At 37.6% G+C, this 1153433-nt stretch overlaps 49 protein-coding genes, 12 long non-coding RNA genes, 2 other non-coding genes and 1 pseudogene across 91 annotated transcripts; 29 read left to right on the forward strand and 35 right to left on the reverse strand.

The window, feature by feature from the left end:
- Positions 1 to 1877: 1877 nt before the first annotated feature.
- LOC123873698 (Golgi-specific brefeldin A-resistance guanine nucleotide exchange factor 1) lies at positions 1878 to 33055 on the reverse strand. 2 transcript variants are annotated; one of them, XM_045918683.1, is made up of 30 exons: positions 32514 to 33055; positions 31920 to 32038; positions 31545 to 31653; positions 31126 to 31293; positions 27035 to 27143; positions 26352 to 26572; positions 25581 to 25749; positions 24876 to 25044; positions 23219 to 23860; positions 22427 to 22577; positions 21479 to 21672; positions 21044 to 21252; positions 20548 to 20716; positions 19912 to 20143; positions 19294 to 19442; positions 18475 to 18598; positions 18083 to 18207; positions 17401 to 17528; positions 16874 to 17096; positions 16223 to 16364; positions 11370 to 11479; positions 10828 to 11032; positions 10273 to 10388; positions 9639 to 9720; positions 9183 to 9271; positions 4614 to 4799; positions 4141 to 4308; positions 3717 to 3816; positions 2870 to 3459; positions 1878 to 2373 (listed from the first exon to the last, which is right to left on the reverse strand). In XM_045918683.1, exons 1-30 carry the CDS (start codon positions 32812 to 32814, stop codon positions 1921 to 1923), a joined length of 5952 nt encoding a protein of 1983 aa, XP_045774639.1. In that variant the 5' UTR covers positions 32815 to 33055; the 3' UTR covers positions 1878 to 1920. The 2 variants fall into 2 exon arrangements, with proteins under 2 accessions (XP_045774639.1, XP_045774638.1); XM_045918682.1 differs by having other exon boundaries at positions 25581 to 25761.
- Positions 12170 to 15866, forward strand: LOC123873735 (collagenase-like). Its single transcript, XM_045918756.1, has 5 exons — positions 12170 to 12364; positions 12980 to 13247; positions 14294 to 14383; positions 14785 to 14981; positions 15731 to 15866. The coding sequence occupies exons 1-5, from the start codon at positions 12170 to 12172 to the stop codon at positions 15833 to 15835; spliced, it is 855 nt and encodes a 284-aa protein (XP_045774712.1). The 3' UTR covers positions 15836 to 15866.
- On the reverse strand, positions 27821 to 27953 carry LOC123874136. Its single transcript, XR_006797840.1, has one exon. It is a non-coding gene; the product is annotated as a U11 spliceosomal RNA (small nuclear RNA).
- Positions 33056 to 33221: 166 nt separating the features above from the next.
- On the forward strand, positions 33222 to 48054 carry LOC123873706 (ubiquitin carboxyl-terminal hydrolase 16). Of its 4 annotated transcripts, none has more exons than XM_045918698.1 (7): positions 33222 to 33364; positions 33525 to 34399; positions 42209 to 42332; positions 43289 to 43454; positions 44056 to 44203; positions 45122 to 45223; positions 45798 to 48054. In XM_045918698.1, exons 2-7 carry the CDS (start codon positions 33553 to 33555, stop codon positions 47423 to 47425), a joined length of 3015 nt encoding a protein of 1004 aa, XP_045774654.1. In that variant the 5' UTR covers positions 33222 to 33364; positions 33525 to 33552; the 3' UTR covers positions 47426 to 48054. The 4 variants fall into 4 exon arrangements, with proteins under 4 accessions (XP_045774654.1, XP_045774656.1, XP_045774657.1 ...); XM_045918699.1 differs by having other exon boundaries at positions 33223 to 33364; positions 43304 to 43454; XM_045918700.1 differs by lacking the exon at positions 45122 to 45223.
- Positions 48055 to 48430: 376 nt separating this feature from the next.
- LOC123873747 lies at positions 48431 to 52854 on the reverse strand. Its single transcript, XR_006797737.1, has 2 exons — positions 48960 to 52854; positions 48431 to 48929 (listed from the first exon to the last, which is right to left on the reverse strand). It is a non-coding gene; the product is annotated as an uncharacterized LOC123873747 (long non-coding RNA).
- Positions 52855 to 55810: 2956 nt separating this feature from the next.
- On the reverse strand, positions 55811 to 61038 carry LOC123873717 (recQ-mediated genome instability protein 1-like). The gene is made up of 7 exons (XM_045918723.1): positions 60821 to 61038; positions 60079 to 60272; positions 59552 to 59648; positions 59171 to 59283; positions 57954 to 58091; positions 56340 to 57196; positions 55811 to 56029 (listed from the first exon to the last, which is right to left on the reverse strand). The coding sequence occupies exons 1-7, from the start codon at positions 60910 to 60912 to the stop codon at positions 55880 to 55882; spliced, it is 1641 nt and encodes a 546-aa protein (XP_045774679.1). The 5' UTR covers positions 60913 to 61038; the 3' UTR covers positions 55811 to 55879.
- Positions 61039 to 61626: 588 nt separating this feature from the next.
- On the forward strand, positions 61627 to 89376 carry LOC123873709 (macoilin). Of its 3 annotated transcripts, XM_045918707.1 has the most exons (16): positions 61627 to 61904; positions 64168 to 64309; positions 65020 to 65146; positions 65446 to 65606; positions 66000 to 66110; positions 66305 to 66460; positions 66750 to 66936; positions 76410 to 76538; positions 77265 to 77428; positions 78632 to 78804; positions 79704 to 79826; positions 80238 to 80376; positions 80767 to 80965; positions 81497 to 83563; positions 83624 to 87404; positions 87448 to 89376. In XM_045918707.1, the coding sequence occupies exons 1-14, from the start codon at positions 61825 to 61827 to the stop codon at positions 81676 to 81678; spliced, it is 2073 nt and encodes a 690-aa protein (XP_045774663.1). In that variant the 5' UTR covers positions 61627 to 61824; the 3' UTR covers positions 81679 to 83563; positions 83624 to 87404; positions 87448 to 89376. The 3 variants fall into 3 exon arrangements, with proteins under 3 accessions (XP_045774663.1, XP_045774661.1, XP_045774664.1); XM_045918705.1 differs by having other exon boundaries at positions 83624 to 89376; XM_045918708.1 differs by having other exon boundaries at positions 79722 to 79826; positions 83624 to 89376.
- Positions 72586 to 74498, reverse strand: LOC123873739 (annotated as a pseudogene).
- A 741-nt stretch (positions 89377 to 90117) lies between the features above and the next one.
- Positions 90118 to 91691, reverse strand: LOC123873744. The gene is made up of 2 exons (XM_045918767.1): positions 91128 to 91691; positions 90118 to 90687 (listed from the first exon to the last, which is right to left on the reverse strand). Exons 1-2 carry the CDS (start codon positions 91458 to 91460, stop codon positions 90298 to 90300), a joined length of 723 nt encoding a protein of 240 aa, XP_045774723.1. The 5' UTR covers positions 91461 to 91691; the 3' UTR covers positions 90118 to 90297.
- Positions 91692 to 92610: 919 nt separating this feature from the next.
- Positions 92611 to 93991, reverse strand: LOC123873738. Its single transcript, XM_045918759.1, has 2 exons — positions 93563 to 93991; positions 92611 to 93119 (listed from the first exon to the last, which is right to left on the reverse strand). The coding sequence occupies exons 1-2, from the start codon at positions 93896 to 93898 to the stop codon at positions 92715 to 92717; spliced, it is 741 nt and encodes a 246-aa protein (XP_045774715.1). The 5' UTR covers positions 93899 to 93991; the 3' UTR covers positions 92611 to 92714.
- A 71016-nt stretch (positions 93992 to 165007) lies between these two features.
- Positions 165008 to 309459, forward strand: LOC123873701 (Ig-like and fibronectin type-III domain-containing protein 2). 2 transcript variants are annotated; one of them, XM_045918685.1, is made up of 30 exons: positions 165008 to 165217; positions 175475 to 175500; positions 215923 to 215953; positions 252997 to 253061; positions 265643 to 265709; positions 288080 to 288322; positions 288975 to 289121; positions 289408 to 289633; positions 290530 to 290702; positions 291155 to 291488; positions 291904 to 292057; positions 294066 to 294232; positions 295085 to 295298; positions 295554 to 295679; positions 296007 to 296187; positions 296789 to 296923; positions 297104 to 297282; positions 297947 to 298082; positions 298603 to 298738; positions 299338 to 299539; positions 300181 to 300286; positions 300441 to 300581; positions 301291 to 301469; positions 302361 to 302528; positions 304205 to 304328; positions 305480 to 305681; positions 306641 to 306813; positions 306980 to 307152; positions 307291 to 307374; positions 307474 to 309459. In XM_045918685.1, exons 5-30 carry the CDS (start codon positions 265643 to 265645, stop codon positions 307669 to 307671), a joined length of 4368 nt encoding a protein of 1455 aa, XP_045774641.1. In that variant the 5' UTR covers positions 165008 to 165217; positions 175475 to 175500; positions 215923 to 215953; positions 252997 to 253061; the 3' UTR covers positions 307672 to 309459. The 2 variants fall into 2 exon arrangements, with proteins under 2 accessions (XP_045774641.1, XP_045774642.1); XM_045918686.1 differs by having other exon boundaries at positions 294072 to 294232.
- LOC123873751 lies at positions 180340 to 189975 on the reverse strand. Its single transcript, XR_006797741.1, has 3 exons — positions 189966 to 189975; positions 183817 to 183820; positions 180340 to 180494 (listed from the first exon to the last, which is right to left on the reverse strand). It is a non-coding gene; the product is annotated as an uncharacterized LOC123873751 (long non-coding RNA).
- LOC123873755 lies at positions 216373 to 232614 on the reverse strand. The gene is made up of 3 exons (XR_006797745.1): positions 232605 to 232614; positions 228285 to 228290; positions 216373 to 216427 (listed from the first exon to the last, which is right to left on the reverse strand). It is a non-coding gene; the product is annotated as an uncharacterized LOC123873755 (long non-coding RNA).
- On the forward strand, positions 309153 to 317234 carry LOC123874054. Its single transcript, XM_045919213.1, has 5 exons — positions 309153 to 309163; positions 311316 to 311347; positions 315581 to 315776; positions 316227 to 316444; positions 316525 to 317234. The coding sequence occupies exons 1-5, from the start codon at positions 309153 to 309155 to the stop codon at positions 317232 to 317234; spliced, it is 1167 nt and encodes a 388-aa protein (XP_045775169.1).
- Positions 317235 to 318081: 847 nt separating this feature from the next.
- LOC123873756 lies at positions 318082 to 328882 on the reverse strand. The gene is made up of 3 exons (XR_006797746.1): positions 328872 to 328882; positions 324270 to 324272; positions 318082 to 318240 (listed from the first exon to the last, which is right to left on the reverse strand). It is a non-coding gene; the product is annotated as an uncharacterized LOC123873756 (long non-coding RNA).
- LOC123873729 lies at positions 326665 to 328201 on the forward strand. Its single transcript, XM_045918747.1, has 3 exons — positions 326665 to 326677; positions 327150 to 327367; positions 327495 to 328201. The coding sequence occupies exons 1-3, from the start codon at positions 326667 to 326669 to the stop codon at positions 328199 to 328201; spliced, it is 936 nt and encodes a 311-aa protein (XP_045774703.1). The 5' UTR covers positions 326665 to 326666.
- A 6629-nt stretch (positions 328883 to 335511) lies between the features above and the next one.
- Positions 335512 to 337492, forward strand: LOC123874055. The gene is made up of 3 exons (XM_045919214.1): positions 335512 to 335539; positions 335933 to 336150; positions 336780 to 337492. The coding sequence occupies exons 1-3, from the start codon at positions 335526 to 335528 to the stop codon at positions 337490 to 337492; spliced, it is 945 nt and encodes a 314-aa protein (XP_045775170.1). The 5' UTR covers positions 335512 to 335525.
- A 1932-nt stretch (positions 337493 to 339424) lies between these two features.
- On the forward strand, positions 339425 to 341938 carry LOC123874056 (odorant receptor 67a-like). The gene is made up of 3 exons (XM_045919215.1): positions 339425 to 339441; positions 340579 to 340796; positions 341232 to 341938. The coding sequence occupies exons 1-3, from the start codon at positions 339425 to 339427 to the stop codon at positions 341936 to 341938; spliced, it is 942 nt and encodes a 313-aa protein (XP_045775171.1).
- A 423-nt stretch (positions 341939 to 342361) lies between these two features.
- LOC123874057 lies at positions 342362 to 348381 on the forward strand. Its single transcript, XM_045919216.1, has 5 exons — positions 342362 to 342482; positions 346221 to 346416; positions 347364 to 347581; positions 347675 to 347950; positions 348347 to 348381. The coding sequence occupies exons 1-5, from the start codon at positions 342362 to 342364 to the stop codon at positions 348379 to 348381; spliced, it is 846 nt and encodes a 281-aa protein (XP_045775172.1).
- A 5032-nt stretch (positions 348382 to 353413) lies between these two features.
- Positions 353414 to 357744, forward strand: LOC123874058. Its single transcript, XM_045919217.1, has 5 exons — positions 353414 to 353483; positions 353786 to 353951; positions 355769 to 355964; positions 356465 to 356682; positions 357038 to 357744. Exons 2-5 carry the CDS (start codon positions 353816 to 353818, stop codon positions 357742 to 357744), a joined length of 1257 nt encoding a protein of 418 aa, XP_045775173.1. The 5' UTR covers positions 353414 to 353483; positions 353786 to 353815.
- A 1604-nt stretch (positions 357745 to 359348) lies between these two features.
- On the reverse strand, positions 359349 to 363030 carry LOC123873724. Its single transcript, XM_045918735.1, has 4 exons — positions 362914 to 363030; positions 361644 to 361836; positions 360970 to 361187; positions 359349 to 360055 (listed from the first exon to the last, which is right to left on the reverse strand). Exons 1-4 carry the CDS (start codon positions 363026 to 363028, stop codon positions 359349 to 359351), a joined length of 1233 nt encoding a protein of 410 aa, XP_045774691.1. The 5' UTR covers positions 363029 to 363030.
- Positions 363031 to 365853: 2823 nt separating this feature from the next.
- LOC123873737 (F-box/LRR-repeat protein 15) lies at positions 365854 to 368146 on the forward strand. The gene is made up of 3 exons (XM_045918758.1): positions 365854 to 366123; positions 366652 to 367118; positions 367704 to 368146. The coding sequence occupies exons 1-3, from the start codon at positions 365920 to 365922 to the stop codon at positions 367852 to 367854; spliced, it is 822 nt and encodes a 273-aa protein (XP_045774714.1). The 5' UTR covers positions 365854 to 365919; the 3' UTR covers positions 367855 to 368146.
- A 5720-nt stretch (positions 368147 to 373866) lies between these two features.
- LOC123873697 (histone acetyltransferase KAT6B) lies at positions 373867 to 398286 on the reverse strand. 3 transcript variants are annotated; one of them, XM_045918679.1, is made up of 12 exons: positions 397095 to 398286; positions 394921 to 395085; positions 389645 to 389805; positions 388123 to 389279; positions 386398 to 386608; positions 385501 to 385898; positions 381377 to 385400; positions 381007 to 381119; positions 380066 to 380256; positions 379081 to 379204; positions 376986 to 378530; positions 373867 to 376470 (listed from the first exon to the last, which is right to left on the reverse strand). In XM_045918679.1, exons 1-11 carry the CDS (start codon positions 397638 to 397640, stop codon positions 378250 to 378252), a joined length of 7371 nt encoding a protein of 2456 aa, XP_045774635.1. In that variant the 5' UTR covers positions 397641 to 398286; the 3' UTR covers positions 373867 to 376470; positions 376986 to 378249. The 3 variants fall into 3 exon arrangements, with proteins under 3 accessions (XP_045774635.1, XP_045774636.1, XP_045774637.1); XM_045918680.1 differs by having other exon boundaries at positions 379081 to 379189; positions 397095 to 398285; XM_045918681.1 differs by having other exon boundaries at positions 389197 to 389279; positions 397095 to 398283.
- A 240-nt stretch (positions 398287 to 398526) lies between these two features.
- On the forward strand, positions 398527 to 402417 carry LOC123873749. The gene is made up of 2 exons (XR_006797739.1): positions 398527 to 398740; positions 400483 to 402417. It is a non-coding gene; the product is annotated as an uncharacterized LOC123873749 (long non-coding RNA).
- A 2357-nt stretch (positions 402418 to 404774) lies between these two features.
- LOC123873727 (adenosine kinase) lies at positions 404775 to 414500 on the reverse strand. The gene is made up of 6 exons (XM_045918742.1): positions 414268 to 414500; positions 413508 to 413669; positions 412347 to 412490; positions 409129 to 409318; positions 405739 to 405909; positions 404775 to 405175 (listed from the first exon to the last, which is right to left on the reverse strand). Exons 1-6 carry the CDS (start codon positions 414279 to 414281, stop codon positions 404807 to 404809), a joined length of 1050 nt encoding a protein of 349 aa, XP_045774698.1. The 5' UTR covers positions 414282 to 414500; the 3' UTR covers positions 404775 to 404806.
- An 885-nt stretch (positions 414501 to 415385) lies between these two features.
- Positions 415386 to 417490, forward strand: LOC123873712 (heat shock protein 60A-like). Its single transcript, XM_045918711.1, has one exon. It carries the CDS (start codon positions 415542 to 415544, stop codon positions 417258 to 417260), a length of 1719 nt encoding a protein of 572 aa, XP_045774667.1. The 5' UTR covers positions 415386 to 415541; the 3' UTR covers positions 417261 to 417490.
- A 283-nt stretch (positions 417491 to 417773) lies between these two features.
- LOC123873700 lies at positions 417774 to 423573 on the reverse strand. The gene is made up of 2 exons (XM_045918684.1): positions 423171 to 423573; positions 417774 to 423036 (listed from the first exon to the last, which is right to left on the reverse strand). Exon 2 carries the CDS (start codon positions 422932 to 422934, stop codon positions 418006 to 418008), a length of 4929 nt encoding a protein of 1642 aa, XP_045774640.1. The 5' UTR covers positions 422935 to 423036; positions 423171 to 423573; the 3' UTR covers positions 417774 to 418005.
- Positions 423574 to 426633: 3060 nt separating this feature from the next.
- LOC123873704 (tyrosine-protein phosphatase non-receptor type 13-like) lies at positions 426634 to 431440 on the reverse strand. 2 transcript variants are annotated; one of them, XM_045918694.1, is made up of 2 exons: positions 431231 to 431440; positions 426634 to 429926 (listed from the first exon to the last, which is right to left on the reverse strand). In XM_045918694.1, exon 2 carries the CDS (start codon positions 429920 to 429922, stop codon positions 426755 to 426757), a length of 3168 nt encoding a protein of 1055 aa, XP_045774650.1. In that variant the 5' UTR covers positions 429923 to 429926; positions 431231 to 431440; the 3' UTR covers positions 426634 to 426754. The 2 variants fall into 2 exon arrangements, with proteins under 2 accessions (XP_045774650.1, XP_045774651.1); XM_045918695.1 differs by lacking the exon at positions 431231 to 431440 and adding an exon at positions 431139 to 431157.
- A 317-nt stretch (positions 431441 to 431757) lies between these two features.
- On the forward strand, positions 431758 to 436965 carry LOC123873741 (vesicle transport through interaction with t-SNAREs homolog 1A). Its single transcript, XM_045918762.1, has 6 exons — positions 431758 to 432027; positions 432459 to 432517; positions 432797 to 432917; positions 433809 to 434014; positions 434797 to 434970; positions 435454 to 436965. The coding sequence occupies exons 1-5, from the start codon at positions 431934 to 431936 to the stop codon at positions 434944 to 434946; spliced, it is 630 nt and encodes a 209-aa protein (XP_045774718.1). The 5' UTR covers positions 431758 to 431933; the 3' UTR covers positions 434947 to 434970; positions 435454 to 436965.
- A 2170-nt stretch (positions 436966 to 439135) lies between these two features.
- Positions 439136 to 455453, forward strand: LOC123873723. 3 transcript variants are annotated; one of them, XR_006797735.1, is made up of 2 exons: positions 439136 to 439238; positions 444443 to 444629. XR_006797735.1 is itself a non-coding variant. In XM_045918734.1 (2 exons), the coding sequence occupies exon 2, from the start codon at positions 439588 to 439590 to the stop codon at positions 440704 to 440706; it is 1119 nt and encodes a 372-aa protein (XP_045774690.1). In that variant the 5' UTR covers positions 439136 to 439238; positions 439544 to 439587; the 3' UTR covers positions 440707 to 440971. The 3 variants fall into 3 exon arrangements, 1 of the variants encoding a protein (XP_045774690.1); XM_045918734.1 differs by lacking the exon at positions 444443 to 444629 and adding an exon at positions 439544 to 440971; XR_006797734.1 differs by lacking the exons at positions 439136 to 439238; positions 444443 to 444629 and adding exons at positions 439353 to 441339; positions 455442 to 455453.
- LOC123873753 lies at positions 441056 to 443333 on the reverse strand. Its single transcript, XR_006797743.1, has 2 exons — positions 442177 to 443333; positions 441056 to 441797 (listed from the first exon to the last, which is right to left on the reverse strand). It is a non-coding gene; the product is annotated as an uncharacterized LOC123873753 (long non-coding RNA).
- LOC123873707 (general vesicular transport factor p115) lies at positions 444639 to 452215 on the reverse strand. 2 transcript variants are annotated; one of them, XM_045918703.1, is made up of 9 exons: positions 451654 to 451965; positions 451379 to 451513; positions 449994 to 450940; positions 449148 to 449469; positions 448448 to 448592; positions 447842 to 448090; positions 447137 to 447306; positions 445754 to 446110; positions 444639 to 445232 (listed from the first exon to the last, which is right to left on the reverse strand). In XM_045918703.1, exons 1-9 carry the CDS (start codon positions 451693 to 451695, stop codon positions 445140 to 445142), a joined length of 2460 nt encoding a protein of 819 aa, XP_045774659.1. In that variant the 5' UTR covers positions 451696 to 451965; the 3' UTR covers positions 444639 to 445139. The 2 variants fall into 2 exon arrangements, with proteins under 2 accessions (XP_045774659.1, XP_045774658.1); XM_045918702.1 differs by lacking the exon at positions 451654 to 451965 and adding an exon at positions 452007 to 452215 and having other exon boundaries at positions 444640 to 445232.
- Positions 452617 to 472064, forward strand: LOC123873733 (40-kDa huntingtin-associated protein). Of its 3 annotated transcripts, XM_045918754.1 has the most exons (8): positions 452617 to 452805; positions 452955 to 453204; positions 453572 to 453785; positions 454005 to 454083; positions 454301 to 454413; positions 454752 to 454941; positions 465382 to 465385; positions 472054 to 472064. In XM_045918754.1, the coding sequence occupies exons 1-6, from the start codon at positions 452741 to 452743 to the stop codon at positions 454919 to 454921; spliced, it is 891 nt and encodes a 296-aa protein (XP_045774710.1). In that variant the 5' UTR covers positions 452617 to 452740; the 3' UTR covers positions 454922 to 454941; positions 465382 to 465385; positions 472054 to 472064. The 3 variants fall into 3 exon arrangements, with proteins under 3 accessions (XP_045774710.1, XP_045774708.1, XP_045774707.1); XM_045918752.1 differs by lacking the exons at positions 465382 to 465385; positions 472054 to 472064 and adding an exon at positions 455245 to 455415 and having other exon boundaries at positions 454752 to 454959; XM_045918751.1 differs by lacking the exons at positions 465382 to 465385; positions 472054 to 472064 and having other exon boundaries at positions 454752 to 455382.
- On the reverse strand, positions 455491 to 458052 carry LOC123873710 (serine/threonine-protein kinase RIO3). The gene is made up of 2 exons (XM_045918709.1): positions 456584 to 458052; positions 455491 to 456110 (listed from the first exon to the last, which is right to left on the reverse strand). The coding sequence occupies exons 1-2, from the start codon at positions 457916 to 457918 to the stop codon at positions 455619 to 455621; spliced, it is 1827 nt and encodes a 608-aa protein (XP_045774665.1). The 5' UTR covers positions 457919 to 458052; the 3' UTR covers positions 455491 to 455618.
- LOC123873745 (60S ribosomal protein L34-like) lies at positions 458506 to 459981 on the reverse strand. Its single transcript, XM_045918769.1, has 3 exons — positions 459853 to 459981; positions 459654 to 459726; positions 458506 to 458836 (listed from the first exon to the last, which is right to left on the reverse strand). Exons 2-3 carry the CDS (start codon positions 459716 to 459718, stop codon positions 458539 to 458541), a joined length of 363 nt encoding a protein of 120 aa, XP_045774725.1. The 5' UTR covers positions 459719 to 459726; positions 459853 to 459981; the 3' UTR covers positions 458506 to 458538.
- Positions 460128 to 628711, forward strand: LOC123873720 (bone morphogenetic protein receptor type-1B). 3 transcript variants are annotated; one of them, XM_045918729.1, is made up of 3 exons: positions 460128 to 460253; positions 624459 to 624646; positions 625204 to 628711. In XM_045918729.1, exons 1-3 carry the CDS (start codon positions 460250 to 460252, stop codon positions 626458 to 626460), a joined length of 1449 nt encoding a protein of 482 aa, XP_045774685.1. In that variant the 5' UTR covers positions 460128 to 460249; the 3' UTR covers positions 626461 to 628711. The 3 variants fall into 3 exon arrangements, with proteins under 3 accessions (XP_045774685.1, XP_045774684.1, XP_045774686.1); XM_045918728.1 differs by lacking the exon at positions 460128 to 460253 and adding an exon at positions 615116 to 615342; XM_045918730.1 differs by lacking the exon at positions 460128 to 460253 and adding an exon at positions 615391 to 615575.
- LOC123873752 lies at positions 490572 to 513010 on the reverse strand. Its single transcript, XR_006797742.1, has 3 exons — positions 512998 to 513010; positions 511360 to 511361; positions 490572 to 490671 (listed from the first exon to the last, which is right to left on the reverse strand). It is a non-coding gene; the product is annotated as an uncharacterized LOC123873752 (long non-coding RNA).
- LOC123873754 lies at positions 600807 to 608100 on the reverse strand. The gene is made up of 3 exons (XR_006797744.1): positions 607911 to 608100; positions 603540 to 603544; positions 600807 to 600817 (listed from the first exon to the last, which is right to left on the reverse strand). It is a non-coding gene; the product is annotated as an uncharacterized LOC123873754 (long non-coding RNA).
- A 3171-nt stretch (positions 628712 to 631882) lies between the features above and the next one.
- On the reverse strand, positions 631883 to 637804 carry LOC123873728 (RNA-binding protein lark). 3 transcript variants are annotated; one of them, XM_045918744.1, is made up of 5 exons: positions 637655 to 637804; positions 636877 to 637550; positions 636405 to 636670; positions 635544 to 635585; positions 631883 to 633166 (listed from the first exon to the last, which is right to left on the reverse strand). In XM_045918744.1, exons 2-5 carry the CDS (start codon positions 637537 to 637539, stop codon positions 633118 to 633120), a joined length of 1020 nt encoding a protein of 339 aa, XP_045774700.1. In that variant the 5' UTR covers positions 637540 to 637550; positions 637655 to 637804; the 3' UTR covers positions 631883 to 633117. The 3 variants fall into 3 exon arrangements, with proteins under 3 accessions (XP_045774700.1, XP_045774702.1, XP_045774699.1); XM_045918746.1 differs by having other exon boundaries at positions 636465 to 636670; positions 636877 to 637547; positions 637654 to 637804; XM_045918743.1 differs by having other exon boundaries at positions 636877 to 637547; positions 637654 to 637802.
- A 498-nt stretch (positions 637805 to 638302) lies between these two features.
- Positions 638303 to 745447, forward strand: LOC123873725 (stress-activated protein kinase JNK). Of its 3 annotated transcripts, none has more exons than XM_045918737.1 (12): positions 638303 to 638439; positions 663477 to 663500; positions 683980 to 684009; positions 716308 to 716373; positions 736504 to 736630; positions 737065 to 737226; positions 741566 to 741695; positions 742235 to 742432; positions 742864 to 742998; positions 743502 to 743631; positions 743905 to 744350; positions 745001 to 745447. In XM_045918737.1, exons 6-11 carry the CDS (start codon positions 737078 to 737080, stop codon positions 744348 to 744350), a joined length of 1188 nt encoding a protein of 395 aa, XP_045774693.1. In that variant the 5' UTR covers positions 638303 to 638439; positions 663477 to 663500; positions 683980 to 684009; positions 716308 to 716373; positions 736504 to 736630; positions 737065 to 737077; the 3' UTR covers positions 745001 to 745447. The 3 variants fall into 3 exon arrangements, with proteins under 3 accessions (XP_045774693.1, XP_045774694.1, XP_045774695.1); XM_045918738.1 differs by lacking the exon at positions 638303 to 638439 and adding an exon at positions 657073 to 657214; XM_045918739.1 differs by lacking the exons at positions 638303 to 638439; positions 663477 to 663500; positions 683980 to 684009; positions 716308 to 716373; positions 736504 to 736630 and adding an exon at positions 738914 to 739047 and having other exon boundaries at positions 737111 to 737226.
- Positions 716603 to 727990, reverse strand: LOC123873750. The gene is made up of 4 exons (XR_006797740.1): positions 727977 to 727990; positions 724991 to 724993; positions 724130 to 724141; positions 716603 to 716637 (listed from the first exon to the last, which is right to left on the reverse strand). It is a non-coding gene; the product is annotated as an uncharacterized LOC123873750 (long non-coding RNA).
- A 9006-nt stretch (positions 745448 to 754453) lies between the features above and the next one.
- On the forward strand, positions 754454 to 756655 carry LOC123873740 (transcription initiation factor TFIID subunit 9). Its single transcript, XM_045918761.1, has 3 exons — positions 754454 to 754980; positions 755660 to 755876; positions 756457 to 756655. The coding sequence occupies exons 1-3, from the start codon at positions 754613 to 754615 to the stop codon at positions 756571 to 756573; spliced, it is 702 nt and encodes a 233-aa protein (XP_045774717.1). The 5' UTR covers positions 754454 to 754612; the 3' UTR covers positions 756574 to 756655.
- Positions 756656 to 757374: 719 nt separating this feature from the next.
- LOC123873730 (hydroxyacyl-coenzyme A dehydrogenase, mitochondrial-like) lies at positions 757375 to 760745 on the reverse strand. The gene is made up of 5 exons (XM_045918748.1): positions 760397 to 760745; positions 759868 to 760143; positions 759327 to 759412; positions 758832 to 759046; positions 757375 to 757930 (listed from the first exon to the last, which is right to left on the reverse strand). Exons 1-5 carry the CDS (start codon positions 760508 to 760510, stop codon positions 757689 to 757691), a joined length of 933 nt encoding a protein of 310 aa, XP_045774704.1. The 5' UTR covers positions 760511 to 760745; the 3' UTR covers positions 757375 to 757688.
- A 501-nt stretch (positions 760746 to 761246) lies between these two features.
- LOC123873721 (inositol polyphosphate multikinase) lies at positions 761247 to 776424 on the forward strand. 3 transcript variants are annotated; one of them, XM_045918731.1, is made up of 7 exons: positions 761247 to 761402; positions 769783 to 769860; positions 770225 to 770360; positions 770738 to 770983; positions 771694 to 771882; positions 772012 to 772204; positions 772817 to 776424. In XM_045918731.1, exons 2-7 carry the CDS (start codon positions 769795 to 769797, stop codon positions 773298 to 773300), a joined length of 1314 nt encoding a protein of 437 aa, XP_045774687.1. In that variant the 5' UTR covers positions 761247 to 761402; positions 769783 to 769794; the 3' UTR covers positions 773301 to 776424. The 3 variants fall into 3 exon arrangements, with proteins under 3 accessions (XP_045774687.1, XP_045774688.1, XP_045774689.1); XM_045918732.1 differs by lacking the exon at positions 761247 to 761402 and adding an exon at positions 768521 to 768803; XM_045918733.1 differs by lacking the exon at positions 761247 to 761402 and adding an exon at positions 769006 to 769128.
- Positions 761416 to 765941, forward strand: LOC123873731 (probable 3-hydroxyacyl-CoA dehydrogenase B0272.3). The gene is made up of 5 exons (XM_045918749.1): positions 761416 to 761715; positions 762911 to 763183; positions 763518 to 763603; positions 764379 to 764593; positions 765522 to 765941. Exons 1-5 carry the CDS (start codon positions 761605 to 761607, stop codon positions 765755 to 765757), a joined length of 921 nt encoding a protein of 306 aa, XP_045774705.1. The 5' UTR covers positions 761416 to 761604; the 3' UTR covers positions 765758 to 765941.
- LOC123873713 lies at positions 775099 to 789436 on the reverse strand. Its single transcript, XM_045918712.1, has 9 exons — positions 788951 to 789436; positions 784777 to 784975; positions 784067 to 784209; positions 783108 to 783254; positions 782693 to 782951; positions 782178 to 782350; positions 781201 to 781393; positions 780701 to 780982; positions 775099 to 780461 (listed from the first exon to the last, which is right to left on the reverse strand). Exons 1-9 carry the CDS (start codon positions 789129 to 789131, stop codon positions 780326 to 780328), a joined length of 1713 nt encoding a protein of 570 aa, XP_045774668.1. The 5' UTR covers positions 789132 to 789436; the 3' UTR covers positions 775099 to 780325.
- Positions 789437 to 789616: 180 nt separating this feature from the next.
- LOC123873746 (40S ribosomal protein S26) lies at positions 789617 to 790951 on the forward strand. Its single transcript, XM_045918770.1, has 3 exons — positions 789617 to 789772; positions 789979 to 790156; positions 790753 to 790951. The coding sequence occupies exons 1-3, from the start codon at positions 789770 to 789772 to the stop codon at positions 790917 to 790919; spliced, it is 348 nt and encodes a 115-aa protein (XP_045774726.1). The 5' UTR covers positions 789617 to 789769; the 3' UTR covers positions 790920 to 790951.
- A 1166-nt stretch (positions 790952 to 792117) lies between these two features.
- Positions 792118 to 795071, reverse strand: LOC123873742 (PEST proteolytic signal-containing nuclear protein-like). Of its 2 annotated transcripts, none has more exons than XM_045918764.1 (4): positions 794898 to 795071; positions 794564 to 794737; positions 793597 to 793846; positions 792118 to 793094 (listed from the first exon to the last, which is right to left on the reverse strand). In XM_045918764.1, exons 1-4 carry the CDS (start codon positions 794923 to 794925, stop codon positions 792932 to 792934), a joined length of 615 nt encoding a protein of 204 aa, XP_045774720.1. In that variant the 5' UTR covers positions 794926 to 795071; the 3' UTR covers positions 792118 to 792931. The 2 variants fall into 2 exon arrangements, with proteins under 2 accessions (XP_045774720.1, XP_045774719.1); XM_045918763.1 differs by having other exon boundaries at positions 794552 to 794737.
- A 228-nt stretch (positions 795072 to 795299) lies between these two features.
- On the forward strand, positions 795300 to 800725 carry LOC123873711 (CDK5RAP1-like protein). Its single transcript, XM_045918710.1, has 7 exons — positions 795300 to 795960; positions 796554 to 796704; positions 797169 to 797383; positions 797781 to 797911; positions 799135 to 799291; positions 799755 to 799882; positions 800172 to 800725. The coding sequence occupies exons 1-7, from the start codon at positions 795426 to 795428 to the stop codon at positions 800574 to 800576; spliced, it is 1722 nt and encodes a 573-aa protein (XP_045774666.1). The 5' UTR covers positions 795300 to 795425; the 3' UTR covers positions 800577 to 800725.
- Positions 800726 to 803251: 2526 nt separating this feature from the next.
- On the reverse strand, positions 803252 to 858263 carry LOC123873705. The gene is made up of 5 exons (XM_045918696.1): positions 858078 to 858263; positions 821399 to 821512; positions 807244 to 807345; positions 806806 to 807000; positions 803252 to 806078 (listed from the first exon to the last, which is right to left on the reverse strand). Exons 2-5 carry the CDS (start codon positions 821495 to 821497, stop codon positions 803409 to 803411), a joined length of 3066 nt encoding a protein of 1021 aa, XP_045774652.1. The 5' UTR covers positions 821498 to 821512; positions 858078 to 858263; the 3' UTR covers positions 803252 to 803408.
- Positions 808896 to 827049, forward strand: LOC123873748. The gene is made up of 3 exons (XR_006797738.1): positions 808896 to 809055; positions 820314 to 820317; positions 827039 to 827049. It is a non-coding gene; the product is annotated as an uncharacterized LOC123873748 (long non-coding RNA).
- Positions 844241 to 862166, forward strand: LOC123873703. Of its 2 annotated transcripts, XM_045918691.1 has the most exons (4): positions 844241 to 848456; positions 849280 to 849284; positions 849560 to 849563; positions 862144 to 862166. In XM_045918691.1, the coding sequence occupies exon 1, from the start codon at positions 844917 to 844919 to the stop codon at positions 848451 to 848453; it is 3537 nt and encodes a 1178-aa protein (XP_045774647.1). In that variant the 5' UTR covers positions 844241 to 844916; the 3' UTR covers positions 848454 to 848456; positions 849280 to 849284; positions 849560 to 849563; positions 862144 to 862166. The 2 variants fall into 2 exon arrangements, with proteins under 2 accessions (XP_045774647.1, XP_045774649.1); XM_045918693.1 differs by lacking the exons at positions 849280 to 849284; positions 849560 to 849563; positions 862144 to 862166 and having other exon boundaries at positions 844241 to 846651; positions 848060 to 848373.
- Positions 861772 to 861843, forward strand: Trnaq-uug. The gene has a single exon. It is a non-coding gene; the product is annotated as a tRNA-Gln (tRNA).
- A 40811-nt stretch (positions 862167 to 902977) lies between the features above and the next one.
- Positions 902978 to 917031, reverse strand: LOC123874097 (nucleolar pre-ribosomal-associated protein 1). Its single transcript, XM_045919278.1, has 3 exons — positions 916716 to 917031; positions 911628 to 916296; positions 902978 to 904096 (listed from the first exon to the last, which is right to left on the reverse strand). Exons 1-3 carry the CDS (start codon positions 916930 to 916932, stop codon positions 903073 to 903075), a joined length of 5910 nt encoding a protein of 1969 aa, XP_045775234.1. The 5' UTR covers positions 916933 to 917031; the 3' UTR covers positions 902978 to 903072.
- Positions 917032 to 918285: 1254 nt separating this feature from the next.
- On the reverse strand, positions 918286 to 920530 carry LOC123874059 (putative nuclease HARBI1). The gene is made up of 2 exons (XM_045919219.1): positions 919947 to 920530; positions 918286 to 919059 (listed from the first exon to the last, which is right to left on the reverse strand). The coding sequence occupies exons 1-2, from the start codon at positions 920394 to 920396 to the stop codon at positions 918286 to 918288; spliced, it is 1224 nt and encodes a 407-aa protein (XP_045775175.1). The 5' UTR covers positions 920397 to 920530.
- A 1352-nt stretch (positions 920531 to 921882) lies between these two features.
- LOC123874099 (stimulator of interferon genes protein) lies at positions 921883 to 931010 on the reverse strand. 3 transcript variants are annotated; one of them, XM_045919282.1, is made up of 9 exons: positions 930824 to 931010; positions 929824 to 929894; positions 927246 to 927296; positions 926444 to 926676; positions 925028 to 925141; positions 924589 to 924750; positions 923950 to 924118; positions 923480 to 923593; positions 921883 to 923060 (listed from the first exon to the last, which is right to left on the reverse strand). In XM_045919282.1, exons 2-9 carry the CDS (start codon positions 929891 to 929893, stop codon positions 922966 to 922968), a joined length of 1008 nt encoding a protein of 335 aa, XP_045775238.1. In that variant the 5' UTR covers position 929894; positions 930824 to 931010; the 3' UTR covers positions 921883 to 922965. The 3 variants fall into 3 exon arrangements, with proteins under 3 accessions (XP_045775238.1, XP_045775236.1, XP_045775237.1); XM_045919280.1 differs by lacking the exons at positions 929824 to 929894; positions 930824 to 931010 and having other exon boundaries at positions 927246 to 927590; XM_045919281.1 differs by lacking the exons at positions 929824 to 929894; positions 930824 to 931010 and having other exon boundaries at positions 924601 to 924750; positions 927246 to 927587.
- Positions 931011 to 931539: 529 nt separating this feature from the next.
- LOC123874102 (zinc finger CCCH domain-containing protein 16-like) lies at positions 931540 to 933726 on the forward strand. 2 transcript variants are annotated; one of them, XR_006797831.1, is made up of 3 exons: positions 931540 to 931719; positions 932040 to 933105; positions 933170 to 933726. XR_006797831.1 is itself a non-coding variant. In XM_045919285.1 (2 exons), the coding sequence occupies exons 1-2, from the start codon at positions 931626 to 931628 to the stop codon at positions 932774 to 932776; spliced, it is 831 nt and encodes a 276-aa protein (XP_045775241.1). In that variant the 5' UTR covers positions 931540 to 931625; the 3' UTR covers positions 932777 to 933726. The 2 variants fall into 2 exon arrangements, 1 of the variants encoding a protein (XP_045775241.1); XM_045919285.1 differs by having other exon boundaries at positions 932040 to 933726.
- Positions 933727 to 934147: 421 nt separating this feature from the next.
- Positions 934148 to 937434, reverse strand: LOC123874098 (U5 small nuclear ribonucleoprotein 40 kDa protein). The gene is made up of 6 exons (XM_045919279.1): positions 937216 to 937434; positions 936809 to 936935; positions 936418 to 936621; positions 935777 to 936019; positions 934866 to 935044; positions 934148 to 934334 (listed from the first exon to the last, which is right to left on the reverse strand). The coding sequence occupies exons 1-6, from the start codon at positions 937330 to 937332 to the stop codon at positions 934155 to 934157; spliced, it is 1050 nt and encodes a 349-aa protein (XP_045775235.1). The 5' UTR covers positions 937333 to 937434; the 3' UTR covers positions 934148 to 934154.
- Positions 937435 to 937581: 147 nt separating this feature from the next.
- LOC123874103 (nucleoside diphosphate kinase 6-like) lies at positions 937582 to 940035 on the forward strand. Its single transcript, XM_045919286.1, has 4 exons — positions 937582 to 937911; positions 938403 to 938563; positions 938984 to 939133; positions 939795 to 940035. Exons 1-3 carry the CDS (start codon positions 937703 to 937705, stop codon positions 939127 to 939129), a joined length of 516 nt encoding a protein of 171 aa, XP_045775242.1. The 5' UTR covers positions 937582 to 937702; the 3' UTR covers positions 939130 to 939133; positions 939795 to 940035.
- A 278-nt stretch (positions 940036 to 940313) lies between these two features.
- On the reverse strand, positions 940314 to 948370 carry LOC123874101. Its single transcript, XM_045919284.1, has 4 exons — positions 948023 to 948370; positions 947193 to 947810; positions 946575 to 946733; positions 940314 to 940904 (listed from the first exon to the last, which is right to left on the reverse strand). Exons 1-4 carry the CDS (start codon positions 948054 to 948056, stop codon positions 940744 to 940746), a joined length of 972 nt encoding a protein of 323 aa, XP_045775240.1. The 5' UTR covers positions 948057 to 948370; the 3' UTR covers positions 940314 to 940743.
- A 394-nt stretch (positions 948371 to 948764) lies between these two features.
- Positions 948765 to 961218, forward strand: LOC123874100. The gene is made up of 8 exons (XM_045919283.1): positions 948765 to 948958; positions 949578 to 949742; positions 950192 to 950425; positions 950799 to 950874; positions 951673 to 951762; positions 952336 to 952475; positions 952916 to 953011; positions 960910 to 961218. Exons 1-8 carry the CDS (start codon positions 948858 to 948860, stop codon positions 960980 to 960982), a joined length of 975 nt encoding a protein of 324 aa, XP_045775239.1. The 5' UTR covers positions 948765 to 948857; the 3' UTR covers positions 960983 to 961218.
- Positions 961219 to 1014011: 52793 nt separating this feature from the next.
- Positions 1014012 to 1016337, reverse strand: LOC123873784 (cytochrome P450 6B5-like). The gene is made up of 3 exons (XM_045918814.1): positions 1015041 to 1016337; positions 1014551 to 1014804; positions 1014012 to 1014184 (listed from the first exon to the last, which is right to left on the reverse strand). The coding sequence occupies exons 1-3, from the start codon at positions 1016144 to 1016146 to the stop codon at positions 1014012 to 1014014; spliced, it is 1533 nt and encodes a 510-aa protein (XP_045774770.1). The 5' UTR covers positions 1016147 to 1016337.
- A 437-nt stretch (positions 1016338 to 1016774) lies between these two features.
- LOC123873785 lies at positions 1016775 to 1023827 on the reverse strand. The gene is made up of 2 exons (XR_006797754.1): positions 1023783 to 1023827; positions 1016775 to 1016877 (listed from the first exon to the last, which is right to left on the reverse strand). It is a non-coding gene; the product is annotated as an uncharacterized LOC123873785 (long non-coding RNA).
- Positions 1023828 to 1034632: 10805 nt separating this feature from the next.
- Positions 1034633 to 1042832, reverse strand: LOC123873828. Its single transcript, XR_006797780.1, has 3 exons — positions 1042821 to 1042832; positions 1039079 to 1039081; positions 1034633 to 1034694 (listed from the first exon to the last, which is right to left on the reverse strand). It is a non-coding gene; the product is annotated as an uncharacterized LOC123873828 (long non-coding RNA).
- Positions 1042833 to 1153433: the final 110601 nt, after the last annotated feature.

Below are 1153433 nucleotides of genomic sequence, written 5' to 3' on the forward strand. Positions count from 1 at the left end.
GCCCCGCCTACGATATGGCATTGACTTCGAATGACCTATTTACGGAACATTCGTTGACCTCTAGCGTCAGTCAGATGTTTTTTTGCAATATATTGTGAACTTTTAGAAAATACAGGATTTTTATTTTTTTTCGTGGTTTTTTATGATATCTTATCAGTAATCATCAGTACTATCACCTGTCTTCGTTTTTGCTAGCGTTTTGGTTACACAATGTATACATTCATTTGTTGTCAGCTGTAACTTCCAAACTACTTATCAGATAGTATATAAAAATAATGGTCATGACACAGTATATGCTAAAATGAGGCCAATTCTACTATATTTATCAACAAAAACAAAACAAAGATATAGTTACGGAATTTTAATGTAACGAACACATACATATACACACAGAGACTAAATAAACAGTCTGCTGTTTCATAATAACCCATACATAGTCGAATAATAAGTTTATTTTAATAGTTGCGAGCGATAGGGAACTTAACTACTATAGTATAGTACAGTAATTACAATACAAGAAAATTTATTGACCTACGATATTTTGCCTATACTTTATCCACGGAAAGAAGTTAGTATAACGCTCTCTCTACTACGTAATCCCTTACAAATGAAAGAGGCAAAATATGAGTGGGCAGGTGGGCAGCCGTTAAGCAGTTTGAGTCATCAACCAATCAAAAACATTCAAAATTCAATTCGAAAATGATTTAAAAAAAAAACTCGTTCGTGATTGGTTGGGGTCTCAAAATGGTGAACACCCACTGAGATTTTTTGCTCTGTCACTACCCTTCCGTGGATAGGATATAAGTACAAATAAAACGCAAACAACGTGGAATGTGAAAGCAAGGACAAAAATAAAGACAAACAGATATACAAAAAAATTACATGTACAAAAATAAGAATTCTTATTATATTTAGGTCGAATCTTTGCGACTTTTGCGTCCCCGTTCCTAATCTACATATACTGTAATATTATAAAGAAGAAAGATTTGTTTCTTTGTTGCGCATAACTTCCGAAAAACCAAATTGGATATTTTTTTGTGTTTTTTTATTATCAGGACAAGGTTTGTATGTCAGTTTTTTTTTTTTTTTTGGAAAATCCACGGAAAAAGACAGTTCTCGCGGGACGTGGACGAAGTCGGGATCAACAGCTAGTAATATAATAGTTACTAAAAATAATTAATACAACAATGCACTAAATCATTGAACTGATAATTTTATATTGATAATGTATAGATAGTGTTTGTAATTCCGGGCAGTCAAAATTATTTGATTTATTAATTGATAAGGTCTTCTAATATGTAATGCTTGTTTGACGTCGATCAGGTATTTTACAATCATTATGAGGTCATAAAACCATTAGAAGTTTATTATATAAATAAACGTAGTTTGGTTCCCATTTGTATATTAACCAATCAATCAATCCAATAGAATAGAATATATTTTTATTCAAGGAAACTTTTGGAAAGTTCCGTATTTCAAAAGGAAAAACGGAACCCTTATAGGATCACTTTGTTATATGTCTGTCTGTCTGTCTGTCCGTCGTGTCTGTCAAGAAACCTACAGGGTACTTCCCGTTGTCCTAGAATCATGAAATTTGGCAGGTAGGTAGGTCTTATAGCAGAAATACAGGAATAAATCTGAAAACCGCGAATTTGTGGTAACATCATTTGAAAAAAAATTAAAAAGTGTTTCAATTTTCAAAGTAAGATAACTATACCAAGTGGGGTATCATATGAAAGGGCTTAACCTGTACATTCCAAAACAGATTCTTATTTATTTTTATGCATAATACTTCTTGATTTATCGTGCAAAATGTTGGAAAAAATACCCGAGTACGGAACCTTCAGTGCACGAGTCTGACTCGCACTTGGCCGGTCTTTTAAATTACAACCAAGTGCCTTTATAAATTTCAAAGTCTAGCTATCCTTCTTGCGTCGACATTAAGGCGTCGAAAACATCGGACCCTGGCGCCACTTTCTCATTTGACCCAAAGTAACTGGAAAAGTTGAAAATACCCTCTTGCCTAACATTATCTGTCGAACCGAATTGAGCTTTATTCTTAGTATGCATAGGGGTTACATTCGCGCTAAAGGATTTCTGGTTTAGTAATCTATCTTGTACAGTTTGGTCGTTTGCTGGGACGTATCGGTTTTCCTCGGGATCGTATAAAGTTGCTTCTTTGGAAGACAGTTCTGTTACCTCGTTGTATGGATTTGTTATGTACTCGGAGTATATCTCGTCTTTGATGCTGACCGGTGTGGACTCTATGTCGATGAGGTTAGGTTCGTTTTCGCTTGGCGGTTGGGTTTGACTAGCTGTAGGTTGGAGGACCGGTTGAGACTGGATTGATATTCCGATAGGTGTTGAAATCATCTGGAATATTAAAAAAGAATTAGTTGGAATGCTGATATACCACTGAGGGATTCGGGAAAAAGGTAAGGTAAAGTATGGTAATGTATAATATACTAATTTCAATAGCTCAATGATTAAGATGGATGAATAGACCTCAGAAAGGTAGTAGGTACAAATCCTCCAGCAAATACAAGCACAGGTCTCCTCTCAAAATAAAAAGGCCATACTCCGTACACTAGCGAACTGTGGATTGGCAGGCTTCACACGCCTAAACATGGAGAGTTCTCAGGCATGCAGGTTTCCTCACGATGTTTTCCTTCCCCCTAATAGCAAGTGATATTTTGACGATCGAAAACCCCTTGTATTCTATTTTATTCTATTCTATTAATTGCTTAAAACACACATTTTAATCAAAAGGAATACAATGGTACCCAATTTGAATGAATGATTTGACTTTGACTTTAAAAGGCGAATTCATAATCACTAGCCTAACACTACTCTCTTATACTACACTTACCTCATTCAAAGGCTGCAAGAGTACTGAAGAAGTCAACCCAGTCTGATCATATAACGGGTTCCGTATTGGCACCATCCCACTAACCGGTGTCGCATTCACTCCCGTACCAGGCTTGCCTATTGGCGATATCAAGCTTGGCCCGATTGACTTGATTCCCGGCTGAATTGGCATTGGCGTAATTACTCCAGCTGGTACGCCAATAGTTTGCCCAGACATTGGCGGTATCAGAGGATATGCTATTGAATTTTGTATTGATGTAATTGGCCCAGGCATTGGTGTATTTGCCACGGACATTGGGGTAACTACACCAGTAGATATATGTGCTGGAACTCCCGGTACAGGAGATATTAAGGGGGGGCCGGGTATTGAAGGGGATTGGGGTAGATTGATGGGTGAATGTGCGACTGTAGCTAGCAATATGTTGGGTGATTGGGCGTTGGATCTTTGTGGTTGGCTGTTGGTGTCGATTGGCGGGGAGGTAGAAGGGTTGGGCGTATTGTTGGCGGCGACGGGAAGAATGGCTGGGATGGGGGGGATGGATGGCTGCATGTGGCTCGGCACGTTTTGAAGTGGCTTCGCGTTGTCGTTTGCTGAAATGTTTAGGTTAACGTTAATTTTGCAGCTGGCTTAGTATTTTTTTCTGTTTTATAGAAAAAATTCAATAAGAATAATTTTGAAGTAAAGAAGTACTTGTGAAGAAAATCTCTTGAGTAAAATATAAGTGGTGAAAAACATTAGTATCACACTTGTTATAAACTAAGGGACAAGTAACAACCTCAGCTTCTGGGACCTTCGATAAATTTTGGGATGATGATAATAATTATTATCATAATAAAAACTATCATACCGTCAGGAAAGAGCTCCTCCTTCAAAGTGGGTAAAAATTCTGCTATGATATCCCATGTGATGTACCAGAGGTCATTGTAGCCTTCCGCGTTACTGAAAATCTGAAATGGAAGAATATTAATGGGCAACCTTTCTAGTGTCTACCAACTCTGTGTAGGCGGTCAAAAATAATCATCTATATTAAGATATGAAAGTAGATAAACTAGTACAACTATACTAATAGTAATATAACTATAACAACATTCTCTCACGTACAGTCAAACGCCGTAAGTCGTTTAGCGCCTTGATAATCATATTCGCGTGGCACGGTTATGTATATGCGTTAGGTGTGTGTGGCGTGTTTATAGGAAAAGGTCATAAGTGCAACAGATTTTTGATGCGATAGTTTCGCGGATATGCTAATCGAATTCTGAGGCCAACCGTACCTTGACGGAGTGCATAACGAGCAGCATGTTCTTCAGCGACTCGAGCGCCGCCTCACGCAGCGGCTCTGCGGGCGACGCCAGCAGCGCGCGCTGCACGCGCACGATGCGCGCCCACAGCGACGCGAACGACGCGCGCCCCACCAGCGCCGGCAGGTGTTGCAGGAACACCTGACGAACACCAACAGTGTTAACATTTTACATTTAGTAAATAACTGTCTGAAATAAAGCGATAGATAGTTGAAGTAAATTGTGACGGACGAGGCGAAGCGAAGTACCTACTTCCGAAGTGATTTAAAAACTATACAAGGGCGATAATTGTTATTTCAGCTGAGTAAAGTAAAGCGGCGACACATACTTTTCTCTTTTGCCAGGAAACATCAAACAAATGATTTAAAACATGCTCGCAGAAGGCTTTCGCAGAAGCGCCGCCTAGCGCGGGGACTAGCAGCGCCCATTGGACGTAAGATACTTACTTTGCACATAACAGTGTCAGCCCTCGCGGCGGCGTCGGGCCTGCGCGGCGGGTTGTTGAGGAGCGGCAGCAGTACGTGCTCGAAGCAGGCCTCCCAGCCCGCGCCGCCCAGCGCAGACAGGGCGGGGGCCAGCAGCGCCCGTTGGAGATAAGCTATCGCGGAGTACGATATAGCGCTGCTCGATCCCTGAAACAAACATATCAAATAAGTTTTTTGAAGAAAAACTTCCGTAAGCGCGACTTGAGAGGACCTTCAGATTTATTTAAAATGGCCGCCAAACATAACAGCTGTTTTGAGACTGTCATCTTTTAAATAAATATTTTCTAATCTCAATTTTTGTAGGCCGACTTCATACTCTTATGATAGATTCTTTGACTTTATTTTCAAAAAACAGATGCAGATGGTAAAGTCTGGATTTAAAAAGCAAATTTTACTGAGAGGACGTACGAAATGGTAGGAAACCCATCTCACTCAAACCCTTACTCAAAAGTGAGGCTCAATGAGGTTACGAAGAAGTGAGCCTTCGCCTTGAGCGAGTGTAACAAAGGCTTTCAAGTAGAACTAGTTTTAACAAAGGATTCTCGTCAGAACTAGTTCTTACTAGGTAAAGCGGGTTTAAACTGAAAACAGATTTTTGCTGTAATGTAACATAGGCACGTGTAAAACTATGAATAATGTTAAAAATTAACATGAAAGAGAAGGAATAATGCCCAGATATTATGTTGTCAGTACAGCGGAATTACATTTATAGTAATTGAGATAATTGTTATTAGCAATGCCACACTGACTGAGCCCGAACAAAAACAAATTTAGTTTTCAGAATAACTGCTGATAAAATCAAACAGATAAACTGCTCTTGAGTGACGTTCTATGACTTTTTATAAGCGATTTTATCTGGGAGTTAGTAAATTGGAAATAGACAAATCTATTAAAATAGTGTAATTTTGTAATTGGCTTATTTAGACTTGACTGTAATCTCACCTGGTGGTAAGTGATGATGGAAGCGGGTTAACCTGGATGGGGGGTTTTTATTAAACCAATATCCCTTTGAGTTCTACACGCCATTGTACCGGAACGCTAAATCGTTTAGCGGCACGGCTTCGCCGGTAGGGTGGTAACTAGCCACCGCAGTCTGTCTGTCAGTGGGCTGTATCTCCTGAACCTTAATAGGTAGAGAGTTTTCACAGAATTTGTATTTCTATTGGCGCTATAACAACAAATAATAGAAATTTCATAATGATCGCCATGAAAAAAAAAAGTATTATTTCTTGTAGAACGCGTACGGAACCCTTCTTTTCCAAGTAAGACTCGCACTTGACCGATTTTTATTTAATTAAAACTTACTGGAGCGTGCCAAAGCCGGCTGTTGGCTTTAATATCAGGTTGACGGTTGAACCTTGCCTGTGTTACACAAAATGGTGTCTAACTGGACGTATATTATAGCTAATTCTATGACTATCATACTCGTATTATGGACGTTTCTAATTATTCAAGAATGTGAAACAAAAAAGGTACGTTTTATTGCATTTATTTTTCTTGCAACTTTTTTCAAGGTTCCGTACCTCAAAAGGAAAAAAGGAACCCTTATAGAATCACTTCGTTTTCTTTCTGTCTGTCCATCAAGAAACCTAAAGCGTACTTCCAGTTGACCTAGAATCATAAAATTTAGCAGGTAGGTAGATCTTATAGCTCAAGCAAAGGGAAAAATGCGAAAACCGTGATTTTTTTTCTTTCTTTCTACATACTAAAATATTCAGACCCCTTTGAAGCTGACCAGTGCCTGTTTGTTTCGCAGGTGTCGTATCTCAATATAGAGCGGCCATACCTAGAGTACTACGACCCGGCATACGTCGCCAACGTCTCCGTAACATCGAGGCGATACAACCGAACTGACACCCATCACTACTTTACTTTGGAGTTCAACCTATTGAAGTTTGACAAACGTTGCGTTGTAAGTCAATTCTTTTAGGAATCCAGGAATCCAGAGAAAAAAATGAACCTTTATAGGATCAATTCTTTATCTGTCTTTCATCCAAACAGGCGGGTCACCCGATGTTAAGTGATTACCGCCGCCCATCAACATTTGCAGCACCAGAGGAACGCCAATGCGTTGCCAGCTTTTCAGGAATTGTTGATCTGCCGCCCAAGGAAGAATAGAAAAGTTCTATTAAAGATTTTTTATTTCATGTAGTCCGTTTGTCTGTGTGTATGAGTGTTCACATACACATTGTTTTAGTGTGTATAGGCTGAGCGAAAGTCATGAAACAGAACAACTTTACCTTACATTTAATTATTGTCATGATGGTTTTAAAAAAACCACGTCCGCTATTTGCTAATCATTTTAAGTACGTCGAACGTTTATCATTTCTGTGTAATTTGTACAAGCTCCCTTACTAAGCAAGCGTTTTGACGTTTGATAAAAAGTCGCTCATCTCTATTCTGTTTCAGCACACTTACTCCTTCTACGAGTTACTGTCAGCAACGAACAAGCGCCGCATAGTGGAGTTACAGTACGACTTTTGCGACTGGGCGGAGAACGACCACTTCTTCGGCGAGGTGTTCAGGGAGGCTTTCCTAAAGATGCCGCCGGCAGAGCGGCCTATGCCCGAGTTTAAATGCCCCTTGATGCCTGTAAGTCTCGAATCTGTGTTGTTGCTTGTAATTGGCACAAAAGTGTGCGCAAATATAAGTGAATTTTCTAAAAATATCAGTCATGTTACTAATGACTTAATGAGTAATGACTAATATTCCCCTTTCCTCTCCAACTAAGCGTAAAGCTTGTGCTAGGAGTGGGTACGACAATAGTGTAACGGATGGGGTTTGAACCGCCGACTTTTCGAATTTCAGTCTGTTCCTTAACTGCTGAACTATTAAAGTAATTAAATGATTCTTTGCGCAAAAATTTCAATCTTCTCGTGATACACTAAGGTGTCTACCTAAGATGTCTATCTATAGAGCGCACTTTGACTTTGCTTAGACTTAAGTTTCAGTAAAAACGAGACAGATTTATGCCAGCGGTATAACGCTGTCTCGTTTTAACAGTGCTTAAGTGTGAGTAAAGTCAAAGTGCCCTATATAGATCTCAGCCTAAGATTTAAATTAGTATACCTACGGGAAGCAGTGTGTGCGTGCGTGGTGCATGCATGTGTGTGTTAATTCATCGTTTCTCTCGTAGTTGCCAGACTACTCCATAGAGTAAGGATAGTATTGGGTTTTGATAAGTTGTTTTCTTCGGCTTATCCATACTAATATTATAAATGCGAAAGTGTGTCTGTCTGTCTGTCTGTCTGTCTGTCTGCTACCTTTTAATGGCCCAACAGTTTAACCTATTCTGACGAAATTTGGTCAGCTTATATCCCGGAGCCAGACATAGGCTACTTTTTATCCCCGAAAATCAAAGAGTTCCCACGGGATCTTTAAAAACCTAAATCCACGCGGACGAAGTCGCGGGCATCCTCTAGTAATATATTAAATCCCAAATATCATAAACTATATGACGTCATGACAAATTTAATAAGGCGGTAGTGACAAACAAAAATATGACAAGAAATAATAACCTGGATGTTATCTTCTTATCTCTATATCTTGTTTAATTTCAGGGGCGATATAGTTACAAAAATATAGTGATACCAACGTTCAGGATGCCGGTGATATTCCCTTTCCAAGACGGCCGCATTTACTACACTTTACTCTGCAAGAACAAACCTATCGGAAAAGCGCGGGTGGATTTCCAGATTATGGAGAAAAATGTGAAGAATGTTCAATAATGTATTTATTACCCTCTTGTAACATTACACATCTTGAGAAAGTTGACAGAACCTTGACAATAAAGTTTGAGTGAAATGAGTCTTATGATGATTATTATAAAGTTGTTTATCCATACTAATATTATAAATGCACATCTTGTAACACACATTATGCAAATAAAGGATTATTAATGCGAAAGTGTGTCTGTCTGTCTGCTACGTTTTCACGGCTCAACCTCTAAACCTATTTTAATGAAATTTAGTACAGACTTGGGGTATATCCCGGGGAAGGACATAGGCTACTTTTTATCCCGGAAAATCAAAGAGTTCCTACAGGATTTCAAAAAACCGAAATCCACGCGGGCGAAGCCGCGGGCATCCTCTAGTTTAATGTAATCAGTCTTATAGTTTTAGTTCAGACATAGTATAAAACAAAATAAGTCACATTATTAAACAAAAATAGGTAGATATGTAGTAAGTAGTATTGCTATCCTTTTCATAATTCTCCCTGTAGAAATGTATAGTAATAGATTTAGTGCTGTCAATGGATTTTTGTTTTCAAAAATCCCGCGAGAACTTTTTGATTTTTCACGATAAAAAGTCGCCTATGTAACTAACTCTCCAGATTTTTATTAACTCAATCCATGCAAAAAAATCACGTCGATCCGTTGCTCACTTGCAACGTGATTGAAGAACAAAACAAACAAACTTTCAAATTCATAATATGGGTAGTGATTCTGAATTTTGAAAGTGTGAAACTGAGTGTTAACTGTAGTATAGAAGCAGGCATTATTTTTGGTACCTTGTATGAGTGTAAACTCACCTTTTTGCCTCGGTTGTCAGAACAGAACTCGGCAATCCCTTGCAAGAGAGGTTTCCACGCCACTTCCCACAGATCGTAGTCTTCAGCACCTAGAAAGATTAATTTTTATTTTGATAACAAATCAATATTCATATAAACTTCGAATGTTCAAAAATCAGGGATTATTAAAAAAAAAAATTATACAAACTAATGGCCGACATTCGTTGAAATATGTCTCACGCGCCACCTATTTAAGTTTAAAAAAAAAAAAGAATATTAGCCATGTTTTTTTTTGATGTTGATACATTAGTAAGTAAGTAAGTAAATAAGTTTTGTATTGTTTTTCTGTGTATAGACATATATTTCTTAAAAAAAAAAACAAGTTAAAGTAGGTTAAGCTGAATGAAAGGTCGACGAAGGGAGTCATCTGGAGAAGCCCATTTTTTTTTAATTTTTGGAAAGGCAGTACACACTAACCTTGGCCCTGGTCGGCCTCGTCGCGCCACCACTTGAATATCTGCGCCGTGCGACTGTGTAGAGTGTGCATCAGGTCTAGTAGCTGCAATACAAGATAAAAGGCATAAAATCAAATCTTTTAAAAGAGCAACCGCCGAGTTTCTTACTGGTTCTTCTCGGTAGCAAAGGCATTCCGAACCAGTGAAATGCTCTTGACGATTCAAAAGTACTTGGTAAAAGTCTAATTGAATAAAATGTTTTGAATTTGAATAAAAAAGTCACTCTAGTACCTACCGTCCTAGAATCTGATTGCCATAGTCATAAAAGGGAGCAATAACAGTGTGTTTTAATTTATCTAAAGCTAGATAAAGCTAAAATAAAGGAGATATGTATAGGAAAGCCTTTTTGGGGTTCCGTTCCCGAACAGTGCCAAAGGGATTACTAAGCCTAAGCTATCTGTCTGTCTGTCAGCGGACCTTATGAACCGTAATAGGTAAAAAGTTGAAACATTCATAGAATATGCGTTTCAATTGCTATAATAACAACAAATAGTTAAAAACCAAGATGGCGAAATGGCCGCCATGCAAATTAATAAAAAAATTAAAAGTAAAACTTATATTGTATTTTAGAATATATTTTTATATTATAATCGTACCTTAATACTGACGACGTGGTAGTGGTCCTGTGTATCGATCTCTTCGTCGCTGGAGTCGCCGCGCGCTCGGCGCCGCGACCCGCCGCGCCGGTCGTCTTTTCTCACCGCGTTCCTACCTACAAACGAACAATTTTTCAGAGGTTCCTTGGAATGTATGAATGCAATGCGTATACGCAACGTACGAACAAGTATGGCAAATTTCAATCTACTTTTGTTTCTCTTTCTTAGGTCTGTTATAATTTAACACTTTTAATGTATATTTTGTGATACCCTAACAGGTTCTCCTATATAATATATACGTACCTCATGTTATTCTTTTAAATAGATACATGTGAAACGCAAAATAATTAAGAATAAAGACAAATTCTATAAAAGAAAATGATATTTAGTGTTTAGTGCGCACAAACGTACTGTATAACGTCATAGCAGTGTTTTGCAATTATTTTTTACTCCACATACCGAGCAAGTGCCGTGCTCCAGACTGGCCTTAGAGAAACTTGCTCGAACTCCAACCCTACGGGGTCTCTATACGTTCTAATGCTTGTCAATACTCACCAGACTGCAGTGTAGCTTTCGCCATCAGTCTGACGCAGCGCACAGCCGCACGACAGTTATGTGGTGTCACGTGCGCCACGTCTCTGATCACCAGAGCAAGCGCCTCCACACACCGAGCAAGCGCCGTGCTCCGATGTGGCCTTAACGAAACTTGCTCCAACTCCAATTCTACGGTTTCCGTTGCGCTGGCTGTCTCGTTTTTCACCTGAAAAGTAACTTTTTTATACATATGACTTAATATATGCCATCAGAGTTTCAATGTTTCAATCAATCAATCATATATTTGCTGTAAATGCAGGTTGACAAAGATGATACAATTATTTATTGTGCTATAAGAGCTACTTACCTATATAATTCTAGGTCAACAGGAAGTACCCTATAGGTTTTCCTGACAGACACGACAGACGGACAGACAGACAGGCAGATAGACAGATAACAAAGTGATCCTATAAGGGTTCCGTTTTTTCCTTTGAGGTACGAAACTCTAAAAACAAATATAACCAAGTCAATCCAATAAAACGCTTTAAATTATAAGACCTCACCAATATCCATCCCTGTGTTTGAGGGGAGTGCGAGAGTTCGCTTTCAGAGGACACGCTGGTCGGCTGCCTCTCGCTGTCGTCTTCAGACCCTTCCGACCGACTGGATCCTGCTGCAAGTGAAATTATTCCCTTAAACCTTTACCTTTTAAACAGGTAACTAGTGAGTTTTTTGTTGTTCTTCTTAGTAGAATATGCTTTCCAAACAGGTAGTAGGGTCTTGACATGCATTAAGAGCGCAAAATGAAGGGTTCCAAAGGGATTTCCAGACGTGAATTCGCTTGGAAAGACTATTATTATATATTGATTGTGACGGTTGCCACAGTTGCAAGAAGAGGGTGCTTCTCGCTCATACCAAGAGATCGATCAACTGACCTAAGCCAGTCGCCACTCACGACGCTTTCACTAGATGGCAGCACGAGTACCTCACGGCAGCCTCAAGTAGAACAGGCAAATGTGAATCGCACTTATAACATTAGTATGGAAGTATGGATTAGAGAGAGATACATCAACACCATTACTATTTTTACCATGTTTTTTTGGGATTTTAGTCCGATCCGGAGACGCAACACCATTATCGTTAATCAACTGAAGATAGGCTAAGAATTTGGGAACAATTTCTCAGCAGATAACTGTGTATTTGGTAATTGTTAAAACTAACATAAAGAAAAATTTACGTAGCGTCGATAACTAGTATTAACAATAATCCTAAATAAGTAGCAGCGATAAGATATTCGACGGTATTAATAAAGATAGTATAACTAACTCTTACAGTAAGCATTTCAGTTACTATCGTTACTAACATGAGATTGCTACTGGTGATTTTTGGTGTATCCTTGGTTTTAGCTGAAGAGTATTCGCCTATAACCCGGAACTACCATGAAGAGATCGGCATACCCGAGGCAAGGCGGATCAAACTCGCTGAGAAGTCCATGGACTTTGATGGAGCAAGGATTACAGGTGGTCAGAACTCCTTGTTAGGAAATCAGCCACACGTGGTAAGACATGTTGAATGTTGCGTTTTGGAGGAGATACGGTTAAAATTGTGGCATTCGTAATGCTGGCCCAGTTAAAATTGGCAGACTTCACACACCTTTGTGAACACTACAGAGATCTCTAAGGCATACAACTTTCCTCACGATGTGTTTCCTTTACCATTAAAGCGAATGATATTTAATTGCTTAAAACGCACTCTAACTAACTTCGAAAAGTTAGAGGTGTGTGTCCGGGATCGAACCTCAGACCTCCCGTATATTGGACGGACGGATTGTCAAATCAAACGTTTAAATAAAACATACTGGTCAACGCAAATAACTAATAAGCAGTTTATTCTCTTTAAAATATTGTTATAGATACCGTGCAACTGTTTTTCAACAAGAAGTATTTCAAAAGTATCTCTGTAGGATTTCAAATTACATATATAGATAGCAAGGGCCGCAAAGTTTTAATCTACGTAGTAGTCATCTATTACTGGGCATAGGTCTCTTGTAAGGATTTCCTCACTCCACTGACTTGTATATTGATATGACTTGTGTACTGATATTTCGATGCGTAGGTAAATATTTAACTTGCATGGGACGTATTTTTGCATTAACGATTCAAACACTATTCAGGGTGGCCTCCTTATCGACTTGACGGTCAACATGCAGTCAGTGTGCGGGTCCTCCCTTATCTCGAGAACGCGGCTGGTGACAGCCGCTCACTGCTGGCGACACGGCAACTTCCACGGCAGACAACTTACTGTGGTACTAGGCTCCGTGCGCCTCTTCTCAGGCGGTATCAGACAAGTGACGGAGAGAGTGACAATGCATCCTAACTACAGGGAACAGCATCTTCATAACGACTTGGCTGTTATTGCCATTAACCAGATTGCTTTAAACAGTGAGTATTACTTCTTTTCTACATTAAACTATACAAGGGTGTCAATTCACTGTGGTTTTTGGCTCAGTAGTGCGCCTATTCTCAGGCGGTATCAGACAACTGACAGAGAGAGTGACAATGCATCCTAATTACAGGGAACAGCATTTTCATAACGACTTGGCAGTTATTGCTATCAACCAAGTTGCTTTCAACAGTGAGTATTACTCCTTCGTAAACTCGGTACAGGGGCGTCAACTCACTATGACACTTGGCTCAGTGCGCCTATTCATAGGCGGTATAGACAACTGACTGATAGAGTGCACAATGCACCCTAACAGAAGAGAACAGCATCTCCACAATGGCTTGGCTGTTATTGCTATTAACCAGGTTGCTTTGAACAGTAAGTATAACTTTTCAAAGGTTTTTATTATCTTCGATAGCTAGATCAATGTGCCAGTGTTGGCAAAACCTCCTTGCAAATAGGATTGTTTTATTATTCCTAGATAATGAGCTTGATAGGGTGCTAAGAATCACCGGGGCTCTGTGTGGGACGACCTCTAGCCCGCTGGACCGATGACCTGAAGGTGGCGGGGAGCGGGTGGATGAGGAAGGCGGAGGGCCGTGTTTGGTGGCGCGCTCTTGGAAAGGCCTATGTCCAGCGGTGGACGCATATATAGGCTGATGGAATTAGCTAAACCACCATTAATGAACATACTCCAAAATTACAAGACATACAGGTTTCCTCATAGGTTTTCTCACCTTAAAATGTATTTATAGTTATTATTTCAATTAATTATAAACATTGTATGGGAAGGCACTGGCCCCTATAATACGGGCTGTCCTAGTTTAGGGGCCAGGACTCCATGAAATGCGTGTATCTAAATTTGTGAAATAAATTTTCATTTTCATTTCATTTTCAGTGTAAAAGTACTTAGTTAAATCAAATCTTGTGATTCGATTTTAACTACTACTTTTGTCTTGCTCTTTAAAATTAGATTTCGACCAAGAAGTTAGAAATATTAGGTTTTTAATACGTCTTTCTCTTCATAATTTTAATACATTTTCAGATGCCGTGACTCCTATCAGAATTCCCAGTGGGAACAACAACTACGCTGGAGCATGGGCCACTGCGGCTGGATTTGGCAGAACCGAGGAAGGTAACTGAAATCCACCAAGCAATCTTTATACTAATGATGATAATAATAATTAATCTTTTTATCGCGCTTATCAAATTGGCTTATAATAAGCCATTAAGTGTTTTTATGAGTATCTACAGATAAATTTATCCTCATGCCGTTAATCCAATACGAAGTAAGGAATGTTACAAATAATTTTTTGACGTGACAACGTCTTATAATTCGATAGAGCCGGCTGCACGCACGAAAAAAGATGACTCATGCGGCGTTACCTCGCTCTGAGGCGTTCCATGTAAGGCTTGAAGTGCAAGCGAGAGCGCGGAACGAGCGACAAAGAAGCACAATCGGCCTTTGTTGTCACGTTCAACTATCGTCAGTAAACCGACTTTACAGACAACCAATTTTTTTTTATTTTATTTCAGGCGGCATGATTTCCCTGACGCAAGTGCTGAGCCATGTGAATTTGCAAGTGATTACCAATCAAGCGTGCGCACGAGTGTTTGGAAATGATGCTATAATCGCATCCACTCTCTGCACGGCCACGGCCAATGGGCAAAGCACGTGCGGCGGCGACTCTGGGGGTCCCCTCGCTATCGGCACGGGCGCTAACCGCGACCTGGTCAGTTTCATTTATCATCATCATCATCCGCCTGTGGACTTCCACTGTTGGACATAGGCCTTCCATAAAGAGCGCCACCACACCCGGTCCTCAGCCTTCCTCATCCAGCCACCTCCCGCCAGCCGCTTTATATCGTCGGTCCATCGTGCTGGAGGGCGTCCCACACTATGCTTGCTTAAACGCGGTTTCCACACAAGGACTTTCCGTCTCCAACGGCTATTGCCTCTACGATTATTTATACTAGATGAAAATTAACTCACAAAAAGTAAAACGAAGGAACGAACACGCCCAAACGCATCTCGTTGCATCGTTTCTATCTATACGGGGTTTCACAACGGCAAACTATCGTTTTAGACGTCGTTTACACTATTTTAACTGACGAAACCTATTTGATTGCTTCGTGCGTGGTATTTTAACATTTCGAAAACTAAGGCCACAGTTCGCGTCGCGTAACGCAACGTGTCTTGCGGTTGTTGACGTTAAAAATGAGACCTCATCATATTTAGTTTAGACATTGTATACAATAGAATTAGCCACAATGCCCCACATTTCTTGGTGTCCTTTTATCTCACGAAGCCCGTTTGGTTATATTTGTTGTTTACGCCACCCGTCATAGTCACCTAGATTTATAACACTTATAAATGTAGCTTATACGTATAATTCACTACCATGGAGCAAAATAAGCAGTAATACTGGCCCAGTAAACACAGTTATACCCTGTATATAACTTCCTGTTGTTTGTTGTACAGATCGGTGTCATATCGTTCAACCACGTGGAGGGATGCACGCGCGGCCACCCGGCCGGCTTCGCACGGATCACTTCATTTGCCGCATGGATCCGTTCACATTTATAATTGTTTTATATATACCTATCGTATAGTAAAATTTATTATTTTTAAAAATAAATAAGTTTTATTACTTTTCCGCGACAAAATTACATGTATTTAGAATTTTAAAATCGTTAGGTAGTCCAATCGTCAATTTTAAAGGCAATGATGCCTCGTTCAAGGGGTTCGGCTTGCCATACCACAAAATATTCTAAATATGTAACTTTTAATATGAGTATTGAGTACCTTCAAGTCGAGAGTGAATAGGCAACTTCTAGGCAAATACGCTCCATACTAGGCTACATCATCACTTTCTATCAACACGAGCAGGTCTGATTGCAGCCAAGCGTTAGTCTATAAATTAAAAAAAAACTTCGGTACGATCGACTACCTAGTTATTACGTAATGACTTACCAGTATAAGCGGTAGCTGGCGCACCTCGGGGCCAGGCGCCGGCTCCCGCTGCAGCCAGCAGCGCGAGCAGAACCCCCCACTCGCTCGCGCTGTGCACGTTCTGAGCGGACGTCTTCACTAGTTCATATAGACCGGATGAGATCTGACCATGAAAAAAAAAATAGTTTAAGACTAGTCTAGTCACAAAATGCGAAGCGAATAGGTATTTTCAAAAATGCTATCTGTTTCAATCCGCTTCGCTACCTTCTCCGAATCGTGCGATAGAGAGAGTCGCAAGTCCAGTAGGCATTTGCCTACATTTTAGTCTTGAAATATTGTTTCAGGTGATAATGTTTTGGTCTGATTAGATTTGGTACATCTTAATCTAGGCTCGTATGTTTTATTTTTTTAGCATTTCAGTTTAGTTAAAAAAATTAAAATACTCAAAAAAGTGTTTAGGTCAAAAATGTGGAAATATCCACATTTTCGTACAAGAAATCTAAAACCAGTATGATAAAAATTTACGAGTTAATGGCGGCAGCGCTATCGTGACGTGATTTAGTAAACTACTTTATTATTTTGGGATCACAAATCTTTTGATACGACAGACAGACAAACAATAGTGATTTCTTTTAAGGGTTTTGAGGTAGGGAACCCTAAAAATACACTCACCACATCAGCTTGTTGATAGAACAGCTTGTAAGGCAGTCGATACAGCAGCGTCAAGTACCGCAGCAACAACGGCGCGCATTGCTCGCAGCGCATGAGCCGAGCGCTCGTACGCAGCAGTGCGGTCAGCACGCGCGTCAGTGCGTGCGAGTTGCAGCTGCCCGCCCAGAACACTATCCGCTCTATGTGTGGACCCACGTCTGGCCATACGGTTTCCACGCGATCTCTAAGAAAATATAAACATTACATAGTTTTTGAAGTAAAATTTCTTTAGTCCAACTTGAGAGAAATTCAAACCTATACTTTATCCACGGAGAGAAGTTAATATAGGACTCTTTCTGTTACGTAAATCCATACAAATGATAAAGAAAAAACCAGAAGGCGTTGAGCATTTTGAGTGACCAACCAATCACAAATGAGCCCATGTAATCCGTACTATACTCGCCACGGAAACAAGTTAGCCCACCATTGTATACTTATAGCAATAATATTCTCATAATTTTATTAATAATGGTAAAATATAGACGCACCTGTTTTGTATAAGAGTTTGTCCCAGAAGTTCCAAAAAGAATATAGTGATGTCTTCCAACTGAGGATTCAGTTGTATGCTGTCAGTGTCCGGTGGAATGCCCACAGCTACCATTGCTCGGATTAATTCCTATAGAAAAAACATTTCAGGATCATCTGGGCAAAGAAATAGTCAACCTATAATACATAAAAGAACTAAAAAAATTACATAAATTAAAACACTAACTGTCATATCAACATATAATCAAAAATCATTGGATCTCTGGGTTTTGAAACTTAAGATTTTGCATCTGTAATTCTCTATAAGGTAGATCCCACGGTCAAAGAATTATAATAAGTTTCTTTATTAGGGTAAAAACCAAAAAAAAAAAAAATACAAAAATAAAATAATATAATATAATATTATATAAATTATTTAAATTAAACATCAAAATAGCACACTGAAGGTGTGCAATTTTGAGCCTTTGAAAGAATTGCCCTCGAAAAAAAGGATTTTGAGAAATTCCGAGACAGATCAGTTAGTCTTTAATAAGCTAAAGGTGTGTAAAGATAACAGTACAGTAATACTACTTGTCTTTGGTTGCTTCTATTTGAAATGAAATGAACACGTTTTCAAAGATTTTCAAAGCCACTTATACAAGAAAGGCAGTTAAGAAGTTAAAGTCAAACCAAACTTGTTATTACCTGTAAGCTTTCAAGCTGCAAAAACTTAGTTTCAGTGATGAGGAGTCCGGGGAAGTTGCATTTGGCGACGCATTCAATTGCTGTGTCTATCAAGCTCTTTTCGTGTGGAGTTGGTGCTCTTATACCTGCAATAAAATTGTTTATTCTAGAATCACTACCAAGAAATATTTCATCCAAGAGTTAATAAATCTGGAGCATATACGAGTTTTGTAATCTAGTTTGCACATCTCGGCTATGTTCAAAGATGTAGAGTATAAAAACACTAAAACGTTAAAGAGAGTGAGCGAGAGAGTCATTGAGTGTGAGTGAGCGAACGAGTGGGTCACACCCACTCATTCGCACGTGAGTGAGTGAGAGAATGAGTGGGTAAGAGAGAAAGAGGTTATACTTACCACTTTCCCCAAGAGCGATGTAGGAATATATGCTAGAGAGCAGGCCGCTATCGCCGCGCGTCGCTTCGCGTATGAGCGACACCTTTCCTTCGGGAGAAAGGTAGTCTTCCGCCTCCACTAGAACCTGCAAAGAACCACAGGGGCATACTAAGTGGTACGGTGAAAGGGATATTATGAGTTTTATTTTTTACGTCCCGCGTGCGTTCAGAATGACAAACTGACTGAGAAAAACCGCCACCTTGCCGGAGGTACAATCTAGTAAATTGCTTCTGCTTGCCTAAACACATACAAATTAAGGATGCAATTTAGGGTCAAAATTTTATTTTAACAAACAAACAATTAAAAATATATAAAAAATACGGGCACCAGTAAAGTAGCTGCTAAACAAGTAAATGAATAATTATATAAACTAAAAGATTTCTACAAACGTCTCAAATATGTAGGTACTGAAAGAAGATATTTTTGTATAGACTACCTCGGTATCTACCACTGGTTCCGAACCAGTGGTCGATACTCTTGACGATTCAAATATACTTGTAAAAGTCTAATTGAATAAAAATACTTTGGAGTTTGAATTTGAATTAGGATATGTAGAAATTCCTAGATTGTGCTTGTGGCACGTGTATGAATAGCCTGCTTTAAATCGACCGGCGCACGTTAGTACGCAACACATTTTACAATCGGGTAAAGGAAACCGAAGTGTCTATATACAACTATATCTTTTTTTTTTGCAAAAAAAGTGACCTAGAAACAAGGATCATGCAATTAGTGATTTTTAAAATTAAGTCGGGCATTTGTGCCTGGTCAGTGGTGTTATACCTTGGGCAGCAGTCGGCCTATATACAGCGTGTTTAGTATCTCGAGCAGGTGCCGCCAACTGTCCCGCACGCAGTCCGCGTGGCGCGCCGCAACTGCGCATGCACGACGCAGTGACACCTGCGCTTTACTCGACTGCCCCAGCGACACTCCTAGAACAAGCATTATACAATCTGCTAGTGCATCACAGCATAAGTACAAGTACAACACGCCCGATACTCCATACAAACGAACTATTTGATTACCTATTTTATTAAAACAAGTACACCAGCATACCCGCACACGATTTATGTGTTTGATTGTATATGTGTGTGTCTGCGCGTGTGGGTGACTGTGTGTGGGTGTGTGTGTAATTATTGTAAAGCTGGTAGAACTGAGCATGGCAGAGGTTTGAGCGAAGCCAATTGAGCGGGACAAGGACAGCGCTAAACATAAGCAACATCAATGCTTCTCGCTTGGGTGACAGCAAGTGAGAACCTTGTGACGCAGCTGCATGTAAACTAGCGCAGCGTAACGCACGAGCCCTTTCAATGCTATGAGGGCGGCGCAGACGCGCAGATTCAGATATCTTCAGGGGCTAACGCAGACGAGCGTTCAAATGACGCCGATCTGTTCACTTACCTATAGCGATGTAAGAAGCGTGTTGCGGCGTCAATAGCCCAGTGAACTTGCACAGCGTCAGCAGAAGTGTGTCCAGCGTCAGAGTGTCGGACGACAGTCGCGCGACTAACGCGGCGCAACGCTCGAGCCCGTTCAGCGCTATGAGGGCGGCACAGTCGCGAAGATTATTCGATTCTATGTCTTCAGGGGTCGGTGCAGACGAGCGTTCGAATGACGCTGATAGAGCAGTTACCTGATGGAATATATTTTTTTAAACTTATAATACATGACTGTAAAAAAGGCAAGGAACAGTAAACAATACAAAACTAGCCAACTGTGTGTTTTAACCAAGTATTATTTCTTAAAGAGTAGATTTTTTTCTAAAAACTGACTAAGGGGCCTCATAATAATTTTAAAATGCCTATTTTACAAGGTATCACTCGAAGAGGTCTTCGTTTTTTTATTTTTCAATTCCCCTTCCTTTGTTTGTATGCCTATGTGCAGCGGTAATAGGTTTTTATAACTACTAAATTTCAACCTTACAGATCTTAGTTTCATTTTTAAATGGCTGTAACAGACAGACCGACAGATAGACGGATTAGATGTAACTATTCCTTGTTGGACGAAAAGGTTTCTTGTTAAAAGTTTCATACTCACAGCGGGCGGGCAGGCGACGGGCAACAACCGTGCGTGTAACGCGTGCGGTGGCGGCGGCGCCAATCGGTACTTAGCGGATGCCGTGCGCCCGCGCCGCTGCAAAACACGCCATAAGTATGCATCTCGGAGAGGTCCCACGCGCTCCGCTGGCATCACCATCTCTTTCTCTCTGCAGATGGAGGCCAAAGGGTTAGAAGAGTTACTATGCATACAATCCAAGAATAGACTCTCTATATTTAACACTATACAAATTCCTGAAAGGCGATTCCTCTGGTGTTGCAAATATTCATGGACGGCGGTAATCACTTAACATCAGGTAACCCGCCTGCTCATTATTTTTATTTAAAAAAAATATGTGCTCTCTGTGTCAATTGTCATGTCAAAAGTACGGTTTACTATGGGTTTACTTTTGACATGATAGTTTTTTCGCGTGGTGGTTGTGTTGGTCCACATTCAGCAATGCATACGCTAGACGGACCACTATAAACAAACTCACTTGATAGAATGGAATATAGCTTCCAGCATTGCCTGTTCGAAGTCCTCAGCACCGTTGCAGCCGCGTAGATTGCGCACAAAGTCCTCCACCGTCATCGGCACGTTCAGTTTCTTCGCGTTGTGGTTGTGTTGGTCCACGTTTAGCATTATCACTGCATACGCTAGGCGGAACGCAGCGTCTGTGTTCGCGAATGGTTCTCCGTTCGTTGACTGAAAAAAGTGATCAATTTCGATGTCAATAGTTCGTTAAAGTATGTTAAGGTAGTTGAAAAAAACAGGAGGACATGACTCAATTATCATCATACACACATATACTGCTTCGAACAGCTTCATCCATATCCTAGCGGTTCGAATTAGAAAGGTGGGAACTACCCAAGAACACACTTATTGAATGATACACTTGCAGAATATTCTAGAAAACTACAAGACAACTCACGTGCCAACGCTCAGCAAATTTTTCCATGACCAGAGAGATAAGAGGAGCTTCTCCAGGCAAACGGAAGGTTTCTAGGTAGAGTCGCAGCGCCTGGTCTATCCGCAAGCCCGCGTAGTCGAAGCTGTCCGCAAAAGCCCCCAGAATACTGGGCCCGCCGTCCTCTTCGCGAGATGATCGCTTGCAGATGTATTCACCTGAACATAGTGAAAAATATATCGCATTGAAATATAGGCCTTTGAAAGTAGTTTCGATAACTGCAACGGGTCGCTACTAGATGGCATTATCAGTTGCTTGAATAGGTACTGAATAAAAATACATATTTGAATCTTCAGCTCTGGGCAGTCAGTGGCCTAATGGCCAAAGATGCTCCGAGCGCGAAACCCCGCGAGATGCAGTTTTGATTCCTGCCAGTTTCCAAATTTAGATATGTATTTAAAAATAATGTGGCTAATGCTCTTGTACACTGAGCTTTAGGTCTGTCTCTAAGCTGACAGACCTAAATCTAATGCTATCCTTTTCCACAGGGATCATTATGAAAGAGATAACAATTTATTTCGACCTGTTATTTTAGTTAAGAGATTGTTGTGTGTACAATCGATTCAACCACAATTTCTGGTAATATGCAGTCAGTCTTAATCAACCAACTTACAACCAACGCCAACAAACTGCGACGCAGTTTGGCGAGATATATTGCATAAGGCTTTTTTTGTATTTCTTCAAATAAATAAATTAAAAAAAAAAACAAAATCTTGTATGCCATATAGTTCTTGAAATCTACATAACTATTAATAGTCCATATGATGGACTGCCAATTAAAATCGGCTGGCGGGAAGTGGCTGGATGAGGAAGGCCGAGGACTGGGTATGATGGTGCTCTTTAGGGAAGGCCATTGTCCAACAGTGGACGTCCACAGGCTAATAATCATTATGATGATGATGAATAACATACCAATCATTTTCTTGTCCAGGTCTGGGTTTTCTCTCAAAAACAAGGCAACTTTATGTGGATCTAATGGCGTAGACAATATCCCATGCTCCTGTAAAAACTCTATGCCCCTTTCAGGCTTCTGATTGAATAGATCCGTGCCTTGTGTTACCCACTAAAAATGAAAAATCGTATTGTGAATACAATTAATAAAACAAAGAGGTAAAATTTTAAGTTTGTACATAATCTGAAATTGCTGTTGATCCGTTGCTCCATTGCGGCGTGATTGAAGGACAAACTAACAAACAAACACACGTTTGAATTTATAATATTAGTAGAGAAGTGGGATAGAATAAATAATCAACTTAAATTTTTTTAAATCCCGAGGGATTTCGTTGTTCTTTCGTGATAAAAAGTAGCATAAGTAACTCTCCAGGTTTTTATCAATAACCATGCAAAATACCACGTCAACCCGTTGCACCGCTACGATGTGATTGATGAACAAACTAACGAACCAATAAACCACCAACCAACACACTTTTTCGAATTTATAATATGGGTGAAATATTATTGGTGCTCACATAATTAATAGTTAGGTCATTATTCATACTGTGTATTAGGTGTTTATCTTGTGTACATAGACTTTATTTATAATAGCTAAGCATGCTTTGAACCCTGGTCATGTTGTGCAACCATCTAGAGTTACAATAAGACCAAAATGTGGTGATTTAAGGATTAGGTTAGAATTATAAAATATTGTAATCTGTTTTGGTTGCCTTATAAATAAATAAATAGTGATTAGTATAATAGAAATACCTTTTTCATATTCCTAACATTATCCAATTCAGCTTCAGTAGGCAAATCCAACGGTGCCTTGTGCCTTCCCACCCTTCCACAACTGAAGTACTGGCTTATGTCGTGAGTGACATGGTCGCTCACCACTGAGACATCATCCATTCCGCCCAATTCCAAAGAAACATGGCCGCCGCGACAACTATCTCTTTCTTTCTCTTTCTCTTTTCTCTCCTCTTCTTCGACATTTGACGTCTCTATCTCAACTTTCTGCATCGTACCCATTTCTATCGCTTCTATAATCGTCATGAGAGCTTCTAACGACATCGTATGAATATTATACGCAGTCGAAGATACAACATTTTTGGATAACAATTTCGCTAATTCCTCAAATACATTAGTACAGTATACATCACAGTCAAAGTTTAAATACAACTCGGTACATAATCCGGGTATTCGAAACATTTGAGCCAGATTTTCTAAAGCTATATGGTGGATTTCTTTCAACTCGTATATGGATTTGGTTGTGTCTGCGGATACGATTTCTATGATCTTCTTAAAGAATGCTTCCATTTGATACTTTAGGTGCAACCTGAGCGCTTCGAATAATAAAAACCATATTTGTAAGTCTAGAGCGAATATTGTTATTTTCTCTGTGTCTAGTAACTGTAAAGAAAATGTTTAATATTTATTGTAGTTTTTTTAGCTTTAGCTTTTTAGCACACTAACACAATTCTGCCGTCCTAACGAAGAGAGCAATAACTAGGTTTCGACTACTTTCGAGATATTCGCGGTTATGATTAGCTACTTACAAATCGTAATATTACATATTGCAGTTTTGATAACCAACAGAACCGAAACTACTGAAGATACAGAAACGACGTCTAAGGCGAAAATATAGAGCTCATTTTCCTGATTACGGATATGGTCTTAAGTCAATTTGCCCAAAAACTCGACTTATTGCACTCTTTGTTAGGACGGCAGAATTGCATGCTGTAGCAAAATGATTAACGCTCTCATGTGTGTAGCTTAAAAGCATGCCGTGCACCTCATACCGCGTGCGCATGCGTTGGTGTGCTAAAGGCGTTAAATACGTAACCCGTAGTAAAAAACCAAAGACTTAAGTTTTTCATAAAAGCAAAATCCATTTAAATAAAGAGTGCTAGAAGGACAATCAAATCCTTAAAAAATTAAGACGAAATTAAATATTTCTATGAAATATTGAAAACTCTTGGAAAGTTTCATCTAAAGATTACTTTGTGTTGGTACAACAACTCAAGGATAGACGTTAATATTTATTTTTAGCTACTACAATATTATTAAATAAAAATGTAACATGATTACAATCCTCAAAATGATTAATTAATTATTTTGTTATCCTAGTAAAATACTAGGATATTATGCAATTGATGAATTCCTTAATGACCAAGTTCCGTCGAGGTAACCGGTTGAGCTTTCATGCGTCGAAGTAACTTCATGTTCAGAGCTTCATGGTTTCATATTGTTACATATTGACATATTGTAACTTATGATTCGAAAAGAGCAACTGCTGAGTTTCTTGACAGCTCTTCTCAGTAGAATCTTCATTCCGAACTGGTGGTAGAGTCACAGATGAAACATAACAGACACTAGAACTGTTCCACGTGAAATGAATAAATTTTGATTTTTAATAAGCACTTACGCTTAACAAATTCCTGCACAGTGGATCCTGTACGAGGTAGAGAAGGGAGGGGTATTTGGCTATCTGGTCTGCGCCCACTTCTAGTGCTGTACCCACTAGGCTCAGGCCTAGGTGTACCATTGCTGATGTGTTCTGTGCGTCCAGCGGATTGCAGAGGGATATTAGAAATCTGTAAAAGAGAAAAAAATTATGAAAAAAAGGGTGCGTTATCTATTTTGTGTACACAGCAATGTGAAATTTTTCAAAAATGTAAATCCACCATCTTGGATTTGAAAATGGAAGTCATGTTCGTAATCGTGCTTCAGAAATAACACTCATAGCCATTTAAAAAACTATCGTCGCTATATTAAATTGACAATAAATACCAGTATTGTTTTAGTTTGACAACACAAACCACACAATACATATTCCTCTACCTTAATTCCTTCGCCTCCGAGTTTCCTCCCTTACTACTGCCCGGGTGGATGTAGAATACTTTACTAGATGATGTCCGCGACTTCGTCTGCGTGGATTTGGGTTGTTTTTAAATCCCGTAGAAACTCTTTGATTTTCCGGGATAAAACGTAGCCTCTGCCTTTCCCTGGGATGTAAGCTAACTCTGTACTGAATTTCATCAAAATCGGTTAAACTGTTGGGCTGTGAAAAGCTAGCAGATAAACAGACAGACACATTTTCGCATTTATATTAGTATGGATGGTGACTAACCTAAACAGCTCCCTGACGCAGGCGAGTCCGTAGGGCTGCAACTGTAAAGTTTCGTCCTGCGGTGTGAACCGTATGCCTCTATGGTTGACATACTCCTCTAATTTTTCCCCTTCGCTTTGAGCTTCCTCCTTCACTACTGTCGGGGTGGATTCCGTTGGTTGTTCTGGTTCTGAGGACAAAACTATAACAACCTTCAGCCAATAATATCATATTAAAAGTTAACGTAACGATTCAAAAATAACGATTAGTCCATGTGTTAATGAGTAACACTTGGACAAATCGTTATTTTTGAAGTGAAAACTTCTTTAGGTGGGTTTCAGTAGGTAAAAACTTCAAGGTCGTATCAGCAACATACTAATGACTAGGTATCTTCAATTTCATGTCAGCCCTAGCCTAATATTTGACAGATGTCGATTCCAAGTAAACTGAGTTTGCTCACTCTAGTTCACTCTGGTATTTCCACCCTCACGAGTCGAAAACCTTATATTCATTTTTCATCGTCAGTATTGTATGTCAACTATCAAATAATATTTATTACACAACTGCCCAAAAAAGTTATGTTTTCAGGGTTAATGTATGCGAGTTTCTTTATTCCACCAAAACTTCCAAAACTGTGAAACACTATAAAACTGGGGCTATAAATTTTTTGAAAATTAAAAATCAACATGGCGGCTGTCAAATGTGAAATTTTTTAAGCAGGATTATTTTTTGGTAGGACTGCCATGTTTTAAAAAAAAATTAAGACTTGATTAGTCTTCTTTTTCAACCTACCTTCAACAATTTCCGTATTTTCCTCCTGCGTTTTGTTCTCGTCTGGTGCGTCGTGAGTATCAACATTGCTGACACATTTCTCCAGCAGTTGTGTGATGGATTTATTTTCGTTGGCCGCCAAGTCCATGGAGGAATGCCGGCCATGCTTCTTGGTAGGGCTTTTCACTTCCTCCACAGGTTCTATAGTTATTTCCGCTTCATTTAGTAGATTCTTGTCTTGACTGAAATTAAAGAAGTCTATGTGAGAATACGCCCAATAAAGGCAAACTTAGCTTAGACCAGCTTTAAGCTGCGACTTCATCCGTGTGGATTTAGGATTTTTGAAATCCTGTGGGAAATCTTTGATTTTCCAGGATAAAAAGTAGCCTATGTGCTAATCCAGGATATTATCTATCACCATTCCAAATTTCAGCTAAATCCATCTGGTAGTTTTTGCGTGAAGGAGTTACAAACATACACACGAACTTTCGCCTTTATAATATTAGTGTAATAGTGTGAAGTGTGATATTTTCCATACCGCGTCGCGCAGCGCAGCTCCAGTGCGTTGGGACCTTTAGTCATGCGTAGAGGAACGATGGCGCAAAACGTTTCGTGCATGAAGGTGAAATTTCGACGACAGCTGGATGGAAGGATGCGTATGTAACGGCCCAATTATTATAATTATTTATCTATCTATGACTTACTTGTGAGTTTGTATAACGCTCTGCGGTTTGGTGTCGGAGTCCGCTTCACTATCAACAGTGGCCAGCGCCTGTTCCGTTATCGAGGACTTTCTGTCTAAGGAATTTGTACCTACAACCAAAAAAAAGTCAAAACTAGATGATGCCCGCGACTTTGCGTAGTAAGTTTTAAATATCCCGTGGAAACTCTTCGATTATCCGCGATAAAACTAGCCTATGTCAGTCTCTGGCATGCATGCTTCTCTTCTCAGTTTGAGTTATTTTTTGTATGGATATTATTATTTAAATAAAATAAAATAAAAATATTATTTATTTCAATTTACTTTTGAATCTGAATGGCTTTTTTACCGAGATTTCCTAAAGAACTGAAATATGACACAGACTAATTAATCCCCTCAAAATAAAGAGTTGACCACTGAATTTTTATAAACTGGGAATCAGCTAATTATTATCTGTCACTACCTGACACCCGCGACTTCGTCCGCGTGGATTTAGGTTTTTCGAAATCCCGTGGGCACTCTTTGATTTACCGGGATAAAAAGTAGCCCATGTCCTAATCTAAGATATTATCCATCTACATTCCAAATTTTAGCCAAATCTGTCAAGTAGTTTTTGCGTGAAAGAGTAAGAAACATACACACACACATACATATTACATACTCGTACATACACACAAACTTTCGACTTTATAATATTAGTGTGATAATAGTGACTGTTCAGTGTGATTACAGAATCAAGATATTTTAGATTATAGATTATGTGATGTAAAGTGTGATTATAGTGTCTTATGGAGGCGCCGGTACATAAAGGGGTAGCCAACAGCCTCTCTGAAACAAAAATTATGTGTTGGGTATGTCTTGATAGCCATACCCCGCGCGCCGTTGCCGGCACGCGTACCATCGAAGCGGTAAACACCCTTTTGACATTTACTTTACATATCTACCACTTTGTACTTGGAGTTCTATAAAATTATAGCGCAATGTGAAAACTGACAACGCCATCTAGTGTCACATAAAGAAACTAGTGTGTTGTAGTTTGTTTTAATCCACGGCCTGTATGTCTGTGTGTCACAAGTATTTTTAACCAACTTCCAAAAAAGGAGGAGGTTCTCAATTCGTCGGAATCTTTTTTTTTTCTTTTTTTTTAATTTTATTATTGTGTTGTTATAAGAACTTATTGTCACTACACAGGTGCATTATTGCTGTGCATGAAAATTCCTCTATGTGGAAACTCACAAGTATTCAGGATACTATGAAACATAATTTTTTTGAATAACTTTGCTTTATTTTTCGATCAAAATCACATAGCTAAAAGGGTGAACACACGCTAAGGAATGGGTTTTTGCATGTATTCATTTATCAAAAACATTACAAGGTTTCTGAAGTTCTTAAAAAACTACTAAGTATTAGAAATAATGAAAACAAAAGTTTTTAGCAACTTGCATGTCTACATATCCATGTTATGCATCTTTTGACACACACTTGACCAGTTTTTATTCCTAAATAGACATATTATAATGTAGCTTAGCTTAAAGTTGGATGGAGAAGCCTGATAGTTTCAATGTTTAAATCTATGAAAATTAAACAATCCTTATTGGATTGGAATAAGGATACCTTTCCATTTAGAAAAGGTATCCTTATCGGCGCAATAATGAGACACGTAATTCATAGATCGAATGACGAGTAGAATCCTCAATGACGCATCGTACGTCGTCGACGTTTCCGAACCCCACCGCCACGATAGTATTTAAAAGCGAAGCGGTCCAGCGGAGCGGCATTCTATTATCGACAGTCGAAGTGATAACACGTTGAATTTGTCTACCTTTTTAATTTATTCGGTTTAGTTTGACAGTTAATTGTAACTTTGGTTTAAATGTTGAGTTTCTTAACTTCTTTCAAATTTGTTCGTTTAAAGTTTGACGGTTAAATGTAATTTCGGTTAAAATATTGTAAATCGAATCTTATTGTAAATCAAATCTTTGAAAAGAGCAACCGCTGAGTTTCTTGCTGGTTCTTCTCGGCAGGAAAGGCGTTCCGAACCAGTGGTAGATTCATTTGATGATTCAAAAGTATTTGTAAAGGTTTATTTGGATAAAAGTAATATTAAAGATGGTTAAAAGTTTGATAATAAACTGTGATGAATAATAACAATGGCGCGAGTTTTATTGGAGCTAGTTCTCCTACTCTTACATCAGAAGTGGTCTACTAGGTAGTGGTATCATAGTACTAGTTGTGGTAGCTAGGCTAGATGGTCGGTTTGGGACCGGTATAGGGGTGGAAGAGCCGGTCTAGGTAGAGTTGGGGTTTTGTATTTATCAAACAATGAAACAAAAAAAAAAAAAAAAACAATGGGATAGTAATGATAAAAAAAAAAGAGGATAAATATTTAAAAAAAAAGGGTAATACCGCAAAAAAAAAAAAAAAAACAAACAAAAAGAAAAAAAAAAAAAAAAACAAACAAAAAGATAAACAATGCAAAAAAAAAAAAAAAGAAAAAAAAACTGATAATAATATTGTATAAAATGTTAACATAAAAGATGAAGTAAGAATATCCTCTGAATATGAATATTACTGAACAATAGACGTGAACTTCATCGAAGTAAACCAATGGGACCAGAAGAAAAGTTTGCCACGATTAACGAACGTTTGGAAAGCGTACCAAAATTTGAAGTACAAAGTAATGTGGCCGTATCGGTTATGAGTAAACGTAATAGTACGGCAAAGTGAGGATTTGACGCGCAGACTGACGTGCTTTTATAAGTTAAGTACTTTTCCATTATTTAAGTGTAAACGGCAAGGCCAATATGAGCGCTGAGGCTCTGAGGCTGAACCAATATTAGCGCTGAGGCTTGAGGTTCCGCCGTCATCACTTTTTACTATCTCTCCGAAGGTGTAAACGTCAAGGCCAAAATGAGCGCTGAGGCTCTGAGGCTGAACCAAAATTAACGCTGAGGTTATGAGGTTCTGGCGTCATCACTTGGGGTTTCAATTATCCTTAGAGTCCATTTGATGTGTGAACCAAAATTAGCGCTGAGGCTATGAGGTTGTAACGTCATTTGTGCTTTAAGATAATTGAAATGTGAAAAAAAAAAAAAAAAAATGCAAAAAATGGTTACTGAACCGAAATTAGCGCTGAGGCTATGAGGTTCTGATGATCACTTATGTGTTTTCAATTGTCTTGTAATTCATGTGTCAACGTCAAGGCTAAAATGAGCGCCGAGGCTCTGAGGCTGAACCAAAATTAGCGCTGAGGCTATGAGGTTCTGACGTTATCACTTATGTGTTCCAAGATAATTGAAATGTGTTTACGTGAAGGCTATGAGTTAACGTGAAAGCTAATATGGGTGTCGAGGCCCTGAGGCTATGAGATTCTTAACGTGATAAGAGTGTTGAGGAACCATTTTTGATTTCGAAATTATAAGGGTTTATGTGTGTGTGATGTTGGTTTACTAATTTATGCACTTTATTGCAGAGAAAAAGGACGAGAGTAGGCGCAGGGACGCGCCTATGATCAGTATGGCCGTATCGGCGCAATAATGAGACACGTAATTCATAGATCGAATGACGAGTAGAATCCTCAATGACGCATCGTACGTCGTCGACGTTTCCGAACCCCACCGCCACGATAGTATTTAAAAGCGAAGCGGTCCAGCGGAGCGGCATTCTATTATCGACAGTCGAAGTGATAACACGTTGAATTTGTCTACCTTTTTAATTTATTCGGTTTAGTTTGACAGTTAATTGTAACTTTGGTTTAAATGTTGAGTTTCTTAACTTCTTTCAAATTTGTTCGTTTAAAGTTTGACGGTTAAATGTAATTTCGGTTAAAATATTGTAAATCAAATCTTATTGTAAATCAAATCTTTGAAAAGAGCAACCGCTGAGTTTCTTGCTGGTTCTTCTCGGCAGGAAAGGCGTTCCGAACCAGTGGTAGATTCATTTGATGATTCAAAAGTATTTGTAAAGGTTTATTTGGATAAAAGTAATATTAAAGATGGTTAAAAGTTTGATAATAAACTGTGATGAATAATAACAATGGCGCGAGTTTTATTGGAGCTAGTTCTCCTACTCTTACATCCTTAAAGTATGACTTACTATGGGTGGCGGTGATTTTCTTCTTTGTTGATTTATCTCTCCTTTTAAGTGAGAATCCGAACGTGGAGAATGTACTAGCAGAGTCCTCTGTAGGGAACTGTGGGAGTCTCATGAAAATCAATTGGGTCATGTCTCTTAGACACTGTTCTGCGTTACGACGTAGGAGTTCTGTGGACAAAAAAAAATAACAATATCTATTAAGCTTTTTTCATGAATACTTTTTATCTTTGTTGTGCCTATTCTACTCCATTTGTAACCTCTCACACTGCCAATGGTCACTGGTAGAGATCTCTTATAGAGATAAGTGCTTCCCTGTCCACTTTTTCTTTTTTTTCTCTTAGTATTTACCCTTTATCTCGTTTGTCACTTAGATAAAATATGTATAACATCAAAAGTTTTTTATGAGAATTTATACAAACCAGTCAATCTAGTTTCGAAACATGTTCTGAAACAGCTGAGCATAATTTCACACACACTCTCATCAGTCAACATGGCACCTTCAGGGCTGAGCATGAGTGTTCTGAGCACCTGGAAATATAAGACAATGGGCTATATGTATTATCTTTTTTACAGGGAACATATTGGTGCTAATTCTGTACACGATATCTAAACTATATTAAATGACAGGTTTAATTGTAGTGCTGTCCTTTTCTGTGGGGAGCACTGTGAATGGGATAGCAATGCATTTAGGCCGGTCATTATAGTTAAGAGATTGGGTACAACAGAGTTAGCATCTGTACTTAAATTAGAAACAATGTGACACCAAAACGGTTTCATTCGATTAATCAACTTACTTGCAATATCTTCAACAGTACAACACCATCAGAGGAGTGGTCGGTGCCAACAAAGCGTGCATGTGTGACAGCATCTGCTATGTCCTCTACAGTGGCTGGCACACTCGGGTGGGTGGGGTCTGAAAACATTATATCTTAAGAACATCACTACCCATATTATATTAAATGCTAAAGTTTGTTTGTTTGTTGGTTTGTCCTTAATCATGTCGCAACAGAGCTTGTCAATAGTATAAAAACAAGCCTTATTATATTATTTTTATGCCACTGGTAGTTTAGTAGGTAGTATTGTTCATCTATAGCTTCCCTAATGTCTTTTTTGCCTTTCCTCTGTCTGAATATAGAATTAATTTTCTTTGTAACATATTAATAATTAATGTTAAGAGCAGTCTCAAGTCTGTGCAAAACGTCAGGAAAAAATCGAATCTAATTATGTCTAAAGCATATAATGTTTAAAGGGCTCTATTTAATAAGTGGAGATGTTTGGATTTAGTGAGGATATATAAAAAAATCTAAGCAGTAAGTTTGAGGGGCTGGTGGAATCTTATAGTTGGTGAATAGTAATATGTGATACTAAAAATTCTTCACATTACTTACCTATCAGTCCATATGAAAGAAACTTATGTATAGATGAAAGGGCAAGGCTTGTGACTGGTCCTGTGGTCTCCTTGCTTCTAATGACCTCTAGGAATGGGCTCAAGTAAGTGGACGGGTCTAACAGACGTAAATCATCCACTTGGTTCAAGATGGTCTTAAGATCTTGAAACGTTCTCATGAGCACGTCGTATTCGTCGTTTGGGAACGAGTGGGACCCCCACCGGGTGCTCCGGCGCATGGCGGTGACCAGCATGGCCATCTCTCCCTGGACCACGAAAATCCCATTGCCCGGCAAAGACATTATAGCGGATTTTCCACAAAAATGTATCACTATCACAACGTTCAACACTTTTTGTTTTTTAAACACTACAAAGAGACTACATGTTTTTAAATAGCTGAGTGATAATTTAACTGATATCTTCTAACAAGTTAAGCCTGACTTTCCAAGTAAAACGATGATATTATAGCAATTTTTAATCAAATTTTATCACGAAACACGAATCTCATGTTGACAATGACATGTTGACGTTTCAAAAATTTAGTTTTGCTACTCGCCAACAGGGGCCACTGTTGCCCACAGACAATGTTTTTTTTAATTTACCTTTTACAAATGACATGTCTACTTACAAGACAGAACAATCGATTCTAGAGTCATCGGTTCGATTAACTCGAATCGCGATTATCTTTTAAATTGAATAAAGATAACTAATTTATTTTAATTTTATGGCAACATTGCAAAAATGTCGGTCGACTGTGGTTTACTACTTTTCTGACAAAATTTTCTGAATAGAAATTAATTTATTGTATTCGTGACGTTCTTAGAATTAATTTTCTTTGCGTCGTATGTAACTGTAAGTTTATGATAAAGTTATTTCAAATTAAAGCGTATAAATAAATTATTTATGTGAATGTGCGTTGTCACGCGTGCAATGGCTATCGACACAGATTTGTCAATTTGTTCTTTTTGTGTCCATGCAGTTATTCTTAAAAGTGTATCTGATTACGTTGCAGGCATCTCCTAACCTAGTTTAAAGCGACAATGGTTAAGAAAAAGAGACAGAGTGATCCCAGCGAGAATGGAGACGAATCGACGGAGTCTTGCGATGAGACAACGAAGTCTGCATGTCCTCATGTAGCTAGAGCAGTGGAGCTTGCCAAGCTGAAACGAGCCTTAAAAACAAATGGCTTCGAGAAAGAATGCGTTGAGTGCAAGAAAAGTACTAAAACTGAGGTGACCGACTCAGATTTTGAGGAAGACCTAACTCTTTGGATGTGCTTACGTTGTGGCTCCCAGCTATGTGGTCGTATGCGAAACAAGCACGCTCTGAACCACTTCAACACCCCACACTCAGACCTACATGCAATAACAGCTAACACAACGACTTGGGAGGTTTATTGCTACACTTGCAACAATGAAATTGCCGCTACCAGCTCTAAGAAACTTCACGAATGCATCGAATATCTGAAGAAACAGTCCAATTGTAACCCAAAACTACCACCAATAGAACTACCCCTTGAAACGCCGGGTCCAAAAATTTTAGAACTGACAATGCCGTTAGAGACTGTTCTTAGAAATGATAAGGGTAAAGATAAAGCTATAGCATTGAACTTGCCTCGTGTACGAGGTTTAACGAATCTAGGAAATACATGCTTCTTTAACTCTGTCATGCAGTGTTTAGTTCAAACACCATATTTGTTGAATGTTTTGCAAGAAATGGCAAACCCAGGCGAGAGGTTCACTTTGCCTGGTGGCAAATTGAAACTTAAAGGGGAGCAGAGTGGGGACGAGGGTAAGGAAATGGATCTTCCCCCCATTACGGGGAAGCTGGCTGAATGGGGACCACTGACAAGAACTTTGTCTGAAACATTGGCTGAGTTACAGGCAGGTTAGTGTTTAAAATTCAAATTTTAATATCCCATTCTAAATAATACCTGCGACTTTGACCAAATGGGTCTAAATTTTTTAAAATCCAATGGGAACTTGAAGCAGAATAAAAAGCAGCATGTCAGTCTCCAGGTCTTTGACTATATCCATTGAAAAAATCATATTGATCAGTTGCCATATGATTCAAGATTATCCTTGAATTAACTAGTTAGAATTAACACTCACATTCTATAATAAAATAAAGGTTTTAAGGGTTTGTTTGAAAGTAATCTAATCTGGTGCAGTCTAAGATGTAAGTAGGTTTCCCTCAGAGTGGTATTTTAAAGACTTGTGTTAGTTTCTTCTTCATCACACATAAATCCTTTTGGCTTGATAATTATTGTGGAAAGGTTTATACAGAGATTTTTTACTTTGTTCATTGTGTTCCAATCTTTTGTTTTGTTTTTAAACAAAGACAAAGCTTTTTAGAGACAGGATAATAGAGGCTTTTATAATCTAATATGTTAGCATTACTTGTTAAGTTTTATATTGTTACTAGCCGATGCCCGCGACTTCGCCCGCGTGGATTTAGGTTTTTTGAAATCCCGTGGGAACTCTTTGATTTTCCGGGATTAAAAGTAGCCTATGTGCTAATCCAGGATATTATCTATCTCCATTCTAATTTTTGCGTGAAGGAGTAACAAACACACACACACACGCACACACAGACACACACACACACACACATACAAACTTTCGCCTTTATAATATTAGTGTGTATTATGTTCAAATAATACGATAGTAAGGTTAAACACGTTTATTGAGCTTGGTAGCACATGACACATAATAATTATATCAGATGTTTTTTATCTACCCACTTGTATTGATCTTTTTTACAAAAAGGTAAACAAATGGTTTAGATTCCATATATGACATACCTTCCCCCTAAGTAAGTAATACAAATTAATTAAAGTTTAACAGTTCAAATTGATAACTAAGTACACATCTAAACAGTTTACAATAATCCGATCCATCATTCAAAATTCAAACCAATACAATCAATATTTTCATTAGAACCACTTGGCCTAGAATATGGAACCTTATTATGGTAATTTCGTTTAGTTTTAATTTTCCCTCCCGGTATGTCTATTTCTGCTGATTTAGGTATTCCTAATATCTCTTCCCATCTCTCAGAGCTGGGTATCTCAATGACAGGATCATTTTCTATCTCTCCTTCCAATCTCTCAGAGCTTGGCATTTCAATGATAGGATCATTTCCTGTCTCTCCTTCTAAACTATTATCTTTTTCTTCATCAGTTCTATCATGAGTTTCCGTTGTTTCCTCTTTATTTCTTATTTTAATGATTTGATCCATATGACGCCTTAAAACTGCACCATCTTCGGCTTGCACTCTGTAGCTGGAAGGGCCGCCTTTCTCAACAATTTGACCTGGTAACCATCTCGGTCCGTTTGTGTAATTTCTGTACATGACTCTTTGTCCCACATTAGTCTCTCTGTTTTTCTGTTGAGCGTTACTTATGATTTGAGCTTCTACTTTCTTATGTTGTATATTATCAGGATGTAGCGTATCCATGAGTGTGCGAAGGCGTCTATTCATCAAAAGTTCGGAAGGACTTTTCTTTGTTGTGGAGCATGGAGTAGCCCGTAGGCCTAACAACATGTTCGGGATTTTTATTTCCCATGGTCCATCCATCTTCCGTAACTTTTCCTTTACTGTCTGTACCATGCGTTCTGCCAAACCGTTAGTGGCTGGATGGTATGGTGCGGACGTCACATGTTTTATTTTGTTGGATTCCAAAAACGACTTCATTTCACTGGATACAAAAGAAGTGCCGTTGTCAGATACCAAGGTTTCGCATATGCCATGAGTAGCAAATAAATTCCTTAAATGGTGAATCACTGTTGTGGAATTTGTGTTGTTTACCGTTAAAACTTCTGGCCATCTGGAAAAAGCATCGACGACTATAAAAAAGATTTTATTCATAAATGGTCCTGCAAAGTCTATATGAATTCTAGACCATGGCCTTGAAGGTATGACCCACTCGTGTGAAGATTTTGGAGGCATATGTCTATTTTCTAAACACCTAGTGCAATTGCTGACTAATTCATTTATGTCATCATTCAATTGTGGCCACCACACATAACTCCTGGCCAGTGCCTTTGTGTGAACAATTCCACTATGAGTGGTGTGCAGCATGCGTAGGATGCTTTGTCGAAGAGGCTGTGGTATGACGACACGACATCCTAGTAGTACACAGCCATCTTGTAAAGACAATTCTGTTCTATGTAGCCAATAGGTTCTTAGATTTCTATCTGTAACTTTGTTGGGCCATCCACACTGTAGAAAGTGAACAACTCGTGAGAGTGTTTGGTCCTTTTTAGTTTCAGATGCTATCTCATGAGCAGAGCAAGGAAAATCTTCTAGTTTTTCTGCCATTAGAAGTACTTCATAAAGAGGTTCTTCCTCTTGCTCAGGCACTGGTAGAGGCCATCGACTTAAGCTGTCTGCATTACCGATTTCAGTTCCTGGTCGATAAGCGATATTATAATCGTGTGCCGTTAATGCTATAGCGATTCTTGTCAAACGGGGCGATAAAATAGATGGCATCGGTCTTTTTGGATCGAAAATTCCAAGCAACGGTTTGTGGTCAGTTATTACCGTAAAAAGCCTCCCAGCCAAATAGTTGTGGAACTTTTTAATGCCGAACATAATTGCAGTAGCTTCTTTGTCCAATTGTGAATACCGACGTTCATGTATATTCAACGTCCTAGAGCTCATTGCGATCGGACGTTCCTGTCCGTCGTCCATCACATGTGATAACACTGCCCCTACGCCAAATTCTGAACTATCACATGTGAGTATTAGCGGTTTATCCAAATCATAATGAACTAGGGTATTGTCAAATGTAAGCATTTGTTTGGCTTTATTAAAAGCTTCTTGTTCACGTCTAGTCCACTGCCATGGTTGAGATTTATCAAGAAGTCTGTGCAACGGCTCAAGTAAAGTTGCTTTGTGAGGTATAAACCTTTCATAGAAATTATATAATCCTAAAAACGCTTGTAATTCTTGTACACTTTTAGGTTCTGGTGTTTTCAAGACGGCTTCCACTTTGCTCGGAGCAGGATGTATACCTTCTCCATTGATCACAAAACCTAAAAATTCAACTTTCTCCTGAGCGAATTTACATTTGGCCTTGTTGAGGCGAAATCCAGCCTTCTGTATACGATTTAGAACCGCTTCGAGTCGTTGTTGCATATCAAGCATTGTCTGACCACTCACAATAATGTCATCAATTAAAACCGCGACTCCTTGAATTCCTGCTAGCAGTGCTGTCATTAATCTCTGGAAAATTCCAGGGCAAGCTTTGACTCCAAAAGGTAACCGATGGACTGAGTAAAGACCCTTGCAAGTGTTTAAAGTTAATATTTTTGATGTGCTGTCACTAACTTTTACTTGAGTGTATGCTCGATCAAGATCTAAGGTTGTAAAAAACTTTGCTCCTGCAACTGTAGCAAATATCTCATTTGCTGTTGGCATAGGGTAAGTGTCTGATTCTGTAGCTTGGTTGACAGTACTGCGATAATCTCCACACAATCGGACATCTCCTGACTTCTTCAATATAGGCACAACAGGTGTCGCCCACTCGGAAAAGGACAATGGCTGTAGTACACCTTCTGCCACCAGGCGGTCAATCTCCTTTTCAACTTTAGCTTTGATAGCGTACGGTACAGGACGAGCTTTTAAAAATCTAGGTGTAGCACCAGGTTTTAGATGTATAGTAATAGGATCTCCAGTAAATGTGCCAAGTCCATCTCTGAAGATGTCACTGTATTTAGAAATTGTCTTGTCAATGTTCATAAGATCACTATTTGACATAAAATTAATGTTTAGTGCAATATTCAACGGAGTCAACCAGTCCCGTCCCAGCAGATTGGGACCGCACCCTTTTGCTACAATCACATTTAAGGTACATTTGATGTCTTTGTATTGAACTTGTAACCTAGTTTGGCCGAGTAACATGACAGGCGTATCTGTCCATGTGCGTAAAGTAAGTGATACTGGTTGAAGAATGATGTGTCGGTTTTGATGTTCAATCTTCTTCCAAGTGTGTTCATTCACTATTGAGAAACTTGCACCTGTGTCCACCTGAAGTATTACAGGTATGCCTTCCAATATAACTTCAATCACAAATGGTGCTACTTTTGTTTCCCATTGCATACTGTAGATACCATTCAAGTGTGTAGGTATTTCCTCATCCGTGAAATTAATGTTCTTCTTAGACTTCTTTTTTAGTAAGCAAATCTTCTCAATGTGACCAATTTTCTTGCAGAATCGGCAAGTGGCGTTAATAAATCTGCATTCACCACCATGACGATCCCCACACCGATAACATAGTCGTACATTTGTCTTGGTCTGTACTGCATTAATATCCATGGGTTCCACTGAAGGACCTTGATTTGTACTTGTTGCAGTGTTTGAACTTATGCTGCTGCTGTCTGTATTTGTAGAGGACTGGATCATGTGACAGTCTTTTCCCGCCGTTTCAGCAGCTAGCATGGCATCAACAACGTCTTGATAACGAAGGTTATCTTTTTTTAAAAGTTCATACTGTAGACGACGATCTTTCATGCCACACACAAGTCGGTCGCGTAACATCCGTTCTAATTCCATAAAATTGCATTTAGAGCTAATCTTACGCAACTGTGCAATATATTCTGATGCATTCTCATTTGTATTCTGGTTCCGTGTATAGAATTTGTATGACATTGAAATTTCATTTGGTTTTGGGCTGTAATGTTTTGTTAAAATAGCTTCAATTTCCACAAATGACACATCACTGGCTTTTCTTGGTGTAATCAAAGCTAAAAATGTTTCAAAAACTTCAGCTCCACACACAGTAAAGAAATTCGCTCGTTTTGCGCCATCCAACACGATGCCGTTAGCCTCAAAACAAAACTTCAATCGATCAATGTAATTGTCCCATATATCAATTTTCGGGTTAAATTCACCAAATTTCACTGCTTTATGATCCATTTTAATCGAATTTTTGCTTCGTCGCCACTATTATGTTCAAATAATACGATAGTAAGGTTAAACACGTTTATTGAGCTTGGTAGCACATGACACATAATAATTATATCAGATGTTTTTTATCTACCCACTTGTATTGATCTTTTTTACAAAAAGGTAAACAAATGGTTTAGATTCCATATATGACAGTGTGATAAGTACCTTATCAATATTAAGGGTTTATTTATTATAATGTCCTGTGATTTGTAGAATTACAAATTCTATTCTGTTCTAAACTTCACAGAAAAACTTTTTTCTGTTTGCTTGTATTTGTATTTTAAAAATTACCAGGAATACTTTGAAACAGTGAAAGGTCAAATAATTCGCTTGAGAAATGTATATATAAAAGTATTATTATGCATCGGCAATGAACTGATTGTAGAGAGATTAGACACACAATGTCATTATACATACAATACAAATATTCATGTAAATATAACATTATATGAATGCATTTTTGTCAATGATAATTATTTTGAAGTTTAAATATTTAATTAGAGACATAAATATTTATTCAGTATACTCTATTACTGTGAAACAATATAAAATACTGGCTTATTTCTGCGACTTTGCGTATTATTATTTATAGCCTATATCACTTGGAGATAATGTTGCTCTCTGTCAGTGAAAGAATTTTCACAATTGGTTAAACATACAAACTCACAATTTTAACCTCTATAATGGTACTGATTCTGTTGGCAACTAAATTTTAGAGTATTCGTATCCTCTGCTTACTATTCAATATGAAAAGGACGGACATAGTTTGACAGATTTAAATTTAATTTAGAGCTGTCAAACCTCGTGACTTTAGCTGCCATTTGCAAGCCTATTGTTTAAATTTGTAGCATGCATTCTCCGTCCTTTTTTAACAATATTAAAAAGAGCAGGATGCAGATACTCTAATTTTAGTATAGAGAAATACTATAGAATCCGTACCATTATCCATGTAAGAAATATAATGATATCCTGTACCAACTTCCTTCACAAAATAAAAAAATTATTTCAAGCAAAGAAAAACAAACAGCTCATAAGTAACTAAGTTCATTTTCTATGTAACAAGGCTAATTGGATAAAAATAAGTTTTCAATATCTTAGACATGCAAGGTTATCCAGTTATTTGAACAGCAAAGTTAGTATTTTTCAAACATTATAATAATACTATAGTGAGGCGACTAGCCCACCTACATTAAGGATAAAATTAGACTTCAGTTGTGACCCATTTCCAAATGCCACTAATACATTTTGTATGCTAATGTAACATAACATAAAAGATAAACAACTAGGATTTTGTACTTCTAGGTCAAAACTGTTTCAACTCAAAAAATGGTTTTCAGAAATTAAGAAATACTGAATCAAATAAGCAAATGTTAAGATTATAAAAAATATTTTTGACTACAGTTTTCCCATACAGTTAATGAAGTTGGTAGTAAGGCAAGGTTTAAGTTGAAACAGTTTTGATCTAGGGGTGCAATATACTAATTGTATAGTTTCTTGCAATATTTTCATCCACCCCTCGTCGGCTCACTACTGAGTATACCACACTCCATTGCCATGGCGATAGTCCACCACACTGGCCAAGTGCTTATTGGCAGACTCTCACATCTTTGGAGAACTTGCACACATCCAAGTTTCCTCACGATGTTTTCATTCACTGTTCAAATTCAAAATATTTTTACCTGACTGCGGCAAAGCCAAAAGGAAGGGTTATGATTTTAGCAGTCTATGTATGTATGTATCCAGGTTCTATATGTTCCACCGTAGCGCCTAAACTACTGGGCCGATTTTGATGAATGAGGTGTCAATCGATTCGTCGTAAAGGTTCGTCCGAGTGACATAGGCTACATTTTATACGAAAAAAAATGACCTAACGGATGTTACATGAAAAAAAGTGTGGGTCTCCAAAAAAATTTTTTTCTATTGTATCGAGTGGGATGTCAAATGAAAGAAGAGAAAATTCTGAGCTCATGAATATAAATTTACAAAACAATTTTACTATAATATTTCAGCATTTATTAAGACTATAACAGTCGGGTTTTAGTTTTCAACTTTATTATGTTTGTTGTTTTCAACTTTATTATTATATTGTTATTCAATTAGACTTTTACAAGTACTTTTGAATTGTCAAAAGTATCTACCACTGGTTCGGAATGCCTTTCCTACCAAGAAGAACCAGCAAGAAACTCGGCGGTTGCTTTATTCAAAGATTTGATATACAATATTAAGCCATGTATCAAAGTAATTGAAGTCCCGCGCGTTGCTGGAGCGAGCTTCAGGTCAATTCCACGCTCTTTTATCATTTACATAATCTTCAATTTATTAGATTTCATATTATACATGCTTTTCTCACCTGTTCAAACCGGAACCATATGATAGATGCGAAGTACTAAGCACTAGGCTATCACTACTTTAAAAACCACTGAATTTTTACAAGGTCATATGAAAGGAATTAATTTGCATCTTCTAAAAATACATTTCTATTCATTTAGCCACATAGTTTTTACTTATCATCACTATGTCCTAAAATAACATTCTCAATTACTATACAGGTAATTACTTTAATTTTAACTTACTACTAAGTAATTAATACTAGTTTTTGCCTTCAGCTTTATTTAAATCAAATTCCGAATCGCACTTGGCTGAATTTTTGTATGTTTAGGAAGATTGCTACTATCATGTGGCATTGGGTGAGGCATTGAAAGTGTCCCATTATCATTTTTCAGCAAATCAGTTTGTTCACAGGTGATGGTGGTGTGTACACGCCAAGAAAGTTGCTGTCGGCACTGGTTACCAAATTACCACAATTTGGTGGCGGAGACCAGCACGACGCGCACGAGCTGTTGCGGCACTTGCTTGAAGCTGTCAGGTATTTTTGGTTTTCCTTCATGCTAAATATAAGCTATTACTAAGTACGACTACTCACGTGATAAGTCAAAGAATCAAACTCAAAATCATTTATTCAAAGTAGATCACATCTTTTGGTGGTCAGAATTATTAGATCTGTAAGATATAGTGGTGATTTAATTACGTAAACTCAAAACTAAAGCTAAACGAGGGTTCCAAACGCACCCAAGTCTGAGAAGGGCCCACAACAACCCAGTATTCTTTTTTTTTATTATCACCACTTTACAAAATCACATATACTCATTAGAACTTATCAAAGCTGTTTGGCTACTCATTCCCAAGCTTTCTTATCATTTAAATAATCCTTTACATTGTTTAAAGATTTTTCAATCAGATTACGTTTTATGAAAACTTCGAACTTGTTGAGAGACATCTCCAATGTCTTCTGGAAGCTTATTATAAAAATGCACATTTCCGATTAGTTTCGGCTGTGTGCCTCAGTCTCAGTTAATTAGTCATTTTTAGGGTTCCGTCCGTCCGTCTGTCCGTCCATCCGTCCGTCAGTCCGTCCATCCGTCCGTCAGTCCGTCCGTCCGTCCGTCGTGTCTGTCAAGAAACCTATAGGGTATTTCCCGTTGACCTAGAATCATGAAATTTGATAGGTAGGTAGCTCTTATAGCACACATACAGGAATAAAACGGAAAACCGCGAATTTGTGTTTACATAATTAAAAAAAAATTAAAATGTGTTTCAATTTTCAAAATAAGATAACTATACCAAGTGGGGTATCATATGAAGACATCCTAAACAGATTTTTATTTATTTTTATTAAAATAGTTTTTGATTTATTGTCCAAAATGTTGGAAAAAATACCCGAGTACGGAACCCTCAGTGCGCGAGTCTGACTCGCACGTGGCCGGTTTTTGGTATTGTTTTATAAGTGTAGAAGATACATATTTTGTATGTTGGGCTGGAAAGTGTTTTCCAATTCAGATCGGAGGACCTGCGTCGTTACCAGTCGGTGATCCTGAGCAGCCTGGGCATGAACTCCAAGGTGGACCCGGCCACGGTGGCCGGGGAGGTGCGCCAGAAAGTCAAGTTCTATGGACAACAGGCTTCTGACACCATGCTTAGGCCTGAACAGGTGAGTTTTATCTTTATTGCTAACCATAATGTTACAAAAGGAAATATTATTATTATTGTAAACTAGAGGATGCCCGCGGCTTCGTCCGCGTGGATTTAGGTTTTTAAAGATCCCGTGGGAACTGTTTGGTTTTCCGGGATAAAAATTTGTCTATATCAATAACATGGACACAAGCTACCTTGGTACCTAATTTCATACAAATCGGTTGAGCGGACGGGTCTTTAGGAATCCCGTCGGAACTCTTTGATTTTCCGGGATAAAAAGTAGCCTATGTCCGTCCCCGGAATATAAGCTAACTCTACCAAACGTCAGAATTGTTTAAACTGTTGGGCCGTAAAAAGGTAGCAGACAGACTAACTGACATACTTTCACATTTATAATATTATTAGTATTAGTATATTAGTATGGTGTGAACACTTGAAAAGAGCAACCGCCGAGTTTCTTGCTGGTTTTTCTCGAATATAACGGCATTCCGAACCAAATTATTTTCACGATTCAAAAGCGCTTGTAAAAGTTCACTTGAATAAAAATATATTCCATTCTATGCTATAAGGCCCATAGCGTCAAATACTAAAAGTTGACGTCTTTGCTCCCATTGTAGGTGTTCCGTGGTTTCCTGGTGTCAACACTGGAGTGCCAGGAGTGCTTCCACCAGTCAGACCGCGCGGAGTACTTCCTCGACCTCTCGCTACCGGTCGCGACCTCCCGCCCTCAGCCGCCCGCGCTCGTGAGGAGGAAAACGCCTAACGGTAAGCATCGTGGAGTTATTTAACAAGGGGTTGACCAACAAATTCCTGAAAGGCCGACAACACATTGGCGGTTCCTCTGGTACTGCCAATGTTCATGAGCGGTGGTAATCACCTAACATCAGGTGAACCGTCTGCTCGTTTGCTCGCTATTTATATTTAAAAAAACGTATTATATTCTGACTTCCATGAAAAATTCCGTGTCGTTTTGTTATGGCGTTGTGGATGTTTTAAAAATAAAAATATTTCATTACTATTACTGTTCAGGCCGAAAATAAAGCAATTTACGGCTGAGTAATATTGATATGAGGCATAGCAGAGTACTTCTGAACTAAACGAGGCTGTTAAATGCTATTTCGGCTGAGATTTGTATAATACTGAAAAGTATTGCCTCTCATTTGTGAGGAAACAATAAATTCAAATTCATTAAATTTAAAAAACAATAAAGATTTTTTTTAAATATCTCATCACTTTCGCTCATCAGGTCTCCATGATATCCCTTTTTGTACATATTAGACTAATTAAAGCTTCTGGGACTTTACTGAAATTAGGTATATCGTTTAGTGCGAAATCGCGACCTTTAGATATTTTACCACAGTTTCAGGCTGTTTGGCTTGGAAATAAGTTTAGAATTTATTCATTTATTTAGAATTCTTTATTGTAACACACAAACATATATACATATACAGAAAACACTGAAGAAACATGACATGAGGCATGAGATTTAGATTTTTATTCAGTGGACCAAAACATCCAAGTTAAAGAAAAAAGTAATTTTATTTGAGTGTAATTCCACTGTTTTTTCCAGCTCGTCAACTAATCCCAAAGTTCTAATAAAATTAAATTGTTTTCCAAACTACCTTAGTTAACACTAAATGAACCTTATGGAATACGTAATAAGGTTCAAAACTAATCTTTCAGACGATAACCTTTACAATACGCAAGAAGACAACAAGCCGTCAAAGCATCAGTTGAAAAAGGAAAAAAGAATGGCTGCCAAAAAATTCGGGAGGAAGAACAAAGGTGGTTTTTTTGTACTAATTTTATCCCTGATTGTTGTCAATAACATACTTAACTCTAATAACTTCTGTACTCTTATTTTGTCATCATCAACTCATTGCCGGCTCACTACTGAACACGGCTCTTCTCTCAGAATGAGAAGAGTTTGACCATAGTCCACCACGCTGGCCAAGTGCAGATTGTTGTTTTAACAGTTGAAAAGAGCAACCGCCGAGTTCCTGACTGGTTCTTCTCGGTAGGAACGGCATTCCGAACCAGTGGTAAATTGTTTTGACGATTCAAAAGAACTTGTAAAAATCTATTCTATTGGCAGACTTCACACACCTTTGAGAACATTATGGAGAACTCGCAGGCATGTAGGTTACCTCACGATGTTTTCCTTCACTGTTAAAGCAAGTAATATTTAACTTCTTAAAATGAACATAACTTAGAGAGGTGCATGTCCGGGTTGATCATGGTGATGATCTGTTAATGAGTTACTTAGCAACGTTATTTGTCAAAAAAGACGCGTACTCTATCCTTGCGTCGTATTCCTCATTATTGAGGGTTTAAACCTTTTCTGTTGTCATTTTCCCAGGTAACTCAACCTCAAACGACAAAGGTGACGCCAACGGTGCTAAGGAAGACGGGAAATCCTCCTCCGAGCAATCCGATGCGGATGTCGAAGATAACCTCGAAGACTTACCACGAGCGTCCAACACACATACGTCCGCAGCAACACAAGCTGTGACACATACAGCGTCTAACTTTGCTGCATACCTAATGGAGTCCGGTTACAACTCCGAAAAAGTAATCAGCTCCGACTCAATCCGTACCAGCCCGGTCGATATGGACAAAGAGAAAACGGATAACACCCCAGAATCCACGGATAAGGATAAAGACTTTTCCCAAGCGTCAACGAATACAATCACATTAGAAAATAAACCTTTAATACCTTTAGACAATTTTAATTCCAATCCGGACTCAGGTGTAGCCAGTCCAGAAGCAACAAAACATAATTCAACAGAAACGGTTGATAATGTTGAACTATCACCGATCAACGGAAAGGAATTAGGCAGTCATAGCTCTTTGTCCAGCGAAATTAATCTAGATTTATCAAGTCCTCAACACAATAAAATATCCCCAGTTAAAAGTGATTTCGAACGACCAGTTTCGAGAATATCATTCGCTCCTGAATATTCAAACGAAGTTGTCTCTAGAGGTATCAGTGTACAGGCTAGTCGAGATTTGTTCGAACATAACTGGGAGTACAATAATACTAGAAACGAAGATAATATGTTGTTCCAAGAATCGAATAGAGAGGTAACGAACAAGCTAGAAGAATTGAAACTCGATATGGATTCGGAAGATAAGTCGAAACCAACTTGCCCTTCTCCTGTGTTGACGGAAAGTGTTCTAGATCCTCCGCCAACTGTTCCCAGACGTTACTTCAGTCCAAGCTCTTCAGTACGACTCAAACCGGAAGAAAAGAGTATAGAAACCGATATTTCGAGCAGCTACCGTTATAATAACTCATCCCCAAGATATATCTGTGATGAGGACGAATGTTCCATACAATCATGTTTAAGCCAATTCACAGCATTAGAACTACTTACTGGCAATAATAAAGTTGGTTGCGAAACATGCACTGAAAGAATCAATGGAAAAGATGGGAAAACTGTTTATACGAACGCAACTAAACGATTTTTAGTATCAAGTCCACCGGCTATTCTTATCCTGCATCTGAAAAGGTTCCAGATTGGGCCGAGATGTATGTTCCGGAAGATGTCGAAACATGTGGATTTCCCTACAATTTTGGATTTAGCTCCGTTCTGTGCAATGGATAAGCTTAAAAAGCTCCCCAATGTAGCTCGGGGACAGAATGAGCTACTTTATTCTTTGTATGGAATCGTGGAGCACTCAGGGGGAATGCACGGAGGACACTATGTAGCTTACGTCAAAGTACGTCAGCCGGTCAAACCTGGTGATCCGAGATGGTGGTTCCTCCCAAAAAGTGCTAACATCCCCGCTCCGGGAAGTGGAGACGCTGATGGGGACTCGGAGTCAGATCTTTCGGGGTACGAGTCAGGAGAAGGTGCAGCCCCGAGCATGGAACCACCCCCTGGAAAATGGTACTATGTTTCTGACAGTTTGGTGTCTGAAGTGAGCGAGGATAAGGTTTTGCGTGCGCAGGCCTATCTACTGTTCTACGAGAGGATTTTATAAATCCTAAAAGTAGGTCACAAACTTTTCGATCGGTCGACAGTTCAGTCATCTTAGGCTAAGTCATCAAGACCTTAACATCTTTGTTCTACGACTCAAGTGTAACCATTAAGCATAAACTAGTATGCCAATAGAAAACTTAGTAAAATAAAAATCATTAATACTGAATTTGTGAAAGTTAACTCAAAACACGATAACGTGTTTCGATCTCGAAATAGATCAACGTTGACGATCGATGTCAAACTAAATCTAAGACCGCGTATACACGTACAGACTGTATCGAGCAGTAATCCTAGTACAAGTTTTTATAGTTTTAGAAAACAAAAAACATTATCAAGTTCCTTATACATCTACAGCTAGCGCGCCTGTCAAAAACTTTTAAATAAAAAAATCGCTAGTCTGGCTGTTGTATTGAATTGTTTGTTTATAATATAATCTGTCTATTTACCAATTTGAATCTTGCAACTATCGGCCGATCGTTTAGACTAACTTGCGAAGTTCTTGAACTGACGGCCTAGAAAGTGGAGTGGTATTTACGAAGACTGACGCTCGGAATCGAGTATAGTGAAGTGCGAGACTATATAGCTTTCTTTTCATTGGCTTTCTTTGATTTTACAAGCGAGTTACAGTAAAACGTGTAGTGTGCAAAGTAACTTATAGGGAAGTGACCGCGAATACTGTTCGTGAAATTAGACACATCGTATCCTTAGTAGGAGGTTCCAGATCGCGAAATATTTGATAATTTTCGTGAATTTCCGAATCTCGAGTTCACTTGACCTCACATTTTACAAGTAAACAACTCGGTCGACAAATGGCCGAAAGAAAGTCGACTTTAAAACAATGTCATTTCAATCCATATTAGTCTGACGTTATTATAATATAAAAACTTAAAAAGCCATTAATTTTCAATACCTGCAAAGTATTGGTGCTGATAATAATATAATTAATTGTATTCCTAGTACAAGTTATTTTGGTTTTCGAATACCAAACACGTTTTTCGAATACTGAACTAAAAATCGGTAATACATAGGCACTGTCGTTGAAACTCACGAAAACTATCGGTGTTCGATATGTGCAAACTCGTACTAGGTTTACTGATAATAAATCAATTAGTACCATGTTATGATGCTATGATAAGTCTATTGTCTATGTTCTGTATAATTAACGGGTAAAGTGACAAGTTCCTAGCACCGAACTTTGATAATTACAATGTGATTGTCGCAATCACTTCCGATTAGCTACTATTTCATCGTTGGTTACTACACATTTGTAGCAAGATAACTTCAGCCAATCACGACAATTATTGGAATGATGACTATGTCAAAAATAAATTATTTCTTAGGGATTATTAAATAGAGGGCCTCCAAAATTCGTATTCGTCCGCTGTTAGTTTTGAGTTTGCTGACCATTTTTAACTATCGTTGTTTTTGACGTTCGATAAAAAGTCACTAATTTGACTAGTAGTTATCATCCCTATTGCCATTATCAAAATCCTTTCATGCTATACCTGTAAAATTTACCGTTAAACGATAGATACCTGTAAAATTTACCGTTAAACGATAGACGTCAACTGCTGGATATCCACAGTCCGAATCCAGTGGCTCCTTGTGACTCGTCTGATGTCGTCTGTCCACCTAGTGGGAGGCTTCCGATGTTGTTTTTTGACGCGAGGTCGCCATTCTAGCAGCTTATAACCCTAATATTATCTATCTGTCGAGCGATGTGTCCTCATTGCCATTTTAGTTTCGCAACCCGTTGAGGATGTCGGTTCCTCTGGTTCTCCTCATTTCTGATTTAATTGCGATGATCACAATGTTATAATGATAAGTTCGGTGCTAAGGGGGCTACAATGATTGTCATGGGTTTGTTGTTCCTGTACTCATTTAGATGCAACCCTCGGATTTCACGAGCAGATGTCGCGTAAGGCCCTCGTGTCTTATCATAAACTATTATAATAATATTTATACGTACACAAATTCCCCGCAGACTAAAGTCTTGATGTTATTCTAAAAACTAAGTTAAGCATATTTTATACATGTACACTTAAGGCCCCCGCAGACTAAAGAAACGGCCGAAAGTTAACCGTACTTGTCACGAAAGTTGAAAAAAGAAGGCGGTGTTCTGTCTCGTTTTAACTGTAACTTGAGTCTAAGCAAAGTCAAAGTGCGCTCTATAGATTTCAACCTGCATGACAGATTTAAGCATAGTTGACGCTTAAACATCAGATCCTAAGATGATACTCTACGATTTCATTTACCAGGAGTTCCAATATTCGTAACAGAAATTGGACCGTTGCCGTCTGCTGTAGTCGTCTGCGGAGGCTTTTACATAATACCAGGAAGGACTACATGGTTCATGGTCATTAAATACCATGATACATTTGTGATACCCGTCAATAGTTTAGTTGATGTGTAAAAATTTTGACCAGCAAGTATCACAACATTTATTGCGTCTAATGTGCATAATCATAAAAGCGATTTTAGAGTATTTTTTTTTTATAAAGGTGCTCCCACACTCAATTGAATAGAAACTTAGTTTACCAATATATTATGAAGGTTGTAGATACCATAAAATATACTTAATACATTTGATATTTCCAGTATTAAAATATTCCAAGATTTAGTTGATTAGTCCCAATTGTGTTCAATTATAATAAATTTAATTTTCTTGAAGTCTACTTTTGTTTTTAATTAAAAATTGTTTTTTTTTAAATATAAGGCACTCCACAGTTCATTTTACAGTGTATTTATTACTTATCTTATTCAAAGTGTTTTCATATAGTTCACGATGCCAAAAGTTCTTTTGATTTATAATGCCAATTTTTGGTGAAAACTAATTTAATATTAATTAACCTTTTAGACATACTTTAAGACAAATACCAAAAACAAGCAAAACGACTGTATTTAATTTATTGAAAAATATTTTTTTTATTAAAAATGTAACGTCAAAAAATGTTCCATAAATAGGGCACTGTGTTCTAATTGAAATAAAGTGTCGGTGCACCTTTATTTTATTTATTATTTATATGTAATTAAAAACTAACACCACGTAAGTAATTTTTTGTCGGTTTTTATATTTCGGAGCCATTCGCTACGGAATGAGCTGAAATCCGAAAGGTTGGCGGTTCAAACCCCACCCGTTGCACTATTTTCGTTACTACTCTTAGCACAAGTTTTACGCTTAGTTGGAGGGGAAAGGAGGATATTACTTATGATTAAAATGGCTAATATTCTTTTAAAAAAAAAGGAAGACGCTAATGTTGACTTACGTAGTGTTAGAACTAACGACGGTTTGTGAATTGATGATTTTAAGTTTATTTCGTGGTTTAACGATGAGTTAAGTTTAATAGATTGTAGATAACGGGTATGTGGTGCCGTTATCCACAATGTAAGATTTGGGAATTATTATAATCAGCGCTGCAAAATGATTTGACAAGATTTAAATGTATAATTTGAAGGTACATATTTAATGTATTTTAAAATGTACAATTTAATCTAATAATGCTGTTCGAATATCTTTATAATAATAAAGATTCATAACAATAAGGCATCACTTGTGATAGGGTACGAATAATGTTGTCGATCGGCATTATTAAATTACGTTATTTATCTACGTTATTTATTTTTTCGAATTATGTTATTTCAATGGTAGTCTTCCATTGAAGTGTCAACATTGTAACGTAATTTTTAGTTTTGGCATAAGTGTATTATTGACCGCTGATTATATATCTGTCTAGATTACTGTCCTGTAAAAAGGACGTACCAACGGCACAGATAAAAAATATTGGCAACAGTATATTGCCCATATTGATTAACAACATTCAATGGTTTGAAGCTAACAAGTCGATTATACAAGATAATGTCCGTAACATCCCGGCAAGCTATAACAACTGCAAACAGCAGATTGTGGAAATAAACTCGTAAAAACAACTTCTTTAAACTCGAACTGAGGACTGTTTGAACTTTCGTCAAGTAGCAGAGACAAGGAAAAAATCTATGGCACTAACTGTTTGGTACTACATATTTCATTTTGTCAAAAAATCAAAAACGCTGTAAAAACGATACCCAATTTATTCCATCTAGACAAGTATATATTCAATGAGGATAAGGAATATCGATGTATGCCTTATCTTATTTATTATACTGTGACGTCTCATCCTAATACATATACAACATAATATTATGTGAACGAAAATGGTCTCATGGAATTTGCCAACGGTTTTGATGTTTTGGCGGCGGACGGTTATTTCGTCTGCGAACTTTTACCGATTTAGTTTTTCTGTTAGTTAATTATAGGTTAATAATAATAATTAATCATGTAATGAGCTTTATGTTTATTGTGCCCTTATAAGTAGGTATATTTTATCCCCAATTGTTTCCAAACTCGCGCCAAATCAAAATTCGATCAGTTCGTATGAATGTTTATCTGTTCGTAGCCTATTCTCGCATGGGAAGTTTTTAACGCCAAATTGGTCCGAAATGTAATTTTCTAAAACGAAATTCGATGTCGAGTTACTCCAAACATCTACGGCTAGCGGTGTTTAATCGGTAGGTAAATTAACATGGCATGTAGACTTTACGAATTACTAAATTCGTGAAAACCATATAAGTTTTCGAGAAATGCATAAACTCATGCTAGGTGAATCTTACGAAATTCGTGAAAACCATCAAAGTTTCCGAAATGCGCAAACTAATGCTAGGCGAATCTACTGATTGCGTCGTTTAAAATTACTTTTCTAAAACTTGCCTATCTATCGTCCTTGGTTGTATCGAAGATAAAACAGTTTTTGCCCATGTGAGAATAAGACTTACAAAAATAATTATGCTTTCTTGCTCGCACATTATGCTGTAAATTCAATGTGCGAGCGAGAGAACTGAGTGGACAGATACTCTAAATTAATATTTGCATACTCGTATTTTATAAATAGACATCTCATTTTGTGTAATGTAATAGTATGTATTGTATCCATTCGTTGAGTGCTCAATTTAATAAGTCCGTTCCTGTGTTTGGTTTTTATTAAGTTTGGAAGAAGCTTATAGTGAAAAATTAATGAATCATCATGATCAACCAATCGCCGGCCCACTACTGAACACGGGTCTCCTTTCAGAATGAGAAGGGGTTTAGGCCGTAGTCTGCCACGCTGGCCCAGTCTGGATTGGCAGACAATAATAAATGAATAAAGTTAATAATTTCCACAAATCATTTGTTTCGATAAAAATCGCGCGAAGATTCACAAAGCGGGCTTAGGCTATTATTTCTTGCCCGACTGAAATCTATTTTCGTACAGTGCGCAATCATACGTCTCGTATTCAGATGGACTACTTGTTTTGGCTATAAGATGTCTGAATGCGATAGTATACTCAAGTTAAAGCAACGCATAACTGAGTAGGCTCCTACGGTAATGGAGCGGTGCGGGAGAGGTGCGATGACGTGACGCGAGCAGTGACGGATTAACCCTTAATCAAATTAAGCAATTGCCTAGGGCATCACGTCTGAGGGGGCACCAGAAGAAGCACAAAAAAAATCCGTCCTAAGGATTCGAATGCCCCCGAAAGCCGCAAGGCGCATTTCAATAAATAAATAAATTATGCTTTTTAGGCTTCCGTAGCCAAATGGCAAAAAACGGAACCCTTATAGATTCGTCATGTCTGTCTGTCTTTCCGTCCGTATGTCACAGCCACTTTTTTTCGAATCTATAAGACTTATACTGTTGTAAGTAGATGTATTCTGTGAACCGCATTAAGACTTTTACACAAAATTAGAAAAAAAAAAAACAATAAATTTTGGGGGTCCCCATATTTAGAACTGAAACTCAAAATATTTTTTTTTCATCAAACGCATACGTGTGCTGTATCTATGAATAGGTCTTCAAAAATGATATTAAGGTTTCTAACATCATTTTTTCTAAATTGAATAGTTTGCGCGGGAAACTCTTCCAAAGTGGTAAAATGTGTGTCGTCCCCCCCTTAACTTCTAAAATAAGAGAATGATAAAACTAAAAAAAATATATGATGTACATTAACCATGCAAACTTCCACCAAAAATTGGTTTGAACGAGATCTAGTGAGTAGTTTTTTTTTAATACGTCATAAAAACTTAAAATATGTTTAAATTTTCAAAGTAAGATAACTATACCAAGCGGGGTATCATATGTAAGGGCTTTACTTGTATATTCTAAAACAGATTTTTATTTATTTTTATGCATAATAGTTTTTGATTTATCGAGCAAAATGTCAAAAAAATACCCGAGTACGGAACCCTCGGTGCGCGAGTCCAACTCGCACTTGGCCGGTTTTTTATTGTTGTCGCACCTAACTACTCTACTTCTAAAGTACGTTACATCTCATCATCTTATTTTACAAAAAACTAATGTTTTTAGGCGGTAAAGGTTTAAAGACCGATTCTAGTTGACATGCGGATAGGGGGCCCACAGGCATGGATTGCTTAGGGCACCAAGTAGTCTTAATCCGTCACTGGACGCGAGAGCTCTGTGATTCGTCAACTTGCACCGCTCCACCGCAGGAGCCTCCTCAGTTATGCATTAAGAGGGGTCTCTCCGTCACTCGCTCCATACAAACGTAGTTCGTCTCTCATTGGAATACTAACCAATCATACTCAATGTAATAATGTAGTAACGTTCCGGGAACTAATATCTATGTCTGTGGTTTTCCAGATTTCCGTAAAATATTCGGTTTCAAAGTTATGCGATCTTAAAAATTCACATACAAATCTTTGAGCCCCTGTAATTTTGAAACTACATATTTTTAGAAAAATCTAAAACACCACAGGCACAGATATTAGTTTCTAGGATATTGGATAGAATCAGGCGTTACTTTGCGGAAGTTCATGTTTAGCAAGAAACAGTTAAAAATTATTTTGCTATAATCCGCCAACAGAAAAAATCTGTATGGTCAAACATGCAGTTACAAGCTAAGCACCGCTTACCTCCCCAACCAAGCAATAAAGCCAAGTTCCCAAGCAAGCACTGCCACCACCACTCACATGCACCACCACACAAGACTTTTCCACTACTCTCAACTGTTGGCGGATTATAGCAAAATAATTTTTAACTGTTTCTTTCTAGGATATGTCTGCAAAATTTCATGGTTGCTTAATATTCATATGAAATTGGGACTACGATTGTATGGAGTAAGTGACGGAGAGAGCCCTGTTAAACCTATATAATTGCTAAATACACGTAACTCTAGCAAAGATATTCAAAAGCATTTTGGATTTTTTTTCAGTTAAAAGCTTAGCCTCAATTTCACTAAACAATTCTAAACAAGGCATTAGCTAGTGTCTTAGCTTTAGTAGTTACGTAGTTGAAATTCCTCGGACACATTACAAAGCGATTTGCTTCCTCGTTTCTAATCCGAACCGGTAGGATATGGAACGCCCTTCCGGCATCAGTTTTCCCTTCTACTTTTAATATGGGTACCTTCAAGTCAAGAGTGAATAGGCGACTTCTAGGCAAGGTAAATTGTCATTCAAAACGATAGACGTTCTCTAGTGATTTTTCACTGTAAGCTTCCTGTACAGTTATAGGTTGTTCGTTTTAACTGTTTAGCATCGCCAGGTGTGGTATGGATTGTGCCGTTTATTGATTTGTGTTGATTGATTATGTAATAATTATTATGTATTTGATAATTTTGTATATTGAAACAGCGTATAATATTGTGTTATGAACATGTGTATTAAATTAAAAATAATATAGTTTTAAACCTCTGTTGTTGTTTTTTTTAAAGCATGTGGAAGTTTGAAAGAAGGCAGTGCTTTTTTGGGGTACTGTACCTCAAAAGGAAAAACTGAACTCTTATAGGATCACTTTGTTGTCTGTCTGTCTGTCGCGTCTGTCAAGAATACCTAAAGGGTACTTCCCTTTGACCTAGAATCATGATTTGGTAGATCATGAAGTTTGAAAAGAGCAACCGCCGAGTTTCTTGCTGGTTCTTCTCGGTAGGAAAGGCATTCCGAATCAGTGGTAGATGCTTTTGAGGATTCAAAAGAACTTTTAAAAGTCTAATTGAATAAAAATATTTTGAAGATAGGTAGGTCTTATACCACAAGGGAAAACCCCGAAAATCGTGAATTTGTGGTTACATCACAAAAAAATTAAAATGTGGTCACTGGTCATAAACAAAATTAACCAGTTTTTTAAAGTAAGATACCAAGTGGGGTATCATATTATGAAAGTGCTTTACCTGTACATTCTAAAACAAATTTTTATATATTTTTGTGTATAGGTTTTGATTTATCGTGCAAAATGTTGAAAAAATACTTGCGTCTGACTCGCACTTGGCCGGTTTTTTTTATTGGTAAACTTCGGAGTACCGACTATGAGTAGTAAAGTTCGGAGAGTTAGTATTTTAATATAAAATCAAAAATCAGTTTAACGATTGTCTTATAAACTTTAATAATATGTTATTTACACTTTACACAGTATGTATGTATGCTATGCTATAATCCACTGGCCTGCAGTCTGGTATTCAACGCGTCAGCATGAAAGTCTTCAAACGGTGTAAGCTTGGTTATTTTGGGCGTCTCCAACATAGTTAACTCTATTATACAATATAGGACTTCTAGTTTGATCTTAGCTTGCTGTAGAGCCTGAAAAATAATACTTACTTCAAACAAAATTCAATTAATATGAGGAAGTAGATCTAATATCTAGAATCTAAATGGCCACAAGCGGTCGTTTGATATAAAAAAAAATTGCCACAATTTTTTTATTAGCTTTTTTAAAATAATTTGTTCCTTAGCATCTCACGACGAATAATCAAGGTGGGCTTGACATCAAAATTGTTCCTTAATACAAACAAATAAGGTTCAATTTTTGATGGAATTACTGAATTGTAGCGAATTTTTTTTTTAATCTAACAAACTTGTGGCTGTCTTGACACTTCCTAAAAACACTTACCGATTCAACCTTCCTCTTAATCTCCGGCTTGCTACCAATCTGTTTCCTCAACTGGATCATCTCTTGTGGAGTATAACCGACCAATTTGGATAGCACATCACTTGTGAAGTCCACGTCTAGACTCCCCGTACCATCTACAATAGTACACCTTAACGTCCAACCCTCTTTAGTGACCGACAACTTTGAGAGTAACTTCAGAATCTGCCCTTTAACTTTGAAAACCCTTCCAACTTTACTAGAATCACTTAAATTTTCAATCTGTTTTATATAAATAAACGGTTCCGATGACACTGGAATTTGAACTTTAGTGGTATTAGAATTTAGTACATTTTCTTTTGCATCTAATTTAGCTTCTATTTCCCTCAAATAGTCTTCGTCTTCGAAGCACATGTCTGCATCATCCGGATAGTCATCATCCGTATTTACACCTGTAAGTGTAGGGTTTTTTTTTACATGATTTTCAGTCCTATTTGTACACGGCGTAGGGTTCATTTTAAAATAATCTTGAATATTGTTGCTTCTTGTAGAGTTGGTTTCGATTGAAGGATTTTGAACTCTATTTGTACTTAAAGTAGGGTTCATTTTTAATTTCTTTTCTGGGTTGTGTATATCCGTTTCTGACGGTCGTTTCACACGATTATCGCAGTACTGTGCTTCAATAGCATTGAGCTCGTCAAAATCAATGTCGTCGTCTGCAAAGTTTGAGACCTGTATACCTGTCACTCTGGCGACTGGTCTGGAGGTTTGATCAAACGTTGGCTCCAATAATGGCTCACTGATTGGCGGAGGCATTTGATTGTGTGGACTTGGTATATTTGTGTTTCTTGGGTGGTTTGATGTTGAATCTAAGTTTGTTTCTGAAATAAAATGATTTGCTGAATAACTCATAATTTTTAGAGCCTCAAAAGGAAAAAAGAAACCCTTATACTTATAGGATCACTTCGTTGTGTGCCTGTCTGTCTGTCTGTCCGTGTATGCGTCTGTAGTATCTGTCAAGAAAACCTAAAGGGTACTACATGTTGACCTAGAATCATGATATTCAGCAGGTAGGTAGGTAGTCTTCTAGCACAAAATAAAGGAAAAATCCGAAAATCGTGAATTTGTGGTTACATCACAAAAAAAAGTATTTTCTCCTCTCCCCACTAGATGGACAGATGACATCAAACAAGCAGAGAGCCGCTAGATGGCGGCGGCGCAAGACCGTAGCGTGTGGAAGTCCCTACAAAGCACCTAAGTCCAGCAGTGAACGTCTATCGGTTTTTTTAAATACAAGTTAGCCCTTGGCTGCAATTTCACTTGGTGGTAAGTGATGATGCAGTCTAAGATGGAAGCAGGCTAACCTGGAAGAAGTATGGCAGTTTTTATTAAACCCATACTCCTTTGGTTTCTACACGGCATCGCCCCGAACGTTAAATCGCTTGGCGGCACGACTTTGCCGGTAGGGGGGTACCTAGCCACTGCCGAAGCCTCCCACCAGACCAGAATAGAAATTTAGAAATTATAAAATTCCAAAGTCCTGCCGGGAATCGAACCCGGGACCTCCTACTAATAAGACAGCGCTTATCGACTGCGCCAAGGAGGTTGATAATGATGATGATAAATATTTTGAATTACCTTGCGTCATGGGTAATCCTAACTTGGCAGCCAAGAGACACGCCTGTGTGTTATCACTCAGGTCGCTCGCTTCACCTCCGAGCAATTCAATAGAACTTTCTGTTAACAGGAGCATGCCGCGACGACATTCCACTGGACCTAGTAATTTAAACTATCTTTTAGCAGAGCGTAGACATGTATGTAGACGCCCTCGATGAAATGCGTGGAAATGGATTTTTAATAATCCCATGGGACCTCTGATTTTCCAGGATAAAATGTAGCTTATGGGCCTTTTCAGTGCGACGCGGATGGCCTGCGCGGACGTCCGCGGCGCAGTGGAGTGTATGAAACCTCAACAGCGCGTTCAGAGCGACGCGGAGCTGTCCGCGTCGCGGAGTTGTTGAGGTTTCATACATTTTGCCGTCCGTCGCGGGCGTCCGCGTGGTTCGTCCGCGTCGCACTGTAAAGGCCCTATGTCTTTCTTTGGGATGCAAGCTATTTATTCAACTTCATACATGCGGATTTAGACTTTTTTGACAGACATGACAGATAGACAACAAAATGATCCTATAAAGTTGATTTCAAACTAGAATAGAATAAAATCTAAGTGTGAACAGTGACATTTAAAAGTAGGGTGAGCGATATTTATATATTATATTATATTTCCGTAGTTTGAAGGCAACTTGAGGGTTCCTTTTTAGGGTTCCGTACCTCAAAAGGAAAAACGGAACCCTTATAGGATCACTTTGTTGTCTGTTTGTCTGTCTGTCCGTCGTGTCTGTCAAGAAACCTATAGGGTACTTCCTGTTGACCTAGAATCTTGAAATTTGGTAGGTAGGTAGGTCTTATAGCACAAGTACAGGAATAAATCTGAAAACCGCGAATTTGTGGTTACATCATTTAAAAAAAATTAAAATGTGTTTCAATTTTCAAAATAAGATAACTATACCAAGTGGGGTATCATATGAAAGGGCTTTACCTGTACATTCTAAAACAGGTTTTTATTTATTTTTATGTATAATATAATAGTTTTTGATTTATCGTGCAAAATATTGGAAAAAATACCTGAGTACGATCCTTAGTGTGCAAGTTTGACTCGCACTTGGCCGGTTTTCAAGTTTCTTGACAGACAATGAAGTGATCCTATAAGGGTTCCTGTTTTCGTTTTGAGGTATGGAACCTTAAAAAACAGTACATGATAGATCTCAGGCTTCATGTGAGTGGCTGATACAACATACCTTTTATTAAAACTTTGCACCCCGGCGTAATGTCGAGGCTCAAGTTCCTCATAGGCTTGTACTCGATGCCTGCTACCTCCTGCTTACCATCTGTCATGCACAACTTTATCATCCTGAAAACACAAAGCAAAATTGAACCCACACTTACTAATATTAAAAATGCAAAAGTGTGTCTGTCTGTTTGTTAGCTTAGTACAAAAAAAATTAAAATGTGTTCACTGTGTGTGTGTCTGTGTGAAATTTCATAATTCTAGGTCACATAAAGTATCCTAAAAGTTTCTTGACAGACATGACAGAGAGACAGACCGACAACAAAGTGATCCTATAAGGGTTCTTTTTTCCGTTTTAGGTATGTAATGCTAAAAGTATTCTTTTGATTACCTATGACTTGGAATTTTATCATCAAACTTGGTAGTGGCATCAATATTTTCTGTATTAACTTTCTGAAGTTTCAAATACTGCTGGTAGGCAGGAGTACCTGAAAATAAATACGATAGAAATCAAAGGACTTTTATTGAAGTGAAAACTTCTTTAGGCATGTTGGGCGATTTTAGAATATTATTAAATTTATGATATTCCAGCTGCAACATTTTAGCCAATAGTAAGAGTGTCAGAGGTGATTCTGATTGTCTTTGATTGGCTGATTAAAAAACTTGCATGGAAGCAACTTCTTCCAGTTTCCCACAAAATAGTGTAGTAAATTGTTGCATTGATAATATTATAACTTATTATGATTTGAAAAGAGTAAAGCTGCTGAGTTTCTTGCTAGATTTTCTCACTAGAATCTGCTTTCAAAACCAGTGGTAGACTCCGAGATATACCATGAGGGACTCTAGTTCAACTACATGAAATAAATAAATTATGATTTGATTTCAAAGTAACACCTTTTTTTCTACTGTTGTACTAACCAATATCAGAGACAGCATTGATTTGCAACACAAATCGGCCATTCAAACAAGTCTTGTGTGTGGAGCTTAGGTTGGCAGGCAGCGATCCAGGACATATGTCTGTCAAATTGTTCAGTAACCACTGTTCCTTCGCCTGGCTCTGTATCTCTTTTATGTCTGTGCAGCCACTCTCTTCCATGAAATAGTTTACACATCTGTAATTTATAAGTACATACTTCTTTTATACAGTTTTATTTTGCTTCAATTTATACATGTTAATCATACACATAAATTTAATCATACGATTTCTGTATGAGTGGATCATAAAAAAATGAAATACTTTTTTAGCATGTAATTGTTCAGTAAATTAATAGTTTGTATCTCCTGTAAAGAAGCGTAAAATGCTGATACCATTATGGTTTAAAGCCTGTGATATAAAAGCATAAATAGGTTGACAATACAGTGGTTTAACTCAAGATTTTACATGTAGGTTTCTGTTATAACATAGACCTTCACTAAGAAACTCACTTGAGTGAAGCTGGGGATGGCATACACAGTTCAATTCATTGATATTCAAAAAAATTACAATATTATAACCTGCCTTGAATTATATTTTAAACATTTTAACCACAGATTTTAACTTTTTAAATACAGAAACTAACAGACGAGACATGCTGTAGAGATTTCACTTTATAAAATGACCAGATATCGTTAAGGGTCACTCAATTTAAAGTTGTAATAAATAAGTTTTTCCAGCACTCACCCTGATATCCAATCTTCATCAGCTAGCATATGATGTGAAACCAAAAAATTCCTCACAGAATTCAGTATGGCGCTTGTAGACATTGTGGTCATACTTTTATTAAAGAATTAATTGAGTAGAATGTGATAATGATATATTGTTTAACATTTTCTCACAAAAACAACCCGCTTATTTTGGCGGCCACACACGAATTCGAAACTATTCACTATTGGTCTAAAAAATCAAAATGACATCTCTTTACAACACAACACTGTCAGTGTCAAGCGTTGTCAAGTGTCACTTTTTTTTTCTCTCGTCTGGCTTTACACAGATTAGCCAATGTCAAGTTTGTAGTTATTTGTCAAGTTAGTGAAACTATATAAGTATGGCCTTCGTCTGTGCCAGTGCTCCGACACACGCGCGGCATCCCTTAAGAGCGCTTCCCAGTCAGTTCCACCACCAGAAAACACCAGCAAAAAACAAACACCAGCCACTCCTAACAAAAAAAAAACACTCCAAAAAGTCACTGCACGCGCGCCAGCAAACGCCAACACAGACGAAGTCCCAAAATGTCACTGTTGGTCACTTGTATGCCATAGATCCTCATAGATCAAAAGAATCGCAATCGAGATATTTTCCAATCGAGTCAACGATTCTCTGGCTCTCCCACAAACAATCGAAATGTTTTGCGATTGTGTCGAGTCGATAGACTCGCCGCTTGCATTGAACTCGATGCGTCGCTCGTCTATCCTGGTGTCTGGTTACATCACTTTTTTGTAAAAAAAAGTAAACGTAGTAATTAGGTACATACTCTTTGAAAGTTTTACTCTATGCAATTTGGAGTGAACGTGACGCAAAAAGAGCTTGCCGATTTCAATTTTCATCCATCTCCCTCGTAAATCGACAATAGGCCGATTGACAACAAAACCCACTATCCTGGGAAGCATTATTTTCATAAATGCTTCCCAAATAAGTGTTGTGAACCGAGAGCCTGTATTCGTGACTAATACAGTGGAGGAAAAAATATGAAGAGGCGAAATGCCGAATCTGGCAAGATGCGGCGCCCTTTAAAGCGCACAAAAATCACCGAAGGAATGTATGGAAAGTGAGTTAAACTTAAAACACTGGTACTTAGTAAAGGACAGTATAAGAACGTTAAAATTTATGGAGCGATTAAGAATTCAGTAATCCAAATTAGAATAAGAATATGCAGGGGGTATAAGAATGTGCAGGTTGGGAGCACCGTCTGGCGTTTCTTTAGTTCACATCTGCTAATGAAAAATAATAATCCAAATAAACAGCTAACATGTGTTTATACTTACCTACATTTTTATAGTACCTGAGTCATAATGTAAATATAAGTATTACAATTAATATCTTTGCTTGTATTAAGTTCTTATATTAATTTTAAAATGGCAATTTAAATGATTGTTTATACACCTGACACAACACAATTTTCTCAAATTGTTTATTCACCTAAGTTAACAGACTAATATGCCATAATTTCTTATGTTCCTTATTTAATTAATCCTATTCTTGTTTGAACTATTTAATAAATATCCTGTTCAAATGCTTTCATGTTGCTGTTTCCATCTGTTTTACAAAAACATGTACAAAACTAAAACTTTAAAGTACTTAGCACTAAAAAAATATAGGCTGTTCAAATGATTGTTTACGGGCATGTTGCCCAGTACAATGGCAATACTGCCTTGCTGGATGGCTAGGCTAAGTTGTTAAGCTAAATAATGCAAGCTCTAGGGGTCACCTAATGTATAGATCAGCTTTTAGGATGCAACATAAAAAGCCCTTGGAACTATTTCATAAATTAAATGCCAATATTACTTAATAAATAATAAATGCTCATACATTGTGAAAGTAAAGTGATTAGGGGTGAGGTCTATATAGTGCACTCTGACTTTGCTTAGACTTGAGACAGAGTTAAAACAAGACATATGTATATCTCTCATATAAATCTGTCAAGTTTTAACACAATTTTAAGTCTGAACAAAGTTAAAGTGTGCTCTTACCCTAAGTTTTCTTGTCATGTTCTATTATAAAGAAGGTATTCAACTTGCATTCAAACTCTGGTGTACCATTAATAATTTACAATATCAATCCAAGCTGAGCCAAGCCTCAGTTATGTTAATGCTTAACAGAATTTTTAATTTGCATATATAGAAAAAAGGTCATAATTTTTTATTTATAAACAACTGTGGTAAAGGGCTGCCATTTTTTGAAGCATGCTCACAAGTATTGGTTTATCTAAAGGTGCACTAACACCACATTAGTATCACTTTAACGCTCATAGGTGGTAAAACTACCAGTATGAATTTTTTTTTTAAAGATAGCATTTTGCTATAAAAGCATGCAAACAATTGAGGCAAACAAAATAAGCTGCCTAGTTAGAAATAATAAAATCAGAACATACATTGTGCAAATTGTCAATCTTTTCTATACATACACAAGTACTACTGAACTAAACTAAGAAATAGTTTTCACAAAAATCTTTTTTAATTACAACTTGATGACATTAATAATTAATTTATTATTATTTCTTAAGTGGCAGTTCTCATTGTTATCAGTCTCAGTATAATCTTCATTGTACTGTAATTATCCTGTTATAGGAAATGTAATTTACTTCTATGGCGGTCTGCAGTAGGTAAACTGTAAACAATTGATCATTTAACTTACAAGTTAGGTATAATTTTATCTTAAGATTTATATAGAATACATAGAATTACATAGATATACATAGAATTGCTATATATAGATATACATATGTGAATTTTTAAGACTGTGTAACACTGAAACCAAATATTTTAACCGAAAACCACAGGCATAGATAGATAGATAGAAACACTTTATTGCACACAAAAACACATGTAAAGGATCACAACACAGAAAGAAGAAAATAGAAAAACAATTGTGTGCAAAGGCGGCCTTATTGCTTGGAGCAATCTCTACCAGGCAACCTTTATATTAGGCATAGATATTAGTTTCTAGAATATGTCTACAAAATTTCATGAATTTTGGTTGCTTAATATTCAAATGAAATTGGAACTACGTTTGTATGGAGCGAGTGACGGAGAGACCCCTCTTAATTCGTTTGTATTTGTAGTTTCATATTGTACCAGACATCAGTTTCTATGCTGTACCTAAAATTCTTATTTTTTCTTATAATTTTTTGTAGTTACCTGTAGTTCACAATTTTCTATCAGTTTTCATGATGCTCCTGATTTTTTTTGAAGTTTTATGTAGTGCTCAACAGAATTTCATAGTTTTTCTTTGGACCTTTTGTTGTAGGTACCTGAAATTCTTATTTATTTTGTAGTTCTGTGTTGTACCTGAAATTCATAATTTTTTTGCAGTTCTATGCTGTACCTGAAATTTGTAATGCTGTGGGTGACGGTCGTACTAGCAGACTACATGTTGGAGTTCAGATTTGAATTCCTGTGGCCATTTTGGATGATGTTGAGATCAATTTATGATTCATTTAAATATCATGGAATTGTAAGTATTTGCAACTGAATTGACACCATTATGAAATACCAAAACATGCCCTACAGTTGTCCACATGGTTGAAAAATCTGGAAAACTCTTGGATTTCCTGAGATAAAAAGTAGCCTATGTCACTCTCCAGGTCTTTAACTACATCCATGTAAAAAATCTGTTGCTCTGTTGTTGTGATGAGATTGAAGGACAAACTAATAAAAAACACACTAACACATTTTGTGTATTCCTTGGTTTTTTTAAAAATAATAATATGGTCATTTGTGTTTGTTTAGTAACATAGGTAGGTTTAAATAAATATTATAGATAAAAAAGGTGTATGGATAGAATTAACGAAAATATAGAAGTAAGGTATTAAATAGAAAATATAGTAGTTATGTATATAAAATTAATAGCGCCATCTCGCCAACAAACTGGCCCACCAGTTTGGCGAGCTAAAAATGTAAGACTATTTTTTTAAAATAAATAAATAAAAACAATAAATTATAATATTGCTAGCTGATCGTCCGAGTAGATTTAGCTTTTTAAAATCCCGTAAGAAGATTTTCCAGGATAAAAAGTGGCCTAGTGCAAAAAATCACGTCGATTCGTAGCTCTGTTGCGGCTTGATTGAAGGACAAACCAACATAACAGATATTTGCATTTATAATATTAGTATGATTTTTGCATTTTCTGTGGAATTCTACCCACTATGTAATATGTTGTTACAGGCATTCTCAGTATTCTTCATATGCATAGCGCTGACGTCCAACCTAATATGTTTCTTCTTCATACCACTGCAGTACATATTCTTCGCAGCCAGTACCTATGTGTGGGTGCAGTATGTGTGGTACACATGTGAGTATTACTTGGTTTACATAGATATTGTTGCTACATTCTATGTACTAGTAATAATAATCTAGTATTCAGTAATAATATTACCGTAGCATGGGATACTCTCTGGGCTCCGGTTCGATGGATTGACGATATAAAGAGGGTGACGGATGGTGGCTGGATGAGGATTCCAAAATCCTTGGATTATCTTTTTATAATACTGAATTGAAAATAAGGGCTGGGATCGAATTTTCCACGTGCACTGAAGGTGTAGAGCCCTAGTAAGTATTTACACTGTTTGAAATGGGGTACACTGTCTGCAGTCGCGGATAAGGGCGTGTGTCTACCGACGGTGGCGATATGCTGCCTGGTGGTATACGTGGAGGGTGCGCTGCGGGCGCGTACTGGCCCGCTGGAGCTGTGGCGGCCGCTCGCCGCGCACTGCCTCGGCTACCCGGCGCTGTCGCTCGGCTTCGGCGTTAAGGTACGCATCTCCACCATCATCTCAATCTGTCTCACTAATTGAGCGTCAAGCGCAAGCCTGTTTCGCAATAAAGAAAGGATCATCAATTCCTATATGTAACGTCGCGTACACGATATGACCGCCAAAATGGCAGCGTTTAATTAAACCGTTTGAATTGGATCATTTAAAATAATTTTATTTTATTTATTTAGTAATAGACTTAATTTAAAGAGAAACATTTTTCACCATGACATTCATCACATTTTGAGACCAAAGCACTAGATAAAAAACAGACTGGTGTTTGGAATTTTGCAGCCCAAATAGACCGTAGTCTGTGCTAGGGCACACTGTTACTACTGTTTATGTAGTATATTATAGTGTATTGCAAAAGTGAAAAGTAATATTTGGTCACAGGCGTACGTGGGTCAGCGGCTAAGGCTACGGCGCCAGAGGCAGGTGCGCGCCGAGAACGAGTTCTACTTCCAGCTGCTGAGGGACGCGCTGCCCGAGCCCGCGCCGGACCAGGTCAGCCCCAGTCTACTGCCTTACAGACTTACTAACTTAGTGGTTTTAAAAGGACGAGGCGAAGCAACTTTATGTAATTCCAAGAAGGATTTCTGTCCAAAATTGCAGATTTCTAGCTCCAAGAGTTTGGACTGGGCAATGAGTCAGTGAGTGAGTCAGCTGATTACTTTTCTATTTATTGTATTAATTTGCAGAACGGTACGAGCAGTAAAGAGGAGTGCAAACCGACGGAGAACGGGGAGTACAGTCCCGCGACAAGCGAGGCGCGGCACATGAACGGGTCCGTGCGGCGCCGGTGTGCGCGCGACCACAACGGCGTGTGCGTGGCCGAGCACCCCATACATGTTAAGGTGAATAGGGTGTTTTACACCAAGCAAGAAAAAAATCTAAATTGTATAAACAAGATAGTGTTATCAATGCTGTAGCCGCCTGTAAATGTAAATATATATAGACAATAAAGGAAAATAAATAAATCTGCAACCGAAAAATGATAATTTCAGTTTATAATAATGAATTTTATCGTTTGCAGATCGTTGTATCTTCGAACATAAATTTTGTTAGTGCAATCTAATATTATAATAAAAGAAAAAAAATACTCCGAGTTAGTATTGAATTAAATTATTATGTTTTCTCTTGCAGTTAGAAAAGTTAGAGAAGCACTTAGCGCAACAGACGGCTGCTCGCGAAAAATCGCAAGCAAACGCGAGCTCGCAGGCGAGCGCGAACGCGAACGCGAGCACGAACACGCACACGCACGCACACACAAACGGCACGGCCGGCGGGCCCGGCGCGCCGGTGGACGATGACAGACATGAACACAGTAAAGGTAAGCCAACTAGTTATTGATTAAAGGTCTTCGCACATTATACAGGCCGGACGTCGACTCCACTCAGACTCGACTCACAGTAAAGCATAGAAATGTGATATTTGTATCGTGAACACGTCTGCTCGCGAAAAATCAGCAAGCACTCGCGAGTACAAAGGCGAGCATAAATTGACGCACACAAACGACGCGGCCGGCGTGGGTCTGCGTCGAGTGCCGAGTATAATGTGCGAAAACCTTAAGCCTACTGCCATACTTTGGAATTTACTGAGCTTGACTCAACTATAACTTGTGATTGAATGATTAGTCATTCTTCCGATTGAAAAATGTATCTTACAAAATTTTTGAATGTAATTTTGTATTTGAATTATAAATGAGGTTGTCTAGGTTGTGGCGCTTTTGCCTAGAAGATGCCTATTTACTCTTGCTTTGGAGGTATTTAGGTTATATGTGGCAGGAAACACAAAACATCTCAAAAATCAACTCATGTTACACAGGGCTTAGTAAAAAACTTTTGCGTCAGACAATCAGACTTAAAGAGTTATTAGGGTCACGTTTTGCGTTTCTTCTTTTATTTTGCGCAGTGGCTATTAATTTTGCCTTTTAATGTTACCTATATTAAAAGGCGTAGCTCGACAAATAAGAAAATATTGAAAACATGAACATTTATTTAAAGTGGATTAAACCCGGATCGTTAGACTGAGATCTGTAGAGCATACTTGACTTCGCTCAGACTTAAGACACAGTTAAAATGAGACAGAGTTATGTCTCTAACATAAATCTGACTCATTTTAATTCTAAGTGAAGCCTGAGCAAACTTAAAGCACGCTCAACAGATCTCAGCATGTAAGAAGTCTATTCTGAGTGTGCTTCATACAAATGAAGTTTGATACTGATTTTTAAATACTAAGACTAAACTTTTGGATAAATGGTATCGTAAAAATCAACAGTAGATTGCCTTGGGTTCTTGCTGACTTGTAACTCTTCTCCGATGTACAAGTATTGTTTGGACTCTCTGTTGTACGGAGGCCATGTTACACCGAGCGATTCATCAGGCGTTGGATTCCTAAAAAAATAATAATAAAATCATTACGTGATCGTACTTCGATAATTTTTGCTGTGCACAATTTTTTTTCACGTAAGAAGACCGCTGCGTGTACCTGCGCACAAGGCGATTTATCAATCTATTTGATGGTACTAAGTAATGGCGTCAGCGGGGGTGTCTACTCGGCCGCGCATTGGTTCACCCATTAACCTTTCGGTTTGCGAGTTGTAGGCAAGAGCAACACGTATTTATTTTGTGTCCTTTGTTAATAAAAGTTTACATTTCTGTGTGATGATTTAGGGCCGGCGCACATATGGCGGAGCGCAGCGCAGAGCATTTTTCACAGTCAAAGTATTATCGACATTGTCCTCATTGAAATAATATCTAAAACCAATTGTGCATCCGTGCAGATACTCGCGCATCCGCGCGCAGTCCCGCGCGTGCTCGCGCATTCTCTGGTAGAAATTCGCGTAATGTGTCACGCGATTAGAAAACTTCGCGGGCATGCTCTGCGCTGCGCTCCGCTGCGCTCCGCCATATGTGCGCCGGCCCTTAGGCATAGTAGTAGTAAAAGTGATCGGAGATGATTATAGTATATTACGAGTACCTATAAAAATTCGTACTGTGCTATTTTGTAGAGAATACTCCTTGCTCAGTGCTCAGGACAAAATGGAAATGCGCTAACATGGAAAGGGTATGACGGTTTTTTAAGCCGACACGATGTTTCGATATATGCGGCATCATGCGTGGGAGGCAAGTAACCCCAGCGGTACCATGTCCGAACTATATTTACCCATGTATCATGAAGTTCGTCACTATGGTGCACCACATTCGTATCATTTCATAGGAAGGAGCAGTCTTATCCACCGATGAATGGTATAGATATGATTGAAAGATGTACTGAAGGTCATCAAAATGTGACATTCCGGTCAGTCCATACTTGTTGGCTAATTCGCGATATTGATTCCGTTCAGATATCAAAGCATTTTCGTAAAAATATATTGTATTGTTAGGGCTGTACTCTGACAAAATATTGGCGTATCTAGTAATTGGATAGATAAAACTATCCGTAATACCCTGTACGAATAGCGGAATCGTGTTCAAGGACTGCGTCTTCGACCCAGTGTAGTGCTTTTTGATAGAATCTGCTGTTTCTAAATTTCTCTGGGGTGTGCTGTGGCGTGAAACGCTTAGTGGTACTAAAGCTTCAGGGTATCTGTCATAGTATTCTAGGGTAGGAGTCGTTTCAATCGCTGGAATAAAGAACACACCCTCTTCTGAGGTGAATCCCATTAAAATATCTACGTCGCTCAGGCCTTTCTGGAGCGAGACTTCATAGGGTTCTGTTAAAAATCTTTCTTGACCATAATCTTTCTCTATAACGGGCACGCTGTATAAAAATTTGAAAGTCGCATATTGTTCGACCGCTAGAACAGTGTTCGCACTGGGGTTGTGGATCAAATCTGTTGCGGGCACACTTTGGAGAAATTCTAAGACTTCTGTAGTATTGGCAGACTCGAAGCCCAGACTTTTAGCGAGTACGAAGGGACGTCGCTGTGGCTCAAATGCATTCGAGTAATCATTCAATGCCTCTCCACTCATCGCTATAATTCTCTGGAAGAGTCCTCGTGACATCGGTGACAGTGCGTGGTACATGCAGGACATAGCGCCCGCGCTTTGCCCGAATATCGTCACTTTGTTCGGGTCACCACCAAACCTTTGTATATTTCTTCGCACCCATCTTAACGCAGCTACTTGATCTTTCATTCCTGCGTTCCCGGGTACGTCTGCTGTATCTAAGCATAAAAACCCGAGATTGTCGAGTCTGTAATTAAATGTAACTATGACTATGTCCTTTTCATTCAATAGCCAATCGGCTCCGTAAATATCGTCGTTGCCAGAACCCCACTTAAATCCACCACCGTGAATAACAAAGAGGACCGGTAAAAGAGAAACTCGATCTGAAGGAGTGTAAACATTTAAAAATAGGCAATCCTCGCTGCCAGGTATGAGCCTACTACTGAGATCATCAAATTGAGGACACGTGTTTCCAAATTCAGTAGCGTTTCGGATTTTTTCCCAAGCCGGCGCAGGTTGGGGAGCCTAGAAATAATTTGTAATTTAATTTTTATTGAAAGTTCCGCTGTGTATATTAATTTTAAGATTTTAACAATCGTTACCTTAAATCTCAACTCCCCGACTGGTGAAGCTGCGTATGGAATACCTTTAAAACTGTAGAATGATTTGTCACCCGTAATCGTCCATTTATGTTGTCCTCTCAGTTCGCCTTGCTCTATGCGAACAACTACTGCTGCTACAAGCTGCTGAAATGTGAAATGTAAAGGCGGGGCGAGTCAACTAATCTACATAAAAGGAAGACTGACTGACAAATAGACGTGCAACTCAAATCGGGGCCCAGAAACTTGAATTTTTTTATAGGTCGGGTCCCCTCTAAGAAAGGATTCATGTTAGACTTTCACTAAAAAGGATTTAGAGAAATTACAAACAGATAGTGTAAAATGAAAATTCCACCTACCAATATTATTCCGAGTGTGAACAAAACGACAGTAAAAAAATACATTTTTTGTCTCTTTGACTGCAATATTTTACAAAGGATTCTTTTTATACTTAAAAATCTGCATAATTTAATTACTGGGAATTAGTTAAACCCTTCAGTTCTTTATGTGGTGTCTAAAAGACCCCAAAAATCTCGATTTTACTATGCTTCAAAATAATATTATAGTTTGTTTTTTTAGTCAGATTTATTAAAATCTTTTTATTAGGTTGACTTGTTTGTATGTTGTCATTCCATCGATTTTGGTAACTGATTTTTCAGTTACTTTCAATGAGGGTTTTCAGAAATTGCCGACACTAAGTGGCATCACTGAGACATCGCGTCATGTGTAACTAGACACAGGTCACAAAAATTGTGGCTCGACAGCCACAATTTTTTTTAGAATGTGTAAGTCCATACTTATTTAGATCTTATAATCTAATTAAGATAACATCGTCAAAGGGTTAAACCACGTCAGCCTCGTAACAAAATGTTTCCTTTTGTATTAAGTTAATTCATGTACACAAATGTGTTAAATACTGATATCTTAATCTATTAAGCCTATGGTTTTATCCTATGCAATTTAAAATTACATAATTCACTTTTTATACAGTGACGTAGATTCTGATGATTTTTTTCATCATTGCATGCATGCATGCATGCATTAGTTTAGTGCTTCTGAAATGACCGATTTAAAATTTGCGATTTTTTTATTCGACAGACTGATAATCAGACTCAGGAGCAGTGTTGGAAAAAAACAGTCATTTAAAAAAGTCAAAACATTTTTGGTTGAAAAAATAAGTTTATAAATTTTTCTAAATAAAAAACATGTTTAAAATATTTGGGACAGTACCAGGCTAGTTTAAATTGGTAGATGATATGATAGATCTATTAATACTATGCTCCTGAGAAAAGCATATTAAACAATCGAAGATTATGTAAATGATAAAAGAGCGTGGATTTGACCTGCAGCTCGGTCCAGCAATGCGCGGGACTTCAATTACTTTTATATATGGCATAATATTGTATATCAAACCATTGAAAAGCGTAACCGCCGAGTTTCTTGCTGGTTCTTCTCGGTAGGTTTGAAAGTTATCAGCTCTTTTCTAGTTACTGTAACCTTCACTTGCCAGGGGTGTTATAAATTTTTAATTTACACTTGTGTAACACGAAGTTAATTACCTACTTACATTCGAATATCTTAGATATTTAAGAGGAATGTGCAACATCCACATAAACTCTAAAGAGTTTGAGGATGTCAAGTGGATTTATGTACAACTATTCTTTGGTTCAAATAAAGAATTAAAAAAAAGTGACAGACTTGAGAAGTATATTATTAGTGCTCTTCCATACTAACGAACTGTGAGGTATTTTAAAACTAAACTTTTGGATAAATAGTGTCATAAAAATCAACAGTGGACTGTCTTGGGTTCTTGCAGACTTGTAATTCCTCTCCGATGTACAAGTATTGTTTGGACTCTCTGTTGTACGGAGGCCATGTTACACCGAGTGATTCATCAGGCGTTGGATTTCTGAAAAAATAGTAATAAAATCATAACATCGATCGTACTTCGATAATTTTGCTGTGCACAATTTCGTTTCACGTTAAAAGACCGCTGCGTGTACCTGCGCACAAGGCGATTTATCAATCTATTTGATGGTACTAAGCAATGGCGTCAGTTGGGGTGTGTACTCGGCCGCGCATTGGTTTACTCATCAACCGTTCGATTCGCGAGTTGTAGGCAAGAGCAAAACAGCACGCATTTATTTTGTCACCTATGTTAATAAAAGTTTACATTTCTGTGTGATGATTTAGACATAGTAGTAGTAAAAGTGATCATAGATAATTTATCGTATTTACCTATAAAAATACCTATGAAATTGTACTGTGCTATTGTAGAGAATACTCATTGCTCAGTGCTCAGACAAAAATAGAAAAATGCTAACATGGAAAGGTCCCACCCAGCCTCCTATCAGACAAGAAGAGAGACATTTTAGAAGTCATAAACTCTCAAATTCTAAAAATTTCTAGAAGCTAGATCCGCTGGACTGAAATAATAATTACTTTAATAATGTGAACCAACTATATTTACCCATGTATCATGAAGTTCGTCACCATGGTGCACCATAATCGTATCATTTCATAGGAAGGAGCAGTCTTATCCACCGACGAATGGTAAAGATATGACTGAAAGATATACTGAAGGTCATCAAAATGTGACATTCCGGTAAATCCGTACTTGTTGGCTAATTCGCGATATTGATTCCGTTCAGACATCAACGCATTTTCGTAGAAATATATTGTATTGTTAGGGCTGTACTCGGATAAAATGTTGGCGTATCTCATCACTGGATAGACAAAACTATCGGTAATAAGGCGCACGAATAGCGGAATCGTGTTCAAGGACTGCGTCTTCGATCCAGTGTAGTGTTCTTTGATAGAATCTGCTATTTCTAAATTTCTCTGGGGTGTGCTGTGGCGTGAAACGCTTAGTGGTACTAAAGCTTCAGGGTATCTTTCATGGTATTCTAGGGTAGGAGTCGTTTCAATCGCTGGTATAAAGAACACACCCTCTTCTGAGGTGAATCCCATTAAAATATCTACGTCGCTCCGGCCTTTCTGGAGCGAGACTTCGTAGGGTTCTGTTAAAAATCTTTCTTGACCGTAATCTTTCTCTACGACGGGTACGCTGTATAAAAATTTGAAAGTTGCATATTGTTCGACCGCTAGAACAGTGTTCGCATTGGGGTTGTGGATCAAATCTGTTGCGGGCACACTTTGGAGAAATTCTAAAACTGCTGTAGTATTACCAGATTCGAAGCCCAGACTTTTAGCGAGTACGAAGGGACGACGCTGTGGGATGTCTCTCCACTCATCGCTATAATTCTCTGGAAGAGTCCTCGTGACATCGGTGACAGTGCGTGGTACATGCAGGACATAGCGCCCGCGCTTTCCCCGAATATCGTCACCTTGTTCGGGTCACCACCAAACTTTTGTATATTTCGTCGCACCCATCTTAACGCAGCTACTTGATCTTTCATAGCTGCGTTCCCGGGTACGTCTGTTGTATCCATACATAAGAACCCGAGATTGTCCAGTCTGTAATTAATTGTGACTACGACTAAATCCTTTTCATTCATTAGGAAATCTGGTCCATAGATGTCGTCGTTGCCAGAACCCCATACAAACGCACCGCCGGGAATAACAAATAGGACTGGTAAACGAGATTTCTTATCCAAAGAAGGAGTGTAGATATTTAGAAAGAGGCAATTTTCGCTTCCAGGTACTAATTGATTTCTGAGCAAGTCAAATTGAGGACACACATTTCCATGTTCTAAAGCATTTCGTATTCCTTTCCAAGCTGGTGCAGGTTGGGGAGCCTAAAAAATTTAATTTATACTTGAATTATTTATTCCTATTGAATGCCACATTAGCAGCGTGGTATTGGCCTGTAGTAATAAAATGATGTGATGAATTCATTATTAAAGAATAAAATAAATATATAAAAATTTAGATTTTTCGAAATTTTTAATATAACTAATTTTTAACGTCACGTAAAAATATTTTCCCGCAAAAATTTCGAAAAATCTAAATTTTTATTAAAATTATTTTCTTTAATAATGAATTCTAAATTGTATGAAGTACAAGTGTAAATTAAAAATTTTTAAACACCCCTGACAAGTGAAGGTTACAGTAATAACTAGAAAAGAGCTGATAATTTCAAACGGCTGAACCAATTTTCTTGGATTTATAGCTCACACTCTATAGTAAGAACACTCTCGATCAAGCTACCTTTCAAACAAAAAAAAACTAAATAAAAATCGGTTCATTAGTTTAGGAGCTACGATGCCACAGACAGATACACACGTTAAACCTATAACATACCCCTCTTATTGGGTTGGGGGTTAAAAATACTTCACTTGTCGGGGGTGTTATAAATTTTTAATTTACACTTGTTGGTAATAATTAAGTTCCGTTTGATAGCAAACTTAAAACACCTGTCAACGTGTGTGCCAAATTAATACAAGTTCAAGGGCGTTGTACGTAGTGCTAATACGTATGTATGTCGATTAACAGGGCTCTCTCCGTCACTCGTTTCATACAATCGTAGTTCCAATTTCATTTGAATATTAAGCAACCAAAGTCCATGAGATTTTGCAGACATATTCTAGAAACTGATATCTATGTCTGTGGTTTTCCAGATTTCTGTTAAAATATTCGGTTTCAAAGTTACGCGGTCTTAAAACTTTTCATAGAAATCTTTGAGCCCCTGTAATTTTAAAACTACATATTTTTAGAAAATTCTAAAATTACGATTATAAATTGGAACTACGATTGTATGAAACGAGTGACGGAGAGAGTCCTGTTAAGAAATGGATTTAGAGCCAGCGCGTGCCAAACCTTCGTTATTTAATAACAGCTGAAAGTTTCCCAGCGTATTGTTCCTAACACAGGGAAGAACGATCAGTGACTAAAGTTTGGATCATGGTGGCTTTGGGAGGTAACAAGGTGCAGACATACCTACACACAAACTTTCGCTTTTATAATATTAGTGTGATTAATTGTAATTACCTTAAATCTTAAGTCGCCGACGGGTGCAGCTGCGTACGGAATTCCTTTGAAACTATACATTGATTTATCTCCAGTGATTGTCCATCTTCTTTCTCCTCTCAATTTTCCTTGCTCTACTCGAACAACTGCTGCAGTTACAATTTGCTGAAATATTTTTATAATTAAAAAAAAAACAGAATAACGAATAACCATGACCATCGCCGGTTCACTACTAAGCACGGGTCTCCTCTCGGAATGAGAATGGTTTGGCCATAATTGGATTGGCAGACTTCTTCTTCGACACAAATCTTTGAGAATATTATTAAGAATTCTTAGGTATGCAGGTTTCTACACAATGTTTTCCTTCCCCGTAAAGCAAGTGATATTTTATTTCTTAAAACGCACGTAACTTCGAATAATTAGAGGTGCGTGTCCGAGATTGAAGCCCCGACCTCCGGATAGGAGGCCGACGTCTTAACTACTAGGCTATCACGGCTTAAAATGATGAATACAGTAAATATGATGATGATGATAGAGGAAATATTGTGAACTTTAGAAAGAGATTTCGGTTTCGTAGAGCGTTGTCTCTGTCACTCATATCTAGGTGACGCTTGAGAAGTCACTACATACCTCTTTATGCAGTATATACTTACCAAACATGCTGTATATACTTACCGAACATGCTGTATATACTTACCAAAACATATTCCAGGGTAGATATAGCTAATTTGGTGCTATACACACAAATTGATCAAAAAAAAATACTTACAATCAGCCCGTAGACCAGAAGGATATTATATATTAAATCCATTTCTGATGCTTTAAGTCCTGGTACAAATCTTGGTCTGTCACTGCTAAAAAAATTGCATTTCCTGAACCTTTTATACTATTTATGCAAACATTCTTTTTACATGTATTCAACTGTATAATTATTTATTTAATCTGCGCTCATATCTTAATATTCTGTGAATAAATTGAAAAAGAGTGACTTAAATTTTATTCACGTAACTGTTTTATTAAGCCGCTCTTCCAGACGTGTCGGTCTCGGGATAAACATGGACAAAACAAAGATAATGTTCAATCAGCACGTTGTCCCGACACCCGGTTTGCGTCGAAAATGTTGGCATCGAAATTGTTTCACAATACAACTACTATACAACTACAGATTAAAGACTGATTTAACTGTTTGGTTATTATCATCATCATCATTATTATCATGATCAACACATCGCCGACCCAATACTGAGAACGGGTCTCCTCTCTTAAAGAGAAGGAATTGTTGATTTTTCAACTTAGTATTAAAAGAAATTGTTCTCTCTTCACAGGTAGTGGGAAGTCTGCCAAGTGTGAGAAGAAAGAGGCTAGTACAGTAAGAGAAGAGAGGAAAAAGCATAAGAATAGAGATAAAGATAAGGATAAGGAGAGCAGTGATAGCCATAAGAGCACAGAACAAAGTGAGTAGCCACAAGTCTAGAACATAAAATACAGGGTGTTAGATAAAACGTTTTAATCCCGCTGAGAGTCATTGTAGGCAGGGAATATGCATTATTTTTTAATGTAATTTTTAAATAAATAAGTCCGTGTTATTCTGAAAATCCCAAAACGACCAATAACTCAACAACAGACTGTTTTTGCTCATAAGTATTTAGGGATCATTTGATAGCATTTGACTTCCCCTATAACTTATTAACGGGATCGTGACGCTTTACCGAATATCCTGTGTATTTAAATGTACTGTTCTAATCGCTGGCTCTAGAGACTAGAAATGCAAGTAAATTCTCTTTAACATAGACTCACACTTAGAAAGAACTTTGAAAATTCCTAACGGCATCTTTAAAACGCGTGAAGGCGAGAAAAAACTAATCCTTAATTTTTTGAACCTTTTCATCTGCGAATATGTATTCATATATTTTTTTTAAAGAATATTAGCCATGCTAATCATGACTAATACTCCCCTTTCGCCTCCAATTAAGCGTAGAGCTTGTGCCAGGAGTGAGCACGACAATAGTGCAACGAGTGGGGTTTGAACCGCCGACCTTTCGGAATTCAGTCCGCTCCTCAACCGTCGAGCTATCGAGGCTCTCGAATAGTGTGAAAAGATTTGCAAAATATCATTTTGTATATATGCATCACTAGTATGTAGCTATCAATAATTAAAATTTTGCATTCTCTCTTTTCAGCAAAAGAAATATTAGTTAAAGAAAAAGAAGTAGAAAGTACAAAAGAAACTGTCAAAAGTAACAAAGATAGTAATAATAGTCAAAAAGACAGAGACAAGGAGAAAGAGAAGAGAGAAGACAAGGAGAGAGAAACGAGAGAGCGGGAGCAGAAAGAAAGAGAATTGGTGAGTTTGTGTCAATAACTACTTATACTATCTTAGACTTATAGTCTTAGTGAATCCGAAATTCAAGATGACCCGAATTCTGCGCGTGCGATGCCACATGCAAAAGAAATTAATGAATCCATACTTAATATTATAAATGCGGAAGTGTGTCTGTCTGTCTTTCTGTTACCTTTCACGGCCCAACAGTGTAACCGATTCTTTTTTTTTTATTATTATTATTATTACACCGACAACTTCCATACAAATAAGACAAAAAAAAATTACAAAATCACTTCAGTATGGTTGTCAATTACAGGTGTATACTTTAAAATAAAACTAATCTAACACTAACCTAAAGTACAAATTCTTAATATATTTATTCTGACGAAATTTGGCTCTTTTGGTCAGCTTATATCCCGGGGACGGACATAGGCTACTTTTTATCCCAGAAAATCAAAGAGTTCCCGCAGGATTCCTAAAGACCCATCCACTTAACCGATTTGTATGAAACTTGGTACCTACCAAAGTAGCTTGCGTCCCTGTAATCGAAATAGGCAACTTTTTATCCCGGAAAAATCAAAGAGTTCCCACGGGATCTATAAAAATCTAAATCCACGCGGATAAAGTCGCGGGCATCCCCTAGTAAAAAATAAACCACACACTTTCGCATTTATAATATGGGTAGTTCTAGCGATATAAAATTATTTCTACACATACCTCTTCTTTCTTTCTTCAATAAACCGTATGGTCCGCCAGGTGGCGCAGTAATGTTAACATTAATCATGTACAATTTTGTATCGAAAAAATATAATACTATTAACTATTCAAAAAAATGTGTGCAAATCATTGATATTATCATAAATCGACAGTGTGAGTATTATCCGCGGAAATTAATGAGTGTAATCATCACTCTTTTATTTCCGCTTACAAAATATCAACAAATAAAGTTGAAAACTAAAACCCGACTGAAAATAGTAAATGCTAAAATATTATTAGTTTTTAGGGTTCAGTTTAAAAAGACTAGCGGCGATTATCAAAAACACTCAATTTCTACAGTTACAACAAAATATATAGGTAGGCACTGAATCTTACAGTAGTATTAAAATAAAAATCCAAAAAAATACTGCTTACTGTTCTCCAATTCCAAAGATTGCTATGTTCGGATGAGAGGGTTGATGAGGGCTGGCGATGGGATGACGATGTCGATGTTTGGTTCCCGGTCAGCGCTCTGTGCGCGAGCTGAGCGAGGAGCTAAAGCGCGTGCGCGCGGAGCTGGGCGCGGCGCTGCGTGGCGAGGCGGAGGCGCGGCGCGCGCTGGCCGCCGCCGCCGCCACCGAGCGCGCGCGCCGCGCCGACCACCTGCAGCTACGCCAGGCGCACGCGCAGCTGCAGCACAAGTGAGTGGCCTGACTTCTTTACAACTGTTAACAACCTTTGATTTATTTATTTTTTATTTGTACCAGAACGTTGTAACAATAAAGAGAAAAAGAAAGAAAAAGTAAAGAAGTTTATTAAGTCTTAAAATAAATTAATCTTTTAAGGCCAACGATTTTATCTGCCTTAGCACAGGCTACGGTCTGTTTGGGCTGCAAATTGCAAACACTTGTCTCAGTTTTTATCTAGTATTTTGGCCTACAAAGTTTGGTGTAAAATGTTGACTTTTCATTAATTAGTCTGTAATTAAATAAATAAAATAAAACTTAAAACTAAAAATACAGGCGTGACTTGAGAGTAAAGGCACAGAATACAAACTATTACGACGTAAAGAAGCGATACTTACCTTTTTTGACGACCACCCATATGAATTTGAAAAAAAAGCAATTGTTATGAAAACAGATGCCATTTTTGTCCTCAGCACCCCAAGAAACTCAAAAAATAATAACTTATGTAAAGACATGTCTAAACATTTTTGAAAGTTGTATTCCTATTTATATCTCTAATTTATTGGTCGTGTAGAGTGCATGAATTTATATTATACGTATGGATATATCACTCCTAATAACTACTTAAAGCAAATACCTACTTATCGCTGTCCCAGCGAGAGACTTCTCGCTCTAACTTAGTAGTCGAAGTGAGATTGCAATAAATAGGTATTTGTTTCAAGTAGGTATTGGAAGTAAAACCAGATTACTTCTACTTCGCGGTAGAATGTAAATCACCGATTTTTAAAATTGAATGTTTTGTCTAACAAAAATTATGAGTTTACGATTAGCATAGACATATAACATGTGCCGAAGCGATATTTCGTAGTGCCGTTAATAGCGCACGGTGCATGTGATGTGTGTATGGTGGTCAGAGTGTCCACGTGGCGCAGCGGCGAGCGCGTGGCGCTGGAGCGGCGTCTGAGCGAGGAGCGGCGCGCGCGCACCAACGCCGAGCACCAGCTGCTCCGCGCCAGGCACGCGAACCGGACTCCCAAGTGAGTTCATAACTGATGGACCTCATTTAAACTAGATGACTTTCCTATAACACCAGTGTGCTAAGTTTGACATTTTACATCCCTCCAGCACTGACACAATTCGGGACTCATAACTCAATAACGCCAGTGTGAAATAGACCAAATGTGCTTGATTCAAATATTCAATATTGCCAATTTTAATTTCGCAACGATTTCGTTCGGAAAGCTAGTTAAAGATGTATGAACAAACTTGAACTTTAAAACAAGGCAGTTAAAGTCCATTTTACGTTAAACCACACAGTATTTTTATTAGCATTTGAGTGCGGATGTAGTGCGCAAGTTGTTCAAACAAATTACAAAATAAAAATACGAGGAATTACCCCGCGTTAGCTAGATATAGCATAATGTAACATGAAAATTGTGTGATTATAGTGGCGAGTGTGAAAATGAGTGGTGCCGGTCGCGACGGAGCGCGCAGGACGCGGACTCCGCGGCGATGCGCAGGGAGCTGCAGAAGGCGCGGGACAGAGCTGCACAGCTACAGAAAGACCTCGCGCAGGCCACAGATCAGGTGAACACTCGTGAATTATGTTTAAAAAAAATGCCGACTCACTTTAAAAACCGGCCAAGTGCGAATCAAACTCACGCACTGAGAGTTCCGTACCTACTCGGGTATTTTTTCCGACATTTGGCACGATAAATCAAACACTACAAAGTACTACACGTTGTACAGGCAAAGCCCTTTCATGTGATACCCTACTTTGTATAGTTATCTTACTTCGAAAATTAAAAATACCATTATTTGTTCATGAATACATTTTAATTTATTTTTTGTGTTTTCGGATTTTTTTCCCTTTTGAGGTACGAAATGCTTAAAATAAATGTCCCGTGCATGTTTCGTTTTACTTGAATCGCACATAAAGTTTACACGCAGTTTTTTATCAATCGCGTGCGGTTACAGGTGCGGTCGCTGGAAGTGCGGGCTGAAGAAGCGGTCGCAGCGGGCGGCGCGGCGTGCGGCCCGCGGCTTGCGGGTGCATGCGCGGCGCTGCAGGAGCGTGCGGCGCATCTCGAGCGCTCGCTGTCCGCCGAGACGCGCGTCAAGCTCGACCTGCTGTCCGCGCTGGGCGACGCCAAGCGACACCTGCACATTCAGGAGGGTGAGTTGCGCCTGGTCGCCTCTAATTTGCTTTCATAGAAGTTTCAACTCTATTGGTCTAGGAATAAGGATGGTATTTGATTATCCTTAGGAAACGTCGAGCATTACATAATATATACAGCCGGAGATAAGTTGAAAGAGACCTGCCTTATGGCCGAAATTAATAAGTCAATCTATCTAAAATATATCTAAGTATAAGTTACTTAGCCACATTGTTAATTGTCAAATAAGTAACTTATCGACAGATTACGACAGGCTTGCTAAGCGGTAGAGTTAACAAGCCAGGCTCACTTGGTCACGTACATACCTAACGTTGTTATTTGTTAAATAAGAACATAATATTATCATGTTTAACTTATCGACAGATTAGAGATAGGATTGAAGTTAACTGATAGACCGATTATTATTATTATCGAATATCACTATAATATCATCTTGCAAATCTAGCAATTCTGTCTATCAAAAGTTGTACAATAGTACCTACTTTGAATTAATGATTTTGATTTGAGTTTAATACGGTTTCTTCTCACAGGTTTAATATCGAGACAGGAGAAAGAAATCGAGGAACTGAAAGCTCAAATGCTGGCTGTCATGCCAACCGAGTTGGTGGCGCCGGGAGGTGGCGTCGTGTCCAAACTGCGGCGCTCGGACGCCTCGCCGCTCGACCCCAACGCGACCGTATATACGCCCAAGCAGCTCTGCGGAGACGCCTGAGCGCTCAGCCCTGAGCATTAGGCCTGAGCGTCTCTAAGCGTTCGAGGTATTACGCGTGCCAATAAAGAAACGAATCGAAAAGAAGAATCGTTAATCATTCGATCTCACTTACTCTGTATATCTGTGTGAGTGAGACGAAATAATTAGCGCGGCTTCGTTTCGTTTGTTTATTCGCCCGCGGCATCCTAGGTATAGGTTAGGAGGCGGTGGACGATTTGTGCCAAATGCTTTATACTGTGCAAAAAATTCATTCACCGTTCGTATACTATAAAATAGAAAGCGAATTTTATGTCATTTTCTGAAATTTTAACATGTTTCTTTAATAAACTTTTACTCAAAACAAAACCTGTACGTCATACAAAGAATGAATGTTACATAAAAACAAATCGCACAGAACTGAAACCTCCTCTTGTTGAAAGTTGCTTGAAAAGATCAGTATAAGCACTTGGTATAATAGTTCACCTGCTCCTACCCTATACGAGCAAGAGCTTGACAACAAAACCGCCTTCTTTACCGATCTTTGTATGCGTTTCACTGATCTCAATCGTTTAGTAATTTTTTGTTCTCTATTCGAACTAAATATTTAGGAATAACTTTAATCTTATTTTGTTACTTAAGTTACTGATTATACATGGTGTTTAATTTCTTTCGGACAGTCTGGAAAATCTCAAAAGGAGATATAGTGTGAACGTTTTGATGTGTCAACTGTCATGTCAAAAATACGATTTTAATGTTTAATTTAAGTGTGGACTGTACTTGACATGATAATTGACACATATAAAAATGGCGAGTGAGTTTTCAAAATGTATGCATTTTACATAAATCTGTCTTTTTTGAGTTTTATTCTATTCCCATAATGTCCAAGAAAAGTGAAACACCTGTAGAACACCCATACAAACATCGGTACGCCCGGACCCCTGAGATAACGTGTGTTAGTTTTGTAAACTGTACGTACTATAGATATCAGAGCGTTTATTTTTTCATCATTGAAATATTTGGATATAACCTGATCGCACATTGGTTACTGTCGCCTGAGCGAACGCTTTTTAGTAGCCGACCGTCGGCACGCTTCTAATAAGACGCTGTACTAATGATTTGTATAGCTTTTCATCCCACTCATATTATAAATGCGAAAGTGTGTTGGTTTATTAGTTTGTCCTTCAGTAACACTGCAACGGAGCAACGGATAACAAATTGATGGCCAGACCTATTTTATAACTGATGTAGGGAAGCTTAAACTCTAATATGCTATGGTTGCTAAAGAGTAGACGCTTAAGCGATAGTAACAAATGTGCGCACAGCCTAAATACCTTATGTACCTACTCGAACTAGCCCGAGAGACTGTGGAAAATTTATAGGATGTGCTTGATAAAAAACTGGCAGATATTATTTTAGAGTTTAAACTGTCGAATACAAATAATTATTATGATAAATAAGGGGCTAGACTCCTGTGATATATTGGTCATTATATACTGGACTCATAAGGCGATGTATAGGCCACATTTACGTCAAACTTGCGAAGGCTGAGCATAGCGTACTTCGATTTTATTCAGACTTTAGACATTTGAGATAAATGTCTCATTTTAACTGAAACTTAAATCTGAGCAAAGTCAAAGTATACTATAGATAAAGCCTTTAGGTCTATGGCTCATAACTAGGCAGATATACTCCAACCAAAGCTACACGTGACAAAAACCGTTCATTCATAGTTTATAAAAATATATACCTTTCCCAAACTAGCAAATTAGTCCATAACGTTTCCCATACTTTAATAAAGCAGAAAAACCATTATACAAGGTAAGATTTTACCAAGCACCTACTCAAAATTCCCCACCGTCTCTCCTACTACCTACTTTTATTAAGCGGTGGTTGATAAAATTACTAGGTTTTAGATTTTTTCTGTTGGCGGATTATAGCAAAATAATTTTTAACTGTTTCTTACTAGCTTTTACTCGCAAGTTTGAATTTACCTATGTATTTTTAATTTTTCGTGGTACATTTTAAAGTAGTAGACAAAACGTGGACTATGCCTGTCTCGAGAATGCAAGCTATGTCTGCCAAATTCGACAAAGGTTTAATCTTATGTACGTTTTCAATATTCGATCTAACCACAATCTTACTAAATTACTTATCAATCATGTTATTTGTCGAAAAGAACCATACAATTTCAGGCAAATAACAATATTGCTGAGTAACTTATCTACATCTTACAGATAGATTGAATATAGAGAACGGACGCCAGTGATTCAGCACAAATATAACAAACGGACAGACACTTTTGCATTTATATTACATTATTATTGTTACATTCAATAAGTCCAACAAAACTTTTTTACTACACTTAACTCTCAATAGTCCAAACTTTTAAGTTTAAGCGAGAGTGTTGCCAACATAATATTTTTAGATTTAGATTTTACTTTTATACATCTTTTTACATCTTAAGTAATTCTGTTGTACTCAAAGCTTTAACTAAAATATGATTACAATAGAAATAATCCATTTTTTTATCAGTGATTTTATCAATCTGCGCACACGGACTATCCTTCCATTAACATACGATCGTCGTTTTTAATGCAAAAAGTTATATCAGTTCTTGTTAAGCTCGCTACGTTTCAATATAGTTTGTGTATATTTAAAATATTCATGTAGCAATAGTCCAAATAATTAATTATTTATCAAAGCTTAAAATCGAATATAGTATTACATTCAAAAACTCGAATCCAGTAAGGGGAAAAACTGGAAATAGTCCAAAAATAATGTTGTAGCAATAGTCCAATAAACAAAAGGAAACCATTACAAATAAAAAATAAAATCATTAGTTTTATTTGGTTAGTTTTATCTTGTGACTTCTTTTTATGATTACAGAATAGGTTTGCATTTGACGGCAATCATGCTTAAAAAAGCAATGAAGAGGTCTAGGTTAGAACGTAATTGCCTAGAATATGCCTATTCACTCTTGCTTTGAAGGTAATACTTGGACTATTCTGCATTTTTTAACGTTTTTGCATTAAGAACGAAACAAACCGCTGCTGCATCCAATCAGAGACGTGTTCTTTTTAAATTTATGTGATATATTGTACAAAAATGAGATTGGATTTGAGTCTTCTCCTTGTATTAAATTGTAGCTTTATTGAAGTTTTAGTCTAATTGTCTCGTTTCAAGCGTAGCGTCCGTCATTGGTTACCTTAAGGATGGAAACATACTTATGATACGCACCGTGGGAGACCCAATAAAACGCGGGTTAAGTCGGCTTATGGCCTAATACAGTGACGTCTGTGTGTATAACACAAAGGGCTCGGCACAGCCCGGCTGTAGAATCTTATAGTCTTTATAGAGAACAGTATAGTCTTCACTAATATAATGTCACTACCCAACTTGTATTTATTATTTATATTCGTATTTTATTACAATAACCATAAGAATAATTAATTATTCAAATTTATTCTTAGAATAGGAAACATTTATTTATCAAACACAATGAAAAATAATATAATAATATAAAATGCCAATAATGAGTTCGCCTGCGGGTGTAGCGACACTATGTTTTCTGAAATATCTCTTACCCCAGTCGAGTTTTTTGTTTTTTCTTATGTAAATTATTCTCTCTGTGAAAACTTGTTTATTAGCTTTAATTTTCTTCTGCTCTTATCTTTTTACTTTATCCTCTAAGCTGTAACTTTTCCTTGTTAACAAAATAAAACAGACTTTATATATTACATAGGAAACAAAAATTCGGCTATGCCTGCTCGCACAAACACATACGATTAGTCGTACAGAAGTGACAGCGGTCGGTTTTCTTGTTCAATAAGAATTGCCCAAAGAATGTGCCGACCCGATTATGTGTATAGCAACCTTCAAAGCTTAAGAGCGTCTTTTAAGGCTGGTTTCAGATTTGCGGGTTCCGTATCCGGAGGGTGTCAACGGGGCCCTATTACTAAGACTCCGCTGTCTGTCCGTCCGTCTGTCCGTATTCCGTCAATCATATTAGGTAGAAACGTGAAATTTTCACAGAATGCGTATTTCTATTGCCGCTATAACAATAAATACAAAAAATTGCCACCATGAAATACTAAAAAAATTTAAGAAAGTGTTATTTCTTTTACGGAACCTTCGTGTGCTAGTCTGACTCACACTTGACCGATTTTTCAAATCTAAAACTACACTGAGTGTCTAATTTTTGGCATTTGGTTCCTACAGTTTGTAAAAACAGTGACATATCAGTCTTGGGACGCTCTTTCAGTATTCTGCCACTATGGGTGTTTTAAGTATGTTTTCTAATATTCGTTGTCGTATTTCGAGATTAATATTATATTTTCAGGTAATTTTAAATAATATAGGGCGTTTTATCTATATTTTAAGTACTAATTCTATGTCTATCTATACTTTACAAATCGTTTTAGTACTATGTTTAATACAAGGTGTATAAGAAAGTTAATTGTTGAAACTGACTTATTAAAGCCTGGGTCAAATCGCAGCAGCTACCACAAGTTGTGGCTACTTTGTGTTTGACCAAGGCTTAAAAATTATCGCTGAAGCGTGTGATTTTAATTTCTTATATCGTTCATAGAAAAATTTATTAACGTTTTAAAAGTATTAATCGATCGAGCTTAGTTAAAAAATTGATTGGTAAAATGACGGGACGCTACGCTAATTTGTTGAAGATAAAAAAATAAAAATGGCGGACATGCAACTTTGACAGTTGTCAAACCATAACAAGTAGAGTTATGTTTATTGTGACTTGAACGACTTCAGTACAGAGATAGCGGAGTGAACGAGGGCTATGTTAAATGTGTGTGACTTTTTGGTTAATTTACCATACCTATGATTATGAATTAACTATAGCGCTCTTTCTGTTACGTAGTCCCATACAAATGATAGAGCCAAAAATCTCAGTGGGCGTTAACCATCTTGAGACACCGACCAATCACAAACATGTATTCAAAATACATTCGAAAGTTAATTCGAAAATGTTTTCAGAACATTCGAAAATCGAAACTCAATTAGAAAATATAGTCTCGTTTGTGATTGGTTGGTGATTCATAATGATTAGCAACCACTTGAGATTTTTGGCTCTATCATTTGGATATGGTTACTTAACAGAGAGAGTGCTATATGTACTTAATTCAACGGATAGGGTTTCAACGGAAAGTTTACATTAATCGGACCGAAACACGCCATGTCTATACAATCACAAATTAATTAATTAAAACATTCTTAAATTAAAAAAAAAAATGAAGGTGAATAGTCCACATTTTTATGGTAATTTCGATATATTTTATGAATGACGCATGTTTTATTTGTAATGTGAACTGAAATCACATATCTTCCTCTGTTAATCTCTTGTCTTCGCTTTTTAACATTTACAAACAGTCCTGTTGCATTTATATTATAGTACAAGTACAATTGTTAATTTAAAAACCAGGAAATAACTACATAAGTTTGTAAGGGTGAGGTGAATATCTACGTTCAAAGATGGATGGACTATTTTGAATCATTGAAATAATTTAAGTTTACAATCAAATTGACGAAAAACATTAGTCATTATTTTTCTTATTAAATAAACAGCAAAGTTTATAAAATTATCTAGGAATAATTTTGTTGTCAAATTGATTTAATTGTAGGATTTAAAGATGATTATTATCGTTTTAGGCTTTGAATAGTTCATCCATTCTTATACTTGCTGGTTGCACATTACATAGCCCACTATTTTCAGTACTGAAATAAATGTTATTCATGCTTACTCTCTCACGACTACTCAAAGTCAGTCAGTAGAAAACTCAGTTGATGTCTTCACTCTTTTGTGCGAGCTGTTGAGTTGATGATTTTTTACTTACAGAGCAAAGTTGCTGAACGAAACTCAGCTTTAATTACTTTGTCATAAGAATGAAATTCAATATAAACAAAATACAAAGGAGAATTCTTGATTGGAGATGTCTTCCTTGTGTTTTCAATCCAATGTTAATTGTATGTTAAAGTAGATAAAGTTGAATTTCAGTTGTAAGTTAGGTAATTTTAGTTCTGAAAAAGGTGTTACTTGTAATGTGCGATCGGAGGCCGTAGTGTAAGTTTTCAAGTTAAACTTACGTGACATGTACGTTTAGTAAAATTATATCAATTAGCGAAAATATCTTGAATTTGATATATATAATTGACTTCTCCATATAGTTTTGGTGGATGTACTAACTCAGATGTTACGTTTTTTGACTTTAAAACTTACACTGAGCTCAGCATGGCAATTTTTTTGTGTACTTGAGTTTTATTTGTTTACAAAGTCACGCATACATCACAGGATGGTAATTATAAAATAACGCACACTGGGTATCAGTTATATCGGAATTGTAACCGTTGTATTAAAACATGAGATTGTGTTACTACTCTAGTCTTTTAAAGGCCGGTTTACACGCGTCTACCGTGCCAGAAGCTCGTGCCATTGCTTGGGTTTATTAAGTCGTACTGTTGCGGTGTAAACGGGCCTTAAAATTTTGTATCCTAAGTTTTTTTAGATGTTAATTTTTTATTTCATCCAAATGCGCACAGCATTCGAAGTCGGGCGAATTTTAAAAATGTCGATCGTCTATTTTCGTAACTGGCACTGGTTCTAGCAAGAGTTCATGGCCACAATCATTGGTCAATGCCTTAAATTTCATGATTTCTCTTTCTCAACTTCCCCATAAAATATTTCTTGGTGGTTATGTAGGTATCCAAGTTCAAATACGGAAATAGCCAACCGGTATTTCTAAGGGAGATCGCCCACTGCGAAATTTTGCAGCAACAAAGTCGCGTTTAAGAATCGCGTTCAAGATACGCGCGACTGTATGGCTACAAAAAGCCTCTGAATGTTATTGGTTGTATTTTATTTTATTGTAAAAACCCCACAAGGTTTGCGGACTTAAAGTACTTAATCTAGCATTACGTTTGGATGTCATTTATCGTACGGCTCCGATCATTAAAGAACAAGACATGCAGTCCCATACATAATCGAAAAAGCACTTTTGAGTTTATACGAATTATTGTAGTTGTTTGTTTATAGAAGAACCAAAAGAAAAAAGCAATAATACGTTTTCTGTCTTTCTTTCAACCTACACTTGTGTTTGTATTTTTATAGCTTTGCAAGGCACCCTGCCGTATTGAGATTACATGGGCTTTCTTACTACAGATGACTCATGAACCGCTTGACTGAGACGGTTCCTGGGGTATGGTGTGGGTTGCGGGAGGTTGACAGCGACGTTGAATTACTTGATTATTACCTAAACTGACTCTCGCAACCCTCGCCCTGCCTTATGATCCGTTTCAGGGAAATGCAATTTTATAGCGAACCATCGAAAATTAGTTCCGGATCGTGTGCACTCAATTTTTAACAGATATTTTTTGACAGCATATCATATACTTTAATACTTACATATACTTTAATCATTAAAGTAGATACAAGATATGCTGTCAAAAAGTGATCGATTCAAAGTATATCTTGTACTTTAATGATTGAAGAATTTAGTTTTGTTTTTCTATACAAGAGATCGAATCAGCAGCGTAGGCTTCGATGTATATTTTTTCATGAACAATTTCTCCTGAACATGAGGGACGAGATGTAACGAAATGGTACAAGCGGATCGATCTGAATTTTCACTAGTGAAACGTAAGCGATAATATTTGTTTGTATTATAAACGGATGCTGTAACAGCAATAAAAAATCAGACTTGACTTTTATTTTATTTTTCTTCCAAATATCCATCCATCTTCATCAACCCATTGCCGGCTCACTACTGAGCCTGAATCTCCTTTCAAAGTGAAAGGTTTAGGTCATAGTCTGCCATGCTGGTCCAGTATGGATTGGCAGACTTCACATACCTTTAAGAACATGGACATTAGGGTGCCTCTCCACCAGAGATGTGCTATGCAGCTATGCTTACGAAGATGTGAAATCTACGCTACGAAAATATCTGACCGTTTCCACAAATACTAAGCTATGTAGCTGTGTGAGGAGGATGCGCTATGAAGATGCGCCGCCGCAAAGTAGCTGCGCGAGAAAGATGCGCAGCTCGAGCTATGCGATGTATCGATAGTAGGGAAGCGGTGAGAAGAGAGGTGCTCACGCGTCCTGCCGTGCCTGCACATAGCTACGGCTCGCGACGGCCCATAACAGGCATCCATAGCATGCATCATTCCATATAAAAAACTTATCTTAGTTGAATCCGTTTCCACCAGTGCTAAGCTACGTGCACCAATGAATATGATTGGTGGATGTCAAACGCATGTATCATCTCTGGTGAAAAAGCAGCCTAATTTTCAGGCATGCAGGTTTCCTCACGTTTTCCTTCACTGTTAAAGCAAGTGATATTTAATAATTTCTTAAAGCACACATAGCTCCCAAAAACTAAGATGTGCGTGTTGCACTTGGTATTTATAGAAATGTTTGGTGTTTGAATAAATGAGAAACTTTTATTGTACTTTCAATTTTATTTAAAAAAAACATTTTACCTCATTTAGGAGAAACTTAGACAAAGATTATGGAGTTCTAGCGAGTCCTAGCACAAGAATCATGCATGGAGAGACATTAGTCATGTTTGAATTCAAATGAATTTAAATAAAATCATACTAAATAATACCTCAAGGGATATTTACTTAACTAGAATTACGTTCATTCAAATCAGCTAGCCTAGCTCCGCTGACTAGACTTTGTATTTCTATCTGTAAAGTTAGTGCACGTTCTATATCCATACTTCTCAACTGTGAAGCTATGTATTTGCCATAAATGTCAAACTCATCGTCTTTCATTAAATTTCCAGTGTTCAAGTATTCTGTGGTCACATCTGACATTTCTGTACTAGTACTGTGTTCTAAAGTATTTCTGGTTCTTTTGTATGCATTTTTTTCATCTTGTTTTGACTTGGGTTCCGGTTTGATGAGCATGACAAAATCATTGCTCTGGTTTGACTCAAATGGGTCAACTGAGTTGTCATCTTCTACAGGGAGCCATGTTTTTTGATTTTCCTCATCAGTTGTGTTTGATTCCTGAAATAAAATTGTGTTATCAAGTTTTTTTAGGTCTAGTTAGTTGGGGTTTGTTATCTTTGGATCAGTTAAGGTTTAGGAAAATAACTCTACTGAGCAGAGCCAACAAGAAACTCAGCCATTGCACTGTTTAAAAAGAAATATGTAGATATAAAATACATATGCAATGTAACAATGACACTACATTATATGGCTGCTGAATGCAAAGCACACTGTTTCATGAGCAGTATAATAAGCTTTTTATAGCTTGCTTTTATACTGTGGACCTCTGGAATCTGGATCCTACAGGAAACAGTCAAACAAATCAGTTGATATGGTCATGGCCACATCTCAGATTTGTCTTATCTAGAATGAAGTAGTGCATCTGTCAACAGGCAGAGATGGGATGTCTGCTCTACCCTTAACTAAGAAATACTTAAAACCAAAGAAGGAATTCTTACATCCAAACTAGCAGCAACTTTTTTAGCCTGGATGTACTTATCCCAAACTGCGAACCATTTCATTGCAGGCTTGTACGTATGCTCTGCACTGGACCTTCGCCTTATTTTATCCAATTCCTGTGAATATGTCGACTTTAGATTCTTTATTTTCACTCTCAGTTCAGTGAGCGTGAGTTGTATCCCAGTGGACTTCTTAAACTCTTCAATTACAGCTTTGTATGCAATCAATCTTCTCTCATTCGATTTGTACGCCAAATGTTTAGTATTCCATAAACCTTCTTGGCTAAAATATGCTTTCACAAATTGATAAGTTTCCCTCTCACTAAACTTCATTTTCAAAAATTATCTACAGAACTACTGCTTCGGTATTTTTTAATTAATAATTTTAGAAATTTCCAAAATCTCCAAAATAAACAGAGGCCATTGAACAAACCAATAAACAGAGCAAAGAAGCAATAGAATACCATAAAGAATATTAATTTACAAAGTACACTCTGTGATATTGATATAAAAAAAGTAAAACCAAAGAGAATTCAAATTATAGTGATGCGATTGGCGAGATGGTTAATCGATTGTTCAAAATCTTTCGATGGATTTGAGTACCATCGAGATTTAAAAAGATGCATTCGAGCATCGATTGACCGACGCGAGCGACGTAAGGAGCTCGATTACGGTTACAGTGTAACGATCGCAATCACCTCTGACTGGTCGATGCTCGCTCACTATTGGCTACAATGCATTGTTGTAACAAGAATACCATAAATTCAGCCAATAACAATTGCAATTCTAATAAAATGATTGACGCAAGTTTTAATTTGGTTTGTAATTTTAATTTAATTTAATTTTGCTTTATTATTTTTCATTTTATTGTTTTTAAACAAATGTACATTGTATTTATATTTAGATTTATGTTGCAAATGGGTTCAAATTGCCTATTTGAACCCACTTGCCAAAAATGACTATTTATGGAATCGAGTTTAATGCTCGATTATATTCATTACATTAAAATGAGAGCTACAATCATAACTATCTGATTGGTTGACGCTTGTTAAAATTTTATATTGTTTTACTTTTTCAACTGTAAAGTAAACCTTCTCTAATAGATAGTAGGTAATAGGCGCAGTATACGCTATAGCGAGTGTAATGAAAGACTGTATGTTAGTACATAATTTTAATTCAATGTGCATATACTTGTTTTTATTATTATGCTTTAATTGGAAACCCTTTTTTTAATTATTGATATTTTTTAAATATCAACTAGGTATTTTTATGTGCATAATATTTGAATTGTCAAAATTTTCAAAAATAATTACCTTTTATTAAGGGCCAATATTTTAGCCCTAAATAACTTTTTTAAGGAATTTTATGCCTCATATAAAAGTTTTTTTGAAATTGAAAAATCAGCCCTAAGTAAATTATAATTTAACAGAGTTTTACCCTGGATAGATTTTGATAGGTGATAAAAATGACACAATCCGCATCTTGTTTTTATACTTTCTTTATAACTTTTCAAGATTTTGGGAAAATACAGCTAGCTGAGCATTAGAATACATAAATAATATCATAATATCTTAAAATAACAACAATCTAATCACTACTAATATCTGATATCCTGGCTTCACTAACTAAACTCTGTATCTCCAACTGAAGCCTCAAAGCTTTCTGTAAATTCATTTTTCTTAGTTGTGAAGCAATGTATTTGCCGTAAATATCAAATTCATCCTCTTGTATTCTTTCAAACTGAGAATCTTCTGTAATTTGTATTGCATGACTTCTGTGTTTTAATTTTTTCTTTTTTATTTTCTTGGTAGGAAGTGGAGACGCTGTCCTTTCTATTTTAATTTGTGTTGATGACTCTGTTTTTAAAGAGTCATACTCGTTGTCTGAATTTGCTACAAGCGGGTCAGGATGGAAGTCTTCCTCTGGATTGTCCTGAGCTTCTTGATTTACCCATATATGACTTGAGGAATCTACTTCTGGTGTTTCTTGAGTCTGGAAGAACAAAAGTAAACTGAATAAATAATTTTCTTTCTTATTTGATTTATTGCTCTGGTTAGTGAATTAAAAATTAGTTCTGAATATAATAGTTATTTTCATTCAAATAGAAAGTCCTATTGAATTGTCAAGTTAATATTCCACAGGGTCAGAATGTTCACACTACCAAGAACAGGAAAAAACTTGGTGAATGCTCTTTTAAAAAATTCAATTAATTCTAAGCAAAAATTTTTAATCATGTAATATAATTAAAAATAATGAAATTAATATGGAAAATCAGCAGATCATATAATTTAAGACAGAATATCACCAGATTATTGTTAAGTTTAAAAATAGCATAAATGATTCTAATAAGAATTTCTAAGGTTATTTATAAGAGGCGCAAATTAAACCATGGAAAGCATCTCTTAATAGAAGAGCTTAGTAAAAATTTTACTAACATTATAAGAAGATAAATGCCGGTTAGTAGGAATATGTTTCAAACATCGATCCATCTCATTGAACCATACTAAAGACGGCTCGTAAATACAGTCGGGGCTAGATTTCTGCAATATTTTGTGCACTTGCTGAATGTACGTGGTTCTTAGATTCTTAATTTTCATTTTCACTTCTGGTATGGTAAGGGCTTTTATAGATTTGAACTCTGAACATATTTCTAAGTATGCTGAATCCCTTCGGTGTTTTAACTTGTAGCCCGGGTTGTTAGGATCCCACAAGCATTCGTGTTTTAAGTATAATCTTACGAACTCAAGCGTAGCCGATTCGTTCCAACGCATTATTAAAATTTATAATATCTAAAATAAATTGAATATTTTTTGAAAAACATCGACAAAAACTATTAAAAAAACAATAAACATTGGTGGTTTTCTGTTGTCAACTGTCTGACTGACTTTTGACAAGCTTTTGAAGTTTTGGGTTTGACATTAATAAACCAAAGACAATATGTTTTTTGTAGAAATCTCTTAAGCCGGTTGTAGACATGAAACGTAAGCGAGAGTGTAAAAGGGCATATTTAATCGAGTAAAAATCGTTTCACTCGAGTCAAATTTTATCAAGTGAAAATTATAGCTTGCTTATATTTTTTTTTTGTAAACTATATACCTACCTTCCGGCTTCTACATTCTAAAAATGAAAATCTTTACGCGACTTTAAAACATGACTTTTAGGAGTAATTTACAGAAATATGGCGCAGGTGAGCGCTGTGGTCTTATAAGTGGTAGGTCCCGGGTTCGATTTCCTAAAGGGGCAGTTTGGAAATTTATGTTTTTGTAAATGGTATCTGGTGTAGTCTGTTGGGAGGCTACGGCCGTGGCTAGTTACCAATCTACCGGCAAAGCTCTGCCGCCAAGCGATTTAGCGCTGGGGTATGGCTTTAATGAAACTGCCATAGTCCTTCTAATCTGCTGATTCGCTAAGTCAGTGTCTTACATTGAATAATAACCACCGAGTTCAGTTGGCATTAATTTTTAAAATCCAATAAAGGTTTTATACAAAAAAATATTTTAATGTCACTCAGTGAAGCGGCAATGTACGGACCAACCAATGTCTGATAATGATTTAGTGTTAGACTGCATCATCACTTACCACTAGGTGAGATCACAGACTTAACTTGTATAGGAATAAAAAATATAGGTACCTACCTTATACCTACTGGTGTCAATTCCGAGGCCACTGTCTACCTTCGACGGCGAGAGACTGAGTGGACTGTATTGGATGTTAATTTCGAATTTGGAAGGTGTCCACGCGGGTCAAAGGGCACATGAAGGATACAAGGACTCGTGCACTAACCTCGATAGTCTGAAGGCAGGAACAGGCACGCACAAGCACTCGCAGCCCCTCGCACAGGCACAATTCACTTCACGGGACACTCCAGGGGCGTATCTCAGACGAACAGCGGCGATCGCATATCCACCATCTTGGGTTGAATGAACACGAGGACGCGACTCAATTGTCGTACGTGCGTCTCGCGGAGCGTGCATGACATACTGGCGTCATAAAGACGCGAACATCGTGGCGTTGCAGTTAACACCACGAAGATAGGCGAAAGTGCACGAAGGGAGAATGGAGGGTAGTTAGGAAATAAATGTGAAACACCTTATCACATTACGTTAACCAATAAATAGCCAATAGGTGGCGCCACCACCTACAATGTAAATAAAATTTATTAGCTAAAACTGAAAAGTCTAGATGCGAGGCTGTATCAGGTCAACCATGGCGCGCAAAGTTTTATTTTGTTTGGGAAAACCGCACACCGCAAAGAGACGGGACGGGTCGACGATAGGATATGGTGCGGTTTTGGCCGAGATATGTTTTGGTTGAAATGGGATTTCAAAGTAACTATGTACCTACCCACTGTAATGTAAATAAAGAAAACATCGCGGGAAAATTGCATGCATGAAAATTCTTCATAATGGTCTCAAAGGTGTGTGAAGTTTGCCAATCCGCACTTAACCGTACAAAGCGCGGTGCAACGTCACTATATTGCGAGTGTTCTTTAACACGTAGTTAAACATAAGTACCTACCTATCTAATTACAAGTACATTAGAATATTTACTTAATTTCAACTTCAGTTTCGATTTGTTTAACAATTTGTATAAATATATTTAAGGAATGTGCAACATCCATATAAACTCAAGAGAGTTTCAGGGTGTCAAGTGGAAACAATATGTAAAACTATACTTTGGTTTAAATAAATAAATAAAAAAAAAAAAAGTAGAGTACGGTCTACAAGATGTAGGTATAGTACGCGACAGGTCGAGATGGCAATAAGGAAAGAAAGAAGAAAGGAAAAACTGTTTATTTATATTTATTGCAATAGGGGTATGAGGTGAGGAGACGCCCCGCACGCCTGCACGTCACCTGTGCTATCCCGCACTGAGTTAGCGCGGGGCTGTGCGGATGTGCGGCGCGTCCCCGACCCGATTGCCATCTCGACCTGTCGCGTACTATACCTACTTATACATCTAAGTAAGTATATTCTTATTGAAAACTAGCTGACGCCCGCGACTTCGTCCGCGTGGATTTAGGTTTTTCGAAATCCCGTGGGAACTCTTTGATTTTCCGAGATAAAAAGTAGCCTATGTGCTAATCCAGGATATTATCTATCTACATTCTGAATTTCGGCCAAATCCGTCCAGTAGTTTTTGCGTGAAGGAGTAACAAACATACACACACACACACACACACACATACAAACTTTCGCCTTTATAATATTAGTGTGATATTCCGGACTTGCAGTAGGTACCTACTGTACGATTGGTTTCCTCTACTCGCTATTTTATCTCCTATTTCATGAATTTTGCAGCAGTTAGTATTGTTTCGATGTTTTTAGTTCGCAGTTTGTTTCAAATTAGTTATCGATTGAACAGTTTTCAGCTTGCTTGCACATTTTGTAGCTGAAACTGTGTTGAAACTTTAAATAAAACATAGTCCACTTTACAAAGCTACATTTTTGTTTTATTACTAGTACCCTTACCTCTTAAACTTTAATGTCTTGGGGGTTGCCACGATACTAATGGTGAGATCTATAGAATGCACTCTGTTTTTGAAGACAGTAGGTACCTATATCTCTCACATAAATCTGTCTCTTTTAACTCAATCTTAAGTATGAGCAAAGTCAAAGTGCGCTCTTATGAATCTCATCCTTAAGTGTCTGGCAATGCATGACGGGATTTTTAATACTATTCCGAAGAAAATATGAAAAAATTAGACTTTATTCTATGACGAAACATTTTATAAGTCTTTGTTACCTGTTATCTGCCAAAACCACGAACTTCAAAGCCGCTGGACTTTCCTCCCTGTGTTAGGACAATGCGCAGAGAAACTTTTAGTTTTTATAAAATAACGAACGTCTGGCCCTCACAGGCTCTCTCTCCATGACATAAAAGATCCATGAGTTACAAATTCATGCCTATTCACTTATTTTTACAACTTTTGCATCACAGATTACCTACTGATACTCATTAAAAATATCCAATGCCTACCTATCTTGATAGCAAACACAATAATATATCAAAAACCAAACCCTAATGCCTAAACACAACGACTGCCAAAGTTGTAGTAAGTATTAAGTACGTGTTAAAGTGGAAAACACTTTAGCAGCTGCTAGATAAGTAAACTCGAATAAAACCATTGCAAATAGAACGTTGCAGTCTCCAGTCTACATCGGTGTTTGTCTCACTTTACAGCTATTCACGAAATAGTGTCTCTGAATCGCCCAAAAGTGTTTCTATTTACCGTCGGAAGAGGCGTCCTCCTTCACAAGGGATTCTCACACCTTCACAAGTTCACAGATCACAAACATTTCGCTTTCACATCGAATGTTTACAGCGATGTGGCTCTGCGAAAATTCACGTGCATTTTACGATCATTTGCATACTGTGTGGCGTGTGTGTGGTGCGTGGGGCGTGTATGGTGCGTGTGTAAGGTACGTGTGGAGCGTGTGTGGGAGCGTGTGGAGCGCGTAAGTCGCTTGTGTGAAGTGTGTGTGGTGCGTGTGTGCATCATGTGTAGTGCGTGTGTGATGCATGTGTAGTGCGCGAGTGCATGTGTGTGTTGTGCGTACGTATACATTATATTGGCTGCGTGATGTGCGGTCCACGTGTGTAGCGTGTGTATCGCGTGTATGGTTCCTTATTTGCTTGGGGGTGCTTAGGGTGTCCAAATCTTTAAAATACATCCCTGCATGTAGGAGGGTATGTATGCATCTTTTCTCCGTGTTCACTCGAGGCGTGGCGTGGGCGTAATACATTTTCCCGCCACAATGTAGTGTTTATTCAAGCACGTGCTTTATCTCGGAGCTTACAAATAAAATTTGTTTCCATGAATTTGGAATGAGCCGGCGTCAATGAAACGGCTCCACTCCTTTGAGAGTGAGTGCGGTTTGTATTCAAATTCAGTTTTGTTCATAATCTTGTAACTAAGAGTTAGTTTATCTATGACGAATAAAACGTGTAGAGTGCTTAATAGTATAAGTAGTAGTATTAGTGTATATCTATGTATTAGCATTTGCTTAACTTCTTTGTGGACATTTAGTTACATTTTTATTAGGTAGTGAGGAAGTTTTATGTACAGTACAACCAAATTAATAATGCGTATAGAAATCTTCGTCACTGTTCGGCAACGGTCGTATGATACACATGATATTGACTCCTATTTGTTTATAACAAGGTGCAAAATGCAAGTGCATTGTTTAGGGCTCTTACGATTCAATGATTCGGAATACGACAATTAGCGAAGATCTGCATGCGCATTATTAATTTGGTTGTACTGTATGTTCTAGCGCAGCGGTATTTGTATTTTATTTTACTACATGTGCGCACTCAGGTTTTTGTGTGTTTTTTCTTAATATATCATCTTTTAAATTAATTGTGATATAATATAAGAAATTGTGATAGGTATTAGGTACCTATATAAACAAAACATGCGTTTATAGTAATAACAAAAACAAGATTTACGATTCAATTCATCATTTTACCCTAAGACCACGCCCCTGTAAGTTTTTATGCAAACCAGCCGACGATTTATAGATGTGCCATAGCCCATAAACAAGCAGTGCGACAACCGAAGACAGATGGAAAATACCAAATTCTGTGAGAAATGGTAGAGGGTTGTATGCAAAAGGGTTGAGATAATTTAGATCAAAGACAGATTAAATAGAAAAAAGAAAGAAAGAAAATAGTTTTATTTATTCTGTAACATGAGCATACATTATGTACGGGCAACTAGTTGACCGTGGGTAATAGGTCTAAATCTTACAACTAAATGGGATAACATTTCAGATCTTGATACCGACATCACTTAAGCTACTTTTACAGGACTGGGGGCTCTCCCTGCCTCAAAAATTTATGTAAAAAATCTTGACGGCTCCACTTTTTAAATGGTTCCCTGGGTCCTGAATCCTAGGCATCAATCCTAGCGAAGGAAATACCTTGATAAGAAAATGCTGTATCACTTTTTGTGTACTGATGGGACTAAAGGTTCAGCTATGAGAGCAAATTCACGGTTTTTAATGTTAGACATACAGACACACATGTAGACCTACTGACGATCCCTGATAAACTACTCATCTATTCGCGGATAACGCAATGTCTACTCGTTGACCACACGACGATCACTGAGTGACACGCAGCATCCAACCGTGGACGACCATTTGACAACCAGTGGACACGAGCAACGAGGTGACTGGTCGGGTGCCGGGCGTGTCTAATGAGCTATGACCTTTAGTCTTCTAATTAGTGGTGTAAGGTGGGTGTTCGATTTTCCTTATCGTAAGCGGAAAGGGCAACAGCAATTTCCATAAAAACAAACTGTTAGCGCCTCACCGACAGATGCGACCGTTTCAATGCCATTTACGGAAATTTTCGCTCCAATCTTGTCGAAATGACCAACATTTGGGAAGACGACATCTTGGATCTAATATTTGGACAAAAGATATTTTTTAATGGTTCAGCAAAGGATGCTAAATTGCTCGTAAGTATAAAGTAGGTACTTGCTTTCATCATCATGATCATTAATCCATCGCCGGCCCACTACTGAGCATGGGTCTCCTCTCAAAATGAGTCGGGCGTAGGCCATAGCCTGCCGCACTGGCCCAGTGTGGATTGACAGACTTCAAATACCTTTGAGAACATTATGTAAAACTCATAGACGTGTAGATTTCCTTACGATGTTTTCCTGCACTGTTACAGCAAGTGATAGTTAATTGCTTAAAGTACTTGTCTGTATGTCCGTAATTACTCTCAGGTTTCACGGATAGTGTAATAATTATAAAAAGTACAGTGTTATAACGTGTACAATGGTTCAGAACCATTCGTGAGCGAGTCCATCTCGCACTTGACCGGTTTTTTCAGTGCGCGCCTGAAAAAATTTACTTCACAAGAGTAAATTAAAAATTTATAACAGCCCTGACAAGTGAATGTTACAGTAATTAGAAAAGAGCTGATAACTTTCAAACGGCTGAACCGATTTTCTTATATTATAGCTAAGAACACTCTCGATCAAGCCACCTTTTAAACAAAAAAACTAAATTAAAATCGGTTCATTAGTTTAGGAGCTACGATGCCACAAACAGATATACAGATCCACAGATACGCAGATACATACGTCAAACTTATAACACCCCTCTTTTTGGGTGGGGGGTTTAAAAGACTGATATTTATCCGACAACAGCCAATACCGGTTATCTCCGATAGCGATAACCGATATTATATCAATGGTCCGTCAAAACGGCGCCTTTGTTATGAAAACGTTTAAAATGATTTGCACAGAAATTGTTCCAACGCCTTTTCAAGCTTCGCCGAGCCCCTTATCTGCATATAAATTATTATGGATTTAAATAATACTGTTAAGGTTACTTTTATCCATAACTAGATGGTCTTGTTTTTAAACCAAATAGCTTCAAGCATATTTTTCGCTGAGGCAGACGTATTCTGGAGTGGAGACCGCATATCAGCAAGCGCAGTGAGGGACGTCCTCCGACCCGCTGGACTGACGACCTTAGAAGGTAGTGGGAAGTGGGTGGATGACGAAGGCGGAGGTGCGCTCTTGGGAAGGTCTATGTCCAGCACTGGACGCAGACAGACTGATTGATTGATTGATTTAATATTTTCGCTTTAACTTTAACTTCATACAATGGAATTAAGTGGATGTAGGTAGGTATACACTCATACCGGCTTCCCACGGTGCGTGATATTGCGGATGGACGTGGACCAGCCCACACCGTCGCGCGTTGCACCATGGGAAGAGTGTCGTCCATGGTAGCGCAACCGAAAAGCACAGGAATACTTTGAACGAACGCTTTTGACGAAAAACAACATAGGCCAAACCAGCAAACAAACTTTCCCTTATACTCGTATGGGTGTATACTGTATGGGTATATTTAAATGTGAACTTTTTGCGTCCACGGCGAAAAATAAATCCATCCTCACTTGCACGCAATCTGAAAGAGGAAAGGCATAGCAAAGGAGAAGTTTTTACTGACTTGAGAGGTTTTGACGTCATTGCACTAAACGAAACGCCTATCTGATGCTGTTTGAGCGAGTTCACAACTAATTTCCCGAGTTGATTTCAGAAATTTTTCTCTTTACATAAATCTTTGCAGCAGTTTTTTCTTCAAGAATGTCTCAAGTTTTTCCTTCAATAAGTTAAGATTATGTTTTTTCCTCCGTTAAACTGACACACACTTTTGGGTTTAACTTTAGATCAATCGAAAGGTTTAAGTCACACAAAAGCAAGCAGAATAAATGAGGGCCTCATTCTAAAAACAATAAAGTGGGCCCGCGCATTGACGTGAGGTGAATATATTCCCTTGGGGTCAATAAGCCACTATTTCAACATCCTAACAGCCGCGACAGGCGGCGTAGTGGGGAAATTGGATGTGTCCAAACCTTTATTTATGGACTCCAAGAAATTGAATGGTTATCCCAATGTCTAGGCAGAAAAAAATTTTCTTCATCCTAATCAAATCAAATCAAATCAAAACCATTTTATTTGCTTAAATGCAGGTTAAATATAATAATAATATTATTGTTTTAATAAAATCTGATTCTGTCCAGTAACCATTTTTTTTTTTTTACTAGTATCGCGTGGTGTAGCTGTGCGTAGAGTAGTGTAACCTTCCGTAGCGTATCGTAGCGTTACGTAGCGATGCATGGAGTTACGTAGCATTTCGTAGCAATGCGTAGCGTTAAATGTAGTGATACGTGGCGATACGTAGTGTTACGTAGCAGTGTTTGTTGTAGCGTAGTGAAATGTAGCCTACTTTGTACGTTACACTAATGTTAAATTAAATAATAATATGACGTAGCGCAGCGTTGGTTGTATATAGGCTGATTAAAAAAACTATTAAAACCATCATAAGAGTAACAGTAGAGAGAATAAGAGTATTGTATTTTAATTAGGTATAGACTACTAGCTGATACCCGCGACTTTGTTCGCGTGGATATAGGTTTTTCATAAATCTTTTCCGGAATAAAAAGTAGCCTGTGTGTTAATCCAGGGTATAATCTACCCCCATTCCAAATTTCAGACAAATACGTTCAGTACTTTTTGCGTGAAAGAGTAACAAACATACACACGAACTTTCACCATTATAATATGCATTATATTATTAGTGTGATTGAAAAAGCACACGGCTTTGAAAGGACGGCTTTGTTTTACGAACATAATACAGTTAAAGTAATTGTATACTTTGCCAGGGGCACTCAAAAGTTTTTAACATAATCCAATTTTTTAATCCTCCGCTAACGACAAATTATATTAAGCAAAAATTTCAAAATTAATTAAAAAGTACTGCCCCGACAACGTCTACGCAATTCGTTTAATGCAGGCCGACGTTGAAAGATCCTTCAAACTAAAGGTAAACGCACATCGTTTTGTTAGCAACGTATGCGCTTCTTATGGGTAATATTCAAACTCAAACTCGGATCATTTATTCAAAACAGGCACCTACTATTGTAGGTAGGTAAGATAATATAGTAGTAATAATTATGTAAACTTAAAACTAAAGCTACGAGGGTTCCAAACGTGCCCAGGTCTGCGAAGAGCCCACAACAAATTCAGCCGGGTATTAAATCACATGTGCTTATTAAAACTATCAAAGCTGTTAAGCAACTCATTTAAATAATCCTTTACATTGTAATATGATTTTTCAATAGCCGTATAGACAGACAGAGAAACCTTAGTTTTTATACATTAAACAACAAACATAATTAATTTTTAATATTTTGCGTGCGTTCGGTGCGTCCTAATGTGTGATCATATTAAAGTAAGTAAAAAAAGATACTTCAAATTAAGGGGCCGCTAGACGTGCAAGTTTTTCATTCTGTTTATTTGTGAATTTTGTGCGAACCGTTTTGTGTCCCTTCATTTGACACGGAGCAACCTTTTCTTTTCCCCGAGTCGCGTCTGCCGAGGCATATTTAGGTTTGTTATGAGCTCAAACGTAGATAAGAGACAAATTATGTCTAAATTAATTAAAGGTTTTTTGAGAACTTTTTCTATCAGCCGATAGATGGCGTTAGTTGAATATTACTTCACGCTAAAATGTAAGCCCATAGGAGCCATATATTGAGATAATCATATTTTTGTTTCGAGCAACAAGAGGAGCAGTAAAGTAGCAGCAATACAAGAGTAGTGAAATAGTGTATTAATGAGCAATAAAGGTGTAAATCAAAAGTGCAGTGATGTTTAAATTGTGTGCCCTATAGAATAACAACAGTGAGTAACAAATGCATTAAACAATGTTTAAAATTATTCGTATTTTTGGATCTTTAAAGAAATAAGTAAGCCGCGATAACTTTAAAATAAGTCTTACATTTTTTTAAAGCAAAGAATTCCTTAAAAAGTAAGCGGAAGGATGTATGTACTGAAAATTAAAGAAAAATAATAATAAAAACCAGTCAAGTGCGAGTCGGGCCTCGCTTTTTTAGAGTTCCGCATGTATGAACATCATATTTTAGGTGTATGAAATATTATTTCTTTTCCGAGCTAGAACATTCCGATAAACCGTGAAAGAAAAACTATTTGGTTTTGGGTCAACGTTCTATAGTCTACACCAAATACCAAAAGTTCAGATTTGTAACTCATTTAGTCTACGAGCTAAAGATCTGTGGCATGCTTTCGGACAGACAGACGGAGACGGACGGACGGACAGACAGACAGACAGCAGAGTGACATTAATAGGGCTCCGTTTTACCCTTTGGTTACGGAACCCTAAAAAGCATAATCTTTATGTACCGCACACTCATGTGGGTATACACGAAATAAAGTAGTATAAAATTGATGATATTAAATTAGTAAATAGTGTGATTAATTTAATTAGTGATAAAATAATAAATAAAAAAAAACGCACATAACTTCGAAAAGTTAGAGGTACGCGTGCCTGGATACGTCTTAACCACTAGACTTATACCGCTCCATCATTCATACATAGTTAAATATTATTTTGATTCCGTGTGACGGGGCTTTTATAAAATTTTATTGAGTTTGTTAAACTTTGAGCTTAAGCAGAGGCGGATATTTTTTCAGACAAGAAAGTTATATTAACATACGTAAATGTTTATTTTGCTTTGAGTTTTGTATTTCTTTCACTTGTGTGCTTGAGCTTACGTTCCGGTTTCGGATTGTGAAAAGATTTCCAATGTTTGTTTTATGAGAAGGATTTTGAGTGGATGTGTACGTTAGGTAGGAAGGATATTTAAGAGTTAAACTTATAATTATTTGATCACTAATTTATAGTTTAGGCACCTATAGTAAATACTTTCAGTTCATGAAGATTAAAGAAATTCTACCAACATTCTCATCAATAAAATCTAGACCTCGCAATCCGCATATAAGCGGATTTACACGCCGAATTTAGTATGCGCCGTGACAAGTTCCGCCTCCGCAGTACGCTGTCGTATGTAACGTGCTGCATACGCAGCTGGTGTGAATCGGCCTTAAGAAAGGATTTCAGAAATTCTTTCCGTGCGAAGCCGGGGCGGGTCAACTACTTACTCAATACATATATTGCTTTTATACTTGACTAGCTGATGCCCGCGACTTCATTCGCGTGGATATAGGTTTTAAAAATCCCGAGGGAACTCTTTGATTTTCCGGGATAAAAAGTAGCCTATGTGCTAATCCAGGGTATAATCTATCTCCATTCTAAATTTCAGCCCAATCCGTCCGGTGTTTGTATATGTATTTTGTATTTGTATACACACAATTTTTCGCCTTTATAATATTAGTGTGATTCTATAGCATTACTGATTATTTATTGATCCATTATATTATAAATGCGAAAGTGTATGTCAATCTGTCCATTTAACCAATTCAGACAAAGATAGTTTGCAACACTAAGATGGATATAGGCGACTTTATATCTCGGACAAGTGTAAATTAAAAATTTATAACACCCCCGACAAGTGAAGGTTACAGCAAGGGTTACAGTAACTAGAAAAGACCGAAAAGAGCTGATAACTTTCAAACGGCTGAACCGATTTTCTTGGACTATTCCGCGCCTACGATCCAAAGTATCTGAGTTTTCCAAAACATCATTTTCAAATAAATAATTATATATCTAGGCAACGTCCATCTTGACAGCTTGACATTTGTCAATTGCCATAATATTATGAACCTAACGGTTATCTAACCTTCTTTTCTACAAGAAAACTAGAAAAGAGCTGATAACTCTTAAATGGCTGAACCAATTTTTTTGGATTATAGCTAAGAACACTCTCGATCAAGCCACCTTTCAAACAAAAAAAAGTACATTAAAATCGGTTCATTCGTTTAGGCGCTACGATGCCACAGACAGATACACAGATACACAGACACACAGATACACAGATACACAGATACACAGACACACAGATACACAGATTCACACCTCAAACTTATAACACCCCTCTTTTTGGGTCGGCGGGGGTTAAAAATCAAACAGTTCATGCTATTTTAAAAATCCTTAGTCCGTGCGGATGAAATCGCGAGCATTATCTAGTAATTAATATAATACTGCACATATAAAACTCTAATTAAAACTAAATTAAAATCGGTTCATTCGTTTAGGCGCTACGATGCCACAGACAGATACACAGATACACAGACACACAGATACACAGATACACACATCAAACTTATAACACCCCTCTTTTTGGGTCGGGGGTTAAAAACAGAGTTTATGGAAGATAATAAAAATTATCTTTCACAAGCTCTTTTGAATTAAAGTTCTGGTTGGTAATTTTTCTACGACGGGAGAGTTTTGCTTTTGGATCTTCAATCCTGAGTGAAATCGGTGGCAAACTTGTCTTAAACTCGGTTTAATCATCAATCAAAATTTACTTTTATGATGATAAATTACTCAACTTTTCCCCGATTCTAGTAATTTGTTTCATTAGCAAACTTTAGCCCTTCTTGTCTTGTTTTAACTTTGGGTCATTTTTCTTCTATTTTTTTTATTTTTGTTTACTCGTGTCGTATTAAAAACTAATTAAATCGAATCTTCATTAACATAAAACCCAACCCATGATTAATTTAAATTTTAATCTAGTCATTTTAACGTAATTATATTTGGGCACCTAAATATACCTATTATTGCTTTATCATTTTTTTTTTAATTCGTCGTATCAGCGATGGAATGTACACAGCCAGACCTGTGGTTACAGGTATATATAGGTAGATACAGGTTTCTTGTAGGGGTTTTAAATCCCACGGTCTTGTGTGGCATCTGTCCGGTGGCACTTTGTATTTCTTTTGATGTAATCTTTCCACCTATTTCAGAATTTCTAAATTGATTCGCCTTTTCGCCTTCCCCGTAAATAGTTAATGTACAAAACATAGACAACTACTGCAGGACATACGAGTAGGTCTCTTGTAGAGTTTTCTACATGTCTTACTCTTGCATCGCCAAGTCTTGCAAGTTGCAGTCGTTTGATGTAATCTATTCACTTAGCCGTTTTGCATAAAAGTGATGTCATTTGTCTATCTGTTTGTCAGTAAATTAAATCGTTTCTTGGTCATCAATCGAAGTACCGAATACAGACAAACATTGCTGGAAATAGGTCTTTTGTAGGGACATCCACCGGCCACGGTCTTTTGCCGCTTGAATCTAGCGTCTCCCTGCGCCTCGTTTGATGTCGTCCATCCACCTATTCTGCAAAACAATTAAAAAATATATAATAATGCCCAATACACGTCGTGTCATCTCAAACGATAGAAGCCCATTGCTGAAAGAAGGCCTTATGCAAGGATCTTCTGTCCTGGAAAGAGTTATAGATATGTATGTTCCAAATCAAATATTTAAATCTCTAGTTAGCAGTGCGGTGAGATCGGCTTCCATTCAGAATGATGGTGCAAAGTTTTGTCAGGAGCAGCTTGTAAACACCGATTCAAATGCAAATATGCGAACAGCGGAGCTTTCTCTACCTACCTATATCTATTTGCTCATCGTTTTGACTAAATCAGTCAGATTTGAACAGTTTTTATAATAATCTAGCTGATACGCAGGTATCGTCTGGTAGCATATATTTGGGAATGAATTCTGTAAGATTTTATATATTATATTTATATTGATAATATTGACCGGCACTTGTCGAAAACATTGAACTAATAAATAGGTCGGAATCGGAGTTACGTAGGTCTACGTAGCGTAACTTAACGTAGCGTACTTTAAATTGAGCCAATAATACTATTAAATATGTCCTGAAGTTACGCACGTAGCTCTACGTAGCGAAGCGTAGCAAAGTTTAACGTAGCGTACTTTAATTTTGCGTAGCCTAGCGTAATTTTTTTTTACGTATTTTACTCAATCTACAAGTCTATAATTAGTCTACTACTATTTTAATCTAGTAGTCTTTAACCTATTTAATCGTAGGCACACTGTGGCTTTGAGAAAAGGTTTCCATTTCTAAAACTAATAAATAATAACCAAGAATCGAACCCGAAACATTTTACTTGCGAGGTGAGTATTCGAGCTGAAATAATAAATTGTTTGTTTCACAGAATTAGAAAGATAAATCCATTCCAGTTTCCTTATGAAATATGTTTCCTAGAAGATAAATTTACATATTACTGGACTGAAACATATGTAATTTAAATATATTTATAAAAGATTCAATCCAGATTGAATCTTAGTCCACGGTGTTAAAATTGGTATTCGTGTAACATCCCTCAATAATGCATGACTACATTTACTTTATGAATATATGAGCTACACGTAGTAAGTATAAGACTTCCATTAGACTATGGGTTTTAACGCAATCGGAGTCTTTTGCACTATCAATATCACAAGATACCTGATATTGCGATCCGGTCGATCCAAGGTATATAAAGGAAATATTGATGAAGATTGATGGAATTGATTGATGGTAATGTATCCGTATATATGTATGTATGTTCTTGAAATCCTATGATACAAGAATCATAATGGTATTGTTAGTGCATCACCCCCCAGCCCGGTTTTGGTGAATGTATGTTTATCTATTGTATTTATGTAAGTTTATCTATTGTATTTATGTAAGTTTATCTATTGTACACGTGTGCTATCTTCTCCCCTTACCTACCCAATCGTCTAAATAGGTGCAGCTTATCTGTTCAGGTGGGCAAAGTTCGAACTAGAGCCGCAACAGCCGCCATTTCGAAATACACGCGGACGAGGTCGCGGACATCAGCTAGTATTGCAATATAAAAAGCAGCAAACAAATCACGTAGGTTTATTTGCTGCTTTCTACAGGATAGTTTGATCTTATTTCAAATTAGTATTCAAAAACGATAATAACCTTTATTTTCAAGTGTTAAGTTTTATAATAAAAAACTGAAGATATAGATGTGTATAAGTGTTCAAACCTGGCCACTTCAGCGATGTCATTTTGCTCGTGCCTTTTCATCTACCTAGTAATTATCCATCAATAATTCACATGAAATTCGAATTATTATTTCCTAAATCCATGATAATTCATCAGTCACGATTGACGGAATTGATTGATCAGAACCTATCGTTTAACGAACGCCTATACTTAGCTGGACGTGTGCAAATAGCCGCTTGGTTCCACTTCTTGGTTCCAGTTCATCTGTTGTGTTGATATGGATCGTTTCATTCATTTTCAGCTATTGATAGACCTAAATTGCTAAATATTAAGAGGAAAACCTATGCGAATGACATTGACGATTTCCCCTTCAAACTAGCAATTTTGACATGTCATGACCCTCTATTGACAATTAATTAAGCAGACATTTCAATCTGCGAAATTTACGCGGACTTTTAGTATTTTGACGTAGGAGGGTAAAAGATCCAGTAAATGAACGAATAAGGACTACCCTGACTTTGACCTAAAATTAAGATTTATGAGAATCGTTCTATATATAATTTTTATATTTTTTTTTATCTGTGTCTATACACAGTAGGTATACACTCTTAAATTATTTAAATATCAAAAACGCAAAAAAATGCGTGGTATTAATTATTATAAATTATTTTATTTAACAAAAGGATAAATTGCCAGTAAATGAACTGGGAATTTCAGTGAATGAACGAACTCTATCTAGTGCATAAACTCTCGATTCCTATTAATAAATTCTTAAGTATATTTTCGGCTTGGAATTTTAAAAAAAAATGTCAGATTTTCAGTTTTTGACTTATTGTATATTTTTTTCTACATTTTGCGCGATAAATCAAAAACTATTTTACATAATAATAATAAATAAAACCTGTTTTAGAATGTATAATACAGCCCTTTCATATGATATTATCCCCTTTGGTATAGTTATCTTAGTTTGAAAGTCACCTAAATTTTCTGGAAAACAGTCCAAATGACTACAGAGAAAATGAAACTTAACGCCCTTGTTGCATCCAAGTCGCTGGAAGTGCAACATCAGCTACTGAATGTGTTAAGAGTAGAATGGTAGATTAGAGGTACTGGGTTGGGGCTGAGGTACAGATTTATCACCAGAAGTCAGAATCGTTCAAATTGCAGACTGCAAGTTACAATAGAGCCGCTTGGAACAATTTTTTTTGCTGTTTCTTCTGGTAATATTCACAACGCAGAAATAATAATCATCATGGTGTTTAGATGGTTTGCGCCAAATTATAAATTTTTTTTAGTAGTTAACTATTCTTATTTGCTCATAAACGCAACGAGGAAATACAGCTTCCACATATAAAAATTGGAGTCCAGGCCTTGCTGTTAGCTGCTAATGGGTTCTCAAAGTAGCCCGAGTATGCTTGTTTTACTGGGCACAAAAGGAAAGAATGAAAGGAGCTTACCCAGTACATCTTAAAAGATCCGTTATAGATACATGCATCCTGCCATGCCTTACCTATGCCAGCCAAACATGGGTCCAGACAAAGAATATAAAAAGAAATAGTGACTTGCTAAAGGGCGATGGCAAGGTGCATAAATTAAGCAAAAAATATTCAAAGTGAGAATTGAAGACATAAGAAAAAAGACAAAGCCTACAGACACCTTGAGACATGCCCTAAAACTGAAATGCAAATGGTCATATTGTATCGATTTTTACAGATGAAAGAAGGACAGGTAGGTAGACCGAAGACGCGTTGGTCTAATGCTATTGTGCAAATCGCGAGAGAAAATTAGCTTGATAGTACCAAAGACAGAGAGAAATGGGGATACCCAAGAGGGATCCATATACAAGAAAGAAGAATACCAGAATAAATATAAAAAAAATTCAAAAGAAAAATAAAACCGACTTCAAAATCACAAACACTAAAAAGTAAAAAATAATTTAAGTTATTGTGGTTTTTGAAGTCGGTTTTATTTTTATTTTGAAAATTTTTTATTTCAAAATTTTTAGTGGCCCCACTGTACTATAATAATATGCCATGCCCAGCTAAAACCCTACTGTTTACTAAGCAATTACACTGATCGCGAGCAATTTGCTCTTATCCATTGAGGAGTTCTGTTCTCCATCTCAGAAGATATTCATCAGAACTTCATCAAATTTATATGGGACCACCTGCAAAGTATACCTAGCTTTTCAAAAAAAAAAAAATATTCCAAATCGGTCCAGGCGTCTTTGAGCAATCGGTGAACATACATTAAAAAAAAATTGAATTTGCTCTTATCCATTGAGGAGTTCTGTTCTCCATCTTCAAAGATATTCATCAGATCTTTACCAAATTTATATGGGACCACTTGCAAAGTATACCCTATCAAACAAAAAAAAAATCCAAATCGGTTCAGGCGTCTTTGAGTAATCGGGGAACATAGATAAAAAAAAAGATACCAACGAATTCAGAACCTCTTCCTTTTTTTAAAGTCGGTTAAAAATATACTAAGATTTACTAACATGGTGTTATACCATAGAGTAGCAAACAGAGGCAAAGCTTCTAAGAAGCGAGCAAAATTTATAACTATTTTGGTAGGGCTGGCACTGGAGGATACAATTTAATTAACAATAGTTATTTGTTCAACAAGATGGTAAAGTTTGTTTTTGTTGTGATTGCCTAGTTTAAATATCGATCTTTAAATATCGATCGATAGATCTAAATATCGATTTTGAACGAAATCAGTCAATTTAGAAAGAATTATAAATGGTGCCAACTTTTTTAAATTTTGGTTACAGGTTCCTATTTTGTGATCCCAGGGAGCTCTAAATATCGATTTTGAACAAAATCGGTCAATTAACAAAGAATTTCAAAATGGCGTCAACTTTTTTAAATTTTGGTAACAGTTTCTTATTTTGTGATCCCAGGGAGCTCTAAATATCGATTTTGAACGAAATCGGTCAATTAACAAAGAATTTCAAAATGGCGTTGACTTTTTAAATTTTGGTTACAGGTTCCTATTTTGTGATCCCAGGGAGCTCTAAATATCGATTTTGAACAAAATCGGTCAATTAACAAAGAATTTCAAAATGGCGTCAACTTTTTAAATTTTGGTAACAGTTTCTTATTTTGTGATCCCAGGGAGCTCTAAATATCGATTTTGAACGAAATCGGTCAATTAACAAAGAATTTCAAAATGGCGTCGACTTTTTTAAATTTTGGTAACAGTTTCTTATTTTGTGATCGCAGGGAGCTCTAAATATCAATTTTGAACGAAATCGGTCAATTAACAAAGAATTTCAAAATGGCGTCGACTTTTTAAAATTTTGGTAACAGTTTCTTATTTTGTGATCGCAGGGAGCTCTAAATATCGATTTTGAACGAAATCGGTCAATTAACAAAGAATTTCAAAATGGCGTCGACTTTTTAAAATTTTGGTAACAGTTTCTTATTTTGTGATCGCAGGGAGCTCTAAATATCGATTTTGAACGAAATCGGTCAATTAACAAAGAATTTCAAAATGGCGTCGACTTTTTTAAATTTTGGTAACAGTTTCTTATTTTGTGATCGCAGGGAGCTCTAAATATCGATTTTGAACGAAATCGGTCAATTAACAAAGAATTTCAAAATGGCGTCGACTTTTTTAAATTTTGGTAACAGTTTCTTATTTTGTGATCCCAGGGAGCTCTAAATATCGATTTTGAACGAAATCGGTCCATTAACAAAGAATTTCAAAATGGCGTTGACTTTTTTAAATTTTGGTAACAGTTTCTTATTTCGTGATCCCAGGGAGCTCTAAATATCGATTTTGAACGAAATCGGTCAATTTACAAAGAATTTCAAAATGGCGTCGACTTTTTTAAATTTTGGTAACAGTTTCTTATTTCGTGATCCCAGGGAGCTCTAAATATCGATTTTGAACGAAATCGGTCAATTAACAAAGAATTTCAAAATGGCGTCGATTTTTTTAAATTTGGTAACAATATCCTGTTTTGTGATCCTAGGGATCCTCAAATATTGATTTTGAACAAAATCTATGACAGTTCAAGAAAATAGATTTTAAACACTATTTAAATTATTATCATTAACATTAAATTAAATGAAAACACGACGCGCGACGTGTACTGCAGCCCCTGAGCTTGAGCACAGGCCGAGCCGGTATAAACCGATTTCTCTCCGTACGCGACGTAGCGCCTGTGCTCACGCACACACGCGCCTCAAGCTTGTAGTAGTGTACCTATCGTAGCGCGCTTGTATGAAGCTTTGACTCTGTTCGCTACTCATGTGGTTATACAACGCAATACCACACTAACAAACACTCGTACAAACATACAGACAAGTATATACTCACACACACTCACACACACACATGGACGCACGCACACGCACTTTTGAACGGTTTGAACGGAACACGGTTTTGAAATTGAAATTGAAAAAAGTGTAAGAATTTGTAAGAAAATATTTAAAAAAGGTATATCAGCCGGTTTTTTATTCCAGCTCTTAATACATGTAAAAACGTCCAATCTGTTCATTTACTTGAGCCTTTACCCTAGTACCTAATTATATCGACCGCCCCATATCAAAACAAAGTAAATGTCATTTTTCCGAAAATCGTTTTATGTCATAAGCCTAACTTTCATAGTATGTCCCGTTGTATTGTAAGGACACCCACATTAAAGTAAAATTAAAAGCTAGTAAGTCGCTTTGACCATTTTAAAACATAGTAAGTCTATGAACTGGCTAGGTTTTTTATAGATTAATGCGCCTTACTAAGTTTTTCAAAGGAATTAGATTAAATAAAATAAATATCACCCATTATCTAAATACCATGTCAAAACAGTAAATACTTAATGATGCATTAAAACTTAAAAGTAAGATAGGAAAAGTCAATGACCTCTACATGTCAACTGTTAAATATGGCTTGCAAGGGAAATACTTTGCATACTTACATAATGTTTTTAGGGTTCCATATCTCAAAAGGAAACACGGGACCCTTATAGGATCACTTTGTTGTCTGTCTTTCTGTCCGTCTGTCCGTCTGTCGTGTCTGTCAAGAAAACCGATAGGGTATTTCCCGTTAACCTAGAATTATGGGCAGGTAGATAGGTCTCAACTCTCATAGCCCAAGTAAAGGAATAAATCCGAGAACAAATTTCGTGATTCTAGATCAACGGGAAGTACTGTATAGGTTTTCTTGACGGACGGACGGACAAATGGACAGACAACAAAGTGATCCTTTAAGAGCTCCGTTTTTCATTTTGAGGTACGGAACCCTAAAAAAGAAAGTGATGCACATCTAATGAATAAATGTGTAGGCCAGTCTTCACACTAAAATATTTAAACCCCTTTAATTTAAAAACTGTCATAGCCTAGTGGTTAGAACGTCCGCCTCCTAATCGAAAGTCGGGGGTTCGATCCTGGAATCACGCACTACTAACTTTTCAGTTATGTGCGTTTTAAGCAATTTAATATTGTACATCAAATCTTTGAAAAGAGCAACCGCCGAGTTTCTTGTTGAAGACTACGGCCTAAACTTCTCTTGAATTTAAACCACTTACTAGGTTTTGATCTGAGAAAGAAATTTGACATTAATTGACAAAATTGAGAGACCTAAGCTTGTATAAGAACACAGAAGTGTCATAATTCGTGTTCACTTTGCCTAACGTCTCTCAGAGAGAGATTTAAACTGTTTCTTATAATCACTGGCCATATTTCAAATGCGAAAGTGTGTTTGTTGGTTTAATATTCAATCACGCTGCAACGGAGCAACCAGTCGACGTGGTTTTTTGCATGGATACATTTAAAGACCTTGAGAGTGACATCTCTCTCCGCATCGTATTCTTTATTGCTGAGGGTTGTGACCTCTTTCCATTATTCCTACATCTAATGGTAGGTTTTCTTGGGATAATAATGCGGTGGGTTCAAAGAGCCTACGGAACTCGACTAGAAAAACGAGATTTTGACTCTTAGTTTTAACGGTTATGAATTAGTTATTATTATCAGTGATAAAATTGATTAGGGCTGCCAGGTAAAATTACATTTATCTCGGAAAATCAAAGAGTTTCCACGAGATTTTTTCCAAGTTTGCGCTACTAAGTACATATATTATGAAGAGGAAAGGTTTGTTTGTTTGTTATCGATAAACTCTGAAACTACTGAACTACTTGCACTAAAGACATAATCATCAACATCAACCGACAGACGTCCACAGTGAACATAGGTCTTTAATAGGGTCTTCCACATGCTACGGGTTTGCGCCGCCTGAATCTTTGCGCTTGCGCTTGACGACAATCATGCTTTAAAGAAAGCAATGATGAGGTCCAAGTTGGAGCACGCTTACCTGGAAGATGCCTATTCACTCTTGGCTTGCAGGTATCTATGGTATATATGGCAGGAAACACGGCCGCCGAAATGGCGTTCCAACCTTTAGGCTCTCCCCATTGCCCGCAGCATGAATCTGAGCTTCCTTATGATGGTTATATTATGTACATATAATATCTCATAAGAAATCTCTAACACACAATCCAGCTAAGTAGGTCCAATTTCAAAAAAAGCTAGCTAGCCGACAAATCTAACTCAGTTAGGCAGCCTTCGGGAACCTTCGAGATGTCTCTCGTCCAAAATTCCTCAATGCTTGAAGACCAGTCTTTGAATAGTGCATGATGTCAGTGATGAAAAATGGATCCGAAATATAGGTCTTTTTTTGTACACAGGAAATGCCTGACGCATACCCCTCCGTCATGTGGGGCTTGCACCAAACTTGCACTACTACGAAATCCATTTCGGAACACGGCGCCCGAAACGAGGCGCGCTATCTCCTAAAAAACATAGGTATAATACCTATTTAGAACACTTACTATCTGTCATCATAATCTATGACAACCTCCGAGTATTTACCTGGTAAAACCGTAACTTTCGAATAAATTTTAGTATATAAGCAGGCTTCATTTAGAAATGAAAAAATCCCTATTTTATTTTTCAACGATTATAAACACAACTTTCATTCAAAAATAATAAGCTTAAATTCATTTTAAATAATATTTTGCGACGAAATGACGCGCACAGTCCTTCCGCCATGACAGTCCAGTGGACACTGAATTCCATAGAGCGCCTGCAAGAAAATAAATAGCACAGGAAGTTTTTTGGTTAGTTTTAGATTATTTAAGAAATGAAAAACATTTAGTATAAAACTAACAGTTCAAATTGATTGCTAAACCTAAACATATCATTTTCTGGAGGTTGGCTTCAAAGTATCAAGATGTTAAAGAAAACTTTTACAGAACAAGTTGCGAACAGCAATGTTTTCAACTTGTTTTTTTTTATTATTGGGATAATGTATACTAAATTAAAAAAGGCCCTTATAATCTTCACAAACTGAAGTTTTTAATTGCATGTATTTAATAGATGTTAATGCTTTAGAAAAATAAACAATTTACTTCAAAGTACAGCATTTTTGCGATTTGTCAAATAGCAATTACCTTAATAGCCATAGACATGAGTAGAGTTGTTTTCTTTTTGTAACCTGTCATTTGATTTGTGGTGCAATAAAGTATACACATACATGTTAAATAGTGGTGATAGTCAGTGGTTAAGGTTTTGGTCCCTTACTTGGGGGTCCGGGGTTCAATCCCAGGTACGGGTACGCACTTCTATCTTTTCGGTGTTTGCGTTTTAAGCAATTACAAAAAGGAAAACATCGCACTGGGGTAGCGTGGCGAACTACGACGTAAACCTTTCTAATTCTGAGAGGAGTCCCGTGCTCAGTAGTGCGCCGGGCGATGGGTTGATCATGATGATTATTATTAGCACTTGGGCTTCCTATTCGGGTGGAATACATAGGAAGCTGAAGTCTTATCATGATATGGATATCATGATAAGGGCGTACTTTGAATTTGCTTAGCCTTTTTCAGTAAAAACGAGACAGATTTATGTCAGAAAAATACTTAAGAGGGCTCTCTCCGTCTCTCGTTTCATACAATTGTAGTTCCAATTTCATTTGAATATTAAGCAACCAAAGTACATGAAATTTTGCAGACATATTCTAGAAACTAATATTTATGTTTGTGGTTTTGTAGATTTCTGTTTAAATATTCGGTTTCAAAGTTACGCGGTCTTAAAAAATTTCATACAAATCTTTGAGCCCCTGTAATTTTAAAACTACATATTTTTTGGAAAAATCTAAAACATCACAGACACAGATATTAGTTTCTAGAATATGTCTGCAAAATTTCATGGACTGGATGGAGAACACTGTCTCGTTTTAACAGTATCTTAAGTCCAATCAAAATCTTAGTTTGCTCTATAGATCTCATCAGAGTCACTAAGATATCACCGCTTACTACAGAAATCCCTAAGACCTTTAATTTATTTGACAGTGAAAGTCCCAATAAGGTTTCAATATTTTCTTAGGCTCGCTGACGTGAAGGGTGATCAACCCCGACCAGTCCCGCCTTTACCCTGTACTGAGCCTTTATATTTACATCTTCCCCCTTTTACTTAAAATAATATGACCGTAATGTAACTATTGATCTTTTTTGCCTAGAAGTCTCATCATCATGTCAGCCAACGGGGCATGCAGATATCGCGTTAATCTGCATTCACTGGCTATTATAATATATGTTTGATTTATAAATTTTTAATCCACAAAAAGTGGGAAGTAGACAATTTTTCAGGTTCTGTATCTCAAAACCAAAAAAAACCGACTTCAATTTCCACAAACACTAAAAAGTAAAAAATAATTTAATTTATTACCGAGTATATTATACATGCAAGAGTTAATGTACTTCTGTATTATAATAACATTTTTTGGAATCGGTGCCAATGTGGAGTCACAAACAATATGAAGAGTGAACGGTTCGTGCGGCTAATTGACACCGAAAATAAAGCGCGAAGACAAAAAGAGGGAGGTTGTCAATTTTTCAAGACGCGAGGCTTATCGAAATTTATCTTCGGCTGTCCCACAATACTCGTTTTTTGCAACGATAAATAACGGCGACGGATTTTGGGGACGTGATCTTGGGGTGAGATGATCTATTGTTTGGTTATTTCCGATACTATTGTTTTGTGAACATCTATAGTGCGGCTGTGTGCGCTGCGCCTTATGAATGGGATGTCTTGGGTTCGATTCCCGTCTAGGTCAATTTAGGTGTGTCTAAATCTTTTGTTCTGCGAGGCTGCGCTGCCAGGGTTATCACTTATCAAACTATCGTCAAAGCCTCACTCACACACATTATGAGACGTACATTCAAGTATGATTCTGTTGAAAAACGATTGGGGGGAATAACAACATAATTACTTTAATTTGATAAAGAATACGTATTTAAAAGCCGACATTATAATGAAACAATAATGTTGATTAGCCCAAGGTCTGAAAAAGTTTGTCTCCATAATTATGTTTGTCCCACCGCACCTTATCTTGGCCTTGGAAATTCAAATTAAAAGCTTTTAATTACTTTCTTAATGATTCTTTTTGAACCTGTCGTAAACGGAGGGATGTTATTAAGTTTGCCTCGCTGTTTTTCTGTCACCACGTCCATACCAGAGGAATGAGAGACTAAATTACAGAAAAAATACTTAAGTAACTTATTTAGGCTTTTTCAGCCAGCTTTCGGACGTAACAAGTGGTTCTTAAGCTATCTCTGTCATAGCCTAAGAACCACTTGTTCGACTTACTTACTACTATACTTTGACGTAGGACAGTTACAAATGTAAATTAAAAATTTATAACACCACCGACAAGTGAAGGTTACAGTAACTAGAAAAGAGCTGATAACTTTCAAACGGCTGAACCAATTTTCTTGGATTATAGCTAAGAACACTCTCGATCAAGCCCCCTTTCAAACAAAAAAAAAACAAAATTAAAATTTAGGGGCTACGATGCCACAGACAGATACACAGATACACACATCAAACTTATAACAACCCTCTTTTTGAGTTGAGGGTTAAAAAGGAGACTGATTTAACTCACAGTGAGACACATAAACCATAGTCTCTTAATATAAGCATAAACTTGTGTCGTTTTAACTGTGCTTCAAGTCTGAGCACCTACTAATAACAATGAGCACATATGCGTTCTATAGATCTCCGCCTCAGTGTAAGGGCCTTTTTTGCATGACAACATTTTTACGGGCAGTTCATGCACCATGTCTTGCGCCGCCTGAATTCAGCGGCTCCCTGCGCCTCGTTTGGTGTGCTCTGCCCATTAGGAAGTCTTTCAACATTGCTCTTTCCGGAGCAAGGTCGCCATTCTAACACCTTGGACCCCAAATTTTCAAACTACAACTTAAGTTCCTATTTCTTGGAACTTAAGGTAAGCACTGCTTTATCATCATCATGATCAACCCATTGTCAGCTCATTATTTTACTTTATTTTATTTTTATTTTACTGAGCAGCCCCTCTCGCAATGACAAAGGTTTAGCCACAGTCTGCCAAGCTGACCAAGTGCTTAACCTTGTTGAAATAGCTCAATGTTGATTTTTTATTAAGACTTGCCAGTAATCAGGTCAATGACCTACGCTGGCTACATACGATAGTTACCTACTTACCTACCTATCTACCTAACATTGTAAGTAAGTCCAGGGTAGGTCCAGGGTAACTACCTAGGTACTATAAGTCCAGTATAAGTACCTAGCTACCTAACTACCTAGGTACCCTGGCTCCAAACACTGTGCACGCCACTGACACCATTGAGCAGTAAAGATCGCCATAAAAAGTAAATACGCAAAGAAATATTCATTTTTCCCTTGAAACAATAGCTGAAGAAATAAACTTAAGGGCTTAACAGTTGACATTTACAGGCAAAATGGCGGCAACTGCGTGACATGAAAATCGCAATAAATGCTTACGATGCCGTCGTAACACCAATAAATGTGGTTTAACACGTCTGGGTTATTGTTCCTTGGGGAATTTATGTCAAAATTCACGAAATCCATGAAAATACTTATTTATGTGGCGAACGAATAATTGGCAATTAAAAATAAGTAATAATTTCTTGTTACCCGACTCTCTCTCTGCGTGGTTATGTTATTCCTTTTATAGAGACCTCTTTGATTTTCCGAGATAAAAAGTAGCCTAATCATAGCCTAATGTAACATTCTAAATCTTTGACTTGATTTCTAGACTTGATCGATATTATTTCAAGTTGTAGCATATCATTATGCTGTGAACTACGAAATTTTCCGCAAATGATCCGACGTATTTTTTTTTTTGTTTAGGAGGTAAATCGGGACAATGATTGTTGTCATTAACAAGTGTAAATTAAAAATTTATAACACCCCCGACAAGTGAAAGTTACAGTAACTAGAAAAAAGCTGATAACTTTCGAACGGCTGAACCGAGTTTCTTAGATTATAGCTAAGAACACTCTCGATCAAGCCACCTTTCAAACAAGCAAAACTAAATTAAAATCGTTTCATTAGTTTAGGAGCTACGATGCCACAGACAGATACACGGATACATACATACACGTCAACTTTATAATACCGCTCTTTTTGGGTCGGGGGTTAAAAAAGAACACTTCAAATTGCAAGGCTTTCTTTTATCAAAAAAAAAAAAATTAAAAAAGAACAGTTATTAAAATTACAAGGCCTTCTTTTATCGAAGAACCCTCGTAGCTTTAGTTTTAAGTTTACGTAATTAATTATCACCTTTCAAATCTAAAAAATTTTTTTTATCACCTTTTATTATCATCTTTCAAATCTAAAAAATCGGACAAACAAAAAGTGTTACCTATTTGTACCTATTTTGAATAAATGATTTTGACTTTTGAACATTTAAAAAAGAACACATATAAATTACAAGGCCTCTGTTTATCTAAAGTATTTAAAAAAATAACACTTTAAATTATAGGCCTTCGCTTTTCAAAAAATATTAAAAAAGAACACTTGAAATTAAAAGGCCTTCGTTTATCAAAAATATTTTAAAAAAGAACATTTAAAATAATTACAAGGCCTTCTTTTATCAAAAAACGTTTTCATTTAAGCGCGCTGTTAAATATTTCCCTAAATAAATTAAGAAGCATTAAAACTTCGTAACAAGGGCCGTCCCCACACTTAGTGCAACTTTGTCTAATATAAAACACGAATGAGATGAAAAGAAAAACTAATTGCCGCAAAACAAAGGGAAACTCGTTAAAAACTTGCATAAATTTAATTTTCTCCTAGATGTATCGCGCAATATCTTTTCCTTTATGTTCAAAAGTGTTAGATTTAATTGATGAGGACATGAAAACGTATTTTTACTCGACTTTTTATGTTTGCATACAGCACTAATTCCAAAATCTCAGATATTATAATCTGAACCCAAAATCTAAATATATAAAAAGAAAAATCCTGAGTCCTGACTCACTCACATCAACGTCTTGCCTGCAAACTTATAAATGGAATAATATGGACCTTAGAAAGCTTCGCTTTATATCATAAACAGGAAATAACGGCCGACGGTCGTAAATATTGGTAAATACCGATTTTGTTAATGACTATTGTCTTTTCATTGGGCAGTAAAGAAAAAAATGGTTATTTACTAAAAAGTTTCGATCGTTTTAAGTAAAACAGCATAAATTATTTATCAATTAGATAGCTGTTTTGTTCTTTACAAAACTTCATCGATAGCGTATTGCTTTTACTAAGTAACAAGAAATATCGATTTGCTGCGCTGTAACTGTTTTTCTTCGTAGATAATACAAATGCTTACATATATATTATATCTAGTCTTCTTCTTCTTTTTTGCTTTAAATGGCTTTTAGTAATGCTACACCACTGGTGAAGTGCACACACAATGCACTTCGCCAGTGCCACGTAGAATTTATCTATGTCGTACAAAAATTAAACTCAGTCCGTAGCCAGCTGATATCCGTAGCTTTCTTGGGGCCTGGTGGTGGTATTTTAAAAGACTTGTTGAGTTCTAGTTTATGAACTTTATCTTGTGAAAATCATCTTAATAAGTTCGGGACTCCTTCAACTTTGTAGACCAGAGTATACTTTTGTTTACTTTGAAACACGTCAACTGTTTAAAGTTTAAACAGTTCGTGGCATGTTTCCGAAGCGAAGATTAACCACGTTAAACTATGATAATAGTCGACGGAGAGCCGCGAGAGTTTGAGCTGTAGCGGTAATATTGGAAAAGTTTCTTGGAAAAGACACGAACAATGGGAACTACAGAAGACTTTACGAACTGAAAAATCAATCGAAATATCTATAGCTCTCTATACCTAGTTTGAGCACCGAGTGAAATTTTTTCTACTATTTACTCTTTTTATTTATTTATATTAGAGCCTCAATAGCTCAACCGGTAAAGGAATGGACTGAAAACCGAAAGGTTGACGGTTCAAACCCGGCCCGTTGCACTATTGTCGTACCTACTCCTAGCACAAGCCTGACGCTTAGTTGGAGAGGAAAGGGGGATATTAGTCATTTAACATGGCTAATATTCTTTTTAGAAAAAAAAAAAAAACAAAAAAAAAACCGAGCTAGATTTCCTAGAAGTTTGAATAAATGGAGTTTTAGGTTATAAGTTGATAACTTAAAAACAATGGTCGGGTATTAAGAACTAAGAAAGCTGTTTAAAGTTCACACAGCAAGTGCTGTGTAAAAAGCACAAAGCATTAGGTAGTTTGAGCCGCTGCGCTGGTAAGAAAGCGGATCGCCAGACTTCACACACCTTTGAGAACATTTTGGACGACTCCCAGATTTGCAGGTAATACCCTCACGATGTTTTCCTTCACCGTTAAAGCAAGTGGTACGAGTACTTATCTATTTAAAACTCCAAAAAGTTAGTAATGCGTGTGCAGGATTGAACCACGTTCTCACAGTCCACGGCTTACTTACCTAGGGTTTTAAATTGATGACTTAAAAACAATGTTCGGATATTAGGAAGCCAGTTTAAAGTGTAAAGCACACAGCATTAGTCTGAGCCGCTCGTAAGCGAGACAATTAGACGCTTAAACTGAGCTCAAGCCAAATAAGTGCTTTAAAACATTTCACGTAATGCATTTATCTCCTCACCGTCTATGCTGCAATGGAAACTATGAACTGAGTAGAGTAACTATGAATACTGAAAAGCTTTAATTCCTGAAAGGCCGGCAACGCATCGGTGATTCCTCTGGTGCTACAAATGTTCAAGGGCGGCGGTAAACACTTAACATCAGGTGACCCACCTGCTCGTTTGCCCACTATTTTTTTTTAATTTAAAAAATGAGTTAAAAAAAACTTTACTGAAATGAGCCCATAACTGTTGCCAACTCACTATAGGGGATGAGTCTTCTCTCAGTATGAGAAGGGTTGGGCCATAGTCCACTACGCTCGCCAAGTGCGGATTGGCAGACTTCACACACCTTTGAGGCCATTATGGAGGACTCTTAAGTATGCAGGTTTCCTCACGACGTTTTCCTTTACCGTTAAAGCAAGTGATTTTAAATGCTCAAAACGCACATAGCTCCAAAAAGGTAAAGGTGCCTGGAATCGAACCTACTCACGAAAAGAAGGCGGATAACCACTAGGCTATCACCGCTTCACCGCTTCCGACTAAAGGTATAGCGTTTATTAAAAAATAAAAGCAAAAACTCATGCAAGTGGTTATGCTAACAGTAGATACTTAACATACACGCTTGAGCCTTGATGGTAATGCTTAGAAACTCAAAATTACCTTTTTGCCCTAAAAAAAGTTCCCCTTTTAATATATTAATTAGGTACGTCCTCAAAGGCCTCTTGCAAACAGCATTGACGAACTCGGCTAGGAGACGACATTGTGAGTGATCCTGTTATACACAAACTAACTAAATTGACAAATCCAAGTTTAGTGCTATTCCTTTTCGAAGGGAGTATTAAGAAAGCGATAGCAATACAATTAGTTCTGTTAATTTAGTTACAGTTTAGAGATTGTGCAGAATTGTATAACCCACATTATCATAACGACTAAAGGCTGAACTTAATAAATAATTTTAAATCTATTTGTAATATTCTGTCGATAAATTATTCACTTATTATATGGTATTTTTTGACCAAATTGACCATGCTAAATAACTTATTAACAGATCGCAGATTAAACACTATTATTCATTTTGGCCATAAAAATTATACACAGGCGTTGAATTCTGTGACCAAATACGTACGAGTCATAAAATACGATGTACCTACGTACAGACGTACTGTGAATACCTTTGGGCTTTTGGACACAAACTATCCTTCCCGAGCGAGTCCAAAACATCTACAACGATAAACGCTATGCTATTAATCCTACCCGTACATAGCCTCAGTGCTGATATTTTCATATTTTTATTTGACTAGATGGTCCAGTACTTTGACAGAACGACAACGTACCTTCTCCCTCTTTGTAGGAGGGATCTCGTAGCTTTTTATGAAACATAAAAGGGAACAAACGAGCACTGTTTACCTCCCCGTAATGAGAGCTTCTCAAAGAGCGGTTTTAGGGTTCAATTGCAAATAGAACCTCTCCACTATGCTGCATGTTTTATTCATTTTGCATTCGTGGAAACTGAAACTTCATTTTCACTTTGGCTTCCTTTTTGGTAGCTCTGTGTTTTGTAATAAGGCACTACCAGAACAATAGACCTGTAGCTTTTAGCTATAGGTACTACCTCTCAGACCAAGGCATGTCTGGACCCTCGTAACTTTAGTTTTAAGCTTACGTAGGTAAGTACCTAATTAATTAATTATTATCACCATTACCTAATTTTTTTGTTAATAAAAGCAAAACATTTACAGCATAATATGCGCGCACGATGCACGCGTAATGCTTGCGCGACACAGGCACAATACACGCGTGACACACGCGCGACACACACGCGCCATACACAACCTTATTAAAATTATCAAGTCAAAAAGCTATGAAAGTCTCGACGCCCCTCACAATCTGCCGCCCCGGGGGCCATTGGTCCCAATTGCCCTTAAATTGTAGGGTAAATACACCCTTGCGTGAGGTCCAGGGACTAGGGTGGACCGCTGCCTCACTCTCTCTCTTATTCGTGCCCTAGACAGAACCCAAAATTGCTGACAATAATAAGTAATCCTATTTTCTTTACCCTTTGAGAAATACATATCAGCGGTCATTTGTAAGGATCGGAAGGCAATTTACGTACTCTACAATCGCTCGATAGCATCTCTCTGTGGTAGGACAATTTGTTTGACAATGGACGATGTAGAGCCGCTCACAGATCACAATAGTCACAGTTTAGATAACAGATCCCGTGGAAAACAAACTTTTCTAAAGGGAAATGCCCAGTCAAAACGAAACTTTGCTTTCGAATGTTTTTTTTAAACATTTTTGAGTTGAATTTCAAATGTTTTTTTGAAATTGTTTGCATGTTTGTGATTAGTTAGTAATCAAAAAGTAGTCAAATCAGAGACTTTTTATCCAACGTTAAAACGCTCGACACCCTTAAACTTTTTTTTTTTGTATTCAGATAGGTACAAGTTAGCCTTTGACTGCAATCTCACCTGGCGGTAAGTGATGATGCAGTCTAAGATGGTAGCGGGGTAACCTGTGGAAGGGATATGGCGGTTTTTATTAAACCCATACCCCTTTGTTTTTTACATGGTATCGTACCGGAACGCTAAATCGCTTGACGGGACGGCTTTGTCGGTAGGGTGGTAACTAGCCATGGCTGTAGCCTCCCACGAGACCAGATCAGAGATTTAGAAATTGTAAAATTCCAAACCCATGCTGGGAATCGAACACGGGACCACCCACTCATTAGACCACAGCGCTTACTACTGCGTCAGAGAGGTTAAAACAAAGACAACACAACAGAGACTGTGTCTCAGACTCGGGCGCGTTAAGAACCCTCGTAGCTCAAATTTTAAGTTTACGTAATTAATTATCACCACTATAATTATCATATTACAAATCTAACTACTTTGAATAAATGTTTAGTTTGATTTTGAGTATACATACACACAAACTGGTTTACGCGGATAGAGTGTAGACTAGTGTTTTGGATAGCAACATCGCTGGCACGTGTCGTGTCATCAATGAGCTGGGCACAGATCAAACGAAAGCGTGCTATTTACGCAGTTCAGCCGCCGAATAGCTCATTTCCCACCACAGCGCTGAGCGCTCGCCGACGAGCATAAAATATTTTGATGTGCTTCCTTCCTTATTCCTCGATGTATTTCCTTAGTACTTGTAGTGAAATTTTTACCGCTTGTATCCAGCTGCTTTTTAACCCCCGACCCAACAGAGGGGTGTTATGAGTTTGACGTGTGTATTTGTGTATCTGTCTGTGGTATCGTAGCTCCTAAATAATTTTTTTTTGTTTGAAAGGTGGCTTGATCGAGAGTGTTCTTAGCTATAATCCAAAAAAATCGGTTCAGCCGTTTGAAAGTTATCAGCTCTTTTCTAGTTACTGTAACCTTCACTTCTCGGGGGTTTATAAATTTTTAATTTACACTTGTTTTACACTGACTAAAAAAAGGAGTGTGAAGGCTATAAATTTTCTGAAAAAAAAAAATCCAATATCCCCGGCTGTATGCCACCCATTTTCAAATGTGGAAAACTTTACTTTTTATTTCGTTTTTGGTAGTACAGTTGTGTTTTATTAATTACTTCACTTATTTATTTTTATAGACGACGGGTAAAGTAATCGGGCTATGTATAGGAATAGAAAATCTGACCACTACATAGGGGGAACTCTGATTATCTAAAAATAACCTGCGATTAGGAGACGAACGTCCCTAACCTATCACCAGCCTATCCCAGACTATCACAGCTTCTGCACGGACTAGGTATATAACCTCGTAGTTTAAAAAAAATAGAATTTCTTGGATATGAATATGGATATGTTGGATGATATATTGGATATGATAAGAATGTCCATACAGTTTTCTGGCTCCTCGGTGTACACATAGGTCATAATGGGCGTACAACGGGCTATCAGCCGGCGCTGTGCGATCGATCGAAGCCTTTCAGGTGATTGGGTGCCATTTGTCATCATCGCATTGCAAGGGTTCTTTGTTTATAGATTGCATGCTATATATTAGTAGTATGTATATGGATTAAAATTTGTGCCAAATTAAAAAAACCGGCCAAGTGCGAGTCAGACTCCTGCACCGAGTGTTCGTACAGAGACAGACAGACAAACACCAAAGTGATCCTATAAGGGTTTCGTTTTTCCTTTTGAGGTACGGAACCCTAAAAATGCTGACGAAATCGTGGGAGAAGGGTAATCTGTGATATCTTGATTTTGAAGTATAATATCAATATGACACGATTATTGGCTGTCGGAATTTCATAAGGCGGCCTTTTACCTCATTTCAGCGGATGATCCGCGAGTTTTTTCATACTCGCTGTGATTTTGGAGGGCTTCTGCTCATGATTAAAGTCGAGAGGTACGGATTTTTTCCATTTTGAAATATATTTATTGTATACTAGCTGATGCCCGCGGCTTCGTTCCCGTGGATGTAGGTTTTTAATAATGCCGTGGGAACTCATTGATTTTCCGGAATAAAAAGTACCTTTGTATTAATCCAGGGTATAATCTATCTCCATTCCAAATTTCAGTCTTTGTCCAGTAGTTTTTGCGTGGAAGAGTAGTAACAAACATCCATCCATATGGACAAACTTTCGCGTTAATAATATTAAGTAGGATAAAAGGAAAGGTGAGTGATTAATTGACTGAGTGACTGGCTGATCTATTAACGTACAGCTCAAACTACAGGATGGATCGAGCTTGGCAAGCAGATAGCTATTAATAATACGTAATCATCGGCAAAGAAAGGATTTTTGAAAATTCAAACCCTAAGGGAGTTAAAACAGGGGTTTGAAATTGGTGTAGTCCATCCAAATGTGTAGTTCATTCAATAGTTTTGTTACATCCAGCTCGGTTAAGCTAGTTCGGTTAAATATTAATCAAATAAATTTTATTTATACCTACTTCATATTTTCAGTAAAAGTATAGTAAGTAAAAAGAAAAGCCTTAGAAAAAAGCTACTAACAGTTGCTTTGACATGAAAAGTGTTATGAAAAAATTCAATACAGTCTGCGAATGTTGATTGACATTCTGTAACCAGTTAGGCGTACGAAGGTCCAAGTTGCAAGCGACAGCGGGCACTGGTACTTTTTGGTTTTCACTAAAATTAAAACTATTCGACGACTTCTTTGGCAAATTATTTGTTCATTCGATCCCCTGAGGTCAGTTTGTAAAATGATTTTGAGTATTCTGACTTGTTTTAACTCGATCTTGTTTTCGATTTTGTCGAAAGTGTCTTGTGAAAAATAGTGAAGGGGGCTTCACCATTTTACCACCGAACCGCAAGATGTTGGGCGAGTTTCCATCCTTATGTCGTCGACATTCCATCTACACGCACCAAACTTTTTGCGTGATCATTCCTCATACGCATTGTCAAAGGTTTGGAATACTCTTCCGCGATCTGTATTTCCTACCAAATACAATCCGGGTATCTTTAAAACAAGATTGAATAGGCATCTTATAGGTAAACGCGTCTTCCTTCAAGTATGATTGTGGTTAAACGTTTGCCTATAATGAATTAAAAAAACTCTAATTAAAGCTGAGTAAACTCAAAGTATGCTCTATACATATCAGTTTTAGACTCCATAAAAATTTTCAAAATCTCCATATCCTATTCAACGTAACCGCAGCCATACTCGTTAGTATCCAAAGCATGTTAACTCAAAGCATAGCGCGCGTGACAACTGAAGCGTGCTAGCTCATAGCTCGATAGTTCAACCCGTGCCTACGACAAATACAACATGTATTTATTAATGCACAAAGGGAATAGAAAAGCCAGCCTTATTTTGTAAAGTGAAGCTCATTATCGCAAGTTATACGCTCGAATGCTGGGGAATAAAATGAGAAAAGAATCATCACCGCGTCATCGTCACCATGTTATATACGGCACAGGAGAAATTCATATTCATTTCATTCATTCCATTCGCTCACATTCTTATTTCCTTCGTTTTTCTCTTCTAGAGAGTTATAGTATATAATATAAATAGAATAGAATAGATTTTTATTCAAATAAACTTTTACAAGTACTTTTGAATCGACAAAATATTTTACCCCTAGTTCGGAATGCCTATTATCTCAATAAGAGACTAATATCGTTGTTAGAGTAGGTACGTCCTAACTGCCCCCGTTGGATTATATTTGGCGCAGTCGCAATGTAGTTAGTATGTACTCTTGGGTAGTATAATACTAGATGATGCCTGCGATTTTGCATGGATTTACGGTTTCACTTCCCGTGAACTCTTTGATTTTGTGAGATAAAAAGTAGCATAATCGCACATGGAAAACAAAAATCCCCTAATCCGAGATATCGATTTTTCAATAGGGTCATTTAAAGCTCTGAGTTCATCAGCAGTAATTGAGCTTAAAACGACAAAAGTACAAAGGACCTCGTAGTACAGCTCATATAGTTGTAACTCAGAATTGCTAAGTTTTGAATACCATTTATTGATAAATCTATGCCATTTACGTTTTTACTGTACGGTAAGTCAGTCTTCGGGATGCAAGCTATCTCTACCTACTCGTTTTGCTAACGTCAGCAAAATTGACAAAACAACTGCTTTTTAACCCTCGACCCAAAAAGAGGGGTGTTATAAGTTTGGACGTGTGTATCTGTGTATTTTTTTTTTTTTTTTTATTCACTATAGGCAAGCGCTTGACCACAATCACACCTGATGGAAAGTGATGATGTGGTCTAAGATGGGACGCGCTTACCTAGAAGGTGCCTATTCACTCTTGTTTTAAAGATACCCGGATTGTAATTGGTAGGAAACACAGATCGCTATCCGTCTGTGGCAGACTAGCTCCTAAACTAATGAACCGATTTTAATTTTGTTTTTTTTTTTTGTTTGAAAGGTGGCTTGATCGAGAGTGTTCTTAGCTATAATCCAAAAAAATCTGTTCAGCCGTTTGAAAGTTATCAGCTCTTTTCTAGTTACATATGTGTTATAAATTTTTACTTTACACTTGTATATCGGTAGGTTTTTATCAATCGGTTTTGTTATGTCGTAACATTCACAATTTTTTTTAAATTACAAACAGGAATTATTGATTTCACAAAGTAGCCATACTCCTCCGACTTGAGCAATACTAATCAACTAATGGTGGGCAATCATCATTATCATCATCATCATCATCAGCCTGTGGACTTCCACTGCTGGACATAGGCCTTCCCTAAAGAGCGCCACCACACCCGGTCCTCAGCCTTCCTCATCCAGCCACTTCCCGCCAGCCGTTTAATATCATCGGTCCATCGTGCTGGAGGGCATCCCACACTACGTTTGCTTAAACGCAGTCTCGACTCAAGGACTTTCCGGCTCCAACGGACATCGCCTCTACGACAAGCATGGCCTGCTCACTGCCACTTCAGCTTGCTAATAGTTTGGGCTATGTCAGTGACCTTGGTGCTCCTGCGGATCTCCTCATTTCGGATCTTATCCCTCAAGGAAACTCCTAACATAGCCCTCTCCATAGCTCGCTGAGCAACTTTGAATTTGTGGACAAGGCCGTTTGTCTGTGTCCAAGTTTCAGCACCATAGGTGAGGACGGGAAGGACACACTGGTTAAAGACTCACCAGACAGACAGAAGGTGGGCAATCACCTTTCGTCAAAATAATACAAGCCGTGAAAATGTAGAAGAAACGGGCGTGCAGACATACAGTTTTGCATTCTTAATATTAGCATGGATTTTGTCTCGTCAAATAAACGATGGCTCTGAATAGTCATCGTTATATCAGTCATAATCAATTAGCATTAAGGACTGAATGGGAGCATTTCTGTGCCGCTATTAATTTCAAAGCAGTGCCGGCGGCGCGTTGAAATGAACCTTTACGAGGCATTCACAGAGTAATATCGACGGCTGCATTCAGCCGTGTTTGATTGCAGCGTGACAGATTTATTCTCCTATTCACAGGAGAGGTACGATGCAACGATTTTTAACGGAAGCATCCGAAACTATGAAACATCAGCCAACCTGCACGACCAAAGCAACTATGAAGCAGGAATGAAGCCATTTTATTGAATTTTTTCACAAAAAAATTCAATATGGCAATGTTTAGGACACTTTTTAGTTAGAGGGGTGTTGTAAGTTTGACGTGTATATCAGCTGTGTATCTGTCTGTGGCATCGTAGCTCCTAAACTAATGAACCGATTTTAATTTAGTTTTTTTTGTTTGAAAGGTAGCTTGAACGAGAGTGTTCTTAGCTTTACTCCAAGAAAATCAGTTTAGCTGTTTGAAAGTTATCAGCTCTTTTCTAGTTACTGTAACTTTCACTGGTCGGGGGTGTTGTAAATTAATTTACAATTGTCTAGTTACTGTAACCTTCACTTGTCGGGGGTGTTATAAATTTTTAATATACACTTGTTAATTTATCACTTGTTTTGAGTTGTTACCGAAAATACAGTCTATTCCAATAAATTGACATTTACCTATCTCTCTAATTTAACTAATTTTCTGTGGTATTCATTAAATTACAGGTTGGTATGCAGTGGGTACCTATATCTAAATTCTACCCGAGCTTAAGTCGACAAATCCCGCGTGAAATGCGGGATTAGGACCGCATTAAATTTACGGGATTAGAACGATATGAACGATATTTATATTTATACCTCGCTAAGCTGGGAACATTTCGAATGGTAATTTGTGGCGTATCGCCCTGCATGTGATGTAAATAATAATATAATAAGTACAATCCAAAAACATGGATTGTATAATTAATTTTCAAAGGCCGTAGGACCATATCTCAACTTATGCAGTCTCCATTTTACTGTCAGACCTTGAGGAGTCCCAAAGGTCTGCATCTCTACAATTTTTAAACTCCACGGACTTGTACAAAGCGATTCACTTCCTCGTTTCTAATACGCGCAGCCAGCTATAATATTCGTACTTTCAAAAAATAAGTGAGTAAAGAGTGAATAGGCACCTTCTAGATAGGCGCGCTCTACAGGCTCTATCATCACAAGCGCATGCCTGTATAGTTAAAAAACCTAGCCTATATAACTCTCACATATTATAGCACTAAAAAAAACCGGCCAAGTGCGAGTCAGACTCGCGCACTGAGGGTTCCGTACTCGGGTATTTTCCAATATTTTGCACGATAAATCAAAAACTATTATACATAAAAATAAATAAAAATCTGTTTTAGAATATACCGGTAAAGCCCTTTCACATGATACCCCACTTGATATAGTTATCTTATTTTGAAAATTTAAACACATTTTAATTTTTTTTTAAATGATGTAACCACAGGTTTTCAGATTTATTCCTGTACTTGTGCAATAAGACCTACCTTTCATGATTCTAGGTCAATGGGAAGTATCCTATAGGTTTCTTGACAGACACGAGGGACAGACGGACAGACAGACAACAAAGTGATCCTATAAGGGTTCCGGTTTTCCTTTTGAGGCAAGGAACCAATCAAGGAACCCTAAAAACCTAGCCTATAACTCTCACATATTATAGCACTAAAAAATCTTAATTTTTTACAAAAAATAACCAAAAAAGGTAACCATCACCTGACATAATGCCGTGTTAAGAAGTTTCATCTCTCGCCACGGGTCGGTCGTAACAGTAAAAATTTCCAACGACATCCTAACCTCGCGCCAGCTTTGTTACGACGCGCTGTGAATTTTTACGACGCCCCAAAAACTGTGATTCAGGTGTCCTAACACCGATTTTAATCCTAATGTACCTGACCTATTTTCTTTATTTTTGTCCCGACTAGGGAAGGATGGTTTATGCAGTCATTTTCTAGTTCGCACGTGCAAATTACAACTATAAACTCTGTTATGCTTTTGTGTTTCTGTTTTTTATACAGATTTATATGGTGATACCCGGAGTGTGCTACTACGCTAAAAAAATAAACTCTATAGGTAACTATTATTGCCATTCTGATGAAACATTTGCAGCACCAGAGGTACCGCCGATGCGTTGCCGACCTTTGAGGAACTTGTTGATCCGCCCCTTGAATAACCCCATGTTGTAATCTAGTGGTAACACCGCCGATGGGAGTTGATTACACAGTTTGCACGCGCGTGGAAAAAAGGATCTGAAAAAAGGCACCAGGCATCCAGGTGGAGAGGGTGACATTGCTTGCGGTGGCGTGCGGTGCGGTTGTAGAAAAAGGAGGGTGGAATGAGATCAAGCACCTCTATTGTGTAGTATTTAGTATGTAGTGGTAGTCATTAGTCGTAGTAATTAGCACGCATGGCCGGAGACGATGTTCAGAACAGCCCAATTCCACGGTTCGTCGCGTCAGACCAACATTGACGGGGCGCTGTTTGACCGGTAATAGCGTTTACAATAACATTGGATACCTACTGGCTATTGTGGAAGATTAATTAATTGTTATTGTATATTGATTAGGAACAAATATTAATTGGCTTGCCTTAGTAAAATGTAAATCTCTCTTAAAAAGCACAACGTGTAAATAATGTAACTTACAAATACGATAGGAAATAATTAAGACCTACGAGTATATGAAGTAAATAATTAGCCCTCAGAGGGATACTAGATACCATTACCTAAGTATTCTCTATTTTTACATGACTGGTTACTTTTTCAGAAAATATTATGCATGAAACTTATAATGCGGACCCTGCTATTTAGATACGGTTTTATGTTGCTTACGTCGGCTTTCCCACTTGCACAAAATACAGCGTGTTCTGTTTTTATCCTAATACAAAAGATTACGAACAGAATTGGTTATACTTGACTATCTATCTGTTTATTTATTACTTCTCACATACTCTGCAGATCACACTAATATTATAAAGCAGAAAGTTTGTATGTGTGTGTGTGTGTGTGTGTATGTTTGTTACTCCTTCACGCAAAAACTACTGGACGGATTGGGTTGAAATTTAAAATGGAGATAGATTATACCCTGGATTAGCACATAGGCTACTTTTTATCCCGGAAAATCAAAGAGCTCCCACGGGAATTTTTAAAAACCTACATCCACACGAACGAAGTCGCGGGCATCAGCTAGTTTCCAATAATTCACAATATTATAACTACTAACTTACTACCTATGTTATAAGGTTAAGAAGGTTATTTTTTTTGTTGGTTCGTCCTTCATTCCCGTCACTACGAAGCAACAGATCGACGTGATTCTTTACTTGGGTATAGTTAACGACCTGTGAAGTGACATAGAGCGCTTTTTATTCCAGAAAATCACAGCCATTTTTAAATAACTCCACGCAGACGAAGTTGCGGCGTCAATTAGTTTGTAATATATTTAAGGTAGGTATCATGGCTGGCAAACAACTTGGCCGTGAAGCACCGTAGTGGGAGAAAGTTGGCTAATTCAGGAAGCGAAAGTCGACGTATCAACCAATCGCGTGCACTTGCACCGACTGATCTACCAATCTCGTGCACCCATTATTCGCCAGCCAATCGCGTCAATGCTCAAGTTATATTTGGCGGTCACTATAGATTTTCGTGAGTCTTGGTCGAAATGATTGACGTGGGCTACATACAATAGGCATTTTTATAGCAGTAGTACGTAGTCAGATTTTAGCTTAAACTTTTACATTCTAAGAGGAAACACTCTGTATAAAGTAACTGGAACAATTGAGTTTAACTCTATTTGTTGAGGACAGGTTTTCGACTGCCCATAAAGGCATTTAATATGCTTATAATATTGGCTCCTATGAGTATGTGTGTGTGTAGGTACGGAGTGGAAAACTTATCTATAACCACAGAACCCTAAATAAGTTAAGTAATAGATAGATAGATAGATAGAACATTTTTGAATGCGATCGTCTTCATAAACGCTGAAATTGTTTTTGTCACTTTGTATATTTTAATGTTGTTGTACGGTCGACGTCGAAAGTCACTTTATACTCATAAACTCAGAATTTCCCCCTCTTTCATTTGACACCCCACTCGATACAATAGCAAAAAAACTTTGACACGCCCACTTTTGATGACTTAACATCCGTAAGGTCAATTTTTTTCTTATAAAATGGAGCCGCTGTCACCCGGGCGTTTACAACGAATCAATTGACACCTCATTCATCAAAATTGGCCCAGTAGTTTAGGCGCTACGGTGGAACACACAAAATCTGGATACAAACATACATACATACATAGACTGCTATAATCATAACCCTTCCTTTTGGCTTTGCCGCAGTCGGGTAAAAATTCAATGGGCGTCAAAAAACATTTGCAAAGGAACCGCTATTGGGTTACCGGTTTTGAACCGATTCTTTTATGTTTTTGTTTGGTTAAACGAGATGGGAAATCCTTTGCGGACGCATAGCGTGCCGTGGTGCAAACAAATCAGTTTTAATCGAGCCCTTTACCGCTCCAGCCAAACAAATTGCGAGCTATCAAACAACCACTCTACAAGCTCTTTGTGCGTACGCCAAACAACCAGTATCACCTAGCTTGAGTTTAAACTACGCTAATAACGTATATAACTGTCCACTTTTTAGGCTTCCGTACCCAAAGGGTAAGAACGGAGCCCTATTGTCACCCTGTTGTCTGTCTGTCTGTGGCAGACGAAATAAGTTACAAACCTGAAATTTTGGAATTTGGTGTAAGACGTTGACCCAAACCCAAATATTGAATTAGAAGTTCAATTAAATTACTTTTCAGGTGGGCTCCGATACATGAAAAAGGAGCTCAAACAAATATTTTTTCGTACCCTAGCATGTGGAGTATCATATTTTGTTCTTTCTTTTTCTCTTTATTGTTAAAACTTTCTGGTGCAAAAAAATAGATAGGTAACTTGATGACATTACCGTTACTATTTTTCCAAATAAAAATAACGAGCAACGAACAGGCGGGCCACCTGATGTTAAGGATTACCGTCCATGAACATTTGGAGCACCAAAGGAACCGCCAATGCTTTGCCGGCCTTTCAGGAATTTGTTGGCCCGCCCCTTGAACAACCCCATGTTGTAATTTACTTGGTGACGACACGTATAACAAATCAAAAACTTTCGTGGTATTTATGAGGAAATAAATTGGTTGGATCTTTCTAATCTAAACCAATAAACAGGATAATGTACACAAAATCAGTTTAATAGATCGGTTATGGTTTTGACGAGACAGTCAAACGTATTACGAGGAATCAATGTCAAAACAAATGTTCAAATCACTAACAGGGCTCTCTCCGTCACTTGTTTCATACAATCGTAGTTCCAATTTCATTTGAATATTAAGCAACCAAAGTCCATGAAATTTTGCAGACATATTCTAGAAACTAATATCTGTGTCTGTGGTGTTTTAGATTTTTCAAAAAATATGTAGTTTTAAAATTACAGGGGCTCAAAGATTTGTATGAAATTTTTTAAGACCGCGTAACTTTGAAACCGAATATTTTAACAGAAATCTGGAAAACCACTGACATAGATATTAGTTTCTAGAATATGTCTGCAAAATTTCATGGACTTTGGATGCTTAATATTCAAATGAAATTGGAACTACGATTGTATGAAACGAGTGACGGAGAGAGCCCTCCTAAGGCCCAGTTGCAGACAGGTGATTAAAGATACGCTACCACCTAAAAAAATAAAGCAAGTTATACAAACAAATGCTGATTTATGCATCTCATTTTGCTTTTTTACTGTTTAAAATATCGTGAGAGAATTCCATTATAAATCTATAAGTATCCGGCTTTACTCAAATGTTTAGTCCTTCCTTCCTTTTTCATAGTGACTCAGCTCGCAAACGCATCGCAGTTGAAACTCACCGCGACGCGGCGCGTTCGCGAGCTGAGTCCCTATGAAAGAGGACTTCGGATGGGTTCAAAACTAGTCGGGCTTACGTCGATTAACACGTGAATAAAGCCGGACTCTGATAATATATTCATTTCGCTTTTATTGGACGTCAAAATTTAACGGTGACTGAAATGTTATTTTAATCGTCTATCATGCAACTGGACCTGAGCTTTGAATATTTCGGCCGTAATTGCGGTGGCGAAAGGGTTGATATTACAGCCGCAGGGGCTATTTGCTTTAATTTCAAGCAAAACTAAATTCAGCTCCGATAGGTATTCGGATAGGCATTTGATATTGCAGTTCCCAATTTCAATCCGAGGTGAATTTAGTTTTGCCTGAAACTGCTAACCTATCACTAGCCATCGCTACCCATATTATAATAAATGCGTTTGTCGGTTTATTGGTTTATTTGTTTGTTAGTTTGCCCTTCCATCGCGTCGCAACAGAGCAACGGCCAACGGATCAACATAATTTTTTGCTTGGCATAGTTAAAGACCTGAGAGTGACATAGGTTACTTTTTATCCCGGAAAACCAAAGAGTTCCTACGGAATTTTATGAAGTCTCGAGCATCATCCAATAACGAACCCATAGGTAATATTTTAATATTGTAAATGCAAAAGTGTGTCCGTCTGTCTGTCTGCCAGCTTTTCACGGCCCAACAGTTTAACCGATTTTAATGTTTGATATAGAATTAGCTTACATGCCGGGGTATGTCTATGATAAAAAGTAGGATATAGTATGTCAATCCTATGTCCTACTTTTTGTCTCGGAAAATCAAAGAGTTCTTACGGGATATTTAAAACCCAAATCCACGCGGACAATGTTGCGGGTATCTATACTAATAAATAAAATTGGAGTGTCTGTCTGTAATTTCGAAATAACTACCACATATTAAGGTCATATGGTTATTTGAACGATACTATAACTGAATCACACGTTTTTAAAATTTTTGTCTGTCTGTCTGTCTGTCTGTCTGTCTGTCTGTTTGAAAAGGCTAATCTTGGGAACGGCTGAACCGATTTTGACGGGATTTTCACAGACAAGTAGAGAATTGACCAGGGAGTAACATAGGCTACTTTTTAACCGACTTTCAAAAAGGGAGTTGCGTTTTTCTACCTATGTACACCGAAATCTCCGAGATTTCTGAACCGATTTGCGTCATTTCTTTTTTAACCGATAGAGGAACTTTGCGACATTGTTTCATAAAAAATTTGGAGTCCAACTCCTCAATCCTCATGCTGCAGGGGATCTGACCAACCCACGCGGGCGAAGTTGCGGGCATCAGCTAGTCATCTAATAAATAGAATAATCGGCCTAATTGTATAGAGGGTCGCGTAAGCAGTGGAACCTTAATTCAATATTTGAGCAGCGAAAGCATAACGTGTTGTTGAAATTACTCTTGTTCAAACTTGCATTGCGCGCCATCTTGCGAGACAAATCTGACTTCGGGCCGGAACAAACACGAGCAGCGCGCCGCGCGGTCGTTAGCGTCATACTAATGATATTTATTCCCAGTTACAACTTTGCTTTTGTACGTGAACTTTATTTGGACTGAAAGTGGCTTGGTCGTGTAAGATTTGTTTCTTCGTTTCCATGGCATGACCGTAGGCAAGGGTTTGAGCGATCCAATGGGAGCGAATCCCCCCCCCCCCCCCAAATCCTGGTCATAAATTGTTTTTTTTAAATGTATCTAAGTACGCTGTTCTTAAATGTCCCATAGTTTTTACAGTGGAATTATCAATAGATACCAACGCTCGCTTCGCTGCTTTTTTATTTAGTGTTCAATTTGATTATAATAGCTATTCCCTCATTTTAGACGTACTTTAAAATCACAAAATTATGCAACGGCTATAATTATGTTCGTTTCATTTTTGCGGATTTTCATGCTCACTGCGCTCGCGCTCTGGTATTAATTCATCTTCATTTTTATATGCACTGCAGATAGGGCTGCATGCTCTTCCAGTTTCTTCCCAGCTGTCTTTTTAAAAAGTTAATAAAAATAAAATTTTACCAGTAAAATGCAGTAGAGTGCATTTTTCATGTAGTTCATCTAGTATTCGTAGATCCGTGTGATAATTTACAATGTAGGTGCCACCATTGCACTATAAATTCATAAACTGCTCTATAAAGTTATATTTTCTTTACAAGCAGCACAATCAGTGCGACAACTCTTTCTCGCGGAACGCTTTGTTGTAAAAGCGTTATTACAGAAGGGCTGGCTCATTTTTTGCGCAACGGATCAGCCTGGCTGTCCAACGTGGAAATGCAGCCAGTATTCTTGGTACCATTCCACGCGGGCATGTTTTGTATAGTAATAATTAGATAAGGCTAGCTTTAAGTTTTATTGTAATATTTTCTTTAATTAAAAAAAAAGCCGTGAGTAAGTCGTCAGAAAATTTTCTCGCACTGATTGTGTTTGGACTACTGGTATGACTAGAAATATTATATACGCGAAAGTGCATTTATTTATTGGTTTTTCCTATAATCACGTCCGAACCAACGGATCGACACGTGACGTGAATTTTGCTCGTATTTTTTAGAATCTCTATTTAGATTTAGACCTGAAGATTGACACTTTTTACCTCAGAAAATCAAAGTGTTCCCAGTGATTTTACTTAATTATTTTACTTTTATTTTGCTTTACTAGGTAGTTTAACATTGCTTGGATATCCCTTCAATTAACCCTCCCCTTTTGCATGAAATTAAACGTGAAAGAGTGACGAGTGGTTCGGAAAATTGTGTTTGGAGCCAAACTCACTGGCTCGTTGTTGGGATCAAACATTCTTACGACACAGCTTTGCATATATGGCACCTTTTTATGGGAGAAATTGGAGCATAGAAAAACGGAATCCTTATAGGATCTCTTCGTTGTCTGTCTGTCAAGAAAACCTATAGGGTACTTCCCGTTGTCCTAGAATCATGAATTTTGGCAGGTAGATAGATCTTACAGCACAAGTAAAGGAAAAAATCCGAAATCTGAAAATCCGAAAAATTTAAGCTTATAAATGCATAATAGTTTTTGATTTATCGTGCAAAAAGTTGGAAAAAATACCCGAGTACGAACCCTCTGACCCGCACTTGGCCGGTTTTTTATTTCATTATGGCCCCTTAATCCAGCCCTTCAAAATAGTATATTTCATTACAAGTGCGGAAAGGCTGTCATTGCAAAGAGTTCCGACAAATGTCTACCCGAGCCGAGGCGTAGCTGAAGGCGAGGGTTGACAGTCGGAACGAGTTGCAATGACGGTTCCGCACGTGTACTGAACGACTATTTTTAATACAGTTGCGAAAAAATGAAGCAATTTAATAAAATAATAAAAACACAATAAACTCAATTAACTTAATTTAATTTAATTTAAAACAACTTTATTGTTAATAGATATAAAAAACTAGGGTCGAAATTACTCATTTTAGGCAACTAACAACTAAACTCGCAAAGAAAATTTCTGAAAAATGGCGCCAACCGTAGAATATAAGCAGAGTTTTTTTTTTCTTCACCCATTCTGGTAGGCAAAGGGAACTATGCCCATACAGCCAAGTCTTCAGTAGAAGTTTTTTATTGATATGAAATGAAAATGAAATTTAATGAGATGAAATGAAATGAAACCTAACCAAACTCATTCAATCAAATCATTAAATCTGATATTGAAACAAATTAGTAGCTTCTTATTAGAAATACGTATTTGCATGAATCATAAAAACTTCTATGAATTTTTTTAGTAAAAACTTCATGGTTGGTTTTTTTTTTTAATATTTTGACAGTTGGGAAAGAAAAAGCACGAGTGCGGGAAAGGTAAAGAAAAAGCACGAGTATGTAATAGCCCACATCCCGAACGCTATACGTCCCTGCAATACGCCACTTTTTGAGCAACTGTATTAAAAAGTCTGTGTCAGTGCAAACACTATTTGCAATATAGTCAGAGATTTAGAAAGAAAGAAAGAAAGGAAACTTTTTTTATTTGAGAAAACTTTTTTTTGATTTGAGAAATAGATAGATAGCTATATCATTCATCTAGAGGCGTTCATTTCATAAAGTAAACATTGACACAGGCTTTTTGTAACGGTATTTTTGCGGCTCAAATATCTTTCTCTACTTGAACATGAAAATACGAAAAATATGTGGCATTTTTTTTTAGGGTTCTGTGCCCGAAACGTGCCAAGTGCCAACCTTAACCACATTACTAAGCCTCCGCTGTCCGTCTGTCTGTCTGTCAGCGGGCTGCCTCTCTCATGACCAACATAATAAGTAATCATCATGATGTAATAAGTATTGATCACAGATTGTGTATTGTTTCTATTGCTGCTATAATTACAATAGGTAAATAATAAAAAATCAGGATGACGGATTTCAAAAGGGCCGATGACGAATTTCAAAATGGCTGCCATGGATTTTTTAAATACATAGTTATAGGCATATCTTGTGCGATGTTAGGTAGTTACAGAACCCTTCGTGTGGGAGTCAGACTCGCACTTTACCTGTTTTGTTATTAGAGGCTTGCGCTTGACGACTTGCGTAGCTAGCAAACATAGAATAGAATAGAATCGATTTTTATTCAAATAGACTTTTACAAGTGCTTTTGAATCGTCAAATAATTTACCACTGGTTCGGAATGCTGTTCCTACTGAGAAGAACCAGCAAGAAACTCGGCGGTTGCTCTTTTCAATTCTAATTCTAATCATAAATTCAATAAACATTCTTATGAGATGTGAAGGTAATAATGCTACAGCACCCAAACACCTGAAAGGCTTCGATCGATGAAATACAAAGGGGCAAATAGGTAGTAGGTTATCAGGCCATTACAGCCAATATTCAGTAGGCCATAGAGTGCGAAAATATGTGGATATTCGATGCAATAGATAACTGTCGTTTTACTGTAATTATACTTTTTTGACTAAAATCAAGAAATTTTGATTCAATTTCAATTTGGATGAATAATTCATCCAAGATCCTAAGTAATATCAGAGATAATTCATTACTAAATTATCTCTGGTCAGTATGTACTAATTTTCAACCGACTTCAAAAAAGGATGAGGTTTTCTATTCGACTTTGTTTTTTTTTGTATGTTTGTTACGCCATTAGGTAGATACTGCGCCAAATATGAAGCGATTTTGTTTTTTTTTGTTAGGTGATTCTTCCGACGTAGTCCCATTTTAGTTTGGTGAAGATTTGATGAATATCTTCGGAGATAGAGAACAGAACTCCTCAATGGATAAGAGTAAATTGCTCGCGACCGGTATAATAGCTTAGTAAACAGAAGGCTTTTATATGTCTAAATTTTCAAAGCTGTTTAAAGTACCAACCCCAATTGTTTCTATGCTCTACGAGGGAGCGTGAGAACTACGTGTGAACCCCGTCGGAAACGAGCTGTCCTGAGGCGGGATCTGCCTAATTTGGAGGCTCTGATGCTTGTTTGATCTGTGCCACTGATAGTCGTAGGTATTGGGCACAATACACCAATCAATGGTCCACTCTGTTATTGGGTGCTGTTGCGAAAATTGAAAGCTTATATTTACCTGCTGTGTATACAATCATCCACCTATTAAGATATTTTTAGTGAGAATATTTTTTAGGGTTCCGTACCTCAAAAGGAAAAACGGAACCCTTATAGGATCACTTTGTTGTCTGTCCGTCCGTCCATCCGTCCGTCCGTCCGTCTGTCTGTCTGTCTGCAGGTAGGTAGGTCTTATAGCACAAGTAAAGGAATAAATACAAAAACCGTCAATTTGTGGTTACATAATTTAAACTATACTTACATAATATAATAATCTGTTTCAATTATAATTATAATTCAATAAGAAAGGGCTTTACCTGTATATTCTAAAACAGATTTTTATTTATTTAATATATATAATATTATAGTTTTTAATTTATCGTGCAAAATGTTGGAAAAATACCTGAGTGCGGAACCCTCAGTGCGCGAGTCTGACTCGCACATGGCCGGTTTTTTTAATGTAAATCCAACTAGGTGATACCCGCGACTTCGTCCGCAAGGTTATAGGCTTTCTAATCCCGCGGGAACTATTTAGTTTTGTGGGTAACCATTCCAACCATTAATTTTTTTTGCAGTGAGATCACCATTCCAACACCTTAGATTTTTGAAACTATAACGGTCTCAGATATTTTTAAACAATAGTTTTCAACAATACACCACACAAACCTTTCTCTATCCCAGTTCAAGATTCTATCAACCGATAGTGAAATACGCAAATTGCCGCCCGATCCTTACAAATGACCGTTCACTAACGTTACACACGTTTTATCACGCCTCAAATAAATAAACGGGATTTAGTTCTGATACTATGTACAGAAGTAGTAGTCTCAGAACGACAAAGCAGAGAAACCGCGTTTTCTAACAACTGTCATTCGAAAATAGGGGCCACAAACTCGCGTGTGTTAAATGCGTGAAAACCAATTGAATTAGCATAAATCGCAATGATTGATTTGTACTGAGTGTGATGCTACACCGCTGCCATGATTGGTCGATTCAAAGTGATAGCTACCTAGGGAATTACTATCGACTTAAGACGCGTGAGGTAGAGTATACAATTATATGAGTATGCACCACCCATCGTAGTACAGATTTCGTTACACTACTATAATGGAGCGTACCGAATAGGTAGATACTTCTATGCTTTGTCGTCCACTGTCTAAAACGAGGTTTTCTTCTTGGGCTCTATGATTCGTTGCTGAATCTTGGTCTATAGCCTAAATCTTTCTTTTTCTAAGAGGTGACTCGTATTGAATAGTGATGATATTATGATGCTGGTGGCTTGCAACTAAGCATCTAATATCTAATTCCCCGCGACTTCATCCGCGTGGATTTAGGTTTTAAAAAATCCTGTGGAAACTCTTTTATTTTCCGGGATAAAAAGTTGTTTATGTTACTTTCCGGAATGCAAGTTTAATCTGTACCCATTTAAATTGGTTAAATGGATGGGCCTTTAAGAATCCCGTGGGAACTCTTTGATTTTCCGGGATAAAAAGTTGCCTATGTTAGTTTCCGGAATGTAAGCTAACTCTCTACCAAATTCCATCAAAATCTAGCAAAGAATCTAGCGTGAAAAGCTAGCAGACAGACAGACAGATAGACACACATTCGCATTTATAATACTAGTATGGAAGTATGGATGGATAGGCAGGTACTTATACTGTAAGATGCCTAATATACACATGTATTGACAAAGTTGTGTATTAACGCCCGGAACACTTCCGTCCCTTCCGGTTTATCCGGGAGCATCCCGACACATCCCGGGGCGCGGTGGCCGATAAAAAACAACACATTAAACCTGTAATGCGACTATCATGCGCCCGCCGTGGAAAGCGCAACGCACACCGCGAGAATGTAGTCTGTGCTAGGTTTGCAGTTTGCACCCGCTATCCAGTGTAATCGACTATGGACGGATGCAAACCTAGTTTTGTCGCTGACCCTACCTACTACTTGCTATGAGTCTCAAGGTGCTAGAATGGCGACCTCGAAGCTTAAAGCACAACGCTGGAAGGACATCCCCCCCCCCCCCCCCCCCCCCGCCCCACTAAGTAGACAGGAGACATCATTATGAGTTGCAGGAAGCCACTGGACTCAGGCAGCATGGCGTGTGAAAATCTCTACAAGAGATCTATGCCCACCGTGGACGCCTTTCACTTACCTATAGGTTAATGATCAATTTCTGTGAGAAATCGGGGCCTCTAGTCTAAGTTTTCAAGAAAAACGGATCACGGTAATCACGCTGATCAAGTGAATGGAACACGCATTAATATAAATAGATTCTATAGTCATAATAGTTGCAAGACACTTTTACGGTTATGATTTTGTAAATGGTAGTTATATTTTTCAAAAAATTTGATATATTTGCAAATAAAGATGCATTATTATTTTAGATGATTTTTATTAAACGTTCGGGTGAAAATGCAATAACTACATTTTTTGATCCGATCAGAATACCATTTATTCTCATGCCTAAAATCCATAATTATACGGGCTTCTTTCTAATAGAAAAATAGTAACGTGGCGGTATGCGTTGTTCTTTACCTAGTTCGGTTCCGTACGGTGTAGTTTAAAAGATTTATTGTTCCTGTGATATTACTCTGGAGATATAAATAAGGAAAAGCCGTGTACATAATTTTCAATAGAGAGTATTAGAGGTCTTACTTTTCAGTTTTCACCACTATTCTACTTTTGTACGAAATAAGAAACTATTGTCTTATTTCATTGAATGTCTTACTTTAAGTATTAGAAAATAATTTTATATTATGCATATTGAATTTGCCTGTAAGTGAGTACCTACCTGAGCAATGATAACATTAAACAAGTGTAAATTAAAAATTTATAACACCCCCGACAAGTGAAGGTTACAGTAATTAGAAAAGAGCTGATAACTTTCAAACGGATGAACCGATTTTCTTGGAAAAGAACACTCTCGATCAAGCCACCTTTCAAAAAAAAAACTAAATTAAAATCGGTTCATTCGTTTAGGAGCTACGATGCCACAGACAGATGCACTGATACACACGTCAAACTTATAACACCCCTCTTTTTGGGTCGGGTGTTAAATACTTAATTAATTTCTTGTACCCATACCTACCGCCGGATATGTGCTAATTCACACTTGTCGAGCCTGGTGGACCAAACCCATTCTCGTTCTAAGCAAAAATCGACTTGATTTTTGGCATAGAGGTAGTTGAAAGAACGGAGAGTAACAAAGGCTACTTTTTATCCCGGAAAATCAATGAGTTCCCGTGGGATTTAAAAAAAAGCCGGCCAAGTGCGAGTCAGACTCGCGCACCGAGGGTTCCGCACTCGGGTATTTTTTCCAACATTTTGCACGATAAATCAAAAACTATTATTCATAAAAATAAATAAAAAACTGTTTAAGAATAGTGGTTAGTACAACTTGTTATAGTTATCTTACCTTAAAAATAGAAACACATTTTTTTTAAATGATGCAACCACAAATGCACGCTTTTCGGATTTATTCCTTTACTTGTGCTATAAGACCTACTTGCCAATTTTCATGATTCTAGGTCAACGGGATGTACCCGATACCTTTTCTTGATAGACGACGGACAGATAGACAGACAGACAACAAAGTGATCCTATAAGGGTTCCGTTTCTCCATTTGAGGTACGGAACCTTAAAAATCTAAATCCACGCGAACGAAGTCGCGGGCATCAGCTAGGTAAGTTATTACTACGGTATAACAACTAGACTCATGGATCTTGATAGTGATCGCATGCAAATGAAGCGTGCCTGCGAGCCTCCGCCGAGGATTGATGTAATCTCGCTACTTCCAATATGTACCACATGCAGATAGAGTTGTATAATTTATAGCCTAGGAATTACTCTGACACTAACTCCAAGCGCTAACCTAGTTTAAACGTTTCAAATAGCGTTACAACTAACATTGATAATATTTTTATTAACCAACAAAAAACCCAAAAAGAGAGGTGTTATAAGTTTGACGTGTGTATCTGTGTATCTGTCTGTGGCATCGTTGCTCCCAAACTAATGAATCGATTGTAATTTAGTTTTTTTTTTGTTTGAAAGATGGCTTGATCGGGAGTGTTCTTAGCTATAATCCAAGAAAATCGGTTCAGCCGTTTGAAAGTTATCAGCTATTTTCTAGTTACTGTAGCCTTCACTTGTCGGGGGTGTTATACATTTTTAATTTACACTTGTTAGCATTTAAGCATGCGACAGGAAACTCATAGAAGAGAAAAACTGCGCGTTTTACAAAAACATTTTAGACGTAGGACAGACCGGAATGTCTGGAATCTAGTGTTATAAATTTTTAATTTACACTTGTTATAATCATCGTTTCATAACAATGAAATAATATAGTAAAAATTTTAAAGTAATAGAATAATTTAGTGTACCTAAACGCCTGGCGAAAATATAATCACAGATATTATTTTTGCAATATTAGCTTTATGCGCCTAGTAGGGACCTTAGGGACTGAATTTTCAAAGATCCTTATTTTAGCGGATGTCTTAGTCTCACCCACATCCACAGATATAACTGGCATGAACTCCGGGGAAGAAATTCATGTATGGGGCCTTTGGGGCACGAAAAATTAAAAGGTTTTTAGAAACCTCAAAGTCGCAGGCGTCATCTAGTACGTAAATTATAAAAAAATTGTTAAGATTTTAGAAATTAATTAATAAATTTATAATGTACTAATATTATGCGATCGGTCATGTATATTACATTGTTTTACCTGCATGAGTTGTGTGTGCCCGTAAGTGGTGTGTCACACTGAATAAGACTATACTATTGTATTTTTAAGTGTTTTGTGAACATGCTGTGGGCGTACCTTAAAATAATAAATAAAAATAAATAAATAATTAATGTAAGATAATTTTTAAACGAAGAACTAGGTTATACTTAGGTACATACTTACTAGTTGATAAGCCATAATCACTCGTGCGATCTAGATCTTTTTAGGGTTCCGTACCTCAAAAGGAAAAACGGAACCCTTATAGGATCACTTTGTTGTCTGTCTGTCTGTCCGTCTGTCCGTCGTGTCTGTTAAGAAACCTATAGGGTACTTCCCGTTGACCTAGAATCATGAAATTTGGTAGGTAGAAAGGTCTTATAGCACAAGTACAGGAATAAATCTGAAAACCGCGAATTTGTGGTTACATCAATTAAAAAAAAATGTGTTTCAATTTTCAAAATAAGATAACTATACTAAGTGGTACTAACCACTATTCTTAAACAGTTTTTTATTTATTTTTATGAATAATAGTTTTTGATTTATCGTGCAAAATGTTGGAAAAAATACCCGAGTACGGAACCCTCGGTGCGCGAGTCTGACTCGCACTTGGCCGGCTTTTTTAAATCCCACGGGAACTCATTGATTTTTCGGGATAAAAAGTAGCCTTTGTTACTCTCCGTTCTAAGAAGATAAGATAACTATACTAAGTGGGGTACCTATCATATGAAAGGGCTTCACCTGTACATCCTAAAACAGATTTTTATTTATTTTTATGTATAATAGTTTTTGATTTATCGTGCAAAATGTGAACCCTCAGTGCGCGAGTCTGACTCGCACTTGGCCGGTTTTTTTAATACAACGAACGTCTGAGCACGTGATCGCATGTATCAGATCTGGAGTGAGTTTCTCTGACCCGGCCCTGTACTGGCATCACGATCCTTTAGAGTTAACAAGTTAAGTTAGTTAACATGGTGAACTGGGTCTATTGTTTGTTTTTAATGAAGTTGATCTAGTTTTGGAATTGGGTACTTAAGAACTTTGGATTCGAAACCTGTAACTTGACGATTCGTTTTATAGGATAAAAAAACTAGCAGTAATAATTGTCCATGACGTTTTCCGCGTACAATTTCTAATTTTCCATCAGATTATCCTGCCTGTAAAAGGCCACAATTACTTCTCACCATGAAAGTTTTACAAAATGATAGGTACGGAACCCAGAAATACCTCGGGGCTCGGTCAGCATTAGTATGGCCATTCAACGAGGTAATGCTGCCAGCGTTCTGGGCACCTTTCTTGCCTCGTTTCAAAACCTCGTTACAGATTTGAATAATATTTTTGATTTTTAATTAATATTTATTGTATTTGTAAATAAAAATTCTATAAAATTACAACTAACGAAAAAAAGGAAGAATAGAATATTACTTACTATGTAGTTGTCTAGATAGTAGTTAAGAGGGCTCTCTCCGTCACTCGTTTCATACAATCGTAGTTCCAATTTCATTTGAATATTAAGCAACCAAAGTCCATAAAATTTTGCAGACATATTCTAGAAACTAATATCTATGTCTGTGGTTTTCCAGATTTCTGTTAAAATATTCGGTTTCAAAGTTACGCGGTCTTAAAAAAATTCATACAAATCTTTGAGCCCCTGTAATTTTAAAACTACATATTTTTAGAAAAATCTAAAACACCACAGGCACATATATTAGTTTCTAGAATATGTCTGCAAAATTTCATGGACTTTGGTTGCTTAATATTCAAATGAAATTGGAACTACGATTGTATGAAACGAGTGACTGAGAGAGCCCTGTTAAGTACCTACTTTAGATCGTTTTTATTATTATTATCTACTACTGCTACTACTTTGTTGTATCAGTCAATCAGTAATAAATATTGAGATGTTCCCAACAAAACATAAACAATAGTTACCTAACGTAATAATTATCGTGCATCAATTGTATTATACAATTATGATACTTTAAACTTAATTATACACACGGTTTTAAAGCCTCTTAAGATCTGTATTGGACTGTACAGTGCACTCGAATATGAACTTTGTGCCAGTAAACGTAAAGTTGCAAGTTGTTTGATGTGGTTTCGCATATTAAATAGTCGTGATTGTGCTGCATTGCTTGAACCGACCTTCAGACCTTCAGGCTCTCACGCGCGTACAGTCGCGATCCAAAAATGAACTTAACTTGGTTTTTTTTAATAACTTTATTGAAAATATTACAACGAAACTTAAAGTTATCCTTATCTAATTACTGCACAAATCATGCCCGCGTGCCAAGTACGAATGGTGCCAAGAATATTGATTCTTAATTTATTTAAAAAAAAAGATAAAAAAAAAATTTCTGTACCACCGAATACAACATTGAAACACACAATAAATTGCAACAAAGAAAAGAGAACAATATTGTAACATCAAAGGTTGTAAACCTTTGCTGTTACAATATTGTTCTCTTTTCTGAGAGACTGAAACTTATTTACTGTACATACCACTTGGCTGAGATTTATTAAAATAATTATTTATGTGAAACAAATCAAACAAACAGAGCAAAAGAAACAGAAAACAATTATTTTTTGTGTCTTTTAAAGTAAAATAAGTACAATAAATAAATTAGGGTCTCTATTGTTGGCAAGAAGTCAACAGTAGACGAAACTTACACACTAGGCAAGTATGTACAATGAAATGGATATTCCACATTACCTTTTAATTTAACCCAACTGAACATCGAATTTAAAAAAGAGTTAAATGAAAATTTGTTAGTGAAGTTATTATTCATTTGAGAAGGTATTATGAAAAACATTATTTAATTAGAGTCTTATGTTTGTGACTGTACTCGTTCATCAAGTAAGTTTAGAAGTCAAGTACAGGCGCTGGTTTATATAACTTAGATGACGAAGTGCACTGATCCAATATGCAATCAAATCATCCTTATTACGCCAAGTTAAAGTTTAAATTCCCTTGCATTACCAGCTAAATTATCAATAGTACAGCAGCAATTATAAAAATAAAACGGATCTACAAGTGAATTTCAATTTTATTGCTATCACATTTAGAGTTGAAATTGCGTTGTTGTGTTCGAAGAGATTTTTTTATAGAAAACAATAAAAACGTGACGTTCTAAACGGTTCTTGTTACGTAAGTCGTAAGGTTGGTAATGATCTTTGCATTGTTGGCCGACTTGAGGAAAATGACGTCATATTTATAGTTTTTTCTATGGTGTGCCGGTCTGTGCCATCGCAAAGCAAAACGCAATAATTATATTGATCATAAAATATTTCCATTATTTATTTCTAATGTGAGCGAAAATTATTCGAAAACATCTACAATACAAATGACATGAGTACTTACGTAGTACGTTAGTACCTACTACTATATAGGGTTAAATAAAAAATATCAGAAAACTCTCGGTAAGTAGGTAAAGATATCATTAACAGGGCTCTCTCCGTCACTCTTTTCATACAATCGTAGTTCCAATTTCATTTGAATATTAAGCAACCAAAGTCCATGAAATTTTGCAGACATATTCTATATAGCCCTCTTAACACTAACAACTTTTGTTGATTGATTGTTACCAGTAGATGATGCCTGTAGCTTTGCCCATGTGGATTTAAATTTTTAAGCCCGTGGGATTTCTATCCTTTTACGAGACCAAAAGTAGCCTATAGGAATAGAAACTATCTCTGTACTTACCAACGTTAAAAACGATATAATACAGCCGCCATCGCTTCATACAAACGTAGTTCCAATTTCATTTGAATATTAAGCAACCAAAGTCCATGAAATTTTGCAGACATATTCTAGAAACTAATATCTATGTCTGTGGTTCTCCAGATTTCTGTTAAAATATTCGGTTTCAAAGTTACGCGGTCTTAAAAATTTACATACTAATCTTTGAGCCCCTGTAATTTAAATACTACATATTTTTATATTTTTAGAAAAATCTAAAACACCACAGACACAGATATTAGTTTTTAGAATATGTCTGCAAAATTTCATGGACTTTGGTTGCTTAATATTCAAATGAAATTGGAACTACGATTGTATGAAGCGAGTGACGGAGAGAGCCCTGTTAACTAATATCCCGTATATTCAAATCTGTTCAGGCATTTAGAAGTATGGTGGAATAAAGAAACTGACATAAGCATATCTATAGGTTGGTACTAATATCATAAAGTGGTACCTACCCTAAGTTTTTAAGTTTGTTTGTAGAATGTATCTCTGGAACTACTTGTTTCCATTTTGAAAATTCTTTCACCACTAGAAAGCTACATTACTCCTGAATCCAGAGTGACATAATATTCTATATTTTATTTTCCAAAAAAAAAAAATAGAGATCCTTACGAAAATTGTAATAAGCTACCCGTGCGGATCCGGGGCGGGTCGCTAGTATTACGTGAACCCTGAAACACTACACTCTTTTTTTTGGGTAGTCGTATTAAGATATAAGATACTAGAGGATGCCCGCGACTTCTTCCGCGTGGATTTAGGTTTTTAAAGATCCCGTGGGAACTGTTTAATTTTCCGGGATAAAAAGTTGCCTATGTAAATTACAGGGACGCAAGCTACCTCGGTACCAAATTTCATACGAATCGATCAAGCGGATGAGTATTTAGGAATCCCGGGGGAACTGTTTGTTTTTCCGGGATAAAAAGTAGCCTATGTCCTTCCCCGGAATGTATCCTAAGTCTGTACAAAATTTCATTAAAATCGGTTCAGCGGTTGAGCCGTGAAAGCGTAGCAGACAGACAGACAGACATACTTTCGCATTTATAATATTAGTATGGATGGATGTATGGATTACTAGCCGATGCCCGCGGCTTCGCCCGCGTGGATTTAGGTTTTTCGAAATCCCGTGGAAACTCTTTGATTTTCCGGGATAAAAAGTAGCCTATGTGCTAATCCAGGATATTATTTATCTCCATTCCAAATTTCAGCCAAATCCGTGTGGTAGTTTTTGCGTGAAGGAGTAACAAACATACACACACACACACACACACACACACACACACACACACACACACACACACACACAAACACACACACACACATACACACACACACACATACAAACTTTCGGCTTTATAATATTAGTGTGATATCAAGTCGTCCTCCCATATTACAATATACAGGTTCTACTCTTCCTTAATGGGCCATTGAATTATTATGTACGGAATAATTCCTCAAAGCAAATGAGCAAAGCAATTTTCATTCTTGCATGAGCTAGTCATATATTTCCGCAAAACAACACCTGTTGTTATATTAATTAATACATAATCATATGTTAATTTGGTTAGCTAATTACATTATTTACAACATAATAGATGCCTCGAATAATACTTTGCCATTTAAGAACGCTTCCTTCAAACTATTGGCTTTAAGAAACTGACGGTGACGTCACAAGATTACGGCAGACAGACAGACAATGAAGTGAACATAATATAAGTGTTCCTTTTTTACGAAATACGGAACCCTAACAAGGGCAAATAGACCCTAATCTTGTGACGTCATCCTCAAGTTGGAAGGCTCCAAGATAAGAGCGCATCGGTAGTTTTTCATAAGTTTTCACTCTTTACAGTTTAATCGTGGTGCCGTAAATATTTAATGCGAGACATACAGTATATTTTTCTAGCCCTTAATCTGGTACACATCTGGATCACATGGTAGGTGATGACTTGATGAGGCAGTTTAATATGTGAGGCAGTCTAAGATGGAAGCGGGCTATCCTTCAAAAGAGTATGGGAGCTAATTCCCCTGTTGGTTTCAACGCAGCTTCGTACTTAAAAATACTATTCAGTTGACTTAGGTATAATGCTAAGCTAACGATTTTTTTCCAAAAAAAAAAGTGTTTCTCTTTGTTATTATTAGGATCTATTTGTAAAAGTTTTCGAACCAATATGACCTTTAAGCACAAGTTCAAAAAGGACGATATTTGCCTCTAATGATTGATTGTGATAATAATAGTGGATCCAAGTATCATCGATGGACCAATGTTGATGATCTCCCGAAGGCCAGTAGGTTTTTTGTGACCCGTAATGATATAGCCGGGTTGATTGAACAACTTCATGTCATCACTAGACGCTTACTACATTTGAAACCTAATTTAAGACTATATCTATGTATTCTCTCCTAATAACCGCGTGCATTGAGGAACCTCCTTCGTTTTTGGATGTCGGTTAAAAATACATCAAATAAAAAAGGTATTTATCAAAAATACGAAACGTATCAAAAAATGCTTTTAGCTCCGATTTTTCAAGCATACACGGCTGAAATTTGATTTACCTGTTAAAAGCGTTTTTGGATAACCCAATTGTTGGCAACAACTCGTTCTCACGTTCGGTGTTGCTTGGTGTTGGTGGTTATGCTGTGGTCGTGACGTCAGAGCCCCCTCCATCGAGACGAAAAAGATGGCGCTAGGGCGAGGACGTGGCGTGCAACGACAAGCTTGAGTTGCTGTTTGCGTTCCAACCGATTCACATTGCATTATACGGGTTGATTTTACTATCTGAGACTTTAATTGTTTACATCAGAAGTGTGTAGTAACTTACGCTTTGAGGAAAAATCGGTCGAAACGCAAACGTACTTTTCTACCTAGAGGTCTTCAAGTGCCAGGACACCGTCGGCCGCGATGGAAACGTAATAAGGTATCTCGTAAAGATACCGAAACTGTGAGTACTTTGAATAATTATTAAAGATTAAGTGAATATGGTTTAAATTACTAAATCGTATTCTCAAACTTTTGTATAGTCAGGTGAGATAATTCGTTACTAAACTAAGTTGAAGGTATCAGCTAAAAGTCTGACACGATTTAATATTGCGTACAGTCTATAAGTGATCCTCGTGGGAATAGTGATCGGTAAACGCAATTGTCTTTTAGTTCCAAATTCAAAGGAATATGTTTTAAAATGGTTAATTTTTAGTTTGTTCGAATTTTATTTTGGAACTAAATGTTAAATTCACGTTTATCTCAACTTTTTTTTTCGAACAAAATATTATTTAAATTATAGTGGGTCAATTATTATAGTAGAATCAGTAATATACGTCCTTAGAAGATAATAATTTAAAAACGTGTGACTATTGAGCTTGTTATTTACATAGAAGTTTTTATAATAAAAATATTAAACATGTGGGTAGTATACGTGACGAACAAGTTAAAATGTTATCGAAGAATGTCTTAGGTTAGTCAAACTTCACAAGCGAAATGTTAGCTCAGATATAAATCATGATAACCAATCCCGAACTCGTATACTGAAATGAAATGAAATTTATTTATTTGCTGAATATCAGTTGTTGAGTTAAAAATTATAACTAAGCAGCGACCTTCATATTCTACTTCATAAGCATGCAAATATTTAATACTCATCAGGAATAATCCGTACAAATAATCCTGATGAGACCAAAAAGTGAATTAATTTCTATGGTAACATGTCTCTTAATTAAATGTCAATATTAATATTATAATAATAAGTTATTATATTAATTGTAAGTAAATGTTACATAATATATGGGGTTAAAAAGTGTATATTTTTGATACATGTCACGAGGCGTTTAGAGATACCGGAAGTAGTTGTCCGCGCATATCAAAATCGTCAGTAAAGGGATTTCAGTTTAAAAACATTTATTTATCAATAAAGAGCATAACAGTCCTTTTAAATATCAGGAATTACAGCTATTTACATTTACAATGGTAGGTACTTACGCACATGATATCAAGTATCCATTTTAGTACTTCATATTATCTACATTGAATAATTGTGTGGGTAAGTAATAACATCCATACGTTTACAATACTAGTTTTTAGGGAAGTTTTCGTAATTGTTCTTCTTTTAAAGCATAATTGGGAGTGTATATATCCTGTTATTATTTTCCTGATAGGAATACAAGTTTGAAGCGCGTACGAGTGACTTATATTTAGAATTTTCGTATCTTTATAGAGGTAATTCTTTATTCTTTCTTTATTTGCATTCATGTCTTACATCATAAATAAAAAAATATCATAATATTACAACATGAAACCCCGTTGGGGCGTTGCAAAGTAAAACATATGTAAATAATCAAAGGTAATATTACAATTCTTATGAAATATGAAATATGAATAGCAAAAATTATGAATTAATTATATGGTCATTAAATAAAAATAAAATAAAAAGGTCACATATAAATAAAGACTATGGGAGTTTTCAAATTATGTCCTATTATAATTAATCAGACTTTAAAAAAAAAAGTACTTACAAATAAAAAGTGGTTAACAAAGTTATTACAATCTTTTTATATCGTATTATCGTATAATTGAGGTATATTCATTCAATAGTTCATGCACACTGTAGTAACATTTTTGGATTAGCCATTTTTTAGTTTTGTTTAAATATTGTTTCTTTTGTTTCATCTATTATTATTGCTATACAGGTTATTTAAATCAGTAAATATTTAAAAAAAGAGCCTTTGTTGCAGTTTTAAATAAGTACTGTACAGGTTTACCTTAGTGCTACCTAAGTAAATAATTAATTAGATAGATAATAACTTTAAATTATTACAGTAAAGATTATTTACATATGAAGTTTTAGTTTTATTTTTTTATATTCTGCGTGATCATCGACATAAGCATCCCCTTTTCGATATAATATTCAATATACAATAGAATAGAATAGAATAGACTAGACTAGAATAGAATATGATATAATATAAAAGAATAGAATATAATATAATAATTCAAGTAAACTTTTACAAATGCTTTTGAATCGTCAAAATAATTTACCATGCATTACAATATGATGTTTGACTAGAGCGTTATAATATTAGGGCGTACTTTTGGCATACAAGATGAATAATTTTACGTAAGGTTTCTATTTAAAGATAAAGCTGATTTTTTTTGTTGATACAAGGGTTTTTAGCAAAATTACAAAAAGGTAATAAAAAAAAAATGTGTTAACATTCCTTTTGATTCAATTGCGTTAAGCGAATTTATTTTTAGGTTATAGGTATGTACCTATTGGGTACTAGGGAGTAATAACTTGCTTGGACGGAATGTAACAGAGTGATCCGATTTGGTTTATCCCCGAGAAAAGTAATGTAATAGTAGTAGACTCGTATACACATTGACCTCTGAAAGCATTTTAGCTATTTTTTGTACATCCAAACAGAGAAACGTTTTGTATACATGTACAAGTCAATTAGATTGAACTAGAACGAAGGTAAAAGGATTGTACATTATATTTTAATAAAATAGACACAGACAGACTAGTAACGATGAAAGTAATATTTCTCTTCAGAGTTAGAACTAGTGCCTGTAGTTAGTCTGTTCAATTCAAAAGTTTTGTTGCATTTGTTGGGTACCTGCTTCAAAAACAAATAATAATTACGGATTGTGGTGTGTATAATATGATAATGAAGCTTTATTTAGTTTGTAAAGTTATAGTATATCATTAATAATGCAAATTAGAATAATATTAAAAAAAAATAACTATGATTTATGTTGGTAGTTAATACCTAATATTACAAATTTGGGTAAAAGCTTCACATTTGCGTTGAACAAAGAAATATTCTTGTCCGGATAGCTAAGTGGGTATTATTAACTTGAGAAATTTTCATTAAAAAGATTACAATAAGAGGGTAGACAAATGCAACATTTTTATGCTCTCAGCTGCAATTCTGTGCTATAATCAGGACGGGCCGAAAATAATAAAGAGTGACAGTAAGAGTATATTGTGCGAATAGAAATATTAAATAGCATACAGTGGCAGTAGATGAATTCCCTGCGCGAATGGACAGATGAATGAGTTAAAAAGAAAGTCTTGGTTTTGGCAGTGGCATGCATCGGTGTCGCTCATAATCCATGACTCTCTGTTTATCATTTTTAATTAGCCTAATAATTATTTGAGATAGCGTAATTTAATATTTGCATATATGGAATATGAAATACCAATTATTATTATTGTTTGATACTAGAGTAATTCATGAATTAAAATAGTTTGTGGGTTATAAGATTATATTTGGTGACCAACCCTTGTAATTAATAATGCAGTGAACTAGTGAAATCATTAATATAACTGCAGTTAAGATATTGATTAGTTTAAAAAGTGATAGTTTTAGTATGATAATAATTATTTAAAGTTAACTTTGATAGCACCAGCTTTACAATCAAATGATCCGTTTATAATAATAAAGCATTGATAGTTAAAATAAAATGGATGAGATCAAATATGATTCTTATGAGATCAAATCACTTGTATTATGGTGAACTAGGCACCGGTGATCCCTTGCGTGGATGCGCGGTAGATAAAGATAGTGTGGTGATTGCATACGTGGATGAATAGTGTCGGAGCACTGTGTGGGTGCACGATGCTATGGCATTGAGTATGTGTTCAGAATTTAGTAAAGAATTTTGAGATTTAGTAAAGAGGTATGATCTGATTTTAATCGTGAGTGCTAATGCATTGCTTCTTTAAAGAATATTCATGGAGTATTAAAAACCGTGTTGGCAAGGCTACCCTGTGTATTATGTTGAGTAATCTATTTAAAATTAAGTATGTATAGCAACATAATTGATACAGCGAGCCGTGATAAAATTTTGGAAGATTAATTAGTTGGAATATTGTACCATGAATATAAAATATCACATTGGAATACGATGCTTAAACTTGAAGGCGAACTTGGTACGCTTAAGTGAGTGAAATGCTCTTTAAGTGCAAGTGGTCTTCAAGCGATCTTCTACGATGCTTGACCTTGATGGCGAACTTGGTACGCTTAAGTGAGTGAAATGCTCTTTAAGTGCAAGTGGTCTTCAAGTGGTCTTTTATAATGCTTGGAACTTGAAGGTGAACTTGGTACGCTTAAGTGAGCGAAATGCTCTTTAAGTGCAAGTGGTCTTCTAGTGGTCTTCTATAATGTTTGGAACTTGAAGGTGAACTTGGTACACTTAAGTGAGTGAAATGTTCTTTAAGTGCAAGTGGTCTTCAAGTGGTCTTCACCAACTTGGTACGCTTAAGTGAGCGAAATATTCTTTAAGTGCAAGTGGTCTTGACCAACTTGCTGCATTTAAGTGAGCGAAACGCTCTTTAAGTGCAGTTGGTTTTCAACTACGACAAATCTGGTCCCCTAAGTGTGGCAAAGTCCCTTTAGATGCGGTTGTTTTGTTCTTTAAATTGAAAGCTGTTGTTGTGATGAGTGATAACGAATGGACAATATTCCCGGATCTTACGAGTACATAGTGGAGGTCTCTTGTTAAGTTGCGAGCTGTCGTATGATTGTTAAGTGATAAGTGACAATGAATGGGCAATATTCCTTAGGAAGTTAGGAAGGATCCTTACAAGTAGGTAATGTGAATCAGGTGTTAACGGTTGTTTATTTTGCAGTAATTTTATCCCGACTCGTGGGGTGCCCGGGGCGGGCACCATGCAGCATGGCCGTGTTGGCAACAACTCGTTCTCACGTTCGGTGTTGCTTGGTGTTGGTGGTTATGCTGTGGTCGTGACGTCAGAGCCCCCTCCATCGAGACGAAAAAGATGGCGCTAGGGCGAGGACGTGGCGTGCAACGACAAGCTTGAGTTGCTGTTTGCGTTCCAACCGATTCACATTGCATTATACGGGTTGATTTTACTATCTGAGACTTTAATTGTTTACACAATCGAGTTAAGTTTGAAACACACAGCACGCGTGGCGGTAAACAACGCGACTCTGAAGTTGTAATAAAGGGAATCGTTTGAAGGAAAGTGACCGATGAATGCCGTAAATCTACGCCAATGGATCGCAAAACTACGCTAATGGCATACACACTTCATATCACTCCAGTTCTATACCAATGCATCACACTAATATTATAAAGGCGCAAGTTTGTATGTGCGTGTGTATGTTTGAAACTTTTTCACGCAAAAACTATTGGATAGGCTACTTTTTATCCCTTTAAAATACACTGTCAATCAATCAAGTACAGTCTCGCGAGATTTTAAAACATATATCCACGCGGACGAAGTCGCGGGCATCATTTACTATTATAATTAAGCTTTTTGCGCTTTTATGGAGCTGCCCTGGTTATGTAGCGCATGGTGTGGACGCGGACCAGCGCCAACAGAGTCCTGCGCAGGTTAGCCAGCAAGCTCGGCTGCTACTAGGTTTCATCCATTGTAGAAACCATGCAATACTAGTTCACATAAATAAATAAATAAAATAAAAAATAAAAAAGCCTTTTATTTCTTCTCTTATCTTACAATATGGCATTATTATAGGTATAACGTAAAATAAAACATTAAAGTATTCTATATAACTTAAACTAGTTCACATAAGCTTAGTTTTTTTTTATTCGAGTTACTAATGGATTTGTCGCTCTGAGCTCTGGCAAGACATGCATGTATGCATGTTTTTTTTACTCCACCTTGCAGTTGTGCGTCGTATTTGTCGCAGCCTTAAAATTTCACGCTTTTCCGACACAGCCAATCGAATAATAGGCACACAAAAATATGAAAACAATACTGCCCAAACCGAGTTCATACCTCGTGAACCATGAAGCACTTTTGATTTGGAATGAAGAGTTGTTTATTTATAGTGAGTGTTTACCTGGTTAGACGTTTGCGGATGATGAGTCTTAGGTTCAATTCCGGGGTCGGACCAAAAAAATTATTGCACTCTTATAAATAGGTATAGGTTGTTAAGGCTATACTCACGTATTTAGTCGATTTGTCGCCGTGAAATGGCATAAGCCGGTAGTTAGCTAACTCTCTTAGTGATGTGACTAATGCCCGGGAGATGCTACACGCGATGTTATGCCCGTAACAACCTATACTTATAATAGAAATCACTCATGATAGTTTACACTCTAGTAATGCTCTAACCATATTTTTTTAAACATACCCTCGTTATGAACTTATTTCAATAACCACGTCTTCATTAAAACCGTCGTGTAAAATTCACAGACAGACCTTACATTTCAGCGATTTTCCTACCTCAATTTTCTTTACATATCTTTTTCAAATTGCACACGTCCGTAATCAACGCCACACAGCCAGCGCCGTGCGGGCAACCTCTCATTAAAATGGGAGCCTTTGTTGAAGCCAGACATACGTTTCTAAACGTGTAATACTCTATGTTAGGTACTTGATGTGGTTGAACATTTCACATTTTGTTAAAATAATTTTTATTTTTATGTTATGGCTTCCCAGATTTACTTCTATCTATCTATCTATGTATGTATCTATCTGTCTATAGTGCGTTTCATTGAATAGTATTTTATTTATTTTCATTTGATTTTCCTGAATGAATGAAAGGAAAATCAAATGAAAATAAACAAAACCTGCGTCTTCTCATGCCAATATGGTGCCAATGACCACCCAACAGACAGGGAAGCCAACATAACGCCATAGGTACTATTCGATGAAACGCACTATATCTATGTATCTATCTATCTATCTATCTATCTTCAGTAAGCGGGGTTTGTTTAAACAAAAAGTTATAGACGATGCTCGTTTACGTCAGTGCGGAAGAAAAACGCTATTACGTACTTCAACCTAATACCCAAACGACTAGACGTTGTCAAATCTGCTGCATACAAATCAGGTTGTACCAGCATAACGGTAACAATCGAAAGTTAACGCGTGAGTTTATAATATACGTGTATTTTGCATTTAATTCGCAGTTTTGACACGTAATTTATGTCATAGAGTGACATAATGTATCCATACTTCCATACTAATATTATTATGCGAAAGGTGCCTGCCTGTGTCTGCCTGTCTGTCTGATAGCTTTTTAGGTCTATCCCTCTAACCAATTTTTCAATGGGTTTGTAGCTTCTCGGGGAAGGACATAGGCTTTTGGCTTGACTTTTTTCGCGGAAAACCAAAAAGTTCATACAGGATTTTTGCGAACCCAAATCCATCCTGAAGAAGACGCAGGCATTATGTATTTCTGAACTTCTCACTCAGGGCAGTAGTTCATGTAGTCGTTTTTTACACCCTACCAGCATCTAGTATTTTCCCTCCACTTTTAATATAGGTATTTATTTTAAGCTAATTTCATGGTTTAACGACATATTTTAATATATACAACGGGTATATTACCACGATTAATTACTTATCCTACAATAATAGGATAATCAAGTGTGAATAGGCATCTTCTAAGCGCGCTCAATCTTAGACTGCATCATCACTTGCCAGCGAAGCGCTAGTCTATAAATTAAAAAAATATTGATAAGCCATTTATAAAATCTGTTAACAATACGTGCGAAAGACCTTCATTCGCTTCCTCATAACTCTGAATTCAAGTATTTACTTGGGCAAAATTACAATTTGTCGGTAATATGGTAATATAGAGGTCACGATTGTTTGATGTCCAAATAGTATATTATAACGGGGACCTACTCGTATGGTAGAGGTCATAAAGTGTTAATTAATAAGTTACAAGTTGTAGGTTCTTCCAAGTTTAAAAGAGAGGAAGTTAGAATTTTCATACAATTGATTTTAGTTTATAGTTTCTTGTTTTGTCTTGGTTTTTTTCTTGTTTCGTGTGCAATAAGTGCCTCTATCTATCTACTCTTGAGTGTCGCCCTTCATAGTCGGTTAAAGTCGAAGGTAGTAAAAACAGTCAGTGAACTGTGACGATAGATGTGTCGAGTCGACTGTTCAACGCCGTGACGGGCGATTTCACTTCGAGCCGATTTCATTGCCACACGAAGGGCGACCAGTTGTGATACTTCGACATCGATACTTTGATGTTTGTTGGGACTATGTGTACAGAATACTAACTATGTGACCAGATAAAATTCAATACTAACAAGTGTAAATTAAAAATTTATAACACCCCCGACAAGTGAAGGTTACAGTAACTAGAAAAGAGCTAATAACTTTCAAACGGCTGAACCGATTTTCTTGGATTATAGCTAAGAACACTCTCGATCAAGCCACCTTTCAAAGAAAAACAAACTAAACTAAAATCAGATCATTTGTTTAGGAGCTACGATGACAGAGACAGACACACGTCAAACTTATAACACCCCTCTTTTTGGGTCCAGGGTTAAAAACCAAAATCCGAATAAATACAGGAGAAATACAGTAAAAATGTTTTTCTATCGCTTATTAATTTTAAATAATATTATATTAAGTACATTTATATTTTACTAGCTTATTCCCGCGATTTCGTCGGCCAATAGTTTGAGCTGACCTTTGATAGATCAGATAGGTTTTCCTTTCATTTACATATTTAGATTAAAAAAAATGATAATGCACAATTTAACATAAGTAACAAAAATTTGACTTAAGAGGGGTCTCTCCGTCACGCGCTCCATACAAACGTAGTTCGTCTCTCATTGGAATACTAACCAATCATACTCAATGAAATTTTTAGAAACGTTCCGGGAACTAATATCTATGCCTGTGGTTTTCCAGATTTCCGTTAAAATATTCGGTTTCAAAGTTACGCGGTCTTAAAAATTCACATACAAATCTTTGAGCCCCTGTAATTTTAAAACTACATATTTTTAGAAAAATCTAAAACACTCCAGGCACAAATATTAGTTTCTAGAATATATCTGCAAAATTTCATGGACTTTGGTTGCTTAATATTCAATTGAAATTGGGGCTACGATTGTATGGAGTAAGTGACAGAGAGAGCCCTGTTAACCCACATTTACATCACAATTATGACGATGTCTGCGGGTCTGTTCTTTGAATGCATCATTAGGTAGTACCCGTAGTACCCAAATAAGATTGCGGCGCGGTCGAGCGAAAAACTCACACAAAAAAATTGGTAAAAGATTTGTGTTACCTAAATTCACTTACTAACTTTTTTGTATTTTAGAAAAACCTTTTCTTATCAAACTTTAAGACCAAGAGAACATTTCCTGGTGCAATCGACTTATTGAATAAAACTCTACCTACTTTCAATTGTTATGTAAATTTTCGTGAGTTTGTTGTTAGATATTTGAAAAAGCGGCCAAGTGCGAGTCAGACTCGCGCACTCCGTATGCGGGTATTTTATGTCATTTTGCACGATAAATCAAAAACTATTATGCATAAAAATAAATAAATAAAGAATACGCGGTTTTCAGATTTATTCCTGTACTTGTGCTATAATACTTACCTACCTTCCAAATTTCATGATTCTAGGTCAACGGGAAGTACCCTATAAGTTTCTTGACAGACACGACGGATGGACGGACAGACAGACAGACAGACCACAAAGTGATCCTAAAGGGTTCGTTTTTCTTTTTGAGGTACGGAACTTTAACAAAGTATTTGTCAGTCGTAGGAGTATAAAGTTCGGAAAATCTAAAACGGATTTTCGCTGAATAAAAGCAAAAAATATTTGGTGAAAAAAGCCCGTTATTAACTTTATAAAACCAGATATAACGAACTTTGCTGTTTGAAAACGTGAAAAACGTTTCATCCGCCATTTAGGTAAAATTGAAAAATCCATACGGTTTATTTTTAGAAAATATCGATTAGGTACCAATTTATTCAATACTAGATAACACCTGTGACTTCGTCCGTGTGGATATAGTTTTTTAAATCCTGTGGGAACTCTTTGATTTTCTGGAATGAAAAGTAGGTACCTGAGTAGCCTATGTATTACTTCATTGTATTTAAGCTGTCTCCATTCCAAATTTTGAAAGAGTAACAAACATACACACACATACAAACTTTCCCCTTTATAATATTAGTGTGATTAGTTTGAAATGTTTCCTTACCTATAGCACAAGGCTATTGTGGAATCCCTAACTATGGTAAATCCTAGATTTTGCAGTAAAATCTAATAAGACTTAGTAAGAAAACCCCGAACTGTTCTGTGTTAATTTCAGACTTACCATTCAGTTGGAAAATCCTAGGTTTCTAATATTCTCTAATACTTTATTCTGAATGTAGAGTCGTCTCTATTGTACTCTGTATAGACTAATATTCTATACAGAGTGCAATAGAGCCGATGCCCGCGACTTCGCCCACGTGGATTTAGATTTTTCAAATCCCGTGGGAACTCTTTGATTTTCCGGGATAAAAAGTAGCTAAGTATGTGCTAATCCAGGATATTATCTACCTCCATTCCAAATTTCAGTCAAATCCGTCTAGTAGTTTTAGCGTGAAGGAGTAACAAACATACACACACACACATACAAACTTTCACTTTTATAATATTAGTGTGAAGTGTGATAACTCTAGTCTATATGTAGAGTCTACTCTATTGTACTCTATACATAGAGTGTAGGTACTCCGTGGATAGCGTCTTTTGTGCAAAGCTTATACCAGAGTGAACTAGAATGAGGGAACTCTCAGTTTGATCCCGAATCGACGATATGTCAAATATTAGGCTATGGTGATGTTAATTTGAAGCCTCAATAGCTCAACGGTTTTAGGAGTGGACTGAATTTCGAAAGATCGGCGGTTCAAACCCCAGTCATTGCACTAGTCGTACCCACTCCTAGCACAAGCTTTACGCTTAGTTGGAGGGGAAAGGGGAATGTTAGTCATGATTAAAATGGCTAGTTTTCTTTAAAAAAAAAAGAAAGAAAAACAGGGCTACTTTAGGGCTACCTGCATCAAATATACTTACATTTAACGCCTGCCAGTAACGTCAAAGCCTCGACGTTTTGTAAGAAGTTCCCTAACTGGCGTGAAATCTGCTTATACTGGTGTGGAGAGTAACTACTCTAAGTAGTTCATACTTCATGTAATTCACATACATAGAGACATAAAAAAACGTTAGGTAACTATGCGCATAACATGACATAACGTCGTTAAATTGCAGTTTCAATTTATTTTTACCTTACTTGTTTCACACCTCGCCGACCTTGTCATTGAGCTGGTGCTCATACAGGCGCGTCATAATCAAATTTTATCATAGTTGGTGCCCAGTGGAACATTTTCCGAGTTGAAAATGTTTTTTGAAAAATATATTTGTTATTCTCTTGGATCAAAACATTTTCCCTACGAAGTCTTTGTTCTTTTTCAAAAGCAAGCTATGACTCTGCCTTTCATCAAAATTCATTCAGCAATAGAATAGTGAAAAGGTATCAGACAGACGCACTTGCATCTAAAAAATTTATTTGGTTTATAGGTCGGGGAAAAAGTTTTTTCGTATTTTATAAGTAGAAAATTTAGGTAAAATCTCTTTGGTTGTTACTTTTGGTATCTAGCTGGTTTTAATACCATTAAATAGATGACATTTCGAAAATTGATCAATATTTTATTCTTCAAATCTTTTGTTACTCTTGTGGAACTATGGTATTTTCCCGTAGAACTGAGGATTTTTCAGCTGTAAAAGAAGTACTTTTATATACATATTTATGCTTTTATAGCTATCTGTGTTAAATTTTAACAATATTTCACCGATAGACCCATGAAAAGCTAACTAAGATATTTTTCTTTTAGCCTTTCGGCACTGCTGTGGAACTAAGGAATTTCCCGGTGAAACTAGGGAAATTTTCCCGTGGAACTACGAATTTTCCAAATATAAAAGATATTCATAAAGATATTCATTTATCCTGAAAAAGTTATCTTTGTGCATCAAAGCCGGTTTATTGGTATAATTGTGAAAATTAATAAACGGACAGAATACCTTGTTTGGATGTGTAGGGTCATTTCAAACGTGACTTTCTGCGCAGTCACGTTACAATTTTCATCTCCGACGCTTCAAAATAGAGATAATGGGGTTGTTAATGACCGGAAAATATATTTTAGTATCAAATATAGAAGTATAAACACGATTCATTGTTTTCTGATTCCACAGTGAACCTGCGAGCGAGCTGCCTTTAGTCGTCTTGCGTCGGCCCGGCGGCGCGGACTGTACAAACGACGGTTCTTGACTGCTCGAATTTGGAATAGAACGTCGCGAGTGCACGTAATCTGTGTTTTTATTTTTTTTAATAATTATCCTATCTGACTCTACTTATTTTGTGATCTGTGCCAGGATTTTTAAGGATCCAAAGAGGTTTGTTAATTTTTTTTTATTATGTACATTTTTGTATAGGGAAATGGAAATGTCGCGTGTGTTTTCCACTATCGATGCTTATTTTTTTAATTAATATTTATTTTGTATCGGTCTAATTTTGTGCTTGGATTTTATTTGTAATCAAGGAGGTCCGTTTCTTTTTTTTAAGCTAGCCTGTTTTTCTTTGTCTATGGAAAATGTCGTAAGTATGTACTTAATTAGGTTTTATTTATGTATAAATTTTTCGAATGAAGTGAATTTGATGTTATGAGTTTGATGAAATATGTAGATATTTTGTAACCCTACCTCAGCTACCTAACGCTGTGAATTACCTACTTATATGTATTGTTCTTACATATTATTGTAAAAGTGCACGAAGAAGTGGTTTGTTATTAGATAATCGCAGTTTTTCCATTGTTACAAGGTTTTTTCTCGATTCGGTCAACTGACTCCACTTAAACTTTCCGTTTCGTGCAACTGATTGTTTAGTGGAAAAAATATATTTTGCATTAAGTATAATATGAAGCTTAGTTACATATTTTATTTTAATGTATTAGATTTATTGTCTGGCCTCTACATTTAAAAAAAAATTACATAAATAAATAAATCTTTTTCATTATATTTTTTTTTAAATTTTTTTTTGTAATTTTTTTTGTAAAATAATGGTTTTTTTTGTAATAATTTCTACTTTTAAAATAATGTTCTTAATACTGAATAATAAGTATTTTGAAACTATTAAAAATGACTAAGTAATTTAGTTTACTTAAAAAAAGCACAAAATGGATTTTCGAAAATCATACACTCTTATTTTTTTAAAGTAGAGTCCAAGGTTTGTTAGTAAACAATTACCTACCAACCATAGACAATATTTTTTTTCACACAAGGCTACATGCAAATCGTAAAACCAGTTTTTTAAATTAACTCACGGATACATAACGCAAAGGAAACAAACAAAGGAGCTAATTTCAGTCAGATGAATAATAAATAAATAATTGATATAGAGTTAGTAATAAAAGAACCGTTGATATTAACAGGCGTACCATTACGGAAACAATTATGACATGCAACAAAATGTAATAAATGAAATTGATTTAGCTTTTCTCTTCCTTAATATCGCGGATTTACTACATATCCATAAATAAATACCATTCGGTGCCTACTTAATGTTATTTACAAATTCAAATCTTTGCTAACAATCCTAATAATATGTTAAGTACAAAAATTTGTCCGTTATAGACTTTGAAATCATTCAACCGATGAGCCCCAAACCAGTTACATTAGAATAACAATAAATACGAAGATGGTTTTAGAGTTTTTTAAAGTTTTTTAAGCGTAGGTACTACCACGCCAGGTAAGTACTACCTATCTTATAGTCATTTACTTAGGTAACATTGTAGGTACTATATACTCAACTAGGTACTAAGTATTTACTATTTTTAGAATATTTGGCTAGACTTCACACACCTTTGAGAACATTATAGAGAACTCTCAGGCATGCAGGTTTCCTCACGATGTTTTTCTTCACCGTTAAAGCAAGTGACATTCAACTGCTTAAAACGCACACGCATTAGGGCCTAGGCTATAACCGTTTCTTGTAAGTCGGTTATGAAATATTTAATAGATCTTAGACTAGGTAATCCCCCAGGCTCTTGAACATTGTTACCTAATTAGTGATAAGTACATGTATTCTCAGGTGGACGCGAGATTATCTGATATTTCAATTTAAGTAAATATGTAGTTAAATAGTAGGCTAAATGGCAAACATTTTAATGCTTATGAACCATCATCACAGATAACCAGAAACCATGGTCGTCATATTTTCAGAGTTTTGTTAATACAACATATAGGTAGCTGGCTATTTAAAAAAAAAAAAAGAATATTAGCCATGTTAAATGACTAATATTCCTCTTTCCTCTCCAACTAAGCGTCAGGCTTGTGCTAGGAGTAGTTACGACAATAGTGCAACGGGCGGGGTTTGAACCGTCGACGTTTCGGTTTTCAGTCCACTCCTTTACCGGTTGAGCTATTGAGGCTGTACACGATCCGGTGCGGGCGAGCACAAGCGCTGTGCAGGTGTGCGGGGCGTCCCCCCTGCCTCATACCCCGATTGCCATTTCGACTTGTCGCGAACTATACAGTACGGATAGCTGTTATGTCATGGATATCCACTAAGATTTTTGAAAATTCAACCCCTAAGGGGGTAAAGTTTGAAATTTGTGTAGTACACGCCGACGAAGTCGCGGGCATCATCTAGTTTCAGTATAGGTATCTACCTAGGTAACATAATAGCCTCTTACAACCGCGAGAGCATGAGATATGGTCATAAATCCGTCTCTCTCTCACGGTGTCATTGTACACTACAATACTAGAAACCTAATACGATGAAAGTTCTATAATAAATAACATTTCTTCTATAAGTATCTACTTAGCACTTACCTACTTATTTATAGAATTATTCTTAATTCTAATCGACTATTATTATAAACTAGCCGATGCCCGCGACTTCGTCCGCGTGGATTTAGGTTTTTCGAAATCCCGTGGGAACTCTTGATTTTCCAGGACAAAAGTAGCCTATCCGTAATAGTCCCGTCCCCGTCCCCGGGATGCAAGGTACCTCTGTATTGTTCAGCCGTTCCGAAGATAAGCCCGTGCAAACAGACCTAAACAAATCATCAGGATCACTTTGTTGTCTATCTATCTGTCTGTGTGTCCGTCCGTCCGGTCCGTCGTGTCTGTCCAGAAAACCTATAGGGTATTTCCCGTTGACCTAGAATCATGAAATTTGGCAGGTAGGTAGGTCTCATAGCACAAGTACAGGAATAAATCTGAAAACCGCGAATTTGTTGTTACATCATTAAAAAAAAATTAAAATGTGTTTCAATTTTCAAAGTAAGATAACTATATCAAGTGGGGTATCATATGAAAGAACTTTATTTGTTCATTCTAAAACAGATTTTTATTTATTTTTATGTATAATAGTTTTTGATTTATCGTGCAAAATTTTGGAAAAAATACCCGAGTACGGAACCCTCAGTGCGCGAGTCAACTCGCACTTGGCCGGTTTTTATTGATTGCGTAAGTATGTAGCACCTACCTATTCCTTGGTATACCAAGTGTTCTCACTCAATTTTCATGTTCAGGAGGTAGGTATCCTGAAAGGTTTTTTTGCAGTTTGCATGTGCGTGGAAAAAGGTTTCGATAATATTGTCATAACTTGTCTTATGATCCTACTGATGTCGGAGGAGCCACCTGTGTATGAACTAAGCGACTGAATCACAGAAAAATCTGGTAATCGTCACTTTTTGTCCGCCTCAACCTTCGTAACACGCAAAAAGGTGAGTTTTTCACTCAGAGTCGCAGGCACTCGGGCGTTATGGCATTGAGTGTTCTTGGTTTACTGGCGAATTAGGGTACTGTCACACTAAGCGTTTGTTTGGGTGTAACCCTCAATATTGTATAGTCAAGACTCAAGGGCAAGGACGATCTTATTAATTCGTTGTCTACACACAAATTTTTTTATTGACATCACTACTTAATCTTATAAATGCGAAAGTGTGTTTGTTTGTTGGTTTGTCAGTTTGTCCTTCAATAACGATTGACGTGATTTTTTGCATGGGTATCTGTCCGTCTGTCTGTTTTGTCTGACAAGAAACCTATATTGTACCTACTTTCCATTGACCTAAAATCATGTTTGGCAGGTAGCACAAGTTAAGGGAAAAATCCGAAAATCGTGAATTTGTGAAATCGTGCTATACTCACAAAAAATTGTTATTTTTTGTACAATGGTCCGGAACCCTTCGTGTGCGAATCCGACTCACACTTGACCGGTTTTTTAATCCCCGACCCAGAAAGAAGGGTGTTATAAGTTTGACGTGTGTATCTGTGTATCTGTCTGTGGCATCGTAGCTCCTAAACGAATGAACCGATTTTGATTTAATTTTTTTTTGTTTGAAAGGTGGCTTGATCGAGAGTGTTCTAAGCTAATACTTATCCAAGAAAATCGGTTCAGCCGTTTGAAAGTTATCAGCTCTTTTCTAGTTACTGTAACCTTCACTTGTCGGGGATGTTATAAATTTTTAATTTACACCATAAAAAGTAGTACCTAAGTATGCCCTGCATCTGTACCTTTGTACCATGGTGTAGACTGTGGGCATTTGAAAACCTGTGGATACTATTTATTTTATGCATTTATGGGATAAAACACAGCTTATGTCCGTCACCTGGATCCGTACAAGACTAAACCGAAATCTCATTAAAAATCTGGTTCCAACTTTACGATTCAACAATACTGCGGTAGTACTGCTAACATAAACTTAATTATTCATTTTTAATTATTATGATCAAAATATTTAAATTTACTTTGTATCTTCAAATGTGGCTAAACCTTAAAATATTAATTAAAATCTTCATTGTATAATCACAAAACATTACGGTGACGCGCATTACTGTAGTAGGCTTAGTATAGATTTACGTCTCACCAAGAACGTCGATCGAATTCGAGCATCGAACACTTTTGACATTTTTGACTTAAAAACAACGTCTTTAAGTCCATTTTACTTTGATGTAATTGTGTTTCGACGCTCAAATTCTATCCGTTGGCAAGATGTAGTCTCGTACTAACCAGCAGTGGTATCTTTTTTGTAACATCTTCAAGGTTGAGAGTCACATGACGCCAGCGCATGTCGCTTCCGTTGAGAACAACCTTATTATCTTAATAATTGAGATAAAGCTAACTATCCTACTCGTTAACTATGAGTTATGGGTAAAATATGCGCTTAGACCATACCTCTGTAATTGTTTTGACTTGTAAATTATTAAACAAACGATTTCCTCAAGTAGGTGCAAAGTTTAGACTCAAAAGAAAAATACACCACTAATTTTTAGTTAAGACTATAAAAAATCCGCTTAGTAACAATTCGGTAGGTACATATCACGTCTTTGTGACCTACAGTCGTCACGAGTAAACGTATACAATATTGTGAGTCGAAGGCTCAATGGTAATAATGGCATCACACTTCACACTATCACACTTCACACTAATATCATAAAGGCGAAAGTTTGTGTGTATGTGTGTGTGTGTGTGTGTGTATGTATGTTTGTTCCTCCTTCACGCAAAACCACTGGACGGATTTGCCTGAAATTCAGAATGAAATGAAATTTCACGCGGACGAAGTCGCGGGCGTCAGCTAGTAATTATAAAACGAATCAATCGCCCACAAAAACAAATTAAAAAAAAAAAGATTTAAGCATTCTTTGTGGTAAAGAAATAAAAACATTACGAACATTAGTTTTATTAATGTGTAAAAACATTTTTAAGTGTGAGATTTTTGTCTAGATGGTGTGTTTTACTTTTTCTTAAGATTAGATATTCATTTGAAAATATATCTTTTTTTTTATTCCTTCATAATAAAATTTTTATAAACCACTTTTATATTTACCACTTTTTGGGGTTTAAAGAAATAAGCACTTTATTCTAAACCATTGTTCTTTGTTCGACAGAAAAAAGCTAAGGAAAATCACGGAAAAATTACACATTTAGATAAAATTCTTATAATGCGTCAGGTTATTATGATTATGGAATTTTTGAAGATCCATTATAACGAATAAAATAATACTTATATTTTATACGAAAAATTTACAGTTATTATTTTTTTTTCAAAATTATGGGGAAAAACCTTACCATATAAAATGCCTAATTCACAAAGTTACCCAAAATTCTATGGTATCTTTTTAAAGTCTCATAAAACAGTTTTAATAGGTACTTATATTTTGTCAATAATAAATTCATTCAAGTCATACATAGATAAACTTGTGAGTAACAGCTATTATACAGTGATAATGCTAGTTGTTTACTGTAGTGTGCAATTTATAGAAAAGTTTGGGTTTTATGGCTTGGAAATTTGGGTTATATCTGTTTATGGCGGCTGAGTACAGTGTTATTTAAAACTTTATGCAATAAAAGTTGATGAAACAAAAGTATGGAACTACTGTTTCGTACATTGAGTTAAACAAGCCACGAGAAGCAAACCTCATACATCAGTAGGCGTTTTCCTTATCTTAGTGGTCATGTTATTTACTTTACTTTACTCGTAATTCTCCACTATAGAAAGTGTGGAAAATGGAACAGGGACTCTAGTAGTATGGCAACTCCCTGGTTCTGTATATGTAAATGGATCAACACTATCTCTCATATTTACACTGTTTTATAAGGATTTTTGGCTTCTGCGGGTATTTAATTATTTATCATCTCATGTGAAGGTGAATAATGACTCATTCTGTTGAAGTGACGTGCCAATCTGAAAGAGGCAAATGTTATTTACAACAAAATCCATTAAGGCACCTCCTTGTTATCTCATTGTATATATTGGAACTACTCGTATGTTCCCAAAGCCACAGTATGATATTTAGGCTATCATGATAATCATTTATTTATTTATTTATTTATTTATTTTATTTTACATCTAATTGAACGGCAGTGCCACTTACACGAACTAGATGATTTTTATACAAATACAAAAAGAGAAAAATAAAATAAAAGGTAAAGGTAAAGCTAGAACAAAATATGAATAATAGAATATCATTCTATTTAACCTTCACCGGCTCACTAAGTCACTAGTCACTTAGCACGGGGCTCTTCTCAGAATCAGAAAAGTTTCTGCCACAAGCCCACCACGCTGGCCTAATGCAGATTGGCGGACTTCACACGCCTTCGAAAACATTAGGAAAAACTCTCAGGCATGCAGGTTTCCACACGATATTTTCCTTCACCGCTAAGCAATTGACATATTTTTTTTTAAAAGAATATTAGCCAAGCTAATATTGACTAATACTCCCCTTTCCCCTCCAATTAAGCGTAAAGCTAGTGCTAGGAGTGGGTACGACAATAGTGCTCCTCAACCGTTGAGCTATCGAGGCTTTTGTTATAACTATTGATATTAAAACTATTAATATAATGATATTAAAACTATTGATATTATAACTATTTATATAATTATTGATATTAAAACGCACATAGCTCTGAAAAGTTAGAGATGCGTACCCGGGGTCAAAAACAGATCGAATAGAGGCTGACATCATAACCACTAAGCTACCAGCGCTATACCTACTCTTTTACACCAATCGTAGTTTCTATAGCTTTCATAAGACAGTGAAAAAACAATAAGTGCAAAAAGTATCGTTTTTGTTTGGGCCGCCGCAATTTTTTTGTCTCACCGAACTTGTTTCACTAAGCTAAGTGACTGATATTGAGTAATCGATGCAATGCACCCTACATCGTAGGTACAGAACACCGGAACACCCAATTGAACAGTTTCGTTGATATGAATCACCGATTGCTAACTCCTTAGACGGGACGGCGCGGCAAGGTCTTGTCGCTCTAAATACTTAATACCTAAATGAAATATGTATCCACGCCACGTACCTATTACTGATACAATAAATAAATTCATATCTATTCTATATTTATATTCATAATCCATATTATATTCTGAAACTAATGTAAAAAACGAGCTGTCTGTCCGTTGCTTTTTGCCTTTTCACGATTCAATGGTACAGAGATAACGTGTATCATGGATATTTTTCATCCCAGAGTATCAAAGAGTTCCCACGGGATTTAAAAGGCCTATTTGTTTAACCGAAAGACAATCCAAACAATACGTTTCTGTAAAATTTCAACTCAATCGGACAATAGCTGGAAAATCATTTTACGAATTTAACCGGAGTGACAATATGCGAACCAGTCAGTCTAATAAAACATAGACAGGTGAAATCTTTATTGCACAGAATAACATAAAAAGAAACACAACACAAAAGGAAGAAAAGAGAAAAAAACAATTGTGTGCATAGGCGGCCTTATTGCTTAGAGCAATCTCTACCAGGCAACCTTTGCTGAAAGGACATACGAGTAAGTAGGATAATATTTAAAATAAAATAAAACAAAAAAGTCTTTATTATCAGCTAATACGTTACAACTTACAGATAATAGTTATGTAAGATAATGTATTTATTTTTATTTATTTATTTAATAATAGACTTTTTTCTTTAAATTTAAAGAGAAACATTTTTCACCAGTTGTTATAGACCAAAGCACTAGATAACAAGTGTAAATTAAAAATTTATAACACCCCCGACGATCCAAAGTATTTGAGTTTTCCAAAACATCATTTTCAAATAAATAATTATGTATTTAGGCAACGTCCATCTTGACAGCTTGACATTTGTCTATTGACATAATATTATGAACCTAACGGTTATCTAACCTTCTTTTATACAAGAAAACTAGAAAAGAGCTGATAACTCTTAAACCGCTGAACCGATTTTTTTAGATTATAGCTAAGAACACTCTCGTTCAAGCCACCTTTCAAACAAAAAAAGTAAATTAAAATCGGTTCATTCGTTTAGGCGCTACGATGCCACAGATAGATACACAGATAAACAGATACACAGATACACAGATACACAGATACACACGTCAAACTTATAACACCCCTCTTTTTGGGTCGGGGGTTAAAAAACAGACTGGTGTTTGGAATTTTGCAGCCCAAATAGACCGTAGTCTGTGCTAGGGCTGACAAAAAAGAAAAAAAAGATTAATTTAGAATATTTAGAATAATGAAGAGGTGCCTAATTTATTTGCTGCGTAGGTATTTACCTATCTATATATTTTTGATATTATTATTACTGAGTTTAGTACCAAATAATTAATATTCAACTTATATCTAAATTACCGCTTGAATTTAATATCAATTAATAAAACCGTTATCATCCGAAATCATCATTAATTTAATGGCCCTAACTAATTTGTATGCTCAAATTAGACCTGCTATGTCAGTGTGTAACCGCAAATTCTGATATACCTATATTATTAATTATTTAATAGCGTAATAATAGCTGTTTGTTTATCAATTCAGGCTAACGGTTAAGCTTTGAATCTATCAAACAGTAGTTAGGTAGGTACGTGTACCTTTTTAATTCTAATGGACCAATTACTCATTAGTAATCTTTGATTTCACGTCACCCCTAGCCTAATATTTGACAGATTTCGATTCAGTATCAAAACTGAGAGTTTCCACACTCTAGTTCACTCTGCTAAAGGTAACATACAAGGTGTAACCCCAATGCTAGCAAAAATTTAGGTATAGTTATACTATCTAAACACAATCCAATGCCACTAACCATTTGCCCTATTTTGTAGTTTTAGTGATTTAGTGTTTTTAAAACCCGCAATGTATAGCGTGCAATACTCGGGTCAATGCCCCACCTAAGACGCGGCATTGACCTCGAGTGACTTATTTACGTAACGTTCGTTGACCTCTAGTGTCAGTCAGATGTTTTATTATTGTGAACTTTAAAAAATACATTTAGGGTTTTTAAAAAAACGCGTTTCTTTTTGTGATACCTTATCAGTGATCATCAGTACTATCGCCTGTCTTCGTTTTTGCTAGCGTTCTGTTCACACCTTGTACAAATCTTATGTCTATCACAAATATTGGAATTTGGAAACCTAATTTCTTCGCTTGAAACGCGGTTGACCTTTAAATCGACCGCATTTACCGTCGACCGTGGGAGGTCACGGTTAACGATTAGTCAACACAATAGCTATAATTTCGATGGCCTTTTTGATAATTTGAACAACAAAGAAATGTATAGAAAGAGAAATGTGAGAAAGTACTTTTGAATTACGACTTCTGTAAACTAGTACCTAATTGGTTGCCATGTTTTATTTTCGATGTCGTTTTACCCAAAGATACGTAAGCACCGCGCCATTTTTACCCCCGACCCAAAAAGAGGGGTGTTATAAGTTTGACGTGTGTCTGTGTATCTGTGTATTGTCTGTGGCATCGTAGCTCCTAAACTAATGAACCGATTTTATTTAATTTTTTTTTTGTTTGAAAGGTGGCTTGATCGAGAGTGTTCTTATCTAAAATCGATAAAAATCGGTTCAGCCGTTTGAAAGTTATCAGCTCTTTTCTAGTTACTGTAACCTTCACTTGTCGGGGGTGTTATAAATTTTTAATTTACACTTGTTCATCAATTAAGATTTAAAACTTCAAATAACTGTTTATAATAAAGAATAATATATACAGTTGCGTAGCTATATACCCATATAATAAATGGCCAACAGTTATCAATTTTCTGTACGAATAAGTTATACCTAAGTTGTCTGTATTTGCTATGAGCTAGGTAATTTTTCTCAATTATGTGCACATGACTTTATAACTGTTAAAACCAATTTTAAATTTCTCTTACCTTTTTCAGGAAATCAGCATCAAAACGCATAAGAGGTATGTACTGACTGTAAAAATCTGAATAAATCATAGCTACATACAATAAAATTGTCGTCAAGTTTATTTCAGGAAAAAGCGGAAAAGTTAGGTATACCTTCCAGCTTTAGATACATCATGCCAAAATCGGCAACTTGTTAATTAGTAGCGTTTATATACGCGTTAATTGAAGTAGGCACCTGTGTTATTAACCCATAGAAACTTTTATCGTGAAATACTATGTACTAAAGAATGGTGACAAGTGTAAATTAAAAATTTATAACACCCCCGACGATCCAAAGTATTTGAGTTTTCCAAAACATCATTTTCAAATAAATAATTATGTATTTAGGCAACGTCAATCTTGACAGCTTGACATTTGTCTATTGACATAATATTATGAATCTAACGGTTATCTAACCTTCTTTTCTACAAGAAAACTAGAAAAGAGCTGATAACTCTTAAACGGCTGAACCAATTTTTTTAGATTATAGCTAAGAACACTCTCGATCAAGCCACCTTTCAAACAAAAAAAACTAAATTAAAATCGGTTCATTCGTTTAGGCGCTACGATGCCACAGACAGATACACAGATACACAGATACACAGATACACAGATACACAGATACACAGATACACAGATACACAGACACACAGACACACAGATACACACGTCAAACTTATAACACCCCTCTTTTTGGGTCGGGGGTTAAAAACAGCACTCATTGTGAAGTTTAGAATTTAGTTCTCTACAGACAAACCTAATGCTATTGATAATCTAACTTAATTTAAATTTACTTTAAATAGATAGTTACTTAACTCTTAATATAGCTACATGTGTAATTAATTAATTCCTAACTTAAGTAAATTCCTTAAAATAACGTATACAAATGTGTGGCATTATAAACTCGCCCAGTGAGCAACTTAATAGGCTAACTTGCAAATATTATTTTAATTAAATAATTTTATAAGCGAATAGGAAGAAAAACGAGCCTTTGTTTTATACTAAGTACATAACTATTTGGAGATTATTCGAGAGACTGCATCATCGCTAATAATTTTATTTGCCTCCATCGGGCCAAGCCCAAACCAGTCTTTAAAATAGAAAAAATAAGTACTCGTGTATAAAAACAATAAAACTTCTTAGAGGATCGTGTCTTGGTTAGTTTATTGTTTATTTGATTCATAAATAAAATATTCAATTAACATTATGTTGTCATACTAGTAGATACCTACCTACTGTGCGGCATTCGTGATTTTAACCGGTTATTATTACCGGTAAATATAATTCGATTATTACAATCAAGGCCTTCTTAATAGGTTGATCCTATAGGGGTCCGTTTTTCCTTTTGAGGTACGGAACCCTAAAAGACGTCCACCACCTGCTAATCGGGAGGTCGGAGGTTCGACCCGGGCACGTATCTCTATCTTTTCGGAGTTATGTGTAGGTACGTTTCAAGCAATTAAATATCACTTGCTTTAACGGTGACGGAAAACATCTTGAGGAAACTTGCATACCTGAGAATAATTCTCCACAAATTTTCTGAAAGGAGTGTGAAGGCTCTCATTTCGCACTTGCGTGGCGGACTGGGTCCTAGAGCCTTCTCATTCTTAGAGGAGACCCGTGCTAAGTAGCTGATTATTTTGAAAATTAAGCCTCGATAGCTCAACGGTTGAGGAGGTGGCTGAATTCCGAAAGGTCGGCGGTTCAAACCCCACCCGTTGCACTGTTGTCGTACCCACTCCTGGCATCAAGCTTTACGCCTTATTGGAGGGGAAAGGGGAGTATAAGTCATGATTAGCATGGCTAATATTATTAAAAAAAATTGAACTTTAGGTACCTATTACCTTATAACACTCAAACTTGATGTCAGATCACAAAGTTGCTTGTAAGTTACGACTCACGGCAACTTGGCTGTGTCAGACCGCGAGCAAGTTTGATTGATAACTTGCAATTTTCATTGTCAGTTAATTTCCATGTTCAAGTACATCCTGTAAGTACCTATAGGTACTCCAGAAGGCTATATTTGGCGGTATTGCGCCACCTTAGCAATCACTCAACGTGTAATCGCGGTATTATACTGTGCGTGGAACTACAAAGGGAATCACTTAGGCGTCGAGCGTTTATTAAGATATAAATAGAATTGCTAGTAGGATGGGCATGAAGGAAGTTTAGGTAAAGAACTTAGGTCTTAGGTCTTAGAGATTACCTACAATCTACTACAATGATGCCCGCGTCTTCGTCCGCATAAATATAGGTAGCTTTCTTAAAAATTCCGTGGAAACTCTTTGACTTTCCGAGATAAAACGTGTTCACTAATTACCATATTGTAGATGCGAAAATGTGTTTGTTTGTTGGTTATTGGTTTGTCCTTCAATCACGTCGCAACAGAGCAACGGATCGACGTGATTTTTTGCATGGATATAGGTATGTACTTAAAGACCTAGAGAGTGACGAGCTGCTTTTTATCCCGGGAAATCAAAAAGTTCCCATGGGATGTTTAAAAAACCACCAACCTGTGGGTTTCAGTCAGAGAAATATAAGTAATACCTACTTAGTTAGCTCCATTCCAAACTGCCATTATTAATTTTGAAGACGGGTCTTTTGAAATAAGTTAAATAAACTGACTTAAAACCTTTTATACGAAACTCTTTCTATTCAAACTATAATATAAAATTTTTGCGAAAGTAATTTATCATTATGGGACTTTTTTCCTCATCTAGAACTTCGCGAGGTCTAAAATGTCGTAAATGAATGAAAAAATATTTATTTCGCGAAGTAGGTATGTCTCCCGGCCTCCAGGTGGTTGTATAATAAATCAAGCCTAAACACTCAAAACGAGTCAAATCTACCGCGGGACAAATTATAATGAATACATTTTTCCTGGCATTTTTTGTTTGGCCTAAGTAATAATCGGATGCGAAGCGATTAAAATCTTAACTTTACCACCGATTAATTCTCTAATGACAAAGTTACGTGGAAGCAATCTGCTTTTAGTTGCCCACGAGAGTAGTGGGGCTAAAATAAAATTGTAACTTTTTATAATTTGAAAAGGAATTTCTTGCCGGTTCTTCTCAATAACATCTAGTTTCCGAAGCTGAGGTAGAGCACCAGATGAAACATAAGAGAACGCTATCATCATCATCATCATCATCATCAGCCTGTGGATGTCCACTGTTGGACATAGGCCTTCCCTAAAGAGCGCTACCACACCCGGTCCTCAGCCTTCCTCATCCAGCCACCTCCCGCCAGCCACTTTATATCGTCGGTCCATCGTGCTGGAGGGCGTCCCACAATACGCTTGCTTAAACGCGGTCTCCATTCAAGAACTTTCCGGCTCCAACGGCCATCGCCTCTACGACAGGCATGGCCTGTCCACTGCCACTTCAGCTTGCTAACAGTTTGGGCTATGTCAGTGACCTTGGTTCTCCTGCGGATCTCCTCATTTCGGATCTAGAACACTATATAGAGAACACTGTATAGTTGTCATTTTCGGTCACACACTCCACTTTCAGTACGGCCTTTGTCATCCATCTGCTTCAACATTTTTTTCTCACAGAACTTGGTCTATGGTTCTATGTATAGACTGAGCTTAATTAAGTGATCTAAAGTAACTCGTGCCGTAAGCTTATAATGTAAGCTTATAAGGTTGAGGGCGAAACGGAAACTGATTGATCTTCCATTACATTACTCTTCGTACCCCAATTTTGTGAAATTGAAAGCTTGAGATTAGTTTACATTTTATAACTCCCTTCATATTAACATGATCAAACTGGAAACCAAAATATAAATTCACATGTGTTTGACTGCGTCCTTGGCGCAGTGGTTAGTGCTGTGGTAGGTCCCGGGTTCGATTCCTGGCAGGGTTTGGAATTTTATCATTTCTAAATTTCTGGTCTGGTCTGGTGAGACTTGTCTGGTCTGGTCTGGTGAGGTGGCTTCAGCCGTGGCCACCAGAACGGCAAAGCCGTGCCGCCAAGCGATTTAGCGTTCCGGTACGATGCCGTGTAGAACCCAAAGGAGTATGGGCTTAATGAAAACTACCATACACCTTTCAGGTAAGCTCTCTTCCATGTTAGACTTTATCATCACTTACCACCAGGTGAGATTGCAGTCAAGGGCTAACTTGTATCTAAATGAAAAACCCTTTCCCAGAATAGAATCTAGGATCTCTCACTTGTGGCTACAATGAACCGCTGTGCCGGGAGGTAGTCAAAAGGTCAATATAAGAAACCTGTCCGTCGCATTGTTTATTTAGCATCTATTGATTGCATGCCAAGTTCCGACTACGCGTCGCCTCATCGTATTGTGCATTGTCTGTGCATCTCGGTATTTATAATAACATAAAGGCCATTCAGATTGATAGGTACCTACTACATCAGGGTTGCTTATCACACAGTTATGACCATTAGGTACCAAAGGTATTACCATTAGGGACCATTACTTTGACTTAAGTTTGCTTAAACTTTGTTTTCTACATATGAAACCTAGCTTCTTTGACCTTCGTTAAGTGGTCCCATGTAAGCCGATTGCCAGCGTACAACCAAATTACCTCTATAAAAGGAAACGTTAAAATAAGCCCGGGTGTAAAAGTGGGAATCAGTTTTGGGTGCAATTTTATGTATCACTTAAAACTTTATGACCACTCGAGTACGAGAAATGAATGAATAAACTTCACTAGTTATTGCTGACAATTTCCTTTGTTTTATTAGGATTTTGGTTTCATCATGACCTCATAACCATGCCATCGTCAACTCACTATAATAGAGCACGGGTCTATTCTCAGAGTGAGAAGGGCCTTTGGTCTTAGTCCACCACGCTGGTCAAGTGCGGATTGGCAGACTTTATATACCTTTTTTTTTAAAGAATATTAGCCATGCTAATACTCACCTTTCCCCTCCAATGAAGCGTAAGGCTTGTGCCGGGAGTGGGTACGACAATAGTGCAACGGGTGGGGTTTGATCCGCCGACCTTTCGGAATTCAGTCCGCTCCTCAACCGTTGAGCTATCGAGGCTTTGACAACATTATGGAGAACTCTCAGGCATGCAAGTTTCCTTACGATGCTTTCCTTCACCGTTAAAGCTAGTACTATTTAACTACTTAAAACGCACGTAACTCCGAAAAGTTAGAGGTGCGTGCCCGGGATAGAATCCCCGACCTTCGATTAGGAGGCGGACGTCTTACCACTAGGCTATTCAAATTGCTCTTGCTGGGAATCGAACCCTGGACCTTCCACTTTTAAGACCACGGCGCATGAGAAGTCATCAAAATTAAAAAGTTATGTAGATATAATGCACTTTTTAGTATCGAATCTTGTTGCCAACGTCTGAAAGTAGATCTTTGATCTGTTACAATTACTATTATGTAAGCTTAGTTCTTATACTCATGATACTTGTAGTTTGTACATTGTTTGTACGGTGAACTGTTCATTCATTCGTCTTGGTCGATATTAGTGCCATGGCCAGGGCCTGCTAAATATATTCTGTTCATTATATGAACTGTAGCTGTGTAATTAGTATATCATACTGTACATGTTTACCTCTCGTATATTCATTTGTCATTGAATTCTTTCGTACAGGGTTTGGAGAAAAGTAGGTATTATATACAAAGTTCCGTTTACGCTTGTTTTACGACAGCCAAATAAGCTTGGGGCTGTGTGTGCTGGAGTGGAGCGTATCTATCGCAGTATAGTACGACCTTTAACACGCTGGAGCGGCTGGATCGTGTAGTGTCAGTGTAATCTTAAAACTTGGACATAATAGTTATAATACTTGAATGATGTCACAATTTTCTGACAGACTAGCTGATGCCCACAACTTCGTTCGCGTGGATGTAAGTTTTTTAAAAATTCCGTGGGAACTCTTAGATTTTCCGGGATAAAAAGTAGCCTACGTGCTAATCCAGAGTATAATCTATCTCCATTCTAAATTTCAGCCCAATCCGTCCAGTAGTTTTTGCGTGAAGAAGTAACAAACATACACACACACACACACACATACAAACTTTCGCCTTTATAATATTAGTGTGATAGTGTGATATAATTGGCTAGTTAAAAGTTTTACAACGACTGTTCTATGTATGGAAAAGTAATTGTATGATATGAGATTGCAGACAAAAATCGTAACTTTGGCTTAATTGCCCTGCACCACTATCTAGTCTATTTATTCTATTTATTGGCTATCTGTCTTCCTGTGCCGTGTAATAGAAAAATCCGCAGTGATATATTCGGCAAATCGTCGTAATATCAGCAATGTTTCCCGCTTTATGGCTCCGTTTCGATGTTTGTTTTCAATCAGCGTGGTAGCATTGCATTTTGTGTTTTTTATGATTTTTTATACCGGGTTTTATCGCGGAAAAATGTTTGGATATGCGGTTTTATGGGCAGAGAGATGTTATAGGTACTAGAGCGCACAAAGTCCAGCTCAATATTTAGACATGGGGCAAACTGAAAACCAACTTTGGGCATTTTTGTCCAATGCTTGTTAGTTGCTCTTCTATCAATTCAATATTATAGTCTACTAGCTGATATCCGCGACTTCGTTCGCGTGGATGTAGGTTTTTAAAATTCCCGTGGGAACTCTTTGATTTTCCGGGATAAAAAGTAGCCTATGTGCTAATCCAGGGTATAATCTATCTCCATTCTAAATTTCAGCCCAATCCGTCCAGTAGTTTTTGCGTGAAGGAGTAACAAACATACACACACACACACACGCACACACACACACACACACATACAAACTTTCTCCTTTATAATATTAGTGTGATACGATTATCCACTAAAATTGTTAAAAGAAAAACGGGTGATTATAATTTAGTGAAATGTATAAAACCATGTTTCCATTACGCAAGTGACTTGCAAGCAAGTTGCATGCAGCTTGAATAGTGGAAACGTAAACCTGCATGTCAGTAGCAGCTTATGTAAGTAAATCTATAGTATCATTTTTTGACGTCGGCTCTATGAGATTTGATGCTCTATGATCGAACTCAATGATTTTTCGTTTTATCGCGGAAAAATGTTTGGCTATATGCGGGTTCAGAGGTATTCGCGGTATCTCATCTCAGCTATGTCAGATATTATTTTGTAATGGATTGAAAAAATGATAATAAAATATTGATATTTATTTACTTGGCTTTATTCCATGTAGAGCTCAATCCAAAAGCAAAAGCAGGGCTGTGTGTTTGTTTAACCTCTGCACTGTTTGTATGTCCATTCCTAGTTCCTATGTCCGGTCATAACTACTCAACGGTTCAACAGATTTTGATAAATGATACCTACGTTATTAACTCATAATGATGAATGAGTCTTGAACCTTGATGCCGCAATGCCACTAGATACATAAAATTCTCAAAAAATCAAAATAGTGGATGTTGTGTGGTCTGAAAAAGATGAAGTGCAAACCGCGGTTTATCAGATTTTTTAAAAACATGTTCATTTGTGAGAGAAACATATTTGTCATTTTCGTTTTCAACGAGTTTTAGAGAGCACGGTCGTCGATCTTGGTTCTAATTAGTAGCATGTGATAATAAAGTCGTTATATTACAGCGATAATAACCGAGTGGTTTTTCCATCACCGTTAAAGCAATCGATATTTGATTGCTTAAGAGGGGTCTCTCCGTCGCTCGCTCCATACAAACGTAGTTCGTCTCTCATTGGAATACTAACCAATCATACTCAATGGAATTTTGTAGAAACGTTTCGGGAACTAATATCTATGCCTGGGGTTTTCCAGATTTCCGTTAAAATATTCGGTTTCAAAGTTACGCGGTCTTAAAATTCACACACAAAGCTTGGAGCCCCTGTAATTTAAAACTGCATATTATTAGAAAAATCTAAAACACCACAGGCACAGATATTAGTTTCTAGAATATGTCTGCAAAATTTCATAGACTTTGGTTGCTTAATATTCAAATGAAATTGAGACTACGATTGTATGGAGTAAGTGACGGAGAGAGTCCTGTTAAAACACACATAACTCCGATAAGTCAGGTGCATGCCCGGGAACGAACTCCAAACCTCCCGACTAGAAAGCCGCCATCTTGAGAGAGATAGTAAAACGTAGTAAATTGGTTCATAATGTGTATATGTAAATAAGATGCAAATTGCTAACCATATAACGTAATTAGGCAAGGAGTATTTAAACATGCGTAAACCCTTCTGAATCGGGTCCGACAATTGAATGACGGAGCTGGGTCGTTCCTTAATTCAACCAGAATACAAAGTGCCTACATGAAGATGCCGAATATATATATGTATGTCACCGTGAAATTGTAAATACCGTTAAATTATAATCAGAATCAATCTCGTGAGATTGTAAACTGTCGAAAGATTGTTAACCTCTCTATTTGTGAGATCTATATGTTGCAGCGAAATGGCATAAACTGGGAGTTGGCCAATGGCTAACTCCCGGGAGATGTTAAAACGATAACTCAATTAGACCATTTCACTAAACAAATCTAGTGATATCATAAAATACATACAGAATAGATAGCATCGTTTATGAAATGTAACGCCAGACTGAACAAACCGACTGTCTTCTTCACGAAAGAAGGAGGGCGGCAAAATCTAAAGTTTGATTAGGTTAGATTTGAACAGAAACAACCATGTGCACTTAGGCTTAATTAAGTAACATTATCAGGTGTTTCACTATTCATGATATTACTAGATTTGTTAGGTAAAATGGTCTAATTGAGTTATCGTTTAACATCTCTCGGCTTATGCCATTACGCTGCGACATATACCTACGAGTAGATCTCACAATAGAGAGGTTCACAATCTTTCGACAGTTTACAATTTCACGGGATTGATTCTGTTAGATTGTAATTTAACGGTATTTACAATTTCACGGTGGCATATATTACATTGGGATTAAACATCGAGAGATTAAAGATAAGTATGTTCTGACTTATAAGTGGGAAGTCCCGGGTTCGATTGCCGGTAGGGGAAACTTGGAAATTAAAAAAACTCTATTGTAGTTTCCACGCGAAGAATTCAAGTCTGACACAAGTGTAAATTAAAAATTTTCAACACCCCCGACAAATCATTTTCAAATAAATAATTATGTATATCTAGGCAACGTCCATCTTGACAGCTTGACATTTGTCAATTGGCACTTGAATATTATGAACCTAAGGGTTATCTAACCTTCTTTTCTACAAGTAAAACTAGAAAATAGCTGATAACTTTTAAACGGCTGAACCATTTTTTTTGGATTATAGCTAAGAACACTCTCGATCAAGCCACCTTTCAAAACAAAAAAAAAGTAAATAAAAATCGGTTCATTCGTTTAGGCGCTACGATGCCACAGACAGATACACAGATACACAGATACACACGTCAAACTTATAACACCCCTCTTTTTGGGTCGGGGGTTAAAAAGAATACTAATCGAATGGAACCTAGGTATATCTAATACTCTTACGCAAGATGATTTTGTGAAATGCGGATTGCGGTCATCTCGCTTAATTCCACAACAAAGGGCTGGTGCGAAAGGGACGACAATAGGACTTGTATCCTAATATGTAGAACATCGTGAGTAATAAAGGAGCAAATATCTGTGGCAATGGACGCATCCTGTGGGACGTTACATGAGTGTTCCAATCTACCGTCTTGTGATTGGTTTGGTCCAAGATCAAGGATACAGCGGGGCAAAGACATTTGTACCACTTGGATTTCTGATGAGTAATTCAACCACCCATAAAACCAGTTGATCGATTAAGAAATAGAAAGTTCTTTTGCTTAATCAAGAGAATCTACTGCTGGTTCAGAATGCCCTTCCTACCGAGAAAAGCTAGCAAGAAACTCGGTGGTTGCTCTTTTTCAAACAAAACTGTATCAATCATTGTTGAAGTTATGGTATTTTTACTGGATCAATGCATTTTAGTTTTAGCCAATAGCGAGATACGATAGATAATAAATGAGTTTTCATTTAAAAAAAAATATGTCTGTTGCAAAGAAACTTGTGCCTTGTGCCACCCTAGGCCCCTCTTTCGCAGTTTACGGTTTGTTCAATCTAAAACTTAAAAGCCTGTAAACATCAGTGTGTTTTCTCATAAATAAATCTCCATTTTGTCGCTTATCAAATTTTTCACCGTCAAAGTGTTCGTCAACAAAAATTGTACCGACGAGCGACAGGATTAAGCTGGGGATACACGAAGAGGCCAAACTCAAGGCCGAGTTTGGTCTTATCGGGCATACTTGTACATGATGCAACAGTCTCATCAGTTCATTTTGTACGTTAAATGGCCAAGTCATCCATCCTTATTTTTACCAAGAGGGTTTGTAGAATCAGAGATTGTAAGTAGATTTTTTTTGTTATTTATTGTTATAAATGTGATACAGTCAAGAGTGCTTAGGAGCTATTTACATTGGACTTGGGATAGGTCCCATGGGCAGCACAAATCGAAGCTCAGCTAGGGGCTTGGCTCTACTAGAGACCTCGTAACTTTCTGACAGTGAAAGCATTACGAACTTGTGAGTCTTCTCAATCGAATTTACATAAAATGTTTTGAAATGTTTTTGGTGGGTTTCATTTTGCGGATCTACAATATCGTCGGTCCGTTTGGCGCGTCAGTCTTTAGGCCGATTCAAATGGCAGGTTCGATTCCCGCCAAGTATTGGAAAATTGGTTGGGAATTTATATTTTCTAAATTGTCTCTGGTCTGGTCGGTAAGAGGCTTCGGCCGTGGTAAGTTACCACCCTACCGACAAACCGTGCTGCCAAGCGATTTAGCGTTTAGGTACGACGCCGCATAGAAAGCGATCAGAGATACCTATGGGTTTAATAAAACTGTCATACTCCTTTCAGATTACTCCGCTTCTATCTTAGATTGCATCACCACTTACTGCCAAGTGAGATCGCAGCTAAGAGCTAACTTGTATCAGAATAAACTTAAAAAATTAAGACCTGGAAAGTAGCATTTAGGTAACTTTTTATCCCGGAAAATTAAAGAATTCCCACGGAATTTTTCAAAACCAAATCCACGCAGACCAAGTCTCGGGCTTTAACTAGTGCAAAATATTACTGTCCGTGTATGTCAGGCTTTAGACCGACCTTGGCGACGCTTCAGTAATTTTAAATGCGCTTATAAAAGCTTTCATGTCTAACCTCCTTTGATACATACTTTACCTTTTAAAATTAGAGCTAAGCGTATAGGTAAGATATAAAACTTAGAGCAAGAGCTGTACTTTGACAGCCTTAGAGTTGCTAGCTGGTAACTAGCCACGGCCGAAGCCTCCCATCACACTGACCAGACCAGAGAAAATTTAGATATTACAAATTGCCCCGACCGGGAATCGAACCCGGGGCCTCCCACTTATAAGACCATACCGCTCACCACTACGCCATATGCTCCATCTAGATTTTCCAAGTCTATGTGTACTTTTTTCTACAACTTCGAAGTACGAGAAAAAGTAAAAGGGTTTAGTCTTCTTCATGACTGCAATTATTACTCTAGTTCCTTATTAGGGTTCCGTACCCGAAGGGTGCCAATGGGACCCTATTACTAAGCCTCCGTTGTCCATCCATCTGCCCGTCTGTCTGCCTGTCTTATAACACCCCTCTTTTTGGGTCGGGGGTTAATAAAAAAATCAAAATGTAAATTAAAAAGTACATAATGTTGTACGATTACACGGAACCCTTTGTGTTCGAGTCCGTTTCGCACTTAACCGGTTTCGCGATATCATGAAAATTCTTCTTTCATTAAATGTGTATTTACCTTGTATTTATCAAAGAAGCTTTCAGTGAAAAATTACATTTTTCACAACCAGTTTATTTGCAAAACTCTCTATTTATCCTGTAGGAGAAAGGACACTTTAGATGTAATGCTTAGTACACACAGTGAAAAGAAATATTAATTTGTTTTCAAAATTATTGACACTAATATTATAAAATAAATACGAAAGTGTGTCTGTCTCTTACACCTTTTCTCTCGCGCACAAAAGGGTGTTACCTGTACATTCTGACACAGATTTTTATTTATTTTTATGCATAATAGTTTTTGATTTATCGTGCAAAATGTCGAAGAGAATACTCGAGTACGGGACCCTCGGTGCACCAGTCTGACTTGGCCGGTTCAAATCAAAGCGAAAGGGGATTATTAAAAATCCTAAATCCATGCGAATGAAGTCGCGGGCAGCATCTAGTACTATATAAATTGTGATTGAAATAGCATGCTTTTAATATTGACTAAACGACCATGGAGAACACTCTTAAGTTGATCATTATTATTAGACAAGAATAACTAACTTATGGTCACGATTTTGGCGCGGTACCTATTTCGTGAAGGGTACCATATTTCCAAGTCTTAAAAAAAAAGATAGAAAGAAAGCTGATACATGAGAATATAAAAGTTAGCTCCACACGATCGAAGTTAAAGTGAGTTAAGATAAATTGACTGCCTCTCTACCGTATCTCCCCGTTAATGTGCACTTAGCTTAATGCCTCGACCGATTCAAGATTCTTTTCCGTAATTAAAAAAACCGGTCAAGTGCGGTTCTGGCGTCACTGTTTTAGGGTTCCGTACATAATTTATGAACGTCATATTTGTGGTGTATGAAATATTTCTTTTCCGAGCTAGAGCATCGCAATGAACCGTGAAAGAAAACCCCAAAAAAATGTTCGTTTGTTTTGGTCACAGCTCACAAATTATTTTATAAATCGTTGTTTTCAGTATTTGTTGTTTAAATACAGTATAATATGGTACATAATATCATATCCCTAACTAGTTTAGTTTTTGAGATAGCCCTCGTCACAAGCATGGTCTAAAACTGTCAATTTGACGATCCCCCAATTTGTTATTTTGAATATAAAAAACAAAATAAAAAATATATTCGTACTCTAATTAATGAGTTGTAATCTATCACACATACTAGGGTAATAAAAAAATTAGTCGGCTCGTTTTTCATTAATGGGAGCCCCCCTGACAAATAATTTAGTTGAATTTCTAATTCAATACTTTGTTTGTTACTCATTTAGTCTACGAGATAGAGACCTGCGACACGCAGACAGACAGACAGACAGCAGAGTTACATTAATAGGCCGTTTTTACCCTTTGAGGTACGGAACCCCAAAAATACTTCACGGAATTTAATTTCATAGACGACGTGCTAATGAACAATTCCACCCCTTTTAAAATTATTGAATTCTTTTTCTGTATTCGTTTTGTTGTGATAATGTTATGGAAGAAATGGTTTTTACTTCTTTACACTCGGGATATTATTATCTTAGTTACCGTTTATTAATACTAAGTGCGACGGATTTTAGGGTTCCGTAGTCAACAAGGAACCCTTATAGTTTCATCCAGTTCGTCTGTCCATCTGTCTGTCTATCACAGCCATTTTAATAATAAACTAAACAAATGCAAGCAACACTGGAAAATATAATATTGAAACTATAACTGCTACACAGAGGCATATATTTTATGAAAAAAAAGTTAGGGTAGGTAGTTAGGTACATTCTGAAAATGAAAAAGTGCGAGTTAAAAAAAAATTTACTTCCCTCTCGAATGATAGCACCTTGTTAAAAGGGCATTTTAAAGTCATTATGAAGTTTCTTGAACAGTTTTTAGAAAAAAACGCAAATTGCCTAGTCACTCTAACAGTCAAACTGCAATATAGCAAAGCGCTATGCAAAAAACAAAAAGATTTTTTTCGCCTAGATATGTATTTATTTATTATTACAATTTATATTTTGTGTTATTAGATATCGGTTCTACAAAATTATGTAAGATGTAATTTTGTCGAAATTTTTGACATTTCCAAAATTAGCACCAGTGTCGCCATATCATATTACAGTTAACGGTGACTAAACAAACCACAGAATGGTTTACTTTTAGCCACAAATTGAGATAAACGGCTAAACCTCAGTTAAAATTATAACTATTATGCGGTAGACAACTAGGTGTTAGCCAAGGTTATCAAACCTTTACCACTTTACTACGAATAATATGTAACTATATATGCATGGACGTGGGATAAAATACCTATAGGATGCAAGCTAGCTCTGAATAATACAAATTTTGGCTAAGAAGATGGGCCCTGAAAAGGACTTTGGCTAATATTAATAAAGATTATTGTAAATAAATCAAAAAAATTGCGCTCGATTCGCTCGCGCTTTTATTGTACGTCAGTTGATACCCGAAACTTTGCCGGCATGGGTTGACGTTTTTGAAAATTCCCTGCGAACTCTATGTTTTTCCGGGATAAGATACATGAGAAAAGTAGAGTGAGGTGTTTTTAACACAAAATTTTGTTATGGCTGAGCTCGTTTAACTTTCGCTTTTTTATGTGTAAAAAGAAAATTGCGCTCGCGCTCCTATTTCTTATTGTATTCTGTCTTGCTGTCAAATTGAAATGTAAAATTCCACTAATGTTAAGTCGAGTAAAAGTTTTTTCGGTTTTTGAAAGACTCGGTTAAAACCCGGATATATCCGGGTATGTGTCCCATTTTTGCAAGTCCTTATAATATTATGCACATAATAATGCACAGTTATGATTATTATTGACTGAGTTGCCATGGCCCATGCGCAGTCAATGGTTAGCGGTGTCAATGTAAGCGGTACAAGATCAACAAGTTGTCAAACCAGTCGGGCGACTTATTGTGCAATCACTTCTTATCTTCCATAACAACCAGTTGGTCTAATCGGATGGTTACTTACGCTGGCTATACACGATCAAGTTAAATCCGTCAACTTTGCAGGGGACTTGAAGCGGGCAGTTCTTGCTCGTAGGTTGAAATCTATAGAGCGCACTTTGACTTCGCTTAAACTTAAGAGGGGTCTCTCCGTCACTCGCTTCATAAAAACGTAGTTCCAATTTCATTTGAATATTAAGCAACCAAAGTCCATGAAATTTTGCAGACATATTCTAGAAACTAAGATATTAGTTTCTAGAATCTTAACTATCAATTCCGATGTAAGTATCATTTCATGTCACCCCAAGCCTAATATTTGATAGTCATCGCTTCAGAATCAAAACCGAGTTTCCCTACTCTATTTCACTCTGGTATGGCTATCAATTGCCTGGACGCCGCTTCAAGTCTGCTGCAAAATTGACGGTAAACTTGATCGTGTATAGCCAGCTTTAAATTTTTAAAATCTTTTTAGTGTGAATTGCTCGTATGGTGTCATTCTGTTGAAATTAGTATCCACCCACTAGTTCAATATTATAAAGACCTAGTGCATTGTTGTACTGTACTAAATTGAGGAAGTGCCATATATAGTGAGACTACTTGGATTGAAGCAACAAACATTGTATTGTATTTGTATTTTCGTACAACTCATAATTAAGTATATAGGACGCCCACGAATACCTATTGAATTTGAACACCTGCGTCTCACAGTAATAGAAAATCCACGGCTATTATACTTTTAATGAGGCTTAGTACATAATTTAATTTACTAGTAGACTGAATCCTAAGCTAATTATTTGTTTGTTGTATTACATAAACAACGAAAAGTTTATTTTTCCACAAATAAAGATACTGTATCTAAGTATTTCTTATTTCTTTTGGTTTTTAGAATTTTTGTACAGTCCCTTCCGTCTTGCTTGATTATTTTTTTAATGAAAAAGAGATTAGATCCGTACTAATACAAGACGTGCCCACTTGAAGATATTAGAAATAAGGTAGGTACTGCTATTGAAAATAATTACTATTGGTATTTGGTATACCTACATAGTAAATGAATGAATTGTTGTTCTTAAGAAATATTGGGAGAAAAATATTGCTTCCCGAATAGCACCTACCTAATTATTTATTTTGACTAAGCCGATACCTTATTTATATTACCTGTATTTTATGAATTAAAGAATAAACTTTTATTGTACGTACACCGCTAAACAAAAATGATGCCTAAAAATAAATCTATAGAGTTTAGTAGAGAGTTAAAATTTGGAAGTAGGTACTAGGACTAGGATGACGCACATGGCTTCACTCGCGTCAAATTAGTTTTTAAAAAATGTCCTGCGTCTCTTTAATTTTCCAGAATAAAAAAGTAGGCTACAAGATGCAAGCTATCTTTGCTCTTTTTGTCGAAACCGGTTAAATGGTTAAACTGAGATGCAACCTACCTTCGTGCCTTTCATCTAAAACAGTTAAATGGATGGTTTGTGAAAATGTCGGAACACATTTCTAGATTTTAGCTTTATAAAGCCTAACTAGATATTTTGAGTTTGTCTGGCGGATGGCGGTAATGGACACCGCATTAAAGCCAGTAAAAGCTGTTTCGGAGTCTAAATTTCAAATGATTGGAAGGAGCGACCATTCCAAACAGCAAACAAATCCATTAGGCGAACTATCGGTGCGTGAAAATGAAATTAGGAACAGGCAAGTCTGATCAAAGCCTAAAATTTTGAATTTGTGCTCTGTTTGTTCCAAAGAAAATACGCGTTATGTGGGAATCGCTTGCACGTCTAAAAATAGTTTCAATAATCTGTTAAATAAGTTTAAACTTTGTCAATAAAAAGTGTAAAATAATACGATGTCTTAGTCACAGAAATCTCATATTTTGTTGTTTTTATTGGATGGAGAAAAAAAATTAGATCAACAAATGTTCTCAAAGGTGTGTGAAGTTTGCCATCTGCACTGGGTGGGCGCGGCGTGGCAGTTTTTTTTTTTTGACGTGTCAACGTCTTATAATTCGATAGAGCCGGCTGCACGCACGAAAATACATGACTCATGCGGCGTTACCTCGCTCTGAGGCGTTCCATGTAAGGCTTGAAGTGCAAGCAAGAGCGCGGAACGAGCGACAAAGAAGCACAATCGGCCTTTGTTGTCACGTTCAACTATCGTCAGTAAACCGACTTTACAGACAACCAATTTTTTTTGAAAAACTAAGGCTTGACTGCTATCACGCCATAGGTGATGACTGATGATGCAGCTAAAAGTGGAGCGCGCTTGCCTTGCATTGAAGATGTCTAGTCACTCTTCTTTTTGAGACCCTTGCTCCATGATGGTCCATTTTACAGATTTTATACGACATACCTAGGTACATATTGTAATTGTTATGTATTTTATGGACTGGTCTGAAATTACAATAATCAATGTACTAATTAAAATATTTTATTGTTGCAGGTAAATACACTCATTCTGATAATGGCGACCGACGAAAATAATATATTCTGTGGTAATAATACATTTCGCAAAACACTTGGAAACAATTCAACAGTTTATTTTTTAAATTCGTTCACCTGGATTTACGAGTTTAAAATGACATGCCCTGATTGCTCTGTCGAGGTTTTAAATGGAAATACATTTTTTTTTATTTGCTATAACTGTGTATCCTGAGCAGCGATTTGATTATCTACAAGATTTATATTAAGTGCTTCAAATGAGGACTGAAAAATCCTTATTTCAAATCAGTCAAATAAAAATTATTGCTTCGGTGTTTCGGTCGCGTCTATAGGCGTACAGTTTGTATTAGGTATATACTTAAGTATAAAGCTCGCGAGTTATTCGCTAGGAGTGATTAATTATTATTATTTTCAGCATTATTGTAAGCCCATCAAGTCAATAAAACCAAATTCTGCCCACTAATCGGTCCACTAGATTCATAGCAAATTGCCTGTGACAAATGATCATCGGACATGAAAAATTTTACGAATGCCGTGTTAAAAAAATTGGCCTGGGACCCAAGAAGGTTTTTCATCATACCTATTCGAAAAACTAAAATTGGCATAGCGAGAACAAAATTCTAATTTCTCCTCTACTCACTACGTTCTGAATTCAAAATAACGCACTCGAGGAACAAAATATTACTTTGGCCCTTTGGAAAACAAATAACTATTGTTGGGTACGACTCTGGGCTTATTGTCATCGCTCATTAATATATTATTATATATCACGAATATATAGGTACCTAGTGATAGTAATATGGGTGGTAATAAAAGCGAAAGTGTATCTGTCTGTCTGTTTTGACAGCTATATTTTTTGTCCCGAAAAATCAAAGAGTTAAAAAAAACCTAAATCGACGTGAACGAAGACGCAGGCATGATTTAGAAACTAGAATAGCAGAGAATAGTCGTAGCAAGAATAAAGAAAGATTACAGAGTCTGTCTCTACATTGTAGCTATTAATATAAAGCGATGTAAGTCCCCATCGTACATAATGGAGGCAGAAAAAGCAATTTGCCCCGGAATCTCATTCGCACAATCAAAGAGATAAACCCACTAACACTAACCGAGTCGTAAAATATTAATAGGAGAGTATCAAAAGGCTGTACATTCCGTATTGGTCCCTCAGGTGGTATAGATTCGCGGATGTTCCAATGTTTTCGAAAAGTAGGTAGGTATCTAATGCTATTTCATTATATTAGTTCTCTCCACTAAACATTTGCCTATTGTTACTATCATAGGGTTAGGTACCCTACAAAAAAACGTAAGTAGTTTCTAGTATTAAATACTAGCTGACGCCCGCGACTTCGTCCGCGTGGGTTTAGATATTTCAAAATCCCGTGGGAACTCTTTGATTTACCGGGATAAAAAGTAGCCTATATGCTAATCCAGGGTATAATCTATCCCCGTTCTAAATTTCAGCTCAATCCGTCCAGTAGTTTTTCGTGAAGGAGTAACAAACATACACACACACACACACACACATACAAACTTTCGCCTTTATAATATTAGTGTGATTGTACACAGGTTCTGAAAAGTAATACCTGCGTCTGTAGTTTTCCAGATATCTGTAAAAAATTTGTAGTTTTAAAGTAACACTGGCTTAAATATTTGTAAGTTAATGTTTGAGCCCATGAAACTTTGAAACTACTAGATTGTTACGGAAATTTGTTAAACTACAGGCATAGATATTTTTTTCTGGAACGTGTCCTAGTATTATTGAGTTTGATTGGGAACTAACCTACGTTTGTATGAAAATAGTTGGAAAGCGCGCTAGCGTTCTTTCTCTTACTAGAATTTAGAAAGGACCAAAATGGGAATTAGACGAGAGATACATCGTTTAACAGGGAGTGGGTAGGTACAGTCCAGGGAGTAGGTAGGTACATCTTTTAATTTGTTTATTAAAGTGCAAATTAATCTTTTAAATTGCTCCTTAAAGTAATTATCTCACTCGGCCCCATTAACGCCGCTTCCCCTACTTAGGGGCTGTAGCGTTTCATTTTTCGGTTATACGGCCCAGGCCTGCCAACTGCAAAAAAGTAATTTCCGGGATTTTGTAGTTCGATATCCGGGGCGGGACAGATTGTAATTCATATAGGAAGGTAGGCACTTCATTTTTATTACTTTGAGTTGTTTTTAGGGTTCCGTACCTCAAAAGGAAAAACGGAACCCTTATAGGATCACTTTGTTGTCTGTATGTCAGTCCGTCCGTCGGTCCGTTTGTCTGTCGGTCGGTTCGTCCGTCCGTTAGTCCGTCGTGTCTGTCAAGAAACCTATAGGGTACTTCCCGTTGACCTAGAATCATGAAATTTGGCATGTAGGTAGGTCTTATAGCACAAGTACATGAATAAATCTAAAAACCGCGAATTTGTGGTCACATCATTTAAAAAAAAATTAAAATATGTTTTAAATTTTCAAAATAAGATAACTATGCCAAGTGGGGTATCATATGAAAGGGCTTTACTTTCCAAAATCGGAACCACTCAAAAAAATCCAAGATGTTTTCCATTCCCAAATGTGGATTCCTTTTATTATTAAAAAAATGGAGGATGATGGAGCATAATATTTGAAAGTTTCCGTAATGCGACGTTTCCACGCTGTTTAATGGCGAGTATTCTTCAGAAAGCCTCTGATATAAACAAATTGTTCGCGAGACGTAAATACCCTGTCACGCTGCAGAAATGTTGGATGACTACCTTTTTCTTCGCGCTGATCAAAGAATTTAAAGCTTTTGTTTCTTTAGAATTATAAAAACGTTATCTTGGAAATATCTCATTTAGAAGAAAAAATTGAGGATATCTCAAATTGGAAATGGAACATAAATGTTAAGTAGTTTATTTAATATTATTTTAAACCAAAGTGTGGAAAAAAATTTGTCGTAAGAAGCAGTCTCAATAAATCAATGGTCAAAGGTCGGAATTAAACCTGAAACATAGACGACTCATACTTACCTGCCTAGTTGCCTACCACTATTCTATCATTCGTCATGATAACATGGTTCATATTCTTTTAAAAAACCAGCCAAGTGCGAGTCAGACTCACACACCGAGGGTTCCGTACTCGGTTAATTTTTCCGACACTTTGCACGATAAATCGAAAGCATAAAAATAAATAACAATCTGTTTTAGAATATACAGGTAAAGCCCATTCATATGATACGCCACTTGGTATAGTTATCTTACTTTGAAAATTGAAACATATTTTTTTTTTAAATGATGTGTGATCACAAATTCGCGGTTTTCAGATTTACTCCTGTACTTGTGTTATAAGACCTATCTACCTGCCAAATTTCATGATTCTAGGTCAACGGGAAGTGGCCTATAGGTTTCTTGACAGACTCGACGGACGGATGGACGGACAGACAGACAGACAACAAAGTGATCCTATAAGGGTTCCGTTTTTCCTTTTGAAGTACGGAACCCTTAAAGTAATTAAGAGCTTGAGTTTTGACATATAACTAAAAACGGCAATCCATACTAATACTTATCATTAAAAATTAAGATTTACTGTTTGTCTATTGCCTTTCACCCGTTAAAAGTACAGAGCTAGCTTGCATCCTCGAGAAAGACATATTATGCTACTTTTTGTTCCGGAAAATAAAAAAGCTTCCACGAGTACTTTAACCGAACACCGAAAAATCGAAATTCATGTGGATAAAAAAAATAGAACCAAGATACTTAAGGTTCGTAATTTAATTCACTTCCCTTTCCGAATTGTTAACACATTTTCAACTTTATGCATGACACACATTAAAAATCAAGTTAACCGTGTCAGTAGGAACGGCAATATAACTCGTAAAGATTTACGAGTACAAGTGACGGACGGCCGGTAAACACAGAATATGAAATGTAACGCGCAGTGCTGCGTTTGCGCAACGTCGCGTGAGGCGGCCGTGCGTTACCCGCATTTGTTAACGATTTACTTAGACACTTGCTGTGGCGCAAGGGACAAACATTCGGATAACCAGGATAAACTTAAACTGACTTACACTACAAGGGTAAACTATATTAATCTAAAAAAAAATGGACGCATACAGGCTTAATAACTTTAGAGTTTGTGTTTAGGGTTCCGTACCAAAATAGTAAAAATAGTAATGTGATTTTCTCCGTCCGTCCACCCGGCCGTCCGCCTGTCATAGTCGATTATTTCAGTGAAATTTGGAATAGTTGTATATTATAGTCGTCCAATATCATTGGTAATCATCAAAAATCGAAAATAATTTTTGTTTTAATTAAAAAAGGGCGGAAAATCCGGAGTTTGAAATTTCAAAGTAAGATAAAATTATACCAAACGGCATATCAAATGAAAAACTTTATCTGTACATTCTAAAACAGAGTTTTATTTATTTCTATGCATAATAGTTTTTGATTTAGCGTGCAAAATGACGAAAAAAAACCCCCTATCTCTCCAACGTTTAAAACTATAAAAGTTTTTTACTACACCATTGGTTTGATTCTGAGTGCAATTTGGAGTAGGTATTTGCAACTTTTTCTTAGCAATGTAATAAGAAATCGACAGAGAAACCTAATTTGATTGAGATCTATAAAAACTTCGTGACTTTAGGTGTCAGTTGTTAGCCTATTGTTTTGATATGTAGAGTGCACTAAAATTTCGAGTATTCGTCTTTTTCTAGCATTATTTAAAAAAAAGATGCAGAATGAGATACTCTAAATTTAGTTAAGAGAAAGACGTCCGATTTGACGCCACTTGCCTGTGGCTTGAACCATTTGCCAAAGAAAGTGTTTCACTCGGTCCGGCAGCGTGCGTGTCGCCGACTGTTTCCGACTCGCGAACGCAGCCTGGTGCAGTTGCATCACTTGTGTCCTATATCTATACTTACCTAAACATACAGTATTTATCGCACTAATATTATAAAGGCGAAAGTATATATCTGTTTGTGTGTGTGTGTGTGTGTGTGTGTATGATTGTAGGGTAAAAACGGAACGGACAGAAAGTGATCCTCACTTTGTTGACTATCTATTAGTCTATCTGTCTGTCTGTCAGTCTATCTGTCTGTCTGTCCGTCTGTCGGGTCTTGAAACCTTTAGGGTACTTCCCGTTGACGTAAAATCATGAAAGGTAGGTAGGTAGGTCTTATAGCACGTTGTTAATGTTGATGATGATGATTATCAACACCAACGTCATCATGATCAAACCATCGTCGGCCCACTACTGAACCCGCGTCTCCTCTCACAATGAAGACGAAGTCGCGCGCGAATCATCTACTTAGTTTGTAATATTATGCTCTCTTGGATACAGGCTTGGATGTTATCCGCAGGGTTCGGTTATAAATTGAACTAGTAATTATTACAGGGTTTAGTAATTACTGTGCCGTAATAATGATCATGTTGCTATCTACACGCATCTTTAGTTAGAGGGTAATACCCCGGAGTGAAATCCGAAATGTCAAAGGTTCAATGAGTATTTATTCGTCCAAGGGTTCAATCTGCACTTTCGGATTTATGGGTGTTTTCAGTAGTTAAATATCACTTGCTTTATCGGTGAAGGAAAACATCGTGAGGAAACCTGCATACCTGAGAGTTCTCCGTAATCTTCTCAAAGGTGTGTGAAGTCTGCCAATCCGCACATGGCCAGCGTGGTAGACTATGGCCTAAACTAAACACTTCTCAATCCGAGAGGAGACCCATTCTCTGTAGTAAGTCTGTGCGATGGGTTGATCACATCATGATTTCAGTGATGATGATATTATGATGAAAAACTGCCATACCGCTTCCAGGTTAGCCCGCTTCCATCTTAGACTGCATCATCACTTACCACCATGTGAGATTGCAGTCAAGAGCTAACTTATATCTGAAAAAAAAAATTTAAAAAGAATATATTGATAAGTATTGATGATATAAATGCAACAACAATTTGGTGATTAAATTTCGAACCGGACCACTGCAATCATTTATTGAAACTGTACCTACAGAATATTGGTCTGGAATAGTTTCGATTTCGGAACACTGCAACTGCATCGAATTTCGGAATAACTACGATTTTCTGTGGATTTGGATTTCCGACGCCGCGCCAGTCTGGTGGTTAGAGCTTTTGCGTTCATACATTTAATATTATTGGATGTTGCGTCGATATTACTTTTGAATAATAAATAAATTTGTGTCATTTTATAGCATAATACACCATGAAATGGCTTTACCATGAATGTTATGAAATTAGTTTAGAACAGTATTGTATTGTTATCTATACTAATTTCCTAAAAAACCGGCCAAGTGCGAGTCAGACTCGCGAACTGAGTGTTCCGTACTCGGGTATTTTTTCCAAAATCTAAAAACATCTTGCGTTCATAATCACCTTTTATGCCATAACTTGGGATTGCAATCTCTGACCTTGACATTACAGATAACAAACAACAAACAAAGACAAACAATCAAACATCCATTTAACCGGAAGCGGTCGCACGCGAACAATGGCGCATTAAATATGGCGGGACATATTTATTTGCACGCGTTTGACAGACACACAATCTTTTATTTGTTTTATGCTTAAGGCTAACTACACGGGTCTGCCCGCGAAATTCAAAAATTTGGTTTTTCGCAATTTATAAACTAACTAGCCGATCCCCGCGACTTCGCCCGCGTTGATTTAGGTTTTTCGAAATCCCGTGGGAACTCTTTGATTTTCCGGGATAAAAAGTAGCCTAGGTGCTAATCCAGGATATTATCTATCTTCATTCCAAATTTCAGCCAAATCTGTCCAGTAGTTTTTGCGTGAAGGAGTAACAAACATACACACGCACACACACACACACACACATACAAACTTTCGCCTTTATAATATTAGTGTGATACGACAAAGTAGTCTTATGACACCAATTGCGCCAATGGCCGTATCATCTTCACAGGTTTATATGAAAACTAGCTGATACCCGCGACTTCGTTCCCGTGAATATAGGTTTTTAAAATTCCCGTAGGAACTCTTTGATTTTCCGGGATAAAAAGTAGCCTATGTGCTAATCCAGGGTATAATCTATCTCCATTCTCAATTTCAGCCCAATCCGTCCAGTAGTTTTTGCGTGAAAGAGTAACAAACATACACACACACACACACACACACACACACACATACAAACTTTCTCCTTTATAATATTAGTGTGATCTTCACTTGAAAGTGTTCAGTTTAAGAAATTAGTCAAAATGATGAGTTTGACATGACAAATTAGTCGATTTCTCAAGTCTCAAAGCGGCTATCAAACCATAAAAATATATATGTCCTATGTGAACTTTTTACTATGTTTTGGAAAATAATTATATTATAAAATGTCTACAATTTAACTCTATAATGTTAAGAAATACTTATCTATTGTATAAAATAAAAGCTAAGTGCCTTAGTAGCAAAGTTATGGCTATTCAACGTTACTAAAATACAACTCGTTTAAACATTTTACGCTAAAATACACTATTCATACTAAAACATTATTTTCCTTAGCACGGAAAATGCTAGTTTATCATCAGTACATTAAACTTAAATAAAATTAAAGCGTTTCATATTATTAAGCACGTTTTCGTGAAAAATACTTTTCACAAAACTGGCTTTTATTTACGTCAGAAAAATGTTGAACGATAAAAAGCTAAGGCAAAAGGTTTCCGGTCTTGCGATACTACAAAATATGTATTCAACCTCTGCTGCATAAAGTCGGTCGCAGACGACCTATTATAGTCGGTACAACGAAAGTTGGCGAAAACAGACCATTAAACGGAAATAAATATAAGATAGAGGTAATTTTACATTTATATTAACATTAGCAGATGCCCGCGACTTCGTTCCGGTGGATATAGGTTTTTAAATAAATCCCGTGGGAACTCATTGATATTCCGACATACAAAGTAGCTTATGTGTTAATCCAGGGCATAATTTATATCCATTCCAAATTTCAGTAACATCCATCATAACATCCATCCATACACACAAACTTTCGTATTTATAATATTATACTAGGATTAGGGCAAAGTCAAACAAAAAAGGGCTTTTACAAAAATTGAATTAAGTAATATGAGTAAGGTTTTAGATTTTCCGCGATAAAAAGCAATCTATATGCCATCCTATGTATGTATATATTATCTAAGCCTATAATAATAATATGCTTATATCTAAGCCCATAATAATAATATGTCCATTTGACATTCTAGGATTTCGATAATTTTATTTAGGCTAAAAATAATTCTTGCCTTAACTACTCGATCCGATTTTTTGACGAAGATTTCTTTAAGATAATACGTGCTATGCAACAGGAGACAGTTTACACGAAATTGGACACCGCTTTTCACCGCCTAGTAATTTGTCAGTTAAACATCACTCTCTGACAAAAACCGATTTGTCTGCGTTAGGTCTTAACCTTTTTGAATATAAACTTATACTATGTAACCGTATGGAAACTCTGACCCTGGGCGGGAAATATGAAAATACTTTATTACCTAACCGAAAGACCTAACCTTACTTTTACGAGCAAACTTCTGATATAATATTTTCATACCCCCACGCGTTGTGCCATAATATGTTTTCACTAAAACATGCCTAGAAAACAACATATTTTCGGTAAGTAATAGTTGACCAAGCAAAGAGCGATTTTTGAAATTCTTTTCTCGTAATAATATGGTGGTGAGTAACAAACAAATTGGCATATTGATAAAAGTGTGTTTTGAAAAACTACTTGATTAAGCTTGTAAAAACAGGTTTCCTCACGATGTTTTCCGTCTAGTGATAATTATTAATTACCTACATAAAACGTACTCCGAAAAGTTAGTGGTGCGTGCCCAGGATCGAACCGCCGACCTCCCTAATAGAAGGCAGACATCTTAAAAACTAGGTTTTGACGGTTTTTTTTTTCTCTCGTCTGGCTTTACAAAGATAAGCCAATGTCAAGTTTGTAGTTATTTACAAGTTAGGGAAACTATATAAGTATGGACTTCGTCTGTGCCGGCGCTCGCCGACATACGCGTGGCGCCCCTTTAGAGCGCTTCCCAGTCAGTTCCAGCACCAAAAAACACCAGTGAAACACAAAAACCGACCACTCTTAACCAAAAAAACACTCCAAAAAGGCACAACACGCGCGCCAGCAAACGCTAACATAGACGAAGTCCGGTTTTGACGGTTACATATGTACATATATAATGGATATATTGTAAAGAATATATTTTCATTAGTTATCTGTAAAAGTGTAAGTTTTCTTTTCCTAAACTATGTTTTTAAAAACACAATCAGCTTAAGTTAAATCTCGATCCAACAAAGCGGAACGTTGTGAAAATATTATTGTAATGTGCAGAATCTTTATTGATAACATTCTTCGCTTGTATAAACGATCTGAATCATGAAATTTCACATCAATAGAAGTTCAAGTTTCATAAAAATAGAGTAGGTAAAAGTAAAATAAAAAAAAACCGGCCAAGTGCGAGTCAGGCCATTGGGACCGAGCGAGTTCCGTACCGTAAACGGTTCCGTAAAGTAAAACGGTAAGAATCACTTTTGTTGACGAACCGTTTGTAGAGGTTTATTGTTAAGAAGGGTCTCTCTGTCACTTGCTCCATACAAACGTAGTTCGTCTCTCATTGGAATACTAACCAATCATACTCAATGGAATTTTGTAGAAACGTTCCGGGAACTAATATCTATGCCTGTGGTTTTCCAGATTTCCGTTAAAATATTCGGTTTCAAAGTTACGCGGTCTTAAAATTCACAAACAAATCTTTGAGCCCCTGTATTTTAAAACTACATATTTTTAGAAAAATCTAAAACACCTCAGGCACAGATATCAGTTTCAAGAATATATCTGCTTTCATGGACTTTGGTAGCTTAATATTCAAATGAAATTGGGACTACGTTTGTATGGAGTAAGTGACGGAGAAAGCCCTGTTAATATCCAAAAAAAACTATGCTAGCTAGAGCGTTGGTTTTATTTTTCCTGTAATATATATAAATTTCTATTTACTGTAATTATTTCAGATTTTTCGATTGATAATTGATAATAATTATTATTTACAGAATAATAAAACAAGGTACCTTGTCGGTGTCGAGCTAAATGAGACGACAATTTTCCCCAAACGCGTCAAATAGAGCACTCATTTCGACAAGCGCTACAAATGGGGTACAAATGACAACTATTACAGAGACGCGGTAACAATTACAGCTGTAATTTCATTCGTGAAACGTGTCATATTAATCTTCGAGCAAATAATTTCATTCTTCAATATTGTGCTAATCACTACCCATAGATATTCTGACTCAACATCAATACATATTATACATGAAAAAAAATGTGTTCTTCAATTTTTTGTTATAATTATGTCGTAACGGAGCAACGAATCGACGACATTTTTTGCAGGATATAGTTAAAACCCTGGAAGGTGGCATAGGCTACTTTTTATCTCGGAAAATCAAAGAGTTTCCAACCTCAATCTACGCGGACGAAGTCGCGGGCATCAGCTAGGTTTTCATCTATACTATATACTTGAATAATATTATAATTGCGAAAGTGTTTTTGTTTGTTTGTCCGTCCTTCACGCCCTAACCAAGCAAACAATAGACTTGATTTTTCACGTAGAGATAGTAGAAAGGACGGAGAGTACCTTAGGCTACTTTTTATCCCGGAAAATTAATGAGTTCCCGCGGGATTTTCAAAAACCTAAATCCACACGAACGAAGAGGTGGGCATCAGCTAGTAATTCATAAGAGGAATATAGACTTTTCTGAAAACTTGTATTCTCGTAATCTGAACGTAGTACTTACCATTCCGATTTTAAACTTCTTCGAGGCTCCCGATATTTGGATTTTAACAAAATTAATCAATTAAATTCATCAATACAAATTCCTCAGTGACAAGATCCGGGATAAGATCAGTAATTCAATATTCCTTGAGATTATTTCCTCGACGTGTCAGATAGCGTCTAAATTACACAGCTCGCGAGCGTACTTACAGCTGTAATTCGAACCGCGTCTTTGTAAAGCTGGAGACTGACTTGTACATTTTGGTGTATCGTATCGATGATGTAATGTATCATCACTTACCATGACGTGAGATTGCAGTCAAGGGATAACTCGTGTCTGGATAAAAAAAATCGAGTTTTGGAACATAAACCAAAAACTGACTTGTACCGTTAATTTGTACTTAATGTATAAATTCGCGATGAACGCCACGTTCTCTACTCGACTTTCCCTTTTGTTCCCTTTACTCGAATTCCCTTTGTGTTACATTTACATTACAAGTCAGTGCAGCTCGCGTCATACATTACAAGTCATCGCGTCATTTCCATTAAAAATAGAGCTCACTTGAGCCAAAAGCACGAATGGTACATTACAATCAAACGGTACAAGTCAGTCTCCAGCTAAGGACTGACTTTTAACGTTAGTTTGTAAAAGTGGGTGCTGACCGACGTTACACAGTCAGCACGGTAAAACAACGCTATTACGCTTGTTTTCCCATACTGACTGCAGAATACTCGCTGTGTAACACGTTACATTCGCCCTGTAACCCACTTTTATGTTGAAAATTGTAATGTATTCGTGGCGAGCGCCACATGCTCCACTCGACTGTCGAGGTTTTCGCGAATTCCCTTTGAGTGTTACATTACAAGTCAGTGCAGGTCGCGGTCATTTTGAGTAAAAATTAACAGGTGTAGAGCTTGCATACGCTTGACCTAAGAGTACGAATTACATTACAAACACACGCTGCAAATCACTCTGTGTCGCTGTATTTGTAACAAGATCGCTTTGAATTGTGCATTACAAACAAACGGTACAAGTCAGTCTCCAGCTTAATAGTTGTCATTTTGTAGTATTCGCCTTAATGAGAACCATTTGTTTGATGTCGTTAGCTATTTGAGTCAAATTGGAGTTTCTCACTTAATTTCGTTTCTAATCTCCCTACCTTCTTGTGTCACGTAAATCTCATAAAACGATTTTAGGAAGCGCGTTGCATAATTCATGGAATTATTTGGGACAACTATAGAAAAAACCGGCCAAGTGCGAGTCAGACTCGTGCACTGAGGGTTCCGTACGCGGGTAATTTTTCTGACATTTTGCATGATAAATAAAAAACTATTATGCATAAAGATAAATAAAAATCTGTTTTAGAATATGCAGGTAAAGCCCTTTAATATTATGATACCTCACTTGGTATAAATATCTTACTTTGAAAATTGATACACATTTTAATTTTTTTAAAATGATGTAACCCCAAATTCACGGTTTTCGGATTTATTCCTTTACTTTTGCTAGAAGACCTACCTACCTACCTGCTGAATTTCATGATTCTAGGTCAACGGGAAGTACCCTATAAATTTTCTGACAGACATGACGAACGGACTTAAAGGTTATAATGGTTCCGTTTTCCCTATTGAGATACGGAACACTAAAAACCGGTGAAATGCGAGTCGGAGTCTCACACGAAGGGTTCTGTGCCATCGTACCATATAATAATAATACTATGGACTTATTTCAATATTACATGCAATTGGCATGCAATATTGAAAGAGGCGATAACTGTTAAAGTTTTCGAGTGTAAACACATGCTAGGGGCGCTGGACTACGATTAAAATCAACCGGACGCACCGACCAGAAGGTAGCATGCTAGAATTGATTTTCCTCGTCCACCACACCCCACTCGCCTCCCCACAAATAAATAATTAATCGATCCAGCCATGAACTCCACAGTCAATAAACTCGAACACAAAGACGTTTAGCTCCGTCCACCCCAGTTCCTACTTCCTTGATTCCCTCGGCTTTGTCTTCGATAATGACTATATTGGACACTTGCCAAACACGACGCGTTGACATTTCCCTCTACCATAGACATGTCATGTTCCTACTCCGTTCATAATATTACATAGCTTATAATACATTATAATTCGTGTCCTGTGGAGAATAAGACAGAAGATGCAGAACGCATCAGAGCAGAAGAGATAGCTATTTACAGAAATAATACAAACAAAATATGATGTCGTAGTTTAAGTCTTCATATAAGAATATAATATAAATTATAAAGTATATAGGTACCTTTTCTTATTATTATTATTTACTAGCTGATGCCCGCAGCTTCGCCCGCGTGGATTGGTCAGATCCTCTGCAGCATCAGGATTGAGGAGTTGGACTCCAAATTTTTTATGAAACAATGTCGCAAAGTTCTCTATCGATTAAAAAAGAAATGACGCAAATCGGTTCAGAAATCTCGGAGATTTCGGTGTACATAGGTAGAAAAACACAACTCCCTTTTTGAAAGTCGGTTAAAAAAGTAGCCTATTTTACGCCCTGGTCAATCCTCTACTTGCCTGTGAAAGTCCCGTCAAAATCGGTTCAGCCGTTCCAAAGATTAGCCTTTTCAAACAGACAGACAGACAGACAGACAGACAGACAGACAGACAGACAGACAGACAGACAGACAGACAGACAGACAAAAATTTTAAAAACGTGTGATTCAGTTATGGTATCGTTCAAATAACCATATGAGCTTAATATGAGGTAGTTATTTCGAAATTACAGACAGACACTCCAATTTTATTTATTAGTATAGATTACATTAGAAGCTAAATGAAGTTAAAATCCTAAATCCACGCGACTTCATCCGCGTGGATTTAGGTTTACCTATTAAAAATATTGTGAGAAATATTGTATTTTCTGGAAGAAAAAGTGGACTATGTCCATCCTCGGGGTGCAATCTATCTTTGTACCCGTCACAATTGGTTCAACAGATGGGCCGTAAAAATATAACAAATAGACAAACAGATACACTTTTATATAATAGTATTTGCCTAGTAGTTGATTCTTTTGTTTGTGCATTTGATCTTGATATTAATTGCACTGATAAACAGGCCAAATTACCTTGTTTGGAAAAACGAGATGATTTATGAAATCAGGGAAACATGCATATGTTATAAATTGTCTTACATCTGTGCCTTTTGTAACTCTGATAATAATAGACCGCCATTTTTGAAGCACGCTTATAGGTGTCAAAAAGGGCGAAAATCCTACGCCAATATTTATGTATAGTAGGTACACGACAGGTTGAGATGTCAATCGGGGTATGAGGCGGAGGGACGCCCCGCACACCCGCGCTCACCCGCAGCGGTTTAGCGCGGGGGATGTGCGGGTATTCGGTGCGTCCCCACCCCAGTTGCCATCTCAACCTGTCGCGAACTATATCTGTGTCACCACGCGTACTATGTGTCACGCACACAAAGGTACGAATTCATCTTGACTTTTTATAATACAAGTGTAAATTAAAAATGTATAACACCCCCGACAAGTGAAGGTTACAGTAACTAGAAAAGAGCTGATAACTTTCAAACGGCTGAACCGATTTTCTTGGATTATAGCTAAGAACACTCTCGATCAAGCCAACTTTTAAACAAAAAAAAAACTAAATTAAAATCGGTTAATTAGTTTAGGAGCTACGATGCCACAGACAGATACGCAGTTACACACGTCAAACTTATAACACCCCTCTTTTTGGGTCGGGGGTTAAAAATACAAACTGTATAAGCTTTGCATATCTGGAGTCTTTAAATATCTTTGGCCTTTTGTTCCAGAATTTGAACTATCTTTAGGGCACTAAGTCATTTCCCTATTCCTTCTTGGAATGCAATATGAGTGACAACCGATGACATGTTGAAAGACATTTCGACAAAATTATCTAGTTGCGTACGAGTTTATGATAATTTAATTATTAATTAAGTTTTGTTTTGAGTTATTAGCATACCTACTATCCTACTAATATTTTAACGCGTAAGTTTGTATGTATGGATGTTTGTTACTATTTCACGCCAAAACTACTAGATGGATTTTGGCTGAAATTTGGAATGGAGATAGATTATACCCTGGATTATCACATTTCATCCCGGAAAATCAATGAAATCCCAGAGGATTTTTAATATCCTATATCCACGGGTTCATAAGTCGCGGGCATCAGTTAGCAGAGGAACCCTTCTCATTTTGAGAGAAGGCCCCGTACATTAGTAGTGGACCAGCGAACATTTGAGAAGACGATAATATTTATGACTAGATGATGCCCGCAGCTTCGCCCGCGTGAATTGGTCAGATCTCCCGCAGCATCAGGATTGAGGAGTTGGAATCCAAATTTTTTACGGAACAATGTCGCAAAGTTCCTTTATCGATTAAAAAAAATTACGCAAATCCGTTCAGAAATCTCGGAGATATCAGTGTACATAGGTAGAAAAACACAACATTTTTCAAAGTCGGTTAAAAAGTAGCCTATGTTACTCCTTAGGTAATACTCCACTTGTCTGTGAAAGTCCCGTCAAAATAGGTTGAGCCATTCCGAAGATTAGGCCGTTCAAACAGACACGACACTTCAATTTTATTTATTAAGTATAGATTTTGAATTAAAATTGTGTTATTGTATAAGTTCAAATTGTATGTATTGTTAGCTATACATACAATTTGAACTTATAGTTGCAGTATGTACAAAAAAGCGTAATGTTTATTACAAGTACCTAAGTACTTAACTATTATAGTTATTTTCTGTGACGAAAAAACAAGAATCGATACGAATAACAAAATACAATTTATGGGGCACCTATATTGGGATGACAACAATACTATCCCAGTTACTTGAAACTAATATAAGACGGTCAAATTCCACTTGCAGCGGTCAATCAAAGTTTAACAGGGCTCTCGCCGTCACGCGTTTCATACAATCGTAGTTCCAATTTCATTTCAATATTAAGCAACCAAAGTCCATGAAATTTTGCAGACATATTCTAGAAACTAATATCTGTGTCTGTGGTGTTTTAGATTTTTCTAAAAATAGGTAGTTTTAAAATTACAGGGGCTCAAAGATTTGTATGAAAATTTTAAGACCGCGTAACTTTGAAACCGAATATTTTAACAGAAATCTGAAAAACCACAGACATAGATATTAGTTTCTAGAATATGTCTGCAAAATTTCATGGACTTTGGTTGCTTAGTATTCAAATGAAATTGGAACTACGTTTGTATGAAACGAGTGACGGAGAGAGCCCTCTTAATTGTACGTAGGAATGATGTCCCGAACTGCACAAGAACCAATCAAGACGTCTACCGCATGTTGGCTGCATCCAATGCGAATTAATCGATAACCAATAACTAATCTCGCTTCGATCAGCAACGTTGAACGAGAACAAAAGTTCCAATAACTTCGGAAATCCATGCTTAATATTATAAATACGGAAGTGTGTCTGTCTGTCTATCTATCTGTCTGTTTGCTAGCCTACAGTTAAACCGATTTTGATGAAATTTGGTACAGAGTTCTCTCACATCTTGGAGGCGGACATAGGCTACTTTTATCGCAGAAAAATCGAAGAATTCCCACGGGATTCTTAAAAGCCGTTCATCCGTTATACCGATTTATATGAGATACAGAGGTATCTTACGTCCTGGAAATTGCATAGACAACTTTTTACCCCGGAAAATTAAAGATTACACGGTATTTTTGAAAACCCAAATCCACGTGGACGAAGTTGCGGGCATCATCTAGTATTTTATAATATAGATTTAGGGCCTGCGCAGCCAACCGACTTTAATCCGCGGAGGACAAAATTAGCTTGTCTGCGCAAGCCCTAACGGATTCTAGAAAGACCGAAATCCACGTGGACGATGTCGCAAACATCATCTTTTAACTTTTTGGCACGGAGATAACTTACATCCTGCAGACGGGCAGCTGCTTTTGATTGACAAAATTAAAAAGTTTATTTAATGATGCATGCCTTTTGACTTTTAAAATCTTTCATTTTTCGGGATAAAAAAGACCTATGTCACTCTCCAGGTCTTTAACTATGCACATGCAAAAAATCACGTCGATCCATTGTTCCGCTCCAACGTGATTGAAGGACAAACCAATAAACCAAGAAATAAACTCACTTTCGCATTTATAAGGGTAGTGGTATCTACTTAGGTATTCGGCTCGTAAGTCATATCATAGCACACAACAAAGGTCCGTACTCCGTATCCTACACCTGATACCCTCATTCGAGAAGCATTACAAGCGCAGCTGTGTCACTCCTAAGCCGGTTAGCTTTAGCCTGTTTGTAACTAACATTCAGTTCAAAGGCCTTTAGGCTTCCTTTAGGTTAAAACTTGTAGGCCCACTGTACACAAGTCTACAGTTATCTTGTTCATCTTCTTGCTGAATATTTTCTAATGCATCGTTCCGTCTAAGATCGAAGATTTGGTACGTGCCAATTTGGCAGTTAGGTAAGTCTTATAGCACAATAATATAAAGGACAAGTGTAAATTAAAAATTTATAACATACCCGACAAGTGAAGGTTACAGTAACTAGAAAAGAGCTGATAACTTTTAAAATGCTGAACCGATTTTCTTGGGTTATAGCTAAGAACACTCTCGATCAAGCCACCTTTCAAACAAAAAAAACTAAATTAAAATCGGTTTATTAGTTTAGGAGCTACGATGCCACAGACAGATACACACGTCAAACTTATAACACCCCCCTTTTTGGGTCGGGGATTAAAAAGGGGAAAGGAAGGGGGGAATTTGGACCCCCGACACACTCCCTGGGCTACGACCATGACAATACATACATAGTACAATGTGACGCGCGCGTGGGCATAAACTAATAAATAATAATAAATAGATTTAGGGTAAATATTTACAATAACACTAATAATATGCTGGTAAGTCATTAAATAAATAAAACACCTTCGTGCACAGGAAAATAAAGTAGGCAGCTGTTAGGTCACGTGCATGATTGTGCGCAGTACCATCTAGGCTTTGACCCTTTGCGCGCGCACGCGATCATTTCCATACTAAGCGCAATCATTGAACACGTATAGATAAATATTGATTGCTTGCATGCCAATGTGGTGCTCATTACCGACATACTACGTCGATAGCACAGTACTTGTTTATAGACATGGTAGCTTATTTAAAATAGACTAATTCTTAGACCTTCTGCAGTATTCAATAGTATGGCGCGGCTAAATTAAACTGACGCTGCTACGGGGAGCTTTGCGATCGAAATTGTAGAAGAGTATGTACCTATAACTGGGACCACAGAACACCGGGGCTGGGACACACAATCCAGCTAGGTACCTCCTTAGTCCAGTTTCGAGGAAGAGGCCGGCAACGCATCGGCGGTACCTCTGGGCTCTGATATATCGATGCTCTGGTGCTGGAAACGTTCATGGGCGGCGGTAATCACTTAACATCAGGTGACCGACCTGCTCGTTTGCTTACTATTTTATTACTAAAAAAGAGGCTAACCGTCGAATTTATTTTGAATGGCTTCGAGAAGTTTCGAGATGCTTTCAAAATTCCTCAGTGACCAAGACCAAAGTCTTCGAACAGTGTATACGTGTACACTTTGCGAGTGGTCCCATATTTTGGTGAAGATCTGATGAATATTTTCGGAGATGGAGAACAGAACTCCGTGCTGGATAAGAGTAAATTGCTTAGTAAACATTAGGTTTTTAGCTAGGCATAGTATATTTTAGCACCGTGGTGCCACTAAAAATTGTGAAATGAAAATTTTTCGAAAAAAAAAAAAATAAACCGTAGCAGTATAGAATCTTTGCAAGTTGAGCCATTGAAATCGCCGTTAAGACTGAATGCTATCACATAAAAGGCCAGCTTGTGACACGGGCATTTGGTCAGGGTCGCGACACACTTTTAGCGCCTTATACTTTAACCTTCGTCAAATTATGCGACATCAAAATATTCTACATTTCGGTCAAATACTGAGTATTTATGGACATATTTTTAATGTTTTTAGTTACTTATTTGACCTAAAGTTTTATTTCTATAATATCGCAAATACAAAATTTGAAGTTTTACATCTAAGTCTAGGAGAGAAAGAGCCTGTGAGGGCTAGACTTTCGATATTTTATAAAAGCTTGAAAAATTTACTGCACATTGTCCCCAACACAGAGACGAACGACCAGTAACTATGAAGTTTGGATCGTCGTGGCTTTGGCACATAACAGGTAATAGAGGTGTATAAAATCTTTCGTCAAAATATAAAGTGCAATTTTTTTTTCTGAATATTTAGTATTAGAAATCGCGTCATGCAAACACTTAGTATCGTGGCAACCCCTTAGTACCCCGCCAGACACCCTTAAACAATTAAAGTTTAAAACCTATGGCTCGAATCCGGAACCTCATTTTCTGCACCCTAATAAGCTAGCCGCTAGACATGTTAAAGCCACAATATCAACATATCACGTATTGCAGAGGTCAATATTGCGAATATCCTTGCGATATGGATTACTCAATGAGGATATCCCGCAGATATCGAACGTGACGTATGGTAGGAAGACGTTTATGCTTCACTTCATCGAAATATTGAACCTCCAGCGTCTATATTATTCCATCTGTATAGTAAAATACTCAGAATAAGGGGTGGCTCTCTTCTGTAATCAAGGGTAAAACATTATCATATCAAACCGTTACCGGTACACTACTGAGACGTTCTAATATCTGAATAAGAGGGGCTTAGGCTAGACCACAACGCTGGTTTTAAGTGCAAATTGGTAGACTTCACACCCCTTTGAGAACATTATGGAGTACTCGCCGGTATGCAGGTTTCCTGACGATGTTTTTCTTCAACGTTATTGTATTGTGATCAACCCATTTCCGCTCCACTACTGAGTACGGGTCTCCTCTCAAAATGAGAAGGGCCATAGTCTGCCACGCTAGCCCAATGCGGATTGGCAGACTTCACACACCTTTGAGAACATGGAGAACTCGCAGGCATGCGGGTTTCACAATGTTTTCCTTCACCGTTAAAGCAAGTGATATTTAATTGCTTAAAACGCACATAACTGAAAAATTTGTGGTGCGTGCCCGGGATCGAACCCCCGACCTCCGACTATTATGAGGAGGACATTCTAACCACTGGGCTATCACAGCTTCGCATATATTTTTTTAAACCAATGACTTTTTGGGTCAATCCTGCACTCTAGGATCTCACCCGAACAAGCTAGTCACTAGACCAATGAGACAGTTGAAGCCACAATATCAACATATCGCGTATTGCAGAGGTCAATATTGCGAATATCCTTGCCATATGGAATACTCAATGAGGATATCCGGCAGATATGGAACGAGACGGATAGTAGGAAAACATTTATGCTTCACTGCTTCGAAATATTGAATCTCCAGCATCTTTATATAATCCGTTCCAATTGATTCGGACGGTGATCCGTAAATTATATGATGGAGGAACTTGTCAGCGTGGATTTAGATTTTTTTAAATGTTGTGGTCAAAATTAATTAAATTTATTTAATGCAAGAACATTAATGTCTCTTATGCTGTCTGTGACTCTACAACCGGTTCGGAATTCGAGTTCTACTGAGAAGAGCCGGCAAGAAACTCAGCAGTTGCTCTTTTCAAATCGTAAAGAGTTACAATAGGTAAGAAAACAACAATGCTTATGCTTGTGTGGGCAAATGAAAGCTCAGCTGGTTGCTTCCGGCCAACTATGTCACTAAGGATTATGGATTATCTCACGTTGTACATACATTTATATCTATCAACAGATCTCAAGAGCTGTGTAAGATTGTATATTGCAAATTTAAAAAATGGGTTTCGTTTGGTAGGTATGTGAACACGTCCGCAAAAACATCTCTAGGGATTCCCATCGCACTGTTTGCCTTTTTTCAGCCTCCATCAAATCAAGTTATTTATTTTTCAAATAGATAGGTACATATTATTATGGTACTTAACTAACATTTGACTATAAGTGTATAAAGAGAAACCTCGACAGTCTTTAAAAATCCTGAATAGTTTTTGGAGATAAATGGAAAGATTTATACTTAGGAGTATTTCGATAAATTACAAATACTATAAAATCTTTTTTTTCCAATACTATTCCGAAGAAAATGTTAAAAAAATTGACTTTATTCTTTAAAGACAGATTGTATAGTCTTTGTTACCTGTTTATCTGCCAAAGCTACCATGATCCAAACTTCATAGTCGCTGATCGTCCTGCTTGTGTTGGAGGCAAAGCGCAAAAAAACTTTCAGCTTTTATAGAATAACAAAGGTCTGGCTTACTATTAATACTTAAAACGACCCGTGCGAATAAGGTCAATATTATGCAGGATGTTATGTACGCTTTACCTACTTTACTTATTTGTTAAATTATGCATTGAATTTGTATTATATCTAAGTATAAAGGCACGATTATTGTTTAGGTACATTATGTCTAGATTTATTTGTTACTTGTTTATGTTATGCGTAATGCTAGGTGAACAGGTAAATCTAGGCGTATCCGGGTTTTTAGTATCATCAGACACTTTTGGGTAAAATCCGAATATTAGCTATATTAAGTTCTCTTCTGTATTTAAACGTGTATACCGAGTAGAGGTAAACCCAAATGTGAACGCTACTAGGTAAAGTTACATGTTGTTTCATTTTTTAGCATTTTAGTATAGGACAGAAAACTCATAGAAGAGATTCTGGCTGCGCGTTTTACAAGAACATTTTAGGCGTGGGACAGACCGGACTGTCTGGGGTCGAGATGATCAGATTTCGTTCGGGGCTATTTAGTTATTTGGGTTATAATTTTACTAATTAATGTAACCAGCGAGCGTTGGGTAAACCTAAGGTGTACACGGGTAAAGACCGAATTCAATATTGCTGAACCTGTGTTTTAATTATTATTTCGATTTATCTAAAGAATGTTCAAATCAGAAATGACGAGATCCATAGGGGAACCAGATTAACCGACATAGCTCAACGGATTGCGAAGCTGAACTGGCAATGGGCAGGGCACATACTTAGTTCGAAAAACCAATAAACGTTGATGACCCATGATTCTAGAATGGCGGCTTCTTTTTCCGGCAGCGCTAGCCTACCCTACTAGCAGATTGGCGTGCAGTTCATAGAGGTATAGAAGTACTGCCTGCCCTAGTTGTACTAAATCAACACTTATTTTCCATTATGACCTGCCAGAAAATAAGTTCATACTTTAGTGCTTACCCTGGCTTTAAACCTGTGCACGCCACTGCTTACTAGGTGGGTAAAGATATCAAACGAGTCGTAAGGAGCCGCTGGATTCAAGCGGCGCAAGACCTTAGTGTGTGTAAGTCTCTACAAGAAGTCTATGTCCAGCTGTGGATCTCCATCGGTTGATAATAATGACGATGATGATCCAAAGGGTTGTGTTAATGATAAAGAAACCCGGTTAAATCTAGATTTACCCTTTATTCTAGCATTACCCGTAACATATTATACTAAACAAGTAAAACACGTGTACTGTGACGTAATCTTATAACTATTCAGTGCCCACCACACTGGTTGGTTCTCCTTTTACGCGCGATCCTCATTAGTATGTGTGTACGTTTTTTTGTTACGGAATTCCGTCGGTTACGTGTAAAGTCGGTAAAATGTGGTTGAAATTACTAGGTGGGTGTATTTTACATACGATTATAATATGTTCGTCGGTTCATTGGTTCCCTAATATATGCACAATCATATAGCTAACCCGCCCCGGCTTTGCTCACGTATTTTTTTTTAAATCAGCAAGGGGTAGGATTTTCAAAAATCCTAAAACACGTACTTCTTAATTTTAAACCGAAATCCCAAATTGTTTATTATGTTTTATTTATACCTATTTTTTTATTTTTAACCGCCAGCCTAGGAATTTCCAAAATCCTTTTTTTTTAAATTCAGATACAAGTTAGCCCTTGAATGGTATCTCACCTGGTGGTAAGTGATGATGCAGTCTAAGATAGAAGCGGGCTAACCTTACAAAAGGAACCTTCTTTCATTTCGCCTCAAAATTTCAAACTAACCCCAGCGGTTTGGGCTGTATGTTGAAGATCAGTCAGTCAGGATAAATCCTTTGTGTATCCTTTGTGTGTATAAATCCTTTATATAAATGCGAAAGTGTATAATAATGTATGTCTGTCTTTCTGTTTTCCCGACTGTCTGTCTTTTATTTTTCACGGTCCATCAGTCCTACGAAACTTTATATGTATAAGACCATAGAATAATACGCCGCCGCTGCCCAACTTTTCTGTTGGTAGAATTTAGTAAGTTCTTTGCCTTGTTGTTTTTATCCATATTGTTCTTCATATAGAAGATTGAGTTCTCCTAATAAAAATAACTTTCAAACAAAGCTCAGTAAAGTGCCGACTCCAGACTCCAGCGTGAAGTTTCTGTAGCCGCTCGAACCACAAATACACTAGACAAACTTTTTATATGAAGTAAAACTACCATCTTCATAATAACTTATTGTGTAGACTACGATCTCATCAAACTTTACAAAAGTTTTCTTTATCTAACCTTTTAAAAATAGATGATAATTGTTGTTGATTTAATTATTATATTTTATCAATGTTTTAATTAATTATTTCTTGTTCTTGTTTCAGATATACGTTTTCCAACAATTTTTTCGTTGCCGTAAGTATCTGCGAATTTCTCACAAAAATACTATTTAATACTCATCAGGATAGTACCTAGTGCCGGCTTCTTACTGACTAAAACCCCTATTGTCTCCTTCCTAAAACGCCCTAAGCGACCCCGACAGTCAAATCATGACCGACAACGCACCCTATCTTGTAGCGCAAAACAGAAATTCAACTTCATTACAACGTCTTAGCTGGCGAAAACAAGGTCCACAATTTCTAACGTCACCAACCATGCCATGCGTGCGGAGTAACCATGTCAGACCTGTCAGACCAATCCACCTATCCCAACGTCATACTAAGCCGTGGTCCAAGCCTCACAGAAGGCTTCATTAAGGACGTTGCCCCCCATCTTTTCAATTATTTCTTTGAGCCCTAAGGTTCACCCCTAGGCGGAGCTCTACGCTCGCCGCACCACTCGGTGACGCTGTAGCGGCCTTAGGGCCTACGCAGCATACTCAATCCAAAACTATACTTAATATAAATAACGTTACAAAGGTGACAATTTGGATCTTTCTTGCCTTGTCTTCGTTTTTAACCCCTGACCCAAAAAGAGGCATGTTATAAGTTTGACGTGTGTATCTGTGTATCTGTCTGTGGCATCGTAGCTCCTAAACTAATGAACCGATTTTAATTTAGTTTTTTTAGTTTGAAAGGTGGCTTGATGGAGAGTGTTCTTAGCTATATTCCAAGAAAATCGGTTCAGCCGTTTGAAAGTTATCAGCTCTTTTCTAGTTACTGTAACCTTCACTTGTCGGGGGTGTTATAAAATTTTATTTTACACTCTGAAAGTCTGTATCTCAAAAGCTAGCGCAAGTCGATACGTATAACTGGAGTATTCGTAGTTTATAGGCAGGTATTGCTCTACAATTAGATGTATAGCATAAACAAGTATTAGCAAACATAAATACAGCCTTTACAGCAGCCGTGTATGGACGTCATTAGTAATTAGACATGTCCGGACGACCTTGGGCCGCCATTGTCAATCTGTCACAATCATGTCATTGTTCGCGCTAATATCTTCAATGGCACAGATTAAATATGCCATCTGTGTTTACTGTTTATGTATTCAAAGTTGCAATACGTTTAACATCTTTGAAACATTATAAGATAGATTGTCACGGTTACGGTTATACTCACGTACCTATTTAGTCAACGTAAGCCCGACCATTTCGCTGGTTCTTCCCTATAAAAAAGGACCCCGGATGGGTCCAAAACTAGTCTGGATTACGTTGACTAAATACGTGAGTAAGGCCGTAACTATCTATACTTATAAAGGAATTCACTCACGATTGTTTAAACTTATTTGAAACATGTTGGTTACCGGTTGTGAAGAGATCGATATACAACGAAAAAGGCTGCCAACTTGTACCTATACTTCAGTGTCTTGTGCTTAGACTATACTGTAGTTTTCCTTAATTTACTTCAAAGATAAACAAATCGATAAAAGATAGACAAAACGTAGAAACCTATTCAGAGAGATACCTTACTTCCTGGAGTTACGTTTTTTCACTCTTATCATGATTTCATTTTCAGTTCGCGGTAAAAATGTCGTATGGGTCGTTTATCTTTAGATAGATAGATAGATAGAAGTCTTTATTGCACACAAAAACACATGTAAAGGAACACAACACAGAAAGAAGAAAACAGAAAAAACAATTGTGTGCAAAGGCGGCCTTATTGCTTAGAGCAATCTCTACCAAATAACCTTTTCTGAAAGGAGAAGCTAGCTGAAGGTACTACTTTGATTATAATGGGCCTGACATGTAGGTACATAGCCATAAAATCCCCTAATTAAGTAAAGAAAAAAACCACAGCTCTTCTTGATCAGAGATTAGAGTGTATAAAGCGAACCACACTTTATCTCCGCGAAAGAAACTTCTTCCGTCTTAATAGTTAAAACGTTCTCGTTAATTTTCACTGTGGCTTTAAAATTGCTTTTGGGAGTAGAATGAAATATCTCTAGAACTATCGTTTTTGAGCACAAAGCGGAAAATAGTACCTAATAGTGCTTTCGATAACCCTTTTCGAAAAGTTTCTCAAGTCTCATGGTCCAATGTCCAAGAAATGCAACGTTAGAGAATGAACAGCTGGGGACCTTGCCAAAAAAAAAACTAGGTTTAAGTAAAGTTAAAGTTAGACTAGAATTTTAATCTTAACTGTCGTTAAGGACATTGCAATGTTAAGGACGTATTTGCACACTTGTATAGATTTTCGGTACGCTTTGTGGCTAAAATATACTAAGTAAATTGGAACTACAGATTGCTAAAAATAGATTGGTCCTTTATCTCCAGAGATCGAGTAATTTTTTGATAAAATCATTAATTTTGATACTATAAGAACGATTTTCCTTCACCTCTTCCACGCAGAATTAACGATTTAGGGTCAAGTTTAGGTACATTTTTCTCAGTTAACGTACGGATTTTATTCTTCTAATAAATATTTTCCGTTAGCACATAATGTGCACCTCAAAAAATAGGATTATTATATTAATAATAGTATAAAAATAAATAAAAAAATCGTGTATAAATTTTTCACGTATTTTGCTTCAACCGCAAACCTTAATACAGTGCACTAAGGGTTATTTTGATATTGGGCAGGCAATGGTATGATTTCAAAATTATATCAGTCAGCGGCCAGCCGCCTTCGTGGGTGGTCTCTGCGTCGGTTGCTATAATTTTTTGATGTGGAAAAGATCGCTGTACGAACACAAAATAGTTCGACAAAACCCTAACTGATATTTATAGGTACTTATTCCGTGATTGTGCTGATATTTTGGCAAGGTAAGATAATAATGATAATATTATGTACCTATTATCACATTTTATCGTTAGCTGGATTTATTTCTTGAGCATGATAGTGATCTGATAGTGAACTTCGAAGGCTGCGACAGGAACTTGAAGACTAGAAGAACTAGATGTGTCCAGTTTGGGCTCGTTTTCTTAGTCATGACGAGATCTTACCTCCGGATTTGTGGAGTGACCTGATGGTATACCTCGAAAGTCACTATTGGAACTCGGAGACGAATAGAGCTAGGTGTTTCGAGTTTGGGCTCATTTTCTTAGTCATGATGAGATCTTACCTCCGGATTTGTGGAGTGACCTGATGGTATACCTCGGAAGTCACTATTGGAACTCGGAGACGAATAGAGCTAGGTGTTTCGAGTTTGGGCTCATTTTCTTAGACATGATGAGATCTTACCTCCGGATTTGTGGAGTGACCTGATGGTATACCTCGGAAGTCACTATTGGAACTCGGAGACGAATAGAGCTAGGTGTTTCGAGTTTGGGCTCATTTTCTTAGTCATGATGAGATCTTACCTCCGGATTTGTGGAGTGACCTGATGGTATACCTCGGAAGTCACTATTGGAACTCGGAGACGAATAGAGCTAGGTGTTTCGAGTTTGGGCTCATTTTCTTAGTAATGATGAGATCTTACCTCCGGATTTGTGGAGTGACCTGATGGTATACCTCGGAAGTCACTATTGGAACTCGGAGACGAATAGAGCTAGGTGTTTCGAGTTTGGGCTCATTTTCTTAGTCATGATGAGATCTTACCTCCGGATTTGTGGAGTGACCTGATGGTATACCTCGGAAGTCACTATTGGAACTCGGAGACGAATAGAGCTAGGTGTTTCGAGTTTGGGCTCATTTTCTTAGTCATGATGAGATCTTACCTCCGGATTTGTGGAGTGACCTGATGGTATACCTCGGAAGTCACTATTGGAACTCGGAGACGAATAGAGCTAGGTGTTTCGAGTTTGGGCTCATTTTCTTAGTCATGATGAGATCTTACCTCCGGATTTGTGGAGTGACCTGATGGTATACCTCGGAAGTCACTATTGGAACTCGGAGACGAATAGAGCTAGGTGTTTCGAGTTTGGGCTCATTTTCATAGTCATGATGAGATCTTACCTCCGGATTTGTGGAGTGACCTGATGGTATACCTCGGAAGTCACTATTGGAACTCGAAGACGAATAGAGCTAGGTGTTTCGAGTTTGGGCTCATTTTCTTAGACATAATGAGATCTTACCTCCGGATTTGTGGAGTGACCTGATGGTATACCTCGGAAGTCACTATTGGAACTCGGAGACGAATAGAGCTAGGTGTTTCGAGTTTGGGCTCATTTTCTTAGTCATGATGAGATCTTACCTCCGGATTTGTGGAGTGACCTGATGGTATACCTCGGAAGTCACTATTGGAACTCGGAGACGAATAGAGCTAGGTGTTTCGAGTTTGGGCTCATTTTCTTAGTAATGATGAGATCTTACCTCCGGATTTGTGGAGTGACCTGATGGTATACCTCGGAAGTCACTATTGGAACTCGGAGACGAATAGAGCTAGGTGTTTCGAGTTTGGGCTCATTTTCTTAGTAATGATGAGATCTTACCTCCGGATTTGTGGAGTGACCTGATGGTATACCTCGGAAGTCACTATTGGAACTCGGAGACGAATAGAGCTAGGTGTTTCGAGTTGGGGCTCATTTTCTTAGTCATGATGAGATCTTACCTCCGGATTTGTGGAGTGACCTGATGGTATACCTCGGAAGTCACTATTGGAACTCGGAGACGAATAGAGCTAGGTGTTTCGAGTTTGGGCTCATTTTCTTAGTCATGATGAGATCTTACCTCCGGATTTGTGGAGTGACCTGATGGTATACCTCGGAAGTCACTATTGGAACTCGGAGACGAATAGAGCTAGGTGTTTCGAGTTTGGGCTCATTTTCTTAGTCATGATGAGATCTTACCTCCGGATTTGTGGAGTGACCTGATGGTATACCTCGGAAGTCACTATTGGAACTCGGAGACGAATAGAGCTAGGTGTTTCGAGTTTGGGCTCATTTTCTTAGTCATGATGAGATCTTACCTCCGGATTTGTGGAGTGACCTGATGGTATACCTCGGAAGTCACTATTGGAACTCGGAGACGAATAGAGCTAGGTGTTTCGAGTTTGGGCTCATTTTCTTAGTCATGATGAGATCTTACCTCCGGATTTGTGGAGTGACCTGATGGTATACCTCGGAAGTCACTATTGGAACTCGGAGACGAATAGAGCTAGGTGTTTCGAGTTTGGGCTCATTTTCTTAGTAATGATGAGATCTTACCTCCGGATTTGTGGAGTGACCTGATGGTATACCTCGGAAGTCACTATTGGAACTCGGAGACGAATAGAGCTAGGTGTTTCGAGTTTGGGCTCATTTTCTTAGTAATGATGAGATCTTACCTCCGGATTTGTGGAGTGACCTGATGGTATACCTCGGAAGTCACTATTGGAACTCGGAGACGAATAGAGCTAGGTGTTTCGAGTTGGGGCTCATTTTCTTAGTCATGATGAGATCTTACCTCCGGATTTGTGGAGTGACCTGATGGTATACCTCGGAAGTCACTATTGGAACTCGGAGACGAATAGAGCTAGGTGTTTCGAGTTTGGGCTCATTTTCTTAGTAATGATGAGATCTTACCTCCGGATTTGTGGAGTGACCTGATGGTATACCTCGGAAGTCACTATTGGAACTCGGAGACGAATAGAGCTAGGTGTTTCGAGTTTGGGCTCATTTTCTTAGTCATGATAAGATCTTACCTCCGGATTTGTGGAGTGACATGATGGTATACCTCGGAAGTCACTATTGGAACTCGGAGACGAATAGAGCTAGCTGTTTCAAGTTCGGGCTCATTTTGTTAGTCATGATGAGATATTACCTCCGGATTTGTGGAGTGACCTGATGGTACACCTCGGAAGTCACTATTGGAACTCGGAGACGAATAGAGCTAGGTGTTTCGAGTTTGGGCTCATTTTCTTAGTAATGATGAGATCTTACCTCCGGATTTGTGGAGTGACCTGATGGTATACCTTGGAAGTCACTATTGGAACTCGGAGACGAATAGAGCTAGGGGTTTCGAGTTTGGGCTCATTTTCTTAGTCATGATGAGATCTTACCTCCGGATTTGTGGAGTGACCTGATGGTATACCTCGGAAGTCACTATTGGAACTCGGAGACGAATAGAGCTAGGTGTTTCGAGTTTGGGCTCATTTTCTTAGTCATGATGAGATCTTACCTCCGGATTTGTGGAGTGACCTGATGGTATACCTCGGAAGTCACTATTGGAACTCGGAGACGAATAGAGCTAGCTGTTTCGAGTTCGGGCTCATTTTGTTAGTCATGATGAGATATTACCTCCGTATTTGTGGAGTGACCTGATGGTACACCTCGGAAGTCACTATTGGAACTCGGAGACGAATAGAGCTAGGTGTTTCGAGTTTGGGCTCATTTTCTTAGTCATGATGAGATCTTACCTCCGGATTTGTGGAGTGACCTGATGGTATACCTCGGAAGTCACTATTGGAACTCGGAGACGAATAGAGCTAGGTGTTTCGAGTTTGGGCTCATTTTCTTAGTCATGATGAGATGTTACCTCCGGATTTGTGAAGTGACCTGATGGTATACCTCGGAAGTCACTATTGGAACTCGGAGACGAATAGAGCTAGCTGTTTCGAGTTTGGGCTCATTTTCTTAGTCATGATGAGATGTTACCTCCGGATTCGTGAAGTGACCTGATGGTATACCTCGGATGTCACTATTGGAACTCGGAGACGAATAGAGCTAGCTGTTTCGAGTTTGGGCTCATTTTCTTAGTCATGATGAGATGTTACCTCCGGATTCGTGAAGTGACCTGATGGTATACCTCGGATGTCACTATTGGAACTCGGAGACGAATAAAGCTAGCTGTTTCGAGTACGGGCTCATTTTCTTAGTCATGATGAGATCTTACCTCCGGATTTGTGGAGTGACCTGATGGTATACCTCGGAAGTCACTATTGGAACTTACAAAACGAGCTCAAACTCATAACATCTAACTCTACTCGACTCGAAAGTCCAATAGTGGCTTTTGAAGTATACCTTCAGAGCACTCCAACAAGTTTCAAGGTGTAATCTCGTCATAACTAACAAAACGAGCCCAAACTCGAAACACCTAGCTCTATTCGTCTCCGAGTTCCAATAGTGACTTCCAAGGTAGGTATACCATCAGGTCACTCCACAAATCCGGAGGTAAGATCTCATCATTACTAAGAAAATGAGCTCAAACTCGAAAAACCTAGCTCTATTCGTCTCCGAGTTCCAATAGTGGCTTCCGAGGTATACCATCAGGTCACTCCACAAATTCGGAGGTAAGATCTCATCATGACTAAGAAAATGAGCCCAAACTCGAAACACCTAGCTCTATTCGTCTCCGAGTTCCAATAGTGACTTCCGAGGTATACCATCAGGTCACTCCACAAATCCGGAGGTAAGATCTCATCATGACTAAGAAAATGAGCCCAAACTCGAAACACCTAGCTCTATTCGTCTCCGAGTTCTAATAGTGACTTCCGATGATATCATCAGGTCACTCCACAAATCCGGAGGTAAGATCTCATCATGACTAAGAAAATGAGTCCAAACTCGAAACACCTAGCTCTATTCGTCTTCGAGTTCCAATAGTGACTTCCAAAGTATACCATCAGGTCACTCCACAAATCCGGAGGTAAGATCTCATCATGACTAAGAAAATGAGCCCAAACTCGAAACACCTAGCTCTATTCGTCTCCGAGTTCCAATTGTGACTTCCGAGGTATACCATCAGGTCACTTCACAAATCCGGAGGTAACATCTCATCATGACTAAGAAAATGAGCCCAAACTCGAAACACCTAGCTCTATTCGTCTCGGAGTTCCAATAGTGACTTCCGAGGTATACCATCAGGTCACTCCATAAATCCGGAGGTAAGATCTCATCATGACTAAGAAAATGAGCCCAAACTCGAAACACCTAGCTCTATTCGTCTCCGAGTTCCAATAGTGACTTCCGAGGTGTACCATCAGGTCACTCCACAAATCCGGAGGTAATATCTCATCATGACTAACAAAATGAGCCCGAACTCGAAACAGCTAGCTCTATTCGTCTCCGAGTTCCAATAGTGACTTCCGAGGTATACCATCAGGTCACTCCACAAATCCGGAGATAAGATCTCATCATGACTAAGAAAATGAGCCCAAACTCGAAACACCTAGCTCTATTCGTCTCCGAGTTCCAATAGTGACTTCCGAGGTATACCATCAGGTCACTCCACAAATCCGGAGGTAAGATCTCATCATGACTAAGAAAATGAGCCCAAACTCGAAACACCTAGCTCTATTCGTCTCCGAGTTCCAATAGTGACTTCCAAGGTATACCATCAGGTCACTCCACAAATCCGGAGGTAAGATCTCATCATTACTAAGAAAATGAGCCCAAACTCGAAACACCTAGCTCTATTCGTCTCCGAGTTCCAATAGTGACTTCCGAGGTGTACCATCAGGTCACTCCACAAATCCGGAGGTAATATCTCATCATGACTAACAAAATGAGCCCGAACTCGAAACAGCTAGCTCTATTCGTCTCCGAGTTCCAATAGTGACTTCCGAGGTATACCATCAGGTCACTCCACAAATCCGGAGGTAAGATCTTATCATGACTAAGAAAATGAGCCCAAACTCGAAACACCTAGCTCTATTCGTCTCCGAGTTCCAATAGTGACTTCCGAGGTATACCATCAGGTCACTCCACAAATCCGGAGGTAAGATCTCATCATGACTAAGAAAATGAGCCCAAACTCGAAACACCTAGCTCTATTCGTCTCCGAGTTCCAATAGTGACTTCCGAGGTATACCATCAGGTCACTCCACAAATCCGGAGGTAAGATCTCATCATTACTAAGAAAATGAGCCCAAACTCGAAACACCTAGCTCTATTCGTCTCCGAGTTCCAATAGTGACTTCCGAGGTGTACCATCAGGTCACTCCACAAATCCGGAGGTAAGATCTCATCATGACTAAGAAAATGAGCCCCAACTTGAAACACCTAGCTCTATTCGTCTCCGAGTTCCAATAGTGACTTCCGAGGTATACCATCAGGTCACTCCACAAATCCGGAGGTAAGATCTCATCATTACTAAGAAAATGAGCCCAAACTCGAAACACCTAGCTCTATTCGTCTCCGAGTTCCAATAGTGACTTCCGAGGTATACCATCAGGTCACTCCACAAATCCGAAGGTAAGATCTCATCATGACTAAGTAAATGAGCCCAAACTCGAAACACCTAGCTCTATTCGTCTCCGAGTTCCAATAGTGACTTCCGAGGTATACCATCAGGTCACTCCACAAATCCGGAGGTAAGATCTCATCATGACTAAGAAAATGAGCCCAAACTCGAAACACCTAGCTCTATTCGTCTCCGAGTTCCAATAGTAACTTCCGAGGTATACCATCAGGTCACTCCACAAATCCGGAGGTAAGATCTCATCATGACTAAGAAAATGAGCCCAAACTCGAAACACCTAGCTCTATTCGTCTCCGAGTTCCAATAGTGACTTCCGAGGTATACCATCAGGTCACTCCACAAATCCGGAGGTAAGATCTCATCATGACTAAGAAAATGAGCCCAAACTCGAAACACCTAGCTCTATTCGTCTCTGAGTTCCAGTAGTAGGTTCCAAAGTATGCAATTTCATCAAGTCGGGAGGTAATGTAATGCTATCCTTCTCAGATTATTTTAGTCATAGTAGGAGCTCATAATTTCATAAACATGGAAATGTTGTTCATTGCCAAGAAGTCATGGTGAAATATTTCATCATCAGACCCTTAGTCTGTAGGCACTGTTCTACTTACTGTATTATTGTCAAGATACATATTTAAAAAAAAAACTGTTAAAAAAAAATAGATGACCAAATATAAAATAAAATAAAAATATCAAAGTATCAAAATCAAGTCGATTCACTCATTTTGACGCAGCTGTGTGCGTGTGGGCAGTGTACTTATGTAGTAGTGCAATTTTGATACCTATTCATTTTGCAAAGACGTCCTTAATAGCAACAGGTAAAATGTTGAATTAAAAAAAAACTGGCTAAGTGCGAGTCAGACTCGCGCACCGAGGGTTCCGTACTCGGGTATTTTTTCGTCATTTTGCATAAATCAAAACTAAGTATTATGTATAAAAATAAATCAAAACCTGTTTTAGAATACACAAGTAAAACCCTTTTATATGATATCCCACTTGGTATAGTATCTTACTTTGAAAATAGAAACACAGTTAATTTTTTTTAATGCTGTAACCGCAAATTCCCAGTTTTCAGATTTATTCCTTTACTTGTGCTATAAGACCTACCTACTTGCCAAATTTCATGATTCTAGGTCAACGGGAAGTACCCAATAGGTTTTCTGGACAGACACGACGGACGGACGGACAGACAGACAGACAACAAAGTGATCCTATAAGGGTTCCGTTTTTCCTTTTGAAGTACGGAACCCTAAAACGTTTTCCTTCAGCGCTAAAAGAAGTAGTATCTAACACTGAACTGATTTCATCGCTCAATTAAAACGCACATAACTCCGAAATGTAATATAGACAGGTACATGAATGGATACTACAAAATATATAATGCGATAATCCTGTTATGAAATATATTACGTAGGTATGCACATTAAATATGCCTAATGGTTATTTATAATACATAATCAATAAAATATGAGTATGTACATACCTATTATTAGATATTGTACGTTGTGATTCTACATACATTATAATATTATTAAATTGACACGCAATATCAGTATTTATGTAGATGTTTGAGATTTTCTCAAAGCGTAACTATGCATTAAAAATACCTGCTGTACTTTATTGTTAAATACTATAGAAAATCGCTTTTTTAATGATAATTCAGTTACACAGGCCAAGCCCTGTGGAACTCTGAAAAACTTGGTGGTTTTTTTACCAGAGATAGTCCTTTAAATACTTGTCACAAATCCCACTTTTGAGTTTTTAAGGAGAATAAAAAATAAAAACGAAAATTTGAAAAAAAAAAATTATAAAGTAGGTATCCAGGAGTGATTTTCCGAAAATAAAAAGTAGAAAACACACGCCTTAAGATATTTCATCAGCCTATTATTATCTGAAACAAATATCTTGGACAGTTAAGTTCAGGATTTTTTTTAAATTTTTTTTCATGAACAGGTCTCAAAAAAAAATATTTGAAATTGAAACCTGGGTGGTCTACTCGTTAATTTAAAATGCATCCCTTTAACGATTAATATTGTAAACATGAGAGGTTTTTTTTTGTCAAATGAAACACTGCTCTGTTCGTAGTTTATTTTTCTCCTTTATTTAACGTCTTTTATACATGTGTACATGTAAGCCCTATTATAATCTAAATATAAAAAAAAAACAAAATTCTAACAAAAATAAACAATAACAGAAACAGAAAAAATATAAAAATTAATAGAAAGAAAAGACAGTCATTCCTTAAGAAATAAGACTTATGGATGTTGTTTGTGTTAGTAGCTCCTTAATAACAACAATGAAAACAAAAACACACAATCAATTTAAAACAAGTGTAAATTAAAAATTTATAACACCCCCGACAAGTGAAGGTTACAGTAATAACTTGAAAAGAGCTGATAACTTTCAAACGGCTGAACCGATTTTCTTGGATTATGGCTAAGAACACTCTCGATCAAGCCACCTTTCAAACAAAAAAAAAACTAAATTAAAATCGGTTCATTAGTTTAGGAGCTACGATGCCACAGACAGATACACAGATACACACGTCAAACTTATAACACCCCTCTTTTTGGGTCGGGGGTTAAAAAGCGCCCATGACCTTAATGCATCAGATCCTGAAGATCCCCGTGAATTATTTGCAGCCGGACGGAAACAAATGGAATCACGAGTGGAAAATTATTCACAAACAGAACTTTGATCAAAGAAATAGACGATGAGCTGTTGGAAATTTTTAAGAGGCTTTACATAAGCTTTAAGTATTGAATGTCGTCTTAGCATAGATGAATAAAACGATGCGAAAAATTAAAAAAAAATTATTTTCAAATGTGATTTTTTTAACTTTTTGGTTAGTTTTTTGGCAGGGCAGCCATGTTTTTTTTTTATTACAACTTTTTCATCAAGCATCTCTTTTTTCCACTACGTCTTCACCTAGAAATGGAATGAGATACAAAAGTTCGGAGAAAAATATAGGGTTGCGTAATCGAAAAAGTCTGGATCAAGTGAGGTTTACTTTGTTAATTGGGTGGGCTTTATATTTTGCAGAAACATCATTTTAACTTTTGGGTTATCATGTTTTTATTTTTATTTTGACGGCTGTTTTTGTACATAATACCAAATACCTGTACTTTGAAGTTTCGAATTCATTTCTTACTCGAGTTTCTAAATGGAGCAATTGGGCCTTTTTAATGAAATAAACTTTTGTATTTGTTCAATACTTACAATTAAGCTGAACTTTAAAATAAAAAATAAACAAAAAACTACAAATCAAACATACCTACCAATTCTAAAGTCTAAACCGTTGTAACGAGGCAAAATGCCCAGAAATGCTGGCTGAGTTACCTCGTTGAAGCCAGACTAATACGCTGATCAAGGACTGCCAGATCATGCCCACGGCTTTTCAATCCTTTCGGATGTAAGAATAGATTTTAGAAACGATAGATATTCATCCATTTCCTCCATTGACTCATTTAATTGCTTGTATAGTATAGTATGGCATATTATTGTAAATTGAACACTTGAAAAGAGCAATCGGCGGGTTTCTTGCTGGTTCTTCTCGGGCATTCCGAACCAGTGGTAGATTATTTTGACGATTCAAAAGCACTTGTAAAAGTTTAGTTGAATAAAAATCTATTCTATTCTTCTATATATTTATATTCAAATAATATGATTTGCAAAAACAACTTATCAATCTCAATTAATAAACCGGTCGAGATTCAACAAAATCTAGATTTTCCCATGTATCACTAGAACACACGTTTTATAAATCACGTGTTTTAACATCGGTGAATATTAATAATTTATAAAATATTACTATACTAAAGTATAATATATGTAATTATTATATTATTATGTATTCAATTACGACTCTAGCGTATCTAATAGGTATGAGATATGTCTACCTACACATGTTTTTAGGGTTCCGTACCTCAAAAGGAAAAACGAAACTCTTATAGGATCACTTTGTTGTCTGTCTGTCTGTCAAGAAACCTATAGGGTACTGCCCGTTGACCTAGAATCATGAAATTTGGCAGGTAGGTAGGTCTTATAGCACAAGTACATGAATAAATCTGAAAACCCCGAATTTGTGGTCGCAACATTAAAAAAAAATTAAAATGTGTTTTAATTTTAAAAGTAAGATATCGAGTAAGTACCGAGTGGGGTATCATATGAAAGGGCTTTACCTGTACATTCTAAAACAGATTTTTATTATTTTATGCATAATAGTTTTTGATTTATCTTGAAAAATGTTGGAAAAAATACCCGAGTACGGGAAGGTTCGAAGTGCGCGAGTCTGACTCGCACTTGGCCGGTTTTATTTTGTCTGTAGAATAACATCGCGATTACTTATTAATTTTAAACCATAAAGATGTAAATACGTAATTAAATTACTTCTACTTATCTACATTTTTAATTCAGAAAATTGTAAGGGATATTGTAAGGGAAATTGTAAGGGATTGGGATTATAAGGGACACTAATTATACTTTTCTAGTTACTGTAACCTTCACTTGCCGGGGGTGTTATAAATTTTTAATTTACACTTGTTAAGCATGATTGTCATCAAGCACAAGCCTATCACGCAATAAATACTTTTCACTTGCTCTTATCAAATCCCAATTCAACAAATTAATAACTCTACTTATCGGTGGATCAATAAATAATAATGAATGAAACACCTCGATAAGTAAACCAGAAGTGCAACAAAAAATAACGCTTAAAAGTCAGTAATACTTCCGCTTAAACACTAACAATAGGCTTAACAATTAACATTAACAAGTTAACGTAGTTCAATGGCGCGGAACGCACGTTGAAGATGACCGCGCACGAGTTTGTAATTAAAAATATCTATTGATTTTTTTAACAACTTTTTTGACGATGTGATGGAACGAAACGTCATGAGCGCTAGGATTTTACAAGTGTAAATTAAAAATCTATAACACCCCCGACAAGTGAAGCTTACAGTAACTAGTAAAGAGCTGATAACTTTCAAACGGCTGAACCAATTTTCTTGGATTATAGCTAAGAACACTCTCGATCAAGCCACCTTTCAAGCAAAAAAAACTAAATTAAAATCGGTTCATTAGTTTAGGCGCTACGGTGCCACAGACAGATAGATACACAGATACACAGACACACAGACACACAGACACTTAGATACACATATACACATGTCAAACTTATAACACCCCTCTTTTTGGGTCGGGGGTTAAAAATATACGTAAGAGTGGTTACGCACTCATCTATCATTCAGAATAGAGATAGATTATATATACCCTGGATTAGCACATAGGCTACTTTTTATCCCGGAAAATCAAAGAGATCGCGAACGAAGGCGCGGGCATTCTTTAAAAAAATATAGGCGTCTCACGTCGCCACAAAGGCCTCATAATTGGCCGCTTAAATCAAGCCAACTTAATGAAAAACTTTCAAAAATTATTTTTTCATGCAGACTGTACTCGAAAACATCAATTCATTAAACAAGGATTCTGCTAAGTGTTTATTTTTTTCCCATCGCTACCACTCAGCCATCGCCGTTAATCGACATTCGCTGCCTTTTTCTACAATTTAAATAAAAATCCATCGCGTAACATGATCTGAAAAGAGCTCAACAATTAAAAAAAAAAGCGCTCGAAACGCTAAGAATCTAAGGCTTCCCTACAGTTCTCCATAACCAACCGTACACCTTTTTAATAGAGTTGAATTCCCCTTGGATAGTAATTTCAATAGTTAAAAGGTATTTTATAATCCGTGAAAAGCCTTGACGAATGCACTTTTACCACCCTAGGTTTAATTAAAACGTTCGTGGAAAAGAAAATTGGAAAACTCAGTGACCTGTGGCTGCGGTGCATGTCATTATGTTCGAAAGGTTACATTCATTTATTTTAATCACTTACTTTACAAAGTTTAAACGAGAGCAGTCAGTGAGGCGAAAATTGAAACTATTAGAGATAGGGAAATTATTTTGGTCGAATGGCGTCGAATTTAAAGAAAATAAACCTTCATTTGAAGATATATTTTTTTATTAATAAATAGATATAGTGCTAATGTTATTGACCAACGGTAGTAAAGTTGTTAGGCATTTAACTTTTTTTAATCAAGTAAATATTGAACTTTTTTGATAAAGATTTCATTGTACTTATAAAAGTTTTTTTTTTTTCAAATTGTGTCATCTTCTGGTTAAATATTTTTTCGTGATATTTTTTGTGGGTCTGATTCTTTCCTAAATGAATCGATCACACATCCTCCATAAAAAAAATTTAGACACCCTGGGAAGGCTTTAATACAAACATGCTAGGTCAAACAAAAACAATCTTTCAAACATATTATATACAAAAAGTTAAACAAAAAAGGTCAAGTGCATACTAAGGCAACACAGTTTAGCAATCAACAGTTGGGCAACACTTTTGATCACAACTGCAACAGCCTTCCCTATGTTTTTTTTTATTTTCACCTGAATCTTATCCGAGCAGATTTAGACGAATAGTATACATAGCTGTAAATTAAGCAAGTTTACTAACTAAAGTTGCTTAGTTAAAAAAAAAATGGCGAACTTCAAAACCAATTCTTGTTGAAATTTTTTTGCGTTCACAGGTGAATATAATGCAAAGAGTACGATTCCTGAACTGTTTTCAAAGTTTACTATTAAAGTCAGTCAGGAATTTGAGATCTTACAGTACGAAGCTTCAGAAGCTCAGAGAACAACTGAATGATTGTCAAACTGTGGTATTTGACGCGACATTATGAGGTCTTGGCCGTGACCTTAAGGCCTCAAAAGTAGGTGTTTGCTGCATTCGTGCTGCAGTTTAAATTGACACGAGGCAAATTCGTATCAAACCACGAAATCTGATATTTTATAACCTTTTGGGTGACTTTGACTGAAACTAATAGAAAGTGCGACGACAGCAACGTGTAAAGGTAACATTCTTATGCTCGGGTCATATTAGGAACTAGCTGATGCCCGCAGCTTCGCCCGCGTGGATTGGTCAGATCCCCTGCAGCATCAGGGTTGAAGAGTTGGACTCCAATTTTTTTATGAAACAATGTCGCAAAGTTCCTCTATCGATTAAAAAAGAAATGACGCAAATCGGTTCAGAAATCTCGGAGATTTCGGTTTACGTAGGTAGAAAAACACAACTCCCTTTTTGAAAGTCGGTTAAAAAAGTAGCCTATGTTACGCCCTGGTCAATCCTCTATTTGTCTGTGAAAATCCCGTCAAAATCGGTTCAGCCGTTCCGAAGATTAGCCTTTTCAAACAGACAGACAGACAGACAGACAGACAGAGAGACAAAAATTTTAAAATTCAGTTATGGTATCGTTCAAATAACCATATGAGCTTAATATGAGGTAGTTATTTCGAAATTACAGACAGACACTCCAATTTTATTTATTAGTATAGATAACGTCAATGCCCAACAACGCCATAATTATCGCGATAATCAACGCGTTAAAGTGAGTTGCCACACTTGAACGGTTAACGTCTAACGCCATTGAATAAGGTTTAAAATCGTCTAACGCCAAACGGCAATCGGAATGCCGTTCATGAAATTATCACATTGATCGTGGCTACACCTACGTTTATCGAGAAATGCCGTTGAAAAACCGCGGCATTAGAAGTTATGAGAGACGTGTTGCCTATTTGTGATAGCTCATATTAATCGATTGCGATTATTAAGCATCGTTAACCAAAGTCGACAAATGGATAGGTGACCGACTTTGAAGGTCCAGAGTTTCGTTTCATCCGTGGCATTGACGGTTATTATCAATAACATCTGAAAATAACTCTAAAATCCTATGAATTGCAATCTCGTTCTCTGTCGAGTTGAATAGTGTGTGGACGAACCTGGGAACGCACCGCAATTTTATCCCAAAAAAACTCCCACCATTATGCAATTAATGGAAAGGGGTCACAACCCTTAGCATTGAGGAATACGAAACACAGATAGGCAACATTTAAAATTTCCCGATAGATATTTTATTTATTTAAATAAAGATATAATTTAACAAGTGTAAATTAAAAATTTATAACACCCTCGACAAGTGAAGGTCACAGTAATTAGAAAAGAACTGATAACTTTCAAACGGCTGAACCGATTTTCTTGGATTATAGCTAAGAACACTCTCGATCAAGCCACCTTTCAAACAAAAAAAAAACTAAATTAAAATCGGTTCATTAGTTTAGGAGCTACGATGCCACAGACAGATACACACGTCAAACTTATAACACCCCTCTTTTTGGGTCGGGTTAAAAAGAACATTTTACACCAATTGTTGTAAACCAAAGCACTAGATAAAAACTGAGACTGGTGTTTGAAATTTTGCAGCCCACATAGACCGTAGTCTGTGCTAGGGCTGAACAAAAAATAAAGATTAATTTATTTTAAGATTAAAAAGATAAAAATCGAGAGTGATAAAAAGGCCTATTTTTACATTTTTCAAAAATATATATATTTTTTTTACTTTTAGTTTTTAGTTAAAGATAGTGCATCAGTGTTAAATATCTATACTAATATTATAAAGAGGAAACCTTTGTATTTTTGTATGTTTGTATTGAATAGGCTCAAAAACTACTGGACCGATTTCAAAATTTCTTTTACCATTACTTAGAGAGATTCTTCCGAATCCGTATAGGCTATATTTTATCCCGGAAAATAGAAAAATAAATGTCCCCCCGTGCGAAGCCGGAGCGGGTCGCTAGTATAATATATAATAATATTTCAAAACATATATATAACCCACACAGAGAGGACCCATAGTCACCCATAGTCCATACCCATAGTTTAGTATTCTTATAGGCAAAATTTACATATTATGATTTAGCCATTCCAATTAATGAACTGGGAGCCTTGCCCGAAGCTAAAACTAGTTCCCGAAAGGTCAACCTGATTGTTTACTCGATTTAAGATGTCTTCCCGGTCGTTGACCCTCGGGGAGTCACATTGACTTGAGTGCTAATGATGCGATATGATAATAAACGTTTGATTGCTTTTTAATTTATTTTTGGTTTGGATTTTTTAGGGTTCCGTACCTCAAAAGGAAAAACGGAACCGTTATACGATGACTTCGTTGTCTGTCTGTCTGTCTGGCTGTCAAGAAACCTATAGGGTACTTCGTGTTGACCTAGAATCATGAAATTTGGCAGGTAGGTAGGTCTTATAGCACAAATACAGGAATAAATCTGAAAACCGCTCATATAAAAAAAATTAATATGTCTTTTAATTTTTAAACTAAGATAACTATACCAAGTGGGATATCATATGAAAGGGCTTTACCTGTACATTATAAAGCAGATTTTTATTTATTTTTATGTATAATAGTTTTTGATTTATTGTGCAAAATGTTGGAAAAATACCCTCCCCTTAGTGCGCGAGTCTGACTCGCACTTGGCCGGTTTTTTTTTAAATATTGTTGGTACACGACCAACGTTTAGTATTCCCTGAGTTAGTTGTAACTATTTATTTATTGATAAAAGCATGGGTTCCATTCGCAGCTCGCAATAGTAATGCGCGAACCGTAACTACTTTTATATATCTATTAAGTACATAAAATTGTAAAGAATCTTTGAAAAGAGCGACCGCAATTGATATTTAACTATTATTATTATTTAAGATGCACATATCTCCGAAAAGTTAGAGGTGCGTGTCCGGAATCAAACCACCGACCTTCCGAATAGGAGGCGGATGTTTTAACCACTAGACTATGACGGCTTATATGCCATGAATTATCGAGAATTTAGAAAAAACATATTTCTTGGTCCTACGTAGTTTTCATACTACGTTGTGTAAACTCACTGTAGATAGATAGGTATATATTATTTTAAGTCTAAAGGCAATAAACTCCGATCAATAAACTGTAACGGCATTTTTTATATTAATTGTTAAAATATACAAAATCGCCGTTATATAGTATAATATTATGTATAATATACTATTCATAATATTATGTATATTATACTATTTATAGTTAAAGGAATTTTAACAAGGCTTAAGCGGCTTGACCACAATATTTTTTAGTTGAATGTTAATATTGGAAAAGTGTATCTCTGTTTTTCTTGACCAAATTGTTCAGCTCTTAGAATCTGTTTTTCGATTTCGTTAAAGTTACCGTTATACTTAACTTTACAAAAGAATTCACCTACCTACCTAACATTATATCATTTGGTAGTAAATCGTTTACCTACCTATATAATATTTGAGTTACGTACTTATATATAATGTAGAGTTTGTAACTTGTACATTGTAAAGTTTGTTACAGTATAGCTGGTTTTGGCAGGTCTGCTTTGTGAGGACCTGTTTCGCTTCGACTTACCTGACGACTCAATAAATTCAGCTTGTATTTTCCACAATTTACTACAGATTAGAAATTATGACAGCATTCACAGATTCCAAAATTTACTACAGATTAGAAGTGAGACAGTTCGGACGTCGGCCTTTTTTTCTGGAGGTCGGGGGTACGCATCTCTAACTTTTCGGAGATATGTGCGTTTTAAACAATTAAATATCACTTGTTTTAACGGTGAAGGAAAACATCGTGAGGAAACCTGCGTGCCTGTGAGGTGTTCATAATGTTCAAAGGTGTGTGAAGTCTGCCAATCTACTAATGGCCAGTGTGGTGGACTATAATTCATAGTCCATTTATTGCAAAAAATACACGTGAAATGGTGTTACAATATTTTTGGCAGCTGTGTATTACTAAGTATGGCACGCAGTATTAATTAAGTAATATGTAATTTGAAATGGACGGACTAACCCTCGTTTTTGCCAATCTTGCACATAGTATTTTGTAGCGTAGCACTAAAATTTAGAGAATTTAATTTAAAAAATAATTTTCCATCCTTTTTTAGCAACACTTAAAGGAAAAAGATGCAGATGCTCTAAAAGTTTACTGAAAAGATCAAAATCGACCAATTGGTTTAGGTTTTATTAAAACCGAGGATGATTTTGGATATGATGTAATAATAAGGAGAGAACAGGATAAACAACGCAATCAAAGGCATCGTAAAGCGACTAATGACCTGTGATCGCCAGCGAATTAATTTCGGGCGAACGGACTTTTTTTTACAGGTTTTGAGACGGGAGACCTGACTAATATTAATAATATTACCTATTACCTATGAGATGAGAACTCACAATTTTTCTTTCAAAAAACAGCTATTAATTTCAAATACTTAGTTTATGTCTCACTAGCTGATGTCTGCGACTTCGTTCCCGTGGATATAGGTTTTTAAAAATCCCGTGGGAACGCATTGATTTTCGGGGATTGAAAGTAGCCTTTGTGTTAATCCAAAGTATAATCTATCCCCATTCCAAATTTCAGCATAATCCGTCCAGTAGTTTTTTTTTTTTCGTGGGATGTGGTAATCACTTAACATCAGGTGACCCGCCTGTTCGTTTTCTCGCTTTTTTTTTATATACTTATTAAAAAAAACTAGGACTACATATTTATACATTCAACTTGTACCCAAACATAGAGATCCGTGCCAACTTTGTCATACAGGCATCTTCTCGTCCTTAACACAAAACCAATCGTTATATCGAAACAAAGGACTAACGATAAAATGTTAATTACTAACGCTAGGATCACGTGCAATGCAGTCGACCTTCGCGTGGCCGGTTAAAGGGTCTACAGATGTGCCAACTATGAACAATTACTCAACAATGATTACCCAACCTAGTTTATAATAAACTAATTAAACCTACTCACTCAACCGTGCAGTGAATACGAAGTGGCCGGCCTAAAATATGGTTTAGTTTATATACATTCATTAGCTGATGCCCGGGACATAGTCCGCGTGGAATTAGGTTTTTAAAAATCCCGTGGGAACTTTTTGATTTTCCGGGATAGGAAGTAACCTATATGTCACTCCCCGGATGTCGGATGTTTAACTACAGTAGTATAGTTACTACAGTAGTACTAGTAGTATAGTAAAATGGCGAGGGGGGAACTGATTCAAATAGTTCTTTACCGTACTTGCTGCTTGAAGTTGGGAGTTGGCAGGTGTGTAGATGGTTTCAGATGAGGATAATTCGTGCCCTTTTACAGCAAGGACTCGCAATGCGACACTGCACGGTTTAGCAAGGAGCCCCATTGTGTCCCAAAATGGTATCGATGGAGATTCGTTTGTTCGCTGGCTGTTTGTATTTGTGGGAGTCTAGTGTATATGTTTCTCAAATAAGAAGTCCTTATCGGCATCGGTCATCGGCAATCATCAGCATGATCACCCATCACCCACTACTGAGCACTGGTCTTGTTAAAGAATAAAAAGCTGTTTAGTATTTTATAGGACAATTACATAAGGATTGTCTATGAGTGTAATTAAAATTATTAAATTTTATTTCATTTTGTTTGATTTGTAATATAACATGTAGGTATTATGTAAAATTCATTATCATCATGATCCGGCGGCTCACTACTGAGCACGGGTCTTGTCTCAGAATGAGAAGGGTTCGGCCATACTCGTAGTTCACCATACTGGCCATGTGCGGATTGGCAGACTTCACACACCTTTGAGAACATCACACTAATCACACTAATATTATAAAGCCGAAAGTTTGTATGTGTGTGTGTGTGTATGTTTGTGACTCCTTCACGCAAAAACCACTGGACGGATTTGGCTGAAATTCGGAATGGAGATAGATAATATCCTGGATTAGCACATAGGCTACTTTTTATCCCGGAAAACCAAAGAGTTCCCACGGGATTTCGTAAAACCTAAATCCACGCGGACGAAGTCGCGGGCGTTAGCTAGTTATAGATAATTCTCAAGTATTGTAAAAGTATGTGGTTAGAATAAAAATATTCGGAACATTATGGAGAACTCTCAAGCATGCAGGATTACTCACGATGTTTTCCTTGATATTTAATTACTTAAAACGCGCATAACTCCGAAAAGTTAAAGTGCGTGCTCGGGATCGAACCCTCGGCCTCCTAAATAAGAGGCGTACATGTTAACAACTAGGCTATCATGGCTCTTTATATTTATAAACGAGCAGGCGGGTCACTTAATGTTAAGTGATTACCGCCGCCCATGAACATTTGCAGCACCAGAGGAACCGCTGATGCGTTGTCGGTTTTTCAGGAATTTGTCTTTATGTTTACTCATATCCAAGTAGTATGCGAGTTACGAAATGATATTGTTATTTGTTGTTTATGGCCTTCTCATTTGGAAAGCATAGTATTGACACTGCTGGCTCGCTTTCGCCTACGGCTTCACTAGCGAGAAGTTTAAATAAAACTGAATCTTGGGTTCTAGCGAACTGATCGAGATATCGTGTGATATTATTGTCGATGGTCTTCTCATTTGGAAAGGATAGTATTGACACTGCTGACTCGCTTTCGCCCACGGCTTTACAAGTGAGAAGTTCGAATCATGCTGAAACTCGGGCTCTAGTGAACAGATTTTAATCAAAGTTGGCGCTGTATTTGTGACTCTCTGTAATAATAATTATGCTTTGAACTAGTTTCAAAGTATTAATCAGTTTCGTGGGTTCCCCATGATGCATGATTTACTTGTATCAAAGTATAATCTTGCAATAAACTCTAATCGCAGTGAGACATAGGACGTCTTTTCGGGAGGTCGGATCAGGTCGGTCGAGGGCACACGTTCGCACATAAGTTTTTAAGTTCCGTACCTCAAAAGGTAAAAAGAAACCCTTATAGGATCACTAATTCGTTGTCTGTCTGTCTGTCTGTCAAGAAAAGGGAATCAAAATCTATAGGGCATTTCCCTTTGACCTAGAATCATGAAATTTGGCAGTTGGTAGCGACTAGCAATGTCTTATAGCACAATTAAAGTCAAAAATCCGAAAATCGGGAATTTTTGGTTAAGTACATTTAAAAAATAGAATAAAACGTTTTCACGAATCATTTACTAAATCACACAGATGGCGCTGTTCAACATTAGCTTGCACGAGGTCACTAGTGCACGGTGGGCTAAATGTAGGATCATAACGTGTTATTTCTTGTACGGACGGTACGGAACCCTTCGTCTGCGAGTCCGTCTCGCACTTGGCCGGTTTTTTGCAATAACACTAGCTAGTTGTTTGAGCATCAATAACAATGATTGCATAGCGACATATTGCGCGACTGACTCACATTCATGTTAGTCTTGACCCGGTCGGATTGAGTACAGCAAATAATGTTAATACAATACCGCGGGCCCTGACTTGGGGACATAACGCTTCTCACTAAATTATATAATAACTATCGGATCTTTCCTTATCAAAAAAGTAAAAAAAAGAAAGAAGAATTTGTCACTAATTGTTTGATACCTACTTAAGTAGGTACTTTTATCCCAGAGCTCTCGCGGGATTTTTGAAAATCCTAAATATACGCGGATTTACTATAATTGGTACTGTTTTTGAGTGAGCAGTAAAGTTCTTAGGTACAAAATATATTGTACTAGCTGATACCCGCGACTTCGTTCGCGTGGATGTAGGTTTTTTAAAATTCCCGTGGGAACTCTTTGATTTTCCGGGATAAAAAGTAGCCTATGTGCTAATCCAGGGTATAATCTATCTCCGTTCTAAATTTAAGCCCAATCCGTCCAGTAGTTTTTGCGTGAAGGCGTAACAAACATACACACACACACACACACACACACACACAAACTTTCTCCTTTATAATAGTGTGATGTATTCAATCCTACCTACAATGTTTCGCACAAGTTCACTATTGTTCTGACTACTGATATAATGCTCAGCGGGCTGTGAATTCGGGGATGAAACGTTCTAGGTCACTGATTACACTTGTTAAATATTAACACAAACTACGCCGTGTCTTATGGTCATATGTAACTACTAGCTTGTGTTTACGACTTTGTTCACGTGGACTACATAAACAAACCCCTATTTTTACCCTGGTGAATTTTCAAAAATCCTTTCTTAGCAGATGTCTACGTCACAATAGCTATCTGCACGCCAAAGTTCAGCCCGACCCGTCCAGTAGTTTGAGCTGTGTGTTGATAGATCAGTCTCAGATTCAGTCCCCTTTTTTCCTTTTATATAATATTTAGACAACATGCTGACCCGTCCCTGTTTCGCTCCTGTGGAATCTTGAAAATATCTTTGGGGTAGAATTTTCGAAAATCCTGAATTACGTACATAATAAACCCATACCCCTTTTGTTTTTACACGGTATCGTACCGGAACGCTAAATAGTTAGGTGGCACGGCCGAAGCCTCCCACCGGACCAGAGCAGTTTAGAAATTATAAAATTCCGAACCCCTGCCAGGACTCGAATCCGGGACCACCCACTAATAAGACTGCAGCGCTTACCACTGCGCCAGGGAGATCGGGGAAAATTCGTCGTTATTTGGAAAAGAACATTTTAGTTATTTATAGAAATTGTGGGAAGTCTATACTTACTTAGTATCTATAGATTCACTCGTCCGTGATAAGATATAGAACTGTTTGTTGGTGACGAGGGTCGTGCTGGCAAACAACAGCTCAAACTTTACGGTGAATGCCCAGATATGACAGGTACTGTTCAACTCAGTGTAACCACGTTGTTTGAAGTCGCTTATGCCTTATCAAGTTATCACTTAAATGTGGTTCGCTCCAAACCATAGATATCCCATCTTAATCTACTGTAACTTAATGTTATAGTGACTGATGAGGGTATGAGACATATTCTGTCAACACGAGGACAATTTGACACAAAGTGTCAATTTTAATTCCCCATACGCTACTTTGGGCTCCAATAGTGGTGCAAAACCTCTTGAGGATCGTTTTCTGGTAATAAAGGCCGATTCACACCAATCACGTACACGTGACACGTGCGTAGTGGTATGCGTAAACCCCTAACACACTGGGTTACGCATACGTCCACGCTTTACGCAAGCGGTGTGCCGTGTTTCATACAGTTTCACATTACATCGCAATGATACGCGCTACGTCTACGCTTACGCAGCCTGTGTGAACGAGCTATAAGATCACTTTACGTACTTATTTGGTTTGATCATGATGTCGCCGTTTGATGTGATGGCATTCAAGAAAGTTGAATGAATTCGGTTACCAAGTTAAAGTCCACAGTGTATATTTCAATACCGACCAGCGGCCATTATCGCTGACCCATAAATGCTGTTTAATCCGTCCCGACCGCGCCTGCGCATTACTGGGGAATAAAAACACTTGACCAAATATATTTTAAGGAAAGACGTTGCCCGCGGCGATTTAGGTTTATTTTAAATCTCGTGGGACCTTATTGATTTTCCGAGACCAAAAGGAGCCTATTTCCGTCCCCGGGATACAAGTTATCCGTGTAACAAATTTTGTCAAAATTGGTTAAGCAGATGGGCCGTGAAAAGTTACCTGACAAACAGATTATACCTACACTTATATTTATAATATTAAGTAAGTACCTAAGTGTTGATAGATTGATCCACTAAAAATAAATTATATGTATACTTTAATTCAGGTTTTTTAATATACGATTTACGAGAACCGTTTTTCAAATGCAAATATAAAATATTATTAAGAATAAAAAATAATAACGGATATAATAATGAATCAGCTGCGAGCGTAATAGAAACAGTTCGAAATTTAAAATTCCAATCAGCATAGACAACAGGAACTAAACCGATGGCGGGCGGAAAATAGAACAAGATGGCCGCCATTCAAATGTAAAAACAAAAGAAAATCCTGAATGCTCGCGGCTATAAAAAGGATCACAATGGCGGATGAAAGCGAACTGGGTAATCAGGGCTGTGGAGGCACAATAAGATGCTCAGCTATTGATATCAGGAGGATATTTATAGCCTGTTTCGTTTACTGACTGTAAGTGCAGCAACGACTTTTATAGACTGGTAACGTGTTGTCATGTTTTGAAGCAGGCTCTTGGGCTTGGATATTATACATATAAACGATAAATGAAATAAAACTGACGCTTTAATAACTCTATTTCACTTTATCACACTGTATTTTATTATTATACACTGCTTAAAGTACAAATTTTCGCGTCTAGTTACGCCGTCTACCGACCGATCGCCATTTTCTTTTTCTTCCTCTTTTCACATTCGAAATTCAAACCACTCTTCTTTCAATCCTACCAGCAGCCTTTTTCCGATATTTTGCGGATATACATATATGCATGCATGCATGCTTTTGTTTAAATAATTCGTATTACAACTCTGGATTCTAGCATAGCTTTGCCACTATTAAGTCTTCTTTTATTAATGGTATAAGGTAGGTAGAGACTAGAGTCATGTACCTACTATTCAATTTACTTGGACGTAAATAATTATGTATCTTTCGAAACACATTTCAGTAAGTACAGTTTTGAAACGTGCAAAAGCGTTTGCTTTGACGAGGGTCGCGTGCGGATAGCGGACTGAAACTTTATGTCTAATCCCTAGATTGGCCTTATCACTCTAGCTCCACTAAGCGTAATTGAATATTGCTTTATTTAAGTTAAACTGAGCAGTTATAAGATAATAATATAAAGAACCATAATATCAAGTAGGTACCTATAAGCTCCAATCAACGCTACCGCCTACCTTTTTTTTCTCCGTCTATTCACATTCGAAATTCAAAAAGATCCTTCAGCAGCACAAAATATATAATACCTTTTACCTACGTTTATTTTCCAAATAAATATGTTTTCAAAGTAACTAGACTGAAAGTAACGAACCGTACCAAATGTATTGTTACCCCATTTTATTTTAAGCTGCAAATTGTATCATTAGAAACCCTATAAAATGGCGGAGCGCCAACTGCATTTGTCTTGTTTCGTGAAATATAATACTCAACATGTTCCGACTCGATTGTTTTAGCGGTATATTCTCCATTTCCACTTACTTTTCCACCATTTCCTTTTATTATTTTTATCTCTATACAGCGAAGAGACCATGGTCAGTATATCCAGCCAAGTTCTAATAAGACAAATTGCGTGTGTGTGTGTGTGTGAGAGTGTGCCCCCCCCCCCCCCCCCCCACACACAACTCAGAAACTAGAAACTTACACATTTACAATTTCACGTATCTGTAAAGACTCCTTTGAACGCTTTAAATCTTTTTCATGAAAGAAACTGTTACAGGTTGTTCTTGAGTTATTAGGGTCTGAATAGGGCCATTATTAACCCTCTACAATTCTAGATTTGTAAATAAGCTAGGCTTTGCCCGCGACTTTGTTAACGTCATGGGCTATAAATTCGCGACCCGCGAATTTATAGCCCATGACGTTACAAAAGTTATCATACGAAATCCGACTCGAACTTATTTTTAATTTATTTCACTGCATCAACTTTTTATACTTAGACATCTTTTTTGGTATAATTTATAAATATTCAAAAGTTCCGGCGCTGCAGGTGCTATGGCTTAAATCTGAAACATTTTTAATTATTTTCGCCAAAGTTAATGAATATTGCCAGCTGTCTAAGGTCTCCTCTCGGAATGAGAAGGGTTAATAGTCCACTAAACTGACCAAGTGCGGATTAGCAGACTTCAACTTTGAGAGCATCATGACTTTACCGGTAGGGTGTAACTAACCACGGCCGAAGCCTTCCATTAGACCAGACCAGAGACAATTTATTAGAAAAATATAACTTTACAAATTCCCCGTCAGGAATCGAACCCGGGTCCTCCCACTTATAAAACTACAGTTCGTACCACTGAGGAAGAGAGGTCGTTATAAACCCGACTCTAAAAAGTTAGAAACAACAAATAACCAGTAATATATACCAGAAGAGCCAGTGCTCTGCGTTGGCTGTTCTAAGAAGAGAAAAATATCACACAAAGTTTGGTTTTTATAGGTAAAAAAGTTAGATATCCAATCATAAAAAGAACACGATAAAGGTTAACAAAGTTCGCCACCTCAGATAAATGAGGAAAACCTTGGGGGAAAAAGTAAAAAGTAAAAACACGGAGTAATAAAACTGTACCTACTAGAAACATCCGAACAAGTTTGAACACATTGGCGATGTCCTTTGAAGCGCGCACTGATCTTGGATACCACTTTAATAAATCCACCGAAGAGTTCTTATGTACAACAAATTGAATCTAGTATCAATGAGTAGAATCATAGAATTCAAGATACTTACAGAAGTGGTATGCTACCACTTTTATAAGCCTCATAAGAAAAATTCATATGCACAAAAAAATGTAACCTGCCGCCGCCTAAAAGCGAATATATTTGAATATAAAGCGAAATTGTAAATTGAATGTGTACTTGAAAAGAGCAACCGCCGAGTTTCTTGCTGGTTCTTCTCGGTAAGAACGGCATTCCGAACCAGTGGTAGATTTTTTTTGACGATTCAAAAGCACTTGTAAAAGTTTAATTGAATAAAAACATTTTCAATTTGAATTTGAATGTACACCTATGAAATACATACCTTATTGCTTGACGTTAAGATTTTAAATACAAGAACAACAGAGACCGTACTAACTCGCTCATAAATAATTCGCGCGTACAAAACATGACACATAAGCAACAACCAATAGCGAACGGACGCGGGCTGTGATTGACTGAGTATTTTCGCGCCATTCGAAAATAAGATTTCTGCGCAGGTACATCGGCGTAACTTATGAAAGTGGTAGAACTGTAAAGGAGATGAGCTGATCGTAATGCACATGGTCGTAGGTAAAAGGGATTAGGGGGTTCAAACCGGACGAACGAAATATACGCACAGCAAACAAATGATTGATTGGTCCTAGACATGACGTAATATAATAATTATTAAAATGTGTAATCGTTCTTGGATTTCGCAATTATTTACTGTATTTAAATTAAACTGTGAATATGTGTCTGTATGTCTGCTACATTTTTTAGCCAATTTTGGCGAAATCTGGTACTTTTGGCCCGGAAAATCAGAGAGTTCCAATAGAACTTTTAAAAACCTAAATCCACGGCACAGCATGGCAAAGATTCCTGCATCCAGGAGATTGACATAAGATACTTTTTATCCCGGGCAGTAAAATACTTCCTACGGAGATATAAAAACATCAAATCCACACTAAAAAAAACTCGTAGTCATGATCTTGTAACCCAATATAACCGAATAGGCTGAAACCACCTTACCACTACGTTATCACCACTTCTATGACCATGTTTAAAATTCTGCGATTACCTCTACATTTTCCGCCTCTGCCCAAACTTTACACCCACAGAACTTCACAATTTTAAAAGAAAATTCTCTCACGTCAATAAACAAGGAAAGCATCAAGAAAACAAAAATGAGCCGAAAATGTTGAACAAGTTTGAGCCCTTCATCTATTTCGGTCCACGCTGAGACCTTTCACGGCGCGGAGATTGGAGACCACTTAAATAAATCCACTAAAGAATCCTTTGTGTGACAAACTGAACTCCGAGATTATTAACCTTTTATTACATAGGCCGGCCGTGAAAGGTCTCAGCGTGTGGGCCGAAATAGATGAAGGGCTCAAACTTGTTCAACATTTTTCGGCACATTTCTGTTTTCTTTAGCCTTTTCTTGTTTATTGACGTGAGAATGTGTAGTTTTATGTTCATTATTGTCATCTTCATAATCAACCCATTGCCCGCGCCGCCTCACTATTTGACCACGGGTCGCCTCTCTGAATGAGAAGGACGCTGGCCAATTACGGATTGGCAGAATTCACACACCTTTGAGAACATTATGGGGAACTCTCAGGTATGCAGGTTTTCTCACGATTTTTTTTCTTCACCGTTAAAGCAGTGATATTTAATTACTTAAAACGCACATAACTCCGAAAAGTTAGAGGTGCGTGCCCGGGATCGAACTTCCGATCTTCCAAATAGGAGACAGACGTCTTAACCACAAGGCTGTCACAGCTACTGCATTGAGCTTACGGCACTGAGTTTAGAGAGTATAGACCACTTAAATTAATCCACCGAAGAAGCTTTTATCAACTTTTATGTGGCAAATTGAGTTCTGAGATTAGAACCGTTTTATTGCGACTGTCGTGGTTCCGTACAACTCCGCTGAAAGTTATGACGTCGTAAATCTATGCTGAAGTATAACTTGAATGACCACGAAGTAAAATTTTAATAACCTTGGATTCGTACAGTTACTATTTTGTTAAAATTCATTGCATATTTTTTTACTTTATTACTTCGCAAAGTCCAAAAGGAGGGTTATGTTTTTGATCTGTATGTAGATATGTATGTCCGTTTCTATCTTCGCTCGTAAGTCGTAACTATTCAATGGCTCAACCTATTTTGATAAAAATGATGCGCCATTAGATTCGTGTTGAAGGTGCGCGTGCCGCTGGGTTCTTACATGAATTCTTAAAAAAACAAAATGGCGGCGCTGAAAAAGATGCGGATATTTTTTTAACTTTTTAAATTACTTGTTTACTGAACATATTATTAGGATGGACTATCTAACGGACTTCTCAAGGTTTGGAGGTCTCCTAGGGCCCCCCACTAGTACCTCACTGCCGGTAGGTAGGTACCTATCAGAACTTGCCAAACAAATTGTATTCCCTATTCATTCAGAACTCATGAGACAAAACCTCACAAACCTGGTGAAACTTGTTCGTACAACTTAGCCTTTCAAGTTTGACTTCATGTCTATTGATGTAATATTCAGCGAAGTGTGAATTTGGGTTAGAGATAACCTTTCCGCATCAAGGTTCTTAGGTTGACCTTTCTTCAAAGGTTTAGGTTAACCTTCGTGCATAATTTTTCATCAAATATCACATAATATTATGTTTGTCCTTTTGTCAGAAAGGGAAAGAACATTATTGTTAAAACTAGCTTTTGCCTGCGGGTCCGCCCGCGTTATTTTTTGTTTTTCACAAATCCCGCGGGAACCGCGGATCTTTCCGTGATAAAAAGTAAGTTATGTGATAATTCAGGGTATACTACATCCGGTATATATCATCATCAGGCTGTCTACATTCCAAATTTCAGCCTAGATTTACTAGTTTTTGCGTGAAAGAGCAACAAACACACACACAAGCAAACTATTGCCCGCGACTTCGTCCGCGTCCTGCGGGAACTGTCTTTTCATGTGGATTTTAAAAAACATTCTTGTATACAAACTATGAAGAAAATTGACCAATTTGGTGCAATCGTTCGGAAGGTACACTTCGACGATTCATTTTGATTTATGTATGAACCTAGATACTGTGATAAGAGAAAGCCAGCGCGTGCCACACCTTTCTTTTTTTTATAAAAGCTGAAAGTTTCTCTGCGTATTGTCCTCGGAAAAGAAATATTTCATACACCCAAAATATGTACGGAACCCTAAAAGCGCGAGGCCCGACTCCCACTTGACAGGTTTTTTCATACTATATTTAGATGTATCCTGGATACCTTTATGAAAAAAGGACGTATCAAGCTACAACCACAATTTATGTACATAAACATGAATTTTGGAATTTCCATTTCCCGAAAAATTCCCGTCAAAACTGGAAATAGCGGAGATTCAAATTCGGCGGTGCACTGACTTCGTTATAATTATAACGTTTGCATCCACTTTAAATTGTAAATTCATTGCATTTGCCCTATTAAAATAGTGAGATATCCTGCAATCCTTTTACGTTATATTTTTGTCACCTACGTGACAATGGAAAATATGTAAGTACTAGCTTTTAAAATGGATATAGAATATGTTGTACTATACTTTATCTACGGAGAGAAGTTAGTAGAGGGCTCTCTCTATTACGTAATCTCTTACAAATGACAAAGACAAAACTCAGTGGAACATTTTGAGTCACCATACGAAGGTATGTTTTTTGAAAACGTTTTCGGTAGAGAACCTATTCTCTACCGAAAACGTATAGGTTCGTTGATTGGTTGGTCAATCAAAATAGTTAACGCCCACTGAGTTTTTTGTCTTTGTCCTTCGTATGGGAGTACGTAACAGAGAGAGCCCAACATTTCTCTCCGTGGATAGAGTATAGATATGGTGTTTCATAGTAACAACATGTTCCAACGAAAATCTGTTCCAAGCGTAGCTGTACATTTTATCAAAATCGGTTAAACAGTTGGGCCGTAAAAAACTAGCAGACAGACATACATACTTTCGCATTTCTATTACATTATATAGATTTTGTGGTAAGTATTATTTTACGGGCATTAGCTCGGCCCCAGTCATTGACATTTTGTGAATGAAAGTAATTTCCTTCGGATTATTGCTTTTAAAAGAGAATTCACCCAAAAGAGAGAAGGCGTTTTTGGCGCAATGGTGAGCGCAGTAGCCTTATTTTGGAAGGCAATTCGGGAATTTTTAATTTCCAAATTGTGGCATGTGTGGGAGTAAATATGTGGATAGCGCCATGAATAGGGACATGAAATAAAATAAGTTTAATAAAAACAAGGCTATACATACATTCTCACACAAAAATACAACTTTAGTACATAAAAGAATAAATTTTGTTACCCTCATAAAAAGTTCCACAACACGGTCGCATTCGAGGGTTAGATAAGTTTATGGTCCTCCACAATTTCAGTAGCAATTTAACCCTTTCAACTTTCAATTACCCTCACCCCAAATTTACGTTTAGCTTGACTTTATAGTGCTACGATACTGCCCTGGGGTCGAAGTGACCATAAGGATATGAAATCATCACAGAGATATGATATCATAGGCATATAATACTTTTTATTTATTTTCTTTTCTTGTAATTTAAAAAAAAACGTTTTTTTTTTAAATAAGAACAATAGGTACATGGAAAAATTAACAAAATAACACTAAAAAAACATATACAGGTAACTAATAAATCCACGGATTTTTCAACCGAAATGTCTTTTCAATGTTTGCTTTTCAGTTTTTGATACGAAATATAAATAAAATAAATAAATAAATAACTCTACAATGGAACACAAAATCCATATTAATATTAAAATTGTGAAATTGTCTGTCTGTTACCATTTTATGGCCTATGTCCAACCTCTTTTTATCCCGGAAAATTAACGGAGTTTTCACGGCATTTATTTAAAAACCTAAAAGAAATAAGTCCACATGGTTGAAGTCGCGAGCATCATCTCGTAGCTAAACGGATGAGCCATCAAAAGGTAAAAAGACAGACACATTTTCGCATTTAAAAATATTAGTATGGATTATGGATTTCTTATCATAAAGTTTTTCAATTAATAAATAACACTGTCAGTTTAAGGAAAAAACTCAATTTCTCCAAAAGCATCCAAAAACTCCAAACAATCCCCCAAAAACAATAACCATCGACAATCATACGAGTAGAATAAAGCCATGGCTCGCACGTTTCCATAAAACCAGAAACAATAGAGCGATCCGCTCAACCCCCGAATCTAATTCTGAATCATTTATTCAAATCGCGCTCATAAAAGTTTACGTCTCGAATTTCTATTCGTTTGGCAAGTGTGCTGTTTTCGAACGAAAATGTACAGAGTTATGTGTGCATTCATGAATAAAAACAATAAACGAACGGTCTTTCTTTTAACTCTGTTTGAGATCAGGGGTTGGTTGCGTAATGCACTTGCACTCGACTTGTACTTTAGCCGAGGAATTGAAAGTTTTTGAATCTTATGGGTCTTTTTGGCTGGTCTAATCTGTTTGCAGGGTTACAGGAACACTAACTATGAATTTTACAAGATTCAAAATTCAAAATATTTTTATTCAATTAGACTTTTACAAGTTCTTTTGAATCGTCAAAAGCATCTACCACGCAAAGCATCTATCAAGATATTATTTTAGTATAGACAAAACATTATTATTGTTGAATTGTTTAGTCACAAAGTTGCATGGAAGCAACAGTTCATTCATACAAGATGGTGCAACATAGCGTTTAGTTACATATTGTAAATAGATAAATAATATTTTATTTCAGACCATTTTATACAAAACAGTCCATACAGAAAGTTAGTGTGTTAGTAACAATAATTCCTTCATTTTCCTTCCTTTTTCTTTCCTTGTAAAAATTCTTTGATTTTGCAAAACATAAAGTAATCTATATCCGTCCTCGGGATATAAACTGTCTCTGTACCTTTCATCAAAATGAATAATTAATCAGGCAAGTGGATGAGCCGTGAAAATGTAACAAACAGACAGACAAACAGACAGATTATGATGTAAATGATTTTGAATTATTGATATTTCGACCCAGTTGCATATTCGTACTGCGAGAGATGAAATTCGAGCTGTCGAGTAGTATAAAGCTATCCGCTTTCTTGTTCTTTTCGCTGGAACTTCAGGAGATATACCCAGCAAAATACACTCACAACGTCACTATCAGCTTTGAATGTCGAACACTGTCTTAGTTTGCGTAATTCTACCATTGGATAACTATATAGTGCGTTTCATCGAATAGTACCTATGGCGTTATGTTGGCTCCCCTGTCTGTCCAAGTCATTGGCACCATATTTGCATAAGAAGACGCAAATTTTGTTTATTTTCATTTGATTTTCCTGAATAAATGAAATGAAAATCAAATGAAAATAAACAAAATCTGCGTCTTCTCATGCCAATATGTTGCCAATGACCACCCAACAGACAGGGGAGCCAACATAACGCCATAGGTACTATTCGATGAAACGCACTATAGCTTAGACCCGTTATTTATATTATTATGGATAGACACACTTTCGTATTTGCATTAGGTAGTAGGAATATAGGAAAGACTAACAAGATTTGTAGGATTAAATCCCAGACGGTTCGTACTTCCGTATGATAGAAAAAGTTTACCTATAAAATGGCGGTAGCAAAGTATCTATTTGATTTGGTAACAGAAAAGGTATCTTCGGGGAACTAGTTGGAAACAAAGCCGCACGTTCGCGAAACTTTTGTATTGGTGTGTCTATGGATGTAATGTAATGCTTAGTGGAGTGTGAATGAGAGGTATTTGCTCTGAAATAACTACCTGCCTTTCATGATTCTAGGTCAACGGGAAGTACCCTATAGGTTTTCTTGACAGACACGACAGATGGACAGATGGACAGACAGACAGACATACAGACAGACGACAAAGTGATGCTATAAGGGTTCCGTTTTTCTTTTTGAGGTACTTAATACTTAGTTTCTCTACTTCTTTGTGAAATTTCCGTCAAAATAGGTTCAGCCATTCCAAAGATTAGCCCGTTCAAACAAACAGACAGACAAAAATTTTAAAAACGTGTGATTTCGTTACGGTACAGTTAAAATAACCATATGAGCAGGTAGTTATTTCGAAATTACAAGCAGACACTTCAATTTTATTCATTAGTTAGTATAGATTAGAGTTTAGTTTTAGAAGGGATTGGAGTTGTTCAAGAAATTGAAAGATTTCTTAGAATTACTGACATGAAATAACTCGACCTTGGGAGACTTGTAGTAAGTGTCTTACTTTAGTGAGAGTTCTCGGGTTTGGTTCCCGGCTGAATCAATTTGGAAATCCATGGTATTTTTTAAACTTTCTCAAGTCTGGTCTGCTGGGAGGCTTTGGCCGTGGCTAATTTAGGCATGTTACGTAATAAAGTATATTCGTTCCATTTACAGCATTACGGGAACTAGCAAAAGATTTCTTACTTCAATTTGCTACCATTTGACATATTAGGAAAATAAATGGATAAGTACCGAAATCAGACCACAGGAGAATTCTATCGTACAGTATATTAGCGGTACCGAATGTGGGGTTATTGATTGTTGAAAGGGTAAAATGGCCACTACAGTAATAAAGCGATAGAAATAAATAGGCATCGAAACCCCAGCGTGACCGCGGGCCGATGCCGTCGCGATAACAAACGTTAGGGGGAAGGAAAATTGATTAGGGTAAAATTGACGCTGAAATTGTAAAGTTATAATTTAACTGTAAAAAATAAAATCAAACCCATCGCCGGCCAACTACTGAGCACGGGTCTCCTTTCAGAATAAGGTTTTAGGGCATATTAGTAGGTTCTTAACTAAGTATATCACCCCGTGTGCGGATTGATAAACCTCAACAGGATCTACCGGGAAAATAAAACCAACGCTATTAAATTATTAGCTTCACTATCATCATCATAATCAACCCATCGCCGGCTCACTACTGAGAACGGGCCGCTTCTCAGAATTAGAAGGGTTTAGGCCATAGTAGGTAGGTACATCACGCTGCCTTAGTGCGGATTGCCAGACTTCACAAACCTTCACAAAAACACAAGTGTTCACACGACAGCGCTTTTTTAACGCGTACAACGTTAATATTCGCCAAAGCTGGGTTTTAACACAACGCTTTTATAACGCTCGTGTGAATTAGGGCTAAGTATAATGTATAAAAGTGTCAAGAAGTAGGTAAGTAGGTACTCTTCGGGCGGTTTCCGTTTTTCTTTAGATTTCAATTCTTGGAGGAGCTCTCATACGAGTACGAAGTAAACAAACACATTCTTCCGCAAACATACTATCGGTGAAATGCTTCCAACGAAATTGCATTGGAGCATTACGTATTTTATGTGTATGGGCGTCGGTTTGAACAGATCTCGTAATTTGCTGAAACGTGCAAACGATGTACAGCCCCTTGAGCCTTGAATATAGTGTATAACCACGGAATAACAATAGAAAGAGTGTAAGAAACATACAAATTAGTAAACACTAGATGATGTCCGCGACTTCGTCCACGTGGATTCAGGCTTTTTAAAAATCCAGTGGGAACTCTTTGATTTTCTAGCATAAAAACTTGTCTATATATCAAATTTCCGGGACGCGAGCTGTCTCTGAACCAAATTTTATATAAACCGGTCAAACGGATGGAGCTTTACGAATCCCGTGGGAACTCTTTGATTTTCCGGGATAAAAAGTAGCCTATGTCCATCCCCGGGAAGTTAAGTCTTCATCAAAATCGGTAACTCTGTTGGACCTTGAAAAGCTAGCAGACGGACAGACAGACAGACCGACATACTTTTGCATTTATAATATGAAAAAAAGTAGGTATGGATAACGAGTAATTAAAAAGTATTATTGTCTAATGGTAGGCAGGTTTCCTAGAATAATAATGCGATGTGTTCTCAGAGACTTCCGCATTTGATTTTCGTATGATGCAAGTAAATAAATAAGAGTAGATGCTGAGAGCAAGTTATTAATAATACATTTCCTTGTTCCAGGTCTCGCATGCTCGCAGGACGTAAGGCGCTGGCAACGGAGCGGGTGTAAGCCCCTAACACCAAAGGTAATATCCTGGGCTATAAATTACCTACGTGGTCGTGGGTTATCAGTATTAATCTAACTTATATTATGACACCATGGCAAACTTTAAAACTTATAGAGTTAACGGTGAAAAATTAACCTGAAGGCAGTGATCATAAAGGTAAAAGTTGTGTTTAGGTATGTATGCGTGTGTGTGTGTGTGTGTGTGTGTGTGTGTGTGTGTGTGTGTATGTTTGTTTCTCTATCACGTAAAAAATTCTAGATGGATTCAGCTGTTTGGAATGGAGATAGATTTATACCCTGGATTAACACAAAGGCTGCTTTTTATCCCGGAAAATCAAAGAGTTCCCACGGGATTTTAAAAACCTAAACGTATATCAAGTCGCGGGCATCAGCTGCCGATGCAGGCTTGCCATTTCAGCACGTCGAGACCCAACGTCTATCGGTTATTCGAACCATGTGTCCTGCCCATTTCAATTTATCTCTGTTACTTTGGCTCTCGTACAGATCTTCTCATTTCAGATTTGATCACGAAGAGATACTCCAAGCATAGCTCTCTACATCACCCGTTGAGAGACTTTAAGCTTCCTAACAGGCGCATACTTAGCGACCATGTCTCGGATCCAATTTTTGTTTCAGGAAGTGGGGAATCCATCCAAAACCGAAAAAAATAACTTATTTATACGGCTCAGATTGGGAGCAAAGAAAAACCATTATCCCGCAGTACCGTACATAATAAGGAAAAACAATCCGACCAAATAAATCCGTCTCGACCAAACGCTCGCCTTAAAAACTACGCGACCCCAGTAATTTCGTTTATTTACCCTTAGACCGCGTCCATATGGATTATGGGTCCTTTGATACACAGCTGTGTACTGTTTCAATAGGTCAAAGGGAAAAATGTAACATCATAATGTTATCCTATGAAAAGGCAGATATGAGATAGGTACCGGCCTACTACTGAGAACAGGTCTCCACAATACGCCATAGTTCATCACGCTGGCCAAGTGTGGATTGGCAGACTTCACACACCTTTGAGACCATTATGTCTCTCTCAGGGGTGCAGGTTTCCTCACGATGATTTTCTTCAACGTTAAAACAAGAAAAACTACTACGTTTATTTGCTCTTCGACCGCGTCCATATGGATTATGAGCTCTTTGATATATACAGCTGTGTGTGGTTTCAATAGGTCAAAGGGAAAAGTGTAAGATCACATCCTATAAAAAGGTACGCCTATCAGATTCAAGAAAATTCGAAGTGACTCGTTTGATGTCGCCTGTCCTAGGGCGGGCCTGCTAACTCGACACTTTTCTATCTCGCCATTCTAGCATCGTGGGAGTGGTGGGACCCAATCATTATGAATCACTTATCTATATTAATCTATACTAATAAATAAAATTGGAGTGTCTGTCTGTAATTTTGAAATAACTACCGCATATTAAGGTCATATGGTTATTTGATCGATACTATAACTGAATCACACGTTTTTAAAATTTTTGTCTGTCTGTCTGTCTGTCTGTCTGTCTGTCTGTCTGTCTGTTTGAAAAGGCTAATCTTGGCAAGTAGAGAATTGACCAGGGAGTAACATAGGCTACTTTTTTAATCGACTTTCAAAAAGGGAGTTGTGTTTTTCTACCTATGTACACCCAAATCTCCGAGATTTCTGAACCGATTTGCGTCATTTCTTTTTTAATCGATAGAGGAACTTTGCGACATTGTTTCATAAAAAATTTGGAGTCCAACTCCTCAATCCTGATGCTGCAGAGGATCTGACCAATCCACGCGGGCGAAGCTGCGGGCATCAGCTAGTCTACCAATAAATGTAAAAGTTATTAAACTTTGTTACGTCGTAAATATATAACAATTGCTGAAAGATCGGCAACGCATCGGCGGTTCCTCGGGTGCTGCAAATGTTCATGGGCGGCGGTAATCACTTAACATCAGGTGACCCACCTGGCTCGCTTGCTCGCTATTTTTATTTAAAAAAAAATCACTTCGAACGAAGGTGAATCAAGTTAGAGATTTTTTTTAATAGAATCTTTTTCATTCATTTTTTTTTTTTCAAATTTCTACTAGAAATGATGATAGCTCCAGCCCATGCAAAAAACCACGTCGATCCGTTGCTCCGTTGCTGCGTGATTCAAGGACAAACCAGCATACAAACAAACACACTTGCGCATCACACTAATATTATAAAGGAGAAAGTTTGTATGTGTGTGTGTGTGTGTGTATGTTTGTTACTCCTTCACGCAAAAACTACTGGACGGATTGGGCTGAAACTTAGAATGGAGATAGATTATACCCTGGATTAGCACATAGGCTACTTTTTATCCCGGAAAATCAAAGAGTTTCCACGTGAATTTTAAAAATCTACATCCACGCGAATGAAGTCGCGGGCATCAGCTAGTTTATAATATGGGTAGTGATTAACCGATGTGCACATGAGGTTAGCTTAGGAACATATTTCACTGTGACTTTCCCACATACACTGAATTATTTATACAATCTCGATGGCAATAAATTCGTTTCGTTATCTCGCTAAACGCGCGGTCATCATACACGAACAAAGTTATTTCATCAACGAACCTCAACATCTCTAATATTGTTACTAAAATATATTAGTTTACCGACTATATTTACTTCTTCCCTTTTATTGAATAAACTTTTAATATTTTACTGAGATTCATATTTATTTTTAGAGTTCCGTACCTCAAAAGGAAACAAGGAATCCTTATAGGATCACTTCGTTGTCTGTCCGTCTGTCCATCTGTCTTGTTCGTCAAGCAAACCTTTAGGGTACCTACTTGTACTTCCCTAGAATCATGAAATTTGGCAGGTAGGTAGGTCTTCTAGCACAAGTCCGAAAAAAATCCGAAAATTGTGAATTTGTGGTTAGATCACAAAAAAAATTATTAAAATATGTTCATAAACAAATAATAATAAATTAATTAGTATTTTCAATTTTCAAAGTAACATAACTATACCAAGTGGGATATCATATGAAAGGGCTTTACCTGTACATTCTAAAACAGATTTTCATTTTTTTTTTTTTAATATTATTTTGATTTATTTTGCAAAATGTCGAAAAAATACCTGAGTACGGAACCCTAGGTGCGCGAGTCCAACTCGCACTTGGCTGGTTTTTTTAACTGATTTCAAAGAAGAGCACGTTGTCAAACGAGTCATCATTTGACTCATTAGTCTTTATGTGACCAATGTTATTTCATCAATGAACCTCACAATCTAGTTGTACATGTATAAATATAGTAAAAGCCTGATGAAGATTTAACTCAAAAAATTGTGCCCTATTTCTCTAAAGGCTTTTGAATATAACAAAAAACTGGATGAACAAGGAAAATGGCTCTTGCGGCGGCTCAGTTAAACAATAATTAAAACGCTCCCGATACAACCTCCGGGTACAGCCTCAACTCAGACACTTTCCGGTGATGTAAATAATTTACTAGCGAACTTAGGCCGCGATACCACCTGTAAGTTTTACTCTCGTAAGTAACTTACGTAATTGACAACTTTACTAAGGTAAATGTAAGTATGTGTTTAAATTTGTAAGTTTGTCATTAGTTAATCATAGATTTTACATAACTGTGGTTACTGTTGTTTAGGAATATTGAGTAGAAGGTGTTAATAGTTAGCTATTTTTTAGTTTGTTTGGGACCGGTGTAGGGGGAGCCAGTCTATGTAGGGGTTAGGTTAGATTAGCCATGCCCAGTTACTTTTTATTATACTAATAGTTTAACTGATTGGTGCTACATATTATATCTAGTGATAGAATCTCTAGCATTGATCTTAATCTAAATCTCTATGAGTTTGTAGTACAAGTATATATACTATTATAAGGAGTAACTCAAAAAATTGCAAGATCTTTCACTACTTATTCTACCATCCCGAAAGAGCTTTTTAATATAAGGGAAAGACGAGGAAAATGGGTCTTGCAACTTTGTGGCCGCTCAGTTAAACAATAATTAAAACTCTACCGATACACCCTCTCCGGTACAGCCTCCGCTTAGACACTTTCCGGTGATGTGAATAATTTACTAGCGTACTCTTAGATAAAGTATACTATGTTTAAATAACAAGATACGTAGTAGCCTTGTAGTCAGTCACATATAAACAAAATTAGAGTTAAGACAAGTTAAATATTCAACAAAGAGCTTTATCAGGCTTTTAGAACAAATAAATTAGGTGTAACTCAAAAAATTGCATGCTTTTTCGGTATTTATCTAACCACCTCCATATTCCATAACATCATTCTAAAACAGATTTTTATATATTTTTATGCATAATAGTTTTTGATTTATCATGGAATATGTCGCAAAAATAACCAAGTACGGAACCCTCAGTGCGCGAGTCTGACTCTCGCTTGACCGGTTTTTTTTTTTATTTATCAAATTAATTGTACTTATCAAAAATTAAATTCTCATAATTTTTAAATGAAACCATTAACATCTTATTAACATTGATTTAGTTTTTGAATTTTCCACCCATTCCAAAATCACAAAACACGCCTAAAGAGGTTTCACTTCAAAGACATTATATTAACAACCCTGGCATTCAACCCAGTTCTTTTATTCACAAACGTTGGCAGCTAATAAAAGGGACTTATTAAAAAAATATCTTTACTTGTGTACCAATTTGCGGCCGCACACAGAACAGCAATTAAAAACACTTCCCATTGAAAGTACATCCAGCCTTCCCTCGAATACTTTCCGGTGGCGTGAATAATTTAACACAAAAGCCAGAATGACGTGCGCCGAACAAAGAACGGGCGAAATAACTGAAAAACGTATCGAGTAAATATTATCCCACCAAAAACATTTCATGTAAAATGTTGCCAAGACTCACAAGTTCATAATGCTTTCACTGTTAAAAAGTTATGAGATCTCTAGTAGAGCCAAGCCCCTAGCTGAGCTTAGAATTGTGCTGGCCATGGGACCTATCCCAAGTCCAAAGTATATAGCTCCTAAATGCTCTTGAGTATATCTCATTTATAACAATAAAGAACAAATAACTCTACTTACAAGCTCTGATTTTACAAACCCTAAATCTTGGTTAAAAAAGTACGGCTTGGCCGTTTAATGTTCGTGGTACTTTTATCTGATATGACATTTAAGCCCGGAATAGCTTGTGCGACAATCATGAAGTATAATAAAAATTAGTAATTGTCGAACAAACTATTCCTTATGACCTTAATATAATATGTTATGTCATGTAATAGTTTCACGAACATTAAACGGCCAAGCCGTACTTTTTTAACCAAGATTTAGGGTTTGTAAAATCAGAGCTTGTAAGTAGAGTTATTTGTTCTTTATTGTTATAAATGAGATATACTCAAGAGCATTTAGGAGCTATATACTTTGGACTTGGGATAGGTCCCATGGCCAGCACAATTCTAAGCTCAGCTAGGGGCTTGGCTCTACTAGAGATCTCATAACTTTTTAACAGTGAAAGCATTATGAACTTGTGAGTCTTGGCAACATTTTACATGAAATGTTTTTGGTGGGATTTCATTTCTTTTTGGCAGGTGCCCTAGATATTTTTTTTGGATCTATTTTTTGTAGGTACCTACATCATTTTCATGGCCCCCTCTCTATTGTTACCTCTTTTTTTAAAAGCTTTTATTCCACTTGCAATGTATGTAACTATGTTTTTTTGGGTGGAATCTTGCAACTCAATTTTAAAGCAGATACATATATCAGATTTCAGTCTTTTAGGACTTCAGGAAACACATTTTTTAAATGTACAGACTGGGAAAAGTTTATTTTCCTGTTGTTTGAATGAAATCCCTAGCCTACATACCAAATTTCAGTCTTCTAGGACTTAGGGAAGTACTTTAGAACTTTTGACTAGAGGGGTTTTGAATGGCAATAAATCTGAAACCATAACAGGTAGACAATTGATACTTGGTACGTTTGATAAGTCTGTCAAGGACATATTATTCTGAAAATATCAGCATTCTAGCGATAGACTTTACAAATAATTTGCTTCCCCCATACGTGGGAGTGGAGGGGGAAAATTTCGAATTTCTTAATTTTCCTGTAGTTTGTATGCAATTTCTAGTGTACACACCAAATTTCAGTCTTTTAGGACTTCGGGAAGTACCCTAGAATTACAGACTAGAAGTTTTGACTGTCAATAAATCTGAAACTATAAAGGCTAGACAATTGATACTCAATGCGTTTAATAAATCTGCCCAGGACATCTTATCCTGAAAATATCAGCATTCTAGCGACAGAATTTACTGATTTGCTTCACCCATAAGAGGCGTAGAGGGGGGGCATTTCCAATTTCTTAATTTTCCTGTAGTTTGTAGTCAATTTCTAGTCTACATACCAAATTTCAGTCTTCTAGGACTTCGGGAAGTACCTTAGAGGTTTTGAGTAGAGGTTTTGATGATCATCAGTGAGGGACGAAATCGGCGTATTTTAGGTATCAATAAATCTGTAACCATAAAAGCTAGATATTTGATACTTGGTATATTTGGTAAATTTGCTGAGGACACCTTATACTGAAAATTTCAGCTTTCTAGCGTCTTCCAGACCGAAGTTATGACGGGTCGAAAATACGGCGAAACACTTCGAGAAAAAGGTACGTAGCGCCCCGGCCGCCGTTTGGCTCGTCTTGGCGGGGGCACTGCCGTGCCCCCTGATATTATGTTGGTTTTTAAAAATATTTTTCATTCGTTAAAAAAACGAGCATTTGACACAGGCTCTAGTTTTTAAATAACATGGAGTGTACCTACAGCCGTACAGCCTATTATTTTTGTCGTATTTGTGGAAACTGCTTTGTTTATACACAAAGCTTAATATTACAAATTACTCTTATATCTCTCTATTTATATATACTTTAAACTTTAATTATTTTAAAATTATTTCATCATAATGCCGGCCTGGCCCCAAATATCCCTAGACAGAGACAGGTGGATGGAAAAAAGGAAGGCCTTTGCCCAGCATTGGGACAGCACGGGCTAGCAATAATAATAATAATATTTCATCATCATCGTCATCAACAACCGACAGACTGCTGGAAATAGGTCTCTTTTAAGGACTTTCAAACGCCACGGTCTAACACCGCTTGAATGCAGCGCCTAAATTCACGGCCCAACAGTTTAACCGATTTTGATGTTTGATACTAAGTAGGTAAGCTTGCATCCGGGAATATTGGCTACTTTTTATCCTGGAAAATCAAAGGGTTCCCACGGGATTCTTAATAGCCCATTCGTTTAACCGATTTATATGAAAGTTAGAGAGGTAGCTTGCATCCCGGAAACTGACATAGACAACTTTTTATCCCGCAAAATCAAAGAGTTCCTACGGGATTTAAAAAACCTAAATCCACGCGGATAAAGTCGCGGGCATCATCTAGTCTTAAATAATTTGGCGACTTAGGCGATGTAATGAGTTGTTAAATAAATTTTCATCTTACAAAGTTATGGATGAAGGTTTGCTACATACACTTCGTCCATAACGTCATAAGACAATACAAGTGTAAATTAAAAATTTATAACACCCCCGACAAGTGAAGGTTACAGTAACTAGAAAAGAGCTGATAACTTTCAAACGGCTGAACCGATTTTCTTGGATTATAGCTAAGAACGCTCTCGATCAAGCTACCTTTCAAACAAAAAACTGAATTAAAATCGGTTCATTAGTTTAGGAGCTACGATGCTACAGACAGATACACAGATACGCGCGTCAAACTTATAACACCTCTCTTTTTGGGTCGGGGGTTAAAAATAAACAGTTTTTCAGGACTTTAGTCGGATTTTTCAGAGCCTCTTATAATATTTAGTACGTATTTCAATACATCAATGTAAAAGTAAGCGGTCACAGTGCCACCGCAGCACTACAAGCTGTGGTTTGTACAATTAATATCCACGAATCAAGCTATTTGAAATGCTGCACCGAATATACTTTAATGGTGGCCGCAACTCGCAATCGTTAATCATAATCAATTCATGTGTTGCATTTATTCAAGTGTTACTTCGTATTTCAGTTTTACTCTTATAAAATTGTTGATTGATAGTCTGATTGCAGCCAAGCGCTAAGTAGTCTATAAATAAAAATTAAATGAGAACAAGCAAATAAACTAACAACTAACAATCAGAGAGACAACCATCAACAAAGCAAGTTAATATTGCATTGTTATACACTTTCAACCATTTATTTATTAAAATATCAATATCTAATTTATTAAAACAATGATCTTAAAACTAAAAACCTTAAAAAATACAATATAATAACTAAAATAAATTATTAAAAGAAGTCCCTTTAGGCAAGGTTCCGAAGATACTGGCAGCGTGCCCCCTTTGAATGGCTAGATTAATTTATTATTTGTCCGAGGTAGGTTCTGTGATGTCGCTTTTTGCTATTTACCTAAAAAGCCTTATAGCGCTAGGACCCCACGGACCAAGGGTCTCGACACCGAATGGGACAAAAACATATGTATTCTGCGCTTAGACCCCTGTATTTGCAATCTTTAGCTTTTGCAGCCGCTTCACAAGCCGCACCAGCTCTGTTGTAAGTGCGGCTTGCACTTTTTGGCATGAAAGTCCGTGATGTCCTAGCTTGTCGACATCACTGCCACAGGGACATTTATGAGGAACACAGACCGGAGCCTCAAGCCGTAGACAGGTTGCGATTCGAAGCGTGTCAGGCTCAAGAAACGTTCAACCTATGTTAAAAATTTCATCGCGTGCAATTTACTCTTATCCATTGAGGAGTTCTGTCACAGGAGTAGCGAAGTGGTTCTGTTCTCTATCTCCGAAGATAGTCATCAGATCTTCACCAAACAAAAATCGGGCTACCTGACAAACAAAAAAAATATCAAAATCGGTTCCTTTTTTTGAAGTTGGTTAACAAGTGTAAATTAAAAATTTTCAACACCCCCGACAAATCATTTTCAAATAAATAATTATGTATATCTAGGCAACGTCCATCTTGACAGCTTGACATTTGTCAATTGACATAATATTATGAACCTAACGGTTATCTAACCTTCTTTTCTACAAGAAAACTAGAAAAGAGCTGATAACTCTTAAACGGCTGAACCAATTTTTTTGGATTATAGCTAAGAACACTCTCGATCAAGCCACCTTTCAAACAAAAAAAAGTAAATTAAAATCGGTTCATTCGTTTAGGCGCTACGATGCCACAGACAGATACACAGATACACAGATACACAGATACACAGACACACAGATACACAGATACACACGTCAAACTTATAACACCCCTCTTTTTGGGTCGGGGGTTAAAAATAAGGAATGTCTGGCGACATTGGGATCTTGCTATACGAGTATATCAATGTAGGTGGTAATAGTAAGCGGTGGCAGTGGCACCGCAGTAGTATGTGATCGCTACAAGCTGTGGTTTGTACAATTAATATCCACGAATCACGCTATTTGGAATGCTGCAACGAATATTTAATGGTGGCCGCAACTCGCAATAAATTCAAGTGTTGCATTAATTCGGGTGTTACTTTTTGTTTCAGTTTTACTTGCAGTTGTATTATACAACTTGAGCAATGAAATATTTAATTTGCTATTTTTTTTTTTTATGAAAATCACACTAATATTATAAAGGAGAAAGTTTGTATGTGTGTGTGTGTGTGTGTGTGTGTGTGTGTGTGTGTGTGTGTGTGTGTGTGTGTGTGTGTGTGTGTGTGTGTGTGTGTGTGTATGTTTGTTACTCCTTCACGCAAAAACTACTGGACGGATTGGGCTGTAATTTAGAATGGAGATAGATTATACCCTGGATTAGCACATAGGCTACTTTTTATCCCGGAAAATCAAAGAGTTCCCACGGGAATTTTAAAAAACCTACATCCACGCGAACGAAGTCGCGGGTATCAGCTAGTATTACAATAAAACTTAAAGAAGGGCTGGCTCATTTTTTGCGCAACGGATCACAGCCTGGCTGTCCAACGCGGAAATGCCAGTATTCTTGGCACCATTGCACGCGGGCATGATTTTTATAGTAATTAGATTTACTTAAACATAATATTATGGTTATAATCCTCGATCACAGAGAGACACCTGAGGTTATAATATTATATTAGTGTAACCATCAGGGTGAAGACGTTGATCTCCTATTCGGAAGGTTGGCGTTCGATTCCGGACACGCACTTCTAACCTTTCGGAGTTATGGGGATTTAAAGTAATTAAATAATATCACTGAATGTAGGAAATATGACAAGGAAACCTGCATGCCTGAGAGTTATCCATAATATTTTCAAAGATGTGCCAATCTGCACTGGGCCAGCAAGGCAGACTTATATCCTAAACCAAGATTGACGTTGGTTGGTCATGACGACGATGATGATAACATGTCGCATCGCAAAAGTATATATACAGATATCCAGGATATCTGTATAAATACAAGAAAAAGCTGACTGACTGACTCACTGACTGGTCTATCAACGTACAGCTCCCACAGCTCAAACTACCCGGCGATCGGGCTGAAAGGTATAGGTACAGATAACTATTACGACGAGACAACCGCTATAAAAGGATTTTTGGAAATTCAACCCCTTAGGGGATAAAATTGGGGTTTGAAATTTGTGCAGTCAACGCGGACGAATTCGCGGGCGTTAGCTAGTAGTCATAATTAGATAAGATTCAGGATATGTATCTCATTTTTGACTTGTTTGTGGGTTCTAACATTTTAGAAAATAAAACCAATTGTCTTCCAAAGACAATAAATGTAGTCAACCGTGTGGGCTGACCCTAAGAGCTCGTTTACACAGGCTGCGTAAGCGTAGACGTAGCGCGTACCATTGTGTTGTAATGTATGGAACTGTATGAGACATGGCATACCGCTTGCGTGGCGTGAACGTTCACGTAGACGTAATGCGTGTAGTTAAGTCTACGGTTTCACGCGTGTCACGTGTACCTGCTGTATACGTAATTGGTGTGAATCGGCCTTAAACGTTATTAGCAATTTTCTTTTCTAAGTATGATAAAGTCGAAGAAAGATAGGTATCCATCGGCCGTGAAATTCCTAAGACACGTTTCAATCATTGTAATTGGATGAATTGGGCGAAGTTTTGGGTCTTAATGTAACGACGTCAATTGGGAATGAAGACAATCTAATATCTGTATCAATTAGAAAGTTTAATTGTTTTCAGTTTCGACGCCTCCAGTGGGCGGCGTATTATTTTATTAGGTATCTTTCCTTCGTCAAAGGCTGTAGTTAATTTTGTTCAGTTTATGAAAAGGCGTATTTCCTAAATTAGTTTATCAGCTGTTAGGCTTCAGCCTTGGCTATAGCTCAACGGTTGGGGAGCGGGCTGAATTCTGAAAGGTCGGCGGTTCAAACCACACCCGTTGCACTATAATTGTTGTGTTAGAGGGGAAAGGGGGAATATTAGTCATGATTAATATGGCTAATGTTTTTTTTAAAGAAAAAATGAACAGTGAACATCTTTGATATACCTATCTACGTCATATTTTAATCCGAGGCACATCCGAGATATTCTCACGGATGATGGGAGAACTCGGATGTCGGAAATCGGACCTAGTGCGTAAGCTACCATACGAATAGTTCTATGACTACTTCGGAACATATTTTCACGGATTCAGATCGAATCATGATCGAATGCAGTGCGTAATCGCCCTTACACATAACCCATTTCTCTCAAGTTCAAAAATAGTAAAACTATTAAACCTCCTTACAAACGTAAAGATGGCGGATGTAATTATGTGCCTGTGACGTCATCTACGTGAATTAAATACTCGAGAATGCCGTCAAAAAAAAGTTCCTTTCTTTACCTCTTAAACTTAGCTTAGTGCTTAGCTGGTTTAGATTTTTATGACCTAAGTTGGGACCTTTTTCTATGTAGTTCAAATGTCGACCCGCTTAGGTTACACCTACCTTACAGACTTAAGGGTAAGGCATAGATTTTTTATGATGTCGGTTACCAAATATGGTAATGCGGAACTCTCAGACAGCAGGCAAAATTATTTTAAAAGTGTTTACAGCTACCTGTAAGGAGTGTAATATTTTCAGGTATGTAGGTATGTGATTTTCTTCATTGCACCCCAACTTCTAATAGCAGATTTGGAAATTGGATTGGTTGGATGGGTATCGTTAGAATCCTTACATCATCCCGAGTGACAAGGTGCCAGAATCGTGACCTCCATTGTGACCTCAAACCGGAAAACGTAGCGTTGGCAGACCCCTTACCTATACCTATAAGGTCGACAATCAGCGATGCGCAGGGAACCGCTGGCTTCAGGGGGCATAAAAGACCGTGGCTTGTGGAAATCCTTACAAGAGACCTATGTCGTAAAACCGTGCCTCTGCTAAGATTTTTTTTCGGAACTTAGATTAGGTCTTAGGCTGAGAGCTAGAGCGCACTTTAACTTTGCTCAAACTTAAGACACTGTTAAAATGAGACATCGCTATATAATACCACTGGCATAAATCTTTCTCGTTTTAACTGAAACTTAGAAACTAAGTCTAAGCAAAGTGCGCTCTATAGATTTCGACCTTAATCTTTTAGACCTAATTGACCTTAGAGACTTTATTGATCCTTTGTTTTTCTTGAGTGGTAGAACCTACATATTTTGTTGTTTTTTGTTTCAGATGAGAGCGTTGCCGCTATGCTTAACACTGGTGTCGCTGATTGCTGCCACATTCGCTGCCACCGAAGGTTAGTCCTACCTACCTATTATATTATTACGTAGTAATGTTTCATGATCAGCATCCATAGAAGGCTTTCTATGAAACAGTATTTGAATATCACTCAGCGAAGCAGCAACGTGGGACCAACCAATGTCAATTGAGTTTGATGATCGGGATCAAACAACAGACCTCCCAAGTAGAAGGCGGACGTCATGAACACTACGCTAGGCTAGGCTAAGAGCCGTGAAATATATATTATCAGCAAAGTAAAAGATATTAGTTATGTTCGTGGGAAACCACATTAAAAGCTTATACATCGATGCTTGCATCTAATAAATAAACTAATGAAACAAATCTCTAAAATCGAATAACTCTTAATTGCTTTTACACGGCGCGGGTATTGCACATGAGTTAAACTTATCTACAAAAAATACTACACTAGCACGTGGAATTAGTACCTAGTAGTACCTACATAGTCTGAGAGTCCGTAGGAAATCAAGAGGAGGGAAGCGATAATAACTGCAATAATCAAATTAACTAAAAAACTGGTCAAGTGCAAGTTGATATCAATATAATTACATAAAATTAATGTCCATAATCACTTAACTGAAGTGGACATTTGGGATTCCGGACCACGTTACTGAGTAAAATCATGATAGGTAATACTTTATCCAACATAGTAACATTTTATTTTCATTCAAAGTTCAAATGAAATCTATTCCAATTAAACATAATATGAATAACGGATTTTCGGCCATTATTTTTTGCGTGGTTAAAGGTGCCCACGCACTTGAACTGAACGCGTACCGCGTAGCGCGTCGCTGGCGCGCGTCGCGGCTGGAGAGAATATCGTACGGGGCGCTGCCGCGACGCGCAGTTCAGTTCGAGTGCGTGGGCACCTTTAGGGTACAGACCTGGAAAGTGACATAGACTACTTTTTATTCCGGAAAATCAAAGAGCTTCCAGAGGATTTTTAAAAAACTAAATTTACGCGAACGAAATTGTGGGTTAACCTCAACTCGTTTTGTTATCATTTAAAGTTTAAATTATTGTAATTTCTCTCCGAAGCACAGGTGGAAATACTGCTAACCCTTAGCTATGCTGAGAATTTCTTGACAGAAAAACCTTGAGACTATTTTTGGCACGACCCGGGAATCGAACCCATGACCTCGTCAGCTTCAGTCAAACATGCTAACCACTACGCGGTTAGAGAAACCTTCCAATTTTTTTTTTTTTTTTTTTTTTTTTTTTTTTTTTATTCACTATAGGTAAGCGCTTGACCACAATCACACCTGATGGAAAGTGATGATGTGGTCTAAGATGGGACGCGTTTACCTAGAAGGTGCCTATTCACTCTTGTTTTAAAGATACCCGGATTGTAATTGGTAGGAAACACAGATCGCGGAAGAGTATTCCAAACCTTAGCCATGCGTATGAGGAATGAAGACGCAAAACGTTTTGTGCGTGTAGATGGAATGTCGACGACATAAGGATGGAAACTCGCCCGACGTCTTGCGGTTCGGTGGTAAAATGGTGAAGGGGGGACAAGATCGAAAAGTTCCTGTGCACACTCTCCGAAATATATCCTATAAAATACCGATAAGCCGGCGACCTTACGGCGGTGATCGAGACTTTGAAGTTTCGCCAACAAAGGAGAGTCTTCGCCTATAAGTCTCCTAGCTCGACGGTCAACGGCATCCAGAGCCGCTAGTTGGTACTTTGCGGAGCCATCATAGAGGTGACTGCAGTACTCCATGCACGACCTGACTTGTGCTTGATACAAAGTAATCAGTTGGCGCGGCGTGAAGTACTGCTTGACCTTGTTAAGAATGCCTAGTTTTTTTGCGGCGGTCTTGGCTTTGGCTTCGATGGATCTGCCGAAGTTGATGTTAGCCGAGACGTCGAGACCTAGGAGATCTATGTGATCAGTGATGTTAATAGATATATTCCGGAAAGTGGGAGTCAAGATAAAAGGACTCCGTTTTGCTGTAAGTAGACACGCCTGCGTTTTGGTAGCGTTAAACTCTACCAAATTGGCATCACCCCAATCTGAAACGTATTTCAGGGTAGAGTTTAACCGCAGTACCATTGCCTCCCTGAGTTCATATTGAACAATTAAAACAATATTGAGTACTTTTAAGGCTGGAAATATGAATTTTAAACTCGGTGATTAATGAAGACTTGCCGCTAAATATAATAAAGCTATTAGACTATAATTAATTAACCTTTGATCCCTGGAAACGTCTAGTCTTACTTACTTTGAAACTTGAAAAGTACTTATAATGAAAGTCTTCACTTTAATTTGTGAATGAAAGCTTTTGGCTAAACATAGAAATCCTTAAAGGTAAGTCCTTCTGAAATAGTCTTTAGAAGGAAATGATTAAAGTCCTTCTTCGATGTTGGGATGTGGGATCTGACAGATAGACGTATGGACGAACAGACGGACAGCGGAGGCTTAGCTATAGGATCCCGATGGTACCTTTCAGTTCCGGAACCCTAAAAACGGTGATTCTGAAGGGCCTCTCCTTATAAATTAGGTTCTCCTTAAAAGGCTCAATCTTTTCATTGAATAGAGAAAAATCAATCTCTCCAACTGAGGCTATAGTGGCTTTTCTTCTTACAAGTAATAGAAATAAAGCATCTTCCAAACCCGCGCGACCAAAGCGACTACGAAGTCGGAACGCGACGGTTGTCTCCCACGATATTACCACTGGAATTCATAGTCAAGATACGGGGTTCTTTAGAGGACGATTCAAACGACATGTGTCATATTCAATCTTTATGTAATGCATAAGGTTGTGTATGACATAATATGTTTTTTTATATATTTTTTAAAGGATATTAGCCATGCTAATCATGACTAATGCCCCCTTTCCCCTCCATTTAAGCGTAAAGCTTGTGCCAGGAGTGGGTACGACAATAGTGCAACGGGTGGGGTTTGAACCGCCGATCTTTCGGAATTCAGTCCGTTCCTCAACCGTTGAGCTATTGAGGCTCTAAATCTTGTCAGAATCGTCCTCTATAGAAGCCTCTATCTTGACTATGAATTTCAGTGTTAACGACGCCATGCCATGCACACCTACGCGGCTACTACACTTGCATACGTGGGCGTCCTATATTCCGCATTCATGATGCGCAGGTGTGGCTGTAGCTTAGCAGTTACTAAGATCGTTTCGAAGCTTTATCTGTCCTAATTGCCATGAGATACTACATTGGATACTACATTGGATTTACCGTCATTGCGATATTACTTATTGGAATAGAAAATAGATTTTCGATTATTTTTTTTGGAATATTTAGACGCAGCTCATAGATACTAAAATTTATAATGTTTTATTTTAGTAAGGACCTATTTTTCTTGGTTTTTGGTAAATAATTTTTAAATATTTTACCCGAGAAAAACATCAACTTAGCGATTCAAAACTCAGCCCTTAGACATGAATTAGGTTTGGTTATAATTGCAAGTTAATGCTGATAACCTACTTTTGAATCCATTAAAGTTAAGATATCTAGGAAATGATATCACTGGGTACATTTGAAACCAAAAAGTTTAAACTTATCTGATTAACTTATTTTTGTCTTGGGTACCTACCTACCTACTAAGTATACACAATTTTTCCTACTTTATACGTACGTACTTTTCGTTTATTTAGACGGAAAAGGATTAATGATAGGAAAGGATTTATCGGTCTTTAGCCCCCAATAAAAAATTAAGATGAATAAAATCAAACAGTCTTATCACTAAATCTGGACCTTTGTAAATCGCAGCGATTAACAATTTCGTCTGTAAATCGCTTTAGAAAGTCCATAATCACCGTTAGTAATTATATAGTCTTAAGCCCCCCTCATTAATGACACCTAAATTTGACCCCGAATAATTGTGAAATGGCCCGGCCCGGGACTATGGACCATTATCTCTAATGGCAGACATTGGAGTAGGTACCAAAGACGAGTTTCTGTAATACTGGCTATGATTATTATCCCTAAAATGAAGAAAAGTATTAAAAGTTATTCGATATTCTAAACGTGATGCTTAACGTTTGGGATTTAATTTTTAGAGTTTTGAGAGGAGATCCGTGCTCAGTAGTGAGCCAGCGATGCGTTCATTATGACGAGGAACCTGAACCATGGTCAATATGTACAATAAAAGTATATTCATTCATTCATGGATCAGGATTTAGTAGAAATCTAATTAATTAAATGAAGGGCAGAAGAGCTTTTCTAATTGTGTCCGAAATAATAGAACCCATAATGAAAGCCATCGATAGACACATTTGTCTAGGGGTCTATTGTAATGGGGATATTATAGTGACTGCCTTTGTTCCCTATCAGTTTTATTTGATTAGGCTCATTGTTGGTTAGCAGTTTAATCTAGAGAATCTTCTTATTGCGATTAATTCGCTTACAAGTGCCAAAGAATACAAATATTCAATTTAGTTTTTACCCGACTACGGCAAAGCCGAAAGGAAGGGTTATGATTTTAGCAGTCTATGTATGTATATATCATCCATCCATCAGCCTGTATGCGTCCACTGCTGGACATAGGCCTTTCCAAGAGCGCGCCACCAAACACGGTCCTCCGCCTTCCTCATCCACCCGCTCCCCGCCACCTTCTTTAGGTCATCGGTCCAGCGGGCAGGAGGTCGTCCTACACTGCGCTTACCGGTACGCGGTCTCCACTCCAGAACACGTCTGCCCCATCAGCCGTCGGTTCTGCGACAGACATGACCTGCCCATTGCCACTTCAGCTTGCTAATCCTTTGAGTATATAATAATGTATATTTGTATATATGTAAATATGTATGTATGTTTGTATCCAGATTCTGTGTGTTCCACCGTAGCGCATAAACTACTGGGCCGATTTTGATGAATGAGGTGTCAATCGATTCTTTGTAATTATCTGTATGAATATAAAAAGAAAGGCTAACTAACTGACTGACTGACTGATCTATCGACGTACAGCTCGAACTACTGGACAGATCGGGCTGAAATGGGGCATGCAGATAGCTATTATGACGTAGACATTCGGTAAGACAGAATTTTTGATAATTCAACACCTAAGGGAGTAAAATAAGGGTTGAAATTTGTGCAGTCCACGCGGATGAAGTCGCGGGCATTAGCTAGTTTTATCACTAAGATTCAAGGCCCTTATCATTCTGAGAAGAGACCCGTGCTCAGTAGTGGGCCAGCGAGTTGACGATGCTGATAATAAAAGTATGCATTTATCATTTGCTCTAAAGACAAGTTCTAAATTCAAATTCAAATTCAAATTATTTTTATTCAATTAAACTTTTACAAGTGCTTTTGAATCGTCAAAATAATCTACCACTGGTTCGGATTGCTGTTCCTACCGAGAAGAACCAGCAAGAAACTCGGCGGTTGCTCTTTTCAAATGTACAATTTACAATATATGCCATACTGTATACAAGCAATTGCAGCGCCGTGTATTGCTGGAGCGAATCAAATCCAAGCTTTTTTGTCATTTACATAATTTTCGACTGTATAATAAGCTTTTTTCAGGAGCATACTTTTAATAGATTTTTTAAACTTGTGGCTTTTTTAAAGGCTAATAAGTTCTAACCATTGAATTACAATTGTTTAGACCATGAATCTTGATAAATGATAACAAACCTCCAGGGAATCCTAGCGATGTTACTCGTATAATCAAATTATCTTACAAGAGTCACTCGGTGGAACTACAAATGTACGGACCCTCTAGACTAGATGAAACTTGGGAACAATACATCATCCAAGCCTACGCCCCTACAGTCTCTTTAGTCTATAGTTCTCAATAAATGTCTATAGTTCTATAGTTATCTATAGTTGTGGAAATGTCCGCAAATATACTTAATGGATCTATTCTTCAAAGGGGTTGTTACATACAGACTGCAAGAACTTGTAATACCTTTTTTCTGTTCGCTTATCCTTACTAATCCATACTTTCATACTTACTAATCTACATCTACACTATTATATAAAGAGGTAAAGTAAGTTTGTTTGTAGGGGGTAATCTCTGGAACTTCTAAACCGATTTTGAAAATTCTTACACCAATAGAAAGCTGCAGTATTCCTGAGTAGTATTATTAGTTCCTTAATTAATTATTAATTATTATTATATTCTTAGTGGTGTAAATCACGGGATTGAAATTTATATAGTCGAACATAAGCTAGTAATATTATAAATGCGAAAGTCTGTCTATCTGTCTGCCTGCTAGCTTTTCACGGCCCATCCGTTTAACCGCTTTGACGAAACTTTGTATAACGATAAATTGTAACCTGGGAAAGGTTAAAGGCTGCTTTTTGTCCCAGAAAACCAAAGACTTCACACAGACCACAGGATTTTTAAGAACCTAATTAAAGCTGGACGAGGTCGCGGGCCAATGCCCCTAAAGTTTATTTCGTACAGAAGATTGCTTGCATCCAGTTGTGAGGACATAGGCTACTTTTTATCTCGGAAAATTGAAGAGCTCCTTTTTAAAAACGTTAAAAACTTAATTTCTGGTGGACAAAGTCACAGACATCATCTAGTTCGCAATAATATTAATTAATGCAATAAATTCTAGAGTGCCGTGTGTACATACGAGGGAACGTAAAAGACGTCTCTATGAATGAAATCCTTCATTCCTTATCACTGGCGACCGCTCCCAAATACTAAGTCAGAGACACATGTATCGAAATACGGCCTTTAAGAATACTGAGCCTCGGGAGATTTGATGTGAAAAATTTTTGAAGATGAGAAATTGCGTGTTTGGCGACTTTGGGATGGGTGAACACTTTAAGGTTGCGTCACCGACATGCTATTGATAGTGCTCGGAGTGTACCGGTAAATGTAAAAACTAAACTAATGTGAATGGTTAATTTACAAACTAAGCAATTTACAACAATTAGCATGAAAATTAAAAAAAAACACTGTTTTTCATAGTTTTAAGCTTTCACTTCTGTCGGCATTATTTTTATCTTTCCATTCAAACCTAAAGTAATATTAAATCATTTTAATTTTTATTTACAAACTAGAAGATGCCCGCGGCTTCGCCCGCGTGGATTTTGGTTTTTTAATATTCCCGTGGGAACTCTTTGATTTTCCGGGATAAAAAGTAGCCTATGTGCTAATCTAGGATATTATCTGTCTCCATTCTAAATTTTAGCCCAATCCGTCCAGTAGTTTTTGCATGAAGGAGTAACAAACATACACACACACACACACACACATACACACACACACACACACACACACACACACACACACACACACATACACACACACACACACACTCACACACACACACACACACATACAAACTTTCTCCTTTATAATATTAGTGTGAAGTGATGTGATTAGTTTGATTAATTATTAAGCCCAACTAGTTTCAAACCCTTCCGTAGTCCTTTTCACTGTGATTTAGCTCGCTACGCGTTACGGTTAAAACCGCGAGCCGCATGCGCCGTGGCCCGCACGGACCGCTGTTAGAGTCCCTATGAAAAAGAACCCCGGATGAGGTTGAAACTAGTCGGGCTTACGTCGACTAAATACATAAGTATAGCCATAACAATCTACACTTATAATGGAAATCACTTACGAGAGTTTAAATACTAAAGTTTATTATTTATACTTTTTAACCCCCGACCCAAAAAGAGGGGTGTTATAAGTTTGACGTGTGTATCTGTGTATCTGTGTGTCTGTGTATCTGTGTATCTGTGTATCTGTGTATCTGTCTGTGGCATCGTAGCGCCTAAACGAATGAACCGATTTTAATTTAGTTTTTTTTTTGAAAGGTGGCTTGATCGAGAGTGTTCTTAGCTATAATCTAAAAAAATTGGTTCAGCCGTTTAAGAGTTATCAGCTCTTTTCTAGTTTTCTTGTAGAAAAGAAGGTTAGATAACCATTAGGTTCATAATATTATGTCAATAGACAAATGTCAAGCTGTCAAGATGGACGTTGCCTAAATACATAATTATTTATTTGAAAATGATGTTTTGGAAAATTCAAATACTTTGGATCGTCGGGGGTGTTATAAATTTTTAATTTACACTTGTAATAATACTGCTGTTGGTATGTTTAATATTATGCTGTTGTTTCTCCTTGGCCGTGTGTAGCATAAATACATTAGAAGTTGGAAGCTGTCTCGAATGAGAGAAATCTTTCATTTCTTATCAGTGAGGTGGCCACGCGAATATCAAATATATCAAATGCGGATGTCATATTATTATGTGACTTATGTATTCAGTGAAACCCTAGTCGTTAACAGGGCTCTCTCCGTCACTCGTTTCCACTCGTTTCATACAATCGTAGTTCCAATTTCATTTGAATATTAAGCAACCAAAGTCCATGAAATTTTGCTGACATATTCTAGAAACTAATATCTGTGTCTGTGGTGTTTTAGATTTTTCTAAAAATATGTAGTTTTAAAATTACAGGAGCTCAAAGATTTGTATGTAAATTTTAAAGACCGCGTAACTTTGAAACCGAATATTTTAACAGAAATCTGGAAAACCACAGACATAGATATTAGTTTCTAGAATATGTCTGCAAAATTTCATGGACTTTGGTTGCTTAATATTCAAATGAAATTGGAACAACGATTGTATGAAACGAGTGACGGAGAGAGCCCTCTTAAGACATCGGCCTCCTCTCGGGAATAATGAGAAAGATTTAGGACCATAGTCTACCACACTGACCAAGTGTGAATCAGCAGACTTCACGCGCCTTTGAGAACATTAATGTGAACTCTTAGGCATCCAGATTTCCTCACGGTGTTTTCGCAAGTGATATATTTTAATTGCTTAATTTAGAATATATGACCTCCTTTATAATGTACCTCATACCCACGACTTCGTTCACGTGACTATACAAATTTCAACCCCTATTTTACTCCCTTAGGGGTAAAATTTTCAAAATTCCTTTCTTAGCGGATGTCTAAGTTATAATGGCTGCATGCCAAATTTCAGTCATTGTCATCCGTCCAGTAGTTTGAGCTGTGCGTTGATAGACATTTAGTCAGTCAGTCAGTCAGTCAGTCAATCACCTTTTACCCTTAAGTAAATATTTAGATTGTAATATAATAATTATTGGCGTCACTCAGAAAAGCAGGTATTATTTAAATATTTTTATCGAATTATTGGAATGTCCTCTCAAAACCAACACAAAAAACACCGGTTCAATGTGTAGAGGTTATCCGAGATAATATTCATATTTTTATCTGAGGTCAGCTCACCCGTGCACCAACTAATACGAAATATCTACCTTTACTCTTATTTACTTTATAACAGCCTTCGAAAGCAGCAATTAAACCCATTTAAAACTCTGCGGAGCATTTTCCCTGCAATGTTTACTTAATACTTCAGAAAGCTGGATCTAACTCAATTTGCGGGAATTATGAATCGCGTCAAATGCCTAGGAAGTACGAACTACTGAAATGCAACCGTCTCCTTTTGCAGTCTCGACTCTCGCTGTGAAATTTTATAAGCGCTTAAAACTTCTATAGGATAGAGTCTGACTACTAGCTATTAAAAAAAAATTAAAATATATCTAACATTTTAATCCTTTTTTTTTAATTTTTGTTTGATGCGTTATTTACAAAACTTTTTCCACGTGGATTTAGGTTTTTAAAAATCGCGTGGGAATTTTCCGGGATAAAAGCAGTCTATGTCCTTCCCCGCAATGCAAGGTATCTCTGCATCAAATTTCATTAAAATCGGTCGAACGGATGGCATTGATATTGGCACTTACAATAAAATATGTGTATTAGAATAAGGATCTGCCACTGTGTAGTTTATAATATCGTTAATAAATGGTCGAAATATTTAATACCGGTATCCCGGTATTGGACCGGTTCAATACCGGTATTGAAAAAAGTCCGGGATCCCGGTATTGGAAGCCCTAGCCGTGAATAGCTAGCAGACAGATAGACAGACACTTTTAATTCATCTTCTTTATTCATGCTTTCTTGTTCTTTTCGCTGGGACATCCGGCAAAATACGCTCACAACGTCATTATTAACTTTGGATGTCGTACAATGATGTACTGGTTAGCATGATTCTACCCTTGGATTTCGAAAATGTTAGCCACTAGACCAACGAAGCAATTAATCAGGCTAGACAGGAATATTGTATAGCGTAGGTATTATGAGCATATTATTAATAGCACAGCTCGCAGTAAGACCTCAGCCCAACGCTGAGCGAAGCTGCGGGGAGTTTTATTAAAGCATTTAATGAAACCGGGGCCCGCAATTTACATGCGGTAGACGTCTAACTGTGGATTAATGGATCGCTGCCTGGCGCGGGGTTACACGATACTAAATACATAATCTTCTGACTAATAGATACGAACAGGGGGTGCGACGGGGTAAGCTTTCGTGCTAGGGTTAGGTGTAGAAAAATTATTATGTTACATCACACTATCACACTAATATTAGTAAATGACTATAATAACTATACTTAGGTATTGTTTTTGACACTAATATTATAAAGGCGAAAGTTTGTGTGTATGTGTGTGTGTGTGTAGGTATATTTGTTACTCCTTCACGCAAAAACTACCAGACGGATTTGGCTGTTTGGAATGGAGATAGATAATATCCTGGATTAGCACATAGGTTACTTTTTATCCCGGAAAATCAAAGAGTTCCCACGGGATTTCGAAAAACCTAAATCCACGCGGGCGAAGTCGCGGGCATCGGCTAGTTGATTATATTTCCAGATAAAGAAATGATGACTAGCTGACCTGCCCAGGTTTCACTCGAATTTTTTTTGAAAATCGGTGTAGGAGTAGAATTTTTAAATACATAATTATGGAGTTTTGAATCTTGAATATGTATTACCTACGAAACTAAATGATTGCCTACAGAGCCTAGACTTTAACCGACCGCACCAGAAGGAGGGTAATGTTTTCCGGGCATATGTATTGTATACTCTGATTGCCATCTCAACCTGTCATAAGGTTGAGATGGCAATCGGAGTATGTGACTGGGGGACGTCCCGCATACCTGCACGTCACCTGCTGTACGGGTGTGCGGGGTGTCCCCACCCCGATTGCCATGTCAACCTGTCGTGTGCTATTAATGCTCACGTAATTACATAGTATATCAAAAATTGTTTAGCATCAATTGCAGTTAAACTGTTGCTATTCCGTCTTAGTTGTGGGAGAAAATAATATTGCGGATGCTAGCAACCGAAATTACCACCAACTTTTATAAGGACAAGCTAACAAGCTACTGCGTTAGAATATTCCAATAGTTATAATTAATCCCCACAGAGTCAAAATGAAACTATCACTAGCAATTTAAATCAACTCAGCAACTAACAATGTTGACACCGCGTGTATATTACAGTAGGAGCTACACAGTAATTTACTGAATGTTATTAAACTTGAAGCGTTGAACACGGAGTATCGCATACTTGTTACGCTGTACAACCTCCCATGCATTGTAGTGTAGGAGCTAGTGACTTTAAATTATTTTTTAGGGTTCCGTACCTCAAAAAGAAAAACGGAACCCTTATAGGATCACTTTGTTGTCTGTCTGTCCGTCCGTCCGTCGTATCTGTCAAGAAAACCTATAGGGTACTTTCCGTTGATCTAGAATCATGAAATTTGGCAGGTAGGTAGGTCTTATAGCAGCAGTAAAGGAATAAATCTGAAAACCATGAATTTTTGGTTACATCACAGAAAAAAAAATTAAAATGTGTTTCAATTTTCAGAGTAAGATAACTATACCAAGCGGGGTATCATATTATGAAAGGGCTTTATTTGTCAAATTTAAAACAGATTTTCTCTCGATCAAGCCTCCTTTCAAACAAAAAAAAAACTAAATTAAAATCGATTCATTAGTTTAGGAGCTACGATGCCACAGACCGATACACAGATACACACGTCAAACTTATAACACCCCTCTTTTTGGGTCGGGGGTTAAAAATAGTCAGGTGGATTTAGTGAACGAGTTATAGATAATAATTTACTACTGACTAGGGCTACCTCGTCGGCCAGACAATAGCACATTACTCGTATATTAGCTTCAAAATCTTTAGAAATACCTACTAATTTTAATGGAAAATTTAAAGTACAAAGTTAACTTATCTTACACAGCTGCCGAGTTAACTCCCGACATTGGTGACACGCGGAAGGAACGAAAATTTATATCACTTCCCCCTTTTAAAGGAAATTGGAAAGTTCAGCAGCGTCTCATACTACTGAGTATTTAACGATTAAAATACTTATTTTTTGCATTATTAGGGTTCCATACCTCAAAAAGAAAAACGGAACCATGCATCTACCACTGGTTTGGACCTGTGCCTACCGAGAGTACCTAAGGAAGCATAAATATCTGTCTCCAGGTGCAAACTATAGATATAAAATCTGTACTTGTCAAAATCGGTTAAACGGACGGGCCGTGAAAAGGTAACAGACAGACAGACATACAGACATACATGAATACAGACAGATAGATAGACAGATAGAGAAACACACTTTCTCATTAATGAAATTAGTACCTATGGATTCATGAATTTAAACTAAGCACGGGTTAAAAGAGTAAAAAGTGGAGTATTGAAGTTGGGGGCAATGCTGTCTTTATCTTGGGTGCCCCTAAACCCCATGCTTCAATCAGGATTCAAGATGCAAGAGCCTCGCTACGCTCGGGAGTTACTCTGAAATCCGTTGTTATGCTTGGGATTTATCTCGGCGCCCGTGACGTAAGACAGATCACCCTCATGTTGAATAATCACACTAATATTATAAAGGCGAAAGTTTGTATGTGTGTGTGTGTGTGTGTATGTTTGTTACTCCTTCACGCTAAAACTACTGGACGGATTGGGCTGAAATTTAAAATGGAGATAGATTATACTCTGGATTAGCACATAGGCTACTTTTTATCCCGGAAAATCTAAGAGTTCCCACTGGATTTTTAAAAAACTACATCCACGCGAACGAAGTCGCGGGCATCAGCTAGTCTACTATAATTATCTAAGTTTTCGCAAAACCTGCATGCAAGAGGTGAGCTCTCACACTATCCAGAGTTAGTTATGTCACAGATTAATTTATGTTAGAAGTGCTATACTCAAAGTGTGTACGCTGTAGTGCAAATACTGCACGCTCTGGAACGTCGTGGATGTTTTATTGGATGTTAGTAAATTCTAAGCAAACTTACCTACATTACTCTTACATCACTACCTCACCTTAATTACATACTAGCTATGAATTTCACGATAGCTTAATAGCTTTATCGGTTTGCTGTTTGCTGTTTGCTACACGGCATCGTAGCGGAACGCTAGACCCCTGGGCAGCATGTTTTTGCCAGTAGGGTGGTAACTAGCCATGGATTAGCCACCCGACTATACCAGAGACAATTTAAAAATTATAAATTTCTAGACTAGAATAGACTAGACTTCGTCTGTGTTGGTGTTAGCTGGCGGGTGTGCTCTGCCTTGTTGGAGTGGTTTTTTTTTTGTTAAAACTGACTGGAAAGCGCTCTAAGGGGGTGCCGTGCGTATGTCGGCGAGCGCCGGCACAGACGGGGTCCATACTTGTATAGTTTAACTAACTTGTTACAAATAACTACAAACTTGACAATGGCTAATCTTTGTAAAGCCAGACGAGAGAGAAAAAAAAGAATAGACTAGAACTAGAATAGAATAAACCACAGCGTTCACCTCTCCGCCAAGAATCTTAACCATCTTTTATCTATCTTTATGACCACCTCGGTCATAAAGATAGGTAAAAGATGGTTAAGATTTTGCAGCCGTACCCTCAAAGTATTTTCAAAATTATAACGTAACACTGCCACGTACTTGAGGAAGTTTGTTAAATAAAATCTTTTGAGTCCCTGAATAACGTTCGTATAATAAAAGATGAGATTCCCTCCCGCCTACGTTCCTTTTATACAAATGTTTTTCAATGTTGCTTTTCCCAAAAATTGTTAGAGAGAATTTTTCATAATCTTATTCTAATGTGCCTGCATACATAAGGGATAAAACTTTTTTATACAATACCCGACGGCGACGACCCAAAAATAGGGTTATGTGTTTGGCCTGTATGTAGTTTTTATACTTACAATCTCTATTTACTCGACTGCGACGACCCAAAAAGAGGGTTAGGTGTTTGACCTGTATGTAGAAATAGATGTATGTCCGTTTCTATGTCCGCTCGTAACTACTCAACGGCTCAATCGATTTTGGTAAAATATGATACCTAAGTCATTAGATTCGTCTTGATGTCGCTTTTAAATTACTTGTTTATTTTAAACTTTTTAAATTACTTGTTTATTCCATGAAAAATTTATGCTCGATTGCGGATTGGCAGGTTTCACACATCTTTGAGGACATAATGGAGATTTCTCAAGCATGCAGGTTTCTTCACGATGTTTTCCTTTACTGGTAAAGCAAGTGATATTTAATTGCTTAAACACACTTAACTCTGTAAAGATAGTGGTGCGTGCCCGGGATCGAACCTTGGACCCCCAAACTAAAGAGGCCATGGATTGCGATGGGCTGGTTATGTTGATAATGGGTACCGAATCTATTACACTTTTTACTACTATTTTTTCCGAATACCTCATTACTTATTCAAGAATGTGGTATATTACATGGCTTACCAAGCATAACTTTATTACATTAAGTATAATTATTATGCTATTTTTATATTTTCGCAGTAGGTAGGTAGTTTTTCAGCAAGAACGTACGTCCTAACCTTGGATTTTCCAAGACAGAATGCAAAAACTTGCAAACTTTTAGGTGTAGCGTTAATAAAAACAGCGATAAAGATTTAACTTTTTTCGCATAAAATGCATTCGTATCTATACTCTATGGATATTTTTTATAAAAGAATCTTTATGGTATGTATTAGGATTAATTTGATTTGCTCGTTTTACAAATTCAAAAACCCAACTAGGGTTTTCCAAAAAAAATAGGTATTAAAATATTTGAGTTTTTTTTATTAAGAAAATAACTTTGCCAAGTCCATGTTATGTAAGCGAAAATGAATACATACTTCATCACATTCAATCATTACTTTCTTTTTAACCCCCGACCCAAAAAGAGGGGTGTTATAAGTTTAACGTGTGTATCTGTGTACCTGTCTGTAGCATCGTAGCTCCTAAACTAATGAACTGATTTTAATTTGGTTTTTTTTTTTTGTTTAAAAGGTGGCTTGATCAAGAGTGTTCTTAGCTATATTCCAAGAAAATCGTTTAAGCCGTTTGAAAGTTATTAGAGGTTTTTTGGCGGGGGTTATTAATTTCAATTGAAAATATGTTATTGTGAAACAACTTTGCTTTTTCATAATTTAGACAGAATAAATACCATTTTTGAACAATTAGCTTTAACTGAGTCTTGAGATGCAATTTAAACCCATACTTTATACAGAAAAAAAGAGGCAGAAAAAGTGTAATAATTCAAACTCCAAGCGATCGAGGTCTCGTCTTACACAGGCAGCTCTGAATAATCCAAAGCATTGTGTTTCCTCATCAGGCTGAAATGGAGCAGCCTGTATTGTGACTCCGAGCCGACATACTTTCTTAGGCGCTTTCTTAATAAATGCACCGTGTTGATCTTGCATATTCTTTTGTCCTTTTCACATCACCAAAAACTGTTGGTACAGACTACAGACCTTCGAATTTAATTTCGGAGAAACAGCATCGTAATAATTTTTATGGATAATAATCTTGATAAACAGGAAACAGATGGACAGACAGACAACGAAGCCTTCGAAACCTTGAAAATGTCGAAATCTTGCGATGTCAAGTCTTACCACAAGGTATCACATTTTAATGACCTACTAAATACTAATTTTAACCCCCGACCCAAAAGGAGGGGTGTTATAAGTTTGACGTGTGTATCTGTGTATCTATGTATCTGTCTGTGGCATCGTAGCTCCTAAACTAATGAACCGATTTTAATTTAGTTTTTTTTTTTGTTTGAAAGGTGCCTTGATCGACAGTGTTCTTAGCTGTAATGCAAGAAAATTGGTTCAACCTTTTGAAAGTTATCAGCTCTTTTCTAGTTACTGTAACTTTCACTTGTCGGGGGTGTTATAAATTTGTAATTTACATTTGTATAAATGAGAAAGTGTGTTTATTAGTTTGTCCTTCAATCACGCCTAAACTGACCAACGGATCACCGTGATTTTTTTACATGATTAAAGTGCCTACCTAGTTAAAGACCTAAATAGTACCTAGCCTAGTTAAAGGCCTGGAGAGTGACATAAGTTACCAACCTACTTTTTAACTCCGAAAATCAACCCGTACCTACCTACTACATTTAGTAGGTAGTATTGTTTTAAAATGTGCAGAGTTTTACGGATTCCTTTTAACTCTGGTTGTTACAGCGTACTTTTTTCCGTCTTCTAAGTAAAAAGACATTTTCATTTTATTAAGGAAAGAGACACTATCAAGGTGGGAAAAATCATGCTGAGAACATTTTAAAGAATATTTTGTAAGAGATGACGGATTGCTCTTTCGCAGAGATGTGTTTGAAATGAGGTGCCCGTGGTTTATAGGGCTGCCACTACCAGGTTTTAAGGCCGGACACAAATGTTTTAACAGCCAACATTTTCAAACTACGAGTATACGTTCTTAAATCTGGACGGAACTGTTTTATACTTAAAAAAATCGGTTATCTATTTTAATCGTTTAGCAGGAAATAAAACACAGTTTTGTTACAAAATTATTTACAAAGTTATTTGTTAAAAAATTAAAGTTGTAATAATTAAATCAATATAATATTAATAATTATAAATTTATAAAAAAAAACAATAAGTTTCTAATACATTTATAGATGTTTATGTTGCTTACACAGTAAAAACTGCGTGCACAAAAGTTGGTCAAATTAGCTTGACAAAATCTGGAGACGACCGTAAAAATTCAAACATATCCGTTAATGCCGAACGTCTGGCAGCCCTATATGTGAAATACAGATAAAATGCTGTGCGACAAATTATAATACTACACTGAGAGAAATTTCCTCACGTCCCTTCTGAATTTTACCTTCCTTTTTCTTCCCTATCCCGTGGGAATTTCAAAAATCAGCCTTATTACAAAGGGAACCTCTATGCGATTTCATAAAAAGTATCGTACCTACCTAAGTTTAAAAGTCTTAATTCAGTGTAAAAAGAAGCTTAGTATATCCGTCAACGGTATACAAGCTAACTCTGCGCCAAACGTCATAATCGGTTAAACGTCATAAAATAGTAACCGACAGACAGACTTCGCATTTATAATATTACTAACTGATGCCCGCGACTTCGTTCCAGTGGATATAGGTTTTTATAAATCATTTATTTGAACCGGGATTAAAAGTAGCCTACGTGTTGATTCAGGATATAATCTATCTTCATTCCCAGGCAAATCCGTCCAGCAGTTTTTGCGTGAAAGAGTAACAAATCTCCATCCATCCATACATAGTAAACTTTCGCGTTTATAATATTAGTACGATGTTAGTACGGAAAGTTCGAAACGACCGTGTGTACGAAGAATAGTGGAGAAAATATTTTTCGTATGGTCTTTCAAGTTGGTCTCGACTTTCTTTGTACTCGTATGATACTGATCCCAAGTTCCATTGCCAGGCCATTATAACACCTACTTCTGAACGGTAAGATTCAAAATCCTATGCATGAATGAAGCGGTTTCAATGTGCAATTTTACCCAGGATCGTATCTCAAATCCCCTTAGGGATATTAACTTTAAAACTAGGAACGGCTAATATTTACCGCCTTGACTTATTTACGCGTTGGATTTTATTTCACATTTTACTATGTTAAATAAATAATAATGTCCTCCCGACCGTATTTCGGCCATGGCAGCCAGTCTCTATTCCCTCACTCTCGTAGTTGGATGGGACGGAAATCCACCACGATCGGAGAAAGACCAGGCGCAGGACCAACAGCTTCACGTGCTCTCCAGCGCACGGGTACATTAGTAAAGATTGACTCTGTGGCACAGGGGTGATTTCCATCCGTCTGTTACTCAGAGCTAGGTATCTAAGTACCTACTGAGAATTTCTTAACAGACAAATTCAATACTTACCTTTTTTTGACCCGAACTGGGAATCAAACCTAGGATCTTGTCATCCGCAGTCGAACATGCTAACCACTTTACCTGACAAGCTGAAACCACCTATCTCTACATATAAAGCGCTATCAAATGAATAAGTTATGGATTACATGTTATGACAGTTGATTAAAAATGGCGCGTGAGAAGTCATTTTGTACGGAGAATAGAAAGATTGATATAATTTACCAATAACGACTTATAACAAATATGTAGAAATAAGTAAATTCAGTCATTATTTTTAGGTAATATTTGTTAATATTATCTTATTTTTGTTTTATTATCCTTCGGAGCTATATAACTTTTCCAAATTTATTATGTACTAATATTATGCGATCGGTCATGTATATTACATTGTGTTACCTGCATGAGTTGTGTGTGCCCCTAAGTGGTGTGTCACACTGAATAAGACTATACTATTGCATTTTTAAGTGTTTTGTGAACATGCTGTGGGCGTACCGTAAAATAATAACGGTAACGGCTCAGAGAGAGTACTCCTGCCGTCATACAAAAATCCATCAGTTTAACCCATCAGCTGTCTACGAATGAAATGATGAAATAAATCAATTTCACACACTCCGCATACGAATATGCGAATATTGAATCGGGGAACAATATCGGTCCATTTGAGGGAATCATAAAAAGCCTGTGTGGATTCCCGCTCAATTTGCGATGATTCCTTTATCCTACGCTGTCGAGAGAGGCTCCATGCTGAATCCAAATTAAGGCTCTAGGTGTGGCCACAAGGAAAGCGATCATAAACTTATGAAACGCTGGGTATGGCCACCTTGCGAGCGATTTTAAAACACCGAAGTCACTGGGTATGGTCGTAGTTTTAGCGATCTTAAGAAAGCTTTAAATACTGCGTGTGGATTAATAATAGAAGCGATAGCAAAAAATAAAAAAGAGCGTTATAAGAGCTGGCAGATTTTTGGCCAAATAATTAATTAGTTTGCCCAAACAAAGGTTCATTGACGTCAGCATCTTGGGTACTACGCCTCACAGCGGTAAAATCAGTTAGAGGTTTTTAATTTACCTAATTTACCCAGATTTGTAACATAGTTTTTAATAGAATGTAGAAACTGTTATTAATAACAAAATATGAAAAATATATCAACAAGTGTAAATTAAAAATTTATGACACCCCCGACAAGTGAAGGTTACAGTAACTAGAAAAAAGCTGATAACTTTCAAACGGCTGAACCGATTTTCTTGGATGATAGCTAAGAACACTCTCGATCAAGTCACCTTTCAAACAAAAAAAAACTAAATTAAAATCGGTTCATTCGTTTAGGCGCTACGATGCCACAGACAGATACACAGATACACACGTCAAACTTATAACACCCCTCTTTTTGGGTCGGGGGTTAAAAACCAAAAACAACAAATCATACCAACACTGAAGTTTTCATGTAACAAATGCGTATCAAATCCAAATCACTCATTCAACCGAAAACTCAATATTGAATTTAGGCATTCGAGTTAGTGTAAATAAATTGTCACTTTTGTGATACAGATTGATTTGCTGAAGTTCAATTGTATGCGGGTTTTTGCTCAATATGCGACGTTTCCTATATACGCCTATTGAAAGCAAATGTATGCAAACCTCGTTCGCGTGGTTATAGGTTTTTTTTAAATCCCGTTGAAACTCTTTAATTTTCCGGTAAGTATAGTAAGTAATGGATTAACACAGCAGTGTTAATCCACTAATCCATCCTGCATGGATTTCAGCCAAATCCATGCAGTAATTTTTGCGTGTTTGAGTAACAAACATACACACACACATACATACTTTCACCTTTACAATTCCGCAATATTAGATGATATTAGTGTGATATTGTGGTAGGTGTGTCTATAACTGGATTCTGAATAAGTACCAACGTATCTTCTTTTAAAAAACCTGGTAAAGATTTTTCCGCGATCCAGGTCCCCATCCCAACACCCATTAAGAGGGGTATCTCCGTCACTCACATATTTAAAAAAAAACTAAAACACCACAGGCACAGATATTAGTTTCTAGAATATGTCTGCAAATCATGGACTTTGGTTGCTTACTATTCAAATGAAATTGGAACTACGTTTGTATGGTGCGAGTGACGGAGAGACCTCTCTTAGAAGTTTCACTTCAAAATAAAGCATTTCCCGCCTCCACTATGGCCACTCAGTTACGTCTTCGCATTTATATTCGCGGGGCGACCACTAAAGTTACAGCTGACCTTTTTATCAGAGGTGCGCCTTAAGTCAGAATAGCTTTTTAAGTCTCAAGAGATAATATAGGCATGCTTATAATAATATAATATAGGCATGTTTTCTGATACGTAAAATATGTAACTTTAAAGGTGGCTTTTAAATGTTTATTCTATCCTTTTCTTTTAATTTATAGACTAGTGCTTGGCTGCATTGCAGAAAATGATTTTTGTACTAGATGAAGCTCACGTAATTCGTTCACGTGGATATAGGTTTTTCTTGTGGGAACTGTTTGATGTGTGGGATAAAAAATAGTCTATGTCCGTCTCCAGGCTGTAACCTATCTACGTCCCATGTAGATGATGACCAGTGCCCACAACTTCATCCATGCGAATTAAGGTTTTCTAAAAATTCTGTAGCAATCCTTTGATTTTCCGGGACTAAGAGTAGCCTAATGTTCTGCCCCTATCTCTGCACCACACAGAAAACTGACTGACTGAAAGACAAACTATAAAAATACTTCATCAAAGTGCCTCAAACGGCAATTAAAGTACAATACTTACAATATGAATTTCAATCAAATTATAATGATAAACGATAAAATCGACAAGACTTCGCTTGCGTCTGCCGTGTGACGTCACTCCAGCGTCGCTCGAGGGAAATCACACATTAAGAGCACGAGTGGAAAATTGAGGCTTACCTGCGCGTCGCATTGCCTGCCGATAATTTAAAACTACGCTTCTACTTTATATACTCTGAGAGTTGGTAAATATCTGTCAATACAAAAATCTTCGGGAAAATTTCCAGTAGTTCTTTCTGTCCAAGAGTGTGCTTTTCATAGAATTAAAAAAAAACGAGTAGTTCTGTCAACAGAAAAGACGGTCTCCCTGGTGCTGTGGTAAGCGCTGTGGTCTTATTAGTGGGAGGTCCCGAGTTCGATTCACAAACACGACTGGGGTTTGGAGTTTGATAATAATTTCTAAATTTCTGGTCTATCCTGGTGACAGGTTTCGGCCGTGGCTAGTTACCACCCTGCCGGCAAAGCCGTGCCGCTAAGCGATTTAGCGGACCGGTACGATGCCATACCTCTTCCAGGTTAGCCCGCTTCCATCTTAGACTGCATCATCACTTATCACCAGGTGAGATTGCAGTCAAGGGCTAAATTATATCTGAATAAAAAAACAGAACTTCTAAATAAAGGGTCATTTAAATCGATCACTACAGGACAAGAACAGGTACAGGGACTACTAGGTTTTTAGCGTAGATGGTTCGTCTACTTAGTGGTGGGTCTCCCAGAGTCCCGTGTCCCGATTCCAGCATCCAACCTTACGTATATCGGTCCTTCTATCTATGTGACCTGCACATTACCAAGTACAATTACAATCAAATAAATGAAAAACAACTGGTTAAAACTCCCCACATAACAATCAAATAAGTCATTAGCTCTTACAACGATATTGGAAGCCACGGAAAATTCCATCCTGCAGCAACAATTATTCATTATGGATTTAATCAGCGGTTCTCGCATATTGAAACAATCACAATGACCATGTCCATATTAATGAAACATGTGTACATACTTACTACCTTACGTTATATAGAGAACCTACATACCTACTTACAAAACGCCAAGTTTCGAAATCCATCTACGCTGTAGGTACGTTAATATGGCAGTCAGCTTCAGTGTGTGCCCGAGACTAATATATATTTATTAGGAAAAAAGATAAGAGTCTTTATTATACAAGGTTTTGGCAAATTTAACTACCTACTACCAATGGCTTATAATATATATTATAATGGATTATAATAAGCCTGACATGTATACTTTTAAATGTATAAAAGCTCTTAAATATATAAAGAAAAAGAAAAAAAAACTACCTACTACCAATGTGAAACCTCTATACATCTAGTCGGTCAGGAATGTTGACGTTTGAGAGGTACGACTTTTCGGGTACCTACACTAGTAATCACGGCTAATGCCTCCTATCAGATCAGACCTCAGCCAAATTTCCCCCTCCTGGGAATTTAACCAATCATACCTCGAAAAGTTATTTAAACACAAGAAATTTTATTGTTTCCAATGCTTATCTCAATCACAGGGATGCAATCCTTATCAAGTACAGACTAGACGATATACATTGAGAAAAAACTAAAAATGCTAATAGTAAATTTTCTTTCGCAGAATCTAAAAAAGCAAGCAGTACAGGCAGCAAACCAGATGACGAAGAGCCTAAAGAAGCCTGGATGCGAGCACCGGCAGGCGGAGTAGCGGTCAAGAGCGGTGAAGACGCCTTGCTCACCTGTGTAGTGCTGGGAGCCAGGAACAAACCGGTGCTGTGGAAGCGAGCCAGAGACTTGAAGGTGTTGACTGCTGGTGGTGTTAGAGTCACTAGAGATGAGAGGGTACAGGTGCTACATGATGATTGTGAGTATCATTCAATGTTTTGTTTACGGTGTAGCAGTCAAGAGCGGTGATAGTCTTAAAGCTGTGTAGTGCTGGGAGCCAAGGGGCAAATCGATGCGGTGCTGTGGAAGCGAGCCAGATATCTGAAGGTGTTGACTGCTTTTAGAGTCCTGGAGAGTTGGAGCAGAGTGAACTAGAGTGAGGGAACTCTCGGTTTGATCCTGATTCGACGATGTGTCAAATATTAGGCTATGAGTGATGTGAAATCAAATAAAAATACCTACCTACTACCTAGCGTCAAAATATGTAGGAATATTTGACGCCTGCCAGTGATGTCGAAGCCTGGACGTTTTGTTAGAAGTTCCCTTTTACTGTCGTGAACTGTACTAGGGATAATTGTATTATTAAAATGCTCTCAATCAATCAAATTAGTCATGTGGTACAAATTTGATGTCACACTTGACCATCATCTCATCTTGATCTTGATGATGGTAATGTATGATGAATGGGTAGCTGTTGGGTGGTGATGGGATGTTATATAGCATCATACCTATACTTAACAATTCCAGGTTTATTAGAATTATTGCCATGCCATTCTTACTCAAAAAACCTATGTTACAAACGAATAATATTTTATTCGCAGGTTGATTTATAATTTAAAATTTTCTAATAGCAGACGAACCCCTCCAAGGGCCGGGAATCAAGAAGGGTGGCGACGTGTGGGCTCTGGTGATCAAGTCAGTCAAGCCTTCTGATGGCGGGCTCTACATGTGCGAACTTAACACTGAACCCCCTGTCCGGAGCTTCCACAAACTTACAGGTAAAAACCGTAACATTGCCTATAAGGGCCGGCGCACATATCATGGCGGAGCGCAGCGCAGAGCATTTTTCACAGTCAAAATATTATCGACATTGTCCTCATTGAAATAATATCTAAAATCAATTACTGGATCCATGCGGATAACTCTTCCACAAGTATATCAGAGAGTTCAGGACCTTTTACTAAAGTTTGGATCGTTTGGACTTAAGAGCAAAACTTCAATCGTACTTGAAATAATTTATTATTTTAATAGAGACAGAAAAACTAAAACCATTTTCATTTCCAGTAATATCCCGAGGACTGACACCACCAGACAGCCAAAACGCAACGGACAGTTACTCTGCCAACGCCCCAACATTGTCCTCAACGGCACTCGCCCATAACTACACGGACTGCTGCGTGTCCTCAAACGTAACGAGAGGCTGTTTGGGCTACTGCAGCATACAGACTATACTGGACGGACCTGGACAGGACCCAGAAGCTTGTCAGACTGACTTCCCAGCAATTGTTAGGTAAGTTTTTCATTTTGACTAGCTAAAATCCTGCCATGTCTGCTTTATCACACTATAAAGGCGAAAGTTTGTATGTGTGTGTGTGTGTGTGTGTATGTTTGTTACTCCTTCACGCAAAAACTACTGGACGGATTGGGCTGAAATTTAGAATGGAGATAGATTATACTCTGGATTAGCACATGGGCTACTTTTTATCCCGGAAAATCAAAGAGTTCCCACGGGATTTTTAAAAAACTACATCCACGTGAACGAAGTCGCGGGCATCAGCTAGCTTAATGATATTTAGACCCTCACTAGTGAAAAAAAAAATTATGTCTACTGTTACTTTACAGTAGACTGAAGTACTGTTACTTTACTTTTTCTGGTACTTTACACGCATTGTAAATTTTATTGTAAGGGGACACGGACAGTGCGAACATAGAGTAGCAAGATACTAGGTTCAAAGATATAAAATGCTGGCTAGGTTTAAAGATGTTAGATGCTAAATTAAGGTTTCAAAACTTGGAACAAATGTGATGAGATTCAAAAACTTGCAGCAAATCTGGCGAGTTAAATATCCAAAGTTAGGAAAACTTTGGTTATTATAGAACTAGGAATTTCATACTCGTAAGATGAATATTTAGATGCTTTCTTCCACAATATAAAATGGAATAATTTTATTGTCAATTATTTATACATTTTCATTTCATCGAAATAAACCCCGAAACCAATAGCTTGAAATGGGTGGATGAGAAGGGAAGACCATGCATGCATTTGTGCTCTTAAAAAAACCAGCTGCATCCAGTAGTGGTAAATTCACTCAATCATTCAAAAGCCTTTCACAAAAGTTTACTTGAATAAGAAACTTCAACAGTGGATACAGACCGATGATTACTTAATTACTCTTCCTTCTTCAGGTGTATGGCGGATGGTCGCAACCACGTCCCATGCTGCATCCAAGAGCACATACCCGACATCTGCCAGGATGTCTGCAGAGGAGAATATTCACCTGTAACAGACAACATCAAAACACATTACTCATGCGCAGCGTCGATGGAGAAAACTTTAGCTTGCATTGTTGAAGGCATTGGTAAGAAAAAGCCTACGGACAGAGGTCTTTCTAGAAACTTTCGTTTTTTGTTAGCGCCCGATTGAGAGTGTAGGAATTGAATTGCATAAAATTATTATTGTGTCGTTCACGCAGATTCTTTCAATTAATGGTATTTCCTATATCTATGTTATTTCCACAGAATTCAATCTTGAGATAAACTATACAAGTCGAAATTGTCAACATTTGCAAAAAAATATTATTATGGTATCTCAAACGAAAAATAATATACTTAGTGTTAGTTCAATTAGTACCAGTAGGAAAGATTGCACATCGAACTTACAAAGAGATTTCGGCTTCGTAAAACGTTTTCTCTTCCACTCATACATTGTGACGTTTTTGTTGGTCTCAACGACTGGGACAACGTTCTTCGAAACCGTAATCTCTTTCTTAAGTTCGATGTGTGTATAATTTATGGAAACATTTATTTCCAGAACTCCTTCCAAGTCCACCAGAAGACGTCGAAGTGGAACCACTCAACGAAAAGCAGCTAAACGTAACATGGAACCCACCAACAGAGAACACAGAATCAGTCACACAATACGTAGTAAACGTGACAGCATTACGATCTTTTGATGCCCACTTGATAGATCCCTCAGAGAGTTCCATGAGGAATGATACGACAAAGATGAGCCAACCTATCACATTCAGAGTTCCCGCAAACAAAACGTACTTGGTCCTCAACGATTTGCTCCCATTCACAATGTATGAGGTCACAGTGACTTCATACAATATTCACGGTTCCAGTTTACCGAGCTACGCGATCAGGTAATTATTCGGAACGAGATGGCCTTTAAATACTAAATGTGTTGTTGAATCTAAGGATTACTTTGAATGGAAAGCTAACGCTTTGTTGGATTTGTTATAAGAGTGAATCTGTAATTTTAAATTTGTAAAGGTTGAAACAAACCGGACAATATTGCCAAAGAATATTATAACTATTATAGTTAAACGCGCTTTTAAAGGTGGTGAAATGTCTGGTAATTTTTTTTTGGCACTAAGACTCCATTGGCCCCAGGGTCCCCACGGCAAACGGAACAAGAATGCAATTCTCAATAAGAGAGGCATACTTGCGCCGCTTGCCGTTTTCAGCCATTATAGTTGTATTTTTTAATTACGACTTGTTAAATGTAGATATGGATCTCAGTTCCTATTTAAATCGTACAATATGTTTATACCAAAGGTCGTTGACCTTAACACCTGGGAAGATGAGGAGTACAGAAGTGGCGGCGGCTCCGCAACTGCCCGACGTGAGAGGATGCTGCGTCGCCGGTGGAGTCAACCACTACGGCTGTGTGTCCAAGCTCTGCGATCCTACCAAGACCTCCGAGATTGTCGTGAGTACAAGTGTAAATTAAAAATTTTCAACACCCCCGACAAATCATTTTCAAATCTTTTTCAAATAAATAATTATGTATATCTAGGCAACGTCCATCTTGACAGCTTGACATTTGTCTATTGACACTTGAATATTATGAACCTAAGGGTTATCTTACCTTCTTTTCTACAAGAAAACTAGAAAATAGCTGATAACTTTTAAACGGCTGAACCAATTTTTTTGTATTATAGCTAAGAACACTCTCGATCAAGCCACCTTTCAAACAAAAAAAAGTAAATTAAAATCGGTTCATTCGTTTAGGCGCTACGATGCCACAGACAGATACACAGATACACAGATACACAGACACACAGACACACAGATACACACGTCAAACTTATAACACCCCTCTTTTTGGGTCGGGGGTTAAAAACAACCAACACTGTGATTTGACATCTCACCAACGTTGATAGAATAGGGATGATGCCTACTAGTCAAATCAGCAACTTTTTATCAAGTTTTCAAGTATTTATTTGCTCAAAAACATGATACTCTTATTTGTGAACAATGTTTTACCTCCACTTGCTCGTAAACTGTCACTTTACCAAAGGAATGATTCTATTATAGATGACTGCAAGCGTATCTTTACTGGCCGCACGCCAACAATTTCCAAGAGGACTGTAATGGAAATTGCTGGAGAGTTTCATACTGATGACGAGGTTCTTTAAGTGTAGCTTTAGGTTGTTTTAGGTAGGTAGGTTTACGATTTTATAAAATATATTCTGACTTATTACTTACCTACTACTTTTTTTACACAACTTAGAATGTTTGTTTTTTTTTTAATTAAGTATATTAATTTCTTTTTAACTTTTTTTTTGCTTTATTGTTGTATACATTTTTTTAATTATTTTTTATTAAGTATTATTTTTCAAATTTGTTTTTTAGTAAACTTGATTTAGATTTTGTGTTAAATTAATTTTTGACATAGGCATCATGCCAATTCGAGCGTTGAAACACATCAGTGTGAAAACGCAAAGTAAAATAAACCTTAATGGTCTTGCTTTAAAGCTCGTATTCATTCATATATTTACAGTCAGCACTCCAAGCGAAAACCTTATGAAATAAAAATGGGGTGGTAAATTGACTTTAAAATCAAGAATTTAAAGTTCTTTTATTGTTTCAACGCTCGTAAACATTTACAACGTTTTGGTGAGATGTAAAATCTCATACTAAAGACTAAACACACAGGTCGTAGATATAATAAATCATCATTATAATAAATATGGTGGGACAAAATCTAAGATATTATTGGATTTGTGGTTTATGTTTTTCATTCATGAATTATTGGGTTTGTGGTTTACGTTCTTCATTTTGTGGTTTATGTTTTTCATTCATGAAAACTAAGTTAAAGAGTTTTACAAAAATTTAAATTTACGAATCTTAAGCTGTATATATACATTGTACAAGGAGTGAATAGTTTGATTTCAAAAACATATCCATAATCTCAAAAATTATAACAAATTTTAAAATAATCGAAAAGAGAAAAGTAATTGTTATTCATCTAAATTTTTTATCAACAACAATGCCGTGAATTATGAAAAAATATTCTGGTTCACACACTTTGTTGATTTGGAACTTTTGGATATTTTTCACCATTTATATGTTATGTTGTGAAAAAAATCAACTGTGATCCCATAGTAATAAGTTGTTTATAACCACCCCGTTTTGGGTTTAGAAACTTCTTTCCGAAGGACCTTATAATATAAAGAAGTTTGTTTACTTCACAAGTAAATTCGCAAGTCATACAATCGTTTTGTGTACTAGCACAATTATACCCCACCTCACTATATGTTCCACCCATAGGTTCCACCCATGTCTGCATAGCAATGTTATCTGTACACCCATAACGTTGTACACCCATTTCTCCACGTGTATGTGTTTACCCTTTGTACCCTCAGTCATTATCATAGCAACTACCATTGTAACTAACGCACCAATCATCCAGACAGCCGTGTTCTAATCATCAGTTACAGGTCACAGACCTGATGATTTGCGCGCCCTGGGCCGGGGTGACCTTTGGTTGTCTTGCAAATGGTCTGGACCATACTCCGTGCTGCCAATCAAGGGGACTCCCAGATTCCTGCTTGCCGTTGTGCAGTGGAAACATCACGACTTTGGACTTCAACCATTTCAAGTAAGCCCTGCAACATTTTTCCCTGATTCGTTCCTTGGGGCCGGGGTGACCTTTGGTTACCTTTCGAATGGTCAGAATTTTGATTAAGAACCTCATGAATGGATTTTTATATTTAATATCTATTTAATATTTCAATAATAACAGCATTAGCATTAGTTTCATAAATTATTATTATAAGCTGTCAAAATCGCCATTAGTTTGTATTTCAATTAGCTATTTCGAACTAATAGCGTTAATAGTTTTTGTTAGCTTATCGGCAGGTCCATTAGCACTAAATTAGCCTTCATTAATGTGATGTTATAATCATCGCAAATTAAAGGATTATCACGTTTAGTCGAATGCGTTTTGAGTTGAAATGACCTTTATTCTTAACTAGCATAGTGCATACACGCAACTTCGTACGCGTGGACTACAAAGATTTTAACCCCCTATTTTACCCTCTTAGCGATTGAATTTTCAAAAACCCTTTCTTAGATAATGTCTACGTCATAATAGCTGCATGCCTTTCAGCCCGATTCGTTCAGTAGTTAGAGCTGTGCGTTAATAGATCAGTCAGAAAGCCAGCACCTTTTCCTTTCATATATTTAACTAGCTGACGCCCGCGACTTCGTCCGCGTGGATTTAGGTTTTTCGAAATCCCGTGGGAACTCTTTGATTTTCCGGGATAAAACGTAGCCTATGTGCTAATCCAGGATATTATCTATCTCCCTTCCGAATTTCAGCCAAATCCGTCCAGTAGTTTTTGCGTGCAGGAGTAACAAACATACACACACCTACACACACATACAAACTTTCGCCTTTATAATATTAGTGTGATAATATTAGTGTGATAGTGTGATTTATCTCCACCAGATGCCTCCGCTACATGACTGCATACACCAACTGTCTGCTACAAGGCTACGGGGTTCTCCCAGGCCCTCCCTCAAGGTTGCACCTCACTAACATCGATACAGACTACGCTGTGGTACACTGGGCACCCCCAGCAGCCCTTGCAGATACTGTCCAGTATTACAATTTGCACTTCAAGTCCTTGTCGTCTGAAGAGGACTATCGTACCCTGGATAAGGTGAAAAGTAGAAAAGATTATCTTTCATTGTAATATTTCAATATACCTACCTGGGTAACTACTTTGCTAGTTCACATAATATTTTTAAATTCGCTTTGTTAATTCATTCGGCACAAAGAAACAGAATTTAAGTTATGGAAAAATTGAGGTGACGTAAAATATTTCTCGTTTTGTCAGGGTTATGCTTAGGCTCCTAAGGCAACTAACCAAATAAAGCTCAAATCAACAATATACTTACGGGGTTTTTTTTTACAGTTACAATCTCCATACATCCTGGAAGATCTAGAATCAAACACAGACTACGAGATCTACGTGGAAGCTGTCAACGAGCATGGAGTTGGTGAAGCCTCACCTAGACTTATATTTAGAACACAGAGTCAGGTATTATTTGCTCTATTCGATGAAATAGTTTTTAGAAATCCATAAGAGGTTCCTTAAACAGTTTTTTAGAAAAAAACTACCGTTATAAAAAAATATTTTCCAAGCTACACATTTCTGTAAAAAGTGACTATTGCTAAGATATTCATAAAATATCGTTTCTTCACCTCTAACCCCGTTTAAAATTTTTAGCGGAACTTAGATCAATGGGACTTGACATTTTGTGTGGAATAATAACAATGTTTAGGTTTATACCAAAAAAATCCAGCTTTATGGGAGTATTTCCAAAGCACAATCTGGGCTAATAAATAGTCAAAACTTGTCATTTAGATAATAGAAGAAGAGGAAGAGAACGCAAACGCGTACAACATAACGGCGTGCTGTGAGCGAGTGCAGCTATCGAGCGTGTGTCTACCGCTATGCTCCTATGACGCCAAGATGACTGATCTGAGGAAGCTGGCGCCTCTGTGTGAACAGGAGTTCAATAAGCTGGTCCGATGTGGAGCAGGAGGTAAGATACACATCATGTCTAAAAGGAAATATCGGAATCTTTCATTTGAATGATTAGGCAGATTATAACTCTAAAAAGCGCGCTTCGCAAGAAATGAAGACTGTGTTGACGTTTGCTGGCGCGCGTGCGGTGCCTTTTTGGAGTATTTTTTTTTTTTGTTAAAAGTGGCCGGTTTTTGTGTTTCACTGGTGTTTTTTGGTGGTAGAACTGACTGGGAAGCGCTCTAAGGGGACGCCGCGCGTGTGTCGGCGAGCGCCGGCACAGACGAAGTCCATACTTTTATAGTTTCCCTAACTTGTAAATAACTACAAACTTGGCTAATCTGTGTAAAGCCAGACGTTACAGAAAATGTAATGGTTATTAATATAACTATTAATCCATCTAGAGGAAACCATAGTGTACCTTGAGGAGGCTACACTAATTCCAGTCAGTAAAGTACTGCTGTACTTGGCGGCTGCTTGTGTAGACGAGCAAAAGGTACGATGGATGATCACAAAAAATTGGCAACGGTCGGCGTGATGGTATCTAAAGATTTGCATGGCATCACCCAAAAGCTGAAAAACAAGTTTTTAATCTGTGATTGTCTTAATTGTTCTCTAAGGTCGTAACCACGAGACATGCTGCGCGCGTCGCGGTGTCCCTGCAGCCTGCCGTGGTGCATGCGGCGGCGCGTACAGCGGCCTCTTCTACACTTGCATCGCCTACGTCGGCAACATCGTGCAGTGCTTTGAAGAAGGTGAGAAGCGACCATCAGCTCATACCAGTATCTGGTTAAATATAGCCTTAGTAAAAACTTTCACCTTCGAAAAAATACCTACATTTTCAGCCAACCTCTTTAGTTTGAGTAAGCGGTCTTAGATATATCATTCCAAACATCGTAAAGGGAAAAACCACCTCATAGTTTTTTGTTCTATAGGAACTGGTCAACTCCCCGGTCCGCCACGTGAGGTCCATGCAGTGGTAAACCAAGACAAGCTGTTCCTGGACTGGACAGCGCCCACCGATGGCGCCAACGCTACGTCATACACCGTGCATTGGCAGAAGATCGGCAACAATACGCTGCCGTACTACTACAACAATCTTCAACTAGACAATGTAAGCTACTTTTACCAATAACGAGATCATGATCAACCCGATGCCAACCCACTACTGAGAATGGGTCTCTTCTCTGAGTGAGAAGGCTTTAGGCCATAGTCTGCCACGCTGGTCCAATGCGAATTGGCAGACTTCACACACCTTTGAGCACATGGAGAACTCTTAGGCATGCAGGTTTCCTCACGATGTTTTCCTTCACTGTTAAAGCAAGTGATATTTAATTGCTTAAAAATGCACATAACTGAAAAATTAGAGGAGCCCGGGATCGAACCCCCCACTTAGGAGCCGGACGTTCTAACCACTAAGCTATCACAGCTTCGCAATAACGAGATGCCTCCGTGAAAAGGTGCCAAGAATATTAGCTGCATTTTCGCGCTGGACAGCCAATAGAGCCTCGATAGCTCAACGGTTGAGGAGCGGACTGAATTCCAAAAGGTCGACGGTTCAAACTCCACTCGTTGCACTATTGTCGTACCCACTACTGGCACAAGCTTTACGCTTAAAGGGGAAAGGGGAATATTAGTTCTGATTAGCATGGCTAATATTCTTTTATTAAAAAAAATACCACTACCAATTAGGAAAGTCATCATACTTTGTTTCTTCTAGGTCTTAATATGTCTTGAGAACCTTAATTTTAGTGACTTACATTACTATGTTGCTTTAGCAAATGACCGTTACTGAAACGATGGCTCGCATCGAGGGCTTGGAAGTCAACAGCACCTACCACCTGTTTGTGGTGGCAGCCAACGAGCACGGCACCTCCCTGCCCTCTAGCATGCTACTGCTCAACATTACTGAGGGTAAGATAAAAAGAGAAGCTTTCTGGATCACGAAAGACAATTAAAAAGTGGACTTTATCGATAATCTCTATCTACAAGTAAAATCGTACTACGAGTATATACATAGGTCATTCCGAATAAAAATGTTTGTGGGCTGCAACTCGTTTCTAGTTACAACTTGATATCCAGTATCATACCAATCTTGACAGTTTCTTAGAACACGATTTTTGTTGGAAATTGTCCAAAAAATTAGCCCTTCTATAGTAAGGTACTAATTTCATCATCATCATCATCATCATCGAAGCGTTCATTCATTCATTTCAGCGCCATCGAAGATAATTTTATGGATTGCAGAGTTATTTTTATAGAATTTCATAGAAAATGTGTTTTGTTGATGTGTTTCATCTTAATGCAAAATCGCCAATGTATTGCTGGCCTTGGTAAATGACCACATAAGTATATATAGTTGTTGACACAGGAGCTTTCCCTGGAAGCTGATTTCACAACATGCAGAATTTTCAATAAAATCCATGTATTGCAGACAAAGAACATAAAGAAGTGTCCGGTATACCATCGCCGCCTCATTCGTTATCGGTGTCCTCGCACTCCGCCACGTGGCTTGCGCTCAGCTGGCAGCCGCCACAGTTCTCGCTTCCTGATGAGAAAATCTCATACACGTAAGCATCGTAATTAAAAAAAAACTCTCAGAACTGCTGATCATGGTGAGCAATGTGGTTCATTGCTCACCATGATCAGCACACAACAAAAAATCAACAGCTCTTTATTGAGTCTTAGGCTGAGCTCTACAGAGCGCACTTTGTCTTTGCTCAGACTTAAGACACTCTTAAAACGAGACAGCACTATACCGCTGGTATAAATCTGTCTCTGTTTTAACTGAAACTTAGCTCTAAGCAAAGTCAAAGTATACTTTTATGAACTCTTTGCATAAGAATGATCTCCCTTCGATTTGATTAAAGAAACCCTGCAATAATATCCACGACTTCGTCGGTATGATAGGATTAGCCGTTGCTACTTTTTTAACATTTTCATTTATACCGCGTACCGGTAAGCGCAGTGTGGGAAGACCTGCCTGCTGGACCGATGACTTTTAAAAGGTGGTGCAAGCGGTGGTAGAAGCGAGTGAATGAAAGAGGCGATGGATTGTGTGAGATGATTTGTATGGCGCGCTCTCCAAAAGTCCTATGTAACAGTGGGAGCAGACAAGCTGATGAATGATGAGGATAATATTTCATTCACTGTATTTTCTTTTTACCAGGTTATACTACAAGATGCCAAGCCAAACCGGTCAGGGTAATGTGACGACGATCAACACCACAGTACCAGGACATACGCTGGAGAAACTAACGCCGAATACGCAATACGTAGCGTGGGTCAAGGCTCATACTGATGCTGGGGACTCCTTACCTTCGGAGACGCTGCTGGCTTGGACTGATCCTGCTTATCCTGCTTTTGTAGAGGTACGTATAGGATAATATAGAATGCCTTCATCACTTATATTATTATAATTGCCCCTTTGGTTTAGTGGTTAACTTATTCAACTGCAATCTTGGGACCCGGCCATGGCCTAATAAAATATGCTGGAAAACATTCCCAGTACTAACCCGGACTTGGAAAGTTGGCGATGTTTACCCTAATGCCTCTCTAACTCTCTCTCTCTCTCTTTATCTCTATCTCTTTCTCTCTTTCTCTATCTCTTATTCTTTCTATCTCTCTATTTCTCCCCCTCTTCCTCTCTCTCTCTCTCTACCCACATTTCTCGATAAGCACATAAAACTGTTGGTCCTAAGTCTCATCTCTCTCCAGTTATGTCGGAAACTGTCCTGTCCGTCCGAGAGTGACGAGATAGAGCGTCAATGAGAAAATAGAGCGTCAAATAGAGAGGAAATGAGAAAATAGTCCGTAACGACTCGTTATGAATTTAAAATAACTATTTACCTACACACTAATACTGCCTTTTCGAAATTCGGATTAGCAACTTCTCCTGATTTCAAGTTATCCGGATGTAAATTCGACCTCGTCATCAACATCATAACACTGTTTTAGATGATAAAATGATAGAGAAGCTTACAGTATTATTTTATTTGTTTTATTTTAACAGCCACCCACCATCAATCCAGTAAACCTGGTGGTAGAAGGATCCAGTATGACCATCTTATGTATTGCGATGGGAACTCCGACGCCTACGATTTCTCTATATATTTCTGGTAAGTTCTACATAATATTAGAATTTTTTTCTAACAATAAACAGAACTCTTTAAAGTTATCACGATGGATCCTATAATTGAAATTCAAAGAGCCAGACCTTACAAAATTTTCATTATCATGTCACATCTGAACTGTTATGCTGGTAATCATCAGGTCGGCTGGTACGCCAGGAGGTCACGCGGCACATGGTGACAGTGGTCCACAACGTCACGCGGGACATGGACCTCGTCTCCTGCTACGCGGACAACGGGTATGGTACACCCATGCAGGCGACTAGGAAGATTAACATATCACGTAAGAATCACTCGTTTAACATGCATTGTTATTCTTTGGGTGCTTTTTATTTAGTATCAAGATGCAGAATCAGGTATATTATTGACAATTCTATAAAATTAATTTAAATCTAAATTAAAACTTAAAAAAAAAAATTAAAAATTAAATAAATTAAATTAAACCTAAAACCTTATCGAGACCACCGCAGCGAGGCATTGTACCCAAGATGCTGGTAGCATTATCCCTTTGGATGGCCAAACTAATTTTATTTGCCCAAGGTAGCTGCCAGCTCTCGGGTCCCCGGTTGACTCGATAACCCTTTATTTTTATTTAGTATCAAGATGCAGAATCAGGTATATTTTTGACAATTCTATAAAATTAATTTAAATCTAAATTAAAACTTAAAAAAAAAAAAATTAAAAATTAAATTAATTAAATTAAACCTAAAACCTCATCGAGACCACCGCAGCGAGGCATTGTACCCAAGATGCTGGTAGCATTATCCCTTTGGATGCCCAAACTAATTTTATTTTCCTAAGGTGATTACTAGGTGATAAGTTATTAAAAAAGTATACTTGCACTGCTTATAATATGTGCAACTGTTACAGAATTTCAAAAAAATAATCGTGCAATTTTTATTCGCTGTGCGGGGTAAAAATGCATTTTTCCAAGACCTTCGAATGAGATATCAAAGGGCTGGCTATAATATACTTATTCTTCCTCCCACCAGACATACCAACAATCCAAGCATCTGGGATAACAATGGCAGCTGCTGGTGACTCCGTAATCCTCGAGTGCAGAGTGGAGGCCCTGCCCAAGCCCACCGTGGCGTTCTGGAGAGACCCGAACGGAAGAATATCAGTTATAGACGGACCTAACTATACTATACAGCTCGTTGCTGATCCAGAGGTGAGTGTCCTATTCCTAGAGATATAAATAAATAGTAAATAAATAAATGTTTATTTATTATAAAAAAAACATAGGTAGGTATACTTTGGACCCCTTACTCCCAAAAAAGTAAAAACTGTGTTATGGGAGTAAGTGTACCCTGTTAGGTAACTCGTTTTTTAAATTTTACCTTAGAGGTACCTACGGAACCCTGACAAGACCCAAGACCTTGAAAATGTGTATTATTAGACTGTTTTGTGGCTTCTCAAGACAATAGAATGTCAATTGTTCCTGAGCCTCTTCACAAAAGTCTCGACGACTCGAAGAGTTAAGCCGACTCATCCATTTCTGTTCAAATTAGCGCTCGCCCATCACAAAGCTAAGTGCTCTTTTAAATGTGACCTTCAGACATCTCATTGTTCAGAAGCCTAGGTTATCTTTTGTTTAGATATGAACTGCACCAGTCTACAAAATATTAAAAAGTAGGTATTTTTGTGTTTAAACTCCCGATAGAGAAAATAATATTAGTAAGTAGGTATAAATTAAAATTCGAATAAAAAAATATAAAATATCATATTTTCAATCATAACTGTAAATATTTAGTACCTATCGTAAAATTAATGAATATAATCAGCAATTAAATCCTAAGCTAACGTGCAACTTTTTAAATAAATTAATAAAACAATTATAATGAAAATATTACAATAAAACTTAAAGTTAGCCTTATCTAATTACTATACAAATCATGCCCGCGTGGAATGGTGCCAAGAATACTGGCTGCATTTCCGCGTTGGACAGCCAGGCTGATCCGTTGCGCAAAAAATGAGCCAGCCCTTCTGTCACCCGATGAGGCTATTAAACGCGGTAATAATAAATTATAATTAAGTAAGTACAATGTTCTCTTTCCCACAGGAACCAACAAAATACACAATGCGGCTGATCATCAAGAAGATCTCGGAGGCGGACGAGGGCGACTACTTCTGCCACGCAGAAAACGCTTTCGGCAAAACTCTACGACCGGTCTCCGTGCGCCTGCGCAACAACGCGCCTCACCACAACGTCACCGAGTGCTGCAAACAGGTACATTTTTTTACTTAAGTATATTATCATCAAAAGAAATGTTGCATTATGACACAGCGAAAACCACGAAGGTTTTGCTCGTTTCCATTAGTTCAACTGATTAGTTCAACCGTTGAACTAGTGAGACATTTTTTCCCCACTAGTTGAACTGCGTCTAAATTCTTTTAAGAGTTGAACTAGTGGGAATAAATAGTTGAACTCAGATAGTGATGGGAATTTAAGCAAACTGATTAAACTGAAAAATATGTAAGCCATGGATGTAAGTATATTTATTTTGTGTGTCAATTGTCATTCCGTCTACTTCTCAATAATAATATTATACACGGTATATTGTATACGAAGCGAAAACTTAGCGCTATTATCATACTACCTAAATACAATCCAATGCCAAAAACCCTTTGCCTTACACTTGTAGTTTAGTGATTTAGTATTTTTCAAACCCGCAATGTAAAGAGTGCAAAACTTCGGATCAATGCCCCGCCTACGATGTGGCATTGACCCTGCGGCACCTATTTATGTTACGTTATCGTGAGTCAGATGTTTTATTTGCAATACATTGCGAAGTTTTAACAAATACAGGAAATTTTTTTTGCGTTTTTTCTGGTATCTTATCAGAATCATCAGTAGCTACTATCACCTGTCTTCAGTTTTGTTGGCGTTCTAATAACAAGCAGTTAAAGCACTGTAGAATATTTAGCTTTAATTTTTTTATTACTAAATAACTGATGCCTGGGACTTCATTCGTGCTGAATGAATTTCGTTTCAGTACTTAAGCGACTGTCAGGTTAGCTTCATTTAATTAAATTATTATTGATCAGTTTTAGCACTCGAATACTAAAAACTTCGGTCAGTCATTGAAATTAGTCTATACAATTTCATAAAAAATAATTTACCATTCCAACATGCCGCTTGACTCCCTAAAGTGCTATAAATATTCATACGGGATATTAAATTTATCACACCTGCCTGAGCGCTTTAGGTAATTATCCAATAAATAAGGTAAAGTAAGTAAATGTATTATGTATTGGATATAAAGGGACATATTCTGAAGTTGCGAACTTCTCAACATTGTCATTCCCTGCCAGTTTCGAGCCAGATTAGAAGTTTATTTTAGGCGGAATCCGTTATAAGACTGAATACAGCAGATATAATTGTTGGGGGAATTGAATCGGAGCCAGCCAGGCATTTGTACTGATAATAATTTAAATTGTTGTGAGTGTGTTATTTATAATGGTTTAATCACATACATAATCATAATCTTTATGATATTTTGATAGGTTACATATAAAAAATACGTAATTTCTGATGCCGAACAGACAACCAAACAGACCGACAAGAAAGGGTGTGTTAAAGAAGAAAACTAGTGTATCGCCTGAATAGGTTTATTATGATAGAGTGCTAATATAATAATTTCATCATCAACCTAATCATCTCAACCCAACGCTGGCCCACTACTGAGCATAGGTCTCCTTTCAGAATGAATTTGGGGAGATAATAATAATTTATTAATGACTTAGCAGATACAATATAGCGTGTATGACTTGTGAGCAGTTATTTGTAAGTAGACTGAAAAGAAATGTAGTTTTAAGATTGCTTATACCTATTCTTATTAAGTACAAAGATTATATTCATTTTGACATTCATTTATATTGATTTTGGCTTGGTCTTTGTTACAGATGAACGTATCGTCCACGTGTATCGACGCGTGCAGCTTCCACCTCGATATGGACAACATCATGGACAGGCCTGAGTGCATGGATGACTTCGACAAGCTCATGAAGTGCGCGGCCGACGGATCAGGTACAAACTGTCATCACAATCATCATTAAACCATTGCCGGCCCACTACTGGGTATGTGTTTCCTCTCCGAACGAGAAAGTTCGAGATATACCTACGTAACGTGCATAGGACAGAATGGGAGGATTTCTTGAACTACTATTGGATGACTAGAACGTCCCGTCCCATCCCTTTTCGAATTATCTAACAGTAGTTCCAGCCCGCTGGACCGATGCCCTGAAGAAGGTGGCGGGGAGCGGGTAGATGAGGAAGGCAGAGGACCGTGTTTGGTGGCGCGCTCTTGGAAAGGCCTATGTCCAACAGTGGACTCACACAGGCTGATGGGATAGAAGTTCAAGGAATCTCTCCGTCCCGTCCCGTACACGTTTGCCTGTCTGCAGGCTGCTAGCCTTTCACGGCCCATCAGTTTCACTGATTTCGACAATACAGAGATGACTGGTATCCCAGGGACGATAATATCTACTTTTTATGTCAGGAAATATAAAACTTGTCCCGGAAAATAAAAACTCCACGTGGACGAAGTCGCGAGCATCATCTACTTATTCTAGTTTTAAAATAATCTAAACAAAATTTTCATATCGAGTTTATATACGCATATAAAAGGCATAAATAAACTAATTCCCTTGCACTAAAATGCTGAAGTTTATTGACCTTGGGCCTTGGTGTCATCTTCAAAGAAGCCCTAACGTCAGCATTTAAAATCATAAATTTATTGCAAGCATTTGTTCATTGTAATTAGGAACCAACATTGGGTTACCCTTATAAATTCATGACGTTATTTGGTTTTCAATTTAACCCTAACATTAGACGCAATACTGATAAGATTATAATTATTTATTATACCTACTACATTTTAACAACATATTCTCGCCCGACTTCATACATACCAGGTACATACCTACATAAAATATTAGAAACATTTTTTTTAACTTTTTGGAAGAAGTGTATAGATAGCTTAAATTACAAAATATATAATATGCGCCCAACTATTGAGATTATTTTCACGGGCACTTTTTGACCGGTTGAATTGAAGCTCGTCCTGTAATTATTCATCAAGTATATAGGTACTGCTAATACAAGCTTTGCTAAACGTGCTAAAATATCTTTAAAAAATTTGGACTCTGGAAGTTTTTCATGCCTCCAATTGTTTTCAGACCATCGCAGCTGTTGCGCGTCGTGGGGCGTCCCTCGTAACTGCCTGGAGCTCTGCCGCGGAGGCACCGTCGCCAGGAGTTGCGCTCTCCAGCACGCGAGGCGAGCCCTGGCCTGCTTCAGAGACTCTGGCGCCAAGCTGCCTGGCCCGCCGAGGAGCTTGAAGGCACATGCTGCCCCTACGCCCAACTCTGTCCTACTAAGGTATACCTATCCAATTGTCTTTAGATTAGGAAGTGTAATAGAAAGAAAGAAAGACATTTAATTTCGCTTACATTACAATAAAACTAGCTTTACCTAATTACTATACAAATCATGCCCGCGTGGAATGGTACCAATAGTTTCCGCGCCGGACAACCGGGCTGATCCGTTGCGCCAAAAATGAGCCAGTCTTTCTGTCACCCGATGAGGCTAAATGTCTCGTAATTTAATTTGTAAATTGAACACATCACATGTTATACCTAAGAGTTGGTTATCCTAGAGCATCCTCCACTTGAGCATTAAAGCCAAAATGCCTAAAACAGAAGAAGCGCCGGAATAAACTGTGTCTTGGCACAACCCGAAAAAAAGATTCTAGGTCAGCAGCTGTATGCCTTGTACATATAAAAGAGCCTAGCGCTGATTTTCAACCGGGACCCTGAACCGACTAAAAGCGATTTTTTGCGGCTTTGTCCGCCCGGAATTCCTGATATCCATAGAACTTGAATCGGAAAAGAAAAACTGATGAGTTTCTGGTTCCTCTCAGTAGAGAATCTGCTTCTGCTAGACGTATCAAAGAACTAGGTTAGCCTACATCAAATAAATATTCTTCATTGAATTTCTAGTTGGTCATTAAAGTCATTGATTTCGTACCAAAAAAAATTCGAACAATTTTTCTTTACGATGGATTATCATCCCTACAGTGACAATAAAACATGCTTATACTTAGCGCCGAAACTCATAATATTTTCTCAAACTTTGCCAATTCACTGGAGTGCCATCAAGATTATATTTTGGAACATTAATTTTACGCAAAATTTTTGACTGATGTCTTAGCTGAGGGCTTTCTATTTTTAACCCTCGACCCAAAAAGATGGGTGTTATATATTATGGTATGAAGGTGTGTGTCTGTCTGTGGCATCGTAGCTCCAATCGTAATCAATAAATCTTTCGATCTTCCACAGTTGGGAACCGCCTCTAAAGAACCCGCAAACGGTATACCTGTACCGAGTGTTTTGGAGGGCGTATGGTGCAAAGGTTCCTGAGAAACTGGACACAAGTGAGACCAGCGTGGTGCTCACTGGACTGAAAGACGACGTGCGATATGAGTGTGTTGTGAAAGCAGCAAACGATGTTGGTAAGTGTGTCCAAGCTTAATCTTTTGTTATTCAGCAATCCTCGTCTCTGTGTTGCTCGGTCATTACTGAGGATTTGGGCTTAAGGATTTTATCGTTTGATACCTTGTTATTAACGGCATCAAAAATCTTCTTTGTTATTATATATTAATATCTTCTCATGTCCAGGTACATCATCGCTCAGCCAGCCCATCATGTTCACGACTGCAGGCCAGGAGACTGGAGCGGCGGCCGCGCCGGTGGAAGGCTCCGGCACTGCGTCAGCGGTGGGCGTCGCGATGGCTTGCATCCTCGTGGCTGCTATCCTGCTCGCTGCGGGACTCTATTATAGACATAGGAAGGTAAATATTCAAGTTTTTCTACTCCCACATGATTTTAAGAATAGATGGTAGATTTTCTGATTCCAAGTAACAAAATATCAATTAGATTGAGAATTTCTAAAGTCAGGGAAAATATTAACCATTTCTTTTACTTTCCAGAACTTAAGACTAAAGGCCCAAGGAGGTGTTGCGTTTGAAAATCCGAGCTACCTCAGGGAACCTAATCCAGACAACATTGTCAACGTAAGTTTTCTTTTCTTTGAAGTAGACCCCATCAATATTTTTCTTTGTCATCCCTTTAATAAATAATCCCCGTAATAAAATAAAATATTGTGTTTACAGGGAACAATGCCAAATGGCAACATTGTCGCGAATGGAGAGAACGGAATTGCAAATGGCGTCTCAAACAGCAACGCGTGGAGACAAGAAACACAGAACCCCGGAACGACAATCCCCCCAGCGAGAGAAGTCGATCCTTCTCTGTATGAGGAACTGAAGCTCGGTCACGATGGCGCGGGCTTCAAAAGACTGAAGCCATAGCCCGAGGTTCGCCGCTCACCGCTCCGCTCGCCGCGGCTGTCGTCGCCGCGGGTGGCGCCCAAATACTGAGCGGCGAAAACCCCGCGCGCGGCTTTTACACCCCTCGTGCCGTCACTGCACTGGTGCTCTCTCGCTCACACTGCAGCTCAGATAAACTGGTTTTTTATCACGCGTGGTGTGTGTACGCCACCAGTTCGTGTGAGTCCCATGTGTTGCCGTGAACTCTCTAAGTACTAAGTAGTGACCACAAAATTATTATTATAGGATTTTCATATTGCGGGTCAGTCCGGGACAGAAGCAATATTACATCAATGTAGACAATGAGACCAAGCCGCGATATGAGCGGAGTGTAGATAAATACAAATATATTTTCAGTACCATACTTAATGTGATTTAAACCAAAAAAAAATGTAACGTAACATTTCATGTAAATATCGATTTCATTATCGATCGTCGTAACTATTAAATCGATTTTAATCTTTATCGCTGTTTCATGCACTTTTACAAAAAAAAAATCTTAGCAGTTGCATTCAAAACTTTGCAATCGCATTCTCTGCAAAGGGCAAAGAAAATTGGTGTGAAATAGCGAAAAGGGTGATTTCTGTAATTTTATAGTTGTTACTGCGGTCGTTAGTGAAATAACTTAGTTTAAAAATAGTGTCAGAGTTTAAAATCCGTAATAATTAGGTCATTCTATAAAAAAATGTGCCTTCGAACAATTTATGAAGTAGGTTTATTATAGTGTTAGTTACCTTTTGGCCCGTTTTTATGTAACTAATGTAAATAAAAACACACATTCCATAAGTACCTAATTTGAAACTACAAGTTTTTGTAAAAGTATAAAATGCAATTTTAACAAAACGCCGCATTTGTTATTATTTTTGTTTTCAAACAAACTGATTTTATTAGAGGTCAGTGTATTTATTTAATCTTATAAGCAAAAGTCAATTCTTTGCAATTATCTACATTCTTTGGAAATACATTCATATTTTTGTTATTTGACTGGCTGTGGTTTGTTAAAATTGCAAAACTAGAAATTAAAATACTTTGGAAAAAATATTGTCATAATCACACTATGTACAATCACTTGGTCTTGATGATCTGATTGTCATATTTTAATCCTAATTTGAATGATCTCAACAAAAATTACCTAGGAAAGTAGGTGAAACCAAAGTTATGACTCTCGTTTTTGTGTTGCTGGATTTCCGGTCTATGCTACTCTATACTTTGCCCAAATATAAAGATATTAAACTCCAGATAAGCAAAGCTCATACATTCGTATTTAAAAAAAGTGAAGACAAAATCGTACGCTTGTGTGTTGACACTCACACAGACACGTCAAGACGAAATACTAGTACTGCATAGTAATTAATTATATTTTAATGCTAATTAATTAATTAATAATAGCCTTACTGCATAACGTAAAGATTATAAACACAGAAACTCGTACTATCTCGCTCCTAATTCAGCGCGTACACAACATGGCGCGTAGGTAACAACCAATAGTAGACGGACGCGCGCTGAGACGCGAGTGGCTGAGATATTTTCGCGCCATTCAAAAATATGATTTCTGCGCAGGTACATCGGCTTATGTAAGTCTTACCAGTCTATAAAAGTCAAGTTACCACCAACGTACATACTTACATAGTGTGATTATGATGAAACATTGCTCAGCGGAGGATGTGATGATAGTTTTTATTAGGGACTTCTTTTTCCTATACTAATAAAATAATTTTAGATAAAAGACGGATGTGATTAGATTTGTAAATAATATTAATAAAAAAATATAAAGTAAGAAGTGTTTGTGTTTTTATCCATCTTAAAACTTAATAGATTTCAAACCCTCTAGACTTGAGTTTGTGACTTGGGTTGAGAACTCTAGAGTTCAAGTCACAAACTCAATCCCTAATCCTTTTGTAGTCCAAAATAGACTACAAAAGCAAGCAACTAAGCATATGCATCTGTAGAGGCACTAGCGAGTAATCATTTTAGAGCTACGCCGTGCGAGGCGTAGCGAAATTCGTCAGTTGCCTGTAGCTCGCGGTATTGCATTGTAGTCTCTAAAAATTGTAACTTTAAATTGTGAATAATAATATATATTTTTTAGTGTTCATTTCTTTTGTTTTTCTTACTACCCTGGTAGAGAACACGGCGCTATATATCCAGCAACATCCGTCGTACATTAAATATCTGTACATTGTTTTTTTATTTTTTTGAGACTACAATGCAATACCGCGAGCTACAGGCAACTGACGAATTTCGCTACGCCTCGCACGGTGTAGCTCTAAAATGATTACTCGCTAGTGCCTCTACAGCATGCAACACCACACAAACCTTGTATACTCGTACAACTCTTGTATCTGTGGTGTTGCATGGTGATGGTGGTCATTCATGCTTGGTTGCTTGCTTTTCCTGATCGTTTAGTAGTGGGAGAGTGGATGGTGCATATTATGGCATGCTACATGTTGTACCATACAGATTTGTTCGTTTTGTTGAATTATAGCGAATTAAGGTTATTAGTTCTTAAGTAAAATAAAATTTTAATAAAAATAAATAAATAAAATAAAAAATCAGTAAGTTGAGCCTTGTCATCCAGGAATTGGGCACTTTCGAGTTCCGTATCCGAAGAGTCCTATTACTAGATCACCGCTGTCCGTCCGTCCATCTATCTGTCCATCTGTAAGCGGGCTGCAACTCTTGAACCGTATACCTAATAGGTAGATTCGAAATTTCAGAAGATCACAGAGCCTGTATTTCTATAGCCGCTAAAACAACAAATAATAAAAACCAAGATGGCGAATTTCAAAATGACCACTATGCAAATTAAAAAAGAACCGGCCGGTTTTCAGATTTATTCCTGTTCTTGTACTATAAGACCTGCCAAATTTCATGATTCTAGGTCAACGGGAAGTACCCTATAGGTTTCTTGACAGACACGACAGACAGACAGACAGACAGACAGACAACAAAGTGATCCTATAAGGGTTCCGTTTTTCCTTTTGAGGAACGGAACCCTAAAAAGAAAATAATATTAGGAATCCTTTGTACGCCAGTCCGACTCGCACTTGACCATTTTTTGAAACTTTTCTTGGCGTTATTAAATATTGGCAATTTGTAGACAAAGGAATCGCTCTTACACCAACGGCGAAACTTTTAATATTTTAAACAATTCCCTACTCATTTTAGCGGCTATGAACCTTAATTATGAAAGTTCCAAGTTTGAAAGTTTTCATAAGCGAGCTGAAGGAATTAGATACGCAAAATTGTTTGAGATCAAACACTGAGGCTTATCCTGTAAAGTTTGTTTTACGCGAATAAAACAAAACTTATATACCTATAACACTTATTATAAAAACCGGCCAAATGCGAGTCTGACTCGCCCACGAAGGGTTCCGTTCCATCGTACAACATTATGTACTTTTTATTTATTTTTGACTTATGTGGCGGCCATATAAAGAAAGAGCTGGCCCGAAATGGGACCAAATAGCACAGGACCGAGAAAAATGGACATCTTTGGAGGAGGCCTTTACCCAACCTGGGGGTTCTTGCATAATAATAATAATTATTACTTAACAATACTAACAACTAAACAACTAAATTATAAATTCAACTAACCAACTAACAAAACATTAGTAAACATTCAGCACCTATTGTAAATATGGAAGAAATAAAAGGCTTTTTTTTTATTTTTATTTTATTTATTTTATATGGCGGCCATTTCTTGTAATAACGGCAATAGAAATACGTACTCTGCCGGTTCGCACTTGGCCGGTTTTTTAAATATCTACTTACTTTATCAGGTAGGTAGGTAATCTGATTTCCGTAAGCTTTTATAAAATAAGTCCAATCAGCGTGCCAACTCTGTACAAATAAATCCTGATTAAGCTTGCGGTCGGAACCAATTTGCAGTTGGAACCAACCAATTTTCATTTAAGCCATTTATAATCGACGCTGGCCATATTTTCTTTCTTTTATTGAATCTCTCCGAGATGGTATATTATTAGAGTGTGCAATTTTCCGCAAAAAAGCCTCAATGTGACTCCCCTCCTAATCCTTGGTTCGGGGTTCGATCCCGAGCGGGCACCTTAACTTTATGGAGGTATGTGTGTTAAATATATTATTTGTTTTAACGTTAAAGGAAAACATCGTGAGAAAATCTGCATGTCTGAGAGTTCTCCATAATATGTCCTCAAAAGTGTATGAAGTCTGCTAGTCCGCATTCGGCTAACTGGGTAGACTATGGTCCAAACCCTTCTCATTCTGTGAGGAGACCCTTGCTCTATGTGAGCCAGCGATAGATTGATGATGATTTTCTGACCTACATCTTATAATAACTTACAGACATCTACTTCATCAGAAAATCTGAATGTCACAAACATTTTTTTTTTTTGACACCTGATTTGCAGGTGTCAAAAAAAAAAGAAGTCTTATGCTTTATCGGTATTCATCTCAACTGAATTTCTGTTGACACGGGCAATTGAGCAGTTTATTGAATTTATTGTTGGGGACACCTATTTAACTTTGGCTTCAAAATGAATCAAAGAATTGTAAAGGTATTTACTTATTAAATTGCCTTTATTTCGCGGTATATTCTTTATATTAACTTCGTGAAGTTAAAGAAAACCGTTGTGAATATTTCGATGAATTCATACCTACCGAGCTGCTTTGAATTATATGCATTTGAATATTTTCTATTCAAATCATAGGAGATTAAATAAACCACCTTATACAAGGCACAAGTTTCGATTTTTTATCAAGGTGATAATGATATCTTTACCAGACTGCGGCGAAGCCCAACAAGGAGTGTTTGACTTGTGCGTATGTATGTATATATGCGTGTACGTTCCTATGTCCTCTCGTCACAACTCAACAGCTCAACCAATTTTTAACCCCCGACCCAAAAAGAGGGGTGTTACAAGTTTGACGTGTGTATCTGTGTATCTGTCTGTGGCTGCTGTATCTCGTGAACCGTAATAAGTAGATAGAGAATTGAAATTTTCACAGAATGTGTATTTCTACTGTCGCTAAATTAAAAAATGGCCACCATGTACCTAAATTTTAAAAAAATTGTTTTAAAAAAATATGGTACAACCCTTCCCTGTGCAAGTCTGACTCGCTTTTCATTTTATTTATTTTTATTTTCAAGGCAGCCATTTAAATTTAAGTATTATCTGTTAAATACTCACTTTGTGAAAATTCAACTCTTTATCTATTACGTTTCATGAGATACAGTTCGCTGACAGACAGACGGACGGACAGCGAAGGCTTAGTAATAGGGTCCCGTTGGCACTCTTCGGGTACGGAACCAAGGTTTATTTAGCCTTACCATGATGGCCAAAGCAACACATTCTACAATTTACGTATCTCGTATCTCGACGGGGTGGGGATGTGTGACAAACAGCGACAAATCAGAATTTGGCGTGGCTCCAAGCCTGGACAAAGCTGTGATTATGCCACATCACAGGCGCCTCAGCATAACTTGAGTTACAAGCTGCCAAAACCACTTGGCTTTGTTCCAAAACCTGTTTGGATACACGGATTTAGAATCCTGAATCTTAACCTTTTTTTTTGTTGACGGAACCCTTCGTGTGCAAGTCCGACTCGTACTCGACCGATTTTTACTACATTTTGATTACCTACCAACTCTTTATGCACGTTGCTAATACCTACTCAATAGGTGTATTTTGCACTCTACAAATCTAATTATGTTATTAATTTAATTTAACACAACTGCAGTGAAATTATTTTAATAGCTGCAAAATAATTAAGAGAAATTTGCCAATTAATTTCATATTAAATAGTATATAAATATTAAATATTAAATAGTCTATTTAATTCTACACTGGCACCTGACTTTTATTGACATTTTAATTTTGGTATCAATCTGTCCCCCTAAGAAAGCAGCGGGGGGACAGACTGGAAATAATAATTAGTTCGATCTGTCCTCTCGTCGCGTGTAGGGGGACAGATTGAACTATTTATTCCTATCTGTCCTCCTGAGGGGACAGATCAGGGGGACAGATAGGAAGAATTCTTCAAAATCAGGTCAGCGATCACTAATCTCACGCATCTATTAATAAATAATATTGGTATGGAATGAAACTCTCTGGCTTCGTGTTATAGACGTCCTCGCCAAGGCTCGGCCGTCTAACTCACACTCGACCAGAAAACGCTTACTTCCCGGTATCGTGCAGTAATGTACTATTAGTTTACGGTGAAGGAAAAATCTTTAGGAAACCTGCTTGTCTGAGAGTTCTCCATAATGTTCTCAAAGGCATGTGAAGTCTACCAATCCACTCTGGGCCAGCATGGCGAACTATGACCTAAACCGAGAATAATAGGGATCCGTCCAATTCAGCCATTCTATACTTAATTTTGTTCCTCCATTTCCTACATTGCCTTGGAGGTCAACTTAATGAATCGTCTAGGTATTATACCTGACCTAGGTAGGTAGAGACTGCCTGTGGCTTCAGTTTCATGGGCGCAAAATCCGGCCTTATCCCTCACCTAATTAAAACGGCAAAATTTAAGTTTTCTAGGGCCGAGAATTTGCGCTAGGCTTTGGTAAGCGAGTGAGTCAGGTCTTTTATTATATTATGAGAATATTATTTGTAATGAGAATGTGGAAAATTACGGAATAGTTACAGTATTAATAAGTTACAGTGTAATTAAGAAGTAACGTGGATCGATTAAACAATTGATTATATTATACTCAAAAGGACTTCATTGTTCTTTAACGAACCACTAACTATGGAAGAAAAATATTAAGTAAGTAAAATTAAATGAAATTGTTCATTTTTCTGTTCCAAATTGACCTAACGTCTATGAAAAAATTGTTAGGCTTCTATGCCCTTTTCCGAAACTTATAATTATTTATTATTATACAACGTTCCTTTAATTTAATCAAAATTAATTAATTAATTAATAATACATATAATATGTTACTACAATATATATGTACCCATATAATATGTTACTAGCTCTTGATTTTTAAAAATTCCGTTCCGAAAAATCTTTGACATTCCGGGGTAAAAAGTAGCCTTATTACACTCCAGGGTCTTTAACTAGACCCAATACCCATGCAAACAATCACGTCGATCCGTTGCGTCGCTGCGACGTGATTGAAGGACAAACCAACAAATCGACTAACTAATAAACTAATAATCGCATATAAACACACATATCGCTAAATATTCGCATATTTTCTTCCTAATATGGGTATGTAATAAGCGTGCAGCATGCAAGATCTAATGATCTAAATACTTAGTGGTAGTCATTAGGAGTACGTACACGAGCGAGTGTGTGTGTATGTGTGTGTGTGTGTGTGTGTGTGTGTTTAATCTTTAATATAAACTAGTTAAATAAAATTAAAATGTTTTATTTGACTACTAAGTATTAAGAATTTGTTGTTCTCTCCATGTGAATGAGATTTGGAACAAATTGATTTACAGGAGTAAGTTGTTAGAGGGAAGATATTCAGCAAATAATATGAAGCTTTCTCTTGGTAAGTTCTCTCTGGATCACTGTGATCTGCCAACGATGCTGGATAACGTTGCTGTGTTACTACGAATGGTGACGATTAACATCGACAAAAATTACACTAAATGTAAGTTTATTGTATTAGAACTCTAGCAAAAGCACAGGTGATAGTACTGATAATAATAATAATTACTGATAAGATACCAGAAAAAAATGCAACCTGTTTTTTTTTTAAAGTTCACAATGTATTCCAAATAAAACATCTGTCTGACGCTAGAGGTCAAAGAACGTTGCGCAGATAGGTGCTGCGGCGTCAATGCCGCGTGCCGCGTCCTGGGTAGAGATTTAAATGTTCGATAATAATTTCTGTAGGTATATGATGCTGCTAACTAATAGTACGCTAAATATTCAAGGAATTTCTTTATTTCAGCCATTCCTTTGATCTATTACTTCATAGTTTTTATCGCTGCAGCTGGTTATATCTACGTTTACATATTCTCGATGTTTTGGTTTGTATTCATCCGATGTAGAGAGACCGGGGACTTCATAGCTGCATCTGTTGTTTTCTCTCTAGGCACAAATAGTGAAACTTGGGCCACCAAGTTTTTGTTCATGATAATTAACAAGTATGTATAATTTTATACTCATTGATTGATACAGATTGGTCATATCGCAGCATAAATTGCGGTTTACTTTAAAAATAGAATCTGATCTATAATATAATTTACACTTCCGTGGTATTCTGACGTTACCTAATGTTACCCAGCGATAAAAAGTTTCCACAACGAAAGATATCAAATTCAAAGAAAACATATAAAAGCTATGTAAGATATTTAAGATGTCAAAGGATTAATTTTACAAAGTTCTTAGGTACTAATTTCAAGTTCAAAAATAACTTAGTTATAATATTTCTATTCAATATCTATTTGGTGTTGCGCAAGGCACAATTGATGATCCTTAATTCTTTCTTATATATTATTTTAATCATAATTACCTATTTCATATAAATTACTTAAATAGCATCTTAAATTTAGTTCTTGTTACTCATAACAAAGTAAATACAAAAACTTTTATAGAAATACGGTGCAAGGGATAGTACAGAGATATTTAGAATGTGACTCTAAAGTAGTACCAGGTTCACGATTTTCCAAGAATTTGCGTAAAAAATTACGCGACATAAAGAAGAGAGTCACTTTTGTATGGTCTAGTCTCATAATGATAGGTGTGGCGTACGTTTTCCGGCCATTCGTGTTACCTGGACGACATTTTACACAAGATTTGTACGTAGTGTACGGTAAGACCACATTGCATACTTATTTATTATTTATTAGTTTAAAAATTGTCTTTTTCTAATTCATTATTAATGGGTTACAGGTCTAGAACCAATGACAGAAACTCCAAACTACGAAATAGCATCAACATTTATGACGATAACCATATGCATCGGTATTTATACTTTGGCCGGAATCACTGCATTCATTTTAGTTATCATCGGCTACATCGAAGCTCAAATATTAGCACTCAGCGATGAAATGCTAGTTCTTTGGGAAGATGCTGAAACACATTATGGAAACTACATTGAAACAAATAATATCATTCGCTCAAATAATCGTGATTACCATAAAATGCAAATTATGAATAAATACATTAACAACCAACTTAAAGAAATAACAACTTTTCACATAGCAGATATAAATCTATTAAACGATTTTGAAGGAGCATTTAGAGGAACAATGGCTATTGAATTTGGTCTTATAGTTATAGGTATCGTATCGGAACTACTGGGGGGTATAGAAAACACTTATATAGAACTACCATATACATTTCTACAAATATGTATGGACTGTTTCATAGGACAGAAGTTAGTTGATGCCAATAATATATTTGAAAAAGCAGTTTACAATTGTAATTGGGAAAATTTTGACAAATCAAACATGAAAATTATCCTAACCATGCTGCAAAGTTCACAGAAATCACTGAAGCTAACAGCAGGTGGATTAGCAGTACTAGATTATGTTTGTCTAATGTCAGTGATCAAATCTACCTACTCGTTTTATACTACTCTACAATCTACTATTAATTAAATATTAAAGAAAATATTTTTACATTCTTAATAGCACATTTTAATTACTTATTGACTGTACAATAAAAGGTAGTATCACTTTTCTCTGCACAATACAAAGTAGCACAAAACAGTTATAAAAGTATATTGCGTTAAATATTTGAATCAGATAAGTTCATATTCTAACAAAAAGGTCATAGAAAATCGATTACGTAAACAAAGGTCTTCAAAGAATCAACAATATATCTATGTACTGTTGATTTGTGACGAACTTTGTGGATCTCTACAGAATAAATAAATAATTAGTACGAGTATGTTAGTCGCAGTGGTCGTTTAGTGAATCCGGTGAGTTCGAACATAATAAACAATTATTTTCATCATTTGTCATTATATTATGCATCACTACTTTTAACCCCCGACCCAAAAAGAGGGGTGTTATAAGTTTGACGTGTGTATCTGTGTATCTGTCTGGGGCATCGTAGCTCGTAAGCTAAGGAACCGATTTTAATTTAGTTTTTTTTGTTTGAAAGATGGCTTGATCGAGAGTGTTCTTGGCTATAATCCACGAAAATCGGTTCAGCCGTTTGAAAGTTATCAGCTCTTTTCTAGTTATTATTTGTTTTGCCTTCACTTGTCGGGGGTGTTATAAATTTTTAATTTACACTTGTATATATTTAACTTTAACTTTTTACAGGATGTCAACAAGGTCACTTTTAAACATGAAACTTCAGGGCATGTGGGCAACTCTTCGAACATTCAGTTTGGCAGAAGATAGATTTCCGATGATAATAGAAAACGTCGCTTTCTTGTTGAGAACGATGACAATAAATATATACAAAAATGATGATAAAAGTTAGACTTGTAATAGAGAGAGTCAGAGCGTGCCAGACCTTCGTTATTTTATAAAAGCTCGAAATTTCTCTGCGTATCATCCCCAACACAGGGAGGAATGATTAGCAACTATGAAGTTTGGATCATGGTGGCTTTGGAAGATAACAGGTTTAAAAGGTGTAAAAAGTCTTACGTCACTAAACAAAGGTCTGGCAAGCTCTGGCTCTTAGGCCATAATATTGGTAAATTAAGAACCTTTATTTACCCAATATCTTATTTGCAGAGGACTCTCCGTCACTCGCTTCATACAAACGTATTTTGGTTCTCATTCAAATCAAACTCGAAGTAATTTTGTAGACACGTCCTCTGTCAGCGGTTTGCCAAGTTTTCGTAAAAATAACTAGTTTTAAAAAAATACGCGTTAAAGATTGTAATGTAATTTCTTGAGCCCGTGTCACTTTGAAACTGAATATTTTAACGTAAATCTGGCAACCATGGACACCGATATAAGTTTTTAGAATGAATCTACAAAAGATTGAGTTTGATTGGTTGGTCTTCAAATAAAAGCTAAACTACGTTTGTTTTGACGCCGCTACGACCAAACCACTCTTAATTTAACATCAAATTCCTATAACAACAAAACCTTTTTATTATTTCCTTCATTTCAAGATTCAATATTTAATTATTTATTTAATTTCACAATGTATCATTTTCACAGGTATATCCTGGTTCTACTACTTCACATCAATCGTCGGTGTTTTCTGCTATTGCTACGTTTTTATCTTCTCTATGTTTTGGTTAGTATTCTTCCGCTATTCGATGACTGAGAACTTCATTGAGATGTCTGTGGCCGTATCACTCACCACTTGCAGCGTCACATCTGTTACAAAAATTCTTTTCATGAAGTTTAATGTGTAAGTATTCTTAAGTATTCACATATTAATTAAACCAGCTCTGCATGTAAAGTGGAGTACAAATATTAATTTAAACTTTTTACTATCACAGAAGCCACATGCAAGAAATTGTTGAAAGATTTATAACATTCGATGCACAAATTGTGCAAGGAACTAGATTTACAACAAACTTACGAAAATATCTACGGTTGGTCAAGAAACGAGCTCTTTTTATATGGATTTTTCTATTAGGAAATTGTGCAATATACATGGTGATTCCCTTTTTAAGGCCTGGCCGACATTTTACACAGGATTTATACATTATCTATGGTAAGAAAGATATTTGTTAAAGAGTTAGTTAACATTATAAAAAATACACTTTTTAAAATAGCTACTTGTCTCCAATAAATAAAAGCTCCTTTTCGCTAATTTGCATATACTTACCTAACTTCTCCAACAGCGATATGAGTATTTCTGTATTAATGTTCATCAAAATTAATAGCCTAGTGTGAACGTCTACTACACAAAGATAGTATTTCCTAATGAATACGACCACACTCAAACAACCTATTTCATCCAGCCACTTTCCGTCACCTCAAGTGCAAATATTTAATAAATATGTTTGCTAAACAGGTTTAGAACCTATGGTGGAATCGCCGAAATATGAAATAGCACATACCTTGACAATAATAGGTATAACATATGGAGCATGCGTAATGGTAAATGTGGCCGCATACGTTATAGTTATCGTCGGTTACAATGAAGCGCAACTATACGCAATTAGTGAAGAGTTAAAAAACCTTTGGGATGATAGTCAAAATTACTACAATAAAATAAAGCACCAGATTCACAATAAAATACACGCCATACACATAAGAGAAAAAATTGTAAACGAATACATACGAATTCGTCTAAAAACCATAGTGTATTATCACGTTACAAATATTAATCTTTTCAAAGAAATGAATAACCAATTAATTGATATACTAGCTATTGAATACAGTATAATGGTTATTGCTATAATAGCTGAACTGCTCGGAGGATTAGAAAATACATATCTACAAGTGCCATATACTCTCGTGCAAATATCTATGGACTGCCTTTCTGGACAACGGTTAATAGACGCTTGCCATGAACTTGAAAATGCTTTGTACAGTTGTGAATGGGAAAATTTCAATGAGTCCAATCAAAAAACGATTTTATTGATGCTCTTAATTTCGCAAAAGACTCTTATGCTGTCTGCTGGTGGTATGAAGAATTTGAATTTTAATTGCTTAATGATAATATTGAAATCTTCGTATTCAGCTTACACGGCTTTTAAATCTAGTATAGAGAATTAATAAAACGCTAAAGAATAATATGTTCTATTTTTTCTTTTCTTTTAACAAACAATCATCATCAAATTTTACTTGCTTGATGACAATATTGAAATCGTCATATTCAACTTACACGACTTTAGAATCTACTGTTAAGTATTATAATACTTAAGAATATTTCACTTCAAAGAGTTTTCAACCCCTTGCCGGCTCACTACTCTGAGTACAGGTCTCATCTAGTAATGGGAAGAGTTGGTTATAGTCTACTACACTGGCCTAGTTTGGATTGGCAGACTTCACACACCTTTGAGAACATTATAGAGAACTCTTGCCTAAGGAAATCTGCATGCCTATATGCAGATTTCCTCACGATGTTTTGCTTCACCCTTAAAGCAAGTGATGTTTACATGATGTTTACATGTCATTATTATGACATAAAAATTAATATGTTACCTAAGCACAAATTAATAATGTTTGCATTAACTAATTATGTTTAATTTACCCAGTTTACCTAGATATGTGTCATCTCTGAATTCTCACGGGAATTCAGGAATAACATCAATCATATCGAAAGACGCCCAGGGTAGCTCGGTCATTCCCAGGTACTAGTGTGATTACTAACTACATAGATGGCGCTAGTATAATTGTAAGTAGACAATTAAAGGCTATGGCAAGTTGGCTAGTATTATTGTGCCATAGTGGGATTTTTATAGAAAAATAAACTATACACGCTGAAATTTGAGTGGTTGTCTTCCCACGGCAGAACGATTTGCTCTCAGTAGTACTATTGAAACATAGAGTTAAACGTAGTAAATAGAAATACTAGCTGACGCCCGCGACTTCGTCCGCGTGGATTTAGTTTTTTCGAAATCCCGTGGGAACTCTTTGGTTGTCCGGGATGAAAAGTAGCCTATGTGCTAATTCCAGGATATTATCTATCTCCATTCTGAATTTCAGCCAAATCCGTCCAGTAGATTTTGCGTGAAGGAGTAACAAACATACACACACGTCACACATCACACATTAGTGTGATGTGATTTTTGTCTTGAAACAATTAAAAAAAAGATCATCAATTCGAACGCATGAGAAACAATAGTAATTCACGTTAATAGTAGGTATGTTAATTCACTCGAACCACTTTGCCGATAAAGTGACAATGTTTGGAGCGAAATAAGCTCTTGCTCGTAATGGTACGGCAAAACCTGGCGCACGCATGTGCTTTGACTATTGGTTCGAGATCTCTTTCGAGTTTTGTTTTTCTCGATTGTGAATTTGCCATTTATGATTCTGATAATTTTTGTACTCATAAATCGATGTTAATACTATGACAAAATCATTTCCCTTCGGTAAAACCACTGATTTTAGAGCTACCCCTATTCTGAGGGTAAAACAACCACTAAAATTTCAGTGTATTATTAAAATGGACCACATAAGTCAAATTTTGTTCAAAATGATAATTTACCTCCACTAAACCGCTACTTTACATTAGAAATGATTCCATTATAGAGGTCTGTAATCGGGCCTTTACTGGCCGCACGCCAGCAATTTCCAAGAGGACTGTAATGGAAATTGCTGGACAGTTTTTTTAATTTTAATTTTTATTTATTTATTAATTTGTTTTAACTTTTTTTTATCTTTTTTTCATTATTTTTTAAGTATTTTTTTTGTTGTTATGAATTAGTGTATTTCAGACTGTATGGTTTAGGAAATGGAGGTAAGATACTTTACAAGTCTAGTCTAGCAATTACGGACCTCGTATAGTTTAAAAGTATCAGGGGGCACGGCAGTGCCCCCGCCAAGACGAGCCAAACGGCGGCCGGGGCGCTACGTAGTACCTTTTTCTCGAAGTGTTTCGCCGTATTTTCGACCCGTCATAACTTCGGTCTGGATGACGCTAGAAAGCTGAAATTTTCAGTATAAGGTGTCCTCAGCAAATTTACCAAATATACTAAGTATCAAATATCTAGCTTTTATGGTTATAGATTTATTGATACCTAAAATAGGCCGTATTCGTCCCTCACTGATGATCATCACAATTCATAGTCTGTAATTCTAGGGTACTTCCAGAAGTCCTAGAAGGCTGAAATTTGGTATGTAGACTAGAAATTGCATACAAACTACAGGAAAATTAAGAAATTGGCAATGCCCCCCCTCTACGCCTCTTATGAGTAAAGCAAATCTGTAAATTCTGTCGCTAGAATTCTGATATTTTCAGGATAAGATGTCCTTGGCAAATTGATTAAACTCATTGAGTATCAATTGTCTAGCTTTTATAGTTTCAGATTTATTGACAGTCAAAACTTCTAGTCTGTAATTCTAGGGTACTTCCCGAAGTCCTAGAAGGCTGAAATTTGGTATGTAGACTAGAAATTGCATACAAACTACAGGAAAATTAAGAAATTGGCAATGCCCCCCCTCTACGACTCTTATGAGTAAAGCAAATCTGTAAATTCTGTCGCTAGAATGCTGATATTTTCAGGATAAGATGTCCTTGGCAAATTGATTAAACTCATTGAGTATCAATTGTCTAGCTTTTATAGTTTCAGATTTATTGACAGTCAAAACTTCTAGTCTGTAATTCTAGGGTACTTCCCGAAGTCCTAGAAGGCTGAAATTTGGTATGTAGACTAGAAATTGCATACAAACTACAGGAAAATTAAGAAATTGGCAATGCCCCCCCTCTACTACTCTTATGGGAAAAGCAAATCTGTAAATTCTGTCGGTAGAATGCTGATATTTTCAGGATAAGATGTCCTTGGCAAATTGATTAAACACATTGAGTATCAATTGTGTAGCTTTTATAGTTTCAGATTTATTGACAGTCAAAACTTCTAGTCTGTAATTCTAGGGTACTTCCCGAAGTCCTAGAAGGCTGAAATTTGGTGTGTAGACTAGAAATTGCATACAAACTACAGGAAAATTAAGAAATTGGCAATGCCCCCCCTCTACGCCTCTTATGAGTAAAGCAAATCTGTAAATTCTGTCGCTAGAATGCTGATATTTTCAGGAGAAGATGTCTTTGGCAGATTGATTAAACGCATTGAGTATCAATTGTCTAGCTTTTATAGTTTCAGATTTATTGACAGTCAAAACTTCTAGTCTGTAATTCTAGGGTAATTCCCGAAGTCCTAGAAGGCTGAAATTTGGTGTGTAGACTAGAAATTGCATACAAACTACAGAAAAATTGAGAAATTGGAATTTTACCCCCTCTACGCCTCTTATGAGAAAAGCAAATCTGTAAATTCTGTCGCTAGAATGCTGATATTTTCAGGATAAGATGTCCTTGGCAAATTGATTAAACGCATTGAGTATCAATTGTCTAACTTTTATAGTTTCAGATTTATTGACAGTCAAAACTTCTAGTCTGTAATTCTAGGGTACTTCCCGAAGTCCTAGAAGACTGAAATTTGGCATTAAGTACAAATTTCAAGAATTATGAACAACAGATAAATTAAGAAATCGGGTCCCCCTTCATCCCCTCGTATATGAGATGCATATCTGTAAAATCTGTTGCTCGAATACTAAAGTTTACATGACAAGATGTCCGTGGCAGATTTATCAAACGTACCAAGTATCTGTGTTTCCTGAAGTCCTAAAAGACTGAAATTTGGTATATCTGCTTCAAAATTGAGTTGCAAGATTCCACCCGAACAAATATACTTACATACGAGTACATTGCAAGTTGAATAAAAGCTTTTAAAAAAAGAGGTAACGATAGAGAGTGGGCCATGAAAATGATGTACCTACAAGAAATAGATCCAAAAAAAATTTAGGGCACCTGCCAAAAAGAAATGAAATCCCATCAAAAACATTTCATGTAAAAAGTTAGCCAAGACTCACAAGTTCATAATGTTTTCACTGTTAAAAAGTTATGAGATCTCTAGTAGAGCCAAGCCCCTAGCTGATCTTAGATTTGTGCTGGCCATGGGACCTATCCCAAGTCCAAAGTAATATAGCTCTTAAATGTTCTTGACTATATCACATTTATAACAATAAATAACAAATCACTCTACTTACAAGCTCTGATTCTACAAACCCTATATCTTGGTAAAAAAAGTACGGCTTGGCCGTTTAATGTTCGTAAAACTATTACATGACATAACATATTAAACGTTAAAAGTTATTAAACGGCCAAACCGTACTTTTTTTACCAAGATATAGGGTTTGTAGAATCAGAGCTTGTAAGTAGAGTGATTTGTTATTTATTGTTATAAATGTGATATAGTCAAGAACATTTAAGAGCTATATTACTTTGGACTTGGGATAGGTCCCATGGCCAGCACAAATCTAAGATCAGCTAGGGGCTTGGCTCTACTAGAGATCTCATAACTTTTTAACAGTGAAAACATTATGAACTTGTGAGTCTTGGCTAACTTTTTACATGAAATGTTTTTGGTGGGATCAAAATTACTTGAGAAGTCGTCGGCTTTCCCTCGGCCTTCCAATATGACTCGGCCAGTAATTGCTGTATTTCTTATGTATTTATTTCAGGCCTGGACTGTTATGTTATTATATGTCTATCATTTAATGAATAAATTATTTGAATAAATAATGTTGAGCAATTTCAACTAATGTTTCAGACAAAGTCGATGAGGATAAATACCAGATACTAGGTGAAAGTGATCCCATCTCCAGCAGTGATCTGCCAATGGTGGGCGGGACAAACGTGATGACCACATTCACTACTGCGATTAAAATACGGTTGTTAATAATTATATTACTAAATATTTTTATTCAATTAAACTTTTACAAGTGCTTTTGAACCGTCAAAATAAACTACCACTGGTGCGGAATGCTGCTCCTACCAAGAAGAACCAGCAAGAAACTCGGCGGTTACTCTTTTCAAGTATTCAATTTACAATTTACAATAATATGCCATACAAGCAATTGCAGCCCCGCGTATTGCTGATGTTTTTTTGTCATTTACATAATCTTTGATTGCATAAGATTATGCTTTTTTCTGGAGCATACTTTTAATAGATTTTTTAAACTTGTGTAAAGGCAAGTCTAAAATTGACTGTGGAATTTTTATAAAATATTACACTCCCACAAATGACTTCCCCACTTTCCTGAGGCGGAGCGTAGGATTTCCGAGGCTGTTACGGTTTCTAGTTTGCCTGTCGCGGAAAACACCGATTTTTTTGGAACTGGAAAAAATACGAAAACTGTGAATTTGTGGATACATCACCAAAAAAATTAACATGTGTTCATGAACAAATAACATAATTAGTACCTATTTTCAATTTCTTTAATTTCAATAATTTATATCAAGTGGGGTATCATGTGAAAGGGATTTACCTGTACCTTCTAAAGCAGAGTTTTATTTATTTTTATGCATAATAGTTTTTGATTTATCGTGCAAAATGTCGAAAAAATTCCCGAGTACGGAACCCTCGGTGCGCGAGTCTGACTCGCAATTGACTGGTTGTTTCGATGCATAAGATGAGATGAAGGTCTCGCAGTCCTGTGTCTGACTTGGGTAAGAGAGGACACCGCGCCGTCTTTGCTGATTTCGCTCATCTTACGGCATATCTTGTAAATATACGGCATTTTGAATACCTACAGAAGGTACTTAAAATGCCGTACATTTCGATTAAATCCTCCAGTTCTGCATTCTAATTGAGACTCACTCTTTCTATAACAATCCTAGAGAGAGTTGTACAGAGTAACGATAAGGCACGACGTTCACACCAAGACCTTCCCGACTATCTTTTATTACTTCCCACATTAAACACACAAACAACTAACTTTAGAAGGAAACTTAAAAACATAAAAGAACACTCACAAAAGAAGCTAAATATTTAAATGTCTTTGAATCTTCTGAATAAGACTAGAACAAAATAATATTACTACATATTTTGTCGAGTAACCAACAGAATCAAAACATAAATCTCATTTTTTCCCTTAGATTCTTACATTTTAGCTCAATCGAACATGAAAATTAAAGAGATGTGGGCAACTCTTCAAACGTTTGGTTTGGATGGCGATAATTTTGCAACAATTATAGAAAACATAGCTCTTTTGTTACGAACAATGACTATAAATATCTACAAAAATGAAAGTAAGACCAATTTTATTTGTTCATATACGAATAATAATAATAATAATAATTAATTTTTTACTTATTTTATCAAACTAGGATTACTCTTGGAAATAGACAGCTGCTTTTTTAATAGGCAAGATTAAAATCTTAGTTATGTGTCTCAAAGGTTTATAATGTTTATCAAAGGTACGCCTTGGCTCTACTGGATTATAACAATTGTCGCTGGACTATGCTACTTCTACGTTTACATCTTCTCTTTGGTGTGGTTAGTCTTCGTCCGCTATTCAGTAACTGAGAACTTCGTGGCAATTACTGTTGCTATATCACTCGCTGCTGGCAGCCACACTTGCATTACAAAACTTCTATTTATGATGCTACACGTGTAAGTATATTTAAGTATTTTTAAAGTCCGTATCTCTAGAGAAAAAAGGAACCCTCATAGGATCACTTCGTTGTCTGCCTGTCTGTCTGTCTATCTGTCAAGATCCGTCAAGGTAATATAAACCTACATATAAGTAATTCACTATCTATAGGATACTTCCCGTCGACCTAGAATCATGAAATTCGGTAGATAGCAATGTCTCATAGACTATACAAGTAAAGCAAAAAAACCAAAAATCGTAAATTTGTGGTTACATTACACATACCTACATACAAAAAATTTAAAAGTGTTCTTTCCTGTAAGATGATACGGAATCCCTCGTGTGCGACTTGCACTAGACCGGTTTTTTTTAAGTCAACCTACATCAACCCGAAAGGGTTGACTACTAACGATGATACTAATTTACTACTTAATTAGATGATATTAATTTATTTATTTTTTGATACTAATTTAATACTTTCTATTATAACAGAGACCATATACAAGAACTTGTGCAAAAATTTTTGACATTCGATGCTCAGATTATGCCAGAAACAAGATTTGTAATTAATTTACGAAAAAACCTACGCGCTGTCAAGAAACGAGCTCTTGTGATTTGGATATGTCTTATTGCAAATTGTGTAATATACATGTTGATTCCTTTATTGAGCCCTGGCCGTCATTTGCCTGCAGATTTATATATTCTCTATGGTAAGAGGGATACGAGATCTAATTTGAATAAGTATAAATATTTTTTGAGAGACACAATTTAACTGTGCTGTTTCTACTTATTTTAAATTTTTCTTAGCTTTCTAACAAATGTCTTTATGTTCTGCAGGTTTGGAACCTATGCTGGAGTCGCCTAACTATGAAGTACAATACGTTGTGTTCACCTTTAGCGCAGGCTTTTGTGTATACGTCATGGTAAATGTACTCGTATACGTTATAGTAATCGTCGGTTACATTGAAGCTCAACTTCATACGTTAAGTGAAGAGTTAAATATCCTTTGGGATGACAGTCAAAACTTCTATAATGAAGTCAAACACAAAATACATAATAAAATACACGCAATACATCAGAAAGAAAATATTGAAAATGATTACATACGAAAACGTCTCAATTCCATCGTACATTATCACGCTACGAACATTCAGCTTTTCCGAGAATTTAATAACGAAATTAGACAAACTTTAATCGTTGAATACAGCATAATGGTTTTCGCTATAATAACAATTCTGCTCGGAGGATTAGAAAATACATATCTACAGCTGCCGTTTGTCTTTGTACAAATATTTATAAACTGCCTTTCTGGACAACGACTGATAGATGCGTGTGACGAGTTTGAAAATGCCATATACAGTTGTGAGTGGGAAAATTTTAATGCGTCCAATCAAAAAACTGTTCTACTGATGCTCTTAAATTCGCAGAAGACTTTGATGCTGTCAGCTGGTGGTGTGGCGGACTTAAATTTTATTTGCTTGATGACAATATTGAAATCGTCGTATTCAACTTACACGACTTTAGAATCTACTGTTAAGTATTAATACTTAAGAATATTTCACTTCAAAGAGTTTTCAACCCATTGCCGGCTCACAACTGAGCACAGGTCTCATCTAGAAATGGGAAGAGTTGGGTATAGTCCATCACGCTGGCCTAGTGCGCATTGGCAGACTTCACACACCTTCGAGAACATTATAGAGAACTGTAAGGCCTGCACATGTCCTCACGATGTTTTCCTTTAGCACATAGTTAACTACGAAAAGTTAGAGGTGCGCGCCAGGAATCGAACCACCAACTCACTGAACGTTTAGGACGACGTCTTTACCACTAGGCTATCACCGCTTGAAAATCAAAACTTAACAAAATAGGCATAAACATTAATTGCGTGTGTCATATCTAAAATTCCCGCAGTAATCACAAAATTAGGCCATAATGGCTATTGAATTTTATTATTTACTATAAATATACATATAGAATACTATATATAGGCAAAAACGAGATGATCCATACGATAATTGAAACGAATAAACTGTCATCGTACTTCTGATGTAGTCACTTCTAATGATTGATCTAACCACTAGTAAACCTAGTAAAATAACGATAGGACCTTTAGGCGAAAACTCAAACAATGGCTCACACAAAATTGTTTTTATGACATAAATGAACTATCTCGTAACTAATACTTACATATATGACCTCAATTCCACGATAAACTATGTACCTATGTTCTTGAATCTGTAAACTTAGTTTTAATTTGACATACGATATCTACATACATATACTTACTAAGACATACCTACTTAAAATCGTAACTATTAATAATGACAAACGTAATATTATGAATTTTATTAACAAAACTTAATTTTACTAGAAACACTTCAATCTTCACTTAGATGTATATCAACAAATCGATTGAAAAAGATAATACTAGTAATAAAAAAGAATGAAATTGACAATATTGCTATTTAATAATAATAATTTAACATTAATTGAATCTTAATTTCCAATAATAGTCGTAGATAATAATTTAATGATTATGGTATAATAAAAATGTAATATATTGTGAATTGCGATGCCCTGGCAGGGCGTCATGTACCTATATTTAGCTTTAAGTTGACTAAAATATACATGACAGCAATGAAATAAATAAAAACTAGTATGATTACTAACTACATAGATGACGCTAGTAGAAACCCGAATCGCATTTGTCTTTCATAACTTTAGAAAGCGTAAATACATAGTTATCATTTATTCTAATTTGCAGGAACATTTTACGTTATTATTAGCATAGATGAAGGACAAAGACATATTGATTTAAAACTTTGCTAGCAGGTGAGTGCATTAACATTGTCCAATGTCATGTATGTTCACCAACTTTCCTAGCATTTAATTACTGTATCCAAATCAGACTTAAGAGTGACCATAAAGCTATTATTATGGGAGGGACTTTTTAATTTATGGCCTTAGAGCTTAGCCCGGCCATCTACCGATTTAAAGAAGGTAAAATTACTTTAGGTGGCGTGTGGTGGGTTTGTAGAAGTGTTTTGCGGAGTTATTTTACCTTAGGTATTCTACCCTCCATGGGTAGAATACCTAAGGTAAAATAACTCCACTTTCCGTTATAAAAGCGATAGAACACTTAAATAAAACTGACGTCATTGCAGTAGCTTGCATATGCTGTAGATATATTTTAATGGTTTGTTTAAACTAAATGTATGTTTAAATGTGAAAACTAACAAATCCTCACCAATGGAGCAGTCTGTTTGTGGAACTTATACATAACGACGCATGTGAGCCGTGTTGCCAGTGATGGCATGTGGATCCGAGACATAATCGCTAACTATGGGCCTCATAAGAAAGCTCAGAGTCACTCAACCAGCGATGAAGAGAGTTATATGCTTGTGTTAGCTTTTCAAAAAAAACTATTTTAAATAAAATAATAAAACAGATATTTGACTCATTCGACGTCACACGATCTCTTCCGAGCAGCCATTTTGAATCGATTTGTATAAATACGGCTGCTCGATCATTTTTAAGCCAGTCTCGTTCCGACTCGAGACTCAACGACTATTAAATACTTTTGTGTTTAGGTCGCTATTTTGATTGAGTGGTTGCAATAGCAATTGCGCCCCGATCAAATTAATATTGCAGTTAGGTTATTTGAAGATTAAAAACTCTTGATAAGCCTCTACGCGTTGCGGCTTATGTCCTCGCGCAAGCTTAATATGAAAGAACATTTAATAACTGATAAAAATAGTTAAATTATAACGCCCATTTTGGATTAAGCTTACAGTTCAGAAGTGGGATAGAATTAACGCAAAAATCCACTTAAGCATACAAAATATAGTTCACAAATGAATATAGTTCGAAGTTAAGGGACAACCCTGGTCCTAGAATAAAATGTGTTGGGACAACCCTGGTCCACTCATCCCTTTAAGGGACAACCCTGGTCCTAGAATAAAATGTGTTGGGACAACCCTGGTCCACTCATTCAACACCCTTTAAGGGACAACCCTGGTCCTAGAATAAAATGTGTCAGGACAACCCTGGTCCCGTAGTATTACGAACAACCGTGCCCCTATTAGTATTCTGGACAACCTGGCCTAATATTTATTTTCGTCGCTCGAGGTCGAACGACCCAATTTAGATGGCCGACTGTTAGCTTTTCAAAAAAAACTATTTTAAATAAAATAATAAAACAGATATTTGACTCATTCGACGTCACACGATCTCTTCCGAGCAGCCATTTTGAATCGATTTGTATAAATACGGCTGCTCGATCATTTTTAAGCCAGTGCTGGCGTCCCACCTGCATCTCCGTACGAGGCTGTGCGTCTACAAGACGTACGTCCGCACGCGACTCACTTACGCGGCCCCAGCTTGGTACGCGCTACTAAGCGAAACGGACCGCAAGTCGCTGCGGGCGCAGCAGTCGCTAGCGCTCCGCACCATCGCCGGAGCTCCACGCTTCGTACGGAACGCGGTCATCTCCAGGGACCTGCGCATGGAGAGCCTCGACGACCACGTTCGCCGCCTGAGCACCTCGATGTTCGCGCGCGCTGATGGAGCGCAAGCCCAGCACCTGCGGGGCATCGCGCCATACCATCGGCGTCCGCCGGACAAGTTAGGTCTGCCACGTGACCTGACCACCTGAATAGTCACCACTGCTTCCCCGCCGCTGGCTGACGGGCGCTCGCCGGAACATCGCCGGCGGGCTCGACCTCGCCGAGCCGCGGGCGTTAGCCTCAAGGACATCCCACGCCGCCGCAGTAGCCGATCGCTCGCGAACATCCGCGGGCTCGATCGCACTGCCGTGCGGCCACTACCGGACATGACAATCCGGAATTGACACCCAGACCAGTGGTCCAACCCCGTGCCCCGCCCGCAGTCGCAGGCGGCGTAGCCACCACTGAAGAGGGCCATCGCCCTGACCAGTCACCCCGGGACCCGAAAGGGTCCGCGTGGACGACCTCGAGATGAGATTTTAAGCCAGTCTCGTTCCGACTCGAGACTCAACGACTATTAAATACTTTTGTGTTTAGGTCGCTATTTTGATTGAGTGGTTGCAATAGCAATTGCGCCCCGATCAAATTAATATTGCAGTTAGGTTATTTGAAGATTAAAAACTCTTGATAAGCCTCTACGCGTTGCGGCTTATGTCCTCGCGCAAGCTTAATATGAAAGAACATTTAATAACTGATAAAAATAGTTAAATTATAACGCCCATTTTGGATTAAGCTTACACTTGGATTTTCTCTTCGCGATGAAATCAGAAATGAGGAGACCCATAGGAGGACCAGACTAACTGACACAGCTAAACGGGTTACGAAGCTGAAGTGCCAATGGGTAGGGCATATAATTCGAAAACAAATGATGTTGGGGTCCTTCGAAGAAAGCGCAGCGATGGGAGACCCTCTACTAGGTAGACAGACGACATTAAACGAGTGTCAGGAGCCACTGGATTCAGGTGGCGTAAGCCCGTGGTGCGTGGAAATCTCCACAAGAGACCTACGTCCAGCAGTGGACGTCTATCGGTGGACACTGATGATGTAGGTCGACGCAGCACCCAAAAAGATACCTATTAAGATCTGAATATCTCATGGAACAAAAATCTGAAATGAGTTCGGAAAACAGTTCGGATTTTCTATAAAAGTTTTAAGGTCTGATAACAGTGGTTGATATTGTTATTTATTTTTATTGTATTTTATTTTATTTTTTACTGTCAACACTTACATCTATAAAAGCATTTACCTACGACAAAGTACTGTCCTTTGTCTAGTACAAAATGTGGTCACCGAATGCCTTAACTGTGTTTTCCTGGTCAGAGTCAGACGTGTGCTTAGATAGTCACAACTCTGCAGGCGTTTTTGAGGAGAAGGCAGTAATGGCCTTCACATACCTTAGAAGTATTGTACATTAGCAAGGCGTTTGCCTGAGGAGATGCTAAAGCCAAAATGGACATCTTTATTGAGTATAGTAAGTATACAATTAAAAACTATGGATCGATCCAACTATCCCGTGGGTTTGGCATTTGTATTGAATTATGTAAGTTATTAATTTGAAACTGCCAGAACTTGCAGAACTGCAATAGACCTAAATAAACAAGCATATCTAACACATCATAAGACGTATCTTACTCAAAACGATGATAGCACTAAGCACCTATCTTGTTTCATTCTTTTTAGTTTATTTTACTTGTATACCAAGTAGAGTTCAAGTTGTTTCATTTTTCCGTAGTCGGGTCATAGTTTTTTCAACTTTGGTTTTATTTGACACGTTATTAACTAAACTCAGCGGTTGCTCTTTTCAAAGATTCGATTTACAATATTATTATGCATTATGCCATGAATACAAGTGGGTACTAACTTCTAACTGTCCTCCGCGTTGCTAGAGCGAGGTAATTTTATTAAATAGCTATTTTTACCTTACTTAGAAATGAAGAAATCCACATAGTATCTTTTACTAATATAAGGTTTATACCTGTTTCATAAGCTTATTTTAATCTATGGAATGGTCAAATAAAACATTAACATCCTTTCTTAAATGAATTTATTCTCAATAAACTATCTTTTCTTCTTCTAATGTAGGTATGTACATTAACGTACATACATACATACATAGACCTACATAGTCGGGTAAACAACATCAAAATCGGAACTGTTTCTGTGGACTTCCGAAGAAAAGGCTTCATTGACTCCACTATAATAATGTTGAGCAAATTGAACGTTATGCCTGCCTGCGTATAATGTGGCGCTTAACAGTGAAATTAATTTTTCAACTAATGTTTCAGACTAAGTGGATTACGATAAATACCAGTCTGTAAGTGAGAGTGATCTCTCCAGCAGTGAATCTGTGTGAGACTCAGTGGGCGTGGGAAACATGATGAACACACACTCACTACTGCGATTAAAATACGGTTGTTACTTTGCCGTACCTACTACTCCGTACTACACCATTTTGTAACTTAGTATTTTCGATAATCCTTGGTCAAGAATCAAGGTGGATCACTTCATTGTCTATCTGTTCGTCTAATGTCTACCTGTCGTGTCTGTCAAGAACTGGTAAGAAAATCGAAACATACAGGGTACTTCCCGTTGACCTAGAATCATGTTTGGCAGGCAGGTAGGTCTTATAGCACAGGTAAAGGAAAAAATCCGAAAACCCTGTTGTGTTTTGTGGTTACATCACAAAACAGAAAATTGATTGCAAGACGTGCTTCGCCATGTATTTTTAATTATTTCTTTTACACGTCATTTTTAGGGTTCCGTAGCTCGTTACCGAAAAAAGGGACCCTTATAGGATCACACACCGTTGTCTCTCTGTCCTTCTGTCGTGTCTGTCAATAAACCTACCTACCTTTACCCTACCTACTTCCCGTTGACCTAGAACCATGAAATTTGGCAGGTAGGTAGGTCTTATAGCACAAATAAAGGGAAAAATCTGAAAACCGTGAATTTGTGGTTACATCGTAAAAAAAGTTAAAATGTGTTCATGAATAAATAATAATTAGTATTTTCAATTTTCAAAGTAAGATAACTATACCAAGTGGGATACCATATGAAAGGCATTTACCTGTACATTCTAAAACAGATTTTTTTTTGATTACATTAATTGTTATGCATAATAGTTTTTGATTTATCGTGCAAAATGTCGAAAAAAATACCCGAGCACAGAACCCTCGGTACGCGAATCTGACTCGCACTTGACTGGTTTTTATTTCGATGCATAAGCTGAAGGTCTCGCAGTCCTGTGTCTGACTTGGGTAAGAGAGGACGGCGTCTTTGCTTTCGCTCATCTTCTCGTAAACGTCAGTAGGTACTCAAAATGCTGTACATTTCGATTAAATCCTCCAGTTTGTTCAAAACGACATCCCTCTCTCACCTTTATTCCCCTTAAATTTAATTGCATTCTAATTGAGACTCACTCTTTCTATAACAATCCTAGGCAGAGTTTTACAGAGTAACGATAAGACACGACGTTCACACCATGACTATCTTTTATTACTCCCACACACACACACACAAACAACTAACTTTAGAAGGAAACGTAAAAAAAATTGGTTGTCTGTAAAGTCGGTTTACTGAAGAAGAGTTGAACGTGACAACAAAGGCCGATTGTGCTTCTTTGTCGCTCGTTCCGCGCTCTCGCTTGCACTTCAAGCCTTACATGGAACGCCTCAGAGCGAGGTAACGCCGCATGAGTCATGTTTTTTCGTGCGTGCAGCCGGCTCTATCGAATTATAAGACGTTGTCACGTCAAAATACAAAAGAACACTGACGAAAGAAGATAAATATTTAAATATTTCCGAATGAAACTAGAACTAAGTGGCAGCATATAAATATTACTATTTTGTCGAGTAACCAACAGAATAAAACGTAAATCTAATTTTAGCTGAATCGAACATGAAAACTAAAGAGATGTGGGCAACTCTTCGAACATTTAGTTTGGATGGCGATAATTTTGCAACAATTATAGAATACATTGCTCTTTTGTTACGAACAATGACTATAAATATCTACAAAAATAAAAGTAAGACCAATTTTATTTGTTCATCTAAGAATATTCACTAATTTTTTACTTATTTTATCAAACTAGGATTACTCTTGAAAAGTAGACAGCTGCTTTTTTAATAGGCAAGATTAAAATGTTAGTTTTGTGTCTCAAAGGTTTATAATGTTTATCAAAGGTACGCCTTGGCTCTACTGGATTATAACAATTGTCGCTGGACTATGCTACTTCTACGTTTTCATCTTCTCTCTGGTGTGGTTAGTCTTCGTCCGCTATTCAGTAACTGAGAACTTCATAGCGATTACTGTTGCTATATCACTCGCCGCTGGCACCCACACTTGCATTACAAAACTTCTATTTATGATGTTACACGTGTAAGTATATTCAAGTTCCATATCTCCAGAGAAAAAGGGAACCCTTATAGGATAACTTCGTTGTCTGTCTGTCTGTTTGTCTGTCAAGACCCGTCAAACTAATCTAAACCTAACGGTAATTCACTCTGCTATAGGGTAATTCCCGTTGACCTAGAATCATGTTTGGCAGATGTAATGTCTTGTAGACTATTACAAGTAGGTAAAGGGAAAAATCCGAAAATCATGAATTTACAAGATTGCATATAAAAAAATTGTACCTACAGAGTTATTTCTTGTACGATGATACGGAATATTATGCGAGTCCAACTTGCACTATACCGGTTTCTTTAAGTCAACCTACAACAACCTACTAACGATGTAAAAAAACTAATTTAATACTTTCTATTATCACAGAGACCATATACAAGAAATTGTGCAAAAATTTTTAACATTCGATGCTCAGATTATGCCAGAAACAAGATTTGCAATTAATTTACGAAAAAACCTACGCGTTGTCAAGAAACGAGCTCTTGTTATTTGGATATGTCTTATTGCAAATTGTGTAATATACATGTTGATTCCTTTATTGAGCCCTGGCCGTCATTTGCCTGAAGATTTATACATTCTCTATGGTAAGAGGGATACGAGATTTAATTTGAATATGGTATAAACATTTTTTGATCGAAAAAACTGTAGTGACCTGGGGACCCTAATAAAGCGCTGGGAAGCCGTTTCCACACAAACGTAGTTTGAAAAACTCAATGAGGTTCTAGCAACAAAATATCTGTGTCTGTGTTTTCCAGATTTCTGTAATTTCAAAGCTACATATCCGCACAAGATTTATGTAAATGTTTGACCTCGTGTAACTTTAAAACTATACGTATATTTGTACAGAAATCTGGAAAACTACAAAATTTTGCTAATTAACATTGCAAACTACTTTTGGAAGGAAACAACTGGTGAGCGCGCTAGGGTTTCCTCTCCAATACATTTTTATATTTGAGAAAAGATTAAAACAAGTTAACTAAGTATGCTATTTCCAATTTTTTTTTAAAGAATACTAGTCATACTAATCATTACTAATACTTCCCTTTCCCCTCCAATTAAGCGTATAGCTTGTGCCAGGAGTGGGTACGACAATAGTGCAACGGGTGAGGTTTGAACCGCCGACCTATCGGAATTCAGTCCGCTCTTCAACCGTTAAGCTATCGAATTTGAAGTTGATGAAGACATTTTTAACAAATGTCTTTATGTTCTGCAGGTTTGGAACCTATGCTGGAGTCGCCTAACTATGAAATACAATACGTTGTGTTCATCATTAGCTCAGGATTTTGTATATACGTCATGGTAAATGTAGCCGTGTATGTTATAGTAATCGTCGGTTACATTGAAGCTCATCTTCATACGTTAAGTGAAGAGTTAAAAATCCTTTGGGATGACAGTCAAAACTTCTATAATGAAGTCAAACACAAAATACATAATAAAATACACGCAATACATCAGAAAGAAAATATTGAAAATGATTACATACGAAAACGTCTCAATTCCATCGTACATTATCACGCTACGAACATTCAGCTTCTCCGAGAATTTAATAACGAAATTAGTCAAACTTTAATCGTTGAATACAGCATAATGGTTTTCGCTATAATAACAATTCTGCTCGGAGGATTAGAAAATACATATCGACAGCTGCCGTTTGTCGTTGTACAAATATTTATAAACTGCCTTTCTGGACAACGACTGATAGATGCGTGTGACGAGTTTGAAAATGCCGTATACAGTTGTGAGTGGGAAAATTTTAATGCGTCTAACCAAAAAATCGTGCTATTGATGCTCTTAATTTCGCAAAAGACTTTGATGCTGTCAGCTGGCGGTGTGGCGGATTTAAATTTTATTTGCTTGATGACAATATTGAAATCGTCATATTCAACTTACACGACTTTAGAATCTACTGTTAAGAATAATACTTAAGAATATTTCACTTCAGAGGGTTTTCTTTTCTGTTTAATTTTGTTTTCTTGTAATTTCTTAACCTAAAGATGGGCGTTAACAACTGTAACACAATTTATCACGAATTGCAGTTTGTTATCGTTCCTTAATTTTAAGGCATCAATGTACCAAACTAAGATTAAAGTAAAGCCTTACCTGCTTTTTATTCTTTTCTTTCTAGATAAAAAATGTTAACAACTGTAACACAATTTTTAACTAATGCAGTTTGTTACCATTCCTTAGTTTGAAGTCATCAATGTTAGAGAACAATAAAAACTTTTTCATTCTTTTTACCCGACTACGGCAAAGCCGAAAGGAAGGGTTATGATTTTAGCGTAGTTTAGTTTAGTTCCACCGTAGCACCTAAACTACTGGGCCGATTTTGATGAATGAGGTGTCAATCGATTCGTTATACAGGCCCGGGTGACATAGGCTACATTTTATACGAAAAAAATCGGCCAGACAGATGTTACATCAAAAAAAAGTGAGGGTCTTAAAATTTTTTTAATTGCTATTGTGTCGAGTGAGATTTCTAATGAAAGAGGAGAAAATATTGAGTTCATAAATATAAATATAGTTATTATTAAAATATACCAAGCGAATATATAAATATTTCAATATTAGAGTAAAATTATTCTTCTGTCGCTTGATATATTTTAATGTTGTTGTACATTTATATTCATGAGCTCAGAATTTTCCTCTCTTTCATTTGACATCCCACTCGATACAATAGCAAAAACAATTTTTTAGAGACCTCCATTTTTTTTTATATTGTACCTACCTAACATCCGTTAGGTCAATTTTTTTAAGGGTAGAAGGGGGAACTCCGTCTTAGGCTGTGTCACCATTTGCCACCAGGTCTGATTGCATCCAAGCGTTATAAATAAATAAAAAAATAAAGAAAAAAAAAATTGAACCAAAAATATTTAAGGAGGTGAAACCCACTTGGTAGCTCCTGTACAAAAGGCTGACGATTTGGGCGCGCCCAAAAGTCATGGCCGATTTTCGCAACTTTGTGACTCCCATTTTCTTATGTCATGTTTAAATTGTCAGATCATATCGAAATGCCCACTTTTCTGCATGTAATTAGCTTACCTTGCCTTAATCTGACGCGCTCGAGTAAATCCCAAAATCCCAGCTTGGGCTCCCCTACTATTGGTGTCATGGTTACGGAGATTATGGATTATTCCTTAAGAAAGGTGTCAAAAGGGGTCTTAATAAGTTGTAGGTACCTGTCTCCTAATTTTAAGATGAATATTAAAATTAAGTTGCATGGATTAAGTTTTTTCATCGTTCAAAATAACATAGTGGATTTTTTTATTCAGTGTGTCTGAAACCTAGCACTGAAGTTCTCTGTGTAACACCAACTTGTACTGAAACTACATGTAATGGACCTATAAATACATTGTAGCGTTTACTGTTTATTTCAATTAATTTCATATCTCTTACAGTGAACGAACGTACCTATTTGTTTTTATATTCACCACTCTCCCACACAAAATCATAAGTATAAATAACTAATTATTAATGTAAGAAAATATCACTAAATGTAGTGATATTTTCTTATTTTTAACCCCCGACCCAAAAAGAGGGGTGTTATAAGTTTGACGTGTGTATCTGTGTATCTGGGTGTCTGTGTATCTGTGTATCTGTCTGTGGCACCGTAGCACTTAAACTAATGAACCGATTTTAATTTAGTTTTTTTTGTTTGAAAGGTGGCTTGATCGAGAGTGTTCTTAGCTATAATCCAAGAAAATCGGTTCAGCCGTTTGAAAAATATCAGCTCTTTTCTAGTTACTGTGTTACCTTCACTTGTCGGGGGTGTTATAAATTTTTAATTTACACTTGTATTTATTATATTATAATAATTACATTTGACAGCTCTATAATTTCACAGGTTAACATTTTACCACCATGAAACTTAAGAACATGTGGGCAACGCTTCAAAAATTTAGCTTGGCTGAAGATAGTTTTCCAATGATAATAGAAAACGTCGCTTTTTTGTTGAGAGCACTGACAATGAATATCTACAAAAATGATAATAAAAGTTAGAAAAATATTGTTAGCTAGATAATGTCCACGACTTCGTCCGCGTGGCTTTAAGTTTTTATAAATCCCATGTGAAATCCTTGCGGGATCAAAAGTAGCATATTATGTCCTTCGCCAGGATCTCTGTACCTTTGTACAAAGTTAACTAACACAGGCAGATACACTTTCGCATTTATAACATTAGTATGACTAATTAAGAATCCTTACCAATATTTTACTAATTTTTTGACACGTTTTAACTCACTTTCTTGTCAATCTGTTTGTTTGCTTGTCTGTTCGGAACAAACTTCCCGAAGAGCTACTGGCTTGAAACATAGGTTGGAACTGGATGACAATGCAACAATAACTTGCTTTTTTTTTGTAGTTTAAGTATTTGTTCAGTGAATGTTTAAATTCACAATATTTATCAATTTCATACCATACCATATTCCAGCAAATAAACACTTCTTACTCTTATTCTTATTCATAGGTTCACCATGGTTCTACTACGTTATATCAATCGTCGGTTGCACCTGCTACTTCTATTTTTACGTCTTCAGCATGCTATGGTTAGTGTTTGTCCGCTATTCGATAGCTGACGACTTCATTGCGATGGCTGTGGCCATATCTCTTACCACTTGCAGTCTCACATCAGTATCGAAAATTTTATTTATGAAGTTACATGAGTAAGTATATTTACTTAAATAGTTTAAGATCTGCGTATCGAGCTATCCAAATACATTAATCACACTAATATTATAAAGGCGAAAGTTTGTATGTGTGTGTGTGTGTGTGTGTGTGTGTGTGTGTGTGTGTGTGTGTGTGTGTGTGTGTGTGTATGTTTGTTACTCCTTCACGCAAAAACTACTGGGCGAATTTGGCTGAAATTTGGAATGGAGATAGATAATATCCTGGATTAGCACATAGGCTACTTTTTATCCCGGAAAATCAAAGAGTTCCCACGGGATTTCGAAAAACCTAAATCCACGCGGGCGAAGTCGCGGGCATCGGCTAGTTAATTCTAATTTCTTTCAACACAGAAGCGTCATACGAGAAATTGTTGAAAAATTTTTGACATTTGATGCACAGTTTGCAACTGGAACTAGATTTGCAAAAAACTTACGAAAACACCTTCGGGTAGTTAAGAAACGAGCTCTTATGATATGGATATTTCTCGCGGCGAATGCTGCAATATATTGCATTATTCCTTTTTTAAGGCCTGGCCGACATTTTACGACGGATTTATACATCGTCTATGGTAAGAAATATTGAACTTCGATCTTTCGATATGAAAGTTGAATCTCACTATCTCTCATCGTTCTACCCTGGATTTCTTTTCCTAGGTTCACTTATGTAACCAACTTTATATTGATGGTCAAAGTTTAATGATAACTAACGTAACTTTTGTCACCAGTCAATAGTTATGCTACTGGATCGTAGACTGACTGACTAACCAACCAACCAATCAGCTTAAACCAATGGATTTGGAAAGCATTTATGTCTCTTCATAACGTAGAGCTCCATTAATATAGGATTTAAAGAAATACTACCAATACCTTTGTTTTTAAAAATCTTCAAACCAGATGAAGTCTTGAGACCTAGTTGTTTATACGAAACGTTTTATGAAATTCGTAAAATTAAATTCCATATGATTAAATTTCTATTCAAAGTTGTACGATTGATTTTTTGTCAGGTTTAGAACCTATGCGGGAATCTCCGAACTATGAAATAGCACAAATAGTGAACAACATAAGCGTAGCGTATGGTGTGTACACAACGGTTAATGTTGCCGTTTATGTGATGGTAATGGTGGGTTACAATGAAGCGCAACTATACACAATCAGTGAAGAATTAAAAAACCTTTGGTATGACAGTCAAAATTTCTACAATGAAATGAAACACCAGATACGAAATAAAATAAATGGAACATACTTAAAAGAAAAAATTGTAAACAAGTTCATACAAACTCGTCTAAAAATTATTGTTCATAATCACGTTACAAATATTAATCTTTTCAATGAATTAAACAAACAATTAAGTGATACTACCTTCGTTGAATACAGCTTAATGTGCGTTGCTATAATATCTGAACTGCTCGGAGGATTAGAAAATACATTTCTCCAAGTACCGTATACTATCGTCCAAATATATATGGATTGTCTTTCTGGACAACGGTTAATAGACGCTTGCAATGAACTTGAAAATGCCATATACAGTTGTGAATGGGAAAATTTCGATGTGTCCAATCAAAAAACGATTTTACTGATGCTCATAGTTTCCCAAAAGACTCTCATGCTGTCAGCTGGTGGAATGGCAGATTTGAATTTCAGTTTTTTAATGGTTATTTTCAAGTCGTCTTATTCAGCGTACACGACTTTGAAATCTAGTATTCAGGAATAATAAATACTTATGAATGTTTTCTTTTGTTTTTTATTTTTCCGTACATAAAATATACAATTTGACATCTCAAGGATACTGTTAGATATAGGTCTGCCAATCCGCTTTTGATCAGCGTGGTAGATATGGCCAACCCCTTCTCATTCTGAGAGGAGAACCGTACTCAGAAGTTAGCCGGCGATGGGGTGTTTATGGTGATGATCAGTATCAGACAAAAATTTCACGCTTGTGTGTCAAATCAAACAGAGGGGTTTTAAAAAAATAGCGAGCAAACGAGCATGCGTGTCACTTGGTGTTAAGTGATTACCGCTGCCCATGAACATTTGCAGCACCAGAGGTACCGCCGATACGTTGCCGGCCTTTCACGAATGGTCTGATGTTGTCTATTGGTCTGCCCCTTGAATAACCGCATGTAATCTAGTATAGATGGGAGTTGATTCCACAGTTTGCATGTGCGTGGCAAAAAGGGTCTGGCACAACGGGAGGTCGATGTGCACCAGGCACCCAGGTGGTAAGAGTGGAAATGCTTGCGATGGCGTGCGGTGCGGTAAGTATTTTGTGTGACCAGAAAGACACTACCAGCAAACGGTATGCCTAATGCCGCTACATGAGCTTTTAGTTGCTTTATTTGATAAAATTTTGGTCAATAAACTTCAGGCTGTAATTTCTCAGATGCAGTAGCTCGATTCCGTAAAACCAGCATCAATCATCATTACTCAAATTGTTGTGATTGGCTGAATTTATGGTATTCTTGTTGCAACAATGCATTGTAACCAATAGTGAGCGAGCATCTACCAATCAAAGGTGTAGCTGTCATTTTACCGCAATCAACCTACAAGGGCCTTACCGCGGTAATTTGACAGCTACAGTGTGGCGATCGAAATCACTTCTGATTGGCTGACACTCTCTCACTATTGGCTGAAAGTCACTGTTGCAGCAAGAATACCATAACGCGACCAATCACAACAATAATTGTGACTGTAGCAATGAGTTATGCAATTTTTAGGGTTCCGTACCTCAAAAGAACCAAAGGAACCCTTATTCACTGTGTTAACTGTAGCAGTCTTATTACAATTTTTAAGTCATTTTTGTTTATAATACCTACTTTCCTACACAGTTTTTACTCAAAAATAAAAATATTAAAAACCTAATTACCTGCCTACTATTCTTTTATTATTCTGATGGCATTTAATATGAACCTACCTGATTGACACGAAAATTGCTTAAAGAGTTTTAATTATTATACGAAGTCGAATGATTCTTCAACTATTAATTATTATTCTATGAAATGAAAATCGTTCAAGCAGCTATTTTTATATCCAGCTCTCTGTCTATGCTTATAATAAAACTATAACTGGACGATTTCTGTGAAATGCTCTGGGACCATCCCACTGTTGGGATTTAGCAAAATGATTCGTGATAATATCTCGCATGGCCGGCGGCAATCCGTCCCCAATAGTTTCCAAGAAAACCGACCTAAAACTGTGCTAAAGTTGAATCCAAAAGTTCGTGATTTCAATCAAACAATTACAATAAAGTTTCAACAGTATTTATTGAGTTTTTTCGCCTTTTTAACCCCCGACCCAAAAAGAGGGGTGTTATAAGTTTCACTTGTGTATCTGTGTATCTGTCTGTGTATCTGTCTGTGGCATCGTAGCTCCTAAACTAATGAACCGATTCTAATTTAGTTTTTTTTGTTTGAAAGGTGGCTTGATCGAGAGTGTTCTTAGCTATGAACCAAGAAAATCGGTTCAGCCGTTTAAAAGTTATCAGCTCTTTTCTTGTTACTGTAACCTTGTCCCCGTGTTATAAATTTTTTATTTACACTTGTGTAAAGTTTTATTTCGTAAAATCTTACACGTAAACTTTTACAAGTACTTTTGAATCGTCATATAATATGCATGTAATTGTAGTACGTGCTTCGCGATAATTTTTATTGATAATTTTTTTCCGCGTCATTGATGCTAGTCCTCTTTCAGGCTCGGTTAAGAGAAGACGATGTCTGTGCCTCTAGCACTAGTTACTAGAAGCGCCTGGCGCCACAGTCTGTAGTTTTCCGGATTTCTGTAAAAATGTTTAGTAACATGGCACCAAAGAGTTACATACAAGTCTTTGAGCCGTGTGAAATCTGGCAAACCACAGGAACACGTATTTGTTTTTAGTGGGTATGTGTCTCCAAAATTTCATTTAGTTTGATTGGTTGATATTAGAATGAGAACCAAACTACGTTTCTACGGAGCGCACTACGAAAAACTCCTCTCAAACACACTCACGGGTTACGAACTTGTAAAAGTAGAAAGAAACATAATATAAGTATAAGTAAAAGAACACTCACAATAGAAGTCAAATAAATGATTTTCGGAAAAGACTGGAACTAGTAAGTAGCAGTCGATCAATATTACTATTTGGTCGAACAAAACAAAAGTTCATTAACCCCCGACCCAAAAAGAGGGGTGTTATAAGTTTGACGTGTGTATCTGTGTGTCTGTGTATCTGTGTATCTGTGTATCTGTGTATCTGTCTGTGGCATCGTAGCGCCTAAACGAATGAACCGATTTTAATTTAGTTTTTTTTGGTTGAAAGGTGGCTTGATCGAGAGTGTTCTTAGCTATAATCTAAAAAAATTGGTTCAGCCGTTTAAGAGTTATCAGCTCTTTTCTAGTTTTCTTGTAGAAAAGAAGGTTAGATAACCGTTAGGTTCATAATATTATGTCAATAGACAAATTTCAAGCTGTCAAGATGGACGTTGCCTAAATACATAATTATTTATTTGAAAATGATGTTTTGGAAAACTCAGATAATTTGGATCGTCGGGGGTGTTATAAATTTTTAATTTACACTTGTTTTCTTTCTGACATTTTAGCTGAACCGAACATGGCAATAAAAGATGTGTGGGCAACTCTTCGAACATTTAGTTTGGATAATGATAGCTTTCCGGCTATAATAGAAAACGTTGCTCTTTTGTTGCGAACAATGACTATAAATATCTATAAGAACGAAAGTAAGACCAATAATTATTCTTTTTGATTTATTTTTAGGAATATTCACTGAGTAATTTCTTTAAACTTTTTTCTAAAAAAAATAATGACGCATTTCGCGGCGATTAAGGTGGAAGCGACGGGCCTGCCCTGCTAAGAAATTAGCTGTAGTATCCACTAATTCTGACACATTAGTCGATATTAGAGCTAATTTCTTAAACTGGACCCTTTCAAGTAAAGATTTTTATATAAACCTGTGAAGATGATACTGCCATGGTCGCAATTGAAAATGCCATAGGTAAGCCTACGTTGTCGTATTAGTTTAAAAAATGCGAAAAACCAAATTAAATTTGAATTTCGCGGGCAGGCCCTTATGCCCCTTAATAGCTATCTCGTGACTGTGACAGAAGGGCTGGCTCATTTTTTTTAACCGACTTCAAAAAAGGAGGAGGTTCTCAATTCGTCGGAATCTTTTTTTTTATGTATGTTCCCCGATTACTCAAAGACGCCTAGACCGATTTGGATTTTTTTTTTGTTTAAAAGGGTATACTTCGCAGGTGGTCCCATATAAATTTGATGAAGATCTGATGAATATCTTCGGAGATGGACAACAGAACTCCTCAATGGATAAGAGTAAATTGCTCACGATCAGTGTAAAGCTTAGTAAACAGTAGGATTTTAACTGTGCATACCATGTTATAGTACAGTGGGGCCACTAAAGATTGTAAAATAAAAAAAATTCAAAAGAAAAATAAAACCGACTTCAAAAACCACAACACTAAAAAGTAAAAATAATTTTTGTTTCTACATGTATAATGTACTCGTATGTATGAAGTCGGGCGAGCTTCACACTTGGATTTCTAGTTTCTTTTTTTATGCTCGCTTGACTTCATACATACATTACACTTGTAGAAACAAAAATTATTTTTTACTTTTTAGTGTTGTGGTTTTTGAAGTCGGTTTTATTTTTCTTTTGAATTTTTTTTTGGGCAAATTCATCCTTTGTCTTAAAATGAGCCAGCCTTTGCTGGCTGTTCAGCGTGGAAATGCAACCAGTATTCTTGACACCATTCCATGCGGCCATGATTTGTCCAGTAATTAGATAAGGCTTAGGTTTAAGTTGAGAGCTGATTTTGCCCTAAACATTTTCCCTTTATCGGCAGCGTGGTCAATTCAAGTAGTCGAAGCTATGTCAGGAATTACTATTGCTTCTTGCGCTTTTAAGTTGATGAATACTTTTTTAATTATTTCAAAACAAAAACATTTCTAATTTTATGGTGTATCATAATTTATAATATTTATCGAAGGTACATCTTGGATCTACTGGCTTATAACAATTGTCACTGGAGCGTGCTACTTATACGTTTACGTATTTTCTGTGATGTGGTTGGTGTTCGTCCGCTATTCGGTAGCTGAGGACTTCGTTGCGATTGCTGTTGCCATATCACTTGGCACTGGCAGCTTCACTTGCATTATAAAACTTCTCTTCATGAAGCTACATATGTAAGTAGTAAGTACATTCAAGTATTTTTAAGTCAGCCTTTTTTTCGTGGAGAAATCCCCACGGATAACCCCGCCTCTGGAGATGCATGCAAGTTATGTCGGACTCTTACTGACTAAACACCCAGGCCATGGTGTTCCACGCATCGCCTGGTGGTTGGGGTACGGAACCAAACGGGGCCAGCGCGGCGATGTCTACTAAAGTAGATCCGTCTCTGGGACCAGTAAAATTTTCCTGCACAACATCTGAGGCGCATCAGGAACACAATGGTGCGCCTTCTGACTCGAGGATGACCTATCGGGCAAAGAATCCCGTGTATGTAGCCTGGAAGCCATCGCAAGGGGGCAGGTGGCGATCATGGGCCACACGCCTGCACGACTCGAGCCTCTCCCTTTTTTTTAAGTCAACCTACATAAAATTAGTATTCAAATAATTTAAAGTTGACTCCTACTTGAAATTATTTGAATACTGTAAGTTGATTAACAAACTTATAAAGGGACTAGGGTTCCAAATGACACACGGAGAGACCGAATACACAAAATTAGAACACAAAATGTACGTTGTAAAGTGAAATCAGTACGTTGGCCCGTCCAGAGTTAATTTAGCCATCGATAGTAGCTGACAGGCATAGACCTGTCAGAGCGAGAGCGGTGAGGTGACGCGACTACGTTCCAGTTTACGTTACTAATTTTATACTTTTTAACCCCCGACCCAAAAAGAGGGGTGTTATAAGTTTGACGTGTGTATCTGTGTATCTGTCTATGGAATCGTAGCTCCTAAACTAATGAACCGATTTTAATTTAGTTTTTTGTTTGAAAGGTGGCTTGATCGAGAGTGTTCTTAGCTATAATCCAAGAAAATCGGTTCAGCCGTTTGAAAGTTATCAGCTCTATTCTAATTACTGTCGGGGGTGTTATAAATTTTTAATTTACACTTGTTGTCAACACAGAAGCCACATACGTGAAACTATTCAAAAAATTTTAACATTTGATGCACGGATTGAACCAGGAACAAGATTTGCAATTAATTTACGAAAAAACCTACGTGTTATTAAGAAACGAGCTCTTGCTGTTTGGATATTTCTAATAACAGATTGTGTATTGTATATCTTTACGCCTTGTTTGCGGACTGGTCGTCATATGCCTGAGGATTTAATTATCCTATATGGTAAGAGGGATACGAGATTTCTATACAGTTACAGTTTACAGTATTGTTTTGTACATATTTTAATATTTAATATATGATGTTTTAATTCAACAGGCTTAGAACCTATGCTGGAGTCGCCTAACTATGAAATAGCACTAATCGTGAATATCATGTGTGTAGGCTTTCTTGTTTACGTAATGGTAAATGTAGCCGTATACCTTATAGTAATCGTCGGTTACAATGAAGCGCAACTATACACGATAAGTGAAGAATTAAAATTCCTTTGGGACGATAGTCAAAACTTTTACAATGAAATCAAGCACAGAATAAATAATAAAATACACGCAATCGATCTAAAACGAAAAATTGAAAATGACTATACACAAAAACGTCTAAACACTCTCGTGGATTATCACATTACAAACATTCATCTTTTCCGAGAAATAAATAACGAATTTAGTGAAACTTTGGCTACTGAATGCATCTGTCTAACTATTGCTATAATTGCCGATTTTCTCGGAGGATTAGAAAATAGATATCTTCAAGTGCCGTATGTCGTTGTTCAAATATTCATAAACTGCTTTTCTGGACAACGATTAATAGATGCTTGTCATGAATTTGAAAATGCCATATACAGTTGTGAATGGGAAAATTTTAATGCCTCCAATCAAAAAACTATTCTGCTCATGCTCCTAACTTCGCAAAAGACTTTGATACTGTCAGCTGGTGGTGTGGCGAATTTAAATTTTACTTGCTTAATGATGATAATGAAATCGTCTTATTCAGCGTACACGGCTTTGCAATCTAGTGTTCAGCATTAATTACGCTTTTGAAATCAAATATAATTACTCATTTCACATTACCTTTTAATATATGCTTGTATGTATGCTTAATTAAATATAAAGCAAAAAATTACTTTTTATTTTCTCAAACTTTCTCACACATTTCAACTACACTACACACACTAATAAGAATTCCCAGTAGTCGGCACAATGTGGGCAGTAAAAGTGTAATTTGCTCAGATAAATATTTGAATCAGATACTGAAAAGCAGTCATGAAAAATCGATCATGTAAATAAAGGTCTTCAAAGAATCAACAGTAAGTAGATCCACAGAATAAATATAATGAAACACGTTCGTAGCAGCTGTCGTTTATCTGGTAATTTCGAACACAATAAACAATTATTATCACAAGAAATTATTATTGTATTGTAAAATAACAGATCCCTTTTATTATAGAATAACCTTAATTATTATTAACACCGTATAATCATTAAACATGAAACTTCAAGATATGTTGGCGACTCTTAGAACATTTAGTTTGACTGAAGATAGTTTTCCGATGATCATAGAAAACGTCGCTCTTTTACTGAGAACACTGACAATAAGCATCTACAAAGATGATGAAAAAAGTGAGTCTAATATGGTTAAGAATCAATAATGATGTAGCATTATTCTCGCTTTGTAGTTTTACTCGTTGTTTAGTGAATGTTTAAGTTATTTCACAATGTTAATGAACTTCATAGGTTCACCCTGGTTCTACTATGTCATATCAATCGTCGGTGGCATCTGTTATTTCTACTCTCACGTCTTTAGTATGGTATGGTTGGTGTTTGTCCGCTATTCGATAACTGAGAACTTCATTGCGATGGCTGTGGCCATATCCCTTACATGTTGCAGCTTCACATCTGTACTGAAATTTTTCTTCATGAAGCTACATGAGTAAGTATACTTTATCAGTTTAACCTAAGTAACTCTTCAATTTAATGATAATATGAAAAAACATTAATGAATTCTGTTACACAGAAACCACATACGAGAGTTTACTGATTTTTTTTTAAAATTTGATGTACAGCTTGTAACTGGAACTAGATTTACAATAAACTTACGAAAGAATCTACGGACAGTTAAGAAACGAGCTCTTATTATATGGATATTTCTCGTAACAAATGCTGCAATATATTGCATTATCCCGTTTTTAAGACCTGGCCGACATTTTACGGAGGATTTATACATTGTGTATGGTAAGAAATATTCAATTTGACTAGATACCACTCAATTTTCTTAAGAATTCAACATGAACTTACTTACCTTTTAAAAAACTGTACCACTATTTTCATTTTAAGCAGATTAAACGAGTATTAATTTTGTTTGTCAGGTTTGGAACCCATGCAGGAATCTCCCAACTATGAAATAGCACATATCGTGAACATCTTGAGTATAGGCTATAGTGTCTATACAATGGTTAATGTAGCCGCATATGTTATAGTAATCGTTGGTTACAACGAAGCGCAAATATATTCAATTAGTGTAGAAATAAGAAATCTTTGGGATGATGGTCAAAACTTCTACAGTAAAATAAAGCACCAGATACATAACAAAATATACGGAATATACTTAAAAGAAAAAATTGTAAACGAGTACATTAGAATTCGTCTTAAAACTATTGTCTATTATCACGTTACAAATGTAAATCTTTTCAAAGAATTAAATAACCAGTTTAGTGCTATAATGGCAATTCAATACAGCGTAATGGTTATTGCTATAATAGCTGAACTACTCGGAGGATTAGAAAATACATATCTACAAGTACCGTATACCATCGTTCAAATATCTATAGACTGTCTTTCTGGACAACGGTTAATAGACGCTTGCCATGAACTTGAAAATGCCTTGTACAGTTGTGAATGGGAAAATTTCAATGTGTCTAATCAAAAAACGATTTTATTGATGCTAGTGATTTCGCAAAAAACTCTTATGCTGTCAGCTGGTGGTATGACGAATTTGAATTTCAATTGCTTGATGATAATATTGAAGTCATCTTATTCAGCGTACACGACTTTGAAATCTAGTATTCAAAATTAATAAAACACTTCAAAATAATTTTTTTTGTTTTTATTTTTTCATTAGATATGCCTGCGATATATAAGTAGCATAATATGCTTCTTAAATAAATGAGAATGCTTTATTCTGTTGCTGCGAGATTTAACAGGGCTCTCTCCGTCACTCGTTTCGTACCATTTCATACAATCGTAGATCCAATTTCATTTGAATATCAAGCAACCAAAGTCCATGAAATTTTGCAGACATATTCTAGAAACTAATATCTGTGTCTGTGGTGTTTTAGATTTTTCTAAAAATATGTAGTTTTAAAATTGCAGGGGCTCAAAGATTTGTATGAAAATTTTAAGACCGCGTAACTTTGAAACCGAATATTTTAACAGAAATCTGGAAAACCACAGACATAGATATTAGTTTCTAGAATATGTTTGCAAAATTTCATGGACTTTGGTTGCTTAGTATTCAAATGAAATTGGAACTACGATTGTATGAAATGGTACGAAACGAGTGACGGAGAGAGCCCTCTTAAGAACAAAGACGTGAAAAATCTCATGTCATCCCATAGGAGTCATTTGTTTTGCTGGGGCTCAATTGCGTTAGAATGACAGCTTCAATGTCACGATCTCAATCACCTCTGATTGACGCTCGCTCACTATTGGCTACAATGCATTGCTGCAACAAGAATATCATAAATTCAGCCAATCACGGACACTGCCAAGTGCCAACAAATACCTATAATGCGACGCCATCAAACGGCACCCCAGTAGTAGTGCCGCAAATGTGTTTCTACCATTATTATTTTATATTCCACTACGTTTCTGTCTTCTATCCTGATCGCATTAAAAATTTCACATTAAAACTTCTTGAGTGACGCGAAAATTGCTTTAAGCGCCTTAATTATAGGAGAGCTTCGTCATTTTTTTTTTTGTTATTATAAAGAGACAGAAAATTATTTCTATAGCTTTGGATTAGTTATAAAAAGGATAAAGCATAGGATAAAGTAAGTTCAACATTACGGTTTTGCACTTTACATTATAGAAAAAATCTCTCTTATTACCCGACTGCGGACTGCGGCAAAGCCAAAAGGAAGGAAGGGTTAGGATTTTTACATTATACGGCTCGTGGTCCGCGTGGTCTAACTGATTTCAAATCTTTAGCAGATGTCTACGTCATAATAGCTATCTGCATGCCGAATTTCGGCTCGGTCCTTACAGCTCCAGTAGTTTAAGAGGGGTCTCTCCGTCACTCGCTTCATACAAAAGTAGTTCCAATTTCATTTGAATATTAAGCAACCAAAGTCTATGAAATTTTGCAGACATATTCTAGAAACTAATATCTATGTCTGTGGTTTTCCAGATTTCTGTTAAAATATTCGGTTTCAAAGTTACGCGGTCTTAAAAATTTACATACAAATCTTTGAGCCCCTGTAATTTTAAAACTACATATTTTTAGAAAAATCTAAAACACCACAGACACAGGTATTAGTTTTTAGAATATGTCTGCAAAATTTCATGGACTTTGGTTGCTTAATATTCAAATGAAATTGGAACTACGATTGTATGAAGCGAGTGACGGAGAGAGCCCTGTTAAGCTGTGGGTTGATAGATCAGTCAGTTAGTCAGTCTTTGTAGTAATTTTGACATAAAAAACGTCAATGTAAATACGATTATTAGGACGATAAAACAGTGTTTGAATCAGATAACATCAACTACCGACAACGTAAAATCGATCGCATTTAAATGAAAGAGCTGAAAAATCAACAAGTTTTTGTCAGTAAGTAAACCTACGTAATGCGGCTCAGTAGAGAATACGTCCATCGTCTAAAAATAAAATAAACTATCTATCCCGCTCCGCCGGCGTCGGTAGGTAAGTAGGCTTAATCTCTACAAATCCTTTCTAGTGTCGGCTATGTAAAAAGTACTCTGTGCAGGGCTTTCTCCGTCACTTAAGTACTTCATACAATCGTAGTTCCAATTTCATTTGAATATTAAGCAACCAAAGTCCATGAAGTTTTGCAGACATATTCTAGAAACTAATATCTGTGTCTGTGGTGTTTTAGATTTTTCTAAATCTATGTAGTTTTAAAATTACAGGAGCTCAAAGATTTGTTTGTGAATTTTTAAGACTGCGTAACTTTGAAACCGAATATTGTAACAGAAATCTGGAAAACCACAGGCATAGATATTAGTTTCTAGAATATGTCTGCAAAATTTCATGGACTTTGGTTGCTTAATATTCAAATGAAATTGGAACTACGTTCGTATGGAGCGAGTGACGGAGAGACCCCTCTTAAGGGCGATTACGCACTGCATCTGATCCGAATCCGTGAAAATACGTTCCGAAGTAGTTACATAGAACTATTTGTATGGTAACTTACGCACTAGCTCCGACTTCGGTCGTCTGTGAGAATATTTCGGATCTGACCCAGATTCAAATCGGATGAATGACGTAAATATGTCAAAGATGTGCACTGAATAGCTTGGAATTGGATCAGAGATCGGATTAGTGCGTAAGCAATGTCCGAATTCCGTCCCCGTTTTTTATATCCGTATTTTCACGGACTCGGATCGGATGGGTGCGTAGTTTAGCCGTCATAGCTTAGTGGTTAAGACGTCCGCCTTTTATTCAGGAGATCGGCGCAGGTGGTTCGATCCCAGGCATGCCCCTCTAACTTTTCGGGAGTTATGTTTCAATAAATTAAATATCACTTGCTTTAACGGTGAAGGAAAACATCGTGAGGAAACTTGCATGCTTGAGAGTTCTCCAGAATGTTCTTAAAGGTGTGTGAAGTCTGCCTATCAGTAGTGCCCCGGCGATTATCAAGATGACCAATTTTGTTTAAAGGTTTCCAACAAATTCAAATTTCTAGACTATTTGATCTGTCCATTGATATAGCTACCTGTCAGTCAAATTTGCGTTTTATATAGACATCACATACCTACCTACCTAGAACGTACCTATAAGCACAACTCACGATGAAACTAAATCGATGTATTTTTCGTGGAAGCAATTTTCATAAAAATATAAAGAGCCATGCGAGAACTTCTAAGCAGTAGTCGATTACGGAACAGCCTTAAATCATGTGAGTTCTTACAAAATAAGCCAAAGGTACCGATTCTGATACTGACTAAGCTATTCGCATCTTTTTCTAATCAATACAATAAGAAAAAGACAGACCAACTTGTTTTCGGTTTCAAATGCAGGTCTTGGGCATTTTTGAATTTGTAGAGTAGCACTAAAACTTTGAGTTGTTCATTTAAAAATCATTTTTCATCCTTTTTTAGCAATATTTATTTAAAAAAAATCAGATCAGTATCGATGCCAATATCAATAATAATACCTAAAGCTAAACTTACAAAAATTACATCGTTAACTTTTTTACAGATACTGAGTATTAATGTATCTCAATTAAACATGAAACTTATACAAGAACTCTGGGTAACTCTTCGATCATTTGGTTTGGATCATGATGACTTTACAACAATGATAGAAAACGTTGCTCTTTTGCTGCGAACAATGACAATTGATATCTACAAAGACGGTGTTAAACGTAAGTAAACATCCATACATGTCGCCAAGGCGACATGTATGGATGGATTGGTGACGGATTAGACCGGCCCGTCACCACTACCGGTTTCCCGTGTAGCAGAGACTTCCAGTAGAGTAGAGTAGAAATAAGTTTGTATTCTCATCCAATTCTTACTGAGTGCATTTGAATTTGAACCTATCTTGTGACGAGCCTACCCGCGAACTGCCGATAGATAGCGATAGATATTGTAAAATTGTTTTTCTGTCGCTCGGTGTATTTTAACATTGTACTAGTCTATATCTATATTTATGAAATCGGAATTTTTTCTCTTTCATTTGATTTCCCACTCAAAAAAAATTTTTGAAGACCCCCACTTTTTGGACGTAACATCCGTCAGGTCAATTTTTTTCGTATAAAATGTAGCCATGTCACCTGAGCCATAATAAAGCTTTGTTGCACACAAAACATGAAATTACCAAGAGAAACAAAGAAACTAAAAACAATTGTGTTAGCTTTTCAAAAAAACTATTTAAAATTTAAAATAATAAAACAGATATTTGACTCATTCGACGTCACACGATCTCTTCCGAGCAGCCATTTTGAATCGATTTGTATAAATACGGCTGCTCGACGGGTTTTAAGCCAGTCTCGTTCCGACTCGAGACTCAACGACTATTAAATACTTTTGTGTTTAGGTCGCTATTTTGATTGAGTGGTTGCAATAGCAATTGCGCCTCGATCAAATTAATATTGCAGTTAGGTTATTTAAAGATTGAAACTCTTGATAAGTCTCTGAGCTTTGTGGCTTATGTCCTCGCGAAGGCTTAGTATGAAAGAACATTTTAATAACTTATAAAAATAGTTAAATTATAACGGCCCTTTTGGCCTAAGCTTACAGTTCAGAAAGTGGGATGGAATTAACGCAAAAATCCACTTAAGCATACAAAAGATAGTTCACAAATGAATATAGTTGGAAATTAAGGGACAACCCTGGTCCTAGAATAAAATGTGTTGGGACAACCCTGGTTCATTCATTCAATACCCTTTGAGGGACAACCCTGGTCCTGGAATAAAATGTGTTGGGACAACCCTGGTCATGTAGTATGGACAACCCTGGTCTATTCATTCGACACCCTTTAAGGGACAACCCTGGTCCTAGAATAAAATGTGTCGGGACAACCCTGGTCCCGTAGTATTACGAACAACCGTGCCCCTATTAGTATTCTGGACAACCTGGCCTAATATTTATTTTCGTCGCTCGAGGTCGAACGACCCAATTTGGATGGCCGACTGTTAGCTTTTCAAAAAAACTATTTAAAATTTAAAATAATAAAACAGATATTTGACTCATTCGACGTCACACGATCTCTTCCGAGCAGCCATTTTGAATCGATTTGTATAAATACGGCTGCTCGACGGGTTTTAAGCCAGTCTCGTTCCGACTCGAGACTCAACGACTATTAAATACTTTTGTGTTTAGGTCGCTATTTTGATTGAGTGGTTGCAATAGCAATTGCGCCTCGATCAAATTAATATTGCAGTTAGGTTATTTAAAGATTGAAACTCTTGATAAGTCTCTGAGCTTTGTGGCTTATGTCCTCGCGAAGGCTTAGTATGAAAGAACATTTTAATAACTTATAAAAATAGTTAAATTATAACGGCCCTTTTGGCCTAAGCTTACAATTGTATGCAAAGGCAGCCTTATTGCTCAGAGCAATCTCCACCAGGCAACCTTTGGTGAAAGGAAAAACTATAGTTGGGTTGCATAGCACTAACACGCAATAACACTGTAGGTAATGGTGATTTCTTTAATTTCACAATCATTATCATGTTCGAAGGTGTGACCTGGCTCTACTATATCGTGACCATCGTCGCTGGGGCGTGCTACTTCTACGTATTCATTTTGTCCAGCTTCTGGCTGGTGTTCTTCCGCTATCGGAAAAGTAAGAACTACACTGGCATGGCTGTAGCCATGTCACTTACCTGCTGCAATGTCACTTGTATTACAAAACTTGCCTTTATGATCCTAAATGTGTGAGTATATTCTACCTTCTGCACATGGTGAGTCTTTCATAGACAAAATATGGGTAGGAATGTGCTATACCCATTAGAGTCTATAATGAATTAATGTTCTGAATACAATGAAATTCGTATTCGTTTCCGTATCCGTCCGACAGACAGACAAAAATTTCAAAAAAATAGTTTTGGAGTCTACATCGATAGCAATTTTTTCTCTGATTAAAATTTCCAAAACATATTTAATGTACAGAAATCGTCCAGTTAGAGTTTTATTGTAAGTATAGATTACTCTTTTTTTTTACGAGTAACTTCACCAACAACTTCTTTATTTTATTAGGGTTCAACGGATTCAAAATTTTATCAACTGAGACGCCCACAACTGGGCATAAGTCTCTTGTAGGTAATTCGATACGACATGGTCTTGCGCCACCTGAACCCAGCGGCTCCCTGCGACTCGTTTGATGTCGTCTGTCCGCCAAGTGGAGGTCTTCCAACTCTTTGCTCTCTTTTAACAGAAAGCCCATACGAGAAATTGTAGATAAATATTTAAAATGCGACGCACAGATTGAACCTGGAACAAGATTTGCAATAAACTTACGAAAAAACCTACGCGTTGTCAAGAAACGAGCTCTTGTTATTTGGAACTTTCTAGTATGGAATTGTGTGGTATACGTCTTGATCCCCATGCTGAGGCCTGGACGTCATGTGACTGAGGATATATACATCCTCTTTGGTAAGATGGATTGCAAATTTTATTTTTTTTGATTATGAGTGAAATGCATGTGAAATGTGAATTTGGATGAGGGTGTTTTTTTTTTTTTTTGAAGATATTCCTGATGCAATTTATACTTATAATTTTTTAGTGTTGTTGAAAAATTCAATATAATTTATAGCTAGCCTAATCTAATTACTGTACATGCCGGCATGGAATAGCAAGAATACTGGCAGCATATCCAAAAAATGAGCCAGAACTTTTAATACCATTATTTTTTTTAAATACCACTGAAAAATGGAACTCTCAGTGAGAGAGATAGGCATGTAGGTATAAGGTATAAGCATATTTATAAAATCATTACTTTATTTAACAGCTTTGGACCCTATGCTAGAATCGCCTCACTATGAAATTTATCATATCTTGAACACCATAAGTGTGGGCTTCTGCGCATATATAATGGTGAATGTCGCCGTATTCGTCATTGTAATCGTTGGATACAATGAAGCGCATTTATATACCATGAGTGTGGAATTGAGGAATCTCTGGAAAGACAGCCAAAACTTCTACAGCAAAGTGAAGCAAGACTTACGTAATAAAATATTCGCTATAAACATGAAAGACAAAATTATCAATGAATATATACGACTTCGTCTAACTTCTATGGTGCAGTATCACGTTACAAATATTCACCTTTTTCGTGGCCTAAATGGTGAATTCCAAAATATTTTGGCCCTTGAATATGGCTTACTTTCTGTTGCTATAATAGGTGAACTGCTCGGAGGATTAGAAAACACATATCTACAAGTACCATATACTACTGTTCAATTATATATGGACTGCCTTTCTGGGCAAAGATTAATAGACGCTTGCCTCGACTTTGAGAAAGCCCTATACGACTGTGAATGGGAAAATTTCAGTGCGTCCAATCAAAAAACGATATACTTGATGCTGTTAATGTCCCAAAAGACTCTGATGCTGTCAGCTGGTGGGTTGGCGAATTTGAACTATATGTGCTTAATGGCTATATTGAAGTCAGCTTATTCAGCGTACACGGCTTTGAAATCTAGTCTCCAACATTAAAACAAAGAATACAAACTTACCTGTTTCTTTTTTTAATAAATTTTTAAGTACACCTACTATGTTTTGTTCTTTTATTTCTATTCCTTCCTGCTATAGCTAAGCCCTTGGTCTGACCCAAAACTTGGAAGAACCTTCTGGATTCAGAAGTCTTCACCCATTTGTTAATGCTATACTCGAATCTAAAATGCAGTTTTGAGTATTCGGATCTGATCAAGTAAATTAATTATATCAATCAATCTGCTGCGAGGAAAAATGAAAAATCGGTGTATAAAGGAGAACCTAGCAAAGTACAGCTTTTAAACGAGGGTTAAGTAAGGAAGTTGAGATTTTGCATCTAAGTTTTCTCTATATAATGTGGACCTCTACTACGAAAGGAGTTTCAGACATCCTACTCAAACAAAGTGCACACACACACACACACACACACACACACACACACACACACACACACACACACACACACACACACACGCACACACACACACACACACACACTAGTAAGATTTCCCATATAGATATTCGTATATTTTACTTTTGTCTACTACGAATAATATTTTCTAAAACAAGTTAATTTTATTACGTTATTTTTGAGTTCTCTTTAACTGTTATCAAGAATACTAGAAATAAAGCTAATATAAAATGTATAGTTTACTTTTAGAATTGAATGGTCAAGGAATTTGATATAATTTATTTAGCTTGAACTTTTCTCGTAATCGCTTAGTCCACGTACATATTTAATCTTACATTGCTGAATGTTATACCGCGTGTATATAAACAAAATGCAAAAGCATTTAAATCCGTTTGTTTTAAAATATTAGAATGGTCCGTGAAAAGAAAGTGTGAATTGAAAGGTAAGCATATAACGAGCATAAAGATAAAAATTAAAAATTAAAAGATTCGTAAGCCAAAACTGTGTTTCTCGAAAAACTCCATGTTATGGGCGCTATAATGGATGAAAATTTAGGGATATCCCTTTTTATGTTTTTGTAGGTTTGGAGCCAATGCTCGAATTGCCGAATGACGAAATAGTGCAGATCCTAATCAATGTCGCAGTTTTCAGATTTGTTCCTGTACTTGTGCTATAAGACCTACCTACCTGCCAAATTTCATGATTCTAGGTCAACGGGAAGTACCTTATAGGTTTCTTGACAGACACGACGGACGGACAGACAGATAGACAGGCAACAAAGTGATCCGGACCCTTATAGGGTTCCGTTTTTCCTTTTGAGGTACGGAACCCTAAAAAGTGTCAGTAATATCTTTGATTATAGGTAAGTAGTAAAATATTATATGCTTTAAAAAAATATACGTCGTTTCATTAACCTTATATGTAAAAATCCTTTCAGAGAATTTCTCGCATATCCTGATTGGATTTTGTGTATGGTTAAGTTAACAAAAACATTAATACTCCATGAAATAAGAAACCAGTTATAAAGTTGAAATAAGTTTTACTACCTAAATTACTTTTGAAGATTGTTCCCTTTTTATTTATACTACGCAAATAATATGGTGCATTGTAACAAAAAAAGTAAAATTAAAAATAGATCAGATTGTTTTTTTTTTTCAAAATAGAAGAATTAAGTTTCTGTTGTGAATCTGTTTCATCATTTTTCATCTACCGTCGACTGCATCGTTGTATATGCCGAATACGTCGTCTTCATCACCTGCATTAAGCAAGCGTAGCTCAGAACCGCCATTCCACCTGCTGATAGTGTTAGAGTCTTTTGAGAACACTGCAGCATAAAAAGCACCGTCTTCCTATTGTCAATATTGAAATTTTCCCATTTGCATTCGTACAGTGAGTTCTCGAAAACATTACTGGCATCGATCAACCTCTGACCGATGAGACACTCCATGTAAAGCTGAACGAAAGTGTACGGCAGTTCTAGATAAGTGTTTTCTAATCCACCCAAGAGTTCTGCAACCGTGCCGAGAAATCTTAAAATGAATTCTACTACAAAAATATAACGCAGATCCTTCTCTACGCTGTTCCTAAGATTTATGATCAATACATGAAATCGAATCACGTCTTGCAAACGATATTTAATAAATAAATTCCTTATTGTATTCTCCAAATCATTTTCATTTACAACTTCTATCTCCGTTCTGTATTTGTCATAGAACTTTTTACTGTCATCCCAAACGTTCAATAATTCTTCGCTTAGAGCCTGCATCTGAGCTTCTAGATAACCAACTACCGTTAGGATAAACATCGTTGTGTTTGATAGAGTACAGACAGCAAAACAGACGCCCAATATCAAAAACGCCATCGCTATTTCATAGTTAGGAGATTCAAACATTGGCTCCAGACCTGGAAAATAATAGATATTAAGTTGGTTTTTCTTTAGAAGCAGAAATAAAATCACCCACAAATTGGAGTGCCTTAGTGCCAAAATTCTTACATCTTCCTGATTTCATCTTTACCTTTACCGTTATTTCATCTTTATCTTCTTTTTACCAAACTCAATGTTATTCTACACAATTTTAGCAACTTCAATGAAACTGATCTGTGTGAACCAGTTTATAGTTGCTGACGTTATTCGCTCAGAGATCCATCACACTAATATTATAAATACGAAACTGTGTCTGTCTGTCTGTCTATCTCGTACCTTTTCATGGTCAATCCACTTAACCAATTTTGACATGAATCCCGAAGACGAATATATGCTATTTTTTATCCCCGAAAATCAAATATAAGAGTCGTAGAATGAAGTTGCTCGCATCATCTTTTTCTTCTTCTTAGTGCCATCCCCTATCGGAAGTTAGAAACTATGTATTAAGGCTAACTGGATTTGTTCACCGTTGCCAACAGTGACTTTCTGCTCATATTGGACCACTGGTCTAGGTTCAGGCTAGGGTTTTCATCTACGACCAGGCCTACGTTTTTTTTGCCTTGTATAAGAAGATGCATTATCTAGTCCTACACAGGGCTATAATCGTGTTTGTGAATATTGCTGATGCGACAAGTTACTAGTGGGACCCACCCCGGCTTCGCACGGGTACCTTAATACACTTTTCGTAAGGATCTCTAATTTTTTAGAAATTAAATATAGCGTATCTTACTCAAGAATAATGTAGCTTTCTAATAGTGAAAAATTTTTTAAAATTGACTCAGTAGTTCCGGAGATTACCCCCTACAAACAAACTTACAAACTTTACCTCTTTATATAATAGTGTAGAGTGTAGATTAGTACAGATATCATGTGTGTACTGTATTTATCTAACCGTAAACAACGAACAGATCCTCAGTCAAATGTCGACCAGGTGTAACAAAGGGTAGCAAAATGTATATGATCCCATTCATGACGAGTGACGTCCAGATGATGGTTGCTCTCATCTTCACAACCCTCAAGTACTTAAGCAAATTCGAGGCGTATCGTGTATGCGGTATGATCAGGGAATCACATCTTAAATACTCGTCTACCAGATTTTTTACTGTATCTCTGTAACAATGACATAAAAGATAAAGAACTTTTGCTTGCTGCTCTGCACAAAAAATGGATTTGAACTTTGGGAGACTTTGATACTGGTGTGGATTTAGAGGCAGGATGGTTTTATATTTAGTAGCAATAATGGACATGTAAATTGTAAATCAATAGTGTCAGACTGATTACTGAATTTAGTGATATGAATTTGGCCTTTCCTCCATACTCTGTACCTTGGAGAGCCCCTGTTATCATCACTAATATTTGATTAAAAACCATTTAACCATATAAAATAGGTTGAGCAGGCATTAACACTTGTCATTAGAGGCAAAAAATTATAAGCAATCGGAAGTTGTTTCCCGAAACTAAGTATAATGTCAATTGGTGATGCTTATTGTTTGCCTTTTCTGTAGATGTCTCTTGTAACAGCGCGAATGTGAGCTATATCATGAGAAGGTAGTACCATACACTTACGAGTAGAGCTGCATATAAATAAACTTAGAGGCGCAACCGCTGCATGCGCCGATAGAGAACTCCACGGCTGCAGCCGCATAGTCTCCAGTCTCTCGGCATCGCACGAACGTGAACCAGATCGCGGAGAAGATGTACGCGTAGATGTGGCATCCACAGCATATTACGTTCAGTAGGTAGAAGATCCATGGGATCCCTGGAATGAATAGTGTCTACTAATAATACTTACTAATACTATATATGAAAAAGCTGTGATAGCCTAGTGGTTAGAACGTCCGCCTCCTAATCGGAGGTCGGGGGTTCGATCCCGGGCACGCACCCCTAACTTTTCAGTTATGTGCGTTTTAAGCAATTAAATATCACTTGCTTTAACGGTGAAGGAAAACATCGTGAGGAAACCTGCATGCCTGAGAGTTCTCCATGTTCTCAAAGGTGTGTGAAGTCTGCCAATCCGCATTGGGCCAGCGTGGCAGACTATGGCCTAAATCCTTCTCATTCTGAGAGGAGACCCGTACTCAGTAGTGGGGCGGAAATGGGTTGATCATGATGAATACTATATATTATATTATTATTATAGTAATACCTACTAATTTCTTTCTTATTCTTCAAATATAATGTATAGTACGCGTAGGTCGAGATGGCAATAGGGGTATGAGGCAGGGGGGACACCCCACACACCCGCACATCACCCGCGCTATGCCGCACGGTAATAGCGCGGGGGCTGCCCGGGTGTGTGAGGCAATCCGTGTTTTGCCATCTCGACCTGTCGCGTACTATACATTATATTCGCATTCGCAGAATAAGAAAGAAATTAGTACCTACAGCGCTCTCTCTCAAAAATCTCATTGAGCGCTAATCATTTTGAATCGCCAACCAATCTGCAATTGTTCAATTTGCCGAAGTCAAACTTGCGTAGAAAGTCTTGTGTGGCGCGTATAGCTTTCTTTTCGCTTGCCTTGTGCTCCGGTTAGACAAGGCATGCTGCATGTTGCATACTTCATACACTGCCCAGGGAATTATAGTGTAGCAAAATAAGCTTGTTCAACTGACGGCCGATGTTGCAGATGTATTCTGGAGTGAGCACCGCGTGTGCCGTGTAGGATGACCTTACAAGCTGCATGACCAATGACCTAATAAAGAAGATGGCGAGAAGCGGGTGGATCAGGAAGGCGATAGAACGTGTCTTGCGCTCTAGCGTGTGATGTGGTGGTGGCGCACTCAAACATGCTAATGGATTGCATTAGAGTTGCATATTTTGAATTTAGGTACTTACGCTTATATTTTCTATCAATGTTAATACAATTAACTCTCAACAGGACAGCTACGTTCCACAGCATTGTGGGCAGGTCGCAGTGTTTTAAACCAAATTTACGGAAATATTTCCTCATATTGCTTAAACAGAGGATATTATAAGTGAATTTAAACCAGCGATATTGTGCTGAGCGTCAACATCGCTCATAAGGGGGAAAAGGAACCAAGGATCACTTCTTTGTCTGCCTGTCCGTCAAGACCGGTCAAGGAATCAAAACCTACAGGTATTCCAGTCGTCCGAAAACCGTGAATTTGTGTAACATCAAAAACAATGTGTTTTTTCTTGGACGATGGTACGGAACCCTTCGTGTGCGACTTCAACTCGCACTTAATGTTTTTTTTTTTAATATGACTTGTAGGAAATCCTCCAACCATAACATAGCTAATATAGACTATGTTTGGAACATTTCTCTCGTTCTACCCACAATTTTCAACACGTGACATTGCGCATATTAACAAAAACAGAAATACAGTTCACTTTCGCTTGGTAGATGCTTTTGACGATTCAACAGAACTTGTAAAAGTCTAATTGAATAAAAACATTTTGAATTTTTGAATCTTGCGCCGGATGTTTTTATTTTAATGTGTAGGTACGTAGGCACACTTTCTGACTTTTATTTGCAACTGAATTGAAATGTCAGCCATATCTACTATCTAATCTGAGGATCTATTTACTATGCCAACCCATTAGGAGGGCGTTAGGTGCTTTTCCAAACACCATTAAGCAAACAGAACAGCGAATGCAACATTATGGAGCAAATCTACCGCAGACTAACCTTGAATTCATAGACCTACGACGTCCAAGCGACCAAGGACCAAGGACTCTTAAGACAAAATAATTAATTTATATCAACGTTTGCGTGAATTGTTCATGAAGTTGTTATATTGTATTTTATGTAATGCGCGACCGATTATTTCTTTGCGGCGGAAGACGCCAAAGATTTGCAGATTTTTTAGGGTCTGGAAACGTTCCGACGGACTTTAATACTAAGCGTCCGCTGTACTCGATAATTTCTGCAGCTTTTTCATCAACAAAGCGTTGCTCTCTCTGACGCTACCTATTTATTGGCAATAAATGTTTTGATAATAATTTAAGTGTTTTTAAAGTTATCGTGGTCAAAATTTAGTTGATTGAACCACAGACACAGAATTATTAATTTATAAAACGTTGTCTACATAATTTCATTGAGCCAAAACTACGTTTGTATGGAAACTGGATAGAGTGACGGAGAAGCCGCCGTTAAGTTCAAACCATTACCTGAGACCATCGTTCTAAGACAATGAAATTATACAATTAGACTAAACAAGACCGGCCAAGTGCGAGTCAGACTCGCGCACTGATGGTTCTGTACTCGGGTATGTTTTCCTACATTTTGCACGATAAATCAAAAACTATTATACTTACATAAAAATAAATAAAAATCTGTTTCAGAATGTACAGCTAAAGCCCTTTCATATGATTTCCCCCTTTGTATAATTATCTTTCTTTGAAAATTGAAACGCATTTTTTTATACAAGATTAACCACAAATTCGCGCTTTTCCGATTTATTCCTATATTTATACTATAAGACCTACCTACCTGCCTTTCATGATTCTAGGTCAACGGGAAGTACCCTATAGGTTTCTTGACAGACACGACGGACAGACAGACAGACAACAAAGTGATCCTATAAGGGTTTCGTTTTTCCTTTTTAGGTACGGAACCCTAAAAATTAACCCTATAATATAATATGATACCTTACAAATTGTGGCCGCATTATTGCCTATGACAAAAACTTTCTTGTGACAAAATTACTAATAATTTCAATTTACCGCCTAACGCTTTAAAGAATACAAAAAAAGACACTATTCTTTTATTCTTTCGGCATTTTATAGGAACACAATGACAAGAAAATTGTATATAACTAGCGCCCTAATTATACGAGCGAGTATAGTGCTCTGCTCTTTAGGTACCTAGATATTAAATATGAAGGGAGAATAATTGTTCAAGCAATTATGGCAATTATTTCCTATCGAGCGAGACTATCCCTAGTAGATACATATTTTATATAAAAAAACGATAAGTGCAAGTCCAACTCGCACACGAAAGGTTCCGTAGATCCTACAAAAAATCTCAAACCAGTATTTAATTTTATTAAGGTGGATCCGACGGGTCTGCCCGCGAAATTCAAATTTAAATTGGTTTTTCGCAATTTGTAAACTAATATGACAAAGTAGGCTTATGGCACTTTAATTGCGCCAATGGCAATATCATGCTCACAGCTGTTTATATAAAAACCTTTACTTGAAAGGGTCCAGTTTAAGAAATTGGCTCTAGTATTGACTATTTAGTCGACCTGTGAGGATGATGCTGCCATTGGCGCAATTAAAATGCCATAAGCCTACTTTGTCGTATTAGTTTACAAATTGCGAAAAACCAAATTAAATTTGAATTTCGCGGGCAGACCCGTCTCATGCCCCTTAAATGGATCGCTCCAACAGCTGTACAACACCGCAAGTTAATGACGGACAGCATCGTCTTGATGCAATTTAGTAATCATATTTTTGTCGTGAACACTAATTTTATATTATTTTTTGTGCTGAAACCACAAATTCACGGTTTTCGGATTTTTTTTCCTTAACTTGTGCTGCATATTACAACCTGACGGCAACGAAGTGATCCTTTTGAAGTACGGAATTCTAAAAATTTACGTGTAATCATTTTTTACAGCCCACTTCCCACGTTTCTGAGCCCACTGTGTTCGTTTTGAATCGATTAAATTAGATTCGATTAGATTAGAGGAATCGTACGTGAACGCGACTTTAACTTGAACAACATAACTTGAACAACAAAAATGTCAATGTCAAATAAAAATTCAAGCTGCAAATGTCAAAGGTCAGTTGTCAACTTTTTAGTTTTTTGTCGGTGATTGTCAATAAAAATAAATAAACATTGGTTCAAAAATTTGTTTTAATTGCATAAAAATCATGAATACCAAAAGAAACACGCACATTTTTGACTTGTACTGGGAAGATATTTTAGTGTCGAAAATCTTGCCGTATCTTACTATAAGAGAATGCTTCCAATTTCGCTGTGTTTCCAAAACATGTCTCCAAATTGTAAATATGTATTTTGCGAAGCTGAAATCATTGAAACTGATGAACAAAGGGTTTTCGCCACACACTTTTGAAGTAAGACCACCTTTCTACTATTATAAAATTATGATTGCTTGTCTGTTTAATTGTTTTTGCGTGAATCACAAGTACACCAATGGATGGTACTTTTACAGTTTGAAAAGACTTGTTGACTGATTTAAGTTTGACCATAATAATTTTTTAAAGGGCCCGACTCGGATTTTATGCAGGCTAGCTCCATTTAATAAATCAATAAATAGAAGTTTATCTCACTGAGCAGCAGATTCAGAACTAGATATTATAAAAAACTAAACTGTGAATCACTTCTACAAGATTTCTACATCACCTGAAACCTTGCAGCAGCAGTTTACATAACAAATGCCTGCTAGCTATCATACTCACAACTGTTGCTGGCCTGCACCACAGCACTGCACCTTTTCCACATGACTGCAAAGAAGCAGGCTATTCTGGTGTCAGCAAACATTCCCGATGCACTATAAAAGTGGGGCAGCTCCATCAAACATTACACCAAAAGCATTAAACTTCAAAAGTAAAAGTAAAAGTATTTAACTTTTTCTTTCTTAGGTCTTTGCAGCAACATGTACAAAGCTAAGAGTTCTCAACTTAAGCAGATGCAAAAATATCACAGACGCAGACTTAATACCCATCCTGCGGCAAAATCGTGGACTAACCAGCTTGAATTTGAGCTTCTGCTATAACCTGACTGCTAAATGTTTGCAACCCGCCATACTGTATTGTAACCAGTTGAAAATATTGAAGCTGGGAAAGTGTGCATGGTTAACCACAGGTGCTATGGAGGCATTAGCATTACACCAGAGCAAGCTAGAAGACGTAGATTTGGGATACTGCATCAACATCTCGGAGGGATGTGTACTGGTCTTTATTAAGAAATTTAGACAAATAAAAACTTTAAACTTAGAAGGCAATAAGCAGATTACTGATAAATGTCTGTACACTATGTCCAAGTACAGCAGTGAATTGAAGTTACTTAATTTGGGTGCATGCAGTGAAATTACTGATAAAGGAGTCCTGTACGTACATTTTTCACAAACATTGTATTTTTAGTCATGTATTCTATCCTAACTTCTTACTGAGTCATCACACTAATATTATAAAGGCGAAAGTTTGTGTGTGTGTGTGTGTGTGTGTGTGTGTGTATATATGTTTGTTACTCCTTCACGCAAAAACCACTGGACGGATTTGGCTGAAATTCAGAATGGAGATAGATAATATTCTGGATTAGCACATAGGCTACTTTTTATCCCGGAAAATCAAAGAGTTCCCACGGGATTTCGAAAAACCTAAATCCACGCGGACGAAGTCGCGGGCGTCAGCTAGTTACTTAATCAACCCATTGTTGGCCCACTACTAAGCACAGGTCTCTTCTCAGAATGAGAGGATTGAGGCCATAGTCTGCCACGGTGGCCAAGTGTGGATTGGCAGACTTCACACAGTTTTGAGAACATTACATAGAACTCCCAGCCATGCAGGTTTCCGTATGATGTTTTCGGCAGATTTTTTCCTCAAATGCTAACTTGACAAAATTAGAGGTGCCCTAAGCTCTTTAAAAATAAAATTTTGTATCAATGCTTATTTTTTTACATTTTGTTTTTCAGGGCTTTAGCATTACACTGCAATAATCTAGAGGGCCTACTGGTCAGAGGATGCCTCAAAGTGACAGAGACAAGTCTGCGGCTCTTGAGGAAAAACCGGGTTCACCTTGACAGAAGGCCGGCTGAATATCCTTTACCTATTTATCCAATATAAGAAAAATGTTTGGTTGTCGCTGCATTTCTAAGGCGCATTCATGATATCATTCCAACTATGATTTTAAATTGAATACAAGTTTAGTACATTCTAACCGTACTGCATATATTTACATATACATATAATTGCTGTGCATGCAAAAATCCGCTATGTATTTTTTGAATTTACATTTGGTATGTCGTTTTGTTGGTTTTAAAAGGTGTGCATTTAGCAACACATTCTTTGGTGTGTGTGCTAGTTTGAGAGATAACCTTTTTAGTTACGTGTTTTTGATCTAAAAGTAAAGCAAATTTTTTTCAAAAATTTTAAGTTTAAAAGAGTCTACTGAAAACTTTAGATTTTCTACATAGCGGAATTTTCATGCTTAGCGATGATATTCGACATTTAGCCCTAATTCACACGAGCGTTATAACAGCGTGGCGTTAAAACCCGGCGTTGGCGGGTATTAACGTTGTACGCGTTAAAAAAGCGTTGTCGTGTTGGGAATGCATTTGTTCTATTTCAACGCTTTTTTAACGGACGTTAAAAACCTCACGTATGAATGAGGCCTCAAGCGGGTACCATGTCAAACGCCTGTAATACGTGCAGCAAAACGCTAATCTGAAATTGTAATTGGCTAAATTTATGGGACTGATTCTGCGATTTGCGACAGTACATTTTAGCCAATAACGAAAGAGTGTCAGCCAATCAAGAGTTTGCTATCATAGTTTGTCGTACATGCGGTTGAAAGAGGTTGTGCCATATTATAAGATAATTTATGCTTGTGCTCATTTGGTTGTTTAAATTTTTAAACTTTAAAAGATTAGTTACGAAACAAAATGTTTACAATTTTTCCAAAATAACAGCCCCAAAGCAGAGCGAAAAAAACTTTTCTAACCAAGGACCTATGTAGACCTAGACTACACTTAGACGCCTCATTGTGGGCTGCACTGCAACTCGTTTTCGCTTACAACTTGATGTCATAGAACACAATTTTTTAACCCCCGACCCAAAAAGAGGGGTGTTATAAGTTTGACGTGTGTATCTGTCTGTGGCATGACGTGTTAGCGCCTAAACGAATAAACGGATTTTAATTTACTTTTTTTTGTTTGAAAGGTGGCTTGATCGAGAGTGTTCTTAGCTATAATCCAAAAAAATTGGTTCAGCCGTTTAAGAGTTTAAGAAGGTTAGATAACCGTTAGGTTCATAATAATATGTCAATTCACAAATGTCAAGCTGTCAAGATGAACGTTGCCTGAATACATAATTATTCATTTGAAAATGATGTTTTGGAAAACTCAGATACTTTAGATCGTAGGCGCGGAATAGTCCAAGAAAATCAGTTCAGCCGTTTGAAAGTTATCAGGTCTTTTCTAGTTACTGTAACCTTCACTTGTCGGGGGTGTTATAAATTTTTAATTTACACTTGTATTTGAAACACTAATTCAGTTCAATATTTTTGACTCGTCACGACACTCATTTTCTATAAATAAATCACATCAACAACAATTGTACAAAGTTTCAACTCATTCGGATGTGCGAACGCATTGACGTCACGTGATTTGTTTCCACCTTGACAACCAAGTTAGCACGATGTACAGAAATTTCTAAATACTAATTTCAAATAGGTACTTACATATCAAAATTGCGGAACCGTCTGATTACGAACCTGCAAACGGCGCCTTAGCCCACTAGGCCATGGTTTACTTAAAATCCTGCGGGTTCCACTATTTTAGGGTTTCGTACCTCAAAAAGAAAAACCGGACCCTTATAGAATCACTTTGTTGTCTGTCTGTCTGTCCGTCCGTCCGTCCGTCCGTCCGTCTGTCCGTCCGTCCGTCCGTCGTGTCTGTCAGGAAACGTAAAGGGTACTTCCAATTGACCTAGAATAATGAAATTTGGCAGGTAGGTAGGTCTTATAGCACAATGACAGGAATAAATCTGAAAACCGCGAATTTATGGTTACATCATTTAAAAAAAATTTAAAATGTGTTTCAATTTTCAAAGTAAGATAACTATACCAAGTGGGGGGTATCCTATGAAAGGGATTTATCTGTACATTCTAAAACAGATTTTTATTTATTTTTATATAATATAATAGTTTTTGATTTATAGTGCAAAATGTTGGAAAAAATACCTGAGGACGGAACCCTCAGTGCGCGAGTCTGACTTGGGCGGGTTTTTGATATATAGTATGTAGGTATAGTACGCGATAGGTTGAGATGGCAATCGGGGTATGGGGGGGGGGAATACACCCCCAACCCCCCTTATACCCGGACACCACTAACCCAGCTCACCCGCAGTGACGTGTGGATGTGGAGTGGTGTGGGCGTCCCGACTCCGGTTGCCATCTCAACCTGTCGCACACTATACTTAGCTATTTAAAATTATTTAGAAATTTCCTTGAAGTAAAACACTAGCATATAATAAGTCATAAATGTACAGAAAACTTAAACTGAACTTTAAATTATTGACAGAAATAAAAGTTAGCCTATTATAAAACCGTTTTAATAAATTAATAATAATTGTCAATAATTTAGATACCTATAGCTACAAATTTTGTGTACAACTGATGTTAGCTTTTAAGTATTGTGATTTGTGTGTTGTAATTGTTATAAATGTTATTAATTAAGAATTACCTACTTATTATTATTATTTTGTTAATGTAACACGTACATTTATTTGTGAGGCATCCTATTACGTATTGCTAATATTTATTTAAGTAACTATAGCTCCTATATTTTTATACTTTTGTAGGTATAATTTAATTATGTGGTAGCTGATCTCACAGAGCTTGTAAGAGTATACCTACTATATGTAAGCCACGAAAGCCGAGACAGTGTGCAATAGGCGAGTTTTATATGGTGTAATAAGAATGCAAGCAAAAACTATAAGGTTATTATTATACTACCATACACAATCCAATGCTAATAACCATTTTTCTTAGCTTGTAGTTTTCTGATTTAGTATTTTTCAAACCTGCAATGTATAGCGTGCCAAACTCGGGTCAATGCCCCACCTGTGACGTGGCATTGACTCCGAGTGGCCTATTTACCTAACGTTCGTTGACCTCTAGCGTCAGTCAGATGTTTTATTTGCAATATTGAACTTTTAATATAATATACAGAAAGCTTTTTTTGTCTCACCTTATCAGTACTCAGTACAGTAGAGCCTCAATAGCTCAACGGTCATAGGAGTGGACTGAATTCCGAAAGGTCGGCGGTTCAAACCCCAGTCGTTGCACTATTATCGTACCCACTCCTAGCACAAGCTTTACGCTTAGTTGAAGGGGAAAGGGGAATGTTAGTCATGATCAAAAATGGCTAATCATCAGTACTATCGCCTGTCTTCATTTTTGCTAGCGTTCTGGTTACACCTTGTATTATTGATATAAGTAACATAACCACCGAAATTAATATATTATGTAGAGGCGTATTACTGCGCATCACACTAATATTATAAAGGCGAAAGTTTGTATGTGTGTGTGTGTGTGTGTGTGTGTGTGTATGTTTGTTACTCCTTCACGCAAAAACTACTGGACGGATTTGGCTGAAATTTGGAATGAAGATAGATAATATCCTGGATTAGCACATAGGCTACTTTTTATCCCGGAAAATCAAAGAGTTCCCACGGGATTTCGAAAAACCTAAATCCACGCGGACGAAGTCGCGGGCGTCAGCTAGTAATCTCATAATCTGAAGTCGTATAACAGATTCGACGATCCTCAAAATGTCCCGAGCATTTAGTCCAAAGCTAAACGTTCGGGGGCCAGTCCAGTAGTAGTCCAAGGCCGAACCTTAATTTTTCAATTCGGTTTTTGACTTTGAATTTTGTATTTGAATGTGTTAGAATAAAACAATATTTTTTGTATTGTTTGTGTTAAGTATTTATAAATTTGGGAAATAAATGTTTATCTAGATGTAAAGAAAGTTTAAGATTAAAAAATTATGACTGTTGGTTAATATATAATTACCTAGATACTAAGAATCTAATCATAATATGCTTAAAGTCCATCAAAAAATCAAGTGCGAGTTGGATTCGCACATGAAGGGTTCTGTACCATTGTACAAGAAATAACTCTTTAATTTTCAAAGCGGCAATTTAGAAATTTTTATTAATTATTGTTATAGCTGCAATAGAAATACAAAACATGTGAAAATTTCAATTTACTGTCTATTACGGTTTACGAGATACAGCCCGCTGACAGACAGACGGACGGACAGCTGCGGAGGCTTAGTAATGGGGTCCCGTTGGCACTCTTCGGGTACGGTACTCTAAAAACAGATCTCAGCAGCTGGGCTTGTGTATGACCTGCGCAAACCACCACGTTGCAACTTCAGACTGGACTACTTGTTTTGTTCCTACAGTCCGACAAGGCTCTTTTGGCACTTGAGTGAGGGCGCTGTTGTAGCTTTATGCTGACACAGCGAAGGCGAACTATCAAGATAACGGCTTTACTTCCGATTTTGGCCACGCGCCAAAAGAGCCTTGTCGGACTGTACGATGCGCTTTAATTTGAAGGTAGTCGAAAATCCAAAGCGATATGAAAGAGCTATTTTATTTTTTCAAAAAGGCCAAACAATAACATTTAAATTGTGTGTATTTTCGCCTGTTTTTCTAGTCTCATTGTATAGGTATTCATAGTTAAGTACCATAAATGTAAATATTATCTACAGCAGTGATTTAAAAAACAATTGTGTGCCAAAAATAAAGAAGTTACCTACGAGAACCTTATGAATGTTTTTAATTTCATCTTATCCGGTCCACTATGAGCTCGGATCTCTTCTCAGAATGAGGTTTTAGGCCATTTATGCCACCATACTGACTGAATGAAGATTGGCAGGCTTCACACACCTTTGCGAACATCATAGAGGTTTCCTCACAATGTTTTCCTTCACCGCTAAAGCAAGCAAGTAATCCCCATACATGCCTATAGTACGCGACAGGTTGAGATGGCAACCGGTCATACCCCGATTGTCATTTCTGAACCTGTCTCGTGGGTACTATGACCATTCTACTGGTTCATTTCTCGGTTTCTACCATAGACTAACGAATTTTTCGCTAACCTATGGTTTCTACCGAGTTATATGTAAATTCTGGCGAGTGACGCGCTTTGTTGCGAGGCTTCATCTGGAAGAAAATTCGTCCTCGCCGAATTTAAAAATCTATTTGTCATAATTTTCGGGGTGCTTTTGTCCGTCAAAATAGATCGCATCGAATATGCACACGAGAGACTAAAATACATCCCGTACAAAAGTCCCCCGAACAGCCGAGGACATCAACAAGCCGGACCGCAAAAATATAGAACTAATGGCACAGTTCACAATAGTTAGGGACTTCGAACAAAACTTCGAGGCTTCGACGTCACTGGGCGGCGTCAAATGTTAGTAACATTAATTGACGCAGGTAGCGATTAGGGCTATCATCATCATCATCAACCCATCGCTAGCTCACTACGAGCACGGGTCTCCCATCAGAATGAAATGGGTTTGGCTATGAGAGTATACTCTACCACTCTAGCTAAATGCAGATTGGCAGATTTTACACATACCTAGAGATGTTTTCCTTCAACGTGATGGGTAGCTCTATTTTTCTTTGATTTTACGTCACCATAGCCTAATTGACATCGTGGATTCAGGATCAAACCGAGAGTTCCCTCACTCTAGTTCTCTCTGTTAACATTCCAAGGTGCGTCAGTGCACACAGCGGACTTTCGTCCGGGCGATCCGAAATACAGGGAAGGCAGAGTATTCTCTTTGGAAACGTTTTTTTCTTCTTAAACTTCAAGTAAAATACATCACAACACAACGTAATCTCAGACTAATTATTATTATTTGCTTCAATAGCGTGCGCTTCACTAAACTTTGACGAACAAAAATTAATGATCGCAAGTTGTGTGTGTGGAGCGCGTGGCAAGTTTTTCGGCGGGCATTTTATCTAAACTTCAGGGATTTTTGTGCTCCACGTACAAATGTGCCTAGTCTGTGCGGGCCCTTAATAAAAGGAGTGTAAAAATAAATCAAAGGCATTACAAATTTTTTCACAAAATTATATTTTGTGTGATAACACCTGCTACAAGTCTTAAAGTATATTAATATTTACAATATTTTATATTCTACACATTAGTAACAAATAACATTCATAACCTTACAGGAGCAGATCTTACAAATAATTTACTGATCCAAGTCGCGCCCCCACGGCCCCAACAACGTAACCACGAGCGAGACAACTGAACAATACCTACCTACTAACTATCCTGCAACTAAGTGTTAATAACATTTGGCAATAAATTAACGAGGATAACACGATAATAATCCTTAAATCAAAGCGCATAGAAAAGAAACTATCATCAAAGTTTATACTACATGTTACTACAAAAAAAAAATACAAAATATAAAAGTCAACCGTCTTTTAGGCCAGTAATTGAGAGTCCAGCCACAAAATAGAGATGTAGCAGAAGGTCCGAGCAATGCAACATGCGATAGCAGGCGCACTCACACATACTTGGCTGAGAAGTCAGCCAGACTTGGGCTGGGCAAAGAAAAGAATAAAAGAATTAAAGAAGAATTAATAGCAGCTGACCATGCCGAAGTCAGCCAGACCTCAGCTGGGTCAAAGAATACTTCATAGTACCTTCCATAGAACATCCCGCAAAAAACCTTTAAATAAATAGCGGCTCTTATTACGACACAATAGAGTACAATTTAACTCGCAATAAAGGATAATAAAAAGAAAAGAATACCCAATTGAGTTTGAGAGAAAGAACACTCTGTCCCCCCCCCCCCCCCCCTCTAGCAGTCGAAAGCGCGCCACCGTAGAATATACTTGTCATGTCACGGGACCAAGTTAGCCCAGCAAGACCAAATGCCGGCTGACTTAGGCTGAGATGTTTATGTGTGAGTGTACCTGTTGTCATTATTGCATTGAGTGGACCATTTGTTATCACTCTTTGCTATCCGACGGAACCTCCTACGCCTCTAATACTATCACATCGAAAAAATGAAAACATTAATTTACTTTTATAATACAAATATACTAAAAGTACGAATTCTATGTATACAGCCTTCAGTTAAGTAAAAGCGGTACATCAATAATTACAATATCTTACACAGAAATTAAGCATACAACGGGACGAGAAAGAGGCACTTCCGAGAACAGATTAAATACAAAACTTATCCAAAATTATAATTACACGCCGACTGTACAGACTAAGTAAAATTACAAAACAAAACAGCAATACGCGATATACATATACGAGCTTTCCGAAAAAACAATTACATCCAACTTTTGTGTTGTAAATAAATTGCACTCTAATTCTGATACGCACGAACACTTAAATAGGTTGTTTCTTTGGGAAAATAAAATAATTAATTAATATAATTTATGATGGTTTAAGCACGCGCCTTCCACTTCACTGTTGAAAACATTTATCACAGTTCTTGCGCCGAGTGACCCCGGGAGTAGATATCGCAATGCACTATACATTCCCTTCAGATACTCTCTTAAATATAATTAGAACGAGATAGATTTACGTCTCTCACATTAACAAATTTCTAAAAAAAAAAAACGGAGGTTTTCCGACTAAGCACATTTTTAAAATGTGTTAATTCAGAGCAGCAAGTTTTGGAAAGCAGCCTTCCAAAGGTAGGAAATGACCAAGTGAATTTTAAGACATTTTTGTAAAACTAAGCCAAAGGACTCATAATATCTTCATTTCTAACGCCACAAAAGTAATTTTGAAAAAGTTATGAAAATATTGATGTATGTATTTTCAAAATTGCTTTCATGGTGTCAAGATGATGCCCCCCACTTTAATATTTGTGTATACCTTTAAATGTTATTTGAAAATCCCATGGGAAGTTTAATTTTCAGGGACAAAAAGTAGTTTGTATGTCTCCAGCATGCAAGCTTTCTCTCTGTACCAGACTGTTAATAGGCAGACAGACACACTTCCAGATTTTATAATATTAGTGTAGATATTTTAATGTCACATTTCAACGCAACTGGAAGATCATTTGCAAGAAACACCACTTTATTGTGATGCAATAATGACAATGCATTGCGTAATTAACTCCCGGTTACAAAAAAAAACGCTGGACAGTGTAAAAAGAAATAACTGTCAAATTCAACTAAGCAGACATGGTGAAGAATTTGGATGGCTTTTTTGGTACTTAAGTTTTTAAAAAATCAGGTAGAGCTTAGTTTTGTTTAAAATATGAGTAAGCAAAAAAACTAGGAAGTCAAGTTAGATAGTACATCTCAGTTAGCCGCATCTACGTCGCCACCGAGTATAAATGTAACTGTTGAAAGCACTCAATCTATTGCTATCCTTTTCGGCAGGAAGCATTATGAAAGGAATAGCAATATATTTAGTCCTGATTTACAGATTGTGTCTGTCAAGAATCAGCCACAATGGTGGTTTAAAATAATACCTACTATGTATTTTTTTTTGACAAATTGGGATGTTGCCTATGTCAAAAATAAATTATTTTTTAGTAATTACTAAAATATAGAGGGTATTCAAGAATACGTTAAATACACAGCCTCTTTTAGTTTTAAGTTTAATACCCATTTTAAATTATAGAATTAACTAAAAAAGCACATCAAATGTTTATGTTTCAGATTTGACTAGTAGACCTATATTGGATAGAATCAGGCGTTACTTTGCGGAAGTTCATGTTTAGCAAGAAACAGTTAAAAATTATTTTGCTATAATCCGCCAACAGAAAAAATCTGTATGGTCAAACATGCAGTTACAAGCTAAGCACCGCTTACCTCCCCAACCAAGCAATAAAGCCAAGTTCCCAAGCAAGCACTGCCACCACCATTCACATGCACCACCACACAAGACTTTTCCACTACTCTCGACGCACGTTTCGCCCCGACACCGGAGCATCCTCAGGAGATTTTGACTTTACAATGCTGTATTGTCTGACAATACAGCATTGTAAAGTCTGCGTCGAGAGTAGTGGAAAAGTCTTGTGTGGTGTTGCATGTGAATGGTGGTGGCAGTGCTTGCTTGGGAACTTGGCTTTATTGCTTGGTTGGGGAGGTAAGCGGTGCTTAGCTTGTAACTGCATGTTTGACCATACAGATTTTTTCTGTTGGCGGATTATAGCAAAATAATTTTTAACTGTTTCTTGCTAGTAGACCTATTACAATGTGAAATTTAACATCTGAAGTGGTATTGCCAGTTGAATTCTTCACCATGACTGCTTGGTAGAAATGTTGAATTATTAAAAAAAAATTGTGCAACACTCCAACTACGCTTATTGCACTATTCATTATTATGCTACATTTTCCCTGACACAGCGGCCACTATTATACACAATAACAGTTCCTCTAAATACATTTTTATCAGCAATTTTGTACTTTATTCAGCTTCAATACCGGATACTGTGTATTCTCCAATGAGAAATGAATATCTACATCACAGGCATGAGGAAAAAGACAAGCTCGCGGTACCCACACACAGTGCACTGCGGAACTCCCCGCGTCTCCGTTAACGAGGCCTTAGACTTTACACTGACTATTTTTTTACATTAGATTGAAGGCTTGGCGCCCACTTGGCGACTAATAGCTTGTTCCCACAGGCTGCGTAAGCGTAGACGTAGCGCGTACCATTGCGTTATAATGTATGGAGCTGTATGGAACATGGCACACCACTTGCTTAAAGCGTGGACGTATGCGTAACCCGGTGTGTTAAAGGTTTACGCTCATCACTACGCACATGTCACGTGTACGCAATTTGTGTGAATCGGCCATTAAGCGCAGGCCACACTGGGAGCAAAGCGAAACGAAACTAAGTTCATTTCGCTATCGCGTCTTCACGTCTTTCATACTTCGGTTCACACCGGGAGCTACAGAGCTAAACTAAGCCGTGATTTGTAAGCAAGTGAAACAAACTTAGTTTTGTTTCGCTTTGCTCCCAATGTGGCCTGTGCTGACCACTATGATCCATCTGTTTCCTCAAATCTGTGTCTACAATGTACAAAACTAAACAGCTGCCATGTCATGACAAGTACAAGTATAACAGAACGCAGGCTCAAAGAGCTAGAATCCAGAGCCAGTGAAAAAAAATAACAGAAAGTGAGGTTTCGTCCACTAGTTCTGAGGGTAAGGCAACTGAAGTGGTGTTAATCGTCAAATTACATCAACTATATACAGAATCAAATGAAGCCATATCATTAATTATTATTTTTATTTATTTGTACTATGCCTTATAAGTATTATTCATTTATTTTACTGTACAATCCTTTTTGGTCAGGGTTTTTCGATACTTTTAAACCGTTAACTTTTCGAATAAGTTTCTTTTGTTTTGGTTTATGCCGAAAGTGATGCACTGTTGCGTCCGACACTGTCACTGTTGTCACTTAGCACTGATCACTGTTTCCGGCACTGTGTTTTTGGTCGAGGCTACCGACGCATAGTAGAGTTTAGAGTTTGCATGGTTAGAGGTGGCGGAGCATTAATGTACCCGTACGCGTACACATTAGGTTGCTGAGCCCTGGGGTCAGGGCTAGGGTACTGGACCCCCGGCTGTACGTTCATCATTTGAACGGGTAGGTTGTTAAACTGCTGCTGAGGGGTCACTCGGTAGCCATTCAGTCCGTACTGGCTGATGATGTGAGTATTCAGATTTGGGGACATCCGTGACCCCGGACCCATTTGGACATGTTGCATGGGACTTAGGTTACCTGGAAAAGTATAATAAATATATTTATTTATTTTAATGACACACCTAGACAGACAGATATTATGTCCTAAGTTGTTTTTGATTAGATAGATATAAAACTTTATTGCACACACATGAAATAACCAAGACAAAACAAAGAAACAAAAAACAATTTTATGCAAAGATGGCCTTATTGCTCAGAGCAATAAGGCCTGCCTGGGATTTGCCTAGGAGTTTGTCTGCATGGATTTAAGTTTTTAAAAATCCTGTTACTTCTCTTCAATTTTCTGGGACAAAAATAGCCTATATCCATATCCCTAGAATGCAAGCTCTGTACAAAATTCAAATCTCAAATCTCTGATCTGATGAAATCTTGATTCTGTCAAAATCACTTAAACAGTATCCCAAATGAACTATGATATTATAGAACAGAGAGTAGCCTATGTTCGTCCCGGGATGCAAGCTATCTTTACAAGAAATTTTGTCAACATTGGCTAAACGGATGGGCCATGAAAAAGTGACAGACAGACTTTTGCATTTATATAATGAATTAGTATGGATACTGTACTCACTGGTAGTATTTCTGGTGTTGCGAGGCGACTCGAGTTGGTTGTGCGCAGGCGCGTAGTATTTTGGCGCGTGGTAGTGGCCCGCAGGCGGCGTGCCGGATTGTTGGCCATACTGGAAATCGAAAAACTTTACATTAAATTTTGTAGTAATCATAATTCAAGCACCAAAAGTATACTGTATTACCACAAAAACGTTGGGCTCTGTTTAAATAGACGTGAAACACGTGCGTTGCATGGGATCAATGTTTGCGTCTGTCTAAACCTCGCCCGAAGTTTCCGTTATAAGACAGTTTATCCCTTACCACAAAAACTTTATGTGCACTTTAAACAAACGTTTAACCGTTTATCCCATACAACGCAGGTGTTTAACGTCAGTTTAAACCGCGCCTAAAGTTTTTGTGGTAAGACCCAGTCTTACTTTGTTACTTCTAAGTAAACAAAAATGCTCCTCAAAAGTTCTGATCCTCCACTGTCCGTCCATCTATCAGTCTATCGGCAAGCTGTATCTCATCAACCGTAATAGGAATTTTGAGTTTCAAAATGGCCGCCATGAAATTAAAATATACATATTACATAGTGTCTTATGCTTTTATGATGGTATGGAACCCTTTTTTATTCAGATATACAAGTTAGCCCTTGACTGCAATCTCACCTGGTGGTAAGTGATGATGGTCCTGTTCCTGGTGGCAATCAGTATTGGACGAGAACTATAAAATTGTGGCGATCACAATTGATCGGCAACAGTCAAAGTGATATAGTGTCTGAAAAGTCCTGTATGCCGCCAAATCAGCATGAAGAAGAAAGTGATTATGCAGTCTAAGATGGAAGCAGGCTAACCTGAAAGAGGTCTTTTTTTTAATTATATAGACTAGCGCTTGGCTGCAATCAGACATGCTAGCAAGTGATGATGCAGCCTAAGATGGAGCGCGCTTGCCTAGAAGTATGGCAGTTTCCTTCCGTTTGCAAGTCCGGTTTTTGTTGTTCATACCTGTGGAGGTGCGGGCGGGGTGTGCGGCGGGTGCTGCGGCGCGTCGGCCATCTGCTGCAGCTTGGCGAGCGAGCACGAGGGCGCCCAGCCCGTGTGGTACTGTTGCTGCTGCTGAAAGGACAGGTAGCCGCCCTGGTAGCCCGCGCCGCCGCCGCCCGCGCTTCCCGGCCCGCCTTGCATCACGCCCCCACCTGGAATGGGTAAAAAATTACTTCAGTTATTTTTTTTAAGAATTAACTTTTAAATTAATTAGCTATGCTATAATCATGACTAATACTCCCCTTTCCCCTCCAATTAAGCGTAAAGTTTGTACCAGGAGTGGATACGACAATAGTGCAACGGGCGGGGTTTGAACCGCCGACCTTTCGGAATTCAGTCCGCTCCTCAACCGTTGAGCTAGCCAGGCTCAGTTTGTTAGGACGGCATGTAAGAAAAATGCCCCACTCAATAGTCTAGTCTAGCGAATGGTTAGTAAACTAAAAACTTTTGAACGCAATTGATAACTGCTTCCTCTTGTCAAAAGTCTTCGTCATTATACTTTAGTATTTTGATTCTTTCTGTTTGTCATTATACGCCAGTGGCGTCGATTCTAACAATTCTCACTTAACTAAAATTAAAGTATATATGCATCTTTTTCTTTTCAATATTGCTATAAAAGGACAGAAAATCAATTCCAAATTTAAACTCTGCACTCTACAAAAAAAAGTAAGCCCTCGACCAAAGTAATTGAAGTCCCGCGCATTACTGGAGCGAGCTGCAGGTCAAATCCACGCTCTTTTATCATTTACATAATCGTCGATTGTATAATATGCTTTTCTCAGGAGCATAATTTTAATAGATTTTTAAACATGTATAAAGGCAGTCCAAAATTGATTGGGGAATTTTAAAAGGATAAATGTCTTTAAAAAGTAAAGATTATGAAAAAACTGTGTGTATGTTACCGTGCGGCGTGGCGGAGTGCGGCGGCGTGGCGCGGTGGCGCGCGGGCGGCGTGGCGGTGCCGCGCACGCCCGCCTTGTTGTCCGCGCCGCTGTTGGTTGTGCTGTTGCTGTTCCTGGAAACCACAACCACGATTCACTTACACAGCACCATTACACCAAATAATAAGACTCCCCTAAAACTAGAGAACTGATTTCTGACTGAAGTCGTATAATAACACTAAAAGGCTTCCAATACGGTCAAACGGCTTGATGGCAAGCACATTAGTTATGTGATTCGAATAAGCGATAATAATCTTTTGTTTATTAAAATTCTTAATTGCCTTCAATAAATTTCCTATTTATAAATCAAAATTTGGAATAATAGACTTACCTATTCCTATTATTGATCTTCTGCTGTTTCGGCGGCTGATTGGGCTGACTCATGATGGAAGGTATGTGTATTGACGAGTGCGGATACTGCGGGCTTGGCGCGGGATGCATATTGTAACATGGGCTCGCTAAATCCGACCCTATACTGGTAGGCGATTCTAGACTTATTTGACTCATATCCAGCTCACAGGCTGGGTATTGCACTGAATGTACTGAATTACTCGTCGAATCAGGGGTATAGACCCCCATAGACTGCAACGCGGGGCTGACAGCTTCACACATCTCTTCTTTACTTGTATCTTTCGGGGACTCATCCTTTTTGGAATGTTGCCGAGATTTCTTCTCGATCTCAACCTTTTCTTGACCACACGGCCCGTTTTGGTTAAATGATTTGCAACCAGGGGATGTTAAGATTTGAGGGCTTTGTCTATAATCTGCGCAACTGGTTACAACTTCTTGCTGTTGCTTGACTTGACGTTGCATCATTTGCTTCATCTGTGCTTCAGTAGTGTTGTGGGATTGAGATTTCTTATTTTCACACTGAGTTTGACACGCGGTGGTTGTCTTTGATTGCTTAGTTGGCTTGCAATCGTTCTTCTGTGAACAATCAGATGCTTTTGATGTTGGTGCTTTAGTTTCTTTGAAATGCGGGAGACCAGTAGTCGCATATATACCACTGGACAATGCCCCATAAGCAATATTATGAAAGTCCTTTTGATCGTATTTTGGGTGCAATTTTTGGGGAGACTTCTGCATTTGATCCAATGGTGGTAAGTTGAAACCTTGGAATTTATCTAGATAGGTTTTATCGTTGTTTTTCATATCTAGAAAGCGATTATGGTCCCAAGTACGCGTAGGATCCCACGGCGGCCACTGCGGGTATTGCGCGTGTGATGTGGGGTAAGTAGGTATTTGGTTCATAGTGTAATCCGCTTTCGGCATCAACTCATTATCATACTTCAATTTCGGCAGCATTTTGTTCAAATCATTCTGCTCTGCTGCCTTCAACTGGGCGGAACAACTCTTGTCATGTTTTACTGACTGAGTTTTAGAATCGCATTTATTGGCATTTGATTTCTCCTTCTTAAAAAAATCTTGTTTCTTTGGCGCCTCGGTTGCTTTCGTCTCCACTTTACTCGTGACTGCCGCGGTGTTGATCACATTTGTTGGGACTGATGTTTCTGGCTTCCTCGTCGGCGCATTTTGTTCAGGAAAAAACATCTTGGGTTCCGGCGTGCTTCTCGGGGTTTCGTTTTTTGCCCCTTTCTTTTCAGTTTTCTCCATTTTGCTGTGAGCTGAATTGACTCTTACGTCCCGAAGCTTGCTTTTCTCTCTAGGCTTTTGGTTTGGGTCAATTTTATCTTGGGAAGAGGTTGGAATTATACTCATGGATCCACCTAAAGAATTCATAGCGTTATTGACAAAATTAGTTTCTAAATCTGTTCTTTCCACGCCCAAGTTTACAGCTGCGTTAGCGCTCTGGCATCTCGGTAAAAAATTTATATCTTGTACATTTGGTATTTTGGGGATAACTGTGCTGTTGGATGATACTACGGGGGATGTTATTGGATGTGGAACTTCCAATTTCGTGGTGCTTTTACTTATAACTGGAGAGCTTTCTGACATATTATTCATGTTAACTCTGCTGGAATCACTGGTTTTAATCAGCACCTTATCAGTTTGGACGGCTTGAGATTCTTTGCTCACACTGGGCCTATGATTTAAGTATGAATGTTGTAATTGTACTGAGTTATTAATCGGTTGTATAGTCATTGAACTGCTAAGAGAATTCTGATAATTTTGTATAGTATTTTCGATTATACTTCGCGAAACTACGATTTCATCTTTTCTTGTGTACAGCATGTCGGGACGAAAGGGATTGTCACTGTCTTTACTTGTGATGGGCATTTGTAGTTTTCGAACGTCAATTTCGTTGTAAGAATCCATTTTCGGCGGGTCAAGCTTTTTTAGACTATTAGCGAGGTCTCTATGAGGATCCAAGTTCTGTATGATTGACTCTATTTTGTTTGGTGATTTCTTTTCTGCCGCTTTAATTTCATCAAGAGCCTGATGTTGGATGACTGTTTCTTTCCTCATTTCGCACTTTTTCTGCTCGCACGTCTCTGTAGACATTTTCTCAGGCGATTTCTGTTTCGGAGACTCACTTATGACTGTTTTGTCATGCTTCTTTGGAGATATCCCAGTTTGTGGGGAGTTGGCATTATCAGATTCCCCCTCTACGACGATGGTTTCAATCTGATTTAAACGCGGTACAATAAGATCTACAGGGGGCCTGATTTGATTTTCAGATGGGCCTTTCGCATCCAGAACAATGTGAGAATTTTCTGTCGAAACTAACGGTATGACTTTCGAAGGACTATCAGTCTCCATCATATCTTTTTCTTTGACCTCATCGGGTATCACTGGTGCTATATCACTGGGTTTGGGAGATGGTAAAGGGCAGCTCTGACTGTTATTGTCATCAGACTCTGATATGACGATGGTGTCTTTATCATCAAGTGCTGGTTTATTTGGAGACGTTATTTCGCCGTTTCTTGTTTCTGACGCTTTTAGATCACCAGTCTCGTCAGGTGTCCTTGTGTCTGTATTGTCAGATGGTGAGGTCATATCAGGACCGTTTTCGATAACTGTATGTTCTTCAGGTTTGTCTTTACCCGCTTCATCTATAACTTGATCTTTTTCAGCTATGGATTTGGGTGAGTCCATGTGTATGCTGTCTAGTTCCATATCGCTAGTATGATGGTCTGTACTGTTTTCTTCTATTTGTCGTGGTGTTGCAGGCTTGCTCGAGACGCTTGTTTTCTCTTCGCCCTCTTCGACATCCATCTCGTCATCGGCTTCTCCAGACGAATCTTCAGAACTTGCATCAGAATTCTTATCCTTTTCCACTGCCTTTTTCTCACTTTGTGTATTTGTAGCGTTACTTTGAATGTCCACAGCGGCTGTTTCAGTAGACTGTTCAACAAAGTCATCAGTTTTATAAACATTGACTTCCTCTTTTTGTTCCACAACTTTGGCCTTTTTAGCAGATGGGGAACTACTTCTCGTCGCAATTTTAACCTTTTGCCTTTTCCGTCCTTTCCATGCAATCTTTTTCTTAGTTTTCGTCTTGACTTCATTAACTGTCGGTGTAGGAACTTCAATTCGAGTATCCATACTCTCTTGACTCTCCTGACTATCTGAGGCATAAACTGGTTCAGGCACATTTTTCCTCCTGCTTCTTGGAGTAATTTCTTCAATAACCTCTTCTTGGACTTTAGATTTCCGAGCGACGCTTTTGCTCCTTTGTCTTCTGGGTGTTGCTTCTGGTTCTTTCTTATCATCCTCCACGCTTTCTGAAATCTTTCTACTGGCCTCGCGTTTCCTTTTCCGACTACCATCACCACCTAATGTTGGTGTCGTTTGATAAGTACTTTCACTGTATTTCAGTGGCCGCGTTCTTCTTCTACCAGATGAAGTGACTTCAACCGGTGCTTCAGTTTCTTTTGTAGCATGTTTAGTACTCGTTTCAGGTTTAGCCGGTATACTTTCTGGCTCAGTTTCAGTATTCTCACTCTCAGTTTTTAATTCATTCTCCTCCTTATCATCGTTTTCAGTATCTTGGTCCCCAGAACCCTCTTCAGGTGATCTGAATGGATTTATGGTAGGTGCTAACAGAGGTGTCCACCTTAGGCACTCAGGATCAATTTCCAGCCTTGGTCCACTCCTTAGCTTTTTCATATGACTCTCAACCCTGTTCCAGTCAACACAGATGCCTACTTTCACAAATTCATTACTGGGAACATGTCTCACGAAGCCTAGTAGCTGAAACGTAACGGCAATATCATTCATATGCATCCCAGTTGTGAGAGCAATTTCTTCAAACGTAAATGGTTTGTCTTTGTGGTCATAAAGGAATTCTAGGATAACGGATTTCCAATACGCGTGATATGAGACTCTGCCTAGATCTGATAGAGGTTTTTCAGGAGTACCCGCTTGTCCTTCTTCTCTTGATAATAAATAACCTGGAAAAGATGTATCACGATTAATATATGAGTTACGCTTCAAAAATTACTTTTTCAAATTATAGCACAGAATATATGAAAAAATAATTCCACCACTCACTAAAATGGATGAGGAACCTCCCGTATCCCTGCCTCTGGTACTGTGGCATCGTCATTATGCAGGATACATTGTATTTCTGCTGACAGTGCTTTTCTTTAGAGAAGTATCCGACAAGATGGCATCCTTTGCTGTCATTCTTGGTCAGTACGTAAAAGAGGAATGGTTCAACGTCGTAATACAGCGTCTTGTGGTCTAAGAACAGTTTGGCGAGCAGGCAGAGGTTCTGACAGTAGATCTTGTTGGCGTTGCCGTCCACTTCGAACACGGAGATGTCTCCACAGCGGTAGATTTCCGTGGCGGGCGGATGGCGCCACAGACACTTGTCAAGATGCCTCATTAAAACGGCTCGACTCTTCGCGTATTTCAAACAGAACTCGCAGAGGAATAACTTTGGCAACCTGAAATTTAAGTAAAATTAAATTTAATAAAAAAGAAAAAAATCATACTTAGGAAATAAATGGGGGACACAATGACTACCAGTGGCATGCTTAGAAACAGACAAGTTACAACAGCAAGACGCTTCTAATCATATACTATAATGTAGTATATTATGTATCCTTATTTTTAGCTTACCATGAGCTCATTTGTGAAAAGTTATTGAACATTTATATGTTTATTAAAAAAATCAGCAATACCAGAGAGCAATGGTTGTTCTTGAATTTTACTAAACAAACAAAAATGTAGCCATCTAACTGGCATCTTCTTCTTTTCTTATCTATGACTCTCACTGTCATCTTATTTTTTTTTTTTTAAATTTCAAATGCAGCTATTTTGGAATTTTTATTTTTGTTGTAGCAGTAATAATAATGCTATTTGTGAAAATTTCAACTCTGTACCTATTATGGTTAACGAGATACAAGCCACTGACAGACAGACAAATGGATTACATCAATGTACCTGGCATACTCCTGCGGGAAAGGGCTGGAATACCAGGTCTCGATCTCCCACTGGCCAAACTCGATAGCAGAGGGAGATCGCGAGGGCGCAGGAGCCGCCGCGCCCGGCGCCGGCGCGGGCCCGGCCTCGCCCTCCGCGCCCGAGGCCGTGCGCGCTTGTGAAAACAGCTCCGCGTCCGCCTCCGTCACCCCCGGGGGAAGTCTTTTACCCTCTGGAAAATTTGTTTGTCTATACTTAATTGTATTTGGCTCACAGCAAAAATGCAAAAGACTGCTGTTGTGTTGAAAGAATATTTCAACTTTTAGGTTGTGTTGTCTAACAATCTTTAAATATTTTTTTTAATTATATAACGAGATTTAACCCAAGAATATCCCTGTCTGTATAAGGCCTGGGTGCAGCTGTAAGTTTTACTCACATAAGTTGCTTATATAATTAATTAACTTGCGACAACTTTACTAATGTAAACCTGTTGTGTGCATGTAATTTACATGCACTTATAAAACGTTATACTTATACATACATTTGCTGTCAATTAATTACGTAGGCTACTTACGTAAGTAAAACCTTAGTTCTCTTTACTTGTGCTATAGCTAGTCATTGCTTCTTGGCAAATAATATGACCCTTGGTCAACAGGAAGTACCCTATAGTTTTGAATCCCTTGCCTGTGTCAAAATATTTACAGACAGACAACAAAGTATACCTTTAAGGTTTCTTTTGCGGTAGAGAACCCTAAAAATAAGCAGGTCTCATAGGCCAAACTTTCTGATCAATAGGCGAGTAAACTTAAGAATACAGCTGGCATTTCTTTTGTTTTATAAGCTTTACGATAATCTCTTGCTGATGCAATGCAATATAACCTTTAAACCAATAGTGCTTAAGTTCATTCGCCTACGGATCAAGGGCTTTAGGCCAGGAACGCACTGCGATTTTTTCCGACGCAAAATAGATCGCGCAACCGCTTGAAGACAACGCACCGCGATTCTTTTCCGCGTCATCGTAACCGAGATGAATGTTACGAACAAATCCCTATATTTTAAATGGTTAACATTAGGAAACATTCTCTTTTCCAATTGCATTGAAGGTAGGATGAGAAAAGGTAATGTTTGTTTGATTTTGTAAAACAAAAGTACAATGGTATGCAGCACTAACATTTTTTTTGGACCTCAAGAAAATCACCTACTAAAAATTTATTAATAAACATTTTGTAAATCTCAAACTTAATGTGGCATGTGCAAATGTGCCGTCTCTTAACTAAGTAGCTGTGAATTGCAAAAAATATTTTTTGAGTTTTTTTTAAATTTTCTAAAACTAATGTTTTTTAAAAGGTCTATACTGAAACTAAAATATAGAATCGGACTGAAAACCTTAGTCCTATGCGTTATTTTTTTGAAACATTAGTTTTTGACCATTTTCTCGTTTTTTGGATATCACCAAAAAAGCTTTTTAGTTAAAAGAGAACTCTTGAGGTGGTAGTTTACTCAGAAGTCCTTATAATCATTGTACAACTAAGCTTCCATTTAACACTGCATAACAAGTATTTAATTAACCACTCAAAATTTACATAGCAAAAAATACAATAACTTATGAAATATGAAAATTCGACGACGTCCGTTTACAAAAAAAAACGCCGCGGAAAACAATCGCAAGTGCGTTCGCTACAAGACAATATCTATTTAGAGCGGAACAACGCGCGGTCGAGGTTGGCAGTGCGTTCGAGGCCTTACCCGTGTGATGCGAGGCGGGGGCTGCGAGCGCGAGCTTGTGCGCCTGCGCGTCGCCGCACGCGCCGCGCCGCGCGCCCTCCGCCGCCAGCACCACCAGCGCCGACGCGCTTAGCCGCACGCCCTCCGCACTCCGCACGCCGGGCACCTCCGCGATCCGCACGGGGCTCCGCAACTGGCGCTTCACCGGCTCCCGCGACACGCTCCGCTCCCGTCCCCTACTCCGCAATCTGCTCCGGCTCGGACTCCGCAAGCTCGTCCGGCTCGGACTCCGCAACCTCGTCCGGCTCGGACTCCGAACATTCCTACTCCGACTCCGAGCATTCCTGCTCTGACTCCGCGCACTCTCCCGCCGGTACTCGCGCGTCCGAGAGCGACTCCGCTCTCTACTCCGCCCGTCTCGCTGCAGCGTAGCCTGGTACCGTTTAAACGTACTTCTAGTCTCTTTCAGCACTTGTCTATCCTCGCTCTCCTGTTTGAGCCGAGGCCGGGACTGGGAACGCGACGCCGTCCGGACCGAATAAAATTCCGATAGGCCGTCGAACAACGTGGTAAGTAATCTGTCGCCGCATCTGCTACGTCTTCTGTGTCTGTCGATTGGTTGGGCGGGTTTGCGTACGGGGGAGAGGGAGAGCTTGCGCGCGATGGGGCTTTGCGGTTCGATGAGCTGTTGCTTTCTCGCTTCGGCGGCAAAGCCCCAGGAGCCGTCAGGGGCCGTATCGGTGGCGAGGCGCTCGAATATCGTGGGGGTGCGTCGGTCGGGGGGTGATCGCGGCGACGACGACGCAGGGGGGAGGGCCCGGCGCGGCGGGGAGCTGTCGGAGGAGGAGCGGTCGGAGGGCGAGCGGTGCCGCTCGAGGCGCAGCTCGACCCTCTGCACGCGCGTGACGCGCATGCCGCCCCAGCGGGAGCCCCAGCCCTCCCAGTCGCTGGAGGAGTCCCGGCAGCGGCGCCGCTTGACGAGGTTGAAGGCGGAGAAGCGGAAGAACTTCTGCTTCTCCTTGGACATAGTCTGTTCGGCGGGGCGCGCGGGGTGCGGCGCGCGGGCGGGGCGCGCGCTGTACGGCGAGCTATTACCGTCGGAGGGCTCGTCGTCAGAGTCGATGCGCCGCGCCGGCGTCTTCGGCTTCCTCTTCTTCGGCGTTCCACCCATCGTCAGTCTAGAGTAAAACATCGTTGTAAGTAAAATGAATTCGAAAAAAATATATGTGAAAAAATATTTGTGAAGTACTTTTTCATCCCAGTGGTAATCTTAAATGTAAGTGAAGTGAAAATTTTTGGGAAAGATACGCAGGGTTCAGGTTGTTCTTGTTGTCAGTTGTCATTGTTCTTAGGCTCGTCATTTTGCAGAATTCATTGTTAGGATAGGGATTTGAGTATGGCTGATCCACTAAACTAATGGTGAGTAATGAAATGGCCCAATTATTAATTTCTCGAATTAGTTTTAGAAAGGAGCGGAACGGACGGAGGAAGGAAAAAGGAACATGTCTAATAAGTACAGTGATAAGGTGTGGTCTCCACTGACCTCGGCGTGTGCGGCTTGTCGACGCAGTGTTCGCAGCGCCAAGGCGGCAGGCGGCAGCGCGCGTGCGCCGTGCGCGGACAGGCGCTGCAGCGCGACGCCCACTCGCCGCTCAGGCCGCACGTCACGCAGCGCGCGCACTCGCCGCAACACCAGCGCACGCTCTGCAACAACGTGCCACTGTGCAACTTGCTGGCTTGACCTGCCATCTATTTGCTGGTTATTGCCAGGAAAAAGACGCCAGGAATTGAACATCTATATCCACGACTTAGTAGTGTGCAGCTGTCACACAAAACTTGAATACTCATGAACACCTGCAGCTGGACCATGCTGACAGCTAAAAATTTCGATTTTTAAAGTGAAACTTTGATTGGTCCATCGAGTTTGTATGGCTGAACAATACAATTAATTATCGTATTTTTCTTGTACAATATTATATAATGATTGTGTAGTATATTATAATAAATAAAACATCAGTAGTTTTGATTATAAATTTATTTAATGTGACTAGGTCATCCTCCAAATCTTCTGATGAATAAAAACATTTTCTACACAAATGTTAGTCGGGCGAGCATAAGTAGAAAAAAATTAAATATAGATATGTGACGCTGACTTCAAAATACGTGTAGAAACAAAAAAAAATTACTTTATGGTGTCTTTGGAAGACAGTTTTTTTTTAAATTTTTATAATGCAAAGTAGCTGATTTCAAAGTAGAAACAAAATTTTTTTAATTTGTAGTGGCTTTGGAAGTAATTTTTTTTTAATTTTTTTTTTCAACCCAACCCAAAGTAGCAATCTTAAATCGCGAATAATAATAATCTTAATAAAGGCAAAAGTTTGTGTGTATGTGTGTGTGTGTGTATGTTTGTTAGTCCTTCACGCAAAAACTACTAGACGGCTTTGGCTGAAATTTGAAATGGAGATAGATAATATCCTGGATTAGCACATAGGCTACTTTTTATCCCGGAAAATCAAAGAGTTCCCACGGGGTTTCGAAAAAACTAAATCCACGCGGGCATCTGCTAGTTTTCAGAATATGTCTCTAGGTAATAAAATTTCCGAAATTATTATTCATTATTCTAAGAGCATATACGCACGATCGATATAGTTACTAGGCAACTAGTCGACAGTGCATAATGGGTCTAAGGCTGAGATCTATAGAGAGCACTTTGACTTTGCTCAGACTTTAGACATTGTTAAAACGAGACAGCGCTATACCACTGGCATAAATCTGTCTCGTTTTAACTGAAACTTAAGTCTAAGCAAAGTCAAAGTGCGCTCTATAGATTTCAGCCTAAGAGTCACGACAGCTAGTCAACCGAGCGACTTAGTGGACGGCGACCGTGCAGAAAAGGTACATTTAAGTGACTTTTCTTTATAACAAACTTGCATAGAAACTTATAAACCCACCGCGGAAACATAAAAGGTTGTATTTACATGAATAAATAAATAATTGCTGATTGAACGGGCGAGGTAAACAGTATAATTATCGCGCGGAGCAAATTGGCTCCCCAGCTGTAAGTCAATAAAGGACAATGCAAATAACCTCATTAAGTGTTTATACAATATAAAATCAATCAGAAGTACGCAATATCTCCTACTCAGACATCTATCTACACTAATATTATAAAGAGGTAAAGTTTGTAAGTTTGTTTGTAGGGTGTAATCTCTGGAACGAGAATCTGAATCAATTTCGAAAATTCTTTCACCGGCAGAAAGCTACATTATTCCTGAGTGATGTAGGCTATATTTTATAATCGAAAAAATTAGATCCCGACGAAAATTTTAACAAGCTACCCGTGCGAAGCCAAGCCAGGAGGCTAGTAAAATATGTAAAAAGATCTGTCGTGATGAGACTGATCTATCAACGTGCAGCCTAAACCACTCAAAATCAAAATCATTTATTCAAAGTAGGTACTAGTTCCTTGTTTGTTGTGGCCTATTATTGTAAATTGAATACTTGAAAAGAGCAACCGACGAGTTCCTTGCTGGTTCTTCGCGGTAGTAACGGCATTCCGAACCTGTGGTAGATTATTTTGACGATTCAAAAGCACTTGCAAAAGATTAATTGAATAAAAATATTTTGAATTTGATTTTGTTGTTACTTTATGATGTAACGTAAGCAAGTAACGTAAGACTATTGAGAGATAACAACGTATAGGACGCGACAGGTCAAGATGGCAATCGGAGTACAAGGCGGGGGGACGCCCCGCACATCCTCACGTCACCCGCGTTATCCCGCACCGGGTTAGCACGGAGACTGTGCGGGTGTGCGAGGCGTCCCCGCCCCGATTGCTATCTCGGCCTGTCGCGTACTATAGGTTCGCTTGAATATTCGATAACACAAACACTAAAAAAAAACTATTCTACCAGATCACACTACAATCACCCTCTATCACGTCGCGATTACAAAGTATGTAGGTGCAATTTGACGACCGCTATTTCGCATGTAGGTTTTTAAAAATCCTTCTTAATTAACCATTCTTTGATTTTCCGGGATAAAAAGTATCCTACGCCCGTCCTATGGATGCAAGTTATCAAGATACCCAAAAGAGTCTTGTAAAAGTTTATTTGAATAAAAATATTTCTGTCCTTGTTATACTATCTTGTTGACGAATTTTGTTGAAATTAACAATGTCTATCGGTTTTTCTATGTCCCTTGCCTATTACCACTTCAACTCTGCAACCCGTTGAACTATGTTGATTACACTGATTCTCCCTACAGATCTTCTCATTTCTGATGTGATCATATAGAGAAACTCCAAGCATAGCACTCTCCATGTGACTGACTGAGCTTTCTTAAGCTTATGGTTAGTTGTGTATGTTTTATGTATTGCCTGTAGGCTGTAAGTGGTGTAAGTTTGTAATTTCTTTTTTAATTCAGATACAAGTAAGCCCTTGACTGCAGTCTCATCTGGTGGTAAGTGATGATGCAGTCTAAGATGGAAGTGGGCTAACCTGGAAGAGGTATGGCAGTTTTCATTAAACCCATACCCCTTTGGTTTCTACACGGCATCGTACCGGAAAGCATAATCGCTTGGCGGCTCGGCTTTGCCAGTAGGATGGTACTTTTAGCCACTGTCAAAGGCAGTACCAGATATGTATTTAGAAATTATAAAATTCCAAACCACTGCCGGGAATCGAACCCAGACCCTCCCACTAATAAGACCACAGCTGTAATGGCCTTTGCACACCACGTTTTTTAAACGCACCATTGACGCGCGTTTGTAGTGATACAGTCGCGATACGCACGCGAGTCTGACGCAGCCTTTAGACCTTTGCACACCTATATAAATTCTAACACGCGTTTGAACCGATACAGACGCGCGTGTAGCGATACAGATGCGATGCAAACGCGCGTATGTATCGATACAAACGCGCTGGCATATTGCGTTTTTAAGCAGAACCTCGTCAACAATAGTAAGATGGCGTCAGTCGAGAAAGCATTGATTACATGCGCTTTGTTTTGCGTCTCTGCGTCGAAAGGCTCCATTTTTTTTTTGTTTCAAAGACGTGCGGTGCACCAAATTGCTCGATTGCAACTAGCGTAGATTCACACCTCCCTAGTTGCGAGGGAAACCCCCGCCCGTAGGGAAGGCGCGCGCGCTAGTGACGCGCGTTTGAATCCATACTAACGCTATGCTAACGCGCGTGTGTATCGATAGAGACGCGCTGGTGTCGCGCGTTTGAATCGATACAAAATACAACAAACTGCTCTGTAGAATAAAAGCGCGCCGTCGACGCACGTTTCTAAAACGCGCGTCGTCGTCGTCGCGCGTTTAAAAAACGTGGTGTGCAAAGGCCCTTACCACTGCACCAGGGAGATTGTCAAAGGAATGTTGGCATTGTCACCTATTTACTTATTCACAATGATTTTATTAGCAGAGACAAAGCTCACTTCACTTTATTGTACTTAGCACACATAATTTAGTTTGCGGCAGAATATACTTTAATCTCCATTGCTTTTAAGGAATTAACTATTTTGATATCTGTTAGTCATATCTGTTATGAATGATATCTGATGGTACCCATGGGAAATGATAACCCCAAACAAATCTAGATTATTTGGGTCATCATTATTAATTTAATTTTACAATTATACTTTTTGATATACTTTGTCATGGGCTGATGACGCATATTATCAGATTTAATTAGACACTAGCTGACGCCCGCGACTTCGTCCGCGTGGATTTAGGTTTTTCGAAATCCCGTGGGAACTCTTTGGTTTTCCGGGATAAAAAGTAGCCTATGTGCTAATCCAAGATATTATCTATCTTCATTCTGAATTTCAGCCAAATCCGTCCAGTAGTTTTTGCGTGAAGGAGTAACAAACATACACACACGCACGCACGCACGCACGCACGCACGCACGCACGCACGCACGCACGCACACACACACACACACACACACACACACACACACACATACAAACTTTCGCCTTTATAATATTAGTGTGATTATTCACTAATGGAACAGCTCCACTGACAGGATTTGGCAAATAATTCGAGTTCCGCTGAATACTAGTTCAGCATTCGGCAAATCACCTGTATCTACACTATTATCAACACTATTCGAGAATTAGTATACAGCAAATATTTTGTATTTGGTGAATTTTTATATAAGTTTAGCAAATCAGCTAGCCAGCAGATGCAGCATTCATTGTATGCAGCATTCTGTAATGGCGGACAGTTCCCGCTGAATTTTTAAAAACCTATATCCACCAATGGTACAGTAAGTCACGGGCAGTGGCGTGACTTTCATAGTTGCATAAAAGCACTGCATACCCTAAAAATATTTTGTTGCCAGTTGGATACAACTCTGCAAGTTAATGCCAGACAGCATCATCTATATGTGATTTAGTAAACTTATTATTATTTGTTTGTGAATACATTTTAATTTTTTTTGTGATGTATCCACAAATTCACAGTTTTCAGATCTTTTCCTTTACTTCACACTAATATTATAAAGGCGAAAGTTTGTATGTGTGTGTGTGTGTGTGTGTGTGTGTGTATGTTTGTTACTCCTTCACGCAAAAACTACTGGACGGATTTGGCTGAAATTCGGAATAGAGATAGATAATATCCTGGATTAGCACATATACTACTTTTTATCCCGGAAAACCAAAGAGTTCCCACGGGATTTCGAAAAACCTAAATCCACGCGGGCGAAGTCGCGGGCGTCAGCTAGTGTGCTATAAGACCTTCCTGTCTGGTTCTCATGATTCTAGGTCAAGACAAACAGAGAGAGTGACAACAAACTGTTAAGACAAAGACTCACCTTCAAAACAGTCAAGCTGATGTATTCCAGCAAGTTGAGGCAGGTGGGGTGCGCGTAGCACTTGCACTGGCTACACACGAGGAGGCTCTCCGCTGCGCCCAGCCGATTGCGCGCCTCCGTGCCCAGGCACTCCGCGCACACTGGCACCCCCGCTGGACTTGAGTTCTGGAACACAGAACAACAAATGAGGAACTGTTGGTTAGGAGGTGTTACATTTCAGAATTCCATGACATACAGAGACATTTGCGGTGCCCGTAACACAGGTTTTCCTAGTACGGGTGCCAAAGCACTCACAAAAAATCTTTATTTTACTTTGTGCTTTACTTTGTTTTGTATTCTCCGTTTTGGAAGCCCTGTTTTCCAAGACACAGTTTTTACTAGTTCAGGAAACAGGTGCACATGCAGTAATGTTTATTATTATAACTAATTGTGTTTTGTTACGTTTATGTTACATTTGTTTCTGAGCCAAATAAATTTATCTTATCTTTATCTAACTAAAAAGTTGATTTGCTAGAAACCACCACAACTGACACATCTGTATGGTACAACGTCAGAGTGATCTAGAGTGAGGAAACTCTTGGCTTGATCCTGAATCAACAACCTATCAAATGTAAGACTATGAGGGGTTTTTTTTTCTTATCATAAAGCTGCATTATACCATGGTAGCTTTATTGCTACTACCATCTAGCCTATGTGCTAATCTATACTAATAAATAAAATTGGAGTGTCTGTCTGTAATTTCGAAATAACTACCTCATATTAAGCTCATATGGTTATTTGAACGATACCATAACTGAATCACACGTTTTTAAAATTTTTGTCTGTCTGTCTGTCTGTCTGTCTGTCTGTCTGTCTGTCTGTTTGAAAAGGCTAATCTTTGGAACGGCTGAACCGATTTTGACGGGACTTTCACAGGCAAGTAGAGGATTGACCAGGGCGTAAAATAGGCTACTTTTTTAACCGACTTTCAAAAAGGGAGTTGTGTTTTTCTACCTATGTACACCGAAATCTCCGAGATTTCTGAACCAATTTGCGTCATTTCTTTTTTAATCGATAGAGGAACTTTGCGACATTGTTTCATAAAAAATTTGGAGTCCAACTCCTCAATCCTGATGCTGCAGGGGATCTGACCAATCCACGCGGGCGAAGCTGCGGGCATCAGCTAGTAAGTAATATTATTCTAGCTTAAACGTCTTCTTATGATTAATTTCTAAATCTAATTTACAGTCCATTAACTGTCCTTAGTTTATTCTAATATGCTTACAGTTGTATTACTTATGCTTGAACTATGTTATTGTGAACTAGATGAAGACTATGGGTGATGTGAAACCAAAGATACCTATTCATATACCTACATATAAAGATTCATAGCCTGCATAGCGTCAAATGTAGGTAACATTTGACATGCCAGTGTAGGTGAAGCCTGAGCTATAATAGTAGTCATAGAAAATTTACACATCTCATTAAAATATTTTTTTAACAGGACAAAATTATGAACTCATTTCCAAGAAAAATGGCCTGAAATTGTGCTAAGTCCAAAGTTCTTGATTTCAATCACTAAATACAAATCTGAATTCAATATGAAGCATTAGAGCCTATAACATTGAGCTAAAATTAATCCAAAGTTTGTGATTTCAATTGAAATGGAACAACTAATGGTTTATCATAATATGGGAACGTCTTTCAACAATTTCAAAGTTTTTATAAAACACAACCTTATTAAAAAATCTTATTACAATGTAAAGGATCATTTATATGATACAAAACTTTAAAATGAGTTGCTTTAATTAGCCATTAAAGAATTCATTCCCAAGCTTTAGCTTATATTAAATTTTTATGTCCTCTAGAATTTACATAAATATAGAGTAAATGCAATATATTTCACTTCATTCAAAGCAGAAATGAATGAACACACTACAAGTTGTAGTAACTGCATTTTGTTTACGTTTTACTCTACTGATAAGAACAACTATGAATGAACACAAGTTACATATGTATCATTTTCAAACATTTTTTTGTAATATTATGCAATATGTATGAATCATGATATAGAAATTAAACAATGTTTAAAATGTATAATGAATTCCTATTGGATATAAATCTAATGAGACCATGTTATGAGCAAAAAAAGTTTGTTATGTTATGAATATTTTGTAAACAACTTGGCAACTTACACTCTCTGAGGTTTCTGGCAGTCGCTTCTGCTTTTGGATGCGATCTGTGGCCGTGAGGGGCCGATCAGTCGCCTTGTAGTTCCCCGCGTGGTTCAGCAGCAGCCCCCGGGCCACGGCTCGCTTGGCGGCCGCCCGCAACACGTTCCGCACGTCAACGTTCTCCTCCACAGTCACTTGGTATGCTTGCCGCAAATGTTTCTCGATAGTCTTTAAGCTAGAACCGTCCCGCTCGCCCAACTCGCGCACCGCCTTGGCCACAGCCCTCGACACGTCCACGTCGGCCGCCAGCCGCAGCACCTTGCTCTGCAGCCCGCAGGGGTCCTTGTACGTGCTCTGCCCCTTGTTGTACACCTTCAGCACGACGCCTTCGCGCACCGCGCGCTCCAGGCGCTCCGACACGACGTCCTCATGATAGTTGTGGTGCTGCCTGATCGCATGACATATCCGCTCCACGCTCGGCCGTTGTTTCTGCGACCGTATCTTATGTATCGCCTCGAGAATCCATCGCTTCCACACTTCTTTTCCTACGTCGGCTGGCTCGCTCATTTTTATCGACGATTATTTGGTGCGGCCGTCGAAGTAACGGTACGGTATCGCAGCGAGAGATGTGTCAACACCCATCGTATTTTGGCGCCTCGAGCGAAATTCCATTTTACACAATGGAACTTCGCCGGAAGCGACCGGTGATATCGGCCGCGCAGCGAGACGCCAGTTTACAGCGTATCCGAAACACCTCCAGCGGATGACACATCGGGGCTCGCGAGCGGGTTTTGGCGGAGCGGGCATTCGATGGCGGCCATCTTGTGGCGATCTCGATTTACGTAGCGAACAAATACACGCGACGTAAATAATGTTATCTCAATGAAACTGTCCACTTTGATCGTCAAACAAAAACTTCCACTTGCACAATTTATCTCCTCAACTTCACAATTAATACTAAAACAGATCTGAAATACAGTAAGGTCCGTTCCGGTTCTTTTTTCACAATGCGCCTTCACTAAACAAACAACACTGCAACGTAATGTCTTTTTATGAGATATCCATATTAAAGATCCATTAGATTAATGCTTATTTGCTGTCTTATTGTCCAATATTAGCAAAATTTAGATGAAAACATTCACAAAACACTAACAAAAGGCTCTTCAAAATGGCTATCAATCAGTTTCCTTGCTATAATAAAAAAATAATTTTGATATCCTGTCCGTCAGATTTGTATTGCCATTTTTATATAATTAACGAAAATAATGGTTGGTTGTCTATGATAACATTTTTTATGCAACTTGTTGGCTCACAGACCAACTTATCACATTGATACCAACTTAACAACAGCACTCATCGATTTTACATTTTAATTTCACTCCTTTCACTTCACTCAAACACATCACTATTTATCATTCGTTCACGAAGTCTATTGGTCTATTGTCTATGGGAATATGGCTCAATGGCAAATGACAAGTTTTATTTTGTTTTGTCAGCGAATTTAGCGGGCTTTTTACAAAAGTTTTATTATGTTAATTTGTTTGTTATACAAAGATGGTAATCGAAGTTTAAAATGATAAGGATTCAAACAAGAATTCAAGGTCCTTACAAAAGTACCTTGCGAGTGTAGATTTTTTTTAGTTTACCTTCAAGATTGAAAGGATGGAGTAAGTACAATGAAAGTTAAATTAGGTACTTATTAATTAGGTAATCTTGGAAAAAGGAACATTAGCCTAAGACACATCTAGGTTTAAATACTTTTTACTCACCATGGTTTCGCACCTAAACTGTAAAGAACTAGCAGCAAAGAAGTCTGTTAAAAATAATATATTGTGTTCCAATGTTTGTTGGTTTGTACTTCAATCACGTCGCAACGGATCGACTTCTCCACTGAATTGACATTGGTGGAATGATTGCGGACTACAATGCCGCAGTACAAATAGCCAAGGAGAAGAAAAGAAGAAGAATCGGTACCTATACAGAAAGACCTGAGACAGGCTACTTTTAATCTCAGAAAATCAACCAATTTCCAGGGTATTTTTGAGATCTAAATCCATGCGGACGTAGTCGCGGGCATCGTCTAGTATAAAATGACACTAATTTGTTCATATTTAGTGTAGTAATAACTTCCTAAAGTGATTAAGTTCCTTTATAAAGTTAAACTTATTGAAAATGCAATTATTGTACCTAGGTAGGTACAATATGTAAATATCATTACAAGTTTGAATTAAATATAAGACTGCATAAAATAAAAATTAGATTATGAAATGAGATTTCTAAAAATATCACCAAATAATATGTCTTATTCTATTTTAAATAAAACCAGAATTTCAGTAGAAAACATTTTATTCACATCAAAATAATATCAAACATAAGTACAACTTTGTTACCTATATATTTTTATAATCAACTTTGTAACAATTTAAGTTTTATTTAACTGCAGTTTCAAGAATGTGGCAAGGATTTTGTTGTGCTCAGGACTGTACCTAGGGAATGCAATCCATTATACCAAAATCCCACAAGAATTTTGATTCATTAATCCAGCTCATAAAATGAACAGGATCCTGGCCATGTTACTTGCCGCGCGGTAGCAACAATTTGCCAACAATTCTTTAGGTATAGGTCCTACCTATTTCGTAAAAAAAAATGCTGGCCTCTCTGTCCGACGTTATCAGTGCAGACACATCTCTATCTCTCTCTCAGCGTTCCTTTATGAGACGGGAGCTTTACTATATGTTGTACCCACCAGCTTGGAATGTCAATTTTTTGTTTGTGTCAATAACAAGAAAAAAAATTTCATCATTATTTTTCATTCCATGAAGTTTAAATTGTAAATTATTTGATTTTTCCAAATTATTATCAATCTCGCGGGATTGCGACATTTGCGGGATCCCATTAAGAATCCTGTTCAGTAAGTAATGGGATTGAAATTTGATTACAGAATAGAATAGAATAGAATAGAATAGAATAGAATAGAATAGATTTTTATTCAAATAAACTTTTACAAGTGCTTTTGAATCGTCAAATAATTTACCACTGGTTCGGAATGCTGTTCCTACCGAGAAGAACCAGCAAGAAACTCGGCGGTTGCTCTTTTCAATTGTGCAATTTACAATAATATTCTATACTATACAAGCAATTGCAGACCCGCGCATTGCTGGAGCGAGTCAAATCCATGCTTTTTTATCATTTACATAATCTTCGATTGTGTAATATGCTTTTGCCAGGAGCATACTTTTAATGGATTTTTTAAACTTTGGTAAAGGCAAGTCTAATATTGACTGTGGAATGCATTCCCCAGCTGTACTTGCTGTATAAAACATGCTCAACAATATTTTTGACTTAACCACTTCTGTTCCTGCATGGCTGTATAAACAGGAGCTTCATACAGATTTCTGATTTGCTGCAGGAAAAACAGAAATACAACTGATAAAGACATGACATTGAAAAAAAGCTACGATGAGTTATTAAATTTATTCTACCAACTTACTCCAGAACTCCGCTCCCAGAGAGTAACTCGGAGTGTAAGAAAGCTAATGAACTATTGGAATAACTTTATCATAGTTGAGGATTACCGGTGTATGCCTCTCCTAGGCGATGAAGAAGAGGTGCCTAACTGGGAGGTTCATATTGTTAAATATTCTGTAGTTTTTATATAGGAATAAGAAATTGGTGCCTATTTTGGTTGTATACAATAACTGAATTGAGATAATTTTATATACATATCAAATATTTCAGAACCGGCAGGATTCGAATCTGAAGCTTAGTAGGATATTTTTCCTTGAAGTATAGGTGAAACACTATCATGAAAATTATAAATAGTATGTACAATCGTTTAAAAGCGCTGATTTGAAGTATGGGCCTTTGGAAGTAGTTTCGATAACTGTAACGTGTCGCTACTAGATGGCATTAACAGTAGCTTAGTAGTTAGTACCTACTGAATAAAAATACAATATCTGAAGTTTCGGCACTGGCACAGTTTACTACAGTTATGGAACTTCTAACAAAACGTCGAAGCTTCGACATCACTGGCAGCCGTGAAATGTTAGTATATTTGACGCAGGTAGCCCTAAAATAGCCCTATTTTTCTTTGATTTTACGTCACCAAAACCTAAAATTGGATATGTCGATTGAGGATCAAACCGAGAGTTCCCTCACTCTGTCACGGACGGCAAGTGAACCGTGGCCTGGTCAAAAGTGCTTCGGGCGTATTGCCCAATTGCAAGACGCAGGTTCCAATCCTGCCGGTTCTGCAATTTTTGATACGCATTTCAAATTATTTAGAAATTTCCTTGAAAAATTATAAATAAATTGAAATGTCACTTCAGCACAGTAAAACAGTCCTAAACAGCCTTGCTTTAAAGCTCACATTTGTCCATTCATCTATAGCCAGCGCTTCAAGCGGAAATGCTGCAAAATTAAAACCGGTACTGAATTTTCAGTTTTAAATCAAGGACATTTAGGTCCATTTTACACTGGCATTATTTTGTTTTGAGGCTCGAATTCTATCAACGTTGCCATACGCGCCGGTAGTAGGGCACCTCTGTCGTCGACAAAGTGCCGCTCGTTTGCAAGCACACTAATGGAGAAGTTTCCATTTTTTTTTTTTCACTGAATAATTAAATATATTTTAAGAAAAGTATGCTGAAGATATGAAAGAATCATTAAAATATCTCAACAAAAAAAAAACATTGCGGAACTTTTAAACTTTCGCTTGTAGGAATAGTTTCGTTTCACGCGGCGTGATGTCACACTACTGACTGACTGACGCGGCTCGTATTCGCTTCTATTCGGCTAGGTAAAATGACGTCACACTTGAAAGACCGCAATCCTTGTGCGCTAAAATACTTAACTTAAATAATTTCTCAGTCGTTTCTTTGATGGAATTCATTTTTTTCACGGATTTATTAGATTTGATCTATAATTTAATTCCATTGCATAAAATATAATATTAAGAACATCATGAAACTTCTCCATCGGTATACCTGCCATTTATTAATTATAAGAATACTCATAAGTATAAAAAAGTACAAATCGGTTTGTTTACATCTCGTTATTACTACTATGCACTTGATATTACTATAATGTAGTTCCTAAACATTCCAAGGTACAACCTTTGTAATTAAATAGAGAAGCTAATATGTTTTCACTCTCAAGTCCATAGGTAAAGTCAGGGTACTTTTTTGTAGCTTTAATACAATTGCACAAAACTACTGTTTAAGAAATGACTGATAGTTATTAATTTCGGCAATATGAATATGTGGTAGGTCAGAACTAGAATGATGAAGTTAAAATTTTTTCATTCTGAGTTTTGACATAACTAAGTATATCTTAACATTGTTAAGTTTTGTATTGAAGTTTATGTTTTATATTTATTTAGTTTTGTACACTTAGTATGTACATTGTGAGTTTTGTTTATTGTTTACTTGAAATAAGTTAAGCACTGTAGGTACAGATCACGAGTTAGAGAACTTCTAACAAGATGTTGAGGCTTTTACGTCACTGACAGGCGTCAAATGTTTGTACGTTTGACGTAGGTTGCCTTAAAGTAGCTCAATTTTTCTTTGACTCTACGTCCCCATAGCTTAATATTTGACATATCGTCAATTCAAGACCAAATCGAGAGTTCCCTCACTCTAGTTCACTCTGCCGTAGGTTAACAACCTAAAACGTTTTGTCTTACTAAAGCTAGGGTTTCCTAGAAAAGCGGTGTCGCTTTTTTTGTTTTTGTTTTTTTTTTTTAATTTATAGCTTGGCTGCAATGAGACCTGCTGGCAAGTGATGATGCAGCCTATTACTAAGCCTCCACTGTCCGTTCGTCCGTCTGTCTGTCAGCGGGCTGTATCTCGTGAACCGTAATAGGTAGAGAGTTGACATTTTCACAGAATGTGTATTTCTATTGCCGCTATAACAACAAATAATAAAAAAATCCAAATGGCGGACAAAAAAATAAATAGCGTTATTTCTTGTACCACGGTACGGAACCCTTCAGGTACGAATCCAACTCGCACTTGAATAATTTTTTTCTAGACTATTTTTCAGTATTACGCTAGAAAAGCTTAGATTTAGGTAATAAGTAGCCACAACTGAATAAAAATATCAAAAGAAAAAATATACTTTTATATATTTTATATATATGTATAATATTTTGATATTTAACAATAGGTATCTTACCTAAAAAAGCTTTCTACTATAGGTAGTGTACGAAAAAATGTATGGTTTTCAATTAACCTTCTATTAAAAATAACATACAAAATATCATTTCATTTTTTATTACCTCATTCATCATTCGATTTCCTGTGATTATAGTGTTATAAATGGTATAGACTATAAAAATATTATGTTCTACATGGTTATTTCATACTATATTTTGTAAACCCGTTTAAATTTTTATTATCATAGTGTTTGTTAACTTATATTACGAAAATTTCACGTAGGCATTCCGTCAACACGCAAGCTTCCCTGCTTTAACAGGGATTTTAGATTTTTCTAAAAATATGTAGTTTTAAAATTACAGGGGCTCAAAGATTTGTATGAAAATTTTTAAGACCGCGTAACTTTGAAACCGAATATTTTAATAGAAATCTGGAAAACCCCAGACATAGATATTAGTTTGTAGAATATGTCTGCAAAATTTCATGGACTTTGGTTACTTAATATTCAAATGAAATTGGAACTACGATTGTATGAAACGAGTGACGGAGAGAGCCCTCTTAAGGTGCTTACATGGGCAATTTTTTCAAGCAGTTATTGATCGGCGGCACATCAATCTGGAGCAATTATTTCGAATAATGTTGCAGTAAATTACTTCATGTGGGCGTGATATCATAACTGACTAAATTGCCTAGAATTGCGAAATTTCAATTGCCCGTTTAAGCATACCTTCAGGCTGAGATCTATCTGAGAGAGTGAAATTTGACTAGAGCGAAGTTCGACTTTGCTCAGACTTAAGACTGCTAAAACGAGACAGCGTTATATTATATGACACAAATCTGTCTCGTTTTAACTGAAGCTTAAGTATGAAGAAGGTCAAAGTACGCCCTAAAAATCTCAGCCCTAGGCTGATTTATGTCAGCCATATAAAGCTGTCTCGTTTTAACAGTGTCTTCAACTCTGAGCAAAGTAAAGTTCGCTCTATAGATCTCAACCTTATATCACAGCGTAAATACATACAGAGAGACGATGCCCATAATGTTTGCGTACGATCCGCAAGGTCCCTATCTACATTCTCTAACGATTTATCCAATACTTAAGCAAAATAAAAGTTTATTCTTCTACCAGTCAGCATAAGGTCAAATAAGGCTGCCTTTGCACACAATTGTTTTTTCTGTTTTTTTCTTTCTGTGTTGTGTTCCTTTACATGTGTTTTTGTGTGCAATAAAGTGTTCTATCTATCTATCATAATCTCCCCCCACTTCCCCCCGCCCCCTCACCGTAATGACCCTGCTGGATGGCTTTGTCTAGAGGTCCACATCCACTGACTGTATCTCTAAGCTGTGAAATGAACATTTCATTTTATGGAAGTATGACGGGGTCTTATCCCTGTGTGATAACAAGTACCCTGTCAAGTTTGGGCAAAAAACTACTGTTTAAGAAATAATGACCGCCAAAACTTTCAGCAGCTAACAGCTCTACAGAACCCTACCTTATTACGTGTTATACTTGACCAGCTATTGATATTATTTACAGTTAAAACTAGTGTGTCCAAAATAAAATTGTCCCTTAAAAAAACGTTAATCCTCTTTGAAATCGCTTATACCACTAAAAGTGCACCCAGAATGCTGGATAACATGTGTAGCAGTATATATGCCGCATTTGACGCATACATCCCAGGGCTTCAACAAGACCATTTGACTGAGGAATCCCCCGGTAAACGCATCCCCCGCACCATTAGTGTCCACAATTTGATCCCTAGATAACACAGTGACGGGTATCAAAGTTATTTTGGACCCCTCCACGAGTATGACAGGGTCTTTTCCCTGCGTGATGACAACCACTCGTTCCCTGGAACTGTTAAGTTTGGGCAGTGCCGCTATTTTTAACGCAATCTTTTGTAGACCTGTCTCTGCTATGTTGAACGCTTTGGCGAAGGCCTCCGCTTCCTGGAAATCAAAATAAAAAAATCAAATTTAATTATTTCATGTAGGACTAGCCGATGCCCGCGACTTAGGTTTTTCGAAATCCCGTGGGAACTCTTTGATTTTCCGGGATAAACAGTAGCTTATGTGCTAATCCAGGATATTATCTATGTCCATTCCAAATTTCAGCCAAATCCGTCCAGTAGTTTTTGCGTGAAGGAGTAACAAACATACACACGCACACACACACACACACACATACAAACTTTCGCCTTTATAATATTAGTGTGATAAATGCCGAGGGTAGAACCAAAGTGAACCAAGTAACATAGCCACACTGTCCTGGCAGGTGCGGATTGGTAGACTTCACACACTGTTGAGAACATTATGGAGATCTCTTAGGCATGCAGGTTTCCTCGCAATGATCCTGGAGCGAGCAGCGAGTGATTTTGTGAGAGAGATTATATACAACTGATTTAACCACATTATTTGAAACAACCCCTAACTGAATTACCTACGTAAATAAACGTTAAATCTGTGTGGGACTCTTGGAAAACCCTACACGTTCTACAAATAAAAGTACTTACCGATTCGTTGCCAAACAGCACGTCAACGTATGGCAGCAACTTCTGCAGTGGCTCCTTGAAGAATTGCGACACGAACGGCGCACTGAGGTTCATTATGAACGAGTGGCCGCCGGTGTGCGCACGCTCTGCTAGCAACATTATCGACTCAGGCGATACAGCTACGAAGAAACCCTGCAAATCGTAAGATAAGACTTGTCGATTTTTTTTAAGGAATACTAGCCATGCTAATCATGACTAATACTCTCCTTTCCCCTCCAATTAAGCGTAAAGCTTGTGCCAGGAGTGGGTACGACAATAGTGCAATAGGTGGGGTTTGAAGCGCCGACCTTTCGGAATTCAGTCCGTTCCTCAACCGTTGAGCTATCGAGGCTATAAAAAGTGCAAACCCCCAAATGGATCAGAAACGGAAAGGTTTTTATTCGAATAAACTAGTGCTAAAATTAAATTAAAATAATTTAGTGCTAGTATAATGGTCAAATGAAACTACCATTGGTTTAGAATGCCCTTTCTCCTGAGTAAGAAACTCAGCGGTTGCTCTTTTCAAAAATTCAATTTACAATAAGATGTCAAGTATAAGTAATTGAAATCCCACACATTGTTGGAGTGAGCTGAGAGTTCCATACACTTTCATCATTCACATTATTAGGTATACCCCACTAGGTGGACAAATGACATCAGACGAGTCGCAGAGGGCCGCTAGATTCAAGACGTGTGGAAGTCTCTACAAGGGGCATATGTCCAGCAATGGACGTCTATTGGTTGATATATCGATGTCGATATTGGCGAACGAGGAGCACGTGCATCGATGAAACAACGATGCACGGGCGTGGCAGAACAACGAAAGCGCTTCATGAAGTGAGGTTGGGATCCCCAACCTCACTTCATGAAGCCCTCTGCAACCTGGGCGGTCTACTCGGCTTCTGGAGCGAGCTTGGATGGCTGGAGTGAAGACTTCGGCGGGGAGGGGCAACGCACGCACAACAGACGGAAACGTTTAAGAGCGGAAACCAGCCCAGAGAGAAGAAAGAAAGATTGGCGATCGAACTGTTGTAATCGCAATGCATTACACATTCCAATTTCACTTGTACCTACTTTTTATAACGTCTCGACCACACTGAGGCCAACTCTTGACGTCTTTTCCTGACGCCTTTGCCAGATGACCGAGTGAACTCAAACAATCGCGTGCCAAAATTTCACAGCAATAGTTATAAACCATATGAAGCTTATCATTTACATTGTTTTTATTATGTAACAGATAAGTATAGTACGCGACAGGTTGAAATGGAGATCGGGGAGCGAACGCGTGTGTGAGGCGAAAAAATTATTGATTTCGATTTTTCAAAGTGGTTATTCGGGATAAAAATTGGGCTAGTCCGGGATGCAAGCTACATATATCTGTAACAAATAGATGATACCCGCGATTTCGTCCACATAGATTCAAATTTTATTAAAATTTTCGTAAGAACTCTCAACCCACTGTAATACAGTGTTTACTAGCACAGGGGTTGTCAAACCTATTCGTATGTTCTTACCAACTTTTTAACATTGTATACCTACTGTTTATAAGGCACATCTACTAACAAATACTTAGTACATAGCAAAATATTATAAAATAATATTTAGAATAACTATTTGTGCTTTGAAATAGTTTAAGAACTAAGAATGAATAAATGATGAATAATGAAAATGATGATGAAAATTTTCCGGGACAAAGTGTAACCTACGACTGTCCCCGGGGTACAGGCTATCTCTGAACTAAACGTCAAAATCGGTTAAACGGATGGACCTTTAAATATCCCGTGAGAATTTTTTATTTCCCAGAACGAAAAGAAGCCTACGTCAAAATCCATGGAAAGCAAGAAAACAGATAGACACACTTCCGAATTTATAATACCTACTATCTCGCGATTTCGCCTGCGTGGATTTAGGTTTTTACAACCCCGTGGGAACTCTTTGATTATCCGGGATAAAAAGTAGCCTATGTCACTATCCAGGTTTTTAACTATATCCATGCAAAAAATCATACCAATCCGTGGCTCCGTTACGGCGTGATTGAAGGACAAACAAACACACTTTCGCATTTATAATATTAGTGTGATTAGTATGGATTCCGTTATCGTGTTAAAAGTTCTATTTATCTCGAATAGTAATCGACTTTGCGTTCAAGAGTAGAGATACCTAGTAGGTAGGTATGTCAAGAATAATTTCAAGAGTATTTTTAGTCTAATCACTAAGTAGGCAGATGTTTGCGAGATAAATAATAATCTTTGGAATTTTCCATTCAACGCAGTGTAAAAATAATCCGAATTTATTATGATCCCCTCGTTAAATTAACGTTAATAAGATTATAATTAAACAATACCGAATGGTTATCTACTATTTACGAACTCTATACGCTAGCGTTAATTGGTAGCTACCTATAGACTAGCTTGCGACGGTAAGCAAATAACAATGGACCTATTTTAGAACTGCAGTTTATCGTACGCAACAAATAATACTCATTTATTCCACTACCCAAGAATAATTGCAATTTGAATGGTTTAAAATAGCCTTAATAGGTGACGTTTGCTTGAGACTCGATAGGTCTGGGAATTTTTAAAATCTACTAAAGGCCGCATTACAGCGCGGCACAAAGCGTCAAAATATGTATTACAATCATTTCGTATGGTGCATGTCGTACTAGAGCGGCGCTGCACTGCGCGTCGCAGCATACGGACTGTTCACTATAACGGCCTGCCTCGGTACTGTAGCGCGTCCGGTACGTTTGCGGAGAACTGTGTAGACGGTTTCTTAGCAATAATGCGGAAAAGGATCGCCTCAATTAAAAGCAGGCTGGAGAGAAGTCCCAACATTATCCTGAAGGTGATAGCAGACAGACAGGACAGCGCTCTCAAAGCGCACTGGATGTCTGCATTAGTTAATAAGTATATTAATTATATTAACTAACATAGAATAAGTTTCTTACTAACATACATTATATTATAATTTAGTTACTAACATAGGTTAAGATAGTACTAACATAATATTGTGTACCTTTGTTGCTTGAGAAAATAAAGATATTATTATTATAACTGGTCCTGCCGTCATGTTGGTGCCATTGCTTTGATTGCCTTGTTTGCTTTACTCCCTAGAACTTACGGTTTATTATTGTGTGATTTGCAATGGTGCCAACATAACGTCATAGGACAAGTTAGCTACAGTGAACTGTCTGTTGAGAATACATTTCAGAGATTTGGCTGAAATTCGGAATAGAGATAGATTATACCCTGGATTAACACATAAGCTACTTTTTGTCTCAGAAAATCAAAGAGTTCCTACAGGATTTAGAAAAACCTAAATCCACGCGGGCGAAGTCGCGGGCGTCAGCTAATAATAACCAAATTTACTTACGGAAGCATAGAAGAATTTCGCATTTTCAATGCTCGCCTTACATTCCGGCTTGTTGAGGTGATCAGGGGTGAACTTTTGCGCGGCGGCGAGATTCGCGCACAAGGAGCGGTGCGTGCCCGTGACGAGCACGGCGCACGTGCCCGTCGGAGCATCCCTTGTCACTTGGTAGTGGACTGTTACACCTTCCGACCTGATGATAGATACCAGATACAAGGCTCTAGGAATATTATGTGGTCTGCTCCAACTTATTATACAAGAAATAGAAATCGTCGCTTAAGAGCCCGCTTCATCGAAGCCATAACTCGTTGGCGGGCGGAACCTAAAATACTTAGTGCTGTTTCCACAGATGACGGAAACAACGTAATTTGGCGCACGCACCTTCCGACCTGGTGATAGATACCAGTTACAAAGACTTTAGGAATTAATTGGATTTTGGATTACTGGACCACTAAAAATAGAAGATATTCGCTTAGAACAAGTAGTTATAACAGAGAGAAAGGCCTTGACTGTCAATTCTATTAATTATTATTATTATCTACCGCCGATGCAGATGTAGTGTACCTATCTAATTGAAGTTGTTAATGAAAACGATCACATACAATATTATGTCGGTAGCAAAGTAAGTGCATATTGTATCACACTATCACACTAATATTATAAAGGCGAAAGTTTGTATGTGTGTGTGTGTGTATGTTTGTTACTCCTTCACGCAAAAACTACTGGGCGGATCTGGCTGAAATTTGGAATGGAGATAGATAATATCCTGGATTAGCACATAGGCTACTTTTTATCCCGGAAAACCAAAGAGTTCCCACGCGGACGAAGTCGCGGGCGTCAGCTAGTTGTTCATACTTGTTAGTTGTTAATGCGCTCTCATATCTCACATTGATAAATGATAATGTGTAGAATGTAGTATAATGAACCTACGAGTACCTATCTACGGTGACTGTAGATTATGCCTACTATTCTATGCATGGAGAGAAGTTAATAAAGGGCTCTCTCTGTCACGTAATCACATACAAATGACGAAGACAAAAAGTCACTGGAGGTTAACCATTTTGAGTGACTAATCAATCACAAGCGAGCCTATGTTTTCCGTACGTCTCTGTCCACGCAATAAACTTAGTAAGTATATATAATCTGAGACTAATTATGAATTAAGGCATATGCTTAGAGATCGATTAATTAATCGATCGATTTTGCAGCCTCAATAGCTCAACCGGTAAAGGAGTGGACTGAAAACCGAAAGATCGACGGTCAAACCCCGCCCGTTGCACTATTGTCATACCTACTCCCAGTGACGGATTAACCCTTAATCAAATTAAGCAATTGCCTAGGGCATCACGTCTGAGGGGGCACCAGAAGGAGCACAAAAAAATCCGTCCTTAGGGCATCACGTCTCACTCTCACGTCACCAAAAACCACACCAAAAAAAGTTTCTAGGAATATTTTGAAAATTCGCGCGTTTTAGGTTGAAATAGAGATTAGAGTCCGACCTAGAGTCATAACCCCACTCCCGCTAGCCCACTCGTTGCCCGCTTATGCATTCGACAATTCGAATGCCCCCAAAAGCCGCAAGGCGCATTTCAATAAATAAATAAATTATGCTTTGGTTTTTATTGTTGTCGCACCTACTCCACTTCTAAAGTACGTTACATCTCAGCTTCTTATTTTACAAAAAACCAATGTTTTTAGGCGGTAAAGGTTTATAGACCGATTCTACTTGACATACGGATAGGGGGGCCCACAGGCATGGATTGCTTAGGGCATCAAGTAGTCTTAATCCGTCACTGCCTACTCCTAGCACAAGCCTGACGCTTAGTTGGATAGGAAAGGGGAATATTAGTCATTTAACATGGCTAATATTCTTTAAAAAAAAAAACTCATACAGAATACATTATTAATTATTATACGTTTTAATGCAATTATTATTACTATCATAATTTACTAAATAGGTGTGTCCCTTTGTTTTCGCTGTGACTGAATAGATCATGACGTAACTATTTATATTTACGATTTATTATGTTACATGATTTATTTATTATTTCTTATTTATACAACTTAAGTATATTATAGCGTATAAACGTGTACTATGTAAAACATGGTGAGGCAACCTGCAAGCCTGAGAGTTCGCCATAATGTTCTCAATAGTGTATGAAGTCTGCCTCCGCTCTTGCCAGCATGATGGACTAGGGCCTAACCCCTTTTTACCCGACTGCGGCAAAGCCAAGACGAAGGGTTATCATTTTAGCAGTCTATGTAGGTATGTATGTATGTATGTACATGTGTATGTTTGTATCCAGATTCTGTGTGTTATTATATTCTGAGAGGAGATCCGTGGTCAGTAGTGAGCTGGAAATGGGTTAAGATGATAATGAATAGGATAATAATGTGGTGGGTTCCCAAATCTTTGTCGGTCACTTTATCTTAATGCATTTTCTTGGCAGTTTGGTCAAACTATGGTTAACTATGGTCTATGGATATTTATAGACCTTCATTACACAGTTTACATAATTCGACTCTTCAAACAAAGCTGACGTAATATTAGGCACGAGCAAACCAACACAGATAAGATAGTGGGGCATAAGTTATCAAACTATCCACATATCCTCTCACTTATCATGGCAACAAGGTATAATTTTACCAAGTTATAATGAAAACTAGTATTTTTGATAAGTTTTAAACCAAAGAGATATTATTTCTGGACCCTCTGAAACACCTTTAAAGCGTAGTGTGACTTAAATCCGCTAAGTAATGTTTGTTTGTGACTTAAATAGCCCATTTTTATGCCGTAAAGTCCATACTTAATATTACAAATGCGAAAGTGTGTCTGTCTGCTAGCTTCTCACGGCCTTACAGTTCAACTGATTTTGATGAAATTTGGTATAGATTTAGCTTACATCCTAAGAATGGCTATAGGGTGCTTTTTATACCAGACAACCAAAATATTTCCCATTGGATTTTTTAAAAACCTAGTGTTTTTTTCAAAAACAAAGTCGCGGACGTCATCTAGTAGGCTAATTATTATCTTATTTTATCAAGTATCAAATAATCTAGTAATCACCCTCCTACATTTGTACGAAGACAGCACTGGCTTGTGTCACCTTAAGTCATGGACATGCATTAGTTATGTCACGGATTCGTTAATTAAGTCACAGATAAGTTTTACTTTAATTCAATATAAAATACTAGCTACAAAAACATAAACCAATACTTACGTGGCTTTGTCTCTTAATATCCTGGCATAACGATCGTTACCAACACAACCAAAGTATGTGCAAACGTTAGGTGTCTTTAAGATCCATTGCGCCACTCTTAAAGTGTTCTGTACACTGCCTCCAGCTATGAATTCAGCTTTGTAACTAAAACATTGATTAATAGTGGTTATTTCATGAAGCGGTGATAGCCTAATAACTAAGATTTTTGCTTACGCCTATAACTTTTCAGAGTTTCAATGTGCTTTATAAGCAACTAGCTGACGTCCGCGACTTCGTCCGCGTGGATTTAGGTTTTTCGAAATCCCGTGGGAACTCTTTGATTTTCCGGGATAAAAAGTAGCCTATGTGCTAATCCAGGATACTATCTATCTCCATTCCGAATTTCAGCCAAATCCGTCCAGTGGTTTTTGCGTGAAGGAGTAACAAACATACACACACACACACACACACATACAAACTTTCGCTTTTATAATATTATAGTGTGATTTAATATTACTTGCTTTAATGGTGAATGAAAACATTGTGAGGAAACCTGCATGCCTGCGGGTTTTCCATTATGTTCTTGGCTGTATATGAAGTCTGCCCATCCACACTTGGCCAGCACATTTCTGAGAGATCACTGGTGTAGGTTAGTAATGGGCCAGCAATGGGTCAAGATAATATTTCAGTTTAACGTGTGTATCTGTCTGTGGTATTCTAGCTCCTAAACTAATGAACAGATTTTAATTTAGTTTTTTTTGTTTGAAAGGTGGCTTGATCGAGAGTGTTTGTAGCTATAATCCAAGAAAATCGGTTCAGCCGTTTAAATGTTATCAGCTCTTTTCTAGTTACTGTAACCTTCACTTGTTGGGGTTGTTATAAATTTTTAATCAATTCAACTTAAGACAATCCACTTAGTCAAAGCTCTAAAACCACTAAAATTTCACCATGTATAGTGTATACTGTATCCTTCTAATAAATATTGTATGGATGGATGTATGGATGTTTGATACCCTTTCACACAAAAACTACTGGACGGATTTGGCTGAAATTTGGAATGGAGATAGATTATACACTGGATTAACACATGGGCTAAGTTCTATCCCAGCAAATCAATGAGTTCCCATAGGATTTTTAAAACCGATATCCATGGGAATGAAGCATCAGCTAGTAGATACATACTTTTCAACAAGCTCCCTATAGAGAGGCATGTGTTTCTCCTCAGCCATAATCGCGTCGTCTGGATGGAGATCATATTTCACCAGCAAGTCGTTATCAACACAAGCCGATATGTCCAGCAGTGGGTTTCCAATACCCACAAGCAAATCTTTACCACAAGGGCAACTGAAAAAAAATCTAATTAGACTTGTTTGTGTACATATTTTGAGGCATAAAATATTTTTGGACCCCTAGTTAAGACATTGGCCTCCTGTTCAGGGAGTGCAACTCTATTTGTTTCAGGATTTTTGAAAATTCCACCCCCTCACAGATTTTCAAAAGTAAGTGAGGCTAGGGCGAGGCAGCTAGTACTCTTTAAAACAATTATAGAATAGAAATAGATTTATTTAGTAAGTTTAGTATCTCTAACCCCAAGGAGGTACAGCTTCTAAATCTAGTCATTCACTTTTATTACTTTAAACTTTGGGTTTTAAGCTTTGGGAGCAACATTATAAAATATCTAAGTTATTGTTGGTCAAACGTGAAAGAACAACCGCTATGTATTATAGAAATGCTGTATATTTACCAATAGTAATCATAGTAATATAGAAAATTAAAATACCTATTTACTAAGAAAATTATATAGCATTATTGCATTGTTCAACATTTAGATAGAACAATATTCAGATAGAAGTGGGGTTAATTCACGGCGCGCTATCCATGCCAATAAATTAACCAGAAAGGAAGTGTAATAACACTAATAATATGCAAAAAATTTGCTCACCAAGAATCCACCATTATGTAATGTTAATCAAACAACCAAAACTAAGAGTACCCTTAGGGATATCATATAAAATATAAGTTTATTTATGAAGTTAATTAAATAAAATTTATACTGTCGCGCAAGAGATCACCACATGGTTTTCTTTACAAGCGAAAAACGTGCTTCCGCCGCTGTATGAATACGAATACAAAAAAATATTTGAATTTCGACGCGACGTTTCCCATCACTACTGTCAAGCTTTGCTGTCACGTGTCAAGGTGTTAACTGTCAAAATGCCAATTAACTGTAATGGAGATGCTTGAGATGGGCCAGAGCATAGAGTCGTTCGTTCATTCACTCATTCATTAGATCGCTTGTACACTGTTTCCGTTCCGTTCGGAACTGTTTTCAGAAACTGATAAACTAATAGACAACCTGAGAATGTGGGCTGTCTATGCGTAGTCTATGATTATTGTCAATTCTCTGTGGTCAGCAGTGTTGCCATCATAGCGAAGATTTAACTTAGATTTAGGGTAAAACTGAATAAGCGAGATAATTTAAAGAATAAGAATTTAATCAGGTAGTTAGAATAATTTATCAAGTATATTTTTGGGATAAAATTAAAAAATATCTAGATAAAAATACTAAAAATATATCCTTCAGGATCATTATCACATTTTGTTTAGATTATTTGTTCAAGGCCATAACACTATGTGTGTGAAGTCTACCAATCAGGCTTAGCAGACCACACACGGATTGGTAGATTAAGGGTAAAAACCTTCCTCGCTCAAACTCACGCCCTCAATTTATGAGAAATACAAGAAAAAAAAAATTAAATAAAAGCGAAGAAGAGTTAAGAGAAAGCTTACGAGATTTGTACCTACTGAAATCATTAGTTCAAAACAGCGCCATTTGGCTAATGATGATTTTTTTCTTTTCCAAACGCGGCTATTTTACCTAACGTACACGGCTGCCTAAAAATTTGCATTGGTAATGATGTCCAGCAGTAAAGTTAGTCAATAATTTGTAACCACGTTTGGAACCAACAAAAATAAGGCTTTTTTTCAATGAAGATTTAATCTAGCAAGTATAGGTAAAGTGTTAACCGTAAAATGGAAATTGGAATTAATACATGGCAACATTAGTAGACAGTGACCACAGACAGTGACATAACCTATAACCGGCCCTAATCACGTTTCATTGCCGATTTCAAGGAGAATCTTCGAGAAGTGCAAGTTTTCAGAGTAATCTGAATTCTCTTGAACTCTGTTATATCATTCCACTTGAGTGAAAAAATGTTGCGCCTGCCTCGTGTCGTTCGTCAAACCGTATCCTTGAACAAAACCCACCAGTTTTCAAGATTCTATGCCAAAGATGTAAGGTTCGGTGCTGATGTAAGAGCGCTGATGCTGCAGGGCGTAGATGTCCTCGCCGATGCCGTCGCAGTCACAATGGGTCCAAAAGGTAGAAATGTAATTTTAGAGCAATCTTGGGGTTCGCCGAAAATAACAAAAGATGGTGTGACAGTAGCCAAAGGAGTAGAACTCAAAGACAAATTTCAGAATATCGGTGCCAAACTTGTCCAAAACGTAGCAAATAATACGAACGAAGAAGCCGGCGATGGAACTACAACTGCTACGGTGCTCGCGAGAGCTATCGCGAAAGAGGGTTTCGAGAAAATTTCTAAGGGAGCGAATCCGATTGAAATTCGCCGAGGGGTTATGTTGGCCGTGGAAACTGTTAAAGAAAAGTTGAAGAACATGTCAAAGCCGGTCACGACGCCTGAAGAAATCGCGCAGGTCGCGACTATCTCTGCGAATGGTGACGTTGCGATCGGCAAACTCATCGCCGATGCTATGAAGAAGGTCGGCAGGGACGGAGTCATCACTGTCAAAGACGGCAAGACGCTCACCGACGAACTCGAAATTATCGAAGGTATGAAATTCGACAGAGGTTATATTTCACCATATTTCATCAACTCCTCCAAGGGGGCGAAGGTCGAGTTCCAAGATGCCTTAGTTCTATTTTCCGAGAAGAAAATTAGTAACGTACAGACAATCATTCCTGCTTTAGAGTTAGCCAACCAGCAGAGGAAACCGTTAGTCATCATTGCTGAGGATGTTGATGGAGAGGCGTTATCGACCTTGGTTGTGAACAGGTTGAAGATTGGGTTGCAGGTTGCCGCTGTGAAAGCTCCTGGTTTTGGCGACAACAGAAAGGCTACATTGAGTGATATGGCCATTGCGACTGGTGGTGTTGTATTTGGTGATGAAGCCAACCTCATCAAGTTGGAAGACGTCCAATTATCCGACCTTGGTCATATTGGAGAGGTGATTATCACCAAAGACGACACTCTCCTGCTCAAAGGGAAAGGCAAGAAAGCTGATATCGAAAGAAGAGCTGAACAGATCCGTGACCAGATCCAAGAAACAACTTCTGAATATGAGAAGGAGAAGTTACAAGAGCGACTTGCGAGACTTGCGTCTGGTGTAGCAGTTTTACATGTCGGGGGATCCAGTGAAGTAGAAGTAAATGAGAAGAAGGATCGTGTCAATGATGCTTTAAATGCAACCAGAGCTGCCGTTGAAGAAGGAATCGTCCCTGGAGGTGGCTCAGCTCTTCTCAGATGTATTCCTGAACTGGACTCCATCAAAACAACAAACAGCGACCAGGCTACTGGCATTGAAATCATTAAGAAAGCATTAAGGATGCCCTGTATGCAAATTGCTCGCAATGCTGGTATTGATGGATCAGTTGTAGTTGCCAAAGTTGAGGATATGGGCCCCGAATTTGGATATGATGCTTTGAACAATGAATACGTTAACATGATTGAAAAGGGCATTATTGATCCAACGAAAGTTGTAAGAACAGCGTTAACGGATGCCAGTGGAGTTGCATCGTTATTAACAACTGCTGAAGCTGTAATCTGCGATATTCCTCAAGAGAAGGAACCTAACCCGATGGCTGGCATGGGTGGAATGGGAGGAATGGGGGGAATGGGTGGGATGATGTAATCTTCCAAAGACATTTATAAGTTTTATACCGCATTTAAAGTGTAAAGACTATAATTATTTCACAAGTTAAGGGTATTGCAATGACTGGTAATGTGCAGTGAATGGTTTATGTTTAATGATGTCCGATTGATTGTGTTAGATTAGAAAGACAGCTGTCTTAGAATTATTTAGTTTAAAATGTTTGCTTCAGTGGAGCAGGAGTTATTTTTAAAAATAAATAATGTTGTTCATTTTCTTTGTTTCATTTACTAAAACATCAATACTTACATGCAAACTACAATGGACTTTTTATTCAATAGAAATAATTATACATTTTGTAACTTGGTTACATCATAGTCAAGGAACATTTATATCATAGTTCTTTTATTACTCAAAGTACTAAACTCTTATGAACAAAGATATAATAAATCATTGTTTTAATCCCCAGCTGTAGGTAATTATTACTTATATAACAATTCTTCATCAAAGTATGTATTCCTCATAATAAAAGCTGCCTTTAGTTATGTATTTTAAATGTGTTTAGTGATGTGTTGCACTGCACTTTGAATTGGACTGTATTTATAACACTTGATGGTTGTATAAATGTTTTAATAATAAAATCGTAATAAACTGTATAACAATATAAGCGCTGGTAATTTGGAGGCGGTCGCGCCGCGAATGCATTGTGCCGCGCGCCGGCGCCGCACCGCGAGGCTCCCCGCTCCCGCAGCCCGCCGCCGCGCACGCCTTGTGCAGTGCTATAGCACTAAACATCCTGCCCGCGCGAGTTGGAAATCGGAAGGGGGCAAATGTTGTTAAAGGCCCGCGTGATGACTCCCTTCTTTGTTTTGATCTCTGCCACGCGAGCCACTCCGTCCTGTCCTGGATGCACCTTCTCCACTCTTCCAAGCAGCCATAAAAGTGGTGGCTGCGCTCTGTCTTTCACGAGCACCAGGCTACCTAGCTGGAGACTTGTGATTGAGCCCCTCTGCCATTTCATGCGCTGTTGTAGCAGAGAGACGTATTCAGCCGAGAATCTCCGCCAGAAGTGCTGCTTGAGCGCCTCGATGCGTTGGTAGCGATCCATGGCGGCGATGTTTGTATCGCTGACCATTGGGCGAGGAACCGACAAGAGTGAGCGTCCTATGAGGAAATGAGCGGGAGTGAGGCAAGTAAGGTCGGAAGGATCGGAAGAAAGAGGTGTGAGTGGTCTGGAATTTAGGATGGCTTCAATCTGAACCAGACACGTGGTCATCTCTTCGTACGTTAAATGTGTTAAATTTAAGATGCGTTTAAGGTGAAATTTGACTGATTTGACAGCAGACTCCCATAAACCCCCGAAGTGAGGTGTGTACTGGGGTATACGGCGGAATTCAATATCCCTATTGCTAAGATCTGACTTGATGTCGTCTGAGTATTTTGAGAAAAAAGATGCGATTTCATTACTGGCTCCAATAAAGGTCGTCGAGTTATCGGACGTTACAGACATTGGCTTACCGCGACGTGATATAAATTTTAGAAATGCTGATATGAAGGCCTCCTTTGTCAAATCCGTGACGAGCTCCAGGTGCAAAGCTTTAACTGCGAAGCAGACAAATATGCAAATGTAAGACTTTTCCAGTTTCGCACCCCTGCCCTTACGGCTTGCTATCATTATTGGACCAGCGTAGTCAATTCCAGTGTGCAAAAATGGGAATTCTAAACGTGTTCTATCCGCGGGTAAGTCACTCATCATAGGCTGTATTGGTTTCGGTTTAAACCTGCAGCAACGAACACAACGATGCACGACGCGTCTAGCGAGGTTCCTCCCCCCCAGTGGCCAATATTTTTGTCTAATAAAAGACAAAAGGAGTTGAGGTCCCGCATGCATTAATGAAATGTGTTCTTTTTGAAAAAGGATTTGTGTGAGATGATGCTTGCCACATAAGAGTATTGGGTGTTTGATGTCGAAAGGATAGTGTGAGTTTTTAAGTCTTCCTCCAACTCTTATGAGCTCATCTGAATGAATGAAAGGTGCTAATGAACTCAACCTATTTTTGTATGGAAGAGGCTTTCCGGACTTTAATAAAATATATTCATCTTTGAACATTTGTTGTTGCACGAGTTTTAGTATATAAGTTTCTGAATTTTTTAATTCTGTTGTAGATAATGTTTGTGTTAATTTATTCTTAGGATATTTGCAATTGTGTATAAATCTTTGTACAAAAGCAAAAGATCTAATTAAATGTGTGTAACTTGACGTTTTATTAATTAATTCATGAATTATGTGTGTGACTGTGTCTTTACTTTGTGTCGTTGTGTGTAAAACTATTTCTGTTTTTTCCTGTCTTTGTGTGCTTGTAGAATCTGATTGTGTGTTTGGTATGATCGGAAACTGTATGTTTTTTGTTTTAAGAAAATCTGGACCAGACCACCACAGTGCGCATGAGCCAATACTGTTCGTTGCAATTCCGCGTGAGACTAAATCGGCGGGATTTTCCTTCGATGGAACGTAGCTCCACCTGTGACCAGCTGTGCTGTCTTGAATCTCACCTACTCGAGTCCGAACAAACGTTTTTAATTGATTTGATTGCGTTTTTAGCCATGCTAACACGATTGTGGAATCAGTCCAAAAAAAGGAATCGTGTACCTTAAGGGTGATTGATGACATCACTTTGGCGTGAAGTCTAGACGCCAGGAGCGCACCACAAAGCTCGAGTCTGGGGATTGTGGTAGGCTTCAAAGGCGCTACTTTATTTCTGGAAGCTAGAAGGCGAACTTGTACCGTGCCATTTGCGTCGACCGCCCTCACGAAGATACATGCACCGTAAGCACGTTCCGATGCGTCTGAAAACGTATGAAGTTCCAAACGAATAACATTATCAAAACTAACCCAACGAGGAATACGAAGTGATTTAAGAGAAATAAGAGAATCTATGAAGTTCAAAAAGGTGTTCTGGGTATCTTTTGACACTTCCTCATCCCAACCGCATTTATCTATCCAAAGGTTTTGCATTACCTTTTTTGCTTGAACAGTGCAAGGCCCTAGAATCCCAAGCGGATCAAAGATTTGACTAATAAGAGATAGAATTTTACGTTTAGTAATTTTCTTGGCTTTAGGATCTAGGTCAATTGTGAATAATAAATGATCTAAGTTACAATCCCATTGAAGACCAAGAGTTTTGCAGGGTAATGATTCATCTAGATTTAAAGTTTTATTTTTATTGATTTGTTCAAGTGCATTGTCGTTAGTTAATGATTTCAAGACTTCGGAGCTATTTGATTGCCATTTACGCAGCTTGAATTGTGCTGACAGTAACGTTTTATCTACACTTTTGCACAGGTCAATGACAGATTCTATGGAATCACCACCACTAATAAAATCGTCAACATAAAAGTCCCTAGAAATGGCAATTTTTGTGTTAGGATCTGAACATTGTTCTGCCAACGAAACCAAGCATTTAGTGGCTAGGTACGGTGCAGATGCTGTACCGTAAGTAACCGTATTCAACGTAAACGGTCTTATGTGTTCACTCGGATCAAATCGAAATAAAATTTGTTGAAGTGAACGTTGTGTGGGTTCGACTAAAATGGCTCGATACATTTTCTCAATGTCTCCCGAAACAACATATTTGTGCTGACGGAAGCGCAGTAAAATTGAAAGTAAGTCATCCTGGACGACAGGACCGACCATTTGAATGCTGTTAAATGTTTTGCCCTTATTTAATGCTGAGGCATTGAATACGACGCGACATTTTGTCGTAGTAGAATTTTCCCGAATAATCGGAAAATGGGGCAAATAATACCGGTTTTGAGAATCAGGTTCAGTAGGTTTTGAAATAACTGTGTCGCTCATGTGACCTAAGTCTCTATATTCAGTCATAAAATCGTAGTATCTCTTTTTTAAAACTGAATCGCGTTGAAATCTACGCTCAAGTGCTAGCAAGCGATTTTTGGCCGAGTGATAATTATCGCCGAGAACCTCGGGTGACTCTTTTAAGGGTATAGTTACAATAAATCGACCATCAGTGTCACGTCGAGTGTTCTCTGCGAAACTTTTTTCACAGGCTTGCTCTTCTAGCGTTAAGTTATATTTAGAAGAAACCGACTCTAATTCCCAAAATCGTGTTAGCAAGGCATCATCGCGCTGAGTGAAAAAGCAAGACGATTGATGTGCTTTATTTTTATGTGATTGTGTATATGCCTTGATTGTGCCAGAAACCAGCCAACCAAGTTTTGTTTTTTGCAATTTTGGGCATTGCTTACCGAGATCGATGAAATCTGAACATATGACGTCCCAGAAGACATCTGCTCCTACCAATATGTCGATAGGTGAAGAAATATGGAAAGATGGATCAGCTAATCGAATATGAGGCGGTAATTTTAAAGACCTGATATCGATGTTGCATGAAGGTAATGTGTTGGTAATCTGAGGTAATACGTGACACTCAAGATTGACCTTGAAATCCCCCGAATATGACTCGAGAGGTAAGGTGCAAGACTCTGCTACGTATGATAACTGGTTGTTAATACCTGTCACAGAGGAGCTTACGCTTCGACGCAGCAAACCCAGCTTCTCACACAGGTGCTGTGTGACATAATGCCCCGTGGAGGCATTGTCTAGAAGAGCGCGAGCAGGATGTAGTTTCCCGTCGGCGCCGACCACATTCACCAATGCTGTGGAAAGCAATGTAAGAGGTTTGTTACTAGTCTGAATATTGGCAGATAAGGCAACTGTGGTGTGCTGTTCAGTATCTTTATGTAAAAGTGTGCTGTGCTTTAAAGAACAGTATTTACAGTGAGTTAAGCGGCACTGACTGTCTTTGTGACCAGGCCGTAAACAATTTTTACACACACTGAAATTCTTCATTTTTTCTAAGCGTTCATCTACGCTTAATTTTCTAAATTCAGAACAGCTAAATAAAAAATGATTTTGTGTACATAAAGGACATGCAGTGGTTTTAAGTGTAATTTTTTCTTTATTTAAACTTGTATTTTTTGATAGTGTATTGTGCTTATTCTGTGTAAATTGTGTATTTTGATTTGTTTGTGAAGTTGACTGTCTTTGTGTTTCTTCAAGTTGTATAGTATCTAATAAGTCAGCTCTGCCTATTAGAAAATCTATAAATTGTTTTAATGTAGGAGAAGTAGTTATTGAGTTACGATGTTCCTCCCACTCACGAAAGGTAACACTGTCTAACTTACGACTCATTAAATGAATAACCAAGGTATCCCAGTGATCAGTGGGTTGACCTAGGGTATTTAATGCACATAAATTACGATTAATTGTATCGACTAAATTTCTTAAAGATTTTCCAGACTCTTTCGTCATTGTTGAGAAATTTAGTAACGAGTTGACATGTATATTTACAAGCAATCGTTCATTGTCGTACCTACTTGATAGCAATTGCCATGCTACTTCATAATTTTTGGAAGTGAATTCAAGATTTTTTATTACTGTTAAGGCACTGCCTTTAAGAGCTGCTCTCAAATAATGAAATTTATTAATATTCCCTAAATTATTATTAGAGTGAATTAAAGAAAGATACGTATCTCTGAATTCCAACCATTGAGTCATCTTCTCTCCGTCAAAGGAAGGAAGTGAAATTTTTGGAAGACGAACAAAGTCGTGAAAGCCACCGTCTCTGCTTTCGCTCCCTTCACTCGCCTCAGACACTGACATCCGACGCTGGAGGTGCCGTTTGCTTCTATTCATAATTGTACGTGCTTCAGCCACTAATGAAAAATATTTCGTATCGAATTCTTCACGTTCGAGAAGCAGTTGACTAGTATCGTCCGACAAAATCTCGAGCTCGGTCTGAAATTTATCGAAATCATTCTGTAGACTATCAATTTTACTCAGCCGACATTCAAGTTCGTTGTATTGAGTTTCGCTAATGTGGTCGCATTTATCTAAACTATTTAAGAAATTTTGAAATATAGTTAGCTTACCTTTAATGCTACCACGAAGTTTTATTAATTCTTTGCTACGTGGGTCACTCATTTTTAACGAATAAAGTCAAGCAAAATAAAGCAAAGAACGTAATTTGAAAAGTTGAAGTTAAAATAATAAGTAATGTGAAAGAAAAATGCAAAATAGTTCACGCGTTATAAAGTTATAACACGCGTAATGCCTAAAGTTTTAAATGCAGTCATAAGTAGGTACGAAATGCATTCAAATCGATGCGCGTAAGCCACTAGCAAGCGATAAGGAACCGGTTTTGAACTCGGCGTAGTCGCTCGTCGCCCGCTTCTAAGAGTAAAAATGTTGTACTGTAGGTACCGACAAGATGATTTAATTGAATTTTAGCGAAGATGTCTGATCCAGAAAGAATGCTAGAAGACGGAAACTAGAAGGAATAAGAAGGATATGGAACAAACTCACTCAGTCATGTCCCTGCCTTTTTTGGTTTCCGCGATGCAATGTTCCTTCGGGAAGTCTTCGCTGGTTTGTATGTATGGCGATTCGCGGCGTGGCTCCTTTTCGTTGACGGGTGAAGGACCAAAATGTTTAGTGATGTGTTGCACTGCACTTTGAATTGGACTGTATTTATAACACTTGATGGTTGTATAAATGTTTTAATAATAAAATCGTAATAAACTGTATAACAATATAAGCGCTGGTAATTTGGAGGCGGTCGCGCCGCGAATGCATTGTGCCGCGCGCCGGCGCCGCACCGCGAGGCTCCCCGCTCCCGCAGCCCGCCGCCGCGCACGCCTTGTGCAGTGCTATAGCACTAAACAAAATGAAAGAGAAAGCAATTGGCATGGAGAATCATTACTACAAAGTCTTGGAATCTTATTCATGAATAGGTCAATGACCCTAGATAACCTATCCGTAATTAGTTTAGTGACAACTTATGTACCTACAGTTGGTAGGTACTTATTGGTGGGACTTATTGAAATTGTAAAACTTGTTTTACAGACATTTAGACTTGACACCGTTAATACTATGTAAGTAGGTAAAACATTACGGTGGGTATATAACCTTTGTTTCGAAAGAGATTTTCAGGGTTCCGTACCTCAAAAAGAAAAACGGAGCCCTCATAGGATCACTTGTTGTCTGTCTGTCTCTCTGTCTGTCCGTCCGTCCGTCCGTCGTGTCTGTCAAGAAAACCTATAGGGTACTTCCCGTTGACCTAGAATCATGAAATTTGGCAGGAAGGTAGGTCTTTATAGCACAAGTAAAGGAATAAATCCGAAACGGCGAAAACCGTGAATTTGTGATTAGATCATTAAAAAAAATTAAAATGTGTTTCAATTTTCAAAATAAGATAACTATACAAAGTGGGGTATCATGTAAAAGGGCTTTACTGTAGGTATATACTATATTCTAAAACAGATTTTTTATTTTTATGCATAATAGTTTTTGACTTATCGTGCAAATCGTCGGAAAAATTACCCCAGTACGGAACCCTCGGTGCGCGAGTCTGACTCGCACTTGGCCGGTTTTTTATGGATTTTATTTCAGCCATAGCCCATATCGGTCAAGGCCCACTCCCTGGTATTCAACTCAACTTGTCAAACGGACAGCGGAGGCTTAGTTGTAGGGTTCCGTTGGCACCCTTCTCGTACGGAACGCTAAAAATAAGAACTACTTCCGCATGCTCTTGTCAGGGAAAACGACTGGTTCCGAACTCTCAGAAGAACATGCAAGAAACTAAGTTGTGTTGTTGGTTGGGTGAACAGGGACCATGACTTTTACATCATCAAATTCAAATTATTTTTATTCAAGTAAACTTTTACAAGTGCTTTCGAATCGTCAAAATAATTTACCACTGGTTCGGAATGCCGTTCCTACCGAGAAGAACCAGCAAGAAACTCGGCGGTTGCTCTTTTCAAGTATTCAATTTACAATAATATGCCATCTTCATCGACCCGCCCGGCTCACTACTGAACACGAGTCTCCTCTCAAAAAGAGAAGGGATTTAGCCATAGTCCACCACGCTGGCCGAGCGCAGATTGGCAGACTTCACGCACCTTTGAGAATATTAAGAACTCTCAGACTTGCAGGTTTCGTCACGATGTTTCCTTTACCATTAAAGAAATTAATAGGTACTTAATCCGAAAAGTTAGAGGTGCGTGCCCGGAATCGAATCCCCGATTAGGAGGTCGGCATCTCAACCACTAACTAGAGTCTAGACTATCACGGCTTACATGTGTAGGTATAGCTACATAAATACTGTTACTTATGTTATAACTAGAGGATGCCCGCGGCTTCGCCCGCCTGGATTTCGGTTTTTTAAATCCCGCAGGAACTCTTTGATTTTCCGGGATAAAAAGTAGCCTATGTCGTTCCCCGGGATGTAGCCCATGTCTGTACCAAATTTCATCAAAATCGGTTCAGTGATTGGGCTGTGAAAACGTAGCAGACAGACAGACAGACAGACACACTTTCGCATTTATAATATTAGTATGGATTTTGCAGTCGCGCGCAATGCGTAATACGTAGTAACCTACTTGGGTATCAATATTATGCATCATTTAGTATGCACAGTGGGACACCAGCTTGTAGGTACCTACTCTGTAACAAACTACGATCTAAAGTGTTATGTATCTACTAAATTAACACATTTGAGTAGCATGCCAGATTTTATCATCTTTTGCTTATTTGGAATACATATATATACTTACCTACTATAAAGATTGGGTGTAGGCTTTTATGAACGCACCGTTACAACTGATAAGACGAAGTTGTACTTATCATTTAAGTTATGTACCCACTTATATGATTAAGATCTACTAAAATTAAGTTAAGTATAGGTATTTTTATCACAATGATGAATAACTTAATTCAATTTTCAACCCATTCCAGTTTATTACTATCTGGAAAGCTCTTTCTCAGTTGCGTTATCCTATACAAAATATGATAGCCAAAAAAATAAAAAAACTCAGTGGGCATTAACCATTTTGAGTCACCAACCAATCATAAACATATTTTTAAAACATATTCGGAATTCGATTCGAAAACGTTAACTAGTAGGTAACATTCGAAATTCACTTAAAAACATAGTTTCGTTTGGGATTGGTTGGCGACTCAAATGGTTATTGCCCGCTGAGATTTTGGGCTATTTGTATGGGATTACGTAACAGAGTAGGTACCTAAGCGTTATTCTAACTTCTTTCCACGGATAGGGTATAGAAGGGAAGGGTAGGGTTTTAGGATTTGCTAACTTCACATCCTTTTGAGAACATTACAGAGAACTCTCAGGCATGCAGGTTCCTTGCGATGATTTCCTTCACCGTTTATGGAAGTCATATTTATTTAATTAAAACACGCATATCTCGACGAAGTTAGATGTGCGTGCCCAGGATTGAATCCCCGACCTCCCGAATAGGAGGTAGACATATAACCGTTTATCGTTGGCGTAACGTTTTATCGGGATGAAAAAAAGCCGTAGTTTATAAATGGTATGATATTTATTTTAAAATATTGGTCAACTGTACAATAAACATAAAATTATATAATTTCTTACACGTAACAGTACATATGCATAAAGTATCTTAAAATATCTTCTATCTACTTAAATAGTTATTTATAAAAAAATTTGCTCTTCATCTGAATCACCCGTACCATACACAAAATGTCTTCTTATAACATTGCTATCAACGATTGCACTTTCGGTATTGTTAGTGTTTTTGCAAGGGGTAACAGGGTATTTTACAGGTCCTAACCATCTTCTACTAAGTCCGAAATTTCTTGGTAGCGCGACATTTTTGGACGAATTACTTTTACTATCCAAACTATTCAATGAAGACTGAATGGATTTAAGTGAAGTTTTTTTCATAAAACTATTATCATTCAAATAATCATCGGGAACATTGACGTCTGTTGGTATACTCAAACTTAAAGGTCGGCGTTTCGGTCTATTTACTAGTTGTTCACGCCATGTATTGAATTTCTGGGAATTTCTTTTTTGCGGCGTATTTTCCTGTGACGAATAATTACCTATATCAGACTCTTCGTAAACTTTATTTTCTGAATAGCATTTCTGTAAGTTTGATCTGTTTGGAGTAGTTTGTCGACTTGATTTGTCTTTCATTCGACTTATAACTTTGTCCTTAGTTAACTTTATAAGGGCATAAATAGTTTTCAATGCTTCTTCATTCAGAAGTTCATCGTCCATTATCTCGACATCTAGAGCACTGGCTATACTTTGTCTTAAGCTATTCTGTAAAACTTGACTACCATGAAGTTCTTGCGAAATCGATGCCTTTTCGTGGTCTGAAAAGGCATTTTTTGTAGTATTCTGTAATACAATAAGTTCCACTTTCTGTGGTGCTGACTGCAGCATGTTTAAAGCTTTGTCGTATTTTAAATTTAATAAAGTCTGCCCATTCACTGATATGATTTGATCGCCAGGCAACAGTTTTCCACACAAATCTGCCGCACTGCTAGGCGTTATCGACTTTATGTACACATTACCATCCGATCCTTCTGCTACTTGTAGTCCTAGAGCATTTGTCTTGTCCCTTTCTAGTACAGCTGTGACGAATACCCTTTCACCTTGCACACATTCCATGTTGTCTAATCTATCAAATATGGACGTATTTACACAAGATTCATTTCCTGTGTCATAATTGAAGACATCTGAGTATACTTTTGGAGATTCTAAAACATATGCTGTTGGCGCCGCCATATTTTGGCTGTAAGAGCGCTCTGGTAACAGTTGCATACTATTTACATTGCACTGTCTTTGCTCTGAACTCAGATCATCCGAGTCACTTTGCGTCATAGCCAGATCACCATCAGACTTCACTGATAGAAGTTTGTTAGGTGATCTAGCATATTTTTCATTGAACATTCTAGTTCCCATTTTGACACCATGCCTTCTCGGCAAACTACTTTCGGAGGAAGATAAGCCTTCATTGGAAGAGCTTCTTTGACCAATTTTGTTTGGAGAGTTTAACATACTCTCTTCACTTGGTAGGGGTGACAAAATCTGCCTTAATAATTCCTCAGTATTAGGCCTTTCGTTTTCTTTATTCTGAGATTTCTTATCACTAAATAAATCTACTCTAAACCGTCTCCTGATTGGTCTTCGAATTCTAGCTGGATTTCTAACAGCCAAGTTGTAGCTATCTTGATAGTTGCTACATTCCACTTTATTAGGACTGTTATTCTCAGCCATTGGGCAGTTTAACTCACTTGATAAATAATTTATAAAATCCTCTTTAGCATACAGTTTTACGTACAATCTATGGTGTAGTGACGCCAACCAGAATGCAAAGTAGCTTTTATTCTCTGGCATTTTAAGTTTATATTTGATCCCAATCTTTGATAAGCCAGAGTATGAATTAGGCATTATGTAAAGGCTTTTCTTGTTGTAATAGAATGTGTGTATATGATGCCAAGGCAAGCTTTGAAGTACTATGCGATTTGCACTATTGGTTTCTTCTGAAACGTTATGTGTCCTTGAATAAAGGGTTACGCCTCTTGGACCTATCGAAAGCCACACATCTCTGCAAAATCCATCCCTTGTTGCCCAAACTGCTGAGTAAAAATGTGCTCCATAATCTCTAAAAGTTTGCGCTAAAGTAATATAATTTATAATTGCTTTGCTCCTATCTAACCCACGTCGAGTTTCGTGGGCACGTTTCATACGAAATTTAACATCTGCCATATCATTTGTTATTAGAAATTCTGGTAAATAGTGTTCTAGTAAAAAATAATCTGCTGTGCCATGTTCTCTATACGAAAACTCGCCAAATTCGATATGCAATGCATACCCGGCTAACAAAATGAGATTCTGTATTGTTGAGATCATCTGTCCTTCAACTGTCGCCCTTCTAAGCTGCAAATACACTCTATGCGTCCATTCACCTCCTTGAATATTGTTAGCCACATTCATTGGTAGGAAAAACTTGATTCTCAAAAAAAGAGTAACAGAAATATCCTCATCATTAGCTTTGTTTTTATTTTTGTGCCACTTTTCAGGTGCAACCTTTTTGATTTTGTAATCATCTGGTAAAAAAACAAAGTCACCACCTATTAATATGGCTATGCCGAGCATAAAGTTGTGTTCATACTTTTCACTGGACACTAAAGCTTCGAAAATCTGCCCAGCTGTTACTGTATTAGGGTCGCACATAACTTCTACTCTCTGACCATTCAGAAGTACAACAGTTATAACTCTCTTATCACAAATAGCTGAAACTGTTAAATCTATATGTTTCACAGGTTGTGAGGCTCTGACGATGAACTCGGGTCCTATGCAGCCTTCTTTGCCTTTACAATTTTCTGCTTTGTAAAGTCTAGAAGCTGCCCTTTGGACTGGTTTACCTCTTCTAAAGTGTGCATTTGTAGATTGTTTATTAACTTTGACATCTGAATTTATTGCTGATGTAGATATAGCATGTCCTTGCATAGATTTTTCGATTTGAGTACTGCAAGCTATGTCAAGGGTTGAATGAGCGTTACTTAAGCCACCTAATCGGGAATTGTCAAATAGACTAAATACAGGATTTCTATGTTTTCTAGGAAGCCTGCAACTAGGGAAGGGATCTTTTTCGTCTGGAGATTTTATTATACTAGCAAAGTTTCTAGGCTGGGTGCTAACTTTGAGATCTACGTTTTGAATGAATTGCTCTTTTGATTTTAAGTTGGCTGGTTCAAATTTGTGCATTTCCATGATGGGACTGAAATTGATGGATGCGGCCGAACAGGAACTGCGTCCAGAGTCTTCATCACAGTTGCGTGGCATTTTACTGAAATAAATAAAGTTTATATAAATTATGTTATAATAAACTTATTTTAATCACTACCCATGTTATTATAATTATTATAAAAATGTGTTGGTTTGTCTTTCAATGCCACAACAGAACAACAAATTGATGTTATTTTTTAATGGCTAAGGACCTGGACAATGACATAGGCTGCTTTTTATTTACGAAAATCAAAGAGTTCTCATGGGATTTTTAAAAATTTAAATCTATTTAGAAAAAAATTGTGGGCATAGACTCATCACTACCATCACTACCCATATTATGTGAAATTGTGTTGGTTTATTGGTTAGGCCTTCAATCATGTTGAAGCAAGGGATTGACATGATTTTTTGCATGGGGATAGTTAGATTTGCAGGCTATTTTTTATCCCCAGAAATCAATGAGTCCCCCACGGGACTTTTAAATCTTAATCCACGCAAATAAAGTTGCACATATCAGCTAGCAAAATTTTACTTTTTTAAAAGGATAATACAGGTCTACAACTTGTAATTTACTTTTTTTTTTAAATCAAAAAAAAAAAACAAAAAGGAAATTAATAATAATATCATTAGTAAATAATCATTGTCAATTAAACATGAACTTGTGTTGCGCTGTAGTTTTGTACCTACATACTTTAATAGTGCATGCCGAGTCCACATCGAGAAGACGCAATTGCGCGCATGTTTCTTTGTCCATTTATCTTCTTGTATTTTTTCTTACCAATTGTAGTCGGTTTTGTGGACTGAAAAAAAAAAAAAAAAAAAAAAAAAAAAAACTTTAGTAAAAGTGATTTTAGTAAAAGTAAAAGTAACTAAAGGATTCTCTCAGAAATTCACAAGTTTTTCAGTTACTGTTTCAACAAACTTTTAAATGGATATTATGTCTGAGATTGACATAAGATGTAAATCTTTTGTTATTCAACAAACCGGTTCTAGAGGCCATTGTTTAGGAGAAAATTGGAATACAAGATGTATTTAAATAACTTACATGATGTGTCTTCACACTAACAAGTGTACAGAACAGTTAAGTGTACAGATCAGTTAAAACCTTTATTTACGAAATTAGACATTTAGGAATAACAAAACATATTGATAAGGGATGCAAGTAAACTTGGCGAACTAAGTTTAATAAAGGTATATCTATATCATTATAAAAGGAGTTGCCTTATGAAGTTGTTTGCCTTGATCGCTTATGGTATTGACAACGCTTACCTACCTATTTACTGTGTAGGAATTTAAGCAAACTTTTGTTAAACTTTACAATCGTTTTTGAAAGTTAGGAAAACGTTATTTAATACTTTAACTCACGATTTGAAAGTTCTCAATTTAGTCCTAATAATTTATCACTACACTTGCGTTGTAATTATTCACTCATATTTACATAAAATTGAAAGTAACATTTTAATTTAAACAGTTCAAAGAATCCACTTGTTTCCTTCATTTTCACTTGCCCCAACTTGTCCAATGTGCATTCCATTTTTTTAACGCTTTTACCTGCTTTTACCCGTTGTTGTCAAAGTCAAACCTTATCAACAACCTTTTTGTAAATAATTGTCTATGCTTGTTAAAGTATTTCTACACTTGTTTTTATTCGTCGTTCATTCATTCACTTTCTAGTGAATTCACACCAACCCTATATGCACCAACCATAAAAGCTTTAAACCATAAACAATATTGCCAACATAGCCACGTTTGACGAATGTTTGACGCTTTATCTATGCCATAGATCAACAAAGACAATCACAGACCACTAATCCGCCATAGATCATAGAGAAAAGCACAGATAATGAAAACAGTTTAGTTTGACGCGCGTCCATTCGTGGTCTGTGCGCGCGTCTATTTTTTGGCATTTTTCGATACAAAATCGAAATTATAAGTATCTTCATTCTTAGCATAGATGAAATGTTTAGATTAAATTGTTATTAGTAATACCTTATTCATTCTAATTGTAAACATCTTAATTTGTGGTGGATTGTGCATCATGAAGACACTTAGTGCATAAACAGTGAAAATGTCTACATTAATCCAATCGTATGAACAGCAGTATTCAGTGCTCACAGCTGATATTACTTCCAAAATAGGACGTTTAAAATCTTCTAATGAAGGTAAATCTTTAAATTTTAGGTGTAATACAAACCTTTGGGCCTAATACTACTTTAATATTTATCGCGTTACTTCTGCTGGGTCGTCTAATTATAGTCATATGGTCTCAAGGTAAATTGCAATGATGTAGCTACATATTACATGTTAATCCTTGGCTGCATTATTCGGAGCATAGGTACTATGTACCTAATCTTCTGTTCGGAAATTATGCAAGTACTTGTACTTATATGATAGGCTGAGCTTAAAGTTCATTTTATACATTATTAAGCTAGATGAATCCTTAAATCCATAATTATTAAGGAAATCGATCGTATAAAGGCAGAACGAATTCACATGGTTGTAAATTAGACCTACTGTTCAGTAGTTATAATGTGTAAACAGAATCATAACCTAATAAAATAATTTATATTAAGCATAACATCTAAATTTTTAGATGATCGAGAACAGTTGTCAAGACAAATCCAGGCCAACTTTGAAGAAGCGAATGATTTGGTAAGTTTTTATGGATGGGTGGATGGATGCGTGGATTTAAGTTTTCAAAATCCCATAGGATTTCTTTGATTTTCCGGGATAAAAAGTAGCCTATGTGTTAATCCAAAGTATAATCAATCTCCATTCTGAATTTCAGCCAAATCCATTCTGTAGATTTAGCGTGAAAGACTAACAAACAAACACACATACATACACACAAATTTTTGCCTTTATAGTATTAAGTGTGATATCATGAAGTTAAGAGCAAAAGCTAGTTGTGTATACTTTTGTACTGTTAAGCTGGAACAGCTGGAGTTGGAGTACCGCGGCTCAGGGTCTGGGTCCCGGGTCGCGGCGTACCGCGCGGAGCTGCAGAGGGTGCGGGAGGAGTACCGCTCTGTTGCCAGCAACAATGCTACATGTAAGTTGAAGTTTCAGCTCAGATATTGACTGCTAAGACAAAATTTAAAACTTGAAAAGGTAAATATGGCTGCTTGCCTATGCCCATTCCTGCAATGCAAACTATCTCTGTAATTGAAACAAATAATGTCTCTGACTACCACATCGGAGGAAGCTGTCACCTCTAAAAAAAGGCATTGAAAAAAAAAACTACCTCTGTACTGAATAGATGATGCAGCAACTACGTCTAGGTGGATTTAGGTTCATCAAACATCCAGGAGAAACTTTGATTCTCTGGGACAAAAGTAGCCTATACCATCCCCAGGATGCAAGCTATGTATGTATCAAATTTTGTGACAGTTAGTTAAATGGATGGGCCGTGAAAAGCTAGCAGACTGACAGACAGATCACACTCTTTTGAATTTATAATAAGAGTATGGGTTATTGTCATTAGGGCTCCGAACAACCATAAACTTTTTAGACAAAATTGCACATTTATTATAAAAATCTATTTTGAAAAGAACAACCACCAAGTGTCTTGCTGGTTCGTGATAGGAAAGCTATTTCAAACCATTAGTATATGCACTTGACTCACATGTATTTGTTTATTTGAATAAATTTTGTTTAAAAGTAATAAAAATAACCTCAACTCATAATAACTGACTTTATTCCATAGCTATACAATGCATGATAAGCTTTAACTTTAATTCTAAATACTAACTTCTTGAAAACATATTAATAAATTCCAATCTTTTCTGCTTCAAATCAATAACAACCACTTTTCTTGCGGCCCTTTTCCCTATCTCCCTCCAATTGTCCTTTCTTTTTTTTAAATTCAACTAGGCAAAGGTTATGTCGCTAACAAAAGTATACTTGAATTTTTTATTTCATTTCATTTCAATCCATTTTCCAGACAACATAGACCCAGATGAGTATGAAGACTGGTCAATGGTGAACGAACAGAGACAGAGGCTTCTAGATAACACTGAGACGCTGGAGCGGACGGGCAAGACTCTGACGGAGGGATACAGGGTCGTGTTGGAGACAGAGCAGATCGGAGCTGCTGTGCTAAATGACCTAAGCTCACAGAGGGAGACCATTCAGAGATCCAGGGGACGGGTGAGTTGTTCCTTTGTTGTGCAAGAGTGACCTGGAGTGAGGAAGCTCTTGGTTTAATCCTGAGGTCTGAATTGAATCTGTCAAATTTTAGGTATTTGAGAACTAGGAGAACTTTTAAAATATTATAATATATTTAAAACTCTGGCAATACACAACGTGGCGTGTTGTTACAACGGCCCATCTCACTCACCTAGTTATTTCATAGCCAACAGGTGAAGCCTCGAAGTTTTATTACAAGTTTCATTACTATCGTGAACTGTGTTTGCGGAAAAGGATAGCATTTTGTAGGTTGTAGACCTGTCAGTTTAGAGATTTTTTTTTAAATCCTTTTTTTTCTTTTTCCTCTTTCGTCTGGCTTTACAAAGATTAGACAATGTCAAGTTTGTAGTTATTTGTAACAAATTAGTTAAACTATACAAGTATGGAGACCCCGTCTGTGCCGGCACTCGCCGACATACGCACAACACCCCTTTAGAGCGCTTTCCCGTCAGTTTTAACAAAAAAAAACACTCCAAAAAGGCAGAGCACGCCTGTCAGCTAACACCAAAACAGACGAAGTCCTTTAAATCCTTCATTTTAGGATTTTTTTCCTTTGGGAACATGTCACTCCGTGAGCCATCTACATTTACTTAATTACCTACTTTCGTAAGGCAACCGTAACAGCCGCCAATCTAGCGAAGCATGGGAGATCGTGTAACTACCTCGCATCTCACCGCCTCGTTGCGATGGGAGGTAATATCGATGGTAGTTTAGAGATTATCTCTCCTCTCTTTGGCCTTCAGTTACGTGAGACGGACGAGCAACTGAACAGATCGTCCCGTCTCATGAACAACATGGTGATGAGAGCTCTGCAAGAGAGGTTTATCCTGGGGGCCGTGGCGCTCGCGCTGGCGGTGCTCACTGCCGTAGCGGTGTACTTCTACGTCACCTAGCGCCTCACTGGCGACAGCGGACAGGTGTGTATAATACTACTGCTTTATGCAACCCTGGTAGCAGAGAGCCGAGTGGTTTTTTTGACGTGACAACGTCTTATAATCCGATAGAGCCGGCTGCACGCACGAGAAAACATGACTCATGCGGCGTTACCTCGCTCTGAGGTAACGCCGCATGAGTCGTTCCATGTAAGGCTTGAAGTGCAAGCGAGAGCGCGGAACGAGCGACAAAGAAGCACAATCGGCCTTTGTTGTCACGTTCAACTATCGTCAGTAAACCGACTTTACAGACAACCAATTTTTTTTTTTTAAATCACACCAACAATTTCCATACTCCTTTTACTACTTTCTGCAAATTACGCTTGCGTTTTAATTAAATGCTCCTTGTATATGGACTTCCGCAAAGTAACACCTGCTTCTATACTATACGCCTCCCTATATTCTATAGGGAGGTCGTCAAAACCCTTGATGTGAAGCTTTACTAGAAATATTTTTTGTAATTTTCAGGGTTTTCGCTCATTGGATGGCCATGTATTGAAATTCGAGCTCCTTCCTTTGATTATGTCGGCGCCAGAGACTGCAGTGTGATACATAATTATGCTATATCGCCGATACCGCTAGTATAAATATACCAGTATATATCACATGTATAAAAAATTCATTTGATGTCTGCTAAAATTATATTCCAATGATTTTTACATGTCACTTCCTTGTCAGAAACAAAATCTGACAGAAAAAATATCCCTTCGATTTTATTCTATTTTTTACAACAGAACATTGAAAATAAAGTAGATATGTAAGTGGATAAACATTGCATTGTAAAACTTATCTTATGTAAATAATTTTTAAATACATATCAAAAATTGCGAAACTGGCAGGAATCGAATCTGCGTCGTCTGGGTACTTTAAATTTATCTACATAAGGTAATTTTATAATTTATAAGATAGTGTTTTTACCTACATTTCAAGGAAATTTCTAAATAGTTTTAAATACATATCAAAAAAGTGATCCTTTAAGGGTTCCGTTTTTCCTTTTGAGGCACGGAACCCTAAAGATGCGGAACCCGCAGGAATTAAAAATCATTTAGAAATTTCCTTGAAGTGAAGGTAAAAACACCAACATAAGGATTATAAAAACCGAAATGAAGATATTGTGTATAAATCGCTGTGTATTTTTTATGTATTTAATTAATCTTTGACGTGAGACTGTTATGTAATCTTTGGTTAAGTAGATAGGAGAATCATTAAGCCGGCCCCAGACTCAAAAAATTCAAAATGTTTTTATTTAATTAAACTTTTGCAAGTGCTTTTGAATCGTCAAAAAAATCTACCACTGGTTCGGAATTCCGTTCCTACCGAGAAGAAACAGCGAGAAACTCGGCGGTTGCTCTTTTCAAGTACATATTCAGTATACAATAATATTCATACAGTTATGGAATGCTGCATGCAATGCTGCTGAGAACAGCAGAAAAAAGACGAGATATTTTCGCCTTTCCTCGGTTCAGAGGCGGATTATACAAGGTGTAACCAGAACACTATCAAAAACTTAGCGTACTTAATTATTGTACTACCTTAATACAATGCCCATAACCATTTGCCTTATCTTGTAGTTTAGTGATTTAGTATTTTTCAAACCAGCATTGAGTGCAAATCTCGGGTCAATGCGCCATCTACGAAACGGTATTGACTTCAAATGACCTATTTACGAAACGTTCGTTGAGCTCTAGTGTCAGTCAGATGTTTTATTTGCAATATATTGTGAACTGTTAAAAATTACAGGATTTTTTTGTAGTTTTTTTTTTTATGGTATCTTATCAGTAATCATCAATACCTGTCTTCGTTTTTAGTAGCGTTGGTTACACCCTGTATTATTATGTCCAAGACTGAATTTGGGAAAGAAGTGGGATGATCTTCGGCGTTAGTCTGGAGCTGCCTTTACAATAGATAGGATGCAGTTGTTTTATTTTTAAGCTTAATTTATTGAACCTACCTGATTAATAAAGTCATGCATTAAGTATACCTTTGTTTTAATTTACCTGAGACTCAATAATCATACTTCAAAGGAATAAAAATTCCCACTAGTTCAACGGTTGAACTAATCAGTTGAACTAGTGGGAACGACCCCAAAACCTTATATTGGAAGAATAAACTTATTGGTAAGTTTAGATTCAAATACAGTGGACCCCCCGGTAATCCAACAAATGTTTTGCAGGGCAGTGTCGGACTATCGAATTTGTCGGATTATAAAGTACTGCGTAAGAACCCCTATAGTCCGGCGATTTTTGCAAAAGAGTACCTTGTAATCCGACAAATTAAAGATCCAACGATAAGATTCTATATGTTATACATACCTACTCTGAAATACAAGTCATAGGTACTTCACTATGTATGTCAAAAGTAAATCACATCACATCACACTGATACTATAAAGGGGAAAGTTTGTGTGTATGTGTATATGTATGTATGTTGGTTACTCCTTCACGCCAAAAACTACTAAACGGATTGGGCTGAAATTTAGATTGGAGATATTAGCCCTGGATTAGGCAATAGGCTACTTTTTATCCTGAAAAATTAAAGTGTTCCCACGGGATTTTTATAAAACTTACATCCACGCGAACAAAGTCTCATCAGCTAGTTCAATAATAAAATAGACTTGTCGGATTACAGGGGGTGCCGGATTAGACAGCGGCCGGATTACCGGGGATCCACTGTACATAGTTCAATTTTTGAGGTCTAGGGATCATAGATAATATACTAACTAGGGATGGACTAAACCATAGGTACAGCCCATGATTGAGTAGGCTTCTGCGATAGTGGAGCGGTGCGGGAGGGCGACAGTGTTACAAGTGTTACAAGTAGACGAATCACTGAGCTCCGCGTCATTGCATCACAGCCTTACCTCACCTGCACGGTAAAAGAATAAACATTGAAATATGGTAACCACAAATTCCCGGTTTTCGAAATTTCCTTCACTTGTGCTATAAGACCTACCTACCTGCCAAACATGATTCTAGGTCAACGGGATGTACCCTATAGGTTTTCTTGACAGACACGACAACAAAGTATCCTATAAGGGTTCAGTTTTTTTTTTTTGAGGTACGGAACCCTAAGAAGCATATTTTTAGAATGGTTAATAAAACACAAGTTCTCAACACATTCGAGTCATCTTTTATTAACAGTTTTGACGATTCATTTCAAAAATAATAATGTTACAATTCTTAACGACTAGAAGCAAAACTAACACGGTACAAAATAAACATCTTGGAAATAATTATTTAATAACCATTTAAATCACGATAAAAATATTTTTACATATTGGAATTATTCTGTGGTGTTATGGTGAAATGCGTATAAAAAATCGATTCATTACTTAATCGATAATTATATCGATAAAGGTAGCGTAAATCGATATTCTAGTTGGTAAAAAAGAACGAATTCATAAAAATATGAAGCAACCTATCCATACATAAATAAAAAACAATAGGTACCTACTAGTATAAAAGTATAGACAGCGAATAGATTCGGTCGATAAGTGTCAATACTACCTACTCATTTTACTCTGATTCTTTACAGTCAATGTGATCAACAAATGAAATTTTTTTTTTCTCTCTCGTCTGGCTTTTACAATGATTAGCCAATGTCAAGATTGTAGTTATTTGTAACAAGTTAGCTAAACTATACAAGTATGGACCCCGTCTGTGCCGGCGCTCGACGACATACGCACGGCACCCCCTTAGAGCGCTTTCCAGTCAGTTTTAACAAAAAAAACACTACAAAAAGTCACAACACGCGCGCCAGCAAACGCCACCTCAGACGAAGTCCACAAATGAAATTAGGAAGTAATAATTCTTATTACAGCAACAGTTAGCTGGCAAGAAATATTGCATTTCGACCTTTAGAAATTTCGGCTTCGTAGAGCGTTGTCTCTGTCACTAGTATATTATGTGATGTTTACGACAGAGACAACGTTCTAAGAAACCGCTGTCTCTTTCTAAAGGTTGATGTACAATATTTCCTGCCGGGTACTTTACTAGTACTTATTCGTTTTATTTCTATGGGTCAATATAAGAGTCGTGTATTCTTATTATCAGTCTAGCTTTAATCAGTCAGGCAAAGATATTATAAAACTCCAGACAGGCAAAGCCTATATACCTATCCGTTAATTAAAAAACGAAAACAGATTCATACACTTGTGTGTGCACTTTGCTGGCGTTTGTGTTGTTGAAAACACGTGTTAGTGAGGTTTTGCATAATTTTAACTGTTGTGTCAATTTATTAGTTGGTGTCTGGACGTGAGTATTTAGATTAAGTGTTGGTGAAGGGAGAAACCCGAGTATGGAGGTCGATCCTCCGCCTGAACCTCCTGATCCGGGTGAAAATGTAACCGTCATGTCCATATCTATGGACTCAGAATCAACCCATCGTGGTACTAAACGAGCAATCCCGATAATTGATAACGATCAAGTTCCATCGTCCACTAAAAAAACTGTAATAGGGCCAAGCTCGACAGCCCCTTCAATGCAATCCGTTTACCTCCATCCTTCACTCTCAGACTCCCCAAAAAAATATACAAAAGATGATAAAGGTCCTTTCGTAGTGTACGTATCCCGTGAAGTGTCCGACCCTTCAGCCGGCGCTTCTATGAGAGCGATCAAATTCGGCCAGTTCCTTCACAAAAACAAAATAAGGTCAGTTCTTAACGACGGCGTGAAGAATGTTGGTAGAAACAAAGTTTCAGTTGAATTTGCAAATGGTCAAGCGGCTAATGAATTCTTAGAAAACCCTATACTTACCATATCCAAGCACATTGCATATATACCCACATTTAACATCACTCGCATGGGATTAGTCCGAGGTGTACCTGTAGACTGGCATCTGGACGAGTTTATTGACTCTGTGGAGCTCCCTGTAGGCTGCGGGGAGATCCTTAAAGCCCGACGCTTAAATCGCAAGAACATAATAGACAATGTTATGACCTGGGTTCCAACCCAATCCATTGTTTTAACATTTAGAGGACAAACTCTCCCTCCTAGAATTTTCTCCTATCATACATCTCTTCCCGTGGAAACCTACCGTCTCCCCACCATCCAATGTATAAATTGCTGCCGGTTTGGTCACATAAAAACTCAATGCAGATCAAAACCTCGTTGCTTTAAATGCTCCCAGCCTCATTCAGGTGAAACTTGTGAAGTACTTATTGAGAATGCAACTTGCTTACTCTGCGGTGGTAAACACATGGCTACAAATAAGAGCTGCCCTGAACACTCTCGGCAGCAATCTATAAAACTTGTCATGTCCGATGAAAATTTGTCCTATCAAGATGCCTCCTCCCGCTTCCCTCCCGTTCGCCGCTCATATGCCGATATGGCTAAAGAAATGTTTACCGCTCCTGCATACTCTCCCATTTTTAATCCTGTCAGACCTCGTCCTACACAAGCCCCGTCCAAATCTTACAAACAAACTGTCACCCGCTCCCCTCGCCCCAGACCCCAACCTGCAAAGGGGTACGATAGGCAAGCCCATCAGGACATCATCCACAACTTTCCTTCTTCCACACCTAATGGTTGCGCTCTGAATGCAGAACGTGATCACTCTTATGCTCAACCACCCAATGATAATAATATATCTCTCACCAAATCCCTCACCAATATTCTTGATAAGATAAACCAAAACCCTCCACCGTCCAACGTTGCTGAAATTATCATCAAAATCGCTTCTGTATTAAATAATGGCCTCCCTGGAGATACTCCAATGGAATAGCCAAAGTATACGACGGAAAAAACATGAACTCGTTCATCTCCTTAATAAACATAAGCCCGCTGTCGCTGCCATCTCTGAGACATGGCTCCTGCCGGACTCTCGTTTCAGGGTGTCAGGCTTTGCCTGCCTGAGGGATGACAGGGATGACGGATATGCAGGTAGTGCTATTCTTGTTAGGCGCTCCCTTGCATACACTTCTATTTCCCTCCCGCCTCACTCTCATCAGCTCAATGCTGTTGCTGTGAGAGCCCTTGATGTCTCCTTTCTTTCACTCTATATTCCACATCCTCATTCCTCTCTTATCCCTGAATTAAAATCTATTCTCTCCTCTCTTCCCCCCCCGGTACTAGTGATGGGTGATTTTAACTCCCATCACACGTCCTGGGGTTCCCATTCCTGTGACGGATTTTCCACTCTCTTGCTGGATGTTTTTGATGAATTAAATATTTGCATTCTTAACGATGGCTCTCCAACAAGAAGAGTGTATCCTTATCAAAATCCTAAAACTGCTGTCGATCTATCTCTTTGCTCTCCCTCTTTGGCTTCTCTTACCTCCTGGAAAACCCTCCCAAGTACCCACGGTAGTGACCACTTCCCTATTTTACTCAACATAGCACAAAAATCCATTCCACAGTATAATCCTAATCCCCTTCTTAAACACAAACTTAACAAGGCCAACTGGTCTGCTTTTGCGGAATCAGTTGACCTTCTTATTGATAACTTATCAGATGAAGACAGTACAGTCCTTTACTACGATAACTTTGTCAAAATTTTGAAATATTCAGCCGACCTCCATATACCACTCAAAACTACTAAACGTGATTTTATGGCATCTCCTCCCTGGTGGGATGAGGAATGCACCAACCTAATAAAAAAACGTAAAGATGCAGAAACTTCCTACACGATGTTAATGTCCCGTGAAAACTTTTTGGAATACCAGCGCACCGATGCCAAAGTCAAGAGATTGGTATCAAAAAAGAAAAAGCGAGGTTGGATTACTTTCTGCGAGTCTCTGGATCCCCGATCCCCATCTACCTTGGTATGGGATAGAATGAAAAGATACCGGCAATCTGTCTCCTCTAGTGACCCAACTTCCAATAACGCATCTGTTTGGTTAGATGCTTTTGCTGACAAACTTGCTCCACCATTTGTTCCATGCGAATATTCCTGTCCTCATCTAACTCCACTTACTTCCTCAGACACTATGGATGCCCCATTCAGTTTCTTGGAGTTGCAGTGTGTTCTCTCGGACCTTAAAGACTCAACTCCAGGGGAAGATGGTATCCCATATTCCTTTATTGTAAAACTTAACAATAAAGCGAAACACTGCTTTCTTAACATGATAAACAGGTTTCTAGAATCAGGAATCATCCCGGGACCTTGGAAAACGCAAGTAATAATCCCCATTAGGAAACCTGGTAAAGATCCTTCTGACCCAAATGCTTACCGCCCGATTGCCCTATCTTCAACTTTGGCCAAAATTATGGAGCACTTGATTAAAAACCGCTTGGAATGGATAATAGAAAGCAGAGGCTTAATTGCCAAGTCTCAATTTGGCTTTAGAAAGGGCCTTGGTACAATGGACAGCCTTGGAGTTCTTTCAACAGACATTCGAATAGCCCTAGCTAAAGGAGAGTACCTTGTGGGTGTATTCCTAGATATTGCAGCAGCATATGATAACGTTCTTCTCCCGGTACTCAGGCAGAAATGGCAACAGCTGAGCATCCCACCGAGATTAACTCAAATAATATGCAATCTTCTCTCATCTAGAACCATTCTGGTGAGAACTAAATCCCTAAATCTTCCCCCCAGAATGGTCTGGAAAGGTCTCCCTCAAGGTTCTGTTCTGAGCCCACTGCTCTACAATATTTACACCTATGATCTTGAAATGTCTGTTGAAAGTTTTTGTAACATCCTGCAATATGCAGATGACATAGCTCTGTACGCCAGCTCCAACTCCATGGACGAAATTTCTACCTGTTTGAACTCTGCTTTGTATTATCTAGGCCAGTGGTTGTCAGATCATGGGCTTACACTGTCAATCGATAAGTGCAAGGCAGTCATCTTCACAAGAAGAAGACAAATTCCAATACCCAATGTTATGTTTGAGGATCAACACATTTCTCTCGCATGCAAAACCAAATTTCTTGGCGTGGTTCTAGACTCCAGGCTGAACGGTGTAGCTCACTCCGACTATGTTACCCGTAAATGTGAAAGCAATATTAATATCCTGCGAGCCTTGTCAGGGGTATGGTGGGGTGCCCACCCTTACACCCAAAAGTTATTATATAACGCCATAATCCGTAGTCATATGGACTATGGATTATTTATTTTAGACCCTATAAATAAGTCGGCTTCAGAAAAATTAAATAAAATTCAATATAAATGCCTAAGGCTCATTCTTGGGGCCATGAAATCTTCTCCCACCAATGTATTGCAAGTTGAATGTGTTGACCCTCCTAGACTTCTACGGGCTCAATATCTCAGTGATCGCTTTATCTGTAAAGTATTACAACTCTCTTCCCATCCTTTATTGGACAAGCTTCATAAGCTTTCCTCCGTCTTAAGGCCAAACCATACCCGTCCATGCCTTTTAAAAAGTTTTGTCAAATATACTCAACTCCCACATCCACTCTACTCTTCTCCCAAACTCCCCTTGTTCTCCTCCTCATTTGCAGGGTTAACATATAACCCACCGATTGCCAGTCTAGGTCTTCATAAAGACACAAGTGAGGCAAATGCAAAATTTAATGAAATACTTCAAAACAACTGGTCCGATTCCTTAGCAATATATACAGATGCCTCCAAGTTATCCAACAATGGTTGTGTTGGTGCTGCCTGCTGGATTCCAAAATACAAGATAGTCCTTCAATACAAATGCCCCCCTGAAACATCGGTATTTACAGGAGAGTCTATTGCTATATTAGAAGCTACCCTTTTTATAGAGTCCCATAACGTACAACAATCAATTATACTGACAGACTCTTTAAGTTGCCTGCAAGCACTTAAAGGAAATCCCTTCCGTAGTAAAGCTCTGATCTCCATCATCTTTAAAATCAAAGATACTCTATACTCCTGTCATCAAAAAGGTCTCTCTGTTACATTGGCATGGATCCCAGGTCACTCTGGTATAAAAGGTAATGAGAGTGCAGACTCCTATGCAAAGCTCGCCACTGAATCAGGTTCTCTAACATATTTTAAAAATCACTCCCAGGATCTGTGTGCTCTTGCAAAAACTGACCTTATTAATTCTTGGAACACATTGTGGATTGAATCAAAATCGGTTAAAGGTAAATATTATGCTTCTTTGCAATCTGAAATTCCTCGAAGACCGTGGTTCTTTTTTCATCAAAATATGGTTCGTTGGGTTGCTTCAACTATCACCCGGTTACGTATTGGGCACTCTTGCACTCCAGTCCATTTGGCCAAACTGAGAATTAGAGATCACTCTTTGTGCGAATGCGGTTTGGATGAAGGGTCACCCTCCCATATCCTCTTTTCCTGTCCAAGACTTGTATATAAACTTTATGATGTTCTCCCTCCTAAGATCCCTCGTCCCCTAAGTGTTGAATGTCTCTTAATGTTTGTGTTTAGTCCCTATGTAAAATTTTTGTGTAAATATATTAAGTCTAACAAAATAAAATTGTAAATTAATCTATTAAGTTTAAAATATTCTGTATATATTATTGTTTATGTAAGTACATGTACATAATATTTTTTATTTGTGTTGTTGTAGGTTATTTACTAACATCATAACCCATCTAGTCCAGTTACCTACCACAAATCGGACTGGGATTGTCCAGAAAAGACTTGGATGTAAATAAACCGTTCAACCTCCTTTGTGTTTTCTCCAAACAACGCGTCTTTGGCGAAGTGAATTGTGCTGTGTGGCACAACAAAAAGCCACTAAAATAAATAAACAACAACACTTGTGTGTGTGACACCAGTGTATAGCGGCACAGACTATTTTTATACTGGCGCTGTATAAAACGCTACATATGAGCATGCTTTAAAATAACTACGTGTTTTGTTTTACTAATAAGTTGACTGATTAGTAAAATTCTTTATCGGGACAATTCTTTTTTAGGAAATTATACAGACATATTTTATAGACAATGGTACTGATTCTGAGCGTAACTAAAATGTAGAGTATTCGCATCTCTATCTTTTAACTTTAAAATTCATGTTCCGTCCTTTTTTAGCAATATTAAAAAGAAAAAGATGCAGATACTCTAGTTCAAAGAACGACATCTGAATCGAAGCCATTATTAAACGCGAATCTAATGTTACCCACATTGACTGTACGCCATTGCTTGAATTTGTATTGAAATAATTATCTTCGTATTCTATCACAAGTGGTACAGTGTAGCAAAAATGTCTAATTTCCTATATAAATATATTTATTTAAATAATAACAACTCTACATGGCAGCACTACGTCAAGTTCTCTTCTTCCGTCGGCTCGTCGTCTTCCACCGTCTCGCCCAGTTGCAGCAGGCGCATTTTGTATTCGTTTGTTTTTGAATCCTGAAAAAAATAATTTGTTGTAAAAAAAAAACTGAAAATTTATAACACCCTCGACAAGGTTACAGTAACTAGAAAAGAGCTGATAACTCTCAAACGGCTGAACCCGATTTTCTTGGATTATAGCTACGAACACTCTCGATCAAGCCACCTTTCAAACAAAAAAAACTAAATTAAAATCGGTTCATTAGTTTAGGAGCTACGATGCCACAGACAGATACACAGATACACACGTCAAACTTATAACACCCCTCTTCTTGGGTCGGGTAACCCCCGACGCGGACGAAGTCACGGGCATCAGCTAGTTTATAAATATAGTACAATACTAAAATGCACCAAGCGACAGAAAATCAATTTTTCTATATCTATCGCTATCTATCGGCAATTCGCGGGTAGTAGTCGGGTTTTAGTGCTGTTTAACTATTTCCTTGTAACTTCAACTAAAGTATGAGCAAAGTGAAAGTACACTCTATAGACCTCAGCCAAAGAAACTAAACTAATGTTAACAAGGATTGAGTACTCACATAATTGGCAAGTAAATACAACAGATCATCTTGATCCTTCTGCAATTTCTCCAACTCTTCAGTTGCATTCTTCTCCGCATCTTTCGCCGTTTTCACTTCTCCGTTCAACCTCTCCACTTCTCCGTTTAACCTCGTCACCTCTCCATTTAACCTTACAACTTCTCCATTCAACTTTGTCACTTCTCCATTTAGCTGTTGTATTCTTTCTTCATATTCTCCAAGTTTCGGGTCTGGTTGTGGTGGAGAAGGAAGGGTGGATTGTGGCATTGGTATGGAATTGGCTGATACTTGAGCTTTTAGTAAAGTATTTTCGTCTTTGAGTAGAGAATTAGCTGCTAGGGAGTCGTTCAGGGCACTCTGAAAGTTTGAAACATGTGTTTATGATTGTGTTCTATAGTTTTATTTTTAAACTACCTGATGCCCGCAGCTTCGCCCGCGTGGATTGGTCAGATCCTCTGCAGCATCAGGATTGAGGAGTTGGAATCCAAATTTTGTATGTAACAATGTCGCAAAGTTCCTCTATCGATTAAAAAAGAAATGACGCAAATCGGTTCAGAAATCTCGGAGATTTCGGTGTACATAGGTAGAAAAACACAACTCCCTTCTTGAAAGTCGGTTAAAAAAGTAGCCTATGTTACACCCTGGTCAATCCTCTACTTGTATGTGAAAATCCCGTTAAAATCGGTTCAGCCGTTCCGAAAATTAGCCTTTTCAAACAGACAGACAGACAGACAAAAATTTTAAAAATGTGTGATTCAGTCATGGTATCGTTCAAATAACCATATGACCTTAATATGTGGTACTTATTTCGAAATTACAGACAGACACTCCAATTTTATTTATTATAATATTAAATAGATATTTAATATCACGGCTTTACGAATAGATCGTAAATCTGTGTTAATATAGGAAATAATAGTAGGGAAAGTATTCTGAACCAGTGGTAAATGCTTTTGATGATTCAAAACTACTTGTAAAAGTTTCATTTTAGTTTAATAATAATAATAATTTTTCTTTATTTAGGGTAAAAACCCAAAAAAGTATACAAAAATGAAAAGTTTAGTTTATTTTTTTAAAATTTATATGTACTTGCAAAAATTCTTGCGCGCCACTTAGGGCAGAAACCTTTACATAAGTGTCAAAACAACAACAATACAAAAGCTTCAGCTCAATTTGGATGCATGATATGTGAAGGCATAAAATACACTACACTACACATTGTATAAGAACACACACAAACCTTATTTTTTTTATATACTTAATATGAGATGAATTTTGGTTAATCAGTCTTTTTAGGGTTTTGCTTCGTTCCTACAATTTTGGTCAAATATAAGTACTAAAAGCACGAACGAAGTGAGCCCGAAATGTTTTCCCCTCTCTCACCTGCAGTCCCCGCGCCTGCTGGGCGAGCGCGTCCAGCTGGTGCACCAGTTCGTGCAGCCTCGCGTCCTGCTGCCGGATCAGAGCCTTGTACTGCTCCAGGTCCTCCGAGCCTGACCGCTCCGGCTCCGTGCCGTTCTCGTGCCGGTCCGACAGGCTCTCCGACAGCACGCCTGAGACCACAGACAAGCTACATTTAAAAAATTAAACTATAGAGAATAACTATAGTAGGTCTCTTACACACAAACACGCACACTCGCGCATACGCTCACACATACACTGCGTAGGGTTCACACATTCTTTAGGAATAACTAAGCATTTAAAATATTAACTGTTATCGAAATTGTTTTTTCTTTTGTTTTTAGGGTTCCGAGCCATAGAGAAGAAAAGAAGTAAAAGGGTTCCGTACCTCAGAAAGGAAAAACGGAACCTTTATAGGATCACTTTGTAGTCTGTTTCGTCTGTTATGTCTGTCCAGGAAACCTATAGGGTACTTCCCATTGACCTGGAATCATGAAAGTTCAAAAAATCATGGAATGATGAATTGGCAGGAAAACCGTGAATTTGTGGTCACAGGCACAAAAAAAAATTATAATGTGTTCACAAAAAAAATTATTTACATAGTGTTAGGTATACTTCGTACGATGATACGAAACCCTTCGTATGCGAGTCCAACTCGCACTTGGCCGGTTTTTTTAAACCACTTACTTTCCAAGCTCTTAAACAGCCTGCAGAACTCGTAGTCAATGAGAACATCGGCGGGAGAGGTGCCCCTCAGTTGCGGATGCTTGGCGGCCTTGTTGTACAGCTCGTGCTTGGACACCTCGCTGAGCTTGGCTGTGAACACCTCCATGCCTATCCGCTTCACTAGCAGCTGTTTGAGGGAGTCTTTGGAGTAGTTCTGGACTGAGTCATCATTGAAGTGGATGCAGATGGCCAGGAGGAAGGCTGACAGACCTGGAAAATGTTATACCTGTTATTCCATTACAAGTTAGCCCATTATCTGAACACAGTGGTACTGATTTTGTTGGCAACTAAATTTTAGAATATTCGTATCCTCTTCTTATAAATGAAATATGAACAGGACAGGCATAGTTTGGCAGTTTAAAATTGAATTTAGAGCTGTCGAACCTCGTGACTAACTGCCAGTCACAAGCCTTTTGTTTAAATTTGTAGCATGCACTAAAATTTAGAGTCTTTTCAATCAAGAAATTTATGTTCTGTCCCTTTTTAACAATATTAAAAGACAAAGGATGCAGAAACTTCATTTTTCTTCTTTTAATATTGCTCTCTAAACTTAGTTTAAATACTCACCTTGCAGAAGATACTCGTTATCGTCGTGCTCGTTGGAGCAAGTCTGGTTGACGAGGTAGCCCACGCCTCCCGGCACCTGCAGGAAGGCGCTGACTGCCGCCGGACAGTTGCTCATCCATTGTGACAGCAGCATTAGTAGTGCCACCTGAATACATTGCCATATTTCATCAAAAACTGGTGAAAAAAGCGAAGTGAAGCCATGATAGCTAAGGGGTTGATGCAGGTTAAGCAACTCTAACTTTTCGCAGCTATGTGCGTTTTAAGCAATTAAATATCACACGCTTTAACAGTGGATGAAAACATCATGAGGAAACCTGCATGCCCGAGGATACTCCATAATGTACTCAGAGGTGTGCAACGTCAGCCAATCTGCACTAAGCCAGCGTGGCAGACTATAGCCTAAACCCTTCTCATTCTGACAGCAGACCCATGCCCAGTACTAGTAGTGGGCTGGTGATGTGTTGGTCATGATGATGAGGATGGTGATGATTGCAGCATTAGTAGCATAATCATAATCGTTTATTTTGCTAGAATATGAGTACATGAGTAGTACTCACCTTGTACTGCAGCTTGTTGGCTTGCTGCAGCAGCAACGCATACTGATGCAGCAGCAACATTAGAGGCTCAGCACTTGTAATAACTGCGACTTCTGCTGCGTATTATCGATCAGCGCATAGCTAAGCGCCGCGGCAGTACTCACTTTAGACTGCAGCTTGGTGGTCTGCTGCAGCAGCAACGTGCACTGATGCAGCAGCGACACGGGGTTGCCGCCCACATTGGTGGCCAGCAGCACTCGCAACAACTGCTCCTTCTGCTGCGTATTATCGATCAGGGCATGGCTAAGCGCCACTGCAGCACACCAGTTGGACAGCACGTCAGATGAGAACAGGCCTCCACACAGGATCTGACCACTGGTGAGGCTTGACACGTCGGTTGAGGAGGGTAATAGGGTTTGCACTAGGTTGGCTTGGCTGATCTCGTTGTGGTATAGGTAGCATTGGAAGCAGTAGAGCACTGCACATCTGGAAAGATGAAAATTTGTAGTTATCAACACCACATACAAATATAATTTTAATTACATAGGTATGTTTGTTTTATTTTATATCCAAATACAATAATCATATCAATTTATTTATTTTTAATTTCAAAATTATTTATTATTTTATAAAGCAATTTTAATTCAATCAAATGAAATATCATCTATAACTATATGTTAAATTTATGCAAAGGAAACAAATGAAAAATTTTTCCCAGTGACAGGATTTTTTTTTTTTTTTTCTAATAAGTCCATCTGCGATCGGCCCTCCGGCCATAATTAGATTTGGGCAGTTATGAAGGTTTGTTCGTTAGTTCAGGGGGCATTCCAATAAATGTCCTTCCCTTTCGTGCTGTAAATTATGGAGCATCATCTCTCGTCCAATTCCAATATGTGCCATCTTTTAAGGCGTTTAATGTTGGGGTTTACAAGCAATTTCTGAGGCACTAAATATCTGTACACATTTTACTAAAGATATGAGATATATTGGTATTTTGAAGCAATGCTTACCTTAACGGAAACGGCTGTTTCTCGTTAACCATAGACATCAGAAGCACAATGATCGCTGGCCGCGGCGGATACGAAGGCGCAATCACATTCCCGATAAACTCCTGGTTAGCTGTCTCCCCTCTCACCACTTCGCCCACAGAATTTATTGTCTCCGTCAAAATATCTGCTGGGACCCCGCTTGCCATCAAAATATTACACATAGCTTCCAAAAGTCCACTGTTTTTCATTATTTTCTGACAATTTGATATAATTTGTGCAGAATTGCTTGGGGACACCAAGGTTCGAACTAACTGTAGCATACAATGCACGTTTGAAACTTTTTGGGGTGACCAACCAACCTCTTCTGTATCCTCTGGTATGTTAAACATTGGCAACATCTTTTGTATGTAACTTCCCTCTTTAAAAAAATTTATATTACTGCTGTTATTTTTAAGCAAATTCAACATAAGTAATAAACAGTCTTCGACAATAATTCCTCCATCTGAATAACCCTCACTAGATACAATTTCGAAAAGTCTATCGAATGCATTTTCGAATGCTACAATTTTTTGTATATTCGCATTACCTTTCGTTAGCTTTATTAAAAGAAGTAATGCCTCATTTCGTATAACTTCTCTAGTGTCGCCTAAAAGGTCCATCATTTTGGAGACACCCATTGGTTTATCAAGTATGATTTCCTGGATATCTTTAGTTCTATTGGTTAGTAATGATATTAGTAGTTGTACAGTGGATAGCCGAACTCTAAAGTCATACTCATCAAGTAAATCTAAAACTAATTGAATGTTATGTGGATCTTTGATGAACATTTCTGTGAACTGGTCTCCGATATTCATGGGTATATGAGGCTTGTCTTCTTCCTCCTCAAATTGTGATGGTGATACAATATTGTTGAGAGTATCTAATGCATAGTTTATTGTTTCATTGTCTGCTCTGTCAAGTTCCAGAATCTAGAAAAAAATGTTAATTTGTTTGACTTCTTTATGGTTTTCTTATGATTTATTTATGGTTTTTAAGTGAACCAAAACACTTCTGGATCTCTCTAAATGAGAAACAATAACTCTAGAATTTACTCAGTTTAGCTAATAAAAGCTAAAAGATGTGATATAATAATATTAAGTGGGCAATTTTTTGGACTCTGGGCTTGTACTTCTGAAGGCTTAACAATATCTTAAATATTGTAGTATATTATTAATCAAACACTTTTTGGTTAAGTATGTTAAGATAACACATTTCAGAATAAAATTTAATTTTTCCACAAAATGTGACTAATATAATATCCCTTCCTTCTCTAAGTTCCAAAGCTTATTCTAAGAGTAGATATGAAAATAGTGCATTGATGAGGTTTGGCCTGTGAAGAGGCCAATAAACTTATTCATAGAACTAACCTGTCTAAGAGTATCTAGGCCCTGAGCACCAACTTCAAGGCGGTACTTCCTTGACAGAGCTTTTAAGGCTCTGCAAGCATCGCGCCTATCTTCCAGCAGTGTTGAATTACTTGCACGCTCCACTAGACGCTCCACCTGATAATTAACAATTAATTTAATAGCTTAGCTTGATCTATACTAGGTACTTACTTAATAATATTATAAAGAGGAAAGATTTGTTTCTTTAAACCAATAAATAGCAACATATAGGGTGAGCTTATAATAATATGTAATACCTCAGTATGCGGAGATGTCACTTTCTGGGTTGTAGGATCCATTATGATGAGACTTTTGCATCAATTATTTTATTTATTTTAGAGACAAATACACTAAATAAACCATATAAACTAGCAGGAGAGATGTTAGTAGTGCAATGCACTTTTAAAATACATAAATTGAGATTTAAAGCCGCAGCAAAGATAGAAATACTCCGATAGAAAGGCTGGATAATCTTCCTATAGATAACAGGCCAGCTATGTCACGCATATTTATTACTCACACCCACATGAAGGAATGCACAAATCCGTGCCGCCACAACTTATAAATAGGCCAATTAAGTCTTATTACTGAAAATATACAAGAATGTCACCGTTTCAGCTACTGAAGGCTGCTGGCCTGGCTCCGGCGCTCCCAGCACAGTTTTTATGCCACTTTTCAGGAAATTCATTTTGTATTACACTGTTCTTCTTTCAACCTGGGTCTAGGATTTCTTTTAATATAAAAACAGCGATTTTTTGGAAAAATCACAGCAAAAAATAATGTAAACGACACGTCAGCCGTCAGTTACAATTTTGTCATTTTTTGACTAATTGTGACAGGTTGTCAAAGTATGGTTTGACAGTTGCGTTTACGAATAAGAATCTGTTTTTTGAGACTACCTACAGGAAAACATCAAGGAAAATTGTGTGGAAAATTATATTAAAGATGATTTAATGCTTTTTTTGTAGATTCTGTTATGAAATAAATTTGGTTTATGAAAAAAAAAAAGCTTATGGTGAAGTGAATTTAAAGAATTAATGAACGCTTACGACTACGTCACTATGTCAGTGCCTGTGTGACACTGGCTTGGGATATCTCTATGGCAACCTGGTATATACCTAGTGATCTGTGATGGCAACCACCCTATAATCACAGACTATAACATAATATAACTATAACCACCCTATATGTTATTGGTCTGTGACTATAACAAGTAACAACAACAACAACGTCCATGGTAGGAGTTTTTAATTTTCGTAATTCATTGAGAATGAGAACTGAGAAGTTGTTTGAATCACTTGCATAATTTAATCTTTATCGAATAACAAATAGAAAATCTTAAAAATGGCAACAGACTTAAGTGCTAGTTTTAACGAGCAATATATCAGCATCAACACAAAACTAAAGAAGTAAGTTCTTTTAACAACTTATGGTTTTTGCTGTTTAGGGTCATTTTACTTCGCTGTAGGTAGACTAATCTTGCTTATAACTTTGAGGTAAAGCTTGTCCCTCTTCACCCAGTAAAAATCTTTAAAATAAACTTTGGGTGCTTTTGCAGAAGGTTTTTGCGCAAACCGAATATTTCAGAAGCAACAAACGAGTTCATAGCTCTAGCGATACAATGCGAGCATTCAGAGCAGCCTTCGTTTGCCGGTCAGACGTATATAGGTGCTGCTAAATGCGAGGCCTCTGCTGGGAACTTTTTAGGCGAGGCAGAACAACATTTGGCGGCAGCTCGACAGTTTATGAAAGCAGAAAAGAAACTTGCTGCATTGAAGTTTGATAGCCCTGATAGAGAGAACCTAGAAGTATGTAAAATTTAAGTTAAATCTAAATGAACTAATTTCTGTATGAACAATTGTAAAATTACACTAATATTATAAAGGAGAAAGTTTGTATGTGTGTGTGTGTGTGTGTATGTTTGTTACTCCTTCACGCAAAAACTACTGGACGGATTGGGCTGAAATTTTGAATGGAGATAGATTATACTCTGCATTAGCACATAGGCTACTTTTTATCGGGGAAAATCAAAGAGTTCCCACAGGAATTTTATGAAACCTACATCCACGCGAACAAAGTCGCGGGTATTAGCTAGTTCTTCCATAAGATTACTAAGAAAAGCTCATAACATTCATAGAAACTTAAGCTGTAAAGCCATTAAAAAAAATGTTGCAGGCTGCAATAGGCTGCTACATGTGGGCCCTAGTCAAGTACCCTGAAAAGTCACCTCTCCGCACATCCATACTACTGGAACTAGCTGAAGGCCTGGTGGATCTGAACTATAAGAACGAGGCATTAGTTTACTATGAGGAAGCAGTTGAGTCAATCGAAGATAAGACAATGAAGTTGATGTGCTTGAGGAATATGTTCAACTTATTGTTGGATTGTGGTAAGTTGGTTTTTGCACTTCTATTTATTTGTCCATCTACAGGTCTTATATTATGTATGTGAGTCTGTCTGTGTGTTACTTTTTCTGTTGTTCTTTTTTTTTAAAAAAAAAACTGCCTGCTGCCAGAGATAGCTGTCCTGCAAGATGAACATAAGCTAATATTATTCTGGAAAATCAATCAATAATTCCGATAATATTAAATTGTTGGTATTTTTCCAGATAAATATGAACAAGCTTTGGATACAGCGAATCAAATCTGTGATTCCAATTTTCATATACCAGAGGGAATACTGACAGAGTAAGTTTAACAAACAGTTTACTCTATATGTTACTATATCTAAAATAAAAAATCAATGAACTGAATGAGTTCAAACAATTGGGTGTAGAAAGTGGAGATTTTGCATGTATCTGCACTTTCAGTAACATATTTGGTAAGAAGTGCTGGTAGGATCTAGAATATAATATGATAAAATCTAAACTTTGCATCAAATAATAATTATTTACTTTTTTTGCAGAATACAAGTGTGCAGAATATTGTTGGTTCTCCTAGTCAGCCCAGATGAGGACACAAAGTCAGAATCTCTGAAACAACTGCTTGAGCACTTACTCAATGATGAAGAAAGTGATTGTAAGTTATTACTCTTTATTACACAATATTATTACTTATTCTTTTTTTACAATACTTTTTACTTGATAAGACAAAGCTACCTGCTTTGTAAATCAAAGAAAAGCTCTCTTTTAGGGTTTTAAGCTTCCAAAAGTCTTGTGTTGCACGAAATACGAATCCAGCAGCTCCCTGCAACTCTGTTGATGGCTTCAAATTTGTTCTAAAAACTTTAGAACAGTTAACTATCAAAATATAAATAAGTAGTTAAACAACTTTTTTAATGCTGACAGGAAATGTCCTGTAATTTTGAGTTTGTAGATATAAATTGGTGTTGACTATGAATTATTTCACTATTCCAGCAATACCCTTCAACACAGACCTGCGCCTCAAGCTGCAATCCATCATAATATCCAGCAGTGCACGCGACCAACCAGCCCTCATTAGTGTAGCGGCAGACACCAAGCAACATCTCACTTTGCGGCAGAAGGATCTGCTCCAAACACTTGTTTTACAGAACAAACCCGAGTGATTTTTTTCCAACTGGTTTGGGTTCTAACCCTTTTTAGCCTGATCAGCAGGGGCGGATCTACTTAAAGGCTTTTTGGGCTGCAGCCCAGGGCCCTGCGAATACAGAGGGCCCCCAACCAAACCGAAACCAACCGAACCAATATTTTTGTCAATAAAAAAATCCAATCACAAGGTTGGCAACACTATGATCAATCAACCCGTGTTTCAAACAGAAAACAGTTTCTTGTCAAAATGGCAATTAGTTCTATGCAATTAGTTGAGTAATTAGGTAGGGCCCCTAAGCAGTATTAGCCCAGGGCCCCACAAATTCAAGATCCGTCCCTGCTGATCAGAGTGAAACAATTGTCTCAAACCTACCTTCATATATGGCACTGTCACTTTTATAAGTAACACCATGTACCTGCGCAGAAATCGTATTTTTGAATGGCGCGAAAATATCCAAGTTCTTGGTTTTTAACAGACTTCCAAGGAAGAGGTTCTTAATTTGGCCTGTTGTTTTATTTTTGTCCTGTTATTAATAGTGTATATTATAAATTTATTCTAAGATATAAGAAATAAAACAATAACAACTATCCTTTCTCTTTTATTCTCCATAAACATGATAAATATCTATTTTTTCTAGGTTGCTTTTAGTACCAACCAACTTTTTCTCTTGTGAGTTTCACGTTTTAATAATAAACTTTTTTTTTTTCAATTTTTCAATATACAAATATATATGATCTCTTTAAGACTTTATCAATACTACTACCACCTATATCCACATCATTTTTAGTCAGTGCAACATCAATTACGTTGCCGAAATTGACGTTGGTGTCAACAATTATATCACTGTTGACATCAAAGTCTACATTGGTCTTGAAAGTTTCAACCTCATTGCCAAAGTTTGCTGATGCATCAATAATTTGGTTTGGTTTGGCATGCTTCCACATTTCATCAAAGTCATCATCATCGTCCTCACCACTGTTGTTGCTTTTCCCCTTCTTAGTTTCATTGGATTTGTTCCAGCAATATTCAAATGGATAGCTGACATTGCGATTGTCGTCAGGGGCTATCTCGAAGCGAGATGACAACGAGTTGTAAACAGTGTGAACACCTTCTAGCAAGTTGACATCCACTTCTTCAAAGCCTGTAATTGATTTGAACAGGTCTTCAGCAGTTGTGATGTCTGGCACATCTTTCTTTTCAAAGAACTGTAAAGAAATATACATTTGATTTTAGAGTAGTTTAAAATTCTTTTTAACTAGATGCACACAACTTTGTCAGAATGGATTTAGGATTTTTAATAATCCTGTGGGAATATTCCTGGATAAAAACAGCCTATGTCACTCTCCAGCCCTATAACTATATTCCTGCAAACAATCATTTTGATCTGATGCTCCATTGTTGGATGATTGATGAACACTTTCACATTGATATTAATTGGATGGAAATTGTTGAATATGCAGTATTGAGTTTGCATCTTAAATTAACTAAGTACATATAGCACTATGATGAAATTTAATAGGACATATAAAAAGTTATCATAATGTACCATAGGCACATTCTTAAAATATTATAAAATAATTATATTTCACAACCAAAGAAAAATGATGTAAAATACAGAATATAAAATATTTAGTATTGGTTTTTCGAACAAATAAACCAAAGTGTAAAATAAGCTTACATTGATGATATTACGGCAGTCCCTCAACAAGAACTCCAATCCACTGGGATGATCCGGCTGCACCGACTGAGAGACATCAATGAACCAGCACTTGTTCTCCCACCATAGAATATTGTACTCTGACAAATCAGCGTGAACTAGATGGCCAACATTGTACAACTTGTGCATCGCCTCTACTATCTCATTGTACACACTCTGCCATTTCTCTGGCTTCAGAATAACATCTCGTAGTTTGGGAGCTGGTTTGTTATCCTTCCCAATGAATGACATAACAAGAATGTGCTTCTTCAAACAAACCATCTCAGGACAGTTCAATCCGATCTTTTGCATCCGCATCATGTTATGCATTTCCTTCTCCGCCCACATATGTACAATCTTCCGAGGGTTCTGCTTAGAAAACCGACTTTTAAACCGATAATCAGCTTCAATATACTTATCGCGAGTTTTGAACTCATTTAGTGTAGTTTTAAAAACTTTGATCGCACACTCCTTTGGTAATACAGCTTCTGTGTATGATGGATCACTGTTAGCATGTAAAACAACAGATTCTTTACCAGTTGATATAACTCCATTGATATCTTCTAAGAGACCATTGTTTATGAGTTTAAAGAGTATAAGTCTAGTGGGTTCATCGAGACCCATTTCAGCAGTGGCGTGACTCTCTTTCCTATCTAACATCTTGTGTTTGCGGGCCTGATTCCACCTTGTATGTTCCTTTAATTGGTTGAACACAGAATTGGATAATTTCATGTCGAATCCTGCACCATCACCTGTGCATACTTCAGGGGGGAACGCCATGACTTTGCAAGCATTCCTCCTTCCATTTATAGTGCTGTCATGTTTCGTGACCATTTCACCCTCTTTCATTATAAATCCACGTTTAGGAAGACTCGCGAACTCTTTCTCGTTAGTTTCGAAACGATCCCAGTCCTTTTTGTACGCTAACTCGATGTCTTCGTCATCAGATTCGGAATCGTACACGAGATGTTCGGGGACGTTGCGGTAGTTATCAAAGGATATAGATACCTTAGCGTCTCCGTTCATCTTCTTAGCTACTCTCTTTATTTCATCATCATGTTCTCTATCGAACTGACATTGCAACACTTTCGCAATAATGGAGTCCGAATCACAGTACTCTTTCACGTTAGATTCGTCAATTTTCTTGAGGATTTCAGGCGAGACATCACTAGACTCAGGCATTACAGTGTCCGATATCTCCTCGGCGAACCTCAGGTCTTCTTTTACCTGAAGGCCTTTCGCATATTCTTCAGACATGATGTCCGATAAGTTTCGCACATCGGCCTCAGCTGATACTTTCTTCCACGGATTCGACATGTTTCTGAATAAGTTATAACTATATCACAGTTTTTAAAATTGTTAGTAAAATAAATATTCTTTATTGATTATACAGTAAAAATTACGCTATTTCACAATAATATTGTGAATCTGAATATTTCTTCAAGATTTTTTGACCACAGATCACTATATACAGTCTAAAGTTTTTGACCAATGAGTAATGACCATAGACAAAATAATAACCTATAAAAATGTGACGTTTGACGTTGACTTTTTAATGACTACGCATTTACGGCTCTGAATTCGATTCTTTTGGGCCTGAATGAGTCCATTTGTTTCGAAAACCCCTCGGATGATTAATGAATTCTAGTTTTAATTCTTGTCCAAATTGGCCCTAATACAGAATCTAACCTTACAGATCTATAAAATTGGACTCGGCTTTTCACAACCAGTCATCAATAATTATGATGAAAGGTAGTGTTATATTATATCCCAGGTACAGACTGGCCACTTTTTGTTCCAGAAAATTAGTTCCCATAGGATTTTTATAACCCTAAATCTATACGGAAAAATCACAGGCATAATCTAGTGTAAAGTAATAAACAAATACAAAATAAACACAAATATGATTTTTGAATTATTTATTTACACCCTAATGTTCATTTTGCAGCCTTGACCTTGCCAGTCTTGGCAGTAGCTTGCTGTGCCTTGAGGACCTTCACGATCTTCTGTTCCTCGATGAGGAAAGCTCTGACAATGCGCTGTTTAACACACTTGTGGCATAGGACTCCTCCATACACACGTTTCACTGTCTTTTTTCTGTAGCACAGTCTGGAACGTTCAGCGGGCCTGGCGGGCTGGATGCCTCTGAGTTTGCTTTTGCACTGGCCACACCTTGGGATCTTCTTGGGCTTCTTGACATATTGATATACCAGGCGTCCACCAGGAGTTCTTACTCTGAAAGTGATAAAAATTGTGTTAGACAGTTGTCAAGTCCACAATATTATGAGGAGAATGGGAAAAGTACAATCTATTTTCAAATCTGATTTTAGGTTTAATTAAGGGATGGATAAAATTGAGGCAGTAAAATCTATAAATATTACCTTAAAGGATTTTCAATTTAAGCTCAAGTGAACAATGTTTTCCTTTGAAATTTATAATTTTATAAAATTGTCCTATAACTAGTCCCAAGTTCTCTATAAAAAATCGATACTAGTACTAAAATTGCAAAAGTGTGGCTGTTAGTTGCTTAAGGTGCAGTGAAAAACTGCACTGCACTACACCGACTGACGAAATTTAGTAGAGATAGCTTGCATCCCGTAGACAACTATTTATCTCAAAAATTCTGAATTTTCGGAATAAAGTTCTCATGAGATCTTCAAACCCGTAAATCTACAAAGACGAAGTTGCGGGCGTAACCTAGGTAATACACAGTATAGGTAATAGGTAGTTTACAAGTGAAACTTTTATCTTTAATAAATAATACAAATACTAAGTAATTGAACTTAATAACCTAGTAATCAAATCATATAATTGTAAAAAATTCTGAGTTCTTGCATTGAGAGAGAAAGGCGTTCTTGTTGAATCAAACTTAAGTATAAAAGTAACTCTAAATTTAATGTCAAAGGACTTAGGTTAGGGCCCAATGTTAGGTTATGTTTTCATTTGAAGGATAATATAATAAATACAAGAAATTGTTGGTGCGATATTAAAATTATATCAAGTTAACACTTGCAAGTAAACATAAATTGTAATCATTAGGAATAAAACTCACATTCTCCTCTGGTTTGACTTGGTGTTGTACGACAGCCGTCGCCTAAATGTAAGACGCTGTACCATTTTTACAGCTGAAATATAAAACAAATTATGTGTAAAAAGCACTTAACTATTTAAATCACCAAAAACCGCACAATATTTTCATTAATTTAAACACGATTTAATCCGATTTTCTTAAAATTGCACTTTATCCGTACCTTTTTGACAGCTCTTGACAAGAAAAGAAAAACATTACTTTTTAGTTTTTATCTAGCAACATTTTTTCAGTCCATTCTCAATTACGAATTTCTGTTTAATATAGAAAACAACATAGCTTAAATCAAGATGAAATCAATGGTAAAAATACAAAATAATGAGTCATTTAATTTATTTGCCACATAAATAGCCCTATTTTACTGCTTTGTGACGACATTGTAAAACTTTTTTTCCAATTACACAATTACAGTGTATATGAAATAGAAAACACACTATTAAGTTTTTTAATGTGGCAGCATCAGTTACAAGGTTAGTAAAATGGCCGCCGTTGTGTGATGATTTTGGTGTTTGTGTTTAAAATTGGGATAAATCGTGTTTTTCAGTGAGATTCTACATAAAATGGGTAAGTAATAAACTAGCTTTGTGCTTTTATTACAACTTACAATTTCGGAACGATTTATTATTAGTCTAATTAGTCATTGACATTCCAGAGTAGAGATAACAGATGATTCGATTTGTCTTTTCAATCAAAACATGGAACCAATTAATTCAATAATTACCCTGTTTAATCAAGTCTACATGGAAAAATACCTAACAAGTACTTAGATGCGTTGTCGTTAAGAATATTTCTACTTCTTTCCGTGAAGTAAAACGAAGGTTTGTTGTTTTATTTCCTACATCTATTCTACAATACCGTAATTATAATTTTTCAATGTTTATTTACAGACATAAGAAGCCTGCTTTTCACTGAATCTCACTGAATACAATAAATAATAATTACATGAATTCTGAAGAGTTTATTCAGTGTAGTTTTGTAAATTGTAGATTTGTTGTAGCTCTGGTTAGTTTTAGTTTGTATTTTTGTACATAGATGTCTCTATTGTTAACATTAATAGGATCTTGATACATTAGACCTACTGCTTATATTCTTCTTATATTCCTATTAGGTACATACTAGAAACTATAGAAATAATAAAATAAAATATAATTGTAGTTCCTTTAGTTCTTTAGTTATAATTATCTTAAAGTATAATACTATTAGAAAGAGTCTTCCAGTATAGTTTCTTTAGCTTGATGAAATGAAGATTGTCTGAGAGTTACACTTATAAACTCTGGAATTGATGCAGTTATTACTTTGCGGAAGTCCATGATATACAAGGGATCATGTTTAATTTGCTAAAATATGGGGTTATAGCAAATGAAGCTTATCACACCTTGTTCAAACGCAGGACTCGACAAAAGGAGAGAAATAGGTACCTAGTCACTCGTAGTTACCCACTTTAGTTAGTTACTATAAAAATACTAAAAAAATCTTGTAGCTGCCTTAACTACTATATATGATTTTTTAGACTCAGAAATTCCTTTTTTTAATAAGTATTTAGTAAACTTTAAGCCAGCTGTATAATATCAGTCTGTTTTCTTGTCGTCTTAAAACTTTCTGTCGTCTTGTTCACTTTGCAAACATCTGAAGAGTCATCCAGTCTAGGAATATTCGAACAGTTTGAGAGGTCTAGTAGAAGATGTAGGAGCATAATGCCTTCTAACATTTATTTGAATTTTTTCAGGTGGAAAATTTCTGATAATATATAGCCAGTTTTATAGTTAGTATCAGTAGTTTACAGTAGTTATTTTGAAAAGAGTAATTGTAACTTGCCTCAGTAGAATTTTCTTTTTGAGCTGGTGGTATAGTGTCCTCTTGAGCATCATATTATGTTGGTCTGCATAAATAGGTACTTAAGTTAGGTCTGTATATCTTTTTAATTAATTGACAACTTAGCCCTCCACTGCTATCACAGAGTTATGTGCATTTTAAGCAATTAAGTATCACTTGCTTTAACAGTGAAGGAAAACATCTTAAGGAAACCTGCAATTGCATGTCTGAGAATTCTTCATAATGTTCTCAAAGGTGTGTGAAATTTGCCAATTTGCACTTGGCTAGGGTGGTAGACCAAATAAAAAGGTTGAGGCCATAGCCATGCTCTTCTCATTCTGAGAAGAGACCATGTTCAGTAGCAAGCCAGCGATGGATTGTTGATGATGATGATGATGATGAAATCCTTATCATCTCTATGATCAACTTTGCTTTGTTGTTATTTGTGATAAGAATGGAAACCAGACAAATCCTAAATTGGCATGTATAAAAATAGAGCTCCATTTCACAATGTTCTCTGCTAAAAAGAACAGCAAACTTTTAAATTCAGATTTGTAATTGTAGTTTCATTAGATTGTAGAACTAAATTAGCACTATTGGCCACCTACAATGTGGCTAGTTGTACAAAATCTCTATACCAAACTAAATGAACAGGTCTAAGTCTAGTGCTATTTTTTCCACGGGATCATTGTGAAAGGGAAAACAACTAGCAATACATTTAGCCCTGTCATTTTATTTTAGTTTAAAGATTGTGTACAACAGGATTAGCCACAATAAAATCCCATGTTTTAGTTATTTCCTTATCTATACTATATACTAATAAATAAAATTGAAGTGTCTGCCTGTTTGAACGGGCTAATCTTCGGAATGGCTGAACCTATTTTGACGGGACTTTCACAGACAAGTAGAGGATTAACCAAGGAGTAACATAGGCTACTTTTTAATCGACTTAAAAAAATGGAAGAGTCATGTTTTCTACCTATGCACACTGATATCTCCGAGATTTCTGAACCGATTTGCGTATTTTTTTTTAATCGATAGAGGAACTTTGCGGCATTGTTTCATCTTTTATTTTATTCCAACTCCTCAATCCTGATGCTGCAGGGGATCTGACCAATCCACGCGGGCGAAGCTGCGGGCATCATCTTGTAATTAACTATAGTACGCGACATGTCGAGATGGCAATCGGGGTATGAGGCGGGGGACGTCACCCGCGCTATCCCGCACCAGGCTAGCGCGCGGGCTGTGCGGGTGTGCGGGGTGTCCCCGCCCCGATTGCCATCTCGATTGCCATACTATACTTAGTTATGAAACATTAAATTTCAAGAAGTAACCTTTAATAGGCCTACACTCCTACCTTAATCCTCTCACATATAATATAAATTGTCAGAACTAATTTGGAATTTAACTTTGAAGGAGCTTTTATTGCCCCTACAACGATGCGCATACGCAATCGTTAACCGCCATGTTTCATCCAAGGTGTCAGAAATAAGCCTTTATAAAATGTTCAAAGGCGCTTAGGCTATATATTATAGTGTGGGGTGACCATATTTCACAGTCAATGGAAAAGTCCGGATCTGAAAATAGGTACGATTTCCTTGTTTGACTAAAATCCATACGTCAAATGACTAATAGGGATGTGGGAATGCACCAGAGCGCCAGATAGGGAAAAGAGATTCAGAAGATCGACAACCTTGTCGGAAATCTATACATTATTAAAATGCTTATCCTGACTGACTGACATACAGCCTAAATCGCTGGGATAAGAAACTTGATGACAGTAAGTTCCTTTTATGACATAGGCCCTTTTAAACTAAGAAAGGATTTCTGGAAATTTCACCCCTAAGAAAGTTAGATAGGGGATGACTTTTGGTTATGGAGAAATACGTGTTCCGGATTTTTTAGAATTAATACTATTAATTATAATTTAGAAGTATTAATTAATTAAGGGCCGATTTTTCAATAGTCAAACAACTTTTACCTGAGGAACAAAGAGGGTTTACAACTTTTGTATATTCCACAGATAAAAGGTATTTGACGATTGAAAAATCGGCCCTCAATAGATTTTTCCAGAAAAAAAAATACTTTTCCTAGTTTATTCATTTAGTTGGTCAGCTTACGTTAAGGCGAGTGAGGACTTGGTTCGGGGAATCGTTCGACATTGAGATGGGTCATTTTGTAATAACAATAGCGGGGTGGAACAATAGGGTTGCTACATGAGTGATCATATAATTTTATTATATTTATTGAGCAGGAAAACATTTTTAAAAATAATACATAACCAACTACCTACTTATTTGTAAATGGCTAGAGAATCGCAACACATGATGCAAATCACAAGTATTAATACTACGGGCTGTAAATACATTTTAATGATAGATTGCAAACATCAGAATCAGAAACAGATCGGCGGTTCGATTGCGGTAGAATGACAGCAACAATGTCACGATCGCAATCATCTCTGATTGGTTAATGCTCGCTTATTATTAGCTACAATGAATTGTTGCAACAAGAATACCATAAATCCAGCCAATCACAACGATTGCGATTGTAATAATGATCGATGCATTTTTCCGCAATAAAGCAGCGGGTGCTCAATTGCGGTGAAATAACAGCTACGATGTCACGATCGCAATCACTTCTGATTGATTAACGCTCGCTCACTATTAGCTACGCGTACAACGCATTGTTGCAACAAGAATACCTTAAATTCAGCCAATCACAGCAATTGCGATTGTCATAATTGATGCAGATTTTCCGCAATCGACCAGCAGTACTACACGGGTAAACATGTAAACTAATTTTATTATTCACCTTATGCCACGCGACACCTAATTAGATCGCACCAACGCGTAATTGAATATTATGTTCCATTTGAATCACGTCACGAACGTTTCCATTGAGCTTACGTTACCAATTGAGATATTCCAACTCCAATTCCAACAAAACGGATATATTTTACTGGAATATGCCCAATGAATCATTGGGTAGTTTGTACTTTGTATCGCACTGAAATAGACTTGTGAATAAATACGCGTTGCCGTTTTAACTGAATTAATTTAACGACTATTTATAACTGTCCTCTAAAATATTATTACTAACATTTTGTTATTTTTTATTTGCTGTTGTAGCTACATTTTTTTTGACATTGTTCTAAGGTAGATAGAGCGAAGATAGGGGTTTGCTCTTTAGTAAGTAACAATCCAATGTTTTAGCAGAGCCGTATTTCCAAGTGACTTAGCATCTAGATCTATTTGTACCTACTTACAGTATTTTTCCAGCTTCAATAGACTGCATCATTACTCAATGTCTGTCGAATTTCTAGTTGTACATGCGTTACTAGCACTGAATTTCATTCAACACTGATCACTTGTGCTGAATCGAATTGATTGATCTACAATATCATCCAGTTTCTGATACTGTACAATTTCTGATCTGAACTGACAATAATCATTAATAGATATATCTAAAATTGGCGGCGCAAACCTTTTCACAAATGTTCCCTGCGGAAATTAACGCCACTTCTTGGTACCACAATTATTTTTTGCGCTTTGTCTTATTTCTATGCGAATTTAATGAGGGTTGTGAATATAATAAATGGATGGGTGCGATCTTATTCAAAAGGAATCATGGACAAAAATAAAAACGAAACAAGGAAAGGTCAAAAGTTCTTCATTGTCAACCCTGAACGGTTGTTCGCTTTCTTTTCGTTTTTGGTGTCGAGCGCAGGCCGACACCTCGCGACAATACGCAGATGCCCTTCGGCTCTGACTTGATCTTACTATTGTTCGACTCCCATACATTTATAGGTTCTGCTGCCTATCTAAAGAACAGAATGCATAAAGCAAAGTTCAAAAGTTCTTCATTGTCAACCCTAAAGGGCTGTTCGCTTTCTTTTCGTTTTTCAGATGCCCTTGGGCTATGACTTGATCTTACTATTATTCAACTCCTATACATGTCCAATGTGCATGATCCATTGCCTATGTATAGGAACATGTGAATATACAGTGGCCCCCCATCCGACAATTAAATTTTGACATGCATAGTGAAGTATGATTTGTACTTCAGAGTATGTATAACATATAGGGCCTTTTCAGTGCGACGCGGATGGCCTGCGCGGTGGATCTTGTTACAAAAACTAATAATGTAAATATGTACCTACTTAACTACGATTAACGATATTTTCACAGACTTAAATTTTCCATAACAGCTACAAAAGCATAATTTTGCAATTGTTTCGTACCACATTCAAATAACACCCACAGTATAGTCTATGCTGCCTTTATAGTTTGTACAGAGTACAGTACGGCGTAGGATGTCAATATATTATCCAGTCATCTCATCCTACGCCCTGAAAAGCAACTAATGAGCTGTTTGGTAACTCTTTCTCATCATATTGCGCCTTTATCATTTCCACGATCATCAGATGTAATCTTAGACCAATAATGATAACTAGATGATGCCCGCGACTTCGTCCGCGTAGATTTAGGTTTTTTTAAAATTCCGTGGGAACTCTTTGCTTTTCCGACTAAAAAGTTGCCTATGTCAATTTCCGGGACGCAAACTATCTCTGTACCAAATTCCATAAAAATCAGATAAACGGATGAGCCTTTAAGAATCCCGTGGGAACTTTTTGATTTTCCGGGATAAAAAGTCCTATGTCCGTCCCCGGGATTTAAGCTAATCCTGTACCACCCTGTACCAAATTTCGTCGGAATTGGTCACACTGTTGGGCCGTGAAAAGGTAGCAGACAGACCGACCGACAGACAGACAGACACACAGACAGACAGATACACTTTCGCATTTATAATATTAGTATGGATAACGAAGAAGATTCAATCTGTGCGTCATTGCGACGTCGCCGTCGTTACATTTGTTTAGTGAAATTGAGTTGTCGTTTTTAACCCCCGACCCAAAAAGAGGGGTGTTATAAGTTTGACGTGTGTATCTGTGTATCTGTGTGTCTGTGTATCTGTGTATCTGTGTATCTGTCTGTGGCATCGTAGCGCCTAAACGAATGAACCGATTTTAATTTAGTTTTTTTTGTTTGAAAGGTGGCTTGATCGAGAGTGTTCTTAGCTATAATCTAAAAAAAATGGTTCAGCCGTTTAAGAGTTATCAGCTCTTTTCTAGTTTTCTTGTAGAAAAGAAGGTTAGATAACCGTTAGGTTCATAATATTATGTCAATAGACAAATGTCAAGCTGTCAAGATGGACGTTGCCTAAATACATAATTATTTATTTGAAAATGATGTTTTGGAAAACTCAAATACTTTGGATCGTCGGGGGTGTTATAAATTTTTAATTTACACTTGTATCATCTAATCCCCAAGGGGCATGGCTAACTCCCGGCGTATATGCCATTTCGCTGCGACATTATATCGAGAACACCAAATTCACAGACGCAATGACTAATGGCCATAAAATAATTTTTAGTAACCAAAAAATTCCAAAGCGTTTATAAAGATTATTATTACTGACCCTTCAATTTCTTACGCATGCGTAATGTAACTTTTTTCTTTAAAAAAATCGTACAAAATGACCGCAAGGCAAGCCAACACGCAATTAGGATCGGGGTAATATAAACCATTATCAATGGTCATTACTTTTGCCGAGACGAATCGGAAACTGTCCGTAATGTTGCTCATGTGATCACATTTCCTCAGTTCAGTTTCTTTGCCGACGTAGTTAGATGTTGCCCTTTTTTATGGTTCCTTACCTCAAAAGGCCAACAAGAAGCGCGTTCCATCTTAGGCTGCATCATCACTTACCTGATTGCAGCCTAAGGCTAGTCTCCGTAGTTCCGTACCTCAAAAGGAAAAACGGAACCCTTAGAGGATCACTTTGTTGTCTGTCTGTCTGTCTGTCAAGAAACCTATAGGGTACATCCCGTTGACCTAGAATCATGAAATTTGGCAGGTAGCTAAGTCTAATAGCACAAGTATAGGAATAAATCTGAAAACCCCGAATTTGTGGTTACATCATTAAAAAAAAAATTAAATGTGTTTTAATTTTCAAAGAAAGATAACTATACCAAGTGGGGTATCATATGAAAGGGCTTTACCTGTGCATTCTAAAACAGATTTTTATTTATTTTTGTGTATAATCGTGCAAAATGTTGGAAAAAATGCCCCAGTACGGAACCCTTAGTGCGCGAGTCTGACTCGCACCTGGCCGGTTTTTTTTAGTCTCAACTATGCAATCTTTTTGAGGTAATTTTGCATCTGTGTTTTTTTCTTACACATAATAATTTCTACACATAGGTTACGTGTTCGCAAATTTTTAAAGTTTACACCTACTGAAATACCTAACTCAAAAATTCAGCTCATTTCTGAATCATGTTTGTCACATATCCAAAATAGAAATTCTGTAGTATTTTTGGAACTGGCAACAGTTAATTCCGACTGTTATGCTTGTTATACGACTTTTTATTGCTATCATAAAAAATAATTACACATTCGTTTACAAATTACACAAAAAATTTGTGGCTTAGCTTTTAAACAAAGTACACGTAGATTTGCTATCATTTATTAAAAAATGGATTTACTTTTTTAAAATCCCGTGAAAATTCTTTGATTTTCCGCGATAAATGTAGCCTATGTCACTCTCCAGGTCCTTAATGCAAAAAATCACGCCGATCCGTTGCTCTGTTGCGGCATGAATGAGGGTGTTCTTAGCTATAATCCAAGAAAATCGGTTCAGCCGTTTGAAAGTTATCAGCTCTTTTCTAGTTACTGTTACCTTCACTTGTCGGGGGTGTTATAAATTTTTAATTTACACTTGTTTGCAGCATGGACCCATACCTTTACCTCGCATCACGTTAACTTAGAACGTTACAGTTACGTTAGTTATGTAACCGAAAATTGTTTCAATTTTTAAAAGATTTGTATAAACACTAGACATTATACATTAGATAAGTAAATAATATATACTCTAGTGTATTGTGAGCAGTTCTGATGCAAAAAAAATACACTGAATAACAAGTGTAAATTAAAAAATTTCAACACCCCCGACAAATCATTTTCAAATAAATAATTATGTATATCTAGGCAACGTCCATCTTAACAGCTTGACATTTGTCAGTTGACACTTGAATATTATGAACCTAAGGGTTATCTAACCTTCCTTTCTACAAGAAAACTAGAAAATAGCTGATAACTTTTAAACGGCTGAACCAATTTTTTTGGATTATAGCTAAGAACGAACACTCTCGATCAAGCCCACCTTTCAAACAAAAAAAAGTAAATTAAAATCGGTTCATTCGTTTAGGCGCTACGATGCCACAGACAGATACACAGATACACAGACACACAGATACACAGATACACACGTCAAACTTATAACACCCCTCTTTTTGGGTCGGGGGTTAAAAATAAACTCATGAAATCTAAGCAGTTTGAAATTACGATTATGGATTTTACATTTGAGCGCAAGGCTGATCGTAAAAATAGCCGAATTATTGGAATGTCCACACCGATGCGTTTACGTCACAAATTGTTACGACTCGGTAGTAACGTAAGTAACAAACGTACGAACTCACGTCTGTTTACGTGTCGATGACCCTTACAGAAAATACTAAGAACGCATTGTTTTAAGTGTAACAAAGTTTACAATCTAGGGCGTTACCCCGCTAAAATGAGGTATTTCGAACAACAAAGCGTTGGTCAGATTTATAAACATGGTATCGCATTCCGTCGATTTCCTTGCGAATTTTGTGCAAACCGTTTAGTCACTCATGTTTTCATGTTGTGCTTTGTACAAGTGTAAATTAAAAATTTATAACACCCCCGACAAGTGAAGGTTACAGTAACTAGAAAAGAGCTGATAACTTTCAAACGGCTGAACCGATTTTCTTGGATCATAGCTAAGAAAACACTCGATCCAGCCACCTTTCAAACAAAAAAAACTAAATTAAAATCGATTCATTACTTTAGGAGCTACGATACCACAGACAGATACACAGATACACTCGTCAAACTTATAACACCCCTCTTTTTGTGTCGGGGGTTAAAAATAGGTACGATTACCAAACTTATGCGCCAAGGATGTGTTAACTTTATAGACGAAAGTTAGTTCGCTTTGCTAAAGTACTAGCATCAGTTTCCCTCTCCAATTTTAATATGGATATCTTCAAGTCTAAGAATGAATAGGCATCTTCTAGGCAAGCGCGCTCCATCTTAGGCTGCATCATCACTTGCCAGCAGGTCTGGTTTATTATTACATTCTGTCAGGCTCAATATACATTCAAAGGGAATCGAAGCGAACTTCTAAAATATCACATAATATATTGACTTATCTCCATCACTTAAAACCAATTAAATACTAAATCACATCACACTATCACACTAATATTATAAAGGCGAAAGTGTGTGTGTGTGTGTGTGTATGTTTGTTACTCTTTCACGCAATAAGTACTGAATGGATTTGGCTGAAATTTGGAATGGAGATAGATAATATCCTGGATTAGCACATAGGCTACTTTTTATCCCGGAAAATCAAAGAGTTCCTACGGGATTTTAAAAAACCGAAATCCACGCGGGCGAAGCCGCGGGCATTTTCTAGTGAAAGTTTAAAGTTTGAGCGGTAATAGCTACAAAAACCTAAAGAGATAGGAGAGGAAACTTTCATAATAAAGTCGGGCTTTTCGAAAGTGTTGGATATGCAATCTAAGATAGAATATTATGCTTATCTCGGAGATAATATTTTTATTTATGTGTTGAAAATTAGATATCATGATTGTCAAGTTCTTTTGGTTATGTTTTTCTTGTAAAACGTGAAATTCTGAGGCGGTATTATAACACCAATAAAGGTGTTAAATTACAACATATTAAAGATATTTCTTGACTCCGTACGGAACTGATATTATCGTACATGGTTTAATTAATGTACTAGTGTTCAAGAGCCGTGATAGGCTAGTGGTTAGGCCGTTCTTCTCCTATTAGGGAGGCTGGGGGTTCGATCCCGGGGACGCACCTGTAACTAATCGGAGTTACTTATGTGCGTTTCAAGCAATTAAATATCACTTGCTTTGAAAGAAAACATCCTGAGGAAACCTGCATGTCTGAGAATTCTCCATAATGTTCTGAAGGGTGTGTGAAGTCTGCCAATCCGCATTTTGCTCAAAGTGGCGGACCACGGCCTAAACCCTTCTTATTCTGAGCGATATGCTCTGTAGTGCGCCAGCGATGAGTTGATTATGATGATGATGAGTGATTAAACCAGTTTAAACTTTAAATACTTACAGGTATGGAAAGATGGCCTGTGATCAACCTTTATCTTTTTATGCGCCATCATTATGTGACTGTACGTTTTACGAGCATTGAGATTTACTTGAAAATATAAAAATGAGGCTGGTTTCTTGATATGTGATGAAGATATGAAGTCTTACCTTAACTTAACTGCCTCGGTGGTTCAGTGGTTCGCATGTTCGACTACAGATGTCGAGGTCCTGGGTTCGATTTCCGGATCGGATCGAAAATAGGTATTGGATTTTTCAGTTAAGAAATTTTCAGTACCTACCTACTAGCCCGGAAGTTGGCGGTGCTACACCCTCGTGCTTCGGAGAGCCCGTCGGCCTTGTTAGACCTCTCCAGTCGTGTTAGATTCCCGTCCAGGGCTATGAGAGTGAGGGAATAGAGAGTGCACCTGTGTTTGCGCACACAGTCGTGCACTCTCCCGGGCCGCGCAGTTGGCTAATCTCTATCGGAGATTGGCCTCCGTGGCCGAAAATCGGTCAGGAACACATTATTATTATTAAAGTCTTACACTTTTACGCCATCGTCGAATAATAGGTAAGCTTTTATTGTAGAGATTAATGTCAAATGTATCTCCTATCTTGTTTTAGCGTTTAAACTATCGTGAGTGATTTCCTTTATAAGTATAGATTGTTAAGGCGATAGTCACGTGTTTAGTCGACGTAAGCCCGACTAGTTTTGAAACCATCCGGGGTACTTTTTCCATACATATCTATGACTTTTTCACAGGGACTCAGCTCGCTACGCGTCGTGGTTGACTTACAAGTGTACATTAAAAATTTATAACACCCCCGACAAGTAAAGGTTACAGTAACTAGAAAAGAGCTGATAACTTTCAAATCGCTGAACCGATTTTCTTGGATTATACTTAGCTAAGAACACTCTCGATCAAGCCACCTTTCAAACAAAAAAAAAAAAAAACTAAACTAAAATCGGTTCATTAGTTTAAGACCTACGATGCCACAGACAGATACACAGATACACACGTCAAACTTATAACACCCCTCTTTTTGGGTCGGGGGTTAAAAAATAATCTATACTTATAATGTCTCCATCTTGTATGCTCGGGATCAAGGAGATGGTACGATAATCCTTGTATTTATTCGTCCTCTCGGCGCACCTAATTAGACCGGCTCAAGCCAACCCAACCTTCACTAATACCAACACATTTAGTTCTATTTATTTAAGGATCTCCCATGAATACTTGCGATGTCAAGAGGAGTCTCTGGGTCACTCGCTCCATACAAACGCAGTTTTGGCTCTCACCTGAATACTCTATCTTTAATGAAACTTTGTAGATTCGTTCTAGGAACAAATGTATTACATCAATGAATTTGGTTTCCCAGATTTCTGATAAAATATTCAGTTTCAAAGTTAATACAGTCTCAAGAATCGTGTCGCCAAGTGATTTAACGTTCCAGTACGATGCTGTAGAGAAACCAAAGGGGTATGGGTTTAATAAAAACTGCCATATCTCTTCCAGGTTAGCCCGCTTCCACCTTAGACTGTACCAACACTTACCACAAGGTGAGATTGCAGTCAAGGGCTAACTCGTATCTAAATAAAACAAGAGTAAATTAAAAATTTATAACACCCCCGATAAGTGAAGGTTACAGTAACTAGAAAAGAGCTGATAACTTTCAAATGGCTGAACCGATTTTCTTGGATTATAGCTAAGAACACTCTCGATCAAGCCACCTTTTAAACAAAAAAAAACTAAATTAAAATCGGTTCATTCGTTTAGGCGCTACGATGCCACAGACAGATACACAGACACACAGATACACACGTCAAACTTATAACACCCCTCTTTTTGGGTCGAGGGTTAAACATACATAAGTAAAAAAGCTAAAACTAGTTATTTTTACAGAAATTTAGCAAACCATAGATGTAAATATAAGATTCTAGAACATGTCTACTAAATGACATCGAGTTTGATTGGTTAATATTCAAATGAGAACCAAACTACGTTTGTGTGTAGCGAGAGACCGCCGCTAAGCCATGCTTAATGGGTTCTTTCCGTCGCTGGGCGTTTGAAGAGTTACAGCCCTGCAACATCCAGTCTATAAATTGTTCTGTTTACGTTTCTCTGATCCTTTTCATCATTTTCGTCTAATAGCCTGTAAATATGTAACCAAGTACTTAGGTTATTTGGAATAGTCTTGACTAGAGATGGACTATTTCACAGATAACATGTGAAAAATCACGTGAAAAGCATTTTCATAATATAATACTTGCTATTTTGCCTAAAGTAGCCTGTGAGAAACCGCGAAGCAAAATATTACAAAGTTTGAAAATAATACAATTGTTTAAGTTTTGCGCGCGCATGGTCATCTACCAGAGCTAAAAAGCGCGTGAGCGAGAACACTCGGATAGCTGCATATTAGAAAGAGAATAAAAACATGTAGTTCACTTAATGTAGCAAACAATCGTTCTACGTTCCCGTTTACAATCGTAAGTGCGAAAATTCACTTTCCGTGAAAACTAACCCTAGTTAAATTAACGATTAATTAGCAAACGATTGTAAGTTCGAAAATTGAAAAATCACTGTGAAGAAAAATAATTCACATAAAAGAAAATTCACATTCACAGCCCATCACTAGTTTTGACGAATACTTTTATGTGTGCATTAAACGCTCGCAGTTTAGAATTACCTATTGCATGGAGTTTATCTCGAACTGACACGTGGCTTCAAACGATTTTATATTGGTAACGTGCGTGCAACGAATGTTAAGCAGTTTTTGCGGTCGAGTGCTGAATGGCTTGCCTATTGCCTGCAATTTGTCCGTACGTGCGAAGAGGGATTGCCTCTCCTAATTGTAGCCTGCGCACGCCTCGCCGACAGTTCTGTTTATATCGAATAATTTTCATTTCTTACCACGAACGTACTTCTCGGAAGTGTATATATTGGCACAGTGCAAAGGGAGACAGTAGTCCGACGCCTTTGATCTCGTGGTAAATTACGACCACGATGGCCCGTCAACAAAGGGCCCTAACTACCTAGGCCAGTTCGAATCGCTCCGTCGCGCGTCGTCCCGCACTTACCACAAAGAGAGACAGCAGTTCGACGCTGTTGGTCTAGTCATCAAGTGGTAAATGACCACGACGACGGTCCGTCAACAATTGGCCCTAACTTTCTAGGCCAGTTCGAGTCGCTCCTTCATTCCACACTTACCACAAAGGCAGACAGCAGTCCGACGCTGTTGGTCTCGTGGTAAATGACGACCACGACGACCCGTCGACAAAGGGCCCTAACTACCTAGGCCAGTTAGAATCGCTACTTCGTCCCGCACTTATCGCACGGTTGATCTATCTTCGTCGAACCTCTGTATTTAATATCATATCCTTACTCTGTGGTATTGGCTTGGTAATCATACTTTGGTGTGTTTGATTGTATGCAATCGGAGACTGCTCAGTGTTCATCAGACATGGCATTCTGTTAATGTTTGAACAGCTGGGCGGCTGGTTTGCTAAGAACCTATTTAAGATTTTATTGAATCTTGATAATTCGATTTCCCAATATGGAAGTAAGTGCTCGTAGGAGTTAAACGGGCTTATAAGGCACAAAAATAGTCGCCGACGTCGCGGATTGACTCTGAATGGTGAATGCCGAGGCGTGCTCGGCTTTGGTTAACTCGATGGGGTACACGCAATGACTTTCTAAGCAAGGACATCGCACTGGCGCGCATAACAAGGGACCAAGTAAGTGTGCTTATACTCGGTGTAAGCACACTTTCTTCATTAGTCGCATGTTGACTGCAAAGCTGTCAAGACGCCTAAATGCGCGATCAAAAAGTGCCAAAATAATACGTTAACGACGCAGAAAAGAGATGGTGTGACTTACCACCGGTAAGTTAATTTTATTTACGTAAGATAACATGCGAAAAAGTGTAAAATATTTAGTAAAACCATTGAAAACACTAGAAATATCTAAAATTATTTACAATGTTCCCATTCCTTTCTCTCACGCACATCGGAAAGAGACAGATGGAAGGGCGCGTCACGAATGTCGGAAAAACAAAACTGTGGAGTAGCTTTTTTTTGTTCAATGTAAAATCTATTGGCCATTATTGTATCTCATTTATTTTATTACTAGCTGTGCCCGCGACTTCGTTCGCGTGGAATAGCTCTCAGCGCGCTTTATATAGCCACGGACGCTCAGGCGCGAGGCGTGTATCTGTACGTTAAAAATGTTCGCCGTGATTCTTTAAATTGACATAACTTTTTTATTTATGAACCGATTAACATGAAATAAACACTAAATGTTAAGTGAAGCTTACTACAATATATTAGTGACAACCGTATCTAAATCGAATAAGCCGTTTCTGATATTAGCGTGCACAAACACACAGACAAACAGACAAAAAAAAATTAATTACAATTTCGGGTTCGGCATCGATAAAAAAAAAGTAGCAGGGGTTGTTAATAATAACAACCCCTGCTACTTTTTTTATATATTTCCATTGTACAGACACCACTTTTCTACAATTTTATTATATGTATAGATAGATCTTTTGACGACCTCCAGTGCGCAGTGGTAACGCGGTGGATTTGTATGACGAGGGTCCCGGGTTCGATTGCTGGCTGGGCCGATTGAGATTTTCTTAATTGGTTTAGGTCGGCTGGTGGGAGGCCTTTGGCCATCTTGATTCAAGGCCCATCTTGAATCCACCATTTTGGTTTTATTTTTCAGCTCCCTGTCAATTGGATGAAGTTCTGAGTGACATTTGTTCGAGCACCCCCCACCTATCTTCAATACCCTGGCCGTGCTCCTCACCGAAATCCTCAATCATCAGCTCTATCCATATTTTTCCTCCGAATCATTTTTTGTCCTCTATACGAAACCATCGGTAAAAAAAAAACATACAAAATTTTACAGAAGAGGTGATCAAATGAGTCAGTCAGTCAGTCAGTCAGTGAATCAGCACGAGCAGAATAGTATATAGTATAGATATAGTATAATAGTTTCATATTTACAAAAACGAAAAATCTCTCAAAGAAATAACAAAAATTAATAGTGTTACACTACTCCATTCCATTTTTTGTTCAAGTTTGCTTCTAAAATCACCTTATTCAGCTTCGAGTGCAATAATCGATTTACATTGCGGCTTAATCACTGAGGTTAGTTTACAGGACTTGAATGTTAGCGGGAATGTATAAATGGAGCAGTTGAAGCTACATAGGGTGAATTTAGAAACGTGTGCCATGTTTGGGCTCTTGTGTTGTATGCCACGATGTGTCCATGCTTAGAAAGTCATTGGGTACACGTCGTTTTTTGTTGGTCGGGCGTTGCAAACGAAATTATGCCTCGTCCGGCGCCGCGCGGCCGTATCCACTCCTCTTTTTACATCGTCCGCGTCGAATTTTATTATTTTTATTTAACACCTGCGCCCAGTAATCTGTATTCGGAGATCTCCCGAACGCTTAACTCTTTTTGGTCCCGTTTTTGTGTCGGGGCCGACCAATTTATTGCGGCGGAGGTTTGTCCACCAAAAAGTGTCGTTTAATTTTTCCCTGCTGCTTCGTTGACAATCGATTATGTTCGCCTTTGATTAAATTCCTGTTTGGGCTGACGAAAAATTCTTTGAGTTTTGTTTTTGGTGAGATTTTTTTGAATCATCGAACGAAAGAAGAGGAAGAAGACGAGACGTACAATGTACCTTTTGCAGAAAAAAGAAACAGCATAGGCATTAGATAGGTAACCTATTGTGGCCAATTCTGTTACTCAAAATCTCGAGACTAAACTTAAATGATAGGGTCTAAATATATTACTATCACTATCTTAATGCTTCCTGTACACTAGATTTGGACTTGTCAATTTAGTTTAGAGCCCATGGTTAATTTTGACGATTAGGAAACTCGTTTCTAAAAGTATTAAAATTACTAGATTCTCATACTTCTCATTCTGGGATCTAGATGTATGATGCCCGTGTCATATCATTCATTAATCGATATTTACATAATTAAATTGATCATTAATAGCAATGATTACTCGTTTATTATAGCGCTGCGCGTGGAGTTGATTGTGAAGTTAATTATTGTCGTCAACTTTGGACAGGGGCAGCGCTGGCGCCGTCTGACCTTGCGAGTCGCTCTAGATCTGTCTCGTGGCCATTGACTGATACCTACTGCGAAAAAGATCTCATTCAATATTGGGACCTTGAAAAGAAGAGTGAATAGGCATTTTCTAGCTGCATCTTACGCTACAACATGATTTACTATTTGATGTGATTGCAGTCATTACACGCTTGTATAGTTAAGTCCAAAAATGTTAACAGTAAGTTGGTACATAGGTACCTACTGAATGATTAATAAGTAAGTATGATTAAAGTTCTAAGAATTATCCTAACTCAATTCTTTATCACATATTAATTACGGCTTTTCTAACGTGACCTCAAGTGTTATCAGGCGCCAATTTTAATTATATACCTATTTATTGTTTTCGTTTTAATAATTCTAAGAATTTGGTGAATAATTATAAGAAGAGGGAATGCAGGTATGTGCGATTAAGTATTAAATATGATGTATCTACTACTCATCATCGTTCGTATGTCCTCTTCGAAACGAAACTTCTCGGTCATCACGGGAAAACTTTTCTATCTACAAATGTAAATTAACAATTTATAACACCCCCGACAAGTGAAGAGTACGGTAACTAGAAAAAAGCTGATAACTTTCAAACAGTTGAACCGATTTTCTTGAATTATAGCTAAGAAACCTCTTGATCAAGCCACCTTTCAAACAAAAACAAACTAAATTAAAATCGTTCCATTAGTTTAGGAGCTACGATGCCACAGACAGATACACAGATACACACGTCAAAATTAATATAACACCCCTCTATCACAGTAATATAACATTACCGTGCCTCTATCGTCCAAAAATTCTTGTCGCGATTTCTTTTCCCTCAAGTAGAACAAAATACCAAATTGAAGGTAAAACCCACAGATTAGATTGCCAATACCATTGAAGACCTGACACAATGGCGTCGATTCTGATGTATTTCTCTAAACTAATTACATCTTTTTCTTTTTAATATTGCTAAAAAAGGACAGAACATGAATTTTACATTTAGGGACTCTTTTTAGTGCGCTCTAATATACCTAGGCTCACAACTGGCACCTAAAGTCACAAAATTTGACAGTTTTTTATTAAAAAACCAGTCTGTCTGTGTCTGTTCTTTTCGTAATGCATTAGTAAGTAAAGGATGCGGATACTCAATAATTAAGTTGTGAAGTATTTAGCTAGAAAAACTAAATCTATTTTGAATAAAAATTATTTGAGTTTGATCTCTCGATCACGGGGACTCCAAAGACCCGTTACAAACAAAAAAAAAACAGCGACAGATCTAAATGCGGCTATTCAGATAAACGGAGAGCTACTGTTAAATTACAAAATTGCTCCGTCCGCCCGTCCCCGGATGACTTACCAAATCGCTCTAATGCGCAGGTATGAGACAGCAATACGACCAATTTGATTCATAGAATACTAGCTGATGCCCGCGACTTCGTTCGCGTGGATTTAGGTTTTTGAAATCCCGCGGAAACTCTGATTTTCCGGAATAAAAAGTACCTAACTCTTCAGGTATTTAACTATATTAATGCTAAAAATCACGTCGATCCGTAGTGGCGTGAATGAAAGACAAACCAACACACTTTCGCATTTATAATACTAAGTATGGTGTGTGTAGTAATTATGTCAGACACTCAGTTTCTTCTTTTAATACATTATGTAATATGTACATAATACATATAGATGCATCACACTAATATTATAAAGGCGAAAGTTTGTATGTGTGTGTGTGTGTGTGTATGTTTGTTACTCCTTCACGCAAAAACTACTGGACGGATTTGACTGAAATTCGGAATGGAGATAGATAATATCCTGGATTAGCACATAGGCTACTTTTTATCCCGGAAAACCAAAGAGTTCCCACGGGATTTCGAAAACCTAAATCCACGCGGACGAAGTCGCGGGCGTCAGCTAATAAATAATTATAGGTCTTACTACCTTGAAACAGCTTATTTCAAAGATAAGTTCTCTCTCTCGACTAAAGTTGTCTTAATATAAAAAGCTTTATAAATCGCCTTCTTTTTGCTGATAAAACCGCGTTAAAAAGGCAACAAAGATACATCACGGACACTTCTTAATCAAATTCTGTAAGTTATCGACTTGTTAGTGCTACTGGTGATACTCGCAGAAAGGAGAATGACCAGCACTCTATGGAGTTTGGGCCACTTACAAATATTTTTGTGTCTCAATAAAAGTTTACATATAATAAAGTTTGATATCCCTACTTTCATGTAAAAAAAGAATTTTTTAATTAATCCTCCCAGTTTCTGAGAAAAACAGTTATATGTAAAAGGTTAGGTTAGGTTTGGTAAGTAGGTTTTATTAGGTAAAGTAAAGTAGGTAGTAGTTTCCACATATCACCAGGGCGATTTTAGTGCTGCCTATATGGTGCAAGTACATAGTTATTCCCAATGAGTCACTACTTGAAGATGTACAAGGTGCCATTGCATTTACCTATACCTATTTTTAAATAATGACTCGAGTAAAGTAGGTATTACATTAACCTTGCTAATAGACAACATTTGTAACTACTAGAAGCCTACCAGCTATTCCGAATAGTGTACTTATTAGGTTCCTAGCTCTGGAATATACTTCATTAATACTGAGACATTAGTTACTAGGTTAAGGAAGTAACTATTATTATTTAAACTGTGCTATTGATTGTGCTGTTGGGCTATTGATAGCAAAAACTGCAATAGTAGAGTATTAATACAACGAAACTAGCAAAACATTATTTTACGTTACTTTCCATTAGCATTTCATGCGCATTATGATAATCCTTTACATCTTATCATCATGATCAACACATTATCCTCAGGTCTCCTTTCACTGCACAACGCGAACAAGTTTTAGCATATACGGAGCTTAATACGGAGGAAATATAGATAACAACTCGACGTACAAGACAACGCGCAACGGTCAACGATATGGGATTAAAATATCTAAATTCGAACCACCATATCAGTTGAAAACTGCAATTATCGAAATTGACAGAAAGCAAAAACCATAGACCTGCAACTAGCACTTATCGAGTTGATTCGATTCGATCAAGATGGTTTGCAAAAAAATATCGATTTTTTAAATATTACTATGAAAGTAATAGACTTTAATCGATTATAAGTCGACCACCACCGATTTTGATCATCGATTTCGTAAAATAACATCACTAAGGTATGTCTACAGATAAAAATGGAGACCGGATTTCTCTATAGTAACATTTGAAGTACTTTTAAAATGAGGAAAAAATCTCGGGATAGTCAGCACTTTATTTTTTATGCCAAACTAAATTATAAAATAAAATATAAATTATGAAAATAATTATCTTCTGACACAAGCGTGGCCCGTGTATGATCATTCTCCTTTTAGATCTCCGATTTATTTAGAAGGATCAAACAAGAAATAACAACTCATAGCGACGGGAAAAGTAAACGGACGGACAGACAGACAACAAAGTGATCCTATAAGGGTTCCGTTTTTCCTTTTGAGGTACGGAACCCTAAAAAACGAAAGAAAACATCGTAAGGAAACCCATAATGCTCTCAAAGATGTGTGATATTTGACCTTAATCCTTCTCATTCTGAGTGGAGATCCGTGATCAGTAGTGGGACGGCGATGGATTGTGATGGTGATAACCGAACTATGACTTTTCAGAACTTTGAGTTCTTGACTAACACTTCACGAGAGAAATGTAATATGGTTAATCTGACGAAGTCGGATAGTATTGACTATAAGATTTAGAACTATGTAGTAATATTACTATTGATCCATTCAAATAGGGAATATAAAAATATTTTGTGTCAGAGGCAACTGTTTAAATCTCGTGATTTAATACAGCTTCTGCGAATTTCCAATATCTAATTATAGGTCATAACTAATTTACGGCACTAGCTTCATAAAAATGCCTATAAACCGACAGACATAGTAAGTTTTATTGCCTATTAAATATATCACATTTTAAAATTCGAATCTACCTGTTGTATTCAAAAGCCGAGAGACTCAATAATCGGTATCCCGACCCCATATCGAATTATAAAATGAAATAAATCACTTAGTGAAAAAACTCGAATTGTGGCGCCTATGGTTGGCCGTTCTTAGGGTAACCATGCGATTAGGTTTCTCTAGATTTCTTTCATTAATCATCACTAGCGATCGCCCGCGGCTTCACTTCCGTGGTAATTTCGACAAATCCAGCCTTTTTCGTTATCTCGATTATGTAAGCTTTTGCCTATAAACGGAAATCTTTAAAATCATATAAATTGACTGATGTTGATTAATTAATTATACGTTAATTTAAAAATGCGAGGTTAGGTACTAAACGCGCCCTAGTAGAGTTAAATTAGGTAGGTACTTTATTTTATTTTTATTAAGTTTACCAACAGCTTGTTACATTTAGGTACATCAATAACAGTTCAGTTTTACAAAATATTTAAGCTAAATGTTAAGTATACGTAAACACAACATGCAAATAGAGTGGCATTATAATTATTTACACTAGTAATACTTAATTTATGCTTAAAAATAATCATACGTTATTGTATTCGTAGATTAAACGTTTAAAAATATTACAAGTTCCCGACAGTCGACTAATCTCATAGCAACCCTACTCCCTACAAAGTTATTTTCTGCAGCAACAACAGTCCTTATTACCGCTTCATAAAGTCGATTTTAAAGTTTTCATCTTACTGGATTATTGGTGGGCATAAATCAAATGTTCAGTCTATTTCTATAAACGTGTGTGTTTTTACACAAATGTACATCATCAACGGGCGATATAAATATAGTGTTTTACTAAAAACAGCTGACAGCTAGCCGTGCCGCTCGAGTTTATGAAGAAAATTCATAAAGAGCCAGCGCTTGATATATTTTCGTCATTTTATAAAGGCTGAAAGTTTCTCTATGCGTTGTCCCCAACACAGGGAGGAACGATCAGCGACTATGAAGTTTGGATCAGGGTGGCTATGGGAGATAACAGGTAATAAAGGTGTCAAAAATCTTACGTCAAAGTATAAAGTCTAATTATACATATTATATATATTTTCTAAGGAATAGTATTAGAAATCTCATTATGCATTGCCAGACACTTAGTGTCATGCTCCCCCGTTATACTTTGATATAAGATTTTTACACCTTTATTACCTGTTATCTCCCAAAGCCACCATGATCCAAACTTCATAGCCGCTGGTCGTTCCGCCCTGTGTTGGGGACAATACACAGAGAAACTTTCAGCTTAAAATAATGAAGGTTTGGCACGCGCTGGCTCTTAGTCCATCATTTTGAGTCAGTAATAAACTGAGCTAACTAACAGTTATTATGGTATTAGGACCGAATTACGGTTTTACGAGTAGAATTTCAGTTGTAAGCTTTATTTATGCTACATCATACCGATTCCTCCTACATCAATGGCCATAGTATACTTATAGCCAAGGCTTAAGTTTAACTAAAGGCATTACATTGTGGAATCCTTTGAGATAATAATATAGAAAACAAGCTTAACTTTGGAATAGAATCGATTTTTGTTCAAATAAACTTACAAGTGCTTTTCCATCGTCGAATAACTTTTATCTCAGAAATAAATTTGAAGTTTTGACGGTTTTTGTTTAGGAAATCTGTCAAAATATCAAATTATTCCTTAGATAATGACGATTCAAAAATCTGCCCTTAGAGAAGCTAGAGAGTAGCTCTCTCTATTCTTTGTTTAAAAATATATTTAAATAAAGAATACAAGTATTAAATCCTTTGTCCTTGACTGGTTGGTTATGGTCTTACGTACGATATGGAGAAATTTCACTCATGAATTTATAAGTACTTTATAACAACAATGAACCATTACCTCGCTAACTAATTTATTGTACAACATTCATTAGTAAGTAGTGCCAAGAGCGTCGAAGCGGCCGTAATGTGGGAAGCGATACTTTTGGCAGAACTTCCCGCATAAAAACTGCAATTTCCTGCGTCGTCGTAGCAAATAACAGTGAACTGTTAAAAATAACTGACTTTCATTACCAGTGACCATTTCAAGTCCGTTATTTATAACATTAACTAAGTATATTTTATTTCTCTTTCTGGGGTAATTTAACATGATGGACTGAATAGATGGTGACGGAAGTGGCTGGATGAGGAAGTCTGTGAAGGAAGGAAGACCCGGTTAAGTGGCGTTCATTAGGAAATATCTTAGTCATAATGGTGCTAATTATTAAGTATACATAGATCTCTATGAAAGTAGACATATCTGAAAGGAATTCTATCCTTTTCCTCAGGGGACATTGTGATAAGAACAGCAATACATCGACTTAAATATACATAATATTACCATAACGGCAACGAGATGATAATAATAATTATTATCTGAAGGTCTGTTGGAGATTGATGTTAGCAAAAATATAATATGATTATTTAAACTCACTCTACTTATAGGCTTCTTTGTAGAAAAATTTAATAAACGGTTAAGTTATTCTATAAATCATAACTTTTACGCATAATATATTATTATATTTACCAACTGCAACTTAAATCAACACCACAACTTTTTATAACTTCTAAACCAGTGGAGTTAACATTACTCTTACGATGTATGGTAATTTATTTAATAAACAACATAAACGCACGTTTTACCGCGCATAAAGATAAATTATGACAGCTTTGGAAACTAAATTAGTACCTACTGTGAGCATAGACAAATTTTAGTTTTTATGTTCTGCACGCTAACACAAATTAGTATCATTGGTTCAATCATAAATATTTTGCCTCTAATACCTACCCGAGTCGGCCCTGTCGGCATCGACAAACGGTGTTTTTTGACTTCTATTACATGGAACTGCCGTTTTTGTATCGCACCATCAATTATGCAAAACGTTACGACGCTGTAATTAAACAAGCGATTTAGAGCTAACCAAATTGTTTCACTAATAAGTGCTACTGTCATTTTAACGACACTCATATATCCATAGACAATAGAATCCAGCTTACATGTTTACAGTAAAGTGTAGTCCTAGTCAATTCTAATCTTTTCCAGTAACTACTATCATGGACGAGCTAATCTGCCTAAAATTGTTAGGTACATCTTACTTTAAACAGTGCTCATTGCCAGAGCTGATGGCCATCATCATCATAAGAAAAATCAGAGCCACACAGTGGGCGATGGAGAGAGCTATGCTTGAAGTTACTCTACGTGATCCAATCAGTAATGTGGAGATCCGTAGGAGAACCAGAGGAACCGGGTTGCGTAGCTGAAGTGGCAATGGACAGGGCACATAGTTTGAAAAAGCGATAGACATTGGGAATTGGGATCCCAAAGTGCTAGAATGGTGACCTCACACCGGAAAGCACAGCGTTGGAAGACCTGCCACTAGAAGACAGTATCAAACGAGTCGCTGGAACCCGCCGGATTCAGGCGGCGCATAACCGTAGCAGTGGAAATCCCTACAAGAGACCTATATCTAGCCTTGGATGTTGGAAGTCTTTGGTTGATAAGGACGGTGATGAAATGTACAAAAAGGCCAGTCTCTAATGTTCTTGATAATATATTTTTCCTGCTTTGTGAAATACACTCGTGTCATGAATAAGATTCCAATGAACTAACGAAAATTTTGAATGAAAAAGTGGTCAAACTACACCATCTATCTATAAAATGTACAATCATGCCACGCCGCGCTATGCAAATCAGCCACCAACCAAAACAGTTATTGATAGAGTTAACTCGGAAATCGGAATGTTTGGCTACATAACTTTAGTTAATGGAGACGGGGCACGCTTTTTCTTTATCGAGTCCGGAAATATAAACGTTGATCTGAATTTCACTGTCAATCTAACTCGACAAATAATTTTATTAAATACTTAGTGGTATTATATCTGTAAAAATATTTTGCATTAGATTTTTTAAACAGAGACGACTTGAAACAAAACAATTTAGAAACTTAGAAATTATAAACAGAAAGTTGTATAGGACTTATTATCTCTATAACACTCTTTGTTAACCAAATTAATTTACACAGACTAGACTTATTTGTGACTAGCTGATACCCGCGACTTCGTTCGCGTGGATGTAAGTTTTTTAAATTCCCGTGGGAACTCTTTGATTTTCCGGGATAAAAAGTAACCTATGTGCTAATCCAGGGTATAATCTATCTCCATTCTAAATTTCAGCCCAATCAGTCCAGTAGTTTTTGCGTGAAGGAGTAACAAACATACACACACACACACACACACACACACACACACACACACACACACACACACACACACACACACACACACACCCACACCCACACCCACACCCACACCCACACACACCCACACCCACACCCACACCCACACCCACACCCACACCCACACCCACACACACACACACACACACACACACACACACACACACACACACACACACACACACACACACACACACACACACACACACACACACACACACACACACACACACAAACACACACACACAAACAAACTTTCTCCTTTAAATAATATTAGTGTGATTTAATTCTATTAGTTTTAAGCGATTCATAAAACTAGGTGGATGGAACATGTGAAGCGAGTCGCAAGGAGCTGTTGGATTCAAGCGGTGCAAGGCCGTGGCATGTGGAAGTCCCTACAAGAGACCTAAGTATGTTCAGTTGTGGATGAATGTTAGTGATGATGATTATGAATTCACTAGCCGATGCCCGCGGCTTCGCCCACGTGGATTTAGGTTTTTCGGAATCCCGTGGAAACTCTTTGATTTTCCGGGATAAAAAGTAGCCTATGTGCTAATCCAGGATATTATCTATCTCCATTCCAAATTTCAGCCATATCCGTCTGGTAGTTTTTGCGTGAAGGAGTAACAAATATACACACACACACGCACACACACACACACACATACAAACTTTCGGCTTTATAATATTAGTGTGATAAAATTGCTAAAACAAGCAATGAAATAGCAGGTAATGTGAAATTGAAAGAGGAAAGGAAAAAGAAAGCTAATAGGTTACAAAAACGTACAAATGACTTGGTGATACTAATGGTACCTAAACGAGGGAACTAACAAAAGTAGAAATGGTTCATTGTCCATGATGAATGCATAAGTTTGATTGACGTCCCAGCTGCTTCGTTAGATCTCTTCAAAAGGCTACGTGGGTTGCTCTTAATGCTTTACAATTCGACCTGCGTCTCGATGTATCGAATGTTACCTATCGAGATCGTTTTATATCGATATGCCAGTGAACATTTGAGACCATTAAAATTGTCGGCCTAATGGACTCTGATGTCTTTTAGATTTTTGATATTATTTTTATCGCAGTTTAATTAAGTTATACGATTTTGTTTTGTTTTAAATTTAAATAATTTTATTTATGAGGTTGACAGGTAAATACTATAAGTATCGGTGGGTCGGTATAATAGTATGTATATAATTATTTTTTTTAATTTCAACATTTTTTACCTGTTGCTATAGTATGTGTAATATTTAGAATTATGTATGTATTTTTTTTTTGTAATTTTGGATATTAAAAAAAAAAGTATAGTAAAATGCTTATAGCTTAGTGAGGTTCAATACCGGGCATTTTTATACGTCATTAGCTTTCACACTTGTAATTTTTAAAATAAAATTAATCAAAACCTTATTAACTTATTTAAATTGCATTAATCAAGTCCAAAATTGGAAGCTTTTTCGAGTTCCACGGCGGATGTTACGAAGGTGTTTGGAAATGAGCCCCCCTGTCAAAATGATTGACAACAGGCGCCAGACCTCCGAGTTTACGATATACTTTAGGTCGGCCCACGTTTTAAATAGGTATCGTCCAGTTGGAACTTAAACAATATATCGGACTGAAGTACATGCTAGCTCATGCCCGCGACTTCGTCGGCGTGGATGTAGGTTTTTTAAAAATCCCGTGGGAACTCATTGATTTTCCGGGATAAAAAGTAGCCTATGTGTTAAACCAGGATATTATCTATCTCCATTGCCATATTATCCATCCATCTCCAAAACTTGCCCAGGATAGGAGCCCAAAGTTTTACCACTAAGACCTATAGTGACTAGACTATCACCGCTTACATTTTATTTAAGAGCACACAAATCTTTACTTTGTCTACACTCAACCACTACAAAATGACCCACGCAGCATACGATGCGATACTAGATATATTAGAAAATGTAAATGTCCATTCGTTACGCCTAAAAAATGATTTCCCGTCTCGGCCGCGGGGGCGTCTCACAAAGGGCCTCATTAACCAAACCCAACCGCACCTAATCCTTTAGTTAGACCTCCATTGTGGAGTCCGAGATGCTCTCGCAGGCTCCGATGTTGAAAAAGTGCTGTTATTTATAATCACAATGCTTCATTTGTGGAGAGACGCGAGATGTATGATTCTGATTCCACGAACAGTGGTTCGAAGCTTTTTTATTGAAATCGATGTTTATAGCTTAGCTGTTTTTTTCCTAGCTGCTCATGTTCCATGCAAATATCTGATCGGTTATATTATATATCAGATCAGATCATAGGTCATCTAGTAATTAGATATTACAGACAGATCAACCTTAATTCGTCCTTCAATTCTAATGAATTGCGATCATCAAACCTTCTGTTGTGGTAATCTTCAAAAGACAAAGGTTACCACTAAACGATGTAGGTTAGACCTATACCTAAAGTTCAACTTTAGATGTAGGTTTGCACTTGACTGTAATAACACTAAATAGCAGGTGATGACTGATGATGCAGCCTAAGGTTGAATGCGCCTGCCAAAGAGTCACTATTCTTTTGACGGTACGAAAGTTATAACTATGAATATATAAGTTATGAAGATAGCTAGCGGGGAAACGGAAGCTGGAAGGAATTTCTGTGTCCTAGCAAATGCATACTGAAAACAAGGAAGCGAATCGCATCGTACAAGTGTACGTATTTTATATTTTAACAGTCTTATTCATAAAAATTTGTAGAAGCTTTATCAGCTTGTTATAAGCAAAGTTCTCAAAAACATTATTCATAAACGTTCAATAGTGCTAAAAGTGTTCAATAGCGGCTCCATAACTTATAATAGGCTGAACCCTACTATACACCCTTATTAACGAACAAGATGGCCGCCGTCTTGTCTTAACAGCTGATAATTTGTTTGATATACGAGATTGAAGTGAGGTTATTTTGTTTTGGTTGATTGTAGTGTCATTGCATTGTAATTATTATTTAAGTACGTTATTTATTCTGGATTCGAGAGGCTGTGGTAATTGACCAGAGTTGCAAGTTTTAACTGCCATAAGATGCTAGGGACGTCGTAAAGTAGGTACCTAAAAGTTCCTACTTAATTTCGAAGTTTCTTTTCATGTAATCATTCCTTTACATAGGTATGTGATTTCTTCTAACGTAAGAAATATGGCGGTGATGCAGCTCAGAACCTAACTACATAAACCGAGAAGGATTTGGGTAAAAACAGGGCTGGCTCATTTTTTGCGCAACGGATCAGCCTGGCTGTCCAGCGTGGAAATGCAGCCAGTATTCTTGGCACCATTCCACACGGGCATGATTTTTATAGTAAGATAAGGCTAGCTTTAAGTTTTACTGTAATATTTTCAATTAAAAAAATGGATTTTATTCCATGCATGTCCAGGTACTGTATCTAATACATACTTTTACCTAATACATGTTTTTTTTAAATAGTATAATAAAATCTGACGCTAATTTCTAAATTCCTTTCTGTTTCTTTTTTAATAAAATAAATCGGAACAAAACTCCGAACGATAATACCTAACTATCCTCCAGAACTCAGACAATTGACCGAAAACAAATGTCACACCTGCGTCGCTTCTCTGTGTAGAGCCCAGTTTTTTTGCAATTTTGTCTATGAATTCATCAGAACGACAACATAACAATGCGAAACTAGCCTATAGCGAGAATTTAGTTGTGAGCGGTTTATTGAACCTTTATGAATAAAGAAGGTTATGAAACGTTTAATAGGCCTAATGAGCATTTTAGCTAATGAACGTTTTAAACCTATAATAAGGGATTTTTATGAATAAGACTGTGTGTCTTACTATAAACGAGCTATGGTTTGATATGTGGAACCCTATCTAATAAAATATATCGTAATATGGAGATATTGTGCAATGAAGTGAAACCTATGTTTGTTCTAACTTCTAACCATTATAAAATTGGCAAAACATAATTCTGACAAATCTAAACTGAATAGAAACAGACTCATTTAATCTAGCATACGCGCATCGGGTTGGGAAATCTGATACGCTGTCAGGCAATACAAGTTTGCAAATCGCGAATCACCAAGTGAGACAATAGGCACAATTGATACGAATGCTGGCTCTAATCAAAGCATGACACACATTGCTGGCCAAATATTTGCTTTACGACCGTCAGCGATTGATACCGATGATCTCATTGGTGTTGGGTGTTCTTTTGTGTTGTTGTACAATGTACGCGTTTCCTGCACGGCTTGCGTCTGATTTACTATTGCATTTTCTTTTTGATCTACTTGTTTGACCGATCGTGTTTTATGCCTTTTGCTGTAGTTCCTTCCTGGAACAATGTTTTAGTTAGCTTAGGGCCTTGTTTATGTATATTAGTTGTTCTATTGCATGGATACCGCTAAGCCTCGGTTATAGTAACGAGACTTAAGTTTCTGTTAAAACGAAACAGCTTTATGCTAGTGAAATAGCATAAATCTATCTAATAAATCACACACACAACGCACAACACACGCTTAATTGGAGGGGAAAGGGGAGTATTAGTCATGATTAGCATGACTAATATTCTTTTTTTTTAATATTTTAAATGTGATGACGTATGGAGCAGAAACGTGGACACTGACAGTTGGCCTCGTCCACAAACTAAAGGTCGCTCAGCACGCTATGGAGCGAGCTATGTTGGGTATCACTCTCAGGGACAAAATCCGGAACGAGGAAATTCGCAGAAGAACAAAAGCGACCGACATAGCTCAAAGGATTACCAAACTGAAGTGGCAATGGGCAGGTCATGTCTGTCGCAGAACCGACGGCCGATGGGGCAGACGTGTTCTGGAGTGGAGACCGCGTACCGGTAAGCGCAGTGTGGGACGACCTCCTGCCCGCTGGCCCGATGACCTGAAGAAGGTGGCGGGGAGCGGGTGGATGAGGAAGGCGGAGGACCGTGTTTGGTGGCGCGCTCTTGGAAAGGCCTATGTCCAGCAGTGGACGCATACAGGCTGATGGAATGGAATGGAGTATTTAAAAAATTAAAATTCGGCAGAGTAAACTGCAACTGGGGCTAATAAATTTTTTCATTCAGCGGAAAGTTGTAAAAAGTGAATGAATACGCCAAGTGGGACAGCTTCGTTTATCATTTTACTTTATACTCAAAAATGTCGCTTGAAGCAATCCATTAACGATTCTTAAAAAGCAATTCAAGTTTTTAAAATCTCATTGCATACTTTCTATCCAGTTTACTCGAGTAATTTATTAAAGTCGCCCTAATCTAAAACGGGCAATTAAAACCATTGCTCCCAAATTCTTTATTTGATCTGATTACTTAGTGATCTTTTTGGGAACGTTCAATAAATTTGATCTTGCCTTAACAGGGGACTCTCCGTCACTCGCCCCATACAAACGTAGTATCATTTGAATAACAACTAATTAGACCCAATGTGATTTTGTAGGCTTGTTCTAAAAACTAATATCTATCTATGTAGGTAATTAATTATTATCATTATCGTCATTACATCATTATTTTACAAATTCAACGATTGACAGTCAAAAGTGCACAATGGTATAATAAATAGTCCGTAGTTACAAAATGACTTCTCACGCGCCATTTTAAATCTGTGGGTCAACTGTCACGTTAAAAGTAGAGTTCACCTTTAAAATAAGGACTATACTAGCGAAAAATCGTAGGTCTATGGACTATATACCATAGAATCGTACTTTTGACGACATTTGACACATAAAGTTAAAATGGCGCGTGAGAAGTCATTTTTTACGCATTATACCCCATTTGAATAACTGATTTGACTTTCACTTCTATGTCTGTGGTTTGCCAGATTTCAGTAGTTTTACGTGAGGGGTATTACATTACATTATCCACATTTGAGTTTGACTGGTTAGTATTCAAATGAGAGCCAAAACTACGTTAGTATGGAGCGAATGACGGGGACACCCCTCTTAATGTGATATCGTAAGCGGCGAGTTCAAAGCCGGTTTATCTTTCGTTGACACTCAACAAAATCCTTTTAATTAGTTGGCTGCCTCGGACACGAGGTGGGGTTTGACCAGATATTCGAGGTATGTAGGACTGTTCCTATCGTAATTGTGCTCTACCGAATAGAATTTTTTCTTGGTATTTATTAGTAAATTAAATAGCTTGAGAGATTTATTAGTAAATAAAATAGCTGTTAACTGTTGACGAATTCCGTTTTATCTTAAAAATTTAGAATTGTTCTGCTATTAACAATGAACTGTGCATATCCAGTTATTACTATATCTATTCTCATGGTCTTCGGATTAGCAAGCAAGGGTAACAAATTATACATTTAAAAATTAACATACAACAACATAGACATAATGTACTTTATTGTATTAGTGGTAAGTGTACAATGGATGATTAAATTACAAGGGCCCCTGAAAGCCTCAATAGCTACAAAATCCGTTCTCATTGATGAGTAAGACAGAACATACAAAACGTACGAGAGTAGAAGGGATATCTATCTAAGTATCTGCGAATGACGCCTATGGAACGTATATTTAGACGCTTATGGAACTTTTAATAATACATAGTATAATTTCCTATTCCTTACTAAAAAGGTCATTATACGCTTAGTTGGAGGAATATTTATCACATTTAGACATGGCTAACATTCATTTAAAATATGTTACTGAATAACTGACTACTGTTATAGTTATATTAAAAAGTCCTAAAACGATTAATATAATAGCAAGCTTTTGGTATCCTACCTACATTGCGTCGTGCGACGTCCCACGCCAATAAAACTAGCTCCTTTACATCGCCTCTTATCTCGATGACCGTTTTGTTATCGAAGGTACCACTTAATTTAATCATTGTGCAAAAATTGCCACCTTTTATTGCATTGTTTTTGCTCTGTAACTTATTTAGTTATTATATTATTGATGCATTTCTTATTAAAAAAGTTGCATGGAACTTGAAAGCAATTGGCATCGGCTTTGCATTCAACATGATGGTTAGGTAAATTATAGCAACATAATATATATTACTGCAATTTGGGTTTTGAAAAGAGTAATTGCTGATTTTCTTGCCAAGGCTCTTCTCGATAGTATTTGCTTTTTCAACTGGTTAACTTTATTCATAGATAACAAATAAGGTAGAATAGTAATACTTTATGGTTAAAACAGTTTTTACCACGTTTCCAAAGAAGTTAAGTTGATGGGAACTTCTAATGCATGAGTAAAAATAACTCGCGTTTCTCCCTAGGCTAATAGAAATTCTATGAAGATAGATATCCTTCAGATCAGATTCTTAGAAGGCTTTATTAGTACTGTTTGCGTATTAAAATATGATGTTAGTTCTGAGTTTTGTCTGATTCCAAGTAGATGTTAAAATATCAATCTGAATACAATGTATTTTGCTTTGCCTTGGGGATTCTTCGCCAGTCTAGCAAGACCTCCCCCACATCTTTTATGCAACTTCTTATGATTTCAATAGGAACGTTTGCAGAGCCTCTCGAAGATCTAGCATGCTGGTTTCAGTTATAGTTCGCTGAATGAGCGTAATCGGTGAACTCGTAAGGACGCCCTTTAGGGCTTGTGCTCCGGAATTCCAGTTTTAGTGTAACTCCGGAGTTTCGTACGGTTACAGGTTCGATTGTAAAACAGGATTTGTCGTGAGCATGACTGATGAGTACATTAACCGAAGTTTCGATTTTCAAATTTTTAGACGAAAGTTGAGTTTTTCAGCGGTAACATTTACAGTAACTAGGTACGCAGTCTTCTTACATTTTATATGTAAAATATGGTAGAATAGAATAGATTTTTATTCAAATAGACTTTTACAAGTGCTTTTGAATTGTCAAAACATTATATTAAATAAATAATTATTATAATAAATAAATAGAACATTGCTATGCTCGCTATTTAAAAAAGTAAAGATTTTTATATAAAGCTGTGAAGATGATATTGCCATTGTCGCAAATAAAATAACCATAAGCCTACGTTGTCGTATTAGTTTACAAATTGCGAAAAACCAAATTAAATTTGAATTTCGCGGGCAGGCCGGTCTCATGACCCTTAAACGAATTGTTTGATCACATAATTTTTTTTCAATGAAGCTTCTGAACTCCGGAACTACGGACTCGGAACGCTGACCAACTCCGGAGTTGAAAAATAGTCGATTTTCAAGCCCTAGGCCTTATCGGCTGCTCCCGTCGTAAAAGTCGGCATAAACTTTATGCTGTGCGTATGAAAACGTTGGGTTATTTATATATTTGTGGATTTACTACCGAGGAAGCCTATGGGCATCCGTTCGGACCGAAATACCCAGTCGCCCGCAAGATTCCGCGACGTCTCGCTGGGTCGACGAACTTCTAATGTAATACGAATTTCATTGATACTACTTACTAAAGATTTTTAGGTCGCCTTGACTGATCGTCAATGCACAGCTCTATGATAGCGCGTAGGCAGCAGGCTTATTTCTTTGATTGATTAACAAAGAAATAGATACAGCTGGAGAATCATTAAATCAGTTGATAGACGTGTCTTTCGTTGTTTAAATTATAATCTTTCTTCTAAACCGTTTTAATTTATCCGAGCGTGATTTAAAAACCATGACAGCCGAGTGGTTAAGAATTCGCTTATTCGGTAGGTCGGAAGTTCGGTCCCAGGCACCTCTAGTGCCTCCCTCCTCCTCCGATTTTTCGGAGTTACGTGCGTTTAAAAAATGTAAACTTTCTTTAACGGAGATCGTAAGGAAACCTACATGCCTAAAAGTTCTCCGTAATGTTGTCAAAGGTGTGTGTGAAGTTCTCATATCTGCAACTATGGCTTAAGAGGGCTCTCTCCGTCACTCGTTTCATACAATCGTAGTTCCAATTTCATTTGAATATCAAGCACCCAAAGTCCATGAAATTTTGCAGACATATTCTAGAAACTAATACCTATGTCTGTGGTTTTCCAGATTTCTGTTAAAATATTCGGTTTCAAAGTTACGCGGTCTTAAAAATTTTCATACAAATCTTTGAGCCGCTGTAATTTTAAAACTACATATTTTTAGAAAAATCTAAAACACCACAGACACAGATATAAGTTTCTAGAATATGTCTTCAAAATTTCATGGACTTTGGTTGCTTAATATTCAAATGAAATTGGGGCTACGATTGTATGGAGTAAGTGACGGAGAGAGCCCTGTTAAAGCTAAAATCTTCACATTCTGAGAAAAGACCTGTGCTAAATTGACCGGCGATGGGTCGACAATGATGATGATAAGCGTGATTTACGTAATCAACAAAAGATACAAGTACAACGGTAGATTGAATCGTTTCGATTAAACCTAACGAGTATAGTCCACGAATTCCATTCCTGTATCATATATTACCTTCATTTGAATTCGAATCGTCAAAGCTCTGTATTCATTTTATTGTGATACAGTGATACTCATTTTCGTTTCTCGCCCTCTCTGTTGCCCTTATCAGATTTTTTGGGAGCACGAGCGAGATGGGATGGGAGTAAGGGTGTGTTCCCACTCTGTCGTGAGTCGTGACGACAGTTCGTCGTGCTGTTTGAAGCACCATGGCTTGTATATTTGAACTGGCTTATACAGACGATTTCGTCCGCGTGGTCTACACAAATTTCGAACCCTTATTTTACCCCCTTAGGGGTTGAATTTTGAAAAAATCCTTTTTTAACCCCCGACCCAAAAAGAGGGGTGTTATAAGTTTGACGTGTGTATCTGCGTATCTGTCTGTGGCATCGTAGCGCCTAAACGAATGAACCGATTTTAATTTACTTTTTTTTGTTTGAAAGGTGGCTTGATCGAGAGTGTTCTTAGCTATAATCCAAAAAAATTGGTTCAGCCGTTTAAAAGTTATCAGCTATTTTCTAGTTTTCTTGTAGAAAAGAAGGTTAGATAACCCTTAGGTTCATAATATTCAAGTGTCAATTGACAAATGTCAAGCTGTCAAGATGGACGTTGCCTACATATACATAATTATTTATTTGAAAATGATTTGTCGGGGGTGTTGAAAATTTTTAATTTACACTTTTTAGCGAATGTCTACGTCATAATAGCTATTTGCGTACCTACCAAATATCAGCCCGATCCGTCCAGTAGTTTGAGCTGTGCATTGATAGATCTTTCAGCGAGTCAGTCAGTCAGCTTTAACTTTTATATATTTAGGCTGATGCCCGCGACTTCGTTCGCGTGGATATAAGTTTATAAAAAAATCTCATAGGAACTCTTTAATTTTCCGGGACAAAAAGTAATGTGTTAATCCAGTGTATAACCTACTTATCTCTATTCTAAACTTCAGCCAAATCTGTCCAGTAGTTTTTGCGTGCAAGAATAACAAACATACACACACACAAATTTTCACCTTTATAATATTAGTGTGATGAAGGTGTCCACATATAGGACGGCACGACTAATTGTCTTCCGTGACTTTTTTTGTTTGTGAAACAGATTGTCGTGATAATAGGGACGGGCAGCGACGACAGTCTCCCAACGATAAAACGGTTGCGAGTTGCGACATAGTGGGAACGCGCCCTAAGTGTTAGTAGAAATGGTTGCGAGGATGGTGTGAAGTCCTGTGGCGTCCAATTATTCTGACGGCGGTGGTCGTCGGGCAGGCGCCGCGCCCCCTATCGCGGCTCGCCATCGATAATGGAAACCGGTTCGCTTTTCGTTTATGGACCGGACCATCTCGACATACTTGAGGCTTCACCATAATAAAATCAAAAAATTTCTTCAAACGATTCAAAAGCAGCCGAGAAAAAGTTTGTTAGTAAAAACCGGGCAAGTGCGAGTCGGACGCGCATACGATGGGTTCGGTACAAGAAATAACACTTTAATTTTTATGCAGGTTTTGTTGTTATAGCAGCAATAGAAATACACATTCTGTGACAATGGGATGCATCCGTAAGCCGCGGCTGATTGTGCTCAGTCATATGGAACTGCAAGAACGTCCGACAGGCTTAGTTAGTAACAAGGTCCCGTTGGCTCCCTTCGGGTATAACGGAGCCCTGAAAAGTCGCCAGTGCCACTACCTTGTATGACGATTTCAATTGCTGCGATTCAAGTCTGTTTTTACCATTGAGACGTTTATCTAAGCACCCAATAAGAGTATGTAACTTTGTAAAAGCCATTAATATTTATTATTTGAGTTCCAAATAAGGCGCTTGTCTTTTCATAGTGCATATTAAAATCATTTCAAGTTGATAATTATGGGAGTCCACGTCCGTTCAAGCTATTTATCAAACATGTGGAGATATAATTGGCGACTGAAATCAATTCCAACGCCTAATGACCGATTTTTAGGGTTCCATATCCAAAGGCAAACGAGGCCCTAGTACTAAATCTTCGCTGTACGTCCATCTGTCTGTCCGCGGGCTATATCTCATGAACTGTGTTGTATAAAGTCACCATTATTATCATGTAAAGTCACTTAAGCAAAATGTTGTATATTGTCTATTGTCTGTGTCACTATTGTCTGTGGTCTCTCTCTTGAAATAAAAGCATCATACAACATGGTGTCAGAATTATAAAAATTAAAATTAAAATGAATAGTCAAACTGCTAAAAAGTACCAAGATTTTGTGGAAAATTAGTAAGTCAGTCGTAAAAGTTAAATAAATAACTTACAGTTTAAAACAATTTAGACACAAAATGCCGAACACAGAAAAAACTCCTCAAGTCATGTCGGCAAACGACACGTGTTCGACATCAAACATTTTTAATAATGTTCCCAAACTTGTCGTCTCGAAGGCTGATAGCCAGAGCAATGCAGTGGAGTGGAAGAAGTGGTGGCAGAGTTTCCAAATGTTCCTTCTCGCCACGAACCTGGAAGCTGCGTCCGAAAAACGTAAAATAGCCATATTGCTACACACTGTCGGTGAAAAAGGCGTGGAGATTTACAATTCTTTTAACTTGGATTTAGAGAAGATAACATTATCGGAAGTAAAAAACAAATTTGACAATCACTTTGAGCCACAAAAAAGCTTAACGATGACACGTCATTCATTTTTCACGAGGGTCCAAAAAGATGAGGAAACTATTGATTGTTTCATCACTGACTTGCAGAACAAAGCAAATAAATGTGAGTTTGGAGAGCTAAAAGACTCATTAATCAGAGACATCTTTATAGCGAACATGAGTTCCAAATTGATTAATGTGAAGCAAAGATTACTGCAAGAAAACAACCCTACTCTTGAAAGAACACTTACACTAGCAAAAACCGTCATCATGGCGCAAGAAAATGCTCAAAAAATTGAGAGTACACAATGTCCAGACACAGTCATGCACATACAAAGGCAAAGACCAAGGTCAAGGTCCAGAGGTTCTTCAAATAAACAAAGTATGTCACATAGTCAAGTCAAGTCAAGGCAACGCAGTCAGAGTCCATTTAGTCAGCGCAGTGCCAATAACAAAACCTGTGGACGGTGTGGTCAATTTCATCGCTTCAAATGCCCAGCTCAAGGAGTTAAGTGCAATTCGTGTAATCGTCTCAATCATTTTTCAAAATTTTGCTACTTTAACAAAAATAACATTAGAAATTTACAGTCAACAGTCAATTCTACAGAACAGATGTCTAACAGTGAACAATTTTTTATAGGAATGGTGAAAAATTGCAGTGATTCTTCAAATTCTAATAAGTCTTGGTATCTTAGCATGTTTATAAACAATGTACAAGTCAAATGTATATTAGATTCTGGTGCTGATATAAATATCATGTCATATAATACATTTAAAACATTAAAATTGTCACAGTCAATAATTAAAAAGTCTCAAGCCAATGTAAAAGGTTTTGATGGGTCGTCAATAGAAGTTTTAGGTCAATGTGATTTAATTTGCAATTTTAATGGTTGTCAACAAAGAATATCATTTTATATAGCTAACATTAGTTGTTCTACAGTCTTAGGTCTACCTACATGTGTTGATATAGGTGTCTTAAAAAGAGTCTTTGCGATCAACAATAACAAAATGTCTCAAAGTCAAATATTAACAGAATTTAATGATGTATTTCAGGGTCTTGGATGTCTACCTCCTGTTTGTCGCTTGAAGCTTCAGGACAATGCAGTACCATGCGTTGATCCTCCTAGAAAAGTTCCATTTGGATTATATAGCAAATTAAAAGAAGAATTGGATCGCATGTCGGAAATGAACGTCATAGAAAAAGTCACACATCCTACTGAATGGGTAAATTCTGTTGTAGTCACTGTCAAAAAGTCAGGTCAGTTAAGAATTTGTCTTGATCCTAGGAATTTAAATAAATACATTATCAGAGAACACTATCCTCTTAAAAGTATAGATGAAATTAGGTCAATATTAAAAGGTGCTTCTTATTTTTCACATCTTGATGCTTTTTCTGGCTTTTGGATGCTGAAACTAGATAGTGCGAGCTCAGATCTTTGCACATTTCAAACACCTTTTGGTCGTTATCGTTATTTAAGATTACCTTATGGTATTAATGCTGCGTCAGAAATTTTTCATCGAGTAATGACAGAAATTTTTGCTGATCTCGAAGGAGTCTTAGTTTTTGTCGATGATATTCTAGTATATGGGGAAACAGAAGAAATTCATAACAAAAGATTATATAAAGTCATGCAGAGAGCAAGAGAAGTCAATTTAAAATTAAATAAAGATAAATGCAAATTTTCAGTCAAAGAAGTATGTTTTTTAGGCTATGTCTTTAGTAAAGAAGGTGCTAAGGTCGATCAGGAAAAAGTCAAGGCTATTGTCAACATGCCTACCCCAACTAATGTCAAAGAACTACAAAGAGTCTTAGGTATGATAAATTATTTAGGTCCTTTCATTCAAAACATGTCGGAAAAAACTCAAGTTTTAAGAAATCTTCTAAAAAAAGACTCAGTCTGGGTCTGGGATGAAAATTGTGAAAAAAGTTTCCAATCTTTAAAAAATGCAATCACAAATGCACCTGTCTTAGCTCATTACAACCCAAATATACCTATAGTCTTGTCAGTCGATTCATCAAAGAAAGCATTAGGAGCAGTGCTCATGCAAAATAAACAGCCTATAGCCTACAGTTCTAAAACTCTAACTACAACTCAAGAAAGATACGCTCAAATAGAAAAAGAATTATTCGCTATTCAATTTGGTTGTGAAAAATTTCACCAATTTGTCTATGGCAATAGGGTCACTGTACATACAGATCACAAACCCTTAGTCTATTTATTTAAAAAACCTTTGCACGATGTACCAGCACGTCTACAAAGAATGATGCTTGCCTTACAGGCTTATGATTTAAATGTAATTCATGTGCCTGGTAAAGAAATGTACATATCAGATACATTGTCTAGGGCAGCTTTAAAAGAAAACTATATTCCAAATTATGAGTCAGATTTGTCATGTCATGTAAATGCAGTATATTCTAACTTGGCTATAAGTGAAGAATACAAAAATAAAATTTTACAAGCTACTAAATTAGATAGTCAATTGCAAATGTTAAAAAAGTACTGTCAGGATGGATGGCCTACTAGTAAAAATCAAGTAGATCCCTTATTGAAGTCATACTGGAATATTCAGGCGGAAATTCATGTCATTAATGATTTATTATTTAAAAATGATAGATTAATTATTCCAAAGTCAATGCAAAATGAAATGTTAACGAAAGTCCATGAAGGTCATCAAGGCATTAATAAGTGTCTAAGTCTTGCTAGAAATATTATTTTTTGGCCAAACATGAGTGCAGATATAAAAAATTTAGTTGATCAATGTTCTATTTGTGCTAAATTTAAGCCTAATAATCAGTCAGAGCCATTGCAAAGCTATAATATAAGCAAATTTCCATGGCAGCAAGTAGGTATTGATTTAATGCATTTTAATAACAAAACTTATTTAGTTGTCACTGATTATTATTCAAAATTCATTGAATTAGCAATGCTGAACAGTAAATATACAGCTTCTAACATAATAATACAGTTAAAATCTATTTTTGCACGCCACGGGATACCAGTCTCCCTGGTTTCCGATGGTGGTCCACCTTATAATTCAGCAGAGTTTAAATCATTTCTATATAATTGGGATATTGAACATAAACTTACAAGTCCATACCACCCAAAGTCTAACGGTCAAGCTGAAAGTTCTGTCAAAATTATGAAAAATTTATTAAAAAAATGTTTGGAGTCTAATAAAGATCCATACATGGCTTTATTACAGTATAGAAATACACCTAAAGCAAATTTTCCATCTCCAGCTCAGTTATTAATGTCCAGAAATCTAAGAATGCATATACCAGTCACTAATAAAAAGCTTAAACCTAAAGTAGTCACCTTCAGTGATTATAAAAAAAGTTTTGATAAAGGCCGAGCACAAAGTAGAAGTTATTACAATAGAAATAAAAAACCATTACCACTTTTACAACCTGGTGATCATGTCACTTTTAAAAAGAATCCTAATTCAGACTGGCTTCCTGCTATTGTTAAAGAAAGGTTAAAGTGTCAGAGGTCATACATAATAGAAGACAGTAAAGGTAATAGGTACAGGAGAAATAGAGTACAGATAAGGTTCACGTCCAATGAAAGTTGTCACAAGTTCGATTCCGAGGTGCCATCCAATGCTTCTGAAACCCAAATAAGTCAAAGGGAAGAGGAACCAAGCGAGAGACAGGTGGAAGCAGACCATGATTCATTTACAGATTCATTCATGGATTCAGTTCATAAACCTAAGGAATTTTACAAGTATGTGACTAGATCTGGTAGAGAAATTAAATTACCTATGAAATATGATTTGTAACTTTTTAACTAAATGTAACTTTAAATGTAATTTAAAACTTATACTTTTATATGTAAAACTTAAACTATTATAATATGTACCTATGTAAAAAATTGTCTCTTTGTAATTAACTAATTAGCAATTTACTCAATAATGTCATGTCATGTCATAGTGTTCAACTTCTTAAAATGTCTACTAAAAAATTGTAATAATTTATTTATTTAAAAAGGGAGATGTTGTATAAAGTCACCATTATTATCATGTAAAGTCACTTAAGCAAAATGTTGTATATTGTCTATTGTCTGTGTCACTATTGTCTGTGGTCTCTCTCTTGAAATAAAAGCATCATACAACAAACTGTAATAGCTAGAGTTGAAAATATTCAAACTGTGTGTGTGTATTTCTATTGCAGCTATAGCAACAAACAAATAAAAGACCAAGATGGCGAACTTCAAAATGGTTGCCATGGAAGTTATAATAACACTTTTTCATATTTTTTTGTGATGTAACCACTAATTCACGCTTTTCGAATTTTTTCCTTTACTTATGCTATAAAGACATTGTTGCATGTCCTACATGATTCTTGGACCTAGGTTGACGGGAAGCACCTACCCTAAGGGTTTTGATCACCTTGATAGGTCTTGACAGACACGATAGACAGATAGACAACGAAGTGTAAGTATAAGGGTTCGTTGTTTCCTTTTGAGGTACGAAACCTTAAAAAATTTAAAAGTACACAGTGTTATATCTTGTACGATGGCACGGAACCTTTCGTGTACGAGTCCTACTTGCACTTGACCGGTTTTTTATGCACCTTTGCCCATTGGCAACTATGTATGACTGAATTTTATTCCCTTTGTATCATGCAATAAGAATGATAATATTTACTTCTCATACATAGCCACGTTGCCAACTTTCCGGAATTTAATATTTCTATTCAACAAAGTTCTTTCATACGCAGGATTACTCATGGCTTGTTTGAACAATAATTACCTTCTATTAATGAGTAATTGATACGAAGCATTGTGGATATAAATTGTTCGCTAATCATTGTGCCCCATTCCGAATGAGTTTATGCCGTAATCTTGCAGCTTCCTTGGACACGCATATTTGTAATGCTTGTAAACGACAGGCCTTGTTCAGGAAGACATGGGCGTTGCGCGGCGCGTCTTGCGGTTGTTCCGCTTATGCAACGCGCGGGTGGCGATGCTCACAACGATACGCTTGGCGGTGCCTGCAGCGGCACACGAGCAACCCCAGACCGCACGCATTTTTTTTTTTACCCAACTACGGCAAAGCCGAAAGGAAGGTTTATGATTTTAGCAGTCTATGTATGTATGTATGTATGTATGTATGTGTGTATATGAGTATGTGGGTATGTGTGTATGTTTGTATCCAGATTCTGTGTGTTCCACCATAGCGCCTAAACTACTGGGCCGATTTTGATGAATCGATTCTTTGTAATGGCCCGGGTGACATAGGCTATACTTTATACGAAAAAAATTGGCGTGACGGATGTTACATCAAAAAAGTGAGGGTCTCAAATTTTTTTTGTAGGAAAATTCATCATAGATACCGCGACCGGGGACGCCTGGAAGTCATGTCAGACTCTTACCGACTACCTATGGTGTCCTACCTATCGCGTGGTGGGTGGACTGCGGGACCAAACTCATTAGCGCAGCCCTTTGGCTTGAAAAAAACTTACTTTTGTACTAATTTTAACCCTTGTTTAATAAACTGGTGGAACTTCCAATAATCGTGAAGCAGTAAGTCGTATTTCTTCATTTTTATCCAAAAGGAACGTACCCTTTTGTCAAAATTTAAAGTTTCTAACAATAGCGGGTTAGACTGCGTTGTTAGATCAGTCAGTCATTCTTTTTATATGTAAGTATAGAGAGATAAGTTTCATTCAGCCGCGCCACGCTACGCTCAACGCACCGCGTAACTCTCCGCGTATCCCTGAACAAGGCCCAAGGTGCGCCCGTTTGTACGTCTAATATATCTTTACATAAATAGCATAATTGCGACATGGTTACGTTATCTTTATAATACCCGTTAACCAGTTTTTACAGCCGCGACGGTGTATGGAATTTCTGTTTCACCGATAAACTTAGTTGGTTTAAGTTGGAGCAGTTTTTAAGTCTTAAATCTAAGTTTATAATATATGAAGAACACACAGAGTAACAGACGAATTACTAAATAACACCCCTCTTTTTGGGTCGGGGGTTAAAAATTATAATATGTGATACTAGCCCGTACCCTTGAGTCTTGTCTTCTTCCACCTAGATTTGGGTTTTTAATAAATTCTTTGGGAATTCTTTTACCCAAAGACATTAATATAACCCTTTTCCCCTAGAAATCATGTGATTGATGGAAAAAATAACAAATAAGGGAAGGATGTGTGATCATGTGTACCTACATACGCGCAGGCACGTCGCTCTAGTCGTGTTTTTCCTCCGTGCCGCTAAAAAGTTTATCATCTACATCGCACACGAGCGGAATGGATTCCGTGACTTTACCTGGAAATTATTTATTTTAGAAGTGGTCGTTAAGCGCAGAAGCGATTTCGTTCCCACATGACCCCGTTTGGCGGCCGTGAGATAATCGCGCACGCTGGTATCCAAGCACGTAGCAAGCGCAGAGCAGCTAAACTTCACATTAGTAGTACAACTGCCTCGATAGTCTAGTGGCCTAGCTCTGCAGATCACGACTGACCAGGAAGGGTTCGAGTCCCGGGTTAGAAAATGTTATTTGATTTTTCTGTCGATAAATTCTCCTCAGTAACATCGCTAAAATTGTAAAAAAGTATTGCGGTTGATTTCTCTCTGATCATGTCGGATAAACATCACATCGGACTGAGGAAGTTTTGCACCTGACCTTTCTTCAATCGTGTCAGATTACCGTCCTAGTCGTAAGAGTGAGGAAATAAACAGTGCACCTGAATTTGCACACACGCTACACCTCCTGCTTAGTTTAGGTTATAACTAATATTATCTTCTAAATGAGCAAACCGCATACGTTAGGGTTCAAAAGGTTGCTTTTACCTGGATATTAATAATTCTAGAAGGGGTCGTTAAGCACAGAAGCAATTTCGTTCCCACATGACCCCGTTCCGGCCGTGAGATAATCTCGGACGGCAGTGTCCACGCACGTAGGTACCAGCTAGGCAACCAGCTCCTTATTAGTCGCGCTACATTTTTTCTACCTTCGTCCACCGAGACTTGAGACGATGCATCGGATCGGGCACGTATATGCACAGAGTTGTTAACACTAGAGGACCAGACTTCTTACAATAGCCGTCAAAAACACGTCCCGTCTGACGAAAAAATATTTTTAAGTATTTCTTTAGAAAATAATAAGTTGAGACGTCTGCCTTCTATTCGGGAGGTTGGAGTTCAATCCCGGGCACGCACATGTGATTTCATGATGTTCTGAGGGTGTGTGTAGTTGTAGAGGCAAGCAACCTCTACTCGCTGTTCATGTTAGCTGGCTAGTAGACGGCTGCCAGTTGAAAAGAAAGAACAATGAAATCGAATTGAATAAGACGCCGGGCGAGTTTCCCATCCCTATGTCGTCGACATTCCATCTACACGCACGAAACGTTTTGCTTCGTCATTCCTCATACTTACGCATGACGAAGGTTTGGAATACTCTTCCGTGATCTGTGTTTCCTACCGATTACAATCCGGGTAAAACAAGAGTGAATAGGCACCTTCTAGGTAAACGCGTCCCATCTTAGACCACATCATCACTTTCCATCAGGTGTGATTGTGGTCAAATGGTTGCCTATGATGAATAAAAAATAAAAAAAAGAATTCCAATCAGCCATAGTCAACGACGAGTAGAGGTTGCATGCCTCTACATCGTCACGCCAGCAGCGTGATGAACTATGGCATTTACCCTTCTCATTCCGAGAAGAGACTTGTGTTCAATAATAGTGGGCCGGGCGGCGATGAATTGATAATGATTTATGTGGTTTAATCATCCACATAATTAATACAATTTAACTAACTAATACTAACTTAAAACATATTTAACTCTTTTTATCTTCTTAGGTATGATAAATCTGCCTTATTTGGATAGCGATTGTATTAAAACACGGAGCATAAACAGGTTAATGTCAAAAAGCTCGACAGTCAGGTAGAGACGGTTTTGTGAGACATCACTCCCTCTAGGAAATGGTAGCTCTCAGCGCATATGCATCATTGGAAATGTTTACTGAGAACTGTGTGCAAACCTCTTTGAATTTGTTTAAGTTTTCCGCTCAGTATGGAGTCACGTAGCTATATCTTTTTTTCTTTACTCTCAAGACCTCTGTTGGATACATCCTCGTGCAAGAAAAAAAGGTTGGTTTATAAACCTCGGTAGTAGGTACATCATACTGAGTACAATGACACCATTTCTCGCTTGTATAAAATTATTATAACAACTTTGAATAAACGAAGACTACTTCTCTTGTCTGAGATCTTTCTACTATCTATTTTACATTTACTTAGCTAACTGCTTGTACATGGACATGTATTTTAGGATGGGCATGACGTAGAGTTCTTCATTTCACATGTATTAGTAGTAGTAAAAAGAGACATCTCAATTTTAGTGATTATATTTTTGTATATCATAGAAATACCAATTTATTTGAAACTAACAGGATACGGCAGTATTCACTTCTTATAATGACACCTTTAAGTAGCGTTACCACCCTCTGGGTGGACAGACGACATCAAACGATTCTCAGGGAGCCGCTGGATTCAGGCGACGCAAGACCGTGCGTGTGGAAGTCCTTACAATGTTCAACAGTGGACGTCTATCGATTGACAAGGATGAAAGTTTAATAAAAGTGAAAATAATTTTGTCCCTATAGCACCTAGGCGTCAAAAGGGTTCGTCTGGTGGGAGGCTTCGGCCGTGGCTAGTTACCACCCTCCCGGCAAAGCCGTGCCGCCAAACAATTAAAGCTCATTTCAGACTATGGAATCTATGGACTAGTCTGAAATGAGCTTTAGCGTTTCGGTACGATGTCGCGTAGAAACCAAAGGTGTGTGGGTTTAATAAAACCCTAAAAACTGCCATAGCCCTTTCAAGTTAACCTAGAAGATGGAAGAGCCATCTTAGACTGCGTCATCAGTTACCACCCTCTACGGCGACTGTAGAGGTTGCATGCCTCTACACAGTCAAGGGCTAACTTGTATCTGAATAAAAAAAAATACGCTCAGATTGTACTTAATTTAAAGTGCTTTTAAATTATTACAGACATTTTTTTAATTCTCGGTATATGAAAGTATGACCATTTACGTATCAAACCAGAGTATCTACCTTATATCAAAGCACAAATCCGTGTGCATTATCTCATTTCGATCTCTCTATCCTCTTTTTGGGATGATTTGAATTTAAATTACTCGAAACTCGCATCCACTTATACAAGAACCTGTCTCGCCGTACTCTTGCGCCATAAACGTCAAGCGTGAGCGTTACTGAGAGTTATATTTGTGTTTACGTCTCGCAAAGGGACGAACAAAACCTAAGGTTCCGGCGCCAGTGAGCTGCCAAAGGACCTTTAAACAGGCTCAGTTTTTTACCATAACCGGGTCAATATGCTCTAAACAAATGGTCAATTTGTTATTTCGCACGTAAAGTATTAGTGTTCTGTTTAATAGCGTCTAGATTTTTAACAGATTCTACAAAAAGTGGACGAAGTTCACGTGGACGAGCAGGCTTCATCTATGTTGCCTATAAAGAAACTGAAGGCAGCTTCGAAAAAAAACATGTTGACTTTGCAAAGCTGATTTTGCAAACATTTGCACATTGAAATAGGAAGTAGGTATTAGTTTGCATTTGCAATAATTCTAGTAACGAGTTGTTAGAACCTTACGCATAAATCATTTCGATCGTTACTTTAACTTATGATCTTTGTGGAAATAACAATAATCCTACATAGTTTTGCAGTTAGTGGAATTTCATAGAACCAACCGCTTTAGGCTCTATCCATACACGAGTCACGATTGCATTATGCCACGGAGGCTAGTGTACGGAGATAACAATAGTAAATAAATCGTTTGGGGGCATTTTATATGACTGCTCTTATACATAAGGATTGCAATGCTGGATTTGCAATCCAGCTGGATCCAGCGCGTTTCTGGTGCTTGCTGGATCCAACTTCTGACGCAGGATCCAGCGATGCGGATCCGCAGTCAGCTAAAAACAAGTACTTAACTAACTTTTTTTCGCGCGTAACCATTGAGATCTCTTTGAGAAAAGTAAAAAAAACAACCGGTACGTAATTAATCGGCTTTTCAAGTCTGAAATTATATTATAATTTCTACTTCTATTAATTTTTATAAGTGGGAATTGGGATAGACTACGTTTTTTTTTTTTTCGAAAATTAGTGTGACTGAGAGACTGAGGGCTTCATTACTTCAACGTATAAACATAGGGATCATGGCTTTGCCATGTCCATGACGGTTATGTGGGGAATCATTTCTTAAGAATGAAGTCTGCTATCGAAGACTGAGATTATCAGTCTTTGATAGTAGCGATAGGTCTGTTTGCACTTTGGCCGCTGAAGCGCGAAATGAATGAAGCTTCGTTCTTCTGCCAAGACGTTCTTCTCTTCCAGATGGTCTTATGTCGGTTTTTATTCCCTTGAATTATTTTCTGAAAGAGGTCGTATTTTGTGTTCTCATGATATGCCTTAAGTACCTACTCCAGCTTCCGTACCTTTGTGGTCAGATGTCTGCTTCAAAAAGTAATCTTATAGTTTCAGCAACAGACCTGCAGTCACTCAGAGAAGAATGTATCTATTTATATCTATGTATACTTAAAACCATATTATGTTCGAAGCCATTGTCTATAAGTAACTTTTATGGGACACTTATAGAATAAAAACAATGTACACTTTCCATGTCTCGTGGTACAATAAGTTACTCAATGTCATTGTCGATCGGGTAACATATTACCGTCACTCGCTACGCACTACGCGGATAATTTTTTAAATTCCGCCACACGTCAATGATAAACGACTTTAAATTAAAGCGATAAATTATAAAGCGGCCGTTTTAGGTGTGCTATAAAGGCTGATATGGAAGCCCGGAAGCGTGGTACTCTCGCAAATCGGTCCGGTGCTAGGCCGGTGCCCATAGTGCTCCTTATGAATTATCCAAGTGCTGTGTCGTCGCCGTCCGCGCGGCGCCTGCGCAGCTCTAGCGAATGCAACTGTAAACACGGCCAGAGATAATGCGTGTTTGCTTACTCTCTCTAGTGCCTCTCATCTGTCATTTAGCTACGCAACGAGCTTATCAGGCAGATTTATCCACATCTGTGGCTTTTTTTGAAAGACTTGGAAGCTCAAAGGACAAATTTGTGCACGGGCTCTGTCACATAATACCTTCTGGAGCTTTATATTTAGAAGTGGATATCTAAGAGTTCACGAAAAAAGGTAACTTTTATAAAATTAGTACTTACGACAATAATTGAGCCTCAGAGCACACTACTCGTGTGCTCAGAGCCTCAATAGCTCATCGGTTAAGGAGCGGTCTGAAAGCCAAAAGTTCAGCGGTTCAACCCCCACTCGTTGCACTATTGTTGTACCCTAGCACATGCTTTACGGTTAGTTGGAGGGAAAAGGAGAAGATTAGTCATGATAAACATGGCTAATATTCTTTTCTTAAATCAAAATAATACGATCTTATCTTATGATTTCGACGGTTATGCGTCCGAAGTGTTGGCTGATTCTTCAAAACTTCTGGACCGATTCGCGTCATTATTTCTACCAATATTCGGTAGAATCTAGGGGATGCTTTTGAAATAGTCCTGCAAAAGGTAGATTTAAAATAAATTGTGTTTTATATTCATTTAAATGATTAAAACGTTCACTACGTTTGATTTATTCATAATTTAGGTATAATTCTGTACGCATTTAATTTGCTAGATTATCTAGATTGATGGTTGGTCTAATAAATTAGGGCTAAACGCTAAAGTGGGCACGAAGTAGGTAGTTAAAATTCTATTCGCATAAATCCATTTGCGAGTTAATTACTACCAGTTAAGGTATGCCTGGGTATGTGCTGGTCTATTTAGCTTACATACATATTATTATTTATGCGACATTTTTAGTCTTTCTGGAGGCAAGTATAAAAAGAGAGTATGAAAAAAAATTTTCACAAGAAAAATAAAACCACACAACAAAAATTATTTTCTACTTTTTAGTGTTTTTGGTTTTTGAAGTCGGTTTTATTTTTCTTTTGAAAATTTTTATTTCACAATTTTTAGTGGCCCCACTGTACTATAATATGCTATGCCCAGTTAAAACCCTACTGTTTACTAAGCTATTACAGTGATCGCGAGCAATTTGCTCTTATCCATTGAGGAGTTCTGTTCTCCATCTCCGAAGATATTCATCAGATCTTCACCAAATTTATATGGGACCACCTGCACAGTATACCCTTTCAAACAAAAAAAAAATTTTCCAAATCGGTCCAGGGGTCTTTGAGTAATCGGGGAACATACATAAAAAATAAAAAAAATAAAAAAAAAAAAAGATCCCGACGAATTGAGAACCTCCTCCTTTTTTGGAAGTCGGTTAAAAACTCGTCAAAAAAATTGAATCGTCGTAGACTCGATAGCGTCGTTAGTGGATCATATTTTACACGAGAAAGTCTAGTATTTAGCCTGAGTCAGAGTAAACAATGTATGGGGCAGTAGTCAATTTTACTCTGAACAGTTTACCCTTTTCAACTGTTTCAACTTGGGTAACTCGTTGGATTGGAACAGCAATGGACAACTGAGCAGACCATTGGGTTTTCTCGAGCTCAAACTCTGTCTTCGACCAAATTTTTGGTGCCGAACCCCTGTATAATTTCTTTTATTCGTGTGTATGTGTGTATGTTTGTCACTCTTTCACGAAAAAACTACCGGACAGATTTGGCTGAAATTTAGAATAGAGATAGATTATACCCTGGATTAACACATAGGCTACTTTTTATCTCGGAAAATTAATGAGGTCCTACGGGATTTTTAAATAACCTATAACCACGCGAACGAAGTCGCGGGCATTAGCAATTAATATCGTCATGTATTTCTTCTTATAAAGAGACAGTGAAGGGCAAATGAAACGTTAACTTATTAACTAATTGTTCAATCACCGTAAAACATCGTCTGGAGACGTCGAGAGAAAAACTATTATGTAAACCAGTCTTTGTTCACGTCTCATTGGGTACTACCCTGGAGGTACTACGCGGATCACTGAACATATTGACGTTGTAGTATTTTGAATCTTATGTATGTGGAATAAAGATGAAACTTCATCATCATCGGGTGCCATCTTCAATTTCAAGTTTGGCGGTCAGTGTGTGAAAAGAAAACTGTGGATAGGCATCTTCTTGGCAAGCGCGCTCTATCTTAGGCTGCATCATCACTTTCCACTAGACCTGAACTCTGAATGCAGCCAAGCTTTAGTCTATAAATTAAAAAAAAAAAAAGGTTTTTGTATCAATCTTGTGCCATCTTCTTCATAATCATCATAATGCCTATTCCCCATCCCTGGCTCACTACTGAGCAAGGGTCTTCTCTCGAGAAGGGTTTAAGATCAGAGTCTGCCACCCTGGCTCAGTGTAGATTGGTAGACTTCGCACGCCTTTGAGAACATTATGGAGAACTCTCAGGCATGCAGGTTTCCTCACATGTTTTCCTTCACCGTTAAAGCAAGTGATATGAATTGCTTCATTTAACGCACATTACTCGGAAATGTAAGAACTGTGTGCCCGGGATCAAACCCCCGACCTCCCAAATAGAAAGAAAGAAAAAAAAAGTTTATTTCTTAAATTATTATATAAGGAGGTCGTCTTAACCATTAGGCTTATCACCGCTTTAAAGCTTATTTGGTAAGATTTTCGTCATAACAACAACAAAGCATATCAAGGCTCTCATCTTGCTGTCCGCACAGAAGCAATGTTACCGTAAACGGCTTGTACAGCGTGCAGGCCGGTTCTGCGGTAATTGTTCCTTGTATAACAATGTCGCTTACGATCATTACGTGACGCCCAGCTGCCGAGTCGTCAGGTGGACCATGAGACAATAATTATTATAGTATTACCTTGGACTTCGACCGGGTTGGATAGTTATTTTTAACATTTGTACAATGTACAGTTTCTCAAAACTGTACAAGCAACTGTAAAATTTAATCAGTCTAAAATGCCCTTATTACCTGAGCCCTCAAAACCTGGTGAGTGCCTGGTACACTACACTTGACACTGGACCGCCCGTTGTGCCAGATCTTTTTTCACCGCACATGCAAACTGTGGAAGTAACTCCCTTCGGCGGCGTTCCTACTAGATTTCAACATGGGGTTATTCAAGGGCGGATCAACAAATTTCTGAAAAGCCGGCAATGCATTGGCAGCTCTTCTGGTGCTGCAAATGATGAAGGCGACCGAAATGACTTTACATCAGGTGACCCACCAGGGTAATTTCTTGAAATCGAATGGAGTTCACTAGAAGACTCTGTTTTTCCTTCTTTATTTTGGCGAATTAAATTTACATAATCAGTCAGTTGGGTGTTCTTCAAAACTATTTCAGACCCTTCCTCATTTTAGCGAAATATAAAACCTCCATCCCTGAAAGCAGAAAAAAATCCTTTCAGTAGTTACTCACAGAAAAAAAAACATCTAATGGATGGCATTGCTTTGCGCTATGTAATTGTGTTTATACTATATTTTATGTAACAAAGCCTGTTGTTGGACTGGACGTCCTTATATGGATTTCGAACAAGCAAGGGCATAAGCATAAATGCATCGCATTTTTATGAACTGGTTATGGTTCTGTGACGAGTTTAAATAAGAGTACTTACATAGAAAAATGTATGATAGCATGGAGAAGAAACTTGTTTTTACTCAAGTATGTAAGCTTGAATTCGTTCTAAAAGCACAGAATTATTGAATCATTTAGGAGTTAAAACCTTCTTCGCGAGCTTCTGGGTTCGCGCTTCACCAAAACACTAGGGGTAGAAGACAGACAAGATTGTATTGAGTCGTAGACTGGGGTGCTGATATTCCGTTTTGGTTTAGTTATCATTCATTTCGGACTTTTGAGTCGAGAATTGAGATTTACTGAGTGAATGATTGCGACGGTACGAAATTAACGATTGCCACAGAACAGTTCGGACTTTTTCCAAAGACTTGGTTTTACTGCATAATCCTAGAATTTACCGTAGTCCGAGCTTTTACAGTAAAATATACATCCACCGAGAATGCTTCATGAATTTTAAATTTAAAACGGAATATCAAAAACGACTTTTATGAGTATTGTAGGATAACTAGTTCAACGTTTAAGAGGGGAAGTTTGGCCTTTTGGAGTAATCGGATCAATAAGCTATTAATAAAGCATATTCAATTCATATTCGTAGATTCGACTCATAGATTACTGTTATCCTCAACAATTTAGGTTGGGTTATCATGAATTATTTATTGACTGGCTCATTGACTGTTTACTTGTTAGATCAAATGTCATATTTACTTGTTATTCATGTTTTCTCGATCATTTATTTTGTGTTTTTGTATCTATGTCTGATTTTATTGATTAAATGTTAATATAAAATGGTCACTGGCATAGGGATCAATTAGTAGTGTAACTTTCAAGTTATAATGAGAATTTACTAACTTGACAGGCTGTCTCACGATCGATGGCCAATCCACATTGGACCAGCACAAACTGTGGTCTATGGTTTTTTGAAAATTAAATATAGCCTATGTTACATACTCGCTGATAATAATGTAGCATTCTATTGGTGAAAGACTTTCTAAAATCGGTTCTGTAACATATCTATGGTACTGTAGTTTTTAAGCCTATCCATTACAAAATAAAACAAAACTCTCCTCTTTATAATATTAGTATAGATAGTATAGATATTAGTGTGATTAGGATTACCTACCGTACCCGTTGTAAAATCGCCTAAATAGATGACTTATCTTATAGCACAGGAATTCACAGGATGGTGTATTTCCCATAAAATGTGATTTGCTCGAAGCGACAGCATAACGACAGCGACGAAAGTTTTACAGCGAAACACCATGTAATGTCCCGAACTCTGTCTATACAAGATATTTGTCTCTCTCGATGGCGAATACGAGCGTGTTCACGAAATAAATAGCGTTTTAACGCGTTTTTCGCTCGTATATATTTTAATACCGCCCAGATTCCGATTTAGTTGCTCGTAAAAAGGTCTATTTTTCAGCCTCGCCCTCATTTTTATTCCTCGTCCAGACTTTATTGCAGTCCTAATGGTGATCTCTCTGAATTTATTACATAACTGTGTCATATTTTAATTGGAATTCTTGAAAAATAACGATGATTCCAAGACACGTTTCACGCGTGACGCAAGTCATATTATTCACTAACATATAGCGATATTTTTCACTAACAATCCTCTGAGCTCTGTTAAAGCAGGTCTAAAACCAAAATATATAGATGAAGAACGGCTGGTGCTTTCTATACTGACAAGCAATTTGGGGTCATTTTTTGCGGGACATAATATTAGGCAATAGATTTACTACGTTAGAAAAGACATTCTATAATGTTTAGGTTTCACACTCTAGGACGAGTAGTATGTTTTTTGAACTGCCATCGGATTATAATCTGCTTCGCGAACGCTGAGATTTTAAGACTTTACAATAGCACTAATCACTACCCATATTATAAATGCGAACATGTGTTTGTTTGTCGGTTTGTCCTTCGATCACGTCGAAATGGAACAATGGTTTGACGTGTTTTTTTTTTCATGGATTTAGTTACACCTGGAGAGTGATATAAGCTACTTTTTATCTCGAAAAATTAAAGAGTTTTCACGGGATTTTAAATCTACGAAAACGACGTCACGCATTATCTAGTAAGTGATTTATACAGGGTGTTTGGTAATTAGTATATAATGACGACACGTACACATGCTACTTTGATCTATTAAATACAATGCTGAAGTATAGTGACGAAATAAAATTATAAAAATTTCCATGCAAAATTTAAATTTTTTTTATGTCAAAGTTTTCATGACCCTAACGTGCCCTAACTCACTGAGATCGTTGGCCATCTTTAAATAGGTGGAGCCAACAACCCTGTATAGTTTTTCAAAAATCTATGACTTACGCGTCGAATGCATAACTGAAATGTATAGTGTATAAATTTTTATTAGTAACAGCAAATAGACGTTGACATGTTTAAAGAAACATGAACTTTCATCTTGTGAAGAAACCCGTCCCTTTGATGTGCCGCCCTGTAGTCCACAGTGTACGCGGAAACGGCGCTAACGCTTTGTTTGCGCTATTGTCTGTCTGTTTATAGCCTTTATTATGACTTTCGTTACATAACCGACTTCAATGATTGTGCAACTTGCTGCGTGTTTTATCTGTGCACGTTGTTCTCTTTTAGGGTTCCGTACCCAAAGAGTGCTAACAGGACCCTTTTACTAAGACTCCGTTGTCCGTCCGTCCGTCCGCCCGTTCGTTTGTCAGCGGGTTGTATCTCGTGAACCATGGAACCATGGGACAACGTTGTCTGGAAGAGATCGCTCGTTAATGATAAGACCGTCCTTTTGTACCTACATTTTAAGTTTTCTTTTTGGTAACCTGCCATTTGTGTTTTGTGGTGCAATAAAGTATATACATACATAATAGATAGAGATCTGAAATTTTCACAGAAGTATAAGTATTTCTTTTGCCGCAGATTTTTTCCCACAGGAATTTTAAATCTCAAGTTCGCGTATCTTCATATCATTGCAAGTGTTTACAGAATTGCGTAAAAAAAAAACACGGGCTAGCTTAGAGGTTTTCTTTCCTGCTTACTTCTGATACCTAATTATGAAAATTCTAAAATGTTATTGTTTGTTTCAGGTATGTATCTACTCGCATCTTCTGATCTGATGATGATCTTCGCTGAGAAAATGCAACAGGTTTGACTGTATTTAAGTCCACAGCTCTGTGTTTCCAGTCCTTCTGTTCACTGCTTTCTTTGCACTGTTTTCTATGCGTTATAGATGAACGCGACGGTCAAGAAAGTAACAAAATAGTTGACGTCTGTGTACGTCAAAGAGACAGAACTCATGGGTTTGTTAGCAAGTCGTGCCATTCGCAACTCGTCCCACGTTCGTAACTCGTCCCATTCGCAGTCCGTCTCATTCTCAGCTCGTCCCATTGCATGTCCACCATCATGCGAAGCAAGCTCGCTTTCTTTGGACATTTACAGATAGGAGCCCAATTCTTATTCGCAGGATTGGTGTTGAAAGGGAAAATTGAAGACAAAAGGGCCTGGTTGCCAAAGACGCAAATGGTTGAACGACGTGAGAGGGCGTTACCCAAAGCTAAAAGAATTTTCATAAAGAATTTCGTTTCGAAGAAGGCACGCGATGATGATATATGTGATGGCGTTGGCTGTAGGATCGATGGGTTTAAGTAGGTAACTTGAAGAGTTTTGACAAAACTACTCAAAAAATGAATGCCTTATTACGTCGTTGATGTAATTAGAAAGTCTCTCCAGGCGTGTAATAGCCCCAACTTATTTGAAGACTAATTAAAAGTACATCTAATTGAACGGTGTGGGCGTATTTGATTGCTGGAATTGCCTCTTGCCGTTCCTTAAAGCCATGGTCAGATACAACGCGCTGATGCAGCGATTTATCACGGCATCAGCACAACTTATACTAAAAATGTAACTACAACAACGTGGCAGCTATTATACAAAGAACTGTTTAAATCTGCTGCTAACATGCTGCAGCAGACATGGCAGCACGTCACTCAACGCTTGGTGCGCTGCTGTTGCACAGTAACTTAAAACGAAGACATCGTGAGGAAACCTGCATGCCTGAGAGTTTTCCATAATGATCTCAAATATGGTTAAAGAACTTTATTCTCACTAAGAATTTTACAATTCACTTACATGAGAAAGAAACAAATTGATAAGTAACTTATTCATTTAACGTTGCGATTATATAAAACAAAGTGGGTAGAAATGTATTATAAAGTAAACGAGTCGGTGGAGTGCGCCGATTGCGTGGACAAAACATGGATCATTAGAGACTAGATACGGCTTGGCACTTCAGGGTAAGTACAGTTAGTATTTTATGTACCTATGTGTATGGCATGTAAAAGGTAAGTATAGGGGTTATAGTATGTAAATGTACACATATATGTATGTTTATATATGTTAATTTAAATCTATTTCATTTTCATTTTTATAGTCGTGCATGTGAATTTAGTATTAATAGTAATAATAATATTATATGTATAGATTATAATTATTTAATTATAAATTATAAATATATAATGCGGCAAATTTTTTATTTTTATTTTTTAATGTACTAAAGTTATTTTCGTTAGTGTAATAATTATGTGTGAAGTCTGCCAATCTGCACTTGAAAAGCGTGGTGGACTATGACTAAACCTTTCTCATTCTGAGAGGAGAACTGTGCTCAGTAGTGAGCCGGTGATGGGTTGATGATGACGATGACTATAATATGTTCACATATACACACAAAAACGTCAACTTTAGAAAACACTCGAAAAGTTACATTAGAGCTTCTGTGGCGCTAATGTTATGACGCTTTGCTACAGCAACGCGGTGCGTTTGACCAGGGCTCATTTTACGTATGCAGCGATTACATATTGTAATGATACTCAGATAAAATATTTTTTAATTGGCAGAGGACACATTTGAATTTGAAATCACTTGTTTAATTGCGCGGCGATTGTTAATTAATTTATTTTATGCTTATTTTATTGTTGTAATTAATTAGATTTAGCTGCCGGTTGGCTTCGAGCCGTGTTATCGTGAGACTGGCATTTACAAGTATTCTATGACTTGTGTACTTGTATCAGGGTCAGGGTTATGTTAGTGTACTGCGTTCTAAGAGAATACTAACCCGTCGATGATTTGACGACCTCCGCAGGGGTGAGTGCTGTGGTCTTATAAGTGAAAGGTCCCGGGTTTGATTCTGGGGAGGGACCGTTTGGGAATTTATGTTTTTTTATACTCCTTATTTAAATTTTCTAAAAATTATCTCTGGCCTATTCCGGTGGGGAGGCTATGCCGTGGCTATCACCCTACCGACATAGCCTTGCCGCCAAGCGATTTAGCGTTCCGGCGCGATGCCGTGTAGAAACCAAAGGAATATCCAGGGTTTATTGAAAACTGCCATACTCTTTCCAGGTTAGTCCGCTTTCTATCTTAGACCGCATCATTACTTACCACCAAGCGAGATTGCAGTCAAGGGCTAACTTATTTCTGAATAAAATACAGTAAAAATACCTATTGTAGTAAGCTCATAGTATCACACGGTCTGTCGAAAAGTAGGCTGGCGGGATAGCTAATTAGCGGGGTTCACGTAGATTACTGAAACCAGGCCGCGTGCAACTGATAATAATTGTCCTGGAAATGTTTGAGCCTGTGTAACTATAAAGCTTCACATTTTTACAGAAACCTAGAAAACATAGCACTAGATCGCTAAGCAAACAGTATCACACGGTCGGAAAGTGTGTAGGATAGCTAATTAGCGGGGTGCACGTAGATTACGGAAACCAGGTCGCGTACAACTGATAATTGTCCGTGATGTCTCCCACGGCGCGCGGTGGGCCGCTACGCGCTAGCCGGCGGAATAACAAGTGCGCTACCGTACTGCGCCATTGTGCTTTGCCACCTTGTGCTTTGTTGAACCGTTATTCACGAGAACTATGGGGTGTTCTTAGGAACCATGACCTTGTTTCTTCACCAATCTACCGCAGAACACCGAGAAACCGTGCACGTTGGCATCTTTCCATCGGCGGTGTTCCCACTAGATTACAACATGGGGTTATTCAATTCCAACAAATTCCTGAAAGGCCGGCAATGCATCTGCGGTACCTCTGGTGCTGCAAATGTTCACGGGCGGCGGTTATAACTTGATATCAGGTGACCCGCCTGCTCGTTCACTCGCTATTTTTTATTTAAAAATAATCCAAATGCGATTGACATCCATGATCCAATCCACTTGCAAGGAACGTTTTTGCTCAACGTTAACCTAACCCTCATCGGTGCTCTTGACTAGGCATTCGTCAAGCACAAGTCTCAAGCTTCAATCTTGCAATAATAAAAACTGATGTTACAACGCTTGATGCTCAACTGCTAAATCAGTGGAACCATGGGTGTTCCGGTTAAGTTTACTATAAACAAATTGTGCTAAAATTGTTATTTTCAATCTAGCACGCGCTAGTATCATCATTTAGAATCTTTGGGTGCAGTCAGCGATTGTGGACAAAGTTCAAAGACGATGGTTCATATTTAGCGTGTCCCTTGTCACAAGCTATTTGCATTTCCCAATATAGGCATAAACCAAAGAAATGACGATTCGGCGAGCTTAAAGGTATTATTTTGAATACCAACTATTGGTGTTGTGAGTCAACAAAGGTCAATCCATTCTTTTTTATTTATTCATAGACTAGCGCCTGGCTGCAATCAGACCTGCTAGCAAGTGATGATGCAGCCTAAGATGGAGCGCGCTTGCCTAGAAGTAGCCTATTCACTATTTATATTATATATACTCCCCTTTCCCCCCAATTAGGCGTAAAGCTTGTGCTACGAGTATGTAGGGTACGACAATAATGCAACGGGTGGGTATGAAACCACCGACCTTTCGGAATTCAGTCCGCTCCTCAACCGATGAGCTATCGAGGCTGTTTGTCTGTTTGATGCAAGTTTTGCAATGAGCTAAAGACTTAAGAGGGCTCTCTCCGTCACTCGTTTCATACAATCGTAGTTCCAATTTCATTTGAATATTAAGCAACCAAAGTCCATGAAATTTTGCAGACATATTCTAGAAACTAATATCTGTGTCTGTGGTTTTCCAGATTTCAGTTAAAATATTTGTTTTCAAAGTTACGCGGTCTTAAAAATTTTCATACAAATCTTTGAGGCCCTGTAATTTTAAAACTACATATTTTTAGAAAAATCTAAAACACCACAGACACAGATATTAGTTTCTAGAATATGTCTGCAAAATTTCATGAACTTTGGTTGCTTAATATTCAAATGAAATTGGAACTACGATAGTATGAAACGAGTGACGGAGAGAACCCTGTTAAAATTTAAAACATAGGTTGGGACTAGATGACAGTCTAACATTAACTTACTTTCTTGTCTGTTTGTTTCTTAGTTTTTCTTGTCGGATTATTTGTCAAAAAAAAATAATTGCAATCTTTAAAAAAAAAAACTAAATTCCCGTTATTTCTATGTAAGTTAATAGCACAAACAGGGTTTTTTAATTTATCTACTCGAAATGTTGGCATAATAACAGATCAGTAATCACCTAATATCCCGACTCAAGTAATGTTTGCATACGCCTGATAAATTAATAAACTTCTGTTTTATGGTAATGGAAAACTGGCATTAATCTTCGTGATAAATCGTTCTTGTGCTAACAAGTTTGGGGATCTCACTCCCATCTCCTAAAGATTTTCGGTAATGTAATAAAGGATCAACCCCCTAAATTACAGAGATGAGTGATGATTTGCGAATTGTGGTTGGTATTAGAGAATATTTTTATAGATTTAAGAGTCCTGCCGAGATGAAAGATTTAGTCGGGCTAGCAAGGTATCTACTAATATTTAATTAATTATGAAATTGCGACAGTTGGAATTGTAGTTATTAGGATTCCGTACCTCAAAAGGAAAAACGGAACCCTTATAGGATCACTTTGTTGTCTGTCTATCTGTCTTTATGTCTGTCTGATACGTGTGAAAAACTATAGAAAGTCTAAAGCGCCGGGCTAATCAGGCAAAAAAAAATTATTGACACAATTGGTAGATCTTTAATAAAACGGACTCTATATTCATTCTGCAATTGTGACTTTTACCAATAGTGAGAGAGTGTCAGTCTATCTATCAGACGCGATTGTGATCGTCACATACGAGTAGGTATCACGGAACTAAAGCGTTTAGTTATGTCTATCGTTCGCAATATAAATATTCCGACGTCAGCAGTTAGTGGGCGCTTCGTCACACTTAATCTGTCGGTAGTTAGCAAATTGCATCTCTTGTCTCTTAGACACATTCTTGATTGTGATATATACCTACGTCTCAGCTGTTAAAGTAATTTGTCACCAGTTATTTTTTGATATAGTAGACTTAAGCCCGCGACTTCATTCGCGTGGATTTAGATTTTCAAAAATCCCGTGGCAACTCTTTGATTTTCTCCGCGATAAAAATTGCCTATGTCAGTTTCCAGGTCTTCAACTGTATCCATGTAAAAAATCAAGTCAATCCGTTGCTCCACTGCGAAAGAAAAACCAAAAACTAACCAACCAACAAATAAACACACTTTCGCATTTATAATATGGGCAGTGATATAACAAGTGTAAATTAAAAATTTATAACACCCCCGACAAGTGAAGGTTACAGTAACTAGAAAAGCGCTGATAACTTTCAAACGGCTGAACCGATTTTCTTAGATTATAGCTAAGAATACTCTCGATTAAGCCACATTTCGAACAAAAAAAAACTAAATTAAAATCGGTTCATTCGTTTAGGCGCTACTATGCCACAGACAGATACACAGATACACACGTCAAACTTATAACACCCCTCTTTTTGGGTCGGGGGTTAAAAATAATATAATGTGTGTTTATATCTGTTTAATAGACTATATTGACGGTCAAATATACCTAACTTAAACGCTACGATTAATTACGATTGATGTAATTTTATCCTCCACTTTCAAATATCAGTTCACTCGTTCTTTGTAGAACAACTACTGCACTTTACGTATTCCGTAGGTAATGCATACGCAATTTATGTTAATCAAGTAACGCGCACACCCTTCTAAAGCGCGCTTATCCATACAATCTATCGGAACGGAATTATGCTAAAACCTACAAAGTAGCTGCAATATCGCCAATATCTTGCACCTGGTCCGTTTCGTATTATATGACCGCATTAATATTAATTTTGCATTAAAACAGATCCTGTTATCTGCAATTCCCACCCACAAATCATGTATTCTATGGCATTTTATGTGCACTTTAACGTTGTAAAAATATTCAATTTGTAAAAGGTTAGGCATTAGTATTTATTAAACGTTAAAGAATTTTCTGTCTTTTAAAACCTACGCTACTGGATCAACATATCAACTTGCAGATGCCCGCGACTTCGTTCGCGTGGTTTTTTTTTTAATCTGTGGGAAATCTGGTTATTTGGGACCAAAAGTAGTTTGTGTGTTATTCTAGGTTATAATCTATCTCCATTCCAATTTCAGCCAAATCTATCTTGTAGTTTTTGCGTGAAAGAGTATCAAACAAACGCACACTCAAATTGGTAGACTAAATAATTTTACATACATATCCGAAATTGCGGAACCGGCTGGATTCGAGCTTGTAGTCTTAATTTTTACCCGACTGCAGCGAAATCCAAAGGAAGAGGCGGAGCTTTGTGACTAAGCACGGGTCTCCTCTACAATCCTTCCTAATGCAAATCAGTGATGATGTTTTGGTCTAAAGGCGCTTGATAAGACTAGAAAGATGCGATTCTAGTTCGAAAAGTTAAAAGCAACCGTGAGAATTTAAAATCAAAGGCAAAGCGAGTTGATAAATAGTAGATAGATACTCATCATCACAAAAATATTATAATCCTGTGATTTAGGAAACCATAATTTATCCATAACTTTTCCAATCACACTAATTTTGCATAGAAACCACAGAGAAACCGCCAAAACTGTCGTGAAATGATATAAATTGACGATGATATATGATTTCCTGATGCTATTATATGCGTTTAGTTGAACATTTCCTTCTTGATTCGACGTGTGATGGCCGCCCGTGGGAACTGTCGAAATGAGTATGAATAAGATGCTCATTCGCAGATTATAACTGTCCAGTGTCGGTTTGACAGCCCCGGGTCAGACTCAGGGGCTTAGGGTTGCCACCGCATCTATACAAGGTCAATTCGTTTGTGCTTAATCTCTTAACTAAATTGACAGATCAATCTGGTGCTATCCTTTTTCGCATGGAGCATTATAAAAGAGATAGATAGACATTTAATCATAATCTTCAACCGACAGACGTCCACTACTGGACATAGGTCTCTTCTGAACGCCACGGTTTGCGCTGCCTGAATCCAGCGGCTCTCTTGGACCACTAATTTGATGTCGTCTACCCCACTAGTGGGAGGTCTTGCGACGCTTTCCGGTGCAAAGTCTCTTTTCTAGCACCTTGGAACCTTATCGGTTTTCGAACTACGCGCCCTGCCTATTACTACTTCAGCTTCGCAACCTGCTGAATTTGTATCTTTTCCCGTGCAAAAAATTACGTCGACCCGTTGTTACGCTGCGACGTGATTGAAGGACAAACTTTCGCATTTATAATATGGGTATTGGGTAGTGATAATATAATCATGATGTACACTGTTATATTGCAAAAAAACTTTGCAAAACAGCTGGCAACCCTAGCCGCGATGCTAACAAGTGTATCGGTGGCAAGTGTCGGTTAATTAGAGAGGTCCATCTGATGTTTACGAGTTCCGCGCTTCCGGTGCCGGAGCTGGTTTCGAGCGAATGGAGAAGACTGCGTGAGATTTTCGTCATTGTGAGATCTGTAAGCTAATTCAACCTGCACCATTCATTGCAAAAATGGTAATTAATAAGAAGTTTAAGTTAAAATGTTAGGTACTAGAAGATGCCCGCGACTTCGTTCGCGTGGATATAGGTTTTTTAAACATCCAGTAAGAACTCTTTCATTTTCCGGGATAAAAAGAAGCCTATGTATACTTGCTTTGACGGTGACTCTTAACGTGAGGTTCTTTATTCCGCCATAATTTCTAAATAACTAAACAGATTTGGATGTATGGAGTATCGTTAGAATCCCCATACAATCCCGAGTGACACTGGCTATGAATTTTTAGAAAGAAATCAACATGGCGGCCATGGCGGCTGTATGGCGCCATTTTCAAACGTGAAAGTCTTTTTGTGTTTTTTTTTTTTTTGCCAGGTCAGTCGTGGTTTTTTTTACAAAAAGCAAACAAGTAGGCGGATCATCTGATGTTAAGTGATTACCGCCGCCCATGAACATTTGCAGCACTAGAGGAACCGGCGATGCGTAGCCGGCCTTTCAGGAATTTGTTTATTGTTACGACTTGTGACCTTCAGCAATGACTCTTACTCTATCAGTATAGTACCCTGATAGAGTAGGTAAGAGTACCCTAATATCAGCCAGTAACAAATCCGTCCATACCTACAACATTTTAAGTTTCGCCTACATCAAAGTGCCCATTAATTAATTTGATTACACGTGAGCGATTAAAACGTATCAAATAACACGTATCGTTCACATTAACCAATTTACATCGCGTCAGTTACGAGCGGAGTGGGCACCTCCGACCGCAGCATTCCACCGTGAATAGCAATATTAGCCTTAATGATTGCCCGGTGTGATTAATATTGGAGAATCACGAAACGTATATGGTGTCTAATGATACAACTTTTTTATTTATTTATAAACTAGCGCTCGGCTGCAATCAGACTTGTTGGCAAGTGATGATGCAGCCTAAGATGAAGCGCGCTTGCCTACAGAATGCCTATTTACTTTTGACCTGAAGGTGCCCATATACGGGAGCTGTGTCTGTGTGCTCGACCGTAGCAATAGGGAAATTTCCCAAAGTCGTCGAAGCTTCGATGTTTTGTCACAAGGTTCCTAACTGGTGTGAACTGTGGCATAACTGAGTAGGTTCCTGCTAAGGTTCCTGCAGAAGTTGAGGTATGGGAGGGGTGTGATGACGGATGACGTGACGCGTCAGTGATTCGTCATTTTGTGACAGCTGTCTCCCTTGTCGCACCGCTCCACTACCACAGGAGCCTAGGTACTCAGTTATGCGCTATAGGTACCTATACCTAGCTGGAGAGTGCTAGAAAAATACCTCATAAAGAGATCCAAATCGCACTTAGGTCCAGGAGGTCAAGTTTCTTCGGAAGATTTATCTCCAACAACAAAAAAGTAATCCGTACAGGTACAAGTACATTGTCGAGCAAAAACTAGCCGCTACAATGTTTATTTAATCCGATACGGTCCGCCGATGAGTAAGAGGACAGGTTTGACATGATTAGGCATTACCACGGGTATCGCGTGGCGAAAGACCGACCGCAAGTTTATCCTTAGTCTGGGTCCCCACACGTCAGGGTTTTTATGGACTTGAACTAAGAAAATCCCAAGCAAGTATTAACTTATCTATCGTCCTCTTTGTCAAAGAAACCTCAACCTGTTAAGCACAGTGACTGCGACAACGCAACACTTCTTCGGCCCCTTTGCGACGCCTTGTCTAGTCGCGAGAAAACGTTTTCGTGCTGATTGTGTTTGGGCTGCTAGATTGGTCATTAATGTCAGCCATTAAACCTCTTATCAAGTAAATCTCCTGGGCGCTGCGTCGCGTGCAGATGCTATGGTCTTATGATTTTATTCCTATTGGGGGTTACTCTGTGAAGAAAATCCAACAACATAGCGATTGGATCCTTTGGGTTAGGATTCCAATCAAGAGCTGTCGAGGCTGACGAAAATAAACTAGGCGGCGTAGTTCTGGCACAGGCCGCGAGGATGGGGATGAATGAAGTCCAGAATGTAGCTTCGCGCCCTCTAAATTGTCAGTAAACCTACTTTAAATGGCTTTTGCTCCTCCGCCGGTGGGAAATGGACTAAAACATGTACCTGTAAAAGTTGGTAGCCAAGTTACTTGCTTTGTGAGTGTTACCAATTACTTACCGGCTTTGATTTCATCACGCTAGCTATATATAGTTACCAGGATCAATAGTAACTGATCGTCGCAAGAAATCGCGTAAACTTTATGCGATTTCTTTTATGCCATAAAGTAAGAAAGAAAAAGTTGAAGTGTTCCTACTTTCTAGTCTAAAATTTGTCTTTATAATATGGTAACCCTATTTAGCGCAGATGACTGCAAGGCTGGAGAAAGACTTATTTCTTCATTAGATGCGATTATGTCTTCGTAAATCCCGCTGACAATCTGATGTATCGCTAATCGCTACCGATAACTTTCCATCTGCATTCGGTGGGCATGCATAGTGTGTGAGGCAACTCTCGGTTTGGTTTCGTTTTTCCCGACTTTTGTTCGTTCTCGGGAAACGGTACGTAATAAAATTTTTGCTTTCCCGGGAAATTGTACATAGCCGAAATTCTAAGGACTCGTACTCCTTTTTTCTAATACGCACTGATATATTGCATAAAATATGGAATGCCCTTCCGGCTTCCGTTTTCCCTGCCAGCTACAGTACGGGTACCTTCAAAAGAAGAGTGTTGAAAAGGCATCTTATAGGCAAGCACGTTCCATCTTAGGCTGCATTACCACTTACTATTTGGTGTGATTGCAGTCAAGTGAATGCCTACCTATATAGTTTGAAAAAACTGATTTTCAGCAACACAACCCGGGAGGTCGTCAATATGATGATACGAATTCTCTCTAGAGATCACACTAATATTATAAAGGCGAAAGTTTGTATGTGTGTGTGTGTGTGTGTGTGTGTGTATGTTTGTTACTCCTTCACGCAAAATCTACTGGACGGATTTGGCTGACATTTGGAATGGAGATAGATAAAATCCTGGATTAGCACATAGGCTACTTTTTATCCCGGAAAATCAAAGAGTTCCCACGGGATTTCAAAAAACCTAAATCCACGCGGGCGAAGTCGCGAGCATCGGCTAGTAACAAATAATGTTACCACGGGTATAGTCTGTCGAAGTGTCGTGTGGCATAGCAGCGAGCCTAGATTGTTATCGGCCGGACCGCGTACGTGTTAAACGACTGGGATCAAATTGACACTCGCATTTCGTTTTATCAGCACTAGCGAGTAGAACTGATTGAGGGGTTAGGTTGCTTTGTGAGAAACGTGTGTCTCAGTTACACTGAAGTATATGATCACCATGCATATTCCGTAACTTAACTTACGCCTGCGACTCGTCTGTGTGTATTACACAAATTTGAAAAGAGCAACCGCCGAGTTTCTTGCTGGTTCTTCTCGGTAGGAAAGGCATTCCGAACCAGTGGCTTTTGACGATTCAAAAGAACTTGTAAAAGTCTAATTGAATAAAAATATTTTGAATTTGAATTTCAAACCTCTATTTGACCCCCATAGGGGTTGAATTTTCAGAAACCCTTTCTCTAATGTAGGATTTCTACATCATTATAGCTATCTTCATGAAATGAAATGAGATTTATTCGCTGAATATGACTTGTCGAGTTCAAAATAATATTATAGGTAAGTTTATGCCAAACTCCATCCCGATCCGTCCAGTAGTTTGAGCTATGCGTTGATAGATCAGTCAGTCAGTCACCCTTTCCTTTTATTATATTTAGGTACATAACACCATGTCAAACTATTGGTATAGGTAGTTTTGCGATAGTTAATAGTTAATTGCGATTGGCTGCCGATGTCGTGGCCGAAGTTCTTTTGTCATCATCATCATCCCATCGTCCGCTCAATACTGAGCATGGGTCTCAGAACGAGAAGGGTTTAGGTCATTGTCGACTACGCTGGCCAAGGCCTGCATTTGGCAGACTTCACACATCTTTTAGAGAATTATGGAATTTTAAACCGGGTGTGAGTTTAATAATATTCCTATATCCCTTCCAAGTTAGCTTGCTTCCATCTAAGTCATAGTGCATACATTTCGAGAACGTACTTGCTATTTTGGCTCTATGTCTTGTCATGTAGTCACTTTAGTCCTAAGGGTAAACCATGGATGTACGAAATAACATTTTCTCCTTGTAGATAGTTCCTAATTCCATGGGGTAAACCATACTTATGACAAGATCATATTGACCAAAAACTTTCATCATATTGTTTCGACGTGCTGAATGGTAGAGTTTCATGTTTATCAATTCCGTTTGATCACACCCACATTTTTGTAGTGAATAAGATTATTATGTAAAACATACTGTGGTCTTTTGCCGTTTAACATCTGACTTGAATGCCTCAGCCCATTGAGTTGTACAGCTTGTGGATCATAGAGATGTAGACCTCATTCATCCGAGTCAAAAACGCGCCACAACTTAATCGTACAAAGATGAAAATGGAACTTATACATATTTTAAAGTAAACATAACATATTTATCTCCTTTATTTATTATACATTTTAAGAATAGCGTCATGAAACTTTTAGGCCAACCGCCAACACAATATAAGTTATTCTTTGAGGAGATGTTGCACCAAAATTATCATTTTTATACCGGTAGCTCATTTTAAAATGTTTATAAATTATATACCTACCTTGATAGATAATCCCTCTTTCTATTGGTGAAAGCGGTCTGAAATCTGTAGATACAATACTTTCTAAGCTTAGCCCGTACAAACACAAACTCAGCGTGGCGGGAGACTTATAATTTATAATAATAATAGTGATTTTATTGTAGATATACTAAGTCGGAATCAAAGTAGGTCTAGCGGCAATTTGCTGAAAGCGCGACTGGTTCTTGTCTTGAGATATTTTTGCAGAACATTACTACCTCTAGTAGGTAGGTATATGGCATCTCTCTGGCGCCATCGATACGGATCGAAATTGTAAATGAGAGGCGAAACTTGCCCATTACCCGAATTCCACGATTATTGAATGCGGTTTTATCGCTAAGGCCTCAGCCGTTTAGTGGGCGTGTCTCGAATGTGACCAAGTACCTATTCAGAGAAATTAATTGTGTAGAATTCTATTATGTATCCAATTGTAAATGAATTTTGGATATTTTTGGATGGAATTAGCCGTGAGGATTTTTTATTCAAATAAACTTTTAGTACTTTTGAATCGTCTAGTGAATCTTACATTCGTTTGGAATACCTTTTCTAACGAGACGAATCAGTAAGAAAATCGACGGTTGCCCTTTAAATATAAAAAGATTTTTATTCAAATGAGCTTTTTACAAGAGATTTTAAATCGTCACTGAATCGATTTACCACCGGTTCTTACCTTCCAATCGAAAATAATCATCACCAAGAAACTCGACAGTTGCTCTTTTCAAATATTAATATGGGCACGAGGATTTTATTCAATTATTAATGTATGTAAACAAGATAGAACAACGAAGGGATGCTTTGTCTCTGTTTAATCAAAATAATTTGATGGACTGGGGAAAGAATGACCATTCGTTCGTTTGCTCTAAACTAAACCCACCTGTAAGATATAATTAGCGTAATTGACAAACAGGGATTACAAATTGGCCAGCACTTGGCAAATACGTTGGGCCATTCTGTCTTGGACCCTTTAATTACTAGTTTCTGGCAAGCGACCATCCGCTGGCAGTTTGGCAGCATTTACGCGCTCGCTACGGGGCCAAATCGCAGGGACATTAAATTTTAATTATCAGTTGCCATTACTGTAAATCGCGGGTTGGAACATTGCGAGTTACAAGGTTGCAGTCGTAAATCTTGCCCGAGGAATGGGGTCGATATTTGGAACGAGAATTGTTAAACGGTTTTAGGACATTTTGCTTATACAGGGTGCGACCAGAACGCTAGCAAAAACTTAGTACCCTAACACAATCCAATGCCAATAACCATTTTCCTAATCTTCTAGTTTTAGTAATTTAGTATTTTTCAAATCCCGTATTGTATAGCGTGCAATATTTGGGTCAATGCCCCACCTACGACACGGCATTAACTTTGAATGACCTATTTACGGAACGTTCGTTGACCTCTAGCGTCAGTCAGATGTTTTATTTTCAATATCATGTATTGTGAACTTTTAAAAAATGCAGAATTTTTTTTTATTTTACTTTTGCGTGATTTTTTTGTGGTGTCTTATCAGTAATCATGAGTGCTATCACCTGTCTTCGGTTTTGCTAGCGTTTTGGTTGTTGGTACCCTGTAAGTAATACGGTTGTGGCTGGCACGCTCGTGCAACTTTTTGAAGCTATGTGCGTTTTAAGCAATTAAATATCATCATTTGCTTCAACGGTCTAGGAAAACATCGTGAGGAAACCTGCATGCTTGAGACTTTTCCAAAAAGTTCTCAAAGGTATATAAAGTCTGATTATCCGTACTTGGACAGCGTCAGTATGGCGTAAACCTTTAGAATTCTGTCGCCACCCGTCCTTAGTAGTGGGCCGGCGATATGTTGATCATGATGGTGCCCTATATTAAACAGTGGATGGGAAACCGTTTCAGTACAAATTTTCATAAAAATACGAAAGTTACAGTGCACAAAGATGTGTATGAAAATCTTTGAGTCTATATTATGTAAAGAATAACATATTTCATACCTAATCTAATAACTGCCGTACTCAATTCTGGAATTTTTGGAATAAGTTGTTCATAAACAAGTTTTCTTCTCGATAAAAATCATAAAACAAAATTTAATTTGTTTAATTAAAGAATGTCTGCAGCCTACTCTATAATTCATAACATAATAATGATATTCTAATTTAATTCAGCAATGTTACGCCTACATAGTTTTCTTAAACCACTGAATACATTAAAATAAATAAGTATAATAAATATGTACTAGCTTTTGTCTATGACACCGCGCGTCCGCGTAGATTTAGATGTTTTTTGTTAATAAACGGATAAAAATAAATAAATAAAATATTTTTTATTCAATTACAATCCTTCCTTTTCCGGGATAAAAGTATCTAAAGCGTGCAAACCGTGGAACCAATTCCCATCGGCGATGTTCTTATTAAATTTCAACGTGGGGTTATTCAAGGGGCGGATCAACAAATGCCTGATAAGCCGGCAACGCATTGGCGGTTCTTCTGGTGCTGAAAATGTTCATGGGCGACGGTAATCACCTGTGGTAATCACTTAACATATGGTGATCCGCCTGCCCTTTGTTTGCTATTTATGTAAAAAAATATAGGTTTATCCGACTTTAGAATGCAGGCTATTTCAGAGCCAAACGTTGAGAAGTAATATGTGAGTAAGTAAACAGACACACAGACACATTTTCTGATTATGATATTAATAAAAAAAACTAAATGACTAAAAACTAAGAAGACGTAGACAAATGTCCGCTTTTTGTCTTCTCCGTGGAATGCTCAATTAAAGTAATCCTTCAAGACAAATGACTGCTGCATTCATCAATCTTAATTTAGTTACGGCTGCCTAAAAATAAATTGTATTTCGTAACATTATAGAATTACATGGAACTAAGAAAAAAAGACATTTTTAGAGTGTCTGAAACATGAAAAATGTTGAAGGGGGGTATCCCCTTGAGCCTGCCTTCATTAAATAGCTATTGCAAAACGATTGGATGTCTGAAATTTTTCTAAATGCCTGAACAGATTATAATAATTCATATGGGATACTTATCGTAGAATCCTTACTTAAGTACATCAACCCGAGTGACTATAAAATTTTTGGATAAAAAAAACAATTTTCTAATGTGAAAAAGTCTTTTAAGTTAGATTTTTTGACAAGCAGGGCAGTCGTTTTTTTAACCCCCGACCCAAAAAGAGGGATGTTATAAGTTTGACATGTGTATCTGTGTATCTGTGTGTCTGTGTATCTGTGTATCTGTGTATCTGTCTGTGGCATCGTAGCGCCTAAACGAATGAACCGATTTTAATTTCGTTTTTTTTGTTTGAAAGGTGGCTTGATCGAGAGTGTTCTTAGCTATAATCTAAAAAAATTGGTTCAGCCATTTAAGAGTTATCAGCTCTTTTCTAGTTTTCTTGTAGAAAAGAAGGTTAGATAACCGTTAGGTTCATAATATTATGTCAATTGACAAATGTCAAGCTGTCAAGATGGACGTTGCCTAAATACATAATTATTTATTTGAAAATGATGTTTTGGAAAACTCAAATACTTTGGATCGTCGGGGGTGTTATAAATTTTTAATATACACTTGTTAATTTTTTAATTACGATTTGATTGATAAAGAAGCTAACTGCACAAATTGATAACTGTTTCTACATTTAGTTCATTCACGATATCTTTTTGTTTACTAGCATAACACGGAACCCTACTTTATTCGATTTCTGAAACACTGATACGAAGTCAACCAGTAATTTTGCTTGCCTTTGGCATTCCTACAATCCACACCCCACACATCTCTCCCAGGAAACAGCGTAACAGTATAATACTTACTGCACATTAAAACTGATAGCCATATTATGTGAATACGCATTGATTTGCTCTGGTAACCATCACTTGCGCGGGTAATTTCGCAATGACAGCCTGCGATACGTCATCAATCATCATTACCCACACCTGGGGAAACTGGAAACGAGGCAGATACATTTTTAGGGTCCCGTCGTGAAATAAGGAACCTTTACAGTTTCGTCAAAACCTTGTCTGTCTATGTCACAGCTATTTTCGAAATAAACTCTAAGAGCTGTAGGTATGATCCAAAAGTTCTTGTAAAAGTTTATTTGAATAGAAATGTTTCTATTCTATTTTATTGAAAAGTAGGTACAGTTTTAAAAATCTATTACTGCTACACAGTGGCAAAATTTTGAAAAAAAAATTTTTTTTGCATACCTACTAAGTATTATGAAAAGCATGAGTCGTAAAAAAAAATTGTTTTATCCCCTCAAGTGATGCCTTTGTTATGTAAGTACCTTTTTCAAAATCGTTATGAGGTTTGTGAGACAGCTTTTAAAGCACAACTATCGCTGAAGAAAAAAATTGGCAGGCAGTGGGCAAAGTTTTTAGCAACTAACATGGCTACGGAACATTGCCTTATGCGTATCGACTCGCACTTGACCAGTTTTTACTGTAGGTACATAAATAATTATGCAGTAAGGTAAGGCTTCGTAATTTCGTGCGCGGAGAAATTGACGTGAAGGAACGTGACGTTAGTGTCATACATTGGACGTGTAATAGCAGTCATCATGGTTGGGAGCTGGCCACAAGCTGTCTACTACTGCACGAGCAATGGAGAGAGCTAGCTTTGAGTTTCTCTGCGTGATCAAATCAGAAATGAGGAGATCTGTAGGAGAACCTGTGTTACCGACATAGTTCAAAGGGTTGCGAAATTGAAGTGGCTATGAGCAGGGCACTTAGTTCGAAAAACTCAATACAAAGCTATTCGTAACTACAATGCAAATAATGCAAGATTAAATACACTTGACAAAAATTATATCTACTAAACAAGTGTAAATTAAAAATTTTCAACACCCCCGACCAGTGAAGGTTACAGTAACTAGAAAAGAGCTGATAACTTTCAAACGGCTGAACCACTTTTCTTGGATTATTCCGCGCTTACGATCCAAAGTATCTGAGTTTTCCAAAACATCATTTTCAAATAAATAATTATGTATATCTAGGCAACGTCCATCTTGACAGCTTGACATTTGTCAATTGACACTTGAATATTATGAACCTAAGGGTTATCTAACCTTCTTTTCTACAAGAAAACTAGAAAAGAGCTGATAACTTTTAAACGGCTGAACCAATTTTTTTGGATTATAGCTAAGAACACTCGATCAAGCCACCTTTCAAAAAAAAAACTAAATTAAAATCGGTTCATTCGTTTAGGCGCTACGATGCCACAGACAGATACACAGATACACAGATACACAGACACACAGATACACAGATACACACGTCAAACTTATAACACCCCTCTTTTTGGGTCGGGGGTTAAAAAGCGTAGAGGTCTAGAGAGGAGCACGCTTGCCTAGAAGTTGCCTATTCGCTCTTTCGTTGGTGCCTGCCACGTAACCACAAGTAACTGTATTGGGCCTCGCATTCCACAAGAAGTAACCAATTTGAAGACGACCGAAAACCTGCGTGCCTGAGAGTTCACCCGCGCTTTAAATCACGTAGGAACTCTTTAATTTTCTTTTAAAAAGCGTCCTTTGTCACTCTTCAGACCTTTAACTATATACCCATGCAAAAAATCACGTCAATCCGTTGCTCCGTGATTGAAGGACAAACAAACACACTTTCGCATTTATAATACGGCTACTGATTCATCACATAATGCAAGATGGAAATTTATTCAGGGAACAGCCACATTGGTACACATCGTCAAGCAATCAGATCAATTGGAGCCCATAATCTCGGCTCGTCCACTTATTGGAGCCCGCATTCGACAAGCGGTAAACAATTGGAAGATGGCCGGAAACCAATTTAGGACCCTCGGGGTGACTGCATCCGTCATCACCACGGGGACAAACTCAATTGATGGTAAATTGGTAACGTGATAACGTCTCATTGGTAATTGAATTGAATTGAATTGGGGAAATCTAGAGTTTTCGACGACCTCTCTGGCGCAGTGGTGAGCGCTGTGGTCTTATATATGTGCGGTCTGCGGGTCTGATTCCCGGCAGGGGCAATTTAGGAATTTGTAATTTCTAAATTGCCCCTGGTCTGGTCTGCTGGAAGGCTACGGCCGTGGCTAGTTACCACTCATCGGCAAAGCCGTGCCGCCAAGTGTTTTAGCGTCTTGGTGCGATGCCGTGTAGAAAGCGATAAGGGGTGTCCATGGTGTAATAAAAATGCTACGGAACGCTAAATCACTTGCCGATAGGGTGGTTGCCGATAGGCGAGATTTAATAAAATTTATTGTCTCATAGATATAAATACTTGGCAATGTCAATAACTTGTATTTCTTAAAATATAGTTTACAACTACCTATCTGTAGTGCTTAACTTAAATATTGCTCTTAAGCATTTATTTTGCGCTTTAAAAGCTGTTTCTTTGTCTGTGTGGAATATAGAAACTATTAAGCGAAATTAGTGGCACGAAATTAGTTTCACGACATTAATTTCATCATGAATTGCACATGTAAACGTCTAATCTCGTAATGCTTGTATTACGAAATTAGATACATCATCGCTAATTATGGAAATTCAGCTTCAAATTCCAAACCCCTGCCGGCAATCGAACCTGGGACCTCCCACGACCACAGCGCGTATCGTTGCCCCAGGGAGGCCGTCATGTAGGCTATGAGACGACTAGGTATGTGACATGGGCCGTTGCGCATAGCGAACTACTGCCACTAGAGGAATTTGCCGCGTTCTAAGCAGCGATGATCTAACTTTAAAAGTTCACAAAGACAAATTTTGTTAGTTTTAAAATAAACTAATTATTTTTAATACTAATTATTACTACTAATACTAATTATTTTTATTTCGAATCTAACAAACATCCATGCTAACAAAATAATATGTAGATGAAAAACCGGCCAAGTGCGAGTCAGACTCGCGCATTGAGGGTTCCGTACTCGGGTATTTTTTCCGACATTTTGCACCATAAATCAAAAACTTATTATGCATAAAAATAAATAAAAACAAGTTTTCTTGACAGAAGCGACGGACAGAGGGACAGTCGGACAGACAGACAGACACACAACGAAGTGAAGTACGGAACCCTAAAAAAGATATTAATATAATCGAATTATCTCGAAGAACGGATCGTCTGTTTACAGCCGTATCGAACTTAACCAATAACCATGGAAACACAATTACGGATTCGTACCGGATTAGCACTTGTGATATTTGCGCAAGAGAGAGGAAAAAATCAATTTACTATGCGCTCAACGCTGTTCCGAGAAGAATCAATGTAAGGATAAGTACCTATAATCTCATTAGTTATACGACCTAGACTCATTAGCTAGACGCATTAGGACATAGAAGTCACATAACTAACTACTGAGGAAACGGATTATACAGCTGCCTGTAGATCAGATCTTTTGAAATAAAACATCCTTATTATTTACCGTTTATGCGCTTACCGCGACTTCGTTCACGTGGATATAAGTTTTAAAAATTCCCATGGGCACTCTTTGATTCTCCGAAATAAAAAGTAACCTATGAGTGACAGGCTACTTTTTTCCAGGTCTTTAACTCTATCCATGTAAAAATTCACTTCGATCCATTGCTCTATTGCGACGTGATTGTAGGACAAATCAACAAACCAACAAACAAACACATTTTCGTATTTACGACTGAGCTTTCTTATGAAGCCCATAGTTAGAAACCATGTATCGAATCTATATCTCAAGTATATTAGCTTCCATTTATGGGGTTTCATTGTAAAGTGCAGTACAATTTATAACACTAGGTAGGTATAAGTTAGGTATACTAACAATCAGTCAGACATTACAACTCGAGGCACGTTCCGCTCCGTAACTGGAGCATCGTCAGGATGCAGACGAAATGTTCGAGATGTTATCAATGAAACTCAACGATAGGTATATCTGTACCTACTCTTTGCAATCTATTTGTTTTGTTTCCAATAGAAGCAAAAACAAGGATACGTAACAACAATAGAGAGAGAGAACTAGCGTGTGCCAGACCTTCGTTATTTTACAAAAGCTGAACGTCGTTCTGTAGTTTTCATAACGAAAACATAAACAGGTAGTCCAGCCATTTGGTAGTTTTACCTGGATTGTTGTCCGAGAGCTTTGGAAATTTTAGATTTTATAGATTTCGACGTGCTTTTTTAAATTTTTACTTTGCCTTTATTGCTGCTCGTGCCGCCATATTGGAAAAAAGAAGCTCCAAACAATTTTTGGACCAAATCTTCTTTCAACTCATTTTACAATGAAAATATGTAGTTATGTAAATTATGTAGTAACCCTTTTTTTTTGTAAAATGAATAGTTTTAACGTACGCATAATGTTTATAAAGAAGACAAACGAAATAATTTTCACGTAAAAAACTCTTGAATTGTTCATTTTGTTTAACAAAATGTTTATCACGCCAAAACGCAGTAACCTGGTCGATGACCCAAAAACGTGATGCGGCTGTGGCGTAGTGCTGTACAAAATCGTAATATATCTCAGCAGATCGCTGCGGTGGTGTTTCCGCCTCTTTAATAGTCTCCATGCACGCCACGGTTGCCGCGAAAGCTCCTGTACTAGATTTCCTTTCAAACATGTTTACTAGTTAAATTGCTCCTGTACTACATGGTACTTTTGAGAGCCGATAAATCTATTAACGTTTTTATTGCAAAAAATTCAAAAAATAACAACCGTTTTTCCATTACAATATTGAAAATACTGATTATTATATGTCCATGAACACATTTTTTTTTTGTGCTTGCATTTAATTGTGCTATAAGACCTATCTACCTGCCAAATTTCATGATTCTAGGTCAACCGGAAGTACCCTATAGGTTTTCTAGACAGACACGACAGACGGACAGACAGACAGACAACGAAGTGATCCTATGAGGGGTTCCTTTTTCCTTTTTAGGTACGGTTGAGATGCATGCTTGGCATCGAACCCCGACCTCCTGAAAAGAAGGCTGACCTCTTCAATAGTTGAAACTGTTTCGCTATGAGAAAATTTTGTTTTAATAAAAGTACACAAAGTCAACCAACAAGTTTTGCAATATTTTTTTTGTGCAGATTATAAATATTATGACTTTAGATATCGGAACAAACTCAAACACACATCATACAAAGTATTTTTTTCTTTTTAGCACCAAGGCTGTGAAAATTCACACCATACCTACATACAAATACTACAGAAATGATTTAGACACATAAAAAAACACTCGCGACCATGGACTTAAAATTGGGTAGAGTTAGGTGAGATGAGATACGATCCAATAAAAAGCTTCTAAAAGACCCCAAAATGACTCTGACAATAAAATTTGGAATCATATAATCCGATTTGAATGATCCTTCTAAATAAAATATCACCGTCATCCCGCGATTTGGTTATTGTAGTCTTTAGAATTCTATTCGATTTATGACGAGGCCCATTCCCGATAAAATAAAAATATACAAAATGCCTTGCTTGGAGTGTTGGGTTCAGTCCAGGGCATACTTCAATAAATCATGTTATAGGCATGTTACCATAATGTTCATGTTGGTATCGATATTATTCGTATTCGATTATTCTGATTAGGGGATTATTTGAATATTTAAGATACTTTTAAAGCAAGAGTGAATAGTCATTTTCTAGACAAGCGCGCTGCAATCGCATCTCTATTTTTATTAGCATAGTTGTCGTCAAGCGCAAGCCTATCTCACAATAATAAAAAACTATCATTTCATATTAAAATAAGTCAATAGGCCACAACAGTGGCGTGCAGCTCATAGAGGTATAAAAGTACTGCCTGCCCGGTTGTAATAAATCAACACTTATTTTCTATTGTGACCTGCGAGAAAATAAGTTCATACCTTAATGCTTACCCTGGTTTTAAACCTTGTGCACGCCACTGGGCCACAATAAATCTTTTAATTTTGAAATATAGAAAATACTGAAGGAAGTTTGAAAAAGATGAAAAGGAAAACCAAAAACCTGTGGGTTCGCTGTGGTTCAAAGTCTTCTGATTTTTATCTTGTCTTTTTCAGAGTGTGTATTGCACTTTATCGCAGAGAACTCTAGCTAGTGTTTCTTAGATGATGATAATAACAAGTAGAGATAGTGTAAACAGGTGAAGATTAGATCAAGCGGTGTCAATCTTCGATATAAAACTCTCTTTATACTCTCATTGTTACACTGTCACATAGAATTTGCAGTAGAGACACTATCACAAACCACATTTGAGCAAAAAATAAGCAAAGCCAAGCATATATTACTATATCATAAATAGTGAAAACAGAACTTCGAAGTCAAAATATTCCAGGCTTCGCTTTCGGATCAACACCTATACCTGTGAGGTATAAATCATTTGAATTTCTATCGATATATCGCGTTTGACAAAACATCACTAGACGTCGAATAAATCAGAAACACCTCTCCTCATAAGGTCGTAGTTTCTTTCACCTCGAACTTGCTTGCCGTTGGGGAAATAGCTATGCACCCTCCATGTTGATAAATTGAAGTGTGACTTGTACCTAATGCCCGCTTGCGCTTGATTGACTGTTTATTTATACTATTGATCGTTGATATAGGAAACCAAGATATATACAAGTACCTGCAGTAGACTAGGTACTTGAACTGTTGGTGTTCAAAAAGTGTAACTAATTGTACCTATCTATTTTGAAATAAATTCTAATCAATATATAAAAATAAATAATTGTAACTTGAAATTGTCTGTAAAACTCAAGCCATGAGAATTAAGAAACAAAGTATTATTGCGAAGGTTCGGGAATAAGCTAGATGGTTTGATTTATGTGATGCGTACATTATTCATACTAATATTATAAATGCGAAAGTGTGTCTGTCTGTCATCTGTCTGTCTGCTAGCTTTTCACGGCCCATTTATTTAACTGATTTGGACAAAATTTGGTTCAAAGATAGCTCGCATTCTGCAGATGGATATAGGCTACTTTGTATCCCGGAAAATCAAAAGAGTTCCCACGATATTTTCAAAAAAGCTAGAATAACAAGTTATATTCAATAAATAACTTGGCACACTCGGTTTAAATTTCCAAGGAGCCTGAGTATCTTGGTTTCTCTTTATATATCGATGTTAAAGCAGGAGTTGTTTGCTTAAAAAACGTATACGCATCTTGGTTTTACCATTTTGGGTAGCGCTGTAACTACTGTTACCATCTTTGGCAGTACAAGTTGTAGTTTCTTTTAGCTTTCTTCAGTTTTTAATAGGTGTACGTTATACGTTTATTAAATTCAATGGAATTATACAAGTTATATTATGTAGACAACGTCTTTGATTAGGAAATAGAAATAAAAACAGAAACGTTTCTATTCTAACAAACTATCGTCCTACCATAGGTACTAAGTCTGTTTTGGCGCGTGAATTTAGCTTTAGGTTCATTATACATTATTATCATAGACTTCTGCAAAATAACGCCTCCTTTCAACTTCCATCATTGCAGGAGACCTTAGTTTCATCCAACTGCGGGCATCTATTTCGGGACGAGAGAAAAATTGTCTTAGCAAACCTTAGCTCTTTTTATCTGCGAAGGCATTTTTTTGACTTTACCTTAAAGCCTCAAAGTGACTGGACTAGACCAAGCCGGAATTATGTTCAAAATCCATATAAGCTTCCCACGATACAGTTATCGTATCATGGCAGGTCCTTATACGTTTTTAGTTAAAGACCACTTTAAGCCATGAGCTGCGTGAGATAAACCCATTTCTGGCTCACAATGGAACTAATTTTGTCCACCTGCATTCGATTTCATAACAGTGACTCAAAGACTAAAGGAATTAGTAGATAGGGACCAGTCACCAAAAATAGCACGAAAGTAATACCTTCGCTGGCTTGGTTACTCTGAAAATTATATTAAAAAATCTTTCATGTAGGCCAACTTTTGGCTCTTATGACAAGTCAAGACTCTAGTTAAGTTTGGAAGGAAGATTCTACTAGCAAGAGCCGTCAAGAAACTCAAAATATGTCGAATAGACTACTACATTTACATTGTAGATACAAGTATAACTGTGTACCTAATTCAAATTTAAACCGGTCTTTTAGATAGATTCAGATGCGGTTTTGTACGATTTTCATGTTTTCGTTTTTGAAAAACAGTAACAAAGTCACACTATCTCACATAGTACCTAAAGTCTGGCCCCAAATAAATACATATACAGTCTCAATTGTTCGTTGGTAAAAAGAGGCCACTTTCGCAACCATTACTCTCAAAGATTGTACCTACTTTTCAAAAATCAAAATACATTTCCTACATCTTGTAACAATACAATTATACCCAATTACAAAAAATTATAAAACTATAGCTAACAAGGTTTATACCTCGTACAAATCTGGCTTCAATTTTACGAACCAGTTGATAGGCACCCGCTCCATCATATTCAGGATTTTCCATTAGTCAATGTGCATTGACCATTTAAGCGTTGTTAAACGGCATCTATCGGAGTCTGTGTGTAAATCGGTTGTGATTTATAATTGCTTTTGATACAGGAATGTGGAAGTGTGTTGAAATGGCGCCGTAAATTGAACAATTCTAGATATAGGTGTAATTGTTGTGGCATAATTGGTTTGTGTGTCTATATCTAGGAAATAACTGAAATGTTATCACATCGTTCAAGTCTAAAAAGACTTGGCGCCTTGTGACGCACGGGTATGAGAACCTATTAAAAGCTTAGTACTTAAAATAGTTATATTTTTTTTTTTACTTGATAGCTTATTGTTTAAACTAACTGTAGCTCGTCCGCGTGGATAACATAAACTTCAACCCCCTATTCTACCCCTTTAGGGTTTCAATTTTGAAGAAACCTTTCATAAAATAGCTATCTGTACGCCAAATTTCTGCTCGAATTTGTTCTTTAACGCCGCAACGGATCGACGATCGACACTATAACAACAAATAATAAAAATTTCAAAGTGGCCGCTGTGAAAATTAAAAAAAAAGTGTTATTTCTTGTACGGAACCCTTCGTGTGTGAGCCCGACTCGCACTTGATCGATTTTTCTATCATAACTTATGTCCAACTTGATTGATTAAAGATACTTAGCAGTAAACTTTTTATCTTGCACATTGTAACAGTTTTTTAACGCAACAAAAAATTTAATAAACTGAGTGTCGTGCGCTAGTACAGACAAACTATGTTACGTTCTATATTAGGCACTAATGGGCCAATAAGTAGTGGACACCAACGTAAATAATCAACCTAAATTTAGCCACGAGTAGAGAGATCCACCTAAACCACAGACCGGCTATTGGGACAAAATGCGTTGATTGTAAACCGTTTCAATACTATTTTTAACCATCACAATTTTCTTAGCGGCAATGTGATAATCACAACTTTTCATCCTAAGGGGGCAGATCGTTTATATGAGGTTCATGGAGGTTTTCCCATTCATGTGTGCAAGGAACATTTTTATTTAATTGTAGCGGTGAACATTCTTCTGATATGTCTTGATAACTTACAACATAGAGCATGATTCATGAGTCATGACTGACCGAAGCGCGAAGCTGCTGGTCGATTACGAAAGCTGAATCAATCATCACTTTTTTTTTTTAATTTGTAGACTAGCGCTAGGCTGCAGTCAGACTTGCTAGTAAGTTATAATGCAGGCTAAGATGGAGCGTGCTTGACTTAAAGGTACCCATTATTAAAAGTTTCTGACATGTCTTGACAACTTACAACATAGAGCATGATTCATGAGTCATGACTGACCGAAGCGCGAAGCTGCTGGTCGATTACGAATGCTGAATCAATCATCACTTTTTTTTTTAATTTGTTAGACTAGCGCTAGGCTGCAGTCAGACTTGCTAGTAAGTTATAATGCAGGCTAAGATGGAGCGTGCTTGACTTAAAGGTACCCATTATTAAAAGTGGAAGGGCGTTCCATATTCTGGCGGTTAGGATAAGAAACGAGGAAGCAAATCGCTTTGTACGTGTCCGAAGAATTTCAACTACGTACGGATGCTTAGCGATTTATAACCTTGTTGCAACAATGCATTTCATCCAATAGTGAATAGTAATTGGCCAGTTAGAGGTGATTGCAACCGTCACACTGTAGCAGTCATACTACGGCGGCAGGCCTTATCAATTAATCTTGACGCAGGATATTAGTCGCTTTGTCCTGTCTGTCACAAATATAACGTTTAGATATCGTAGAGTCCGTGTAATTGCGTTGACCATTATAGAGGAGCTAGAGGGGACAATCGTGTCGCGCTCGTTTTGTATGGAAATGCGGTAAAGCGAGCACTTAATAAGGACGTGTCCGACTCGCCGCCCGCGCGGTGTGCCCAACATTCCGACACGGGTTTGCTCTCCGACTAGGGTTGCTAACACTTTAAATAGCTCGCTAACTACAACCCCCTGTAGGCATAAACCATGCATAAACCAGTTTCCATAAGCATTAACGTGAGTGAAACAAGTAATAATTTCAAAAAAACATGGCCTGCCGTGCTATATTGATTTTTTCCAAAAGTTATAGATATAGCCATTTTCACTCGGGATGTTAGTATACTAACGATACCTCATACATCCAAATCTGTTTAGTATTTAGAAGTTATGGCGAAATAAAGAACCTCACAGACATATGGACTGAAAAATTTACCATTGTGATTAGTTGGTTCATCCATACTTAATATTATAAATGCGAAAGTGTGTCTGTCTGTCTGTCGGTCTGCTACCTTTTCACGGCCCAACTTTTTAACCGATTCTGACGAAATTTAGTACAGGGTTAGCTTGTATCCCGGGGACGGACGTTGGCAACTTTTTATCCCGGAAAATCAAAGAGATCCCACGGGATTCCTAAAAATCCATCCGCTTAATCGATTGGTATGAAAGGTACCGAGGTAGCTTGCGTCCCTGTTATTGACATAGGCAACTTTTTATCCCGGAAAAACAAACAGTTCCGACGGGATCTTTAAAAACCTAAATCCACGCGGACGGACGAAGTCGCGGGCATCCGGTACTTAATAAGTACCTCAATTTTTACTTGATTGTGGGTTGGTTAGAAAACTGAACCTGTTGTGAAACGTTTGGACAACTTATCAACGCTGTCTTTCACTCGCACTTTTAGTTCTATAAGAACATCACAAAGGTACTCCTGTGAAGCCTCTTCCAGGACGATTGACAACCCTATACTTGGCCGGCATTTTTGTGTGTTCTCCCCTTTTTCTCGAGCCGACATTTCCCACCTCGAGACTTGGGGAATTTAAACGAGCACTGATTTTCATCGGTTCTGCCGCGTCGCGTCTGTGCGAGAAATATTTCGGCGCGCGAACAATTCCAGAAAACGACGAACGCCTCCTAAAATCGCTGCGATGCGTCTGCGACGCTTCTTGTGTCGCATTTCTGATCAGCAAAGTGGCAATAATGTAACAGGGTTTAACTATGTCTGTAGTATTAGCTTAGGTAGAGCCCTTTGTACATGACTGCAAAAAAGTGTCAAATGTTTTCAGGGTTTATGTATGTAGGTAAGTTTCTTTATTCCATTATAACTTCGGAATACCTAAACAGATTTGGATGTATAAGATACCTCTAGAATCCTGACATCATCCCGAGTAACAAAAAATCAATATGGCGGCTGTTTGGCGCCATTTTTTGAAGGTGATTTGTTTTAGACATACTTAGTAGTCGTGTTTTTTTAATTGAAGTCGTGTCTACAAGTTGATGAAGAGTGCGAATTTACGTTTTGAGTGTGTAAGAAATGGAAAAAATTCAAACGTTTAAGACGTCCACAAAAAAGATGGTTCTTTTCACCGAGAATAATTTGTTCGAATCATATCCTTCATATTTTGATGATTTTAGAGATCCTGTAGGTAGGAGCGAGACTCAACGACTATTAAATACTTTTGTGTTTAGGTCGCCAATTTGATTGAGTGGTTGCAATAGCAATTGCGCCCCGGTCAAATTAATATTGCAGTTAGGTTATTTAAAGATTAAAACTCTTGATAAGCCTCTACGCGTTGTGGCTTATGTCCTCGCGCAAGCTTAATATGAAGGAACATTTAATAACTTATAAAAATAGTTAAATTATAACGCCCCTTTTGGTCTAAGCTTACAGTTCAGATGTTCCCCGACTCACAGAGTCACTTCCCCCCGCCTATGTCAGCCCCTTTTGGGAGAGATGGCATGCCGGATGGCATTCCCCCTATCACAGAGGAGGAGCTGGACCTAGGACTCGACCGCTTACGGGCTAGAAAGACGGCACCGGGACCCGATGGTATTCCGGGCAAAGTTATTCATATTGCCCTGGAATGCCTGCGGGAGAAATTCAGGGAGCTCTTCGACAAATGCCTACGTGCTGGACAGTTCCCGAAATCTTGGAAAGAAGGAAAGCTATGCCTGCTGCGCAAAGAGGGCCGCCCACTGGATTCCCCTTCAGCATATAGACCAATAGTTCTGCTTAGTGAGACGGGCAAGCTCTTTGAAAAGATTCTTGCCACTCGCCTCATAAAGCACCTTGAGACAGTAGGCCCGAATCTATCTGAGGCACAGTATGGATTCAGGGTAGGTCGCTCGACCCTGGATGCCCTGGATGCCTTGAAGAGTCTGACCATGGAAGCGATCAATAGAGGGGAAGTGGTTCTTGCAGTCTCGCTTGACGTTGCAAATGCCTTCAATAGTCTCCCATTTGAGACTTTATTGGAAGCACTTTGCTATCACAGAGTACCACTATACCTCCAGCGACTGCTGGAGTCATACTTGCAGGACAGGCAAATCTTGTGGGAGGGCAGTAATGGGCAAATATTCCGGCGCCGTGTCTGCAGCGGGGTTCCGCAGGGATCGGTCCTTGGGCCGGTGCTTTGGAACATTGGTTTCGATTGGCTCTTGCGGGCCCCGCTGCTTCCACGGATGAGACTCCTCTGCTACGCGGATGATACCCTCGTCACGGCCCGTGGAAGGACATATGAGGAGGCGGCTCGTTTGGCGGAAATTGGCACGTCACTGGTTGTGGATAGGATTCGGTTGCTGGGTTTGAGAGTCTCTATCTCGAAAACCGAGGCCCTCCTTTTTCATGGTCCTCGCAGAGGTCCGCCACGGGGTGCACAAATCACTGTGCAAGGCACAACAGTAGCGGTAAAGGCCAACATGAAATATTTGGGCCTCGTGTTGGATGGACGATGGCGTTTTCAAAAGCACTTCGAGCTTTTGGGCACTAGGCTCGTTAATGCCGCCGCTGCTTTGGGAAGACTGCTGCCTAACATTGGGGGGCCAGAATCCAACTGCAGGCGACTATATGCGGGGATAGTTAGAAGCATGGCACTGTATGGGGCGCCAATATGGATACATGCCCTGACACCACATAACAAGATGCTTTTGCGGAGACCGCAAAGAATCATCGCAGTTCGAGCGATCCGGGGATACCGCACGGTCTCCTGGACAGCTGCAACCCTTCTAGCGGGCGACCCACCGTGGGAACTCCAGGCTGAGGTGCTCTCCGAGGTGTACCGCTACCGTGCAGAAATGAGAGCCCGTGGAGAGCAACCGGAGGCAGAGGAGATCCGCTCAAGAAGAGCTCTGGCTGAGGCAGCGCTGATCCGTAGATGGGAGGAGGATCTGGAGACGCCTGTCGCCGGTATTTGGTCAGTTGAAGCGATCCGGCCACACCTTGAGCGTTGGCTCAAGAGAAAGCACGGAGTACTGACGTACCGATTGGTGCAGGTACTTACAGGGCATGGCTGCTTTGGCAAGTACCTACATCAGATCGCGAGACGGGAGGAGACTCCAGCTTGCCAGGAGTGTGGTGCGCCAGAAGATACGGCATATCACACTCTGGTGGAATGCGCTGCATGGGGGCCTCAGCGCCACATCGTGTCGTCTAGGCTTGGAGGAAACTTCTCGCTGTCGAGCATAATAGACGGCATGATTAGCAGTAAGACGAGCTGGAGTGTGATGGCCTCCTTCTGTGAAACTGTCATAACACTGAAGGAGGCCGCGGAGCGGGTGCGAGAGCTGTCCGCTGACGCTCACCCACGCCGCAGAAGAAGACAGGGGAGAAGAAGGAGACATTACGCTCATCTTCTCCCTCACTAAAACTGTGCCGGTTTAACGCTGAGACGTCTCAGTCGCATACGACACCCGGGATCCTGAGACGCCTCTAACCTGACGTGGACGGCACCGCTGGGTTTTTTAGTGGGTATGCTATATGAATGCAGCACAAATGCATTGCCAGTGAGCCCCACATACCCGCTTTTGAGCGGCATGCGTAATTGCATTTTTACCAGCGGAAAAAAAAAAAAAAAAAAAAAAAAAAAAAGGTAGGGATACCTTGAGTTCGGTAAAAATTAAACAATTGTATACTTGAGGTGCTCGGCCAACATACGAAATGTAAAACGAAGAGCGATTTATTATAACCGCAGTCGCCGATGCCATTGTATCGGGACCGGTATCATAAATGTGTCCTTGCGTTTTTGTGCCGATCCGGCGGGTAGTTCGATTGTTCTTTTTGGACCGAAGAGTAACCCAGTCTGTCTATCAAGTGGGAGACGATATTCACAACTTTCCTCTCTGCCAAAGTACCCGCTCACTTGAACCTAAAAATTTAATAGGTGCGTGAAATCTATATGTAGCACATTTATTTTGAAACGTATTTTATTTATATGTAAAATTTCATTTATTAAAACAATGAACCTAAAACTAAAAACCTTAAAAATATAATATAATAACGTAAACGTATTTTATATTATTCGTATGTGAATTTTTCCAAAGATAAACAAATTTGCGGGCTTGATTTGAGTGCTATTGAAATGTTTTTACTGTAATGTTTTAGTGACTGGTTGGAGATGGTTTCAAATCCGTTAAAAGCCAAACCGCACGCCCTAGCATATTATTTCATTTATTTAAAATCACAAATTCCTACACATAGCGGGTTCAGCTCTATCTATATGTCAGGAGTTTCTCCTTTTATAATAATAAGTTTTTTATTTCAGACATAATCCATAGATGGTGTTAGTTACACTATTTTACTTAAACCTATATTGGTACCTAAATCTAGTTCAAAGTGTTAGTAACGATCATAACTTAAAAACTATGTTAGTACTTATTTCTAACTAAAAACTACCTTGTAGGCGCCCTCGTGCCTACATGTGCAGCATTCCAGATCCTCCAGAGAGGGAGGAGAGAGGAGAGAGAGAGAGAAAGGAGGAGAGCAATTTTAAAATGTATAGAACATACAATTGCAATGTCTTCTTACACCTGCAGCGCGATCTCTTTGCCTGCAGCACATGAATATTTTCTAATTTTACTAAAGCTTTATGTTTGGAGCCTAGAACACGCGCCGTTTTATTTCGGAAGGGAGCTCAATGTCCTCTCGTAAGCTGTGTAGCTCGACGTAGTGGAGTGTTTGTGTGACCGCGAGCCGCGATGGACATCGGATTAAACAAGGGCGTCGGCGCCAGGCGGGGCGCGGGCGCCGGAATAGCAAATGACGCTTTGTGTGCGGCCCCTATCTGATGCTGCGGGGCTGCGCGTGCGCCGCGCCGTGTATTGACGCTGGACATATGCCACACGATCAGAAATGCATAATATCGCCAGTATTTTGTTGACAAAAACATATAATTTTTTCAGTCTTTTTCCTAAATTTTTTGTTTCGAAAAGTAGGTGGTACAATCTTGAAATTTCTAGACCTAGCGAATTTTACCTATTATCTAGTACTATTTGTATGTTAAGAACTATGAAGCCGTGCCATTTTATTTCAGAAGGGAGTCTCCTAAGCAATGTAGCTCAATGTATGGTATGATGATTCCACACTAGATTCATAACACACACATCACATCACACAGACATGCATAACATTGACAGTGTTTTGTTAAGAGCAACAAATAATTTTAACGTCTTTCTAAAAAAAATGTTGCTCTGAAACATTTTTCTTACTAATTATGTAGGTATCGTATCTGAAGGGTGCCGACTGCCAATTGGCTAAAGATGAAAGGTGTGGTACAAACCTAATCCCCAATTGAGATTACGATCGACAGTATAAGTACCTCATAGATATGACATAATTTATAACCAGTACCTACGCGTTAATTCGCAGGGCAGGTTAAAGCTGTCACCGCGAGCTGTTAGTTACCTTTTTAGTACCTAATTATTTCTCGGTAAGGCGCAGTAACCCTTTAGACGCCATACAGGGCCTGTAAAACATGCGCCTTGTCTGGTCGTCGTTTATCATCCGGTGTATATGGAGTTGGGCGGCTTCCATGTGTGGCGCGAAATTGGTTACAGCGTGTACAGCTTACTGATGCTGTCTCGGTCCCGTGTTTTTGACCCAGCTCCCCCTATTCGTGATGATTTTTAACATAGTAGCTGATGCTCGCAATTTCGTGTGGATTTAGGTCTTTAAAAACCTCGTGCGAACTCTTTATTTTGCGGGCTTAAAAGTAGCCTATGTCATTCTCCAGGTCTTTAATCAATATCCATGTAAAAAGTCCCTTCGATCCGTTGCGACCTTGGATCCCAGAAAATTGGCATTGTCACCATTGATCGACTCGTCGCATAGAGTCGACGTTGGCGCAGTGATTTGGATGCATTTTAGGTAGGCGGCTTGAAGACACATAAAATTGAGTTGTGGAGAAGACCAAGGGAGGAAGGCATATTTGCTCTGTCGTGACACCATATCAGTTGAATCAGCTGCTCGATTACGGGGAAACTGCATCAATCACTAAGTATTACAATTGCAATTTATGGTATTCTTGTCATCTTGTAGCAACAATACATTGTAGCCAACAGTAAAGCCGCATTTTCACTAGGGGACATTTGTTGTGCGACTCTGTCGCTCGACACGAAATTCACGTGTCCCGCGCGATATCGCCCGACGTCGTCCGACGTCGCTTGGGACATTTACGTGTCGCGCAACTTGTCGCTAGTCGATGGTCTGCGAGCGTCGACGCGCGCGACCTTCGTGTCCCTCGACAATCGCCGGACAGGCTTTGAGTGGTGAGAACGTGTGTCGCTTTGTCTTCCACTGCACTGAACAATACTACTTCCTCGGGCGACATACTGATCACGACTGGCCAATGAGAACGAGTTATATGTCGTGGGACATTGTCCCACAACTTTTACAGAGACAACTACGTGAATGTCGAGCGACAAGTATCTGCGACATGTCGCCTAATGAAAATGCGCCTTGTGAGAATCAACCAATCAGAGATGATTGCAATTGTGACATTGTAGCTGTTCAATTCTACTGCAATCGAGCCGCTGATAAATTAAATAATTTCAACTTTCAATAGGGCAAAATAGAGAAAAGAGCTTCACAAATCTTACTTCTTACTAATATTATAAAGGCGAACGTTTGTGTGTGTGTGTGTGTGTGTGTGTGTGTGTTTGTTACTCTTTCACGCAAAAACTACTAGACGGATTTAGCTGAAATTTGGAATGGAGATAGATAGTATCCTGGGGATTAGGACATAGACTACTTTTTATCCCGGAAAACCAAAGAGTTCGAACGGGATTTCGAAAAACCTAAATCCACGCGGGCGAAGTCGCGGGCATCGGCTAGTATTTATTAAATAGAGACTTTTTAGAGTAAATTAAGACTTTTTTTACAAAAAAAAAACAATGAGAGAAAGCCATCTAGCTAGCGTAAACCCCTAATACCACAAACCTGCTAATTGACACACGCGGGGCGTTGTGCCTTCAAATTGTGGTCAAATATTGGCGCAGCGACGCGAAGCGTACAGCAAACACGTCCGTCTGTTTACGCAGCCCAATGAGCTGAGCTGTTTGTCTGCCTTATCTACGTGATCTCCGTAACCAGCGCTCCTCAAACTTTTCCAGAGTAACCGGACATAGCTTAGCGGCTTGCTAAGCTGAAGTGCCATATCACTACCCATATTATAAGTGCGAAAGTGTGTTTGATGGTTGGCTTATCCTTTAATCACGCTGCAACGTAGCAACGATTTTTTCGATAAGTAGGTAAGAAGTAAAGTGGTTTTCGCAATGCGTGCTGACTGAATTGTTTCTAGAATTGATAGTAAATTAAAAAAAATCCTATCAGTAATTTAATAAACCGATGGCCGTTGGGTTTTCTCTGAACTGTAGACGTATAGTTTAAGAAGCACTGGTCCAGTCTTAGTTTGCTCTAGCATTTCTTTGTCCACCTTTTAAGGCCGGGACAGGTTGACACGTCTTCCACTTTTAGAGGTTGTATAAGACTGCTTTTTATCATAGATTTATAGACATAAGGGCCTTACCACACTATCCGATCTGATAACTGATCTATACAGGATGTCCAATCTAAGATTAATCAGGGAAGAAATGACCTATTAGGGAAGAATTACGTAAGGAGTATATTTTGTATGAAAGTTTATTAAGTAGGTACTAGATGGTACCGCTTGGATTTAAATCCCGTGGGAACTCTCGGGATAAAAAGTAACCTATGTCCATGTCCGGGATGCAGGTTTTCTCTGTACCTTTAGTCAAAATCGGTGAAACGGATGGGCCATAAAAATGAACAGACAGACAGACACACTTTCGCTTTTTATAACATTAGAATGGAATCGGTCGGAACCGTACCTACTAAGGACCTACAAGAAGCACCAACACAGATAACGTTAGTGCTTCTTGTAGGTACGTGGTCTAAGGCTTGAGATGTATAGAGCGTACCTACTTTGACTTTGCTCAGACTTAAGAAACACTTTTACAACGAGACTGTCTCACACATATTCGTAATTCTGTCTCGTATAAGTAAATAATGAACAAAGCCAAAGTGCACTCTTATAGATTTCAGCATCGACGCGAGTAATCCGATAGGATCTCGGATACCGATGTCGGATCGTGTAATGTAAAAGTCAATAAGGCTCGGGGCGTTTAATAAGAAAGGGTTAGGTATGTTATAAGATAGTTGATTCATAGCTGTGGGAAAACTCTGAATAGGAGTAACATATTTTATTGCTAGACATTTATGTAGAGATCTTATTGGGTGTTTCTGTTTTATTAATGCCATATTAAGAGCGCACGTAATGAAGGTGGGATAGAAGAAAATGGTATAATTTGTTTTGACAAATAATAAACTTATTTCAAGCTAAGTTGGCCATAACGACATAATTAATAAAAATTAATTTGGTTTGCTTATTCTATTTTGTAATCTTGATATACAATCAGTAAAGACTGTTGGATACAACGATTAACATACTTATTAGATACTTATTATATTATGAAATAGTCAATTTAAGGGTTTTTTTTTATGTTTTCTAATTATGTTTTTATTGTTTCAGGTATGTATCACGTCCAGCTAAAATAAAGTTTACGTATCGGCGGAATGAAAATAACTCAGGTGATCATATTATTTATTCACTAGGTACTACTTACTATATATTCTTAGTTATTCAACTGCTGACCTGCCTCGTTCGAGTGGATTTTCCGAAATCCTGATACACGTGCCTAAGTACTTTTGCCCGAAAGGCCCAAATAGATATTACTTGGAAAAAGTAGAGACTTTTGCACACAGTTTCATCCCCTATTTAACCGCATTGGGGGCATAAATTCAAAAAACCTGAAACAGATATTTCTTGATCTTTAGCCCAATTACTAATTTTCATACATGATGATGGACTTTCATAAAACATTCATACCCTATGTAACCCTATTCATATTTACTAGAAATTAAAACTACAAGGAATATTACGAAAACACCAATACAATCATACTTAACGCATTTTTCGTAAGTACAAAACGATACTGATTTCATTTTACGTTTTGAATTCGTAAAAAAGTACGATACTATCGCATCGCATTGCCAATACAGGTCGCGCGGAGCTCGCCGACTCGGCTTTATACTTATTGTGATAATTTTTGAGATTGTCTTGAATTATGGCACTCGAATCCTCGATCCCACTGTATAAAGATAGACTGTGTTCAGTACAGTACCTAAGCTTTTTTTTTTTCTTTAAATCTGGCTTTAATCTGATTAGCCAATGTCAAGTTTGTAGAGTTTTATTTTCAAGTTATTGAATCTATACAAGTATGGACTCCGTCTGCGCCGGCGCCCGCCGACATACGCGCGGCGCCCCTTTAGAGCGCTTCCCAGTCAGTTCCACCACCAAAAAACACCAACTAACACAAAAACCAGCCACTCTCAACAAAACACTCCAAACAAGCACAGCACGCCCGCCAGCAAACGCCATCACAGACGAAGTCCGTACCTAAGCTTCTACTTATAAAACGTTTAAATTCTCAGGCTCGTGCTTTATGCCGAGTGTAAGCGAACTAAAACTGCCTTTTATACTCTTGGGCATAAAAGTTTCAAGTATGAAAATTCTTATAGTCGACCAGAGTTTAATTGGATTGTAGATGTGCGAAGAGCTTTGCTTTGATAATTCCACAGTTCTGTTGAGTTATAGGACCTGATCTAGAATCTGTTTAATTCGACTTCTATACAAGCCTTGTGTTGTTATTCCAGTTTCTATAATTACGCGTGTGCGTGTCGCCGAAGCCTCTAGAACCCTAGATGGTGTTGCGATAGGAGAAATCTTTCAACGCGATGTTGGAATAAACATGGTTAACTAAGAGCTTATTTTCTTTAGGTAGATATTCTTATTTCATGGAAACGAAAATCCATCCAATCCAGTGCGTAGATTCAGTTGTCGACGATTCAAAAGTATTTGTAAAAGTTTATAAATAAAAATTCTTAATATTTCTAAATATTTCTTAATATTTCTCAGGCTTGCATTTTACCTCACGATGTTTTCCTTCACTGTTAAAACAAGTGATATTTATTAATCTTAAAGGAAAAGCTGTCTGACTGATCTATCAACGCACGGATCAAACTACTGGCGTTAGCAACCGCTAAGAAAGGATTTTTGACAATTCAACCCCTGAGGGGGTGAAATAGGGGTTTGAAATTTGTGTAGTCCACTCGGATGAAGTCGCGGACATAAACTAGTCATTATGTAAAACGCACAAACTAACTCCAAAAAGGTAGAGGTGCATGCGCGAACCCTGGACCTTTCTAATGCGAAGCCAAAGTCCTAACCACTAGGCTATAACCGCTTGTCTAACGCACATAAAGATTGCAAATGTAATACATAATACATAGGTACTACATAATATAATTCAAGCAATGAAGCAAACAATTTTTTCAGTCGATCAACTCTCGGAATGGATTCCTATTGTGTAGAATAGAATAGCAAATAGCAGTAGGCCATTTGAATACGCATCCCATATAAGTAGAGCAAAAACTGCAAGCTCAGTGGGCCGTGTAGTTTACGTACTTAGGAGTGATCATTGGTAATAAGCTTGTTTATAGTTGTTGTTTTATAGTTGCTTTTAATTATATTCTTGGAAACGTTACATACAACTTACCGTCAGTAAAGTGCGTACCTAGGTCAAAAAAGTCTACTTTACAGGAGAGTAATAAAACTGTATAAAATATTCGTTAGCAACCCTTGATGATGTATAAGTTATTGAAAAAATTAAAGACAAAAGATTCTGATTGTTTGAATGAAAGCATTTGAAATATCTTCATCGAATGGTTAGAACTCACCAAAAACTGACGTTATTGCTAGAAATGCAAACTTACAAACTAGACATGAGCTAAATCGACTAATCTATCAATGCTAATAATCCACCCGTATAACCGTTCAGCCGCCGACATAGCTTGCATCCCAGTAAAGTGCATAATATGGCTACTTTTTATAAATCCACGCGGACAAAGTCACAGGAATCATCAAGTCTTATACTTATAAAAGGAGAAACAATATATCAATGTCCAGTTCAACTGGGTCCAGAAAAATGAGATTTTGCATGGAGATCTATGGAAATTTTCAAAAATTCCACCCGAGGAAAACGAGGGCGGTTTCGATAGATTAACAGGGCTCTCTCCGTCACTCGTTTCCACTCGTTTCATACTATCGTAGTTCCAATTTCATTTGAATATTAAGCAACCAAAGTCCATGAAATTTTGCAGACATATTCTAGAAACTAATATCTGTGTCTGTGGTGTTTTAGATTTTTCTAAAAATATGTAGTTTTAAAATTACAGGGGCTCCAAGATTTGTATGAAAATTTTAAGACCGCGTAACTTTGAAACCGAATATTTTAACAGAAATCTGGAAAACCACAGACATAGATATTAGTTTCTAGAATATGTCTGCAAAATTTCATGGACTTAGGTTGCTTAATATTCAAATGAAATTGGAACTACGATTGTATGAAACGAGTGGAAACGAGTGACGGCGAGAGCCCTCTTAATATAAATAGCTTCTGAGTTTGAGCGACTCGCGTTAGGCGCCATACATTTTCATAGTGTTTAGCAAATTATTACTAAACACCAATGACTTCTATGTATACTTTAGTATGCATAGAAGTTAGTAATAATTAATTACATTGGTGTTTAGTAATAATTTGTGACGTGACGTTAGCCGCGACGCGTCAGTCGCTTCGACCGCCAGTCGCGACCCACGGAAGTCTACCCTTAAAGACATGGACTCAGTCATTGGCAGCCATGGAGCACCGTATATCAGGCGATAATGCGTGACGAGACCAACGACCCGTCCACTTGTCCGCTTCGCTGGACACGCCGGAACCGACTAGCTCTATTAAGCTCTATTTGATCACATCGCATCGTCAAAAACAATAAAGCTGTTGTCGTGTGAAACGTCAAACCTCCGTAGCGTGTTTGATGTTTGCGATCGGGCAGGTTTTGCGCTTGCGGCTTGAACGCGATCTCACTTGGTTCCTGATTCTCTTTGACGCATTTGGTTCACAATAATCTGAATCCAGCTAGGCAAGTCCAGTTTCGAAAAAGTGGTTAGAACTCGAATCCAACTCGGTTGGGCAGTGTACGGGAAGCTTTAAGATGTTTAGCTTCTTGGGCAAAATTCCGCAATGGTTGAAGACCAGTTTTTGAACAGTGCGTGTTGCCAGCGATAACATAATATGTACTAACTAGCCGATGCCCGCGACTTCGCCCGCGTGGATTTAGGTTTTTCGAAATACCGTGGGAACTCTTTGATTTTCCGGGATAAAAAGTAGCCTATGTGCTAATCCAGGATATTATCTATCTCCATTCTAAATTTCAGCCAAATCCGTCCAGTAGTTTTTGCGTGAAGAAGTAACAAACATACACACACACACACACACACACACACACATATACACACACACATACAAACTTTCGCCTTTATAATATTAGTGTGATATAGTTTGATTCTCATTTGAATGCTAATTTATCAAACTCAATACATATTTGTAGACACGTTGTAGAAACAAATATCTGTGTCTGTAATTTTCTAGATTTCTGTAAAAGTCTGTAATTTTAAAGTTAAGTTAAAGATTTTCATTTTCTTTAAGCCGGTGTAACTTTGAAACTGCAGATTTTTCGGAAATTTAACAAATCACAGACTCAAATGTTTGTTTTTAGAACGCGTCTAAAAATTTTCATTCAGTTTGATTGAGTGATGCTCAAAAGAAAAGCAAACTACGTTGGTATGGAAAGCGGTAGCTAGGGTTACTTCTCATCACTTTTTGTGCTTTTATATTATATCCTTACCGACTATCGAAAAAAAGAATGATGTTCTTTATGGTTCCCTGCACAGTCGTGAAAAGGACTAGCTATAAAAAATAAAACGTGAAACCACAGATCGCTGTTAAACTCGAGTACAAGAATAGATCGACTTTGAATGGAACCGTTCCAACAATTAAAAGGCATTAGAATCTAGATATGTTCGTTTTTACACCGAATCGTGTCACGACCTGATAGTGTAAGAGCCCAAGGTGCACATTTATTTGGGTAGGTATTATAAGTTTTTGAGCTTGAGTTTCCTTCGAAATTGGTAACTGATTGTCGCCACTTCCGCATTTCGGATTAATCCGAAAAACAGATAGGTACATGTAGTTTGAATGAATAATAGATGATTATCTTGCCATTAGGTCTGATGGAGTTTGGAGCTGGACTCTGGAAATTAATTCCTTTACAATATAACCCAGCTGTGAAAAAGATTGTGGTATGAAATCTGAACATCCATTTTTTGAATTTATCACTTGTCAGTAGAGATAGTATTTTTAGGGTTCCGTACCTCAAAAGGAAAAACGGACCCCGTATAGGATCATTTTGTTGTCTGTCTGTCTGTCTGTCCGTCCATTCGTCCGTCCGTTCGTCGTATCAAACGGATTTTGATTTATTTTATGCATAATAGTTTTTGATTTATCGTGCAAAATGTTGGCAAAAATACCCGAGTACGGAACTCTCAGTGCGCGAGTCTGACTCGCACTTGGCCGGTTTTTTTTATCAAGTACCCGACTTTTCCCATGGGCTCTCACACTATAAACATTCCACGGCTGACGGTTTCCAGCGCTCGTGCGATCGTCCAGTCCAGTTGTTTTTTGTCTCGCGGTCTTTCCGAGAAGTTGTCGTCTAAAAACCCCCAAACACAACCGTCCTCTGCAGAGGTGTGAATATAATTAATGGAGTATCAAAGGACCCGCCTACATATCTCCTTGTTCGTTGTAACCGATTTGGACATGGAATCGTTAACTTTGACTCCCGAATTTCTGATTGCGGCTTTGTGAGAGCGAATTTGAGATCAGTTTGTAGTTTTATTTACAGCATATTATTCTTGCTGTTCTTGTTCTGGCACAGGACTTATACTCGTTCTCAGATGACTTTTCAGATATCTAAGGATTGTGGTAATCACACTTAATATTATAAAGGCGAAAGTTTGTATGTGTGTGTGTGTGTGTGTGTGTGTGTGTGTGTGTGTGTGTGTGTGTGTGTGTGTGTGTGTGTGTGTTTGTTACTCCTTCACGCTAAAACTACTGGATGGATTGGGCTGAAATTTAGAATGGAGATAGATTATACTCTGGATTAGCACATAGGCTACTTTTTTTGTTCCCACGGGATTTTTAAAAAACTACATCCACGCGAACGAAGTCGCGGGCATCAGCTAGTTTCGTATAATTTTAATTTAAATACCAATGAGTGGAACATCTTTCCGAGAAGTTGTCGCCTAAAAAACCCCCAAGCAAACCCGTCGTCTGCAAGGGTGTGAATACACATAATTAATAGAGTATCAAAGATCCCGTCTACATTATCTCCTTGTTCCTAGCAACTTTGGACATGGAATCGTTAACTTTGACTCCCGAATTTCTGATTGTAAGTATGTGCTTTGTGAGAGGGAATTTTGAAACAGCTTGTGATTTTATTTACAGTAGTTACATTATTCTTGGTGTTCTTATTAGTCTGGCAGACTTCAAATACTCGTTCTCAGATGAGTTTTCCAATTGAATTATCCAATGAGGCCGCCATATAAATTAAAGCACATGTTATATCTTGTACAATGGTACGGAACTCGTCGTTTACGAGTGTGGCTCGCATTTGCCTGGTTTGAAAGTCATAGTTTTAGGTGTCATTTGTCCAGATCCTCATCAGGCTTAGATCAAAGTGTCAGTAAGACAGTAACCGCAGAGTAATTAACATTTGCCACACGTTTATTAGAGACGTAATAAATCTCTGTAGGCAAGTGGGTTCTAATTCAGTCGGCGTTAGTTAGCAGTAACTCGTTAGCGACACCTCGGTACAGGTTGCATAACTTTTGTATGCCGTCATGTAATGCCTAGTGGAGACGACCGCTTTTTAGGTTTCCATATCCGAATGGTGCCAATGGGACTCTTAATAAACCTTGGCTATCCGTCCGTCTTTCCGTCCGTCTGTCTATCAGAGGTTTGTATCTCCTGAACTGTAATAGTTAGGTAGAGAGTTGAATCCGCTTTTTGTTCGAGCCCGATTTACAAACATGATCATCATCATCATGATCTACCTATCACCGGCTCACTACAGAGCACGGGTCAGTGTTCAGAATGAGAAGGATTTTGGCCATAGTCAGTGTTCTAATCGAACTGGATCGCACCTCTGACTTTTCAAAGTCTTGTGCGTTTTAAGCAATTAAATATTACAGGTTTTAAACGGTAAAGGAATACATCGTGAGGAAACCTACATGCCTCCGTATCATTCAAACGGTTGGGATTTGTTTTGCGAAATACTCGAGATTTTCAAAATTGTCACACGATAAAACTAGTATTTGATGCTTTGGTTCGTGCCAAGCTAGAAACCAGCGCCTGTATCTGGAATCCATACGAAAGCACTTACATCTTGCTTCTTGAAAAGGTCCAAAAAGCCTTTTTAAGGTATTTATATAAGAGATTGTACGGGTATTACCCATTTATGTACCCCACAAAATTTCTCCAAGGGCACTTGGGTTTCAACTCGCTTAAAACCCGACGAGAGTGCGATCAAATTGGTACAATTTGCAAAATTCTTAGGGGTGTGATTGACTGCTCTGAGCTGCACAACAAGCTCTGCTCCGTTTACGCACCCACTGATTATAGCTACCTCCGCCGCCGCCGCAAGTTTTTCGTGAGTCCGTTTAGTCGCACGGTAGCGCGCGCCAGGTCTCCCATACCGCGCACTTTGGCAGCGCTGAACGCGCTGCTGAAGGAGTCCCCTCGCTGTGACATATTTGCTGACAAATGGGCTGACCTCATAGGTCAGATCCTGCACTTTTGTGAAAATTTGTAGTTGACATATTTGATTATTATTGACTTTATTGTGTAACTTACAAATTCTAATTACTTTGACAAATTTATTTTTATTGTGTAACTTAATTTAATTAGTGTAACTGGACTTAAAAGGTCCGTTCTAATTAAATAATTAAATAAATAAATAAATAAAAAAAAAATAAAAAAATACCTGAGAGTTCACCATAATGTTCTCAAAGGTGTGTGAAGCCTGCCTATCCGTAATTGGCCAGCATGGTGGACTATGGCCAAATCCTTTCTTATTCTGATAAGAGTGGTGGTAGCAGTAGTGGGCTGGCGATGGGTTGATAATAATGATTCCATTACCGCCGATATTTGTCGGAGCGTTATTTATCGGTCGTTTGTGGCAGGCATAAGACGTATGACCAGACAGCTAGACAGTTATTTCTGTAACGGCTGTCGTCGAATCTGTCTGTTAAAATATCTATTAATACAATAAGCTTCCATTTGTCATGTCCGCCCGCAAATGCACTTTTAAAAAATAATATTTGGCTTCTTAATTTTTTTTTGCTACACTTTCCAAATCTTTTTTTCTGTTTTCTCCATCCATAAGCATCATTTCTTTTCAAAAGGGTGACCTTTTTCTTAACCGATTACCTACTGAATCGGAAAAGGAAAAGTTTTCCCTTCGGTGAAAGGTGAAAATCGAAAAGAGTGTACGGAAATTTCTCTCAGTGTAAAGTTTAATGAACAAAACACCAATGATATTATGATTGGTAGGTATTGATTTTAAAAGAAGAAAAACACGGTACAATATTCAGTTATTTTAACCTTTCTGAGTAACTAATTTTAAAAGTTAACATCTTTTGATGGTGGAAATTGCTAAGACAATTATTGTGTTAATGTTAAAATTACAGCATAATTTAACACCTTTCGGGGGCAGAAGTGAAGATGTTAAAATTACTGCAAAACAATTTGCAGGGCTGTTAGCACTTTCCACGTAATATTAATCATACATATTGTTGAACATATGGAGTTATAAGTTAAGTAACATAAGTTGTAGTACGGAGAAATCCGCGGGTCAACGGTTCGCTGACGTCCAGGGTCTCTAATTACGGGCCTCATTATGAGATACCGAGCATGGGAAATATGGGCTACGGTGTCGCCTCACGTACTTGCTGCAATTGGAGTCGTTTTAAATGCTAAGCTCCATTAGCAAGTACACTGAGGCTGAGAACTATAAAAGTTCTTTGACTTCGCTCAAACTTAAGTTTAAACAAGTGTAAATTAAAAAATATAACACCCCCGACAAGTGAAGGTTACATTAACTAGAAAAGAGCTGATAACTTTCAAACGGCTCAACCGATTTTCTTGGATTATAGCTAAGAACACTCTCGATCAAGCCACCTTTCAAACAAAAAAAAACTAAATTAAAATCGGTTCATTCGTTTAGGCGCTACGATGCCACAGACAGATACACAGATACACACGTCAAACTTATAACACCCCTCTTTTTGGGTCGGGGATTGAGTAAAACAAGACTTTATGCCAGCGATATGACGTCTCGTTTTAACAGTGTCTTCAGTCTGAGCAAGCACAGATATCTACTCAGTATGCCCTATAGATCTCAACTTTAATACGGAGTGAACTAGAGTGAGGGAACTCTCAGCTTAATCCTAAATCGATATGTCAAATATCAGGCTATGGTGCCGTAAAATCAAAGAAAAATAGGGCCACTTTGGGTCTTTACACTTGACGCAGGTAGCCCTGAAATGTAAGTGATAACAATTTTCTTAAGGATCTCTAATTTTTAGAAAATATAGTCTATGTCACTCAGGAACTATGTATCTTTTTACCGGCGAAAGAATTTTTAAAATCGGTTTAGTAGTTCCAGAGATTACTTCCTACGAACAAACTTACAAACTTTACCTCTTTATAATATTAGTATAGTTGAGGCTACACGAAGTTAGCAGTATATATAAAACCTCCCACATACACGTTGCAAGAAAAGCATTAGGTACACATACCTACTATAAAGAAAATATTGAATACATTGACCATTGTAATTGAGCTATCAAAGTGTCATGAATACTGCACTATCCATTATAATCACAACACTTTACAAAACAATCAGAGTTAATTCAATATTTTCTTAACCCTCGTGTATCTACAGAACACAGCATCAACTCGCGACCTCGAGTTTAAATTAAATAATGTGTGTGTGTAAATAGACCAAGAGTGTCAACAGTACCAGCAAATATAGAATCGAAAGAGATGTAGGATGTTCTATTCGATTGTTCGAAAATCTCAATGATTCTCGATTACTTTTCATAATAATCAATGGTTGATAGAGAGACATCAAAAGTTAAGGGGCCAATCAAGTCAAATTATGAGGTAGAGTGGTGCCTACTGTGTTAGTACCTATCGTCTTGTGCACCATTTAAATATTTTCTCTTTCTAGCGGTTTGAACTAGAAGTTCACTGATACCTCCGAATTGTAGTAGGTATCTTTAACTTAACGATATTCTAGTCCCAACTTTGAGACGACAACTTACAATTATTTTCAAACTATTAGTTTAAATTTGAAGTATGTATACGTAGTACGTACCATGCAATAAAAAAGTAATCAGTTTAAAATGCTACCTAAGTCATAAATATAAGTAACTTAGGATAGTAATTGTCTATGAATCTACGATCATAACTAAACTAGTAGAATGAATGACAGTCAAATGAAAAAAACGAGCAACAGGAAGCAGTAATTTATTTTAAGTAATCCTAAAGCCTATTTTGAATTCAACTAAGTATATACCTCGAGGAAATAATCCATAAATCATTTGGGAGAATCGAACGCTATTCGATACGTGTGTTCGACACTCCACACTAGTGTTCCCTCGTAAGTCGTAAAGCGATGGAGGTATCGGCCAGGTACTGCTTTGTGTTGAATCCAGGAATATTCGTATTTTGAACAACAATTCCACAAAAATCCATTGTAGTGGCAACGACGCGCGACGACACCAAGTCTGCCAGATGCGAGCTGCTATTGTGTTTTTATTTTGTAAGACTGCTCGTACACGGACCGCTTGTGAAAGGCACAAATTGCCACAAGTTTTTGTACTTAACGCAGTAGAGTGGACTTTTTTGCTAATTTGTTAAACCGTACTGATAGAAAAACAAGTAAATTACTTTTTGACGTGACAACGTCTTATAATTCGATAGAGCCGGCTGCACGCACGAAACAACATGACTCATGCGGCGTTACCTCGCTCTGAGGCGTTCCATGTAAGGCTTGAAGTGCAAGCGAGAGCGCGGAACGAGCGACAAAGAAGCACAATCGGCCTTTGTTGTCACGTTCAACTATCGTCAGTAAACCGACTTTACAGACAACCAATTTTTATCCGGAAACACTACCTACAGTTGCTTATATTATAATTTGTCAGTTACTTGACCATTTGAGATGAGAGAAGAACAGTATTTGACCAAACTGCTCCAAGATTTGGGACAGATAGGCCAATATTAATTAAAATCAGTTTAGGCACACGAGATTTACCTAAAACCGAATTTTTAAATTCGGTTTAAGGTATTTTTAAAATCATTTGAATGCATTATAAGTTTCTCATTAGTGTAGTAGTACAGTTCTTGTTAGTTACAGTTTCTTATTACTTAGTTATTTTTGCATTATCAGTTTGAGACACTGAGTAAAAAAAAAAGCACATATAGGAACAGTCATTTCAGATTCTATGAAGAAGTAGATAGTATGTAGTTCGCAAGTTGTTCGCCAATTTTGCTTACAACGACTGGCCCGTGTTCGAGTAGCCTTACTGTTGGAGATTATGTGAACCAGCTTTCCAAGAATCCTACCGATTTGTGATGCACATGTGCATTTGAAATAGATTTTATACCTGTGCCTTTGGCTCGTAAAAACGTTTCTCTTTTGTTAGATCTAAGGTTTGTTTGAAGCTTGGAGCTGGTTTTGGGACTTTTTGAGATTGTTAAATTGATGCGTTTTCCTTTTACACGTTTTTGTTAACAACATGTGTTCAGGAATTTGTAAAGGACTAAAGGAGTAACATTAACGTGGGGTTTAATCTTAATTATTTGCTTTGAAATTGGAACTCTTTTCAGGTCAGCTCAGCATTCACTTTACTAAACCTTTGGTGCACCGCAGTTCCAATACCCAGTTTGGTTAAACCATGGTTAAAGTTAGCATTATTCTTCTACCATATTACACACTCCTTGAATTGTGCTGTTAAAGCCTCTAGTACCAAGAAGAAACAAAAAGTCTTACTAGTTAGCTGTTGAAATACCAAAAAAATCGCATTTGCTATGTTCAATTCAACTTATCTTCAATTTTGTATCAGTCAATTTCGATTTTCAAAATGTAAAGTCGAAGAAAGGCGTTTAAAATTAAACTAAACCAGTCAGTATGTCTTCGTACACTTCGCACAGTGCTCTTACTAATTATTTTTGATATCAAACCAGCGATGCCAAGTCTGTCGTGTTATTTGTGCGCCTCGTCGCGCCGCCATGTCTGTCTGTCGTGTCGTGTCGGTCGCTAATTGTCGACTCTACAGTCTACCCTGACAGTGACTCAATTATAATCGAAATAAGATGACTTTCTTCTTAATCATCACAGCGGTACAGCCCTGGGTGGGACCTGGTTTAGTCAAACAATTCTCCATTGGAGGAGGGCGAATGCAGCTTCTTTCCAGCTCCGAACCCCCACAACCCTCCTTACCTTCTTCACGCCGTCAATCCACTGATCTCTATAGTTCTTTCTTTGGCCCTCTGGTTTGCTGTCCAACAACTCTTCGTTCACGCACAATCCTGTTCAAAAATAATTACGAGCGCTAAGTGAGTATGCATGGTCCAGAGTTTGTCATGTTCGCTACGTCCATATCATCAGCATATCCCAGGGCTTGAACAGACTAGAATATGGTGCCAACTTTCTCTATGTTTGAGTACACATTTTGTTCAGCACAATATTGAAAAGCAGGCAAAGAATTAATTTCTAAAAAACACTGTATTGAGTTAGCTTTCCATGGCTTGTCTGTGTGCACAGCGATCTTCTCCATTTGATACATATCTTCTTCATATGCAGAACATGCATGTTTCATTTAGCTAATTAAATCTAGGCATAGATAAAACATGTACAATCGATTGTCTCGTTTACCCGCCACTAGTCGGTCGTCGTATTTTAAGCCTGTCTGCGGAATATGGGGCAGTTGTGAAAGATTTGTCGACTTTTATTTCAGTTAGTGAGAAAGTTACGGAGAGAAGTTTGGTGGACGCTATTTGCGGGCCGTCTGTCTGGTCGGGTTCATTGTGATAGATTTTTTTTTAACGTTTGGCTTGCGCTTGACTGCAATCTCACCAAGTAGTAGTTAGTGGATGATGCAGTCTAAGGTGGAGCGCTCCTGCCTAGAATGAGGAATATTGAAATAAAATATATGCGATACATTTGTGCACTACAATTCTCCTGCATAGTCTGCTAATCTCCGTTGAGATTGACTTCGTTACAAAACGACTAGTAAGTATAAAATTAAAAATGTTTCGAATCTTCATTTCTTCAACAGTTTCAAAACTTTATTTAATGAAGGTAAGATAGCCTGAGAAAGGGCATGAAGAATACTTAAACAAGAGTGAATAGGCACCTTCTAGGTAAACGCGTCCCATCTTAGACCACATCACTTTCCATCAGGTGTGATTGTAGTCAAGCGCTTGCCTATAGTGAATTAAAAAAAAAATTGCGCAAGACAGCAAGTTTGTTTCTAACCGTTGAGCAGATGGCAATTTGCACCGAATGATGATTTTTAAAAGAACAACAATTTTTTACAACTTTAAAACAAAGAAAAACTTTAAATAAAGAAAAAACTGTAAATCGTACATGCTTCTATCTGGTAGGTAGATCGAGAAAATTGAAACATACACCCATTTCAAAGTTGAAAGAAAGCTCCGAAAAGAAAAGCTGTTAGATTCTATTTGCGGAGCGTCTGGTCGGAAGTGTGCGATACAGGCTGGTTAGCTTTCGAGTTTCCACTGGCGACTGACGATCACAATGTAGTTAGTCTCTGAACAGCGATTATTTGTCCCTATTAAATACTAGCTGACGCCCGCGACTTCGTTCGCGTGGTTGTATGTTCTTTAAAAATCCCGTGGGAACTCGTTGACTTTCCAGCATAATAACCTATTTGTTAAACCAGGGTATAATCTATCTCTATTTCAAATTTCACCCAAATCCGTCCAGTAGTTTTTACGTGAAGGAGTAACAAACATATTAAGTACACATACGATTATGAAATCACGTAATTGAATTCAGAAATCGTAAGTATTTTAGCCGAACCGAATTCCGTTTCGACTAAAATTCTGTATAACGTCGGTGCGCATAAAAATTCCGCGATGTGGAAAATCACAAATTTTCAGGAAGTTTTCACTCTTTTAAACTTCATTTTTTTGAAAAAATAGGCTTTATAGATATCCTTGATCTTGGAAAATTAAAAATACTTTGCCAAAGAACGTATCAAGTAATATCTTTGCAAAGAGTGCGTGCATTAAAAATAAGAGCTGTACAAATTTAGAAGGAATGTCTAATCTAATTTGGCAATAGCCAGAATAGCGATGGCAGAAGGCAAGCACTCGAGCACCGCCAACGTCCACCAACGTTATTATTAGCTCACGACTAACTAACTACTAGATATGCAATTTAAGAATGTAAATACTTTAGAAATCTGTTACATTAAAATTCACATAGGTAAGTAGGAAGAAAATAATGCCCAGCTCTGATTTCGAGTAGTAATAGAAATAGAAAGATTATTTCAAAAAAATTTTTTGAATCGTCAAATAAATCTCCACTTGTTCGCAATGTTTAGTCCAAGTTTGCTCTAACACCCGTATTCACAAACGTTACTATGAGGTCTCATAGTGCGCTCGAACGCACAGTGTAGGTTCCACCAATCAGATGACTGTATTACGTCAATTTACAATGATCTGATTGGTGGAACCTACACTATACGTTCGAGTCTACTGTGAGGCCTCATAGTAATGATCACACTATCACACTTCACACTAATATTATAAAGCCGAAAGTTTGTATGTGTGTGTGTGTGTGTGTGTGTGTGTGTGTGTGTGTGTGTGTGTGTGTGTGTGTGTGTGTGTGTGTGTGTGTGTGTATGTTTGTTACTCCTTCACGCAAAAACTACCAGACGGATTTGGCTGAAATTTGGAATGGAGGTAGATAATATCCTGGATTAGCACATAGGCTACTTTTTATCCCGGAAAATTAAAGAGTTTCCACGGGATTTCGAAAAACCTAAATCCACGCGGGCGAAGTCGCGGGCATCGGCTAGTTGTGAATATGGCCGTAAGTATATCTAATACTGATCACTCAAAATGGACTTAATTTTCATGGACAATATGACGACGAACGGCACATCGTGTTATTTAACGATCGAAGCTTCACGAACTTGTAATGGCAGAGATGACGCAACGCCGCGAAATGATCGACAGCCGTGTAGTAAACATACGTACGATCATTCACCGACCGGAAGCTCTGCGTGTGTGTGTACATACAGCTACACGCTGTCGATGTGTGCGGGAGAAATTATGAAGTCATTCCCATACTGATGATGTCCAGGTTTAACACGCTTTATCTTATGTCTTCCACGTGCTGCTATGGATTTATTGTCTCTATCGCATCACACGAATATTATAAATGCATTATGTTTGTATGAGAACTGTTGGACCAATTTGGCTGAAATTTATGAATACTATTGGACCAATTTGGCCGAAAGGAATGATAGATAGATTATACCCTGGATTAACACATAGACTAGGTGCTTTTTATCCCGGAAAATCAAGAGTTCCAACCGGATTATTTAAAAACCAAAATCCACGCGAAAAAAGTCGTGGGCTAGTCTCTCATATAATACAATATCCATATCCATACTAATATTTTAAATGTGAAAAAGTCTGTCTCTTTTGGCAGACAGCAAAGTGATCCTTTAAGGGTTTCTTTTTTTCTTTTTGAGGTACGGAACCCTAAAAGCAATGTAGAGTCGTGAAACTCGAATCCCGCACCGGATTAGCGTGGGGGCTGTACGGGAATGCGGGGCGTTCCCACTCCGATTGCCATCTCAACCTGTCGCGACCTATAAGTTGAGCATTTTATGGTTTTTCTGTACTATGGTCTATGATCTAGTTTCGCGTCATTCACAGACCGGAAACTCTGCGTGTGTATGTGTCTGTGTGTGTGTGTGTGACACCTACACTTGTGTCGGTGTCGATATGTGCGGGAGAAATGATGTCGTCATTCCCATACTGTTGATGTCCAGGCTAAACACGCTTTGTGGAACGCGTGTGTTATGTCGTCCACGTGCTGATATGGATTTATAGTCTTCATGATGGGTATGGCACGCGTAATGTTGAAATTATGGTGATTGTGATCACAGTTTTACGTAGGTAATAATATTATGGTGTGTAACTAGTCAGGGAAACGCTGCAAAACGGCCTTAGCCTGATTTGATCAAATAAGAGATGAGGAGATCCGTAAAATGACCATAGTAACCGACGTAGCTCAATCAGATTCAGAATTTCACGCGGGGCAGACTTAGGGCAAAATCTAGTGCCGATTTTCGTTCATCACTATTTACTACCCATATTATAAATGCGAGTGTGTTTAGTGTGTGTTAGTTTACTGGTTTGTTGATTTGTTATTGGTTTATTGGTTTGTCATTCAATCGCGCCGCAACGGAGCAAGCCTCAATAGCTCAACGGTTATAGGAGCGGACTGAAATCCGAAAAGTCGCCGGTTCAAACCCCACCCGTTGCACTATTGTCGTACCCACTCCTAGCACAAGCTTAACGCTGAGTTGGAGGGGAAAGGGGAAATTTATTCATGATTAAAAATGGCTAATATTAACAAAAAAAATGGATCGATGTGATTTTTGCATGGGTATAGTTAAAGACCTGGGAGTGACATAGGCTCTTTTTATACCGGAAAATCAGAGCTACCACGGGCATCAGCTATAATAATTAATAAACTAAACTCTCCTATGCCTAATTCAGGCACCGATTTAGAATCTAGTTTTTCATTTCTTCATCGAAGGCAACGCAAAAACATCCATCTGACACATTGACAAATGAATATTTATTAGATTTTATCGCGTAGGAATAAATTAGATTGGTTTCTATCTCGTTTCTATTTATCTGCGATCTCGTACGACTGGCAGTCCGCTGACAAGTGGACTGATTCCGAAGACTCAATAAGGAATTACTGGAAATGTTCCAAAAGATACATGGATAGACGCAACGCGTAGCGGAAGGCCATCAGTCTTTTTTAGGGTTCCGTACCTCAAAAGGAAAAACGAAACTCTTATAGGATCACTTTGTTGTCTGTCTATCTGTCTGTCCGTCCGTCGTGTCTGTCAAGAAAACCTATAGGGTACTTCCCGTTGACCTAGAATCATGTTTGGCAGGTAGGTAGGTCTTATAGCACAAGTAAAGGAATAAATTCAAAAACCGTGAACCGTCCACCAAAAAAAATAATTAAAATGTGTTTCAATTAAAGTAAGTTAACTATATGAATAAGTATCATATGAAAGAACTTTACCTACCTGTATATTCTAAAACAGATTTTTCTTAATTTTTATGCATAATAGTTTTTGATTTATCGTGCAAAATGTCGGAAAAAATACCCGAGTACGGAACCCTCAGTGCGCGAGTCTGACTTGCACTTGGCCGGTTTTTTTTAATTTCTCTGATTACCTACGACTTGTTTGTGATGCGCTGCTGTGTCTGTCAACGCTTTGCGACTGTCCACGCCATAAGCCGTCTGTACTCCGCAGACAATCTATCGTGTACAATTACTCTGATCGGATTAATGCCCACTTGATACTTTGTAGACTTCAACGGCTAATACCATTAATTGGACATGATTTACAAATTAACGGTCCAATGAATAAAGCTTGTTGAACTTCGGATTAGACTTAGCTTTAGACTTTCAAAATCGTTAACGATATTCAGATTCTAAATTAATTGTAAATTATTTAACGACAAGTGTAAATTAAAAATTACAACACCCCCGACAAGTGAAGGTTACAGCAAGAACTAGAAAAGAGCTGATAACTTTCAAACGGCTGAACCGATTTTCTTGGATTATAGCTAAGAACACTCTCGATCAAGCCACCTTTCAAACAAAAAAAAAACTAAATTAAAATCGGTTCATTAGTTTAGGAGCTACGATGCCACAGACAGATACACAGATACACACGTCAAACTTATAACACCCCTCTTTTTGGGTCGGGGGTTAAAAATAACCTATTACGATTAGAGTATCAGTGTAAAAGGTATAGGATTTACATTTATTTCGGCGTTATAAGTCCACCACGCTGGCCAAGTGCGGATTGGTAGACTTCGCATACCTTTGAGAACTCTCTCAGGCAGGCAATTATAGCAAGTGATATTTGATTCCCTACCGCCTCAACCTTCCGGGTATGCCGCGGTAGGCTATCACGGCTCTATCATACGGGTATAAACGGTACTTAACAGTACGAAGCTGTGATCTTAAAATTGATTACATTTTTTTCACGGTGTGCTGATACAAAAAAATGAAAAAAATACGTTATTTCTTATTACAAAAAAAAAAAAAAAAATGGTTGTCTGTAAAGTCGGTTTACTGACGATAGTTGAACGTGACAACAAAGGCCGATTGTGCTTCTTTGTCGCTCGCTTGCATTTCAAGCCTTACATGGAACGCCTCAGAGCGAGGTAACGCCGCATGAGTCATGTTTTTTCGTGCGTGCAGCCGGCTCTATCTAATTATAAGACGTTGTCACGTCAAAAACTTAGTAAGTAAGTATATTTTTGTTATTCCTATACATCGTGCGTGAAACATCCGCCGTTTTTTCCGCGCTCACTCATCGCGTAGACATAAAACATTGAATCATCTCAACAAACATTACATATCCGATCGGTCCGTGTATTGAGGTCTCAAGAACACGCCTACCAAGTGGTTTGAGTTAATGAATGAAGATAGCTGAGCTGCGGCAATTTATGCAAACGATCGGGTTCCATTGACGGCCGGCGAGTAACGGTTCATCGGACTTGTGTGGCTGCACGAGCTACTCGGCCTCGGTTTGGCAATTTCTGATAACGAGTTACTTTTTTTTGCTATTGAATATAATATATTATTAAATTAAAATAGACAAACGCAGACGAAAATTCAAAAAAAAAAATTGTTTTGGAGTCTATATCGATAACTTTCTTTCTTCTGGTTAAAGTTTTTAAAATATGTATAACTAGCTGTGCCCGCGACTTCGTTCGCGTGGAATCAGCGCGCTTTATATAGCCACGGACGCTCAGGCGCGAGGCGTGTAGTACGTACTCTCTACGTTAAAAATGTTCGCCGTGATTCTTTAAATTGACATAACTTTTTTATTTATTAACCGATTGACATGAAATAAACACTAAATGTTAAGTGAAGCTTACTACAATATATTAGTGAAAACCGTATCTAAATCGAGAATAAGCCGTTTCTGAAATTAGCGTGCACGAACACACAGACAAACAGACAAAAAAATATTACAATTTCGGATTCGGCATCGATATAATAACAACCCCTGCTACTTTTTTTTATATATTTCCATTGTACAGACACCACTTTTCTACAATTTTATTATATGTATAGATGTATATCTTTTTAATGTACAGAAATCGTCCACTTGCAGTTTTACTATAAATATAGTACTATTTATTTCTCCCAACTTTGGACTTTCAGATTTCGATCATCATCATCATCATCATCAGCCTGTGGACGTCCACTGCTGGACATAGGCCTTCCCTATAGAGCGCCACCACACCCGGTCCTCAGCCTTCCTCATCCAGCCACTTCCCGCCAGCCGCTTTATCAGATTTCGATGTATCTAGGAAATGTTATTCAATCATGCTTTTAGGTATGAGAGTCTTAAAATATTTCTTAAACTACGCAGATCTGTTTTGTATTTCGCATTTCATATTTCTAATAATATTTTTTAAATAATTCGCTAAAAAAAATTCACATTTAGATTTTCTATCTCGTCTAAAAAGATACGAAGTGTTAAAATAAAAGGTCACAGCTTACAAGTTTTGCGTAGGTACTAACACGCGTAAGGCCTCGGTCGGGAAGACGCGGGCGCGAGACGCTGCGAATTGCGTCTGTGCCTGCGTGGTGTGTAGCGCGGCGCTGCCAAATGAAACTTATCATAATACATACTAGCTGATGCCCGCAACTTTGACCGGTTGGAGTTAGGTTTTTAAAAATCCCGTGGCAACTTTTTGATTTTCCGGGATAAAAAGTTACTTATTTCACTCTCCAAGTATATTTATTTAAATATTCTTCTTCTTCTTGAAGTGCCGTCTCCTACCGGAGGTTGGCAAGCATTAAGTCTATCTGCTCCTTGGACGTTGTTGCGCGGAAAAGAGATCGGGTACTCTTCCCGTACCATTGGCGTAAATTCTTAAGTCACGATTTTTTTAATTAATTAAATTAAAGTATTTAAATATACCCATGCAAGCACCACCTCGACACGTTTCTCGATTGCGACATGAATGAAGGACAAACCAACATACACACTTCCGTATATTTTATAATATGTGTTCAGTGTACATAATATAACTTATAATACCCATATTATAAAATATGCGAATGTGGTTAAGTGGTGGAAAAGTGTGTCGGTTAAGGCAAACGTGTGTTTCTGTATAAATGCTTTCATATCACTACCCATAGATAGCGCATGGAAGCGTTCATGTAGAAACGCATGTTTGGCTTAGCCTGCCAGCTTTGCCGTGTGTGAATCCGTACAGGATTTACCCACGGCAGAGCGCGCCGCAGCTTATCCAGGTTCCAGCCGCGGCGTGTGCGAGGTGCGTGCGTGTGGGTGGTTGTCGCTGTGGGTATCGCTGAATGCCCGCAAGACGCGCCGCTCAACGCCCGCGTCTCCCTGAACGAGACCTTAGTCAACTGACAATAATTTTTAATATCTACATCATCCGGCAGAGCTTTGGATTATTAATAATAGTATCATTTAATATACTTATTCTAGAGACTAATGGTATACTCTTTCCTGAAGTTAATTTCTTATAAATCATTGCAATTTTCTCACGATAGACTTCCTCTACAAAATTAGTCTCACCATCTCCGTTATATGATGATCTGAGATCTAGGTATATAAATTTATATATTGAATTTTTTTTGGTCTGTTGTTTAGCGGCAATAGAAATACATAATCTGTAAAATTTTCAACTCTCTACCTATATACTACGGTTCATGAGATACAGCCCGCTGACAGACAGCATACCTCCATGAATACAAACATTCATTATTTACCGAATTGAAGATTGGTCGCTATACTAGCAGTATATAATCTGGAGTAGGTATAACCTGTGTTGTGTCTGTGTCTACGTTGAAAAATGTTTATTAAAATAGCTACATACCAAAATGATTTTTGGCCGAGACCAATCTGCTTTAACGAGATTTTAGACTGTAGGAGTCTACTCAAATAAATAGCTTGTAAAATGTCTTAATGAGCGTGAGTCGGTTTTGACGGAAACGCCACGCTCCGTGGCAGTATTCATGACACGGAACCGGTTCTCACAATATCACGAATTTTCTTATTTCGCGATATATTTTAGCTTTTTTAGGGTTCTGTGACGATTAATGTAAAATTACATAAATGAATGGCATTGCCGCGGACGCGAGGGCGAGAGTTAAGGGGGACGGCCGATGGTCAAGCGACCACGGCAATGCTGAAATAGCTGTTGTTTAATTTGACACACATATCTATGGACACACAAGTGTAAATTAAAAATTTATAACACCCCCGACAAGTGAAGGTTACAGTAACTAGAAAAGAGCTTAAAAAGAGCTGCTAACTTTCAAACGGCTGAACTGATTTTCTAGGATTATAGCTATCCAAAGTATCTGAGTTTTCCAAAACATCATTTTCTAATAAATAATTATGTATCTAGGCAACGTCCATCTCCACAGCTTGACATTTGTCAATTGACATAATATTATGAACCTAACGGTTAGTTAAGCTTCTTTTCTACAAGAAAACTAGAAAAGAGCTGATAACTTTTAAACGGCTGAACCAATTTTTTTGGATTATAGCTCAGAACACTTTCGATCAAGCCACCTTTCAAACAAAAAAAACTAAATTAAAATCGGTTCATTCGTTTAGGCGCTACGATGCCACAGACAGATACACAGATACACACGTCAAACTTATAACACCCCTCTTTTTGGGTCGGGGGTTAAAAATACTTACCCCTGTGACAAAAGGGGTTACAGGTCCCTTAGTTGGTATGATAGCCTAGTGGTTAAAACTTCGTCCTCTTATCATCGTCGTCATCAATCGACAGGCGTCCGCTGCTAGACATATTATGGTCTCTTGTTTGAATTTCCACACGCCACGGCCTTGCGCCATTTGAATCCTGGCGGCTCTCGGTAACTCGTTTCATTTCGTCTGTCTCCTAGATCCTGGGGCACCTCTTAACTTTACTTAGTCATGTGTATTTTAAGCAATTAAGCTCACTTACTTTTACGATGAAGGAAAACATCAACGAGGAAACCTGCATGCTGAGAGTTCTCCATAATGTACTCAAAGGTGTGTGAAGCCTGCCAATCCGCATTTGGTCAGCGTGGCGGACTATGGCTTAAATCCTCCTCATTTTGAGAGGAGGCCTGTTTATGAGAGATCATTAACTATCCACGGTACGGAACCCTCTAAGCCGCCAGTGTTACTCGTTCTTGACTAGCATATTACTTTTTAATAATATTTTACGTCTTGGCAGGTGTGCGGTGACTTGATCGTATTGACCTTTAAAATTAACACGTTCATTCAAGTTTTTTTTTGGATTTCATTTCGCTCGCTTTTTAGCACTGGAGTTTGCTAGATACAATGGTGAAATACCAGTACTACATCACTACATACCTATATCTATACTAATATTATAAAGAGGAAACCTTTGTATTTTTGTATGTTTGTATTGAATAGGCTCAAAAACTACTGGACCGATTTCAAAATTTCTTTTACCATTACTTAGAGGGATTCTTCCGAATCCGTATAGGCTTTATTTTATCCCGGAAAATAGAAAAAATAAATGTCCACCCGTGCGAAGCCGGGGCGGGTCGCTAGTAACTAATATAAGACCAGTGGCTATCATTTTGCCTTGAACACTAAGCAAGGCATTATTGATTATTTATTACCACTACATCATTGTTTGACAGTCAGAAAGTATATACATGTACCCAATTTGAATAAATGACTTTGACTTTGACTATTAATTCTGTTAAGAAGAAGCGGTGGCAAGTGGCTAGTCTCTATTTATACATAAGAATTCAATTACACGAGATCGCCACATTTAAATACTTATCAAAACTGAATCTAACCTATAGATGTCATAACTTGTAACTCTAATGGGGAGTTTCGTCATACCGAAATTAAAATGATCTCAGAGCAACTTTACATTATCCGATTCGATGTCGGGGCATTTAAAATGAATATAACATTGATCTTGTATCCGAGGAGACCCCGAGTGAATGCAAAAAGTTTTGGCAGTAAATGACTGTTTTCTGGCATAAACGAGTACCTACGTCTCTAGAAAAGTAGTCTATGTTTGTCCCCGGGTTGTAAGCTAACTCCGTACCAAACAACAAAATCGGTTACACTGTATGGCCGTGAAAAGCTAGCAGACAGACACACTTTCGCATTTATAATATTAGTATGGATGGAATGATATAGTATGGGTAGGCGCTACCGGTACCGAATCGTATAGTATGAAAACTCTCTCATCAGGAATGTGGAATCGGATAGGAATACATCGTCTAATATCGTATACATCGTCGAATATATCGTCTAATGTTGATTGTGTCGCCCACCTATGACCCGGCACGCGTCTCCATACAGTTATCTCTCGAAATTTCCACAAAACCGTGCCTTTCTAAATTGTCTAATCGTTCCGCCCAAAATGGCTTTGCTTTGTTACGAAATGTCGTTTGTCGTGACCCGAGACAAAAACGTCGATTATTTTATTTTACGTAGGAAACCGTGATAGCTAGTTCCGTTATAATAAAGTGGCATATGACATTTTAACGACAACTTGAAAAATAACAGTTATAAAGTTTAAATTTAATTTCAATTTTAGTCAGACACAAGTTAGCCCTTGACTGCAATCTCTGTCACCTGGTGGTAAGTGATGATGCAGTCTAAGATGGAAGCGGGCTAAGTTTTCATTAAACCCATATTCCTTTCGTTTCTACAGGGCATCGTACCGGAACGCCAAATTGCTTGGCGGCACGACTTTGCCGGTAGGGTGGTAACAATCCACGGCCGAAGCCTCCCAACAGACCAGAAATTTTGAAATTATAAAATTCCAAACCCCTGCCGGGAATCGAACCCTGGACTAATAACTACAGTGCTTTATACTGCGCCTGGCTGGGAGGGAGGAAGGAGAACTTGTCGGTGTGTGGCTATCGCAAGACCCAAGAAGTGCGTATGAAATAATTCATGCGCGTGAAAAATGCCCTAACAGCATGCAAACGCCGCCGCCCCCGGCTGCCTCGCTAATAGCCGCGTGCACTCCTCCGCATCTCTCGCAATAATCATCCATTACAGTAATTGCACCGATTGCAGCTCAAGTCACGAAGTGCAGTAAAAAGTTCTCATTATTATAAGCCCTTTTTTCATTACACGTGAACATGATCAATCGATAGATGTCCACTGCTGGACATAGGTCTCTTGTAGAGACTTCCACACGGTTTTGCGCCGCCTGGATCCAGCGGCTCCCTGCGACTCGTTTGATGTCGTCGGTCCACCAGCTTGGACCCCAATGTCAATCGAGTTTTCGAACGTGAAGTAATGTAGCGTGAGATTCGCACTCTTGAAAAACAGGTCCCACTACCTCTACATATCGACTGAAATCCATAAGGTTGTCCAACCAGTAAATTGCTTTTAGACTAGGAAAGGGGTATTTATTATGCTAAAAATCCAATGATTTTTTTATGCTAAAAACAAAATTAAACATTTTAAGGCAAATCGGTGATTTGAAAGCAGGTATTTTTCCAAATTCCTTATAATCAGCCGTTAAATCGATTTAAAAGTATTTATGTTAATCGACGGCGGCGCCAACGCGACGATAGGAGTCGTTAAACGATTGTTTTGTCAACATAGATATAGTTCCAAAGGAATTATATTAAATATTGATCGCTAATATTTATTGTATGGTATTAACCTAGAAACAGAAATGAAAACAAAACATTTTTATACCATTCTAATTTCTATTGGCAAACTAAATAACCCTAGGACAAATGTTTTCTTCTTCTTCATTGCTTCCTGAACTTCCATTATTTTTCCATTCTGTTCCATTCCAATTTCCATTACTAAAGTTTTTCATGTGTTTCCATTCCTTGAGGTAAATAGTTAATTTTTTTATTTTTTATTTTTCGTGTAGCAAAATTGTAGTTATAAGCAGTTAATTTTCTAAATTTTTCGGCCTAAGCGGGAAAAAAATTAAACTGTTTTTATTCCATTTTACGTCTTTTGTTTTAGGACAAGTTGTATTTAGATATAAGGATGGTACATCATTATTTGTGACTGTAAATATTTCTAGACCTTTAATTTTAACCATATTAATTGAGATAGTTGGCTAAACCCGACGGTGGACAGACAACATCAAATAAATCGTAGTGGAAGTCCGCACAAGAAACCTATGTCCAGGAGTTAACGAAGAAATGGGATATGTACAACTGTTTCTCGAAATATTCGTAGTATGTCACGTCATTCAGTATAATGGCAGTCAAACACAAATCAATCATCAATAAAAACATGGAGTCCATTTCGGAATCAACGGAAGCGTGGCGATCTTAGCTTAGGTAAGAGGTGCGTGGGCGCCTGACCTCTTGCACGCGTGGGCAGCCTCTCTCAGGCAATCCTCAGTAATGTACAGCCAGTGAGGTTTCCTCACTAGCTTTTTTGCGTTGGCGGAGATTATACGAATGAAAACGTATATTTCTCGCGTCGAAAGCTGTTAAACTGTTCGGGCCGGTCGTAAAACGTCTTGAATTTCAAAATTTTAACGTCCGGCATTAATTTTGCTGTCGCATCTGTCTGTAAGGTGGTATATTCCGACAATAGTTCTATTTTACAATCGTAAGATACTAGACAATAATTGTGACTTTAATTTACATCCAACTGTTCAGCACTCTGACTCTAGAATCTTGGTCTCCTTATGTCATTATCATCATTATTAACCCATGACCAGCCCAACACTGTGCACGGGTCTTATCTCTGAATGAGAAGGGCTTAAGCCACAGTCCGCCAAGCTGGTCAGCGTTTACATACCTTTGAAAACATTACGGAGTACGCTCAGGCATGCTGGTTTCTTGGTGATGTTTTCGCTTTACCGTGAAAGCAAGTAATATTTATTTCTTAGAACCGATTATTTCTTAGAAAAGAATAGGTGCATATCTGGGATTGAACACCCGACCTGCGATTAAGAAATCGATGTCTTAACCACTAGTATCACCACTTTTCAACAGTATTCGTTAAAATGACATTACAGACGATCGAAATCATCTCTGATATGTGTGAGTGATCAAATAAAAAAGTTCTCTTTCTTTTTAGATAGGCCAAAACTCGCTCACTATTGGCTGAAATGCATTGTTGCAACAAGAATATCATAAATTCAGTCAATCGCAACGATTGCTATTATAATAATGATTGTTGCAAGTTTTCCGGAATCGACCTACAATATCAAAATCATTTTACCATGTTATATTATTATTAAAAAATCTTCACCCTCCGTCGCATGATTTGCTTAACGTTAGTCAGGATGTTTTATTAGTTTGTATACAGGTGTTTTAAAGTATGTATGCGTATTGGTAATCCTCTAAATCCGTAACATGATATAAGGTAACCGAAAAGCGCATTCGATCCGGCTCGAAGGCTAAAAAAACATGGCCGCCACGTTGACACTTGTGTTTCCTTTACAAATTCTTAACTTTTTTGTATAGTGAAACAAAATCCTTTTAATTAACAGCTGTGATGCGACCGAGCTGGGGCAAACTTATCGGGTGACTAAAACGAAAAGAAAATAATTTAAAAGTGGAAAAAGAGCAAGCGATTTTACTTAAAAATATGTTATACCTACTTAATAATTTAATAATTAATACTAATAATTTACCTCGGTTACCTAACAATAATTTATGTTGGTTTATTAAATTGTTGTAAGTATATTTATAGACTTCTATAGACTAGCTTGACTGCAATCAGACCTGCTGTCATTCCATAATTTCCTTAACCTTTATAAAAAAAAAAAAACAATCAGTATCTCTGTAGGAGTAGGCCATTTTATACATATAATGTATACAAATGAATAAATTAACGGAGTAATAAGGAGGTTCCAGTTAAATGCCGGAAGAAGTTCATCGAATAAACCTAAAGTCACGTAAAATATGGTTATGCGACGCAATCTTCATTAAAATAATTATTAAAATGAAATAGTGCTTCATCTAAAACTTTATGCGACCCAATAAATTTTATGTCATCGCCCATTAGATGGGTAATAAGCGTTTTGGGATATATTATTAAACTTTATAATGATTAACCACTTCTTCGTAGAAATGAATCTGTATCATTAACATTAAGGTTATTTATTATTAATTTATCACTACCTGACCTACTTATCCTGGCTTCGCACGAGTGCAGTTTTCGAAAATCGGCGAAGGGGTGGAATTTCCAAAAATCCTGAAACACGTATATATTTCTATATTTTTACCGAACCCAAATACCAGTTATCAAGGATATATTTGAAAACTTTCTGGAACTAACTAAACTAGACTTTCATACAGGCTTTTATCCACCGTTGTCTACTATACTGAGCATGAATCTCCTCTCAGAACGAGGATTTAGATAATCCACCACGCTGGTTAAGTGTGGATTTGTTGACTTCACGCACCTTTGAGAACATCATAGAGGACTCTCAGGCATGTAGTTTTCTCACGACGACGTTTACCTTAACCGTTAATAGCTCGTTCATACAGGCTGCGTAAGCATAGACGTAGGTCGTACTATTGCGTTGTAATGTATGGAACTGTATGAAACATGACACACCGCTTGTGTAAAGCGTGGACGTATGCGTAACCCAGTGTGTTAGGGGATTATGCGCGTCACTACGCATGTGTCACGTGTACGCAATTGGTATGAAGCGGCCTTTAAGTACTTCCACACGCCACGGTCTTGCGCCGCCGCCATGCGAGATCACCATCGGCCATTGCAGAACCTTGAAACCATCCATCTGTCGGTCTTTCGAACTATGTGCTCTGCCCATTGCCACTAGCTTCGCACCCCCTTGAGCTATGTCGGTTACTCAGGTCCTCCTATAGATCTCCACATTTCTGATTTGATCATGTTAAGAAACTCAAAGAATAGCTCTCTCCATCGCCTGCTGAATGATTCTGAGCTTTCTTATAAGGCTCACAGCTAGCGACCATGTCTCGAATCCATATATCATCACTGGCAACACGCATTGTTCGTAAGATTTAGTCTTAAAAGCTTAATTTGCTATAATCCGCTAAACCAAACAAATCTGTAGCAGCACCACACAAATCCCAAAACCACTCGACGCACGTTTCGCCCCGACACCGGAGCATCCTCAGGAAATGTAAGTTGCAATTAGGCATTGTAAGGTCAATCAAATCAATTGTAATTGTATCAATGCGGGCTCAGTTTCAAGAATTGCAAATAGTAGTAAGTACTTTTTAAGTATAAACATTATAATTTATAATATAACGATAAGTCAGTGTTTTCTCTGTTGGGGGGGCGTCAAGTGCTGGCCACTAATGACACGGAAGACGCCCACGACGCAGTAAAAACTAAAAAGTTTCTTCCAAAACGGTGAAACGCTCTCTCGGAGTGATTTGGCCACATTTCCCTTTATGGCACTTATGAGTGTATTCAATGTAGATCGCGCGTGGTAACCTTTTCGAGATCATTTTAATGATTATTAAATTTTAATTGGATATCCGCTCCGAATTTATGTACCCTTTTGTGATTTAAATTATGAATATTCTAAATAGTTTCTTGCTACTTTCCTTTACCTTTGATTTTAATCTCCTTTCCGCAATATTATTAGTATCGCCTATTTTTGATAGCTACCCCATTTGTGTGCTTTGCTGAATTTATAATCCTGTAGTTAATGGACTAAGAGTCAGCGAGTGCCAGACTTTAGTTATTTTATGAAACCTGAAAGTTTCTGTGCGTATTGTCCCAAACACAGGAAGGAACGATCAGCGACTATGAAGTTTGGATCAATACTAACTCTGTCTCTAAAACCTATTGTTATATTTATTGGTTTTCTTACCTTAAAATTAAATTTCGTTATCCATGTCTCTTCTGTTTCGCTTATAATTTTTGTTTTGTTTGGTATTTTGTTATTAAAAGTTGTTTTTATTAAAAGAACTCTGTTTTCTTGGCGATCTTTATTACGTTGAACTGTCTAAATTATTACAAAATTCTTTTAGAAAGTCATTCTCTGCATTGTTTTATTTTTGGACATAAGGAATTTAGCAAGCTTGCCAGAAATTAAACGACACATTTTGTAGAATAACTCTGCGATCAAGTTTTCCACGTCCGGTCAAAAGTTCATCGTCCATATCATCCTCCCACGCGTAGACTTCGTAATTCTGTACTGTGCGATGTCTCTAATAAACTGAACTGCATTAAGCAGTAGGTTTAGTATAAGATAAAATATTGTAGGTACAGTCAAAGTCCGTAAGTCGTGTAGCACCTTAATAATCATATTCGCGTGGCACGGTTATGCGTTCTCTGTGTGAGCGCTGTTTCAACGCACAAAATGTGTGTGGTGTGTTTGTAGAAAAAGGTCATAAGAGCTACTGGTTTTTGATGCAATAGTTACGCGGAATTGCTACTCGAATTCTGAGGCCGACCATATTCGATCATCGAAGCACTTCAGCGTTAAAGTAAGATTTGCCAGTTTGTCCATAATATCTACAGCTAGACTGCGTACCAGCAAACGCAGTGTGGCACGACCTCTAACCCGCTGGATTGACAACTTTAAGAAGGTAGTGGGAAGTGGGTGGATGAGGAAGGCGGAGGACCGTGGTGTTGTGTCATTCTGATTGATTGATTGATATATAGCCTGCGCTTGCTGCCTGTTGTGAAATTAAATTCGGTGGTACTGAATTTTTTACTTTCATTCAAAAAAAAATTAGGTCCATTTTAATTTGGCGGTATTTTGTTTCGACGTTCGAATTCTATCAACGTTGTCGAGATATAAAAACTCATACTAAGCAGTAAGTGGTTGTAACTTACAACCATTCGGTTCACAGTTTTATTTGATGTCGTGACTACTTTTCTATTTACATATAATAAAGATTCCGGCCCACTGCATCCGAAGACATCTATGGCATCTGCCTACTCTATTATTTTGACATCCACGACAGAGACACTTATTATATGTGTATATATCTACATAATGATCTTAGATTTCAATGGATTGCAGAAGTGCAGAGTTAACTTTCTAGCTACAGTCATATCGTAATGCTACGATCTGAGACAGCAGTAGCTAAGCACCACCACACTGTTTAAACCACCCAGATAAACGCAGGTTTATCTGGGTGGTTTATCAGGTGTATCAGGTCAAAATTTTTATTAAGGGTAGGGGATAGGTATGGTAGTTCCGTTAAACCCATATCCCTGATCATACAGTTTTAAAAATATCGGTACTTTGATTGATCAATGGGGATCGACGGCTAACTTTGTGATCGAACAAAAAGAATCTAAAGGATTTGTGTCGAATTCAAACTCAAACTGAAATCATTTATTCAAAGTAAGTACTATTGTATTCCTTATGATGGTCAGTATTGTGAGATTTTTAAGATGATATAGTGGTGATAATTAATTAAAACTAAAGCTACGAGACATCAAACGCGCGCAGGCCTGAAAAGAGTCCACAACAAACTCTGCAAGAAAATCTATAAAATAAAAATGTCATAGGATAGATTGATTGATTTTGTGAACATATCCACGCAGTAAATATATCTGACACATTGAGAGCTAATGATAGATATTTGCAGGGATGATAAAAAACTTATAATACTTGAAGGTTGAATACTTCGAGTTTATTACCTCCTATTTGATAGGTTTTTTCGCTGTCAGCGTGGTGGGCCTATGAATTATTCCTTCGACACTGCATATTTATAATAATTTTTTGTGCGTGGTGTGTGACAAATCGTTTAACAGGTGGTTTTTTAAAACTTTATCATTGTCTGTTTGAATTTTAGATTTGAGTAATTTTTGAATAGGCTAACAGAGGTGCCTACCTTCTACAAAATTTCTACTATAAGAAGGGTTAGGCGTAGGTTCGCTATTTAAAATTATTCAGAATAGTGCAGTTATTCGCTGTATTAAAACTTAAAATAGTCAAGACTCAAGACACCATGCAAAAAAGGATTCGAAAAGTTGCTTTATCGAGATTTATAATCATTTTTTATCGACTCATCGTCATTAAAGATTTTTCCTCAAAGCCACCTGTCAATTTTTAGTTTTATTGCTAAGACTTGTCTCAACTCTTAATTTATAACTGACAGGCCACTGAATAAAAAGTAAAGACTACATTTACTTTACAAAGCAGCACCACTTTTATCTACGTTCATTCATCGTATATTTTATTATTTTATTGAAATGTTTTTTGCTTTCTTATCATAAAACTACGCATATTATAGGTTAAAATCAGTATTTTTAGTTTTATTTTCAAATGAATTACATGTAACCACATTATTTATTTAGATATTTGTTTATTCGTGGTGCGCTCCGATCAAACGTAGTTTGCTCTTATTTGATCATTAACCAATTAAACTCAATGAAATTTTGTAAACAAGTTCTAGGGACTAATATCTGTGTCTGTGGTATCCCAGATTTCTGTTAAAATAAATTGTTTTAAAGTTGCATGGGTTCAAATATACATACAAATATTTTTAAACCTTAAAACTAGACATTAGTTTCTAAAACGAGTTTAATTCAAGAAACTACGTTTGTATGGTGATGGTGATGGAGAGTCGTCTGTTAAGATCACGACCCGTGGAATGTTATTATAGGTGAACCTATCATACCAATGAAAATTAATCTCCATAACACGTCACCTTTCACGCCTGAGGCCCCATAACATAATATTGAGTACCGTCGTATGTATATGAAGCATGAACGTTAATTTCGTCACGCAACATTTTAATTTAATATTTCTTGTTATTTGTATTAGATTATATTATTCAAGCCATTAACCGTTGACCCCACACTGATCAAGCTATCGACACACTGATATACAAAATCAAAGATACGAGCTAGTCGTACCAAGCTTACCACAAAATTAAAGGGAGACTTTCCTAAAAAGGGCTAACTTAAATGTAACAGATCTAGAAAAACTGCTTTGCAATAAAAAGAGCCGATTTCCCTATCACTTGAATACTACAAGATTTTGTGAATGACACAACAAACTTCAATTTTAAGCAGCAATCCAAAAATATGGAAATTAAATGGATAGATGATAAATATTTCATTTCTTGCAGGCCAACTATTGGCGTTTATGAAAATTTAAGACTACTACAAATTCGGAAAGCAGATTTAAATAAGAGCCGGCAGGAAACATAGCAGCTACATATATCTTTGTGCGTTTTAAGCAAGGTGAAGAAATACATCGCAAACAAACCTGCATGCCTGAGAGTTCTACATAGTGTACCAATCCGCACTGAGCCAGCGTGGTGGACTCCTTATTCGGAAAGGAGACGCGTGCTCAGTCGTTAGCCGGCGATTTGTTTACGAAGATGACGATATTGATAATATCCAAGAAAATTAGGAAACTGACAGTTAATATCCGGGGATTGGTATAATCTTTGATTTTTGGATATCATTGTATCTACCGCTTCAGGCTGTGCAGCTCTCGAAGCGATGGCGACTTTCACGCTCGTGGGCGTCACCTGTCGTGCTATACTGCTTTTACAAACATACATTTACAATCAAACAAGCAAAATCCAACCTTATCTGGTGATCATAAGGTGTAAGCGGTCGCAAGTCAGAGTATGCTGTACGTCGCCTACGAACTGTTATATGCTAAATCTGGTCTAGCAATAGTGTATGGCATCGGGGTCGATGGAATAAGCTCATCGGTAAAATAACAATAGCTTAGAGTTATTATATTAATTCGTAAGACCCGCTGGCTATAGGATATTAATTAGAGATCGGAACTGTGTGGGACCTTACTTAATTGATGATAATTGACAACTAAATTGATTTAACGCCGCTTAATTGCTTTTAATTGAAAAGGATTAGAAAAAGTTCGACAAAGTCTTGTTGCAAGTTCTCGGAATCTATGAAGTAAATGCGAGTAGAAATATTATGTTTACAATACAATTGATTTAACGTCCTGCATCCTGACTCTATGAACCCTTCCAGATCAGTTCGCTAAGCACTAGTCAAGGACTAGTGTCATCGAATATAACCTGATTCGCACATTTTTAACCCCCGACCCAAAAAGAGGGGTGTTATAAGTTTGACGTGTGTATCTGTGTATCTGTCTGTGGCATCGTAGCTCCTAAACTAATGAACCGATTTCAATTTTGTTTTTTTTTTTTTTTGTTTGAAAGGTGGCTTGATCGAGAGTGTTAGCTATAATCCAAGAAAATCGGTTCAGCCGTTTAAAAGTTATCAGCGCTTTTCTAGTTCCTTCACTTCTCGGGGGTGTTATAAATTTTTAATTTACACTTGTTAAAAATAAAAATAGATCAAAAATATTTTTTATTCAACTTTTACAACTTTTACTTTTACCATATGACTATATTTGCCAAACAGTTTTCTTCTTCACTCAATATAGATATTAGATACCTTCATGTCAAGAGTGAATGCATCTTTTAGCAGGCGCGCTCTATCTTAGGCTGCATCATCACTTGTCTCGGGTCTGATTGCAGCTAAAAGTTACACCCGTATTCACAAACGTTACTATGAGGTCTCATAGTGCGCTCGAACGCACAGTGTAGGTTCCACCAATCAGATGACTGTATCACGTCAATTTACAATGATCTGATTGGTGGAACCTACACTATGCGTTCAAGCGCATTGTGAGACTTCATAGTAACGATTGTGAATACGGCCGTATGTCTATAAAAAATTGGTTCACTTTTCTCGCGTCTCGTCCGTAGAAAACGTCTAGGATGTTTTTTTTAGATGTATTCAAAATCTCTATCGCCTACATAGCCGTGACGTTTTTGTCGTCTCATTTGAAAGCATTTGTCCATTGTCAGTCAGCAGTTGAATATTCCGACGCGGATCAGTTTGAGTGGCAGCCCGGTATTATCGCCCACTATACACATTGTATCTGCGAGATTAATCTGTGCGTTCACCAGCTTAATGGTACAGCTCCACTGTCCGGCAATCACACTATCACACTTCACACTCCACACTAATATTATAACTAGACGGATTTGGCAGAAAATTGGGAATGGAAATAGATAATATCGTGGATTAGCACATAGGCTACTTTTTTATCCCGGAAAATCAAAGTCGCAGGCATCGGCTAGTTTTGAAATAATTTTGGCAAATCAGCCGGCCGAAAGACTGCCGATATTCCTTGACAGCGAATGGTCCTCCCTGTGGTGGAGGACATGTTATATCCCGGAAATACAAAGGGGATCAAAAATCAAGTGGGATTTTTGAAAAACCTTTATTCGCACCAATCGGACCATTCGATACCAATCTGGTTAGCGCGAATGTGCGGAACGATACGACGATTGTCACCGGCCACACGATACCAAGAATCATTTACCGAATCTCGATAGTGGAGTCGAACCATAAGCTCAATCAGGCGACAAGAAAATTAAGTTACTAGATTTTTCGGTCAAGAAATTCTCGGTAACTGCCTGGTTGTCAGTTTGGCAAGTTACATCCCAGTGCTTTGGAAAGCACGTAAAACCTTTGGTCATGGGCCTGGTCTATCTCCGGTCGTGTCGGACTGCTGTCCCGTGGAACTACGAAGAGCGAAGGAATAAGAATGGCTGCTGCTTTAATCACACTAATATTATAAAGGTGAAAGTTTGTATTTGTGTGTGTGTGTGTGTGTGTGTGTGTGTGGGTGCGTGCGTGCGTGCGTGCGTGCGTGCGTGCGTGCGTGCGTGCGTGCGTGCGTGCGTGCGTGCGTGCGTGCGTGCGTGCGTGCGTGCGTGCGTGCGTGCGTGCGTGCGTGCGTGCGTGCGTGCGTGCGTGCGTGCGTGCGTGCGTGCGTTGGATGAGGAAGGCTGATGACAGGTTATTTTAGCACTTATTATGGGAGGCCTATGTTCAACAGTCTACATCGATAAGGTCGATTGAATCTTTGAAAAGAGCAATTGCTGAGTTTCTTACTCGTTTTTAGGGTTCCGTACTTCAAAAGAAGAAAAGTAACCCTTATAGGATCACTTTGTTGTCTGTCTGTCTGGCGTGGTTATCAAGAAAACCTATAGTGATCCTAGGTCAACGGGAAGTACCTTATAGGTTTTGTTGACAGACACGACAGACGGACAGATAACAAAGTGATCCTATAAGAGTTCCGTTTTTCCTATAGATACGGAACCCTAAAATTGTTCTATTTCTATTTAATGTGATGATGATGATGATCATCAGTCGCGGTGATCGCAATAACAACAAGTTTTGTGATACAGTTAGGCATCTTATCAGTACGATCAAGATAATAGCCGGTAACCTTGTTTGGTTGCCAAATTTCGCGTTCAGTACATTAGTCATATTATCGCCGTCGATGCTTGCAGATTTTTCATCTGTTACAAGATTTTATCTTCTACATAAAGTACCAACGCTTGAATAAATAAATAAGCTTTTACAAAAACGATAGACAACTATTTCGAAATATCAAAAAATACATATTTTCAATTTTTTTAAGTTATTTTAAGAAGTTTTTGATGACCTCCCGCTCAATGGTGAGCCTTATTAGTCAGAGGTCTCGGATTCGATTCTCAGCAGGGGAAATTTGGAATGTTATAATTTTTAAATTGTCTATGGTCTGAGCTGGTTGGAATAAGAATAAGAATAAGAATAAGAAGTGTTTATTTGCTAGAATATGGTATAATATACAAGTACATTGGTCTTAAACATTATGTGGAACCGCATATTCTGCCAAGCATGGCGTGCAAAATTTATTGAATTTATTTAATGTAACAAATGTCAACTTATTATTATATTAACATGTCAAATTATTATTAATTATTGCATTCACTATTTAAAATTTGTCATTCAAAAATTCATTAACATCATAATAACCTTTGTTTAATAAAAATTTAAATAAATAACATCTAAAAGAAGTAAGGCTCATTGCATAACTGTGTGACGGTAGATGGTTATGGATACGTATTGCCGCACAGTACACATTCTTCGTATATAAAGCCAATCGTTGTGCTGGTATACAAATTTTATTTTTATGTCTACTGCTCGGTTTTATTTCTGTCTTTAGTTTAAAGTATTGGGGATATTTACGGACAAATATGCAAACTTCATAAATATATAAACATGGGAGAGGCAATATTTTAAGTTTTTTGAATAAAGGCTTACAACTGTCAGTAAAATCAGCATTACAAATAGACCTAATACAGCGTTTTTGCGCCTTAAAAGCTTCTAGTGCATTGGTGGAATTTCCCCAAAGTATTATTCCATATCTTAACAAAGATGAGGCATATCCATGGTAGGCCAACAGTGATGCCTCAACTGAAACTATTTGTCGAATACGACCCAAAGCATAGACATACTTATGTAATTTTGTGCATAAATTCTGAATATGTGCCTTCCAATTACAATACTTATCTATAGTAATTCCCAAAAAAACAATGTCATCTACTTCTTCAATTCTCACATCATTAAATTTAATATCAAGGTTTTGTGTTTTAGTTTTATATGTTTGAAATTGCATTATATTAGTCTTAGATATATTTACTTTTAAATTATTTATATTAAGCCAGCCTACCACATCCATTAGTGCGCCTTGTACTTCACTCTTTATATTTTGACGTTGTTTAGATTTAATTAATAGGGTAGTATCGTCAGCGAAAAGTATGCATTCGTGTTTTATAATGTCAGGGAGATCGTTTATATAAAGAAGGAAAAGAATTGTGTGATTGTGGAAACTTCAGCCATGGCTAGTTACCACCCTACCGACAAAGCTGTGTCGCTAAGCGATTTAGCGTTCTCGTACAATGCCCTGTAGAAACCAATGGTACGGGCTTAATGAAACTTCCAATACCCCTAACAGGTTAGCCCGCTACCATTTTCGAGTGCATCATCACTTGCCACCAGGTGAGATTGCAGTCAAGGGATAACTTGTATCTACATTACTATTTGATATTATATACTCGTATGATATTTATATACATAAAACGCACGTAACTACAATAAGTTTAAGGCCCGACCCGGGATAAAACCCCCGATTTCCCGAATAGGAGGACGTGTTAACTCTTAACCATTAGGATATCACGGCACAAGGCAATTAAGTGCTTGTATTTTGTATTGTACTCACCAAATCACTATCAATGCGCGTGACATGTTGAACAAGCTGTTATCATCACATTCGGGGCACCTGATAGGTTTGTATCGGGCGTGATAGCGGCCGCGCCCCTGTAATTAGGATTATCTGGACATTTGGCCGAACAACTGCGCATCGCTTTTGTTTGGCCTTCGATGGAATTTTTCGGAGGAATCTTATCAGTCGAATATGCGACTTATGTTTTAGGCTTCTCATCAATTTCATATACGAGGCTTAAGTTTTTTTTTTTCTTTAAATCTGGCTTTACTCTGATTAGCCAATGTCAAGTTTGTGATATTTTCAAGTTATTGAATTTATACAAGTATGGATTCCGTCTGCGCCGGCGCCCGCCAACACACGCGTGGCGCCCCTTTAGAGCGCTTCCCAGTCAGTTCCACCACCAAAAAACACCAACTAACACATAAACCAGCCACTCTTAACAAAAAAAAACACTCCAAACAATCACAGCACGCGCGCCAGCAAACGCCATCACAGACGAAGTCCGCGGCTTAAGTTGTACTTTATACAGGGCTGCACATCGGTTTATTTTTGGCCTATGATTAAATATGGACTTCAAAAGAAGAGTGAACAGTAAACTTCTAGGCAGGTGCACTCCACCTTAGTCTGCATCATCTCCTGCTGTTTTGTGTGATTACAGTCAAGCGCAAGACTATATTGTTAAAAAGAAAAGCTTTCAGACTCCTCATCAATTTCATATTGAAGGCTGATGTTTACTTTGCGCATCGCTTTTGTTTGGCCTATCTATGACTCGAATGACTCGAATATCGAATTAAAAGAAGAGTGAATAGTGACCTTTTAACAGGGCTCTCTCTGTCACTCGTTTCATACAATCGTAGTTCCAATTTCATTTGAATATTAAGCAACCAAAATCCATGAAATTTTGCAGGCATATTCTAGAAACTAATATCTGTGTCTGTGGTGTTTTAGATTTTTCTAAAAATATGTAGTTTTAAAATTACAGGGGCTCAAAGATTTGTATGAAAATTTTTAAGACCGCGTAACTTTGAAACCGAATATTTTAACAGAAATCTGGAAAACCACAGACATAGATATTAGTTTCTAGAATATGTCTGCAAAATTTCATGGACTTTGGTTGCTTAATATTCAAATGAAATTGGAACTACGATTGTATGAAACGAGTGACGGAGAGAGCCCTCTTAAACAGGCGCGCTCCACCTTAGGCTGCATCCATCTCCTGTCGTTTAAGTAACGCATAAATAATATTATGTATACCTATGTTCTAATCCAAGTAAAAGTTTATACAAATTTTAGAACAAAACTGTAATCATGTTTTTTTTATGATTAAATGGCCTAGTTTTTATCATATTTTTCCACAGTCTAGCATGATGAAGTAGAGTAGATAGGTTAATCTTGTTATAATTTATTAAGTTTGACGTTATCTTCCGGTAAAATTGTTTTGGTTTATGGAATATTTTATAACAATTGTTTACCCTAGCCATAATTCTGACTTCGTGCGTTCTTGCCAAATTACAGCCCGATTGAGCTGTGCGTCGATGATCTATCGCAAACAGCAAACTCCCACACTAGCACCGTTTCCTTTTTAACCCCCGACCCAAAAAGAGGGGTATTATAAGTTTGACGTGTGTATCTGTGTATCTGTCTGTGGCACCGTAGCGCCTAAACTAATGAACCGATTTTAATTTAGTTTGTTTTTGTTTGAAAGGTGGCTTGATCGAGAGTGTTCTTAGCTATAATCCAAGAAAATCGGTTCAGCCGTTTGAAAGTTATCAGCTCTTTTCTAGTTACTGTAACCTTCACTTGTCGGGGGTGTTATAAATTTTTAATTTACACTTGTATATATTTAGACTGATGGTTATTTCTTTGTTGTTGTCATTCGTTATCAAGTCTACTCAAGATAACTCTTTCACATCTGTTTACCATAAATCATAAACAAGACAAGTTGCAGTGTTCTGGGAAACTCGTCGTCGGCGCAGGACGGAAACGTCCAGTGACGCAACTGATATCTTAGCATAATGCGTAAATGTGTTCCGTTCGAGAGTTACCATTTCGCGTTTAAACTACCGTGAGTGATAGATATCACTACCCATACCATAATATTATAAATGCGAAAGTGTGTTTGTTAGTTGGTTTGTCGTTCAATCAAGTCGCAACGGTGCAACGAACTTATCGACGTAATTTTTTGCATAATGTAGATATTAACCCGAAGACGGACATAGGATACTTTTATCCCAGAGTAAAAGCTAAATCATTTATTCAAATTGGATTGGCCAGAAAATCAGAGTTCCCGCAAGAATTTAAAGAACCTAAGTCCAAATTCCATTGACCAGAGTTCCCACAAGAATTTAAAGAAGTCCAAAGATGTGCTATACATTTATTTTTCCAAGATAACCAGCGGGTTGATTTCAGTAAAACTAGATCAATCATTTATTACAGTCTCAAATTGTTGTGATTGGTTGGATTTATGGTAAATATTCTTTTTGCAACAATACATTGTAGCCAATAGTGAGCGAGCATCGACCAATCAGAGGTGATTGCGGTCGTGACATTGTAGCTGTCATTCTACCGCAACCGAGCTACAGTATTAGTACGGGAATTCGTCTGTGTTGGTGTTAGCTGGCGGGCGTGCTCTGCCTTTTTGGAGAGTTTTTTTTTTGTTAAAACTGACTGGAAAGCGTTCTAAGGGGGTGCCGTGCGTATGTCGGCGAGCGCCGACACAGACGGGGTCCACACTTGTATAGTTTAACTAACTTGTTTACTATAGTTTAACTAACTACAAATAACTACAAACTTGACATTGGCTAATCTTTGTAATGCCAGACGAGAGAGAAAATAAAAAGTATTAGTACGGATCGCCTATACGACATCGTATCGGATCATATAGAGAATGTTGTTATTACTTATACCTACTTATTGTAGCTGCGAATAGTGAATGACGAGTCGCATTGTTATCGCCTCTTTTGTAATCGATTGCACTCGGCCATTCATTACTGATAGTGCTAAGGCTGCAACCACACTATTGTTTTAACTTATCGATCACATTTCGCGCTTGGCTGTAATCTTAACAAATCAGAGATGGACATCATTGCTACTTTGAAATCATTTTCATTGGCTAATGATTTTCTTTCACGGCGATTTCACAGGCTATTTTTCACAGAGAATGATTAACAATCGTTGGCTACATTAATTCAACTAATAATAATGAAGATGAAAACCGATTTAAAGGTTATTTAGATGTTATAAATTTTTTATAAGCAACTAGCGACGCGCCCTGATTTCGCGGGGGTAGTTTAGTACAATTTACATAGGGATCTGTAATTTTTTTGAAAATAAAATATAGCCTTTGTCATTCAGGAATAATGTAAATTTCCACTGGTGAAAGAATTTTCTAAATCGGTTCAGTAATTCCAGAGATTACACCTTACCAACAAACTTACAAACATTACCTCTTTATAATATTACTAGGTGTACTTAGATAGGTGCACAGCACAGAGAAACGCGGCTCGCAAACGAGCACATGATTACTATTATTGTTTTATTGATAGGTATATTTAAACCTTATCTACTGTAATAGAGTTACAATTTTAAACTTAAGTGTCTATTTGGGGTATACAAATAAATCAGTAATCTTTAGGTTCAACATACATATAAGTGCCACAATTTATCGACTGTACAGTTGGGACACAGTCGTACATTTCAGGCCACCATTGCACTAATCTAATCAAAGATACAAACACATTAGGGCCGTGTTCTGTTGCGTAGTGACGCGAGAACTGGCAATAAAAGTCGCATTTCTAGTTTTAAATAAGTACCAAAAATTGCAAAACCGGCAGTATTCGAATTTTGAACCTGCGGCTCATTAAAAATAAAATAAAATAAAAATAAATAGAATCGTTTTATTGCAGGTCAGGGACCCATATAAACAGTAAAAATGCAAATACAGTATAAAATTAAAAATAATTTAAAATGAAATAATCATTTTACGTTAGGGATCTGATGTACCCGTAGCCAGTCATTAAGTATCACGGTATTGATAACTGTAACGTGTTGGATGCGATGGCATCAACAGTCGCTTAGTATTTTTAGTAAAATAAGACTCTCCAGGTACGATAGTCATAGTCATTTACTATTCATAATATACATTATTTTATATCAATTACTAATTAAAATTCATTTTTTAATAGTCCATGTTACAATAATTTTTGTTCAAATCTAATAAAAAATTATTTAAAAAAAAACTACTAATTACTCAAACTATTTATTTTACCCAAGAAAGACGCGCAGGATCGAATTCTGGTTTTGATTGGTCCGCAATTTTTGATGTGAATTTAATACCTATTAAGTATTTAGCGTTAAGAGGGCTCTCTCCGTCACTCGTTTCATACAATCGTAGTTCCAATTTCATTTGAATATTAAGCAACCAAAGTCCATGAAATTTTGCAGACATATTCTAGGATATGGATAGGATATCTATGTCTGTGGTTTTCCAGATTTCTGTTAAAATATTCGGTTTCAAAGTTACGCGGTCTTAAAATTTTCATACAAATCTTTGAGCCCCTGTAATTTTAAAACTACATATTTTTAGAGAAATCTAAAACACCACAGACACAGATATTAGTTTCTAGAATATGTCTGCAAAATTTCATGGACTTTGGTTGCTTAATATTCAAAAGAAATTGTAACTACGATTGTATGAAACGAGTGACGGAGAGAGCCCTGTTAAAGCATAAATCAGTGTAGCAAAAAGTGGAATATCCAAAAACTGACGGGATCTAAGGCCACTGCAGTGAAAATGCCAGTAACTCAATTTCTAAGCTCATGGCTCTGAAATCCGAACTGTATGTTTGCTAGTCTGTGGTACTCGGTGTTATCATATCAATGCAAGTATTTGTCTCGGCACATGTATTTGTTTACACATACATATGTGTATGTACTTATTTAATATTTATGACACTTAGAAAATGTTTATTCAACGTGTTCAACATTTCTAAATAGTTATACAACATGTTAGTTACAAGCAATAACATTAATCAACCTTTTAGATAACTTGAGTAAAGTACCAACAGTCATTTATGTTAAGTACTTACTTATTACTAGCGACAATTTGATTTTAGGTAGATATTTTACAGAAATCGTCGCGAATTTTTTATGGGACTAACATACCAACGCAGCTTTAGGGCTTGTTTCATAATACATAGTTAATAGTTATATTATGTAGGACATACTATTGGTTCTAACGATATCCATGGCTGTCTCTTTTTTTGCGCTAACTGTTTTTTCAGCACTGAAATGCAGCCAGTATTCCTGGCTCCATTCCACGAGGTAACGAAAATTTGTATAGTATAGATAGAAAACTAGTTAGTGTTTTTTTTGTTAAAATAATTAGGTGTATAATAGAAACTTTTGAAAAACTTTGTAAAAATAAATAAACGAAATTGTACAATAATTGATCTCGCCGCCTAAATAGCGGCTTACCCCAAAAAATGACAAACTAAATATTTTACGTAGTGAAACAGTGGGTTTAAATAAAAAGAGCAAATCAGTATAATCGCACTAATTTATTTTATCACTTCACTCAACACACTAATAATTACTCTCATATATTTGTTACTACTACACTTATTTACTTATTACACATTTATTACACACTTATTACACTTATTTACAGAGACCGGCAGTATTTCAGCTTATAATGCGTACGATACAATAATAATCCTAAAAATGAGCTCGCATGGCTTTATATGGCGTTATCCCCACCGAAGGCATTCGGCAGTTGTTGCTGAGTGGCGTTCGGCTGTCAATGGCGCTGGCGTTGGCGTTCAATGGCCGCTAGGCTATGATTGGCCGGCGTTTGGCTCGGCTTGACTCGGATAGTCTGGTTGGCGTTGGCGCGTTGCGATTGGCTGAGGCGGTGTGGCGTTACATTCGGCCGTCCTGAAACAATGAATTGCTCCCGCAATGGGAAAATGCTTGGTTAGCTTTCTGGTAGGCAATAGCTCAATAAGGTCTTCGGTTTCAAGTTAATTATCGGAACAGTTAGCACTGTTGGTTATAAGAACCGTAGGTGCTGTGATATGGCTTTAAAGAGTCTGCTCAGGCATGTACAAGCTTTGTAGCCTCGAAATCCCTTAACACTGCGGGTTCTCTTAATGCCTACCAGCTTGGTTACGAAAATGAACCTGAGTAAATGCTATCAGTGTTTAGTTTTGTCGCAATGCTTGTGAGAACTTGCCACTAAATAACTAAATTCCTTTGTTATAATTAAATGAAATATTAATTTTGTCAGTTACATTATCTAGTTAGCTTTATCCTATCGCTTGCTATCCTTTACCGAGCATTTGCCTTGTTACGCATAACCTCCCCGAGTTTACTAATTTAAATTAATAGCAACATCGCATCGTGACCTAGGTAAATACCAAATTATGGATAGCACATTCTTTGAGAGTATTGTCAGTAGTCCAAATAATATCAAGTAAGCAGTTTGTCCAATCATTTTATTCGCAGTCTCGCTAGGGCCTGTGGCACAACGCGTTTAACATGGTCTGGCTAGTGCTTGGCTTGGCTTGACTAGGCACTTGGCTCGTGGTAGTATCATGGAGGTCAAAACATACCTAACTATTAATCAGTCGACACTCGAAAACTCTAAAATGTCTACTAGTAAAAGCATTGTTATAGTCACTTTATAAGTTTGCTAGGATGTTCAAATAAGCCAAATTATGTATAATATTCTACGAAATTGATCGTTTTCGGCTAGTAACCAATTTTGCAAAAGCATCTGTAATAATCAAATTGTACCTATACTACTGATGAGCGATATCCTTTCGCTGTCTTACAAAATGGTTTTACAAAATGTGGTCAGTATGAATTCTACAAAATTCTAATCCAATGCTATTGGTCTGTGATCTAAACTGCAATCTTATCCACTTTAAAACCAAGACGAAACAAAAGAACATTATTTAATTTATAAATTATTATCGTTTTTCAGTTGTACTATTTTTCCACGTTTTACTTTAGAGACATTTTTGAAAGAAAAACCGTCAACAGACTGGCTTGTAGAAAGGAAGTGAATAGCTTCTCGTGAAGCTGTGAATGCTATTACTCTGGCTTGAAAAGGAATCTCACTTAAATCCTTGCAGGGAGATCTCTCAACGAGCAACGAGATGAAAGTACTCCTATCGAAAGTAAAACTTGGCTTTCGAAAGTAAAAATTGGCTACCGAAAGTAAAACTTGGCTACCGAAAGTAAAACTTGGCTACCGAAAGTAAAACTTGGCTACCGAAAGTAAAACTTGGCTACCGAAAGTAAAACTTGGCTACCGAAAGTAAAACTTGGCTTACGAAAGTAAAACTTGGCTACCGAAAGTAAAACTTGGCTACCGAAAGTAAAACTTGGCTGCCGAAAGTAAAACCTGGCTGCAGAAAGTAAGACCTGGCTGTAGAAAGTAAGACCTCACTACAGAAATTAAGACCTGGCTGCATGAAGTAAGACTTGGCTGCAGAAAGTAAGACCTGGCTGCAGAAAGTAAGACTTGGCGGCAGAAAGTAAGACTTGGCGGCAGAAAGTACCTAAGACTTGGCGGCAGAAAGTAAGACTTGGCGGCAGAAAGTAAGACTTGGCGGCAGAAAGTAAGACTTGGCGGCAGAAAGTAAGACTTGGCGGCAGAAAGTAAGACTTGGCGGCAGAAAGTAAGACTTGGCTACTGTCTTCACTTCGGCATCTATGTAATTCCGAAAACAGTTCACGATTGAATTTAGGTAATACAGGATCATCAGTTAAATAACAGTTTTCTATTCCATTCCTATTCCCTACTATGTAAGCTACATAACCAGGCAGGCATACTAACACCAACTGAACTCAAGATATTATGTAAAATGTCAGTCTAGTCGGCTTAGTGAAAATTCTTACGGTACGTCCGGTCCACCTGACTAACAATGAACGGCACAAAGCTAAATCATGGCTATAATTAAAAGTGCCACTTGAACTTTCTACTTACATTATGATTGGACCGACAATCTAAAGGTAGAATGATAAAATTGACTCGATTGAAAGCTTGTTGGCAAAAGTACGTAACGTACATGCTGCCTACAAGCACTACTTTTTTTTCTAAAATGACAAAAGCATTATCAAAATCATAAGGATGTCTAACTGGTAATAATTATTATTACGTTTCCTCCAAGTGCCCGATTCTGCCTACATTACACTACCTATTTGTATTTACTCATACGCTGTGCCACTGGCTTGTATATTATACGAGACAGTCCCAAAGCCGTGAGTAAGATCTACTTACTATGCTCTCAATCATTCAAAGAATGTGATTTAAACTACAAGTTACAATACGTACAGACTTCATAAACACTAACTTTTAGTAAAAATAAAAGAACAGTCATACCATACAGCATAAACGCTTAACAGCGCTTATGTGACCCCAAATAGGCGACAATGTGGCGGCTTATAGATACCCATTGGCTGCAACCCTGCATCGTTAGCGCGCCACGATGAGGTGCCTCGCAGTGACGCGCTCGGCATCAGGCACACAGCGCACAGCAAAGCATCAGTGGTGACCATCGTAGGCGATGACGTTTGCACTTCACGAACTCACCAAAAATTCCGAGAAAAGAAAGATAAGCACAATATTATTGTTTGACTACAAGTAGCTCCCAGTCGATTCATAAAGTACGTCTGCCCCAATTATGAAGATCTATATTCATATTACATAACAATCATATAACCACATGAAAATCAATTTCACAAGAAACTCAAAAGTGAATATCATAAAATAATTCGATTTTACATTCAAATTGCGATCGCCATGCTATATGCAAAACTGAGTTTGAGCACACTGAAAGTGTTCATCAACCGATTCTGACGTAAATGATATTATTGTACCCTTAAAAATAATTTATAGGTACCCCACACGTACCCAGTGTTGTCTGTATGACTGCAGCGGGAATATCACTGACGACGCGAAAAAAATAACCTTAAAGGTTTATAGAACCTTATACTATGACTGAGCCTTGTGCAAATAAAAACACTAATAGCGTCAAAGCTTGTTTCTTAAAAACTTCTGGTTGAAATTTGCGGGTAGTCTGAGAACTATTGTTACCATCCGATATACTAGATTTTTTTTTATTAATTGCTGCAAAAGTAGGGATTAGGCGTTTAATCAGTATGTATTTGTGTCAGTTCATAACCTCTCAACAATTTTAACCGATTTTGATAAATGATACGTCATTCGTCTTGATGGCGTGTGTGTCAATGGATACATAAAATTCTTTAAACAATCAATGTGGTGGATTTTATACGATTTAATGTAAGAGCCGAAAAATATGCAGCGCAAACAGCAGTCGGGAGTTTTTATTTTTTACTATTTAACTTATTGAATTACTTGTTAACTTTTTCGTACCGGTAGCACTCTAGAATTAAACTGCGAATTCAAATTGCGGGTATCTCGGCGAGATGCAACGTGAAAAGTGGATGGTTGAGCGGGTTTTTACCTAATTCGATAAAAAGTTGACTAAATAAATTGGTTGAAATTTTAGCATTAGTATTTACCGCCTTTATTTCATCAGTTATATACATACAGCACGTGTATTTTTGTTAGGAAAACTGTAAATAAAACAATACACACGAATATCACATTCACAAAAATTAATCGTCGAGTTAGCTATCTTGCCTTACCCAAAACTAGAACAATTTATGGCAGAAAAACCCTTACCTATGAAGGAGCTAAACTGTACAACAAAATACCTGCACACATAAAAAAAATGTACACTCATCCAATCCATTTAAAACTGAATAATTAGCTGCTCACATTATGAGTAATGCGAATTACTTCAGCAAATGCGCTGAATGAGTACTTCATTAAATGGCGAATATTGTAAACTTTATTTTCTCATGTAAATGACCTTTTTTTTATGAGAATACGTCTTTAAACCTAAACCTTTATTTGACGGTCAGATATGCCACAAATTATAGTTATATTTTTAGCTTCAGCTATCACTCAAACCATTCACTCTATCCGCGAGCGTATAATGACCACCTATCATAACCCGCGTGCCCTAATACTAATTTCATAACCTCAAACAGGGTGTTAGCAATATTAACCTTTCACGGTCATCTCATCAGTAGAGGTTACAAACACGATCAACCTCATTACACTATGCATCAATATCATTAAAAACGGGATTAAAATTTGAAATGGAATAATGAATGGATCATACCTCAGTTATTACGCGTAGAAGTTGAGGGTAGGTTGCCATCGGGCGTAGAAACCATGCACGCTGCAGATGAATGTACCTCCGGTTCAAAACTCTTCTAAGGACCTTCCGGGCCCCAGAAGTGGACGATCTTCATTGTCGCTTGATTTTTACACGGTGATTCGTTTCCCTCTTGCGGAGGAACAAAGTAGCCGGCATGTATTTGCCGAATTAATTGGCGCGATTATGCATCATAACTTTCTTTATTAATCCCACTTCTGAGATGAAACAGTGGGTTTAAATAAAAAGAGCAAATCAGTATAATCGCACTAATTTATTTTATCACTTCACTCAACACACTAATAATTACTCTCATATATTTGTTACTACTACACTTATTTACTTATTACACATTTATTACACACTTATTACACTTATTTACAGAGACCGGCAGTATTTCAGCTTATAATGCGTACGATACAATAATAATCCTAAAAATGAGCTCGCATGGCTTTATATGGCGTTATCCCCACCGAAGGCATTCGGCAGTTGTTGCTGAGTGGCGTTCGGCTGTCAATGGCGCTGGCGTTGGCGTTCAATGGCCGCTAGGCTATGATTGGCCGGCGTTTGGCTCGGCTTGACTCGGATAGTCTGGTTGGCGTTGGCGCGTTGCGATTGGCTGAGGCGGTGTGGCGTTACAGTAGCATATTTTTTTAGAAACATCAGTTTTTAAAAATAATTGTTATTTTAGCGATAACTGGGGTTAGCTGCTTTTAAGCAATAGGCCGGCAGAACCAGTGCCATTTACTTTATAGTCTTACACGAAACTTTGCAAACTTGCGAACAAGCAAAATGCATTAGCTCGTACAATGGCCTGCAGCAAGCTTAATTTGGACCTCCATTTTAATTATAATGGAAAGTAAACATTGGGAAACCAATAATTTTAAAAGCCTTAATGAATACAAAATACGTGATTTGGAAATCATTTTAAAAAGATGATTATTTTATGTATTCAGTGCAATTACTTTGAGCTATCGTTTTTTTTTTTATTCTTTTTCCGGCAAGATGATTCCCGCGACTCTTTCCGTAAAATCCTGCGGAACTCGGAAATTTTGACTCTTTGACTTTCCGAGATGAAAAGTAGCATGTGTCCGTCTCCGAAATGCAAGCTATTTAACTTCAAAATCAGTTAAACAGAAACGGCGTGAAGACAGATAGACAAACAGACAGACACACTTTCACTCTTATAATATGGATAATGTGGATTTATGTTTTTTTTTTTTATTTTATCAAAAAAATGTGCTTTATGATGGCATCTCGAAGTTTTATTAGGATTATTACAGAAGATTTTTATACCAAAGCTAAACCTGTCATCAATAAAAACTCGTAGGCCGTTGGTAGGCGCATAAAATACCACAGCTACGCCGAAGTCAGAGAGCTATTCTAATACGCTCAAAGCAATAAAATAGCTCGATGGGAAGGCACGTGCCACGGACTATAATCTATAGTCCATAGTCCATAGCAGGATTTGGATTATAGCTCGAATTAAATACCCGTATGCTGTTGACAACTAATACATTATTCAATGACTCATCCCGATGCTAAACGGCATACGAATTTACCTTAACTACACTCGGCGTGAATAAAATTATCACACAAATGTTCTTTGATGAAGGCTTTTAATATCGGAGAATTTTCTCGTTGGAAGAATTTTGACATTTGACACTTACTTAACTGTAGTTTACCATTGGTAGCAATAATAATAATAATTTTATTACTGATGAAACATGGGTTTATGTCTTTTATGATTCATAAAATGAATATACAAAAAACTCAGTGTCGCAAACTGAAGTCAAAAATTGAAAAAAATAAAGTTAGTTTTGGATTTGCCGTCCCATAGCTTACTCCCGCGATTTCGTACACGTGGACTTACACAAATTTCAAATCCCTATTTTAGCCCTTTACGGGTTGAATTTCAAAAATCCTTTCTTATCTAATGTTTACGTCAGATAAACTACAGCCCGATCCGTCCAGTAGTTTGAGCTGTGCGTTGATAGATCAATCAGTCAGGTTTTCCTTTTTTTTTTTTTTTTTAATTCATAACCTTTTTTATTGAAAATATTACAATAAAACTTAAAGCTAGCCTTTTTCTTTATTATATATTTAGACTAAATTAACTCCGAATTAACTTGATTGAATTATTTATAGGGTCTTCTAGTCTTGTTACATAGATCTCTTTAGAGACTCTTTCCTGAATCCAGCGGCTCCCTAGTTCCTTCAAGTCGTCTGCCTGATGTTCACCTTAGGGCTCGTTTTTCAAACTATGTGCCCTGCCCATTGCCACTTCTACTTCGCAGCCCGCTATATCGGTTACTCTGGTTCTCCTACGGGTCCTTATTTCTGATTTGTAACGTAGAGAAACTTCGCAACTAAGTACGTTCCATAAATCTCAATCCAAAACTTATCTACTCGTGCAACATTGGCAAAGTTCATTGAATCCGGTGCAAATAACCGACGCTATCACAATATTTACAAAATTCGCGTCCGACTGGACGGTTATCTCCATACCTGCCTGTTAATAAATAATATCAATATATCCATTTATTTTTATATCTCTAAATATTTGTACGTACTTGTACTAGATTTCAATGTTGTTTATTATTGTAGTATACAGGACGATTTATTTATTTACGATTGTATTTAATTATTATAAGTTCTTAAACCGTGCCTTATTTTCATTTATCATAAAATTTAACAACAATTAAATATGGGTTTTAATATGGTTAGTGGATTACATCAGTGATAGATTTACGGCCGAAATTAATAATTAAATCAATATGTCTGTAAGTGTGTCGATAAGTTACTTTAATCGGCGTTGTTATTTGTCAAAAATTGTATGTTTTTAGGATTCCGTAACTCAAAAGAAAAAACGGAACCCTTATAGGATCACTTTCTTGTCTGTGTGTCTGTCTGTCCGTCCGTCGTGTCTGTCAAGAAACCTATAGGGTACTTCCCGTTGACCTAGATTAGAATCATGAAATTTGGCGGGTACGTAGGCTTATAGCTCAAGTACAGGAATAAATTTGAAAACCGCGAATTTGTGGTTCCATCAGTAAAAAAAAATGTGTTTCAATTTTCAAAGTAAGATAACTGTGATACAAAGTGAGGTATCATATATTATGAAAGGGCTTTCCTGTACATTCTAAAACAGATTTTTATTTATTTTTATGTACAATAGTTTTTGATTTATCGTATAAAATGTTGGACAAAAATTCCCGAGTACGGAACCCTCAGTGCGCGAGTCTGACTCGCACTTGACCGGTTTTTCGACTTATGTGGGCTGTTCATTGCTACTTCAGCTTCGGAAGTCGGAACCCGTTGAGCTATCATAATTCATAACCTTTTCGTTTAGTTGGCGTCAATGGTCCATCTTAATTTCTTATTTTGTTTTGTGTATTATATTATTGGGATAGATTGGATTGGCAGCAAAATACGTTATTATTATTACAGGTATGTTCGTATTCTGTACCTCTACAAAATCTACAAACTGTGTCAGGTTTATAAACCGCTTTTCCTATCATTTATTGACGGATTGATAACTATTAATAAACAAGTAATAAACTAATTTTATTTATAACTTGAGATACGCTTAATTTATCTTGGGATTAAGTTGGAAATTATCGGCTACCGTTTCTGTGATAACTTGATAGTAATATTTTTTTTAAATACATAAATATTTTTGTTGGTAGAGTCTTATAGTCTCTTACAACGTTGATGGTTGTACCTACTATGTCAATGTACTATGTAATTCAACCCCTACTGGGGTTTGAGGTGCTTGAAATTGGTTAAGTCCACGCGGACGAAGTCTTGGGCATAAAGAAGCGTAAAAAGAAATAGTAGACAAAAATTAATCCAACCTTCGTCTTTAGATCCTAGATTGCGCGTTAAACTTTTAATCACAGATTAACTAACACGGTCGATATCAGTGGCCCCTCGTGGTGGGTCTCACGTACTACGTTGTGATGTTATTGTCTAAATATAGACTAGATACCCTATTTGGCATCGATTATAATGGAAAGATAAGATACAGAACAAAAATTATCACTAGTTTAGTACTATCAATACTAATCCTATACTAATGTTAGAAATGCTAAAGCGACTGTCTGTCTGTTACTTTGTTACTCTTTCTTCCTTTCAGCGTATTCTTTAAAAATTATTTAAAGATTACGCTACCAAATTCGCCGTTATGAACCGCTGTGCCAGATCCTTTCTTCCACCCACATGTATGAACTGTGGAATCAACCCCCATCGGCGGTGTTCCCACTAGATTACAACGTGGGGTTATTCAAGGGATGGACCTACAAGTTCCTTAAAGGCCGGCAACGCATCGTCCGTGCCTCTGGTGCTGCAAATGTTCATGGACGGCGGTAATCACTTAACATCAGGTGACCCGCCTGCTCGTTTGCTCGCTATTTTATTATATAAAAAAAATTGTTGCTTTGATATAAGACATAATAACGCAAATCACAATGCTTTTTAGTGTACCTATCTTTCAAGTATAGAAGCTACGAATAACAATGTCTATGATAAATCGTAACACATATTATAGAAGGAAGGAAGTTCGATAAGAAATAATTTGAAAATCGTTAAATCGACGTTATTTCAAAATGTAGCAACTCCCTTGTCGCCTGTCGCGGTGTCAGGGAACGATAACGACTGACTGACTGATAATAGTGATAAAACTGATAAAGCAGAATTGAGCCGCGAGCGAGGCGCTACACTCTCTCTAGGCTAAACCACTGCCTGTTAGAACAAGCGATATAGAAGTAAATAAGCAATGTTCCTTTTTGAACTATCGTGAGTGATATCCGTTATAATGGATATCAGTCATGATATTCAGCCAATATCACTACCCATATTATAAATGCGAAAGTGTGTTTGTTTGTTTTTTGTCCTTCCATCACGTCGCAACGGAGCAATGGATTTTTTTCATGAGTAAGGTATAGTTAAAGACCTGGAGAGCGACATGGGCTATTTTTTATCCCGGAAAATCAAAGCCGCTAGATTAAGGCGGCGCAAGACCGTGGCGTGGAGAAGTCCCTACAAGAGAGGTAGTATGTACTTAGTGAGTAGGGGATAATCTTCGAAATTGATGATCCCCATATACATTATCCCCAACTGCTTTATGCTATGTAGTATGTAGGTCGTGCGAACGAAGTCGCGGGCAAAAGCTAATAGGCAATTATCTTATCAGTTTAATGATGATGGAATGGAATAAGAAATTGGGGTTATAATGTTGTCCAACCTAACCTGAATTAAACTAGATTAAAGTATTAAAAAAACCGTCCAAGTGCGAGTCAGACTCTCACACAAATGGTTCCGTACCATCGTACTAAAAATAACACTTAATATTTTTTGTGATGTAACCACAAATTTGTAAGTACTAAATACCTGCCAAATGTTATGATCCTAGGTCAAAGGGATGTATTTCCTTGCCTTGACAGACACGATAGACAGACAGACAGACACAACAACAAACAAAGACTTTTTTTTCTGGAGTTATGGATCCCTAAAAACTCGAGTTAAACTAGATTAATACAGAAAGATGTGTGACCGGAAATTTACCCAACCTAGAATCTAACTCTTCTGATGGCTTGCTTTCATATCTTTACGTTAGAGAGATTAAATGAGCTACAAATAATAACCATATAATTTTAGATAGCTAGAAAACTAATCTAAATTTTTTTTCTTTCATCTTTGCTCCTTATTATCAAAATCACTACCCATATAATCACTAGCCATATTATAAATACGAAAGTGTGTTTGTTTGTTGGTTTATAGGTTTGTTGTTTTGTCCTTCAATCATATCTCAACGAACGGATCGACGTACTTTTTTGCAGGAGTATAGTGAAAGACCTGGAGAGAGATTTAGGTTACTTTTTATCCCGGATACCTAAAGAATTCCTACGGGATTCCTTTTGCGTGCTATACACTTTCGACTCAAACAACTGAAAATCTATTCTTAAATGTTTAGACCCAGCAGTTTGAGCTGTATGTGTCAGTCAGTCAGTTTCTACTTTTCTATATTTATATATATAAAAAATCGTGATATAAAACCACATAACATAAACACCAGGGAGGCAATGTCGTAGCTAAGCGTGATTGAGGGTGTGTAAAATCTATTATGTAAGCTGCGTTTAACCTGATATGGCCTAATCCCTGCCACAAAAAACACTCGGATCCAGTTTGGAACCGGGACGGGGCGGACGAGGAACGCGCCACTCTGCCGCCGAATAAATTATGATCTTCGACCCTAAGCTAGGGTTGGCGACCCTTTCCAAAACTAAACAACAATTTACCAAACCTGTTGAATAACAACACCTCTCCAATATTAATCGTCGTTATTTTCGGCAATGGAACTGATTCTAACGGCAAATAAATCGTCAATGGAATCATTTTTAATCGTCAATGGAACTGATTTTTATGGCAACTTAGACTATTCGCAACATTTTCTGCCACTATAATAAGAAAGACAGACAAACCTAATTTAATTTAAAATTAAATTATCAAACCTCATTACAAATCAAATCAAATTAGCTGCCAGATTTGAGCTTAGTGTTTAAATTTGTAGAGCAGCACTTAAATTTAGTCTTTACTAAAATAAATAAAATAAAAAAGATAAGGAAAAGAAATTTAAAATTCATTTTCTGTCTTTTTTTTTTTGCAAACTTTAAGAAAAAGATTCTCTTTTAGTTTAGAGTACACCAACAGAATCGACGCGATCGAGAATAAAGTGTCCTTATTTATATCAGAGCCTCACGCAAACCCCTTTTTGCTGTGAAAGTTGCTGAGTGCTCTTAAGTATCTTAATACTGAGAAGAACCAGCAAGAAACTCGATAGTTGACGTTTTCAAAAGTTCAGTTATTAATATTAAACCATATACTTGGCGGATGACAACCCTTACTTTTCCCCCTCCGGCCCTACTCCACCGATCCACTTCTTATCGATCGAGTGAGATAATCCGAGAGGTCGCTAGATGGTCGAATGTCGACCGCATGCGACTCAGCTGTGACCCCGAACTCGAGCATGATCGAAATGAAATGCCATTTGCGACAGTCACGACTTATCCTCTACATATTAGACCAACTTTAAACCCCAACTATTAGAGTAAGAACTGGATAATGTACTCAATATTTTTTTGATAATTTCATACAAGTCTTGTATGAAAATGTCAAAACAATATTTAAACATTACTACTTTAAGCGATGGTAGCCCCTGGCGTCCACTGCTCTACGATGCAGGGGAGACCAATCCTTAACCTAAGCTCCAACTTTTTGACCCAACGCAGTTATCTTTTTGACGAGCGAGCAAGGCCACAGAAGACCTTTCAGGTACAAAAAGCTCACTCCACAAATACGTACACATAAATTGTGCCTTTTTTATGCCTCAATAAAGTGTAATTCTGCTTGCACAACGCTGCAGCCTAAAACTAAACAAACGCCTTTCGCTCTAGTCTGGTCTGGTGGGAGGTTACGGCCGTGGCTATAGTTACCATCCTACAGAGTACCGACCAAGCCAAGTGGCGCCAAGCGATCTAACATTCCGGTACAGTGCCGTCCTAAATTGTAATGGAATAAAAATCTCTTGCTCTTTCTTAAAAGAATTACGCAAGTGCCTATTGCTATTGTGCCTAAGTGCTATTTTTCGGGTCACACGGCCAAGTTAATTTGCCTGGCTTAAGGTCCAGTTGTTCCGATTCTACCTTCAGTGGAAGTTGGACCCGTATGTAGCCCACATTCACCGTTCTCGAGATAAAGTCCGTGACACGCCGTGCCCCGTTTAATTACTATCTATATCCTTTGTTGTAGGAACTTCAATTGTACTTTAACGTTGCAAATAGTTCACGAACCTATTATTACTATGCTAATTAAAAGTTAGACTCAAGTTACGGAGTTCGTACGGATAAGGTAACATTGGTAACTGGCAAGATTGGAGGAAAGAGACCCAGCGGACGCAACCCGAGACGTTGATCCGACCAGATCAGAGAAGCTGTCAACACATCCTTCTGCAATGCCTTCCGCACGGCCTCTAACAGGGAAAAATGGCGTAACATCGTGAAGAAGTTGACATCTCACGGAGCCATGATCCTCAAAATTGAGGGACCGACGCAGGAGAAAGAAGAAGAAAGTAACATCACCGATCCGAGACTCTGCCCCTATCTATGGGACTCATGAAGAATGAAGAAGAATGCTTAGTATCACTCAGCGGGCTATAAGTATAAGAGATTATGCTTGGAGTTTCTCTTCGTGATCAAATCAGAAATGAGAAGATCCGCAGAGTAACTGATATAGCTCAGCGGATTGCCAAGCTGAAGTGGCAATCGACAGGGCACATTGCAGGGCACAAGTTTATTCTTATAAAAGACGGAAGTCACTTACATGAGAACTTAATTTAAAATAATTAAGTTATTAACAAACTTTGCCATTTAGGTACATTTAACATACTCATTCAGTAAATTGGTTTCATTAAATACTCATTCAAATGAGAATTAAAAAGTATAAAATCAAGTTTCTAGAGTTTCTAATCTTATCTTAAACGTATTGTGCCCCTACAAAATATATCACAGGAAATAGTAATTTACGTAAGAATTTGGTCTAAATCCAAAACGTTTGCTCTATTTATTCAGTACCAATGCAACTAATTCAGTCAATACGGACCCGTTCCGACTGGCTACTTCATATTTAAAGACCTGGTCACACAACACGCGACGGCATAATAACATCTCGTTACGGCTGCGACTACAAAGCGGCTCCTACAAGTTGTAATATCAGCAACTGAATAAAGGTGTTCACATTGCCGTGTCGTGCTGCTGACATCGAACGCCGCTGCTGTCGCGTTTCCTAGTGTGATGTCCTCATCGATATAGGATCTAGTTTCTATATCGATGGATGAGTTTCACATTTTTTAAATAGGTTATGACCTTGCTATGACCACAAGTAATATGAAATAAAAAAATAAGTTTAATTCCAAGAGAATTTATTTACCATAAATTAAAATCGGTTCAGTCGTTTAGGCGCTACGATGCCACAGACAGATACACAGATACACAGATACACAGATACACAGACACACAGATACACACGTCAAACTTATAACACCCCTCTTTTTGGGTCGGGGGTTAAAAAAGATCAAGTTGTTGTCTTTTGTGCAGTTGCTTTTGTTACCATTCTGTAGGAACTCGTGTCGTGAAGTCTCGCGTCGCTGCAGTCACGCTTTCAGTGTGATAATCCTTGCGTGCTATTCCGTCACGCGTCGTGTCTGACCAGGCCTCAATCTGACAGAGTGAGCTGCAATACATCACCACAATCGCGATGGAACGCTCCACCACCCGTATCTATATTACAAATCGATTTATCGGTAGCCCACGGCGGTTCGTCCGTTCACGTTCATTTAATCGATATAGGTATCGAATAATTGTGTTGCTCACTAAATTAAACCTGAGCTTGCGTATGCTTTCATAATCACAATAATTTAGGCGCTGGCGAAAAGAACTGTGTTATTGCACAAGGTAACATTTTAAAAACTGATTTCTTTTTCATACCATAAATTCTAACCCTGTGCTGATTATTATACAATTGATGAATTCTTAAATGACAATGCTGCATGGAAACGATTGGCTATGCATTACATCCCACAAGTAGTTTAATAGTTACATAAATAAAATAAAAAAACAAAATGTTTTTATTCAATTTAAATTTTACAAGTACTTTTGAATCGTCAAAAGTGTCTACCACTGGTTCGGAATGCCTTCATTATGTACTTATTGAATATTAATGTTTCGTTTAAAAAAAAGAGCAACTGCTGAGTTTCCTGCCGGCTCTTCTCAGTAGAAATATCTTTCCGATCCGGTGCTAGAGTCTTGTTTTGACCTATATGAAAGCTGTAGAAACTTTATTGTAATTAGGTATACGGTTTTGATCGAATTCACGAACTTTGGACTCAATTTTAACACAGTTTTAGGCAATTTGGTTTGGAAATGAGTTCAAGTTTGTATTTAGTGATTGAAAATACGAACTTTGGACTCAATTTTCCCAGTTTTAGGCAGTTTTGTTCGGAAATGAGTTCAAGTTTGTATTTAGTGATCGAAATTACGAGCTATGGACTCAATTTCAGTGCAGTTTTAGAGTGTTTTGTTTCGAAATTAGTTCAGAATTGTATTCAGTGGGCTAAAAACTTTCGGATTAAAGAAAAAAAGTATTTTGATCAGAAAAGTACGAGTAATTACACCGTTTTCTCCGCCAACTCCTTAATTATTTTCATTCAAGGATTTCTCTTTTGATTTTAAAATTTGGCCATGGGTAATTTGAAAATTCTACCAATATTAAGCTGGCATTAACATATTTTACTTTCAACTTTTACTGCTACATTGTAAATGTTTCGAATTACGTACTTGCGACTTGCGATAGGTATTTTGTGATAACATTTTATAAATGTTTATTGTTTTCTTTTATGAGACCTGCTATTATAAATGCATTAACATTTAAGTACATACATAATTTTGTGTGTCATTTAAAGATTTTAAAAACACCTTCTGTATTTGTGTATTATTATCATAGAACGGCATTTGGAATCAGTGGTAAATTATTCTGATGATCCAGAAAAGGTATGTTTGAGAAAAACTTGACTTATGCGGTTTTTGAAATGACCGTTCTTTGCCTTATCAAATCACTAGCCGATGCCCGTGACTTCGTCCGCGCGGATTTAGGTTTAAAAATCCCGTGGGAACTCTTTGATTTTCTGGGATAATAAGTGGCCTATGTGACTTTCCAGGCCTTTAACTATACCCACACAAAACATCACGTCGATCTGTTGCTCCGTTGCGACGTGATTGAGGGACATACCAACAACAAACACACTTTCAGATTGTAAAAGCTAATTTTCAGGTAAAAGTAAGCGTGTATTTGATAAGAATCAGATTTCGATTCTGAGAAATCAGGTGATACTAATTATATTATTATAGAGAAAGTACTTTAATCAGATAAGCAGCGCAGTTAACAGAGCTCTCTCCGTCACTTACTCCATACAATCGTAGTTCCCATTTCATTTGAATATTAAGCATTCAAAGTCCATGAAATTTTGCAGACATAGTCTAGAAACTAATATCTGTGTCTGTGGTGTTTTAGATTTTTCTAAAAATATGTAGTTTTAAAATTACAGGGGCTCAAAGATTTGTATTTTTCTTTAAAAAAAGGCCCAACTTTGTGCTCGTTTTTCTAGACAACGAAGCAATTTAATGAAATTTGGAAAAACCACAGACCTAGAAAATTTAATGAATATTATGTAGTAAAAAAATTATCGTTATATATTTTATATTGTTATAATTATGTGGGAACTACGAAAACCAGAAATTACACCCAGAAATCTTGAAAATTTCGTGCTGTCTCGATTTGTGCAAGCGGGGTGGTGAAGTGCGGGGGACGACACGTGAAACTGACAGAAACGGACAGTCTAAACACACGGGCCACATTTAGACTGCACCCGACTCCAAACTTGTCGATAAGTCTAACTAAATACATTTCAACTTGCGTTAGACGTATGCGTTACCTACTCAGACGTTGCCTGTAGATAAAAATATGTCTCATGTTTGCTGGCAATAGCGTATGCATCAAACCCTGCAAGTTGCAACTCTCTTGCAACCTATTCCTCACGCAATACGCACAGCTTTAATATTATAATTTTTGACAATGTATACTATATGTAATGCCATATCACAGGTCACTCTCTGATTTATTGCTAACAATTTACTTCCAAATGCAAAGAAATCTAAGTGTGTTGAATTCACACTGCCCAATACCAGGACCTTAAATGACATAAATTCATTGATAAATAATCATATGTTGAAAATAAAGGAGAACCCCGTGTTTCTCGGTATAATGTTAGATGCAAAGCTTCTATGGAACACCCACATATCAACACTTGATGGTAAACTCAGCTCTGCTGCTTACACTGTTAGAAAAATTCGACAGGTACTGACGTGGAAACTGCAAAAATCTACGACTGCGCCTGGGAAGCCGTCAAAAACCTAAGCCTAAAATAATACTTACACTATTTCTTGCATTTGCTTACCAATTTTTTTTTGGAAATATATCAAACATTTCGCGCTCACTTCACTCGCGCTTTGAATTTGTATTACTTGGTGTAAGCCCCGCAATTTCGTTTGCATGAATTTAGAGTTTTAAAAATTCCGTGGGGGATTTTCCGGGCTAAAAAGTTTATGTCTGGGATGCAAGTTACCTCTGAATAGTAAGTACCAAAATTTTGGTAAAGAAGATGGGCCGTGAAAGGGTAACAAATAGATAGGCAAATAGATATACTGTCGTATTTGTAATATTAGTATGGATAGGGAGCTTTAAAAATAAAATCTTGCTATGGCTAAACTCGTTTCCCTTTCACTTTAATTCTTTCTGTAATTGAACCAAAAACACTTACGCTCACTGCGCTCGCGCTTTTTTATTGTTGTATTTTATCTCACTGTCAAATTGAAAGGTGAAATTCCACTAACCAGGTAATTAGCCCATAAAGTTGAGCGAATGTTATTTTCCTCATGACAGGATTCAGTTCCGGCCCTGATAAAACCTCTCCCGAAATCGATTCCTGGCTACGGCCATAGTATTGATACTGTGAAGGTGGAATTACAAGTTAAATGTAAATTTAAGTTAAAATGCAAAGATTGTATGCATGAAATGTATAACATTTTGCTTTACAAAACTAGAGTTTTTAAAAGCTATTTAAATAAATAAATCTTTTATTTAAAATCACATTGCAAACACAGTTCACCAATCAAGACACGGCAACATACAGAGAAAAAATACAAAACTTACAAATAAACTGAAATATCTAAATAGGCTTTCCATGCATTTCAGAGAGAACCACCGCCTATTTCTTCAAATACTTCAAATTTTTAAATTTCTTCAAATCTAAACCCCGTATTTTTGATGGTGGTAGCCTGTAAATCAAAAAGAGGCAGGTGGCAACCCTACTTGCCACATGACATTACAGAATGAAAAATTGTTTTCATTACTCGGTAAGCCTACTGCCATAGTTTCACAGAAAGTGTGACGGTAGTTGTGACCTCTGATTGGTCGACTCTCTTTCACTATTTGCTAAAATTGATGATTGCAACAACAATTTTTTCTTTTTTGTAATCAAAAACAGAACACGGACGTCATACAGGTTGACTAATTGCAATCATTTCTGACCGGCTAACATTGTTCCGCTAGTGGCTCAAACTCACTGTCGCAGCAAGAACATGGTAAATTCAGCCAATCACAGCAATTAGAATTGGTTATCACAAATGCACCGATCTAGGAACCGAGAATACACGAACCAGGGCAGATAGAGATGAGAACAATAATATCATACGTAGGAAATCGACGGGGGATCGTTGACAATGATCCTCTTAATTCTCACTTCATTTTATCGTTAATCTAAACCTATCTCAAGTTTTACATCTATTAATACTTTAATTTGGATTGTTTGAATGCTAGGCCGAATTTGTTACCCGACTGCGGCAAAGCCAAAAGGAATGGTTATGATTTTAGCAGTCTATGTATGTAAGTATGTATGTAAGTATGTATGTATGGATGTATGTTTATATCCGTTTATAAACTACTATAATATTAATATACACCGTAGTGCCTAAACTACTGGGCCGATTTTGATGACTGAGGTGTCAATTGATTCGTTGTAAAGGTCCGGGTGACATAGGCTATATTTTATACGAAAACAATTGACCTAACGGATGTTACATCAAAAAAAGTGAGTCTCCAAAAATTTTTTTTGCTATTGCAGCAAGTGGGATATCAAATAAAAGAGGAGAAAATTCTGAGCTCATGTATGTATATTTATGTACAATAACATTAAAATATACCAAGCGACAGAAAAACAATTTTACTCTAATATATTAGCGTTTATTAAGACGATCGCAGTCGGGTTTTAGTTTTCAACTTTATCTTGCTTTTATGTATGTAGTTGCATAATGGTATACCTACTAACTACTTTAATTTGGAGTGTTTGAATGCTAGGCAGAATTATTTTTTTATGTGGTTGAATAATGGTAATAGCCTAGCCATAGGCGTCTGTCGGACTCCTGTTCGCGGGTCGTGGGCTGGATCTTATTTTTTTATCTTTTCGGAAATATGTGCGTTTTTTGAGCAAGCAAATATCACTTGCACAAGGAAAGCAACGTGAAGGAATCTATTTCCTCTACACGTGTTTTCCTTATACACTAGGTAAAATTTTATAATACCGGTCAGTATAATGCATGCTCTTTTCTTATCACACTAAACTTTGATAAGGCAAATAGTCTCTCAGACGCTGTAACCAGATCAAAGTGGCTGCGGAATTGGCTCAGCAATCAATATGACCAACAATCGGTTGATACGGCGAATTTCATGCGCATCCTTGAGATGCATTAATGCCAATGATTTGGTATTACTGTCAAGTCGCACTTGCGACAAGACGCGCGACAAAATGTTGTTATACTCAGCTATGTGTGGGACAAGTTGGAAGCGAGCCCGTCACTTCGTTCGCGTGGATTTAGGTTTTTAAAAAAAATCGTGAGGAACTCTTTGATTTTCCTGGATAAGAAGTAGCCTATGACACTCTCCAGGTCTTTAACTCTCCAAATCATTTTCCAGGTCCGATAATAAGTCTTTAATTAACTATGTTTCTAATTATCCGTGCAAAAATCATGTCGGTTGACGACAAACCAACAAACATACACAGACGGCCGGCTTGCACGGTATAACTAACGAGTGTCCGAAATCTGAATGCGTTTCACGAGCGCTATGTGTATTGTCAAGTAATAAGTCGCAAGTGTGTACTCAAGCTAACCGTTACTCATTGTAGCAATTGGCCGGCGGCGGAGTGACGTCACACGCACGTGAGCCGTACGTTGCAGGCCCGGCTTGCACGAGATAACGAGTGTCCGAATCTCTTGCCTCGATACCCGATGCAGTTCGGGGGCGCTATGCCAATTCTAAATTCCAAAAAAAATAATCATGTATGTCATGTATCTCTTATGCCTCGCCACGTCTATCTGTGACTCTACAACCGCGGTGACAATTCTACCGAGAAGAGCCGGCAAGAAACTCAGCGGTTGCTCTTTTCAAACCATAAAAAGTTACAAAATGTAACAATACCCTATCGAAAAGAGCAGTATTAGAAAACCTCATTTTTTGTAGAAAGGATCAACCTGGCTTTCCAGCGCGAAAATGCAGCCAGTATTCTTGGCACCATTCCACGCGAGCTCGATTTGACATTAATTTAACAAGGCTAGCCTCTTAGATTAAGGTTTGCTCTCCTCGGAGAACAATCCTTAATCAAAGACTAGCCTTAAGTTTTACAAGTGATATTTTCAAAAATAATAATAGGAAGTCGGTAGGTAGATACCGCCGGAGCCAAAAGCCCAAAAGCAAGGAAAAAGCAATAAAACTAAACGACCAGCCAGTCGTAAAAGAATCTCTTTAATAGCTTCTTGATCAGCTCAGCGCCATAATATTTATTGGATGATATATTATCGTTTAATGTGTTTTCTCCTACGGCCTACAGGATGAATAAACTTGGTAGAATAACCGGTCAAGCGCGTGGCGCGCCGCGCTCAGTGAAGGGTTCCGTAGTTGCCCTTCACAATATATTAGCTACTAGCTAATTCCCGCGTCTTCGTCCGCGCGGACTACACAATTTTAAAACCTTTATTTTATCCCCTTAGGAGTTGAATTTTCAAAAATCCTTATCGGATATCTACGTCATAATAGCTATCTGCATGCCAAATCAGCCCGACTCGTCCAGTAGTTTGAGCTGTGCGTTGATAAATCAGTCAGTCAGATAGCTTTTACTTTTATATGTATGCCTATATAGCTTTTACACAACTAAGTAACAATTTCATCTAAGTGATTTTCAATGAAAATATATCTCCAATTAGATACATTTTATAAGTTAGTCGCTTATTAATCGTTAACTTGTAAAGCCTGCTTAGCTCTGATAGTTTTCCCTTTAACTTCACTATAATAATTATATCAACTGCTATAAATCCAAAAACAACTATTTGGCTTGCAGAAACCACTTAGTTAGCAGGGCGACACTTGGCTCTAAAAAAATTTGCATTTTAAAGCACTTTAGTTCAAATGGTGAAAGCGAAGCTATAAGGGTTCCTTGTTTTCTAGGGATCCCTAAAAACGATAAAAACACGAGAATTTAACAGATGTACAGCGATAAACTGGTCGCTAAAATTAGACAAAATTCGCCTTGTGTATTATAATTTTTATCAAGAAACGACATATTATCTACTGTGAAATGGCAACCGGTATTATCTCAATTTTAACAACTTTACAGGACGAAGGAAAAACTTCCTTCCTCGTGTCGTGCCGTGCCGTGCCTCGGTAGTGGTTAGCATGTTCGACTGCGGATTACGAGGTCCCGGGTTCGATACTAGGTTTTTCTGTTAAGAAATTCGCAGTACTAGCCCAGAGTATAAATTGATTTTGTTAAGTGGTGATGGAAAAAAAAGAATACCAGGCTGAGTTTGCTGTGGACTCTTCTTAGACCTAGGTGCGTTTGGAACCTTCGTAGCTTTAGTTTTAAGTTATCATTGTTTCACAATCAGAAAGTGTACAACAGTACCCAATTTGAGTAAATGACTTTGACTTTGAATTAAGAAGTTGGCGATGTGTATGTAACTCCCGTGCCTCGGAGAGCACGTAAAGCTATCGTCCTGCGCCTGATCTTTTTCCGGTCGTGTCAAATTTCCGTCCCATCCGCCTATGAAAGAGGGACTATTGAGTGAACCTGTGTTTGCGGACACACTTGTGCTCTATAAGCCAATATCTGCCGCGCAGTTGGCTAAACTCTATGGAGATTCGGCCGTGGCCGATATTCGGTCGGGAAAACATTATTAGCATATTGGTTGGAGGACAAATTGGCGGTTGATTGGAGGCAACTGAACCAGCGAGAAAACTCGCATGTGTCTCAGCTAAATATTTGCTTTCTCTTTAGTCGACGGATCGCCTGCGGCATGTCATGTCAACGTATGGCCAGGCGATTTGGATGGTTAGCAAGTCTTGTTTTGTAGTTGCAACTATAGCGTTTAATTTCTTCCTTTACTGTGTTGATATTTTCAGCTAAATGAAGCCCCGCTACTAAGCGCAAACCTACCAACTATATAAAATTATGCTAGTTTATGTCTGCGTCTTCGTCCAAGTGTCTACACATATCTGAAGTCCCTAATTTACCCCTTTAGGGGTTGAATTTTCAAAAATCCTTTCTTAGTGGATGCCTATGTAATGTAGTAATTATAGCTCTGCATGCCAATTTCAGCCGGATCCGTCCAGTAGTTTGAGCTTTGCGTTAATAGATTAGTCAGTCAGTTAGTCAGCCTTTTATATATTCAAGAAGACTAAAGACTAATACTTATCTGTTGTGAACTGTTACACTGCGGAGAACGAAATAGTAAAAAGTGTAATCGTTTTGAGATAAAAATGTTGCCGGTTCTCAATTATCTTTTCTTGGTTTGTGAACAGACGTTTGCTTGTGGCTATCAAAGTGCAAAGTTACTTGAACTCCCCATATTTGGGGCCTTGGGGAGATAACGACAACGTCTCAGTTATTCCGCGCTGAGCTCGTGCCTTTTGATTATTTATTATTTGGCCGAATGCCGATCCTAATGTTTACGCGTCGTACAACGGGTGGCATTATCGCGGGCGGCGTCAATGAATCGCGCTCGGCTCGCGTGCCCCGCATCGCTCCGTGCTGACATCGTTCGCGGCTGGCCCTTATCTTCCACCATGTGGCCTGTGCTGTGGAGGCTGCATCGGTGCATAGTGCACGCAGAGAAGTGGAGGGGCCGCGGACCGAGGGGGAAGCCTCGCACCGCACCGCGACCGCTCATTCGCACCGCGAGCGTCGCTGGTGACGCACGCGTAAACAGTCCCGCTCCACGCAGCTCGTCTTCCGTGAGACGGCGTGCGTTGTCGCCATCCGCGCATAACATCGCCGGTATAAAAATAAAGCCGGCGACAGACGGTTGTGTCTCGGGTTAAATTTAAATGATATCGCGGACGCCGTTCCGGGCTCGCCTCGGACTCTCGCCGACATGAGAATAAGTATGCGACACCTTTGCTTCAATACTTTATTTAATTACGTAGCGTCAAAGTTCGTCATCGCCCTCAGTGTTTACAATCTCGCTCGCGGTCTCCGGGAAGTAAATGTGTTTATGAAAATGTGTCACTTCTGATCTTCCAGCTCCTTTGATGGTTTTGTGATCTTCGAGTGGTTTGAGTTTCCGTTTTCTATCGTTTCGTTTTGTGTGGTATCCTGTTTGGTAACATAGGACGTTGTAAGTAGATCTAAAACATTTGAAGGGTAATTTTCTTGGAATCGTTGTATTGTTCAGCGCAATGACTATGTAAGAATACTTAATTCTGTCGATCCGCCGTTTTTATCGTTGTAACCTTACGCTGTATCTCAGATGACACGTTCACAGGTGTTGATTCTCTTTGCATTTCAAGTTTTTTTATTGTTTTTTCGTTCGTAGTTGGTTTTTTGTTACCAAGTTTCAAATATCATGGAATAATCCGAGGATCTTATAAAGTGGCCTCGTCGGTTAGTGCGCTTTCGAAATAGTGTAGTTACAGGAGTTTATCGAACCCGCCCGCGTGATTTACTATACCCGAGATATCGTTATATTTATGCTTATTCTCTGTATGAATGAACTGTAGGTACTTGTTACTCGGCTTATATAGTTACATAACTTTACTGTCGAAATTCAGTATACATATTTACTTATTAGTACCGAATTTTACGGACCGACTTTGTCTAAAAGGACAAATTCTGATAAAAATAATAAAAAAGTGCAGGAAATAAACTACTTAAATTAAGAAATTAAAATAATTTGTTGAAGAAAGTGTAAAAAGTAAAAGAAAGTATAATGTAATCCAAATTGATGAATTAAAACAGTCAAATCTGTTTATAGATGAAAAATATATAGTAGAGAATAGAGACAGGAGTGTAACAAGGAAACACTAAAAGAAAGTTTTAAACCAAAATGTTGGATCAAAATTTCTAAATGAAATTGAAGGACAGAATTTCTAAAGTATAAAAGGAAGCTTATTTTTAGAATTTAAATAAGCTCTATTTGATACGTTTAACTTAGACCGAATTCTTATTGCTACAGCATACCTACTTATCACAGTTAAAGAAAATTTGATAATTATTGATTAACACAGAGCCTATAGGTTGGACAATAATTTTATCCATGGTGGAAATGGTTTTTTGTTTTATCATAAAAAGATTAATTATGTTATTAAGAAAAACTAATTAAGTTTGAGATAGTTGTACATACATTATGTCTTACTTTATATCAAAATCGTCTCCTGCAGTTGAAATAAAACATGGATTAAACTTAATTTTCTTATTACATTATCCTTGTAAATATTGCATGCTTGTAGGCGGAATTTGGTTGTATCTTTTTTGTTACATCTTACGTCTGCACTGTTCACCTAGAATTCAAGAGTTTAATTTCACTAACGACGGCCGCAACAAAAACTTGTACAAGTTATATGTTGAAATTAATCTCTATTATCATTATAATTCTCAGGCACCGGAGCTTTACCTGCTCCTGCTCTATTGTTCAGACCTTTTATTGTTTATTCCGAACCTAAAGCGGGTTCAAGGGCTGTCAGGTACCTACCTGTTGGACGAAAAAACCGAAACTTTAATTCTATTCTCATATATGTATTCTAAAGTTGTGAAGTGTGCCTTCGCGGACGATTTCTTTGGAAATAAAAACTTTGTTAAAAGTCTTTGTGTCCAGAGTACAAATAGAAATAGAAATAGCTTCCTTGATAAAAGCCTTGAAACTATAAAATACCGCATTGTTTAGAGTTAAGTGCTTGAGACTAGAATGTATATAGAATAGATTTTCTTACTTTAGTTCAGAAGAAACTAAGTTTTTAATATCCTCTATATAAAAGATTCATATTAATGTGCCTACGTATTATTGTAACAAAAGTAAGGAAAGTTCAAATAAACACTAGATATTTTAAATTACTAGATGAATTAAACAAGAATAAACCTTTATTTATTTATTTGGAAATCTTTATTTTGCACACATAAACATAATATAAACCTACAGAAAATATAGAAGAGACTCTACTAGATGGTGCAAATTCAGCCTTATTGCTATAGCAATCTCTATAAGCAACCTTTATTGAAAACGGAATAAGAAAGTAAAAGAAAATCAAGTAATTATCTCAAAATAAGAATTAAAAAAGGGCAATTGCAAAAACAACGCATACAAAAATTAGCATGCAGTTAGTCTTTAGAAAAATAAGCTAATTTTACTTCATGAGCCGTAAACATAAGTCTCACTAGAAAGGATGCAGGATGTCGGAAATCCTGTGGATCAATCCACAAATGGATCACAGCTGTGGAAACTGGAAAATGGAACGGATTATTGTCGTCCTCTGTTGAAACAAGGTTGCAATCGCAGTGACATTCATATTTCTTGTTATATCGATGTAATCTACGAGATCATATCGACAATTACGGAGTTAATGCTATTTCCTTTAATTGATTGTAATGGTTATTCATACAAGTACAAGGAAATCTGTTATTAATAGGTATAAATTCATTATAAACAGTATATAGGTAATAGATTTTTATAAAAACTGACTTCTAAGCTAACACTTCAAAGTCTTACTGTTTACCGTTTACTGTTTCTAAATTTTCATTTAACAATAAAAATTAAATTAATCAGTTCAGAAATTCTGATTTCCATTTCTGAAGAGCTTTACCAAAATTAATACCGACCAAACTATTGAATACCCTTTCTTATAAAAAACACACACGTATTTATCAGATTTTATAACAAAAAAAAAAACGAATTTGTCAAAACAAAAAACATCAGGTTCAGCTTTTTCTACAGAATATAGTACATCAATTTTAGATTATATCTAACATAAACAAGACATAAACATGATTAAAGATGTAAGCCATGTCGCTAGTTGTAAAAAAAATCTTTCGGATAAAGCTTTAGGTGAAATCCAAACATAATTTTATGAAAAGGGAGAAAGATAAAAACTTACAACAAACTAAATAAATTGGTGACGAAAAAGATCTCCCACTTAACATCATGCTACAGCAATTTTAGCGCTGGTTTTCAGAGGGAGCCTTAAATGAGCTAGTTGAACAACTTCATTAATCATTTCATTACTTTTTTGAGTTAATATTATGCGCGTGGCGAAATCTGTACAAAGTTGCAAGTATTTAACTCAACCTAAAAGGCATTGAAAGGAATGGATAAATATTATGATAAGCAATTCTGGAAACTCTGTTAAAAATGTAGGTATACCTACGTTAAGGAAATATATAGATATTTCTATACCTATGTATACCACCCACCTATAGAAATATCAAACATTTGAATTTCGAATACATTTTTTTAGAATTTAATTTGATATTATCTGAATCTGATCTATATTCAGTCATATTTGGTCCATCGTTGTTTTGAGAGTTACGGCTATTCCTTGCGTATTTTTTTATACTTAAGAACCATTGATAATTTTCATACCGACTAATTGAGAACTGTCTTCTTCGTAATGTTTTGTTTTCTGGATCTTTCATACAAAAATTTTGTATTAATAGCCACAGCAAGTAGGTCTTGTTTAAAAATGAACGAACTTATGTATTCTTCCTTCTTTGTGAGTGAATTTTTGTAGTCAATAATATGTAATCTTTGCAATATAAAATAATATATCATGTATGTATGTAATAATACGTTGTTATAATACCAATTTAGGTATCGATAAATAAGTTGATTGAAGTCGTAAACTGCGCCCACAGCGATCGGTTCAGATGCAATTGATTTAAATGTAAAATCGACAGGGTGATATTATGAATGATGTCTACAGTCTAGACGACCTAACTACGGTGGTTTCGTTTATTAACCCCTGAGGCACAGCTCAGTATGTTCCTCTCGACTGAACCTAATTTCGACCACTGCGGCCTCATGGGAGGCCTTCAAAAGGAGAGTGAATAGGTATTTTCTAGACAAGCGCGGCCTATTTTAGTCTGCACCTACGAGTCCTATGGCTACTTTACTCTGCATTCGTCTTTTTCTCTCGAAGTTTAGTTTTTTGAAGGTTTCATTTCTGAACTGTGAACATACATCATCTGTGAACTGATGTTTTTATTGACTCGCTTTCTTGTCGGTCTGTTTGTTTGTCTGCCCGACAGCAATCGATCTTAAGTTGGAATAAAAAAGTCTCAAAAGTAGTTTTTGTCATTTGCTGTATTATGTTTTATTTGGTGTTATATATAAAAAACTGGTCAAGTGCGAGTCGGACTCGCATACGAAGGGTTCGGTACCATCATACAAGATATTTTAATATTTTTATGTGTAATACAGCAAGTTAATGACAACTGCGCCATCTATATGTGATTCAGTAAATTAATTATTTCGTGAACACGTTTTGAATTTTTTTTATTGTGACGTGACCACAAATTTTCTGTTTTCGGATTTATTCCTTTACTTATACTATAGGTTTTCTTGACAGACACGACGGATGGACAAATTCAAATTCAAATTCAAATTCAAAATATTTTTATTCAATTAGACTTTTACAAGTTCTTTTGAATCGTCAAAAGCATCTACCACTGGTTCGGAATGCCTTTCCTACCGAGAAGAACCAGCAAGAAACTCGAAGACAGACAGACAGACAACAAAGTGATCCTATAAGGGTTCCGTTTTTCCTTTTGAGGTACGAAACCCTAAAAATGACACAATGTATGAGACGCTCTACATTTCTTTTATCGACTGTGTGTATGATAATACTGATGTAAGTATGTAATGTACTCCTGCAGTTGATAAATTACAGGCAATGACGTCCTGAGAAATCAGACAAATTATGACAAGACCAACCACGTCATCGGCTCCGTTGTAAAGTTATTATTGTTATTAATATTACATTGTAATGAATGTCAATGGATAAGGATAAATGCATGAAAAAGTTGACAGGAATAAAAAAGAGTTGTGCTGAACCATTGTTGAACACATGAATTGTGTAACATAAAAGACCCTGATGAACTACTAGGATATGAGTTTCAGATCTTGGATATGTTTGAGCAATGAGTTATAGCAATTAAACTTAACGGTAAAGGAAAATACCATAAGGAAACCTGCTTTCCTATGAGTTCTCCATAATGTGTGTGTCATAACGGTAGTTTACCAATCTGCACTTGGATTATGGCTTTAATCCTCATTCTGACAGAAGATCCGTGCTCAGTAGTGAGCCGGCGATTGATGAAAACAATGATGATGAAATTGATTTTAGGATATTGAAAAAAGTCGTGAGGCGAAGATGAGATTTATAAGATTACCTTGATTTGAAATTATTTGGATAGTCGAGGCTTAAAGAAGCGACAAACATATACATGCTGAATGATTTTAGTACGGACTTAACTGAACCTAATGATATCATGGATATGTTACGTTCATGTACGAGGTGTGTTCAAAAAGTACCCGGAATTTTCGTTTTTTTCAAAAAAATATTTATTTATTCGTCTACATCAATATGGTCCCCTTCAAATTAGTCCCCCTCAGATATAATACACTTATGCCAGCGTTTTTTCCAATCTTCGAAGCACTCTTGATATTCACTTTTTGGTATGTCCTTGATCACTCTCAGCGATTCGGCCTTTATTTCTTCAATCGAGGAAAAACGCCGTTCTTTCATGGGTCTCTTCAACTTTGGGAACAGGAAAAATTCACACGGAGCCATATCTGGTGAATATGGAGGTTGTTTTTGGCCAAAAAATTACGAACATGCAACGACGAGTGAGAACGACGAGTGAGTTTTGGAATGAATTTTGCTGCCACTCGTTTCATGCCCAAAATATTTGAAAAAAATGTTATGATATGAGCCAATTGATATTCCAACTTCATCAGCAACTTCTCTAATTGTGATTCGGCGTTCATTCATAACCATTTTTTTCCACTTTTTTTCACATTTTCATCGATTTTATTGACGTGCTGGGTCGACCGGAGCGTTCGTCATCTTCAACGTCTTCGCAGTAATCTTGGAAACGCTTATACCACTCGTAAACACTTGTTTTTTTCATAGCAGACTCACCATAGGCTTTTTGTAACAGTTCACACACTTTGTTACACTTCATTTCATTTTATACGCAAAATTTAATACAAATTCTTCGACTCTTCCATTGTTTAAACAAGCAAAAATCGCCGAGCTCATGAAAACACGTCGGACCTTAGCGACTACCACAGACAAAGTAAACAGTTAATATAGCTGAAAATTTTATCATACTTTAGGGGCATGAACAACAACACAATACAAAAATAATTTTGACAATCGGTCTCTCCAGACCCGCGAAATTTAAAAATTCCGGGTACTTTTTGAACACACCTCGTATATAGCCTATAAATTTCGTTCTCGTTGATGAGTAAGAAGCTACAAAACGCACGAGAGTACAAAAGATAGCTAGAAAATATCCACGAAACTGACCCAAATGTGTTAGTTTTAATAAGTCTTCAATTTAGACGCGTATATAACGTATCTACTTCTTTTTAAATAGAATATCATTGATTAGATATTACTTTTGTATTGATGATGAAGCTACATATAAAGAAACTCAAAAATGATGTCAGTAACACAATTGAACTCAATTATACATTTACATTGATCGCTGAACGCGTTAATTTGACATTATTTTAGAACAATAGACCAATAATAATTTCTGTTGAATGAAATTAACTATTAATTTAAACATGTGAACAATTTGAGATGAGATTTTTAAACTGTAACTTGTTTCTTCTATGTTGTCTTGATCTGGCACTTCAATATATTATTCTGTATAAAAATATCAAACTAGTTTTAGTTAATAACTTAATAACGGAATATAAGAACGATTATATAATCTTAGAATATGGATTACAAGTCCTTCGACGTGGATTAAAAACAAACAGCAAGTCATTGAAAATATGTTCTTCCATAATATCGCAATTAACGACCTGTTAGTTAATATTTATATCTGTGTTCTTGCAGTAACTGCGAAAACACAGACCAGTTCAAATTAAAACTATAACTGATCTAAGTACTTTTAATTTTACCTGGTCTTGAGTAATAAATAAATTCATCCAATGATGTTTTTCGCCTTAAATTAGCACTATAGCTATTAATCTAATACAATTATTTTGTATTTCTATTTAATAGGTATCTTGGTTTTTGCTTTTTTGAATAAAATATCTTATGAAAAAAATATAAAAAAGAAAAAAAAATCGATGGATGAATAAAATTGAGATTTTATTCATCCATCGATGATTTTTTTCCTTATACTTACCTACTTGCCAATTAATATCTTGTATAAGGTTAATATATTACTTAATCTATCATTAAAAATATAATTTGTATTTTTTGAATTCTTTTTCATATATTTACTAACTGCTCTGTTTATTCGATGAAAAGGTTTGAATTCTAAATGTGATCAGCCATATCTGATATCGTCGTGATTTCCGAAGGACATCTTTAATGGAGGAGTTTGCAATGAAGCTATTTGCATTTATAATGTTACTTGAATCAGGAATATGTAGGTGCTTCTTAGGCTTCGTGTTGCATCTTATAACTGGTCTACGTCGTGCGCTTAGTATGCAGTCCGTGCAAAAATACCAAACTAGTTTTATATGTTTGCATACACCGTGCAACGTTGGAGTTGCATGCAGTGACGGATTAACCCTTAATCAAATTAAGCAAGCCTAGGGCATCACGTCTGAGGGGGCACCAGAAAGAGCCCAAAAAAATCCGTCCTTAGGGCATCACGCAAAACCATACCAAAAAAGTTTCTAGGACTAATTTGTAAATTCGCGCGTTTTAGGTTGACATAGAGATTAGAGTCCGACCTAGAGTCATAACCCCACTCCCGCTAGCCCACTCGTTGCCCGCTTATGCATTCGACAATTCGAATGCACCCAAAAGCCGCAAGGCGCACTTCAATAAATAAATAAATTATGCTTTGGTTTTTATTGTTGTCGCACCTACTCCACTTCTAAAGTACGTTACATCTCAGCTTCTTATTTTACAAAAAACTAATGTTTTTAGGCGGTAAAGGTTTATAGACCGATTCTAGTTGACATACGGATAGGGGGGCCCACAGGCATGGATTGCTTAGTGCATCAAGTAGTCTTAATCCGTCACTGGTTGCATGCAAGTTGCTATTTTATTACTATTTCATAATGATCCTCTGACATGTGGCTGCATTTCCGCAGCTATGGCATTCGGCCAAGTTTGCCTGGGTCAAGTTACCCCACATTGTTACCTACGTTTCGCTTCCCACGGATCAAAATCTACGCACTATTCTATTTAAATTGTTGTCTCTGTTAAGTAGTCAAGGTTAAGAAAATGTATGTAAGATATCGATTATCTCGAGTCCATCGGTAAGATAACCTATAATATAGGTATAATTGACCTGTTTTCTTTTCACTTTAACGGATTAAAACTGTAGGCAAGAGCTCAAGACGAATGATTTGTAAGGATAAAATGTTTTATACAAAAAGATTTATAGCTAGGCTTTTAATTGTTGTGGCTTTCTTTTACTAGTTTTTATTTTTATTTTCTGTGAATTTAAACTTTCATTTTTATTCAAAATATTTAGAACTTTATAAATGTTATGTCTTGTTATATGTGCTAATTGTAGCTACAACACTGATATGCCTAACATATATTTTTGATTTATATTCATGGAATCAAATTAAAACTTTGGAAATTTTCTGCTTGTAAGCAAGTTATCTTCAATTTTTCCTTTGATTTTTTTTAAAGAAAATGTTCTTATGTCTGGGCAAGTCTTTGAATAAATAAAATAGCTAATGGCTGAAACCGGTAAGCGGCGCAATTATGCCTCTCTTATCGAGAGTTACATTTTTGTTCTGTTTGCCCTGATGCCCTGGAGTCTTGGTGCAAACCATTTTTTACGAGACATTTAACTGCGGTTTGTAGTCTCATCGGATGACAGAAGGACTGGCTCATTTTTCGCGCAAGGGATCAGCCTGGCTGTCCAGCGCGGAAATGTAGCCCTTATTTTTAGCACCATTTCACGCGAGTATAATTTGTATAGTAATAAGATTTAGGTTTTAAGTTTTGTTCTAAGTTTTTGAAAAAAAAGGTATTTTTCGATATTTATTTGCTAAAACATATAATCTGTTGTATTCCAGGTCGGGGCATAGTGTGCGAGTGCTCGGGCGTGAGCGCGTGCCCCGACGGCTCCGCCAACAGCACGTGCACCACGCAGCCGGGCGGCTACTGCTTCGTCACCGTCGAGGAGGTGCTCGACGACAATGGGCTGGTCGTCCTCGAGCGCACCGCCGGCTGCTTGCCGCCGGACGAGTCGGGGTTCATGCAGGTTCGTATCGTCACTAACAGAATGCTGATTGATCATGAGTCCTTACCGCTGTCTGAAGGCTACTTCGTCGTCACCGCCGAAGAAGTGCTTGACGACAATAGCCTGGTCATCCTCAAGATCATACTGGCTGCCTGCCGCCAGACGAATTGTGATTTAAATACAAGTTCGTTCTATCCTTTTTTTCTCTCAAATCATTATTCGCGAATTTGAAATATCACTTTTCTATAGAACTACAAAACATTGTTGAGGTCTGCATCCCGACGTGGTCGACATTCCATGGGCGGGACGATATGCAATGCTCTAGCTGTCGGGATTTCTAGGAAACTGCAATACCAAATCCATAAAACTGTTTACGGTTGGACTAAATTGCAATTCGCAGTCAGGCAGTAAAACTTCCACCAGTCGTAAATTTAAAGTTTTCCTTAGTAAAACCACAGTTCACAAATTAAAAAACAAAGCAAACCAAAAAACTAAATCAGAAAATTAGGACAGTTCTCAAAATCTTTTTGTTTTACTTAATTTTTAATACTGGTAACTTTTCTCTTTTCTTTTTCCAGTGCAAGAGCTCACAAGTGCCCCATCAGCATCCGAAAGTGATAGAATGCTGCGAGAAGGATTACTGCAACCGCCGCCTTCGGCCGCAGCTGCCCGAACCTCCGCCCGACGTCACCGAAACTCCCGGCCTCAGACCAACAGCCACCGTCCCACACACCGCCTTGGTCGCCGCGGCATTATGTGTGGCCTTACTAGCATTCCTCGGAGCGTTCTGGCTGCTCTTCAGAATGCGCAGAAAGGGCTGCAAGCGACCGCCTTCCCCGCCCGCCCCCGCACATCACGCTGAGATCTCCTCGGGATCAGGATCAGGCCTTCCCTTGTTAGTACAAAGAACGGTGGCGAAACAAATACAAATGGTCGAATCAATTGGCAAAGGACGCTACGGAGAAGTGTGGCTCGCACGTTGGCGCGGCGAGAAGGTCGCCGTCAAAGTCTTCTTCACGACAGAAGAAGCTTCCTGGTTCCGTGAGACAGAGATATACCAAACTGTTCTCATGCGACACGAGAACATCCTCGGCTTTATCGCAGCTGACATAAAGGGAACAGGATCGTGGACTCAGATGCTGTTAATCACAGATTACCACGAGAACGGATCGCTGCATGATTACTTACAAACGGTTGTACTAGATACGCACGGCTTGATGACCATGGCTTATTCCATTGTGAGTGGATTGGCTCATCTTCACATGGATATATTCGGGACTAAAGGCAAACCGGCGATCGCTCACAGAGATATAAAGAGCAAGAATATCCTCGTCAAAAGAAATGGCCAATGCGCGATTGCAGACTTTGGTCTCGCAGTCAGATATGTTGCAGAACGTAACGAAGTAGATATCGCTCCGAATACCCGCGTGGGAACGAGACGGTATATGGCCCCTGAGGTTTTAGACGAGAAACTGGACGTGACAAATTTCGAAGCTTTCAAAATGGCTGATATGTATTCCCTCGGTTTGGTTCTGTGGGAGATGTGTAGGCGATGCACTACCGGGGATAAAGCTCAGTACGTTGAAGCGTATGCGCTGCCGTATCACGAATACGTGCCATCGGATCCGTCGTTCGACGATATGCATACAGTAGTCGTCGGGAAGGGAATAAGACCACCGCAACCGGCGCGATGGAAGTCGTCCGCGACCCTTCAAGCGCTGGCAGCGCTGATGGCCGAGTGCTGGCACCACAACCCTCCCGTAAGACTCACAGCTCTACGCGTCAAGAAGACGCTAGCGAAATTCCGCGCCGAAAGCGCTGTAAAGCTCGTGTGACGCGCGCGAGACTGTTCCTGTAAATACTTCGTGAGGCGCCGCCTCGAGTTCCTCCTATTTATTGCGTTGCAAGTGGCGACGCTACTTGACCCATCAGTGCCCCCATCGACACAATTCCGACCACCGCCGTTTTATAAAATCTCAGTATTGTTAAGTTTATATCCTGCCAGTGATTTCGTATGAAAAATTTTAGTTTAAAGCACGCCCACGAAATCTTTCGTTTGAGAGTCTTAAATAGAGTTCGTCTGTCCTTTTCTTGGACATTGGGAAGCAAAAGATGCGAAATTATACTAAAATTTATTTGCTATCGATTCAGTACCAAGATCACAAGCTATCATCATAGCAGTCTCTTTTTAGCAAATGACCTCAGCGCTTCTGTGCAAGTGAGACAGAAGCAAAAACGTGTGAACAAGGAAAACCGGCCAAGTGCGAGTCGGACTCGCACAAGAAGGGCTCCGTACCATTGCACTAGATACCTATAACATTATGTACTTTAAGTTTTTTAATAACCTATTACAGTTCATGAGTTACAGCACGCTGACAGACAGACGGACGGATAGACACCGAAAGCTTAGTAAAAAGGTCCCTTGGCAACCTTGGGGTACAAACCCCTACAAATGAAGAGTTATTTTCACGACCAAAGTGTATACTTTTCGTGGGCGTGCTTTCGTGCGCCGGAATCTCCTCAACTTTGGATTATTTAAAATTTCCGTCTTAATTTTTTTTTTTGTAATATTGTTTATTATATGTATTACGTAGATTTAAGGATGGTTTTTGTAATAGATGAAATTTGTCTTCCGTTTCGATAAGTGACTCGCTCGATGGCAGCTCGCGGGATCCACCGTGGACATGATGAATGAAACATCGGATAATACAGCTCCATACCACTACGTCAAATTCAAATCAGATCAGTCTAGACATGCGTACGACAATACGACTTGCCGCAAGTGTGTACAAGGCCTTCTGTAGCTTTAGGTCATGAAATTTTGCTATTGTTGTGTTTTGGTTTATATACTCTCTATGTTGTGTTTAAAATCTTAGCGTCGTCATTGGTGTGTAGGTACCTACATTCCGTTTTACACAGTGTTGGGTTGCACTTTTCTGTCTAAACCTCGATGAAAATCAATAGTTTATGATAATTTTAAGATTGCTGCTCTATTAATGCTCTACTAATAATATTTTTTATACGTCGAGAAAAGAGATTGCATTAGTTATGTTTAATTCTTTGTACAGAGGTGGTTACATGTATGGAGCTGTATACAATCTGAAAAATGAAATACGCGAATTGAATTGTGATATTTCGACAATAACAGAAGTTTTGATTTTTATTACAAATTCGAAATAATCACGTACTAACTGGCTAAACCGATGGCTTGCTATCAACAAATAAACTACTGGAATAAATAATGTAATTGTCATCCATTCCAATCTTAATATTATTGGAGCCAGCGACAACAGTTGATACTTAGCCATAGGTCACCTTTTGAATATGTATAAATAAGTGTCTATCCCTGTCCCTTTCTTGTCAACCCTGGAATAAAGTTGACAAAAAGTGACAGAATTACATTTAACTAAACCAGATTAAGGGCCTATGCAGACGAGAGAATGTTGTCCGCGGAGGACAAAAGTCCCTCATCTTTTACAACGGTGTTTTGCCGTACTGTTAGTCCATAGCATCGTGTGCGTTGTGCGATGCAATTCTTAAGTGATTCATTTTTGTCCTCCGCGGACAATAATCTTAAACTAAGCCGTTTGGTGCAAGTGGGCCTTACTGAAGTCAAAAATAATTTTGTTTTGTGAAATCGCGTATCTGTTCGGTTGTACTTAAAAGGTGAAAAAGACTATAATGTGAAAGTATTAGCGATAGATGAAGATGGTCAAGCGCAGTGTCTTATGAGATGCCTTCGATTAGTATTAACATGTTTTTTGAATGACGCTTTTGCCTTGAAATTTGATTACCGCAGGACTATTAACCTCGAAATAAGTGATTTGCCCACAAAAAGTGTATCCCATAACGGTTCAGTTATGAAAAAGAAGATTTAAATAAAGACATTAAATTGGTCCTTCGAACCGGATTAAAAGTTTTTTATTGTATGGAAAATAAGTAGAAGGTATCAAATTTCAAAGCGAGGGTCTGCTAGCATTTAGTGTGCGTGCGCGCGCCGTGTACAGAGTTGTGTATATATAGTGATAGAGTAGAGCCTAATACATGTTGCTAAGTAAGTTACAAATAAAATATTAATGGACATTCTATCAGCTTTTTATTTATTTCCTCCCTAGACGAGCGACATTTACGCTGCGCAGTGATTGGACCTCACAGCCCATTTGATAGCCCAAGATATCTACAATAACAATCCTATCTGCACAGAAAAAATTATGCTTCTTTTTTGACAAATAACAATGTTGTATAGAAGTAGGCGTTACTTTGTGGAAGTCTATGATATACAAGGAACCAAAAGCTTAATTTGCTATAATCCGCTAAACCAGACAAATGCAGCATGCACCGCCCGCCCTCCCACTGCTAAATATGCAAGAAAAGCAAGCAATACGCAGCATCAAACAAATACCAAAACCACTCGACGCACGTTTTGTCCCGACACCGGAGCATCCTCAAGAGATGTAGTTTAGAACTGTTGTAGACCTTACAAAAATTTGCCCAGTTGCAAAGAAACGTGCGTCGAGTGGTTTTGGGATTTGTGTGGTGGTGTGCGTATTGCATGCTTGGTGGCTGGCTTTTCCTGCATGTTCAGAAGTGGGAGGGCGGGTGGTGTATATCGTATGCTGCATGTTGCACCATACAGATTTATCTGGTTTAGCGGATTATAGCAAATTAAGCTTTTGGTTCCTGGTATAAATATCAACGTCGCTAATGGCCAAAACTAATCAATCTATCCGTAATTTGGCGGATATCAATCTTGTTATTTGGCAAAAATTGGCGCCGATTCTGTAGTATATGTTCTCTAAACTAAAACGAGTATCCGCATCCTCCTCTTTTTAATATTGCTAAAAAAGGACGGAACATGAATTTTAGATTTAGAGACTGGCCCTTAGGATAGTTTTTCCCGAGAAATAATAAGTTGCTTTCGGGATTAGGGACCGATTCGTTCTTTAAGCGCACATAACTCTGAAAGTTAGATTTGCGTGCCTGCGATCGAAGCCTTTCTATCTTTAGATTCTCGGTTGAGGCCTGAAGGGAAAATTACTATACCACCCAGGCCGATTATTTATTGATAGATAGAATCGTCTTGGTACCACCTTACTGGCAAAACGCTATCCCCAAGCCAGAGGACTTGTGTTTACAAAAGGAGTAGGTTCCTGCGGTAATGCAGCGGTGCGGGAAGGGTGATGACATGATGCGAGAGCTCAGAAATTCATCAACTTGTGAAAACTGTCACCCTCCCGCACCGCTCCACTATTGCAGTTTTCTTAGTTCTGTTTTACGCTTTACCTACAGTACAAGTGTAAATTAAAAGTTTATAACACCCCCGACGAGTGAAGGTTACATTAACTAGAAAAGAGCTGATAACTTTCAAACGGCTGAACCGATTTTCTTGAATTATAGCTAAGAACACTCGATCAAGCCACCTTTCAAACAAAAAAAAAAACTAAATTAAAATCGGTTCATTAGTTTACGAGCTACGATGCCACAGACAGATTCACATGTCAAACTTAAAACACCCCTCTTTTTGGGTCGGGGGTTAAAAATGAGATCTGTAGAGTAAGCGACATAGCTCAACAAATTGCGATGCTGAAGTTACAATGGGCACAGGTCAATAAACAGGACCCCAAGGTGTTGGTAAGGCGATCTTGCACTCAAAAGCGCAGCAATGGCAGGCCTCCTCTAGAACATCAGTCAGAGAGCCACTGGATCCTATGCGGCGCTAGGCTGGATGTGGAAGTCCCTACATGAGACCAATGTTGAGCAGTAGACGTCTAGCGTTTATGTAGCGCTTCCATCCAATCTGCATCAATGTCAATTGGGATTGCAGTCAAAAACTTGTAATCAAATAGGTTCCCACTTTCATGGAATTAGGAAGTGCCTACTTCTAATCCTTCAAATTTCTTTGACACTTAGTGGCGTGCAGGTTTAAAAGGCATAAAAGCACTGCATACTCTAGGAACTAGTTGGGAGTAGCACAATGCTGACTGCTAACATGTGCACGCCACTGCTCTTAGTGCCTACGCAGACGACGGACTATTGTCCGCGGAGGACAAAAATGGATCACTTAAGAACTGCATCGCATAACGCACACGATGGACGAATGCGAAATGCCGTAGTAATGAGTGACTTCAGTCCTCCGTGGACAAAACCCCTCCCTCCCTCGTCCGCGCAGGCCCTTAAATCAAATAAATAAAACAATATGTAAGTACTTAAAAATGAGATTTTATTATTAACCTATGTACACTCCATCCACTTCCATACACAACAACCTCAGTCATACAAAACTCTACCTAGAATGTGCAAATCAGTCATTTGCAGTCACATACTATAAAGTCCACCATAAGTACGGTCACAGTTTAGCAAACATACAGTTCAAGAGCTGTGGGTTACAGATTATCAGCACCAGACATCTTACAATTGAGCTTTAATAATACTAATCTATTGATTTTCGACAAAAATCCAGGAAGTGCTTATACAATATAATAAAATCTATACTAATAAATAAAATTGGAGTGTCTGTCTGTAATTTCGAAATAACTACCGCATATTAAGGTCATATGGTTATTTGAACGATACTATAACTGAATCACACGTTTTTAAATTTTTTGTCTGTCTGTCTGTCTGTTTGAAAAGGCTAATCTTGGGAACGGCTGAACCGATTTTGACGGGATTTTCACAGACAAGTAGAGAATTGACCAGGGAGTAACATAGGCTACTTTTTTAACCGACTTTCAAAAAGGGAGTTGTGTTTTTCTACCTATGTACACCGAAATCTCCGAGATTTCTGAACCGATTTGCGTCATTTCTTTTTTAATCGATAGAGAAACTTTGCGACATTGTTTCATAAAAAATTTGGAGTCCAACTCTTCAATCCTGATGCTGCAGGGGATCTGACCAATCCACACGGGCGAAGCTGCGGGCATCAGCTAGTGTTAAAATAAAAAGTAAAAGAAAAAGTGTCCTAATGGAAAAACAGCAATTATTACATATTATTTAGATTAATAAATAAACAGGTGGGATTTGAACTTATGACTTCAGATTTTAAGTCTGCCTGTAAATATTTTTATTTTATGATTGACACAATTCCGAACGCAGATTAAAAAGGAATAAAAAATGGCGGAAAAACAGAAGAAAAATTGTCTATGAGGTCTAAAGCTTAATAAAAACATACCTATCTAATTTCTTTGTAGATAATTGTTATAAAAGTTTTAAAAATAAGAATATTATAATTTAAAACCATCAGTTATTAAAGGAATCAGTGTCTAACGCTGAATTAAACTTTGTTCCGGAAAAGTGGCGTGAAAAATACTTGAAAGCCTTTGAATTATTTAACGATTGGAAATTTGTTAAAAAGTGTGAAGATCTACTCAGAAACTGGTTTTATCATATAAACATGTAATATACATGAATATAAAAATATCTTAGTGTTTCAATAAATAATTATTTTCTTAGATCTTGCGTTTTCGCTATCGAGGTGAAAAGTTGTATGTATCACACGATAACAAAATTTTTATTTCTTGTGCCTTTGAACCCCTCGCTACACTCAGGATTCTAACTTAGAATCACTCGCTACGCTCGTGATTCTATTATAAGGTCCTTCGCCCGCTCGGGGTTCAAACTAGGCACTCGCAACAAAATTGAATTTTGCTATCTTTTTGAACAAATAACTATTGCCACATGCTCGGAAATGGCTTCAGGCTTCAGTACCAAAAAACAAGACAGTAATCAGATCTTTACTCACGCCAGCAATTTACAACAGGACAATAATAGAAATTGCTGGACAGTTTCATACTGCTGACAAGGTGCTTTAAATGTACACTAACAAAATTAAGTTTTTTGGCACACAATTTTATTAATATTCTGACTTATAAGTCCCTTTTTAATTTTTTAAAGTTTTTTAATATTTCCTCGCAAATGGGAGAAAAGTAGTACTATACAAGTCACGGCCAAAATGCAACTAGCGACCTCGTTTAGTTTAAAAAAAGATTCTGACGAATTGAGAACCTCCTCCTATTTTCGAAGTCGGTTAAAAAGGACAAGGTGCCATCACTTGGGATGTCCTCGCTCGGTTCCACCTCGCCCATCCAATCTTACTTGACCCGCAATCACTTTATTTCCATCCTGGACTCTAATGTACTATTTCACTTATTTTTTAAACACCTATACTTGTAGGATTTGAACAACATTTAATATGTTCCCATTTCCATTAATGTGTAACCATATCTATTGCGACTGACAAAACAAAAAAGTATTTAGAACATTTAGACAGTTACCAAAGTGTATTTAAAAATCCTAAAATCCTGAGATTTGTATATCTGCCTATTGAAAAGCCATATTCGTTGTTTTGAGTTAAAAAATTGAGCTTTCAAATCATGATGATCATCATGAGCATATGTATTGAGATGGTATTACCAACTGTATGGTTGCTAGGCGGTGGTACAGTGGGTTTAGTCAAAGTAACGCTCCACACCAGTCAAGATATAAATTATTCACTATTAGTAAGGCGCGTATCTCCTAGACGGCGAGGGTCCACGCATCCCCGGCCTGGAAGTAAGAAAACAATCATATTAATTACCTTTAAATTTGAACTCGAGTAAATAAATTTAAACAAAAATTTATAAACAGGGGTTGAGCTTAACAATTTCCATTTCTTTATTCCATTGCAAGTTAGCCCTTGATCTCCTTACTCAGTGTTCAACAATCTGATAGCCTTTGAGCTCATTTGGCATTTATTTTTAATCCAATGAAGATTTTCTACAAAAATCATTTCAATATCACTCAGTGAAGCAGCAATGTAGTACGAACCATTGTCAAATAAGCTTGGTGGCTATCATTCTTCGTTGAACATTGAGTTAATCAATCAGCATGCTGGTGGTAAGTAATAATGCAGTCTAAGATGGGCGGACTAATTTGAAAGGGATATGCCAGTTTTTATTAAACCCGTACTCCTTATCAGTTTCTACACATTCTACCCAAATGCTTAATCAATTGGGGACACTGCCTTGCAGGTTGGGTGGTAACTAGCCACAGCCATAGCCCGCCACCAGACTCACTGGACTGGCTTTTTCAAAAAAATATTTTTAGATGCAAGTTATAACATGTAGCCTTTGCTTTATAACCTGACTGCCAGTATCTGGTTTGACAGCTTTTGGACCACTTTTTGTTCGAATAGCTGACATACATTTAATTTGATGGCAAAAACAATAAAAATAAAATGATTTATCATCATCATCATCCCATCGCTGGTTCACTACTGAGCATGTGCGGGTGTGCGAGGCGTCTCCCCGCCTCATACTCTGTTTGCCATCTCAATCTGTCGCAGATTATACCTGATAACTTACTTAAAAACTAGGTAGGCATTTTGATTTTTGAATGGTTAATGTCCACATATCAAGAGTGCACTCTAGACTCTATGCACAGAATCATCTAGGTACCCATCGCCGGCCCACTACTGAGTACAGATCGCCTCTCAGAGTCAGAAGGGTTTGCGCATAGTCCACCATGCTGCTAGTGCAGATTGGCAGACTTCACACACCTTTGAGAAAGTTATAAAGAACTCTAAGGCATGCAGGTTTCCACACACAGTTTTCCTTCACCATTAAAGCAAGTACATGGACCCCCGGTAATCCGACAAACATTTTGCAGGGCAGTGTCGGACTATCAAATTTGTCAGATTATAGAGTACTGCCTAAGATCCCCTATAGTCCGGAAATATTTACATAAGAGTACCTTGTAATCCGACAAATTACAGAACCAATGATAAGATTCTACATGTTATATGTTTATATTTACTCTGAAGTACAAATCATACTTCATTATGTATGACAAATTTTAAACAATATTAACGTCATTAATGCTATAGAACTTACAAAAAATAATAACTTTACACTAGGCAATAATTATGTACAAACAAATGTACATATTAAAATAAGAAGATTGTCAAAAATATCTATACTATACTAATAAATAAAATTGGAGTGTCTGTCTGTAATTTCGAAATAACTACCGCATATTAAGGTCATATGGTTATTTGAACGATACTATAACTGAATCACACGTTTTTAAAATTTTTGTCTGTCTGTCTGTCTGTTTGAAAAGGCTAATCTTGGGAACGGCTGAACCGATTTTGACGGGATTTTCACAGACAAATAGAGAATTGACCAGGGAGTAACATAGGCTACTTTTTTAACCGACTTTCAAAAAGGGAGTTGTGTTTTTCTACCTATGTACACCGAAATCTCCGAGATTTCTGAACCGATATGCGTCATTTCTTTTTTAATCGATAGAGGAACTTTGCGACATTGTTTCATAAAAAATTTGGAGTCCAACTCCTCAATCCTGATGCTGCAGGGGATCTGACCAATCCACGCGGGCGAAGCTGCGGGCATCAGCTAGTTGAATAATAATACATGTCGCAATGTAATAGACATGTCGGATTACCGGGGGTGCCGGATTAGACGGGGGCCGGATTACCGGGGGTCCACTGTATATTTAAACTGTTTAAAATGCATAGCTCTGAAAAGCGAATCTCCAACTCTTTGAATAGGGACTGACATCTTAACAACTAGGCTATCACCAGCTCCAGTTATGTTTGTATACTCCACAAGTATGTTTTTAACCCCAGACCCATAAAGAGGGGTGTTATAAGTTTGACGTGTGTATCTGTATCTGTTTGTAGCATCATAGCTCCTAATCTAATGAACTGATTTTAATTCGTTTTTTTTTGTTTAAAAGGTGGTTTGATTGAGAGTGTTCTTAACTATAATCCAAGAAAATTGGTTCAGCTGTTTGAAAGTTATCAGTTCTTTTCTAGATACTGTAACCTTCACTTGTCGAGGGTGTTATAAATTTTTAAATTTCACTTGTCTTCTGGTAAGTATCTAATGGTAGATCTGTCACAATAGAGAATTGAATCACTTACCTTCTGTCATCAAAGGTGTCTCGGCTGAAGTCTTCATACATCCTGAAATAAGAATAACAAAAAATCAATATTTATTTCATATCAGTATGTTATTGAAAATAAAGAAAACTCAGTAATATTTGTTTGGCCTAGCAATTATGTGTAGATCTTTATTCAAGAAGTCTATTAAAGTTTAGGGCAGGCACTTTAGCAGACTTTGCTGTGGGCTTCTCAGACCAAAGTGAGTTACGCCGAGGTCTATAGAGCAAAATCGGATTTTGCTCAGACTAAAGAGTTAAGTGATGTTAAAACGAGACAGTTGTACACCGCTGACATAAGTCTGTCTCGCTTTAACTGAAACTTAAGTAGAGTCAAAGTATGCTCTATAAATCTCAGCATTCAAGATTTTCATTGCTTTAGTTTAAGTTGATGAAAATAAGAATTATCAGCACAATTTCACAACGATGAAAAAAAAAAGAATAATTCAAAATAAGTTTAGTCAGTCTAAAACTTTAAGCACAAAGTAACTTTACACTTTACATTGTTACTGTTATGTTACTACTAAGTTATATTCAACATCTGTTAATAATAACTTCTACAATACGTTAATTAGGCATTAAAAGAGTCAATACAATGAATGATCTACTAAACTGAATTTTGCTAGCACAATGAGTTAATTTTTGGTGAAAGTAAAATTAATTATCTTCTTCAAATTAAGATGGGAATATAAATAAGTTAAGTTTTGCTTAGGGATGATGTGGCTGGGGTTCTTTTTTTATAGAGAAAAGCCCCAAATAAATTTAGAATTAAGAAAACAAAGTACAAATCTCAAGCTTTGCTAAATACTACTCTACCACACAGACAAGAAAATCAAGTGCCTACCCTCGGGACATCTGCGGTCCACGTGGGGGGCTTCGTCTACTATACATATCATACGAGGACCTCATAGACCCCATGCTGCTTCGCATCGGGGGCAGGTTGGGCATCGGCGGCATCGGTTCCCGGCGCAGCGGCGGCGACGCGAAGTCTCCCCGCGCGCGCGACGCTCCCATCTCTAGCCCCCGGGAAGCGCCCACTGGGTAGCGCCGCTCGAACAAATCCCTCGGCGAGTCAAACCGCGCGCGGTCATAGTAGCCATCGTAAGGGTCCTGTTGAATTAACTTGTTAAAGCACACAGTTTATGGAGAAAAATTAAAAGTAAATTCATTTTAGTATGTAGTATTTGTCCGGATAGATGTACTGTGGTTCGGCAGGTAGTGATCGGCCTAGCTAGCGGATGTGTGAGTGGCGTTGTCGGCCCGCAGCGAGTGTTTGCACGCGAGTGACCGGCGGCGGTAAGTAAGAGAGCGCGTACCCCGAATCCTCCCATCATGCGGTCGCGGAGGAAGGGCGGCGGCGGCGGCGGGGGGTAGGGGTCGCGGCCGAAGCGCTCGCGGAAGCCGTTGCGCTCGGGCCCCAGCGCCTTGGGGCACTCCTTGGACCAGTGGCCGCCGCGCCCGCAGCGGTAGCACTGCTCGGGGTCGCCCATGCCCGGGCGCTGGCGCACGCGGCTGGTGCTGAGCTGCACCTTCATGGGCTGGCCGTCCACGTTCATGCCGTTGAGCTCCTTGATGGCCTCGTTGACGTCGCCCGTCGCGTCCAGGTGCACGAAGCCGTAGTTCCGAACGATATCGCACTCCACGACCGTGCCGAACTTCTGAAACAGCTCGCGGACCTCGGGCGCGCGCGTCTTGTCCGTGAGGTTACCGACGAAGATTTTAGTGGTCGGCGTCGACGGCGCCTTGCGGCTCTTGGCCGCTTCTATTTTGATCGCTTGCCCGTTCACGATCTCGCCGTTGAGGTTCTGAACGGCCTCGCGCCCGACTTGCTCGTTTTCCATGTGCACGAAACCGTAATTTCTGATGATATCGCATTCTACGACCGTACCGTACTTTTCGAACAGCGGTCTCAGATCGGCGTCCGTAGTTTTATCGGATAGGTTCCCGACGAAGATTTTGAAAGTACCGGCGCCCGGCATTTTAGGTTCTGAAACGCATACACAATTTGTCGAAATGAGTCAGCAGCGTTCATGGCAAAGTTTGTACTACCGACGGGATATTGGCGTGAAATATAATTTTATATACGTACTTACCTGTTACACTATTAAAGGAACACTACGTTACACACAATATATCTTAAAATTACTGCTAATATCACAAAAACTCTTCTGCGATGCAATCACGTTATAATCAAGCACAAAATGGCGTCTTGAAAACTTTTATTGTCAATTTTGCAAACCTTCCAACAAGCGGATATGACGTATCAATAAACCATAGCGAAAACACTTTTCTTTTTATATGAAAGCGGATGTGTGAATGAACAAAATTGAAGGAGCGGGTAAGATTAGTGTTTTCGATGACACAGTTACAGCAGTCACGGGTAACATTGTACACTTTTGTAAACGTTGCACTCTGCTTTGATTGTCGGAAGCGTCTGGCGGCACCATCGTAATGCTTAAGTAATATCGAGCAACCATTCCAACCAAACCTAGTAATATAATAGATACCAAACCATTGCTGTTTGGTGGGAAGCAGGAAGAAATCTCTGTTTAGAGATAATTTGCTGTTTAGTGTTTGCCCGTTGTCACAGAATAATATATTACTTATATTAGTAGGTACTATACAAGTGTGAAGCGCCGGCAATTATAGGTCCACTTCCAAATCGTTAATCGATTCATATGCTTTTGTACTTTCTAGCCAACGGCAACCCCTGTCAATTAACGTCAAAAGCAAAAGCAAAAATCAAAATCTGACATTTCATATTTTGTCGACAAAAATATTTTACTCAAAATAAAATAGTGTTTTGTTACGTTGTGTGTTCGTAATATATTGTTGCTTAGTGTAATTTTCAAATCCGCGGACATTTCTTGCAGATACCGGTGAGCAATTTTTATATTTTTGCCACAATACACCCACTAAACGCCGAAATGGATCAAATTTCGTATAAATTCTAGCCTATTATCTTTTGAACAGCATTTAGTTTTACTTATTGATCCGTAGAATGTGTGCCCTTTTGTATACGCATATATCTTAAATTCGCTAAAGGTAAATCGGTTCCGACTGACCGAACTTTCTGGGGCGAAAATGTTTTTCATGCTCTCCTGTGTAGATTGATTTATTGACTAGGTGATACATAACCACTTTCACCGTTATTTTATTGTTTATGTGTCATAATTTGCAGTACTTATTATATTCAACTTAATCACCTTTAATAAAGGCACTTAAATCACCTTAATTAGAGATAATAGTGTAGAATATAAACAAGTATGTAACTTACGTATGTATAGTATGTAAACAAGTATGTATAGAATATAAACAAGTACTTACTACAAAAATATATTTATAGGTACTTAGTTTCTTCATAAATTCACGTGTTGCAGAACTGCCTTAACCCTGTACCTGTATTGTAAAGAACTGCACCAGAAATAGCCATTGCTATTGAAGGTCTAACTAGTCTAATATCTCATGAGAATTTTAATGAACTTCTTAAAACGGGAGGACATTCTCAACTTAATGCCTATTGAATAAGTTTTAAGTGTCTTGGCATCTTTACACATCTTACTCTACTATAAAGGTTTGTTTAGGTTACTAGAGAGTCACTTTATAGAAAACATTGCCTTATAACTAAATCCCATTGCATTGACGGAAGGCAGAGAACAAGGCACATATTGGAAATTGTTTTGTTTTGGAATAAAAATATTTCAATAAATTTCAGTAATCTTTTCATAATTTTCCAAAATTTACCTACAGGTGTGAAATTTTGTCCCACACCAATTGTCTATTTTGAAATCTATCAATGCAGTAAGATAAGGGAGTCTACTTGTAACATATCCATTTTATTCTGACCTTATAGCTCCTATTTGATCTACCTGTCATCCTTATTCTTTATATCTTAGCTCAGACTCGCTTAAAATATATTAATTACTATTACAGGCAAGAATTCATTAAAGAATTTCACTGCTAAGAAGGAAGTTCATTATTTTTGAAAAATAGAAGAAAGAACATTACATCCTCTTGTGTAACCTATCCAGATCCTATCCTGTGTCATGAAGATTTTCCAAGATGTTGTCTTCTGTTGATTATTGTGACGATGAATGTATGGAAAAAGTGGATAGTCCTAATATATACTTGAAGAAAATACCCTTGATTTGTGATATAAACTGCTTAGGGGTGGAGTGCCTTTCCAGGGTCTGTTACCTGCCAAGTATAAAATATCTTCAAAGCAAAAGTGAATGGGCATCCTCTAGGCAAGCGCGCTCCAACCTATCCCTCATCATTGCTTTTTATTAGCATGATTGTTGTCAAGTGCAAGCCTATCACACAACTAGAAAGAAAATGCATTTATTTGTTGTTGGTGTCACAGATAAAAACAAAGCATACAAATGTACATTTTCATCTGTGACACCACTCCAAATGGGTGTACAGCTCAACATGTCTTGCGTCACATGCGTTAACACTCACAAAATGCAGGATGCTGACTTTCAGCTGTTACCCGGAATTAAAAAAACTGGTCAAGTGTGTATCTGTACCAGCTATACTCACATATTTAATCGATGTAAGATGAGAGTCAACTGCGCCGTGCAGTGAGCCAAGTGAGCCTATGAAATCGCAACCTGGATGGGTTCGAAACTAGTTGGGCTTATGAAATATGTGAGTACAGCTGGTACAGTGTAGTGTATCTATACTAATATTATAAAGAGGAAACCTTTGTATTTTTGTATGTTTGTATTCAATAGGCTCAAAAACTACTGGACCGATTTCAAAATTTCTTTTACCATTACTAAAAGGGATTCTTCCGAATCCGTATAGGCTATATTTTATCCCGGAAAATAGAAAAAATAAATGTCCACCCGTGCGAAGCCGGGGCGGGTCGCTAGTACTAAATATAGAAATAACTCTATAGTTTAAACATAAAAATGTTACCAGTATTGGTCCTTACTAGAGGTCCTGAGGTAAAAAACCCTAAAAATCTAGATTTATATATGCAAAAAATCATGCTGACTCATTGCTCTGTTCTAGAGTGAATGAAGGTCAAACCAATAAATCAACAAACAAACACACTTTCGCATTTATAATATGGTTAATGATGGGTAGTGACAGTGACTATAGAAATAAAAAGATTCTTATATAAACTTTTCAAGTATATAGATTATAGATACATGGTGTGGTGCTTCTAGGATGAGTTTTTGACAGCATAATAGTTTAAAGTTCTAGAATTAGCCACATTTTGTATAATATGCGGGCGGCCAAGTTCGCAACTTACTCTATGCCGATAGATAACATATTTCCTGGACGTCACTTACTCCGCCCCGCGGTTCCGGTGCCTTCCCATTGTTAACTTTACATTGCCGCTTCTCCACGAAGCATAGGCTACGTTGTGACGTCAATACACAATACATTTTCTCGTGTAACATACCGTGTCGAAAATTATTTAATACTAGATGATGCCTGCAGCTTCAACTGCGTGAATTGGTCAGGTCCCCTGCAGCATCAAGTCTGAAGAGTTGGAATCCAAATTTTTTATGGAAGAATGTCGCAAAGTACCTCTATCGATTAAAAAAAAATTACGCAAATCGGTTTAGCAATCTCGGAGATATCAGTGCATAGTTAGGTAGAAAAACTCAACTTCTCCATTTTTAAAGTCGGTTTAAAAAAGTAGCCTATGTTCCTCCTTGGTTAATCCTCTATTTATCTGTGAAAGTCCTGTCAAAATAGGTTCAGCCATTCCGAAGATTAGCCCGTTCAAACAGACAGTCACTTCAATTTTATTTATTATATATTAGTATAGTAGTAGTATAGACTATAGATTAATTTCAACTAATTTATTTTTCTTTTGTTTCATTATTAAAAATATCGGTCAAGTGCGAGACGGACTCGCACAGAACGGTTCCGTACCATCGTACAAGAAATAACTTATTTTTTGTAAATTTTCAGTGGGTATTTTGAACTTTTTATTATTTTTTGTTATAGCGGCAATAGAAATAATATTCTGTGAAAGTTTTAACTCTTTACCTATTACGGTTAACGAGATACAGCCCGATGAAAGACAGATGGATGAAAGGAGAGCAGAGGCTTATTAATATGGCACTTTCAGGTACGGAACCCATGAAGCATTCGACATGCATCACCCGCCGTCCCACTGCTAAGCATGCAGGAAAACGCCTGCGTCTATACTATACAAAGATTATGTTTTAAAATGACCGCTTTACCTTAAGCGGAAATCTATACTAATAAATAAAATTGGAGTGTCTGTCTGTAATTTCGAAATAACTACCTCATATTAAGCTCATATGGTTATTTGAACGATACCAACACTGAATCACACGTTTTTAAAATTTTTGTCTGTCTGTCTGTCTGTCTGTTTGAAAAGGCTAATCTTCGGAACGGCTGAACCGATTTTGACGGGATTTTCACAGACAAGTAGAGAATTGACCAGGGAGTAACATAGGCTACTTTTTTAACCGACTTTCAAAAAGGAAGTTGTGTTTTTCTACCTATGTACACCGAAATCTCCGAGATTTCTGAACCGATTTGCGTCATTTCTTTTTTAATCGATAGAGGAACTTTGCGACATTGTTTCATAAAAAATTTGGATTCCAACTCCTCAATCCTGATGCTGCAGGGGATCTGACCAATCCACGCGGGCGAAGCTGCGGGCATCAGCTAGTTACATTATAAAATTGGCACGACATTAATTTCTCTATCAGTTATTGCATGTGTTTTTTGTCGCTCGACAAAAAGTGGCTAGTGTGACTTTAGTTTAGTTAGCTATTCTACGTTTCACGTAGGCCGGTCAGCGATGAATAGGGAATTCTGAAAAGACGTGTACATGCCGGTGAGAGAGGGACGGAGTGACGTGAGAGCGAGACGAAGTTGGCTCGATACGCCCGCGGCCCACGGAGGGGTCCCCTGCCTAGAGTTTATATAATTTACAATAGAATCACCCGCAAAATGTAATTGGCTCTTGTACTAAAGTCGAGTATGTTACACTTGTACTTACTTGACATTGAATACCTCATCCGCACATAAATGCGTGTTTATCTGTCTGTCTGCTAGCGGTTCATGGCCCATCTGTTTAACCGTTTTTGACGGAACTAGGTACAAAGCTAGCTTGCATCCCGGAAACGGATATAGGCTACCTTTTATCCTGGAAAATCAAAGAGTTCCCACGGAACCGCAAAACTAAATCCACTCGGATGAAGTCGTGGGCATCATCTAATACCAAATATTCTGTAGTATTCAAAATTTAAATCTATACAAATCTATACTTCTTTATTAATATTATAAAGGAAAGTTTGTAAGTTTGTTTGTAGGGGGTAATCTGTGGAACTACTGAACCGATTTTAAAAATTCTTTTACCAGTAGAAAGCTACAATCATTCTGAGTAACATAGTCTATGTTTTATTTAAAAAAAAAATAGATTTAGAAATAGAAAAAGATAGAGCAGCTTACTCGGGTCGCTAGTACTAGTACTTGCTCGGATGATATTTCGAAAAATCTTTTTTTTAGTGGGGGTCTCTATATCATAGAAAAAACTTTCTTGCTCAATTTAAAGTTTCGAGACCCAGAGATTAATATGTGAGTCAGTGACTTTCTCCTTCAAACGTATTCTGCGATTATTTTTTTGTTAGTAACAGTATGTCGTAACAGTTTGTCCTCAATGTTTTTGTTTTGCCTTGGAGCTCTGAATCATCACATATTGTCTATCCGTTGGCACAGTTAATCATCATCACCATCATCATCAAACCATCGCTGGCTCTTTACTGCAAGGGTCTCCCTCAGAAAAAGAAGGGTTTGGTCTACCACCGGATTGGCAGATTTCACACGATTTCATTAGATTTCAGAGTAGTGTGAAAGATGAGAGATATATCTCGGAAAATCAGAGTTCCCACGAGATTTTATAAATGTGAAAGTGTGGATGTTTGGATGTTTGTTACTCAATCACGCAAAAACTACTGGACGGACTTGGCTGAAATTTAGAATCGAGATACATTATACCCTGGATTAACAGATAGGCTACTTTTTATCCCGGAAAATCAAAGAGTTCCCGCGGGATTTTCAAAAACGTAAATTCACGCGGACGATGTCGCGGGCATCAGCTAGTAAATTCATTCTTAATTAATACTTAAAAGGAATTAATGATATTAGTTATTACTAAACAATACAATGTGTAACTGTGTAGGTACTTTCCCTTCCTCGTTTCTAATGAATTACGAGTATATGTGCATTTTAAGCAATCAAATATCACTCACTAGTTTTTTACGCTGAAGGAAAACACCGTGAAGAACCTGCATGTCTAACAGATCTATATACCTATAATGCATATGTTTTGAGAATTCTTGCTCGCCATAATTGCTCTATGTGTCAACTTTCATGTCAAAAGTAGGGTTTACCCAAAAAAAACTGGCCAAGTGCGAGTCAGACTCGCGCACTAAGGATTCCGTACACGGGTATTTTTTCCGACATTTTGTACGATAAATCAAAAACCATTATGCATAAAAATAAATAAAAATCTGTTTTAGAATGCACAGGTAAAGCCCTTTCATATGATACCCCACTTGGTATAGTTATCTTACTTTGAAAATTGAAAACACTAATTAATTATTATTATTTGTTCATGAACCTCTTTTTTTGTGATGTAACCACAAATTCACGGTTTTCAGATTTTTTTCTTGTGCTAAGACCTACCTATCTGCTAAATTTCATGATGTCTAGGTCAATGGAAGAACCCTCTAGGTTTCTTGACAGCCACGACAGACGGACAGACAGACAGACAACAAAGTGATCTTATAAGGGTTCCGTTTTTCCTTTTAAGGCACGGAACCCTAAAAAGACCTTGGATGGGTTACAAACTAGTCGGGCTTAGGTACGTACCTACTTCGACTCTAGTCGGTTACTAGTTTTTTTTTTTTAAAGAATATTAGCCATGCTAATCATGACTAACACTCCTCTTTCTCCTCCAATTAAGCGTAAAGCTTGTGCTAGGAGTAGGTACGACAGTGGTGCAACGGGTGGGGTTTGAACCGCCGACCTTTCGGAATTCAGTCCGCCCTTCAACCGTTCAGCTATCGAGGCTCTTAAGTTATACTTATAGTACTACTAGCTGATACCCGCGACTTCGTTCGCGTGGATGTAGGTTTTTAAAATTCCCGTGGGAACTCTTTGATTTTCCGGTATAAAAAGTAGCCTATGTGCTAATCCAGGGTATAATCTATCTCCATTGTTTTCAGCCCAATCCGTCTAGTAGTTTTTGGGTGAAGAAGTAACAAACACACACACACACACACACACACACACACACACACACACACACACACACACACATACACACATACAAACTTTCTCCTTTATAATATTAGTGTGATAAAGTCCATGTCAGTGTTTCGAAGACATTAATTTGTCTTGATTTAACTTGAAATTACCACTTCCTTAAAAAATTACCAAATAGATATTTCTGCTATCCTGTGGGTACCTCTTAAATCTTTACTTAGCAAACTGACACCAATAAGCTTTAGCGGAATAAATTCCCGTCCTATTCCGCGTTGCGAACACATTCCTTGCCGTCTTCGGCTTTTCCACTGTGTAGCGAACGTACAGTTCGGAAATAAGTTGAATTAATGAATTAACGAATGATTTATTCAATAAAACGTAGGTACAATACGTTGAAATAATGTCTGAGAGCCTTATTACCACTGTTACTGGTCTTTAAATTTTACCTTCGTACCTAGTCTAATACGCTGGCCAAGTGTGGATTGGCAGATTTCAAACTCCTTTGAGAACATTATGGGGAACTCTCAGGCATTTACGTTTCCTCAGAATGATGACCGTTAAAGCATGATATTTAGTTGCTTAAAAATGCTTATCAATATCACGCTTTGACGGCGGAGCGCGTTCCCGGATTCGAATTCCGACGAGTGCTGACCAGGACAGACGAAGTTACTTCTACCGCGGACGGTCAGACGGACAGACAGATATATAGACGGAGTATAGAACGTTATTATACAGAACTGTATAATTGCTACGCCGTGCTGTACCCTCGCCATTGTGCAGAGGGGTGCGAGGGAGGCGAGGTGCCGACGTCAGTCCATTGATCGTCTGACGTCACTGCAGGAAGCGTGCCCTCAGCCGCGGCCAGGGACTTCGCCTTCGGGTGACTGTGACATTATAGCTACCTTGCTTAGTACCTACCGTTTAAGTGAAAATCTATCGGAAAAATCGACAAAACAATTGTCGACCTCACAGGCGCAGTCGTAAGCGGTGTAGTCTTACAGGTGGGAGGTCCCGGGTTTGATTACCTGCAGTGAAAATTTTGGCCATTTATAATGTCTGAACTGTCTCTGGTCTGGTCTGGTGGGAGACTTCGGCCGTGGCTCGTTACCACCGTGCCACCCAGCAATTTAGAGGTCCAAGTCTGAATTCCTCACACCTGATGATGCAGGGCAAAGAGTTTTATCTGAACATTCTAAAACAGATTTTTAGATATTTTTATGCATAATAAAACAAGAGTGAATAGGCACCTTCTAGGTAAACGCGTCCCATCTTAGACCACATCATCACTTTCCATCAGGTGTGATTGTGGTCAAGCGCTTACCTATAGTGAATAAAAAAAAAATAGGTTTTGATTTATGGTGCACAAAGTCTGAAAAAATACCCGAGTACAGAACTCTCGGTGCGCGAGTCTGACTCGCACTTGGCCGGATTTTTATGTACAGCTGTTAACGTTAACTTGAAAAGTCACTAGAGCGCATGAAAACGTTTATACTGTTTATAGCTTCTGGACTTATTATAAACTAGCTGTGCCCGCGACTTCGTTCGCGTGGAATAGTGACTTTTCGCGCTTTATATAGCCACGGACGCTCAGGCGCGAGGCGCCGTGATTCTTTAAATTGACATAACTTTTTTATTTATGAACCGATTGACATGAAATAAACACTAAATCCTAAGTGAAGCTTACTACAATATATTAGTGAAAACCGTATCTAAATCGAATAAGCCGTTTCTGAGATTAGCGTGCACAAACACACAGACAAACAGACAAAAAAAAAATTAATTACAATTTCGGGTTCGGCATCGATATAATAACAACCCCTGCTACTTTTTTTTTATATATTTCCATTGTACAGACACCACTTTTCTACAATTTTATTATATGTATATAGATAATATTTACTATAAAGACGCCATTACTTCAAGAGTATCCAAAATGCGACAGTGTACAGATATACTGAATTGTGTCACGGTAGATATTGTCAGACGACCCTTTCTAAATTTATATGCGCCTTCCATTTTATGCTACCAGGCACCGGCTACGTAAGGGCTAGTATATACCTACGAGCACTGTTCTCGCTTAAATACACGTTTTTAACCCCCGACCCAAAAAGAGGGGTGTTATAAGTTTGACGTGTCTGTGGCATCGTAGTTTCTAAACTAATGAACCGATTTCAATTGAAACTGTAATAAACTGCGAATTTGGAAAATTCAGTACTTAATAGATTAGCAACTGCACAATTTTGACCAAGCTACGTGACATTGGCGATGTAAATTGTGCTGTGTTGGAACAACTAAACGCCACTCCAACCAAACAACAAGGAAGGTACTCGTAACTTGAGATCATTTTCTACCGTTATGAAAAACAATAAACTCGGCTTTAAAAACTTTACATTGTAAAATTCTCAAAGATGAGTACTTAAAATGCTTACCAAGAATGGAAACGTAACGTAACGTGGTTTTTGAATAATGCTAGTAAGAAGTTACTTTATTTCTACAACACGTACAAAAATTAGAATTTGAGAAGATATGAAAAAGAAGCCAAATTCAAAAGAACTAAGAAGTCTTGAAAAAGCTCCAACTAAAAAATTGTATAAAGTAATCCTACTCAGTTATTAGCAAACTTATAAAAAAAAAATATGTCAAAATACCTTTTGCTGCCTTTTATATTTTTGTATACCTATTGGTTTCAAATCTATCGTTATTCTTGTAATGCCATTTCATAATCATATCAGATAGAAATTAGAACGATTTGTTTTTACAATATCAGTGAGAAAAAGTTACTACCAAAATTACTTATTAATTTTATAATTTGCTGTAGTAAATGTTTAAAAGGAATGTACAACGTCCACTTAAACTCATGAGAGTTAAGAGCGTGAAGCTGAAAAATGTAAAACCTACTTTTCAGTCTAAATAAAGATTAAATAAATATTGGATAGAATCAGGCGTTACTTTGCGGAAGTTCATGTTTAGCAAGAAACAGTTAAAAATTATTTTGCTATAATCCGCCAACAGAAAAAATCTGTATGGTCAAACATGCAGTTACAAGCTAAGCACCGCTTACCTCCCCAACCAAGCAATAAAGTCAAGTTCCCAAGCAAGCACTGCCACCACAACTCCCAATTATAGCAAAATAATTTTTAACTGTTTCTTGCTAAAGATTAAATAAATAATAATCGCAGCGGTTATTTTCCACAGTGTAGCCCCGCCTTACCCCGATCACTGATTACAGGACGCGCAAGGATAACTCGATAAAAACGTCGCTTTCCACCCCGACAGCTTTAATCCGATATTGAGAACCTGGAATTTTTAATAGCTTTTCACTTTATATCGCTGTAATTTTACTAGATTACGTATAAAACGAGTTCAAAGTTGCCAGCGAAGGCCGCGACTTCTTAGTTCTTTCGCGTGGATCACAATTTTGCCCGCGACTTCGCCCGCGTGGATTGAGGTTTTTCGAAATCCCGTGGGAACTTTTTAATTTTCCGGGATAAAAAGTAGCCTATGTGCTAATCCAGGATATAAATTTCAGCCAAATCCGTCCAGTAGTTTTTGCGTCAAAGAGTGACAAACATACACACACACACACATATACACACAAACTTTCGCCTTTACAATATTAGTGTGAAGTGTGATGCGAAAGTGTGTTGTTTTGTCCTTCAATCCCGTCCTAGTTAAACATAAGTCTATTTTTATTTTATTTATAATAGAACTATAGTATATTTTCAATCCTAGTTAACTTCGTAAAGATCCAATATTACAAGCAGATCAAAAGTGTAATCCATAAATAATAAAAGCAACATCAAAGCGTCACAGCTAGGCGTCCGTTACATTTATTTATGAACTGAAATATGACCTAGCCCCCGGCTAGGAACTCTAATGGTTCCATAAATGGCACATGTCGACTTAGGGGCTTACCTGTCTAAGTTTTTGTTTTGACAAACAAGTATTTTTTACTCGGCGACAGAAGGGACCCTTCCTCTAGTTTTACCACAGAAGTCGTTGTTAGAAAGACCTTCGATCGGATTTGGCATAGGCCACTTCTATGTATTATATTCTCTTTGGATTATTCGAATGAATCCGTTTTACTTAAAAACAGGACAGCTTATGAATAATAATTAAAAAACCGGCCAAGTGCGAGTCAGATTCGCGCACTGAGGGTTCCGTACTCGGGTATTTTTCCAACATTTTGCACGATAAATCAAAATCTATCATACATAAAAATAAATAAAAATCTGTTTTAGAATGTACAGGTAAAGCCCTTTCGTATGATACCCCACTTAGTATAGTTATTTTACTTTGAAAATTGAAACACAATTTTTTTTTAATGATGTAACCACAAATTCGCGGTTTTCAGATTTATTCCTGTACCTATGCTATAAGACCTACCTACCTGCCAAATTTCATAATTCTAGGTCAACGGGAAGTACCCTATAGGTTTCTTGATAACACGACGGACGGACGGATGGACACAGACATACAGACAGACAACAAAGAGATCCTATAAGGGTTCCTTTTTTCTTTTTGAGATACGGAACCCTAAAAACATCAAAGCTCGTTCCATTTTTATTTATGAACTGCAATATGATCAGGCCTGACCCCGCTTTGGTACTCCCTAATGGTTCCATAAATGGCACGTGTCGACTTAGGGGCTTACCTGTCTACATTCCACTTTGTTTTTGTTTTGACCAGCACTTTATACTGTAGGGTTTTCAGGTTGAGCCTAACGTATTTTTGTATGTGTACTCGTGTGTATGTGAGTTTATTTATTCCAACATAACTTCTAAATGCTTGAACAGATTTGGATTATTGAACCTCTTAATCATGAATACTTTCTAGATTTGTTGTACCTATTCTATTCCCTTTATAACCTCTCGTACTGCCACTGGTAGAGATCTCTTATAGAGATAAGTGCTTCCCTGTCCACTTTTCCTTTCTTTTTCTCTTGTTACAACTTTCTGGTACAAATAAAAAAAATTAAGTATATTTTGACGAAATAAATGTAAACCCTACTTTCTAAAAGCAAATAAAAATACACGTGCAAAACGCAAGGAAATGAGAAAAGGTGTTTTCATTCATTTGTTAAGAGCCGAGAGAAAAGCTTGTCGACACTTGACGGTATAAAAATAGCGCATACTTATTTGGTTTCGAGGTTTCATAAACATTATTTTTTAATGACCAACAGCCAAGGTTTTGTAAGGTGGCTTTTAGAAACAACCATTGTTTTACGGGCTGAAAGAACGTTTTCCTTCTAGTAAAGTTAATTGGAGTGAAATACTGCGTAGGTGGGCATACTGAGTTTATTTTGAGTTTATGATAAATTGCCACCAAAGTTTCAGCCTTTTTTCACGTTTTTTTTGTCCCCCTTTTCAATCTTGTGCTATCAAGAGCAGGGAAAGGGAAAGTAATTAATTTGCCCATTTTTAGTAATAACAAACTGAAAGAGTAGGTATATTTTCTATTTTGAAATTAATTTTATCAAGCCGGCAAAGCATATTAGTTCTCGATAATAATTTAGGGGGTTACGATATATCCTATTCATATGCGAAAGGAACTGGGAACCCAAAGCGTTACTATCCCAAGAAAATCTTTAGTGCCGTAGAAGAAGATACATGTGCAATATTATATTCGAATCCACTGTACGTTATATTAGTGTAGTTGCGTAGCTCCGTCGTAGCATATGCTACGTTTTTTCTACATTCATAAAAAACTCATAATGGATATCCTTTAGTTATCTTTAAAAAAATTTTTGAGTGAAGGCATTTGCATTGAAAACTGCAAGATGTATCATTTCACTAGCCGATGCCCGCGACTTCGCCGGCGTGGATTTAGGTTTATTGAAATCCCGTGGGATTTCAATATCCCCTCTTTGATTTTCCGGGATACAAAGTAGCCTATGTGCTAATCCAGAATATTATCTATCTCCATTCCAAATTTCAGCCAAATCCGTCCAGTAGTTTTTGCGTGAAGAAGTAACAAACATACACACACACACACACATACAAACTTTCGCCTTTATAATATTAGTGTGATATCACTAGATTAGATCCACGGAGAACCTTGAATCATAAGAAAAACCCGGTCAAGTGCGAGTCTGACTTGCACACGAGGGGTTTCGTACTATCGTACAATATACGTAAGTACCTATAATACTATACAATGTATTTTTTTTAAATTGAATTTTTAATAAATACATAGTATTTTTTAAAAATTCAATTTTGAAATTCTCTATCTTGGGTTTATATTATTGATGATTAAACGAACTTACCTGAAGTGAAGTTCTATCCCAATTATACGAGTTGCTTCGTCCGAAGAGATTAGGTATACATTGTAGTAATACGTCAAAGTATTGCCTTTCTACCACTTGTTTGAAAGCAGAAAATCTGCACTTCTATTTTTTGTATTTTTTGTTGGTACCACTGGAGCGTTCCCATCTCATTTAGTTGAAAGCCTGCCTGGAACATTAATATTTCACTTATCAGGGGTCCTAGGGCTGGGAGGGACCTAATCTCTTCGGACGAAGCAACTCGTATAATTGGGATAGAACTTCACTTCAGGTAAGTTCGTTTAATCATCAATTATACCTCATTGCTTCGTCCTTTGAGATTAGGTATACATTGTAGATTTTGAAAGATAGTGAAATATTAAAACACTTCTAGGTTTAATAATATTGTATTTATATTATCAATTTTGACAAGCAAAATAAAGCCAAAAATAAATAAAAGATATTATCATAATTACGGTTACTTCATCCGTATTTAAGTAGATACTTAGTGATTTTTATAATCACTGTATTATAAGTAAAAATAAAATACTTTTAAAGCTGCTGATTCAAATTTATTTTACTTAAAATAAATTTTAATCAGCTGCTCAGTGTTCCAGATTGATTTATGAATAATAAATAATAATAAATAATAGGAGTGATAGAGCAATCTGATTAGATTGATCACATTGAATACCTCTACGATAAACTCTGGCACACAGCATAGAGTTGCCCACGCTAAGGCCGCTGTATTTCGTATTAGGTATATCAATATTGATACCTTTACTGTGAGCTGCGGAGGTAGCTGCATGCCTGACGGAATAAGCGAAAAAAAATAATATAGAAGTATTATATTTTTATCCACTGACTGATACTGTTCGTAGATACCGATTTATGCGGACTCTTAAATCTTACTATTGTAATGGGGCATTTTTTTTTTTTTTTTTTTCGTAGGGGTTACATTCTATCGATGTATTCTAACAATGTTTCTGCTGGATAAAGTTATCTTCGGTGAATGTTTATTAGAAAGGAACATTTAGGCAAGGTTGAGCTGAATCTGGGTATGACGATCTTGTTAGGTCATGTATTTCGACTGATGTTTGTTAAATTAATATTATTATTAACAATTACACTACGTATCTAAATTAATTTTCAAAATATGGTTTGCACCTTATGTGTAATTATACCAGCATGAGTAATGTGACGTTAATCAAATATTCTAAATTCAAATTGTTATTTGGATTCCAATTAACAAAAATTCTAAAACTATGGACAGATCTCATGGTATAACAACATCAAATCTTGAGACTGGAGGACGATGAAAAAACAGACGTTACTCTCGAACCTAGGATCAACGATAGAGCTGAGCCATGGCTGTGTTTTATGAACCCATCAAGCTTATAGCCTGACCGGCTAATTCAGATAGACATTTTCATCGGAGTTGACGCTTCATAATATACAATATACCTTTATTTCAGGACACAGAGTTCGTTCTGTCGTGTGCACCTATTTTTTTTTTTTTTTTTACCAAAAAACTAACCCAACACCATCTTGCGAAGTTGATCATAATATATACAAAGATGACGGTGCTACGCTCCTCTCTACCTAGTAGTACCGTCTTGATAACTTCCATGCAACCAACATAATATGCAATCAACAGGGTGGCTGAAACAGATAATGCATTATCATTATGTCTAAATTGAATTTAGAACCGAACAGAGAAGGCTCTGAAATGGTGGAAACCAGGGTTTTTTTTTTTTTTTTTGCCAAAACCAACATGTGGTTGCCCTAAGGCTGGTACTATTTATTTAAATACATGTTCTTCTAGTTCCCGTTTCCCTTGATAAGATCTTCGTGACTCCGCATTTCGTTGTTTTTTAAACTAATGTATGAAGCGAACACAAATCTCCTGTGAGCTTCACAGCATAATTATAGATTTTGATATTCTCGTAAGAAGTGGACATCTAACTCCATCTATATAGTTAAATAGGAAAGAGAGCACTTTATTGTCGTACGCAATAAAATGCCTTTTTTTTTTTTTTTATAGATTCCATTTTCTGAAAACCTGAAAGTCCAAAAAAAACAGTCAGTAATTTTAGCTACTTCATATGTTTGACAGATTCAAAACTAAACTCAGAATCCACTGGCCATCGGTGGTCTTCTCACAACGTGTCGCCCCTACCCTATATCGTTAGCATCCGAAAAAAAAATAATAATTCTAGACAGTCTATTTTGTCAAATAGGATTGACTGTCACTTCGATAGATTTTTACCATTATGTAAATAATCCTGCAAAGACTGCTGAATGCTGATGTGTCAATGCTGAGCTATCTTAGTGATTTGCATTACACAACAAGATATTTAAAACATCTTTCTGTCCGTTTTTGTAGGTGTACCGTATCTACTTACTAAATCGCGGGTAAGTCGCAGTAAGTCATTAACAACGAGTTTTGTATGTAAATTTAGCTCTTGATTGATTAAATATCATTTTTCTTCAGACGGGTCAACGTATTTTTTTTTTTTTTTTTTAATCAGGTAATTGCAATATTTGCGCACAGTAGGTACTCGGGCTGTACAGCTCTTTTTTACATTGATGATAAATCTTAAGAACTCTAAAGTATTTATTGTTTGTAAAATAATTTTAGATAACCCTGATAACTTTTAAAAATCAACTATATCTTGTAAATATATGTTATGTATATACCTAGTTGACAAGTAACCCAAAAATCTGAGTAAATACATAAATCACCGGCTTTAGTACTCGTAGTTTTGTAAAGACGAGAGGCGGAAAGTATATTCAGACCAAAATAGTAAACCATTAAATTGGAATAATTCTCGTTCATTTTAAATCGTAGATACTTTCTATAGATAGGTAGTAAAATCTTTTATAACTCCTAAGAAATAAATCTAACGTGGCCATCCAACTATTCATTGATGTAGTTGTAATTGATCTTAATGTTGTTATGTAAGCACCCACTTTAAGAATTTTTCGTTTAAGAATTTTTGACTTATTATAAGTCTGTTATTTCCATTGGATTTATAATAAAAAATGAAAAGAAGGAAACGATCCTTCACACAAATCACATTGTGATAAGTATAACTTCACTAAACATAAAGTCTATGATATTATATTCAGATGATAGGAGACATGCTGGGTCGTGAGATTAAGATACTGGTTTTAGAAATGGAATCCCGTATCCTCTTACCCACAATAGTATGACTGGGTCATTAATTAATTGCCATTAGTCCTAAAAGTAGAATGAACGTTCCTGCGGAACGTACCGGGTGCAGCGACGAGGGTCCCCGGTGACACTGCCAGAGCCAGCGGCGCGGCGACTGTCACAGCTGCCGTGAGCGCGGTGACTTCGTGGGTTCGTACTTCGTATATAATCGTTGCTCCCGCTTGTTGTATTGCCGGGAGCGGATGCTCCTGGTTTAAAGTCTGGATAGGAGCCGGTGTCGGCTTCTGCGTTGCAGGAGGTTTTCTTGCGGGTGGGATTATTCATATCTTGGCACCGGATCATAATATTACAAGCCCGAATGTATCGGCTAGCTTCACGCTGTATAAGACACAGTCTATTTCTGTATGAGCTGATCTTTAATATTTTTCTTTATTAAAAAAGAATATGAAGTTTTTTCTTGTCATAGATTCGTTGTGCTGGGTATCGCACATCAGTCTGGCTGGATCTTTAATAATAATTAATTTACGGACTGATCACTTTATTCTAAAGAGAAAAAATGAGTGAGAGCTTCCTCATGAGCATATCCGATAAAGCGAAGCGAAGACTAGTTTTTTCTTGACGATGGCTTAATTTTATGGTTGACGTGCTTGGCTGCGTTTCGACAACAATCATTGGCACTAACTCAGGTTCGAGTTGTAATCCGTCTGTACAATGGTATTTTAAACCATCTACCCTTAACTTTTCTATCAGTAGCGAAAGGGTACATCCTTATTAGAAGACCGCAACATAAATGTATAAACTATATGAAGGTATGAAGAAGGTATTTAATATGTGTAAATCTCAAATGATCTCATTTTTACTCGATAATAGCACTTGATATCTCATGATTCATGTAGACACATTTCATTCACAAATAATAATCAAAGTAAAGGTAATAATATTCCTTTTTAAATGTATTCCATCACGATAATATTTTCAAAGCTTTCGGAATTCCAAATGATGTGAAGGTAACATCCCCATGAGATGTACACAACACCGATTGGAAATTGATATCATTCCATTAGTCTGATACGGAAATAGTCCTAATAACTATTCACAATATCATTAGTAATAGGTAATGTTTTACTGTAAATACCTTCATGGTCTGGGCTTCCAAATGACGTGAAGGTTACATCCCCATGAGATGTACACAGCACTATTGGAAAGTGATGTCATATCATCACCAGTGTGATACGGAAATAGTTCTAGCAACTATTCACAATATCAGCATTTCACTGTTAAATACCTTCATGTTCCGGGATTCCAATTAACGTGAAGGTCACATCCCCACAAGATGTACACAACACAATAGGAAAGTGATGTCATATTCTCAGTGTGATACGGAAATAGTCCTTGCAACTATTCACAATATCCTAAGAAATAAATAACATTTCACTGTAAACACCTTCATGTTCCGGGATTCTAATTGATGTGAAGGTCACATCCCCACAAGATGTACACAACACAATAGGAAAGTAATGTCGTATTTTATTAGTGTGATATGGAAATAATCCTAGCAAATTTTTCACAATATCCTTAGAAGTAGGCAACATTTCACTGTAAATACCTTTTTATTTCGGGATTCCAAGTGACGTATCATATATATCATATCACTAGTTTGATTCGTAAACAGTCCCAGAAGCTATTCATAATATGTTTAGAATTAGGTAACACGTCTTCACTGAAATACCTTATGGTCCGGAATTCCAAATCACGTGAAAGTAACATCGCCATGTTGTCATATGTCAAGGTAACATCGCAATGCACAAAACATTAATTGCATAGTGATATCATATCACCAGACACTATTATAATAAAACCTTATAACATAAAAATATGTAACAAATAAATAAATAAATAAATAAATAAATCACTATCGTTTTGGTGACTACGCTTTTGTAACGTTTTTTAAAACTTGAATAACGTGGTGATCGGCGAGGCACTAAAACGCGAATGAGATGGGAACGCTCCAGTGGTACCAACAAAAAATACAAAAAATAGAAGTGCAGATTTTCTGCTTTCAAACAAGTGGTAGAAAGGCAATACTTTGACGTATTACTACAATGTATACCTAATCTCAAAGGACGAAGCAATGAGGTATAATTGTTATACATATTACTCAGCGGCAATAGAAATACACACTCTGAGATTATGTACTATGTATTTTGTTAGTGTGTAGTACTCTCAAATTGTTATTTGTAGTTTGGGATTTAAATCATAGTTAACATGGCTCTCTCCGTCACTTACTCCATACAATCGTAGTCCTAATTTCATTTGAATATTAAGCAACCAAAGTCCATGAAATTTTGCGGACATATTCTAGAAACTAATATCTGTGCCTGTGGTGTTTTAGATTTATCTAAAAATATGTAGTTTTAAATTACAGGGGTTCAAAGATTTGTATGTGAATTTTTAAGACCGCGTAACTTTGAAACCGAATATTTTAACGGCAATCTGGAAAACCACAGGCATAGATATTAGTTCCCGGAACGTTTCTACAAAATTCCATTGAGTATGATTGGTTAGTATTCCAATGAGAGACGAACTACGTTTGTATGAAGCGAGTGACGGAGAGACCCCTCTTAACCCCGTCGGCACCCGTCAGGTGCGGAACCCTGAAAAGTAAGCGTTTTTTCCTCGAAAGCGACCCTTATTTATATAATTCTGTCAGCAACATATCTGAGCCCAGTTTATTCTTTGCCGAGGGTCGGAACGGGGTTAGTTTTCCGCGCAGTCCTCCGCGCAGGCCCCGCGCTAGTCCGCGCGCGCCTCCCGCCCCAACCACACGTAACCTGCCTTCTATTCTCATCTATAAAAAAAATCGGACTCAAACCGTGTTTTATAGTGACAATAAGTAATAGAAAGTGTTTATTTGTGGCTGTGTACATCCAATTTCTATACACCGGTGAGTTGGCGGTCCTATTATGGAATGTAGTGTTTTAAGTTGTCACTAGATGGCGCTGTTCCGCCGCGTCCGTAATGCAGTCGTAATGGTTATGTGGGTTTTTTTGTAGGAAATAACTTTATTACGTAAGGTACTCTTTAAAATCACTTAAGTTACTATGGGTTTTGCGTCTTTTAGTATTTCTGTATATTACTTTCAATTTTTAAGGTATTGATTTCATTTTGTATGAAAGTGATGTATAATTTTATGTATTAACATTGAATTACATGGTCGCTCAAACAATTAGATTAGAGGAGATCGATTTAATATGTAGTAGGTATAGTCGTGTATAATTAATTGTAGGGTCATGTAAATAAGTGATGGCGGTTAGCGCTGGTACACGCGTTTTCTTAAATAATTTAGCTCTACGTAGGGTTGTCGCCTGCTAATACACTTGTAAAGGAAATATATCGTACTTTTCATTGCAAAAGGTATTTTTTTACCTATTCGAAGTTACCTTGCCTTCGATCTCACCTGGTGGTGACGGCAGTCTTATGAAAGCGGGTCAACTTGAAAGAGTTAAGTCATAGTTAAGCATGGTATTTTTTTTTAACTCATACCTCTAATCGGTTTCATGCGGCTTTGTATCAGTGAGCTGAATTGCATGGCGATTAGATAAATCGTATTTGAATGTAAATAAATCTGTTAGTTCAAATTTAACCCTTGTCGTATAATACTTTTTTAATTAAGTATGTTAGTAGTAGTATTAGTAGTAGTACTATTAAGTATCTTCTCGGTGAGAAAGGCATTCCGAACCAGTTATAGATGCTCTTGACGATTCAAAAGTACCTACTTGTAAAAGTCTAATTGAATAAAAATATTTTGAATTTTGAATTTTTATGAATAATTAAGTATGAAAATTAGTGCGGTCTACATATACAATACAAGCTTTATAAAGACCTCAATACCTAATATTTTCTATTATTGTTAATTATGCCAACTATAGTTGGTAACCCTGGTTTCATGAAAAAAAAATTGTCCAGAGGCGTAAAAGAAATCAGAAAGTGAAAATTGTGGACCAAATCCTCAACGAAATTTAAATTTGTAATGACATATGTTAGAGATTAGGAACAAGTAATTTATCTTATGGTGATAAGATCGCGGATTTATTAGCAAAGTATTGTTATCCGACCCAAACAACGCTCCCCTTTTCAAAATGGGCACATTAACCTCTTTTGTGTCGCTCGAGCTATAAAACCTAGTTAAACGTTTGTTCTTTCACCGGTAAACTTGGTGGGGTGTTTTACTTGCCTAAGAACGCTTAATAGGGCCAGTAAAAGAGTCTTAAAAAGAAATTAAAGACTTGCTTTTATCTTTAGCTTTCATCATCTCGTTTCATCACCGGCTCACAACTTATTCCTGGCTTTCATCGTTCTACCACAGAACTGCGAGAAACCGTGAACGTTTCCTAAGAGCGGACACGCACTCATCCGATCAGAGTCCGGTAAAATGCGGAAATAAAAAACTCAGACCAAACTCGGATATTGCTTACGCACTCTGATCCAAATCTAAGCTATTCAGTGGACATCGTCATTATGCCCGATTTGAATCCGAGGCACATCCGAGATATTTTCACGGATGTCGGAGAGAACTCGGATGACGGAAGTCGGAGCTATTGCGTAAGCTACCATACAAATAGTTCTATGACTACTTTGGAACGTATTTTCACGGATTCGGATCGTATGCAGTGCGTAATAGCCCTTATGTGGTTGACATCTAGTCCACTCGCACGAAACGTTTTTGCAGTCGTTTTGGACTCTCAGTTGCCCGGTCCGTCCAGAAGTTTCAGCTGTGCGTTTGTTTCGTCCGCAGTTCGCGGAGCTCCCCATTAACCCCAAAATTCCTAATCAATCGGTGTATAGTGAGTAGGGCATGCAGGTACCTCGTGCAGTGCTCTTCGTTGCCGGCGAATATCGGGCCAGATTCTTCTTCTTCTTGCTTGATGCACTTTAGTGTGTTTAGTGGGTGTGGTGGAATGTGGTATTGAACGATAACCGAAATTAAATTAACAATTATATGGCGAAAAAGGGCGGCGAGTCGCGGCCGCTCCAACCGAAAAACCAGGTGAATGAATTTGACAGTGACACTGTCACCTGTCAGACGACAAACGACAGCTGGAGTTGCCGCTTAAATAATAATTACCAAACAGCGTTGATAAATCAGTCAGAAGCCAGTCAGCTTTTTCGTTTATAATATATTTAGATTAGATAAAAAAGCCTTGAAAATTATTAGATAACAGGGGTATAAGCCAGTCTAGATACAGGCAATAGCAGAGTTGCAAAAGCAATTTCCTGGCGTAGGCGTATATAGCGTTATATTTTATGCCTAACAACGAGGTCTGTCTTATTATTATTGACATTTTATCCATCACTACCCAAATTATAAATGCGAAGTGTGTTTGTTTATTGGTTTGTCCTTAAATCACGCGGCAACAGAGCAACGGATAATGTGATTTTGATTACTAAAAATCTCGTGAGAAATTTTCAATTTTCTGGGACAAAAAGTAGCCTACGTCACTCTTTAAGTCTTTAACCTATACCCATACAAAAATATCGTCGATCCGTTGGTTCATTGTGACGTTTTTGAAGGACAAACCAACAAACAAACACACTTTCGCATTTATAATATGGGTAGTGATATCAGTTAACCCGCCCGGCTTCGCACGCTGCACTGGTGCGGGTGATCGTAGAAGCTCGCGAGGTAGAAGACTCGCGTTTTGGTGGTCTTACTTTTTTTTTTTAATTTTAATTATTTATAAAATAAGAATAAATCAAAATTTACGGCGCTGGATATCACTCCTTTAAGACCTTTCTAAAAATGGTGGTTTATTTTAGCGGTGCTATCCCGCGGAGGTGTATATACCTACGGTCCAGGGTCCGCGATGAATGACGTCATTTCTTACGTACTTCGGGAGTTCCTACAATCAGGCGCAGGCACTTGTTCTGTTGAACCTGTAGCCGGCGCTTATGGTAAGCCGTATAGAGTGCATACCAATTACCACGCGGGCCGCGTACGTCAGGCGCGAACGGGCATAGACTCTGTAGACTCGGAGCTTGGCTTTCGGTAGTAATTTTGTGAAATAGTGAAGACAAGTAAAAAGGAAAGAAGCTGGCGCACGAGAGGCTTTGCAAGCATACCATTGCAGATCGTTCATTATAACTTGTCCCCTAATGTTATGTTGGCACCATTGCAAATCACACAATAGTAAACCCTAATTTCTAAGGAATAAGGCAAACAGCAATGTTGCCAACATGACCGCAGGGGACAAGTTATAGTGAACGCTCTGTAGCTAGTAGACAATATAAATCGTTCAACAGATAATATGAGAGTGAGCGCATATGCAAACTCAATTACACTTGAGTGGTTGTAGCAATTTCCTGCCGTAGCCGTGTTTGCCCAAACTTGGGGACTAGAATATACAATGCGCTTTTATACCCTCATATTGAGTTATTAGTCTGAGCTAGGTTGAAAGTTTACCGACCTTAACTGAAATATGCGATTTTGAGTAGCGTCCATATTGCTCATGCTGTCATGAAAGGTTTTGCCTCATGAGACATTTAAGGAATCTAAAATGACGGCTGAAAAACAGATATTAAATCTTGGATGATGCAGGCATTACTTTGCAGAAGTTCATGGTATACAACCATAGGTTTAATTTGCTTGAATGTATAGTACAACGTGCAGTATGCGATGTGGCCCCCCCACTACGAAAGACTTTCCTACTTCTTGCATAGACCCATAAAATTTTAAAACAATAAAAGTTAATCCAAATAAGAACATATAAAAATATACTCATAAAACATTAAAAAAGCTTTATTCTTTTCTTTTATTGTATTGTACCCTATAACGAGGAGCTTTACCGAGTCTTGATAGCTTTTATTACGAGCGGCATTTCCTTTCATTCTTTACTTAGTTGCTAAGTAAACTATACAAGCTTTTACCTGGTAACTTAAAATTCAAGTTGTTAAAGTATGTTGATGTATCCGCCGTCGAACTACCAAAAAATTAATTTCAATCAATTTTAATTTGGGTTCGTTACGAATCGATCTTTTCATAGAAAATACGTATAACCAAAATAGAAAAAACTTTTCTAGTCAGTCTATTTTTGAATGTACTAAAAACGATTGAAACCTACTAATGAAAATAAAATATATAACGATTATCCTGCCATATGCCATTTGGCAGTTCCAGTGCCCACCTTCCATCTCCATTAGCAGGCTCTTGTCATCGCATTTTTGAAGAGTACCTATTCATGACAATAAAGCATATGATATCAAAGAGTTAAAATGTCCACTTCCCACCTCTATCATAAGAGAAGCTCAATGGCACCATAATTTAGTCTCATTAAACCACACACGTTTGCAATATTTCTATTCAATCGGACAGTTAGAACTTAGAAGAAGCCGAAAAATCAGTTACCAATTGCGAAAATATAACTAACTAATTTAGCAAAGTTAATTGTAAAGCTGAAAAATTAATTCTTGCAGAATATTGCATGGTTGATGTTTAAAACCAGCTTTTCGGATTTCAGTCTGCTCTTACACCGTGAAGCAATTCTCGCTTATCATTATGCCTTAATCTCGGATTAAATCCTGAGATCCTCAGCTTTAATTGTGAGCACAGCCGTTTGTTTGATGCTTATCGTTGATTAATATTAGGCTTACCTCGTTAACCTCTGGTGAAAATGTACTTGAGTTGAACATTTAGCCTATTTTAGATGATTATGAAGATTTTAAATAGATACGTTTTATCTAATTATATAAAGGAAAAGGTAACTGACTGAATGACTGACTTCCTGACTGATGACTGACTGCCTGCCTGATCTCAACGCACAGCTCAAACAACTTGACATTGAACTTTTAAAACCACTTTAGAGGGCTCTCTCCGTCACTCGTTTCATACAATCGTAGTTCCAATTTCATTTGAATATTAAGCCCATAAAGTTTTGCAGACATATTCTAGAAACGAATATGTCTGTGGTTTTCCAGATTTCTGTTAAAATATTCGGTTTCAAAGTTACGCGGTCTTTAAAATTTACATACAAATCTTTGAGCCCCTGTAATTTTAAAACTACTTATTTTTAGAAAAATCTAAAACACCACAGACACAGATATTAGTTTCTAGAATATGTCTGCAAAATTTCATGGACTTTGGTTGCTTAATATTCAAATGAAATTGGAACTACGATTGTATGAAACGAGTGGAAACGAGTGACGGAGAGAGCCCTGTTAAAGATCATCAATGGTTTCTGATGATGATAAAGTTGAATGAATGAATATACTTTTATAGTACAGAAAAGATATAGGTACAAAGCAAAACAAAAATAAGTACAATTTGGTGGCTTTATCGCTACATAGCGATCTCATCCAGGCAAGCGGTGTAAAGGACCGTAACTTTAGAATATTACAGGTTAGAGGTTACAGGAGAAGTTATTTAGGGCGTGAAAAAAAGATGAACAGAAGGAATAGAACTTGTTTTTGAGTTTTTCCATCTAATAATTGACGTCTAACCTCCAAATTACGTAATAAATAGTTCCGGAAATGGGTCAGTGAAGCTCCACGTTCGGGTTTATTGTATACACATAAGGCTCATGTACCTACTGCTGTAATGACGCGTCCTGATCGACGATCCATTGTGTGGCTTATCGGGAACGGCGGCGTGAAAGCCTTTTAAATCTGTGCTTTGCTTTGTGCGATTCTTATTGAACAAAATATATCTACATCGAAAGCCTCATTTCATTCTATAGGATTAATTCCCGTAATTTTGCTCAGCTTTATGTAAATAACTAGCTGATGCCCGCGAGTTCGTCCGCGTGGATTCAAGTTTTTTAAATCCTGTGGGAACTCTTTAATTTTTCTTAAGTAGTAACACCCGTTATAAGCTATTAAACATCACTTGATTTAACGATGAAGAAAAAACCTCGTGAGGAAACCTGCGTGTCTGAACATTATAAGAGTTCTCTATGGTGAATAGAGAACTCTATGGTGTGTGAAGTCTACCAATCCGTACTTGGCCAGCGTGGTGGACTATAACCGCATAAGCGTAACCGCTTTCTCATTCTGAGAGAAGACTCTTGCTCAATAGTGAACCGGCCATGGGTTGATGTGACATTTTCCAAAATTTGTTTCCATTTCGTAGCAGTTGTCTACGGCGTAGACGCTCTACGTAATATTGGAAATGTTACAAAAATGTAAAAATTAATCACATATTTAATATTTTTCAGGTGCGAAGCTGATTTCGCTAGTCGGTAAGTATTTTGCTGTGTTTCCGTATTAACATATATATAAATTATAAAATCACTAACATAGTTTGTCAGTCTGTTTGTTACCTTTTTACGGAACAAGCGCTGAACAGATATTCTCGAAATGTGGCACAGAGATACCTACCACTGCACGGATTTATCATTAAAAATGCTAAATCCGTGCGTTTGACGTATGTGTACTGTCTGTGTCATCGTAACTCCTAAACTAATGAACCGTTTTTAATTTAGTTTTTTTTTGTTTGGAAGTTGGCTTGATCGAGAGTGTTCTTAGCTATAATCCAAGAAAATCGGTTCAGCCGTTTAAAAGTTATCAGCTCTTTTCTAGTTACTGTAACTTTCACTTGTCGGGGGTGTTATAAATTTTTGATTTACACTTGTAGTTTTTTGGCCTTGTCAGTCTCATGAACTCTCATGGTATGACAACATGAATTAGTCTCCCAGTAACTAACTACATATTTCTAAAACTTACTCTCTAAATTACATTTATTAAACTTAAAACTTTCAAGAGTCAAAGTTTTAAGAACGTTTTCTTAGCTCATGAAGTTTTCTTAAGAACTTGACTTTTGTTATTTAATTTGCTGGTTCCTTTTCAGCTATTTTACTTTTGGATTAAGTAAAGCTTCTTTGAATTAAGTTTTAGTTACACTTTGCAGATTAAATGATGATTAGTTAACTTAGTCATTATTAACGTGAGTAGATATATTTCATTCTGGTTCTAGTACGCGACATATCGAGATGGCAATCGGGGTATGAGGCGGGGGGCCCAGCACACATAATTCCTACATACTTCATTGTTGAATTGTATAACTAGATAATACGCGCGACTTCTGCGTGGATTCAGATTTAAAAATCCCGTCGGAAACTCATTGATTTTCCGGAATAAAAGTAGCCGATATCACTCCAGGTTTTTAACTATATTTACGCAAAAAATGTTGTTCGGTGTGATTGATGGAAACAAACATACTTTCGCATTTATAATATTAGTAGTTATTCTTCTCACTTCTGCCATTTTAGTATTAAAGACACCCTGGGGAAATCAGTATTTATAGAATTTATCACTAAATTATTTATTAAGAGCAAAATTTCAAGAGCGAAAGTTTAGGAGTTCGCGTAAAGTGAAGTTTCCACGTGGATAATGGGGCTCTTAGCTTTTATTTTTTATTCAATTTGTTCCTCCTTTACCTTTGTAGCAATTTCGCAAATCCTTTGAAGAAAACGTTATTATTAAGTATAATTCAGTTCGTGCTTCTGTAAATAATGTCAAGTTATATACTTCAAGTGGTGATAGGGTGGTGGACTGGTGGTTAAGACGTTGGCATCTTAGTCGGGGGGTCCAAGGTTCCTGGATCCCGGATACCTGTAACTTTTCGAAGTCATGTGCTTTTTTAAGCAATAAATATCACTTGCTTTAACGGTGAAGAAAAATATCGTGAGGAAACCTACATGCTTGAAAGTTCTTCATAATGTTCTCGGTGGTGTGGGCCGTGAAAAGGTAGCAGACAGATAGACGGACAGACAGATACACTTTCTCATTTATAATATTAAATATGGATAGTAAAGATATTAAAAATTACAGCAGAAGCTTCACAATAAACAAGGTTTTATGTCGATTTATTATTTCCTTTTCCATTTAACAAAGGAACAAAACTCTTTGTAAGTTAGCAACAAACTAAATCAACAATACTTACACTATAGAGACAGAACTTTGCTACGATTCACTGTTTCTAAGTTATGTTTTTTTATTTCTTTGAACTCAGCGCAGTTCCCCGCTGGCAGCGGGTAAAAGCTTGCGTCCCCGGAACTTGAAACAACTTAAATTAATTACGAGTAACCTGCGCACCTAAGTTTTGTTATTCTACGCTTGCGTTTAATCTTAAGGTATTCTTAGTTTAAATAACAAAGAAAATGAGAACTAACTGACACTATTATTTAAAAAAAACTAAATTAAAATCGGTTCATTTGTTTAGCCGCTACGATGCCACAGACAGATACACAGGTACACACGTCAAACTTATAACACCCCTCTTTTTGGGTCGGGGGTTAAAAAGGCAAGTATTTAAAAGCGGTGATAGCCTAATGGTTAAAACGCGTCCTGATCGGGGGGTCCGAGGTTCAATACCCGACACGCACCTCTAACTTTCCAAAGTTAAGTGCGTTTTAAGCAACTGCTTGCTTAAACGGTGTAGCAAAACATGTGAGGAAACCTATACTTACCTAAAAGTTTTCATAATATTCTCTGTGGTATGTGAAGTCTGCTAATCAGTACTGGGTCAGCATGGCAGACTATGGCCTTTTCATTCTGAGAGGAGACCCGTGGCCAGTGAGCCAACGATGGGTTGGATCATGATTACTATATTTAGAAGTAATAATGACGTTTAATAAAAAGAAAAGCTGACTGAGTGATCTATCCATCCATGATCTACCCACGGTTCAAACTACTGGACGGTTCGGGCTAAAAGGCATGCAGATAGCTATTATGACGTAGACGCCAGTTTTTTTGAAAATTCAACCCCTAAGGGGTTAAAATAGGATTTTGAAATTTGTGTAGTCCACGCGGACGAAGTTGCGGGGATAAACTACTCATATACATTTATTTGACACTGTTGGTCGTGCTGGTATGTATATCACGAATACCTACGCAATTGTTCCCTGCACACGCACAGACGTACGCACGTACCGTCAACGCCCGCAGGCTTTTGCGCTCAGCTCACCAGCCCGCGTAATGATGTCATCGACTATTTCACATGTCTATATATGCCTTGTTGTACTATATATCTTCTACGTTCGTCGCGTCGTGTGTACGCATAATATGAAAGGATGTAGGAGGCATGTGGTGAAAGGGGTGGGAATTATTACTTCATGTTATACTAACCGATGCCCGCGACTTCATTCCCATGGATATAGGTTTTTTAAAATCCCGTGGAAACTCTTGTTTTTGATAAAAACTCTTTTGATAAAAAGTAGCCTATGTGTTAATCCAGGGTATAATATATCTCTATTACAAAGAGCCAAATCCACCCTGTAGTTTTTGCGGGAAAGAGTAACAAACATACACACATACACATAAACGGTCGCCTTTATAATATTTTATGTGATCATTTGCTAGCAGGTCTAATTGCAACCAAGGGCTAATCTATAAAAAATAATTTCTACAGATTCAAACCGCAAGTCGCAAATTCAATAGCAAGAATTTGAAATTCCACGGACACGTACGAAGCGATTTGCATCCTCGTTTCTAATCCGAATCGTTAGGATATGGACCTTCCGGCATAAGTTTTCCCCCTATTTTTAATATGGGTACCTTTAAGTCAAGAGTGAAAAGGCATCTTTTAGGCAAGCACGCGTCATCTTAGGCGGCATCATCACTTGCTAGCAGGTCTGACCGCAGCGAAGCGCTAGTCTATAAAAAAAAAAGAAAAAAGATATCTAAGATTTGGCAAAAAATTAATGTTTCACATTTATCTGGCGCCAGATGTCTAGCCATTAGCGATCACCTTGAGGGTTGACTTGTTAACGAAGATAGAGGGTGGAATTTTTCTATTCACAATATTTTATCAAGCGTTGGTCTGGAAATTCGTCCCTGGGGAATCCTTCACAAGTTTTCTTTAAAAAAAAAATATCGAAATGATTTGAAGAAATATTATTTCTTTTCATATTAAAATGTGATTGTGGATTAACAACACAATGCCAGTTGCAATCGAAATCAGTACAGTTGTATGCGGAAGAATCTGAATATAAAGAATCATCACTTTCAACTGAAAGACGTCCACAACTGGACATATCTCTTGTAGGGAATAACAAATCTCATAGTACAAAATAATTCGACGTCTACAAATCCTGTAAAATTTCCAGTTCGTGAATTGCATCAAAGCGCAGTCTACAGGTACCCAACTAAGAAAATCGGATTTTACATTAACAAGACACCTGTCTGCGACATGTCCTTGTTACAGGCAATTGGCGCATATTGGCCTCGGGATACGTTGTATTTCACCTGGTATCCTACACGTACACCGTCTAGACCGAAATTGATTAAACTGAGTGAATCGCTTTGCTTTAATATGATTATATTATCATTTATTCATACATTGCATTCATGAACCTTCTAAATAATGATAATATTATGCAGTTACATGACACGAAACCCCGTTAGGGCATTGCTTTACACTTTTACTCCTCTTTAGATTCCATGTAAATCTCATAGTACAAAATAATTCGTCGTCTACTAATCCTATAAAATTTCCAGTTCGCGAATTGCATCAAAGCGCAGTTTACAGGTAGGTACCCAACTAAGAAAATCGGATTTTACATTAACAAGACACCTGTCTGCGACATGTCCTTGTTTTACGCAATTGGCGCATATTGGCCTCGGGACACGTTGTCGGTGTATTTCACCCTGGCATCCTACACGTACAACGTCTAGACCGAAATTTATCAAATAGAGTGAATCGCTTTGCTATATTTGAATTTTAGCATAGAAATAGCTACAGACCCAAACTCAAAAGCTTGTATGACGTCATTCGCACAACGTCGTAGAAATATATAGTTCTGGAAATACTGTGCTAACAGTTGGCGTCATTAAAATTATTTCGATGTGTAAGATGCCGTGGTTGCAGACAAACACTGGTAGAATCTTTAATCATCATCATCATGATCAAACCATTACCGGCCCACTACTGAGTATGGGTCTTAGAGTGAGAAGGGTTTAGACTTTAGACCATAGTCCGCCACACTGGCTAAGTGCGGCACACACCATGGAGAACTCTCAAGCCTGCAGCGTTAAAGCATTGAAACGCACAAAGTCCGAAAAGTTAAAGGTGCGTGTCCTCCTGAAGCTTTTGGACCTAGAAAGCTGAAATTTTGCACCTTGTTTCTCTTGATTCCCTTTATGATGTAGACAAGAAATAAGATTTTCCGAAATTCTCACGGGTGCCAAACCGTGGGCAATCGCTAGTTGGCACAGAATATTTTAAGAAAGTACGTAGTCATAATTCCACGGACCCGAATGATATAATCGTTCTAATACGAATTTCTAGTACCTAATTCTAATACGATATAGAACGCCCTTCCGGCATCAGTTTCCCCCTTAAATTTAATATGGACGTACCTTCAAGTAAAGAGTAAATAAGCATTTTCTTGACAAGCACACTCCATGTTAGGCTGCATCATCACTTGCTAGCAGGTCTGATTGCAGCTAGTTTATAAGTTAACAAGTGTAAATTAAAAATTTATAACACCCCCGACAAGTGAAGGTTACAGTAACTAGAAAAGAGCTGATAAATTTCAAACGGCTGAACCGATTTTCTTGGATTATAGCTAAGAACACTCTCGATCAAGCCACCTTTTAAACAAAATAAACTAAATTAAAATTGGTTCATTAGTTTAGGTGCTACGATGCCACAGACAGATACACAGATACACACTTCGAACTTATAACACCCAAGAGAGGTGTTATAAGTGTTTGGGTCGGGGGTAAAGAAAGTTGCATTTTACTCCTGTCTGCGACACGTCCGTCTAACTGGCAATACATGCAATCTGTATTTGCCTCGGGACACGTTTCTGATGTATATCAGCGCAGTATCCGAGACGTCTGCCGTCTAGACCGAACTTTTTAAAGCAGAGTGAATCGGTTTGCTATTTTTCATTTTAGCGGTTGAGAATACACAGTATGAATTTCAAAGTGCTCTTTGGGGATTTGCCAGAAGAAATAACCCTGATACAAATATATTAAGTTAAAGTTTTTTTGGCCCTAAACTAAAGTTCAGACTTTATTTTTATTCACAGACTAGCCGATGCCTGTGACTTCGCCCGCGTGGATTTAGGTTTTTCGAAATCCCGGCGAAACTCTTTGATTTTCCGGGATAAAAAGTAGCCTATGTGCTAATCTAGGATATTATCTATCTCTTTTCCAAATTTCAGCCAAATCCGTCTAGTAGTTTTTGCGTGAAGGAGTAGGTCACAAACATGCATACACACACACATACACACAAACTTTCGCCTTTATAATATTAGTGTATACTGTTTGGATATCTAGAAAGAAATACCTATCTTTGTAAAATAAAAACACAATTTATGTAGGTAAGAGCCACCTTTGAATTCCAGTCCGACCCTCAAATTATTAGGCTATAGAGGTTTGAAATAGCTCTAAACGTAAACAACCCCGACAAACAATAGAGCTTATCGTATATTCATAGAAAAATGGTGAATTCAGTTTTTATGACCGTTTTTAGTGTTCCGTAGCCAAATGCCAAAAAACAGAACCCTTATCGATTCGTCATGTCTGTCTGTCTGCCGTATGTCACAGCCACTTTTTCCGAAACTATAAGAACCATTCTGATGAAACTTGGTAAGTAGATGTATTCTGTGAACCGCATTAAGATTTTCACTGAAAAATAGAAAAAAAACAATAAATTTTGGGGGTTCCTCATACTTAGAACTGAAATGTCGGAAAATTACCCGAGTACGGAACCCTCAGTGCGCGAGTCTGACTCGCACTTGGCCGGTTTTTCAAATATAAAACGGTGGGTCTCTCTAGAGATTCTCCCCAGACCGGTGCTAATCAGCAATATATCACACGGCTGTCAGTTTCTCTTCGCGGCCCTAAACCGGTGAAACACGGCGATCCCAAATTGAGCTTGCAGACCGGAATGACTAATATGGGGAAGTGAGTTATGATTTTGGAGAAAAGTCTATGAGAAGCTTTCATGCGTGGAACGTGCAATGGATTGTAAAATTATTCAACTATTTTTCCAAGTGCTACGAGGCTCGCTACGAGAAATTTTATTTCTAATCTTTTTGTTTTAATGAAAATCTTGGCAAGACGACTGACTCGACAGAGATGATTTTTAAACAGACTAAAAATAAGTTAAAAATCATTTAATGTGCAAGCAATTTAGCACCTACCCTATCGTCAGGCTCTTTTTAGAAATCAAGACATCTTTTTAGGAAACAACTCATAACAAGTGTAAATTAAAAATTTATAACACCCCCGACAAGTGAAGATTACAGTAACTAGAAAAAAGATGATAACTTTCAAACGGCTGAACCGATTTTCTTGGATGATAGCTAAGAACACTCTCGATCAAGCCACCTTTCAAACAAAAAAAACTAAATTAAAATCGGTTCATTCGTTTAGGCGCTACGATGCCACAGACAGATACACAGATACACAGATACAACGATACACATGTCAAACTTATAACACCCCTCTTTTGGGTCGGGGGTTAAAAACACATCAAATGAGTCACGAATGCATCAAATCACGATTATTATCACTCTATTAGGCCACCACCCGAGAGGTCCAATGTTCGCACCTCTATTGATTTTGATGAAATTTTGGACAGAGATAGCTTGTGTCCCGGAAATGGACAAAGGCTACTTTGTATCCTGTAAAATCAAAAGCTTCTACGTCATTTTTAGTAAACCTATAGTGCGCGACAGGTTGGGACTTCAATCGGGGTGGGGACGCCCCGCACAGTGCTCGCGCTAATACTCGCTGCGGGTGAGCGGGTGACGTGTGGGTGTACGGGGCTTCCCCCCGCCTCATTCCCCGATTGCCATCTCAACCTGTCGCGTACTATACTTAAATCGCGGGTATCATCTAGTTATATTTTAATGTCTGAGCTAGTTGACTAGTATTTCTCCCCACTCCGCCCGCCCTCTAAATAAACACAGCCTCTATCGCTCTATGTTCCCTATTGTTTACATGTCCGCGGTCGCTCCCTTTTAACTATATTATTACCCAAAGTATTGATGTCGTTGGCATGTTTCGTCGGGTGGGATGCTTCTTCTGTGGCTATTATATACCCCTTCCGAGTTAACTCGCTTCCATCTTAGACTGCATCAACACTTACCACCAGGTGAGATCGCAGTCAAGGGCTAACTTGTATGGGCATAAAAAAATGTCGTAAAATTCAGATCTCATGTCCTATTTACATTGATGCTGATGCACGATCAAATTACAAGGTAAATTGGCAGTGATTCTTTAGCACGATGCGATCAAATTACAAGATATTGGCTTTATATGTACTCTGCAAATACATTTCTCATTTGAACCGAATACTTGTATCAATTCTTTTCAGTTTTTGTCATGTCTGAAAACCGCTAAAGGTGCCGGCGATCGAATTCTAATATTTACACCTTGTGTTTGACTTTCATTGCGAACACATGACTTTGGAGGTGTCTAGAGGTTAGGTCAGAAACTACAACACCATGAACTCACCTTGGCAATCAGCTAGAAATTACTCCACTGAGTAGTTCTATTAATTTTTAGATGCCCTTGCTCAATCAAAAGCTGTGATCCTCAGATGGCGCTACGAAGATTCACGAATTCAGCTTACCTTTTATCTACTAACATTATACGATGGCCAGCCTCAAATCTTCAATATACAGACAGAATAAACACAAATAGTAATTAAAAAAATTAAATAAGAAAAAATCGGTCAAGCATGAGTCGGACTGGCACACGAAGGGTTCCGTACCATCGTACAGGAAATAACACTATACCCACACCATAGAAAATAGGGGGTGGTCTGTGACCCACACTTAGCTTACCGTGCACTTGTGACCTCAGGGACCGCGGGGCATAAATAGGTTTAATGACGGACAGCGACATCTATGATGTGAGTTAGTGAACATATTGCTTCGTCGTAGCACTTTTTAATTTTTTTGTGATGTAACCGCAAATTCACGGTTTTCGGAATTTACCCTTTAATTATATTATATTAACAATTAAAAAATAATATATTGCTACCTGCCTTTTTTCATGATTCTAGGTTAACGGGAACTACCCTATAGATTTTAATTCCCCCGAATTGATAGACACGATTGACATACAGATATCAGATAACTAAGTGATCCTATAAGGGTTCCTTTTTCCAATTTGAGGTACACAACCCTTAAAAGAAGGAAAGGAAAGGACTAGTTTAAAAGAGTCCTTTTGATCTTTCTGCTGTATCTGTGGCCAAGTAATTACCTAGTAGGTACCGTTTTATCTCATCGACAGTAGCTTCTAAAACTGTATGGTAATCAGCCGTGACACATTTCGGCCTGGCTGTTGCTATTCAGTGATTCAACCGCCCATTAATTACTTGCGCTCTACTTTCCTTTGAATGTACCCTCTTTGGTAATGCGGCACGGTTTGAAAACCACCCGGTTTTTATGACTTTTTAAAAGCCAAACAACATCTCACATTTGTCAGAGTTATGTTGAACAAACGTCGTATTTAATTAAAAATTCAAACGGTTTTGTACACAAGTGTAATAATCAAAACCCGGTCAAGTGCGGCAAGTCAACAAGTGGGTTCCGTACCAATTACCATCATACAAACACTACAAGTACACTGTACTCTTTGTAAAATGTATATATAGCTATTTTGAAATTTTATTATTTGTTGTTATAGCGGCAATAGAAATACAGACTGAAACTTTAGACTCTTGATCTATTATGGTTCATGAGATACAGCCCGCTGACAGAAAGACGAACAGACGGATAGATATGCAGACGGTCAGCGAAGGCTTAGTAATAGAGTCACGTTCGTCGTTGACACCTCCTCCCATCGCTGCCACCATATTGTAATAAAACCTAGTAATAGAGCCTGACACAACTGTCTTTATTTTACGAATACCTTCTTAAGTATAATATAATCACGCTACAAACCCTAAAAAAGAAAATCACATAGTGCAGAATAGAAACAGCGCTTTTACTTATTTCCTCGTTATTTTAAAACAATTTCCTAGTACTTGTGCCGCCAAGTTCCAAGTTAAGACTTGAAGCGTGTACTCCCACACTTGTGCCGATTCTGTATCGCCGCCTACGTCACAAGCGCTAAGTGAATGTCTAAAACTTTAAAAAGCTTAACTTTAGACTTAATTCTCATGTAAAATATGTTTTATTTATTCCTTTTTCGAGTTCCATACCTAGAATTGAATACACATTCTGTGAAAATTTCAACTCTACCCATTACGGTTCACGAGATAGGTACAGCCCGCTGACAAACAGATGGATGGATGAACGGACAGCGGAGGCTTAGTAGCTTAATAGTTAGAGGTCCGTGTGCATCCTTCGGGTACGCAACCCTAAAAACTCCTTTTAGGTTATTATTGTTTTTCCTTTTTTAACCCCCGACCCAAAAAGAGGGGTGTTATAAGTTTGACGTGTGTATCTGTGTATCTGTGTGTCTGTGTATCTGTGTATCTGTGTATCTGTGTATCTGTGTATCTGTCTGTGGCATCGTAGCGCCTAAACGAATGAACCGATTTTAATTTAGTTTTTTTTGTTTGAAAGGTGGCTTGATCGAGAGTGTTCTTAGCTATAATCTAAAAAAATTGGTTCAGCCGTTTAAGAGTTATCAGCTCTTTTCTAGTTTTCTTGTAGAAAAGAAGGTTAGATAACCGTTAGGTTCATAATATTATGTCAATAGACAAATGTCAAGCTGTCAAGATGGACGTTGCCTAAATACATAATTATTTATTTGAAAATGATGTTTTGGAAAACTCAAATACTTTGGATCGTCGGGGGTGTTATAAATTTTTAATTTACACTTGTTGCAAGAGAAATTGATATAGGGATGCCATTTACAGAATCTAAAATTAGAACATGCCGTTTCAATTAACAACATCTCTTTTCTCTACCCGTTTCGTTCTTGCAGTACGCCGGGTTTAAGATTTAAAAAGCAATTTTAATACCACTAATTGGAAAGCGTGGACGTCGACTGTAAAACCGAAAAAACAAAGATTTTTGACTACGTTCTGCGAATTTAACCCCTTCAATTATGTCTGCTTTGAGTCGTATTCAAATTAAGGGTGAATGAACTGAGTGGAAGGTTTTTGTGTAAAGGTAAAATTTTTGATTTATCTGTCTAGTGTCTGGATTTTTCAGGCATTAATAGTAGGTAAGTACCTAGTTAGCCATAGACTACGAAATAGGGGGAGATCAAAGCTATTTATTATTTGAGACCTGACGGATTCATTTTAGCCAGCGACTTCGTCTGTTTGGATTTAGTATTTTCAAAAATACCGTGGGAAATCTTTGATTTTCCAGGATAAAATGCCTATGCCCGTCTCCGGGATGCAATCCATCTCCGTACCAAATAGATGATGCCCGCAATTTCTTCGTCTTTTTTTAAATCCCGTCGGATCTCGTAGATTTTCGGGGACAAAAAGTAGCCATCATGCAAGTACCGTTGTCGTTAAAACAGCCCCAACACAAGTACATCGTAATAAATCTTACCCCAATGTGTTATGTGCCAACAAAAATAATGAAACGGCCACGGAACCCGCAGATGTGAAAACGAAGCCAATTAGAAGGTTCTCGAAATAGCAGTGTAGGCCCTCGCGTGAAGAGAAATAGGGTTGGGAAATTGTATTGTTTTTACGAGGCTGGTGTACGAAGTAGCCACAATGAATAGTGTTTTTGTATGTTCTGATGTAGGTCATGTCGTATTCCATACGCAGTGTACGAACAAAGGGGCTTATTTTAGGTAAATACATACATTCATCGTCAAAATCAACCAATAGACGTCCACTGCTTGACATAGGTTTCTTTTAGGTACTTCTATGTTTGATGTTTGTTTGATTAGGGGGCCTTTCTACCATGCGCTTTCTGGTGCGAGGTCCGCCATTCTAGCATTTTGGGAACCTAAAGATTATTGTTTTTTCGAACTGCCCATTGCCACATCACGTTCGCAACCCGTTGGGCTATGTCGGTTACTCTGGTTCTCCTACGGGTCTCCTTATTTATGGTTCTATTCTGAGTGACTCTGAGCTTTCTTATGAGGATTTCTTTGATTATCATTTTTTTCCAGGCAACATGACCCATTTAATATAATTTCTTATACTCGTAATTCACTACGAATAAGAATTAATTTAATAGCGTTTTCTAACATCAGGTTTTACCAACGATTATTGTATTTGACAGGGATAGAACCTTCGCAAGCTGTCCCTCCTTAATTGTAGTCATAAATTGTTGAAGTCCGTGCCGATCCCGCCCTTTGGCCTTAAACCAGTCAGACAGGATAATGTAGATTGTTCCATAATTACAAAAGGTAGTTTACGTTTAATTTTAATGAATATTATCATCATCATCATCATTATCAACGGATAGACGTCCACTGCCACACACGGTCTTGTCCTGCCTGAATCCAGCGGCTCCCTGCTACTTGTTTGATGTTGTCTGTCTACCTAATGTTGCAGCTACAATAAGGTTATTGTCAATGCCTAACAACACCGGTTTTCGGATTTTTTCCGTTACTTTTGCTATAAGACTTACGTATCTGCCAAATTACATGATTCTCGGTCAACGGGAAGTAGGTAACCTATATGTTTCTTGACAGATACGACAGACAGACAGACAGAGAGATAGATAGACAACGAAATGATCCTATAAGGGTTTCTGTTTTCCTTTTGAAGTACGCAACCCTAAAAATGTAATTCAGTCGTTACACGTGTATCGAAGTCCCCCTGTTTCTCGTACAAGGACGTTCCGATTCAGGCGTTGCGGAAAATGTCGAGCCTTATTCATAACATACCCACTCGTGGACCACGTAAGCTACCTTAACAACTTTTTAAGGCTTTTGTACTCGAAAGATGCCAACGGGATCTAATTACATAAAGTCGTAACTCATTAAGGAGCAAGCGACGGATCTGCCCGCAAAATTCAAATTTTATTTGGTTTTTCGCAATTTGTAAACTAATACGACAAAGTAGGCTTATAGCATTCTAGTTGCGACAATGGCAGTATCATTTCCACGTGTATATATAAAAATCTTTTCTTGATAAGGTCCAGTTTGAGAATTTAGCTCTAGTATTGACTAATTTGTGAGTTACAGTCGATACTAGAGCTGATTTCTTAAACTGGACCCTTTCATTATTTTACCGCGCGGGAGCTGTGTCGTGCAAGTGAGAGCCTCTGCTTTCCGTCCGTCTGTCTGTTAGTGGGCTATATCTCATGAACCAAACGCTTCTGTTCTGACAATACGTCCACAAGAAACTTAGCCGGGGATTATTTTTATAATCACAATCTTAAATAGGCTATTTTTATAAATAATATGTTTAAAAGAGAATTGGATTGAACCCCTCCTGATTCAATTTTGAAATCTATAATTATATAAAAGAAAAAGCTGACTGACTGACTGACTGACTGATCTATCGAAGCACAGCTCAAACTACTGGATAGATCAGACTGAAATAGCCTATCGGCATGCAGATATTATGACGTAGACATCCGCTAAGAAAGGAATTTTGAAAATTCAACCTCTAAGGGCGTAAAATAAGGATTTGTAGTCCACGCGGGCGAACTCGCGGGAATAAGCTAGTATGCAATATGTTTAATGTTTATTTATCCTCATTTTCCCTTGTTCAAAATAAATACTTAAACTTGCTTGCTTGTTAACTTTTATACAGGGCAAAGCTGTACCGACGAATTACTTAACTAACAAAAACTAAAACAAAAGCTCAAACAAAACAAAAAATATCTACTTAACATTAAGAAAACTTATTGTTATGATCCCGTTAATTTGTGAAGCAACTCCAACTCTTTTCAACGCAGGAAACAAACACCGGGCAAAGAAAACGAAAAGCAAGAATGAAGGAAAAGTCCATTCCATATTTTCCGAGTACTTAAATCCACAATTTCTCTTAATTAAAAATGCAAATCACACGGTTCCGTACAGGTGAAACTGAGGGAGATGGCACGATTTTATAGTTTTATCTCTGTCTCGCCGGAGGGTGAAAGGGGTGAGTATAAATATTCAGAACAATAATGATGCGCCTTACCCGCGCAGTTAGGGTTACCATTCGTCCGAATTTCTAAACATTTGTCCTAGATTATCCGATAGATAGATGTCCGGGGAGCGTCCGTGCAGCGCCGTCCGTGCAATATTTGTGTGCCACTACGGCTAATGTGTTGAACTTTGTAATCATATATATTAGCTTTTGTAACACACATTATGCAAATAAATAATTTCTATTCTGTTCTATTCTAACGTTCTGAATACTGTCCGGATTTTAAATTTTAGTCATTGGAGAAGGTTTAATTTTTAAATGAAATTGTTACCAACGCTTAAAATATCTAAATACATAAAAGGGATAGCTGACTGACTGACTGACTGATTTATCAACGCACAGCTCAAACTACTGGATGGAACGGGGTGAGAGAAAGTGACTTAGATATCCGCTAAGAAAGGATTTTTGAAAATTCAACCCCTAAGGGGGTAAAATAAGGGAAATTTGTGTAGTCCATAAACTATTTGTTTTATAAACAAATAAATAAATAAGAGCAATTCTCATTTATTCAGGTAATTATTACTGGTAGATTAAACAACAACAACCGATAGATATTACGTTCAAAAATAGAACACAATGTTCGAGGCTCCCCTGGTGCGGCAAATGTTCATGGACGGCGGTAATCACTTTACATTAGGTGACACGCCTGTGCGTTTGTTCGTTATTTTTTATTTAAAAAAACCGGACTTTTCTAGCATCTTGTCCTAGTTTATTGACTTTAAGATGGCAACCCTGGCCGCGCTCCCTGATGCGCCATGATAAGTGCCTATCTGCCTATCTCAGCTCCCACAGGAAAAATGTACAGGCATAGGCAATGAACTGAACGTTTATTTGAAGCGTGAAATGGAAAATCTGTACGAGTCATATGCTGTTATTTCCATTCTAACCATATAATATACCAGAATAATTTTCTGTTTTTGAAAGAAGGAAAGAAAGAAAACTAATTTGTTCATCTTTTGCATAAAATTAGCGATTAGTAATAAAGTACTTAATAATTACTTTAAATAACCTATATAATTTGTCCGATATTTGTCCCGTTTGAACAATGTCTTAACAATATGAAACTAAATTCAAAGAAGATTATACCGAGTGTCGACGTATCAAGCAGCAACAACATAAAGTCGCTAGTGTGTGCTCTCACTAAATAAATACACAGTAGATACTTGGGAGCTTCATGCAACCGTGCCGTTGAATAATTCTCGGCAACGCCATCGTCGCGTACATAACGTGTTTTATAAAATAAAGCGGCTGCATGACGCTGTAGTCTCCTACTATAACTTAGTCTATTATTTTTTCAGATACAAGTTAGCCTTTGACTGCGATCTCACCTGGTGGTAAGTGGTGATGCAGACTAAGATGGTAGCGGGTTAACCTGATAGGAGTATGGGTTTTTTACCCATACTCCTTTGGTTTCTACACGGCATCGTACTGGAACGCTAAATTGCTAGGCGGTACGACTTTGCCAGTAGGGTGGTAACTAGCCACGGCCGAAGCCCGAACTGTATTTAATAGTATGAGAGTACTGTCAACTCATTTTTAACCTTTTTCTAAACAACCGGTCAAGGGTAGAAGGGTTCCTTTTTTTTTCTTTTTGAGATAATTATGGAACCTTAAAATTAAACTTTTTTGATTGATTTTAGGCTCGCTTGGTGTAAAATACTCTATGGTATTAAAACGCAAATCAGCACAGTGAAGACTTACAAAACACGGTGTAAGTAACCGCACGTCGTCGATCAATCAGGGTGTAACGTTATCCGCGAAACAAATCGCTTAGGCTTCCTGGAAGGCCTCGTTATCGCAAATGGTTTACTTTCCGTGTATATTCTAACTCTCTAACCACACTAACTAACTTCTAGCACTCAGGATAGGCATAGAACCATCCCAAATACCTTCCTTTCCCGGTTGAGCCTCAATAGCTCAACCGGTAAAGGAGTGGACTGAAAACCGAAAGGTCAAACCCCGCCCGTTGCACTATTGTCGTACCTACTCCTAGCACAAGCCTGACGCTTAGTTGGAGAGGAAAGGGGAATATTAGTCATTTAACATGGCTAATATTTTTTATTTTTTAAAGCAAAAAAAAAAAAAGTGTCTGCAGTAGGTATTCCATGCCAGACCGATCCAGCCTAAACTTTTTTAAATTCTGATACAAGTTATTTTTTGTTTTCATCTACTAAAATTGTAGTTGCAAAGTAATAATAAATTAAGTTACACTGGAGATGCTTATTTCTAAAGAGATTTCTTCCAGCAAGTAAGCTCTTGACTGCGATCTCACCTGATGGTAAGTGATGATGCAGTCTAAGATGGAAACGGGCTAACTTGAAAGGGGTTTAATGAAACTACCATATAGTTTCATTAAACCCATACCCTGGTCGGTTTCTACACGGCATCGTACCGGAACGCTAAATCGCTTGTCGTCACAGCTTTACCTGTAGGGTGGTAACAGTAGGGTGGTAGCCACGGTTGAAGGCTTCCACCATACTAAACCAGAACTAGGCCTAACCTAACCTATACCTTTACGAATATCATGCACTTTTCTTTGTGTTTAAATATCACACTAATATTATAACGGCAAAAGTTTGTATGTGTGCGTGTCTGTATGGTAAAATATATACATAGTTTGTCCTCAGTAATATAGAGACTATAAAATATTTACTCGCCCTTCTAGCTACATCGGTGAAGGATACGAAAAATGCTTTCCAATACTGTTGAATTAATCATAGCGCACCCTACAACTTTTATTATTTATTGTGGAAGATTTTACTTTCGGTCTCACGTCACAGAGGAAAACCTCACGTCTTGATAGATTTTGACAACCTCCCTGGTTGCGTTTTAGGTACGATGCCGTGTAGAAACCAAAGGGGTATGGGTTTAATAAAAACTGCCAAACCCATTCCAGGTTAGCCCGCTTCCACCTAAGAATGCGTTATCACTTATCACTTAACTTGTAACTTTTTTAATGATAGAGACCCTCAAAAATTGCTATGCAGCCTTGTATGCAGCATAGTTAATAAATCTTGGAACATGACAAATGAGGTATCTATATTGAGTCAAATAGTTAGGACCATAGATTCTTTCGTTGTCTCTGCTACTTACCAAGCGGTCAAACGGTCCTTCGAGTTCACAGTTTTTTACGAGTTCATTTCTGTAATCAGCTGTTTGTAGGGTTGTCACCTTATACTTAAAAAAATCATTTAAACACTCATATCTCCCACGGGTATCATACTACGAAGCTCATAATTTTTTTTGGTGCATCTACGCATTGGCCCTAACCTCATCTTGGCGGGATGTTACGGACATTATTTAACACCTAGTATGCAAGAATTTTCTTTGTATTCACTCATAAGAGTAGTTTGAATCAATGGTATGTTTTCGAGTGAAGCTCGTCGCGAATAGATTCTATAGATCGAACATTTTCATCAACTCTCACTAGTTGAAATTCTAGCAATTTCAACTAATGAGAGTTGATGAAAATGTTTGTACATAATCGATACTTTTGAAGCAGACGTAATGAATCTAGTGAAGTGGATTACTGCGGATATATCTAGTCCAGATACAGTTATTGAAGATTTAGGTTGTAGAGTTTTTTTTCTAAGAATACCTCAGTCATCACTACCCATATTAGAAAACGTGAAAGTGTTTGTTTGTTGGTTTATTCGTTTGTTCATCTATCACGTAGCAACGAAGCAACGGGTTGACGTGATTTTTTGTTTAGATATAGTTAAATACTTTAGATACTCGTCGATCTAAGGTTAAATATAAATTGAGAAAAACTTCCTGTTTTCTATTCTACTTAAGTATAGGGATTTGTGGAAAGGACAGAGTAGGAGATACTGAAGTTAAGAAGGAATTACAGTAAACTTGGAACTGTTGCATATTTTGCCTAGTTCAATGAGTTAATAGGTTTCTGCGAGGCATCAATTCATTTGAAAACGTTTAAATTAAGTTTTAGTATTCTGTGATCCTAAGTGCGTTCAAACTTTACAGCCTAATGGAATTCCCTAAATCAGCTTGATTGATTAAACAGGCAACCTAATCTCTCCATATCAACTGTTTACTCTGTGTCTGGTTGATATCGCCAATCCCGTGTTTTGGCCTACCCTCCGTAGATCTGAATATGTATGAGGTTATTATGTGGCATGTAAATCTACCTTTGATGTGGTTATGATGGAAGCTGACGGTACCTACTGGTCGCTATGTGCTCTAAATAATAATTGATAAGCAGGCCTATAGCTGTTTATAGGTTTGACAAGTTAGTTTGATTTACCGTTCAACTTTTAGGGTTTTTTTTTTTTTTTTACCCGAAGGGTGCCAACGGGACCCTAGCACTAAGCTTTTACTGTCCGCGTCTGTCAGCGGGCTGCATCTCGTCAACTGTAATAGGAAGAGAGTTGAAATCAGAGTGTGGATTTCTATTGCCGCTATAATAATCCATACTATAATATAAATGCTACTATAATATATATATTATAAATGCGAAAGAGTGTCTGTCTATCTGTCTGTTTGCTACGCTTTCACGGCTCAGCCGCTAAACAGATTTTAATAAAATTTTGTATAGACTTAGGATACATTTCGGGGAAGGACATAGGCTACTTTTTATCCCGGAAAAACTAACAGTTCCCGCGGGATTCCTAAATACTCATCCGCTTGATCGATTCGTATGAAATTCGGTACCGAGGTAGCTTGCGTCCCTGTGATTGGCATAGGCAACTTTTCATCCCGGAAAATCAAACAGTTCCCACGGGATCTTTAAAAACCTAAATCCACGCGGACGAAGTCGCGGGCATCCTCTAGTAACAAATAATAAAAAAACCAAGATGGCGTATTTCAAAATGCAAATAAAAAAAATTAAATGTATACAGTGTTAAGCTATGTACGATGGTACGGAACCCTTCGTGTGTGAGTCCGACTCGCACTTGACGACTAGGACAATAAATAAAAATGAATGATTTTTGTAGTCTACCATTGTATTTGCCGTCAAGTGCGCTACACTTAAATCACATAGCCTGATCCAATTAGTGGAATGGAGCCGTAGTCCGATACGTACTATTTGCCTTTCCCTTTGTGACTCTCCGTATAATAATAGATCCGTAAAATCGATTACGGATCTCGATTCTTTTGCATTCCTCTCTAATATATAAAAAATTCTAAATCGGTCCAGAAACCACCACCTTTTTTAAGTCGGTTAGAAAGGAGAAGTAGTGTTTAGTGAAAGCTTAGTGGTTGAAAACTTCGGCTTCGTATTCGGGGTTCGATCCCAGGCACGCACCCTAACTTTCACGGAGTCGCGTACGATTTAAACAATTATCACTTGATTTAATGGTGCAGGAAAACATCGCGAGAATGTTTGAGAGACAAACTGAAAAGTCTGAGAGTTCATTATGATGTTTTCAAAGATGTGTGAAACCTAAACCCTTCTTTTTCCTTCACCATTAAAGCAAATGGTATTTAATTGCTTAAAACGCACATAACTTCTAAAAGATAAAGATGCTTGCCCGGGATCGAACCCCAGGCCCCCTAGAATTGGACGCCAAAGTCTTAGCCACTAGAATATCACGGCTTCTCTACATAACCGGATCCAATTAGTCGGATGAGCCAGTACTCTGGAACTATTTGCCTTTCCCTTTGTGACTCGGTATAAATTAATCGAGATGATGGATTCGCCGAGTGCAATCGATTCGGGATATCGATGCTTTTGATCGCTTTTGCATTCATTCGTGGGATGAAAGCACCGCATTTGCTTTTACCTACAATTGAATTTAATAAATTGAATACCAAAACAACCAATGACTCTTGAGTGTAGTGTTATTGAAAACAATAGCCGTATACGATATAACTGCAGTAAGCATACCGTATATCTATTTGTCGAAGAGATTATATTAATACTCCAGTCTCCAGATAAATATAGCTCACACTTTCTTGAAATCAATTAAAAATTCATGACATTGAATCTTCAAAACTTTTCTTATATCAATGTTGACCTAATCTAGAAATATTATATTTTGTAAAGAAAACAACCGAAATAAACCATTCACGTCTCAGAATTTCTTTCCGCCTAGCGAAATCAATAAAAAGTCCGTTTGAGCCAAACACTTCAAAGTTTTCAGAGGAGTCGTCATGTTTAAGAGCCAAAGAAACTTTTTCTTTTAAAATCCTCGTCAGGCTTGCTACGGTATATAGGTACAATAGATGGGTATATATTTACTTCGTAATATCCTTAACAGAGCTCTCTCCGTCACTCGTTTCATACAATCGTAGTTCCAATTTCATTTGAATATTAAGCAACCAAAGTCCATGAAATTTTGCAGACATAATTCTAGAAACTAATATCTGTGTCTGTGGTGTTTTAGATTTTTCTAAAAATATGTAGTTTTAAAATTACAGGAGCTCAAAGATTTGTATGAAAATTTTTAAGACCGCGTAACCATGAAACCGAATATTTTAACAGAAATCTGGAAAACCACAGACATAGATATTAGTTCTAGAATATGTCTGCAAAATTTCATGGACTTTGGTTGCTTAATATTCAAATGAAATTGGAACTACGATTGTATGAAACGAGTGACGGAGAGAGCCCTCTTAAAGATTGTACTATAACAACCAATTGCTGCTAAACGACTAGGTCTCTTTGATTTCACGTCACGCCTTAAATATCGTAATCTAACAGATAATGTTTTCTTTTGTTTCAGATACAATTTACTTCACAGGAAGTTAATTTGGTAAGTTTTTATACCATTTTTATATATTTTTACGCAATCATTTTCAGGCTATGTGTATATGAGTTTATTTATTGCACTATCACACTTCACACTATAATATTATAAAGGCGAAAGTTTGTATGTGTGTGTGTGTGTATGTTTGTTACCACAAAAACCAAAAACCACTGGACGGATTTGGCTGAAATTCAGAATGGAGATAGATAATATCCTAGAATAGCACATAGGCTACTTTTTATCCCGGAAAATCAAAGAGTTCCCACGGGATTTCAACAAACCTAAATTCACGCGGGTGAAGTCGCGGGCATCGGCTAGTAACTTCTAAATGCCTGAACAGATTTGGTGTATACTGGCTATATCCAAAAAAAAAAAAAATGGCGGCTCTATACCGTCATTTTCAAATGGGATTTTTTTACTTTTTAATACGTTTTTGGTAGAATGGTTGTGTTTTTTATTATTTTTATTAGGACTTGTCCATACTGTGATTGACTCAATATTACTACTTAAAGTTTTCTCGCACAGTGAATCAACTTAAAAAATAAGTATACCTAATCTAAGTAATCCTCGGAACAACAGAGATTACCAGCTAACCGATTTCCCCGGTATAATATCCGTAATTCAATGATACGAATCTCGCGGGCTGTTTTCCGAAATTACGGTCAACGACCTTTGATCGCAGTTACCGAAACAGACGGAAACTCATATTAATAAACATTTCCTGTGCCTGCAAAATACACACATGTTACTTAGGTATTAGAGTTCAAAGTGCTGTGCAAAATTCGAGCTAAGTTCGCAAAGTATAATTGAAGTTTCCGCATCACTGGTAGTGGTGTAGGGTTTCCATAAAATGAAAAAATGGGCAAGTCCTGACAAAAACTTCTCTATAACTAGTTGACCCAATCCAGTTTCACAAGAGTGGAATTTCTGTTAATCATTTCTTGCTTTCTATCTTTTTTAAAGAGATTCTCAAATTTTAAACCCAGCGCCTTTAACTATACAAAAAACACACATGATACACAGGTATTAGAGTTTAAAGTGCTGTATTTGAGCTAATTTCGTTGAAGTTTTTGCGTCACTAGCATTCGTGTAGGTTTTCCATATTATTTTGTAAAAAAACATAGACAAGTCCTGACAAAAAGCTTATCTATACATATAATAAAATTGTAGAAAAGTGGTGTCTCTACAATGGAAATATATATAAAAAAAGTAGCAGGGGTTGTTATTATATCGATGCCGAACCCGAAATTGTAATTAATTTTTTTTTATCTGTTTGTCTGTATGTTTGTGCACGCTAATATCAGAAACGGCTTATTCGATTTAGATACGGTTTTCACTAATATATTGTAGTAAGCTTCACTTAACATTTAGTGTTTATTTCATGTCAATCGGTTCATAAATAAAAAAGTTATGTCAATTTAAAGAATCACGGCGAACATTTTTAACATGCAGAGTACGTACTACACGCCTCGCGCCTGAGCGTCCGTGGCTATATAAAGCGCGCTGAGACCCATTCCACGCGAACGAAGTCGCGGGCACAGCTAGTAGATTACTAAAGCTGACCCAATCCGTTTTCGGTAGAGTGGAATTTCTACGAATTTTTTCTTTCTTTCCGCGGTCTATGTCAAAGAGATACAAACACAAATTTATAGACCTAGCGATTTAAACTGTTAATAAACATTTTCTCTGCCCATCTAATACACACACGTAACTTAGTTATTAGAGTTCAAAGTGCTGTACAGAATTGTAGCTAACTTTGCAAAACATAATTTAAGTTTTCGCGTCACTAGCATTTGTGTAGGGTTTCCATAATGTCATGTAAAAAAATAGACAGAAGCTCTGACAAAAAGCTTATCTACATGTCAGGACTAATCTTGACGTGTGGTCACCCTAGTCGGGGATGGTATTGCTCGTATGGAATCGAATGTGGGACTTCATTAAAGTTATCTCGGAATGAGTGGATTTGGTTCGTAAAACTGAGCAATAAGAGTTTGTGAGGGCTCAAATTGAAAATTGTTATTGGATACCTACTTCTGTCTGACTGTTATTGATACTTGGAACTAATGTAACTGACTTCAAGTGTTAGCCGTTTTGGATTGTATTTTAAAGAGAACACTTTCCATTCGAGTTTTACGATTAGTGCCAGAGTTTGATTTTTAGAATGCCATTATCGAAAACCTATTTTGAAACAAAGTATTATTTAATTTAAACATCTTTATTGCTAACCATAATATTACAAAAAATAAAAGTACAGGAGAGACTTATAAACAAAGGGTGACCTTATCCACCATACAGTGATCTCTTCCAGGTAACCCATACTGAAGAACTTATAGAACTATTATATAAGACGGAGAATTGCAATGCAAGTATAAAATAATACATAGGTTTATATTAATAATAATGTGTATAATTTAGTTAATTTAATTTTAGCTTATTATTGCTTTACCTAAATACCAGTTTCAGTCTATAAAAAAGCCTGTAGATGATGCTTTCTAGAAATTTTCTTTCAATTTCGGAAATGAAACCTCCAGCAATCAATCTGCCAGCACTCGAGCCAAGTAAAGGTTAAAAGGTACAATTATGCGAAGTTATTGGGTTTTTAATGGTGTGTATAGATAGACTCGCCTTCGAACCTATTTAAACTTAAATGATTCAATATTGTAAGTTGTAAGAGCCTAATATAGGCTCTTACAACATCTCATAAGTTTTGGGGGCGGACTGGTATTCTTAGGGCCGTCGTATCTGCTCGTAGCAAGCAAAGGACCAGCTGTGGGATAATTCGGTAACTCAGTGATCAACATACTTTATCCGCGGAATAGGTTTAAAGAGTTTTTTATTTCTCAGAAGAACAATGTTCACTTATATAAGAATAATTCTAAATATAAATATAGATAAAACATAATTTTTAAAGGTACGGTGACTTTATACAATAATAATATTTCAAAACATGCTATATCCTAAGTTAACAAACTAAAATATATATCTATCTATCTATCAATCTATTGTCTGACAGTACTTTTTTAACTCGGTTTTAAATTTTGGAAAAGATTTTTCCTCCAATATGTGTTTTGGCAAGTCATTATATAGTAGCGCTCCCTCAAACTGTATAGTTTTGGTACCATAATTAGTCCTAGCTTTAGTTAATTGTAGCTTGTGCTTGTTACGTGTACCATATTTATGAGATTTTGTTTTAAAAGTGATTTGTGTATGTACGGAGTCCAAAAGTATTTTTCTAACTAGTAAACATATTTTGTATTTGTATAATTGATTGGAATGAAGATATTATAGCGCTCTCTGTTACGTCATCTCATACAAATGATAGAGACAAAAATCTCAGTGGGCGTTAATCATTTTCAGTCACCAACCAATCACAAACGAATTAATGTTTCCTAAATGAATTTCGAGTGTTGTCGAAAACATTTTCGAACTGAACTTCAAATGATTTTTGAAAATATGTTTGTTATTGGTTGAGGACACAAAATAGTTAAAGACCGTAAGAGATTTTTGTCTCTGTCAGTATCAGAGAGAGCGTTATATTAACTTTTTGGCGCGGATAGAGTATAAATGATAATGATGATAACAATAGTCAAACTCATTTGACTATTGTTGGTTCTACATTGCTGCTTCACTGAGTGATATTAAAATAATTTTCCGTAAAAATCTTTAATGAATTAAAAATAAATGTAAAATCACGCTTGGCCGGATTTTTACCTTATATTAATAGTTTTCAATGTCCATAGATAACAGATCGCCAAATTCAAATTCTTGTTTAGGTCATCGGTTTCATTATTCACTGTGGCAATTTCAATTTGGCCAGTGGTTGCGTTGTAAACACTGTTCTGTTCTCGATTAAACTACAGTCAGGGATTTAAATGTTTCACTAGATGGGGCGCTTCTTAAGTTCATAGTAACAACATGTGTACTCCTTTCAATCGTAATCCGCTTTAGGGCTGGTTTTTCAATCGCCAAATATTTTTTAACTGAGGAATAAAATTGCCATTTTGACAGTTTTTGTACTGGAAATCTGCCAAAATGTCTATTCATCAAATAAAGTGTTTAATTTAGCTATTGAAAAATCAGCCCTTAGACGCAGTCTGTTTGTAAAAATTTTGTGCAATAACGCCAAACTATTATTCATAATTTTAAACTTAAGTATTTCTTTTTTATTCGTTATAGGCAAGCGCTTGACCACAATCATACCCGATGGAAAGTGATGACGTGGACTAAGATGCGACGCGTTTACTTAGAAGATGCCTATTCACTCTTGTTTTAGATACCCGGATTGTAATTGGTCTGTTCTGTAACTTTTTTATGTTCATAGAAGCGGACTATTCAGCATATCGCAATCGACAGGAGTGCAACCACCGATGTTCGTTGCAACTATGAATTAGCTATTGTTACTATGAAGCGCCCCATCCAGTGAAACGTTTATTTCACTGCCGACAGTGCAGTCGGAATTAGGCCAACAGCGCGGTAAATGCAATATGTGACACGACACCACACCGATATTGACCGCGGAACGTGGGGTCACACTGATAGAGAGAATTTATACGTGAAATTAATTCACGAAATAAATTAACAAGTACGACTAACTCACATGATTAGCCAAATTATGCCCAATTAGTTTCGAACCTGTCCGGAGTCCTTTTTCAAAGAGCCGCCAATGAAAGATAGTGATGGAAACAGCGAAAAACCCAAAAAAATCACAATAACTGCAATAATTGTAGCAATTTTATTTGTAATCATAACTTTCATGTTAAGAGAGCTTATCAGGTTCTATGCGACAACGCAGAACACACCAAAAGACAAAGCTAATGAAAACTATGAACTTTTTGTAATTTCACTGCCGTGTTCATTTCAACGCAATTCGCCCGCTCATCCTAACACTCCACACTGTCGACCGATTCGACCAATTTTCCCGAAGCCAATATAAAATTTGAGCGGTGATAGCCTAGTAGTTAGGACGTCGGCTTTCTTTCGAGAGGTCGGGGGTTCGATCCCGGGTACGCACTTATAACTTTTCGGAGTTATGTGAAGGAAAACATCGTAAGGAAACAAGCATGCTTGAGAGTTCGCCATAAGGTGTGTGAAGTCTGCCCAATTCGCACTTGGCCAGCGTGGTAGTAGTAGTAGTAAATGCTTTTCATTCTGAGGACCCATGCTCAGTATTGGTGCCATGGGTTGATCATGATGATGTTTATTTCAACGTGATTCGCTCGCTCGTACTAACACTCCACTGCACTGTCGACCAATGCGACCAATTTTCCCGAAGCTTATATAAAATTTATACAAAAGTAACCAACCGTAGTATCTATACGGTCCGCATGCGGCATTCCCGAAAAGGTTAAAGCGTTTTTGCCGTCAGTAGTAGTAGTATTATTATTTGATAAAAGCCTTATATTGCTTTAGTGATGGGCAAAGAGCTTTCTACTCTCGTAATAAAATGGATAAGGACTAAAGAATGTTCACATCTATCGGAGGTTGGCTATTATTAAGGCTAACTGGATTTTGTTCTACGACAAACAGTAACCTTGTACTCATGCTGAACCACTGGCGAAGGTTCTTAAGCCAGGATGTTCGTCTACGGCCAGGTCTACGTTTGCTTTTTATCTTGCCCTGTATTATAAGCTGTAGCAGGTCATAAAATAGAATACATCAAATAAAATATGACAAGATGGCCGCCTCAAAACATCTGTTCTGCTTAGCGGCCATACGACTTCGTCGTCCCCACCGTCTATCGGTTTGCCCTCGGCCATGCCCTGTAACGGGTACTTTTTGCGACCACTGTTCAACAAATCATACTTGCGGCAGTAGCCATCAGCCTTTAGAGGTCGTCATGAAGTGAAAATTGCTCGAAATCGCAGAAGGCGCTTAATTGTGCAAGCCGCTTTTAACCTTCGTTCCGAAGGTCAAATCTTAAGCACTGACAGTCTGATTGCTAAAAGGTTTTGGCCGGGTTCTGAAAATATACTTAGGTAAGTCTATTCTCGAATTTTCGCTAAGCCAATGAATAAATGAGTTCATTTTTAATCCCCGACCCAAAAAAGGGGTGTTATAAGTTTGATGTGCGTATCTGTCTGTGGCATCGTAGCTCCTAAACTAATGATCCGATTTTAATTTAGTTTTTTTTTGTGTTGGAAAGGTGGCTTGATCGAGTGTTCTTAGTTATAATCCAAGAAAATCGGTTCAGCCGTTTGAAAGTTATCAGTTCTTTTCTAGTTACTGTAACCTTTACTTGTCGGGGGTGTTATAAATTTTTAATTTACACTTGTTTATTTTTTTATTAGAGCCTGTTCAAAGGGTTAGCTTAAATGATAAGCGTTAATTTTATTTATTTATTTAATGTCTGCTAAAGTGTATAAGTTAAACACGCATTTTCAAAGTTTTCGTTATTAAATTTTTTAGTAAGCTTGTTGTATGCTGTGTATGCGGTGTATTCATGTAACATGCATAGCTGTATGCAAAGTTCGTCCGCCAGCCGCGGTCGCCGGACACGCCCCCGCAGACGGAATATTTTACCACAATTCACAAGTTACGATCGCGCCACCGACTATGACATGACTTTGGCGGCCCAAATTATACGCCAACAAAGAAATTTTAATTTAAAAAACTCCTAGATTGGGAGTATTATTTGTACCGCGAAATGGTAGCAAAAATGATAGATCAAAAACTGAGTTGTTATTTTTGACAAACATTTACTTCAATCTTTTCAAGTCCATCACACTAATCACACTTCACACTATCACACTAATATTATAAAGGCGAAAGTTTGTGTGTATGTGTGTGTGTGTGTATGTTTGTTACTCCTTCACGCAAAAACTACTGGACGGATTGGGCTGCAATTTAGAATGGAGATTGATTATACCCCGGATTAGCACATAGGCTACCTTTTATCCCGGAAAATCAAAGAGTTCCCACGGGATTTTTTAAAAATCTACATCCACGCGAATGAAGTCGCGGGCATCAGCTAGTATACTATTATATATGCGAATGTGTCTTGTCTGCTTAGTTTTTCACGGCCCATCTGTTTAACCGAGTTTAATGTAATTTGGTACTTAGGGAGATTTTAGTACTGAGATAGCTTTCATCGCAAGGAAAGACATAATAATAATAATAATAATAATAAAGCCCTTTATTACTGAACAACAGAATGAAGTTTTACAGAAGTTTTGCATACAACTATAGTACCTAGGTGTAATCTAACTAGTACATTTTTTAATTTTATTATTTTAACATAAATTTTATTATTTTAACATTAATGTAGGCACTTATTTTCTTAATTACTTATTATTATATTTTTCTATATATACATTTTTATTTTTGTTTTGTTTATTTTATCTTCAGTTTTTCTAATTTTAGTATAAGTACCTACTTTCCTTTATAACATTCCAGAGTTTGGCCTAGCTTACTGTTTCAAACAAAGTTTTATCTCAAAATATGATAATAGGTAGGTGCTAAAACTCTAAGTTATTTTTCTTTCTTTTTGATTGAAATATTCTTTTTATATTTTACAATGAGTAGATATACAAATTGCAAGTTAAGTTATAAGTAATATTCATTCTTATGTACTTGTCTACTAAACGGAAAGCAACACAAACAATTTGTTTTTATTTTTTTATTACATTGATTACACCTAGAAAAATCTGTTAAACAAATTATTCGGTTTACTTACTTATATTATTTTTGATATGTAATCCAAGAAAGTACTTTTAACAATAAAACTGTATGTTAAGTAGTTGTATTATTTTTATCCTAATGTATAATATTGTAAGCTTTTTAGTAACATACTGCAAGTATAATATTATATAAAATTATTTTTTAATTGGAAATTCCTACTATAATCTCTAATCAGTGAACAAATTACTTAAATGCTAATTAATTTCCAGTAGATACCTAGTTAACTGTCTAGCTGTTCAGTACACCCTTAAGGTGTGAGGCCTCCTTCAGATGTTTGCTGTGTTCATTTAACAGACGGTAGTCAAGTGACCTATGAACTTGTTATTTGCACTGAAGGGTAGTGGTCTAACCTCTCACGGGGACCAGCCGGATTGAGAGGTGGAGAGGGTCTATACAATGGTTTTCTAGCAAGTTTTATTATTCTAGGTTAGTGCATCTGTATAATATCAAGAATATTTAATTCTTGGTCTTATTTTTGTGTGTTTTCCTATTTTTATTGTTGTTTTTGAAATTATGGTTGCTTACTACCTCTTGGGAAAACAAGGGAAAATTCATCTTATTGTTGGTGATTTTTGTTTCCATTCCAGTTTTAATTTGGTCTAATATTATAATTTTATCATAAATTAATTTTGCGTTTTTTCCATTTTTTCTTTCTTCAGTAAGTTTTTCTCTAAGTTGTTTTCTCTTATTAAGAATCTCTTTTGGAAAATCTTCCATAATATAGTAGTTTGAACTGTCAAGCATTTTCTTCTTTTTTAACAAGTTGATTTTCATTCCTACTGTTTTTAAGGTTACAATTACAGGTCTAAAAGTGCCTGTCTTTTTACCAAGTCTTCCCACATACTCCAGACTATCATTGCTGTAGTTCATTTTCATGTTGTTGTTTATTATATTTAGTACATATTTTTCTAAATCATGGTAGCCATTTTCTTTTTCTTCTACTCCAAAAAATATTAAATTTTTTCTCCTTATGAATTTTTCGAAATAGTTAATGGATTGTTGCTGTTTTTCTAATTTTTCTTCCAGCATTTTAGTTTTAAGTTCCATGTTTTGAAATTTCTCATTGATGTTATCATTTATGCCATTTATGTTTTGTTGTATATTATGTAATTCTTGTTTTTGTGTGTTCATTTGAACTTGTAATATATTGTAGGAAAGACATAGTCTACTTTTATCCCTAGGTTTTAACCCTATGCGCGCGAGACGCGGCACGCTATCTCGGAAAATGAAAAAGTTCCTCTCGGATTTTTATAAAACCTAAATCCGCGATCAAAAGCTATTTAGTGTAAATATATAAAAGTAAAGGTTACTGACTGAATGATCTATCAATGCACAGCTCAAACTACTGCACGGATCGAGCTGAAGTGTGGTTTTCAGATAACTATTATGACGAAAGGAATTTTGGAAATTCAACCCCTAAGGGGGTATAGTTGTATGAAATCATAGTAGGTATAGTCCACGGAGACGAAGGCGCGGGCGTCAGTTAGTTAAAAATATTTTGCTCAGGAATTTGACTATACTATAGGCAGGAAGAACAAATCTTTTCGCTTTACACAATAATGCATCCTTGATATTGAGCAGTAGGAAACTGGGACGGGTGCTCTCTAGTGAGAAGCGACATTTTCTTTATTCCTTAGCCTAGTTCCGCGCCAGTTCATGCTTTAAGCATTCGCGTTACAAGTTCGGCCTTTTATCTTTACAATTGTCATATTTTTTAGGGTTCCTTCAAAGGGAAACCGGTCAAGTGCGAGTCAAACTCGCACACATTGGATTCCATACAAAAATAACATATTATTTTTTTGTGATGTACCCACAAATTCACGGTTTTCAGATTTTTCCCTTTACTTATGTCATAAACCATTGCTAGGAATAAGAGATATGAATCTATTCCACAAATGATAATCACACTAATATTATAAAGGCGAAAGTTTGTATGTGTGTGTGTATGTTTGTTACTCATTCACGCAAAAACCATTGGACGGATTTGGCTAAAATTTGGAATGGCGGTAGATATTATCCTGGATTAGCACATAGGCTACTTTTTAACCCGGAAAATCAAAGAGTTCCCACGGGATTTTGGAACACTTAAATCCACGCGGACGAAGTTGCGGGCATCAGCTAGTCAAAAATATTTCGCTTAGCAAGTTTTACTATAGACGAAGAAGAAACCTTTTCTCTTTACACACAGTAGGTAATGCATCGTTATGATACTGAGCAGTAGGAAACTGGGACGGGTGCTCTCTCCAGTGAGAAGCGACATTTCCTTTATTCCTTAGCCTAGTTCCGCGCCAGTTCACGCTTGGAGCATCTGCAAGTTCATTATTCGCAGCTCGCACGCCGCCTGCTCAGATTGCCGGCCTTTTATCTTTACGATTGTCATATTTTTTTTATCTTCCTACTCCTTTTCTTGCGACTCGACACTTCCATGAAAAGTTTCATGTCTCGAGGATAATGTGCCTGCTGCTCACTCGCGCGCGAATCGTAACGCGAAACCCGTGAAAACATAACACTAGAATTGCTTGGACTATACCTACTCTATCCGCAGTAAGAAATTAGTATAGCGCTCTCTCTGTTACATAATCCCATACAAATGATAGGGACGAAAATCTCAGTGGGCTTTAACCATTTTTAACCCCCGACCCAAAAAGGGGTGTTATAAGTTTGACGTGTGTATCTGTGTATCTGTGTATCTGTCTGTGGCATCGTAGCGCCTAAACGAATGAACCGATTTTAATTTAGTTTTTGTTAACATGTTTTCAAAACCTACTCGAAATTCAATTCGAAAACATAGCTTCGTTTGTGGCTTGTTGGTGTCTCAAAATGGTTAGCGCCAACTAAAATTTTTGTCTCTATCATTCGTATGGCATTACGTATTACGTAACAGAGAGAGAACGCTGTTCTAACTTATTTCCGCGGATAAAGCATAAGGTTGGAATTCTACCGCTACTATATTGAGATATGATTGAGATACATCGTCACTAGAAATGGCACTAGATAAGTCGTCAAAAGTCAGTCATCGTCAAATAACACAGAAAAAACAGTCACAGCGCAAAAGTTCTTATTCCTCCATGTATTGTCTGAATAAACTTTATGTAACTTCGCTCTATGGTTGGAATTCTAGTGCTACTATAGAAAACAGCAGCACTAGATAAGTCGTCAAAAGTCAATCATCGTCAAGTAACAGAAATAACAATCACAACGCGTAAGTTCCTCCTATTCCTCTGTGTATTGCCTGAGTAAGTCTTTATGTCCTATTTCAGTATGACTGTAATGTCTAGGTATTTTGAGCATATTCAATGTACATTTAAACAATCTAGTAAATCCTGTACAGTTTAAATATTTGCACGCCATTACATGGCAAGTGTAGTGATACTAAAATTAATTGTAAAATCTATGCTAACCTGAATTTAAGCAAATAAATAAATGATTGATTGATTGATATGTAACGCTAGAAATACTAACTAAAGCTGAAATTCTAGTGTTACTGTAACACGAAACGGCAGCACTAGATAAGTCGTCAAAAGTCAATCATCGTCAAGTAACAGAAATAACAATCACAACGCGTGAATTCCTCCTATTCCTCTGTGTATTACCTCAGTAAGTCTTTATGTAACTCTAGAAATACTTGCGCTAAAGCTGAAATTCTAGTGCTACTGTAACACGAAACAGCAGCACTAGATAAGTCGTCAAATGTCAATCATTGTCAAATAACAGAAATAACAATCACAACGCGTGAATTCCTCCTATTCCTCTGTATATTACCTGAGTAAGTCTTTATGTAACTCTAGAAATACTTGCGCTAAAGCTGAAATTCTAGTGCTACTGTAACGCGAAACAGCAGCACTAGATAAGTCGTCAAATGTCAATCATTGTCAAATAACAGAAATAACAATCACAACGCGTGAATTCCTCCTATTCCTCTGTATATTACCTGAGTAAGTATTTATGTAACTCTAGAAATACTTGCGCTAAAGCTGAAATTCTAGTGCTACTGTAACACGAAACAGCAGCACTAGATAAGTCGTCAAAAGTCAATCATCGTCAAGTAACACAGAAATAACAATCGCTACGCGAGAGTTCCTCTTATTCGTCCGTGTATTGCCTGAATAAGACTTTACATAACGCTGCCTGCTGTCAGAATTACGCAACGCGATGCAGCTGGGCCCCTGGGCTTTAGAAATCATATTGTGACGTCACCACACATGCCTGCGCTGGCGTGAAATGGTAAATCTCTGTACTGTTATATAAAGAAGTGTTGTAGTACCCTACCGAATTTCGATGTCAGGGGTCAGCGCCGAAGGTTTCATAACCCTGAGTTTAGTGGTTTTTAAGTTTATGATGACTGTTGTCTTGTTGAATTTGTCATAAATAATAACACTTTGGAATAATGTCAATAAAAACATTTGTTTACTTAATAATAATTTAACAATCGCAATCAGTCTGAACTATTGTTAAACTAGACTAAGAAACCGCTTGCGCTATCGCCCACCTTGGCCGAAGCCAATGGTTTGACCTAAAGTGATTTTTTTTTGGCTGAAGGTAACCGAAGCCGAAGGTTCGATCGGACACTAACACACTCTTTATCATAGTATGAAAACCGTAAAATATCCCGAGAGGGATTTTTCGGTAACTAACCTGCTGATCTTTGTGCTCAGTCTATTTCGTTTATTCAGAAGTAGGTATAAATGCCGGATTTTGTCGCTAACTTTGTTGTTGAAAATCAAATTTTCTCACGATACCACTAGATTACTCGTCAATAAGTAATAATAACACCCACAATGCGATATCTCTGCCTATTTGCCTGAATGAGGCATTATGTAACACTGCCTGGTCTATGCAGTCGAGTTGCGCAACGGGCATCTGGGCCTCTGAGCTTGACAAATGATATTGTGACGTCACTATACATGCTTGTTATTAGCACCAAATCCCAGCGCTACTCTATCAGGAACATCTTTGCTAAGAACATTTTGTGACAGATCGTCACTGATGATGACCAGGAATGTTACGGAGGTTCGCATTAATTCAGACATCTTCATCCGCATCTATTAATGCGGAACTTTTGCAACAACAATGGCAACAAGTGACGATTGTTTCAATTCAATTCAAAAAAATAACCTATTTTTAATTTAATTATGAACAAAGTTTTTTCTCTATACAGGGTGGTCAAAAAGTCGTGGATCAAACGCAATAGGGAGATAGAGGAGGACATTTCCAGCAAAAAATATTTCTACAGCATGGCCTTATTTAAATTGCCCTAAGAGTTATGAATATTTTTGAGATTTTTAACAAAATACCAGATTCTCTTACAATTAGACTAATTTAAAAAAAATGAGATAAAAAATAATAAAACAAACGATGCTGTGTCATTACTAGATAATGTATCAGCACTACAAACCTTCTATTGAGGCTCTGGGTGCCAAATTACAAGAGCAATTAATTTTTTTCCAAAACTTTTAAAGCGTTACCAAAAATTTAATGTCACTTTAAAAGCGCACTGTGAAAAAAAAATGTACTACGGAAAAGTGACCCTGTATCAGAAAAACTTGCTGATTTAATGCCAATTTAAATGAGGTATAACACATTACTCTTTGTTTCGTAATTCTGGTATTATAATCGTTTTTTCATATCAAGGTGCAAATTTCAGTAGATTAGTTTAATTCAAAATAATTTTGAAGATTATCATGCTGCTAGTTAAACTGCTAGTTTTTTGTACGTTGGAATGCTAGAAACATCACTGTGCTTGTCACACTTAAAATTTGTGAAAAGAACAGAAACTGTTCACTACCACCACGTGCCAGAACTACGGCATGGTAGTTCTGGCACGTGGTGGTAGTGAAGAGTTTCTATTCTTTTCACAAATTTTAAGTGTGACAAGCACAGTGATGTTTCTAGCATTCCAACATACAAAAAACTAGCAGTTTAACTAGCAGCATGATAATCTTCAAAATTATTTTGAATTAAACTAATCTACTGAAATTTGCACCTTGATATGAAAAAACAATTATAATACCAGAATTACGAAACAAAGAGTAATGTGTTATACCTCATTTAAATTGGCATTAAATCAGCAAGTTTTTCTGATACAGGGTCACTTTTCCGTAGTACATTTTTTTTTCACAGTGCGCTTTTAAAGTGACATTAAATTTTTGGTAACGCTTTAAAAGTTTTGGAAAAAAATTAATTGCTCTTGTAATTTGGCACCCAGAGCCTCAATAGAAGGTTTGTAGTGCTGATACATTATCTAGTAATGACACAGCATCGTTTGTTTTATTATCTTTTATCTCATTTTTTTTAAATTAGTCTAATTGTAAGAGAATCTGGTATTTTGTTAAAAATCTCAAAAATATTCATAACTCTTAGGGCAATTTAAATAAGGCCATGCTGTAGAAATATTTTTTGCTGGAAATGACCTCCTCTATCTCCCTATTTCGTTTGATCCACGACTTTTTGACCACCCTGTATTTATTATTTGCTTGTCAAAATTTGATTAAATAAGATATATTAGAATTAAAACGATTTACATTTATTTTTGTCCTTAAAATGGAAATACAATCTTAAAATCCTAAAATTCGCATCGGCGTATGTGATCTTCTAATAATCCGCATCCTCATCCACGGATGCGAACTTCTAATAATAATTCCGCACTCTTGTAGCACTAGTGTATAAAAACGTTATCACTAATCACTCTATTGTACAGTGAGCAATAAAGCTATAGGATTGCACCCGCCAGTGTAAGTGACTACGGGCGGGTGCAAGCCTAGCTTTGTTGCTGACTGTACCTCGTACGCCTACACTTTGACATATGCACGGTACGCAGCCAATAAAAACTCGAGGACTCTCAAGCTAGCCTACTCTTTACCGTAGCGCTCTCGTGTGATCCTTGAGATCCTTTGAAGACGTTCGCAAATCAGCTCTTATCTTAGCGATTACGTCGCCCCATTCAGTGATTCAGGTTAATGTGGCATGCGGGCTAGACAATAGAGGGTTTTAGGGTTCCGTCTCCGAAGGGTGCCAACGATACCCTATTAAGGTGGTAGCTCACTTACACGGCACAGATTCCGCACGGTAAAAGAAGAATTACATTCAAATAGGAGTAAAGTAAACTTAAAGCCGTACTCTGTACGTACATTTTACTGTGACAATATACAATTGTCTCGTAAATGAGCTACGACCTTTAGCGTCCGCTGTTTGTCCGACTGGCAGCCAGCGGGCTATGTCTCGTGAACCGTAAAAGGTAGAGAGGTGAAATTTTCACAGAATTTGTATTTCATAATTATTGTCCCGTTGCTGGCCTTCGCGAACGGAACCCTAAAAATACAACCATAATCAAAAAAAAAATCCTTTCAGGAATTCTAACCATAACGGTTTTTCTTCATCGAAAAGAACGTGATGTATTGCCAATTATTACCCGACTGCGGCAAAGCCAAAAGGAAGGGTTATTATTTTAGCAGTCTATGTAATATGTATGTATGTATGTTTGTGGATATGTATGTGGGTATGTATATTTGTATCTTTTTAGTTTAGGGTTTTAGTTTTCAACTTTTTTTACTATAAATAGTTCACGACAGGTCAAGATGGCGATCGAGTCATGAGGCGGGAGACGCGTACAGTGCCCGCGCTCGCTTGCACCGGGTTAGCGCGAGGACTTTGCGGGGCGTCCCCACCCCGATTGCCATCTAAACCTGTCGCGTACTATAGTTACTACATATACCTGTGCAAAAGAAGTTAAGGGCCATGCAACGACTGTCAAGGGCTGGATAAGTGGACTGGGGTTCAGTATATCGAATTGAGAGTTCTCCAATGCGCATTCGTTTGTTGATATCTATTTAAATACAATTTCGACCTTTATTACATGTTTACCATAAGAGTTAATTTTCCGTGCACATGCGTGTTAGTCGTTATTAATATACTGTTATGAGGACATAAGTTGAGTATTCGAAGTGCCCCTCATAGAGTAAGAATACGAGAATTAGGGGAGGTATTTGATAAAAATAAAAGTATCTCTGGAGCTCTACAATGCACTTTTACCCTAGACATCTTAGGAAATAAAATTATTTTCATAAAATATAAAACGCACATAATCTTTGTTTTCAAGTTCCGTATGTTAGTGGACTGTATCTTGAGAACAATAGGTAGATATTTCACCTACCAGCCTACGAATGCGGTGAGCGCCATACAACTCCATACTACACAAAATGCTGCAAACTGCATCTCTTGCTGGTTCTTCTTGTAGGAAAAGCGTTCCGAACCAGTGGTAGATGCTTTAATTTTGACGATTCAAAAGTTTTTGTAAAAGATTAATCAAATTATGAATTTTTTGAAAAATATTTGCGCTTATTGATTCCGCGTGTTTGTCACATCACAGATCTATTCCCCGCGCGAATTTTGAATTGCAATGCAGAAAAAATCGCGTGATTTGTATTCGCTGTACGGGCTAGCTCTAACTCCATTAGTGCACCGCAGCGGGTGTAGAAATGCCCCGCTTGGCTCGATAAACGGTAGGTACAGGCACTCGCTGCACTTTGCACTCGTGACCTTATTACGAGGTCGTTGCACTGTACGGCTCGCGCTTGGCAGTTGTGTATTTCTTAAACGATTTCCCAAAAAAAAGTGTAATGTTTTCAGTGTGTGTGTTTGTGAGTTTCTTTGTTCCACTACTAGAGGATGCCCGCGACTTCGTCCGCGTGGATTTAGGTTTTTAAAGATCCCGTGGGAACTGTTTGATTTTAATAATAGATAATGGATAAAAAGTTGCCTATCTCAATTACATGGACGCGAACTACATCGGCACGAAATTCAATACAAATCGGTTAAGCGGATGGGTCTTTCGGAATCCCGTGCTCTTTCATTTTCAGTGATAAAAAGTAGCCTATGTCCGTCCGCGGGATATAAGCTAACCATGTACCAAATTTCGTCTGAATCGGATAAACTGTTGGGCCGTGAAAAGGTAGCAGACAAACAGACACACTTTCGCATTTATAATATTAGTATGAATAACTTGTAAATGCCAGTACAGATTGCGTACAATACGGGATATCGTTGGAATCTTTACATCATCGCGGGTGACACTGGCTATAAAATTCTTTATAGCAGCTTTGTGGCGCTATTTTCAAATGTAATTTTAGTTAGTTTTTGCATAGAACATAGGGGTGGCTCCGACATCAATGGTGTTTTTTTGTCAGGGTAGTCCTGTTTTTAACCCCAGACCCAAAAAGAGGAGTGTTCTAAGTTTGACGTGTTTATCTGTGTATCTATGAATCTGTCTGTGGCATCGTAGCTCCTAAACTAATGAACCGATTTTAATTTAGTGTTTTTTTGTTTAAAAGGTGGCTTGATCGAGAGTGTTCTTACCTATAATTCAAGAAAATCGGTTCAGCCGTTTGAAAGTTATCAGCTCTTTTCTAGTTACTGTAACCTTCACTTGTCGGGGGTGTTATAAATTTTTAATTTACACTTGTTAATTTTTGCTTATTAGTCGCTTTTATTGCATCGTTGAGAATTAAATGCATTCATAAATCGAAACTGCTACAAATAAACTTGTTTAAAACCCATTGTTTAATAATGACAATAAAAAGTGTTAAATCTTTTCCCATAATAGCGCAATAATAGTCCCAGAAATCAACTGTAATGAACCGTCAAGCGTTGTAGCGCTTGCTGAAAAGCGTTTAAATTTTCGAGCGAACGTTGGCCCGAGCGAAACAATCGCGGTCTCGATGAGTCTCCACCGCTGTTATCGCTGAAAAGGTGTGATTGCAGTGCCTTTCATTCACTTCTCTAGGCTTTTCAGTCGGCTGTTATGGTCAGAAATTTTAAAATTCGAATGCCCCTTCAAATAATAGTTGAAAGCAATATAGCGTCAAGTAGTATGTCAAAATGTTCCGATTCTGTTGATCTTTAATCGTATATATCTATACTAATCTATACTAATAAATAAAATTGGAGTGTCTGTCTGTAATATCGAAATAACTGCCGCATATTAAGGTCATATGGTTATTTGAACGATACTATAACTGAATCACACGTTTTTAAAATTTTTGTCTGTCCGTCTGTCTGTCTGTCTGTCTGTCTGTCTGTCTGTCTGTTTGAAAAGGCTAATCTTCGGAACGGCTGAACCGATTTTGACGGGATTTTCACAGACAAGTAGAAAATTGACCAGGGAGTAACATAGGCTACTTTTTTAACCGACTTTCAAAAAGGGAGTTGTGTTTTTCTACCTATGTACACCGAAATCTCCGAGATTTCTGAACCGATTTGCGTCATTTCTTTTTTAATCGATAGAGGAACTTGGCGACATTGTTTCATAAAAAATTTGGATTCCAACTCCTCAATCCTGATGCTGCAGGGGATCTGACCAATCCACGCGGGCGGAGCTGCGGGCATCAGCTAGTGCATAATATATTAAGTACTAATGTGTATCTCTTATGATACGTCTGCGACTATACCACCTGTTCGGAAAGCAGATTCTACAGAGAAGAGCCGGCAAGTAACTCAGCAGTTGCTATTTTTCTGAAATTCGGCATGCAGATAGCTATTATGACCGCTAGTAGACATCCGCTAAAAAAAAGATTTTTGAAAATTCAACCCCTAAGGGGGTAAAATAGGGGTTTGTAATTTGTGTAGTCTACACGGACAAAGTCGTGGGAATAACCTATAGTTTGTATCGAAAATCCACGCGAAATCGCGAGAATCATTTGTTAAGACATATCCATTTGAAACCTCCGTCCGGTCATCGACCCCACAAAGGAAAGTAGTTTTCCTGAAACTCCATTAGAGCGCTGCATTACAGCACGATTGCACTCGCATTGCTGCCTTTACGTGCCGGCACGCATCTACAACCCGTTGCTGCAAATTGTACCTACCTGAGTGAGTGATGATGCTTTCTAAGATGGAAGCGGGCTAACCTGGAAAGGGCATGCCGGGGTTTATTCAGGCCATACCTATAATACTTATAACCTAGTGGGTAAGTCCTGGTGGACTCCTAAATAGGAGTTCCGGAGGTCCGTGGTTTGATTGCGGACACGTACTTCTAGCTTTCGGAGGTATAGGAACTGTCTACGAAAACAAAAATAAATATCTACACAGAATTCGCGTTGACTTTAACACGACCTCTTTTAAAGTCGGTTAAAATTCTTGTATAAGCACTTAAAATACCCATGTGCAAACTGTAACATTTTCTGCCTTTCTAAGTATTTTGGACTACGAAATACTTAGGAATAGTTTTAAACATTTCGTAGCTTTAGACCTCTACGTGGATTTCGTAGCACCGTAGCACATGTCTACGGAATGTGTGGTTGAACTAAATATGCAATCTTAATAATCGTGTACTGAGTTTCCAAGTCACTGAGGCGTGATATGTTTAAAGCTTCGACAGTGAAGTAATTTACAGAGACAGTTTATGCCAGGGCCACACCTGTGGTGAACACGCGACGTCTACGATCATAGTCGTGTCGTAAACTTCTTCGTTACCATAAAGAATCGGCGTAGACTTTAATTTCTTACCGTTCAATATGAAACACTGATCGCCTTCGCGCCCGGGCCTTTTTTGATAGGAGTCGAATCAAATGTTTTATATGTTCGAATATCTTGGTTTATTAAAAGAGAACTAAAAGAAAAAAACATAATTATTACAAACTTGAAGATGCCCGCGACTTTGTCGCGTAGATGTTTTTAAAATCCCGTGGAAACTCTTTGTTTTTCCGGGTTAAAAAGTAGCACATGTCACTCTCCAGATCTTTCACTATTTTCATGTAATATGCCAGGTCAATTCCGTTACGGCGTGATTGAAGGACAGACCTATAAACAAACACACTTTCAACTAATTTATTATATTTCAACTAATGAATAAATAAACTATGTCTATAAACTTTCGTTTTTATAATATGGGTAGTGACAGTGATAACAATATGAGTAGTGGTTATAATATCAGGGGGCACGGCAGTGCCCCCGCCAAGACGAGCCAAACGGCGGCCGGGGCGCTACGTACCTTTTTCTCGAAGTGTTTCGCCGTATTTTCGACCCGTCATAACTTCGGTCTGGATGACGCTAGAAAGCTGAAATTTTCAGTATAAGGTGTCCTCAGCAAATTTACCAAATATACCAAGTATCAAATATCTAGCTTTTATGGTTACAGATTTATTGATACCTAAAATACGCCGATTTCGTCCCTCACTGATGATCATCAAAACCTCTACTCAAAACCTCTAAGGTACTTCCCGAAGTCCTAGAAGACTGAAATTTGGTATGTAGACTAGAAATTGACTACAAACTACAGGAAAATTATGAAATTGGAAATGCCCCCCCTCTACGCCTCTTATGGGTGAAGCAAATCTGTAAATTCTGTCGCTAGAATGCTGATATTTTCAGGATAAGATGTCCTGGGCAGATTTATTAAACGCATTGAGTATATTGATACTCAATTATATTGATAGACAATTGTGTCTAGCTTTTATAGTTTCAGATTTATTGACAGTCAAAACTTCTAGTCTGTAATTCTAGGGTACTTCCCGAAGTCCTAGAAGGCTGAAATTTGGTGTGTACACTAGAAATTGCATACAAACTACAGGAAAATTAAGAAATTCAAAATTTTCCCCCTCCACTCTCACGTATGGGGGAAGCAAATTATTTGTAAAGTCTATCGCTAGAATGCTGATATTTTCAGGATAATATGTCCTTGACAGACTTATCAAACGTACCAAGTATCAATTGTCTACCTGTTATGGTTTCAGATTTATTGCCATTCAAAACCCCTCTAGTCAAAAATTCTAAAGTACTTCCCTAAGTCCTAGAAGACTGAAATTTGGTATGTAGGCTAGGAATTTCATTCAAACAACAGGAAAATAAACTTTTCCCAGTCTGTACATTTAAAAAATGTGTTTCCTGAAGTCTTAAAAGACTCTTAAGACTAAGAAGAGATCTGCTTTAAAATTGAGTTCCAAGATTCCACCCAAACAAACATAGTTACATACATTGCAAGTGGAATAAAAGTTTTTAAAAAAAGAGGTAACGATAGAGAGCGGGCCATGAAAATGATGTAGGTACCTACAAAAAATAGATCCAAAAAAAAATCTAGGGCACCTGCCAAAAAGAAATGAAATCCCACCAAAAACATTTCATGTAAAATGTGGCCAAGACTCACAAGTTCATAACGCTTTCACTGTTAAAAAGTTATGAGATCTCTAGTAGAGCCAAGCCCCTAGCTGAGCTTAGAATTGCGCTGCCCATGGGACCTATCCCAAGTCCAAAGTATATAGCTCTTAAATGCTCTTGAGTATATCACATTTATAACAATAAAGAACAAATAACTCTACTTACAAGCTCTGATTTTACAAACCCTAAATCTTGGTTAAAAAAGTACGGCTTGGCCGTTTAATGTTCGTGAAACTATTACATGACATAACATATTATATTAATTAAGGTCATAAGGAATAGTTTGTTCGACAATTACTAATTTTTATTATACTTCATGATTGTCGCACAAGCTATTCCGGGCTTAAATGTCATATCAGATAAAAGTACCACGAACATTAAACCGCCAAGCCGTCCTTTTTTAACCAAGATTTAGGGTTTGTAAAATCAGAGCTTGTAAGTAGAGTTATTTGTTCTTTATTGTTATAAATGTGATATACTCAAGAGCATTTAAGAGCTATATACTTTGGACTTGGGATAGGTCCCATGGGCAGCGCAATTCTAAGCTCAGCTAGGGGCTTGGCTCTACTAGAGATCTCATAACTTTTTAACAGTGAAAGCGTTATGAACTTGTGAGTCTTGGCCACATTTTACATGAAATGTTTTTGGTGGGATAGGTACTTACTCGTACGTAGTGATATTTGCTGGATTTTTATCTGAAAAAAAATGATTATGTATTATTATTAAAACAAGAAAAAAAATTGTTTTTTTTTTTTTCATTATGTTTTCATCGTTAAAATTGGGACTAATTTCTCTTAGTTCTCATCCAATCTCATATTATGTGTGGTTTAACACTCAACCGTATTTAGATTAGTGATCGATGTGAATACATCTTTACGCAGCCGCTCTATACGCGAACACTTAACGTAAATAGGTGGAGATGAAACAAAATGGCGGATGATCCCAGAGGGAGGTTTAACCTCATCCGCCTCGGAGCGAGATTATACTTTGTTACATTCACTATTTTTCCTCTCCATTTCGGTGGTGTGAATTAAGGCATTTCTTTTATCTTTACGATGATTTGCCATGATTAACTTGCAGAATTCACTACCCATATTATAAATGCGAAAGTTTGTTGGTCTATTAGGGTTTCGTACCTCAAAAGGAACAAGTAACCCTTATAGGATCACTTCGTTGCATGTCTGTCTGTCTGTCTAAAACTACATATTATGCATAAAAATAAACAAAATCTGTTTTAAAATGTACAGCTAAAGCCCTTCCACATGAGACCCCACTTGGTATAGTTATCTTGCTTTGAAAATTGAAAATACTAAATTATTATTATTTATTCATGAACACATTTCAATATTTTTTTAAAATGATGTAATCTCAAATTCACTGTTTTCGGATTTTTTCCTTACTCGTGCTTTAAGCTGCCAAATGATTTTAGGTCAATGGGAAGTAGCCTATAGATTTTCTTGACAGACACGACAGATATACAGGGGTTCCGTTTTATCATTTGAGGTACGGGACCCTAAAAAGATTATATTAACATTAGGACATAGTATAACAATAAAACTCAACTTTAATTACGCATACTTTGGTCGTCATAAATTATATTTGACGAGAAACTCACACCAAAGCTCGGCTCATTAGCGCGTACAGCGAAATGCACTCAAGTCCACAATACGAGTAGGTACTCTGCGATACAGTGCAAGAGCTACGACAGTTACGACTTACGCAAGAACAACAATACAATGCAAGAACGGGGCGCTGTAGACTGCTAATAGTCTGAGAACTGGTGTACATCCGGCAGGAAATATACATCGACTTTTAAAAAGAGATTTCGGCTTCGTAGAGCGTTGTCTCTGTCACCTATGTGACGTTTTGTCGGTGTCAACGATAGAGACAACATTCTACGAAACCGCTGTCTCTTTCTAAAGGTCGATGTAGTTATAATATTTCCTGTCGGGTACTATACGACTGTATGTGATATTTTGATCGTGCGAAGGTGTCGTTTTACTCAAACGTGCGTAAACATCGCGTACATCATGTATGTAATTTAAACTGTCTGGCTTCTAAGAAAACATGTTCTGATAGGTTCCCAAGTAACATACTCGTATATAAAATTCAGCTTTTAGGTATACCATGACATAGGTATAGTTACATTTTATTAAATTTTAAGGGTCTCTGGCAGGAGGTTTCTTCTATAAATTCATTCTAATGACTTTGACTTTGCCTTTGCTTTGTCTTTGCTTAGACTTAAGTTTCAGTTAAAATGAGACAGATTAATGCCGGCGGTATAACGCTGTCTCATTTTAACAGGCACAATTTAAGTTTGAACAAAGTCTAAGTGCGTTCTAGATCTCAGCCCAAGTGTCTGGCAGTGCGTAACGTGATTTCTATTACTATTCAGAAGAAAATATATAATGAAGTGTATTTTTTTTTACTTGACGAAAGTGTTGAGTAATTTTATATACCTTTGTTACCTGCTATCTCCCAAAGCCACCATGATCCAAACTTCACAGTCGCTGATCGTTCCTTCCTGTGTTGGGAGCAATATGCAGAAACTTTCAGCTTTTCTAAAATAACGAAGTTCTGGCATGCGCTGGCTATTCAGATTCTCGCGATTTTTTAAATAGCTTCAATTCAAATGATGTTAATAGTTGTTGAACCGTTAGAGTAGTTAACGTGATTTCTATTACTATTCAGAAGAAAATATATAATGAAGTGTATTTTTTTTTACTTGACGAAAGTGTTGAGTAATTTTATATACCTTTGTTACCTGCTATCTCCCAAAGCCACCATGATCCAAACTTCACAGTCGCTGATCGTTCCTTCCTGTGTTGGGAGCAATATGCAGAAACTTTCAGCTTTTCTAAAATAACGAAGTTCTGGCATGCGCTGGCTATTCAGATTCTCGCGATTTTTTAAATAGCTTCAATTCAAATGATGTTAATAGTTGTTGAACCGTTAGAGTAGTTTATGTAACAGCTCTTAGCCTACGATATGGATCATCGAGATTGAAATATCGGGTCCCTACTGGATTCCAGCGTTTCCAACTTATATTTTTCGAGATGGGAATAAAAATCTCGAGTAACAAATGTGCCCGAATTTATATCGCTGCATGAAATTGCTCTATTCTAGAGTTTTGGTACGAACGAACATCAGTAGGAAATCGTTGTTATAAACGTTTTATATAAGCAGGCAGGTTCAGTTTATATTTCGAAGAAACTTACTCTTGTTTTATAATGTACCTACTTCTGTTTATTTGTGGCGAATCATTATTATTATAGCGAGCAAACGAGCAGGCGGGTCACCTGATGTTAGTGATTGAAAACCACAGATATAGATCCTATAGAACGGATTCACGCTACTAGAGAGCCAAACTAAGTTTGTTTTAAGTGATCTACGACACTAACACAGATATCCAAGAAATAATCATAAAAGAATTTTCCTCCACCAAAGTATTTCACAAATGTAATATTAAGATTTTATTCCCTTTGGCGAAGAAATCTGGCAGCGCCGCACGTGTACAATTCGCAATACGCATTCCCGCAGCGTACTCTGCGGTCATCAAATTGTAAGCCTTTACACAGTAAGGATGCGTTTCCACCGAACCGGAGCGGAGTAGAGATGTGTTTTTAAATTCATATACAAGTTCGCCCTTGACTGCAATCTTACCTGGTGGTAAGTGATGATGCAGTCTAAGATAGAAGCGGGCTAACCTGGAAGGGGTATGGATGGCAGTTTTTAGGATTTCGTACTTCAAAAGGAAAAACGGAACCCTTATAGGATCACTTTGTTGTCTGTCTGTCTGCCCGTCCGTCCGTCCGTCCGTCCGTCCGTCCGTCCGTCCGTCCGTCCGTCTGTCGTGTCTGTCAAGAAAAACTATACTCAACGCGCTTTATTTTAGACTCGCCCTTTATTTTATTAAACCTATACCTATCCCTTTGGTTTCTTCACGGCATCGTATCAAAACGCTAAATCCCTTGGCAATATGGCTTTGCCGGTAGGGTGGTAACTAGCCACGGCGGAAGCCTGGTGTAATTTTATACTTTGGCGTAAAAAAAACTACACCTTTTTACCTGTTATCTCCCAAAGCCACCATGATCCAAACTTCATAGTCGCTGATCGTTCTTCCCTTTGTTGGGGTCAAACGCAGAGAAACTTTCAGCTTTTATAAAATAACGAAGGTCCGGCCCTCGTTGGCTCTTAGTTTAATAGATTGCTACTTTTCACCTCCCGCAAAATCCCTGGCGCTGTTTTATGTTAAGTGAAAAATATACCGCTACTATATCTCTTTCGACGTTTTGGCCGCCATTGTAGCGAAGTGTTGCCATTATTTATATCGCAGAAATTCGGCTTGATGTTTAATTCCGCTGAGTGATTTCGTAATCGTTGTTTATTGCCGAGTAAAATTGGATAACACCTCGAAATTATCCATTTCTTTTTCATTTCGTGTTATATGCCGAGCCAAAAATTTTTTTTTCGCTGTACATTTTTTTGTCGATGACTTTGTTAAGGATATTTGGGAGAAAAAACAGTTCGGAATATTATCACATCACTAGCCAATACTGAGTACGGGTCCCCTCTGAGAATAAATAAAATACCTAACCTTTTAGTCCACTAAGCTGGCCAAGTGCAGATTATCAGAGTCTACAATTCACACACCTTAAAATCAAAGTCAAAGTCAAATTTCATTTATTCAAATTGGGTACATTTGTACACTTTCTGATTGTCAATTGCTGAATTTTCAATACAATGATGTTGTGGGGATAATAATAATTAGTTACGTTATCTTAAAACTAAAGCTCCGAGGGTTCCAAACGCGTCCCGTTCTGAGAAGAGCCCACAACAAACTCAGCCGGGAATTAAAGAAGATTGTTGTGAAATCCCCAGCATGAGGATTTTTTCTAAAATTGTCTAAAATTGACTGAGAAATCTTTATTTTTAGCAGGTATTTAGGTATGTACGGAGTACAGCCGCCCATGTACGGACTATACAAACCCACATATACTTAGTAATTATTTTAGTGGTTTTTTTTTCGGGACTCTACTACTTCTTACTGTCGCTATTTCTTTTAATATTTCGGCCATCTTCGTTGCACGTTTGTGTAAGACCGGTATAAAACACAACAATATGTCTTAATCTTAATATTTTTTTCAAAATTAACCTTATCGTACCTATTTTATTTTTCATGCACCAAAATTGCAGTTACAAAGTAATAATAAATTAAGTTACATTATTAGCATAAAGCCTACCTATTTATTAGCGTAAAGCTGGCATAAAGTCACAACAACCGCTAATAAGATGTATAATTTTTTACGGACATAATGTTCTTTGGCCTTATTCCCTTGTTGTTAAGATCGTTACGGATATCATTTGTATAATGCTGATATTTACCGAGAACAATTGCCTGAATGATGATCATAAAAAAACCGGCCAAGTGCGAGTCAGACTCGCGCACCGAGGGTTCTGTACTCGGGTATTTTTTCGATATTTTGCACGATAAATCAAAAACTATTTTATCTGTTTTAGAAATGTACATGTAAAGCCCTTTCATATAATACCCCACTTGGTATAGTTATCTTACTTTGAAAATTGAAAATACTGATTATTTGTTCATGAACACATTTTCAATTTTTTTTTGTGATGTAACCACAAATTTACGGTTTTCGGATTTTTTTCCTTTACTTGTCCTATAAGATACTTACCAAATTTCATGATCAATCATCAATTTAGATCAATGTATATGTAATGATAATATAGGCTATGTCCGTTTTCTTGACGGACAGACACACAGCGAAGTAATCCTATAAGAGTTCCTTTTTTATTTTTGAGGTACGGAACCCTTAAAAAATGCGTTACGTTCATCTCTGACGGTTATTGCGCCTCGTGGGGATAGGTAGCCTTATGGATAGAACTCTCATCTTTAAAACCTTTGACTGACCATCGCAATCAGTTTTTCGTTTTATCCAAGCCTCAAGAATAAACTTAAATTTTTCTCTCTACTACAAACACTCGAATTTGAATAATGCTTGCATTTATTTGAAACGAGCTTTTTCATGGGGCTTTGTACGTGCATGTAAATCAGTAAAAGTTAATTTTATGCATGGGTTTGAGCTATAATACCTTTTATTCCCTAAGGGGCAGTATTTTGAAATGCTCCACATAAGGTATGCATAATATAAACACCTATCCTACTGAAATTCTAGTATTTTACTTCTGTACTCTAAATATCTATCACTACCCATAATATTGTAAATGCAAAAGTGTTTTTGTTTGTTGGTTTGTCCTTCAATAACGTCGCAACGGAGCCACGGTTTGACGTGATTTTTGCATAGGTATAGTTATAGATCTGGAGACTGATATAGGCTACTTTATATCCTGGAAAATCAAGGACTTCCTACGAGATTTATAAAAATCTAAGACCACACGGACGAAGTCGCGGGAATCTAGCTAGTGACCTCATAAGATCAATAAATTTTTATCGACTTATGTAACCGACCTATTTTAGGTTACATTTAAGAGTTTTCCTAACACTATTCAAACAATTCTGAACTCTATGTTACTATGATACGATATCAATTCGTTAGCTACGTTTTTTGTTCTCGTAGTTATTATAAGGACATTATAGGCAGCCCTTGGCAAGCCTATGCCGATAAATCCGAGTAGGCGAATGGAACGGCGCTGGTGTCGCCGATTAGATCGCAATCGGCGTAAATAATGCTCGATAGTCACGCCAGCCGCCAGCCACCGAGCCTTTCATAACAATGTCGGACAAAGCTTTTAAGAGGGGTCTCTTCGTCACTTGCTCCATACAAACGTAGTTCGTCTCTCATTGGAATACTAACCAATCTTACTCAATAGAATTTTGTAGAAACGTTCCGGGAACTAATATCTATATGCCTGTGGTTTTCCAGATTTCCGTTAAAATAGATAGTCACAGAAAGTTTTCCAGAAGACGTGTCGCTTGAATTTTATTTTCGTTTTTCGTTAGCTCATTTTAGGGCTTTGTTTGTTTGTTTTACTGTCTGTTTTACCCCTTTAGGAATAAAATTTTCAAAAATCATTACTTAATCATGTCTACATCATAATAGCTACCTCCAAGCCATTTTTCAGCCCGATCAGTCTAGTAGTTTGAGCTGTGCGTTGATGGATTTAAGTCAGTCAGTCAGTTTTTTAACCGACTTCCAAAAAAGGAGGAGGTTCTCAATTCGTCGGAATCTTTTTTTTTTCTTTTGTAAAATATGCAGATTTCCATTGTGGCCTTTATTTGACCCGTCCATCTATATAACGTTGGGTTTGAGATAATCCATCGTCTAGTCATCAAAGGTCTGATGGTAGTGACTGTGTGTGAAACCCTCTCCAGTGTGTCCCTCTCAACAAAACTTTTTGTAGTCTAACTTATAAGTACAAACTAGATGCCACGAAGGTGATTAAACTCGCCTTACATTATGTACTTTCATATATAAATAGTGAAACTTAACACTAACATGTTCAGTTTCCACTCGCGTACGTGAATTTTCTTCGGCCTTGCCCGGGTATCGATCCCACGGCCACTCTTCAGGCACGACGCATTATGCCTTCGCACGCACGCACTGTTCCATATCAATAATCTACATCTAGACTTCTACACTGTTATATAAAGAGGTAAAGTTTGTTTGTTGAGGGTAATCTTAAAAGTACTGAACCGATTTTGAAAATTCTTTCACCAATATAACGCTACATTATTCCTGAGTAACATGGACTATATTTAATATTAAAAAAAATTAGAGATCCCTGCGAAAATTTTTAAATAAGCTACCGGTGCGAACCTGGGGCGGGTTGCTTTTTTCTTAAAATGCACATAACTCTGAAACTCTGACACTCGTAACTCTGAAAAGTTAGAGGTCAGCGTGCCAGGGATCGAACCCCCGACCTCTTGATTAGAAGACGGACGTAGTGTATGAAGTCGACCAATTCGTACTTGGCCAACGTGGCAGACTTTGACCTAAGCCCTTTTCGATATTCAAGAATTCTTACGATATCTCATATATCCAAATCTGTTCAGGCATTTAGAAGTTGTGGTGGAATCAAGAAACTCACATATATAGGCACATGAATCCTGAAAACATTATACCCCTTTTTTGAGCAGTCGAGTCGTGTAAAAATGTACTTCAAACTCAATTTTAGACCCTCCTATTTTAACTCGTGAAAAAAAATCCAATTTTAACAAAAGATAGAAAGCTGTTATATAAACAAAAGTTGGCCCACTCGTACCAGTTTCGGTTGTTCGCGAAATAAAACAAAAATATAAAAGTCAGTGAGGCGGAAACCGGGTATTTCCAGCCCTCGAATAAATTAGCATTCCGGGATGAAGGGAGTTTCACGAGTGGCTACTCGTCTTGTAAGTTTTGAGCGGACACTCTCAACAAGAGCAACCGCTGAGTTTCTTGCTGCTTCTTCTCAGTACGAAAGTCTACCAGTGGAAGGTGCATTTTGATGATTCAAAAGTATGTACTTGTAAAAGTCTAATGCAAAATAGTATTATTTATTTATTGAATGTGATCGAATATTTTATTTTACTCGATAACTGTGGAACCAACTCCCTTCAGCGATGTTCCCCGCTAGATTTTTACATGGGGTTATTCAAGGGGCGGATCAACAAATTCCTGAAAGGCCGGCAACGCATTGGCGGATCCTCTGGTGCTGCAAATGTTCAAGGGCGGCGGTAATCACTTAACATCGGGTGATCGTTTGGTCGCTTTGTTGTATAAAAAAACCTTGAAAGTCAGTTCAGTTGAAATTCAGTAATTCTATGAGGATATAGTTGTAGTTGCTAGTACATAAAGATAATAAAAAGCTTAGCAAAATAAATATTAGCAAAATATTGGTTCATCCTTTTCCTGGTAACAAAGACGTAATCCCATAAAGTAGGGCGGTTTACTTCAAAGACTTGGTTCAGCTCATTGAATCTGCATGTTGAAGCTTACGCCGGTGCATGCTTCACTTGGAATTTTGTTTACATTTTAACGATCACGTAGATACATGTAAAACGTCCTGGATTTCAAAGGTTTTTGGCAGGGCATTCGTGTTTTTAAGTAAAAACTACTTAAAAAATAAATAAATAAAATGAAAATCGTTTATTTTGACCATAGAGATCATGTTTTATTTGTAAAGGCACTCATCTAAGGTATGATTTAGAATTTAGATGTAATCACAGTGCGGGTGTGCGGGGCGCCCCATCTCGATTGCCTTGTCGCGTACTGTACCATTAATAGAAACAAGCTGTTCAAGCGCAATCAATTTTCTATTTCATCGATTGTGCTTTTTTGAAAGAAAGCGGCAAATTCTGCCCTATGATTGGTTGAATTCGGTGTTTACATTTTTTAACAGCCAATCAAAGGGTAGAATTTGTAAGGAAAACGTTTTTCTTACACAATCGGGGTTGGTTCGAAAGAAATCGTTCGCAGGCCGGCCATCATCGACCCGCGTCTATAAAATCAATCATCTAAAAGCCGGTACCAATAAGGAGCCCTGAACCCTTCGGTATCGGATTCAATACACTGATGCTAATCCAACCGGAATAATTTCCGGATTACGGATGAGCCGTTTTAGTTTTTGGACCCCGCGCTGCGAGTAAATTGTATGAAAAAGTGAAGGTTACAGTAACTAGAAAAGAGCTGATAACTTTCAAACGGCTGAACCGATTTTCTTGGATTATAGCTTAGAACACTCTTGATCAAGCCACCTTTCAAACAAAAAAAAAACTACTTAAATTAAAATAAGTTCATTAGTTTACGAGCTACGATGCCACAGACAGATACACAGATACACACGTCAAACTTATAACACCCCTCTTTTTGGGTCGGGGGTTAAAAAGGTAAACGGGTAATTCGGCTGCACAGAAAGTTTAATCTAACAGGACTAACAATCATTATAACATACTTTTTCATAGCGATAACATGGAAATAAGCCACTTATTTAGTACTACCTTATGCCCACGACTTCGTCCGCGTGGACTACACATAATTCAAAACCTCTATTTTAAATCCTTAGGGCTTAAATTTTCAAAAATACTTTCTTAGCTGATGTCTACTTTATAAAAGCTATCTGCATGCCTTTCAGCCTAATCCGTCCAGTAGTTTGAGCTGTGCGTTGATAGATCAGTCAGTCAATTAGTCAGTCAGTCAGCTTTTCCTTTTATATAAGATTCATTTGTTCTGTAGGGACACAATTTTAACAAACTCTTTATTTTGCGGTATAACAAGAAGCCTATGTCACTCTTTAGATCTTTAACCATATCCGTACAATAAATCACGTCGATCCGTTAGGTTGTCGCGTGATTGAAGAACAAACTATCAAAGAAACACTTTCGCAGCTCACTCAGCGCACTATAATAATATGGGTAGTTATATCAACGATCTGACGAGTGCCCCATGCTACGTTTAGTCTTATATGCTACAAAAAATATATTTGTATCCGAAAATCCAATAAAAAGTATAAGATTTGGCAATGAACCAATACGTCGCGTAGGTAGGTTCGAATATAAGGTTATCGTGACGTTTTATACCATGCAGATAAATAATATGTACATTTTTATTAGGTTTCAGTTCTGTATCGCCTACTTTGGCAGCCATAAACGGGAGATAAAGGAAATCTTTTACAGATCGTCTCCACGTCTCTGCTTGATTTTTTTGGCACTGAAACCTGTTGGACTAAGAGCCAGTGCGTGCCAAACCTTCGTTATTTTATAAAAGCTGAAAGTTTACTTTACACTTTGACGTAACAATTTTTACTACTTCATTACCTGTTACTTCCCAAAGCCACCATGATCCAAACTTCATAGTCACTGATCGTTCCTCCCTGTGCTGGGGACAATACGCAGAAAATCTTTCAGCTTTTATACAATAACGAAGGTCTGGCACGCGCTGGCTCTTAGTCCGTGTAGCGTTGCCAGAATTAGTATTTTTAACAAAGTGAAAACAAAACTTATTGCTTTATATGTGACCATGACATTGGTATGTTTTAGAAACTAGTGTTTAATTCATCCAAGGGTTCAAATCAAAGGGTAATCACAATGTAATGTGAAGCAGCAATGTAGAACCAACCAATGTCAAATAAGTTTAGTGGCTTTCATTCAGTTATGATCAATCAGTTGGCGAACTGCTAGTTGTATAAGAAAAACGTATTCATTGTAATCGTAATTGACAGCAAATTCTGCGCCTTGTTTGGTTGAATTCGCTGTTCACATGTTTTTACCGATAAATACTCTATCCAAGGAAAGAAGTTAGATCGTAATCCCATACATTGAATGGTTAACACCCACTAAGATTTTTGTCTCTGTCATTTGTATGGGATAACGTAACAAAGAAAGCCCTATACTAACTTCTTTCTATGAATTGAGTATGAGAGCAGAATTTGCTACCAATGGTCAGTACAAACTCTCATTAACTTCTAAAATCATAACTTTCTCTTTTCTCGTAGAGGGTAAACATATCGATATTATTGTTACAGATGGTGCGAGGCCGGGCGCGGGGCGAACGAGGGGTTTTGTCACAAAATGGATGCGCGTAACTTATGGTGAGTACGTACACCCACTAAGGCCAAGAGTCCACTAGCAATATAACTTGCAGAATCAGCTCTGGCAAGTCACTTGCACTCATCAAACAAGCTAACAGCAAGTTCTGCAATTTTTTACACGACTGCCCAGAAAAAGGAGTGTGATGTTGTCGGGTTCTAAATACCTGGACAGATTTGGATGAATGAAATATCGTTAAAATCCTAGATCATCCCGAGTGACACTGGCTATAAATCAATATGGCAGGGCAGTCGTTTTAATTTCTACTTGTGCAATGAAAATCAGCTTTATAAGTAAAGGTTGTTACGGCTATACTTTTTGTATTTTTCGATCAAAAAATGCCCAACTTGCACCATTTGCAGCACCAGAGAAACCGCCATTGCGTTGCCAGCTTTTTAAAAATGTGTTGATCCGTCCCTTGAACAACAATGTTTTCGCATAAAATCTCCTAAAAGCAATCTTATAAAGAAAACGTGACTGAAAATACAATTATAAAACCATTTATTATTCTAGCAGGACCCATTCATAATGTCACGTTATTTTTGGTCCCGTCCTGTCCAACCCGGAGGCAAAGGACGAAAATTGTCCTTAATTTGCAGCGGGATGTTTTCTGCGCAAGAATTATCTACGAGACACTTGTTTGCGAAAAGGTCAAAGTAATTTTTAATGACACTGGTGTAAATAAAGAAGCAAAATTTTAATTGCAGAGCCAAAATGAGTGGAGATATAATTTACTCACACGTTATGCTCGTAGGGTGTCTTAATGTATTATGCGAAACTAGCTTTTTTGGTCGAGTTCGCTCGAGTAATTCGAAAATCCTGTTGGAATTTGTCAATTTTTTTCAATTCAATTAAAAAAAATTAAATCCAAGTTACCGACCAAGAAAACCAAAATATGAAGTTTCTAGACAGCAGGTTCATAGGCACATTGATACGTTCACATGGTTGACGATTGATAGTTTATTAAATGTTTGAGCTTTGAACAATCACGCCGCATCTGGTAGAAAACCATATTGATGGTAATCATGGGGTCTAAGCTTCAACGCGCTTGCCTGTAAAGTGCCGATTCACTCTTGCCTTGAAGGTACTTAAAACACGAACCTCGAAATGGCGTTCCACATATCAGGGTCTGGTGACATAGCTATATCAAAAAGAAAGGATTTTAATAATCAGTAAATTCGCGAGCTATAAAATCTGAGCAAAAGAAAATGGCTGCTCTAAAAATAAACCACTTTCTTCGTAAGTTATCCTTGAATTTTCCTTCATATCTTTCACAGTGGCAAAAACATCAAGATAAGCTCGGACGACAGGAACGGTCGACCGATTTATCAATCTCCGTTTATTTACATCGTTTATCTACAAAATGTTAAGTGATATTAACTCGATGATGGATAGAAACTAATAAACTATTACTGGCGATATGGAAACCCATATCCCTAATAAAATTAAAATTGATTACATATCTCCTTCAGGTCAGCCCGCTTCCATCTTAGGTTGTAATCTATAGACCGCACTTTGATTTTGCTTAGTTCTTTCTTGAGTGAGAAAAAAGTCAATAGCAAGTCGCTTTCTCGTCGGCGGTGAGATAAATAAATGTGGAATCTGTTTTACAAGTGTAAATTAAAAATTTATAACACCCCCGACAAGTGAAGGTTACAGTAATTAGAAAAGAGCTGATAACTTTCAAACGGCTGAACCGATTTTCTTGGATTATAGCTAAGAACACTCTCGATCAAGCCCACCTTTCAAACAAAAAAAAAACTAAATTAAAATCGGTTCATTAGTTTAGGAGCTACGATACACAGATACACACGTCAAACTTATAACACCCCTCTATTTGGGTCGGGAGTTAAAAAATAGAAACGAGACTATCTTGCTAACTTTTTCGTGAGTTTTCCTTCATATTACGCTACATAGTGACAATCATCAAGATAAGTTCGGACAGTAGGAAGCGGTCGACCGATTTATCAAGCGGTCCTTCGCTCCACTGCCTTGGATCACTGTTTATTTTATATCATTTATCAAGCCTAAAGCGATGATAGCCTAATAGTTGAGACGTCTAATAGGAATTGTTGTGAGTTCGATTCCGCGCTCTCGAGTTTTTCAGAGTTATGTCCTTTTAAGCATTGAAATATGATAATGCTTTAATGGTGAAGGAAGACATCGTGAGGAAACCTGGATGACTGAGAGTTCTCCATAATGTTCTCAAATGTGTAGAGTCTGCCAACCCACTCTGGTCAGCGCGGTGGACTATGGTCAAACCCTTCTCATTCTGAGAGGGGACCTGTCCTCAGTAGTGGGCCGGCGATCGTGAAGATGGTGACTTTTTCTTGAATTTTCCTTCATATTGCGCTACCCAGTGACAATCATCAAGATAAGTTCAGACGGTTGGTCGGGGCGGTCGACCGATTTATCAAGCGGTCCTTCGCTCCGCTGCCTTGGGTCACTGTTTATTTATATCATTTATCAGGATGAAGCACTGAAGCGCTATCTTGTACTTACGTGCCTAGTTCCTTAGTAAATAATGAAGTTATAAATAGAACTTAGAAAGAGGAAAGTAAATAAATGACTGTATAATTAAAAACTAAGATAAAGTATCTACTTAAAAGGTTCTAACTGTAAGGTTATTTTTAAAAAGTTGATTTGAGTTGTCAAAAATAATATAAAATTATTAATTTAGCTGAAGGTAGTTTGGTAAAATCGATATTTGGCTCATTCGATGTCATACAATCTGTTACTAGGAGGCCAACAAGATTGAACTTGCATAAATACGGGTGTTTTGAAGGTTTTAGTTCAGTCTCCTTCTGAGATTCGGAGCGATATCGCATATTTTCGGTATTTGGGTTGTGAACTGGATAATTAGATGTTGTGATAGCAATCACGCTCTAATTAAATTATTTATTTTGGCATTAGTTTGTTTAGATTAAAACTCTCGGATAACCTTGCACATTAAACTTGTGTTTTTTTGTGTTGGTTTTGGAGAGGACATTCCAATAATTCGATAAAAATATTTAAATAATACCTGCTTTTCTGAGTGACGCCTATATAACTTTAGTAGATATTTACAGTAGTTTTCCATAATATTTACTCTATTAGAGAACCTAGGATTTCAAAAATAAAATTCAGAAACATTTACCTATTTAGTTATCAAACGGAAATCTCGTATAATCTCATTGCATTTACAAGATCTTGGAAAAAACCTTTCATCTGGGCCCTAGGGTACTATTTTTCATACTCGAATTTTCGATTTTGAACGCCAAGTACCTAGAAGAAGATCGCTATTATAGCGATAAGGCCGCATATTGTAAAAACATCTATTTTTAGCCCCCGACCCAAAAGGAGGGGTGCGTCTATCTGTGTATCTGTCTACGATGCCACCATCGTAGCTCCTAAACTAATGAACCGATTTTAATTTAGTTTTTTTTTGTTTGAAAAGTGGCCTGATCAAGAGTGTTTTTAGCTATAATCCAAAAAAATCGGTTCAGCCGTTTGAAAGTTATCAACCTCTTTTCTAGGTAACCTTCACTTGTCGAGGATGTTATAATTTTTTAATTTACACTTGTGTTATAATTATATTTCTTTACGTAAATTTTGTGTACAATAGAAAATATTTTACTTTTACCTATCACGTTTTTTCGTAGCAGGCATGCAATTCTTCGCGCTACAAAGTAGCCCGGTAAAAATCGAATTCAACAAAAATCTTGTGGTTAAATCTTGTGTAAAAAGTTCGGCGCACCGCATCGCACCCCAACCATTTACCATCCCTCAATGTTTGCCGGGCTCAGCCTAAGCCCAGCGCTAGTTGCACCATTGTCGGCTCCCCCTGTGGCTTACAAATTGATGGACTACCCTACCCCATACCCCAGCTATAGGCATTGCCTACCTACGTGTGAAACGTTCAACGTTCTAATTAACTTTCCTAAACAAAATAAACGGGCTCTCTTGCCAAATTAGCGCTAGTAGGCTATATTTAGGTATTGCTCTCTTATCGTCTCTAGGTCTTTTGTAGGGACTTCCACACACTTGATGTCGTCTAGCCACCTAATGGGAGCCCGGTCTTCCAACGCGCTTTCCGGTGTCTAGCACCTTGGAATTTATCAGTTTATCAGTTTTTCGAATTATGTGCCCTGCCCATTGCCACTTACTTAGGTATAATTACTCTGGTTCTCCCACGAATCTACTTAATCATTTCTAATTTGATCACGTAGAAAAATGCCAAGCAAAGCATAAAAAACCGGCCAAGTGCGAGTCAGACTCGCGCGCCGCGGGAATTCCGTACTCGGGTATTTTTCCGACATTTTGCACGATAAATCAAAAACTATTATCCATAAAAATAAATAAAAACCCGTTTTAGAATGTACAGGTAAAGCCCTTTCATATGATATCTCACTTGGTATAGTTATCATACTTTGGAAAATTGAAACACATTTTAATTTTTTTAATGATGTAGCCACAAATTCACGGTTTTCGGATTTATTCCTTTACTTGTGCTATTCTTCTCCCTACTTGCCAAATTTCATGATTCTAGGTCAACGGGAAGTCCCCTATAGGTTTCTTGACAGATACGACGGACGGACGGACGGACAGACAGACAGAGACAACAAAGTGATCCTATAAGGGTTCCGTTTTTCCTTTTGAGGTACAGAACTATAAAAATACCAACGGGATCTTTAAAAACCTAAATTACACGACGAAGTATCGAGAACAAGCTAGTTATTAGTAGAAGGAGAAACATTGTAAGTGGTATTCAGTGGGGATAATTAACCGTATTGTAGCGCCACGTGACCGCATCGATCGCTCCCATTCAGCTGAAGCCTCCGCCGGCCGGCAGAGCCCGGGCAAAGTTGCCGTATACAGATGTATATATAACGATATATTATTTGCTATGAGTTCAATAATAGATGTCTATAGAGATGAAGCCTAATGGTTAAGACATCCGCCTCCTACTCCGAGGTCGGGGCACGCACCTCTTTTCGGAGCTATGTGCGTTTCTTAATTAAATATCACTTGCTTTAACGGTGAAGGAAAACATCGTGAGCAAACCTGCATGGTAGGAGTTCTCCATCTCAAAGTTGTGTGAAGTCTACCAATCTGCACTTAGCCAGCGTGGTAGACTGACTGACTAGCCTGATAGAAAACCAAAACCCTTCTCACTCTGAGAGGAGACCCGTACTCTGTAGTGAGCCAGCGATGGGTTGATAATTATGATGGGAATAATGGTTGTCTATAGAGACGGACCGGAGATAGCATTTGAAAGCCTTTCATATGTTGCACTTGCTACTTTAATTAAAGTAGCCTTTGACCTGATTTTTTACATAGATATAGTTGAAGACCTGGAAAGCAAAGGAAGGAATCTTTGATTTTCAGAGATAAAATAATAGCTTTTATCACTCTCCAGGTGTTAAACTGTGTCCATGAAAAAAATCGGCCCAATCTGTTGCTCTATTATAGCGTGATTGAAAGACAAAACAACAAACAAACAAACTTTCACATTTATAATATAGCATGAATTATGATATAATTATGAAGATATCTCACTTATCTCCAAGATATACGATATTATGTACATATATCAAACAGGCATCTAGTTTTATAAGCCGAGCAGGGAGGCTGAGGCGCCGGTATCGATTTCCAAATTAGCATTCACGCAATGTCCCGGCGTTACGCGCGATGATAGCCGGGGGAGGCTATAAGTGATTACCCGGCTTCGTCTAGATGTAGGTCTACTGAGGATAACAGTGTGTGTGAAATGTATACTAATTATATTCATATATCGGTCGTATATAGGTCTGCATCTTGTTAAAATTTCTCGGACATGTACGAAGGGATTTGCTTCCTCGTTTCTATTCCGAACCGCTAAGATATGAAACGCCTATCCGGCATCAGTTGTCTCTTCCACTTTTAATATGGGTACCTTCAAGTCAAGAGTGAATAAGCAATTTCTAGGCAAGCGTGCTCCATCTTAGGACATCATCACTTGCTAGCAGGTCTGATTGCAGCCAAGCGCTAGTCTGTAAATTAAAAAATCAATCAATCAGCCTGTTTGCGTCCACTGCTGGACATAGGCCTTTCTGAGAGTGCGCCGCCATACACAGTCCTCCGCCTTTCTCATCCACCCCCTTCCACTCTGACATTCTTAAGGTCGTGGGTTCAGCGGCCATCGGTTCTGCGACAGACATGACCTGCCCACTGCCACTTCAGCTGACTAATTCGTTGAGCTATGTCGGTCACTTTGGTTGTCCTACGTATTTTGTCTTCAGTACATATTTCGGTTCCTCAAAGAGACGCTTAACATAGTCCAAACCCTAAAAAAGGCAATAAACTCTTATCATCCCAAAATTCAGTGTAACTTGAACTGCACATTTGTTACGCCTACAGCCAGCTATAACAGATAAGTATAAAATTTCGGTTAACAAACTGTGTTTGGTAACAAAACACTCTTCCTTTTGGGGGTTAGAATAGAATTTCCGCCATTTAGACAACAAAGAGCGACTAACTGACAAAGATTAAGTTTACCTCCTTCCTGTCTCCTCCTTTTTATTACCCCGCGGACTTGGAATAGCAGACGCGGCATTTTCATTTAGCGATGGGCATGATTGCTAATTTTAAATTATTTTCATTTAGTGAAATCATTATTTTTCTTCACAGCAATTTTTTTAATGTTTGCACTTACAATCGTTTGCTACGTTAATTTAACTGGGAATTAAAGTAAATTTTACGTGCTTATTGTGAGTGCGAAAATTCACCTCATTAAATTGCTGTTTTCCCTCTCTAACATTGTTAGCTCGGGTCGATACCCTGCGCGTGCAAAAAGAATAGTAAAAGGAGATTAAAAATAATAATGGTCAAACTTTATGAGGTTTTGCTTCGTGAATTTTCATATGATTTTTCACAGGCTACTTTAAGTAAGATAGCAAGTGTTACATATAAAATACCTTTTTTCACGTGATTTTCACATGCTATCTATGAAATGGTCCATCTCTAATGAAAAATCTACCATGTCCTCCCCCTCCCCCTCTCTGGTGCATTGCCGTGTGCAATGTTCAAATATAACTTTTATTTTCACGTTCAAAAGCCATTTTCCGTGTTTCTAGACCGTTTCTCACGTTTACCTTTTAGACTTGAGAAAATAAAAGTATTTTCAGATAAACAGGTATTGTTCTTTGTATTTTTATTTGTTTAGTTTGACTATTATGCAGACATGGAATACGGCAGGATTTTTCGAAATGCTCACGAGATATGAAATAAAAAGGATTTATTGTAAAATTTGTGAAAACATTACCAGCCCATTGAAATTATCTAGGCTAAGGTTAAAATTATGTAAACTGTACAGCTGTTTGTTTTTCAAATAAAAAAAATAACGCACAGCTCAAACTACTGGACTGACCGGGTTCAAATTTGCCATGCAGGTAGCTATTATGACGTACACATCCGCTAAGAAAGGTTTTTTGAAAAATCAGCCCCTAAGGGGATAACAGGGGGTTGAAATTTGTGCAGTCTACGCGGATAAGTAGCGAGCATGGGCTAGTTATATAATTATATTTTCTAATAACCTGTCCCACAAAGTCAGTCAAACAGCAGTGAGGATGGTACGCTTATTCAAACATACAAATCCCGATCGTGATTGGATCCAATAATTCATCGGCGACATTTATTCCAGCGACGATTCAAATCCCGGGAAATGTTATTTTTTGTGGAATGGTGGAACATTTTCGTCTATTAAGGTAGAATTCTTGTTTACCAATCGCGATCGAGTACGATTATTTCTTGCTTTTTAAGAGTTTCTTGCTAATCGAGTTGGTTGGAAAAAAAAAGTTATTTTTCCTGTTAATAAATGCATCCGATCCAAAGCAGTAAATCTATTAAATACCATAATAGTGCTCGGCGATTATAAACTCGCTCAAACTCAGACAGCAGACTCAATTTTTCAGCTGAAATCTGAAGAATCGTCTTTTTTTTTTTTTAAATAAAATATTAGCCATTTTAAATGACTAATATTCCCCTTTCCTCTCCAACTAAGCGTCAGGCTTGTGCTAGGAGTAGGTACGACAATAGTGCAACGGGCGGGGTTTGAACCGTCAACCTTTCGGTTTTCAGTCCGCTCCTTGACCGGTTGAGCTATTGAGGCTCTGTTCAGACTTCTCTTAAAACATAATTAAAATTAGACAGATTAAGTAAAGTCTGCGCTAGTTCAAAGTACGCTATATATCGCTATATGTATGTATTTATGTTTTACTTGAATGAAGTGGGTAAATGAGTTCATTACGACTTCGAAATCTACGTACTACGAAATCTAACGTAAAAACCAGCACTGATTTTCATTTGAAAAACCTCGAAACCCCGTAACTCTATGTCCAATAGAAACCGAGCCCGATAGCGATTGTCGATTCACAATTACTGGCGAAAATGAAAATGGGATTTTTAGAATTTAGCTGAGTCAACGTCGTGTCGTTTATTTATGGCTCAGCCGCATTTGCCCGCGGTTTTTTGGGCTAAAAGGGCTTTGAAAGCCTCATGTGAATCGTCCTGGGTAACAATGTAGGTATGTTGATTTTTTACGAATGTGCGGACTATTTTTATGTGACTTACGTTGGTACCTGCACATGAATATATGAATACTTACTAAATTTATTTTGCGGCAGTAGGTATATGAATCATCATCATGATCATGATACACATCGCTGGCCCACTACTGAGCATAGGGCTCCTCTTAGAATGAAAAGGATTTTAGGCCATAGTCCACCTCGCCTGAGTTTGGTGTGGAGTCTTCTTAGACCTGTGCGCGTTTGGAACCGTCGTAGCTTTAGTTTTAAGTTTACGTAATTAATTATCTCCATCTATGTCACCTTACAAATCTAACTATTCTGACTATCAAAAGGTTTATTATTTTAGACTATCAGACTATCTACCTATACCTACGAACCCAATACGTACTAATAAATGATTTTGAGTTTTGAGTTTTTTGAGTTTCGCTGGCCAAGTGTGGATGGACAGACTTCACCTTCACCTTTGAGAACATTATGGCGAACTCTCAGGTATTAAGGTTTTCCCACGATGTTTTTCTTCACCGTTAAAGTGAGTGCTTAAAACGTACATATCTCCTAAAAGTTACAGGTGCGTTTTTTTATATTCAGTTACAAGTTAACTCTTGTAGCTGTGTAATCTCACCTGGTGGTAAGTGATGATGCAGTCTAAGATAGAAGCGAGCTAACCTGGAAGGGGTATGGTAGTTTTTAATTAAACCCACACCCCTTTGGTTTCTTCACGGCATCATACCGGAACGCTGAACCGTAACGTAGGGTGCGAAAGTAGCCACGGCCGAAGTCTCCCACCAGATTAGACCAGTGATTTAGAAATTATTAAACTCCAAACCATGCCGGGAATCGAACCCGGGACCTCCCGCTAATAAGACCACAGAGCCAGGGAGGTCAAAGTGCATGTCCGGGATCTAAACCCCAGACCTCCAGTATTGGAGGCGGACGTCTTAACCACTAAGCTGTCAGAGCTTTGCTTTAGGTGTACTTAATTATTATTTATTAACATTTAACTGCTGTAACTTTACAACTAAGTAACCCACATCAAGTTAAAGTTAGTATTTATGCACATTTAGTATTCATTTCCCAGGGAAGATACTCTAGATTTTAGAATACACTACTACAGTTCTACATACAAGTTACAACTACTGAAGACAATGTACTAACTGGTTGTGAACATTTTATCTCAGCTTTCTTTTGGACATAATTTTAATAGAAAAGTAGTAAAGTAAAAATCAATTTCCAATAGTATACCTACTACTTACGAGTAAGTATTTCAAATCAAAGTTTCTTTAAAAAACAACTTAATAGAAGTTACAAATCCAAATACGGCATATTATTATGGGAAACTCAAAAGTTATTATTTTACTTGTCCAAGGCCACACTTAACTTAACAAAAATGATAACAAGAGAAACATTAAAGTCTAAAACTATTTCTGTTTTAATAAACTAAAAACTACAGCAAATAACGGTGTTAATTCAAGTCGAAATCTTTTCATATTTTGCTCGGCGAAACGTCACGTATTTGAGACGATATTGGCTCGGCCGCCATTTCCACTGATTCGAAAAACACTCATTGACACTACTTTGCTGCAAATTGTTTCACTTTGCAGAAATAGAAACACTTTTACAAACACTAATGTTGAATCTTAATCGCTTTATGATCGAAATAGCTTTGAGTTCCCGCGAATTTGTTGAAATAATTCAAAATTCTTTCTAAAATGGGGTTCTACGTATTAGAGACCTTTATGCAAAATCTAAAGTTGCTAAAATCAGCAGTTTGAGTTAATCGGCCAGTCAGTTTCTCTTATAAACTTTAAAGCAACAATAGTCACAGCAAGTCTAATCCAAATTGAATTTGTTCAGCGTAATGTCACGTAATTGAGACAACATTCGCTCGGTGGCCATTTCCACTAACTCGAGAAATACTCGTGTTCAGACACTTCGCCGCAAATTGTTTCACTTAGAAAGAAACACTTTTACAAACACTCATTTTCAATCGTAATTGCTGTATGATCGAAACAGCTTTAATTTCCCTTGATTTCGTAGAAACATTTCAATTATCTTAGAGTAAATAATATTATATAATAGGGTTCTACGTAGGTACATCTCCATTTGCAAGAATGAACAGTTTGAGTTGTACTAACGTTAATAATATGTCGGTTGCTCAGTTTATCCTATAAACTTAAAGCTGCAACAAGCCACAGCAAGTCTTATCCAAATTGAAATCTTCCCATTTTGTTCGGCGCAATGTCAGTAGCTGGCTCGGCGGCCATTTCCACTAATTCGAGAAACACTTGGAGGCACTTCGCCGCAAATTGTTTCTGTTAAAGTGACTCCACTTTGCAGAAATAGAAACACTTTTAGAAACTCCCATAGTTTTCAGTCTTAACTCAATCGCTTTTTGATTGAACTACCTGTAGCTAAACCCGCTCCGGCCTTCGTCGATGGATATTTTGGAAATCCTTTCTTTTTTGAGATCTACGTTTTAAGGAGACTTATAGAAACTTAAGATTTTGAATATCGGTGTAGATTACATTAACAATCTCCAATCTCCTCTCCGTAGCGCGTTATTTCTTGGAAATTCCTGGACATTGATTTCTGGGACAAAAAGCAGCCATGTTACTCCAAAAAACACTTGGGGCCGTTGCTTTGCTGTGGCTTGCGGTTGCTGCGGTTGAAGACAACAAACAAACACACTTTAGCATTTATATTAGTAGGATTCTCGTAGCTTGTTACACTGTAGGCAAAGGACAATAGAATAATCTGTCTTAGGTCAACTCATTTTGCTTTAATTGATGGTCAAAGAAGAAGATGATTGGTAACCGTAACGTCTTTCACCGTCTTTCACGCAACTGGGCCTTAGTTCAATGAACATTTTGCAGACGTCGTCGGATAGACGGGGAACGGCCCGGGTAGTCTGAAAACTAATAAACTGCACAACAGCTGCGCAGACTAGCTATTATAAAAGACTTTAAAGAAAATCGTTTACTGTCAGATTTACTTTTAGTTTGTGAAATCTATATTTTGATGCTCATGGTATATTAGGTTTTACTCGCAACTGTGTAGACTAATGGTAATAATTATCGAATTAGTAAATGGCCTAGTTTTCTCTAGAAAAAGCATATTATTTAATACAGACAGACAGACAGACAAAAATTTTAAAAACGTGTGATTCAGTTATGGTATCGTTCAAATAACCATATGACCTTAATATGTGGTAGTTATTTCGAAATTACAGACAGACACTCCAATTTTATTTATTAGTATAGATAGTATAGAAATTAGTATAGATATATAGATTCCTAAGGAAAATAAAGGGAGTAGTCAACTACCTAGTCTTTATATTTGCTTGGTATTTTTCCGAACCTTTTGACTATTCAATAGAATCTATAAGGCCAATTATGAATCATGATTGGGCTTAAAAAGTGCAATAAATAGATAAAATATTCATCCCTCGCATAACCATGTATGTATGTATTTCTAATTTCTTATTGATTTACAATTATGTATTAAGTAAATATTGCAAATTCGTTTCATCCAATTGTGAATCTTATTCCGAGTACGTAAAGTTCATAATCAAATAACACCACATTTCCAGGTCCTCTCCCTCGAAATCCAGCAAATAACCCTTGACACCGATGCAAGCACTCCAAGCGATGAGCTATCTAGAAAAGCTGCAATATTCTTATTTATTTCTCTCTTCTCTTTGAAAAATTTTCTATTTAAATTGTAAATGAATGAAAATGTTTTTGCATCTAAAATTTATAGAGATGGTATGATTGTAAACCCGTCAAGTGGCTACTTTATTATAATCCTGAAACGCGTTTTAGAGGCAGACCTATTTCGTTGGCACAACCACCCGATTAAGCCAAGGTTATGATTATATTGTATGGTTAATTAATCTGGAAGCCAAAGCGTGTTTCCTACCAAGTTCATGACAAGAGTGAATAGGTATCTTCTAAGAAAACGCACTCCAACCTAGACATCATCGTTGCTGTTTCTCAGGCATGATTGTCGTCAAGTGTGAGGCTATCTCATAATAAAAAACCTGCCAAGGGCGAGTCAGACTCGCGTACCGACGGTTCTGTACTCGGGTTTTTTTTCTGACATTTTGCACGATAAATCAAAAACGACTATGCATAAAAATCTGTTTTAGAATGAACAGGTAAAGGTCCTTTCATATAAAACCCCATTTGGCATAGTTATCTTACTTTGAAAATTGAAAATAGTAATTATTATTTGTTTTTGAACACATTTTAATTTTTTTTGTGATGTAACCACAAATTCACGGTTTTCGATTTTTTTCCTTTAATTGTTCTATAAGGCCTACCTACCTGCTAAATTACATGAGTCTTGGTCAACGGGAAGTAATATATGTTTCTTGATAGACACGACAGACGGACAGACAGACAGACAGAAAAAGACAGAGAACAAAGTATACTATAAAGGTTCCGTTTTTCCTTTTGAGGTATGAAACCCTAAAGTTTAAAATCAATCAAGCTAAAGCCCATATTATAGAGAAAAAAATAAGGATGGCCGCATACAGATTGCTCTCTAGTTACATAAACTATGGGCCCAGGAATATAATATTCTTGGCGGGGTGACCTTTTAACAAACAAGAAGACTTTAATTTGAGACCATTTTAGCCTCCCGCAAAAAGCAGTGAAGCATAAGCCTACGTGAATACCTCATCACATTTTAATCCTTCATTTCAAAATCAGCGGATGTGTGCTCTAAGCTCGACCTTTCGTTTTATGAATCTTTATACAAAATATATTTTGAATCGGATGAATACATGAATAAAATAAATGACGTCTATACACAAACGTAATAGTGTGTGAAACTATTTACACAAAGAATACTGTATCAAAGGAAATAATTTCGCTGTATTTCATAAAATAAAAAGAGTGTAAAGTTCTCATGTTTGATGAAAACTACTTCTTATTTCACAGGAGGTTTTAATAGACAAGTGTAAATTAAAAATTTGTAACACCCCCGACAAGTGAGGTTACAGTAACTAGAAAAGAGCTGATAACTTTCAAACGGTTGAACCGATTTTCTTGGATTATAATATAGCTAAGAACACTCTCGATCAAGCCACCTTTCAAACAAAAACAAACTAAATTAAAATCGGTTCATTAGTTCAGGAGCTACGATGCCACAGACAGATACACACGTCAAACTTATAACACCCCTCTTTTTGGGTCGGGGGTTAAAAAAAGCTTATAACGAACGTTGTCCCAAATCTTCGTAAGTACCATTTTTCTACAAAGCTTATTCCAGATCTGTACAAATGGTACGAATCCTCATCCGTCCCAAGTTCCATAGACAATGAATATAAAGGATATCATTGTTCGAACTTACATAACGACCGAAGAAAAATCGCCTCTGTTCACGGAAACTTGTTATTACCATTGTATTTGTAAGAACAAGACATTCGTTCCGACTCCCACGCTGGCAAAGGGTAAAAAAAAAAACTAGTAAAAGTTCCTTTGAAATATAATATTATTGCAGTAATAAATTCATTGGATTTCCTAAGAAATTTTCAGTAACTATGTCTAAATATAACCTGACAGATAACTTTGAAATAATAATTAAAGTAATTATCATTTTAGATATGAAGGAAAACTCGACAAATACATAGTTTTTATTTTTTAATTTTTTATTCACTATAGGCAAGCGCTTGACCTCAATCACACCTGATGGAAAGTGATGATGTGGTCTAAGATGGGACGCGTTTACCTAGAAGGTGCCTATTCACTCTTGTTTTAAAGATACCCGGTTCTTATTAATGTAAACAAACGTCTCAAATCAAGTCATTTATTTTCGAAATATCATAACTTTGAATGTACACTGTTTAAAAGTCAAATAGGTGAATTAATATAGGCGAAACTCTACATAATATGCTGTTTTTTTGCGAAACTTTCATCGATATTCCGTTTATAAAGTACACGTTTTAGTCCAATTTACAAGCTCCCTTCCCACGACAACTTTTCATCAAATGCAATTCTCTCGACTGTTTATTGTGCATGCAAATCGCTGAGACACTATACCGGCTTATGCTAATGCCATGCAACGACCGAGCGCCGAGCGGAGAAACCTCCAAACTGCTGCTGAAGGCTATAAACTGTACATATGACTTCAATAAACCCTGCATATACTGTCTGATGCTACTATTTTTGCATTAATATAACCATATTCCTCGCTTGATATTGTAATTAATCATTAGTTAATGAAGTATATTTTTTATCGTACATTTTTCGAGCTATATGAATTTTAACCGATTTAATTAATTTATTAAACTTTATTATATTAATATATAATAAAAATATATAAAAGAAAAAGCTGACTAACTGATCTATCAACGCACAGCTCAAATAAGTGTACGGATCGGGCTGAAAGGCATGCAGATAGCTATTAATATGACGTAGGCATCCGCTAAGGAAGGATTTTTGAAAATTCAACCCCTAAAAGGGTAAAATAGGGGTTTAAAATTTGTGTAGTCCACGCGTACGAAGTCGCGGTCATACGCTAGTATAGGAAAAAGGGCCCCGGATGAGTTTGAACATATTCCGATAAACTTTAGCTGTCATACATTCATATTTACAGTGAAAGATAAAATAAAATTTTTAAAAAACCCCCGACACAAAAACTTCTATAAGAAAACTAGAAAAGAGCTGATAACTTTCAAACGGCTGTGCCGATTTTCTTCGATTATAGCTAAGAACACTCTCGATCAAGCCACCTTTCAAACAAAAAACTAAATTAAAATCGGTTCATTCATTTAGGAACTACGATGCCACAGACAGATACACACGTCAAACTTATAACACCCCTCTTTTTGGGTCGGGGGTTAAAAACATCGTGAAAATACCTTTATGGCTGGGAGTTCTCCATAATGTTCTTGGCCAGCGTGAGGAATTATGGTTATCCTTTTCATGCTCAGAGGAAACTCATGCTCAGATGTAGGTCGGTTACTATGGGTCCCATATGTTTCGTATATTTATACGATAAAAACGTAACCTCAATATTAAACGGCGTAGTTCATTGCTACGTGATATTATGTAGACATACTACGCCTACGTGCTACGTGGTTATGCTACGCGATTACATACGCTACGAGATATGCTACGCTATGATATGTACAATGTACATTATACTCGTATATCATTGGCTAGTAACCACAGTAACTATGCAGCTTATTACTAAGCAATTGGTTACTATCAATGCATTAATGCAATCAAAGCTGTTCCAGTTGCCATAATAGAGCAAGATCCCGAAATCGCCAGACCTTTATTATTTTCTGAGAAACAAAATGTGTGGGATAGAGTTAGATATCTGCTAATTACTAAATATCAAATAAAAAGGAAAAATTCTGAGTTCATAAATATAAATGTAGTACTTATATACACCGAGCGCCAGAAAAACAATTTAATTATATCTTTCGGAAGTTTGCGGGTAGTAGTAGGATCTTAGTGCTGTTTATGTTTGTGATTAGTTGGTGACTCAAAATGGTTAACGCCACTTGAGATTTTTGTCTGTATAATTACTTGTATGAAATTACGTAACAGTTATACTAACTATTTTCCGTGGCTATCACGGCAGTCAAGTTAACCTGTATAATTTTTTTTTGATAAAATAATTATACATATTTTATCTTAAGGTCTAATATAGAATCATTATAGACTACAGGCCCATGTTTAAAAATGGGTGGGTCATATGAACCACCAGGTGACGTATACAGGACGATATAAGAGCATAAAATAATAAGTTTCAGCACTATGCCGTCACTTGTAAGCTGTCCAACAGAGTGCTGGTGAGAATTGAAAAGTGCAGGTAGAGTGAGTACATTTTGGTCATATATTTTTGTACGGCATTTTTACCATCGATAGATCCATGAAAAATAATAAGAAAGCGCGCAGTGCCGTAAAAAAATGGTGCGCCACAAAGTCAGTAAATGTTTTGATTTTCTGACAATTTCCGGGGTAAATTTGGTCATTTAATTCTGTACGGCACTAGTTTCATACTGTTTCAATACAGCCTCTAATCCATTATTCCGCAACGCCGTACAAAAATCATGCGACAAGGGGAAAAAATTGAGGGTAGCAACCCCCTCTCTTTCCGTGGTCCGGGGGGTGATTTGAAACAACATAAAATTAATTTATTTTGAAAGTGTTTTATGCATAGATAATATTTTTTTACATGCCGTACATTTTCGTTGGTCCAAAGGTTTGTAGGGGATGTGGATATTATATACACACCCGTTCACTTCAGTTAGACGGCATAGTGATTTTATCATATTATCAATTGTTCTCTTCAAAAATATGTTAATGCCGTACAGTATCAGATGGCCATAAAGTACTACCCTTAAAATGGTAGCGTCATTTTCATCAGCCTAAAAGATATGGTCTGCATTAAAATGTACGGCATAATTTTTTCCTAATTTATTTATCTTAATACTATTTAAAACAAGGGAAAAGCGTAGAAAATTGCTATATTTTATTAATCTATGAATATTTAAACTTTTGCAATAATTTGAAAAATTTCAGTTTTTGTATTTATCTATAATTTTTTTTAGAACAGTTTCTTTTGAACGGCAATACTATATAACAATAGTATTTTACACTATCATGTTAAAAAAAAAGTTGCCGTACAGAGTCAAATGATTTTACAGCTTTAAAAATTAAGTATACCATGAAATTAAGATAATTATTGATACACATTCAAATGAACACTAATTTTTTACGGCATTATTTTTAATAGTACTTTTGAGTGCTAGATAATGTTTTGGAACCAAAGCCGTACTTTCTCAAATCACCCCCCGGACCACGGAAAGAGAGGGGGTTGCTACCCTCAATTTTTTCCCCTTGTCGCATGATTTTTGTACGGCGTTGCGGAATAATGGATTAGAGGCGGTATTGAAACAGTATGAAACTAGTGCCGTACAGAATTAAATGACCAAATTTACCCCGGAAATTGTCAGAAAATCAAAACATTTACTGACTTTGTGGCGCACCATTTTTTTACGGCACTGCGCGCTTTCTTATTATTTTTCATGGATCTATCGATGGTAAAAATGCCGTACAAAAATATATGACCAAAATGTACTCACTCTACCTGCACTTTTCAATTCTCACCAGCACTCTGTTGGACAGCTTACAAGTGACGGCATAGTGCTGAAACTTATTATTTTATGCTCTTATATCGTCCTGTCTACGTCACCTGGTGGTTCATATGACCCACCCATTTTTAAACATGGGCCTGTAGTCTATTACCTTAACCGTCGCAAGCCCGGAGGCTTCAAATTGCCACTTGAAGATGCAAATTAGCAATTACGCTCAGACCGAAATGTGCCTGCAAATTCTTCTATTAAATAATATTCTAAAGGTCATTTTTAGGGTTCCCTCTGCCCGAAGGGTTCCAACAGGACCTTATTACTAAGCCTCCACTGTCCGTCCGTCCGTCCGTCTGTCTATTAGCGGGCTGTATCTCGTGAACTGTAATAGGTAGAGAGTTGAAATTTGCTCAGAATATGTATTTCTATTGCTGCTATAACAACAAATAAAAACAAATATAAAATGACCACCATAAAAATTTGAAAAAATTAAAGTATTATTTATTGTACGCTGTTACGGAACCCTTAGTGTGTGAGTCCAACTAGCACTTGGCCTGTTTTTTTATCATCTGATGGTCACCTTTGGGATCCCAAGCATAAACTTCATTCAACATAAAATTCAATTAATTTTGCAATGAATTTTTATCTAGAGTTTTAATCCAGGATAAGTTTTATCGGGTTTAGTTTAGGGCCTTGTCTTTTGTCTCAGTTTTTGCCACTCATTTCGTTGGACTAAAATTTTGTATGATTAGTATATTGAGGTGAAGCGGAGTGGAGAACGGAGTGGCCGACTTGTACATCTCCGCTCCGCCGCGCTTCAATTGACAGGCACCCTTAGACCGAAACTTGGTAAGACGGTAACAATGCGACAGCGATTCCGCTAAAACAATCCCGTATATACCTATCTTCAGGAAGCAAGCTATCTCTACGCCAAATAGGACATGTTCGCGACTTTGTCCACGTGGATTTAAGTTTTTTTAATTCCGTAGGATCTCTGATTTTTCAAGAGATAAAGTAGCCTATGTCCTTTCCTGGAATGCTAGCTACGAGCATCTCCATACCCAATTGCGTCTAGAACGGTTAAACAGATGGGAACATAGACACACTTTCGCATTGATAATATTAAGTATGGATGTCAGAATAACGTAGGGGCGTCTCGCGTGGTATCTACGTATAATTAATTAATAACAAACTTCCACTCGTAAGATATTTTTCTCCATAATTGACTTACAGAACATTGTTTAAATGGGAACATTTCTGAGTGAAACCTTGGAATGAAAGTGGAATAGCGATCAAAGGACGATGTCGTTAGGCTCTTGATAGCATTTTGTGTGTTGCGAGTAAATTGCGTTTTGTAAGCAATTTAGTTGTTACTTTTGTATTTAAGGGCCTAAGGAATATAATTAAAGATATTAACCACAATTATGTACATGTATTACCTATGTCATACAAAAATTAAGAAAATTGTTCTTGTCTCAAACACAAATCATTTATTCAAATTGGACCATTGGACCTTCTTCACCCCCCACGGCGAAGCCCATAATCATAATAATCATAATCATAATTTATTCATTGTGAATATACGTTCTACAATAGGTGGTACAAAAGTTTGAACCACCTATTGAAGTTTGAAATTTGGTTGGAAAGTTTGAGGTTATGTGTTTGACCTGTATGTACTCAACGGCTCAACCGATTTATATAAATAATACGTCATTAGATTCGTCTTGATGGCGCGAGTGTCACTGGGTAAACAAACTCAAAATGGTTGATTTTATGCGCTTTAATATGCAGGCTGAAAAAGGTGCATTTCAAACCGCAGTCGGAGTTTATTTGAATTTTTTTAAATGACTTATTGACCGTCAATTATTCAATGAAATTCATAACATAATGATGTAATGGTGCTAATTAATTACGTAAACTTAAAACGCAGGCTACGAGCGTTCCAAACGCGCCCTGGTCTGAGAAGAAGCCCACAACAAACTCTACAGTAGAGCATACCCACTCAGAACGACATTTTTCCATCCCTTTCCCGCCCATACAAGCACAGATTCCCGCATAGTTAACGTAGATTTTAAAAGTTTGTCTAAAACCTTTGAAAAATAATATATACGCGATCAAATTGTTCATACGTTCAATCAAGAATTCTAGTCAAGACTGTAGTCAAACGCAAACTGTTCCACTCTTTAGGCTTCGAGGACTCTTATGTTGATGTTTTTAACCCCCGACCCAAAAAGAGGGGTGTTATAAGTTTGACGTGTGTATCTGTGTATCTGTCTGTGGCATCGTAAGCTCCTAAACTAATGAAGCGATTTTAATTTAGTTTTTTTTTTTGTTTGAAAGGTGGCTTGATCGAGAGTGTTCTTAGCTATAATGGAAGAAAATCGGTTCAGCCGTTTGACAGTTATCAGCTCTTTTCTAGTTACTGTAACCTTCACTTGTCGGGGGTATTATAAATTTTCAATTTACACTGTTATTTCCAGACGTAACAATCGCATCAACAGCTAGTCTTCCACCGCTAAGACTGTCCGAGTGAACCAGCCACAGACAATAAACAGCGACTGCGCTTTATGGACCCCGGCGCTCCTTCTCCACGGACGTTTTTCTAAAGTAAGTCAAAAATATATATTTTTTATTATGATTAAAGTAATTTAAATTCAAATTCAAATTTTTCTTTCAATTACACTTTAGACATTACATTTTTCAATTAGACTTTTACAAGTACAGTCGATGTAAGCCCGACTAGTTTCGAAGTTTCTAGTTAGTTAGATCTGGGGTCCTTTTTCATAGGGACTCAGCTCGCAAACGCGCGATGAGACTGCGTGCCGGACGGACCGCTGTGGGTAATATGACTTAAGAAGTTGAGAATATTGGGATGTAGGCCTCACGTGCAATTCGGAATGTCTAACAAAGTTACAAGGCAACGTCTTATACCTTCCCTAAAAACATTAGCGCACTTTATTATGCAGCTAACGCCATCTGTTGGTATTTGTTGGTAAATAATGGTATACTTAGTTGTAACAAAACTTCTTTGTCATCCCCAGCTAGGGGTGGTCCATGCCCCACGCGGCGCCCGCTACCGCCATGTCGGCCCCGCCGCGCCACCCCCACTTCTACACGGTCGAGGTCGGCGACACGCGCTTCACCATCCTCAAGCGCTACCAGAACCTCAAGCCAATCGGCTCCGGCGCGCAGGGAATCGTGTGGTAAGTGCTTCCTTCCTTCTCTGACATCCTAGGCTAGGTGTGGTCCAAACCCCCTCATATCTTCGTCTATTGATATGCGATTCTTGGAAGACGGCAATTTTGCCATAGTACAAACTGCCGTATGCTCAACCAAGGTGCATGAGGTAAAAGAATAATTTTCACCAGAGAAATAATACGTTGAGTCTGACACTGACTCTGTAAAGGGTGATACAATGGTGGTATTCGTTTCTCTATGCTCGCAACACATTTGGCCGACTTTTTGCCATTGTGATCGCATCTTCTGGATTTTTGGTAACCACATTAGAGCACACTCTACGAGACAGTGGAAGATGCGCCAAGGATTTCGTTGTCATAATAATAGAAAGGTATATTATCCACACCCCAGACCTCTAAATCGTTAGATAAGGTCACAAGGCTTTGTTATTATGGTATGGTAACTAGCACCAGCTGAAGATGTCCACCGAAGCAGACCAATTTAGAAGATAGTCAAAATATTTAAAATATTGAGGTGTTCCTAAACAGCTTTGGAAACTCTATTAATATTGGTGTTTGTGATGTATTATTAATTCGATTAAATCCTTAAATATATTTTGTAGATTGCTGTAATTTGTTTCTGTTATTTAATTGTATAATTTGTGTTAATTTTAATTATTGCATTTCACAAAAACTATTTTCTTTCAGCTTAGTATAATGAAATTCAAAACTGTACTGACGCTTGTATCGTAGTTTCTTTGTCGAAATACATTCACGATATTCTGCACGCAATTCATTTCTGGCATGCACTGTATTTGCACAGCTCTCCTAGATAGTTTCATATCAATGCCAGTCTGTATCAATCGCTTATAATCCTGTCCGATGAATGATTTGAAACTTTGAACTTGGTTGCATATTGCGTGATATGTTCCTAATATTGGTTTGCTATCTCCAAATCTAATTTTGAACTTCATATCAATTTAATGTATTCATAATCGACAGACTCTATTACTTCAAAATTCACCTTTATCAAATCATATTCGAAATTAATTGGCCACTTTACCTCAAAATCGATAACCCTTTAACTCTGTTCATAAATGGGTCATTACGCTTTAATACTTTCTTTATCCACGTCATTGATGTTACCTTTATCGTGTACTTCAAATGTATGGATAGCATGAAAATCTGCTCAATATATCCAATTAACATGATCAACACCGGAAAAGCTCAATGCAACGAGACCATGTATAAAATGGTGTCTCTTCTTACAATTTTATTAAATCACTCCTCAGCCGAACGGGCTTTACCAATGAAATATAATTTCTCTTTGTTATCATTAAGCTGATCACACATTTATATGTACTGAACGTATCGAACGTAACGAATTTTATAAAGCGTCGCACATTTATCAGTACTGCAATAAATGAATTCAGTGATCGAAATCCGAATGATGGTATTGGTAAATCATTTTGATCACTGAAACGTAGTCGGACGAGTGTTCTGTCCCTGTCTATCGCTGTCCGCCGTCGCTAAACTTAAAACATCATCACGATATCAAAGTCAACTTCCAACGTACGTAATATGATGCGGATAGATGTGCGAGGCACAGGATTTCGTAAAATTTCGACAGTAATTCAAAAACAATTCGTTGCAAGCGGCGCTAGGTGCTCGTTCGGCATGTACAAGTGTGTGATCGGCTTTATTCTCTTTATAGCTGATCCAGTTATTACGTTAGCCGGTAGACATGATTCAGTTTTACTCGGTCACACTCGGTGACACAGTGTTCACGATTCCGACGCGGTACACTGAGCTAGTGCGGCGCGGCGCCGGCGCGCAAGGCATGGTGTGGTAAGAACGACGGACATCGCACGCGCTTGTGATACTCATACCGCTTTGGTTGACTAATCTCTCATTTGGGGCGTTTGAGGTTCCGAATGGTGCTGCTCATAAAATTAATAAAATATAACGACTTCATAACATTGATATAACTGAAAAGTTTAGGATTAAAGCTAGCAAAATTAATCCAGATTTCGAAGTCTCTTGGATTGTGTGAGAACAAATCTTTACTATTTAAAAGTCATCTACCTGACTAGCTCATAACATCAAAGTAGAATCTTATGTTAGAACGCAATTATTGCCCAATAAACATGGTGTCCCTGAGGTAGTACTCTAGGTCCAATATTTTTTCTACTCTATATAAATGACGTCTGTTTACGTTTTCAACAAGAGACAATCTTTTTTTTGCTGATCTTCTCCATGACGTTAAGGATTCAATATGTCAAAATACCACTACGTCCATGTTTGTATTTTCAATGAGGGACAAACTTTTCTATGGTGATATTCCCCATAACGTCAAGGATCGATTATGTCAAGATAGCATTACGTCTTAATTACCCATTACGCATGAGATCTTTCAAAGCAGTCCTCTTGGTCCAAGATTAATTCTAATATAAATAAATAGCTTATATCTTCATTTGCAGCAAGGGATAATATCTTCTTATCCAGGGGATACAAGTCCTCCTACATACCTTATTTGATTCGATCGCCATGCTTAAATATAACCTAAAAACGGATTAACCCCAATTTACTAAAATATTAATATTCAATATAACTTAATCCACTTGAATGTAATCCTCATACTGCTTTGATTGACTAATCCCTATCTCATTTGGAGCACATGACAATAATAACTTCATAACATTGGTATAAATTGTGACAGTAAAGATTTAGGTTAACTCTACTAGTCTCTTGGAATAAGTGGGAACCAACGTTCACTGCGTAAATTGAATTGACTGTCCAACAGGTCAACACCATAACAAATGACAATCGGATACTTTACACATGGTGTGTTTCAGGGTAGTCTTCTTGGCTTGAAGTTATTTCTAGTCTATAAAATAGCTCATGTGTTCATTCTCGACAAGCGACAACATTTTCCAATTCAGACGATAGAACTCTCGTGTTTCTTCAAACACTTGATCTGATATGTTTGAAATGGCCTGAAAATAAATAAAAATTAAGAAAAACTGCAACTCACATTGCTTTGGTTATTATGACTAATCTCTCATTTGGACAATTCTTTACGATTTCGAATGATATATATTGCTCATGATTACATGTGATATTAATAAATAATAATCTCAGTAACTTTGGCAGAATATACTGAGGCGTTTACACACTGCCCATACATATAATTTAACAATCTCGACATTATTATTATATTTTAATTATTATAAACATAGTAATCTAAGAAAATTAGTAAATATGGGTTTTGGTTGTTTTGGGTTCTTGGTAAGTTTTAAAGGTGTGTGTTTATGATATTAAAAATTTAAATCGAGGTTTATGCCGGAGATGTAAATTTTTTCCACAGATACTTACTGATTACTGATTACTATCATTCAAATGATAAGATCGATCTGATAAGATAATGAGAATATAGATCCAAAGCTAAAAAGGAGCAAAATATAAGAAAAATACGACGAAAATAAAAATGGGCCAACGCCAAAATTGAAGACTTTAATCACGACAATTAACCCAGAAACAGTATTGAACGAGTAGGTGTAATGATTTAATTAGGAGGCATTAATTCTTTCAGTGGAGAAAAATCTGCCTACTTAAATCTCATCCTACACATTAATTATATTATAGCGAAACCCACGTAAATTCAGACATTTTATCAATTTACTTGTCTAAATTTTCTTTTTCTACTAGGAAAATAAATGACTATATTTATTTCGCCTCCACAGTGGAGTTGGTAATTAAATCTAGAATTCCTAAATAAACTTCTAGTTAATAGGTAAGTAGTAAACGATTGTTACAGCATAGGTACTATACTTAATATCGTTATCTAATTAATGATTATTATTGTTATTTATCTCTAAAGCAATAAATTTAGCTTAAATATTAATCCACTTATTACATAAAAACAATATATTATATGTGTGATTTGCATGGCTTCTATATTAATGCCTCATTTTTTTTTTGTTTTTATTATAGGGTGAAATATTTAACAGTTACTACTCGGTATCGAAACAAAAGACTTTGAACCGTTGAGCCTCGATAGCTCAACGGTTGAGGAGCGGACTGAATTCCGAAAGGTCGGCGGTTCAAACCCCATCCTTTGCACTATTGTCGTACCCTCCTGGCACAAGCTTTACACTTAATTGGAGGAGAAAGGGGAGTATTTGTCATGATTAGGATGGCTAATACTTATTAAAAAAAAAGTATCGAGTACTTAGGTATTCGTATTTACTTGTATCGGATCTTGTATTGTATCTTGCCCTGCAGCTCAAACCATCATACGTTTATTACTCAGCAGTTAACCTCCTAATGTATGAGTGACGCGTATTATATCGAGTGGTGTTCTCAGCGCGGCGTACGACACGGTGACGCAGCAGAACGTAGCCATCAAGAAGCTGTCGCGGCCCTTCCAGAACGTGACGCACGCCAAGCGCGCCTACCGCGAGTTCAAACTCATGAAGCTGGTCAACCATAAAAATGTGAGTAAACTGCTAACTGACATGTCAAAGAGCAAACCGGGGCTCGACCGCGAAATGAGCGAGGTCATTAATGAGTTGTCCGTTTAACTCGCAACGATAATTTCCATAGTTGAGGCTCGACCGCGAAAGAGTCTAGCGGAGCGGGCTGAAAGAGCGTAAATAGGTGGAAGCGGCCACGCTGTCATCCCGTCGGTTGCGAGTTTCGAGCGGAGCGAGGCGTCAGTGCTCTTTTATGATACCAGGCCTTTAAAATCTTTTTTTTTTTTTGCATAATTTATGCTGTTCACAGTTCACGACAGCTGAACTTTAAAAAAAAAGGTTAAACTTTTAAAAAAACGTCGAGGCATCGACGTCATTGACAGGCGTCAAATGTTCCTACATAGGCTAAACGCACGTATTTAGTCGACGTGAGCCCAACTAGTTTCGAACCTATCCGGCGTCCTTTTTCATAGGGACTCAGCTCGCAGCGCGTCGCGGTTGAGTCTCAGCTGAGTCCCTATGAAAAAGGACCCCGGTTCTAATGATTTGGACCTTTCCAGATAATCGGTCTGCTAAACGCGTTCACGCCACAGAAGAGCCTGGAAGAGTTCCAGGACGTGTACCTGGTGATGGAGCTGATGGATGCCAACCTGTGCCAAGTGATCCAGATGGACCTGGACCACGAGCGCATGAGCTACCTGCTGTACCAGATGCTGTGCGGCATCAAGCATCTCCATCTTGCTGGAATTATACACCGGGTATGGCCATAATATGGGGTACACTTTTTTTCTTATGTTGAGCAGAGTACTGGTCTTCCATAGAGCCACAATTTAAGTTCGAATGTGGCATATTAAGGTCACTTATAAAAGGCCCATAGAAAAAAAGTTTGAACGTACACGTATTAGTAAACTCCACGTTCTCTGGATAATGCACCGCTGCATTTCACCCGATCGCTTAAAGATGTTTTCATGAATAGAAAGAAAGAAAGAAATGCATTTATTTTTTTGTCGGTGTCACAGATAAAAACGAAGCATATAAATGTAACATATTCATCTCTCAAACCACTCAAGCTGTATGCTTCAATTAAAATCAAAAGCAAGACAATTAAAGACAAAAGTTGTCCTGATCCAATTTTGTAACTAATTTACACCATTATGGTGCATATTATTTATATATTCTTTACCTCCAGGACCTAAAGCCGTCCAATATCGTGGTGAAAAGCGATTGCACGCTGAAGATCCTGGACTTCGGGCTGGCGCGCACGGCGGGCACGACCTTCATGATGACTCCCTACGTCGTCACCAGATACTACAGGGCTCCTGAGGTATATCACCACATCTTACACCTTTTTTTTATAGAAGAGTACCTATAGATTTGCACATAAATAATGTTATCCAATTAGAAGTGGGCGAAACTGCACCTTTAGATGAGACCAATCTGATGATACATCGAAGTTGGCATCATGAAAAAAAAAGAAAAAAAAATGGGAGGTTTATCAATTTATTTGGTGGTACAAAGTAGAGATGGACCATTTTACAAGTAGCATGTGGAAAGGCTTTTCATAATTACTTAAAAAATTGATTCTTCTTTGAGGCTATGCAGGTTCTTGTATGCCCTGTATCACTTCGACCGTCTCCTATCCACTGTGATCGCCTTTATACTACACATTGCCTCGTCAAAACCTGTGAAAACAATAGATACTTGACTTAAAGTCTCTTCCGCCCCCCCCCCCTCTCTTTCTCTCTCTTTTTCTCTATCTCTCTCTCTCTCTCCGGTTGTTCCTTCATTTTAATGTTTTGTCAGCTAAAAAAAATTTAATTTCTTCAGGTGATACTAGGGATGGGCTACACGGAAAACGTGGACATCTGGTCCGTGGGCTGCATCATGGGCGAGATGATCCGCGGCGGCGTGCTGTTCCCCGGCACGGACCACATCGACCAGTGGAACAAAATTATTGGTTTGTACACACACTTTTATTAAACACATACGGCCTTACAAAAGAGTTTTACTTAAAAACACTTGAACGAGTCTTTTATTTGTTTCATGCAAAACTGACTTAATTTGGTATATAAAAATTTAAATATTTAAAAGGTGGTTTGGTCTAATCCACGCAGATCAAGTTTCGGGCATAAGCTGATGTTATAATAAAACTTGAAACTTCATCTTTACTACACAATGTTGTTGCCCGTGTGCGAGTTGACCGTGCGACGTGTGTGGGTATGGTCCGCAGAGCAACTGGGCACGCCGTCGGCCGCGTTCATGGCGCGCCTGCAGCCCACGGTGCGCAACTACGTGGAGAACCGGCCGCGCTACGCCGGCTACAGCTTCGAGCGCCTGTTCCCCGACATCCTGTTCCCGTCCGACTCCAGCGAGCACAACCGCCTCAAGGCGTCGCAGGCGCGCGACCTGCTGTCGCGCATGCTGGTGGTGGACCCCGAGCGCCGCATCAGCGTGGACGAGGCGCTGCTGCACCCCTACATCAACGTGTGGTACGACGAGGGCGAGGTCAACGCGCCCGCGCCCGCCTCCTACGACCACTCGGTGGACGAGCGCGAGCACACCGTGGACCAGTGGAAGCAGCTCATCTACCAGGAGGTGGTGGAGTACGCCGCGCCGCCGCCCGCCGCGCACCCCGCGCCGCCGCCCGACCACGCGCAGCCCGCGCTCACCACATAGGTACTATGTCTCTCCTAACAACACCCATACCTCCAATGGCTGTTCTCCATACCTCCGTACGTCACTTACGACATAGGCATGCCACAACTGGTTTACAAAATGCATTCGACATAGTGCCGTTGCGCCGCGCCGCGCACTATATTACGTCCAGTTCTCGCTCACCAGAAGTACTGCTTCCATGAATGCTGCCGGCTTTCAGCACTTAAGCTGATATATTTAAAGCATACTTTGACTTAACTTAAGATACAGCATTATGATAGGGCAGTATACAGGGCAAGTAGAACGCTAGCAAAAATGATGACAAGTGATATGATACCACAAAAAAAAACATCTTGTATTTTCTAAAATTTTCCAATATATTGCAAATAAAACATCTGATTGACACTAGAGGTCAACGAACATTGCGTACATAAGTGCCGCGGGGCCAATGCTGCCTCGTAGGTGGAGTATTATCCCAGAGTTCTGCACGCTAGACTTCACGGGTTTTGAAAAATACTAAAGCACTACTAATTAATTATTAATTTTATACACTGTGTTTAGACCTTTCATTTTAGTTTAGCTTAAAAGTTGTGCTGTACAGAATTAGCTGCATTATTTTCACAACTACCAAGCAATGGTACGATACTAACTTCAAACATTTTCATTTGCAGGTTTCAGCCTCGCTGACCGCCGAGATATAATCTACACAGAGAATAGTGCAAAGACTATATTGAAAGCGCCAACGCGCTGGGCTGCGCTGGCCACCGGCGGTAAGGAGCCAACGCTCCGACCCAACGTTATACAATAAACTGATGTATATATTTATTGCGGTTTTATGTGCAATACGCGCCACGATGAGTGCAAATGACTCGTTCATTCTACTGTATAGTCTTAGAAGTAACCTTTTGCGTTAAAGCTCTACACTGGAGCTGTCGAGAAATGTCAAATGCTATGGGAAATTAAAATGCGTCCTCTAATATTTAATTTATTCGCTATAAAAATTAGCAGATTGATTACGATTCGGGTTTCTGTCCATTTCTGACGCATAACTCTGCGTAAAATTTAGTATGGACGGGAAAGGGACAAAATTTTTATGGATGGGAAAGGGATAGAAAACATTCCGTCCCTTTAACGGCCATATTATGTACATGTCATTTAGTAGGGAGGGGAAAGGGACAGAAAACTTTCCCGTCCATTGTGATACTGACAGATTTTCGCACATTTCATTCAGTATGTAATTCAGTAAAGGGACAGAAAACTTTTCCATGCCGTTTGCGTCCATTTTTAATGACAGATTTATGCACATGTCAATTACTGTAGTCGGGAAAAAAACGTCGAGGTTTGACATCTCCGTATTTAATGACAGATTTGCGTAAATCAGTTAACGTTAACTTAAAAAGTTGCACATAAGGCTTGACTTGGTTGTTTTGGTTAATTTATGGAAATAATCCGTCAGTAAAACTATCATTCTCTAGTTCGTTCAACTAGTGTTCTGATAGGTACCAATAAGGTAAAATTTTATTACCATCTGTCTCTAATTTTAGTATCGATCTATCGCTCTCCAGTTTGCTGCTAGTTTTCTGATACTGTACGAATATTTGCCATTTCTCTGCAACTTTAGTGTCGAATTTTCACGTAAAACGTTTCACTCTTGGCTCAGAGCGAATGAACGTGTACAAATAACGTAAGGCAGTGTAACACAGTAGAATGTTAGATGACGTGATTTCACTCGGAACCTGTTACAGATGTTCAATTTCACGAGGACCGTTTGCTGTTTGGCTATGTTTGTGTGAGTGCACACGCACACATTGTTATAGTGTGGGTGTGTGACCGCGTCACGGATTAAGTTACGCACACAAATGCATTAACGCTTATCGGTACACTCACTACTACAACCAAGGTGGGCGGTCATCGTGAACTACATCTATATCTTGTCTATTAATTGTAGTTTTCTTCCTGTTTCTAACTATATGTAGGATAAGTTACAAGTTACGTTTGCGTTCGAGACACGTTCCTTTATGGTTTGAGCTCAACAGTGTATATTATTTGTGCGAATTTATTTTTAATGGAATATTTTTATTTACGCTAGAAGATTAAAAATCAAATAGTAATTAATGTTAGAAGTTAGAACTTGGTGTCGATTCTGTTTTATCTAAACTTTTAGGTTATCTGCATCTTTTTCTTTTTACTAAACAAAGATATTATAAAACTTCAAACAGGCTAAGCCCATGCCATTGTATTTTAAAAGATTGAAGACTAAGTATGCTTGTGTGTGTGACGCATAAACGTACCGACAAAGACTACATAGATAAATGGTAGCAATTATTTTGACACCTTCGAATGTGCTTCAAAAATGGTGGTCCGTCACCAGGGTTGTTAATAAATTATAATCTCGAAAAAGAAAATAAAAAATATTAGATCAACAACTTAAAATATTAGTTCCACCCTATTTTAATTAAATAATATGCTCAAGACTGGTACCTACCTACAGTTATAAATGAACAGTTCTAAACTAAAATAAGATTGTCTGTCCTTTTCTTTTTACATTGGTTAGGAAAAGATGCGAATACTCTAAAATAGACTGGCCGAATCGGCACAATATCATTGGTTAAAATAAAATGACAGTTGATTGAAAGAGCCAATGACAAATGTGTATTTATCCCTGCTCTTCTAGCGACACCTAGCGCACTTTGCTAAACATTTACCCCACGTTGATTTGCATAGAGGAGTGCCTTTCGCGATTTGCTAATATAATTAAAAAAAATATTGGCGGTTATACACAAATGCGGACTGAATTTGATACGTTTGGATATTTTTGTAAAATATTGCATTTGATCGAGTGTCGGTGGCGTTTCCCTTTTTGCAATTTTTTTTTTATGTTAAAGCTATTGTTTCCTAGGGTAGCGTTATCCTAGGAAACCATTGCTGAAGTGCCTTTTCACACGGCGACTCTTATACGTACTTCTTTTGTCTACGCATATTTAATTTGTGGAAGCAACTCCCTTCGGCAGTGTTCCCACTAGATTTCAATATAGGGTCATTCAAAAGCCGAATTAATAAATTCCTGAAAAGCCGGTAACATTTTGGTGGTTCCTATGGTTTGGTGACGGTTCACGGGCGGCGTCCGGCGACAGTCAAACTTTCTCGTTATTTCTATTAAAAAAAATACTGTTATCGGTCGTTCACAAAATATTAATATTATCTTTTTCGCAAGAAAAATTATGAAAGTGATAGATAGCACTTCTATTGGACCTGTCAATTAAGTTTATAATTAGCAATTTGAGGGCAACGTGTTTGGTGGCGCGCTCTTGGAAAGGCCTATGCCCAGCAGTGGACGCATACAGGCTGATGGAATGGAATTAGAAGTTTTCTGACCCTTTGTAACTTCCACTACTTACTCTGTATATCTTCAAATTCGAATACAAACTATTTAAATTTGTTGCATCTGGCGAGCTTTAACCGCGCGTGAAAAAGTCCTCGTGTGAAAAGGCGTCAAAAGATGATGAAGTTGAGCTTACAATTGTTGTATTATTTTAAAATGTGCAATCACTTTTTTATAGTTTAATAGAATTATGGAATATATTGCAATATTGCTCGTGAAAATCTATTTTCTGATCCCGTTTTGCCAATACATAATGAATTAGCAATTGATGACCCTGTGCCAGTCCATTCTGCGACTTTACCATAGTACTTGTGTACTCGATTTTTGGTTTGTGAGATTTTGCAACTGATAAAAATGCATATGGATACTTTTCCCTGGCGATACAGTCGCTCTTGCTCCCGACAACTCAATAAGGAAAAGAATTGACCAATAAGATTTTTATGAAATAATTAATTGGCATAAAAATACTTGTTAGGTAGATATCTCAAATCAAATTCTACATGAGGCAAAATTAAAACTTGACGGTATTGATTCTGTATTGATGACCATGCAAAGGTATGTCTGTAGGTATATAAATGAGTGAATGAGTAAGTGTGGCTAATTCTTCTGTTGTACAAAATCAAAATCAAATGGTTTATTCAAATAGGGTATCATTGTACACTTTTGACTGTCAAATTGTGAAATTTAATAGATAATAATGTAGGTATTTGTAGTACACACTTTCTAAACTAAACTAAAATGACACGTCTAAATAGATTCCTATTTCTTTCATAATGCTACCTGTGGAAAAGGATAGCATTAGATTTAGATCTATCATTGTAGTTTGAACGAGTGATTACATCAATGAAAACGAGTGACTGTATTGATGAAAATGAGTGATTATATTGATGAAAACGAGTGACTATATTGATGAAAACGAGTGAGTTTTCCGTGGAAAAGTATACATATGCGTTACCATGTAAGTAAGTGCGCGTTCTACCCAAGTTAAAATACAACACGATTTGTTTTTATTCACAGATTTTGTCAGTTAGTCGGGATTTTTGTGAAGTTCATAGTTTTTCATAAGTAGCCCCTAGTTGCGTTGTTGACGATATTGTATTTGACTGTACGCGTAGATCGATAAGTACATTTTTACCTAAGTAGTATCTTAATAGACCCACCTCACACGTTGGCGTTTTGGCTGCAACTTAAATACGTAAAAGCTGTGACTATTAAATAGATGAATCGAGGCGATAGTACGGCAGATTTAATTTGAAAGTGCTCGTTGGTTATCTTTGTACAATTTCATTTTTCGCGTGATTAAAGCATTGAAACTCTAAGAGCCATACATGGGCACCATGAATTGATTGTTGAAAGGAGAAGTGATTTTGGAGTAGGAAAAAAATATCTATGTAAAACACTGCTTCCCGGAAAAAATCTAATACCCGTATTTTTGATGCTAATAACCCGTAAATCAACAGCGACAAGTGGCAACCCTATTTCGGAGAGTTGTGATTGGACAATCCGCCTCCTGTTAAGGAGGTCAAAGAGTATGTAATCACTCGTGAAGGAGGTAGGGGAATAAGCCGTGCTAGCCACTAGGCTACCACAGCTCTTGAGAGGTATTTAATGAATTCAAAATACGAAGATAACCATCTGGCAGTAATGAATTCTATAAATAGTAGTACGTATATCGAACAGTCATTTTGTACGATAGTCAAAATATTTTAAGTTATTATGTTAATATTGTACAGTTTTTATTATTAACACCCCTAGCGTCTTATTAGTTAGTTAGTTAGTTATTGAATTATGGTGACGCATAGCAATGTGGTCGTTGTTTCTATAGTCTATACAATAGTCAATAACTAAACTAAAATGACAGTCTTAACATATTGCTATCCTCTTCTTAATGTTCTCTGTGGAAAAGGATAGCACTAGATTTGAACCTGTCAATTTATTTTATTTAGAGATTTTGTGCAAGAAAATTATCCACATTCTTTAAAAAAAAAATTAACGGGAATATTTTTTTTATTATTTTCCTAACAAAATAGTGCTTTAATCTAAATTTTTTCGTAATAATCTATCTAAGACACATTTAATACATTAGACACATTTTGAATTCATACAAATAAGATTTTAAGATAATATGGGCGTAGATAAAAGCATTTTTAAATATAGAGAATCGTTATATTTTTTCAAAAATAAATGAATTGCGATTTGTTGATAGCGAGCATCGCGTCGATCAAAAAACCCAAATAATTTGTTCGGAATGACCCTTTAGGGCGCAGTACCACAGAACGCTTAATAACCTTACAGGTAGGTATAGTACACTCACTCCGCAAAGACGTTTAAATAAATAGCGACCCTTGCGTCAAAGCAATAAGGTACAATTCAGCTCGCACAGCACTGCGATAAAAAAAATTAACTGACGTCTCTGTATTGTGCTTATTGTGGTGTGAGCTGAATTGCACTTTATTGCGTCGTCACAAGAGTCGCTATTCATTTAATCATCTTTACGGGTGAACCTTATGTACCAGTAAGGAACTATTGAGTTACTGTGCTGGTAGTAAATGGAGGTTCTTGATGCTAGGGGTGCGGTCGTGAAGCTCAACGTGTGAGGTACCTAATATCGTAGGTTATTTGTTTGAAACCTCACTAGGTGATATAATAATGATAAGTGTAACAGAGGATGTTGATAGACTACAGCGTTTCATGTTATCCGATCCGATATCGATCCGACATGACAAGAAAACGTATGAAAAATCTATAGTGCTAATATGAGTTGTTCTTTATTTGAATATCGTGTGCGTAAATTTCTGATTTGACAAGTTTTATGTGTATCTAAATGAAGTATATTTTTCTTTAGCTGAGATAAACGGTAAACAAACCGGTTAGCACAGAAACGCGTAAGCGACGCGCTTAAAACGCGAATTAAACGCGATGAAATTATTGTTATACAAGTTTTTAAACATCTTAGCAGCCTCTTTACCGTTTGTTTATTATTAATTCAGAAGAAATAAAATAAAATATTTTGCAGTTCCAGTTTTAAGCTAACGCTCCTATCCTGTCTGTAACTTAATAAGTTGTCCGATTATTGTGGGAATAAAGTCAGATGCACACAGATATCGGTTGAAGTCGGATCCGAAATTGGATCGGTTAGTGTGTAAGCGCTTTAATTGGGTGGTTTCAGTAAATAGCACAATTTATTAGCTATAGACGAAAGCTAGTCGGTAACGATTGTGAAATTAAGTCACCATTTACTAAACTATATGTATTACTACTATGCTATAACACTACAAAGACAAAGCTCCTTTTTTATCTAAAAAAAGACATTCGTACAGAGTACGTAGATATCGGTGTGGTGTTTATGCACCTTTGTGGTTGTGACCTTTACGTCAATATGGCGGCCCATTACAAGTCTATAGAAATCTTTTTTTTTTTTTTTATTATATAGACTAGCGCTTGGCTGCAATCAGACCTGCTAGCAAGTGATGATGCAGCCTAAGATGGAGCGCGCTTGCCTAGAAGTTGCCTATTCACTCTTGACTTGAAGGTACCCATATTATAGGTGGAAGGGAAAACTGATGTCGGAAGGGCGTTCCATATCCTAGCGGTTCGAATTAGGAAAGAGGAAGCAAATCGTTTCGTACGTGTTCGAGGAATTTCGACTACGTACGGATGCAGACCTTGACGATGCCTGGCAGTACGATGGTAGAAAGGTGAAGGAGGAACCAGGTCAAAGAGTTCTTGTGCACACTCTCCGAAATATATCCTGTAGAATACCGATAGACTGGCAACTTTACGCCGATGTTCTAAACTTTGGAGTTTAGTTTTCATCAGTGCTTCGTCACCAATGAGTCTTCTAGCTCGGCGATCCACCGAATCCAATGCTTCGAGCTGGTACTTGGCAGAGCCATCCCAATTGTACAATAAACCCATCATTGGGTTTATTGTACAATTATTATAAAATCATTAAATTAATATAACTTCAGAGGCATTTACTCCAACTTATGGTGGAGTGGGTATACATAATTTAATTGCGTTTTTTAAATTAACGTTCACACAACTGTTACTTGGGAAATGAACGTTGATAGCAAAAATGTTTAACATTAAAATTATGCATCACCCTAACGATTGTACACTTTTCCAGCTTTTCACAAACAAAAAAAAATTGTGTGATGTGCCACTTTTTGTTCTGAATATCTTTTAAAGGAATCAGTCTTCTCTTGAATTAAAGAAAAGTAATGTATACTTAGCTGAATTTATATCACGACGCTTCTTCGATCATATAGTTTAGTGTATGGTGATTTTAAAAGCATCAGTTTGTAATTGACTATAAATGATTATACGAAAGCAATAAATACACTTCTATATTTCCCTCCCAGAGCAAGTTGCCATCTTAAGCCACCTAGAGACGTGCCAAAAAAGCCGGCTTCGAGTTGGAACTTAGCAAGTTGGCATGTCTGTAGACGCTATTAACTTTATTTTGCAAATCAAACATATCAAAGAAGTTTCGATAGATCTAGGTTAATTTTCTAAAACAAAAACTCGCTCGAAAATCTGCCGCTGTTTTTTTTAGAAAATGTTACTTTACTTTTGTTCCATAATATCGTAGGAAACAGCTTGCTATTTTAAGAGTTGTACGAGCCAAAGTAATCATGCTAATTTTTAATTGACACTGCGAATCCTTGTATAGATTGAATGATTGGCGATAGGCGTCCTGAAAATCCCCAATCGATTACCCTAGCTGTAGACAAATTGCAAGACAAAAATTTGCATGTATGCTTTGGCTTTAGGTAAGTTTTAAAAGTTTCAGAATTGACTGAAAAAATATTTTACTGGCGAGTCCTGATATCAAAATATATTTTCATAAAACCCCATTCAAATGATAATAGGATATATTGACGATATAATTTGTGTGTGGTGTACGGCATCATCCTATTATTTATTTGGGAGGAGGTAATACACTATTTCCTTTGGTCTCAGATAGCTGATAAAGATGGCCATAGATTTATTCTTCAGCGATACTTAACCGTGTATTTACGTATTCGTCAGCGCGTCCCGAATTGCTACTCGCCGATGAAGTCTTTGATAATAATATTATAAAGGGCATAAACTCGGCACTCAGCGATTGCGAAACGAGATAGGAAACAATCTCTCTCGTCACGTCCTCTTGTGAATGTGTAAATGCACCTTAAAATAATAAATCTATGGCGTGCTTTGCAAGAAGGAAATGTATAAAGTAAGAATAAAATATGTAGGATAATAAATTAATATATTGTGTTTTCTATGTCATCTTTATCTGCTAAATGACTCAAAGGATTTGTGAATGAAATCTTGAATGAAATATACAAAATAAGTACAGGCTGATGTTAAAAATACCTGTATACTTTTAGCAATGAATTTATATAATTTTTATATTCAATTAATTTGAGTTTTCAAGAAACCTAAGAAGCTTCTGGTGTTTTTTAGTGTAAAAATTATTATTGATCTTATTGATGGATACTGATGGAGAAAGAAATCAACCAACCATAATAATGATCGGTCTATTTTTATTATTATTGCTCCAGCTGTAGCAAATACAGAATTTGAGTCTGATATCTTCATGTGAAGCTTACATATTTTCTATTGAACTAATAACATGAAAAAACATAATATTATTCTGTAAATTCACTGCTCAGAGCTTATCAGGACTTTTAAAAGCCCTGTATATTTGATACTTGCAAAAATGAAATAATATATAAAGATCAAAATATACAATTAATAAAAAATATCGTAATGTAAGTAGGGATTTGTAAATATTAAAATAATATAATCTAAATGGAACGAAAGTGAAGCAAACATGCGCTATTCTAGGATCATCTGTTTATCGCTATAGTTCACAGACAAAAGGAAAAAGATAGACGGAATCCTCGCGAATAAACGTTGAATTTTATGAACTGTCAAGTGTGGCATCAGTCTTTGAGGAGACATCCATTATCGACAAACTTGTAATTATTACATGGAGTTAATCATACTTATTAGCTGAATTAGCGGTAGGTTCGCTAAAACTATCTAAATCAGTAGTGAAAAAGTGTTAGCCTATCAAAAGAAACGATTATGTAATTTTTTCGTGTTTTCGTCTATCTTTTACGCTGAGTCTGTGTAGTAAATAAAGAATTCACAACTGTACGTCCAAATTGTCCATTTATATGTTAATGTACCTAATGCAAATTACAATAATGTAATCTTTAGAATGTATTTTAGTACTTGGTAAAACAAGGTTTAAGGTAGTAGCAATGTTGAAAGGCCGAGCGGCTGTTAGTGGTAACATTTGGGTTTAAACACTTCGATGATTATCTAAAAACAACTTATTTTTACTGTACACGTAAGTTATTTCATATTTTAACTGAATAAATCGAAATGGTTATTATATATAGTGTTTTTATTCAATACAACATCACCCTGTATATATTATTTTGTAGGAAATTAGATTTGAACTCTCCACACGCGGTGATTCACCAAGCCCTCTAGAATCTAGATTGTTGATTGGTGCTCATAAAAAATTATCCGACTAGTCGAGCAACATCCGATTTCGAATTCGATAATGTGCGTTCAGCTTTTTCTTAATTATAAATTATTTATAGCTAGAACGCAGAACTGTACACATGACTAGTGATCATAGAGATCCAAGCTAGTGATACCTACCTATTATCTATGACTGCATGTAACGTTGACATTCGACTTGACAGCTTGACATTGACATTCTGACATTTGAGTTAAGACTTGTTGTCATAGACTTGTATGTTGTCAGTTGTGGCATTTGAATAAAATTTAGAAAAAACAGAAAACAATTTATTATGAACATTGTTTTAAAACATAAATTAATGTTCGCTTAGATATTACCTTAAGTGCTAATTTCCACAGCATCATACAAACAAAAATGTCCGAAAAAGACAAAGGAAAAGCCAACACGCAAATCAAACATGTTCCAAAAGATGCACAAGTTATCATGTCGATTATGAAGGAGGTGGGCATTACTGACTACGAGCCTAGAGTCGTAAACCAGCTGCTAGAGTTCACGTACCGATATGTGACCTCAATACTGGACGACGCGCGAGTCTTTGCTAACCATTCGAAGAAGAAAGCTATTGATTTAGACGATGTAAGATTAGCAGTTCAAGTCCAAGTAGATAAGTCATTTACCAATCCACCGCCTAGAGAAGTGCTTCTAGAGGTAGCTAGAGTGAAAAATGTTACCCCGTTGCCTTTGATCAAGCCACACTGCGGCTTAAGGCTGCCACCAGACCGGTAAGTTATTTTATAAGAAAAATAAGTTTGCTATCATCTTTTATGAATAAACCAAAAAATTGTATGATAATTTAGTCCAAATTGGAAGTTTTCTGTGATTTTTATTTTTAGAAGGCAAAGAAAATAGGTGTTATTTATTATTACTAATAGCAGACTTGATTTACCTACTTATTCTAAATCCCCATAGATTTCAGCATTCTTACTAATATTATAAATGTGCAAGTTTGTATGTATGTATGTATGGATGTTTGTTACTCTTTCACTCAAAAACTACTGGATGGATTTGGCTGAAATTCGGAATGGAAATAAATAATACTCTGGATTAACATAGACTACTTTTTATACTGGAAAATCAATGAGTTCCCATGGGATTTTTAAAACTAATGGGACCGAAGTCGCGGGCATTAGCTATTCCTTTTATAAAAGTCTGTAGCTTATAAAATTGTCCAGACCACTAACCTATAAAATAGGTAGGATTTTAACTCGAGAACAGGTTTTTAATAACCTGTAGGAACTCTTTGATTTTCTGGGATAAAAAAACCTGTGTCTGTCTATAGAATGCAACCTATCTCTGTACACACACAGTCACCAGTATGGATTATAAATGCAAAAGTGTATCTGGCTGTAATTATGCATACTGTATGAAAAATATGGGTAAAATTGTGTCCTTTCATTTCAGTTACTGTTTGTCATCGTGCAACTACCGTTTGAAGCCGGCCACAAAGAAAGTGGCGCCAAAAGCTATCCCCGCCACTCCCACAGTTAAAACTGTCACCTCCAAACCACCGGTCAACCAGAATGTGGTGGTAAAGAGACCTCCAGGGGCCATCGTCAATGTGACAGCCAAGCCCAATGTTGTCCCCAAACCTGTGCTCAAATTCACATCTAGTACTAAGGTAAGGCAGTTTCATGATCATCATCTCAAGTCATTGCCAGCCCACTACTAAGCATGGTACTCCTCTCAGAATGAGAAGGGTTTAGACCATAATCCATCACGCTGCTCAAGTGTATATTAGTGGGCTTCACACACATTTGAGAACATTATAAATAACTCAGAAATACAAGTTTCCTAGCGATGTTTTTCTTTCTTCACCATTAAACAAAACATAATTCTAAAAAGTTAGAGGCACACATGTCTGTTTGACCCTTGACCTCCTGAGGCAGAATATTTGCCATCACATTTTATATACAATTTACAGTTTAAACTGCACCTGAAGTTTTTGTAATATTATTATAACAAGGTGTAACTTATCTAAATGTATGGTTTGACAGTTTTTGTATTAGTTCAACCCCACTATCGCAATGGGGCAAATGTGGCCATCAACTTATTCCATGTGCTAATTCGAATATAGTTTGGTGTTGAGTCTGCAGTTGAGGAGCTGTACCATATGAGAAATCTTATCAAGTTCCACTCTTTATGTCTTTATGGTCTTTTAAGTTTTTCCTTAAATAATTTGCGAAATATTTTTGTAACAGGTGGTTGCCAAACCTGCGGTGAGGGTAACAGCCGGTCCCTCCGCTCTGCCTGTCAAGATGGAGGTTGATGAAGTGTCACAGAAGAGAAAACGCGAGGATGATGATTACGACATGTAGATTTTAACTTGGTATTATTTAAGTGTAAATTGTGTTTTTATGGGCTTTTATTTTATTGAATTAAATATTATTTGTATTTTTATCTCTTGTCTATTATTTTCTTGTATCTATATCTCTTGTATATCTTCTCTCTCTTGTCTATTATTATTATCTTCCCTAGTCTAGGCACATAATGATAATTTGCTCTGAATATGAATCTAATTCTATTCTACTCAAATATTAACGTGGTGAATACTGGATACCCACTACCCAGATCCTTCTGCATACAGTTCCACTAAGGGAAAGAAATGTTGACTTCAAGGATTAACAGTCAGTGATAACAAGTCTGACACAATGGCTTAACATGCTCAAGGCAAGGAGGAATCGAAAACGCCAAAAAATAATATTATTAAGTAGGTATCTTAAATTATATTAAAAACTGTCTCTGAAGCATTAGCTCAATAGTGAGTCAGAGATGGATTAAAACGATGAATCAAGTAAAAACCTACTAATAGTACATAGGTTGAGACGGCAATCGGGGTATGAAGCGGGGGGCGGGGGACACCCCACACCCGCAGCGGGTTACTGCGGGTGTGGCGTCCCCACCCCGGTTGCCACCTCAACCTCTCAAGCACTAATCCTTGAAAATTTTAAAATACAGTATCTCTAATTAAAAATAACAGATAGGTATCTGGAATTAACAGGCCGTGAAGTAATAAACAATGGGTAGACGTTTCTGCCATCATTTTATAATTAATAGCTTTGTTTACAAGGCCAACTTTAAGCGTAAAATAAATTTAAATAAAAGGAAAAAACAACCAATTAAAAATATAAATACTTTAATATGAGTATAAGAAAATAGATTTAAACTTATACAATACAAATACCAATAATTTCTAACAGCAACCAGTATAAATTCCATAATTCACAAATAATATCTTATGAATAATAGTATAATCAAAACAATTTCATCAGTCATAAAGTTGGGCAATAAGCGGGATGTATCATGTATCCCACAATTTTGCTAAATGTCTACAGTTTCTTTTAAAAATTCAAAGATGGCGGTGGCAATCACCCACAAATCACAATGAAAAGTTTCCAACTATATGACTGAAACCATGTGATTAAAAGCAGCCTTATTTCTTCTCATATTTGTAAAATCCTTCACCAGTCTTGACTCCCAGTTTTCCTTCGGCTACCAATTTATCAACCATGGGAATAGGCTTGAAAAGTGTTTCCTGTGGAAATTTCTTATGCCATCCATCTAGGATGAATTTTGTGGTGTCCAAACCAACATAGTCAGCCAGTTCCAAAGGACCCATGGGGTATCCAGCTCCCAATTTCATTGCAATATCGATGTCACGGGCAGACGCATCGCCTAGAAAGAAATATTACTTTAATCTTTCCACCTCTCTGGTGCAGTCGTGAGAGCTGTGGTTTTAGTGAGAGGTTCTAACTGGTTAGATTTCCGGCAGGAGTAATTTGGGAATTTATAATTTCTAAATTGCCTCTCGTTTGGTCTGGTGGTTGTGGCTAGTTACTACTCTATCGGCGAAAACGTGCCACCAAGCGATTTAGCGTTCTAATACGATGCCGCGTAGATACTGGTAAGGTGCACTGGGTTTAACAATACAACCTGCCATATTCCTGCCAAGTACCACAGCCCGCTTCTATCTTAGATTGCATCATAACTTACCACCAGGTGGGATCGCAGTCAAATTCTAATTTGTAATGGAATAAAATAAATAATTAATAAAAATTAGATCAGCATTTTTCAGTGACACACACAGTGACAGTGAAAATCTTGGCCAATATTACTTAATTAGCATCTTACTAAACAACATAGTCAGGAATATCATTGTTATTACCTAACTACTAAACTATAATTTGCTGCTAACTAAATTTATGAGCTGCAATGTTTTTTCAAATTTACTTGTGATCTCAAACTAAACCATGGATGAAAAAGTAATTTAGGGCAAAAAAAATATTATCTTTAACAATTTCGAAACATCAATATCATCACATATTATATGGATCCTTCTCTTGCTAACATTCCTGCCTCAGTTCATAATGACTGCTTTTATTGTATACCATATAGAACAATGTACAAAACAAAAACATACTAAGCTTAACAAAGTATACAATTTAGCGACTTTATCGCTACCTAGCGATCTCTTATAGGCAACCAATGATGTAAAGATTTTGTATGTTAATGTCAGTCTAATCCACAATTTTTCCCTTGTGATAACTTAACGAAAATAGATTTCTTTGATACTAACCTCTCTCAAACAGTCTCACAGCCTCAGCAATGTATGGTACAAGTAGTCTATTGACCACAAAGCCAGGCGTGTCCTTGCAAGTGATGCAAGTCTTGCCCACACTCTTGCCCCACTCCATCATGGTTTTATATGTAGCGTCGGATGTTTCAGCACCACGGACAACTTCTAAAAGACGCATCACTGGTACTGGGTTGAAGAAGTGCAGGCCACCAAACCTTAGTTAAAAAGAAAACTTTATAGATGGTGGCAGTTTTTGGTGGATCATTTGAATAAGTCTTTATGACAAAAAAGGTTGGTGTATTGAAATACCCAATTTATGCTATGAATTTGAGATATAAAAAGTATTTAACACCTTAATCAATCAATGCAAAAAATGTTGCATTTTAAAGATTTTCTAGTTGTCGACCTCACACTTTTATTTTTAAGTCATATTAGTCATAATAGATGGAATACCATTTAGTAATTAAACATAAATTCAATTAAAAATAAACTTACTTGTCCTTCCTCTTCACCACTGAAGCAATGTCATTTATGGAAAGAGATGAAGTGTTTGATGCCAATATAGTATGAGCTGGGGCAGCCTGAAAAATGATTAACAAGCACAAAAACCTGAGTGTTAGTACAGAAATTAGAAATCCAGGAATTCCCTATAAGAAATTTGGATTGTAACTCTTCTTCACTTCATCATAGACTTGCATGTCAATTCCACTCTTGCTCCATCCTATCATGGAGTTGTTTGTGAATCCCGCCTCTTGCTTCAGCTCATCACAGAATTGCTTGTAGTTCCCACACACTTGCTCTACCCAATTATGGAATTTCTATATGGATCCCACTCTTTTGCCCCATTGGATTTGTGTTGTATGTAGATCCCACACACATTTTGCCCACACTCTTGGCTTAGTATATTTAGTCTCCCATTATTTTAAAAGAAATGTAGATAGATAAATAAGAATATCATTACCTCATCAACTCTTTGGAATCAAGTCAACTGGTATGACTGAAAGGAATGTTGGTAAAGTAGTAAAAATATAGTTACCTCATCAAGTTTCTGGAACAGTTGGTGTTTGACACCTATGTTCTCCACAATAGCTTCCACCACTAGGTCAGCAGCAGCAGCCGCTTTGACAGGGTCGGTGGCAGTCTTAATCCTCGCCATGGATTCTGACACAAACTTCTCTCCCTCCGCAGGCTTGTCCTTGTACACCTTCTTAGCCACTCGGCTTAGGTTGTTGCCGATTGACTTCTGGGCTTTAGCCAGGACTTCTGAACTGACATCAACTAGTGTCACATTTTGACCTGCTTGTGCTGCTACCTGCAGATATAAATTTTTCTCTACAAGGAAACTGAAAATGTGCAAATTGGTTCAAAGTAAAACTAGCATACTAATATTCCTTCCAAGTTTTTAGTTATTGTAGCATATAGCTAATTTAATAGTTTATACTAAGCATAAAGTTATGAACTTTTCTATAACTCTGCTTTTTATTATCAGCTACATAATTTTGCTTATCGGCTTAGCTGGAATTTAACATGCATAATCATAACTTATATCACTGAGTTTTAAATACCTGAGCAATCCCTGATCCCATCAAACCTCCTCCAATGACTGTAACATTCTTCACTGTGTTTTGTAAGGCTGATGAACTTGAAAAGTTCCTTGCTAAAATTCTAAATTGATTCATTGTTACGTTAATTACTTATAGTTAGTAAATTTCAGACTCTGTTAAAAAGTACCGGTAGTGCTAAGTTATTGATAAAAAATTGAAAAAGGAATTCCAAAGTTCAATTTGTATTTTTGTAAAATGAGAGATATAAATTCATAGACAAATAGTTATGCTACCAGCGTGCTGCGTGGCTACCAGACCAGCACAACATCGGACAACCAGCGCGCGGTTGCTTGAGCCTTGAAATGGAACTGAATTATAAGTTGTTTTCACGATCATATCATAGCACGCTACTGGATATTTTATTCGAATGATTGTAGAAAAATTATTAATTTCGTTTTACTAACTTTGGCTTCTTGGTGTGTATTGGTTACTTATTTAATTTAAGATCTATCCTATATGTTTTAAATGGTCTGTGATCATAGACAATGCTGTGATGCTGATGCCGTGATGTGATTGGTCCATTGTCATATCAGTTTTGTCACAAAGTTGTTGTCAACAGTCAAACTGACATTGTCAATTGGTCAATGAACCATGACCTTGAGGTCACTGCACAAGAAAATCCTTTCAACGCATGTTACAATGATTATGAATTGCAAAACTTGAGCTTAAAACACATATTTTGTTGCTTGGCTTTAAAGTTTTAAATTTAATGTATTTGTATAATTATAAAAATAAAATGCATGTAATAAAAAAATATTATTATGAAATCGACATTTCTTTGCCTACTCATAAACTAAATAGCGTCAAAAGAAACGTGCAAATTATAACAAAGTAAATAAATATGCTCAGGATAAAAAAATTCTAAAATCTAAATAATTTTTGTGTTTTGTGAATTATTTATCTCACAATCGCTGCTGATAAAAATGTGTTTTTCACGTTGCCGTATCGCTGTATTTCCAAATGGCAGGTAAGTGGTACCTACCTACCTAAAGTTAATTTTACATCGCGTTTATCTTTTCCACATGAGCGGTTTTCGAAGTTTAGTAATTTTTATATGCCTTGAACTTCGCACAAGTTATCAATTTTATGGAAGGTTGTCGAAGTGAAACGTAGCCGGTTTTTTGCATTGAAAATTATAGCGACGAGCAAAGTGCAATATATAGGGAAAAATGAATAAACTACTTGGTTTATCGAGGAATTTCTCCAATTCTTCGTCGTTCAATGCCATCAAAACGGTCACAGTGGTCGGCGGTGGGCTCATGGGATCCGGAATAGCCCAGGTAAGCTTGAATTGTTGTACCTATTATATTTTTTCATATAAAAAGTAAATTAAAAGTTTAGTTTTCAAACTAAGTACATATAAGAATGTGCTAGCTAATATTGAATATCAAGCCTATATACTTACACTCTTACAAGAATCAACATACCTAATAATAATTATTATATGTCTATGTACCTAATCAAAATCAACTTGTTAAAGAGCAGTAGACTACTCTTGCCTTGCAAATGCATTATTTTTATTGGATAAATAAACGGTAACTAAAATATAAGGGTCCCTTTTTTCATAAGGGTTCCTTCTTTCCTTTTGAGGTACAGATAACAGAACCCTAAAAATATGTTACAAATAAAAGTATAGCAAATTTATGTGCTTACACATTGATGATAATTCATTTCAGTTTTTGTTATCTTAATGGATGTTCAATGTAGCTTAAGAGATAAGAAGTTTTGGATGTATTTTTTCGTATTTATCTGTAAAGTTGCTACCAAGTAGTTGTTATCAATCATGATATTTCAATCATCTCTAACATTTTTTTTCAAATTATCTCAAATGTTGCTGCAATTATTTGTTGTAAACAGAATAAAAGAACCATTTTTTTCATCATTTCTTTCATCTCATAAATTTTGTGTAATTAAAAAATAATATGTTAGTATACTAGCTTATGCCCAGCATGCATTGAAATTTCTTTATTGTATACTGATGATAATAATTTAGAAACCTACACCCAAGTGCTAACAACAACTGTACAAAGTTTCAACTCAGATGAATTATGAGTGAACACATCCATAGTGAATGAAAGAATGAACAAACACACACATTAAATTTTATAGAATGTATGAATTTTATATTTATTATTATGTATTTTTTGTAAGAAGTGATAGCACAGTGGTTAAAACTTCACCATTCTATGCGGGGCTCTGTGGTTCAATCCCAAACCTCAACTTTTCAGAGTAATGTGCACTTTAACCAATTAAATAGTACTTAACTTGCTCTAACAGTGAAGGAAAACATTGTGAGGAAACTTGCATGCCTGAGAGTTCTAAAATTGTTACCAAAGGTGTGTGAAGTCTGGCAATCAACACTTGGCCAGCATGGAGGACTATAATCTAAATTATTCTCAGTCTGAGAAACTCGTGCTCAGTAGTGGGCCAGCGATGGTTTGAGGAGATGATGAAAATATATAGTTACCTACTTAGGTTGCAGCACAAGCCGGCCAAAACGTGAACCTAATAGACCTTAAACCTGAGTTACTGGAGAAGGCTCAAAAGTCAATACAGAACAATCTGCATAGAGTAGCACGGAAGATACACAAAGATGCTCCGGCAAAGATTGAGGTTTACGTCAAAGATGCAAGCGAGAGAATCAAGGTGTCAACCAATTTGGAGGATGGTGTCAATGCTGACCTGATTGTGGAAGCCATTGTTGAGAAGCTGGACGTGAAACAAGAGCTATTTAATAAACTTGATCAGGTATGATTTTTTTATTAATGGAAGGACTAGGCTATTTTGCATTATGAAAAGAGTACTTGCCGAGTTTCTTCCTGACTCTGCTCAGTACAATCTGCTTGCCGAACTGTTGATAGAGTTTTGACATATCAAAATAGTCATAAGTTGAAACTTCAATTACATAACTTACATTACAATTATCTATAACATAAATTCTAATCATGTCTCATTTACTATATTATAGTCACTGTATACTGAATCTGATATTAAAATGATAATAAAGCACTAAAAGTAGGTACTGCTTATATGATAACATTTATACGAGTATATTCGTAATATTCATAATAATAAATTTCAGTTGTGTCCAGAACATACAATCCTTGCTAGTAACACATCATCCATTTCTATTAATGAAATCGGAGCTGGAATCAAAAGAAAAAACAAGTAAGTTTCCTACTACAGTACAGTTCAATAAAAAGAACTCTGACTGAGAGAAAAGTAGCCTGTGTCAATTTCGGCGACGCAAGCTATCTTTACACCCATATCAATCGTTTAAACAGATGTGCCTTAAGAATCCCATGGGAACTCTGTGATTTACCGGGATAAAAGTAGCCTGTGTTCATCCCAAGGATGTAAGCCAACGCTGTACCATAACATTGATTAAATTGTTGGGCCGTGAAAAGCTAGCAAACAGACAGACACACTTTCGCATCTATACTAATAAATAAAATTGGAGTGTCTGTCTGTAATATCGAAATAACTACCGCATATTAAGGTCATATGGTTATTTGAACGATACTATAACTGAATCACACGTTTTTAAAATTTTTGTCTGTCTGTCTGTCTGTCTGTCTGTCTGTTTGAAAAGGCTAATCTTGGGAACGACTGAACCGATTTTGACGGGATTTTCAGAGACAAGTAGAGAATTGACCAGGGTGTAACATAGGCTACTTTTTTAACCGACTTTCAAAAAGGGAGTTGTGTTTTTCTACCTATGTACACCGAAATCTCCGAGATTTCTGAACCGATTTGCGTCATTTCTTTTTTAATCGATAGAGGAACTTTGCGATATTGTTTCCTAAAAAATTTGGAGTCGCACTCCTCAATCCTGATGCTGCAGGGGATCTGACCAATCCACGCGGGCGAAGCTGCGGGCAGCAGCTAGTTTATAATATTAATAGTACGGATGGATTTAGATGTATGAATTATTTCATTTTAGATTTGGTGGTCTGCACTTCTTCAACCCAGTGCCCGTGATGCGTTTGCTGGAAGTCATCAAGAGCGAGCAGATGTCTGAGGAGACTTACCAGGCTATGATGGAGTGGGGCAAGTCGGTGGGCAAGACTTGTATCACGTGTAAAGATACCCCAGGGTTTGTGGTCAACAGGCTCCTTGGACCCTACAGTGCCGAAGCTTTGAGGATGTATGAGAGAGGTATATAAATATTGTGATGTCTCTTTTTAAATTAGAATACCTGCATCTTTTGCTTTATAATATTGCTAAAAGAGGACGGAAAATGAATTTTAAACTCGCAATTTGAAATTTTAGTACTACTCTACAAAAAACACAATGCTCAAGACTGGCACCTAAAGTTAAAAGGTTTGACAGTTCTAAATTAAATTTAGTTTGTGTGTCCTTTTCTTATTACATTGGTGAGAAAAAGAAGCGAATACTCTAAAATTTAGTTGCCATTTCTGAATCATTGTAAGTTTTGAAAAAGTTAGGAATGTGAGTTTTGTGAGAATTCTTAGAATGCATAGATTGTTATTTTCGGTGCAAAATTAGGCAATTTCATTTCCTTCTTTAAGACTCTCATAACTTCGCTTCTTTGAATGTTTAATTACTACACATCAATTATTATCTATCCCTAAAATACTCCATGCCGTGATAGCTTAAAGCCTGTTTTGGTTAAGACGCCCGCATTCTATTCGAGAGCTTGTGGATTCAATCTCGTTTACACACCTCTAAACTTCGGAGTTATGTGCGATATCACTTGCTTCAATGGTGAAGGAAAACATCGTGAAGAAACCTGCATGCCTGAGATTTCTCCATAATGTTCTCAAAGGTGTGTGAAGTCTGCCAATCTGCAATTGGCTAGCGTGGCGGACTATGACCTAAACACTTCTCTTGAGAGGAGACCCGTGCTCAGTAGTGGGCCGGCGATGGGTTAATCATGATGACTGATGACTAGAAACACTTGACGGTTTGTTGTTTTTACTTAAAACTTTCTGTGTAGCAATTTGCTTTTTATCCTTATAAGTAGTTTCTATCTCGCACTGCTGACATGCTTAATATCTACTTATTGGAATATAAATCCTGCGCCTACTAAGTATCTTCATTAAATCTATGGTTACTCTTTCAGGAGACGCTTCAAAGGAAGACATAGATATAGGCATGAAGTTAGGCGCAAGCTACCCAATGGGTCCCCTAGAACTCGCGGACTATACTGGTTTGGACACCAACAAGTTTGTACTGAGCGTTCTTTATGAGAAAACTGGTGATCCCGTCTTCAGACCCATACCGCTTTTGGATAAGATGGTAGCGGAAGGCAAACTTGGCATTAAGACTGGAGAGGGTTTCTATAAGTACAAGAAGTAACATGTTTGTCTGATTTATTTAGGGTTCCGTATCCCCAGAGATATATAAAAGAACCATCAAGACCCGTTAAGGGTATCAAAATATAAATAGGGTACTTTCCGTTGACCTAGAATCATGAGCGTAGCAATGTCTTATAGCACAAAGTAAACGGGAAAATCCGAAAACCGTGAATTTAAGAAAAAAGTTTTATATTTTGCACAGTATACGGAACCCTTCGTCTGCGAGTCCGACTCGCACTTGACTGTTTTTGTTAATATGGTGGCAGGAATGATATAGCCTGTTTGTGTGAATATTTTTTTTTTAATTTTTGGAGGGCCTTGTATGTGGAAACAAAGTAAATTAGTGTAATCAAGAATTAAATTAATAATGTTATGTGGATAAGAATAGTTTAAGAATTTTCAGTCAAGGCCCCTTTTGATTGGGGGCCCGAATATGTCTGCGGTAATGGGACAAGGGTGGTATATTTTTGTTATATAAATAATAATGACTGAAATATATAACGTATTTCATTTTAATTTTATAATGCATTTTATTTCGAATACTAAAAAATATTGTAAAAATATTTATTATATTTTATTACTTTATAATTAAGTAAATGAAAATAAAAATATTTTTCCCATAGCTGGGGTTTTTATTTAACTGTCCTGATAACAAAACTAGACAAATAGATACCTATTAGATAAGGCTTATTTACAATTTAATTTTTCTTTCATCTAATACACAATAAGGCCCGGTATCCACCAAAGCGTAGTAAAGCGCAGTATCATCAACCACATCATCTTGATAAATATCAATTTATCAAGGTGATGTGGTTATTTATTTCACGTTATACAATTGGTCTGCTAATCAGATCTCCGCCCCTCTTCACTTAAATGGATACTGGGCCTAATAGTACCTAAAAACAGTAAAAACAAAACGAATAGGTAGGTTAATTATAAGTTATTATCCTTGGCCTTATAGCCAATTAATTTAGATTATTCGCGCCTTATCAATGACGTTATAAATGGTTTGCTTATTAAAAACAGTTATTTTTATAGCTACATAATATATGTGAGATAATCGTTGTGTTGTTCTTGGTTGTTCTAGATAAGACTGCAAGGGAAGTACCTTTATCTTCAAATAATGTTTTATCTTTTTAGGGATCCGTACCCGAAGGGTGCTACCGGAATTCTATTACTAAGCCTCCACTGACCGTCCGTTCGTCTGTCTGTCAGCGGGCTGTATCTCATGAACCATAATAGGTAGAGAGATGAAATTTTCACCGAATGTATATTTCTATTGTCGCTAGAACAACAAATAATAAAAATTTCAAAATGGCTGCCATGTAAATTAAAAATAAATATACAGTAAATACATAATCCTGTATAATGGTACGCAGCTAAAAAAATAGTGGTTTTATAACCAACTCGTTATATTTTCTTTCAGGAGATGCCTCAAGCTAGGGACATAGATATAGCCATGAAGTTAGGCGCAGGCTATCCTATGGGTCCCCTAGAACTAGCCGACTTCACTGGCTTGGATCTTAAGCAGGCAATACTAGCTGTCATGTTGGATAAGACTGGAGATCCTGTGTTCAGACCAATACCACTGTTAGACAAGTTGGTCAGTGAAGGGAAGTTAGGAAGGAAAAGCGGGGAAGGAATTTTTAAATACTAGACCTAGATAGATAAAAAATTTTTTATCATCAAAACAAGAAAAAAGAAAGAGAAACTATAAACTAAAAACAATTGTATGCAAAGGCGGCCTTATTGCTTAAAGCTTTGAGAGTGATTGTAGGTGCTATAGATATAAAATATACTCAGTGGTTTAAAATGGAATTTCTAAAAGCATCCTCACTTTCTTGTACATAGCAAATTCTACTATGCAAACTAATATTACTATGAATCAATTTTCTAACCACTATGAACTGTAAATTTTTATGATTAATAAAATATTGGAAATTGTCTTTTTTTTTAATAAATCCCTTACATACCTATCTATCCGATTAATAATATAGAAAAAGCATATATCGGTAGGTAGTACCTAAGTAATTCATAAATCAAGAACATAAACGCGAGAGAAGCGAGCGCGTAAAATTTTTCTTTTATAGAGACGGTCATACCGCAACTACTTATTTATATCTTTCTATATTTAATTTATTTTCATGGAGCCTCTATCTTTTCTACTCTATTTCGCTGTATTTACTGAACACATTTAGGTTTGGAGGCCTCCTAGATAAGAGGCCCAGGGTGAATCACTCCCTCCGCTTGTTAGATAGAAGAAGGCTATATTTTGCGGAAGTCCGTCAAGTCAAGGTACAACAAGGATTAGGTATAGCCAACTAGAAGATGCCCGCGACTTCGTCCGCGTGGATTTAGGTTTTTAAAAATCCCAAAGGAATTCTTCAATTTTTGGATATAAATTATAGTACCTAGTAGCATAAAACCATATACGTGATGCAAAATACCTCTGTTCTCTAAATCGGTTAAACGAATGGCCTATGAAAAGCTAGCAGACAGACAGACACATTTAACAGTTTCGCATTTATAATATTAGAATGGATTGAGTTTGTTGTTCCTTGAGTAAATCTTTGAAAAGAGCAACCGCCGAGTTTCTTGCTGGTTCTTCTTGGTAGGAAAGGCATTCCGAACCAGTGGTAGATGCTTTTGACGATTCAAAAGAACTTGTAAAAGTCTAATTGAATAAAAATATTTTGAAATTGAAAAAGCTATTAACAGGTATTCCTGGCTCTTCTGCCGGAAGTTTTAACTTATTCAAAACAATCCATATCACTATCAGTCGTTATCATTACCTATCGGAAATTTTCTTTTTATTGATATGCGAATGCGGGTAGGTACCTATGTACTTACCTACTTATTGTAAAAGCGATAACCAGACGTCAAAGTTGATTTATTTGACGATTAGATAAAAATATATATCATTCCGTCTCAACAATTCACTCAGTTTTAAAGCAACCAGATTTTTTAAAGATATTACTTAATTAATAAATTAGGCATTAATAATTTTGTTTTTACCTCGTTTTGTGGTTTTATAGTGTACATTGTAGGTAAATATTTTATTAAGTTCAGTTATTTAACTACCTATTTTCCTGATGATCGGTTAAGTCCATTGTGATTCATAAAATATTATGCATGTTTTATTAGTGTTTGTTTTATGAGTGATTAATATTATTTTAGAAACCGTGGCGTGGCACAGGCTACGTACTTTTGATATTCATACGTAGGTAGGTACGTGGCCAATACCATTGTCAAGTAATTGTTAGGTACCTATTATATCTATTCCATTTATAATAGCAGATCTCAGTCAGTTGTTTGTGAAATTAGTAAAGGCCAGAAGGGTGCTTAGTAGATTTAAAAAAGTAACGAACTAAGGTAAAATTTAATTTGAAGTAAGTAGGTAAGTTTGAATGTATTCATGTGCGTACCAATTGTATTATACTTATTTGAAAAGGATTTTTATTTATTACCTAAATACCTACCCATCAGAGAACTCTGAAGGTAAGCATAGGTACCTACGAGGTAGAATCCGAGGAGAGATATTTTTTATTTTTCAAAAATACTTACTGACCGATTTTGATGCAGTTTTTTGCATTACGTAGGCATATTGTGATTATGACTGAGATTTCTTATGAGGTCCATAATTATTTAACGCTCATATTATTTCGTCACTGGAAACACGCACTGTTCGAATACTTTGGTCTTCAGGCACAGGAATTCGCTCTTCTTTTTAGGGTACCAATATTATTGCTAGCAGAGAAACCGGAAACTAGAAGCGCTACTAGAAGTGAATTCCATATTCTAGCAGTGCGTATTAGAAATGAGTCCCTTAGAATTCGACTATTGTAAGGGTGCAGATCTTGGCTATGCCTCGCTGTTGGATATTAAAATGGCGAGGGAAGAACTAACTAGGTCGAATAGTTCTTTAGCACACTCTGAAATAAATATATCCTGTAGAATCAGCCAGGCTGTTTGCTAGAGCCAGTACTTGCAGCATTGACTTAGAGGATCTTTCTGATGTTGTTGCAGGAGTGATACTAAATGAGTGATGTGGCGGACAGACCCAAGGAACGCAAGGCACTGCGACGGCAGAGGTCTATATACCAGGTGAGATTTACTTTTAGAAGTGGAAAGGTGCGCTCTAAACCTGTGTCTGGTGTTTATGCAGTTTAAGGTGCATGACACGGGTCTGCTCGCGAAATTCAAAAATTTGGTTTTTCTAATTTGTAAACTATTACAACAAAGTAGGCTTATTATGGCATTTTAATTGCGCCAATGGCAGTATCATCCTTCATCATCATTAACTGGTGGCGGTAATCACTTAACATCAGGTGGTCCGCCTGCTCGTTTGCTCGCTGTTTTATTGTTAAAAAAAAAAGATTTCTTATTTTATTTAGAGCATGTCCAGTCGTGGGCATTTATAGGCTGAAATGATGAAGGTTTGTATGACAAGTGTACACGCGCTCCACAGGTGCACTACAACCTCCGCAGGCAGGAAGAGGTGATGGCCAAGCCCCTGGCGATGCCGTCCGCGCCGCTCGAGGTGCACGCCTACGAGATGCAGGTGGCGGGCCACAGGAACGACAAGTCCGACAAAAAGTTTCTAGGTACCTACAATCCGACAAGGCTCACTTGGCGCATGGCCAAAATTGAACGCCACCATCTTGTTAAGTAAAAAAATCTAAACACTGTTTTTTTTTTAATATTAGAGTCATTCCATATGTAACTTCGCGACATAATATTCTGATAATTAATTAATACAGCTTAAATGTGTCTGCATCTTATTTAGGACTAGGTAGGTAAATATGTATAGTACCTATATTAGGCCGATCAATCCCTGAAAATTGTTTGGAACCTTCGCTTTAGTTTTAAGTTAACGTAATTATTTATAACCATTAGGTACATCATTATTTTACAAATCCAACAAGTGACCATCAAAAAGTGTACATGAATAAATGATTTGACTTTGAGTTCCATCTTTCAGGGTTGCTCCAATGCAGCAACGGCAGAGTCCTAAAACCCATCCTGAAAGAGTCCCAGAAACGTGAAGTGGACTTCTACAACCGACTGTCAACATCCACCAACGCTGACCTGGTGGAGCTGAGGAAGTACGTGCCCAAGTACTACGGCTGTAGGAAGTTCACGTACAATGGGTTTGAGCAGGAGTACATCATGCTGGAAGACCTTTCTGAGAGGATGCTGGACCCTTGTATAATGGATGTTAAAATTGGTGAGTTTCAGTTGACAGGACGTTGGTTTATACATTTTCAGGGTTCCGTAATCCGTAGGTACCTCAAAAGAAAAAATGGGAACCCTTATAGGATCATTAGTTCATTGTCTGTCTGTCAAGAAAAACCTATGAAGCAAGTACTTTCCGTTGATATAGAATAATGAAATTTGGCAAGTAGGTACGTCTTATAGCACAAGTAAAGCACGAAATCTGAAAACCGTGATTTGTGATTACATCACAAAAAAAATATTGAAATGTGTTCACGTAAAAAATAATCTACTAAATCACATGTAGATGGCGTAGTCCAACATTAACTTGCAGTGTTCTTCATAAAAGTGTTTATCTATCTTGTACGATGGTACGGAACCCTTGTGTCCGACTCGCACTTGACCGGTTTTTTGATGATTATGTTTGGTGGAGTGTTCTGTTTAAGAATTTAGTCAAAATAATGAGTTTGATGTGATTTACTCACAATTTAGTCGATACTCTGACTAATTTCTTAAACTGGACACTTTCAAGTAAAGATTTTTATATAAACCGGATAATAAAGTGGAGATGATACTGCCATTGGCGCATTTAGAATGCCATAAGCCTACTTTGTCGTATTAGCTTAATTGTGAACACCAAATTAAATTTGAATTTCGCGGGCAGATCCGTGCCAGGACCTTAAGTTTGTCAGTGAGACAACAGCTATTGTCTTACTTTTTCAGGCAAAAGAACGTGGGACCCCCACGCCTCGCTGGACAAGATGAGGCGGGAGGAGAGCAAATACGCGCAGTGCAAAGAGGAGTTCAGCTTCTGCATCCCCGGCTACCAGGTGTACAAACTAGCGACCGGCAAGCTGCAGAAGTACAACAAGGAGTACGGCAAGAAGTTGCATGGCCCCATGGTTAGAGCTGGTGAGTTATTACCCGACAAACGAGGCTTCCGGGTATAGGCATAGGGTGCCGTTGGAAGTCCCAAAAACCTATCCAATCATATATAGTTCTATCCATGCTACGGTGAATCAATCTTGTACCTTTTTTCAGCAATTAAGAACTTCCTCAACGGGCTGGGTTCGAGCCTGTGCCGAGCTCTCATCCTACAGTTCCTGTCGTCACTATGGAGCGTGCAGAAGTGGGCGGCGCGACAAACCGCCGTCACTCTTTACTCCACTTCTTTACTGCTGGTGTATGACGCCGCGAGGCTGAGGGACTGCTGCGGGCAGAACGATGTCCTCACGTGAGTACGAGCTTCGCCATTCTACCACCTTGGGACCCCAACCATCTATACTTAGTTCTTTCTTTCTGAGCTGGTTCCGCACTTAACGTTTTCGTCTGTTGTGAGTGCGTTGCCCTCCCCGCCGAAGTCTTCACTCCAGCCATCCAAGCTCGCTCCAGAAGCCGAGTAGACCGCCGAGGTTGTCGAGGACTTCATGAAGTGAGATTGGGGATCCCAAATGGCGTTCTCGTTGTTCTGCCGCGCCCGTGCACTCCAGGAGCACGTGCGTCGGTGTTTCATCGACCTCCGTCCTCCATGCAGGCCCTGCATTGAGGACTGTCGGTAACACCTATAACGAAAAGGTGTTTGTTTAGTGGGCTACGCCCTGTTATGAGCCCCACCACTTTCCTAAGTTTACCTTTGTCCAGGCGGAGTAGTTTGTTGGTTTGTCAGTTGCGTTTGCCCATAATTGGGAATGCTATATTTAGTTGTTGCGAACTATGTGCCCTGTCTATTGCCATTTTAGCTTCTCAACCGGTAGATCTGTCGGTTACTTTGTTTCTCCTATGGACTTCCTCATCCTCATTTATGATTTCATAACGGATTACTTGAATTTTTTACCATTTCTTCCAGGTCTGGATTCAAATGCCGCCCGCCAGCAGTACCTAGAAGAAAATCCATCCACTCCCTCCATAATCCGGCTACCGGCTCCAATTTTAGCGGACAAATTTCTTCCAAGGGACCCGTCTACAGAAAAGTTAACTCCGTACCCATTTCTTCCATGACCCTCGCCCAAAAAACCTTCTCCCCTCCTCCAGTTACTAAATCCCCTTGGAGTGAGGCCTTAGAAAGATTCAACCATAACCACTCCTTCGAACACAACTACGAAGATAAGCTCTCAAAAATTAAGATGAATTACCGGGCTACTTTGGATCAGTTAGCGAGTGATACCCCCTCTCCCAACCCGTGGGGGACGGTCAAAATAATAGACTTTGCGCACGCGTTCTTTAATGAAGAGGACAATATCCGAGTGGATACAAATTTTAGAGAAGGGATTGATAATGTTGTGGCTATGTTTGAGTCGCTGCTGAGAGAAACTGATGATCAGGTTTTCTGATCTTTTGGACTGTTTTGATTTAACCCTCCATGCGATTTGTTAAGGGTGTAATCACATTTATTAGCATCGATTCGCATTTTATTTATTGAAAATGACTATTTTGTATGAAGATATAGGCAACAATAATTATTCTCCTTTCCGAAAATGCGTATATGCGCCGGCATAGACGAGGGACAATAGTCCGTTATCTTTTACCTCAGCTTTCGCGGTACTATTAGTCCTATGCAGTTCTTAGGTGATCAATTTTTGTCTTCCGCGGACAATCAATCAACCTGGTCATTTCGTACTAAAATGCCAACTGTGACGTGGCACTTAAAAATATATTCTTTAGCGACTTTTATGTACTTAATAAATTAACACCCGTATTCACAAACGTTACTATGAGGTCACATATTACGCTCGAACGCACAGTGTCGGTTCCACCAATCAGATCACTGTATCACGTCAATTTACAATGATCTGATTGGTGGAACCTGCACTATGCGTTCGAGCGCACTGTGAGGCCTCATAGTAATGATTGTGAATACGGCCACCACGAATCATAAATAGCATCTCATTCAACCTGAAAGCATACTACAGCTAACTATTGCAACCGACTCACGTTACGTATAAATGTCAAACTACCCACTAGATGCTAATTGGTTCTGACAAATGTGATTACTGGCTAACTTTCATCATCAGCTGGTGGTTAATTTAACTGTTTAGAGTTTCCTTGATGCATATTAACGCATCACTATACCAATTTACTATGACATTAGTTTTGCGTTTGCGCAGCTAAATAATACGACAATGTATTTCAAACCAGAAAACCAACATGTGCCAAATCTCAAGATAATTGTCAAAAACAGATTTTGTATCTATTGTTATTTCATTTAACATTATAATAAAAAAAAAATTGTTACCAATAGACCGTAGGGTCGCAGCAAGGTAGATGTTTTTGAGGGGGTTCAACCCCACCTTTAGAATTGAAGCAGACTCATAAAGCCAAAAAATATACATACCAAGATAAGTTTACTTGTAAGTAGATTATTTGTATTTAATGTATTCCATCCATCTTACTTTTTAAGATTAAAAAAATTGTATAAAAGTACAGAATTCAGACTCACTACCTCTTTCGGGTAGTTCTTAATTATAGTTATTTTATTGGATGACTTTACGTGAAGTAAGTTTTCATGAAGTTTTATAAAATTAATAATATGAAATAAAATGAGTTGTATAAAGTTAAATATATCAATCAGTACTTAATAATGTAACTAATTAAGCTATTATTAATAAATTGTTTTAATAAAAGATGTGATATTTCGCTTTCGCATTATAAATATTTATTTTCAAAATCAGCCAAAAACTATTTCCCAAATAAACGTATCTATAAACATATATAAATATACTGCCTACTGAGAAATCTATTCTCGCGCTTTCCTATGCTCAAAGTAATGTAAAAAAAAAAACATTATTTTTATTTTACATACAATATAGCTACTATGTATTAATATTTGAAAATTCCCATTTTTGTAGCAATTTTTTAGCATTTTAATATTATCCGATAAAGAATACCTAACGGTACATTGATCAAAATTAGTTTTGAAACAATAACAATTAGTAAGAATTAAAAAAAAATTGTACCAAATCAGAGAGATCGAACACAGGGTCGTAACAAGGGACTGAATGTGGGGGGATTAGTTTAAAAAGATTTCTTAATCAGTTTATCATAATTTTCGAAATTACCCAAAGTTTTCTGTAATAAGGCTTTGGTGGCACATTATTATTTTTAAAAACAGTAGAAAAAAATGACCAACTCGTATTGTATTTTTATTTAATTTTTTTAATGGGATTACAATTTTATTCGTTAGTCGGTGAGATAGGAACTTCGGAGTTACTTCATTAGGACAGAAAGCCTCGTTTACATTGAGACAGTTCCTCCCGAGAAGTCTCAAGTCGCTTCGGACTTTGAAATGAGGAACTATCGTAATGTAAACAGGGCTTAAAAAGCTTGAAAAATGATACACTTTGTTGAGGCTATTGGTTTATGTTTCAAAACTTTTGTATATAAATTATTATTACCTATTAATCTTCAATAACAGGCAACCGTAAACATGGGAACATTTTTTTCAGTGTTGATAGTATTTTTTTCGTGATAAAGATTATGTATCCTATTCTCAAATAAGTGCGAAATTTCGGCCGAAATATCGTTCGATACTACAATTTCTTTCGTCCACAAATTCTGTCAATTTTTTAGTAAAAAATCGCATACGACATCGTAAAAAATGTACTAAGATATCGCAATCAAACTATCACTGCGAAAGTTTCGGTCGGAATTTCGCGCCTATGTAAACAGTACAACTTTTAGCCAAAGACTTCAATCAAGCTACCTCCATTTTATACAAAAATAATTCCACTATTATTTAGGCGAAGCAAAAAAAGATAAGTTTATAAATATACAATACAATGTACAAATATTTCTAGTAAAACATAAACCATGCGACAAATATATTTGAAAACCCTAGAAAATATGGACACTACTAATCAGACTGCAAGGTTAATTGGGCAACACACTCGATTACGAACCTTTGAAACGGTCAATGCGATAATCACAATCCCTCTTAATTAGGGTGAGATCTATAGAGCGCACTTTGACTTTGCTCAGACTTAAGCTTCTTAAAACGAGACAGATATATGTCAGCGCTATAACGCTGTCTCGTTTTAACAGTATCTTAAGTCTGACCAAAGTCGAAGTGCACTATATAGATCTCCTTGCACAAAAACTGCAAATATGACGGAATACAAGTTTGCACATCTCAACATCGTTGATAGATTTCGAGCATATATCATCAAATTCATGTATCGAAATGTCAAAATAAATATGACCTCAAACTCCTTTGCAATAAATTTAGTCATAAATGTACCCGGAAAAACAGGAAAGATGAAACATCGGACCAGACAGAGATAAGCGACCGCTTCGGTTTCGTAAAGCATTGTCTCTGTCGTTGAGACAGACATGTCACCAACATAACGTCATATAAACATAGCTATGAATGACAAAGACGACGCAATGTGAAGTCGAAACTGCCGATGATCTTTTTCTTAAGTCCAATGTGTAATCTTCCTGCCGGTACTGCAAAATTATAAAGTAAACTAAATCGAGTGTCTTGCTCAATCAAATCAAACCCCTAGTATATAGGTAAAACGTCACCAAAATAATTAAATATATTCAATAGGGGTTTAACACGTCAACTTCTATGACCAGAAACACACGAAACACAGAATTGCGACGAATTGGGCCACGAGCTATAAGTATGATTCCACCTTAAAGGCACGTTCTTTCGTTTATACGCACCAAGGAATATGCATATCGCCATAGAAAATGACGTATTAGACATAAACGATTATTGAGGCAACAATTTGAAATAAAACAAAATGTGTGATAGTACAATGCACAATGATCAGGCACTAAATAAATATAGATTCCGACAATCGCTACATCGTATAGCGGGCGAACAAAAAATTATTACAACTGGCGCCAAACTTGATGATCGCTCTTTAAAAAGCACTTTATCCCATAGATATCAAAGACCATGGACTGCTTAAAACGTTCGCAACTGCTTGAAACTAGTGAAACTGCCAGTGAAATATTTTAGTTTGCTTTGCAATCACAGTGTAAAATGGTCAGTCATGATTGCTTCAAGCAAGAGAATAGACTGAAATAGAGTGTACTTTCACTTTGCTCATACTTACGAGATAAAACGAGACAGATTTATTTCAGAGACAACTCTGTCTCGTTTTAATTCCAATGCTGAGACCTATAGAACATACTTTGACTTTTTAAACAGAATTATCTTTACATAAATCTCACTCTATAGATTTCAGACTTAAGACAGAGCTATCTGTTTTAACTCAGTCTTAATATATAGATTACAGCCTAAGTAAAGTCTGAGCAAAGCCAAATTAAGTATGCCTTATAGATCTCCTCCTTAGGGTTAAAACGAGACATTTATGCCTCTGATATAAACTTGTTTTGTTCTAACTTCAAGGCTGATCAAAGTCAAAGTGAGCTCGATAGAATATAGACCTCAGCCAACTTTGGAGCGGTCATCAAGTCTGGCGCGACCTATGCAAGCAATTAATCTAACATTACACGTAATATACAACGAACATAAGAAACCAGTGAAATAGCACGAACAAAGCACCTCTGCGATTAACTAAGGGCGAATACAGAGTATTATTATAATAATTCCCTAAAAACCCGACTAATAAATTAGGCGAGTTTGATAAAGTACTAAAAACTTGTACTTTTCACCTACGCAAAGACTATGGACCACATATAGTTGGCTTAGTTCACAATTGCACTAACTACACAATAATTGTTGATTTTACAGAAGAGCTGTTTAAGTTCAGATTTGATGAGTACAAAAATAGTACAGTTTAGGATTTGATCACAACTCTACCAGATAGTAAACGTAGCATTGAAATTGTTCACTATTTTTGTGCTAGTCATAATCTAAACTTAAAAGAGGTTTTCTGCAAAACCCACAATTATTGTGTAGTTAGTGCAAATTGTGAAGTAAGCCATCGATATGCGGTCCATAGACTTTGTCCTCAATAGACCAGGAGGCAAGGAATACTTTTTTAAAGTAAAAGTACAATCTTAATTTTGGTCCTTAACCATAAAACTCTCCTAATTTACTTTTCGGAGATTTAGAACAATAACATTTATTATCTATTTATTATTATTACAATATATATAATTTTTTTTTGATAATTTTTTCCATCAATTAATTATTATTTTCATTACGAAAAAACACACATGCATGGCAGATGATTCTCAACATTTTAATCTTAATTTAGGTCAATTTATATCACAATTCGTTCACCTCAACGGACTCGCTAGAATTTTATTATTCGTTAAAACTGAGCGAGTGTCCGCCCCAAGACAACAAAGTTATGGTCTAAGAGCTGGTGCATTATTTTTACAAAGTGTTCTATAGGGCCATTTTTATTTAATTTAAAAACTACCAACGAACGGATCAAACATATTGTATACCTAATATATCGGCTTATTTTCCAATATACACGTACACACACAATATTCACACTCTTTTGTATAGTATATTTATATTTACCCAAATAGTAATGACATGGAACTACTATTGGTATTAATTCAGATTAATATACATACAATTCTTCTTTTTCTTAACTTGGAAATAGTGAAGTTTTTAATGACTGTTTTGTTGTATATTAATGTAGGTATAAAATCACACAAGAAAGCTATAAACACTAGCAGAGTAGCATACCTGGAAATATTTCTTTATTACCTGAAAGTAAAACGATTGAATAGTCCCTATCAAAAACCGAAAATATGATACCACAAATGAGAAGTTAATATGAAAAAATCTGCATCAAGACTGTGTGTAAAACTAAAAACTTTAAGAGTAACTATGTCTCTAACAGGTTGTTAACTGTGTACATTAGTATTTTAATACAAAATTCAGCTATTATAAAATATGTTGAATAAATAATGCACCAGCTCCCGATCTATTAATGCAGACATACTGAAGTGACATTCGACGGGACATCTAAAAAGTGCGTTAAATCTAATTAAATTTATCTTTCCGTCCCAAAAAACAAAATGACATTAATATATACAATAATATAATACGTAGTATACATTAGTTGCACAGTTCATTCTTATAATAATTTTATAGTCAAGATTGAAAGTTCTAAATTTTGTAAAGGTTCTTAGCTCAAAAAATTCATTACCTCTTGCTGGCTCTTCTCAGTTGAATCTGCCTTCCAAATCAAAGTAAGTTGACTTATATCTGTCAACTATCAACAAAGTACAGTTCCTTCAATGGGGCGCTAGTCAAAATTGCAAGTACCCATGGCCCCTATTGCCCCTAAGGCAAATACACCCCTGGTTATATAGCTGGTGAAAGGGTGAATAGTTACACACATTTTTTTTATTGGCACGCATCATTTGAACAAAATATGGAACTTTGAATATTTCTATCTAGCTGTGAAAATTGAAATAATGACTATTTTTTGCAGAAAAACCGTGCAACATTTATCTAATAATAACAAACCAGTAAAGTTATAAATGGAAATGACGAAACGAAAGCAAATCATAAGCGCGAGTAAGACACTTCACGTTAATATCATTATATCCATCAACTATCAACAATGTGCCGCCCCGTTCCGGCAACAGGGCGCGTCAGAATTGCAAGTAGCCATTCTATTATACAAACAACTTTTTTTTTACTACTACTCTTTTTGGACATAAAATGGTGTTAGTGAAAGTGCAATATTTCATGTAGGTATAATATTTTTAGTGCTAATCACAATTTTTGGACATTTTTTTTGGATGCAATTTAAATTTCAGCATGGTTGATCAATTTCCTACGAATTTTCTTCCACTATGCTGTTTTTTGCTCAAGTTATTTGTGGATACTAAGGCTGTGTTCACACCAAAATTGCCAACCTCCAACTGTGACTCATTGTAAGCTCCAGTATGAAAATGTAATGTATAGTATTTTTTATTCAGTACTAGGTGTTACTTTTTTTTTAAATTTATAGACTAGTGCTTGGTTGCAATTAGATTAGACCTGCTGGCATTTTGTAGCAACAAGTTAAACACTATCATAAAAAGTTGGGAACTATATATGGGACAATGGTAAACTATAATGCTCATAGCAAGCAGCTCACAATAGGTACAAACATAGTCATAGTGCTAGTGGCATGAAATGTCAGTTTGTTAAAAGATTTAGCAAAGATTTTTCGAACTTTCACCAGAGAGGAGGGGCTGGATCTCACAGGTATAACACATAACTGAGTAGTCGGCGGTGCGGGAGAGTGACAGTTGTCACAAGTTGAGGAATCACTGAGCTGTCGCATAACATCATCACACCCTTCCCACACCACTCCACTACCGCAAAAAACTACTTATGCCTGTAGCTTACAGAAAATTTAACACACGGACCACATAACATTTTCACTAACACCAGCACACAACACTTGCAACTCGGGCGCACAGTCTATATCTTGGGCAGCTTGGGTGCGCTGACCAGCGGGTTGGCCTGCTGCAGGTAGTGGTGTGCGTGGGCCTTATAGTCGTATGCACAGCCGTGGACCTCGGCGTAGCGGTGCGGCGCGCAGAACTCGGCCCCACATCTGGAGGTAGAAAAAGATTCATAAGTATATGAAATAAAATAAATAAACCGCACTGTGATACTTCTTGCAAAGCCCACAGCCAGTTCTGGCAATGTTCTTCTCAGGCTTCTGTTCGACAGGGTCTGGCAACATCGGTCTTGGCAATGTTGGGGGTGTGTCGCTCGCTCCGCACCTCGTGGCGGTGTAGAGTAGGTGAAGCTGAATGAAGGGAGTCTTGTTAGCCCATATAGAGTACATACCGGCACTTGTGCACGGTGGCGATGCTGAGTCTCTTCTTGCAGAGCCCGCAGCGTATTCTGGCGATCTTCTTCTCGGGCTTCTGCTCGACGGGCTCCGGCTTGGGCTCGTCGAAGGCCAGGAGCCGGGCGGCGTCGGTCTCGGCGATGTTGGAGATGCGCCGCTGGCGTCGCTCGCTGCCCACCTCGCGGCTGCGCGGCGGAGAGTGGCGAGACAGGTCCAAGCCTTCGTCGCTCAGGTGCAAGTGTTCTCGGTTGCGATGGCGACTCAGCGCTGGCAAGATCCTGGAGGACAAACATTGGGTTTAACCAGTTAAATCCTAATTGCTACTGAAGTTCTACTTGACCTGATCGTTGGACTGGATCACATTGAGTCTGTCCAGACAGATTTATGCTGGTGATATAACACTGACTCATTTCAACAGTGTCTTATGTCTAAGCAAAGTTAGAACGCACTCCATAGATCTCAACCTGAGTCCCTAGGTTGAAAAGTTAGTACATACCGGTTCCTTTTCAGCTTCTCCAGGTCGGAGGTGGAGGAGGAGAACAGCGCGTCGGAGAGCGGCGGCGCGCGCGGCGCGTGCCGGGCGGCGCGCACGGGCAGCGCGGAGGCAGAGCGCGGCGCGCTGCCGAGCTGCGTGCTGGAGCCGAAACCGCGCGCGCGCCAGCCGCCCGCCTCCCCGCCCACTAGCGGACCTAACAACGAAGACAACAATCAATAAACTGTGGAACCAACCCCCTTCGGCGGTATTCCCACTAGGTTACAACATGGGGCAGATCAACAAATTCCTGAAAGGCCGACAACGCATTGACAGTTCTTCTGGTGTTGCAAATGGGCAACGGTAATCACTTAACATCAGGTGATTTACCTGCTCGTTTGCTCGCTATTATTAATTAGGAGTGGAGTTAAGAAAGCTCAGTCAATCAGCGGACGACGAGCTATGCTTTGAGTTTCTCTGTGATCAAATTAGAAATGAGGAGATCCATAGGAGAACTAGGGTAATCTAGAGTAGAGCAACATAGCTCAACAAATTGTGAAGCTCAAGTAGCCTGGCAGATGGGCACACATTCAGATTGATCACCTAGCAGTGCCCCAGCTATTGTCACTTCTTCACATTTTCTTCACCTTCACTAATATTATAAAGGCGAAAGTTTGTGCGTGTGTGTGTATGTTTGTAACTCCTTCATGCAAAAACTACTGGACGGATTTGGCTGAAATTCGGAATGGAGATATAGATAATATCCTACATTAGTCATAGTCATTTATTCTTCATAATATACATTATACCTCAATCACAATAGTTCATTAGCACATAGGCTACTTTTTATCCCGGAAAATGAAAGAGTTCAGAAAAGAAGAAACAAGATTAATTAAAAAATTAACGATAAAGAAACGGGATTTCGAAAAACCTAAATCCACATTCACACAGAGAAGTCGCGGGCATCAGCTAGTATTAGCAATAATCTCAAATCAACTCACCATACTCGGCGGTGGGTATCGGCGCTAGATTCTTGGCGGTGAGCGGTGGTGAGTCCTGCCGCAGACACTCCTCGCTGTCCAGACACTCCTCCAAGATGGCCGCCTCCTCACCACCCTCGCGAGCCTTCACCAGAATTGACCCAGCTAGAGCTGAGACGTCTGAGAGCTTCAACCTATCAAATTAATAAATTACCCTATTAATCATAAAAAGTTTCATGGATTAAGATTTTTGTGATTTCATTGTAACCAAGTTAATGAATTTAAAAACCAACAATCTCGTAGGTATGTCATAGGCATATTGTGCAAATGAGTGAATTCTCTCACTCACGCACAAGTAACCTTGTTAGTGTATGACTGAGATAGAATGATTAGTTAGCAGCTTTGTTTCAATTCGTCGAGGGGGAGAGAGCAATGGCAAGGGGGTGAGAGGGAGAGGGGGCTGAGATAGAGACGGAGACGGGAGAGAGGGGGTGAAAGAGTGACGGAGAGGGGAGAAGAAAGAAATGGCCACCTACCTCTCATCATGTACAGCGTCTTGTATAGACTGATCTGAGTCAGTCCTCGTGCCAATGGGAGGCAGCAGAGTGTACCGGTCGGGGAAGGAGCAGTCGTAGCCATATCTGGTGTAGTTGCCATCGTAGAGTGGCGCAAACATGTCCTCTGCCTCACTGTACGGGTTGTATGTCCGGGTCGCAAAGTCCGGCCCGTCGTCGAGCAGACTGGGGACGGATAGGGTTTCTTCGGAACGTGTTTTCTGTATGTCGTGCTTTTCACCTAGAAATAAAAAGTAAGTGCTGTTAAAGTTAACTAGGCCTCTTTAGAGATATGCCCATTATATCGGTAACTGTAGAGTCTGGAACTTCCATAAGCCATTCATCTTTGACTAAACCCCTAAAAAATAGAGAGAGGAGAAAAAAGTAGATGGCTCACCAGGCCTCAGCGCGCGACGTTGTACGGACAGACTCTCCATGCGGCGCCGCAAGTCCAACATCTTGCCCATCGTGACGGCGTTCTCGTGCAGCGCGCCCGCCGCCTCGTCCGCCTCCGCCTCCACCAGGTGACTGAGGGACGACGAGTCTGCGGAACATTCCAAATCTAAATATTTTACCTACACTTCAAGGTTCCCACTTAATTTTTAAATACACATAAAAAATTGCAGAACCCACAGGATTCAAACCTGCGTCTTCTAGGTTCGCGCCCGACGCGACGCTCTGACCGCTAAGCCACGGTTCGCTTACTGCCAGTGACGAAATTTGTGACATGTATGTTCACTGAGTACTAAAGTGACTGTTAATGCCATCTAAATATTTCAAAAAAAAATCGGCCTAAAGCGAGCCGGACTCGCACACCGAGGGTTCTGTAGACCCTTTATTTGAAATCGCGTTCAAGATACGCGCGGCTGTATCGCAACAAAAAGTCGCCGCGGGCAATGTTCTTTCATTCTTTTTATTCCTGGGTTGCCGTCCGTTGTACGTCAAATCTGGTTGAGGGAGATTAACTGTAAAAGATTGTATACAGCCTCAACAGGAAGGGTGATCAATCGACATTGAGCCATGTTGCTTTATGCTGTGCTCAGCTAAGCTGACTTTCTGGTGCTATGTTTTTTCTACTAACATCATTGAAGCGCGAGGTGTGTTGTGTGACTGCGACAATGCAACCTACACATTGTCAAGTGAAAGAGAGATCGACAAGACTGAGCGATATGCGTGACGAGCGAGCCAGCACGTAATTTAAAACATAGCAAGGATTATGTCCTTGCTAAGTTTTAAACACAACATAGCTGTATAAAGCCCAGTGCAGGAGAGTTTGTTTGTATCATCTGAGAAGAGCGATAGAGGATAGCATAGCTTAGTGTTGATTGGTCACCTAAAGCTTACAAAAATACTTACATTTAGCGTGATCCAGCGGCGAGTATGTGCCGTCCTTGTTCTCCCGCACGCGCACCAGGTTAACTCTTTCCCCCTCGCGGAACACCAGCACCGTGGCCTTACAACCACTGCCTGACCCGGAACCAAACCACTCGCTCTCTTCTCTGCAGACAACACAAATTTTAACTGTAGCAACTTCCTAAAAAACTCTTCCTACTAGCGATAGGCATGGTTGCTAACATTTAAATCACTTTCATTTAGTGAACTTTTTTTTTCTTCAATCACCAAGGACAACTTTTCCCAGAAAGTGATTTTTCCATATCGACGGCTTAGAGTGAAAACCTTGTAAGTGTAAAAGAAGTAACTTTTCAGGAGGAAGAAAACACTGCGTGCTGTAAAATTTTCGTATGGCACTACTTGTTTATACCTTGTTTCGAAAAACAAGATTATTTTATTTCATGTAGAACAATTACAATTCCTTATGCTGCCTCTGTAACTCTACATCAGTTTGGAATGAAGATTCTAATGAAAAGAGCCGGCAAGAAACTCAGTAGTTGTTCTTTCCAAATGCCATTCATTCAATATGATTACATCTCAATGCTTATTTTGCATGGCAGATGCGTTCTAGATTGAAAATAGTGTAGGCAGCCGGCGCTGAGTGGAATATTCTTTAGTATGATGGATCTACGATCTAAATTCTAACAAGTTGCAATGCTAACAAGAGTACTCACCTGTTGTGTGAGTGCAGTAGGCGCTCGATGTCCCGCCACGGCTCGGGCGGCGGCAGGCGGCGCGTGGCCACGGGCCCGCCTCGCAGCCCCAGCACGAGGCGCAGTCTCGCGCCGTCACCTATGGCGTGGTCCTTTAGCGACAACGCGTCATCCAGCTCACGCAGGTTGTATAGAAGGTGCTGCTGCGATACTGGGATACCTGGAAACATGGACAGAAAGTTGCAGTTTTATTCTTAGTAAGTACTTGATTACTTAACAAGTGTAAATTAAAAATTTATAACACCCCCGACAAGTGAATGTTACAGTAACTAGAAAAGACCTGATAACTTTCAAACGGCTGAACTGATTTTCTTGGACTATTCCGCGCCTACGATCTAAAGTATCTGAGTTTTCCAAAACATAATTTTCAAATAAATAATTATGTATTTAGGCAACGTCCATCTTGACAGCTTGACATTTTTAAATTGACATAATATTATGAACCTAACGGTTATCTAACCTTCTTTTCTACAAGAAAACTAGAAAAGAGCTGATAACTTTTAAACGGCTGAACCAATTTTTTTGGCTAAGAACACTCTCGATCAAGCCACCTTTCAAACAAAAAAAACTAAATTAAAATCGGTTCATTCGTTTAGGCGCTACGATGCCACAGACAGATACACAGATACACAGACACACAGATACACAGATACACAGATACACACGTCAAACTTATAACACCCCTCTTTTTGGGTCGGGGGTTAAAAATTAAAATAAAATAAATTCATACATACAAGAAGTTTACATCCTAGAGGTAGAGACAACATAGGATACTTTTACCTAAGGCAAATAGCTCACGGAATTTGTAAAAAAAAACAAAATCCACACAGATGATATCATAACAACAGTTAGTTAAAGTTACCTTAAAAATAATTTCCCAAATACATAGTGGGTTTTAACAGCTCTTATTACTACTGTATATCGAACTTAATTATGGTTAGACCCATTCACAATTTACTTCTGCAGACAGTATGCGTTTAGCTTAAAACTACTATGCGAGGTGCTTAGTTCAAAAACAAAAAGCTACAATATAATTTAAATTTCCGAAATTAGATCCTCTCATACAAATATTGGATCACAATACAGTAGACCCCCGGTAATCCGGCCCCTGTCTAATCCGGCACCCCCTGTAATCCGACATGTCCTATTACATTACGACATGTCCTATTACATTACGACATGTCCTATTACATTACGACATGTCCTATTACATTACGACATGTCCTATTACATTACGACATGTATTATTATCGAATATTTTTGGCAATCTTCTTATTTTAATATGTACATTTGTTTGTAGATAGTTATTTCCTAATGTAAAGTTATTATTTTTTGTAAGTTCTATAGCATTAATGACGTTAATATAGTTTAAGTTACTAAATTTGACATACATAATGAAGTATGATTTGTACTTCAGAGTAAATATATACATATTTACATATTTAAGATATAGAATCTTATCATTGGATCTGTAATTTGTCGGATTACAAGGTACTCTTTTGTAACATTTCCGGACTATAGGGGGTCTTAGGCAGTACTCTATAATCCGAGAAATTCGATAGTCCGACACAGTCCTGCAAAATGTTTGTCGGATTACCGGGGGTCTACTGTATAGAAAAACATCAGTCCCAGAGTTAGCAATCAAGAAAATGATGTAAGAACTAGATCAATGTATGATCTCATACAAAGGTAACACTAGGTGATGTAGGTATAAATAAAGATAATTTATTGGTCTATTTGATGCAGTCACACAAGATTTCTGCTGATGTTCAATTTAAATTGGATATTTGGAGTCAAGCCAATAAGAAAACACCTTACTCTCACTTAAGTGAATTTTTAAATCTCTCTTTTTGACTGAATTAAAAATATATATATTTCCACACTAAAAATCTCTCATCGGCCAATATGAAACACCTTCCTATTTCTTATGAAGTATCTATATCTTAAATACATAAAAAGAAAAATCCTGACTCACTGACTGAGTCATCCAAAATCTGGATCTAGAAAGCTGAAATTTTGCACAAAGGTTCCCTTTATAAAGTAAACAAGCAAATTGCCATGGTTCTCATACCAAATACAGAGGACTTATATTTTCGGGCGGTAATTAGATAACCTAATTTTAAGAATTTTCTCTTTTTAGTATGAAATTACATGTAAAAGAATTTTGATTTTATTTTTGACATTTAAAAAATATGTGAATCATTCATACAAATGAAATGTACTAAATATTTACTTGGGCATTATGTTATGTTGTTATAAACAAGACAAGTCATTTGTACATGGGAAAATAACTAATGGAATGAGTAGTATGTGGAATGTAGTCATTGTTTTACATTCCATTTAGAGTTTACTCAAGTATAGTCCATACAAAAGCAAATTTTAATTTCAAAATTTAATTTAAGCCTCAATAGCTCAACGGTTATAGGAGCAGACTGAAATCCGACAGGACGCCGGTTCAAACCCCACCCGTTGCATTACTGTCGTACCCACTCCTAGGACAAGCTTAACGCTTAGTTGGAGAGGAAAGGGGAATGTTAGTCATGATTAAAAATGGCTAATATTCTTTTAAAAAAAAAAAATTGAGAACTCATGCGCCGGTTTTAACTTTATGTGATCCTATAAGGGTTCCTTTTGAGGTATGGAACCCTAAAAACTAACAACACAGCTGTATCCATTACACAATCAAGCATCTGGACTTCCAGATGTTTGGATTGTGTAATCCAACTTGTACTTGCTACTTAGCAAGTTTTTCCGCTCTCTTTCAAAGTTTCTAATTTTGACTTACATGGTGTTAGGTTAGGTTAGCAACGATAAGCCAATTTGGTTATTCAGCAAGGTAAAATTAGTTTCCACAAAGTTGTACAACTGAAGACAGCTGTCTTGGCAGACACTCAAGCTGGCAGTGATTTACTGAACACATTGACCTTAGCGTAAAACTAAAAACAGTGCACGACTGAAAAAACTGCTGGCATTTATTTCCTATCAATATTTTTGGCACACCTGTTTCTAAAAAGTTTGCTAAATAGGACCAACCTAGAAACTGTCAATAGCAGTTTAATCTGTTCATTAGTCTGTGACTATTTGAATTAGTCTATACAGGTTTTTTGGTCTTTGATTCTCTGCAAAAAGTGTCATGGCATCTCTGGTTGAAATAATTGTAACTCTGATAAAAATAAAATGAGCAGTTGTAGATTCAAGAAATATTTTTTAATGATTTCTGATGATTCAACTAATTACTTCAAATAACTAAAAACTTGGGTCCCACTTTGCATAGTTTTCTAGGACCACCAATTTTTCAAAATTCCCACATTTCTTTGGTGATAATACAAAAAGTAGTTTTTGAGGTTAGCCATATTTTAGCAAATACGTCAGAATTATAGTCCAATGTAGATCTTGTTCAGTGTATGTGTTCCAGAGAAGACTATGGCTTAAGCAGTTCTGATTCTGAGAGAAGACCCATAAGGGAAGATAAAGATGAAGATGGACAGTGATGAATGTGTTTTGAACACAGTTATGGCTTTTCAAATGATGGCCTCGGACAAAACACAAATTCTTTTAGTTACCAAATTTCTCAGTCACCTTAAACTAGTTCTTATAGATCTATTCAGTAGCTATTGATTATTTCTCATGTCTAGATAGTATTTAAGTGATGTTTAGATTATGATAAAATGAATAAATTAAAATAATAATTACATATTTTAAGAGGATTATTTCTATTACTTGTAAGTTCCAACAAACTTTCTAAACTATAAAGATCTATAAGGATATGCAAGAAACATTCAATTAAAGCAATTAGTTATTATTTATTTTAAATCCAAATGAACAAAAATATATGTTAATTATGAAAATGTGATATGAGTAAACAAATATCTTTCAATAAAAACCGACTGTTTGAATGGACTCAATGTGATTTATGTGAATGTAGTGGACATGAAACTGATAACAGAGTCTAAATTAATAGTATTAAGAGTATATCAATGATCATTAATTGAAATTGATGCCATTAATATTGTAATTTACGCAGCGCAGTGTATCCTTTGTCAAGTGACGCACAATAACACGTCGCGAACACGTCTAGCCACTTCCACGAATTAAGGTTGTGTAATAATCAAAATGTTAAAACTCTAGGACCCACCTTCTACCCTGAATATCTTAGACTTGATCGCGAATATGGTGTCCGAAGGCGACACGGTCATTTCGAAAGCCGTGCCCGTGAGGGTCTCCACCAGCACTTCCATCGTGGGCTGGCTCGCACCATCCTCCTGGAACCCCTTCGATCTATTCGAAAGTCTTTCTGGACATCCATGTTGTGACATTTCACACGCGTTTATCACCCACTACCTACGCCACATCGCAATTCAAACAATTTAATATCACTTGGATTGTGATAAAATGGGTAGACTCGAGACAGTCACTCAGTGACGACACCGAAAAGTTTTTGCACAACTCTCTAATCTGACATTGAACATTAGTTCTACTACTATTAAAAACGTGCGAAAAAAGCTAAACAAATAGAATTTGTACAAATCTAACACTATTTAGCAACAAAAATAATATTACATACGACCATTGAATGAGAGAATTTTTTTTACTGAATCACAGAATAAAACAAAAGTGTCATTAAAAAAAAATATAAATTACAGAGCTAAAATAAAACAAAGTAATACCATAGATAGTATAGAAAAATGAATGAACGGAAAAATATTATAATAGAAATAATTTATTTCCCAAAAATTTGATCAAAATTGTGTGGATTCTGAAATTCCTTGTTATAATGGTTATATTAGCCGTAAAAAAATATTGTTTCGTTGTAGCTTACAAAATATTTAAAAGTGGTTTACAAAAATAGAAACATTTTGTCTATCAGCGGAACTATCTCTTCATTCATTCACAATTGTCTCTGTCAAAAGTTTCTTTTCCGTCGTTCTTCGTAAATCGTATCGGAGGTTAGAAAATGGTGCGTACAGTTTTATTTCAATTTATAGCGTTTTCCCTATAAAATATGTATATTACAGTGCATAATATCACCTGAAAACATTTATTCCATGTGTTTCTGTGTAAAAATTTGGAACAACTAAGTTAATTGTCGAAGCATGCATGTTGGTTGTCAAAGTGTAGAACATGTGGCTGAAACGGTGAAATGTGAATTATTTTTATTTCCAGACTCGCAAACGCCGTAACGGAGGACGAGCCAAGCACGGCCGTGGTCACGTGAAGGCCGTGAGATGCACAAATTGCGCGCGTTGCGTACCAAAAGACAAGGCAATTAAAAAATTCGTGATCAGGAACATTGTTGAGGCTGCCGCTGTGAGAGATATCAACGAAGCCTCCGTATATGCCTGTGAGTAAATAAACTTATCAACCCAATACTATTTATACGGTATATACCGTAAGACCTTTGTCTTGGTTGTATAATTTATAATTTAAGTCCACGCTCAGTTTGAAACCCATCTACGCTGTTTTCGTACCCTATCGTAATGTTTTAACTCGCAAATTGTTGTAAGGCTAGTTCATCATCCTCTATACATTCTTGTACTTAGCCTCAGAAACGTAAAATACATTGTATTCATACCTGGTTTGAAGGGAAGGCAAAAATATTTAAATCAACCTAATATCCCTGAATCTTCTCTATGAAGTATGTGTGCTAAATAAGTTGTCCAATCAGAACACGAGGCATATGACTGCATTGTACAAAAACATACTATCTCAGCCAGGCTACGAAGGTCATAGACTAAGCATTAATTACTCTGCAATGCTGCCACTTCAGATGGGACTACTTGTTTTGCAATCCCTAATTTGCCTTGAGAAGTGTAAAATTGGTTAAGTTATATCATTTTTCTGAGACACTCAAATTTTACTTGACTAAGACAAACATATTCTTGTATTTAGCTCTTGTGTACCCATATCATCAATTAAAGCAATTTTGTTCTATTTCAGCATTCCAGCTCCCTAAACTCTACGCTAAGTTGCACTACTGTGTGTCATGCGCAATCCACAGTAAAGTGGTGCGCAACAGGTCTAAGAAGGATAGGCGTATCCGCACACCGCCCAAGAGCACCTTCGCCCGGGATATGCAGCGTCCTCAGAATGTGCAGCGGAAGTAATTTTAATGAATAAAATTATGTAAAAAACCAAATTCTGTTGTGTGATTGATATACCTTTACAAATGGCACCAATTTTGATACAACATACCAGTAGAGCCAACACTGGTGCCACATTTGGGAGCTAAAACTAAGCCATCATTATTGATATTCATTCTCTTTGATAAAGTTATAAGAGAATTGTTTTCTTTCTTTGTGGTGGGTAGTTAGGTAGGGCTAGGTGGTAGGTAGGTAGGTAGGTTCTGAACTCCTAGTTCAGAATCAGTTTATTACTAGTAGGTCTAGGTACCATTGAATTATGTACTAACACAATATTTCCTGAGTGTAGTATGTAGGTACATGCCTTCAGTAACTTGTAAATCATTGGTACTACAATATTTTAATATATCTTGCTGTTTTACTAAATAGTGGAACTTGAAGTACTAGTCAATCGATTCTAAAATGATTGCAATTTTATCCATTATAAAGGCGGTCTGAATAATAATTTTGCTAATTCAAGTCTCATGGATATCTGTTTAGTGATTGTTGTAGGAAATTGTTCTTCTACCTATAAGTTTCCTACTATAACTTTTTTTTACTATATAATCTAAATATTTTATAATATTCGTAAATATTCTGTAGTGGGCGCAAAACAAGTTATCTGAATATGAAGTGTAGGATGGCATGTTTTATAAAAACAGATTTCAGCCAGGTTTCTATGACCTGTGCAGACAGCCATGTTGCAACTTCAGATCGGACTACTTGTTTTGCGATCACTATATAAAAGGGACATAAACAATGAAATGCAAAGTAGATAGAGCAGTAATATAATTCAAATTTCAAATACAGGCTAACATTTTCTACAATATTATAATAGAGAAAAGTGAAATCACATTTTTTATTATTATGATGATTAGGTTTATTAAGCCTATAATATTAAAAAACAGTACCTAGATGTTTATCTAAAGAAAAAACTGTGTTTGCCGTTTTGAATTACAACATATTAGCCACAAAATACACTACAAAAAGTTGCACTTTTTCCAACAAAACATTCAGAACTATCAAAGTTATTTCAAATTCTAAGTTTTCCTAAAAGATAAAAGTTCGCGAGTCTGTGTCAATATATTAAAAAAAGTAAAAAATCCTAAACATATGGTGCTGATAGATATAGTAAAAAAAAAGAAAACAAACATTTTTTTTAAAAGTTAGAACTTTTCATTCATTAAATTAATGATACCATTATTACTGTAATACATTTACATAAAAGGCTACAGTAACATCACAAAAGTTGAAATCCATTTCAATTCATACAACATAATTTTAACTTTTATGTCACATTACTATTCATTATATATTACAGACAGACACTCCAATTTTATTTATTAGTTTAGATAGTGGCCTCAGGTAAAAGTAACATTGGGCAACATTGCCATCCTAATTTATATCTAAAGAGTCGTTACTGCAAAACATACCAAATGGAGGTTATCGTCAAAAAAAAATTATGAATTTTCTAAAAAAGAATGCTAATGGACTATGAAGGAGAAAGATTATTTCTTAAAATTTTTTTTTTAAGAAATATCGGTTTTTCTAAATTCCTATAATTTTTGGTGATAATTCTTTGAAGCAGCTTTTTAAATATAGGACAGTAGAACAGCATTGGGGATTCCTGTGCATGGGTAGTAGCATAGTCTGCCATTCTACTTATAAAAAGCAAGTTAACTGCAAAAGTAGTTTTTGAGTTATCGCCAAAAAACGGGAATTTACGAAAATTGATGTTTCTAAATGTTTCCTACATAGACAACAAAACTAACTAACTAAACTGACACATACATCATTCTTTTTTATAAAGATCAGATTTTGAAATTTGCCATAAGTTTTGGGCAATAATGCAAAAACTACTTTTGCAGCTAACCTCTTTTTGGAATCGGTCTCACTTAAGCCTTACTTTATTCTGAGATAAATTACCCACTGCACAGGTTCAATGTCAGATTTCTTTTTCCTGAAGCCACTACAACTTAGTAAGCATTGTATGCTTATCATGGGCCTTTAATCTTATAGATAGTTTGCGGAAACTTGGTAGCAGGTTTCTCTGCAGTCTCCAGAGCTTCTTTGAGGTTTTTCTCAAACACTTTCTTGGCATCACAAAAGCCTTGCTTTGTTTTGCCGAATGAATTTGGGCCTGCCGATGTTGGGGTTTCTCTGGAAATTAAATAATATTCAAATAACACCATTTAAAATAAAACTTTGCTATTGTTAAATATAAAAGCAATAGCAATAAAAAACATAACTTTTAATTCATTTATTTTTGCTTTAGTTTTATTAGAAGTTACAACACATTGAAATTTGGTAGTTGTAATATGTAATTATGAAAAGAACAGAAAAACTTAATTTAAAACGGTCAAATCTCTTAACTTAGTGCCAGTTTTGATCATACAGTTTAAATTGGTAGAGGCATTAAAATTTAGTCTTTATTTTAAAATTCACTTTGATCTTTTTTAGCAATATTAAAAAGAGATGCAGATACCCTTAATTTAGTTAAGAGAAAAACATCAAAATCATTTATGTGCTCATATCACCAGTTTAAACTGATTTCTTATAATATTATTAAGGAGTTCAAGACAAAAACACGAGATAGTTTTTACCTAGACTATATAATATGTATTATCTTAAGTGGGGCATGACACAAACGAGGTAAACTCACCTTCCTATATTTCGCATCCTCATCTTAGCTTCTGCAGGCATTTCTTCTGGTTCATCATCATCATCACGGTTGAACACCGATGCTACAGTTGGTTTGGGTTTTGCTGACTTGGAACTTGCACCCAGGGTCATTTTGATTGGTGTTTTAGGTTTTGTGAAGCCCATGGTTATTTTGCTGATGCGAGGCGGGGGTGGAGGCGCTGGCACCTCTTCATCTGAACCCTCCCATTCTGGGGCATGTCTTATTTCATCTAAAAGAATTACATATTTTGTGAATAACTAACTAAATGCTCCTATGAGCCTGAGCATGCCCTGAGCATGAGTCTGAGCCTATGCTCAGACTTCATCTGCATGGATTTAGGGGTATAAAAATTTACAAGATAAAAAAAAAATAACTCCTGGGATGCAAGCTATCTCTGCATCTTTAGTCAAAATTGGTTAAGCAAATGGGTTATGAAATGTAGCATACAGACACACTTTTGCATTTATAATTTGGCATGGATGTAACATCCCAGTAAATTAAAATTTAGTTGTAATACTTTGCAGGAGGTATATTTCAATGAGGTCTTGTTAGTTGAATAATCAACATCACAGTTATGTATGACATAATATTAAATGTCTTGGCATAAAATATGAAGCACGCCAATAGTGTTGGCACCCATTTTAAAGGTTTTTTAAGGTCTGACAAGACAGTTGTTAGCCTAACTTCCATATTGTTGGCAGATCTTATAAATATTTTCATAAATTCTTTCTATATTTTAATTTTCATGGTAGTAGTAGTTGTTTCTTGCTCAGTGGCTTTTGGTCGTGCCACCACAGCACATGGCAGTATATTTCAAAGATGCCATTTTAGCTGCAATGTCTTATAAGTGTAGATGTCTTGATTTGACTGCTAACAGGCAGAGTTAAAATCAAAAGCTAAAATCAACAAAACTAGAAGTCCATTAAAAACTTACCTCTCTGCTTACCTTGAACCTCTAAGTCCCTATCCCGACTCCTGGTGGGTTCCTCTCGAGCATGTTTGTGTACAGGTGGTGAAGGCCGCTTCCGCCTCGGAGACCGCGATCGTGTCCTGGTCCGCCCTTCGCGCTCCCGGTGGCTTTTGTCCTTCCTATAATCATCACGCGACGATCGAGACGACCCTGCCAATGCGAAAACACTGGCAAAGATAAATAAAATATAAATTTGAGTAGATTTTATACTAGTTTTTTAAATGCCAGAGTCGCAGTGATGGTGAAGGATTATTGGACAAATGGTTAAAATTGAAAAGAAATTTTAAAATAGTGTGCTATATTCGAATACCTTTGTGTTCTCTGTAGCGATCGCTCATTCTTGTGTAACTTTATATTATATTTCAATATTCAATACTAATAAAATTAAATTTTCCAATTTCCATGCAAATTTTCGTTGCAGCACAAAGAAAAGTCATTCGGCCATTCGGCCATTTTAGTTTTTTTTTTTAGTTTCACCTGCGTTTAATTTGGTATTAGTTCCGAATTAGAAGTTATAAAATTAATTAATATACTGGACTTAAAATAATACAAGTTGTTAAAATAGCTAAGTTTTGATATTTGCCATAATCTTTTATGCCGATGATTAGTAGATTTTCATGCGTTGTCTTTCCATAATAGTCCACGCCAGAAGTTGTCTAAATCAGCAGAATCAAAACGCAAATCATAGACCTAAAGAAGTTCTCTAATGTCATTATGTCATGTCAAAGTTTTGTAAAATATGTCAATTTTATTTTGAGGTTATGTTTATCAAAATATCGTATTTTTAATGATAACCGAAATAAAGAAGTTTTTCTCCATACCTAGTTAAGTTGAAAAAATGTTTTTACAAAATGCCAAGCGACTAATAAAATACATCAACTATATTCCACGACAATGTCGCTGTAAATCTGGGGCCGTACTTGGTTCTATAAAAAACCGTATCAAACAAGGTCCTGGCTTGAAAGATTTTATTGTAGAATCTACAGGAACATCTGAAGTTATCACTCACCCACCTCATATACCATATTTACCGGAAAAGTATGAGGATACTTCAAAAAGGAAAGTTTATTTCGATGTGTACGGTTGTCAGATGAATCTAAGTGATACAGAGATAGTGTGGTCTATTTTGAAAAAAGAGGGCTTTGAGAAGACTTTGAAAGAGGAGGAAGCCGATATATTCCTAGTCATGACTTGTGCTATCAGGGAAGGGGCGGAGAACAAGATTTGGAATCGTTTGGATCACTTGAGAGGGTACAAGAAACGACGTTCGTTTTCAAAGAATCGCCACAAGCCGATAAAGATTGGTATTCTGGGTTGCATGGCTGAACGACTAAAAGAGAAGTTGATTGAAAAGGAAAAGGCTGTTGATGTTGGTATGGGCTACATATTTTTAAACCAACCTCTTCTCACCTACCTCAGTCCTCGACAGAAAATGATCAATCCAACATAAAATCTAATTTATTCAATGCCCCATTTGTTTTCTTGTCCTGGCCAGAATGCAAGCTATCTCTGTACCAAATTTTGTTAAATGTAGATAAAGGACGGGCCAATTGAAGCTAACTAAGAAACAAGCACACAGACTCTCACATTTATAAGTATGCTAAGTATGCTATGAGTAAGGCTATTGCAACAATCAATCTATTATTCTATATTCATTTATTAGTTATGTTGTTAGGTTAATCATCAGCCTGCTCACTACTGAGCATGGGTCTCCTCTCTGAATGAGATGGGTTTAGACCATAGTCTGCTACACTGATTAAGTTAGCAGATTTCACACACCTTTTGAGAATATTATGGAGAACTCTCTGGTGCACAGGTTTGCTCACAATGTTTTCTTTCACTTCGCCTAAAACTTTTTATAGGAAGCGGGCGTCTTAATCAGTAGGCTAGCATAGCTCTCATTACAGGTTATGTTCTATTGTTATATTAGTTACTCGTTTTCCTAAATAACCAAATTTGTTTCCAGTGGCTGGCCCGGACAGTTACAGAGACCTGCCTCGCCTCCTGGCTCTGACAGAGAGTGGTCAGACGGCTGTCAATGTGCTACTGTCGCTGGATGAGACCTACGCAGACGTTGTACCTGTCCGGCTGAACCAGGACAGTGTGTCAGCTTTTATGTAAGTCTAGTAAAAAAATAACCTTTTTTAAAACTCTTTGTCTACATGATAAAAAGAACAGAAAACCGAAATTTTGCACACAAAATTTCAGCATTCTAGGTCTGCAGTTTTAAGCTGGGCATTGATGAGTCAGGCAGTGAAGGATTTTCTTTTAATTTTTTCTTAAATATATGAAACATAAAAAAAATTTCTACTTATTCAGGGGGGTCCGGGGTTCCAGGTATGAACCAACTTTTCAGAGCGATGTGCATTTTAAGCAGTTAAATATCACTTGCTTTAACGGCGAAAGAAAACTTCATATTTCTTTATAGTCCTGAAAGGTGTGTCAAATCTGCCAAATTTCATTTGGCCAGTGTGATAAAGCCAGACTTTATCTTAACCCTCTAATTCTGAGAGGAGACCTGTGCTCAGTAGTGAGCAGGCGATGGCTTAATGATGATGACAATGATGATTTATGTGATCAGATCAATAATGCGCGGTTGTGACAACATGTGCACATATTGCATCGTGCCGTTCACGCGCGGTCGTGAACGCTCGCGCCCCGTGGCCTCCATAGTGGACGAAGTGAAACATCTAGCGGACAGCGGCGTGAAGGAAGTCACTCTGTTGGGACAGAATGTCAATAGTTACAGAGATGTTTCAGAACGGACAGAGAAATATGACACACAGTTGGCTCAAGGTAAGGAATAGGATATATGCATGTACTAGTAACTAGATTTGATTGGGACTTTGAAATTTCGATTGAAAAACTCTATGGGCACTCTTTTTATGACCGTCTCCAGGATACAAGCTATCTCTTTACCAAGTAAATGATGCTTGCAACATCATTCATGTGCATTTACGTTTTTTTTATTCATATGGTAACTTATTTTCTAGGATCAAAAATAGCCTAAATCCTTCCCTGGGTTGTGAGCCGTCTATGTATGTATCAAACATCCAAATCAGATAAATGATGGATCAAAAAAAGCTAGCAAACTCTCAGACACACTTTCATATTTATAATATTAGTATGGATTAAGTATAGATCATGAAAGCAATAGAATTACAACCACAAAACTTTTCTTTTGGCTGTCTAGGTTTTAAAACAGTATACAAATCCAAAAAAGGTGGTCTCCGGTTTGCGGATCTGCTGGACAAAGTGTCTCTGGTAGACCCTGAAATGAGGATACGGTTCACCGCCTCACATCCCAAGGATTTCCCTGATGAGGTAATTCCATTTTATTTATGACTAGCTGATGCCCGCGACTTCGTTCGCATGGATGTAGTTTTTAAAATTCCCGTGGGAACTCTTTGATTTTCCGGGATAAAAAGTAGCCTATGTGCTAATCCAGAGTATAATCTATCTCCATTCTAAATTTCAGCCTAATCCGTCCAGTAGTTTTTGCGTGAAGGAGTAACAAACACACACACACACACACACACACACACACACACACACACACACACACACACACACACACACACACACACACACACACACACACACACACACACACACACACATACAAACTTTCGCCTTTATAATATTAGTGTGACTAGATGATGCCCACGACTCTTTGGTTTTCAAGGATAAAAGTATTCTATGTCTGTTTGCAAACCTGGAAGCTATCTCTATTTAATTTTTGTTTTGTTCAAATAGTTGGCTCAGCTGTGAAAAGGAATCAGACAGACATACATTTTCCTATTTTGGATTTGATTGCGTGGCCAAACCCTTCTCATTCTGAAAGGAGATCGGTGCAACTTCGTCGGGGAGGGGCAACACACGCACAACAGACGTAAACGTTTAAGTGCGGAAACCAGCCCAGAGAGGAGATCGGTGCTTAGGAGCCGGCGATGGGTTGATCATAATGATAATGATTATCGTATAGCGTTTGACCGCGACTTTGTGTGGATTTGGAGTTTTGGATGGTTTTTAAAAATCTCGTAGGATTCCTTTGTTCTCTCGCGTGGATCACTCATTCCATAGTCGACCTTATAAATTCTACATAACATAACGCTTGACTGAGTAGGTCCCTGCAGTAGTGGAGCGGTGCGGGAGGGGTGTGATGACGTGACGCGAGAGCTCAGTGATTCCTCAACTCTGTCACCCTCCCGCACCGCTTCGCTACCGCTGGATCCTCTTCACTTATCTACTATAGCACATATCCTCGTCCTATAGTTATAATTAAAAAAAAAAAATTGGTTGCCTGTAAAGTCGGTTTACTGACGATAGTTGAACGTGACAACAAAGGCCGATTGTGCTTCTTTGTCGCTCGTTCCGCGCTCTCGCTTGCACTTCAAGCCTTACATGGAACGCCTCAGAGCGAGGTAACGCCGCATGAGTCATGTTTTTTCGTGCGTGCAGCCGGCTCTATCGAATTATAAGACGTTGTCACGTCAAAAATGGCAGTCGATAGGGGCATTTGCATAGATTTTTGTAAATGTTTACAGGTGTTGCAAGTGATATCAGAAAGGCCTAACATCTGCAAGATGCTGCATCTACCAGCGCAGTCCGGCTCGACTGCGGTGCTGGAGCGAATGCGGCGCGGCTATACGCGAGAGGCGTACCTGCAACTTGTGGAACACATCAGGCATATTATACCGGGAGGTAAGTGATTTGTGCAATTTCCTGTATACGTATTTAAAACAACGAGCGACCCCGGTAATAGGCCCTTTTTGAAGCACGCTTGTAGGTGCCAAAATGTTTATAATCCCTGCGCCCATATCTATGTATTTTGTGTCACTATGCGTATGTGTTATATACACAAGCGTAAGTATTTATCTTCATTTTTAGCAATCCATACCTCAAAAGGAAAAAGGAACCCTTATAGAATCTCTTTGTTCTCTGTCTGTCTGTTGTGTCTGTCAAGAAAAGGGAATCAAAACCTATAGCGTACTTCCCGTTGACCTAGAATCGTGAAATTTGGCAGGTAGCAATGTCTTATAGCACAAGTAAAAGAAATAATCCGAAAACCGTGAATTTGTTACAATACGTTACATTGGGAAAAAATAAAGATTTGAAACTAGAATTTTACAACAGAATAAACTAGAGTGTTGTCTTTCACAAACAGTGGGTCTATCGACGGACATGATCTGCGGTTTCTGCGGTGAAACGGACGAAGAGTTTGAGGAAACCATGACTTTGATGGACATCGTCGACTACAACGTGGCCTTCCTCTTCCCTTATAGCATGAGAGAGGTGAGTTCCCCATTTTCTCTTTTAGTTCACGTTTTTCTTAGAGATATTTAGTGTAAAGTGATATTAATATACCTATAGTACGCGACAGGTTGAGAAATCGTGAATTTGTGGTTACATGAAAAAAAATTAAAATTCACGAACAAGTAATTAGTTTACTAAATCACATCATAGATGGCGCTGTCCGTAATTAACTTGCAGTGTTGCACATACAAGTGTTATATCTAGTATGATGGTACGGAACCCTTCGTGTGCGAGTCCGACTTACACTTGACTGGTTTTTTTTTTACAGAAAACGACCGCGTACCGCCGCTACAAAGACGACGTACCAGAGGAAGTAAAAAAGGAAAGGCATTCACGAATGATAGAAATATACCGCAGGAAATGCCAGAAACTACACGAATTAGAAATTGGGAACATTCATTTAGTCCTTGTTGAAGGAATTATCCCTAAAACCGGACAAGTTCTGGGTAGAAACGAATTGTACATAAAAGTGGTTTTTGATAATGTGGAAATACCTTGTGGGGACGGTAAAAGGCGGGTGAAGCCGGGGGATTATGTTGGTGTTAGGATCGTTTCGGCCAAGTCCTCAGTTTTGAGTGGAGTTCCGTTGTACCATAGTAGTATTAGAGAGTTTTATATGGAGCATGGTTGGGCTGAACGAAATTTATTAAGGTCTCAAACAGTTTCTAGTTAGATCAATTTATGAAAAATAGATTTTCAAAAAGTAAGCTGTATTTTGAGTTAGGTAAATTTTTTGGTTGTAAGTAGATTTTATGTAGATAAACATGTTAATATGTAGCTATTGTAAATAATGTAGGATTTAATTAAACAAATCTGAAGTAAGCGCGATGTTTGATTTTTTTTGAAGGAAAACTTCTTTAGGCTTGACTTGATTTATACTTCTTTTCTCTGTGGGAACTCTTTGATTTTCCAGGACAGAAAGTAGCCTATTTTCTTCCCTCGGATGCAATCTGTCTTTGTACCAGTCATAAATAAACAGATGGGCCTTGAAAAGCTAGCAGACAGATTCATGCACTTGATAATATTAGTATGGAATGGATTTCACATATCTAAAGGTTGCTAAAGGTTTTCAGCAACCTTTAGTAATCGCCTTGAAAAGGTCTTTCAGTAAAACAAAATATTTTTAGTTCACACTTCAAGTGCATTTATTAAAATCAAATCAGTACAAACAAACCATACATACAGTATTACAAATAAATATAAGTATATTACAAACACAGCTTACATTCGAGATAAGTACATTTAATATTACAAAAATATGGGACTGATTGTACCCAGTATGAAATATATTACATTTTTCGCAATTAAGCAAGTAATAATTAAAATCCTTAGTGGTTCAGTCCCTAAAATATCTTTAATTATATTATTTTTAACTTAAATTATTTGTGATACATGGCATCGATTAATTTCTAAATCAAATTTGTACTTTTAGTTAAACAATTTGTAGTTTTAGAGGTGTTTTTTCGATCAGTTGTAAGGTTATTTTTAAAAATTGATTTGAGTTGTCAAAAATAATATAAAATTATTAATTTATCTAATGCAGGTAGTTTGATAAAATCGATATTTCGCTCATTCGATGTCATACAATCTGTTACTAGGAGGCCGACAAGATTGAACTTGCATAAATACGGGTGTTTTGAAGGTTTTAGTTGAGTCTCCTTCTGAGATTCGGAGCGATATCGCATATTTTCGGTATTTGGGTTGTGAACTGGATAATTAGATGTTGTGATAGCAATCACGCTCTAATTAAATTATTTATTTTGGCATTAGTTTGTTTAGATTAAAACTCTCGGATAACCTCTACACATTGAACCTGGTGTTTTTTGTGTTGGTAATGAGAGGACATTCCAATAATTCGATAAAATTATTTAAATAATACCTGCTTTTCTGAGTGACGCCAATAATTCAGAAGCGGGACGTGTCTCACGTTGTCTTAATTTCGCTTTGGTATCTTTTTGTAAACAACCCACATTTGATTAAAATTTTTATTAAGTTTGATTTGGTGATTAAAATTTTTAGTTTTTTTTTTAATAATTTAGTCTTTTGTGAATTGGAAAGTAATTTGCAATGAGTGGTTCAGATTTTGTATACATCGAATGAGAAGTTAGTCGTTTGGATTTATTGTTGACTTGATATTAAAACTGAGAGTTCGGCAGTTCAGGGGTAGGTTTTAATGATTTGACGGAGGGCAGGATAGCCCATGATTTGGATTTGACTTAGGGCAAGGAAGCCCGCGACTGACATGACAAGATTATTTAGAAACACGAGGGCGTGTTAAATTCAGGACGGCCGAACTGTAAGGTTATTTTTAAAAATTGATTTGAGTTGTCAAAAATAATATAAAATTATTAATTTATCTAATGCAGGTAGTTTGATAAAATCGATATTTCGCTCATTCGATGTCATACAATCTGTTACTAGGAGGCCGACAAGATTGAACTTGCATAAATACGGGTGTTTTGAAGGTTTTAGTTGAGTCTCCTTCTGAGATTCGGAGCGATATCGCATATTTTCGGTATTTGGGTTGTGAACTTGATAATTAGATGTTGTGATAGCAATCACGCTCTAATTAAATTATTTATTTTGGCATTAGTTTGTTTAGATTAAAACTCTCGGATAACCTCTACACATTGAACCTGGTGTTTTTTGTGTTGGTAATGAGAGGACATTCCAATAATTCGATAAAATTATTTAAATAATACCTGCTTTTCTGAGTGACGCCAATACAGTGCACTTACCAAGCAGTACCAAGAAGTGCGTCAATATATTGTTATTATAAGAATTTATCCTGAAGATTTATTTTTCAATCTTATCAGGCTAGTAGACAATATATGTCACAAAAGAAGAAATACATCATTTCCAGTTAAAAATTTCATTGGCGAAATTATTCGTATCGTCGTAGGGCACTCCAAACAAAAATAATTTGGATAAATCAAACACCATAAAATGTTGTAGACTCGTTTTCGAAATTAATATCTATTGACTATTATCTATATCTGTAGTTTTCCAGATTTCCATAAAAATGTGTAATATTCCACACGGGCTCAAAGTTTTACCTACATATAAATCTTTGAGCTGTTGTAACTTTGAAGCTACACATTTTAACGTACCTAAGTATATTTGTTTTTAGAACGTGTCTACAAAATTTCATTGAGTTTAATGAGATTCAAACTACGTTTGTATGGTGTGATGTTTGTATGAGGAAAGTTCTCATAATTATTAAAAAAATCATTTTTGTTCATACTACCGTCGAAGAATCGTCGAAGTTTTTTTTTTATAACATCTTTAGAAATTATAAGAATAAATTATTACGGCTTTACTCACGTATTAAGTCGAAACTAGTCGGGCTTACACCGACTAAATAGTTACGTGAGTATAGTCGTAACAATCTATACTTAGGTACTTATAAGTTATAATGGAAAAAATCACTCATGATAGTTTAAACGCTAAAATAACCTCTTTAGAAAATTTATATCAAAGTATTTCAAATGAAAGATTACTCATGCTACACTAAGCTCGATGCTCCCATTTGTCCACTAGCTTCTTTATTGTTGGGCAGAATACTGACCATTTGGCCTGACAAGTTATCATCCACATGACCAGACAGACTTGGCGACGGCCCTTGGGAACTACCATAAACCTTTGTACTGTATCCTGAATCATTATGAGACTCCCTGTCCGTTTGACTCTGAGTTTCAGTCAAATGGGTGTTTATAGCTAAAGATTGGAGTCTACTGTGTAGCAAACTATGATCAGGTGTCGGTTTTCTTATGGCATGTGGATTTGGTCTAAAATTCGGGTACATTGGTGGACGGTTATCGTAGTAACTACCGCGAAAGTGATCGTTCTGGTTTGCAATTTCAACTTCAGTATTCTGATCCAAGTGGTCGCTGTAACAATGGGGTATCCTTTCTATTTCTCTTATCATGTGATCTTGCATCATTGCGCTGAAAACCCCCGTTTGATGGTGGTGTATAGGATTTCTGTTACGGGCCTGAACTTGATTTTGGGGGAGACCGGACTCATTGTAATCTAATTGATTCTGACAAGGGTGGTGAGGGTATGGCAGACCGTTTTCCTGTCTATACGGCATCTGATGATGCATCTGTCTGTTAGGTATATCGTGGAAGTATGCGTCTTTTGGAATCATTCTAATATCGTGGGGATAATTTTGTGTTTGCACTTGAGGCGCTGGTGATTGGGACTTCATTGAAATGGACTCGTAGTTGGGCAGAGGTAGAGTTTGCAGTAAATTGGTGTTCCTCATTGGTCCTGGTTGATTTGTACTTCTTATAGGATTGTCTTCTTCGTCGCTACTCTCTGAATTGTTACCATTTTCCTTTGGCGGAGTATGAAAAGCTTTTCTCGTTGGAAACGGTATGAGGTTGTGTAAGCTAAACCTTTTAGTTTTAGGAGGTTTTTCTTTCAATATTGGTGCAGGTCTCAAAGGCTGTTGAGGCATTTTTAGGACAGGATTCGGTTGTATAGGCAACGGTGTCTCTTTCTCAATTACTGCTCTCGGTAAAGGAATTCTTTCTGGTGAGATATGCCTTTGTTGGTGCTCTACCTGAGCTACCAATTCTTGAACTGATCTCCGAGGTTCTCTCTCTATATTACACTCTTCTCTGTAATCTGGTTGTTTAGAAAATTTTATATATCCATCTTGAGAGATGTCCATAGATTTTGTATTCCTTGGCAATGCGTCAGACATTTCTTTTTCAAGCATCACCCTTTTTCGAATATCGTCAGCCGTTCTTTGCAACACTTGACTTTTCCACATATGTTCATTTTGTTGTTCTAATTGGCTATTTATCATAGTACGCTCTTCTGGGCACTTAAAATCTGATTGTCGATTACTACTACTAGAGGATATGGCTGTAGAGTTTCTACATGGAGATATGTATCTTTCACTATGAACAGGAACATCTGATACCGGGGATTGTGATACAGAAACCTTATTAGCTTTAACGTGAATTTCAGCTGTGACGTTAGGAGAGGTACCTTGACTGCAATTTGTATGATGTATTGTATGAGGAGATCTTGAACACCGACTAGGCCCGACATCTAGCTGATCGCTACTTCTCGAATTTTTAAGCATATGTTTCCGTCTTGGACTTCTAGGTGATCTATTGTCCAAATTCTCAGTGCTTTGGGACGTGGCTTTACCACTATACTCCAGGTCTTTGGCTATGCTTTCACACTGCTCCACGTTTTCGTTGAAGCTCCTTATAATTCTGTTCACATTGTTCCATTCTTCGTTACCTCCATCCAAAATTTCGAGACTTCTCGTTCTTTTTATCGGTGGTATATCTAGTGATCCTTTTGGACTGAAGTCTAGTTTCTTCACTCTTTCTGACGCTCTGAACATCATGCCTCTCGTCAACCATTGCTCTAAATGTTTATGCCTCTCCTTACAGAGAGCCCTTTCAGCCGCAACAAATCTTGTTAATTCCGATATTTGACCTTGAGTTTTCATTTCTAAATCTGTGACTTTCTGATCTAATTTTTCATGGGCTCTATCGATATGGCGTTTTAGATCTTTCTTGTCCTCATTGAGTTTCTCTTCCATGTGTTTGAAGAATGGGGCACAGTAGCACGTATATCCTGCTCCGATGGGGCCCTTTTTTATATTTCCCGCTAAATCCAAATAGTACTGCTCGCCTTTTTTCAAGGGTTCGGTGGGAAGCGAGTTTAGCTTGGGTTTAGGGAAGTATTTTGGGTCTGGATAATAGTGACACCCGTATGGTGACCACTGAACTGGAGGCGCGGCGGGGGTTTCGAAATGTACATTCTTTTTCTTTTTGTCTTTGCTTTTGTCTCTTTTCTTTGCGTCGTCCGGTTCATCGATAGTCCTTTCTTTGCTTTTGTCTCGATGTTTGTCTTTCTTTTTGGACTGTTTGGCGACTGGCGTGTTGAGGATGCTGATTATTTCTTCCAAGCCCTTTCTGGTGGCGATGTCTCTTGCTGTTTCTCCCTGGTGGTTCTTGAGTGACTTGTCGCAGCCGGCTTCGAGGAGTATTCTCGTCAGTTTTCGGCGGCCCATGGCGGCCGCTATGTGGAGTGCGGTGTCGCCGTTCTTGTTCTGCTCGGAGACGCGGCATTGCGCTGAGATGAGGATACGAGTGACGCCCGCGTGGCCATAGCGCGCTGCAGTATGCAGGGATGTATCGCCATACTGAAATAGACAAGTCATTATTGAGTGCTCTTTTTCTTCTTTCAAAATACCTTCCAGATTTTGTTATCTCTGTCGTCTTCAATGTAAGTAAATAAATGCCTTCAAGTGTCATTGCAGTCAAGCAAGTTGGTCTTTAAAATGGCTATTAAGGAACATTTATTATGTTCTAAAATCTCATAATATGATCAAATTATTTTTATCTTAACGTTTATGACAGAGGTTAGAATGCTTGTTTATAGCTATAATACATATCTATGGCATAATAAACAAGCTTTACGATTTATTTAATAACTACTTAAGTAGGTACTTCATCTTCATTTAATCGAAATCGATTATTGGCCAAGACTCATACCTACGTAATTTTTTGTAAGAAATTTAGGGTCGCGTAGCTCGACGAACCCTTGGCTGGTTTTTAAAATACCTAAACTTTTTCTCTTTTCTTCTGTACAAGTTGTAGTGTAAAATCTGGTGGAAATGGAATGTGAAAATGTATCAAACAGACACTTTCGCATTTAGTAGGTAGATAGAATTCAAAATATTTCTATTCAATTAAACTTTTACAACTGCTTTTGAATCATCAAGTGCATCCGATTCAGAATGCCTTTCCTACCAAGAAGAACCAGCAAGAAACTCGGCGGTTGCTCTTTTCAAAGATTTGATATATAATATAATAGATTTGGTACTACGTATTGAAGTACCTATCCAAGTTGATTGTAAGCTAACTTACGTTGTTCTGCAAGTCGGGCGGCGCGCCAGCGAGGAGTATCTCCCTGGCGGACTGGTTGTGTCCGTTCTGCGTCGCCAGGTGGAGCGGCGCGAAACCGGCAGCGTTGCGCGCGCGCAGGTCGCAGCTCCGCGCCAGTGTGGCCACGGTGCGCGAGTAGCCCTTCCACGCTGCTTCGTGCGCTGCTGTGTTGCCGTGCTGGAATACCAAAAAATGAATTGTTTTTAGATTTTTTTTATAAAAAATAGCGAGCATACGAGCGAGGTGGGTCATCTGGTGTTAAGTGATTACCGCTGCACATGAACATTTGCAGCACCAGAGATGCCACCCAGAATTATGCCAGCGATACAATATACCTATACTGTCTCGTTTTAACCGTATCTTAAGTTTGAGCAAATTTAGTAGATCTCAACCTAATTAGAGGGTAAACGTTGTACGTACCACGAGGTCCTGCTTGTTGGGGTCTGCGCCCTGCTCCAGCAGCACGCGGACCACGTCCACGTGCCCGTCGGCCGCCGCGCGCTGCAAGGCGCTGCAGCCATTCTGCAATAACAACATCAAAAGTTAAAGTCAGGTATTCAAATTGGGTTCCATTAGGCAATTTTTGATGGTCAGTTCTAAAACCAAAGCTACCAGGGTTCCATACGCGCCCAGGTCTGAGAAGAGGCCAAAAAAACTCAACAGGGTAATTAATATTAATAAAGGCCATCATTACTTATTTAATCAATTAAAATAATACCTAAATAACTCCTAAAACAGAATTTGGGTTGATTTTGTGAGGGAGAAACTGTTGTGAAAACTTTCTTGTGTGTGTTTCACACATTTATTTATTCTTTTACATGCCGTCATGTGTGGATGCACTCGGCAGAGGTTCATAGGGATTTGTGTTTTAGTTTAGGCAATACTCAGGCATTATGGTTTGAAGCAAGTGATAATCGAATCTTAGTTCTCCGCGAGCTTTTTAGATAGGTACCTACCTACCCACTACGTAAGAGCATTTTGTAAAAAATTGACATCAAACCAAACCTTGCGACTTATAAAAGCTTTCAACGAAAGCAGGAATGTACTTTCTAAAATGTGTAAAAAAAACTTCCCGTCCACTGTTTCATCAAAATTAGATAGATGTACGTATATGGCGAATAAATCTATACTAATATTATAAAGAGGAAGCCTTTGTATTTTTGTATGTTTGTATTGAATAGGCTCAAAAACTACTGGACCGATTTCAAAATTTCTTTTACCATTACTTAGAGGGATTCTTCCGAATCCGTATAGGCTATATTTTATCCCGGAAAATAGATAGGATTTTTCGTGGTAGTGAAAATTGTGGAGTAAGGCGTCGAAAAAACTGCCGTACGTTAACGATTCTCGCGAACGCTGCCTAAATGGTTAGAGATGTATAGTTGACTTCTATAGAAAAGTTGTAGAACTCAATAATGCCTACAAAAAAGTCCGCGATAGTATAAACCAAACATTTATATTTTAGCCATTATAACCACTTTTCCATAGAATAAAAGTAAATGTCCACCCGTGCGAAGCCGGGGCGGGTCGCTAGTAACTAAATAATAGGATATGAAATGAAATTTTTCTGGTCATTAGCTTTTTATGGTCTCGATATAACTGGAAACGCTTGTCAATACATACAATTATGTAAGCAGCAGACATCTATAACCACCTTGCGTAATTACCACATAGCTTAGGAAACGTTACGAAATGTCACAGTTATAATATGGTTGTAACTTGTAACATAGTAAAAGGTATCTGTTTAGATAAGTTTTATTATACCTACACAATTTTTTTATTATGTTTACATGTTTTTATCACCATGACAACAAGACGATAAACAAGCAATTTTACTACTTTCCTATCTAATTATCTACTGTAAAGTTTTCCGGTTGGTTTTGATAAAAGCGGTGTCGTTCGAGTGAACCGTTAGATAGAGAGTTGAAATTATTTTCACAGAGTGTGTATTCCTATTGTCGCTACCTGCTACAACAAATAATAATAGGCAAGTAATAAAAAAGTTGATAATGGCCGCCGCGAAAATTTAATAGAAATTAAAAAGTAAGTACAGTATCTACTAACAATTATAAGTTTCGCCGATGTACCTGCGCAGAAATCTTATTTTTGAATAACGCGTAAATATCTCAGCCAATCATAGAGCGCGTCCGACCGCTATTGGTTGTTGCCTAAGCGCCATGCTTTGTACGCGGGAATTATGAGCGAGATAGCACGAGTCTCTATTGTTCTTGTGTTTAAAATCTTAACGCCAGGCAATAAGGTCTTTATTTCAATGGATTTTAGTTGGCGTTAAATTGCACTTTGATTTTTGCGCTTCAATTTTGCCGATGTTACTTATAAAAATGGTAGTACCTACTACCTACTGTAGATACATAATTATATACAATGGTACGGAACCTTTCATGTGCGACTCCGACTCGCACTTGACCGATTTTGTTTATTAAATGGTTAGGAATGGAATGCCTCCCAACTTCACCGTAGGTATTTCCTGCTTCATTTTATTCATTCATTCATGGTTTTATCTCATGCTAATGAATATGGTAGCGGCCGGCGCTTTGGTTTATTTTAATGAGCTCTGGTTAGAAATCTATAACCCTCGGAGTAACATAGCTAAAGAGATAAACTTTATACCGCAGCTATGGAATGATATAAAGTTGATAGGAAAATTGAAAACTATTTTCAGACTACGAGAGGGTTAACCTTGTTGAGATAACCGTGTTTGTTCATTTGTGTTTGGCAGTTCGTAAATTCCTTTAAATTATGTAGGTACTATAATACATCGCTGGTAAGGCACCTGCCTAATTTCATGATTCTAGGTCAACGGGAAGTAGGTACCCTATAGGTTCTGAGTCCTTTGACGTATCTTGACACGACACGACAGAAAGACAACGAAGTCATCGTTTAAGGGTTCTTTTTCTCTGGAGATAAGGAACCCTAAAAATTATGTCTAATCTACATTAAAGTCAATTAAACTCGTAATTGCGGTTCGCGTCATTTTTTAACGCACGAAAACATGGCTCTGACATAATCGCATGGTGATTAAAAAATCAGAAAAAAAAACATGGCTCATGAGAGCGCATCGTGTTAATTAAGGGTGCGAATAAAAAATATGGAATGTCACTTATAATGTCTTCCAACGAGCTTATTACGCAGAGTCATTAGGCTGGTCGCACAATGTCAGAAATTGTCTGACAGAAAACTTTCTAACACGCACGTTGGACCACTGAACGACAAAGGATGGAAATATTCCGTATGCTCCATTGTAGCGTAACGAAATCTCTACCGTGATGTTCAGTGCATTTTATAATATTTAATAGGTAGGTACCCTACCGCCCGCGTCTAAGGGCGAGATCTATAGAGCGCACTCTGACTTTGCTTAGACCTAAGTTTTAGTTAAACCGAGACAGATTTATGCCAGCGGTATAACGCTGTCTCGTTTTAAAAGTGTCTAAAGTCTAAGCAAAGTCAAAGTGCGCTCTATAGATTTCAGCCTGAGTTCGGTTGTAACTTGTAACGCCAATCACGGTAGCGGCCAGTGTCGCATGACACACAGTATCTACAAACTACGTAATAAATATTTTTCTTTCTTTCTTTTTTGAGAAAATTGTCTAATCGTACCTACTAATATTTACGAAACCTCGCAGACTTATCAGAATTTTGCCGGATCGGACGTACCTACGCTTCTGTCTGGTGCTCGTAGAGTGAATGCGACAGAAAGTTTTCTGACAGATAATTTCTGTTGATATGCGGCCGGTTTAGTAGACCTTCAATTCAAATTAGTTGTGAGCACCTTGAGAACCTGTAATGTGATTATTTTTATCGTAAAAACATGTGAATGCGATTACTGCAGGGGTTTGTTTTTATACTTTCGTAGCGAACAGGTCACTTTTTGTTGTGCCTAGTGCGCATAAATAAACACTACAGAAGAATGTAGGGAAGAAAACATAAGAATAATTTAAATATAATATACTAAGGTAGGCTATTCCTAGCTCAGGTTCATCATCATCCAACATGATGCATTGCCGGCGCTCTACTGAGGACGGGTCCCCTTTCACAATGAATGAATGAATGAATATACTTTTATTGTACAAAATTAATACAGAAAAAACACATACGTACAAAGCAAAAGAAAGGTATAAGCAAGTACAATTTGGCGGCCATATCGCTACGTAGCGATTTTCCAGGCAACCAAAATGTTGCAAAGGACTTTTAGCTCTATTAGATATTAGAGGAGAGCAGAATGAGACGGGTTTACGCCATAGTCTGCCACGCTGAGCCAGTTTAGCCACGGATTGGTAAACTTCACACCCTTTTGTGAACAAGTGATATTAAAACGCGCCACAGACCACTTGCCTAAAAACGCGCACAACTCCGAAATGTAAGAGGTGCGTGCCACGGATCGAACCCATGACCTCCTGAAGAGGAGACCGACCTCTTCAAACCTTTAGGCTAGCACCACTTTTTACAAGATAGGTAAATAGATACTCGTAGATGATAACAACTTTATTGCACACAAAACATGAAATAATCAACACAAAAGGAAGAAACAGATAAACCTGAAAACAATTGTATGCAAAGGCGGCCTTATTGATTAGAGCAATCACCACCAGGCAACCTTTGGTGAATGGAGAAACTAGGTGTGTTGGATAGTACTTACTAACACGCAAGATAGGTACCTATTTATGAAATATTTAAATAACACGATAATATACATAATTTGTGTTAGCTCCCAAGCGCGAAATGTACAGATTAACTAATAAACAAGCTGGTGCTAAGTTTGACATCATAAAAGCTCACAAATTGGATTTTCATCAATGACCTCTATAACACTACGCGCTAGACGGGTATTTACGAACAAAAATTTTGCGGGCTGCAACTTGCTTTTGGCAACTTGACCAGTATGGCTAATTCTTTTGTACTTAATCTCTAAACTAAACGAAAAGAAGTCTAAATCTTAGTAGTGCTATCCTTTTCCGCAGGGCGCATTATGAAAGGTAGAGCGATACATTTAAGCCTGTTAAAGTCAAAGTCAAAATCATTTATTCAAAGTAGGTACAATTATTGTACTCTTTTTGATGGTCGAAATTGTTAAACTTGTACGATATAGTGGTGATATTAATTAAACTTAAAACTAAAGCTACGAGAGTTCTAAACGCGCCCATTATTTTAGATAGTGTGTAAAACAGAATTAGCCAGTCATACCTACTAATTTTGGCAGCTTCATAGAAGACCTTTTTCGTTCAGAATGTCCCATCTAGTGTAGTGTATACATGTCGTTGATTTTCATTGGAAAAAAAAGAAAAATTTATTAAGAGCGAGAATGTAACATCGCATGAAGTTAATTAACTTTAATTGACGTTTGAAGTCTATATTTTAGAATTTTATTAAGACGTCTATAGAAGGGACTATGTTTTTGTTGAGGCATACAGCATGTTGCAAATTGCAATAGATAAGATCCATGAACAATAGATACAGTTTTTTGTATTTTAATTAATACTTTACATGGTTTTTGCTAGTCGGACATCAGTACCCAGTATCAGTCTTCCAAGCTTTTTTTTCAGAAATGTGTCTACATTAGGTATGTAACGGCGAAATCTATGCTGAAGTGAAGGCGGAAGTGCGATTGGTTTGTCAGTTACGTAACTCTTTTTTCGCGGGCAATATTTAAAAGAAAATCTGTAAGCGTATCAAATACTTGTATCTACCTACTTAAATGTGAAAGTATAATATTTGTATGCCTGTTACATTTTCACGGTTGTTTAACCGTAGTAGGTACCAACTCTCTATAAAACTAATCAAGTAATCACTGATCTATCGGATACTAATCTTCTAATCTAACCAAAACCTAAAAGTAGTCAAACAATTTTTTACGTGTTAACAAGCTACAAATCACCGAAACCTCATTACTTTAACGGTCGGAACACATTCACATGGTTATTATCCGAATTGAAACAAACCAATGCAATGTCTCGGATTTACGTCAGATTAGTAATTAAGCGGGCGTGGTTATAATATTTATGGGTTAATTTAAAAGTTGGTTTTATTAGTGAGGCTGAGACCAAATCAATTACGATAGCAAACAATATTACTGTTACAATTTATATGTACCCACGCACTACGTAATAAGTAGGTACCATAGAAAAGCTAGGTTTATTACATCCGCCAGTGTGCGACTATGGGGTATGGACGTATGCAACCTATCTTTGTCACTGACCCTACAAGTAGGTACTCCGTAGTCCGTACTTTACAATGATATGTACAGACTACAGAGGGCTCAGTGCTCACTACGCAAAGGTGTTTAAATAAAAAGCGAATCTTGGTTCTATACCAAAAAAAAAATTGCGAGTATAGAATTCGCATTTTTTGGTCTCTGTTAAAGAAGTAACTTAAATGCAATAAATGACAGGAGGTTAAAGTTAAGTAGATGACTTAATTTAAATGACGGGGCACTTGGCAGTTAAAGTTAAATCAATGACAGGCGATTAAAGTTAAGTAGACAACTAGGATGACTCTTTTCTTCTTGCTCGTCTCGGTAGGAAAGGCATTCCGAACTAGTGCAGCTGTGGTAGATTAATTTGACGATTCAAAAGTACCTACTAGTAAAAGTGCATTTGAATAAAAAATGTTTCTAATTGTATTTCCATAGACGCTCCTATACCTATTTTGATTGCATAGTTTCACATCAATTTCATTTTTGAGACGAGTTTATTTAACCCCAATTTTTTTAATTTTTTTATGAGAGACAGGCTTGCGCTTGACGACAATCATGTATGAGAAATAGTAATGACGAGGTCTAGCTTGAAGCGTCCAGAAGATGCTTATTTACTCTTGTCCCGAAGGTATTCAATTGTATTGAAGGTAGGTCAGATTAAATCCGCTCCTGGTTGCATTAACCAACATTTTATCCCTCACTCTAGGTGCATTTCTCAACTTCGATCTATAATTTATTCGATACCCTTATCCATCTGTCATCTAGGCGCAACCAACACCATATCGAGAGAACCGGGATCATTAAAAAAACTAGTTCGGATACTTCGACCGGTTTCTGTGTTACGTTTTTTTTCACGTATTGGACATTGGCTCTGCGTTATTGCCGACACGGGGTTTAAGAACCACAGACAACATTATTGTTTTTGAATTGTCAATTCACTCTTCTATTTCTTCCTCTTCAGAAGAGTGTGTAGTAGTGCACATAGTGCATACATTTTGAGAACTCATTCGCCGTTTTTGTATGATTTAAGGGTATACCGAGCAATCTCCTTTTTGTTTTTTCCAAGCTACGCGATAGTGCCGAAGTGAAATTATGCTGTGTTGTATACAGCATAATTTGTATACATGTGTGTGGCACAACAAAAGCCACACAAAAAATAACAAAAACAACAATTGTACTTTTGACATGACAGTTCACACATAGAGCAAAAATGGCGAGTGAATTCTCTAAATTTATGCATTGTAGACCAGTTTTATCAGAGGTAAAAAGTAACCAATGTCACAGGTCAGGTTCGTATTTTTAGTTTTTCCTGTAAAACAAGGAATCTTTTAGTCCGTCCAGTTCCTCTGTCGAAGCCATTTCAAAAATAATCTCTAAGAGCTGTAAATTAGAATTTAGGGCCCAAAGTTCAACCTTGCCAAAAATGTCGCATAATTACTTAAGTTAATATAGAGCTCTCTCTCTCTCTCTCTATTACGTAGTCCCATGCATATTATGATAAATACGAAAATGTAGTGGGTGTTAACCATTTTGAGTCACCAATCACACACATGTTTTCAAAAAACATTCGAAATACAATTCGAAAATGTTTTCAAAAACTTGTGAAATTCAATTCGAAAACATAGGTAATTTCGTTTGTGTTTGGTTAGTGACTAAGTATAATGGTTAACGCTCACTGAGATTTTTGTCTCTATCGTTTATATGGGATTACGTAAAAGAGAGAGGCCTTACTATACTAGTGTTTAAGTACTAACATAGTAAGTAATTAAGTTTTAATTCTTACCAACACTAAAATAGATCTTGTTGTCCGATAAATAAACGAATTGAATTGAATTGAATATACTAATTTCTTTCCGCTAATAGAGTATTACGACTATTATTTAGGTATTACGACTTACGAGTTAAAAATATTCACTCGGGCTTTCACTTTATATGCCTATAACAAAACACAGTCGTTAGCCAGCTATGAGTTACGACTATTCAAATAAAGCAGATCACTGATTAGCATGCAGACACATATTATACTCATTAGACGGCTATACTTATCGATTTATGATAGACACTAAAATTTGGATTATTTCCGGCTTATTTACGCAACTGTTTATTTAAGAGAAATCGGAACAACTATCTCTACATACTTAGTATAAAATAAAGTCGCTTCCCGGTGTTCGTCCTTCTGTACGCTTAAATCTGTTAAACTACGCAACGGATTTTAATGCGGTTTTCATCATTAAAGAGTGATTCAAGAGGAAGGTTTATATGTAGGTATTGAATTGTTGAAATATCACGATAATTTTATTGTTCAAGATGTCGGAAGAAACCAAGCCGACCAAGAGCTTCCATCGAAAATGCTGCCTTTTGAAATATTATCAGTGTGACAAAATAACCACACTGACACCATATTAGTATCTACATTTGCACCCGTGCGAAGTCGGGCGGGTCTAGTATATAAATATTATTTTACCGGTTCTGTATGAAGTCATAAATTCATCTTTGGCTAATATATTTGGCTAAGTGGTCTCTTAATTAACATTCACCGAAAGTAGATAGCAATCGTTCGTATATTTGAGGCCAGACACAGTTAGATTAAAAATTGAAATATTGACCTTAAGACCCACTACCTACTAAGTTCAATATTTTAATTTTTTCCACCTCTAAATAAAGTCTGTAAAGTCCAAATTGGCTAGCGTGGTAGACTATGGCCATACTCTTCTTATCCTGAGAGGAGAGCCGTACCTACTTAGTAGTGAACCGGCGCGCGATGAGATGATCATATTATAGGTGCAAGTTTGTTATACCTAGTCTAGCACAATATATATTTTTTTATATATTTAGGTAGGAAAAAGTTTGTTCAAAATTTTACCATCAAAAATTAATAGAAATCGTGCCGTTTCGGCCACTTTCTTAAAAAGATTAATTTCAAATCTCGTTACGGACGGATGTAGGTTGTTATTATGAGTAGGTAATGTGTAAAAATTAACTTGTAAGTTGTATCGACGCACGTGTGTCCATTTGACATTAATTACCTTTTTCCACTTCATTAAAGTTTTGTTGAGACGTTCGACGAGTTACCACCTAGGTACCTTCACTTTTACTGTACCTATTGATATATTTTGATTGGTGAAAAGTTGTGATCAAAATTGGAAGTTATCCATAAGATTTAGATAAGAACAATTAATATGTCGCAGATTAAAGCAAATAATTACTTCCGATTTGAACAAATTCTTAGAAGCTTGATCCCGCCAGTATTTCCAGCGCTGTCAAAAATCTTGGAAGGCCCCAAATGGGTTCGAAACTAGTCTGGCTTGTACGTCCACTAAACACGTGAGTATAGGCCTGCGGAATAATTGATATGTACTTAGAATCTTGTGTGAGTTTTGTGAACCGATTCGTAATTCTTCAAATAACCTAACTATTAGAAATAATGTTACAACTCAAATTACCTGCCATCTAATCAAACGTAAGTACTAAGTAGGTATATTATCTATTTACAAGTGTAAATTAAAAACTTATAACACCCCCGACGAGTGAAGTTTACAGTAACTAGAAAAGACCGAAAAGACCTGATAACTTTCAAACGGCTGAACTGATTTTCTTGGACTATTCCGCGCCTACTATCTGAGTTTCTGAGTTTTCCTAAACATCATTTTGAAATAAATAATTATGTATTTAGGCAACGTCCATCTTGACAACTTGACATTTGTCAATTGACATCATATTATGAACCTAACGGTTATCTAACCTTCTTTTCTAGAAGAAAACTAGATAAGAGCTGATAACTCTTAAACGGCTGAACCAATTTTTTTGGATTATAGCTAAGAACACTCTCGATCAAGCCACCTTTCAAACAAAAAAAACTAAATTAAAATCGGTTCATTCGTTTAGGCGCTACGATGCCACAGACAGATACACAGATACACAGACACACAGATACACAGATACACACGTCAAACTTATAACGCCCCTCTTTTAGGGTCGGGGGTTAAAAAATAAAAAATAAATAAAAAAGGCCTTTAAAATTAGGATTAGAATCATACTTTTGACCTTGGCTTTTGACATGATATTTGACACATAAAGTTAAAATGGCGCCTGCGAACTAATTTTTTACGCATTTATACATCTACGAGCAAGTTCGTTAGCTGTATGGATTACAAGATGCCATCAATGATTAGCTCAGTCAAGCTTTTAACTATTGATACATATAAATAGCACAAGTTAATTGCATACTAATCGTTGTATCGATAATAACTAATAGCTACGGTGACATGGCAGTCATTTTCTCAAGCGACCAACACTCATCAATCATCCCTGCGCGTCAACGCTCGCGCTGCGTCGATGTTGTACAGAGATAGATCGTTTATATTCATAATGTATTCTGAGTAGTATAAATTAAAATCAGCTTGCCTCGTCTGTATGTTAAGTGTAGAGAGTTCAAGAGACCTGGGGTCATCCATAAGTCATGGACGACTCTCAAACAGTGTCTAAAGCAGTCCTAAAGTTTTATTATTGAGGAGATTATGAAGTATATTTCGGTTTGGTTTGGGGATTTAATGACATCTGCACATGGCTGCTTTCTAAATCAAATTATGGATAGTGAGAAAGACTTATTTTGTTAGATTAAGAATTTTGTTGTATTTAATTAGATTATAATAGGGCTGGCATGTACTTTTAAATGTATCAAAGCCCTTAAATAAATAAAGAAAAAAAAAAACAGTCCAGATTTAAGTGTGACATGTAGATAAATCAGTATTGTAATGTATGCAAAAAAGATCGTAGAGATGTAGACGTATCGCAATATACTCCGCATAAATGCTGGAAGTTGTCCGAATACAGAAAAACACTGAGTTAGTCAGAACCACCAAGCAGAGTAAGATCTCGTACCTTGGCCATATTTTGCGACACGACAGGAACTCCCTGGTGCAGATAATAATGATGGATAAAACCGCTGGAAAAAAGGGGTTGGAAGAAGAGACGACACATAAGCGACTGGACTGGAATAAAAACAGTCGGAGGACTATTTCGCCTATAGCCATGGACAAGGAGAAGTTTAGAAAACTGACTGCTGATCTTTGTACAGCTACGTATCTCTAAACAGATGATGTTCACGACTTTTTTGTTGTGGATTCAGGTTTTTATAAATCCTATGGGAGCTCTTTAATTTTCCGCGATCAAAAATAGCTTATGCTCTTCCTTGGGTTGGAAGTCGTACCAAATTTTGTCAAAATCAGTTAGTCAGGATGCTCCCGATTGCGGTAGAATGACATCTACTATGTCACGATCGCAATCACCTCTGATTGGTTGGCGCTCGCTCACTATTGGCTACAATGCATTGTTGCAACAAGAATACCGTAAATTCAGCCAATCACATCAATTGCGATTGTAATAATGATTGATGCAGGTTTTCGGGAATCGACCTACACAATATTTATGGGCCGTGAAAAGATAACAGACACACACTTTTGCATTTGGAATATGTATAGTGGTGTGGATATAGATAATGATTTGATAAATCATTTTGCTTTCAACTCTTATTTATTTTCAAGTTCAGCCCCTTTGATAGATCGTATGCGTAAGTCCACGGCTTGAGGACTACATTGATGTATCGGCTTTCCGATTCCATCCGAGATGTAACTAATATCTTATATCGTTTTATTATTCATCGATTTATCTTATGGTTCTAGGGCTCTCGGCGAAGGGAATCGATATGTACTTATTTAGCATGCTACATTACGGCATGTATCAATTTGAATAGTCGATAGACTCTTAAAGAAAAGTAGGCAGGTAGGTATCTACAAAATTTACTTGACTGCTCTAGGTATGTTTTAAATAAAGAAGGAATAAAAGTGTTATTGTGTAATTTTTTTCAAGCCCATAAATATAACATATTCATTGTACACTAGTTAAGAAAATCTTGTCAAAAAATTCATGCTACCTACCTTTACCAAGCTAGGGCTACCTCTGTACAAATAGATGATGTACGCAAATTCGTCCACGTGTTTTTTTTGGGTACCGTACTCAAAAGGAAAACGGAACCCTTATAGGATCACTTTGTTGTCTGTCTGTCCGTCTGTTGTGTCTGTCAAGAAAACCTATAGGATACTTCTCGTTGACCTAGAATTATGAAATTTGGCAGGTAGGTAGATAGGTCTTATAGCACAAGCAAAGGAAAAAATCCGAAAACCGTGAATTAGTGGTTACTGATGTAACCACTAATTCACGGTTTTCGGATTTGTGATCAAAAAAAAAAAATTAAAATGTGTTTCAATTTTCTAAATAAGATAACTATACCAAGTGGGGTATCATATGAAAGGGTTTTACATGTACATTCTTAAACAGATTTTTGTTTATTTTTATGCATAATAGAAAAAATCCCGTGTACTGAACCCTCGGTGCGCGAGTCTGACTCCCACTTTACCAGGAAGGCAAATCGGATGTTTGGATCAATGTTATCTGCATTCTCCATTAACTTCTTTAAAGTTTAATAATATTATGACTAAGTACAATTCGAATGTACGAACGAACGTAATAATATTACAAACGAATAAGATTTACGACAAGGCAAGGATATCGAATGCTTTCGCCACGGGGCGCCTGTACTTCTAATATGGATAGTGCTACCATATAATTGGTTTCGAGAGACCTGACAAAGCGGAATTTAATGTAATATCTACTGTACTATGATATAATAACATTATAGATAGGTATGATGCTTTATTGTGGGAAAATGCATGGAGTGTTATGAATGTAATGAGAATCTTACTTATTGTAAGTATCCCTCTTCAATCAAAGTGATCCTATAACTATTTTTTTTCTGATTCATAATCATCGTCATCATCAACACCCCAACGCCGGCCCTGTGCCATTACTAAGCAAGGGCTGTACTATTATGTATTCTGAGGCAAGGGTCTCCTCTCAGAATGCTCTCAAGGAGGATTTAGGCCCCCACACTGGCTAAATGCGGAATGGCAGACTGAAACTTTGGGAACATTTTGGAGGACTTTCAGGCATGTTGGTTTCCTTACGATATTTTGCTTCACCGTTAAAACAAGTGATATTGAATTGCTAAATTTAAAAAGCACATAGATTCGATAAGTTGGAGATGCTATGCTCAGAATCGAACCCTGGAGGCCCCGAATAGGAGACCGATGTCTTAGCCACTAAGCTATATCACCTTCACCACTTTTACCGCCGGCTATACCTAGGTATATGGATGACACGTCGGCCTCCTAGTCGTGGAGTCCGGGGTTCGATTCTAGGCACGCACCTCAAACTTCCGGAGTTATGTGCGTTTTAAGCAATTAGGTCTCACTTGCTTGCAAGGAAAATATCGTGAGGAAGTGAGCATATCTAGGAGTTCTCCATAATATTCTCAAAGGTGAGTGAAGTCTGCCAATCCGCACTAAGCCAGACTATGGCCAAACCCTTCCATTCTGAGAGCAGACCCGTCAACGATGGGTTGATCATCATGATGATGGAACCTATTAGGATAGTAATTTGTTGAGCAAACAAAAATCAATTATTTACAATCATAAAATAATGTCGTACCTATGTGCATTTAATAGCTTTACGACAGTTTGCTAAATGGACGCCCATTTAAGCCTGTATCGACTTAAATCATCTATCAGAGTTTTAATACGTTTCCAATAAAAGTCATGTTAAATTATTCATGACAATAAAAAGCTTATGGGGACAATTAATAAAGTTGGACATACACGTACGGACAGGGTACTGGGATAATGTTTAGACTAGGTAGAATGATCTTGCTACATAACTTTTTTTTTGAAAATCATCAGCTATTACTACCTTGTTCAAAGATGGCAAAAATCAATTATAAAATGTATGCCGAAGAAACAATCAGACAGACAAGACTGCGAGTTAATATTGTATTGGTATCCAGTTCTGATCTGTTTAAAAAGCCTCTAGCTCACCGGGAAGTTGTATTGAAAAGACATAACGAACAATCAAAGAGACGACAAAAAGTAACGTACGATGAAAGGGTGCGCCTCCACTCGTATTACGTGATGTTTAATTATATGTATGTAGGTTTTGCATGTGTGCTACTAAGTATCATATAGGACCTATAACTTGATCCTGGTCTGGTCCTTTGTGCGTCCCTCCAGGGTCCCTCCAGGATCACCGCTGGTACCGCCCCAGCTACGGGCTACGGCACTGATGAAGAGATGAGGTGTGGTCCTCGGCAACCTGGGCGGTCTACTTGGCTTCTGGAGCGAGCTTGGATGGCTGGAGTGAAGACTTCGGCGGGGAGGGGCAACACACGCACAACAGACGGAAACGTTTAAGTGCGGAAACCAGCCCAGAGAGAGAAGAAGAAGAAGAAGAAGAGATGAGGAGTGAAGCAGTTACCTCGTCAGTAGCATCGACGGGCGCTCCAGCTCGGATCAAGCTAGCCACGCGGCCTGCGTCACCCCGCGCCGCCGCCTCCAGCAGTGCGCCGCCACCCATGCGCTCACACCATCACTGCAACAAACACACACATACTGAGACTCGCATGATGTAGCACATCCCTAGGACGCCGGGATGACGGGAACAACAGGTGACGACCACTCCGAGACAATAACTGCTCAGGCCTTCAACTTCTAGGAGCTCGTCAATTTGTGGAGCCTTTTTTATTCCGATATCAATACAAGTTAGCCCTTGACTGCGATCGAGATCTCACCTGGTGGTAAGTGTAAGATATGGAAACGATCTTACATAAGGGGTATATATCAGTTTAATTAAATCTTAGGTTAAGAATTTTGTTGTATTGTTGTATTTAATTAGATTATAATAGGGCTGACATGTACTTTTAAATGTATCAAAGCCCTTAAATAAATAAAGAAAAAAAAAATTAAATCTATACCCCTGATTGGTTTCTACGCAGCATCGAACCAGAACGCTTCAGCTTTCATATTGTGCTTTAATAAAATCTATTTTTTTTAATGTGAAGTTTATTATTTCTATGCTATTACATAGGAACAGAATTATAGGATAAGAAGGGTTGATAAGCCTTGTACAGTATAGTGACCATAATAAATTACAGCCAGCCAAGTTTCCATTCACTTCAAAACATTTAAGACAAGCTTTCCTAACAAATGAATATCAAATGCGAAACGCTTTCACGTACGACTTTACGATGGTACATTATAAAAGGGTCATGCAGACTTCAGACATCTACAAACTCATATCGTTTGTCTTTGATGAATACTTAAAGCTCATAGCTCATAGCTCATTAGAGATTAGAGCCACCCGGCACTCGACCTGCAGGGTGATTCGCTTACTCAGTGTCTAATACTGAATGATAGCCACCGAGCTCATATTTTAATCCATTGAAGGTTTTCTACGAAAAAATATTTTCATGACACCCAATGAAGCAGCAATGTAAACTAACCAAACTCGGTGGCTGTTGTTCAGTGTTAGACACTGATTTAGCGAATCACCTAGCAGCACTGCTTCGCTTCGTGTGGTTAGTATTCTTTATATGGACCGCTGATATTACAAAGTTGATGTAGTGTGTGTGTGTGTGGTGTGTGTCCGTCGAAGTCCATAATATATGGACTAACACACCGTAACAGGCTTGCTCCGCCTCAGGAAGGTCCAAAAGTAATTAATTATGAGAATGGGTATAACCTTTTGTAACAAAATTCCGCAATCAATTTTGGACTTGCCTTTACACAAGTTAAAAAAAAAACTATTAAAACTATGCTTCTGAGAAAAGCAAATTATACAATCGATTAGATTATGTAAATGATAAAAGAGCGTGGATTTGACCTGCAGCTCGCTCCAGCAATGCGCGGGGACTTCAATTACTTATACATGGCATATTGTATACCAAAATCTTTGAAAAGAGCAACCGCCGAGTTTCTTGCTGGTTCTTCTCGGTAGGAAAGGCATTCCGAACCAATGGTCGGTAGCTTTTAAGATCCAAAGTACATGTAAAAGTTTAATTGAATAAAAATATTTTGATTTTTGGATAATCTTATGAGAACAGAGAAGAACCAGCTAAAATCTGGGGGTTGTATTCCGACTGTCTAGTCGTGGGCCTGCGTGCATACTATCTGCTTACATATTGTGAGATGGTAGAACCTTTTTATTTACAGTGTAGAGCAAACACGATACACGCACGAGTTGTTTGCACGCCGAACTAGCGACCGCCCGCGACTTCGTCTAAACCCATCGTGTTTGATACGTTTAATGTTTTGACACATGTTTTGTCTATGTACCTGTATCTTTTTATTGATCTAAGTTATCTTTTGTGTGTATAAATTTATAATTTAACTAGATGATAACCGTGACTTCGTCGACGTGAAAAATCCCATCGGAACCTAGGGATAGAATTAAGTAATACCTACTTATTCATTTGTATTTTTCACGATAAGTAGGTAAGAAGTAAAGCGCAGACATATTACTCGTGCTACCTAATATTAATTTTTTTTCTGTATGTTGAAAAAAAATTAAAAAAAAAAATCTGATTTTCCGGGGTATAAAGTAGCCTATATCTGTCTCCAAGATACAAGCTATATTTGTACAAAATAGAAGATGCTTGCGAATTCGTTTACGTAGAGAATGTTATAACCCGTGGAAACTTTTTGATTTTCCACCACAAGAATAAAGTCTACGTCCGTTTCTGGTATATCTACAAGCTCTACCTCTACCAAATATCAAATGCACAGGCCATCACTACGTAGCAGATATACAGACAGACAGACACACTTTCGCATTTATAATATTATAAGTATAGGCGAAAACAATAAGGACGTAATCTTATCTCTGAAAGTAACTTTTCAAGTTGTTGTTAAATGCTCATGCTTACCTATAATATCTAGGTAAATACATAATATTATTTGCTTACTAGTTTATCAAACATAATATGAGTTTTTTGGTTTTAAACCAACTCCATTTTCTCGAACTTTGGGCCATTTATTAAGTTTTAATCTTTTTGGTGCTTATAACAATACCTATAAGATAAACTTAGTAGTGATTTAGGTACCTAGGTTTCTTGGTAAGATTCTAGGTAAGATTCTCTTGGCTGGATGCAAAGGTTTCACAGAAAACTAAATATAGATAGCTACTGTCTATAGCTACAGCTAGGTATGAAAACTGAAAGGAGTACTAAACGAAAAAAATAAAGTTTGGTGTACCAATAGGTAAGTAGGTACTCGTATTGAAATATTTCATAACGTTCTCACCGCGCTATTCAAGCCGTGGTAAATAAATTATATGTATAAACGCATCAATCAAAACGTTATATTTTATGAATAACATAAATCTTCTCGATCTAAATGGAACGTAGCAAATTGACTCTGCATTCATTTTCTGCGCGTTGAATAGAGTTCCTTTTTATTTTCTTAATGATGTTACCTGCATTCAAGTTACTTTCAAGTAACAAAAGAGCAAAATGACATAAATATGTATTGAAATAGTAGAGTATAAAATATTGAAATTGCATGATTATTTTGCAATACTAACTAGTGAACATAGTAATTATCTAAAAATTATATCGTAAAAGTTTCTATGAATAGAACTTACTTGGAGAGTGATATAATCCAGCGTGGTTTTTAATGAAATTATACATTTGATAGCAGCTGTAGTCAAGTATTTATCAGAAATGGGCTGTATGGTATTTGGTCTTTGCGGTCCTTGATAATTATCCATACAGATTGAAGCACAAGAAATGTCTTTGGTGAACTTTTCTAAGACTTTTCCGAATTTCCTTTTTTCTTGGAATCTAACTTGCTTTACAGTTCTGAACTCCAGTTTTTCAGCCTGCGATGTAAATTGCTTTCAGCTTTTTAGACTTTAGCGGTATTTGCCAAAACAAATAAAGTGTAATAAGTGTACTTATCGCCTTTCAATTTTATTTTTCTCGTGTTTTATCGGCAATTTTTTTGTAATATTTTCTCGTTTCTTTCCATATTTTTCTAGTTGTTTCGCATATCTTTAGGTAAATGAAAAGAAAAACTGTAGTTTATGGCACAAAAGAACGTGAAACACTCGAAGACCGTAATCGCGCGCGCATCTCGATCGAGACTGCCATTGTTTCGATTCGAATAACGTACTTATCAATTGTCTTTCTGTACCATTAGGTTGCGGTTTGTTTTAGGAGATGTAGCGGTATTGCCTATTGAAACCCGTTGTTTACTTATAATTACCTACATTATGGTCCCAGAGTTAATGAATGCCTGTTGATAACAACTGTGGGTATTGATTTGACATAATCAGTCAACATAGCTCAACGAATTAGCTAACGTGGCAGTGAGCAGCTGGTCATGTCTGTCGCAGAACCGATGGCCGCTGGGGCCGACGTGTTCTGGAGTGAAGACCGCATATCAGCAAACGCAGTGTAGGGCGACCTCTAACCCACTGGACCGACATTCATCATTTTTAACCCCCGACCCAAAAAAAGGGGTGTTATACGTTTGACGTGTGTATATCTGTGTATCTGTCTGTGGCATCGTAGCTCCTAAACTAATGAACCGATTTCAATTTAGTTTTTTTTTTTGTTTGAAAGGTGGCTAGCTATAATTCAAGAAAATCGGTTCAGCCGTTTGAAAGTTATCAGCTCTTTTCTAGTTACTGTAACCTTCACTTGTCGGGGGTGTTATAAATTTTTAATTTACACTTGTAAATTAGGTATCGATTTAATTAAAAAAGTAGGTATGTGATATTATGTCATATATGTTTATGACGTACCTAACATCTGTGAATTTCATACAAGCGAGTGTTTTGACGTTTGTTAAAAAGCCACTGATTTGACTAGTAGTCATCCCTATTGTATGAGCTTTGCTTATGTGGAGTTTTATTACGCCTTCGCTTCAAAAAAATCATTGCCTTTAACTTAACTTCCCACCATAGTCCATGGTGAAGCACGGTGGTCCCTAACAATAATACACGCTTGAATAGAGACCATAAAGACTGCCAAGCCCTTCCGACGTTAGTATCCGCGACATAAACTACGCAAGATTATCACACGTTGAGATTTAGTACAAAGCTATTTAGCGTTCCGGTACGATGCTACGTACAGGGTACATGTATCTTTTTATTTATAGGGCAGCGGTAGCCTAGTAGTCACAATGCTTATTAGATCATCACCAAGAGGTCATGGCCTGCGAAAATCGCGGTTGTTGTAAAGGGTTCTGCTTTTTACACGACCGCAACTGTCCAAAAAAAATCGGCCAAGTGCGAGTCAGACTCGCGCACTGAGGGTTCCGAACTCGGATATTTTTTCCAACATTTTGCACGATAAATCAAACACATGCATAAAAATACATAAAACTCTGTTTTAGAATGTACAGATAAATCCCTTTCATACCCCACTTGGTATAGTTATCTTACTTTGAAAATTGAAACATATTTTTTTTTAAAATGATGTGACCACAAATTCGCGGTTTTCAGATTTATTCCTGTACTTGTGCTATAAAACCCACCTACCTGCCACATGATTCTAGATCAACGGGAAGTACCCTATAGGTTTCTTGACAGACACGACAGACAGACAGACAAACATAATAAGGGTTCCGTTTTTCCTTTTGAGGTACGGAATCCTAAAAAGGACCTAATGTTTTCAGGGTTCATCTAAGTAAGTTTCTTCTTTCCACTAGGCACCATAACTTCTAGGTAAATGCCTGAACAGATTTGGATGCATGGGTCTATATTATAGTAGTTAATTTATGGTATGAGGTATCGTTAGAATACTTATACAACATTTCATTAATACTGGGTATAATTTTTTGGAAAAATCCATGCCATTTTCAAATGTAGAAAAAATCACACTGTAGGTATATCTATTAAACTTTGATACTAGGCATAGCGCATACGCGGAGGCATTGAGCACAACTCTTATTATGACGAATCAGATTTATTTTTTTATTTTTGATAAATTCTCAAAGTCTTATTAGAGTCAAAGATCGACAAACCAGTTCCACGATACCACGGAATCTAGACAAGTCTAACAAGATTATGTAAATGCACATAAAACGGCATAGTTATGTCTAGGTCTAGACATAGATAAAGATAAGCTATCCGTATTTAATATCTTATAGATAATACTAAAATGACAGTTCATTAGAAAACCATTTTCAACGTATTTATACGTGCACCTATACTGTTAGGTATACTTATTTAATAATTACATTTTAATAATAGTTCGATAGTTGAATTTTATTATACCTGTGTATCTGTAGTACCAATTAGTATCTCTATTATCGTGTTTACCGTTATTTATACCTTGCTTGCCTTAATTATTATTATAGGGTCTGCTTATGATCAAGATCTAAGGCTTTCGTGGTTTAAAGACATTAATTCATCTCGGAACTTAACTTGGCGCACTCCGATGCACGCTTTGATAATGTTAAGTTAGAAACTTTAAAAATAAAATTAAAAATAAAGTTTATTAAGTGATTAATACCGCTCATGAACATTTGCAGCACCAAAGGCACCGCCAATGCGTTGCCGGCTTTTCAAAAATTTGACTAATGATACAGCATCGGTGGTCTCCAGGTTAAATGACCCAATGACCACAGGAATTACACCATTCAAGGAGTTGGGAGGGGGTGGAACTGGCTCTCCAGCTCGCAACCGGAACGCAATGGATGCTTTGCGGCTGGTTTTTTTTTAATTTACAGACTAGCGTTTAGCGCTTGGCTGCAATCAGACCTGCTAGCAAGTGACGACGACGCTTGCCACCGCAAGCAATTTCACCCTCACCACCTGGGTGCTTGGGTGCACTTCGACCGCACGTTTTGGTCAGATCCTTTTTTTAAAGTAAGACTAGCGCTTGGCTGCAATCAGACCTGCTAGCAAGTAATGATGCAGCCTAAGATGGAGCGCGCTTGCCTAGAAGTTGCCTATTCACTCTTGACTTGAAGGTACCCATATTAAAACTTGAAGGAAAACTGCCGGAAGGGCGTTCCATATCCTAGCGGTTACGACTGGAGTAAAACTCAAATAACCTAGGTACTAGGTAGGTATATTCAGAGTTAATGATACGCAAATGTGACATATCTAGATCGACAATATAAAATCATCAAGCTGACTATAAAAACCCCATTCCGATGTGATCGTGTGTGCGGTAAAAAACCTCATTTAGATTCCGTTGGCTCGGCACGCGGAAGGCTTTAGCTTTGAAGACAGTTGATAGTGTGAAACAATGCGACCGAATCACGAGTGATCGCACAAGAATACTAATGTTTTGTTTTTGATGACCGACGGCTCACTTACTATAAGTCAAGTTATAATGTAGGTACTAGAGGATGCCCGCGACTACGTCCTCGTAGATTTAGGTTTTTAAAGATCCCGTGGGAACTGTTTGATTTTCCGGGATAAAAAGTTTCCTATATGTCAATTACAGGGACGTAAGCTACCTAGGTACCAAATTTCATACAAATCGGTTAAGCGGATGGGTTTTTAAGGAATCCCGTGCGAACTCTTTGATTTTCCGGGATAAAAAGTAGCCTATGTCCGTCCCCGGGATATAAGCTGGCCCTGTACCAAATTTCGTCAGAATCGGTTAATCTCTTGGGCCGTGAAAAGGTAGCAGACAGACAGACGGACAGACACACTTTCGCATTTATAATGTTATGTTATAAGTAAGTATGGATCTAAGGACGAAGAAATGATTTTATTGTAAGCACAAGAAAGAATATATTCATAAATTAGAAGAGTTCAGTTAGGCAACACTGGCCAAGTGCGAATTGGAATTTTAGGATTACATAACAATAATTAATGTATTCTCGCATTACATTAATATGTCGGGCATAATACATGACGCCATAACGACTGGCAGCTGTGTGTGGCTTTGTGAGTGAAATGCAGTGGCCGTAACGGCTATTTTGGGCCTATAAAGGCTGGTTGCACAGTTTACGATTAAAGGCTGTTCATCAGTGTTAACCTTCACTTGCGTAAAGTACCTACATATTGCTAATTTGGTTGTATTGTACGGAAGGTCCTAATTCTTATTCTGTGGTTGTCTAAAGTAAAGAGAAAGTTGTGTATATTACACTTATCATGAAAATCTTTTTTTTTTATCTATATATTTTTGGTCCTATGAATACAGACCTGAATTCATTTCCAAGCAAAATTACCTTTGTGATGATAAATTAGAGTCCAAAGTTCGTGATACCTATCAGAACGATAATATTAATAATAGTAGATATTTCAACAGGTTGCATTTAGGGATTTGCTCCTCCAATGAAACTAATTAATTTCGTTCAGTGTCGTAATTATACCCCGCTTAGCTCTGATATAATTTCTGAAAATCCTTTGTAGACCTACGTGTATGTAAATTATCAAGTTTCTAGACTTAGAAGTTGAAGTTGTATGTTGGTATGTCAGTCAGTCAGTTTATCATCATCATCATTACCGACCCATATCGCCGCGCTGGCTCACTACTGAGTACGAGTCTCTTATCAGAATGAGAAGGGGGACATCTAGATATTGCTAAAGATATCATAAAACTTAATTAAGAGATTTAAATGCTCATGAATGTAAAATTAGTAACTAATCACGTCATTGTAAGGAAAACGATAGGTAGCTAATTTGCCTTAATAAGCACTTTGGATGTTTATGCTAAATGCTAATAATAGCCTACCGTTAAAATATGTTTTAATTAAGGTGGATAGGTATGATTATAGGAATCCAGAATATATTACGTAGTTGTCTACTTGTTTGTGTTTTAAACAAAAAAAAAGATTGATGACGAATTGAGAACCTCCTCCTTTTTTGGAAGTCGGTTAAAAAATATGTTTATTTATGTGAAAATTTTGTTTTTATAAAATACGTAACATATAGAAGTATACAAAGAGCGATTTATCCGATCTGAAGTCGTGAAAATACGGATATGAAAAACTCGGACCGAACTTGGATATTGCTTACGCACTAATCCGATCTCTGATCCAAATCCAAGCTATTCTGTGGACATTTATGACATATTATGTACGGCATACATCCGATTTGAATCCGAGGCCCATCCGAGATATTGTCACGGATGACGGAGAGATATTTCCACGGACTCGGATCGGATGAGTGCGTATCGCTACTAAAGGATACCTACCCAATAAATACTTAGGTACTTAACTCCTTACAGAAAATATTTTTTTAATTTTTTATCTATCTTGTATGTTTATAAACTTCATGCATCTCTATAAGGAAGACTATCAGCAAGGTAGTTACTTCATAAATCACAAACTTGTCTGGGTAGGCGAGTGCTGAGTGCTCTGTCAATGGCCTTCTCAATAATTGAAACTCATAGTACTATTGAATAGAACCTAAGTCGTCTTACTTGCGAATGAGTAAGTAGGTACTTCACACGAAAAAGATACAACATATAAATTAATACAAACAATATGTCGTCATATAAAGACGTAACCGAAAAGTTACGAGTTCATAATTGGCTTAAGTTATTATTATAGCATATTCAGCGGAATAGACAAATAAAAAGTGGTCATAAAAAAGATAAGGTCTTAATTTGGTCGATAAGATTATGTAATATGGATTTATGTCCAGTTGCACGACAGGTAGTTAAACTAGAGTTACGATAAGTGTTAAACTGACCATTAATAAAAGCAAAATGGTAACCAAAAACGTTATTAACGTAGTTATTACGTTTAGGTAACGGTAGTTTAAACGCGAAAAAAGCGAAATAGATTGCAAAAATCAGAATTTGTTAACTTTGGCACATAACAATTTGTGCAACCTACTTTGTGTTTTATTGTACCTAACTTTATTTACAGCGTAACTTTTACTTTCATTTTTCATTTTCTTAACGAAGGAATACTGATAAACAACTTCGCATCGTATGTTGTAGGAAATCGGTGATGATCATTTACCAGCGGAAAAAAAGTGGTTAAGATTTCGACCTGTTCGGAGGGTTTTTCTGCCTAGAAGGTTCCTATTGACACTTCTTTTGAGTACCAATATAATCCTATTGTACTATTGGCATATATTAGGTATATAACAATCCTCTGATATATATATGGGTATCTAAGCAGATATCAGTAGCGACTGCTGAGGTCGTACTTAATGGCATAAACCGCTAAAGAGTAACAAAAGATAATCTCTGAGTAAAAGTACTCTGGTTAGATTTAAATATGAGCTCTGTCTCGTATCACATCTCATATCTGCGAGCTAATGAGGATCGCTATCTGATGGTAGGTGTAAGTATGTTTCTTGCGAAATAGCGACGCTAAATGCCGCAATGTTTCATATTAAAAACCCGGTGAAAAACTGAATTAAAACGCTAAAATGGTTTTTTTAGAGTTCCGTACCTCAAAAGGAAAAACGGAACACTTATAGGATCAGTTTGTTGTCTGTCTATCTGTCTGTTTGTCAGTCCGTCTGTCGTGTCTGTCAAGAAAACCTATAAAGTACTTCCCGTTGACCTAGAATCATGAAATTTGGTAGGTAGGGAGGACTTATAACACAAGTAAATGGAAAAATCCGAAGTTTTTGATTTAACGTGCAATAGGTAAGTATATCGGAAAAATACCTGAGTGGTTTTGTTTTTTATCCAACGTTTTAGACCCAACTGTTTCGTGTAGATTTCCGTAAAAAAAATATAGACTAGTTGTTAGTCGTCTATATTTTTTAATAATAATATACCTAGACGAGTAACAGTTACGAGTACCTTTCAAATACTCTTTTGAGCTATGTAGATTTCTAGTTTCTATAAAAAAAAATCTTTTTAGTAATCTGAATTTCTAAGAACTTTTTACCCTCTTGTTTTTTTTACTCTGAGAATCAACATGTAGAAATTAATGAAGAGAGATGCATTTGGAAATCGGAACCACATTTATCACCCCATGACGTTTCGTTAACAAGATAAAACCAATTTAATTACGATCCCACCATAAATATCCCACGAGCCATCGCTATAACATGGGTTCACCATACCCAGGAGTCCTAGAGTGGATCGTATAAGTTATATGGTTAGCGACGCCTGTAAAAGGTTTCTTTTAGCTTCAAAGAACTCAGAACTTGTTATTGATGTGACTAGAATAACTTAACGCTTGAATGCTTCTCGGATTTCCTATACTTGTTAACTTATAATGTACTTTTTTAAGGTTCCGTAGGGCCCGAAGGGTGCCAATGGGACCCTTTTACTAAGCCTCCGCTGTCCGTCCATCCACCTCTCTATCAGCGGGATGTAATCCGTGTAGTCCCGTTGGCCCCATCAGCCGTGTCCCCATTAACGGGGCCAGCGGGATTAGAATAAAATTATTAAAAATCAGTCCCGTTGTACCCATTCTCTATTCCTGTTCAACGGACACTGCGGTATATCCCATGAACCGTAATAGGTAGAGAGTTGAAATTTTCACAGAATGTGTATTTCTATCCTCGCTATAACAACAAATAATAAAATTTCGAAATTGCCACCATGAAAATGAACCTTTCACGTGCGACTCCGACTCGCACTTGTCCGGTTTTTTTTTCAATCATTCGGAGACCGACTGAGTATTGACTAGCTGACCCGCCCCATCTCTGTTCGAGAGTAATTTGTGATCGAAAACTTTAGTAATATTACGTTAATATTTTGAAAACTACTTAATCAATATTTTCAAACCAACATATTTTAGCCGTTAGTTTTCGAATTTTGTTGTAATACATTATGATCTAGATTCTAGACGTTGTCGGTATACCCCCAGAGCGTTCTACAGCTGTGCTTCCATTATTGCATATTTTTTGCCTCCTAAACCATTGATGTATTGAGATTTCAAATTTATAAGAATTACTTGATTTTGCTCATTTTACTTTATGGCTAATATACCAGTTATGTCTAACAACCGATCTTTAAATAAATCTCTGCAAGTGAATATTTCAAAATGGCCGTCAAGAATTGAAATTATCACGGGAAATAATTCCTATTGTATGGATTTTATCGTAGAGAAAGACTGCAATTATAAAGAACGGGGCGATTACGACGGATTTTAGAGGTGTATAATTACGACTTTGGCTGAAGAGGTTTCGACGTTACTAAACGAATCTTTTGACTATTATATTTGAATAATTGAGAAAGATCTTTAAATAATGATGGACAAGAAAATCTAAGTGCTAACCTACTAACTATATCAATCAAGCAATCGTATCTTTAATGATGACCAAGAAACATTAATTGGTCAATTTGATACCTACCTAATATACCTACCCATCAATCAATCAAAAAGTAATTTTACAGCTGTTTGTGGCATAGGTATTGATCAAGATTAAGCTTAGGTACTATTTGAAATGTCTATGGTTCTATCCCGGGCACGCACCTCTAACTTTTCGGAGTTCGGAGCAAATAAAGCTGTTTAAATAAATAAATAAATAAATATTGACATCTGGTGCCTGAGGATTCACCATAATTTTCTCAAAATGTTTAAGATCTGCCAATCCACACTTGATCAGCATGGTGGATTAGGGCCTAAAGCCTGTTCATTCTGAAAGGAGACCCGTGCTTAGTAGAGGGCTGGTGATGGGTTGAAATGAAGATAATGATATATTTCACACTTTGTCACCTTAAATGCTCCACCAGATTTTATAAGCTATCAGAACCAAATTGGTATGTACCTACCTACTTAATTTAGAGGAGGCGATTGAATCAAATTCGAAAATCTAACTTGTCTCGCTTGAAAACGCCAGGAAATTCCTTTTCTTATTTTGTTATGTTCGTTTACCTTGACCAAGTTTAGAGCACTATAAATGTGGTTATACGTTACACAAATACCTGATGACCTTGGATCATAATCATCCTAAAATTTAAGTAGGTAAGTGTAGCGTAGTAGTGTATTATTGTACCTATCAACTGACCTTAACTACACAATGTTAACTTTTCACTAGGGTTACCACATTATATGTTTTTCAGAAGTTAGGCTTATTAAGTCTATTAAAAAAAATCTATAATTAAAATCTTACACAAGACTAAATTGAAAAATAAATAAATTAAATGAATAATCAGAACTTAGAATGTCAATTAAAAAATCGTAGAAACCATACTAATAAAAAAAAAATTATAAATACGAAAATGGATTATATTTTTTTGGAAACTTTTGAAATGATTTATTTTATTTGTAGTTTGTGCACGCTTTTATTATACCTAATCTACGTATCGCACGTAGATTAGGTATAAGCCGTCTCTTTCACTTGCAGAGAAAGTGAAAGAGACGGCCGACTTGATTTTTGCCTTTTTGACTTAGTTATAAAAGCTCATAAAAGTAGAGTGACATATAAATGTCCCAGAAGCGTCCCAATCCTGGTCACCGCAGTCCACGCACCCAACCAAGTGATCTTTAAGTTTCTTCGCCGTATTTGGACAACACGCAATGTTTCAAGGATACCAGTATTTATCATCTCTTTCACTTGCAAAGAAAGTGAAAGAGACGGCCTGTGTCTGCCGATCAAACCCGTTTGAGAATTTAAGTAGGTAAGTACCGGCCAGTACGTATCTCGATGAAAGATTTCCACTTTTAAATGTACATTTGTTTCTGATAAAACTCATGAAATTAATCGTTCTTGACTTAAATTAAGCCCGGTTATCCAAAGAAGAAATGTTGTCACCCTTATAATTAAAAGAGAGCGTCCGTCCGTGAGTTTTAATTACTTAGGTACCTACATAATATTAGAGTCATCGCTGATACGGTGAAGAAGTAAAACATTTTTGAATTTGAAATAGCTTAGCCCCGAGTACCTATACGATATACCTTACTTCTTAAGTTATTACTTAAATTAAGTAAGTTAATAATTGTATTATATAGGTCTGCCAAAGTAATACGAAAATATCCGCAGATGTTGTAAAAACCGCACCGCACGCCACCGCAAGCAATTTCACCCTCACCACCGGGGTGCTTGGATGCACTTCGACCGCATTGATCAGATCCTTTTTTTAAATTTATAGACTAGCGCTTGGCTGCAATCAGACCTACTGGCAAGTGATGATGCAGCCTAAGATGGAGCGCGCTTGCCTAGAAGTTGCTATTCACTCTTGACTTGAAGGTAAGTACCTACCCATATTAAAATCCTTTTTTCCACGCTCATGCAAACTGTGGAATCAACTCCCTTCTGCCGTATTCTCATTAGATTACAACATGGGGTTATTCAAGAGGCGGACCAACAAATTCCTGTAAGGCCGGCAACGCATTGGCAGTTCCTCTGGTACTGCAAATTTTCATAGGCGGCAGTGATCACTAGGTAGGTAGGGTAGGTAGTGGTAGGTGGCAGGCGGGTCATCTGATAACATCAGATGACCCGCCTGCTCATTTGCTCGCTATTTTTATTTAAAAAAAAATTTAATAACAAGAAGATTCCTAACATTTTCCTCCGTGATTTTAGTGCCATAAAATAAAATTAATGAGATTATGTTGACTTGGTTCTCGACTGCTCAGTAATTCAGTAATATAAACACGGGGGCTAAGCCTCATTTGCGGCTGTAAAATTATCACTTTAATGCCAAAGCGGCATGAGGTTAGCATAAAGTACAAGTAATTCAAGTATTTAAGTGGCAAGAAATTGCCACTCCGTTTATGTTTGCGAAATGAATTGCTTTAAGTGGCATTCCTTATTGGAGTTTTATTTTATTTGATTGTAATCGAAACAGGATTGGGCCTACTTACCTAGCATTTTTTGCAGTTCTCATGGCTACCGCTTTTATTTGATGTTTGGTAATTTATAATGCAGTTTATGGTTTCTTCGGGATGATGGGACTTTAGTACATAGGCTGCACTAAAAGTATCGGGAATGGAATATTTTCACTGTCCCTGTCATATTAAAATCTTTTTAATTGAAAACTCCTTGGTTTTGAAAATCGAATACCATTTATTTATTTAAAAAAAGACTCTCGGTCTTTTCACAACGTCTTGTCAAACTTGTTTAGTCGTTGAGAAAATGGAATTGACTCGAGAAAATTCTAGAGCGATGATTTATTATGACTTTCGAAGTGGTTTAACACAAAAATAGTGTGTTGACCGGATGATTTCTGCATTTGGTGATGAAGCCCCATCCAAAACCACAATTTATCGCTGGTTTGCTGAATTTCAACGTGGACGTGTCAAGCTCAGTGATGATCCCCGTCAAGGTCGTCCAAAAACTGCAGTCACCCAAGAATACGTTGATGCTGTGCGTAAGCTGATTGAGGAAGATTGACATGTGACATACCGCGAAATTCAGGCAACTTTAGACATTGGCATGAGTCAAATACAAATATTCTTGCATGAACAATTAGGTGTAAAAAAGTTGTTTTCCCGATGGATACCGCATTTGCTCTGTGAAGAGCAAAAAGCGGCTCGCGTTACTTGGTGCGTCAGAACTCTCGAAAGATTCCACGCAGGATCCTCAAATGCTGTATACAACATCGTATCAGGTGACGAATCCTTGATATATGCGTACGAATCCGAAACAAAAAACCTTTCACGAGTTTGGGTGTTCGAAAATGAGTTAAAGCCAACAAAAATTGTTCGTTCACGAAGTGTTGCAAAAAAAATGGTGGCCACGTTTGTCTCCAAAACCGGCCATGTTGCGACTATTCCTCTTGAGGGACAAAGAACGGTTAATGCAGAATGGTATGCTAGCATTTGTTTGCCACAGGTCGTTTCTGAACTCCGTAAAGAGAACTGCAACCGCCGCATCATCCTCCATCACGACAATGCGAGTTCTCACACCGCGCACAGAACTAAAGAGTTTTTAGAGCAAGAAAACATAGAATTATTAGACCATCCGCCGTACAGCCCCGACCTAAGCCCTAATGATTTCTGTACTATCCCTAAAATAAAGAATACATTGCGTGGTCAGAGATTTTCATCACCTGAAGAAGCTGTGGATGCCTACAAAACGGCCATTTTGAAGACCCCAACTTCCGAATGGAATGGTTGCTTCAATAATTGGTTCCATCGTATGCAAAAATGTGTCAAATTTCGCGGAGAATACTTCGAAAAGCAATAAATACATTTTTAAATAGTAATGTTGTGTCACTTCCTTGATTCCCGAAACTTTCAGTGCCGCCCTCGTATTAAGGATAGAAAGACAACAGAGTGATCCTAAAAGGGTTCCTTTTTTCTTTTGTGATATGGGACCCTAAAATACTATTTATGTTAAAAAGTGATGATTGAAATGTCAACTAAAACGGGCTCGATTACGGTAAAATGACGACTACAGTGTGACGATCGCAACCACCTCTGATTGGCCGATACTCGCTCACTATTGGATAAATAGCATTGTTGCGTCAAGACTACCATAAATTCAGCCAATCACAACAATTGGGATTGTAATATCTAATCATTGATACAAGTTTTCCGGACTCGATCTACCGAACTCAGCTAAATGTTGTGGATACAAAATGTAACCAAACGCTGTTCTGTAATTTGCTATTTCCACTCATGGAGCATTTCCATCTATCTACGATACCACAATAATATACCCATAAACATGTCACTCGTAAAAGGAACTCCCACGTTTATGGGCGTCAAAACAATACGTTTCCATAACAATACCATGTTTTATGAGCCACAATGTGAAGCCCACACGATCTGTGTTTATGGCCAGAAAGCCTTTAATAGCTCAGTAAAAGGGGAGGTGAAGGTCTCTAGGTCTCGCACAAGCTTAAAAGCTTATTTAAAGGGGATTAATATGTTTCTTCATTGCGCCGCGCGCGCCGGCCCATTATTGAGCACGGATCTTTAGAATGAGAAGGGGTTTTGCCATAGTCCAGCAAGATAGCCAAGTGCGAATTGGCAGACGTCGCACACCTTTGAGAGCATTATGGAGAACTCTCAGGCGTGCAGGTTTCCTCACGATGGTTTATTAAACCGTTAAAGCAAACGATGTTTAATTCTTAAAACGCACATATTAAATCTGAAAAGTTAGAGATGTGTGCCCGGGATCGAATCCCCGACCTCCGTTCACGGCTCTTAGGAGGTCAAACTTACTCGTATTATTTATAGTAAAATATAGTATGTTGAACTATTTTTTTCCAATTTTTGATAAAAATTGTAAAACTACAGTTCCAAGTTATTTTTTAACCCCCGACCCAAAAAGAGGGGTGTTATAAGTTTGACGTGTGTATCTGTGTGTCTGTGTATCTGTGTGTCTGTGTATCTGTGTATCTGTGTATCTGTGTATCTGTGTATCTGTGTATCTGTCTGTGGCATCGTAGCGCCTAAACGAATGAACCGATTTTAATTTAGTTTTTTTTGTTTGAAAGGTGGCTTGATCGAGAGTGTTCGTGGGCGGTCCCAGAATGAATTGGCCTGATATAGTTCTAAGCAACATATCGATACATATTATATTATATCGGACAGTACGTTTATCGTGTTACTTTATATACTAACATGCATCGACATGTAAAGCGTAGTCTCAGCTCAGCAGTGGTTTGAACATCAAGAGTCGCGTGTTTTTTGAAAAGGTCGCAAACAGAATACCGAAGCGTCACAAAGTTTCTGTTTAAAGAAGGCTTATCTCCCGTCCATATAAAAGATCGATTAGGTGGTGTGTACAAGGAGTCTTTCCCCTCGTACAGCACAGTAAGAAACTTGGTGAAAGAGTTTCGCCTCGGGAGAGAAACCGTCGAAGACATCGGCCATGACGATCGACTGGTGGAAGTGCTTTCTCCGGAAACTATTGCTCTAATCGGAGAGGAGGTTTAAAGTGGCCGCCGTTTGAAGATTAGAGTAGTTGCAGCTAGATTTAGGCTCTCTAAAAGTACTATCCATCGTGCAATCCATGACCATCTTCATATGAAAAAAGTTAGTGCAAGATGAGTTCCGAAACTTCTTTCAGCTGTGCAAAGACAGGAGCGAATGCGCTGTGCACCGAGTTTTTAGATTTTTGTGGAGAAAACGTTCACGAAGCTGAAACATTCTCCGTATAGTCCAAGCCTGGCCCCGTTGGACTATTATTTGTACCCAAATTTAAAGCGGGGCTTAGGGGGAAGGAAATTTTCAAACGACGAAGAGTTGCAGGCGGCCTTCTTTAGTCATTTTGAAGACAAAGATTGCAGTCACTTTTATGAAGGTTTAGAGATGTTAGTTCGCAGGTTTTAAAAGTTTGTTTATATTAGTGGAGATTATATAGAAAAATAAAATTGGTTTCATCTCATTTTCTTAACTATTTCATAGTTAGGCCAATTCATTCTGGGACCGCCTAGGTATAATCCAAAAAAATTGGTGCAGCCGTTTAAGAGTTATCAGCTCTTTTCTAGTTTTCTTGTAGAAAAGAAGGTTACATAACCGTTAGGTTCATAATATTATGTCAATTGACAAATGTCAAGCTGTCAAGATGGACGTTGCCTTGATACATAATTATTTATTTGAAAATGATGTTTTGGAAAACTCTGATACTTTGGATCGTAGGCGCGGAATAGTCCAAGAAAATCGGTTCAGCCGTTTGAAAGTTATCAGGTATTTTCGGTCTTTTCTAGTTACTGTAACCTTCACTTGTCGGGGGTGTTATAAATTTTTAATTTACACTTGTTAATATGTAGGTATCAAGAAAACATACGATTAAAAAACTATTATATTACGTCAAAGTCATAAAGATTATTAGATAGATTATTATGTATTGCTCTAGAATTGCACGGAAGTGCATTTTTTTCCAAAAAAGAAACTGCTGTTCCAAGCAAATGTTAAGTAAACATTTACTATACTTAAAGGAAAAACCGGCCAAGTGCGAGTCGGGCTCGCGCACGAAGTGTTCTGTACCACCGTATAAGAAATAACACAATTTTTTGATAAAAGTAGTAACAAAAACTACGGTTGCAAATTAAAGAAAAAAATCAAGGAACCAAAAGCTTAATTTGCTATAATCCACCAAACCAAAGAAATCTGTATGGTGCAGCATGCGGCATGCGACATGCACCGCCCGCCCTCCCACTGATAAACATGCAGGAAAATTTTCCTGTTTATCAGTGGGAGGGCGGGCGGTGCATGTCGCATGCTGATTTCTTTGGTTTGGCGGATTATAGGTAATTAAGCTTTTGGTTCCTTGTGTGTCATGGACTTCCGCAAAATAATGCCTGCTTCTTTACTACACTTAAAGAAAACTTGCTTTTTGCAGCTTATGTAGATATTACGAAGCGCAGTAGAGATTCAAGGAGTGCAAATAGCTATCCGGAAATACATCATCGCACAAGTGGAATAAAATTGCCCAGCAATTTATTGCCACCCGCCAGTGGACGCAATCTGCATAATATTCCCACTTCCTAGAGGTTACCTAACTACTTACTATTTTATTGCATTCACGTTTTATTGCTAGGGGTTTAACTTCCTGTAAAAATATTTAGTTACGTGGGTAGTAGGCAAGTTATGTAGGTACGAGTACCTATAGATGGCAACCGGGGCATCCGCGTTCCCCCGCCTCATGCCCGATTGCCATCTCAAGCAGTCGCGTATTATACCAATCATCCAGAAATAAGAAATGGAAAGTTTTCTTTATTCTAATAAACTTACAGTAGTGGGCCGGCGCGGCGATGGGCTATGATGATGATGATGATTGATGGTTGAGCCTTAGGAATTAGGCTGAGATCTATAGAGCGCACTTTGATATTGCTCAGACTTAAGACACTGTTAAAACGAGACAGCTTTATACCGCTGGCATCAATCTTTCTCTGTTTAACTGAGCTGAAACTTAAGTCTAAGCAAAGACAAAGTGAGCTCAATAGATTACAGAATTAAGACTTAGACTTATGTACCTACCTCGTCTAAGTATCGCAACTAGAACCGAACTCTAGACTTCTTCAGTAGTAAGAAGATCAAATCGTACCTAGTTTAAAAGTTAAAAACACGACTGCTCTGCCATATAGATTTTTTTTTTTTCAAAAAAAAATATAGCCAGTGTCATTCGAGATGATGTAATAATTTTAATGATTCTAAAATCCATTATTACACCTTTATTAGACTCCATTTTTTGGACAGTCGTGAAAAAAGACGGATTTGAAACTCAATACTTTTTATGTGACTCGATGAATATATTATGTACAAAAAATATATCCGATTAGAATATCTATTAATGTCACACTATATTTATTTCTTCATCGTAGTTCAAGTTTTACGATGTTTGTACATTTTTATGTTACAAATCTCCTATAAAACAGGCATCTACTTGGTATTGATATGTCACAAAATGACAGAAATAGCTTGAGGATTGAAAAGGATTGAAAAGATTTAGAGTCTGTTTTCTATTTATGTTAATTTATGTCCAACATTCATAAATATGTCATGTATTTTAATTAACTTAAATATATGCGGCGCTAATAAAATTAATATTTCAAACAATCTCTCTAAAATTATACATACTTATAGGTATAGCAGCAGAGAAATTCGAAATGTTTGCTTTATTTAAATTTCATGTCGCGTTTATACACGTTTTATAATATTTATAAAAGGAATTCAATTCAAAATTCAAAATATTTTTATTCAATTAGACTTTTACAAGTACTTTTGAATCGTCAAAAGCATCTACCACTGGTTCGGAATGCCTTTCCTACCGAGGGAAACCAGCATGAAACTCGGCTGTTGCTCTTTTCAAAGATTTCAAATTCAAATTCAAAATATTTTTATTCAATTAGACTTCTACAAGTTCTTTTGAATCGTCAAAAGCATCTACCACTGGTTCGGAATGCCTTTCCTACCGAGAAGAACCAGCATGAAACTCGGCGGTTGCTCTATTCAAAGATTTGATAATCAATATTATGCCATGTATAATTGCAATTGCAGTCCCGCGCATTGCTGGAGCGAGCTGCAGGTCAAATGCACGCTCTTTTATCATTTGCATAATCTTCGATTGCATAATATGCTTTTTTCAGGAGCATACTTTTAATAGATGTTTTATAGGTTTCCATAATCTTATTTCTTTTAGGTTAGCACGTAATAATATTATCAAGCATCTTAGAATGCATCACCACATACCATTAGGTAATGTTATCGTAGTCAAACTCAAACCGGTCACAGGTAAAAAACTTGCCAAGTGCGAGTCAGACTCGCGCACCGAAGGGTTCTGTACTTAAGTGTTTTTTCCCTAATTTTGCACGATAAATCAAAAACTGTTATGCAAAAAATAAATAAAAATCTGTTTTAGAATGTACAGTTAAACACCTTTTATATGAGACCCCACTTTGAAAGTATGATACTTTGAAAATTGAAAATACTAATTATTATTTGTTCATGTAACCTAAGGATGTAACCACAAATTCACGGTTTCGGATGTTTTCTTTACTTGTGCTATAAGACCTACCTAGTACCAACCTGCCAAATTAATTCATGTAAGTATCTAGGTAAACGGGAAGTATAGGTTTTCTTGACGCGTCAGACGACACAGACAGACAGCAAAGTGATCCTATAAGGGTTCCGTTTTTCCTATTGAGGTAGAGAACCCTAATAACTACCTATTCTGTTGGAAGCCAGTACGCATCATCTGACAACGATAAGTTATTATTAAGGGCCAGCCGGTATGTAATTAATAGGTCAGGATAGCTACGTTAATGTGAGGATGATGGAGCAACTTCCAACATGACTTTTGAATATTTCTTTGGGTATCATTTAAATTACGTCTATGGATGCTGGTATTAGGTATACGACAAGAGATTTTGATCATGCATTCTAAGTAAATGGGCCGATGACCTGAAGAAGGTGGCGGCGAGCGGGCGGATGAGGAAGGCGGAGGACCGAGTTTGGTGGCGCGCTCTTTTAAAGGCCTGTGCCCAGCTGTGGACAGTGACGGATTAACCCTTAATCAAATTAAGCAATTGCCTAGGGCATCACGTCTGAGGGGGCACCAGAAGAAGCACAAAAAAAAAATCCGTCCTTAGGGCATCACGTCTCATTCTCACGTCACCAAAAACCACACCAAAAAAAGTTTCTAGGACTAATTTGAAAATTCGCGCGTTTTAAGTTGACATAGAGTCCGACCTAGAGTCATAACCCAACTCCAGCTTACCGACTCGCTGCCCGCTTGTGCATTCGAAATTCGAATGCCTCCGAAAGCCGCAAGGCGTATTTCAATAAATAAATAAATTATGCTTTGGTTTTTATTGTTGTCGCACCTACTCCACTTTTAAAGTACGTTACATCTCATCATCTTATTTTACAAAAAACTAATGTTTTTAGGAGACCGATTCTAGTTGACATACGGATAGGGGGGCCCACAGGCATGGATTGCTTAGGGCATCATGTAGTCTTAATCCGTCACTGGCTGTGGACGTATGCAGGCTGATGGATTGGATTGGATTGGTATATGTTCGCGCCGCTAGGATGTGTGTATACCTAGATATATGTGTCGAGTGACGTGACGCGTATAAAGTGTTAAAATGAGAACCCCGACATTCGAAATGCGGTCAGATAGACAGCTACGCGCGGCCTGTGCGTCCACCATGTTACCTATTCTCAATTCTGTACAGTAGTTATAATAAAGTGCTTTAAACAACATTAGTTGTTATTCGAGCTTGTTCGACACCTATCCTGAACAAGAAATGGCGACCGTGACAGGACCTGCAATTTCGGACAACGAAGTTTCGGCGAAGAAATCCACTCGTATCTAAAGTGCCACGCCACGCCTCATAACGGGACTACGATCTTCGAGCCGACTTCGATCGAAGACTTGGATCTTGTGTTGTGTCCACCTATTCAGCCGACGAGGTCTACAGCAGTTTGGAAGATCGAGAACCGGCAAGGATCATCAAGCAATGGACGTGGCCTGTTAAATCGAGTGAGCCAGTTCCTTTTCTTCGTCCCTAATTTGTCCCCTTCAGTCTGTGCAGGCAATGAATTTAGACCCTAAAGGCATAAAATATTTTCTATTATGTGCATAAATCAATGTAATAGTGAATATTAAGCCTACATCTAGTCTAATTGCATAGAAAATCATTAAGATTACCCATCTATTTTATGGCTGTGCACAATCTATAGGTATTTAATTACCTACTTAGTGCTTTTCGTAAGTGCCTTTACCTAAATAAACATTTATTTTAGGACTTCTTTGCTTACGAAGCTAATAAGCACTGTCTTTCAAACTTAATTGCCTTAAAATAACAATTAAGTTAATCCAAACTGTGAACTGTGGGTAATCTGTACTTACCAACCTAGTGCTTTCGTAAGTGCCTTTACCTAAATAAACATTTATTTTAGGACTTCTTTGCTTACGAAGCTAATAAGCACTGTCTTTAAAACTTATTTGCCTTAAAATAACAATTAAGTTAATCCAAACTGTAGGTAATCTATAATTACCTACTTAGTGCTTTTCGTGAGTGCCTATACCTAAATAAACATTTATTTTAGGACTTCTTTGCTTACGAAGCTAATAAGCACTGCCTTTGAAACTTATTTTCCTAATAATAACAATTAAGTTCCAACTGTGAACACTGAACATCTATAATTACCTACCTAGTGCCTTTCGTAAGCGCCTTCATACCTAAATAATAATTTATTTATGGTCTTCTTTGCTTACGAACCTAATAAGCACCTATCTTTAAATTTTATTTGGTTTAAAACAACAGTTAAATGCCAAACTTGTTAAAATATACCTAAGTAACTACTTACTTATTTTGTTTTACGCCTCATTTGCAAGGCTTAGATCCATTTTACTCATTCTTTATTTAAATTGCTATTTACATGCAAACATTAACGCAATTATAAGTAAATTAAACCTAAAACTCAATTCTATCTACCTACTTATTTTATTGTTTACGAGTTACGACTACAGTGTTGCGTCATATCAATTTCAGCGATTCAGCGCTTCCTTTCGAACAACGTCTACGCGTACGGTGCATCTACAAGCGCGCTTGCAGCGGCTGAATTTGCATCGTGCGACCTTGATCGTAGCCGCGAGCCTGCCTCTCACCGGCCGGCTCGAGTCAACGCATCGAAGTATAGGAGCGTATCGTACCTACCATTTTTATATTTTATTAATAACACAGTAACACTACTTAATTAAAATGTCGCTAAGCGAACAGAGTCTTGATACTAACCTAAGAGAATTAACAGCGAAACGTAGCTCATTTAAAGGCCGACTCACTAAGTTTAAAAATAACTTAGACGTTTTGTCTAGTTGCAAGTCGATTTCGCCAGTCGAAGTCAGCAAATTATCAATTAAATTAAGTCGATTTGAAACATTGTTTACGGATTTCGATGAGCTACAAACGCAAATAGAGGTTCTTAATGTAGAAAACCTAGACGCGGAATTAAATATTCGCGAAACTATTGAGCAAGACTTTTGCTATTGCATCGCGACTGCCCAGCAATTAATTGATACGAATTCTACTCCAAAGAAACAAAATAATTCATCGCATTCTTGTCATGATCACGACGAATGCGACGGGTTGTTGGGTTTTAAGTTACCAACTATTAAAATTTCAAACTTTGATGGTTCTTATTACAAATGGCTGGAATTTAAGGACACCTTTGTGTCTCTAGTCCATGATAATACTAGAATAAAAGATATACACAAGTTTTATTATTTGAATTCATACCTAGAAGGAGAGGCCGCCCGCGTGATAAGTAATTTGGAAGTAAGTGATAAAAATTATAGTAAGGCATGGCAGCTTCTCTGCGAGCGTTATGATAATAAGCGCCAATTGATAAATAATCACTTAAAGGCTTTGCTCAGTGTAGATACGGTTCGCGAAACCGAAAAATCTTTTCGTTTTATTATAGACCATGTCACTAAAAACTTGCGTGCCCTTCACACATTAGGGTTGCCTACTGAAAGTTGGGACATGCTTATAATTTTTCTTATTTCCCAAAAGCTAGACCCCACCACAAGTTTGAAGTGGGAAGAAAGCAGAAGCTCATTGAAGGACATCCCTACACTAGATGATTTCTTCCAATTTCTAAAAAATAGGGCAGATGTATTTGAAACAATTAAAAGTAAACGTCGCAGTTCCATAGAACCCTCACCAAAGGGTAAAAGGGAGTTTACTAAATCCTTCTCAGCGACCAGTTCACCTTCTAAATCTAAAGTTAATTTTGTCTGTCCAGTTTGTAAAGGTAAACATCGTATTTACGAGTGCTTGACCTTCAAGAATAAATCTCCAGAAGATAGATCTGCACTCGTATCTTCTCTAAATCTTTGCCGGAATTGCCTCCGCAAGGATCACACCGTGGACCAGTGCCGCCTGCCTGGTGGTGGCTGTAAGACCTGTAACCAACGGCACAATTCCCTGATCCACGTTAACGTCTCCGAAAGTGAAGAAGAACCAGCACTAGAGACTGTTACCATGTCATCCACGTCGGTGACTGAAGTTCTACTATGCACCGCACTAGTTGATTTGTTTAATCCGACCACTAATGAAAAGGTCACAGTGCGTGCTCTTCTTGACAGCGGAAGCCAGTCCTCATTCTTGACCACAGCTGTCAAACAAAGTCTTGGCTTACCTTCTCAAAAAATCGGTACCAAGATCATTGGTATCGGTGACACCAAACTAAATGTTTTATCAGAACGATGTTTAGTCCACATTAAATCAAAACATTCCTCTTTCAATACGACTATATCTTGTTTAGTTTTACCTAAGCTTACAGGTCAACTGCCTAAGATTACCTTCGATATTACAAGATTGAATATTTCCAATTTTCAGCTGGCGGATCCAACATTTAACATTCCCTCTGACATTGATGTTATTCTGGGCGCAGAGCTGTTCTGGTGTATCATTGGCACTGAACAGCATTCTCTTGGTGAGCCCTACCCTATTTTGCGTAGCTCCAAGTTAGGATGGCTAATAGCTGGTCCTATAGGCCCTAGTATAAAGGCACATAAATCTAATCCTGCTCAAGAAACTTCTTGCAACTTTGTTAGTTGCGACTCAGATTTATCTAACGAAATTACAAATTATTGGGAACTTGAGAAAGTGCCCACTAAGACCATCTATAAAGAAGAGGAGCATCTTTGCGAACAGCATTTTCTCCAAAACACTTACCGCTGTGATGATGGCCATTTTTGCGTAAAAATCCCGCTTCGTTGTGACAAGGATTGTTTAGGGAATTCTTATGCATTGGCAGGAAGAAGTATTTTTAACCTTGAAGGGCGCTTCAGTAAACAGCCTTTACTCAAGCAATCATATGTAGAATTCATGAGGGAGTATGCAGACCTTAAGCATTTATCTGTATACGACAAACCCCTATCAGAATCTTCATTTTATCTGCCTCATCATCCAGTTCTTCTAAAACTAACCAGTAAATTGACTATCACTGAAATTTCTGAACTTAATTCCCATGCCCCTACATCGCAGAACCCAGCTTATTTAGTTATACGTGGTGTGCAGCCCTCTTGCGTGAATCAATGTAAGTTATGGGGGCATGGACCAACTTACCTTTTAGAACCAGAAGCGTCTTGGCCCGCACAAGAACATAGAATTAAAAACCTACCTGAAATCAAAGCACTCGCAGTGGAGGCCCAGGAACCTTTCTTTGATTTAACTAGAATTTCAAGATTTCCTATTTTACAACGCATTTATGCCTGGGTGCTTCGATGTATCAATAACGTAAGAAAGTCCAAAAATAGGTTGACTGGTCTATTGCAATCTTCCGAACTTGATAATTCTATGTGTGCTCCAGTGAAGATTTCACAAGGTCAGTCTTTTGCAAACGAATTGACACTTTTGTCTAGCAATAAGCAGTTTAAAGCAAGTTCACTTCTGTCTTCATTGGACACCGTTATTGATGCAAAGGGTATACTCCGCGTAGGTGGCCGTCTTTCTATGTCCGATTTTAATTGCGACAAAAAATGTCCAATTTTATTATATGCTGATAGTCATCTAACTAAGATTTTATTTCATAACGAGCGTGATCGTCTAAAATCTGGGGAGTTTCAAGACTCTGTACAAAACTTTGTATCCAAACAGAATATTGAGTTTGAGTTCTCCCTCGTATACGCTCTTAACTTCAGTGGTTTGTGGGAGGCCGGCACAAAGGCAACCAAATTTCATCCAAAAAGAGTAATGTGCACATCCAACTTAACTTTCGAGGAATTATCTTCATTGTTTGCACAGGTTGAGTCAATCCTCAACAGCCGGCCCCTCTGTCCTCTCAGTCCTTCCCCCAATGATCTCCAGTGTCTCACACCCGGGCACTTTCTGATTGGCAGGCCACTCATGTCCTTGCCGAGTCCACCTCTACTAGAAATCAACACCAACCGACTCGACCGATTTCAACGGCTGGAGCAGGCGCACCAGCACTTTTGGAAACGATGGGCTAACGTTTATGTGGCCGAACTACAACAGCGCACGAAGTGGCGTACAAGGTGTGCCACATTGAAGGTACACGACCTAGTTTTGCTGAAGGAGCCAAGCGCGCCTTCGCTCTGCTGGCGCCTTGGCAGAGTGACACAACTGCATCCCGGCGCTGATGGCGTGCCCCGCGTTGCAGACATCTCCACCGCTCAGGGCATTGTGCGACGGGCCCTTAACGGATCTGCCTGTTGCCAACTTCTTTCTCTTGAAAGGATCTTTCAAGGGCCGGGAGGATGTTCGCGCCGCTAGGATGTGTGTATACCTAGATATATGTGTCGAGTGACGTGACGCGTATAAAGTGTTAAAATGAGAACCCCGACATTCGAAATGCGGTCAGATAGACAGCTACGCGCGGCCTGTGCGTCCACCATGTTACCTATTCTCAATTCTGTACAGTAGTTATAATAAAGTGCTTTAAACAACATTAGTTGTTATTCGAGCTTGTTCGACACCTATCCTGAACAGTATATAATTAGTAGGTCAGGATATTAAAGTGGTAGATCTATGTTAATGTGGGGATGATGGAGCAACTTCCATCATGACTTTTGAATATTTCTTTGGGTATCGTTTAAATTATGTCGATGGGTGCTGGTGTTACGAACGACTAGATATTTAAATTATGCATTTCAAATGGATGCTTGGATTAAATAAAATCACAGAGGCACCATCTATATTATATGTACAAACATTACATTAGATCGCTACAAAACAAACGGGTAGACTTGTAGATTTTTGAGATCCGTAATTACTAATTATTTCTATGAGTGCCCCCTCTGAAGTGTTCGTCCGCGGGACATTACAGTTTTAAAAACTATGATTTTCCAGAGTATAAACTAGTCAATGTCCGTATCCGGAATGCAAGTTATATCGTCAAAATGGGTCAAGTGGATGGAAAGACAGCATACAAACATACATACAGACACACTGTCGTATTAAATAGGGGGGTCTTCCAAAGTACGTAAAATCCACGTCCTTTGTTAATTTTAAGTGTAATAACCATTTTAAATTATTAATATAATTATATAATTGTGACGTCACATGCCAGTATTTCATAGAAGCTCGCATAGTAGGTAAGCGCGTGTTTTGACGTTTGATAAAGAGATACTGATTTGACTAGTTATCAAACACCGGCTTATATACCTAGTTAGTATAAGCATATCTACTCATGTGGAAATTATGGATCAATGAATGGAGCTTACAAATTGGAAAAGCACCCAGCCTCTAAAACATGAATGAATAGATTGATAGCAAAAGCTTTCTGTTGGAACTATCGATTAGTTCATTTAGCTAGCCCAGCTTAGCACAGTTCAAACATATAGTACTTTCATTCACAGCTTGAGTGGAGTGCAGTTTAGCGTGCATTAGTGCTGGCTGCTGATCCCGTTAGAGTGAGGGCTCATTCACACTGCCAGCGTGACTCAACGTTTTTTTTATAGACTAGCGCTTGGCTACAATCAGACCTGCTGGCAAGTGACGTTGCAGCCTAAGATGGAGCGCGCTTACCTAGAAGATGCCTCTTCACTCTTGACTTGAGGTACTCCTATCAAAATTGGAGCAGAAAACTGATGCCGGAAGGGCATTTCATACCGGGAACTCGAGTGAATTTAAAACACGCTTGCGTTTTTCGATTTGTAAGGGGTTGTCGGGGTCAATTTACCCCTATTTTGATAGCATTTTGAACCAGTGTTGGATGTATATGACGATTCAAAAGTAGTTGTAAAGGTTTATTCGAATAAACTCTTTCTATTTCTATAAAAAACGCGCGAATAATACTTATAATTATTATAAAACGCGCGTTGTGTTTCAATTATGAAAAGACTCTTTAACAGCCTGTACCTACTAAAGTAGTTTATTTAGTTACCAATTGATCCCGTGGGTGGTGCCAACCAGTTTGCTGGAGATATTAAAGGCATTAAAGCCAATAAAGCCACTTTTACGACCTTTAATTACAAAATTTTATTATTTTTAGGATAATTATTAATCTATAGTTTCACGATTTACCACCACCGACTAAGCTAAAAGCATTTTTTAAAATTTCCTTGAAATTCATCAATTTGATTGAGCAGAAATTCCTTTTGATAAGTTAATAGACCATAATATTTTTTGGGTTCCGTTCCGTATCTCAAAAGGATTAAAGGAACCCTTATAGGATAACTTCGCTGTCCGTCTATCTGTCTGTCAAGACTAGGCTATCTAAGATCTCAGGAGCTAAAAAAACAAACTTCAAGTTTCCAAATTCGGCCATTTATTTCGCAAATAAATCAAGTACTGTAGGTAGATACTTCCCGTTGAGTCACGTAAATAAATACCAAGATGTCACAGTAAGTACAAATAAAGGTAAAAATCTGAAAAAAGTTATTTTGTAGGTATAAACCTACTCGTATCATATTATCTTACAACTGCAATTGAAGATAATTTCAGCAACAAACTAATTACACGTATCCTTTCAAAGCACGGAACCATCGGTGCGCGAATCCAACTCGCACTTGGTCGGTTTTTATTTTCTAAATGGAGTCTCTATAACCCCAGTTGGTAATCAAAGCCTTTGTTCTTTATAACTGAGAACAAAATCGCCGCGGGCATTTACTCATGTTAATTAAAACGCAGGGTTAAAAAAAACGGTCAAGTGCGAGTCGGACTCGCGTACGAAGGGTACCGTACCATCGTGCAAGTATAACACTATTTGTACTTTTTTTTTTATTTAATTTGCACGTCGCGGCGGCGGCTAATTTTAAAATTTCGTTATTTTCGTTATAGCGACAATACACACTGACAACTACCTATAATTATCATGAGATCCAGCCCGCCGCGCTGCCAAAAAACGGGCCCCGTTGCTTGGTACCCTACGGGTGCGGTACCCTAAAAAGTGTATTAAGTTTCTTGACAACTGATTTATTAGGGTTATCCATTGTTTTTGGTATAATCGAAAATTAAATACCACGACCATTAAAAATAGAGTAAGCCCTTTTTTTTAACCGTGTTATACGTTTGACGTGTGTATATCTGTGTATCTGTCTGTGGCATCGTAGCTGCTAAAGTAATGAACCGATTTTAGTTTAGTTTTTTTTGTTTGAAAGGTGGCTTTATCGAGAGTGTTCTTAGCTATAATCCAAGAAAATCGGTTCAGCCGTGTAAAAGTTAACAGCTCTTTTCTAGTTACTGTAACCTTCACTTGTCCCCCCGACAAGTGAATTGTTATAAATTTTTAATTTACACTTGCTTTCGAAATGGAGGCAATTTTTAATGGAACACCTAATGGAGGGTTTTAGTTTTTACTTCCCGTTGACCTAGAATCCAAATATGTTAAATGTGCAAAACATGTTAGGTTTTAAAGCACAAGTAAAGGAATCCGAAAACCGTGAATTTGGGGGTTACATCACAAAAAAAAAATGTTTTGTACAAATAATTAGTATTTTCAAGTTTCAAAGTAAGATTACTAATACCTAGGGTATCATGTGAAAGGGCTTTACTTGTACATTCTAAAATAGTTTATTTATTTATTTTTATAATATGAATAATAGTTTTTACAATTTTCAAGTTGATCAGTTTTAGAATATTCGCCCTTGTTCATGTTACCTATCCTGTCCGTTGTCCGCCCGTCCGTCTTTTTTCGAAATCTTTTCCCGAAACCTAGATACAAAGAGTCAGAATTAATGTCGATAACAGAGCTGTATTTTAAAAAAACACAATTTTGAGACAGGCGATTTGGCGCTAATTTGGTATTTATTTCAAAAAATTAGTTTAGTAACAAGAGCAATGAGTATTCCTATTTGGCAGCTAACTAGGTATCTACATGGATGAGTTCAAGTGAAGGTAATATTTACTTAACCACGTACCAAGCGTTTTCTCTTTTACGAGTAGCTAGGTACAATTAGAACGGTGTGCCTCTAATTTCATCAGAATATGTCAATTTTTATGCTTCCGTACCTGAAGGATGCCAACGGGGCCTATTAACGATGCCCGCAAACATAATATGAGGAATTTGTTTGACTGTGGAACCATACAGAGAAACATATTCAGGAGTATGTAATTTTAAAACTGTACATGGCAACCCTGTACGTTGGAAAATGTTGTCGAACAGACAGACAAAAAGTTGTCGGGGTCAACGACCTGGCGGCGAGTGAAATGGTATTATTGAGACTTGCCTTTATCAGCCTTATCGAATCTACACCTACGAGTATATATGTTACGGGCAACGTGATTAACTGGGCATTATTAATAAGGACCGGCCATTATTAATAATGCCCAAGAGCGATGGGCAAAGTGATTAATTTATCACTTTGGCCGACCATTATTAATAATGCCCGACGGTCCGTGGTCCATGTAATAAATCAGTGTTTGAGATAGCTTGAATTTATCACTTGGACCGGGCAGTATGAATAATTCCCTACTTGTAGCCGGGCAATGTGATAAATTGGAGCGCGGCCGTTGGCAGGGGCGCGTACGTGCGGGGGGAGGGCCTTAGGTTAGGTTAGCTCCTCTTCCATTGGCAGAGGAGACTCGAGTCACCCACTGCTGGTCATAAGATTATCGAAGCTATCCATCCCATCCTCGAGGATTGGACGAAGAGGAACCATGGAGCACTCACGTTCCACCTTGTACTGGTTTTTACGGGGCACGGGTGCTTTGGAAGATACCTGTGCAGGGTGGCGCGAAGAGAGCCCACAGAGGAATGCCACCAGTGCAGTTGTGTCTCAGACACAGCACAACATACGCTGGCTGAGTGCCCGCCGTGACTAAATCCATGGTGGACAGAGAAAGGGCCTGGCAAGCGATGGTCTCCTTCAGCGAGGAAGTAATGACGCAGCGGAGCGGCTGAGAGAGGAAGCCTAAAGCTCTCATCCCCTGCACCGCAAGAGAATCGGTCGCAGGCGAGCTGCACACGACCGTCGCTTGCCCCCTTGAGTAAGGCCTCCGGGTAATAGACACGGGGAGTCTATTACCCGCGGTAGAGTAGGTTCTCGAGTTGGAAGGCAAGCCCTTGTTTCTGGCAAACGGTGTTGGGGCCCCTTTTAGTCCCAGAGCTGGGCCTGCCTTGGCGGGCGCCATTAGCTGGGTCGCAGTTGAATACGTTCGTATCCCTGTGCCCAGCAACAACGATTGAGACGGTAAGCCGTGGGGTTTTAGTTGGTAAGAGTCTGACATAACCACCTCGCCTCCCCGAGCACGGTGGAATCCATGAGGATGAAAAAAAAGGTTGGGTTAGTTTAGGTTCTTTCATTTAATAAACAAAAACACTACAGTTCACCTATTTTATTACTTTGCCCAAGACAGGGTGGGCATTATTCATAATGGTCGGGAAAACTGATTAATCATGCTGTTTTAATCATATTGCCCAATTGAGTCGGGCATTATTAATACAGACCGGCCATTATTAATAGTGCCCGGACTTATCAAATTGCCCGTAACATATACATTACACATGCTACCTTATATAAACTGATTGGTTATTACTTTATTGGATGACAGGAACCTAAGCGCTTGTTTGCAATAGACAGATAGAAAGATGGGAAGTCTTTATACACAAATCACACAATACAGCAAAAGCACAAATAAACTAAAAACGAACATAATTTTAATACTTTAAACTATCGTGAGTGATTTACATTATATGTATACTTACTAATAATATAACTGTAGCAAAGTCGCCCTTATTGCTTACTAGAGGATGCCCGCGGCTTCGCCCGCGTGGATTTCGGTTTTTTTAAATCCCGTAGGAACTCTTTGATTTTCCGGGATAAAAAGTAGCCTATGTCCTTTCCCGGGATGTTTCCCAAGTCTGTACCAAACATTAAAATTGGTTCAGCAATTGGGCTGTGAAAACGTAGCAGACACTTTCGCATTTATAATATTAGTATGGATAGCAATCTTCACTAAGGGACCTTTAGTGCGATAAGTGGCAAAGGTTTGTACATGGTTTGTACTACTACTATTCTACTACTAGGTAGTTAGGTACACAGGTTGTGGAGTAGGTACAAGGTACCTAGTTCGCGCAATACCCATAATATTATCTTTCTATTTAGTAGTATTTATAGGTAAATATGAATGCATATATAATTTTATATGAAACTCATTTGATGGTAAACAATAATGCAGTCAAAGAAAGAAGAGCCCTTAGCTCTAACCATAGCTCTTCTAACCCCTAATATTGCGTAAAGCGGAATTTACATCACAAAATTAGTGGCACGAAATTAGTTTCACGACATTATTTCATTATCAATTGCATGTGTAAACATCTAATTTCGTAATGCATTATGAAATTAGACATTTACACATGCAATGGATAATGAAATTAATGTCGTGAAACTAATTTCGTGCCACTAATTTCGTAATGTAAATTCCGCTTAGGGTACATGGTAGTTAATTGAAACTTTTGAATATCATAAAAAGAAGAAATCCCTGCAGGTGTAACTGAGTTCACGAAGCTCGAAGTACGAACACACAAATCGATTTCTCACAAGTTTCCATGGCAAAACAACACCACGATTTTACTATATACTAGAGGTTCTCACTATGCTGTTATCGCCAGTCACAATCTACACCATTCGAAACTCGACAATAAATAAAGGCTATTAAGTCTCAAATTTCATTGCGCATAACATCAAATCGAATACCTCAAGGCCTGTTTAAATTACGTAATTCATTTTGAACTTTATTCCCTCGTAATAAGTGCGTCGCTATCAAATGATATGAGAGCGCATATTTTAGTATGTTAATGCGTTTTATCGATGTTTGTGACATTTTCATGTCTTCATATAGATTTCGGAGTAAAAGAGACTTTTTGTTTGAATAAAAGACGACCAAATTATATACGATACCTAATATAAATGTAATTTTAGGTAGGTAGGTACACAAACGTTGTCACCTGTCGGTCATTTTTAACCCCCGATCCAAAAAGAGGGGTGTTATAAGTTTGACGTGTGTATCTGTGTATCTGTGTGTCTGTGTGTCTGTGTATCTGTGTATCTGTCTGTGGCATCGTAGCGCCTAAACGAATGAACCGATTTTAATTTAGTTTTTTTTTGTTTGAAAGGTGGCTTGATCGAGAGTGTTCTTAGCTATAATCTAAAAAAATTGGTTCAGCCGTTTAAGAGTTATCAGCTCTTTTCTAGTTTTCTTGTAGAAAAGAAGGTTAGATAACCGTTAGGTTCATAATATTATGTCAATAGACAAATGTCAAGCTGTCAAGATGGACGTTGCCTAAATACATAATTATTTATTTGAAAATGATGTTTTGGAAAACTCAGATACTTTGGATCGTTGGGGGTGTTATAAATTTTTAATTTACACTTGTACAATGTTTATTAGTATTGAAACGCTATCAGTTCAAATTTGAAACGGGCACTTTTTTTTAGATTCTGTGCTGGACAGCGTATTATTGTAGTATTTCTCAAGAAATACATATGTATTATGTTCCATATGGCTAATCCATAGCGTTAGTGCTTTCTCACACGTTCCGGTTGCCGAGTGTCTATATTCCTAGTGAAGAAGTTTCCATTTTTTTTTAAATGAATTAGTCATAAAAAATAAAATAAACGTACCAAATATATGAAACAATCATTAAGATACTATATCAAATGAAAAAGTCATGGAACTTTAAAGTTGCGCTTGCAAAATTAATTTCGTAACACGCTGAGCGTGTGATGACAGAAAATAATATATAATTTTTTTTATTGCAAGATAGACTTGCGTGTGACGATATAGGTAAAGCAATGATGAGGCCTAGAGTGCGTCTAGGCCTAGTCGCACAAATAAATAAATAAACATTTTCGCTTCGAATAAAAGCTTGCTGCAGAAAATATCAATTCTATATTATTATATAATTAAATTAAATTCAAGTAATATACTTAGGTATTGGTTTATATTATATTCATTATCTTTCCTAATAGGCATCTTTCTTTTACGTAAGTAGTAAACTCGCGCGCGTTGATGTCTTTTCTAAGATACCATCTAAGACGTAGGCCTACGAGATCACTCCACCGATACAAGCATTATACTCGGCGGCATCTAGAAAATAAACTTATAAATTCTTTTCTTTATTATTAACTAACAAAAAAGGGACTTTTTAAATCCCGTGGAACTCTTGTTTTTCCGCCATTAATTTTAAATAGATAAACTAAGTAGGCACCTATAACACGACAGGTGGAGATGGCAATCGGTGTGGTGACGCCCCACACACCCGCATAGCTCCCGTAGTAACCCGGTGCGGGATAGCTCGGGTGTGCGGGCTGTCCCCCCGCCTCATACCCCGCTTGCCATCTGGAGCTGTCGCGTTCTATATCTAGGAATTACCTAGTTCCTAGATATAGAACTAGTTAATACTAGTTAATTGTTCGAAATTACAAAAGACGATTTTTTAGAGAATAATCGAATTCTATAGACGAGTCTATCATGAGCAGGTTTCATACAATAGATCTCTATTTAAATGTAAATTGCTTAAGTAAGTACTTATATTTCGTAAAGCTATCATTTTGTTTTCAGGGTTCTGTAACCGAAGTGTTCCAACGGGATCCTATAACTAAGTCTCCGCTGTTCGTCCATTTGTCCGTTCGTCTTTCAGCAGGCTGTATCTCATGAACCTTAATAGATAAAGAGTTGAAATTTTAACAGAGTGTATATTTCCAATAACCAAGACCAATTTCAATATGGCCGCCATGCAAATTAAAAGTAGGTAGTAGTATTATCTTGTAAGATAATGGCACGGAACCCTTCGGTGCGACTCTGACTCGCACTTGATTGATTTTTTATCGATGATAGTTGTAATAAAGATGAAGAAACACAGTATGCACAAACCTGAAATGTAAGGCAGGTGTTTAAAATTTTACCCATAATTGAGTTTTTATGCGGCATCGTAGGAACCTATCGGATCGTGAAATCGCTGTTTAAATCGTGAATAAAACTCTCTATTTAGTGAGTGCTTCTCTCTTTGTCTCTCTGTCGTATTCCTCATTGTTGAGGGTCGTGATCTCTTTCTATTAATCACTAGATGATGCCCGCGAATTCATCGTGGATTTATGTTTTTACCCGACTACGGCAAAACCAAAAGAAAGGGTTATGATCTTAGCAGTCTATGTATGAATGTATCAGATTCCGCGTGTTCTACCGTAACGCCTAAATTAATGGATCGATTTTGGTGAATAAGGTGTCAATCAATTCATTTTTATGGTGCGGGTGACATAGGCTACATTTCATACGAAAAAATTGCCTGACGGATGTTACATCCAAAAAAGTGGAGGTCTCCAAAAATTTTTATTGCTATTGTATCGAGTGGGATATCAAATGAGGAAAAAGTTCTAAGTTCATAAATATAAAATATATAATACAATGTTAAAATACACCGAGCGACAGAAAAGCAATTTTACTAAATCTATCGCTATTTATCGGCAGTTAGCGGGTAGTAGTCGGGTTTTAGTGCTCTTTAACTTTATTTTGAAATCGTAGGGGTACTCTTATATTTTCTGGGATAAAAAGTAGCCTATCTGTATACGGGACGCAAGCTAAGTATCTCTATTCTCTGTACCAAATAGGTGATGCCAATGACTTCATTCAGATGGTATTAGGTTTTATTGAAAATTCCGTGGAAACTCTTTAAAATTCCGGGAACAAATGTAGCTTGTATTTATTCCTGAGATGCAAGCTATCTCTATAACCATCAAAATCGGCTTAGCGTGAAAAGCTAACAGACAGACAGATACACTTTAGTATAGTTTATAATATATGGAAGTATGGATCATGTAATGGTAGGAATTTTCGAGGGATAATAATGACATTAATCCTAGATGGTCGAATACAAACTATACCATCTGCATTCAAAATGCTTCACCCATGCTTCACCAAAATACAATAAATATTTAAGTAGGTAGTAGAGCTTACCAGTACTTCCTATAAACATCCACCCATACTCCAAAAGACGCAATTCCTCAAAAGTGACAATCACAGACACTTTCACTTCACTTGTTATACATCTTTGCACTTTGCTCGTCACTTTTCACTGTACACACTTTTCAAAACACGCATAAAACTTTTACGTATCGTTAAAATACACAACCTTTTCCACCAAGAGAGTGTCGTAGACTAAAATGGCGCTACAACCGTATTGGAATTATTACTGCCTCGTTCGTACGTAAGAGTTTTCCGTGTGTATAAAAGAGATAGAGTATTTGAGGTTGCTCTGGTCTTCAGCAAGTAATTTTTCACCAAAAAAAGCTCTGCCAAGGGACATCGCAATGTTAAAGTACAATGTACTGCAATATGTGAGAAAGAAGGCTCTATACTTTCTTATAAAGGTGCTTTTAATGTGACATAACTTTGGAATAAAACCGGTAAAATGAAACCATTCTCTTTATCCCCTTTAAACAGGTTTTTCTCACACCTTTTGTCCCTTAAATTTATAGTGTCTGAGGTGTTTTATGGTCGTCTTATTAAGATAACAATCAGACTTTAAATTACGAAGTTTAAATAAAGTTTCCAACTCTAATTTGTGACTAAGTTGGCTCACGCCTGTATACAAGCCGAGCTTTTAAAGTTATGCCAACTACATATAAATAAACAAGTAATACTTAAATAACATTTTCTTCGAAATACGATATAGGTCTATGATCTAATACTAATAGAATTGGTCGTAGAGTCACCACAAAAAGAGAGAGCCTGTGAAGAAACGCTAATTTTTTTTTAAATTTTCCTTTGATTGCACTTTTGATTTTTAATTATTTGTCTTTGAGATTGCGTTCACCCCTAAAAAACAAACTGAAATCCGACAATCCATAGGTTAAATTGTTGGTAAGAAAATTTTTGAGAGTCCTCCATTATGATCTCAAAGGTGTAAACTCTGGCAATCTGCTTTTGGCCATGCATGGTAGGCTATGGCCTAAGCTCCTCACTCTGAGAGGACACCCGTGTTCAGTAGTGGGCCGTCGATAGGTTGAAATGATGATAATTTCAATATGATAGGTTCATCCGAACCGTTGTATCAAGGTTTACAATACAGTAAACCGAGTACAATAGCAATAAAAAAATCAAAGCGATAGCATCCAGCACTCCATACAAGTATCATACAATATGCATTACTGTATTCCCCAGTGTATGTAAATGCAAGGTTTTATGAGTATGGGATAAAATGTCGCGAATTACGACTCCCTGGGAATCGAAGTGGAGCGACGAGTTCTGTTTGTCGGCCGACATTTACTACACAACTAGGTACGTCCGATGCACTGCAATATAATATTAATTACTTAACTGCTTACTTATTAGTTATTCAAATGGAAATTGCTTCTTAATAAATACCTACAGAACTATTGATCCCTGCTTCGTTTGACACAACGATATTATACATTAATTAAATTAATACTTTTCCATACAACGTATTACGCCGATAATTATATTATTATTTGTTGTTGTAGATCTAAAATTTTCAAAAGAACAATAAAACCGACTTCAAAAACCACAAGCACTAAAAAGTAAAAAAAATTTTTGTTTCTACACTTGTAATGTATACATGAAGTCGAGCGAACATAATAAAAGAAACTAGAAATCCAAGTGTGAAGCTCGCCCGACTTCACACATACATTACACGTGTAGAAACAAAAAATATTTTTTACTTTTTAGTACTTGTAGTTTTTGAAGTCGGTTTTATTTTTCTTTTGAAAATTTTTTATTTCACAATTTTTAGTGGCCCCACTGTACTATAATATGCTATATCCGACGAATTGAGAACCTCCCCCTTTTTTTTAAGTCGTTTAAAACGAATTTAAATATCGATTTATCTCTTCATTAATGGCACCATTAGATACAGTTGTATAATTAATTACTTTATAAATATTGTTACTTTCTAATGGTATTTACCTAATTTATGATAGTAGCTGTTATTTTTATCGATACTTTTTGACATAACGATACTTTGGTAACGCTATAAAAAATATTATACAGGTAATTCGGTCCCTGAACTTAACAATAACAGTTTTCAGAATTTGGCCATAGAAGATCACACTTACCGTTATGTAACATGGAATCTAAATCAAGAGTTAGGCAGGTATTTACCCATTCATAGATAATCATAATAAAAATGTCAACTTCCCGCTATAATTTGCATAAAAACAAAAGCCGCATTTAACTCGTGCCGTATGGAATCAAAGGGCGTAAATGAATGCAAAAGGATATCCTATTGAGTGCTCAAAGGTTCAAACTTCAAACCCATTCAGTCATCGTTCACTCATTCAGTCATTCACCGGTTTGTCCAGAACGTGATCGAGAGGCTGTTTGGGGAATGGGGGAGTTAAAATCATACCTGAATGGGCTTTGTCGAGTGTTGAGGCAATATGTTTATTGAGCACAAAACGATATGTTTATAGGTGATAGCCTAGTGGTTAAGACGTCGGCCTTCTATTCAAGAGGTCGGGGATTCGATCCCGGGCACACACCATTAACATTTCGAAATTATATGCGTTTTAAGCAGTGAAATATCCCTCGATTTAATGGTGAAGGAAAACATCATGAGGAAATCTGCATGCCTGGAGTTCTCAGTAATATTCTTAAAGGTGTGTGAAGTCTGCCAATCCGCACGGGCAAGCGTGGCAGACTATGGCCTAAGCACTCCTCATTGTGTCAACTTTAATTAGGTTCCTAATTCGCTCAGATGAGAAGAAGCACTTATAACAACAAAATCAGCCAGGTTGCCTGTGAAGTAGGCGAGCATATTCTTGCATAACGTCGCTGAGCATGAAAATTCCGCTATGCTGAAAATCACAAGTTTTCAGGAGACCTTTAAATTTATTTATTTTTTGAAAAATATGCTTTACTTGTAGATAAAAATCACATAGCTAAAAAATTATCTTTTGAACTAGCACACAAGAACGGATTTCCACATGTACGTACGCCTTTTAAAACCAAACAAAATGTCACCAAAACGAAAATCTTGAAGCTTAGCTAAGAGAAATTCTGCTATTTGTTCACAGTTTGTTCCAAAGTGTAAACTGTAAACCATAGGCGGTAGAATCAGTCTCTTGTGTAAACCCAACATTAGGCACGTGCTTAGAATTGCCTCGTTGAATTCATTATCAAAGCCCGTGTTCAATTACAAAAGTTCAATTCGTTGAGATCTGAAGAAAAAAACAAATATTAGGCGCGTGATTCAAGTGCTTTACTAATTAATGCGGTTAAAGAGCTTCACGCTTGAGTATTCAACGTTGGGCCAGCGTAGCCAGTGGGCCAATGTTGGGCCAATGCACTGGGGCACATGGTATGGCCACTATAGTCTAGCTATCACACTAATATTATTATAAAAGAGATTTATCCCGGTTTTTATCACCAACATCTGATAACTGTAAATAATTAACCTAAGAGTCGAAATCTCGTGCTCTTTAGTCGAGTTATATGCGACCCGTAAGGATCTGGGAACCCACCACAATATTATCCCAAGAGAACACCTACCATTATAGGATTAATGGAAAGGGATCACGACTTGCAGTAATGAGGAATATAGTCCGGTGAGGCGGTTAATGTCAGAACAGATCAGGCGCGATGTCAGCTAGCACATAATATGAGATAGATAAAAGTAGCGCTATGTTTCAGCGGTTCCATGGTGTAATGGTTAGCACTCTGGACTTTGAATCCAGCGATCCGAGTTCAAATCTCGGTGGAACCTGACTTTTGTTGACAATGGTCACTAAATCAAATAACATAATACAAGAATTAAAAAAAACGAAGTGAACGGACAAAAGCTTAAGAAAATTTTTGATTTTTTTCTTTTTTGGATTATTTTTTATCATTTTGTAATTTGATGTTCTCAGATGTACAAAGTATTAAGTTTTGTCATAGTACTGTTTGCAGATGTAACAAATGATTACGGTTTGTTATAGTTCTGTTTTCAGGATCATCTTCCGTTCCGTTTCCCGTATCTCCATCACACTATACATCACAATATTATAAAGGCGAAAGTTTGTATGTGTGTGTGTGTGTGTGTGTGTGTGTGTGTATGATTGTTACTCCTTCACGCAAAAACCACAGGACGAATTTGGCTGAAATTTGGAATGGATATAGATAATATCCTGGATTAGCACATAGGCTACTTTTTATCCCGGAAAATCAAAAAGTTCCCACGGGATTTCGACAAACCTAAATCCACGCGGGCGAAGTCGCGGGCATCGGCTCGGCTAGTAGAAAATAAAAAGGAATCCTTATAGGATCACTTCGTTGTCTGTCTGCCTTCACTGTTTTTCACTCTTTGCCTTATATTAGGTATGTTTGTAAATGAATAAGATGGATCTCATTTGCTCTACTGTAAGTAGGTAGGTACATAGTCCAGGAGCAAACAAAGCAATTAGCAGTGTCGCATACACCCTCATTAAAGCTGTACTCTTCACATCCGTCTCAGCGCGCGGCCCACCATCGAGATAACACACACACATACACTTATTACACACACCAGGTGAGTATATTGAAGACTAGCGATCGACCACGGCTTCGCTCCCGAGGAAATTTTGTAAAAATCCAGCCTTATAGAGCCTCAATAGTTCAACGGTGGACTGAAATTCGAAAGTCGCCGGTTCGAACCCCACCCGTTGCACTATTGTCGTACCTACTCTTAGCACAAGTGCGCGGTGGGTGGAGATAAGGGTTCCGTTTTTCCTTCTGAGGTACGGAACCCTTATAAGATCTGTTGGAACTGGCTGTAAACTAAATTGTTTATATTTAAATATATTCTTATTCTTATTCTTTTTCTAAAATCCTTTGTTTTACGTTCGATGACTTTCCACTTCGATGACTGGGCACTTCCCTTTGACCTACAATCATGAAATTTGGCAGGTAGGTCGGTCTTATAGCACAAGTAAAGGAATAAATCTGAAAACCGTGAATTTGTAAATTTGTCATTAAAAAAAATTAAAATGTGTTTCAATTTTCAAAGCAAGATAACTATACCAAATGGGGTATCATATGAAAGGGCTTTACCTGTATATTTTAAAACAGATTTTTATTTATTTTTATGCATAATAGTGTTTGATTTAACGTGCAAAATGTCGGAAAAATTACCCGAGGACGCTCAGTGCGCGAGTCTGACTCGCACTTGACCGATTTTATAATATTTTTATCGCGATTCTCTACTTCGGTGGTCTGAATCGTCACAAATAAATGCAAGACGATCTCAAGTTACTAAATTCGGATGCTTCCGTATCACAGAACCGACAGCAGCCGAGTTCCCGTGCGTTGTAATCTTTCCGATGATTTGCTGCCCAATCATGCATCCATGCTGTTTACGCGCCGTGAAATCTTAGCTTTTGTTATATTTTTTAATAATTGTGCTTAAATTATCTACTTACAAAGTACGACTGTTCATACGATTGCTAAAGCATTTGACTAAAAGTTAGAGATACGCGCTCGGGATCGAAGCTCGGGCTTCCCGAATAGGAGACTGGTGTCTCTTGCTGATACACACTTTTTTATAGTGAGTACAAACAACACTAAACTTTACACTGAGTACAAGTCCTTCATACTTTTTGATATAAAATTATTCCAAAGGTAGAGACAAAGAAGTAGTAGGTATACATTGAGATGGGCACATGTTCTTTCTCATAATTCAACAAAAATGAATTGGAAATTATACATTCATAAAACCCAAACAAGTTGGCCGACTTTTATAATCTTTTATCTCGAGTGTCTACTTTTGTACAAACAGATAAAATTCATGCAAATTACCATACAATAGCTATACAGAACCAATGTGAGTGGTTAGAAACTTTGGATTTTTATGACTTATGAAATAAGTTCGCGGGATATTTTACTCATTGTATGAGCTGATGATGATGATGGTTTTACGATGCGTTTTTTTTACTAGCATGGCTATGGAACCCTACTTTATGGGTGTTCTGAGTGTACTGTACTGACACACATTTAACACATCCATGAAAAAGGAGGATAAGTACAATACTCATCATCATAATCATGGTCCTCATCAACAACAGATAGACGTCCACGGCTGGACATAGGTTTCTTATAGGCACTTTCACACGCCACAGTCTTGCGCCGCCGCCATCCAGCGGCTGCCTGCGACCCGCCTGATGTCGTCCGACCACCTAGTCAGGGGGTCTTCCAACGCTGCGCTTTCTGGTGCGAGGCGCCATTGCAACACTTGAGGTCCGTAACGTTTATTGGTTTTTCGAACTACGAGTATGTGCCCAGCCCATTGCTACTTAAGCTTCGCCACTCGCTGAGCACCTTTATAGGTACGCAATTGTCTATCGGTTTTTCGAACTATGTGCCCTGCCCATTGCCACTTCAGGTTCGCCACATGTTGGGCTGTGTTGGTTACACTGTTTCTCCTACGGATCTCCTCATTTCTGATTTGATCACGTAGAGTAACTCGAAGCATAGCTCTCTCCATACAATACTCATACCCTTTTAAATCCGGAGCACCTTTTTAAAAGTTTTAAAATAAATGGCACATAACTAATTTGTTTTTTGTTTGTTAAAATTTTTAATCTTATCCAATTAGCAGAAGTTAATTAGATACCATCATTCATTCAAAATAAAGCACCTAACTTTATTTTATTTTACTTTTATTCCGTACCTTTAGTACAAGTTTAAACATTTCGATAACGTTGATAGAGTTCAAGAATAATTAATGCGCGCAAAAGAAGAAGTCTAATCTGAACACGTACGTACGATAACTGTGCATTGATCACCGAAAACAGATCTCAGCCGAGCTTGAGTACAAGAAATAATTAAAAAAAAATTAAAACACTACTGCACTGCCACATTGATATTTCCCCCCCAAAAAATGTATAAGTTGTTGTCACTCAGGATGATGTAAGGGCTCTACCGATAGCCCATATACATGTTATCAGGGTTCATGATAATAATACACTCCTTTTGTTGGGCAAACAACTACATAGTGAAAACACATAGTTAGTACGAGGCACATAGTTTCGATATTCGAAATCTATAACCGTTGTCGAGAAGTGCGAACTCGTAGTAAGCCGTACGATCGCAAGACACGATCTCCCGCGTGGCATGAGATAATACATCTTCAAGCCAAAGTCTCTTTTGTTTTTGTATGAATTCTTTAGGTCTTCGAATAAGATAGGTATTCCTAAATCGCTTATTATACCTACTGATAACAAATCTAAATAAATACTTAATTAAGTAGTTTATTTATAAAGGCAGGCGTTTCATGGCAGTATATTCCGTGACAAACTCTGTCCACAACTGAGCAAGAAGCTCCTCTCAGACTACTTTAATGTTCAATACCATTTTTATCAGTTCAAAATGACAAACTTGGACTCAATTTTAGCATAGTTTTAAGTCTCTATGCTTGAACATGAGTTCAAGTTTGTATCTTAACTATTCAGTGATTGAAATCCTGAATTTTGGACACAATTTTAGTACAGTTCTAGGCTTTGGATTATTATGTAATAACTAGCTTAAGCTTGCAACTTCGTCCGCGTGGACTACGCAAATTCCAAACCCCTATTTTACCCCCTTACCCCTTTTCCAAAATCCTTTTTTAAAAACTTCAAAAAAGGAGAAGGTTCTCAATTCGTCGGAATCTTTTTTTTTAACGTATATCTACGTCATAAAAGCCACCTGCATGTCAAACAGCCTGATCCGTCCAGTAGTTTGAGCTGTGCGTTGATAGATCAGTCAGTCAGTCAGCTTTTACTCCTCCAAAGTTTTAGGCCGTTTTGCTTATAAATAAGTTCAGATTTTTATCCATTAAGCTCAAAAATTCGGATTTAAGAAAAAAGTTCTTATAAGTACACATTTTGATCAGAAGTGATTAGTAATCATACTGTTTTGTTCGCCTTCAAATAATAAACTACTCGAGCAACAAATTCCAACAATTTATACTTAACTGTATAGATCCCACATGCATTAGTGCAACTATAGCTGTGCAAGTGTGCATTCCCGGCCATTGTAAGCAAAGTGGCTGAGAGCACGGTCGTCGAACCTGGGACCTCTCGGATCGCAGCTTGACCTATCGTGCGCCCGGGGCGAGAGCATTATGCCTCTAAACACGTACACTAGTTATCTCTATCGATCGGAGTAATGAGCGTGTGAAAACATCTTTATTATGCGAAATTGTGCATTATGGGGCATTGGGACCACTACACTGATGATCTAGTCCAATATAAGCTAGTGCTATGAGTGGCTTATAAACAGACTACAATTTGTCTAAGTATCTGTAAATCATTATGATCAATCACCAGCCCACTATAATTGAGCGCAGGTCTTTTTTTATCCAGATACAAGTTAGTCCATGACTGCAAGCTCACTTGGTGATAAGTGATGATGCAGTCCAAAATGGAAAGCGGGCTAACTTGAAAGGGGTATAGGGTCTCATCTCGGAATGAGAACAGTTTATGTTGGAGGTTTTCTGACGATATTTTCCTTTACCGAAAAGTTACTCGGAAAAGTGCGAGGTGCGTGCCCGGGATCGAACCCTCCAAAGACGAGGCAGACATCTCAACCACTAGGCTATCAAGGCTCATCTTGGTGGTTACTTTGTTTAAAATACCCATGGCGTTTGGTAAAAATAATATCGTGTAACATTTTCGGCTACCCGCATCATGGCGGTCGGGCGGAGCGGAGTGACAGGAGCTCATACAACTGTCGGCTGCTTCATTTGGCTTCCGTGTGGTCACGCGGATCATTGGAGAGTGCCCTTTCCAAACTCTTTATAAAAAGTACTCTAAAAAGTTTTCGAAAAACCCCATTAAATTCAGAATTCAAATTCAAAATATTTTTTTTCAATTAGACTGTTACAAGTACTTTTGAATCGTCAAAAGCATCTACCATTGGTTCGGCGAAATTATTAAAAATCATTTTAAGAATTTTATGTACCCATGTTACCTACATGTATGTACGTTTTCGGATTTTTCCGAACTTTACTTGTGCTATAAGACCTACTACCTGCCCAAATTTCATGATTCTAGGGCAACGGGAAGTACCTACCCTACAGGTTTTCACGGCAGACACGACAGACGGACAGACAGACAGACAGATAACAAAGTGATCCTTTAACGGTTCCATATTTCCTTTAAAGGTACGGAACCCTAAAAATGGCAAGTTATATTTTTTTTTACAACATTCCTCGTACTGAACCCTTCGTGTGTGAGGCCGATTCGCTTGATCTGATTTTGATCGGTTTCTTTCCTTTGTGTGTGTGTAAGTTTGTGTGTGTGTGTGTCTGTGTCCTAACCTAACTTGAAGATACGAAAGCCACGCAACTCAAAAAATTGTTCTATTTTTACCCTTTAATCTTTGAAGATTTGTGCTAAAAATAGAAACCAAAAACTCTAATATACTAGTTAAGTATCTTCTTAGTTCCTACAATTCTTTCAAACAGTTCTTCTAAAATGGAGATAGATGATAATAATATTTAGTGAATTTGTAACGCTTTCCGATCCACCAAAATGATCAAATCCATCAAAGTTAAACGAGTAAAGCTACAGACACACCTGCGCGTTCTGCACCATGCGGGATGCCACGCGGGAGCATCCACGACGCTAATCTATAATAATAATATGTGCACAATCCACACCTACGCGACTACAATACGAATCGTATCTTATCATACTAATATTATAAAGGCGAAAGTTTGTGTGTATTTATGTGATTATGAGTGTAGGTATGTTTTTTACTATTTCACGCAAAAACTACTGGACAGATTTGGCTGAAATTTAGAATGGAGGCAGATTATACCATGGATTAACACATAAGCTACTTTTTATCCCGGAAAATTGGAGAGTTCCCACGGGAGTTTTAAAAACCTATATCCACGCTAAGGAAGTTGCGGGCATCAGCTAGTATTTTATAGTGCATTATTGCTGATTACTAGACGCGTGCATCCCACTCTGCAGACGTGGTCGAATCGCGTAGTAGTTGCGTAGGTGTGCATGGCGCCATTAGAATATCGTGGGAGGCGACCGCCGCGCGGCAGCCGTTCCCGCTTCGCACTCGTTTAGTCACGCAGGTTTGGATGATGCTTAACATAGCGGTGTTCAGCACAGTTCATCAGTCTTTACAAACAACCTCACAAACTGTGAAGGTACGTATTTAATTGAGCGTGAAACGTGGAATAGCGTTATTTAATTGACGTGCCAGCACTTTGTGCTTGTAATTGAGCACACAAATTGCCAATTTAGCCAAATTACATTTTGGAATTTACCTCAATCTTTCATTTTTAGGGTTCCGTATCTCCAAAAACAAAAAAATTATAGGATCACCGCATTGTCTATCAAGACCTTTGTGGTACCTATAGTACTTTTTTTTAATTTATAGACTAGCGCTTGGCTGCAATCAGACCTGCTATCAATTGATGACTGATGATGCAGCCTAAGATGGAGCGCGCTTGCCTAGAAGTTGCCTATTCACTCTTGACTTGAAGGTACCCGTATTAAAAGTATTTGTGCTATATTATAAGACTTTGCTGCCTACCCTACGATTATAGAACAACAGGAAGTAGAGGTTTTGATTCCCTTGACGGGGCTTGAAAGACAGACAGACAACGAAGTAATCCTATAAGGTTTCATTTTTCTTTGGAGACACTGAACCCTAAAAAGCACAAAAATCCTTTCCCATCCAAGACAAACAAACCATAACAATGCACATAATCCCAACAAAAACCCCATATTGTTCCAAGTCTAGACTCTACAGCCTAAGGAGTCACGAATGTTTAATAATATCATTCTAACACCAAGTCAATTGAAAAAGACTTTTATTTGTATCAAAATAAGGTTGAATACCGTAAGTCAATTTACCTAAGCGATATTTAAATCCCTCGCCTTGACAACTCTATAGCCTATGGTATTATAGCGCTTTATGGTTTTGTTTGAATGTTTTCCATAGATTCTGTTTCGATACCCGCTCGATGTTATTTTCGCTCACGACAAAAATGTTTCGCAAGTTTAGATTTAGTTGTACAATGCTCTGCGATTCTAATCACATTCCAGTAAAATTAAACGATAGATTTTCATCAAATATAGACAATGGACTAGGAGCCCGCAAGGGCCAGACCTTCGTTATTTTATAAAAGCTGAAAGTTTCTATCCGCATTGTCCCCAGTATCCCAACACAGGTAGGAACGATCAACGACTATGAAGTTTGGATTATGGTGGCTTTAGGAGATAACAGGTAACAAAGGCGTAAAAAATCTTACGTCAAAGTAAAAGTCTATTTTTTTTATTAAGTATACTATTCTGAAAAAAAAAATATAAAAATTAGACTTTATTTTATAACTACTTTGACGTAAGATTTTTTACACAGTATGTGACCTCCCAAAGCCACCACTATCCAAATCATAGTCGCTGATCGTTCCCCCTTGTGTTGGGTAGACTAGATAATACGCAGAGAAACTTTCCTAAAAGGGTTCCTTTTTCCTTGTAAGGTAAGTACGGAACCCTATAACGAAGGTCTGGCTTTCGCGAGCTCTTTATCTACAATGTAGGTGATTAGGTAGGTACTTGATTAAAAACCTGCATCTGCCGGTTAAGAAGTTTCTGTTGCCAAAGACAAAAATCATCATGATCAACTTATAACCGGACCACTACAAAGAACTAGTCTCCTCTAGAGTTAGAATAGCCATAGCCTATCGCGCTTGCCAAGTGCGCATTCGCAGACTTCACTCATAGAGAACTCTCAGGCATGCAGAGTTTCCTCATGGTGTTTTCCTTTACCGTGATATTCAATTACTTAAACTCCGTTGCTCTATACTGTGATAAATATTCTGGAACGTTAATTCTAAAGTCTTTAACTTTAGCTTTGTAACGGGCGCGGCCCCTGATTCCCGACGGGAAGCACTAAATAACTCACAAAGCTGCTCACAGCTGTAATGGGCTCATTGTGGATTCGTTCACTCACTCACCAAACAAAGGCCTCAGAGACCTAAGGGCGGTGATTTCAAAGCGCAGGCGGTGTCTTTGCAGCTTGCCTCCTTGCTAATGAATTAGCTTTAGAATCAAGGTTTATTTACTCCACTACGGCGAAATCAATCGAGAGTGAACCCCTAAAGTTAAACTACTCAAAATTGGCGCCAATTCTGACAGCATTTCGCTAAATTTTAATAGTATAATGTATTAGACTTCGATGTGTGCTATTCTGAAAACACACCTTTTTAAAAAACAAGGTGTCGTTGACCGGAGTCAGGGCAAATAAAAAATATATAAAGGAATGGAAACGACAAAAATAAATGGAGTCCGGGTATATTTTATTGTAAAAAATATTTTTTGTATCCTAGAATCTAAAATCATTAGAAAAATAATATTATATTGTATAAATAAAGTAAGTACATGTTAATTATTAATTATTATGCGTGTAATTTTAGTAAATTAGAGGTCGGAGTAATAGACTAATCGAAGGCTTGAATGTAAATAAAAACAACTTATTACAAAATCTTTTAAAGCATTTACATCAAAACTTGTTAAGGTTAATAAATTCTGATTTTATCTTTATTTGGCCATTTAACCAGAAACATGACGGCATATTCTCAGTAATCGCCGCTTATCATAATAGGTATGCCGTGTGATACCATTTTGTAAATTAATTTACTTAATGTATTTTAATTATAAAAAAGAAAAAAACAGCTTGTAATCTTTACACGCGGTTGAAGTAAAACTTGCGCTGCATTCGCATCTGCTATGTACCTTATCACGGCCAACAGCTTAACAGATTTTGATGACGTTTCAGAGTTAGCTTACATCCCAGAGACGGACATCCTTTTTATTTCGGAAAATCAAAGAGTTCGAATGGGATTCTTAAAGGATTCTTCTCATCCGTATAACTGATTTATATGAAATTTGGTACAGAGGTAGCTTGCGTCCCGGACATTGGCATAGGCAACTTTTTATCCCGGAAAAGCAAAGACTCCTACGAGACTTTAAAAAATCTAAATTCACGTGGACGAAGTCGCTGGCATCATCTACTTAGTATATTCTATAACTTAAGCCTATTATAAGATTATACAATGGGCGCCCATGCCCGCCCTGCAACGGCATAATCCGCATAACAAATTCAGATTTATAAAGTGACAGTTTAAATCCAGATTTACGTCTTTAGTTTCACTTGCGGTGACTATGAGGTGAAACAGGTTTATTGACCACAGAACAAAGGACATTTAGACAGAATTCCTGTGTTTTATAAAACGAAGCCACATCACACTGGACTCACAGCAAATATCTATTCCATAGCATTGCAATTTGCAGCTAGCTAACGCACGGCACTGTTAAATGAATCAATTTACGCTGATTCTAGGTATAATGCGTTTATTTCCTGTGTTTAATGATAGGTACATTATACTTAAGAATATAGTATACCATCTTATATATCTTTGAAAAAACGCGCGTTGTAATTTTCTTCATTTAAATAAAATCTAATAAGTATAGTAGGTAGGTAGGTAGGCTTTTCGCAATATATACCGTGCGGAAAAGCATTAGTTTTAGACCGGTCAATTTAGTTTTATTTAGAAAAGGTGTAAGTGCAATAGAATAATTATAATTAATCACTTTCACTCACATTGTAGAGGAATTCGTCTACGAAATTACGCTACATTTTTGCTCCTAGTTTAAACGCGTGCTCAATTACACTATGTGCGCAATGTTCTCTTTTTATGAACATATTTGTAGGCGAGATCACCATCCATCTTTTTCTTTAGTCTGTGTTCTAATCATTGATTTTCTAATATAGCATAGTTATCCATCTTTCTGTCGAGTCCAATTATCCGGCAAATTAAAATTTATTATGATACATGGTGGCAATAGAACGATAATTCTCGTTATGCTTTTATAAATGTTATTTTATATATAAAGTTTTTAATAATTTTTATTGGATAGGTAGGTACGTACCTACACGATATTCAGTTATTAATAACATTATGTAAAAAGTGCGGTGCAATTAGGATGGAATACAACTTGTTTGTATTGATGCCAGCTATTGATTGATGCACGTTTTATGCGTGCCCACTATTCTGAAAAAAAAAAATGGCGGACATGTAGATGGGCTCCATACTGAACACAGACAGACAGACAGAAAACAAAGTAATCCTATAAGGGTTCCGTTTTTCCTTTTGAGGTACGGAACCCTAAAAATGCTAGATTTAGAATTTTGTGGTAAGTATATGTAACTTTCGTAGCAGATCAATGCTTTCGGAGAATAGTTTCAGGGATTGTCAGTCACGCGCTGCCTAGACGACCAGGAGAGCAAGACCAAAGGTCAAGGGCTCAATCTCTACTAATACCTAATATGAAAATAGTTCAGGTAACCGCTAAATGCTATGTACCATAGTAGGTATGACAGCTGCCCTGTAGCATAGAGAAAGTCATTTAAAAATGCACTACACAGTTCCACGCGAGCGCGTAGCTCGCACCGAGCGATGTTATCTGTGTGTGAATTATCACTTGCCTTGTTTACTGCTGCCCTAGTGGATTCAATCCCATTATTGTACCTCTAATGTAATTCATTCATTAAATGTGGACGTAAACTAAATCATTTACTCTCCTAGGTAATGTGAAAAATGTTGAGTTTCACAGCTTTTTGACTTGTTAGATAAGGTTAGATTTTGGAACGCTTAAATCAGATACAGTTTACTGGAAACGACTAGCTATTTACCTTTTTCGGGTTCCGTACCTCAAAAAGGAAAAACGGAACCTTCATAGGATCACTTTGTTGTCTGTCTGTCTGTCTATCCACCTGTCCGTCTGTCGTGTCTATCACGAAAACCTACTTCCCGTTGACCTACAATCATGGGCAGGTTCGTAGGTCTTAAAGCACAATGCGGATGCGTTGATAGATCAGTCAGTCAGTTAGCTTTTCCTTTTATATGATTACTAGCTGTGCCCGCGACTTCGTCCGCGAAGATTAGTGACCGCGCTTTATATTATAGCCACGGACGCTCAAGCGCGCGTGATTCTTTAAATTGACATAACTATTTTATTTATGAACCGATTGACATGAAATAAGCACTAAATGCTAAGTGAAGCTTACTACAATATATTAGTGAAAACCGTATCTAAATCGAATAAGCCGTTTCTGAGATTAGCGTGCACAAACACACAGACAAACAGACAAACAGACAAAAAAAAATTAATTACAGTTTCGGGTTCGGCATCGATATAATAACAACCCCTGCTACTTTTTTTATATATTTCCATTGTACAGACACCACTTTTCTACAATTTTATTATATGTATATATAGATAGGTTAGCTCTGTTAGATCGTCATGTTTTTCTGATAGCAACACTTTTACCTGCAATAACAACACAATACAAAAACGTCATATCTACAAAATAGCATTTAACTTTATCCCAAAATCTCCATTAGTAGATTACCATCGCGCTGCGTTGGGAGAGCATTGCGTGCGCAATATTATGGCTAAGCCTCAGGCTAAGATAAGATAAAGTATTTGAAATATGTGGGCGTTGGGACTTTAAGCCAGATTATTTTGATCCTTCAGACTAGGTGTGGGGATTTAACTAATGTAATACTTGTCTTCTCGTCCAAAAATCCTCACTGATTGAAGACCAAAGTCTTCGAACAGCGCGTGTTGCCAATGATGGCATATGGATCCGAGACATGGTCACTAACTATGAGCCTCGTAAGAAAGCTCGGAGTCACTAAGAGAGCGATGAAGAGACCTCTGCTTGGAGTTTCTCTATCTGATGAGAAATGAGGAAATCCGTGGGAGAACCAGAGTAAAGAAACTATTTCGTATTCTTAGTTCCGACGCATTGTATTCGTAACTAGGTACCTATCTACTGGCAAACTTTTCAAACTCAAACTCAATTAATTTATTCAAAGTAGGTACCTACTATTGTACCTACTCCTTTCGATGCTCAGAGTTGTAAGATTTGCAAAATGATATAGTGTAGATTTCAGAAACCTTTGGTTTTGTATTACGTAAGTTATAGTTAGGTACTGTATCTTTGATATAATAAATAATATATTCAATGGAGATTCTGTTTGGTAACATTTAAGTACAAAACCGAAACTCAAGGCATTGCTGCCTTACTAATAACAACTGTTCATGAAGAATGTTCAATCAAAGCTACCCCAGTTTCCGTTGTTGCGAGTACCAACTACCAAAGCAAATAATTCCAATATTAAAGCGCATGACTTAACAATAAAACAGTTTTGATTTATTTTAGCCTTTATTAGCAGATGTTATAAAATCGAATTTTTAGCTATTCATTCATTATAAAGTTACGTGCTAAGTATGAGCGGGGAAAGATGAAGGTTTCATTATACTGTTGGCAACACCTCGTTCTCACGTTCGGTGTTGCTTGGTGTTGGTGGTTATGCTGTGGTCGTGACGTCAGAGCCCCCTCCATCGAGACGAAAAAGATGGCGCTAGGGCGAGGACGTGGCGTGGAACGACAAGCCTCAGTTGCTGTTTGCGCTCCGACCGATTTACATTGCATTATACGGGTTGATTTTACTATCTGAGAGTTTAATTGTTAACATCAGAAGTGTGTAGTAACTTACGCTTTGAGGAAAAATCGGTCGAAACGCAAACGTATTTTTCCACCTAGAGGTCTTCAAGTGCCAGGACACCGTCGGCCGCGATGGAAACGTAATAAGGTATCTCGTAAAGATACCGAAACTGTGAGTACTTTGAATAATTATTAAAGATTAAGTGAATATGGTTTAAATTACTAAATCGTATTCTCAAACTTTTGTATAGTCAGGTGAGATAATTCGTTACTAAACTAAGTTGAAGGTATCAGCTAAAAGTCTGGCACGATTTAATATTGCGTACAGTCTATAAGTGGTCCTCGTGGGAATAGTGATCGGTAAACGAAATTGTCTTTTAGTTCCAAATTCAAAGGAATATGTTTTTAAAATGGTTAACTTTTAGTTTGTTCGAATTTTATTTTGGAACTAAATGTTAAATTCACGTTTGTCTCAACTTTTTTTTTTCGAACAAAATATTATTTAAATTATAGTGGGTCAATTATTATAGTAGCATCAGTAATATACGTCCTTAGAAGATAATAATTTAAAAACGTGTGACGATTGAGCTAGTTATTTACATAGAAGTTTTTATAATAAAAATATTAAACATGTGGGTAGTATACGTGACGAACAAGTTAAAATGTTATAGTGGTAGTGGTAAAAGTAATCGAAGAATGTCTTAGGTTAGTCAAACTTCACAAGTGAAATGTTAGCTCAGATATAAATCATGATAACCAATCCCGAACTCGTATACTGAAATGAAATGAAATTTATTTATTTGCTGAATATCAGTTGTTGAGTTCAAAATTATAACTAAGTAGCGACCTTCATATTCTACTTCATAAGCATGCAAATATTTAATACTCATCAGGAATAATCCGTACAAATAATCCTGATGAGACCAAAAAGTGAATTAATTTCTATGGTAACATGTCTCTTAATTAAATGTCAATATTAATATTATAATAATAAGTTATTATATTAATTGTAAGTAAATTTTACATAATATATGGGGTTAAAAAGTGTATATTTTTGATACATGTCACGAGGCGTTTATGGATACCGGAAGTAGTTGTCCGCGCATATCAAAATCGTTAGTAAAGGGATTTCAGTTTAAAAACATTTATTTATCAATAAAGAGCATAACAGTCTTTTAGATATCAGGAATTACAGCTATTTACATTTACAATGGTAGGTACTTACGCACATGATATCAAGTATCCATTTTAGTACTTCATAATATTATCTACATTGAATAATTGTGTGGGTAAGTAATAACATCCATACGTTTATAATACTAGTTTTTAGGGAAGTTTTCGTAATTGTTCTTCTTTTAAAGCATAATTGGGAGTGTATATATCCTGTTATTATTTTCCTGATAGGAATACAAGTTTGAAGCGCGTACGAGTGACTTATATTTAGAATTTTCGTATCTTTATAGAGGTAATTCTTTATTCTTTCTTTATTTGCATTTATGTCTTACATCATAAATAAAAAAATATCATAATATTACAACATGAAGCCCCGTTGGGGCGTTGCAAAGTAAAACATATGTAAATAATCAAAGGTAATATTACAATTCTTATGAAATATGAAATATGAATAGCAAAAATTATGAATTAATTATACGGTCATTAAATAAAAATAAAATAAAAAGGTCACATATAAATAAAGATTATGGGAGTTTTCAAATTATGTCCTATTATAACTAATCAGACTAAAAAAAAAAGTACTTACAAATAAAAAGTGGTTAACAAAGTTATTACAATCTTCTTATATCGTATTATCATATTATTGAAGTATATTCATTCAATAGTTCATGCACACTGTAGTAACATTTTTGGATTAGCCATTTTTTTTTTAGTTTTGTTTAAATATTGTTTCTTTGTTTCATCTGTTATTATTGCTATACAGGTTATTTAAATCAGTAAATATTTAAAAAAGAGCCTTTGTTGCAGTTTTAAATAAGTACTGTACAGGTTTACCTTAGTGCTACCTTAGTAAATAATCAATTAGATAGATAATAACTTTAAATTATTACAGTAAAGATTATTTACGTATGAAGTTTTAGTTTTGTTTTTTTTTATATTCTGCGTGCTCATCGACATAGGCATCCCCTTTTCGATATACTATTCAATATACAATAGAATAGAATAGACTAGACTAGAATAGAATATGATATAATAATTCAAGTAAACTTTTACAAATGCTTTTGAATCGTCAAAATAATTTACCATGCATTACAATATGATGTTTGACTAGATCGTTATAATATTAGGGCGTACTTTTGGCATACAAGATGAATAATTTTACGTAAGGTTTCTATTTAAAGATAAAGCTGAATTTTTTTGTTGATACAAGGGTTTTTAGCAGAATTACAAAAAGGTAATAAAAAAAATGTGTTAACATTCCTTTTGATTCAATTGCGTTAAGCGAATTTATTTTTACGTTATAGGTATGTACCTATTGGGTACTAGGGAGTAATAACTTGCTTGGACGGAATGTAACAGAGTGATCCGATTTGGTTTATCCCCGAGAAAAGTAATGTAATAGTAGTAGACTCGTGTACACATTGACCTCTGAAAGCATTTTAGCTATTTTTTGTCCATCCAAACAGAGAACCGTTTTGTATACATGTACAAGTCGATTAGATTGAACTAGAACGAAGGTAAAAGGATTGTACATTATATTTTAATAAAATAGACACAGACAGACTAGTAACGATGAAAGTAATATTTCTCTTTAGAGTTAGAACTATTGCCTTAGTCTGTTCAATTCAAAAGTTTTGGTGCATTTGATGTGTACCTGCTTCAAAAACAAATAATAATTACGGATTGTGGTGTGTATAATATGATAATGAAGCTTTATTTAGATTGTAAAGTCATAGTATATCATTAATAATGCAAATTAGAATAATATTTAAAAAAAAATAACTATGATTTATGTTGGTAGTTAATACCTAATATTACAAATTTGGGTAAAAGCTTCACATTTGCGTTGAACAAAGAAATATTCTTGTCCGGATAGCTAAGTGGGTATTATTAACTTGAGAAATTCTCATTTAAAAGATTACAATAGGAGGGTAGACAAATGCAACATTTTTATGCTCTCAGCTGCAATTCTGTGCTATAATCAGGACAGGCCAAAAATAATAAAGAGTGACAGTAAGAGTATATTGTGCGAATAGAAATATTAGATAGCATACAGTGGCAGTAGATGAATTCCCTGCGTGAATGGACAGATGAATGAGTTAAAAAGAAAGTCTTGGTTTTGGCAGTGGCATGCATCGGTGTCGCTCATAATCCATGACTCTCTGTTTATCATTTTTAATTAGCCTAATAATTATTTGAGATAGCGTAATTAATATTTGCATATATGGAATATGAAATACCAATTATTATTATTGTTTGATACTAGAGTAATTCATGAATTAAAATAGTTTGTGGGTTATAAAATTATATTTGGTGACCAACCCTCGTAATTAATAATGCAGTGAACTAGTGAAATCATTAATATAACTGCAGTTAAGATATTGATTAGTTTAAAAAGTGATAGTTTTAGTATGATAATAATTATTTAAAGTTAACTTTGATAGCACCAGCTTTACAATCAAATGATCCGTTTATAATAATAAAGCATTGATAGTTAAAATAAAATGGATGAGATCAAATATGATTCTTATGAGATCAAATACCTTGTATTATGGTGAACTAGGCACCGGTGATCCCTTGCGTGGATGCGCGGTAGATAAAGATAGTGTGGTGATTGCATACGTGGATGAATAGTGTCGGAGCACTGTGTGGGTGCACGATGCTATGGCATTGAGTATGTGTTCAGAATTTAGTAAAGAATTTTGAGATTTAGTAAAGAGGTATGATCTGATTTTAATCGTGAGTGCTAATGCATTGCTTCTTTAAAGAATATTCATGGAGTATTAAAAACCGTGTTGGCAAGGCTACCTTGTGTATTATGTTGAGTAATCTATTTAAAATTAAGTATGTATAGCAACATAATTGATACAGCGAGCCGTGATAAAATTTTGGAAGATTAATTAGTGGGAATATTGTACCATGAATATAAAATATCACATTGGAATACGATGCTTAAACTTGAAGGCGAACTTGGTACGCTTAAGTGAGTGAAAGAAGTCGGTGAAGGATCTTGGCGTTTTATTAGATAAAAAGTTGCTTTTCGATGAACACGTCAGCCACATATCTAGTAAAGCTTATAGGATGCTGGGATTTGTCCTAAGAATTTCCAAAGAGTTTAAATTGCCGTCTACACTTGTACTACTCTATAACTCGTTTGTTAGGTCTACTCTGGAGTATGCTTCCACGGTATGGAGTCCTCAGTATAAGGTACATAAAGAAAAAATTGAAAAAGTCCACAATCGGTTTCTAAAACGACTTTCATATTACATATCTCAAAATAGTAACAGTAATGACATTCCCCCTTTGCCAGTTTCACCCGATGGCAGACGTATTCAAAGAGATCAAACCCTTTTATATAAGCTCCTGAACAACGGCGTTGACTCTCCATACTTAATCTCTAAAATATCCTTAAGATGTCCACGGATTAACTCTAGGCATCGTAAATTGTTTTGCATAGCACCAAGTAAGACAAAACATGCTACCAACACATTTATCAGAAGAAGTTGCAACCAGTTCAATCAGCAATTTTCAAAATACGACATTTTTCATCTCTCTCTTCAGAAATATAAATCTACAATTAAGGACATTATATCCAAAACTGACTAGCTTCACTAGTCAGTTTTGTTTCGTTTTTGTTTTTACTTTATTATTTGTGTTATCTACCTATTTCTGTTCTTTTTCTATGTACCTTCTTTTCCCGACTATTGTGTGTTTTAATTCTGTGTTAACTTTTCTTTGGAGACTGTTGTGGTGTGTGTGCTTTGTATTTGTTTTGTTTATTGTTTATTGTTAATACTGTGTGTCTCCAAAAAAAAAAAAAAAAAAATGCTCTTTAAGTGCAAGTGGTCTTCAAGTGATCTTCTACGATGCTTGACCTTGATGGCGAACTTGGTACGCTTAAGTGAGTGAAATGCTCTTTAAGTGCAAGTAGTCTTCAAGTGGTCTTCTATAATGCTTAGAACTTGATGGCGAACTTGGTACGCTTAAGTGAGCGAAATGCTCTTTAAGTGCAAGTGGTCTTCAAGTGGTCTTCTATGATGCTTGGAACTTGAAGGTGAACTTGGTACACTTAAGTGAGCGAAATGTTCTTTAAGTGCAAGTGGTCTTCACCAACTTGGTACGCTTAAGTGAGCGAAATGTTCTTTAAGTGCAAGTGGTCTTGACCAACTTGCTGCATTTAAGTGAGCGAAACGCTCTTTAAGTGCAGTTGGTTTTCAACTACGACAAATCTGGTCCCCTAAGTGTGGCAAAGTCCCTTTAGATGCGGTTGTTTTGTTCTTTAAATTGAAAGCTGTTGTTGTGATGAGTGATAACGAATGGACAATATTCCTGGATCTTACGAGTACATAGTGGAGGTGTCTTGTTAAGTTGCGAGCTGTCGTATGATTGTGAAGTGATAAGTGACAATGAATGGGCAATATTCCTTAGGAAGTTAGGAAGGATCCTTACAAGTAGGTAATGTGAATCAGGTGTTAACGGTTGTTTATTTTGCAGTAATTTTATCCCGACTCGTGGGGTGCCCGGGGCGGGCACCATGCAGCATGGCCGTGTTGGCAACACCTCGTTCTCACGTTCGGTGTTGCTTGGTGTTGGTGGTTATGCTGTGGTCGTGACGTCAGAGCCCCCTCCATCGAGACGAAAAAGATGGCGCTAGGGCGAGGACGTGGCGTGGAACGACAAGCCTCAGTTGCTGTTTGCGCTCCGACCGATTTACATTGCATTATACGGGTTGATTTTACTATCTGAGAGTTTAATTGTTAACAATACCTCCATAATCCAATCACCAATTATATTATTAAGTGCAGTTTTAATTTTTTTTTTTTAGTTAATGAATAAAGACAATAGTTATTTAAATCATAATACCTAATATCATGATACATTTTATTGACTTTTGTTCTAGGTACATAGGTACCTACCTACCTAGAACAAAAGTTAAAAATGTATCAACTCAAAAACTTACGATTACTACTAATCGTAACTACAGTTTTTTTCCGTACAGATAAGTAGGTATCTACATACCTACTTACCTATAAGTAGGTATCTACATACCTACTTATCTGTACGGAAAAAAACTGTAGTAACTAAGTTTAAGATGCAAATATACAAGTACAAGATACAATAATTTTTTTCTATTTTTTTTTTTTTAAATTTTCAGTCGATTATTATTATTATTAAAAAAAACAGTTTTTCTTATTTTCTGAAACACTTTTTTTTAAGTCAAAAAAGTTTTGATACTGTGCTACTAGGATTTCAAATGTAGGTTGATATTTTTTAACAATTGTAGTGTGATGTGATAATTCTTTTACATTTTATGTTTACACTTAACTCAGAGCCTGAGTACTTCCGTGAGCATTTTATATGACTTTTAGATCATCGTATCTTAGATTTTTTTCAAAGAATAATTAGCCATGCTAATCATGACTAATAGTCCCCTTTCCCCTCCAATTACGCGTAAAGCTTGTGCCAGGAGTGGGTACGACAATAGTGCAACGGGTGGGATTTGAACCGCCGACCTTTCGGAATTCAGTTCACTCCTCAACCGTTGAGCTATCGAGGCTCTGATTTTCACCAAAAAATAAGCGAAGAAACAAATTCGCTCTTCGTTGGACCATACCTTTAACATTCCTATCTCAAAGTAGACATTAGGGGGCCGTGATTAGGAGTCCGACGGCGCATGGAGTTGTTATAGCCATACGCTTTAATTCCGCCGATGCTCGATATAGCCTTGTTAAATATTCAACGAAAGTGAAACGCATTTCAGCCTACTGGGCAATGTTTATATTTTGACGAAGAGATTTTATAGACATATCTATTTATTAGATAGTTTAGATGTCTAGATAAATCATCTAGTATCTTCTATACTTTGTGGGGTATATATATATGACTCCGCTGGTGTTAAATGATACACCCAAAGTTATGTACACTGGTTTATTGTTACCCACATTATATAATACACAATAAGAAAATTTACACTAAAGTTGTATTTACAATGCTAACTAATTATTTACATGGAACAGAATGCGTTCTATTCATTATCGCGAGTCGTCCACGAAGGGGACGCAACGAGTGTCAACGTAGACTGATGAAACGCACTGAACCTGGGAATCTGGGGAAAGCCTTTTTATAGTCTTTCCCCGTCCACCGAACTTGTTTACGCCAAAGCCAGTAAATACCGGTTCTTACCGGCTGCGCGCAGGTGTGTTTAGCAGGTGCGCTCGCAGCTGCGATATGCAGGTGGCATTCTTGGAATTTGCCCGCCGCGATTTACCGTCGTCACACAACAAACAGTTGCGCGACGACCAAAACGCGGTCTAACCAACCTACAGTGGTCGGTCGCCACAACTTCTATACTAATAAATAAAATTGGAGTGTCTGTCTGTAATTTCGAAATAACTACCGCATATTATTAAGGTCATATGGTTATTTGAACGATATTATAACTGAATCACATGTTTTTAAAATTTTTGTCTGTCTGTCTGTCTGTCTGTCTGTCTGTCTGTTTGAAAAGGCTAATCTTCGGAACGGCTGAACCGATTTTGACGGGATTTTCACAGACAAGTAGAGAATTGACCAGAGAGTAACATAGGCTACTTTTTTAACCGACTTTCAAAAAGGGAGTTGTGTTTTTCTACCTATGTACACCGAAATCTCCGAGATTTCTGAACCGATTTGCGTCATTTCTTTTTTAATCGATAGAGGAACTTTGCAACATTGTTTCATAAAAATTTTGGAGTCCAACTCCTCAATCCTGATGCTGCAGGGGATCTGACCAATCCACGCGGGCGAAGCTGCGGGCATCAGCTAGTCTAGTATAAAGATATCTAGGTATACTTATACACTTTTTGTCAAACATTGCCCAGTAGTCTTTGAAATGCGTTTCACTTTATGTCCGAATGGATTTTGGTGTATTTATAATTATAGAGAGTCTAAGCCATAGTCTACCACGCTGACCAAGTGCGGTTTGACCATCAGACTTCACACACCTTTGAGAACATTGTGCAGAACTCTCAGCACGCATGCAGGTTTCCTCACGATATTTTCCTTCACCGTTAAAGCAAGTGATAATTAAATGCTTGAAATACACATACTTAACTCCGAAAAGTTAGGGGTGTTTGCCCGGGATCGAACCCCCGACCTCGATAGGAGGAGGACGTTTTAACCACTAGGCTATCACCTTTTTTATGCACTAGGTGATTCTTTCGCATTCGATTTTTAAATGCTGTGGGAACTCTTATGTTTTAGTAAGAATCCACGCTTTCTAAGCCCTAGGCTTACAGAACAAGTTAATTCGTGAAATTCTACATTATATAAACCATTTTTCTCACGCACCAATCCAGAGTTTTCGTGCGAATAATTTTCTCCTCATTAATTAGAAGATTCTCGGGATGCTCCTGCAAATGATTCGCCTTAACAGAATAATAACGATGCAGCGGCGACGTAAAGTGCAACTAATATGGCTGTGGGCGGCTAGAAACTACATCGCCTTGAACATTGATTGGTCTAGATAAGTACTGAGTTCCCATCACGCTCCCATAAATTGTTTTAACTGTAACTAAATTTATGATCAACTAGCTGATGCCCGCAGCTTCGCCCGCGTGGATTGGTCAGATCCCCTGCAGCATCAGGATTGAGGAGTTGGACTCCAAATTTTTTATGAAACAATGTCGCAAAGTTCCTCTATCGATTAAAAAAGAAATGACGCAAATCGGTTCAGAAATCTCGGAGATTTCGGTGTACATAGGTAGAAAAACACAACTCCCTTTTTGAAAGTCGGTTAAAAAAGTAGCCTATGTTACTCCCTGGTCAATTCTCTACTTGTCTGTGAAAATCCCGTCAAAATCGGTTCAGTCGTTCCCAAGATTAGCCTTTTCAAACAGACAGACAGACAGACAGACAGACAAAAATTTTAAAGACGTGTGATTCGGTTATAGTATCGTTCAAATAACCATATGACCTTAATATGCGGTAGTTATTTCGAAATTACAGACAGACACTCCAATTTTATTTATTAGTATAGATGTAAAACCCGGAAAACTATAAAAAGTTGTAGTAGGATAGTTTATTGCAATAAAACGTAGTACATTTTTGAAGTCGGTTAAAAACAAGAAGAAAAACAACTGTGCTTGGGTGAAAAGGCGGCCTTATCACTAAAGTTATATATGTTATAAAAAGAAATCAGTGATAAGATGTTTTCAGATTTTTCTGTATTGTAGGGAGAAAAGAAAACGAACGTTTTGACGAAATGTGATTTCCGATTTAAGCTCAATAAAGCTCATTTTCAGTACTGTTTGTGCCTTTCACTTTCGTACAGGTCTTAACGTCTTGTCTTGCTATATTTGCGATATTATGGTCTATAACATAACACGCATACCTACTTAATATAATATGTATCTTAAATTACGGCAGTGGTAGTAAGTAAACTGAGGCGTAGTGTTCTTAAAGGCGCTTCAAAGGGATTCAAATACTGCTGGTTCCGTAATTTTGAGAATTTAAAATTGTATGCATAAAAATATAGGTGTCTCTAGTTTAGGTCTGTGTAGTTTGGTCACATGGTATCTAAGTGTAAAAGTTACCGAAACTAGTTTAGATAAGATATACGATCTTATTTGTAGCAGAAGGATCACTATACATGAGAAGTGCTGTCTCACGTAGTTACCGGTGTAATGTCTAACATGTGTCGACGTCAGCCACGCCTCTGACTGATCTAGAAACCTGTTCAAATATCTACTAGTAATTGTAGTGTAAGAGACGGTGCCAAGTTTCATATCGAATGAATGTAAAAATGATTTGGCGCAAACTCCACGGGAAAGGGATGAAAATAAGCAAACCTGCAGTAGGTAGGTAGTTACTGCATTAATTTAACATTTTACTTAAAATATTTCTTTGACGGTTCTATTATAGTGTAAAGTTAAAATGAGGTTAGCTGATGTACCTATTTAATATACCTACGCGAGAAATCATGGAAAAATCTATTGGAATCCAGAATTTAGGATTCGCTAGCAAAATAGATAGAGGATCATAATATTGTCTAGGCAGACTGTGATCACCAATCATTTTTAAGCTACTGATAGTTAAGTAGGTATCTGCAGGTTTCAAAGGTATTTCAATTAGGTATCTGTTTCCACCAAGATTTTGCGAAATGTTTATAATATGTGAAACATGAATACATATTATGTGAAGAAAGAATCAATGAGCCTCGATAGCTCAACCGTTGAGGAGTGGACTGAATTCTGAAAGGCTGGCGGTTCAAACCCCACCCGTTGCACTAGTGTCGCACGCACAAGCTTTACGCTTAATTGGAGGGGAAAGGGGAGCATTTGTCATGATTAGCATGGCTAATATTCTTTTTAAAAAAAATGTTGCGGTAGTCTCTGAGACTATAAAGAACTTGTTCTAAGAAAAACTGTTAGAAGTGGAGTAATTATCCCTTTCTCAGCGTTGGGACAGTTGCCAGAATGTCCACGCTACGTGCTACGAGCGTGACTGCGACCCGAGCAGCGATGTCGAGTAACGGTGGTATACGACATTATTAGCGAAAGATTAATCTGATTTTTTTTTTAAATTCGATCTAATAGCTAGATCTTAACTGAGCTCTTACCAGGAAGGGATGATGCAGTTCTAGACGAGAGGCTATTGATTAGGTCACACGAAGGGTTGCGTACCATTCATAATATCATGACATTTTTTTACTTTTTATAGTTCTGTACCTCAAAAGGAAAAAAGAAACCCTTATAGGATTATTTTCTGGTCTGTCTGTCTGTCCGTCTGTCGTGTCTGTCAAGAAAACCTACAGGGTACTTCCCTTTGTTGACCTAAAATCATGGGCAGGTAGGTAGGTCTTATACCACAAGTAAATGGAAAAAATCCGAAAACCGTGAATTTGTGGTTCACACAAAAAAATTAAATGTGTTCACGAAAATTTTAATTTACTAAATCACATATAGATGGCGCTGTTGTCATTAACTTGCTGTATTGCACATGAAAATGTTAAAATATTTTGTACGTTGCTACGGAACCTTTTGTATGCGAATCCGACTCGCACTTGACCGGTTTTTTGCCAAGTTCATCCTCCACCATTACATTTTCACATCTTATAACTTTTTATATTACTTACTACTATATTATACTATACTACTATAAACTACTGTAAAACTAAAGCTACGAGGGTTCCAAACGCGCCTCGTTCTGAGAAGAGCCTACCACAAACTCAGCCTGGGAAGTTTTATTGCAGGCAGGTTGCAGCGGCAATATCTTTCTGAGAAAATTTCAACAGCCTACCTATGCCTACGTACGGTTCATGAGATACAGTGCGTTGACAGACAGATGGATGGATAGCGGAAGCGTAGTAATAAGATCCCGTTGGCATCCTTGTACGGCACCCTGAAAAGCAAATTTTTCACGTATCTACCCTCATCAAAAAGCTTTACATTGCTGTAAGCTTACACAAGTTGCATTATATAAGTTTCCACGTTGCAATATCTCTATTAGAGTGGAGATATAAATAAAACAACGAGTGGTCGCCAACTGACGGCTAAGGAAGGGGTACACAATAATCACATTCCTCGCCCGCCCCTCCCCTCCGCCTTCTGTCCATCGGCAAATATCTTTGGAACGGACCTAATGGGCTATTATTGATAGCTCCAAGTTATAAGAAATCGTTATTTTTAACCCCCGACCCAAAAAGAGGCGTGTTATAAGTTTGACGTGTGTATCTGTGTATCTGTGTATCTGTCTGTGGCATCGTAGCTCCTAGACTATTGAACCGATTTTAATTTAGTTTTTTTTTGTTTGAAAGGTGGCTTGATTGAGAGTGTTCTTAGTTATACCTAATCCAATAAAATCGGTTCAGCCGTTTAAAAGTTATCAGCTCTTTCTAGTTACTGTAACCTTCACTTGTCGGGGGTGTTATAAATTTTTAATTTACACTTGTTATCTCATGATGATGATCTTATCTGACGATGATGATCCACTTTGCAACTGTGCATTGTGGACTCTACATCTCCTGAGAATGCTTTCGTGTCATAGTGAAACATACGTTGAGTGTGTTTTAGATTTGTGTGGTGTTGTGACTTATGTGTAGGCGTGTGTATTGCTTGCTTTTCCTGTTTCTTTAGTAGTAGAAAGGCAGGCGGTGCATATCGCATGCTGCACATTGTACCATACAAAGTCTGTTTTGACATATTATTATAGCGAATTAATCATATCCGCAAAGCAACGCCTACGACTTCTATTCAACAGAATATGATGCAGTTTTGATTGGAAGTGCAATTTTTGACCATATCCGGTTCTGATAATATAATTACTTCCATCGCATTGATACACTAAATTGATAAATTCGTTTGCGATACGAGTTTAGCAATGTATAAGTAGTAACTGAAAGCTATGGTAAAAAGTCCCAACCGGTTCTACGAGTTACTCGTAGCATCAACCGAAAATCGAAGCTGCGATGTTTGTAGTATAGGACTACAGACGACTTACCTAAAAAGTAACTACACAAAACGATTGTAAAAATACCTATAGAGCGCGGAGTCTAATAGACACTGTTTTTCTACTTCTTCTAAATAATAATAATAATTATAATATACCCTTTATTTACTTAAACGTGCAATCATTACATTTTATCTTAATAAGTACTAGATTTTCCATCTTAAATATATAATATGTACATAAACAAGACTTATCCTATTTACATTTATATTTATTTATACATCATCACTAGTTTTTTAAAATTATTAATTTTCTACTAATTTTTTACTTCTTCTATACTGGGTTTAAAATGTATTCTCCGTCCAATGAACCATCTGAAGGTTCCCGCAAGAATTTTAAAACCTAAATTCACGTGGATAAAGTCGCGAGCATTATCTAGTCTAGAGTCTAGACATATTTTATCAATTAATTATTATGCTAACACGCTGGCAGCCTATGGCATGTGCCGCCTGCATTCTGGTCGCCGCCTGAAGCCAAGAAACCTCGCCGCGGGCTGCCTTACACCACTTAATTCCTTACTTATTTTTAACTTTAAGTTCCAACTTCCAATTACCTGTTATCGTTGTAACTTGTATTACATCGGAGCCTATGTGTTTGCAGTGACAAATCGGTTTTATTCATCTGGCAATGATGTTTCTATCTCTGAATTCGAGACAGCTTGCTTTAACAGGAGACTCTTCGACGCTCGCTGCATACAAACGTCGTTTGGTTTTGTTGTAATTTTGATGACATGTTCTAGAAAATCATATGATCTCTAAATCATATTATCTCTATTGTGGTTTGCCAGTTTTCTCTAAAAATAAACAGTTTTAAAATAAGATAAGTAGATACACGTGTTTAAAGATTTTGTATCTAAATTCTTGAGACCATTACTTATGATCTTGCTCGATCCAGCAATGCGCGGACTGATTACTTAATACTGAAAACATGCTGAAAATGCATAATATTGAAAAGAAAAGAACAACCACCGAGTGTGCTGCTGGTTCAGGTTTTCTGGTTTCGGAAGGAAAGGCGTTCCGAAACAGTGGCAGATGCGTTTGACGATTCTAAAGTACTTTTAAAAGTTTCGTTGAATAAAAACAATTTTTATCTCATGTTATTATTTCAACGAAAATTTGGAAACCACACTACAATCTACATAGATATTATTTAGTTCCCAGAATATTTCTACAAAGATTAGGTACTTAATCCGGTGTCAAATCAGTATATTTTTATAAACGTCAAAACACGCGCTTAGAAAAAAATCAAAATATTTTTATTCAATTAGACTTTTACAAGTTCTTTTGAATCGTCAAAAGCATCTACCACGTACCATCTTAGTGTGCGAACTTGTATGAAATACTGGTGTGTGACGTCCCAGTGACTTGAAATGCTTTTTAAAATGGTTATCAGGCTTGAAACTTTTGGAAGACCCTCTATTTAATAATCAGTGAAAAATAATTTATTTTTGACATGGGCAAATATCGTATTAAGTTTGATTGAAGTATTCAAAAGAGAGCCAATTAGCTAGGTAGGTACGTTTGTGTGCAGCGCACTACGAAGAAGCCCCTCTTAAACCGGTTCGCTAAGTAGAGCAAGTACAGGCCTCTACGTATATGTAATTTACTTTTTTATCTAACTTTTCCGTTAAATTAAAATGTATATCACTTGAGACAAGCATCCGGTAAGGGCCATACATTTAAACATTTTGTCTGCTCTACAAAGCTTACGCACTCGTAACTGTACGAGATCATCGTATTAAAGAATTTTTAGGGTTCCGTACCTCAAAGGGGTAAAAAATATTACGCAAATTGGTCCAGAAACCTCGAAGAAATCGATGTACATACACTAAAAAGGGGGGGCCGAATTGAGAACCACCTCCTTTTTGGAAGTAGGTTTAATAAGGAACCCTTATAGGATCACTTCGTTGTCTGTCTGTCTGTCTGTCCATCTGTCCGACTGTCGCGTCTGTCAAAAAACTAACTAAGCCTAATATTTGACATAAATCGTCAATTCAGCGGCTCGATTGCGGAAGCTACAATGTCACGATCGCAATCATCCCTGATTGGTTGATGCTCGCTTACTATTGGCTACAATGTATTGTTGCAACAAGAATACCATAAATTCAGCCAATCACAACGATTGCGATTGTAATAATTGATGCAGTTTTCCCTCAATCGAGTAGCAGGATCAAACCGAGAGTTCCCTCCAGTTCACTCTGCTATGGCGTAATTAAATTTAAAGCATGTCGCTGTAGTGCAGCATTGAAGCCTGGACGACACGTTCATTTTATTTACTGCTTCCATGAAATATGGCTTCGAGTTTTTCAACTTTGTAATTACACTTGAAACTACTTACTTTGTAATATACAGTGAAAAGACGGGTATGAGCTGCTTAAAATAATTCAATTTCCTTTTTGTCTTAAAAATACTTATAAAAGGAAAAGGTAACTAAGGTCGAAATCTATAGAGCTCACTTTGACTTTGCTTAGACCTAAGTTTCAGTTAAAATGAGACAGATTTGTGCCAGCTGTCTCGTTTTAACAGCCTGACTGACTGACTGATCTATCAACGCACAGCTCAAACTACTGGACAGATCGAGCTGAAAGGCATGCAAATAGGTATTATGACGTAGACATCCGTTAATTATGGATTTTTGAAAATTCAACCCCTTAGATGGTAAAATAGGGATTCCAAATTTGTGAAGTCGTGGACGAAGTCGCGAGCATAAGCTAATCCATACTAATAACGTATTATAAATACAAAGGTGTGTCTGTCTGTCTGTCTGCTAGCTTTTCACGGCTCAACAATTTAACCGATTTTGATGATATTTGGTGCAGAGTTAGCTTACATCCCGGGGACGGACATAGGCTACTTTTTATCCCGGAAAATCAAAGAGTTTATACGGGATCCTTAAGGGTCTATCCATATAACCGATTTATATGGAATTTAGTACAGAGGTAGCTTGCACCCCGGAAACTTATGTACCTATACAAATCCGGACAATCAGAGATCCTACGGGATAGTAGTAGTACAGTATAGTATCATCATCTCTGTTTATTACAAGTAATTAGGTATACTGCACGAGCCTACCTCGAAAATTATATTAATTGGCACGTGTAACGTATTTAATGAAGTCCTCAAGTCCAGAGATTGTTATTGTTAGATACGTCACAGCAAGTCGCGTCTTGTGGCATAACGCCATAATTAAGTGGCCATACAGAATGGCGCACGGCATCCCAGCAATGCGAGGCAAGAAACATTTCAATGGGCTGAGGGGCGACGACCTGCGATTCGTCGCCGACGCAACTTGTTCGCTATATACAAATAATTATGGTTTTGGCATGGGTGCTTATGGTGTGGAACTGTGAATTGTAGAGAATTGGAAAGCTGTACGTTCGCCGGTTTGAATGGTGTAAATTATCCCAAGAAAATCTCTTAGAAAATAAGAACTAGCGAGAGAATCAAACTTGGAAATTCGAATGTAGTCTAAAATGGACTAAGAGCCAGCGCGTGCTAGACCTTCGATATTTTACAAAAGCTGAAATTTTTCTCTGCGTATTGACCCCTACACGGGGAGGAACGATCAGCGACTATGAAGTTTTTGAATCATGGTGGCTTTGGGAGATAACAGGTAATGAAAACACCTAAGTAATTAATTGCCAGATGGCAGGCCCCCTGCCAGACAACCTTAAAATTTAATAACTTGATTTTTTTTTTATTGAAAATATATTACAATAGAACTTAAAGCTAGCCTATCTAATTACTGTACAAATCATGCCCGCGTGAAATCATCGGTGCCAAGAATACTGGCTGCATTTCCGCGCTGGACAGCCAGGTTTATCCGTTGCGTAAAAAATGAGCCAGCCCTTCTGTCACCAGATGAGGCAATCAACCGCGGTGAAATGTATCTAAAAATCTTAACGAAGATGACATACAGGTACTTTTACTATATAAGTTGAAGCAAAGTAGACAAGGCGATATATAAGCCATGGTAAAGTAGGTTGTGTTTTATACAAGGCTGACAAATTACATGCATCCAAGTTCCCTTACAAGGAGTTTGTTCAATAAATTAATTAAATGATAAGATTTAATAATAATTGCTCGCACTTGAAACAGCAAATTGAATAGGCGATGGAAATAACTCACTCGATTAATTGCTTTATCGTCGAGTCGAGTTGTTAATTAGTTCATTTGTATCTTTCGTTTAGATTGCGACTCGTAAGGTTTTTAAAAATGCACTTTAAAAAAAAATAGTATCTAATAATTTAATAATTTATGAAATTTTAATACAAGAATGAGTTTCCTATCCTCTGTACTAGGAAAGACCTGTATTGCAGAATGTTGTTCCTCAGGGATACAAAAATTTTCTAAAAAGCACCAAAATCTAATAAATATGTATTCGTTGGACATATCCATGTAAAAAAACACGTCAATCGTTGCTCCGCTGAGGTGTGATTGAAGAACAAACATATTTTGACATTTATAGCACTAGATGATGGTCGTGACTTCATCCGCGTGGATATAGGTTTTAGAAAATCCCATGGGAACTCTAGTTTTTATTTATGTATTCAGATACAAGTTAGCCCTTGACTGCAATCTCACCTAGTTATTAGTGGTGATGCAGTGTTAGATGGAAGCGGGCTAACCTGGAAGAGGTATCCCAGTTTTTATTAAACCCACCCCTTTGTCTTCTACACGGCATCATACCGGAACTCTAAATCGCTTGGCGGCACTAGGGTGGTAACTAGCCGAAGCCTCCCACCAGAGCAGCCCTGTGATTTAGCGATTATAAACCTGCCGGGAATCGAACCCACTAATAAAACAGCGCTTACCACTGCGCCAGGGAGGTCATCGGAGTTAGTAAGAGTCTAACAGTCTTATTCATAAAAATTTGTAGAAGCTTTATCAGCTTGTTATAAGCAAAGTTCTCAAAAACATTATTCATAAACGTTCAATAGTGCTAAAAGTGTTCAATAGCGGCTCCATAACTTATAGTAGGCTGAACCCTACTATAAACCCTTATTAAGAACAAGATGGCCGCCGTCTTGTCTTAACAGCTGATAATTTGTTTGTTATACGAGATTGAAGTGAGGTTATTTTGTTTTGGTTGATTGTAGTGTCATTGCATTGTAATTATTATTTAAGTACGTTATTTATTCTGGATTCGAGAGGCTGTGGTAATTGACCAGAGTTGCAAGTTTTAACTGCCATAAGATGCTAGGGACGTCGTGAAGTAGGTACCTAAAAGTTCCTACTTAATTTCGAAGTTTCTTTTCATGTAATCATTCCTTTAATTAAGTATGTGATTTCTTCTAACGTAAGAAATATGGCGATGATGCAGCTCAGAACCTAACTACATAAACCGAGAAGGATTTGGGTAAAAAAGGGCTGGCTCATTTTTTGCGCAACGGATCAGCCTGGCTGTCCAGCGTGGAAATACAGCCAGTATTCTTGGCACCATTCCACACGGGCATGATTTGTACAGTAATTAGATAAGGCTAGCTTAAAGTTTTACTGTAATATTTTCAATTAAAAAAAAAGGATTTTATTCCATGAATGTCCAGGTACTGTATCTAATACATACTTTTACCTAATACATGTTTTTTTTAAATAGTATAATAAAATTTAACGCTAATTTCTAAATTCCTTTCTGTTTCCATTTTTAGTTAAATAAATCGGAACAAAACTCCGAACGATAATACCTAACTATCCTCCAGAACTCAGACAATTGACCGAAAACAAATGTCACACCTGCGTCACTTCTCTGTGTAGAGCACAGTTTTTTTTTGCAATTTTGTCTATGAATTCATCAGAACGACAACATAACAAAGCGAAACTAGCCTATAGCGAGAATTTAGTTGTGAGCGGTTTATTGAACCTTTATGAATAAAGAAAGTTATGGAACGTTTAATAGGCCTAATGAGCATTTTAGCTAATGAACGTTTTAAACCTATAATAAGGGATTTTTATGAATAAGACTGTTAGTTTTTAAAAAAACCAGCCAAGTGCGAGTCAGACTCGCGCACTGAGGGTTCCGTACTCGGGTATTTTTCCAACATTTTGCACGATAAATCAAAAACTATCATACATAAAAATAAATAAAAATCTGTTTGGAATGTATACGTAAAGCCCTTAAATTATAATATGATACCCCACTTGGTATAGTTATCATACTTTGAACATTGAAACACATTTTAATTTTTTTTTTAATGATCTAACCACAAACTCGCGGTTTTCAGATTTATTCCTGTACTTGTGCTATATAAGACCTACCTACTTGCCAAATTTCATGATTCTAGGTCAACGGGAAGTACCTACCCTATAGGTTTCTTGACAGACGGACGGACGGACGGACGGCTGAACAGACAGACAGACAGACAGACAACAAAGTGATCCTATAAAGGTTCCGTTTTTCCTTTTGAGGTACGGAACCCTAAAAACAATATAAAATAACTAGGTAGGTACCTATTAACTAACTATTACTAGTTGACACTCAGTTGTTGCTTATAACCTCTCCCTTCAGCTCCCCTGTTAGTTGTAACGAGACCCTTGAAGCCTTAAAACGCCCAAATCCATCAAATCCATACAATAGACTCGCGCCAACTCTAAGCTAGAGCCAAGTAAGGATTACAACCCTCTTCAACTGATATCATATTCAGACTATGGCTTCGATACCAAGTGCTTTCTTAAAAGCGCAAAACATATATTATAGATAGTTAGATACCTACTGGCAGTAACTTAATCTATTTCGGTTACAACTCCCCATCACTCGCTCCATACAAACGTAGTTTGGTTCTTATTTGAATATCAATATTAAATCTAATTTTGTAGACACGTTCTAAATCGAGAAACTAATAGGCCTATGTTATGACTTAGGCCAATTTAGATGGAGAAAATTAAAAGAAGAAATAGGGTATCACTAAAGGTGTGGCCACAGAAATCCTAATAACAAGGCATATATTCTGTGGGTGTGCCACTTAATTGTTACATTGTAAATCTCGGGGTACGGGTTCAACACCCGGGCAGATCACGTTGCCGTAAAAGGCGCATCACGAGCGATCGATCGATTCGCCGATTAGCCGTAAATCGATATTTATTTATCGATATCACATTTATCTCACTGAGTTATTGGACAATACTAAAGTTATTAACTTTCTTTGCGAAAACAAATAAAGTAAACAATAGGTGATAATCATTTCAACTAATCGACGACGACGAAAAAAAAAAAAAAAAATATATATTTACCTGCATATACATAATATTGAGAAAAAATATAAAAAGACAAAAAAGAAAGGAAAAAATATATTAAAAAATTACAAAAAAAAAAATAATAATAATAATAATAATTAAAAAAAAAAAAAAAATTAGAGGTAGGCTAAAATAATAATAATAATAATAATCGACGACCCACTGTCTATTGAACATGGGTCTCCTCTTAGAATGAGAATGGTTACGCCATAGTCCACCACGCTGGCAAATGTGGATAGGCAGACTTCATCCTCGGCACGCATGTCTAACTTTTGCAGTTGTGTGCAACGGAAAATATCGTTAAGAAACCTGCATGCTAAGAGTTCCCCATAATGTGCTTAAAGCTGTGTGAAGTCTGCCAATCCGCACTTGGCCAGCGTGGTTAACAATGGCCTTAAATCCTTCTCATTCTAAGAGGAAACCTGTGCTCAGTAGTGGACTGGTGATGGGTAGGGAATGGAGATGATGAAGTAGATTGGTTTCACTCCCTGTTCCACTTTTAATAGAAAAATAGACAGACAGACAACGGAGTGATCCTATAAGCAGACGGACGGACAGCGGAAGCTTAGTTATAAGGTCCCGCTCACACCCTTCGTGTCATCATAATCAACCCATTGCCGGCCCACTACTGAGCACGAGTCTCTTCTCAGAGTGAGAAGGAGTTTAGGCCATAGTCTACCACGCTGGCCCAATGCGGATTGCTAGACTTCAGAGTTCATACAATACATGGAAAACTCTCAGACATGCAGGTTTCCTCACGATGTTTTCCTTTACCGCTAAGCAAGTGATATTTAATTGCTTAAAACTCACATAACTGAAAAGTGCGTGCCCGGGATCGACCCCCCGACTTCCGATTAGAAGCCGCACGTTCTAATCACTAGACTATCACAGCTTTTTTTCCTCCCTAAAAATAGGCTAGAAAAGTTCCCTCTTATTAACTTAGTAAATTGGTTCCAACGTCCCATATACACCAGCTGCCATTACGAACTCGTTTGATTTCGTAATCAAAACCAGGTAAGTAGGTAATTTAGCGAGGAATCGAAGCATCACGTGCGAAGCTCCAATAAATTGTCGCACGCGAGGGGACTCGTAGCGTGGCGTGACCAACAGACATTACGGTTACACCTCTATTTGTTTGTACACATGCCATGACTTACATCTTGATCTCTCTTGTGCTATATTCCTCACTAGAGGATGCCCGCGACTTCGTCCGCGTGGATTTAGGTTTTAAAGATCCCGTGGGAACTGTTTGATTTTCTGGGATAAAAAGTTGCCTATGTTAATAACAACAAGCTACCTCGGTACCAAATTTCATACAAAACGGTTTAACGGATGGGTCTTTAGGTATCCCGTGGGAACTCTTACAGTAGCTTCTTAGGTAGCAGACGGACAGACAGACAGACACACTTTCGCATTTATAATATTAGTATGGATTTCTGAGAGTTAGTGCCCCTCCATTAATCAAATACCTATTGATGAAGGGCTTCTTGGAAACAAATAATAGCTGGCTCCCAAATCTTCTAACATTCATCATGAATGATCAACCCACCACCGACCCACTACTGAGCACGGGGCTCCTCTCAAAATGAGAAGGGCTTATGTCATAGGCCGTCACGCTGGCATGGGCAAGCATACCGAGCATTCTTCAATAAATCAATAAATCATTGGGTACTGCGAATAATTAGCGGATTTTATACACTTTTGAGAACATTATGGAGAACTCTAAAATATGCAGGTCTGTTGACGATGTTTTCCTTCACCGTTAAAGCAGCTCCTAAAAGTTAGAAGTGGCCGGAATCGAACCCATGACCTCACGAATAGAATGCCGACGTCTTGACTACTAAGCTATCACCGCTTAACATTACAAAGCTTTTTTTAGTCTAGGTAGGTATGTCAAGTTAGCCCTTGATTGCGATCTCACCTGCTGGTAAGTAATGATACAATCTTAATTTGGAAGCGGGCTAACTTTAGCTTATTTAGGTAAACCCTTCACCACTCCAGGGCCAGGGCATTCACCCCTCGGCTTCTACAATACAACGTACTGGAACGACAAATTTAGTAGCATCACGTCTTTGCTGCTAGCCTTCCAAGCCACACCAATGGAGTTGCAAAGGAACATTGTTTGATGGAAGTGCCACCAAACAATGTTCTTTAGAAACTACACCTTGGTAAGACCTCAATCTGTCTCGTTCAGTGGTAAGTGATGATGCAGTTTAAAATGGATCGGCATAAAACATGATCTTTCACTCAGTTGCAAAAAAAACTACAGGTAGTTAAGAATGCAGGTGGTATAAATGAAATCAGGTTCGCAAGGTATCGGTGGCGAGTGGCGACCGCGCGAAAGCAACTCGATACCGACAGCCAATACGATTATACGTATCATATCGGGATTATAGCAGCTCAGGAGCGTTGACTTGAGTGGTGTTGACTTATATTCAATTAGATACCTTTCATCAATATATTCAATACAATCAATACAAATCATACATACAACGGATCAGCCTGGCTGTCCAACGCGGAAATGCAGCCAGTATTCTTGGCACCATTCCACGCGGGCATGATTTGTATAGTAATTAGATAAGGCTAGCTTTAAGTTTTATTGTAATATTTCCTTTCATTATATCGTGGACTTCGATTTTCCGGGGTAAAGAGTAGCCTATAGGGATGCAAACCATATTCTGTAATAATTCTGTAATAGGTAGGTACTAGTATCTCTGTAATTTGTACGAAATACCTAGGTCCACGTGGAATTAAGTTTCTAAAAATCCCGTGGGAATTCTATAATTTTCGGGGACAAAAAGTCCATCCCCAGTGCAAGCTATCTCTGTATCAAACGTCAAATAAGTTAAAACGGACGGCCCGTAAAAAGAAAAACAGACAGACACACTTTCGCATTCATAACTTGAAGTATGGGTGTAGTGAACGAAGGGATAAAGAGTAAGAGGGATAGAGAGTCTTTACAATTAGACATTGTAAGGTCTACATCTCCTGAGGATGCTCCGGTGTCGGGGCGAAACGCGCGTCGAGTGGTGTTGGAATTTGTGTGGTGCTGCGTACCATACAGATTTCATTGGTTTGGCGGATTATAGCAAATTAAGCTTTTGGTTCCTTGTATATCATGGACTTCCGCAAAATAACGCCTGCTTCTATAATACATGTATAGAGTAAAGTTCCTAATTAGTATGGTGTTTTGTAGACGTAGCTAACTCAACAATGAGGCAGTCGGGAGCGATGTACGTGCTCGACCATACCTAACAGTAGGAAGATCTGTAACCAAGAGCAAACCGGTGTTGTGCTTGGGAACCCAGCTGGTCCAACCGTTGTATTTTGTTTTTGGAATGTGTTAGGTATGCTGTTTAGGCCCAATTATTCAGCATGGCCGAAGGGTCCGCGAGCTTTGCCCGAGGGTGAGCCATAGGGCTCGATGAAAGGGAACTCGAAAGCTCGGAGGTAACGTCTTCCTAAGGGCGCCTCTTGTGAGGAGGTTGATAGTTCTATACAATTTTATAACTATCCACCGACATGTATTGTACGGTCGGCCTCAGAACTCGAATAGCGATTTCGCGAAACTATTGCATCATTTGCCAGGCGAATATGATCATCAAGATTCAAGATGCTAATCGACTTATGGCCTTTGACTGTACCTACGTAGGTACAATATAATATGTTGGTGTAACTATGTGTGCATGACGGTGTAAGTAGACTGGATGCTGCTTTGAGTCCGCTGCAAACTTGACTGTAAACTTGATCGCGTATTATGGCCAGAGTACTTACTAGCGACATCTATGTAGTAACCCATAAGGCAATAACAGTTATCTAAATGAGAGGGTAAGGTGGAGGGCACCAGAGGCCGAGGAAGGTCGCCCATGCGATGGACCGATCAAATTAAGTCTGCTGTGGGTGGTCCCTTGCACGAATGTACCAGGATGTCGGCCAGCAGGGAGGAGTGGTGAATGCTCGTGAGGCATCTAACATCTGCCCTCAAAGAAATTGCTTCGTGATGACCACGACCGCTCTGCCAAAAGTGATACGACGAAGAAAAACAAGAAATGATAGCAGGTATTATCTATGAACTCAGGTAAATAATAATTGATGAATGTTGCAGGCTTGCCGCGAGGATGTGTGCGCCCGCAGGCCGGCGGGGTCTCGGGTAGGTACAACGTTTTCGTCACGATCCAATCCGATCTACTGGCTTTTGTCACGATCCCTTTGTAGTTACATCTACCTGTTTTATGTTGATAGCTGGCTATCTGATGCAACCAACAGAAACGAGTAGGTAGGTACCTATTATAGATCATTGAGCCTCAATAGCTGAACGGTTATAGGAGCGGACTGAAATCCGAAAGGTCGGCGGTTCATCCCCACCCGTTGCGCCATTGTTGTACCCACTCCTAGCACAAGCTTTACGCTTAGTTGGAGGGGAAAGGGGAATGAGTCATGATTAAAATGGCTAATATTCTTTAAAAAAAATTGGTCAGATAATATCTGAAGATTCCTTTGTAGTCTGTCGAGTACATAGTTGTTGAGCGAGAGAGGAGGGTAGTTCTAATTACTATAGTGCATATTAGTCAATTGCGCTGGGTAAGCAGCGTTGATCAAGTCAGTAAATGGATAGGTGGCCGACCGTGGCTTTTATTCAAATTGGATACCATTGTCAATTAATGTTAGGTAAACTTAACTAAAGCGACGAGGTTCCAAACGCGCCGGTCTGGTTATGGGTATATGGTCTGTGGTCGACACACTTCCTTTGTTCTTTGTAAATTATTGTTACTGAGCGGTTTCTGCTTTTCTTATCTCGAAATAGATAGAGCGAAGAGATTGTGTTAAAAGCCTAGGCAGGTTCGGGCATAAAGCGTCCAAGATTACTGATAAGGATGCACGCTGCCACCACATTGTTGCGACTTGCGATACAACCACTTATGTGAATCTATTCAGGAATCATCATCATCATCATTAACCGATAGACGCCCACTGCTGGACAGTCCTTGTAGGGACTTTCACGCGCCACGGTCGTGAGGAACCTCGTTTGATATAGTCTGTCTACCTAATTCTGGTTCTTCCGACGCTATGCTTTCCGGTGCAAAGTCGCGTCCAACCCAACGTCTATATCGGTTTTTCGAACTATATGTAACCAACCTGCCAATAGCTACTTCACCTACGCAACCCGCTGAGCGATGTCGCGGTTTCTCTGGTTCTCCTCATTTCTGATTTGATCACGTAGAGACACTCCAAGAATACGAAATAGTTTCCTTACTCTGGTTCTCCCACGGATTTCCTCATTTCTCATTAGATAGAGAAACTCCAAGCAGAGCTCTCTTCGTCGCTCTCTTAGTGACTCCGAGCTTTCTTATGAGGCCCATTAGATTGTCTCGGACCCATGACTTTTTGGTCTTCAAGCACAGAGGGATTTCGGACTGTAGGTATGTCATCGCCATCATAGTTATGAATATAGAAAGAACTTACATACCTACATATTAAGGAATGGGTACCTACTACAAACATGAACCCTTAACATTAGGTACACTTCTTTTTTGGGCAGTCATGTAGGATATACCTATACTTTACTTAATGTCTTTGAGACACGAATGCACCTACCTGCGGCATAAGAAACATCGTTGACGAATAAATTACAGTCAAAGTTCACTCTAAAACACATTAAATTAACTTTCGTTTAAGATAACTGCCCACCACAGCACTAACTAGCGGTTATCTACATCTAACATAGTGAGCATTCGAGTTCAAACGTTCCTAACGACTTTAATTGCTTTTACGATAACCTACTGACGAATAAATGAGACACTCTTAATTAAAAGTACAACTTTTACGAAATCCATACATAAATTAATGTAAAAGTAAAAATAAATTACTATAAAAGTTTTCTTCGTTACCTGCCGCGCATTGCTGGAGTCAAAAAAATCAACGCTTTTATGTAGGTATCTACAAAAGCTTCGATTGTGTAATATTATGCTTATTTCAGAAGACTTAAAAAAAAAATTGTGTAAAGGCAAGTCTATAGATCGCGGAATTTTGTTACAAAAGATTACAAACTGCTTTCGGAGTTTCATGAAGCAGAGCGCAGGAGTCGCTAGTCGTAGGTAGACTTTTCTAGTTTGCCTATTCACGCAGATCATCAATTTTCTTATAACTAAAAATATTTTGTCTTATTCTTTTTACAAGAAAATTCATACGCACCATGGCACCGTTACCTACCACTAAAAACGGCCAAGTGCGAGTCAGACTCGCGCACTGAGGGTTCGGGTACTCGAGTATTTTTTCCGACATTTTACATGATAAATCAAAAACTATAATGCAAAAAAATTTATAAAATACTGTTTTAAAATGCACATTTTTTGGGATGTAACCACAAAATCACGGTTTTCGGATTTTTTCCTTTACTTGTGCTTATAAGACCTAGACAGACAAAAAGTGATCCTATAAGGGTTCCGTTTTTAGGGTTCCGTACCTCAAAGGAAAACCGGAACCCTTATAGGATCACTTTGTGGTCTGTCTGTCTGTCTGTCCGTCCGTCCGTCCATCGTGTCTATCAAGAAATCCTATAAGGTACCTACTTCCCGTTGACCTAAAATTATGAAATTTGGCAGGTAGGTAGCACTAGTAAAGGAATAAATCTGAATTTATGGTTACATCACAGAAAGAAAATTAAAATGTGTTTTAATTTTCAAAGTAAGATAACTATACCAAGTGGGGTATCATATGAAAGGGCTTTACTTATAATTTCTAAAAGATTTTTATTTATTTTTAAGCATAATATTTTTTGATTTATCGTGCAAAATGTCGGAAAAATACCCTAGTACGAAACCCTCGGTGCGCGAGTCTGACTCGCACTTGGCCGGTTTTTCTTTTTGAGGTATGGAAACCTAAAAAACGCTACCTTGATTCGTGGGATATAAATAGTGTCCCACGATTGACCATTTTGTTACGTAAATTGACCATTATACTGGTATCGAATTTACTTTATTACATTCAAAGAACTTTTGTGGTTTAACAAAGAATTGCGAATTCAAAGCCTATTCTCCAATCAGTTTAGTACCTAAAGGTCAAGGGTAAACTGAATAGCAAGTACAATAGGTTGCATGGAAAACCAGAGTGACGTCGTAATCAATTCAACATGGCTTCCGTCATTGGTCACAGTTAGTGACTGCCATGTCAAACATAATAAGGGCCCTTATTGTTTTGACTGTTGACTTGATAATATAAACAAGTGTAAATTAAAAATTTATAACACCCCCGACAAGTGAAGGTTACAGTAACTAGAAGAGACCGAAAAGACCTGATAACTTGCAAACGGCTGAACCTATTTTCTTGGACTATTCCGCGCCTACTATCTAAAGTATCTGAGTTTTCCAAAACATCATTTTCAAATAAATAATTATGTATTTAGGCAACGTCCATCTTGACAGCTTGACATTTGTCAATTGACATAATATTATGAACCTAACGGTTATCTAACCTTCTTTTCTACAAGAAAACTAGAAAAGAGAGAAGATAACTCTTAAACGGCTGAACCAATTTTTTTGGATTGTAGCTAAGAACACTCGATCAAGCCACCTTTCAAACAAAAAAAAGTAAATTAAAATCGGTTCATTCTTTTAGGCGCTACGATGCCACAGACAGATACACAGACACACAGATACACACGTCAAACTTATAACACCCCTCTTTTTGGGCCGGGGGTTAATTATGACTAACGTCATAAGAAAACAGGGAACCAAAACCTATCATCCGCTAAACCAAACAAATCTGTATTGTGCAACATGCAGCATGCGATATGCACAATTTGCAATTTGGCATTGTAAGGTCTACATCTCCTGAGGGTGCTCCGGTGTCGGAGCGAAACGTGCGTCGAGTGGTGTTGGGATATATGTGGTGCTGCGTGGTGGTGGTGCGTATTGCTTGCTTGGTGGCTGGCTTTTCCTGCATGTTTACCAGTGGGAGGGCGGGCGGTGCATATCGCATGTTTAGACACACACACAGATTTGTTTGGTTTAGCGGATTATAGGTTTTGGTTCCTTGTATATCGAGGACTTCCGCAAAATAACGTCTGCTTCTATACAACACGTCATAACCTCAGTCACTCAACGGGCGATGGAGAGAGCTATGCTCAGAGTTTCTCTATACGCTCAAATCAGAACCAGAGTAACCGACAATCGACATAGCACAGCAGACCTCCATTGGGGGATTAGCTAACTCAGTGTCTAACACTGAATGATAGCCACCAAGCTCATTTGATATTGGTTGTTTCTACATTGCTGCTGCACTGAGTGATATCAAAATATTTTTCCCTAGAAAACCTTCAATGGATTAAAAATAAATGTCAATTGAGCTCGGTGCTATTATTCAGTGTCATTAGACACTGAGTTAGCGAATCAGTAGGCTGGCTGGACATGAGGCTACACTAATACATAATTTTACTATTATACAGTATGGACTAGTAAATCACATAGCAAAATCAACATAAAAGAAACATTTATTATATTAATGTAAAATATACCTAAATAGTTTATTTTTACATTTAACATTTTTTTTTTTTTTGACTACATAGTATGTTAACTAGTATAGGTCCGTACTAAATTTTTGAGTTCACTTATTAACCTATCTTCATCTGTGGCAATGTTTACAGAAAGTATTTGACTATTTAACATTACAGAATTATTTAACAGTACCGCTTGGTGAATAAATTTAACACTTTCCTGACTTTTTAATCGTTCGCTACATTTAGTTACAACATTCAAAATTTGTTTCTTACTTAAGAACTTAATCCATCTTTTCGTTATTAAATTATATAACTTCACATACGAAACTACATCTTCAATATTTAATGATTCAATGTGGGGTAACAATTCATAAACTATACTTAATATCTCATATTCGATATCGCTTTTAACTTTAAAATCCGTCAAACTATCAACTTTTGAACTACTTTCACGATAAAATTTACCGCAGTGCCGCGCGAACAAATGCAGAGCCATACTATATATCATGTTTTCTATGAAAACGAATGTACCTTTTAAAATAGCCGTGTTACCTTTCTCTATATTGCGTACAACGAAGTGTAACCACGACATTATACCGTAACCTTCGACCAAGATTTCAAAAGCTCTAGGTATGGCGACCATTGAATTTAACGCTCCAAGAATTTTTAATTTAGTTTTTTTGTCAGCAATGGTAGTGTTATAGAAATCCATTATCATTTTTATGCACATAGTTTTAAAGACCACGTTGACATCTGTCATAGTTTTAGTCCCGTCTTTTATTATGTCCAGGATCCAAAGTCTCCTTTCGAGTGATTCGACATCACTATCGTGGAAGAGGCTCAAGAAATCTGGTACTACTGTCAAATCGACAAACTGTTTTGCTATTAAGAAGTTATTGACAGGTTTATATAGAGGTTCAGTGGGTGAGGTCGAGACCATAAGTGCTCTAGCTAAGTATAAGGCTCCGATTGCGGGTAGTTTTGGATTTTTGAATTCGTGTAGTTCTCCTTCTTCTGGGCTGTCCGTGGCGGAGGATAAACTCTGGCGCAGCGTCGTGATGAAGTCCGTGAGCAAGAGTTTGTCGTTCTTGTGTCTCCTGAAACGAAAACGAAATGGTTATATTATATACTAGCTGATGACCGCAGCCTTGCCCGCGTGGATTGGTCAGATCCCCTGCAGCATCAGGATTGAGGAGTTGGACTCCAAATTTTTTATGAAACAATGTCGCAAAGTTCCTCTATCGATTAAAAAAGAAATGACGCAAATCGGTTCAGAAATCTCGGAGATTTCGGTGTACATAGGTAGGAAAACACAACTCCCTTTTTGAAAGTCGGTTAAAAAAGTAGCCTATGTTACCCTGTAGCCCTGGTCAATCCCCTACTTGTCAGTGAAAATACCGTCAAAATCGGTTCAGCCGTTCCAAAGATTAGCCTTTTCAAACAGACAGACAGACAAAAATTTTAAAAACGTGTGATTCAGTGTTGGTATCTTTCAAATAACCATATGAGCTTAATATGAGGTAGTTATTTCGAAATTACAGACAGACACTCCAATTTTATTTATTAGTATAGATACAGGTATAGCTCATAACTGAATAGGCTCCAGCGGTAGTGGCGCGGTGCGGGAGGGCGACAGTTGCCACGAGTTGAGGAATCACTGAGATCTCGCGTCACGTCATCACACCCCTCTCGCATCGCTCCACTACCGCAGGAATTTGAATTGTTTGAATTGTTGAGTAAATAGAATCTTTTTGTATTTGCGATTATTCGTTATAAAGAAAGAAAGAAAAAACTTTTATTTTTGAGATTTATGTAGTTGTACACAAATCTCAAAAATAAGTTTCTTTGGATTAATGTAAAACAAACTGACTGACTGACATGTTACAACAACATAAATCGCTATTGCGTTAAGGTAGGTACTTGAAATTTTGCATGTCAGTTCTCTCTATAACAAACTGTAGGCTCCCTTTAACAGAGCTCTCTCCGTCACTTACTCCATACAATCGTAGTTCCCATTTCATTTGAATATTAAGCAACCAAAGTCCATGAAATTTTGCAGACATAGTCTAGAAACTAATATCTGTGTCTGTGGTGTTTTAGATTTTTCTAAAAATATGTAGTTTTAAAATTACAGGGGCTCAAAGATTTGTATTTTTCTTTAAAAAAAGGCCCAACTTTGTGCTCGTTTTTCTAGACAACGAAGCAATTTAATGAAATTTGGAAAAACCACAGACCTAGAAAATTTAATGAATATTATGTAGTAAAAAAATTATCGTTATATATTTTATATTGTTATAATTATGTGGGAACTACGAAAACCAGAAATTACACCCAGAAATCTTGAAAATTTCGTGCTGTCTCGATTTGTGCAAGCGGGGTGGTGAAGTGCGGGGGACGACACGTGAAACTGACAGAAACTGACAGTCTAAACACACGGGCCACATTTAGACTGCACCCAACTCCAAACTTGTCGATAGGTCTAACTAAATACACTGGTACATTTCAACTTGCGTTAGACGTATGCGTTACCTACTCAGACGTTGCCTGTAGATAAAAATATGTCTCATGTTTGCTGGCAATAGCGCATGCATCAAACCCTGCAAGTTGCAACTCTCTTGCAACCTATTCCTCACGCAATACGCACAGCTTTAATATTATAATTTTTGACAATGTATACTATATGTAATGCCATATCACAGGTCACTCTCTGATTTATTGCTAACAATTTACTTCCAAATGCAAAGAAATCTAAGTGTGTTGAATTCACACTGCCCAATACCAGGACCTTAAATGTCATAAATTCATTGATAAATAATCATATGTTGAAAATAAAGGAGAACCCCGTGTTTCTCGGTATAATGTTAGATGCAAAGCTTCTATGGAACACCCACATATCAACACTAGATGGTAAACTCAGCTCTGCTGCTTACACTGTTAGAAAAATTCGACAGGTACTGACGTGGAAACTGCAAAAATTGTATATTTTGCCTATTTTCACTGTATTATGTCTTACGGACTCTTGCTATGAGATAAAGCGGTAGATATTGAGAAAAAAATGTATTACAGAAAAGGACAGGACGTGCAATTTATAATTTAAAACCGCGCGCTGCCATACAATAAAAATATAAGGAAATAAGTACCTTATCTATTATCTTATAGTAGCTTCTAAATATATTTACAACTAGCTAATGCCCGCAGCTTCGCTCGCGTGGATTTAGGTTTTTAAAAATCCCGATCCTTTCATTTCCCAGAACAAAAGTTTCCTCTCCGTAATAGCCCGTCCCCGGGATGCAACTTGTTTCTGTATCACGTAAGAATATTTAAACGGATGATCCTTTTCAAATCCCGAGGGATCACCAGGATTTAGGAATGCAATTTCTTACAGCATCAGGGTTGAGGTCAACGACAAAGTGTTTACTTGGTATAGATACCTTCAATATCAATTAATAATCGACACTTTTTAAATCCCATTAGCTTTAGTAGTCAGGTCCCCTGCAACATCAGGGTTGAGGAGTTGGAATCCAAATTTTTTATTGAACAATGTCGCAAACTTTCTTTATCGATTAAAAAAACTACCCAAAATTACGCAGTTAGGTTACCTGCCAAATTTCATGGTTTTGAGTCAACGGGAAGTACCCTAGAGGTTTTCTTGACACACACGACAGACAGAGAGATAGACAACAAAGTGATCCTATAATAGACTACAGGCCCATGTTTAAAAATGGGTGGGTCATATGAACCACCAGGTGACGTATACAGGACGATATAAGAGCATAAAATAATAAGTTTCAGCACTATGCCGTCACTTGTAAACTGTCCAACAGAGTGCTGGTGAGAATTGAAAAGTGCACGTAGAGTGAGTACATTTTGGTCATATATTTTTGTACGGCATTTTTACCATCGATAGATCCATGAAAAATAATAAGAAAGCGCGCAGTGCCGTAAAAAAATGGTGCGCCACAAAGTCAGTAAATGTTTTGATTTTCTGACAATTTCCGGGGTAAATTTGGTCATTTAATTCTGTACGGCACTAGTTTCATACTGTTTCAATACAGCCTCTAATCCATTATTCCGCAACGCCGTACAAAAATCATGCGACAAGGGGAAAAAATTGAGGGTAGCAACCCCCTCTCTTTCCGTGGTCCGGTGGGTGATTTGAAACAACATAAAATTAATTTATTTTGAAAATGTTTTATGCATAGATAATATTTTTTTACATGCCGTACATTTTCGTTGGTCCAAAGGTTTGTAGGGGATGTGGATATTATATACACACCCGTTCACTTCAGTTAGACGGCATAGTGATTTTATCATATTATCAATTGTTCTCTTCAAAAATATGTTAATGCCGTACAGTATCAGATGGCCATAAAGTACTACCCTTAAAATGGTAGCGTCATTTTCATCAGCCTAAAAGATATGGTCTGCATTAAAATGTACGGCATAATTTTTTCCTAATTTATTTATCTTAATACTATTTAAAACAAGGGAAAAGCGTAGAAAATTGCTATATTTTATTAATCTATGAATATTTAAACTTTTGCAATAATTTGAAAAATTTCAGTTTTTGTATTTATCTATAATTTTTTTTAGAACAGTTTCTTTTGAACGGCAATACTATATAACAATAGTATTTTACACTATCATGTTAAAAAAAAAGTTGCCGTACAGAGTCAAATGATTTTACAGCTTTAAAAATTAAGTATACCATGAAATTAAGATAATTATTGATACACATTCAAATGAACACTAATTTTTTTACGGCATTATTTTTAATAGTACTTTTGAGTGCTAGATAATGTTTTGGAACCAAAGCCGTACTTTCTCAAATCACCCCCCGGACCACGGAAAGAGAGGGGGTTGCTACCCTCAATTTTTTCCCCTTGTCGCATGATTTTTGTACGGCGTTGCGGAATAATGGATTAGAGGCTGTATTGAAACAGTATGAAACTAGTGCCGTACAGAATTAAATGACCAAATTTACCCCGGAAATTGTCAGAAAATCAAAACATTTACTGACTTTGTGGCGCACCATTTTTTTACGGCACTGCGCGCTTTCTTATTATTTTTCATGGATCTATCGATGGTAAAAATGCCGTACAAAAATATATGACCAAAATGTACTCACTCTACCTGCACTTTTCAATTCTCACCAGCACTCTGTTGGACAGCTTACAAGTGACGGCATAGTGCTGAAACTTATTATTTTATGCTCTTATATCGTCCTGTATACGTCACCTGGTGGTTCATATGACCCACCCATTTTTAAACATGGGCCTGTAGTCTATAAGAGTTCCGTTTTTCATTTTGAGGTACGAAACCCTAGAAAACGTAGGATCGGCATTCCGAACCAGTGGTAAATTTTTCTGACCATCCAAAAACACTTTGAAGTTTACCTAAAAGTTTACAGGAATAAAAATTTATCATTGTATTCCATTCCATTTCATTCTATTCCATTCTGTTCAAAGATAAATAGATAATAAAAATATTTGTCACCGAAACAATAATTTACGATTCATCGACGACCAATATCAATTTTACTGATGACAATCTGACTATTACCAAAGTGAACGACTACTATAATATCTATTATATACGACTAACATAATATGTATTATAAATTGTGTGCCGTTTGCATTCTCACTAGGTTCTCATTAAGTTTGTTTTATTTGGTTAAACTTTCTGGCATTTATATTGTTATGACGTTTAATTGGCAAATAGTCTGTTTATTGGCTGAAACTCAAAAATTCAGCCAATCACAACAAAGAAAATATTGTAATAATGATTGATGCAGCTTTCTGTAATTGAAAACAAAATATTTGACATTAACTTGAATGTGACAGTGTTTTCCGAATAGGGTTGCCAGAGGCCCCGTATTTTACTGGTTACCCCGTATTTCAGGATACAGAAACCTGTAATTATGAAAATAAAATACGGGGCAAATAAAACTAAATATTTTTAGGGTTCCGTAACTCAAAAGCAAAAAAGAACTCTTATAGGATCACTTCGTTGTCTGTCAATCTGTCAGTCTTTCCGTCTGTCCGTCTGTCCATTTGTCCTTCTATCCGTCTGTCATGTGTTCATGAACAAATATTAGTATTTTCAATTTTCAAAGTAAGATAACTACATATATCAAGTGGGTTATCATATGAAAGGGCTTTACCTGTTCATTCTAAAACAGATTTTTATTTATTTTTATGCATATTTTTTTAATGCATAACAGTTTTTGATTTCTCGAGTAAAATGTCGGAAAAAATACCCGAATACGGAACCCTCGGTGCGTGGGTCTGACTCGCACTTGGCCGGTTTTTTACAAATTCAGTAGGAGCTGGCTGGCGAAATCAAACACTGACGTTATGTCCAGTAGAAAGAATATTTTCCTTTTGCGGCAATGCGTAGCCGAAACCCACTCGATATTGATCATGGTCGTAGCCAAGGCGGCGGGGCTTGGTTTGAGGATGTAAGCCTTTTTTTATACAAGTTAGCCCGTGACTTTGATCTATTCTAGTGGTAAGTGATGATGCAGTCTAATTTCTTGGCCGTTAGGGCCATACTAACCATATAACTAGCCATGACCGAAGCCTCCCACCAGACCAGAAATTTTGAAATGGCGACTGCGCCTGGGAAGCCGTCAAAAACCTAAGCCTAAAATAATACTTACACTATTTCTTGCATTTGCTTACCAATTTTTTTTTTGGAAATATATCAAACATTTCGCGCTCACTTCACTCGCGCTTTGAATTTCTATTACTTGGTGTAAACCCCGCAATTTCGTTTGCATGAATTTAGGTTTTTTAAAAATTCCGTGGGGGATTTTCCGGGCTAAAAAGCCGCCTAAAAAAATGTCTGGGATGCAAGTTACCTCTGAATAGTAAGTACCAAAATTTTGGTAAAGAAGATGGGCCGTGAAAGGGTAACAAATAGATAGGCAAATAGATATACTGTCGTATTCGTAATATTAGTATGGATAGGAAGCTTTAAAAATAAAATCTTGCTATGGCTACACTCGTTTCCCTTTCACTTTAATTTTTTCTGTATTGAACCAAAAACACTTACGCTCACTGCGCTCGCGCTTTTTTATTGTTGTATTTTATCTCACTGTCAAATTGAAAGGCGAAATTCCACTAACCAGGTAATTAGCCCATAAAGTTGAGCGAATGTTTTTTCCTCATGACAGGATTCAGTTCCGGCCCTAATAAAACCTCTCCCGCAATCGATTCCTGGCTACGGCCATAGTATTGATACTGTGAAGGTGGAATTACAAATTAAATGTAATTTTAAGTTGAAATGAGAAGATTGTATGCATGAAATGTATAACATTTTGCTTTACAACACTAAGAGTTTTTAAAAGCTATTTAAATAAATAAATCTTTTATTTAAAACCACATTGCAAACACAGTTCACCAATCAAGATACGGCAACATACAGAGAAAAAATACAAAACTTATAAATAAACTGAAATATCTAAATAGGCTTTCCATGCATTTCAGAGAGAACCACCGCCTATTTCTTCAAATACTTCAAATTTTCAAATTTCTTCAAATCTAAACCCCGTATTTTTGATGGTGGTAGCCTGTAAATCAAAAAGAGCCAGGTGGCAACCCTACTTCGACCTAGACAGAATCAAAAATTGTTTTCATTACTCGGTATGCCTACTGCCATAGTGTGACAGAAAGTGTGACGGTAGTTGTGACCTCTGATTGGCCGACTCTCTTTCACTATTTGCTAAAATTGATGATTGCAACAACAATTTTTTCTTTTTTGTAATCGAAAACAGAACACGGACGTCAAACAGGTTGACTAATTGCAATCATTTCTGACCGGCTAACATTATTCCGCTAGTGGCTCAAACTCACTGTCGCAGCAAGAACATGGTAAATTCAGCCAATCACAGCAATTTGAAATTTGGTTATCACAAATGTACCGATCTAGGAACCGAGAATGCACGAACCAGGGCAGATAGAGATAAGAACAATAATATCATACGTAGGAAATCGACGGGGGATCGTTGGCAAGGATAGCCTTAAAAAGTTTTAGAAATTACACTAGCCATAAACGAAATTGAAATGTCTAAATGTATTCTTTTAACATCTTTCCCTGATGAAAATTGCACTGCTTTCAAAAGTCACAAAAGTAAGGCTTGACTTGACTTTGGGTTAAAACGAGACAGGGTTCAAATAAATCTGTCTCATTTTAACTGTAGTCTTATGTCTAAGGCAAGTCAAAGTGCACTCTACAGATGTCAGCTTAATTAAGAGGGCTCTCTCCGTCACTCGTTTCATACAATCGTAGTTCCAATTTTATTTGAATATTAAGCACCCAAAGTCCATGAAATTTTGCAGACATATTCTAGAAACTAATATCTATGTCTGTGGTTTTCCAGATTTCTGTTAAAATATTCGGTTTCAAAGTTAAGTCTTAAGAATTTTCATACAAATCTTTGAGCCCCTGTAATTTTAAAACTACATATTTTTAGAAAAATCTAAAACACCACAGACACAAATATTAGTTTCTAGAATATGTCTGCAAAATTTCATGGACTTTGGTTGCTTAATATTCAAATGAAATTGGAACTACGATTGTATGAAACGAGTGACGGAGAGAGCCCTGTTAATATTTCTTACTCACGTTTCAGTTTCCAGCAGCAAGTGAAATCTGTGCAGTACATGATAAGCCGCCGCGCGCATCATCCCGCACTGCGAACTGAGACCCATCACCGGAATAGACAACAGGCCACACCGCAACAGCTTGAATGAAGAAGCCACGGATCCTGGAGCGAGAAGATGGCTCAAGAGCGGAAAAAGAAACGCTGGATCATAAATATTGTTATCTTCTTCGACATGAGCCTCCGCTACTACATCTTTTTCTCGCATCAAAGCCAAAACATGACCAATTTCATCCCTTGAAACTAAATTGTTTATCGCTTCTTCTACATCCTTGGAACTTTTAGCTTTTCGATCATGCCCTATTCTATCCAAAAAATTCTTCACTGAAGTTTCATTAAAACAAGCGTTAGATACTTGAAAATTGTAATCTAATTTTTGACTAACCGGGAAGTATTTTATAGTTTTCTCAATTGTTTCTTTGTCGAATAGATTCATGACTTGGTTCGGTGTGGGATGGCCCCATAGTGTCGATGTTCTGGATTTGCGAACCGCGTAATGGTTGGCCGCCGAGTCGCCCCATATGTAAGGTTTGTATTCGTTTACTGGCAAATCATTGGCTTCGTAAAATTCGAGTATCGATAGCAATAATCGATCGCAAGGACTTCTCGTGGCATGATAAGCGCTCAAGTACACTGGTATTTGTTGCGTTTTCATCACAGATTTGTTCGTCGAAATGAGGGTAAAAAGAAATTCTAACAGACGCAATTTGATGTCCTGACTGTGATGACTGAGCATTACATTTAAAAACTCCGAATGAGAGGTTACCATGTCGAAAAGATTGACGATATCTTCGTGATCATATGGATAAAACATCTTTACTAAAGACGATAATAGAGACAGAAGTTTTGGCTCAGTTACGTTCTCATTATGAAGAGTTCGCACTTTTAAAGAATCTTTCAAGACACTTTTACAAAAGTTCTGCCAAATGCCACTCTCTGTTATCTTTTTGAAATCCTGCTTTTCATTCACTTGATAAGCGTTTATCGCTTTAGATATTTTGAGTACGACACTCATATTTTTGGATAATACATCCAAAATGTGTGTTTTACTTTCCTTCATAGCTATCACAGCTATATTCAGCGTTGATAAAAAGTAGTTTATCAAATACTCTTTCTTCTGATACTCTTCAGAAAGACATAACTTCAAAAACACAACTTGCAAAAGTTCTATGTGACTTAATTCGGCTGTTTCAAATTTATTGTTTTTCGAAAATATCTTTTCGCAATCTTGAATGTCCATACATTCTATGACTAGTTTCGTAAGGAATTTAGAAGAATTGATGTATACTTGACCAGCCTTGTGGGGCTTCTCTAAGAACTTTTTAATATTAGATTTGTATTCTTCATATATTGTTTTTAAAATATCTTTGTTATCTATTAGGAATTGGTTGTGGTGGATTAAAGCATTACCTAAGGGCAATGTTATTTCCCTTTGACTGAGCACTTCAGGTCTGTTGATTTCTTCTTTGAATATGTTACAAAATTTGTTATTATACTTCAGTAAGACCAGAGCAAGTTGCGATGTTGTCTTTCTTACAGTATTAGCATAAAAGAACTTCTTAAAATGTGCTTCGCTTATTTGGATTGCTTGATGAGGTTTATTTTCAAAATACTTTATCAATGATTCTTCTATGTTCGTCAAATTTGGAGTTACCTCTTGGTAGGTGAGTAAAGTAAAATACAAATTCATGCATTTTTTCATCGTACCATTAGGTATTTCCAGTGTAATAGATTTAGCATAATTTTCTAAGAGCACTCTTAACAAATCAAAAATTAGAGCTGGTTCTTTGTCTTTAGAACATAAAACTTCAATATCAATACCCAATAAAGTCTCAAGTACTATAAGATCTTCTTCATTAGATAACCCTATCGTATTTAGAACTTTCAGTATAAGATCACTGCTTACATGCTTCTTTTTATTGACTTTAATAAATGCTTTAGTAATTTCTTTAGAAGTCTTCTGTTGATATGAAATCAGTATTGAATACTTCTTGTGCAGATAATTAACAATGTCTTTATTCTGTTCTATGATTTGCAACATAAACTCTGTTGCTAATACGTTTGATGGACTTTTACCGAAATCAATTGGTTGATATACTCCCAGAAAGTGAGAATTTCTAAACAAATTCAAAATAATATCTCTACAGATATTTAACGCATGATTTTCTTTTGCTAAAGCAATAATGATTTCAAAATAAATGAGGGTTTTCCTTTGTTGATCAACCGTATACAGACCCAATTGTGTTAATCTCACTACACAAAACATTAGATATTTTGCCCAAATAAATAAATCTGTGCTATTTATAGGTTTTGTCATATCTATTGTATAAGTAACATCCAATAACTTCAAATCAGTTTTTTCTGATGATTCTATTAAAGGAAAAATTGTTGTTAACTGTATATCTTCATTTTTGATGATAGACTTGGAAATATTTTTTAAAGTCTCATCTATACCGATATCTTCGGGTATAGCAGTGGGTTTTGTTGTCCAATCAGCGATGTAACTTCTCACATCTAATTTACAGTCACCGATCATGACTTCAGTGAGATCCGGTGAGTAGTTGTGGTGCAGCAAGTTGGCTACATACAGATTTAAAAACCCTTTTAAAGTCTTCTTTGCATCCTTGTTAGAATCTATAAAATGTATGCATCTCATGATAAATTGCGAAGGCACTTTTGTAGCTAAAAATACACTGCCTACATTATTTTTGTTATGCATTAAGTAATCAAACAACAAGTCTAAATTTGATGAAGTGCCTTCTTCTGAAACCTGTAATCCGAAATCCAGCTTGTTTTCAGAAACATGATCCACCACTTCTGCTATTAAAGATATAGGGTTTATTTTAGTGTTCCTCAAGGCATACAACATTAAATATACTTCATCTTCATCGCTTTCATAGAGATCTGTGTTTTTGAGGAACAGCTGCATTGTGTCTTTAGCTTCTATCCATGTGTCGTCTTCCTCACTGGTATAGACTTCGAGAATCATAAGAAATAAGTACTTAAACATTGCATTATCGGCAGATAGAGCAGAATTGCATAGTATTTGACATAGACAGATCGCCTTGTATTTTAAAATTGTACTACCAGCAGACATACAGGAATCAACAATCAATTTAATTTCAGGTGACTCTTCCAGAGCTTCAAAGGATGCTGGATTTATATAATAGTTTAGGAGTAAAACTTCTAAAAGTGACAATAAAGAATTAGCATTTGTTATTTTCGGTAGTCTATAATCATTTGTTGTTTCAACATCTTCCTGTTTTTTAATAATGTCCTTCATCAATGAGATTATAGTATCCTGAGCAGGCATATGTTTAGGGAGAAAATTTTCTAATTTATTTTTTAATTCCAAAATATTAGCAGGCGAGTCTTCCTGTTCTAGCAGTTGCATGTACCTTTTTAGACTTTGTAACATTTTCACTAGAACTTTTATGCAATACAGTGAGATTGTTTGATCTATTCCTATTCCTGTATTGATAAGTTTTAACAGTGGCACAGGCATGGTTATAAATCTTATGAAGTTTGCAGTTTGCGCAGGATTGAGATTTGTCAATTTGGTCACCATATTTTCAGGTTTTAACTTGTCTAATAAACTTATGACGAATTCTATAGTCTTTTCCCATGTAGGTGAATGTTGAGGTTGAAAACTTTGCTCGATAACATTTATTATCGCTCTATGGAGATCAGGGCATCTATAGACAATTTCAAGGATAATTTCCCCTTGATGTTTATTCTCCCATGGTCTTTTTAATGTTTGCAAAGCTTTGTATAGATTTGGGTTTTTATTAGCATCAGTAGTGCCTAAGGAATGATCCAGAAAATACAGTCCAAGCTTGTGAGAGGTAAACAAAGTAAGGATGATATCTGACAATAATGTCATTATTTCTTCACGAGCTTCGGGTGTCTGTTCATTGTTTGATTCAGGTGGTCCCTTCCATGTAAATAATTTGAACATATTATGCAGCACTTGGTGGCTGAAAGTCTTTAACTTCAATGTTTTTGATATTAGAGTGTTATCAATAACATTCTTTTTTAATGTGTTTAGAAACATCAATACTGCAAACGCCTCATCGTGCACTAAACCAGGGATGACTAATGATAGTAAACCTTGCTTTTCAAGTAAAGCTTTAATCAACGGCAAATGTCCATCTACAAGAAAAGATGTCATGAAATGGACAAATGAAGTCCTAACATTGTCTTTTTCTTTATAATTTGGCTTTTCAACAACATGTTGTAAACTTTTAGGTGTTAATGGTACTTGATTGAGAACTTCTACTCCTAAATCTGGGCTTAATGTCACCATCGATGTGAGGAGGTTTAAAATAATCTTTCTATGCCTCGGTCCAGAATTTTCACTTATCATAATTTCAACTGTCGGTATGAAAGTGTTAAGGAAGTATCGACAAGCTTCTTCTGTTATGACTATCATGTGGGGTAGTGAGGATTGAACTTTTAGTATAATCAAGTGGAATAAGTGAAAAGCAGGTGTGGCTAATGAAAGGTTCTTCTTATTGTCCGGAGAGATTTGTCGCAAGATCTCATGAGAGTTTCCTCCAACCTTCAAATACTCTAACATGTAGTCCACGTCGCTATCTGGATTCAGGCACACTTGCAAAAACTGAGTCAATGCTGAAATGAAAAATTATAGTATCAATTTTATGCTGAGGTGATAGTGTTATCTCTGCTTATAACAAGATAAACTGACTGACTGACATGAAGCACAAGTAAATTTTACAGTGTGTGTGTGTGTGTGTAAAGCAATTAAATGTCACTTGCTTTAAAGATGAAGGAAAACATCGTGAGGAAACCTGCATAGATACCTAAGAATGCTCCACAATGTTTCTAAAGATGTATGAAGTCTGCCAATCTGCACTTGGCCACCATGGTGAACTATGGCCTACGCCCTTTTTATTCTGAGAGGAGCCCCGAGTTCAACAGCTGACTGGCGACAAGTTGACTAGATGTAGATGAAATTTTACTCTACTTTCAAGGTTGGAATCACAATTGATAAGTGGTTAATATGCAGTAGGATAACTTTCTAAACTCACCCATCGTTTGACCCTGTTTCCCCGCTAGTTCCTTTCGAAAATGTTTTATATCAAATAGGGGGGCTTTAATCGGTTTTGGTGCTTTAATTTCAGCTGCTTCATCATTTTGGGGTTGTCCTGAAGCCGCTTCGTGATTTTCAGAATGTTCTGTAATGCTTTCCCTTTTGTTTCTTTTTGTACTGTCTTTCGACTCGCTATCATACTTTCTTTTACCCATTTTTATTTAAATTCCTCTAGACAAGCATTATTCAAAAACTGCAACAATGAACAAACATTAGATCGCACGTGTGCTTGACACTTGACATTTAATATGATTTAATATTAATTTTTGTTTTGACAAGTGACATTTTTTTCCACAGATAAAGTTGTTTTTGTAATTCCACTTCAGACAAACTCCCTATATTGGACTTGAATGGACTATTCAAAACTAATGTACTCTACAGTAGAAACGGGTAACATTGGTGTAATAGCATATAGTGGGGATTTTAAAATGTGCTAAGGCTTTGTTTAAAGATTTTGTGATCACGTGATAATACACTTAATACCTTAGCTGATGAACCAGTTCAGCGCTTTCAGTGAAACTGAAACCCATATAAACGCTTATTACGACGCAGTCGACGAAAACAGTCGGTCTCAAAAATGGAGGTCGAAAAGATTGCAGCGCTATTGTTTTATTACGATTTCGCACTCGATTGGGTTCTGTTCCATTAGGACCATGCAAAAATGCGCCGCACGCATTTCCTCATTCAAACATGAGCCTTGTGCTAAGAGTTTACATAGAAAACAAAATCGCGCTCAACGATCCAACCGCTAGTGTTATGACCCTAATGGGTTGATTACACCTAACGAGTACAGTGGCGAGTCAGTGTCCTCGGCCGAGTGCTCGGTTGGTATAAACACTTTAACGAGTGCTCGGCCGAGTGCTCGGTCGAGCATAGAGGCGAGAGAGTCACTAGAATCCCAATCTGTTTACTAGGCCGAGTACCCACCTCCCCGCTTCATTCTTCTGCCCCCGCAGCGACTCGCTGTCCCGCTCGGCACGCGTGAACACGCACTCGCTTGTCACTCGGTCACTCGCCACTCGGTCGTTCGTCACCAAGCAGTGTGCGTGTTTATGTTTTTGTTTTCAAAATTATTATCCTAATTTCAATTAAAATGGCCGCTAATAACAAATGGAGCTTGGAAACAACGATAAAATTTATTCAGTGTTACAAAATACATGAATGTTTGTGGAATTTTTCATCACCCGATTACAAAAACAAGGACAAGCGTAATGCAGCACTAATTGCAATAGTAAATGAGATGAACATCAACGACTTTGGTGTCACAGAGGTGAAGAACAAAATCAAAAATTTAAGATCAACTTACAGCCAAGAATTGAAAAAAATTGAAGACTCAAAGAAATCGGGAGCTGGAATAAATAATCTTTATGTCTCAAATATAAAATGGCTCAAGGAAATGGAGGAGGTATTCATGAATGATCTGAAAAGAAAGACGTACGAGAATGTGAGTATCAATATTTATTTACGTTTTTACAACTTAAAACATAACTATTACTTATGTAGGTCTTTTAGTTAATCATTCTATTTTGCCATGGAACGGCGCCTGGGCCGGAGAAGTATTCTGCATATTTGTTACGTAAATCTCTTGCTACCCTCCCTGCATAGTTTGTGTTGTGGACGGTAATGTTTGGCAAGTTGTTAATAAGTTCTCGTCTCCAAGACCCCTCAGTTATAGTGCCTGAATCAGTGTCTTCTTCATCAACACAACCTCGCCGAAAATATGTACTTGAACTTGTCTTTCGTAGCCAATTATGAAGAGCGCATGAGGCTCGTATGATTTTATCAGTTGTGTCAACATCAGTTGGTATACGCCTTTGGAAAATTTGAAATCTGCTTGCCAGAATACCAAATCCGTTTTCAACTATTCTGCGCGCTCTGGATAAGCGGTAGTTAAAAATTTTTTGCGTCGTTGTAAGATTGGTACCACTATACGGTTTAAGTAAATACGTTTTTAATGCGAAAGCATCATCGCCCACTAAAAAACCTCCCTTTGGTAATAAATTATTTTCGAGACTGTGACGTAGTGAGCTTTGTCTGAAAATTCCTGCATCAGAGTTTCTGCCATTTGCTCCTACATTTAAATAGCGAAAACAATAATCATGGTCAACTACAGCCAGTAAAACAATACTGTTCGAACCTTTGTAGTTGAAATATTCACTTCCAGAATTTGGAGGCGCATCAATCAAAACATGTTTGCCATCGATGGCACCATGACATCCAGGAAAATTCCACCTAGTTCTGAAACCATCTTCAATTTCTTGCCATTCATTATGATCTGGTATCTGAAACAATTTTATTTTGTTAATTACAGATTCAATCGGTGTCTCAAATTCACGGTCATCAAAATGCTGAGCAACAACAAAGTGATTTACAATGCGTAGCCTCTTCTGAACAAGCAAATCGTTCACAATCTACAGTCACTGATGCCAATGCTACAAATAATACATCTACTGGCACTTCTGCTACTCCTTCACGACCAAAAAAGAGGCCTAGAGAAATTGTAAAAGCCATTAATGATTTAAAGACGATGCACGATAAAGTATTTAAAGAAGAAGAAGAAACACCATTCGACTTATTTGGTAAAAGTGTTGCAATGCAATTAAAAACAATGTCAGTGGAAAATGCGTTAAGGGCACAACAGAAAATTCAATGCATTTTAACCGACATTGGGATAACTGATTATAGGGAGAGAACAGCTTCATCAATCTCTACCTACGAGTCAGTTGCGACTCCAGCATCTACTTATTCAAGTTACGATGAAACGCTGACGGCCGGCACATATGAAGTTGGTACTGAAGATAGTAATGCTGTTTATTCTTATATTATCCAAGAACCAGAAGCATCAACAGAAATTACTGCCACGGATGATCTCATTCACTCAGCTATGCAGGCTGCTTCTGTTAGTAGTAATAGGTCTGAATAGTTTTGAGTACTTGTGTAGATACTGATTTTTATTAACAATAAACCGGAATTAAGGTAAATAGTGGTTTAATTAAATTATATAACTACATAATTAACCTATAGCAGTCCAACGCTGCACGTTCACACTCTGCTTTCAATCATCCTCTTGAATAAGTAGCGGACCCCGATCGATAGGTAAGAGTAAAAGGCTAGGGAAGATAATGATGATGATCATGTGCCATACTCATTTCACAAGTAAAACACTTACCCTCACATATAATTCTAAATAGTTTACGATGGCGTCCAGTACTTCTGGTATAAACACTGATATCGCAGATCGAGACACTCTATAAAATGCTTGCAAATATCGATAGCTTATCCCAGCTGCTAAATAACTTAATGTTACTTGCAGTTTAACCTTTGCTGGTATAGCTTCTCTCAAAATTGTATCTTGTCTTTGTATATATGGTGTTATGTTCTCCAGCAATGTCTCAAAACGTTCTACAGTCATTCTCAAAAGTGCCTTGAATTCTTTGGGATCTTCTGACTGCAATCCATTAAAAAGGCTATTAGTTGCTCCAAGGACAGTTCGCCTTAAAATCCATGTTCTGGTCCAAATTCTTCGGTCTTCATCTTCTAATAAATCCCACAATTGTTTAATAATGTCTGGTAACAGCCGGTTGAAAACCCGTTTAAATTCTTTTTTTTTGCGATCCATTGCAGAGCGTGATCAAAACTGAACTGACTCCCCACTGTAGTAAATACGTGTGAACACCCACTCGGTAACGGCGACTCTCTCGGCCGAGAGCTCATTTACTGACTCGCCACTGTACTCGTTAGGTGTAATCAACCCATAACCACTCCACTTTATGGAATATACTTTTCGATACAACTAGCTACCAAGAGCTATTCAGACTGAAAATTACAAAGGACAAAAAGGCAAGCACATCATCACTTTTAACTTTAGTGCATAAAAACAATTATTTTAAAGTTCAATCACTTTATTTTTATAATATAATATAACAATATTCATTGTAGGTACTCACTACGTAGACGTAGATAGATACCTTTACAAAAATACAAATTTAATAAAAGTGAATAAAATTATTACGAATTAGAATTACGTTTAAAACGTAATATGAGTGCGACAGGTCGACATGGCAATCGGGGTGAGGCGGGGAACGCCCCGCACACCCGCACTATCCCCCACGACAAATTGACAATATTGATCTAAAAGTAATACTATACTTGTCACAATATTCTCTTTGGAAAATTCAGAAAGTTGAAAGTTCTCTATCCACGGAGAGAAGTTAATATAGGATTCTCTGTTACGAAATCCCATACAAATGACAAAGACACAAAAGTCAGTGGGCGTTAATTATTATTAAGTGACCAACCATTCACGAACAAAGCTATGTTTTCTGTACTACTCTTTAAGAAAACCTATTTTAAAAAAAACATTCGAAATTAAATTCGAAAATATAGGTTCGTTTCCGATTGGTTGGTCATTCAAAATGGTTAACGAACTGACTTCTGTCTTTGTCATTTGTATGGAATGACGTAACAGAGAGAACCCTATTCTTAACTTCTCTCCGTGGATAAAGTATAATTTTAGACTGTCATCTGAGACGTGTTTACAACAGATAAATTTAAATGTAAGCATATCTACTTATTATAAAATTAAGGCGACTGGTCAATATCTTTTATTTACTTAATTTATAATTTAAATTTGGCATGATTTAGTATCAAATACTTATACTATACTTAACATAATATTTATCTCTTTTCCTGTAAGTTTTGCTTTGATCATAATATTATTACTCTGAACTATTTTGAAAAACTTAAAATTAAATGACACAACTTTAATTACAAATAAGACGTATAAAATAAAAGTTAATATATTATTTTAAAATTCTTACAAATAAAAATGCAATAGACAGTCTATATAAACATCTAACATCCAACATCAAGTTAACTATAAATTTTAAAAACATAAAGGTAGGTCCAGATTAGAGCAAATTGTGGTTTTATGATATAATCTGGAGGTACCCCAATAGAAAACCAACAAAATATCACGAATGATGATGAATTTACTGCCTAATATCTCAAAATCAGTCTCAACATCTCTGTCACCCTCCCACAATCCACCCCCTACGTATTCCTAATTTAGAGTATCTGCATCTTTATCTTTTTAGTATTGCTTAAGAAGAACGGAAAATGAATTTTAAATTTAAAAATTCCAATTAGTGTTCTCTACAAACAAGCTCGCAACTTGAGAGGTCTTAAACTAAATAAGGCTTGTCTGTCCTTTTCTTATTATATTGGTAAGAAAAAGAAGCGAATACTCTAAAATTTACTTGCGCTCCGATTCAGCACCAATATTTATCTTATTTTAGAAAAAGTAAAACACACCCAAAGAAACACAAATATAGGCATGGGCTTGAATTCAATCACACCCAAATTTTATTTTGTTTTATTCAGATACAAGTAAGCCCTTGACTGCAATCTCACCTGGTGGTAAGTGATGATGCAGCCTTATTCACTTATTTCACACATATTTTTTAGTCACATATTTTAAAATAGCACTGTCTGTCACATATTTCAAAGCTATAATGTTTCTCGCACATTACAGAGCTACTACATCTGCGATTACAGCAGATGATGTTTAGGCTTTAAACTTTTTACTTAAAAATAACACAAATATAAACGCCATTTTATGACGTTGCATGATATCACGATTCAAAATGTCATTAAGTATTTAAAAAAATCAGGCATCGTCGCGTCGACGGATGCCTGACAGAAGCGAAGCTTCTACGGAATTTTCGGTGAAAGTAATTTAGATCGGACCGGATCGGTTTAGTCCAATCCCATCCCATTCAGTCCAGTCTGTCAATTACTTGGACGAATTTAATTCATCCAAGGTAAATCAATATGAAGAAGTCAAGTAAAATAAGAAGTCGCTAAGAAGCTTCGCTTCAAAAAATATAAAAAACAGAAACAGAAAAAACTAAACAATTACTATAAAAAATATTACTGTCATTTTGATATACAAATTTTTTTACCAAAACCATAACTAAATAATTAAAAGAACTAATTATTATCAAGCTATCCTTTATGTTATGAAAAGGATTGCACTAATTTTAGTCCACTTTATATTTAGTTAAGTTATAGAGTACAACACAGTAACATAAAAAAAAAATAGATCAATCTCTATAGAAATCAAAATATGAAATAACTATAAAAATAGTTGGCTTAAAACTAAAAACTAACAAAAAAAGTAAAATTTGTCATTCCCTCTTCATGATCATATTTTCAAAATCGGGCTCCAACTCCCGTATTTTGTCTAACAGTACGTCAGCCAAATTTTGATTTTTGTCAAGATCTAGAAAAAAAAAAATAGTTAAAGTTAAATAGATAAATTGATTTATTTTGGCTTACTGCATAATAAAAATCGATGGCAACTACGTATAAGTAGTTAAGTCAGGTCAATTGCAAAATTCTAATTTTACAGGGACGCGTGTCAAAGATTTTTTTAATTTATATTACGTCTTAATCCCGTGGGAACTCATTAATTTTCCGGGATAAAAAGTAGCGTATGTCTTAATCCAGTGTATAATCTATCTCCATACCCAGCCAAATCCGTCCAGCAGTTTTTGCATGAAAGAGTAACCAGAAACTTTCGCTTTTATAATATTAGCAGGATGTTAGTTGACGAATAGGTTGAGGAGCCATCGAAATGACGTATATTCAGCACTACCACTGGTTCGGAAAGCAATTTCCACTGAGATGAGATATAGTTACCATCGTAAAATACGAGTTCGCATTTGTCGCGACTCTCGGGGTTCTTCTGGACGATGGAGCGCAGCGTGGTGCAGAAGTCGTGAACCAACTCTGCCGGCTCCACGTCGGCCAACTCTGTAAACGAAAAATTGGTCGCACCATAACAGTAACAGACCTTCTTCTTTTCAGCGCCCTGTTTAAAGGGGGATACTTAGGGGGTTATAATAAGCTGTCTTCTTTTGAAGCCCCCTGTATTACGAGGAGAGGGGGTTATACCTACTACCTACCTACGACTACACCTACACGGAGCACTTATGTTTGCGGTAGGTGACATGATGCATGTATGCTTGGTATATTAACTGTTGTCTTTAAAACATTTTGCACGCTGTATAAAGAATGATACTTAGTTGGATTTAATTGACTGGCGTAGACAGTCTCCTTTTGAAGCATTCTGTATTAAAGGGGGATACTTAGAGGGGGTTATCACCAACCTTCATAAACGGTCTTCTTCTGAAGCACCCTGTATAGCGTGTGTAGAGGCGTCGCACACTCGGCCGCGAGGTACACGGGGCGCTTGTGTTTGCGGTAGATGGCGTAGGCAGAGTTGCGGTAGGTGCGGTTTTTGACGCCCGCCACATCCTTCTCCACCTCCTTTAGCGACTAAACCAAAATAAAAATAATAAATTAAATGTAATAAAAAACTTTTGTTAAAAACTGAATTTATACTTAGACCAGAGTTATTACTAATATGAGTACTATGACTGTGTTATTGTATTATTGCATGCCGTAAGGTAGAATTTGGCATAACCTAAAATAGTATTAAAATCTGTAAACTAAACCAATTCACAGTAAAGTTATGTAATTGGATTGAATTGAAACTTTCCTCGTTTCTTATTTGAACCGCTAGAATTTGGAACACCCTTCCAGCATCAATTTTCTTCTGTAATTTAATATGAGCACCTTCAAGTCAAGAGTGAATGGCATCTTCTAGGCAATGCTCCATCTTAGGCTGTGTCATCACTTGCTAGCAGATCTGATTGCAGCCAAGCAAAACTTTACCTAGAAGGTACTAATATGTATCCTGCGGTTATATCACCTTAAAAGCATTCCTGAAACAAAATACAACTGACCTGCTCACTAACCTGGCACGCCTCCAAGTATGGCAGGTCGGGGTTGGTCTTGTTGAAGTGCTTCAAGTCCGGGGGACAGTACAGCGACTTGGTGATGACCAGGAACAGTCTCTTGACCGGGAACACCACGCCCTGGTTAGCTTCGAAGATGTTGATGTTCTCCTATAATTTAATTTCATCATCAACCATCACCAGCCCATTACTGAACACGAGAATCCTCTTAGAAGGGCTTAGATTATGGTTTGCCACACTGGCCATATGCGAATTGGCATATTTCACACACCTTTGAGAACATAGAGAATTCTTAGGCATACAGGTTTCCTCATGATGTTTTCCTTCACTGTTAAACCAAGTGATATTTAATTGCTTAAAACGAACACTCCAGAAGTACTTTTAAAAGTTTATTTGAATGAGAATATTTGTATTGAATTCTTCTCACCTGGAAGCCCACAAATTTCTCAGTCCCATCGCTGGGCATAATGTGCGCCAAGTATCCCTCGTAGAAACTATACGCCATTCCCGTGCCGTAGTTGATGATGGAGTACGGTTGCTCCTGGAACATAACATGGCGCAGGTATCATTTGGTGGCTTATGGTAGGTATTTTAAACGACTTAAAAAAAGTAGGAGGTTCTCAATTCGTCAGAATCTTTTTTTTATGCATAATAGTTTTTGATTAACCGTGCAAAATGTCGGAAAAAATTAAATGAAAATACAGCTGAATTCGGAATCCTCGGTGCGCAAGTCTGACTCACACTTGCCCGGTTTTTAACCCCCGACTCAAAAAGAGGGGTGTTATAAGTTTGACATGTGTATCTGTCACAGATACACATGTCAAACTTATAACACTGTGTATCTGTCTGTGGCATCGTAGCTCCTAAACTAATGAACTGATTTTAATTTAGTTTTTTGTTTGAAAGGTGGCTTGATCGAGAGTGGTCTTAGCTATAATCCAAGAAGATCGGTTCAGCATTTGAAAGTTATCAGCTCTTTTCTAGTTACTGTAACCTTCATTTGTGGGGGGTGTTATAAATTTTTAATTTACACTTGTTTTTTAACTAAGTATGTAAGCTTGCGCTTGACTGCAATCACACCAAACACAGACATACAGAGACACGCCCTCTGGCGTGGCCAACGTGATTCATCAAAAATGGAGTCAATTAACTTTTCTATATTTCTTAATTAAATAATAATTATCTAAAATTACATAATAAATATCTTAAGAATAATAAGATATTTAATTAATATCAAAACAAAAAACAGAAGGTCATAGTTATCAACTTATAAATTCTATTAGGACAATAATTTCTAGTATTGGCGCCAATTTCAGGAAACTCACACTAGGCGGCGCCAGGATTGTGGAGGTTTTTAAACAAGGTTCTTTAATAAGTCTTAGACCGAAAGAGGTTATTACTAAAGAAGATTCCATATAATCCTAATATTATTAATATTATAAACTAGCTGTACCCGGCATGCGTTGCAATGCCGTAAATAAACATGATTATTTTAAATTCATATATATATAGTTAGTTTTTTTGATGCAGGAACCATCTCGGGCGCCTTCAGAACATCCTACCAAAGTTTCATAACAATCTGATCAGCGGTTTAGCCGCCTATAGAACACAAACATACAAACATTGATTTTTATATAATATAAGATGTGAAAGTTTGGATGTTTGTTACTCAATCACGCAAAAACTACTGAACGGATTTGGCTGTTTGGAATGGGGATAGATTATACCCTGGATAAACACATGGGCTATTTTTATCCCGGAAAATCAAAGAGTTCCCGCAGGATTTAACGTAAATCCACTAACTAGTAAACTTATAAAGCAAACGCCTACATAATATACGTACCATTTCTGAGAGTTTAGTGAGCAGGTGTGCAACAAACATAAACATGAAGTCATCGCGCAGCACGCTCTGTCGATAGTACAGCAGACACGCGAGTGGGGCCGCCAGGAGCAGCACGTACAGCTTGCAGCGCCGCCACGCTGCCTTGAGCTCCTCTGGCGCCTCTACCGAGCTGACGGCTAGCGAGCATCCCTCGTGGATGCCTTTTATGATTAGCATGTAGACTATGTAGCGAGCTGGAATGAAAACTCCATGCTAATATTATAAATGAGAAAGTGTGTCTGTCTGTCTATAGCTTTTCCGATTTTGACATTGGTACGGAGATAGCTTGCATCCCGAGGATGCATATAGGCTACTTTTTATCCCGGAAAACCAGAATTCCGACAATTCTTGCAGAATATCATGTAGTAATAAAACACATCCGAAAGTGTGTCTATATGTTTGTTACATAATATGTATACATATACAGTACATTTTTTAATACGCTGTTAGATTCTAGAACAAGTAGAATAATAGGCGTAATACGTTTGTATGGAGAAGTGCTTAAGAAGTGTACAGTTAACAATCCGAATCGATTAATATATACAATTTATACAGGTCAGGTCGACATGGCAATCAGGGTGGAGACGCCCCGCACACCTTCCGCGCTAACCCGGTGCGGGGTCGCACGGGTGACGTGCGGGCGTGCGGGTTGTCCCCCTGCCCCATATTCCGATTGCCATGTCGACCTGTCGCGTACTATACGTTGTTTGTCACAACAAGGCTAGGTACTTGCATATAAAAAAAATACAATGAAGTCACTTACCAAGAACCACAGCCCATTTTTCCGTATTCTCAAAATTTAAGTTCTGTGACCCTAGAATCATAAAGCATATTGCTCGTATTACCATTATCAACCCCAACCACCACCCAAAGTGCTCAGAAACTAAAACGTCAACCATACTCGCGAACCAAACAAACTACTGTAACTAATAACTAACTGACTAGCTGTGTGACGTTCATTATAATAAAGATATCTTTGTTTATAAGAATGTCAGGAAACCAAAAAGCAATGCAGATCTTACCCTCGAATGGGGAGGCGAAAGGAAATTTTTCCATATATCAAAGTAATGGACCACTGGGTCCCAAATAAAATACAGAGTTTGTTTATCTAGGAAACAGACGTACTAACTTAATGATAAACAGTGAACAATAATTAATCACCAAGCTCTACACTAATGCTTCACTGAGTGATATCAAAATAATTTTTCGTAGAAAACCTTCAATGAATGAATTAAAAATAAATGCGAAAAATTACGCCGATTGCGACGTGTTTGAAGGATAAACCAACAAACAAACACACTTTCATTTATGATCATAATTCATATGGGTGGTGATTGTGCTACACATAACCAGGTACTTACTAACTTATAGGTAGGTTACCCATGTTACCTTCACCACTACAAATAGAAAAAGCAGTGGCTGACAGTGAAAACAGGGTTTAGCTCAGCACAATGCTGTATGCCCTTCTGAACACAACTGAAAGTTGTGACCCTCGAGTAGCGGCTCGGAATTCCATAAATACAGCTAAATAGTATTAACATCACTAGGTACTTAGTTAAAAATTCGTGGATACCTATACTTTCTGTGACTTGTCTTCTTCTTTTCGCATCGCTCAATAGATAGGAATAACAGCTTATTTTAATGTTTTAGGCGTATACAATGCGATAGTAAATTAGCATGACGTGGCATTCCATACCAAATACCATTGATACTTTAAACCAACTGCCAAAGTTCAAAATTTATTTTTAGGTACCTACTAGCTAGCCTGTCCTGGCTTTTCTTCTGATAGGAATTCTGAAAATCCTTACTTTTGATGGGGGATCTACATAATACAGAAAACCTATAAGCAAAATTTTGTTTCAAGACTAGTAGGTAATAATTCTATGTTCTATAGCCAACAGTTTAAGGTCTATGTTGAGTCAGTACATGTACAGTTAATTTTATCTAATACATAGTTAAACAGCAAACAAGTATAAACCTCACTGGGCTAGTTGTAATTTACCAGAATATTGTATTTTCAAGACAACACTTAGGTTTTTACAATAGAAACTATAGTTACTACCATGCTTACTTGTCTAATAATGTGTGCTCCTTGTTAGCTTTTTATAAAATATGACATTTATTTCAAACCAAATGATGCCCACAACTTTGCATGAAGGTTTTTAAAAATCCAGTGGAAATCCATACTTCTTCAAAATCGGTTAAACGGATGGGGCGTGATAAGGTAGCAGACAGACATACCTTCTCATTCTTTCTCATTAGTAATCTTAGTATGGAAGTAAGAATTCTCAGAACACTTGAATAGTCAGCCAATTGTTATGATAAAATAACAATATTCATCTATCAGTTAGGTACGTATCACGTACGTAACATTATACTTCCCACGCAATAGGTACCTACTACATGCTTGTAAGTTGTACCCATATCGATAGGCATTCGCATGGACTTAAAAACCAACTTCTAATAAAGTAAGTTCTCGAGTTTTGTCGAGATCAGAAATAAGGAGATTTGTAGACCGACAGATAGCTTAACAGGTTGTGAAGCTGAAGTGGCAATGAGCAGACACATAACTCGAAAAACTCTGCTGGTATGGCGACCTCGCACCGAAAAACGCAGCGTTTGAAGATCCCCTACTAAGGGCTTGTACACAAAACTGTGATGCGTCTTTGCATCGCAAACACCTGCGAGATCGCAAGTCGCGTCGCAAGAACTTGCGAATTGATTCGCATCCCGCATTCCTTCATGGTCATTCATGGTCACCTTATCGTGGGAGACGCCTTGCCGCACGAAATCGCATCGCAACAGTTCGTGTCGCAACTTTCTGCGTTGCGAATTCGCATCGCAGTTTTGTGTACAGTCCCTAAATGAACAGATAACATCAAAAAAGGCGAAGGGAGCCGCTGGATGGCGGCGGCGCAAGACCGTGGCGTGCGGAAGTGCCTACAAAAGACCTATGCCCAGCAGTGGATGTCTATTAGCTTCTAACGATGACGGTGATGTAGGCCTTTCAGCGACTGTTCAATCCCATCATTCATTAGGGCATAACACCAGAGGCATGGCACATGAGTGTGGTGGTTCTGTTCTTCAAAAAGGGGGATAACACCTTGTTGAAGAATAATTCACCAAACTAGTGAAGTTTTAATATCATTAATATTATTAAATATTAAAGAATATTAGAAGAATATTCAAGTGTTAATAATCATAGAAAATATAATAATAGAAAAAAAAATTAATCTTAGAAAAATCTTTCTGACAGTGAAAAATTGAATAATATGTTGTTTTTTTGGTTAGTAAATATTTTTCATGTTTTCATAGCACAGAACTACAGATTTCTAACTTACCTAAAGATATTCCAATCGCGAATAGAAATTCTATGCCATAGATAAATATTTTATTGTTATTATTCACCATTCTGAAACAAATAGGTATTATATTATTATATTATAATTCTGATTAATAAATAGTACCTAAAAAAATCAGGCAAGGAGATGGATTAGCACTTGAATGGTTCCATACCAACATGCAAGAAGATACGCTTTAAAATTTTATTATTTGTTCTTACGTTGTTGTTATGGTGGTAACAGAAAAAGTCCTATTCTCTACCTATTGAGGTTTACAAGCCACAGCCCGCTGACAGACAGATGGATAGATGTCTTGTTGTCGCCCTATGGGTACACAACTCTCAAAAGCATTTTAAATTTTAAGGGTACATTAACTTGTAAGGGTACACTTCCACCAAACAATAAAGGAAGGGTACACTTGACATCGCGACTAAAATAACGAATATTAATAGAATCTATATTTGTTTAAAATAAAAAACTAGAGAATGTCCGGAAAATCAATGAGTTCCCACAGGATTTTTAAAAACCTTTATCCACAGGAAGGATTCACGGGCATCAGCTAGTATCATTATAAATGCGAACTTGTGTTTGTTTGGTTTGCCTTTCTATCACACTGCAACGGAGCAATGGATCAGAGTGATTTTTTGCATAGATATAGTTAAGGATCTGGAGAACTACATAGGCTACCTACGTTTAACCTGGATAATAAAAAATTATCATGGGATTTTAAAAACCTTAATCCACGCAACTGAAGTCACGTGCATCAGCTCAGCTAGGTAATTGATAAAATAATCGGGTAAAATCGTCTTTCGGCGGTCGGCCAGCCAGACATTTTGATAAACTCCAGATATACTTATCATATAATCTTAATGAAAGCCTGATGATTAGTTTACTAAATTATTCTTTAACGTATTATGTGACATAGATACTATAAGAGTAGCAACTCAAATAACAAAATTGGAAACTGGAGTTATGGAAAAGAAAATTATTTTATACATACTTTTCTGTGCAATTTTTATTTCCTAATTCATTGCTTTCAGTTTTATTTCTTCATGAATTGCGATTTCAATCAAAGGTATCATTTAAAGAGGGGAAATAGAATACTTATTTAATTATCTTTTAGGTTATTTATTTTTGCCATATTAAATGGTTGTGCTCTCTTGTTGACGAATTTTTTTTTTGTTGACCACAGATCAATCACCTCGTATTTGTGTTGTGTTATAGACAATTTTTTTTTTTTCTTTAATCTGGCTTTACTCTGATTAGCCAATGTCAAGTTTGTGATATTTTCAAGTTATTGAATTTATACAAGTATGGACTCCGTCTGCGCCGGCGCCCGCCGACATACGCGCGGCGCCCCTTTAGAGCGCTTCCCAGTCAGTTCCACCACCAAAAAACACCAACTAACACAAAAACCAGCCACTCTAAACAAAAAAAACACTCCAAACAAGCACAGCACGCGCGCCAGCAAACGCCATCGCAGACGAAGTCCTTATAGACAATTAACATATTATTTTTCAAGGCTGCTTCGCTCTGGGTTCTTTTTCAAACGGACTATTCAATGATGCAAACATTTCATTAATAGTGTCTGTGTTAATCCTAGTCTGTGGTCTGCCTGGTCAAAAAGAGTTCTTTGTGGTTTCAAAAGAGCTAGAACACAGAGCCGTAAAAACTAAAAACCAGTTTATAAAAATAAAAAAAAATGCTCTGTGGATTTTGTTTTCTGTCGGTGATTTTATGATTTTTAAAAGTTATTTTGGAAAAATGAACCTTGGTTTTTAAATGATTTTTTAACTGTAAAAATGGCAATTTGTAAATATTTTCAGCAAGGCAATTGCCGATATGGGCATGGTTGCAGATTCGATCATATTTATGGTTCAAAATATTCCTATCGAGGTAAGGCCTAGGGTAATAATGTTCAGAACTTCTTATAATTATTTATACTTAGGTACTTAATGGTTACCATTATTCCATACGAGAACTTTTTCATGTTCTTACATAGTTTGAGTGTTAATTCGAATACAAAATATTTTTATTTAGTTAGTTTAGACTTACAAATACTTTTGAATCGTCAAGAGCAACTATCAGATGCAGTTAATTAGTATTACTTATCAGTAAGAACACAGTGCAAGTTCTGACCAATATTGAAACAGCTTATCATTTATAATGGCCATAAATTATTTAAAAAAAAAACTACCATTGCCATTTCATTTCAGCACCTCAAGTGGAGTCAGCTAAAAGTAGCAAGGATGTCTTCAATACGAACACATCTCGGCAAGCCAGTTCAGCATCATCATTATTTCGGAGTGCAGTACAAAATACCACTCAACATTTTGACAGTTCATCATCACATATGTTTGCACAAAATCATCCCACCAGACCATCGGTCTTTGACAGATTAGGTCCACAGCCAAGCAATGCATTTAGCAACCAAAATAACCAAGCAAACCAGGCTAAGTCAATTTTTGCTCAAGCAAATCAAAGCATGTTTGAGCAAACACATTCAACTCCTAATGTTTTCCGATCACAGAACCAATCACCCAATGTGTTCCAAACTCAAATTCAATCTCCAAATGTGTTCCAAATTCAAAATCAAACTCCAAATGTATTCCAAACACAAAACCAACCAAATGCTAAATCCCTATTTGCCCAAGCCACCCAAAGCATATTTGGCCAAAGCCAGCCAACCAATTCAACTTTTGTGAATGAACAGAATAGATTATCTAATAATACAAGCACACACAACAGAGATGTGTTTCAAATATCAAATAAACCCACATCCAATGTGTTTGGTGTAAATGGTTTTGAAGCAAGTCAATTCAATGATGATGATGATATTTATAGTAAAATAGAGGAGTTGTCTAAAAGTGATATTGAAGCTTTTGAAAGTGAAGACTTTAAATTAGGTTTTATACCAGAGTTACCACCGCCTAGATCTCTTTGTGTTATGTAGTTTATTCACTTAGAAATGGAATTTGCATTAGAGTCTGTGCCTTTTGGTCTCTCTGACCCATACTGCTGTGGTAATCGAGAGGACAAGTCAGATTTTTAAAATCATGAACTAATTAGGTTATAAATTACAATGTATGGAATGTTCGTCAAATGATCTTTTTTTCTGTGATTTATGGATATATGCAACATGAAAATCAAGTTTAGTTTTTAAGGTTCCGTACGTGTAAGATGCCAACAGGACTTGTATCGCTATCTGTCTGTCCATCCCCGTTCTCTGTCAGCTGGCTGTATCTCATAAACGGTAATAGTAGTTGAAATTTTACGCCGTGTGTAATAAAAAACCAAGATGGCGTACTTCAACACTGCCATCATGCAAATTAAAAAGTACGGAAAGTTTATCACCAACAAATTTTCTCGAAACTGCCTTTTCTGACCTAATGCCATCTCAATTAACATGGCACTACGAATATTCGTATATGGCAGCATAGTTAAGTATTTCTATTTGAACATTATAGTACGCGACAGGTCGACATGGCAATCGGTTTGGGGACGCCCCCCTTGTGAACCCGGCGCGGGACAGTGCGGGCGCTGGGCGGGTGTGCGAGGCGTCCCCGAACCAATTGCCATGTCGACCTGTCGCGTACTATACCTTGGTTATATTTGGACAGCATTGTAGGTTGCCTGAAACTTCTAGTACTACTTAGGACTGCTAGTTGTTTACAAAGCAAACTAAACTAATGGAATAAATCATTTGCTTGCAGAAAAGTACCTACATAATATTACAAAACCAATGTAGCTTAGTTTGTTTTTGCACAACTAATTTCTGTACACATATATTCCTAATGCAACTAAAAGCTCTTGAAGTGAACGTTTTGTTGGGCAACCTGTAACTAAATACATACCTAGTAATTTTAAGTTGTAAATCATTGTATATTAAATTATTATACTAAATGAGAAGTATTATTTATCAATTTTTCCCAATGTGAGTTACCCTACCTATCAATGAAAATATGTATTTTTCATTTCTCATTAGCCTGCCTTCTTACTTTCGGAGATGTAATGTGCGTTTTAACCATCGATGTATTTTAACTTTTAACCATAGGCATAATAAACCTATTGGATAAATAATAATATCACTATGAGGAAACCTCGATAATACATAATGTTCTCAAAGGACTCCGACTCCAACCAAAATGTATGTTATGAATACATATTGCGTTTTATTACACTACTAACGCCATCTGTCGCGGCATTTGAAAAAAATCAAGTTACAGCAGTTTATTAAAAAATTCGCATCCTTCAACTGGAAGGATTTGAGTATTTTTAAATCATGAAGGGGGTTTTTATAATAATGGTACCATTTAGTGTGATAAAAAAGTTTAATTATCAATTTCGCCCAAGTATATCTGCTTGTCGCTGGAGGCCGACAGCACAATGGGCTCGGCGCGGTGGAAGTGCACGTCGTTGACGGAGCCGTTGTGTCCGGGCAGCTTGTACAGCACGCGCCGCGATGTCGTGTCCCAGATGTACAGGAAACGGTCCGAGGAACCGGCGGCGACCTGGACAACATATACTTCGTGCTACTAAATGTTTTATAACTAAATAGATTATGTCCACGACTTCGTCCGCATGGACTGCACAAATTTCAAATTCCTTTTTTACCCCCTTAGGGATTGAATTTTCAAAAATCCTTTCTTAGCAGATGTCTACATCATAATAACATGGTGGAATAGGGAAGGAAAAGTCAAAAAGAAACAATTTTTAGTGATTATTGAATAAAGTGTCTTCCAAATCCCACATCCTGAAGCATTTTGATGTAGATGTAGTGGAGAGGGCGGGAATCCGGGTATTTACCGAATGCTTGGCTTGCTGAGGTATCTTACCTGGTTAGTGGAATTGTTTCCCTCAACCCAATCTTTATTTAGCAACATCCCTATTTATGTAAAACAGAAATCCATCCGCCATCTTGGATGGCATCAAAGGATTCATTCATACCCCATCTAAGCCACTTTCCATCTTAGACTGTATCATCACTTATCACTATGTGAGATTGCGGTCAAGAACTCATAATACATAATTAAAAATACAACCTTAGAACCATCTGGTGACCAGGCACAGCGTAGCAGGTTTTTCTCGAAATTGTGTTGGTGTCCAGACATTAACTTAACACATCTCTCTGATGGAGCGAAGGGTCTGACGTCCCATATCCTTAATGTGTTGTCCATTGAGTTAGATAATAGGTACGAGCCGTCATATGAGAGGGACATGCCTGGAAATATACATCACTTCTATTAATGCACGGCGTAATATATTTTTGCACAGTATTTTTCATTAAAAACTTGAATTTGAATCAGCAATAGGCGACTGTTGCAATCAAACAATCGAATGAATCATACAATCGATTGTCAACTTACTCCTCATCACGAAAAACAATCAAATAAAAATCGACAATTGATTGTTTGATTGTTTTTTTTTTCAACTCTCTTGAATCGTTTTATAAACTTTATTACAGATGAATGCGGAGCGCACAGTGAATGAATAAATCGGCAATCTAAATCGTATTGCGCAATTGTATTTAATTTTCGATTTAGGCGTCCTTGACCCGTGTGTCCGCGCGCTAAGTAACAGTACTGAACAATCGAAAACAACCGATTGTTTTAGATTGTTACAAATAATAACAACAATCGAATGATTCGATTGTTTCTCGAATTAATCCTTTTTCGCTTACAAGAGGTTAAAAATTAAAATCACAAACAGCTAAATTCCATCTCTCGCTGAAATGTCATGAAGTTTATATGTATGTTAAGCCACTGTACAAATTACTACCCATGTGAAAGTGAAGGGATGAGATTTTTTTTGCAAGGATATCATTGTAGAGTGACATTAGCTACTTTTTATCCTGGAAAATGAAAGAGTTGCCATGGGATTTAGGTTGGGAAGTGTACACAGGCAAAGTTGCGGGCATCAGTTGGTAGATGATAAAAAAAGAGTTTTTGCTCACCAGTAATAGTGTCTGTGTGTCCTTTAATCTTATAAGATATCTGATTATTCCTAATGTCCCACACTTTGATTATATTGTCTATGCCCCCGGATATGACTTTCTCTGCAGTATCATTGAAGAGCACAGATGTGACTGGATAGCCGCTGTCGAAGGAGGCTATGGGGTTTCTCTTTCTAGCGTCCCATAGTTTGATGGTGTTGTCGTCTGATGCTGATACTATTAGTTCTGGGCCTCGTCTTGCACCTGAAATGTATCAAAGGAGTTCTTGGTTCTACATTGGACCGCCAATGGGTTGATGATGATGCCCATGATATAATGCAATTGTTTTTGATGCATATAGTTAGAACAGTGACTCTGACTAGGCTACTTTTTATCCAGAAAAATAAAAAAATTGCCACATAATTTTTAATAACCTTAATCTATGAGAATGTAGTTGTGGACATTGTCTTAAAAAAAGTAAATTTATGGTATTAATGGCTTGATTTGTTAAAAGACAAAATGGTATTAAATGGTCAAATGTTCTGTTTGGTGGCTATTCTTGGCTTTTCAACTTCCGTCCGAAAAAGGTCAGAGTTACTCTCAACTTGCGCCTAAAGAAGTTTTACTTAACAAATTAATTATTAGTTAAAAAATTAAATTACCTGATACAGAATTAACGAAATTGGCATGTCCCTTTAGTTTCTTGATCCTTTGTCCTGTGGGCACATCCCACACCGCCACAGTGTTGTCCGTCGCTCCGGTGTACATGTGAGCCCCGTCCGGAGAGAAACAGAGCTCCATGATGGCTCCTGTATGGCCCTTCATTACCATTATGTTTTCACATTGCCCGTACACCGTCCAAAGAACTGGGAAAAATATCAATCATTATTGTCAGCTTGTGGACACCCATGGCTGGACTTAGACCTTTTCTAATGACTACAACACCCAGCCACCTATTGCGACACTTTATATTATTGTAAGCCCATTGTGTCAGATGGCACAGGGAGAGTACCTAGGTACTTATTTTATAAAAATTAAGTAACTTAAACTCACATATCTGCCTGTCAAAGCCAGCTGAGGCTAAATGTTTGCCTTCAGGGTGGAACTTGGCTGTGAAGATCTCACCCTGGTGTCCTTCTAGTAACATTATTGGAGCATAGAGATTTGATGTTCTCGGCACCTGAAATTTTTTTTTAATAAAAAACCTAAATAAGAATGAAATTAACCTTATGTCGGACCCTTTTTGTCCCAAATATAAATCATTTATTTACAACATTACACGTCTAAACAGTAAAGGTGTTTGTTATTCATTAAAAACTTGTGTCCAGGATTTGCATCCGAAACAACAAAGCCATTACTTATTAAAAACTATCCAAGACAAGATAAATATATGTATATCAGAGATTGTGCATAGAATTTAGTGTTTAAGTGAGATTATTAAAAAATTTGTTTACACTTACGGAAGAGGTTACCACGGCTTTTTCTCTTGTTCCGATAACCGATATTTCATGCCGGGTTTTCTTTGCGGGCACAACTGAATATTCTTCTCCTCTTCTTTTAATTTCCATTTCGGGCATTATCAGCGTTTTTATCAACAAAAAATTCCAACACTTGCAAATTACCAAACACAAATATTCCAAAAATTGTTTTGACTTTTTACTTTTTAAATTGTCTTTGAAGTTTGACTGGAAATGGAACAGAATAGGCCAGCAGATTGGACATGGATTCTAGAAATTTAAAAAGATCATAGAGAAAAAGACAATAGTCCGAATAATCAACCTAATCAACCATGGTACAACACTCATGTTTGATGGGTTATTCGTCTATGGTCAAAAATTCAAAATTTAATTTGAATGTCAACAAATGAAAATATTTCAAATGTGAATTTCCACTGAAAATGAATTTAATATTTAATAGCATAATGCCTTATCTTTCAATGATTTAAAAATGCCTAAACTACAATTAACATTGGCTATCATAAAGCCGCACACAGTCAAGAACCCGGTCGCTCTTTCATACATAAGAAATGTTATTAAGAATAATTTTGTCGTTATTAAAACGAAAAGAATGATTTTAGACACTGAAGCAGCGGGGAACTTTTACAAGGAACACATTGAGAAGTTTTTTTACAATCGTTTAGTTACATTTATGGCAAGGTCAGTATATTTTTTGGTTATAGGTACTTAAAGATATGTCATACCACAAATATAATAAAATTGCGCAACTCCGTACCCCATCCATACCCAAACCAAAGATTGCCAGTTAGAAATTCGAATTACCAGCAGCAGCTACCGCCCACCACTGATTGAAACAATCTCAAATTCAGCCTGTTGACAATCTTAAACTGAGATTTCAATTTGCAATGCTTGAGGTTCCTCTTTCATAAATGATATTGGCTGAGATGTATACTTTGACTTTGCTCAGACATAAGTTTTGGTCAAAATAAGACAGATTTATGCCAGATATAAATTTAACAGTCCAGTCTAATGCACCTAACTATAACAAGAAACCAATGGTATTATACCATAGATATGTTGGTCTATATTGATGGTGCATAAAATCTGTCCTTGCTGATGTAATATGTAGTATCCCTATTTATGTGTGCTGATCAGTAAAACAGAAGATATAAAAAAAATTATAATTCCAGTGGCAGCATAGATCTACACATAATGGGACATACACAAGCCGTGGAGGTGTGGCGACAGATGCTAGGACCCACTAAAGTTTACAGGGCGCAATTCCAAGAGCCATACAGTTTGAGAGGCATGTTTGGTATTTCTGATACGAGGAATGTCGCTCATGGCTCAGGTACATTTTTCTTACTATCCAATAACATTATCATCATGATCAACCCATCACCAGCCCACTACTGAGCACAGGTCCCCTCTCAGAATCAAAGGGTTTAAGCCATAGTACACAACACTGGCCAAGTGTAGATTGGCAGGCTTCACACACCTTTGAGAACATTATGGGGAACTCTCAAGCATGCAAGTTTCCTCATGATGTTTGCCTTTACCATAAGCAAGTGATTAACATGACTCCGAAAAGGAGGCTGGTGTCTTAAACACTAGGTTTTATTCAGCTATCATCACTTATTGGCATATTATAAAAAAAAAGTTAAATGGGCATGTCCAGAATTGACCCTAGACCCCTCACCCCCAAATGGGAGGTGGATGTCTTAACCACTTTGTATCTGTCATTGCTTACATTCCATTATTTCTGTTACAGATTCCCAATCATCAGCAGAAAGAGAGATAAAATTTTTTTTCCCCGAGTTTTCCTTCTATAACTGGCACACCAACGATGAGATCAGATACAGAAAAGGCCCCATCGTATTCAACAATCATCTGTTCCAACACGTCAGAAAATTGTAGTCACCTATGTAATTATACCTTCCATTCCAAGCTCAAATACCTGGCAATGCTTATTAACTCTAAGTAGCTCCTTAACTTTAAATTATTGTACCTAGGATATCTGGAGTTAAATATCTAGTCTGTCTCAGAGATAATATTATGTTCACTAATATTTTGAGGTATGCTTAAAATTTAATAAGCATGCATTGATTTTAAAAGTTCGGCTGTTAGATTATAAAAATTTTGTTGCCTAGTTTTAAATAATAGCAATATGGTGTAATGTACATCTACAGAAAAAAATTCAGGGTTCCATACCGACTCGAGGGTGCCAACAGGTTCATAGAAGCTTTGTTTCTGATGGGCGACCCCGACGCAACACCGAATTTTTTTAATCGTAGGACTGCACTATCGAAATTCAGTAAATGATTTGAGTTCTGGCAAATACGATATTTTCAGTATATCAATTTCAATTGTACCTATGCAGACAAAATACAATAAATAGAGTCGAGTTTGAGTTGTTATAAAAAGCCAGTCAAGTGCGAGTCAGACTTGCACACGAAGGGTTCCGTACCATCGATTATTTACTTTTTAATTTACATGGCGGTCATTTTCAAATTTTTATTATTTATTGTTGTTATAGCGGCAATGTGCAATAGGCACATTGAAAATTTCAACTCTTTATCTGTTACTGTTCATGAGATACAGCCTACCGATAGACAGACGGACGGACAGTGCAGGCTTAATAATTCAGGGTCCCGTTGGCGCCCTTCGTGTATGGAACCCTAAAAATGACGCTGCGCCTCCACTACTTCACTGTGACTAGTGTGTATGTGTGCGTTACGCCTATCGTTTCCTTTTGTCATAGTTGTTAATATTATAGTTAGTACAATTTTATTAAGAGTTATTGAATAAATGAATATTAAGTTATTTTAGTGTCATTTTATTTTTAGAAATAAAATATTGTTAGAACCTAAATAATATCCTAACACAAAGTTAAATTAAGTATATTTATTTTGATAATTTAGGATTTCTATTTGATTCAATTTTTTTATTCAAATCTCTAAATGACAAAGTGGCTTCATTTTAGGGGCCTCCCAAATTTTTTCTCAATAATACATGTTACAATTTTCCTATTTGAATGCCCAGTATATGTCTATCTACGATTTTGTGAATTTGCTTATCTAATAATCAAATTAATTAGAAAATCAAATTAATATAGCACATGTATTTAAATCCAAAAGTAATACAATCACTGTAAATCATACAAATATATTATTACAAGGAACATACAACATATAATATTACAATATGTACTAAATTATAATAATAATTAACTTACTGAATTATTGTATCAATAATTTCACAGTAATATGGTCACAGTCGGTAACAAGAATTTTAATTTTAAGTAGGCACAGAACAGAAAAATCACTTAGAACCATTTTTATAGGAAAGCTAAAGAATTTTCATAGTTTAAGAAAAACATTGAAATAAAATGAATACTGACTGAATTAGATAAGTCCATACTTTACAAATATCCATAAAACAATATAATTTTGATATTATTCAAATTATGCAAAAGTTATAGTTAAATACCTACTAGCAATTTTCAATCTCTTAAATATCATAAAATGTTTGTCATTCTCCTATCTTAACAAACACTTTGGGTCTAGAAAACACTTTGATGCCCTCTTCAAGTTTGGCTAATTGCTTTTCGAGCTCCATTTTTCGGTTCCTCATTCTCAGAGTATCAGTTTTAACTGGCATTTTGTTTAATTCACTTACTAACTCAGCAAAACCTGTAAGCATTCAATTTTTTTCACTAAAAATGGGATTACAATACATCAATAATTCCATACTAATATTAATAAAAAAAAGTTGAAAAAACTATAACCCGACTACGGAAAAAATAAGACAACTTGAACCCGACTTGGTACAAGTAAAATAAACTAAAAAGAAAGAAACAAGATTGTGCTTAGTGCTATCATCGTCTTGATTGAGATTCAACACAAAGGCCGTGGTCGTGCGTTGTCGACAGCTTATTTCTTATCCTTGATTGACGGAAATTCCAGTGATTTTATTTGTCTACCAAATTAGAATATTTTCTTTTTGCTGTCGACAACGCACGACCACGGCCTTTGTGTTGAATCTCAATCAAGACGATGATAGCACTAAGCACAATCTTGTTTCTTTCTTTTTAGTTTATTTTACTTGTACCAAGTTGGGTTCAAGTTGTCTTATTTTTTCCGTAGTCGGGTTATAGTTTTTTCAACTTTTTTTTATTTGAAACTTTTCCGTTTTAATAAGTCTATGATGCGACGATTAACTGAGGTCTCGCAAATAGCCAATAGGTGGCGCTGCTGTATGAAAAATAATAAAATTATAATAAAATGGGATTTCTGTCGCTTGGTATATTTTAATGATAACTATTATACTATATATAGCTCGATTTATACTATATATAGCTCGATTACCACTCACTGACTGACTCATTGACATAATTGTTCTCCTAGAAAGAGACGGAAAATGATATAATGATGTAGGGGAGTTGTGTTCGGTTTCGGGAACCCTCTGGGGAAAAATTATGACATTTCGGAAAAACAAGATGGCGGCCGACGTGATTTTTGCAGCTCCTTTGTTTTTTAAGGGACTCCGTTCAAATTCGCAACTATTAAAGAATGTAGTAAACGATTAATGGGAAATGTCGAAAAAATTGGAAAAACAAGATGGCGGCCGAGTCGTAGCGTTTCAAAATTTTTGATTTTTCGACCCCGAACCGCGGCGCCACAAATCCGAGACGGGGTAGTCGAGGATAACTATTTTTTCGTGTTTCGCCCACGATTATCGTGTATTTTGACAGAATGGGAGTGGTTCTAAAAAATTCAAAATGGCGGCTGTCATGGCGGCTGTTTTGTTCGAGGTACGAAAAAACGCAATTTTAAAAGTTAAATATCTCAAAGTTGGCAACATCGGAGCGATTCGGTTTCTATGAAGCGATTGTACGTATAGACTCGGGGTATAGATTGGAGGAAAAAAATTACCCCACTTTTAGGGAAATTTCAAGATTTTCGGGAAATTGTAAAAAATCGAAATACGCACTTTTAGCAAAATCCGAGTATGAGCGATTACGTGTTTTGCTCGTACAAATGACATTTGGGTATTTTTGTCGCCGGAGACTGGCAACACTGGAATTTATCAAAGAAAAAGTGATTTTTGGCATGGTCTTTTTCACGGTATCCCCTTTCGCGTGGGTGCGAGCGAGAGGAAAGATTGAAACGTCATCGGAAGCGGTATATCCTGTAGTTAATAGGAAAATTATGAAACCGTGTAAAATCTTTCTGTGAAACGAGTTGGCGGCCATTTTGTATTTTTTTTAATTTTTCGAAATTTTGATCACGTTTTTGAGGCAGTTGGCAACATTTTGGAAAGTCGACATGTATCAATCGATTGTGTGACTCAACCAGCAGTATCGAAATATGTAAACAGTGTTGCCACTTTTGGGGAGATTTTCGAGATTCTCCCCAAAAACTCCTCCTGTAAAATTTTGTATGAAATTTTTTTTTTCACTGATGGTTTCGTATAGAAAACAAAAAAAAAATCGAGGAAAATTTTGGAAATAGCTGATGATCGAGGATGTCGGAAACGGGTAAAGGGTCCGCTCAAGGTATTGAAGATAGGTGGGGGGTGCTCGACCAAATGTCATTCATGACATCATCCAATTGCCAAAAAGCTGAAAAAAAATTGAAAATGGCGAAGAAAAGATGGCCGCCATACAAATTTCGCCGGCGTCCAGCTCGGAGGGTATAAAAGATGGAGGTGCGGTTTCTTGGCAAAAGAGGATCAGGATCCAAAGGTCTACTCGATGATTAGAAAAAAAATTCAAAATGGCGGAATTTATTTTTCCATACATTTTGTATGGCGATTATGAATGTCTCATTCTCCTAGAAAGAGACGGAAAACGATACATTGATGTATGGGAGATATGTTCGGATGCGCGATATGAGTAGGGGAAAATTATGAAATTTCAGAAAAACAAGATGGCGACCGACGTGATTTTTGCAACTCTTTTGTTTTCCAACCGATTTCGTTGAAACTCGCAATCTTTGAAGTATGTAGTAAACCATTAATAGAAAAAGTGGAAAATTTTGAAAAAACAAGATGGCCGCCGTACAAATTTCGTTGGTGTCTATCTCGGAGGATATAAAAGATGGAAGAGTGGTTTCTTGGCAAAAGATGATCAGGGTCCGAAAGTCTACTCGGTGAAACAAACACTGCATGCTCGCGGACCACTTTAGTGGTCCGCGCACCCACGCACCCTACTAAATTATTATCCTAATTTACAAAAAATAATATAGATATCGTTTTCAGGGTTTCCAGGGCGCTGACTTTGATAATGACATTTATTTTCAAATCCAAGATGGCGGACTTTCATTTTCTACAAAAAATAGAAATGCCTGTCATTTTATGGGGTTTTTCGGGGTGAATTATCTTAATAAATCAATTTGGTTTTATATAATAAAGTTAACCTTACCACGTCACGTGAGCTGCTTTAGCAGCTCGCGCACCGAGCAAAAACTAGTTATATTATACTATATATAGCTCGATTACCACTGACTCACTGACTCACTCATTGACATAATTGTTCTCCTAGAAAGAGACGGAAAATGATATAATGATGCAGGGGAGTTGTGTTTGGTTTCGGGAACCCTCTGGGGAAAAATTATGACATTTCGGAAAAACAAGATGGCGGCCGAGGTGATTTTTGCAGCTCCGTTGTTTTCCAACCGATTTCGTCGAATTTTACAATCTTAAAAGAAAGTAGGAAACGGTTAATAGAAAATGTGAAAAAAAATGGAAAAACAAGATGGCGGCCGAACCGTAGCGTTTTGAAAATTTTGAATTTTCGACCCCGAACCGCGGCGCCACAGATCCAAGACGGGGTAGTCGAGGATAACTATTTTTTCGTGTTTCGCCCACGATTATCCTGTATTTTGACAGAACGGGAGTGGTTTTAAAAAATTCAAGATGGCGGCTGTCATGGCGGCCGTTTTGTTCGAGGTACGAAAAAACGCAATTTTAAAAGTTAAATATCTCAAAGTTGGCAACATCGGAGCGATTCGGTTTCTATGAAGCGGTTGTACGTATAGGCTCGAGGTATAGATCAGTGGGAAAAAATTACCCCATTTTTAGGGAAATTTCAAGATTTTCGGGAAATTGTAAAAAATCGAAATACGCACTTTTAGCAAAATCCGAGTATGAGCGATTACGTGTTTTGCTCGTACAAATGACATTTGGGTATTTTTGTCACCGGAGACTGGCAACACTGGAATTTATCAAAGTAAAAGTGATTTTCGACACGGTCTTTTTCACGGTATCCCCTTTCGCGTGGGTGCGAGCGAGAGGAAAGATTGAAACGTCATCGGGCGCGGTATATCCTGTAGTTAATAGGAAAATTATGAAACCGTGTAAAATCTTTTTGTGAAACGAGTTGGCAGCCATTTTGTATTTTTTTAATTTTTCGAAATTTTGATCACGTTTTTGAGGCAGTTGGCAACATTTTGGAAAGTCAATATGTATGAATCGATTGTGTATCTCGGCTGGCAGTATCGAATTATGTAAACAGTGCTGCCACATTTGGGGAGATTTTCGAGATTTTCCCCAAAAACTCCTCCTGTAAAATTTTGTATGAAAATTTTTTTTTTCACTGATGGTTTCGTATAGAAAACAAAAAAAATATCGAGGAAAAATTTGGAAATAACTGATGATCGAGGATGTCGGAGACGGGTGAAGGGTCCACTCAAGGTATTGAAGATAGGTGGGGGGTGCTCGACCAAATGTCATTCATGACATCATCCAATTGCCAAAAAGCTGAAAAAAAATTCAAAATGGCGAAGAAAAGATGGCCGCCATACAAATTTCGCCGGCGTCCAGCTCGGAGGGTATAAAAGATGGAGGTGCGGTTTCTTGGCAAAAGAGGATCAGGATCCAAAGGTCTAATTGATGAATAGAAAAAAAATTCAAAATGGCGGAATTTATTTTCCCATACGTTTTGTATGGCGAATATTGAATGTCTCATTCTCCTAGAAAGAGACGGAAAACGATACGATAATGTAGGGGAGATGTGTTCGGGTGGGCGAGGCGAGTAGGGAAAAATTATGACATTTCAGAAAAACAAGATGGCGGCCTATATGATTTTTGTGACTCTTTTGTTTTCCAACCGATTTCATTGAAACTCGCAATCTTTGAAGAACGTAGTAAACGATTAATAGAAAAAGTGGAAAATTTTGGAAAAACAAGATGGCCGCCGTACAAATTTCGTCGTTGTCTATCTCGGAGGCTATAAAAGATGGAAGAGTGGTTTCTTCGCAAAAGATGATCAGGGTCCGGAGGTCTACTCAATGGAACAAACTCTGCATGCTCGCGGACCACTTTAGTGGTCCGCGCACCCACGCACCCTACTTTATTAACCTCAACTACCCCGTTTTTACAAAAAATGATATGGATGTCGTTTTCAGAGTTTCCCAGGGTGCTGATTTTGATAACGACATTTATTTTGAAATCCAAGATGGCGGTCATGCATTTTTTAAGAAAAAAATCGATATGGGTGTCGTTTTATGGTGTTTTTGGGGTGAATTTTGAATCTTAATAAATAAATTTGGTTTAGTATAATAAAGTTAACCCAACCACGTCACGCGAGCTGCTTTAGCAGCTCGCGCACCGAGCAAAACACTAGTATACTATATATTTAAATAGTAAAAAGAATAATCAATTAATAGGGTGCAAGAACTGTATTCAACTACGTACTATATGAGAAATTCTGTGAGCTATGCGTTGTAAGCAGCTAGTGGCGCCATCGGTTATGTCTAATCGAAACGAATTTAATTATAGTAAAATGGGGTTTCTGTCGCTTGGTATATTTTAATACTAACTTAATTTATATTTATGAACTCAGAATTTTTTTCTCTTTCGTTGGACATCCCACTCGACACAATAGCAATAAAAAAAAATTTGAGACCCTCACTTTTTTTGATGTAACTTCCGTCAGGCCGATTTTTTTCGTATAAAGTATAGCCTATGTCACCCGGGCCATTACAAAGAATCGATTGACACCTCATTCATCAAAATCGGCCCAGTAGTTTAGGCGCTACGGTGGAACACACAAAATCTGGATACAAACATACATACATATTTACATACATACATACATACATACATACATACATAGACTGCTAAAATCATAACCCTTCCTTTCGGCTTTGCCGTAGTCGGGTAAAAATCCACATAGCTGTGCCTAAGGGATTAGATTTGTGCCTCCTATTCTGGAGGTCAGGGCTTCGATCCTGGGCATATATCTCTAACAGTCCTTCCTTTCCATATTGGCAAAGATAAGGGGCTGACCGGACACTCCTCATGCTGATGACGTCCTTCCCCCAAGTGCCAACGACAACTGTACAAAATTTAATACTCACTATTCCTAAGCATGCGCAGTGTCTCTTTCCTCTCTACATCAGGCAGCGGGACATGTCCCGCGGGACAGTCCGCGTACACCTCACTCGCATCTTCTATCTTATCTTTGGCTATTTCCTTCCGTTCGCGCAGGTACTTTGGTACCACTCCTTTTTGATAACCTGGTTTAAAAAAAATGGGATATTATTTTATACATATTAAATGTTATTTTACCTCTATTAAGTGTTTAAAAAAAGGACAATCACTGAGTTTCTTGCGGCTCTTCTCAGTAGAACTGCTTTCCGTACCAGTGGTAGAGTATTGACATATCATAAGTAGCACAAGCTGTAGTATGTGAAATAAATAAATTCATTTTCATTTTCAATGAGACACAACTGTGTGAATTTAGCTTTTCAAACTTCTGTAAAAATTTCTTTTATGGAAATGAAATATGCTGCTAATAATATTCTAGCTACACTCTGAATTTATATTTGACAATCTTTAAGCCTTTTTAAGATTCTTTAATTTTAACACAATGTGTGGAATCAGTAAATACAAGTTTGTTTATGGTAGAAAAACTGATTCAATTTGACTCTTAAAGCGATTGTATTTTTATATTATAAAATCAATATAATTCTCACCTGGAGGTACGTACGGATCCTTATCCTTCCTTTCTAAGATAGCATTTAGTCGACTACGGTTCCTCTCCTCCATAAAATCATCTGCCATTCGTCTTGGAGAGTGTGGTCTAGAACGTGAAGGGCTGTGCCCCACCGAGTCCCCACTGGCCTTCATCTTCTCATGGTCATTCTCTCTTGTGGGGTACAGCATAGTCAACTTAGTGTTTTCTGTCAGTTTCTGGGATAAATTGGACTCTTCAGTTTGACACCCTATATCTCTTAACCGTCCGGAAGATTGGGATGATTTAGCGTCGTCATAAACTAGTTCTTCTTGCTGTTGTGATCGCATCTCTTTCCTTTTCAAAAACTCTGCCATATCACCTTTTTTTATTCGTATATCAGTGTGTTTTTTCCGTAAGTTTGTTGAGTTCGCTTTGCCAGTGTTTAAAGCAGCTCTGCCGCTCTTATTCGAGGGTGCAGATTTCACCTGATCTAAGTTGGCGCTAGCATCGATCTGGGCACTAAATCTCGGTGGATTCACTGATTTAAAGGTAAATTTAGCTTCCTTGGGCGATTTCCCCTGGATTAATTTGAGTTGCTTCATGTTTTCCCTAATGAAATTCTTTTTTTGCTCCTTTTCTGAAATCAATAGTAAATAGTTTTTTAATATCACTTAACATTATTTATTCGGCACTTGTTTATCTTATCGCTAAAACTATCCAATGAAGATTTGTGAAATGGCAATAAATTTTCATCGCTATAACTGCTTGGTCAATTTTATTGGGTACCTTCAATAACTTGTGCTTATAATTATACATTAATTTTAAATATAACGAAAAAGGCTCACTTACTTGGTTCAGGAAATATACCTTTCAAAGTATACATTTTAACCGATAACAACAAACACTGAGTTCAAAAAATATACACTCATCATTTAGGGTCTATTATAAAGTACTAGATACACTTTTCTGATCAATATTTTTCCTTCATCGTGCACTGTGAATATTTTAAGAAATTAAAATATTTTCCTTTAAATTTCGTTCGGTTTTTGTCACTTTATTTTCAAATAACTGTCAAATGGCTGGCCCATAGACAAAGTTCTATCTGGCCACTTTTGTTTCTTATTACAGTTTTAAACAACTCGCAAGTTGCAGCAGAACATGACAGAAAAGACAGAAAAGTTTTCGATTTATCAACTTTCTCTGAAAAATTTGCTTTGGATAAATTGATTGCTGTTAAGTGTTAACCTTTCGCAATACGCAATAATGACGTAGGTAGTCATCGCCTAGGTGATTAATCCATAAACTGATTAAATGCCTGCGTGGTCGTTGATAAACGGATAACTATACTAATTATAATATCGAAGTTATTAATTAAAATCTCTTTCAAAGAATACTTCGTTTTATGAATTGGGATACCTAACTTTATTGTTTCCAAGCTAAAATTGTATATAGGTGCGCACCTAATAAGCTATAGGTGGATTATTCTTTTATTTTTGTGAGTCTAATGTTACCCGCTTTGACATAAATTAAGACGAAAAACAAAACTTTTCTTGTACCTTCATTTCCAAAGACAGTTTGTAAATAATGACATTTTTGAAAAAAAAAAAAGAGAAACTAACTACCGAATTTTTAGCAATTAAATAATTAATTAAAAATCAAGACTAGTTTACGAGAATCTCCTCTAATGGGGAAATATAGATTGTCGAGACGAGGAAAGAAACTGCAGTTGTCTGACGACCAAAGAACATTGATAGCATTGCCAAAGGACGTTCCTGAACGCACGTGGTAAGTGGACATGGTACAAGGTAACTGAAGGTAACACCACATCACAGAGCTTTTTGACCTGGTACCTCCTTCACCCGTAAGGCACTCAGAGAGTTAGCATATTCCTTGCTCCTTCACCTTTCTACTATTGTACCGCAAGGCATCTTTAAGGCCTTCCACCGTACGTATAGTCAAAATTCCACGAAGCGAGTACCTAGCTTACTCGTTTCTAATTTGAACCGCTAGGCTATGGAATGCCCTTCCGGCATCAGTTTTGCCCTCTTTTAATACAGGTACCTACCTACTTAAAGTCCATTGAATAGGGATCTTCTATGCAAGCGCGCTTCATCTTAGGCTGTGTGCATCATCTGCTAGCACGTCTGATTGCAGCCAAGCGTTAGTCTGAATTAAAAAAAGTCTACTTACTTCTTCTACTTACTTAACTTTACTTCTAACAGTAGGTAGGTATCTTCCAGGAAGGCTCACTCCGCAAAGGCCTTTCAATTTAGGCTTCTATTGGGAATTCCTTGATCGATTTTTTTTGGCCCGAACGGGGATCGGGAATCGAACTTAGGACCTCATGATCAGTAGCCGAAGCAGTAGACCAATAAGGCAGTAACAAAGACGTAATATTTCCTAGGGCAGAGATTCTACAGAAGGAAGACAACGATCTGTTTATCTTCGACATTCGTGAGGACATACTGGACGAGGTGTTCAGAATCTGCTACCAGAAGTACATGGCCAAGCAGAGTACATTGTTTACGGTGTACTGCGCCGCTGAAGCATGGCTCAAACTTGTGAACTGGTATTTAAATAGCGTAATATACTTTTTAAAGTATAGGTACAAACGAACTTAGGAGCCGGCAGCATACACCACTTTTAAATGGCAATCATACTTGAAGAAATTGACATTGACTTTTCTTAAGTAGGGGATTTAATAAACGTTGTTCATCCTTCTGGTATGTTATCAGTTATCATACCAGAATAATACAGTTTTTTTCCTTGCTTATGTCTCTGCTTATGTCATTTCAACTTGCTCGGCTTATAGGCCTCTTTTCTTAGACCGTTGACAGTTAATAGCTGCTTATGCGATGTAGATCCACCGTTTCTTTGGCCGGCTTTGGGACCAGAAGAATATCTCCTGGTGTTTTCAAATGCAACATAACTGATATTTTTTAAATTAATACCTATGGTTTTCAAGGCTTTTTAGGCGAAAATTCCAAACTATGCTTCAAAAGAAATCTCTCCAACCAGGTACTTCTTCCGCCATGACCCAGGTGAGGACCCAAGCGCCTATCCCCCATGTTACATCCCTAATCGTGTGGAGTCGTGGGTTCCGGACGACCTGCCAGACCCGTCGCCTAAAGACACGTGGTGCCACCAAGAGCTCAGCGTGCTGGACGACTGCCAAGAAGAAGGTTTGAGGAAGTGGCCTAGCAGTTCCTCTGTTGACATGCCTGTCGTTGAAAGTATACCGGAAGAATATTGGTGATTATTACTATTATTACTGAACTATATGAACAGAGCTTGAAGCAAGGAGCATTTAGGTAGTAAATAATAACTTTACTGGCAAGAGGGCAAAGTATATTTTACCAGTCATGTGTGTGTGACAGATCATCGGTTGTTCAAGTTGCCAAACTACATTAGATTTTATACTTAATTAAATAATTATTTGTTGGCTTTGCCCGAGCGACGAGTTTCATAAATCATCATCATGCCTACCCATTGCATTGCCAGCTCACTACTAAACACAGGTCTTTTTTCAGAATGAGAAGGGTTTAAGCTGGCCAAGTGCAGATTGGCACACTTCTCTGACTCTGAATAGAGATTTGGTCAGATTAATAATGACAGATTTTTCTAGGTTCCCCGGCAAAGTAAATCTGCCAAAAGAATACAGCACCAAATCGTCAGAGGATGTAGCTAGTACGATCTCATACGTTAGTTTACATTATTATGTTAATTGTATTCCAATTATAGGATTTTTGTAGGAAATATCTTCATTTAGCTCTATCGGTAAAATATTTGTTGAAATTGTAAACTAACCCAAATTCGCAATAAAGATTATTGTATTGAATTGAATATGAATTGAAAGAATACGATATTCCAAAACCTACCTTGGTAAAACCCGACAAAACCCTTTATTTGAATAAAGTACCACACACAAACGTTTCATATTTCGTCCATTTTAGAAAGGACATCTAGAAAGTGAAAATGCACGTTATTTTCATAATCAGTGCCCCAAAAACTATAATCATATTTTATCGATCACTGAAAAAAAAGGCAAGTGCGAGTCAGACTCGCGCACCGAGGGTTCCGTACTCGAGTATTTTTCCGACATTTTGCACGATAAATCAAAAACTATTATGCACAAAAATAAATAAAAATCTGTTTTAGAATATACAGGTAAAACCTTTTCACATGTTAAGTAGCCCACTTGGTATAGTTATCTTAGTTTGAATTTTTTTTTGTGATGTAACTACAAATTCACGGTTTTCGGATTTTTTCCTTTACTTGTGTATAAGACCTACCTACCTGCCAAACATGATTCTAGGTCAACAGGAAGTACCCTATAGGTTTTTTTGACAGACACGACAAACGGACAGACAGATAGACAGACAAACAGATAACAAAGTGATCCTATATATAAGGGTTCCGTTTTTCCTTTTGAGGTATGGAACTCTAAAAAATCGATTAAGTATGAGTCGTCGTTGTTTTACTGTAAAGTGTCCTTGCAGGAGGAGTCTGTATCTGACAATGTTTGTGCTGAAAGTGAGGTGCTGCAGAACGTCACCGACTATAGCACCTCGGAGGACGTTTCTGCTAAGGTAGGTACTTTTTAGTCATGATGGAAACGAAGGCGGATATTAGTTGTTTGGTAATATAGGTTGAGTGGGTTTGCGTGTTTTTATTACCATTTTCCGGATGAATTTCTCGGTGATTTTTCTTCTGATTCTGGGAAAAGATTTTAAGCGTTTTTTTGCATTATGCATGTTTTTATGGCTATAGGCCACCAGGGGGCGCTATAGTAGTGCTTATTTCTTATAATATATTTTTAACATGTTCAATTACTTGTACTAAACTGCAGGTTCTCATGGAACTTATATGAATTTAATTACCATAAAAATACAACGAAATCTAAATTTCGCATCCCAACCTGATGCTGTAGAGGGTAAATTACCCTATTAAGTAGACATAATATAAACCTAAGGTCTTGTTGGATTTAGATTGCCTAAATGCCTCAAATACCTAGGTAGGTACTTAGATTTGCGTAAAAAGTTGCAGGGTTGACCAATTTGGTCAGCAAACGACGCAGATCGCGGCATAAAATTAACGACCTACCTATGTCCAGCTGTGGACGTCTATCGGTTGACGATGACGATGTGGTTTTATTGGTCTAGGAGTCCACAATCAGCGGTGTGAAGAACACGACCCCCGTGCCCAGCTCGCTCCAAGGTGCGGGCGACTCGGCCGGCGGCGGCGGACGATTCAAGACTAGACAAAGGAGCGAGAAGAGCAAGCTGTTTAGTAGCAAGCCGAGGTATTATGTGGTGGTATACTCTAGGAGTCGACAATCAGCAGCGTTTGAAATACAACCCCCGTGCCCAGCTCGCTGAAGAGCGCGGGCGACTAGACTCGGCCGCAGCGGCGCGGCGGCAGAGCGGTGGGCGCTGCAAGACTAGACAGAGGAGAGAAAAGAACAAATTGTTTAGCAGCAAAACACGGTACCTACTTACTGTCATTTGCTGTTGTAGGGCTTCATATAGATCAAATCTTTGAAAAGAGCAACCGCCGAGTTTCTTGCTGGTTCTTCTCGGTAGGAAAGGCATTCCGAACCAGTGGTAGCTATGCTTGTGACGATTCAAAAGAACTTGTAAAAGTCTAATTGAATAAAAATATTTTGAACTTGAATTTGAATTTGAGTAAAAACTATCTATTAATCTAATAATATATTTAAAAAAAACAATTGTCATGTTTCAGCGTGGCGAGCAGATCGAAGGGGTTCCTGCCGCCGCTGGACGGTGACTCCAGGTCAAGGATCAGCATCATCTCCGACTGCCGCCTCCGGAACCTGAGGTAGTGAATCATTCCCTCAATTTATTTTTCAGCTCATTTGCCCGTAAGTTTCGTTTCATATCAATAAATGACTATGAAGGCCTACCTACTAGTCTGTCATATTTATTTTTCCACAATGGCGGCCATGCATAAAATCAGAATTAATCAATAAACAAGTACCTATTGTACGAGACGAAATATTCCAGTGTAACGTTTCGTAAAGAAGGCGTCATCAGAATAACAGTCTGTCCACCAGTACAACTTTGTAATTGCATTGCTCTTGCAATGCCATTTGTAATTATAGGTTATGGCCGCCAAACAGAACGGCTGTTTCAAGGCTGAAATTTTATATAGAGGTGTTTTAAAGCACCATGTAGGAAAAAATGGAGAAATTCAACGAAATCTTTATTAAACGTAAATTCACGCGGATGAAGTCGCGAGAATAACCTAGTAAGTAGGTAAAACACAACAAAGGATTTACAGAGATTCAGGACAAAGGATTTACTGAATTGAACATGAAACTATAAAAACCCCTGTGGGAAACGACAATATTATATAGCGCACGTGCGTCGCAGAACTGACGAAAGAAAAGCCCCGTCCAAATAAATGATTTGTTAGGTTCACGAGTGCTCTGAACCCCATATACCTATGCAGTAATCATATGTAATCAATATGAATATAATACATAATATATAATATTTTTATTTAAATAAACTTGCACAAGTGCTTTTGAATCAAGGAATGTCATGTCTATACAAAAGATTTTGAAAAATGCTAACGAAACCTACGCCGATGAAGACGGGAGAATATTATAAGCTAGTTGATAAGTAGGTAAAACATAACTAAGGATTTACAGAGATTCAGGACAAAGGATTTACTGAATTGAACATGAAACTATAAAAGACTCTGTGGGAAACAAACGGGCATACAGATTACAGAATAGCGCACGTGCGTCGCACAGCCGACGAAAGAAAAGCCCCGTCCAAAGAAATGAGTTGTTAGGTTCACGAGTGCATCGACCCTCTCACGTATGCAGTAATCATATGAAAAGGTAATCGGAGGGAGGTAAAAAACTCGTATTTTATCAATACGGTGTATTGTATTATCCCTTGAATGCATTTGATGTGGACACTTGGGAATTATTGGTTAGGGTTGGCACTATGAACTTTTTTCAAGAAAAACCTTTTTTAGTAGCTACCGTTGTCACCTGAAAATCGATGAAGTGAAACAGCGACACTAAAAAGAGATAAGTCACATGCACGTTTTCGTGCCACGGGAACTGTCTTTTCCTTTGTCCTAAAAATAACAACAAAAAACATACTAAACAATTTGGTCCAGTTGTTCTCAAGTTATGACGTGACCAAAGAAAATAGGGATTCATTCTTATATATAAGATAGATGATCTCAACTTCATCAGCGTAGATATATCTTTTTTTTTAAGTCCCGCGAGAACCATAGATGTTTACGGGATAATAAGTAGCTTATTTGGTGAATCCAAAGTATAATCTATCTCCATTCCAAACTTTTTACAAATCCGTCCAGTAGTTTTTGCGTGAAAGAGTAACACACTCACACGCATACACACACACACACACATACACACACACACACACACACACACACACACACACACACACACACACACACACACACACACACACACACACACTCACATACACACGCACGCACACACACAAACTTTTGCCTTTATAATATTAGTGTGATGTGAGTGTTGACACCCCTAGGTTGTGTACCCCAGGTGTGAGAGTTCGATGCCCGGGGACAGTCCATACACTCGGCTACTAGGGAACAAACAATTTCCCCCTGGAAAGTTTCAGGGATTAGAATAATGTACCTACTATTGACCCCCGAATACTGAACTGCATCTTAAAAGCGGTCTGTCTGTCAGCGGGGTGTATCTCGTGAACTTTAAATAGGTAGAGACCTGAAATTTCCAGAGAATGCGTATTTCTATTGCCATTATAACAACAAATACTAAATATTTCAAAATTAACCCCATGGAAACTTAAAAAAAACTTAAAAAAGTGCTGTTTCTTGTGCGATGATACGGAACCCGTTCTGTGCGAGTCTATTACTATTCTAATACTAAAAAGATGCAGATATACTCTTATTAATTTAGTGTAGAGAAAAACATCTTTGTTTATTAAAAAAAAAAATTAAAAAAACTAATTGAATTTTTAATCCAATATTTGGTTTTGGGTCAACGCCCTACACCAAATACCAAAATTTCAGGTTTGTAACTCATTTCGTCTACGAGCTAAAAACCTGTGACATGCGGACAGACAGACAGACAGGTGCGACATTAATAGGGCTCCGTTTAGGGTACGGAACCCAAAAAAAACCATAGCTCTGTATTTGACATTTGTAAGTAGAGAAAAATGACAACAATTTTTGGATTCTTTTCATACACCAGTATACAGTATAGAAATATCAACCCCTGTTTGCCGACGCCCACCCGAGCGAGGGCGCGAGATCGTCGCGCGGCCCTTTGTACCGCTAAAAGCTTTTGTTCATATCTTGATGAATGGCTCGCGAATTACGGGCCACGTTTTCATTTACAAAAGTGTTTGTACAACCTCAAGGTGCCATGTTATTGGCATTAGACATAATAGATGGGAGGAAATGGTGACATTAGCGCCGGGGAATAATGGCCTTATTTGTTTTGATGTTTTTCATCTAAATGTGCTATGCTTAGTACAATATTTCGAGGTAAACTTGTACGAGAAACTGTCGTTGATTACGAAGCTATAGAACACAGCATGTTTAAACATAGGCTTTTTTTAAAATCCCATGGGAACTGTTGGATTTCCGGTATATCTGTTTCCCTGTGATGCAAGCTTTTCGTCACAATCCGTTAAACAGATCGGTCATGGAAAGCTAGCAGACAGACAGACACAGTTTCGCATTAATGTAATATTAGTAGGTATGGATAGTAGGTTGATCTATGATGCGCGGATCTTATACTTATCAATGCACGTGAATTTAGATTTTCAAGAATCCCTTAAGAACTCTTTAATTTTCCGGGACAAAAAGTAGCCTGATATATTTTTTTGTTGCTGCTGAGGTTAAACTTGTAGTGTAGAGTCAAGATTTAAAATTTCTATGCCAGAAAATGCATTAGTAAATTGATAGCTTTTATTTGAATTTCATATCGCTTTGCTATGAAAAACTCTGAAGAAAATAAAAAGCATTTTCATTAAATTTTCCTTTTTGATGTTAGATGTTGAAAGGTTTCCCCTGTTACCGAAAATTTACGGTAAGAAGACCCCAACGTACGCATTTCGTAATGGTCAATAAGTTGTGGGCATGGAGGGTTGAATTGAAGAGCTATGCATGCATACGACGACGTTGGGGTACGAAAGACCACTAAATTAGATGCTTGTTCAATACGATAACCCTCAATTCAATCGCCTCACAGACTACAAATGCGTCGTAATCAAAGAGGAACTAAGAGTGGGACAAAGAGACCCCCATTCACACTGCCCTAATTTCTAACTACCTACATTTTCGTACACGCGCTTTAAGCTCTATGGGCACAATTTTAAGGGTTAAAATTACGTTTCTGAACTGTAAATTAAGTTATTTTCAGCAATTACATGCGTAGGCAATGTGATCGTTTAGAAATTTGGAATCCTCTTTGTTAGTATGTTACGTACAGTGTGTTTTTTTTACTGGGACAGCATGGGGAAATTCAAAACCATGAAGGAGATACAGGGAAACTGTCTGAGGAACCTTCATGTCTTTTTTTGTGAAAACAATTTTGGCATAGTCAATTTTTGGGCAAGCGTGAGTTGTCCATAAAATTAAATAAATTGACTATTTTTTTACTGCCGATCAAATCAGTTTTATGTAAGGATCAGTTTATTGTATTGGATGAAAAAATCGGACAGCAGAAGTTGGTCATATTATGTTATAGAATTAAAGGTTCCTAAGACAGTTTCTCGTATCTCCCATGGTTTTGGATTTTCCCATACTGTCCCAGTTAAAAAAAAAGCACTCTGTATATTAGTTAAGTAACAATATTATAATTGAGGTTACTCGGAATGAGTTTGTATGTAAAGTTCATATATTTGAGAAAGTTGGGGACGCGCGCTGAATGGGGTATTCAGTATTAAATCACATTAATTTAATTTAATTGATGGAAGTTCTTCTTTGATGTAAGGGTAACTTGGAACTTCGTTTCTCAGATCTGGGAAACATTTAACTCAAATTGAAACTCAAAATTTCTTTGTTAAAGAGGCCCTTACAAGTTGTTTTCAATCGTCAACTCTTGTTTATTGCGAGTTGCGACTCTATCAAATTCGGAGTTTTGTTTCTATGAAGAGAATCACTTACTTATTGGTAAGGTAACTAGTGTAACCTATATCGTTAATCATAAATTGAAAGTTAAAAAAAATTAAAGTCAAACTCAAAGCTTTTTAACGTAGGCAGGTACTAATAATGAAGGGTATTGAAACTCACTCATTAAAAACCGGTCAAGTGCAAATCGGACTCGCACACGAAGGGTTCCGTACCATCATCAAGGAATAATACTTTTGTTTTTTTTTTAATTTTCATGGCGGCCATTTTGAAATTTTTACTATTTTTTGTTATAGCGGCAATAGAAATACACATTCTATGATAACTCTACATATTATTACGGTTCACGGACCGACAGCGGAGGCTCAGTAATTTAACCCTAAAAATAATGGCGGGATATACCCAAGTATGATTGTACGCGATGCTACCACAAAATCAACCCTACAGACTTTTGGCCATCAGTTGGTTTCAATTGTTGGTACTCGTATGTCAGACGATCTTAGAAAGAAAGAAAGAAAGAAAAACTGTTTATTTGGTACCAACAATAACTTAAAATAAATAAAATATAAAATGGGACGCGTGGTGTGTGGTGCCAAAATGGACTCCACTCAGCATTTGCTGCGCCTGTGTCGGGAACGCAGGCACAGCGCTGGTCTTCCGTGAAGCCAGAAGTTTCGGACGGTAACTATAGGATGCAATATACAAAATACAAATACAATACAAAATAAATAATGTGGTTAGTAGATATAGGGTTAGTACAATAATTTAATGATAAAGTAGGTATATAATAAAATAAAGTAGAATAAAGATGTGGGAGGACCTGAACTACGCGCCTTCCTCACCCTTTTGCTGACGCAATAACAAAATTCTTAAATTTGATCTTAGCGATCACAACTCACAGCATCAGTCCGTGACGTCAGCATGACACGGCCGAGTCCAACTCCCAGTCAATGCCACCAGGTGAACGGCCTGTCACCTCACCCTCCTGGGTTCGAGTCCCGACGTGAACTGTATAATTTCACAGCCATTATACAAACGTGGACAGGAGAGGTAAAATTAAGCAGGACCTCGGAATTCCTAATACATCTTGGGTGGTGACTAAATTTCAATTTTTACACGACCGGCTACTGCCCAAAAAAAGACTCAGTGTACGTAAGGTTTTCAGAGTTCATGTGTGTGAGTTTCTTTATTTCACCGTATCTTCTAAATGCCTGAACAGATATGGATTTGCGTTCGGAGTTGCCGGAACTTCTTTTAATATGTGCTGAGGATGGCCGCCGAGGGGTTTTTAGTAGATAGATATCCTACAAGCCGATGTCTCCCCAAAGAGACCGGGTATCTTAAGATTCCCCCCCGTCAACAGTTTTCATGGGTACCTTCAAGTAAAGCGTGGAGAGGTATCTTCTAGGCAAGCGCGATCCATCTTAAGCTGCATCATTACTTGTTATCCAAGCGCTATTCAAAAAAATTAAATAGTTAAATATAGAAGTACCTTCCAAGATGTCCCTAGAAACATTGTGTGGGCAATAGATTCAGCTTGCGCGGGAAATGAGCCTATTGCCTATCAATGAGTGGCTCTAGCACGCATTATGCATGCCTGCCATCTACAAGTCACCTTCGAATTTCCCGGTCACCAACCGCGCCTCAGGGCAGTCTTCTCATAAAACGGAAAAAAACGAGAATAGGGATGGTGCCTTTTAGGGAACAGTTAGGGAACTTCTAACAGAAGACACCGGCAGTCGTCAAATGTTAGGACAATTGACGTAGGTAACCCTAAAGTAGCCCTGTTTTTGTCTGATTTTATGTCATCATAGGCTAACATTTGACATATCGTCGATTCAGGATAAACCGAGAGTTCCCTCACTCTACATAGTTCACTCTGTTACTGGTCAAATCAGCAACTTATCACTTGCTTTGAGGGTGAAGGAAAATGTCGTGAGCACCTGACAGTTCTCATAGGGTACATTAACATATAGACTACTTTTTATTCCGGAAAATCAATAAGTTTCCACGGAATTTTTAAAAACCTATATCCACGGGAACGAAGTCGCGAAGTCGCGGCTAGTTCATAATATTTTCAATCAAAATAGGTATCATGGTATTCAACGACCATGAAATATAAATATCAAGGGGTTGATGATGACCCCTATGATGCCTACCTGTGCGTCATTCTGTGCACGCTATTGAACGGTATGGACACCGTACAGCGGTTCCTTGTTGGATACTTCCGGTTGCCACTGAGTTTTTATTTAATTTATAGATTAGCATTTGGCTGCAATCAGACTTGTTAGGTTAGCAAGTGATGATGTAGTCTAAGTGGAGCGTGCTTGCCTGTAAGCCTGTAGGCATCTTGTAAGATGCTAAATACACTCTTGACTTGAAGTAGCCATATTAAAATTGGAGGGAAAAACTGATGTTGGAGAGCGTTCCATAGCCGGTTTACATTAGAAACGAGTAGCAAATCGTACATGTCTTGATAAAAAGTCGCTGATTTGACTAGTCATCATCCTTCTGTTATACAAGAAGAGACACGAACTTTGGGTGCTTTGGGCACTCAGCGTACTTGTTAAGATTACGGGATAGGCTTGCTGGTCCAGTTGATGTGAAACGTCCACCGCATCGCACTCGCTTTAAATGCGCCATGTTAGCAATTGTAATAGCGCCAAGGCTCTGTCGGTATGTCAACGCTCGATAAACTAATTCGCTGCTTCCATTACCACCTTATGCCCATAACGATTTGGAATTTAGATGCTGAAAAAATACCATCTTGGTACTTGGATGTGTTATTTGATAGAAAATCCAAGACGGTCCCAGCCCGGTTTGGCTTGAGAGGAGATGGGTGGAGATGTGTATAGCAGACAGTTCAGATTATATCCATGCTGACAAAGACGTGGATTTAGGTTTTTAAAACCCCGTGGGAATTCTTTAATTTTCAGCTCTATATAAGATATTCATTATTCATGCAAAAAATTACGCCGGACATAGAAAACTAAATTTTTTTAGAGGTTCCCCTTATAATTGTAGACTTTTCGAATTTGGAATTGCTCAAAATTCCCATGGGATACCTCATACCTAATTAGGGAATGAAGTGAATGCGAAAGCATTTATAATCGTGTGTTTGTCCGTTTGTTCTGCTAGCTTTTCACAGCCCATCCGTTTAACCGATTTTAATGATATTTGGTATAAGTACATATAGCTTTCCTATCGGGGACGGACCTGGGCTACTTTTTATCCCGAAAGTCAAAGAGCTCCCAGGGATTCTTAAAGACCCATCCGTTTAACTATTATTATGTTTTTGTTTAGTACAGCTACTTTTTATCCAAAAAAAAATCAAAGAGTTCCTACAGGATTAAAAAAAAACACAAATCCACTCGCAAAAAGTCGCGAGCGTCAGCTATAATATTTTTTTATTATATATAGCTAAATATTAAACTTTTTTATAAATAAAATGGCTCTACCTTATTTTGACATTTTATCAAACCATAAACACAAACTGCTTATTTATGATTATTGAAGCTCAAGTCCTCAATTAGATACACTAGGTACCAAAAACATCGATTATGTTATCGATAAGTGATAAATTACAATGTTGTTCACAGATTGGACACGCAGTACGAGATAACTTCGGAGAAAATCGATACCCCGCCCGGCGCGGCGCTCAAGCGGAAATGAAGATACCTACTTACTTACCAATACCCACAGTTCACGATAGTTAGGGAACTTTCTAAATCATTTTTACCTTCGAGGAAGAATCCGAACCTGTGTCTTCTGGGTTCGCGCCCGACGCTCTGACCGCTAAGCCACGGTTCGCTTTCTGCCAGTGACGGTGATATTATGTGTTTTCTCTGACTGACTGATAAACAACCAGCCCAAAGCTTTGGATACAGAAAGCTGTGCAAAGAGGTCCCCTTTAAGAGGGCTGCTCCGTCACTCGTTTCATACAAACGTAGTTCCAATTTCATTTGAATATTAAGCAACCAAAGTCCATGAAATTATGCAGACATGTTCTAGAAACTAATATCTATATCTGTGGTTTTCCAGATTTCTGTTAAAATATTCCGTTTCAAAGTTACGCGGTCTTAAAATTTTACATACAAATCTTTGAGCCCCTGTAATTTTAAAACTACATATTTTTAGAAAAATCTAAAACACCACAGACACAGATATTAGTTTCTAGAATATGTCTGCAAAATTTCATTGACTTTGGTTGCTTAGTATTCAAATGAAATTGGAACTACGATTGTATGAAACGAGTGGAAACGAGTGACGGAGAGAGCCCTGTTAATGGTTGAATTTTCAAAAATCCTTTCTTAGCGGATGCAGACCGATCCGTCCGGTAGTTTGAGCTGTGCGTTGATAGAGCTGTCAGTCAGTCAGTCTCTATTAGTTTTCGTTTTATATCAAGATTGTGTTGATTTCACGATTACAATATAGTACCTATAGTAATTTGGTGTTAGCATTAGTAAGATAGCCCTTGACTGCGGTCTCACCTGGTGGTAAGTGAAGATGCAGTCTGAGATGGTAGCGGGTTAACCTGGAAAGGATTGGCAGTTTCATTAAAACACATACTCCTGGTCGGTTTCTACGCTAAATCGCTTGGCAGCACTGCTTTGCCGGCAAGGTGATAACTAGCCACGGCCAGGGTGGCCGTGGCTAGTTATCACCTTGCCACCAGACCACCCACCAGACCAGAGCAGATACCATTTAGAAAATATGATTTTTCAAATTGCCCGTGCCAGAAATTGAACCCGGGACCTCTCACTTATAAGACCACAGCGCTCACCACTGCACCAGGAAGGTCGTCAAAAGCTATTAGCCTCTGTCAAAGTACAAGAGGCATTGCACGGGATGGTAATACGGGATGAAACTAAAACGCTAGCAAAAACGAAGACAGATGTTATAACTGATGATTACTGATAAGATACCATAAAAAAATACAAAAAAATTAAAAAAATCCTGTCTTTTTCAAAAGTTCACAATATATTGCAAATAAAACATCTGACTGACGCTAGAGGTCAACAAATGTTTCGTGAATAGTTCACTCGAAGTCAATGCCGCGTCGTAGGTGGGGCATCGACCCGAGTTTTGCATGTTATACAATACGGGTTTGAAAAATACTAAATCATTAAAACTACAAGATAGGGCAAATGGTTATTGGCATTGGCTTGTGTTATGAAGTATAATAATAAAGCTAAGTTTTTGCTAGCGTTCTGGTTAGAGCCTGTATTTTGATGCCTTTTTAAAAGTCAACTTTAGCTGGCTCAGTAGGCGGGTACTAGTAAGCGATGGCCACCATAACATTATAATATCCCAGTTTATAGGTGCTTCGAATGCGCATAATCATGCAAATTGCGCCGCTTTCATCATGTTATAAGTTTTTACGATTTTTCCAGCTTTTATATTCGGTCGGATAAAAGACAATGGCTTCATAAACCGGTATACTGATAGCTTTTTGTATCTAAAATCAGCATCAGCGAAACACTGTAATGTAGGCAACAACAACTTCTTTATACTGGTAATTCGTAGGCTTTTAACGGCGGGCCAACATATTTTAGAGGTATGTTCGTAGATGTTCATTCATTTTACTCAAAGGTGCGTTAAACACCGCGCCTTTTTTTCAGTCAGATACAGGTTAGCCGTTGACTGCAATCTCACCAGGTGGTAACTGATGATGCAGTCTAAGATGGAAGCGGGCTAACCTGGCAGGAACCTGGGGGAAGTTTGCATTAAACCCATACTCCTTTGGATTCTCCAAGTTAGCTCGCTTCCATCTTAGATTACATCATCACTTACCACCAGGTAGATAAGATAGCTAGGTGAAGGGCTACCTTGTGTTGGTATAAAAAAACAGATGGGTACAAATCGGTAGCCAAGAAGAATGTGATATGAAATGATAGTGCATGAGATCACGTGCGGAGTTGATGGCGTAACATAACGTCATCACGGTGGAGGGTGCAGTAGGGTGCGCATTCTGTTTGGAAAAATACTAGCCTGTTAGAGTGGTTACTGATTATAGACAAACTGCCTTATTTTATCTTATTTTTAACCCCCGACCCAAAAAGAGAGGTGTTATAAGTTTGACGTGTGTATCTGTGTGTCTGTGTGTCTGTGTATCTGTGTATCTGTCTGTGGCATCGTAGCGCCTAAACGAATGAACCGATTTTAATTTACTTTTTTTTGTTTGAAAGGTGGCTTGATCGAGAGTGTTCTTAGCTATAATCCAAAAAAAATGGTTCAGCCGTTTAAAAGTTATCAGCTATTTTCTAGTTTTCTTGTAGAAAAGAAGGTTAGATAACCCCGGTTCATAATATTCAAGTGTCAATTGACAAATGTCAAGCTGTTAAGATGGACGTTGCCTAGATATGCATAATTATTTATTTGAAAATGATTTGTCTTGAATATTTATTTGGGGGTGTTGAAAATTTTTAATTTACACTTGTTTAAGGTACTAGATGATGCCCGCGACTTCATCCGCGTGGATTTACGTCACTTCTGTTTGTACTTTTTGACTAAGTACATTTTTTTTATTCCAATAGATACAAATCAAGCCTTGATTGCGATCTGTATCATTGGTGGTAAGTGATGTACATCGATGGTGATGACGCAGTCCAAGATGGAAGCGAGCTAATTTGGATAGGCCTATGTCCAGCACTGGACGCATAGACTGATGGAATGGAATGAAAAAATTGCAGTTTTATTAATCCATACCCTAAACTATTAATTTTACACGGCATCGTACCGGAACGCTTAATTGTTTATCGGCACAGCTTTTCCTACTGGCCGCTAAGTACAGCGTCACCGAGGAGGTTGGCGTACGCGAAGCTACTGGGGGTGAGCCCTATCTATCAATCTGCCTGTTTGCGTCCACTGCTGGACATGGGCTTTCCCAAAAGCACGGCACCACACACGATGCTCCGCCTTCCTCAACCAGCCACTTCCCACTATCTTGAGTCGTCAGTCCAGCGGGTTGTAGGTCGCCCCACACTGCGCTTGCTGGTAGCGGTCTTCACTCCAGAACTCGTCTGTCCCAGCGGCCATCAGCCCTAGCAGATATTTTCCGCAGGATTCCCGGCTTTGGAAATGCGAGCTCAGATTAATCCCGTAGCAATCCTATGACCACAAATGCCTGGTCACCGTACAGTGGTTCCGGGCAAAATACCAAGATACCTGGACACGTAGCTCCCGGGCGCGCATATTCCGCCATGCCGCGCTCAAATAACACCCCAGCGCCGACTATTTGCGCACGTAGCGCTTATTTCATACCGTTTCATACCGCCCGAGTCACATTTATACAGCCTCTGTAGCTAGTAAGCTCACTCCAGCATTAAATGTTGCACACGTAGGTTTTATTCCATACCGTTTCATACTGTCTGTTATCTGTTTCTGTATTTAGTGAATTCACTCCAGCACTGAATGGTGTTATTTATGCGTCAAAAGTGTAGATATTTGTGCTCAGGTTATTTGCACACGTCTGTATTTAGTAGTTCAGAGCTCAATTGAGAAGTTCTCATGTACACAACTTCCAACACTTAGTCCAGTTACTTACTATTTAACTAGATTTTTCAAGAGGTCGTAACTTTACTGGAATTTAATAGCTTCGTAGTTCACATTTTTCCGGTAGCGTTATAAGACTGGACTGTTGTAATTTATACTTACTACTGGTATAATGTAAACCGGCTATTATTTTTTCCGTCTGTGAAGAATTCTTATGAAGGCTAGGTTTGGGAAATTTGGTATTAAATTCAGCACACGTATCAATCGATTTCAGATTATTTTTAGGCGCAAAGTGATTGATTTTTTTTTGTGAAAAACACCACAACAGTACATTTTAGTGCAATCTAAAATAATTGAAGTCATCATTCGGTCCACTACTAACCACAGGTTTCCTCTTAGAATATTAAGGATAATATAGGCGATTGTCCACCGCTCTGGCCAAGTGCAGATTGGCAGACATTGCAGACCGCGAGCCATACATTGTGGGTTTTTGTCGATGCTCAAAAGCGCCCCAGGCTGAGCTACTCTCGCAGTGTGGTTAAAGATGTGACGGCGCTCGCTATCCAGTGTAAAATAAACTAGATCTGAGAGGAACTAACTGCTCTCACTGGTTCATCTTGGCTCGCGAGGCCCGCGCACAACCTTTCTTTGCCTCGAGAGCCACAGCTCGCGAGCAGTGCTCGCTATAATAGCGTCGTCTCATGTGGTATTAGTTTTGAAAAAAATCCAAGTAGGTACAAGTTACATAAAAGCTAACTGTAAGTATGATGAAAGGCGAACAATCCACCGCAGGCTATGCATTATATATTAAAGCGGTTATCTACATGATTATGTGCATTGAGAGCGCCACACAGTGGGGCATTACAATATCATGGTGAGGCCATCGTTTCACTAAGCAACGTACGCTCAGATTTTAAAGTGGATACGAGATAATGGAAGCTTATAGAACCATCGCGCGTTTCTATTTGATTCTATGGTTACCAACGACCTATTATGTAGTAAGTACTCTACCACAGGAAGGAACATTTCAAACAAAAATGAAATCGTAAAACAGGGATTTGGTGTAGTCCACGCGAACTAAGTCGTGGGCATAGGTAAGCTAGTGGTTCCATAAAACTTGGCTATGAATTCCAGTATAAGACCGCTTCTAGTCCAGGATTTTGTTTTGGGTTGGGTGGATCATACTTGTATTAGCCGACATCAAACGAGTCCAGGGAGCCGCTGGATGGCGGCGGCGCAAGACCGTGTCGGCGGTCGGACAGGTTTCTTTAGGAAAAAAGACGTTCTGATTTTATAGAATACTAACTTATGGTCACGACTTCGTCCGCGTAGACGACACGAATTTCAAAGTCCTATTTTATGCCCTTAGGGGTTAAATTTTCAAAAATTCTTTCTCAACGGATGCCTACCTCATAATACTATCTGCATGCCAAATTTCAACCCGATCCGTCCAGTAGTTTGAGCTGTGCGTTGATAGATTAGTCAGTCAGCTGTTCCTTTTATTTATATAGGAAGCATTAATTTATTATTTATCATATTTTACAAATAAACGCAGGCGTCCGTAAAAAATGGCGATAATTTTAACGAAAAATCGCAAGAACGCGACGAGTGTTCCTCGTTAAGGGAAAAAGGGACCGTTTTGGAGATTGATAAAGGGCTTCAAAAAGGCCGGGGAAAGGGCCAGCTCAGAAATAGCCCGGGGCAACCTGCCCGGGAAAGGAATCTATTTGATAAGGAGATTCTTTCGATAAATTCACTTCCTCATTGAGTTATGTCGAGTTGTCGAATATTTTGAGAAAATAAATGAGAATTGTTTTGAATTCAAAATGAACACGATATTGTTCAACCCTACGCGTCGCCGGCTCATTACAGAGCACGGGTCTCCTCTCAGAGTGAGAAGGGTATTGACCACAATTTACCACGCTAGCCAAGTGCGGATAGGCGACTTCCCACACCTTTGATAACACTATAACTAAATAAATAAAATCAAAATAATATAGAATAAATTATGGACAACTCTCAGAGGCATACAGGTTTCCTCGCGATATTTTCCTTCACCGTCAAAGCAAATGATATTTAATTATATAAAACGCGCATAACTCCGAAAATATAGAGGTGCGTGCCCGGGATCGAACCCTCGACCTCCGATTAGGAAGCGGACGTCCTAACTACTAGGCTATTACAGCTTATCGATATTGTTGTAATTTACACGGAATCGGGAATCAGCTCTATAAAAAATAAAGTAAGTTTCTGTTAAGAGTGCTCTTCATGATCATAGCTAATTGTAATCAACATTTACGGGCGGGACTACTAAAGAATGAGATGCGTGATGAGTGAAAAACTATTTTTTACAAATTAACATTTATTAATATTTATTTTATAAATTCTTTATTAGGCATTAATAATATTTTACAAAACATACCTATATACAAATAATGTTATGCTTAGTTATTTGATATTTACAGGCAGGATTTTTAACATTTCAAACTAAAATAAAGTCAATTTTTTCGTTTCTCTGTAGTTGTACCCAAAGGTACTCAGTTATGTATAATGGAAACTCAAAAAATTTCGGTCAATTTAAACTTTTACATAATCACATCCGCGCTGTAATGTACGCAGCTCAGCACTAAATGGTAATTAGTTTGCAGTTTTAAAGGTCACATTACGCGAGAGATGGAGCGGGCAAGGGGGGCCTCCGGGGCCCTCGCATTAAGCAGAATTGCGTTTCGTCCCCCAAATAAATTACATATCACGCGAGATTGCTTCCACTTTTGTGAGCGACCCTTGCTTATTTAATTGCAACATGATCTATCTCATATCTGCCTATCTGAAAGTCGGAGGTATGTTTCCAAAATTTAAATAAGTAAATATATAAAAAAATCCTGTCTCATCAACTCCTGAATCATTTATTTTGACGATTCAAAAGCACTTATAAAAGTTTATTTGAATTAAAATATACCTATTCTATTCCATTCTTTGGACCTAGAAAACTAGCTGTCTCCTCTCAGAATGTAAAGGGTTCGGACTGGCAGATTTCATACACCTTTGAGGACATTATGAATAACTCTCAGGCATGCAGGTTTCCTTACGATGTTTTCCTTCACGGTTATAGCAAGTGATAAAGATTGAAAAAGTCAGAGGTGCGCCCATTCCATTCATTCCATCAACCTGTATGCGTCCACAAGTGGAGATAGGCATTTCCAAGAGCACGCCACCAAACACTGTCCTCCACCTTCCTTATCCACCCGCTCCCCGCCACTTTTTTCAGGTCATCGGTTCAGCAGGCTGGAGGGGTGCGCCCGGGATCAAATCCGGACCCCCCGACTAAGCGGTCGACGTTTTAATCACTAGGCTATCATCGCTTATATGTTTTTGTAGGCAACGGGCGACAGAACTCCACAAAGTTACGCCTGCCTATCTATCTATCATCATATCATCTATCTTTATAATCTATCAGGACATTTAAAAAGGACACAATTACAAGTATTTATTACGACCATTACAGCACTAAAGACATTACCAGCATTCAGAACGAATTAGGTGAATGAAAAGAGAAACATTCCTCAACAAAAGTGGCCGTGATAGATGTCCGAGCGGGCGGGGCCGGCGGCCGGGTCGTCGATTAATTTGCGTGGTGGATCCAAACCCTTTCAGCTTTATTGAATAATTGATGTCGGAATGGGGGTACTGTGTGATGCGATGCCATGGGAATCGACTTTTGGTTAACTATATATGTCACACTGATCTGCACCCCTACATACTTATTCGATATTCCTAGGACTCGTAAGAAGCGCTTGGTTTCCTTGTTTCTAACACGCACTGTTAAAATATTGAATACCTTTCCGGCTTCCGTTTACCTCGTCAATTTCAATATTAAGACAAGAAGAAGAAAAAAACAGTTAAGACCACATATCTAGTTCACTCTGACCTTATGAAGAAAGCCTAGGTAGGTACATGCTAAATCTGAAGTGTCTAGACCCATTTGAACATACGTTTATATGTTAGTCAATTCGTTTCCCTTTGTGTAGATATATAAAGTATATTGAGATAACAGGTAGATTTTATAAGCTCCCTTGTTACCTAAGTAATAAAATTGTCTCCGATCGCGATGTCTCGAATTGGATAGCCTAATAAAGATATTCTAATGAAATTCCTTTGGCGTTCTTCGTTCAAGGCTGAAAAACAAATAAAGTGACGCCATTCCCAACGCGCTGATAATCCCTTGTTTGCGACAGGTACCTACGCTTTTCAGTCACGCTTCAATTAGGACACGGAAACACCTAGAGATGGACCATTTCACAGGTGACATGTGAAAAATCATGTAAAAAGTTTTTTTTAAGTAAGGAAAGCTACTTAAAGTAGCATTATTGTGAAAAAATCGCGAAGTGAAAAGTTTGAAAATTATTACATTATTACCTGCTTTATTTTATTTATTTATGCGCGCTCACGATAATTGACCCGAGCTAAAGAGTGTGCGAGCGAGAACACTCGAACCGCTGCGTTGAAAAAAATTCCTGTGAAATAACGAAGCTGTTATATATCTTATCATAAATACTAGTTCTATTAAGCAGCTTTCAAACATCAAATCTACTTCGTTTTCTTGTCCTCGCTTTTTCTGTAGATTCATCTTGTGTATCTTATACTTTCCTGACTTCAATCATAATCCATTCACTATTATTTATGTTATCAGTTTTCTTAACTCTCTATAGTAGTAATTTTTTGTAAGCGTGAAAATATGAAAAATCATCATTTTTTTGTGAAGAAAAAGCTCACCAAATAAAATGATTTAAAAGTAGCAATAATTAATCGTCTCTAGCAATACCCAATCTAAAGTTGCAGTGATTCTATCCTTTTTCCTGATCTTGATGATGATTGAAGATCGTGCACAAGCACATGGGAGTTAGGGAATCTGATTGAAAAGGGTTCAAAGCTAGGAAAACGAAGTACTTAATAAAGGAAGTTCTTTGTACAAAAACACGTTTTTTACTACTTTCCTGGCGTCGTGGCGCTGCCACTGTGGCAACTTCTATCACAGCTGAGTTAGTTGTGGGCTTCTTTTCAGACCAGGGCGCGTTTGCAACCCTCGTAGCGTAGTAGCTGCCGCCCACTGGGCTAGTGCGGCTACGAAATGCGGCCCTGAGTGGTTAAGCCACTAGAAGTATCCACCAGTCGCAGCCTCTGCTGGTTGGATGCTTCTGTACATATGAGGTACTACTAAATACTGTGATAATGATAATAGGTAGGTAGGTACTCTACATTCAGGCACCTCAGCAAAGTATGCCATAAATCAACAGTATTTGCCGTAAACGCAGAAGCGACAATACGTACTTAGGTACATAGGTACATTTTATTCATCGTAAAACAACAGCCCGCAGTAAAACACCGCCTCACAGAGGGAGCATATTCCTTTCATAGTTAACGTTTTCGGAGCATATTTGCCTACGCTCCTGTGTTCACATGTTTGGAAAATTACCCTGGTTTTAGGCAAAATTACCCTACTTTGAAATAATGAAAAAGGTAAATAAAATAAGGGTGCCTGCTTAGGTTCTATGATTGTAAATAAGAAAATATTGTTTTTTTAATTTTGAGATACCTAGGCTTGCGCTTGACGATAATTATTCTGAATTAAAAGGAATGATAGGATCTAGGTTATAGGTAAGTTAAAGGTTCACTATTTCCTAATAGGTATTTAGGTTATACGTTGCAGGGTATTTCACACCTTAGCGGTTCATATAAAAAAATGTTCTTTGCAAGCATTGCCATAGAATAAGCGCACCTGTATCTCAGCAACTTGCTTACTACTCGGTCAAGCTTAGTTTGCACCTCGCGTCGATTACGTCACACTGACGCTTAGGTACGGTAGCAAGTACAAGTGTATTATCTATGGCTGATTTTAGTTTCACGCTCACCATCAGCGCTCATAGCTCAGCGCGTAGTTCGTCAGCGCTGACGCTCAGCGTGGCTCGTTTCAGTATCGTACTGACCGCCTTAATGTACAGACGACTACCAAAATGCGGAGTGTATTAATTATTGCTGCTTTGTACTACCTATCCCAAAGAAATGAAACCGGCGATTCGCCATGACTGTACTCGCTGACTACATCCGCTCCGCTCGACACTAGAACGCTCACTGAAGGCAATGGTCAGCGCTGACAGCTACGCGTGCGGCCGCGTAGCTATCAGCGCTGACTACCGTGCGCGCTGATAGCTACGCGTCTTTCAAAAACGCTTCCTAAAAGTTATATATCTCGGCCATCAGCGCCAACGGTGCGCGTGTGGTCAGCGTGAGACTAAAATCAGCCTAAGGGTACGGTATGCGAACCGCACTGACGCGACAAGACGATCGCGGGGAGGTGAGCCGGGAAGTGGAAGAGGTACCGCATTCCAGCGAGGTGCAAACTTAGCGCGACCGAGTTATAAGACCGTCCGTCCTCTTAGTGGAGAGTTTCCCAATTCTGCCGTTTCCAGAGCGAGGTCACTCTTGAAGGACTTTTGGGCCTCAAAGTCTAGCAGTTTTTAATCTCACCCTTGAATTGCTACTTTAGCTTCAGGTCCCCTTGAGATATGACGGACCCTCTGGTTCTTCTACGGTTCTCCTAATTTCTGATTTTAAAAAAATTGGGGAGCTTAGAAACATGTTGGCTGACAGCACTTTTACCCTCGCAATATGGGGGACGATAAAATCCTAATATTATTCCTATATTTCAGTTCGCTAGTGGGCCGGCAGTAATTGCGCATTCTCTGCGCGACGTGATATAGTTTTATGGTTATTTTTGAGCGTAAAAGGGGTCCGCTGTAAAACGATGTCATAGGAAGTAATAGCGTGTGGTTTCAGCGATATCCAAAATGGCTTCTGAAGTTATGGATCATACTTTTTAGATATTTTTAAGCAAGGGGGCATCCAGAAAAAGATAGATCAATTTTATTCTTTATCTAGGTTATGCTCGCGACGTCATCCGCCTGGACTACACAAATTACAAACCCCAATTTATTCCCCCAAGGGTTGAATTTTAAAAAAATCTTTTCTTAGCAGATGTCTACGTCATAATAGCTATATCTGCACGCCATTTTTCAGCCCCATCCCTCCAGTAGCTGTGTGTTGATAGAATAGTAAATCAGTCAATCATTTTCCTTTTATACATATATTTAGAAAATTGTAATGCGAAAGTGTGTCTGTCTGTCTGCTAGGTTTTTACAGACCATCCATTGAACTGATTATGGGTACAGAGATAGCCCGCATCCTGGGGAAGGACATTGGCTATTATTATTCCGGAAAATTAGAAAATTTCCCACGAGATTCTTAAAAACCGAAAATCTTTTATGTGAGAGTTGCGGGCAAATTAAAATAGACATAGCTAGAATCCTGCATCTTACATTTCCATACCTGTCTTATCCCTGTTTGCAATATATCCCTTCCAAGTTAGCCCGCTTCTGTCTTAGACTGCATAATCATTCATCACTTACCACCAGGTGAGATCGCAGTCACGAGTTAACATGTAATGGAATGAAAAAAGCCGGATCTGCTCGGTGGAGACGGTTTTGAGTCTGTGTGATGTGCGACGACGTTTATATAATCGTAGTCATAGTTAAGTTAAATATAAGGCCGTTAACATTTGAACTTGCGTGCATTAACCCATTGTGTGGAGTTAATTTACTCAAAACAGTAAAACTGGGAAACTGTACGGCATCACGCGACGCTACCCCATCCTGGCCCGGAAAAGTAATGAACGCAAATGTTTTAATACTTTTTTATTATACCTTTACACCTTTTTAACCACGAGTGGTGTATTTTGTCATATTTTATGGTAACACTAGTATTTAGGCAGTACATCTAATTATGTAATAGTGTAGAAGCTACATATAGCATTTGGGTACATTTCAATAAAAGGAAAAGGTCACTGACTAACCGACTGACTGATCTACGAGTATCAACGCGTAGCTCAAACTACTGGATCGGTTTGAGATTTAGTATGCAGCTATAGCTATTTGAGCCTCGATAGCTCAACGGTTGAGGAGCGGACTGAATTCCAAAAGGTCGGCGGTTCAAACCCCACCCGTTGCACTATTGTCGTACCCACAAGTACAAGCTTTACGCTTAATTGGATGAGAAAGGGGAGTATTAGTCATGATTATTAGCATGGCTAAAATTCTTTAAAAAAAAGATCTCGTTTTGTACATATTATATGACGATTTAGATTGTAGGTAGCTCTACATCTACAGTCGTTATCACATCTTGTTGTAACGCCAACCCTTCATGTATTTATTCACACACGTAGCTCAGCAATATACTACGTGACGTATCTCCTAAATTCACCCTTTACGTGAATGTATCTTATTTTCAGGGAAATTCAAAGAGCCCTATGGCACACCGGCGTGAATTTAAGCCAAGAATCCCAAGTTTGGTTCGTTATTCTGTAGCTTCAAACCTGCAACTTCTTGAGTTACGGGTTACTAGCATCAAAAATACGGGCCTTAAATTTTTTTTACGTGTTTACATGAATATTTTTCTAAGTACTTATTGTTTCAAGAAAGAGCTTTTAAAAGCTCTTTATTTTGTGAAACACATGTATAAAAGTATTTACATGTTAACTTAAAATTATATTTAACTTGTAATTCCGCCTTCACAGTACCAATATTTAGGCGGTTTCGGCTAGGAGTCTGTAAAAAATACGGGAGCTTGATTTACCCCGTATTTTATTTTCGCAATTACGGGTTTCTGTATTATGACGCCCTAAAATACGGGGTAACCCGTAAAATACGGGCTTCAACTAGTAGTAGTATACTTATGTGCCTACCTACTTATTTTGTACAGTGAAATGTATATTTTAATCTTCTAGATATGTATATATTATGATTTGTGTATAGGTACCTACTGCTTGCAGCATCCCGCGCTCTACTCAACTAAATCCTTTCACATTTTCTTCTTGTATATACAGCAAGTTTGATAAAAACCTACTTAATATGATAAAAATGAAATAGGTATGTACCTAGTACCAAATAGTACCTAATTGCCTAGAGATTCTTTCGTTGTCGTTGTTCTACTTGACAAACGTTGAAAATCAAATAGCGTAGAAAATAACGCTCCGAACTTTAAATCAATTACTGCCTTTGAAAGAGTAAATTGTAAAGATTGCAGGATATTTTCTGCCATATTTGATGATGCAAACGCCCCAATCCCCTTGACGGACGCCTCACACCATGTTTAATCTTTTATGCATTAAAACGCAAGCATCTCTCCGGCCTTTACTTTACCCGTCCCATCCCATCACACACTTTATTATGCTTTTGAGGGATGAAAAAATATAAAAATGTAAGAAAAATGTTATTATAGGAAAACGTCAAGACAATTTCACGGGCCGCAACTCGCTGCCGGCTATATGCCTTGAACGATTGGAAATGGCGAACTATTTAAAACGAACTTGGCGAAATGTATCCGCAAGGAAAATATCCAAAATAAGCACACGATTTTTTTTTATTACGACTTGTTTACAATAGTAAAAAATATCTCTAGTATTTCTGTGCGTAAGTCCGTCATTTAGTATGGACGGGAAAGGGATGTTTCTTTATTCAGATACAAGTAAACAAGATGCTATCTCTCCTGGTGGTAAGTGATGATGCAATCTAAGATGGAAACGGACTAACCTGAAGGGGTATAGAATTTTTTATTAAGCCCATACCCCTATGGTTTCTACACGGCATCGTACCGGAACGCTAAATCACTTGGCGGTACGGCTTTGTCGGTAGGGTGGCAACTAGCCACGCCCGAAGCCTCCCACCAGACATAAACGTACTATAACGTTGTGATTTGACATCTCCTATTATGTAACTTGAAAAGATACCCTAAAATATGCGAAATAGAGCCCATTATAAAATGTTTTTTTTAAATTATAACAATAGAGAAAGTATCTAAATGACCAGACTATGTAGTATTTTTTTAATTATTTACCCATAAATATTAAATGTACCGCTCGGGGCAAAACAAAATTTCATAAATAATTTATATCCAAATCTTTTCAAAGATCCTGAGGCGCGCCCACTAGCGTTGTTACCAAAATAATAATAATCCTAACTGTAGGTACCTAATGATTTTATTTAGGTTTCGGTAAAACAATTAAGAAATTATATTCCAAGATTTTTGGGGATTCCATTCCCTCGCTAAACAAAATTTTCACTTGAAACAAAGCCGGGGCGGATCAGCTAGTCTGCTATATAATTTGAAATGTACCAATAAGGGCCTACCATGATTATAATAGCAATCTTGAAATGAAATTCATTTGCATCAATTATTGTTTCATCAATGGATGTTTTTTATTTGATTTTTTTTAGGGACTTTTATAGGGGACCTAGTATATGCCAGCTACATCTTTACTAACTATACTAATAACATACTATACTTAAATCTAAAACTATTACAATTTGAGAGAATCATTAAAAAACAATGGATGTATATCGTATAATATGTACCTACTACGTATCTACATCCATTGATGAAACAACTACGTATGTTCATATCTGGTTCATGCAGATACCTACTCTAAAAATTTAAATTAGTAAAGACTTTACAATCCACGCCATATCTAAAATTTCGTCTTTAAATTTTCCCAACAACTGTTTCTACCTTTTAATTAAGTTTAGGTACAATAGACGAAACACCTCACAGCACCTATTAAAATATTATACAAACTCCAAACTAATACAGGGCAAAATCACTTTCAATTCGCTAGCAAGTCTATAAATCATTCTGTACAAGCGTCGTGGCGTTATCGCCTTCCATCGGCTAAATAGAAATCGGTCGCAAATCGGATCGCCACCTGTCTTACGCGCACACCTGCGGTGGCCATTTACATTTTATCGGCCCTGGGTGAACAACTGAACTAAACTAGTCTAGCTAAATGAAAGTAGAGATTTTTAGTAATAAAATTATTTAAGAAAATTCTCTTTGAACTATTGCAGCATGCATTATGGGGTTTTCACTATCTATAATGGTCTAAGAGCCAGCGATTGCCAGACCTGCATTATTTTATAAAAGCTGAAAGTTTCTCCGCATATTGAAAAACGTTCAGTGATTATGAAGTTTGGCTCATGGTGGCTTTGGGAGATAACAGCTAATAAAGGCGTAAAAGGTGTTAAAAATCTTACGTCAAAGTATAATTTTTTTATATTTTTTGCAGAGTAATAATATAAATCACGTCATGCATTGCCAGTGTAGGGGTGGCTCTTTCAAAATCAATGATTGCCAGACACATAATATCGCGGCAACTCCCTATTAGACACTCTTAAACTTTTAAACTTTACACCGTTTTTACCTGTTATCTCCCAAAGCCACCATGATCCAAACTTCATAATCTTTGATCGTTCTTCCCTTTCTTGCAGAGAAACTTTTCAGTTTTTATAACATAACGAAAGTCTGGCCTTCGCCGGCTCTCTGCCTATTACCTTTGTCAGGCGATATAATGACTGAAGGTAATTACTATTTGACAAATCGCAAAAATGCTGTACTTTGAAGTAAATTGTTTATTTTTCTAAAGCATTAACAGCTATTAAATACATGCAATTAAAAACTTCAGTCTGTGAAGATTATAAGGACTTCTTTTAATTTAGTATACATTATCCCAATAAAAAAAAAAACCAAGTTGAAAACATTGCTGTTCGCAACTTGTTCTGTAAAAGTTTTCTTTAACATCTTGATACTTTGAAGCCAACCTCCAGAAAATGATATGTTTAGGTTTAGCAATCAATTTTAACTGTTAGTTTTATACTAAATGTTTTTCGTTTCTTAAATAATCTAAAACTAACCAAAAAACTTCCTGTGCTATTTATTTTCTTGCAGGCGCTCTATGGAATTCAGTGTCCACTGGACTGTCATGGCGGAAGGACTGTGCGCGTCATTTCGTCGCAAAATATTATTTAAAATGAATTTAAGCTTATTATTTTTGAATGAAAGTTGTGTTTATAATCGTTGAAAAATAAAATAGGGATTTTTTCATTTCTAAATGAAGCCTGCTTATATACTAAAATTTATTCGAAAGTTACGGTTTTACCAGGTAAATACTCGGAGGTTGTCATAGATTATGATGACAGATAGTAAGTGTTCTAAATAGGTATTATACCTATGTTTTTTAGGAGATAGCGCGCCTCGTTTCGGGCGCCGTGTTCCGAAATGGATTTCGTAGTAGTGCAAGTTTGGTGTAAGTCCCACATGACGGAGGGGTATGCGTCAGGCATTTCCTGTGTACAAAAAAAGACCTATATTTCGGATCCATTTTTCATCACTGACATCATGCACTATTCAAAGACTGGTCTTCAAGCATTGAGGAATTTTGGACGAGAGACATCTCGAAGGTTCCCGAAGGCTGCCTAACTGAGTTAGATTTGTCGGCTAGCTAGCTTTTTTTGAAATTGGACCTACTTAGCTGGATTATGTGTTAGAGATTTCTTATGAGATATTATATGTACATAATATAACCATCATAAGGAAGCTCAGATTCATGCTGCGGGCAATGGGGAGAGCCTAAAGGTTGGAACGCCATTTCTGCGGCCGTGTTTCCTGCCATATATACCATAGATACCTGCAAGCCAAGAGTGAATAGGCATCTTCCAGGTAAGCGTGCTCCAACTTGGACCTCATCATTGCTTTCTTTAAAGCATGATTGTCGTCAAGCGCAAGCGCAAAGATTCAGGCGGCGCAAACCCGTAGCATGTGGAAGACCCTATTAAAGACCTATGTTCACTGTGGACGTCTGTCGGTTGATGTTGATGATTATGTCTTTAGTGCAAGTAGTTCAGTAGTTTCAGAGTTTATCGATAACAAACAAACAAACCTTTCCTCTTCATAATATATGTACTTAGTAGCGCAAACTTGGAAAAAATCTCGTGGAAACTCTTTGATTTTCCGAGATAAATGTCATTTTACCTGGCAGCCCTAATCAATTTTATCACTGATAATAATAACTAATTCATAACCGTTAAACCTAAGAGTCAAAATCTCGTTTTTCTAGTCGAGTTCCGTAGGCTCTTTGAACCCACCGCATTATTATCCCAAGAAAACCTACCATTAGATGTAGGAATAATGGAAAGAGGTCACAACCCTCAGCAATAAAGAATACGATGCGGAGAGAGATGTCACTCTCAAGGTCTTTAAATGTATCCATGCAAAAAAACCACGTCGACTGGTTGCTCCGTTGCAGCGTGATTGAATATTAAACCAACAAACACACTTTCGCATTTGAAATATGGCCAATGATTATAAGAAACAGTTTAAATCTCTCTCTGCTCTCCGAGAGACGTTAGGCAAAGTGAACACGAATCTATAGTGAAATATGACACTTCTGTGTTCTTATACAAGCTTAGGTCTCTCAATTTTGTCAATTAATGTCAAATTTCTTTCTCAGATCAAAACCTAGTAAGTGGTTTAAATTCAAGAGAAGTTTAGGCCGTAGTCTTCAACAAGAAACTCGGCGGTTGCTCTTTTCAAAGATTTGATATACAATATTAAATTGCTTAAAACGCACATAACTGAAAAGTTAGTAGTGCGTGATTCCAGGATCGAACCCCCGACCTTCGATTAGGAGGCGGACGTTCTAACCACTAGGCTATGACAGTTTTTAAATTAAAGGGGTTTAAATATTTTAGTGTGAAGACTGACCTACACATTTATTCATTAGATGTGCATCACTTTCTTTTTTAGGGTTCCGTACCTCAAAATGAAAAACGGAGCTCTTAAAGGATCACTTTGTTGTCTGTCCATTTGTCCGTCCGTCCGTCAAGAAAACCTATACAGTACTTCCCGTTGATCTAGTATCACGAAATTTGTTCTCGGATTTATTCCTTTACTTGGGCTATGAGAGTTGAGACCTATCTACCTGCCCATAATTCTAGGTTAACGGGAAATACCCTATCGGTTTTCTTGACAGACACGACAGACGGACAGACGGACAGAAAGACAGACAACAAAGTGATCCTATAAGGGTCCCGTGTTTCCTTTTGAGATATGCAACCCTAAAAACATTATGTAAGTATGCAAAGTATTTCCCTTGCAAACCATATTTAACAGTTGACATGTAGAGGTCATTGACTTTTCCTATCTTACTTTTAAGTTTTAATGCATCATTAAGTATTTACTGTTTTGACATGGTATTTAGATAATGGGTGATATTTATTTTATTTAATCTAATTCCTTTGAAAAACTTAGTAAGGCGCATTAATCTATAAAAAACCTAGCCAGTTCATAGACTTACTATGTTTTAAAATGGTCAAAGCGACTTACTAGCTTTTAATTTTACTTTAATGTGGGTGTCCTTACAATACAACGGGACATACTATGAAAGTTAGGCTTATGACATAAAACGATTTTCGGAAAAATGACATTTACTTTCTTTTGATATGGGGCGGTCGATATAATTAGGTACTAGGGTAAAGGCTCAAGTAAATGAACAGATTGGACGTTATTACATGTATTAAGAGCTGGAATAAAAAACCGGCTGATATACCTTTTTTAAATATTTTCTTACAAATTCTTACACTTTTTTCAATTTCAATTTCAAAACCGTGTTCCGTTCAAACCGTTCAAAAGTGCGTGTGCGTGCGTCCATGTGTGTGTGTGAGTGTGTGTGAGTATATACTTGTCTGTATTTTTGTACGAGTGTTTGTTAGTGTGGTATTGCGTTGTATAACCACATGAGTAGCGAACAGAGTCAAAGCTTCATACAAGCGCGCTACGATAGGTACACTACTACAAGCTTGAGGCGCGTGTGTGCGTGAGCACAGGCGCTACGTCGCGTACGGAGAGAAATCGGTTTATACCGGCTCGGCCTGTGCTCAAGCTCAGGGGCTGCAGTACACGTCGCGCGTCGTGTTTTCATTTAATTTAATGTTAATGATAATAATTTAAATAGTGTTTAAAATCTATTTTCTTGAACTGTCATAGATTTTGTTCAAAATCAATATCTGAGGATCCCTAGGATCACAAAACAGGATATTGTTACCAAATTTAAAAAAATCGACGCCATTTTGAAATTCTTTGTTAATTGACCGATTTCGTTCAAAATCGATATTTAGAGCTCCCTGGGATCACAAAATAAGAAACTGTTACCAAAATTTAAAAAAGTCGACGCCATTTTGAAATTCTTTGTAAATTGACCGATTTCGTTCAAAATCGATATTTAGAGCTCCCTGGGATCACGAAATAAGAAACTGTTACCAAAATTTAAAAAAGTCGACGCCATTTTGAAATTCTTTGTTAATTGACCGATTTCGTTCAAAATCGATATTTAGAGCTCCCTGGGATCACGAAATAAGAAACTGTTACCAAAATTTAAAAAAGTTGACGCCATTTTGAAATTCTTTGTTAATTGACCGATTTCGTTCAAAATCGATATTTAGAGCTCCCTGGGATCACGAAATAAGAAACTGTTACCAAAATTTAAAAAAGTCGACGCCATTTTGAAATTCTTTGTTAATTGACCGATTTCGTTCAAAACCGATATTTAGAGCTCCCTGGGATCACAAAATAGGAAACTGTAACCAAAATTTAAAAAAGTTGGCACCATTTATAATTCTTTCTAAATTGACTGATTTCGTTCAAAATCGATATTTAGATCTATCGATCGATATTTAAAGATCGATATTTAAACTAGGCAATCACAACAAAAACAAACTTTACCATCTTGTTGAACAAATAACTATTGTTAATTAAATTGTATCCTCCAGTGCCAACCCTACCAAAATAGTTATAAATTTTGCCTCTGTTTGCTACTCTGTGGTATAACACCATGTTAGTAAATCTTAGTATATTTTTAACCGACTTTAAAAAAAGGAAGAGGTTCTGAATTCGTCGGTATCTTTTTTTTTATGTATGTTCCCCGATTACTCAAAGACGCCTGGACCGATTTGGATTTTTTTTTGTTTGATAGGGTATACTTTGCAAGTGGTCCCATATAAAGGTAAAGATCTGATGAATATCTTTGAAGATGGAGAACAGAACTCCTCAATGGATAAGAGCAAATTCAATTTTTTTTTTAATGTATGTTCACCGATTGCTCAAAGACGCCTGGACCGATTTGGATTTTTTTTTTTTTGAAAAGCTAGGTATACTTTGCAGGTGGTCCCATATAAATTTGATGAAGTTCTGATGAATATCTTCTGACATGGAGAACAGAACTCCTCAATGGATAAGAGCAAATTGCTCGCGATCAGTGTAATTGCTTAGTAAACAGTAGGGTTTTAGCTGGGCATGGCACATTATTATAGTACAGTGGGGCCACTAAAAATTTTGAAATAAAAAATTTTCAAAAGAAAAATAAAACCGACTTCAAAAACCACAATAACTTAAATTATTTTTTACTTTTTAGTGTTTGTGATTTTGAAGTCGGTTTTATTTTTCTTTTGAATTTTTTTTATATTTATTCTGGTATTCTTCTTTCTTGTATATGGATCCCTCTTGGGTATCCCCATTTCTCTCTGTCTTTGGTACTATCAAGCTAATTTTCTCTCGCGATTTGCACAATAGCATTAGACCAACGCGTCTTCGGTCTACCTACCTGTTCTTCTTTTATCTGTAAAAATCGATACAATATGACCATTTGCATTTCAGTTTTAGGGCATGTCTCAAGGTGTCTGTAGGCTTTGTCTTTTTTCTTATGTCTTCAATTCTCACTTTGAATATTTTTTGCTTAATTTATGCACCTTGCCATCGCCCTTTAGCAAGTCACTATTTCTTTTTATATTCTTTGTCTGGACCCATGTTTGGCTGGCATAGGTAAGGCATGGCAGGATGCATGTATCTATAACGGATCTTTTAAGATGTACTGGGTAAGCTCCTTTCATTCTTTCCTTTTGTGCCCAGTAAAACAAGCATACTCGGGCTACTTTGAGAACCCATTAGCAGCTAACAGCAAGGCCTGGACTCCAATTTTTATATGTGGAAGCTGTATTTCCTCGTTGCGTTTATGAGCAAATAAGAATAGTTAACTACTTTTACTAAAAAAAAATTTTATAATTTGGCGCGAACCATCTAAACACCATGATGATTATTATTTCTGCGTTGTGAATATTACCAGAAGAAACAGCAAAAAAAATTGTTCCAAGCGGCTCTATTGTAACTTGCAGTCTACAATTTGAACGATTCTGACTTCTGGTGATAAATCTGTACCTCAGCCCCAACCCAGTACCTCTAATCTACCATTTCAAGAACTTTCAGAAGGTAGTGACGATGTAGTGACTTTTTTACATCTCAACTTAGACCATTCAATCAAAATTATTTGGATCACTTAATGAGAGATCTTAGATTGTCTAAAAAGCATCAGAACATGTGGCTCAAAGGAACAAATCTGATAACATCAGACACTTGTGTTACGGTATATTATTCTCACTACTCTTAACACATTCAGTAGCTGATGTTGCACTTCCAGCGACTTGGATGCAACAAGAGCGTTAAGTTTCATTTTCTCTGTAGTCATTTGGACTGTTTTCCAGAAAATTTAGGTGACTTTCAAACTAAGATAACTATACCAAAGGGGATAATATCATATGAAAGGGCTCTATTATACATTCTAAAACAGGTTTTATTTATTATTATTATGTAAAAGAGTTTTTGATTTATCGCGCAAAATGTAGAAAAAAATATACAATAAGTCAAAAACTGAAAATCTGACATTTTTTTTAAATTCCAAGCCGAAAATATACTTAAGAATTTATTAATAGGAATCGAGAGTTTATGCACTAGATAGAGTTTGTTCATTCACTGAAATTCCCAGTTCATTTACTGGCAATTTATCCTTTTGTTAAATAAAATAATTTATAATAATTAATACCACGCATTTTTTTGCGTTTTTGATATTTAAATAATTTAAGAGTGTATACCTACTGTGTATAGACACAGATAAAAAAAATATATAAAAAATATATATAGAACGATTCTCATATATCTTAATTTTAGGTCAAAGTCAGGGTAGTCCTTATTCGTTCATTTACTGGATCTTTTACCCTCCTACGTCAAAATACTAAAAGTCCGCGTAAATTTCGCAGATTGAAATGTCTGCTTGATTAATTGTCAATAGAGGGTCATGACATGTCGAAATTGCTAGTTTGAAGGGGAAATCGTCAATGTCATTCGCATAGGTTTTCCTCTGAATGCTTGCAACTCGCCTGATGTCGTCTGTCCATCTAGTTAGTTGAGGGTCAACCAAATGATGTAACCACGTTTTCCGATGTATGTAGTGTCGTATCAGAGTTTAGGGACCTCAAAATCGATAGATCCCGCCTATAGCGGGCAGGCTGATCAATAGAAATCGGTCAAAAATCGGATCTAATTATCATCATCTATTTACTTATTGTTTTACTTTTTACTCTTTTTAGAACCTAGAATCATGAAAGGCAGGTAGATCTTAAATAGCACAAGTAAGTAGTTTTTTTGTACAATGGTACGGAACCCGATCGTGTGCAATTCCGACTCGCACTTGGTAGGTTTGTTTTTGTTGGGGGTTTTTAAATTTTAAATTTTATTTTATAAAGATTCATTTACGATAGATACAATCAATTGTTTCTGATTTGTAGTTCGGTGCAACAGGCGTCCGTTATTATAGTTTATTATAATTTGTAGCAAAGCGCATGGAAATGAGCTAACCTCATTCAGACCCACGCCTCTGGCTGGTAGCTTTATCTGTGGCGCCTATCAGCTGTTAACCAACTTGTACAAATGAGAGTGCTGTTTATGTGAGGCAGCCTTCACAAAAGATTATGTGAAGTAGGCCAATATTAATAGAAAAGTGTTCATTCAAATAAGCTTTTGAATCTCTGGTAGAATGGGTAGGGTAACTTCCTTAGATGCTTCAAAGGTATCTTCTTATAGTAGCAGTATTAGCAGGGGCTGTGCGGGGAACGCTCTGCTCAGCCCCTGCGCCCGCCTCATACCCCAATTGCCATCTCGACTTGTCGCGTACTATACTTTGTTTAAAGTTCAATCATGTGCATAGGTATTTCGTCTTTGATAACCTTTATTAAATGCATTAGGGTTGAATATGACACACGTCTGAATGGTCTTCTAAAGAAACCCCTAACTTGACTCTGAATTCTAGTGAATACTAATTATCGCCTTTTCGTGCGGAAAATCCGTGATGGATACCACCGGCCACGGGGGAGCACAGTGGTTATGTCGGACTCATACCGACTAAAAACCTCACGAAGTTCCATCCAATGAAATTGTTAACTATATTACCAGGGTACACCGGTCACCGGCCCAAGCGCTGCTGTTACCCGCAACACTCAGGCACACGGGGGTACCGGCCAGGTAACCTACCTGGCCTGGCCGGTGCCCCATACTATTATCGCCTAGATCTCAAGGTAAGCCCACGTCATCAGATCACGGAGTAGTATGGTAGGTAGTGGTGCCCGACGCAACGCCGCGGGGCGGCGCTAGTCCTCGTTACTCAGTCTCGCTACAACCTTTCTAATGATTCTGTGGCGCCGTGAAGAAAGTGCGACTGACATAGAACGTAACCAATTCTTGCATCACTAGCCGAAGCGAAGAAAATCGCAAGTGTATAAGTTTGTCGGTTTGTTCTTCAATCATTCCGTAACGGAGCAACGGATCGACGTGATTTTTTGCATGGATATACTTAATGACCTAGAGTATGGCATAGGCTACTTTTTATTCCGGAAAATCAAAGGTTCCTACGGAATTTTAACGGACGTCGCGGGCACCAGCCAATCTGAAAATAAAAATGAAATTGCTCTACACCATCAACTAACCAACCAACTATTCCTATTCATTCTTATAACATTCAGGCGCCTTAAAACTTAAATTTGAAAAATCTTTCAAAATTTAATTTCTTCCAAATTATAAAGAATCTTAGAGTATAAATTACTAAGTAGCTAGTTTTGTAGAAGTAATTAAATGACTAGCTAACGTTGAAGGAAAACTACTGATACTAAGAAAGTTACCTTCTATTTCTCTGACCTTTCTAGGCGCCGCCGGTTCTTACGCTACAGTTAGGCAGTACGCACATTATAGACCCGTAAACACCATTACTCACCATTTCATTTCCAACCCTAGTCTATAGTCAATAGATTTCACTTTTGAAAAACATAAAGTGGACGTGTGATTTTTTTGTAAAGTTTAGTTTTGAGTTGAGGTTTCCGCGCGCCCTGAGGCTGCCCTTTGTGATCAAAAATTCGACTGAGTTTTTGATTGGTATAGTTGATTAGAATATTGTAAGTCAATTTTTTTAAATTAATGACACGCGACTTTGGGCAATGCAATTAGGTTTTGTAATCGAATTGTTTTTACCCGACTACGGCGAAGCCAAAAGGAAGGGTTACGTAGACTATTAGGTATGTATGGTGCATAAACATGATTCTAGGACCTAGGTCAACGGGAACTACCTTATAGGTTTTCTTGACAGACACGACGGACAGATGGACAGACAGACAGACTGACAACAAAGTGATTCTATAAGGGTCCCTTTTTTTGCGATACGGAACCTTAAAAATAGGACATGGAATTATAATACACTAGCTGATGCCCGCAACTTCGTTCCCGAGGATAAAAGTTGTTAAAAGACCCGTGGGTTACTCATTGATTTTTCCGGGATAAAAAGTAGCCCATGTGTTAATCCAGGGTATAATCTATCTCCATTCCTTTCAGCCAAATCCGTCCAGTAGTTTTATGCGTAAAAGAGTAGGTAATAAACATCCATCCCTACATACTTACAAACTTTCGCGTTTAGTAGGAAGATCGCAAGCATTAACTAGTAGTGTATAAAAAAACCGGCCAAGTGCGAGTCAGACTCGCGCACTGAGGGTTCCGTACTCAGTTATTTTCCCGACATTTTGCACGATAAATCAAAAACTATCATGCATAAAAATTAACAAAAAACTGTTTTAGAATGTACAGGTAAAGCCCTTTCATATGATACCCACTTGGTTTTTTAGTTTTATCATTCTAATATTTTAGAAGTTAAGTTAGGGGGGGGGGACACATTTTACCACTTTGGAAATGTCTCTCGCGCAAACTATTCAGTTTAGAAAAAAATGATATAAGAAATATCTATATCATTTTTGAAGACCTATCCATAGATACCCCACACGTATGGGTTTGCTGAAGAAAAATATTTTGAGTTTTAGTTCTGAGTATGGGGACCCCCAAAATTTATTGTTTTTTTTTCTATTTTTGTGTGAAAATCTTAACGCGGTTCACAGAATACATCTACTTACCAAGTTTCAACAGTATGGTTTTTATAGTTTTGGAGAAAAGTAGCTGTGACATACGGACGGACAGACAGACAAACAGACATGACGAATCTATAAGGGTTCCGTTTTTTGCCATTCAGCTACGGAACCCTAAAAAAAACAATAGATTCGTCATTCAGAGCCCATTAATGTCAAGGTGGGAACATGAAAGGGTTCTAAATAACACGTTACCCGTTACTATGAATGAGTTAACCCAAATGCGTTCTTTGATCTCGTGTAGTGTTTATGAGACGCGGGGAACACGGGCACGGATAAACTAATACATCCGTTGTTTAAGTTATGGTAGCAGAAAAGAAGGTGAATGAAAAACCAGTTTATTATATGGGTTAAGTACATGCCTATATACTCAACTAGCTGATGCCCGCGACTTCGTTCGCGTGGATGTTTTCTTAAAATCTCGTAGGAACTCTATGATTTTGCAGGATAAAAAGTAGCCTATGTGGTAATCCAGGGTATAATCTATCTCCATTCCAAACAGACAAATCCGTCCAGTAGTTTTTGCGTGAAGGAATAACAAATACACACACACACACGTACACACAACACACAAACTTTACGCCTTTATTATATTAAAATACTGTGATGTGATACTGAGATTTTCGCTTTGAGACTGAGTGAGTGAATTTCAAACGCCAACTAACACTCGTATTATTCGGTAAAATTAAACACATTCTTCAAGTTTTAAATGAATTTATTTCTTTCATTCATTTAGGTCTACCTGAGTGACCTGACATAATCAAGACTCTACCACCGATTCGGAAAACAAGTTCTACTTTCTCTACCGTAGTTTTTAACCCCCGACCCAAAAAGAGGGGTGTTATAAGTTTGACGTGTATATGTGTGTATCTGTGTATCTGTGTATCTGTCTGTGGCATCGTAGCGCCTAAACGAGTGAAACGATTTTAATTTAGTTTTTTTTGTTTGAAAGGTGGCTTGATCGAGAGTGTTCTTAGCTATAATCCAAGAAAATCGGTTCAGCCGTTTGAAAGTTATCAGCTCTTTTCTAGTTACTGCAACCTTCACTTGTCGGGGGTGTTATAAATTTTTAATTTACACGTGTAGTAGTAGTAATTAAATATCATATTTGAAGAAACCCGCATGTCTGGGAGTTCTAAATAAGCCTATAATTTATAACCGACCAATGTTCTATGTGCCCTCAAGCTACTCGACACTGGCGAAGTGCATTGTGCTGGTCTGGCACTACAAAAAGCCAAACAAGAAAAGAAGACATCTATAATATTCCCAAAACTGTGTGAAGTGTACCAATCCGCACTTGACCAGCGTGGTAGACTTCTTCTAGAGGAGATCCGTGCTCAGTAGTGACCCGACGATGGGTTGGAGATGATTATGATGATGCAATAGGGATGATCACTACTAGTCAAATCAGCGACTTTTTATCAAAGGTCAAAACGCTCGCTCAGTATGGGAGCTTGTATGAAATACACAGTCATGTGACGTCAAAAAATTTGACGTAATTTGACGTACCTACTTTTTTTATTAAACAGCGAATGTGGACTTTACAAATTTCGGAAGACCCTCTATTTACTACATTACTAAGAAATTATTTATTTTTGACCTAGGCATCATCCCCATTGTTTTGGAAATCAAAGACAGCATCTTGCTTGACGTCGTTGGTATCAAATCTAGAGTATAAATCAATCGGACAAAATAACGAGATTGCAGATATGTTATTGGGTCGAATATCATTCGTTTGTCATTAAGTAGGTATTTATTCTCGTCGTGGGCGTAAATACACCATAAATTATGTTAAATTATCATAGAGTGTCGTGTTTTGTAACAAACAACAGAAAATTATGAGCGATATGTTCGTATACCTACTACATGGAACATAAAGTCTTGATGTAATGATCGAGATGTTATTTTTTACGATTATAGCGGATGTCTTTATTCAATTCGAAAGCAGTGGTTAATTTATTGCTAGTTACAGCCTACGGTTTTGCTGGTGTAGCCCACGAACAGAACACAGTTTTTTTTCACTGTTACCTAAAACAAGTGATTTATTTTAGATAACTTCAAAAAACCGGCCAAGTGCGAGTCAGACTCGTGCACTGACGGTTCCGTACTCGGGTATTTTTTCCAATTTGCACGATAAATCAAAAAATATTAGGTATGCATAAAAATAATTAAAAATCTGTTTTAGAATGTACAGGTAAAGCCTTTTCATTATGATACCCCACTTGGTATTTTTTTTAATGATGTGCCCACAAATTCGCGGTGTTCAGATTTATCCCTGTGCGTAAGTACCCTATAGGTTTCTTGACAGACACGACGGACAGACAGACAGACAACAAAGTGATCCTATAAGGGTTCCGTTTTTCCTTTTGAGGTACGGAACCCTTAAAATTAGAGGTAGGTACGTCTACGTGCCCGGAATCGAACCCCCGACCTCTTGACTAGGAGACAGACGTTTTAACTATTAGGCTATCACAGCTGATGATTTTCTGTGTAGTTAGCTAATATCAGTCATTCAACATTTGTCGATGTACAAATATTTAGTGCCACGTACTATAGGCAGCTTACCTATGGCAAAGTCACGGCCAAAGTCAGTTTAGGTATTTCTATTTAGTTAGGGTTGGGAACAGCTGCTACTTCGTTACCGTTCTTATTACAGCTTTTTTTACCCCCCTTAGGGGTTCAATTTTCAAAAATCCTTTCTTAGCGGATGTCTTCATTATTATAGTTATCTGTTTGCGAAACAGCCAATCCGTTCAGTAGGCTGAGTAGATAGTTGGGTTGATAGATCATTGAGGCAGTCAGTCAGTTTCTCCTTTTATATATTTAGATTTAGTGGAAGAATAATAATCGGCGTAGATCCGGACACGGAGCGTTAACGTGCCGTAACCGGAGTCGTTTCCAAATCACGAATGAAGCTTTATTTATTTTCTGCGCCATAAAAAGATTTTCATAGGCGCGTCGTCCGACCAACTCGGAGTAGCGTCGCGTACGAAAGCGCTTATGGCTAAAAACCGTTCTAGTATTTTTAGAGTTCCGTATCCGAAGAGTGCGAAGGGTTAATTTAATGACAACATTGACTGTTATTGTATTATTGTATGCCCTTTGGTAGAATTTGGCAGAACCTAACAATAGTATTAAGATCTGTAAACTAACCCAAATTCGTAATAAATATTGATTTGGATTTGGATTTTTTTTTATTTATTTATTAGGCAACCAAAATTACAATAATGATTCTAACCTGATTCTTAAATTACTACATTATGACCTTATTGCAATCCTATATGGTCGCACAACATGACCATGGTTTAAGGCACGCTTAGTTATCTATACTAATAAATAAAATTGGAGTGCCTGTCTGTAATTTCGAAATAACTACCTCATATTAAGCTCATATGGTTATTTGAACGATACCAACACTGAATCACACGTTTTTAAAATTTTTGTCTGTCTGTCTGTCTGTCTGTCTGTCTGTCTGTCTGTCTGTCTGTCTGTTTGAAAAGGCTAATCTTTGGAACGGCTGAACCGATTTTGACGGGATTTTCATAGACAAGTAGAGGATTGACCAGGGCGTAAAATAGGCTACTTTTTTAACCGACTTTCAAAAAGGGAGTTGTGTTTTTCTACCCATGTACACCGAAATATCCGAGATTTCTGAACCGATTTGCGTCGTTTCTTTTTTAATCGATAGAGGAACTTTGCGACATGGTTTCATAAAAAAATTGGATTCCAACTCCTCAATCCTCATGCTGCAGGGGATCTGACCAATCCACGCGGGCGAAGCTGCGGGCATCAGCTAGTTACTTAATATCAATAAAGTAAATTTAATATAAACACTTAATTTGGTGCCAACAAGGTGCCAACAGGACCTTATTACTAAGTCTCCGCTGACCGTCCGTCCGTCTGTCAGCGGGCTGTATTTATCTCGTAAACCATATTGGGTAGAGAGTTAAAATTTTCACAGAAATTGTATTTCATTGTCATATCAGCAGTAAATATACCTACACATTCTGTGAAAATTTCAAGTCTCCGCCTATTACGTTTCATGAGATATACCCCACTGACAGACAGATGGACGGAAGGATGGACAGCGAAGGGTTAGTAATAAGACCCTGTTGGGACACTTCGGGTACGGAACCCTGAGAATACCAATCAATCAATCAATTTATTTATTTACCAAAACGGAAACCAGATCTTACAATAAATTTAACTAACTAATGCTGCGTGGTGGTGGTGCGTATTGTTTGCTAGGTGGCTGGCTTTTCCTGCATGTTAAGCAGTGGGAGGGCGAGCGGTGCAAATCGCATGCTGCATGTTACACCATAGAGATTTGTCTGCTGTTGGTTCCTTGTATATCATGGATTTCTGCAAAATAACTATCTATACAACAACTTTTTTTTTAATAAAGTTTAAAAAAAAAAAGAATATTAGTAATTTTAATCATGACTAACATTTCTCTTTCCTCTCCAATTAAGCGTTAAGCTTGTGTTAGGAGGAGTGAACTTGCGTTAGGAGCGCTTGTGTTAGCTTACGGATTTCAGTCCACTCCTATAGCCGTTGAGCTATTGAGGCCAAAGTTATCACCTCTTTAGCTGAGTGTACCGCGTGTAGGCACGCCACGTGTCGCTGTACACGCCGCGCCCGCCCACGGCTACAATTACACACGCGCATGCATGCATGCCGAGTATGCATGCATGCTACATGCTTGTAGCTAAACATCCAAAATGTTTTATTTTCGGACTCATTTTATTATTATGATAAAGTTTGTGTAGGAAGCTATCATTGGTTCTGCATTCCACACATTGTAGAAATGATCTGTGATACAACTTAGTTAGAATGCTAGATAATGCCCGCGTTTCGTCGGCGTGGATTTAGGTTTTTTTTTCTGGGATAAAAAGTAGCCTACGTGTATGTAGCCTCTAGGATGCAAGCTATCCTTGAAACAGATGATGCCCGTGACTTCGTCCAGCTGGATTTTGGTTTTGTGGAATTCCTATGGGAACGCTTTGATTTTTTGGTCAAAACATATCTATTTTTGTCCCTGGGATGCAAGCTACCTCTGTAGACAAGTACCAAATTTCACCAAAATCTGTTAAACAGATGGGCTATTAAAAGCTAGCAGACAGACAGACACAATTTCAATCATGCGGTAATCAATCATCAGCTTAGCTTAAGGTAAAAGGGTATAAAATAAAAAAGTTTTCTTTCTTTCGCATTTATAATATTAAAACCGAGTAAGGATAATAATTACTTACTATGTTATTACCTATTAGTATGGATAACATATCATAAATATTATGTTATCCATACTTAAGACCATATTGTTATTGTCTTGTTGATAAATCAGTCGGTAAGTGAATCAGAATTTTTCTTTTTCTACATAATATGTATTTAGATAATTGTTTAAGGTCATACCTACTGGATTAGGTAATAACAATAATATATTATATTATGTTTATTTTGGAAAATAATAGCATTTAATTATATTTCCTTATCGCATTGCTGAATGACTAAACAACGCTACACAGTGTGATGAATTGTGCAGTTTATCGAACACACACACACACACACACGTTTACACGTGACTGCCGGTCTATTTACTGAGCTACACCATTCGCTGAGTTCGCTAATATCTTCGCTAAATAATAATGTATTACTTACCTAGTTTTATAATCGTAAAGGAGGATTTTATCAATCCAACCTAGGAGGCTTCGGCCATACTGGCTAAGTCGTGCCACTAAGCGATGGAAAGTTCCGCTACGATGCCGCGTAGATCAGGGGTTTAATGAAACTTCCATACCCTTTCCAAGTTAGCCCGCTTCCATCTATTGCAATCATCACTTACCACCAGGTAGATCGCAGTCAAGGGCTAATTTGTATCGGGATAAAATAAGTATTACTAGGTAAAGTAGGTAAATACTAGTTGCAACGAGGATTAGGGTGGGTATCTATGGGCATCTTCTAGGCAAGCGCGCTCTTTCTTACTTATCATCACTTGCCAGCAGGTATGATTGCATTGCAGCCAAGCGCCAGTCTATCCTTAAATTAACAAGATAAAGTTGAAAACCAAACCCGACTGCGATCGTCTTAATACACGCTGAAATATTGGAGTAAAATTGTTTTTCTGTCGCTTGGTATATTTGAATGTTGTTGTACACTTGTATTTATGAATTCAGAATTTTCTCCTCTTTCATTTGAAATTCTTGAAATTTTTTGAGACCTTCACTTTTTTTGAAGTAGGTAACATCCGTTAGGTCAATTTTTTTCGTATAAAATATAGCCTATGTCACCAGGACCCTTACAACGAATCAATTGACACCTCATTCATCAAAATCGGCCCAGTAGTTTAGACACTGTGGTGGAACACACAGAATTTGGATACAAACATACATACATAATATTTACATCATACATACATAGACTGCTAAAATCATTACCCTTCCTTTTGGCTGTCGGGTAAAAAAAAAGAATCCAAATCACTGTCGCCATCAGGTAAGGAGAGATCGTGATCACACCATCGATGAAAGAATAGGTATGATGCGTCAGCCAATAGATCACACTAGTATTTACCTCTACACGCTATTTATGGCTTACAAAGTAATCGTTAGTATTGTTTACAAGTAGTTCTGAACAAGTAATATGCTAATAACTATTCCACGTGTCAGAAGCTGCTAAATGACTAGTATTATAACCCAACTCCTAGACATTGTGGCTAATTCTGTTCTGCAACGAACTGAAATCACATTTCTATAAGTTATTTCTTTCATCTTCTGTCTGAAATCACATTTCTATAAGTTACCTTTATTATTGCTAGATATTTTCTTGCGACAAGTGTAAATTAAAAATTTATAACACCCCCGACAAGTGAAGGTTACAGTTACTAGAAAAGAGCTGATCACTTTCAAACGGCTGAACCGATTTTTTTGGATTATAGCTAAGAACACTCTCGATCAAGCCAACTTTCAAAGAAAAAACCTAAATTAAAATCGGTTAATTAGTTTAGGAGCTACGATGCCATAGACAGATACACACGAATACACAGATACACACGTCAAACTTATAACACCCCTCTTTTTGGGTCGGGGGTTAAAAAAGGATAGCAGTTAGCACTAGAATTGGATCGGTCAGTAATTTAAGTTTAGTTCAGAATTTGTATAACAGATCGAGCCACAAGTAATAAGTAGGTACTTTTATTTATTTCTCATGCTATCTTAATAGTTTCTACATAGTATTGTAAGTGTTACCTAGGTATACTTTGAAGGATTTTATATTAGGAAGCATTATTTTTTTTTAACCCCCGACCCAAAAAGAGGGGTGTTATAAGTTTGACGTGTGTATCTGTGTATCTGTTTGTGGCATCGTAGCTCCTAAACTAATGAACCGATTTTAATTTAGTTTTTTTTGTTTGAAAGGTGGCTTGATCGAATGTTCTTAGCTATAATCCAAAAAAATCGGTTCAGCCGTTTGAAAGTTATTAGCCCTTTTCTAGTTACTGTAACCTTCACTTGTTCGGTGTTTTAAATTTTTAATTTACACTTGCTATAAATTTTTATTTGATTGGATTTGGAAAACCAATATCTTAACAAACTAAATGATTATGTAGTCTTAAAATTAGTTACCAAGAAAAGTATTTTGATTAGAAGTGTTTTGTTCGCCAGTTCCTTTATATCAAGTGAGTGCGTGCGTTATTGCGTGCATCAGGGTTTGATGCAGGCGTTATTCAGTAGATTCGTCTGTTAAGAGGGGTCTCTCCGTCACACACAATGGAATTTTGTAGAAACGTTCCGGGAACTAATATCTATGCCTGTTGTTTTCCAGATTTCCGTTAAAATATTCGGTTTCAAAGTTAGGAGGTCTTAAAAATTCACATACAAATCTTAAAGCCATTGTAACTTATAAACTCCATATTTTTAGAAAAATCTAAAACACCACAGGCACAGATATTAGTTTCTAGAATATGTCTGCAAAATTTCATGGACTTTGGTTGCTTAATATTCAAATGAAATTGGGACTACGATTGTATGGAGCGAGTGACGGAGAGACCCCTCGTAAGCAAGAATGTTTACTTTACTAAATGTTTACTTTAAAGTGAAGGAGAGAGCCCAAGTTGAAAGCGCCAATATAGCATATATACCTTATCAGTTATATTCGCCTTTTTTATATACATAATACTATGTACACTGTACAGTTCAGCGATGATACACATATATACAATATGCATCCCTGCGAAGGTCACACGTGTGCTTTATTGTTTTGTGGCGGTGCTGAATGGGTGCTATTGTTTAATTTATTTGATTAGAGCGTGCAGATGCTCATTTTACGCGCTGTAAATTATAAATAAGTACAGAGTACAGTTTACTAGGATACTGAACGCCGCGTGATATATATAGCACATAATAGCACAGAACTCCAAATATATGTATATATACTAAGGCAAGCCTACTGGTTATAAGACGTCCATCTCCTATTCGGATGATCTGAGTGGAAAATCTGAGCCAAACATTTTCATTCTAAGAGGAGACAAGTACAGTGCCCGGCAAACAACGCGAACATTGCCGCGATGGGCTGGCGAATGGCGGATGCACGCGATTGGTTGATACGTCGACATTCGCTTCCCGGATTCGCCAACTTTCTCCCACTACACTGCTTTAGGTCCAAGTTGTTTGCCCGGCAATACCCAGTTGAAGATGATGATGTCCAAGTCCAGCGTATAAGTAGAGGTCAATGGAGTGAGCCCATAGGATACCATCGTCTTCATAATTTTTGTCTTCAAGTTCTTCTCGAAAGTTCGCTCCTAACTTGATGTACATGGATTTATCGATGATGGATAAACTGTATGCATAATAGTATACGATGCACCGCTTTACTAAAGCATCTACAAACATACCAACAAGTTACTAAGTTGAACGCCAAGTTGGGTCGATGGAAAAAATTACGAATCCTTCTGTAAGGACTTCAGCACACCACCTGAATATTCATTTTCTTAAAGTGCCATACTAAAGGAATGAACTGGAGTGTCGACATCGAATATGGATTCAAGACAAACCTGTGGTGGTGACTAACTACTGAACCGCATCTTAGCTGAGGCAGCTTCATACGGATGAAAACTAGATGGTGCCCGCGACTTCATCCACGTGGATTCAGGTTTTTTTAAATCCCATGGAAATGGATTTTCCGGGATAAAAGTTGCTTATGTCAATTTCCGCGATGCAAGCTACCTTTGTAAATACCAACTTTTATATAAATGGGCCTTTAAGAATCCCGTGGGAACCCTTTGATTTTCCGGGATAAAAAGTAGTCCGTCCCAGGGGTGTAAGCTAACTCTGTACCAAATTTCATCCAATCCATCCATTTACCAAAACGGTTAAAATGTTGCGCTGTGAAAAGCTAGCAGACAGACAGACACACTTTCGAATTTATAATCTATACTAATACTAATAAATAAAATCGGAGTGTCTGTCTGTAATTTCGAAATAACTACCGCATATTAAGGTCATATGGTTATTTGAACGATACTATAACTGAATCAAACGTTTTTAAAATTTTTGTCTGTCTGTCTGTCTGTCTGTCTGTCTGTCTGTCTGTCTGTCTGTTTGAAAAGGCTAATCTTGGGAACGGCTGAACCGATTTTGACGGGATTTTTACAGACAAGTAGAGAATTGACCAGGGAGTAACATAGGCTACTTTTTTAACCGACTTTCAAAAAGGGAGTTGTGTTTTTCTACCTATGTACACCGAAATCTCCGATATTTCTGAACCGATTTGCGTCATTTCTTTTTTAATCGATAGAGGGAACTTTGCGACATTGTTTCATAAAAAATTTGGAGTCCAACTCCTCAATCCTGATGCTGCAGGGGATCTGACCAATCCACGCGGGCGAAGCTGCGGGCATCAGCTAGTATTAGTATAATATTAGTTTAGATAAGATGGAACCTATAAGTTGGAACTTGGAAATTGGTTCGTGTGTAGACGCTATTATACATTATACAATATAAAGTTGTATAGACAGACTGCGGTCCCTACAAGGCCACACGTGTATATTACGCAACCCGCGATCAGACCGACACGAGCTGATATTGTATATTTATATTATTTAAGTACATGAAACATTGTATGTAAGTTTGTCTGTGGTAAATAACTGATGCTACATGCCTGTACTCCTACCTAATATGATAGAACTATATTTATTTTTCTTCTTGTCTTGTGTTTGAACGTGGTGCTATTTTAAGATTAGTTTTAACTTTGTATTCTAGTAGTAGATTGTTTAATTATAATACTAGATGATACTATAAAGTTATGAGATGGAGAACAGAACTCCTCAATGGATAAGAGCAAATTGCTCGTGATCAGTGTAGCTTAGTAAACAGTAGGGTTTTAACTGGGCATAGCATATTATACAGTTGGGCCACTAAAAATTGTGAAATAAAAATTTTTCAAAAGAAAAATAAAACCGACTTCGCGAGCGAGCATAATAAAACAAAATTAGAAATCCAAATGTGAAGCTCGCCCGACTTCATACCTAGGTACATTACACGTGTAACTAAACAAAAATTATTTATTACTTTTTAGTGCTTGTGGTTTTTGAAGCCGGTTTTATTTTTCTTTTGAAAATTTTTTTCAAAGTCTCGTAGGAACTCTTTGAATTTCCGGGGGAAAAAGTAGCGTATGTGTTAATCCAGGGTATAATCTATCTCCATTACGAATTTCAGCCAAATCCGTTCAGTGGTTTTTGCGTGAAAGAGTAACAAATATACACACATACACATTACACACATACATCAAACTTTTGCCTGTATAAAATTAGTGTGATAGGAACATCGATTCGTAAGAAAAATTAGCTAGATAAAGAATTTACGAGTTAAAGTCCTATATGGTTCTATATCATTATACCTAGCCTAGATTAGAAATTCACAATACAATAAAGTTTTATTACGCCCGGAATTACCCGCTCTAAAGCATAATTAGGCACTAAAGCGAAATTAGCGATCCATACAAATGCTCGCGGACAAACCGTGTACTTACATTTGCTATGCACAAAACGTTCTAACATAAAATCTAATTTGTATTTACATTGTACCTCGTTGATATGACTCGGAGACTAAAGCAGAACGATAGATGCACCAACGGAGTGTGAGGCTTTATCAACCAAACAGCTACCCTCTTGCTTAAACAAGTTGGTTTATGTGTGTGTGTGTGTGTGTGTGTGTGTGTGTGTGTGTGTGTGTGTGTGTGTGTGTGTGTGTCTGTGTTTGTGGGTGTGGGTGTGTGTGTGTGTGTGTGTGTGTGTGTGTGTGTGTGTGTGTGTGTGTGTGTGTGTGTGTGTGTGTGTGTGTGTGTGTGTGTGTGTGTGTGTGTGTGTGTGTGTGTGTGCGTGCGCGCGCGCGCGCGTGCGTGCGTGCGTGCGTGTGTGTGTGTGTGTGTGTGTGTGTGTGTGTGTGTGTGCATTCAAATGATGCATTCGTGATGTACACAAACATAGGTTAACTGATTTGACTTGATTTTAATGGATATTGTCTCCATCTATGTTTTTCTGTTACTTTATAACGGGAACAACGAGCGCTTTTACATCTATTCGTTAGACAATATTATCTTTGTTTTGTCTGGAACGTTTCAAGGACTGATTGTAATCGATGTTTCATAATATACACATGAATAAAAACTAATGTCTAAGTTCTAATGTTATTATATTACATCATCATCTATCTCTAAAAAGAATACCCGGCTGAATTTGTTGTGGGCTCTCCTCAGACCTGGGCGTATTTGAAACCCTCTTAGCTTTAGTTTGACATAATTAATGATCGAGGTATAAAGTATCTAAGATTTTTTTTTGCCGATATAAATAGAATTTTTCCACGAAAAATAATATGATAGATCTGTTCTAATACAAACTTTGACATTGTTTGGAAACGTAATTTATTTATAATTCATGTTTAATTATGCACTTCGTAAACTTTTTAATTATGGCCATCCTCCTTTCAAGGAAGTTAAGCAATTTGGCGATGTAGACATCAAGCATCACGTCTAGAAGAAGACTGCGCACTTGTACGAGACAAAAACCTCAACTTTTAAGAGGACATACGGATTTTTTTATTATTATAATTGGTGCATACTAGTAGTTGTTCCAAATCAATCTTAGCTTGTTCTAGGAATCTACTTCTAGAACCATTGTCGTGCACAGAGTAGAGATTATTGAGGAGAGTACCTTCTTATGATGCGTATTAACAATGATCATTGAACTATTTTAAGTTCTTTTATATCTCTACAAGTGTCCGCCCGTGGCTTCGCTTAGCAAAAATAAAAATTCTCTTGATTTGAATTTATCTACATTATAAAGGGAAAAAGCAAAATTTCAGCTTTCTAGGTCCAAGGGCTTGAGCTAGGCTTTGATGAGTCAGTGAGTTAGTGAGTGAAACTTTTCTTTACTTCCTTATTTGAAAAACACCTTTCATTAAGGAAATTAAATTTATAGTGACTATGAACTGAATTTCATATTCAATTTTTAAAGGAGTCAATAGAGTTATAACAACTCAATTTTGGTCCGTCCGTCTGTAGGTATAAGTTGGTAGAAGTTTGGCCATTTGGTCCGATACATTAGCAGATATACTTTGTATGAAGTGTTTCCCCTTTCAAGGGGGTGCCTAGACTATTTGGATGGAACAATAAATTTTAAGATTGTATGAAGGAAAGCCTTTCTAACCGCTGTCGCTTCCTCTAAACTCGTTGCTTCTTAAAGGATAAAGGGTACTTGTACACTGCTGCAGCGTGGCTATAATATTTTTACTAGCTAAGCCTTAATTCGCAGAGCCAGCGTCAAAACAATCGACAACTTTCAGTAGCAACTGTATTGAACCTGTTACGAAGTTCGAATAACCTGTTGAATACGATCAAATAGATGACTAACCTTTGACTAACCTAGTACTACGAAAAGTGCCCAACACATATACCTAATAACGACTTTTAACCAAGACATGTTATGTTAACACTCGTAAGTATATGGCGGATGAGCCGCCATTCTCGCTCCAATGATTATAATCTAAATTCTAAAGCAACTCTTTAAACTCTTGAAACTCTCGGGTAACCTCTACGCGTTGAACCTGTATCTTAGCGTAGGTTTTGGGAGGACATTCTAATAAATCATTAAAAATATGCAATACCTGCTTTGTCTGAGTGATGCTTATACAAGTGATTATAATCGCTTAAAACGCACATAACTCCGAAAAAATTAGAAGCCCATGATCGCGGCGGATGTTTTAAAACCACTATCCGTTAACCGCTATCAATAGCCACTGAGATATAGAATTATTCAAAGAGATAGCATCGCTTTGAGTGGCTTTCTATCTTTTTTAACCACCAAGCTGCCTTATTATAAGTTTGTTTATTAAACTTTCCACTTTGCGCGAGTCTTTGAATTAATTAATACAGACACGCCCCTCGGCAGCGGACAGTCATTTCCACGCCAAAAGAGGGGTCTCTCCGTCACTCGCTCCATACAAACGTAGTTCGTCTCTCATTGGAATACTAACCAATCATACTCAATGGAATTTTGTAGAAACCTATGCCTACAAATCTATGCCTGTAGAATGTATATCTATGCCTGTGGTTTTCCAGATTTCCGTTAAAATATTCGGTTTCAAAGTTACGCAGTCTTAAAAATTCACATACAAATCTTTGAGCCCCTGTAACTCTTATTATTTATTATTTTATTACTTTAAAACTACTGTATTATTATTTTAAAACTACATATTTTTAGAAAAATCTAAAACACCATAGGCACATATTAGTTTCTACTAATGGACTTTGGTTGCTCAATATTCAAATGAAATTGGGACTACGATTGTATGGACTAAGTGACGGAGAGAGTCCTATTAATTAACCAGTTGGGTATAAACAACGATCTCTATAGTACCTCCTACGTAGGTATGAGACGGGACAATCCGCAAAGAAAAAATTGCGGGCTGCAACTAGTGCTTCTGTACAACTAAGTCTGTATGAATCCATAATTCTTTCTTGAGGAATGTATAACTTGCTTTTCTTTTCATTAACTTTAATATTTTTCTGTTTATGTTACTGTTTATTTTGTTCGGTTAAGAATTTTGTTTTTCTTTAATGTATTTAGATTATAATAGGGCTAACATGTACATTCTATGTCCTAAAATAAATAAGGGAGAAAAAAAAACTTGATGTCCAGTGTTATACAAGGCCTTGTTTCATAATCGCCGATCTAACAGATAAAGTCATTTTGACAGATTCCCAAGCGAGTCCTGTCTCAAATTGTATATGTTAGTTATGACATAGCAGTTATACCTACTTCTCTCTCTTAATAACAAGCAGCTGTAAGTGTTAACCCTTCCATGGCAGGATAAAGGCGATGTTTCACATTATAAATCCCTCACAAGTTGATGTGAGCTGTAAACACACTTCGATCAACAAACTCCGGGCACTGTTCACATGCTGCGTGTGAAAATATAACGATATTTGTTATTGTATCAACCTCTGGCCTTTGTTACTAGAAGGATAGGTACTTAATGGTATTACCATGAGCAACGGTTTCATATGCAGCCTCCTGTTTTTATTTTTACGGTTCCGTATCAGAACAAGGATCAAACCCCTAATCACTATCAAACACTAAGAGCCTCGATAGCTCAACGGTTGAGGAGCGGACTGAATTCCGAAAGGTCGCGGTTCAAACCCCACCCGTTGCACTATTGTCGTACCCACTCTTGGCACAAGCTTTACGCTTAATTGGCACAGTGGTAGACTGTGGCCAAAGACTTCTATGTCATAAATGTCATTGACTGTAGCCAAACCCTTCTCATTCTGAGAAGAGACATGTGCTCAGTAGTGACCCGACCATGATGATACTCCTCTGTCGTCATTGCAGTGTTGTGGCACACGCAACTATGAGCCTCTATTTCCCACTGACGGCTGCCTTCGTTACGCATGTATGTAAAGGGACGTCCATCGCATCATAGAAGTAAAATTACCGCATTATTCATGCAAATTTTTCGATACCCACTTTCGAAACAATGTGTTCTTGGGAGCGCGTTCCCATTGAAACGTTATCGCTCGTAAAAGTTCTATCTCTTTTGATTTTATTGCTTTTAAACGATACGGGCTGCGACGACGTTTCTATTGCATACTAATTCCCGCTCCCATCTTTATTCTGCACTTTATGGACTTTAAAATTCTATTGTGAGTACTCTTAAAGCCGTAAAGGCTTAAGTTTAACCAAAAATCACCGATTTAAAAGTCGGTCGGAGGTTCCCAGGGCTCTCCTTTTTTCTCGGAGCTATGTGCATTTGAAGTTGATTTGAAGCAATCAAATATCACTTGCTTTAACGGAGAAGAAAAACATCGTGAGGAAACCTGCATGCCCGAGAGTTTTCCATAATGTTCTCAAAGGTGTGTGAAGTCTACCAATCCGCACTTGGCCAGCGTGGTGGACAGCGGCCTAAACCCTTCTCATTCCGAGAGGAGACGATGGGTTCATCATGATGATGATGATGAATACCACTAGACACGAGAATATTTTGAAAAAAAAAAAAAACTTTTCAGAATTAACTCCTGAACAAAAAATAGTGAGAGCCTAAACCCTACGTTTAGTATTTCTCAAGTGTTATCTAAACCTAGTGTAGTGAGTGGTGGTAGTTATTTTATTTCAAATTATCATGATTAAGCTTCTTAGACAGTTCAAGAAATAATGACAAGCCAAAGTTTCTAGCAAGTAAATTAATTTCTAACAAGCACTGGACCAGTTATTTTTTATTTCTCTCTCATAAAAATACTTCAAGCATGAGTTTGAGATGCTTAGAATACAATACGAACTCAAAGCCAAATTAAAAAAAAAATCTAAACTTTCATAACCATCACTCAGAAGCCAGGACACGAGTACCTTGCAATGTACGGTCGGTCTCAGAATTCGAGCAGCAATTCCGCGAAACTATTGCATCAAAAACCTGTCGCACGTATGACCTTTTTCTATAAACACGCCACGCACCCCTAAATTAAGGTGCTAAAGTGGTGCTAAACGATTTACGGCCTTTGATTGTACCTATATCCTATTCCTTGTGCCAAGAAGTTGTAAAAGCAAATAAAGACGTTTTAGTTCTGGTGTTATCCTACTGCAGTCCTTTTCGATCGCTTCACGGAACCACTAAAAATACCCTCCTATACAGAAACTGCGTCGTCCTAATTAAAACTTCATCACTTCTAAGAGCAGTATAAAAGTGGTATAAACAAGCCGGCCGACAGCCGGTGGTCCTTCCGGGCCGGAGCCGGCTCGTCTAGTGTGGAAATAGCAGAACATTTGTCGCGGCTACTTTATTGCCTATAAAACCCTGGCGACTGGTGTGGGCTAACATCTGTGACAGATATTAAATAGAAAGTTTTTGATTAGTCATGCGGATTTTTAGGTACGCGAAGAGCGATAGATTTTTTTATTATTATTTATATACAAGTTAGCCCTTGACAAGTTGACTGCAATCTCACCTGGTGATAAGGTATGGTGCAGTCTAAGATGGAAGCGGGCTAACCTGAAAGGGATATGGCAGTTTTAATTAAACCCATACCCCTTTGGTTTCTACAGGGCATCGTACCGGAACGCTAAATCGCTGCCGGCACGTAAATAAAAGAAGGAATCTAATATCTATTGATCATAGATATAGCATCGGTTGATTTATCATAGTGATAAGACATGTAATACGGAAATGACGTAATAATTAATTAATTATTATTTATTATCTTCGGAAAAATATTTTAGCAGGTGTACAGAACACATTTTATCCTTGACGACTGAACTGATAGATACAGACCTACTTTGATATCAAACGTTATGGGCTGATAAGTTTTATTAATGAAAAAAAAAAAAACTTTAATTACAACATTCCGATATTATTAGTTAAAGGTGTTTAATTTTTGCGCAACCCAAAATGTGTAGTAACTATAGCAGCAGATGCGTGCTTTTTATGTATTTTAAATATATTAATGATCAATAACTCGAAACAAGTGTGGGTAAGGATTTAAATGCGTAGTTTAATATCGTGTAGCAACTTAATAGTTAGAACCTGTAAGTAAAATTATTATTATATATTAAAATATCTGATTAGATCTGGATTCGAATCCTAACCGTACACTTTTTGGGTGGTTCATTCTCAAATTTTCGGAGTGATGTGCGTATTCAGTAATTAAATATCACTTCTTTAACGGTGAAGGAAAACATCGCGAGAAAACCTGCATACCTGAGATAGGTACAGCTTCCCTACATAATGTTCTCAAAGGTGAAGTCTATTTTTTTTCATCCCATAAGGGTTCTTTTTTTCTTTTACGGAAACCTAAAAATATCTTAATTTTCATGCAATTTTTTGTTGGTGAGCGTGATAGACTATGGGTAAATCCTTCTCATTCTGAGAGGTTCTTAGTAGTGAGCCGGTGATGGGTGATGGAAACTAATCCAAAGCTAATTTGCCTAAAACGTAACACCATTAAACAAGTCGAACCGTTGAAGATATTCGAGAATGCTAAATATACCTCGTAATGGGTTTGCTCGTAGAGTTAGCGTGCTGACGTCACAGCGCCAAATGCGACCCCCGCTTATGTGCTCTAGGGAGTAAGGAGCAAGTAAGAGCGGGTGCTGATGGAATTAATTTGGGCGTTAACAATTTTGCGTCACCAACCAATCATAAACATGTTTTCAAAAAACATTCGAAATTCAATTCGAAAATGTTTTCAAAAAGCATTCGAAATTCAATTCGAAAACATCTAAGTAAGTATAGTCTGTGATTTTCCAGATTTCCGTTACTGTATTACAGTATTTAGTTTCAAAATTACACGGTCTCCAGAATTGACATACAATTCTTTAAACCCGCGTAACTTTAAAACTACTTAGTTATTTTACGGAAGTCTGGAAAACCACAGACAGATATTAGTTTCTAAAGACAAAATGTCAACGATTGGCTATTATTCAAGTGAGAACCAAACTGCGTTTGGTTCTCACTTAAAATCATTATTATTATTCAAGTGAGAACCAAACTGCGTTTGGTTCTCACTTGAATAATAATAATGGTCACGGAACCCGTGATGGAAAGTCTGTAAACAAACCATTTCGATTTTCAAACAATAAATAAATAGGTATGGTACCTATTTCAAATAATAATTCCAACAAAGATCGTCGACCGCATAAAGCGATTGCTTATAGCATCAATGTAGTCTTGCATTTTACGAGGTTATTCCTGTCGGATGTCACGACCACACCACAGGACCACGCCGGCCACCGCCGGCCATTGTTGAGTAGAGCATGATTCATATCTATGTCAACAAGTTATTGAAGGCCCGTGGTAGGTACGACTACCTTTCTATCAATATGTATATTGTACGCGACAGGTCAAGATGGCAATCGGGATATGAGGTGAGGGGACGCCCCGCACACCCGTTCGCACCTGCGCTATCCCGCAATTGCTTGTATAGTATGGAATATTATTGTAAATTGAACAATTGAAAAGAGCAACCACCGAGTTTCTTGCTGGTTCTTCTCGGTAGGAACGGCATTCCGAACCAGTGCTAAATTATTATGTGACGATTCAAAAGCACTTGGAAAGTTTATTTTAATAAAAATCTAATCTATTCTATTCTTTTAAGACCACAGTGCTTACCACTGCGCCAGGGAAGTCACAAAAAATATTTGCTTAGTTTAAACACTTCGCTTAAGAAAGTTAAAGTTTCCTTAAACACGCAAAGTTCTCTTAACTTAAGGCATGCATAAGGCATGTCATAACAAGCGAAACTTTGCTAGATCATCATAACTTGCAGCGCGATTCCGAGTATCTACCCGTGTCCCGTACCTACACGAGGGAAGCTCCGACAACTTGCCGCTTGACGTGAAGACGGTTTTACTTAAGCGCCAGATGGGAGCTTTTATAAGGAGCTGCTTTATGATAAGCTGTTTTATAGGATTCCGTACTCGAAGGGTGCCTACGGGTGCCACTAAGGTTGAAGCTTAGACTTTAGACACTGTTAAAATGAGAAAGCGTTATACCGCTGGCATAAATCTGTCTCGTTTTAACTGAAACTTAAGTCTAAGAAAAATCAAAGTACGCTCTATAGATTTCAATCTAAGCCTCCGCTGTCTGGGCTGTGTCACATGAACTATAGTATAGTATAGTTGAAATCTTCAAATCCCGTTAGTACTCCTTGATTTTCCGGGCCACCCATCAGGTCCTTAACTTGGATGTAAAATTATCCGTTGCTCCGTTGCGACGTGATTGAAGGACAAACTAACAAACAAATACACTTTCACATTTATAATATGAGTAGTGATGGCCAAAATGGGGGTATGCTCAATCAGATGAGTAAATCCGTTGAAGAACTGTTACTTGTAGTGATAAGGTCGACATTTGTTTTTAAGTCTATCCTGTATTTTTATTCTTTGCGGCAAGCGCAGGCATTGGCAGACTGCCTATAATATGTGTACAGACTATGTTAAACGTGTAGTAAGGAGCCGCTGAATTCAGGCGGCACAAGACCGTGGTGTATGAAAGTCCCTACAAGGGACCTATGTCAAGCAGTAGACACCTATCAGTTGATGACGACGCGACGATAGCTTTCTTAGGATTCTAACCCAACACTCTTTGACCAATATCCTCACTCTTTAACCACTTAGCTATCGGACCACAACAACAATAAAATTAAGGTAGGTATTCATTTAGTCATAAATTGGTTTTCACGCATCGCGGCACTAAAGAATCTATTGTGCCACCAAAACATCATTAATCAGCCTCTAAACGACAACCACGGACCCTTTACGGCTGAATATAAATCGAGTGTGACCATAGAAACAAAATCTTGCATACCGTTGATATACTTACCCAAAACTACAAAGATACCTACCTCACTTGGAAGTAGATACTCAGGAAAACATCATAGGCTCACTAACTGAGCACAGGTCTTACCTCTTTATACACACACACTACACACACACACACACACACACACACACACAGCACACATCTCTTAGAATGTGAAGGATCTCTCTTAGGATGTGTTAGCCATAGTTTACCACGCTGCCTGGCCAAGTGCGGATTGACAAACTTCACACACCTTTGAGAACATTTTGGAGAACTCTCAGCCATACTTACAGCTTTCCTCACGATGCTTTTATTCAACGCTAAAGCAAGTCATATTTAATTGCTTGAAACCCCATTACGTGGCGTGTAGAGGTGCGTGCCCCAGAGCGACCGGAATTATACTACTCAGGAAAACATAATGTACCTACCGTGTCATTTTTTTAAACATACAAAAAAATAACCGCACTCTTCGTGCTTTAACCAAAAGAAACTAAAATTGTCTACAAAATATTAGAGCATTCGAGTTTTTACTACTTTGGATAATGTTTGTACAAGAAAATGGAAAACTTTTAGAAGTTTACTGCCCACTGCATTACGTATCTTAGTTTATTATATCGACGCTTGGCTATAAAGTCATGTTCGAATGGCGCCAAAAAACCATTATCATATAAATGAGCTTAAACGTGCTTTAACTTATATGATACGGGCACACGGTATAAAGTTGCATTCTGATAGAATTTTAAAATACCTAATTTTATACAGCGCTTCGCTTCCTCGTATCTCAAGAGCACTGCTCAAATTATACCCACCATTTCTGGTTCCCTGGTAATTATTTATTAAACAAGTGTAAATTAAAAATTTATAACACCCCCGACGATCCAAAGTATTTGAGTTTTCCAAAACATCATTTTCAAATAAATAATTATGTATTTAGGCAACGTCCATCTTGACAGCTTGACATTTGTCTATTGACATAATATTATGAACCTAACGGTTATCTAACCTTCTTTTTTACAAGAAAACTAGAAAAGAGCTGATAACTCTTAAACGGCTGAACCAATTTTTTTAGATTATAGCTAAGAACACTCTCGATCAAGCCACCTTTCAAACAAAAAAAAAACTAAATTAAAATCGGTTCATTCGTTTAGGCGCTACGATGCCACAGACAGATACACAGATACACAGATACACACGTCAAACTTATAACACCCCTCTTTTTGGGTCGGGGGTTAAAAAGTCCCCGATTCGATTACCGCCTCCGTTTATTTAGAAAACGAGAGAGCAAAGTTTCTTGACCTAGTCATAGGTTACTTCAGTGTTGAATTTTTTTGATCTTACAAAGTTAAAAGAAAATCATTTGCAAACCGTGGAATCAACTCCCTTCTGCGGTGTTCCCGTTAGATTAATTATATACAACATGGGGGTTATTCAAGGGGCAGACCAACAAATTCCTGAGAAGCCGGCAACCCATTGGTGGTTCCTCTGGTACCTACTGCAAAAGTTCATGGGCGATGGTACTCTTCGGTCCGATAATATGGACCGCGTATAATTGGCCTCTTTTCAGCAAGAAACTTCTTGTTTATCTTTAAGTCAGTTAAGAAAAAGTAGATTATTCATAAACTAGGGTATACATACTGACTATATTATGTTGAATGGTAGTGTTTATATCGCCTATCGCTTACTGAGTCGCTTATGAAGCGATGGAGAGCGCTCGTAAAGTGGGATGGCCCATTTGTATAATTCACTCCGCAGTCCGGCGCCAGGGACTCTATTACGTCTGTTTACTATTACTGAACTATACTTATAAATTATACACTGTCCACGGAGAGAAGTCACTATAGGGCTCTCTCTGTTACGTAATTCCATGCAAATGACAAAGACATAAAATCAGTTGGCGTGGACCATTTTGAGTGACCAATCCCAAATGAACTTATGTTTTCAAATTGAATTTAAGTAAATAAATTAATATTCTTCTATTTGGGACATTAACGCCAACACAGTACAAAACAGAGAGACATGTAGAAAAAGCCGGCTTCCTATGCATTTGAACCTTATTTCAACCGAGAAAACGAATTTCGGATATGTTTTTTGAAAACATGGGTTGTCTAAGTAGTACGAGAAAAACAGAGGTTTTTCTGTAATCCAATAAAAATAAACGTTAGTAGAATATTGGAACTAATTTAGTTCGGAGGGCGCGCGCCCTTAGGACTTGGCGAGTTAATCTATTTGGCCCGGGACTGCCACGCCGAGCCCTTCCGCTAAATGAGTCCACTTCATAACTTCCCGGGAATTAATTAAAACTTGTTCCAATGCCATTTCTAGGCCAAAATAGAGAGAGTTTACACAAATTTACGATGCCTTTTACTCGACTGCCCAAAAAAAAGAGTGTAATGTTTTCAGGATTCATGTAGGTACTTATGTAATTATGTATGTACCTATGTGAGTTTCTTGATTCTACTATAACCTTTAAATGCCTGCATAGATTTAGATGTATAGGGTAAGTATCACCCCGAATGAGACTGGCTATGGTTTTTTGAAAAAATTCAATATGGCCGAGCGGTAAGGTTTTTATTTTTCTCAATCATTCCTGTTTATTATCTATGTAGTCTAATTGTGCGTTAGAGTCACAAGGGACAGCAAGCTAAATTCACTGTAATCCGCCATTATAGATAAATCTGTAGATATATTATAAGTACCTACCTACGTGCAACGTCCAGCATGTGATATGCCACTACTAAACATGAGGGAAAAGCAAAGGGCTAAACTACTTTGTTGAGACAACCCTCCTATTCGGGAGGTCGAGGGTTTAATCCCGGGCCCACGCCTGTCTGTTTAAAGCAAATTCCAAACATAGCCCTCTCCATAACTCGCTGAGCAACTTTCACGTCCACGTTTCAGCACCATAGGTGAGGACGGGAAGGACCATAGGTAAGGACACTGGGGAATTGACGACGAGAAGAGTTGACTTAATTTCCCAAAAGCTGCACAACCTAGCTGAATAAACCAACATAGTAGACATGACAAATCTGAGACTTCTAGAGTTTAGACCAGCTGAACTAAAAATGCTAATTATTGCGTCAGATCATGTTTGTCGTCCTAAAGTACCATTTGTAGGTGGTACGTATTAAAGTGAATATAAAACCCCATGATGTACAGGTTGGCATTTTAAGAACATCCTTTTCTGAGTTTTAGGTCCTCGAAAACTGGTATTTTGAGCATAAATCCGTTATTTATTTTAAAGATACAAATTTGTAATGTAACAGGTCTTCGGTGACCAGTTCTTCAAACTTGTATATTTTAACGACTCACAAAAATAGAGAATGACGACATAAACATTTTTTTTATCTTGATATTTTGAATTCATATGTTTTTGTACCCATTCTGAGCTCTAAATGTTAAAATTTACTGCCTGAAAGTATATAATAATGTGTATATAAAAACAATAAGTTTTTTATAATAAAAAATAACAAAATTTTAGATAGATTTTTATTAAAACCCTTGAAATAAATTCAATTGAAGGAACGATTCAACGAAGTAGTTAAAATTTTTTTTGGAGACCCCCACTTTTCTGGATGTAAGATCCGTCAAGTCTTTTATCCGATTTCCAATTTGGTCTCTCTAATTTAATTTTTGGAAATGGAATAAATTAGTCCATTTTCAAACAGCTTTGTTTTGGCCCATTAAATTACTGCTAAATGTAAAGTTTTCACATTATTTTGCTTTGATACGCAAAACCGTTTAACATTCGCGAATTGACGTCAGAGCTCGTCGTTTAGCTTCCAATAAAGATTATTGGAAATGAAAAACAAAAACGTTTCCGTAATTAGTTCAACTATAAAAAAACCGGCTAAGTGCGATTCGGGCCTTCCTCTCTTGGGATTCCGTACATAATCACGAACAACATATTTTGCGTGTATGAAATATTTTATTTCCAAGCCAGACATCGCAACATTCGCAACAAACTGTGAAAGAAAATCCGAAAAAATGTTTGTTTGTCTTGGTCACAGCTTACAATCTACTTTATAAATCGTTGTATTCAGTCAGTATATGATAATGATATACTGAAATGTAACACTCCCAATCAGTTTAGTTTTTTAGATAGACCCCGTCACAAAAATGGTCTAAAACTGACAACTTTAACACTCTCCCTCTATTTCTTTTTTTTATTTTAGATAAAAAAAAGTATAAAAAGAATTAAAGACAATGATACACCTACCTACCTACGTTATCCGTGTAAAAGTGCACAAATCATTTTTGGCAAATAATTTTTCATTTATGGGATTGAGTATTTGCTTTTATAATGGTCGCGAAAGAACTGTTAGATTTATTATTACAAAATTAAAAAAAAAAAAAATATATTTTTATTCAATTAAACTTTTACAAGTACTACAAAAGCATCTACATCATTATCATACACAATTTTGTAACATGTAACACAATATTGTGTATGAATACACTTACAAAGTCGAGGCTATTATACAATTATTAATGAATTGTTTAGTGACATAGTTACATGGAAGAAACCGGCTGAGCTTGCCCACAAGATGGTGTAGTGAATTGTTACATTGATAATGTTACAATGAAATTTTTACTTTATTTGAAAAGAGCAACTGCTGAGTTTCTTGCTGGTTCTTCTCAGTACAATCTGCATTCCGAACCGGTGGTAGAGCCACAGACGTCGCCAAATATTTTTCTTATAATTTTTTTTCGATAATGGAACCCTAAAAGATAGAGCCTTGAAAAGCACCAGCACCGCCTACGGCCCTAATAGCATCAAATAAATTGGAAATCAACATGTTTTCCAATTTTTTTCCTCGAAAAACATGTGTCATTTGTACACCTTTTTATTTGTTACGCGATCCTGGTACTTCACCTGCTAGATTAAACTTGATTTTGGATTGCGTAATTTTTTTATTGACTAAATTGGTACATATAAATAGGTATAATAATTAATAGGCGTTTGTTTAGTATTATTAATTATTTACTACACAATTGCTGAAAAATGAGCATTATCAGGAGGAGTCGGAGTGAAACGTACGTTGAGTGTGTTCTGGAAGATTTGTATGGAGTTATCTGTCGGTGTATTGCTTTTTTTTTTTTTTTAAATTATATAGACTAGCGCTTGGCTGCAATCAGACCTGCTTGCTTTTCCTGTTTCTTTAGAAGAGGGCGGGCGGTGCATATCGCATGCTACGTTGTACCACACAGATTTGTCTGTTTTAGCGGACTATAGAAAATTAAGTTTGTTGTTCTTTGTATATCATGGACTTCCGCAAAGTAACGCCTGCTATACAACTTTTGGTGCTTTTTCGCTATTTTAGCCTAGTAATAAAAGATATATTGTAAAAATATAAAATGCATTAAAAGTCACCTGTTCTGTGTCACACAGGCGAGCAGTAAAAGTCGTGTATCGTTTTCACGTCGTATTTTTGAGTTTTACAACCTTTTGCCCAATAAAACTGTCCTAAGGGCCGGGCAATGTGTCTGGGTATTTCGGTTCCGACATGATACCGAAACGCGTTAACCATGTGAGAAACGGCTTGTTAAGAATAGTTTAAGATGAATCTTGTTACAGCTACGGCTTCCGAACCTTTAGTCAAATGCACAAAGGGTGGTTACAAAAGGATTTGGTTTTCTTTAATTAATTTTAATTGAAAAGAAATTGAATGATCAATCTAATATATTAATCTGTTGATAAGTTACAGGTCTGGTGGGTGGCTACGGCCGTGGCTAGTTACCACCCTACTGGCAAAGCCGTGCCGCCCAAAGATTTAGTGTTCCGGTACGATGCAGTGTAGAAACGATAAAAAGGGATAAAAAAACTGCTATCGATACCTCTTCCATATTATTAGTTCGTTACCATCTTAGACTGCATCATCACTTACCACCAAATGAAATTGCAGATAAGGGCTAATTTGCAATGGAATAAAAGAGTAACATTGTTATTTGTCAAAAAAGACGATACAATTTTTGAGAAATAACAACGTCGCTTAGTAACGTAACTACAGATTACAGATAGGTCTGATAACAGATTTATTCATTTCAGCCGTTATCAGTAGAGATACGAGTATCTAAACAACCCAAACCTTCATGGTATGACAACTTCTTTAGCTTATAAGTAGGGTTTGATTTTTGTCTTAGGTTGTAGCGGCAAAAGAAATAACTTATTATAATATTGATGGAAATAACACGGAAAATTGAAACTTTCAAGCTATTATTACATCTTGAAATATAGCCCGCTGTCAGACAGACGGACAGACGGATAGACAGTGAAGGCTTATAGGGTTCCGTCGACACCCTTCGGTTACAGAACCCTAAAAAGAAAAGCTTATAGGTAAAATATGAAAATAATTTATTAATTTATATGATAATAATAATCAACAATAATGTATGTGACATAAACAAACGTGAAATGATTGGCAGTCAGGCGCGCGTCGGCCTTACGGCTGCGTCGCGCATACATTACCAATCATAATTTGTGTTAATCCGACAATATTAATCTGTTTATATTCGGTACACGGCTCGCGGTGTCGTAAAATAGACTCGGATTGTCTAGGAGTGGCGACAGAATGTCACAGTCTTTGAAACATGATGAAAATCAGTATAGTAGGTGTAACAATAAATTGCATATTGACCCGAGACATGTAACTCGATTCCGTAAAACCTGCATCAATCATTATTACAATCGCAATCGTTGTTATTGGCTAAAATACTATTCTTGTTGCAACAATGCGTTGTAGCCAATAATGAACGAGCGCCAACCAATCAGAGGTGATTGCGATCGTGACATTGTAACTGTCATTCTACCGCAATCAAGTCAATGGTCGCTATGGGCCTCATCAGAAAACTCAGAGTAACTACGCGGGCGATGGTGAGAGCTATGTTTGGAATCTCTCTAAATCAGAGTAACCTAGCACGGGCTGTGAAGCTGAAGTAACAATGGGCAGGGGTCATAGTTCAAAAAACCAATAGACCTTGGGGTCCCAAGGTACTGGAACGGCGACCGCGCATCGGATAGCGTAGCGTACCGAGGTGGCTTGCGTCCCTGTAATTGACATAGGCAACTTTTTATCCCGGAAAATCAAACAGTTCCCACGGGATCTTTAGAAACCTAAGCCCACGCGAACGATTTCGCGTGCATCCTTATTCAGCTCCTGGACTACACTAGCGTTATTCAAGAGCCGTCGTGGCGCAGAGCTGACAATGCGGCATCAATATTCACCGCTGCAGCATGGAAAGCGAACATTGTGCTGTATTTAGCCATACTCTATGAATTTAGCCGCTTGCAGCAATATGGACTTATGACATGACATTATGAATAGTTTAGATTTTTTTAAATCTCATGCGCCTTTTTTTAAGGTCCCGTACCTAAGGGTGCTAATGTGCCTATTATTAAACCTCCACTGTCCATTCGTTCGTCCGTCTCTTCGTCTCGTAAACCGTAACCTATTACGGTTTACATGACTAAAGAGAGTTGAAATTTCAACAGAATAACGTGAATTTTTATCGCCATTATAACAAAAAATAAGATTTTTTTTTAAATGGCCTCCACGACAAAATGAAAAGTGTTATTTCTCGTACGGTGTTACGGAACCCTTCGTGTGGCATAGGCATGCGCAGTAATCGAATCGGCTGAAAAACAGCGCTGAAGTGGTACAAGACCTAACCGTCAGTCATCACGCAAAACCTTTAAATCCCGACTACTATCCGAGAACTGCCGATAGATATTGCTAGATTATAGTAACATTGTTTCTGTCGCTTGGTGTATTTTAACATTGTACTATATTTACATTTGAATTCAGAATTTTCTCCTCCTTCATTTGATATCTAACTCGATACGATAGCAAAAAATATATTCGGAAACCGCTATTTTTTGAGAGTAACACTATTAATGCCATATTGATTTTTCACTTCCGACTTCTGTTCGTATAAATTGTAGCTTATGTCACTCGAACCATCATAACGAAGCGATTGACACCTCATTCATCAAAATCGGCTCAGTAGTCTAGCTTGTAAGTTGGAATACACATATAACATACATGATTTTGGCAGTCTATGTATGTTAAGTAGATACATAGACTGCCAAAATCATAACCTTTTGGCTCTGCCGTCGTCGGGTAAAAAAAGAGTCATTCATTTTATTTTAATATTTTATTTCTGTCTCCGTTTCAGCGCTAGAGGCAATCCGCCGATGATATTTTGAACGAGGATAGATTTGGGATCGATGCGTGGTTTCCGGACGGAGCTGCGGGAGGGCGCCACTGTGAACTTGCTCAAAATGGTTGCCACACCTGCCATCGACTGCATGATGCCCATGCGCTCGCCTGAAAATAAATAATGTAAAAAAATTAAAGAAAATATAGCCATTTTAGATTTTACTTAGGTACCTATTACTATTATTGTATCACACTATCACACTAATTCACACTAATATTATAAACGCGAAAGTTTGAGTGTATGTATGTGTACATGTGTGTGTGTGTGTTTGTGTTTATGTATGTTTGTTACTCCTTCACGCAAAAACTACTGGATGGATTGGGTTGGGAATGGAGATAGATTATATACTGGATTAGCACATAGGCTACTTTTTATCCCGGGAAGTCAAAGAGTTCCCACGATTTTTAAAAAACCTACATCCACGCGAACGAAATCATGGGCATCATCTAGTGAGTAATAATCTCATTTCTTACCTATACAAGATCTCGGTCCCACTCCAAAAGGCATAAAAGTGCATTTCTTAATGTTGGCAACATTATCAGGATGAAATCTCTCAGGTCTGAACTCTTCAGGATCCTCAAAGTATTTCTCGTCGAGACTGAGGCATTCTGTGGATACTATGATGATTGTACCTTCGTCTAGTGTCACTTGGGAGTCTGGTATGGTATATTTACATACGGTTCTTCTGATAAGAAACCCTGGAGATGGTAGACAACGTATGCTTTCTCTGAAAAATAAGTTGAGTCGATTAAATAATGGAACCCTAATTATTCAAGCATCAACTCCCTGCTCAAACTGCCAAAGCCAGATTTATAATGGAAGCGTCAATAAAAAAATCTGAATGGTAACACAATATGATGAACTTGAAAGGAAGGAAAGACGATTTATTAAAGGAAAAAATTAAAGAAATGTTGAGAAACAAGACAAACCTGATTAAAAAAAATAAAAACAGTATATATTTACTTGAAAGCCATTTCCAAGTATTTCATATCCCTGACGGCATCGAAGCAAAGTTTGCCATCATACTTCGCCAGAACCTCATCTACTTCCTTCTGGCATCGTTCCTGAACCTCAGGATGATATGCTAAGATATGGAGAAGAAAACTGCTGGCTGATGAAGAAGTTTCGTGACCGGCAGCGAAGAATGCAAAGACCTGCGCCGCAAGCAATTCATCATCTAATTCCAGTTCAACAGTCGCTGGAGACCCATCAGGATTCTGTCGCTCGATAGATTCCCCAACTATTTTGCCCTTTTGCCTGAGTTCCAAAAGAATATCCATAAAATCATTTCTTCCTGAAGGTTTGTAGTCCCTCTGCGCCATGATTTGTCTGACGATTGAAATTGTTTTGTTCTCAACTTCAGACGGGAAGTATCGGGCATGTTTGAAGGGTCCCGGAAAAGCCCTCTTCATCACATTGAAGAATAGATCCCGATATGTCAAATTGAAGATACGTTTGCCAAGCTTACGGAAATCTGAGTGTTCTTCGTTCAAAGCATTCGAATCGATACCGAAACCACATGCTCCAATAAAATCTGTCGTGTACCTCGCCATAAGCTCCCGTACGTCGATTTCATCTTTTAGTGACGCTTCGTCAGCTAGCTTTGCTAATTTCTCCGTCCTTTCAACAATAAGTGGAAACATGGCTTTTAGTTTAGCGCTCGAAAACGCTGGTGTTAATTTCTGCCTCATCAGTTTCCATACATCACCCTCTATAGTGAATAAATTCCTCATTAAAGGCTCCGTGAACTCCGTAAGGGGAATAGCCCCTCTGTGATGTATATAACGGAAATCTGTTAGCAATACCTGCTTTATTAGCTCTAGGTCTCTCACAAGGACAGCCGGGGTGTTCCCTTCGAAGAATCCAACGAATCTTTCTTCTGGAAACGCTCGGTGAAGATTGGCAAAACGTTCAGAAACACTCACTCTATCAATATGCTGTCTTAGCCATCCCCCAAAAAAAACTACCGGTTCTTCATATTTGATTCCTCTCTTTCTCCAGTAGTCGAAGTTCCTCGTGCCGTATAAATACAACGCTATTGAAACTAATGCAATGAAAAGGAGGATCATTTTGTTTTGATAATGCACTTATGAAGCTAATGCACGTGCGTTCATGAAATCAATTGCAAAACTAAAGGATTTACTTATCTTTAGATTCGATTCAATTACGTTTTTTAGATTACCTTAGAAGTGCGCTGCTTATTAATGCGATTGTAATAAAACCAGAGTCGGGACAACGATACGATACGACATATGAACACTAGCTGCAGACATAAGGATTTTATCAGACATACTATATGATATATCGGATCGGGTAATGTTAAAACAGGCAAGTTAAGATATCAATCAATAATTAATTATTTATTGATTGATAAAATTTGATATAGGTATGGATTTTATATGACGAAATGAAAATTAGTTACTTTAACAGCATTTCGTTATTAGTCGTTATTATTGATATTGGGCCTAGAGATCTTAATGATATAATTAATTGGGCAATCTTATCTTATCGTCAATTGGCAAATGATTAGTAATCAAAGCTATAAATAAATTGAAAGTACTGTCGCACATTACAATGTTGATAATAATTAGAAATCAGGTTATAACCAAAGTGATACCAACATAGCTCTGTAGCTCGATTCCTGCATCAATCATTATCATAATCGCAATTGTAGTTATTGGTTGAATTTATGGTATCCTTGTTGCAACAAAGCGTTATAGCCAATAGTGAGCGACCGTCAACCAATCAGAGGTGATTGCGATCGTGACATTGTAGCTGTCATTCTATCGCAATCGAGCTGCTGGTTATAGCTGGTTTATGCACACAGATTTAACCAGAACAAGAATCATGCCCCCGTCATAGAATCGATTGGAGAACTCCAAGCGTAGCTCTCTCCATCGTCCGCTGAGTGACTCTGAGCTTTCTTATGAGGCCTATGGCTCGGATTCATATTCTATATGCCATCACTGGCTTGGTCTTCAAGCACTGAGGAATTATCAATACAGCAATCAGGCTGATGATCTTCGTACGTCGCTAGTTCAGTTTTGAGGATCGTGGCTCCCCTTTGATGCGATCTTTGCTACGATGTTCTTCCATTGCTCTCTATTTCTTGCCACGTGGATTGCATCCCAGATACCCTATCGACTGCTTCTTTCTTTTATTTGCTCTGACCAACATCACGGCCTACCTCCGCGGGGTCTCTTTCTTGTGATCGTACCTGTGACCATGAGTTGATATGATAGATGGATATATTGTGATGAACTTTTGAAACTGTTAGAAAAATTAGACGTGATTATAACTGTTTTATATTTGCAAATTTATTTATACCTAGACTAGAAAAATATTCTAAGCTTGTCCTCTATACTATAGTATAGTGTAGTATAGAATTTAGAAACCGGTTAGGTATACTTAGGTATAGTATATACGGTATACCTACCGTATTAGCAGTCCTCGATGTAAACAAAGCAGTTAGCATACGTAATGGCTTCTTATTGTTATTTTTGTTCGGACCGGTTTTCTATAGGTACCTACTTAAGGATATTTTACACAGAACGGCTACAGGTAGATATTTAAAAAAAAATACCTAAGTAAACGAGCAGGCTAGTCATCTGATGTTAAGTTACATTTGCAGCACCAGAGGAGACGCTAATATGTTGCCAACTTTTCAGGATTTTGTGGACCCTTGAATAACCCTATTGAAATCCAGTGCAAACATAGCTGAACGAAGTTGGTTCTACGATTTGCTTTGTGTCTGGAATAAAAACCTGGCACTCAGGTGGTGAGAGCAAAATTGCTTTCGGTAGCGTGCGGTGCGGCTGTAGAAAATGGAGGGTGGAATAAGGTCAAACAACTTAAAGCTGAAGGAAGACATCGTGAGGAAATCTGCATGCCTGAGAGTTCCCCATAACGTTCTCAAAAGTGTGTAAAGTCTTCCAATATACAATTGACCAACGAGTGGACTATGACCAAAATCTTTCTCATTCTGACAGGTGACCCGTGAACCAGTGATGGGTAGAAGATATGTAGATATGCAGGCAGGTAGGGATAGGCAGGATGGGTAGATATTTAATGTAGGTATGTCTTTATAGACTAGCGGTTGGCTGCAATCAGACCTGCTGGCAATTGACAATGCATCAGAAGATGGAAAGCGCTTGCCTAGAAGATAATTTTTCTCTCTTAACTTGAAGGTATCCATATTAAAATTGGAGCGGAAAACTGACGCTGGAAAGGCATTCCATATCCTAGCGGTTCCAAATAGAAACGAGGAGGCAAATCACTTCGTACGTGTCAGTGGAATTTCGAATACGTTTTGATACTAACAGAAATCGTCGAGTAACCAGTTACAGTTTTTTTTTAATTCGTGTCATGTCGTGTCGCGTCGTGTCGCCATGTCGCGTCAGCAGCGACCGTCTAGCGACTTTCCGAACCACTTCCAGTTAGGTAAGTATATTTTATTTTGGTGTTCCAAATTAACAGAGCTTCTTACACCAAAGCGTAACGTTTTATTTTAACTAGATACCATGACTTTATCTATGTATGTATGCATGTATGTATGTATGTTTGTATTCAGATTCTGTGTGTTCCACCGTAGCGCCTATACCGTACTGTAGCGTACTGGACCGATATTGATGAATGAGGTGTCAAATGTCAATTGATTCGTCATAAAGTCCGGGTGACATACTAAGCTACATTTTATACGAAAAAAATTGATCTAACAGATGTTACATCAAAAAAAGTGGAGGAGCCCCAAAAATTTTTTTTTGCTATTGTATCGAGTGGGATGTCAAATGAAAGAGGAGAAAATTTTGACTTCATAAATATAAATGTTCTACTACATTAAAATATACCAAGTGACAGAAAAACTATTTTACTATAATATTTCAGCGTTTATTAAGACTATAATAATTGCAGTCGGGTTTTAGTTTTCAACTTTATCTTGTATTGTATTATAATAGTAGATAGAGTCTATGGTTCTATTCGTATGGTGAAGGGGCTGGAGAGTTAGAAAACAAAAACCAAGGTAGGTACTTACCTATTTTTTCTTTATTAAAATCGCGTTTTCAGTTTTATTCTATTTTAGTAGTAGTTAATAGTAAAACTTGAAAGTGAAATATATCTTTTGGATCGTAAACGTCTCGTAAAAGTTGGTAGTTTTAAACTCGATCTATAAATGTCGCTCAGGGCGAATGCCTTTCCACGGGATGGTACTGGCTCTTTTTGGGCCAAAAAAATAAAAATATTAAAAGCATTTGAACTTTGTCGAAAACTTTATGTAAGCGATGCAGTCATGTTGCAGCTTTATTGCCAAGCTTTTATGTGATCATTGGGATAATTTTTTTAGGGTTCCGTACCCGGACGCTGCCACCGTTCTGCTGAACCAAAGCTGTTCGACTTTGGTATTCTGAACCACAGGACATATCGATGACAAGTACAAACACTTTTAGTCAATGAAAAGGCATTTTTTCTATAAATAAATAAATATTCTTTTATTTTTTAGAAACAGATATACAACATATTCAGTTTTATTCAGCCTAAATCCCACATGGTATCATTGTTATCAAAGCCCGGCCTTGAGTGAACGAAAAACAAGATAAAAATATAACGACACCCATTCAGTTGGATTTGTTTGAACTAAATACTCTGAGAGGTAGTGCATGATTTATACTCAAACTGCATTAAATGATTTGCATTTAATTCAAACACAGATTCGAGGATTCCAAATGCAGGGGTCTGAGAAGAAGCCACAACAAACTCAGTCTCAACTCTCAATGTTTTTATATCAGGCCAATTTTCCGTGTGGGCTGTTTAAAGGCTGATTTACGCCAAATCAACAACATGCTAAAATGATGTTACAAGTCGAAACGTCGGTACGCGGTCTTCACTCCAGAACACGTCTGACCCATCAGCCGTCGGTTCTGCGACAGACATGACTTATCCATTGTCACTTCAGCTGGATGATCCTTTGAGCTATGCCAGTCGCTTTTGTTCCTCTGCGAATTTGGCTGTTTATGTACCTATGTTATAATTGTTTACACATATACGTTTTGGACTTGTATAGCAACACTGTATAAATAATTCAGTAGCTCCCTGTCTAAAATAATTGTATATTACCATTTATATATCTAAATTGTGTACATTTAAACCATCTAATAAAACGTGCACGGAATTATAGTCCCTGTTCTGTTTTAACTGAATGTTATATTTGCTTGTATGTTTATTGTAATGGTTGGACCACACTGATGTAAACAAGGCACATTGTATGGAATCACAAGGCCGTTTAATTAGCATACTGAGTACAATTAGCTAGTGTGGGTGCAGCACGCAACGCCAACTGGTTAATATGGTTATAATTAAAATATTGTTCAAATTAATTATGTGTTTATGCTTCGAGATAATTACGTATACTTACCTACTGAAGTACAATGATAGATTGAGTAACATATCACAATTAATTAACTTCAGTTGCTTAATAATATATAATTATATATCTAATTATAACCAGTCAGTCTATTGGTTAAGAGTGAGATTTCCTTTTCAGGTGGTCGGTGTTTCGATCCTCGTGGATGTTTTTAAAAAATCCCGTGGGAACTCTTCGATTTTCTGGGATAAAAGTTTCCTATGTCAATTTCCAGGATACAAGCTACCTCTGAACCAAACATTATAATTCAGTTAAACGGATGGACATTAAAGAATCCCGTGGGAACTCTTTGATTTTCTGGGATAAAAAGTAGCCTGTCCGTCCCCGGGATGTAAGCTAACTCTGTACTACCAAATTTCATCAAAATAGGGCTTTACCTGTACATTCTAAAACAGTTTTTTGTTTGTTTTTATGCATAAGATAGATAGAAAGACTTGCTGATGCCCGCGACTTCGTTCCCGTGGATATAGGTTTTTAAAAAAATCCGTGGGAACTCATTAATTTTCCGGGATAAAAGTAGCCTATGTGTTAATCCAGGGTATAGGTAATCCATTCCTTACAGCCAAATCCGTTCAGTAGTTTTTTCGTGAAAGAATAACAAACAAACACACATACACACAAACTTTTGACTCTATAATATTAGTGTCATGTGATAGTTTTTGATTTATCGTGCAAAATGTAGAAAAAAGTACCCGAGTATGGAATGGACTCGCTCTTGGCCGGTTTTTTTTTTGTTTTGTGTGCAATGAAGTTTTCTATCTATCTACGTTGGCAACCCGTGCGAAATCAGGACGGGTAACCTAATATAATTTTGTTTTAAATCATACATCTAGTACTTATAGTAAAGAATAGGGCATGTACACAGGTCAGTACTCCCATTACCTATACCGTGTTGTAACCTTTCTTACCGAAAAACAGCCCGCCATACAAACTAGCGAGCGGCTATTTCGACACCACTCACACAAGAAACCTCTGTATGGACACACAGTGTGTGAGTTTACAGTGTATGCACACTAGAATCTAGTATGTATTAACTATTAACTAGATGATGCCCGCGGCTTCGCCCACATGGATAGGTTTTCGAAAAATCTCACTCTTAAAATCCTTGATTTTCCAGGATCAAGAACAGTCCATGTCCGGAATGCAACTTACAAGCTATCTCTGTATAGATTTTGCCACATTCGGGCGTGAAAAGGTAACAGACAAACACTTTCACATTAATTTTATTAGAGAGGTTGGTATATTACTAAATAATAGATACCCGTGACTTCACTCGCGTAGATAAATTATTATGTTTCTTAAAAATTTCGTGGCACCTTTTTGATTTTCCGGGACAAAAAGTAGCCTATGACGTATCCAGGATGCAAGCTATTTCTGTACCAAATGGATGATGTCCGCTACTTTATACATGTGTTTCCGAAACCGTGGGTAATTGAGAGGTACCTATAGTTTATGGATTCCTATCCTATTATGATCAACCCATTTCCATCCCACTACTGAGTACTGAGTATACTCTCAGAATGAGAAGGGCTTAGGCCATAGTCTGCCACGCTGGCCCAATGCGGATTGGCAGACTTCACACACCTTTGAGAACATGGAGAACTCTCAGCAGGTTTCCTCACGATGTTTTCCTTCACCGTTAAAGCAAGTGATATTTAATTGCTTAAAACGCACATAGCTGAAAAGTTAGTGGTGCGTGCCCGGGATCGAACCCCCGACCTCCGATTAGGAGGCAGACGTTCTAACCACTAGGCTATCACAGCTTTTTTCACACAGGAGAAAGACCCGGCGCGGGTGTTACACCGCCAACTTTCAAAGTCCAGGCTGCTAGTAAAAACCAAATAAGGTGTTTCCCAGGACTCGAATCCAGGACTTCCTGATCCACAGTCGTATAAATTAACCATAGGACCTAGAAAGTAAGCGAAATATCAGTTTTTGAACGTGTACATTAGCTTTATGCACACACATGCAATACGGTGCTAGTTGGAAATGTGTGCGTGTTGCACCTCTCAGCTGGGGTGTGTGTGTGTGTGCTGTAGCCTCGACTGCGCGGTCGATGACTTGGCCACAGATTATGTGAGGAGATACGCTTGTGTTTTGAGCGGGTTTCTACCTAATATAAGTTTTGATGATGAGGCAAAAATATTAAATACTAGCTTATGCCCGCGACTTCGTCCGCGTGGACTACACGTATTTCAAGCCCCTGTTTTACCTCTTTTGGAATTGAGTTTTCAAAAATCTTTTCTTAGCGGATGTCTACGTTATAATAGGTATCTGCATGTCAAATTTCAGCTCGATCAGGTTAGTAGTCTGAGCTGTGCGTTGATAGATCAGTCAGTCATTCATGTCAGCTTTTCCTTTATATATGCTGACTAGACGATGCCCGCAACTTTAGAGAAATGTAATAGATATGAGAAAAACAAAAATCACTACCCATCCTTACCCCATATTTCAAACTATGCGAAAGTGTGTTTATTTCTGGGATTGCTAATTTTTTGGTTTGTTGGTTTGTCCTTCAATCTCGTCGCAATGGAGCAACGGATCGACATGATTTTTAAAGCCCTGGAGAGTGACATAGAATATATTAATTTATACCGGAAAGACAAAGAGCCCCACGAGATTTTTCAAAACCTAAATCCACGCGAATAAAATCGCGGGTATCAGTTAGCAAGCACATAAAATATAAAAAACACTTAACATAATTTTGAAAATTTTTATCATAAGAGTGCTTCTGAGATTTTTTAAATCAGGGACTCAACCAACCATTTCCTTACGAACTCAAACTAATAGGTAAAAAATAAAATGTAGGTTACCCTTGTCTCATCTGCGCTCATAATCTTTGTACCCTAGCAACAGTGTAGTTCGGTAGTCGAGCGGAGCGGTTGCGCAAGCGGGTTCGATTCCAGTCAAGGCTCGATCAAACACACAGGCTCGCTGTGTTCACACTACACGACCACGACACGATATACTGTTGTTTTATAATAGGTTTAATTTTATATACGATTTCCTTTACTTAGTGGCAGTTTGTTTTATGTCGAGACCACATCGTGCTGTAGTGACACATTAGTCGATGATTCCTTATGATGGAGAGTTATCTCTCCATGTCTTTAAATATATCTATGTAAAAAATCACGTCGATCTATTTCTTCGTTGAGGCGTGATAGACGGACAAACCATTTTTATTTCACTAAATAGGCATAGTGATTAGTGTTGCGATCTTATTTTCTACTAGTTTTCTATGTAAGTTACCGCAATAAATTCTATGAAGCTGTCAAAATTAATATGACACTGCTGATCGATTGTGGCAAACCTGGATCAATCATTATTACTATTGCAATTCTTGTAATTGGCTGAATTTATGGTATTCTTGTTGCAGCAATGCATTGTAGCCAATAGGCAATGAGTGAGCGTCAACCAATCAGTGGTGATTGCGATTGAATGCGATGCATTGTAGCTATTTTATTCTATCGCAATTGGGCCGCTGGACATCAATCATTAGTTGGAGCGTGCTTACTTTTACAAGGTGCCTAGTTTGTGGTATTAAAAATAATCTCTGGTAAAGTTCTGACTAGTATGGAGATAGAGAAGGTCGTGTTGAAGCCGTATCGTAGTCGTGTGTCGTAAACGAGCTATTGTTGTTTACGAGGCTAAACCAGATAGTATTAGAGATAACCTCACAGTGAATTATTATAGTATATTGTATTTAAAATGTTATATATCGTAACGGTGCTTTGGCATAGGGTTTCAAAAGAATTACTGAGGAGATCTGTTTCAATTGAGTTAGAACTGTAGGTGCTTTTCTATTTTTAACCCCCGACCCAAAAAGAGGGGTGTTATAAGTTTGACGTGTGTATCTGTGTATCTGCGTATCTGTCTGTGGCATTGTAGCTCCTAAACTAATGAACCGATTTTAATTTAGTTTTTTTTGTTTGAAAGGTGGGCTTGATCGAGAGTGTTCTTAGCTATAATCCAAGAAAATCGGTTCAGCCGTTTGAAAGTTATCAGCTCTTTTCTAGTTACTGTAACCTTCACTTGTCGGGGGTGTTATAAATTTTTAATTTACACTTGTATAATATCAAACCATCCAGCCCACTACTAGGAATAGCTCTCCTCTTAAAATGGGGAGGATTTAGGCTATTGTCCACCACGCTAGGCAAATGTAGAATTCACACACCTTTGAGAATATCATAATATACGTATAGGTTTCCTCACGACGGTTTACCCAGTGATATTTAATTGCTTAGAAATCAAATAACTCTGAAAAATTAGAGATGCGTGCCCGGAATCGAACCCTGACTCTCTGAATATGAGACCGAAGACTTTTATCATCATCATCATCAAAGCACTACAGCTCTGGGTGGGCCTTGGCTTGGTCAAGCAAACTCCGCCATGGGGCTGGTCAGACGCAGCTTCCTTCCAGCTCCGATCCTCCAGAACCCTAATGTTCTTCTCCACTCTATCAACCCACCGATCTCTAGGTCTTCTCTAGGCCCTCAAATCTTTGATAAGAGCAACCGCCGAGTTTCTTGCTGGTTCTTCTCGGTAGGAAAGGCATTCCGAACCAGTGGTAGATGCTTTTGACGATTCAAAACAATTTGTAAAGTCTAATAATTGAATAAAAATATTTTGAATTTTGAATTTCTGGTTTGCTGTTCAGTCAATTTTTCGAGACTCGTGTGTCGTCCATGCATTGCACATGTCCTGCCCATCGCATCCTTGACAGTTTAATGGTTTTGACAACATAAGTTCTTTAAAAAATTCGTACAGTTCGTGATTGTAGCGAATGCGCCAAAAACCGTTATCCTGAATAGCACCAACATTTATTTAGGTATCATAATAAAATTATGTATATTGTATAGATTTGTAAGCCCGGCAAAGAAGGCCCCAGGTTTAATACCCAGGTCATGCTTATCAGCTATCGCCTATTGATATATGCAGCTCGCGTCACGTGCGGTGTGGAGGGTATTATTAGCATACTGCACGCTCCGCATTGATAATGGAGTGCACTGCACTGCACGCAACATCTGTGGACCTACTGTGTGTACCCTCCTAAGGGATGATTAATTGCGGAATCTCCTTGAGGTCTTTTGACTTTAATGCTCAAGTATTAGATGCGCCTGGATAACCTAATCCGTAGGTATAGCTGGTAATGTGTGGCACAGTTCTCAAAAATAAAAGTTTTTTTCTTCTCTTTCTTTTCTTTTCTAATTATGCTAGACCCTGCCGGGCCTTAGGTGTGCCACGTCCGAGATACATAGATCGGAAAATATATAAGGTCACATCAGACCGTGCCATATCCGAGTCTTCCGAGCCTCCTCCGTGTTACGTTTCTTCATACAAAATTGCAATCCATGGATCGTCTGCGCGTTGGACGTGCCTTGCCTTGAACGCGGCACGGCTCGTTCCCGGCATGGTCTAGCATAAATCATCCTTTAAACGATGATAACCTAGTGGTTAAACTTATGCCTCATATTTAGGACGGGGTTAGATGAAGGTTGCGAAGCTGAAACGGCAATAGGCAGGGCACGTAGTTGGAGGGGAAAGGGGAATATTAGTCATCATGATAAACTTTTGCTAAGTATATTCTTGCGTTACCAGCGACTATGTTCGAAACTGTTCTCATTCAGATACGAGACGTGTGCTCAGTAGTGTGCCGGCGCGCGATGGGTTGATATGGTGAATGTTTACGTTATTTTGAGTTGTTTCAGTATCAACGCGTAGGCACATTGAAGTTGGTGGTAGTTAACTCGAAAACAAATAAAATATCGAATCAAAAGTTTCTCCATCAAGCCAACATCCCGCGGCCGGCGCTAACACTAATATTATTCATAGTTTACTAAATTTCGACACGCACTGCCTCCATTTGTATGCAAAACAGTTTAGGATTTTAATTGGAAACTACACTCTAGCCGATGTTTTCCGACTAGGTATGAATTGAAACCATGATTTTTGAATATTACAAGGGTCACTCGGAAAAGCAGGTATTATTTAATTAACTTTAACGAATTATTGGATTGTCCACCTAAAACCTACGCGAAGGACTTAGATCCAACGCGTAGAGGTTTTCCGAGAGTAAATCTAAAAAACTACTGGCAAAATAGCTTATGTCACCTGGAAGCATAATAAAGCAATCAATTGAAGCCTCTGGTATTCTAAGGACACCTCATTCAACAAAATTGGCTCAACAGTTTAGGCGCTACGGTGTAACATAGACATACATACTACATACATAGATACATTTACATACATAAATAGACTGCTAAAATCAAAATTCATTTTGGTTTAGCCGTAGACTTATGAAAACACAAACATCGCGATCGTTTTGAAAAACCTTTCACATTCATAGCAAAATAATCCGTTGTTAAACAAATAACGTTACTAAGGCAAATACCGTTACGGAGGTTATAACGTAACGTTACGGGGCACGTAACGACGTCTGTGCGTGTTCGTCGACTCATACAGAGTAGAGACATAACGCATAAAGCCAGTATTTATTGTTATCGTCCCTGTTATAGGTTTCGGTAGGGCGCCGGAATTTGTGATACTTCCGCAAACAAGCCCTTAACTGGTTGAGGGTAAACAAAAATAATACTACGTTATGTCTCTATTTGTATTGTGTTATTTACTCAAACGTTAAGTATATTTGAGTAAAGAATACAACACGTAATGCATATTTTTATAGAGTGAAAAAACATCTTGTGTCATCAACTACTCAGTCCTCACCCATACCATTAGTTCACAGCAGTTTTGAAACTTATAATAACTAAACCTTGAGGCTTTATCGGCTCTGGCAGGCGTCAAATGTTAGGTACTACTTACTGGTAGGCTAGCTAGGTAGGTAGGGACTAGATAAGTGACGTGGGCCGTAGTGGTTAGTATAGTTTTTAATCTATACTAATATAAAAAGGTAAAATTTGTAAGTTTGTTTGTAGGAGATAATCTCTGGAACCACTGAACCGATTTTGGAAATTCTTTCACCAGTACAAAGCTACATTATTCCTGAGTAACAGAGGCTATATATTTTATTTTCAAGAAAAATTAGAGATCTCTTTGAAAATTGTAATAAGCTTACCCATGCGAAGCCGGGGCAGGTCGCTAGTCATAAATAACACAAATGCACGCTTACGAAGACATGGGAAAAAGCTAGTCTATACTAACTGTACGGGGTAATGACTGGAACTACTGAACTGATTTTGAAAATTCTTTCACCAATAGAAAGCTACTTTATTTATGAGTAACATAGGCTATATTTTATTTTAAAAAAAATAGAGATCTCTATGAAAATTGTAATAAGCTACCCGCGCGTAATCGGGGCGGGTCGCTAGTAATATTTTTAAATCTTTGATTTCCCTTTCAGGATCAAACCGAGAGCTCACTCGCTTTAGTTCACTCTGCCTATATAAGCTTAAATCGACGTAGTTTTTTGCATTGAGATGCTTAAAGATCCGGAAAGGGCCATAGCCATAAGATTCTTTCCATCCCGAAAAAATCAAAAAGTTTCTGCGGGATTTTAATAAACTAAATCCAAGCATACGAAGTCGCGGGCCTCATTTAGTGATAGATAAAAGTTACAGCCACTTTCTATGTCACAAAGTAGGTATTCAGAAGTGGAGTTTGCGTTAATGGTGCGGTTCCACTGTCGAAATTCGGCAAATTATTAGAGTTTGGGCAAATACAATAGTTCGGCGTTTGGCAAATCAACTGGCCACATTAATCAGGATACTGCCAATGTTTTGTGTTTGGCGAATATTTTAAATAAGTTTGGTTAATCAGCCGGCCGGCAGACGTAACATTCTGTGACAGCCAATACCCTCTGGTGTAGATATATCCCGGAAAAACAAAGAATTCCCGCGCGATTTTAAAAAATGTATAGGTATTCGCGCGATCTATTCGGGTTAGCGCGAATGTGCGGAACGATACGATTGCCACCGGCCATTACGATTCGCAATATCAGGTGTAATGTATCAGGATGGATGTATTACTGTCGTCTCGTTCTTATACGAAGTATGTCAGACGTGCACGTGGTGTGTATCGCAGGGAGCCGATGTTTCAGGAGTAAGAGAAATACGCATACAGTACATCACGAATCATTTGCCGAATCCTAGATAGTAGAGTCGTACCATAACTGACTTCCGCGTGGCGACGCGACGCATATATTAGTAGCGCGAGTGGAACTGGGTTACGACACGATGCATGGCAGCTTGAAGCCGTGCCAATTCTCTGATTGTATGGCTTGTTTGGATTCACTTATAGAAATCATATTCGAAGCTTTGCTTCATACATGCGAGGAATACATATCGACGGATTGATGGTTTTGAAACAAAGAATGAGAAACAATAAAAAAATCTGCCAAGTGCGAGTCGGACTCGCACCCGAAGGGTTCCATGTCGGCCATTTTGATTTTTTAACCCCCAACCCAAAAAGAGGGGTGTTATAAGTTAGACGTGTGTATCTGTGTATCTGTCTGTGGCATCGTAGCTCCTAAACTAATGAACCGATTTTAATTTAGTTTTTGTTTTTTGTTTGAAAGGTGACTTGATCGAGAGTGTTCTTAGCTTAATTCAAGAAAACCAGTTCAGCCGTTTGAAAGTTATCAGCTCTTTTCTAGTTACTGTAACCTTCATTTGTCGGGGTGTTATATATTTTTAATTTACACTTGTTTATATTTAGTGTATAGAAATACACATTCTGTGAAAAAGTACCACTCATTGCTTTATCTTAGTATCCATATTCTATCATCATAATTTTCAACTGATAGACGCCCTATACTGGACATAGGTCTCTTGTAGGGACTTCCATGGGCCACGCTCTTGCTCTTGAATCCAGTGGCTCCCTGCGATTCCTTTGATGTCGTCTGATTACCTAGTGGCAGGTCTTGGACACTGCGCTTTCTAGTGCGAGAATATCTACGCGAGCACCTAGGTATATCTAAGAATTTGTTTGAAACTCCAATGTAACAACCCTGCAAACAGCTGATTTATAGTAGGTACTAAGACTATTTCGTAACTAATTACATGGTAGGTACAACCTTATAGATTCATGTTATGATTTAAAAAGAGAAACTGACTGACTGACATACTAACGTGATTAGTCTATGCTAACGTGCTCAAACAGCCGGCTAGTTATATCTCCCAATAATATCAATATTGGTTCCACTAAATGAGCCAAGGACGCGCGTGTTGGTATGTAGACTCTGTACCATAACATCCACGATCCAACACATCTGTTAACTATCAAGTGGATCATTTGACTTCATAGACTAGACTAAATTTTATAGATATGACACTTACAAGATACATTCATGCCTATTTATTAACTTAAAATGTGATGGACAGTGATTGCAAAGTCTTTGTAGAAAACTAATTAACAGGGCTCTCTCCGTCACTCGTTTCCACTCGTTTCATACAATCGTAGTTCCAATTTCATTTGAATATTAAGCAACCAAAGTCCATGAAATTTTGCAGACATATTCTAGAAACTAATATCTGTGTCTGTGGTGTTTTAGATTTTTCTAAAAATATGTAGTTTTAAAATTACAGGGGCTCAAAGATTTGTATGTAAATTTTTAAGACCGCGTAACTTTGAAACCGAATATTTTAACAGAAATCTGGAAAACCACAGACATAGATATTAGTTTCTAGAATATGTCTGCGAAATTTCATGGACTTTGGTTGCTTAATATTCAAATGAAATTGGAACTACGATTGTATGAAACGAGTGACGGAGAGAGCCCTCTTAACTTAATAATATGGGATTTCACGCCTGCCACGCTATAAGATAAGAGAATATGTGTGTGTTACCTGTTGTTTTGTTTTAATACTGTGTGTCTCCAAAATAAAACTAAAATACATAAAATAAAATAAGCCCATCGTCAGTCCAATACTGAGTATAGGTACGAATCTCCTCTCAAAACGAGACATATTAAAATATCCTAAAATAATTTGTTATCAGTATCAATCTATACAAGACCATCTCCAGGCATTATTATCCCAAGAAAACTGTCACCATTATGTGACACGCACCTCTCAGTAAGGAGGCATACAATGTAGGCACAAATTTAATTAGGTAGAACGTCTGCGATAGCTACTCTAGAGTATGTTAAGTCACTCTGACAAAACGTACAAATTATTATGTAAATGTTATGTATGTGCAGCGTTATGTATTCGTAAAATATTTATCTTTTAATTACTTTTCGTGAATATTAATTACAGGCTTCTAGAAATAAATTTTACTTGTATAATATGGTTGTATTTCATTTATTTTAAAGTACCTACAAGTCCTATAACCTACGCAGAACCTACGTATAAGTTTATCCACCAACCAACCAACCAACTTCGTTACTGCCAACCCACAACACAATCCAGTTCAAATTGGTATATGAGTGTTTTTTTTTTAATAAAAAAATAACGAGCAAATGGGCAGGCGACCCACCTGATGCTAAGTGATTACCGCCGCCCATGAACATTTGCAGCACCAGAGGAACCGCCGATGCATTGCCGGCCTTTCAGGAATTTGTTGGTCCGTCTTTTGATCCCCATGTTGTAATCTACTTTGACTGCAGTACGAACAAACTGATTACGGTAAATTAATAACATATCGCATCGGAAAATAAATACATAGAAATAGAAACGACTTTCATTCAATTAAACTTTAACAAGTGCTTTTGAATCGTACAAGAATCTGCCACTGCACTGGTTCGGAATGCCTTTTCTACTGAGAAGAACTAGCAAGAAACTCGGCGGTTTCTTTCTATCCAGCAGTGTTTACACTACTGGTTCTGTATACGGTACTGTATAAAACAATTATTTACTCAAAAATAAAATCGATGTTGACATTATTGAGTTTCGACATAATTATGAATTTATTAATAACCTAGACCGTTGCATTTTAATGAAATTATAAGCTTCGATTCGTGGCCAAAACGGTAACTTTTAATATCGTAATAACATAAATTTGTCATAAAAAATGGAAAAATTATACAGCTATTATGGGCTATTATCAAAAATTCATTTGGTGCTGGTGGCATGAAACGATAAAGTTAGGTATTATTTCATATTTTTAAATTCTTATTTACATATTTTTGAAAAGAGGAGGTAACTGCTGATTTTCTTGCCGGCTTTTTTCAAAAGAATGTCCTTCCGAACCCATTGGTGGAGTCCTAACCTATAATAAATGATACAAGTTGTCCTACCTATATGTAGGTACATAAAATTCTATATAAACGAAACTGGACCGATCAGCTAGTCTTAAATATGTAAAAGGAAAAGCTGGCTGACTGACTAACTGATCTGTCAACGCACAGCTCAAACTGAAATAAGCTAGGGCATTAGCTAATATTTCATATTTGTCACAACTTTAATGGAAAAATATTTAGTTATGTAAACTCCCAATTTTAAATAGGCTTTGTATTTTAGGCATATTTTCGGCATGTGTAACATTATTTAAATACTTCTTTTTCTACCAGACCAACCGTGAAATTCACCATTATAGCTAGCAGTCTTTCATCCATGTATTGTTTTGGCCGTACTTTTCCATACAAGTTTTCAACACCAGCGTTCAATGGAGCGATACACAAAGGGCGGCCCTGAGGTATCAGCAACAAATAACAGAACAAGGCCGCCCAATAATACCTACAACGAAACTCGGGCAACGGTACGCGGGCCCTTTGAGAGAGGTGTTATAAAATTATGCCGAGGAAGCTATTCAACGGTAGATCAATAAGAAAAATAATTTAATTGAATTTCTAATTCAATATCCAGTTTTAGGTCAATATACTACACCAAATACCAAAATTGCCGGAACGCTCAATCGCTTGGCGACACGGTTTTGCCAGTAGGGTATCTAGCCATGGCCGAAACCTCCCACCTTGACGTTGAGTTTGACTTGTTACAGTTGAATACCTGCGTATTGCTTTTTAAAAAAATTCACAGAGAAAATTAAACGTAATATACAACTGTCTTTCACGGTGAAAACTTTTTTAAAACGTATCACTGATTTAGCAAGAACAATTTGCATTTATCCGTCTTTTGCGATACGATCTCTCGCATAAACCGCGCCATGGAAGTGTATTTCTGTATCGACTCCAAAGTGAAGCAATTGAGATGTTTATTGATCTATAAATTCAGAGAAGCGCCTGCGCTAATTCTACGCGCAGCAGTAGAATAATAATTAACTATGATGTAAACGAGCTACCTACTAGTGGGTTATTGCTAACTATAACATTATAGTATGCACTTTGAATGAATTGTGACCCATGCTATAATTTTGTGCCGTGAAGTTATTACTAGTTATTAATATTTATTTTATCATCATCTCAACCCAACTACTGAGCACGGGTATCTTCTTAGAATGAGAAGGCTTAGGCCATAGTCCACCATGCTAGCCAATTACCAATTAATTGACTTCACACACCTTTGAGAACATTATGGAAAACTCTCAGGCATGAAGATTTTCTCTCTACGGGAACGAAGTCGCGGGCATCAGCTAGTATTTAAATACCTAAAATAATTTCCTTTATTCAAGTCATACCTATTTCCTCTAAAATATTTCACAACATTTACAAGCTTCAAAGCGGAAGTGCAGAGGCCCTTTAGGTACCTATTTGTATGAAAAAACGTTAGAGGTCAGCCAGAGGCCCCGGGGACCTCTAAATCTCTCGCCCGCTGCCCTATAGGGCCTCTGAGAGCTGTTCATATTAATAGAATTTATTTAAGGCACAGGACTACAAACATCTACCTATTTAATTTTTATTTATTACTTGTTCATGTACCAATTACTTAGAGCAAAAGTAGGTAGGTTCAATATTATAAACGCGAAATGTTGGATGTATGGATGTTTGTTACTCTTTCACGCAAAAACTACAAGATGGATTTGACTGTAACTTGAAATGCAGATAGATTATACCCTGGATTAACACATAAACTACTTCTTATCCCGGAAAATCAATGAGTTTCCACGGGATTTTTAAGAAACCTACATCCACGCGAACGAAGTCGCGGGCTGTTCATCAACTAGTTAAAAAAAGAAAAGTGTTATTTCATGTACGATGATACGGAACAAACCCAGTAAGGCTTAACTTACACTTACTTAACATAGGTATAATATTATAATTGTAAATTGAATACTTGAAAAGAGCAACCGCCGATTTTCTTGCTGGTTCTTCTCGGTAGGAACGGCATTCCGAACCAGTGGCAGATTATTTTGACGATTCAAAAGCACTTGTAAAAGTTTAATTGAATAAAAATACTTTGAATTTGAATTTGAAACAGATAAGTAACAACAGATACCTATCTAAAACCCAGCACTGAAATCTAACATATCCTTTTAAAAATCCCAATAGTCATTAACCCACATACGACTAAAGAGCCTCAGAGTCACTTTATTTCCCAATCATACTCCATCCATTCACATCGAGCGTGCATGCGGTAGCTATCCAGCCTCTTTACAGAGCTATTCACTGCTATTCAGCCTATATACTACTTCTATTCAGCCTCGTTCGTAAATAAAACTTGTCCTTAATATTTTAATCTGCTCAAGGACTCTCGTACAGTCGGCACGTAAGCTTTATGGAACTCCAAACACTTGTGTAAATTTAATCACGGCTTTAAATAGCTTTTAAACGTCCACGCTGGGAGATGTTCAGCTAGTCGTCCAGTGGCAGACGTGCTAGAGCTATAATTCTTATTTGTTACTCACATAATATTGTCTTCTCGTGCTTTTACAATGTTAATCAATGGGACTATCTACTTATATTTACCCAGGTTATAGATGCTAAAATGTGTTGTTTGTCGATTTGTTGGTTTGTCTTTCAATTAGGTACGTTAGCTAAAGCTACCCGTGAACAAAAGCCTGGGCAAGAAGGCTCGGCCTTGATATCCAGCGTTGAGAAGACAACACAACGAGTAAAGAAAGAAAGAAAGAAAAAAGAAAGAAAGAAAAATGTTTATTTGGTGCCATAGAAATAAGATAAGACATATAAGCTCGAATTAAAATGAGATGCGTGGTGTGTGGTGCCAAAATGAACTCCACTCACCATTTGCTGCATCTGTGTTAGGAACGCATGCACAGCGCTGGTCTGAGTACATAGGCTATTTACTTATAGTTTGCAACAGGTGGACAAAGCCATCGAGATGGGGACTCTCCTCCACGACTCATCTCAGAGCCCGATTGCCATCTCGACCTGTCACGAACTAAAGGTATCTATCGCTTAGCTCGCACCGGTAAACGCCTCAACACGTTTCCCTCGCCGGGAAATGTGTTCCGTTTCGTTTAATTAGTAAAATATGCTAAACAGCCCTCGCTACCACTCGCCTTAGATTTAATCTCGCGCAAATAAAAAACATACAGCCCTGCGCCTCCAATGCTCAAGTGATTCCGTTGAGAGCCTGACAGACGCACTGGCTGTTTATGCACGGAAAAATGAATATAGGTACTTAGCGTTTCTTTTAACCTATGTTCAGATTGAACCTTGACCTTATAATGTAATAATAATTTTCTTAATTAAGACAATAGAAGCCCAAATATTAGTAGAATATGATTTACGAGTATGAGTATTAATATAATAAATGCGAAAGTGGGTCTGTCTGTCTGCTAGCTTTTGCACGGTCCAACAATTACGGCGATTTTGATGTTTAGTACAGAGTTAGCTTATAGCCCATTATTTATTATTGTATATCATAATAATTTTCTTTATTAAGACAATAGATGCCCAAAGTTATAGAATACACACATGTTTTGTTAAAGAATGTTCACAAGTTATAGTTCTATCTATCTAATATAACAAATTATAATATTTTGCCTTTTGAAAAGAGTAACTGCAGAGTTTGAATGCGTTTAATTTTGGCTATATTGAATACAATCTGCTTCCCGAACAGGTGCGCGGAAGTAGGATAAAGTAAAAAAATCAAAACGTGATTTCAGTCCTTGAAGGAATGGTCAAACAAATCTTTGGATTTGTTTGACCATTCCTTCAAGGACGCGATTGTCTTACTGATCCAAACGCGATTATCTTACTTTCAGTCCTTAAAGGAAAGTTTCTGTGTGGTCTCTTTCAATCTCGCATAGAAGTAGCCGTTACTTTGCGGAAGTCCATCATATACAAGGAATCAAAAGTTTAACTTGCAATAATCCACTGAAAAAGGCTCCGGTGTCGGAGCGAAACGTGCGTCGAGTGTGTTCTGGCGGATTTGTGTGGTGTTGCGTGGTGGTACTTGGGGCTTGCTTGGTGGCTGTCTTTTCTTGCATGCTTAGCAGTGGGGGAGCGGGCGGCGCATGCTGCATGTTTTACCATACAGATTTGCCTTTTTCAGCGGATTATAGCAAAATAAGCTTTTGATTCCTTGTCTTTCCACCTCCATTATCATACCAGCTCGATGGATCCAATCTACGTTGGGTGGAATGTAATTTTTCACATTCCCTGATAACGTAAAACGTGTTTAAACAATATTGTTACCTCTGACGTACCCGACCCGCGTACCCCAATTCTATCCAATAATAATAAACAACACGTTGGGTTGCTTTTCATCTTTCCTAACTACATTAATTTTTCGCTCCCGACGCCTGTAAAGCGTACCTACCGCATACCTACATTGAAAACAAAAATAGGTTTAAAAATTGTAGGTCAAGCATTCTTATTCGTTGATCCAGTGCCGATTATTCTATTTATTGTACTGTATATTCATCAGTAGGTACTGAAACTTGGCATAGATTAATGTTATTTGACAGAAGAGTATTGTCGAAAATTACAGATTTTACCTAAATTGATTCAACTCAAATTCATCCCATGAGAACTACACTCAACCCACTTCTACGGGATGTAACACAGGTGATAGGGTGATAGGGGATAGGTGAAGGTAATATTCTCAAGGATGCAAGCTGTATTGGTGCCTAATTATTACATAGTCAAGATTATTGCGCCTTAAGATTTTGACAGATAGGTACGAGTAGGTTTGGCATTTATGATAGTAAACTTAGATATTGATTAGTAATAAGTAATATCTTATATCTAGATGAGGTCCATGACTCATTCGGGTGAATTGAAATCCCGTGGGAACTTTTTGATTTAGCGGGATAAAAAGTAGTAGATTCTAGTCTTTTTATCCCGGAAAATCAAAGCGTTGATGTCAGTCAGATGGGATCTTAACAACCTAAATCCACGCGGACGTAGTCGTAGGCATCCGCTAGTTTCGAATAAATCTAAGATTAATAACTTTAAGGGTTATAAATATAATTTCGAAAGGCGTTTTCTATCAGATAAAATGCAGTTATCTAGATTTGAGGCGATTATAGCTGCAACAGGAAGAACTTCAATGCGAACAGGAAATTATTACATTGGCTAGCAGCCATTTTCTTCTTCCTACCGTTTTCTAGGCATATAATTAATTCTAAACTGCCTACGGACTTATAATATACCTACTTGCAATTTACAACTACAAAGCATTGGAAATTGGACTCACATACCTATTTTTTAATATGGAAAAAAATTCAAAAATATTTATATGATATAGATATATAGATATTATGATCTTTATATGATATAGATATCTTTATATGATTATATAAAAGGGAAAATTAAAAACTAATATGTGTGACTGTCTAGGGTAAGAAAATTTTTTTTTTCGGCACTTTTTTTCAGGGGGAGAGAGCCCCCCTGAAAGATAATTTTATTGAGTTTTTAATTCAATGTTTGGTTTTGGGTAAACGTTCTAGAGTAAATACCAAAATTTCAGGTTTGTAACTCATTTCGTCTACGAGCAAGAGACCTGTGACACGCGAACAGATAGACAAACAGACAGATAGCAGAGTGAAGTTAATAAGGCTCCGTTTTTACCCTTTGGGTAAAAATTGGCACCCTTCGACAAGAACGTTATAGTGGTACATTAGTGCGTTTTTTCCCATATAAATTCCCACGATGCGTTGTGAATTGTCGTAGAATGTTAACCCCCGACCCAAAAAGAGGGGTGTTATAAGTTTGACGTGTGTATCTGTGTATCTGTCTGTGGCATCGTAGCTCCTAAACTAATGAACCGATTTTAATTTAGTTTTTTTTGGTTGAAAGGTGACTTGATTGAAGGTGTTATATGGTGAAGGCTATAATCCAAGAAAATCGGTTCAGCCGTTTGAAAGTTATCAGCTCTTTTCTACCTTCACTTGTCGGGGGTGTCATAATTTTTTATTTTATACTTGTATGATTAGATGTAACACCGTAAATATTGTGAAAAGGCCCTCAAGTTATTAGCGTTTCAGTATTCGATCAATAAGATATTCACGAATGAAAAGAGTGGCATGTCTATTTACTTAATCTTTGCGATGATCTAGTCCAGACCATACGTATATAAGTAGGTCGGCCAATCATGCGCCCACGCTCCTATATTATCAGAATTATCATCGCCCCACTTGGACGCGGGCTCAGGAAGAAATCACGTTTTTATAGCGGCGACCAATCAAATGGACCCACAACCGGTTTAATTTGGTAGCTAATGACGTGTTTTACGGCAATCTATGTTTTTATTGTGACAGCTTCGCTATGGTTCCTCTCCACTGTCGAGATTCGACAAACGAATTGAGTAGAGTACGAAATTTTTTTATCTTAAAAAATAAGGAAATGGGGGCCGTCAAAATAGTCAGTTTTAGACCATTTTTGTGAATGGGGCCATCTCAAAAACTTAACTACTTATTTAGGAATATGAATTAATTTGGAAACATTGTTGGATTTTTCTTTCACGGTTTATTGCGTTGTTTATCTCGGAAAAGAAATAAGTACTTATTTCATACATCCAAAATATGATGATCTTAACTATGTGCGGAACCCTAAAAAAGCGAGGCTCGACTCACACTTGACAGGTTTTTACAAATATAGTTATTAAGTTGCAGCACAGCACACTGACCCTGTCCCCATTACCATAAGCTTAACTGGGAGAGAATACCTCTAGGTCTCTAACTCTCTAGGTATTAAGTTCACCTTCGTACATTCAATTTTTTTTGTGTAATAAAGAGTTTAATAACAAACAACCAAATGGCGCGAACGTACTTAGGTCTTATACAAATCTTGCGTGAACTCGTTGTTTTTCCCGCCGACCATCAAAAGGAGTACAATTGTACCTACTTTGAATAAATGATTTTGACTTTGACGTTGACTAACTAATACACAATAGGGAAGACTATTTGCTGTCCCATCTTAATCTTTCTTGAATAGATATACACTTTGTCCACGTGTTCTTTTATCAATTATCACTTACACTAGGTACGCTTTTACTTATCACTATACATTAACTCAAAAGGTTTAGTTCTTTTTAGTTTTCTCGAATAGTGTGGCCAGTTGATTTGCTAAATGCCGATTTATCGTGAAATTCGCCCGAACCCGAATCGTTTGCCGAATGCCAATAGTGTAGCCGCACCATAATATGGTACGCAAAAGAATTAGGGTTACGCGAAATTATTGTCCCACAGGAATTTGTTTTGCGGATTGAGAATTACTTTCAGTGTCATTTTTTTCTTGTGCTTGTGCCTAATAGAAATGCGTTTTGGATTTTCACATTACATTTTTCCATCGATGCATTTTTCCTTCACTGAGTACCTATATTACATTCTGTAGCACTATTTAATCGATTTTACAATATCGATTGAGTAATGAAAATGTGATTTTAATGTAAAAGAGTTTTTTAACCGTTACATCCATACTAATATTATAAATGTGAAAGTGTGTCTGTCTGTCTGCTACATTTTCACGGCCCAACAGTTCAACCGATTCTGACGAAATTTGGTACATGGTTAGCCTATATCCAGGGGATGGACATAGGCTATACTTTTTATCCCGGAAAATCAAAGAGTTCCCACGGGATTCCTAAAAACCCATCCGCTTAACCGATTTGTATGAGGTACCGAGGCACCTTGCTTGCCCTGTAATTGACATAGGCATTTTATCCCGGAAAATCAAATAGTTCCCACGGGATCTTTAAAAACCTAAATCCACGCGGACGAAGTCGCGGACATCTTCTAGTTACGAGTAGATATAAATACGTCACTGTTCTTACTTCGTACACCTTCAGGTTTACACTAACAAGTAGGTTATGTCTATTTTTCAAAAAACAATTGATAAAACTTGTATTTTTTTTAAATCAAAAACATGATTATTACTATATCGTTGTTTCCAGTTACAGTTGTTTCTACTGTATTTCCAGTTAGGCAAACCCATGGAAGTAGGAAATATTATTGGGCTTACCAGAGGCACAATTAGTTACTAAAACCCGTCCTCAAAATTTCATTGAGTTTGATTTGTTTAAATATGGTTGCAAGTTAAAATTGTCAAGATTGCATAACACAGTGACGCTTGTTTTGAACTCTCTAAAATCTTACATCGCAGTAGTAATTTAACTTTATTACAGTCGAAGAGAAAGATCCGCATGGCGAACAGACGGACAAACATGATTATTAAACAGGATTTACGACAAGTGGCACAGATATTTCCTCATTGCACTCGGTTCGCTGTAAAACTTGAAATTAAACCTGAAAATATATTGTCGTTGACAAAATATTTACTATCTTTTTTCGCGATACATGTTAGTTGAAGATTGGCATTAAATATTTTACGTAGAGTGAAAAAATATTTTTTTTAATTGGCTCTTCGTCTATTTTATCCACACCACTCACCCCGGTTTTACATTTTACTTATTAAAAATTTGTCTAAGAAGGGTTTATTCGTATTGCGCTAATAATTAAACATAGTTTAGTTCTGATTTGAATACTAATCAATCAAATTCAATGAAATTTGGTCTTAGTCTACGAAGATTGGGTTTTCCAGGGTTCCATTAAAATATTCGGTTTCAAAGTTACACGGTCTCAAGAATTTATTACAAATCTTTAAACCCATGTAACTTTAAAACTAGTTATTTTTAAGAAAATCTGGCAAACTACAGACACGCTATTAGTTCTTAGAACTAATCTATAAAATTTTATTGAAATTGATTGGAATGGAAACTAAACTACGTTTATATGGGGTGAGGGACGGAAAGACTACCGTTAGGTACCCATCTTTGTGCAAGTAGGCCATAAACATTAGTTAACAATTTAAACACTAGCGCAAATTTTGCTTGGGCGAGTATTAGATTATCGAATTATAATAAAATAATAAAACAAATAAAATTATATATTGGTGAAATAACCTAAAAAATAAATTCAAATTTACATCAAAAATCTAATTCACACGTTATATATTATTTCACACAGCTATTAGACACGATACATAATAATATAATTAATTAAAATGGAAAGAACAGTATTAATGTATCGATCATAAACTGGTCCCGGTCGGGAGAGACCAAATATCATATTCGCACGGTACATAACGAAACAAACAGGAAGTTGCTTGTTTCTCATAAAAAACCGGATATTGCGTTTCGAATAAACAAGATATAGTCTAACAGCTGGTGAGGATTCGAAGGTGGTAATTGAACCTAGTGGTTAAGAGTAGACGTCCGCCCCATATTCGGGAGTCGAGGGTTCGATTCCGGGCACGCACCTCTAACATTTAAGCAATTAGAACCACCGAGTTTCTTGCTGGTTCTTCTCGGTAGGAAAGTCATTCCGACTCAGTGGTAGATGCTCTTGACGATTCAAAAGTACTTATAAATGTCTAATTGAATAAAAATATTTTGAATTTTGAATTTTAGAAAACCTGCATGCCTGAGAGTTTTCCATAATTTTCTCATATAGGTGTGTGAAAGTCTGCCAACCCGCACTTGGCCAACGTGGTGGACTTTGACCAAACTCTTTTCATTCTGAGTGGAGATCCGTGCTCTGTAGTGAGCCGGTGATGGGTGGTGATGATGAATTGAGAAAAGTTTAAAGTTTAATAAAGTCCTATTATGTCTGAAGCCGATACGCTAGTTTTTCGATAAATCTTGTTACTTCAGGTGTATCATAAACCTCTTGAAATTTCCCACGAGCTCCTAAACAGAGATATAAGTTTTAGATATTAATTTGGGAGTTTTATGTCCTTTTGATTTACAGCGTCGGAGCTGAGTCACTCGGAACACTTTCTAGTGACTTTTATGCTAGTTTTACTATCGTCGTCGGCGTGTTATAGTTCAAAAGGGTAATGTGACCTGCCGATTTTACGGTTTTACGAATCGTAAAAATGATTTTACAACAAGTGGGGTGCCGTGACTTCGCTCGAGTAGTATTCATGACATTACGATCGATCCCTATCACTAAATAATGAAATATGTGCTGTCCTCCAGATCGTCCTCGACGACGGATGGCTAATATCCACAAAGATGACATTTGCACGAGAGATTTTATAATGCGTGTGTGCGGAGACAAAAATGCTTTCTCTAATTCCTTGCTCTCATAGTTCGATGGGACGGCAATCCAACATGACCGGAAAGAAAACAGGTGCAGGACACACCGCCAACTTCCCAACTCCGAACTAGGTCTACGCTACTTGTGTCGCCTAAATAATACCTACAAAAACTTTGTGGCTATATCCGAAAATCTAATAGTATGCCTACTCCTTAGAGTTGGCGAGAAATTATTAAGACATTACAGGGATCTATTATCTACAATCAAAATAAAGAGGTCGATGACTTTTCAATTAGATGTTGAATGGTCGTACAGTTCGTGAGAAAAGTCATTAAAGTTTTGCGTGCTAATTTTTTTTTTTCTTCAACTCTTCAGGTCTTATCGCTATGAGCTTGGACTGATACGATGCACGACGCATGCATGTCAGAACCAGTGGTATGCACCTTCCTTCAGGGCTAAAAACACTGCTTCATCATGATCAACCCATCGCCAGCTCACTACCAGCATATGAAGTTCTCCTCTCAGAACGAGAAGAAATTGGCCATAAGTTCACCTGCAAGCTTCACTGTTTTCAGAAAGTCGGAGTGCGTTTCGAACGCGCTCGATACAAACGAAGTTTGATTATTTTTAGATATGTGCTACGAGGAGCTGATGTCCAAAACTCCCGCTTAGATCCTATGGCGTGATAGAAGGACAAACCAACACACTTTCGCATTTATAATATGGGTAGTAAAAACATCAAAATCGGAGCTGTTTCTGAGGACTTCCAAAGATTAGCTGTTTTATGGCTTCATTGACTCCACTATTATCAATCTGTAGAAGTCCTTGGTGACAAATACCTAAGTAAGTTAGCAGTTATGGCAGTAAGCGTACCCTAACGACTATCAAAATAGACAAAACGACGTACAGTATGACCTGCCCACTTGTTATATTAATTTATTCACCTCCGTGTGCCACTTGGCTCCAATTTTTTGTTTAACAGTAGACAGGACATATTAAGATAAAGACACAGAATTTAAGTGAGTTACATAAACTGCGAAGTGTGGGGAATGTGAAATACTAGATGATGCCTGCGACTTCGTCCGTGGTCCGCGTAGATGTAGGTTTAGTAAATCCCGTGAGAACCATGGATCTTTACGGGATAAAAAGTAGCTTATGAGTGTGTTTACTACAAGGTTTAATCTTTCTCCATTCCAAACAGCCAAAGTCTAGTATTTTTTGAGTGAAGACTAATAAACAAAAAAACACACACCCACCCACACACACACACACACACACACACACACATACAAAGTTTCGCTTTTATAATATTAACTAGTGTTTTGCTCGGTGCGCGAGCTGCTAAAGCAGCTCACGTGACGTGGTAAGGTTAACTTTATTATATAAAACCAAATTGATTTATTAAGATAATTCACCCCGAAAAACCCCATAAAATGACAGGCATTTCTATTTTTTGTAGAAAATGTAAGTCCGCCATCTTGGATTTGAAAATAAATGTCATTATCAAAATCAGCACCCTGGAAACCCTGAAAACGATATCCATATTATTTTTTGTAAATTAGGATAATAATTTAGTAGGGTGCGTGGGTGCGCGGACCACTAAAGTGGTCCGCGAGCATGCAGTGTTTGTTTCACCGAGTAGACCTTCGGACCCTGATCATCTTTTGCCAAGAAACCACTCTTCCATCTTTTATATCCTCCGAGATATACACCGACGAAATTTGTACGGCGGCCATCTTGTTTTTTCAAAATTTTCCACTTTTTCTATTAATCGTTTACTACATTCTTCAAAGATTGCGAGTTTCAACGAAATCGGTTGGAAAACAAAAGAGTTGCAAAAATCATATAGGCCGCCATCTTGTTTTTCTGAAATGTCATAATTTTCCCCTACTCATATCACGCATTTAAACATATCTCCCATACATCAATGTATCGTTTTCTGTCTCTTTCTAGGAGAATGTGACATTCAATATTCGCCATACATTTTCTATGGGGAAAAAAAATCCGCCATTTTGAATTTTTTTTCTATTCATCGAGTAGACCTTCGGACCCTGATCATCTCTTGCCAAAAACCACACTTCCATCTTTTATACCCTCCGAGCTGGACACCGGCGAAATTTGTATGGCGGCCATCTTTTCTTCGCCATTTTGAATTTTTTTTCAGCTTTTTGGCAATTGGATGACGTCATGAATGACATTTGGTCGAGCACCCCCCACCTATCTTCAATACCTTGAGCGGACCCTTCACCCGTCTCCGACATCCTTCATCATCAGCTATTTCCAAATTTTTCCTCGATTTTTTTTTTGTTTTCTATACGAAACCATCAGTGAAAAAAAAATTTTTCATACAAAATTTTACAGGAGGAGTTTTTGGGGAGAATCTCGAAAATCTCCCCAAATGTGGCAACACTGTTCACATATTTCGATACTGCTGGTTGAGTCACACAATCGATTCATACATTCTGACTTTCCAAAATGTTGCCAACTGCCTCAAAAACGTGATCAAAATTTCGAAAAATTAAAAAAAATACAAAATGGCCGCCAACTCGTTTCACAGAAAGATTTTACACGGTTTCATAATTTTCCTATTAACTACAGGATGTACCGCTCCCGATGACGTTTCAATCTTTCCTCTCGCTTGCACCCACGCGAAAGGGGATACCGTGAAAAAGACCGTGTCGAAAATCACTTTTACTTTGATAAATTCCAGTGTTGCCAGTCTCCGGCGACAAAAATACCCAAATTTCATTTGTACGAGCAAAACACTTAATCGCTCATACTCGGATTTTGCGAAAAGTCCGTATTTCGATTTTTTTCAATTTCCCGAAAATCTTGAAATTTCCCCAAAAAATGGGGTAATTTTTTTCCTCCAATCTATACCTCGAGCCTATACGTACAATCGCTTCATAGAAGCCGAATCGCTCCAATGTTGCCAACTTTGGGATATTTAACTTTTAAAACTGCGTTTTTTCGTACCTCGAACAAAACGGCCGCCATGACAGCCGCCATCTTGAATTTTTTAAAACCACTCCCGTTCTGTCAAAATACAGGATAATCGTGGGAGAAACCAAGAAAAATAATTATCCTCGATTACCCCGTTTCGGATCTGGGGCGCCGCGGTTCGGGGTCGAAAAATGAAAATTTTGAAAACGCTACGGCTCGGCCGCCACCTTGTTTTTCCAATTTTTTCCACATTTTCTGTTAATCATTTACTACTTTCTACAAAGTTTGCAAAATTTAACAAAATCGATTGGAAAACAACGGAGCTGCAAAAATCACGTCGGCCGCCATCTTGTTTTTCCGAAATGTCATAATTTTTCCCCAGTCGAATCCCGCATCCGAACACATCTCCCCTACATCATTATATCATTTTCCGTCTCTTTCTAGGAGAACAATTATGTCAATGAGTCAGTGAGTGGTAATCGAGCTATATATAGTACTAGCTTTTGCTCGGTGCGCGAGCTGCTAAAGCAGCTCGCGTGACGTGGTAAGATTATTATTATATTAAACCAAATTTATTTATTAAGATACACAATTCACCCCGAAAACCCCCATAAAATGACAGGCATTTCTATTTTTTGTAGAAAATGTAAGTCCGCCATCTTGGATTTCAAAATAAATGTCGTTATCAAAATCAGCGCCCTGGAAAACTCTGAAAACGACATCCATATCATTTTTTTTGTAAAAATGGGGTGGTTGAGATTAATAAAGTAGGGTGCGCGGGTGCGCGGACCACTAAAGTGGTCCGCGAGCATGCAGAGTTTGTTCCATTGAGTAGACCTCCGGACCCTGATCATCTTTTGCGAAGAAACCACTCTTCCATCTTTTATAGCCTCCGAGATAGACACCGACGAAATTTGTATGGCGGCCATCTTGTTTTTTCAAAATTTTCCACTTTTTCTATTAATCGTTTACTACATTCTTCAAAGATTGCGAGTTTCAACGAAATCGGTTGGAAAACAAAAGAGTTGCAAAAATCATATAGGCCGCCATCTTGTTTTTCTGAAATGTCATAATTTTCCCCTACTCATATCGCGCATCCAAACATATCTCCCATACATCAATGTATCGTTTTCTGTCTCTTTCTAGGAGAATGGGACATCCAATATTCGCCATACAAAATGTATGGGAAAAAAAATTCCGCCATTTTGATTTTTTTTTCTATTCATCGATTAGACCTTTGGATCCTGATCCTCTTTTGCCAAGAAACCGCACCTCCATCTTTTATACCCTCCGAGCTGGACGCCGGCGAAATATGTATGGCGGCCATCTTTTCTTCGCCATTTTGAATTTTTTTTCAGCTTTTTGGCAATTGGATGACGTCATGAATGACATTTGGTCGAGCACCCCCCACCTATCTTCCATACCTTAAGCGGGCCCTCCACCCGTCTCCGACATCCTCAATCATCAGCTATTTCCAAATTTTTCCTCGATTTTTTTTTTGTTTCCTATACGAAACCGTCAGTGAAAAAAAAAATTTTCATACAAAATTTTACAGGAGGAGTTTTTGGGGAAAATCTTGAAAATCTCCCCAAATGTGGCAACACTGTTTGTATATTTCGATATTGCCGGTTGAGTCAAGCAATCGATTGATACATGTCAACTTTCCACAATGTTGCCAACTGCCTCAAAAACGTGATCAAAATTTCGGAAAATTTAAAGAAAATACAAAATGGCCGTCAACTTTTTTTGCAGAAGCAAATTACATAGTTTTACAATTTTTCCATGAACTGCAGGATATACCGCTCCCGATGACGTTTCAATCTCTCATCTCGCTTGCACCCACGCGAAATGATCGTCCCTGAAAAAAGACCCCGTCGAAAATCAGTTTTTCCGCCATTTTGAATTTTTTTTCTATTCATCGAGTAGACCTTTGTATCCTGATCCTCTTTTGCCCAGAAACCACACTTCCATCTTTTATACCCTCCGAGCTGGACACCGGCGAAATTTGTATGGCGGCCATCTTTTCTTCGCCATTTTGAATTTTTTTTCAGCTTTTTGGCAATTGGATGACGTCATGAATGACATTTGGTCGAGCACCCCCCACCTATCTTCAATACCTTGAGCGGACCCTTCACCCGTTTCCGACATCCTCGATCATCAGCTATTTCCAAAATTTTCCTCGATTTTTTTTTTGTTTTCTATACGAAACCATCAGTAAAAAAAAAAAATTCATACAAAATTTTACAGGAGGAGTTTTTGGGGAAAATCTCGAAAATCTCCCCAAATGTGGCAACACTGTTTACATATTTCGATACTGCTGGTTGAGTCACACAATCGATTGATACATGTCGACTTTCCAAAATGTTGCGAACTGCCTCAAAAACGTGATCAAAATTTCGGAAAATTTGAAGAAAATACAAAATGGCCACCAACTCTTTTTGCAGAAGCAAATTAGATAATTTTACAACTTTCCTATTAACTACAGGATATACCGCTCCCGATGACGTTTCAATCTCTCCTCTCGCTCGCACCCACGCGAAACGATCGTCCCTGAAAAAAGACCACGTCGAAAATAACTTTTTTTTGATAAATTCCAGTGTTGCCAATCTCCGGCGACAAAAATACCCAAATGTCATTTGTACGAACAAAACACATAATCGCTCATACTCGGATTTTGCGAAAAGTCCGTATTTCGATTTTTTACATTTTCCCCAAAACCTTGAAATTTCCCGAAAAATGGGGTAATTTTTCCCCACCAATCTATACCTCGAGCCTATACGTACAACCGCTTCATAGAAGCCGAATCGCTCCGATGTTGCCAACTTTGAGATATTTAACTTTTAAAATTGTGTTTTTTCGTACCTCGAACAAAACGGCCGCCACGACAGCCGCCATCTTGAATTTTTAAAAACCGCTCCCGTTCTGTCAAAATACAGGATAATCGTGGGCGAAACCAAAAAAAATAATTATCCTCGATTACTCCGTTTGGGATCTGTGGCGCCGCGGTTAGGGGTCGAAAAATGAAAATTTTGAAAACACTCCAGCTCAGCCGCCATTTTGTTTTTCCAATTTTTTCTACTTTTTTTATTAATCTTTAACCAACTTCTTTAAAGATTGCAAAATTCAACGAAATCGGTTGGAAAACAACGGAGCTGCAAAAATCACGTCGGCCGCCATCTTGTTTTTCCGAAAAGTCATAATTTTTCCCCAGAGGGTTCCCGAATCCAAACACATTTCCCCTGCATCACTATATCATTTTCCTTCTCTTTCTAGGAGAACAATTATGTCAATGAGTGAGTGAGTGAGTGGTAATCGAGCTATATATAGTATAATAACTAGTGTTTTGCTCGGTGCGCGAGCTGCTAAAGCAGCTCACGTGACGTGGTTATGTTAAATTTATTATATTTAACCAAATTTATTTATTAAAGATACACAATTCACCACAAAAACCCACAAAACGACACCCATATCAATTTTTTTCTTAAAAAGTGCATGTCCGCCATCTTGGATTTCAAAATAAATGTCGTTATCAAAATCAGCACGCCGGAAAACTCTGAAAACGACATCCATATCATATTTTGTAAAAACGGGGTAGTTGAGGTTAATAAAGTAGGGTGCGTGGGTGCGCGGACCACTAAAGTGGTCCGCGAGCATGCAGAGTTTGTTCCACCGAGTAGACCTTCGGATCCTGATCATCTTTTGTCGAGAAACCAGTCTTCCATCTTTTATACCCTCCGAGATAGACACCGACGAAGTTTGTGTGGCGGCCATCTTGTTTTTCCAAATTTTTCCACTATTTCCATTAATCGTTTACTACTTTCTTCCAAGATTGCGAGTTTCAACGAAATCGGTCGAAAAACAATAGAGTTGCAAAAATCATATAGGCCGCCATCTTGTTTTTCTGAAATATCATAATTTTCCTCTACTCATATCGCGCATCCGAACATATCTCCCATACATCAATGTATCGTTTTCTGTCTCTTTCTAGGAGAATGAGGCATTCAATATTCGCCATACAAAATGTATGGAAAAAAAAATTCCGCCATTTTGGATTTTTTTTCTATTCATCGAGTAGACCTTGGGATCCTGATCATCTCTTGCCAAGAAACCTCACTTCTATCTTTTATACCCTCCGAGCTGGACACCAGCGAAATTTGTATGGCGGCCATCTTTTCTTCGCCATTTTGAATTTTTTTTCAGCTTTTTGGCAATTGGATGACGTCATGAATGACATTTGCTCGAGCACCCCCCACCTATCTTCAATACCTTAAGCGGGCCCTCCACCCGTCTCCGAAACCCTCAATCATCAGCTCTCTCCATAATTTTGGCTTACTAACTTTTTGTTTTCTATACGACACCATCAGTGAAAAAAAAAATTTTCATACAAAATTTTACAGGAGTTTCTTAGTTGAAAATCTCGAAAATCTCCCCAAAACTGGCAACACCGGTTGCATATCTCTATACTGCCAGCCGAGATACACAATCGATTCATACATATTGACTTTCCAAAATGTTGCCAACTGCCTCAAAAACTTGATCAAAATTTCGAAAAGTTAAAAAAAATACAAAATGGCCGCCAGCTCGTTTCACAGAAAGATTTTACACGGTTTCATAATTTTCCTATTAACTACAGGATATACCGCTCCCGATGACGTTTCAATTTTGCCTCTCGCTCGCACCCACGCGAAAGGGGATACCGTGAAAAAGACCGTGTCGAAAATCACTTTTTCTTTGATGAATTCCAGTGTTGCCAGTCTCCGGCGACGAAAATACCCAAATGTCATTTTTACGAGCAAAACACGTAATCGCTCATACTCGAATTTTGCTAAAAGTGCGTATTTCGATTTTTTACAATTTCCCGAAAATCTTGAAATTTCCCTAAAAATGGGGTAATTTTTTCCCACCAATCTATACCCCGAGTCTATACGTACAACCGCTTCATAGAAGCCGAATCGCTCCGATGTTGCCAACTTTGAGATATTTAACTTTTAAAATTGCGATTTTGCGTACCTCTAACATAACGGCCGCCACGACAGGCGCCATCTTGAATTTTTAAAAACCACTCCCGTTCTGTCAAAATACAGGATAATCGTAGGCGAATCACGAAAAAATAATTATCCTCGACTACCCCGTTTTGGATCTGTGGCGCCGCGGTTCGGGGTCGAAAAATGAAAATTTTCAAAACGCTGCGGCTCGGCCGCCATCTTGTTTTTCCAATTTTTTTCACATTTTCTGTTAACCGTTTACTACATTCTATAATAGTTGCGAGTTTGAACGGAGTCCCTTAAAAAACAAAGGAGCTGCAAAAATTACGACGGCCGCCATCTTGTTTTTCTAAAATGTCATAATTTTTCCCCAGAGGGTTTCCGAATCCGAACACATCTCCCCTACATCACTATATCATTTTCCGTCTCTTTCTAGGAGAACAATTATGTCAATGAGTCAGTGAGTGGTAATCGAGCTATATTATGAGTGGTAATCGAGCTATATATAGTATAATATAACTAGTGTTTTGCTCGGTGCGCGAGCTGCTAAAGCAGCTCACGTGACGTGGTAAGGTTAACTTTTATTATATAAAACCAAATTGATTTATTAAGATAATTCACCCCGAAAAACCCCATAAAATGACAGGCATTTCTATTTTTTGTAGAAAATGTAAGTCCGCCATCTTGGATTTGAAAATAAATGTCATTATCAAAATCAGCACCCTGGAAACCCTGAAAACGATATCCATATTATTTTTTGTAAATTAGGATAATAAGTTAGTAGGGTGCGTGGGTGCGCGGACCACTAAAGTGGTCCGCGAGCATGCAGCGTTTGTTCCACCGAGTAGACCTTCGGACTCTGATCATCTTTTGCCAAGAAACCACTCTTCCATCTTTTATAGCCTCCGAGATAGACACCGACGAAATTTGTACGGCGGCCATTTTGTTTTTCCAAAATTTTCCACTTTTTCTATTAATCGTTTAGTATATTCTTCAAAGATTGCGAGTTTCAACGAAATCGGTTGGAAAACAAAAGAGTTGCAAAAATCACGTCGGTCGCCATCTTGTTTTTCTGAAATTTCATAATTTTCCCCTACTCATATCGCGCATCCGAACATATCTCCCAAACATCAATGTATCGTTTTCTGTCTCTTTCTAGGAGAATGAGACATTCATAATCGCCATACAAAATGTATGGAAAAATAAATTCCGCCATTTTGAATTTTTTTTCTATTCATCGAGTAGACCTTCGGATCTTGATTCTCTTTTGCCAAGAAACCACACTTCCATCTTTTATACCCTCCGAGCTGGACACCGGTGAAATTTGTATGGCGGCCATCTTTTCTTCGCCATTTTGAATTTTTTTTCAGCTTTTTGGCAATTGGATGACGTCATGAATGACATTTGCTCGAGCACCCCCCACCTATCTTCAATACCTTAAGCGGACCCTTCACCCGTCTCCGATATCCTCAATCATCAGCTTTCTCCATAATTTTGGCTTACTAAGTTTTTGTTTTCTATATAACACCATCAGTGAAAAAAAAATTTTTCATACAAAATTTTACAGGAGTTTCTTAGTTGAAAATCTCGAAAATCTCCCCAAAACTGGCAACACCGGTTGCATATCTCCATACTGCCAGCCGAGATAGACAATCGATTCATACATACTGACTTTCCAAAATGTTGCCAACTGCCTCAAAAACGTGATCAAAATTTCGAAAAATTAAAAAAAATACAAAATGGCCGCCAACTCGTTTCACAGAAAGATTTTACACGGTTTCATAATTTTCCTATTAACTACAGGATATACCGCGCCCGATGACGTTTCAATCTTTCCTCTCGCTCGCACCCACGCGAAAGGGGATACCGTGAAAAAGACCGTGTCGAAAATCACTTTTACTTTGATAAATTCCAGTGTTGCCAGTCTCCGGTGACAAAAATACCCAAATGTCATTTGTACGAGCAAAACACGTAATCACTCATACTCGGATTTTGCTAAAAGTGCGTATTTCGATTTTTTACAATTTCCCGAAAATCTTGAAATTTCCCTAAAAATGGGGTAATTTTTTCCCACCGATCTATACCTCGAGTCTATACGTACAATCGCTTCATAGAAGCCGAATCGCTCCGATGTTGCCAACTTTGAGATATTTAACTTTTAAAATTGCGTTTTTTCGTACCTCGAACAAAACGGCCGCCATGACAGCCGCCATCTTGAATTTTTAAAAACCACTCCCGTTCTGTCAAAATACAGGATAATCGTGGGCGAAACACGAAAAAATTATTATCCTCGACTACCCCGTCTTAGATCTGTGGCGCCGCGGTTCGGGGTCGAAAAATGAAAATTTTGAAAACGCTACGGCTCGGCCGCCATCTTGTTTTTTCAATTTTTTTCACATTTTCTGTTAACCGTTTACTACATTCTTTAATAGTTGCGAATTTGAACGGCGTCCCTTAAAAAACAACGGAGCTGCAAAAATCACGTCGGCCGCCATCTTGTTTTTCCGAAATGTCATAATTTTTCCCCAGAGGGTTCCCGAAACCGAACACATCTCCCCTACATCATTATATCATTTTCCGTCTCTTTCTAGGAGAACAATTATGTCAATGAGTGAGTGAGTCAGTGAGTGGTAATCGAGCTATATATAGTATAACTAGTGTTTTGCTCGGTGCGCGAGCTGCTAAAGCAGCTCTCGTGACGTAGTTAGGTTTATGAGTTGTATTAAACCGATTTTTTTTATTAAGATACACAAATTACCCCGAAAACCCCATAAAACGACACCTATATCAATTTTTTTCTTAAAAAGTGCACGCCCGCCATCTTGGATTTCAAAATAAATGTTGTTATCAAAATTAGCGCTCTGGAAACCTCTGAAAACGACATCCATATCATTTTTTGTAAAAACGGGGTTGTTGAGGTTAATAAAGTAGGGTGCGTGAGTGCGCGGACCACTAAAGTGGTCCGCGAGCATGCAGAGTTTGTTCCACCGAGTAGACCTTCAGACCCTGATCATCTTTTGCCAAGAAACCACTCTTCCATCTTTTATAGCCTCCGAGATAGACACCGACAAAATTTGTACGGCGGCCATCTTGTTTTTCCAAAATTTTCCACTTTTTCTATTAATCGTTTGGTACTTTCTTCAAAGATTGTGAGTTTCAACGAAATCGGTTGGAAAACAAAAGAGTTACAAAAATCATATAGGCCGCCATCTTGTTTTTTTTAAATGTCATAATTTTTCCCGACTCCCATCCCGCACCCGAACATATCTTCCAAACATCATCGTATCGTTTCTTGTCTCTTTCTAGGAGAATGAGGCATTCAATATTCGCCATACAAAATGTATGGAAAATTAAATTCCGCCATTTTGAATTTTTTTTCTATTCATCGAGTAAACCTTTGGATCCTGATCCTCTTTTGCCAAGAAACCGCACCTCCATCTTTTATACCCTCCGAGCTGGACGCCGGCGAAATTTGTATGGCGGCCATCTTTTTTTCGCCATTTTGAATTTTTTTTCAGCTTTTTGGCAATTGGATGACTTCATGAATGACATTTGCTCGAGCACCCCCCACCTATCTTCAATACCTTAAGCGGGCCCTCCACCCGTCTCCGAAACCCTCAATCATCATCTCTCTCCATAATTTTGGCTTACTTACTTTTTGTTTTCTATACGACACCATCAGTGAAAAAAAAATTTTTCATACAAAATTTTACAGGAGTTTTCTAGTTGAAAATCTCGAAAATCTCCCCAAAAGTGGCAACACCGGTTGCATATCTCCATACTGCAAGCCGAGATACACAATCGATTCATACATTCTGACTTTCCAAAATGTTGCCAACTGCCTCAAAAACGTGATCAAAATTTCGAAAAGTAAAAAAAAATACAAAATGGCCGCCAACTCGTTTCACAGAAAATTTTTACACCGTTTCATAATTTTCCTATTAACTACAGGATATACCGCTCCCGATGACGTTTCAATCTTTCCTCTCGCTCGCACCCACGCGAAAGGGGATACCGTGAAAAAGACCGTGTCGAAAATCACTTTTACTTTGATAAATTCCAGTGTTGCCAGTCTCCGGTGACAAAAATACCCAAATGTCATTTGTACGAGCAAAACACGTAATCGCTCATACTCGGATTTTGCGAAAAGTCCGTATTTCGATTTTTTACAGTTTCCCGAAAATCTTGAAATTTCCCGAAAAATGGGGTAATTTTTTTCCTCCAATCTATACCTCGAGCCTATACGTACAATCGCTACATAGAAGCCGAATCGCTCCGATGTTGCCAACTTTCAGATATTTAACTTTTAAAATTGCGTTTTTTCGTACCTCTAACAAAACGGCCGCCACGACAGCCGCCATCTTGAACTTTTAAAAATCACTCCCGTTCTGTCAAAATACAGGATAATCGTGGGCGAAATCAAAAAAAAATAATTATCCTCGATTACCCCGTTTCGGATCTGTGGCGCCGCGGTTCGGGGTCGAAAAATCAAAATTTTGAAAACGCTACGGCTCGGCCGCCATTTTGTTTTTTCAATTTTTTCTACTTTTTTTATTAATTTTTAACCAATTTCTTGAAAGTTTGCAAAATTATACGAAATCGGTTGGAAAACAACGGAGCTGCAAAAATCACCTCGGCCGCCATCTTGTTTTTCTGAAATGTCATAATTTTTCCCCAGAGGGTTCCCGAAACCGAACACATCTCCCCTACATCATTATATCATTTTCCGTCTCTTTCTAGGAGAACAATTATGTCAATGAGTGAGTGAGTGAGTGAGTGGTAATCGAGCTATATATAGTATAATATAATAACTAGTGTTTTGCTCGGTGCGCGAGCTGCTAAAGCAGCTCGCGTGACGTGGTTATGTTGACTTTATTATATTTAACCAAATTTATTTATTAAGATACACAATTCACCACAAAAACACATAAAACCCACACCCATATCAATTTTTTCTTAAAAAGTGCATGTCCACCAGCTTGGATCTAAAAATGAATGTCATTATCAAAATCAGCACCCTGGAAAACTCTGAAAACGACATCCATATCATTTTTTGTAAAAACGGGGTAGTTGAGGTTAATAAAGTAGGGTGCGTGGGTGCGCGGACCACTAAAGTGGTCCGCGAGCATGTAGAGTTTGTTTCACTGAGTAGACCTCCGGATCCTGATCATATTTTGCCAAGAAACCACTCTTCCATCCTTTATAGCCTCCGAGATAGACACCGACGAAATTTGTACGGCGGCCATCTTGTTTTTCCAAAAATTTTCACTTTTTCTATTAATAGTTTACTACATTCTTCAAAGACAGCGAGTTTCAACGAAATCGGTTGGAAAACAAAAGAGTTGCAAAAATCATATAGGCCGCCATCTTGTTTTTCTGAAATGTCATAATTTTTCCCTACTCGCCCCCCCCACCCGAACACATCTCTCCTACATTATTGTATCGTTTTCCGTCTCTTTCTAGGAGAATGAGACATCCAATATTCGCCGTACAAAATGTATGGAAAAAAAAATTCCGCCATTTTGGATTTTTTTTCTATTCATCGAGTAGACCTTCGGATCCTGATCATCTCTTGCCAAGAAACCTCACTTCCATCTTTTATACCCTCCGAGCTGGACACCGGCGAAATTTGTATGGCGGCCATCTTTTTTTCGCCATTTTGAATTTTTTTCCAGCTTTTTGGCAATTGGATGACGTCATGAATGACATTTGCTCGAGCACCCCCCACCTATCTTCAATACCTTAAGCGGGCCCTCCACCCGTCTCCGAAACCCTCAATCATCAGCTCTCTCCATAATTTTGGCTTACTAACTTTTTGTTTTCTATTCAACACCATCAGTGAAAAAAAAATTTTTCATACAAAATTTTACAGGAGTTTCTTAGTTGAAAATCTCGAAAATCTCCCCAAAAGTGGCAACACCGGTTGCATATCTCCATACTACCAGCCGAGATACACAATCGATTCATACATGTTAACTTTCCAAAATGTTGCCAACTGCCTCAAAAACGTGATCAAAATTTCGAAAAATTAAAAAAAATACAAAATGGCCGCCAACTCATTTTGCAGAAATAAATTACATCGTTGTACAACTTTCCCATTAACTACAGGATATACCGCTCCCGATGACGTTTCAATCTCTCATCTCGCTCGCACCCACGCGAAATGATCGTCCCTGAAAAAAGACAATGTCGAAAATCACTTTTGCTTCGATAAATTCCAGTGTTGCCAGTCTCCGGTGACAAAAGTACCTAAATGTCATTTGTACGAGAAAAACACGTAATCGCTCATACTCGGATTTTGCGAAAAGTCCGTATTTCGATTTTTTACATTTTCCCGAAAATCTTGAAATTTCCCCGAAAAATGGGGTAATTTTTTTCCTCCAATCTATACCTCGAGCCTATACGTACAATCGCTACATAGAAGCCGAATCGCTCCGATGTTGCCAACTTTCAGATATTTAACTTTTAAAATTGCGTTTTTTCGTACCTCGAACAAAACAGCCGCCATGACAGCCGCCATCTTGAATTTTTAAAAATCACTCCCGTTCTGTCAAAATACAGGATAATCGTGGGCGAAACCAGAAAAAATAATTATCCTCGATTACCCCGTTTCGGATCTGTGGCGCCGCGGTTCGGGGTCGAAAAATCAAAAATTTTAAAACGCTACTGCTCGGCCGCCATCTTGTTTTTCCAATTTTTTCTACATTTTTTGTTAATCATTTACTACTTTCTTCAAAGTTTGCAAAATTCAACGAAATCGGTTGAAAAACAACGGAGCTGCAAAAATCACATCGGCCGCCATCTTGTTTTTCTGAAATGTCATAATTTTTCCCCAGAGGGTTCCGGAAACCGAACACAACTCCCCTACATCACTATATCATTTTCCGTCTCCTTCTAGGAGAACAATTATGTCAATGAGTGAGTCAGTCAGTGAGTGGTAATCGAGCTATATATAGTATAACTAGCTTTTTCTCGGTGCGCGAGCTGCTAAAGCAGCTCGCGTGACGTGGTAATGTTTAGCTTTATTGTATTCAACCGAATCGAGTTATTAAAATACACAATTCACCCCGAAATTCACCATAAAAAGACACCCATATCGATTTTTTTCTTAAAAAAGGCATGTCCGCCATCTTGGATTTCAAAATAAATGTCGTTATCAAAATCAGCCCCTGGAAAACTCTGAAAACGACATCCATATCATTTTTTGTAAAAACGGGGTAGTTGAGGGTAATATAGTAGGGTGCGTGGGTGCGCGGACCACTAAAGTGGTCCGCGAGCATGCAGAGTTTGTTCCACCGAGTAGACCTTCGGACCCTGATCATCTTTTGCCAAGAAACCATTCTTCCATCTTTTATAGCCTCCGAGATAGACACCGACGAAATTTGTACGGCGGCCATTTTGTTTTTCCAAAATTTTCCACTTTTTCTATTAATCGTTTAGTACATTCTTCAAAGATTGCGAGTTTCAACGAAATCGGTTGGAAAACAAAAGAGTTGCAAAAATCACGTCGGTCGCCATCTTGTTTTTCTGAAATTTCATAATTTTCCCCTACTCATATCGCGCATCCGAACATATCTCCCAAACATCAATGTATCGTTTTCCGTCTCTTTCTAGGAGAATGAGACATTCATAATCGCCATACAAAATGTATGGAAAAATAAATTCCGCCATTTTGAATTTTTTTTCTATTCATCGAGTAGACCTTCGGATCTTGATTCTCTTTTGCCACGAAACCACACTTCCATCTTTTATACCCTCCGAGCTGGACACCGGTGAAATTTGTATGGCGACCATCTTTTCTTCGCCATTTTGAATTTTTTTTCAGCTTTTTGGCAATTGGATGACGTCATGAATGACATTTGCTCGAGCACCCCCCACCTATCTTCAATACCTTAAGCGGACCCTTCACCCGTCTCCGATATCCTCAATCATCAGCTTTCTCCATAATTTTGGCTTACTAAGTTTTTGTTTTTTATATAACACCATCAGTGAAAAAAAAATTTTTCATACAAAATTTTACAGGAGTTTCTTAGTTGAAAATCTCGAAAATCTCCCCAAAAGTGGCAACACCGGTTGCATATCTCCATACTGCCAGCCGAGATACACAATCGATTCATACATACTGACTTTCCAAAATGTTGCCAACTGCCTCAAAAACGTGATCAAAATTTCGAAAAATTAAAAAAAATACAAAATGGCCGCCAACTCGTTTCACAGAAAGATTTTACACGGTTTCATAATTTTCCTATTAACTACAGGATATACCGCTTCCGATGACGTTTCAATCTTTCCTCTCGCTCGCACCCACGCGAAAGGGGATACCGTGAAAAAGACCATGCCAAAAATCACTTTTTCTTTGATAAATTCCAGTGTTGCCAGTCTCCGGCGACAAAAATACGCAAATGTCATTTGTACGAGCAAAACACGTAATCGCTCATACTCGGATTTTGCTAAAAGTGCGTATTTCGATTTTTTACAATTTCCCGAAAATCTTGAAATTTCCCTAAAAGTGGGGTAATTTTTTTCCTCCAATCTATACCCCGAGTCTATACGTACAATCGCTTCATAGAAGCCGAATCGCTCCGATGTTGCCAACTTTGAGATATTTGACTTTTAAAATTGCGTTTTTTCGTACCTCTAACTTAACGGCCGCCATGACAGCCGCCATCTTGAATTTTTAAAAATCACTCCCGTTCTGTCAAAATTCAGGATCATTGTAAGCAAAACAAGAAAAAAATTATTATTTTCGATTTCGCGTTTCGGATCTGTGGCGCCGCGGTTCGGGGTCGAAAAATCAAAATTTTGAAAACGCTACGGTTCGGCCGCCATCTTGTTTTTTCAATTTTTTCGACATTTCCCATTAATCGTTTACTATTTTCTTCAAAGATTGCAAAATTCAACGAAATCGGTTGGAAAACAACGGAGCTGCAAAAATCACGTCGGCCGCCATCTTGTTTTTCTGAAATGTCATAATTTTTCCCCAGTCGAATCCCGCATCCGAACACATTTCCCCTACATCATTATATCATTTTCCGTCTCTTTCTAGGAGAACAATTATGTCAATGAGTCAGTGAGTCAGTGGTAATCGAGCTATATATAGTATAACTAGTATTTTGCTCGGTGCGCGAGCTGCTAAAGCAGCTCGCGTGACGTGGTAAGGTTAACTTTTATTATATAAAACCAAATTGATATATTAAGATACATAATTCACCCCGAAAAAACCCATAAAATGACAGGCATTTCTATTTTTTGTAGAAAATGTAAGTCCGCCATCTTGGATTTGAAAATTAATGTCATTATCAAAATCAGCACCCTGGAAAACCCTGAAAACGACATCCATATTATTTTTTGTAGATTAGGATAATAATTTAGTAGGGTGCGTGGGTGCGCGGACCACTAATGTGGTCCGCGAGCATGCAGAGTTTGTTCCACTGAGTAGACCTTCGGACCCTAATCATCTTTTGCCAAGAAACCACTCTTCCATCTTTTATAGTCTCCGAGATAGACACCGACGAAATTTGTACGGCGGCCATCTTGTTTTTCCAAAATTTTCCACTTTTTCTATTAATCGTTTACTACATTCTTCAAAGATTGCGAGTTTCAACGAAATCGGTTGGAAAACAAAAGAGTTGCAAAAATCATATAGGCCGCCATCTTGTTTTTCTGAAATGTCATAATTTTTCCCTACTCATATCGCGCACCAAAACATATCTCCCGAATATCATTGTATCGTTTTCTCTCTCTTTCTACGAGAATGAGACATTCAATATTCGCCATACAAAATGTATGGAAAAATAAATTCCGCCATTTTGAATTTTTTTTCTATTCATCGAGTAGACCTTTAGATCCTGATCCTCTTTTGCCATGAAACCACACTTCCATCTTTTATACCCTCCGAGCTGGACCCCGGCGAAATTTGTATGGCGGCCATCTTTTCTTCGCCATTTTGAATTTTTTTTCAGCTTTTTGGCAATTGGATGACGTCATGAATGACATTTGCTCGAGCACCCCCCACCTATCTTCAATACCTTAAGCGGGCCCTCCACCCGTCTCCGAAACCCTCAATCATCAGCTCTCTCCATAATTTTGGCTTACTAAGTTTTTGTTCTCTATACGACACCATCAGTGAAAAAAAAATTTTTCATACAAAATTTTACAGGAGTTTCTTAGTTGAAATTCTCGAAAATCTCCCCAAAAGTGGCAACACCGGTTGCTTATCTCCATACTGCCAGCCGAGATACACAATCGATTCATACATATTGACTTTCCAAAATGTTGCCAACTGCCTCAAAAACGTGATCAAAATTTCGAAAAATTCAAAAAATTACAAAATGGCCGCCAACTCGTTTTGCAAAAATAAATTACATCGTTGTACAACTTTCCCATTAACTACAGGATATACCGCTCCCGATGACGTTTCAATCTCTCATCTCGCTTTAACCCACGCGAAATGATCGTCCCTGAAAAAAGACAATGTCGAAAATCACTTTTGCTTCGATAAATTCCAGTGTTGCCAGTCCTCGGCGACGAAAATACCTAAATGTCATTTGCACGAGCAAAACACGTAATCGCTCATACTCGAATTTTGCTAACAGTGCGTATTTCTATTTTTTACAATTTCCCGAAAATCTTGAAATTTCCCCAAAAAATGGGGTAATTTTTTTCCTTCAATCTATACCTCGAGTCTATACGTACAATCGCTTCATAGAAGCCGAATCGCTCCGATGTTGCCAACTTTGAGATATTTAACTTTTAAAATTGCGTTTTTTCGTACCTCTAACATAATGGCCGCCACGACAGCCGCCATCTTGAATTTTTAAAAACCACTCCCATTTCGTCAAAATTCAGGATAATCGTAGACGAAACCAGAAAAAAATTATTAGTTTCAATATCCCGTTTCGGATCTGTGGCGCCGCGGTTCGGGGTCGAAAAATCAAAATTTTGAAAACGCTACGGCTCGGCCGCCATCTTGTTTTTCCAATTTTTTCCACATTTTCTGTTAATCGTTTACTACTTTCTTTAAAGTTTGCAAAATTCAACAAAATCGGTTGGAAAACAACGGAGCTGCAAAAATGACGTCGGCCGCCATCTTGTTTTTCCGAAATGTCATAATTTTTCCCCAGTCGACTCTCCCATCCGAACAAAACTCCCCTCCATCATTATATCATTTTCCGTCTCTTTCTAGGAGAACAATTATGTCAATGAGTCAGTCAGTGGTAATCGAGCTATATATAGTATAACTAGTGTTTTGCTCGGTGCGCGAGCTGCTAAAGCAGCTCACGTGACGTGGTAAGGTTAACTTTATTATATAAAACCAAATTGATTTATTAAGATAATTCACCCCGAAAAACCCCATAAAATGACAGGCATTTCTATTTTTTGTAGAAAATGTAAGTCCGCCATCTTGGATTTGAAAATAAATGTCATTATCAAAATCAGCACCCTGGAAACCCTGAAAACGATATCCATATTATTTTTTGTAAATTAGGATAATAATTTAGTAGGGTGCGTGGGTGCGCGGACCACTAAAGTGGTCCGCGAGCATGCAGTGTTTGTTTCACCGAGTAGACCTTCGGACCCTGATCATCTTTTGCCAAGAAACCACTCTTTCATCTTTTATATCCTCCGAGATATACACCGACGAAATTTGTACGGCGGCCATCTTGTTTTTTCAAAATTTTCCACTTTTTCTATTAATCGTTTACTACATTCTTCAAAGATTGCGAGTTTCAACGAAATCGGTTGGAAAACAAAAGAGTTGCAAAAAACCATATAGGCCGCCATCTTGTTTTTCTGAAATGTCATAATTTTTCCCGACTCCCATCCCGCACCCAAACATATCTTCCGAACATCATCGTATCATTTTCCGTCTCTTTCTAGGAGAATGAGGCATTCAATATTCGCCATACAAAATGTATGGAAAAAAAAATTCCGCCTTTTTGGATTTTTTTTCTATTCATCGAGTAGACCTTCGGATCCTGATCCTCTTTTGCCAAGATACCACACCTCCATCTTTTATACCCTCCGAGCTGGACACCGGCGAAATTTGTATGGCGGCCATCTTTTCTTCGCCATTTTGAAATTTTTTTCAGCTTTTTGGCAATTGGATGATGTCATGAATGACATTTGCTCGAGCACCCCCCACCTATCTTCAATACCTTAAGCGGGCCCTTCACCCGTCTCCGATATCCTCAATCATCAGCTCTCTCCATAATTTTGGCTTACTAAGTTTTTGTTTTCTATACGACACCATCAGTGAAAAAAAAATTTTTCATACAAAATTTTACAGGAGTTTCTTAGTTGAAAATCTCGAAAATCTCCCCAAAACTGGCAACACCGGTTGCATATCTCCATACTGCCAGCCGAGATAGACAATCGATTCATACATACTGACTTTCCAAAATGTTGCCAACTGCCTCAAAAACGTGATCAAAATTTCGAAAAATTAAAAAAAATACAAAATGGCCGCCAACTCGTTTCACAGAAAGATTTTACACGGTTTCATAATTTTCCTATTAATTACAGGATATACCGCTTCCGATGACGTTTCAATCTTTCCTCTCGCTCGCACCCACGCGAAAGGGGATACCGTGAAAAAGACCGTGTCGAAAATCACTTTTACTTTGATAAATTCCAGTGTTGCCAGTCTCCGGCGACAAAAATACCCAAATGTCATTTGTACGAGCAAAACACATAATCGCTCATACTCGTATTTTGCGAAAAGTCCGTATTTCGATTTTTTACAATTTCCCGAAAATCTTGAAATTTCCCTAAAAATGGGGTAATTTTTTCCCACCGATCTATACCCCGAGCCTACACGTACAATCGCTTCATAGAAGCCGAATCACTCCGATGTTGCCAACTTTGAGATATTTAACTTTTAAAATTGCATTTTTTCGTACCTCGAACAAAACGGCCGCCACGACAGCCGCCATCTTGAATTTTTAAAAACCACTCCCGTTCTGTTAAAATACAGGATAGTCGTGGGCGAAATCAAAAAAAATAATTATCCTCGATTACCCCGTTTCGGATCTGTGGCGCCGCGGTTCGGGGTCGAAAAATGAAAATTTTGAAAACGCTACGGCTCGGCCGCCATCTTGTTTTTCCAATTTTTTCCACATTTTCTGTTATTCATTTACTACTTTCTTTAAAGATTGCAAAACTCAACGAAATCGGTTGGAAAACAACGGAGCTGCAAAAATCACGTCGGCCGCCATCTTGTTTTTCTGAAATGTCATAATTTTTCCCCAGTCGAATCCCGCATCCGAACACATTTCCCCTACATCATTATATCATTTTCCGTCTCTTTCTAGGAGAACAATTATGTCAATGAGTCAGTGAGTCAGTGAGTGGTAATCGAGCTATATATATATAGTATAATAACTAGTGTTTTGCTCGGTGCGCGAGCTGCTAAAGCAGCTCACGTGACGTGGTAAGGTTAACTTTATTATATAAAACCAAATTGATTTATTAAGATAATTCACCCCGAAAAACCCCATAAAATGACAGGCATTTCTATTTTTTGTAGAAAATGTAAGTCCGCCATCTTGGATTTGAAAATAAATGTCATTATCAAAATCAGCACCCTGGAAACCCTGAAAACGATATCCATATTATTTTTTGTAAATTAGGATAATAATTTAGTAGGGTGCGTGGGTGCGCGGACCACTAAAGTGGTCCGCGAGCATGCAGTGTTTGTTTCACCGAGTAGACCTTCGGACCCTGATCATCTTTTGCCAAGAAACCACTCTTTCATCTTTTATATCCTCCGAGATATACACCGACGAAATTTGTACGGCGGCCATCTTGTTTTTTCAAAATTTTCCACTTTTTCTATTAATCGTTTACTACATTCTTCAAAGATTGCGAGTTTCAACGAAATCGGTTGGAAAACAAAAGAGTTGCAAAAAACCATATAGGCCGCCATCTTGTTTTTCTGAAATGTCATAATTTTTCCCGACTCCCATCCCGCACCCAAACATATCTTCCGAACATCATCGTATCATTTTCCGTCTCTTTCTAGGAGAATGAGGCATTCAATATTCGCCATACAAAATGTATGGAAAAAAAAATTCCGCCTTTTTGGATTTTTTTTCTATTCATCGAGTAGACCTTCGGATCCTGATCCTCTTTTGCCAAGATACCACACCTCCATCTTTTATACCCTCCGAGCTGGACACCGGCGAAATTTGTATGGCGGCCATCTTTTCTTCGCCATTTTGAAATTTTTTTCAGCTTTTTGGCAATTGGATGATGTCATGAATGACATTTGCTCGAGCACCCCCCACCTATCTTCAATACCTTAAGCGGGCCCTTCACCCGTCTCCGATATCCTCAATCATCAGCTCTCTCCATAATTTTGGCTTACTAAGTTTTTGTTTTCTATACGACACCATCAGTGAAAAAAAAATTTTTCATACAAAATTTTACAGGAGTTTCTTAGTTGAAAATCTCGAAAATCTCCCCAAAACTGGCAACACCGGTTGCATATCTCCATACTGCCAGCCGAGATAGACAATCGATTCATACATACTGACTTTCCAAAATGTTGCCAACTGCCTCAAAAACGTGATCAAAATTTCGAAAAATTAAAAAAAATACAAAATGGCCGCCAACTCGTTTCACAGAAAGATTTTACACGGTTTCATAATTTTCCTATTAATTACAGGATATACCGCTTCCGATGACGTTTCAATCTTTCCTCTCGCTCGCACCCACGCGAAAGGGGATACCGTGAAAAAGACCGTGTCGAAAATCACTTTTACTTTGATAAATTCCAGTGTTGCCAGTCTCCGGCGACAAAAATACCCAAATGTCATTTGTACGAGCAAAACACATAATCGCTCATACTCGTATTTTGCGAAAAGTCCGTATTTCGATATATACAATTTCCCGAAAATCTTGAAATTTCCCTAAAAATGGGGTAATTTTTTCCCACCGATCTATACCCCGAGCCTACACGTACAATCGCTTCATAGAAGCCGAATCACTCCGATGTTGCCAACTTTGAGATATTTAACTTTTAAAATTGCATTTTTTCGTACCTCGAACAAAACGGCCGCCACGACAGCCGCCATCTTGAATTTTTAAAAACCACTCCCGTTCTGTTAAAATACAGGATAGTCGTGGGCGAAATCAAAAAAAATAATTATCCTCGATTACCCCGTTTCGGATCTGTGGCGCCGCGGTTCGGGGTCGAAAAATGAAAATTTTGAAAACGCTACGGCTCGGCCGCCATCTTGTTTTTCCAATTTTTTCCACATTTTCTGTTATTCATTTACTACTTTCTTTAAAGATTGCAAAACTCAACGAAATCGGTTGGAAAACAACGGAGCTGCAAAAATCACGTCGGCCGCCATCTTGTTTTTCTGAAATGTCATAATTTTTCCCCAGTCGAATCCCGCATCCGAACACATTTCCCCTACATCATTATATCATTTTCCGTCTCTTTCTAGGAGAACAATTATGTCAATGAGTCAGTGAGTCAGTGAGTGGTAATCGAGCTATATATAGTATAATAACTAGTGTTTTGCTCGGTGCGCGAGCTGCTAAAGCAGCTCGCGTGACGTGGTTAGGTTGATACGTATTAAAACGAATTTATTTATTAAGATTCAAAATTCACCCCAAAAACACCATAAAACGACACCCATATCGATTTTTTTCTTAAAAAATGCATGACCGCCATCTTGGATTTCAAAATAAATGTCGTTATCAAAATCAGCACCCTGAGAAACTCTGAAAACGACATCCATATCATTTTTTATAAAAATGGGGTAGTTGAGGTTAATAAAGTAGGGTGCGTGGGTGCGCGGACCACTAAAGTGGTCCGCGAGCATGCAGAGTTTGTTCCATTGAGTAGACCTTCGGACCCTGATCATCTTTTGCCAAGAAACTACTCTTCCATCTTTTATAGCCTCCGAGATAGACACCGACGAAATTTGTACGGCGGCCATCTTGTTTTTTCAAAATTTTCCACGTTTTCTATTAATCGTTTACTACATTCTTCAAAGATTGTGAGTTTCAACGAAATCGGTTGGAAAACAAAAGAGTTGCAAAAATCACGTCGGTCGCCATCTTGTTTTTCTGAAATGTCATAATTTTTCCCTACTCGCCTCCCCCACCCGAACACATCTCCCCTACATTATCGTATCGTTTTCCGTCTCTTTCTAGGAGAATGAGACATTCAATATTCGCCATACAAAATGTATGGGAAAAAAAGTTCCGCCATTTTGAATTTTTTTTCTATTCATCGAGTAGACCTTCGGATCCTGATCACCTTTTTCCAAGAAACCGCACCTCCATCTTTTATACCCTCCGAGCTGGACACCGGCGAAATTTGTATGGCGGCCATCTTTTCTTCGCCATTTTGAATTTTTTTTCAGCTTTTTGGCAATTGGATGACGTCATGAATGACATTTGGTCGAGCACCCCCTACCTATCTTCAATACCTTGAGCGGACCCTTCACCCGTCTCCGACATCCTCGATCATCAGCTATTTCCAAATTTTTCCTCGATTTTTTTTTTGTTTTCTATACGAAACCATCAGTGAAAAAAAATAATTTCATACAAAATTTTACAGGAGGAGTTTTTGGGGAAAATCTCGAAAATCTCCCCAAATGTGGCAACACTGTTTACATATTTCGATACTGCCGGTTGAGTCACACAATCGATTCATACATGTCGACTTTCCAAAATGTTGCCAACTGCCTCAAAAACGTGATCAAAATTTCGAAAAATTAAAAAAAATACAAAATGGCCGCCAACTCGTTTCACAGAAAGATTTTACACGGTTTCATAATTTTCCTATTAACTACAGGATATACCGCGCCCGATAACGTTTCAATCTTTCCTCTCGCTCGCACCCACACGAAAGGGGATACCGTGAAAAAGACCGTGTCGAAAATCACTTTTACTTTGATAAATTCCAGTGTTGCCAGTCTCTGGTGACAAAAATACCCAAATGTCATTTGTACGAGCAAAACACGTAATCACTCATACTCGGATTTTGCTAAAAGTGCGTATTTCGATTTTTTACAATTTCCCGAAAATCTTGAAATTTCCCTAAAAATGGGGTAATTTTTTCCCACCGATCTATACCTCGAGCCTATACGTACAACCGCTTCATAGAAGCCGAATCGCTCCGATGTTGCCAACTTTGAGATATTTAACTTTTAAAATTGCGTTTTTTCGTACCTCGAACAAAACGGCCGCCATGACAGCCGCCATCTTGAATTTTTAAAAACCACTCCCGTTCTGTCAAAATACAGGATAATCGTGGGAGAAACCAAGAAAAATAATTATCCTCGATTACCCCGTTTCGGATCTGTGGCGCCGCGGTTCGGGGTCGAAAAATCAAAAATTTTAAAATGCTACGGCTCGGCCGCCATCTTGTTTTTCCAATTTTTTCGACATTTCCCATTAATCGTTTACTACATTCTTTGATAGTTGCGAATTTGAACGGAGTCCCTTAAAAAACAAAGGAGCTGCAAAAATCACATCGGCCGCCATCTTGTTTTTCTGAAATGTCATAATTTTTCCCCAGAGGGTTCCCGAAACCGAACACAACTCCCCCACATCACTATATGATTTTCCGTCTCCTTCTAGGAGAACAATTATGTCAATGAGTGAGTCAGTGAGTGAGTGGTAATCGAGCTATATATAGTATAATATAATAACTAGTGTTTTGCTCGGTGCGCGAGCTGCTAAAGCAGCTCGCGTGACGTGGTTGGGTTAACTTTATTATACTAAACCAACTTTATATATTAAGAAACACAATTCACCCCAAAAAACCCACAAAACGACACCCATATCGATTTTATTCTTAAGAAATGCATGCCCGCCATCTTGGATTTCAAAATAAATGTCGTTATCAAAATAAGCACCCTGTAAAACTCTGAAAACGACATCCATATCATTTTTTGTAAAAACGGGGTAGTTGAGGATAATAATTCAGTAGGGTGCGTGGGTGCGCGGACCACTAAAGTGGTCCGCGAGCATGCAGAGTTTGTCCCACCGAGTAGACCTTCGGACCCTGATCATCTTTTGCCACGAAACCACTCTTCCATCTTTTATAGCCTCCGAGATAGACACCGACGAAATTTGAACGGCGGCCATCTTGTTTTTTCAAATTTTTCCACTTTTTCTATTAATCGTTTACTACATTCTTCAAAGATTGCGAGTTTCAACGAAATCGGTTGGAAAACAAAAGAGTTGCAAAAATCATATAGGCCGCCATCTTGTTTTTCTGAAATATCATAATTTTTCCCTACTCATATCGCGCATCCGAACATATCTCTCATACATCAATGTATCGTTTTCTGTCTCTTTCTAGGAGAATGAGACATTCAATATTCGCCATACATTTTCTATGGGAAAATAAATTCCGCCATTTTAAATTTTTTTTCTATTCATCGAGTAGACCTTCGGACCCTGATCATCTCTTGCCAAGAAACCACACTTCCATCTTTTATACCCTCCGAGCTGGACACCGGCGAAATTTGTATGGCGGCCATCTTTTCTTCGTCATTTTGAATTTTTTTCCAGCTTTTTGGCAATTGGATGACGTCATGAATGACATTTGGTCGAGCACCCCCCACCTATCTTCAATACCTTAAGCGGGCCCTTCACCCGTCTCCGATATCCTCAATCATTAGCTCTCTCCATAATTTTGGCTTACTAACTTTTTGTTCTCTATACGACACCATCAGTGAAAAAAAAATTTTTCATACAAAATTTTACAGGAGTTTTCTAGTTGAAAATCTCGAAAATCTCCCCAAAAGTGGCAACACCGGTTGCATATCTCCATACTGCAAGCCGAGATACACAATCGATTCATACATTCTGACTTTCCAAAATGTTGCCAACTGCCTCAAAAACGCGATCAAAATTTCGAAAAATTAAAAAAAATACAAAATGGCCGCCAACTCGTTTCACAGAAAGATTTTACACGGTTTCATAATTTTCCTATTAACTACAGGATATACTGCTCCCGATGACGTTTCAATCTCTCATCTCGCTCGCACCCAGGCGAACCGATCGCCCCTAAAAAAGACCACGTCGAAAATCACTTTTGCTTTGATAAATTTTAGTGTTGCCAGTCGCCGGCGACAAAAGTACCTAAATGTTATTTGCACGAGCAAAACACGTAATCGCTCATACTCGGATTTTGCTAAAAGTGCGTATTTCGATTTTTTACAATTTCCCGAAAATCTTGAAATTTCCCTAAAAATGGGGTAATTTTTTTCCTCCAATCTATACCTCGAGCCTATACGTACAATCGCTTCATAGAAACCGAATCGCTCCGATGTTGCCAACTTTGAGATATTTAACTTTTAAAATTGCGTATTTTTGTACCTCGAACAAAACGGCCGCCATGACAGCCGCCATCTTGAATTTTTAAAAACCACTCCCGTTTTGTCAAAATACAGGATAATCGTGGGCGAAACACGAAAAAATAATTATACTCGACTTCTCCGTCTTGGATCAGTGGCGCCGCGGTTAGGGATCGAAAAATGAAAATTTTGAAAACGATCCAGCTCGGCCGCCATCTTGTTTTTCCAATTTTTTTCACATTTTCTATTAACCGTTTACTACTTTTTTCAAAGATTGCGAAATTCTACGAAATCGGTTGGAAAACAACGGAGCTGCAAAAATCACCTCGGCCGCCATCTTGTTTTTCTGAAATGTCATAATTTTTCCCCAGAGGGTTCCCGAAACCGAACACATCTCCCCTACATCACTATATCATTTTCCTTCTCTTTCTAGGAGAACAATTATGTCAATGAGTGAGTCAGTGAGTGAGTGGTAATCGAGCTATATATAGTATAAAATAAAGTGGTAATCGAGCTATATATAGTATAACTAGTTTTTGCTCGGTGCGCGAGCTGCTAAAGCAGCTCGCGTGACGTGGTAAGGTTAATTTAATTATATAAAACCAAATTGATTTATTAAGATACAAAATTCACCCCGAAAACACCATAAAACGACACCCACATCGATTTTTTTCTTAAAAAATGCATGTCCGCCATCTTGGATTTCAAAATAAATGTCGTTATCAAAATCAGCACCGTGGAAAACTCTGAAAACGACATCCATATCATTTTTTGTAAAAAACGGGGTAGTTGAGGTTAATAAAGTAGGGTGCGTGGGTGCGCGGACCACTAAAGTGGTCCGCGAGCATGCAGAGATTGTTCCACCGAGTAGACCTTCGGACCCTGATCATCTTTTGCCAAGAAACCACTCTTCCATCTTTTATAGCCTCCGAGATAGACATCAACGAAATTTGTACGGCAGCCATCTTGTTTTTCCAAAATTTTCCACTTTTTCTATGAATCGTTTAGTACATTCTTCAAAGATTGCGAGTTTAAACGAAATCGGTTGGAAAACAAAAGAGTTGCAAAAATCACGTCGGTCGCCATCTTGTTTTTCTGAAATGTCATAATTTTTCCCTACTCATATCGTGCACCCAAACATATCTCCCGAACATCATCGTATCGTTTATTGTTTCTTTCTAGGAGAATAAAACATAAAATATTCGCCATACAAAATGTATGGAAAAATAAATTCCGCCATTTTGATTTTTTTTTCTATTCATCGAGTAGACCTTCGGATCCTGATCCTCTTTTGCCAAGAAACCACACTTCCATCTTTTATACCCTCCGAGCTGGACACCGGCGAAATTTGTATGGCGGCCATCTTTTCTTCGCCATTTTGAATTTTTTTTCAGCTTTTTGGCAATTGGATGACGTCATGAATGACATTTGCTCGAGCACCCCCCACCTATCTTCAATACCTTAAGCGGGCCCTCCACCCGTCTCCGAAACCCTCAATCATCAGCTCTCTCCATAATTTTGGCTTACTAACTTTTTGTTTTCTATACGACACCATCAGTGAAAAAAAAAATTTTCATACAAAATTTTACAGGAGTTTCTTAGTTGAAAATCTCGAAAATCTCCCCAAAACTGGCAACACCGGTTGCATATCTCTATATTGCCAGCCGAGATACACAATCGATTCATACATATTGACTTTCCAAAATGTTGCCAACTGCCTCAAAAACTTGATCAAAATTTCGAAAAGTTAAAAAAAATACAAAATGGCTTCCAGCTCGTTTCACAGAAAGATTTTACACGGTTTCATAATTTTCCTATTAACTACAGGATATACCGCTCCCGATGACGTTTCAATCTTGCCTCTCGCTCGCACCCACGCGAAAGGGGATACCGTGAAAAAGACCGTGTCGAAAATCACTTTTACTTTGATAAATTCCAGTGTTGCCAGTCTCTGGTAACAAAAGTACCTAAATGTCATTTGCACGAGCGAAAAACATAATCGCTCATACTCGGATTTTGCTAAAAGTGCGTATTTCGATTTTTTACAATTTCCCGAAAATCTTGAAATTTCCCTAAAAATTGGGTAATTTTTTTCCTGCAAACTATACCTCGAGCCTGTACGTACAATCGCTTCATAGAAGCCGAATCGCTCTGATGTTGCCAACTTTGAGATATTTGAATTTTAAAATTGCGTTTTTTCGTACCTCTAACATAATGGCCGCCACGACAGCCGCCATCTTGAATTTTTAAAAACCACTCCCGTTCTGTCAAAAAAAAGGATAATCGTGGGCGAAACCAGAAAAAATAATTATCCTTGATTACCCCGTCTCGGATCTGTGGCGCTGCGGTTAGGGGTCGAAAAATGAAAATTTTCAAAACGCTCCATCTCGGCCGCCATTTTGTTTTTCCAATTTTTTCTACATTTTCTGGTAACCGTTTACTACTTTCTACAAAGTTTGCAAAATTCAAAAAAATCGGTTGGAAAACAACGGAGCTGCAAAAATCACCTCGGCCGCCATCTTGTTTTTCTGAAATGTCATAATTTTTCCCCAGAGGACTCCCGAATCCGACCACATCTCTACTACATCATTATATTATTTTCCGTCTCTTTCTAGGAGAACAATTATGTCAATGAGTGAGTGGTAATTGAGCTATATATAGTATAATAACTAGTTTTTGCTCGGTGCGCGAGCTGCTAAAGCAGCTCACGTGACGTGGTAAGGTTAACTTTTTTATTATATAAAACCAAATTGATTTATTAAGATAATTCACCCCGAAAAACCCCATAAAATGACAGGCATTTCTATTTTTTGTAGAAAATGTACGTCCGCCATCTTGGATTTGAAAATAAATGTCATTATCAAAATCAGCACCCTGGAAACCCTGAAAACGATATCCATATTATTTTTTGTAAATTAGGATAATAAGTTAGTAGGGTGCGTGGGTGCGCGGACCACTAAAGTGGTCCGCGAGCATGCAGCGTTTGTTCCACCGAGTAGACCTTCGGACCCTGATCATCTTTTGCCAAGAAACCACTCTTCCATCTTTTATAGCCTCCGAGATAGACACCGACGAAATTTGTACGGCGGCCATTTTGTTTTTCCAAAATTTTCCACTTTTTCTATTAATCGTTTAGTACATTCTTCAAAGATTGCGAGTTTCAACGAAATCGGTTGGAAAACAAAAGAGTTGCAAAAATCACGTCGGTCGCCATCTTGTTTTTCTGAAATTTCATAATTTTCCCCTACTCATATCGCGCATCCGAACATATCTCCCAAACATCAATGTATCGTTTTCCGTCTCTTTCTAGGAGAATGAGACATTCATAATCGCCATACAAAATGTATGGAAAAATAAATTCCGCCATTTTGAATTTTTTTTCTATTCATCGAGTAGACCTTCGGATCTTGATTCTCTTTTGCCAAGAAACCACACTTCCATCTTTTATACCCTCCGAGCTGGACACCGGTGAAATTTGTATGGCGGCCATTTTTTCTTCGCCATTTTGAATTTTTTTTCAGCTTTTTGGCAATTGGATGACGTCATGAATGACATTTGGTCGAGCACCCCCCACCTATCTTCAATACCTTGAGCGGACCCTTCACCCGTCTCCGACATCCTCGATCATCAGCTATTTCCAAATTTTTCCTCGATTTTTTTTTTGTTTTCTATATGAAACCATCAGTGAAAAAAAATAATTTCATACAAAATTTTACAGGAGGAGTTTTTGGGGAAAATCTCGAAAATCTCCCCAAATGTGGCAACACTGTTTACATATTTCGATACTGCTGGTTGAGTCACACAATCGATTGATACATGTCGACTTTCCAAAATGTTGCCAACTGCCACAAAAACATGATCAAAATATCGGAAAATTTAAAGAAAATACAAAATGGCCACCAACTCTTTTTGCAGAAGCAAATTAGATAATTTTACAACTTTCCCATTAACTACAGGATATACCGCTCCCGATAACGGTTCAATCTCTCATCTCGCTTGCATCCACGCGAAATGATCGTCCCTGAAAAAAGACAATGTCGAAAATCACTTTTGCTTCGATAACTTCCAGTGTTGCCAGCCCTTGGTGACGAAAATACTCAAATGTCATTTGTACGAGCAAAACACGTAATCGTTCATACTCGGATTTTGCAAAAAGTCCGTATTTCGATTTTTTACATTTTCCCAAAAACCTTGAAATTTCCCGAAAAATGGGGTAATTTTTCCCCACCAATCTATACCTCGAGTCTATGCGTACAACCGCTTCATAGAAGCCGAATCGCTCCGATGTCGCCAACTTTGACATTATCGAATTTTAAAATTGCGTTTTTTCGTACCTCGAACAAAACGACCGCCATGACAGCCGCCATCTTGAATTTTTAAAAACCGCTCCCGTTTTGTCAAAATACAGGATAATCGTGGGCGAAACACGAAAAAATAATTATCCTCGACTTCTCCGTCTAGGATCAGTGGCGCCGCGGTTAGGGATCGAAAAATGAAAATTTTGAAAACTCTCCAGCTCAGCTGCCATTTTGTTTTTTCAATTTTTTTGACATTTCCCATTAATCGTTTACTATTTTCTTCAAAGATTGCAAAATTCAACGAAATCGGTTGGAAAACAACGGAGCTGCAAAAATCACGTCAGCCGCCATCTTGTTTTTCTGAAATGTCATAATTTTTCCCCAGTCGAATCCCGCATCCGAACACATTTCCCCTACATCATTATATCATTTTCCGTCTCTTTCTAGGAGAACAATTATGTCAATGAGTCAGTGAGTCAGTGGTAATCGAGCTATATATAGTATAACTAGCTTTTGCTCGGTGCGCGAGCTGCTAAAGCAGCTCGCGTGACGTGGTAAGGTTAACTTTATTATATAAAACCAAATTGATTTATTAAGATACATAATTCACCCCGAAAAAACCCATAAAATGACAGGCATTTCTATTTTTTGTAGAAAATGTAAGTCCGCCATCTTGGATTTGAAAATAAATGTCATTATCAAAATCAGCACCCTGGAAAACCCTGAAAACGATATCCATATTATTTTTTGTAAATTAGGATAATAATTTAGTAGGGTGCGTGGGTGCGCGGACCACTAAAGTGGTCCGCGAGCATGCAGAGTTTGTTTCACCGAGTAGACCTTCGGACCCTGATCATCTTTTGCCAAGAAACCAATCGTCCATCTTTTGTAGCCTCCGAGATAGACACCGACGAAATTTGTACGGCGGCCATCTTGTTTTTCCAAAATTTTCCACTTTTTCTGTTAATCGTTTACTATATTCTTTAAAGATTGCGAGTTTCAACGAAATCGGTTGGAAAACAAAAGAGTTGCAAAAATCATATAGGCCGCCATCTTGTTTTTCTGAAATGTCATAATTTTTCCCTACTCATATCGCGCACCAAAACATATCTCCCATACATCAATGTATCGTTTTCTGTCTCTTTCTAGGAGAATGAGACATTCAATAATCGCCATACAAAATGTATGGAAAATTAAATTCCGCCATTTTGAATTTTTTTTCTATTCATCGAGTAGACCTTTGGGCCCTGATCATCTCTTGCCAAGAAACCACACTTCCATCTTTTATACCCTCCGAGCTGGACACCGGCGAAATTTGTATGGCGGCCATCTTTTTTTCGCCATTTTGAATTTTTTTTCAGCTTTTTGGCAATTGGATGACGTCATGAATGACATTTGCTCGAGCACCCCCCACCTATCTTCAATACCTTAAGCAGGCCCTTCACTCGTTTCCGATATCCTCAATCATCAACTCTCTCCATAATTTTGGCTTACTAAGTTTTTGTTTTCTATCTGACACCATCAGTGAAAAAAAAAAATTTCATACAAAATTTTACAGGAGTTTCTTAGTTGAAAATCTCGAAAATCTCCCCAAAAGTGGCAACACCGGTTGAATATCTCCATACTGCAAGCCGAGATACACAATCGATTCATACATACTGACTTTCCAAAATGTTGCCAACTGCCTCAAAAACGTGGTCAAAATTTCGAAAAATAAAAAAAAATACAAAATGGCCACCAACTTTTTTTGCAGAAGCAAATTCGATAATTTTACAACTTTTCCATTAACTACAGGATATACCGCTTCCGATGACGTTTCAATCTCTCCTCTCGCTCGCACCCACGCGAAACGATCGCCCCTAAAAGAAGACCACGTCGAAAATAACTTTTACTTTGATAAATTCCAGTGTTGCCAGTCTCCGGCGACAAAAATACCCAAATGTCATTTGTACGAGCAAAACACGTAATCACTCATACTCGGATTTTGCTAAAAGTGCGTATTTCGAATTTTTACAATTTCCCGAAAATCATGAAATTTCCCTAAAAATGGGGTAATTTTTTCCCACCGATCTATACCTCGAGTCTATACGTACAACCGCTTCATGGAAGCCGAATCGCTCCAATGTTGCCAACTTTGGGATATTTAACTTTTAAAATTGCGTTTTTTCGTACCTCTAACATAACGGCCGCCATGACAGCCGCCATCTTGAATTTTTAAAAACCACTCCCGTTCTGTCAAAATACAGGATAATCGTGGGCGAAACCAGAAAAAATAATTATCCTCGATTACCCCGTTTCGGATCTGTGGCGCCGCGGTTCGAGGTCGAAAAATCAAAAATTTTAATACGCTACGGCTCGGCCGCCATTTTGTTTTTCCAATTTTTTCTAAATTTTCTGTTAACCATTTACTACATTCTTTAATAGTTGCAAGTTTGAACGGAGTCCCTTAAAAAACAAAGGAGCTGCAAAAATCACGTCGGCCGCCATCTTGTTTTTCTAAAATGTCATAATTTTTCCCCAGTCGAATTCCCCACCCGAACACATTTCCCCTACATCATTATATCATTTTCCGTCTCTTTCTAGGAGAACAATTATGTCAATGAGTCAGTGAGTGAGTGAGTGGTAATCGAGCTATATATAGTATAAAATATAATATAAATATAATAATAACTAGTGTTTTGCTCGGTGCGCGAGCTGCTAAAGCAGCTCGCGTGACGTGGTTATGTTGACTTTATTATACTAAACCAAATTTATTTATTAAGATACAAAATTCACCGCGAAAACACCATAAAACGACACCCATATCGATTTTTTTCTTAAAAAATGCATGTCCGCCATCTTGGATTTCAAAATAAATGTCGTTATCAAAATCAGCACCCTGGAAAACCCTGAAAACGACATCCATATCATTTTTTGTAAAAACGGGGTAGTTGAGGTTAATAAAGTAGGTTGCGTGGGTGCGCGGACCACTAAAGTGGTCCGCGAGCATGCAGAGTTTGTTCCACCGAGTAGACCTTCGGACCCTGATCATCTTTTGCCAAGAAACCACTCTTCCATCTTTTATAGCCTCCGAGATAGACATCGACGAAATTTATACGGCGGCCATCTGGTTTTTCCAAAATTTTCCACTTTTCCTATTAATCGTTTACTACATTCTTCAAAGATTGCGAGTTTCAACGAAATCGGTTGGAAAACAAAAGAGTTGCAAAAATCACGTCGGCCGCCATCTTGTTTTTCTGAAATATCATAATTTTTCCCTACTCATATCGTGCACCCAAACATATCTCCCGAACATCATCGTATCGTTTATTGTTTCTTTCTAGGAGAATAAAACATAAAATATTCGCTATACAAAATGTATGGAAAAATAAATTCCGCCATTTTGAATTTTTTTTCTATTCATCGAGTAGACCTTTGGATCCTGATCCTCTTTTGCCACGAAACCGCACCTCCATCTTTTATACCCTCCGAGCTGGACGCCGGCGAAATTTGTATGGCGGCCATCTTTTCTTCGCCATTTTGAATTTTTTTTCAGCTTTTTGGCAATTGGATGATGTCATGAATGACATTTGGTCGAGCACCCCCCACCTATCTTCAATACCTTGAGCGGACCCTTCACCCGTCTCCGACATCCTCGATCATCAGCTATTTCTAAATTTTTCCTCGATTTTTTTTTTGTTTTCTATACGAAACCATCAGTGAAAAAAAAAAATTCATACAAAATTTTACAGGAGGAGTTTTTGGGGAAAATCTCGAAAATCTCCCCAAATGTGGCAACACTGTTTATATATTTCGATATTGCCGGTTGAGTCAAGCAATCGATTGATACATGTCAACTTTCCACAATGTTGCCAACTGCCTCAAAAACGTGATCAAAATTTCGGAAAATTTAAAGAAAATACAAAATGGCCGTCAACTTTTTTTGCAGAAGCAAATTACATAGTTTTACAATTTTTCCATTAACTGCAGGATATACCGCTCCCGATGACGTTTCAATCTCTCATCTCGCTTGCACCCACGCGAAATGATCGTCCCTGAAAAAAGACCCCGTCGAAAATCACTTTTTCCGCCATTTTGAATTTTTTTTCTATTCATCGAGTAGACCTTTGGATCCTGATCCTCTTTTGCCAAGAAACCGCATCTCCATCTTTTATACCCTCCGAGCTAGACGCCGGCGAAATTTGTATGGCGGCCATCTTTTCTTCGCCATTTTGAATTTTTTTTCAGCTTTTTGGCAATTGGATGATGTCATGAATGACATTTGGTCGAGCACCCCCCACCTATCTTCAATACCTTGAGCGGACCCTTCACCCGTCTCCGACATCCTCGATCATCAGCTATTTCCAAATTTTTCCTCGATTTTTTTTTTGTTTTCTATACGAAACCATCAGTGAAAAAAAAAATTTCATACAAAATTTTACAGGAGGAGTTTTTGGGGAAAATCTCGAAAATCTCCCCAAATGTGGCAACACTGTTTACATATTTCGATACTGCTGGTTGAGTCACACAATCGATTGATACATGTCGACTTTCCAAAATGTTGCTACCTGCCTCAAAAACGTGATCGAAATTTCGGAAAATTTAAAGAAATTACAAAATGGCCACCACCTCTTTTTGCAGATGCAAATTAGATAATTTTACAACTTTCCCATTAACTACAGGATATACCGCTCCCGATGACGTTTCAATCTCTCATCTCGCTCGCACCCACGCGCAATGATCGTCCTTTAAAAAAGACAATGTCAAAAATCACTTTTGCTTCGATAAATTCCAGTGTTGCCAGTCCTCGGCGACGAAAATACCTAAATGTCATTTGCACGAGCAAAACACGTAATCGCTCATACTCGAATTTCGCTAAAAGTGCGTATTTCGATTTTTTACAATTTCCCGAAAATCTTGAAATTTCCCCAAAAAATGGGGTAATTTTTTTCCTCCAATCTATACCTCGAGTCTATACGTACAATCGCTTCATAGAAGCCGAATCGCTCCGATGTTGCCAACTTTGAGATATTTAACTTTTAAAATTGCGTTTTTTCGTACCTCGAACAAAACGGCCGCCATGACAGCCGCCATCTTGAATTTTTAAAAACCACTCCCGTTCTGTCAAAATACAGGATAATCGTGGGCGAATCACGAAAAAATAATTATCCTCGACTACCCCGTTTGGGTACTGTGGCGCCGCGGTTAGGGGTCGAAAAATGAAAATTTTGAAAACGCTACGGTTCGGCCGCCATCTTGTTTTTTAATTTTTTTCGACATTTCCCATTAATCGTTTTCTACTTTCTTCAAAGTTTGCAAAATTCAACGAAATCGGTTGGAAAACAACGGAGCTGCAAAAATCACCTCGGCCGCCATCTTGTTTTTCTGAAATGTCATAATTTTTCCCCAGAGGGTTCCCGAGTCCGAACACAACTCCCCTACATCACTATATCATTTTCCTTCTCTTTCTAGGAGAACAATTATGTCAATGAGTGAGTGAGTCAGTGAGTGGTAATTGAGCTATATATAGTATAATACTAGTGTTTTGCTCGGTGCGCGAGCTGCTAAAGCAGCTCGCGTGACGTGGTTAGGTTAACTTTATTATATAAAACCAAATTGATTTATTAAGATACATAATTCACCCCGAAAAACCCCATAAAATGACAGGCATTTCTATTTTTTGTAGAAAATGTAAGTCCGCCATCTTGGATTTGAAAATAAATGTCGTTATCAAAATCAGCACCCAGAAAAACCCTGAAAACGATATCCATATTATTTTTTGTAAATTAGGATAATAATTTAGTAGGGTGCGTGGGTGCGCGGACCACTAAAGTGGTCCGCGAGCATGCAGAGTTTGTTTCACCGAGTAGACCTTCGGATCCTGATCATCTTTTGCCAAGAAACCACTCTTCCATCTTTTATAGCCTCCGAGATAGACACCGACGAAATTTGTACGGCGGCCATCTTGTTTTTTCAAAATTTTCCACTTTTTCTATTAATCGTTTACTACATTCTTCAAAGATTGCGAGTTTCAGCGAAATCGGTTGGAAAACAATAGAGTTGCAAAAATCACGTCGGTCGCCATCTTGTTTTTCTGAAATGTCATAATTTTTCCCTACTCGCCTCCCCCACCCGAACACATCTCCCCTACATTATTGTATCGTTTTCCGGCTCTTTCTAGGAGAATGAGACATTCAATATTCGCCATACATTTTCTATGGGAAAAAAAAATCCGCCATTTTGATTTTTTTTTCTAATTATCGAGTAGACCTTCAGATCCTGATCATCTTCTTCCCAGAAACCACACTTCCATCTTTTATACCCTCCGAGCTGGACACCGGCGAAATTTGTATGGCGGCCATCTTTTCTTCGCCATTTTGAAATTTTTTTCAGCTTTTTGGCAATTGGATGATGTCATGAATGACATTTGCTCGAGCACCCCCCACCTATCCTCAATACCTTAAGCGGGCCCTTCACCCGTCTCCGATATCCTCAATCATCAGCTCTCTCCATAATTTTGGCTTACTAAGTTTTTGTTTTCTATACGACACCATCAGTGAAAAAAAAATTTTTCATACAAAATTTTACAGGAGTTTCTTAGTTGAAAATCTCGAAAATCTCCCCAAAAGTGGCAACACCGGTTGCATATCTTCATACTGCCAGCCGAGATACACAATCGATTCATACATTCTGACTTTCCAAAATGTTGCCAACTGCCTCAAAAACGTGATCAAAATTTCGAAAAGTAAAGAAAAATACAAAATGGCCGCCAACTCGTTTCACAGAAAGATTTTACACGGTTTCATAATTTTCCTATTAACTACAGGATATACCGCTCCCGATGACGTTTCAATCTTTCCTCTCGCTCGCACCCACGCGAAAGGGGATACCGTGAAAAAGACCATGCCAAAAATCACTTTTTCTTTGATAAATTCCAGTGTTGCCAGTATTCGGTGACAAAAATACACAAATGTCATTTGTACGAGCAAAACACATAATCGCTCATACTGGGATTTTGCGAAAAGTGCGTATTTCGATATTTTACAATTTCCCGAAAATCTTGAAATTTCCCTAAAATTGGGGTAATTTTTTCCCACCGATCTATACCTCGAGTCTATACGTACAACCGCTTCATAGAAGCCGAATCGCTCCGATGTTGCCAACTTTGAAATATTTAACTTTTAAAATTGCGTTTTTTCGTACCTCGAATAAAACGGCCGCCATGACAGCCGCCATCTTGAATTTTTAAAAACCACTCCCGTTCTGTCAAAATACAGGATAATCGTGGGCGAAACCAGAAAAAATAATTATCCTCGATTACCCCGTTTCGGATCTGTGGCGCCGCGGTTCGGGGTCGAAAAATGAAAATTTTCAAAACGCTACGGTTCGGCCGCCATCTTGTTTTTCCAATTTTTTCGACATTTCCCATTAATCGTTTACTACATTCTTTAATAGTTGCGAATTTAAACGGAGTCCCTTAAAAAACAAAGGAGCTGCAAAAATCACACCGGCCGCCATCTTGTTTTTCTGAAATGTCATAATTTTTCCCCAGAGGGTTCCCGAAACCGAACACAACTCCCTTACATCACTATATCATTTTCCGTCTCCTTCTAGGAGAACAATTATGTCAATGAGTGAGTGAGTCAGTGAGTGGTAATTGAGCTATATATAGTATAATAACTAGTGTTTTGCTCGGTGCGCGAGCTGCTAAAGCAGCTCGCGTGACGTGGTAATGTTTAGCTTTATTGTATTAAACCGAATCGAGTTATTAAGATGCAAAATTCACCGCGAAAACACCATAAAACGACACCCATATCGATTATTTTCTTAAAAAAGGCATGTCCGCCATCTTGGATTTCAAAATAAATGTCTTTATCAAAATCAGCACCCTGGAAAACTCTGAAAACGACATCCATATCATTTTTTGTAAAAACGGGGTAGTTGAGGGTAATAAAGTAGGGTGCGTGGGTGCGCGGACCACTAAAGTGGTCCGCGAGCATGCAGAGTTTGTTTCACCGAGTAGACCTTCGGACCCTGATCATCTTTTGTCAAGAAACCACTCTTCCATCTTTTATAGCCTCCGAGATAGACACCAACGAAATTTGTACGGCGGCCATCTTGTTTTTCCAAAATTTTCCACTTTTTCTATTAATCGTTTACTACATTCTTTAAAGATTGCGAGTTTCAACGAAATCGGTTGGAAAACAAAAGAGTTGCAAAAATCATATAGGCCGCCATCTTGTTTTTCTGAAATGTCATAATTTTTCCCTACTCATATCGCGCACCAAAACATATCTCCCATACATCAATGTATCGTTTTCTGTCTCTTTCTAGGAGAATGAGACATTCAAAATTTGCCATACAAAATGTATGTAAAAATAAATTCCGCCATTTTGAATTTTTTTTCTCTTCATCGAGTAGACCTTCGGACCCTGATCATCTCTTTCCAAGAAACCACACTTCCATCTTTTATACCCTCCGAGCTGGACACCGGTGAAATTTGTATGGCGGCCATCTTTTCTTCGCCATTTTGAATTTTTTTTCAGCTTTTTGGCAATTGGATGACGTCATGAATGACATTTGCTCGAGCACCCCCCACCTATCTTCAATACCTTAAGCGGACCTTCCACCCGTCTCCGATATCCTCAATCATCAGCTCTCTGCATAATTTTGGCTTACTAAGTTTTTGTTTTCTATATTACACCATCAGTGAAAAAAAAATTTTTCATACAAAATTTTACAGGAGTTTCTTAGTTGAAAATCTCGAAAATCTCCCCAAAACTGGCAACACCGGTTGCATATCTCCATACTGCCAGCCGAGATACACAATCGATTCATACAGACTGACTTTCCAAAATGTTGCCAACTGCCTCAAAAACGTGATCAAAATTTCGAAAAATTAAAAAAAATACAAAATGGCCGCCAACTCGTTTCACAGAAAGATTTTACACGGTTTCATAATTTTCCTATTAACTACAGGATATACCGCGCCCGATGACGTCTCAATCTTTCCTCTCGCTCGCACCCACGCGAAAGGGGATACCGTGAAAAAGACCGTGTCGAAAATCACTTTTACTTTGATAAATTCCAGTGTTGCCAGTCTCCGGTGACAAAAATACCCAAATGTCATTTGTACGAGCAAAACACGTAATCACTCATACTCGGATTTTGCTAAAAGTGCGTATTTCGATTTTTTACAATTTCCCGAAAATCTTGAAATTTCCCTAAAAATGGGGTAATTTTTTCCCACCGATCTATACCTCGAGCCTATACGTACAACCGCTTCATAGAAGCCGAATCGCTCCGATGTTGCCAACTTTGAGATATTTAACTTTTAAAATTGCGTTTTTTCGTACCTCGAACAAAACGGCCGCCATGACAGCCGCCATCTTGAATTTTTAAAAACCACTCCCGTTCTGTCAAAATACAGGATAATCGTGGGAGAAACCAAGAAAAATAATTATCCTCGATTACCCCGTTTCGGATCTGTGGCGCCGCGGTTCGGGGTCGAAAATTCAAAATTTTCAAAATGCTACGGTTCGGCCGCCATCTTGTTTTTTCAATTTTTTCGACATTTCTCATTAATCGTTTACTATTTTCTTCAAATATTGCAAAATTCAATGAAATCGGTTGGAAAACAACAGAGCTGCAAAAATCACCTCAGCCGCCATCTTGTTTTTCTGAAATGTCATAATTTTTCCCCAGAGGGTTCCCGAATCCGAACACATCTTCCCTACATCACTATATCATTTTCCGTCTCTTTCTAGGAGAACAATTATGTCAATGAGTGAGTGAGTGAGTGGTAATCGAGCTATATATAGTACTAGTGTTTTGCTCGGTGCGCGAGCTGCTAAAGCAGCTCGCGTGACGTGGTTGGGTTAACTTTATTATACTAAACCAAATTTATTTATTGAGATAGACAATCCACCCCGAAAAACCCATGAAAAGACACCCATGTCAATTTATTCTTAAAAAGTGCATGTCCACCATCTTGGATCTAAAAATGAATGTCATTATCAAAATCAGCACCCTAGAAAACCCTGAAAACGACCCTCACATTATTATTTTCAAAAACAGGGTAGTTGAGGATAATAATTTAATAGGGTGCGTGGGTGCGCGGACCACTAAAGTGGTTCGCGAGCATGCAGAGATTGTTTCACAATTAGACCTTCAGATCCTGAACATCTTTTGCCAAGAAACCACTCTTCCATCTTTTATAGCCTCCGAGATAGACACCGACGAAATTTGTACGGCGGCCATCTTGTTTTTCCAAAATTTTCCACTTTTTCTATTAATCGTTTACTACGTTCTTCAAAGATTGCGAGTTTCAATGAAATCGGTTGGAAAACAAAAGAGTCACAAAAATCATATAGGCCGCCATCTTGTTTTTCTGAAATGTCATAATTTTTCCCTACTCGCCTCGCCCACCCGAACACATCTCCCCTACATTATTGTATCGTTTTCCGTCTCTTTCTAGGAGAATGAGACATTCAATATTCGCCATACAAAACGTATGGGAAAATAAATTCCGCCATTTTGAATTTTTTTTCTATTCATCAATTAGACCTTTGGATCCTGATCCTCTTTTGCCAAGAAACCGCACCTCTATCTTTTATACCCTCCGAGCTGGACGCCGGCGAAATTTGTATGGCGGCCATCTTTTCTTCGCCATTTTGAATTTTTTTTCAGCTTTTTGGCAATTGGATGATGTCATGAATGACATTTGGTCGAGCACCCCCCACCTATCTTCAATACCTTGAGCGGACCCTTCACCCGTCTCCGACATCCTCGATCATCAGCTATTTCCAAATTTTTCCTCGATTTTTTTTTTGTTTTCTATACGAAACCATCAGTGAAAAAAAAAATTTTCATACAAAATTTTACAGGAGGAGTTTTTGGGGAAAATCTCGAAAATCTCCCCAAATGTGGCAGCACTGTTTACATAATTCGATACTGCTGGTTGAGTCACACAATCGATTGATACATCTCGACTTTCCAAAATGTTGCCAACTGCCTCAAAAACGTGGTCAAAATTTCGAAAAATAAAAAAAAATACAAAATGGCCGTCAACTCGTTTCACAGGAAGATTTTACACGGTTTCATAATTTTCCTATTAACTACAGGATATACCGCGCCCGATGACGTTTCAATCTTTCCTCTCACTCGCACCAACACGAAAGGGGATACCGTGAAAAAGACCGTGTCGAAAATCACTTTTTTTTTGATAAATTCCAGTGTTGCCAGTCTCCAGCGACAAAAATACCCAAATGTCATTTGTACGAGCAAAACACATAATCGCTCATACTCTGATTTTGCACAAAGTCCGTATTTCGATTTTTTACAATTTCCCGAAAATCTTGAAATTTCCCTAAAAATGGGGTAATTTTTTCCCACCGATCTATACCTCGAGTCTATACGTACAATCGCTTCATAGAAGCCGAATCGCTCCGATGTTGCCAACTTTGAGATATTTAACTTTTAAAATTGCGTTTTTTCGTACCTCTAACTTAACGGCCGCCATGACAGCCGCCATCTTGAATTTTTAAAAATCACTCCCGTTCTGTCAAAATTCAGGATCATTGTAAGCAAAACAAGAAAAAAATTATTATTTTCGATTTCGCGTTTCGGATCTGTGGCGCCGCGGTTCGGGGTCGAAAAATCAAAATTTTCAAAACGCTGCGGCTCGGCCGCCATCTTGTTTTTCCAATTTTTTCTACATTTTCTATTAACCGTTTACTACTTTCTTCAAAGTTTGCAAAATTCAACGAAATCGGTTGGAAAACAACGGAGCTGCAAAAATCACGTCGGCCGCCATCTTGTTTTTCTGAAATGTCATAATTTTTCCCCAGTCGAATCCCGCATCCGAACACATTTCCCCTACATCATTATATCATTTTCCGTCTCTTTCTAGGAGAACAATTATGTCAATGAGTCAGTGAGTCAGTGAGTGGTAATCGAGCTATATATAGTATAATAACTAGTGTTTTGCTCGGTGCGCGAGCTGCTAAAGCAGCTCGCGTGACGTGGTAAGGTAGACTTTATTATATAAAACTAAATTTATTTATTAACCCCGATTAATTCACCCCGAAAAACCCCATAAAATGACAGGCATTTCTATTTTTTGTAGAAAATGTAAGTCCGCCATCTTGGATTTGAAAATAAATGTCATTATCAAAATCAGCACCCTGGAAACCCTGAAAACGATATCGATATTATTTTTTGTAAATTAGGATAATAATTAAGTAGGGTGCGTGGGTGCGCGGACCACTAAAGTGGTCCGCGAGCATGCAGTGTTTGTTTCACCGAGTAGACCTTCGAACCCTGATCATCTTTTGCGAAGAAACCACTCTTCCATCTTTTATAGCCTCCGAGATAGACACCGACGAAATTTGTACGGCGGCCATCTTGTTTTTCCAAAATTTTCCACTTTTTCTATTAATCGTTTACTACGTTCTTCAAAGATTGCGAGTTTCAACGAAATCGGTTGGAAAACAAAAGAGTCACAAAAATCATATAGGCCGCCATCTTGTTTTTCTGAAATGTCATAATTTTTCCCTACTCGCCTCCCCCACCCGAACACATCTCCCCTACATTATTGTATCGTTTTCCGTCTCTTTCTAGGAGAATGAGACATTCAATATTCGCCATACAAAATGTATGGGAAAATAAATTCCGCCATTTTGAATTTTTTTTCTATTCATCGAGTAAATCTTTGGATTCTGATCCTCTTTTGCCAAGAAACCGCACCTCCATCTTTTATACCCTCCGAGCTGGACGCCGGCGAAATTTGTATGGCGGCCATCTTTTTTTCGCTATTTTGAATTTTTTTTCAGCTTTTTGGCAATTGGATGACGTCATGAATGACATTTGCTCGAGCACCCCCCACCTATCTTCAATACCTTAAGCGGACCCTTCACCCGTCTCCGAAATCCTCAATCATCAGCTGTCTCCATAATTTTGGCTTACTAAGTTTTTGTTTTCTATACAACACCATCAGTGAAAAAAAAATTTTTCATACAAAATTTTACAGGAGTTTCTTAGTTGAAAATCTCGAAAATCTCCCTAAAAGTAGCAACACTGGTTGCATATCTCCATACTGCCAGCCGAGATACACAATCGATTCATACATATTGACTTTCCAAAATGTTGCCAACTGCCTCAAAAACGTGATCAAAATTTCGAAAAATTAAAAAAAATACAAAATGGCCGCCAACTCGTTTTGCAGAAATAAATTACATCGTTGTACAACTTTTCCAATAACTACAGGATATACCGGTCCCGATGACGTTTCAATCTCTCCTCTCGCTCGCACCCACGCGAAACGATCGCCCCTGAAAAAAGACCACGTCGAAAATCACTTTTTCTTTGATAAATTCCAGTGTTGCCAGTCTCCGGCGACAAAAATACCCAAATGTCATTTATACAATCAAAACACGTAATCGCTCATACTCGGATTTTGCGAAAAGTCCGTATTTCGATTTTTTACAATTTCCCGAAAATCTTGAAATTTCCCTAAAAATGGGGTAATTTTTTCCCACCGATATATACCTCGAGTCTATACGTACAACCGCTTCATAGAAGCCGAATCGCTCCGATGTTGCCAACTTTGAGATATTTAACTTTTAAAATTGCGTTTTTTCGTACCTCTAACAAAACGGCCGCCACGACAGCCGCCATCTTGAATTTTTTAAAACCACTCCCGTTCTGTCAAAATACAGGATAATCGTGGGCGAAACACGAAAAAATAGTTATCCTCGACTACCCCGTCTTGGATCTGTGGCGCCGCGGTTCGGGGTCGAAAAATGAAAATTTTGAAAACGCTACGGCTCGGCCGCCATCTTGTTTTTCCAATTTTTTCTACATTTTCTGTTAACCATTTACTACATTCTTTAATAGTTGCAAGTTTGAACGGAGTCCCTTAAAAAACAAAGGAGCTGCAAAAATCACCTCGGCCGCCATCTTGTTTTTCCGAAATGTCATAATTTTTCCCCAGAGGACTCCCAAATCCGACCACATCTCCCCTACATCATTATATCATTTTCCGTCTCTTTCTAGGAGAACAATTATGTCAATGAGTCAGTCAGTGAGTGAGTGGTAATCGAGCTATATATAGTATAACTAGTGTTTTGCTCGGTGCGCGAGCTGCTAAAGCAGCTCGCGTGACGTGGTAAGGTTAACTTTATTATATAAAACCAAATTGATTTATTAAGATACATAATTCACCCCGAAAAACCCCATAAAATGACAGGCATTTCTATTTTTTGTAGAAAATGTAAGTCCGCCATCTTGGATTTGAAAATTAATGTCATTATCAAAATCAGCACCCTGGAAAACCCTGAAAACGACATCCATATTATTTTTTGTAGATTAGGATAATAATTTAGTAGGGTGCGTGGGTGCGCGGACCACTAAAGTGGTCCGCGAGCATGCAGAGTTTGTTCCACTGAGTAGACCTTCGGACCCTAATCATCTTTTGCCAAGAAACCACTCTTCCATCTTTTATATTCTCCGAGATAGACACCGACGAAATTTGTACGGCGGCCATCTTGTTTTTCCAAAATTTTCCACTTTTTCTATTAATCGTTTACTACATTCTTCAAAGATTGCGAGTTTGAACGAAATCGGTTGGAAAACAAAAGAGTTGCAAAAATCATATAGGCCGCCATCTTGTTTTTCTGAAATGTCATAATTTTTCCCTACTCATATCGCGAACCAAAACATATCTCCCGAATATCATTGTATCGTTTTCTCTCTCTTTCTACGAGAATGAGACATTTAATATTCGCCATACAAAATGTATGGGAAAATAAATTCCGCCATTTTGAATTTTTTTTCTATTCATCGAGTAGACCTTTGAATCCTGATCCTCTTTTTCCAAGAAACCGCACCTCCATCTTTTATACCCTCCGAGCTGGACGCCAGCGAAATTTGTATGGCGGCCATCTTTTCTTCGCCATTTTGAATTTTTTTTCAGCTTTTTGGCAATTGGATGATGTCATGAATGACATTTGGTCGAGCACCCCACACCTATCTTCAATACCTTGAGCGGACCCTTCACCCGTCTCCGACATCCTCGATCATCAGCTATTTCCAAATTTTTCCTCGATTTTTTTTTTGTTTTCTATACGAAACCATCAGTGAAAAAAAAAATTTCATACAAAATTTTACAGGAGGAGTTTTTGGGGAAAATCTCGAAAATCTCCCCAAATGTGGCAACACTGTTAACATATTTCGATACTGCTGGTTGAGTCACACAATCGATTGATACATGTCGACTTTCCAAAATGTTGCCAACTGCCTCAAAAACGTGGTCAAAATTTCGAAAAATAAAAAAAAATACAAAATGGCCGCCAACTCGTTTCACACAAAGATTTTACACGGTTTCATAATTTTCCTATTAACTACAGGATATACTGCTCCCGATGACGTTTCAATCTTTCCTCTCGCTCGCACCCACACGAAAGGGGATACCGTGAAAAAGACCGTGTCGAAAATCACTTTTACTTTGATAAATTCCAGTGTTGCCAGTCTCCGGTGACAAAAATACCCAAATGTCATTTGTACGAGCAAAATACGTAATCACTCATACTCGGATTTTGCTAAAAGTGCGTATTTCGATTTTTTACAATTTCCCGAAAATCTTGAAATTTCCCTAAAAATGGGGTAATTTTTTCCCACCGATCTATACCTCGAGTCTATACGTACAATCGCTTCATAGAAGCCGAACCGCTCCGATGTTGCCAACTTTGACATATTCGAATTTTAAAATTGCGTTTTTTCGTACCTCTAACATAATGGCCGCCACGACAGCCGCCATCTTGAATTTTTAAAAACCACTCCCGTTTTGTCAAAATACAGGATAATCGTGGGCGAAACACGAAAAAATAATTATCCTCGATTTCTCCGTTTCGGATCAGTGGCGCCGCGGTTCGGGGTCGAAAAATCAAAATTTTCAAAACGCTACAGCTCGGCCGCCATCTTGTTTTTCCAATTTTTTCCACACTTTCTTTTAATCGTTTACTACTTTCTTCAAAGTTTGCAAAATTCAACGAAATCGGTTGGAAAACAACGGAGCTGCAAAAATCACCTCGGCCGCCATCTTGTTTTTCTGAAATGTCATAATTTTTCCCCAGAGGGTTCCCGAATCTGAACACAACTCCTCTACATCACTATATCATTTTCCTTCTCTTTCTAGGAGAACAATTATGTCAATGAGTGAGTCAGTGAGTGGTAATCGAGCTATATATAGTATAACTAGTGATTCGCTCGGTGCGCGAGCTGCTAAAGCAGCTCGCGTGACGTGGTTATGTTAACTTTATTATATTTAACCAAATTTATTTATTAAGATACACAATTCACCGCAAAACCCACAAAACGACACCCATATCAATTTTTTCTTAAAAACTGCATGTCCGCCATCTTGGATTTCAAAATAAATGTCGTTATCAAAATCAGCACCGTGGAAAACTCTGAAAACGACATCCATATCATTTTTTGTAAAAAACGGGGTAGTTGAGGTTAATAAAGTAGGGTGCGTGGGTGCGCGGACCACTAAAGTGGTCCGCGAGCATGCAGAGTTTGTTCCACCGAGTAGACCTTCGGACCCTGATCATCTTTTGCCAAAAAACCACTCTTCCATCTTTTATAGCCTCCGAGATATACACTGACGAAATTTGTACGGCGGCCATCTTGTTTTTCCAAAATTTTCAACTTTTTCTATTAATCATTTACTACTTTCTTCAAAGATTGCGAGTTTCAACGAAATCGGTTGGAAAACAAAAGAGTTGCAAAAATCACGTCGGTCGCCATCTTGTTTTTCTGAAATTTCATAATTTTCCCCTACTCATATCGTGCATCCGAACATATCTCCCGTACATCAATGTATCGTTTTCCGTCTCTTTCTAGGAGAATGAGACATTCATAATCGCCATACAAAATGTATGGAAAAATAAATTCCGCCATTTTGAATTTTTTTTCTATTCATCGAGTAGCCCTTTAGATCCTGATTCTCTTTTGCCAAGAAACCACACTTCCATGTTTTATGCCCTCCGAGCTGGACACCGGCGAAATTTGTATGGCGGCCATCTTTTCTTCGCCATTTTGAATTTTTTTTCAGCTTTTTGGCAATTGGATGACGTCATGAATGACATTTGCTCGAGCACCCCCCACCTATCTTCAATACCTTAAGCGGGCCCTTCACCCGTTTCCGATATCCTCAATCATCAGCTCTCTCCATAATTTTGGCTTACTAAGTTTTTGTTCTCTATACGACACCATCAGTGAAAAAAAAATTTTTCATACAAAATTTTACAGGAGTTTCTTAGTTGAAATTCTCGAAAATCTCCCCAAAAGTGGCAACACCGGTTGCATATCTCCATACTGCCAGCCGAGATAAACAATCGATTCATACCAATGACTTTCTAAGCATGGACACATCGTGGCATACAACACAAGAGCCCAAACATGGCACACGTTTCTAAATTCACCCTATGTAGCTTCAACTGCTCCATTTATACATTCCCGCTAACATTCAAGTCCTGTAAACTAACCTCAGTGATTAAGCCGCAATGTAAATCGATTATTGCACTCGAAGCTGAATAAGGTGATTTTAGAAGCAAACTTGAACAAAAAATGGAATGGAGTAGTGTAGCACTATTAATTTTTGTTATTTCTTTGAGAGATTTTTCGTTTTTGTAAATATGAAACTATTATACTATATCTATACTATATACTATTCTGCTCGTGCTGATTCACTGACTGACTGACTGACTGACTGACTCGTTTGATCACCTCTTCTGTAAAATTTTGTATGTTTTTTTTTTACCGATGGTTTCGTATAGAGGACAAGAAATGATTCGGAGGAAAAATATGGATAGAGCTGATGATTGAGGATTTCGGTGAGAAGCATGGCCAGGGTATTGAAGATAGGTGGGGGGTGCTCGAACAAATGTCACTCAGAACTTCATCCAATTGACAGGGAGCTGAAAAATAAAACCAAAATGGCGGATTCAAGATGGGCCTTGAATCAAGATGGCCAAAGGCCTCCCACCAGCCGACCTAAACCAATTAAGAAAATCTCAATCGGCCCAGCCGGGAATCGAACCCGGGACCCTCGTCATACAAATCCACCGCGTTACCACTGCGCACTGGAGGTCGTCAAAAGATCTATCTATACATATAATAAAATTGTAGAAAAGTGGTGTCTGTACAATGGAAATATATAAAAAAAAGTAGCAGGGGTTGTTAATAATAACAACCCCTGCTACTTTTTTTTTATCGATGCCGAACCCGAAATTGTAATTAATTTTTTTTGTCTGTTTGTCTGTGTGTTTGTGGACGCTAATATCAGAAACGGCTTATTCGATTTAGATACGGTTGTCACTAATATATTGTAGTAAGCTTCACTTAACATTTAGTGTTTATTTCATGTCAATCGGTTCATAAATAAAAAAGTTATGTCAATTTAAAGAATCACGGCGAGCATTTTTAACGTACAGATACACGCCTCGCGCCTGAGCGGCCGTGGCTATATAAAGCGCGCTGAGAGCTATTCCACGCGAACGAAGTCGCGGGCACAGCTAGTAATAAAATAAATGTGATACAATAATGGCCAATAGATTTTACATTGAACAAAAAAAAGCTACTCCACAGTTTTGTTTTTCCGACATTCGTGACGCGCCCTTCCATCTGTCTCTTTCCGATGTGCGTGAGAGAAAGGAATGGGAACATTGTAAATAATTTTAGATATTTCTAGTGTTTTCAATGGTTTTACTAAATATTTTACACTTTTTCGCATGTTATCTTACGTAAATAAAATTAACTTACCGGTGGTAAGTCACACCATCTCTTTTCTGCGTCGTTAACGTATTATTTTGGCACTTTTTGATCGCGCATTTAGGCGTCTTGACAGCTTTGCAGTCAACATGCGACTAATGAAGAAAGTGTGCTTACACCGAGTATAAGCACACTTACTTGGTCCCTTGTTATGCGCGCCAGTGCGATGTCCTTGCTTAGAAAGTCATTGATTCATACATATTGACTTTCCAAAATGTTGCCAACTGCCTCAAAAACGTGATCAAAAATTCGAAAAATTAAAAAAAATACAAAATGGCCGCCAACTCGTTTCACAGAAAGATTTTACACGGTTTCATAATTTTCCTATTAACTACAGGATATACCGCTCCCGATCACATTTCAATCTTTCCTCTCGCTCGCACCCACGCGAAAGGGGATACCGTGAAAAAGACCGTGTCGAAAATCACTTTTACTTTGATAAATTCCAGTGTTGCCAGTCTCCGGTGACAAAAATACCCAAATGTCATTTGTACGAGCAAAACACGTAATCGCTCATACTCGGATTTTGCTAAAAGTGCGTATTTCGATTTTTTACAATTTCCCGAAAATCTCGAAATTTCCCGAAAAATGGGGTAATTTTTTCCCACCGATCTATACCTCGAGTCTATACGTACAACCGCTTCATAGAAGCCGAATCGCTCCGATGTTGCCAACTTTGAGATATTTAACTTTTAAAATTGCGTTTTTTCGTACCTCGAACAAAACGGCCGCCATGACAGCCGCCATCTTGAAATTTTTAAAACCACTCCCGTTTTGTCAAAATACAGGATAATCGTGGGCGAAACACGAAAAAATAGTTATCCTCGACTACCCCGTCTTGGATCTGTGGCGCCGCGGTTCGGGGTCGAAAAATCAAAATTTTGAAAACGCTACGGCTCGGCCGCCATCTTGTTTTTCCAATTTTTTCTACTTTTTTTATCAATCATTTACTACTTTCTTCAAAGATTGCAAAATTCAACGAAATCGGTTGGAAAACAACGGAGCTGCAAAAATCACATCGACCGCCATCTTGTTTTTCCGAAAAGTCATAATTTTTCCCCAGAGGGTTCCCGAATCCAAACACATCTTCTCTACATCACTATATCATTTTCCTTCTCTTTCTAGGAGAACAATTATGTCAATGAGTCAGTCAGTCAGTGGTAATCGAGCTATATATAGTATAATATAATAATAGATATAATAATAATAATGTCATATGATATGATACTGATCGTCGTCATCAACTGACTTACGTACGTCCCACTGTTTAGAGTCGTTCTTATATTAGTCCTTTTTTCCTTACTTTGCTTAAAAGAAAAACAGATCGCAGAAACTTTTTCGGAAAAGCGACGCGATTTGCCCGACGGTTTAGACCTTCTGGAGTTATATTAGGTTTTTCACTCGTATCACGATTTAATTGTCAGTTCGCGTCGACAAGGTCGTATGTGCCTCTTACGCATTTCAGCAAGAAGCTACTGAGGGAAGAATAAAGTATAGCACAGCTGTCCCGGTAAGTACCTATGTAGGTTAGCAAAAATTTAAAAAAATTGGCGCTTGAAAATAAAATACAAAATTTTACTGACAGCAAATTTATTTGATTTGTAGCAGATGGGCCATTACTACAAATCAAAATAAAATAAATAATACGTGCTTTTAGGTTATTTATTGCGGCGATTTCGTAAAAAGGGAATCGCCGTTGATATTAATAACGAAGATCGACCCAATGTGATACCGGGTTATTAATATGATTGACCTTACCGAAAATATAATGAATATCGTTATTTTTCATCACAAAGACAAGGTGCAGACGGTTAAAACTATGCATATTATAAAAAAGACTAGTTGCCCAGCTCCGCTTTACTCGAGTGGAATTTTTGAAAATCGGTAAGGGGTGAAATTTCCAAAAATCCTGAAACACCCTGCGTGTTTCTTCATTTGTAACCAAAAACCAAAATACCAATTTTCATGCATTGTCACTGCGCAGTGCGCATACAAAATTCGCTGTTTTTTTTAGGATTTTCGTTTTTCATGTAATTTTGTTTGGTTTCAAAAGGTGTGTGTATATGTAGATAGAAACCCGTTCTGTAGCATGTGTGCTAGATCAAGAGATAATCTTTTTAGCTATATGATTTTGATCTAAAAGCATGTTATTGTTCAAAAAAATTAAGTTTAAAAGTGTCTCCTGATAACTTGTGATTTTCCATATACCTACTGCGCATTTTCATGCGCAGCGACGGTACATAATTTGACAAATGATGATCATTCATACACATTATTTAGCCCCTATTTAACCATCTTAGGGGTAGAATTTCTAAAAATCTTTCTTTGGAATGACCCGTCAAGTGCGCAGTAGGTATAATTACATAGTAGAGGTAGTCGTTGTAATTCATTCGTGCTTTTGCCATCGCGTGTCGTATCTTTTTGGGGCTGGATATCAATGGGAGAATGTAATTAAATATATTCGTGGACATATAAAATGGGAATAATTACGAAACGACCGCTTCCGGCTGCGGCGCGTGGCAGCCGGGATTTATACTCGGATCCTGAACGGAATATTGGACGAAATATTGGATGGAATTAAAGATTTGATCAGATGGTAGATAACTTTCTACCTTTATATAGGGTTGGAAGAAAAACTTAAAAAAATCTCCTGAAAACCTGAGAACATTACACTCCTTTTTTTGGACAGTCGTGTAAAAATGCCCTCCCGACCGAATTTCTGAAAATCTGAAATCATGCACAGAGGTCATTATAATGTAGACAGAAAGTCAATAAAGCCGGATTTATCGAAATCCCCAAGAAATGGGGAACAAAGACTTATATTTACGCCAACCAAAGCCGCGGATAGTCGCTAGTAGGTTAGGTAGGTAGTAGCGCTAGTCTGTAAATTAAAAAAAAATGAAATAATTTGGAGCCTCATTTTGAGCGAACTCTATCGAAGCGATTCATATTGTATTTCATAGGGTACATTTATAGACGCCGAAATAGAGAATTCAATTTCCCGGGAGGCCTAATTACAAAGAGTGTTCTGTCAGCTCGTTCGTCCGTCCGTCCCGCGCATAAATCCCCAGTTTCGGAGATAATTCGATACAAGCCGGGAGAAATATACATGTAATTACTGCAGCCATAAATCCGTGTGCCCCGCATTTGGCGCTCGCTGATTAAAAATGACGAATAAGGCTACCTTAACACGTAAGACAACACACCCCTATAAAAACTGTTTTAACTTAAAAAATCGGCCAAGCGCGAGTTGGATTCGCACAGGAAGAGTTCCGTACCATCGTATAAGTTTTTTTTTCATTACGGCAGTTTTGAAATTTTTAGTACCTATTTGTTGTTATAGCAGCAAGAGAAATACACATTCTGTGAAAATTTCAGGTCTCTACCTATTATGGTTCATGAGGTACAGTTCACTGACAGATAAACGAATCGACGGACGGATTGACAGCGGAGTCTTAGTAATAGAGTTTTATATTTATTAATCCTACAGTTTTATGCTACAACATGTAACAAAATATAGATGATAACTATGAACTAAAAAGCATCTTAAAATGAAAAATAAGGATAAAAGTAAACCTATTTCGAAAGATAGTTACGTAAGTCTGTAGTCTATAGTCACCCTTATTTGTTGCGAGGTGTTGCGATATTACGTATACAGGCGCTTTCTGATAACAAATTACAAAGCGAAATAGATGTCGCGCAAGATTATACCAATAAATCATCAAAATGTATGTATGTGTACGAAAACGTGGCGAAATCAAAGCTAACGGGAGCCCTTTGAAGTGTTTTCAGAGTAAATTGAAAAAATATCGTTCCATTTTCACGGATTTACTTTAAGATTGAAAAACATTTTCAGATGTTTAAAAGTAAAAACTGAATAGTTTATCTCTACATATAAAACAAAGTCGCTTCCCGCTGTCCGTCCCTCTGTAGGTATTAATTAGATAGGCTTGGATCTTTTAAACTACGCAAATGAGGTCTCCATCAATAAATAGAGTAATTCAAGAGGAAGGTTTATACCGTGTAGTTTATTTAATATGCGTAATGTACGTAAAACGTTTATTGACGCTGAAAGCCGCTCAGAAAGAAAAATCGGCCAAGTGCGAGTCAGACTCACACACGAAGGGTGCCGTACACAGAACACAGTGGTGCCATACCATCATACAAGAAATAACACTTTTATTTAATTTTCATGGCCATTTTGATCAAATCTTTGAAAAGAGCAACCGCCGAGTTTCTTGCTGGTTCTTCTTGGTAGGAAAGGCATTCCGAACCAGTGGTAGATGCTTTTGACGATTCAAAAGAACTTGTAAAAGTCTAATTGAATAAAAATATATTGAATTTGAATTTGAATTTGAAAAGTTTTATTACTATAGCAGCAGCTAACAGACTTTTAACTCTACTTATTACGGTTCAAGAGATACAGCCTACTGACAGACGGATGGACGCACGGACAGCGAAGGCTGAGTAATAGGGTCCCTTTGGTCCACTTCGCATACGCAACCCTAAAAGAAAGAGATAAGATGCGAAAGTTTGTATAATTAATATGTATGGACTATGGATGGATGGATGTTTGTTAGTCTTTCACACGAAAACTACTGAACGTATTTAGCTGGAAGTGGAGGTAGATTTTACCCTGGATTAACACATAGCCTACTTTTTATCCCAGAAAATCAAAGAGTTCCCACAGGTTTTTAAAAACATATATCCACGGGAACGAAGTCGCGGGCATCGGCTCGTTGTTTTAGTAAATCTACCTTGCATGGGCATGTAAAGTAAAATAAAATTATCATGACACTCTGCCGTAAATCAAAAGACTAGTATGTATGTAGCACTTTTGTTAATTACACACACATGGGGCGTCTATGGGGTTTTATGGGGTAACTATAGCATTAATAATGTGTGATATGTATGACGATTGAGGTGTGTTTTGTAATTCACTCCAAATTACCATTGTGGCCGAGTTCGCGGATCGTCGCGATAATTGAATAGGTATAAATAGGATTTTTATACGACTGGTTTCAGATTAGCGTTTTTTGCACTTATTCAAATTCAAATTCAAAATATTTTTATTCAATTAGACTTTTACAGGTGCTTTTGAATCGTCAAAATAATCTAAATAAACCACTGGTTCGGAATGCCGTTCCTACCGAGAAGAACCAGCAAGAAACTCGGCGGTTGCTCTTTTCAAGTATTCAATATAATATGCCTACAAACTTGGTTTTGTTTGTACATATATGAAACCACCCTCACTCTGTGAAATTACTGAAATCCTTTCTGAGTGGGGGTCTACGCCCTACGGTAAGTATAAGAAACTCTACGTACAATAGGAAGTTTTTAGACCCAGCGGCGGTTTGAGCTGTTCATAGATCATATGCCAGTCAGTTAGTTAGTTACTCCTTTTTATCACTACCCATATTATAAAAATTAAAGTATGTTTGTCTGTTGGGTTGTTCTTCAATCGCACCGCAACGTAGCAACAGATCGACGTGACTTTTTGCATAGATATAGTGAAAGACCTAAGGAGTGACATAGGCTACTTTTTATTCCGGAAAATTAAAGAGTTCCGACGGGATTTAAAAAAATCTTAATCCACATGAAGTAAGCTATATTCTTCTCTGAGATGCAAGTTAACTCTGTACTATAAATTTCATCAAAATCGATTAAACAGATGGACCGTGAAAAGATAGCGGACGGAAAGACATACTTTCACATTCATAATACAGTAATTAATACACACAGTGGATAATAGTAAATTAGCCAAACATGTCAGTTACCCTATAGACCTCCATTCAGGCCCCATGTGTAGCAATTAACAGAAGTGCTACATAAAATACTGAACCTATGATTTACGCGAATTGCCGCCATTACGCTGAAAGGGAAAGGTGCGGTTGCTAGTACTTACGGTTGTTTAATGAACATCCGGTAAATAAAATTAATTAGATAGGCTATTGAAGTGAAAAATACAAAGTTCTTTAGTACTTGTAGTGATTTGAAACTGGATGTGACGAAAAAACGATACTAACAAGATAACGTTGAAAACTAAAACCAGACTGTGATATAGTAAAATTGTTTTTCTATCTCTTGGTATATTTTAATGTTGTAGTACATTTATATTTATGAACTCAGAATTTTTTTCGTCTTTCATTTGACACCCCATGCGATACAAGAGCAAAAAAATATTGGAGACCCCCACTTTTTTCAAGTAACATCCGTTAGGTCAGTTTATTTCGTATAAAATGTAGCCTATGCCACCCGGACCTTTACGACGAATCGATTGACATCTCGTTCATCAAAATCCACCCAGTAGTTTAGGCGCTACGGTGGAACACACAGAATCTGGAATCCTTGTAGCAATTAACAGAAGTACTATATAAAATACTAAGCCTATGATTTACGCGAATTGCCGCCATTACGCTGAAAGGGAAAGGTGCGGTTAGTACCGCTGTTTAATTAACATCCGTTAAATAATTAGATAGGCGTTTTTTCATTAATATAGACTATCGCTTAGCCGCAATCAGACCTGCTGGCAAGTGATGATGCAGCCTAAGATGGAGCACGCTTGCATAGAAGATGCCTATTCACTCTTGACTTCAAGGTACCACTATTAAAGGAAAAAACTGATGCCAGAAAAACGTTCCATTTTCTAGCGTTTTCAATTATAGAAACAAAGAAGCAAAACGTAGAATTTCGACTAAGTACCGGTGCACACCTTAATGATGCCTGGCGGTGCCTTGTCTTGAATGTGACAAACATACAAGCATTATGAAATGAAATGAAATGAAAATTTATTAATGAAAAATACTTTTACATTCGAGTTTCATGGAGTCCTGACCCCTAAACCATTATTATAGATGACAGAAATATAGTGCATAATAGTAAATTAGTCAAACATGTCAGTTAACCATAAACCGGATTCAGGCCCCATGTGTAGCAATTAACAGAAGTGCTACATAAACACTGAGCCTATGATTTACGCGAATGACCGCCATTACGCTGAAAGGGAAAGGTGCGGTTGTCGGTAGCTATTTAATTTTATGAAAGTCGGTTAAATAATTAGATACCTAAGCGTTTTTAGGGTTCCGTGACAAAAGAAGGAACTTAATACAGTTTCGTCCAGTCTTACTATAATATAAGTAAAGGGGACGTACAAGGATTAATGTGATGATTATGATCTATCGATATTTTGACCCAATGGAATAATTAGGTACTACTTATGTACTCGTTGTTTACATTAAAGCCTTAATCATTCAATCATTCGTCCAGTCTGTCTGTCCGTCGATCTGTATGTCACAGCCAATTTGAAAATAAACTGATTTGTCAAATTGAAAAGTACAATAGGTACTAATTAAGTATAGAAAATTATTGTTATTCCACCGAATCGAATTGAACCAGTAAAGTAATAGATGCATTAAATTTAACGATTCAAAAGTACTTGCTAAAGTTTATTTAAATGCAAAATCTTTAAATATTCTATTATATTGTATTATATTATTTTTTAATTTATTCCCAGCCTCGGATGCAATTGTCCTTTGAGGCCTTAATTAAAGTTTTGCCTAACTGGAGTTTTGTAATATTTTAGGTAAAATAAACTGTTTTAACTGAAGTTTTAATGTTTATGTAGTTCTTTGTTCGACTATTATCTGGCCAGGACAGCGGGAAGCTCATTAAGAGGGCTCTCTCCGTCACTCGTTTCCACTCGTTTCATACAATCGTAGTTCCAATTTCATTTGAATATTAAGCAACCAAAGTCCATGAAATTTTGCACATATATTCTAGAAACTAATATCTATGTCTGTGGTTTTCCAGATTTCTGTTAAAGTATTCGGTTTCAAAGTTACGCAGTCTTAAAATTTTCATACAAATCTTTGAGCCCCTGTAATTTTAAAACTACATATTTTTAGAAAAATCTAAAACACCACAGACACAGATATTAGTTTCTAGAATATGTCTGTAAAATTTCATGGACTTTGGTTGCTTAACATTCAAATGAAATTGGAACTACGATTGTATGAAACGAGTGACGGAGAGAGCCCTGTTAAGGCAACACGTGTGAGAATGAGTGCGGTGTCGTGTAGAGGCACGACACTTTTTGCTTAGACTTTAGAGGATTCACGGGGTGTCGCGGAAATGTAAGCGACAGCGATTTTTGTCTCACTCCTGCAATACGATGTTTTGAGCAAGTTTTTTGTAATTTTTAAATTTATTATAGGCAAGCGCTTGACAACAATCACACCTGATGGCCTAAGATGGGAAGAAATATAGATAGATAGCTTAAAATAATAAAGGTATCTAAGGCCATTGTAGAACAATTTCCATCAGGAAATCTTTCCTGGAGAAAACCCCCGAAATAATATTTCTCAATATCTTAAACTCTATGTAGTTTTAGTTTATGTTTCCTGCTCTAGTCTCTGTAGTAGATCCTACTTACTCTGTCCACGGAAAGAAGTTAGTATAGCGTTCTCTCTGTTACATAATCCCATACAAATGACAGAATCAATAATCTCAGTGGGTGTTAACTATTTTGAGACACCCAATCACAAAAAGGTTTTCAAACAACATTCAGCATTTAAAAAAAAAAAACATTCGAAATTCAATTCCAAAATGTAGTTTCGTTTGTGATTGGTTGGTGACTCAAAATGGTTAACGCCCACTAAGATTTTTGTCTTTGTCATTTGTATGGGATTACGTTACAGAGAGGACACTATACTAACTTCATTCCGTGGATAGAGTATAGCTGGACTACAGACAGTCTATACCCGCTGTCGCTTGTACACTAAGGTCTGGTCTAGGGTCGTAGGGTTTTTGTGCCGTTTAACAATGTTCAATGAAGTTAAACGTGTCCGCAACGCTTCAGTGCCCACATTATTTGGTTCACACTGGTTACAGCCACATATACCTACCTACCTACATATTAAGATAGAGCCTTTCTTTGTTATGAACTACTAGCTGATGCCTGCGACTTCTTCCGCGTGAATTTAGGTTTTCAAAATCCCGTGGGAACCCTGAGATTTTCCGGGATAAAAAGTAGCCTATATGCTAATCCAGGATATTATCTATCCCCATTCCAAATTTCAGCCAAATCTGTCAAACAGTTTTTGCGTGAAGGAGTAACAAACATACACACACACACATACACACAAACTTTCGCCTTTTTTATATATTAGTGTGAAGTGTGATTAGTGTGACCAAGCTAATGCCCGCGGACTCTTTCATTTTCCGATAAAAAATGTAGAGATGCCACTTTCCAGGTCTTTAATTTATACCCATCGATGTATATACCTGTGCAAAAAAATCACGTAGATCCGTCGCTCCGTTAGAACGTGCTCGAAGAACAAACCAATAAACCAAAAAACAAACACATTTTCAGATTTATGTTATCTGTACCTTTGGATATTGGTTTATCCTTCAATCGCGTCATAATATGAAGCAACAGATCGACGTGATTTTTGCATGGACCTGGACATTGATAGGCTAGGATAGGCTACTATCTATCCTGGAAAAGAATTCCCACGGAATTTTTAAAACCTAAATCCAAGTGAACGCGGCCTAAATTAGACTTTGATCTAGATCAAATCGTAGTTATTGTTTCTTAAAAAAATCGATATAAGTACAACGGTTCTTCAGTTTACAAACTCGCCTGAACTCGCGTCTCCTCTCTCCACGTAGGGTTGCCAGCCGTCCGGTTTTCCTCGGATTTGTCCTAGATTGGAGGGCGTCTGGAAAGCGTCCGGGCGGAATTATGCATATTGTCCGGTGTTCAAATTTTATCTATCCCGAGTAAGAGTGACAAATACCTACATTATTTAATTTTTATATTTTGGCTTCGCTCAAGTGGAATTATTGAAAATCGATGAGGTGGCATTACCGATGTAACTTGAAGAATGATAGAACTTCATAAAAACTTTCCAAAAATCCTGAAACAAGCATTTTTTGATTTTTAACTGAGAGTCTAAAAACCGGTCAAGTGCTTGATCTGACTTGGACTCACAAACAAAGGGTTCCGTACCATGTTCCGTACCATACAAGGTATAAGTAACACTTCTATGTAGAACACTGCAAGTTAATGACGGTCTGTGCCATCCACCTATGTATATGTGATTTAGTAAATCAAGTAATTTTTTCATGAACACCTTTTAAATTTTTTTTTGTGATGTAACCACAAATTCACATTTCCGGATTTTTCCTTTGCGTGTGCTATAAGACCTACCCACCTGCCAAATTTCATGATTCTAGGTGAACGGAAAGTACCCTATTGGTTTCTTGACAGACACGGCAGACTTTTGAGGTACGAAACTCTAAAAAAAAAAGTTTTTTAAGGTCCTAGTTATGTAATAATGTGGCTTAGTACAAACTAGTTTACTTACTGCAAACTTTTCAATTCTGGGTTTTACGCTCGAAAATCCGGAATCTCGAGCTCCTTGTCCCAATTTATAGATTTAACAGCTGGCAACCCTGTCTCCACGTGAGGCAACGAGTCGCTAGTGCTGCCCGTTTTAGCTCGCGTGGCAACAGCGCGCTAACTGGGCCGGGTCGACGACCGCTGCTTATCTCTCGTTACTGATAAGATTGCGCGATTGGGATGATAGGGTTAAGTACCTACTGTGCCATGTTTGGTGTAGCAATTGTTGGGAAATTCACCAGTTATACAGCGTATTTGATATATCGTATACACGGATACGTACGAAGCGATTTGCCTCCTCGTTTCTATCTATCAATCAATTTATTGCGGGTTATCTACACTGGTCTTTATTCTAAACTTATAGTAAGTACAGACTTTAATTCGAACCGCTAAGATGGAGGTGAATGCCGGTTTATGGTTAACTGACATGTTTGGATAATTTAGTATTGACCACTGTATTTCTATCATCTATATGTATGTATGTTCGTTACATCATTTAAGACAGTACCGCCAGGCATCGTTAAGGTCTGCACCCGTAGTAGGTACACTAAGTACTTAGTCGAAATTCGACATTTTGCTTCTTCGTTTCTAGTTCGAACCGCTAGGATATGGAACGCCCTTCCGGCATTAGATTTTCCTTCCAATTTGAAAATGGAAACCTTCAAGTAAAGAGTGAATAGGCATCTTCTAGGTAAGCGCGCTCCATCTTAGGCTGCTTCTCGATTACCTTCATAAAAACTTTATTCTTAGAATGAGGCAAGACTTATCAGTGTGTAATTATTTATGTCAGATTTATTGCCTTTTTTGTCAAGTAAAATTACATATTGGGAAGGAAAGTACGTAGAAATAGAATTAATAGTTTAGTGATTTTTGGAATTAACTCTGGTTTACCAACTTTGAGGACTTCAGCTGTTGTGGTACCATCCTCAACCTTTCATCTTTGTTAATGAGAATTCAGAAGCAGTCATGGAAGGACTGTCCTCAATGCTATACTTACTATTTTCAATCTGTGATCCATTTTTATCTGAATATAAGTAAGGATTATACTATTGTGTGTATATTCCTTGAATACACAATGTTGTTATCTCCTTTTTTGTAGTCGGTTAAAAAATGTGGTTTGAATAGCCAAAACCGCGTGCAAAGTAGGCAGTTGCGTAGAGAATCAACTTTCTTACAGCTGTCTACATAATGTAACTACATAATATAACACGCGTATTGTCGGTCCGTATAATTAAGTTTTGTGGCGCCACGGACGCCGCCGCCTCGCTTTCTAATATTGACTATTATATTATGTACAGGCGAAAAGAAAACCATAAGCCCAAATCATAATTATTAATTTACTAGATGATGCCCGCGACTTCGTCCGCGTGTGGGAACTCTTTGATTTGATAAAAAGTAGCCTATATCAATTTCCGGGATTCAAGCTATCAATGTACATATGAATCGGTTAAACGGATGGGCCTTTAAGAATCCCGTGGGGACTCATTATTATCCGGGATAAAAGTAGTAGATTTCCAATAATAGAGATCCGTCCAATAGTTTTTGCGTGAAAGAGTAACAAACATACAATCCATCCATACATACAAACTTTCGTGTTTATAATATTAGTAGGATTTTTAATTTAAACGCTTTGTGAACTTGCTGTTGGTGTAACGAAATAGAATAAATAAAACTTTTTAGTTTTAGGTTTATTGTTTTAATAAATTTTAAGGATCGTGTATTATGTAGTTTTAGAAATAATTAAAAAATTTAAGAAATATATGACTGTTAAATAGATGTTGTTTGAATCGTGCTCTAAAGAAGCCCCTATCTTCACTGTGAATTCCAGTGTAAGTAGTTTTCGTCTGGACTGAAGCACATACTTATTGTAGGACAAGCAGCCGCGCCCAGCACCGGTCCTCTGATCGGGGAATACGCCTCCATCATTCACTCCATATTATCTGAACACTGCACTGCTCCTTTTGCTAAAAAGATATCTGGCTTTTGACCAAATTAAATAATCAAGTATCACGACTTCTCACGCCCGTCTACAAAATCACAACACACTAATACTATAAAGATGAAAGTTTGTATAGGTGTGTGTTTGTTACTCTTTCACGCAAAAACTACTGGATGGACTGAAATTAAATAAATACATATAAAAGCTGAATAGAAATATAATACACTAACATACATAAAAATAAATAAACTTACATACACGTTACACAAGTAGGTACATATTTGTACCGGGCGGAGAATTACACCCCGGCAGGGGAGACCAAACGGCCGGGGGTCAGGACGACAGGTTGAGAAATCGGCGGACTATGCTAACCAAGTCCAGCAACATCGCTTTTAGTGTCCTGGCTGCGAGCGAACTACCAAGGAACCCCAGTCGCGAGGCTGACTGGGATCAACCCGTTCGCAGATATGACGATTCGGATGGTTTCAGTGGACTCTACATTCCACATGTCGGAGATCTCGTGACCCATCGCCCGCTGAGTGCCTCTGAGCTTTCTTATGAAGCCCATAGTGAGCGTTAGTCCCATAATATGTCATCACTCTCTCCAGTCTCAGATCCATATGTCATCACTGGCAAAACGCACTGTTCAAAGACTTTGGCCCACAAGTCTTCATATTTATGTAAAAAGCCATAATATAATGTCTGTCGTTGATGTCACCTCGCCCGCGGCAATGTTGCCTGCCTTTTATAGCTCATAGTTTAATTTAACGACACTCGTAAATATCCAAACATGATTTATGCGCTAAGTTTGTGTTACAACAATTTTGAGGTGGAACTTATACCTAGGTATTTTCAAAATTTACGGAAAAAACGGTCAAGTGCGAGTTAGACTCGGGCACGAAGGGTTCCGTACTATCTTACGAGATGTAACACTAATTTTTTTGCTTTTCATGCCGGAAAATCCAAGAGTTCCCACGGGATTTTTAAAAATACTAAATACTTAATTCTGTGGGTGGGTACCTACTAGTCAGTCATAGCCGTGGCCCGTGGCCTTAGCTTATCAACTATTGTGTATTCAGAGCTTTTGAGAGGTAACCAGCTTTGACAGAAACCAAATCAACATAATGATCTAAACTTTTGTGAAAGTATTCATTATTCAACTTCTAATGGTTCGGCCACAGTTTGACTCCACTATCGGCATTCGGCAAACGATTCGAGTTCGTACAATACGAATTATACATTCGGCAAAACAACTGGCCACACTATTCGGAATATGGCGAACCTTTTGTGTTTGGCTAATTTTTAAATAAGTTTGGCAAATCAGCCGGCCGACAGATGTGACATTCCATTACGAGTATGTCAGAACCACTGACATTTTTTGACAGTGAATAGTTTAACTAATACACTACAGAAATGTGGTGTGCCAGTTAGATACAGGAAAAATAATAAATTCCCGCTGGATTAAAAAACAACCTATATTCGAGCGAACCATTCGGATTAGCGCGAATGTGCAAGACGATACAATTTCGCGATATCATGACTAATTATCATTTGCCGAACCGCGATAGTGGAGTCGGACATAAGTAAATATCTAAGGGCATTCCTTGGGCATTCTTATCATTTTGTTTAAATATGGAAAGTCGGTGACGTAACTTCCGCTTTTTGAAATCCGGTGGGAAACAAGACAAAATGGCCGCTGGATTGCTACACTTATATTTTTCATATTGAGGTAGGTTCGAGATACGGGTCGATGACTCTACGCACACTGTTGCAAGCGAAAACAATTGCAAACTTTTATTTTACACTCCCAAAGTTAACTACAGGCCTTATGACTTAAGCTTTAAGGTTGGTTTTTAAGTGCTTTTTAGTGTTATAGGCGCAAAATCAAATTGCTTTTATCCATTAATGTTAGTGTTGTGCAAGTTGTGAAAACGTTGAATTTTCACGTAAACGCATGAGGTATTATGCAATTATATCTACGTCTGCGAAGGAAATAGGTATTTTCTATTGTATGTCTAATTGTCTACTACTTACATGTTTATAATATGTTAATTTATTTGCGCTTGTGTTGTAGCTACACGGCAATTACTTTTGGATGTAATTAGTTATAATTATAATAGTTATTATGTGCAATAGTGTATTTAAATAATACATTATGTATGGTAATTGAGGCTGCAATACATGTAATGTAAATTGTATTTAAATTATGCTTTTAGACTTCGATCTAAGGTTTGATTCAAATTGATAATTTAACAAGTGTAAATTAAAAATTTTCAACACCCCCGACCAGTGAAGGTTACAGTAACTAGAAAAGAGCTGATAACTTTCAAACGGCTGAACCGATTTTCTTTGACTATTCCGTGCCTACGATCCAAAGTATCTGAGTTTTCCAAAACATCATTTTCAAATAAATAATTATGTATATCTAGGCAACGTCCATCTTGACAGCTTGACATTTGTCAATTGACACTTGAATATTATGAACCTAAGGGTTATCTAACCTTCTTTTCTACAAGAAAACTAGAAAAGAGCTGATAACTCTTAAACGGCTGAACCAATTTTTTTGGATTATAGCTATGAAGTCTCTCGATCAAGCCACCTTTCAAACAAAAAAAACTAAATTAAAATCGGTTCATTCGTTTAGGCGCTACGATGCCACAGACAGATACACAGATACACAGATACACAGACACACAGATACACAGATACACACGTCAAACTTATAACACCCCTCTTTTTGGGTCGGGGGTTAAAAACTGGTTTAGTGCGAGTCGAAACACGCAGAAGGTTAGGTTCCGTAGCTCTGTCAAAAACTTTGCTGGCCATTTTAACTTAAGCGATAAGCTTATTTTCAAAATTTATTAAGAATTCTAATTCTTACTTAATGATGAGGTATCCACTCGAGAATGTAAACTAATTTTTTCGACTCTCACTTTTCATGTTCAAGATAAGTATACTTATACTTTCACTTACCCTGAAAACCTTTCTTTTTTTTAAAGGTAACTTAATTTATGGGCTTTAATCCTTTTTAGGATCCAATCTAGGACCAAATCGTATCAGGACTACTATTTGCACCAGTCAGGTAGAAATTTTCAAAAATCACGAGGGAATTTGAGAACTCTGATCTTCCGGGATAAAAGTACTTTTCTATGTCTATCTTCAAGGTGCAAGTTCTATCCGTGCTTTTACTCAAGTCTGTTCAGTGGTTCAGAAAACGTAGGTAACAGAGAGACGAACAGATATCTATTAATATGGACATGGCTATGTAGATTGCGGGCATACATAACTTAATATCTGATTTGATATATTTAATCGACATCGATAAATTAAGCTGTAACGTCGGGCGATGCACTCACACGTTCATAACATTCGCCTAGCAACCGAAGTGAAGGCAGAAAGATCTACTGGTAAGGGCTCCCCACCACCGCACCGGCGTTCTATTTTCCACGACCAACTGAAAATAAATTTTGCTATCCATTGCGGTGATTATTATACAGACATATTGAAGTGGAAAGGGAAAACGGCAATGTATAGTGAATAGGAAAAGCATTCGTTTAGTGATATAGTAGATGATTGTGTTGATACGAGTTCATAGAATTGCCGGTTTCTAGGTTATTTAGCAGTTTACACTGAGAGCCAGTGTTCTATTTTATACAATTTCTTTACTCAAAAAAATATTATTCTTGATTATGCAATTAAATCCTAAAATCTTGTAATTTATAGTAAAGTAAGTAATACAGTATATAATCATTATCATCATGAAAATCAGTTGAATCAAAAGAACCGAATTTTATGTGTTAAAAGCAAGCGTAAGTCACTACCCATAAATAAAAGCTAAAGTATGTTTGTTTATTGATTTGTTCTTCAATCTCGCTGCAACGGAACAACCAATTGACGTGATTTTTGAATGGGTACAGTTAAAGACCTGGAAAGTGACAAAGGCGTTTTAATTTTTATCCCGGAAAATCAAAGAGCTCCCTCAAGATTTTTAAAAACCTAAAACCACGCGGACGACGTCGTGGGCATCATCTTGAACGACATAATAAAATCTGTCTGGAAGGAAGCTTCGGCCGTGGCTAGTTACTACCCTAATATTCTTCTTTCCCCTCCAACTAAGCGAAAAGCTTGTACTAAGAGTAGGTACGACAACAGTACAACGGGTGGGGTTTGAACCACCGACCTTTCGGTTTTCCGCTCCTTTAACCGTTGAGCTATCGAGTAGAATAGAATAGAATAGAATAGATTTTTATTCAAATAAACTTTTACAAGTGCTTTTGAATCGTCAAATAATTTACCACTGGTTCGGAATGCCGTTCCTACCGAGAAGAACCAGCAAGAAACTCGGCGGTTGCTCTTTTCAATTGTTCAATTTACAATAATATTGAGGCTATGAAGAGTTGAGAGCATTTTGCATCAAACAGTAAACCATCTCTTGGAGTATGTCAGCAGCCACGTAAAAAGCAGTTGGCACATGGAGTTACATTTTAAACGCTAGATGGGTTCGCCTTGTAGGACGAAAGTAGGTTTTCTAAAACGGGCTAGAAATGCATTCTTAATGCCTAGGTACCTACTCTTTTGCTACATGCCTCATTTAGGTTAGAGAGCCTAACTGAATTTTTAAAGGATACCTACCGTACGCGACAGGTCGACATGGCAATCGTCTTGGTGACAGCCCCCGCGCTTACCCGGTGCGGGATAGTGCGGGTGACGTTCGCGTGTGCGGGGCACCCCACCGCCTCATACCCCGGTTGCCATCTCTACCTGTCGCGTACTATACCTCTTACTTTTCGTAGTCATAAAATGTCACTTGCTTTGAAGAAAAACATCGTGAATTTAAATCAACTGTATGTCTGTAAGTTCCCCATAATACTTTAAAGGTGTTTGAAGTCCACCACCCCGCACTTGGTCAGCATGGTGGACTATGGCGTAACCCTCTCATTCGTGTAAATAGTGAGTGAGACTTGAGATGATGATGATGATGATTTGTCAGGATCGGTTCAATTGTTGAATCGTGAAAAGGTAACAAACAGACTGACATACTAAATCAAATCAAATCAAATCAAATTTCTTTATTGCGAATTTGGGTAAACAGTGGAGATGTTACAAAGATAAAAAAGTACAGCCAAATTCTGCTTATAAGCATGCAATATGTTACATTAAATTAAGATACATTTTTGTCACACAAAAAATAAATAAATAAAAATAATAATTAAATAATAATAGCAAAATGTCCAAAATTAAAATACAGTTATAACTTTTCTGAGAGGTAATCATTAATTGAGTAATATGTCTTTTCTAATAATAGTTTTTTCAATTTTCTCTTAAATAAAGGAAGTTCACGGGTCTCAATTATATAGCTGGGCAAGTGATTATACAAAAGTGGCCCAGTGGAGAAAAAACTTTTAGAAAAATGAGCAGTTCTACAAGAGGGGTGCTGTAGTTTATACGCATGTCTTTTACTTTTGAGATTTTTATACAAGTCCAAGTTTTGTTTAATAAAAATGATAGTCTCATAGATATACATACATGGCATAGTCAAAATATTATACTTCTTAAAATAGGGTACACAACTGTCCGTCATTTTTAATCTAAATATTGCCCTTAGACATTTAGACTAAAGACAGTTGTACAGCTGAACTCTAGACCCATTGAAATAACCACTCGGCTACCATTGCACGGTTTTATTTAACTACTAGAGGATGCCTGCGACTTCGTCCGCGTGGATTTAGGTTGTTAAAGATCCCGTGGGAACTGTTTGATTTTCCGGGATAAAAAGTAGCCTATGTCCGTCCCTGGGATATAAGCTAACCGTGTACTAAATTAAATTAAACTAAATTAAATTAAATTAAAGTATTTTATTTAGGTATTTATTGGAAGATAGTTGTGTAAATATTATTGTGTAGCACTTGTATTAACCATTTTATAAATCTAGTACCATGGGACCTATTCCACGTATTTATGCACCTTACTCACAACCTGCACGGGGAAGCTGGAAGAAATCTCTGTTTAGAGATAAGCATTTCCTTTGTACATAGCTTAATTTATCATAACTTTGTAACTACAATTTTGGTACATGAAAAATAAAACATAATAGGTATATAAATAAATTTCGCCAGAATCGGTTAAACTGTTTGGGGCGTGAAAAGGTAAAAGACAGACAGACAGACATATTCGCATTTATAATATTAAGTATGGATAAAGGCTATTTATATTTATCCATTCTTCTGGTACTTATTGTATGTTATATTGAAAGAGAATTTACATCTCTATAGACGTATCTAGACGACACGATATCGTGTCTAGCCAACAATATCGTCTGCTAGTCTAATGAATTCTAGTCTAGGCTCAAAATAGTCTGCATTGTCTCTTATAATACCAGACTGCCTGGCGTGGCTGCCAGTATGGAAAGGTGATACATACTCGTGTATATGAAATAGAATATGCCTGTTATGTATTAGCTATGCATACTAATAACATATTGTTACTTATTTTAATGACACAATTTGTATCGCACATTCAATGTTTATTTATTTGCTAGTTGACTCGCCACGGCTTCGCATGGGGAGTCCTAGTCTATTCCGTAGACATAATATCAAAAATATGGGTATTGGGTATGAATGTGTTATACATAATAGAATCCTACCTACTTATAAACATTTCTCGTGAAATGTTCTGATTGCAACGCGACCCATATTTTGAAAATATTTCACAAGTAGATAGCTAAATTATTCATCAGTGGCGTAAGCTAGATTTTATTTTCAAAAAAATTAGAGTTCCCTACGAAAATTGTAATAAGCTACCCGTGCGAAGCCGGGCGGGTCGCTAGGTATTATTATAAAAAGTTAACTCCTAGAAACTAGATCCCGATGTCTAAATCGGTAATGACGTGTTGTGTAACAGACGGACAGACATACTTGTATGTACGTACAATAATTGCAGCCATTTCTAAAAAGGCGGTCAGCTCTGCTCGCGTTTCCTACCTCGTAACTACAGTTTTTTAATTTATGTTATTATATTTTGTAATAATGTAGGTAATTTTAGATTGTTCTGATAATGGAGATTTAATGACAAAGAACTCATAATCATACAATTACCTATTATACTCAAAATGAAAATCTACACTTTTTATATCCTAAGTTATAATCTACTAGTTGACGCCTGCGACTTCGTCCGCGTGGATTTAGGTTTTTCGAAATCCCGTGGGAACTCTTTGGTTTAAAAAGTAGCCTATGTGCTAATCCAGGATATTATCTATCTCCATTCCGAATTTCAGCCAAATCCGTCCAGTGGTTTTTGCGTGAAGGAGTAACAAACATACACACACACATACAAACTTTCGCCTTTATAATATTAGTGTGATACTCATTCCATATTATTCAATTATTATATACTTCCATATAATATAATGCGAAAATGTGTCTATTTTCCTGTCTGTCTGCTAGCTTTTCACGGCCCAACAGTTTAACCTATTTTGATGAAACGTACAGAGAGCTTACATCCCGGCGAAGGACGTAGGCTACTTTTATCCCGTAAAATCAAAGAGTTCCCAAGGGATTCGTAAAGGTCCATCCATTTAACCGATTTATATGTATTTGGTACAGAGGTAGCTTGCATCACGGAAATTGACATAGGCTACTTTTCCCCCTGGAAAATCAAAGAGTTCCCAGAGATTTTTACCTAAATCAACGCGAATGAAGTCGCTGGCATCATCTTGTTTATAATAATGTAGGTAGTGATTTTATTTATTCGAAAGTGCTAGCAATAAGTTTTGATTAGTCTCCAATTACTGCACAGTTGACGGTAACTGCGCGTTTTGCACTGAGCGCGCGAAATGGGTGTCATGAATAGCTGAAATGTGACCGCCGTGTCACGTTCCGGCGATTGCGACATAATTGATTCAGCTGCATGGAGGCAGGGGAGGTTTTGAGAAGGGTACACTTTCCTCGTTACCAATATTATCTTCTCTCTTCTACCTTGAGTGCCGAAATGGGTGTCATGACTCATGAATAGCTAAAATGTGACCGCCGTGTCACGTTCTGGCGATTGCGACATAATTGATTCAGCTGCTAGGCGGCAGGGGAGGTTTTGAGAAGGGTACACTTTCCTCGTTAACAATATTATCTTCTTTCTCTTACCTTGAGTGCCGAAATGGGTGTCATGACTCATGAATAGCTGAAATGTAACCGCCGTGTCACGTTCTGGCGATTGCGACATAATTGATTCAGCTGCTAGGCGGCAGGGGAGGTTTTGAGATAGGTACACTTTCCTTATTACCAATATTATCTTCTCTGTCTTACCTTGAGTGCCGAAATGGGTGTCATGACTCATGAATAGCTGAAATGTTACCACCGTGTCACGTTCTGGCGATTGTGACCTAATTGATTCAGCTGCAAGGCGGCAGAGGAGATTTTGAGAAGGGTATACTTTCCTGTGATATTGCAAAGACTCTGGAAGTCTTTAAGAGGCCAGCGAAGGATGAATTGCCCATTCAAACGTAATACCAAAAGAATTTGTAATTACCGGCCGATTTATACTGTTTAAATTGCGAGCGGTGTTCGCCGGATTCTTAATGCAATGCTCAATAACCTTAGCTGAGCTTCTCGACAGGTTAGCTGAGCTTCTCTACAGGTGGGCCCAAAACTAAACATGAGTATGACGAAAATCATGTCATCAGATCTAAGCAGTAATAGTTGAGAGCTCTGCATCCAAAATTTTAGATAAGTGCGTATTATTATTCTTTTCTAATCTATATCTCTTTATTTTGTAAGTTTTCAATTCTTTATTCTGTATCAAAAAGACTTCACCATTACGTTTCGCCTCACTGATTGCTTTTAAAATCTTACCCCGAATAAGTACAAGTTGTTTATTAAATTTCTGCGGAGTTATAAAATTTTTAAACTGCTTTAACGTTGTGGTTGGTCATGGTTTTCGAGTCACGTTTTCCATACATAATCATTATCGATAAGGATTCTAGCTTCAAGCAAAAATAGTCCCCGAAAACATAGGAAAACTTAATGAGGTAAGGTGAAAAATCGCGTGCACGTTTAGAAATAAACAAAGCAGTATAATAATCGTCTGAAAGCGAGATAAAAAGGCTGTTAAATAAAAAACAACTTACGAGTAGAAGTGATATTTCTTCTAATACACGATATATCCAATTAGGTATCGATTTCACGGTGTTTGGAATGTGAATAAATGTTACGCTTTCTGTATGGATTTTGTTTTTTATTTGTACAACCGATAATCTAAAACAAACTTGCGCCACGCATTCCATATGTTTTTTTCTTTTACAAGGTACACTTAGTTTTGAAATATACTTAGCTTGTATAAATTAGTTCAGGTTCAAATAATATGGAAAAATACAAAACATGGCTCATTGAGTTTCTAGTTGGTTCTCAATCACTGTGTCAAATGTGACTCAAATTAGACACTTGTCTAATTTGAGTCACTAATCTTGGGAATGAGAATTAGGCACCTCTTTGAAAATGTCCGAAGAAAGCGAGCTTCCTTCGCATGATGGTGGACATGATTCCTCTCTCTTTGTGGACCAATTCCATTAGCTTAGTTTTTTTTATTGCATGATAGGATTGCGCTTGAGGTCAAGAAAGCAATGATGAGGTCTAAATTGGTGCGCGCTTGCCTAGAAGATGCATATTCACTCTTGCCTTTCATTTTCCTGTAGATCCACATTTCGAAATGGCGCTCTCTCTTGCACAATTGTAGGGAATTGAAGGGAAGTGAAAAGGATGCACTATGGTCATGATTGGTCATTGAGTGTGAGGTGCGATTTCTCAGTCATCCAAAAGCCTAGCTAGAATTCTTTAATACTACCTACTCATGGAAGATTTCATTGCAAAAAATTCCTGTAATATTGAAATGATTTAATTTTAGTTTTCCCAATGCACTTGGCAAACTAAACAATAGCGTGTGACAATGAAAATTATTCGAGTCATAAAACCTACCGTACGTGACCGTAGCTAAAACACTGCTGTATACCTGACCTTCCTCTATTTAAGTGCTTTGCTACTGTTTACGCTCCCGACCTATATTTAAAGTAATTAACTGAAATCTTATGAGTGTTTGTTTACGTAGAGACTTCCAATAGGGCGCAAACATACTGAGAACACCCGGAAAATTATCCCGATCATAACAAAAAACCGGCCAACGAGTGAAGAACATGTTGGTTGATTTTAAAAATCAAATGTCAAATGAGCTTGATGGCTTTCATTCAATGATGATCACTGAGTTAACGAATAACTCCTCTGCCTACTGATTCGGTAACTTCAGCTAGTGTCTAACATAGAATGGTAGCTATCAATCTGTGTTAGACACTTACTTACAACCTCATTTGACATTTATTTTTAACTAGCTTAGCTTATACCCGCGACTTTGTCCGCGTGGACTACATGAATTCCAAACCCCGATATTACCTCCTTAGGGGTTGAATTTTCAAAAATCCTTTCTTAGCGGACGTCTATGTCATAATAGCTATCTGTACCTATGTCAAATTTCAGCCCGATCCGTCCAGTAGTTTAAGTTGTGCATTGATAAATCAGTCAGTCAGTCAATCAGCTTTTCCTTTTATATACAGGGTGTTACCAGAATCCTAGCAAAAACTTAGCGTTATTATTTTACTATCTTAACATAATCCAACCATTTGCCATATCTTGTAGTTTTAGTGATTCAGTATTTTTCAAACCCGCATTGTATAGCGCGCAAAACTGGGGTCAATGTCACACCTACGACGCGGCATTGACTTCGAGTGGTCTATTTACGGAACGTTCGTTGACTTCTAGCGCCAGTCAGATGTTTTATTTGCCTAACCTAACCTGTCTTCGTTTTTGCTAGCGTTCTGATTACACTCTGTATTTAAAGATGTTTATTATGATGGCAGTGAACTAACTAATAAGTACTGTATTGTTATACTCAGCTCCTGACCTAAATTTAAAGTAAACGTTTAGTATTTATTAACTGGATAATGTTATTCTTAAGAACATACTCGGTTTATGACGCATGCGATTGTTATGGTGTTTTCGTGGTTATTTTAACGCCAAGGCAACTTGACTTTGTAATACATATAGTTTCTTTATACAAAATAGTTACTAAGTAGTTTAATGATTAATGAGTAATAAATAACTCACCGAAGGACAGTGTGTTTCAGACTTCAGTATAGTCCTGAAGTCATGTTTAGTAATAAACATACGTACTTCCGGCAGTTATCTTGACCTATCATAACCGCGCTTGTCAAGTAGTAGGTAAAGGATTTTTAAATAATTAATACTCCTAACTCTAGGAAAAATAAAACATAATATACCTACTTAGTATAATCAAATAAACGAGGGTTCCGCACTACACAAGAAGTGAATATAAAAAAGTATGATAGGCAGTTAGGCCGATCTTATAAGGGTTCCTTTTTTCCGTTTGAGGTACGGAACCCTAAACATTTAAAGTTACTCACGTCACCATCATCATCAACCCATCGCCATCCCACTACTGAGTACTGGTCTCCTCAGTAGGGTTAGGCATAGTCTACCACGGTGGTCAAATTCGGATTGACACACTCCTTTGAGAACGTTATGGAGAACTCTCAGGCATGCAGGTTTCCTCATTATGGTTTCCATCACCGTTAAAGCAAGAACGCACATACTCTGTAAAGTTAGAGGTGTGTGTCTGACATCGAACCTGGACGAACGTCGGATGTCTTAACCACTAAGCTATTACGGCTAACTAGCTTGGAATTAAAAATAATATTTAATGGTTTGAAAAAATAAATTCTCGTACTTATTCGACAATTTTCCTTAAGGTTTGCTTTGTTTGTTCCAACTTGCAACCTTCTTTTCGGTAGATTTGCCTTCCAAAGTTGCAGAATCGGATCACCATATTATTTCAAAGTAAATGAGCTGTGAAGATGTGCGTGCATGTGTAAAGATCTGGACAGATACACAGCGTAGCGGCAACGCATTAAAGCTGCCATCCTTTCTCTAAAAAATGGCTAACTGCAAAAAGTAGTTTAGTTTGTGAGCTATCGTCATAAAACATAGGAATTTATAAAACCTGATGTTTCTACAAAAGTTTTCTACATACTAAAAAACTAAATTTAAGAACCTTGGTCCTCTACTTCTTTGGAAGCATCAGATTTTGAAAATTGACATGTTTTTTGCGATAGCTGAAAAACTGCTTTTTGCTGATCAAATGATGACACACACTAGAGTCTAAACAGTATTTTTTTATTTTATTCACTGCCATCAGCAATGGGCAAGTATACGCATGTACGATTAGTAAGGAGATTTAAACATGAAGACATTTTCACCATTTAGGTAAGAGCCTATCAGTCGAGATCGAAGTTAAGGGCTAACCCTTATGTTGAAATCGAAAGAGCGCTCTATGACTTTGCTTAGACTTAAGTTTCAGTTAAAAATTCAAATTTATGCTAGTAGTATAACGCTCTCTCGTTTTAACAGTGTCTTAAGGCTGAGCAAAGTGCGCTATCACTCATCTCAGCCTTAAATGCGTATTCTACGAGCTGTATTGGGGAAGTTTCCGCTTCGCGTCGTGTATGCCCAAGGCTTTAATAAGCATAAGTGGAGTTTGATGAGCAGTCACGAGGAGCGAAGCGAGCGAGGCACGTGTGGTGTAAACTGTGCCGAGTGAATTATACATACGGTGCGGTTTAGGGCAACGCACGCAAGTGCCTAATGTACGTCATTGCCCTAGTATCTCTTGGCATATTCACTATCACACTAATATTATAAAGGCGAAAGTTTGTGTGTATGTGTGTATGTGCGTATGAGTGTGTTTGTTACTCTTTCACGCAAAAACTACTAAACGCATTTGGCTAAAATTTGGAATGGAGATAGATCTAAAGATTCTCCATTTAGATCTAAGATCTAAATGGAGAAAATCTGTGAGTCCACACGGGATTTTTAAAAAACCAATATCTTCGCGAACGAAGTCGCGAGCATCAGCTAATCTGTGTATAATTTGCTGGCTGACGCCCGTGACTTCGTCTACGTGGATTTAGGTTTTTTAAAAATGTCGTGGGAACTCTTTTGTTTTCCGGTATAAAAGTTGCTAACGAAAGTTAGTTGTTGTTGTAAACAATGACAGGTGATAGTACTGATGATTACCTACTGATAAGATACCAGTAAACAAATCTTTATTCATATTAAAGTTTTTTTTTAAGTTCACAATATATTGTAAATAAAACATTTGACTGACGCTAGAGGTCAACGAACGTTCCGTAAATAGGTCACTCGAAGTCAATGCCGCATTTTATGTGGGGCATTGACCCGAGTTTGAAAAATAATGAATCACACAAACTACAAGATAAGGCAAATGGTTATTAGCATTGGATTGTGAATAATAACGCTAAGTTTTTGCTAGCGTTATGGTAACACCCTGTATGTTTTATTGAACACGATGTATATACAGCGTGGTTGTTTTTCCGCGAGACAAGGTGAAACAGAAGAAATTAATAATTTTCATTTCATACTTGCGCTTCTTGTGCTACGTCAGGACTCTACCACTGGTTTGGAAAGCAGATTCTATAGAGAAAAGCCGGTCAGCAACTAAGCATTTATTTACTATTTTCAAAACGCAAAGGCAAAATGTTACTAGTACTTATACGCACAAAGCAAAATATGTCACTTCGGCAACGTAATCTATCACGTGGTTGCGTGTTTGTAAACCTCTAGGGTTGCCACTCGCTCTTTTTTAAGAGTACTCTGCTTTCTTAGATGTAGGTGTTCTTTATACTCTACAAGGTTTTTTAAGTGCATTTTGGGTCATGAATGCGGAATGGTGGAAAAAGTACAGTTTCTTTAAAATTGATAAAAATCACTAATCCATTTGAACTTAGACATTCTCATGAATGTCTAATATAGTCATACGATAATATTATTTTAAAAACAAAGCAAAATTGTTATGTACCTAATGCACTAGTAAAAAACAAAAAAAAGATTTTGGTCCTTAACATGAAAAGCGTGAGTTGAAAAAGGTTTTGGTTTACCACTCATTTCCTGTTTAACTCTTTAATGAAATAAATTAAAATCATTATTAGGTATATTTTTAGACCTTGGGTGATTAATTTTACATTCATCCAAGTTTAAGACATTTTTTTAAATCTGAAGCATAGATATAAAATTTTTAAATCAGTAGGTTTAGGTATGTAGTAGTACATTAAAAACTTTACCATGTGTACCTGACCTCGTTCTGACATCAGATATAAATACTTTATTATTTAAAAAAACAGTTGACAACCCTACAAGCCCCCTTTATTTGGCGATGGGGAGCTCATCAATAACACCAGGAAGAAAACAGTCTGAAAGACCAACTCTATGAGAGTTAAAGTTGAAACTTGCCAAATTTTAACGATGATTAATGATTTAATTCTACGTATGTACCTAAATAATAAATTAAAACTAAGTAAATTATTGACAACACTAAAAAAATCATACAATAATAAATGTTGAAGTAGTCTGAAAATATGCCACTTATTTTAGTTCTGTTATTTAGCTAGATTTGTTCACGTCTTGCGCGTAGTCTTTAGCTAAAAAAATTGATTATGCAAAATTCTACATTTAAGAGGGGTCTCTCCGTTACTTGCTCCTTTCATCTGCTCGACCTTTGATTTGCTAGACACGCCGCCGGCTTGCTTCGCTCGTTGTTTTTTAATTTTTAGGGTTCCGTACTCAAAGGGTAACAACGTAGCCCTATTAATGTTACACTGCTGCTCTGTCTGTCTGTCTGGTTTAACGCGGCGGTCTCCGTTTTCGTCGATACTAAAGTTTACTAAAATGGAAATAAGTTAGGAACGCATGGATCGAAAAATTTGAAATTAATATATAATATTTTTCATTATATCCCCTTGGATTTGGTCCGATAAAAACATGATTGGACAAACTTTCCTCGATAGAAAAAAAATCAGAAGTTTGGTCTAAAACCTTAGACTTTTGGGTTTTTCTCTTTAATGACAAAGCTCTTAAAGACGTAACTTTCACCATAGGTGTAAAACAATCAAATAAATAATTCGGTCCGATCATTTCACAGTAAGTGCTATATTTCAAATTATATTCTAAATTATTTGATTTCACGCTTCCTCGCTTATTCTCTTCAAATCGCGTACAGAGCGAGTACAAAGAATTTTCGACCCTATTGTTGAGTCTTATGGGCCGTAATTACGTTATCTTGTCAGTCATAACCGTCGCCTCAGCGCGGCAGGACCTGTTTCGGGTTTCATAAGCATTTTGTCATACTGTAATTGTGCAGAATGCCATAGAGTAGTAAATTCAGAACTATGTTATAAAGTATTTTTATTTAGGATTTTTCTAGATTTTAAGATAAGTTTATATTGTGCATTTATTACATTAAAAAAGTAATTATTTTAAAAAGAATGCAGTAAACAAACAGTACATTTCAGTGTAGTGAAGCTAATATTAGGTCATTATAGACCAGGACTTATAATTTGAAAATAAAAATTAATTAATCTGAGTGCTCTATTCCGGTAGCTCAAAGATCAAAAACCAAACTTGTAAAATGCATAAGTATTAGAAGATAAGATGGAAAAAAAACTTTATTGATATCAATTTAAAGGTTTTTAGGGGAAAGTACTAATTATTATGAAAATAAGATGAGAGGAGACCGCGTATAAGCAAGCGTAGTGTAGGACGTCCTCCAGCACGATGGACTGATGATATAAAGCGGCTGGCGCTCTTTAGGGAAGGCCCATGTCCAACAGTGGACATCCACAGGCTCATAATGATGATGATGATGATCATGATTATTATGAAAATGACATCCACTTTCAAGTCCGAGATGTTTATCCAAGGTGTTATAATTTTTAGTTTCTTCACTTGCTATGCAATGATATCATTTATTAGGGTTCCGTACCTCAAAAAGAAAAGCGGAACGCTTATAGGATCAATTTGCTGTCTGTTTGTCTGTCTATCTAACTGTATGTCTGTCTATCTGTCCGCCTGTCAGTCTGTTTTGTCCGTGTGTGTTGTGTCTGTCAGGAATACCTATAGGGTACTTCCCGTTGACCTAGAATCATGAAATTTGGCAAAAACCATAAATTTATGGGTTCATTAAAAAACAATGTGTTTCAATTTTCAAAGTAAGATAACTATACCAAGTGGGGTATCATATAAAAGGGTTTTACCTGAACATTCTAAAACTGATTTTAATTTATTTTTAAGCATAATAGTTTTTGATTTATCTTGCAAAATGTCGGAAAAATACCTGAGTACGGATACGGAAACTTGGTGCGCGAGTCTGACTCGCACTTGGCTGGTTTTTTTATGTACATACGTCACTAAGTAGTCAATAATAAGTTTGACCAAAAATTGCAGTGTCATAAATGTTTTATAGATCAAAAAAATAATCATACTATTAAATATTCCTTCAACTTAGACCTTATTGTCACAGCTTAAAAGTTGAAAATGTGCAAAACAAAATTTCATACGTACTTAATACTTTTTCTCATAAAACTAGTTCAATTTACAAGAAATGAAAGATCCTATTGTGTTTGCCTTTGTCAATACAAAGGATCTTTGTGGCTTTTGTGTTCTCACTCACGTATACTAACATTAAAATATCGATGTTAAAATATTCGTTGTAAAACTTACCTTATGCAGTTATTCTTAAAGTATACATTAAATTGTTATTAGGACGAGAGTTGCTTCGTTTTGGAATGCCAAATCAGTGTATCAATTTTTCTTGTTTTGAATCGAAAGGTAAGAACAGTAATAAAATGTAACTACTGAAATCGTTTGTTCGTAGCTTTTATAGGTTCGTGAGAAGTAGTATTGTTGTATGATAATTTGGTCAATTTACAGATCAAATTTCTCAAAATCCTGTCTTAGTGCGGGTCTACGTTATATAGAGAACCAACTGCACCTTTTCAAACTTCAAAATCCCATCAGGACCAGTCCTGGCACAATTGTTAGTTAGTGGTAGTACCTTTTCACCCCCACTTTTTTTCATATTACATCCGTTAGGTCAATTTTTTTCGTATAAAATGTAGCCTATGTTACCCGGATCTTTACAGTGACTTCACCGTTGGGACCATCACAGTCCGTCAGTGAAGAGTGTACGTGTGGCCAGGAGATTGGAATCCGTTTTACAGCTAAGGATGTCAATAATGCTATAACTTCTATGTCGCGTGGAAAGTCTCCTGGCCATGACGGGCTGAGTATTGAACATCTGCAGCATGCGGGTCCTCACTTACCTAGAGTACTTTCCATGTTGTACAACTTATGTATAGCGCATTCGTACTTACCCGCTGCACTGATGAGAACTGTGGTGGTGCCAATTGTGAAAAACAAAACTGGGGACATATCTGATAAAGCCAACTACAGGCCTATCTCACTTGCCGCGGTTGTGGCGAAAGTGCTTGACAGTTTGCTTAACATCCAGCTGGATAAACATATACTCCTACACGACAATCAGTTTGGCTTCAGGCCAGGTTTATCAACAGAGTCGGCCATATTATGTTTAAAGCAAACTGTAAAGTACTATACGGACAGACGAACGCCTATTTATGCGTGTTTTCTGGACCTTAGCAAGGCATTTGACCTGGTAAGTTACGATATCCTATGGCAGAAATTGAAAGACACCGGACTGCCCGAAGAAGTTACTAGGATCTTCAAATATTGGTATCGAAACCAGGTCAATGTCGTGAGATGGTCCGAAACGTATTCGCAGCCATATAGGTTAGAGTGCGGCGTGCGACAGGGGGGCTTAACTTCCCCTAAGCTCTTTAACCTTTATGTCAACGCACTGATAGAGTCGCTTAGCACTACTCATGTTGGTTGCCATATTGACGGAGTATGTCTCAACAACATCAGTTACGCAGATGACATGGTGTTGCTCAGTGCTTCTGTTTGTGGCTTGGCAAAATTGTTAAGCATGTGTGAAAGCTACGCCCGCAGTCACGGGTTAACGTATAATGTAAAAAAAAGCGAATGCATGGTCTTTCAGGCCAAAGGGAAACCAGTGCCCTCAAACGTACCACCCATTAAGTTATACGGTACCCCCTTAAAGAGGGTGTTTCAGTTCAAATACCTAGGGCATCTGGTGTCTTTTGACCTGAAAGACGATGCTGACATAGAGAGAGAACGCAGGGCATTGTCTATTAGAGCGAACATGATCGCTCGCAGGTTTGCTCGTTGTACTATTCCTGTAAAAGTAACGCTCTTTAGAGCTTACTGCACTTCTTTTTACACGAGTAGCCTGTGGGTGGACTACACGCAGAAACAGTACAATGCCCTGCGTGTCCAGTACAATAATGCATTCAGGATGCTATTGGGCCTGCCTCGTTACTGCAGCGCGTCGGGTATGTTCGCGGATGCGCATGTGGATTGCTTTTATACTACCATGCGTAAGCGGTGCACATCCCTGGTGCGCAGGGTACGGGCTAGTTCCAATGCCATCCTGAGGGCATTTGCTGACAGGTTTGATTGTCAGTACCTGAACCATTGTCATATGGTGCACATGCTGACTAATCAAGCCTGTCTTAGATATAGTATTAGGATTAAGTAATTAGATAGATATAAGATCACTAACATTAGTTTTTAAGGTGTGTTATTACTAACAATTATGATCAATTTTATGGTCGAAGTAAAGGATTTTTATTTTTATTTTATTTATTTTTATTTTACGACAAATCGATTTACACCTCATTCATCAAAATCAGCCCAGTAGTTTCGGCGCTACGGTGGAACACACAGAATCTGGATACAAACACACACACATACATATACAGACTGCTAAAATCATAACTCTTCCTTTAGGCTTTGCCGCAATGGGGTAAAAAAACAGGCTGAATTGAGAACCACCTTCTTTTTGGAAGTTGGTTAAAAATTAAAAAGGGAGCAAGCAACAGACCATTTAGACTATTTACTTTTCCAGATGTTTTAGATACTATCTCATTCAGCGTTTATGTCATCCAACTATGTAATTTGACGTCTGGCTAATGAGGTGTTCTAATCATACAGACTATTCACAATTCCAGACGTTTTGCTACTTGTGCATTCTGTTTTTATGGCGTACAGCTAAGTTGACTCTCTGCTGACTGGGTAATCTGCTTTGATGTCATCTAGCTGAATTGTCTATTGGCTTACTAGGCACTTTGCTTTCATGTCAGTCAACGTAAAATTGTCTTTTAGCGAAAAGGTAATGACCTGTTTTTCTCAGCTAAAAAGAGCTCAGCTTCTGAATTAGAGAACATAATTACTACAAATTTAAAATTTGAATCAATGGCCCGAATCTGAATATAACAAAAAAGCTATAAAATATTTTAATCTCTGTCTTGACTTTGTTCAGTATCATATAAAAACATTTCTCCAGCGCTTTGACTTTGAACCTTAACGTAAACAGTTAAGTTAGCGTATTGAATGTGTACATACCTACTTATGCTCTTTTGGAATATTTCACCTAATTAGTTAACTTTTATGGCTATTAGCTCCGAGCGGGCCGGTTTGACTGTAACCATATTGAATAAACAAAAACAAGGATTATAAACAAAACAGCTTTTTATACAACACGAAATATATTATAATGTTATCCTGTTATGGCTGCAGGTGCATATAATCTCTTTCAGGTGTTTTTGCACGCCTAGCGCGTGTGATATTTTTTTACTGTAAACGTTTTGATAATATGAAAAAATAGGATTTTACGATCTCGGTAATTAGTGAAATGCAATAAATAGTTACTTGTGTAATGTCCGTGCTAACTATATTTTCATTGAATTTCAGTTGAGTGTAATTTCTATAATCTCAGCATCTATAATAGCAATAAGATATAGAAAATATAAGATTTACCTATAAATGTAAGTAATTAGGAATGATAGTATTATCATTATCAATAAGTGAAAATTTCAGAAACTTGGACTTGTCCATGCTATAATCTTTTATCCATGTGAAGTATCTTCTTTCAAGGCCAAATGTAATGGTCACCACAGTAATGACCAAAACTGGCAGATAGGGGTTTATAATGAGAACGTTAACGTAAAATAGACCTTAACCGCCTTGTTTTATAGCTCAAATTAATCCATTCGTGTATAGCCAGTCAGACAGAACCAGAAATTAAAATCGGTGTAATTGAATTTAGGACCTTAAGTCAAGGTTATTTAGGCCCATTTTAATTTAATGTTACTGTGTGTGTGTGATCTCATTCTATGAAAGTTGGTGAAATGTTAAATCTCCTACTATAATAAGCATACAGGTTGAAAAAGACACCTATTAGCATGATTGTAAATAGATCTCATTCATTATTTCTCGTTGTTGACAAAACAATAAAAGTACATTATAATATTGTTTTTTTTTTTATCAGTGACTGTTTACTAACTAATGATAGTAACTTGGCAACAGTGTGCATTAAAATCCATACTTTACTAATATTATAAATGCGAAAGTGTGTCTGTCTGCTACGTTTTCACGGCCCAACCACTGAACCGATTTTAATGAAATTTGGTACAGACTTGGGACACATCCCGGAGAAGGACATAGGCTACTTTTTATCCCGGAAAAATGAAGAGTTCCTACGGGATTCAAAAAAACCGAAATCAACGCAGGCGAAGCCGCAGGGATCCTCTAGTAGTATATAAAACAATATTTAACTTGTACAAATATTTTTTATAGATACGCAATGTTATATATTACAATAAAGTAACCCAGCGAAGTCGAATGTAATCGATTCTGATGATACCTACAGATTAATTTTTTTAAATAAATTTTTAATTATTTCATAATAAATATTTTTTATCACTATAACTTTGAATTTTAAACTTATACATAACTTGACTTTTTACTCCATCGTAAACACTGAAGTGGGGTGACGTAATGATTAAATGCAGGAGCGATGTGAAAATAATAATCTACACTGTGGCGATGCGCAACCGGTTCAGGGGCGTCTAAGAGAGATGCCGATACAATGTGTATCGCCATCTCTAGATTTGAAATTATACCTGGAATATACCGTCCCCTTATTACTACTTTTTAACGTGAAATTCTTCTGAAATCCGCATTGCACTGGATCAAAGCGGTTCAATCCGGATTGAAACCTGCGCGCGCGCTGCTCACGTGCATAGTTCCTTGCACCCGTTTTTATTTGCAAATGGCGTCGCATCTATACAACAGTTTGTAAAGCCCAGTTTTAATATTCAATGGCCTCTAGCACCGCCTCCATTATGCATGAGCTTGAATAGATGCTCGGGACGAAGGGACTTTCACTGGAAGTCCAATATTCATTAGATAACAAATAGATAATATGGCGTCGATTCTGATGTCGTGCTCTAAACTAAGTTTAGAGTAGGTGTCTGCATCTTTTTCATTTCAATATTGCTAAAAAAAGACAGAAAATGAATTTTAGATTTAAAGACTCTAAATTTTAGTGCACTCTACAAAAAAAATAGGTTTACGCCTGGCGTCTGGCACCTAAAGCACAGCCTAAAGTCAAGAGATTTGACAGTTCTAAATTAGAAATGGAATGAAAGAAATGTAAATTAGGTTTGTCTATCCTTTTCTTATTACATTGGTTAGAAGAAAATGCGAATATTCTATTTAGTTACGATCAGAATTCAGAATTAGTACCAATTGACTATTTATTCTTAATAAAACATCTGACTCCTCTACATCTCTCAGAGAGCGTAGGAGTTATGTGCATTTTAAGCAATTAAACTTTGATCATGATGATAATAACTTTTACACTGATCTTGTTATCACTAACCAACACTACCCATAAAATGCAAAGGTATGTTTGAATGTTGCTTTGTTTGGTCTTCAATCACGTCCCAGTGGAGATACCGTGCGGCGAATGAGATAGGCTACTTTTTACTAACACAGCACACAGCACACAGCCGTGGACAACTAATCGTTACAGTATGGAACGACGACGTTAACGCTCTGGTACCTACGTATTAAATTGTTTTTGTGTTGAGAGATTGAAAGAGATTGGAAAATAGTCAAACTAGAAATAAGTGTACTTATTTCTAGTTTGACTAAACCAAAAGATGCAGCAAGTTTTTCGATTTCTGTGTGGGGTGGTAACCACGGATGAGGAAAACGGAACCAAAATACAAAACCGTGAAAAGTATCATATTTAAAATGTAATATTCCGAGAAACACCTTCTTAGCAATTCCTATACCACCTTAGTTCCGTGGAAACGGAATTTTTCGCTCGGAAAAATTAAATCCATAATTTGAAAGTCAATGCTTCTATATCGACTTACAATCTGACGTTGAGGCGTATACGTATTCTAGAGCAGCAAATATCTGTATATGAAAAAGGAAAAGCTAACTGACTGACTGGCTGATCTATCAATACACAGTCGATGACCAAGTCACAGATGTAGCATAATAGACAATAGTTGTCTTACATGAAATAGATATATTTTGATTTGATTTGATACTTCGAGCGCTACAATGCCACAAACATACACTTACACACAGTGATTGCTAGATCCTCAATAGCTCAGCAGCAATTGAAGGAGTGGGCTGAAATCCGAAAGGTTGGCGGTTCATATCCCACCCATTCCACTATTGTCGTACCTACTCCTAACAAAAGCTTTACGCTTAGTTGGAGGAGAAAATGGTAATATTAGTCATGACAAACTTGCTATATTCTTTCCTTTTTAAACAAAAAAAAGGCAAAGCGATCAAATTTATAATGTCTCTCATTTCACGTGGTTTGCTGAAAGTGTGTGTAATTTTTTTTAAACATTGTAAAATCAAAAATTTATTCGAATTTGTTAGACTGAGTTCATTTTACGGGATACGCTGCTCTAGATTTTAGTAATACGACAACTCACTGCCATCTTGTATTATTATCGATTATTAATTCAGTTGAAAACAAAATCGTTTTAATATTTATTTATGCGACGGGAATTCTGCATAGACTAAATAAAATACTCTTGAAAGAAAAAAATCTGGAATTTTCCGTGTCGATAATAATAATAAGTAATCGATAGAAATCTAAATAGCTCTTTTGTGTTTTGAAAAGAGAAATTTTTGAGTTTCTTACTGGCTCTTTTCAGTAGAATCTTTTTACCCGACTACGGCAAAGCCGAAAGGAAGGGTTATGATTTATAAAATAAATGGTAGAGTCAAGACAGCTAGAAGCTATGTAGTTTTTCTGGATTACCTATTTAATGGCTTTTTGTAACTTAAAACACCAACAACGCAATAGAAATGATTTTGGTCTGGTGGGAACTTCGGGCGTGGCTAGTTACCACCCTGCCGGTAAAGCTGTGCTGCCAAGCGATTCAGTGCTCCGGTACAATGCTGTACCTATATGTATAAACCACTGCCATACCCCTGCCAAGTTAATCCGCTTCCATCTTAGACTGCATCATCACACCGGAAATCGAAGAGTTACCAATCGAGATCACATTCAAGGGTTAATTTGTTCCTATCAGAATAAAAAAAGCATTTCTGACTTCCAGCTGTTGGGTCAGAGAGAGAGTGGCGTAAAAAAATTCTCCAGGTTACGCTATCTGTCATATCCCACGTGTGGATGCCAAGATGGTCGCCACGTGGCGAAAAGATGACACTTGTGTATTGAATTAGCCATTCTGTTTATCAAAGCAGAAATACACTCGCGAAGCGAGCGCGATGGCAACTGCGCAACATCTATTCACACGGAATGCGCGTGTTAATGTGTACAATTTTGTATGCAGTGTGTTGGTTTCTTGGTGTGCTGATTTCCTTCAATCACGCCACAACAGAGCAACGAATCAAGTGAATATCTGCATGGATATATGTAGTTGAAGACCTGGACAGTGACATATTGTACTTTTATCCCGGAAATTCAAAGAGTTCCCACGAGATTTTTAAAGCATAAATCCAGGCGAAGTCACGGCCATCAGCTAGTATCTACCTAAGTCATAAATCATTGGTTGGTTTCCAGCTGTCATTATTTAAGCTACAGAGTAGCGTAATCAATTCTTCCAGGTGACGCGATCTGTCACATTTCCCGCGTAACCATGGACGTCAAAATGGCCGCCACGTGGCGGGAAGATAACACGTGCGTATCGAATTAGCCACTCTATCTATTAGCGGACAAAATCATTGTTTTGCCAGTATGTGTGCCAGGAATGCTTTCGGGGTTTTTTTAGAGTTTTGCGTTACGTATGCGGAACGAGACGCGAGACCAAATTGATTTTTTTTTAAACAATTTTATTGCTTAATACTATGACAAAGAATAAAATACAGGATAGACTTTAAAACACAGGGCGTCCTTGCCTCTATGTGATCTCTTCCAGTCAAACCATGATATCTAGTTTGATTTGATCTAGTTACCCCATGAATATTTCTTCTTAGTTCTTCATTTGCATTAGCGTTCCCTCTTACGATTTCTTCTTTTTTGTCAACCATTTTGATTTCAACTAGGTATCCAAGTTAATGTTAGTTAAAATTTAGGTAATTTACGCCAAGTGTCCACTAGCAATAAAATTTGCAATAGTAAATTTCGGCAAGTCACTTGCACTGTAAAAACACAAGTCACAGCCGGTCAAATTGCAGTGATTGACACAGGTATTATGACTTCTGCAGGTTGTATTGTAGTATTTTTGTAAATTCTTGCTTAGTGAGTTTCTACATGACAAAGAATACCAACATTATGAGCTGCTTGTTGATTTATCAGTTATTTTCTCCTTTTATAAATTATATAGTAGACTGGCGTCTGGATGATGCCTGCCACTTGGTCCGCGTAAATTTCAGTTTTAAAAATCCCGTGGGTACTCTTTTGGGATTGCAAACTCTGTACCAAATTTTGTCAAAATCGGTTTTAGGGATGGGCCGTGAAAAACTTTCGCATTTATAAGTAATATGGGTCATAATTGAATCCATGGGAAGCTCGACATACAAATTGATTGAAGGACGGAACCCTCTGCCTATAACCCGACAGTCACTTTCCGCATTTTTTTTACCATAGATCCATCATAAACAAAATTGCTTTGTTTATCAGTTAGAGCGATGCCAAGAAGCTTTCGTGAATTATTTATGATACGCCTTGTTATTACATACACTTTGTTATTGCCAATTGCATATGTATGGTATGATGCAATATTTACTACGGGCCCATCAGATGACGACAATTCAACTATGTGAAACATCTATTATGGGACAACAATGCTGATCTGATCTATTAATACGGGTGCTAAGATAAAGGTTATCGTCGTTTTCGGCAACCGACAGACGTCCACAGCTGGGCACAGATCTTGACCTCCACACACTACAGTCTTATCTTATCCCACCCTTTTTTACTAAATCTTGAGATACCTGATGTTCTGGGAAAGACATCGGGTTATGTAGGATTTTTAGCTACTAAAACCCCACGATGGAAACCTTCAGCGCATAAAATTAGGAGGCTCTGAGATCTCTGTATAGCCACCTGCCACCTAGATACAGTCGCTTCCTGCGACTTCCTTGATGTCGTCAGTTCACCGTATGTATGGTTTTCAAAGACAATATACCCCAACGTGTTTATCTTTACCTATAGCTATAGCTTATCTATATAGCTATGTATATAGATAACTATAGATCTTATAAGATCTTATAGCTAATTTATCTATAGCTTTGACGAATATCAGGGAAGAACCTTTTCCTAACAGCGCCTTCAGGTTCAGTGGTGTAGACTAAGTCAGTTTTTCCTTTTATATATTTAAGATATGAGGAACCAAACTAGGTACTTAATATTTACTCTAGTAATTTGTTTGGAGTTCTCTACGAATAAATTATTATGTAAGAGAGAGATTAATACACATTAACAGAGCTCTCTCCGTCACTTACTCCATACAATCGTAGTTCCCATTTCATTTGAATATTAAGCAACCAAAGTCCATGAAATTTTGCAGACATAGTCTAGAAACTAATATCTGTGTCTGTGGTGTTTTAGATTTTTCTAAAAATATGTAGTTTTAAAATTACAGGGGTTCAAAGATTTGTATTTTTCTTTAAAAAAAGGCCCAACTTTGTGCTCGTTTTTCTAGACAACGAAGCAATTTAATGAAATTTGGAAAAACCACAGACCTAGAAAATTTAATGAATATCATGCAGTAAAAAAATTATCGTTATATATTTTATATTGTTATAATTATGTTGGAACTACGAAAACCAGAAATTACACCCAGAAATCTTGAAAATTTCGTGCTGTCTCGATTTCTGCAAGAGGGGTGGTGAGGTGCGGGGGACGACCAACCCCCGACGGTGACGGGGGGCGGAACTGACAGTCTGAACTGGTCTAAACACACGGGCCACATTTAAACTACACCCGACTCTAAACTTGTCGATAGGTCTAACTAAATACACTGGTACATTTGAACTTGCGTTAGACGTATGCGTTACCTACTCAGACGTTGCCTGTAGATAAAAATATGTCTCATCAAACCCTGCAAGTTGCACCTATTCCTCACGCAATACGCAATTCCTCACGCAATACGCACAGCTTTAATATTATAATTTTTGACAATGTATACTATATGTAATGCCATATCACAGGTCACTCTCTGATTTATTGCTAACAATTTACTTCCAAATCAATTCCAAATGCAAAGAAATCTAAGTGTGTTCAATTCACACTGCCCAATACCAGGACCTTAAATGACATAAATTCATTGATTAATAATCATATGTTGAAAATAAAGGAGAACCCCGTGTTTCTCGGTATAACGTTAGATGCAAAGCTTCTATGGAACACCCACATATCAACACTTGATGGTAAACTCAACTCTGCTGCTTACACTGTTAGAAAAATTCGACAGGTACTGACGTGGAAACTGCAAAAATTGTATATTTTGCCTATATTCACTGTATTATGTCTTACGGACTCTTGCTATGAGATAAAGCGATAGATATTGAGAAAAAAATGTATTACAGAAAAGGACAGGACGTGCAATTTATAATTTAAAACCGCGCGCTGCCATACAATAAAAATATAAGGAAATAAGTACCTTATTTATTATCTTATAGTAGCTTTTAAATATATTTACAACTAGCTAATGCCCACAGCTTTGCTCGCGTGGATTTAGGTTTTTGAAAATCCCGATCCTTTCATTTCCCAGAACAAAAGTTGCCTCTCCGTAATAGCCCGTCCCCGGGATGCAACTTGTTTCTGTATCACGTAAGAACATTTAAACGGATGATCCTTTTGAAATCCCGAGGGATCACCAGGATTTAGGAATGCAATTTCTTACAGCATCAGGGTTGAGGTCAACGACAAAGTATTTACTTGGTATAGATACCTTCAATATCAATTAATAATCAACACTTTTTAAATCCCATTAGCTTTAGTAGTCAGGTCCCCTGCAACATCAGGATTGAGGAGTTGGAATCCAAATTTTTTATTGAACAATGTCGCAAACTTTCTTTATCGATTAAAAAAACTAGCCAAAATTACGCAGTTAGGTTACCTGCCAAATTTCATGGTTTTGAGTCAACGGGAAGTACCCTAGAGGTTTTCTTGACACACACGACAGACAGAGAGATAGACAACAAAGTGATCCTATAAGAGTTCTGTTTTTCGTTTTGAGGTACGAAACCCTAGAAACGTAGGAACGGCATTCCGAACCAGTGGTAAATTTTTCTGACCATTCAAAAACACTTTGAAGTTTACCTAAAAGTTTACAGGAATAAAAATTAATCATTGTATTCCATTCCATTTCATTCTATTCCATTCTGTTCAAAGATAAATAGATTATAAAAATATTTGTCACCGAAACAATACCTAATTTACGATACATCAACCAATATCAACTTTACTGATGACAATCTGACTATTACCAAAGTGAACGACTACTATAATATCTATTATATACGACTAACATAATATGTATTATAAATTGTGTGCCGTTTGCATTCTCACTAAGTTCTCATTAAGTTTGTTTTATTTGGTTAAACTTTCTGGCATTTATATTGTTATGACGTTTAATTGGCAAACAGTCTGTTTATTGGCTGAAACTCAAAAATTCAGCCAATCACAACAAATAAAATATTTTAATAATGATTGATGCAGCTTTCTGTAATCGAAAACAAAATATTTGACATTAACTTGAATGTGACAGTGATTTCCGAGTAGGGTTGCCAGAGGCCCCGTATTTTACTGGTTACTGGTTGGTATTTCAGGATACAGAAACCCGTAATTATGAAAATAAAATATGAGGCAAATAAAACTAAATATTTTTAGGGTTCCGTACCTCAAAAGCAAAAAGGAAATAGGATCAATTCGCTGTCTGTCTGTCTGTCCGTCTGTCTGTCTTTCCGTCTGTCCGTCTGTCTGTCTGTCCATCTGTCCGTCTGTCCGTCTCTTCGTCTGTCATGTGTTCATGAACAAATATTAGTATTTTCAATTTTCAAAGTAACTAAATATTAAATCAAGTGGGTTATTATATGAAAGGACTTTACCAGTACATTCTAAGACAGATTTTTATTTATTTTTATGCATATTTTTTTTAATGCATAACAGTTTTGATTTCTTGTGTAAAATGTCGAAATAAAATACCCGAATACGGAACCCTCGGTGCGTGAGTCTGACTCGCACTTGGCCGGTTTTTTACAAATTCAGCCGGGCTGGCTTGCGAAACCAAACGCTGACGTTATGTCCAGTAGAAAGAATACATATTTTCCTTGTGCGACAATGCGTAGAATAATACCTGCGTAGCCGAAACCCACTCGATTTTGATCATGGCCGTAGCCAAAGAGGCGGAGGTTGGTTTTAGGATCTAAGCCTTTTTTATACAAGTTAGCCCTTGACTTTAATCTCTCCTAGTGGTAATAGTGCAGTCTAATTTCTTGGCCGGTAGGGCCATACTAACCATATAACTAGCCATGACCCAAGCCTCCCACCAGACCAGAAATTTAGAAATGGCCACTGCGTCTGGGAGACCGTCAAAAACCTAAACCTAAAATAATACTTACACTATTTCTTGCATTTGCTTACCAATTTTTTTTGGAAATATATCAAACATTTCGCGCTCGCTTCACTCGCGTTTTGAATTTGTATTACTTGGTGTATGCCCCGCAATTTCGTCTGCATGAATTTAGGTTTTTAAAAATTCCGTGGGGGATTTTCCGGGATAAAAAGCTTATGTTCGTTTCTGGGGTGCAAGTTACCTCTGAATAGTAAGTATCAAAATTTTGGTAAAGAAGTATCTTGCTATGGCTAAACTCGTTTCCCTTTCACTTATTTTTTTCTGTATTGAACCAAAAACACTTACGCTCACTGCGCTGCGCTTTTTCATTGTTGTATTTTATTCCACTATCAAATTGAAAGGCGAAATTCAACTAACCAGGTAATTAGCCCATAAAGTTGAGCGAACGTATTTTTCCTCATGACAGGATTCAGTTCCGGCCCTGATAAAACCTCTCCCGAAATCAATTCCTGGCTACGGCCATGGTATTGATACTTTGAAGGTGGAATTACAAGTTAAATGTAATTTTAAGTTAACAAGCATTTTGTTTTACAAAATGAAGAGTTTTTAAAAGCTATTGAAATAAATAAATAATCTTTTATTTAAAACCACATTGCAAACACAGTTCACCAATCAAGACCCGGCAACATACAGAGAAAAAAATACAAAACATACAAATAAACTGAAATATCTAAATAAGCTTTCAGAGAGAACCACCGCCTATTTCTTCAAATACAATAATAAACAATACAATAATACAACAATATATAAGAAACAATGTCTCCCGTAAACAAATCTAAACCCCGTACTTTTGATGGTGGTAGCCTGTAAATCTAAAAGAGGCAGGTGGCAACCCTACACCTACCCTACACCTAGACAGAATGAAAAATTTGTTTTCATTACTCGGCAGGCCTACTGCCAAAGTTTGACAGAAAGTGTGGCGGTAGTTGTGACCTCTGATTGGCCGACTCTCTTTCACTATTTGCTAAAATTGATGATTGCAACAACAATTTTTGCTTTTTTGTAATCGAAAACAGAACACGGACGTCAAACAGGTTGACTAATTGCAATCATTTCTGACCGGCTAACATTGTTCCGCTAGTGGCTCAAACTCACTGTCGCAGCAAGAACATGGTAAATTCAGCCAATCACAGCAATTTGAATTGGATATCACAAATGTACCGATCTAGGAACCGAGAATGCACGAACCAGGGCAAATAGAGATAAGAACAATAATATCATACGTAGGAAATCGACGGGGGCTTGTTGACAAGTATCCTCTTAAGATCTGTGACGCAACAATGTCAGACACAACAATTGTCGCCATCTTTCAAACGCTAAATGACCCATACGCCTTCCATCATCATTAGACGAAGTTTTATCTTACGGAGATGATATTAATTTCCCTTAACTCTTCCTGGATGGATGACGCAAATAAACCCAATAAAGTAGACTATGAATTACGCGACTACGATGCGCGACAAACTATACACGCAATCGACCGATAACTATTGTCGCGTGTTGCGGTCGCTTCTCTCAGTCTTCTCATCCATGTCTCATGATAAAACCGGTCAAGTGCGAGTCAGACTCGCGCACCGAGGGTTCCGTACTCGGTAATTTTTTTCGGCATTTTGTACGATAAATCAAAAACTATTATGCATTTAAAAAAAAACTGTTTTAGAATGTACATTGTACAAGTAAAGTCCTTTCATATGATATCTCACTTGGTATAGTTATTTTACTTTGAAAATTTTGACATATTTTTTTTTAATGATGTAACCAAAAATACACGGTTTTCAGATTTATTCCTTTACTTGTGCTATAAGACCGACCTGCTAAACATGATTCTAGATCAACGGGAAGTATCCTATAAGGTGTATAAGTCCGCCTAACACTTGGCCGGTTTTTTTTTTTTCATACAAAGCAGTATGCGTGTGTATCTGACGCGGACGCGTACCACAAAGTCTACCTGTAGCGAAATCAAAACTTTTGCGCATCTTTTGCGTAAATAACTTTGTAAAGTATATTTTGACATTGCCAAGGTTGTTTTCATTGGACCCTGTTCAAATTATTTGACAGTAACAGGTAGGAAAAAATACATCTGCTATGGCAGATAAGGTCACGAATAGAGTTTCTCTGGACAAAAAAACGATTATACGAAAAAATTGTGATCGTTTGTCTGTTTATACACAGCGTTTATACATCACCCATCGATTGAAACAAAATATCTCTAAATGATACGTCATTAATTTCGACCACTAAACACTTATAACCAATTTAAAGTTATTGTTAAACAATATATTCTCATTTATGCGCAAATATGTTAAATGTAGATCAAAATGACTAGGGCTTCATTATAGGTAATTTAATTCGCGATACAACTTTAATCTGCACAATCAAGGTGAAGTCAGGGACAAATGGTAGTTTCCAAATTCCCGATGTCGTACGTAGCAACAATAAAATATATTTGCAAAGATAAGTGTGTGACATTCACAAAAGTGAAAACTTCGGACTTTGCGACATAAATCAAGAGAATAAGATTAATTCCGAGTCTTACGAAATTTTATTTGCATTTTAAAAAATTTAGTATATTATGCGACGTGATTAATTATCACGATTAAATAAAAATTTCGTAGAAAGCTGCATCTAGTTTATTATATAAATATATAAAAAGAAAAAGAGACTAACTGACTGACCTATCAACGCACAGCTCCTACTAGATTAGGCTGTGGCATGCAGATAGTTATAATGACGTAGACATCCGCTAAGAAAGGATTTTAGAAAATTCATCCTCTAACTGGCTAAAATAGGGGTTTTGTGGATGAATTGTTTGATACAAGTGTAAATTAAAAATTTATGACCCGACAAGTGAAGGTAGTAACTAGAAAAGAGCTGATAACTTTCAAACAGCTGAACCGATTTTCTTGGATTATAGCTAAGAACACTCTCGATCAAGCCACCTCTCAAACTAAAAAACTAAATTAAAATCGGTTCATTAGTTTAAGAGCTACGATGCCACAGACAGATACTCAGATACACACGTCAAACTTATAACACCTCTCTTTTTGGGTCGGGGATTAGTAACAAAATACTATATTTCGTCATTTTGAACAACACAACTAAAAGAGAGATCAATATACGAGAATATAGGTAATCGATTGCATGTGTCCTCCATAAATAACGTTTCGTAACTTTATAATGTTCTCGCATATGAACAACTAGCTGATTCCCGCGACTTTGTCCATGTGGATTTGGTTTACTCCCCAGGCTTTTAGCCATGAAAAAATATCACGTCAAACCGTTGTCCCATTCCGACGTGGCTGAAGGACAAACCAAGAAACCAACAACTAAACCCCTTTCGCGCTTATAATATGGGTAGTGATTCAGAGTGAAATAATTTTAAGAGGGGTCTCTCGTAACGTAGTTCCAATTTCATTTGAATATTAAGCAACCAAAGTCCATGAAATGCAGACATATTCTAAAAACTAATATCTATGCCTGTGGTTTTCCAGATTTCTGTTAAAATATTCGGTTTCAAAGTTACGCGGTCTTAAAAATTCACATAAAAATCTTTGAGCCCTGTATTTTTAAAACTACATATTTTTAGAAAAATCAAAAACACCACAGACACAGATATTAGTTTTCAGAATATGTCTACAAAATTTCATGGACTTTGGTTGCTTAATATTCAAATGAAATTGGAACTACGATTGTATGAAGCGAGTGATGGAGAGAGCCCTGTTAAGCACGAAAAAAACAGAGTTCGGAAGAGTTATCTAATTGCACGATTGCAAAGTGTCGAAATAAAACCCTGCAGAAATGCTTCTTCATAATATTACAGAATTCCAAATGACACTGAGGGAGTGCGACCGTGTCTTATCACATTAATGTCACTGGCGTTCTTGACAAGTGAAAATTCAAAATTCAAATATTTTTATTCAATTAAACTTTTACAAGTACTTTTCAATCGTCAAATGCATCTACCACTCGTTCGGAATGCCTTTCCTACCTAGTGTTTGAAATGGAGTTGCGCACTAGAATTTATTAATTCTGTTTACTAAAAAAACTACTTCAACGCCATTCCAACAAGAACTTAAGCCATCAAAATAATGCCGTAACCTCGATGATCACATTGTACAGATACACATATAAATAGACTTACATATTATACACATATTTCATTACTACCGGTAACATCATCCATTCTTCAAACAGGAACTGAGTTTTAAAAATAACACCTCAGCCTCGGCAACAGTTTACGTTAAACTATCCATTGAGCAGATTCAGAGCGGAGTTTTCCACGAGCTTAGAAAAAAACAAAAAACAAGTTAATTCAAGAACACGTGGATCGCAAATTAATTTACCATTATCGGCTCGTAAATCCTCGCTGGTTGCTGAGTTCGGGATAAAAATACTTGTTGTGGAAGCAGCGATGGAGGCAAAACAGTACAGAGTTGGAGAGATGGTGGCAATTATTTAGAGAGTGCTTGACTTGAATAGCCAGTTTGTCATGTGATTTTTATGCGATTCTTGTTATCTTACTTACTATCTTGACTTCATACGGGGTTTAAAAATCCCATGGGAACTCTTTGATTGTCTGGGATATAAAGTAGCCTATGTTACGCTCCAGGTCTTTAACTATAACGAATCAAAAAATCACGTTAATCTGTTACAATGATTGGAGGACAAACCAATAAATCTACATACCAACAAAGGAACATTGCATTTGCATTTATGTTGGGATAAAAATACTTGTTGCGTAACCAGCGCTGGAGGCAAATCACATACAAAGTTGGAGAGTTAGTGGGAATTATTTAAGGCGCGCTTGACTTGAATTGTCTGATAAAAGTTGCAAGTAAAACTGAACTTATCTTATATATTGTTCAAATATTATACATATAAAAAACGTATTCCTTCTATTTAGGAGGTTGGGGATTCGATACTATGAACGCACTTGTAACTTCTTGGGATAGCATTATACGAGTATGTAAGTATGGACTATTAAAGCAATTAAATATATTACTTGCTTTAACGGTGAAGGACTATATCGTGAGGAAAACTGCATGCCTGAGAGTTCTCCATTGTATTCTCAAAAATATGTTAAGTCTGCCAATCCGCATTAGGCCAGCATGGCGAGTTATGGCCTATGCTCTTCTAATTCTGAGAGGAAACCCATGTTCAGTAGGACCAGCGGTTTATCATGATGTTTATATAAAAATTAAGTAGCAATTGTGAGGGCAAGCGCAGACCAAGCTTGTAACAACATAATTATGTTATTCGTAGACTGTACATAATTGATCAAGCACTTCATAATAATGTCCCGCCGGCTCTCGGGCTAGCATTGGCACCTCGCCAAGGTGCATTTTGTGCCCATCCAACAGCTTGCAGCGCTGAAATGGTGATTCCGATGCCAGAATTAGACATCTATTGCTTACAGTTTACTGTGGATATGCACATACCGCCCGCCCACAAAATGACTTCCACATGTTGCATTGTATACATTCAAATGTTTCTGGTGATTATAACAAAGTAAGATGGAGAGAGCGATGCTTGGAGTTGGAGTTTCTCAACGTGATCAAATCAGAAATGAGGAGATTTGTAGAAGAGTAACCGAGGTCCGAGATAGTGCAACGATTGTGAAGCTGAATTTGGCAATGGGCCCGTTGTGCCAGATCCTTTTTTCCACACACATGCAAACTGTGGGCTTAAGTCCCTTCTGCGGTGTTTCCATTAACAACATGGGGTTGTCCGATGCGATATGTTATTAATTTACCGTAATCAGTTTGTTCATAGGTACTTCATCATAATTCAAAACAGATTACAACATGGGTTATTCAAGGGGCGGACCAACAAATTCCTGAAAGATCGGCAACGCATTGGTGGTTCTTCTGGTACTGTGAATGTTCATAGGCGGCGGTAATCACTTAACATCAGGTGACCCGCCTGCTAGTTTGTTCGCTATTTTTTTTGAACTCCACACTAGGTGGACAGATGACATCATACTAGTCGCAAGGAGAAGCTGGATTTAGAAAGCGCGCGCAAGACCTGGCGTGTGGAAGTTTATACAGAAGACCTATACCAAATTTCCTGATTCTGAGGTCTAGAAAATATCCTATAGGTTTTGGTTTCATTGACGGGTCTTGACAGACAGACAGACAACGAAGTGATCCTATAAGGGTTCCTTATTTTCACTGGAGATACGAAACCTTAATAAAAGATGATTCAAAGATATACATTTAACACTGTAGAAGACAACAATAACTCTTATAAGTTTATTATCGAAGCTCACAACAAAGGAGCTACTTTGTCACCAAGTTCCGACATGTTGACGTCACAGCTGCGTGCGTGACGTCAGAGCTCCGAGTGCATTACAGGCAGTGCTGGAACTTAGCCAATTTGTGCTGAACACAATTGATGGCTGTTACTCAGGGAGTATGTTTAGAATTTGAACTGTTCTTTTGTTTTATTGTTGCATGAAAACTCCTTTGCCAGATGCTAAGACATAGTAAAGCTACAACTTTTACTCCAACGCATTCCAATAGTTTTATAAACTTTTGGACGGCATAAATGTTATATGTTGGTAAGTATATGGTATATGTTGGTAATAATATGTTTAAAAAGTGATGATAGCGTAGTGGTTAAGACTTCAGCGTCCTGTTTGGGATATCCGGGGTTTGCGCCCAGGTCCTAGACATACCTACACCTTTAGGTTTTCAGAGGTATGTGCGTTTTAAGGAATTAAAATACCTATACCTATCACTTTGGGAGCCTTCACATTTGCCGCAAAGTGTCACGCGGAGGCAGCGCGGCTGCAGCACTGCGGCAAAGAAGGCGGCCTTAAGGTGCCCACGCACTTGAACTGCACTGCAGCGGAACTGCGCGTCGCGTCAGCGCCCCGCACGATATTCTCTCCAGCCGCGACGCGCGTACGTCACTGCCGCGCGAATATCATGCGTATAGATCGTGCGGGGCGCTGACGCAACGCGCAGTTCCGCTGCAGTGCAGTTCAAGTGCGTGGGCACCTTTAAAATTATGTTTCAGCGGTGGAGGAAAACATCGCAAGCAAACCTGAATACCTAAAAGTTCTCCATAATGTTCTTCACACATGGTCAGAATTTTGGGCAAGCGATTGACCACAATCACACCAAATGGAAAGTGATGATGTAGCCTAAGATGGGACGCGTTTACCTAGAAGATGCCTAGCATAGTGGACTGAGGTCTATAACTCCTCACTTTACGTTTTAATCAGTAGGCTATCACCGTCTGTCCCAGTAAATACGCATACACTAAGGCCAACATAATAAAAGTGTCTACCTCAAATGAAACTCCGCACCAATAAACACAAGAATTTCGCTCGTCAGAAGGGGAAATAGAAAAATGGGAAAGACGCATGAAAGACGCGCCCCCATCTGCCAGTCTGTCAATCTGTCATATCTGTCAAGGAACACTTATTGCGCAGGGCTGCGCCAATCTCTGGATTACTTGTATCGGGGGCTGAATATTGCTCTTTCGTGTTTGGGGTATACCGTTTTCTATTTCCCAATAGATTTCACTGCTTATTGTTATAACAACGTTTGTTCTTTAACTGGTTTTCTTTTTTTAAAGGATTACTTTTCAACTCAAGGTTCTTACCTAAATCGTTACCCTTATAAAAAATGCAAAAGTGAGTTTGTTTGTTTGATTGTCCTTTGATCACGTCGCAACGGAGTAACGGAGCAACGTGATTTTTTGCGTGGGTATAGTTAAAGACCTGGAGAGTGACGTAGACTTTTTATCCCGGAAAGTCAAAGAGTTCCCACGGGATTCTCAAAGACCCATCCGTTTGACCGATTTATATGAATTTTGGTACAGAGGTAACCTTGCGTCCCGGAAATTGACATAGGCAACTTTTTATTTCGGAAAGCAGAGTTCCCACGGGGTTTTTAAAATCTAAATCCACGCGGACGAAGTCGCGGGTATCATCTAGTTTATAATATTTCTAAAATCGTCTTTTTTCTGGTTTGGTGGGAGGTTTCGGTCGTGGCCAGTTACCAGCCTACCGGCAAAGCCGTGCCGCCATGTAATTCCAAATTCAAAATTCAAAATATTTTTATTCAATTTTTGATGTAGCGTTGTGGTACGCACCATGCCGGAAGAAACTGAATCCATAGAAACTGATCAGGTCCCGCTTCCATCTTAGACTGGATAATCACTTACCACCAGGTGAGATCGCAGTAAAAAACATCGGAATTTAAAAAAAATACTTTTTGTTTTTTGAAGCGTCGCGTCGCACAAGTTTTTTAGATCTAGTTTATCGTAAGACGGACTAACAGGGTAGTTTCCTGGCTATAAATCACTCTAACACCCTGCCGTGCCGCTACCCCACTTTAACTTGGCGAAGTGAGGTTTTTTCAGGAAAAACAACTGAAATTGCTTACAGAAGGTAAACGGAAAACTTTCCTTTCCTGGCAAAAGTTTTTTGTTTACTTTCATGTTTCTTTTTGTTTCAGAAAGGTACGGAATATAATCAATGATTTTATACCATAGACTAGGTGATTCGCCCCGGCTTCATTCTAGTGGTTTTCACAAAGATCGCTGTGGGGAATTGAAAATAATCCTTAAACACGTAGGTACTTTTTCATTTTTAACCCCCGACCCAAAAAGAGGGGTGTTATAAGTTTGACGTGTGTATCTGTTTATCTGTCTGTATGTGTCTATGCGTGTGTCTGTTCTAGAGAAAATAAAAATAAAAAAAATCTGTTGTGGCATCGTAGCTCCTAAATGAACCGATTTTAATTAAGTTTTTTTGTTTGAAAGGTGGCTTGATCGAAAGTGTTCTTAGCTATAATCCAAGAAAATCGGTTCAGGCGTTTGAAAGTTATCAGTTTTTTTGTAGTTACTGAAACCTTCACTTGTCGGGGGTGTTATAAATTTTTAATTTACACTTGTTGAACCATGAAAGACCAATTTTCATGGATATAACTTGAAAAGTGACTTTTAAACTTTTCATCCCTTATTTAACCACCTGTTCAAGTGGTGATAGCCTAGTGGTTAGGACATCGGCCTTCTTTTCGGAAGGTCGGGCGGAGGTTCGTTCCCGGGCAAGTAAGTACCTACCTTTAGCTTTTCGGAGTTACGTGCGTTTTAAGCAATTAAATATCACTTGCTTTAACGATGTAGGGTAACATCGTAAGGAAACCTGTATATCTGAGAGTTCTCCATAATGTTTTCAAAGGTGTGGGAAGAATTTGGCCTAACCCCTTTTCATTCTGGGAGGAGCCCCGTGCTCAGTAGTGACCCGGTGGTGGGTTGATCATGATGACTGTTTTCATCGATTTTGTACCCTTTGTTAGCTATATTTAAAGCAGATGGAGTATAATCCTACAAGTAAACACCGCTGTATCTGGGACATCGCGTCCTTTGCCAAATCCCCTGCCCGAGCGCCTCGGCACGACACCGATACCTACTACTCGTATGTTATTGCATTCATTACCCGACTGTACCAAAGTGATGAGTTATGACATACATAATATGAATCAGAGACATGATCGCTAATTATGGGCCTCATAAGAAAGCTTAGAGTCATTCAGCGGACGATGGAGAGAGAGCAATGCTTGGAATGCCTCTACGTGATCAAATCAGATTAGGGAGATCCGTAGGAGAACCAGAGTAGGTAGGTAACCGACATAGCTCAACGGGTGGCGAATTTGAAATGGCAATGAATGGGCAACACATAGAACGAAAAATCGATAGATCTCGAGGTTCCAAGGTGCTATAGTGACACACTGCATACGCATTTTTTTTCTATACGTTTGTTAACAACCAGGCTTGACCTTTTACTTCAACAGCTATTGTCTACGAACTTATCTACACTGTATTTCCTTATTTATTTATATCAAAATAGACCTCTGACATGATAAATGTCCGTCGGTTCATTTCCTAAGATATATTGTTCGTGAGGGCCACTGCTTCCAAAACTATAAGGATACTACACACTTACACACTACAACTAGTAGTAAGGAACTACACTTTGATGTACGTACCTAAACGTATGAACTGAGTGCGCATCACACTAATATTATAAAGGCGAAATTTGGTGTGCATGTCTGTGTGTGTGTGTGTGTGTATGTTTGTTACTCCTTCGCGCAAAAAATACGAGACGGATTTGGCTGAAATTTGGAATGGAGATAGAACACGATCCGGTGTTCTGTCTTCATAGGATACGCAGGAAAAGCAGAATCATAAATAATTCGTTGGAAAAAAGGTTTGGAACCGCTGGCGCAGATAAAACCGCTCGCAATTTTTCATTTACCTTCCTCAACCCGAATAAGAATGGAGATCTGTCTGATACGACCGGCCCGTTCTCGTTGGACAGAAATAATATATTTTTTATCGTTTGTTACGAGGTCCTGATTATATTCTGATCCTACGCAATAGAATCTGCTTTCCGAACCTGGAGTTGAGTCTCTTTTTCTTCTTCTTCTGGCTTTACACTTGAGTCTCTCTACAATCAATACTTAATAGTACAGTTAGCAACAAAGCTAGGTTTACAACAGACGGAAACTTTTAATTGCGGAAACCAGGAATAAAGAAAAGTTTTTCACCCGTCCATAGTCGCTTGTACTGGATGGCGGATGGAATGCTTTTGTTGCTGACTGTACCTACCTACTTTCTACATTACAATAGTGCACAAACGGTTGATCGATCGATACGAGTTAATTTTTGGTAGGTAGATCTTCATAAAAAACTGCTCTACACCCTAGATCCCGACTAGGAAATTCTTTCCAATTAGAGAAAACCTACATATTATTATTATGTAAAATCTAAAGTTTTGAGTGGTTTGAGCTGTTGGTACGTTGGTGTGTCAGTCAGTCAGTTTCTACTTTTTTAACGCACCAAGGCAGATCGCAGTCGATGGCTAAATTATTAAAAAAGTTGGTTTGAAGAGCAGTATCATTTGCAAGACCTTGAAACCAACCGCTTTGCCATGGCAACTAATTAAAGGGAAACGCATTAAATCAACGCTAAAATGTTTATTTTCACGCAATCTTTATATAATACTGTTGAGTAGGTATCTGATGCAATTTGATATTTTTTTTCGTCATAATGGTTTGCAGCTTTGCTGTGATATTTTCCGTTTTAGGGTTCTGTAACCAAAGGGTAATAATCTATATTATTTATATTAATATTATAAATGCGAAAGTGTGTCTGTCTGTCTGTCTGTCTGCTATCTTTTCACGGCCCAACAATTTAACCGATTCTGACGAAATTTGGTATAGAGTTATATCCCGGGGAAGGACATAGGCTAATCCCGGAAAATCAAAGAGTTCCCACGGGATTCCTAAAGACCCACCCGTCTAACCGATTTGTATGATATTTGGTGCCGAGGTAGCTTGCGTCCCTGTAATTAACATCGGCAACTTTATAAACTAGGAAATCAAACAGTTCCCACGGGATCTTTAAAACCCTAAATCCACGCGGACGAAGTCGCGGGCATCCTCTAGTGTTATAATAAAACTTAAAGCTAGCCTTATCTAATGTACAAATCATCCCAGCGTTGAATGGTGCCAATAATACTGGCTGCATTTCCGCGCTGAACAGCCAGGCTGATGTTTTACAAAAAAAAAAAACAATTTTAATAAACAACATGTTTTTGAAAAAATTAAACTCTACAGTTTGGAATTACTTCACTATTGTACTGAATTCCGTAGTGAATGTACAGTTATATAAATTAAAAAGCTAGTGGCTCTGCATAGTTTCGCTTTATTTGTTCGTCCGGGGCGAATTCCGGGGGTAGTCATCGTGTCGAATTACACTGTAGGTCATAAATTACTGCAACCCTTATGTAACTTTTATAAAAAATAAAAAAATTCAGACGTTCATTAAGTAACATATTTATTGCCCAATACAAAATACATTACAAGGAATAAAAATATAGGATACATTTAAAAACAAATGATAACCTTATCACTACAGTGATCTCTTCCTGGTAACCCATATTTAGGAACTTACAAACATACACTATATCTTTGAAAAAGAACTGTCATTGACAACTGCACTTGAAGAACATGATGTCATGGGAGTTTGGGAGAAATGTATACAAAGATGCAGTACGAAAGCGGGAGGAACGCATTTCATTCATAAAGTACCCATAAATAGAGAAATCTTCGGTAGCGCGATTCAAAATCTAGGTATGGCGAGAGATTGAAGATTTTGTGGCGACATCTAGCGTCTGTATGTGGAGACCGACTAATAAGTTTCTAGATACCGGAGCGCTAAATCAAATGATGTACGTCTTTGCTTGGCAAAACCACCATATTTCGCATCATACCTTGCCAGCAGATTTGATTACAGCCAAGCGCTAATCTATAAATTAAAAAGTTCGGATTACCTTTACATTAAGGATTAAAGTCATTCAATTCGATTTTGTATTAATGGCTCGCAGCTGCACCAATTGGGCGCAATTTACTTCGTCAATGACGCATGGAATTGAAAAGACACGTTAGAGAATGGTTGGTGATAGCTGGGAATGGCTAAAATTACACTTTTGCTATGGCAGTTGCCATATCAAAATATACCATGATATAATCATAGATTAATAATTTAACTTTAGTTTAACCGCTTGTTTCCTAACTGGTCCGTTAACTAATTAACGCTACACAACTAATGCATAAAAAACATTAAGTATGTAAAAATACACCTAATTTACATTGATTTAAATGCACCTGCGCTATTGTTATCTCAATTAAATTAGTCAGTATTATTAAACATCAAAAACAAAATAAAAAACCGTTCTAGTACGAGTCGGATTCGACACGCGAAGGGTTCCGTGTCATCGTACAAGAAATAACATTTTTTTTTAATTTTCATGGTGCCCATTTTGAATTTTTTATTATTTGTTGTTATAGCGGCAATAGACATGTACACATTCTGTAAAAATTTCAACTTTCTACCTATTTCGGTTCATGAGATACAGCCCGTTGACAGACAGACGGACACCAGACGAACGGACAACGGAGGCTTAGTAATAGGGTCCCGTTGACATCTTTCGGGTACGGGACCCTAAAAAAAATCGTCACGCAATGCTATCCAATTTACACTTTTTAACACTCTTTTAAAACGAACTCGATACGGTCAACGGAAATTAGGCAGCTTATCTGAGGAGTAATAAATACAGATTTGTGTACACTTTATTTGTCCGGCGGTGTACCGTGGCAGCTTTATGGTTATGCCTACCAAACACGCGAGTAATGAAAATTGTAGGTATTTTTTTTTGTATTTAGCCAGAAACTTCCGTGTGTCATTAATTCTTTTAAACAAAAGTTGGAAAGCATTTTCAAAATTTTTTTAAATAATTTTTTATCCTTTTAGTGTGTTTACCCATGTTTATATTATCACACTAATATTATAAGGCTGAAAGTTTGTGTGTATGTTTGTTACTCTTTCACGCAAAAACTACTGAACGGATTTAGCTGAAAGTTGAAATGGAGATAGATAATATCCTGGATCAGCACATAGGAATAGAATAGAATAGAATAGAATAGAATAGATTTTTATTCAAATAAACTTTTACAAGTGCTTTTGAATCGTCAAATAATTTACCACTGGTTCGGAATGCCGTTCCTACCGAGAAGAACCAGCAAGAAACTCGGCGGTTGCTCTTTTCAATTGTGCAATTTACAATAATATTCTATACTATACAAGCAATTGCAGACCCGCGCATTGCTGGAGCGAGTCAAATCCATGCTTTTTTATCATTTACATAATCTTCGATTGTGTAATATGCTTTTGCCAGGAGCATACTTTTAATGGATTTTTTAAACTTTGGTAAAGGCAAGTCTAATATTGACTGTGGAATTTTATTATAAAATATTACACTCATTCCCACAAATGACTTTCCCACTTTTCTGAGGCGGAGCGTAGGAGTTGCGAGCTTATTACGATTTCTAGTTGGCCTGTCATGGAAATCACCGATTTTTTTGTAGCTGAGGATGTTTTGTCGTACAAAAATTATATTATTGTAAATGTATTGAGAAGCTACTGTAAGAATACCTATTTCCTTAAATTTCTCTCGTAGGGAATCGCGCGGTTTTAAATTATAAATTGCGCGTATTGCCCTTTTTTGTAAAACGAAAATTTTTCCAATATCTGCCGCTTTACCCCATAGCAAGATTCCGTAAGACATAATACTGTGAAAATAGGCAAAATATACAATTTTTGCAGTTTCCACGTCAGTTATCTGTCGAATCTTTTTGGCTACTTTTTATCCCGGAAAATTAAAGAGTTTCCATGGGATTTTGAAAAAACTAAATCCACGCGTACGAAGTCGCGGGCATGAGCTAGTAAAGTATAAACTGATGCCCGCAACTTTGATTGTGTGCATTTAGGTTTTTGAAAATTCCATGGGCACTTTTTGATCATCCAACGTAAAAAGTAGCCTAGGTGTAACTCTACAGGTCCAAAAAATCACAACGAAACGTTGCTCCGTTGCGGCATAGCCAAGCCATAACCACGCTGGCCAAGTGAGGATTGGCGGAGTTCACACATCTTTGAAAGCATTAAGAAGATGCTCATTTCCCATGCATGCAGGTTTCCTCGCGATGTTTTCTTTCACCGTTAAAACAAATGATATTTAATTAATTATTCAAAAAAGTTTAAAACGCATACAACTCCGAAATGTTAGAGGTGCGTGCCTGGATTGAACCCTGGACCCTCCGAATAAAAGTGCAAAGTCTTAAGAGGGGTCTCTCCGTCACTCGCTCCATACGAGTACAAACGTAGTTCGTCTCTCTTTGGAATACTCACCAATCATACTCAATGGAATTTTGTAGGGAACTAATATCCTGTGGTTTTCCAGATTTCCGTTAAAATATTCGGTTTCAAAGTTACGCGGTCTTAAAAATTCACATACAAATCTTTGTGCCCTAAAATTTTAAAACTAGGTACATATTTTTAGAAAAATCTAAAACACCGCAGTTATTAGTTTCTAGAATATGTCTGCAAAATTTCATGGACTTTGGTTGCTTAAAATTCTAATGAAATTGGGACTACGGTTATGGAGTAAGTGACGGAGAGAGCCCTGTTAACCACCTCGATCAAAGTCGTACCATCAGGTGATATTTCCCTATTTCATTTAACCTTTAGAAAACATAGGACCGAAGAAAATTGCTTGACAATAACAAACGGTCGCTCGGCAAGATTTCAATCCTAATGGAAATAATTAGATACAATTATGCTATTAGAAAAATTCTGCTCGATCTAGAACAACAACAATTACTCTATTTTTATCTTTTACTAGCTTATGCACGCGACTTCGGCCGCGTAGACTACACGAATTTCAAACCTCTGGTTTACCCCTTTAGAAATTGAATTTTCAAAAAACCTTTCGTAACGGATGTCTACGTCATAATAGCTATCGGCATGCCAAATTTCAGCCTGAACCGTCCAGTAGTTTGAGCTATGCATGGATAGATTACTCAGTCAGTTAGTCAGTCACCTTTCCTTTATTTTATGTTTAGATTATTACCTGTACGATGCCTATACAGAATAAGTTAGATTATCGTGATAAAAGAGCAAAGTCGCAAGTTGAAGTAAAGTAAAAAACATGGTTTCTGTAATTCCGCCGCTCGTGATCGCCACTAAAGAGCGATCAACATCATTGTTTCTGTTTGTTTGTAAATCACAGGTGTAATTGATGCAGCAGCGATTGTTGGCTTCTAACAAACATGTAATAAATCGTAATCAAGCGGTTCTAGATACCCCACAAGTTATAAGCGGCAGCGGGTTAAATTGACAGGACACCTGCGAGGCGATTCGCTAACTCTGCTTGCAATGCTTGGTGATTTGCAATACTTTGCAAATGTCAAATGAGCTTGGTGGCTATCATTCAATGTTGATCACTCAGTCAGCGAATCACCCTACTGTACTGGTACCTAGATACGTCATAGAGGTTCAACCCGTCGCGCGTCGTCCTAACTGGCAACGATCGTACGATCGCACGATGCGTTTTCGTCGCACGATGAATTCAAACATACAAATTTCTTCAAAGTGTCCTAATTGAAGCTCGGAAGCCAGCGTGGAGCACAGGCAACGATCATCAAAGATCGTATGATAATCGGTTTGATCGTCCGATCATGTAATCAAACATGCCGATCTCTTTTGAGTGTCCTAATTGGTCACGCGTCATCGCCAAGAGAGGGCGGAGGGGGAGGGAGCATCGCGCTATCTATTAGGACACCCCTGTTGGATCATCGTGCGACCATTTCCATAGCACTATGAAAATGTATTTCCTTAAACGGAGGAAGAAGGATGAGTGGCTGAAACTAGGTGTGTTAGCGCTCTTTTGGAAAGGCTTATTTTCAGAAGTTGGTGGATAGATATGTTCTTAGTTGTGTTTTCGGTATAAGCAGTTTCTACTCGATTTACAGTTAGTTTTATCAATCGCTACCGCTTATAACTTGTAACTCGCTAAGTAAACCTATCAATAGATATACCTGAGTATCAGTTGTCATGCAACTTCAATGCATTGTGTTAACCCGCCAGCCTCTCGGGTCGTTGCTAGGCGGCACTAAACCCCGGCGCAAGCACAACCAGTGTGACAAAGGTTTCTCGTAAAGCTCCTAACCACGCACTACGCATCTGTAGGTAAAGTTATTCGAAGCTATATCGGTTTATCCGTCACCCAGCCACACCCATCCAACCAACCAACCAACTTGGATAAAAATTGCTTTACTGGCGCAGTCGACTGAAATGTACTATCGCGACTACGTCTTCCAAAGCTATATTGTGTTCGCAAAGTTGTGTCGATAAATTTGCGAGAGAGATATACTTATCGCATTGATTGTTCTTGGTCTGTTGGGGAAACAATAGCGCCTGAGTCCGGGTTAAAGAGATACAAAAAACGTTGAGTAACATAAACTGACGATTGTAATGGCGTTGTAATTAACTATTTGGAGCAGAGGGAACGGGTTTTAGTAAGTTTTTACCCTGCTTCACTAACCGTAGATGTTAGGTGATATGTTAGAGTATTTTGTCGCCTACATGCGTATGTTAAAAGTACACATTAACATTAACACTGACAAAACTGACTGACAACAGTGACTAACACATTTCTGAGAAATAAAGTGTATAGGATAGAGATATCCTATACATTTTATTTCTCAGAAAATAAGTAACGTCTGGCTGTCCTAGGGTCTTTCTCTAGGTACCCACTAAGATACAAGATTCAAGATTCTTTATTTGCAGAAACATACAACTATAACAATTTAATATCTAACAAGTAATGTATGTAATTCTATGTATTCAACCTATACTTCAGAATTCAAGCATTCATCTATTATGTAGTAGCACCTTTCCATTAGTCACCGTTTAAGTCTTAATTAACCCCCGACCCAAAAAGAGGGGTGTTATAAGTTTGACGTGTGTATCGATGTATTTGTGTTTGTAATTAAAAATGTATAATACCCCCGACACGTGAAGGTTACAGTAACTAGAAAAGAGCTGATAACTTTCAAACGACTGAACTAATTTTCTTGGATTATAGCTAAGAACACTCTCGATCAAGCCACCTTTCAAACAAAAAAAAAAAACTAAATTAAAATCAGTTCATTAGTTTAGGAGCTACGATGCCACAGACAGATACATAGATTACACACGTCAAACTTATAGCACCCCTCTTTTTGGGTCTGGAGTTAAAAATAACCGTAGCCTTATTATATTCCCTTTGCACGAGTCAGAATCAAGGTCGAAGATAAGTAACAAATTCAACATTAAAATTTTTCACAATGCCAGTTTTGTTCGTCGCGTGTTCTGAAGCAGTATGTCATAGTTGAAGGACATAATATTTACGGTTTCATTTCTATGGGAATGCCATAAAAGCGTCAGCCGTTGAATTCACTAGCTATACCTACTTCAATTCAATTACTTATTCAAACTGCTTTATTTATGCGAGTATGTTGTAACGATGTTGTTTTTGCTGAGAGTTAATTTATCGTAGGTTATTGTTATACAATTTATTGATGTTTAATGTTTAACTCATTTTTACACAACAGAAAAATAATTTAATACGTGTTTTTAACCCCCGACCCAAAAGAGGGGTGTTATAAGTTTGACGTGTGTATCTGTGTATCTGTCTGTGGCATCGGAGCTCCTACACTAATGAACCGATTTTAATTTAGTTTTTTTTGTTTGAAAGGTGGCTTGATCGAGAGTGTTCTTAGCTATAATCCAAGAAAATTGGTTCAGCCGTTTGAAAGTTATCAGCTCTTTTTTAGTTACTGTAACCTTCACTTGTCGGGGGTGTTATAAATTTTTAATTTACACTTGTAGTAAAAAGTAAAATTCTAACGAACAAATTCAATAGCACTCTATATTTTAAAAATCATCTTATTTCAAACCTTCGCTGGCCCACTACTGAGAATAACCGGTCTCTTCTCAGAACGAGAAGGGTTTTAGGCCATAGCACACTACGCTAGATAAGTGCGGATTGGCATACTGATTGACTGATTGATCTATCAACGCACAGCTCGAACTACTGGACAGATCGGGCTTAAATTAGGCATGCAAATAGCTATAAGACCTAGACATCCGCTAAGAAAGGATTTTTGAAAATTCAATCCCTAAAGGGGTAAAACAGGGGTCTGAAAATTGTGTAGTCCACGCGGACGAAGTCGCGGGCGTAAGTTAGTCTATTATAAAAGAGTCCACACAAAGTCAAATAATACGTACATTATAATCGCCCTATATACCATACAAGCGAGCGAACAAGCGTACAATAAATAACATGAATCGTAAATAAATCTCTAAAACAATAGTGGTAGAGAGCCCGTAAATCGCCGCCATTGTTTCACGAAACATCCTCCGTCTCTTTCCCACGCGTGGGCACATGCATAACTGTCCTCTTCGCTAAAATTTACGGCTTCCCCGCTTTTGTGATGACAAAAAATCGGCGAAGAGCGGGGACGAGTTGAAAATGTGGTTCTGCAGGCTCTTCTCGGTGGAATCTGATTTCCGAATCGTTATGTGAGGATCGAGTATGTTATCATCGTCATGATCAACCCATCGCCGGCTCACTACAGAGAACGGGTCTCCTCTCAGAGTGAGGGTTTTGAGAACATTATGGAGAACTCTCAAGCATGCAGATTTCCCCAGTTTTCCTTCACTATTAAAACAAGTGGTATTTAATTGCTTAAAATACCTAACTCCCAAAAGTTAGATGTGCGTGCCCGGGATTTTTTTTAAATTCAGTGGTATCACTTGGGAGTCGAGATGCTGTAAGAGTTCTAACGATACCCCATGCATCCAAATCTGTTCAGTAATTTAGACGTTATGGTGGAATAAAAAACTCACATATAAACATAAACGAACCCTGAAAACATTACACTTCTTTTTTAACAGTCGTGTTAATACCGATTTCTGTGTAGCAGCTAAATAACACCTCTTTTTGGGTCGGGGGGTCGGGGTTTAATAAGTCGCAATCTAACCGTTTTCCCCTATGACATTGCCTCTACGGAACCCCGGCTATAGAAACGAGTCGATTATAATATTATTCGCAATCGGTAAAAAGTATCGGATTGTGAGAGACTCGTCTAACTGGTTAACTTAAATATAGCCATTGTGTTAGTTTTTCGTGCCATTATACGCCGATTGAGAGCTAACGCAAACGACCGTATTTTGTCTTAGACTGATATTTTCTTTATTCAGATACAAGTTCGCCCTTGAGTGCAACCTCACCTGGTGGTAAGTGATAATGCAATCCAAGATGGAATCGAGCTAACCTGGAAGGGGTATGGCAGTTTTATTAAACTCTTACCCCTTTGGTTTCTACAGGGCATCGTACCGGAACGCTAAATCGCTTGGCGGCACGGCTTTGCCAGTAGGGTGGTAACTAGCCACGGCCGAATCCTCCCACCAGACCAGAGATTTAGAAATCATAAACCTCCAAATTCCTGCCGGAAATCGAACCTGGGATCTCCGACTATAAGACCAAAGCGTTTACCACTGCGCCACGAAGGTCTTCAAAATGTTATCAATATCAGTCGTGTGCGACC

Source organism: Maniola jurtina, chromosome 17 (assembly GCF_905333055.1).
Source record: "Maniola jurtina chromosome 17, ilManJurt1.1, whole genome shotgun sequence".
In the NCBI taxonomy this organism is placed as follows: Eukaryota; Metazoa; Arthropoda; class Insecta; order Lepidoptera; family Nymphalidae; genus Maniola; species Maniola jurtina.

Bases quoted from the DNA above. Each gene is read 5' to 3' on its own strand.
- LOC123873735 (XM_045918756.1), top strand. From the start codon at position 12,170: ATGAGATTGCTACTGGTGATTTTTGGTGTATCCTTGGTTTTAGCTGAA. The intron at 14,384-14,784 runs GTAACTGAAATC...ATTTTATTTCAG, and splicing joins ATTTGGCAGAACCGAGGAAG to GCGGCATGATTTCCCTGACG. The intron at 14,982-15,730 runs GTCAGTTTCATT...TTTGTTGTACAG, and splicing joins CGGGCGCTAACCGCGACCTG to ATCGGTGTCATATCGTTCAA.
- LOC123873698 (XM_045918682.1), bottom strand. From the start codon at position 32,814: ATGTCTTTGCCGGGCAATGGGATTTTCGTGGTCCAGGGAGAGATGGCC. The intron at 21,253-21,478 runs GTGAGTTGTCTT...CACTTTTTTCAG, and splicing joins AATTTGCTGAGCGTTGGCAC to TCAACGAACGGAGAACCATT. The intron at 19,443-19,911 runs GTAAGTGAACAG...TGCTTGTTCTAG, and splicing joins CGCTTCTTACATCGCTATAG to GAGTGTCGCTGGGGCAGTCG.
- LOC123873706 (XM_045918698.1), top strand. From the start codon at position 33,553: ATGGTTAAGAAAAAGAGACAGAGTGATCCCAGCGAGAATGGAGACGAA. The intron at 44,204-45,121 runs GTAAGCATCGTG...CTAATCTTTCAG, and splicing joins GAGGAGGAAAACGCCTAACG to ACGATAACCTTTACAATACG. The intron at 45,224-45,797 runs GTGGTTTTTTTG...TCATTTTCCCAG, and splicing joins ATTCGGGAGGAAGAACAAAG to GTAACTCAACCTCAAACGAC.
- LOC123873717 (XM_045918723.1), bottom strand. From the start codon at position 60,912: ATGACCACAATGTCTACAAGCGCCATACTGAATTCTGTGAGGAATTTT. The intron at 58,092-59,170 runs GTATGTTGTATC...TTAAATTACTAG, and splicing joins GTGCAAAGTTTTAATAAAAG to GTCCAGTGGAATGTCGTCGC. The intron at 57,197-57,953 runs GTAATTCAAAAT...ATTTTATTTCAG, and splicing joins AGGATTACCCATGACGCAAG to AAACAAACTTAGATTCAACA.
- LOC123873709 (XM_045918705.1), top strand. From the start codon at position 61,825: ATGAAGAGGCGAAATGCCGAATCTGGCAAGATGCGGCGCCCTTTAAAG. The intron at 61,905-64,167 runs GTGAGTTAAACT...ATTTTTTTGCAG, and splicing joins ACCGAAGGAATGTATGGAAA to TTCTATGCTGTACCTGAAAT. The intron at 65,147-65,445 runs GTGAGTATTACT...CACTGTCTGCAG, and splicing joins GCAGTATGTGTGGTACACAT to TCGCGGATAAGGGCGTGTGT.
- LOC123873744 (XM_045918767.1), bottom strand. From the start codon at position 91,460: ATGAAGTTTAGTGAGAGGGAAACTTATCAATTTGTGAAAGCATATTTT. The intron at 90,688-91,127 runs GTAAGAATTCCT...ATTTTATTTCAG, and splicing joins AAGTTGCTGCTAGTTTGGAT to GAATCAAACACAACTGATGA.
- LOC123873738 (XM_045918759.1), bottom strand. From the start codon at position 93,898: ATGCGTTGGAACGAATCGGCTACGCTTGAGTTCGTAAGATTATACTTA. The intron at 93,120-93,562 runs GTTAGTAAAATT...TTGTTCTTCCAG, and splicing joins GGCATTTATCTTCTTATAAT to ACTCAAGAAACACCAGAAGT.
- LOC123873701 (XM_045918685.1), top strand. From the start codon at position 265,643: ATGAGAGCGTTGCCGCTATGCTTAACACTGGTGTCGCTGATTGCTGCC. The intron at 289,634-290,529 runs GTAAGTTTTTCA...TTCCTTCTTCAG, and splicing joins GACTTCCCAGCAATTGTTAG to GTGTATGGCGGATGGTCGCA. The intron at 298,739-299,337 runs GTAAGCATCGTA...TCTTTTTACCAG, and splicing joins GATGAGAAAATCTCATACAC to GTTATACTACAAGATGCCAA.
- LOC123874054 (XM_045919213.1), top strand. The intron at 311,348-315,580 runs TTTTTTTTTATT...TCTTTATTTCAG, and splicing joins ATATGGAAGAAATAAAAGGC to CCATTCCTTTGATCTATTAC. The intron at 315,777-316,226 runs GTATGTATAATT...AAACTTTTATAG, and splicing joins TTGTTCATGATAATTAACAA to AAATACGGTGCAAGGGATAG.
- LOC123873729 (XM_045918747.1), top strand. The intron at 327,368-327,494 runs GTAAGAGGGATA...TATGTTCTGCAG, and splicing joins AGATTTATATATTCTCTATG to GTTTGGAACCTATGCTGGAG.
- LOC123874055 (XM_045919214.1), top strand. The intron at 336,151-336,779 runs GTAAGAGGGATA...TATGTTCTGCAG, and splicing joins AGATTTATACATTCTCTATG to GTTTGGAACCTATGCTGGAG.
- LOC123874056 (XM_045919215.1), top strand. The intron at 340,797-341,231 runs GTAAGAAATATT...ATTTTTTGTCAG, and splicing joins GGATTTATACATCGTCTATG to GTTTAGAACCTATGCGGGAA.
- LOC123874057 (XM_045919216.1), top strand. From the start codon at position 342,362: ATGGGAGTTGATTCCACAGTTTGCATGTGCGTGGCAAAAAGGGTCTGG. The intron at 342,483-346,220 runs GTAAGTATTTTG...TATTTATCGAAG, and splicing joins TTGCGATGGCGTGCGGTGCG to GTACATCTTGGATCTACTGG. The intron at 347,582-347,674 runs GTAAGAGGGATA...TTAATTCAACAG, and splicing joins GGATTTAATTATCCTATATG to GCTTAGAACCTATGCTGGAG.
- LOC123874058 (XM_045919217.1), top strand. From the start codon at position 353,816: ATGAAACTTATACAAGAACTCTGGGTAACTCTTCGATCATTTGGTTTG. The intron at 353,952-355,768 runs GTAAGTAAACAT...TCATGTTCGAAG, and splicing joins CTACAAAGACGGTGTTAAAC to GTGTGACCTGGCTCTACTAT. The intron at 356,683-357,037 runs GTAAGATGGATT...TTTATTTAACAG, and splicing joins GGATATATACATCCTCTTTG to CTTTGGACCCTATGCTAGAA.
- LOC123873724 (XM_045918735.1), bottom strand. From the start codon at position 363,028: ATGAGGAAATATTTCCGTAAATTTGGTTTAAAACACTGCGACCTGCCC. The intron at 361,837-362,913 runs GTAAGTACCTAA...TATTCATTCCAG, and splicing joins CATTGATAGAAAATATAAGC to GGATCCCATGGATCTTCTAC. The intron at 360,056-360,969 runs GTTAGATAAATA...ATTATTTTCCAG, and splicing joins GGATCTGTTCGTTGTTTACG to GTCTGGAGCCAATGTTTGAA.
- LOC123873737 (XM_045918758.1), top strand. From the start codon at position 365,920: ATGAATACCAAAAGAAACACGCACATTTTTGACTTGTACTGGGAAGAT. The intron at 366,124-366,651 runs GTAAGACCACCT...TTTCTTTCTTAG, and splicing joins TTTCGCCACACACTTTTGAA to GTCTTTGCAGCAACATGTAC. The intron at 367,119-367,703 runs GTACGTACATTT...TTTGTTTTTCAG, and splicing joins ATTACTGATAAAGGAGTCCT to GGCTTTAGCATTACACTGCA.
- LOC123873697 (XM_045918679.1), bottom strand. From the start codon at position 397,640: ATGAGCGAGCCAGCCGACGTAGGAAAAGAAGTGTGGAAGCGATGGATT. The intron at 380,257-381,006 runs GTAACATACACA...TACCCATTCCAG, and splicing joins GCACTCCGCCACGCCGCACG to GTGGGGGCGTGATGCAAGGC. The intron at 378,531-379,080 runs GTGAGTACAGTA...ATACTTTTCCAG, and splicing joins CAACACCAGAAATACTACCA to GTAACCTAAGTCCCATGCAA.
- LOC123873727 (XM_045918742.1), bottom strand. The intron at 412,491-413,507 runs GTATGTATCTAC...TCAATGTTTTAG, and splicing joins TATAGGGAGCTTGTTGAAAA to TTACAAAGCTGAATTCATAG. The intron at 405,176-405,738 runs GTAAGTACTTTT...TTTGATTTCCAG, and splicing joins TGCTGTTTGGCAACGAATCG to GAAGCGGAGGCCTTCGCCAA.
- LOC123873712 (XM_045918711.1), top strand. From the start codon at position 415,542: ATGTTGCGCCTGCCTCGTGTCGTTCGTCAAACCGTATCCTTGAACAAA.
- LOC123873700 (XM_045918684.1), bottom strand. From the start codon at position 422,934: ATGAATAGAAGCAAACGGCACCTCCAGCGTCGGATGTCAGTGTCTGAG.
- LOC123873704 (XM_045918694.1), bottom strand. From the start codon at position 429,922: ATGCCACGCAACTGTGATGAAGACTCTGGACGCAGTTCCTGTTCGGCC.
- LOC123873741 (XM_045918762.1), top strand. From the start codon at position 431,934: ATGTCTACATTAATCCAATCGTATGAACAGCAGTATTCAGTGCTCACA. The intron at 432,028-432,458 runs GTAAATCTTTAA...CTAAATTTTTAG, and splicing joins TTTAAAATCTTCTAATGAAG to ATGATCGAGAACAGTTGTCA. The intron at 434,015-434,796 runs GTGAGTTGTTCC...TTTGGCCTTCAG, and splicing joins TTCAGAGATCCAGGGGACGG to TTACGTGAGACGGACGAGCA.
- LOC123873723 (XM_045918734.1), top strand. From the start codon at position 439,588: ATGAGAGCGATCAAATTCGGCCAGTTCCTTCACAAAAACAAAATAAGG.
- LOC123873707 (XM_045918702.1), bottom strand. From the start codon at position 452,084: ATGAATTTCCTGAAAAGTGGCATAAAAACTGTGCTGGGAGCGCCGGAG. The intron at 449,470-449,993 runs GTAAGCATTGCT...TCATCTTTCCAG, and splicing joins AAACAGCCGTTTCCGTTAAG to ATGTGCAGTGCTCTACTGCT. The intron at 448,091-448,447 runs GTGAGTATTTAA...AACATTTTCCAG, and splicing joins TAACGAGTATCTTCTGCAAG to GTCTGTCAGCCTTCCTCCTG.
- LOC123873733 (XM_045918754.1), top strand. From the start codon at position 452,741: ATGGCAACAGACTTAAGTGCTAGTTTTAACGAGCAATATATCAGCATC. The intron at 452,806-452,954 runs GTAAGTTCTTTT...GTGCTTTTGCAG, and splicing joins ATCAACACAAAACTAAAGAA to AAGGTTTTTGCGCAAACCGA. The intron at 453,786-454,004 runs GTAAGTTGGTTT...GTATTTTTCCAG, and splicing joins CAACTTATTGTTGGATTGTG to ATAAATATGAACAAGCTTTG.
- LOC123873710 (XM_045918709.1), bottom strand. From the start codon at position 457,918: ATGTCGAATCCGTGGAAGAAAGTATCAGCTGAGGCCGATGTGCGAAAC. The intron at 456,111-456,583 runs GTAAGCTTATTT...ATTTCTTTACAG, and splicing joins ACTGCCGTAATATCATCAAT to TTCTTTGAAAAGAAAGATGT.
- LOC123873745 (XM_045918769.1), bottom strand. From the start codon at position 459,718: ATGGTACAGCGTCTTACATTTAGGCGACGGCTGTCGTACAACACCAAG. The intron at 458,837-459,653 runs GTGAGTTTTATT...TATCACTTTCAG, and splicing joins AAGTCAAACCAGAGGAGAAT to AGTAAGAACTCCTGGTGGAC.
- LOC123873720 (XM_045918728.1), top strand. The intron at 624,647-625,203 runs GTTCGTATCGTC...TTCTTTTTCCAG, and splicing joins ACGAGTCGGGGTTCATGCAG to TGCAAGAGCTCACAAGTGCC.
- LOC123873728 (XM_045918744.1), bottom strand. From the start codon at position 637,539: ATGCCGGGCGCCGGTACTTTCAAAATCTTCGTCGGGAACCTATCCGAT. The intron at 635,586-636,404 runs GTAGGCACTTGA...TTCTTATTTCAG, and splicing joins GGACCGCAGATGTCCCGAGG to GATGTATGAAGACTTCAGCC. The intron at 633,167-635,543 runs GTAAGTGATTCA...TCTTACTTCCAG, and splicing joins GACACCTTTGATGACAGAAG to GCCGGGGATGCGTGGACCCT.
- LOC123873725 (XM_045918737.1), top strand. From the start codon at position 737,078: ATGCCCCACGCGGCGCCCGCTACCGCCATGTCGGCCCCGCCGCGCCAC. The intron at 742,433-742,863 runs GTATGGCCATAA...CTTTACCTCCAG, and splicing joins TTGCTGGAATTATACACCGG to GACCTAAAGCCGTCCAATAT. The intron at 742,999-743,501 runs GTATATCACCAC...TAATTTCTTCAG, and splicing joins GATACTACAGGGCTCCTGAG to GTGATACTAGGGATGGGCTA.
- LOC123873740 (XM_045918761.1), top strand. From the start codon at position 754,613: ATGTCCGAAAAAGACAAAGGAAAAGCCAACACGCAAATCAAACATGTT. The intron at 754,981-755,659 runs GTAAGTTATTTT...CTTTCATTTCAG, and splicing joins TTAAGGCTGCCACCAGACCG to TTACTGTTTGTCATCGTGCA. The intron at 755,877-756,456 runs GTAAGGCAGTTT...TTTTTGTAACAG, and splicing joins AATTCACATCTAGTACTAAG to GTGGTTGCCAAACCTGCGGT.
- LOC123873730 (XM_045918748.1), bottom strand. From the start codon at position 760,510: ATGAATCAATTTAGAATTTTAGCAAGGAACTTTTCAAGTTCATCAGCC. The intron at 760,144-760,396 runs GTATTTAAAACT...TTATATCTGCAG, and splicing joins TGGGATCAGGGATTGCTCAG to GTAGCAGCACAAGCAGGTCA. The intron at 759,047-759,326 runs GTAAGTTTATTT...TTTTTAACTAAG, and splicing joins GTGGTGAAGAGGAAGGACAA to GTTTGGTGGCCTGCACTTCT.
- LOC123873731 (XM_045918749.1), top strand. From the start codon at position 761,605: ATGAATAAACTACTTGGTTTATCGAGGAATTTCTCCAATTCTTCGTCG. The intron at 763,184-763,517 runs GTATGATTTTTT...AATAAATTTCAG, and splicing joins TATTTAATAAACTTGATCAG to TTGTGTCCAGAACATACAAT. The intron at 763,604-764,378 runs GTAAGTTTCCTA...ATTTCATTTTAG, and splicing joins GGAATCAAAAGAAAAAACAA to ATTTGGTGGTCTGCACTTCT.
- LOC123873721 (XM_045918731.1), top strand. From the start codon at position 769,795: ATGAGTGATGTGGCGGACAGACCCAAGGAACGCAAGGCACTGCGACGG. The intron at 769,861-770,224 runs GTGAGATTTACT...CGCGCTCCACAG, and splicing joins GGCAGAGGTCTATATACCAG to GTGCACTACAACCTCCGCAG. The intron at 770,984-771,693 runs GTGAGTTTCAGT...TTACTTTTTCAG, and splicing joins TATAATGGATGTTAAAATTG to GCAAAAGAACGTGGGACCCC.
- LOC123873713 (XM_045918712.1), bottom strand. From the start codon at position 789,131: ATGTCACAACATGGATGTCCAGAAAGACTTTCGAATAGATCGAAGGGG. The intron at 782,952-783,107 runs GTGAGCCATCTA...TTTTATTTCTAG, and splicing joins ACGTCGCGCGCTGAGGCCTG to GTGAAAAGCACGACATACAG. The intron at 780,462-780,700 runs GTATGTACTCTA...TTCTACCTCCAG, and splicing joins GCCACCGTGCACAAGTGCCG to ATGTGGGGCCGAGTTCTGCG.
- LOC123873746 (XM_045918770.1), top strand. The intron at 790,157-790,752 runs GTGAGTAAATAA...GTTCTATTTCAG, and splicing joins CGAAGCCTCCGTATATGCCT to CATTCCAGCTCCCTAAACTC.
- LOC123873742 (XM_045918763.1), bottom strand. From the start codon at position 794,925: ATGAGCGATCGCTACAGAGAACACAAAG. The intron at 793,847-794,551 runs GTAAGTTTTTAA...TAATTCTTTTAG, and splicing joins GGTTCAAGGTAAGCAGAGAG to ATGAAATAAGACATGCCCCA. The intron at 793,095-793,596 runs GTGAGTTTACCT...TTTAATTTCCAG, and splicing joins AGGATGCGAAATATAGGAAG to AGAAACCCCAACATCGGCAG.
- LOC123873711 (XM_045918710.1), top strand. From the start codon at position 795,426: ATGTTTTTACAAAATGCCAAGCGACTAATAAAATACATCAACTATATT. The intron at 795,961-796,553 runs GTATGGGCTACA...ATTTGTTTCCAG, and splicing joins GGAAAAGGCTGTTGATGTTG to TGGCTGGCCCGGACAGTTAC. The intron at 797,912-799,134 runs GTAATTCCATTT...AAATGTTTACAG, and splicing joins CCAAGGATTTCCCTGATGAG to GTGTTGCAAGTGATATCAGA.
- LOC123873705 (XM_045918696.1), bottom strand. From the start codon at position 821,497: ATGGGTGGCGGCGCACTGCTGGAGGCGGCGGCGCGGGGTGACGCAGGC. The intron at 807,346-821,398 runs GTAACTGCTTCA...TTGTTATTGCAG, and splicing joins CCGTCGATGCTACTGACGAG to AATGGCTGCAGCGCCTTGCA. The intron at 806,079-806,805 runs GTAAGTTAGCTT...TGTCTATTTCAG, and splicing joins CGCCCGACTTGCAGAACAAC to TATGGCGATACATCCCTGCA.
- LOC123873703 (XM_045918691.1), top strand. From the start codon at position 844,917: ATGTCGCTAAGCGAACAGAGTCTTGATACTAACCTAAGAGAATTAACA.
- LOC123874097 (XM_045919278.1), bottom strand. From the start codon at position 916,932: ATGGGTAAAAGAAAGTATGATAGCGAGTCGAAAGACAGTACAAAAAGA. The intron at 916,297-916,715 runs GTGAGTTTAGAA...TTTTCATTTCAG, and splicing joins GAAACAGGGTCAAACGATGG to CATTGACTCAGTTTTTGCAA. The intron at 904,097-911,627 runs GTGAGTAAGAAA...TTTTCGTTTCAG, and splicing joins TTGCTGCTGGAAACTGAAAC to GAGACACAAGAACGACAAAC.
- LOC123874059 (XM_045919219.1), bottom strand. From the start codon at position 920,396: ATGGATCGCAAAAAAAAAGAATTTAAACGGGTTTTCAACCGGCTGTTA. The intron at 919,060-919,946 runs GTAAGTGTTTTA...AAATTGTTTCAG, and splicing joins ATTTAGAATTATATGTGAGG to ATACCAGATCATAATGAATG.
- LOC123874099 (XM_045919280.1), bottom strand. From the start codon at position 927,381: ATGGTTGACGTTTTAGTTTCTGAGCACTTTGGGTGGTGGTTGGGGTTG. The intron at 926,677-927,245 runs GTAAGTGACTTC...TTTTCATTCCAG, and splicing joins AAAATGGGCTGTGGTTCTTG to CTCGCTACATAGTCTACATG. The intron at 924,751-925,027 runs GTGAGAAGAATT...ATTAAATTATAG, and splicing joins AGAAATTTGTGGGCTTCCAG to GAGAACATCAACATCTTCGA.
- LOC123874102 (XM_045919285.1), top strand. From the start codon at position 931,626: ATGGCAATTTGTAAATATTTTCAGCAAGGCAATTGCCGATATGGGCAT. The intron at 931,720-932,039 runs GTAAGGCCTAGG...ATTTCATTTCAG, and splicing joins TTCAAAATATTCCTATCGAG to CACCTCAAGTGGAGTCAGCT.
- LOC123874098 (XM_045919279.1), bottom strand. From the start codon at position 937,332: ATGCCCGAAATGGAAATTAAAAGAAGAGGAGAAGAATATTCAGTTGTG. The intron at 936,622-936,808 runs GTGAGTTTAAGT...TATTTTTCCCAG, and splicing joins TGGCTTTGACAGGCAGATAT to TTCTTTGGACGGTGTACGGG. The intron at 936,020-936,417 runs GTAATTTAATTT...GATACATTTCAG, and splicing joins TTTCGTTAATTCTGTATCAG to GTGCAAGACGAGGCCCAGAA.
- LOC123874103 (XM_045919286.1), top strand. From the start codon at position 937,703: ATGCCTAAACTACAATTAACATTGGCTATCATAAAGCCGCACACAGTC. The intron at 937,912-938,402 runs GTCAGTATATTT...TTATAATTCCAG, and splicing joins TTAGTTACATTTATGGCAAG to TGGCAGCATAGATCTACACA. The intron at 938,564-938,983 runs GTACATTTTTCT...TTTCTGTTACAG, and splicing joins GAATGTCGCTCATGGCTCAG to ATTCCCAATCATCAGCAGAA.
- LOC123874101 (XM_045919284.1), bottom strand. From the start codon at position 948,056: ATGTATACTTTGAAAGGTATATTTCCTGAACCAA. The intron at 947,811-948,022 runs GTAAGTGAGCCT...TATTGATTTCAG, and splicing joins AGGTATATTTCCTGAACCAA to AAAAGGAGCAAAAAAAGAAT. The intron at 940,905-946,574 runs GTGAGTATTAAA...GAATGCTTACAG, and splicing joins ACTGCGCATGCTTAGGAATA to GTTTTGCTGAGTTAGTAAGT.
- LOC123874100 (XM_045919283.1), top strand. From the start codon at position 948,858: ATGGGGAAATATAGATTGTCGAGACGAGGAAAGAAACTGCAGTTGTCT. The intron at 948,959-949,577 runs GTAAGTGGACAT...AATATTTCCTAG, and splicing joins GACGTTCCTGAACGCACGTG to GGCAGAGATTCTACAGAAGG. The intron at 953,012-960,909 runs GTAGTGAATCAT...TGTTGTTCACAG, and splicing joins TGCCGCCTCCGGAACCTGAG to ATTGGACACGCAGTACGAGA.
- LOC123873784 (XM_045918814.1), bottom strand. From the start codon at position 1,016,146: ATGATCCTCCTTTTCATTGCATTAGTTTCAATAGCGTTGTATTTATAC. The intron at 1,014,805-1,015,040 runs GTAAATATATAC...CTTATTTTTCAG, and splicing joins TACTTGGAAATGGCTTTCAA to AGAAAGCATACGTTGTCTAC. The intron at 1,014,185-1,014,550 runs GTAAGAAATGAG...ATTTATTTTCAG, and splicing joins GGGACCGAGATCTTGTATAG to GCGAGCGCATGGGCATCATG.